This window comes from Gopherus evgoodei, chromosome 4, assembly GCF_007399415.2.
Source record: "Gopherus evgoodei ecotype Sinaloan lineage chromosome 4, rGopEvg1_v1.p, whole genome shotgun sequence".
Lineage (NCBI taxonomy): Eukaryota > Metazoa > Chordata > Testudines > Testudinidae > Gopherus > Gopherus evgoodei.
Window position 1 is genome coordinate 142,870,947 of NC_044325.1, and position 1,020,082 is coordinate 143,891,028.

Here is a 1,020,082-nt window from a genome sequence, read left to right on the forward strand (position 1 = left end):
AGAAAAGATGCTCAACCCATGTTACATCTGAAGATTCAATAGAGGGGAGGAAGACAGCTAAAAGCCTATTAGATGTGATGCTTTGTGCATGAATAAAGAGAGTGTTTGTTGCAGGTATCTACACTGTGCTGAGCTAAAAAAACATCCTGTAGTTTCAACTGGATGCAACACTCCTGATTTATTGTTCCGCACAGCTGTTATGTACACATTACAGGGCTCAAGTGATTGAAAAAAAGCTTTGAGATCCCAATTCTGCCAGAGATCCCAACAACTATGTTAGAAAGGGCATTGCCAGAGGGTAATCTTGCACCTAAAGCACTGCTTGAAAATAATGTGGTCAGCCAACCCCTGCCTTCACATATTTATACTTTGCACCACTGAAGACAGTGTTTGTTAGCCAGGCCACAAAATGCTGCAGCACATGCTACTGGCCTCCCATCCTCTACTGAAGCAGAGTAACAATGCTTAAGGATTATAATATTACAGCAACAGCTGTATTAAAAAAGGAACCAAATTTCAAGGGACTCTATGCAACAAGTTAAATGAGCAATGAGTTAGTATACCTGCCAAGGGCAGGAAATTGGGGGGCATTTAGAGGGGAAGAGAGCTGATCACACTTTAGTATCAGCTGGAAGCCAAATATACAGCTATGCAATGTGCTTATACATGTTACTGCACAGTAGAGAAGGTAATTCAGAATGGTTAGAGGAACTTAACAGCCAGATCCTGTTTTACCACTATCAATGGGAATTCAAGTTCCATTAACACCGAGATATGACAATGTACAAGCAACAGCAGCGTCTGAAAGCAGATGTATACAGGAAATGGCATCAATCAGTCCACACTACAATTTGGAACACAGCTACCAGGTATTTCAGGGGACTGTTAAGACCCCCATATATAGGCCCCAATTCAGCAAAAACACTTAAGGATGTACCCAAGTGCTCTGCTGAATAATGATGAATGCAGGCATTTAGCCATCCATTGTGGCCCTGATATAATTTTGCAAGACACTTACAGGGGAAAAGTTGGTCCTAAGCCCAGAGAGGAAGCAGGTGGCGTCCATCCTGAAGCATGAGGACGGACACTCCTGATCAGAACAGCAATATGCCACAAGATTTAACAAACTGATGATCAAGAGTAGAATATTTCCAGTTTTCACTTGTTTGAAATAGACCTTGTAAAATGTACCAGAGCAACTGCCAGCTCATCACAAACAGAAAAAAGCTTATTGCAATACAGTACATTGTGAAACACACAACTCACAAAGCTATTTGTACTAGGAGGGGAAAAAAAATTGTGATAAGAGGTCACGTTATGCCCTCTGCTGCATGAAAGGAATATCTGCACTGCAAATGTTGCAAGGTGACCTTGCCTCCTCATGGCAACTTTTTAGAATTTGACAGAGTGATTACAGTCCAGGAACATTACAAAATGGTGGACTAAGCTTAATTTGTGCAAAACAAGACTGGTGAACTTTTTTGGCTTTAAACTTTCTAATAGCTAGAGATGAAATAATTTTTTTTGTAGCAGATTGGAGGGAATTTATCTATATGATAGGTGGCAACACACCTAGAAATACTGAATGTATTTTGTCACATGCTTACCTTAATTTGAACTGTCACATTAAGGACACACACAATGTGCACATGCTGCCTAAATTCTGCTGGGTTCCCTCATCTGACAACCACTGATGAAGAATTAATGTATGATAGTATGTAGTGTTACTGGTAGGAAATATCAGGAAAGGCTAGCGATTGCTGCAGGAAGCCCAAAGATGTGTAATATGCAAAAGTTACAGTGTTGTCTCTCCTCTTCATTGATTTCCATTAAGTTTTCAACACATTTCTAATTCTAAAAGCATGACCCACCACCTCATCTTGCAAAGGAACAGCTGTGTGGGAAGCAGGGTGTGTGTGCTCTGTTCACAAGCAGGAACAGAATTAGATTCTTTCAATCACTCCCCAGACTGAAGCAGCAAAACTACTCTGGCCAAAGGACCAACTAGCCTCTGAAGATGAAAAGTAAAGCACAAATCTTGCAAAGGAGATGAAGTAATAGGTTTACAGTGTTTCAGACATCACTACTGGTCACAAAACAAATGCAGAATAGCTACTATACACCAGAAAACAGCTACTGCCTTAGAACAGCAGAAAAATTACACAAGGCATATTTATGGGTTATAAAAGCCCTTTTATAAAGCCATTTTTAAACAAAACCAAAAAGTTTACAAAAGAAAATAAAAGATACAGAAGAATAAGTTGCTTAATATATTCCAAAAAGAGAAAAATAAGAGGGGACACAATTCCAACATGCTGAACGATAAAGGGTTTTTTCTTTTTCTCTCTTTTTTTTTCTTTTTTAATACAAAATACAAGCGAAGGATACACATACTTAAAACAGAGCTCGGGAGCAGGTACGCAGTCCTGGGAACCCCTCAATAAAAGCAAAGCAGGGTTTTGTTACTTTTTTCTTCTTTGCAGGTACACACAGAGACTGGAATATGTAAAATTAAGTAGCACAAAAGACCATCACACAATTCTACCAATGCAGTTGCATCTATAATTCACGAACATGGTCAACAAAGTCATGTTCACTTCAACCTCTTAATTTTTTTTTTTTTTAAATAAAGCATTAACGTTACATTCAAACTTAACTCCTAGTACCATGCTGCAGATCTCATATTGTCAAGGTATTGCAAGGACTGCCAACCCTTATGGGGTTTTGCGTCCAGCGATGACCACGTTTAGCAACACTCTCAGGTCATGGACCAGTAGAAAGAGTCCTTTATTTGCAGCCCCTCTCCTTTTTCTGGCCACTAATGGGGAAAGAGGTGCAGAACGTGATGGGGGTTTATTTTAACAAAAGCCCAATAGGGTTGTGAATACGCAAGACAAATATTCATTGTATACCACTGAGTGATGCCTTGCTGATGTTAAGAGCCCAATGCCTCACCAGCAGTCTCTTCCTCCTTTGTTTCAGGGTAGTTATTTAGGGTTTGCTGTGACATGTTCATGGTAAAACAAATTATGTAGCTCTTATTTACAATTTTTGTAACAATTGCTTCTGCAGGAAAAAGTAAAACTCATAAATTTCCAGAACACAGAGGGATAAAGTTATCAGACAGTCCCATGCGCACGTGCGCACACACACACACACACAAAATACTTCAGGGGCTTTCACACACATTGGTGTGGCTTAAGTTGACTGAGTATTTCTCCATCCCACCCTGCCCTTCCCAATATATATAAATATATATGTAACCCTGCCTGACATACAAAGCATATGCACCATGGTGTCTTGCAGTCATACTGAGCATGCTCAGACTGATGGAACCATTCAATTCCCTGCAGTTGTATGGGGCAGGCAGCTTACAGAGATCTTTCCAATAGTGGTTGATACACAGAGTCAGCACACAGGGAGAACGTGACTAGACTTAGAAAGAGAAACATTTATGTTTTCACAAAGATTTTAATGAAAAAGGACATTCAAATGCCAGTCATCGACTGAGGTGGGGAAACCTAAGAGGAGGACATGGTAGATTTTGGAAGGTGCTTTCCAAGGACAGTATCAGTGTCATTATTGTTCTGAAAAGTTTGTAATAGCTGAAGTCAGGGATTAATTTGCATTTTTTAAAAACCATGTTCACTAGTATGATTTGTTATAAAAATAAACCTTCCACAAAAAAAATTACATAAAGCAAAGCACCAATTTCTACAGCTCAAAAGCTTCCAGCATGTTAGTTTCTCCCCAACACAGGCACCTCAACTAACTGTCCAGGGTACATTTAGGTTAACAGCCGTTGAAAAGTCAAATATATCTTCTGCTCCCGCCCCATACAAATAGTTATTTGCTTCCTGATGCAGCCACATGGTGGTGCAGAAACTGAGCATGCTTAGAACAATTACCTACCCACCCTTTCATTCACTTCAGGACAGCAGTATAGAAACTCAAGGAGGTACACCATTTCCTCTCCCCCACACACTTCTCTGCTTTAACATGATAGTTTGATCGAACACTGAAATTATTAAAAGCTTCCCAACTGCTCCTACATCTAAATTCTGCTCTTACCCCCAACCCACTCCAAATCCTAACCTCATCTAATTTTAACTTGAAAAAGAAAAATCCTCCACTGAAGGGAATTTTGACACTTGTTGAATTCGTCTTATGGATTTAAACAAAAATTAAATACAGCCATATTTATTTGCCTACTAAACCCTAATATCAATCTCCAAGCATCAGTGAAATCTTGTTTGTAAACCTTTGCTGGCAACACCAAATGGACTGTTAAAGACATTACTGTTTGTATACAAATGCAAACTCAAATGTTGTAGTGGGATCCTGCTGCAGAAAGCTCTGATGGAAGTTAATGGATAAGCTGCCATTTTAAGATGGAAACCAGGACAGGTGCTAGATGAGTGTAACTTTGGAAGCAATCCATTCACTTCAGTGAAGGTGCTCCAAAGGTACACCTAGTACTACTCTTTACTGACCTGGGGCGATTGGAGGGGTGGGGGGACGTGCGTGGAAAAGAGGCAGAAGCTGCAGTCTGTTTTGCTCATTGTTTTTAAAGCCCTCTCACAGGAATGAAACTATTTTTGCTCTTTGAAGTAGGAACCCAGTCCTATCCTCCTCCTAAAAAGAGGCACTCTAGTACTTTCCTTCATGGAATTAAAATGCTTGAAAACAATACTTTTAAAAGGAGATGTTTAAAAAAAAAGTTAGTCTATTGCTAATCAGAAATACTCAATTAGTCTTAAAAATAACAAAAACTTTGTCTTCACAATTTTCTTATCTGCAGGAAAAATGACCTGCTCTATTTCCAAATGGAGAGAGTAACTTGGAGACAAGTGGCTCTAGACCACTATGATTTAGTGTTTGCATGTACTACCAAAACACTAGTCTACAGAGAAATAGTTACAAAGATCCAAACAAAAATGTACCATTTACATAGTGTTCAGATTGTGACAGATTCAAAATTAAGAATCCTACCATCCTGTCATGTCAGCCATTAGTCATGAATACACAAGCAGAACAACAATTTTACAAAGATTCAGGGCCATAATTGGCAGGTATGAGAGAATTCACAGTCCAAAGACTTGAGTTCATAACTGAGGTCTAGTCTGAACATTGAATTTCCAGGTTTCAGGTATGCATCGCAGCCTGGACACTAGTTTAACTTGTTAAAAAGGAAAAAATGCTTTAATGGAAACTACAAAACGTACACCCTTCAGAACAGATCTGGTCTAGGGGTGAACTGTATTTAGATAATTAAAAATACATTTAGCTGACTGACCAGATCTACTACTGGAGGCAATCTACTCTTAGGTAAATCTAGAACACTTAAAAAAAACAAAAACAAAAAAAAACCACACACAAGTGCGAACTAACAACCCAACAGACAAGAAAGACTTAAGTGTGTATACTTGTAGCTTGTATTGAGAGGGACTATCTGCATGGACCAGAAAGTCATTCATGGAGGAACATGTTACCAAAAGAGTCAATTTATATGCACAGTGTCCACATAGCTGACCATTAGGAAGTGGTCTATTTAATTTTTTTCTCCATTACTAAAGAATTACAGGACTATGATCTGAAAAGTTTCACTTAAGGGTTGCAAGAGACTTTTGCTCTCCTAATATTTGGATGGGAAAATTATACATTCACTTCTTGCTCAAGTCAGTCACATCACAGCCCAGCCTGAAGTTGTACTGCAAAGTTAAACCCCTAAAAGTAGAGATTTACAATGGAAACACTGATAGCCTTTATTATAGTGGCAGTGTTAGTCTCCTAGTTGAGAGTTAGAAAACTTAAGATGTATACGCCAAGATAATGTACAGCCTCTCAATGAAGTTCCCAGCCATGAATCAGATAAGACAACAACTTGGTTGCTATTAACATTTCATTCGGTGTCTTTAGCTCCACATTTAGCTCAGTGTCTTTAGAGTCCATGGGATTCTCTGCCAGGTCTCCTCCCAGATCATAGTATTGCATCCCATCTGAAAACTTTCAGAAATCTAACAGCCTTAAAAATCCAACACCACAAGACCAGAAAACCAACTCCCTAGCTGTCTTGTTACCTTGAAGAGGCTGGCTTAAGAACATATATAATTGACTGAAAAGATTATGACTGTCAAGCTTGCCAGCTATGAGAGAATGCGCAAGATATATAGAAAACAAAAAAAGTTAAAAAGATGTCAAGTCCAGTTTTTATTTTTCCACCAACAAATACTGCAGTCCCTGTATCAAGGTCTCAAGGAAAAATCCTATGTACTTTTATTTCTAAAGGGTTAAAGGAGATATGGCTGCTTTGATAAAAGCACATTAAAATGCCACTGCACAGAGATCAAGTGTCTTGAACTTGGTGGGACAGCCTGTCTTTGTATGCACCACAGTCCTGCTACACTGCCATCAACACTGTTCCCTCCCAGTTTTAACCTATTAGTGCTCCAATTTCCACTCAGCCAGTGTTTTGGCTTCAATAGCAGAATGCTGACTCATTAGGCGCAGATATACGGGTGTGGGATCAGCATGACGAGCACTCCCATGCTGCAGGAAGGAGGAGAGAGAAGAAATAGAAGTGATGGTATGGTAAAGTTATGTTCTATACTGGTGGGAGTCTGCCATCCAAACACTACAGCTGGAGAGGGTTGAGAGGTATGACTACACAGCCTTTCTGAGGACAGACAGAAAGAGAGGAGAGAAACACTTAAGCATGACTCATGGGACCTGAGACTGAGGCATTACAGGAATCCACTGCTTCACATTTATAAAAAGCCCCCCCCCCCCCCCCGCCCTCATCCCCATAACTAGAGTTTAGTTTGAGATTAACTTAAATTTTTTGCTTAAAATGACTAAGAAAAAAATTCCCATACCATCATAAGAAAACCAGGCTTTCAAATTTTGTTTAAAACTTTCTCCCATGTTCTGCCTAACTATATCCAGCCATGAAAAGTGACAGGAGTAATGGGTATGAGCAGCTGGTGGGTTGCAGGTCTGGAGCCTAATGAATGCACTTTGCCAAGAGCAGAATGCAATTCTACCCAGTCAGAGACAAAGGATATCACGTCCCTATTGGATAAGTCCTTTCTAAAGGATGAAACACTAACGTGGACTATTATAAGTCTCCTGAATATTGCCTATTAAAAATAGTTGCATGAACCTAACAAGCTCCAATATGAGTAATAAAGATTTTATTTAGAATTCATTAACCTCCTTTTTTCTGAGGGAATGAATTTATGTCAACAGAAACCACATGATGGAAGGTGAATTTGGAACAAGTTTTAAAGGCCCTTTTCAGCTTTGGGAAATCTGCTACTTGATGATTTGTAAATATAATTTTTAACTATCAGCCTCATATGCTACTGCTTCACAACTGCAACATCCCTTCAAAAATATATATTTTTAGTAAGTGACCCATTTAGTTTTAAATGGCTTTCAGATTTGGTGGGGGACAAGGACAGAATGGCCAATAGAGAACAGTGACTTCAAAAAACATTACTGTATAAGGGGTTTTTCTTTTTAAAAAAAGGATACTGTATTAAACAGTTGAAAGCAAAGACAGCATTCAAAGCCCATGAGTCAAGCCACAGCGAAAACCGTGTTCTACTGCTAAGTATGTTTTCTTTTCCTCTTATTTAAAAACAAAAAACAAACAAAACAAGCTCCCCAAACTGCCATTTAATCTTCACCAGAGGCTGCTTCATCTTCAGACCCTTCATCCCCCGATTTCTCTGGTGGAGGGCTGGCTGATTTTTTTTTCTTTTCTGGGGGGCTCTCAGGCTCTTCATCTTCTTCTTTGGGAGATGGGGTCTTCTCTTTTGATGCCTTTGAAGCTGTGGGGCGACCTGCTTTCCCTTTGCCTTTCACTGGACTGGGTGTCACTAAAGAAAGCAAAGCACCAGTTTAATGAGATCAGCTACAATTACATAAATAAAGAGAATTCACACAGCTTTACACAAACCACCTCTACTTGGAAAATGTAGTCTCCAAACCAAATTCAGGTTGTTTTTTGGTAAGATATTTGCAATGGTGAGTCCTGCATTATTGCCGTTGGAGCAACAATCTGTTAATGTGGATAATGAGGCCATACCCAAAACAACAGATGACTTGAGCAATGAGAAATCAGCGGAAGCAGGAAAGCAAATGAAAAGAAAAATCCATAATTCTCATTTACTTTCTGATAAGCTGACAGGAGATAGTATGGGATAGGCAAATCAGTAGAAGCAGTGCTGAATTTGGCACATACAGTAAAAACTCCATCTTTTCATTTTCAATCGGATGAAACTCCAACTGTAAAAGCGAGGACACCCTTCTTCAACCAATAAATTGAAGTTATTTACATTAGAAAAAGAGAATTGTGAAGCACAAGAAACAAATCTGACAGTATTTTAGTTTTGTGAAATTAATTTTACTTCGGGTCCATCACCTTGAGTGTGTCACATATTTCAGCCCACACTTGAGCTGGCTTTGACAAGCTAACAGGCACCATCTTTGGTGCAAGTGATTGCCAATCTACTTACAGTTAATGACATGCTATGAGGCCAGTCTCCTGAAGCTTACCTTGAGTGGAAAAAATTACTTTAGGACCAGGCTACTAGTTTATTATGGTTTCATTTGAATGTTTGTAGGCATTCAGAGGAAAATTAAAAAAAAAAAAAAAAAAAAGTGGTAAGACAAATGCCTGATAGATCTAAAAAGGGCATTTTATTCTTATGCAAGATTATTTAAGAGCCTGAACTCAATGGAAAATGTTTCTAAAAGATATTTACAAATCATTTCATTATAAGATTTAATGAGCTGCTGGATGGCAGCACTGTGGCATCAAAGTAAAGGAACTACCTGCAGCACAAAAGCTGAACTCCACGGCATCTCAAAGAGAGACAAACTCACTTCCACAGAACAATGGAGCTCATGGGCATCCCCTCCCAAAAACACAAGACAGTTCAAATTCCAATGCTAGTATTCTAAGCTCCCAGGAGCCAACAATATATTATGAACCAAATATCTTTTGAACTTTTCTCCACAACCATGAAAGTTACAAAATATGCTTTTCTCCCCCCTTTCTTTTTAAGAAAGCTGCAATTCTGAAGCACAATTTTGCAACATGTTCGGTAGCTGTGAAAAACACAGGGTATAGTAAGGTCATAGTAGTAATGCTATAGTTTATAGCCGCAAAGGCACTTTCATCATAGACTCCTATTTCAAGGCATTTTCGTTTGTTGAAAAGCTTCCTTTAGGTTAAAATTTCTCATGCTCACGGTCAGCTAGAAACATGGAATAAAAATGCATTCAGTAATTTGAATATCTGTGCACCTCTATATAGCTATGCCTAAATCCAGAAGTCTGCATATTGAAATAAATGAAGTGGTTATTCAAGATTGCTAGGCCCAAGTGTAAACTACTTTAAGTCACCACAGGACAAGCTGACTAGAGACAGGACTGGAAGCTAAGAACTCAGGAGTTCTCATCCCAACATTGCCACTGGCATGATCTTTTTTCTGTCTCAATTTCCCTCTCAGTAAAACTGATTTAATTCTTATTTACTTCACAAGGCTGTCAATTTTGAAGAGCTATGTAGTTTAAAAATCTAATTATGTTTTATTAATCTCCAGAAAAGCGATGATGAAAAACATTTGACTAATGTTCCTTTAAGCAGATGAACAGTTAGGATAGAGTGACATTTACACACTCAGACACAGCCTTGTTAACTGATCCTGACAGCTGCAAAAATATTCATTTTTTGAAGCAAGTGGCTTCCCATCCAGTAAGCTCACCTGTAGCCTTTAGCCTGGGCTTAGGCATTTTCTTTTCTTTCCTCTCTGGCTTGGATTTCTTGGCCACCTTTTTTTTGTTCTTTTTTGAACTGCCATAATCACTATCATCATCATCTTCCATGAGGAAGTCTTCATCACTGCCAGAATCTTCTGCAGGGACAGAGAAAGGAAGTGTGTGTTTGTGAAGAAGCCTTTATCTCTTTTCCAAGTGCAAAGAAAGGAAAGTGGTCTAGCAATTAGACTGGTGCATGGGAGAGGAGTAAGAGTCAGGACACCTTAGTTCTATAAGCTGTCACATACTTGTGTCATCTTGGGCAAGTCACTTTACCACTGTGCCTCAGTATATCATCTGTAAATATTTCATAGCAGATGACAATGTTTGTAAAGATACCTATTTTATGGTGATGACTTAGTATTTGTAAATGGATAGTGTATCAAGTCATGCACCTCTCTGCCCTGAGCTTAAGAAAAAAAAAGGATACACTCTACACTATAGCTAAACTTAATTCATCCCCTGAACAGATATGCCTTAACACTGAATGCATTAGTGAGCCGTCTGCATCCAATGCCCAAGAAGTTAACTACATCTAAGTCACACTACTCCAAACAGCTGCTTTAGTATGTTTTTCATTACAATCCCCCTCTACTTACTCTCCTGGAATGGTGCCTCCTCCTCCTCCTGCTCTTCCTCCTCACTGCCTACATCATCCATAAGCATCTCTCGTTGCTTAGAAGCTGCTTTGGATGCTGCCTGCCGCTGCTGGCGCACGTTTTTGTGGTCTTCCTTCTCATCCTCACTGTCCTCTGTAACACAAAATTCACCAGTTGCAATGAAGACTCATGACATGCCACATATTCCTGGCTTGCAACAGAAGCTAAGAGGAAAATGAAGGCCAAACGAATTCCCAATAAAGCAGGAGAACCAAGAGGCTTGCTGAGTAACTATCATAGCTGGTTGTTTGAGTGTGGTCAAAATTCTCCCTACAAGCATATATGTTTTGAAAGGGCTCAACCTTGAGGTCCTGTCCATTAACCATGAACTTAAGAACCAGGACACTTTTTCATAACAGGACTATTTCCCCAGCATCCTGCACCAACCCATTCTTAATACAGAGCAGAGTGCTGCTTAGTGAAAACGTGCTTCAGAGATCCTTTGTAACGAAAGGTGCTCTATAAATGTCAGATATCAGTAACGTAAATTTAATAGCAAATGCTATTGCACAATATGACAGTTATGGTTCCCACAGTGAACATAACTGAACACTGACTCAAATTGTTCAAGTTAATGTTGCATTATAGTACTATATTTTTCACTGTAAAAACATTTCACTCATGATAGTTATAGACTATGTGCTCATAAGATATTTTTGTGATTCTAGAGCAGAATAAACTGGGAAATACTGTAGTAAGTTATTTAAACTCTCCTCATTTCCATCCAGCTGACAGACTTAAGCTTGAATAAAAATGTGGAAAAGCAGAAGAATCTCAGTACTAACGCTGGGAAGTGAGGTCAAGGAACAGCTTCACACTAGTCAACGATCCTTGAGCTTCCCCTCCTCCCATGTAAGACCCACTTGCCCAAAACTTAGGGATAAAAAGTGGGGGCACAGGACAGCACGGGTTTCATACTTTTCATCTAAAGGAGGGGTGGAGGGCAGGAAGAGACCATAACTTGCAAGAGAGATGGAACAAAGAGTATACTTAGTTCCTAACTTCAGATTTTGCTTTCTGGATCTTTGGCATTCAGTCACAACATTTAGGCCAACTCAGGACTGATTTCAGGGCAACATACCCGAAACAGTCGCTTAACAGATCTTAGTTTTTACCCTCTTTACCTGCAGCCCTTTTCCTGGATTTGGAGGCTCTCTTGTTCTTTTCAGGTTTGGCTTTTTTTGCTTTTTTGCTTTTTTGAGAGCTCTCATAGTCACTGTCAGCTTTGCCATCATCTGCTCCTAAGTCATCATCCTCACTGCCAAAGTCTTCATCTAGGATAAAATAGTGATAAAATGAGGTCTCAAATACTTCAATGGAACATACACATTGGAGCCATAAGAGAGTGGCAGGCACAATGGACTAATATTCCTGGCCTTCCCTGCTCCAAGTATCAAGCTAGCATTACATGAGCAAGAGCTCTGTATATCTCAAAAGCATGTCTGCCTCACCAACAGAAGTTGGTCCAATAAAAGTATGACCTCATCTACCTTGTCTCAGTAGAACTATATCACAAAGCAAGAAAATCTGGTAGTCTAGTCCACCAGGACTAGAAAGAACAGGAGAATCAAAGATAGAATCCAAGTGGAAGTGCAACAGCAGAGCTATGTATTATGAAAACTACTCCTGTCGGCATCGTTAGTCCTTTAACTGTAATATAATCCTTGTAATATTCTTATTAGAAGGATCATATTCCTATAAAAAGCCTACTTGGCGATGTTAGCAGCTGGGTAACTACCTGGTGAGTGTGAATCATCTTTCTTGGTCTTCACATCTTTTTCTTCTGAATCCTCACTGCAAAGGAGAGAAGGAGAAAGTTTTATCACTATTTTCGAGGATAGATCTGCTGTATTGGGTAAGCCTGCGGTAACTGGGTGAACTGGTACTTTTAGAGGCTGCCACTTTGTGCTTCAGAATCTAAGCTCTTGTTTAAAAAAAAAAGTTATCTAGTCATTATGGTTGTAAAAATAACCACCTTCAAATTGTGAAGCAAGTTAAACTGACTGACAGCTGAAACAGCTATGAGAAATGAGCTGAACTGTGCAGTTCAATAAACTTAACTCTGAAATGTAAAGTAATTACTATTATAATTAGCTAGAAGAAACAACATAGAGTCAAAGGATCTTCCTTTCAGATGCTAAAGGGTGTTAAGGCAATACAGCAAACTAGCCTAAGGGTAAACAGTTTTAAATAGGACTGGTGAAAACACAGGTAAAAGCCAGTAATGGTGAAACAAATACGCTCCAGACTATCGAAGGGTTGTGTCAATGGCAAGAATGGATAGGGGACTGTAGATCACAACTAGTTCTAAATCTGAAATTTAACACCACACATTTTTGAAGCATGTTTTGATTAGCTGAATAAGTTAGTTTGTTTACAAGTTCAAGTCTTGTGGGAACAACAATTAAGTCTGTATCACATACGCATATATGCCACACACTAAGAAGGAACAGAACTAGCGGCTCTCATAGCAATCAACATTTAGATGCTTTCAGATCTGCTTCTTTCGTAAATTACATCATCTGAAAGTGGCCGAAAATATCTAGATTCCAGTAATATTTGGGAGTAGTAATTCCTAGACAGAAATCTTGGCCTCCAGTATTTCTAAGCTACTGGAGGACAGGTAAGTAGAAAACACAGCAGCAGCAGATGTAGACTGCAGCAGTTCTCACAACACTGCATCCTGCAAGCAAAGGCTAAAACAAAAACCACCCAGGAAAGTTGTACAAGTGCCAGCACTAAAAACCCACTTGGGTCAGATTCCTACTTACTATTTATGTTGCCGTATTGTGTCAAACAGAATAGCACCCTTCCCTGAAGCACCTAGCGTAAAAAGGTCAACATCTCAGACGCAAAATGTCCATGCCTCTATGTTAGCTACTGAAGTTCAAAGCCAGACTGAAATATTTCTCCTCTGCCCCACCCACAGCAAGACAGCACTTGGGCACACATCACTACCCATTTAATCCTACAACTACCATCAGCGCTTACTGCCCAGAAACGTAAAAGCACCTCAAACCTTGGTGGAAGAAAATACAGTCTTCACTCTTAGGTTGTTTGCAACAATTCAAAGACAGTTTATTCTCAAGCAATTGCAAGGCGGAGAGCATGCACGGACAGGGATTTCCCCCTTCCTAGACAGGTCTACGCCTGATAAACAGTTAGGGCAAGCATTTATACCTTTTGTTACATACATTAATCATCAACAGCCGTGTCTTGTTTATATATATTCCTTCCTGATATCTTACTTTTCTCAGCAGTTTCTGCTACAGTCTGCATTCCATTTTTATCTAACACAAGGTTAGAACAGTATCTTACAGTTTTTTCCCCCCACTTGACCAGGCCCTGCCTTAAAGTCTCGCATTATTAGAGTTAATGTTAGCCTGACTCTTTCTCTATTCCTAGAAAGTAAGATATCTGCGCTCAAATTCCTTTTATCCCTTTTTCCACTTTCACACTTTGAAGTAAAAAAGATGGTAACTCACATTTGTAACTGTTGTTCTTCGAGATATGTTGCTCATATCCATTCCAGTTAGGTGTGCGCGCGCACCGCGTGCATGTTCGTTGAAAGATTTTTACCCTAGCAACACTCAGTGGGTCGGCTGGGCGCCCCCTGGAATGGTGCCACCATGGCGCCGGATATATACCCCTGCCGACCCAACCGCCCCTCAGTTCCTTCTTGCCGGCTACACCAACAGTGGGGAAGGCGGGCGGGTTTGGAATGGATATGAGCAACACATCTCGAAGAACAGTTACAAAGATGAGTAACCGTCTTTTCTTCAAGTGCTTGCTCATATCCATTCCAGTTAGCGATTCCCAAGCCTTACCTAGGGGTTGGGGTCGGAGCAAGATGTGGCAGAATGCAAAACTGCTGAGCCAAAGGCTGCATCATCTCTGGACTGTTGAACCAGAGCATAAATGCGAAGCAAAGGTGTGGACCGAGGACCAGGTAGCTGCGCGACATCTCCTGGATAGACACACGAGCCAGGAAGGCGACAGATGAAGCCTGAGCTCTGACAGAATGCACGGTGATGTGGCTTGGGGAAATATGAGCCAAATCATAACAAGTGGTGGATGCATGCTGTCACCCAAGATGAGATCCTCTGAGAGGAAACAGGTAGGCCTTTAATTCGGTCTGCTATCGCGACAAAGAGTGGGGGTGTTTTATGAAACAGTTTTGTCCGCTCAATATAAAATGCGAGCACTCTACGGACATCCAGGGAGTGCAACTGTTGCTCCCGTCGCGTTGAGCATGGCTTCGGGAAGAGGACCGGGAGAAAGATGTCCTGGTTAACATGAAAGACTGAAACCACCTTAGGGAGGAATGCCTGGTGTGGTCGCAACTGCACCTTGTCCTTGGGGAACACAGTGTACGGCAGATCCACCGTAAGAGCCCTAAGCTCGGAGACTCGTCCGGCCGATGTAATGGCTATGAAGAAAGCTGTTTTCCAAGACAGGTATAGTAGCGAGCAGGTTGCTAATGGTTCGAATGGGGGAGACATAAGTCTGATTAAAACCAGGTTGAGGTCCCAGGTCAGGGCTGGGCAGCGAACTTGACGGTATAAGCGCTCCAAGCCCTTTAGGAACCTCGAAACCATAGGGCGTGAGAACACGGAACAACCACCTTCGCCTGGGTGGAAGGTAGAGATGGCTGCCAAGTGTACCCTCAGTGATGATACTACTAGGCCCTGCTGTTTGAGAGACCAGAGGTAGTCCAAAATAGAGGGGATCGAGACCTCAGTGGGAGTAAGATTAAGCGTTTCGCACCAGCAAGAGAAACGCTTCCACTCGGCCAGGTACGTTGACCGAGGGGAAGGCTTCCTGCTACCCAGGAGAACTTGTCGTACTGATTCAGAGCAACGTAACTCTGACCGGTTTAGCCATGCAGCAGCCATGCTGTGAGGTGAAGAGCCTGCAGGTCCGGATGGCGAAGCCTGCCGTGGTCCTGAGTTATGAGGTCTGAGTGGAGTGGCAGTGTAATTGAGTTGGCTATCGACAGGTCAAGCAAAGTGGTGTACCAGTGTTGCCTGGGCCACACTGGAGCGATCATGATGATGCGCGCTCTGTCCCTGCGGAGTTTCAGCAGGACCTTGTGAACCAGCAGGAACGGTGGGAAGGCATAAAGGAGCTGGCTCTTCCACGGCATCAGGAAAGCGTCCGAGATCGATCCTGGGGAGAGACCTTGGAAGGAGCAGAACATCTGGCATTTCCTGTTCTCGCGGGAAGCGAATAGGTCTATGTGGGGAAATCCCCACTTCTGGAAAACAGAATGAACAACAGCCAGGCGGATCGACCACTCGTGAGAAAGGAAAGACCTGCTGAGTTGATCCGCCAGAGTGTTCCGAATGCCTGGGAGAAAGGGTGCTACCAGATCTAATGAGTGGGCTATGCAAGAGTCCCAGAGTTGGATGGCCTCCTGACAAAGAGGGGAGGACCGTGTCCTTCCCTGTTTGTTTATGTAGTACATGGCTGTTGTGTTGTCTGTAAACACAGACACAATGGCCTCGCAACTGTTGACGGAACGCCTGGCATGCCAGGCGGACTGCTCTCAGTTCTCAGACATTTATGTGTAATGCCAGCTCCTGAGATGACCAAAGGCCTGGAGTACGAAGGTGACCGAGGTGAGCACCCCAGCCGAGAGATGATGCGTCCGTCATCAGGGACATTGAGGGTTGGAGCGGATGGAACGGCATCCCCGCACACACCAGGGAGAGAGTTAACCACCATTCTGGGGAGCCTAGGTTGCTCAGGGGAATGGTGACTATCGTGTCTATTGGGTCCCTGCCCGGGTGGTATACTGAGTTGAGCCAAACTTGGACAGGACGGAGGCGGAGCCTGGCGTGTTGGGTTACAAACATGCAGGCAGCCATGTGACCCAGGAGACCGAGACAAGTGCGAGCCGAGGTCATCGGGAAATTCTGTAGACCTCGGATGATTGCTGCCATCGCCTGAAACCGCGGCTGAGGTAAGCAGGCTCTGGCTAGATTGGAGTCCAGGATAGCTCCTATGAAGTCTAACCTCTGCGTGGGACCCAGAGTAGATTTTTCTATATTGATCATCAGGCCTAGACGTGTGAATAGGTCCTTCACGATGCCCACATGCTGAGTGACTTGTGTCTCGCAGGCCCCTCGGATGAGTCAATCGTCCAGATACAGAAAAACGTGCATCCGACGTCGGCGGAGGTAGGCGGCAACTACAGCCATACACTTTGTAAATACCCTTGGGGCTGTAGAAAGGCCAAATGGCAGGACCGTAAACTGGAAGCGCTGACGGTTGGCTACAAAGCGGAGGTATTTCCTGTGCGGAGGAAAGATGGTGATGTGAAAGTACACGTCCTTCACATCGAGGGCGGCATACCAGTCTCCAGGATTCAATGACGGGATAACGGTCCCCAGGGATACCATGCAGCACTTCAACTTTATCATAAACTGGTTGAGTCCTCGCAGGTCTAGGATAGGTCCGAGACCTCCCTTCCACTTGGGGATTAGGAAATAATGGGAGTAAACCCCCTTGCCCCTTTCATCCATCAGTACCTCCTGTATAGCTCCTCTGGCAAGGAGCGTCTGCACCTCTTGTAAGAGGAATTGCTCGTGAGAGGGGTCCCTGAAGAGGGACAGGGTTGGAGGGTGGGAGGGAAGGGTTGAAATATATTGGAGGTGGTACCCATATTCCACCGTGCATAGGACCCAGCAATCTGAAGTTAACTGGGACCATGCCGGGAGGAAGTAGGAGAGACAGTTGGAGCAGGGAGGAGAGGGATCCTGGCCTGTAACTGGTACGCCATCCTCGGGCGCACCTTCAAAAGTTTGTCTTCGGTCCCCATGGTGGTTTCGAGGGACCTTGATTTTGGCCCCTTTGGGGTCCTGACGGTCATCTGCGACCACTTCGACTGCGCCGCCTGCCAAAGTCCTGTCTTTGTCTAGGCACAGAGTATGGGCAGTCAGACTGAGGATGGAAAGGCCTGTGCTGCGTTGGGTCACCGGCGTATGCATGCCGAGAGAGTGCATTATGACCCTGTTGTCCTTTAGGCTTTGCAGCCTGGGATCAGTCTTTTCCGAGAAGAGGCCTTTACCATCCAATGACAAGTCCTGAATGGTATACTGCAGCTCCGGCGGGAGGTTTGACACCTGAAGCCATGAGATGCGCCTCATGGCAACTCTCGAGGCCAGAGTCCTGGCTGCTGACGCTGCTGCATCCAACGAGGCCTGGAGGGAAGTTCTGGCCACCTTTTTCCCTTCCTCCAAGAGGGCAGTGAACTCTTGGCGGGAGTCTTGAGGGAGAAGCTCTGTAAACTTACCCACCGCCATCCAGGTGTTATAATTATAGCCGCTAAGCAAGGCTTGTTGATTTGCCACCCAGAGCTGTAGGGCCCCTGCCGAGTACACCTTGCGGCCGAGTAGGTCCATTCGCCTAGGCTCCTTCGATTTTGGGGCTGGCACCTGCTGGCCGTGGTGTTCCCTCTCATTAATGGACTGGACAACTAGTGAGCAGGGAGGAGGATGGACATACAAGTACTCGTACCCTTTAGAGGGCACCATATATTTACGCTCGACTCCCCTGGCTGCAGGAGGGATAGAGGCTGGGGACTGCCATATAGTATCGGCATTCACCTGGATGGTCCGAATAAATGGTAGGGCCACTCTAGTGGGGGCATCCGCCGACAGAATGTCCACTACCGGGTCCTCTACCTCCAGGACCTCCTCCGCTTGGAGGTTCATATTGAGTGCTACCCTCCTCAGGAGGTCCTGATGGACTCCCAGGTTGACTGGAGGAGGGCCCGAGGAGGATGTTCCTGCCACCGCCTCATCTGGAGAAGAGGAAGAGGAGATGCCGGCAACGAGCAGGTCCTGTGTGGCCTGTAGCTCTTGGGCAACCTCCTGCTCCAGCGGAACCTGGGAGTCCGTCGTGTGAACTGGGGCTTCCTCCGCAGCGGTCGGAGGGGGACGGCTAACTGTCACCTCTAGTACTCGGTGCTCTGATGAGACACAGCGGGATGGAACTACTGGTATGCCTTGGGCCTGATGGTATGCCCAAGGTGTCCAGAAAGACCACTGATGGGGTCCCTTGGTCCTGGGTCTCTTGGAAGACTCTGGTGGGCATATCAGAATCGCGGTCCTTAGCATAAGAGCTATCCGCGTGGGACGACACTGATGCATGTCTGGATGGCCATGGAGGTGCTGAAAAGCCCTGGGCAGAGTCTCTGTCTCTAGTGGACCTTGCTCTACTCAGCACCAGGGACTGGTACTGGGAGGCATACCGGTACCAGGAACAAGAATGGGACCTGCGACTGGAGCGGTGCCGGGAAGTCGACCGAGATCTCGAGGCTCGACATTGGAAGCAGCTACGAGAGTCATAGTGCCTGGAGCAGTGCCAGGAGCTGGAACAGTGCCGAGAGTAGCGGGCCGGCGAACGGGATACCTACCGGTGCTGTGAGTGCGACTGGTACCAAGGAGGAGAACGGTACCGGGACTGCGAGTGGCGTCAGGAGCAGGAGTGCCGACGGGACCTGGAACATCTGCAGGACCGTGATCGTGAACAGTGCTGCTCTGCTGTGCCGACAGAGGATGGTCTTATCAAGGCAGGCTTGCCAATAGACTGTATTACCCGCACAGGCGGTGCCGGGGGTTGAGGCAGCGTCGACTCTGTCATGGCAATCAGATCCCTTGCTGTTGAGAATGTCTCCAGCATGGATGGAATAGTAAGCTCAATTATGGTTTGCGCCGGGGAACTGACAGGCACTGGACTCGACAGCCCCTGTGGGACCGGAATCGATGGCGCCGACACAGTTAGTGCCGCGGCAGGTGTCGTGCCGGGTGATCTGACTTAGATGAGCTCTCTGGCTGCGGTGCAGGTGGCATGGAAGCAGCAGGAGTCAGCCTCTCTCGACCTCGGGGAGAGGAAGCGGTGCCGAGTCGACTTCGTTGCCGAGGAGGCGCTTCTGCCCGCCGATTGACCAGCGCTCAGTGCCGAAGGCGGAGGGGTAATAGTCACCTCCACGAGGAGCTGCTTTAGCTGAAAGTCCTGCTCCTTTTTTGTTCTCGGCTTAAAAGCCTTGCAAATGCGACACTTATCTGTCAGATGAGATTCCCCGAGACACTTAAGGCAGGAGTTGTGTGGATCTCCTGTCGGCATTGGCTTATGACAGGCCAAGCATGGTTTGAAACCCGGTGAACTCGGCATGGGCGGCACTGGGTGCAGGGAAGGGGCTAATCCCCAAACTCCTCTTAACTATACACTGACTATGAACAATAAAAATTAACTAGAACTATATATACATACACACACATATACATACACATATATACATATACACATATACACACACACACCAAAATAACTAGAGAACTACCAGTAGCTAGGGAGGTGGAGGTCAGTAAAACCGCCCTCCACTGTTCCGACAACCGACACGGGCAGTAAGAAGGAACTGAGGGGCGGTTGGGTCGGCAGGGGTATATATCCGGTGCCATGGCGGCGCCACTCCAGGGGGCACCCAGCCGACCCACTGAGTGTTGCTAGGGTAAAAATCTTCCGACGAACGTGCACGCGGCGCGCGCGCACACCTAACTGGAATGGATATGAGCAAGCACTCAAAGAAGAATGTTGATTATTAAAAATTTTTATAGTGCTTTTATCCAAAGTGCTTTACAATAGTTAGCTAATGGTACAAACAACAACATTTGGAAAGATTATTAAGTAGCCCGTCAACACCCTCAGCAATTTTCAAGTGGTCCACAAAAAAAAGTTTGACAATCACCGCCTTAGACAGCAGCCTCCATTAATAAATTTCAATGTCCAGTTAGTCACTTGCAAGTGGAAATTCACATACAGTCTGGAGGCTGATTCTCCAGATTCTCTGAAGGGTAGAAGAATGTCAAACAGGGTGAAAAAAAAAGCACCACACATTCCTAGCCCTTTGAAAGAGGTCTGACATACTATTTAACTGGAGATGCCTACATACCCTAAGCTTCAAATAACTGAGCCTTAGATGCAAGGTAAGGGGACCATTCCATGACTAAGATTTCTTTAGTCTTTCTAGAACCCCTTGAAAGCTCATCACCATACCAACTAGCATTGAAGGCTTCAGTGCAACGAAGTGCACATCACTGATTGTTGCTACCTACATGGCAAGTCTGGTTTAGCTACTATTGGGCTATAAGAAGTAACTTCTTACCTGTCCTCCTGAGAATTCTTTCCAGGCCGCCTCTTATTTTTAGCCTCCCGTGGAGATGAACGGATTTTCTTGGCTGGAGGGCCAGAATCTCTTCCATAATCTTCATCTGGACAGTACAGCAGAGGAAATGGTTTTGAAACGAAGTGAACTATGCTATAACTTCCAGCAATCCAAATAGCCAATTGAGTACTACCTCTTCAAGTACAACTCTACCCCGATATAACATAACTCGATACAACATGAATTCGGATACAACGCGGTAAAGCAGCGCTCCAGCGGGGTGGGGCTGCAAGCTTCAGCAGATATCGAACTTGATCTGATAACGCAGTTTCACCTCTAATGCAGTAAGATTTTTTGGCTCCCGAAGACAGCATTATATCGGGGTAGAGGTGTATATTTAAAGTTACCAATCCATGTCATTTTTAAGCAGGTCAGATAAGCATCCTGTCAAAAATCCAAGTCTTCAAAACTTGGATTCAACTTTACAAAAGTGAAACATTATATTCAACCTGTATATCCGCAAACTGCATAGTAAGTTAACAAGTTTAAAATGCAGAAGTCATAGGAAATACTGCAGAAAAGGCTTCATCGCCAGAGAAAAGTTGATCTTAGTTTTACTGAAAATCAGAACTGTATATTCTTGTTTTCAGAATCACACACGAATCCATTAAAATTTGCACCTATTACTTATCTTAGGTGCTCCGAAAAGAAACACTGTTTAGATATGACAAAAACAGACAAGTGTAAGGTCTTTCACAAAATCGTTTAAGTTCCAAATTATGCATAATGATTACAGGATACTACCAACAGTACTGCAGTTAAGAACTAGGCAAGCTTCAGTCATATTTTCTTTCCACTAAGTGTCAATATAACCTCAATTAGCAGAGCAGCAGCATGTCTACTTCCCAAGAAAACAAAACATGATGATATTTTTGGAAGCCACACGGAAAATCTAATTCAAATGAATATGCAAATAACTAAAAAAGGATGATTCACAGAAAAGCCTGTGTGCTAGGATCAACTAATAAATTGGCTGTGGTAAAATACGAGGAAGTAATTTCAGGAAGATTCGGCCAATAACAAACCAAGAAAGGCTGTTAGAAGCTGTCACAATAAGTGCACTAAAATAGATTTTTACTACATTTAAAAAATATTGAGGGTACACATTTACATTTTCAAACCCTTATCAATTCACGGCCATGGTAAAGAGTGAACAATTTTTTTCTGAAAAATAACAAAAAACAGTTTACCAGCATCATCGGATTCCTGAAACTGTGAATAATCGACCACCTTCCTGTTCCTGTTTAAAAGAGAAAAAAGTTAAGTTTAGTTAACAATTTATGATCTTGGAAAGACAGCTTTTTCAAACTAACAAAAGAGCACCACTCCCCTTTTCTGATACAGAATTCAAAGTCTGCAAAGTCATTTCTCACCAATACCTCCAAAGGGCAACCCTAAAAGCACTTCCAGAAATTCAGTCATCTGTAGCTTAACCCTCAGAAATTCATGCAGGATCAACGCTCAAGCACAGGAGCTCTCAAACCTCACTGCACCGCAACCTCCTTCTGACAACAAAAATTACTACATGATGCCAGGAGAGGGGACCGAAGCCCGAGCCCGCTGGAGCCCTGCTGCCCAGGGTGGGGAGGCCAAAGGGCTTCATCTCCAGGTTGAAGGCCTGTAACCTGAGCCCTACCATCCAGGACTGAAGCTGTGAGGCTCAGGCCCCTGCAAATCTAAGGACAGCCCTGGCGACTCCATTAAAACAGGATTGCGACCAACTTTGGGGTCCTGATCCTAGTTTCAAAACTGCTGCTCTAAGCAACTTCATCTGGAGCCCTCAGGATTTATTTTATATATGGTAAATTTCCAGTTTCTATTTAGAGCTTGCTAACAGGTATCCATCACTTTGCCTTTGCCACTAAGTTTTTTGAACTGTATTCTTTGTGCTGCTTAACGGCCAATCAACAGAACCACCTTTACCTGTGCATACGTAGTCCCTTTACTCTACCATGAAATCATATCCAGTGTTGTGTTGTTGTAATATATTCAGCTACAGTTCTTTACAGCACCAGTGGCACCTTAAGATTAAAGTGAGTTTTCACTACCCCTTTAAAAAAAACAAGCCACTTTGTTCAGAGGTCAGGAAACATTCAGTTTAGTCAATAACTAATTTTAGATATATTCTATCTACATCCCTATTGATACTGCATTTGTTACACTACTTAAGTAGTGGGGTTTATCAATATCTAGAAATTGCACTATTTCAAATTAAAATAGTTAACCCCCCTCCCCCAAACACCTTTAGTTAGGTTATGTCTATATGTACAGCGCTGTAGTTGTACCATACAGATGTGACACTGCAGTGAAGACACTCTCAAATAAAAGCCCACCTCCACAAGCGGCAGAAGCTCTCCTGCTGACGTAGTGCTGTACACAAGCGCTTATGTTGGTGTAACTTATGTCACTCAGTGGGGTGGAACATTCACACCCTTGAGTGACAAAGTTTTGTCGACACAGACTTTAGGCGCAGCCTGAAACAGGTGGAACTTTGTTTAGATCAGTCCTAGTAGTTCCTACATCCATCTGTATCTCCGCCCCCCCAAAAACCTTTAGCCTCAGATGTGAAACAGTTGCTGTAGAAACAGTATCAAAGACTGACTTACAGGTACAGACTGAGCAGGTGAACTGGCAATGTCATGCACATGCCATTAATACAGGAATCCTTAAGACACGGTGAATTGCTTGTACAAAAATAAAGTTTTCCATAGGTATTAGCTGCTCTTTACACAAAATTCAGTGACCTCCAACTGAATTTTTAAACAGGACAGTGAGTGGGAAGCTGTAAATGTTTTTGTTTTGTTAATAAAAGATAACAGTGACAAAGCCTGTCATTTCACAATGCTTTGGCCATTATATTTGAAGCTTCTTCACAGAATAAGCCTACAATCAAAATATGTGAATATGCCAAGCAGACAAATATAGCATTTTCAAGATTAAGACAGTCAGTCGTTGAATAGGAAGAGAAAAAGATGTGTGCTCCTTCCTCCTTGTTGGGAAATATAAAGAATGCCTGAAACGTTTAAAAATGCAGATTCCACCTATCCTTTAAGACTTCATAATGACAAGAGAACAATGAGGCAAGAGTGAAAGCTGACAAGAGTGAAAGCTGGGTTTTTACAGAGTCATGTTTAAGTCGGTGTTAACCATAAGAAAGCAAAATTTTAATTTCAGTGATAAAATAAAAATTTGGAAGAAAAAAATATTACACTGGACCTTTGTGACTTCAACGTATCACTACCCCTCCCTCTGATTGAAGGAGCAGTTGGGAGCAACTTTTTATTGGAACTCAACTAGTGACAAGGATAGAGAAGTGCCCATCACACAGCTTCTCCTGTGGAGACTTCCCTACTTAGTCTTCTGGAGGGAAGAAGTAGATCAATGTGACTTCCATTAGGGGCTCTCTGGGTATACAATGTACCCTACCAGTTGGCATTTTGAGATTGTAGCCCTGCAAATGAGGTGCTCCTGCGGTGAACTGTATTATGGACAGCCCCAGAAAGGGAAAGACAGTTTTAAAAAGTTGTTCACAGTATGTTTGAGTGGAGAGGTGAGCATGGATGCTGTATCTTAAGAGTTTCTCTTTCTCCCTCATGCCCCATGGCTCTTAACCTTCCCAGAACTTATGGGACACAGATCTGGCAACCTCCACAGAGGGAACACTTAATTAAGGTATGCCCTCATACCTAATCCACACCGCAGCAAAGTCAGGAACAACCAGACCTTACATTCATGGTATTTCTTGTGTTAAAAGCTTTTCTTGGAAAACCCTTTCTGGTTCTCCTTCTATATTACTACCAAAAAAGGACAAAACAAAATGGGGCACGAGGCATGTTTTCAAAAATTCTGATAGACAATTATGCTTGATTAGAAAAAGTAAGTAGTTATAGCTGTAACAATGCACTATGAGCTCTAATTTTTGGCAGATTTGGTTGGCTAATACCATAGAAATGACTTAGCAGACACTTCCCAGTTCCTCCTCATTTGCCTAGAAAATGCAAGACCTGTACTTAGTAGACTGAAGTCTAAAAAAGTTATAATAAAATGTCATTTATTGAGATCTAAGTAGAAATCATATTCAACATCTGACTCATTTACGTGAGTAATGAGGTATTACTTTTTTCAGTTCTGTTAGCCCTGTACAACCAATACAACTAAGCAAGTGCTCACTGGATTCTATTCAGGCTCACAAAATAATATTACTACTGAAGTTCCAATTGCAGGGCCAGATTCTGACTTTGCGATCTAACATCAGTGACTGACTAAGATTCTAGGTTAAGCAGCAGGTAGGACAGTCCTTTAAAAAAAAACAGAATCTAAAAAAGCATGGGCTTTTATGACAATCACTGCAGTATCAGAAATCCAAAAGAGATGAGGAACTTATCCTCACAAATGCATTTATGAGGTTGTGTAGTTATCTCACTTTTATAGATGCCAAGAGTGAAGTTTAAGACATTAAGTGACTTGCCCAATATTACACAGACTGGAAGAGTGCTATGATTACAAAGCAGTTCTGAGACTCAAACCTGCACCTGAACCACAACTCCATCCCTCCCATCCTCCTCTTAAACTTCACATGGAGCCACTAAATCAAACACAACCACACAATGCCATTTTACATGCACTTTCCAGAAAGAAGCAGCACTTTGAGATTAATGCAGTGTACTCTTGGCAAGGCTTTTTGCTAGGATACCCCTAAAAATCATACTTTGACTACAGCTGTCAACTCCTCCATATTCCTTTTAAGCTTCCTTTCTTGGCACACACCTCAATTCACAGCTATTAGGAACAGCCTTAGAGAAAGTGGAAGTACCATAATTCAATTAAACCAAACCCCTTCAAAAAAAGATTCAAGAGGTGGACAGTCACACTTTTGCAATGTTGAATCCAATGCAAGTGACAAGAGGGGATTTAAGTACAGCTGCAATGTATCACACTGCCCACTCATCCGTAGTCTGAACATTGTAAAATATGAATTTGGGAATATAACTACTGGCAGGATTCACTGAGAAGGGTAGAGGCCAGGCCACAAAAACTCATCTTCTAATTTCAGTTTCAACAATTAGCCTTCCTGGGGCCTAACTCCGCTTTTTCGCTGTGAAGCGGGACAAGGATTTATATTTTTAAAACATGTAAAGAGAAGCACGAGCACTAAATGATGAGATAAAGGTTAATCTTGTGCACATCCACTTATTTTGTGTGCATGAGTTGAACAGACATTTGCCCCTTAAAACAAAAACTCAGGGTAATTTTGCTGCACACTCAGTCTATCCATTTCACAAGGCAATTGTCTTCACATTTCACTACCTACTGAGCACAAAGTAAATTGCAGGATAAGCCCCTTGCGAGAAACAAGCAGTCAAAGGGCTTCATCTAGCTTATTCATAGTATTAGAACATAACATAGCATACACATTTAAAACACAAAATATTATTTTAGGCAAATAATGAAAACATTCTAAGCTTCTTTCCTGGTTCCAAGCACTAAGCCCTACAGGTTGAGCTAGCAAGATGGTCCCTACTGTGCTCCCTCATTACATTGTCTACAGTAATATTGATTTTTAGAGGAAGTGTGATAAAAATCAGTAGACAACTGTACAGCGAAGGATGTTCCCTTTTGCCTTGCAGGAGAGAACAGAGACATAAGAGGGTAGATACAGAAAGATAAGAAACTTCTGGAAAAGAGTCTTCACAAAAGAACAGGTGCAAAGACCACACAAACATTCAAGGACTGTTTAACTATTGCTGTTGTCTCTACAAACTGGAGTCGAGCATAAACTGTTCTTCAGTCTTGATTCTTATCCTGGGCTCAACATGCACTACATCTACCATCCCCATGTCATGTTTATAGCATCTAAGGTGAGCATAAATATAGTCTCTAACAGTCATTGGTAGAAAAATTGAAAAGGTGTCATGAAGATAGAAGGTGCTAGAACACAGAGGCCATTCTAATACTTCCAAGGCACAAGACAGTAAGTTTGTGTATAGTGTTGAATGTTGGCTCACTAGCTAAGTATATGCATATAGATGAATTTCTTAAGAACATTATGTCCAAGAAGCCCTTTGTGTAATTCTCATAGTACACCTCATTGGACCACTACGCACCAGTTTTAAGAGTTTTTTTGCCTGCGGAGGAAAGACCACTGTCACACACAGAACCAAGAAGTTGGCTGTACAATATATTTTTAAGTATTGCTTGAGTAGTTGTATACCATCTTCAGCAAAAAAGGCACTCCCAGACTCAATATTAGTGCATACAAGTTCCCTGTTAGCGGATAAAAGCTCAACAGGGCGGCCTGTGGATATCTTAGGAAGGCAGATTAGAATGATTTATCCCCGCCTTATGAGGTGCTTAACCTCAAGGTCTCTCCCTGGCACTATCGTGACATATGAAGTTTGAAATTCAAATTAAAAGAAGAAAAGAAAGCCTCCAAGAAAACTTGGCTCACGACTGCAGAGGGAATGTAGCTGGCAGAGTCATCCCATTCCTAGGACAGACCATGGCAATCACCCCAGGCTTTGGGACACGGGGCCCAGGGCAGCCTAGAGGGGGGCCTGGTGCTGGCAACAGCGAGCGACCCGATCCCAGCCTGTCCCACTGGCATTGCTTGAGGGAGGCAGCAGAAGCCAGAAAGAAGCAGGACAGGGGTTTTGGGGAATGGGGTGGAATGTCATGCACCAGGACAGCCCTGGCTGCTGGGGAAAGAATAGTAAATCCTAAAAAGCCAGCAACTGGCTAAATTGCCTAGCAAATTTGTTAAATGAATGCTGGCAGAAACACACAGTTACATCTCAGATAATGCCAGAGAATAAAATATGAGCAAGACTCATTAGGTAGACTCATCAGAAACGGTTAAGGTAAGTAACTCAAAAAATATTATTTCGTGTTCAGCTAATACTATTATAAATAACATGAAATATTTATTAAAACATAGGTAAGCTTTTCACCAATTTATGCTACTGCCTTTTTGGATTTCATTCAGCCTGGAGTGCTAAACAGAACAGTGTTCAGTTTCACTTCCTGGTTCTCATCCAGTTGACGGGGAGCTGTAGTTTGGTTTCAACAACAGCACAGGGAAGTGTATGGTTGCTTTACATTTAAGAAATATTTCTATATTTGTTTTGCCGCACTGGAATATAATGCTATATTTCTGGCCTTGACTAAATAGACAAACTTATAACAAATCTTGATTTCCAATGCTTACGCCTATCAACAGTTATTTGCCTAAGACAACTCCCTATTTGAGTGAGGGATAATCTATGCTAGAATCGCTACAGCAGCTAAGCCAATGGGAGAGAGCTCTTCCATTAGCATAAAATCCACTTCTGTGAGAGGCGGTAGCTATGTCGGAGGGAGAAGCACCCCCATCCACATAGCACTGTTCATTCTGGCGCTTAGGGTGGTGTAACTTATGTTGCTCAGGGAGCGACTTTTTCCACATCCCATCCCTAAGTGACATCAGTTATACCGACATAAGTGCTAGTGCGTACAATTCTCTTTAAAATGGCATAACTGTACTCAAATAAGATTGACTGCCTAGAGGTCCCCAACTACAGAAAGTGATCATTTAGGCCTGGACCTGGTGCAACAAGCCATCTAACACTGGGCACTGATGGTCGTATCTGCAATCTTCGGGATACGTCTGACTTGCAACTCCATAAAAAACATTTAAGTAATTTACGCAGTAATAGTTTAAGCAGCCTTGTGCATATCCTCCATTTATGCCAGCTACTGAGGAGAATATTTAGGAAACAGAAGAGAAATATTATGAGGATAAAAAAAGTACAGGAAAGATACAACTGACTTTCAGCCACGTGTGCTATTTGCGTGTTACTTTATGTATGCTGTACCACTTACCACTACCCTTTGCCTGTCTCTTTAAAGCACGAACACCTGAGCACTGGGATCATGTCTTTTTTTCCCCCCCATTAGAAAAGTATCTGGCATATTGTGGACACTACCAGAAATAATCTATCCTACTCTGAAGGCTAAGCAAGGAAGGGACAATTCTAAGGAAAAGGGGAGCAGGGAAGCTATAATTACCTTTTCAAGAAGCATTCCACCTTAGTTTGAGCATTTGTTTCTTAGGTGGCCCAGGTATAGTATTAGGAGTTACATGGTCACATGTAAGTTTTGACCTTAACACCTCTAACTAGGGGAATACTTTCCCTATCACTCTGGCAGGAGCACTACCTTAGCAGTAAACATCTACATCAATGAAAGTCTTTTTTATTTACCATTGAAGGGACATGAAAGTTAGACTTGCGTCCAAAATTTAGTACTTTGTGAAATTCAAAGTTTTACATAACTTTTAAAATAGAAATGTAAGTATTGATTCAAAGATCTTATTTAAAACATACTGGATTTAGACATTTGCCTGCAGCATTTTATTCTACAACATTATATGTGCAAGTAAAAGTGACCAGAATTGTAACAAGTGAAACTGACGATTGAGTGAAAGGCAGAAGTGCACTGCATTAATTTAAAAAAAACAAAAAACAAACAAACAAACCACATACAAGATTTAATAATGCAAGGAAATATAAAAGCTGTCTAATTTAACAGCACATAAGAGTTACACTTTTAATATCAATTTACACATCAGAATAGATGAGACAAATATGAGATGATACAACCATGTGCTGTAAATGACTTGGATGTTATTTAGAAATTGTTTGTCACATTATGCAAAGACCCTAGAACAACATCCTTTATTTTATCCTTGCAATGTCGTTTGATATTGGTATTAGCATCACTGCACATCTCAAAGATAGATATTTTTGAAGAAGGATGCTAGCAAAATCAATACAATTAAGTTAGTAGCATTCTACTCCAGGGCACCAAAAAATACTAGGTCTGGTGTTAGTTGTTTTTTTGTTTTTTTGGATGCCTGTGAAAAGGAAGAAATTGTAAATAAATCCAAACTATTTTTTTTGTTAAAAGTCAATTTTAGCATTGATTCAGGCTTTGAGACTAAAGTCCTCTAACTACCAGCAGAATAAAGTGGCAGTTCAAGTTTTCCCCACTATCCCAATACTGGTTTATCCCCATATTCCATTTAGGGTGATATTTTTAAAATGGATACTTCTTCAGCCAGAAGCAAACTGAGACCACAAACTCATTTCACACAGGCCACTGAACATTTTAATATTACATCATTGCTGACCTTGGATAAGTTCACCTGTATCTCCCATTAACAATACAAGAAGAAGAGCTTTGTATAAAATTGAAAGCTTGTCTCTTCCACCAACACAAGCTGCTCCACTAAAAGATACTGACCTACCCCTCTAGTCTCATTAACAGTATAGTAACAGATCCAATCCGCAGGTAAATCATACATATTTTCAAACCAAGAGCTTTAAAATTATGTGCAGTTTTCCGATTAACACCGGAGGGGCATACTGAACACATTTGCAGTTGGAAGATTTCTCTTCTATTTTTCATAGGCCTGTTAAGTCCAGCTAGACTGTGGATTGCTGGCTCCAATTTTGCAACATCCCAGCAGGTATTCTGCTATTAACATCCCACTGAACTCGGACACAACTCTGCTGAAGACTAATGCTTGTCTACACATATTAAAGCAAGCTGCATCTTTTACAACTGTGTATGGTTTCCCAATTTTATTTGTTTAATATTGGTTATAATAAAGAATTATGGATTATTTAATATAAACAAAATTTAGATACCATACTTTAAAAAAATATACATGTTACTTACCTGTAGTCAGGTTCCAATACTGGCAATTAAGTCACCAGTGGAATGTATACTATATCACACTGAGCAGCAAAGTAGTATCATCACTGTATTCCAGGACACACGCATTGTCATTCAAGCTCAGACCACTAATTCATCTAGTACAGCATCCTGTCCTGCAAAAGGCCAAGGATGCTTCAGACCCTATTAATGTAGCTGGGCAACTAAGTGTTTCATAAAGCAAGAGGAAAAAAACTCTTCTGAACCCAGGGCAATTACTTTCAGGCCTGACCTTTAAGATACAGTTGCCCTTATGTTGACATGCACAAATTATTGGTCAAAATACACATGAGACCTGAAAGCTTAGTTTTCAACTATCAGTGTACTGAATGTCCCATTTATCCTCTCCATCTGGGAACATTCAGCAAAAACCTTTGCAGACTAGACAAACTTGAATCTCACCTTTAAAACACACAAAACTTCTACAGTTCATATTATATGTGTTATTCTAAATTAAAAGTCAAGCTAATGCATATTACAATCCTCTTCCACAAACAAAAAGTGTGCCACGTTTCAAGACTGGAAAAACATAATCACTAATTTGCACTACAATTTCAAAGGCTACGCACAATATCAATCAATATAGACAGGCTACAATAATTTACCATGAGAAAATGTCAAAGAATTTTACATTTGCTACTGTATCACAATTCAGCATTGTAGTTTATACTCCCTGGAAACGATATGAGAACTGAGGCCCAACCCCATTTAACAGGAGTCCTACCTCGTTTTAAACTGGGGAGAAGAAAGCCTGACCAGGGACGAACTTCACTGTTTCCTCATCCCCAAGCCCATAATTTTATGACAGGGCTTTCAGGGACTCGAGAATAGTAGGAAACCCACTCTAAGAGGAATGTTGTTTTACGGCAAAGGAAAACTAAGTGGAGTGTGTTCAAATACCGCTCCCCGCCCGTTCCAGGTAGGCGGCTCCTCCTAATTCCTCCCCCAAACGTGAGGCAAGTTGGCGGCAGCAATGCCTAACGGAAGCGGACTCGGAGCCCATCAAAACCTCTCCGTGCCGTGATCATTATGGCATATTGCATGCATGTCCTCCTCCCAAGAAAACCGTAGAGCATGGTCTGCCCTTCACTGCCACTCTACTCCTCCCGCCTAAGCAGATGCAGCAAGGTATACTGCATGCCTCTTCCCTGAAAGTGTTAAATACATCACACTGCATCCAGGTACTCCGCATGCTTCCCCCTAAAGTGGGTCATGGCATGCTGCAAATTTTCACCGTTCATCCCCCGAGCAATAACACGAGGGACAGCTCCCAGTAAGCGCACTGCATGCCCTGTTCTCCTCCACCCAATAAGCTTGCAGCAACGCACGTTACCCTTCCATCAAGCGTGCAACAAGGTATGGTTCATGCCTACACCCCTTCCCCCACTGCAAGCATGCTGTATTCACGCAACTACCCCCAACCTGGGCGAAGCACGCTACATGCACACACACTCCTCCTCCTCCCGCAGTCCTCCTACAGGGTGCAGAAGGGCACGCACACGCTCCTCCCCCTAATGAGCATGTAGCCGCCCCGTCCCCCTTACGGGGTGCAGAAGAGCACCACGCTGCAAGCATGTATCCGTCCCTCCCTCCAATGAGCAAGCAGCCTCCCCCTACGGGGTGCACAAGGGCAGGCTGCAAAGATGTATCCCTCCCTCCCGCTCCAGTGCGCAGCAATGCACGCTTCCTCCATGCATGCCTCCCCTCGGCATGGCCTGCAGCAGGCCGCCTGCCCAGCCCACGCCAGAGGATGCAGCGGGGCAGGGCCTAGTTCGCCCGTCCCGCTCTCCCCGCAGGGGGTACACTGGAAGAGCGCGGAGCACTACAAGAGGGGTGGCAGTGGGGCCTCCTCCCCCCACCGCGCTAGCTCCCCCAGACTCACCTGACCGGCCTGGACATTTTCTCCAACCCAACCGGGGCCCGAATCGGGCGATGTCGGCCAAGGGGGGGGGGGGAAATCGACAAGCCTCGATTCTGTGACGGACCCGTCCCCTCCCTCGCGTGAGCAAGCGGGATCTCTGGGCCCAGAGCCTCGGGCCGCGCCGCCGGAACCGCCTTTCCCTCAGCCGCGGCAGGCCCCGCTCCCGTCCCTGCCAGAAGGTGCGCCCCGTCCGCACTCCCCTCTCTCCACTCCCAACGCCCTCAGTCTGGGTCCCCGCTACTGGCCGCTTCACTTCCCTCCCCCCCCCGCAAAATGGTCGCGTTCGCCCAGCCGAGGATATGCGCCGAACGGAGAGGCGGTACAACCTAGCCCGCTGGCACCTCCTCCTTCTCTCATTGGCCGACTGAGCAGCCTGTCCAACGCAATTGGTCCGTTCGAACCATCACGGCGGCTCGGCTCCACCCCTTCCTCCCCGCGGGGAGGGGGGAGAGGAGGACGCCCCACACTCAAGCTGCTATGAGAGGGAACAGCCGATAACAGCCCGCGAGCCCAAGCTGGGACCTCTGCGGCTGTAGATTCGCCACGGGTCGCCGTGCCCGTCGAGCAGCCCTGCGATGGGGCCCGGTCCCAGTTACAGGCCCCCGTCCCCCTCAGGTGTATTCGGACCCGATTTTATTATTGGTACGGGGTGTGCGATGGGCCGGGAGATGGCACCGGATCAGCAGATTCGGCACGCGGCCTGTCTTGCGTAGATTTTGGAGGGAAAATGTAGTCAGGCTGAGCCCCTCCCCTCACACACCGACCTTGATCCCCTCATACCTTAATCCCCCCACCAGCCCCCATATCTCTGCCCCTGTCCCAGTACCTGAGCACTGCAAGAGCCTGGCTGTGCGCTGAACCTCTCTCAGTCCCTATCCATCATCCATGCCTGCTTCCCTTCCCCAGATCTACCCCAGGCCCATACCTTGCTGATTGCTCACCCCATCATCTATGGCGCCCCAGTCTCTCTCCCTCGCTGTGACCAATATTTTAATGTTTGGGAGGCACTCACATTCTACACTATCAAACAATCAAAGCCTATAATAATGACTGGCAGAACATTTGTTTCTGGGGACAGCAGATGTGCAAAAATCGAGCTTACCCCCCAAGCAGAATCTGTAAAAAAATCTCCATGTCCCTCTTTGTAAATAGAACATTTCATAATTAAATCACCAAAACACAAGCATGGAAACTCAGGGTGGTAATTTTTTTAGTTACCTTTAGAATCATGCAGCTTTTTAGGTTGACCGTCCTTTTACACTTTCATTTCCCTCCACCTCAAGTTATACTCTAACACAAAATGTGTACTGAATGGTCTCAAGAAATATGGTCAACAGCTATGAGAAGCTTATATCAGTACATCACATTGCTAATTTGCACCTATTGCTTCATGTGGAATCAAGGAACACTGCAAGCACATAATTTTGGCTGGTTTTGATTTCATCGTTGCACCAGTGGTGGGTAATATTTTCCTAAGCTAGCTCAGCTATAGTAGAGAATTAGCGCAACATTGACAGCATGTAGAAATTAGGCAAAATGCAGGAGTCAGGGCTGTGTTTCAGTTGCAGATCTTGGCTCATTAGAATCCAAAATACATGGTGAAATTCAACACCTGCAAACACTGTTCTGTTCAAAAGAGTATTAATGTGATATAATATCATGATTTTGTCATATCCACAGGCACGGTTGTCCAAAATGGTTTTGGGCCTCAAATATGAACAGGGATGAAAAATGCTGCTGTTATTCCTGATCTGTGGGTACATTACAAATTACTTCAGTATAACTTACATCACTCACAAGTGTGAATAAGGCATCCTCCTGAGTGACATAAGTTATACCGACCTAAGTGCCAGTGTAGACATTGCTATGTCAGCGGGAGAGCTTCTCCTGCCGACATAGCTATGGGCCTCTCGCAGAGGCAGGAGTTATTAAGCCAATGGAAGAGCTCTCTCTTACCAGAAGTGCTACAGCGGTGCTGCTGTAAATGATGTAGTGTAGAAACAGCCTCAGAGTAGTACACGGAAATTTGTATCTCTGGATTCATAAGAGTCAACAACTTTAAAGCAAATATAACCCTTAACACAATATCATTATAGCAGTGTATTTACATGAAACAGACCCATTTGTGTTGCTGGTCTTGTAGGACAGAAATCTTATTTTTGGGGCAGAGAGGGAACAGTTCAATGTTCACACACAATTTTCTTTACTGATACGGTTGTTGACAGTGAAATATTTTTGTTTTGGACTTGTGAACTCATCTGCCATTAGGACTGTTTATAGACAGGAAACCAATAACTACTACATAAGCAAGAGTAAAAAAGTTAGAATTATTACAAATTTGTTTTAATGTTTGCAATACTGCCTTGGTTACTGATTATTACAGAAGAAATCACCAGCTTTTTCCTTTTTATATAAACAAAATAATCTTGTAATTTAAACACTAACCAGAATCGTGTCTATAAAAAAAAATCCTTGCAAGACTTTTAAACAAAATAACAAAAACAAATAAAAAAAGAACTCAGGAGTTTTTATATGGTTGACTGGCCCTTTGAACTGTATTCTCTCCTCCTCACCTGGAAGTTTTACTGCAGTACAATTTTCTAGTTATTGGTAGATTTGTTGTAATCCAAGTTTTACAATTTAAAAATGTGTAACTAAATCTAACATAATCTGAGTCCCATGGCTACAGACCAAAGATCTCTGACATTAAGCAATAATGTGGGGGAAAGAGAGAGAGGTCAGTTGGCACAGAATCATGCAAAAAGAGTACAAAGTTGTAATAAGCACCGATGAGATGAAAATTCAGTCTCTTTGCTTAAAAACAGTTTCCTACCATGTTTCTGATAGAACAGCTATACAAGCCTGCATAGATGGGGCATAACTTGGTTAAATTTTTTTTTTAGAAAAACTTGGATCTCACATTAAAACACTCAACAAACTTAAGCTAAAGTATCCCAACCACCATGGATGGGACAATCACATTAGCAGAAAAGTTTCACAAAGCATTGTTTAAGACTGGTTGCCTAACATAGCAAAACCTGAGTTTAGATGGAGACTTTGAACCCGAGTTTGTTTTGCAGAAGAACTAAACTGAGGTTAACAACAAGCTTGCTTTTTTGTTTTAAGTGCTTTGTGTGTCAGAGAGGCAGCTCTAAAAACACACATTTGCACAGTCAGATTGTTTTCCTGTTTGGCTGAGTTTTTAAACAGTTCTCAAGCAAAGACCATTCTTTGTTGCACTGGGTTGATTTTTGACACTTATTTTTTTTTTCTATTGTGCCTATTGAGCGGTTACCAAACAGTGAATTGTGTGAAAACAAAAAAAACAAACCTGTGCACATAACTACATTCCACAACTCTTGGGCAGATCTTTATGTCTTGCATATGAGAAACCTTTAAAGGATTTCAAGCTTTTTGCTTATTTTTGAGAGGCAGTTACTTATGCAAATTTAAGAGGCCCAGGCACTGTAGAGCTGCTGCTGAATATCAGGTTAAAGTGCATCACCACATGTGATGAAATCTATTCCTCCAGGCAATGTAGCCTACTGGGTAGGGCCCTGGACTTACCTCAGGAAAGCTGAGTTCAATTCTTGGCTCTGCTACTATCTTATTGTGCCATTATGGGCAAGTCATTTCCTTCCCTGTGCATCAGTTTCCCACTGTAAAATGGGAATATTAATAGTGATCTCCCTAGTAAAGCATTTTGAGATCTATGGATGCTGAGTGCTAGGTATTATTATCATGATCATCAGAGGAATGCTATCAAGATCAACTCTTAAAAACAAGACCTTTTCCTATTTCATCTTCCTATTTCTATTTTTAGAAGTCTAGATTTTTAAAATCCAATGTACTTATATTTTAGGCTGTTTACTTAAAAAAAAAATGAGGACACACCTATCTCATAGAACTGGAAGGGACTCTGAAAGGTCATTGAGTCTAGCTCCCTACCTTCACTAGCAGAAACAGGTACTGATTTTGCTCCAGATCCCTAAGTGGCCCCCACAAGGATTGAACTCACAACGCTGGGTTTAGGAGGCTAATGCTCAAACCACTGAGCTATCCCACCCATTTTTATATTATACTTTGCTTGGACAATAAAATTAAACTGGTCAGTTCCACTTCATTGCTGGTTAGTTCCTCTTTCCAGTTTTCACATACCTTCTGCACAGTATGGGTTCACTGTGAATCTTGACTACACCGTGATGGCATATTTAAATGCATTTAACACAACAAAATCCTTGAATTTTGCTTGTGTCCTATTCTCATATGGATTTTATCCTTTAATAAAATGCTGGGCTTAAATTCCTTATCACTCATCATTTATATAGAACTTTTAAAGTCCAAAGTACATTACAAGCATTCATTAATCTTCAGCTCTTTGTGGTAGTAGGGTAATTAGTCCCATTTTTCTATATAAATGGAAGGGTGAAGTAGTTTACTAAAAGCCACAGAAAAGATCACTCCCATAGTAAGCAATGGAACCCGTATGTTCCTGGCTCAAAGTCCTGTGTTCAGATCACTTTCTTATTTGACAGTAGACCTTTAATATCCTTTACCCAAACAGCCTTCTTATTGAATCTGCCACAGAAAAATGCCACCCCTGTTCAGAGGATTAATTCTGCCCTTATTTAAAATTTGGATTAAAAACCCACTCCATCAACCCCACTCCATATAACCACTGCTTTACTGGGCTGAGATCTACATTAACTCTTTTATTGGAAACTGCCAAACATGTGCTTTTATGAAACCATCTGAATGTTTTTGCCGAAAGGTCAGTCAGCAGCCATGATCACATGTAGAATATGCAGGGAGAATAACAGGCATCAAAAGGGCAAAGAGGAGTTTTCTCCATTATTTCCTTCTGACCAGTTAAGTCCCTTTCTTTGCTTTTCCTAGGGCTTGTCTACATCAGAAAGTTGCAGCGCTGGTGAGGGAGTTACAGCGCTGCAACTTTGAGAGTGTCCACATCTGCAGGGCATCACCAGCGCTGCAACTCCCTCTTTGCAGCGCTGGCCGTACTCCCGTTTTGTCTCGGGTGTAGAGGATCCAGCACTGGTGATCCAGCGCTGGTAATGCAATGTAGACACTCACCAGCGCTTTTCTTGACCTCCGTGGAAGGAGGAAGCCTCTGGTAATCAAGCTGGTTTCCTTTCCCGGTTTGCCCTCTCGGTCCCGGAGCCAGCCAGCAAACCGCGGGGAAGGAGACCTGCTTGCTCGGGGTTCCGGGACCGAGAGAGCAAACCGGGAAAGGAAACCAGCTTCGCCGCGGTTTGCTCTCTCGGTCCCGGAACCCCGAGCAAGCAGGTCTCCTTCCCCGCGGTTTGCTGGCTGGCTCCGGGACCGAGAGAGCAAACCGCGGCGTTCCCGGTTTGCTCTCTCGGTCCCGGAACCCCGAGCAAGCAGGTCTCCTTCCCTGCGGTTTGCTGGCTGGCTCCGGGACCGAGAGAGCAAACCGCGGCGTTCCCGGTTTGCTCTCTCGGTCCCGGAACCCCGAGCAAGCAGGTCTCCTTCCCCGCGGTTTGCTGGCTGGCTCCGGGACCGAGAGAGCAAACCGCGGCGTTCCCGGTTTGCTCTCTCGGTCCCGGAACCCCGAGCAAGCAGGTCTCCTTCCCCGCGGTTTGCTGGCTGGCTCCGGGACCGAGAGAGCAAACCGCGGCGTTCCCGGTTTGCTCTCTCGGTCCCGGAACCCCGAGCAAGCAGGTCTCCTTCCCTGCGGTTTGCTGGCTGGCTCCGGGACCGAGAGAGCAAACCGCGGCGTTCCCGGTTTGCTCTCTCGGTCCCGGAACCCCGAGCAAGCAGGTCTCCTTCCCCGCGGTTTGCTGGCTGGCTCCGGGACCGAGAGAGCAAACCGCGGCGTTCCCGGTTTGCTCTCTCGGTCCCGGAACCCCGAGCAAGCAGGTCTCCTTCCCTGCGGTTTGCTGGCTGGCTCCGGGACCGAGAGAGCAAACCGCGGCGAAGCTGGTTTCCTTTCCCGGTTTGCTCTCTCGGTCCCGGAACCCCCCTTGAAGCCGCCCAACAGCGCTGCAGTGTGGCCACATCTAACACCACTTGCAGCGCTGGTTGCTGTAAGTGTGGCCACTCTGCAGCGCTGGCCCTATACAGCTGTACTAATACAGCTGTAACAACCAGCGCTGCAAAATTTTAGATGTAGACATGGCCCTAGGATCACTAAAAGCAGCAGTTGGGCTTTCAGTGAGCACACCACGACTTCCACCAAAGACTTTAACTCACCGCTGCAGAATGGTTGCAAGGAAGTAATTCATCAGCATTTGTAAAGCTATTTGAGATCACAGAATGGAAGGTGCTATAAAAGCAAAGAGTACTGTTGTTCTACAACACAAGAGGGTTTACAACCTTTTTCTCATTCACTGCTGGATGCTCTATAAAATGGCATCAGAAGAGTTATATGTATGGGGCAGAGGGACAAAAAGGGATAACTGGCAAAAGGCAATTTGACAATTCTTGAGACAGAGCAGAAGACAGGGACGAATTAAGTACTGCAGTCAATGTACACACATGAAAGCTGTGCTATAGAATCTCCCAAATTCACACCAATCCATTTTGCACATCAGGCGACACCACAGTGGTTGCTAGTAAGTATTGTGGCTACCCGTAAGTGTCCTCTTTCAACCCAAGGGTGATTGCCACAGCTGACAAAGCGTTCTGGGCATTTCAACAATAGATACATTGGTCATATGCAGATCCAGAGTGTGAAATACTGAGGAGTTACTGTAACACCATGTCAGGAATCAGGACACACACACAAATCGCTGGATCTTCACTTTCAGAACAGAAGATCATTGTAACCGTCCCTTCTGGAACAATCCCTCTCTGTATAGCTGAGAGTTAGTGGTATATATTGAAATATTACCTTTCCCCCTCAAGTCCAGTCACTTGTTACAGAAGTAAGTGGAGCACCCTTACTTCAGAGGTGTTAACCCAAACCATGCAGCTGAACAAGACGATACAAGCAGCAGACAGTTTTAGGTGGCCACGATGTTGGAATAAAGAGGAATTCTCCCACAGTCATTGACAGCAATGCTTTACTGAGAGTCAGTGTGTGCTGAACAGGAGACAATTCTTCATCACTTAATAAAGCCAATTATCAGTGAAAAGACATTCCCTTTTGCTGTGATGCAGAGATGGAGAAGTGAGCAAAGCTAACAGCATCCCCAGCCAGGTGGGGAAGCATCTTTTATGTTAATATAGTCCCCGCGGCCAGAAACAGAAAGGTCTCCATCACCCGTGGACGATGCCATCATCTTTTCAATAAGGACTCTAGGAAACAACATACATGTTGTAACAATCAGCAAGAGACTACACCCCTACAGTCTGGTACACAACTGGATATAGCCACCATTCCTGTGGGAGAAACAACACCCACCAGGACAGAGCTGGCTGCTGTGGACTTAAAAGGACAATACTAGGTAATACAAATTAGAGCTCTTAATCCAGTTCCCTGGGGGCAAGTGTTCCCAGCACAAACAGCACTATCAGGGGCACTAGCTGGCTCAAATGCTGGCAGCATCACTAGAGAGGCCAGTGACTGAATGAACCATAGAGACTGAAGTACCCTCCCCACCTCTGGAGGTAAGCCCCTCCTGTTCCAGATCAAGGCACAGCAGCAGGCTTGGATGGGGAAGTCTGTGTTTTCCTGCCACAGCCATTATGCAAGCAGAGAGCAGTGCCCAGGAATGAGAATCCAACACTTTTTCATAAAACCCTCGGAAAAGTAAAGGGGCCAAGTTCTCTGCTGGGATAACTCCACTGAAGGACGACTGTGTTACAAACAGATTTCCATTCTGTTACACCCCAGTCTTATTCTCCCAGTAGAGACCGGCAGATGAAAAATATCTGCTGTGTTTTGTTAACCCTGTATTTCCCAAAACCTGTCACAGTAGACATAGGCACGATATCTTCTGACCTTTCTGGCTGCAGTTTCCCTTCAGATTGACTTGCACATTATTACTGCTCTATGGTAAATGCCAACAGTGTGCTCAATTCCTTAACAGGTTGACCCTTTAGAGCAGTGATTCTCAGACCTCAGTGATTCAGGAGCCAAATTAGCGATCAACATTACTCCAAAGAGCCACAGTCATGTGAATTCACTGTTTCACTTACTATTTTTTTACATATATTTTTATAGATATATAATTCTCAGAGCTAAATGACTAAGTATTATGTTATCAACTACAATTGGTTAATAACATAGTAAAAACATCCTGATTGGTTAATAACTTTGATTAATAATTAAATCACATGGTGTTTTAATATCATGTGCAGCAAGGAGTCGCAGGAGACACATTAAAGAGCCACTTGCGGCTTCTGAGCCTCAATCTGAGTATCCCTGCTTTAGAGGCACTCCGAGAAGCCATCATACCGACCTCATAGACTCATTAATATTCTTGTTTTCCTTGACAGATGTTTCAGTCCAGCCAGAGAAACCGTTCTCTTTGCTGAACCGATCAATCTCTTCCCTGGTCACTGCCCATGGCGAAAGGTCGCACTGTAAAACAAGAGTTGGTCACTTTAAAAGGAGTAGTTTTATTTATTTATTTTAAACCAAAGGAGCAGCCTTCCTTCACCCATCCCAATTTGCTCATGAGTGCCAGCCCTTCCCATACTTGAGAGCATGATCGGACAGGGGTTCCTAGTGGGAAGATGTAACTGCCAGTATGTTTATCGGGTTTGAGAGTAATCTGGCATAAGCATGCATGTGCTGGGGATCCCTTCAGAGTGAGACTGCAAGCAGTGGGGCAGAGAAATGTTCTCCCTCATCCAGGGTAGGTAATACACTGTCTACATCAAGAAAATTCACATCAACCTAACCACACTTATGCAGTTACCCTGATGCTAATATAGAGAAATAAGGTGCAGTGCATCTCCATTAGGGGTTTGCACTGGCACAGTTACACTGGTGCAGATTTCCTTAGTGTAGACAGAGCCTGCGTTCTTTAAACTCTGCTGTCAGGAGGAAGTGTTGTCCCCAATGAGAAGAAGAATGACTGTATAACATGCTGTCCCCTTTATCATGCCTTTGATAATCAGCTCTTGGCTAATCTTGAATTTTAGACCTTATCACTCAAGCTAGACAAGCCTCACCAATCTGGACCTCGAAGGGGCCACGGAGCTGATAGCACAAAGAAGGGACACCCCTGTTGCCACAGAAGATTGTTGTTTTTTTTTTTAAATACAAGAGAAATAGATCATTAAACAAAGCAGCAAGCGATTCGAACAATGAAACGTGACACTATGCACCAATACACAAATGGCATCTCTCTCAGCAAGGGAAGTATCAGGTCACCCGTATAGGTGACCTCATTTGAATACGAACCCGTTCCCTGCCCCGCCATACAGATTCGTTCTAACCTGGTGCAAATTAAAGATCTGTGTGGACAGAAAAGTTTTGCAACCCTCTGAAAGCCACCATGCTCTGGCTCTGATCGTGCAGCAGAGGGAGCAGATTCCAGAGATGGAGCCCTTGTGGGAGAGCTCTCTGCTGCCAGTTCTGAAAGCGATACCTGCCAATCTTAACTGGTGCTGCCCATGGGGCAAGACATGGGCAGCCACCTAACAGCGCATAGCAAACCACACTCCAGTGGAAGATGAGGAAGCAACTCAGAATATTGGGCATCGGCCAAAGCTCCGTCTACATAAGGCTGGCACTGACATTGGCTAACCAGCCTCAGAGAGTTTTATTAAGCCCGACTAATTCTGTTTCAACACAGAACTTGCCCAACGAGATTCTTTTTAAGCTCAGTTTATAAATCACATTGTAGCCTAAGTGGCAAGTGAGGCTAGAGCCCAGTCTAAACATGGTATGGCTCCGTCCAAAATGGACAGCCCAACCATATTTAAGTATTAGCCTGGACTGGTTAAAAGTGCTTTTCAAGATGGTTTTGCAAACAGTTCAAACCCCCAGCATGGGTGCGATCTGAAAATCTGCTCACAAAAGGACGTAACAATCTCTCTCTTCACTGAACCATTTTGCTGACTCACCAATTCTACAAGGAGAACCATGGAAACCAGGTGTGGAAGGTGCTCAGATACTGCAGTGAAGGATGGCAGTATAAACCCCAAGGAGAATGGGGTCTATTAGATCCCATTCAATCTATCCTTCCTGACAATGCAGGATTGTCTCCTCGAACACATTCTCCAGTGTTTAGCCCAGGCTAGAAAATAATCACTCACTCTGCTTATGTCAGACTCAATGTTTTAAAAGCAGCAAAGAGTCCTGTGGCACCTTATAGACTAACAGACGTATTGGAGCATGAGCTTTCGTAGGTGAATACCCACTTCGTCCGATGCAAGCTCATGCTCCAATACATCTGTTAGTCTATAAGGTGCCACAGGACTCTTTGCTGCTTTTTACAGATCCAGACTAACACGGCTACCCCTCTGATACTTGACTCAATGTTTTAAATAAGTTGTAAACAAAGTGGAAGTGAGAAATGCTAACAGGGGAGCAAGTCACAAATCAGACCAGAGGAAGGAAATCTAGCTATGCAGGGGCTGATCCTGCATACACATCGGGGGGGAAAACAGCTCCAGCAGAACTAACCTATCTGTCTGGATGATTTCCACCTCACAAGCTTATCTAACACCCACCTAAATACAAGAGGTTTGAGAGGAATTTGAAGAGACTCCCAGCTGGGCCCCACTTTCTCTTCACTCTTCCCTGTACCCAAATTGTTCCTGGGATCACTTTTCTCAGAGAAAAAATAATGATGCCACTTTCAACCTAGAGATATGTCTACACTGCAAGTGAAGGGGTGGTTGCAGTGCAGGCAGGTATACCCATACTAGCTTTAATTTAGCTTGCACTGAGAACAACAGTAGAGAAGATGCAGTGGGATGGGTGTTAGCAAAGTACGAAGCAGCTGGGAACCCTACGTATGTATTCTGGTACGTATGTACTCTGGTTCCTAGCCCGTGCGTGCCCCTGCATCTTCACTGCTACTGTTAGCTGCACTAGCTAGATTAAATGCCTATGTTATAATCACACCTTCCTGGGCAGTACAGACATACCCTAGGAGCCAGTATTGTCCAAATGGCTGCCCAGCCAAGGAATGACTAGGTCTCCTGAACTGATCCACTTCCCTAAAATCTTTACAAGCTAAGCAAAAATAATACCATGTAAGAAGCAGCACTGTCCTGGCTCAGCATTTTAATAACAAGATCCTTGCCAGATAACGGTGAATGATCAGGGAAGGGATTAGCAAGACCACAAAATACGTAACAGCTCTGACGAAGTCTAAAGGAGAAGGTGATCTTCCTCACTTCAGTTTAAACCCCCTTTCTCCAAATACACATACACCGGAGGTCCTTCTAGACTTGTTCACCTTATTAGCCAGCAGCAAGCAGGGCACCAGGCTTCCATCTGGCATCGTGAGCTTGCTGTCCAAATCCTGCTTCCACCTCAGGCTGTTGCTGAACGTGCTAAAGTTAGTGACATCAAACATGATAATGCAGGCCGATGCCTCTCTGTAGTACAGCCGGGTCATGGATGTGAAGCGTTCCTGCCCTGCAGAGGTGGGGAGGAAGAAAACGGGGGGAAGATGTTTTTTAAAGAGCGTCTCTTTGGATTGGTCCATGCCAAGGATTTGCCTCAGTTAAAGCCAGCTAGTGCCAGCCACCTCACACTGTGCCTCCAAGTACCCCTCTGAATAAGGAAGGACCACTATCCTCATTTTAGAGATGAGGAAATTGAGGCAAGAGAAGTGTCTTGCCCAAGCAATTCAGCAGCACAGCTCATATTAGAGCTTAGAAGTTCCTGACCACACACCATCCCCCCACCAATGTGCTCAAGTCACATGTCTCCCAAGCCTCTGTTTTCCAGCCACTTTCCTCTCACTGTTATTTTTGTGGCCATTTAAGCCCATCTTATTTCCCACCTGCAGCTTGACCTCATCCATGGTGAAGCCTGGCTAACAGCAGCAATACTTTGTCTAAACACAGCTGTTCGGAGGGTTCTAGTCAGATTTTTCCCTGATCAGTCTTCACAGGGATTTTTTCCGAAGTATGTGTTAGCACAACAGTGCCAAAGGCTACATGTTGTATATACATCTTGTAATGTTATGAACACTGTTCTCAGAAAATCACCTATCTATATTAGTTAGAGGAACGGCTAGGACCCTGGTAACTACGCAGTTTGTGCAATACAGTTTTAACCACAGGGTGAACAAGCCCTTTGGGACTTACTATGCTACCAAAACGACTGTAGCTATGTCTACAATACCATTTACGTCGATATAATTTATATCGCTCAGGGGTCTGAATAAGCCATCCCCTGAACAATATAACTTACTCTGACTTAAGTGCCGGCATGGACTGTGCTATGTCAGCAGGAGAGCTTCTCCCGCTGACCATAATTAATCCACCCCCAACAAGTGGTGGTAGCTAAGTCCACGAGAGAGCTCTCCCACCGGCTTGGGGTGGCTCCACTAGTGAGTTGACAGCAGCGCAGCTGCATCGCTGTAAGCCCTCTAGGTAGCCACAGTCTGTGTCTAAACAGTGCCTCGCCCTGTAGACAGGACATTTCTGTTACATGCTTCACTAACACAACTGAAATGGGACTTGGTCAAATCTACACAGACCAACCCTTATATACCACAGGGCGGATGACGATTGTGTTGTAATAACACAGCATTGTAGGTTTGGTAGCATTTACAGGCTCTTACGTTGGCAAGGGGTCAGCAATAATACATTCTCTACTTACCTCCCAACTGCTATTTTCCCTGTGTGCCTTTTAGTCTGTAAGCACAGCAGGGCAGGAACTGGCAGTGTCTGAGAGTCTTGTACAGCCCTGAGCACATGGCTGGGGGTTAAACAACAATGCAGCAGCCATTAGTCCCACAAACCATAAATGGCCTCTTGGGTTTTCAGCTGACATCTGCATGCTGCTGCAATTGGAACAACTTCTCCTTTTTTAATGATTAGATTGATGCCTGTGCCACACTCACACCGGAAATACTGCAGCAGGATAAAGCCACAGCTAGGACTTTCACCAATCACCCAGTCCCACAATTCCATGCTCCAACCCCCTATCCTGCCCGCTCCCCGCACTCCGACGCTGCTCTGTCTCCTTTTGTTTTTGCTGCTAAACTTTAATAGAGCTGGAAGCAGAGTTCTTCTGGTTCTCTACAGAGGTAGCTGCAATGAAAGTTTTCTCCATCCCACTGTCTCCCAGACACTGTGCCTCACCCCAACCCAGACTCACCAACTCCAGGGCCTGTAGGGGAATCCTGTCTCCATGACCATTTGATTGATGTCTCTGATATGGATACTTATTCTCTACCCTTTTCACACAGGTCACCAAACAGCTGTCAGATGGTAACTTTCTGGGCCCAATTCTTTTCTCATAGCAGTGGGAGTTACTCCTGATTTAACACTGAGGGTGAGGAGAATCAGCACTCTACTCATGGCAACCAGTCCGTGCTGTATTCAGACAGGGGTTCTAGAGAGGTGAAAAACCTCCATCCAGATACACATCATCTTCCCTCTCTCCCCATTCAGTCTGTGTTCCTTTTAAATAGTGGAAAGCATGCTGTGGAATTTATCAATCCATGCTGCTGTGTTCTCTCTAGACTAGCCACATGATTCAACGTTTAATCACCATGGGGGGGGGGCGGGGAATGTACACCACAAAACAGAACCTTTGTTTTTTCCAATCAAAAATAAAGTCACTGGGTTTTTTAAGGGTCTCTCGCTGAAGAAGAAAAAAAGTCAAACAAGCTGCACACTTGGAAATTCTGTCCTCTACTGACTCCAGAGGCTTGTATGAGCTCACCTGCGATGTCCCATAGCTGAAGTCGCACCGTCTCGGACTCTGACCACTGCACCACCTTCAGAGCAAAATCCACTGTGAAGCCCCAAAGAGAGAAGAAATCTGATCAGGGATTTTGCGTTTCCCTCACCCATTTCTATCATTGGTTCCAGGCATCTTGCTTTACAACTGATGGATGCTCTACTAGCAATGGCAATTTGTAGTGGACTGTAACATGAATGCCACATGACTTTTTTCCTTCTAAACCCTGCTATTATTTACTCTTTCCCTGGGCACAGCCAACCCCATGTGCACCCTGCTCCCTCTGCATCATGCAAGCTATAGCTTCGCCTACATCAGCATTTTGTGGGAAGTCTCCTGCCATTGCAGCTCCACCAGTACTGGCTGCAGCAGGAGCACTAGCATAGAAAAAGCATTGGGATTTTCACTGCCATGTTGTTTATAGCCACTTTGAGCAGGGTTAGATAACCCAGTGGGGGGAGGGATAGCTCAGCAGTTTGAGCATTTGTCTGCTAAACCCAGGGTTGTGAGCTCAATCCTTGAGGGGGCCACTTAGGGATCTAGGGCAAAAATCAGTACTTTGTCCTGCTAGTGAAGGCAGGGGGCTGGACTCAATGACCTTCCAATTCTAGGAGAGAGGTATCTCTCTTATTATTATTATTACTCCCACTTGCTAGCACTGCTGGGGCTGATCTGGTGCAAGATATGGCCCCAAACTGTGGCATAGATGCAGCCATGCTGTCATTTAGGAAAGAGGCAAGCAAGGTGGGATTAGCTTGCTGTTAGACTAACTCTGCTCCCACCAAAGCCAGCACTGACTTCAATGGGATCAGTATTCGGGCCACCACTAAGGTTTGTGAAAATCCCACCCAAAGCTCTTGATTTGCAGAATGGGACTCAAAACCCTACTTGTAAGTCTTATGCTCAACTAGCAATGCTGGGCAAGCTCCGTGGCCTGCGTCTTTTGGGGCAAAGAGAGCCTTTTTGTTCACAGTTTGCACAGTGCCTCGCACAACAGCGGCCTAGCTGGGGTTCTTAGGTGCTACAGTAGAGGAAATAATAAACGGGATCATCAAAGGAAGATTAAATTTGCAGGGAGAGTTCTGAGGAATAAGCCTTCTCCAGCACCTGATCTTGAGAAATAACAATGTAAACTAAAAAAATAACACAGGTAATCTTATTACACAGAGAGCTTTACAGGAGACCTCCCCTCCCCCCCGTCATCCAGATTCACTTTTCATTTCAGTCAAGTGTATTTGGATTGCACATTTTGTGCCCTTGATACACAGTTTCAATGGCAGGCAGGACTAATCAGATCATTTTGATTGGGGCCAATATACACAATGGGGATAGTTTAAAATGAAAAGTCAGCCTTGCTAATCTTGCTTTTTAAAAAACTGATTGATCCTAGATCAAAACGGAAGAAAATGGCAATTAAACAGCTATGTTTAGTAATCTTTTTAATAAAGCAAAATGTATCAACGCATTAAAAATAAGCACTGCCATCTGTCAGAAGCTAGCGTTGGTTCTTCATAAATGCCCAAGAATTTACAAAATTAGCCAATTTTTTTGTTTTGTTTTTACTTGTCTCCATTTTGTGCTGCCTGAAACAATGCAGATGTGTTATTTGGGGAGCAGTTTTTCCTTTCACACACAACCTCCCCACTCCAAACCAAATCAATCCCAAGTGCCCAGTGAGCATAAATACACACACCTGACCTACATTTTTCAGGAGTGACACTAATCAGATAGGCTGCAATCCAAAGGAAGGCTGTCCAGTTGAGCTAATATCTAATTCAGTGGTTCTGAAACTTTCTGAAGCTAGAGATTTATTTTCTAACGACTGAGGACAGAGAGAGAATGCATCACCCCTGCTGCTGCAAATGATCAAAGCTGTGTGTAAGTGCACGTTTTACAAGGCCAAATTCAGGCACTTTGTACATCACTGTCTCAGTGGGGTGCAGGCCCCCAGTTTGAGAACCTCTGACCTAGTTCTTCATCTTGGATTCTCCAGCAGAGATATTAAAGTAAGCGTGTGCTTTGAAAAAGAGGAAAAGCACCAACACTGGCCTCTTTTATTCTGTCCCACTTGGACACCGTTTGGATTGAGCCTTAGTGCCTCCTGCACTTGGCCTGTTATTCAACCCTGCTATGTTAGCGTTTATAGCTGGGCTGGACGATGTTTTCAAACACAGGATTGTTTCCACACACTATTAAGGTCCTGTATGCAAAAGTCAACTGTGTTGCGAGTCTCTGTTATGATGCGCTTGTCCCAAAGTCTATACTTAAATGTTTAGTAGTGATTTAACAATGTTACCTAACACAGGCTTAAATTCCAGCATAAACAGGACACAGACATTTGCATTCTAGAACAAATATTTGGGTTGCGGCTACACCAGACTTTACAACTGAGTTAATTAACACATTGTACCACGACTAAAAATTCAAGGGCCCGCTTAGCCTTTAAAGTATCAGACACTCTTAACTGTGTTCCCCAACCCTGCTAACCTTGTGCTCATTCAAACTCTCTCCTCTGAGGAATTCAGGATGAAAGACTATTGCAGGGGTCAGCAACCCCTGGCACACGGCTCACCAGGGTAAGCACCCTGGCGGGTCGGGCCAGTTTGTTTACCCGCCGCGTCAGCAGGTTCGGCCGATCTCGGCTCCCACTGGCCATAGATCGCCATCCCAGGCCAACAGGAAGCCACGGCCAAGCACATCCCTCGGCCCGCAGCGCTTCCCACTGCCCCCATTGGCCTGGGACGGCGAACCGCGGCCAGTGGGAGCCGCAGTCCGCCGAACCTGCTGATGCGGCAGGTAAACAAACTGGCCCGGCCTACCAGCGTGCTTACCTTGGCGAGCAGCGTGCCAGAGGTTGCCGACCCCTGGACTATTGCGATCCTGTCTATGTGGGAGCTATCTGTCTATCCCGGTTTGCTACAAGGTGTTCAAAGTATGGATACCATTCTTGACACCGGTCTTCCAACCTGGCCATAACTAGCATGGTTTCATTGCACACAGAAATTTAGTTTCTGCTAGATAGTGGCTTCCACTATGTTATAAAACAGGGGAACAAGGCCAAGGCCAAGCATTAACCATGTCTTGGGACTAAGGTGCCGTCACCAGGTCCTCCAACGCAGCTGGTTTTACAGTGGAGATAGGACCTCAAACTGTTACCTAGCAGTGTTAAGAAGTTGTAACATACATTTGCTAGCAAGTTTGTTTATAGCTGCAATGCTGCTAGGATGGCCATTTAAACAATATTCCTTTCCGCCACAGGCAACAAGACCACGGTGATTAGAGGCACCTTGGAAAATGTATTCCAAAAGCAGTTCCCATACCTGATAACCAACCACAGCTGGTGGTCCCAGCATAGGGAGGGCCTTAAAGAGAAGTTGGTTTCAGGTTCTCATTGGGCAGTTTGTAATGATCAGAGACCTCAGAGTTAGAACTCATCAGGATGTGTTTGTGCTCAAGTGGCTAGAGTCAGACTGCCCAGATCCTTTCCTATAGGATCAGAAAAATTACTAGCCCATCTGTCAACAGGGGGCTAATTAAATAACAGGTGTAAAACAACATGAAGTCCTCAGTTGTAAGATGCTGCAGGAACCGCAAAAGATTATACGTGCAGGCTGCAAACTGCTCCTTTTATTGAGTTACTTCAAGTTTTTACTGCTAGGGGGTATAGGAGAAACAATTTTCACATCTCAGTCTGTGAGCAAAGGACCCTCAATACAAGAATAATATAATAGCTTTCATCTTAATATGACCCCAGAGCACTTAAACACAAGATGAAAATGTAGGCCATAATTTAAGAGTGACTAGCGATTCTGGGAGCCCAATATAAAAGGACCTACTTTTCAGAAAGTCCCAGGCATCCACCCTCTAAAAGTCTGGCCTCTTTGCACCCCAAATCTCTTTTGAAAATGTAGACCACAAAATACTTCAACCAGCACTGAAATATTGGCATTTCTGGGGTGGAACATGGAACACAACAGCTATTTAATAGCACACAGCAACACTAGGCTGCAGTGGTCCACTCATATAGTAAGTGCTAAGAGGCAACCACCCTGATTTCCCCCTTTATGCCAATAGTAATTCCTTCCACACATCAATCCTTCATTAAAATGATCCATTAAAACTCCTTGCCTTCTCAGGGCGACAACTCACCCTGTTGACAAAAATCCTTGTTGACAAATATGCAGTGGTAAAAGATGTCTAAGGTATCTTCCTTTCAGATAGCTGCTGCCCACTACCACCTTTCTGGGGATCAAATCCTGCAGCTCCTGCTCAGGTCAAACTCTCACTGACATCAATAGGAGTTTGCCTGTATATATACACTGCAGAATTTGCCCCAGTAAGACACTATTGATGGGAAGGCAATGGAAGCCCTAGCAAGGAAAGGGAAGTCACACAAAGGACTTCTAACTACAAACCAGCATGTTCTAATAAGCTTAATACTTCACAGTGGCATAGTGCTGCCAATCTTCAAAGCAGTGCACCAACATTATAATGTAGCAAATGACAATGCAATCCACAGAAAAATATAGCAAGAGAAGAGGGAAATATACATCCCAAGCCAAGAAAATATTCCACATTTAGAGACACTGAACATATAGTTTAGAAGAGTGAAGGAGTATTAGACAGTTTTGCTGATTTCCCCCCTTACAAATAGATCGCTGCAGGCCGCTATCTTTGGATAATCACTCACCTCCCACGGTGGATTTGTAGTGCTTGTTGAAGCTGTCGTTGGCATATCGCTGGACCAGCGACGTCTTCCCAACCGTGGCATCTCCAACAATGAGAACTTTAAACATATGGTCATTATGCCCCATTTTTGTACCAAGCAAACACAACCACCCTCTCTTTATTATTCAAGCATCTTTAGTCTAATCTGAATACACGTAACCCAAGGTAGATGGGGGAACCGAAAACCACTTTCTCGTGTGGAAAACTCTTACAGAAGTAGACACACATGTGCTAGCCAAAGTTTGTAAATACTTATTTCCCCTTTCACAGCCACAATCTGCTCTGCACAACACACGCAGACAGACTGGTCTAGTTTCTGTATAACTTTCTGCTCTTCCCTGGAGATGCAGTGTTTTGTACAGAATGCCCTTCACTTAGAGAGAGGGGCACACCATTACCTAGCTACAGTACACAACTTTCTGTTTCCTCCTGCAGACATGGCCTTCGCTGTACTGCTCACTCAGAGAGACAGATCTAGCTTCTTAATAACTTCTGCTCTCTCTTGCAGACGCACGCCCCTCTGTTTGGCTTGCAGTAAAAGCAAGTTAAAAAATAACTAGTCCCAAAGAAGAATTATCCACAGGATGAAGGAGAATAACATAAAATAAATCAACGGCCAAACCCAGAACGTTTCCTGGAATTTCAGTCTTCATGCAGTTGCACTGGAGGGAGAGCTGAGCCCTGCCACACTCATCACACAAGTTGGGGGGAAAGCTTCCCCACACTACGCAATGGGTGTTTCCTCTGCTTACTACTAGGGAGGATGGAAGTAAAGAGCGAACCCAGCTTCCGCCTAGTGGGACAGAGCAGAGCCAGCTCCTCCTTCAGCAGCCGCCAGCCCCTTTGCCAGCTGCTGTCATGTGAGAAGATCAGGTGGCTGCACTAGCCCAGCCCCACCCAGAAAACTGCATTACCCATCAGGCAGCGCGGGGAAAAGTGAGAAAGAGAGGGGAGTCTGTGGGCGCAGGGGCTGGTGGGAAGTGTAGTCTGTAGGGAGAAGAAGCGTGACCACTCTCTATTCTTAAAGGGACACGCTGTGCTTTTTGTAAAGCTACTTCTCCCTCTCTCTCTACTGTTGGATCAGTTCCCTTTTTTTAGTAAAAGAGTGGCCCCTATGCAAGATTACATTTAGAACATTTACCCAGCACTATGTGTGGTGCAGAAGTAAACTTTGCAGACTGAGAGCCAGGACTCTCGGGTTCTAGTTCCATCTCTGAGAGGCAGCGTAGTCTACAGGTAGAGCAGTGGGGGGCCCAAGACTCATGGGATTAGGGTGACAAGACACCAAGTGTAAAAAATCAGGACAGCAGGTGGGGAGTAATAGGAGCCTATATAAGAAAAAGTCCCCAAAATCAGGACTGTCCCTATAAAATTGGGACATCTGGTCACCCTACATGGGATCTGATCTCACCTCTGTGATTCTCTTGATGCAGCCTAGGGGATAGTGCATGGGATGGACTCAGGACTCCGGCATTCTTTTGCCAGATTTGCCACTGGCCAGCTGAGTGCCCTTAGACAAACCACTTCCCCACCCCGTGCCTCAGTTTTCCAGCCTGTAAAAAGGGGATAATGACACTGACCACCTTTGTAAAGTACTTTGAGAGCTACTGATGAAAAGGTCTGTCTAATAGGTATGATTGTTGCTTAATGACTTTTTTATTCAAGTCCTTTGTGTGACTTCCCTTTCCTTGCTGAAATTCATTTATTCCACAAAGGCCTGGTCATGGACCTCCACCCCAACCAATGAACTTTTTTAGTTCAGTTACTGACATTTGTAAAACTTTGATTTTTCAACTTTACCATCGAAATTTTAAATATAAAAAAGGATGAACGTATCACACACCCCCACACCTCCAAAGTCACAAATAATTCACCCAGTTTCTTTTCCAATTTGATATGTAGTCAACATTTTCTGAATTTTGGTGAAAAAAATGTTTGGTTCAAATTTTGACCAAAAAAGGTAGATATTTTCCCAGTTTCTTTCCCATATTTTCCAATAATTTCTATTAATTAATGCACTCCTATGAAATGATATCTTCAGCCCATGTATTACATGTCTGAATTGTATTTGCCATATCCAGTTGGCAATAAATACTGAGCTCTTCAAAGACATAGTAACTTCTATGGGTGTATGCACCCGAGTACACAGACAGTGCTCAATAAGCACATTGCTTACTGACTTCAAAGGGATGAAGTGCGATTTAATTAAGAGCTACAAAAGATATGGAAATTGTCAGAGGAAAGATACTATGTAAGCATATATTGTAATGAACTGCTGCCACGGCCCTTATGCTGTGTAGAATGCAGTCATAGGCCCTATAGTGCTAAGAGCTAATGGAGATTCTCCTTCAGCTTAAGTGGTAAGGGCTTATGCATTTAAAGCAGGAGGAACTGCATTTGATCCTGGGTACAAAGTCTCAATTGGGCACAGACCAGGAATTTCAGCATTAGTTAAGATTAAGTATAAACTGCACTTGTATGCTGTTTGGAGCAGGGACTGTTTTCAGGGCCAGCTTTAGGCTTATTCCAACAATTCCCCCGAATCAGGCCCCATGCCTAAGAGGGACCTGTGCCCAATGAGAATCCCTTCCCTGGCTAGAGGCGCCTTCTTAATTTTTACTCACTCGGCTGCGCCCCAGGTCTTCGGCGGCACTTCGACAGCAGGTACTTCGTTTCCTCCGGGTCTTTGGTGGCAGGCCCTTCGGCGGCAGGTCCTTCAGTGCCAACAAAGACCTGGAGTAGTGAAGGACCTGCTGCCGAAGTGCTGCTGAAGACTCAGAGCACCGGCTGGTGAGTACAAGCCCCACCAGTTGTTTTTTTTAAGTCATCCCTGCAGGGGACTGTCCAAACTGTTCAAATTGTGCCCTGCACTTCCTAAAACCAGCCCTGTTTTCACTATATGGTTCTGTTACAGAGTGAGGTACTCCCATGGTTGAGACCTGTAGACACTATCACACTCCAAATGTTAAATAATGATTAAACACAAAGGGCGGACTGAAGAAATAATCATGAAAAAAGTTCTCCTAGAATCTGGGCCAGGGATAAAGGAATTTTGATTTGTTAAAATTTTGTTGTAAAGAAAGAACCTAGCACGTTTATAGGTTTTGCTCCCATGTCTCAGGCCTCGCTCAATCCAGCTTCCAATCGGGTAGCAGACCACCTGTTCTAATGTTAAATTCACTAGGAACAACACAGGGGAAAGTGAGATTAGTTGGCATGAGCAAGATGTAAGCAGCTTGCAGTAATGCCAGCTCTTGGGATATCTGGCCCCAGCTTCTGGAGTCTTGCGATCACAGGATCTCACTTTAAAAAAAAATGAAATTTAAGTTGTAGCCCTTGCAGTTGTATAGAAAAATTAGAGAATGCCCTAATGGCTGAAAAACGAGAAGGCAAATAAAAATAACTCAATGTCAGGGGAAAAAACCTCATGATTTTTAAGAGTCTGACTCAAGGGCAGGATTTCATCCAAGATTTTGAACACTCAGAGTTGGCAAAAAAGACCAAAAGGAAGGCTCTGTCTGAAAAAACAGCCTTAAGAAATCTTCCCACAGATTCCAGTGAATAAACAGACAGTGGCAAGAGACCTCTTTGGTTTTTATTCATAGTGGGCTGTTTGTTAGAGGAAGCAGAGTGATGGGTACTTCCAATTAAAGGGGACTTTGCGAAACAAAAGTTAATTTTCACCTGCAAATTCCTGCTTCTGCTTTTTCTGTAAAATTTATACATTTCTCTCTCTCTCACACACACACACACACACACAGACACACACACACACACACACACACAGGAGAATCAGAACTCAAGAATGACAAGTTATGCGGCATGATATAGATTCAGATAAGAGACTTTTGGAGTAAATGAAGTCTCACTGGTTTTCACTTGTCCTTAATGCAGTGAGACCACTTGGGTTGGTTTCAGAAAACCCAAGGTGACCCTTGCTCAGACGAGCAGTCAAAAAGCATCTCCACACAGGATAAGAAATGGTCCATGGTCTTAAAAAAAGAAAAGAAAAAAAAAAAGGCTTCAGCTGTAAGGAACGCAGCATTGGTTGTGGGCTCCAGTACCAGAAGCTCTGGGAGGTTGCTTAGCATTCACTGTTCATGGGCCTGAGTGTCCTTGGCTGGCATAGACCTTGACAAACAGATTACGGGAGAAGAGGACATACATGTCAGTAGAGATGCCCTGCCATCAGAGATTGTGATTACAAAAACAGCAAAGGGTTCTGAGGCACATCATGCGGCTGAAAAAACAACAGCATTATCCGCCTAGAACTCATGCTGAATTTACAGGAAGCCATCTGAACGCAGAGCTATGGCTGGCATGGGTAGAGGCTGACGGGTTGCAATCATAGGACACGCGTGGCTTGCTGTGCGTACAAATTTTTACATATATTCCATTGATCGTTACAACACTGAGTTGCTAGAGAGCTTCAGTGAGAGCCAATATGAGCCCAGAGAAAGATCTTTAATCAAAAGCAGCAGAGTCCTGTGGCACCTTATAGACTAACAGACATTTTGGAGCATGAGCTTTCGTGGGTGAATACCCACTTCGTCAGATGCATGTCTAACATCTGTTAGTCTATAAGGTGCCACAGTCTATAAGGTGCTGCTTTTACAGATCCAGACTAACACGGCTCCCCTCTGATCTTTAATCAAGTGGCTGCTGGACTTGACATACATTAAAGCACAATGTACTAGGCAAGATGTTATTAATTCATGTACCAAATCAATGGGTACCATGTTCCAAATCAATTATTAAGCCAGATGTGCCACATGAATAAGCCACTCATGCAAACCCCTTAGCATAAACAAGGGCAAGAGAGCAACCTTTGACCAACTGCATGAACTCCTCCCTTTTGAAATTCACTGAGAATAGACATCAGCTTCCTGGCTGTCCACTCGGTGACCCTGCCACTGGGATAGCCAAGTGGCTAAGCTGCCAGCACTTCCTTGTTCAAGTTTATAATCCTTGAATCAAAAAGTTATCCTCAAAGCTGACTAGCAAACTGTCTTGCACATACACTCCCTTCACCCACATATTTTTTTTTCCAACAACCCCTCCACAATGTTTAAAAGTGTTTTTTGTGTGTATGTGTGAGTGTGTGTGTTGTGAACGTTTCCATTTTGTTGAAAAGCCATTTCTATTTAGAAGAGGGAAATATTTCAACCAGTTATGTCTCTCTCTGATGCAAGCAGGGACAGCTGCATGCTTCTCCCTTCCAAAATAGGGGTAGGGATCCAGACTGTTGACTGTCTGGGACCTTGCTCCAGCAGGGGCCAGGCAGCTCCCTCCCTCAAGGACATCCTCAGCTTGTAGGATCTAGTCCTGTGGGGGCCTTTCAGCCGGCCTCTGTCTGCATTACGTTAACTTTTAGAGCAGCTTGGCATGATCTGTAAGAGTAGGGGCCTGTCCTGGCAGCCCAAAATGCCCTGTGTGTGCTGGTTTGGTGTCTTCCTTCAGCCCGGTGCTGGCTGAATGTGAAGTAATGGTGTAAATTCTTTGGGATCCTCTATAGAAACTGCAATAGAATTTCCCCAGTCCTCCCTCTGCTAGCCTGCAGATCCAAGTCATCTATCTGTAACCTCGCCTTTCCTCTCCTCAGCTGAGCCAGTGCTGCAGGGAAGCCTTGTTTCACACTAAGGACTTTTACATGGTTAGGCTACAGCACACGAAGTATTTAATGGTAAATTCCCAATACTCTTGTCAAAGTAAAGGAGCATAGCCCAGTTTGTGATTCAGTCTCTTTGAAGACTCTCATAGAATGAAGTGTTAAGACTGGACCATCCAGTTCAGTTCTCTACCAACACAAAAATGTTCCCTGAATTTTCTAGGGTGGAGTCTGGTTTTAAGTGCCTCAGACAATGGGGTTTCCACCACTTTACTTGGGAGACTACACCACTCTAAAAAGTCTCCCACACAGAGGAAATCTTTCTCAATATTAATCTTACATTTCCCTTTTCCCAACTTTTAGGGATTATGTCTGTGCCCAATCCAGCACACAAAGCTTATATCGCTCTGGAGGGCGCTTTCTCAGTGATTGAGCTGCTTTTCCACAACTGCACTAATTTGCCTCACAACCAATTCATACCAAAGGGGATCTATTCTAGTTTTATGCTGAAAGAGAGCATATACTAGTGTTATTCAACAGCCAGTTCCTTATCAGACAAGACTGTACGTGTCAGCATCAAACCTGTAACCTTGGCTAGCAACAGCCTATGAACTAGATTTCTCTCTCACTTCCTGTTTACAGAAAAAAGTGTAAATATCTCCACTGAAGATACATCAAGTTAGAATTAGTAGCAGTACGAACAAAATCAGTTTTCAACTAATAGACAGGGTGAGCAGTGTTCACAAATGATGGCTTGAAGGAAAAAAGAAGGCCACAATCCACATAAATAAATGCCATCTTTATTTTACCAAATATAATTTAAAATCAGTTAAGTTGACATTTGTCAATTCAGTTATAGCAACTATAAATATTTAAGACAGTCTTTTTTAATTTTCATAAAAAGAGGAACCCAATATTCTCTTCATTTGCAGCCAGATCTAAAGCACACATGCATTCATGTTCAACTGGTGAAGGGGAAAGAGAAAAAAAAAAAGTTGTCCTTCAAAGCTTTTTAAAAATTTAAATATAAATTAAGTTCTTACCCTCCCTGCCCATCCTCCCTTCCCTCAACCTGGTAAAAATTTAGGTACCTCACCCAAGTCGAACTATGGCTCTTAAAACAACCACCTCTTCCTCCCTTAGTTTTTCAGCTGAGACCATGGAGGGTTTGTCTCTTTCACTGGCACAAGTCTTTAGTTAGGAAACTGATGAGGCATATAAAATAGTAGGAAGGGGTCTACTAAAAGCTTAAGTGTTAGGGAAGGGAAATCTCAACTGAATCCCTCAATACTGGGCATGGAAGCAAGTGAACAGTTTTTGCATCTGTTAACGTTGAGTGCAGGAGAAGGTCTCTAAGAAATTGAGACTTCAGTGCAGCAAAATTTCGACAGACGCCCTGGACAAGTCAGATTCGTGACAAGTCGCTGGGGTGACGAGATGTGAATTTCAGAGCTACAATCACAAGTGACATTTGAAGAGAGCAGTTCCGAAGCTTTCTAACCTAGGAATGAAAGCCCTCTGGAAAAACACTCCCTACTAGCACAGGGTCTGCGAGACAGCACTCTCTTAAGAACTGCAATTCTGTGATTTAAGGCAGTCTTTATTTAAGCTAGGTCTCCCAAATATCCTGTACAGATAAGGCCATATAAAAGAGGCATCCCTCAGTGTCAAACAGGAAACGATTCTTCTACAAGTACCTTTAGATAGTGGTCCCTCAGCTCTTATCTTTTTGGCATGCAAGAAACTAAACGTGGTTTGGTTTAGACGTCTATATAGGTTCCTGTATTTTTTTTGGCAGTTCATGATGGAACTCCCCTTTTAGTTTCAAATCTATCAACATGCCTGGCCTTAAACCAAGTCTCTAGCTCTGAACTGCAGGGCTCAGTGGTTTGAGCATTGGCCTGCTAAACCGAAGGTTGTGAATTCAATCCTTGAGGAGGCCATTTAGGGATCTGGGGCAAAAATCTGTCAGGGGATTAGTCCTGCTTTGAGCAGGGGGTTGGACTAGATGACCTTCTGAGGTCCCTTCCAACCGTGATATTCTATGATTTTTTTTTTCTATGAAAGCTCCGAGCCAGTTCCAGACTGGAATTTTGCAGCATGGGTCTATTGCTGGTCATGACAGATACAGTTAGCAGGGCTGTTGCGGTCTTGCTTGGCCCAAGGTAAGGGCAAGGTGGGGTGGTCTTCCAAGCAAACCACTCCCTCCCAAGAGAGTCAAGACGGCCATACTTACGTGGCTGTGGTAGAGTGACAATATATTGAGCAGCAACCATCATCCCCTGAAACTGAGCCTCACTTAGGGCGAAGAAGGTCAAAATCTACACAACACATCGAGTATCACTTCATACTTGTTGAACGTAATACCCAGCTCTCTGGGAAAAGCCAAAAAGGAGAAAAACAGCATTGTTTTAAGGAGCTTGTGGGAGAGACACAGAAGTTGACCCAGTAGCAGAAAATAAGAGCCACTACAGGAGTGCAGGGTGTGTGTTCTGGAATGAGGAATGCATTTCAGACTTTTTTTTTTTCTTTCTTTTTTTTTTAAAGGGGAAAACTAAAGCCCTACATACAATTAAAAATCCAGCAACTTTAGGGTTATGTTTTAAAGCCTCAAATAAACCGGGTGAGCGTTCCTTATAAGCATCTGGGGGTGGGAGTGGATGTCTAAAGGGGATCTTTCTGGCACACTCAAGCTAGTTCTCTAATGAGAATCTTCTTTGATTTAGAATCCAGGCATAAAGTGGGGCTTTGAGGGAGGATCTGGGGATCCTAGTTTATAGGCTGTTCCCTCCTGGGAGGTGCCTGAATCATACCTTGAACGTTGAATGCTTAAGAACCAAAAGGAGTGACCCTTCACCTCTAGTGAGGGGTGCGGGTTTCCTTTATGATCCAACTACTCAAACAACATTTCCAATAGAACCTTGGTTCAGATGCTCCTGCTATAAAATTGCACTTGGTGATCGTCTCTTACACTTTTTTTTTGTCCTTCCTAAAACTAGATTTTTCTGTACAAACTGGGCTTGAAATATAAAGCACATAAAATTCCCATTGAAAATAATGAGAATCCAGGATCAAAGCTGAAGTCCCAAGAGAGACAGAAGGACGGGAAGGAGGAAAGAGGGGGATGATGGGGGGAGCTAGTCTCCCACGTCTGTGTCCCGGTCACCGATGAGCCAAAGAACGTGGAAACTGAGAGCCAAGAGACCCGTCCCAAGCAGGTCACCCAGTGCCGTCAAGTAAGGGATAGAAAAGTTGTCAGGATCCAGACCCCTACCCCACATCCAATGCACCATCCAGTTGGCAATGTAGAGTAGAATGAGAACCTGGAAAACAGACAAGAGGAAAGAGCCATATTAGCTACTAATCCTGACTTTCACGCCCCTTTCTTCCCCAAGACAAAGCTTTTCGAGTTCCTCTACATTTGGGCACTTGCAATTCAGCCTGATAGAAGTGCGAGCCCCTATTAATCCTATTCAAGCCTAAGGAATAGCTCAGAGGAGTACGAGATGGGGCTTGTTGTTAAGAGGAACATCCTCAAGTAAGGGAAAACCAAAGATTTGATGGCAGGTACATTTCAGATTGTGGGCGTAGAGGGGCATGCCTACAAGTGAGCATTTAGGAGGGACAAGAAGATGCGAGCTGGTTTTTTAATTCCTCATGTGCCTTTGAAAATCTCCCCTTACTGCTCTGTGCCCAGTGCATCACCATCAGTTTATTTTAGGTGTACGAGAGAGTTCACTGCATGTGGGCTGAAAGCCTCCAAAACGAGGAGGCTCTGACCCAGATCCAAGTTTTGCAGCTCAGGTCACAACTCTAAACAAAAACAAAAACAAAGAGAAAAGCATGGACATAGAGCCAGGGAAGTAGAGGCAGGATACAATCCACAGTTCACACCAGGGTGCATCAGAAGTGAGCAGAAAGCCCAGTGAAAGGGGAGCAGAGTTGGAGCAGCAGAGTCCTGGCTTCCTGGGGGCAGGAGAGCATCTCCAAGCAGTGACATGATGGTCATGTTCTCATCTTTGCTCTAGGACAACACTGAGGGTATCCCAAGTCAGTGGTTCACAAAAGTCCTAAGCAAAGCCAGGAGAAATGCTCACAAATGCATCTAGCAGATCAGGTACAGACATTTAAAGCCATCAACTTGTGACCGGAGCGAGGGCTGGAAGGATTAGGCCAAGGCTTCCTCCTTCACTACAATCCATTTAATTACCCATGAGCCCCCACTCTGCTCACAGGCCTGTAGCTTCCCACAATGCACCTCATTCTCTGCAGGGGGAAGAGCACCAGGGATTTTAGAAAGTAGTTGCTAATGGACTTCCCTTCACTTGTCCAGCACATAGCAGGGGTTCACGACAAACTAGCAGCCTTGTCTAGCATGCACTGTTTCTCTTTCTTGTAGATGCTCTGACTCATTTCCTGGAGCTCAGCTCGGTTGTTTTTAGGGGAATGCTAAAACCAGCAACAACTTCCACAAGCACCAGGAGGTGGCTGTGTTTAGTAGGATAACTCCTTGGCCACAGTCTCCTCTCGGTCTGCCTGTGTAGGAGGGGAGGGACATATTGGCTGCCTGAGTTCCCTGAAGTGCCAAAAATCCCCCCTTACATCCCTGAGTGCACACTCCTCACCTCAAGCACTGATTGTTATTTTACACAGAATTGGTTAGGAGCATGGGAGCCCAATGCTGGCAGCCCAGCCAGATTTCGCGTGTGGGGGAAAGGCCCAGGGAAGGGAGGAAGAGCCCTACAAGTCACAGGAGACACTGCAAACTTCATATCCTGTTTTCTCTGCCAAGCCGTTTGAACACCGCTACAGCCCCACTAGACGCTCATGGCTCTTTACAGCCAAGGAAGCGAGATCCTGCTCCTGAAGATTTTAAAAGCCAAGTGTAGGCTGCAAAGCTATGGAAAGCAGCAGGTAAGCAGAATGAGTGCCCTGAGCATGGAAGGGAGTCTAATGCACTCATCTTCACAGGGTTGCCGAAGCAGACAGAAGCGCCTCAGATTACGATGTGCTGCTCTGTTCTATGGGAATTGTAATTCTACTCCTGTGACAACTATTTATGAGATAATGGGTTCCCTGCAGGGAAGGTGCTGTAGGGAGGAATGTAACAACAGATGAGGATAGAGAAAGGCACCCTGAACCAGCCAGCCCCACCTGACTGTTGCAGCTACAAAGGTTCTTTGGCCACCTGCAGCACCATAGTATCCAAACGCCTCCCAGTCATGCGTTAAATGAGGTGACTGGCATCTGTCACATGTGGCTTGATCTCGCCCCCTCCCGAGGGAGAGCTGTGTGTGCAGTGCAGTGTTCAGAAAAGCAAGGAGCACGCTGCACATCCCAAACTTCTCTATTCTCTGAGGGGCATTTGGGATGCAAGGAGAGCGCTAGCTCGGGGCCAGGAGATGCCTATTTTATGCTCTCTCTCTAGTCAAGGGAAGGGGTATTTTGTGTAAGCTCCTTGGAATAGGGATAGTCTTTGTGCTGCGGCTACACAGCGCCTAGCACAATGGGGTCCTGCACCGTGACTGGGGCTAGCAGGCATTATACTAAATGCAAATAATAAAAGGATATTTTGTATTTGTCCCAGGTGCAAGAATCATGTCATCTGTACCTATAGCTCTATGCCATGCAGATTCCCCTTACTGAGGAGAAAGTGCCTCACTCCATCACACTTCTGAGGTTTGTCTACACTGAGGAGTAGCTGCCAATGGGTCCCACTAAACTGGTGCGGAAACCGTTTTCTCTGTGACTCCAAATGAGACAAACCCCATTTTTAGGAGCTTGGGAGGTGACCCATTTGCAGCAGTTGGCCAGTTTTCTACTGCAGGTGGTGCATTAGTGTCCGTTATTCTAGCACGGGGATTACAGTGCATGCAAGGATTCATGCAGAGGAGACAGGTCAGGCAAAGCCAGCTCTTACCTGGAGAAGTGCAGCTGTCATGTAGAAGACTACAAAGATCAGGGTGAGCGTGGTGTGCCCGCCTTGCATAGAGCTGATGGTGTAGAGGAAAACCAAGTGCCCAGGAACCACCAGGAGAAAGAGCACGCGGGCAGAGCGGGAATTCACATCTGGAGGGAAATTGAGAGGATGGAGCTCAGGATTTAAAGATAATGGAACTCTGCAGCCAGCTCCCTGGGTGCCAGCATGGATGTGTCCACTAATCAGCAGACTATGTTTTAGTCGATCACTGGCCACAGCATATTGGATCCATACCTCTATGTGCTAAATGCAAGGAGTGTAACAGAAATGCCCCAGAGCTCTGAACACTAGCTTAGAGACCCACCCGTACTGGGATCAGTTAGAGATAACACACTTCTGCTCCTAGCACAGACAGGGTCAAAAGGGACAGGCAAACAAAGAGGCTCTACACAGATCCCAGTGGCCACAGAAGTGGTACCTTTCAGCAGCTGCTCAGTACGCAGCTTTCTGTAATTCACTGGGAGGCTGAATTACTAATGGGAATTCAAAAGAGCAACTAAAGCAAGCTGCTTGGTGCTCCCAAGGGCTGTACCTGCCCCCTTTTGGGGCTCATTTTGCCAACCCTCTGTCCAGCACAGCCACACCGGATGTCTCCCAACACACACTGTAACAGATAATGCTGACATCCGAAACTGTAAAGCACCAGGCTCAGCGCCACGAGGCCACTCTTCTGGGGGCTGCCTTGCCCCCAGAGGCCAGGCCAGTTCGCTCCCAGGCTATGGGCTGCCCCAGGCATGGTAGAGAATACATCTCAGCACATGCATGGCATGAAATGCAAGTCAGGATTCCCACTGCAATGTTCCCCCCGCCCACATCCATCCTCACTTGAAACATCTGGGTCTGCAGCTAAATAATGGAAACGTTATAGAGCCTCTATTAACAGGAACCTTTTCTGGAGCTTCAGTTATACTGGCCAGGCCAAGCCGAGCCGCTGGCTAGCAGCTTCTGCAGCCCAAAAGCACTTGGTAAGGATTTAGAAGGTGGCAGGGAAGAAGTCATTCCAATGCCAGGGAGCCAGAAGCACACCTGCCACTAAGGTGGCCTTCTTTTCCTAACCCAGTGGGGACGTTCCACCTCACCAAAACATCACTGACACCGTCTCTGTAAGCAAGAGCAAAGGCCAGGCCAGTGGCTGGTCTCTCTGCCTCCCAGCAGATCTCAGCTCCCATTCCCTTCCTTGCTGCGTAGTGACCCCTCCCTCAGTGCAAGCTGAGCCAGCTAATTGTCAAGCCGTTTCCTGATGCTGGTGAAGTGAACTGGAAGTCCCTTAGCTCAGAAAGCCCCAGCGCATGGTGTTGGGTAGAAGGAACAGATACCTGAGCTGAAGAATGTACTGCAGGGGGTGGGGCACTTGTGCGGGGCCATCTCTGAGCTCTCGCCAGGAATTCCGTTCATGTGGAGGTAAGTGGAGATGCGACTGGCCTGGACAGCTACCAGGTTGCCACCGACACCTGCAGACCAGAAGGGGAGCAGTGAGAGCGGGTGCGTAACTCAACCCTCGCAGAACTTGGGTGCACTTGAGACTGCAGGAGCCAAGTTAAGCTCTATTGACCTTTGCACTTCAACCCTTTTCATGCCTCCGGAACAGTCAGGGCAGCAGGTGAACAAGTCCTCTCCTGCTCCTCACAGGCAGAATTCTTTTGCTGTGTTGTCAGAAAGCAGCTGCAACTGCTTCAGTTACAATCAAGCTGTCAGCCCTACGACAGGATTTCTGGCCCACATTCCACTTTTGCAGGATGCAAAAAGCCAGAGAGAGAGAAAGGACATGGCTCTACAACCCCGCTTTATGACCCCTGCTGCAACTGCATTATTGTAGAGCCTTAAGTGCAGTGCATGGGACACAAAAACAATGGGCCAGTCATGGCCGTAAGTTGACAACAGCTAAGAATTTTGTTTGAAACACAGCGCATAACCTGCACAACTCATTGCCACAAGCCCAAGAGATTCATAGCATTTTTTAAAAAAATGTGTGACATACCGATAATGAGCAGACTCACAGTTCTATTAGCAAAGGAGCTTAAGGCACTAGAAGTTTCAGACCTAAGCTCAAGGAACAAGGAAGGGGCATCAGACTGGATAAAATATTCAAAGACACTTACGTGTATAGGTGCATCTTTGCTGAAGTATCAGCTCAAGGGTAGATCACTTGAGATGCTTCCCTCATGTTAATCTATCACCAGGAGGAGCAGCCGAGTTTCTCTAACACCCTGTCTCAAGCCTAGGAGCCAAAATCCCATTGGCATCTACAGATGCAGGCTTCTAAATCACTTTTGAAAATGGGTCTTGGGCACTTTTGAAGATTCTACCCATTGTCTGGCAGGGACTGCTGAGAGGCTCACTGGCAGAGCAGAAGGGAACTCACCATTAATCACTGGCGTGAAGACGGCTATCCCTGCAAAGTTTGGATCCGACACAGTTTTGTCCAATATTAACCCTCCAACACTGCAAGGGAAGACATTGAAGGAGTTGATGCCCAAGAGAAAATGACCACTCAGAACATCCAGAGACTCCCAAGCAATTATGATGGTCATACTTATGTAGGCATGAAAAGCAGTGCCCACTGTTTGTGAGGCTGGTTACTGCAACTGTGCACACTTCACAGGCATCTATACCCATTTACACAGTGGCAGCAGTTGCACATGGGACTCTGGGGCCTCTTAAAGCTGGTGCATAATATCAGAGCTTCGAGGGAAAAGGGTTGCTAGTGTGTCACAGTAAAAGACAGTTTTGGCAGGAGCTGCAGAGTCAGATAGGGGGTGCTCTCCCATGATGCAAGTTGCATTTTGGCACACATCACACAAGCTGGTTTGTAAGTTTCAGTCAGACAAAATTCCCCAACAGGAACAGAGATTGTAAATCCTTGTGCACCTAGTGTAGAAAGAGCTTTCTGTTGTAACAAACCCGTCTGGGGCACACACTTCCCAGAGATGGCTCTTGTGGTGAGGGCGCTAGCCTGGACTCAGGAGGTCTGGGTTAAATTTCTGGCTATGCCACAGACTCTCTCTGTGATTGTGGCCAAGTCACTAGATCTCTCTGTCTCTCAGCTCCCCCCCTGTAGAACAGGGATAACAATACTTTCTTCCTCCCACTCTTTGGGACAGGGACTGTCTCACTATGGGTGTAGAGTGCCCAGCTTGGTGTGCCCTAATCCCAGGTGGGACCCTTAGATGCTAAGATGACAGCAAACAGACAGGTACTCGGGGGACCTGTTTTAGGAGATATTTGTTTGGTGCACATTAAAATCTGTTTGACATACAGCGGGTGAAATCCTGCTCTCAGCTCTTCTCCGACAGTTGCATAAGTTTAGGAGCAGAATTAGCCCACTTATGCTGGAGGGATGTGCCATTGTTGCTCTATTCCTAGAGAGGGACCTGGGCTGTAGATCTGAACTTTAACATTTGAAGGAGTTCGGTTCTTATGCACAGCATGCACCATTCAAGCCAGCACCTGAAGGGAAGCCAGGGTGTCCCTTTCTGATAGGGCTGGGGCAAAACAGTAATTTCTTGCCTTCCTACCTGCTAATGGCCATGGCAATGATGACTGGCTCCCACCCAGAGTACAGCACCTCCCGGGTTACTGGATTCCTTTTGGCAATGATGATCCAGAGCGGTAGCAGGGCTATGAAGAAGGCACACACCAAAGGATTCACGTATGCTTTGTCCTCTGAAAAGAGAAGCAACAGGTCAACAAGTCCTCCCACCAGGATGTCACAGGGTCACTACTCAACAGCAGTGTTGGAGAGCAGACCTGGTCCAATTTCCCCTCTGACCTCAGGCCCTGGGAATCTGTGAGAGCCAGACATGGCCACCCCGCCTTTAGGAGGTATGCTATTGTCAAGGCTGCCCCCTCTGGATCAGCTCTTACCGCTGCTGACGACGTGCTCACTAGGAAAAGCCTGGTTTCCAGCCTCTCACCCCGTCCAGCCATCACCTGCTGAGCAAAACCTAGCAGCCACACCTGCCCTCTCCTTGGAATGTCGTTGAAGACATGTCCCAACCAAGGAGACAGCCACAGCTCTGCTACTAGGGACCCTCCCAAGCCTTACGCCAAGGATGCTTTCTAGCTTCTGGCACTTGCCAAAAAGCACCGCTTGCCTGTCTGACAGCAGGGTGCACCCAGAGCACCCCCAAGCCTCTCCACACCTGTATGGTCTACGAAGATCCTTTACATTTTTCTCTCTCTCTCTCTCTCTCCCTCACCAGTCATCTCTGAATATGCCTTAGAGAGGCAGCCTCAAGATCAGGCATTACGTAGCTGGAATGGAGGGCAAGATGCCAGGGAAATGCTGCAGCGCACGTTAGGAGGGGACATGCATCTCTCACATCTCACCCAGCTCTATGTAGAGGCCCCAGCTGATCCCTGAAAGCAGCGCCAAGGTGATGAGGTCTCCCAGGCTGGCAGCAATGGGCGTGGCCACGTTATCCGGGTTGATCCCTATCTTTCTGGATCCAATGATGACTCCAATCATGACCATTCCTAGGCCCAGAGGAAGAAATGGTGTGAGCCAAAGGGCACTGCTGCTCAGACTGAACAAGGGCGGCCGAGGGTTTAGCCTTACCCAGCACGAGTGAAGCTATGAAGGCTGTAGCGACGCTACTGGCACAGAGCAGGATGGCATGGCCAATGCTGAAGTGCCCATCTGGGATCCAGCCAAATATCACGGCAGCAATCGAAGCCAGGAAACCGACCACTGTAGCTTGAACCTAGCACACATGAGGGGTTAAACCAGACACGGGTTGGGAAGAGGGAAAAACCAGTCCCACTTCCACCTGGAGGAAGAGACCGCAATATACCAGTGGGGGAAACTTTTAGGGAGGATTAATTGCGGCACAAGAAGTCACCATTTGCTTTTCCACCAGACACACACCATCAGTATTTAAACTCTCCTTCCAGTGTCACTGCTGCACAGCCCCTACAGTCAGCCCCATTTACCTGAATCAGAGCCATGTTCCCCATTATCATCCTCCAGAGCTCCTTGGGTGCGTCTATGTGCCCGATGTTAGCCTGTAGGAAGAGAGCATGGTATGGGTTAGACTGAACCCCTCTCAGACAACTAGCGCTGAGAGAACTTGTTCACAGTGGTGGTACATTTGTCGTGGGGCAGGGGAGAACGACTCGAGACCCAAGCCCTCCGGGATGGTGGCTCAAGAGGAGAAAAAATGAGCATTCCATTGCCGTTCATGACGGCTCCCCATTCTGCGACATTGCTAACGGCCCCACACCTCAGCCAGGCAACAGGAATGGAGCAGCAGGATGCGGACAAGAGCAAGGTGGCCAATCACTTCCCACCTCCAGCTGAGAAGGGAATGAGATACAGAGTCAAGAGGGCTTCCTCTATTGCTTTTGGGGTTCCCAAGGTCCTCAATTCTTGCAGACAAAGGAGAATCCTGTACCCAATGGCCGACAGATAGTGATGGAGGAGCTGGGCATCAGCTGTCTTGGTCTACTGCTCTGAGCACAGAACAGGGTGGCAGGAATGCTCCATTTCTAAGCCCAGAGCCACACTCCAGTCCCCCTTAATTGCCTCCATTCTCCTAGCTGCAGAAGCCAGGTTAACACATATGCCACAAGGGCAGAGCAAGGATTCAGGGTTTGCCAAGTGCTCTGGAGACCCTGGTCTACAAAGACTTTGCCAGCGAACCTGGGATGGCGGCAGAACCTGCTCCATTTCCCCTTTAGCACACACTGGAATGGGGAGTGAGACATTGCTGATGCTTTCCTAACGGAGCTCCTAATACCACGTCTCACTACCAATTCTGGCTCACATCCATCTGGGTCATGCTGTTCCCGCAGCTGGCCACAGGGCTCTATACTCCAGCTCTGCTATCAAATCGGACCCTAAGCTCTGATAAGGAAGGTCAGGGTGATGGCGTGAGCGTTTTCCCTTTTAAATAACGTTAGGTAAACAAAGCTAATACCCCGTGAAAGCCTGGTGAGTGGTGGGAAGCAGCCACAGCCCACGGGGGTCTTTTGGCACCAGGATGGCTACAAAAGACACTAATCAGCTTAAACAGAACAGACTGAAAGTTGCTGTAATCTGGCAGCAGACAACTTTGCTGTTTTGCAACATTTGAGCAGAGTTACTGCAGAAGGCCCTGCCAACCTGTCCCTTGCAGGTCTCTATGCGATTTAGAGACACTTCTGTATCACAGCACCCCCTAGAGATGCAAAGCAAGGATTGTGGGGCCCAATTTAATAACAGAAACTGATGCACAGAGAGGGAAGTGACAAGTCAAAGGTCACAGTGACCGAGTGTCAGAAACAGAACCCAAGCGTCCTGACTGCTAGCCCCTGGTTCAAGCCACGAGCCTATGCAGATTCAGCAGAACAGCCGATGAAGTGGGTTCTAGCCCACAGAGGCTTACACTAAAAAACATGTTAGTCTCGATGCCACAAGGATGCCTCCTTGTTTTTACTGATACAGACTAACACGGCTGCCACTCTGAAGTGTGTAAAGGGTTCCCTAAAGCACAAGCAAGGCCGTTAAAAGCTAGAAGAGATGTGGTGGCAGTTTCCTTCCCTCCAGTTTCTGTGCCAGAGAGAAATCAAGGTCAAACAGCTCAAATCAGCATTCTTTCCCCACTGCCCAGTCCCTGCCACTTCTTGAACATTTCCATAGCATCTTCCAAACCAGCGATTGCAGAGGCTCTGACAAAGCACTTCATCCACTACTGAAATGCAGCCACTTCTAGGGTGGAGCATGGCAACTCTAAACTGTTCAGGACAGGAAGGGAAGAAAAACAACGTAGCCAACTGGGTCGGCTGGGTCAATTCAGTAAATAAGAACAGCTGCCCAAGTCGGAATGTGGCCATGGCTCCAGGGCAACACCCTTCCTCTTTCAGGATTTGACTCTCATTTGAGATCTATCCCCAGGCCTCAAGTTACCAGGGCACATGGCATGTGGGTAGAAGGATACAGGACCATTCTCTTCAGGAAGGAAGAGCATTCATGCCCGAAAAAAAGTCTTCAGACACTAACGGAGCCTGGGTTTAAGGGGCATTCTTAGGAATTTCTGCAGTCTGGCCAGTTCAACGCCAGGGGGGAAACTACAGGGACAATCAGCACATACCCCACAGGTATTTTAGTTCAGTATGAAGCTGGATCTTAAATTCCTGCCCTCAGGTCAGGATTAACATAACCTGGCTGTAGTCAGTAGCAACAAGATTTTAATCCCCTAACAGGAAAGTTTTGCTTCCTAATGGTGAAAGGAACTGGCTGGGGAGCCTTCATGAGGAATGTGCAGCCTGCAGAAACCATTCCAGGCTGCTGTCCTGCAGAGCCAGCACAGTGACCATGTCCCAAGCGATTCCTTTGAGAAGGCCTCTCCGCTGCCACTCTACAGGTGGCCTCCTATACCTAGGAAGGAGCAGAGCAAGAGGGGAATAAAAAGGAAGCCAGATGGGTCGTCGGATCCCATCACTCGTGTATGCCGAAGGGACCCCAAGGAGGCCAGAAGGGAGTTTAACAGTTTAAAGGGCAGCGTGTCATTCCCCCCCCCGCCGTGCACCAAACTCTAACTGATCCCCTATGGGCTGGAAGCCATGCTAATTTCCCCACACTAGTCAGATCAAGGTCATGGCATGTCAGTAGGCAGCACAAGGAGACCCAGCTGGCACGGACAGGGCTGCTCGCAGGCACAGAGCGTCAGAGGGAGGCAGATAGGCCGGGTCATTGCTCTCTCTGTGCCCTGGTCCTCTTGTGGCCCTGCTGTGGACATGGAGGGAGATAGGAAAGTTTGGCATTCCGGTGACTTTCTGCACAGCATGGGCAGTCTCGATTCCCCGCCAAGGCCCCAGCACTGGGCCAGCACCACTGCTGGGAAGGTGGGGGATGGAGGAAGCGGTGCACTCTGCCTTTGTCCCAGAAGAGCTAAGCTCTGATCCCAGCGACGCAGTGGGGGCTGCATGCTTAGTGCATGGCTGGACAGAGCCAAGCCAGCCAGCCCCGCTCCTCCACCCCACCCCCACAAAAGACCTCACATCCCTTACATGCTCCAAACAATAAGGATGAAACAAAGGGATTTGTTTCCCCAAGTGGAAGAGCAAACAAAGTCTGGCCTGCACTGACATTAGCTTCACCACTCAGCCTTTGCCTCTGGCAGAATCACAGCTGGCTTCTGCTCCCACCCAGCACAACAAGGAGGGGAAAGCTTGTTCCCACGGAACCTTGGCACCAAGATGACAGCCTCGGCAGCAGGCGTGGCGTGCCAGCCGATAGTTGGCAATGTCATTTCCCGGCCAGATCTCTGCTTGCTTCTTAGGAGCAAGGGCACCAGGGCCAAGAGCTGCAGAGACTGGATTCAAGGAGGAAGAGGAGTTGTTCTAGTCAGCGGTAACCAGCTGGGGGGTTGCAGTGGTAGGATGCCCTCTGTGCTTCACGGTACATGCAGAGCTGAACCAAGAGCTAATCCAGATAGAGCCTCTTTCTCGCTACCCACCCTGATGTTGGCCAGGGAGCCCTGATTCTGACGTGGGGGCTAGAGACTAAACAACCCACCTCTCTGCAAACTAGACGCCTCCAGAATATTGAGCCAGCGTGACGCGGTAACACAAAGGTCACCGTGCACCAGAGCAGGGTCCTGCAAGACATATGGAAATGGAGCGGCTGTTCAGAGTGGGAGAGGGGCTGCAGCAGGAAGAGCAGAAGACAAAGTCAAGAATAGTTTGAGAGCCTGCTCTTCTGCCTACAAGGAAGAGCCATGCGCTTGGCTGCTGGCATCGGGGCACAACTGGGGCCACGTGAGTCACAGTCAGGGAGGCAGCTGCTCTCGGAACCATAGCTGGCATTACTCCCCTGGGTCTGGGCTCAGACATACTAAAGAGGCCTGGCAGAGACAGAGAAATGTGCAACTCTTCCCAGGCTTTCTGCCAGCTGTGCTCACTGCTCCCCTCCAACCTGGCAGTGCTCGATGAAATCCTGCAAATGCCTCGCTCCCCAAATCCTCCCTGGGTAGCAGTCTGAGTCAGCCATTTCTGAGCACAGTTTCCTGTGCCTCTGTCCCCTGAAGACCAGGTCCGGGCTGTTTGCTTTGAGGGCTGCACTCTGAATGTGTTAATTCAGAGGGCAGAGAGAGGAAAGAGATGAGCTGCAGGCAGCAGGTACTGTTGTGCTTGAAGAATCATAGCTGTGGACCCACTGTGGGGTGCGCTGTGAGGCATGAAAACATCCAACAGTCACCTGTTGTCACGCCCTGGAAGAACGGGCTTTATGGAAAGGGAGGAGAATTTCCAGTCCCTAACAGGAAAGTATTCCAGGCCTCCTGCCCAGCTCAGCTACAGGGACAGAACGCTCCATTAGTGCCAGAGCACTGACAAGAAGCAGTTCGGTTACAACTGCGCTTAGCCTAGTCTTGTCTCGGCAGTCTGGAGCGCCTGCCCCCATCTCAGTCGGGAAGCTATTTTATGAATCTGGCCATTACGCTCACAGAGGCAATGGCCCATCTTGCCCTTCCATTGGCTTCCAGAGATTTTTGGCTAGATGCCAATTCTTTCTGCAGGATTCCACAGGACAGGAGAACTTGCCTCCAACGTTGTCCCTGCAGCACAATTCTCTCAAAGCCCTGCAGCCTCTGCCACTCACAGGCTTTCCTCAGCCTGCTTTTGGGGCATTTCTCTATTTAGTTCCCTGAAGCACAAGTCAGACCCCTTTCAACTAGATCAGAACTCTCCCAGCTAAACATGCCCACATCCCTCTTCTGGATCCAGCAGTGCTTCCAGGCAGAACAGCACACAGGGCAGGGGAGGGGAGAGCTGTACACCAGGCATTAGGACTTTAAACAGTCTTCCTGCTCGACTCCTATTCAAAACTCGTTCCTGAACTGCCAGGCTCTTGACAAAGTGGCCACTGTCAGAAAGCAATTTCCTGCAATATTCTGGACCCACCTTATCGAATTAAGTTTAATACCTTCAGGGTCCATGGTATTAAACATGAAATTGTTGATGTGTTATTGTAGGATTGCATGCAACTTTTCCAGGAGAATGACTAATGTAAACCCTGGGGAAATGTTAGGAACTTCAAAAAAAATAAAAAATAATAAAAAAAAATTTTGTGACAATGTGTGTGAAGTAGGCTTCATGGAAGGTACTAGAGAGGCCTTTTTAAGCTATGCCCTGGGGAGAAAAATCCACTGTCTTCTGAATACCTGCTCCTGGAAACTCCAATTCAAAGACCCCTGAACTGTATAAAAGATGGATTAAACTTCACGTGAGTGAGCTAGTGCTGAACTGAGGCTGTTATGAACCTGTACCCAGAGAAGAGACCCCTTTGTAGGGTTTAAAAGGATGATCAACTGGCAGAGCCCATGGCGGAGTTGGGGTGAGCTTTGGGAAGCTTATTAGCATGTGTGTAGGTTCTTTTATTGTTTTTAATAGGTTCTCCTTGCAATGTTTTTACCCTAAAAATAAAGTAGCCTAACTGTGTCAGTTACTCTGTTCTTAGTCTCAGTGCTGGGGTCTGCTTAGACCATCTCTCTTGAGCTAGAAATAACACAGTGAAGGCAGGGAACCGTTCAGCCTGAAGATACCCTAGTGAGAAGGGAGAGAAGTGTGTCTCTATCCATGCATGGCAACAGCAAGTGCGTGCCCTTGCTGGACCACTGAGGGGAAAAACAGGTGTAGTTGCCATGAACTGTGACAGGCACCTCTTTTGCTGACTGCTCATCTGACTTGATCCCAAAGGCCCTTGCTTATGGGAGATGCTTAAAATCAGGCTCTTTGGGATGGGGTGAGGGTATGTGTGGAAGAGAAAAGGGGTTCTTCTCTACCATGACTCAGTACCCCGCTAATCAAAGCAGGGCACGGGCAATAGCTGCATGAGCTGGCATCCTGGACACGGGATACCCGTGAAGATAGTTCGGGGACAAAAAGAGAGGGGGCAGACAGGAAATGTCTCGACTGCTCTGACTGGATGGAATCATGAAGAGGAGGGGTAACGTTTATCCGGACTTCAGGAACACTCACTACCATGTAATACTCAAAGCTCGCTGAGAAGCACAGCGAGGTCCCCCCTCGGAGGGCAAGCCAAATGAATGGACTGGCAGTGGCACTGAGCAGGGGAAGAGCTGGTGCAGCCTGGGACAGAGAGAGGAAACTGGTGAAGCCCTGGAGACTGGCAAACCCACAATGATACAGTTCAGAGCAACTGCATAATATCTAGGCAAATCCATCAGCGATTTAGGCCACCACAAAGTGAGTGGAAGGTGCAAAGTAGTCCACTGGCAGCGGATACATGCCCCCCCGCCCCAGCTCTCTTTTCCCCTCCTCTCCATAGACAAAAACAAGCAGACATGGAATGTCCCTCCCTGTCCCCCATCCCATCCCAGATAACTCACAGCTGTAGAAAGACGAGATGCTAGCGTCATCTCTAGGTTCCCCTTCAGTCCCAGCAATGCAGGAACCAGGATAAATACTTCAGTCACATTTTTGAACACGTCCCAGTGCTGCAAGACGAAAAGAGTTTATGTATTATACATAGTGTGTACACACACACACACACACACACACACACACACACACACACACACACTCTCTGTCTCTCTCTCAAAGAATCTTGGTACAAGGTAACAGTTGCAGGTGGTAAGCTCTTTGGGGGCAAAGATGGTCTTTTTGTTCTGTTTGGACAACACCTAGCACAATGGGTTCCTGCTCCATGACTGGGATTACAAGGCACTTCAGTAGAATACCAACCAGACTGTAGAGAAGTTTAATTTCTAGGTCTCTTTCCCTCAGAAGTACATCTTTGAGAGGTGAAACATGGAACTGGTAATAACTGTAACTCCCAGGCTCAAATGCTTTGACTATATCCCCAGCTCTGGTTCCATTCCTTCCCTGTTTCAAGACCACAGAACTGCCAAGCTCTTTGCAAAGTGGACCCAAGTCTCTGTTTTCCTATGGCAATGACTGGAGTCGTCCTCCACCTCCTACTGCAGCACAAAGGGCAGGGGCAGGATTTCAACACCGTGCCTTTCTCTGTCAACGGTAAGAGCAGTGGCACAGCCAGATGGAACGAACAGGGGGAGCGATCACAAAAAAAGGAGACACCCCCTGGGGCGCTTTTACTCACCTGGTGGTGCTTTTACTGACAGGGCGGCGCTCTGGGTTTTCGGCAGCGGGTTCTTCACTCGCTCCGCGGGTCTTCGGCGGCGGGTCCTTCAGTGCTGCCAAACACAACCGGAGAGAGTGAAGGACCCGCCGCTGAAGGGCATGCCAAAGATCTGGAGTGCCGACGGGTGAGTAAAAAAATTACTGTAAGAGCCTGCTCGACTGTTGATCAAGTGTCTATCTACTGAGACCAATAGGCCCTGCTCTTATGAACAGACGCAGATCAGTTACAGAGTCAGTTATCGGAGAAGCCTAAGTGTGCTATACCTTCGTTCAGAAGTGAATTTCAGGAAAGCTATTTCATTATTTATGCAGTTGGACATTTTGACTCCATGTGGCCCGTGAATACACGAACCTAGAATAAACCTTTGTTGGGACCCCGCAGGCCCAGCCGAGATCACAGCCCCACTATGCAAGGGGCTGTATATACACCTCTTAAGAGAGGGTCCTGCCCTGGAAAGCTCATGCTCTAAACAGACAAGACATTTTACAAACATGGAAATGGAGGCGCAGAGAGATCCAGTGTTGGAAAGTTACTTGAAGTATTTGGCAGAGCCAGGAACTGGACCAGGTCTCGGTCCCAGTCCAGTGCCCCACCCACAAGACCATCCCCTCTGCGTGTGGAGTGCAAACACAGACGTTATGCTGCCAAAATTCCCATTGCCTCCCTCCTCCGCCAACCCCAGAAAAAGACAACATCACATGCTCTTGGCTTCTACTGGAGCAGGACAGACTGATTTATCCTGCTAAGGGAGGGAGCCTGCCCTCTCTCACTCTGGAACCTGCATTGCTAAGAGACATGCTGCTGCCTAATCCACCCCCACAGCCAACTCGGTTTCCTTGTGCTAGAGACAGAGCTAACAACACTTGGCTGTTCAGGAAAGAGATGAAGAGTAATTGCAGGGTAAAGAGCCCGACAGCAGAGCAGCTGGCTTCCTAAGGCAGGATGGGGAAAAAAACCACTGAGACTACAGCTGAAAAACGGAAGGCTTAGAAAAACCTCAAGGGGTCAATCCTTTACTTTCATAAGCATTGAGCAAAAGGCTTCTTTGCTCCCTCTATTGCCGAGTTCCTGCCTGCCCGCAAGGGGAGCTAAGCACCATTGGAACAGATCCGGATGGCAATGGTGATGCCCCAGTCTCGGAGTAAGGCCCATCTGCCTTCCTAGCAATACATACATTACGCAGCTTCCCTTAGGCAACACGATAGAGAATGCCACGAGTTGCTTCTCTCCTGACAGGATGTTGGGGACGCAGACAGGACGCTTTTCTCTTCCCAAGATGGCACATGCTGGTATCTCAAAGAGGAGGGCACTCTGACCCTTGTAGAACTAATGAATGAAATTGTTTTTAATTTTTCACTTTATTAATGTAACTTATAAGTAAAGTTTTATGAATGAAACAACATTCATTCATAAAACCGGTTACCCCAATAACTGGCTAATTGACAACGAAGATGCTTGTTAAGAGCCATAGCTGTTCAGTCAGCTGCCTTTGTAAGTTTCACTATCAATCCAATTCCTGCTTAAATTACTGAGACTTGCACTGTTTCAGTATTGTAGCTTCCGTTCACCATTCACTACACTTGTCCATATTGTAACTTCTGTTCACTGTTTGCCATATTGTAATTCAAACCTCATTTTAAAACACTTACTCCAGTTTGTAAAAGCTTGCTGCAACCTTCATTTTTGCAAACCCTGCTGTAATCTTATTAGTTTAGATGTGCAAATGAGGTATGTATGGATGATGGAATCAACCTCCAGCCCCAGCCTGGCCTGATGAAATAGAGTTCAAACACCCCCGGCTGAAGATGCAGACAAGAGCCCTAACAAAGTAAGAAGAGTCCACCCTAAAAAGAAAAGGTACAATAGAAGGAAGATCAAAGCCAGGTCTGAGGGCTGAAAGTCATGTCTGCAATTAATGGGTGATCAATCACCAAATCCAGAGACAGCGTGACACAGCAAGACCTATAGGCCTTGGCTACACTGGCGCTTTACAGCGCTGCAACTTTCTCGCTCGGGGGTTTGAAAAAACACCCCCCTGAGCACAGCAAGTTACAGCGCTGCAAAACGGCAGTGTAAACAGTGCCCCAGCGCTGGGACCGCGGCACCCAGCGCTGTAAGCTAATCCCCTCAGGGAGGTGGAGTACCTGCAGTGCAGGGAGAACTCTTTCCCAGCACTGGCGCCGCGACCACACTCGCACTTCAAAGCACTGCCGTGGCAGCACTTTGGAGTTTAGAGTGTAGCCAAGCCCATAGACTCTGGATTAAAACTAAAGCCTACAAAAAGGATGGGTGGGATGGAAGACTTTGGAGAGTAACATTCTGCTGCCAACATGGAAGGGCATCAGTGCATGCCCAACAGAGACCCAGCCCTTCCTTGTGCCTGGCTTTCCTGGCCAGTTAGCTGCCACAAGCTACAAACCCAAGCTGCAAAATCAAGCCACAAACTCAAGCTATGTTCAGGACTGGTAACTATGCAGCAGCTGCAGAACATCTGATGGGTGGGTGTGGGTGTGTATATAGGTATTAGGTATAATGTGTGTGTATAAGGATTAAGATATTAGTTATTGGTTATAAATCAAATTGTTATCATAATAAATGTGGCATCTTTGTCTTACTTCCTGAAAAGATCCTGTGTAGTTTTGTCTGTATAACACCCTGAGCACAGGTCAAAACCAAGTCTGAATGTAAAGCTGTTTCACTGTGTCCTGGCACTCCCTCGTCCAGCTATACCTACCTGCTGTCTCCAGTCTAACACCTGGACTGTAAGTTCTTGGGGGCAGGGACTGTCTTTGTGCTCTGTGTTTGTACAGCGCCTAGCACAGGGGAGTCCTGGTCCATAGTTAGGGCTTCTGGGTGCTATGGTAACACAAATTAGTAACAGTAAAGGCTCATCTCCATGTCTCTTGCTCCCTCCATTTAGTGGGGATAATGACAACTTGACCTCCTGCTTCGGAGATGGATTTCAGAGGTGCTGAGCACTTGCAGCTTCCACTGACTCAGTTCTGCAGCTCACCTTTAAAGCACTGGATGTTGCAAGCAGTCAGCATTTTCGAAAAAAGAGCTCAGTTATTTATTATTTTATCTGGGGCTCAGTGTGGCCAAGGGAACTGCTGCTCTGGGGCTTTGGAAAACCTCCCCCATCTACCAAGTCCAAGCCAGGCCCTGTGGCAACAGTAGGCAGCACAAGCATTACCCTGGAAGCTAGAGAACAAGAGAAGGGCACAGGGTCAGTCTGTATCCAGCAGCCCCTTTGTATTAATTATACAAGAGCCCTGCCTTTGTTGCAAGGGACACTACAGCAGGAGGTCAGGAGGCAGTAAGAGGAACCTCCAGCCCTCCCCCGCTCTTGACCACGTATACTGCCATTGTACATTGACCTTTAAAAGTTCACACCAGGGGTTCTCAAACTGAGGGTCGCGAGGTTACTACATGGGGGAGGTCGCGAGCTGTCAGCATCCACCCCAAACCCCATTTTGCCTCCAGCATTTATAATAGTGTTAAATATATTTAAGAGTGTTTTTAATTCATAAGGTGGGTCGCACTCAGAGACCTGCAATGTGAAAGGGGTCACCAGTACAAAAGTTTGAGAACCACTGGTGCCAGGAGAGCTGCTATAACTTGTAACCAGAACCTGCTACAGCACATTTCCTCGGCAGGGCAGACACTGGGCCAAGTCAGGGATGTTCCTAGAAGAAGGGAGGGGAAAAAAAAAAGCCGCTCCCAAGGAGGGAAAACAAGACTTTTCACCTGCATCAGCAGCTTGCTTGCTGCAGAGGGCAGGACCCATGGGCTCCTGCCAACTTTCTCATTATAAGATGTTACACCAGCCCAATGTACGGGCATATTTATATCAGTCCCAATGGCTCCTATGGGGCACAAAGCTCGCTGCAGTGGAGTGTGCCCAATCAACAGGCCTTTGAGGGATAATGTAAAGCCCCCTCCCCGGCTTAAGTGCTATTGTGCACAGAACTTCAGGAGAGACCATGCCATTCAAATCCCTTCTCGCCCCTGTCAACAGCAGGAGAAAGTGTTTCTAAGGCTGAAGAGGGGAATCAGACAGTCAAGAGTTAAATCATGTTACAAGCTGTACTTAGATCTAATAGATCCTGGCAGTCTCAGCTGTCTGCTGACACATCTGCTGACTTGAAACTTGGGCAGTGCTTGATCTGTGACAGGGTTTGCCAGGGCTGAGCCCCGTCACCTGTAGGCTTGGCAGTTCATAGCCCCGGCACCACTGGGCTCGCTGCATCAGTTATGAATGTAAAATAATTGCCTGAGTCCTGGCACCTCTTTCATTACAAATTAAACACTGAACTTGAAGTAAGATTTTCAGATGCACAAGAACCTAAATCCCGTTTGCAAACATGACTTAGGCACTTTGGAACCCAACTTTAAATCCCATTCACTTTCATGGAAAGTCAAGTCTCATTTTGAAAAGTGCCTTTTGAACCCAAGTGCTTTTCAAAGTTTTACCAAGTCAAGCTTTTAAATTCCTGGTCATTACGAGAGAGAAAAAAAACAGCGAGACGTGGACTCTATTCTGCTTCACATACTACACTGTCAGTTATGCTCCCCAGCAGAGAGTATTATGAGTGATCAGTCATAGAAGACACAAGGGGTAAATTGCATCATGATCAAACCACAGGATGTATTTGCAGCCCTAGCAGTTAGGAAAATAGGAGCGCCTGGAGACTAAACCCCTTGAGAATAAATATGGAACCATATCAAAACTTTTTTTTATTTTCAAGTCACACAAACTTCCAACGGCAGCCGCACTTTAAGGTCACAGACTATACTTATAAAGTTCAGGAGCTAGCACATGGCCTCAAAAGCCACCCACCCGCCAAGTGGAGCTTTTACAACAGTCTTGCTGAATAAGAGATGACCCAGGCCTGTGCAAAAGTGCTGTTACTTCAAGGACAACAGCTGTACGTAAAACTCCGACATGTGTTTTGGGTAACCATATTTGGGGGTTTCAGAGCAGCACAGTTCTGAACAGGAGCAGGGTCTCCTCATTCAGAGGAGACTCCAGCAGCATGATGTTTAGTGATCCCTTGAAAGGAAGGGGTGAAGCACCCTGGAGAGGACACAGGTTAGGAGAGGGACCACTTGGCATATCCAGCCTTCTGTCCCCATGCCATGTCCCTCACGACACCCCTAGAGTGTTAGGTTAAGGGGCTGGGCCCCAACCTCTACTCAAAACCAAACCCAGAAGTCAGGCCCCAGGTCACCAGTAAATACTTGGTGCCACCTGCAACCTGGGAAAACATAGTGGTTTCAACACCACTGACCCCAAAATTCAGGGTGTGTGCGTGAGACATGCAGGTGACAAGGAGGTTTCAAGTCATGTGCGGCTCTTCTCGTGAATTACAGGCATGTGCAGGGACCATGGCCCCATTCCATATCTTACATAATTTTCTATGGGCTGGACAATGATCAAGGAGAACAAACATGTGATGCCCATCCTAGCTCCTTCCCTCTCCCTTCATGCCCCCTCTCCAGCCCAATCCCCGCAGGCAGAGTCAAGCTATGCTTAGATCATGTTACAAGCCACATGGACAGATTGTGATCCACCAGCTCAGCTCCAAACTCGATGCTCCATCAGACAGTGGGTTAGTTCTTATGTATTTCTACTATACAGCATACTTGGCATACCCTATAGTTACATATCATCCCTCATGCCAATTACGGTAGTACCTAAACCTCTGGAACAACAGGCCACGGAGATGCTCTCACTGGACTACAGCCAGTCATGGTGGGTATGTCAAAGCAACATAACAGGCACGGCAAATAAAGAGATGCTCACCCCCAGAGAGACACAATCCTCCCTGCTCAGCACACCCCCAGAGGGGGGGCAGACAAGCCTTGCAGCATGCCCAGATGGCATGTCAACAAACCAGGAATCTGTGGATGGAAGGGGGTTGTCCCCATGGCTTTCTGCTGTAGGAGAGCCACAGGCTTTGCACACTGGTCAGAACCCTGTTCTCCAGGAACACAAAGGGATAGAGGCCTCTGATCCCAGAGGGGGCTCCCCCTGCTGAATGGCAAATTCTCAGCGCGCTCCCATGTTCACAGCAGGAACAGCTCAACAAGGCAAGACAGGGCTAGCCCACAGTGTTAGCTTTCACTGGGCAGAGACCAATACACCCAGCAGGGAAGAAGCTTTCCTCCCCAACGGCTCCCTCCGGAACTGCCCTGTGCAACAGGTGAACAAACCTGCTGCATCGGGACCAGTCTGGTCAAGATAACAAAGGCACTGCTCTTTACCGAGAGGGCTACCCCCAGATCTTGTAGGACAGCGAGTCAAAAAGGCAGACTGCCTGGGTTTTTGTCCCATGGCCTTTAGATCGATCATTTAATACCAAGGCTAAACGGAGCTATTGAGGAGTTGGCAGCACATGCTGCATAGTTACATGTCGAGCTGCCAGGTTACTGAGGAATGATGCAATTTGATTTGCTGCCTTCAGAAATAAAAGAGGGCTACCAATCCAGGGAGCTGCTGTGTTATCTCCTCCTCCACCTCTTACCGCATTACTCCTACCTCCACCCCCACTGTCATTAGGGCAGATCTTTGTTTAGAGGAACCTTCAGGTTGATTCTGGGTTTCAGAAAGAGCAGGGGCTCAAACCTGGTGACTAAAAACGTTTTGAAGGGGTGGGTTTTTTAAAAAAATAAACGGCCCAGTAAAGCCATAGGAATTGTCACATCGGATGAGACAGAGGGTCCATTCGGTGGCCAGTACTAGCTTCTTCGAAAGAAGGCACAAAAATGGCTTTAAAGGACAGGTCTGCAGTGAACTGGAGGAAGGGTGGGAAGGAGAAATATCATTCTAACCCCTGGTAGGTAAGGCTCACAAAACTGAGATTTCTGTTTTGATTTAAACATTCCCCGGCAGCTCAGACATGGGAGAACTAGTGTGCTAAACCCAAGAATGAAACTACCAGGTGTGCTGTCTCCGTGCTGTGCAAATCAAAAGCCAGCCAGAACGATAAGTGACTGCGGTTAAAGCATTTTCATGTTGAATGATCTAAGGTGTTGCATACCACAGCTCGGGCCAACTGTGTGGGGATTTTCAAAGCTGGATTTTTATTTTGACAGCAATTCTTCATGAGGACGGCTGTATTTTGCTCAGATAAATAACCTCACACGCCCACAGCGAACTGGTACCTTATTCCTGGCATCAGTTTTTACTTCCCTTCAGCTGATGCACGTTTTTGCTGTGTGACATTACAGTGAAAGAGAGATCAAAGAAGTCCCCTCTCTATCTTGTTCCGGGTGTTCAGGAAGCTGGTTCACAACACCAGCCCTTCAGGACAGCTGGGAAATGGTTAAGCTGCTGACCAGCTGCCAAGGACACAAGTGCTGGGAACACCAGGGTCACAATGTGTGACTTTGGCACCAGATCTATGGTCAGTTAGGTCACTTTCCCCACACAAAATCCAAGCAAACTGCACAGCTTGTTCACCTTGCAATGCAAGTCACCACTCCCAGGGGCTGTTATGAAACTCTCCAAGTCCAAGACATTCAGGTAGTTGCAATACCACACTACAATAAGAATCAGATACTCTAGTTTTCTCGGGGAAGCATTCCCTCTGCTCTGCTCAAGTCACTGCTGGAATGGTCAGAGGAATCTAATGTGCATTGCCAATATCACGCAGGGCAAACCCACCCACCCATCCACCAAAGGCAGTATCCCAAGTTGCTGAGTTTTAGAACTAGGGTCCCCCAGTCACATTCCCAGAAAGCTGTTTCCAACTCAGCCCTTTAGCATTTTTCAGGGATTGATCGATTTTATTTTTTAACTCTGTTCAGATCAGGTTGGTCTCCAACCCAGCCCTTGAGGCAACATCAGGACGGAGCCAGTCTCCTCGGATAATGAGAGGGCTTTCTGGCTGCACACAGCCCTCTAACTCCTCCGAGTTTTAATGCAAATCAGGTAGCCGATAGAACCATGGTGCTCTTGAAAAAGAGCATTCAAGCACAGCAGAGGGTGACCTTCACAACAGCTGCTCCAGCTGCACACGTGTTCACTGCAACACTGACTCTAGTCCCCAGCCTTCCAAACACATAGGAAGTTTCTCTAATAGCACTGCTCTTTGGTTCTAACAATTCCAGATTCAGAACAGAATGGGACGTGGCTGCGTCGAAATGGAAGCAGATGCCTAAATTCCAACCCTTCCCAAGTTATGAGTTTACCTTAAAGCGCTGGAGAAAGAAGTTTGCCATTGGTACTTCTACGGCCCCCATCACTGCAGTAGCCAACCGTCTCACAATCCCATGCATTTATCCCTTCCTGTGAGGCAGGGCAGTGCTCTTATCCCCCTTGTACAGACAGGAAAATGAGGCACAGAGGCTAAGTGACTTGCCCAAGCTCTCTTGGCAGAGGTAGGGACTGAGCCTGGCTCTCCCAAGTCCCTGGCTAACCACTGAACCTTCCCTTTATACACAGAAGTGTGCCTTGGGTTAGGGAAAGCTTCCCACATCCTCCTTTGCCAGCGACAGACCCCTTGACAGACCCGTTAGGCAACTTGGGGCAATTCATTCCCTAGCCCACATGCCCAGCCCAACTAGCACTGTAGAGTACTCGGCCCAGAACTGGATAGCAATGCCACATTTCACACAAATCACCCAGTCACCACCACACGCCATGGTCCCAGCATTTGAGTCACCACGCTCTTGGGGTAGAATCAAGCCAGGAGCCAGGGAACAGGATTCGGAGCCCAAGCCATGCAGAGTCCCCAAAGTAATAGTAGGTTTTAGCGTTACCTGTACGATGTCCAGCACCATGCCAGCAGCTACTGTCCCAAACCCGGCCAGCAGGAAAGGGAAGAGGACCTGCAGCCCGATGGAGAAGGAGGTCTCCTTGAGAGGGGAGGCAGGCTCAGGGCCCTGATCCGTACTGGTGTCGTCGCTCTCATTGCTCTGGCTGCCGTTCTCCAACAGGGCGTCCTCTTCTCGCACCCCTTTGGCGTTGGCCTGGGAGTCCAGCACCACCACCTCCACCCCTTCCCTGTCAGGCTCCAAGAACTCCGAGGGCTCCATGAGCTGCTGCTGGTCCGGACTGGCCAGGCAGTCCACGGGCACAGCCACGATTGGCAGCACCACCCCATTGGTCTGGTGAGCCTCCTTCTGCTCGAGCTTGGAGGACATGCTGAAGGGTGGACGTCCTTCAACCTGCAATCTGGGGGCCTACAGCAGGCAGCTGTCCCAGAAAAGACCTTCTGCCCGGGGCTTAAGCCAACGCCCCTTCCTGCATCTAGATGCCACGTCCTTTGTCCTTGTGCGCCTGCCCTCGACTGCAGAGGCTGATCCCCTAGCAGAGATCCCCATCAAGCACAATCCAGAAATGGGAGACACCAACCAGCAAGATGGCAGAGAAGCAGGAGGAGTTTCCAGATACAACCCCTTGACTCTAGTTCCCCTGTTCCCAGAAGAAGGAGCCGTAGAAGCACACGCAGTCTCCCAGATTCTATTCTTTGGTTCTTGACACCTTAGGGCATATTCTTCCAACACGCAGCGTTCCCCCACCAAGCCCTGGCTCCAGCAGCTGGACTCGTGCTCAGCTGCTTTTAAGAGGAAATGGGGGAAACATAAAACAGAGTCAAACAGTCTTTCAAACCTGGATGTTATAAAGCAGGATTTTAGAATAAAACAGTTCAAAGGGAGTGGAATTTGGGGTTCTCTCCTTTTAAAAGTATAAAGTTCCCTTGATTTCAGCTCCTTGGGTCATTCCAGTTTAATTACTTAGCCAGGCAAGGAACTGGGAGGATCAGAGTTTAAAAATAAAGCACCGCCTGAATGAACTCTCTTCTTCGGAGCTACAGATCTGCTTTCTTCTTCCCAGGCACCTCGCTTTCATGGGGAGACGGTGCAGAGGAGTCTTGGTTGGTGTCTGGCAGCTGACAGCATTGGCCCTTTCATGCCTTGTAGCCTCTTTTCTCTGCTCTCTGCAGAACAGCTGGGTCACCAGCAAGCTCCAACTGCAGCAGTGAGTCTCTGCGTCCTCCTGTGTAAGGGAATCTCTCACCTTGCAACACGTGGCAAGGATGACTCTTAACTAAAGGAACAGGAAGTTCCCAGATAGGGTTACTTGGTGAGCCTAGCTAGTGCTGGCAGGGATGCTGGCATTGAGAGACTGCCTGGCTCACACCCACGCTCCAGGGACTGCTGCGCTCTTTCACCTTAAAACAGGAGAGAAACAAGGGATACAAATATTTTATCTAACCTTTCCACAGTCAGCACAATGGTGCATTCATTCAGCAACACTTCCCTCCCGTGCACTGGCCTTCAATGGTTTTACTATTCTGCTCTCTAGAACTATGCTGCTGAGCTAGTTAACCCTCCCCCACAACTCCTGGCACACACAGCAGCAGGACAATATCAAACGGGGGTGGGGGGGAGGGAGAAGGGGAGGAGGCACAGATCACATTGCTTATGCGGGGTAACCAATCTGCCCTGTTCTGTGCCCCCCACTGAGCCCATACATCTCCCTTCACCTCCTCCCAGCCTGTAAAGTCCTAGGTGGGATGCTCATGCATCAAAGTCACGAGACAGGGTGAACAGATGTGGTCAGCCCAGAGGACAAATAGCATTGTTCTGCCATTGAGAGCCACCGTTGCAACACCAGGCAAGCAGATGCGCACATGTTCCCAGATGGCCCGCTACTGGCTCCAGACATGCCGGACAGCAGAGCGGAACATTTCCCCAGCTGACATGTGGGTCGGCAGCCTCTGAGTTCAAAAGCCAAGATTTCCCTGATACTTTGCAATAAGCATGAGACCAAGCCATAGAGCAGGGGTGGGCAAAATATAGCCCAAATCTGGCCCATATAACAATTCTATCTGGCCTCCTCTGCCTGCTTGCAATCTCCAACTCCGAGCCGCTAGAAGTCCCATGGCACAGCGGGGCGCTCAGGTAGGCTGCATGCCTGCCTGCAGTGGTCCCACGTCACTCCCGGAGGCTGCTGCTGGCATGTCTCTGCGTGCCCCAGGGCAGGAGGCAGCTCCGCGTGCTGTTCCGGCCCCCAGCACCATCCTCACACCGGAAACCAGCCAATGGGAGCTGCGGGGGCAGTGCTTGTGTGGGTGCGGGCAGCACATGGAGACCCACTGCCCATCTTCCCCCCATGGGGCACACAGAGATGTTCCAGCAGCAGCCTGCCTGCCACAGCCGCTTCTGGGAATGGCGTGGGGCCACGGTATGCAGTCAGCCTGCCTGAGCCCTGCTGCACTGCCAGCCTGCCAGAGCCTGCACCTTATACCCCCTCCTGCACCCCAACTCCCTGCCCCAGGTCAGAATCCCCTCCTGCACCAAACTCCCTCCAGATCCCACACCCTCTCCTGCACCCCAACACTCTCTGCACCAGCCCGGAGCTCCCTCCTGCACCCAGACCCCGCACTCCCTCCATTAATAGAGTAGAAATGTGTGGCCCGTGACAACTCACCAAAATCCGCAGAGTGGCCCCCCTGTGAAAATTATTGCCTGCCCCTGCTGTAGAGGGATACCATGATTAACGGGCATAGTCCTGAGCAGGCTGGCGTGTGCACACTAATGCCCTCTGCTGGATAGAATCACAAATGCTCCATGGACACCATGGGCCTTGGATTGCTAGGGGAGCTGGAAATCAGAGCTCTCTCCCTGCTACTGCAGTACAGCGAAGTAACTTTCGTTGTGGTACAAAACCCCCTAGTGAGTACCAAGTTCTGCTCAGTGCTGGCTGGGGGCTCAAGCACAAAATGAACACCTGCCCTTCTCCCCAGACACAACCCATTAAGTATCATATGCGGAAGGGGGGGGCATGTAATAATCGAAGACATTTTACCCCATTGAGCCATCACTATGTTTGTAAGGTGAATCCCAGCTTTGCTGAACGGATCTTGCAACTACAGTGCTATGACAAGCCACTCAGCTTGTAAGACATACCCTGAACACAGGATACAGTGCCAAGTGCAAAGCTAGCTGGACCCCCCCAGAGGAAAAAACCCACATGAAGCTACAGAGTTTCCACCTGCTACCTTGACAAGTCTTCCTAGTTTAGTCTCCCTTGTGCTGCAGGAATCTTTACTTGAGGGTGGAGGAAAGCTCATTGTGTTACACTCTGAAAACCACTCCTGGTAATAGTGTCAATACACTAAGCAACGGACACTGGTGCTTAGTTAACCACTACCGGTTAGTGCTTCTTTTTCACCCTCTGACAGTCTGTGATTCAGGCCACGGGTCATTTATCATCATTACTAGCCATGCCAATGCCCACAAATAGGCCAGCTTGTGATTCAGGAATCTGAGTAATCCAGCCAGCTCCACAAGGCCCCTCCTACCTCCTAGTCCAAACACATGTTTGAGTCACACACCTCAAAAGCCTCAACCTCTCCTCACCTGTTTGGACTGACTATGTCTATTACCTCCAATTGAAGAGTGGAACAGGACCCATCTCTCTCTCTCTCTCTCTCTCTCACACACACACACCCCTCTCCCACCTCCCCCAGTGTCATATTCTCTATGAATTGATCTCCTGCCTCCCTCTAGGTAATACCTATAAACACCCCTCCGATAACACCCCCAATGCCATTGGCAAAACCCTCCAGCCCAGAACAAATACCTTTTGAGTCAAGTACATCTAATATCCACCACAGCTATATCCCATTCAGATACAGAATTTTAAAGGGACTTGCTCCCCATATCCATCACCCCCACAGCCTGCTCCCCTACCCCCCATCCATCACCCCCACAGCCTCTGCTGGGAAAGGATGCATCCAGCCTGGCATTTAGAGGGAAAGCTGGAGACTGACCAATAAGCCTGCTTCCCTAAGGAAAAACAAATACATTCCCATCCCAATTCACCTCTCCTAGGCATGCTGTCCTTACGGTACATGCCTTGGCAACCCTGCGAAGGAGAACGCACCCCAGCACCATCCAGGCAGAGCCCCACCGTGGGGGTCCTATAATTGGGGCACATCCAGGCGAGCCAGAACAATTTGTATAGTCGGGATGCTGAGAGCCATAGAACCAAACCCTGTATCTGACAGAAATTACTTCATGTCAGGGGGTGCTAGCTGCAGCACCCCCAGTTCCCATATGTATGGGCACACCAGGCACTAGCAAAAGCCCGAGGATGAGATTGACATACCGCAAGGAGGCTACATTGAACAGCGGCTCCTTCGGACACCACCAGCCCAGAGGCATGAAACTGAACTGCATAAACCCCGAGGAGGAGGCAGGTCCCCCCACCCAAATAAGAGTCCCCAGCGCCAGCAGGAATGTGCACGAGGCAGACAGGGGCGGGGGTGATAGGGACATACCCTGCAACAGGGCGGGGCACCTCCCCCAGCGTGTGACCAGCCCCCACCTCCACCCCAGTGACCCCCCGCATCCCCAGCAGGTTGCACCCCGCTCCCCGCGCCCTCCCATTGTGCCAGGCTCCCGACCAGCTGCAGGGCCCCCGCGCCGTGCACTGACCTGCCCCTGGGGGCTGCTGCCGGGGCCCGTCCGCTCCCTGCCTCTCCCGTGCCCCGGTGCGGCCACCGCTACATCGCCACTGGCCCAGCCTGCGCTCCAGCGGAGCCACCGCGGACAGAGCAGGGAGCTTGACATCACCAGCCTCCAATGGGGGCTCGGCGCCTGCAGCTCTGCTCCCTTGTGATTGGATGCCGCCTGCTAACGCAACAAGCAGCCCACCCCCGGCCGGTGACGAGTTCGATTGGCAGCATCTCTAGCCAACCGGAACTGGTAAGGACGCCGGGAAGGCGGAGCAAGGGGGCCTGCCCCTGTCACTGGGAGGCGGGGCTTCAGGGCGAAGGAGCCAATCACAGGCTGCCTGCAAAGCTCTCAGTTGCTGGCGGGGTGCAGCGGTGCGGCTGGTGCGCACGTGTCTGGCTGTCGCTTCCCCGAGCTGCGTGGTCTGGTCTCCGGGAGTGGGGGCTAGGAGCCCGGACGCCTGGGTTCTGTTTCTAACCACAGGGGGTGGGGGATTTGGGACCTCAGACGCCTGAGTTCTGTTCCTAGCCCCAGAGGGTGGGGGAATTTGGAGCCTAGACGCCTGGGTTATAATCCCAGTGCTGGGAGGGGCATGAGGTCTAGTGGTAAGAGTGAGAGGCCTGTCTCCTGGTTCTGCTCCCAGTTTGGAGAGTGGAGTGGTCTGGGGGTCTGTGCTGGGATCTGGGACTCCTGGGTTCTAGTCTGGCTCGGCCACTGATAGAAGAATACTTGGCAGCATCTCTTTACATTTCTAGAGATGAGAGGTGATGTTTTGAAGTTAATTGAGAATTTTATTGCAGAATCCTCATGGAGAAGTTGAGAGAAATGAGATGGCAACTGGCTATGGACTTTGTGGACCTGGAGAAGGTATACAATCGTGTACCAAGAGAATTAATGGGGTGTAGTTTGTGATGGAAAGGTGTGCCAGAAAGCTATGTCCAGCTTATCCAGAATAGGTATGATGAAGTGACTACTGTAGTCCAGACTAAATGAGTCTACAGTAGAGAATTACCAGTAAACATTGGCCTGTATCAGCGCTCAGTGTCAAGATCGTTTTTGTTTGCAATTGTCATGGATGTGATAAGTGAGACTATATGATGGCAGTTACCTTGGAACTTGCTGTTCTCTGTTGACTTAGTGATAGGTGCAGAAGATGGTGAAACCTTGGAAGCCAGCTTTGAAAGTAGCAACATAGTTTTGAGCGGGCTGGACTTAGAATGAATGTTGGTAGACCAAGACTATGATAACTGAGGAAGGAGGACTCACCATGAAGGATATCACAGGCAGAAATCTTAGAAGAAGAGTGAAAGACTTTAAATACCTTGGATCAATGGATGCTGCTGATGGTGCCCTCCTGAGTGATGTCTGGCATTGTACTAAGCTTCGTGGGGTAAATGGTGTGAGGTGACTCCAGTTGTCTGTGATAAAAAGAAGCCAATATCGTTAAAAGATAGCATGTATACAATTGTAATTTGACCTATCTTAATGGAACAGAGACTTAGCCAGCCACAAGAAAGAAAATCAGTGTGTTCTCCACCACAGAGCTGAAGTTATTGAGATGGTCAAATGGTTGGACACCATGTTAGGATATGACATGGAGTTTTGAGGGGTCTAATGCATTTTTTTTCCAATAGAAGATGAGTTGAGGGAGGCTAGGCTATCTTGGTAAGGGTTTATCCACTGGAGATCGGAAAGCTGTATTGGTAGGATGGCTCTTGCAATAATTGTGGATGGAAGATGACCAAGGAGAAGACCAAAGATTCAGTACGTGGGCTGGATATCAATAGACCTCAGAGAGGCCAGTCTGCATGACATACTGGCCTATGTTCATGAGTTTTGTATGAAGGCTATAAAAATCGCCAATCCTGAAGAGGGAAGTAGCACAAAAGAAGTAGTAGTCCTGACTTCTACTCCTCGACCCATCCACCAGACCCCATTGATTCTATCAAGTATAGCTGCAAAGGGGGAACTATACTGATAAGGAAATGCATGTTCTCATTCCCAAATCCTATTTATGGCAAACTCCCTCTTCCCCCCACAAAAACACACCAAATGCAGTAATTCCTGCTGCTGAGAACTCATTGCTCACTGCTCTGTAGGATTCAATTCCTCTGAATGAAATCAGCTTCTCTGATTCAGACAGGTTTGTTTTTTTTTAAACTCACCAGTGGAACTTTTGACTAGTTGTTTTTCCTTCCTGCCTTTCCTTTCCTCCCAGGAAATGGTCAATGGCAAGTTACTACCCAGAACTGATTACGTGATCCCAGGCTTGGTGCCTTAGAGACAGGTCCTGAACCAATGGCTTCTGCAGCATACCAGTGCAAGGGAGGGGGGAGAGGGAGAGGAGAGGACGGGGGCAGAGGTGCATCACGGGAACTGCTTCTGGTCTGCTTCCGCACCACACACACAGTGAGTCAAATATTACTGACACTAGTGACCTCATCTTTTAAAATACAGAAAACAAGGCTGTCAAGGTTGTGGAGCAAGAGAGGCACTCTGATGGAGACCTCTAAAGAGTTATATTTTGTGTTATTTAACCCCTCTGTGCACAGGGAATTACAAGCTCCTTTTGCATGGGGAGTTGTTTTTCTTTTAGTATTTGGGATGGTTGTTTTGGAAGGGTACAGTGAATCGGACATTCTTTAAAGCGAAATTGGCATTAATAGCTAGAATTAAACACCAAGCTGTCAGGTGTCAGGTAAGCTTTTCCCACAGCGCTCCACTGATGAAGGTTGATCTTGATACAGGTACCTATGCACAGCTCCAGCTCCACCAGTGCATCTTGGTCCCAGCACTTAATTCACATTGCCACTGAAGCCTTGCTCACAGCTCTGCCAGTGCACCTCAGTCCCAATTTTTTTCCTATTATTCCAGCGGGGTTCCTGCACATAGCTCTGCTGGTTCACCCATGGTCTGAACAGAGAACAATGGATTTCTGATCAGGTCACAAAATATACACCAAATGCCTTGCCTCTCTCTCTCTCTTTCTATATATGTGTGTGTGTATATATTTTGGTCTTAGCTGTGGCGAGTTGGCAGTTACTGTGGGCCCTAGATAGCCATCTAGTCTACCTCTCTATTTTTTATATAGTGCTCATCCTCCTGGTATCTGGAATCTGAGATGATGGCAGAGGAGACTTTGGAAGGTCAGATCTTTAGCTGGTATAAATCAGCATAGCTCCATTGAGCACACCAGATGAGGATTTCACCCATTAGCTCTTTGCTGATCTCCAAACTTGCCCTCCCCTATCCCTGGTCAACTCCTGTTTTCTTGATTGCTCTCCTAGACTCATGTGAAGTGGTGATCTGTCCTCTCTCTGGCCATGTCTACATCTACAATTTTGCAGCGCTGGTTGTTACAGCTGTATTAGTACAGCTGTATAGGGCCAGCGCTGCAGAGTGGCCACACTTACAGCAACCAGCGCTGCAAGTGGTGTTAGATGTGGCCACACTGCAGCGCTGTTGGGCGGCTTCAAGGGGGGTTCGGGGAACGCGAGAGCAAACCGGGAAAGGAGACCAGCTTCGCCTGCGGTTTGCAGGGTGGTTCGGGGAACGCGAGAGCAAACCGCGGCGAAGCTGGTCTCCTTTCCCGGTTTGCTCTCGCGTTCCCCGAACCACCCTGCAAACCGCAGGGAAGGAGACCTGCTTGCTCGGGGTTCGGGGAACGAGAGAGCAAACCGGGAAAGGAGACCAGCTTCGCGGCGGTTTGCTCTCGCGTTCCCCGAACCACCCTGCAAACCGCAGGGAAGGAGACCTGCTTGCTCGGGGTTCCGGGAACGCGAGAGCAAGCCGGGGAAGGAGACCAGCTTGATTACCAGAGGCTTCCTCCTTCCACGGAGGTCAAGAAAAGCGCTGGTAAGTGTCTACATTGGATTACCAGCGCTGGATCACCAGCGCTGGATCCTCTACACCCGAGACAAAACGGGAGTACGGCCAGCGCTGCAAACAGGGAGTTGCAGCGCTGGTGATGCCCTGCAGATGTGTACACCTTCAAAGTTGCAGCGCTGTAACTCCCTCACCAGCGCTGCAACTTTCTGATGTAGACAAGCCCTCTGTTATTTTAAAGAGCAATGGCATTGAATAAAAACCTGGATCCCAATATCCCTGAGCTGTGGGCAAGTTCAGCCCTGGATTCAGATCTGGTTTTGCAGTTTGGGCGAACCCCATCATTTTAGGAAAGTGTCACTCCCGCATTGCATGAAGAATGAAGACTGCGGTTTAAACTTTGCACATGTGTTTGCTCCAGCTTCACAAAGATCCACATAGGATTTATATTTGCTTCATTAATCTGGAAATAGTAGTAGAAGAGTGGATGTGTACGGTCATTTTGAAAATCGCAGCATGACACATGCAAACAATGTAATCTATCAACATGGCAGTTAATGTAAATGTTAATATAAACCTCTATTGGCTGAGAAGGCACCCGCCTTGTTTTGCTCTGTGCCCGAGATTTGGAAAGCATGTCACTGCCAAGATAGGTGTGTGTGGTATGCAGAGCTAGCACTGCATCTACAGTGTGTACATTTCTTTTCCTTGCAGTGCTTGAATGACCAAATGAGGAACAGGGAAGGAACTCAGCAGCTGATCCTGGACAAAGACAGCTGGTGGCATTTAAAATCCTGCTGTCATTTACAGTGAGGAGGAAAATACAGCATTGCTGGTGCCACTGAAAGGGGAATTTGCCCCATGTCTTAGACACAGACCAGAATCAAAATCCTGTATCCAAATATCCCTGAACATTGGGAATGCCATACGTTGGAACCAAACTTCACGGGGGAGCCCCATGTGTCCACTGAAGTTAAAGGGGGTTTTGCCTTTAAATACAATGGAATCAGAGTTCTATGTACTTATTTAAGTACCATTAAAACTATTTCCCCATGCTTATCTCCCCCCCCCCAGCCCCCGCATCTCCTTGTCAAATGCTGGAAATGGACCATTTTCATTACCTCTACAAACAGTTATTTTTCCTTCCTGCTGACAACAGCTCACCTTAACTGGTCTCTCTCCTTATAATGTGTATGGTAACACCCATTGTTTCATGTTCCCTGTGTACGTATATATCTTCCTTCTGTATTTTGCACTACATGCATCTGATGAAGTGAGCTGTAGCCCACAAAAGCTTATGCTACTATAAATGTGTTAGTCCCTAAGGTGCCACAAGTACTCCTATTCTTCTTGTGGATACAGACTAACACGACGACTACTCTGGAACCTGTCATCATAATCTCGCAACACACATCAGAGGTAGGAATATATTATTCCCATTTTTATTGATGGGGGAACAGAAACACACAGGAACTAAAGCCCAGATCCTCTCAAGTATTTAGACTCTTAATTTCCATTGAAATCAGTGGAAATCAGGAGCTTCAGTACCTTTGAGGATCTGGGTCTAAGTGACACAGGAGGTCTGTAGTGGAGGAGGAGCTTGGACCTAGGTTTCCTGTGTAGGGTGACCGGCTACTTCCTCTTCTTCCCTTGTCTTGTCAGCCAGCCATATCAAAACTCCAGCTCTGAACTATGGATGGGAGGGGATCCAGGTCCACTTTCCAGCCCCCTCTCTGTGTAAGACGAAGCTGAGTTCTATTTTATGCTCCCTCCCTTAGGGAACTGATTCAGTATTGCTTCCTTCACAGTCATGTAACAAAATGAATCAGTGTTTAATGGAACGATAAAAAGAAACCGTCTGGATTTATTTCCGCTAAAATGACACCATGCCAGATTTTCTAACCTTCTATAGCAAAGCCCCGAGGCCCTTTTAAAATACTTCCCTCCTTGGGGCGTGCAAATGCAAGAGCCAAATCCTCAGCAGGTATAAATCAGCAGAAATCCACTGGGTTTGATTGAGAGTAGCTAGCCCTGGATCAGCAGCAATCGTTCAATAACCCTGTGCCCATTTTTTTCAGGGGGAGATACATCTCTCATTGACTTCACCATGGGTGCTCACTCACCACCCTGCCACTGCACTCAAAATCACAATGCAGAGAAGTGCAAGATCAGGCCGATTAGTTAATCCTCACAACCCCTCCACCCTGCTGTGACGGAAGTAAGTATGAATCCCATTGTACAGCTGGGGAAAGTGAGGCACAGACAGGCCAAGTCACCCCCAAAGCCACATCATATTCATCCTAGAGTTGGGAAAGAACCCAAGAGTCCTGACTCCTGCTTTGATGCCTTGGCCACAAGATCATCTTACTTCTTTTGTTCAAGAGAACCTGACTTTTTTGACTCTCTTTGTTTCCCCCTTATCTATGCCTTTTGTACAGGTTTTGAAAATCCATGTGCTCTGAACGCTTGCCCTCCCCACCAAACACAAAAACAACACACACAGAAGTGTGACCTTGTTTATTAACGGCCGGGCCAGCTGCATGCTCAGGAAGTGGAAGCATGAAGGAAAAAACCCCTGAGACGAGAAAACAAATAGATAAAGTCCAAAAAGGCTGCATTGACGTGCAGAGATCACACAGGCAGGAGGATGAAAGGGCAGGAAACGGGTTTCCAATTGCTGGGCAGCAGGTACAAAAGGCAGCAAAATGCTTTGGAAAGGAAACAATTTACAGTCTGGCCACACTGGATCTCAGAAGATTAAGCCTGTGCATTTTACACCAGCCACATAATTTTTATCACTACTAAACCGTGACTCTAGAGAACTGAATTGTGCAGGAGCCTAGTAATGGCCTGTGGAGTCATTAGCTACTAATTAGATCAAAATGGAGGGCCCATTGTGCTGTATGCTTTACAAACAAACAGAAAGTCCCTGCTCTGAATAGCTAACAGACTAAATAAACAAGATGGACAAAGGGCAGGTAGCAGAAATTATCAGTATTTCACAGATGGGGAACTGAGGCTCAGATGCTCAGAGGTACCCAGTTCCCAGGCCTCTGAGGTGTGCAATTCCCAGGTCTTAGAAAATTTGGGATAGAAAGCTCGATTGAGTTGACCAGGGTCACAAAGAAAACCTGTAGCAGAGAGGGGGTTTAAACCTGCATCTCTTGTGTCTCAGTTCAGTGCCTTAGTCACAAGACCCTCCTACAGTTCCAAGTCACCAAACTGAATACAGCCTGGGTTGACAGTGACTGAGAATTCTGGTCTATCGATAGCTGTGTGTGGAAGGAGGGTGCTAGAGCTCAATCTAATTCTTCATGGGCCAGGTGTTCATATTATGAAGAAACCCCACCGTGGTTAGCACTAACTGGCAGTCTCAGCAGAGACGCCAAGGGCTGAATGAGTCTTGGAGCCTGAATTACCCCTAGATAGATCACTCCAGGACAGGGTCAATGCACATGGGCAGGAAGCATCGCCCTATTCTGTAGAAAAACACAGGACTTGAAGGCTGTGTTCACCAGCTCTCAAAGCAAAGGGAAGCACCCATCAACTTTTCTTTGCAGAGGGGTAGGTTGGGATATGACTGCCCAGCTCTGATGTATTCAGCTTTGACCCACATGCTGCGCAAGGCCTGACGAATACAGTTAAGTGTCTTCCATGCAGATGTCCAGTGCTTTCCCTTGTGCTGAAGCATCTGGACAGAGCACAGCCGGAAAGGCCCTCACTTCCTGTGTTCTATGAAGCCAGGGGTTCCTGTGTCAACAGCTGCTGACTTGGCGACCGAGTGGCCACCTGTCGTGTGGAAACGGAGGACATGCGTAACGTTTTTTTCGCCTCGTTCTGGATACAGCCTGAGAGCTCATTTAGATTCATAAAATGGGCTGGAAACAGAATGTTATCACAGGAGAACTCAGAGGCCTGATCGGGGGGGAGGGGCTAATATTAATGAGCCTGGAAACAACAGCAGAACCGTTCAATCCCCCCACCCTTGATGGGGCTGCTGCCTCCCCACAAAGCCCTCAAGAAGCAGTGCTGGATTAATCTTTTGTGATGCCCTGGGTCAGCACTAAGGATGTAGTTAATGAGAGCACCCAGAACTGTAATAATAAGGATGAAGAACCCACGAGCTTTGGAAAGGATATAAACTCTCCTGCTTCAGGGTATAAGCCCACTAGTGGGGCTCAGGGTGAAACTTCCTCTGGTGCAGGTTAGCCCATAGCTATCTCCTGGGCTTCATGCATCTTCCTCTGAAGCAGCTGGTGCTGACCACTGTCAGAGACAGGAGGCTGGACTGCATGGTGTGATCTGGTGTAGCAATTTCTATGTGCTTATTTTGCTCTACTCTGGTCCGCTCCATCTAAGAGCAAGGTATGAAAATAACCTGTCCCACGCTTTGCATCATGAGCCAAATGGGTAGTTGGCATCCAGTTAGCCACATGGTTACCACTTACTCATCCTCTCGGTTATGGAGCAGTCAAGGACCGGTCTGCACGACAAGCCGGAGCTGGCTGATTAGATACCAGGTTAGCATGTGGCCAGACTAGCACCAGGTTCCTTGACGTGCTAGTATGTATAATGCAAGTTTGGGACACTGTGTCCAAGAGATGTTCGTGAGCATCCCCTGGGCTGTAGCAAAACACAACGGAGTTGGAGTAAAAGCACAGTGGAAACTGTATCAAAAGCTGCTAGTGTCATATCTGGTGGCTTGGATGTTGACGCTCATGTCCCATCACCCCAGGCAATCCATCATTGCTGAAGAGCGCTTACACTTTCGACTCCCCCCTGCTTTAACCACCCCTGGATGCGGTCATTTTCCTTCCTGCTGAGAACGGGACAGAGCTTCCTCTGGAGCCCGTCATCACCGCTCTTAAATCAGTCATAGGGGTCTCTATTGAATGATGCTGGGCACTCCCTTCCCCACCATGCTGAGTTCATTATCTCTGCAGCCCCTGCTGTCCCGGGGAAGCCAGGAGACTGGAAACTAAACCCAAATCTCCTGCACGGCAGCTTGGTGCAGGCGGGGCATACGCCTGGCTGTGTAATTGAAAAAATGTCCCTGGGACTGTATTTCTGATGATCACTAGCAGGATTTCTGCACCATAGGCGGCCCTATTGTTAACACCCTGCTAGCTCTCTGCATCTCACTGACTGCACTGCAGGAGAAAGCCTACAGGGCATGTAGGGTGACCAAATGTCCTGATTTTATAGGGACAGTCCCGATTTTGGGGTCTTTTTCTTATATAGGCTCCTATTACCTCCCACCCCATCCCAATTTTTCACACTTGCTGTCTGGTCACCCTAAGGGGTAGGTAGAGTGTGAGTAACGGGGACAATGGATCAGTTAGTGGCTATAAATATTTCAGCTTTCTAGCTCAGCTATATCCCTGAATGGCAGGACTGGCATATCAGGGAGGAGTGCAGATTAGGACTAAAGTGCATTGCCAAGAATTCTGGGAAGCTGTGATGGGGTGTTTACCCCACACACAGTGAGAAAAGTTAATATGGATCTAAGAAGCCAATTAACCTGCCTGCTTGCATCTGGAGGATAGGCCAGGATGAACCTGTACCAGATGACTGGCAGATAGCTAATGGGATGTTGATTTTTAAAAAAGGCGCCAGATGCAATCCTGATGACTACAGGCCAATAAGCCTAACTTCAGTACCAGGCACATTGGTTAGAGCTATAGTAAAGAACAGACTTATCAGATACAGAAATGAATACGATTTGTTGGGGAAGAGTCCACATGGCTTTTGTAAAGAGAAATCATGCCTCACCAATCTGTTAGATTTCTTTGGGAGGGGTCAACAAGCATGTGGACATGGATGATCCAATGGAGATAGTGTACTTGGACTTTGAGGAAGCCTTTGATGAGGTTCTTAAGCAAGTAAGGAGTCATGGGATAAGAGGGTGTGATGGGGGTGTACCCTCACACAGGCCCTGAAGGGGTTAATGTGGGCTCTGGAGAGCCAGGCCTAATTGAACAAGAATCCCAGCTGGGCAGGAATAGGCTGGAGTATAAATCTGGGAAGTTTGCAGTAGAAAGGGGCTGCATGGAGAGATTTTGCAGTCCGTTTCTGGGAGCAGAGAAGAGGGGAGGAGAAAGAGGGAAAATAAGGCCCTGGGTTCTAACCCAAGATGAAGGCCTCAGAGGTGTCTTGGAAAAAGGAAGCCTGAGAGGGCTAGGTAGGAGGAAGCTGAGGGAAATAGCAGTAAGGGGTAGGACTGTGCAGACCTTGGCTGCTTGTTACAGGGTCCCTGTGCTGGAACTCACTGTAGAAAGTGGGCCTGGGTTCCCTGTCAATCGCTGGGAAATGCAGGAGCATTGGGGATGCCAAACTGGACAGCTGGTCTGGAGAGACCATGTTACCCCATGTAGTGATTCCTGGGCTGGGCGGGAGGCCACTTTGTATTGCTGCGTCTGGTAACCAGCAGTCACCTGGCAGTCTATGGCTCTGGCCCTCTGGCAGGCAGAGCAGTAAGCAGTACGTAGCCCAAGCTTCTGGGCTAGGGCAGGTGGCAATCACAGTCATGGGCTCTGGCCCTCAGGGCAGGGAGCAGACTTTTGCCTACACCTCCTGGCTAAGGCAGCCAGCAAACACAGTCTAGGCCCACAATCTCCTAGCTGGAGCAAGCCACAAACAAAGCACAGGCCTTCTGGCCCGGGGTGGTGTTGGTAACGGGGGGACCCAGACCCACCCTACTCCACCAGTCTCAGCCCAGGGCCCTGACATTGGCAGATGGTTTCACCACTGGGTCAGCAGGGATCCCACAAAAATACAGTGTCTCAGTCTCTGGCAGCAAAACCGGGCTGCAGTCTGGTGTCCCTGGGCTACTTCCTACCACAGTCTGGGCGTATGGCTCTGTATTCCCAGGGTCCTCCAGCTTCTCAAGAGTACACGGCTGACAGCAGTCTGGGCAATTCCTCATGGGTCAGTCTTCTCTGGGGGCAGGGTGCTGCACAGCACAGTTTCAGCTTCGGAGCTCAGCAGCAGGCTGGAGACATCTGCCTCGTTCTGTGGTAACAGCCCAAGTGAGCTGCAGGGCCAGCCCTTTATACTTCCTACCAGGCCCCTCTGCTTCCGGCATGGGGGCTGATTTGGAGATGCCAACTGGGCAGATGGTTTGGAGAGACAATGTTACCCCATGTAGTGGTCTCTTGGGCTCAGGCTTGGAGGAGGGTCATTCTGCCTCACTACACCCCAGAAGGGAAGGACTATCTAGCGACCTGGCCAGAGGGCTGGGTCATGAAGAGGAAGCACCCCAGCCGTGAAGAAAGAGAAAAGGGTCACAGCTTGAGTAACTGACTGAAGAGGGTGCTTGACCTGGTGAAAGCTGATTCCCAGAGCACGACAAGAAGGTGCCACCTATGGTGAGTGAACCCCTATACTCACCATAGGGAAGGTCCTCGCATAGGTCAGTAGCTGGCTAGGAAACAAAGGGTAGGAATAAATCTTAAGTTTTCACAGTGGAGAGAGGCAGAGTCGGCTCCAGGTTTTCTGCCGCCCTAAGCAGCGAAAAAAAATAATAATAAAAAGCAGCAGCAGCACGATCACACTGCTCCACAATTTGGCAGCAGATCCTTCATTCAGACAGGGACTGAGGGACCCACCGCCGAAGACCCGGACGTGCCGCCCCAGTAGCGGCCAGAGTACTGTCCCTTGATATTGGCCACCCTAAGCACCTGCTTCCTTAGCTGGTGCCTGGAGCTGGCCCTGGAGAGAGGTAAATAACAAGGTCCCCCAAAGTTCTGTATGGGGACCTGTGTTGTTTAACATACTGATAAATGATCAGAAGAAGGGTGTGAACAGTGAAGTGGCAAAGTTTGCAACCAATACAAAATGATTCAAGGTAGTTAAGTCAAATGCTGATGGTGAAGAGCTACAAAGGTATCTCACCAAACTGGATGACTGGGCAACAAAATGGTGGATTAAATTCGAAGTTGATAAATGCAAAGTTACGCGCATTGGAAAACATAATCCCAACTATACATAAAAAATGATGGGGTCTAAATTAGCTGTTACCATTCAAGAAAGAGATCTTGGAGCCATTGTGGATAATTCTCTGAAAACATTTCTATGACACTGTGGCCCTGGAAGGGGCAGGATTCTGCAAAGTGGGCTGGCCAGAGGACCAGGACTCTCCTATGGTTGGAGTAGGCCAAAAGACAGCTGGGGAAACTGAGGCAAAAGTTGCTGCAGCACCGCAGCCATCCAGGAGGGGGCATGTTGAGATGGCAATTTTTCCACAGGACCCATGCTCTAGAACAGGAGTGTCAAAGACCAGAACTGAAGGGCACTAGCAGAGCTATGTATGTGGAACCCTTCTCTAGAATAGCAGGGATGCTGTATGCCAGAATTGAGGATCACTGGCAGAGCTGTGAGGGGAACCCAGCTCTAAGATAGCAAGGGATGCTGCATGCTGGGATTGAGGGGCATTGCCTAAGTTGAGAGGGGATGTTCCCACAGTATCTACATGAAAAAATGGTCTCACAAGCTCTACAATCTTAAAAGAAAAGGCAGGAGAAGGCAAAAGAGGAGCCAAGAAGGCAAGATGGCTGGAGGAAATGCTTTTGTAAATACTCTGTTCCTGCCTGCTCCTCTCACTCAGCGCTTGACAGTCATGGAGACTCATCCACAGTCATCCAGGGCTCAGAATAAACCCAGCCCTTTTAAACAGAAGCTGGTAACAGAGCTTTCTTTAGAAAATGCAGATGTGGAATTTCGCCTTTCCTTAGCTGTGCTGCAGTCAGCCCTGTATGCTCTGGTGTGATCCAGGCCTCGCTTGGCTGCTGCCTACCTGATGGCTGGTGGGGTTAGACAACCATAGACACGTTTATGTTCACTTTCGTAACTATTGTCAAAGGGATTGTGAGCTTCATGGACATGGGGTGGGGGATAAGGGGAAAGGACAGAGCAAAGCTGAATACAATAGGGAGAGGAAACCTTCTCCACATACGTAAGAGGATCATAGTAGTTCATGATGTAATGAAACAGAGTGCAAGCTACAAAGTTGAGTTTCAGAGCAGTTTTCCAAAGTTCATGTGTACTTGGAGCAGGAGTTCTGGCTTAGGCCCATTTTTCTACTGGATGATAGTCTGTTTCTCTACCATAGTACCTCATAGAGCATGTAAGAGAATGAAGCCATACTATGCGGCTAGGTTTCTATACTGCGCTCCATTCCATAATAAAAATTACTTACCCTTGTCAGGCTACATTTGATCTTTACAAAAAAGGCCAATGAATCATCCTTACACTGCACTTTATGAATTACCTTGGATCTTAAATACCATTTAAATAGGAGGCATTTTAGGAGGCATATAACAAGCCCATGGGAAAGACTGTATGGGATGGAGAGAGAAGCTATTCGGTAGGGAGATATTTATAGCTATCAGGGTGATGTGTAACCCTGTAAAAACCTAGACAGGTTAGCGAGACATGACAGCCAATAATGGCACTAGGGGGAAGGAGAATAGGTGTAGGGGAGTCCTGGCTGATGGGGAAAACCCCACGCTCAGCATAAAAAAATGGCTCAGTTAGGAAGTGGGGCAGCTGGAGCAATGGGTTAATACTGCAGGCTTGTACCACTAGAGACCTCAGGTTAAAGCCTATCAAAAGCACCTGAGTGTGGTGGTTTCAAGTTGCTTCTATGAACCTTTATCTAGGACAGACACTGCACAATCCCAGCTTTGGCTCTGGGCTGGAGGAGCAGGGCCTAACAGGCTCAGACCTGTGGTTTATTGGCAGGACGGCGTGGCACACAATTTACCCAGCACCTGCCCCCAACCAACCCTGCCTGCCAGTGCTATTTGCCCTTCACTTCCCCTCACAGTGAAATGTGCTTCATTGAATCTCATTTAAAGACATAACCCAGCATCACAACAGAGGGAAGTGAGGTTTGTGTGGTAGCCGGACACTACAAAATGTAAAGGACATTTTTGCCTGGCTTGCTTCCAGCAGGGCTCTTTTGCTCAGATTGCTACAGGCAACAGGGGGCAAATGCCTCTTTTCAGGACGTAGTATTTGCTTGTACAACAATGTGACCTGAGTTAGGATTATGCAAACCTGCAGCACTCACTTTGTTTATGCCCTGCCAAGGCAAGAAGCTGAAACTTTCAGAGAAGAGACCACTGCTGGGGCCGGCCAGAGGAAGCTGCCTCCCACTTTTGGGGGGAGAAGAGGGAGGGAATGGGGTGTGCTACATTCTTATTCATTTTGTTGTTACAGTGGGTGCAGGATTAATGACATTATAGTATGTGGACTGAAATTATATGGGGGACAAATGACTGGAGTGAGTTCCTGCCCAACCTTATATATTGCAGTATGTCATGCCACAGATGCAACTAACTTCGGGCTCTTAAAAATGAGTTAATGTGACTAAATACAACAAATACTTTAAAGTAATCTATACACCTCATTATGCCAGCTTTCATTGTATCATCTTATAGTACAGGGCATTTATTTCTGCTGTGTGCTAGTGGGAAAGGACAATTGGAACCACATTGTTTTCATATTGTTAGAGCAGGGGACTGCTCCTCTTTCATTTCCCCGTGTAACCTTAGGTGAGTCATTTAGGCCCTGATCCTGCAAAGCACTTGAGCACCTGCTCAAAGTACAGGAGAGATTGTACTGGCATCAGCAGGGATAGGTATAGTCCACTGCCTAAGTGCTTTGTTGAACGGGAGTCTTAGTCTCTATCTAAATTGTGCCATGTGTACCCTCGGAAATAACTCCCCTTACCTAACTTTGAAAGAAGTGTTATGAGACTGAACTAGCTCTTTGTAACTCATCTGGAGATACTTAGCTGAAAGTATGGCCCCTGGACCAGGCAATATATTATTCTTATCTCCATATACATGTGTAAAGCCCTTAGCATCAGTAAGTAATGTTTATTATATTCGCATTTATATCCTAAAGAATCATCTGTAAACTCTAGTACTTATACTTCTACATTTAATGGTTGCACAGCTCCCAAACCATCATTAAAGACAGACAGAAGGATTAAGAGGTAGAGCAGGACATTGTCCAGTTGCACTCCAGATACGTGGTCAGCTTGAAGGATTTTTTGTAAATCCATAACCCACCTGATTCTTAAGGGTAAGAGTTATCTTACGCAGGCCTCTGCACATCTCTCCCTTGCTGTTTCCCTGTCCAATGGGATGACACTTACCTATCTCACTGCAGATGGTGGTTGTGAGAATCAGAGGACTTGATCCAAAGGCCATTGACATCAGTGCATCTCCATTGACTTCAGCAGACATTGGATTGAGCAAACTAACTACTATTTGTTGAAGGGATATGAGTGGGACAAGACTATTTGTCAAGGCTGCAGAGAATGATTTGGATTTGTGCGGGTGGGAGAAGCGGGGCAGGAGTTCAGGATGGAGCAGGGAAGAGGAACTGTCAGGAACTAATGAAGGCCCTGATCCCTCCATGGTTCTAAGCCCAGAGGCTGAGGTCTGCCCACCCAGAGCTCACTGCCGGACTGCAGCCTATTTAGTGCTAACAAAATGAAGATGAAACATGCTCTATTAAGCACTAAGTCTTATTAGAAGTCTGGCTGGGAGATGCTCTTTAATTTACATTAACCTGATTAAGACAATTATGTGCTATGTGGAATGTTACTTTGTTTCACGCCCACTGCAAACAGGGCCAAATCCCAGGGAGAGTTGAGTGTACTCTACCACTTCAGAAATGGTGAGGGGTCCACACAAGGCAAAGGCAGGGGAGAAGCAAAAGGCTACTAAGCAGATACCCCCGCCACTAAAGACTTAATGAAACCTCAACATTTTCCTATTCCTTTCTAAACACATCAATGGCGACATTTTGGGGACATTCTGTTGCTCTTGGCTTAAGGCAGAATGCTGTGAAAGTGATGATTATGGTTTCTACACTTCTTAACCTTCCCCTTTGAAACATGACAGCTCCTGCAGTTAAATGGTGCTGCAACTTGGTGTGTCTGAATCAGTAAGGGAGGTGGTCTGCTTCCATCACCAAGCCCCTGCCTACATGCAATTGCAGACACTGTTGAAACTGCATTGGTGCAAACCCCTAGTGTAAATAAGCAAAACTGCAATAAGCCACAGTGCATTGGTGCAGCTCACTCTGCTTGAAACCACATTAACCTGCACTGGTGCAAATGGCAGCTTAGCCCAGAACTTAGTCTGTTAACCACTAGATGGTTCTCCCACACAAAGGTGCTTCCAACACCACCTAAACTATGAGATCACCATTTGGATTAGATGTCCATGTGGGTCTTCAATGTGCCGATCTCTGCTGCGAAGGGTGAGTGTGGATGGGAATCACTGGTGTAACAGATACAACAGTCCTACTGCTGAGGGCTCCTGGCTGGTTCAAATACCAATGATTCAAGTCTCTATTTTAGATTCAGACTGAGACTTCAGCTTCAGCCTGATACTTCAAGGGACAAGGGGGTTTCAGGGGAAAAGCTGTGTCATTGCAGCTTTCTAAAGCCACGCAGGTAGCTTGTGAAAGTTGACTTTGGGGTGGTAGTCTCCCTACTTGACAGCTGGCACTCCAGCATGACAGGTTTGTTCTCAAAGCCAGCCACGTGGTAGCACAAAGGAGAGAGACGCTTGATTAAAGACTTCTTGCTACCTAGCTCAGGGGGGTGGGAAATGTCAGGTTCACGGGGAACCTCCTGTCATGGAAGTAGCAAGTCCTGCTGCATATTTAGGCAGACCCCTAAACAGTTTATGGAAGGGAATAGACAAAATTAATTGACACAGGCTTCGTACAGAAAGGAGGGCACCAGGGAGGGGAGATAGTTGGAAAAATGTGGGTTTTTTCCTGTTTTGACAAAAATTTGTTTTGATGGAAATTTTTTGACTAGCTCTAATGAAGACTCAGGTGTGGAAATGACTGATGGCAGGGGAGAGATGAACCTCTTCCCAGCAATTATACATTCATGTTAGAATATTAAATAAAGACCGGGAAAGAATCTGCAATCCCATTTTTATTAGCTTCAAATCAAGAGCAGGTTTTATTTTTTAATCAGTAATTTAATTTTAGTACAAATGTTGCAAAAAAAACAGTGTGCACATAAACAGTTTGGTAAGAAGGAAAGTACACCTCTACCTCGATATACGCTGTCCTCGGGAGCCAAAAAACCTTACTGTGTTATATTGAACTTGCTTTGATCCGCCGGAGGGCGCAGCCCCGCCCCCACCCCGGGCACTGCTTTACTGCGTTATATCTGAATTTGTGTTATATCAGGGTAGAGGTGTACAAGAATCAGTTTCATTTTTTAGTGTTTTCAAAGATGACATTTCATTGTAACCTACTTTATTCCTATACTTTCTTCACCAAGAATACAGAGAGCGCTTTCCATTCCAATGTACAATTTGACAGACATCTATGGAACAGTGCAGCTGAAAGAGGTTTTAGCTTGTTTCCAGCATTGCACTTCCTGTGTTAGTAGTGCATGAAGTGGCTTTCACCCTATTTGCACTTGGGGATAGCACCTGGATAAGATGCCACTTGACAATTGTTTGTTTGACTAATAATGGCAACTTTAGTGAAAGGGAACATTTCTGCAATAGCCTAAAAGAAGGATACTTAATCCTGGTCTACATTAGCACTTTCTGGGAAATCTCCCTCTGGTGCAAACCCCTGGGTGGTAACAATGATGAGTGCACTAGTGCAAAGCATGCAGGGTTAGATGACATGGTGGTAAAAATGCCAATGGCCTGTCTACACTTAGGCTGCCATCGTTACTAGGGCAAGGGTGGGTGATTTCCTGAAAAGTGCTAGTGTAGACACAGTTTTAGTGTGCTAGGGACCTTTCCAATAAGGTGCAGAGTGTTCTCAGCTCCACCTGACTGGAAGGGAACGGGAGTCATTCTGCACCATACAGAAACAAGCTAGGAACGGAAAACTAAAGATGAAAAGGGAAGAATATATCTCCTAGGTATCAACCTATTCAGTGAAAAGGGAAAATAGATGAACACACAATTTTGATTTATTTTTTCTTAAATCTGCAATTTATAATTCTGGCACCACAATCACATAGTGCCTCATGGAGCTTACCAAAGAGAGACAGACAGAAATACTTAAATACAACCAAAAAAAAGAGGAAAAGAAATCTGAGGCATCACCAATTGGAACTATGTAATTCGATCTTTTGGAGATTTTTAAAATTATTGTAAATTATTACCAAGATTTTCAAATGTCTAGTGACTGGGAGATCCCTTAAATGGGATTTCAGAAAGTGCTGAACAGTCACCTTCTGAAAACCAGACCCCTAAAAAGTTTTCCAGGTTGGGCCTCTGAAAGCACTAGTCTTTTCTGAAATGGCCACAGGCAGTAAATGTACAGAGGGGGCTGAGGAGAGGGCATATGCTCCTGTGGCCTTATGAGTATGTTACTAGCATTCCTTGAGGCATATATATCCATCTGTTACACAAGTAAAATGCAGCTCAGGAAAACTGTAACAATGGATGGCATGTGAGCATCAGGGAAAGTCAACTTAATGGCAAAAGCAAGCTTGCTGCAGTACCAAGGGCATTACACAGCATGCTCCACATACTACTGCGGGGGATGCATATTCAGCATTTCATTCTGTCTTTAAACTACACAGCACCAGATTTTTAGGCTTTTTGGGCTTGATCTTGCAAAGTGCTCAGTGGCTTCAGCTTCCACTGACCTCAGCTCAGCACCTTGCAGATCGGCGCTTCAGTGTTTTGGGAATACATATAACGATCCATTTGGATGAAATTGGCCCATGTAGAGGCCCAGGAAAAGGTGTAGGCACCACTTAAATCCTAATTAAACACCTACTTTAGTGAGACTTAAGCCCTCCAGATAGGACTTGGATGGTGCCTAGGCCTTGCACTGACCCTTTCCACAGGGGTGAAAATTTTGTGGTACAGTAAAGGAGTAGGGTTATGAAAGGAGATGGATATTTCCAGAAAATAAATCTCTGTTTTCTGGCCATTTCCACCAGTTTTTCCATGTTGTGCTTGTTCTGTGTCTCCTTAACATTCCCTCCCCCAAGCTCCATCCCACAGCACTTCCCTTTAATATTAGCATGTATCTAATGGCTGCAGGTGAAGGTAGGGAGATGAGTAGGTGTGGAGATCAGAGGTTTTTTCCATTGCTCCAATTCTCTTCTGCCATTTCAAGTTTCCCTTTACTTTTTGGCAGGCTTTGTATCTGCTGACAGCAGCCTCACTGCTTTTCATCTCTATGCAAATTACCATCCACAATAACCTAGTTCCAGAGCACAGTGCAATGTCAATAAGTAGCTGCTTTGTATACCCCAAGTTGCTGCCATCCCATGATTCACCTCCATAGCAGCTCCTCTCCCCATTTCTTTTGTCTCACAGCTCGTGGGAGTTTGCATGAGGCTCTGGGAGCTTGTTGATATCAGAGTTCTGAATCAGCTGGTAGAGAAACTCCACTTGTTTCTCATAGCCCTCAACTGAGATCCTCTCATTCAAGCCATGGACTCTGTTAAAGTGAGAAGAATATTTTTCATTACAATATGCATGAGCCGTCTACATGGGAACTGCAACCCCAGTCCAGACTGCTGATTCGCCAGTTCTCTTTATAAAGGCATGGGAATGTCAAGACTTAAGTAGGAGACAGTGTGAGACAAATAAACATCTACAGAACAATGCACTCTAAGCAAGATCTTTTCCTGAGGCCCGCATAAATGGCTTACTGATTCTAAGGCCAGAGCACAGTGGGTAAGACCATGGAGTGGGTAGATAGGGCAGGAAAGTGGAAGTATAGCAGGCACTGTCGGTCCCTGCATTAACATACCACAGACCCTTTGTGTCAGAGTGCAGAGCAGCCACCTGGGCACATTGCTCCTATTTCAGTTACACTTGCATGGAAGATAAAATTGATACGCTAGCAAGTGAACCAACTCTTAGCATGGTTAATACTTTTGTATTCACATAACTCCCAGCTTTAAAAGGTTAATCAAGTGGGAGTACCATGTTTGTGCCGGCATGTGGACATCCATATTAAATAAGGGCTTCACACCAGAACCAAACCTTTCAGAACCCAGAATTGTATTTGTGATCCAACCAAGTTCAGCTGTCCCACTGGAAGGGATGTTTGAACCAGGTCCTGTCTACATTTTAAACAGAGACGAACTGGGGCTAACTCTCTCCCACAGCAGTTCTCCCCCATTATGTGTGCAGCACCCAACGCCGCAGGAAATGGGTGGCTTTTGTGATTCTGAGGCACCCATACTGCTACACCACAGTATACAAATTTGGGTTTCCTTCTCTAGGCCAGCAAATGCTAATTTTCTTTAACAATAGTCCCTAGAGCATTCCCCACACCAGCAGAATACAATACCTGGGTAAATCATCTGGTTTAAAGACCAGTGGGTTAAATCGATAAATGGCATCTGTGAGATTAGTGAAGTGCCGGCTGTCTGTGTTTCCAATACAAATACCTGGAAAACAAACTCACAGGTCAGGTTTTCTCAGCACAAGTGAAACCAATTAGCCTTCAAGGAAAAAGGCTCGGCTGATGTTGCATTTCTACACTTTGAAAACTTAAACTCCTTTTGAAAACAAATTATTGTTCCCACATCAGCACAGGAAATAAAGAATGCTGGAACTCTTTCAGCAACGAGAGGAGCTGAGCACCACACCTGGTTGGCTTCAATGGGAGTTGTGGTGCCCAGCATGTCAGTATCAGGCTCTTATTCTTCTGTGTGTCAATTTCAAGCTTAAGTTCCTATCCAGTAAGCTGCGTAGCACAGCGTGGAACAGCTTGCATGATAAGTGCTTTAGATAGTAAGGTACAGCACAGAAGAAGAAAGATGATTTTTCCAGTCATGGAACTGCAAACTGAAGTGCTAAGACGAGAAGACCTCCCCTGCCACTCCTTACATCCCTGAAGAGATTCCCTGATATGTTTTGCAGAGAGATTCAATTCAGAGTTCATTGTTTCTGCCAGTTTCCTGTTTGCTTTTTTCTATTTCCACCATCACTCGCCCCATACACACACAGAGTTTAGAGCAGAGAGATGGAACCTAACAGAAGAGGGAACAGCAGCAGTTTCCAGTCGTTAACAGCTGGGGTGGAGGGATACACAGAAATGGAAACAAAGCAATGGGGGGAGAGACGGGAATGTGGAAGTATAAGAGGAAACAATCATCATCATGTGTTTGCTCTTACCTGGAGCTACGCTGCTGACATCGGGGAAAACATCCAGTAGGGTTCTTCGGAAAATCTGGACTCCAAAGGCATGATTATCCCAGGGGCTGATAGGGAGTGGGTCAAAGGCTTCCTGTAGGTGTATCTTTACTCTGTCATCAGCAATAGTGTTTTGGACTATCTCTAGCACCTATGAACACATCCAGAGGAACAAATAAGCAAAGGGAATGAGAGTTTTCCTTGTGGCTGTCTGTGCAGGTGCCAGTTTCAAGGCTTGCCTTGTAAATCAATTGCCAGCTATGGCTCCAAATGAAGATATACGATCAAGACAGGGGCCATGTAGTGGCCTCATGGTGGAAGTCTGTTTTCCTCTTACACAATGCGCTCCTGGCATTAAAGGTCCAAGTACTTCCAAGGCAATCACTTATGGGTCAGTGCCTCAAAAGCCCTTTCTTAACCCCTTCAGTACAAAAGCGCACCACCGTGTGGCTGGAATCCAAAAAAGCTTTCACCATAATTTTCCAGAGAGAGGGGTCTGATATTATTCATAGATAATAGGCTATGTCAGACCTACTCAAGTGAGAGAGATCAGGTCACTTTCCAGTGGCTGCAACTGACAGAAGATACGCCTTAATACTATTACATAAGCATGTATGGTCCATGGCAAGATTCCCAAACCATGGATCACCATGTACCACTGGTAGTATGTGAGCTCGATGTTTCATGAATTCACTTCACAAATTTTTTAAGGTGGGGGTATGTGAACCAGTGAAGTTGTCTATGGGTTACTCTGAAGCAAGAGTGACTCCCAAAGGCTGCTTAACATAGCTGCAAGTCTATTTCATAGAGGGTGTCCCTCAGAATCCGGGTTGTCTCCTGTTCGCCTCCATATTTAGAAGGTAGTGTTTAGAATCCAAAGTGAGTCTTCAAAAAGAGTCCTGTAAAACAAACCACTTAGGATATCTCTCATTTACACTGCATTCATCACTGTGATATCTGGCACACATAACAAACATTAAAGCAAACAACTGGCCCAAAGGGACAATCTCCCCTGGTTACAGGCCCAAATAAAGAAAAAGACACAGTGGACACATGCATCTTATGTTATGGGCTCTGTCATAAACAGATGGTTAAGGGTTAATGTCTCTTTTACCTGTAAAGGGTTAAGAAGCTCAGTGAACCTGGCTGACACCTGACCAGAGGACCAACGGGGGGACAAGATACTTTCAAATCTTGGTGGAAGGAAGTCTTTGTTTGTGCTCTTTGTTTTGTTCGTTGTTCGCTCTTGGGGCTAAGAGGGACCGGACGTACACGCAGGTGTTCCCAATCTTTCTGAATCAGTCTTTCATGTTTCAAAATTGTAAGTATAGCCAGGCAAGGCAGATTAGTCTTATGTTTGTTTTCTTTCAACTTGTGAATTTTTTTTCCTTTTGCTGGAAGGATTTTTACCTCTGTTTGCTGTAACTTTGAATCTCAGGCGGGGGAGAGGGGAGCCCCTCTAGGCTATATGAATCTGATTACCCTGTAAGCATTTTTCCATCCTGATTTTACAGAGATAATTTTTCCCTTTTCTTTCTTTAATTAAAAGCTTTCTTTTTAAGAACCTGCTTTATTTTTCCTTGTTTTAGAATCCAAGGGATTGAGTCTAAACTCACCAGGGATTGGTGGGGGGAAAAGGAAGGGAATGGTTAATTCCTCTTTGTTTTAAGATCCAAGGAGTTTGGATCTGTGTAGCTTCCCACGGCAACCCAGGGAGGGGAAAGTCGGGGGGGGGGGGAGAGAGAAGAGGGGATGGTTTATTTCTCCTTGTTTTAAGACCCAAGGGGTTTGGGTCTTGGGTTCCCCAGGGAAGGTTTTGGGGGAACAGGAAGTGTGCCAAACACTATATTTTTGGCTGGTGGCAGCATACCAAATTTAAGCTAGTAATTAAGCTTAAAAGTGATCATGCAGGTCCCCACTTTTTGGATGCTAAAGTTCAAAGTGGGGAAAAACCCATGACATGCTCAAAGAGAAAAAAACCTTGGATAAACTTGGCTCTGGCAGACTGCAAATTGCAGAACACTCCTTTCTCTTAGACTCTAAACTTGGGAACAGCCAATGAGAGTTTTCTGATGGAAAAGACCTGCTGCAACAAGGGATAAGGTATTCTCAGCTGGCCAGATGCCATTACACTCAGAGATTTACAGAAAAACAACCAATAGCTTGACTTGCACCTGGAAGCATAAAGGAAGCCAGCACAGATATTACATGCTCACATCTGTCATCTGCAAAATGTAGGCAGGCAATTTTGCACTATATGAAGCTCCTGAGAGGTCGTCTATGGGAACCCTAGGTAGAGTGTATTACAGCTGCACAGTCTGCAGATGGCAAAGGCAAGATCCACAATGCAGAGGAAAGCTTGCGATCCCCAGACCAGTCAACAAGTGTCCATTTCAAAGGTATAGGAAAGTTAAGTAAATGACATGTCAGGGACAAATGTCATGATGAAAAAAAATAGGTGAACAAATGTAAAATGCAGACATTACCTCTTCAACCTTTTGTGATGGGTGGATCCGAAAATTCACAGTTGCTTTTGCAGAAGGTGGGATGACATTGGACTATGGGAAAAAAAAAAGAAGCTCAACCAATACAAAGAAAGCCATAAGCAGAGTCAAAGGCCAATCACAGAACTGCTACTGTAATACTACATCAGCCTGATATGCACTGCTGTCAAAAAGTTTAAACTATTGCTCTTGCAGTTGCAGGGCTCACAGTGTAAGGCCCCAACCAGCTCCTATTGAAATAAAACGCCCAAACCTTCCACCATTTGATCACTGTAAACATTAGCCATTTACCACACAGGTAGTTATACAAGGATTAGGTGTTTTTTTTTAGTAATAACTTCATTTTATCTGATGTCACTCTTCCAAAAAATCCTCCTTTATAGCTGAGTCCATTTCCCCAAAGCACACCAGCCATGACCCATGTACGTCACTTAACAGCATAAGTAGAGATACAGAATTCCTGTTTTCTACAAAATATATTTTATTCTTTGTTAAGTATGCAAGTTACACAGTCTTTGAACACACAGAGTAAAAAAGCAAACAACACGTTATTTCTCTTCTCACCACTCAGTGTCACTGTTTACCTATTACTTGTTTTCTAGACAAATGATCCTTTTCAGTAAAGATTTCCTTTGAGGAATGCAGAAAGTAGGCCCAAACTATTAATTGCTCTCATTGGTGTTCCAGAGCTGCAATTCTCAACCGTGCAGTTTATCAGGTTAAGACCTTGACTGTACCAGCCAGAACCTGCTGCCTCTCACCCTGCTGTGCTTGCTCTAACCCACTGTGGAGTTTAGGGATATCAGTCTTGTGATCATGAGACAAAGGTCCCATCTATAGTAGGAAGTTGTCCTGTTGCTGACATTGGGTGGTCCAAAGTCTCAGTCACGCACTGTGTAACAGGGTGGAAAATGTTTTTTATCCTGTCTACATTAGCACTTAAACCATTTTCAGCATCAGTTTAGAAAGAACTGGATAACAAATATTGTCATCAGTGAAACAATTTTCTGTTGTAAACCCTAAGGTGCGAACTAGGCTATACTTTCAGATGGAGTGAGGTTGGCAAAGCATGAAGGCCCAGTACAGAGGCTGAGTTTAAAATTAAGTGTAAGAGGAGACTACACCAACCATTCATAATGGCACATCTAGTAGTATGTGGGAACCACCATTCTAAATAATACAAGCATTCTCCTCACGCTACATGGAGGAAAAATCAAATGCACACACGAAGCTACCTTGATTCCTGCATTAAACAAGGTGATTGCTGTGGTGGTCCGAACCAAGGCATTAGTGGAGGGCTTCTGCTCCAAAATTCTGCATGAAAATAAGTTTTTAAAAGGAGTTTTGTATTTATAAAAGATATAAATGACAAAAGTGAGAATTAAATTGATTAGACCAACCTATGCATTAACAGAGCAGCTATAGTATGTTTCAATTATTAATTAAAGCAAGGTAAATGCTTTACAGTCTGATAAACTGAGAAATAGGATGGCTGATTCCCAGGGAAGATCAGGCTTATTGACAAGAAAGCTAGAGGACTAAAGTTTTTAAATGGACATTGGTTCCCATATTTCATGGGGGCAGAGGCTGGGAGTGTGAAGAGGGGATGTGTTCCCTTTACCTGCTGACGATAGGGGAGAACAGCCACAGGTTGGTCATGATGAGATTGAGAGGAAAACGGAACTAAGTGGCAAGAGAAAACAAAGATACATCAATTATCAAAATTCCAGCTTTGGAGACTGAAGTGATGTCATGACTCAGTGCAGAACACAGGGCTAAGGGATCACTGCTATGTACAGTATGAGAGGGATGTTGCAGAGGGAGAACTATTGCACTTAAGCTTTGAATTCTCCTTTCTGAGTTAAATGATTTTAACAGAGACTAGGAAACCCCCCTAGGTAATTTGCATCTGGGGCTACTTTTAATTTATTAACATTAATTATGTGAAACTTGAGAATGAAGCTACAGTTGAATACTCACCTCTGAAGCCAAGTGCTCAAGAATCATGATTTCTGGTCCATGGCCAAATAGATTGGGCATGGGATTCTGCTCCAACCTACAACAAGCAAATGAGCATTTGAAAAAAAACCGCATTCTACATTGCAGAAACCAGATTGCATTCATAGATCTGACCAAGAGCTTGAAATGTAGCCATATCCCTCATAGCTCACAAATCAGGAACAACTTCACCACGGATTTCAAAGCTTTCCTGTCTCATCCAAAGATATTCTTTTGGGGAGGATGAAGAGATAGCCAAGGTTGGCTCCCAATGGGAAGGAAGGAACAGTAAGGGAGATGTGGAAATCTATAAAAATGGTAGGCCAAAAAGACAGCAAGTCTCTCTTTATTTCAGGCACTTCTATAAAACAACACCCTTGCTCCCATCAATCTAGTCTGTATCCATTGGGATAGGGAGGCTGAGAAGCAGGAGCATTACCTTGTACCAGAACCTATGGGATATAACATTTTGATACCACACCATGTTTATTTGCCTGCACAGATATCACCCGTAGGCAGCAGATACAGTCACAAAAGATTCTTGGAGAGAAATTCTGGCAACAGACAAAAGGATAGAACAAAAATAGATCTATGTCACCTTTGCAGATATCCAAATTCTAGGGCTACTGAGTGACATTTAGGCCCCTGGAGTAAGTCTGAGTAGCTCAGATGATGATCTAATTTATGCCTGGCTTTTCAGGGTCCCTAGGGACCATTCCAGGAAGTGTGACTAGCTGGAGTGCAGAGGTGCGCCACGCCCTCTTCCCCTGACCACAACTCCTCTGCCAGGGGTTGCATATCTGCACACTTATGAGAGCCATAAGCTTCAGTTTTAAACATACACAGAGAAGTACAATATATAGCACTGAAGTCAAGTCTGTTTAAGGAGATTTTGCACGACTATCTTAGGTCTGTTATACAATCAGGTAAACTCTCACCTGGACAATGCTGCTGCAAGAATACCAATACTCGTCTCCTTAGGAGGGGCAGAGGAATGACCTTGCTCTTTTTCCACGCTGAAGTTCGCTGTAATTGAACCCTTCTCTGTGATAGCTATTCTGATGAACAAGAAATAACTTCATCAAACCGATTCCAAATATTACATAACCGGAGTTCTTCAGCCTCTACTGACTGTAGACAGATGGGGCTGATATGCTTATTTTTTAGAACCAAACAAAAATACTCTAACAGCAGCAGCAACAACAACAAAAAGCATTTAAAGCCACATCTGAGTGGTAGGAGCATTGTGGTCTTGGCTTTTTCTCCAGATTTCACATCACACAACTACACTTGCTCTGGCACAGCTGCAGTACCCTGCTTGTGACAGCACTGCTCAGAGACTGAAAGTAAGTGCACTCGGAAGGTTCTTTGCTTACGTTTTGTACCACAGCTGCAGTATTAGTGACAGACCAAATGTCTTAAAAACAAATGTCATTTAAGTATAACAAGAGCCTTTCATGGTAATTAAAATGATAACAAACACTTCTGTGGAGGCAGACAATAGGAAATACTTATCCTGTGCAGTGTTTTTAAAACCTTAAATGATAGCATTTTAATTCTTGTTTGATGTCAAGGGCCAATTGCTGTCTTATTAAATCTAAACTGCATTCATATTTCAATATATAGGTATCATATTTTCCACTGGAAAACTGGCCCATGCATGTGTCCTTTTATATGCTCCCATAGCCAACACTAAGATTATGGGGGTCTCTTTTTGACTATAGTTCTGCATGAAAACCAGAATGCTCCCCAAAAAGACTAAATTGCAGCTTTGGAGAAGGAAATGGATTTGTAAAACTGAAGCACCTATACGCAGTCAGATATGACCCTTCTACCAACAGTATCTGATAAAACAAATGTGATAAACATGGGCATTGTCACCAAGTTCTTTATAGCACAATACCACATCCCGTTAGCGCCTGGTTGTCCTTCCCCTGCTTTTTACAACAACAAATAAATGAGACTGACTCATCACAGGGCTTCCTACATTAACCTCCAGGTGATATTTCAGCAAGGCCATTGAGGGATCCCAGGTCTTTAGAGGATTGTCTACCACAGAGGGAAAGGGACAGAATTCATAACTCAACTGATACCCCATTTCCTCATTCTTTCCTACTCAAGATAAAGGGTCACCCTTGCATTCCCTCAGAAAAGGTATGAATCAAATTTACAAGCTGCATACCAAAGACAAACTTCACAGCTAAATCAGGGTCGCTATCTAAGCTGACCAAAGAGAAATAGCATTGACTGCATGCCCTCATCCTGCCATTTGCACACCAGCAAATGGCAGTCAGAAGGCTGAAACACTGATTGCCACGATGGTGAACCAGCCTCAGGTTCTGCTGCCAAAACCTCAACTACACATCAAAGTTACTACATTTTTATCTAAAGAAAAAAAAAATCCCTGGGCAGCTATAAACGACAGCCTAGAAGACGGCTGCACATACATATGGATATCTCCATCCTCAGCCCTGTGACTCAGCTGCAACCTAGCCAAACTCACCTACTCAAGTAAACAAAGAGGTATAACAACAGTGTGATACAGTGATTGGTGGGATGAAAACCTAAGGGTGGGTTTCCCAGCCAAGTGCTCCATGCATTAGCTAAGGATGCCCAATCTTTGCAACACCGAGGGCGGCAATGAAAATCTGCCTGGAGCCTAAGAGAGACACACAAATGTATGTAAGTATGTAAATATACTTAATTCTGAAATACGCACACAGTCCGAACATTTGCTTGTATTTATATTTTCACTGAGATGAACAGAAACTGCAGTCACGTCACCAGCAATAAAACCCTGTAGTTCATCGGCTGTGTCTTCACCAAGGAAGAAAAGAGCAGCTGCCATAGAGGGCCTTTATGTTGTATTATGGACACCGCTGCATTAGTCCAAACTAACAGACTCTCTTATACTTACCCATAAAGCCAAGGATCAGGCTCATTGTGTTAAATTCTCTTCTTTCCTTACTTACACTGCTACTGGATTCTTTATTCCCTCCAAGAACCCATCTAAGATAACGCTTCCCTCATCTAGCAGGAAAGAAAGCTTCACTCCTCTAGCTTTCAGCAGAGCCGCAATCTTCATTGCTCCTTTATGACCAGATACCTATGAGAATCCAAATCAGAGGAATTGCCATGCTGAATCGCACAAGCAGTCCATCTAGTACAGTATCCTGACTCTGACAGTGACCAGTGCTACATGAGAAAGGTGCAAGAAACAACAGAGTGAACAATTATGAAATAACCTGTCCATGGGATGAAGTTTCTTTCTAACCCCTGTCAATTAGTGGTTGCTTATGCTCTGAAGCAAGAGAGTTTACATCCAGTCTAATAAAACGGAAGATGTTCTCATTATTCATGAGAAGCCTCAATGCTACCCCACAGCAATGAGCTCTACAGCTTAATCAGGCATTGTTTAAAAAGGTATTTCATTTGATCATGTCTTGTCTTTCAATTTCACTGAATCCCTTCTTGTCTTTGTGAGAATGGGCAATTCTGCTACCCTATCATTCTCAATTTCTAGCCCTATGTCATTAATGAAGACTCTGTTAGATAACACTGTTCACTTGGAACAATCAAATAGATCTTAACCTGGATTTTCACATTTCACTCATACACTGTACTTTTTATGTCTGACAGCCACACCAAAGAACAGTACAGATATACCCTTTTCCTCTCTCTCCACTGAGCAAAACCCTGATGGCCCAGGTCACTGAGAGCTGAACTGTCAATATATACCTATGACTGCAATGCGCTAAAGAGTGATTTGTCAATGCAACAGCGATCATCGGGGGGGTTCATGGTAAATAATCCTTAGAAAGTTGATTTAGTCAAGTAAAAGGACAATGCAGGCAACTGGCTATCCAACAATCAAGCTGCTGTTATAGCAGGAAACGAGAGAGAGAGACTGAGAGAAGAAGAGGAGTACTTGTGGCACCTTAGAGACGAACTAATTTATTTAAGCATAAGCTTTTGTAGGCTACAGCCCACTTCATCGGATGCATGCCGACTGAGAGAAATACCTCTTCATCATGTCCAATGCCAATATAGAAAGACCTGCGAGGTCTGTAGTCTCTTCTCAGCAGGAATTCTAGAGCTTGCAGAATACCCTGTGGAACAGAGACAGCATGTTAGTCACTGTGTCCTTTTGCTCTCTGAGACTGCAAAGAAGAGCTACTTCATATGGCAAAGAACATGAAGATGTAAAGGAAATCCAGTACTTTCACAGTCCTCAAGCAGGCTTCATTCTTTTAACTATTGCAGGTTTTTTTTTCACTCCACCTAGTTGATGATAATCATATTCTTTTGCAAGCACAATCCAAGAGACTTAATAATCCTTAAGACTCAGTGTGTTACATAACATCAGAATAAATATATAAAATAGTATAGGCTTGATCCTATTCCTACTGGAGGCCAAGGCAAACTCCAACTGATTTCAAAGGGAGCATGACTGGGGTCTCTATCTGAAAAAAATCCACTTAATTGAGCCTTTAAATTGCATCTAGACTGCATATGGTATGGCTCTCTCTAGTTGTAGCAAACCCATTACTTTAATGAGGATTAACTTTTTAGACAATAACATTACTAAGGAAGAACAAAGAAAAATAAGAACAGTGGGGATGAAGTTTGTCATCCATTAACACTTGTGTTTTTCTAGTCTCATCTATTTTTTTTTCTTCCTAACTATGGTCATTGTCTAATCAGCAGTGGTTAGTTTGCATTTCTGCTATCTTGCCAGCATCCATTTTGCCTCATACATTGCAATGGTTAATTTTGATTTAGTTGTTTCTGGGATTATTACTGCCATTCTCAATAGCTAACTAGTTCCAAAACAGAAGTTCTCAAATCACAGAACTATGGGACTGTTAATTATTTACCCATCAGACTATGAACAAAAACATTCCTTAGAGTTTTTCATGTCTCTGAAATGAGGTGACAGAGAAGACATACTATAGCAGAATTTTTGTTGTCCACTGTTCCTCGTCCATAGATGAAACCGTCAAGTTCCTTAGCCGAGAAAGGAGGGACATGCCACCCCTCTTGGGAAGCTGGGACTACATCCATGTGTGCAAGCAGCATGTAGGGCATGAGCTGGGGGTCAGAACCCTGGACAGTGAAGAGATGGCTATATCCCCCAATGATCTCATGTTGAATGAACTTGGTAGAAAATACAGCAGGAAAGACTGTTTAAAAATAAAGTCAAAAGAAGAGAGAAATATACAAAGGAGAAAAATCAGCAAGATCTTTTCTATTCCACCACCAAAATTATTGGAATATGACACGAACCCGTTAGCAGAATTTTGCCACTGACTTTAATGGAAGCATGGTCTATAGTGAATTTTAACACACATAGCAATAAGATACAAAGCTTGATCCGATGCAGGCAGCAAATATGCAAGCTTCCCTCAAACAGCTTTACCAAACTGTCCCAATCTGCAGTGGAAACCCTCACTAGAGTTTTGTCTCCCTTGGCAAAAACAGGACCTGCAGCTGTGTTGGACGATTGAACCTACAGACAGGGCTCAGACAGGTTTAGGCTTTTTTATCACAAGGTTGTCTAACTCTCTTCAGGGCAGGGTCATGAAAGACACCTATGCCCTGTCTATGCTCAGTTTCTACCATCAGTGGAGATATACCACAGTTGAACTGCAGGTCCCATTTTGGCCCTGATGGTAATACAGTCCCCTTTTGAGAAAAATCAAGATAAAAAGTGCTATGTCAAACACAGTACTATTTCATTATATTCAGAATCTAAACTTCTCCTCAACTTGTTGCCAAACTCCTGCCCTTTTATTAAAAATATATAGGAATGTAAATTCTGTACCTTTTTTAATATAATTCCCAAATTCTGCCAAAGCTGTTGTATTTTGGTCCTCTGGAGAGAAGGAAACGGTTTGAATTCTGATGGCACCTTAAATGAAAATATGAAGTAGAGGATTTTTGGCAATGATGACAACCAGTCCAACAGTCCTTTTAACTGTAATTTGAATAGGTAAGAAAATTAAGATCCTGAGTATTTTGTAGGCTTTACAGATCCCAAGACAGAGGGTAGAGGTGGTATTACCCTCAAAGAATCGACCACATTTTAAGCTCATTGACTACATTCTGGCTACCCTGTTAATGCCTGTGTAGTTTCATATAGAATGTTCTTCTTAATTACTTGTTCTAAATTGTTGTGTTTTGTTGCTGTGCATTGTTAAAAATGCTACTGTTTTCCACTCTGGAAGCAGCTGCATTTCACTGTATTGTGAAGATTGATTCCTTGTCGACAAAACGTTTTATATTAATGCAAATATATTACTAGATGGGAATTCAAATATAATTGCACCATCTTTTTCAATAAGCTTCCTAATGAAAAATTACTTTGAGCTCAAGGCTGAGTACACTCAACTCTCACTGAAGACAATGCTTAGCACTTCACAGGAGCTTGTTGAGTGGAAAATGTGAGTTGCTTCATCAGATTTTTATGGGAACAGTGGTGTTCGCTGAAGCATCCTTTACTTCAGACAGTGTTGCTCCATGATGGCTCATAATGCCCCACTATGGACCTGCTCCTATCTACTTCATCAAGGTCTCTCTAAAGAAGATTTTTTGGTTTCTAATTAAAAAAAAAACATTTCCACTTGCTAGGTAATAATTCCACCAACTAAATACAGGAGAGCTTTCCCTCTATTTTAAAAGTTTTAACTATTGTTTGATGCCTGACTCTGGTTTTCTACTAGCTGCCAATCCTAATGTAATCCATATACCCCCAGAAGTTTCCTGCAAGAGTCTTTGTATCTGAAAGTACAAATAAATTAGCTCTATAACTGGATGCCTGCAAGGCAGGGGTACAAGATTTGAGCCAGAAAGGAAAAGGGGGCACTAATTTATTAGTGTGGTAAAGGGACATCTGAAGGTGTACAATTGGAGAATGCAGACAAACTGTGTTTTGTATCTAAGAAGGATGAGATACTGGAGAAAACTGTCACTGGGAGGAAACAAAGGTTGCAGGTGTGTGAAATTCTGGTCCCAGTTAAGAAAAGAATATCTGCTGTGGGAAAGCATAATAATTCATTTATTTGCAGTACTTCCATTTGGCAAACTCTAAAACATTTATACAGCTTTCTGGGCAAGTTTTTCCCTGCCATCTACTCCAAATATGGTGCAGCCTAATGGATTCACCTACTTCTTATTGTCCCTCTTCTATAGACTTAATATTATGTTTATGAACAAGGGATGAGGAATGGGCCAACCAACAACAGTAACAGCACCTTGCATTTAAAGATCATCTTTCATCCAAAGTGTTTTATAAACCAAAACAGCTCTACCGCTCTGAGACATCCAGGCCCCTGGTTGTGGAATCCCTCAATATCCTGTCTTCCTTTTTCATTAATATCTACATTGGACCATTCAGCAAAATTGTCATTCAGGTGTCACTGATACACAGATGACACTCAGATATCTGTGTCCTCCACTATCTCCAAGACACATCTCCAGGTTTTGCTTAGGATATCTGTTGGGGTCAAAGTATATGGCTGCAAATGTAAACATATCAGGTATTTTGAGACAGGCACCGTCTCATGCGGTGCTAAAGAATCTTAACTGATAACAAGCAATGAATTACACAGAAGAGATATTAAAACAATATTATTCCCTTCTTTCATTTGTCAGCAGAAAAAATAAATCCTTTTTAAAAAAAAAAATGATATTCAGTCTTTTTCTTCTGCAGTTTTTCTTTCTTCCCTATCACCCATAGCATGTACTTTCTGCAGTGTCATGGAAGCAGGGCAGGGAGGGATGTAATACACAAGTGAAGTGCCTTATGGGGATAAAGGGAGGTTGTCAGTTTCAGGGCGGTGTCAGCTGCCTCAGTTGCTGGAGGGTAGTCAGAGCTTGAGGATGAGTTAGCTGTTTCCTTGGGAATGTGTCAGTGTCTGAGAAGAGGTGCTGGGAGGGGGGCAGACCAATATCTAAGCAGGCAATAAGGGACTGAATAGATGCTTAAAAGTAAAGTGACACAATGGGAAGAAGACACTAGTGTGTGTGTTTGTGGGGGGAATGGTGTCAGTTGAGGGAGTGCTAATGCTCAAGCAGTTTTTGTCTGTGCCTGATGGTGCATGGTACACATGGGAGAGAAGTGCCCACTGAGGAAATTCTGCCAGGGACACCAGACTAAAGAGGTCAGTGCCCTGGGGATCTTGGTAAATGGATGGCATTAGTAGCTGATGAGGAGGCATCAGTACTTAGGGGATTTCTGGCTGCTCAATGTCTTCAGGGCAGGCTCAGACCCTGGAGAATTCAGCTGGAGGATAAGTCCTGGGTGGAGGGGTGTTTCAGAGCACTAAATCTCAAGAGGGCCCTGGGGTAGGGTCTTAGGCCCAGAGGAAATGGGGGGAGGCAGCCTAGTAGAAGTTGCTTGGGGGAGGGTCATGAAGGAGTTTTGGTGGCCAGAGATGGAGCAGTTAGGGAATGTCACTTTAGGTATCCAAGGGGGTGCACTCCTCAGCAGAGATGGAGTGCTGGTCTGGGGGTTGGGGAGGGAGAGACTTAGCTACGAAGGGGCAGGGGCTGAAAATGGTCCATCATCAGGGCGGATCAATCAGGGATGGGAGGAGTGGGGGTATTTGGGATGGGATTATAGTCTCCAAGATTTCTCAAGGGGTGGAGGTGGTTCCGCTGATGGGAGCCTGCCAGGAATAGGGGTTTGGCCCCAGGGGGTTAGCCTGGTTTCTGTGTCTATGGGGGGGGGGGTCTGTGGAAAGATTTAGTCTGGGAGCATGAATTCTTGGGAGCAGTGTTAGTTTGGGGAATCTCTGGTGGGGCAGGGGGGGCTAATCTGGAGGTGAGGGGTTGTCTATTGGGAGAATTAGTCTGGGGGGTCCCCCTAGAAGGTTTAGTCAGGGGCAGTTTCCCCCTGAGATCAAAAGGATAGTTTGAGGAGACCCCCAGGGTGGAGGTTAGTAGGGGTCTGGGAGGTACCAGGGTGTTGGCTGGGGATACCCCCAGGGGAGGGGCATGGGGATTAGCTGGGGGCTGGGGAGGGTTGGCTGCGGGTCCCCCCAGGGGTGGAATTTAGTTGGGGGTCCCAGGGCGTTTAGTTGGAGGTCCCCCCCGGGGTGGGGTTTAGTTGGGGGTCCCTGGGGGGGTTGGCTGGGGGTACCCCCAGGGTGGGGTTTAGTTGGGGGTCCCGGGGGGGTTGACTGGGGGTACCCCCGGGGTGGGGTTTAGTTGGGGGTCCCGGGGGGTTGGCTGGGGGTCCCCCAGGGGTGGGGTTTAGTTGGAGGTCCCAGGGGGGTTGGCTGGGGGTCCTGGGGGGGTTGGCTGGGGGTACCCCCGGGGTGGGGTTTAGTTGGGGGTCCCGGGGGGTTGGCTGGGGGTACCCCCGGGGTGGGATTTAGTTGGGGGTCCCGGGGGGGTTGGCTGGGGGTACCCCTGGGGTGGAAGTTAGCTGGGGGCCAGGGACCCCCGGGAGGGGTTGGTCTGGGGGTACATGGGGGTCGGGGGGGCTCTCCTGGGATGGGCTCTGAGGGGTCCCGGCCCCTTCACCTCTCAGCGCCTCCTTCAGCTCCTGTCTGTCGCGGGCGCTGAGCTGGAAGCCCAGCGCGGCACCCCGCTCCCAGAGCCGCGGGCACGGCGGGGGGCGGAGGACGTAGGCCCGCACCAGCACCGCAGCCAGCAAGGCCAGCGCCACCCCGCACAGCCCCAGGCAGGCGGCCCAGGCCGCCCCCCGCAGCCGCCCCCTCCGCTCCGCCATGCAGCTCCGCTGGCCTCGCGCGCCGCCCGCCAATCACCCGCCGCCAACTCAGAGACACTGGCCAACAGGCGGCTTCGTTCGGCCTTCGCCGCAAGGCCTGCTGGGAGTTGGAGTTCCCTGACCCTGACAGCTGTTTCTGGAAGCTTGACAGCTCACGTGCCGTGCCCAGAGCAGGGGGCTGGAGTCAGGGGTCTTGGGGCCTGTTCCCAGCCCCGGGCAAAGTGTCGGGCCCAACCCAGGCCCTGTGCTCTGTTCCTGTTGACTCCCTTTGTGACCTCAGCCAATCACTTCACCAGAGTATCCCCATGTGTAAAACAGTAATCGTACCTACTGGCCAGGGATGTTTTGAAGCTTAATTAGTTTAATACACATCGGGATTTGCAAGTGACCACCACCATAGAAGTGTATAATTCTGTATGCCTAAATCATGTTACATGTATTGTGTTTGTTGTTGCATTAGCAGCAGGAGGGCAAGATCTGTTCTCTAACATAACTCAGTTCCGCTCACCTAAGTGCAATTGCCAGCAGACCAGGAAATCCAATTATGGTATTAACACTATTTCTAAAATGAGAGGACTCTTGAGAAAAAGGAGTACCCTTTGCTGATAAATAACTATGTGATTTATATAGGAGAGTCGTGTAGCATGGATTCTATAAGAGTAATTAATTCTGCAAAGGTGTAGAAGCATACAGAAACTCTAGGATAGCACTGGTAAAATAAATTAACTATAGGCATGCCTAAAGCTTTTATCACCATACTACCAAGTAGAATTGACATAAGGGTTCTGGGAAAGTGTACTTCCAAATCAGTAGATAAAGCATATGATCAGTCACATATTGTTTATTATCAAAAAAAGAACCAAACCAATATTAAATTAAATAAATTACACAAACATTTTGAGCTGGTTATGCATCATGCAGGTATCAAATAAAGCTTCAAAGTAATTACATGTTAATATCACTAGACTTTCAGAGACATAAAAGGTCATTGGAAGTTTAGAATTTTCCACCTCAATGGACTCTCTTTCTGAATTTCTCTAGTTCCCTAGTTAAGATACCCTGGAAATGAAGCTTTCTGAGCTGGTCACATAGAACCTTTGAAAGAGAAATGCAAGTCATGCTAACTTGTCATTCTGTTTTGTTCAGATTGGTGAACGTTGCCTTTGAAACTAATGTTTGGGGACGCATAGGCTTGTCAGGGTTCTACATCTAAAACATTTGTGCTACTCAGTAGCAAAATGGTGACAGGAATTATGCTTTCAAAAATACCATCTGTCAGCTGCTGAGGGCTGCATTTGTCACCAGAATTGGCACTGGGCTACAGAAACCAAGTATCCCTCTACCTGAGACTTCAAGGTGGCAGAATATGTAATTATTGCCACTACTTTCATGGCATCATTCTTGACATCCCATCCGGGAACTGCAAAGGAAACAATACATCCTTTGCACAGGGATCTGTCACTCTGAGGTTTCCTGTATTTGAACTGATACTTTGGCTGTCAGGCCTATGGGACTGTGAACTGAATCTTTAGCAGACACTCTCTGATTCCTGAATTGCAATTAGGAATATCACTAATTCAAAGTTAGGTCACCACAGAGCTTTTATTATAATTAAAAAGTCCCTTGTTCCGTTGCATGAAGCTGTTTGTTTATTCAAAACAGCAAGAAGGAGGAATGTTCGGGCAGCAGAGAAGTAGACCAAGAGTAATTAATTATGGTGCATTAGCCTCAAGGATAATTTGAAAGAATTAATGTTCTGATCTTAGCTTGTAGGACATGCCAGTTGCAGCAAAATTATGATTGTCTCACTAAGGTCAGAATGAGAAGTAACCTGTTTTTAGTGTGTTCTTCTTCTCCCATCTAAAGAAAATTGTACTTCTATTTGTTTAATAATTTTCTCCTGCACCATGTAAACAGAGACTGAGGTAGAGCAGTGATGACTTAATTAATGAGGTGCCACACAAAACCCAGGCAGCTCTGATGTTATAGGATGGAATGTTTGCATAGCCTGGATGAGTCATGCAGCTCTATTTTCATTGCAAGTGGGGAATAATTTATCTGGGAGCCACACTACAGCTGCATTTTCTTTCCCTGATAATGTTATCTCAAAGACCATTTTATCAGGGTGGTTTAAGAGTCTTTTATGAATTAAACAGATTTAAAACCATATAGTAAAACACAAAAGTGTTATTAACATCTTAGGTTATTAGAACAGAAATAACTTTTTAAAAGCAAATTTTCTTTACATTTATAAAGGCCATTATTTATTTTTGCATTCCCAAAAAACAGACTAGTTAGTTTCACATTTGCTTCTAAGCAGTTTCATTTTCTGGCCCTTATGCTTTATCCCAAGGCTGGAAACACCACAGGGGAAGGTTTAAAATCCAGACAAAAAACTGTTTTCATCAGAACTTTAAAAATATCATAGACAAAATTCTGCTAATCTTAATTTGTGCAAAATTGTTTTTCACAAAACCTGAATTTGGGGCCTAAATGTATTAATAAGTGTCCCTTTAATCCTCAACATACAGTATTTTTCAGTATTTACATATATTTAAATGCATTTCCTCTAGTCATAGGCTTCAGAGAATCAATATCGGGATGAAAGGAAGGAACTATAACAGAAAACTAAAATAGCAATAGTTATTAGCATCACTCACACTTTTATATATAAAAGTATTAGGATTTAAAAAAAAATTTAAAAGATCTCATCTGTCTATGGGTTATCGAGTCAGGCTTGTTTGCCCGAGAGGTAGATTGTCCTGGTGGCATCAGTTTGTGGTGATTTTTATTCAAATTCATATAACGCATGAGGGACCAGACACCATAGCAAACCCAGCAGATGAGCTTTCTCTTGTCACTTAAGTGATTACCTAAAATCTATTCACTTTGAAGCTCCAAGTTTGGAGAGGTTAGTGCTGGATATCACAAGAACTACTGACTCCTGGCATACCCAAAATATGCTCAAACTTTAATTATACTGCTCCTGAGTTATAGCATCATCAAAAACCATGGATGTTGCACTGAGCTAAAGGGTCTCTCTCTCCCTGTCCCTGAATTTGCTAGAGATGGGCAAACTGGTTAGGAAAATCTACTCACCCTGAAACACTTACCTATTTCCAGAACTGCCCAGAGGGGGTGCCAAGTGGAGCAATTTGCCCCAGGCCCCCAGGAGAATATAGTATTCTATAGTACTGCAACCTTTTTTTTTATGGAAGGGGCCCCCAAAATTGCTTTGCCCCAGGCCTCCTGAATCCTCTGGGTGGCCCTGCCTATTTCTAGAGTTGAATCTAAACTGAACTTTTTAGTAATGTCCAGATACTGAGAATAGGAAGAGGAAGCATCAAAACACCACAGGAATGGCTGCTCTCGTGATATTCCCAGACTAAAGGCCTGACCCAAATCCTGTTAAAGTAAAAGGCAAGATTCTCCTTGACTTCAATGGGCTTTGAATCAGGCCCTAATTCTGCCGGTGTTTTGAATAAGCTTTATTTTAACTACCCAAACGATTGGGAAGGCCAGTGTGTGCATATAAGTCCCACCAGAGCTGGTAGGAGCTGTTGGTCATGTGAGCTAAGGGTGCCTGATATCGAAAAATAGTCTGAGCATGTAATACAGAGTGCAGCATTACTCCCATGCAGTGGTACCAAGGATTTTAGGGTAACAAAAATGGAGCACTGGCTCAGTAAATAGTAACAGGGAATAGACAGGACAGCGCAGGAGGTCCTATAGGGTAATAGAGAATACAGAGGTGGTTTTGGGTGGAAACCCCAAGAAATTCACAGGCTTAAATTCAGTGTGCAGATTCCCCAAAAGTCAGTGCACGTTTTAAAATATTATCACCATGCAAACCTGCGTCACTGCATCTTGAGAGGGTTATTTTTGTGGTTGTGAATCAAAGCCAGGAAAGGCTTGTAAATCTCCTTATATTTCACCTCATTGAAAAAAGGAAGGAGAATAAAGGTGATGCCTAGGTTATGCAATCCATATGACTGGGTATGTGAGTGGGTTCTGGAGGAGGAGAGGCAGAGATAGGGTTGACAAGGATGCTGAATATTAATAATCCTTCTGCCTGGAGGCACTTGCCATTAAATGAAGTTGCTGCTCTTCTACGGATGAACGTTATTTCCTGAGTTCCTGCTTCTGTTGTGTTCTGCTACTTGCTCCAAGAGTCTGTTGCTCTGAATTCCACACACAGAGGGATGGAGGAGAGAGGATATCAGGAGGAGAGGTGTGACAGCCCCTCGCCTCGCAAACTCACTGCTACCCTGGGTTGGAAGCACAGAAAGGCTGCTCTGTGCACCACTCAGACAGGGGAAGCATCTTCATAAAGGAATATGTGAGAATAGTTAGTTCCGGAGGCTTTGCCAGCACTTTAACATTCCCCCGGGCACTCACAGAGCTGTCTGGGCCTCCGACCGGAACATGGTTCCAAACATCTCCTAAAGGGACAACAAGATGGGTTTGGTTAGAACGGTGCTACCAATTTACATATGTTGGTGTCCAACCACACAGCCACTACATTTGATCTCCATGTCTCTACCCAGCCTTACACCTTCTTCATTTCCTTTTGAGGGGTAAAGCTCAGGAAGGTTATTGGCATTGTGGCTGCCTGGTTTCTAGGGTTTCCTTTGCATTGTTCCTTAATAGGCTGAAAAAGTCAATTTTCCAATGACTGTCTTTCTCGGGCTAGACCCTCAACGGATACAAACAGTGTAGCCCCTATAAAAGTCAATAGAGCTACACTGATCTATACCAGCTGAGTGCTTGGACCAAGATCTAGTGATAGTCCTCATGCTCCACACTCTCCGAACTTTGGAGGCCTTCAGGACCTGAACTTTGCGGCACAAGCCCATCTCTAATATAAACCCAGGAGTTCCTCTACTGGAATCGACCATCTAACCCAGTATCCTGTGACGCTGGCCAGTGCCTGATGTTTCAGAGGAAGACATAAACCATCCACCACAGTGTGTAATACCGGGTTTCTTCCAGTCTTCACCCCACCCCACAAGCTTCTGCATTTAAGCATGAGGACTGAGAGCCCTCCAGCCTCCAGGCACATGAGAGATAAAAGGCTGCAGATGCAGCAGCAAAAGATGAATGAGTCTCTCATGAGAGGAAGGATAGTCTTATAGTTAAGCACTAGACTGGGAGTCAGGAGATGCGGGCTCAGTTCCTGCTGCTGCCACAGACTGACCTCCCTGTGTGACCTTGGGCCACTAACTTCCTTACTCTGTGCCTCAGCTTCCCAGCTGCAAACTGCATAATACCTCTCCCTCTCACCCACCCTAGGTCTGTTTCATCTATAGTGGTTCTAAGCTCTACGAGGCAGGGGCTTATTATGTGTATGTACAGCTCCCAGTATAATGGGGCATCAGTCTTAGTTGGGGCAGCTGGGTGCTACCACAATACAAAGTGATTCCTGGTCCTATTACTCACCTCCTCCAAGTTCTTAAATTCTGCACTGCTTTCATCCACAGATTCATCATAGATGGAGAGCTCTGTCTGACTTGGTCTCTGCATGCGAAGAAGTCAAAATCAATGATTAGCAGGCACAGGACTGAAAGAGATAAAACTGTAGCTAACCTGAGAACAGCCTATGAAGTTGCCCTATATAGTTTGGAAGCACAAACTATTCTTCGACATGGGCGTGGACAAAAACATCAGACCCCAAAACCAGTAAAGTGGATACAGAAAATGATTGGGCAAGTGCATTGGTACTGATTTGCATTTACACTAGGGCTGAACTGCACCACTCCGGCATTACATTTACATTACATTACACTTTGTGGTCCCTTTTGGCTGTGAAAGTGGTATAAAGAGGCATTAATGCAGATGAGAATCAGACCTATTTCCTTTTGGATCTTCTTTTTTTTTTTTTTAAACAAAACAACAACAACATATTTGTTCCAGTGTGAAACTACCTCTTTAAAGTATCAGAGGGGTAGCCGTGTTAGTCTGGATCTGTAAAAGCAGCAAAGAATCCTGTGGCACATTATAGACTAACAGACGTTTTGGAGCATGAGCTTTCGTGGGTGAATACCCACTTCCTCAGATGCATGTGATCTTTAAAGTACAGTAACTGGAATCCGGGCCCCAACTGAGTTAACAGTGATCCTGTAAGATAACCCCGCCTGCCCCAACATTTAGATTCAACAAACAAAACTAAAAAAGAATCAGTTGTTTCCTTGTCCTAAGTCTCAGTGGTAACCAGGCAGTTTCACCTTCAGCAAATCTCTTAAAAAGCAAATAATTGCTGTGCAGCAGTGATAAGGTCTTTTCTAGGATCAGCCCAAGGTTGAGGCTGCAGAAGTTTTATCAGGTGTAGCAAGGCAAATAAGTGGGCTGGGAGCAGCCCATGGCTGGGAGAGCTAGTTACAGCATAGGCAAGGGAGAGGTCAGACCACAGTTCGCTTGTTCAGGGAATAGTGAACTGCAAGACTGGTGTTCAGAAGCGGTTGCTTATAGCTGTGTGTGCCACGCTGTCTGTGTTGGTTCACTGCGGTATCTGATTGCCTCTCCTTCAGCAGGAGAAGAATAAAACAAATGATTGCACAGCTCAGTGTCTGTCTGTGAGTGCTGCTGATGCTCTCATCAGCACCGCAGATGCTATACTTAAAATTCCAGCTGCCCCGTGGTTTCCTGGGACATCGCCCCAAGCTGCTCGCCCCAAGCCCTCCCTGACCCTCGCACGAGGCTGTCTGTGCACAAGGCTGTCATTGCTCTCTCAAGCCCTGCCTCTCACCCAGTGGAAGGCTGGCGTTGCCCCTTGCCCCCCCGCACATTCCTTCACATCCCACTTTTTTGACAAAAGTGGGCCTTTGTCCTGTTTGCTCTTGATAACTGATCAAGTCAGCAAGAGCAAATGGGACAAATTCCTCCTTTTGAGAAAAAAAAAGTCAGAACAACTGGGACAGGGCTTAAAAAAGGAACTGTCCCTCCTAAAACTGGAGGTATAGTCACCCTATAAGACTCTCCAGTCCCCCCTCTCTCCAGCCCTCCCATAAGACTCTCCAGTCCTCCTGTCCTATTAGTTGCTTTCCCTGCTACTCCTCTGGGGGTGTAAGGTGCACATATTGTGCGCACCCACTGAATGCCTCATTAATGCACAGGCCATGATTCAATTGCATACGTTGTTTTAGGAAGGTTTTGCCCTTGTGCTGGGAGCCAAAAAAACACACCATTTTTGTGTTTTTCAGGAGCCAGCATAAGCTAGTGGATAGTGCACTAGACTGGGATTCAGGAGGCCTGAGTTCTCTTCTGCCAGTGTTGCCATGGCCATATCACTTCATCTCTCTGTGCTTTTGTTTCCCCTCCAATCCTGTGTCTGCCTGTCTATTTAGGTTGCTAGCTCTTTGAGGCAGGGACTGTCTCTCAGTAAGTGTGTATACAGCACTCAGGTCTCTAACAGCTACTGCAATGTAAATAATATGTATGTGATCAGTAAGGGAATAGGTGGTGATTGACAGTGAGGGGAACAAGAGTTCCCAGAGTTATAATAATTCTTCTTCTTCCTTCCAGGCTGCCATGGAGTCCTACACTCCCTCTGCTGCACTTTAGAAATGCTGCCTCACCCACTCCCCTCCAACCCTCCAGTGGCGGTAGAAATGCACTGAGAGAAGGGGCCCAAAGGAAAGCAGGGTTTCCAAAGGGGAACGTCTCTCGGTAGCCAGGGCCAGCTCCAGGCACCAGCTGAGCAAGCTCGTGCTTGGGGCGGGAGATTGTGTGGGGCGGCATTCTGACCAAACCTAGGGCGGCACGGCCGTTTTGTTGTTGTTGTTGTTGTTCGCTGCTTCCGCCACCCTGTAGGGGGCAGAGGAGGGGAGCGCCTTGCAGCAAACTCGGTAGGGCAGCCCTCGTCCTTCCCTCCCCGCCGACCGGAGGGGGGCGGAGCCCTCCTGGCAGGCGGCGCAGCGGTCGGGGCCGCGTGGCAAGCGCCCTGCTGAAGCCCTGGCTGTTCCCCTTCTCTCTCTCGTTCTCCCTCCCTCTCCCCCCATTAGACCGGGCGTGCACTCTGCAGCACAGGAAGCCCCCCTGCACCCTGACTCCAGCTGCCCTGTAGGGTTTTTTGTTTTGTTTTTTCCTCTGCTTTGCCAGCCATGCCGTTGTCTGCCCCCACCTCGCTTTGCTGTTCTGGCCACACCGTGTTTTTTTGGTCTTTTTTCCCTGCTTTGCTGCTCCGGTGCGTCCCCCCCTTTTTTTTTTGGCTTGGGGTGGCAAAAAAGCCAGAGCCAGCCCTGTTGGTAGCATATTTCTCCTGGCTGAGCTGCTGTTTGCGCACACGCATAGTGGCAAGTCTGGATGTTTTAATACGTTATCATGAGATAAACTCGGCAGCCTGGCCATTGTTTCCTTTCGAGTTACTATGCAATAACCAGCTGGTATCTTACTAAATAACCTATGTCACCCCTGTATTTACAGCATGTGCCACGTTGCTGCATGTCACTTTCCTTGCCCCTCCCACTGGTAGTCTTGGGCCTATGCGTTTAAACCGATTTTAGCAGCATTAAACCTATTTAACGCTGCATCCGTTCACACAACAAGGCCCTTTATATCGATATAAAGGGCTCTTTAAATCGGTTTCTGTACTCCTCCCTGACGAGAGGAGTAGCGCTGAAATCAGTATTACCATATCGGATTAGGGTTAGTGTGGCCGCAAATCGACAGTATTGGCCTCCAAGCAGTATCCCACAGTGCACCATTGTGACTGCTCTGGACAGCAATCCGAACTCGGATGCACTGGCCAGGTAAACAGGAAAAGCCCCGCCAACTTTTGAATTTCATTTCCTGTTTGCACAGCGTGGAGCTCTGATCAGCACGGGTGGCGATGCAGTTCCATATCCAAAAAGAGCTCCAGCATGAGCCATACGGGAGATACTGGATCTGATCGCTGGATGGGGAGACAAATCTGTTCTATCACAGCTCCGTTACAGAAGACGAATGAGAAAGCATTTGAAAAAATCTCCAGGCTATGACAGACAGAGGCCACAGCACAGTGCTGTGTGACAAGCGTAACAGAAAGCCAAAGAATCAAATGGACGCTCATGGAGGGAGGGAGGGGGTACTGAGGACTCCAGCTATCCCACAGTCCCCGCAGTCTCCGAAAAGCATTTGCATTCTTGGCTGAGCTCCCAATGTCCGCAGGGTCAAACACATTGTCCGGGGTATTTCAGGGCATATGTCATCAATTTACCCCCCCTCCCCCGCCGTGAAAGAAAATGGAAAAAATTCGTTTCTTGACTTTTTTTATATGTCACCCTATGTCTACTTCATGCTGCTGGTAGACGCGGTGCTGCAGCAATGAATAGCAGCATCCTCTCTCCTCCCCTCCCCTCCCCTGTAGCAGACAGTACAATATGACTGCTATCCATCATCATCATCAGCCCATGAGTGCTCCTGGCTGGCCTCAGGTAAGGTCGGCCGGGGGCGCCTGGGTAAAAATAGGAATGACTCCCGGTCATTCCTGGTAGATGGTACAGAACGGCTGGTAACTGTCCTCATCATAGCAACTGGGGGCTGAGTTCCATCAGCTCCCCCCCCCTTCCATGTCTAAAGAAAAGATTCTGTACTGCCTGGACTATCATAGCAGCGGGATGCTGGGCTCCTCTCCCCCACACCGTTTAATGTCCTGTCTGGACTATCATAGCAGCTGGAGGCTGCCTCCCCCTCATTTTATCTCACTAAAAAGTCAGTGTTTCTTATTCCTGCATTCTTTATTACTTCATGACACAAATGAGGGGGACACTGCCATGGTAGCCCAGAAAGGTTGGGGGAGAAGGGAATCAACAGGTGGGGTTGTTGCAGGGGCATCCCGCGTTAATGGCATGCAGCTCATCATTTCTGCGGGATCTGACACGGAGTGACTGTGCTCTCTGGTTCTCTGATACACTGGTTCTCTAGTACACTTGCCCCATATTCTAGGCAGGACTGACTCTATTTTTAGATAAACCATAAAGGAGGGAATGACCCAGGAGGTCATTCCCATTTTTGTCTTTGCGCCCCCAGCCGACCTCAGCTAAGGCCAGCCAGGAGCACCCATGACAGCAGCAGACGGTACAGAAGGTCTAATAACCATCATCTCATCACCAATTTACAATGGCACAGCAGATGGTACAGAACGACTGGTAACCATCTCTGCTACCTTGCAATGGCAAATGAATGCTGCTGTGTAGCACTGCAGTACCGCCTCTGTCAGTGGCATCCAGTACACACACGGTGACAGTGACAAAAGGCAAAACGGACTCCATGGTTGCCATGCTATGGTGTCTGCCAGGGCAATCCAGGGAAAAAGGGCGCGAAATGATTGTCTGCCGTTGCTTTCATGGAAGAAGGAATAAGTGATGACATTTACCCAGAATCACCCGCGACACTGTTTTTGCACCATCATGCATTGGGATCTCAACCCAGAATTCCACTAGGTGAGGGAGACTGCGGGAACTATGGGATAGCTACAGGATAGCTACCCACAGTGCAACGCTCCAGAAATCAACACTAGCCTCGGTACATGGACGCACACCACCGAATTAATGTGCTTAGTGTGGCCGCATGCACTCGACTTTATACAATCTGTTTTACAAAACCGGTTTATGTAAAATCGGAATAATCCCGTAGTGTAGACATACCCTTGGACATGTTCTTCCTTTAGTTTGTATGGGCTGATCTGTGCCCTTGTTTGCATCTATGCCTCCCCATTGGTAATCAAACTATCCCAGTTACACCTGTGCAATGCTTCTGACTTCAACAGGGTTGGACAGTGACCCCCATCTGGGTGTCTGGTTTATAACCTTGGGCCTCTACCACTTGAGCTAATGCAGGGGTTCTCAAACCGGGGGTCAGGATCCCTCAGGGGGACGCGAGGTTATTACACGGTGGGGTCACGAGCTGTCAGCATCCACCCCAAACCCCATTTTGCCTCCAGCATTTATAATGGTGTTAAATATGTTTGAGTGTTTTTAATTTTTAAGGGGTGGGGTGTCACACCCAGAGGCTTGCAGTGTGAAAGGGGTCACCCGTACAAAAGTTTGAGAACCACTGAGCTAATGGAATAACAGTAGTAGGCTCTTATCCTCTCATGTGTAGTGCATGTATGTAGCTGAGGGCAGAATGCAGCCCTGCGGTTCTGTAACCTGGTGGAAAGCCCAAGGTGTACCTCTTCTAAACCAGGAGGACGGAAGACTCCTCTGGTATTTGCCAGCGCAAACAGAACAGCATCGTGGATGGTCAAGAAGATGTGACTTGGGTCCAGGCCCCCTTCTTCGAAGACTCCACCTGTGCTAATGTCATGGTACACCTGAGCTGCAGAAGGGGAAAAGATGTTATGAGCAAAGAGAAAGAGACTGAAGGAGGAGCTGTTTGAAAGTAAATGGGGCTGACGGAGAGTTCCTGAACCGGTAGCAATCCCGGTGGGCAGACGCTTACCAGATCAGAAAGGAAATGGTTAGAACTTCTTCCCAGAGCAGAGTAGAGTGCCTGCGCAAAGCCTGTGCATAACTGGCGTCTCATTTAAAGCCAGAGGGCCCCCTGCTGTTGATGCACTTGCAGGTGTGTAAATGAGGGCAGAATTTTGTCCTATGTTCTGTGTTATGGTTGGTTTCTGAGGTTGTGACTGATATAAGATGGTCTGTTGGGCTGAGCAGGAGGAAAGTGATTGCATTGGCATCCCAGGGAGGGTTTTCAGTGGTTCATGGGGGGCAGCAGTGGAGAAGGTAGTTTTCCATGATTTTGGGATGGGGAGGATTCTGGCAGAATTTTTGTCCTGGGGTGAGGCATGTCAGTAGTGCAGGCAGGGTGGTTGGAAGAGAGAAAGGAAGGGTGAGGAGAGACAGATTTACTGCATATATATGTATTCTTATAGGTGCAAACTATGGAAGTACTACAGCTATAGCCAATCCCAGATAAGATGCTTACAATTATACACACCAAGCGCAGACTTTTTCCAGTCTACATTCCCCCTCCTTTCTTCCGTCTCATCTGTTCTGAGTTGCTCTGACATGTCAATTGCACATTATTATGGAGAACAATGAAGCCCAGGAAAGTCTAAGTATAATCCTGTCCTATTGTGGGCCGACAAACCTGCATGTTTATAACCATTAGCCACAGCTGTTAAGCTCCAAAGAGAACGCAACGGGGCCTGAAAAAAATGTTTTCAAGCGGAAAACATATCCAAAAGCCTCAATCCCAAAGAAAACCATCCCCCTTTTCATTTTGCCTTTGTATAATGAAATAGCTCTGTAAACTCTTTCTTCTTGCTACAAGCTTGCTTTATTCTCAGTGGCCCTGAGCTATGAAATCCCGCTTCCTAAAATAATCAGCATGGAGTGGCATGTGGTGGATACCTCATCACTTAGGAGATTTCATAGTAGCAGTGGTGAATATACTGTAGGGACCAATCCTGCATTAGTCACAGGAGAGGACGAGATAACTGAAAACTTTGTTGGTTCCCTATGGTTTCCTCTCACCCTTTCCATTGATTCAATATAGGAAATATATCACTGCTACGCCTGTGTCTGAGAAATGGGGGAAAGAGCACAAAGCAATGTGCAATGCTTGGATGCTTACCATGCACGTTTGCCAGGAAGACTTTAATCCCAATCTTCTGATAGCTGGAACACAGCTGGACGGGAAGATGGAGAGAGAAACAATAATAATATTTAGAGATGCTTTGGACTTTAATCAAAGGCCTTTAATCAAAGGATCTGAACCCACTTTGCAGATGCTAATTCATACACCCTCACAAGCTGCAAGTGAGGAAGATAAAAGGAAATTACTAACCTGTAACTGGAGGTTCTTCAGGATGTGTGGTCCCTATCTGTATTCCACTGTATTCCTTCTCACTGGCTCCGGGTGCATGGTGCACCCACGTAAACCCACAGTGGAATACAATAGGGACCATCACTTGAAGAAGTATCTTTATCCCTATTGCATGGAAGGGAAACAGAGTTGCAAAGAAGTGACTTGTCCAAGGATTCATATGCTGAATTAGTGGCAGAGAACTAACCTTCCCCAGAGCTTTTGTGCCCATCAGATCCACGAAGCACACTCCACTCATGTCCAGGATAATGGTGTGGAATCTGATATAGGGTGGTGCTGTGATCATTGGGTCGACGTTTGCAGCTGGAATAACACTGCAAGTGCTGCCCCGATGGCTTGAGATGCTGCCCTGTTCACTTGAGGTATTGACCTGCCCGGCACTGTTTGCAGGGGGGTGGAATGTGATGTAGGAGATGCTGGTGCCGTTGGCAGTCATTTGATTATTGTTGGTGTCTGTCGGAGAGGTGCTTTCAAAATCTTTCTGGAGCTCTTGCACTGACAAGGTCTGCAGTCAAACAAAGGCAATCAGGTCAGGATGCAATTATCAGTGCTCTTGACCTACCTCATCCAGCCCAAATTTTGTGTCTGTATTTTAGAAAGACATCCATCAGGCTAGTGTCATCGCTGGCATTACTCTATACGGTTCAGTGGAGTTACAGCAGGTGTGAATTCTTGTCTGATTTTTGTCTGCGCCCAAAGGATCAGCCAGTTTGTCAAACATCGTCAATGTCTCAAACTGCAAGCTGCATTCTGGCCACAAAGCCCCCCACCCCCACCCCCACCCCCGCACTTGGCCCATTCGTTACCCTTGGCTGGGCATTCAAGGTATCCAGCGGGGAACAGGACATTTGACAGCCTCCCCTGACCATGGAAAGAGAAGCCAAAGGGGTGAGATGTAGAAAGCCCTCAGGATCCAGTCAGGAGGAGAACAATGTGGAGGCACAGCCAGGGCTGATACAGCCTCTGCTTCCTGGATCCTCTAAGTTGTCTTCCCAGGTACCAATTACCTCAGCCAGCTGTGTTCAAACACGGGAGGCCACTTTGACAACTTGCCAAAAAATTCCTAAGGGCTATATCTACTTTGCATATATATTCACATACATTTTAATAATAAAGACTGGAAACACTGTGCCCACATTCGCCCCCTTCCATCACAGATGTCATTTTTGATTCACTAGCCACAACATGAAGAGGAGACCAGATCACTAACAGGTGATCTTTCCCCGCAGTTACATGCTATGGGCTCCTGGGCTACTCATTCCCAATCTAGACACTCTGGGCAAATTGAGCTGAATCCTGCTCCTACTGACTCAATGGGACTTTTGCCCCCAAGTTTGGTGTGAGCATGGTTTGGCCCTTTGTGTAGGTCACTGTAGCACGTGCTATAGGTAAGAGAGGGAAGGGGGAAGTGCCACAGGGAGGTTGGACACATGGATGTACATGGGGCTATACAGCAATCAAAGAAACCCGCAGTGAGTTACCTTCTTGTTCCCGAAGAACAATTTTTGCAGCTTCGTTGTTTTTTGTGAAGCCGCCTTCTTCTCCTGATGTTTCACATATTTTTTCCTGGCTAAGTACACTTTGCCGGGGTCTACCCCAGTCTGCGGAGAAAGAGAGATAGTGAGCTGGGTTTGCTTATGTAGCTCATCTGTCAGTGATGTGAGCTCAAGAGCCTTGTACCCATATATGAGAAACAGAAAGGGAAACAGACCACTGCCCATGCTGGCACGTGGTCTAACAATACTTCCTTTCTCAGGAGCACAAAATATGAAGGCAGTAGAACTAGATGGGCTGGAATGGAACCAACGTGCCCCCCAGCTTACATACTCCCCATTTCAGGGTGAGTCTCTGCCTCAGCTGCTATGTTCACACTGCTATTTTTAACATGCTAGCTTGAGTTCTGCTAATGTGAATCTGTCCAGCTGGGCTGGAAAGCTTGCTCCCAGCTGCAGTGTAGACATACCCTGAGTAGCTAAAGTCCAAAGCTCTTGTAGCAACATGCACAAAACTTGGATGGAGGAGCACAGATTGCAGAAAGAGGGAAGAGTTTGGAGGAGGCCCCGGGAAGTCAGTCTGTGTGCACATGGCTGGAATGCTAGCGGCCATAGCAGCACCTCTGGCAATCGTTGTTTTACTAAAGAGCCAGTTTAGTTTTGCAAGCATGGAATCATCTCATGTTATTACCCAGCATGTGGTACATGAGATGTGATAGTAACAGTGGGAATACATTGCAGCTGGCACACTAGATGTGTCTGAGTCAGGTGACCAAAAGTCACATGGCAGCAGCCAGGAGGGTGCATCAGAGGAGAGCTGTAGAGAGACCCACAGACCAGGGAAGAAAAGGACTATGACCTGGAAGGACAGAAGGGATTATTTATGAAACCCTGCTGATTGGGAAAGGAACTGCTGATACTTGAGAAGGCAAATGAAATGCTTATGTTATGAACCCGAAGGGCTTAATAAAGCAGGCCCATGCAGGGGAAACATGCAGGTGGTCTGCTGTCGACCAAACTCTGCAATGCTCCTTATCAGCAGAGGCCTCAGATGAGCTCCCTTCCTGGCTAAGGTGACTGACATGAGAAATGGTCTCTGTCCTCAGAAACTGAACACACAGTCCCCCACGGTGCTCCCAGGCCGTGCTGGCTATGGGCAGTCAGATCAGAGGCTGAGATCCACATACTTTTGAAACCAATTAGCGCTTTCCACCATCTCTGCAAACAGAAGCTGGCTAAAGTTTTCTTACCTTTGCTATAACCTTCTCCCTGAATATCTCTGAATTGGCAAAGTACAGTGGGGAGCAGTAGGTCACAATTTTAATCCCATCTATTTCACGGACCTGCAACAGACATCAGAGTTCAGACTATGCACAAGAACTCAAGCCTTTGCATGGGCTTGTTAGCTTTGGAGTTTTTGCAACAAGAGAAAATACAGGTGAGGTGAATAGATCTGGAAAAGAAATCTCAGGTAACTTTCAATAAGTGCTTATCTGTGGGGAACACAACTAGAGCTGGGCAAAATTTTTTGCCTGAGACTTCTTTTGGTGATAAATCCAGATTTGGCAACACCAAAACGTTTCAAAAATTCATGTCTGTTTCACCAAATTGTTTTGGCTGGAAAAAAAACCACTTAAAAACAAAAAAGTCAGAAAAAAATAAAAACATTTCATGTTGACATTTTTTAAACAAAATGTTTTAATTTTTTTTACTCCAAATGGCTTTTTGTTTCAAAATTTCTTTAAGTTTTTATTAAAAATAAAAAACATTTAAAAATGGACAAAATAGAAAGGAAACGTTTTGCTCGACCCAAAGCAATTATTTCTGGGCATTGCTGTGAACTGAAAAATCAGTGATTTGCACAACTCTAGATACAACTGCCAGCTCTCTCAGCTTTACCATGGAGTAATAATGTAACCAATGAACCAACCCTGCAGGTGGGGCCAGGGCCGGCTCCAGGCCCCAGTGCGCCAAGCGCGTGCTTGGGGTGGCACGCCATGGGGGGCACTCTGCCGGTTGCTGGGAGGGCGGCAGGTGGCTCCGGTAGACCTCCCGCAGGTGTGGCTGTGGAGGGTCCACTGGTCCCAGAGTTCCTGGGGAACATCCGCAGGCACGCCTGTGGGAGGTCCACCAGAGCCGCGGGACCAGCGGACCCTCCGCAGGCATGCCTGCGGGAGGTCCACCGGAGCCTCAGGACCAGCGAGCAGCAGAGCGCTCCCCGCAGTGTGCGCTGTGCTTGGGGCAGCAAAATGGCTAGAGCCAGCCCTAGGTGGGGCAGACGGGTGGAAAATCTGGGGGTCTTCTGCTTAAAATGAGACCGACAGGTAGTAAATGATCACAAATACCTCCACGAGAAGGAGCAGATCTACTGTTATGGCTTCCGAAAAAAATAACAAGCAAATAACCCCACTGAGCTGAATCAGGAGAGATAGTAACACAGCCTACAGCCCCTTTGAATCACTTATTGGTCAGGTCATGCAGGAATGAGAAACAGGGGGGCTTGCATTTTTGGTTAGGAGATTTTAGCTTCCACACTTACCTTTTTGTAGGTTTTGGGGTTCTTGTAAATGTCGGTTGAAATTACCTGACCCAGGGCAGAGCCATTACGACTAGGGGAAAAAAATACAACAGATAGATTACATTTAAGATGAGGAAGAAAAATGTTGCTTCTTTTGCTGCCATGAAAGTGTGCAGCATACGAGGATTACTGTTTATTTATATTATGGTAACACCTAGAGGCTCACACAGGACTGGGTGCCTCAGTGTGTTCGCTACCGGTGAGAGCAAGGTTAATTCACAAGACTGCTCTGTTCTTTGGCTGAAATTCACCCCTGTGCAGAGGACCAGGGGGAGGCCTGTGCACCAGTTAAGGCCTATGCTGAGGGGAGTAAGTAACACACAGGCTTTGTGCCAGGCTTTGCAAAGGGTGGATTTCACCCTTTATGAGCAGTGGATTCCTTAGGGAAGGACACATGGAGCTGGTGTTTTTCTGGGCAGGGTAAATAGCAGCAGGTAAATACACCCACTCTGGAGTGGGCACCTGAGTTACTGTGCACAGGAACTGAAACTAGGTAGTAATTAACAACTGACATTCCTGTTTGCACATTGAAATGGGAAAGTCTGGAGCCTGCATTCTTGCAGGGCCTCCTGTTAGATCCTCCTTTGAAAATCTAGCTCGAAGGCAATTGATACAAAGATCCCCCCAGGTTGTTTTGTAACTGGAAAATGTTCTGCAGTTGTGTGGCCATATTGCAGCTTGGCACCGAGATGCTACTTACAACTGAGTGTGGAAAACCACCACCAGCACAGAAAATCCCACTCCAACAGCGACTCCGAACGGCAGGCCCAAGAAGAAAGCTGACAGGAAACTCACCACCCAGACCAACTGTGGAAAGACGAGAATGGCAGGTCACTTCTCTCTTCCACAAGCAGTGGGCACTCTGACGAAACATTAGCAAGGACAGATGGACCAGAACCAAAATACCTATGGCTTGGGCATTAAAAAACCTAAATCTAAATTTTGCAGCTTAGACCTTTTTCTAGTTGTAAATTGCTGTTTGGTGCACAAGAAAAGTTTTCATGTGTAGTGTCTGTTCTTGGGACACCGAGGCACAAGTGCCATAAACTCAAGTTCCTCAGCTTTAGCAAGGTGTCAGTACATTTGTACAGTACTTCAGATATCCCTCAGTACCCAGACTAGCTCACTCACTACCTTGCTGACCAGTCAAGACAGGACTTTTGCTGCTTAGGCCCTTTTCTAATGTATTCATGCCTTTCTGAAAGCCCCTGCTGCTGCTGCTGCTAAGTCTTTTAGTAGGGATGTGCATATACTTGAAAACATTTTTTACAGCTGGTATAAAAGGCCTAGATACGTAACTGATGCAGAAGCAATGCCCTTTGAGAAGCATTTTAGAATCCTCATCCCACCCACAACAGGAGTAATTGGCCTGATTCTGATTTCATCCACACCAGGGGGTAACACCACTGAATTCAAATCCCAGATTTACTCTGGTATAAGATAGAGAAGCAGAACCAAAACCTTTCATTTGATCAGTGACTTCCCTTCCTCATAAGCCCTTTATAAACTATGTGATACCTGAAGAGTGAGCCATGCAGCCTGCTTATGACAGCCATCTGATATCACATAGCAATGTCATGACAACTGTTTAGGACAGGAAGTGGAGAAGGTCACTGTATCCAATTGAAATTCCAGGGAAAATTTAGATTGGCAGAATGCAATTAACCTAACTGAAATTTGGCCAGGATACCAGGATCAACAGCGCTGTGTTACAAAAAAGGGTGGTGCAATCATTCTTAACTACAGGTGACCAGAGCCCTGCTTTGTTATTTGATCCAAAAGACAGCACAGCTTGAACTTATGTCAGTAAGATGGATCTGAACTCAAACATTGGATCCAAGCCTCTTGAACTTTATGGAAGATCACAGATGGGATCCAAACTTTGGGTCTGTCTGGACCAAGGTGAAAACAGGTGTTTTTAAAATCAGGTTAGGTAATATGACTTGAGTTTGTCTTGACTAGGAAAAGTGGTGAACAAGTTGGCTAAGCCCAACCTAAACACAAATACTTTTAGTAGCCAGGACAAATCTTTAGGCTCCAACAAAACCAGCTGGCAGCATTTTAAAAGAGTTAAACTGTGTCTAAAATAGCTACTGAAGTGGTGTTTCAAGTCAGGTGAGTTCACTTAGTTTAGAAATGTACCTTTTCGACTAGTCAAGACAGGTTGGTATGCTTAAAGGTTTTGTTGTTTTAACTATGCCACAGTGTGGCTGCAATTATACAGTGCTTATACAGGTATAGCTCATTTCAGTTCAGGCATTTAAATAAGCCATACAGGTATAAGGCACCTTTATGCCAATAGAACTGCATCCACACTAGGGCTTTTACTGGAATAACTAAGAATATGTCTACACTACAAATGCCACAGTGGCACAGATGCAGCACCGTAGTGTAGACAGTTACTACCATGATGGAAGGGGTTTTTCCCTCACTGCAGTAAATCCACTCTGCAGCTGGTAGCTTGGTTGACAAAAGAATTCTACAGCTGCATCACAGACCTGAGCCATGCGGCTAGGTCGAACTAACTTTAGGCATAGACCAGGCCTTAGTATGCAAAACCAAATCACACTCCTAACTCATAGGCATTCTGGGACTGCTTTGAAATATAGATCCGTCCTTTGTAGCGCAAAGCCTTTGTTGGGAGCGGCGCAAGGGTTTTCGGCGCCCTAGGCACAGGGCTGGCTCGCTGGTCCCGCGGCTCCAGTGGACCTCCCACAGGGGTTCCTGTGGACGGTCCACTGGTTCCACGGCCCCGGTGGACCTGCTGCAGGCGTGCCTGCCGATGTTCCACCGGAGCCGCGGGACCAACGGACCGTCCGCGGGCACGCCTGTGGGAGGTCCACCGGAGCAGTCTGCTGCCCTCCCAAATCCTGGCGTCCTAGTCGCCTAAATGGAAGCGCCAGGCCTGGCCTTTGTTAATGTGTTGTTATGTGGTGCATTCATAGAATGGGTTGAACTATTCACACCACTTTAAAAGGCCCTGCCTGGAATCATCACCCATCTCTCCAGCACCTGTTTGAACAGTATTTTAGGAAAGCTCAAGTCAGTCCTTTTGGATTCCTTGTTTCTCTGATAAAGCAGCTTCCTTGGGATTTGGCAGGCTATTCTGGCCCAGTTTGCACAGATACCACCCACCAGCATAAGTCCTGTTCAAACAAAATCTTTAAATGTCAGACATTTCCAAATTCCTTTCTGTCTCCCCCATGCTCTCAGATTGGGTTTATATGTCAACCAGTGCCTGGGATCCTTATCTTTGATGATGGCCTCTCCTTCCCCTGGAGGGCTATTGGCTGAGTTTTTAAGTCATGACTCGGAGATATTGAGTAGGGCCGGTTTGGCTTGTTCTTGACAAACAGGCTCTTTAGGTTGATTGGCATTTAAATAGGGCAGGTAGTAGTTCAGATCTCTGCATTACATGCGTTAAGTGCAACAGGGCTCGACTAGACCAGACAAATTCTACATTGCACCTTACTTGTGATGATCAAGCTAAACGTCGACTAGCAGTGGGTTGGAGGTGTTATTGTGCTTATAGGGTGAAACTCCCCCTTCTGCATGCGGCCAGCATGAGGCCTATGCACTACTTAGGTCCTATCTAAGTCCTGCTTAGAGGGCTTAAGTGGTGGTGCCTATGTCTTGGGCTGCCCCACCATGCAGGGGTGAGTTTCACTCCTATTGAAAAACGTCATCAGATTCTGCTCCTTCTCCCCCAGGACTCTCGCGATGGAGGACTCACACAGTCCAGCTTGCTTTTCTTCCACAGGTAGAAGGGATCAGCCAGCTGCTTGAGGGAGTTTTTCAGGTTCACTGCTATCAGGGCTCCCAGCACAGCCTGCCAAGGAGACGGTATCAAATTAGACTCCAAGACAGGAATCATGAAAGTGTTATTTCTTAAGAGGAAACTGCTTGTTGCAAATATCGCGTGCTTTCAGGTCTGACTGCCAAGAGGGATTAGCAATGGGTGATGAAGCTAACAAAGATCATGTTTGAATCTGGATCCAAAATAATTTGTTTTATCCCCACCAGTTCCCTTTTGCCTGCCAGAGAATCAGTGTGGACGTGGCCCCATCACACTATGAAACTATGCTATGGGATGGCTCGGTTTTTTATGCAGAGGCCAGGGGCCATCTTTTTCTTCTGTGTTTGTACAGCACCTAGCACAGGGGAATCCCAGTACATGATTAGGGCTGGTAGGTGCTATTGTAGTACAGCTAATCATAAATAATTAACACAAGCTAAGTGTCATTATTAGAGACAGGCCTGAACCAAATACCTGGTTCTGAACACACCCAACACTGGAGCAGCTTGGCTTCAGTCTAAATAAATGGACCAAACCAACACCCTGAATCCAAACCCCTAGAAGTTTGGGAAACTTGGGCCAGATTTCACAGCCCAAACTTAGTTACTAAATAATCACATAATTACAATAGTAAATAATTTGTTCATAGGGCATCTCCCACCTGGACGTACATAACTAAAGACAAAATGATGGGAAGAAAAAGGCAGCATGGTCTAATACTTCCCTGAATTCAATGCTTCATTTGTAATGAAAGAGGTGCCGGGACTCAAGCAATTAGGCGCCGGGACTCAAACAATTTGTTTACATTCATAACTGATGCAGCAAGCCCAGAGGTGCCAGGGCTCTGACCTGCCAAGCCCTGGCACAAATTAAACACTGTCCCAATCCCATCACTTTGCTCCCTCTGGATTTCAAGTTTTAATAAACCCAAAATCTAAACTCCAAGTTTACTCCAAGCCTTTCACTAGTTTTTGTGCTGAAACCAGGAATTAGCTCAGGTTCTCTTGACACTTGATCCAGATTCACTCAGTGGACCCGGTTTTGAGAAAACCCCAGATCAAGTGAGTTTCATGGGATGGGGAGAAGGAGTGGGGAGGGGAGTTGTTTATTAGAGCTATGTGCAGCTTCATCTGATGGCTCTTTGATTTACAAACAGCAAGGAAGGCTGACCTGGTTTGATGGACATAGATGACACAGGAAATGGAGCAGGTTAGCTATACCCCATGGTGTCCCTACTTACATTCCCCCCACCCTCCATGGCCCTCCTGGTTGCATGTGGTTTTACCTTTGGAAGGGGGTCGAGGTAGATTCCCAAAGCCAGCATAGTTATCATAACCACCAGCGCTACAAAGAAACTTGCCATCTGAGGAAACAAAAAGAATAATTACAGTGGTAACCTGGAATTTTTAAACCTTATGTCATTCCTTAAACTGGGGACCAATTAAATTGGGACAACTATGGAGCTAATGGCTTGAGTGTCAGGATGGGGCTCTGGATTCAGGGGTTTTATCTTAGTCCTGCCATTGATTTGCAGTGAGAGCTGGGGCATGATACCTAATCTCTCTGCCCCTGAGTTCACTTGAGCTCTGTGCTTTTGCCCAAGACTTGTCCCTGTGACAGGCCCCCATTAAAAGTCACTGCTGTTGGTGCCAGATTAAATGAAAACAGCTAAATAGTGAAGAAGGGTCTGGCATCACATGACCAGTGCCCACCTGGAAATCATAAGGAGCAGGGAATTCTTCTCAGAGGACCCAGTGGAATGACCAGCATATTAGACACAGGAGTGCCTGCTGGCATGGAGAAGAAGAGCTTTCACACTGAATGCATTTAGTATTAGTGAAATCTCCTGGATTAGCTGCAATGGAGAACAAAGCGCTTCCCTTATGCCTGAGCCTGGGAGGTGCTGAGCACCCACAATGCCCAGTGCAGTCCCAGGGAGCTGCCTACACTGAACAACCTTCAAGATTAACAGGTACTTGCTCCCCAGCATGGGCAGCAAAAGTGCCAGCGCTAATGTGCTCCAACCCTGATGAGGAGGAACCCTCCTCTGTGAGAGAGAGGGCAATTTGGTCTCAGTGACCCATGTGTCCTTGACCTCTCTGCTGAGTCTGTCAGCACGACAGCCAGTCAGGAGCATGGTTTTGATGATGTAGACCCTTGCTCACTGGAAAATGGGTTGAGATTCACCAAACCCATCCCATACAGAGGCCATTGGAGACATCCATCAGATTGTAACAACTTCCAGCCAGATAGAGACTCAGTCTGGTTCCAGCTGGCACTCTGGGGAGTAACAGCTCTATGATCATCATTAGTCATGTGAGCCAGCTAGCCAGGCCTGCCCAGAGGATTCCGGAGGCCTGGGGCCATCGGCGGCAGGCGGCTCCAGTGGACCTCCTGCAGGAGTGCCTGCGGAGGGTCCGCTGGTCCAGCGGCTCTGGTGGAGCATCCGCAGGCATGCCTGCGGGAGGTCCACCAGAGCCGTGGGACCAGCGGACCCTCCGCAGCATGGCTGCGGGAGGTCCACCAGAGCCGTGGGACCGGCAAGCGGCAGGGGGCCCCCAGGGCGGTGAAATGTCTAGAGCCGGCCCTGTTCGGTGGCGAGGGGCCCTTCCGTTCTGGGACCCGCCGCTGAAGTGCCCCGAAGACCCGCAGAGGGGGCTCCCCGCCGGCAAATTACCGCCGAAGCGGGACCCGCAGCCGAAGTGCAGCCCGCTCTTTGGCAGTAATTCGATGGCGGGGGGCCCCCGCCGCAGATCTTCAGGGCACTTCGGCGGCGGGTCCCTGAACGGAAGGGCCCCCTGCCGCCGAATTACCGCCGAAGACCGGGTTGCACTTCGGCGACAGGTCCCACTTTGGCGGTAATGCGATGGCAGGGGGTCCTTCCGCCCCGGAGTGGAAGGACTCCCCCGCCAGTGAAGACCGGGAGCGGAAGAAGCTCCAGGGCCCGGCCCCGCAAGAGTTTTCTGGGGCCCCCGAGCGAGTGAAGGACCCCGCTCCAGGGGCCCTGAAAAACTCTCGTGGGGGCCCCTGCGGAGCCTGGGATCTGGAGCAAATTGCCCCTCTTGCTCCCCCCTCTGGGCACCCTGCAGCTAGCCCCTCAGAAAAACAGCCTTCAGGTTCAAATTCTGCTCTCAGTGACAATGGTGTCAATCTGGAGTGACTTCGCTAAAGTCAGTGGAGTTACTCTGGATTAGCAACAGTGGAGTCTGAATCTCTGGCTCTGAGTTTTAGCAGATAATGGTTCCACTGTACACATTTAGGTGCCCCCTCTGTGGCTGTCTATAAGCTAATCATGGAGGTGTCATCACAGTTTCTAGTGCGAAACTGAGCAACAGGAAGAAGAAAGTAATAACCTGAGATTTTCCTCCAGCCCCGTCCACAGCTAGGGTTACAGACAGAGCACAGCAGATCACATGGATTTTGAAAAAGGATCCAAAGAAGTTGCTGCAGCCCAGAGCAAGCATTTCCTGTGGAGAGAAGAGGAAGGTGTTTGTCAGAGGAGGAAGGAAGCATCACTCTTGTGCCGGCTCCCTACTGTTTCCTCTAGCAGCAATTAAAGGGAGGTGAGAGAAGTAGGTCACGGGGATCCCCCTTGCTCTGCTTGTGTGAGCAGTACTATCCGCCCTGCACACAGCAATCATTTCTGCCCATTTTCCTCACCCAGAGGATTGCTCCTTCTCATCCCAGAGGCATTGGTGGATTCCCTAAATTATGCCCATGATGACACAACAACTCCAGCCAGTGCCTGGCAACAAGAGACCAACTGGATTTCTCTATAAAAACTATGTCTTTAGGAAGTTTTAACAAGCTGGCAAATTCTTGCCATGCAAACATCAGAAACAAAACAATCATCACAGCCATTGAAGAGATATTATACAGGAATATAATCATCAGATCTTTCTGTTTCACAGGGTGTTACCATACTACAGAGTGAGCATCATTACAACACCTATAATATGTTGTCTCTAGCGATTTTATTAATACTCCCAAAAACTGGATGGGTGCAAGAGGTTTTTTGCAGGTGGATGTATTTTGTCTGAGTATTGAGTAAAAGGTAACCAAATATCTAAGTATCTATCTGTCCTCTGTCTATTTCCTAGGTACGTAATTGGTGTGTTTCCCTAACCACAACCTCCCATTGTTTTTGAACCATTCCTGTACGATTGGGCTATTTTTCCTTTTCCAAGGATGGCCTCAGCAGCCAAGCAGCTATTAGCAGGTGAGAGATTAATTCTTCATTTCCTCTTGTTTGACCATTTCTCCTGGGAAGCCCCAGGAGGATTACCAAAGGTTCATTTGGTAACAGAGAGCCAACCATTTCTGATATTTGGTTACAGCCTGCATCCCAGTACTCTCTAATGACTGGACATGTACACCATAGCTACATAAAATCTCCTCTTTCACTGCAGTTTCTCCAACATTTATCCCTGTTCAATCTATATGTATTTTTTAGCCTGATGGGTTTGAGGTACCATTGAAACAGTGTCTTAAAGAAACTTTCTTTTATTGTGTTACAGACTGTGGTTGCTAGTCCTCCTTTCCAGATCAAACCCCACTCTTCTGGTGTCATTTGTCTGTCTAGGTCCTTTTCCCTAGCTGTTTCACCACTTCTGGATGATTCAGTCCTGCACTGAGGCTGATAGTTGGACCCAGTTCCCAAATATCCTGCCTTAATTTGTGTCTGCGACCAGCTGCAGAGGCATTTTAAAAAGGAGGGACAATGAGGAATAACAAATGTTTGGAATCCCAAATGCCCTAAAATCTTTACAAGGATGCCTTCTGCATGAGTCAGACAGGCATAGTCTTCTCTTCCTTCACATTCTCCCTAAAACACATGGCTGGAACAGAGAGCCGTGTGCTGATCAGGGGTGTGCCTTCTGTAGCACGTGCAACTGTTTCCTTGCACGGGTCTCGAGCAGAGCAGGGAGCACTGATATTAGAGTGTCTGGGAAAGAAGGCCTCCTGATGTGGTCAGTTGGGTGGAAGGAGAGAGAGAGGTGAGACTGTCGTGGAGGGAAAGCAAAGAAGGGGAATCACACCCTAAACTCCCCCAATCCTGTACAATCTCCCTCTAGCCCACAGACAATCTACATACAACAACAAACCAGTGCACTTAGCCCCGGAATCATGAGCAACCCTACCACTATGCAAGTTTGAGCGCAAGAGAGAAAGACACAAATTTCAAAGAAACTGAGTGTGTTTAAAAGCTCCCAACTTATTAAATACGCTTCCACTTTCACATCCATTATACCCAGCAGTATCTTGACCAGAGGTGGGCAAACTATGGCCCTTGAGCTCCAGGCTGGGGAGGCTAGTCCCTGGCCCCTCCCCTGCTGTCCCCGCTCCCCCACAGCCTCACCTGGCTGCACCGCCAGCGCTCTGGCCCACCACCCCTGCTGGGTAATGCAGTGGTGTGGCGGGCTCCGGCCGGGCGGTGGGGCTGCAAGCTCCTGCTGCTCTGAGAGGCATGGTAACAGGGTGGGGAGTGGGGGATGGGGTTGGATAAGAGGCAGAGAGTCCCAGGGAGCAGTCAGGGGACAGGGAGCAGGGGGCGGTTGGATGGGACAGAGGTTTGAGGGGGGAAGTCAGGGGATGGGGAACGGGGGGGGTTTGATAGGTGTGGGAGTCTGCGGGTGGGGCCTGTCAGGGGGCGGGGGTGTGGGTAGGGGTCAGCGCAGTCAGGGGACAGGGAATAGGGGGATTGGATAGGGGGTGGGGTCTGGGGGGGTGGTCAGGGGACAAGGACCAGAGAGGGGTTGGATGGGTCAGGGGTTCTGAGGGGGGCAGTCAGGGAGTGGGAAGTGGGAGGAGGTGGATAGCGGGTGGGGGCCAAGCTGTTTGGGGAGACAGAGCCTTCCCTACTCCGCCATCCATACAGTTTCGCAACCCCAATGTGGTCCTTGGGCCAAAAAGTTTGTCCACCCCTGATCTTGACTATATTCCTTTAAATGTTACCTGGTTGGGGTCTACGTCATAGCCATGTTTGGTTCCCAGCGTTCGCCCCATGGCCAGGTTGATCACGTAGCCCACAATGGCAAGTGAGAAAGCTGTGCCAATCATATCTTTCCACTTACTCACCAGTGGGAGTGTGGGGACTGGGAAGCTGCAGCCAAAGAATAGAGGAGAAAGCTGTCAGGACATAGGTGTTTAGAGATGGAGCCAGTGGACCAGGATTTGACTTTATATATACACAGGATTCACTTCACCCACTACTAAAGTGCAGTCACCTCTGGGAGAAACACAGCAGCTATTTAACGATGCACAGCAGCACTGCACAACTGTTCAGGAAGATGAGTGAAGAATGACATATCCAAATGAAACTGTGGGGGAAATTTAGGTCAGTGGACTCCAGCTGGGATTTGGTCAGGATGCTGGAGCTTTTGCAAAAAGTGCGAGAGGATTTTAAATGATCCCAAGTGACAACATCTTTTGCTCTCTCTTTAATCTGAAAGACTGTACCTCCAAGCAACACAGCCCCCTCTAGTGCCATGCAGAGCCATTGGCTCAGAACCAACCGAAAGAGGAGTGCCAGGAATTGCATTAACAACACCAAAGAATTAGAGCTCCTCAAAAATTTTCCAGTAGAAGAGTCAGAAAATTTGACCAACTCGAAACATTTCACAGGAATGAGACAATGTCGACGAAATTTCATTTTGAAAAAAGATCAAAACAATTCATTTTGATAAGGTTGAAACAATGTTTTGACTTTCTCATTTTGAAACAACTTTTTCATTTTGACTTTTATTGTCTATGATAGTATAATATGCAGTGTTGTTGTAGCTGTGTTGGTCCCAGGATATTAGAGAGACCAGGTGGGAGGTAATACTGTTTCTTGGCCCAACTTTTGTTGGGGAGAGGGACAAGCCTTTGAGCTTACACAAAACTCTGCTTCAGGACTGAAGAAAAAAGAGTGGAGTGCCTCAAAAGCTTGTATCTCCCCCCAACACAAGTTTGTCCAAGAAAAGATATTACCTCCCACCTTGACTCTCTGATATAATAATTGAAAACAACATTTCAATTGAACCTAAATGAAATAGATCTCTAAAAAGAATACTAGTGCCAATGTGCTCCCCAGGCTTACAGAACTTACCGTGCTTTGCACATGTTGAATACCCTAGACACAGTCCCAGCTCCAGCCTTGTTTATTATTTTGACACAGGACTGGTGCTGTGTGTTCCTTGTAATTATAAGCACAGTATTGTATGCTTTACACAATTTAAGCTTGGTAATTATATGCTGCCCTTTATAATCCACTAATGCATTGACTCAGATAAAGAAAGAAGGATTAGGAGACATTTTCCACTCCAGCCTGCCCTAGATTGTGTTCTATTTTGGTTCCCATGCCTCACCCAGCACAATGGTATCTGAGTGCAGTGCTGCAGGACTATTGCTACAGCCTGGGGTTAGTCCTTATCCTAGGATATTGTAGGATGATTTATGAATGCTCAGGCAAATTAGTGGCCTCTTCGGATACCAATCACAAAAGACAGTCACTCCCTGCTGTAGTTATTATTACTTGTTACAAGTAACTTGTATTCTGGTAGCACCTAGCGGCCCCAGCAAAAACTGTTGCCCCATTGTGCTGGGTGCTGCACAGACACAAAGTATAAGCCAGACAAAGGAAGGGAAGATTTTACATTTCCCAGATGGGAAACCAAGGCCTGGAAAGATAAAATGACTTGCCCAAGGTCACTCAGGGAGGCTGTGGCAGAGCTGGGACACAAACCCAGTCTCCTGCGATCACTGTACATACCCCACTGCAGATAATGGTCACATTCAGCTCCTGCCTTGTGCAGAACCTGAACCAGAGTGAAACCCCTCTCTACCCCCTGGTAGTGCTCAGTGGTGCCTTTCTGCATGAGGCTGTTTGTTAGGGGCATAGATTTTTCTGGGGACAAGGCAATCACTCAGGGAGAGCTATGGAGGAACCTCAGTAAATGGGGCAAGGGTCAGATTTGGGGAGAGGAAGAGATGATCACAATAATAAAATGGTGTCCCTTTCATTGAGTTCTCCATTTCGGTAATCAATGTCCTTCATTATCCCTCACTTCGGTGGGAGTTGTATCTCAGACTGCACCATGGGCTGGTAGGGGACTATCCCTGATCCAGAGGGAATCAGCCCTTGGAAATGGAATCAGGCCTGCACACGCACTTACCCCATCTTAATCTTCCCAACAATTGGCATGTCGTATTTCTCAGGCATATTCAAGCAGCCGGAGACCGCAGTAGCTACTATGACCTGAAATCACAAAGAGTAAAGGAGCTGTAAGCGGAGGCAGCATTGTCAGATCCTTACGCAGTATTGCACGGGCTTAGCTGTGCGGGATGGTGAGATAGTGGCTAATGCCTACTACAACCAAGAACGAGACCCATAAAGCCAAATTCAGCCCTGGATCAAGCAGGAGAAACATCCATCCACTTCAATGGGCGTTATGTCCGTTTATGTCACAGATTAGTTTACCCCCACAGACATTAAAGGAGTGCACTGGCAATCCAAAATATGAGAAAGAAACAAAGGTTTGGAGGGGTTCTCCTCCTCTTGAGGATATAATAATACTTGGGCTTCTCTGTCCCCTTTCATCACAGGATATCCATGATGAGTATTACTGGAGGCACACAAGACAACGTTGATCAGTCATGTCATCACCCATTTTGAAATAGCAGCGAGCTGGGATAGTGTGAGGAATAGAACCCAAAGTTCCTGACCCCTAGTTTCCTGTCCTAAAATCTCAGTTACACTCCATCCCCCATGGAAGCTTGTGGCCATTCTACACATGCTCTGAGGGAAGACTTATCCTGTATATGGTTTAGAGAGAGATCACAGCAGAAGTGTGGCTGGCAAGTACTCTGCAGATATGAACCTAGCCCGCTGTGGCTCTGTAGAGGCTGGGGAGATATATAGTTTGTCATGATTTCAATTAGAGATGAACCACAATGGGGTAACTGAATCCGTTACACACACACCTGGGATTTGGGGGTCCCTGAGCCAAATGTTCTGACTCAGGCCCAACCGTAGTTCTGACATGAAATTCAGCGGGGTTAGCAGCTTCTCTCGGAGGTTTGGGAGCTGCTTCATTTCTGAAACTGAAGCCAAACTCAGTGGCCCTGATGTTCCATCACCCTTGCATTGTGCACCTGGGCAAAGTGAGTGCAGGGTGTAAAATGCAACCGTATCAGAAGTGTAGTGCTCTACGCTAACTCTGTCCTGGTGTAAACGACCATGTCTTAGAAACCCACCTTTCTGCAAAGGCTGGGAAGAGATGAGGGGAAAAGGCTCTTTCAGGGAAAGCTTGTTTCCTCTCTAGTGGACAGAGGATGACAGAGCTCAGGCGTCACTTACTATGATGATCTCCATGGGGATGGGCACCCGGATCTTCTTCATGTATTTCATGTTGAGCTCTTTCACAATAATCAGGAGCACAGTGCTGATCAGGGCGAAGATCAAGGAGGCCACGTTGGTCTTGGGGAGATTTTTGCAAATATCAATAAATGTCTAGAGGGAGGAGAAGAGACAGCAGTTAGCAAAATGTTGAGAAGGGCTACCTGGAATTCCAGTGGGCAAAGCAGAGAACTCACCCCCAGCCCACTCTGGCCTCCCCATGGACATCTCTGAGCCACAGGTGCTGGAACTAGAGGTGCTGGGGGTGCCTCTGACTTGAAGTGATTTCCATCATATCCAAGGTTTACAGTTTGGTTCAATGGCTCTCAGCCCCCCGACTACACAAACCGTTCCAGCACCCCTGCTCTGAGCATATGAAACAGCACTGGGGAATGAAAAAAGCACCAGAAATCCCAAGACAGCCTGCTTCTGTGTCTGGCTACTTCAGTTACGCAGCCAAACTTCCAGGTGCATAGAAGCCACTGAAGTCAATGGAAAGGACTATGGATCAGCCCCAGAGAGGGGCAGGGCCATCTCCTCAAGTTCGCGTAAAGCACATCTCCACTGACTTCTGTGCAGCTACCCCATTCATAGCTATTGAGGATCTGGGCCTATATATTTAAAAACATTCAGTGCCCTTACCATGCCCCAATGACATATTTGATTATTGAAACTCAAAGCATTTGAAAAAAACGCTCATTTATTTTCCATCGTTAGTGCTGACTGCATCCTTTTTTGTGTTGTTTCATCATCTGGGACAGTGAAAATAGATTCACTAGGGCCGATTCCCCTCTCATACCAGTCTTATGCCACTGTCACTCCATTGCCATACATCAGTCAGAGGCGGATGAAATGTGGATCAACTCCATATGGCTCTCTTTTTTTTCCCTAGTCCCTAATTCTCATCCACTTCCCCAGTGCTGCAGCGCCTGACTTGCAAAGAATGCTGGGAAATGTTTAAATCCAGACAGAATATCTGCGTTCATTGGAATATTAAAAATCATGGAGGCGTCTCTAGAGATTGTAGGTTTAGATTTTCCTGCATTGGCCCCAGGGACGCTCTGACGTGCTCAACTCCCTGCTGACTCATCTGATTCTGTGATTTCAAACCTAAACAGGGCTAAGGTCAATCCAGCAGTGTCACCTTCAATGAACCGAACCTTGCCTCAGAGTTACCGCCAAGCTGGACCAGAACCAGGGGACCATTTAATTCAGTGTCCCATCTCTGACAGTGGCCAGTACCAGATGGATCAGAGGAAGGCGCAAGAGGTCATATTTATGGGATAAGCTGCAGCCTCGAGTAGTTTCCCCCTGACTCCTAATAGCTAGAGGCTGTCTCTTGCCCTGAAGCAGGAGGCTAATATTCCTTCCAAAACTCCCTCAAAACCCATCAATGTTAATAATTAAAAACAATCAGGGCTCAGGTCTGATTGTGGTTTTATTTATTACATTAGCAGCACAAAGGAGCCTGGGTACAAGCTGGGAGTGTTGGGAATGGAGCAGACTGCCATGTGCTTGCACCGTCACAGCCCTCTGCTCATTTGATTTCGGATTCATTAAATAATGTCCCCATGTATTTGCTGACACAGTGTCTGCAGCATGCTAGCCCCTGGACCGAGGTGTGGGGAGAAGGTCCCTACCCCAGCGAGCTCACTTACATAGACGATGGCCAAGGGCCCAGTGTAGGCCGGGATTGTCAAGCCAAAGACATATTTGAGCACCGAGATAAGGATCTGGAGCCCTGCTGCAGTCATGAAGCCCCGGATGAAGGATTCTGAGAGGTAGATGGCAACGAAGCCAAACTGCACGAATCCCAGACAGATCTAAGGATGGACGGACACATGCATCACAGTGAAAACATACCAGAAACAACCCAGACCCCGTCCCAGGGGGCCATCATAGAACTCATTAACGGAGAGCTGCTGCATGTGACAGGCTGGCCCCTGCAGTGTGGGGCAGCCATTTGGCGCTGGGCACTGAGCCAACATAAGTAGCCATGGGAGAGTCATGCCAGGCTGGGAGCATTCTCTGGTGGCAAAGAACCAATACAGAGGCTAGGGGAGTATGGCTGGGATGCCATTTTGTTCCGTTGGGGCCACTACTTTCACCTGGCAATTGCTCTAACCAGCTCTGCTCACAGGATTGGGAGAGTGCACAGGGTAAACTTTGCACCACCTTGGCAACTGTGTCCACCCCGTAGCCCTGCACCATGAGCCAGACGCCCGCTCTGAACACAGGCAGTGGAAATACAGACTATGTGTCTAGTTCACACCCTGCCTAGCACATGCCATGTCTGGCATATGCCGTGTCTAGCATACGCCATGACTTCTATGGGCATTGCCACATGCTTCATTTTCTACCACCTGATGTGCTCCCATGCAAAGTGTCTTTGGAGTAAAAATATACCTACAGTTGCTATGAGCTGCTACTCATAAAAGAAGAACAGAGACCTCAACGTGCCTCTTCTTTGTTCAGAAACTTTAATATAGGATGGGTCCCTCTATCCAGATCCCTATTATAGTTTAGGAATTACGATAGTGTCTGAGGTCCAGTGTTTCTGAAGTGGGAGCCAGGACCACAGGACCTTCCAAACCCTTTGTCTCCAGGTATCACCTACTTGGAAACAGTCCCAATTGTTGCACCTGCTGGCACTGCCATCCCCTTCCTCGAGGGTGTACAAATGACAAAATCCCACTGCAGTTGTCCTGCATAACCAGTCGCTGTTCAGCTTCATACAAGGGGAAGGGTTAAGCTTAGCTCAGGCAGTGGACACTACTGCAGCTTTAGCGCGGAGATGTCCTTACTTGTATGATGGCTGTCAGACAGGCTAATGTGGCAGAGATCTCCAGTCTGGCTGCCTCCATAGCTGTGTTGTTGATGTTTATCTCATTGGTGGTATGGTTAAAGTATTGGAAATCGGATTCAGGAGCCAGATCATGGCAGACACTCCCAACAATAATGCTGATGACAGCAAATGTGCCTGCAAGACAAAACAGTAACAGGTGACTTGCATGTATACGAAGCATCCTGTCCTGAAAAGCATTAATGTAGATTGGGAATCACCTGCCATTGCAATGCAGCCACTTCTGTAGCAGAACATGGCAGTGGTTTATCAGTTCATGGCGCAATGCTATACAGCAGGCACCAGGGATCCAGGACCTTGATTAATGCACCAGAGAACAGGCTTGGTAAAACAGTGCCCTATCAGGAGATATGGTACAGCTGGAGGAGGTGCCCTCAGGCAATGAACGTAATTGGAATGTACAGACATTCAAATCTCAGAACTAGAAAGGGGAACTTACCTGGGACCATCTGGTGGACGCCACCTAGGATGAAGTAGGGTATCAAAGGGAAGAAGGAGGAATAGAGTCCATTGACGGGAGGCAGACTGGCAAGCAGCGCAAAGGCCATCCCTGAAAAATACAAGTGAAATTGACTTCAGATCTTCCATCTCAGCTGCAGCTGTGGTCCCTGGGAATTCCCTTACTGGCACGGAACAGTGGCCCAGCTAGTTCTGCAGCCTGTCTTTGACAATGTACTAAGTGCAAGAAAGCCCATCATGGACATTTATGGAGTGGGCTACTGTACCAAGGCAGCAGGACCTATGAGGCTTCATAGGGACGCAGGGCTCTTCTAGGAGTGACTCATCCTGTTAGCGAAAGTTAAAAATCGGCACAAAGCTGCTGAGTCCGTTCTGCTGGGTCTTTGTGGTAAGTGCAGCTTGTTAACTCTCCCAGGCTATGAGATGTGACCCTCTGGTGAGAGGGAACTAGGGGCAGAGCCAGCTTTGAGGAGAAAGTTTTGGCTGAGGTTGTATGTTCTGTTGTTACTAATAAAGCCAACCCCAGGAAGGGGATAAAATCATCCATTGACAGCATGTCCGAACTTTAATTGGAGTAAGGTGGGAATGTTCTCTCCTGACAGCTGCTCAAGGGGGGGAAGTGACTTCCTAACCCCCACTAGGGAAAGGAAACCTGGTCTCACCTTGTGGCACTTGTATTGTCCCCGCACTGATTCCCCCGAGAACATCGGGCACAAGGTATTCTTTAAATTTATATTTGGGGAGCCAGACGAGTATTGGAAACAGACTGTAGATGATGACTTTGAACCTGGATGATGAACATCTAGAGAGGAAATTAACACAAGTAAGGCAGGAGGGTCCTGATAAGAAGCATTTCCCTTCCCTATGAGGTTTCCTATGCAAAGGACAATGGTCCTGATTTTCATTGCCTCTTGCCTTAGAAAGCCATTTACATTAGACCGGAGTAGACACAAAGCCAACCTGGGTATGAAGCATCACCAGGCTGATGTGGCAATGTTCTGCACATGCTTCACACTGGAACAGGTGTTGACACGAGGAGCAGCGCAAAGATGTACCAGGCCTTTTACTCTTAGCTGCTATATTGCCGTGTCCCAGGTGGGGATGGGTCAGAACCATTTATCTAACCCATCGTCAAACTTTGGAGCAAATACTACCTGGATCAAAACTGTGTTCAATTCTGCTTCACACAGCAATACACCAAAACGGGAAACATAATCCAGATCAGCCCCTCTCCAAAGCTTTGGAGGTTCAGATAACACAGGATCTGGATCTGCCCCACTTTCTGACTGCAGTTCTGATCTTGCAAAATCAAAAGCCAACCAGTGAGGTTTGGCAAAATCTAAACTACTTCTGGTTTGCCCCAGCTCTGATCCTAGATTACCATAAGCCTTGGACCAATACATTTTAAGACTCAGTTGAAAAAGAACAAATTTGCAGCTTTATTGATCACATCCTTAAACCTAACCAACAAACAAGTATTGGAAACAGACTGTAGAAGTCACATAAACTAATTAAACATTCCTGAATAAATCATTTGATCAAACACAGGGTCTTGTGAAAACACAGGGACAGACAGATATTCCTCAGAAGCTGCCCCAATTATTAGCATAGGCTGAACGTCACAGGTGCAGGAAGAGGGAAGTGGATCTCTAGGATTTGTATATTACCCTAGAATGCATGGTTGGACAGGGTTTATATTTTAGAAAGAGCAGGTGACGTTTCCAAAGCAATTACCGGGATTTAGACATATATCTGCTATTGAAATTTAAGTAAGATCTTACATCTACATCTTCTGAACTGTTCAGGGATCTCAGGCAGTATCTTTCTTCAGTGATTAGAACATAGGACTTGCAGGGTTTCTCTATGCAGGTTTCTCTAGGTTCTGTTCTCCTTTCTGCCACTGACTCATTATAAGGCTTTAAGCATGTCAGTGAACCTCAGCTTACCTATCAGTCCTATGGATCTAACAATACATGTACAGCCTTCCTCAGCTAATGTCTGCAAACCCATTGAGATACTTGGATGAAAGATGTTTTCTATACAAATGCAAAGTAAAAGCATTCTTCTGAGCACAGCCAGGCTGCCTTCATTTCTGGTGTCATGGCACACTGCAGACTGATTCATTTGAAGTGAAAACCATAAACTCCTTTTACCTTTCAATTACACTGCAAACCCAATCAAATATATATTCATTACTCAGCTCTGCTTATCCCAGATATATTAATCTCCAGCAGCTGTGATTGCATTTTCTCCCTGGGGTGGTGCTGTTCCTTACTTCAGCGAAGTGAGATAGAGAGCAGTTATTCCTGGGGCTTATTGAAAAACTCACTCCACTTAAAAAGCACCTGGATACCACCCAAATCTAAAGTCAACATGAGAACAGCCACAGCCTCTGAGGCATCAATGTGTCGAGTTTAACAAAGGCTTGCCAGCCTATGGCTTCACCTACCCAAAGCCCAGGGAGCACCTCAAACAGCCGTCCGTCATGATTTCAGAGTACAGAAATCTTTCCACTCCAAATATCTGTGCTCAGTTAGCTATTAGCTTGCAGGGCCTGACTCTCAGTTAGTCCATTGCTGTCCTGGGGCCAGGGCCAGGACTCTATACATGTTGGAGGAGTGTTAAAGTGGCTTTAAGCCAATTTTGCACTCCCTGTATTCTGAGGCAGGGCCCTGCACCCAATGTAAGTGAAAGCAGCTGGCCTATGCTAGACCCTGGGAAGCAAGGACTAGCCATAATGCAGTGCACTCCTGTCTTGCCCCTGATTCACTCCCTATGATGGGAGCTGATAACAGGGCAGATGCAGAGCCCTTACACTAGGTCTATGGCAGTTGAGGAGTCCCCAGATACGTGGGGATATTTTCAAGGGGCCATTTCTGATTATTTCAAGGTTCTTTTATGCAGCCAGAGCTGCATGACAGAGCCTTTGTGTGTGTGTGAATCAAACCTCCGGAGTCGTGGACTGCTTCAGCGGCAGTTGGTTGCCTACCACCCTTTGTGCCTTTGAAAAATCTCTCTACTAATTGTGAAACTGACTAGAAAATTACTAACAGGTTGTCATTGCTTCCCCTATGCTGCAATGCCTGGGTTGTAAAATGCCACAGGAGACTATTTATTTGCTTTAAAATGTTTCCCCTGGAATTTTTTAAAAAGCAAATGTATTGATCTTAGGGTTCACATTCTCTCCTCCTCTTCTCTCCACGCCCCCAAACACCACACTGCTGAGCCAAATCTGACCAGGCAACATGCTCCAAAGGAGACTCAGTAGCATTCCACATTACCTGAAAAGGTTCTTGACTTTTTCCCCAAGCGGGTAACTTCTCTTTTTCTTCTCAAATTCTTCATCGAAGAAGTTGACAGAATACGCAGCCCGGTCGACGACATAGCGAGGTCGGGCTTGGTTCATCTCTGTGTCCTTCAAATCCTTCCGAGATAAGACAAAGGAAAAGACAGGAATCAACGTGAGCAGAGCTGGCCACCAAGTGAAGTTATAGGAGAAGAAAAAGAGAGACTTGGTCTAGCCTCCTTCATCCAGGCATTTAGGATTTCCTCTGGAGTATTCTGTCTCCTAAATGACTTCTTTCCCTTTCACAAGCAGGCTTCTGGGGCAAGGGATTGTCTGTTTCCAAGCTGGGTCACCACCTCTGAGACAAACTCATAAGTGAGGCAATTTGGTCTAAAGGAATGTGCACAGGACTAGATGTCAGGAAGTACAGTTCTAATCTTGGCTCTGTCAATGACTTACTGTTTGGGCTTGGGAAAGTCACCTGATTTTTCCATGCCTCAGTTTCACCATGCATAAAATGAGGTTAACGATACGTCACAGCACTGCTGAAAGGATTAATTAGCATGTCTGTGAAGCGCTGTGCAGTGGGATATATTAACATTATGAGTACAGGGTAGCTTTTAACCAAGAGGTTCCAGCTACAGTGCCTCATTAATTCATCTACAAACATAACACCTTTAGTGTTTCATATTTGCATTTAGAGTTGCTATTCTGTCCTGCTCAGAGCTGTGGGCTAATATTTGATTCCTGTCAGAAGCTGGGAACAATTTTCTCTCACACAGAGATGTAACAGTTGCTGACCTATTTGAATGATAATGATGCAAAACGGTCCTGTTTGACCAGTCCTGTGCAATATCTAGGTGTCAGCAGTGGAAGATAATAAACTCCCCATGGTTCACTTTAGTATAAACAAAGCCATCAGAGGAGAGGGGAGAACCATTATGAGCTGATGAGTCTGAGGGTGGGGAGGGGGAATGCATAAATTTGAAACAGGGATGTGAATAATTATTTTTGTCTGGCATTTATTTAAGTATGTCATTGCCCATCACACACGTCAAGGACGGGAAAGAAGCTGGGATTTCAGGGAATAGTTCTCAAGAAATGAAATGCACATTGCTGAAAGATGTGAATTCGGCAGAATCTCGTCTATAGTTCCATTCATGTCAATGGAGCTACGTAGATTTAGGCCCGGACCTTTGTTTCAAGAGACTGGGCATAATAGGGTCAGGTTTTCATTGTGCAAAACCTTGTCAGTGGATATTTTGGCCTTACCGAACCAAAACCAGAGTAGGTTTTTATCCAGATCTTGTTTTACCAGAACTCTAAATTTTAGAGGAAATCAAATAGAAGATTCTGGAGTTGACCCATCTGTGTGACAGCTAAATCCAAAGTGGTTTTGGGTATTGCATTGGCTGCGTTTTAGTTTAGAACCAGGTGCCATTTTACATCCAAAATTCTGGGAGTACTTGAATAACAAATTCTCCTTATGTCTGTCTCAAAATTGTTTTCTACTTGGCCCAGGAATATCCAGAGCGTCCAGTGTAAACTAGGATTAAGGCCTTGTTTGCATGGGGAAATTGAACAGAATGTCTATAGTGGAATAAACTATTCCAGAATAGCTCCCTATATGAATACTTGGTTCCAGATAAAAATCACTCAATTCCAGAATAGTGCAATGATAGAAATAGCTCTGGGGTTCTCATACTATAGGTCGTGACACCTAGTGGGGTCATGCAACCAATGAATGCAGTCACGGATATCCTTGTGTGTGGAGGACACCATTTTGCTCTGCACAGCAGAACCTCACACATATGGTGCATGTAAGGTCACGCTGCCCAGAGGATGCCATTTTTTTGCTCCAGAATGGCATCTTCCATGCTGTTGGGGGTGACAGGAAGCAAAGCATCTGAAAACAGGGTCATGCAGACAATAAGGAACTGCTGCAATAGCTCTTCCAGTCAATTTCCCCATGTAGACAAAGGCCTATGTGACATTGAGCCCATCCTCTGACAAAGCCTGGGAGAAGCGGGTGGTCAGAGAGAAGGAATAAAGGTTTCCAGAGGAAAAGCTATGTGCTGGCTGCATCGAGTATATTGTCAACACTGCAATCTGAGGCCTGATTGCAGCTTGGTTAGACATACCTGCTCTAGCTTTAACTAAATTAGCGTGTAAACATGGCAGCAGGCATACAAATATGCCGGGCAACCTGGGCTTGCACTCGCATTGCTAGCCTTCTCTGAATCTTGTGCCGCCACATCTACGCTGCTAATTTTCAGCCACGCCAGCACAGATACAGCTAACCCTCGTATGTCTATTGAGCTGCAGGGCTGCCCAGAGAGGGGGGCAAATGGAGCATTTTGCCCTAGGCCCCAGGCCCTGCAGGGGCCCCCACGAGAATGTCGGAGGCTCCCCCCCACCTCCACCTTCCCCCATCATCCGGCACCTCAGCATGCCGCATCCAGGAGTGGCCCTGGATACAGCTAAAGTGGCGTGGCTCGGGTGGGGCCTGAGCTCCTCCCACTCAGAGCTGCCTGGTAAGGGCGCGGGGCTGCGGAGCCATGCCGCTGCAGTGCTGTCCAGGGCCGCTCCTGAACATGGCACGCTGAGGCTCTGGGAGAGGGGGGAGGCAGGGGTAAGCGGCATGATAAGGGGGCTGGGGCCGGGGCTGGGGTGCGGGGGTTGGATAAGAGACAGGGAGTCCCGGAGACAGTCAGGGGACATGGAGGGGGCAGAGGTTCTGGGGGGGCGTAATCAGGGGTGGGGGAATGGGGGGTTGGATAGTAGGCATTCTGGGGGTCTGTCAGGACTTGGTGGGTGGTTGGATGGGGGTCGGAGCAGTCAGGGGACAGGGAGCAGGGAGGGTTGGTGGGGGGTGGTGTCCCAGGGTGGTGGTTGGGAGGGTCTTGGGGGGATGGTCAGGGGACAAGGAGCAGGATGGGTCGGGGATTCTGAGGGGCAGTTTGCCCCAGGCCTCATAGGGGCCCCCACGAGAATATGGTATTCTATAATATTGCAACTTTTTTTATGGAAAGGTCCCTGAAATTGCTTTGCCCCAGGTGCCCTGAATCCTCTAGGTGGCCCTGTTGAGCTGCAATCATACCTTGAATTGCGCTGTAGACAGACCCTCGGTCTGGGAGTGATGCCATTAACATTAAATGTTTTGGGCCTAATTCATCCCCGGGGCAGCCCACTGAAATCAGTGGATGAATTTGGCTCTTTGCACTTTCTGTGTATTTTCTGCATTGTAGCCCAGTCCAGATTCAGAATGGAACTGGATTATCTTGTGTGACTGCCAAAAAGGAACCATTTGCGTGAATGAGGGCAGTAGGCCTGGGCTTGCTGTCTGACATGCTAGGAGAAAAATCTCTCTGTCTGGGCATGTCTTGAGGTGGATAAAAACAATGTGACATCCAGGCCATAGATCTGGAGAAACACTGTTCCTAAAATACCTGAACACAAGGCACATGGCCTGGGGCAAAAGCTAGTCAGGAAAAAGGAATCATTATAAACTGCAAGGTGCTTTAGAGGCTGTATATGAGGATTGCGCCATGCACCACTGAAATGCAGGGCAGAAGATGGCACCTGTTCAGGAGAGCACATCAGTACAACACACCAGTTTGGGATGGGAAGTGGAGGATACTATAACCAACTGAACACATGGGATGATCTTACGGAGGCAAAACATTAATTACCACCCTCAAAATGTGGACAGAGAACAACCAGCAACGCCCCATCTCTTGAGAACAGCCCAAAGGGATCTTTAGTGACTAGGACCTTGTCTACACTAGAAAGAGTTTGCTGGTACAGCTATATCAGTATGGCTATCCTGGCAAATCTTCCTAGCATAGACACAGTTTATACCAGAAAAAGAGCTCTTCTGCCAGGATAACTTATAACAGTTGTCAAATGAAATCAGATATACTGGCAAAAGGACTTCTTTTGCCAGTCCAACTGCATCTACACCAGGGCATTTGCTGGTATCAGAATGTCATAAAAGAGATCACACCCCATCTGCCATTACTACTAGCAAACATGTCTAGCATAGACCGGGTCTACGTGAGGCTAGGACTGTGGTCTTCCATTATTTGAATGATGGAATCCCAGCAGCATAGCCTCATTCCCAGACCCTGGCTCAGTAGTGACTCAGGGGAAAGAGTGGTTTCCCTTTGGCGTATGTGTCTACCCTGTAATCAGAGGTGAGATTGCAGCATGTGGAGACATACCAAAGAAAGCTTTGATCTAGCTAGCTGGAACAACAGTAGTAAGCAAGGCATGGCAATGAAGCCCTCCCAGTTTAGGCAGGCTTCCTAGTCTAAACGGGGAGGGTTTCACTGTTAGTGGTACCCGAACTAGCTAGATTAAAGCTAGCTCAGGGTATGACTTCACAGATCCAGAACTCAGACCCTATAGAACTACTAGGCAGCTGACAGCAGCAGGCTGCCACCCAGTAGCAGCGGTAACTAGCTTGCACCCCACTGCCCATGACCTGCTATGAACATAGCCCATGGAAAGTCCTGCATCAAGGGGTCTGACTGGCAGCAGCCCCAGGGCTCATCATTGGCTCCCCACTCGATATAAACCCAAAGAACATCTGTGACATCTGTGACTGCCATGACCATCCTTGCTCCCTGTGCAAATCCTGGCTTTGACCTTGGTTCGATTTTCACTTTGCCTTCTGACTTGGACTCTGATTCTTGGACTCTGATCCTTGGTATCTCCCCTGGCCTGGAACCTGACTATAAAAGTCCTCTGCTACTCCCAGCCTCAGATTTGACCCTACTCTGACCCTTGGCCTGATTGTCCTTGTTGGGATCCTGACACTCAGGTATGTCTCCATGTGCTGCAATCACACCTCTGATTACAGCATAGATATATCTTGAGAGGTCTCCAAGTCCAACCTTGAGAGCTGATGAGATCTTAGCCCAACGGCTGCAGGCTATAGCTTTGTACAGAGCAGTCACACACTCCTATGGGAATCTGCTGTCCCAGCCTCCTAAACTGTGCTTTCCCTCCAGGCTTTCGCCAAAAACAAAGGTTCACGCTCATTAGAACAGAGCTAGAGGTGCAGATGGTACTAGACAATTTGAGTCAGACAGCAGCTTCCAGGCAGGCCAGCTTTCTTTGAAATATTTCACCCCAGGCAGGAAGATTATTGAGTGCAGTTGAGGTTTTTGCAATGGCTTAACTCTTTCTTTCTCTGGACACTTCTGGCCCAACCCATACTGAGTATTGTGGGACAAGCATCTGGTAAAACCAGGAGCCTAATAGATTGCCTGGAATGAGTATCGACCATGGCTTGCTCCCATCTATACTAGCTCCCAAAGCATTTTCCATTCTGATAGAGAGGGACGTTAATGGAGACCAATGGCTGATACCACAGCAATAGAGCTACTGTGCAGATGCACCTTCTAAATACCTGGCAATGGTGTCACCTGCCTGGTCAAGTCTGAAAATATCATCCCAAGTGTGTTACACAGCAGAGGACTGAGCCAGAGAGGTGCCAAGCATGCTCAGCTCCTATAGCCTTGCCCCTCAGGCTCAGCACTGCTCAGGATCAGGTCCTAAACATCCCGGGTGAAATCCTGGCCCTGCTGGAGCCAGGATTACACCCAGAAGTGTATGCCCAGAGGAATGATGTCACTGTTAGCTGAGAGGTAACCACCTCTGAGGTGGAATCTGGAAGATTTGAACAATGTGCAGTAACATAGCACAGATGTCTGGGGCAGGAAGCAAGGGATAATGCAGGCAGCTGAAATGGCTGGGGGAATATAGGTCGGCAGCATGATGGTGCTAATGGAAATTTGGCCAGGGACCTGAGGTGGACAACTCTCATACAGTGACATGAGCCACAAAAACACTAATGATCACATGGAGCCAGACCTAGGTTGCACCCATCATCCAAAATACAGCACCTCCAACAGCGCTGGGCTCTCTAATACCAGTCTCGGGAGTGGGTCAGTGCTGACTCAGAGGAGTGTCACTTACTGCATGACCAAGACCATTTTCTCCTGACACTCGATAGGTCTCTATTCAAACTGCCCCTGCCTGGCTTACATGACAGGGCAAGGAGTGAGGCAGCAGTGGTCTGACCATGTGCAAGGAGACCTTCCCTTCCTGCATCATTGGTCACTGGGTTCAGAACCCTCTAGGTGTCAGCACTTCGACTGGCAATCCCTTTCTTGTTTTTTCCATTATGAAGACAGGGTCATTTGAGACTTTGCTCAGGCTCACCCTAAACACAGCCCCAGGCTGGACCCAAATTTCAAGTTCATTCCCTCCAGGCTCATTCTAGATTCTTTAATCCCCACACCCCTGGACTTGCTCCAGATTCCCAGCTCCCCATAGCTCATTCTGGAAGCCCAGTCACTCCAGACTCACTCGAGATTCACAGTCACTCCCCACTGGACTTGGTCCAGATTGCCAGCTCATCTAGGCTCACTTCAGGAGCCCCATCCCTCCAGATTTCCAGTTCTCCCTCCCACCCCAGGTTCACTCCAAAATTCTCAGTCCCCTACAGCTTGTTTTGGATACAGAGTTACTCCTGGCTTCACTCCAGATTCCACAAGTCACCCCCACCCGGGCTTTCTCCAGATTCTTAGTCCCCCATGGCTCATTCTAAAATCCAAATCAAGTCTCAGCAAAAGATCACAAACTCCAATGACCCTGGCCTAAGTTTCAGGTGTGTGAAGCTTTATTTCTCAATCCCATTGCTCTCTGAGGAGTGTGCCTGTCATGCCATCAGAGGGACTGAATCTGCTGACTATACCACAGCTCTTTAGTGAAGTCTTGCCGCTGAGCAAAAGTGCTGGCAAATGTGAAAAAAATAATAAACACAGCAAGTGTGGAGGGGAGGGAAATATTCTCATGATTAAATTCATCTTGAACAAACAGGCCGATGATGTCAGCCTCTCGGAGAGAGTCAAGTTCTTGAGCTGGCTTATCAATGGCCTTGCCCTAGATCAAACAGCAGGCTAAACCTTTGAGATTTCAGAAGTAAAGAGCAGGAGTCACCTGATGTTGCAGTGAACGAAAGGGTAAGCCAGCTGTCGTGGTGGTGAAGCAGAAACACGGAGGTGAACAGGTGGAGACATACTCAAGATAGCGTTTTGCCTTCGTCACAGCAGCAAAACGCTGACCAGAGACAATGCAAGTTATCTACGGTGACAGGATCCCAAAGCCAGTAAAATGCTGTGCTGCCATCCATCATTTTTTTAACTCGGGGCCAGATTCTCCAAAGAACTCAGTTTCTGTTTAGGCACCAAAACAAGTGGCCAGATTCCCAGGAGTCTCTGTATGGTGGAAACACCTTGAGTGAGGAACTCTTTTGAGAAGCAAGGCCCGTCAGTGTTTCAGAGGGTGTTGCAGGGTGCTAAGTGCAGTGCAGTGGGAAATATGGCCTTGATTATAAGTGACGAGCACATGGTAATCTGGGTCTAGAGAGTGAAAAATAAAGGAATGCTCCAAATCCTTAAACCAGGGCATACAATTCTGAGCACACACAGAATTGAAGCAGAACTGTTTCACAGCAAGGATATGGAACAGGCAAAATAAATTGTTCCATGAGGTCAGACAAGCACAAAGTATCAGCTGAGTTGCAATGTTGCAGGGTGCCCTGTGAGCTCCTGACTGGTTAACTCGTGTTCTGCCAGTTTCAGACCACTCCAGGTGTGCCAAGCACAGGTTTTTCTCCTAGCACCCGCTTCACTGCCACAAATGGCAACCCCTTATCGCTTGTCCCGGCACTGTTGATAGCTGTGTCTGGGGAGAGAAAGTCACATTGAAGTTTCTGCTCAGTGTTGATAGGATCCGACAGCACAAAACAACTGTTTGGTGCTGACAGTGTTGGAGAAAGAAGGAAACTTCAGATCCAGGGCGCGTGAGTTAAAACTAGCAAAACTGGGTGGGAACTTGACTTTCTCTGAGAGCAGTTGGACTGTATCTTGTTTAAAATAGGGCCAGATTCACTCCTGGAGTAAGTGAAGGGTCTCCAATGGAGCTTCACAAAGAGGAATTTGGCCCATTATGTTTAGGGAGAAAATGCAAATCATTTCCATGTGACTTTTTTTTACACATGATGTGTCTCACTCCTGCCTCCTGTGGTTTTCTCCCTGATTTCTTAATGTCTCAATAAATTCAGGGTCTCCAAACCTTAGATTAAGCTTCATTTAAAATGTCTTTTGCCTATGGGTCTACACTAGATGAGGAAGTTTTATAACAAACCATTGCACATTCAAGGCTGTTCAAGCAAAGTCTGCAAAACCTCATGTACCCATAAAATGCCCATCACAGGTGTAAAGCTTTGGGTGCAATATCCAGGATTAGGCCTATTGGTTTAGTCCATGCGAACCAGTGCTGTCTAACCATGTTGGTTCCCAGTGCACATGGGAACCACAAGCACTGTACCTGCACTAGCTCACTGGAGCCTTCTCTGTCCGACCTTGCAGTGCTGTCTCTAGCCCTTCTGGTCACTCCTACCTAGATACCTCAAGAGGCCCAGCAAGCAATGCTACAAACACAGCTGCAAGTGGAGTGTGGGAGTGGATGAGCCTCAATGCCTCTGTCAGAGCCAGCAGCGCTGTAGGGATGCCCTGGAGGCCACAAGGGAACCAACCATGTCATGCAGTTGGGATCCCTGTGATGTTTTCTCAACATGCTGTAGGTGTGACTCTGGAGAGGGGAATGGGACTGTGCTGAAGAAACTTTAAACAAACCAAACCTGCTAAAATCATGTCCGGTCACTTCCTGCTTTCCCTCTGTGGAAATTAAATAGAAACCATTGAAACGGCAGGGAATTTTTTGAGAAGACTAAGGGCCAGATCCTCAGCTGGTGTAAATTGGTGCAACTCCACGGAAGTCAACAGGGGTATGTAGGTTTACCAAAGCTGAGGATCCAGCACCAAGTGTATTTCTATGACACTCCCATAGTGGCAAGTTCTCTTGCCCAAATTAAACAACATCTTACCCCTCTTAACACCCACCTGTTAGGTTCATGGCATGCACGCAGAAAGTTAGCTACTCTTTCTGAAAGGTTGCAACATAACATGATTTATTTCTTAGAATTCAGAAATCTAACATACAAACAATCAAATGCAGAGAGACCATGCAGGCTGCTTGCTAAGGCAGAGAGGCACCACTCATCCCACCTTGCTCTATGCTGGCTTTTTTGCAGACTGGACTTTCTGCAGAAGACTCAGACTGCACACTTCCCTACAGAGGTCCCTGAGCCTCCAAATAGGATCAGGAAACCCCTTACATTTAAAGTGATAGTTTGTAATTTAAACACAGTTTTCAACATACCACATTACTCATCTTTTATTTCCCCTTCCTTCATTTAGCCTCTCTTCTGGTTAGCCAATCACACAGGCTCCAGGAGAAAGAAGGGTCTGTTCTAAACCAGTGCAAGTTGTTTCAGAATGTCATGTAACTCACTCATTCCAAGGAATGCTGATCAAATGCACTCCACCTTCCTGCTTGTGCTGGGGTTCACTATCTGCATTCTAGTACCACCTAGTGGACTCAGTCAGGATGAGGGCCCCATGATGCTAGGTGCTGTACATACACATAGTAAAAAGCCCCTGCCTCAGAAAACTTAAGTCTTTTTCTATTTCTACTGCACTCATCTTTGTATCGCCGTATCCCCTACCGTGACCACTTCCCCAGCCTCTCCTAATCATGTCCTCCCGACCCCAATGAGTTTACCTAGGAAATGTTCTAAAATCCACAGGTTTGTCCATTTCCATCTCCAGTCCTTTTGAAACCCAGAGATTTCAATGCTTAAGCACTTAAAAATTTTGCTGCTTTTATTATGCCAGCATAGTCAAAGCAGAACCTCAACCCTCATCTCCACCCCCGAGGGCAGACAGTCTTATAAAAGTGCTTATAACCATAGAGCTGGTTTTAATTTGGTGATGCCAGTCATCCCAGTATGCAGCACCTTCTACTGGTAAAACTGCATCTATGCTAGGACTTTTACTGGAATAGCTATACTGGTAAAAAACAAAAACAAAAATCCACAGCCCTAACAAACAATTATGCTGGGAAAACTTCTTACATGTAGACCAGAATTGAGACATGAGTGGCCACATTTTAAAGTGCCCAGTGGGAGTGGTTGGGGGCTGCTAGATGTCCTGGTATTAGGGACTTCGTTTTATGCAACACTATTAGCCCTCCACACACACACACACGCACACACATCTCCCTGTCCTAATTTTACACACTTGCTATCTGGTCACTCTAGGGGCTGCGCACTTTGAAAATCTGGCCATATAATAAGTGCTATAAGGAAGAGTGGAGATAGATCAGCTACAAATAAAAAACCCAAAGCTTGATCCCAAAGCTTGATCCCAACCCTGAAGTCACCGGGTTTTATTTTCTGTGGGAGGTGCTCAGATACAATGGCGGAGGGTACAAAACCCTATGGTGATTAGGTGGCTGTGGCAGAGGTGGAGCATGCCCTGCTCCGCACCTCACCCCATAGCCTGTATTTTCTCACATTCTCACGCTCAGCCCCTACAGCCCAAAGTGAGGAGCCCAGTGGCCATTGTCTGGCCCCTTTGCTTCACAGCAGCTAGGTTTGAAACAATGGTTTCTTTTGGTTTAAATATTTGGGAGTGTTAATAGATTATTTCCATAGGCAGATGGTCCTTCGGGGCCAGAGGGTGGGGGGAGGTAGGAACAAACCTGAGCAGGCACTCTGCAGGAGCTCAGGCTCTGCACTCTCGCTGCTACCGTTGGGCCAGTGCCAATATTTGTTGTACCACTTCACAGGCGTTTCAAACCAAACTAGCTGAGCACTTGGTAACCATAATAATAAGAGCTGCAGACATCTGCCAGTTGCTGCAGGTGAAGCCAAAGCATTTGGTTGAAAAGGGGGTTTATGAAAGAAAATGCTTTCACTCCTTGGGCCACATTTTGGTCTCTGGTGTTAATCCGGAGTAACTCCTTTAGAGTCTATGGAGTTACTCTGGATTGACTATCTTATAAATGAGACCAGAATTTAGCCCAGTCTCTCTGATTTGTTTAAATAACCCACTTGCTCTCAGCCCTGCCCCAACTTTTCATATGCACAACTTTTCAGCTGCAACTAGTCCCAGTTTAATTATGGGAAGAAGGGGAGGCGGGTAGGCATGTTACAAAGGAATGGATTCGGGGTACAAGGAGGCTTGGAGCCACATGCTTGCCAAGCAGGAGTAGACATCAGGGTAGCAAGTGCGGGAAGGACCCACTCCCTGCACTAATCTCACAGAATTAAAAATGAGCAGCTCTGCCGGCTCCAATGCAGCGCTGCTCCAGTGCAGAAGAACAATACACTTATTGCATCAGAACAATTCAGTGCAGGTGCCAGGGTGACAGAGCTGGAGACTAATACCCTCTGTCCATGGCCACCACACAGATGTAGCAGAGTGCTGCTTTCACCATCCCACAGGGCCTCAGTCCTGATCCCCCAGGAGGCATCTCTAGGGCTTGGAGAGGAGTGGAGTCTCCAAGTCCTCTACAATCCTTAGCCACTCTGCTGAGACTGCCAGCCAGGGGGCCAGTAACAATGGTGAGGCTGATACGTCTCCAGTGGGAAGCCCATTCACTCCTTCCTCCAGACCACCAAAAATAACACCACCACCACCAGCATCAGCCTCCAAGGGCCAGGCCAGTCCATTGACTTAGTGCAGTCAGAGCTGATCTGGAGCAAGGTCAGCAGCCCCTTGGAAGGCTACAGGGTTTAAATATCATAAGAACCCCTGGGGGCCTCTCTTCTCTCAAGTGCTGTCAGGTGGGTGGCTGCTAGATTCTACAAAATCACCCAGTTTAGGAACACTCTTTGGGGCAAATCCCAGTGTTGCTGGAGTCAATGGGAGTCTTGCCACTGATCTCAATAACATCAGCATTTGGCCCTTGGGAAGTTTTCCATCACAGCTCTCTGTCCCCTTATGGAGGCAGCATCTCCACAGCTCTGCAGGAAAGGACTGAGAACTGACTTAAAGAGATTGGAGGGCTAAGGGGAAAAATCTGCCCCCAACAGACCCCTCTGGCTATGTGTTCCCGGAGCACTGAGACTGCTATTGCCCTTTGAAGAGCACATGGGGAATAGTAAGTTTCAGGAATTAGGAAGTTTGCAGATTGCAGCATTCCTGCAGCACCTGAGAACACTCTTATCCAAGTTGCCTGCTTAGTGTTCTCTCATGTACACAGACACACTCCCTCCCCCGGGGAACCTGATATAAGAGAAGGAAAAACACCTTGCAGGTCACCTAGTCCATCGTCCCCAATAGTAAGGGCAGACGAGAACATCCAGGGTTTGAACCTAGGCAAAAAATCATCTCCGTGCATACCAGCAAGTTCTTGAAAGCACTTTCTGCTGACCAGCAAATAACAATGTAGGTAAGAGCCTCTTCAGGGATCGTGCCGGGGAGAACCTGTCCCAAGGTTCTCAGTCTATGCACAAGTCAGAAGTGGATGGATTTTAGCAGCACACAGAGGCAGAATCACCACAACATAGTTCCACTGATCAGAGTATAAGGAATTGGAACCTAATTAGGGTCCATGCAGGGCAGGACTGTTCCTTATCATACAGATCCTAAGGCTTGGTCTAGTCTAGATTTAAAACTCCCAAGCAATGGAAATCCAACTGCTTCCCTTTGGACACTGTCCCTCAATCTAACACATCTCTGGTAGGAAGCACCTTCAGATTTCTAGGCTAGAATTTCTTCTTAATTTCATCCCACCTTCAATAATTCCCTTCTCCTCTTTGGTATATTAGGCTGGTACAGATTTTTATATTCCCCCCCACTATCCCATGCTCCTGCTATTTATTCCGTAGCTAAGCTACACAAACTCCACCTTGCAAACTCGGTGGGGAGCATCGCAAAGTCTGATTTAGGTTGCAAACTCTTTGGGGCAGGGACTTGCCTGCAAAGCACCGCTGACTGAATGGGTGCAGCACAAACCCAGGTAACAGACCAGACCCACAGGCTCTGTAATTACTAGGAACTCTCCATGCTCAGGCAAATTGCCACCAATTTCAGAGGGAGTTTGTGTGAGCAAGGCCTGTAGGGTTTGATCCCATAATAATTAATTCTCATATTTGGCTCTTGTAGCCTTTCTTCATAACTCAGACCCCTTGATCTTTGCTGTTGCTAATTCCTTGGCATATCTGCTGCTGCAAATCTCCTTTGGAGGAAAAAAAAATCATTCAACAACCAGGTCTCCAAATATTGAAATTCACACCCTGTGGCTGTGCAACCACAGTGCGAATCCCCCACGCCCACCCAGACAAAGAGCACCATTGTTGGGAGCAGGGACTTACCTTCACCTTTGCTGGAGGGAAGAAAGGACTAATTCTGCTAGGTGAGCTGCAAATGTGTCAAGAAAGCCCAGGCAGAGAGTTGCTCCCCAGGTAGAGGTGTGCAGAGGACTGTGCTCAAATATAAACCAGTGAGTCATTTATAAATCACCTCAATCAAGGGGACTGAGGGCTGTGCTTGGCTCCTGATTGGCTTGCTGGGCTTGTTACGAAGTGATTGCAAGCAGTACACCCAGGCTAAGCCCAGGAGATAGCAAGGGAGATAAGGAGAGATCTGAAGAAGGACAGCTTTTTAGTGCCCCCCCTTCAGAATTAGGTTGTTTGATCCCATTGTACAATTCCCTCCATACACCCGGGTCCTCCGAGACAATAGAACATATTGAGTGTCCCCCCAGGCTTCCCCAGCATTCGGACTCCCATTGTGGGAGAAGATGCTTTTGTTGACCTGGGCTACGGTTTCCTGGTGCATTGGACAGTGACTCCAGCCTGTCTTTGTGTTCTGGCTGCCTCTCAGCATCGGACAAGGACAATGGAGTGCATTGTGCCAGGTCCTGGACTCCCAGAGGTTGGGCTTTGAACGGAGGATTGGCAGGGGAAAGCGGTTGCTTTCTTATTTCCACATTCAGAGGGATGAGAGGGGTGGAAAGGACAGAGGAAGCCGCGGCTGGTCTGTTAGGCAGCGAGCACTGAGATTCCCCACACCGATGGGGCTCTGCCTGAAGAAGATATTGAGAGACTGTTGTGTGAATAATAACCACATCGGCAGTGATGTTATAGTGGGAGTAAAGTTATCCAGGGGCATCAATCCTCATTGCTTCAGCGCATGATCGCCAGGGAGAGTCAGGAGGGAATGTTCATCCACTGTCCTGTTGTACGGAACTGCACATGTGAGTGCAAAAGGAGAGTTTTACAACATCCTCAAGTGCACTCACCATGGGATACTGATGGAGAGAAACGCTCAAGCTGTAATCCATTGGTCTGTTTCCATATGGTCCAGAGGTTGGGTCCAATCTTCTAAAGTGCTGAGTGCTCATGTCTCTTTAAAGGTGACCAGCACCTCAGAGGGTGCAGCCCTTAAGATTTTAAAAATATGTATTATTATTATTTAGTACTTATTTTTATTATCTTAGCACCAAGGCCCTCAGTCCTAGCCCAGGAGCCCATTGTGCTAGCCACTGTAGAAACACAGAACACAGAGGCAGCCTGCCTCCAGGAGCATAAAATCTAAATATAAGACAAAAGGCAACACACAGGCATAGTCAGATGAGGGAGAACCAGGAAGCAATGGTCAGCATGACAGGCAGAGGTCTCTGAACACCCACAGCTGAGTTGTTGTCAAGTTTGAAAAGCCAGAAGACACCAGTGTTGAGTGTGTGTTGGTGGGGAGGACTCCAGCTGGGACTGGGGCATGTTCATGGAGTTCTCTTCTCCAGACAAGATACGGGGTTGCAATTTCCTTGCCTTTCAGCCTCTGCACTTCCTCAGGGCGGGTTGAGGGAAGAGTGGATCAGGAGCATTACTATGGGTATGTCTACATCTACAATTTTGCATTACGATAGCCCCTGGCAACACCCAGTCCAAGCTCAGGGCCCCATTGTATGAGGTAATGTACAGGCAAGTACCAGATCCTCCCCCAGCAACAAGGAGAACAGAGACTGTGCTGGCCCCAGCCCTGCTCGGCCCCAGGCATACCAGTCTGTCCAGACCAAGGGAGCAGCAGGAGGTCCTTTGCAGGGACATCTCAGTGTCTCGATACACTTGTTCCAGTGGAGATGGGGTTCCATGCACCCCCACTCCTGATGGCAAATGGAGATTCTCCCAGGCGGAGGGGAGGGACGGGCAATAGTGGTTGTTGACATAGAAACGAGGCCATGTAGGCTCAGTCATTTGGGCACCAAGAGGAGAGACATTCCATTCCCCTCCCCTCCTTGGATTGTTTATTCAAAATGAACATCTGAGACAGGGCTGCTGGTGGGGGGCATGACAGGGAAGTGTTTGGTGGTGGGACGAAGGAGGGACATAAGAAGGAAAAGCAGCCCCTTCTCCCTTTGTGAATGAAAAACTGGGACAGCCCACAGTACAGGGTAGGGTGGGAGGATGTTTAAAATCCAGACGGGATGTTTTTCTAAACTCTCTGCTCTAGGAATTATTGTGGAGCAGGTCTCTGGCCTGGGTTACACAGGAGATCAGACTCGATGATCACAATGGTTCCTGCTCGCCCTGGAATCTATGAAGACAGTACCTGCCTCATGGGGCTGGCAGTCCAGGTGTCAGGCAGGACGGGACAGGTGGACGAAAGAGACGGATGGGCTGGGGAGGGTCGGAGGTGAGGTAACCAAATAACCAGCATTAAGCAGGAAAATAGACTTTCTGGCTGGCCCTCTGCCTCACCAAGGCCCAAAGCCTGTAGGCATCATGGCTGAGGAAGGTTTCAAGGAGGAGTTCAGCCTTACTAGTGTTCTTAAAACCCACTCTCAGGATGAGGGCTTGAGGGGCTTTTCAAGAAATAACTCAGGCACAGTCAATGCCCAGCTCTTTGGTGCTTGGCCACACCCAGCCCTCTGCATGCGTGACCCACAGAGCATGGACATTCGGTGCCACGAGATGGGGATGGACCCAGCATGGCCATTCTGATATGTGCTGCCCACTTGTGAGATCAATAGCACCCAAGACTCATGTTTCCCCAGATGTGAGCAGAGAACTGGTAAGGGAACAAACTGAGAGTGAGAGGAAGGTGAGGAGGGCAGAGGAGGCAAGGAGGATGATGGGGGGAAGATGGAGTGAGCTGAGCTGGGGTGACAGAGGGCAGAGAGAGGGATGGGGACTGGTAGAAAGGGCAGAAAGGGCAGAGATATGACACTTTATGCCAAGTTCCCAGCAATTAACTTGCCCTGAGATTCCCTGGGGAAAGAACTCTGATGCCTTGTTTATTCCAAATCACAAGCCCCATAGACACCATCAGTTTCTCACCATTAACCATCATTAATTCAGGAAGCTAATCACAGTGTCCAAAGTGAGCAAAAGAAACGTCCTGCCAGTTCAGCAGATAAGTAGGAGCCGAGGGTTGATTCATTGCCTTCTGAGAGACAGAGGTCATAATTGCCCAACAGTTCTATAAATATCATTAATTACCTGTATCACTTTCTTGTAAAAGGGCAGCTTGATATTAATGAGCACAGGGAGCCCTCAGAAACAGGAACCACGTGAGGGCCATGGGCAAAACCGTTCCAGGCTCAACAGCTCAATGTAGTTCTAGTCCTGCTCCCTTCAGCAGCAGAGATGGTGATTTGCCTCCTGAACTCCATTATTAGTATCATTTGCGTGACGCTGGCAGCTCAAGATCCCCACTGAGACCGCGCTTGGCTCTGTACAGACAGTCCCTGCCCTGGAGAGTTTTGCCATCTAGACAGACAAAAGAGTGGGAGGAGAACCGGAGGCTCAGAGAGAGGCAATGACTTGCCCAAGGTCAGTGGCCAAGTTGGAAATAGGACCCAGGAGTCCTGGCCGTCCCATGTCTCCCTTCTAATCATGATCCCACTCATTTTGTAAACCTTTCAGCCACAGCATTAGCAGAGTAGGTCTATTAGAGGTGTGACTGCGGCATGTGGAGACCTACTCGAGCAAGCTTTGATCTAGCCAGCCCCCATAACAATAGCAGTGAAGACAACCACAGTAGCATGGGTTAGCCACTCAGGTGTATACCCAGTGTCCCAGGCTGGTCTGTGCAACCCATCAGGGCTGGTTCCAGGGGTTTTGCCACCTCAAGCAGCCTCCTCACCCAAAAAAAGAGCCGCAATTGCGATCTGCGGCAATTCAGTGGGAGGGCCTTCGCTCCGACCGGGAGTGAGGGACTCTCCGCCGAATTGTCGCCGAATAGCTGGACATGCCGCCCCTCTCTGGAGTGGCCGCCCCAAGCACCTGCTTGCTAAGCTGGTGTCTGGAGCTGGTCCTGCAACCTGTGCTGCTGTGCTGCCAAGGCTTCATTGGTATTGTCACTGGAGCTAGCGTGAGCGGAGCTAGCTCAGCTATGTCTACACGCAATGCAGTGTAGGTACGCCAACAGTTGGCAAAACTGGATGCATTTGGGTTGCCAACCCTCCAGGATTGTCCTGGAGTCTCCTGGAATTAAAGATTAATCTTTAATTAAAGAGTATGTCATGGGCTGACACCTCCAGGAATACATCCAACCAAAGCAGGCAATCCTAAGATGCTCTCTCTGCCCTGTAAAGCTTCTGCTACTCCCGCAGCAGGGAATTGAGCACCATGGATCCCCCTGAAAGCACTGAGCAGTGTGTGTGCCATAGCAGAGCATAGGCATCATGCATGGGGCCAACCCAGACACTGGTTTAGACTTGGCAAAAAATCCAGCTGGTTTGCAATGTACCCAAAAAGTGGAACCTGATAGCCAATGTCGGCTCATTGCAAAATTGAGGGCACAGCTGCAGTCTAAAGCAATGGCAGCAGCAAGTGAAACATAATCGATTCCAGCCAATGAATCTGCCATCATTTCTGCCCCTTCGCTGTTTGAGTCAGGCCGTGGTGCTGCGTGAGCTCATACGGACTCCCGGCAGGCACGGCAGGAAATGGACGGTGGTCCCAGAGGCCTATGTGCTGAGCTCTGGCAGATGGAATAAGAGTTTTTAAAGATTAATTATATTCAGATCCTAAATCTGAACAGTTTTAGTGACCCGGTAGCAAAGCTACTGGGCTCTGAGCTATTGGCACGTGTGCTGATCCAACCCCTCTAGCCGCCTGTTATCCTGCCTCCAGCAATGACCAGTCCTACGTACCTTGGAGGAAGATGTCAGGAACCTTGTAGCAGACAAGTATGGAATAACCCGACCCTAGGGGAAATTTTCCAGTGGCACCCTCAGCCCTGTGCTACCTGTGTAACTTTCTAGAGACCCACTAGTTCAGGGGTCACGTATGCACAGAGCCACAATCCCCTCGACCTCGTTCTGGGTGCAGAACAATCTGAATGAGGACAGCACAGGATACGGGATGCAAAGCCCTGTAAAACCTACCCATGGCTGCTCCCGGTGCTAGGTGCTTTGCAGGACACCAGCTTTGGGGGCAATCTCAGATGTGCTCTGGAGACAGAATATTTGCTTCCTCCAAGATCTCCCCAGCAGGGTGTGGAATACAGCAGCCTCTCTAAACAGAGGCAAGTCACTTGCCTTTGTGGCATGAGAGTGGTGGTGTCAAGGACAAAACCCAGGTTATTGAGAGCATCAGTAGAAAGCTTCAAACCGGGGCTTAGCCGCCACAGAAATAACCCAGCAGGCAATAGCTAGTGGAGATCCCAGCTCAAAGGAAGGCAATCCAAAGTCAGAGGCAATCCTCCAAGTGATTGGAACTTCTGTTCTGGAAGTATGGCAGTTTCCCCCTGCACAAGGCATTACACCGAAGTCCTGGTGGGCATGATCCTGTGAGGTGCTCAGCCCCATAGCTCAGCCCCCTACTGGATCAGGTCCCATAGGGCCATTGAAGATCTTTTGCCAATTTTTGCAAGAGTCGGTGCCACATTGCTGACCTCTGGCTCAAGTAACTACGATTCTGCCTTCAGTTCCCCCTCTCCCCAGCCCCAGCTGGAGGCTGCATTTGCCTGTACTTCCTGTCCTAAACTGCAGGGCTGTGAAACAGCTGCATTATTCCACCCCATTCAGTGCTGGCTGGGATGGAGAGAGAGCATGTGCGCACGTTCATGTGTGTGCGCATGTGAGAGACAGAGAGAGCAATCAGTGTGTAGGAAGCTTTGCAAGACCTCAGTGAACACTGAAAAGATGGGAAAGAGGAAATGTGGCTGCTCTGGCTAGAACCTCATGACCTTGATTGTGCATGCTATGCAGCTCTTTATCACCTGCTGTGATAACAATGCCAAGCAGGGGCTGTGTGGGTTTGTTTACAAGTGATTAATATTAGTGGATGGATTGCACTCTTAGCGGTAATAATTCAGTACTAATTTATTGCTAAGAACCCTGAGAAACCTGCCCTGGAGTTCATGGCTATAACTTAAAGGAGGGAGGGAGAACGGCTTCCTTGGGATGGAGGGGGCAGGAGCACACGGGGATGCATGGTGGGCTTACTCATATGGAGTTCCTGATCCTAGCAGGTGTCCTGCAGCCTCCAGGGATCCTAGTTGCTTCCCTTTTCTGAGGCTCTAGTTTTGCTTCTGGGGTTTCATTTTGGTTTGTTGCGCAGAGATGAGTCTTCTAGGCAAAATGAACATCTGGATTCCAAACATGGCAAAGCTCATGAGCGTGTGGATTTGGGTGTGGGTCAGACCCATTACAAAGTAAAATTCAATCCATGCCTGGAGGGGGTTGTTGACACCCCAAATGGCAGGGGTGCTCCTATCAAAGATTATAACAATCCAGCCCATTATAAAGTGAAGGGGGAAAACTGGGTTCCATACTAGGTTTCTGAAACTTGCACGGCGAGGGGTCTGGTCCTGGGGGTCAGCTCAGACCCAACCCTTGTCCTGTATTAAAAGTAGAATATCACTTCATACCATCAATGATGAGCCTATGACACCTTGTCCTGAGGATGCTCCTAATTTATTGACTGGTCCCTCAGTGTCCTGCTGGAGGATGATCGGGGCAGAGACCTCTAGAAGCTCAGAACCTCTTCTGTGTGTGCAGCTCTGATTACATTCAGTTGTTGCTTTTTCCTAACCTGCCTCTGGGCTCTGTTACTCTTATTCCAAACACTCCTGGGCTTATATACTATTCAGTAAACGACACTCCTTTTGCTCAAAATGGTACAGAAAAGTTGTCTGATGCCCTGTAGTCCAGGCTACCATTAGCCTAATAACTCTCCCTCCCCCAGTCCATGCTACAATCAGCATCAACATTTTGCCCCCTCCCTCCTTGCATTTCCTTCTTTTCTGCTCCCCCTCTTCTGCCAGTGGCATGAAACAAACTAAAAGGGGTAAGAAGAAACACAACAACATTTCTAGTCTCAGAGCTGAGTTTCCTCTTTTCCTTTTTCTGTTTCTATTTCTTCCCATTCACTTGTGCTTTCCGTCTCTTCCACCATTTCCTGAGATTGGAAGCTCCTTGGGGCAGGGACCATATTTTTGCTCTGTATTTGTGCTGCACCTAGCACAATGGGCTCCTGTTCCAGGAGTGGAGCTCCTAGGCACTGATGATAATTTGCATTATCAGACCATTTTATCTTTTTCACCCGGCAGTTGTTTCTCCCCATGGGTCACGGCAGCCTCCCCACTCGCTGTCTATGTGGGTTGGGCGTGAACAAGCCAGAAGTGTCAAGGATTTTCCAGTGGAATAGGTGAAAATGTAAGATGGTGACTGGAAGCTAACTAGCTGCTCCTAGCCACTGCCCACTTGATGTTCTGAACCACCCTGCAGTGAGCCACCAGCTTACCATAGTCTCCTTTTAGCCCAGGAGTTGTACTTCTTAGACAGCAACCAGGAAAGCAAAGTGACCCAAAGTGTTTGTGAAAACTCCTTTTCTTACTTAGCAAAGCTGCTCTCTTTCAAAATATCTGCTATTATCTCCTTCATGCAGCAGGGGCTCTGGGATCTGACATGCTATACGGAAATGCACAAAGGCATTTTGATGCTTCAGCATTAACATTTGTAAGTCTGAAGATGGGGTGATTTCATGCCGGTGATTAGGAGACATTCCAGTTGAGGACCCACACCCTGGACATCGAGGGGCTGGGGAGGAGGGGGTACATTTGAGCATTGGTTGTATACACTGTCGTAGATGTAACTGGGTGGATGAATTTTCAGCTCCTGGTCACATTGCATGTGCTCATGCAGACCTTTGCCGAGAAAAGAAAAGAGGGATGAACCTGCCAATGAAGCCTTCATGAAACACTGAACACATTGGGCCAGAAACTCAGCATCGCTCCGTAGGCTTCAATGGAACTCCCCTGATTGACACTGGCTGAGAATATGACCCATGTAGGCCTTGCCTCCAATTGCAAACAAACCACGTTTGTCCCCTGCGTAGCTGCATTTGTTGCTGATGCCCGTGGACAATTTGTACACGACGTGTTCTTGTGCAGAGAAGAGTTAAGCAGCTAGCACTGTATTCTCCCTCCCCACATAGGCTTCCTGCAGGGCAGGGGCATGCGGCCATACTCTGCCTCCTGTAAAATGACTGGCCTGCCTATGACTCAATTACATGAGACCTCCCAAGAGCATGGCTGAAGGTTCCAGCTCTCCACAGAAGACCCATTGTTTCAGGGAAAGTCCTTCCTTATCCTTTTATTTCATCTAATCCTTCCTGATCCTCTAGCTGATCTCCTGCTTTGACCATCTCAGTTTGAAAAACAACAGCCAAATACCCCTACCTGCCATTCCCCATCCCTCACCTTGGGAGCCCATCCTGCACCTTTGCATCATCACATATTCCAGGGCAACGAGACTGTCATTCTGATCTGGTAGCTTTGAGGTGCGTTGGCCATTCACTTCGCAGTGGGGTAAATAATGGCACAAGGATGGAGGGAACTGGAGAATTACCCCCTTTTTTTCTTCTCCAGCAGACAAAGAACCCCAAATCTTTAAGCTGAAGGTGGCCTAGATAACCTGGTCTTCACTGCAATGCTGCGTGGTCTGGTCTCGCAAACTGGCACAAGGGTCAAAAGCTTTACCCATGTAGAAATGAGGAACGGAAAGTCCTGGGAGGAAACAGCTGGATTATTTACAGCACTGTAATAAAGGACAGCAAGCAAAGAGACTCCCAGCTTTCCAGTTTGATGCAGCTCCAGCAGGACTCTTGATGCAAAATTACTTAAGGGACTGGATTTAGTGCTGGTGAAAGGCTTTCCTTGTATAGGGAGCCCTCTGTTTATCTAGAGCATAGGTTTCCCAGTTCCCACACACATACTGTCAGCCTGACTCAGCCCTGATCCATGGGGCACTTCCTCTGTTGTTGACAAGGGCAGTTCCCGGCCTGTCCACTGAGTTTGTCAATTAACGCAAAGCATGGTGGTGAGACCTACCAAACTCATCGCATCAGTGCCACCAAACATTTAGTAGATGGGAACAACTTTTAAGCCCTAGTGAGCTAAGCTGGATGCATACAGGTGCAAGGGTCTGCTGTGCAGTAACAATGTCCCGAGGCATCTAGCTTCACCAATGATACCCTTTTGAGAATGAGCCTTGCTTTCTGGAAAGGTATGTTTATTAAATCAAGCTCTGACCTCTTTGGAGCTTACAGACAAGGTCTGCAGTTCTCTGCATACACAGGCAAAATTTCCCACACGTCTCCTTCAGACAAACCCTATAATTACTGGTGCTCCACCCTGCTCTTTAAAGGGACAGCTCCCCAAAATAAAACTCTAAAAATACAACAATCAGACTGCTATAAACACATCCTCCACATGTGCCTCCAAATACAATGTTTTGCAATATAAAATAATTTCATCCATTATTGCAGGGTCGTCACATTATCCTCTATACACATCTTCCACATGGGTAAGCGGCAGCATTCAAACACAGGACTTTGGTCCTGGAGAATAGTCCTCATCCATTTCAGCTGTGGGGACAATTGGCGGGAACAGACGCCATTATGGCTCCATGACGGTCGATCCATATAGGGAGACAGGATATACAGGCTTCTAGTGTCTTACCCAACTATTTGCAAACTCACATTAGCATTCTGGGGCTTGGGATTCCTGAGTTCTTTTCCTGGGTCTGGGAGCAGAGTGTGGGCTTGCAGTTAGAGACACCATTGCCAAATATAGTTTGATCCTTGTGGGGAATGTCTGCAGGGAAAGGATGGGGGATGTCTGGATCTAAAACCATCAGTCTCTATAGCTATGTCAACAGAACTTATGTCGTTCCTGGGTATGAATATTCCACTTTCCTGAGCGACATAAATTACACTGACATAAGTGTTTGTGTGCACAGCACTATGTCAGCAGGAGAAGCTTATGCTGCTGATGCTTATGCTGCTCACAGAGGTGGGTTTTCTATGCCGAGGAGAGACCTCTCTCACATCGACATGGATAGTTTTCACCAGACATGCAGCAGTGGCCCAGCTTGATTGGTACAGCCGTGGCACTGCAGCGCCGTACACATAGACATGGTCAGCTAAAGGACCACGCCCATTATTACAGGATCCTCCCCATTGTAGGGTCCCAGAGCTCGGGCTGCAACCCAAACCCAAATATCTCCACGATTTACTGCCCTGCAGCCCAAGCCTCATGAGCCCAAGTCAATTGACCCCTGCCAGCCCCAGGTATTTAATTGCAGCGTAGACTTCCTCAAAGATCCTCCCCGTGTTAGCATGGGTCATCTAAGTGCAAAATTTGGGCTGTCTGTTCCAAAAGGCAACATTGCAAAGTGGACTGGACCTGAATTTATTGTATTAGTGACCAATGTTCTATTCCCAGCTGCCCCTGAATTGACCTTGTGCATTCTCTCAGTTATCTTATCTGTAAAATAGGTGCAGGATAATTGCCTCCCCTAAGGTAGCTGTGTAAGAATGCTGAATAAGGTTTGTGAAGGCACAGAAATATTAACAGCACTCAGCAGGAGAGTTGGGATTGGAAGTCATATGATCCAGACTTGTAGCTTAGTACACTGTCCTTGAGGGGGCTAGGTTATAGCGTGGGGTAAGGCTGCTGTCTGTCTCAAAGAAAATGCATTAAGTTTAGTGAGTTCGTCGGCAGGAATGAATGACAGCTCGGAAGAATACATGCGTGTCACCTGGCAGGTCTAGAGGTTGCAGAAATTTGGGAAAAGGGGCTTACCTGGAATCTTTGCTTTGCAACTGAGCCTATTTCAGATTTTCTTTGATTTTCCTGAACTTTCATCATTGTTCATTTCTCTTCCCTTGAAGATTTCTTTCCATCCCCTTCCCCTCCTAATTTCCTAACTGTGAAAGGCTGACAGGCCTAAGAACTCTGGACCTGAAAATACCCTCATCTGACAGTGAACATAAATAGAGAGATATCAGCGAAGCCAGTAGAGGTGGAACCTTCAATGAACCGACACAAATTGCATCGTTGTGGACGTTGGGCAAGAAACACTAAGGGAATCTCAGAAGTTTGCTAAGCTCAATTTAGTCCTGTCAGTGGTTCTGAGAGCTATTGCATAGCCTGACATACTTGAAAGTAGGCTGACCAGACAGCAAGTGTCAAAAATCGGGACAGGAGGTGGGGGGTAATAGGTGCCTATGTGAGAAAAAGACCCAAAAATCAGGACTGTCCCTATAAAATTGGTGACCCTACTTGAAAGTGGAGGAGAAAGAAAGAGAGGAGAGTCTGGAATAAGGAAAGAGGAATTTGCAGCCTGGGTGTGATTATAACAGCATTGCATGAGTCTGGCTTTTTGTATTCTACTCCTGACTAATGCCCTGCTTCTTGGAGAGGTCATTAAAGCCAAAATGTTCAAACCTGAGTGACTGATGTTAGGCACCTAACTAAACAGCCTGAGATCCCACCACGCCATATGTATCTGAAGTAAATGAGAGCAGAATCCAGCCCACTATCACTCGCAAATAAAGAATTAAGAACCTGATTCTGTTCTCACTTATACCAGTTTTATGCAGGCTCTGACTCCATTGTCGTGAATGGCGTTACTTCTCATTTATACCAAGGTAAGTGTGCCCAGAATCAGCCCCTGGGGATATGTCATTTACCCTAGGAAGAGTTTGCAGGCAACATGAGTTTAGAGCTCAGTAAAACCCATTAGACAAGCACAGTATATTTTCTAGCTGGAAAATCTGGCCCTTTTGTCATGCCAGGGCGCACAAATCTTGAATAGCTGCACTCCTGTGACTCATCTGCGGTTTTAAAGAAAATATGGACTAGTTAAGGCTGGCCAATGCACACTTTTGGTACCAATATAACTATATCAGTTTAGTTAAATTGGTACTACCCACTACTCTAGTGTGGACACAGCTACACTGATATAAAGCTGTAAGTAAAGTTACACCAGCATGAACACTTTTGTATGGGTGTAAATGCATGGAAACCAGGCAATATTATTATGGGTACAAAGACTGTGTGTAGATCAACCCTTAAAAGGCCTGTTGGCATTTAACATCAAAGTCACAAGGAGGGATTTTCATACCCATTTTTCAGCAGCGATGTAGCTGACCTGGTACTACCAACAGGCTATGAGACATTAGGCTTTACCTTTGTGATCATTTTATCTGTAGAGAAGCTGTCCCTGGCCCAGGACTGAATCTTGTCTGTTCTGGGCCAAAGGCAGGAGAATTTTGGGGAGTAAAATTCTACATTTTGAAAATAATTCTGCATTTGAAAGTAGATACATCCCCATGGCTAGGAGAAGGTGCTAATAGGGTTGGAATGTCAGAATAAGATCCATGGGAGCAGGGTTGGTGGGTAGAGGGCAGGTGAATTGGTTAAAAGTGCACAATAAAGTCATTCATAATATGGCATGGCACCTTATCACATGGTTTTGCAACTGATTACATGGCTCTCACCTCCACATATACATATACATATACATGCATATATATGAGTTGTGAAATGTGTATATATGTGTATCCCTGTACATATCTAAGCAGGCCCAGATAACTTGCATCCAAAATTTTGAAAAAGCTGGCTGAGGAGCTCACTGGACCATTAATGTTGCTTTTCAATAAGTCTTAGAACACAGAGGAAGTTCCAGAAGGCTGGAAGGAATCTAATGATGGGCCAATTTTATCTTTTTTTAAAAATTGGATGACTCAAATAGTTATAAGCCAGTCAGCCGGACATTGATCCCAGGCATGAGAACGAAGTGGCTGATATGGGACTCGATTAATGAAGAATTAAAGAGCGTAAAGGAATTAATGCAAATTAACTTGGCTTTATGGAAAGTACATCCTGCCATAGAAACTTGATATATTTGTTTGCTGAGATAACAAGTTTGATTGATAAAGGTAATAGTGTTGATCTAATATGCATAGACTTGTGTAAGGCATTTGACTGGATATGCCTGCCATTTTGATTAAAAAAATATAAAGTGAACACGGCACACAATAAATGGACTAAAAACTGGCTAACTGATAGGCCTCCAAATGTAATTGTAAAAGGGCAGGTGTTTCCATTGGGGTCCCACAGGGATTAGTTCTTGGCCCTTACACTATTTAACATTTTTATCAGTGACCTGGAAGAAAATACAGAATCATCAGTGAATAAGTTTGCAGATGAAGCAAAAATTGGGGAGTAGTAAATAATGAAGAGGACAGGTCACTGGTACAGAGCCATCTGGATTGCTTGGCAAACTGGGCACAAGCAAGCAATATGTGTTTTCATACAGCTAAATATAAGTATTAAAGAATGTAGGCCATACTTATAGGATGTGGTGGAACCAGTGACTGAAAAAGATTTGGGGGCTGTGCTGGATAATCACATGAACATGAGCGCCCAGTATTACCCTGTGGCCAAAAGAGCTAATGTGATTCTGGGATGCATAAACATGGGAATCTTAAGTAAGAGTAGAGCAGTTATTTTACCTCACTATTTGGCACTCACGCGACCGCTGCTGGAATACTGTGTCCAGTTCTGGTGCCCACAATTTAAGGAGGATATTGACAAATTGGAGAGGGTTCAAAAAAGAGCTACGAGAATGTCAAAGGATTAGATAACATGCCTTATAGTAATAGACTTAGGGCATGTCTACCTCCAGAGCCATCAATCCAGTGGGGGTCAATTTACTGCATCTAGTGAAGACGCCATAAATCGACCGCCGAGCACTCTCCTGTCAGCTCGGGTACTCTACCGGCGCGAGGAGCAAAGGCAGAGTCAATGGGGGAGCTTCAGCAGTCTACCTACTGAAGTGAAGACACCACAGTCAGTAGCTCTAAGTACGTCGACTTCAGCTACGCTATTTTTGTAGATGAAGTTGCGTAACTTAGACCTACTTACCTCCCCACCCCACATCCTCCAGTGTAGACCAGGCTTAAAAGGGCTCAATCCATTTAGTTTCACAAAGAGAAGGTTACAGGGGTGACTTGATTATAGTCTGTAAGTGTCTACATAGGGAATGAATATTTGACAATGGGCTCTTCAATCTAGCAGAGAAAGCTAGAACATAAGCCTAAGGCTGGAAGTTGAAACTAGCCAAATTCAGTCTGGAAATAAGGCATAAATGTTTAACCATGGGAGCGATTAACCATTGGAACGATTTACCAAAGCTCATGGCGAATTTTCCATCATTGACAATTTTTAAGTCAAAATTGGATATTTTCCAAACAGTTCTGCGTTAGGAATTATGGTGAGGAAATTCTGCGGACCAGGGCTCTACAGGAGGTCAGACTAGATCAGTGGTTCTCAAAGCCAGTCCGCAGCTTGTGCAGGGAAAGCCCCGGATGGGCCGGGCCGGTTTGTTTACTTGCCTCGTCCCTAGGTTTGCTGCTCCAGGCCAATCGGGGCTGTGGGAAGCGGCAGCCAGCACATCCCTTGGCCCACGCCACTTCCCACAGCCCCCATTGGCCTGGAGCAGCAAACCATGGCCAGTGGAGCTGCAATTGGCCGAACCTGCGGACGCGGCAGGTAAACAAATCAGCCCAGCTCGCCAGGGGCTTTACCTGAACAAGCGGTGGACCACCTTTGAGAACCACTGGACTAGATGATCCCTTCTGGCCGTGGAGTCTATGAATCTATTTCACCCACTACTGAAATGCAGCCATCTAGGCTGCTAACTCCCAGTGTGGATGCTTGTTTGATTCAGTTGGTAATATACGGGAACAGGATTGTTGGAGTTATAACATTTGAGTTGCCTATTTCAGACTCTGAATTTAAAGTATTCTCTCCAGGAAGTGAATGCGACTGGCGAGGGGATGAAGGTGGGGGGGCTTAGTCCTAACACTGAAGTGTGAACTAGAGGACACTTCTCGAGGCCTCCATTCACAATTATTTGTAGCAGAGTTTGTGAAGTGAGTTTCCCTGGTTTATTTTGGTCCTAGGATATTTAATGATATAATTATGTAGCACAGGAGATATTTGATGATGTCACTTCTACAAGCCATTGCTAGCTACCTTTTTTGTAGGGTGTAGATTAAAATGCTCTCAAGATAAGATAAGGATTATTTGAATGAAAACAGACCCGATACTGCAGAGGTGAGGAAATCTCCTGATACTCGGTCGTGGAGCAGGTAGTTTCAGAAATCCTTTTCTCACACATGGCTATTATATTACAGGATAAAACGTTTCTTACATGTAGCCCAGTACCAAAAGACAGGTCCGGAGAAAGAATGCAAGAGAGAGGTTCAAATGCAATAATAATTGGGGAACTGAAGCCCCTTCTGAGGCAAAAATCCCTGGGTGAAATCCCCCCCTGAGTCAAGGACCAGAGTAATTTGAGTGTGCGACATGTCCCCATCTGTGACTGATCCAGCCTGTGTCAGTTACAGCCACACTGAGGGAGCTCCGGCGGGGTAGCAGCTCATGCTTTTAGCTCTGGACGACCCTGTTCAATCCCTGGTGTGCTGGCGAAGCTGGCAATCATCACATATGCACAAGGGTGAATTTCACTCTAGCTGAAGCTAGTCCTGTCTCTGTTCTGCCTCAGGGCTTGTCTGCACAGAGCGGCAGCGCATGCCGGAAGGGTGTTAATGTATCCTTAGGACGATGCTAACATAAACTAGGTACCTTTTAGAGTGGACGAGCAGGGTATACACAGGACAGTTAGAGCACAACACATTAAAGCACCTTACAAATCATATGCCTCTAGTGCACTTTTCCAGAGCTGTGTGGACGAGCCCTCAGACTGCCTGGATACGTTTATGCTGCATGAAAAACCCGCAGCTGGCCCCTTGCCAACTGACTCAGGCTCATGGGACTTGGGCTCGGGGGCTGTTTAATTGCAGTGTAGACATTCAGAATGCAGGCTGGAGCCCAGGCTATGGGACCCTGCAAGGTAGGAGGGTCCCAGAGATAGATGGAGGTGTATGTTCAGCCTGAGCCCAAATGTCTCCACAGCAGTTAAACAGCCCTTTAGTCCAAGTCCTGCGAGACCCAGTCATCTGGCACAGGCCAGCTACAGGCATCTAATTGCAATGTAGCACTCCAATGACTCTGTTAGCCTAAGTTTTGAGGACAAAACACTCCATGATTCAGCCCTACAATAATACTTAGCATTAATCTAGGCTTTGCAAATGGGAGTTGACTTGAGAAGGGTAGACGATGCTCACATCCACACATGTAGGACTGTATACTGCCTTGGCCAAGGAAGCAAGGGGGAGCAGAGATGCTGCCCAATTCATCTTGTGCAGAAGACTCTGGTTGACCAGAACCTGGTTCCAGGAGGACAGGTAGGCAACTAGTTGAAGAGAGCACTTTGCTGCTTCTCTGAGCAGCAAGGAAGTGTGCCTGAGGCTAGCACTTACTGCTGACTTCAGCATATACTTTAGCTGGCTAGGCGGACTGCCCACAGCCCCTAATCCTCAATACGTGCTGGCTTGCAGATGTGGTGTGCAAAGTGCTGTGTAAGCGCAGCCCAACTTTTTGCACTTTCCTTGGCTAAGGAGAGGTCAAGCCCTATTGCTTGGGTAGAGAGAGAAGAGCCCTCTGCCCTCTTGCCCCTTAGCACACCACCTGAGCAAAGCTCATTGACAGTCTGCACGGATATCTCCTTTCTCCCCTCTCCATACGGGAAAGGGCTCTGTCTGCCCAGCATGCCAGGAGATTGAGTGCACTGGCGAAAGAAGCAGTCAGACTACAGAGGTGTTTCTTGATAGTATCTTCACTTCACCAAAGGGAAAAAGAAAACCCCACTGAATAAATAGATAAACCAAAACCAACAAGGAGTCCGGTGGCATCTTAAAGACTAGCAGATTTATTTGGGTATAAGCTTTCGTGCGTAAAAAAACCTCACTTCTTCAGATGCATGAAGTGAAAGCTTATACCCAAATAAATCTGTTAGTCTCTAAGGTGCCACCGGACTCCTTCTTGTTTTTGTGGATGCAGACTAACACAGCTACCCCCTGATACTAGATAAACCAACAGGCATGTTGGCAAGTGCCCTTTGGAGAACATAGTCAAGCCAAAATGATTTAGTTTTCTCCTGGAGGAGGGGGAACACATCTCCAGCCCTTGGCACTTTATTAGCTCTAGAAGTTTGGCAAACAATCTGAGTTATTTTTCTGCCCATCTTTTCCTGCTTGTGAATTACACTGCTCTACAGCCAAAATGCTTCTGAAATAAATGTAGTCCAACTTTACTAATTCTGGGTCACTGAGAACGAAAATGATGCTTAAAATTGTTAATTGGCTCTAGTTTTCAAGATATGCTATTGGATCAGTATATACGACCCTTGACTTGGGAATGGCGGAGAATGAGTGAGTTATAATGGGAAGGGATCTCAATTTAAACCAGAAATGACTAAAATACATCTTTGACTGGATCTATGAATAAATCTATGACTGGGTTTGGTCAATACTTGCTTTTTAGGCAAAACAATGAATGATGCAATCTGAAGCTGGTATTGCGTCATACATTATATGAATTGCATCATATTATTCCTAGAAGTCATGGATGATGCAATCATAACGAAGCTTACATCACTCTGCTGAACAAATTGCTCTAGATCAGCTCTAGAAATCATACAGTGTCGTGCTCTCTTATTTGTCAATGTTTGATTTTGCAAAGGGACACATTTCTGTTTAGCCAAAGTGAGCAGAGATGCCTCGTACTTGTCACCTCATCACACAAGGTAAACTGAATGACCTTGTCAGGGATTTGGAACTACCCAAGAGTAAGGCAGAACTGTTGGGCTCCAGACTACAGCAGTATAGGAATCTCCTGGCAGGCTACACTGGTCTACAATTTTTGAGAAGTCGTCTGCTTCAGAGATAAAATGTGATATTTATTATGTATTTTGATGTGCTGAATTCAAATATGACAATTAAAACAACTGATTGGCTACTGTTTCTAAGATATTTAAGTTTTTACATTCTATGTCTATGTATATTGTGTAGATAGTAGAGTTTTAATCATAAATTGTAAACCTAGGTCTTTTCATGTGTTTATGGTTGCTTTACATGATAATATTTCACCTGTTCTGTTTATGTAACATTTTAAAAATCAGCAAAAGGGTTATATAAATAAAATTGATTATGAAACAAAAGGCAAAAAACTATTATGTACATAATTTAGTCCTATTCAGTGTCTACTCGGCGCTTCTTGGCTTGTCTCCTGTATTCATTAAATGGAGCATCTCTTGTCACTGTCCAGCAATAGTCTGCAAGCATTGATGGGCTCCATTGATAGCCTGCCAGGAGATTCCACTGTTGTAGTCTGGAGCCCAACAGCTCTGCCTTACTCTTGGGTAGTTCCAAATCCCTGACAAGGTCATTCAGTTCACCTTGTGTTATGAGGCGTGGTTCAGAGGAGGAGGATGGGAAAAAATGTGGGTCTGTGACATTGATGGTTCAGGACCAGAAGTTTCATCCTCTTCTTCTTCCTCGTCTGACTCAAGTGAGAATGATTCTGGTGCATCAGGAACCAGCAGTCCTTCTCCGTGGGGTACTGGGCGTATAGCTGATGGAATGTTTGGATAATTCACAGTCCACTTTTTCTTCTTTGACACACCTTTCCCAACTGGAGGCACCATGCAGAAGTAACAATTGCTGGTATGATCTGTTGGCTCTCTCCAAATCATTGGCACTGCAAAAGGCATAGATTTCCTTTTCCTGTTCAACCACTGGCGAAGATTTGTTGCACAAGTGTTGCAGCATATGTGCGGGGCCCACCGCTTGTCCTGATCTCCAATTTGGCAGCCAAAATAAAGGTGATAGGCTTTCTTAACCATAGTGGTTATACTGCGCTTTTGTGATGCAAAAGTCACTTCACCACAAACATAGCAGAAGTTATCTGCATGATTCACACAAGTACGAGGCATCTCTGCTCACTTTGGCTAAACAGAAATGTGTCCCTTTGTATAATCAAATACTGACAAATAAGAGAGCAGGACACTGTATGATTTCTAGAGCTGATATAGGGCAATTTGTTCAGCAGAGTGATGTAAGCTTCGTTATGATTGCATCATCCATGACTTCTAGGAATAACATGATGCAATTCATATCATGTATGACACAATACCAGCTTCAGATTGCATCATTCATTGTTTTGCCTAAAAAGCAAGTACTGTCCAAACCCAGTCATAGATTTATTCATAGATCCAGTCAAAGATGTATTTTAGTCATTTCTGGTTTAAATTGAGATCCCTTCCCTTTATAACTCACTCTTCCTCCGCCATTCCCAAGTCAAGGGTCGTATATACTGACCCAATAGCATATCCTGAAAACTAGAGCCAATCAACAATTTTAAGCATCATTTTCGTTCTCAGTGACCCAGAATTAGTAAAGTTGGACTACATTTATCTCAGAAGCATTTTGGCTGTAGAGCAGTGCTATCAGGGCAAATGGAGCCCATCAATGCTTGCAAACTATTGCTGGACAGTGACAAGAGATGCTCCATTTAATGAATACAAGAGACAAGCCAAGAAGCTCCGAGTAGACACTGAATAGGACTAAATTATGTACATAATAGTTTTTTGCCTTTTGTTTCATAATCAGTTTTATTTATATAACCCTTTTGCTGATTTTTAAAGTGTTACATAAACAGAACAGGTGAAATATTATCATGTAAAGCAACCATAAACACATGAAAAGACCTAGGTTTACAATTTATGATTAAAACTCTACTATCTACACAATATACATAGACATAAAATGTAAAAACTTAAATATCTTAGAAACAGTAGCCATTCAGTTGTTTTAATTGTCATATTTGAATTCAGCACATCAAAATACATAATAAATATCACATTTTATCTCTGAAGCAGACGACTTCTCAAAAATTGTAGACCAGTGTTATCTGCCTGTTCGGGTCAGGAACTATCCTTTCTGTGTGTTTGTGCAGGGCCTAGCACAAACTAGCAGTTCCAAAATCTGAGCTGACATCTAGAGCTGGTCAGGAATTTTCCAATTCAACATTTTTTCTTGGGAAAATGCTGATTTGTTGAAACCCAACCTGTTTCAGGGAAAAGGTTGGTTCTGACAAATCTCCCGATTTAGGGGAAAAACTGTGAAAAAAGTTTGGGAATTGTCAAAATGTCCTAATTCAACATTTTCTAAATGAAAACTTTCATTTTTCAGTTCAAAATTACATTTTGTTTTGAAATTTTTAATTTATACTAAAAATGGTCAAAAAAATTTAAAAGATCAAAATCAAAACAAAATGGCTCAAACTTACCAAACATGAAACAAAAAAATGTTTTGATTGACCCAATCCAAAATTGTTTTCAGATTATCAGGTTCCCCCAGATTTTCAAGATTCAACTTCTCATCACAATTTGAGATTGGAACATTTTTTGAAGTCTCAAAAATTCTCCTGGGATGGGAAAGCCATTTCCTACTCTGCTCTCTGCTAAATACCACTACAATAATACCAGTACCCATGCTAATACCATTACTAATACTAAACTGTAGTATTTTTAAATATATTTGTTATCACAATTATTCGTGCATTTCTTTGTCATGTGATATGACAGGGATCAGCAACCTTTCAGAAGTGGTGTGCCGAGTCTTCATTTATTCACTCTAATTTACGGTTTTGCATGCCAGTAATACATTTTAACATTTTTAGAAGGTCTCTTTCTGTAAGTCTGTAATATATAACTAAACTATTGTTGTGTGTAAAGTAAATAAGGGTTTTTAAACGTTTAAGAAGCTTCATTTAAAATTAAATTAAAATGCAGAGCCCCCCGGACCGAGGAAGTGTGAGTGCCACTGAAAATCAGCTTGCGTACCGCCTTTGGCACGCGTGCCATAGGTTGCCTACCCCTGTAATATGATATCGAGCCAGCACTGGGAGAAATATCCATCCATCCATCTATTCATCCATCCTGTTTTCATCCATCCTCATACACCTCTATCTGCTTTTCTAGGGCCCCCATCATCATAGAGTCTAGGTGCCACATGGGGGGTCTGATCCTCCTCTTATTCACACTGAGGTAAATTCAGAGTGATTCCTTTAAAATGAATGGAGATACACTGATGTTAACCCAATCTGAGAGGCAAGTCAGGCCCATTGTTTTTGCATAGGCCTTCTAGGTAAACATTGCCATCCCTGTTTTAAAAGAAAACCAGAAGCCATCCCATTTTCCCATGGCTCTGAGATACAGACCCTAATGCTGAGACCTTTGTGCTCACCCCACCTCTTTGTTGTAGCCACCACTTGGCTGTCATCATCATATACAATTGTAAGCCATCTGGGGACGGGACTGTCCTTTCACTGACTGTGCGTATCACACCTTGGACAATGAAACCCAATCCCTGACTGGGGCCTCTAGGTGATATAATAATAAAAAAATAATTAATAGAATTCCTGAGGCTTCCCAAAAAAACAAATCCCTCTCAGGAGCTTAGATGAATTTCCTGGTGCCATGAAAGGTAAGACATGGCTTTGAAGTATTTTATTTTCATGCTTAGCCTCTGCTTATTCAAAATTAGTGACCTGCTATGCCCTGGTAATTTACAGTACATGGGCTATAACCTGTTCGTTCTCCGTTAATCTTCCAGGTGGTGAGATCATTACCCTCAAGCCAGGCCTAATAAGGCAGGATAGTTGTCATGTCAGCTGAGTGCTCAGATAGAAAATGATAATATAAAAGCCATTGCAGTGGATGGTGAAGAGGGAACATAAATAGTTACTGTAAATAAGAGGACAATAAAGTTGAGGGCCTGTGTATAGACTTGGCTGTGCTCTCAATTGTATTCCAAAGAAGGGCTAATTCTGTATCTCCAGACAGTCTCTAGGGAGGATGTTGGAGTGGAGTGACACAAACTCCCATTAATGCCCTGGGAAACCAACTTTACTGATGGCCAGTTGGGGTGGAATAATAGAGCAGTGGCTGAGTAAAGAACGGTAACACAAACAATAATACCAACAATACTGACTGTGACACTCCACCTGGTGAAGTGGGAGCACCTGTCTGGAGATGCAGATAAGCAGCAGGACCTTCTCTGAAACTCATTCTCCTTCTGCTCAGACACTTCACAGCAAAATCAAACAGCCCTAATTAAAGACCTCATTGTGTCCATGTGCTTCACTATTGTGTTTCCATTGTGTCTCCCTTGATACTGCATAGAAGCAGCTGTTGGAGTGTGTTTGCTGTGTATATTGTAATGATGCCATCCCTGAATGGGGCAAAAGGATGAACTAATCTCTCTATAAATATCACTTTTATCTAATCTGGGAGCATGGACACTCAAACACTTAACTCCTAACTTTATGGCTATTGCTTGGTGTCACTAAAGGGCAGAGTTGAGGTGGTTTGGGGGCTGCAACTGTATATTTCCATATCTTAACAGGCTTGGATTTCTTCAAAGTTTAAACTTAATGTTGAATTTCCTGGGTTTAGAATGTTTGTTTTTAGGTTAATGACAACATTCTTATAATGTTTTATACCATGGATAAATTATGTGCTCTCAACCATAAATTCTGTTTAACACAGCTGTCTTGGAATATAAATAATCAAAATGTTGTTTTTTTTAAAACCTATACTTTGGGTTTAAGCTACCAGATAGGGGTCCTTTAACTTATCATATGTAAGTTAATTTAGTGCCAGTTGTACAATGTATATTAAATCAAACCTAAAACCCTACCAAGACAAGAGATTTCACTGCAGATGCTTCTCTCCCTGAGGAGAGGACAAGAGACCAAACAATACATGACAGATATTAGTCATATTGCTTAATGGAAAGACAAGGTATGGGAGAGAATAGCTCTTATTGGACCAACTTCTGTTGGTGAGAGAGACGAGCTTTCGAGCTTAAGCAGAGCCCTGCTTCAGGTCACCAACAGAAGTTGGTCCAATAAAAGATAATATCTCACCCATCTTGTCTTTCTATATCCTGGGACCAGCATGGCTGTAACAACACTGCATATTTCTTAATGGACTGCTGGAAGGCACTCAGATACTCCGGTGATAAGTACCCTGTGTGCTGGGTTTGAATGACATTCCCATGGCTGTACATTAAACTCCTAAAGGATTCCTGGGATTGTTTGCAGGAGGTGTTTACAGCCAAGCAATTAAAGATAAACCACAATCTGTGTGACATTCAAAAAGGCAATTTGCAATGCAAGACAGTGGCGCCATCTAGACTGATAAACCTGGAACCAGTCAAATCTGAACCGGTCCAGTAAGATGGGTGCATCTTTGTGAGATAAAACTTGATGCACTTGGCATTAGAGTGCTTCGAGGTACTAGAGGGAAAGAGGAGTGTTAAGAAATTAAGACTCAGGTGCATTGGAAAGAGATTGCAGCAGTGAGTTAAACGTTGGGGGTGGGGAGTTTCAGTGTCAAGATTACAGACATTAAGCGGCATGTCTAGAGTTGGCCCTGACCCACAAATTTTGGCCGTGAATTTACATTCAGGCTGAACGTCCCCAATTATTATCATAATATGGTGGCACACAGAGGCCCCAAATGAGACCCCCATGGAGCTAGATGCTGTACACAAACATAACAGGAAACACTCCCTGTCCCAAAGTGCTTACTGTCTATACAGAGAGCGTGACTATCCCAAGGTCATAAGAACATAAGAATGGCTGTACTGGGTCAGACCAAAGGTCCATCTAGCCCAGTATCTGTCTACCGACAGTGGCCAATGGTGCCCAGAGGAAGTGAACCTAACAGGTAATGTACAGTCCTAGCTTTCACAGCCTCCTCAGGTAAGGAGTTCCACAAGTTGACTGAGTGCTGTGTGAAGAAGAACTTCCTTTTATTTGTTTTAAACCTGCTGCCTATTGATTTCATTTGGTGACTCCTAGTTCTTGTATTATGGGAAAAAGTAAATAACTTTTCCTTATCTATGTTCTCCATATCACTCATAATTTTATATACCTCTATCATATCCCCCCTTAGTCTCCTCTTTTCCAAGCTGAAAACTCCCAGCTTCTTTAATCTCTCCTCTTATGGGACTTGTCTCCAAACCCCTAATGATTTTAGTAGCCTTTCTATGAACCTTTTCTAGTGCCGATATATCTTTTTTGAGATGAGAAGACCACATCTGTACGCAGTATTCAAGATGTGGGTGTACCACTGATTTATATAAGGGCAATAATATATTCTCCATCTTATTCTCTATCCCCTTTTTAATGATTCCTAACATCCTGTTTGCTTTTTTGACCGCCTCTGCACACTGCGTGGACATCTTCAGAGAACTATCCACACACAGCAGAGAGGTCTCCTGGTTGACATTCCAGTGCCCTATTGATCTGCTGAACCGAACTTCTTCCCAGGCTCACCCAGCGTTCTCATGTGTTAGTTCAGGGTCCATTGCTAACAGACTTCAGTCCCAAATGGCCTCTATTGCTGCAAGTACCGGACGTGTATTTAAGAAGTCTTGCTAGTTTCAGCAATGTAGTAAGGAATAAACTAATATTTCCTGCGACTTTACTTAACCGAAACTGCTAAACAATATCCAGGACTAGACAGACCATCACCTAGACACATCTAGACTCAAAATGTATGTTTGAAAGTGAAAGAAAGAAAGAAAGAAAGAAAGAAAGAAAGAAAGAAAGAAAGAAAGAAAGAAAGAAAGAAAGAAAGAAAGAAGCTCTCCTAATTTTGAAAAAATGTTTTCATGGATTTGGTGTTATATGGTGTTTAGGCAGTGTGTTTGTTTATTTTTTGTAATTTTAATTCATATGATTTTGTGTTTGGATGTAAACATCTCCCTGCCATTTTTGCAGCCACACAATGCAGCATGCATTAGCCAGTGAACAAGAACCTGATGTTAATCTGAACAGGCTAATTCCACTGTCCAAGCTGAATGAAAAGAAGTAACATCAGTACTGGAGAGCACATTAGATTTTTTAAAACATATCAATCTCAGGGGATAACACAGGGAGTGGATTGTTTATTTTGTTTTTAAGTATCTAGATGGGACAGATCTTCAGTCGTGTGAAGCAGCAAAGATTAACTGATTTCAAGGGAGCTGCACTGATTTCCACCCACTGAGCATCTCTCCATGATTTTCAATCCATGCATATGCTTTCAATGGATGGAACCTACAGATGACCATGTTAATCTTATATGCAGTGGTGCTCTAGCCATGGATGTTAGAGAAGCAAGGTAGGTGATATTACCTCACTCGCTTGTCGCTCTTGTTAATCTTGGGCATTTCAAGACTCTTGCCTTGTCCTCTAGTACATTTCAGTTTAGGACCCTCTTGGCCTGATATGCCAGCATCCTACCTGGCACAACGTCTGCCTTAGTTTAGAGTCCGCGTCTTCCAGGAGAGACTCTTTCCTAGGGTGATAATGGCTGACAGGTAGAATTGACTGAGTCAGAACAGAGTTAATAAACTGGGGGAGGGGGACCACATGGATGTTTGTTTCCTGTTTGAAAATACATGAACAGGGCCAAGAATGAAGGAAGGAAAATGTCAGAGATGATCTGAGTATCTAAAGCTGGAGGGAGTGTGGATACCTAGAGACAGACCTGGGCACTGGCCTAACAATGTTACCAGCAAACGTACTTCTCAGTGTGCAATACAGCAGGGCCAGATTTGCAGCTGGTGTAAACCATTGCAGCACCATTGACTTCAGTTAGCACATGTGGTAGAGGCTTGTGTTTTAGGAGCAGCGGGTTACTGTGTGAGACAGGTTGAGTTTAGCCGGAGACTGGAGCAGTGCGGGCCGTTGTTAGTGTTCGAGTGAACCCTTGCCGTGAGGAACCAAGTGAGGGGAAGAGTGTGCCCGCCCCTCGACAGAGGGGCTGTGTGAAGCCCAGGAGCCGGCGGTGTGGGGAAAGACTATAGTGGTGAGGAAGACTTGGCCTGCCCAGCTGGGGCTGAAGACTCAGTTGTCTTATGGATTTCTCTTGGGCTTTGATAAAGGACTCTGTGGTTCTGGAAGGGGCAAGTCTCTGCATACTGGTCTGGCTGGAGGGCCAGGACAGTCTCATGGCCAAAGGACAGTGGGGGAAACTGAGGCAAGGTTACTGTAATGCCACAGCCAGCCAGGTGTGTGCGGGGGGAGGGGTTTGTGTACTGAGGCAGCAACTTGGCCATACTGTGATTTGACATGAAACTCACAGCATGTAGGGACAGGCCAGCTGGGGAATGTGTACCGTGTCCCACACAGATATTCGTCTGGGCCTGATGCATTGACTAAAGCTGCCTTAATGCTAAATCAGATGCTAATTCTACATTGCTCTGCACCGGGCCTAATCACTTATGCCAGGGCAAAGTGGGTATAAAACACTCTCATTTTGCCCTGGCAGCATTTTACATGTGCTTTGCATAAGCACCAGTGCAATGGAGAGTCTGATCCACTGGCCCTGACTCTCGTTTACACTTAGCCCCACTTTATACCAGCACTGTGTCAGCATAAAGGAGCCTTGAAGTGCACATAAACTCTCAAGATCTGTTACGTTGCTGAAGTGATTTAAAATGGCCTTGCTCTAAAAGAGAATTAGGCCGGTTGTTTATTAATTGAAGGCTCCCCCTTAAGTAGGACACAATAGTGTGAACTCGTGGGAAGCCATGTTTTTCACTCCGCTTTCTCACTTAACAGTGCACATAGCTACTGCAGCGTACTTGGGTCGAGAGCCCCTACATGAAATTCACGGTGCACTTGAAAAGAATGGCCTTTCCTATGGACAAACACTCTCAGAGAGTCCTGTTAACAACAGCTCACCTCGCTGGGCAAACAGTACCACAGCTCAGAGAGATCGCGAAGCCCTGGCTCAACAAATTCTGCAACAGAATCAAATATTTCTCTTTAAGATCAGCTTCGCTGGCCAAACAGTGACTTAGCATGTCTATGATAAACATCTTCAACTATTAGAAGGGAAAGGTAAGCAGCAAGGAAGGTGATCCAAGAGGATGGAACTAGGGGTGATGGGATGAAATGAAAGAGAGGGGTGTGTATGAAAGGGAAGAGCAGTTCAACTAGGGAATAGTTTCGCGAGGGAAGAGGTAGGAGGGCTGTCACCTGAGTCATTTGAAATTGGACTGGACAAAATTCTGCAGAATTAACATAGGAACACGGGACATGTCAGGTTGGATCATGGCAGGGGTCCATCTATTCCTGGCTCCAGTGGTGAATGGACTAGATTTGACTCTACCGGTCACCTTTGACTCTAATGTCATGATTCTGTCTTAGACCATCCTGAATTGTTTGGAGTTATTTTGTGTTTACTCCCCTCCCGCACACACACTGGCCCCCAATAACTTTCTGCAAATCAGGCACTGGGTCACTAAAAGCAAATTCCTGCTCCTGTCAAACTAATTTAGGCATTTTTCCCATTGTGGGATCAGGAGTTGGTCCTGAGACTCTCTGTGGGCCAGATCCTTATCTGGTGTTAGTTGGCCTAGCTTCACTCCAGTCAATTGACCTGCCCCAAGTTACACTAGCTGCAGATCTGCCCCATTGTTTCTTCCATTTAACAGCAGCAGCAGCAGCAGCAAGGCATTGTTTCTGTCTGCCTGTCGCCCTGGGTCAACAATTTGTTTGCAGCAGTTTTTCCCTACTTCTGGGAGCATGACTCTGGAGGAGAGCCCTCTAGGGCACGGGCAAGGCACTCTGGTAGGATGGGGCAGCGTGGAGGAAAATCTTGCCCATTCCATACCCATCCTGTACAGAAACAGAGGACTCCAGTCTCCAGGAGTGTTAGGCTGGTGCCTACCACCAGCAGGAAATTCACATGGAATAAAGCAAAGGAAGAATACCACCAAACAAACAACTAACCCAGGTCCTCTTCTTCTTGGAAAATCCAGAATGCCTTTCCTCATTCACATCTCCTGCTTCTCTCAGGTCACGGGAGTACAGCTGGGGGTGGGGGCAGGGAGGGAGAAGAATTTTAAACACAAAACAAAGAACATCAGGGAGACAGCTAGAAAGCCTCTGTGGATTTAAATGAGAAAATGGTCATTCAGAACCTTCTCCCACAAACCAGAGTGGGCTCAATTCCGACCCCGCACTGGGAGATTTGCTATGGAAAAGCTGGTGTGATCTGCTCAGCCCTAGTGTTAACGTGATAAGATGCTACTTATGTTTCTCCAGCCTGAGAACTTACTACGCAAGGCAAGGAGAGTCAGATTCATCCCTGGCATAAACCTATTGATTTAAATGGACACACATCATGGATGAATTTGGACCATTATGTGTATTCTAGCCTTTGCTTCTCACAGGAATTGAAGGTCTGAGGCCAGTCTAGCACAGTATCCTCTCTGCCAGTGGCCAGCACTAACTGCTTCAGAAGAAGGGCAAGAAATCCCACATTTATAGATTTTTTTTCTTTCTGTCTTTCTGTCTTTCTCTCTGTCAGTTACTAATTGGCAACCAATGCATTCTGCACACACAAATTAGTCCTTATCAGCACACAAGGGCTCTAGATTCTATATGCTCTGCTCAGTTTTGATTCTGGTTGCTTCAGTCAGTCTGGCTGAGAAAGCAGCAACTTTTGAGGGCAGTCAGGTGGCATGACACACTCCTCAGAATGCCCGTTCCCATTGGGGAAGGATCAATCCAGATTCTGAGCCAGAGCCAAGTTTATGGCTCAGGCTGGTCTCTGATCATGGCATCTAATTGGGGTTTGTTCTCTTGCGAGATCTGGGTGTGGGGCAGCAGATTTCCCTGAAGCACAGAAGGAAGCAAGGAGTGGCTGTTTCGTTGGTTTGGTTTGTTTGATTTGGTATGGCTTTTAGTGTCCAAATGACAGCTAGTCAGCACAAACCAGATTGGGTTCCCATCCGCTGCCTGTATTAGGAGCAGCCAGTGCAGAGGTGTAGTTCTACACAATATTGACTCTCACAGCAGCACTTAACCACCATACTGTAAACTTGCCAACCCTAATGCACTGGAGTGATATATTTAGAAACACTGTAACTTGGCTGTATCATGCCATGCAGCCTATCGCATGGCTATTATAAGGAGGAGATAACTGGCCCAGGTGCAGGTTGCAATGAACTAAGGGAAAAATTGTAGCCTCTGGCCCCATTACGTGAAGACCTGCCTCCCATTAGACATGTAGGGCTGAGATGACACACGTGCTGCTCGGAAACAGCTGGACAGGTGCCACTGTCCCTGCAGTTTTAGGACAGAGGGAAAAGGTAAAATCAGAGCTCAGAGGAGAACTATTAGCCAAAATGGGCTTCCCCTCTCATCTGCCTGTAACTCCTCTCGCTGGATCAGCCCCCTAGTAAACAGGCTGAGTTCAAGCACAGTTGTCAGGGGTGGGAATCCTCCCCACACAGCTGCTATTCCCTCTGGAGAATCATGGACACACCATCCACACTCCTGCTGCCTAGGAGTTGGTATGCATTCAGTCCACTGCTTGTATTACACCTTGCCCCCTCCATCTGCTTCCTCAAGCGATACCCCCCCCCAAGGCTTTCCTCCCATCAGCCCTGTGGAGCCCATGCAGCAATGGGAGAGCACGTCGGAGTATTTCGGCTCATGTGTCACCAACAGAATTGAAGCTGGGGTAGTGGGGGGCAAGGAGGGAAGCAGGAGCACTGCAAAGGTACAGGGTCTTCACACTGTGCATCCATCCCACCTGATCTCAGGGTATCCACCAGCCCTGGGGGCAGAATCCCCAAGATGATCTGCAAGAAGCAAATTCCTGCACCTTCTTCCCCACCCCTCACTATTCTGTGGGAAGCTCCTGCACCCCCTCACCATGAGTTTTTCCATAGTTGGAGTCAATTCCCACCCTCCCTCCATTTGCCTTGTAAGATGAGCCTATAAAACCTGCAGTTGTCACAGTGAGAGGCCAACCATGGATCCCACCAGAGGATTTTTACAGAATTGTGACTGTAGCTGCCCTATAAGCCAGAGCTCTGGCAACACCCTGGCCCAAGTGCCTGGGCTTTGTGAGCATTTCACAGCCAGGGTAACAATACGACAGAGCTAGTGGACACTGTCAGGCAGCATACCATTGCCTGGGGGGAACTGTTTGGAAGCCATGCCTCTGGGAGAACTGCCTGAGAAGCCATGAGGCTGAAAAGCCAAGTTGTAGGCAGCCACACCAAAGCTGGAATTTGTTAATTAACCCTGTGTCAGAGTGAGATGTTACATGTCAGAAGAGCCAGACACAATGAAGCATAAAACGTGGTAATAATCAAGTCCTAGCGAGCAGGAAAGACCATTCAGCGATGCACTGCAGCAAGCAGAATGCGTCTGTGAGTGCACAGCTTGTTTGCAAGACAAGACTGATAACAGAAAAATGGAGGGATAGAAGCCTTCTAGGACATTAAACTGGAAGCTAAGAAGTTAGCTCAGGCCTGGAAGAGCTGGAAAGAGGATTTTAACCTCTGTGTTGAATGGCTCTGGCAGATAAAGAGGATGCTGTGAAAATAAAACTCCTTTGTTACCTGATTTGAGAAAAGAGGAGAGAAATAAATAAGACCCTGTGCTCAGAAAGTCCCAAAGCTCAATGCACTTTAGAAGCAATAATGGCCTGTTTTGATACTCACTGTAATCCGAGGAAGACAGAAATGGTGGAATGATATAATTTCTTTACTTGGGATCAAGCAGGCAGGGAGGATGTAGATGAGTACAACACCCATTTAAAAGCGCTACCAGTCAGTTGCAATTTTGGAAATATTAAAGATTCATTGATAAGAGACCAGATAGTGTATGGAACACGAGACTCGCAAGTGAGAGCGGTTGCTGAGGGAATCTGACTTAACTTTGGGGAAAAACCTGGTGATATTCAGGGCATCGGAGCTATCCAAAGAGAGAATCAGAACCCTGGCAGGGCAGTCAGCAGACTGTAAGAGAGACCAAAACCAGATACAACTTCAGTAGATGACAATGGTATAGACACATGCAAATACTGTGGGAGAAAACATGCAAGTCAGAAAGTGTCTGGCTTATGGGAAAAGAGGCCAGATCTGTGACAAATTTAATCATTTTGCAGCCAAGTGTTTGTCCAGAGAGAAGAAAAACAAATCCAAGGTATACACAGTAACTGAAGAGAGCAAAAATGGGTAGAAGGACTTTATGCAAGTGACCAAACAGATGGTAAACCCAGCACAAGGAGACCCTAGGGCTGGACCACTCACAGGAAAAAATTAGTGGGTGCTTAGCACTCACCAGCAGCCAGCTCCCCACATCCCACCCAGCACCTCCCACCCGCCGGTGGCCCTGCCGATCAACTCCAGTGCCTCCTGCCCACCACGATCAACTGTTCTGTGGTGGACAGGAGGTGCTGGTGGAGGAGAGGGGAAGTGCTGGGGGATAAGGTGCTCTTGGGGGAGGGGGCGGAACTGGGCAGGAAGAAGTAGGGTGGGGTGGAGTGGGGGCAGGAAGAAGCATGTGGGGGTGGGGCCTGGGGCAGAGCGTGGGGTTGAACACCCCTGGGCCCCAGAGGAAGCTGGTGCCTGTGTCTACAGCCACTGAAAAGTGAACTGCGGAATCATGGAATTATACAACCTGTAGAGAACAGCACAGACTGAATGAACCGTCTTGGGGTGGTAAAAAAGCTGTCCAGAAAACTGAGACTATGCATAGAAATTGTATGGAGGGCCAGATAGGGAAGGCTGGGGGAGGCTATCCAGCCCCCCAGAATCCCCACCCCATCCAACCCCCCCGCTCCCCACCCCTGACTGCCTCCCGGGACTCCTGCATCCTATCCAAATACCTCTGCTTTCTTCCCAATGACAATCCCCCCCGGGACCCCCGCGCCATCCAATCTCCCCTGCTCTCCATCCTCTGACCGCCCCCCTGGGGCCCCCTGCAGCCTAGCCAACCCTCCCTGCTCTCCCTGTCCCACGTTACCTGTGGGGTGGGGGAAAGAGGGCCTCAGTCCTTTCCCTGCACGTTTCCCCTGCTCATTTGGCTGCTCTTCCTGGCTCACTCCCTGTCTGGGCTTGGCTGCTGGGGACAGGGGCCAAGCATGCTGGGGGTGGAGGAGGGCCCTGGCTTGCTTTTCCCCTGTCCCTGGCAGCAGGGCCCAGGCCACTTGACCGTCCCCCTGTAGCCCCTCCAGAACTCCCTCTGCTCCCCGCCCACTGACTGCACAGCCCTGGAGCACCAGGTCTGATGGCGCTATAGTCATGCCGCTCTGCTGGAGCTGCAGCCATGCTGCCCAGGCACTGGGGGAACTGTGACTGCGAGGGAGGCGGGGGTGGGGCAGGGGCTAGCCTCTGCCCCGCTCACCGCACTGCCGGGGAGTTGGGCTGGCTCCTCCACAAGCCTGTCCTGACCCCATTCCCTGGCAGGAGCTCGGGGCCAGAGGGAAGGTCCTGTGGGCCGGATGTGGCTCACGGGCTGTAGCTTGCCCCCCTCTGCTTTAGAGAAAGCTTTGAAATGGAACCATTTACCTCTGCCTACAGTTGAGGACATATTACCAGATCTGTCTAAGCAAGACTCATTAGAGTGTACAACGGAAAAAATTAATTCTGGCTTGTCAGATTGGATGAAGATTTCAGTTACTTGACAACCATCGCGACTCCACTTGGGAGATACTGATGGTGAGAATCAGTCAGGCATCAGAGCTATTCCAGAACAGATTGACCAAGGGTTAGAGGGCCTGACGGGAATGTGGACAATAGCAGATGATGTGCTGATAGTGTGAGAGGCTGATAAAACAGAACAAGCATGACAAGATTGTGACTACAAATTACTACAGTTTTTTCAGAGATGCAGACAGAAGAATATTAAACTGAACTTAGACAAGCTCAGTTTGAAAGTAACCAAGGTGCCATACAGTGGATATCTGTTGACCTCCAAAGGACTGAAAGTAGATCCAGAGAAAGCGAGGACAGAGAAATGCCAAGACCCAGTGATGTTAAAGGAGTCCAGATATTCATGGGAATGGTCAATTATTTAGCAAAGTTTTGCAACAATCTGTCTGAGAAATGAGGGCTCTTGAGACAGCTATGGGCGTGGAAGGACCAACATGAGGAAACATTCAGGAAAGTAAAAAAGATGACTGGGAAGGCTTCTATTTTGAAATATTGCAACCCAGAGGAGCTCCTAATACTGCAATGAGATAAAGCTGATTAGGGTCTGGGGGCTACCATGTTCCAAGGGGGATAACCTGTTTCATTTGCAAGCAAAGCATTGTCCAGGACAGAGAAGGGCCATGTTCAAATTTAAAAAGAGGTATTAGCAATACTCTTTGGAATGGAAAAAATTCACCAATCCAGCTATGGTCTCACCATGGACATACAATCTGACCATAAACCTCTCAAAGGCATTTGGAGAAAGCCATTACTCAGTGCACCAAAACACTTATAGCAGACAGTGATCTGACTGCAGAGGTACACTGTATAGATCAAGTATTGCCCAAAGATTAGGTGTTGGTGGACACCTTAAGCCGTGCATACCTGCCAGAACCCAACAAGGAAGGACCAGAGGTGGAGACAATAAATATGATACAGGACTTACCTATCTCAGAAGAAAGGCTGAGAGAAATACAAAGAGGTACAGAACAAGACAGAATGCTGTAGACATTGAAATTCATAATCCTACAACAATGGCCAATGACAAAAGATCAATTATCTAAAGAGATAACACTATTCTTTCAGAAAAGAGACAGTTTGTGTGTACAGAATAGCATTATATTTCAGGGAGCGAGAGCAGTTATTCAGGCAGGTTTTAGGAATAAGATTATGCACAGAGTTCCTTTGTTACAATTCTGGGAATTGAAGGTTGCTTAAGGTGAGCCAAAGAGAATATGTATTAGGTAGGAATGAATTTGAAATTAAGGACTTCCATGAAAAAGTATGAGGTATGAAGGTCCTGGGAAGTTGTGGAATCTTTATCATTAGAACAGGGGTGGCCGACCTATGGCTCCAGGGCCACATGCGGCTCCTTGTGCAGGCACCGACACTGGGGCTGGAGCTACAGGTGCCAACTTTCCAATGTGCCAGGGGTGCTCACTGCTCAACCCCTGGCTCTGCCACAGGCCCTGCCCCCACTCCACCCTTTCCCACCCCCTCCCCTGAGCCTGCAATGCCCTTGCTCCTCCCCTCTCCCCCCAGAGCCTCCTGCATGCCACGAAACAGCTGATCGGGAGATGCAGGGAGGGAAGGGGAGGCACTGATTGTCAGTGGGTGGGAGGCACTGCAAGCGGGGTGGGGGGTGGAAGCTGATTGGGGGCTGCTGACATATTATGAAGGCTCTTTGGCAATGTACATTGGTAAATTCTGGCTCCTTCTCAGGCTCAGGTTGGCCACCCCTGCATTAGAATTTTTTAAGAACAGGTTGCACAAACACGTGTCTGGGACAGTCTAGGGCAGGGGTAGGCAACCTATGGCACGTGTGCCAAAGGCAGCAAGTGAGCTGATTTTCAGTGCCACTCACACTGCCCAGGTCCTGGCCACCGATCCATGGGCCTCTGCATTTTAATTTAATTTTAAATGAAGCTTCTTAAACATTTTTAAAACTTTATTTACTTTACATACAACAATAGTTTAGTTATATATTAAAGACATAGAAAGAGACCTTCTAAAAATGTTAACGTATTACTGGCACACGAAACCTTAAATCAGAGTGAATACATGAAGACTCGGCACACCCCTTCTGAAAGGCTGCCGATCCCTGGATTAGGGAATACTGAACCCTGCCTCAGTGCATGACCTATAGAGGTCCCTTCCAGTCCTACATTTCTGTGATTCTAGGAAGCTGGTATGGAGGCTGTACAATAGAAGCTTTCTTCACATTGTACTGACGACCTCTTGTGCCCAAAGGCAGAATGACAGGCCCATATACAGATCTTTCATACGTTTTAAGACTTCAAGCTGTAGAGATTCCACCATTTACTCTAGTTCAAACTAGCAAGTGACCCATACCCCAGGCTACAGATGACTAGGGTGTTGGGGAGGAAGGGGAGGACCCTGGATCTCTGGCTGACAATCTGATCTGAGGGAAAATTCCTTCCCAGCCCCAAATATGGCAATCAGTTAGACCCTTACATCCATTCCACACTCCTTCCATCCCCATTTGTTGCTGTCTGTGCTTTACAAAACTGATGTTTGATCAAAGAAATTTCTGCTAGGGAAATAGTGATGGTCCTGGAGAAAAATCCTGGAATTTCTGAGGAATGTCATTGTGATCTGCAGGAGAGGCTCAGAACCTATTTAGATCATAAGCTTTCCAGTGCATGGACTCTGTTAGATGTTTGTACAGCGCCTGGCATAGCACCTTCTGGGATCTGGTCTCTAGGGGCTACTGGAATAGAAATAATAATAACAATAGGATTGTGTGTCACGGTGGCCTGAGAAAGCCTGAGACTGGACTCTAGGACCCAGGAGGTTCTTCCAGTCCTATGGCTTATGTGACTCCTGGCTCAGAGAGAGAGGCAGGAGCTAGACACGTTTGAAATGTGAAACCAAAAGAAGTTCTGCAGCAAAGTTTGAGGGGCTTCAGAAATGGATCCTTGCAGCTCCTGGTGGTGGAAGAAGGGAATACCTCACCCCTCCAGTAGGATCTACTTCTCCATCAACACTGACACTTCAGAGCTGGACTAAATGCTCAAAGAAAGTGCCAGTCCAGCTTGCCTTATTCCCCTGCACAGGACCGCCGTGAAATTTGCTTCTCCCAGGGAATCCCCGACCCAGGACATCCTCTCATTTAGAGCCACACACAAAGAAGATGCACATGCCCAGCATTTCAGAGTAAACTTTTTACTTTTGCTGGGAATGATTTTAAATTAACATGGGTGTTGTCGTCATCTCTGAACCCAAAAACATTTCTCTAAGGTAGCTTTGAGAACACTGGGCCAAAGACCTTCAGCAGTGCGACCCATGTCAGGGTGTTTGCAAAGGGATCGTGGCCCATGTCAGAGCGTACGCGAAGGGATCCTGGCCCATGGCTCAGCCCATATCAGGTTATATGTGAACAGATCACAGCCCATGGCAGGGTGTACAGGAAGGGGTCCACCACTCCTCTGGGCTTCATGGCTGGATCAGCTTTCCACAGTCAAAGCCAAACTGCATGGAAACAGCACTGATACACCGCTGTGCCCTCTGGCCCCAGCCTGCGGCTTGGCTTCCGGTGATCTTCACTGCTGTGTTAACCCAGATTTCACCAATTCCGCAAGTGTTGGCCAAGTTCCATATGGCAGCTGCTTCTGCTGCTCACAGCCACCAACTAAAAGTGACATGAAGCACCTCCGAGAGGTAGGAATGTGCTGCTTTCCCTCCCACTGCTCCTGTCCTGGGATCACTGAAAATCCTAAATTCATGTGTCAGTTTCACATTACGGGCACAGCTTAGTCCAGCCCTTGAGTTTTTAACACCCAAAGATGAATCTGAACCCTACAGGGCAATAAAAGCAGAAAATTGGGCATCATTCCCAGATTGAGATAGAAATCCAGACACTTGAGCAGGGGAGACCCTTCAGGACAGTCACAGATCTGCACAGATCCCATATGCTCGCTTTCCTTCACTTTCCCTTTTCAAGTTCTGCTCAATCCCCTTGCTTGCGTCAAAATCTGATCCATGCCTCTCCTTTTTCAATGATTAATAAAATAGTAATTCTGCCTAGCTCTTATCTAGCACTTTTCATCATTATCTCCATTTTACAGATGGGGCTATTGAGGCACGGGGAGGTGAAGTGACTTACTAAAGGTCACCCAGCAGACTAGCAGATGAGCTGGAAATAGGACCCAGGTCTCCTGTGACCCAGTCTAGTGCTCTAGCCAGTAGGCACCACTGCCTCCCTTAAAAAGTATTCCTTTAAAAAACACCCTGCCAATAAAACACCACAGCACAGCTCATTGTCAAAGTGCTTTACCAACAACCTCATCTCTGGGTGAGAGAGTGTTATCACGCCCCCACACCATTTTACAGGTGGGGAGAAACTAAGGCACAGAAAGGTTATGCCTAGGGCAATGTGTGTCAATGCTGGGATTAGAATGTAGAAGCTCCTGGCTCTCAGGCCTGTGCTTTTACCACTAGACACTCCACCCTTCCCTCCTTTGGGGATAAATAGCTTACACCTGTTTAATATCAAGTGCAGGTTGAGGGGCTGTTAGTTTAAACACTGGGTATCTGGTGAACAAAAGTCTCTGTTTTGCGTTCAAACAGCAGGGACTGAGATTACATTCTCTAGGGAGGCCCAGTCTGCAGGGCACTGACAGCACAGCCCTGCCTTGCCTAGCACTGTCAATTCAGGCGTGTGTTGGGAATGCTTGGTCAAGTGCCAAAGGGTGAGCCACTAATCCTCTGTGACCTGTGAGTGTCAACAGGTGTAACTAGAGCAGAGAGATAGCAGGTGAGTGAGGTCACTGAGCCAGCCACAGCACTGGGAAGGCAGCTGGGCCACCTAGACTCAGCACTGACTACACAGAGCCAAGTTTAGAAAGCTGGTGCAAGGCTTTGAAATGGGTGGTTAGAAGGTTAATGAAGCAATAAGGGTCCTGATGCATAGGAGCAGCCAGGTGCGGTCTGGCTGGGTAGTCCAATCTAGGCACGTAGAGAAAAGGCTAGTCCCTTCTCTGCACTTGGTAAATGTCACGAGATTTGTCCGCTTGGCTGTGTAAAGTGGAACCGGATCGCTGTGGTCATCTCCTGTGGTTGAACACAAAACTGGAAGTGAATGGAGTCGGTTCAGCGATTTCGGTGCCGAACGAGGGCTCAGAGACATAATGTCAGGTGTCTCCGAATGTCTCATTCAGCAGCATTTCTTCTTGGGCTGATCGTCAGGAGTGAGCTTGATGGAGTCTGTTAAATAGTTCTCCAGCATCTCTTGGTACTGGAAAAAAGACAAGAGGAAATAAAAGGGGCGTAGGTTTGCTTTTAAAAAAGGACGTGCTTTACTACAATTCCTGACTCCTAAACTCCCCCATGGAAAATCACCCGATTTTCAGGTTTCTTACCAACCCGAGTTTATCTGAGGTTCACAAACTTTTTGAAGAGCTGGGGATAAATCTCCAGGAGCCTGGGACTAAGTTTTGAGCTGAAATTTGAGTGATCTCAGACTGATTTATGATTTGGGATGGAAATTAGGCAAAAAGAAAGAACCACACTCAACAGATGCTAGTCAGGCTGCTTAATACTTTCAGACACCACAGTGATGGGCGTGGTGTATGACTCTGAACAGAACAGAACTGCAAAAAGCCTGGCAACTTCATCTGAGATTCAGTCTGAGTTACAATATTGGTTCACTAAGAAAATGGGACCAAAAATCACAAAAACATTTGCACGATACCATGTGGAATGAAAACACTCTCGTTTATATCACTCTATTGAACCTTCTGCACAGATGGGACAGTGACCCTTGTGGCTAGGGAGAGTAATATGCTCTACCTATTGTAGTATTGTACATATATCCACAGGCAACAGACACCATACCTTTCCAATGGAGATGACTTAGCAACATATTCACTGCAAATGTTGTAGGTTTAAGTTAGCTCCATTTTAAGCCTGTAGAGTTTAGTTTGATACCAGTCCTCTCTTCTGGGCAGACTGTTTACTTTAATCGTGACTCCTCCCCTTAGTTAAATACTAATTCCGACCTAGGAAAAGGGCCATATTTTGAAAGGGCCCAACACATTTTTTGCCTGAAGTTTTGTAGATTTAAATAAATTCAGGCACAATGTATGCCGTTTTCATGTCCAGCTGTTTGATTTCTGGGCACTGTCTGGATTCTCTGGTAAAACATGTAACTGACCTCAGCTGTACCAGCAAATACTTGCAGATGCAAAATTGATGTCTTAAAATGGAGGACAGCTTCTAAATGACTGGCCTTCAAGCCCAGTGCTTTCCCGCCTCTATTGATTTCATTGAGATGACCAGTAGAGGGCACAGTTTACACAGCTATACTAGCTACACTTTCCGGACTCCCTTACGATTGGTGGAAAAATTAAAACAAAACTTTGGCAAAGAATTTTCAAAACAGAAAAATATTTCTTATTTCATTAGCTTTTAGAGTTATTTATGAAAACATTTATCCCCTTGTTTATTGCCCAATGTTTTTTACATGAGAAATATTCAACCCTGAATTTTTTCGTCCGAGTGGTTGCAAGATGGATTTTTAAAACATTATTTAAAATTAAAGTCTTGAAAATATTTCAGAAATAAATGATGAATGATAAATTTGCATTTTTTACTAAAATTATTGGAAAAGATAAAAAAAACCATGAGAACTGGTCAACTTCCAGTCTGAATCCTCTCTTAGGTATAAGGTGAAGTTTAGGATTTAAATCCAAGGGCAAATTCAGGCCAGGGTTTGGGTTTTAGCTTAAATGGCACCAGATTCTCACCAGCTGTTTCTATGAGATTTCCGACCCAAATAATGAAAATAATAATAATCATTCTAGCTCCTAAATGGTACTGTTCATCAGTGTATCTCAAACCACTTTACAAAGGAAACCAGTATCATTATCTTCATTTTACAGGTGAAGAAACTGAGGCACAGGGCAGGGACATGACTTGCTAAAGGTCACCTGGCAGACTAGCAGCAGAGCCAGGAACAGAACCCAGGTCTCTCAAGTCCCACATCAAGGCTCTAGAGCTCACAAGGGCATGTGGCCAGCACCACTACTCACCCTCAACAGGGCCTGCCTCGCGAGCGTCTCAAAGGCCTGCACTACGTTGATATCATTCTTGGCACTGACTTCGAAATACGGGATGTCCTTTTCTTTGCACCAGAATGAAGCTGTCTCCTTAGACACCTGGGAGAAGAGAAGGGGATGGGGTCATATTATTAATTTGCAGCCGTTAAGGAAGTGACCAAGTCCAGTGCAGGGGTATTCACTGGTCCTAATGGTAGCCATATGCTCAGAGACCCCTGGGCTTCTCCTTGAGCTTTTCACTTTACAGCCACTGAGAACAAATGTTGAGATGGTGCGGAGCACACTCAATGCCCATGGAAGCCAACAGGAGCCTCCAGCGTGGTTTCAGAATGAAGCTCTCAGTGCATGCTGGCAACTCAGCTTGGTCTCTTGACAACAGGGCCAAGTGCTGCCAGGTACAGAGCCTTGTACCGTCAGGCACACAATGCTGAGTAGCAGAACATTTGGCTCATCGCTCTTCAAGGACACGGATCTTCTTAAAGAGCCTGGGCTGGAACATGTCCCTTCTTCAGCAAGGTCACAGGAGGGCTTGGTGGGCAGTTAAGTGAAGGAGATTTCTTTCAGCCTTCTGGGGAGGGAGTCTTCTGGAATCTAATGGTTGAGCTACCGCTGAGGGGTTTTATTAATTATTAATAATGATTTCCCTTCCCTCGCTTCCAGACAGGAATTTCTGGTTTGTTGGTGAAATGTAAACCCGGCCTGCACCAGACTAAATACTCCAGCTATATTAAGTAAACCCTATAGCTTCTAAAGGGAACTACTTGTTCCAGGTGCCTTAATTTTGGGAAGCTCAACTGTAAACACACAGAAGGGGCTTGATTTTCAGAGGGTGGGAGCTTAGCCCTTTTTGGAGATCAGACCACTTTAAGGCATCTCCAACTGGGCACCCAACAGCATTAGCCACTTCTGGGAATTTAGGCTTCAAGTGGGGCATGTGGTGGGTTATTAATTTTTAATTGAATTTGGTGCTAGTGAAAGATGTGTGATTGACAGGAGGTTGGAGTCCTGTGTCATTCCCAGAAGCTGTACAGGCAGAAGGAGGGCGAGTTTCCCCAGTGTACTCCAACCCTGACCCGGAGGCATCACCAGAACGCTATGAAATTTAGTCCAAGAAATCTAGCCCTACCCCTCCCACCCTCCGTGGTCGATTCTTCTGAGCCCTTAACTGGGACCAAGGTCCCTCCTTACCTGGCGTTCATTCAAGTCGATTTTATTTCCCAGTACCACCATGGGGAAGCCCTGCTCTGCGGGGATAATCTTCTCCAGGAAATCCTCTCTCCAATCATCCAAGGACTCGAAGGACTCCAGGTCCGTGACGTCGAAGGCCAGCATACAGCCGTCCGAGCCCTTATAGAATGTCGACACCATGGACCGGAACCGCTCCTGACCCCCGGTGTCCCAGATCTAATGGCAGTGTTAATCACTCTGGCTTAATTAACAAACATTTAGCGTTTTTTACTTAAAAATTACCCACAAATCTTTGTTAGCCTAACTTTGGTCAGGTTGGCATACCTGGTTTTGTTTGCTACATTTTTATTTAGGCCTAACAGCAGGAATGCACAACATTAATGACTGTTATGGGGTGACTGGCCCTTTAAAGGGGGATGGGCTTCAGCCCCCCCGCCCCCCCCCCACAGAGCCAACACTCCTCCCCAGGTGGGGGAAATGAAGTAGGTCATGTGACTCAATCAGGCTTCTACCTTATTTACCTCAGAGGCTTGCAGAGAAAAGGGAAGTGTGGATGGCAGATGGCTGCCAGAAGGCTGCAAGGAGCTAGAGCATAAGGTAGGCAGAGGCCTGGAGAAGACTCCAGGTAGGAAGGACTGGGGGTGCCTGTCTGGGGAAGAGCAGCATGGGGACAAGATGGAAAGGAGCCTGAAAAGGGGTGGGCAGAAGAATGAGAGGGGAGAAGACCAATCCCTTGGGAAAGAAAGACTGGGCCCGGTTTAAGACTAGGGTAAAGACTTTGTGTTCTGTTTGTTTTGAAGTTCTGTTTCCAGAAGGGGTGAAGGACTTAGCCGAAGGGCCAAGGCACTGCAGCGGCCAAACCAGACTGTGGCTTTTACTGAGGAGTCCTGAGAAAGGGGAAACTGAGGGAGGGCTGCTGCAGAGCACACCCCCACCCCATGCTCTGCAGGTGGTGACCTGCTGACTGTGACCTTAGACTATCTGCTGCTCTCTACACCATTTAGCTATCAAGGGCCTGGTTTCCAGAGGTGCTGGGCACCTGCAGCTCCTCTTGACTTCAGCAGAATCCATGGGTGCTCAGGACCACTGAACATCAGGCACAAGCCTGCAACAGTTAAAATGCTACTGTTGATTTCAAAGGAAGCAGGAGCAGGTCCTGAATGATCCCTTATTTGTGCACTGACCTCTGTTGAATGGACGTCACCTGGCACTGTGCACACACACCAGGTCAAAAGACAGGCTCCTTCTGAGTGAATAGATGCCAGAGACCAAACAGAGAAGTGCTTCACCTGCAGTTTTAGGGGGGTGTTGTCCACCATGATGCGCTTAGATAGGATACTGGCTCCCAGAGTAGTCCGATAATCTTCATGGAATGTCTTGTGCACAAACTGGTGCAGGAGGGAGGTTTTCCCCACCCTGGGACAAAGGAAGAGGCACACAAAGGGACATGCATTAGCCTCAGGACTTCTGAGTTGTGCTATAGAGTTGTGCTGAGTTGCAGGGAATAAGACTGGAGAGTCACAGATTCCCACACCCTGTTATTAATGGGATAATGATTCCATGATGGGAACCAAACACTCAGCCTTGCCATTTTCATCTGCGCTAGTATGCTCCGAAGTTAGCCTTGGTCTTGGATGTATCTTAGATGTGTGAAACCTGTATGCAGCCAGGCTTCAAACTGATCTATGAGCTAGTTTGGTCTGGGGGTGGGTGCCATACTGTAAGTACAGGAAGATTGGAGTTTGAACCTCTACATTTAAGGGCTTAATGTTTTAATGGTTTATTTTTAATGCTGTTAATTTCCCGTGTTCCACAGCAGCTTAGAGATGATTATAAATACATGAAAAGTAAATCAGAGAACCTTAACCATTAAATATAAAGTCCCACTTTCTCATTTACATTAAGGCCAACTTGCATCATTCTAGCAGTGTAAAGGGGGCTTCGAGTGGGACTCATTTAGCCTTCATGAGAACAAACCCTCAGGACTGTTGGACTCCAGTAGGAAGGATTCTGCTTACCCCAGTGCTCCTATGATAATTATCTTCAAATCCACGTTCCTGTTGGAATTCATGAAGAGGGCCTAGAGGATGGAATGAGAGACAATGACCAGACTAGACTTCACATCCCAGCTACAATGAGACACATGCAGAGAGGGGAAATTTACCACCAGCCCTCGGCGCCACTTAATCCAAGGGCCGTACAGTAACCAGCCCTATTGCTGCGTGTCCCTGAGAGTGCTGTGGTTACAGAGCTGACTCCAGGATGGAGATTTTCAAAAGAGGTCAGCACCCCCATGGGGGCCAGTGCCTATCTGTGACTATCTGGCCTTTATTTAGACGCCTGAATGGGGAGTGATGTATTTTTGGAAATCACATCTGGTGGCCTGTTGTGCATACCACGTGCTCAAAGGCAGGCAGATCAGGTGCTCCAAGTACTGGGCTGGTCAGGCTCCAGCCCTTGGTGGGGCCCTGTAGCACTCATACACTCTGAATAACAGCACATTCTTTTTCCAGGGCTGCTTAAAGGTGCAAATACCCTCAGCACGATGACTTTAACAATTACAATAAAAGATCAACCCAGCAATTCCTAACTCAGCCCCTGGGGCCAGTTCAGGACAGGGGCACTGCATCCTATGGGGCTCCTCGTGCCAGGGATATGCCACCCACCCCTCTCCCAGTGGCCCGGAACCCTGTCCTGCAGACTGCCCCCAGCCTGAATCCCTTTGTCTAAAATCTCAGTGGGGCATATTTGCACTGCCCTCCTGCTGTCACATATCACTCACTGTGCTGTATCTGGCTACAGCAGCCACAGGCCAGCATCCAACAAATAGGCTGGCTCCCCACTGCCTCTTCGTTTACCAGTCCCAGCTCTTAGGCTGCCTGCTCCCTGACCTTTCCCTGCAACCAGGCTCCCTGGTGAGCTAGATTCTCTCTGCCCTCAGCATGTCACTTCATTTTTCTGTGCTCTGGGCACTCGGGCTGGATACTGATCCGGGAATCGCAGTGCCCTCCACTGCCTGAATCCTTTTCTGCCAGCACATCCAGGATGGTGGGAAGGTACCCCGTAATGTTGCGCATAGGCGTGATTTTGGGGGGCAGCACTAGTCAGGCCAACAGGGCGGGGGGGGCGGAATTGCACACCTGCCTGAGGTTTGTGGTTTGGGGGAAGGGGGCACAACACCCCCCCGCCGTCCCCCAACCATGCCCTGATGTTGTGGCATGTTTGCTACACTTGGTCTGCCATGTGCAACCAACTCCCCCACCCTTAGGGAACTGCTTCTTGCTCAGATAGCAAGTGAGACTCTCTGTGACAGCTACTTTGCATAAATGGCAGCTAAGGCCTTGTGCTGGGCCTCGGCACAGAGCTGAATTTTGCCCATAGGGAAATCTCCCCATTGCCATCCCTACCTGTGCCAGATTCAGCTTCTCCTCAGAGGCTGCCTGGCATGTCAGGAGAGCTTGGAATGGAGCTTTGCATTTGTTATGGGTGCTCAGGAACCTTAGAGCTTTAACCATCGCTGTTTGTAGCTTGGTTAAATGGGATCCATTTCTAGGCCCCTGAAACGCTGAGCGTCTGAATTTGTCTCTTGTCCCCCTCACTAGCAAATCCCCCCCAACCCCGATTGTGCTGTGCTTTCCACTGCAACAAAAGGAGAAGAGGCTGGAGGCAGGCAGCGCACAAGCCCTCACAGACTGACAGTGCCTGCCAGCTGCCACAAGCAGCCTATTGTGAGTGGGACCAACATCCAACAGACCTGTCAGTGTTTGTGCTGAGTGCAGGAGCCAGCATTACTCAGCCACTGGTTCCCTCACTGACTTTATCACTGCCACTGTCCAAACTGCGCTTCTGTTTCCACATCCCAAATGGGTGTTGCCTGGAACGCTGGGCGCTATTTTATCATTATGGCACTGGTGATGTCAGGTGCATCTTAGACTGATCCTGTAAAGAGGGGGTTCTGGGTTCAAGGCTGAGGGATTGTTTTTCACCTGATGTCACAGCCTGGAGACTGACACCACTGAGACCACTGCAACTACACCCCGTCTTCACTGCTACCTTGTCACCTTGCCCTCTTCTGACCTCTACCCCTTCACACTTGGCTGCTCGTTCTCCTGCTGAATATTGTCTAATGCTAGAGTGTGAGGTATCTAGGGCTGGGACTGTCTTACTGTTGTTTGCTTGTACAGCACCTAGCACAATGAGGCCCTGCTCCCTGTGTGAGATCTTTAGGTGCTACTCCAACAGTAGTTAATAATCATCATAATAAAATAACTGTAAGAAACTAACATGAAACTTCCCTGGCTTTGGGTTTCATTACCACCCTGAAACCTGGGTCCCTCCCACACAGCTGAGCCAAATATCAGAGGAGGCTGGGCCATAAAGTATTTGTTAAAAGAGTACATATCTGCTAGCTAATCTTTCCTGGCTGACTTTCAACTGAGACTGCATGAAGCACTGACTTGGGAGACCAACCCAACGTTCCATTCAAGACTCCTGCTATTTCTGAGAGCAAGTCAGAGGTAGAGAACCCAGTCCACAAACCTAACCGTGTGGTGATTCATCATTCTTCCATTCCGGGGTGACTCATTCTTTTCTTGGCCAGCAGAAGGATTCACCATTACAGAGTGCAGGGAAGGACATCAGGGAGCAGTACTGAAGCTGAGAAAAACATTGTTTTGAGAAACATCTCCGTTCACACTTCCGTTAGCAGAGCTAGATCCCAAAGTATTACTGCCACTCAGACCTGGGCTCTGGTTCAGCTTTCACTGTCTCCAAAGCACAAGAGTTCTCAGACACAGGATTCAGCCTGTTTCAGAGATAGGGGCTATCTGCACATTTTGGATTGGGTTTCAGATTCCAAACCCTCAGAGTTGAAGGGTTCTGATAGGTCCTTGGGTCAGGCCCATCTCCTGTGCTAAGTGTTTGGAATGATGCACCTTAACATCTTGACTCTACAGCTACTGCTGCAAAACTACAGAACTTACTAGTAAAGTCCCAGTCCCTTACAAGCAATTTCTGCCCTCATTGTGCATTAGGGTTGCCAATTTCGGTTGGATGTGTTCCTGGAGGCTTCATAACATGACAATCTTACATTAAAGATTAATCTTTAATTCCTGGAGACTACAGGAAATCATGGGAGAGTTGGCAACGCTATTCTGCACTGCTCTGCAATAGCTTGGGACAAGCAACAAACCAGGAAGCTTGGAGAGGAAAAGAGAGGCTTAGGAATGAAGCTATGCAAAGGGGAGTCAGTGCTTGAGCCAAGTATAAGAGAGGCACGTATAGGTACACGTGACTGATCAGACTGGGACATACCGATGGTCTAGCATCTTTTGGTACATCGGGCACTAGTTGGTTTTTTTGCCTTCCCATTGAAGGCTAATTCCCTTCCCCCACCCTCATGCACCTGGTCAACTGTGCAATACCAGAAAATGCGGGAGGGGAGATTTTCTCCTCGACAGCTGATAATTGGTTTTAGACCATGAAGTGTGAGAGTAAGGCAGAGATCAATTCTGGGATAACAAGCACCTGGGAAAGGATCAGCATGGATCGTGGAGACAGCTGAGCTGGCTTGGATAAAAATAAGACCTGATAGAAATCACTGCCCAACAGCCTGGACTAACCTTTATTAGGAAGTGTGGCGGTTGGGTGTAAAATTTTTGAACTGCTGATCTCACTAGCCCTGAAAGAGTCTGCCAATCCCAGCACAAACCCAGTCCCAGCACAATACACTCAGCCATTCCAGTGTGAGAAAGTGAAATCACTCAAAGGCCTGCTGCTAGCATCCCTGTCAAGTTATGGCCATCAGTGACAGAGTCACTTTCAGACAGCATAGTTCTGGCATCTGCAAATAACCTGTGTATCTTATAGGATGTCCACTTGCAGTAGCATGGTTTTATTTGGCTTTGTTGACTCTAAATGCACCTGCTAAACTAACCATTCCCCAAACCTGTTGTGTATTGGATCAAGGGGTGGCTAGAGTGGAGTGTGTGTAAAATGAACATGTAGATCCCATCAGGTATCTTCTGGTGGCGGCATGTTTCCAGCTGGCATGTCTACTTGCCATAATGGCACCATCAAAGATTTAGGGCTTCTTGAAAGGAATTTTGGATTTAACTTGGTGTTTTCTGATAAACTGCCTTGCATCCATACACAAGGCTTTTGTCTGTTTTTTGCCAAATCATCTGGCATCTCATTCTGCATTAACTAATTCGCTTTGGAAGCAGATCAACTCAAAATCAGAATGAGGTATTTTACAATAAGGTAAGTGTGGATGCATCTCCAGATTCCCCTCCCCTGCAGCTAAAGGTTGGGCAATCCACTCTCAGGTTTCAGCTTAGTGTGATGTTGCTGTCTCACTCCAGCCTTCCAAAGAGTTCTCCAGCAAAAACCAGGGACCTGATAGTAACTAATGTCATGAAAATCTAATCAGAAAAAATAACTCTTTGGAGAAAGTGTAAATACACATGATTTTGGCCTTGTGCATCCCAGAGTAGCAGGAATGAACACCACACATTTCCTCCCGCCCGCCTCATTAGCAGTTTCCCTTTGGGGTTTAATGTTCAAAGGGGCCTGTACCTTGCCTTCTTTGGGCAGATTTTCAAGTGTGCTCAGGACCTAGAAGGGAGTTGCTGGACACCGAGCAGTTCTGATAATCTGAGGGAGTGGGGGGAGTGTATGTGATACACATTGGTGCAGTCTTCAGCACTAATCCCCCAATGTTATCACTTCCACATGCAGGTGATAGGATTTCCTGTTGGGCTGATGGTCTGTGTTTGGGAGCATACAGAACTGCCTGGGCACAAATCGAGGCCATGCTTTGTAAAGGAAGCCCTTTGTTTTTTCATGGAGAGTCTCAGGCCAGTGGTGCTGGAACAGCTTTTGGAGCGCGGGTGCTGAGCTGCACCTCCCCCCTTTGCCCTGTCCACACCCCTCACCGGCCACTAGAGCTGGTGCCGGCAGCCAAGACCCCACATTCGGGCCCAGTGGCTGGGACCCTGGGCCCGGCAGCTGGCCAGGATCCCACATGCAGGGGCCGGCAGCCGAGAGCCCGGGGCCAGCAGCTGAGCGGGATCCAGATCCGACAGCAGAGCCCCCAGGCAGCAGCATGCCCAGTGGCCGGGACCCTGGGCGGCAGGGGCATAGGGCCGGTATCAGGTACCCTGGGCAGCGGGGGCATGGAGCCAATGGCCGGGATGCTGGTCACAAAACCTGGGGGTGCTGCAGCAACCCCAGTACCGCTGCTTCCTGTGCCTATGGCTCAGGCCGGATAGGGGAATGGCTGGGCTCACAAACAGTAACAGAACTGCACTAGTCTGGGTGTGCTAGGCAGCACCACAAATAAGTCTGAGATGAGTAATGATCAGTCCATTCCATGGCATCTACATTTACACAAGGGAGCAGCAGGATTTATGCAGCACAGCTGCAATATGAATGAGTCTTTCAGAAATCAAGGTCTCCATTAACCCTTCAGATGGCTACAAGCCCAGACTGCGGAGGTCCCCTATCTGATCTTGGTTTCACCTCTGTGTAACACCAGTGACCTCATTGGAGCTACTCCTGCTTTACACCTGCTGGACTGAGAGCAGAATCAGGTCCCCTGATTTAACTGGGATTAACTAGGATTGCTCTGATCCCGGTCTGGACATGTCATTCCCTCCTTCTGTCTTCAACCCACCCTACCTCTACACTTGCAAACTGCTGTAGTGCTCTTACTCATGTTGAGCTCAGATCACAGTCCAGGGCAGGAAAAGCTACTCCAAGGAGGCTTTCACCCCTCTCTCTAGTCTGAGATAGGTCAAAGGTGGAACTAGTCTTCTATTCCATCCCTAAGACCTGTCTCAATGTGTTAACTCAATTGAGTTAGCCTAACAGGCTTGAAGAGATGCAAGCCACCATGTCTGAAAGACATGTGGGCTGGCCATGCTCTAGCCTACGGGGAAACTAGGCTTCAACATGGCCAACTAATATGGCTAGGAACATACTACTCCTTTTTTGCCCATTGAGACAGGGCTCTAGCGAGGGAGCCTCATCCAGGACTACCTTCTTCAAGTGATGCCTGAGGTAATTAGGAGCATGCCCAGCTTCCATGCTGGAGGCAGCCACAATCTGTCGCTCTGCACAAGGGTTAGGATACATTACGAAAAAACCCACAGCTCCAAGCACCTGCCACCAATGAAAGTCTGTCTGAGCTATCCTTTGCCCAGGTCACTTCCCATCTCTCCACCCTGCCTCCGCTTGGCTTCCCCTCTATTCTCCTCATTCCTTGCTTGAGTGAGCCTCTTGTCCTCTAGCCAACTGGCAGTCCACACTCTGGACTGTGGATTCCTTTTGACTGGCTGGCCTCTTCTTGCAGCCACACTCCTCCCACAGTCTGGGTGCTGCCCTGAAAGGCAGCGTCTAATTAGGTGGCCACCTCTGTGTCTGATGCCAAAAATCGCCCCTGGGTCAGCCAAGTCCATTTCTCAATATGGGACAAACTAGCTACCCAGAGACATTACCATCTGTTTCTCAGGCTGTGCAGTGCTTAATGTTTAGCGGCAGGGTCCAACCCACACTTTTTTTTTCATGACGCGTTGTCTAATGCTGCTCTACTTTACAGACATCTGAAAAGGGCATAGGTTTGACTCTGCCCAGACCCCTCCATACAGCGTAGCCTGACCTCTATGCGGGGATCTGTATACTGCTCAGCTTCCTGTCAAGAGAGCCTCAATCTCTCTAATCATTCAGGGAGCACCCATCCATCACTGCAGTCTCTTGGTGCTGGCCCGTGTCTAGAAATCCAAAAGTCACCAGTTGTTTTGCCATATCTGGAAACCTTTGTTTGTCTATTAACTCAAAAAGGAGTTTGCAAAACCTGATTTGCCTGTTCAAGAGAGCAGGATGTTACTTATCAGATCCCACTGGCTTTCCTACAAGCTCATCCAAACCACCACTTCACAACAGCAAACAAAGGGGGCAAACAAAAGACACTTACTGACTCTGGCATTCATCCTGTGATCTCCTCCTCCAGCTGAAAGGATTTTAGTGGCAACCGGAGGCCATCAGCTCTAGTCCTTGGTGCTTGCAGAAGCTTTTGCTTTCTTATCTTTATTTAGCTTCCTGAAGAGGAAAGAGTCAAGTGAGAGGAGTCTCCAAGAACTCTGATTGTCTGAGCATATATTTCTCTTTCCCTTTCTCTCCCCTGCTTTTTTTTTTTTGCCAGCAGTCAGAGTCAGGGGGAAGGTTACTAAAGAGGCAGTCCAGAAATGACATCAGCGAAAAGGGGTTGAGATAATCAGATTTTGTGCCTCTGAAGGAATTTCCTGCACGCAGAGATTTGGACAGGGTACATCTGCATGAAGGAGGAACTAAAGTTAAAAGTAAATTGCCTGGGCACTGAAAGAGTTAGGAAGGAATTAACTGCCCAGCACTTTACAGCCCTGGATGAATGCCTGCTACCATATCTGCAGACAAACCTCATATTTTAGCTCCACTTTGATGAGTACTTCATTTTTAAAACCTTGCTTTCTCTGTGGATGCAAGCCCTCTCCCCACTGTTTCTGTACTCACAGGGCATGGTGCTTCGAACACTGGGAGTTTGACGGAGGCAATAAGGTTGGACTTTTCCTAATTGTTTTCGAACTCATCCTGCTGCTCAGGGGCACCCAGCACATTTTCTCTGCCGCCCTTAACAGGTTCGTTGTGAGATTATTCAAGGCTGAAAACAAAACAAAACATCAGATTATGTTGCCATTGTCACCTGAGTCTTGCAGAGTCAGCTCCCTGGACTGGGCTCCGCCTGTACCGATAAGGCCAAGTGGGTCAGCCTAAGTCGGTGAGAAAGTTGTTACCATCTGATGGCTATCGGGTGAGTCTGAGGCTGTGTGTACACTAGGAACATTTTGCTGGTAGAGCTGTACTGATCTAGTACACCAGCAAAGCACTCCTAGTGTTGATGCAGCTCATACCAGCAAAACTGCGCTTTCGCTGGTATAACCCCATTTATAGTAGTGACCCTTGTCGGCACACCAATGTCGGTCAGAGGTCACACTCCGACATGACATAGCTATGCTGGCAGAAGTTTGTAATGTGGACCTGGCCCCAGTCCATTTCTTGGTGCACTGCTGCCATCACCCTTTCCACCGGCTCTGCCGGCAACCTCAGCAGAACGGCCAAGGGTTGAACAGGTGCAGAGACTGCACTGCTCTTCAGAGCAGATTTAAGGCATGTTGGTAGGTCAAGGCGTAGGGCTGTCTGTGCTGTTCAGGCTCTCCAGATTGCAAAGCACCCTGCATTATCTCCTTTTTGCAGATGGGGAAATTGAGGCACAGAGAAGGGAAGTCACAGAGCAGGGAATAAAACTCAGCATTCTGGACTCCATGTCCAGTACTCCATCCACTAGAAATCCTGCCTCCGATAGAGGAGTCAGTCACTAAGGATGTCAGGCTATTTACATTGGCACAAATGGTTAAAAAGGAGAGAATTCAGCCTCCGATTGTGTCATACTCCCAGTAACCTGAACTCTAGTCACGTCCGGAGGCAAATGTGAGTATCCCATCATCATGACTTTTGATGCCGGCAAACAGGAGCCGTTATGGTGGATCAGACCAATGATCTATCTAGTTCAGTTTCTCATGGCCAAAGTATGATGCTTCCCAGAGAACCAAGTCCCTTCCCTCTTGGTGCACCGCGCTGTGCGCCCCTATGCTACACTGCTGCATGGGTGGAATCTCTCCCTGAGCCCAGCTACAACCTGAGTGTGCACAAGGACTGACAGTGATTCTGATCTGAACTACAAGTGGCTGCTTCTGGAGAATGCCTTGCTGGGTGGGCTCTTCAGTCTGAGCTGTACACTCGAGAACTTCAGGGCATGTCTGATCCAATCTGAGAGCAAACACTGAGGCGGCCACCAAGAGCTGGGTGCTTCCTGGCGGAGGGAGTGCCCTGCTGCCTAAAGCATGTAATACTAAAGGTGTTTGTTCTTTATCATTCTGCATGCTGGGGCAAGCCCATGGCATTTGCCAGGTGTGTCAGACAGGATACAGGGCTATGGGGAGTCCTGCTTTCTGAGCAATTACCCATCCCAATCTCCCACATCCAGGAAGATGAACCTAGGGAAACCACTCTCCCCAGGTCTCTCAGTGACAAGCTCCCCTATACCGTACCAGGCTGGCAATTCATCACTTTTGTCCCTAAGGACCAGCATCTCCCCACATAGACTAGCTTTGCTACTGAGGTCTCCCTAGGGGCCCTTCTGTCTGAATTCATGCAGGGGCCCCTGTAACCTGGAGCCACTTCTGTACATGCTGCCTTTTTCTATTTCTGCTGACTCCTGACACTTCCTTGTTGAAATCAGTGTTTGATTTGGTTTTCTAGCCATCTTGTGCTGTGTGGGTGGGTGTGGGAGCTGTCCTCTGGTTCTAGCAGCAGCACAATGAGTCATGCACAGGCCAGGGGAAGGCACCCTGTACTCTTTGTTAAATCTGGGGAAAGCACACGTTTGTGGCAGGAGAAGTTCACTGCTTGCAAGTGACTCTTGCAGATACTTTGGGCATTCCCAGTTTGGATCAGGCCTGTGGCATCTAGTCCAGTATTTTGCCTCTGACAGTGGATTGAGCAACCTGCATGGAACTTGGAAGGAAGAGTTACCAGGAAGCCAGTCAGTGTGCACATGACTGGAATGCTAGCTGTAGTTGCACCACCTCTGTAACCCGTTCTCTTAACGAAGAGCCAGTTTAGTTTTAGAAACCTGGATTGCTCTCATGTTGTTATTACTCAGCATGTGGCCAACCCCACTGCTTCAAAGGAAGAGACAAAATCCCTGTCCCTCATTCTAGCAGGAATCCCCTTAAAGGGCCTGATCCATAGCTGTTGATGTCAATGAAAGACTTTCCATTGATGCCAGTGGGCTTTGGATCAGGTTCATCGTGAAGGGTTTTTCCTCCTCAAAAAGTATAGTTTGGGGGCCTGTCTGACTGGAGATCCTTCTCTTCATCCTGAGGAATGGAGTCAAGGTTGAGGCAGACAGCACAGCAATAAAACACCTGATCTAGCCTGTTCTACCGCTCCCAGAGGTGGGGAATTACAGGTCCAGTTTTTCCTAGCCTAGCAGTGGCCTAACCATGCTGCCAACCAAGCTGGAAGTCTCTTTTACAGGCACTGACTCTCCCAAAAAGCATGTGCTCAGCTTTTTTACACACAGCGATCAGAGTTCCCCATAAAGGGGTACTACTACTTGGCTCAGGAAGTTCAGCAATTTCACCACCAGCGTGACTGTCGCATGACTCAACAGAAAAAAAGAAACAGACTCAGCAAGGTGGTTTCTTTTTTCCTCGAACAACAAGAAATCGAAAAGAGTTAAAATGAGCCAAGAGGGACTGAGGAGAGCCCGGGCAGCGATAGAGAAGAAGGGTGTTCCAAGGGGTAGGGTGCTAGGCCGGAACTCAGGTTCAATTACAGGCTGTCCCTCAGACTCTCTGTGTGTCCTTGGGAAACTTGTGAAGTCTCTCTGTGCCTCCATTCCACATCTGTGCAATGGAGTGATAGCACCGTCCCCCTCCCAGGCATTACAAGAGTAAATAAAATACATTAAAGATTAGACAGAACTGGGAAATTACTCAGCGTGGGATTCAGTCCAGTCCTGCAGAGTCTGGCACCCTCCCAATCTGGCACCCACCCACTAAGCAATCAGAGTAGTTTACCCTTTGTTCACGCAGATCGAAGGTGTGCCCTTGCTTCTTGTTACATGGCCATGCTATGCTATACAGGAATCGAGTAGCAACTCCTTAAATAGTTTGTGAGCTATTGGCGATCACTGTGTTCTATTGTTTAGAAGCTAACAGAAACCAATCGGAAAGGCAATATGCCTATTGCTAGGCCTGGCATGCTTGTGAATGGTGACGTGGGGCCTAACTGTGCCCCTGTGGGCTCGTCACATTGTTCTTGTTCTGTAAACAGCAAAGGACACAACACATGCTTTTAAAACGATGCCAGTCCAGAGCGTGGCATGTGCACGCAGCAGATGATGCAGCATGTTATGGGCTTATGGCACCCAAGGCAGGATTTAGCTGGCACCCTCCTGCACTCTAGAGAACTCTCCTCTGGCAGGTGGTGGTGGTGGTGTTCTCTCTCATCTGCTCCCAAAGTTGCCCTGGCCTTAGGTTGTGCCCTAAAGTCCTGATCCAAAGCCCATTACTGCCAATGGAAAGAGTGAGGCCTTTGGATTAGGTCCTAAATCCCTACAGTTGCCTTGCTAGGCCCTAGCATTTCACCACATCCTTTCCCAAAGCTCTGGAGTCTTCCTTTCCCAAGTCTACCTTTTCAGTGCTGACCTTCCTCCTTCTCCTTCTCCTCCTCAGGCCTTGCTCTCTGACCATCACCATTTCACCAGCAAAAACCTGGCAGCTAGATATTCCAGTAGTAAACTATCCCCAAGCCTCTCCTGGTCAGGCTCTCTTTGACCCTTTCTGTGGCTACTTCTGGTCCCTTTGCAGTTCACATGCTCAGCCATGCTGAGCTGAATGGACATGTTTTGCCTAGAGTCAGCTGATGGATCCATTTCCATCCCAGGATCTGAGGGCAATCACTGCAACATGCCTCATGGCTGGGATTGCTTCACAGCCTAGGAGCCAATAGCAATTCACCCTCCAGTTACTTCTCCTTTCAAATGTTGGGATGTTCACTATGTACTAATCTGAAGTGACTCAGGGAGCGCTGAACAGTTGTGGCTCCAGCTCTCACTTCTGCTTCTCAACATCCTCCTGCCTGGTCTAACTCCTACCAGTGGTGACCTACCAGACTCTGCTGCCTTCCCCATCCTTTCTCTGAGTATCCCGCAATGTGACTCATTTGAAGGACCTCTTCAGCTGATTATGACCATCTTTGTGGGTGTGGCTTAATAACTAAGTCAGTTGCAGGACGGTGGAGAACAACCTCTCTAAAACATGACGGGTGTTTCTAGGGAGCTAGTGAGGAAGGCTGGTACAGTGGTTAGGGTGTAAGGCTACACCTCAGGGGATCCAATGTCAACTTTCTACTCTGTCACAGACTCCTTATGTGACTTTGGACGAGTTACAAAGGCCCTGACCAACAAAGAGATTTTGGCTTCTAACTTCCATTGCTTTCCATCTGTACAATGGGGATAATAGCACTGCCCTACTTCACAGGGGTGTTATGAGAATAAACACAGGAAAGCTTGTGAGATGCTGAGATACAATGGGGGCCACAGAAGTCGCAAAGAGAGATTTTTTTTCATGAGATACCTACACCATTAGGCTGTCCTCTTAGTGTACATGCAACGTGCCTCAGGTGGCACATGGCCAGGATTCATCACTGAATTTGGACCGCTGTTTGCATCATTAGCTTCCCCAGCTTGGGCTGAGTACTGATGGGAAGTGCAAAGTGAATGCTGTTCCATGCCCATCACCATCAGCTGAGCTCTCAACCAAGGGCTATCTCCATTCTAGTCTCTTCTTAAAATTTTCCACCACTGCCACTCTGCCAGTGGTAGCAATCACGGTAGCTCTGGTATACATGGGTAGATGGTGTTTTAACCACCATGGGATGGGAATGTCTCAAGTACTCGTTGACCTATTTCGCTTCCATTGAAATCAATGGAAGTGTCACCATTGAGTTCAATGGGACCAAAATTAGGCCAGCCCTCAGTGCTTTGGAGAAGTCCCACCACTCCATACCATCTGACCCTGCTTCAGAGCAGGTCTAGTAGACATGATGATTGAAAAGTTGGCAGCTGCCTCAGCCCTGTCTACCATACAGTTCCCATCAGTAGAACTACAATGGAGAAGAAAAGGCATAGATTGGAAGGGAAGGAATTATTTAGTGTAGTGTGCACAGGTCAACAAGGGATAAGAAAAGGAACTTTTTTTTTTCCTAAGTATCAGGGAAAGTTTCCTGACAGTGATTTGTTCCAAGTGCTGCAACAATCTCTCAATGGAGCTGGTGGAATAAAAGAAACACTTCCTCATGGAGAACTGCAGGAGAAAAAGGGGTAAAATCGCCATTCATATTTTCACAACTCATTATTCAATCACCAGTACTCCTAGGGGAAAAGGTGGAAGCACCATTGCTTGGACTAGCCAAAGCTTACTGGGGCAACACACTGAGAAATGAGCTATGGGGAACAATCTTGCATTACTGGATAAGAGGGACTGAGTAGGACCACACGGGTCTCCTCCTCTGTGTTTCTAGGGCACCCAGGGCCATAGCAGCATTAACATCTATATTTCTGTGAACCTTTCAGAGGAAAAATAGGGATGCCTATGAGAGTCTCCCTCTCTCTCTCTCTCTCTCTCTCCCCACCGCCCACCCCACTGGAATAGGAGACAAACCTCAATGCTCCAAAAGGTTCTAATTAATGGGTTTAGGGCATCCCATCTCTTGGTTCTTGCTGGATGCTTGTCTGGGTAGTGCTTCTTCAGCCACAGTACTGTGTGGGTAAGTACGATATGGGGAAATCAATCCCACTGTACAGTATAGAGCTTGAGATCTTCAATACGAAGCAACTTTCAGCTGCTGCCTCTTGCCATTTGTGGTGGAGTTATGCCTGGTAACTCTTGTTTAGGAGGGAAACAAATGTCTCTGGATGCTAATCAGGATTTGTAGCTAGCAATGTTAGAAGACATGGTTGCATGGCCTTTTATGGTACCTTATTTAGCAATGTGCCTGGACAAAGTACCACTAGCAGTAGAGTGAGTGCAGGAATGAATTGTGGTTAATAGAAACAATGACAAATGAGTTTGATAGCAACACAACCACTGTATTTGAACAAGATAGGCACACCCTTCCAGTGTGGTTTTGATCACTTCACGTACATGAGCAGCGAGCCTAAGCTGCATGGTTCAGATCCAAACTCTCCCCACACTTTGAAGTGTTCCCATCCAGCCTTTAGGTTTAGCCCATTTTGAAGATTGGGATCAGCTGCAAAGTTTGGTCCCAGATACAAATGTCTCCAAAGTTCACAGGTGTCTGGATCCAGGGGGTTGGTTCAGGCTCATGTCTAATATCCACCATGTCTAATTCTGCTCTTGGATATCCTCCATCTTTAGGATGTACTGACATGGGGTTTAATGCTGTGTCAGTTTGTGCTGGCTATTAGTTAAATGGGGTTGTTTCCACACAAGAGTGAAAATCTCAGAAAAGACACATGGCTAATAATATCCCTCCCCTCTCTTCCCTTTTCTGCTGACTTACATGCATTTCTCAAGATACATCATGTGTGAGCTGTGGGTGCTAAATTCACTCACATGTATTCTCTAAGACCTATGCTCACCGTTAACAAGTCACATGCTCCAGACACCATTGTGAGTGGCAGGCTGACCCCTAACACACACAGATTTTGACAACAGTTGCCTTTTTTTTTTTTTTTTTTTTTTTACAGAGTGCTGCCCATTTTAGAACCCATCTTTCCAGCTGTGCCAACTGCAGTGCTGTCTGTTGGAGGAGATTGGCCCAAAGCTTTCCTTACCCGCTCTCATTCTGAAAGTGCGTGCACCCTCCCTACATCTCAGGAAATAACCCAGACACTCAGAGCAAAAGTCTCTGGGAAGCACCAGTTGAGTGGGCACCTTGCAAAGCATAAACACCCCAGGATCACTTCAGGCTTGTTCCACATTTTGCCTAGGTGTTCACTAACCTCGGCAAAACTGTCTGAAGTATCAGGTTTTCATTCGGAACATTCCATCTAGCTCTGCCCCTTACCACAGAATGTGACCATTAAGGGTTTTCAAAAGCAAGATTTTTCAAAAGTACCTCAGAGAGGTAGAAACTCAACTCCTACTGATTTTTCAGTAGAACTTATGCTTCTAAGTCTCTTGGGCTCATTTGAAAATTGCAGCCTAAAGACAATCAGACAACATAACAAAAAGACTTCTTCCTCAGTTGAGATAGCTTTGGCCACCATATCCTCCTGCACAGTCAAAATTCTTCCCAGTCCAATGAAGATGCTGCTAATACAGAGACACCCATGAGGTATTATTTCCAGCATATCTATAGCTTTTAATTCATGGGGGTAAAGGGTGATGGCACCGTGCACAATTCAGCCTACCAAAGCCAGCCATGTTTTCTGCAGTAGTTTCCAAATCTAATTCAGTTTGATTGTTGCAACTTTAGATGTGAAACGAGAATTGAAATCCTCTTTTTATTTGATGAAAATCTCCACTGATTCAAGGGTAAAATCAAAATCTGTAAACTGGCTTTAACAAAGTTACCAAAGACATTTTTGTATTGGTCACACAAATGCCTCCTGCTAAACTTTGCGTTTCTGTAGTGCTTTTCAGCCAAGGATCCCAAGGCATTTTACAAAGGAGGTCAGTATGATTATCCCTGTTTACAAGTGGGGAAATTGAGGCACAAAGATGCATGATGTTACTTGCCCAAAGTCACACAGCGGCAGAGCCAAGAATAGAACCAAGCTCTACACTGACTCCCACAGCCTTACTCTGACCATTAGGAGACACTGCCTTAAGGGACAACTGGTGCCAGCCCAACTCTGTTATTTCCACGGTCAAAGACAGAGTAAAACTGGCCAATGAAAACATCACCCAGAATCCAGAGTGGCCCAGCCGGTGGTTGCATGTTCAGCCCCTGGAAGCCGCTGGTGCAGAATGCCATGCCATCACTATTCTCCTAAGGGGAAGAGGAATTGCGAATTTGAGAACAAATCCCACCTTTCTAGAAAGGCCAGGAAGAAAGTGCAGGAATTCTAACTCCCAGCCCAGTACTCAAACCACACACCCCCCTTGAGAGCTTTTTCTAAGACTCCTGCCTCCCAGTTGCTTTGCTATAACCACCTGACCTCCACCAACTCAATGCTGGGAATAGATTCCAGGACATATAGTGCCTATCCTCCAATGCTTCTCCCAGAGCTGGGAACAGAACCCAGGAGTCCTGACTCCCACCACCCTGAGCTAACTCTTAGACCACACTCCCTATTGCCCCTTTCATAGTCTGAACTGTCGGGGCTGGCTCTACCTTTTTTGCTGCCCCAAGCAAAAAAAAAAAAAAAAGGCCGACATACTGCCGCCCCCTGAATAGCTGGAATGCCGCCCCTTAGAATGTGCTGCTTCCTCGACTGGTGCCTGGAGCCAACCCTAAGAACTGTTACAGAACAGCAATTGATCTTGTGAACGTTAAACAGAGGCTGGAGGCTCTCTTGTGCTTCCCAATTTCCTATCTGAGCTGAAAATGGGACTGCATTTAGCGCAGCCCGCATCTCAAGGCTGGATTGCGCATAAGCCTACAAGGGAAAGTGGCGACACGTGCTGTCATGCCAGTTTCAGAATAAGAAGAAGCTTGTACCATGAGGGTGTAGGCTTGGGGACTGAGCGTGTATGGGATCCCATTGATAGTGAAGGTAACATCAGGCATCACATTCAGGTTGCTGCATTCCACGGCGTACTGCAAAGTGACAGACATGACACAGATTGGCAAAGGGCAGGCTGCAGGGACGGCTTACCTTGCGTGCTGACCCCAAAGGCCAGGAAGCCTAATACAGCTCTCCCCTTCCCAAGCAGCTGACCCTGGGAGCTAGTCATTTGACTTGTTACTGGCAGGTGTATGGATTAGGGGTAGGCATGAAGCTCAGAGGTGTGATTCCAGCTCAAGTAGGCGTGCCCAAGCCAGCTTTCCTCTAGCTAGTAGTGATGCTACCTGTATATCAATATACCCTCAATGGAGGTGAATGTCATGGGTCAGTGGTCTTCTATCAGAAGGAGCCTTCTGGAAAAAACAACAACCCCAAGCCCTGGGAAAAAACACAGTCCTGATTTCATGTAAAATGAACTAAGTTGCTGCTGGATGGTGGTAAATGTACAACAGGGAATCATGCTGCATTGGGTGGGAAGCTGTTACAACACCCAATGCCCCTTACAGATGAGACCCAGAGAGGGTAAGGCCCATGCCCAGCAAAGGAGCGTCAGGATAGAAGTACATTACTTGGGTCCCAACCCAGGACTCTGTTCTCTAAGCCATGCTGTCTCCTGTGTGAGCACATGGACCTATAGGCACTTTATTGTTAATCTCTAAATGCTGCAGTCCTACAACATTAATAATTGTTTTACACAAAAGAGAAGAGGCCAGCATGAGTACTTGTAGCTTTTAAGGGGACAGGGAAGGCTATCTACATCCAGTTTTTAATTGAAATTTGACAGCAGTGTTTATATACAGAGACCCCAGGTGACATATAGGAAAGGCTGTGTGTCTCTAAGGCCTTAGGACTTGCAGCAAGGATATGAGCATGTGATATTCAGTGGCATAATGGTAAAGGCAGGGTTTCAATAGTGAGTGCCTTTATCTCTTTACCGGGGCTGTATGCTGACATATTGTATGGGTCTGATCAGGCCTGTTGAAACCTTGAGCCTTTACTTGTCTCCAGCAGAGATGCCAAACTTCAAATATTCCTGTAACATTTTATTTGAGGAGTTATATCCTGGTTGCAAATCTAGGATGGGCAGACAAGAATTCCTGCATACAGGAAATGTGGTATCCACCCATCTCACATTGGCTTACCTCGCCATCCGTGGGCACTGCACCGATATAATTTTGCATTTCTTTTATTTCTTTGGAAGGACCTGTGATGAGAGAGGTCCCGGTGTCTACTATCGCCTGGCATCCTTCTGCGCAGAAGGCAACTGTCCCACCCACCTGTATGCTGGGGAAGAAGGAAATGGAAGAAGCATTGGCGAAAGGGTCTACAGGAAATGCATTCCTCTCCCCACCAACCCAGCACATGGTTGAGAGCACATCAGAACTGTGACCAGTCCAGAGTCAGTGAGACAGTCTGATAAGATTGTGCATGTGATTAGAGAGTAAGTACTGAGGCTTTGCTTGATGGTTACTCTGGTGTCTGCGAGGCACTCAGATAGGAGAGCACAATTAACTGATTAGCAGAATTGCTTTCTGTCTATATAAAACAAAAACTGGTCATCACCAGGAACTGAACTCAGGACCTGCAGCATCAAAGCATAGGCCTCTATTACTTCAGCTAAAGGAATAATTTCTTGGTTGGTAGAAGTTAGTAGGCTGTTGTTTCTCTGTTTGGCCCAGCCACTAGGTGGGGATAAATTGCCCTTTGCAAGTGTGTTATGTGTATGCCTTGCAGGTTGTATTAAAGTTGGTTTCTTGTGGCTACTTTAAATCATATACATAAAATATGAGTGAGTCTTTTCCTTAAATATTTTACATTTTCTTTGGTTTAGGTCTCTGGACAAACCCCTAGGACATTACATTGCTTCTAGGCAGAGATGAAGAAACAACAAGGTACGTATATTGGGCTATTTAAGTCTATTTTTGAGCAAACATTTCTGCTTTTCATTCCCCAATGTTAGCCAGCTTTTTGCAAGACCCAGGCGTGTTGGGTGCTGAGAGCTATTGAAAATCTGCCCACCAGTGTCATCCTGGAGGCTGCGTGCTGTGGAAATCTGGTGCTGAGCATTTTTTAAAAACTGACCCTAGATGGTAGGAAAATCTAGTTCAGGACAGACATGGTTTTCAAAACATAAGATGCAATTCTGTCTGTTACGTGCTCATGTGACCCCCCCCAGTCTCTGTATCTGGGCACCTCACAACACCTCTGGGAAGCAGGGAAGGACTATTACCTTCCCTTTATATATGGGGAACCGGGGTACGGAAGACAACGTAATTTGCTCAAGGTCACACAGGGAGTGTGTGACAGAGCTGGGAACTGTTTCTTCCATACCCCAGGCTAGTGTCCTAAGCACAGGACTATTCTTCATCTCTGCTCAAGAGCCAGAGAAGGCAGGAAGTTTGGGAGCATCCTTTTCCCTAAGTGAATCCCTTAGTGCACTGATTGATCATGGCACCAAGCTCCTGGGTGAGTGCATGTAGCTTAGGGGATGGGTGGCTTCGGATTGTTGCTGTTGTAAATTGACAGGATTTAACAGTTACACAGTTTACTTCTAATCTATGCCCACCCAGTGTCACCCCCACCACAGCTGCCATTGCAGGGAACCCCCACACAGACACTTACTTGTCTAATTGGATTTGCCAGTATCCCTGTTTAGTGACTGGCACCCAGTTCAGAGTCCCGCTGAAATGAGAAGGATCAAAGCCACCAAATACTAGCTCTCCCCCAACAGAGGAATCCGGGTTCCTGGAGAAAAGAGGATTTGGTACATCCGGGTTTTCCATTAGCAGAAGCATTTCACATTATATAATCCTATTACTGTGCACATAGCTCTTTAAACTACAGAAATCCATTAGTTTTCTCCCCAAAATACTTCATGTTTTTGTTCATTCTTTGTATTGGGATAGGCCTGGGAGGCCCAGGCATGAGCCAGAACCCCATTGTGCCAGGTGTTGTACAAACAGAACAAAAAGGCAGTCTTCTGCCCCAGAAAGCTTACAATCTAAGTAAAAAACCCATTTCTGTTTTAACAGCCCTCTTTGGGCCCAGCCTTTCCCAGTTCCCTTGAGAACAAGGCCTGCCAATCAGGCCGTAGCCCATTTTGTACAAAATCGTGTTCACACCTGTTCATGTAGACCGAGAATATTGGCAGATCCACTAGATTTTGTGCCATCATGTTATCAAACACAGGGGTAACCCCATCCACTGCCAGCGATGGATAGGCCAGCCCAAGAATCCCATCAAACTCAGCATCCAGAAAAGTGTTTCCTGGCTCGCTGACGCTCTCTGCGAACTGCTGGTTGCTGACAGTGATACCTTCAACCTAGAGGGGAAAGAAAAGCTACTTATTGTTTCTGACCTTTCAGCGGAAGGCTCAGCAGCAGGCCACTTATGGTGTCACAACTGGAAAGAATAGGAAGAATTTGGTCTTCTGGAGGCCAGGTCATGGTGTCATAACAGGAGAGAACAGGAAAGGAAGGCTTTCAGCTTGTAGGGCCTTGTTGTGAAGTGCAAAGCTATTATGCTGACTCATCTTGGTAATTAGATTAGGTGTGTCTCATTGGCTCCAAGCAAGCACATAAAAGTTCAAAGTTTACTCTGCAGCCAGTTAAAGAGAAGCGCAGGGGTTCCTGCAGGTAGAAATTCTAATCAGCCCACTCAGAAGAGAGTTAGGGGACTAATGCTCATGTTTGTAAGCTGAGTCCTGCCTTGGGTCTTGGTTATTTTCATGAAGAATGAAGGCAAATTTGGAGAGAAGGGGTGGATAAATGGGGTTTAGTTGTAAGTGTGTATGTGTGTGGTGTCAAGAGTGGGGTGAGGAATCCACTCATTTACAACAGGCATGCCCTGAGGACCCAATCCTGCAATGTTCTGAGCACCTCCCTGGAAGTGCGAAATGCCCTCCATTCCCACTGACTTCCTTGGGAGCTGAGCCAGGAAAGGTTCTGCAGTCATGGTGCCCTACTAGGAAAGAACAATGGGAGATGGGCTCACATGGTGACCAAATGATGTCCTGCAATCACAGGGCCATGGACAGGAGAGAAAATGGGAGTAGAACCTTTTTAATCTTTCTAAAGAAAACTTAAAATTTAAAAAGAAAACCAAACTCTGCTCACAGTGACTTGATCTGATCCAATGATTCCCGACAAACTACCAGTCCCATACTGAATTGAGAAGGGAGTTCCAACTTCGCTGTAGGTGCTGGAATCTGATGGGTGAAATCTGGAATGCACAGCTGTAGTAAAACAAGATGCCACTGTTATTACTATTTATTGCTTGCATTACTGTAGCACTAGGAGCTCTAGTTGTGAACTAGGACCCCCTTTATGCTAGGTGCTGTCCAAAAACAGAAAAAAATGAGGCAATTGAAATTACTCTACGCAATGGAATGGTCAGGTTGACTTGTAAATAAAAGAGCTCAAGCAAAATGTGAGCATTTAGAGATGTATTTTCTGTATTACAAAGAATAATAATTCTTGGCACAGTCATGTATCTAGTTACAGTTTGTCTTAAAGAGGAGAGGTTTATTAAAGAAAACAGCTACAACTTGTAGACATAAAGAAACGGGTTTCCACAGAGCTTGAGTTCCAGCATTTTGTTCTGTGTTTACCAAGCACCAATACGCATATGGAACTCCATGCTAGATATGGAGTCATCTAATGGCTGCATAAAGTGCTGCAAGTAAATATATTCTTGCAAGAACTTGATAGCACTTTAAGTTTTCAAATCACTGTGCAATAGTTAACTAATGTATCCTCACAACACTCCTGTGAGATAGGGAAGTCAGTATTATTATTCCCATTTTACAGCTGGGGAAATTGAGACATAAGAGAGGGAAAGTAACTTACCTACTTAAACCCTAGACCTGATGCTCTCTTCCACTCTGAGATCATAAAGGAGTAGTAAAAAGAGGGTAGAAGCAGGCCCTGGTGAATACCCCCAGGTGGTGGTGTATTGCTACCAGAAAAGCACTAAGCCAGCTCCTCTTCCAGTCCCACCCCCAGTGTAGGAGGCTTAGACAGAGAATAGCTGCACTCCTGAGAATTTTTTGCTTCCCTTAGCCCTCAGGGAGGAGGAGGCTGTTGGAAGCAGAGTATAGATTAGAGCAGTCCTTTGGCTGCTCTAATTTATGTCATGGGCTACACTGAGTGCAAAGGTGACATAAAGCCACCTATTCCTCCTCCCTTCCTAACTCCTTTCCTGTGCTAAGCAGTGGGTTGGAGTAAAAGGGAATCCTGGTCTCCACATAGTCCAGTAAGTGATTTCTCCACACAATTCTCAGTTCTTTATAAATATATTTTCAATGTTTCATGTTGCACCAAGTTGTCATGACTAGGGCCAACACTATGAAAACTGTTCAGTGATTTGGGGTCCCTCCATTTTTGGGTGTCCAGCCTGACAACCCTTATGGCTGGACGCTCAGAATCAGAGGGGCCACTTGCGCAAGATCAGCTGTAAGTATCCCAGGCCCACCTGAGAGGCTTAATAGGGAGTGGAGCCAACGCCTATAATTAGACAAAACGGACAAACCCCCCCCCACACACACACACATACACACAACAACACAACCTTTGAGGCTCCTTTGACCTTTCCCTGGCTGCTAAGGAATTATACATTAACTGAACGATGTCCCAATAATCTATCTCTCCCTCATCTGGTGTCCGGCAAAGACAGAAATTCTGAGGCACAATACACGTGTGTTGTGCAATGATCTGACTCCTTAGGAGCCTGCCTACTGATCAACCCACTTCGGAAAGCTGCAGCACCATTGGCCCAGATCCTTGACCACAGCCTATTACCCGGAAAATACCACTGCTGCAGCTGCCCAGAACCAGCACGAAGTGTACTATGAAGCTGAATTCCTAGGACTGCTGCCCAGAACTAAGGCTGCAGTCTTGATTAACCTGTTTCCAGGACAGCTGCCTAGTACCATCTCTGTTACATGCAATGACCTTGTAACAAAACAGAGGTTTTTTTTTAGGCCCTAACACACAGTGTGCATGACAAAGGGTTTCAATTTTTGTTATATCCCTTTTTCCTATTGGTTGATTTCAGTGCAGATGATCTGGGTTCCATGCTGGTGCATTCACATTGTGCTCTTTTGGAGCATTTGCCAAGCAGTGGCTCAGCGAAGCTAGTAGGGTGATCATGAAGAGGGGAGTTTCTCTAAGCACCTCAAGGCTGATTGCCCTTTTCCCCCACATTTACAGTGGTCTAACTCCACGGACTTCACTTGATTTTCTCGTGATGTACTTTGGTGCTGAGTGGAGAATCAGGCCCAGTCTCTCTGCTCTGCCCCAGCCAATGTCCAGGAGCAATATGCAGCTGAGGAATTGCTACTTACCACAGGCTTTGCTGACACAATAGATGGATGGAACCCAAAGATTGGAGGAGCCAGTGTCGAATAACACTGTGAAATTCTGTGGAGGGGTCCCAATAGAAATCTGTCCAAAATACTCCATCTAGACAAAGAGCAAAGCAACAGCCTTTGTCAGGCATAGGCACCATGGGAAACCACAGCAGAGCCAAGCTCCAGGGGGATAGCTATGGGAAGGATGTTTGCAATGGGCTGAGTTTGTTTCTGGAATGGCTGATGCCATGTTGAGGTTACTGCAGCATGATGCTAGGGGGAAAGCGGGAGCCAGATATAGCAAGAGCCTAGAAAAATGGTAACAAATCAAGAATGAAAATGAACAATGATTGTGGACTCCGTCCTACTCCCGACAATCTCAGTGGCCTATTTCCCATGGGCATCAGTAAGAATGGGAACAGGCCTGAGCAGAATCCCCATAAAGATCCAAACATGTCCTGAACTTTAGGAATGCTTAGAACCAAATGTCACAGCCACTGACACTATAACAGGCCAGACTAAGACTTCAGGTCCAGGAAATACCCCCAACACTGGGAAAGTTGGTCTCTGGGTCTAACCCTTCTGGCTTGGACCCTGCTCTACTTGTGTGACAGTATTTTAGTTTTGGAGGGGATTTTGGTTCTTGGCTCTAGGCTACTGTTACTAGCTTCATGCCCACAAGATTGGGATTTGTGTGTATGTGTGTGTGAGAGAGAGATACACTGAATGGAGACCTTTGTATGGGATCAACATTACATTCACAAGTCACATATCTACAGGACAAAAGACCAATAAAAAGTCAGGCAGACAGATAACTGTGGTGCACTATTGTATTATTGTTGGCTTTGCTCAGACTCTGTTTAACAGGAGCTGAGCTAAAGGGTCAAGATGTAGGGCATTCAAGGCTATTCATGCAAAATAATGTGCTCTCTCTGCTTTCTGTGTTGCTTTTCAGTGATTTCTGCAAAGCAGTGCCCCCAGTGCTGCCTCACCCCCCACCCCTCGCTGCTTAACTTACATCCAGGTAGTTCATGAGTGGCTCAGTTTCTGGGACAGTGGAGCAGTCTTCCGTGTACTGGATCATGTCCAGATTCTGGGCCTTCCAGAATTTGGACAGCTGCCCATGCTCCCTCAGGATTTTCCGCAGGGATTTGTGTCTCCTCAGGGGCACCCTGGGGAAAGAAGGCATTCGCCCAGTAAACATGGTCCTGAGCAACAGGAACTAGGGAACCCGAATTAAAAGAAGGCTTGCAGAAGTACAGGATGGATTGGCCTGTCTACCCAGTGAATGGCATCTGATAAAAGGCACACATGTACTGGTGTGTGGTATTTACTTAGATTGTAAGCCTTTAGGGGAAGGGACCTTTTTATTGTTCTTTTTTTTTGTACTGCACCCAGCACAGTGGGGTCCTGGTCTATGACATTACATAAGAATGGCTATACTGGATCAGACCAATGTAGGGTGACCAGATGTCCTGATTTTATAGGGACAGTCCCAATTTTTGGGTCTTTTTCTTATATAGGCTCCCATTACCTGCCACCCCCTGTCCCAATTTTTCACATTTGCTGTCTGGTCACTCTAGACCAATGGTCCATGTAGCCCTGTATCCTGTTTTCCAGCAGTAGATGGTGCCAGATGCTTCAGAGGGAATGAATAGACCTGGGAAATTATCAAGTTATCCATGTACTGTCCATCTTCCAGTCTCGGCTTCTGGCAGTCAGAGTTTTAGGAACACCCAGAGCATAGGGTTGCATCCCTGACCATCTTGGCTAAGAGCCATTGATGGACTTATCCTGTGTGAACTTACCTAATTCTTTTTTAAACTCAGATATACTTTTGGCCTTCACAACATCCCCCGGCAACGAGTTCCTGGGCGTTGTATGAACAAATACTAAAACAAACTTCCTTATGTTTGTTTTAAAGGTGCTGCCTATTAACTTCATTGGGTGACCCTTGATTTATGTGTTATGTGAAAGGGTAAATAACACTTCCTATGCACTTTCTCTATACCAGGCATGACTTTATAGATCTCTATCAGATCCCCTCTTAGTCATTTCTTTTCTAAACTGAATAGTTGCAGTCTTTCTAATTTCTCCTCATTTGGAAGCTAGTTCATACTCTAATAATTTCTGTTGCCCTTCTCTGTATTTTTTCCAGTTCTAATATATCTTCTTTTGATATGGCGGCAACTCGAACTGCACGCAGTATTAAAGATGCAGGTGTGCCATGGATTTGTAGAAAATGTCATAATGCCACTATATCTTCTTATCTATTCCTTTCCTAATGATTCCCAATGTTCTGATTGCTTTTTTGACTGCCTGCTGCACATTGAGCCGCTGTTTGGAGAGGACTGAGGCTTCTAGGTGTGATCACAATATGAATAGTAAATTAGTCCTTTGCTCAGGGGGCTAGTTATTCTCTGATTTACACTCTCTCCAAACCCATTGACTTCAGTGGCACCATGGTTTGTCCCTTTGACTCCAGTGAGTTTGCATGGGGAGTAGATCAGCACAGAGATTGTCTGTTAGTGTTGAGAAATCCAGATCCATTTTGCCCACTGATGCTAACGGCTACAACCAAATAATGATTCTTTTCACTTCCTGGGCAGTGCTCAGTTGAGAGCCCCAAAGTGTGTTTTAAAATGCTCATCAGTGTAGACTCTCAACCGTGACCTCCCAGGAAGTGATGTTATCCCTGCTTTATATCTGAGCAGAGCCGGCTCCAGGCTTTTTGCCGCACCAAGCAAAAAAAAAACTCGGAGTGCCGCCCCTTGAAAAGTGCTGCCCCAAGCACATGCTTGGAATGCCGGTGCCTAGAGCCAGCCCTGTATCTGAGAACCAAAGGAGTGAGCGAACTAGAACCCAGCAGTCCTGAATCTTTCAATGAAGTGCGGAGGTGAGTTGTAATTTAGCCAGAGGTAAGCGAAGGTGAAGGAGTCTAAATTGTTATCGCTTACTAGCTGAGAAGTTGGAAGCAGGTGTAAGTCAATGTTAAAACACTGTAGTAGACTTTATGCCTGGTCCCTGCTCCTGGCAGTTGGTACATCCTTCTTTGCTGACTCCTTCACAAGTGAATTACATCTATGTAGACACTCTTACACCCATTTACCAACAGGTAATTCCTATTAACCCACCATCTCCTCTGAGTCAGGTCCCCAGCCTCTCTCTCCATCCGCTGGAGCCATCTCGCCAGCCATTGAGGAGATATTCTGATGAGAACGGAAACCCTGCTTGGTCCCTACAAAGCTGGGTCTGACTGGTGCTCCTCTCCCCCTCTGTTTCATGAGCATCATGTTACCCAACCTGCCTACCCGTCCCCACCCAGCAATATTGTCTGGTGCTGTTTAAAGCCTGGGCACACGGTTCTGGCTGCTGTTTGTTTTAACGTTCACCATTGCCACAATTCCACGAGTCCTCAGGAATGACCTCACTGCAAGCCTTGACCCTAGAGCTGCTGTCGCCTGGGTGCCCAGAGAAATGAGGAAAGGCAAAGGAAGCCTGCTTACCTTTGCAACCCATTGGCCAGCCAAAGGCAAAGCATCAAAAGGATCGGCCACTTCATACTGGAGGCTCAGCTCTAATGCTCACTCAGCCGCTCTCTCTAACTTGTGGGAACTGAACAAAAGTTTTGCCCTTATAGCAGCCGGAACAGCCCAGCCCCAAAGGATCAGAGCCCTGCGATAAGGCTCTTCTGAATGTCAACACTGAATCACTGTGCACACACTCAGTCCTGGCGACAGGAGCTGAAACACACAGAGCCAGATTGTTCTCTGAGATGGGAGTTTCACCCATTAGCAGGGGACTCTCCCCCAGCCTGAATTAACGGGGTTTCTCTGGAACCCTTCCATCAGTGTTGGAGAGGTAGCATGGTCTTGCGGTAGAACAGAAGATGTTGCTCTGAATCTCTCTGTGATTCAGTCCCCTCGTCTGTAAAATGGGATAGTAATCCTTCCTTTCCCAGCCTTTGTCTATTAAACTGTTAGATATTCAAGGCAGGGGTTGTCTCTTACTATATGTGCATACACCACTGAGCACACTGGGCCCTGAAGCTCAGCTGGAGTCTCTAGGCGCTTCTGTCAGACAAACAATGATGGTGGGATTTGCCCCCCATACCAGCCCTAAATTGCTAGCTGGGAGGGTCCATTCCTTAACACACACACCCCAAGGTTAAGTGCAGGCCCCTTATATACCCTCCAGTTGTTGCTGTCTTCATTTGCCTGTTTTCTCCCCACTTTCACTTCTCCATCACCACCCACAGATGTCTCTGCCAGCTCCCATGAGGCAGTGTCTGAGGGTATGTCTACATCTACAATTTTGCAGCGCTGGTTGTTACAGCTGTATTAGTACAGCTGTATAGGGCCAGCCCTGCAGAGTGGCCACACTTACAGCAACCAGCGCTGCAAGTGGTGTTAGATGTGGCCACACTGCAGCGCTGTTGGGCGGCTTCAAGGGGGGTTCGGGGAACGCGAGAGCAAACCGGGGAAGGAGACCAGCTTCGCCCCGGTTTGCTCTCGCGTTCCCCGAACCCCCCTGCAAACCGCAGGGAAGGAGACCTGCTTGCTCGGGGATTCGGGGAACGCGAGAGCAAACCGCAGGGAAGGAGACCTGCTTGATTACCAGAGAGGCTTCCTCAGGTATGCTGGGATACCTGCTTATTCCACGGAGGTCAAGAAAAGCGCTGGTAAGTGTCTACACTTGATTACCAGCGCTGGATCACCAGCGCTGGATCCTCTACACCCGAGACAAAACGGGAGTACAGCCAGCGCTGCAAACAGGGAGTTGCAGCGCTGGTGATGCCCTGCAGATGTGTACACCTCCTAAGTTGCAGCGCTGTAACCCCCTCACCAGCGCTGCAACTTTGTGATGTAGACAAGCCCTGAGGCAGGGAATTAAATGACCTGGTGGAAACTCCCCTCCCCACTCTAGATTTTCACTCATACATTTCTGGCGCTAGAGAAGATGTCTGTCTCAATCTTCCCAGAAGGGAAACCATCCCCCTTCTCATCCTTGATGGGATCTTGTCTCACACCTATAGGGTGACCAGACAGCAATGTGAAAAATTGGGACGGGGGTGGGGAATAATAGGAGGCTATATAAGAAAGAGACCCAAAAATCGGGACATCTGGTCACCCTACACACCTCTCCATCCCCCTTTCCTTTAGATCTGCAGTCATCTGGCCTGAGAGGCTGATGGGGATTCCTCACAGAGTCAGTTACCTCCACCCTTCCCCACTTCAGGGTTTCTTGGTACACGAAGTACAGCGATGGGACAGGCCTGCCACCTTCAGAGCAGGTGGGGAAATTACTAGTCAAGAAATAGTGATTATTTTTTGAGAAAAAAGTTTCTCCTCCCCCTGAAAAGAAAAATGTTCACTTTTTTCATCCTCTCTGAACCCTTTCCTCTTCCCTTTCCCCTTTCCTTTCCCCATGCCCCCTTCTCCAGTGGCAACATGGAAAAAAACAAAACTGGAAAATGTTTGTTTCTGTTTTCTGTCAAAACACCAAAACATTTCAGCAGAAACTAATTTTGTCCCATGATAATTTTTTTTAAATAAAAAAGCTATTTGGGGGGAAAGTGTTTTTTTTTTTGTTTGTTTGTTGGTTGGTTAGTTGACCAGCTCTGTAACCGACATTTCCTGTGCTTTGTGTAACTGACGTTTCCTGTGCTTTGTGTTATCATCCTTTGTGTGCTGACCTGTAAGCTGTAGCTTGGGAGGTGAGGATCATGAAACTGAAGAATTGGCACTGCAGTCTAGCAGTTATTTACCACCTACTGCCTTCAAGCACTGAACTCAAAGCACCTCGTGATGCAGTTTGCATGGAAGCCGCTATGCAAAGTAAAGCTGTGTTCTGCTGGGTTGTATTGCTTCCCATATGGCTTTGATTTTTCAGCAAACTTCAGTGACACCAGTGGTGTCCTGTACCCACACTCAAGCTTGTGTGTCCAGGGCTGCCTAGAGGATTCAGGGGACCTGGGGCAAAATGAGGGAGCTGCGTCGCTTGTACTCACCTGGCAGCGGTCTGGGTCTTCGGTGGCATTTTGGCGGAGGGGGGCCCTTCATTTGCTCCGTGTCTTTGACAGCACTGAAGGGCCCCCCGCCGCTGAAATGCCACTGAAGACCCAGACCGCTGCCAGGCCAGGGCTTGCGGGGCCTGGGACAAATTGCCCCACTTGCCCCCCACTCTGGGTGGCCCTGTGTGTGTGTAAAACTGTTGGACAGAGAGAGGGCTTTGTGACAGAGTTTAACAGCACCAATGTGTTATGTCCCATTGGCTAGCTATGCCTGACAGTTAACCCACAGAGGGGAGAGAAAGTCTTTCCTTATTCTCAAAGGCACTGATGCATTGCTGCAGGACATTAATGTACCTGTATAGTCTATTGGAGACAATCCTCTGAGCACGGCTGGGTTTGTTTGTTTCAGTGTCCTCTGAAGACAAGTGGAAAGGGAGAGGGAAAATCGATGGGCAGATGAAACAGTCTAGGAATTAGACCCAGGGCTTGCTGTGCGCTGAGAGCTGTCGTCTGGCACAGGAAGATGAGATATTGGGGAAATCTCCACTCTCATCCTTGGCTGTGGTGGAGGGGCGCACAGTGTAGCTCAGGACAGGAGTTTGTGGAAATAGATGACTTTTCGTTAACTGCGTGCTCCCCCGATTTGGGGACAGGTTGAGCACAGGGCTGGCCCACCAGTATAAATTAGAACAGTTTGAGGGCTGCTGAAAGTTACACTGGCTGCCAACAGACCCAAGGGCCCCAGAATCACTAGGGTTCAGGGGACGCTGTGACCTTCTCTTTTTCCCATATATGCCTCCTAACCTAGCTGCAGGGCCAACACAGAAGGTGGCACAACAGCCTCCCCAGTGGCGCTCTGCCACCAAGAGCTCCCCTGTGCAAGGGTGATCTTCCCAGGCCAGGTAAGCAGGCATTAGGGGCACTTTGCTACAGTGGAGTGGCACCAAGCAGCCCTGACACAAGGAAGAACACCCCCCCAAAGTACACTTTATGCTTCAGGAGGCTGAGGTGTGGAAGAGCTCGAGTCAGGTTCCTGGCGTGGGAAGGAGGGGAAGTCAAGTGTGTGGTTCAGTAACAGCACTATGTCCTAGCCTGGGAACGCCAGGCAGGGCAGAGTGGGGATGGCACCCTCGATTGCCCTGGTGGGAACAGAAAAAGAATTTCAGTTATTACACCCGATCTGACTGTCCTGGAGAAAGGGACCATGGCACTGTGTTAAACTTGTCCATACTGAATCCTGCCTGGATTCTATGATACATCGACTGGGGTTCTTTATTCAATTGCAAGTGAGACAGTGAGGTCTGATGGTAGCAGCAGGGGACTGGTTAGAGCAAGGAACAGTTAGGATACCTGGGTTCTTAGGTAATAAATCATCTCATATGTGAATTTGTTTCCATCTAGTAGCCAACTCTAATAGCTTGTAACTTACTCAGTGCTAACAGGTCCTTTTTTAGCTTCAAGTTGAAGAGCCTTTGCTTTTGGTGCTGAAGGTCCCAGTTCTCACTGGTGACCACGTCTCACTGTATCTGCAACTTTTCAGTTCCACATTACATTCAGGCTTCTCATCCTCGCCCCTGTGTCACTACATGACTCTCCCCTTGCCTACATCTCAGACCTCTACCCCTTCTCACTGCTCTTGTCCCTTCTCCCATGTGCTCCCTTCGTCTCTTCCCACTCTCCACTTCTTGTGGTCTCCCAGGAAGTGGGAATTTGTGCCAAGCCTGTGATGTGCCCTGGGAAGAGGTATAAATTTATAGATTCATAGAGTTCAAGGCCCAAAGGCGCCATTGGGATCATCATGCCTCACATACACACACACACCTGTAACACACCCACTGGACTTCCTTGAATTAAGCTGATAGTTGGAGAAGAACAGTCTGCAGAGGGGAACGTAGAAGCTTTTGGCTCCTGTTGCTTTTCTTCTCTTTTGGTGTTGATTGATATGTAGTTGTCTAGATGCTTTTGCTGTCTGGTCACCAGCTGGGGACAGGGAGAAATTCTCCTCCCACACTATTTATTGCATTGCAACATGCAATCTATTATGAGGATTTACAGCTCTCTTTGCTGTATCTGGCTATGCTCGCTGGTGGGCACGGGATAGCAGACTATCAGTGGTCTAGTTTGACCAGGCCTAGGTGCTTCTCCGGAGGCCATGGAAAGTAAAGAACCGTTGTGACTCATTCTTTACTAGTGATTGTGAAACTCAGTAGGACGACATATCAACATTAGGAAACTTTTCCACTGGAGTCTGATGGCACACCAGGGATTGAACCAGAGCTAACAGCATGAGCTGCTACCATTTGAAGGTAGCTAGGGACTGCAACAACTCATATTCTCCATGTCTCGGCACAGGGTAGACGTGTAAATGTAAAAGTGAAAATGAATGTTGGCCTAAACCCTGATTCAAACTCTGAGCCTGTGTCTGTACACTGTACACTCCTTATAGTGGTGTGTAGCATACATACACTGCATGCCTCCTAGCATGGGTATAAATAGCAGGCGGTGAGGCACTGCTCAGGTGAGTGGAGTAAATACACATCTGTACCCTTTTGGTACATGGCTCTCTACGCACCCAAGCAGTGCCTCCCATGTCTACAAGCTATTTTTATCAGGATCAGGTCTCTCTGCCTTCCCGCTGCCTGAGCCTTTCCCTGCCACAGTGAAGGATTCCAGCTGCTTCAGAGCCTTTCACTATCGCCTCCCCTCTGCCAGAGCCTTTCACTGACTTGCGTAGCGACACACCTCAGTGTGGACACAACCCGCTTTTGACTGTGGCATGTAGCTACACATGCTGCCACCCAGTAGTGTGCTGTGTGTGAATTTCACAGCTGTCTTTGTAATGCAGCCGAACCAAAACCCTGGACCTAGACACCTCAATATTTTGGTTGTATTTGCAATCTGGGTCCACATTGCATGGCTTGTGCCTGTCTCCAGGAGATAACAAGCCCACTCCTAATTAGTAGTTTATATTACAAAAGCTTATAAGAAGCCCAATCAAGCATCAGGATCCCACTGTGCTAGGTTGTTGTGCAGACAAGTGACAAAAAAGACAGTCTGTGTCCTAGAAAGCTCTCAATATACATGTCAGACAGGATGCGACAGGTGGACGAAAGAGCATTCTTTCCAGCTGCTGCTTCATTCAGAGGTATTGCAGACAGAGCCCCTTCTCATTGCCGCTTTGAAATGGCAGTTTCAGCTTGTGCTTGTGCCTCACCGGAGCCTGAATGCAGAGGAAGCGTGAAGGCTCTGCAGGAAAAGGGGGCATGAGAAAGAGCTGTGGAGACAATAAACAGCCTGAGCGAGAGTCTTCTGCACGAATATGGTTTGCACAACCTTTCCAGTGTCAGAGGATTCTCCTGCAATGCTGCGGCTGCTACTGCTGGCTCCGAAATCAGGTAAACATGATGGCGATCCTGCATTCTTTACACAGACAAAAATACCCAGTTCTCTGTGGAGAAGTGATCCACACCAGTGGGTGTAAACTGCTACCATTCTGATGTGGTAGCATCTTACTTTGCACTTTGCACGGGTGCTGGTGTAAATGACCATGGTGTAAAGGACACAGAGCAATGGGAGTTCTGTGCCTGTCAGAACTGCTGGATTAGACTCACTGAGTAAATGATGCAACGGAAACTGCGAGAAGGAAACATATTTTCAGTGTTTTACAGTCTCTAAACTGATTTTAAAAGTTAATGTTCAATTAGCATAGATAAACTGTATGAAAATGTACAGTGTTCATTTTAAAATACCAGTCAGTGTAATTAAAGCCTGTTCTTTGAGAATAATCAGCTTTGCAGGAGGGACAATTGTGTGCTGCCCTGCTGGAACTGATGAACTCTTCCAAAACAACTGAGGCTTGTTTAGCATAGAATAGCCATCTCATTAAGCCGCAGTGAGTGTTTTATAAAAATGGTAATGATCAAATAAGCCTCCACATATGATTGAAGTGGAATTTTTTTCTTGATGCCAAGATCATTCTAATTAAATTATTAAAGCAGTTTATTATTATCCTTTATCTGGTTTATAGGGTGTTTTCCAGATCCTATATTATAGCACTGAAATAACTGATGAGGAATGCCACAAAGCTGGGTGCATTTCTCCAGGGCCCAGCAGGGTGAAGGTATTTAGGGATAGCTTATTTTTTAAATGTATCTAAAGGCTTGTACCTTTGATACCATTTTGCTTGTCAATTTTTGGTCTATTTTTGTTTGTCCGTCTTGGCTAATTAGATGGTAAGCTCCTTGGGGAAGAGACTGGCTTGTGTTCTGTTTATGCGCAGTGCCTAGCAAAATGGGGCCTTTATGCTGATTGGGCCCTCTATACACTATCATAATAGCACATATTTACATAGTTAGTCTTCTCTTCTTCTTGTCTCCTTTTATGACATGCAAATTTCCTACATTAGAATTAATGTAAGTGAGTTGCATTCTGTTCAGATCCCCCCAGTAACCATGGCAGAATTTACTTCATAGGTTTGTTCTACACTACCTGTATTTGAGATGTAAAGTACAGTGAGCTCCACAGATGAAAAACTCTGAAGAAGTACAAAATATTGTTATGATAAATATAGTTGTTTTCAGCACACCAGGGACCACATTTCCAAGACATGCCCGCTTTTTCTGCATGTGCAGATTTGTGATTGCAAATATTTGTATCCTGTCACTTTTGCACAAAAGTGACCAAGTCCCATGGGCACTTGAAGATCAAGTTCAAATGGATTTTGTGCACATAAGTTCAGTCATTTGCATTTACAAATTCACAAAAGTCATTATATGCACAAATTTATATGCGGAGAAATGGAACCTAGATTGAGGCATGTTTGAAATTTGACCTATAATCTGCAAGTTTCCCTCACCAGGCACTGATATTCAAAAAAGGTCCAACACATCAGATCTAAAACAGCTGAACAACATTATTTCAGTAAATGCCAGAGCAGCTGAAAAATCAGTGTGGCCAAAACATGATCGCCACAACCATCAATGTTGAAGCATAAATTTATAAACTGAAAATCCTATAATTTTGGTATAAAACTAGAATGAGATCTAGTCTGATGGGATCTGATTCTGATCTCATTCTAGGTTTATATCAACGTAACACTGATTTCCACTGAGTTACTCCTGATTTACACCTGTCGAAGTGAGAGCAGATTCGGGGTATTTAATTCAAATTTTATTCAGGTTGCACTTTGGTTTCCATTGCAAGCCTGATTCTGATGACTCTCTAAAATGCAAAACAACGCAAAACCCTTCATATCAGTCTCAAAATTTATGGGTTAAATTTGGTGCTAAGGTAGAATTTTTCCTGCAAAATTTAGAGTGAACCAAACAAGGGAATCTTGAATTATGACATCCTGAAATTAAAGCTGTTAAACACAGTTATAAAATTCTTCTAATTTTTGTTTTGCCATTTTTTAGCTAAGAAACAGAAAGGGGGCGGGGGGAGGTGAGAGAGAGAACTTACTTTACCGTATTCCTCTTCATTGAGAAGTGCAGCTTTAATTCTGCATTTCCTGGCCTGTTAACATTTGAAGGTTTTATTTAACTCTTAAACTCTAGAATGCTCCTGAACTGCTGTTAAGTGCCAACAAATGCAACTTCACCTTAATTTTTAGGCAGGAATTTTATTAGCTTCAGCTCTTCAGGCAGAACTGCTATTATTCCAGCCTCCACTTTTCAATGCTTTGGTCTGGATATATAGGGCTTTGATTCAGCAAAACACATAAGCACACGCTTAACTTTAAGCATGTGCCTAAATCCCATTGACTTCAATGGGAGTTAAGGGTGGGATTTTCCAAAAGATCCTGAAAGATATTTAGGTGCCTAGCTCTCATTGAAGTAAGTGGGAATTAAGACCCTAAACACTTTTGAGGATCTGGGCCTCTGTGATTTAAGAGCACAAGCTACAAAATCCAACCCCAAGTGCTTAAATGCTTTGCTGAATAGGGATGAAAGTAAGTGTGTACTTAGAGTTGAGGGCTTTGTTGAACTGGGACCTAAAAGCATTGTTGGATCAGACCATAGATGCTGGCCGTTGGCCAGTGAACCCTTAAGAAACCTGGCCTGAATAATTCTGAATCCAAAATGCTCTGATGACTTTTTCACACCATTCATAATTAATTGACATGGACATAGTTGTATCATTTATATTTTTATTGATCTTTTATCAGTAGGGTAAAAACAAAAGATAACGTACGATTGGTCAGCATGTGACACAAATGATCGAGAGACCCACTGTGGGTTGCTGAGCTTTCAGAGGCAGCAAGGGAATGAACAAACAGAATACAAAATGAATCCAAATAATCCATCACTGTGTTCATTTATACGCCAACCACTGGAAAATTTTAGTTACTTACGGTGCCTCTCAGTATAAAAATACAATACTGGGAATTAAATAATCTTATCAGGGAGAGTTATTGGCTACCCTGACTTATTGATTGATTCCATTGTTTTTCAAAAATAATGGATTCACTGAATAGCATTGAACCAACAATGCAAATGGTTAGCTACTGCAATTTTAGCTGAAAAACTTATTTGATTATAACCAGCATTATTTGGTGAATCTGATAAATAGTATTCAAAAAGCTCTAGAGTTCTAGCAACAGCATAGGGTGTTAAATCTTTGCTGAGCAGCAGGGTTGGATCACAGAATACTGGGTGATAATTACTGTGTTTGCAGGTTAGGGAAGTGTGGGTCCAGAAGCCCCCTCCCATACTTATGACTCAAACAATTTGAAACTAGTGTGTAGCATCAATAGTGTTTATGAGGATTAAGTAACTAATGTTTCTAAAAGTGCTTTGAGATCCTTTGATGAAACGGAGTGAGGACTTCAGGAGCTGGCATGGGATCATTGGGGCAGGAGGTGTTGATGACCTCGGCTGTTTAAGCCTGTTCCCTTACAGATTTCTTTAAAATTATGGAGTGAAATCCTGGTCCCACTGAACTCATATTAGAGCTTCACCATTGACTTCAATGTGGCCAGCCCTGTTTTTTAACTGAAGTCATGAGTTAAATGTCTTGCACACTAGTTTAGCAGTGGAGTGGAGCAAATCTATACTGAGAATATATTTTTGTCGATGTAGGTGTAATAGAGTGTGTTGGTGTGTTTCAAATTTCAAAATTTTGATGAATCCTAATACATATTTTCAACTGTCACTCGTTCTTTAAAATATATAGCATAAACAGATACTGTATGTGCATTATTGTGACTATGTTGCAGTTATCAGAGGGATGATCCTTGAAAAAACTATATTTGGTATGTTACCACTATACATCAGTGGATGAAATCTGTAGCCTGTGCTATGCAGAAGGTCAGACTAAATATTCATAATGATCCCTGCTGGATTTATAATCTATGGCCCCAATCCTGTGAACATTTATGCCTATACTTATCTTTACTAATGTGAATAGTCCCATTAAAGATAATGGGACGCTCATCATAGTAATATTAAACATATGTACAAGTGTTTGCAAAATTGGCACTTATGAATCTGTGCTGCTAATAAGGTATGCAAAGTAGTTGAGTGCCCAAATCATGTTGAATTTCAATGGGATTTGGGTGCCTAACTAATCTGAAAATCCCAGCCAGTGTAAATAATACACAAGTTATATATTTATAGTAATATATTAACTTGAAGTAAACCATATATATGAATATATTTTAGTTTATTCCATTTTATATAAACAATGCCTTGTGTGTCGATTTAAATGATGTGTTATACAGATGAAATACACACGTAATCCACATTGGGTCTGTGTATTTTACTTGATTCATTTTCAGTAATCTTTTTTTTTGATAAAAATGTCGGTGCTCTTTCTTTGAGTGAGTATCCTATAGTTTAAGATCTTGCAACATTGCCACTATTAACCCTGTCTCTGAGAGTTTTCACGTACTGACATTCAAATTGTGTCTGGCTGGGGAATTTGCTGAAGAGGCTTTTTTCTTTACTTGTCAATATAATTTTAATTTGCTAAACTGCTTACAAATCATAAAGCATTAGGAAGACTGGAGACTTTATGGCTGCAGAGCCTTTTCAAAAAAATGTGTTCTTCATTAATGTAGGGACAGTTTTGCAGTTAAACTTTCACTAATGGAGGCACCCGTTGTAGCTCCATTGTGTTCCGATTTCCAATTGAAGACTAAAACTCCTTCTGTTAAATAATTTAAATACTTTTATTTTCACAGCAAGTTGAGGTCAATTCCTCTTCAGAGGCTAGTTGTATTTTCCAAGTAATTTTCTTGATTAATTACTCACTTATTTTTATATATAAAATTTGTAAAAATTCCCAAATTTAGCATTGGTGTCCAAATGCCTCTTTTGTCTTGAAAGATCTCAATTAATAAAAGTCATACACTGTTGAAATTTGGCATGGTAATTAAGGCTAAATTGACTGCAGAGGTCATTTTTTACCCAGACAAATCAGTTTTCATAAATTTAAAGTGTGCTTCATTTGGAAATGTGACTGTGCAATAAAAGACATCTTTGTACTCCAGCGTTCTACTTCCCACGAGTGTATTCAGTCATATCGGCTGATTTTAGCGCAACAAAAAATAAGAGCCAGATCCTCTGCTGATGTTAATTGGCTCGAATGGAGCTAGGCCAATTACCTCGGGGGGTGGAGGGGAGAATCTGGCCCTAAGTTTTTATGAGTGTAAGGCCTGAAATCAGTGGGACTCTTTCCATTTAACGGATTTTCATTGCGCCCTTTTTCTCCTGTTTGCTCTGCAGAACCAACGCAGCTCCTGGACAATGAGCTATGAGTTCAGTTCCATCTTGCTCACCATCATCAAGCCTGTTCACTAACAGACTGTCTGCATCAGGGATTTGTCCTGGTTACAGCCCTGGGTGTAGGTAGGCAAAGCTGGTGTAAATTGCAATTTGCGTTGATGAAGCAGATCCCGTTTTCAAGCAGAGGAAAGCTGCATGAGTACAAATCATGGATTGTAGTGTCTTACTCTGCCTACACTAGCAGTTTGCACTTGGCGCAGCTACACAAGTGGCTAGACTCCCCAGTTCAGACATAGCCTAAATTCCAATCCGTTACACATGTACAAGAACTGTGAACAGGCTCGTATACCTGTCTGGGAGGGTTGCATCTGGGCAGCAGAATGTTGATTTCTGGTGATGTGTGAAATGGAAAGAGCCCAGCTTGACTCTCTCAGACTGAAAGTCTGCAGGGGCTGACAGTTCAGAAAGCAAGTCTTTTTTTCACTTACTGAGCACATTTCATACAGAACGTATGATACCTTTTACTGTCACGTCCCAGAGCAGAATCACACTTCAAGTAGTAGTGCATCGTTTCAAAAGGCATCCAGCAAATTGCTCCAATGCATCCAACACATATTTCCTTATAAAATGAGACCACTGTGTAGTTAGCAAACACCTAGTATTAACAGCAAGAAAAAGTATTGAGCTTGTGAGTTTGAATGGATTAGGCAGATTTTCAAAAGAGTTTGAAGTCAGATTTTCAAGTGCTTAGCATTCACAACCGGGGCTGGATTTCCAAAAAACCTCAGCACCCAAAATGCTGAGTTGTTTTGAAAATCTGGCTCTTAGTTAGGTACCTAAAAAAGTGCTGAGCTCATATGAAAATCTAGTCCATTGTCTGTTACATGCATATTTCTGAGAACAACAGCCAGAGCTCTATATAATGATTGTATGCGTTTTCTTTTCATTTTTTTTTTTAGTATGTGTAAGTTTGTTCCCTGGACAATGTGATTTAAACAACCAATTTATTGGTTGGAATGGTAGGAGCTTTCCATTCTGAAGCTAAGGCCACTCCAAGCAAACTCTAGACTCAAAGGGCCAGATTCTGATGTTAGTTACTCCTGCATAGATCTGGAGTAATTCTACTGACTTCAGTGATTTCTCTAAATTTACACCATATACTAGAGGGTGGAATCTGGTCCCAAACAGCTTGTTTTAAATAATTACAGAGCTTGTTTGTAATGTGGCACTTGTGTCGTTTTTGGAAGAAACAATATTTTGTGATATAATTACCAAGCTACTTGGCTACAGACCCCATTCGAATCACTGATATTGTTCTTAAGATGACCACACAAGCACTGTAACCAACTTGCTTAACCTGTTAAGGAACCTTGTGGCAGTGCTGAATCCAGCTGCTGAAATGAAGATGAATTTGGGTCAGAGACAGGGAGATAAAGAAAACACCATCCTTCGTCTGGAAATCTGCACATTGAAATGATTAGACAGAATGGGGAGCATTGACTCAGAACATACTTGCTTTCCAGGGCTTATACCCAGTTATTCCCATGTCTTATATGGAATGGGGGGAGGCCTCTAAGGATCAGCTTCGTTTATCTGCTTGACTTAAAATAGAAATGTCTTAGGGTACGTCTACACTACGGGATTATTCTGATTTTACATAAACCGGTTTTATAAAACAGATTGTATAAAGTCGAGTGCACGCGGCCACACTAAGCACATTAATTCGGTGGTGTGCGTCCATGGTTCGAGGCTAGCATCGATTTCCGGAGCATTGCACTGTGGGTAGCTATTCCATAGCTATCCCATAGTTACCACGGTCTCCCCCGCCCCTTATAATTCTGGGTTGAGAGCCAAGTGGCCGATGGGGCAAAAATCATTGTCGCGGGTGGTTCTGGGTAAATGTTGTCAGTCATTCCTTCCTCCGGGAAAGCAACGGCAGACAATCATTTCTTGCCCTTTTTCCCTGGATTGCCCTGACAGACTCCATAGCACGGCAACCATGGAGCCCGTTCAGCTTTTTTTTTTACAGTCACCGTATGTGTACTGGATGCCGCGGACAGAGGCGCTACTCCAGCGCTACACAGCAGCATTCATTTGCTTTTGCATGATAGCAGAGATGGTTATCAGTTGTTCTGTACCGTCTGCTGCCGGCATAAATTGGCAATGATATGACAGTTATTTGTCCCTCTGTGCTGTCTGCTGCTATCATGGGTGCACCTGGCTGAGATTGGCCGGGGGCGCAAAAGCAAAACTGGGAATGACTCCCCGAGTCAATCCCTCCTTTGTGGTTTCTAAAAATAGAGTCAGTCTTGCCTAGAATATGGGGCAAGTGTACTAGAGAACCAGTGTATCAGAGAGCATAGGTGCTCTGTGTCAGATCCCGCAGAAATGATGAGCTACATGCCATTCACGGGGGGTGCCCCTGCAACAACCCCACCCGTTGCTTCCCTCCTCCCCCAACCTTCCTGGGCTACCGTGGCAGTGTTCCCCCTATTTGCGTCATGAAGTAATAAAGAATGCAGGAATAAGAAACACTGAGTTTTTAGTGACATAAAATGAGGGGCAGGCAGCCTCCTGGTGCTATGATAGTCCAGGCAGTACAGAATCAGCCCCCAGTTGCTATGATGAAGACGGTTACCAGCTGTTCTGTACCATCTACTGGGAATGACCGGGAGTCATTCCTATTTTTACCCAGGCGCCCCCGGCCAGCCTCACCTGAAGCCAGCCAGGAGCACTCACAGGTTGATAACAAGGACAGTTACCAGTCCTACTGCACCATCTGCCACCAGGGAGGGGAGAGGAGCGGATACTGCGCTTCACTGCTGCAGCATCGCGTCTACCAGCAGCATTCAGTAGACATAGGGTGACATTGAAAGAAGTCAAGAAACGATTTCTTTCCCTTTTCTTTCACGTGGGGCGGGGAGAGTAAATTGAGGAGCTATTCCCTGAACCACGCTGGACAATGTGTTTGAACCTACAGGCATTGGGAGCTCAGCCAAGAATGCAAATACTTTTTGGAGACTGCTGTGGACTGTGGGATAGCTGGAGTCCTCAGTACCCCCTCCCTCCCTCCAGGAGCGTCCATTTGAGTCTCTGGCTTCCCGTTACGCTTGTCACGCAGCACTGTGTAGCCTGGAGTTTTTTTTTCAAACGCTTTAGCATTTCGTCTTCTGTAACGGAGCTGTGATAGAACAGATTTGTCTCCCCATACAGCGATCAGATCCAGTATCTCCCGTATGGTCTATGCTGGAGCTCTTTTTGGATTTGGGACTGCATCGTCACCCGTGCTGATCAGAGCTCCACACTGAGCAAACAGGAAATGAAAATCTAAATTTCGCGGGGCTTTTCCTGTTTACCTGGCCAGTGCATCTGAGTTCAGATTGCTGTCCAGAGTGGTCACAGTAGTGCACTGTGGGATACCGCCCGGAGGCCAATACCGTCGATTTGTGGCCACACTAATCCTAATCCGATATGGTAATACCGATTTTCGTGCTACTCTTCTCGTTGGGGAGGAGTACAGAAACCGATTTAAAGAGCCCTTTATATCGATATAAAGGGCCTCGTAGTGTGGACGGGTACAGCATTAAATCGATTTAACACTGCTAAAATTGCTTTAAACGCGTAGTGTAGACCAGGCCTTAGAGTCCTGCTCTAGGGTCAGCATTTGTTAAAAAGAGAGTCCTTGCCCCCAGAGAGATTGCAATTTAGTCTCTTATCACACCAGAGGTGAATATGGTTCCAAAAAGATGATGGGGCAGGTAATTAGCCCTGTGACTTGAACTCAGATCCCACACTAGTGCCAGGCCAGCAAATCTTTGCTGTCATTAAGTAACTTTCTGGGTATTTAAGGATATTAATTAACGTTATTATTTGCAGAGACGTACATGATTTTTTGAACAAGGATTGAACAGCATGGTGGCAAAAATTCAGTTGTTTTGAATATTCATTAATTAAATAGAGGGATTAAACATCCATGATGCCCTAATTAGCTGTAATTAGTGCAGACAAAGGTAGTCTTTGAGCAGCTGTAGGTTCCTTCCTTATATACAGACAAAGGATGGTTCCGATACTATCACGATGAGCACGATATAGCTTGACTAGATGCGAAGAGAAGTTAACAGATAAGACCGGAAGTCAGGATGTCTGGGTTCTTTCCAGTCTCCATGCATTTTCCAAATGACTCAGAGTCTGATCTTGCCACGTGCTGCATCCCCTCACAAGCTGCTGAGCAGGTATAGGAACTGAGCTACCCTCAGGGTATGGCCCTTCACCTCTCTGTGCCTCTGTTTCTCCATCTGTAAAATGGGTATAATACTACTGCCTCCGTCTCACAGGTCGATGTGGGACACACTGAATGCTTTAAACTGCTTTGAGAACCTGCAGTGGAGGGCTGCAGAAATGCTAAGGATGATTATGAACTTTGTTATTTAAATGCCAGCAGGTTTCTGTCAGCTGACAGGAGCTGAGTGGAGAAGTGAGACTATCAGTCACACTATGGTGTCCTTACGACCCTGAGCACTAGACTGCGGAGAAGCTGTGGTGCAGACATGAAGTAATACAGTGTCTCAACCTCATGGGCTGTCAGGGAAATACTAGCAATGAGCACCAGGGCTGAACAGCCATTTGAGAAAGCAGGAAAATAGAATATTCCCTGTCATGATGATGGGACACCTAGAGAATGCCACAGAGTTTTATGGGTGTAGGGGCAGTGTCGTGATATTAAATGTCATGATAAACATCTCCAGTGGTAAAAGATTGTTCAGCTGATATCTAAATAATGGCTATACCTTCACTCCAGCCTACTACAGGACGAAGAGCTCATCTGCCTGTCTGTTTAGGTTCTCATACTGGTCTCGTCACCATAGTCTCTTCCATACTACTTCTGCCCATCAGGAGTAAACATTTTAGGAGAAATTTGCAACCTGTGGGGCCTGATACTCAGTTACCCTGCATCTTTGGCCTGATTCTTGTTGCATTAAGGACTAGGCTGCATTAAGGACTACCTTAACAAGGTTCTGCCAATGTAAAGGGGCTTTAAAAGCTCAGTTCTGTCCCTGGTGGCATTATTCACAGTGTATGTCTATCCTGCAATCATGAAGTATGTTTGCAGCTTGCCCGAGCTACCTTTAATCTTGATAGCTTGTCTCTCCCTCTTACCAACAGAAGTTGGTGCAATAAAAGATATTACCTTGCCCACCCTGTCCCTGAATAATTACTCAGTGGCTAGCCTGCTCTGAAGCCCATGACTGTAGTACAAATAAACCCACGAATGCTTTATCTGGCATGTGGTGCCACTAGTTACAGCGCTGCAAAGCGCCAGTGTAAACAGTGCCCCAGCGGGATAGACATACACTGTGAATAATACCACCAGGGACAGAACTGAACTTTTAAAGCCCCTTTACATTGGCAGAACCTTGTGATTTTAGCTGAGTGCATTGGTGTCTCTGGAGCCTGAGCACACTGAGGTGTGTGGGCCTTGTTTTTACCTCTTTTCCTCTCTGGGAGATGCTCCTGAGTTATCCCAGTTTGTCTAGATGTGCAACATCCAACATCGACAGCAAGTACGAAGCTGCTTCAGACCCTGCCAGTATTTTGGGACATGAGTCAATGGTTTCAGAACTGTAAGCTGCGTCTGATTGACACAAATGGGATCCACTCACCTCCATGAGCTCCCAAATTCACCCCTGTTGTTTTGTACATGAAAGGCCTAGCCAGTAAATGTAGGATGGGATTGATACCCTGACCTTGCTCCTTGTGTTTACATGAGTGCAAGCAGGTGCCAGACATCATAGGTGCCAACTCCGTGGGTGCTCCGGGGCTGGAGCATCCACAGGGAAAAATTGATGGGTGCTGAATACCCACCGGCAGCCCTCCTATCAGCACCTCCATCGTCCTCCAGCACCTCCTGCCCACCGGTGGGCCCTGCTGATCAACTCTTCCCCCTCTATCCTCATGCTCCCACCTGCTGCAATCAGCTATTTCGCGGTGTGCAGGAGGCTGGCAGTGGTGGGGGAAGGAATGAGTACACAGTGCGCTTGTGGGAGGGGGTGTAACAGGTGGGAAGAGGCGGGGTGAGGGTGGGAAGAGGTAGGGCGGTCATGGGTGTGGCCTTGAGGGAAAGGGTGGAGTGGGGGTGGGGCCTGGGGCAGAGCCGGGGATCAAGCACCCTCCAGCACAAAGGAAAGTTGGTGCCTGTGAGAGGCACTGCCATTCTGATCTAGTAGCAAGTAGCACCTGCTCTGTGCAAGTGTAAATGACAACACAAGGAGTCAGGCAGGGGGGAGAATCAAACCCAGAGTGTCTTATGTTTTAATAATATTCTGTGTTTATATAGGGCCTTTCACTCTGAAGGCTCTCAGAGCACTTGTAGGGCATGAGCAAAATTCCATGATGCTGACATAACTCCACTAATGTTAATGGGATTGCACCAGTGTAGCTGAGAGCAGAACAGGGTCCTATATTCTCAAAACTAACTTCCCCCATTGCCAAGGTGCAGCCATGTCTGGTGTGAAACACTGCAGCTGTTTAACAGCACACAGCAACACTATCGCCAGTTTAGTACGTGGAGGGAGGAGGAATACTATATACAGTGGAAACTGCCCAGTGAATTTAGCTTGACAAACTGTTCCCAAACTGGAATTTAACTCGTGGATTATTCTGAGTGAATTTGTAGGCTGAAGGATAGCTCTACAGGTTGGATAAGTTAGTGAATGTTTTTCACCAGAGGTATTGCAAATTCTCACAGGCATTCTGGGTCGCTCTCATATTTATAAAACGCTGTAGTGTCACCTGAGTCCTTTGCTTCTGGATGAAGGCTTGAGAGCTTTCTCTGAGTCAATTTAGAGCCTTGGCTGAGTGAACGGGAGATTTGCCTGAATAAGAACTAAGGAAAGATGACGTGTTAAGACCTCAGAATATGGCCTGTTATATTTTAAATACAAACCATTTAAAAGTCCCCATCTCCCAAAACACCTAAGCATTTAATTTTTTTGTAAATATGGACTAATGTAATTTATAGACACATTCTCTCTCACATACACACACACACAAACCTCTGCCCACACAACATTCCACTTCCCACTCTATGGAGCCCCAGCTACACAAAGCTGCTGGGAAGAGGTCATCACTGTTGAAATTAACCCTCTTGCTTTGCATCTTCTCAGCCCTGTTACATTTGCTATGACCATTTCCATATCCATAGACGTTCTGGTTCTGATCCTGTGTTCCGGTACAGCTGTGGACGAAGAAATGGGATGAAGGTAAGTTACTTGCTCTGCCTGTCACAATGGGTTTCAAAATGACCAGCCACAGAGATCCGTCCTTTGTCTATTCAGTAGGTTGACTTCGTAGTCTTTCTACCCTGCACCTCTCCAATTTGGGGGCAAGACCTAACTGCACAAGCACAACCTCCATAATTCCACAAGCAGAGGTGTTTGAACACACACATGAGCACTTGGGAGTTACAGGGAGTTTGCTCATCCAAACCCGTGCACGCACAAGGTTTGGCTGGCACAATTTAGGGACTCTTTGGAAATTTGTCCCAGTGAGTAATCCAGCTTCCATCTTGTGATTCACGCCTTCAGACTGGGTTTATTTTTCACTGGGATCTATTTATGTGAGCTAAGGGTCATGGGACTTTGGCTAGGCTAAGACAGGGTCCTTTATTTTCATTTCTTTGATTCCAAATAGCGCCCCTAGCAGTTACAGGAGACATCCCTGCAGTCACTGTGTTTCAAGCACCAAATGTCCCGTCCCACATACTTTTCTCTCACTGAAGGAGTGACATATGTAGAACCTCAAAGAAGGACTCAATAGTCCATTACAGTCCACTGATATTTACCATTCCAACAGCACCAAGATGTCCCTCTTTGTCCAATGTCACTCTTGATGGCGATATGTCTTGGTACTGTCCCAAAGCTGCCTAGAAATCAATTAGATGCACCAGATTCACACACTGTAACACTCCCTCTTGTTCCAATAGTGCACTTGCTCTCACTTGGCCAGATCCTCCTAATGGTGTAAACAGGTGCAGTTCCACTCAGGTATCCAAATTAAAATCCACAATTAAGATTCCCGACAAGGCTAAATAGCTGGCTATAGAAAAATAATTAAATTGTTTCTCCAACACTCCTCTCCACACACACACACTTCATTTTTATTCTTAGTTATCAAGGCACCAAGGAATAACTCACATGGAACATATTCAACATGAGAAAATATGCACTGCTGCACTCAGGATAGAGGATGCCACAAATGTGAATCATTCCAATGCCCATGAACATCACCCATTGTGTGCAGCCCTCATCCAACCAAGAGCAACACCCACCTAGTAGGAAATGATGATCTTGGAGTAAAACTACAGGAATGGGAGTTAGGAGAGCCAAGGTGTACTCGCAGCTCAGTCACGGGCACACTGTGACTGTGGGCGAGACACTTCACCCCCTCTGTGCCTCAGTTTCCCTACTTCACAAAGGAGCCAAGCTCGACAATGTTTGTGAAGTGTCTTAAGATCCTCACACTGCTGATGGCTAAGTATGATTAGTGATTGTGTTTCAATGACATACAATAAATACCAGGAACAGAGAATATCTGAGAACTATGGTACTCAGCTATCGTAGTGATGAACGCTCTATAGGAATTACAGAGACTACAATGGCATTATCACTGTTAACTTGTAGCAGGTTCAGATTGATCCTTTGTGGCACCTAACTTTGCTGTTGTGTAAATAATTATTTCCAGCTGCTTCTCTGGGTTGGCTGTGGGCCAAAACTCAGCTGGTGTAAATCAGCATCGCACCATTTAAAGTGCTGATTTACACTGGCTGAGTTTTGGCCCTTTGTCTACAGAGCCTTAGCAATTCAAGCTTTGGCCTGGCACATGTCAAGATGCCAGCTGTACGGGAGAGCCTAGAAGGAATCACAGCCACACCTACAGGGACTGTAATTTACCTTGTGTTTCTTCTTATGTTGAAAATTAGGAAAAATAGGAATATCTGTATTTGGATAGTTATTTTTTCCTTTCACCCATTGACTCTATTGTACATTTTTAAATGCTCTGATGTAGCTTCTTGGAATAAAAACGTATTTGTGTTGTCTCTGAAGTGTGCTAATGTGCAGAGTCTGGTACAATTTTCTGTTGTTGTGAACACTTTGTCATTCTGAGACCTGGTAGGCCAGATCCTTAGCTGGTGTGAATTGATGTGATTCTGTTGACTTCAAGGGAGCTGCACTGATTGACACTGGATGAGGATCTGATCCTTTTAGTGAATTTGCTGGGGAGAGGTGCCAGATCAACAGCAGCCCTGGAGAGCGAAATCCTCTCCCTCTCCACCGAACAGCTGCAGCGTGGGGAACCTTCCCCATATTGCCCTGTCAAGATGCCTCAATCCTGCCTTGCAGACACCTTCTCCACGGCCCAGCCAGTCTATGGCCTCCCTGCTGAGACTGCCAGTAAAGGTGCCAGCTATGGTGGTGAATATTTAATGTATCCGCTCAACTGGATGGAGGATTCTAACTCTGCTCTAATGGCCCCTCACAGGCCGGAGAGGATCAGTGCTGGCTTGGACTGGAGCTCGACTGGATGCAGTTTGGAAGAAGAGCTCTGCTATTAGATTCTGTGATGGGTAAGGGGCTGAGATTTGGGAGTGATGGTGCACGAACGCTGGCATGCTACTCATAAAGGCACATGTGACCACAGAGCCTCTGATTCTTCACCCTTATTTACAATAAGTAGCCCTTATTCACACAAGTAAACCTGCCAGTAGGATCATTTGTGGAGTAAAATACTATGGCTTGGTCTAGGTATACAGATGGAGTCAAAATATTTCTGCTGCATCAGAAAGCAGTGTGGTCCAGTGATTAGGTCAATGGACTGAGGCTCTGGACATCTGAGTTATGTGTCTAACTCTCTCTTAGAAGGCTTTAAACATCTCAGATGTGGGTTCTGTTCCCAACTATTCCACTGACCCTGCTGTGAGAGTGTGGATGGTAGGGTGACCAGATGCCCTGATTTTATAGGGACAGTCCTGATTTTGGGTTTTTTTCTTCTATAGGCTCCTATTACCCTCCACCCCTGTCCCAATTTTTCACATTTGCTGTCTGGTCACCCTAGTGGATGGATCACTTCCCCACTCTGTGCGCATTTCCCCTTTCATCTGTTTGGTATATGCACCTCGTAAGAGCTTTAAGGTTGCAGCATATAATAGGACTACAATCTTGACTGAGGCCCCTGGGAGCTACTGGAATACATCTAATAATAAATAACAGGCTGATTTACACTAGCTGAACATCTCTGTGTGTAGAAATACAGCTAGCAGATTTCCACCCATAAAACGGTCATTTATTTCCCAGAGCAAGAAAGATGGACACACAGCATAGGCTTGAAATCAACAAGAGATGTCGATCCATTGCATTTAACTGTACAGCTACCAGTCCACCAACCCCAAATCAAATTGCCTGCAGCTCTTCTCTGCAAGCTTCAGAAGATGGCAGCGAGACAAGGAAAAGCAGGGGGTGCAGGGTCTGGCAAGGGCTGTTTATTTTATTAGGCAACATGTATAAAGCCAGCAGCCCTGTGGAGATGTCTGATCAGCAGCCACTTCCTGTTACCGTTACACTGTTACAGTATTTTTTAATCAGTGGTCTGATCTTCAGCTGCATGAATTCCCCTCTCACACCTCCAGGGGAAAGGGATTGCTTCACAGGGCCAATAGAGGGACTAAAGCACAAACCAGCGCAATTTATGTAAGTGGATTTAAAGCTGACACCCTTGGATTCTGCCACTTCATTATCTACAGGACAAGTATAGTGATAGGCAATGAGGAACTGGTCTTTGATTCTAATTTGGGGAGTTCAGGACTCATCAATCCTTGGCCTTTTTAGCCAGCCATTTACTGCAGTGGTTTTGTGATATGTCCTGGCTGACAGTCACAAAACTCATTTCATATCAGCCACTAAACAGTCAGCAATTGGCAACAGCTTTTGGCCACTATGCCCTAGAGCTGGTTGAAAAGTTTAAACTGAATTTTTTCTTAGGAAAATGTGGCTTTGATAAAAATTCTCTGTGGGAAAATGTCAATTATTAATTCTATTTTTTAATTTTCTGTCCAGAAAAATCTGAATGAAAATGTTCATTTTGAATTGATATCGAGTCCAGATGTCGACTCAGTGTTCTTGTTTTGAATCAACTGTGCAAGACAAAAAAAAATTAGATTTGAAAGTCAGAAGGTTTTGTTCATTCAAAAATATCAAAATGTTTCTGGAATGAATTTGTTTGGATTTTTCATTTTGTGAAATGTTTGAAATTTGGATGTTTTTCCTATCCTCATTCGGGATGAAAATCAATGCTGGACTATCAGAAATTCCTGTAGGATGGAAAACCTGTTTTCCTACCAGTTCTACTACCAGCCCCGGCCTGGATTTGAACCCCTTTTCTGCCTAATCTAGAGATCTGGCTAGGTTATCAGACAGGAGAGAGGGGCTGGTCTTGTGATTAAGATACCAGACTGGGATTTAGGAGATTGGGGGCCCATCCATGGCTCTACCACTGACTCCGGGTGAGAAAGTGGACAAATCATTTAATTTTACCCTGGGGCTCAGTTCCCCGTTTCCAAAATAATCCTTCCTTTCTCCCCCTTTGTCTGTCTTGTCTATTTATACCGCAAGTTTTTCAGAGCAGGGACTGTTCCTTAGTATGTGTATTTACAGCACTTAACACAATGGGGCCCTGATTTTAGTTGGGGCCTTTAGGGGATCCTGGAATATGAATAGTGATAATTAATACTCTTCATTATAGCATCTGACCTGGAAATGGAGTGTGGGACTTTCCACTGCTAATCTTCTACAAGCCCCTAATTTTGCTTTGAATTCAGCATCTATAAATGCTGCAGATAAGTGCACAGTGAGGTTAATTTAATCATATGGAGACTTTCAAATTAAGCAGATTCACTGCCATTGACCCTACCCCCTGCCTTCCATCCATTCCACAGAGGTAAACCTGTTCCTTTACGCTGCTTCTGAAATTCCTCTCTCCCACCCTGTGCTCTCTGCCCCTTTTCTCTTCCGTGACATCTCCCATCTTGTCTGCCACCCCCTCCCAGCCACCTGTCCCAGTAAGACAGGGACCAATGGGGTATTGGAAAGAAGGTGACTCATCCCACATGAGTGGGCAGCCTCGGCTGAGCAGACTCTGGGTCATTTGATAATTGTGACAAAGCCAGCAGGGAGCAGGCAAATGAGGGAAAAGGCCGGGCAGGGGAAGCCAGACAAACTGAGCCAGTAGCAGGGATGGTCTCAACTCTAAACTAGAGCACATATATAAATAAATACCAAAGGGCGTGTTTCATTCCCATGTAACTCAGAGCCCCCTCTCGCAGCTAGGTCCAGTGTTTAAAGGGAATCTGCATTGGGGAAGGAACATATGTTACATAACTGAGTTTGTGCCTGTTTGTTCCTTCTTCGTGATGGGTTAGGAAAGGTCCTGAGAACTTTTTAATTTTAATAATGTATCTTTTACTCTAGAAATGCCAGGAAGGTCCAGTCTTGTGTTTTCTGGTTTCTGTTAGCACTTTCCTTGGAGGACCCCGGGATGTGGAATGAGAATCCCTAGACACAGGGCCAGCACTAGGTATGTGTACTGCTTCAGCCTTTCACAGTCCCAAGGGTGCCACCATCTTAACGCATGTTAATAATAATTAGTAATACATAGCTCCTATGTAGCACTCTTCATCAGTAGATCTCAAAGTGCTTCACCAAAGGAGGTGAGAATCATGATCCGCATTAAAATCTACACTGCCTTTTCTATACGAGGCTTTTAGACTGCATTGGTTAGCATCTCTTAGCTAGCTGAAATGTTCTGAACAGCACTCCTTGAAATCCCAGTCTAGACAAAGCTCAGATGGGATGTACATGGTGCATGGCCCTCTCAGCTTGAATTGGAAGGTGCAGGGATGGTGAACCTTTAACAAAAGAGCTTTTCTTCCTATTTATTCAAGCCTTTGATTTAAATAGATATTAACAATCCAAGACGCTTTAAACAGTCTGAATAATGATTCCTCCCCCACTCAGTTAATTAGGGTCACTTGCTTGGTGTGACCAGGATAAAAGGGGTGTTGTTGGAACAGGTTGATTCACAGGTTCTAAATGATGTGCTTTAAAAGCTTTGTGTGGACAAGGCACATTGCCTTTAATGTGCACTACAGTGGCCCAGTGAAACTCAAGAAAGCTTATGCTTCAACTCAACCAGGTTAACACACTGTGAAGCCTATGCTGTCTTGTCTATACCAGACCTCTAACTGTGCTAGAATAGGTTAACATCACCCCCTTCAAATCCTAATCTAGACGAGGCTGGGACGTCCTCCTAGCTCAGGAGTGCTGAGGGAAAATGAACATAATGAAGGCCTGAATCTCTAATGTAAAACACAAGCATGTTTGCTTGCACAACTCCATTGGCTTCAAACCCCTGGAGCAGTGTATATGGCATTGAAACCAAAGGGGCCGATAATAAGGGCAAGAGCCAAATCTTTAGTCTTTCCTGTGATTCCAGTGAGCTTTGGATCAGGCGCATATCCTCTGATTGCTACATTCAGTGGACATTAGTAGTACAAGTTCCTTGCAAATCCTTGATTTCAATGGGGCATCTTCCTTGAGCCAGAGCTACTAACAGGAATAAAAGCTTCACAAAATCTGCAGTGTTAATATGCTGGGAGGAGGGCAGGGGGCGGAAGAAGGCACAAAGAACATAATGAGCAAAGCAAGCGCAGCTGCAGTCAATATCTCATTAAGTTTTATCTTTAAAATATATATTTAAATACATTTTGAAAATAATCTCTTCTATCTAACTATAACCATGTACGCAAAGAAGTTGCCTGCTAGTGAATTTTGGATTTGTGTCTTTCTTTGTAATTTCCTTTACACCGACTCACTTTTCAGATTGCTATCTGCTTCAGCATCATCTCCTGCACCACAATAGGAAATGAACCATTTAAGAACGACAGCCCTCTAAGAAGGATACTTCGGGGGATGCATCAGTTCAATAGGGGAGGTGAAAAAAAAGCAAGAAATGGACTTCTAGTCTGGTAGTTGCCTAACTCTTCGGGTAAGTAGAATTATATCGAAGATGGATTCAGAGGTACATTGAATAGGATTCTCGAGAAATGTTTTGTTGAGCAACTCTTGGATATTCTGTTCTGGGATCAAAATAGAAAATCATTTTCTGATCCGCAGTGCAGACGGAGCCTCTATCTATCTCGTTTCTATGGCTCCTCTCATCTAGAACCTGTCTCTGTATAGAAGACGTTCGTTGTTAGTAATTATACATAAGCATTTATTTTCATTTTAGTTATTCGATCATTTTAAAGCATTTATCTAAACTGAATGTGCCCTTACAAAATTGAAAACACACAATGCAAATTAAATCTGGCTTGTAAACCTTAGTTATAAATTGAATTCTCTCAGATATTATGGCCAACAGTTTCAAGCTGAGGGCCCCAGTGCAGCAGAGCGGATGTTTAACTTTATCCGTGTGCTTAAGTCCCACTAACTTGAATGGGATATAAGCATTAACTTCAAGTTAAGCACATGTTTAATTCTGGGATGTTCAAAGGAGTATAAGGGAAGTGGGTGCCCAATTTCCATTAATTTGCTATGGAATTTGGGCACCTAATTAGCTTACACCAGGATTTTCAAAAGTGCCTATGGGCTTTGTTGAATCAGGACCTGAGTCTAAATCCTCAAAGGTTTTTAGGCACTTAGCCCCCACTGAATTCAATGGGAGTTAGGTGCCTAAATACCTTTGAGGGTCTGGGTCTTAGTACCTAACGTTAGGCTGTTAAGTTCACGTGTAGGCTTTAAATAAAAGAGGTGTAATTTTTTTTCCACTAAGTGCCCACGAATCCCATTGGGAGCTGCTGGTGCTCAGCACATTGAAAATCCAACCTCCTTTATTTAGGTGCTTAATTTTAGATGGGTTTAGGAGCCTAACTTTCGGCACTTGTGGTTTGTGGCTTTTATTTGTTACTTCATCTTTTTTTTATTGTATTTTTCAGATGCTTTTTTGGGCATTTGAAAAAAAAGGATAAAATTATGAAAAAAAAAATTTAGGTTTACTATTGTTATTATTTATTAATTTATTTAATTTATGTACTAATTGTGATGAATTATTGGATTGCAGTAGTGCTCAGAAGTTCCAATCAAGGATCAGGGCCCCATTTAGAAGGGCAGTGCACACACATGCGCACACACACACACATACATGGAGTTGTGTCCCTGCCTCACTCATGTAATGACTATTTTAACTATTAAAACGTGACCAGTGAAGTTTATGCAGAGTAGAACGATTAGGGTTTCCAGCTGTAGGTTAAAGTCAATAAAACTCACCGAAGCAAACCTTGTGGAACAGGCCTTTGTAACATATACACCAGGAAGACCCCACAAAATGTCCCTGTTTTTCAGGGAATGATTAACAGAGATGGCTTAGACACCCTAATGATTTCCCACACCCTCTGGGATCACAGAGTTCTGGAGAGGGTTGTCGTCTTTTGGTAAAACTCATGGAAAACAGTCAGTTACATCTTGGCTCAAAGGCCCCAATTCGGTAAAGCATCCGTCTTCAGGGAGCACTCATTGGAGACAAAGTGTTTTCCTGATCTGGGGCCTCCCAGCCTGGGTGGACAGATTTAGGTTAGTAGGGCTCACACTAGCATGCTAAAAATCACTATATAAACAGCGCTTTGAAGTTGTGGCTCAGGCTCTGAAACCTGGGGTGGGGTGGGCTTCAGAGCCCAAGCTCCAGCCTGAGCTGCATCTTCAAAGTGCTGTCTACATAGCTGTTTTTAGAATGCTGGCATGAAACCCTCCTAGCTCGAAACTGTTGAGCCAGGCTGGGAGCCTCGCTGTTGGAGACGGTATAGACATACCCAAAGAATACCCCAGTGGCACATGGCACTGTATCAATGCAGGAGCATTCTGTGGAAGTCCCAACCCCTGGCAAAGAAAGCCAAATACGCCATTTTTTAAAATAACCCAAATTTGCATAATACTCTGCAAATTCTCTCATGCCTCATCCGGAGAATAGCTCACTTGGTTTATTATCACATTGTGCAGCTGAAAATTAGCAAATGAATATTTGCTCTCTCTCATTAGCAATGGCTAATTATGGGCCTTAGTCGCATAATTGACCTATCAAAGTCAGTGGGACTGCTTATGTGAGTACAGACTATTCAAGTGAGTAGAGGATCCTTAATGGAGCTCTGGTTTTGCAACTAACAATCTGCATGTTTGAGGCTACAGCAGCCTTACTTTGAGATCTTTGGATGCAAAGCACTATCTAGGAGCTAGGTATTATTATTTGTTACTGAATAACTTTGGGCCCAACTTGCACCATTTGGACCAGGGGTCGGCAACCTTTCAGAAGTGATGTGCCGTGTCTTCATTTATTCACTCTAATTTAAGGTTTTGCTTGCCGGTAATACATTTTAACATTTTTAGAAGATCTCTTCCTATAAGTCTATAATATATAACTAAACTATTGTTGTATATAAAGTAAATAAGGGTTTTAAAATGTTTAAGAAGCTTAATTTAAAATTAAATTAAAATGCAGAGTCCCCCCCGGACTGGTGGCCAGGACCAGGCAGCATGAGTGCCGCTGAAAATCAGCTCGCATGCCGCCTTTGGTACGCACGCCATAGGTTGCCTACCCCGATTTGGACCAAGCACTGAGATATGCTGAATCCTGATAGTGCAATTTTATTCCCACTGAAGTCAATAGAAATTGTTGCTGCTCTGCACCTTTAGGACCCATAGAGAAACATACTCTTCAGAATGATACTGATGTTCTTTGCAATCAGAAGTACTGCTGAAGTAAGAAGAGTCTGTCATGCAGCAGGACCACACTTTGCAGTCAACAGAGCTTTGCATTAAAAATGTGTCATCTAGCCAAATGTTATAATTGGATAAGAAGTAGTTTTCTCATTGGTGTTGAGTCCTTTTTATGAACCTCTCATTATATACTATGTAGAGAATCCCTTATCGAAACCTAATCCTGCTCCTGAGTCAGCTATCCTGGGGAGAATGTGAGACAGTGGCTGTCTAATGGAGGTAGACACTGGGGGACAGGGAAATAACATTATTATTTACAGTTCTGTATTATCTGTGACTGTGACAAGTTTTTATTAAGCACCTGTCGCTGCAGGCCTGTCTGATAAAGTAGCACTTTGTTTTTCCCTCTAAAACATTTTTATTATGGCGATACATATAAAGTAAATTGGGGTAAGGCAAAGCACATGGGAAATAACTGCATGTACAAACAACAGGAGGGGCCATTACAATGCAAAACAGGCGCAATGCGTACCTGGATTACTACCATGCCTACAACTAGATTCCCCTCGCAGGTCTTGCTCCTGCTCCCGCTGAAGTCAATGGAAAACCTCCCCTACAAGCCAAAGGGAGTTGTATTCTCCCCTTGGTTACCCCAGGGCAACCTGGTGAGTTTCAATTAGTTTGTCACAGACTGGAGAATTTGTTAGATAGGCCTAGGAGCAACGCTTCATAAAAGATAAACCATGAATTAGAAATAAGAGGAACGCCCTTTATTTGTTTTCCCACACCTAATTTTTGCAGCTCTGGAAAAGTCCTACCAGGCAGATGCCCCTGTAGAAACCTAATGGGCCAGATCCTTGGCTGATGAAAATCGGCATCAAAGTCAATGGAGCTGGCTGGGGTTGGCTTAATGATGATAATGTCTTCTCCTAACCCTACTTCTTCCCTCATTTCCAGCACACAGTCCATTCCATTGCTAATTTTTTTTTAATCCCTTTGCCTCTCTGTTTATGTTAGTGCAGCCTCGGTTTCTTTTTTTTGTTGCATCACTCTGCTTAGACTATTACATTTTTTCTCCATCAGTTCTGTCCCCTTATTGCAGTTGGCTGTGGAGCATCACCAAGTCCACATAAGGTTCAATGGATGGTAAGGAAGACTTATGGAAGCTGCTATTTGCCCAGTACAGCGCAGTGCCACAGTTAGCATTAATTGATCCACATATTGGTAGCTGATTTATGGGGGCAGGATGTAGGGCATCCCGTGAGGTATTGCATGGTTTTAACCTCTGTGGTTCAGGGCAGCTCCAGGGGAATGAAAGCCAAGAGGAGTGCAATAGACAGCCCAAGTTGCACAGGAGGGAGCTTTGTCTAGTGGTCAGCGCATGGGACTGGGAGTCAGGCATTCTGGGTTCCATTCCTAGCTCAGTCACTGAGTCCTTGTGTTGCTCTGGGCAAATTGCTCAGCCTCCCTGTTCCTGAGTTACCCCACTTTTATGCGATATAGACATGCACAGTATTATTATTGTTGTTTTATCGGAGCCTGGGGGACCCGGACATCTTCCTTTGTGTGTTCATCTGGCTCTGAAGACACTGCTGCTTCTTTGCTATTAGGTCCCTAGATCTAGATATCCTTGTTCTGTCTCTTTCTCCTTAGAAACCCTCAGCAACTTGTTCAGCATTTTTCGTGCCTGTGAAGACTCTCTGCTGGGAGGATTAGTCTCAGGTAAGCTCTGCATAAAACAGTTCTTCCTTTCGGTGCTCCCAACAGCGATATGAAGCAGTGGCCATTAGTGCTGCTTATTAGAGGGAGAAACCTGCTATGAAAGGGAGTTGATGATCAATTCTCCATAGAGTTGGGTGGTTGATCTTCTCCCCTGTAACCTGATCTGTAGAACTAGAAATGGGCTCCAAGGGGTTTGGACTCCTCTCTGCTTATTTTTAAAATCTCATTTTGGCTGTCACTGGGGCAACTATATATTCTTGCTGGACAACCAGGTCTGATAGTCAGTTAGGCCAAGATTTTCAAAAGTGGACTAGTGATTTTTGGGTGTCTCTATTTTTAGGAGCCCAATTTCTATCCTATTCTATATAGATTCTTATGCCATGCTCATCACTGTCTTATTTGGGTGCCTTTCAACTTGAGATTCCTTAAAGGGGCCTGATTTTTTTCAGAAAGTGCAGAGCACCCAAAATCAGATTTAGTTTGTCTCCAATTGGACACCCAAAAGCTTGGCAACCTCAAACTACTGGTCACTGTTGAAAATCTTTGCCAAAGTCTTTGGAAAATCACCTTAAAAATGACGTCCTATCTGAAACCATGTCAGCCCATCAGCACTCGAAAGATCTAACATAACCTGATTGTTTTCTCTCCCTTAGCATGTGTTTTTATTGGTGGATAAACAGTCTCATCTCAGGTGTGACCTCTATCTTCTATGTTCTTCTCCTACTAGTGCTTTACATCAAGCTCAGCAGGAAAATAGGTAATTTTGTCTGTTATTGGTTTCATTTATAATGTGCCTCCATTCATCCCTGGTGTGAATCCATTTTAGTGAACGGGATGAATTTGGCCCAGGAGCCAACAGAAAGTAACTCTTTTGGTTTGTTAAGGGTCACAAATTGGTGAATTGCGATGGCTTGTCCTGGTTATGAAATGCCAAGCACTCCAGAAGATGGGGGAGGAGAATGAACAGGGGTCCTTTTTAAACAAGTTCCAATGGGGTTTGACAAACAGATGGATCAACTCCTTAGCAGGTATAAATCGTAGGGCCACTGAAGTCATGCACTGAAGGCAAAGGAGCTACTTTGATTTACAAGAGCTGAGATTCTGGCCCGTTGTGTGTGGAATGCAGGACAGGCGGGGCCCACACAAGTGATATATTTGGGAGTAAAAAGCAAGAATCGGTGTTTAGGTTGTTTTGCTGCAGCACAACATTATAACAGGACACTATGGGTATATCTACACGGCAGCAGGGAAGGTGGGATTTCCAACTCGGGAGACGTCTCGCTCTAGCTCTGCTTGGGCTAGCACCTAAAAATAGCAGCGTGGCTGTGGCAGCACTGAGTCAGGCTAGACACCAAGTACAGTCCCGCCCGATTGCCTTGGTATGTACCTGGGCTGCTAACCTGAGTTGCCACCTATGCTGCTGAGGCCACTCTGCTAGATTTAGGGCTTGTCTACACTGCAAAGTTGTTGACAAAACTTTAAAAAGTACTTAAAAAAACCCCAGCCTCCCTCCTCCCGCCCCCTGGCAAAAGGCAAACATTTTGCCGACGCAAGTGGCAGTGTGAACGCGGCTTTGTCCTGCTGACAAAGCTAACGCCGCTCGCGGGGCTGGAAGTATTTTGTCGGCAAACTTGCCAATGAAATACCAAAAAAGAGCATTTACACAGGCTGACTTTTAGCAACAAGGCTGTGTTGACACAGCCTTGTCGCTAAAAGCTGCTTGATGTAGACAAGCCCTTGGGTACTAACACAATCAGAGCTATTTTGTGTATGGCTGCCCAAGCTGAGAATTCTCCCAGCTGCTATGTAGAGGTACCCTGTGTTGTCATCACATACATACTAAGTAAGCTGAAATCCTGCCAGACCCACTCAGGTTGACGGGACAACTTGCACGAGTGAGACAAGCAGAATTTGGCCCGTAATGTCAGTTGTCTGACAGGACGTTACACATGAAATAGTCTATACTAGTCTATAATTACAGCAATTTGAACATTTGTCCTTTCACAGGAAATGTCAACGCTTCACAATTATTTTCTGTTCCCAATCAGAATGAAAAATCAAAAATATTTTTACGCAAATTGTGAAATGAAAAACTCCAAAAAGTTTTGCATCAAAAATGTTGAAATGGACAATTCTGACACTTTGGATCAAAATGAAATAAATTAGTAGATTGGTGTTTTATTGTTTTTGTTTCAAAACAATTTTTTTCTTTTGAATAGATATTTTAAAACAAAAAATGCCACTGCATTTCCAAAAGTTGATTTGAAACATTTTTTATTTCAAATCTCCCTGTTGGAATGTGGGAAATTTCATCAAAATCAACATAAAAAACAATCAGCCCTGTTGCTTAATCTGATCTTGGATTTGTACAGATGGAGATTCAGAAGCACAGTGAACCTTTCACCACAAGATATCTGAGTCTAAATCTGCTTTAGATCACAATTTGGTAGTTTCAGTAATTTCTCACTCATTTGTTCTCCTCAAAAATAAACTAGCCCGCTCTGACTCTTATGTTGTGTGATTTAAATGATTACGTCTGCTCAGGAGAGGCCCTCGCAGGATTGACATGAGATGTTCTAGGACCGGGTTGTAATGCAGTGGTGGATCTGTGTGTGAAAGTCCCAGGAATGGAATAACAGACGATGCTGGGATGTGGGTTGAGGGGCACTGGCGGATCTGGATGTGGGGAGCGCAGGACTGGAATAGCTGGTGTACGTGTGTGTGTGGGAGAGGAACTTTCTTGAGCCAATACTGACATTTTTTCATATTTGTGAAGCACTGGGCATTTCTAGGAGGGACCAGTTTTGCTTGTAGTTCAGTGCACCATCTCCTGTAATGCCCTGTACTGTGTGCTCCAGTGGGAGGCACAGAAATGACAACAGACAAGAAAACCACAAATAACCACAAATAGCCTAGCCCTTGTGCATCATTATACTATAGCAGGAGGGATTTTTTTTTATTGTCCCTGCCTAGTGATCAGCTCATGCCCTGAAGTGATGGCCCTTGTCATGTTTTCCCCTACAGTAGCAGAAGTAATGAGCAAATCTGACTTTCCGTTTCAGACAATCATTCCTGTAGCAGTCAGGTGAGCAGCAGCAGCCCTTCTACAAAACCAGAACAACCCAACACTTGCCAGGCAGCGAATGAGGTTTTGAAAAGGCCATGCATCCGGGGTAAGATTGCATCTTTGGGGACAAATAATCAAGTCTTGGCTCAGTGGGTGCAGCCTGCAATCTTCAAATCTGTGCTTGCACCAGCTCTTCAGCGGTTGTAAATTGGCATCGCTTCATTGACTTCAGTGGCCCAAGGCCAGTTGAAGCCGGCTGAATGTCTGACCTCAGGTACTTGTTCCTGCAGACAGGTGTTTGGAAACACAGGGCCAGATTCACCGCTGCGTTTCACCTTACATTGACACTTACACCCATGCTAAGGGAGTCTAACGTTACTCCTCTGCTATGGTAGTGTGTTACATGCTTTTTGCACTCTTTTTGAAAATGATGAGTGACATAAGGTGTGGGTCCTGCATTCATATTTCTGTGTTTGAGAGGGGGGGGGCAGTTTATTCATTACACAATAATTTCTTCTTTAACTAGCTATGAAAATACTTCTCTGTCAGCCTGATTCACTGGAAGGGATGAGCCTCTCTTTATATGTTAGCAGTAGAAGTGGGCAGCAGCAAACACAACCTAGCTTTAGGACGGGGAATGAAGGACCTGTACAAGTGATCTATATGCATTAGCAATTCACATCACCTCCTCCCTCCCCATTCCATTTGCCAGATGAGTTCTTCTCCATTCAGTCCTCCAGACAGGCAGATAAGGGCCTGTGACGCCAGCACTCTTCATGTTTTACATTTTTATACTAGAGAATATGATCATCGGGCGCCACTAACACACTTAACATTTGAATTCCCTGATCAATATTGCTAATGTACAGTAATGCCACGTGTCAGGCTACAGGGCTGGGGGGGTGGAGTTTCACTGCACATATTGGGAGTGGGCATTAATCATCATGAAAAGCAAAATTTCAAATTGCCAATTTAAAATCAACCATAATGCTGCAGAGTTGGAATATATTAAGGGCCTGGTTCTCATTTCTGTTAAGGGCTTGTCTATGCATGGAGTTATTCAGGGACTTCCTTAAGCCATATGGTTAATTTAAACAGGAACAAGACACCCACATATGGAGTTAATCAGGAATAGCTCCATGTGTAGACAAGCCTGAAGGCCCCTTTACACCCCATCTGGCAGCATAAGGATGGGGGACTCTATCCTGGGAAGGAGTAACTGTGAAAATCATTTGGAGGTTCTGGTAGATAGTCGGTGGAACATGAATTCCCATTTGGATGCTGCAGTCAAAAGAGCTAATGTCATCCTGGGATGCATAAACTTGGAAATCTTGAGTATGAGTAGAGAGGTTATTTTATGGCTGTATTTGGCCCTGGTGTGACCATTGCTGGGATACTGTATCCCTTTCTGGTGCCCACAATTCAAGAAGAATGCTGATAAATTGGAAAGAGTTCAGAGAAGAGCCATGAGAATGATTAAAGGTTTGGAAAACCTGCCTTCTAGTGGTAGACTCCAAGTGCACAATCTATTTAGCATCACAAAGAGAAGCTTAAGCTGTGGTTTGATTACAGTCTATAAGTATCTCTGTGGAGAACAAATATTTTACTAACGGGCTCTTGAGTCTAGCAGAGAAAGATATAACATGATCTGATAGCTGGAAGCCGAAGCCAGCCACGTTCAAACTGGAAATGAGATGTAAATGTTTAATGGTCAGAGGGATTAACTCTTGGGACAATTTCCCAGGGGTCATGGTGGATTCTCCATCCCTGACAATTGCTAAATCAAGATTGGATGTTTTTCTAGGAATGGCTTGGAGGAAGCTCCATGGCCGGTGTTATGCAGGCGGCCCCTTCTGACCTTAGAATCTATGACGCTATATAAAGGGGTCATATGCCCGTTTTAAGGCCCCTTTACAGGGACAGGGTGGTGTAAAGAGGCATTAGTGTAAGTGAGACTCACATCCTAACAATTAAAGGGCCCAGCCCTTCCCTCCCCGGAAGTTAATGGGAGCTTTGCCAAGAAATTAAGATAGCAGGATTGGACCCCATTTTGGATTCATGACTGGAACCCCTAAGAGAGAAGAAAATGGAATTGTGCATTATTGTTTGAGAAATAGTGCCGTGTGCATAGACAAACACCATATGAGAGAGAGAGCCTCTATCTACTGCTAACCCCCTTTCCCATTCAGCTCTTCTCCCTGCCCATTTCCTAACTTATAGTTATTCAAGGTACAAATGTTTACTTTTTTCTTTTTTAAAGGTGACAGTGGCACTTCCTCAGACAGCTCCGAGAGCTCAGACAGCAGCCCTTCCACTTGCCAGGTAAGGGAATTGCACCAACCTCATGCTTATTTATTTATTCATATTATTTATTCTTTTAATGTAGACATAATGTATACCCTGAACCAGGTCTAGGCCCCATTTTATTAGATGCTGCTGTCCAGACACTTGAGACTAGATTTCCCAAGAGCTCAGCAGCACCCAGCATGATGAGCTCCCCTGAAAATCTCCCCACTTATTTGGTGCACAAATAGGAGCTGAACTCTCATGGAAATCTGACCTGTTGTAAGAGACAATCCCTACCCCACAGGACTTCAGCCTAACTCCCAGCTTTGGCACCATTCAGCAGACTGCCAAGAGAAAGGTGTGGGCATCAGGACTTAAAGAGAAGAGAGATAAAATGGAGTGGGACTATTGCAGAGAGTATAGCTGGCCAGATTAGATGACACACATGCAATTTTTCCTGGTCCACTGATTGATGATGTCCTCCCCAGGTTTACACTTTAGAACACTGGCTCTCAGATGGTGGTGCTTTCTGCAGGGTACTTCCTGGTCAGGGGAGGAAACATGAGAAACAAGCAGGGGAGGACTGAGGTGCTGGGGTGGGGAGGGTGCCAACAAGAGCATGCATAGTGCCTGAATTTTAGGGCTACTCAGATCCAGGACTCCAGAATATTGTGTATGTGTGATGAGGGGGGGGAGGAAGGGGGCTGGGAGGGGGAGAGGGAGTGGGAGAGAGAGGGAGAGAGAGAGAGAGAGAGAGAGAGAGAGAGAGTGTGTGTGTGTGTGTGTGTGTGTGTGTGTGAAAAACACTGAAAAGCAACACTAGGGTGACCAGATATCCCGATTTTATAGGGACAGTCCCGATTTTTGGGTCTTTTTCTTATATAGGCTTCTATTACCCCCCCACTTCCTGTTCCGATTTTTCACACTTGCTGTCTGGTCAACCTAACTGAGAATGTTCATGATCTCAGTGCCATCTGCAGTATTGACAGCTGTTGCTGCTGACCCAAAATCAAACTGCTGACATGGCAGCAAAATCCCAAGCAAACTCACTTCATTATCCTACTAAAATAGTAAGTGAAATCACTAAGATTTGAATGGCAGTTGTTCTCCATGGTATGCAAATATGTCTGACTATAGATAAATGTACACACGGGTGGGATTTGTGTAGTGAGCTTAGAGGTCGAAGGACCCCCTAAAGTGAGCCATGCCACTTTGATTGAACCAGAGCTGATCATGGCTATGAAGACTAGACTGAATTCGGGTCTGGTTTCTGTTTGTCATACGCTAGTGTCCTCGGTCAGAAGAAAGGGTCGATTACACATCCCTGGTCTTCCAAGCTACCGGTCGCAGTGCAAGCACTGGAGGGGACTATGAGAACATGAAGATGGGAGCAGACTATGTCAACGTGGATCCCCAAAAAAAGAAGGTGGATTTCTGGACCTGCTCGAGCCCTGTATCTTCCAAACCCGTAGAATATACTGAAGTGAAATTGTGATTATTGAGATGCTATTAACTAAGTTTTCCTTAGGAATCAGAATTGCTACAGCAGGTCAAATCAGTGATCCGTCCTTAGTCAGTATCCTGTATCCTGTCTCTGCACATTTCACATGGGTCACTGTCAACCTGTTCATATAGGTATGTTCCTCCTAATCCTCGTCAATTAGTGGCTGTCATGTCCTGAAGCTTGAAGCTTTATATTCCTTATAACATTTTATTCTGCCTAATGTAACTGTGCATGATCTTGTTATCCATATAAAGGTCTCTTCCTTTCTGATTCCTATGAAGCTCTTGGCTATGTTGATACAATGCGGCAGTGAGTTCCACTGGTTATTCACAGCTTGTGTAAAAACAGCATTTCCGTTTCTCAGAGATAAACATGCCCTTCCATTTCATTGGCTTCCCCTTGTTCTCACTTTAGAGAAGAGAGTAATTAAGAACACCTAGTAAATATAATACGAGGCCAAATCCTCAGCTAGTGTAAAACCTAATTCAACTTCAATGGAGCTACACCAACTGAACTGGCCCTTTGATTTGACTTGTGTTTTTATTTGCTTGATGTCAATTAATTAAAAAACTCCAACTTTTAAAATGTTTAAATATATTTCCTGGACCACCTTTGTCTTTTCTCTTGACCAACGCTGACGTTTTTTTTCTCTCTTCCTCTTTTAATTTTTTTAAAAGCTCTTCATAGTGTTCGAGTGGCAGTTCCCTGGGCACTTCTGCAGGCAATCCGACCCAGCCACAAGGCAGGGGCTCTCTTTTCTGAAGATGATTTGCCTGCAACGTTCTTTAGCTGAGGACAGTCATGTTCGTCAGGGGTACCCAGGTTGTGAGGCACCTCTCCATCACCTGTTCGGGGTGTGAGGGAGTCTTTTCTGTGCTTGCTGTGGAACAGCTCCCTGCAACCACTAGCTTGCAGCAGCACAACTGCTACCTTCCAGGCCTCCACAGTCCTCGCAGTCTCTGTACAGGTAGTATAGGCACACGCCAGCCCCTGCGTCCTTGGAACATCTCTGCAGGGTCCAGCCCCTTACCACTGAAGGAGAAGACTCCCCCACAGGGAGAAGGCTGCTGTTCCAAAAAGAACCAGCTTGTAAGACTTAAGCAAAGTGGCGATCCTCAGTTAACACCAGAGCACGAAGGTATTGTGGTGGTGAAAACAAGAATAAGTTGATGATCAAAGAGCAGAAATTCAAATGACCATGCGTCAGACTGTTGGAAACAAATGGTTATATATAAAACAAAATCATAACACATGTCCTGGACACTGAACTTAACTAACAAACTATCCTCCTGGTAATATCTCTTATTTTTTCACCCACCTTGTCTCTAATATCCTGGGGCCGACATGGTTACAACAACACTGCATGCAAATTATTCTCCTGTCCAAAGAAGCTTCTCTAACCCAACATTCTCTGCCAAACCTGGGCAACCCCTCTTTCATGAAGCAAACTTGCTGTCCAATTACTTCTTTGGCTCCCCCTGCCCCACTGTAGTTCAGCAAACCTTAGATGTGCATCTTGAGAGGGTTCTCAACTCACCCACACTTCCTTATTTGCTTCTTGCTGTTATTTTTCTCCTTTTGAAGTTTTTCCGATCCTTCATTAACAGTTAGTTCAGACTAGAGAGAAGAACCCTTGTGAACTATACAATACTTAATTTGCATGTAACAACCAGCTAGATCAGGGGTGAGGAATCTACAGCCCGCAGGCTGGATCCAGCCCACCGCTTCATTTCTTCCAAGCCACGGCAAGTCTTTGCACTATGGGCCGGAAGCCCCGGGCCTCGCACCCTCACCCCCGTGGGGCTGGAGCTGCAAGCACTGGCTTGCCCTGCTGTGGGGGGAAGCTGGGGTTCACAGTCTATTAAAAGTCTGGTCAGCTCCACACAGTTCCTGCAAGAGACCGGCATACCCCTGTGGCCTCTAGGATCAGAGATGATCAGGGAAGCTCCACGCGCTGCCCCAGCGCTGGCTCCGCAGTTCCCATTGGCTGGGGACAGCAGCCAATAGGAGCTGCAGGGGTGACACCTGCAGGCACGGGCAGTGCGTACCACACAGTGCCCCCTAGCCCCTCCACCTAGGGGCCAGACATGGCAGCCACTTCTGGGAGCAGTGCGGAGCCAGGGCAGGCATGGAGCCTGCCTTAGCCCTGCTGCGCTGCCAACTGGGAGCCGCCTGAGGTAAGTGCTGCCTGATCAGAGCCCGCACCCCGAACTCCCTGCCCCAGGTCACAACCCCCTCCCACACTTTAACTCTCTCCCAATGGCAGGTGCCCCAAAGGGAATGAACAGACAGGTTATCACCAAGTGATCCATGCCCTGTCACCCAGTCCCAGCTTCTGGGAAACAGAGGCTAGGGACACCATTCCTGCCCATCCTGGCTAATAAAAATAAACTTTAAACTTTAAATTTCAAGATGCAGTATGAGAACGGAAGGATTTAAGGTTCAGTCCTGCACTATTTGCCTTGCAATAATGTTCTGGCCTTCTCAGTCCATGAAAATGAAATTCTACCTACATGTTGTGTGAGCCTTTCCTAATCCTGTCCCAAAACACCACCTCAGCCTCCACAGCAATTTCCAGCCTGCAGCTTTGATCCCAGACTGTCTCGCAATTACCCTTCTGAGCAATGGGTCCTGATTCTCAAATGGCAGGAGTAATGTCAGAGCCAGGATTTAATAACACGCTTGACAGTCCATGGGCACAAGATGCACTTGAACACACAGAATCCTATCACTTGGCTTCCCTGTAGGCACCTGGCTTTGATGTGCTATTTTGTAGGGAGTTGGTCCCTGCCAGATGCAAGATGAGGGATTTGCTGAACCTATGCTTTGATCTGGTATGGCAAACACTTGGGGCCTGAATGACCATTCCCCTATAGTTTGTGTAGTCACTTACACCAGTGCAAAGTGTACGTGACAACAGCAGGAGCAATGCCGTGGAGAATCAGGCTGTTGGTTTCTGTGTGTAATAGATTTCCCTATGCATTATATTCAATTTCAAAGTCAATATATGAAATTCAAGATGCAAGGTCTATGCATGATTTAACTGCCGCTGAAGTGCTCACAATAAAAATTTAAAGTAGTGCAGGGGCCTTGTGCTGCACTGGGATTATGCAGAGTAATGAAAGCAGTTCCAACCTGGTAATATCGGTCCTGCTCCTGTGGGGCTACACCTCTCCTACAAAGTTCCAAGCACCCGCAACTCCTGTTAACTTGAATAGGAGTCCAGGATATTTAGCACCTCACAGGATCAGGCCTATTGCTTATGGGCCTAAGCCAGAACACTGCCATGTTAGCTGGGGCTGGAACTGAGCCTCCCAGGTTATGCCTCTCTCTAACTTCCTGCCCATAATGGTTTTTCGGCCAATTGATTTTGCAGAAGTACATTAATAATCAAGACTCGGTTTATCAAAGGGAACTTGTATCTGCAGCAGCGTCTCTGTGCTCTCCAGGGACTGAGCAAGGCTGCCAGCGAGTGGCGTATATTAGCTTGCCTGCTGCACAAACCAATGAGCTGATTTTGTAGTGATTTCCCAAGTCCTCCTCCTGTTCCCATTCAAGGCCATGGGAGCTGTGCCATTAGCTTGGAATGCAGTGAGAACTGGCCCTGATGTGAATTGTATTTTGATTCAAAGCTGCCCAGGTCTTCTTTCTGTCAAGTCAAATTAGAAACAGATAAAGCACATAAGAGACTTCTGAAATCAGTGGCTTTTAGAAGCATCTGCACCGCTGCGTCTAGGTAGGAGCTCTGCTCCCTCATCCTATTGCTTTATATGAAAGCAGAAGTTTTGTTCAAAATCCATCTGCACCTGCCATTTATTCCCCTCTCAAAGCATATCACCCTCCTATCTGAGCTACTGACTGCAAAGGAGCCGTGGCTGTGTACTCACTAGAGTGATCCTGTACTGCTTTAGCACCCAAAAGACTTGGGCCATGTCTACATCTAAAATTTTGCAGCGCTGGTTGTTACAGCTGTATTAGTACAGCTGTATAGGGCCAGCGCTGCAGAGTGGCCACACTTACAGCAACCAGCGCTGCAAGTGGTGTTAGATGTGGCCACACTGCAGCGCTGTTGGGCGGCTTCAAGGGGGGTTCGGGGAACGCGAGAGCAAACCGGGGAAGGAGAACAGCTTCGCCGCGGTTTGCTCTCGCATTCCCCGAACCCCCCTGCAAACCGCAGGGAAGGAGACCTGCTTGATCGGGGGTTCGGGGAACGCGAGAGCAAACCGGGAAAGGAGACCAGCTTCGCCGCGGTTTGCTCTCGCGTTCCCCGAACCACCCTGCAAACCGTAGGGAAGGAGACCTGCTTGTTCGGGGAACGCAATAGCAAACCGGGGAAGGAGACCAGCTTCGCCGCGGTTTGCTCTCGCGTTCCCGGAACCACCCAGCAAACCTCTGGGAAGGAGACCTGCTTGCTTGGGGTTCGGGGAACGAGAGAGCAAGCTGGGGAAGGAGACCAGCTTGATTACCAGAGGCTTCCTCAGGTATGCTGGGATACCTGCTTATTCCACGGAGGTCAAGAAAAGCGCTGGTAAGTGTCTATACTTGATTACCAGCGCTGGATCACCAGCGCTGGATCCTCTACACCCGAGACAAAACGGGAGTACGGCCAGCGCTGCAAACAGGGAGTTGCAGCGCTGGTGGTGCCCTGCAGATGTGTACACCTCCTAAGTTGCAGCGCTGTAACTCCCTCACCAGCGCTGCAACTTTCTGATGTAGACAAGCCCTTGGTCTTCAGTTACACGGTGTTGCCAACTCTTGTGATTTTTATCACAAATCTCACTATTTTTAGTGATTTTCTTAAATCCCCAGCTGCTGGAACCATGCTGTTTTATGACATTAGTATTAATGCCTCGTGCTTTTCATCATTAGATCTCAAAGCACTTTATAAAGAACGTTAGTATCGTTCATCATCCTCATTTTACAAATGGGGAAGCTGGGGCACAGGGATAGGATGTGACTTGCCCATGGTCAGCCAGTCAAACCAGTCTAATATTGAAGCTTAGAACCCCAGTCTCTTGAATTCCTGACCAGCGCTCTAGTCGCTAGGCCACCCTTTCATTTCTAAAAAGTAAATTTCTAGCTCTCGTGGTTGTGGAAGGATGCTTGAAAATGTGAACCAAGTGCGAGCTAAAGGTGCAGAAACCAGAAGGCAAAGAAAAAAGTTCCACCCTTTATTTTTTTTTAAAAGTCTCATGATTTTGGGAGAGCGGACTTGTGCTTTTGGAAGATTTGGGGGTGGCAGTACTGCTTGTTCAGGCAGAGGAAAGGGGTCTTTCAGGGTGTGTAAATTCACGCTCGCTTTAAAGCCTCCTTACGCTGACAGAGTGATGCAAAGCTGCCTTTGTGTCAAGGAGAATCAGACCCCTTATGTTTTTCTAGACTCCAAGAACAGCCATAGGCTTCTGGGACCAGATCCTATGTTGGTGAAAATTTGGGATAATTCCATTAACTTCAATGGAACTATGCTGATTTACACCAGCAGAGGACCTGGCTCTCAGCTGAAAATGGCTTTTGTTTCAGAGGAAGTAAAAAAAAGCAACAAGAAAGCACACCAAGAAAAGGCTCCAACAGAGAGCAGAGCATGTAGATCTCTTGGCTGTAACAGGCTGCAGCAGCTCCGAGAAGAAAACAGCTGGGTTCCTGCACACAAGCAAGCAGCATGCTCAGAAATGTAAAGGTGCAGTGCCTAGGAAACTAAGGGATCAGTTTCATAACAATATACACCAGAGAAGCTCATGGGAATGTTGAGTGCACAAGGAATGCAGGGAGTAAGTAGGAAAATCAATAAGAAGGATAATCTGAAGTCTATGTAAACCCGGTGGCCTGAAGCTGGGGAGGGGAAGGAGCATTCTACTCCCATCTGTTGGCGAACAGCAGGCAGAACAGCCAGCAAGCTGCTGTTTTTGTATAAGTGATTTACCCAGAACTGCAGCTGGAGAGAAGCTCCAGAGAAGGGGGCAATCTCTGCCCTTATTTATTGGTGAACAGGGGGAAGTGAAACTATAGACATCTTCTTTTGCATAAGCTTTCCAGCCAGAATTCCTCCAGTGATGCTTTGGGAGCAGCAAGCTCAGAACTGGTTAGGTAATGGAACTAGCTTAAAAGAAGATCCAGGTGAAAGCGATTCTGTAATTTGTTTCAAGGACTTTGTTTGAGGATTCCATGTCCTCTTGATTTTCCTTTCCTGGGGATTATGTGTTGTTGAGAGGACTTTATGGTAAGACAAGAGACATGGCTAGCTTTTCTGCGGGGTGCAATGCAGAGAGGGCTCTTTTCTGACGCTGCAGAGGACCTCAGCACAGCAGAGAGAACTCTGGCGAGGCCACTCAGACCCAGCCACTAAATAAAGCTGAAGTCATTACATTTTAGGTAGTGGAGCCTTAGGACAGAACCAAGCAGCATTTTCCAGGGGGCTGGAACCAATTCTGCTCATGTGCCCTTTGAGACTCTGAAACTGTGATCCACCTCACTGACTCCAAACTGTGAGTGGAGTTTAACAGATGGGGAAGGGATATAGAAGGGTTTCTCAAACTGGGGGTTGGGACCCCTCAGGATGTTGCAAGATTATTTCATGGGGGGTCACAAGCTGTCAACCTTCACTCCAAACCTCACTTTGCCTCCAACATTTATAATGGTCTATAATTGATCTTTGATTATCAGCAGGTAAGTATGCCCAGTAGTCTGTGATGGGATGTTAGATGGGGTGGGATCTGAGTTACTACAGAGAATTCTTTCCTGGGTGCTGGCTGGTGAGTCTTGCCCACATGCTCAGGGTTTAACTGATTGCTATATTTGCAGTCGGGAAGGAATTTTCCTCCAGGGCAGATTGGCAGAGGCCCTGGAGGTTTTTCGCCTTCCTCTGCAGCGTGGGGCACGGGTCACTTGCTAGAGGATTCTCTGCAGCTTGAGGTCTTCAAACCACGATTTAAGGACTTCAGTAGCTCAGACTTAGGTTATGGGTTCGTTACAGGAGTGGGTGGGTGAGATTCTATGGCCTGCATTGTGCAGGAGGTCAGACTAGATGATCATAATGGTCCCTTTTGACCTTAAACTCTATGAGTCTATGGTGTTAAATATATTAAAAAGTGTTTTTAATTTAAAAGGGGGGTTGCACTCAGATACTTGCTATGTGAAAGGGGTCACCAGTACAAAAGTGTGAGAGCTGCTGGGATATAGCAAAGGCTATTGGCTATTTACACCAGCAGGTGAGGTTAGTAGACTACTGCCCAGGTCACTGTGGGAGAGTTTGACTTTGCATCTATATCATTGGACTATATTGCTGCTGTGTTTTCCCGGATTGATGCTGTGTTCTCTTTCCATAGTGAAGTTTTCCTTGTTTCGTTCACAAACTCAATGCTTTGGAGTGGGGAAGTATTGCCTGTCAAAGGCTTCCAGGGGAGGTATTTAGTGATCTCTGAAATTCTGAGTGAGGGCTTGAGCTGATGGTGGTTGGTAGTTTGAAGAGGGGCCTTGTATTCATTTAGAAAGGCCAGCAGTATTGATGTAACTCAGTCACTGCCCTGCACTAAACAGTTTCAAACAAGATTTGGAGTCTGATATGCTCAGTCGGCTTAGTATCGTGGCAAACACACCATTACAAGTCCTTTTACGCTTTTATTAAAGATACAGAAAAACCCAAGCCGCACCTTTAAAGCTCTGTCTACTCAGCTTTACGGTGAGTACGAGTGTGCACCCCACTAGCCTGAGTCTGTCCACCGGGGCTGGGAGATTTCCCCTGAAGAGGCAGGATATCTTTTCCTCAGGTAACGGTCTGCAGAAAGGCCTTGATTCAGCACAGCAGTTAAGCAGAGACTTAACTTTAAGAAGGTGCTCGCATCCTAGTAGCAAAGCCCCTAAGCACATGCTAAACTTCAGAAGATAAATGTGTTCTTTGGTGACTGTGTGGATGGAGTTAAATGCTCTGCTGAATGGAGGGCTAAATAATGCCACACATACAGTCAGCTTGCTAGGGCTCTGTCTGCCATGTAACACGAGTGCCTTGAGTAACACGTGAGGAATAAATACCAAATGCTCATGGAAAATCTATTGATTACCAAGTGACTGCTGAAAATGCAGCATGTTGCCATCTTTTCTATTCTGTGCCATTTAGAATTTGGCAAGAAATGAAGCGAAACAATAAAAACTTTAGAAGACATGGGTCCCTTTGTGATACGGTTAAGGTTCTGTTTCCTATGATGGTGTGCATTATCTATCCTAGCAGCCAGTAGCAGTTGCAGTCAGAGCAAAGGAACTGCCAGAAGCCTCCAGTACCTTTCGAACAGAGTCAAACTTGGGATTTATTTATTTTTTAAATGAAGGGTTTTGAGACTTATCGATTTGTGAGTTCAGAGATTTTTTTTTGGTCTTCATGATCTTGTTGTTCTGAGTTGTCCCCCGTAGGAAAAGACATGACGGATCAGTTTTGAGACTGGGAAATGATATTAAGGCTGAGGAGAAATGGGGCTACAGAATTAAAAGGGTAGATGTCAAAAAGGGTGATGGATTTGTTGGTTTTCTTTCTAGAAGAGCTGGCAAAAAGGGCGAGATATGATTTGAAGTCAAGGCAATGCAGGGAGAGGTCAGCGCAGAAGCGTAATGTAATCTGACATTTTCTATATGTAGGTTGGAGTTTTCAACAGAGCCTAAGGGAATGATGTGCCTAACTCAAGGAGTGTGGGATACCTATCTAGGGTCTGTATATGGCCCCTAGGACTGTAATACTGATGCACTTCCCAATCTTTAATGCATTTAGCCTCACAATGCCCCTGTATAGTAGGCAGTGTTATTGTCTCCTGTTTTTTTACAGAGAGGCTAAGGCTCTAACTCTCACTGAAATCAATGGAAATTGAGTGTCTACGTACCCTCTGAGGGTCTGATCCTGAATGACTTGCCAAAGCCTGTGGCAGAGACCCAGTAGTCCTAGGCTAGCATCCTAACTCCTGAACTGTCCTTCTGTCCTTTTGAAAGTCCCCACCGTAGCACCCCAGAGCACTCTACGAGCTTTGCATGGGCCATTTCAAGCCCTTTGCAAGCTTAACTAACTGATGTACAACCTATGCACAGTACAATTTCCTCTTCATTGGCCACTGGGGTGCAGCCACCTCTGAGATGAAATGCAGCAGCTGTTTAATAGCGCACAACACCACCGCACAACAGCCGAGGCCAAGAAATAAGAATGCTGAATCCAGCTGAAATGGCACAATGCATTTAGGGAAGGCGGAACTGTCTAGATTAGTTGGAATTTAGCCAGGACTCCTCCACCTAGCCCTTTAAGGATCACAAGTGTTCAGGACTCCATCTCTAACACGACAGCATCCTCTGTGGCAGATGGGCCGGGACTCATACAGACTCAGAGGAAAGAGGTCCCGCTCAAGAACCACAACCAGTGCTGCCTACAGCAGAAAAGTACCTTTGGGAAGTTACACAGCAGAGGAGCAGGTGAGCATGTGAATTGAGCTCAGACAAAGGTCTCTACAAGGCAGGTTTACTCTAAGCACTAAGGCAAGGTGCACCTCAAAACAAAACTAACCTTTGCAGGGTGGAAAGAGGGAACTTCTTTCTGCAAGGAGGACCAGTACTTTCCCACCAAGGGATCCCAAAGAAGAGATCTGTGGAGCTCAACAGCTTGTCTCTTTCACCAATAGAAGTTGGTCCAACAGAAGATATTACCCCATCCACCTTTTCTCATATCCCGGGACCAACATGGCCACAACAACACTGCAAACCCACTGATGGTAATTTCACAGGCCAGCTGAGGCTATGTAATAACTTGTGGCCACATACAGGCATCACAAGCATCAGGGAACCTTGCGCTTTGTGGTACAGGGAATAGAATGTTGTTTTCATGACCCTGTCATTCTCAGTTGTCCCCTCTTGGAAAAGACATGATGGATTGTTGGTAGTTGGTTTGGTTTGGTTTGGGTTTTTTTGAGAGTCTGAGAAATAGAATAATAGAATCATAGGACTGGAAGGGATTTCGAGAGGTCTTCTAATCCACTCCCCTGCACCCAAGGCAGGACTAAATATTATCTACATCATCCCTGACAGGTGCCTCATGTTGCTAAAGACTAGGAGAAATGGGTTTACAGAATTCAAAGGGATAATGAAGATTACCTAAGATCTGAGCATCAGCTACTTGACCACAGCAAAACTGCCATTTGCTTTGAGCTTGTGGAATGGTACAAGGAGGGCTGTCAGTGGGATCTGCCCTAAAACAACCTGTCAATAAATGGCACACGTACAGCCCTGTGCTTTGCAGACCCCTGATACAGACTTCCACGGTTTCAGCCAAATTAGGTGCCAGGCGATGAAGCTCTGCAGCCATCAATTACATACAAAGAACAAACTCACCAGAAGAGGGTGCAAAGGGAGAGAACTCACCAGGCCTGATACTCTATTATCCCACCTCTTGTGCTGTCATTCAGACCAGTGCAATGTCACTGTGAAATGCCACCATTCGGATCTGGTGGCATTTTACACACCCCTTACACGGGTGTAAATGGCTGCACATGGGGCAAAGTAACAGTGAATCAGGCTCCTAAATGCTTTGCTTGACTCCCTGCTCACTTACAATGTTTTTACAGCAGTAGATTGTAAGTGCTGTGGGGTAAGGCCTGACTTCTTGTTCTGTGTTTGTACAGCATCTAGCACAAGGGTGTCCTGGTCCATGGCTGGGGTTCCTGGGTGCTACCACAATATAAATGACAATAATTAATAAAACTCCAGTGACCTCAATGGAGTTAGTCTACAGAGGGAACTCTACACATGCATTGCAGCAGAGGGCAGTGTCACATACAGCTACTAACAGAGTGAGCAGCTGACACATTGTAAAAGGTACATTTTGACCTGGAGGAGCTGAATTTTCTTCTCTCTGAGCAAACCACGTCCATAGGCTGCGTAATTATTTTTAATGAATTTTCAGGCAGGCTTAGCTGAGCAGCCTCTTGCTAATAGCGCTGGTCACTTTACAGGAGCTTTAACTGACATCTTATTTTAAAGAAACATGGAACCATCCCGTGGACACCCGGGGAGTTACTCTGGATTGACAGTGGTGTAAAGGACAGCAGGGCTTGGCCCTGAGAGCCTGCTCCTGCTCCTATTATAGCAAAGGGGAGTCTGGCCGTTGAATTGAATGGCACAATAATAGACTCGTTGCCTTGAATTGATCCTGCAATCAGATCTGAGCAGGCATAAGGGCCCACCCATATGGATGTGAACTGTGGCCCCCCAGGGTTGGACTGCCTTGCCCTCAGGGCAGGGGGCTGGTTTGTAATACGTTCCTACGCTGAGCTGCGAACGTACAGCTCAGTGTAAGGGACCCTTCATAGCAATGCACCAAATGCTGCTTTACTCAGACAAAGCGTCCATTGTAGTCTATAGGCCTGATTCACCTCTCACTGTCCACGGGTGGAACCCCATTGACATAAGTGGGCTGACTCCTTCCAGACATCGGTGTAAGTGAGAATCAGGCCCCCAAGACTTCAATGGAAGCTTTGCTTCAGTAAGGCCCTGTAAAAGCTTCAGTGATACTTGTTTTTATACCCACTTCTAGGCAGAACAGCCTTTAAGGTGGGGAGTGGGAGCCATGTTATTTCAGAGGCACACTGACCATATCTTTTCTCTAGACTGCTTCTCCTGGTGTTTCAGGGGCAGGTGGAAGGGGGACCAGACCTGATTTCCTTTGTGCATGGGAAAGAGAATGAAAGAGATGCTGCTTCTGCACAGTAGCAAAGCACATAAGGACAAGAGAGACGCCATGGTGCTTGCCGGGTTAAACGCACAGGTTCCTGCAGAATAAGATCCTGCCTGACGCAAAGAGACTTCCCTTCCCCCTGTCCTCCACCCCACCCAGGAGGCATCAGGTGTGTCCTCTAGTTCCACAACCGTTCAAAGTTCTGAGTGACAGGCAAGCAGCGAGGATCACCTGACGGCACAGAGGTGTGCATCCTGCAATGGCGGCTGGTGCAAGCCGTGGTTCTAGAGCACGCCTGACTCCGTCACCGTGTCCTCGTAGGACTGGTAGAAATCTTTCAAGTCCCCCTGCTGCAGCTGAATCCCATGTGTGGCGGTTTGGTGGCTCTGAGTCAGGATGGTGGTTTTCCTGCTGCAGAGGCTCCCGTTGGAGATTTGCCTCTTGAGGCCAGGCCGGAAGCTCCTACAACAGGAGATGTATAGCAGGACGTCATGCAGGAGGTGCCCACTGAAGAACATGTAAATCCAGGGGTTGCAGCAGCTGCTGAGGCTGGCCAGCAGCATGGTGATGGTGAATGCCACGTTGGTGGACTCTGCAAAAAACATGTTAAAAACACCTATTAATTATCCTGCGGTGTATTGACAGAAGCAGCATGGTCAGTGGACAAGGCATTGACCTGCGATGTAGGTCCTATTCCTGCTTCTGACACTGATTTGTTGGGCGAATCACGTCCCTTCCCCTCTGTCTTTTTTGCCTCTTTTATTTAAACGATCAGCTCTATGGGGCAGAGACTGTGTGATTGTGCAGCACCCTGCACAGTGGGGCTCTAAGCTCAGTTGGGCAGGTGTCACGGGCAAAGAAATAATAACATCCATGCACATTGCAGGAGAACACTGCCCCAACCAGGACTCTGCAGCGATAGCCTGCACTTTTGCGCGTTGAGGCTGTAAGTCAACCCACATGTGTGGTGTGATCTGGCAGTGCATGACATGTCCATCCTGTTTGGGTGCCTAACTTCCAGACACAAGTGAGTGCAAAAAGAGCTCCATTCCCATGCCACCAGAGGGAAGAGATATGCCTGTGGAACCATCAGAAGGCTGTAAATACTGAGACAGGAGCTAGCTCGTGCCTGGCTTTCCATTTAGTGGCTGAAACAATTTCCCAAAGTGTGTGTGTGTGTGTGTGTGTGTGTGTGTGTGTGTGTGTGTGTGTGTGTGTGTGTGTGTGTGTGTGTGTGTGTGTGTGTGTGTGTGTGTGTGTGATGTAACCAGAGAGTGGCTTATGACATCCTACATTTAAACAATTGTCACAGACACCTGCAAACACACCATCAGTCCCCTCCCAGGAGCCTCACCGCACACTTTCAGAGGAGGTGATCTGCTCTCAGCAATCAGAAGGCACCTTTTCAAAAGTCTACACCTGTGTCAGCAAAAGCCTGAAAGCCATCCAGCGCTGTATGTTAAAGAACTGCTAGAGCTACACAGCCCCAGCAAATAGATGAGGAGCTTTATCCTGCTGTCCATTATGGAGGTCACTGAAATCATAAAATCCTCCCTGCTCTCCCACAGCCTTGTTACATGCCAAAACAATGGAGCAGCTCCTGATGTGCATCGTTTCCACTCAGTTGGGATTGCACAAGGCCAAGATGTTTGCACGGCATTTTGAGGAGTCTGTGCATGCTGCTGGAGGGGCAGAAGTCCTGGCCTTGGCTAGATTTCTAATAACAGCAGTGATTTGGCTCTGCAGACTTTTCTCTACAAATACGACAGGCAAGCAAATGCTTAGCCTTCTCCATTATTTGTTTAGCAAGAAAATAACTTGCAGGGCCAGAATCCAGCACCTTTACTCATGAAACATATTCCACTCCTCAAACAGTCCCGTTGAAGTCTGTGGACCACTCCGTGAGTCAAGTGCCACCCAGCATGTGTAAGGGTGTCTGGAGCTCAGTGGGAACGGTGTTATTCTATCCAGACTGATAGTGCAAGCAGCTATCGTCAGGCTCTGGGGAGTGACCATGTTGCTAGGATCAAAGCTTTCCAAGACCCCTGAAGTGAGCAGAAAAGCTCCCACTGACTTCAGCGGGTTTTGAATCAAGTGTACAGAGGGAGCTTGCTGCAGCATACACAGAAAGGCTCTTGCAGCACAGAGAAAATCTCTTAAGGTGCAACTTAGCTGCTGTGACACCAGTATTATTTTATCAGCTTAATGGCCCTGTCAAAGATTTTTCTACAGCCTTTGTGAGGAGATAGGAGCTGAGCGCCAGCAACTTCTTTTCTACTTAGGTTTATCTAAAATCACCCATTAGCTGCTTTTCTATATCCATGTACGGTGGCTATTCTAATAAGTTTTAAACCAGCAGCTTGAACTCGAAGGATCTGACTCTCATTTACATGAAGGTCCCTTTTACACTGCTCTAGCAGTGTAAAGGAGTCCTAATGTGGGCATGGATTATCTTTTTACCCCGCTGTCAGAGCGGAGTAAAGGGGCCTTAGCGTAAATTAGAATTTGGCCCAGGATGTTTTTATTTCTTGAAGGGAACATTGTGCAGAAACTGGACTGGATTCTGGTATCACTTACACCAGAATAAATCGGGAGTAATTCCATTAATTTCCAGTGGAATTATTCTGGATTTATGACATTGTAAGAAAGATCAGCATCTGACCCACTGTTTTCTGACCCTGAGTGGCTGTGTAATCCAGCATACCCGGCTGAGAGTTGATACATTCAGTAGGATTCATTTGTCACGACAGGGATCTGATTCAAACGATAGACAAAGTCTGAGAAAACACAATTTGGGATGAAGGGGGTAGAATAGACAACAATGTAAATAATCTCATTTGAACTTTGTAAGAGCTTTCATTTAGAGGCAGAAATCCTAATGGACCCTGTGAAAGGCAGTGTTCTTGGTAGGCATGTAGGAAGATTACAAATTAAGTTCTCATCTTCTGCTCCAGTGTCTGAAATTAAAGACTTTAATAAGTATGACTAGGTGAGAACTGCTCCCAGTGATGCAGTTGTTAATTCTATTTCTCTGAACATTAAATAGCTAGAGATCGTGATTGGAGTTTGGACTGACTGCTCAATGGGAACTGAATTTCAGACTCAAGACACTGTGACATCGGTGGCTCTATGCCTTAAGGATGAAATTCACCCTTATGCTGGCTCTCTGCACAGGCTTAGACACTACTTAAGTCCCTCTTTAGCCTTTAGAATTAGGTTATGGTGTTTTGTGCTGTCCCTTTGCCCAGGGGCTGCATTTCACCCTTACTGAATATCCAGATATAATGTGTGAGGCTGTAAGGGAGAGATCTGCAAAAGCACTTAGAAGATTTAGGAGCACAAGTCCCATTGGGTTTAATTTAATTGTATTTGTTGTACGATTGTTTGATTGATTGTTAGGTCATCTAGAGCCTTGGATCAGAATCTTTATTATTTTACATAGAAATAAATTAAATCTCATACATGCTTCTAATGATCTCCTCCTAAAAATGCTGCTGCCTTTTGCATCTATATCCCTTTGTAAAATGTCATCCTTTGCAATGATTGTGATGAAAGCAACACAGAAAAACTGCTTATGTCTGAAGAACTAGTCGATCCGAAGTGAGGCAAAGCTCTGAAGCAAGAACAGAGAAATCAAAGTATTGCCAGCAGATTTTGCATCAGGGATAACATGTTAGCACTTTGCACTGGGATTATGTTAATTGCATTTAGCAATGTGACATTGGTAACATTTTAAACTCCACAAGATAAAAAAAACAGCTTTTTGATTGATTACAAAAAATGGTGGTTTGCTGGAAATGGGTCTCTGATCAGTTTGGAAATAATTTGTACCACAGTGACTAGTGGAATGAACAAAGAGTACTTGTGGCACCTTAGATACTAACCAACTTATTTGGGCATAAGTTTTCGTGGGCTAAAAACCACTTCATCGGATTCATGCAGTGGGAAATATAGTAGGAAGATATATATACACAGAGAACAGGAAAAAATGGGTGTTGCCAAACAAACTCTAATGACAGTGGAACAATAGTGGGACAATTTTCCAGCCAATTTTTGTGTCTCAGACTGAAAGGTTGAGAACCACTATTCTAGATATCTGTATCCACTCAGAGACACACAATACACACTGCATACTGCTCGTTCTAAGCTAAATGGAGATGAATGATTATTAAATCATCAGTTTAATAAATGTGTGTGTGTGTGAGAGAGAGACAGAGACAGAGACAGAGATCTGGTTTATTTTGTAAAAATGTGTGCTGCTCAGTCTATGTGAGTATGTGTGGATCTGTCAATTTGGGTGTGACTATGTGTATCTTTGTTGAATGAATGTGTCTGTGTATGGAAAAGTGTATATATAACTTTTTGAGTGAATATGTGAGTATGTCTTTATGACTGGATGTGCATTTAATGTGTGTGTGTGTGTGCATAGACTGTGTCTTTGTGTGTGTGTAGAATGTGTGTAAATAATCACAAACCATCGGAGAGATTATCTTTTTGCTGCGTTTATCATTTGTGTGCAAACAGATTTTTTTTTGCATATTGGAGGGCTGAGTATATCTTAGTTGTGGTGTGCTGTGTGTATTCTCTGTGTGTTCTGTGTGAGTGTGTTGTGTGTGTATATTGTATTCTGGATGCATATATGCATTCTCTGAGTTCTGTTTTTTTGTGCATTCTGTGTGTGCTGTTTGTGTGTTCTGAGGATGTGTATTCTGCATGAGTGTGTTCTTTCTGTCTGTGCTGCATGTTTGGTGTGAGTGTGTTTTGTGTGTGTCATACCTGTGTTGGGCCAGGGGTCACGCTTTAGAAGCCAGTAGCTGCCCTGAATGCCCATGTACACACCCCAGCCTGGGGATGGGTGCGGCTGGCAAGCTGTATGAGGTGCCCCTGCACTGCAGCCCGGCTCTCTCCCTCTCTCACTCACCATCATCAGGGGCATTCTCGTCCCACACCGACCACATCTGCACACTGAAGAAGGGTGCCCAGCAGGCGACATAGGCCAGCACGATGACAAAAGTCATCTTCACCGTTCGGATCTTGGCCCTGGAGATGGTGCGTACGCTGCTCACCCGGGAGGCTTGGCTGCAGGGGCGCCCTGCTCCCATCTCTGCTCCGCTCTGCGTCTTGCACCTGAGGTTCTTGCAGATCTCGTGGCAGATGAGGCTGTAGCAGATGGTGAGGATGCCCACGGGCAGGACGAAGACACAAAGCGTGGTCCAGGTGATGTAGGCCCGGGCGCCCCAAGGGTACCTGAAGTCAGCCCAGCAGTCCAGCACCCCAGAGCCCTGATGCACCTCCTGCAACGAGAAGATGAAGACCTGGGGCAGGCTGAGCAGGCCACTGAGCAGCCAGGTGGCCCCGATCATCAAGTAGGCCTGCCTGCCTGGCTGTTGCAGGGTGCGCAGCGGGTGGCACACGGCCATGTAGCGGTCCAGGGTCATCATGATCAGCATGTAGGTGGAGGCGAACATGCTTAGCACCTGCAGGTACTTGACGGCCCTGCAGAGCAGGTCGGGCCCCAGGAAGCGGTAGGTCACCTCCCAGATCATCTGGGGCAGCACCTGGAAAAGCGCCACCCCCAGGTCGGTCAGCCCCAAGTGAAGGATGAAGAGGTGCATCCTACTCATCTTCTTCCTCAGCCGGTACATGGCCAGCAGCACCCCCAGGTTGCCCACTGCGGCAACTGCCAGGATAGTGGCCAGCACCCCAATCTCAGCCTGGGCTAGCTCCTCGTCCCGAGTGTGGAAGAGAGTCCAGTTGAGATCCCCCACCTGGGTCAGGATGTCCCCAGGGTCGCTGCAGGTAGTGCTGTTCCTTTCCCAACCCGGCTCCATTGCTGAGAGAGCTGGGCAGGAGGAGGCGGCCAGCTGGCAAGGGGGGAAGAGAGTTGCTGGGGTTGGAGACAACCGTGGAACCAGCAAACTTCTTTTTCAAAGAGGTGTGTTTAAAATGAATCCCTCTAGCGAGCTGAGCTGGAGCTGCTCCATTTCCTCACCTCCCAGACCCTGAAGCTGGGCGTTTCCCCTGTTGTTTTCCCCAAACCTGAGTGAGTCCTTTCTCTCTCAGTTTCAGACAAGTCCTCAACTAGCTGATGGCAAATCTCCTCTCCTATTAGGCAGGTCAATTTCAAACCACCTTCTTAAGTAATTTGATGCAATATCCCCCTGGAAAGCTCCTAAATCCCTCTTCTCCCTCTTGTGCTAGCCAGCTCAAAATCTTTCAGCCCGGGCTTGTCAGCTCCCAAATCCCCCCTACCCCGTTCTCTCCTCCTGTTAAGTTTCAGGAAAAAAAACCTCTTGTTTTTTAAAAATGCAATAAAAATAAATAAGAAGCAGCTTAGAGATGCTCCATCTATTGGATTTTTCATCCAGAGCATAACTTTAAAGAAGCCAGGTTTCCAGTGTTAAAATGTCTAGTCTCTGTTTAGGTGCTGTAGTGCCTTCTGAATGCAGCCTGCGATGTGTGAACTGCGTCTAGCTTGGGTCTGAGTTTTATAGCCTGGGAGCTGCCTGCCCTCTCATGCTCCCTTCCGCTGCCACCCTGTTGCTGAGCTGCGGCTGGCTGGAGTCAGAGAAGCAGCACGCACAGGTGGCTGTCAATTTCGTCCTTTAGGGAATAAAAGAAGATGCCTTGCATCTCTTCTGCTGAATAACCCCGCTCCCTCTGACTCTCCTACAAAGCTGAGATTTCCAGGACTTCAACACCAGACCTGTTTTAACCACCAGTGATTTATTTGTAGGAAGGGGGAAGGGGACCCCAGAAATACTCCCATCCTCTAAATTGTCTGTTTTGATGCTTTTAAATGCTCAGCAGCCTCCCAGGCAGGGAATGTTTCTCTCCCTTCTCTCACCCTCTTTCAGTTGTTTGCACTATCACCTGTCAAACACACTACAGAGCCATATTCCTCTCTTTCTGCAACTCCCAAGCCTTCCCATCCCACCTCTTCTGAGATTTGAGAGAGACAAGGTGGGTGAAATAATATCTTTTATTGGACCAACTTTTGTTGGGGAGAGAGACAAGCTTTGGGGCTTATACAAAACTCTTTTTCAGACCTGAAGAAGGTACTCGGAGAGACACAACTATATAAGAGGTGGAACAGAGTAAGCACAAGGAGTTAGCACATTGCAAGAGAGCATTCAGGGTGAAGTGGGCACTTGGCAACTCTGCAGTTGTCGGGCAAAGGAGGGTACTGCTTTTTGTAAGAAGACATAAATCCAGTGTCTTTACTGAGTCCTGATTTTGAATATCTAGAAAAGTTATGAATTTAAACTCCAGGCTCATCTTTTGAACATGTTATGCCAGTTTCCCTGGAGGATGAGGACTGAGAGGTCAGATCGGGAGTGACCCTTTGTGAAAAGTGATCGGCCACGGGTGATAGGGTGTTTTGTCTTACAATTTTTCTGTGTGACTTTATTGGAGAGCATAGTGATTGTCTCATTTCACCCACATAGTTGTTGTTAGGGCATTTAGTGCACTAGGTGAGGTACCATTTACTTCCCAAGACTTTCACAGCTAAGCACTGATTTTAATCTCTGGTATCAAAACACTTTACAGACGACTTGTGCTTCCTCCTCTGTACAATAGTACAAACTAAGGGTCTGATCCAGTTCCCATTAAAGTCAGTGGAAAGATTCTTATTGACATCAATGCCTAAGTGATCCAGCTCTCTCTGTGACTCACTGCATGACCTCCCTACTACTGTCCCTCCAGCTGTATAATGGGATAATGATACTTACCTCCATTACAAGAATTTTGTGAAACTGGTCAAATGTTTGATGTCCTAACAAGCCTGGTTAGTCTTCCTAGCCCAAACACTGCAATTTCAGGTCATCAGACAGACAGCTGTCCCCCGTCGGACAAGGAGCAGAAAACTAGCTACTCCACTGTGGCTAGTTTAGAACCACCGAAACAATCTCTAGACTCTTGGTGGAAGGCTCATGCCAGCAGCTTCTACACAGCCAGTGAAGAAGAACCTATCCTCTGTGAAGCCATCTGCAGAGCAGTTTCAGTCTTCAGTCTGGAATAACTGTCCAGTCTCCCTTGTCATAGATTTAGGGTGTGTGCTGTGCAGTTAAAAAAGCCTCATGAAAATTCATGGGAGGGGAAAGGGATGCGACAATAATTTCCGTCAGTAGGCAAAGCATGTTACAGATAGTTTGAGCCAAGAGAAATGCAATAGATGACTCAATTAGAAATGCAATAGCTTCTCTCAACAGACAAGTGCCTTAGAAATTACAGTGCCAAAAATACAGATGATAGTGTACTTCTCTCCTGTAAGAAGGAGACTGCATTTCTTGCCTGCAAGAGGCAAATTTTGGGCTTGTGGCTAAACCCTGAGGCTGGGTGTCAGGAGAGTTGGCTTCTGTGCCCAGTTGTTCAAAAAGTGGTTTTGGCCCAGTCACTTCGCCCTTCTGTACTATGGGGATAATAATATTTCCTGCCTCTTGGGAATGTCGTGAAGTTTCAATTCATGAATGCTTATAAAGAGCCTTATCTCCATGTGTGCTTTATATTAATTAGAAGGGATAATTAAGAGGATTTTCCTCAGTTTGGGGGTTTAATGCCCCTTTGCCCCATAATATTCTCACCCCTGGATTTTCACTTCTTTATTCTTAAGATCTCTTTCCCTCTTTTTCCTTCAAAAACGATTTCTCTCCCTCTTTTCCACCTGCTGCCCTGATTTTCTCACTTCCCAACTGTGTTCTCCCTTACCAGGAGCCCTAACAGAATCTTCCTTCTTCGTGCAGACCTGCTCTGAGCAAGGACAGATGACATAGTACTTAAAACCCTGGCAGTCCCTTGCAGCCCTCTCTTCCCTGGAAGCTAACCGCTGCTGTAATTGGTGGAGATCAATTGGGGATGGGAAATTTTAGAATAACAAAATCCTAGTGTAGACACAATCTCAGAGAGTAGGTAGGCCTAAAATGAGACACCCTCCTCCCCCCGCTTTGTGTAGATGTGCTGGCAGTTGTATATGTCGCAGTGTCTCCTGGGCCTTGCAAGGCTGCTGTTCTTGAGGATAAGCAGGAAATTGAAATTTAAAAAATCCTGCTGTGGTGGGAAAGGTTTCATTTCAATATTAGTACACAGTTCGCTGTCTGTAAGATGGGGATAGTCATCCTTTGTTCCTTCCCACCTTTTGTCTGTCTTAACTGTTTAGGTTGCAAGCTCTTTGGGGCGGGAGCTGTTTCGTGCTATGTTTAAGCCCAGTGAGGCCCTGATCTCAAAAAAGAGCTTCAAGGAAGTCATGTAAAGTACATTATGATTTGTTATCTCGGTCCTGGAAAGATTGGTACCGGTAGAGTTTGTATCTCCATGATCACAATGGGTTCAGATACCACAGTGATGGGCATGGTAGAGGAAGAGAAGAGAACCAGAGCACTCTGGGACAGTGAGATTTTTAACTGTGCTGCACGGCTTGTTCTGAAGGAACTCGCTGGATTTTTTTCAATCCAGGGGAGAGGATTTTGTTTTGTTTTTTTTCTTTTTAAGGTTAGTTTTAATTTTTATACACTGTGATTTGTCAGAATAATTGGTTCAGAACCAGAACAGCAGGGGTTGTTGCAGATCAGAGTTTGAAGCATGTTGGTAGAGCTTTGAGTTTGGAAGTTTGAACAACTGCTTCTACTAAGCCTGTCAGAAACAAGGGCTAATAGTCCTTTACTTTTCTGAGAGCTACACTGGAAAAACAAAAAGAAAATACTGAGACCATTAACTGCAGTTCACGCTATTAAAATATGCAGTTTTATTAAAGTATCAGATCAAAGTCAGCGGTGTTTATTTCTTATGCTGCATGCCATTTATTGTGTGTGTATGGGGGGAGGTGTATATATCCTTGCCCTGTAGTTTACAATGTGGATGTTTTCTTTTTCCACTGGCCAATTATTTCTGTTTTGCGTGAAAAAAAACTGAATTTACTCATCAATAAACAATTCTGTTGCCATTCCTTGCAGGAAAAAACAAAAACAAAGCCTGGCTCTTGGTGTAAATTGTTTTTCTTGATATGGGATTTGTTGCCTGCTGGTGGTTGGACTGCTATGACTCAGGGTATTTGTAATGTTACAACTGGTTTGCCTGTAAGAGTCCAATTATTTTCTTAATAAAGGTTTGCAATTTTGCAGTTCACCTCTAAAGGGCACAAGGAGCACAGTTTGTATTTAATCAAAGGTCATTTATATTCAGGAGTGACCCTTTGGACAGAAACTGCACATCCCTATAAAATGCCTGTCTGAGGTCCTGGAGTTGTTAGAGAGAGGGCTGTATTACAGGATTAATGCAATATTTTACAGTTCAGGATCAGACAGCTGATTTTCTACCAGATTTTTTTTTTAAGTGTAATAGAGGGCACACCAATGAAAAACCAATTGAAGGCAGAGGTAGAAGGAAAGATTCTGAAGAGAGAAGGATGCATCTAAATAGTTTCAGGGCCAGATTTTGATCTCACTTACATAAGTTTAAACCTGGAGCAATTCTTTCAAAGCTAATGCTCTTATTCTGCATTTACACCAGGATAGCTGAGCAAAGAATGTGTTTCTAAAGATATTTGCAAAGGAATGATGCTAATCCACAATAGACAAATTATCCTCGGAAGGAAGAAATCAAAAGAAGTCATTAAAGAACAACATTGACTTCAGGGAAATCTTTCAAACAGATTGACCTTAAAACATAAACACATGTACTCATCGCTTGTTTCTCATCATTTTGTTTGCCACATTGGCTAGTGTTTTCAAAGCTGTGTTTCAATGAGAGCTTGGTCCCTTTCCTGCTCATATTCCTTTGTCGTTATTCATTAATACCTGGAAAGCTGCTATAGATATCCATCTGAGACCTCAATGCTCTTTACAATATAATTATGGAATACTTAACTGCCGCTGTGTAGTGGACAGAGGCAGAACTGCTCAACTGTGTGTCATTGGCTCTGTAATGAAAGCAGCTAAAAGAGATTCTCCTTTAGCACAAGTGATCAGCGGCTCATTCTTTTGGCACTGGAGGATCTGAGTTCTGTTCCTGCTATCACCACAAAGTTCTAGCTGACCACCATGCAGCATAGTGACCACCACGAAGCACTAGGTGTGTTTGGATTTGCTACAATATATTCCTAATAGCAAAAGAAATAGAATCACTTGCCAAGTGCACTGCTCTTTTGTATCATTCTCCCCACTCCTAGTTAACCCAGCAATCTTATCCCAGTTGTGGCATTCTGGATCCTGCTGATTGCTAAGGTTGTTACTTTATTAGCTCCCTTGTCACTGTCCAGGTTGTACTTTTTACAGAACTCCCTGAAATAGGAAACAACCTGTGATGAGGTAGGTAGATGGTGTGCTGGGATTGTCAGGCAGAGGGTTAACAGGAAGGTCTATAGTTAGGATTGTCAAGGGAGCAGGGCTGAGCTGGTGATGGCTAATTAGGCCATTCCTCTCAGCTCCTTCTGAGTGGGCTGAATTGATGAGTAGTGGGAGCTAGAAGTTTTTATAGGAGAAAGAGATCAGTGCTGTTTTTTGGTGAAGCCCTCTGTCTCTCTGTATTCCGGCCGCTTGCTAGTCCAGAGAAGGGATCTGAGGAGAAATTAATGGTGTGCTTTCACACACAAATGCTCTGGAAGCTGAGTCTGACTTTTTCCTTTGTTTTTAGTACAACAGCATTGCTAATCCCACTTAGTGATAGCCAAGTGGCTCTGGCCAACCAGACAGCGCAACACAGAGTTGATTACCTGGAAGAGGCTGACTGGTGAGTAGTGTTCTTGTTGACTTACCATGCCACCATAAGCAGATGCATGCTTCATAGTCCAATCTTCTCCCCTCCAGGCAGTTCAGCAAGCACAATTTTTAAAAGGGCTGGATACGCTGGGTTCAAATGAGTGTAGTTCCACTGAAAATCAATGGATCTAATCTATTTAGCACCTCTAAGGACCTGACCCCATGGGCATCTGCTGTTACCAGCTGTTTGCACAACAGCACTTCCTATTACCTTTCCTGTCTGAAATCACTTGGCATAAAGGTTCACTGCACATTGTCACCACCTGCAGTGTCCAAATCCTGAGTCTTAAGAGCTAATGCAATAATGCACCTGCATAACCTGATGGTGAGGTGTCACTTTTCTACTCTGCTGTCCATTGCTAAATGATCCCTTTAGACAGAGAAGAGAGTGTGTGTAGGGCAGTCTCTCAAGCTCCCAAGGGAAGCCCACAGCTGTAACACCTTTGGTTGTGAGCATTTACAATCTCCTCAGTTAAGCATCATTAGGTTAGGTCAGTACTTGGATGGGAGGGAGACATTCAGGAAGGGTTGTTGGGTAGCCCCCAGTAATGGGTGCTCCTCTCATTTAGCAGCTGTCTCAGAGTAGTGTGGGAGGATGTGGTCTTTAAGGTTAGATCTAAAACTACTGGGGGTTATTAAAGATCCCATGGCACTGTTGCAAGAGTTGGGTAGGGCTGGGCCATGGCTCTGGTGTCCTAGCAAAGTCTCATATGGGTTCTGTCCATCTTCTACTCCTCTACATTCCTCCTGCAGTTTCGGTTGCATACAATATTTGTCCTTATCCTAAGCCAGCTGTGCATTGTTGACAGCACTGTTATAAACGCTGTTGTGCTCTGCAATTTAGTGGTGGATGTAGGTTGTAAAGCAGCTTGATGTTTGTAAAAAAGCAGGGAAGAACTGCGCTATGCATAATTAGCCTTCCTACATTGGTGTCAATTATAAGCATCAGTAAACTAAAGAAATCTATAATACAGCTCTCTGCCTACGCTCAAATCTATTTCCCAGACCTCTTGTGTGCTGACAATCCTGTCCATCTTGGAGGGCCAATTCATTTGACTCTTGGGCACTCTGTATTCTGGTGGTAGTGGGATGTATTCTGTTTCCAGCTGAGTTGTGTCCCCATTGATGCTGTCTTCTCACATTCAGGATGAACTTCATGTAAACAGGCTTTCAGAAATATTTGCACAAGGAGGCTTAAAAAGTCCTACTGCCCAGAGAAACAAACAGTGCCACTTCTTGTTGCACCTAGCCCTTTGCACATCAGAGTATTGTGTTGAATCATGTACCAAAAATGAATTCAAACCAAAGCTGTTAGGGAAACACAAATTGTAATTGCAAAGACCATGTCTTTTCTTCATAGGCCTGATAATGATATACACAGTTTCTAAGCTCTTAACGTATGGCTTGTCATGGTAAAACCCTATTAGAACAGCTAATTTTCTGACCCTTGTGGTCAATAAATCATTAAGTATAATATGTGTTTTTATTGCCAATTTACATCCTGCCCTTTCCACTGCAAAATACAGAGTTTGGGATCTCTTATGACCATTAGTTTAAAATGCATTTGGCAGAAGAATTGACTGCTTTGTTTCATGGCAGGCATAACAGGTTTAATATCTGAATTTTTTTCCAATTTGATTTTCATGTGTTTTTTAATAACACGGAGATTCAGCCTGTATGCGGTGATATCACACTGCAGTGGATAGCACAGGGCACATTCTCTTGTGTCCCACTGTATGTATGGCTTTACCCTTGACAAACTGAGTCAATAAGAGCTTTGCCATTGACTTAAATGAGAGCAGGACTGAGCCCATAGGAACTGCTCCAATTTCTATTAAGGACCATAAGAGTGTTTTGATTGACTGCAGTGGGCGTTGAATCAGACTCATAGAAAGAGGGTCTGAGCACAGAATCGAGAGCCAGGAATTCAGGAGTACTAATGTCCACTCCCTGTGGAACTTGAGCCAGGAAGATGCTGATTTTTCATGGCCTGTAATGACTGTGCCACCTTTGAAAAGTCAGGCTGCTGATCTCTTGGTTCAGTTTCAAGTGAGGCTAACACTTTCCTCCTACCACATGGCGAGGGGGTGATTTTGTGAAGTTTAATGTTTGTAAAGTGCTTTCAGGAGGACACCCGTGTGCTATGTTAAGTAGCAGGCAAACGAATCTCTTTGTAGGGTAATGATCAATTACAGAATTTAAATGAGATCCCCTTCTATGTGGGTGTCATGGAGAATCAAACCAAGGCTAATGATTTGTGAGCCAGGCTCCAACTCGAGACAATATGCAACGAGCAGAATGCCGAACATCTCCTAAATGGAAACGCCTACTCAGGCACAGCTATTAGCAACAGCGTTACTATGGCCATTATTATTATTCTCTCTGGACAGCATTACCAGGGTCCCTGCAATTATGATAAACTGCCACCTTTGGCTTATAATTATCCTCAGTTACAAAAGCTGCTGTCTAGAATTTTATGGCAGTTGTGTTCCTTCCCTTTCCAGTCTCGTTCTTCTCTAATGAATTAAAACGGTGGTATTGCTTTATTTTAAAGAGCATATATAGGTGCCTAAGCAAATGTTAAAGACATCACAAATACATCAAAGACACACATCTCAGGGATACCACTAGATAGATCAAGTGACTCCAAGCATATTGAGAAGTCCATACAAATCTGCTTACCAAGGTGTGACTTGTGGTATTGGAACCCTTTCGCCTAAAATCTTAAGGGTGAAATTCACACCTGTGTAGGATGCCTGTGTATCACTTAAGTCTTGATAGTAAGTGCTGCACAGGCCTTGGGCTGGCCCCCTTAACTGGGGTGGATTTTGCCCATGGTATTGCCAGCCCCAAGCAATCAAAAAATCATGAGCCAAAACCATGAGATTGGGCTTAATCCTGAGAATTACATAGTAATACATCTTGGCAAGCTTTATATTTGTCTTCTCGTGGCTTGGCTCCATGTGGGCGTGGTTCACACTTTCCAGTTTTCCTCCACAACCATGAGGCTTAGCAACTTGCAGATATTTTTGTTTTGTGGTATTTTTTTAAATGAACGATAAGATTCTCTTGCAATCACAGGTCTCCAGGAGCTGAGACTTTTATAAAAACAGCAAGTATCACAAGTCTCATGATGAAATTACAAGAGCTGCCAATGCTGAATAGGACCACACTTTCAAGCATCAGAGCTTAAAATATACCTGCAAAGTGTATGCTTGAAGGACCAGATCCAAAGCCCCTTGAAGTCCATTGAAAGACTCCCATTGATGGCATTGGACTTGGAAATATTACCTCCACTTGTACTGGGAGAAATGCTATCAAATATTGATGTGATCATGGGGTCAAAACACCAGAAGAACAATAGCAAGTTTTTCAGAAGGGACTAGTGATTTTTGGATGCCCAACTTAAGGCACCTTAACCAGACCTGATGGTTGGTTGGTTAGTTTATTCAGAAAATGCTGGGCATCTGTTCTCTGAAAATTGGGGTATGTCAACTATGTCCTTTGGGGTATGTCAACTTAGGCACCCAAAATCACCAGTTGCTCTTGGAAAATTTTGGCTGATATTTATTGGCACACTAGTGAATTTCCAACTGTACCGTCCCTCCCCCTACAAGTCCCCCAGAGCAAGACTGACTTGCCGTGATGATTCACTATGCCATTAACAAAATGTTCTTATGCTGATCTAGCCAGGCCTGCTACATGAGAGCCAATTTGTTTCTTCCATCTGCCAGTCACAACTGCAGCTTATTTGTTTTACTTACAGAGCATATGATGTGCTGAGAAAAGATGGCTATAATGAAATTGGCTAGAGTCCCTGGAGTGTATCTGGAATGATCTATTAATTTGCCAGCCAACTGTACAATATCTATTATAGCTTAGCAAGGAACCTGTACTGAATGCCCGGTCAGCTGCAGCTTTCCCTTTGCATCTCCCCTGCTGTCTTCAAATATTTTAGGCTTTTGGGATAAAATCATTAAGTCATGGGCATGACAAATGGCACAGGTGCTATACTTGTTGGCTTGATTTTTCATCTCATGTCCCATTGACAAACTGTTGGCTGTGTGTGAACTCTGTGCACGAATAATGGGGGAAGTCAGCATCGAGGAATATTTGTTCCCCAGAGCAATTTCAGCAATGCTGCGTAAGCTTTCCGCATCCTGACTCCATTTGAGCAAGGAGTTGTCCTTCTATCTTTGTCATCTCGAAAGATGGTCAGCTGTGTTCTTGTCTCCTGTTGATTCTTTAATAAGAACTGGATCTAGGCCATCCAACTAGGTTCAGACAGGCATCGGAGGATGATAATTTGAGGGGAGGTTTTGGGAGATTTCTGATGTCTGACAACCAGAGGCCCCTTTGAAAAAGCATAGATTTGCTTGCCTGTAGCGAACTACATTTTAGATCATATACACGAAATTCTGATACCTCAGGGATTGCATCTATCTATCTGATAACTTCTTTATTATGAAACTGGCCCACAAATTGACAATGTAACAGTTGCCACATGTAAATTCTCTGTGCATTTGGTCCTGCCACGTACAAGAGTATGGCATATTCCCCCTCCCTGCTCTCTCTGCAGTGCCACATGCTTCCAGGAAAATACATTCCAGTGCTTACTGATACAGCAGGAATATTGTAAGAAATCAAATCACTTTTGTCTCCAGCTTTTCATTTGCTTTCTATGATGGAATGAAATTATGAAGTCAAGGGACGCACCCAGCTGAGACAGCTGCCTCTCAAGAGCAACAAAGAGCAGGTCTCAGATACTTCCTTTCCTTATTGGAGGCTAAAAGGGTGAGCTGTAGATCTGGGATTTCATGCGCAGCTGCCACTGTTGTTCATTGATTGGCTGGAACGGTACTTGTATGTCACTTTAACAAGACAACGTTTTTTGCCACATCTGTGTCAGAAGCTGATACATTTCTAAAGAGAGCCTGAAGGCTGAGAAGCTGAAAACTTGAGCTGCCTTTTCCATTTCTCTGGCTGCATAAGGTGTGTCATTCTGTAGACAGACTTACTCTAAATGTGTCTTGAGGTGGGGGCTGAATAATACTCATATTCCCTCGCTTTTACATGGTACTTGGCACCTGTAGATCTTGAAGTGCTTCATAAAGGAGGTCAGTATCGTTATCCCCATTTTAGAGGGTGAAACTGAGGCACAGCTGGGCAATTACTTGTCCCAGGTCACCCCAGTATCAGAGGCCCATCTCTCAGGAGCAGTGCTTGGGGCTGGGATAGGCACTTCTTACTTTCCTAAGACAAATCCAGTTCTAGCACTTTGTCTGGAAGATGATGTGGACCTTCGCACTGTTGTTCCTGACGATGCCAGTATGGGTCTCGTATAGTAAGACTTGGCATTTCTAGAACAGCCCTTGCAAACACCAATCCTTACTACCTGGGATGGTAATTAAGTAACTCCCCCTACTTTTACAGATGAGAAAACAGAAGCTCAAAGGGGAAGTGACTTGCACTAAACAAATCTCTCACTGAGAGAGCTGGGAATAGAACCCAGCTGTTATGGCTTTGTCTGTATCTATAACAACCTGGGCCCCCAGTCCTCTGTACTAGCCCCTGGGCAAAGGTGGCACTTGCTTTACGCTCTGTAGCAGCTCTGTCACGTCCACATTAATCCAGAATAACTCCACTGACTTGCATGGAGTTAATTCCACCTTTACACATGGGTGAGAACTGGTCCCAAAACAGTTACAGAGGTGTTGGCTGAAAGCAGAACTGCTGTATGCAGTGGAGCTGTCTAGAGCCGTTTGATGCTTCTGAGGAGGGCATGGTGCCACTTGAATCGGGATGCTGAAGGTCTGCAGCTCAGCTGTGGTAAAAGCATTCCCTCAATATATCTCTGACCTTTACTTCATGTTAGGTTTTCAGTTACATGCAGGCAATGCCCAAAGTGGCTGGCTCTTAAAAACCAAGCTGGGTTTTTAGCCTGTCATTTTAGCGGGGGAGAGCAGGAGGCTATGACATGTTTGTTGTCTGTGGTTCCTCAAAACTAGCAACGGCTCCTTGGAATTGTCTGGGCTATTGCTCGATAGCTACTAATGGAATCCCATTTAGCCCCCAAGAAAAATACTGCAGCACTTACAATAGCATTGTACTAGAGCTGTCAATTAATCACAGTTAACTCACGTGATTAACTAAAAAAAAATTAAGCGTGATTAATCACAGTTTTAATCGCATTGTTAAGCAATAGAGTACCAATTGAAATTTTATTAAATATTTTGGATGTTTTTCTACATTTTCACATATATTTGTTTCAATTACAACACAGAATACAAAGTGCACAGTGCTCATTTTATATTATTTTTATTACAAATATTTGCACTGTAAAAATGATAAACAAAAGAAATAGTATTTTTCAGTTCGCCCCATACAAGTACCGTAATGTAATCTCTTTATCGTGAAAGTGCAACATACAAGTATAGATTGTTTGTTTGTTACATAACTGCACTCAAAAACAAAACAATGTAAAACTTTAGAGCCAACAAGTCCACTATTTCTTGTTCAGCCAATTGCTAAGAGAAACAAGTTTCTTTACATTTATGGGAGATAATGCTGCTGGCTTCTTATTTATGTTACCTGAAAGTGAGAACGGCTGTTTGCATGGCACTTTTGTAACCAGCATTGCAAAGTATTTATGTTCAAGATATGCTCAACATTGGTATGCCCCGTTGTGCTTCGGCCACCATTCCAGAGAACATTTTTCCATGCTGATGACGTTCTTTAAAAAAATAATGCATTAATTAAATTTGTGAGTGAACTCCTTGGGGTAGAATTGTATGTCTCCTGCTCTGTTTACCTGCATTCTGCCATATATTTCATGTTACAGCAGTCTTGGATGGTGACCCAGCGCATGTTGTTCATTTTAAGAACACTTTGCATTTTGTCAAATATAAAGTGAAAGAAGTTACCAATGGTGGTTGAAGCATGAAGGGACATATGAATCTTCAGTACATAAATATCTTGCTACATCGACAACAACAGTGCCATGAGAACACCTATTCTCACTTTCAGGTGACATTGTAAGCAAGAAGTGGGCAGCATTATCTCTTGCAAATGTAACCAAACTTGTTGATCTGAGCGATTGGCTGAACATGAAATAGGACTGAGTGGACTTGTAGGCACTAAAGTTTTACAGTGTTTTATCTTTGAACGCAGTTATTTTTTGTCCATAATTCTACATTTGTAAGTTGAACTTTCATGACAAAGAGTTTACATTACAGTACTTGTAATACTGTTGCTTTTTGTTTTTTACAGCACAAATATTTGTAACCAAAAATAAAAAAAGTAAGCACTGTACACTGTATTCTGTGTTGTAATTGAAATCAATTTATTTGAAAATGTAGAAAACATCCAAAAATATTTTTAATAAATGGTATTCTTCTATTGTTTAACAGTGCAATTAATAGCGATTATTTTTTTAATCACTTAACAGCCCTACATTGTACACATGGATGTTATTTTGAGCTTACAGCTTCTTCAAACTTCCTGTAAACCCTAGATGAATGATAGAGAGCAGCCATTTAAAGGACCAGCAAATCCTTGTAGCTTAGCACAGGTAGTGGGGCTCATTATCAGAAGGTTGAAGACAAATACTTTGGAATTCTAGGGTTACGCTAACACTTAAGCATCAAAGAGGATTTGCCCTGAACCTGGGATTGTCACTTACGCCAGTGCAAAGTGTGTGTGTAAATTGGCACAATTTGGATCTGGGATTTGCCATACCCCACTTTGCTGTAATGTAAATGAAGTCAAATGGTTCAGGAAAACAAGGAATCAAGCCCAGGATCTCAGTTTGCGCCTCAGCTCCTCTGGACATAGATCTGCCTTTTCTCTTGAAGTCTTACCTGTCCCTTAAAGGGAGAACCGGTCTGAACCAAAGGCCCCAACTCTTGGGGATGTTCAGTACTATGATGCTGACCTGGGCCTATCTATGTCCCTGTTTCCTCAGATCCAATCTGAAATCCAGTTTGCCTGAGTAGCCGTCCTCTGATAATCGCTGACAGCTACTACCTAGGGGGAGGGACAGGTCAGTGGTTTGAAAACTGGCCTGCTAAACCCAGGGTTGTAAGTTCAATTGTTGAGGGCCCTAGTTAGGAATATGGGGCAAAAATCTGTCTGGGGATTGGTCCTGCTTTGAGCAGGGGGTTGGACTAGATGACCTTCTGAGGTCCCTTCCAACCCTGGTATCATATGATTCTATGACTGTCCACTTCTAGCCACAGTGTTATCTGAGCACTTCTTATGGAATATTATCTGCTGAACATGAGCAACGTGCTTGGTGCTGTGGAAAACACACATTAAGGACAGTCCCTGCCTTAGTGTTCTGCAGACAAGATGAGAGATGAAAGCCAGAGGAGAGAGGTAACAGTTTTTTTAAGGCAGATCAAATCAGCTCCTCTCCTGCAGTGGAATATTGGGTGAAGAAGGTGTCTGACGTGAGCTAGTGTTAATTGTGAAAGTAGAATGGATTAAAGAAATGTTGTGTGTTCCTTTAAGCAGGAATGAGGAATGTTGAAATAAAGTTGTCAGGAAGAGAAACATTAAGGTACGGAACAATGGGTCCACTTAAGCTAATGGTGGGACATTAGTAGGAGATCGATAAGAGTTAATAAGGAAATAAGACACGTGTGTCTAGCCCCAGGTAAACTTATCAGTTCTGTTCCCTTTGTTATCTTGTTAAATTCATGCCCTTTTTATCTGTATAAATAAAGTAGTGTAAGCCTTGCATGGCATTCACACATTATCTAGGTGTATTAGCAGAGCGCTTTGCTAATAAAACAGAGTGGTCTGAGAAACTGTGAGTCCTGAATCTGACTTTGACATAGTGGACTTCCTGGGAGAATTGTCTTATGGAGGTATTTATATGGGTGAAGACCTAATGCTCAGGAACTTGTCGCTCATCCCATTCGTACTGTGCAGCATGGAGGAAAGTAGGAGGACTGCGCTGGGGAAGGAAATGAACAGAGCATTGAGGCTTCGTTGCCATGGAGAGGATGAGACTATAAGAAAGGAGGTGAGGCCTGGAGGCTGGAGCAGACTTGTGGAGCAAAGAGAAAAGGCTTATCTCTGTGATAAGGTAGTAGGAAAGGGGGAGTGGGCAGAGGTTCGAAGGGAGTGATGGGCTCTGGCTGAGCAAAAATCAGTGCTTTAGAAATACAGAAAGGAGGGTTACACGTATCAGGGAGGCTGTGCTAGTATCTGAGGCTGGAGGTGGAGAAGTGTGCTGCAAAAGAGGCTCGGCTTTGCTCTATGTTGTGGCAGAGGAAGAAGCTGCAGGAGCTGGTGTCAGCCTCGAGGCGAGGGGAGTTCAAACGTGGGGTCGGATGGCTGGAAGCCTATGTGATAGGACAGAGGGTAATGTGGCCAGTGGCAAAAGAGGAAGTGACAGAGAAGAAAAAACAAGGAGATGAATTACAGTTCTGTGGCTTCAGCCTGTTTGTATTCCTGCTGAGCCAGCAATAAGGGATTGTATAACTGGCCGTGGTCACATAAATAGTAGTGAGGCACTTCCCTGGGGAATAAAATAAACCTGACACCAGGACATTATTACAGCCTAATAGCGCTATCACTTTTTTCTCTTCTCTGTGTTCTATGGCAGCGCTAGCTTGATGCAGATATTTTGAAAACTTTTTACATAGTAGAAGCAACTGCCAGAGGAAAAAATGAACAGACTGGAAAATAGAAAATTACTCGTCTATCAGTCTTAGGCTCTTGCCGTTATTTACACGGCCTCTTCCTTGCATCACCCGTGATGCTGGGAGGTTTTGGTATCCATGAAACAGCTCATTTTCTCCCCTTTGCCTCACTTGCTCTGCTAGAATCATTAGGATTTAAAACCAGCCACAGCCAGAGCATTTACAATTTAACAATCAATAAAAAAAAAAATTACACTCCAAGACTGGAAAGAAATCATTTCGGTCTCGTCTCTCCCTTCTGGGGTGTAGCGAGAAATATGTGCTGGGCTAGCTCTGGTGTGAAAAGCATTAGCAGCCAGTTAGACAGCTAGTATTGTCTTAAACTCAGCAGGCAATGGAGAAAGTCAGTGGCCTTAGCAATATGACTGAGACAGCAGCTTTGGGCCCATTTGACATGTATTGAGTGGGAATGAAGTAAGGTTTTTTTGAGAGGGTTCGTTCTGTTCGTACTTGGCACAGTGAGGTCCTGCTCCATGACTAGGTCTCCAAGGTGGTACTGCAATATGGATAACAAGGGCTGGGCATTCTAGCCAGGAAAATTGCATCAAACTAGCACAAACAACAATTGAGCTCCAGTCCTGAAATCGGAAGCACAGGGACAGAACCATGAAGAGCCCCACTGAGGGTATGTCTACATCTAAAATTTTGCAGCGCTGGTTGTTACAGCTGTATTAGTACAGCTGTATAGGGCCAGCGCTGCAGAGTGGCCACACTTACAGCAACCAGCGCTGCAAGTGGTGTTAGATGTGGCCACACTGCAGCGCTGTTGGGCGGCTTCAAGGGGGGTTCGGGGAACGCGAGAGCAAACCGGGGAAGGAGACCAGCTTTGCCGCGGTTTGCTCTCGCGTTCCCCGAACCACCCTGCAAACCGCAGGGAAGGAGACCAGCTTGATTACCAGAGGCTTCCTCAGGTATGCTGGGATACCTGCTTATTCCACGGAGGTCAAGAAAAGCGCTGGTAAGTGTCTACACTTGATTACCAGCGCTGGATCACCAGCGCTGGATCCTCTACACCCGAGACAAAACGGGAGTACGGCCAGCGCTGCGAACAGGGAGTTGCAGCGCTGGTGATGCCCTGCAGATGTGTACACCTCCTAAGTTGCAGCGCTGTAACCCCCTCACCAGCGCTGCAACTTTGTGATGTATACAAGCCCTGAGAGTACTGGAGGAGGGGGCTGCCTACATGGAGCTCACTGCCAGATAATGCATAGTCCCATATGGGATGCCTCACATTCTAGCACCTGCATTCTTGCACTGCATGCAGTACTGGGTTCCTGATCCTCGTGACAAGCAATCTTATGCCTGCTGCTGAGGGGAGGGACTGTTTTCCTTCCGCAGGATGAGAGGGACATGCACATTTTTAAATCTGTTTTTGATTGGAAATGTCAAGGGGGAACAAAATGAAACCTCCCATGAGCTCAAGGGCTGCTCTGTCTGCTCACTCTCCCTCAGATTGATTGCCCTTCTTCAGTGCAAGGCAGTGGGCTCTGACAGCCATGGCAGCATTTGCCATCAATCAGGACTGTGGTGCTTTAGGGCAATCCCCACAATTACACCCTCTTTTAAAAGAAAATGAGTAATGAGAGGCATTGCTTGCACTGATGGGCACAATCGTCAATGTCTGCAGATTCAAGGCTTTGCAATTTAACAGTTTCTGTCCTGTATATAATAGGGTCAGCCCCAGGTTCTCAAAAAATCATGAGACTTGACAAGGATCAGGCTGCTGGTGTGCAGAGGCCATAGCCCATCATTCTGACCAATATGATCTTATTGTTTGTGTTTCCCTCCCGTCTCTTCCCGCCTGCTGTCTCTTGTGTTCTACTTCGTCCCTGCCCCAAGGACCTTACAACTGATCTTTTTTTCTGAGTTTGTACAGAACCTAGCCCAATGGGGTTCTGGTGCATGACTGGCTCTCAGAGGTGCTATTGGAATATAAATAATGATGATGAGACTGGCTTAAATCATAAGATTGAAAAAAAATTGATTTGGGGGTTCTTCTTTGCCTCTTGTTTTCTGAGCCATTAGGTTACTGCTTAAATCAGATTAGTGAACAGGCTGGAAATCATTCACTTAAATTTGTGGGGTGCAATTGGTCACATACTGTTATTTCTGTTCTGTTAATGGTTGTCATCTAAGGAACAACATGCTGTCACCAGTTCTTTGGAGAAGGACTTTTGGGGTAAAATGGATGGGATTTAATATCAAAACAAATAACTTGGGGGAGGGGTCCTAGAACTGATTCACTTTCATCATCTTTAATGCACTAACAACTTCCATTTTAAATGAAGTGCTGCAGTATTTCTAGTCAGCTGCACAAGAGAGACCTAGTCAGCAGCAAGATTGTGGCTGAATTTATATTCTACTATAATAGTCCAAGGCTGTTTAAAGAAAAGTGGTATTTCACTTAGCCTGGTCCAATAACCTCTCATCCCTTGTCATTCCCTTTCAGCCTACCTGACGTGGGCAAGGAGACGAAATCAACCCAAGTAATGAGCACTATTGCAGGCTTTATTCAAGAGCTTTAATAGACCAGCAATGTTAGTGGAATAACTTATCTTCCTCTCACACTAAGTGTGTCTTTTCTCAATGTGTAAAAATCTCCCAGGATACATGGGGCCCAATGGGCCATCTCCTCCCTTCACGATGGTCCTTAATTTCAGAGCAGAGAGCTGTGCTGTTTGCCTGATTAGATGGAAGGCTGTGGCCATAGGATATTTTCCAATTAGGAGACATAAGGCAAGGCTGATAGGGAGTCACTGAAGGAAACTGTTGCAGCTTTTGTTTACACTGGGTAATCACTGCACCTTTATTACACAAGCTACTGTAGAAACTAAGCATCCAGGGCAATTTAAGAATCTTAGCTACGGCACAACATTCAGCCCTGCAGGCAAGATACGGTCTGGCCAGACTTGGCTGTGAACTCAGAGGGAGCAATCACTAGGGAGATCCTTCCCCTGAGAATACCAGCAAGGGGGATTGGATGGAAGGAGCTGTTGTGAGGGTGGCTTCTTACCTGCCCTACTAGGAGCTTGACTCAGGCCACCAAACTTAATTTACACAAGCTGCAGAGCAGCCATTGCTGCTGCAGGAGTGGTTTGCCAAAAGCATCCTACAGGCAACTGCCTCTTTAGCCTTTTCAACCCCCCTTGGGCTATCGAGTGCTCACACATAAGTGGCAAAACCTTTTCTACAGCAGCTTTAACACCCAAGCAGCATCCTGTTGTGGAAAGTAATGTGAGGATAATAGCTGTTAATCCTTAACTAGTGCCTTATGCCCCATCTGCTCTCCTTTGTCCTGTTCCTAGCTCTAGCTGAGTTCTCCTTCACTTCACTGGGAGCAGGACTGGAACCTGAGAGAGCTGCTAATGCTTTTAATCCTCTCCCACCATGAGATACCTAGAAGGAGAAGCTGGGATATGCAGCATTTGTGCTTTGTAGCATACTGGCTGCTCCAGGGAGACAGATGGGCAGGATCCCATAGGCAGGAAAGAATTATTACTAGGCATCGGTATAGTCCATGTGACACTGCAGGAGCAGGCATTGAGCAGCACTGGGGTGTTCTTCTTTTCATGTCCTGGTGATAAGGAACAGCAGGCTGTTGGGGAAGAGACAGCAGCTGGCAGGAGCTTTGTCAGTCTTCTAAGCAAGTGGCAGTGGGTCTGCCCCATGCAATGACCCAAACAAGTGGAGGTTCAGATTGTCCGATAGTCACCACACTGAAAACAGTCTGAGATGCTGAGCTGTAGCAGGCTTTGCGGGAAGGGACCTGCCACCCCTCTGTATGGACACAGGTGGGGATCAAGGGCATTGACCACAGTAGAATGCATGGTGTGCTATGAGCTCTGTCGCAAGTTAAAGGCAAATCTGGCCCCAGGCTGTGACAGTGGGCTAGTGCAGTGGCAGAGTGGGATTCCTACCATGGAAAGTCTGTCCTTGAATGATGCCCTCTAGCTCCAAGCTAGTGAGATCTGCCAGCTACGAGCTGTGACGAGGCCTCTAGGGCAGACGCAGCAGCAGAAGCAAAAGGTACTGAGAGAGCAGGAGGAAATGCATCCATCTAAGCCATTCTGCCCTGCCCCATCAGGATTGCTTCTTGGCCATACTCACACTCCGTAGCAGTAGGGTTGGCTTTCACTGTAAGTGGTTAGCAGGGATCGGGCACACTTAGTTCTGGTTCTAGAGATAGGTGAGTCCTGGCAGTTCGGTTCAGAAAACACCCAGGTATTCAGGGGCTTGTCCAAACCCACTGGAAACCAGACTGAACCTTCATTGGGATGGATTACATTATGAGATTTCTAGTGCTTCCTGCTTCTTCCAGCTTGGCAACACCAGAAGAATAGTTTTCCTTGAAGGATTCTTGTCCTTTCTCTCTAGTCCTGGTCAGAACCAGTGACCTGCAGGGGGTTCAAAACTCAGCAGTGGAGGAGAGTCAGCCAAAGTGGTTCACAATTCAGGTTCAATGCCATTTCCAACAGAAGGGTCAGTTCAGATATTCTACTCCCTCGGCTGGCTGATCTAACCTTAGGTAATACATTATAGTCCATATGAGTATTCCTTCACTAGATAAATCCATTAATTGCCATAGGTTAAAATAAGACCATATGATCTAATGGCTAGAGTTGGGGGACTTCTGTTTGTGTGTGGCTCTCCCATTGATTCTCTCTGTGGCCTTGGGTACTTCACTTAAACTTTCTGACTGCAATTTTCAAGGAACCTAAAGGAATGAGATATCCAAATCCCACTGAAATTCCATGACTGGGGATAATGCCTCTCTTTTTTTGTAAAGTGCTTTGGGATCTCCCTGCAACCTCATTAATCAGAATAGAGACCACTGCTGTAGTTTAGGATGCTTCATTGCTTTGATTCATATTACTCATTTGTCTAAGGTGTTCAGAGTATTAAACAATCACAATTAAACAAACAGAGTATTAAACAATCCCTGTGAATTGTGGTGAGGAATTCAAACAGCTGGGGATGGAAGTAATTCTCCCCTTCTACTTACCAACCAATTAAAAACAAAAGGACTCTTAGAAGATGTAAAAGAAAAGGGAAACCCCAGAGACAGAGCAGTATTTTCCAGGCATGTCTTGGATTTAGGAAATTTACTTGGAAATTGTTTTGATCTGTACCATGGTGTAATTTGTTTGGATATCTGATAACTTTGAACAGTATTTTTGCACTCAGATATGGATCTTCCCTGCATATACAGTCCCAATTACCAAGGCACTTTTAAAAGCTGCTTCCATATGTGTTTGCACAATAGATTTGAGTGACCGTGAGGGCATGTTCAGTGTCATTGTAAATGGGCACCGTTGCCCCATGCATCAGGATATAATGGACATTTTGGAAGCTCCCACATGCATCCTTGATCACTCTCAATGGAAGTAATGTGTAGCCTGGTGTTTTCAGCTGGAGTTGATGATCAGTTCGTCATTCAAGCTAATCGCAGTTGTAGTAAGACCCTGCTGGTAAGTAAACCATAGACTGAAATCAGTGGTTTCTGCATTGGCCTCCCTGTCTCATTCAGTGTGGATCTTTTAGAAAATGAATGAAATTAACGTGCAGGTCAAGCACCAGAGGATCGTTTTGGTTAGAACAAAGTGGCCCCTGTGAGCACTGGAGTGTGGGAGCCGCTGCAGCAGCAGCAACATGATGATCTGGTCTCTTCTATTCCCAAGTTCCAGTGGTTTTGTACAGTCAGATTTTTAAATTTTAGCTGCAGCAATGGGAAGTGGAAGAATCCAGAGAGGTCTGTGCTTTGTTTCGCTTTCTCCCCCACCCCATTCCCCCAAACAACAAAATTCTCAAAACCCCGACTGCTCAGCTTTGTGTCTGTTGTATCCAGACAAGGGTGGGGGTTTGCATCCAGGGTTCTGGTTTGGTCCATCAAAACCTGTATAGGATCTGCTTGGATTTCTTAGATGATCCTTAACTGGTATAGAGAGCCTGGCTGTGATCCTGCCCCCACTGAAGAGCTCTTCCATTGATTTCAGCAAGTGCAAGATCAGTTCTTACATGAGAAGCGAAGCTGCTAGCCGTGTGCTGTGTAGAAACTCCAGCCTGCCTCATATGCCATTTGTACCAATTCTCAGGTGTCTAATTGCATCCAGAGGTTTAATTCAAGCACCTCACCTTGTGCAGGAAGGTGAGAGCTGGTGCAGTTTCAATGAGGAGGGAGATTTACAGCTAACTGCCATATCAGAAGGAAACATGAAAGCCGCTCTTAAGCCCTTTCACATTCATCTAAACAAAACAAGGAGAACTGAGCCCATCCCTTCTGCCTCAGGGACCCTGGGTCCCCTGGCTTGTTAGCTTTGTTGATAGGATTTACAAATAAATTTAATTTTATGTCCTCCATAAGCTAATCATGCAGGGATTATGCCTGGAAGGAAACCAGAGGTGAGGGGGTAAAAACATCGCTCCCTGATGTAACCTGTGATTAGTGATATAACTGGTGATTAGCCAGAGGCCAATTTCCTTCCTGGGCAATTTTGATACTCACAGAATTCACTGCTATTCACAAGAGTATGGTTGGGTTTTTACTTAGCCTTTGCTGTTTAAATGTTAGTGCCTCGCTGGAATTGAAACAAAGCCCCTTAAGAGGGACTGGTATCAAGACGCTGCATTGGAAATAGCAACAGAATTTGATCCTGCCTCTGCAGTACCAACCTCTGGCTTCTGAGCTAAGAGCCTCACCCAAAGCCCATGGAAAGGGATCTGGCCTTCCTCCTATGGCATTTTTACCAGTTCTTGAGGGGACTTCAGATCTAGTCTTTGGTCCGGTAGCTGCCTGCAATAGCAAGTGGCTACAGTGGCTGGCTCACAAAGGATGAGATTGAGGGAACTGTCCGTGACACACTTTACAAGCATGTTACAATGCATAGAATAAGGGCCCTGATCCTGCAAATGCTTAAGCATGTTCTAACTTTGTTAATTTACATGGTGTAAATTTCTAACTGCTAAGGTAATTAGCCATTGGAACAATTGTTTATAGGCGCTGACTTCCTCTCTACCCAGAGGGGTGCTCAACCCCACCCCCTCTGCCGCAGGCCCACCTCCACTCTACCCCTTTCTCCAACCCTCCATCCCCACCCCAGCGTGCCCTGTCCCCCCATCTCCCCCTCCCTCTCAGCTCCTCCTGCACCCTGCAGAACAGCTGCTGGGGGGTACTTGGCTGCCGGTGAGTGCTAGGTACTCGCTGGAACACCTGTGGAGTCGGAGCCCATGCAATTGACCAAGCGTGGATTCTCAGTCATTGACAATTTCTACATTTAGGTTGGTTGTTTCTGCTAAATGATATACTCTAGGAATGATTTTGGGGAAGTTCTATGGCCTGGGTTACATAGGGGGTCAGACTAGATCAGCGGTTCTCGACCAGGGGTACGCAGAGGTTTTCCAGGGGGTACATCAACTCGTCGAGATATTTCCTAATTTTACAACAGGCTACATGAAAAGCACTAGCGAAGTCCACACTAACTAAAATTTCATACAATGACTTGTTTATACAGCTCTGTATACTATACACTGAAATGTAAATACAATATGTATATTCCAATTGATTTTATAATTATATGGTGAGAATGAGAACGTCAACAGTTTTTCGGTAACAGGGTGCTGTGACACTTTTGTATTTTTATGTCTGATTTTTGTAAGCAAATAGTTTTTAAGTGAGTTGAAACTTGAGGTGTACGCAAGATAAATCAGACTCCTGGAAGGGATACAGTCGTCTGGAAAGGCTGAGAGCCCCTGGTCTAGATGATCACTTCTGGCATGGAATCTATGTGAGCAGTCACATTGACTTTCAATGGGACCACTCACAGTGCATGAAGTTAAGCATGTGTGTAAATCTTGGTAAGATCTGGGCCTTGCTTGGTCCTTTGTTCCATGTCAGGATAGGTACTATCTTCCCCAGACAGTGAGCCATACGGCATTGCAGGGAGCAGCCTACAGAATGCATTGCCCTTTCCTGTTCTCCTGCTTCTGTTGTTCAAATCTGTTTAAGATCGAAGTGCATGCCAAGCATGGAAAGGAATCCTCCAAAATAAACACTCAGTGAAACAAACAAGCAAGGGATTATGCAAGAAGTTGCAGAGAGTCCCTGATGCTTCACACAATTCAGTTCAGCTAATATCCCAACCTGCTAACATCAGAGCAATATCCTGGCTTCTTCCCTAAAACTAATTAATTTTATAACTGAGTGAGGCTCCATCTTCAGCAATATCACACTCATTTAGTTTAGTGGCAGGGAGGTGAGGCTTTGATGTGAACTCACTGTAATTGAAGGAAAGTAGAGTGCTGAGAGCTGCTTATTAGGTTTCAGAGAGATTCACATTCCTGAAAGAGATTTAATTCAACTTTTTTTTATTAAGACAACCTCATCTTTAGATTAAAAAAAACTGCACAAGAGTTTGCAACTTGACTGAGGGCCAAACCTAACGGGGGTGGAAATATGCAAGCCGTGATCACTAGCCTATGATCTGAGTCAGCTGTGATCCCTCTTATCAAAATCTACTTTACTTCCATCCACTTGGTTTGTTTCCTTTTAATAATACCTGTTGTTATTAAGTTGAATTGGTAATTAATGGGTGAAACATAAAGCTAATTGGCTGCTGGTGGGGGTGGTAATAAAGCTTATGCAGGGCTTCTCATCTGTAGATATATATCATGGAATATCAGGGTTGGAAGGGACCTCAGGAGATCATCTAGTCCAGTCCCCTGCTCAAAGCAGGGCAAATTCCCAGATTAGATCTCCAAGCAAATTGCAAAGGTGAGTGGGCGGTGTCATCTACATTTTATAGATGCATAGAGTTTGAGTGACTTGCTCAAGGTCGCAACAACCCTGGGAAATCCAAATATATAAACTGGTGCCCCATCTACTGACCCACATTCCTTTCCCCACCGCTGCTGCTGGAGTAAGTGACTCTTGGGTTCCTTTACTGGGTCTTCCACAGATTTACTGTGTGACCTTGGGCAAGCCACTTAATCTCTCTCGCTTCATTCACCTTTGTGCTGGGGCTTGTTTTCTCAGTGGCCTATTCCTTTGATTGGTTTGTTTGTTTAATGTGACATAGAGCTGTGGGCAGTCTCACAGATCTGCATGGGCCATATCTGGGTTGCATTTTGGTCATGCCTGCTGTAGAGTAACAGTGGATTTTTCAGAACTTTTCATTGACTAGGATGAGTGAACCCTGTTTAAGTCTTTGTATGTAAATGATTTTTGTAAAATGTGTAGCCTGCCCTCCATGTGCCACAATCCCCCTAGATCCCCCAAGCTAAGCAGCATATACCCAAATCCATTTTAGGATGGGAGACCTCCCGCAAGGAACACCTCTCTGTAACTGAAGGTGTTGGTGATTGAGTAGAAGTCTTCCCTTCCTTGCACCTGAATCAGTGGTGAACTAATATCACTAGCATGATATTAGATTGACTGACTTTCATGTGCATAATAAAATGAAAGTACATCTCTGGTCACTAAAGATCCCACAGAATTTTATGTATTAGCAGGGTGTATTATCCTAGTGCCCTGGCTAAATCCCAATTTGGGTACAGTAAGGAAGCAGAATTTTATTCAATTCCCTTACATTTTTTTGGTAAGATATCTTCACCCTCTGTCCTGAGCTGTTATATAGTGTTGCTATGTGCTGTTCCACAGCTGCTAGTTCTCACACCAGGCGTGGCTGCCCTTGGTGATGTGATTTTTTTATTTATATAGTCTTTTGAAGTGCTTTAGGATGAAAAGTTAGATCGCTTACCTCTGAAATGGGTCAAGTGATACTTAAGTCTTGGAATTAACTGGCTAACAGCTGATCCGAGGTGCTTGGCTAAAAGGTGAGATAGGAGTTGATGTCTGTTATTCTTGGGTGAGATTCTGTAATGAGCAACGCAGTCGCAGATCCCTTGAGGAATGACTGCTCTGGATTTCAATCTTCATGCTGCTTTGGTGTCGGAATGCAGAGCCCCACTGGAAACGCAACCTCCATGATGTTAATTGCCCCAGGGAGCAGTAATACCCGGGGCTGAGGCACTAATGAGCTCTTGTGCTAAGTGAGCAGAGAACAATCAGTGAACAAGTATCGAGTATTCGTGCGGGTCACAAGTGCATTGCGAGCTATTCGTAACCATTCCGCTGGGTGGTTTTGGCAGCAAGGAGAGCTGGGTTCAGTCATCTAGGGCTTCCTTCTGAAACCTTAACAAATCAGACTAGCTCAAACTCCCATCTTGGAGGAGCTCCCATCAGGAAGCAGGAGCGTCATTCTGCCTCTCTTTCTGGTTTGTCCAGGCCCCGCTACCCAACTGTGCCAGCAGCTATGGGTTTTATGAAGGTGACCCCTTGCCCCAGGCACATTTGGTGCAGTTCTCTTGCCCTTTGGTTACCCGACTGGGATAATCAGGTTTGATTTGCCCCCAGACTTAATACTGAATTCTCACCCAAATGCCCCCCCAACTATCATATAACAGACATGCAGTGAGGCCTGGCTAATACCCCAAGCTCACCAACAGATACTGGCAGGCAGCTCCTTTCACCATGGAGCCTCTGTCCAACTGGAGTTCTGAAGCAGCTCTTCTCGCTGTTCATCAGGAGGTGTCAGGAGCAAGCTCCCTACTCTCTAGGGGTTGAGCCACTACCAACGGGCCAGAAGAGGTTGTATCTCTTTGAATACGATACCTTCTCCTTGCCGGGTGCATGACTCACCTGAATGGCACAACCATTAAATGGTGCATGTCTGGTCAATAACCCAAGTCACCTCCTTCAGCAATGTCTTATCCTGAATAATAACAACATTCTGCACGCCACTGGCCCTTTCGCATCTCAGGCCACGCCCAGACTACCCGCCGTATTGGCGGGTTAAAATCGATTGCTCGGGGATCGATATATCGCGTCTAATCTAGACGCGATATATCGATCCCCGAGCGCGCTTATATCGATTCCGGAACTCCATCAACCCCAACAGAGTTCCGGAATCGACACGGAGAGCCGCAAACATCGATCCCTCGCCGTCTGGACGGGTGAGTAATCCGATCTTAGTTATTCGACTTCAGCTACGTTATTCACAGTGTTTACAGTGAATCAGTTAAACCTTTCAGGAAGGTGTCGCCTCTATTTTACAAATGGTGAGGGAAGCACAGAGTGGAGATTAGGCACCTATCTTCTTCTTCATGCACTTAGCCCACAAAAGCTTATGCTCAAATAAAAGTTTTAGTCTGTAAGGTGCCACAAGTACTCCTCATTCTTTTTGCTGATACAGCCTAACACGGCTGCCACTCTGAAACCTTAAATACCTTTGATTAGCTGGCCCTAAGCATCTTGCCCCAAATCATTTTGTGGCAGAAGCAGGAATAGATCTAGAAATCCTGAGTTCCCATTCCCTGCTCTAGCTACTAGACTAAATTTCCCACACTAAATTAGGCACTATTTAATGGGAAGATGAGATTTGTAAAATTATTAGGGCCATTCTTTTACCTCTTCAAAAGTTATTTTTTCTCCATTGGTATCCTGCTGTTAATTGATTTATCTTGTTAGACTGGCCTCACACTTGGTAAAGCAACCCCCATCCTTTCATGTATTTATACCTGCTCCTGTATTTTTCACTTTGAGCATCTGAGGAAGTGGGGTTTATGCCCAAATAAATTTGTGAGTCTCTAAGGTGCCATAAGGACTCCTCGTTGTTTTTATTATTTGGAGGGCTGATTTTTTTGTTATTCCCAAAGGAGTTGCCCACATCTTATATTTCATGTTGTTGAAAAGTGGAGATAAGCCTGGACAAAACCCCTGATCAGAGTGCCCCCAAAATTTGACTCCCAATTATCTCTGGTAAAGTAACCTGTTCCCTGGCCATGTCCTGGGCAGCTGTTTTTCTTTCTCTCTTGACTTTCCTCTGCAGCACCAAGTGAGACGAGAGCTTAGTAATTGGGGTTAAATGATCCTGCCCTATCCATTCATTTCTTGCTGCTTTGTTTTCCCCCTGAGTGGCACTAAATATTCATTGAACTTCTAAGCAAATTCCGAGGGAAGAGGCTTGCTTATTGAAAGTCAAGTCAGAGAACATAATGGCCTCCAGCAGTTACACTTATTTGGCTGGTGAACAGAAAATACAGGTCTGTCGCATCTTACGCTGGGGTTATGTTCCGCAGTCAGCGCGTAAAGCAAAAATCGCGTATAGTCAAAATTACATTGAGTGTAATGGCGGACGGGATCGCCCGCACTACAGAAACAGTATTTAAATTATCTTTCTCTTTTTTTTTTTTTTTGCCGACTGCGTAAAGCTGAAATTGCTCATGTTAAATGCGCCTAAGATGCGACAGTCTTGTAATACAACTTTGGGGATTTCTTAGCTGTTTATTGCTCTGAGAAGTTTGTCCTTCACCAAGAGTTAAAATGGCAGCTCCAGAAAGACTTGAAAAGCTATTGTTCTCCAGCACTAATCAGGCCAAAATTCTACCAAAAACTTAAAATGAACCATTTCTGAGGCTGGGAAGAGTTCAGTGAACTTTTGCCCCCTTCATTTTTGTTGCATGTGTATCTGCGGGAAGCATGACAGTAGAAGCAGTGAAACACTCTGAGCAAGACATCAGGAGTGGTTCACTTGGAATTCTTGGTAAAGATTAAAAGTCCCTGTCTATTTTAGCAAAACAGATTGCCAGACGCTAATTCTGATTACTGACTGATTGATGTATTTAAATTGAAACATGGTGCTCCCTTTGCTGTCCCCTCTGGCTTTTGTTGGATACTGAAAGATGGAAGAAAAACAACCAGCTGCAATCATCCTTGTGTTTAAAATGATAGCTATGGTAATCATCTACATATGTATGTAGCCTGGCTTTGTGTACATGCCTCTCTGCACAGTAGCTTAAAGATGCCAAGGAACAGAGGTCCCAGTTCTCTGTAGATGCAAATTGCTGGAGCTCTCTTGACTTGAGTGGTGATGCACCAATTCACATCAGCAGAGAATTCGGCCCAGAACCTCCCTCCCAAAGTTTACAGTCTAATGCAGTAGAGGAGAAATGCAGCATGACTAACGGATCCTATGTCTGGGTTGGAACCCCCTTTCTGTGTGGCTGTTAAATGGTTTCTCCCAAACACAATACGAAAGGCAGCCCTGAAAAATTGAATGCCTGCAATGACATTAATGAAATAAAAGGGGTGCATTAAATAGGCCATGTCTATATGAGCTAGGGGCTGAGACACAAAGGTCCAGGTCAGTTTATAAAATATCAATGATCATAAAGTTCACACTGAGCAGTAGGTCCTGATCCTGCCCACACTGAAAACTCCCACTTCACTGGGGCAGAATCTGGCCTTTTGAGCTCATATCTGGATGAATATATGAAAGAAGGAATCCTTTGGAATCAGAAACTGCTGGACATATCCTCTGACCCTTCCCATCCCATTCTTCTGTTCTAGGCTATAAGGTCAGGGGCGGCTCTAGCTTTTTTGCTGACCAAAGCACGATAGGCAGGCTGCCTTTGGCGGCTTGCCTGCAGGAGGTCTGCCGGTCCCGCCGGTACCTGCTGCCAAATCCGCAGGACTGGCGGAGCCCCTGCAGGCAAGCCGCCGAAGGCAGCCTGACTGCCACCCTCGCAGGGACCGGCAGGGCACCCCCCGCGGCTTGCCACCCCAGGCATGCGCTTGGACCGCTGGTGCCTGAAGCTGCCACTGTATAAGGTCACTGACTGCTCTTTAAATTGGCAGCTTGCCAGTTCATGGTGTGGGATTCAGTTTAGGGATGATGCTTTGAGGACTGTACTATATTGAAAGGGTGTCACAAATGATCATTTCAAGTCAGTCTCCGTTAAAGGAAAATAGAATCTAATGGGTTTAGACAAAATTAAGCCTGTATCGGGGTCTGCCAGGGCTAGGCCATGATATGGCTACTTGTAGAAAACTCCCTAATATGGCACTGTCCTCTAGTGGTGAGAAGTGACTATGAAAATAAGTACTAGTAAAAGTTTGTATTATAGTAGTGCCTAGAGATCCCCCAAAATATAATTTTTTAAAAGTTAAGACAGTCTTCAGTGTGTGAGTGAGAAGTGTCATGCATCCCAAGAGCCCTTGGTTGCTACTGCATGGCAAGATTTCCAAGAGATCTTAGCATCTGTGAGCACAGCAGTTGGCACTGTTCTCCAGGAGTATGAGGGGAGAACTTCTCTGTTTTCAATGGGAGCTGCTGGGCGCTGAGCCTGAGTGAAAACCTGGCTGCAAGTATCTTCACTTCACTCGAATAGCCTTCTTACTTCATGGAATCTCTCAAATCAAAAATTAAGTGATCAACAGGTGTATAATTAATGGGGAGGAGAAAGCGGTTTAACAAAACAACAGAGGTGGGAGTCATTGACGTGGCTTATAAACCTGAATTAATGTTTCTAGTTGCCAGCTCTCCTGCCATAACAGAGGAGCTTAATGAAGAGTGAATTATGGAGGTGCATGGGGTTACCTAACATTACACTAGTCTAACCGTTTATTTTGCTGCCACCTGCTGGCCTTTCTCTAGGCCATCTGAGCTCTTCAGACAGCCTTGAATCAGCCCCTCCACCGAATCCTCAGCCACCCTTTTGAAGTCCATGCAGACTGACACCTGTCGTGTGGTAGGAACCTTTATTCCGCACTCCTGTCATCTGCACCATGAGTCCTTCAGTTAGACAGGGAATGCTTCAGCACCCTCAGTTCAGGAGTCTGCTGTGTCTGAGGCCATCTGGTGAGTTTGCTGGTACTCAGCCTACTCCTTATTTTTTTGAGTACTTGCACAACTAGAAGGCCCTGACAGCCTCTCACTCTCCCTCCCTTGCTTAGCACCTTACATCCCCCTGTGTTCAGAGGATACCTAGTTTGCTGTTCCTGTCTAGCACCTCACTTCTACACGGCATACAGCCAGGTCTGTGCAGAGTGATGGAGATATCCTGTAACTACCCACAGTTTCCAACAGCTGTAGCTCTCTGGGAGTTTTAAACATACACCTGACCTTTATTTTTTTAGGATATTAATTAAGATTTTATTTTGAGGACCTGCTTCTCCTCTCCATTTATTCAAGCCTCGTGTCTCGAGCAGGGGGATAGAATTGAAGGGGAATCTTGCTTTCTGATAGCTTGGCCAGCCAAAATCCCACTGAGCTCTTTCTAGTCTGAGGATTCCTTGTGGCACCTTAGAGACTAAGTACTCCTCGTTGCTTTTGCTGGTACAGACTAACACGGCTACCTCTGAAACTTTTCTAGTCTGAGTGGGTGCTAACAACACCATGCACTTTCCATAAGATTGAGAGCAGGGAGTTGTCCCAGTCTCAGACCTGCCCTCTGTCTGCTGTTGTACGGTGCGTGAGATGATTACCAGCCTTCCACCCCAGAGGTGGCTGCATTTCAGTAGTGTGATCTGTCAATTGTACAGTGCTTTGGAATCCTTTGGGGGTGAATTATGCTTTAGGAAGGGAAGATATTGTTACTGCCCTCTTAAACACTGTGCCTTTCCCTAATCAGCTTTGAGATTATTATTAGATGTTGGCATTTTCTGTCAACTCAATAGTTTATTGCAATACTATTTTAACCCACAGTAGTTGGTATGATTGACTTTCTGCTGTGTCCTAGGAAATGTAAAAGGACTGTGTGTTTTGAGGGATGTAACCAGAACATTAAAGTGGTCCAATTCCCCCAACCCCATGAACATCACACCATGCCCTGTGCATAGACTATAAACTCTTTGGCACAGAGGCTGGCTTTTATTATGTGTTTGTCCAGCATCTGGCACAATGGGGCCCTGATTCTTACTGGGGCCTCCGGGTACTCCTGGAATATAAATAATAGATTCCGCCATTAGAAAAAGCCTAGGAGGAGTAGAAAGGATTCAGTGCTAGACCAGTGCTAATGAAGGTAGTGTCCACATTGTAGATTATACATAGCACAGAGTGTGCGCTCATAGCTGAGGAAAATAGGACAAGGACCCGTGTGTGTGTTCACATGTCTGCGAGAGAGAAGGGGGTTAAGTGCATGAAAGAGATTGAAAAGAGTCTGAGAGATGGGGTAAAGAGGCACAGGAAAATGAGAGAATTTGTTTAGAAGCATGTGAGTAGGCGACCTTGAGTTAAATGTTATCCTCTTTGCAAAGCCCATATTCTCAATAGGTGGGGACTTTGAGGTTTTAAAAAAACAAAAACAAACTTAAATGTTTTTAAATGTATAGATCAGCCTCTTAATAAGTCAGTGGGCGTCTTTTTCATTTGAATTCAGTGGGCTTGGGATTAGATCCTAAATAAATAAATGGCAGGTACCCAGCAGCACCAAACCAGTACCTGTCCCCATCAGTGAAGAAGAACCGTAGGATAACAAAGGAATGAGTGCCCAAGGGGGTGGGAGAAGTGTTTCCTGGAAGAGAATGGAATCACTTTTAGGACCCCAAGGATTATTGCAAACAGAAGCAAGGAGTAGGGAATTTATGTTTTAAAACTCTGAAAAAATATTTTGATGGGATCTGTTGTCGCTGGTCCCAACCCACCTGCTGCCCCCAAGCCAATTCTCATTGTACAGCAGGTGGCGCTACAGCTTCAGTTTTCAGGCTGAGAGCTGAACTAGAGGGTGGTAAATTTCCTGGACCATGAGGCTGCAGAGAGGCAGGCAGAGTAAGAGGTGGTTTTAGAAGGCAGTGCTGGGCTGACGGTGGTTTTCCAGACAACATCTGGCTGAGCGTGTGAAATCTGTTATTAACCCTGACAAATGACAGAGATAATGAAAGGTAAAACGATGTTCAGTCAGGCTGAAGTAGCCTGATGTCACTGCTCCATGGCAGGAAAAAGCCATTCCAGCTCCTTTGCTGCCCAGGAGGCTTCTCTGGTTTCCACCACAAGTGACAAGGGAATTACCCTTTGTGTCTGTTGCTCCTGCCCAGACGTGCTCCGGATAGGATGTCAGACTCTGAAAATGGCTTCTGTGGGCTGTGAGGACGTTTGGGTCCCACCCTTGCTTTGGCTTTGCCATCACAAGTGGCAGATGGGCCTTTCGGTGCTAGAGTTTGATTGACTGAGCTGTTGGTTCTCGTCTCCCCTGTTTGTGGAATGTGTCTCTCAGCACTCTGGCAAACCCACAAGGTGTTGCCTGTTTGGCACTGGGATAGCACAATAGCTGGCACCTTAAAAATGTCTGGCTACATCTGAATGATTGCCAGGCTCAGCATGTATGCTCACAAGGATGTATGCAAAGGAGGCATACAGGTTGTTTCTTTTCTAATGTCTTTTATATGATGCCCGTCACTAGAGTCATTGTAAATCCTGCCACAAATCCATAGTCCCAAAGAACGTTCCCAATTGCCACTGTGCTGCATATCCATTTAGTACCTCATGGCTACAGGGGGGCTAGAACTCTGATCCTTCTTGTCCAAGAGCATAGGCCCTGCCACATGAGCTAGGAGAGAATCTGCCTGGGCAGCTAGCAATATAGGATCTATGACACACTGGAGCATTAGATTCTGTTTGAAGGCAAATGGTTCTTGCGTGATCAGTACAGTGTTTTTTTCAGAGCAAGGAACTTATTACACCATCTAGTCTCATCAATAGTGAGATTTCCATGCTGGACAAACAGAACTAGAGTCTGTTGACTTTCAAGGCAAGGTACAGGCTTTTCTCAGGCGTTTGCCTGCAGGCATGTGCTTGTGGGGGAGGTATTCAGTTTATTTCCTAGGATGCATGTCTTTTAACTCATGCCTTATTATATCCATTATGGTTTGAAATTGTGCATGGGGATTTTGTAACGAGCACATGTTATACGCCGAAGCTGTAAACCTAGAGAGGTAATGTGCACCAGTGGGTGCTGGGCTGGGATATAGGTTGTGGTCCAGCTCTGTCACTGAGCTGTGTGACCTTGTGCAAGTCCCTGTGCCTCTATCCTACTTCTCTTCTTTCTGTGGAGACTGTGAACTCTTAGGGGCAGGCAGTGTTTCTTACTACAAGCATATGTACAATGCCTGATCTCAGCTGGGACCTCATTGGACTTCCATCATACAAACAATAATAAACAGGCTGTGTTACTATTCTCATCCAGGCACAGGATGGCAGCATTCTTTTTGTCTATCTGGGAGAACATGCAATGCTATTGCGTGGAACAGAGAGCATCATGGGTTTTTAATTCATTATTCCAGATGCTAACATTGGAGACACTGCCTCATATTCTTTGTGACGAAGTGGGGTATTCTTAATGTTTCTTCTGAATACTGTGTGGGTGCCTCAGTTTCCCCTATTCATTTGTTAAGTCTCTAGGGGGTGAGATTGTTGCTGAGCAAAGGGCTAGCATGTATAAATGGCCGGCACTCTGTCTCCTGGCAACTAATGGCCGGGGCCCTTCCCCCCTGCAAGGAGATAGCTAAAGGTGTGGGAGAACAAGGAGATCAGGTGATCTCCTGGCCTGGGAAAGGAACAAACCCCAGAGAAGGAGGGGCTGGAGGGGGAGTGAGTCAGTTTGGAGCTAGCTGAGGATGTGGAGTGAAGTGCAGACAGGGTTGTCTGGCTCACTACCCCCCAAAATGGACCCTGCTGAGGGGTCTTGTTCTCTGTACCTACAAGTTCTGTTTTAGACCATGTTCCTGTCATCTAATAAACCTTTGTTTTACTGGCTGGCTAAGAGTCCCGTCTGACTGTGAAGTGGGAGTGCAGGACTCACTGGCTTCCCCAGGACCCCGCCTAGGTGGACTCGCTGTGGGAAGCACACAGAGGGGCAGAGGATGCTGAATGCTCCAAGGTCAGACCCAGGAAGGTGGAAGCTGTGTGAGCTTCTGGCGCTAGAGACAGTCTGCTCACAAAGAGGAGACTTCACCAGAGTCCTGACTGGTTTCATAGGGAGCAATTCCAGAGCATTGCCCGGGGACTCCGTGACACCCATATCTGCCAAAGTATGTGTGATGCCATCACAGGTCACAATCGCAACCTCGCTGGGAAAGCAAGGTTAGGCAAGCAGTGCCTAGACACTAGCTAATTCTTGGACAGATCTCTTGGAGACAGTGCAGGGGTCTTCACCGTGAGAGTAGCTAATGGGATGTTCCCTTGATCATGTGTAGACAGAACTCTTTGAGCAGCTATATTGTGGCTTCAGGTGGGGAAACCTCCCCTGTTTGGAAAGAGGCTGGTTTTGTTGGAAATGTCTGAATTTTTCCCATGGGAGGTGGGTCATGTGGTAACTTTGCCTTTTTCTTGAGCTGTTTCTAGTTCTATCATTGCTGTATAGTGTTAGCTGGGGGATTTTTGTTGGTTTGTATTTTTCTGCCAGGAATCAAGTAAGGATAATCTAATCATATGCTTCAAACTATGAAAGGCAAGGGGACAGGAAGGGTTATTTCCACAACTGGCTTGGTGCCTGATGCCAAGGCACTATGGTGATGGCTGCATTAGCTATACCTATATAATGGGTTTTTTCTTTTGGGTTTCTTTTGTTCATCTTCCTCTGAAGCTGTGGATATAGGCCAGTGCTCCTGGAAGGACATCAGACAGAGACCAATAACATAGGCTGCGTTACTTAGGCAAAATTTCCTTTCAATTCAGTTGTAGGCTTCTGCCCCACCCCCACCCCCCTACGCACACACAGAGTAGTGAATGCAGGGCTGGCCCTCAACCCTTGCATGGCAGATTCTCTGTTCCTATAAGAACTGGTGGGGTTTGGTTAGTCGGAAGGTTTGATAAATGTTGACACATCTGATTTGTGATCTGTTACTTGGTTCCCAAGGATACCGCATATGTTAGAATCTAAGATAAGCTGCTTATAACCTAAGATGAATGCTTTAAAAATATCAGTGCCCCTTGCTTTTTACATTAATATTTATCTCTTGCTCCTCCTGCCCCCCCAGCGGTCTTTATTTCACACTGTTATCTGAGAATAGAACACGTATGTTCTGCAGAGAAGCCTTTTACTCTTTAGTTTTGGCTGAATTTCTAGATTGAGCCCGATCTTCTGTTATCACATTTCACTGACCACAATGCTTATATCTCTTACCCTTTCCCTTTGTGCGCTGATAAGAGCGATGGAATTGAAATCCGGAGACTGAAGTTCTCTAGCTATCCATGGCAGATGTTCATGCGTGCAGTGGCAGTACATACTCCCCTCCCCCCCCATTTTACCCCATTCATGTGCTTCAATCTTGTTCTACAGCAATTACCTTTAGTGGTGGGGAAGGAAGGGCAGGCTTCACGGACTGATCAGCTCTTCACCTCTCTGCTGAGGTGGCCTTGAGATGCGGACACTTTACTACTAGGAACTGAGCTGCAACCCACTAGACTCCTTGCACATAGGTCCTGGCACTGCCACCCGGTGGTGAATACTGCTGGTCACTTCCAACCTGAGCTGAGTTTAAACAGATGACTTTGAGGTGAAAGGTCTCATATCTCATTAACTAATGAACCTCTCACCAGTTGAGTCCAGTATCTCCTGCATGTCTCCCTTCTGCAGGAGCTCAGGTTGAGAGGCCTCAGCAGCAGGAGAGGATCTTGTCTTTCATATAAATCAAGACCATAAGGATACTCAAATCTCATGCTTGAAGGGTCAGTCATTCACCTGCAGGGCTCCAGAAGCTGCATGACTTGTGTGGATGGAAAGAATCTTCTCTTGAAGCAGTGTTGGCCAAGGCTGGAGGACTTGATAGACCAGCAGTCTGCTCAGATGTGGCAACTGTTTTATCACTGTAACACATTGTGTTGCTCGGGCTGGTGTGCCCACACATCACTTAATGCAAAGAAGTCCCTCCCCTCTCCAGGGAGAGCCCTGTCAACTTTGATGGCTCTGTATCCATCCTCTCCCCTGAGCACATTCCAACTGGCTCAGCATCTGGTGTCAGTTTTTTAAGGCGTGCACAGGCCTTTCGGGGCTCCTTGGCAGATCTGACAGACTAAACCTGTAAAGCCTTTGTACTTCCCCTCCCAACTTCTTAGTTAACCCTTTCCCTGTGAGGCCCCAGCTTGCAATTAACACCCTCCCTTCTAAGCCCATCCATGCTGGGAGGGATGAGGTGAAGAACAAAATTAGGCTGAATATCAAGAAAAACACCCTGACCCAGAGCCAGATCAGATTGTGCAGTAACCTCTCCCACCCCTGGGGAAATAAACATCTGGATGTTGTGCCAGTGTAATGTTGTAGGACGTGCCACGACATGAATACTGTAGTCAATGTTGGAGTGTTGGCTACTTCAGTCACTGGTAGCTCTGCTCTCCCGTTTTTCCATGGATATTATCACAGCAGAGCACAGCAGACCAGTGGTTCTAATCCAGTATCTTCCCTCTCTTTGTTCCTAACAGCAGCCAGTACCAGCTGCATCAGAGGAAGGTGCAGAACACCTGTGCAGTGAGCAGCTGAAGGGAGGTTCTTCCTAACTCCCATTAGTAAGACATTATCTTATGTCCTGAGGTATATTTCACTCCAAACTGAAAACCACTGCCCTCCAGGCTCTCTCATGCATCAGACCCTGAGCAGCACGCCCTTTGGCTTTTAAACCAGGCCAGCAGAGTGGTGAGGTGGTGTCTTAAAACTTCTGCAGGAATTTTTAAAGTAATAAAAAGCTGCTGCTTCGCGCCTGGCTGAAGTGACCTGTCATTTATCCCCCAAGGGCTACACGATGCTCATCTGTCTTTCCTTGGGATGGAGTCTGTCTCCTCTGTGGTGACTGCTGATCCAGCAACTCCATGAACAGGCACCTAAGGCCTGGGAATGGGTCCATGTTTGTTCCATGGCAGCAAAGTCAATGTTGTCGCTAGCCTCCTGCCCTCTCAAAATGAAGCTTCCTTGGCCAAGGGTTTCTAGATGGAGCCTCTCTCCCCTAGGTCACTTCTGAAGTAGTGACTGAAAGTCAGTTTGGCCAGTGAGAGACTGTTTAGGGGAGTCTGTGCACTTCCTAGTACGTAAGTGCCATATCACAACTAATCTCTTCCCCCACACACACACACACTCCCCCACAAACCCCCTTCACTGAGGCTTTTTTGAGAGATCATCAGGGAAAACGTGGGTCATGAAGATGGAACACCTCTCCCTCCCAGATCATGGTTCAGACATGTTATTGGGGCAGGATGAGTGGAAGCTGGAGCTGCTTCTGCCCATGCTGTGGACAGTTGGAGGACTTTGGTTTCCTCCAGGGCTGTCCATCTAGCACCTTTCATTAGTAGTAATATAGAAATAAATGCCACCATTGAAATACAATACTATTGCACCGCGAGGGGGAAGGATAGGAGCTTTGTCTGCTGCCAGGGTCTGGCATATCACACTGCGGCTAGAGTGCCAAAGTAATCAGTGCCCAAGCTTTGAGCATGCCCGCTGTAGCCAGAGAAGGCTCAGTGACTTAGGACGTGGCACTGTCCTTATGCAAGTGGCTCTTGTTGCCAAGTCCTTTGATCTTACTCTTGGCCTCCAGCCTTTCTCTGGGGCTCCTGAAGCCCTGGTTAGAGGGGTGACTTCAGGCAGTGCTCACAGCTATTTAACTTTAGATCCTTAAAATCAGGCTTTTGTAATCCATTGGAGATTGCCTGTAATTCACTGTTGACACCTTTAATGTGTAAATGATGAACTGTAACCTGAGCTGCTGTGCACCTGCCTCAGTGTCGGTTACCTAGAAGGCTTTTCATGTTTTATGAATGAATTGGTGCTGAGACCGCAGTTTAGATGGGAATACACACAATGCAACTTTGAGATTGCTGTATGGAGAGGTCATAGTTCAAAGTGCCTTATAAATAGCTAATCAGACCCATCAGATAGGGTATTCTCCTCCTCCTTTTAAAGGGAGGGGGGGTGAATTAAGGCACAAAGGGGTAAGAGTGTGTCTACACTGCAAAGAAAAAGTCCTGGCACCAAGTCTCTGAGCCTGGTCTATTCACTGGGGCTTGTGGGGCTCTGGCTGTGGGGCTAAAAATAGCAGTGTAGTTGATCCCGCTTGAGCTGAACCCTTGGGTCTGAGACCCACCCCTCTCACTGAACCACTTGACCCTTCTACTTCTACTTCATGCTCTTTGGGACTTCAGCTTGTACTATTCACACGACTTAACCTTTGTTTTCATACTTGGCTACGTAGCACTCCTCCGTAGATCTCAAAGCACTGAGCAAAGTGTGGTATATATTTTTTCTTTTTTCTTTTTTTAAAATCACATGTAACTTGGCTTCTTGTTTGCAGCTGTTGGAAATAACAATTGCATGACTGCAAGTGCAGACCTGTTTCAGACAGGCATCTTTCCTCAGCAATGAATGACAGGTAAAGAGCTGTTCAATTCCATATATTATGCCTGGCAGATTTATACCAGATCAGAGCAGCTGTGCATCTAATTTGGTATCCTGTCTTTGACAGTGGTCAGCACCAGATGCTTCTGAAGTTGTCCCTGTTTTTATTCCATACAATAGATAGAAGAAATTGCAGGCACCTTCCATTTCATAAAATCATCTTGGTGCCTATGAATCTTGCGTTTCTGTAGCAACTGAGGGAAACTGAAATTGAATCTAAACTACATTAATAATGGACGCACACAAAATTAATTTGATAATGCCCTGCTACCGTTTTCAGAGTGAAAGTCACCTCTGTGCTGAGGTCCAGCACAAGCCTTTTGTACCTATTTTTGAGTGTTTTGCTGGCCCTGTGTAGAGGAGTGAATGTCATCTTTCAGTGCATACTGTAGAAAAGGCCAAGCATTTAGGTATTGACTAATGTCTGAGTTTATGCCAGGTCGGAATTGGTGAAACCTGCACCATCATCACTTCCCAAAGGTGACCCTTTGTCTTCCGATCTGCTTTTCTAACCAAGTAATGCTGTGGTTGCACCATTCCCTTTCACTAGCTTCCATATGAGGCTGCTAGTGCAGTTTTGTCCTCCTGGATTGACAACACTCATCGTCCGTAGGCAACTGGTTTATTCTTTACCAAACTGGACTACATAAGCCTAATCCTCCTCCCATTTACACAGGAATAAATTGGGAGTAACTCAGTTGGGGTCACTGGGTCTGCAGTGGTATAAAGCTGTAAACGAAAGGAGAATAGGACCTGTGTTTTGTATTTGCCAGCCTACCAACCCATTGTAACTTTTTTCTTGGAATGCACAACACTTTAAGGTGAGTCCTTAATTCTATTTTTAATTACACCGTTCCAATAACATGCAAGACTCCAAACATTTCTGGACTTGCAGTCCCACTCTATGTTCTAATTCAGGCCGAAGCCTATATAAAACACTCATAATGTAGACTCTTCTCACATTCAAAGCAGCTTGCTTTAAACTGTTCTCCTCTATCATGTGTGAATAATGATTCCATACCATCTTGTTGTGCTTCCCCCACTGCCAGCTTCAGCTTAAAAAAGCCATCTGGATATGTTCTGTAAGCACAACGGGACAGACTCATCCTTGGTTAAATGCCAGTAGTTTTAGGGCTGAACTTGGCCCTGTATTTTTGTAATGTAAGAACAAATATGTTTCTCATAAAAGTGAGGTGCTAAGGGCAGAAGCTTAAGTAAAGTGAAGGCAGAGACTGGGCAAGCTTCCTCCACCCCTTTTCTGCCAATACTTTTCAGTCCGGACCTCTGTCACACTTGCAAATCCTTGGAGTATGGAGTTGGCTCTGTGATATGGGCAAACAGCAAAAAGGGGCAAAACTAAGCCTATTTTCACTGGTGACTCGAGTGACTGGGATTTTCAAATGCCTAAGTGACTTGAGCACAAATCTATTAACTTTTAATGGGTCTTCTGCACCTAACTCACTTAGTTGCTTTGGAAAAATCCCCCCCTGAATGCCCAGATGAATTTCCCCCCAACAAGGGCAAATGTTGTATACTAGAGTAGGATATATGCTAGGATCCATCTAACTATGATAAGGTTCTGCTATAGCGCAGCAGGAACTAATTGTGGTGCAGTTGCAGCTGCATCTGAGTGACGTTCATTGGTATTTTAATAAGCACTTCTTTGGGGAATTATGTTTCACATTTCTCTGACTGCACCACAGTCTCTTTGTATCTGTGTTGCTTCACAATCTTGCGCACAAATTCCAACATACGTTGACACACAGATGGAAGTTGGTAACAGACACACAGAACTAATTTCCCTTGCGTGATGTTACCCAGAGACGTCAAGCTGTCAGTATTGCGAAGAACTGCAGATGACATGGTAACTTAAGCATCACTCCTCCCTCTCTCCCCCACTACTGTTGTCCAAAATGTGAGACATGTCTTCTAACAGGAAATCAATAGGGAGTGCTGGCCAGTTTGTTCAGCCAGCATTGGGCATGAAGTCTGACAAGAGACATCATAGATAGCAAAGCAGCTGTGACGCCTCAGAGCTAGTCGCTGGTGTCAAAATACTGCTGCTTTTTCATTTTTTTTCATGTTATATTGGATCATCCAAAATTCAACGTTCTGGAATTAGTTTTGTATGGGATATGCAAGCTCAAGCCATCTTAGGCATTGCTGCTCCCCTGTGATAGCCCTTGTGTACTACATGATATGGGGAACAAGTCCCTTGTTCTCTTGATTGCCATGTTTCCATGCATATGTAAGGCAATCTCTCTCCAGTGGGCTCCCTATCCTCATTTGGGGTATTGGCTGTATCCACTGGATCTTTTTCAGGATATATACTAAGGCTGAAGAAACATTAAGGCAGCAGAAGCACAAGGATGCTTCACAAATCGAATGTGGACCAGTTCTTGGTGTCTGAATCCATGAGCTTTCCATGTTCACTAGCAAATGCATGTTGGGGGTGGGGTCTACAGTCACCTCTCTATACCTTGCAGAAGCAGCCACAGCAGTCCTAGATTGCTTACTGTAGACTTGGGGCTAAGGATTTTCCTTCTCAGACTCGCTCAGGCTGCACCTCTGATCTGCTGGGCACCCTTGTCCAAGTCACTCTCCGTGACTCTGTTTTCCCTTGCACCCTTTGTCTGGCTAGGTCAGAAGAGACCAGCAGATCATCTAATCCAGTGGTTCTCAAACTTTTTTACTAGTGACCCCTTTCACATAGCAAGCCCATGAGTGTGACCCCCCCCCATAAATTAAAAACACTTTTTAATATATTTAACACCATTATAAATGCTGGAGGAATAGCAGGGTTTGGGGTGGAGACTGACAGCTCACGACCCCCCATGTAATAACCTCATGACTGTTTGAGGGGTCCTGACCCCCAGTTTGAGAACCCCTGGGCTAGCATGTTTTGATGAGAAGCTCTTTGGCCCAAGGATGGTCTCTCACTATGTGTGTCTAATACAAGAGGTCTCTGTCTCAGTTGGGGCATCTAGGTGCTGCCCCAAAACGAATGATAGGTTGTTTGTTTGGTGTGTGTGTGTGTGCGCAAAACCAACAGATGCCTGTTGTCAGCAGGTGGGACCGAACCTGGGACCTCTGGAGCTAAATGCATGAGCCTCTACTACATGAGCTAAAAGCCATAGCCCTCTTAGCTAAGGCTGTAGAGCAGACTTATTAATCTTTCTCTCTAAGTGGGCTCGCTGCCCCTAACTGGGACAGCACACCACACCAAGGAGGTGTGTGCGTTACATGTGCTCTTCCTGAGGGTATGCTTTTAGGGGTCCACATATCTTACAGACTTAATAAAACATGGAGAAACAATTATGTATGCAAAAATAAAGTGGTTTATAATACATGACTAGAGGTATTATGTCTCTGTGTTTTTATAAGTGAACGTCTTGAGCATGGCATGTATGAGGGGGACAACAAAGCAAAACTTGGCACCTCTAGTTTCCATACCATAATGGCTGCTGGAGCTGCATGGCATAATAGCCCTGAGATATCTAGAACTACAGGTTTCAATCCTAGCAGGGATGATTTAGGCTCTGTTTCCAAAACACATAAGCTGCATTCCAGGGTATAACAGAGCATAGGATCTTTCCGGTTTGACCCTCAATAATCAAGGGCCACATGGTCCATTTAGATGAAGATGACATGCCAACGTTCATTACAGAATGGGGTTTGCCCAGGTGTCCTGGCAGTATGCTGTTTGCTTGGCAGCTGCCTTCTATCCTAGAGCTGACTGCATTTCAATGGCAAAAGGTTTCCTATCTGAATGTCATTTGTGAAGCACTTTGACATGTATGGTGATATAAATTAATGCCTAATCATAATCTTACATTTGTATCAGGGAATAACGAAGAATATTTAAATGTATTCTTTCATTGTTTCTCATCCCCCTTAAAAAGCCTTGCAATTTATCACTGTCTTTCTGTGATTTTTTTTTCCTCCCCTCCTCCCGCACTAGCTAGAAATCAATGCTGAATTATGCATCACAGGAAATAAAATGCAAAACCACTGACAGCAGCATTGTTGCACAAGGTCCTGAAGAAAGCTATTTACTGGTGGGTTGTTTTTTTTAATTCAGGTTTTAAATACTTTTTCATCCAAACCAAATCTGTGACCCTGAACCTACATCTGTGTACTTTGTGATGTTTCCCAGCTACACTGCTGTAGATGAGTCCTGTGGAGGGTCTCTAACAGCTGAAGTATGCACTGTTGTTGTAGCAATGTCGGTCCTAGGCTATTAGAGACAGAAGGTGGGTGAAGTCATTTTTTTTTTTTTTATTGGACCAACTTCCCTTGGTGAGAGAGACAAGGTGCTAAGCAGCTGATAGCTCACTTTGACTTTAACTGGAATAATGGGTGCTCAGTCACTTTGAAAATCGGGCCATTACTGTCCTTACACAGTAGGGATGATTTCAAATGAGCTGAGTTAGCTAGAACGTGTTTTCATTATTTTTGTTAGCTAATCACTGCAGATGTATCCTTAAGTATAAAAGTTAGACAATCCCCCAGCTATATAATGTGAACTTAATATATCCTCCCACGAGAATGTGGTATAAATCAACTTTTATTTGATGCACGTGTAGACAGCACACTGTCATAACAAAACATCCAAATAAGGAAAAAAAGCAAATACACACTTTAGCCAACACAGAAGAGGAGGTAGTAACACCAATTGAGAACAGATACGGTAAAGTACTAAAACAAGAGTCTGCCTTCTCCGCATCTTTTCAGAGCCTAAAGGGAATACACAAAATGTTAATCTTGATATCAGTCTTGGAGTTGCTTTTAGTAGGATTCAGGAAATCCACCCTACCTTATCATGTACTACTTCACTTTTGTAAATGCATCTTTCAAGTGATGTATCTTCAGCTCACTAGATGTACCAAGTCTACATGTAGTTTATGAATGGAATGCTTTGTCTTCTGCAAAACACCAATGAGCTTTGTGTTAGGGGCTTGTTACAGGGAGCAGGATGCCTGCAACTACCTTTCTGTTGTGTTCTTCAGTGTCTAAGACAGTGTTTTTCTAGGGCTAGTGAGTGTGTGGTTTTTGGTATAAATCTTGGTTGGGGATGTAGCTAAGGGTTTACAATAAAACAATGGCTTTGTAAAAATGGACTATCCAAAGTGGTCACAAACAATCGCGGTGTGAGATAAAAAACTCATTTAATGCACAGATTTCCAGGGCAGTCCTTTGTAGGATGAGAACCTAAGAGGTTTTGCACAATGGGCACTGTCCTGATGTTTACTGAGCCCAAATAAATGAAGAGGAGTCTACCCACGTGGAGCTCATTGCAGAACTGCAGACTTACTCTGTTGGTTCTTCATTTTAGGGACTATGGGTAGGGTTTTACCAAGTGCTTCAGGAGCATAAGTCTCTTTGACTTTCCAAGAAGCTGTGAGTAGATGACAGGGGATGGATCACTCCGATTGCCTGTTCTGTTCATGGCCTTAGAAGCACCTAGCATTGGCTACTGTGGAAAGACAGGATACTGACTAGATGGACCATTGGTCTGATGCAGTATGGCTGTTCTTATGCCCCACTATTGATGATATTTCTAGTAAGTCAAGGTGAGATTTTCAGAAATGCATGTCTGTAATTGGCATATAAAGCACCATCTAGCTAGAGCCCTCTTTACATAAATGTAAAATAAGTCACTTCAGAAATCTTCCCATTAAATATTTCTGTTCTGAAGTTAATGTCTATCTTTCTAAAAGTTGTTGGTCAGATGTTTTTTCCTTACAAAGTTATTCTCTTAGACCCTCCTAGCCTATGAAACAAGAAAACTTTTCATTTGAGAACGTAAACTTGCTGAAGCAGTTAATTTTGTAGCTGCAAGCAGAACAGTACTCTTGAAGCCAGATTTCACTCCAAACCATGTCTGGCTGCCTCCTTTCCACCTTCCACCACCGACTCTGTGGGGATTACCCACCTTCCATCAGCACAAGAGCCAGATGGAGACTTCATTGAATCTGGCCCTAAACTTGTCACACATGCTACTCCAGCATCATACTTACTGCTCCTCTCATTTAATACTGACAAAATATACAAACATAATTACATATTATTTTGCTTGGAAACTATGCCTTTTCTCCCTCTTTCAGTTTTTCACTGCAATAGGGAGACATCTACAGAGCAAGAGGAGTTTCTGTCACCTGTAACAGTTCTTAAGAATAGTTATGCTAATATTTCATTGAACATGATTCCTTTCCATTTAAAGCAGGGAAGTATGCCAGTTCCCAGCACACTTCCTTATTTACCATTTGTCAGCCATTCTGTTCACTGGCAGCAAAACTTCCTCTATAAATTTCTTATGCAGTTTAGGTTTTAGCAGAACTGAGTACTTAGTACGCTCTGAAAAAACTCAGGTGAGAGACCCAGGTTCAGGAGCATCCCAACGCTCGTCTCTCTAGGGGTTTCAAAAGCAAACAACTCCAAAGCAGGATGAAGACAGATGGCTGTACAGTTTCAGCAATCCCTGCTAGACCACTCTTCGACAGCATTGATTGTGGCCTCAAAGGAGACTGTGCATATACCACCTTCTTGGCTATGGATGGAATGGGAAGAGAGAAGGCAGAGTCCAGAAGGAGGCATAACTGGAGCCCATAGAATTCTCTTCTTAATGTCACAGCTCACCCAGAGTAACTATTCCTCAATACCACTACCCTAAAGGTAAAAATTAAATTCCTTTCAGTGATACCAAGACTTTTGATCCACAACTGAGCTGTTATTTAGGAAGGAAAAACAGGCAGCAGCTGGTACTTGTAGAAGTGTCAAAGCCTGTGTTTTCCTTACCTGCAGCTGTTAAGACTTAGAACTATAAGAACAAAATAGCCCTAAAACCAGAGGTAGCGGCCATCTGTATGTCATTCATTTTCCAGATAGGTGCATTTTAAAGCTGAGAGGGATTCTTATAAGGCATGTTACATTGGACTAAGACAGCTTATACCCTTTTTGAAAAACAGTTTGCCAGCCTTCCCGTTTACTATATTGCTTGAGTTTGTACATTAAGACAGTGGGAAGAAAGCTGCAATACAAGTTAACAAGGGAATACACTGCTGATAATATTTATCTGATATACTCCTCCTCAGAGATGCCAGACAGGTCTTCATCAATGCTTTCATCCAAATCTGGTAAATTGCCCCAAAGCAGTAAATTCACACCTGGAAAAAAAAAAAAGATTGTAAATAATTTAATTTGTATTCTGACCTCATTTGAGTTAGATTAAAAACTGAATTCACTGCCACAAAATGAATGGCTCTAGTCCTTGAAAAACCTATTAGATGCAATAACCTAGACCTAGGCAATGTTGTCTTGTTTTCTATTTTTATTCAAAAAGGATTTTTAGAAATATCATTTTGAACTAGACGATAGTAGTAAGTCCCGTATGAAGAGTTATATGAAATAATCATGTTGTTATTGGTAATCCCCTTACGGCCGGGTTACATTAATTGTGTTGGTTTGAGGCACAGATGACATTGTGAAAGTGTTTAAACTAACTAATCTTGTGTATGAGAAACAGAAATATAGATGGTCTAGTAAAAGGCTACATACTTTGGGAAGCTCCAGAAGGACTGATTATGCTAGATACTTGTAGTTTGTGTGCCAAGTAGTTGTTTAAAAGAAACTCAAGCAAACTAAATAGTAAGAGCTAGTATCAGTTGTAACCTCAGCCTAAGCTAATGGGGATCGACAGAAAAAGTTATATAGGGTCACAGTGACAACACAGCTCAACTCAGAATAACAGTCAGTGGAGGGTTGCTTAATAGCACAGTAAAGCTACACTCACTACTATAAATAGTATCCTGTGGCTCTGCATTCACACTTCTATTTGTGCAGTTTGCATAACAATATTGCCTCACAAAATCCCGATTCCCCTCAGCAAGAAGCTAGAGGAAATTTTCTGATCAATTAATCTTACAGCCGAGTGAGTGTTTTTTTTATATAAAGCTACACAAACTTGAGGTAGCCTAATATTGCATTTTAGATACTTTAAGCTCCAGGTGACATGAATAGTTTCCTCATACAGCATTCCTTCCCCCACAAGCCTCTCTGCTGGAAAGGCAACTCAGTATAGACTTGCTATATACCTTAAGTAAACAGCATATGCTTTGAGACACCTTGCTATTGGGGGAGAGGGAGGAAGTTGCCAGTTAACTCTCCGGTGAGTTAAATAGAACTTCCCTGTTCAGAATAAAGAGTTCCTTACCAGAGGAGTCTAGTCTGTTTATACCAAAGACTGCTTGGCTGTGAAACATCCAGAAATGGCCATTGTTACAGGACAGCAGGCAAGGTTTGCATGGAGCAATCACATGGTAACCTACAACATTGCCACTAGAACAGCAAACAAACAAAATAATGATCATGTATGTTCGTGGATGAAAGCCAGTTTGCAGTGAAGAACCAGCTACGCTTAATGTTAAACAGGATCTAACCGCTTTACCAGGCAAATTGGTATAATATTCTTATCTGGGGAAAATTAAAGGCGAGTTTTTAAAACAACTGGTACAAAAAGTGTCTGAATATATTTACTTAGAGAAAGAGGGTGTGTTTGGAGTTGCACAAGATCTATGTTTCTGAGACAGGGAGTCTTGTCTTATTGCAGAGAACCAAATTCTGTCTGTTACCCGAGTGTACTTTAACTTAAGTCAGTGAAATTTGTTGAATCTATCATGGAATCTGATTGTTCGGTTTAAAATAGAACTCCACGTGAAGTCAATGGAGAGTTCTCCTTAAAACTGATGGTACAATGGGATCCATGAAAAGCTAAGTAATTAGGTTATAAGAGCTAAGTAATTAGGTTGGTGTATATATGAGTGTGATTCTGCTCCATTCAAATAAATGGAAATTAAGGGTTTGAGTAGGAACAGATTATAGCCTAATTAATTTACCTTTGGTAGATTCCTTTCACTCTCAGGAGCACACCCAGAAGAAAGTGTGTGCTTTCTATTTCAGCATCTGGACAAACCAGAATTCCTTGCTAGCCAAGTCTCTCAAAAAAACCACCTTGTTATTTTTAATCCAAGAACCTTCCTGTCCAAGTTCAAATCTGAGCAAGCTGAAATTTTAGGCATAAAGCAGATAAGCAACCCTTTTGAGCAGTTTAGCAGAATTTTTTTTAAAGGAACAGTATCTTAAGTATCAGGCATTAATAAAAACAAACAACAAACTCCAGGAACTTTCATGTTAATTTTTTCCATCCGCTCGTGAAGAGCAGGTCTGCCAACAGCATGTTCTCTTACAGCAGAACCTCAATTTTATGAACCTGTTATACAAACCTATTGTAACTGAGATGTTCAATTTTATGAACTCCTGAATCCCCCATTAGTTCATAAAATAGGAGTTCTCCACTGTATCTGTTTTAGTAAAATGGAAGATATGAGTAACTGCATTTCATTGTGACTTTATTCACACAGCTATCTCAAATCAATACTGAAGCAGTCTCTCTGGAGTCAGTCAGGTGCTGTGCAAGTTTCCTATACAATCCCACTTTAGCCTTGATACGCATTGCCCCATGCATTTCTGCAAGGGACTTTGACAATGACAGACTAACGGTCATGTCCAAAGGTAGTGCGGCCAAGTCTCCACTGAGCAATGTTATATCAAATTCACTTAATTTGTGACCCAAGCACTTGCACTCTAGTGGTCGGTAATGAGATGCTGCAGTGTTGTTGCTGGAGCACATGCATTGCAGAGTGGGTGCTTGTATGATTACGAGTCACACTGAAATGGTATTACTTACCATTTTAAACATGCGATGTTCTTCAGTTTGCATTTGCAGATGTCAGTGAAATAGCAGCTTCCAATGAAGTCAACAGTACTGGAGGAGAAAAAATGTGTCCCAGGAATAGTTTAGACATTTGACATAACTTCACCCAGCCACCTGTTCTTGCTGTAAGGTAGAATTCCAACAAATCACTGTTTGAAGTTCTTTTCTATTTCCATTTACAAACACCTATCTGCTCTCATCCAATCTCCCTCTATCACCAAGCATAGTAGTATCAAGATAGCAAAGATTCTTATATATTCCACCAGCACACCCTGAGCCAGCACCACAGTGCGCCCATGCTAGCTTTCAGGAACCTGCTACCCTCCACTAGGAGCACTGCTTTAGTATATGTGGTTGCTTGGTTCTAAAGAAGATTCTGCTGGGACCACCATTCCCCTCTTGAGCTGAGGAGGCTGCTATTGCACTGGTTCATACAGCTCAAGGGACTGAGAGAGATATCAGCCACATAATACTTCTGCTGCCCAAGGACACTGGTTGTCGAGCTGAGGACTACATACCTAGATTCCAGCGTAAGAGCACAAAATGCTATTGAAGGAACCACAGGTCAGTCCCAGCAGCAATTAAAAAATCCCAGCTTTTGATTACACAATCCCTATTCTTACACTAGGGCCCAGAAAGCAGGCAGATCTCAAATTTGTGAGTGGAGTGATGGAGTGCTAGCACATTAGCCCTGCTGCACCCCCCCACCTCTTAAAATGCTGCCTCAACAACTCACCTCTAGTTGTTCAGTAGGATACCATAATACTCTATTGTCTAGAGTCATCTACTCAACACAGATTTCAGTTGAATCCCACTGCTAAGTGAATGAACTTCAAATATTCACATAGCTGACTCTCTTCACGAAGTAAAAGGAAGAATAGCAGACCACTAGTATAAAGCAGGTATTTGAAGGCACCATTAAATAGCAAAGGAGGCAGAGGAGGTAGAATAAAGATACTTTCAACACAACTTTGAAGAGCTTCAAAGTTAAACTCTTCACAAACCATGTGAGGAATAATACTAATAATGCTGAACATTACACCACTGCATAGTCACTTAATTGCATATCTCCAGTTATCACACCAATAAATCAAACCTGGATTACTTCCTGGAACTGGTTGCTACATAGAAAGGAATAAAAGTACCCAATGTGGTGGTCATTTTTATCAAGTGAAGTCAGTGATCAAAAGGCATTGCTCACAAGAATCTCAAGATGACACTTTATCCCAAGCAATGCTATACTCTGCAGTTTGCACTGAGTTAGTCATCAGCGCTGTAAAACAAGAGTGCTGGTTTTGTTTTTTGTTTTTTCGTTAAACTCTTACTCCACTGTGTGCTTTTTCTCCATACTTGAGGTTGGTCTACAGTGAGACCAATCCAGGCATTGTCCTGAGGCACACTTCACTTCACCAGGTTATACATGTAGCAACATGCTTTTTAATTCTACCATCTTTTTGATGGCCAGTGAGGGCTTCTCCTCGGACCTATAGTATGGGAATTTACTGCTATACAGGGACTTAAAGGAGCACCTGTGAAACTTTTAGCAGCTGAGGTTCATAAGTGGTTGATGGGATCTACAACTACCTTATGTGCACACTACAATCCCAGCAGAATGTGCTGTACAGTAATTAAAAATGAAGCATAATTGAATGCTTTAGACCAAAAATCTGACCACCTGAAATTAGTAGGAAGTGCCCATCAGATTCTGCTTTAAAAATGAATTACAGTAATTGAAACTCAATTTTAGAGCAGGCTTAGTTACATCTTAAACTTCTAAAAATATTACACACAGGCAGAAAATAAAGTTAAAAGCTAGCTGACAAAGTCCCTTTAATGGTTTTGCTCTATATATTTAATTTTTCCTGCTTTACAGGAGGATGATGGCTAACTTTTTCTGAATTGTTTCAGAATATGAGGATTATCTGGTTTTATGCAACTCAGTGAACTGGCCCACAGAGATTAACATCAGCAAGGCTCAAGAGCTGCTTTGTTGGTGTCCCAGTTCCATGCAAACAGTCAGCCCAGAGCTAACCATTTCAACTAGACCTTAGGCTTCAATCCAGGGAAATGGGTTCCACACTAGTACTTAGAGATGATAATCAGTCTTTACACAGGGAGTGAACTCAGTTACCAACTATACCATTGGGTTCAGTTAGCAACTCACTATCTTTGTCTACATTAAGAAACTTGCCTATTTACAATGGGTGTCAGCAACAATAGGTGTAGCTGGCCTGGAGCAAGATGTAGTTTAACTGCAAGGATGAACAGGTTCAAACTATGTTCAACACAGTTTCAGAAATGGTAGGTGATTTGATTTTAGTTCTGTCTGTGCACTTGCAGTTAAACCATTTTCATTACCATTTTACTATGCTTATTGCAGACACCCTACATCTTTGTCTGCAGGGAACCAGGGTTCTTTACAACAGGGCTTACAGCAGTGGTAGGGTTGCAACAGACTTCCAGCATTTTTACCACTCTCACTTACTGTGTCTAACACAGAAAACGCTGTGCACAGGTTAGCCTATTGGAGGTACCTTAAATCTAGCTAGCCCAGGTAACAATAGTGAAGACACCACAGCCAGGCTTGTGTGGGTAGTGCAACTCTGGGATGGACTTTGGGTGCATCATCAACATCATCATCAGCGATCCCTTGATTCGAGGATGAGCTCTCCCACGGATTTACATATGGGTCCTCAGATGACTCAGGAGTCCAATCCTGTAATCATAGATCTGCCGTAATAGGTACAGACATTTCCTGTCAGGCCAACTGCCTGCTGGGAGAAGGTTCTTTCTTTTTCCTTCCTCCTCTCTCTTTTCAGGTTCAAGGGCAAGGCACTTCTCCTCAAAGTGACTTACTGCCTGATGCAGGATGTGGCACTAGTGGGGTCAGTTGGTGGCTTGCTTCTCCCAGCTTGTGATATCCACATCAGTTTTCTTGAGATACTTTCAGTGTGTCTTTTGTAGTGCATACTTGGCTTGCTCGCCCACTGTGACGCCTGTACTGTGTTTTCTGCACTTCTGTTGTTACCCATGCTAACTGGAGACTAGCCCATGCTAGCTTTTGCTGTGCGGACAACCTTCAAACTTGATGATGATAGAGGCTGGTAGCAGTTTGTCTACATCAGGACTTCCAGCTACAATGGTGGCTGCTCTGGTGGAGAACTACTTCTATAGTTCCTTATTATGGACATAGCCAGTTTTAGCACTGGGTCAGTTTCCTAGTGCAGACAAGGCCATTATCAGACTTAACATCTGTGTGTCAGTTTCTTCGTCTGGAAAGTAGGACAGTATTATCTAAAGCAGATGTCAGCCCAACCCATCTTCTGTGAGGCTGTCTGATTTTAATGTCCTCTGTAGAAAAGCTGTTAAGAGCAAACTAATATTGTCAAATACTCTTCTGTAACAGGGTTCCTATGGTAGACCTTAGGTAGGTAAGCGTTGTCAACCCCCGTAATTTTTAATTGGCTGTCTTTTTGTAAATGGACACAAACTAATATTTTCAAAGCAAACTGATCTTTCCTATTTTACAACTCTTTGACCTTGCAATCCTTCCTAGTTTTCCACCAGTTGGAGCACTAGTGTAGGCAGCCACTGGCATTCCAAATGTAGTGTTGTGCAGACCCTGCTTTAAGCTGTGTTAGATGAGATGATAGGTAGAATAACTGGTTTACACTAGCATTTCCACTGTTAGAACACCAGCAATGGTAATGTAGGTAAAGACTTTGTGAGAAAAGGGGCAATTTGTTTACGTAACTTGGTATGTACTGGGTTGAGTGCTCCATGTCCAACAGGAGTGCTTCCATTCATTCTGTTAACGGGTGGGAAAAACAGTCCTGAGAGTTGAACTTCTGCCCTGTATGCAGAGATAAGTTTACTTAAGAGTCTGCATGTTTCCTATTTTGATTCATTCTTATAATTTAGATCCTCAATACATTAGCTCCTACTCCAAAACCTAACCACTTAGCCCTGACCAAACCATCATTTGCCATGGAAAAAAAAATCAATTATTATAGTATCAGGAAATCACATGCCAGGAAATCATTTCCTGAGTCACTAAAACACACATGGCTATTTTAACTTCGTACTGAAATATGTGGGTTACAGACTTTCATAAACTCATTTTTGTAGTTAAAGTTTTTAATTGTACATTAAAAGTATGGATTACATTTGTAACCACACAGATCGCTTTAACTCAAGTTTGACAACTAGCATTGTACGAAAGACATTTTACACCAGTTTAGAACATCTGTGCCAGGAACTGCGTATTTATTGTAACTCTCAAATGAGACCACAGAACAATGGCTTAGTGATTAGAATGTGTTTAAAAAATGAACCTTTTTTTAAATTAATTTTAGCCCATCTTAGTTTATCTCCTTTTAACTCGTGCTTGCAGATTAATGATTTGTAATTGATATTTTCTTAATATTTAATTTACTATTTAATATTTAAATATGGCTTTCCCATAGTTACTCATCCTCTGCTCCAGCTTGTTTGATCAAGTAACAAGAAATAATTTTTTTCTTTAATTCCTGTCCTTGCTTAACTCTGAAAGTCAAATTCGATTCTTTCTGCTTCTTTCATCTTCACCAGTTAATGCACTCAACAATTCTGTTGATCTACGAGGCCAAACAGAATAGAGCGTGCTTTCCCTGACTGATATTGGTTCCTGCACCATTAAGAGTAAAAACATGTTTTTATTGATAAAATGAACAAATTTGACTTGAAACAGAGAAAGTAGTTGTATTTGATTGTAGTGACATTTTTACAGAGCCACTGAAAAACCCACATTTATTTTTGTCAGGCTGGATGTACATTCAAGTTATGTCAATGAACAATCTTATTATCCATCATCTAATTCAGTGGCTCTCAATCTTTCCAGACTACTGTACCCCTTTTAGGAGTCTGACTTGTCTTGTGTACCACCAAGTTTCACCTCACTTAAACTAGTTGCTTACAAAATCAGACATAAAAATACAAAAGTGACACAGCACGCTACTCTTGAAACATTGCTTACTTTGTCATTTTTACCAGAATTATAAAATCAGTTGGAATATAAATATTGTACTTACATTTCAGTGCATAGTATATAAAGCCGTATAAACAAGTCATTATCTGTATGAAATTCTAGTTTGTACTGACTTTGCTAGTGCTTTTTATGTAGTCTGTTGTAAAACCAGTCAAATATCTACATGAGTTGATGTGCCCCCTGGAAGACCTCTGTGTGCCCTCAGGGGTACATGTACCCCCTGATTCAGAACCACTGAGCAGAGTCACTAGCTGGGAGAGCGTGTGGCCTTAAGGGTAGAGTAGCAGAATGAGGATCAGGGCTGAGATGCATTTCCAGATGTAATACTAACTCATTCTGACATCTTGTGGCAAATCACTTAAGGGACATGGGTTAGGTTTAAAATAATTTTAATGTATATTCTTACTTTACTAACTCTTGAACAACAATTGTAGAAAGTAATCCCGATTTGTCTATTATTGACACTACTTATTTGCAGCCCCCCAAGCTTGGAATAGATAATTTAACTGTTGGAAACATCCTACTAGTCTGGGGCAAAGCCCCCCAAGTTTATACTGCACCTGTCTGGAGGTGTTACCCTACTACAAACAAAAATAGACTAGATACTGACTTGAAACAGGAGTGAAACTGACACTTTCAAGTCACTTTCACTTCTGTTTAAAAGTTAGTTACTTTCCATAAGGCTCTTAAATACAACCCTACAGTGATTGTCACAGGAAAATATTTAAAGCCAAACACCAAGAAAATTCCACATTTTAAAGTTGAGAAAAAATGAGTCTTGTTTATTATTTAGAGTTTGTATATATGTATTTTTAAAGTACCATTCTGTGTTTGGACTGTTCCTCAGTTCCTGTTTTTGTAAAATGGAAATAATAATGCTTGCTTACCTGTCACATACAATTATAAGGAGTAGATTGAGATCTGGGGGGTAGGAACTGGGCCTTCTTAATGGTTTGCATGGTACCTAACACAATGGGGTATTCCTACTGATTAAGGTCCTGGGGGGCTACTGTAACATTAGTCAGCTGTTGCAATGCCTGTAGGTGCCAAAGGAAGAGGACTTACCTGGTGGGTGGGATGTCGGTGGAGTACAGGTCGATCTCTGTGTTTGCCAGCAGCACGGCCTTCATCCCCCGAGAGCTCAGCACCTGCTGGCAGAATCTGCAGCAGAGCACGGACACACACCTGTCCTTGAAGGTGAAACCACTAGTGGACATGATGGCTCTGGACCGAAAGGGTCTGTCCCCTCTTTCCAGAGAGCGCTGAGGGTGCTTCTTGCTTCTCTGAGGGCAAACTGACCACCAGGCCCTTTAGCTGCTCCTATCCCTGCCCCCCCCCCCCCCTTCAGCTCCCTCTCTCTCAGGATCCTTGCCCCAGGGACTGTTCCCCTTCAGCTGCTTTTCCCACACTCACTGCCCCCTCGTTCAGGGGCCAGCCCTATACCTGCACCCCGCCCTTCCCTTGGAGATTGACTCCCCTTTCCCACCCTGCTGCCCCCTCCAGGCTCCAACACCCCCCTCTGTAAACCCTGTACCCCCCCCCACTACATGCCCTGTACCCCCCACTCCTTACCAGTGGGGGCCTTGTGCTTTCCCCTATCACTGCCCCCCCCCGCCTTGTGCTTCTCCCTCTCCCGCTACTGGGGTCCTTGTCCTCCTCCCCCCTTCTCCTTTTCCCCTACCAGTGGGGGCCCTGTGCTCCCCCCACCACGGGGTACCCTATGCTCCCCCTGCTGCCCCACCCCCACAGCCCCTGCTTATTGCCCCTACTAGGGGCCGTCCTCTCTTCTCTTTGCCCCGAGCCGACTAAGTCGCCTGCGTCAGCCCTGCTGCCGTTAGACCCCAACGGGCTAGCCCCAGCGATTCCGTGTGTTCAGAACTGTCAGACTCCGTTTGAATCCCTGTCCTCGCTTCCCATTGGAAGAGAGCCAACACTCCCCTAGAGCCCGATTGGGGCGATTGGGGCAAGATCCGCCTCTCAGAGCAACTAGGACCCATCCCCTTCAGCTTCTAATTGGAGGATCCGTGAGACAGAGGCGGGAGAGGGAGAACACTAGACCGCTACTATTGGTTAGAAGGATTGTCACTCCGAGTCATCCCAGCTGCTGATTGGTGGAGGCAGACGAGGAGGCGGGGTGGGTGAGCCAGCGCTGCGGAGGAAACTGACCGCGGGAGCCGTAGCTGGAGAGCCTCGGCTCATGGAGGAGGGGGTCTGGCTGTGCCGCGCTGTAGGTAAGAGCTTTGCTCGGGGTTGAGGCGTGTGTCGCGCAGATCTCCGTCTTACCGTAGGCGTGCCCCAGCCCATAATAGTCCCATCCCCCGGGGAGACCCGCGCAGCCCCAGCCCGGGGTGGCCGGCACCGGCCCGAGCCTGTTACTCTTCCACAGCCGGTAAATCTCCCTGGCTCGTCCAGAGCACCCCGCGCCGCCCCTTCGCGCAGGCAGAGCACCATAGCTCCCCGCGGCATAGCCCCCCTTTTCCTCCAACTGTAACCCCCCCTTTTCCTCCAACTGTAACCCCCCCTTTCCCCGCGGCATAGCCCCCCTTTCCCTCCAACTGTAATCCCCCCTTTTCCTCCAACTGTAACCCCCCCATTTCCCCGCGGCATAGCCCCCCTTTTTCTCCAACTGTAACCCCCCCCTTTCCCCGCGGAATAGCCTCCCTTTCCCCCCAAGTTGTAAGCCTCGGCATACTTCCCTCCACCATTGTGTAGCCTCTTGCGGCGTAGTCTCCCGTTCCCCCCAACTGTAACCCCCGGCGCAGCCCCCCCCCCCCCAGTTGCAACGCCCCCGCGGTATAGTTCTCTCTGTCCCCAGTTGTAACCCCCGACATAGTTTTCCCTAATTGTGTAACCCCCTCGTGGCATAGTCCTTCTCCTAGGATAGAATTTCCAGCACATACAATTCCCTTCTCCAGTCCATAATACTCGAGGAGAAATTATTCGCCCCCGCCCCTCCAGTATAGCTCCCAAACCTTCCCCACCCCACACTCCAGGACTGATTTCCCCCATCCTTCCCCGCTTCATTCCCAGAGCTTATTTTTCCTTTTCCTCAGACTTCAATATTCTATTTCAAACCCATAATAGTCTTCCCACCACCCCATTTCTTCTCCCTGCTATGATTAGCATCAGGAAAGGGAATTACAGGGCTGGGTCCTTCGTTCCAGAAGTCCAAAGCAAATGGGGTTTAGGGGGCCAAGTGGTCCTCTCATACGCTTGAGTTTGCAGCAGCCAGGATCCCGAGTTGCTGGGGGGTTCTGCAGTCAGCAGTGGGGAGCTCCGGTGGCTTCTCCATGTATTTTTTGGGAGAGCTTTAAATATATGTGTTTGCGCAGTCTCTTTCCAGCTGGGTGGATCGTAATTGCATAGAGTAGCTTGGAATATCTTCCACTCCCTCCGTAACTACGGGGGGAGCCAGCCACACTCTCTTTCTGTTTGTTTCCATTTAAATGCTCTAACCCTAGTCTGTAACCCTTTCCCGTTTCCTGTCTCTGCTAGCCACGTTGTTCCTCTTGATGTTGGATGTAGATCCAATTGTTGGTTGGCTTTTTAAAAAATGCACATCTCCCTGATTTCTTACATTTGTTACCCAGAATAACTTCCACCACCACCACCACCCCCGCCCCTCCAATTGTGCCCTGACTTCCTCCTGCTGGGAGATTTGCATCTGCCTTGCACATGCTGGGCTGCATTTCCCCTGGCTCCAAATCAGCTTTGATGTCTAGAGGAGATACCTATATTTCTGGATGGGGGGTGGTGGGACCAAACAGTTGTAGTAATAATATATAATAAAAAAAGCTGCCACGTCTATTGAATCAAAGGCTGCTGTTTTAGCTATGCCAGAGGGGATTAATCTTGTTTATGAAATGGTTTGTGGATTTATTTTTGAGCTCCTGCAGTTCATGTAATTTATGGATTTGGGTCTAATTTTTCAACATATCGTGTTGCTGTTTCTCCAGTACCTCTTTTTCTCCCGGTATTGCTCATTTAGAGAAGTGATTTTTGTGCAGGCTAGTTTTCTTTTACTCTCACCCCTTTTTCCATGGGGACTGAGCTTTTCCAATGAGATTTTTTTTTTAGGGGCATACTTGCTATGATGCAGGCATTTTATCTTGCTTACCTGGGTGATGTACATACGTAGTAATAAGCTGCAGTTTAAAGAGGAATTTGCAGTACAGCTCCTTTAAATCACAAATTTTGCCCTTGCATCTTGTAACTGACAATTTAATTTTTTAAATATATTTTTTTATTTACAGGCAACAAAACCAAAGAAAGCAACATCTGAGCCTTCATTTCTACTCCCATTTGGGATTTTATTTGCATCATCTTTGAGCCTATTTAAAAAAGAAGAAAAAAAAGGGCAAACCAAACCCACACAAAACATGTTGTGCGGAAGGACTTCCACTCCCTGACTGTGCTATTAATGTTTAATAATCAGGAAAAGCCTTTGGGGGCTACATGAGCTCTCATCTGAAGCTTGCTGCTGCTGCTAAGGGTTTTGGTGCAGGGAAACAAAACTGTCTCTGCCACCCGCTGATTTCCTAACATCTGCATGTTTCTGCTGCCACACTCGGTCTCACACCCTCTTCCCATGGACTGATTTTTTTTGTTATTGAGGGGTGGGAGGACAAGAAACCAGGGCATTTCTTTGGGAGAAACAAAATTTGCGTTTATTTGTTGTTTTCTGGTGGATCTGTTCTGAGGTTAATCTTTTTGGAAAGGAAAAACATGACGTCGCCAGCTAAATTCAAAAAGGATAAGGAGATCATAGCTGAATATGACACTCAGGTCAAAGGTAGGAATAATTTTACATCTTTCTATATTGTTACAGTTTTGACTTGCTAATGCAGGCATTTGCACTAGATATTTGGGTGGGGACGGGGAGAAGAATTTGCAGTGCAATCTTATAAGGTATTTGCAGTAATTTTTTTTTCTCATAAGGGTGGGTATGTCCTTGTTGTTTTAATGCATCCTAATGAGAGGAATTTTCTTTGTGTGTATGAAAATCCTTGAGTTTACAGGGTTGGGTTTCTTTTTCTGGATGCTTTAAAATATGGTTACGTTTGAAATGTGATAGGCAGTGAATAGCTTTTCAATTTCTTTTTCCCTTAGGGAGTCTTTAAAAATCTCTGTAGAAGCAGAAGAAGGTATATCACTTACCAGTATTGTGGACCCTTGTTCACATCCACTCTTCATAGCTGTTGGTGCCAAAAAGCTATAATATTCAAGCTTCCACTCTCCATAAGTTCACACTTCATATAGCTTTGACTTTAACACCCTACATTTGCTTTGCATATATAGACCACTGTTCTGAATGTAATTGGCATTTGCAATGACAGTAACTTCATATATTCCAAAGGAGTGTGTGTTGGTGTGAATGAGCTTAAGGCTTGATCAGGACTTGACATGCCCTCAGTGATAGAAGGTGGTGAAATGCTAATGTTAACACTTTTATGTTTGTAAAGTTTTTCAAGATAATTTTTGTGGAAAATATTCTTTGTGCTTGTGACTTGGCAAATTGTTGCTAGTGGGAAATCAACTGCATTTAGCTTGTTGTCTAAAATTTGTTTGGTACATTGATAGTGTGTGTGTGTAGGGGAGGGGGAGATGGCCTTGGGGTTGAGGCAGAGCACTGGAAGTTGGAGATCTGGATATAGTTAAACTTCAACCTTTTCATATTCTCTGTATGTATAAGTGTCTCCTGTCTGTGTCTCCCATTCTGTGCATCCGAAGAAGTGAGCTATAGCTCACACAAGCTCATGCTGAAATAAATTTGTTAGTCTCTAAGGTGCCACAAGTACTCCTGTTCTTTTTGCGGGTACAGACTAACATGGCTGCTACTCTGAAACCAGTTAGACTTGTGTTACCTGGTGCAAGTCACTTAGTCTGTGTGTAAAATAAGTGAAGTGTGAGCTGCTCCTCAAAGGGATGCTGTGAAGCTTAATTCATTAGTGTAATGATTTAATGCTTTGAGATCCTTAGGGGGAGGCAACAGAACTGCAAAGTATTTTATATATGTATATTTTAAATTTCCCCTCTACTTCCTCTTATTTAATGGACCATAACATTAACTTGACAAGCTAGTCAGCCTAGTGGAATGTCAATAGCCAGCTGGAGGTGCAGCTTCAAAAAGATGGACTCCATCCTGTGCTCTAGTGGCTGGAAGTGAGGTGTAGGTGGTGCGTAAAACTCTGTAAATTAAAATATGCATGGAGATGTGATTCCTGCCCCTTGTTTCCAAATGGGTTGGGGTAGAGTTCCCTCCTCCAGCTTTCTGAAACAAGGCACTTTCTTAGCCTAGAGCTTTTGAATATTCTAGATCAGATCTATTGAGTGGTTGGTCTGAGAATGATTTAGAGTAATAGAAATAAAATAAAATAAAAGCTTAAGGTTTATTTAGCCAGCCTGCCATCATATACTCTTTGGCTGTGATCTCATCAGCTCTCGCACCTGAAATTGGATCAGTTGTGGTCAGTATTGAAATGGAAGCTCTGTAAGAAAATGCCAAGGAGCAATAGGCAATACTATTGCTGGTTCAGGAAATGGCATTGTCTCTCTATAGAACTGGTGCTCCAGCACAGTGATAAGGGGCACTGAACTGCTTGAGGCTAAAATCCACAGTTGTGACCATTTTGTAGTTATTGCTGCACTAGGACAACTGTATTTTTAATAACTATCATGTTAATTGTGGTGTCTTGGTTAATTTCCAGTCTAGTTAATTACATGATGCCTGTAAATTGCCCCAGTATTTAAATATGGATGTTGATCTTCTTGTTTACTCTCCTTCTGTTAAGTAGTGTTGCTAAAGATATTTCACCCCTGAGGTGGCTGCAACAGTGGTAGTTGAAATGAATCACATTTGTCATACTTGGATGCTATATAAATTGCAAGATATTGTCTGTCTTGCTCAGATATGAGAAAATTCCTCTATCTTTGCTGGCATTTGAAAGCTTAACACATTTTTAGCTGCATTCCACATTGGGATGATGTAAGGCAGCTGTGTTTTGAGACATCACTTAAAATCCTTAATCCACAAACAATGAGTTTGTGTGCACGTTCTCTATCCTAAAAGTTGCTGTTAATCCCTAAATTTGGTTTGAAAAGTTCATTATCTATTTGGAGCTGGTTACCAAAAGACAATGTTAAGAAGGGCATCAGTTGGTGATTAGTAAGGTCATAATTACAGCCCTATGGTTATGAGCTACTGAATGAATGTGATCATCAGATTGTGAATGTCTTGGAACAAAATGGCATTAGTTAGTGTCAATTTGTTGTTCTGAATCAATTTTGATGTTTACATTGTTTGTTCCCTTGGTCTAGCAGCCATGATAGTGTCTCTTTTGGGGTGCAACTGTGCCCATCAGTGATCTTTCTCTTCAGACTGACTAATTCCCAGCATGCAAGTGGCTACTGTGCAGTCTCTAATTCAATGTTGATTTATAGCTTCCTCCCTAGAGACTAGGAATATTCTTTCTTCTTTGATCTCCACTTCGTAAGCTCCTTGGAGCAAGGACCATGTCATGTTCCATTTGTTTTAATCCAGCATCTAGCACAATATGACCGAACCTGAATGTGTTCTGTGGGTGCTAATGTAATATCTCTTTGGTGTGTGGATGTTCAAATTTTGGTAGATACGTAGAACTGTGTCTAATGATATCCCATTGAGCTGTAGAGAATGTGACTTTCCAAATCAACTTTAGTGCTTTAATTTTCTCTATTTGAAACCTAGATGGTATATGAAACTGACCAAATTTGATGGGTTGATTGTGCTTGTCACACTATCTAGATTAGCTCACAGCTGAGAGTGCCAGGCTCAGGTCAGACAGTCAGAAAACACAGCAGACACTGCAAACTGGTTGGTATATTCTATAATTAAATTTTACCAAGCCAGTAACACACGTGCACTCCCACAGCCACAAACAGTCCCCTTAGGCTCTCCAGCACATTTTGCCATGCAGACAAACTAGACTTTGTGATAAAAGGTTATTAAAACCAAAAATCACCTCAAATTAGGTTAATCCCAAGGGATTGGTCGCTTACCCCAGGTCAATGGATACTCGATCCCATACCAAAAAAAATGCCGACAGCCAATTTCTCTAGTAAACTAACTAAAGATTTATTTTCTAAGGAAAAGGAAGTGTGAGTTATTGAAAAGTTGAAAGAAAGTAAAATACATTAACAGGTAAGTCCAAGTTTGTAAATCCAAAGTGATAGGAGAGAAGTAGTAATCTGCTAGTTTTCCACAAATCTATCAGGGTCACCCAAAATAACTTTGAGGAGCTCTGTCCTACATCTGGAATGTTCCCTGAAAGTGTCCAAATGGCTCAGATATACCTGGTTGTTATCTGGCTCCATTTTTATAGCTATCTTTTTCCCCAAAAAGCAATCTGGCAAGTGTTTCTGTCACAACATAGGCTTTTTGTGTGTTGACTAAATCAGAATGAGTCTGTGGATTTCCCATTGTAGAACACCATGACCCATGCTTTGAAGTTAGTATGCTTCTTCATTTTACAGTTCCAAGATCCTAATCCCGTTTGATGGGCAATCCAATTTCAGAAGTATACACAGTGCATTTAGTTACAGCAATCCAACCAATCTTTCATTAGTTTTCATGAAGTTTACAATCATATTACATTATTACCCTAGCCTAGATCAAAAATGTACATTAATGAGAATTCACTTGATGTGTAAACAGATTATAGTTAAGTTAAGACAATAACATTAACACTTAATATCCACACACAAGTGAATTGCCCTATGCCTTTGATTTGAACTGATCTGTCAGAGTCCCAATGCTTTCATGAGCTTCAGACTATTTTGCCTTATGGGTGGATGAGAGAAGAATAGAGAACTTAAAAGCAATCTTCTTGAATAAGTGTGGTTGAGAATGGATGTTGTCTTGGAAGACGATATTGTTTAAATAGTGAGTTGAAATTCTCCTGAAAACTGGGGTGGAGTTTGGGGGCAGGGGTTGGTGGAGAACCCTGTTTCTCCATTTATGAGGACTGAGATCGACAGAGTTGGAAAGTGAGATTCCATGGCTCCTGTATGGACCATTTAATAGTGCAAGCTCCTCTTCTTGCTTAGATTGTTTTAATCCTTTCACCACTCCTTTGGGGTATAGCAGACGTGTATGTCATGTAGCATGGTTTCCATGTCTGACTCGGACTACTAGGTCTGACAGAGAGCACCATGATCATTTTTAGCATAAATGTTGGAGTATAGACTTTGGGGGGAGAAAAGGCCAATGCTCTTATTTTCTCTTTCCTTCTCCCTCTAATCCCCAGAGAGCATTTTATTTAATCAGTTTGTGGAAAGCTGCAGTAAATAGCTTAAATGTTTGGGGCTCCAGAGATCTCATACTGGAGTTCCGCAGCCATTTTCTTTCTCTCTCTCTCTCGGGAAAAGTCACGTGTGTGTGTGTGGGGGGGGACTTAAAAAAAATTCCCCTATGTGAAAATCAAATCACTTGAAACGATACATTGTACTTAATCTATTTTTTCCCATAGTCCTAGTTAATCCATGACAGGAGGAGAAGGTGTGTACATGGTCATGCAGTCAACTGAGTAAACAGATCTAAACAAAACTGACAGAAGATGTTTGGCTGATGTTCCTATAGTTAAACACCTCCCCCACATGCTCTCAAATTCAATCTGCTGTAAAACTTGCCTTATTAATCTTTCCAAAGCAACCCCACCAACTTCACATACATCCTTTTTCTGCCTGTTGGGTAGAATTCCAAGTGGTTTTCTTGACCTGATGCTTTCCTTTTTGCTTTCACCACTGCTTGAAATCAGCAGGTGACTGATCTGTGGGTTGAGGTGACCAACTGTAAGTGATGTTAGCTGTATTCTTAATTTTGATAAGGTCCCTTGAACCACATAACACTTTCCTTCATGGGAATACATTTCTACCTTAAAAAGGTCTTGGTGAGATGGGACCCACTAGAAAATTGTTATCCTATGGAAGGGGGAGCAGTAAGCAGTTATAACATACCTTGAGTTACCATCAACATCAGCATCTTTAATCTTTTAATTCACCATCTGATTAATACCCTTTTTTGTTTTTGGAAAGCTCCCTCCTGAAAATTGAGATCTTGTTTTATGCGCAGTATCAGGAATAAGTGTACAGAATGGAGTTACTTGCAGAGCAATCTTTTGTTTAATATCCCGTTGAGCTCTGTCTTGGATTGGAGGTAGCCGTTTTCATCGTTGTCTGTGGAATTTCTATGTAGGTCTTTTCAGAACTTGCAAGTCTCTTTATTTTGATTTGATTTTTGTTTTGTTTCCATCTACTGATATGCACATATACCCATGCATTTGGGAGTTGCAACTGGGCTCTTGAATGTTTGTTTGGCAATGGCTGCTCAGTAAACTATGTAAATAAATAATGGAATAAAGTTTTCAATTATTCACTTTGACAAGGTTGAGTGGAATATCTTAAAATTTCCAGTTTGTGTATATTGCATTACTGTTTATATTTAAAATGTAAAACTACCTTTTAAGGGTTTTACAGTTCTGCGTGCATAAGTGATTCCATTTGTTCGCAGCAATGAGTTACTTCAAACTTCTGGTATGGAATTGCTTTAGAAGTCATCTGTTTTCCTGCAGTTTTTGATAGTGCTAATCCTCTGAGCTTTGAATCTGTTCAGAATGTGCCAGCTAATAAGTTAGATCCCAGATGGGGGAGACCTTATTGGGAGACTGGTGTAGCGTTACAGATATGATTTTAGTTTTTTTGTTGTTCTCTTGTCTTATTTGAGTTCCCTACTTATGGATTATTAACGAGGAGGGGGAAAGAAGAATATAGCTATTTGCTACTTCACTCCCACCCTCCTAAAAACGTGTGTGTGTCTGTGTGTGTGTGTCTGTGTGTGTGTGTGTGTGTGTGTGGGGTCTTCTCCAAATTAATCAGATGTTCCAAGGCTAAAATCTGAAGCGGATCAAAAGAGTTCAATCCCTAATGGGTATCAGTTTCTTCTGAAGGCAAGAGAAAATGTCATTAACTTCTATTTAAGCTCACAGGTGTGGCAGAACTCATTTTTTAAAATAATTTCAGTGGATAATATGCTTATTTTTAAGCATTAGTTGTTTTTTATTCTTAAGTTTTCACTGTTGGGGGTGTGTCAGACAATGATTATTTGAATCTCAACATCTACCAAACAGTTAACTTTATTACCGTTAACACAAATTGTCAACATCACGTACAGGATATACAAAGTAAATATCCTTAAATGAAACGAATAATTTCTCAAGCAGCATTTATCTTACTTTGTCTATCTGTACACTTCTGTTATCAATGGAAATATTTTTTTCATCAGTTTGTCTGCATATGGTGAAATTGACACTTACTGACACTGGTAACAACCTAATCCTTCCACGCCTATTTATGAGCCTGTTTTCCTCAATCAGCTAGTGTTTATCAACCATGCTTCTTTCCAAATGATTTCTTTTCCCCTAGACTGACTCCTATCCATCCTTCTGCTTCTTAATTTAATCAAGTTAAACAATTGGATTTAAGCAATAAAATCCCCTTGATTTCTTCCGTTTCTGGCATTTGCTTGAAGACCATATATTGGTTAATTCCACCCCCTTCACTTTTTAATTTAAATTCTGAAGAGGGAGAAACCTGAACCCAGAGTTATGTGGACATTTGTAACTATCCTTCTACCTTGCTATCCCCCTCCCCACCCTAACGCAAGTACGCTTAGTGGAAGGATGAAGGTTGGAAAACAAAATCCAGGGAAAGGGTAAAGTGCTTCATAATTGGTTAATTATCCATCTCTTGTGCATGTATTTACCTTTAGAGTTGACAATTCAAATAGTTAAACAGTGTTCCTTAGGAAATCTGTGTAGTGTGTTTCAAACATAAGCATATGAAGAATTTCTGAAATGGGATGTCTGAACTCTTCACTATTAGTTTTGGCTAACCTAAGCGGCCTTTTTTCTCATTGCTCGTGATTGAGAAATTATCAACTTTTGCTGAAAATTATCTTCTTAAATGGACATTTTTCTGAACTTTAAATACGTATATTCTTGGATGAAGCAGCTGGGAAATGTGGATCCCAAGCTCTAGTTGAATAGGGTTATTTTAATGTTCCATCTGTCAATTAGAAGCCAAATTTTTAGTCTCTAAAAATGTATCAATCAATGGGAAGGTGACCAGGAAACAACATGGAAACTGGAAGCTGGTGACGGATGCATTAGATGTTTCAATATCCTTGTAATCAGGATTATTTAAAAACTTAGAATATGGAACGCAATCAAAAATATAGATTAAATTTCTTTTTAATGGTTTCAAACAGGTACATTTTGTGCTGTTACCAGCTATAGGTACCAAGGACTTGATTAAGGCATTTTCTTGTATTCCCTCACCCTCATCATATAACAGATGGCAAAATTTGGAGCTGGAGCATGATCCAAGGAAGAATCCAATGGACACCCTGCATTAATTCCTGCAATGTATGTTTGCCATAACTGCTTGTAATATGTAGCAACTAGAGATGGTCTAGATTAATGGTTCTCAAATTTTTGTACTGGTGGCCCCTTTCACATAGCAAGCCTCTGAGTGCGACACCCCGCCCCTCCAATAAACACACTTGAAAAAATATATATATTTAACATCATTATAAATGCTGGATGCAAAATGGGTTTTGGGGTGGGGACTGATAGCTCACGACCCCCTGTAATAGCCTCATGACTCCCTGAGGCGGTCCCAACTCCCATTTTGAGAATCACTGGTTCAGGTGCAACCATACCCTGACATTTGTAGAAATTTGGGCCTGTGGCTTGGACTCATATTTAAACACAACAGCTTTAGTCTTTTGTAAAACTCATTTTGGATCAGGATCTCATATTGCTTATGTCAGTCTTGTCTTTGGGACTACTCTGTGGACTTTAAATAGTCAGGCCAATATAAATCAGGAATAAAAGAAGGAGAATCAAGCTCTAGTCACCCCTCCACCATTCAGACATTGATTGCAACCCAGTGTGCTATGGGCTAGGGATTCAAGACTGTGAAAAGCCAGCACTTACAACCAACTTCAGTCATGAAATAAAGCATTTAGGATGTTTCCGCACATTCTCTTCCCCTCCCAACCACTAGTTCTGAGTTGAGCAAATGTATTTATTCCAGATTTTATTCCTTGCTTTGGTGACCCCATGACAACCAGAATTTTAAAATTTTTCAACATTCAGCTTGCTTAATCTCATGTTACTGCTTCTCCACACCCCTTCTTTTTGTAGTTAAATAGTAACATAGTGGGAGATATTTACTCAACTTCATTCACTTCCGTAGTTATATTGAAACATGTTCTTCTGGGTCTCCTTGGATTATCTACTTAGGCATCAGTGTGGGGAGGATGTATCATTCATCACTGGACAATCAGTTCTTCACTGATGGCTTTGTGCAAAACCTGTGTCCCTTTCACTTGGCATGTCCTAGCTGGCTTTAGTGTCTCACACTGATATTTGCATAGTAATGTCAATTTCAGCTTTTATACCTTCATTTGAATTAGTTTTGGGGTTTGGTTCACAATCACCACTCTACCATTAGTTGTGATAGGTCTGTGTTGGATTGTAGTGGTGATACGGTAAGATTAATGCTTTGAATTTTGTAATACCTTACTTCTGAGGAACTGTCTCTCTTCTAAACATAGTGATAGTACTTTGAGGGTATGAGTATTATCTTCATTTTACAGATGAGGGAGTTACTTCTCACCATCAACGTAAATATTTACTTTGTTGCTGTTACACTCTAGGAGGGCTTGTGGCCCAGAAATGCTGCCTTGAATCACTAGTGTGAGAGTTAATCATTTCTTGAAAAAGTTGAAGCAAGGATTTGGAATAAAAAAAAAAATTACACTACTTCCTTTGCAAGTCTAAATATAAAATGATCATGTGTTTACAAGAACAGGCATTATTTGGGAGTGCAACTTGTATTCTGGAGTCAGTGTGGGCATGATTTTACAATAGTACTGTGCAGTCTGTGACACGTCTAGATAAGAATTAGCGATTGGCAGCTTGGCAAGAGTTTAATCGTTGGGAGAAATAAGCCTACAACTTGTCATTCCTAAGCACTAGGAATGGAAGCAAATATATATGTAAATATGTCTTGAGCGAGGGGAATTATCCTGACTGGATACGTCTGGCTCTGTTGAATCCAATGTGTACATTTCTGTATGCTCCAGCACGTTCCATGGAATAATGCTACAAGTCTTGGTTGTAAAACACAAGCAGTAAAACCTCTGTCACTGTTCTGAGGTGGCTGACTTTTGCTTCCTTCTCTCTTCCAGGACACTAATAAAACACGATGGAAGCCATCTGATGGCTGTGTCCAAAAAGAAAGAGAAATGTCTGTTAACAAAAATAAACCTGAAATTTAAGATTGGGCTGTGTGCAAGGCTTTCAGTAGAAAAGCATGTTTGTATTGCCACTTCGTCCAGCATGCTGGATTTTGGGTTGCGTGTGAAATTGAACCTTACTTTAATTGTAGGGAGGAAGGGAGACACTTCGATCTTGGACTGGGCTCTCTTTTTAGTGGAAAACTTCCTTACTACTGTGTGTTAGATCAATCCAAAGCACAAGTTTTTATCTTGGAGAGCCCTTGATCTTATTGTGTGCATGGGGGAGGAGAGAGAGAAGAGTAAAGACGTGTCATGTTGGGGGAACTGATCTTAAAAGAAAGCTTTGAGCTGGCTTAATGAGCGCCATCTACAACACAGAATGCATTGATTTGCGGTTTTTTTTCCTTCTTCTGGGATGTGGGTGGGTGTGTTGTTGCTTTAAGCACAGCAGAGGGCAGGAATTGGTGCATCCTGTCCTGTGTATAGGAAAGCTATCCAAAAGTGATGGGTGCTTTCATAAAGGCAGGCTAGCTCAAATAAAGTTTCTACGTGCACAAACATTTACACAGCATGTCTTGCGAGGGGAAGAAGGCTCGTCTTGAGGAAACCAGGTCTCAGTGCCACTCAGGTTTGGCCCGGCTGCTGTAACGCCTGGGGAGCCGCTGGCCCAGCCAGCAGGACACTAAGCACTGTTGTGGGGTGAGTCCAGGGTTGGTACAGGGGGATACTGGAGAGCAAGCCATCACCTGCCCAGAGCCTCCCCTTTGCACTGGGCCAGGATTAGAGTTGCAGTGCGGGGGTGGAGGGTGTTCCTGTTCCCTTGGTGGGATGAGGAGGTGGTGGTGGCATAGGAAATGGATGATGGCTTGTGATCTTGTGTCCCGCTCCCCAAGTAGTTTAGACCTTGGGTGGGTTGCAGATGAAGACCAAGTACAGGTGACAGATTGCCTTGGTAGAAAGTTGGGAATTCACTAAGCTAGAGCTCTGACTATACCAGGTTTCTCTTACTGTAGCTGGATAAGAGCTGGCAGTCCTTGGCTCAACTTCTTTAACTGTAATGGTGCACTCTGGCCTGCTAGCCCACATTTTTTATAGGATGGAGATATATAAATAATAAAACATCTAAGATTTTATCTTTGTAAACTTTTAAACTCAAGTTTACTTGCCAATGCTGTCATTTGAAAGAATAACCCAGGCAACTCTCACTCATCCTTATGTACTTTTAATTTCAATTAAAAAATTACATGCCATGGCTGTTGAATGGTAGATGCTTGACTGACTCTTGTCTACTTTGGGGAATAGGAATAGCTTGTGCTGAGTGGCAGTTGTTGCAGACTTTATTCAGAGATGGCTAAAATACTGAAAATTTTATCAAGCAGTTAAAATTGTTTTGGGATCCCATTTATTTCTATAAAATAAACTGACTTAGGAAAGGGTGAGGCTGCAGATTTTCTTATGGTAGAAATGGTGGCACATCAGCAGCTCCTGGGATCTTGACTCTAAGAAGGTAATGGAATAAGCAGATTAACTCTAAACCAAGAGAGGATTTGATCTACAGGAGTAAAGTGGTGAAGTGATGAAATTTAGACAGCGCTATTAATTTTGAGGCTTAATTTTTTTTCTTCTTCTAATAACTTTCAATAATAGCATCTTGGCTTCCATTCTCTTTAATCTAAAATAGTGTTTTTCTGTCTACATTTGGACAAGTATTTTCACGCAAATTATAAATAGCAGAGCTTTATGATTTACAGATGGTGAGAGCTTATAATTTGATTGTACTTAAAAATGCTAGAAATTGTAGCATGGAAATTAGTCTTTGGGTAGCTGACTAATTTCCCATCTACATCAGCCTCTTCTGCATTTTTCAGAAAAGTAGCTCAGTTTCTGCCAAAGTTGTAGCTGATTTAGTTGCCCCGAACTGCTTACTCAGAGACAGACCGACCTTTTTGTTGTTTTGTATGTTTTTCTCCAAAGAGGTAAGGCTCAATCAATCAAAATGTTTCTGTGACATTGACACGTTTTATAAGGGCAATGAAAATGGCAGCATTTTCTTTGAGAGGGTAAATTCATCTCCTTACTTGCCATTGGATTTTAAATTGCTGATACAGGTATTTCTCTAATAATTAGTCATGAGTATTAATTTTCAAAGTGTGTGTACGGAGATGTTTTATAAACCAGGCAGAAACTAATGTTTCTATAATAACAGTGACCTGAGATCTTGGTTGATTTGATGACCATTCAAGCAGATCTTCTTCTTCTTCTTGTTTTTCACTTTGCTTTAAAATTTGCCATGTGTACTGAAGGGATATATAAAACATTGCTGAGGAGAGAGCAATCTCAAGCTTTTTAAGTACTGATAAATGTACTTATGAATTCTATTGCCAGTTGCATGCCATGGCTTCTTTATATGGATGCAGTTTTCCACACACGGTATCTCGACATGTGATATTATGGTGAGCTTGTAGCATAAGCTATAGAAGTATCCACCAGTCTGCCGATTTACTTCATCATGGATCCTTAGAGTAAAGGGAACACACTGTGTGGCCTTAGGAGGCTAATATGGGATAAAGAGCCTTTCATCTGTTTCCAGTTTAAATCTAGGTGGTCACTGACGGTGACTGAAGGGGGTGTGTTTCTCCTCCTCCCAAAAAGTCTTGCACTAGTGATAGAAACAGTGCTAATGCAGACAAGTTGGTAGTGAGTAAGTGTTTTAACCCTAGGATTATTTAGCTTGGCTCAGGGCTGGTCCAGAGGACACAGTAATAATAACAAAAAAAGCCAACAGTCATTGATGGCTTGTCACTTCTGGCATTACCTCGGGTGGAGGTGCACCAGTGGGACATCTTAGGGGAGAAAATAACTAGTGTAGACAAGGCCTTCAGGGCAGTTACCTTGTGGCTGTTCAGCAACCTGTATGAAATTAAGTAGTAGGTCTAAGTTTCTAGTGTACACCACTGTATTTTAGGGGCTAATTGATCCGCCCCCTTGTTTCCAATCTCAGCAAAGGCCAAAAATTCAATACACCTCTTGGACTCCTAGAAGTGATCTATCCAGGTCACAGGGAACCATAATTTGCAGGACACCTTTTGAGGAAGCTTTTATTGTTATGAGTAGAAGCTTTTATAGGGTGCCTATCACTATTGCATCTAGGCACTCATAAAAGAATAAAACTTAAATAAGCAAAGCACCAGGCTTCCCTGGTAGTGCTTAATCAAAATGGGAAGTCCTGGGAGCGAGAGGTGCATCTTGCCACTAGACGACGTATTTGAAAGACATAACATGTCAGAGTTATCAAGAAACTGAAGTGCACTGTTTTTTGTTCTGGAATACCCAAGAAAACTAGTGACATACAATAGACAACAATTCACTGTGGCAGAATTTACACTCTGTCTCTAAAGTGTCCGAATTAATGCTTAAACATATTTCTGTAGGGAGTAAATTCCAGAGGCATGGGCCTGCTGCCAAGAATACCTGGCGCCTGCAAGCTTCACCCATATGCCAAACTGTTTCTGTGGATAATAGGGCTTCAGTCCTCTGAGCTGTTGAACTAGCACTGATTCCACTTAAAATAGTTCTCTAGACTGAGATCAGGACTGGATCGTGGGTTGGAGAAACATCCTGTAAACTACCAGATGCAGTTCTTTAATCTAAACTAGCAGTTCTCAGTCTATTTACCACTGTGGGCCACATATGCAGCTCTGTGTGTTATGTGGTCCACATCCACACAATATATATACTTCCTGTATGGCCCTGAGGATGTCACATGGGCCGCAGCTGTGTGGTAATTGGGCTGCAAGTGGGTCGCAGGCTGAAAACCACTTATCTAAACAGGAGCTTGGTGGTAACCACAAGTCAGTCCAGTCATAGGCTGCTATACAACCAACTGGTATCTTGGAATTCTCATTCATCTACCCTGTTCTGTTGGTGGAGTGCAATATCCAAAAAAAATTTTTGGCAACCACCCATATGATGACATAGCTGCTACTACCAAGGTGTTTATCGTCATTCCAGATAATTCGCCTGGAAATTTCAATCAAGAAACAAAAAATTAAACTGCACAGAGAATAGTCGCTGCCCTGCTTTATCCAAAACCCTGGATGACTGGTATCTGTTCGGATCTGGGGATGTTTCAACCCACCTTTCTCTTGACTTCGGTTTAGTGAAGCCCTGACGTTCACTGCTTTAAAATTATACACTTTTGATCATTGTTTGGTGCATGCAGTGACTTACGGTGTTTAGTTGTACTTTGTCAGTGGTTCCTGAGGGGATGCCTGAGTTCAGAGTCATAAAGTTGTGAGCCATAAAGCAATGAGATCCTCTTGCAGGTGGCTTGGATTGATAAGGGAATATTAACGCAGTGAGGAGATGTTTGGTCATTGATGTTGATCTTGAGTTTTTTGAGGTTTTTTAGTGTGTTCTTGTTTGTAGAGTTAATACTTCAGACTGTCCTCCAAGATGTTACTCCATTGATACATGCAGCCAGAGACTCAATTATAACCAGAAAAAATGACCATACGTGTCACATGTAGATTCATCTTTACTAATAAGCACATGTATTGTCTGAATTGCAAGATTTGGAATAGGAGAAGCTGCTTAATGTATGGATTGGTCAATACTTGTAGCTCTGTCAGCTTTGACTTGGAACCTGTGTAAGTTTCTTGAAAACTATAATAATTTGCTTTCATCTTTGTGCTTTGTTGGATGTGTTTTAGTTTTTTATTGGCTTTTTCTATTTCTTAGGGTAGGTTGCTTAGTGTATTACAATACTTGTTTTCCATATTCTGTTAAAATGCCCAGTGGATTTGTCCACGGACAACAACAAATCACAGTATGCTTAACTCTTTCTGAACATAATCAAAAACAGCTTTTGGCTCCTTTGATACCATTTGGTTTCTTTTGTAAACTAGTTTTGGAAGGCAGCTGTTTGCCTCTTTCCTCACCATGCTTTTCTTGATGAAACGTTGACCTCTGATGTCCCTGCCCCCCTCCCCAACTGACAGAAAGGGATCTGCTTCACCACAACTAGCCTTTTTTAAAAAAAGTCAGCATGCTTCCTGTATATCTGTCTGCTTAGTAGGCTACTTATACTAGTATGCATGTGATGTCTCAGTAGGACTGTCTGCAGAGCACTGCGGAAGATACTGAAATAGGAACAAAAGACTTGGTAAGTAAAGAACTGAAAATTGCATCTAGAGCAGGAGGAGAATCTTTGCCACTGCAGAGAGGGAGGAACAATTACAGCCTTACAAAGGTTACATGATACAGTAATGATCAGATGGAAACTTAACTTGCTTTGAAAGAAAACGTGCTTTCTGATGTTTCCTACTGCTTGTTCTCTTTTTTTGTTTTTTTTTTTGTTTTGTTCCATGCTATGGTCTGGGTTCCATAAATGCCTCCTGTGAACTTCCATTAGTTGTGGAATAGAAGTGAAGAATTTGAGGATGAACTGAAAATGTGCAAACAGATGCTGCCAAAGGCTTTGTCTTGCTAAAGCCTAGTCTACAAATGGTCTTGATATTAAACCTATATATATTGTTTCATCTTTGCATGTGGACAAGCCTTAAGACTTGTCTAAACTAGACAAACATTGCACGTTTGTTTTTGTTCCAGCAATGATGCGTCCGCACTCTTTTTGCTACCAATAATTTTAAGCACTAGTGCAGAAGGCGACAATTCTGTTGTATAACCTACTTTGCCCATATGGCAAAAGATATTTGAGCCCTGCTTATGCTATCATTAGAATCATTGCTGAGGCCTTGGCCGCACTGGCGCTTTACAGCGCTGCAACTTTCTCGCTCAGGGATGTGAAAAAAGCTGTAAACTAATTCCCACGGGAGAGGTGGAGTACCTGCAGCGCTGGGGAAACTCTCTCCCAGCACTGCCGCTGTGACCACCACTCGCACTTCAAAGCGCTCCCGCGGCAGCGCTGTACGGCTGTAAGTGTAGCCATACCCTGAGAACCAGGTGGTAATTTTCCTATCAGAGATTCTGCACTCTGCTAGTATGTCTTGGGTTAACCTAGCCTGGGTGCAAGAATCCCCACCATAAACCACACTTGTGCTAGAATGTGCTTACTGTTTGTGTTGCCCGTGTATGTCTGTGGGTGTATCCCATTGTTTGGGCTGTGATATTCTAGGATTAGTTCGTGATCAGTTGTAGGAGAACTTGTCTGCCTTCCAGGGCAGTTGTGGGAAGGGCATTGGAGGACTGTCGCCACTGAAATGACTTCTGCACCCTTTATGGCTAGGTCTACACCGCTGCTTGGTTATACACATTGACCGTAGCTTGAGTATAAATAGCAATGTCGTTTCAATAGCTTGGGTCACAGCAGTGCAAGCATGGCTGAGCTGCACTGAGCACAAAACCTGCCTAAAAGTTATTGGTATGTAACTAAGCACAGCTTGGCTGTGCCTCTGTTGTTGCTGCTTTTGCAACTGGAGCTACAATGCTATTGATGCTCCAGTCACCGTGAATGTATAAATGAGCAAAGGACTCCCTCCCCCGGCTTGTAGTGTAGACATAGCCTATGAGACACAGTGAGGTTTTAAGAGTTTGGATATATGCTAATGCTTTAGTTGGAGCTGGAGATTATATTACCATAGACATCTGCTTTATCTGAATAGATTGGGACCTGCAACACACAGCACTTTTTTTTTTTTTTTCTGCAGATAATGTACACTTCAGAGTAATAGGAAAAAATGGAGGGAACCTGATACTTGTTGCCTGAAACTTGGAGGCTGCATTCCTGATGCAACAGGTCCCAGGACAAAACTTTAAACTCTGCAGCTGGGAAGCAGATTGTATTTGTCACTCCAAAGAATTTAGTGTTGAGCTCATTTCCTGCCCCTTACCCTGATAACATTTCCTGCCTGGTATGAATCTTCCTCATTGTGCTGTTGAATCCCAGTAGACTCCTCCCCCACTTTTACCTGTTCCAGTTTGGCTGTAGTGCCTCTGGAGTTGGTCCAATCTCTGATCGATACATATGTAACTCTCATTATTCCTGCTAGTGGGAATTACTTAGGTAAATCACTTTGTGCATCAGTGGAAGAAAGACCTTTCTGTTGTAGTCAGGGTCTCTTACTCCAAACACACTTTCACATGTGTTCCACCTTCATATTTATTTTGATTTGGAGCCAATGAAGTTTGAAACTATCGTTCGTTTTTCACCCTCTCCCCCGCCCCCAAAATGAGATGAAAATAACTAACCAGAAAATACCAAATCAAACAACCCAACAAAACTCAATTCACTTCCAAGTGCTAGTTTTTATCCCTTCCTTCCCAGAAGCTTTGGTTAAAAGTTGGGCTTTGCAGCATGCTCTAAAGGTCAACAGATATGGTCCATTTCAGGGAGGGACTCGGTTCCAAAATAGATAGACTCTCCTGGAGAAGGTACAACAGGTAGCTGCCTTTCTTATACTGTATCAAGAAAGCTATACCAGCTTGAGTGCCTCTGGTCACAACAGCTGTGACAGAACAGCAAGGAGGGAGCTGGTCTTTTGGGGCATTGTAGGTCAAACCTAACACTTGATGCTCCCTTCTGAAACCAGATGATTAGATCCTAGACTATTGGTGTTCCATGCTCCCAGTGAGGTATGTTTTATTAACTGCAAACTGCTAGATTTACCCTCAGTTTTGCTAGGTTAATATCAAGGTGTTACCATTAAGGTGACAGAGTGGGTTACAGTAGCACAGTCCACATCCAGAATAAGGGTTGCTAACACCCCACACACATGGGGGTGTGATTGTCCAAAAGCGCTTTGGTGTCCAGCAAAGCTCTCTCATTGTGAAGGCCAGTAAAAAATTAGTCTCTCACTCTCAGCTGAAGGGGCAGTTGTAATTCTTTACAAATCTGGTGGCTTCTCCTAATATATGAGCATCAAGTCTCAGGATTGAGCTTGTGGCAGGCTAGCCCATAGCACTACCCCAGTCTTTTCCAAACACAGTTGAGGCATTCAACAGCAGTGGTTGGATTTTTTGAGTGAGACTGATGTTGGTACTGCTGCTACCTTCAGTTGAATAACTCTGAATCTTTCTTCCTGCCAGAGACCTTACTGTTATCCTTTCTGAAAATACATTTATATACTTACTGGTGTGGAAAAATGTGTATCTCCATTGTTGAAGAAAGGAGAAGCATTTCTAAATAATCATTCATATGAAATGTAGTCAGGGTATGAAATACAAAGAGTGTACTGGGGTTACTCCATCTGCCTTTAGGAAGAGTCAGATGATCTCGTAAATGGTTCATCATTTAACCAGCCTGACCTGGGTTGTTTCTTATGAGAAGGTTAAATGGTGCTTACAGGATTGTTTTCTCTCATTGTCAATCAGAGTGAAAATAAATGCAGCTCTGTGAATAGACAAAGGGTGGTCTGGTGTATGGGGAAAACAGCTTCCCGTATCCCCCCTTTGCTGTTTGCTCAGTGGGCTTCTCAATGCATTCTTACTAGTTGAAAACTCAAGAAACCTCACTCAAATTCTGGTAAGTTGACAGTAATGATATTAAAAGCTGTTGACCTCCATGTGTTTAGAACACACATGCTGCTATTTCTGCAATACGGGGTGGTTTGTTTTTCTGCAAACATTTTTGAAGATCAGCCTTTTAAAATCTCTCTTTATGGAGCCTTTAGTTGCTTGGGGAAGGTGGGGGTGTGGAGTTGAAGTAGCACATAGAAATTGCCTGCTTTTTAAGTACTCTAAAGAGCTATTAAACTAAACCTTTTCTTAGCTTATTTTTAAGCTTTATCACCATATAACTTTTAAATCTTCTTTTACACTTGAGTTGTAGTCTCATTTTCTTCTATGCTATAGATTAAGTTCAGGAACCCAACTACAGTATAACTTTTTTTCAATTATATTAGCCAGAGAAGCTCAGTTGAGATTTGACATGCTGTCATATTAAGGAATCTGACTGTAAACACATTGCATAATTAACATTAAAAATTGAATGTATTTTTTTTAAAATGTGTTGTCCTTCCGTTTCTGTTTTGCTTTCGTGAGTGAACTAATCCTATTTCACTTTCGTCCTATAGTTGGGTTGGGTGGACAGACCTCCCCTTCCCTCTACCTTCATGCAAGTTAAAGGAGAGAAGCTGCACATGTTCTACTCTGGTTCCGGGGTGCTGTAGCCTCTTTGCTACTGTGTGTTCTTCCTCCACCAACCCCTGCAGGGTATGAGCTTAACGAAAGGACCTGTATACTTACAGATCCTTGGTTACATCCTCTGGCTCTCTTGCTCTTTCTTCAAACTGAGCTCTGTCATAGGGTGAGCCCTCCATCCTGCATGGGGCAGTGGCCAAATCACCAGGACCGGCTATAGGCACCAGCAAACCAAGCACATGCTTGGGGCGGCACAATTTCAGAGGTAGCACTCCGCCCACTGTTTGTGGAAGTGTTCTTGTTTTGTTTGTTTTTGTTTGTTTTGCTTCAGCAGTTGTGCTCTCAGAGGGTTTTTTATTTATTTATTTTTTTTTTACTTGGGGCAGCAAAAAACCTAGAGCCAACCCTGCAAATCACACAAGTTCTTGCAGCCTTTTGCATCATATCTTATGTAGAAGGGGGAAGATGTGACACTTCGCAGAAATAGGGTTGTGGGGCACCTGCTCTTAGCATGAGGAAGCCTCGTCTGTGCCTGCTGTACATCTGTTCCCCAACTCCACAAAAGCACTTAACTCTAAGGCTTGCAGGGCCTCACTGTTCTACAGGTTAGTGACTGGCACACCTGAACCTCTGAGCCCTCCAAGCTCCTCACTTGAGTGTCCAGCCTCTGATCCACTGAACACTCAGTATTCCCAGATTTATCGCTTCCAAAGCAACAGTGCTCCTCAGCTAACCTGTTCCAATTCTGATTACCACTCTAACACACAGTGCCTAGATAAACTTATACCAGATATAAATATATGTAACAAAACACAGATTCAAGTAATAATGAATAGAAGTATTATAAACAAACTACACTGCTACCTTGATATAACACCATCTGATATAACACAAATTTGGATATAATGTGGTAAAGCAGTGCTCCGGCAGGGGGAGCGGGGCTGCACACTCTGGTGATGAAAGCAAGTTCAATATAACATGGTTTCACCTATAACATGTTAAGATTTTTTTTTTGGCTCCCAAGGACAGCATTACCTCAAGGTAGAGGTGTAGCTACATATAAAATAAAATCATATCACAGATCCTAGAACCTTTACTTAATTAATAAGATGCTCTCGTGTCCTGTAGAGTGCTGCTCACCCAAAACCCTTGCAGCGCTTTGCAGCCCGGTTGGCTGTGATCCTTCTTTCATGGTGAAGGATCCAGTGTGTCTCTTTACACTCCTAGATATACCAGAACACTTTTGTCTGTAGTCATAAACAGGACACGCTACTGCTGTTTGCTCATATAAACTTCTTCTTTTGCCTGTGGCTCCGTATGCGTATACACATGTGGAGAAGCTCCCTGTACGCAAATGGCCAAATAGGGAGAGGTGTCTACTACATCCTGCCTGAAAGGAACATGTCTGAGCTATATCATCATCTGGTGACTTATCTTAACTCCAGGACCCTAAGAACATTACTTTTAGTATAGATACATAACTCCTTAAATATTATCCATGTGTATGTTTCACAATGATCATGACTACCAGTGGGATATTAGCCCTCGGTAGAGATCTGACATGTCACCCTTCATGACCCCTGTAAAAACTCTGTGCACCTCGTGTTCCCTCTATCAGTTGGCACCAATGGGTCCCTGAATCATGGTAGGCAGGATTAGGTTAATAGAGTCTGAGGTCAGGAGGGACGGGCCATTGTGATAATCTAATCTGACCACAGCAAGATCCTTCACGTGGTTGTCGCTTTCAGCCTTAAAGGTTGCAAATCCTACTAAATACTTCATACTACTGCTTTCCTACTTCTTATTACTGCAATGCTGCAGAACAAAGGAAGATGTCAATGACAAGAATGTGCATCTAAATCCGGACACCCAGGGTCCCTCTCGGGACCAGCACTGACTGTTCTCTCCATGAACGCTGAAGGACAGCCTACTCCTAAACTGGAAATGATGGCTGATATTTGTGCAAAACACTGGTGCCATGTCTGTTTATGGGTTTAATTGAGAATCACAGGATAAATGACCCAGGGTACCAGGAATGATGTTGGCTGTTGAGAGACGATACTGCCAATGTGGTTGTACCATATTAGTTAAGCCAGGCATCAGGATTGCATCCACCTACAAAATGGGGGAGAAGAATATTGAGCATCTCACTGTTGAGCTTGACCGGACTGTTCAAGCAACGAGACACATCTTTTAACTTCTGACATGCCCATATGACTTTGCATTGTCTGCTGTTACCAACCAATCATCAGCTGGCAAACACCCTTGGATGCACACAGTGATTCAGACCTCCTAATGCCTTTCTCCATTGAGGAACTGGATGCCAGCATCAGCAACCTGAAAACAGGGGAAGCAACAGGCCCAGATGACATCTCAACTGAGCAGAGCAAAAAATTTTGCCCCCCCCATACACACACACACAAGTGCTCCTAAGTATGTTTAGTTATCTATCTTATTCAGCTCCAGATATCAAAATTATGGCAACAAGCCAAGGTAGTGGCTCTTGAAGCCTGGCAAAGAACCCTCTGATCCACACAGCTTTTTGACTCATCTCACTCGTGTGTGATACTTTAAAATTGAGTGTGTATTCCTACATTGCCTCACACAGATTATTGATTCACTTCTTATCAATGTACAGGCTGGCTTCCGCTGCAGCTGGTCATGTACTAGACAGCTTCTGAATCTGACCAAACACATTGAAGATGCACGTGCAAGAGGATTGATTAGAGAAGCGGTGTTCGTTGATCTTTCAGCTGCCTATGATACAGTTAATCATCATGGGGTCTTTGCCATTGTTCTCTGTGTAACCCTACTGAGTACTATGGCTCTTAAAATTGCTTTTTGTGATGCATGGTACACTTCATTGCCATACTCAGATATATTTGGTGGGCACTTTAATCAGCTGAGGTGTTAAAATGTTAGCCCATCTTTGTATCTACATATGGTCAGCTGTGGTTTTGTGAGGGGTCACATCTTTAGAATCATCATTTTTAAAAAAATATCAGGGCTTGTCTACATCAGAAAGTTGCAGCGCTGGTGAGGGAGTTACAGCGCTGCAACTTAGGAGGTGTACACATCTGCAGGGCACCACCAGCGCTGCAACTCCCTGTTTGCAGCGCTGGCCGTACTCCCGTTTTGTCTTGGGTGTAGAGGATCCAGCGCTGGTGATCCAGCGCTGGTAATCAAGTATAGACACTTACCAGCGCTTTTGTTGACCTCCGTGGAATAAGCAGGTATCCCAGCATACCTGAGGAAGCGTCTGGTAATCAAGCTGGTCTCCTTCCCCGGCTTGCTCTCTCGTTCCCCGAACCCCCGAGCAAGCAGGTCTCCTTCCCTGAGGTTTGCTGGGTGGTTCCGGGAACGCGAGAGCAAACCGCGGCGAAGCTGGTCTCCTTTCCCGGTTTGCTCTCGCGTTCCCCGAGCAAGCAGGTCTCCTTCCCTGCGGTTTGCAGGGGGATTCGGGGAACGCGAGAGCAAACCGCGGCGAAGCTGGTCTCCTTCCCCGGTTTGCTCTCGCGTTCCCCGAACCCCCGAGCAAGCAGGTCTCCTTCCCTGCAGTTTGCAGGGGGGTTCGGGGAACGCGAGAGCAAACCGCGGCGAAGCTGGTCTCCTTTCCCGGTTTGCTCTCGCGTTCCCCGAACCCCCGAGCAAGCAGGTCTCCTTCCCTGCGGTTTGCAGGGTGGTTCGGGGAACGCGAGAGCAAACCGCGGCGAAGCTGGTCTCCTTTCCCAGTTTGCTCTCGTGTTCCCCGAATCCCCCTTGAAGCCGCCCAACAGCACTGCAGTGTGGCCACATCTAACACCACTTGCAGCGCTGGTTGCTGTAAGTGTGGCCACTCTGCAGCGCTGGCCCTATACATCTGTACTAATACAGCTGTAACAACCAGCGCTGCAAAATTTTAGATGTAGACATGGTCTCAGTTGTACACGTTCTGGCTTGTGCAAGTTAGAGCTCTGAAGCTCATCCACCTCTCTACAACCTGAGCTCCAGCCTGAACCAGAACATGTAGGGAGCTTGAGTGTGTAGATTCAAGATCTGAGACTTGCTGCTACACTTTTTTGATTGTTGTTGCGTATGTTCTTGCAGTGTGGATGTAACCTAGCTGCTCTGTGTAGTTCGTATCAGCAGAGTCTAAGTTACCTAGTGCACTTTGAGCCACATATCTCTTAAAAAAAAATAACCAGTTTTGAATTAAAAATTGCTAGTGATAGAGAATCCACCATGATCCTTGGTAAACTGTTTCAGTGGTCAATTACTCTCCCTGTTGGGGCCTGTGGAATTAATTTCTTTAAAAACCTGTGCGTGGAGTAGGTATCTTGTTCCATTTTTATTTTCAGGAGATTTAGTACATCTTCCAGTCGGCACTGTCAGGGTTTGCAATTCATTGGAATGAGATCTTGGCAACTACTTCAGTGTCCCTACTCATTTTGCAGTTGGCCTTGGGGTTCACCTTGATCCTCCTGCATTAATGATTTGTTGAGTGGTTGGACTGAAAGAAGCTTTGCTACAGGCCTTAGCAAGTCAAAGCTACTCCAAACAACAAAGCAATGAATTGTTCTTTCTCCACTTCTTGCTTCCATATTTAGTCTCAAGTATATGGCCCTTCAATATAATGACTCTTGTAGGTAACAATGTGCCAGTCTATGTAAAATGACAACCTGTTTTTGTGTTCGTGTACACATCTGTACTTGCATTCCAGCTTTATAAGAGACTCTGATCATACTCCTTGAAATAAATTTGAGCGTATTTCGGGTGTGTTCAGGAATCTGTAAGAGGAGACAGCTCTTGTCAGCGCTGCCCCTCCTTGCTTACCCGCCCTTGTCCTGTCACTGCATCATCCCACGCTCCCTACTCAATTTGTGATGCGCACTTTTTTCAGCCTCTTGCAAATGTCTATGCCTTCATCTCTGTTTAAAGGAACTGCATGGAACTGAACTGATCTATAAAGCAAATATCCTCTCCTTCAGCTCTGTCTTAGTAATTAAATTACTGTAGCAATAGGGACAGTGGGTGCCTCACAATGTAATGTATTGATCCTCACAACACCCCCGGGAGCTAGGGAATTATTGTTAATCCCTATTTGTAAGATGGGAAACTGAGGCATGGAGAGACTAAGTGACTTGCCCAAGGCAACACAGGGAGTCAGTACCAGAGCAAGGAGTTGACCCCAGTTGTTATAGACTGGTTCCCCAATCCCTGGACTGTCCTTCCTTCCCAAGACTCAGTTCTTGCAAGATGCCATAAGCAATCTGCCAACAGTGACTAGACTGTATGTTTGATGTATTAAAAAAACAAAACAAAAACCGAACACCTAAAACAGGCATGTACTATAATTGAAAAACTGCATATATTTTGATCCCTCTTCTCCTTCCATATGTTGCTTGTCTTAAGGTGAAAAACTTATAAGAAGCTAAAAATACGTGCTTACTATCACCATAGCTAGTCTGGTTGTATATTGTATTCCATTCCTGGTGTCTGTTACTTATTTTTTTTTTTTTTAAGATATTAAATGGCCTTGTGCTGGGACTACGCTTTCCTACAAATTCTATACAGACCTAGCACATTTGGGGGTTCTGATTCAGTTAAAGGACTCTACCACAGTTTTCCAGCAAATACAGGGAAGTCAAGATCCGATAGTTCCATTGGAGGATGGATTTCATAAGCTGCTTTTATATATTGTAAAGAAGCAAAAAGAGGGTATGTGCGATTTTCCTCCCCTTTTCAGATCACTTTTAGAGTAATGCAGCTTTGAAACTTCCTGTGTATTCTAAACACGATAGACCGTTTCTCAAGGCCACTTTAAAATTGGACAGTCTTAGTTTCTACAGGATATAGGCATATGTAATTTTATAATAGATACTTAGCTTTTTTCCTTTTTTAAAAATAACTTAAAATGAGGGATGAACTAAGTGTGCTTGCGGTGACTATAAAGTACATTTAAATTAACCTTTTTACTGGTCTCATGGTGCTTCCTCTTACTTTGCATTTGAATGGGTGAAGGCACCCTTCCAGATCCATATTAGTTCGGAGGCACTCTGTAAATTTTCAATATGCTTTCAATTACTAAGTTAGATTCTTTCTGCAAAAACAATTGCAGTATCTGATGGTGTTGTTGTGTTCTAAATAGACTGAATAAACAAACACAGGTAAAAAGATTAAGTGGTCATGACAAATTGGGAATGACCTTAAAATAAGGTCACTAGCAAGGTTTAAGAGATTCAGTTGTACATCGTGCACAAGTTAGAGCTTTTTAATTGGGCTTTAAAATCTGGAGGTGAGAAGGGCAGGCTCAGGAAAGACATGCATTTGTTTCGAAGAGAAGTTACTTATGCTGGGAAGAGGTTATACTGTTGCTTTTGTTACAAAATGGCAAATTCCAGCATTGTTATGAATGGAATGAGTCAAATAGCCAAATGCTCACGCGTGCAAGTTGGACAAAAGTAGAAATTGGGGGTGGGGGATAGGGTGTAATGTGTTGAGATGAACACTGCTTATATAAGATGGCCTGAACAAGTTAAAACTTGTTCACACTTGGGTACTGCTTTCTAAATATTTGACATTAATTTTTAGTTGATGAGCTTTCATGGGACATGTTTGCACTAGAAGTTGAGCTGTTTGACTTCTCATATCAAATCTAGTGCTGTTATCCTTTCCTCTCTGCACACCTCTGCCCCAGGGTTTTCCTAACCATGTTTGATCACAGTTTACCTAGTAGCAAGAATCATGCCAAAACCCATTAAGAGGCCAGTGCAGAAAACATATGCTGTCTCAAGCATCATTGTTGTTTGTGCTGTGGCCAAGATGTATTCAGGTTCCTTACAGACAGACAAGTTAAGACACTATGTGAAACCCAGGCCTTGTTGAAGTTGGTATTAAAACTCCCATTGACTTGAATGAGTCCAGGATTTTACACATAGTCCCTGCCTCAGAGCTTACAATAGAGCTGAATGAAACTTTTTATTAAACCTTTTTAATTCCTTGTCAAATATGGTCTTAAAAAAATAGGCAGATCTTTTTCTATAATGGTCTAAACTTATTTCATGAAAAATGGCTTTCATGTGCTGTTTGCCCCTCTTCTCCCATTTTTGCTCCTGAGAGGAGGGGGAAGTACGAAGTCCAACCGTTGGAACTTATTTGTAAAATATCCTTAGCAATATTCAATCAACTCTAGCTTAGTCTTAAGATTTTAGGTGAGACTCAACATGTGGTGGCAACAAACAGTGGGGTGAGGAAAGTAATTGGAGGAGGAAGAATACAGAAATGAGATCCTGCCTGTATTTACAATTACTGCATGAAGTTGAGGGAAGTTGTTAGACACTGAGTGCCAAGGGAAGTTGAAATTCTAGCATAGACAGGCCCAAATATGTCAGAACAATTCTCTCTTCTACCTACCCCACCCCTTCCTCACAAAATCCAATGCAAATATAAATAAACCTTATTAGTTAAGTGTCAGTGTGCACAGAATTATAAGCTATTCTTGTATAGTACCTATGTTTGCACCAGTGGGGATGAATCTGCAAGGTTTTCTTAAAAGTTTATTTTTAGGAAGATAAAAGCATAGACTTAGTGCTGGCAAAATATATCCGCTTCACAGACCTAGACTTTAAATGTGTGCTTTTAAATTTAAATCTGTAACCTGCCAAGAAGATAGAACTGTTGAAAATAGAGAACCTTCAGTGTACAGTCCTTTTACTCCTATTTTGAATGATGCTTTTGTAGATCATACATGTGATCAAAATATATATATATATACATACGTGAATCCCACAAGTGTATCTGGGTGTGATATCCTTTTTTCATCAGTGTAATCCTTGGAAAGGAAGCTACCTTTTTAGTAGTGCCGGGAAGATAAGAATAGTCGTAAAGCACTCTCTTCAAAGGGAGAGATTAAACTTTTTTAAACATTTCCTTTCTTCTGTTGCACATAATTTCTTATAATATCAAAACTAAAATCTTACCACTTTCTTGTAATTCTTGAAGTGTGAATAGTGAAAATAAGTCAGTTTCACTTCTGTTTTGATAGACAAGCTGATTAGATAATAAACCCTCCCAAGCTAGAGCAATGTTGCAGTGGCTGGGTTTCAGGAAAGTGTTAAGTCTGTCTGTATGCCTTCTTTATTCTATTGGAGTTGTTGTGGGGGAGAAAAAAATAAAGGAAAGTCTACTACTCTTAGGTATAGTAAGTGATTTGACTTGGTTTTTTTAACCAAAGCTAAATATGGATTTAAAAAGTCATGGTTATGCCCTGCTAATTGCAATTCACAAATTGGATAAGTCTGTTTGCCATCAGCCTGGGGTCAGGGACTCATTGACCTGTTGAAGTCTGAAAGCTTATTCAAAAAGCCTCTTCTGCAAATGTGAGTAAATGAGATGATAGACATGCTACTCTCCCCTTGGAGTGGAAGGCTACATTAGAGGCTCTCTGGTGCTGGAGCTTTGTGGTGCTTTCCACTTAAATTCCCTAACTTTTCCCTAATTCAAACAGTCCCTCATTGGTGGTAGAATAAGTAAGGACTGCCAAATGAGGGCACACTATTTTGGGATTTATACCATGTCCTTTTATTTACTTAAAGTGCTTGTATTTGTTTGAGTGCACTTGTTAAACTGCACTTGATGTCCTGCTCTGGATATGTGTGAACAGAAGAGTTGAGTTTCTATATAGCCCCTGTATTTTCTTCTCTCCTTATTTTCTATGGAATGTGCTGAGAGTCATTTTTTGCTTTCTGGCACATGTTTATATTGGCAAGCTGTAGATCCAAGGGTGAAGGGGTGGGGTGAAGTTGGTATTGAGCCCACTCTTGTCAAATGCTGTGTAAGAAGCTTTTTTTGTTGTTGCTTCTAAATGCTGTTAATCTAGGCGAATACTTTAATGCTTTCTTATTTTCTTCGCAGTCTGGAGCAGAGAAGGGAAGCAATCTAAAGGCAATTGTGTGTGCTCTTCGGGGGGGGGGAGGGGACGGGGAAAGTACCCCCAGAGCCAAGAAGAAAAAACCTTGCATTACAGATAATCAGTGTACTCATGAACTTCACTGATGCATAGCTGCTCAGACTTTAATTTTCTACATGCCTTAGCTGGGTTTGAGGTTAGATAGTTCTTACTAAAATGTAAAGAATATATAGCTTTTAAACAGCAGAATGGCTTGAGTATTATACTACAAACAGAGGTGGCTAAGATACCTAAACTGCTTATATTCAAATTTGTATATCTATAGCTGTCTCTCTAGCCTGTCTCGCATGCCCCTCCGCTTGCTGCCTCTACCCCCCCCCCCCAATCTCTAAACAATGTTGACAATGGGGATATCTCTTATTGCTAGCTGGACTGAGTGGCAAATCGACCAATAATGGAGTTAGTTCAGATAAAATAGCAGAACTCACGGTGATAGTGGAGTATTTTTCCATTCTTTAAGTTGCTGTCTTTTGGCCTCTAAATCCACCGGCCTGCACTCCTGAGCTCTCTTTGTATGTGTTTCTTCAAGCTTGATGCGACTGACTGACCAGTCTCTTTATACAGGTCAGCACTGCAGCAGTGAGACTTGATATCATTAGTGACCTTCTAGGCACATGAGCATTACAGCCTCCATGTCTTTGGGGCAGGAAGCTTATCAATATGTAACACTTACGTTTGGTCTTGGCCTCTAGTACAATAACAGTTCCTAATAATTGCGGAGCAGTAGTGGCAGGATAGAGACCATCTAATCTGATACTTGGGACCTTTTATTTATCTCACTAGTTCAGAGCAAGGAAAAAGGATTTTCAAAGACAAAAATAAAGCAAAAAATTGAAGCTTGAGTTGGCTGCTGTGCAGTCTATTTCATTCTCTAATGATTACTCCATCATTACAGTATTGACTGTGCAATATTGGTGTGGGACAGGGTTCTCTGTGACTGGCACTAGATCAGGGGTCTCAAACACAAGGCCCACGGAGTTATTTCCTGTGGCCTGCCATAGGTGCTGATTCCACTGGCAGCCAAGCTCCTGCCCTGAGCATGCTGCGTCCCCACTTCCTGCCACCAAATAGCTGTTTGGTAGTGCGTAGGACTTCCGAGGAGGGAGGAGGCAGAGAAGAGGCGGGGCTGGGGCATGGATTTGGGGAAGGGGTTGGAATGGGGGTGGGAAGAAGCAGGGTAGGGGCAGGGCCTCATGGACTAGATGAGCTGTCTGAGGTATGAAGTTGAGCATGTATGATTCCTTGCTGTGATTAGTTGGGAAGAATGTTTGTTAAAAGTGGCAATGTGTATTGTATGAATAGTTACTTGAAAAAGTTCCTGCCATTCCAGCTATGTCGATAGATTGTTAGTGTAGATCAGGGGTAGGCAACCTATGGCATGGGTGCCGAAGGCATTACATGAGCTGATTTTCATTGACACTCTCACTGCCTGGGTCCTGACCACCAGTTCAGGGGGCTCTGCCTTTTAATTTAATTTTAAATGAAGTTTCTTAAGCATTTTAAAAACCTTTATGTACTTTACATACAACAATAGTTTAGTTTATATATTATAGACTTATAGAAAGAAACTTTCTAAAAACGTTAAAATGTATTACTGGCACGCAGAAACTTTAGAGTGAATAAATGAAGACTCGGCACAGCACTTCTGAAAGGTTGCCAACCCCTGGAGTAGATCATCATCAATATTACTGACCACATAAGGAATAATTACAGGTGTTGCTATTTTATTAAAACTACTCTTTGCATTACAGTTTTAAAAAAGTTAATACATTGGTGTTTAATAGCTAATTTATATTACTCTTCGTTTTCATTTTTTACTATACTTTCGTATCATTGTATGAAAAGGTTTCAGTGATGCAACCCTCAGGCCAATGTACGAGTCCTCATGTGGCCCTCGTGGCGGTTTGAGTTCAAGATCTCGGCACTAGATTATGGTTTCTTCTCCTGATTGATTCTATCTAGCACAGGGTTTCTCAAACAGGGGTTGCCGCTTTTGTAGGGAAAGCCCCTGGCGGGCTGGACCAGTGTGTTTACCTTCTCCGTCCGCAGGTCCAGCCGATCACGTCTCCCACTGGCTGCGGATCGCTGCTCCAGATCAATGGGAGCTGCTGGAAGCGGTGCAGGCCGGGGGACTTACTAGCTGCTTCTCAAGAAGCTGTGACTGTTAAAGGTGAGATTATCACTTCAACAATCTCTGGATCCAAGTGCTAGAGTGATTTCCACCAGTTCACTGGTGTGACTTTCTTTAAAACATCATCAGCAAACAAATATTTCTGGGATGGTTTTTATTCCCAAACTGGGTCTCTTTTGGCCTGCTGCCATTATAGGTTTTCCCATCTAGTCAGAGAATTGTATGGTAGATCTCAAATCAATGAAGGCTACACTCAGAAAGAACTTGAGACTTCTGGAATATGCTGCTCAAACAATTTCACTTTTGTTTCTACTACCTGTCCATCCCTTCTCACATTTATCTACAGATTTCTTCTCCTTGTCCAGATCTATTCCGCCCCCAACAATCTTCTATTCATTGAACTTTTTGAAACTTTGCACTTTTAGAGAGAGGTAAGGGATTGACTCTGTGTGTACACAAATTTGCAAAGGGATAGTAGGGTTGAGGTCTGTTTCACCTCTATAAATTATTTATTTAAAAACATTTTTGCTGTTAAAAAGCATGTTCTCTCTGGAGACACAAATCCACAGTTTGAGAACTAAAAAACTAAGTATCTCTGGTGGTATCTTCTAGTCTGAGCACTGAGTCCCACTGGATAGAAAGAAAGATTAACCTGAATAATAATTACAGAAGCCCCTGGAACACCATAAGATTGGGTCGCTAATCCATGAACTAAGAAAAGTTTTGTAAATGAGTTTCAATAAACATTACATGAATATATTGTCTCATGCTATAGAATTAGATTTTATAATCCCTATTCCATGATGAGATATCTTTGAGCTATAATGTACCTCAATTAAAACTGTCCAGATCAGATTTTTCTGATAAAATGCTTTTTGAGGGAAAAAAACCATTGATTTTTATCCAACCTGGTTTTAAGCGACATACAACCATAGAATAGATTTCTTTCTAACACTGTTACCGAATTAGAGTTTATCATCACAACAGACAATGTCATTTCTCATGATTTTATTAAATTGACTGAAATCTCTGTATATACAAATTAACAAACCAGGCATGTCTGTCAAATGTTAGTTGTTTTTTTTTAAAGGACAGTTTTGTTTTTTTGCGGGTTTTTTTGGCAGGTGAATGAACTTTGTATAAGTATTGAATAAAAAGTAACCAAATATTTGAGAATCTGTCTGTCAGTCTATTTTGCTGGGTACATAATTGGTGTGTTAATTTTTCCATAACCACACCCTCCAATTTTTTTTGAACTATTCCTCTACGATTGTGCTATTTTTCTTTTTTTTCCCAATGAGATGCTACCGATAGTTCAGCAGCTACTAGCAGATGACAGATTAATTTTTCGTTTTCTTTTGTGTGACTATTTCCGCTAGCAAGCCATGGGAGGGTTACCAAATGTTCCTTTAGTAACAGAGATTCATCAATTTGTGATATTTTGTACGGATTCCATCCCAATACTGTGTAATGACCAGACATGTCCACCATATATGCATAAAATCTCTTCTGTAACCACAGCTTCTCCAACACTTATCTCTATTCAATTCATATATGTATAGAATAGCATTTAATTTAACCCGACAGGTTTGAGGTACCATTAAGACAGTACAATAAAAGAACATTTCTTTAAGATGCTGCAGACTGAGGGAGCTGGTCCTCCTTTCCAGGTCAAACCTCATTCCTCAAGGGTAATTAGTCTGTCTGCATCCTTTAAAAAGGGTTCTGTGACTTCTTGTTTTTAATGGCTTAGGCTATAATGGCTTTCATCCTGCTTTTACTCCATGCAAAGGTCTCTCAAGAAAATCAGATAACAGAATATAGTATTGAGAATGCCACATTAAAATCAAGCATTGTGGCAAACACTTAAGCTTCTGATTTCATTGCAGTGCCTTTGGACTGAGTTGGCACAAAATACTGTGGCACTTCATGGCTTCTAACAAATTGCCATGTGTTTGCTATATTAATATTTAATATTTCATGCCACTACACTTGAAGTGTGTGTGTGTGCACGCAATTCAACATTATCCTTAAGTTGAAGCTCACATGTTTTCCTGTGAACGGAGATGGGGAAGGAATTACTGACTTATATTACCCTTTTCATAGTTGTAACAGCAGTCAGCTTTTCAGAGAAGGCTTGAAAATGGCAGGGACGTGACTAAAGTTACATTGTCAGGACCTGAACTCAACTGTGCAAAGCTAAATGGCTTTTAAACTCTTCAATCGCTGTCATTTCTAGCATTTATCTTAGCATGTCTATATTAGTTTGTAAGGAGGTCAGTTTAAGTATTTTTCTAGTGACTGAAATATCCAAAGTTGAGGTCAGAGGTTCAGATGACTTGGTTTTTGTAAGAGGCAATTCAGAAAGTTTAATATCAACTTTGCTGCTTGATGTTTGTTTACTGTTCATGTATTTTTATTACTAGCAGTTTCCCTTATAACTGCTTTTTCTCAATACATACTGTTCATGTGTACCTAGTTGTAAATCGGGAGTAAATGAAAGTAACTTTGAATGTGTGACCATCAGGTTCGGTACACTAGGTGGTAAATAGAGCTTCACTTTTTCTAAGTCCTGGTTCCAATCCATTCCTTCTGGTTTCTTCCAAACCCTCCTTCTCTTTGAGATGAGTTTCGGTGCCACTTACACTTCATCAGCTAGGAACTGATCACAACTCTTTTTTTCCTCCCCCCCTTCTCCCCTCCCTGACTCTTGGCACTAGTTGATTCCTTTTTTGGTAGCTTCAGCAGAGGCCAGGGACTGAATAGGCTGTGGAGAGAATGAATTGGTTTCGCCCTTAGAAGTGGTCCCTCCTGGACAAGCTAGAAGCCTATTGGTAAGGCAGTGAGGGGAGGAAACTTGCATTGTGGCAGCACATAGCCTATGGATAAAACAGATTTTTTCCCCCAGAGCTGTCACCCTTCTGTTTTGCAGATGTACTAAAGTTTACTTAATTATTTTAAAGCATGGGTTTGTGTGGCATGGGGATGAATGTGTTTTTCATTGAAGATCACTGTCTGTATCCATGACAGATGTCCAAACAGAAAGCTCCTGTAAATTTTATCCTATCACAAGACTAATGGAATTTCTGCTTGTGGTTAGTTAAGTTCTTGATAATGATAATGGGTTGTGACCTGCACATTGTAGTATTTGGAAAGCAGTATATTCCATTTTATAGGCATTTGTGGTATAGTGATAAGAGGCTTATGCCATTTCAACTGGGAAATAACATTCATCCCCCCAACATTCATCTGCTGGATTTGTTCTTAGTTTGTTCAGTCTTGATGCTGTGTACTGTGTAGCTATGACACTCTGTATCTCAGGGGAACACCTTGCACTCCCATGTTCATCCTTACAATATGATTGTGTGATATCCAATGCGAAGTTTGTCATGTCAGGTGTCTTCAAAAGGCTCATGGTACTCTGAGCATTGTTATAGGTTGTAATTTCATGTATATAGGTATGAGGCTGAAAATCTGTCCTCATGGCTTAAAACAAGCCCAGGCAAACTCTCCAGGAACAGAGGGGCAGTTCACACCTCATCAGGGCATGTATGGGACAAACCCAGCCCAGCCTTACAGGAACAAAGGACACTGGCCTAGGCAGCAACAAAGGATATGTTGGACTCTCCAGTGAGTCATCCCCCTTCCCATGGTCAGTTTGGGACTAGGATGAGGTAATGCTCACCTGACCAGGAAGGGAGGGGGCATTGCAAGGAGGGAAGATAGAACATGATGATAAAGAGACGTTTGCCATGCTTTTTCTCTCTCTTCAACCTCAATCTACAGACACCAAGTGACTGAAGCACTGATCAAAGGGGAGAGCCTGGCTGAAGGACAACCAGCAAGCCTGTGGTGAGAAGCATCTAAGTTTGTAAGGGCATTGAAAGTATTGAGATCAGCTTAGAATGTGTTTTGCTTTTATTTCATTTGACCAAATCTGGCTTCTTATGCTTAGATTTTAAGTGATAATAAGTCAATCTTTTTGTAATTAATACATTTGTTTGTTCTGCCGAAGCAGCGTGTTTGGTTTGAAGTGTGTCAAAGACTCCCCTTGGGATAACAAGCCTGGTACATTTTTTGTTAAATGGACAAACTCGTATAAGCTTGCACTATCCACCGGGCGTAACTGGATACTGCAAGATGGAGGTTCCTAGGATTGTGTCTGGGACCGGAGATATTGGCTAGTGTCATTTGGTTACAGAATCCAAGCAGCAGCAGGCCAAAAGTGCTCCCTCGCGTGCTGGGAGCAGCTTACATGCTAGAGGCTGTGTATGAACAGCCTGGGAGTGGGGGTTCTCACAGCGAAGCAGGGTAAGGGTGGCTCCCAGAGTTGAGGATTGGAGTGACCTAGCAGATCACCGGTCCAGCTAACACCAAGGGAACATCACACTAACTCCCAATAAAGAGGATGCAATGTTATCTAATTATTAGCACAACATGACAGGTGAAGTATTGTCGGATGGAGCTGCATCAGCCCCCTTCAGCATCACCAATAGCATGAAATAAGGATTTGTTCTCATTCCTGTCCTATTTAACCTGTTCTTCGCATGCGTCCTTAATGCAATGAAAGATCTGGACCGAGGTATATACTTGAAATACTGGCACGATGGTTCACTTTTTGACCTCTGTCGCCTGAATGCAAAGACTAAGACAGTGCAGAAACTCCTTCTTAAGGCACTCTTTGCTGATGACTGTGCCCTCATGGAGCTCACTGAAAATGATCTTCAGCACATTGTCAGCAAGTTTGCTGAGGCCTCGCAACTCTTTGGACTAACTATCAGTCTCGGAAAGACAAGTTCTTCACCAACCTGCACCTGGATCAAATGCTTCTGTCCCGAGTATCTCCATTGACGGCACTCATCTTAAAGTAGTGGAGAAATTTAAATACCTGGGTAGTGTCATATCCAGTGATGGATCACTGGATAACGAGATCAACGCACGAATATCCAAAGCAAGACAGGCACTTGGCTGTCTGCATGTCAAAGTTTTAAACCACCACAACATCTGGAGGTCAACAAAACTGCTTGTGTACAGAGCTGTTGTTCTCTCATCTCTTTTGTACGGGTGTGAAACATGGACACTATATAGACGTAACATCAAGCAGCTTGAAGCATTCCACATGCGCTGCCTCTGCAACATCATGAAGATCCGCTGGCAAGACAAAGTGCCCAATCTCAAAGTCCTCAAGAGAGCCTAGATGACAAGCATCAAAACAATGATCATGAAGTCACAGCTACATTGGACGGGTCATGTCAGCCACATGGATGCCAACAGAATCCCTTGCCAGCTTCTGTATGGTGGGCTCTCCCAGGGCATCCGGCATATAAGTCGTCCACGGAAACGTTACAAGGACATCATCAAAGCCAATCTGCAGTACAGCAGTATCAAACCTAGGGACCTTGAGGACGCCGCCAGCGACAGAACACAGTGGCATGCAACAGTTAGAAATACCTGCATCGCCTTTGAGGAAGACCGCTGCCGGTGTCTACAAGAGGCACGTGAACAACGTCACAGAGCATCAGCAGCGAACTTGTCATGCACCATCTGCAGCAAAATGTGCACCTCTAGAATTGGCTTGTACAGTCATCAGAGGGCACACCATGAGACCAACAATAGATGATATGCACAGATTTGTCATCATTGGATCGATGGACTACCAAGAGAGATTAGCACAGAACTGGGGTTCAGGACTTCTGATTTCTACTCCTGCCGCTGATAGGTTGTGTGACCTTAGGCATGGTATTTAATCTGTCAGTTTCCTCATCAGTATGAGCATAGTACTCAACTCCCTCATCAGTATTGTGGGGCTTTCATACTTACAGCACCCTGATGAAAGGTAACTCACTCATGTAACAGATTAATAGTAGTAGTCTAAAATGCTTGCTTGCTTGAACTATTTTTGGGTACAGCTGCCTTTCACTGCACAGTGTCCTTCCATCCAGTTTAGTCCTTGTTTTATTTGCCTCTGATTGTGTATGTTCTGTGCAAACTTAATCGGATTGAAAATGACTATCAGTTGTATTCAGCAGCAACCAGCTACTGGTTGGCAAGAACTGGATTGGATTGTAGGTCCCCACACTGGCACTCTTAGGTCTTCACATGAGCACATCTGATTTCAAACTTGCCAATGCAGACTTGGATCTGCTATTTAAATACATAAACTACTTCGCTAGTGGGCAGAGTGCAATAATTTCAAAGTAGGCATTAGCTTGGCTTCCCATGTTTAGGCTGACATTCAAAGAGAAACTTGCCAGTTTCACACTTTAAATAACCCTCAGATTGTAACATGGATAGTGAGAACACAATGCAGTGGAGACTGCTGGATTGTGTGGACTCTGCAGTTCTATTCTTAGATCACAATAACTGGAATGAAAAGCTGTAGACACTGGCTCACATTTGAGCCATTGTGTGTGAGTAATGTTTTTAATTCTGTGAGTCAAAGGCCTTCGCAGGTTCTCATTTGACTATACCAATTATTTGGGACCTGCTCTTATTTTTCTTTACTAGAATGCAATGAGGGTTTTGAAGGTCAGGGGCTGCAAAGTGGCTATTGAAAGCAGTCTTGTAAAATTCTACTTGCTGGCAGTGGTAATTTTATAAATGGGATAGTAATGTATCGTTAAGGATTTCCTCCTTATTATGGTAGACGGTGGGTGAGTAGATTTTTTTTTGTCTGGAATTGTACATTTTCATGATAGTTTTGTAAAGATTTAGAGAATAATGTGAAAGTTGATAAGCTCAAGCCATGGGCTTCCTTATTCACTTATTTTATTGATCCTGCTTTCAAAAAAGATACTTTATTCCAATGAAAGAAGGGTTGTGATGGTTTTAAATGTAATGATGCTGCAGACTGCACAATATTTCTTGCTCTCTGGGAATCCAGAGAGTTGGGTTTACCAAGTGCCATTCCTATCTCATTCAACTAGACTGAAGTCAGGAATACATTTGACTGCTCGTGTTTAGATAGTTGTCTCACTTCTAGAAACACTGAAGTCTTTAACTGACCATTTTCTTTCTAAAGCTGTTTGTAATCCAAGTAATTGATGGCATTTAATTAATCTTCAAAGTAATTAACTGGTCAACCCGAGCAGTCAATAGACTATCCTTCATAATGCAGGTTGACTACTGTGATCATATGAAAATAACATGTTCCCTGATATGGGCGCCATATGCTGATGGTAAACCCCTTCTCATGCACTTCATATGCATGCTATAGCTGTAGATACGGGGTCAAAAGACTAACTTCAAGGGAAAGGGTAATTTCTTGTATTGGCAAACCTTTCCTACACATTGCATTATTCCACATTTGTCATTCCTCTAAGTCTCTTGGGGGAAAATAAAACAGGTGCTTGGGGAAGAGGTGAGAAGTAGCTCTTTTTAACGAGACCAGACACTGTTAGAGGTTTCTGACTAACAAGTGATGGATAATGTTACAGGAGGGTGGGGATAATTTGTTCTCCCAGCTGGAAATGAGCTGTCATTCAATTGAGTTAATTTACGAGAGGCAAAAATATAACTACGTAAGATAGTGCCCAGTTACAAGGGCCCACCATGTCTAAAAACTCATCAGCTCTGGAGATCTAACAAATATATTGGTGTAAAAGGTTTTTGCAGTTTTTAGCAGAATATAGTAGCTCAACTGAAGCCACAGAAGAGCGGTTACATCCTATTTCTCACTGCAACCTGCTATGCTAGATGCCTCTTCCAATTCTCCTCGCTCTGACCCCAGAATCTAACAGACAGAATAGCAGCAGGTGTACTTACATGTTAAATTTTTACTTTCCTTCCTAGGTCTAGGAATGATGAAGTCAAAAGACACATTCAGCCTGATCTCCTGTGAAAATGGCACATTTCTCTACTTATGCTCTGGAGTTAAGTACCTCCTACTGTTTAAGTAGCTCCAGACCTTGCACTTCCTTATCAAAGCATTTCAGATTTTGTTAAAATTAAGTACTTGGTACCTAATAAACAATCCCAATTGTCCTGAAGCAGTGGAGTGTGAACTGTGAGTGAACAAGTAACTGACTTTAGTTTCACATCTGATTGGTTTATAGTAGGAAAACAAGGAGAATGCTTGGTTTATAGTAGGAAAACAAGGAGAATGCTTCATCACCTTGCCGAGGGAGCACATGAGCTTCTGGCAGATGGCCCTCTACTCACACCAAGGTCTGTTCTTCTAGCTCTGCCTGTTGACCCAGTTTCAGTGAAGCCTTCATAAATGATCTGGAGGAGGGACTCTCTGTAATGCAAAGTAGAATATTGCTCTCTGGGTTTGTGGAGGCTGCTATCAGTGCCCGATGTATAAAGCCAAAGGAAGTCTGCTCATTGCTGTAATGTTACTCACAGTCCATGCAGGAACCAGAGCCCCTTCCCACAGAGTGTTTGCTAAACTGCATAACCAGCACCCTCTTGCCTGGTCTGTCTAGACAGTTCCTGGGTCCTTGTATGGCAAGACTGATAAAATTCAGAAATAAAACTTTTTTTTGCCTAACAGCAGAAGGATTTGAGTAAATGTTTAAACCAAAGGATAAAGGCCCACAGTAGATGTCCTTCCAAGTAGTGCATTATCTCAGAATCTGTCCTCAGTGGTGGGAAGGGGGAGAACCGACATCAGAAGGAGAAACCTAAGAAGGCAATAGAAGTGATGATGCACAAAATGATAGCAAGCGAGACAATGTGTGCGAAAATGTGATGCTGATGGCAGAGGGGCTCAGTTCTGCTTCCCAGGCCTTCAGCTGTCTTCAGAGGCAGTTTGTGTATAATACTGAATCCAGAAACAGTAAGTGCTCTAGCACACCAGAGTTCTGGGTGATTTTTCAAACATCACATTGTGGTAGAATTTGACTGGAGTGGGCGGGGCTTGGATTGGTATAAAAAGCCAAACATTTTTGATTCGATAACATCGGTTAAAATCCCAGGCTTCAGCACTCCTCATTGTTTAAAAGACTAACCTGCCTTTAAATAAATAAATTAAAAATTCAAGTCCATTCTATAAACCAGCCAGCTGATGTTCCTGCTTCAGTTGACCAGCTAACTTTCCCCAACTGAGCTCCTTTTTCATGTGGTTTAAAACTTATTTTTGGATTCCAGAATTTTAAAGGGCCCCCATGAAATAATCCAGGTGCACCAGCTTTTGCTTAGTGGTTACGGTTTAAATCTTTCTGATAGCTGAATTTTTTGGCACCATCTAATGGTGACTGGGTTTGGTGAAGGAGATCTTAGATGTGTTACATTCCAGCTGAACCATCTTGTGATGCTCATCTGTTTGAGTTCTCACACAACCTGGAATGATTTATTAAAATACTTTAAAGAAAGAGAGGCTAAGAAATGCCTGTGCCAAAAACTAAATATTTTGTATATACATATAACATGTTTAGTTTATATGTCCCATCTTCTTCTTTTTGTGGTAGGAAGTGGGCCCAGCATTTTCTATATGTGCAACATTTATACTCTGCAGAATGTGTAATATTTATGTGGGAACAGTACCTTGTGCTGAAACATAAGTATACAAAGTGTTCTAAATATGTAGTACTTTTACAGGGACAAATTCTGCTGGTTTTAGTCAGGTAGAACTCCAACTGACTTTAGTGAGAGTTGCTGTTGCTCAGTATTTCTGGTTATCATCCCCTTAACTGGGAAACAAAAGCAGTCTTGTTTATACTGTGAGGCTAATTGTAATTTGCATATGTTAGGAGTGGTGTGGAAAGACAGGCACTCGCACAACCCGCTCCCTGCGGCCCTCAACACCTCCAAGAAAACAAACCAAATTCCCTGTCTTTTGATTTTTTCAAGGTTCAGATTACATGTTCTTACTTTCACCTATTCCTTGCAGAAAACTCTTCTCTTCTGTTACCTTCAAACTTAGCTGGCCTGCTAATTTTTGCCCACTAATTCTAAAATGAAATTTTTTTTTCAAACCTTGGGCTCCTGAATCCATCTGTAGACGCTGAAATGAAAGGGATCTGGTTTCAAATACCAGTATACAGCCTTCTTTGAAAGGCTACCTTATTGTTTCACGTAGTCTTAATAAAGAGCCAGCTCATCCTAAAAAAAAAAAAAAGGTCAAATTGTTCAGTTGTCCAGAGATTTTGGAAACCTCTATTTTGGAGTTCCTTATTTGAGTGAGACAAGCTGAGGGGTGTGTGTGTGTGACTTTGCTTTGCTTGGTTGGTGGGTTTTTTCCCTTCTTTGAGAGGTGACTACAATTCCCATTTGGCTTCGGCTGGAACTTGGTAATGTTCAGCACCTCTGAAAATCAGATTTATGGTGTCTTAAGTTGGGTCCCCAAAAGTGGAGGCACCCAAAATCAGTGAGCGCTTCTGAGAATTTGGGTCTAAATTGATTATTCATGGAACAGCTTTGTCCTTCCTCATCTTCGAGCTATATCAGAAACTGTTTGTGAAGAGGGAACTGAAGCTTCTTCAGGAAAGTATCCTGTATTAATCCCATTTCACAATATATGGGAGAAAAGCAAACTAATATAAAATTGAGAATTGATTAACTCATCAGTTACCTGAAACAAAGTTCTGTCTTGTAACTGTTCTAAAGGGCCTTGCTTTCTTTTGCTGCAATGTTACTTGGCCGGACACCACCCCCATAAGGAGTGAAAAAGCAAAACAAATGTCCATGTGGAAACATCACATGAGGAATATGGTTGTGTATGGGACTAACTACACAGTTGGCTCATAAGTGTGCTAGCCACAGTACAGCTATGTTTAATATTTGCTTTTGTAAAGCACCTATTGCAACAGATTTCCAGCTCACTTTACAGATGTTGGCTCAGGTAGAAAAATGACCGTTTGTCCAAAATTGGAATGTATACATTCTGATCCTCCTCCCTCAGGCTAATGGCTCTGAAAGGACCAGAGATGAGACTTGAAGTGCAATCCAACAATTAAGATTTCCGTTATATTTAATTCTGAAGCCCCTTGAACAGAGATGTTTAAAAAGTGGCCAGGCTAAGACTTAACACTGAAGACTTGATTCACCAGTTTAACTTTGGACATCTTATGGACATGGACAGCTGAAATTCTTCCTACAGAATGCAGGGGGAGACGTAGTTTCTCTAACCTTTTTTTTTTTTTAAACACAGTTGTTACTACCAAAGGTCTAGTATGCTTCTGATTCCATTGAGGACAGGACTGGGGTCTGTAGAAATGACATTTGGAAACAGCTGATACCACCAGTCCTCACAGTGAGGCTTCACTTAGATGTAAGACTGGGATCACATGTACTGCTGGATGCTGTCTCCAAACATAGAGCAGTTCACTTCTGTTCTCATTGTCCAATATGGTTTTGCGTATTGTGCAGTCTGTTCTGAGGACGCTGTCCAGTTAAAAATTATATAAACCTGCAACTGTTTCTACCCTGGCCCAAGACAAATAGATTTCTGCATGTTTGGCTTGTTTTTAATGCTGCCGCATATGTCATAGAGGTTGTAAGTGAAGTCTGACTTTTGGGACTGAATCACATTTTAGGCTCCCCATGAAGTTGTTTAGTATCTTGTCTTTTGACTTTGTTCAGGTCTGGAGTCTTCAGTTACCACAAACTGTTGCCTTCTAGATAGGAGCATGACTATTAACCATATGTGGTGGCTGGTTTTTCTATTCTGGAAGAGGATTTCCTGTTTTACTGGCTTAGGTGCAGGTTGTTAGAACCAGGAGCACTGGGGTAATTTTATACTGTATGCTTAGCTCATTAACTTGGGACAACGCCCAAGTCCAGCAAGGTCAGAGTAAGTATCTTTCAGCAGTACTTTGTGACAGCCAAATATAACAGCAGCAGCTGTGCTGAACACCAGTGGAGTTAACTAGGGGAGATTTTTCTCACCATGCTATTTGGGTTGCCTGCCTGTGTGCACATACAAGAGGAAGAATAAGGGAATCTATAAGGTCAGGGAAACTAGTCTTGATTTCCATATGTTGCAAATGTTGTGCAGCAGGACAGTGACAAGTTCCAGGCTTTTGGTCGTGCAATGAAAGTTAGTGTCTCTTTATCAGTCAAATCTCTTGCCATTGTACGTGCGGCTGTGAAGGCTGCAAGGGCCTCTGCAATGCTAGGATATCATCTGTGATCCTCTGTAAATTAAATCTGATAACTTTCCTGCCTTTCTCACCCCAAGTTGATCTCAAGATTTCCACCTGGAAAGTGTTTGGAATCTTCTCTAACATCTGTACTAGTGCTCCTCTTAAGTAGGACTAGCTTGAGGAAGGTAGGGGCAATAGGTTCCTATGACCTCAAGCATGATTCTCAGCAATATTGGTTAAGCTTCATTAGAGCTTTGTTGGTTAAGCTTTAGTCATACAATGTGTTGAGATAACACAATAATATGCATGGAATAAGAACCTGAGCAGAACAGGATATATATATTGTGCCCTTCCTCGATATCTCTCTCCTCTTCTGCGCCCCCCCCCCCCCCAAAAAAAAAATTATGGTTGCAGGCACTTGATCTAGGAGTTTAAAGCCTACTAGAGAAAAATTCGCAACATTCGTTGCAAACCTACTTGTCTGCTGAGTATTTCCATGCTGGTAATCCCTGGTCTCTCTCAAGCCATGTCAACGGACTGTACTCAGTAGCTGTTTAACCCAATTTTATGCCCTTGCTGTGATAAGCATTTTTGTAGCACATGTGCATGTCTGAATCCTTTATGAAAGTGGGTGTTAACCCCATTTTATAGAACGGGAAACAGAAGTGCAGAGATGTGACGTGGCTTGTCCAAGGCCTGTGTTGATGCTTCCAGAAGACTCCTGCTTCTGTAGGGGTGTAACTGACTTTACCTGCTCTCTCTTGGGTGAAAAATGACCTTTTTGAATAAGAGAGGTAAGTGTGGAATGGACTGGGAAATGGCTATTAAATCAGCCCCATAATTTTGAAACTGCAACAAAGTATCTGCTGTGGTCAGTTCAGCTTTTTGAAGGGCTGTCCATTTATTCAGTGACCGCTCCTCCAATGTATGTTTAGTCGGTACAGAGAAATGGCTTATTTTGTCGGGAAGGGTGAAAAGTGACCCGGTCCAAATAAGATGCTTAGTTAAAGGTGGCTAGGTAACTAATAGAATCGCTGATTATACGAAGGAGGAATTGAGAAGCAAGCAAAAAACCGCTGTGCTTAAATTGTACTTGGGCTTGTTAGTTGTTTTTTGTTGGCCTTGTAGGGGAAATTTGTGGTGTGACTATACAGCATTACAAGTCTGCCTGTCTTAGTTTGGAAAAGAAGCAAATGAGGGCCAAAGCAGTCTACCCAGTTGCTTTACAGAAAGTGTCTCTACACTATGGGATTATTCCGATTTTACAGAAACCGTTTTTTAAAAAACAGATAGTGTGGCCGCGTGCACTCGACTTCATACAAAGCATATTAATTTGGCGGTGTGCATCCATGTACCGAGGCTTGTGTCGATTTCCGGAGCATTGCACTGTGGGTAGCTATCCCATAGTTCCTGCAATCTCCCCCATCCATTGGAATTCTGGGTTGAGATCCCAGTGCCTGATGGGACAAAAAACATTGTCGCAGGTGGTTCTGGGTACAGCCTCACCCCTCCCTCCATGCAAGTAGCAGACAACCGTTTCGCGCCTTTTTTCCTGGGTGAACTGTGCAGACACCACAGCACGGCAAGCATAGACCCTGCTCAGCTCAAGACAGCAATCATGGATGTTGTAAACACCTCGCACGTTCTCATGCAGTCTATGCTGACCCAGGACCTGCAAAACCAGGAGAGGAGGAGGCGGCTATGGCAGCGCGGCGATGAGAGTGATGAGGACATGGACACAGAATTCTCTCAAACCGCGGGCTCCTGCACTTTGGAGATCATGCTGGTAATGGGGCAGGTTCTAGCCATTGAACGCCGATTTTGGGTGGGAAACAAGCACAGACTGGTGGGACCGTATAGTGTTGCACGTGTGGGACGATTTCCAGTGGCTGCAACCCTTTCGCATGCGTAAGGGCACTTTCATGGAACTTGCTTTCTCCTGCCCTGAAACACCAGAATACCAAGATGAGAGCAGCCCTCACAGTTGAGAAGTGAGTGGCGATAGCCCTCTGGAAGCTTGCAACGCCAGACAGCTACCGGTCAGTCGGGAATCAATTGGGAATGGGCAAATCTACTGTGGGGGTGGCTGTGATGCAAGTAGCCAAAGCAATCATTAAGCTGCTGCCACGAAAAGTTGCGACTCTGGGAAACGTGCAGGTCATAGTGGATGGCTTTGCTGCAATGGGAGTCCCTAACTGTGGTGGGGTGGTAGATGGAACCCATATCCGTATTTTGGCACCGGAGCACCAGGGCACCCAGTATATAAACTGCAAGGGGTACTTTTCCATGGTGCTGCAAGCAGTAGTGGATCACAAGGGACGTGTCACCAACATCCACGTGGGATGGCCAGGAAGGATTCATGACGATTGCGTCTTCAGGAACACTACTCTGTTCAAACGGCTGCAGCAAGGGAATTACTTCCCAGACCAGAAAATAACAGTTGGGGATGTTGAAATGCCTGTAGTTATCCTGGGGGGACCCAGCCTACCCCTTGATGCCATGGCTCATGAAGCCATACATAGGCAGCCTGGACAGTAGTCAGGAGTTGTTCAACTACAGGCTGAACAAGCGCAGAATGATGGTAGAATGAGCATTTGGCCGTTTAAAGGCGCGCTGGTGCACATTACTGACTCGCTCAGACCTCAGCCAAACCAATGTCCCCTTTGTTATTGCTACTTGCTGTGTGCTCCACAATCTCTATGAGAGTAAGGGGGAGACCTTTATGGCGGGGTGGGAGGCTGAGGCAAATCACCTGGCAGCTGATTACGTGCAGCCAGAAACCAGGGCGATTAGAAGAGCACACCAGGAAGAAGTGCGCATCAGGAAAGCTTTGAAAACCAGTTTCATCATGGGCCAGGGTATGGTGTGACTGTTGTGTGTTGCTCCTTGATGACCCCCCCCCCACCGATTGACTCATTCCCTGTAAGCCACCCATCCTCCTCCTTCGATTACCGCTTGCTTCCTAAGGAAATAAAGTCACTCTCATTTAAAAATCATGTATTCTTTATTATTGAATTATAAAAAGAGGAAGAGAACTGACAAGGTAGCCCAGGTGGGGTTTGGGAGGAGGATAGGAGGGAAGGAAAAGGCCACTAAAATTTTTTTTAAATGACAGCCATTTGGTTGGGGTGGAATGGGTGGGTGCATGGAGCCTTCCCCCCCCCCACGTTCTTAGTCATTTTGTGGGTGAGGAAGCCAAGGAACATGGTGAGGGGCTGCAGCGGCACTCTGTGATCCTGCTGCTGTTCCTGAAGCTCCACCAGATGCCGGAGCATGTCAGTTTGATCACGCAGCAGCCCTAGAGTTGCATCCCGCCACCGCTGATCTTCCTGCCTACACCTCTGATCTCAAGCGTCCCTCCTGTCCTCACGGTCAGTGGCATCTTTCCTGTACTTTGATATTGCGTCCTTCCACTCATTCAGATGAGCTCTTTCATTATGGGTCACTTCCATGATTTCCGAGAACATTTTGTCTCGCGTCCTTTTTTTTTTCTTTTTCCGCCGCCTTATCTGAGATGGAGGAGGGAGAATTGAAAAATTTGCAGCTGCAAGAGGGAGGGATAAAAGGGAGAGAAGTATTTTAAAAGATACATTTTAGAGAACAATGGTTATACTCTTTCACGATGAACAACACTGTTCACCTTACATTGAATATGTGATCTCACTACAAGGTCACATTTTGCATCTTAATATTGAGTGCCTGCGGCTTTGGTGTTAGAAATCACAGACGCAGGTCTGGGCATCAGAATTCGGCTTGCATGTGGCCATGGTAAGTCATTCGGCTTCTGCAGCCTTCATATATCCAGCACCCTCCTTTCCCAAATAGCAAGCAATGCCCATTGAGTGCTCCTTCTTTCCTGTGAATGTGCAGCACCAGAACCACCCCCATCCAATTCTCTGGGATGATTGCTTTACCCCTCCCCGCACTACGTGGCTGGTAGCAGGGAAGATCCCAGCTAGCCAAACACGAAAAAGCTCAGCGCCAATCACCCTTCCCCTCCCCCTGCTTGGTTAAATGCAGAGAAGGATTTCTTTTAAGTCACAGGCAAACAGTCCAACCATCTCTGTCCGCTTACTTAAATTCCTGAATTTCAACCAGGTTACTATGAAGGATATCACTCTCCTGAGGATAACACAGCGAGATCAAGAACGGATGTTGCTTGAATGCCAGCAAACACCGGGACCATATGCAGCTAGGTTTTGTCATGCAATGATAACAGATTACTTGCTACTTGCATGGCATGGTCAAGTGTCCTACCATGGAGGACGGAATAAGGCTGCCCTGCCCAGAAACCTTCTGCAAAGGCTTTTGGAGTACCTCCAGGAGAGCTTCTTGGAGATGTCCCTGAAGGATTTCTGCTCCATCCCCAGACTCGTTAACAGACTTTTCCAGTAACTGTACTGGCTGTGAATGCATCCCAAGTCCTCAGGACAAATTAATCATTAAAAAACGCATGCTTTTAAACCATGTTTTATATTGACAAATGTACACTCACCAGAGGTCCGTTCCATGGCTTCATTGTCTGGGATAGTGGCTTGGGAAGGCTAGGAAGGCCCTTCTATCAGGCTGAGAAAAAGCTCCTGGCTGTTGGGGATAATGGATTGCTGTGTGCTCTCTGCAAGCTCATCCTCCTCATCTTCCCCATCTGCAGAATCCTCAGACAAGGCTAAGATTACCCCCACCTCAGAATCCATGGACAAGGGTGGGGTAGTGGTGGTGGACTCCCTTAGAATTGCATGCAGCTCAGGGTAGAAGCGGCATGTTTGCAGCCCTGTCCCGGACCTTCCGTTTTGCTTCTTTGGTTTTCTGGTAGGCTTGTCTGAGCTCCTTAACTTTCACATGGCACTGCACTGAGTCCCTGGTGTGGCCTCTCTCCATCACGGCCTTGGAAATTTTTTCAAATATTTTTTCATTTTGTCTTTTGGAACGGATTCTGTTAGCATGGAATCCTCTCCCCATATAGCGATCAGATCCAGTACCTCCTGTGCGATCCATGCTGGAGCTCTTTTTCGATTCTCAGACTGCATAGTTACCTGTGCTGATGAGCTCTGTGTGGTCACCTGTGCTGATCAGCTCTCCACGGTGGGCAAACAGGAAATGAAATTCAAAAGCTTGCGGAGCTTTTCCTGTCTACCTGGCCAGTGCAGCCGACTCCAGATTGCTGTCCAGAGCGGTCACAATGGTGCACTGGGATAGCTCCCGGAGGCCAATACCATCTAATTGCGGCCACGCTAACCCTATTCCGAAATGGCAATGCCTATTTGAGCGCTACTCCCCTCGTCGGGGAGGAGTACAGATATCAATATTAAGAGCCCTTTATATCGTTATAAAGAGCTTAGTTGTGTGGACGGGTTCAGGGTTACTTTGGTTTAACACTGCTAAATTCGGTATAAACACGTAGTGTAGACCAGGCCAGAGACAGTGTCATGGAACTAAACTATAACTCGATACATCTACCTACAGAGAGAGAGAGAGAGAAGCGCGCACGCGCACACACACCCCTACCTCTTTATGGGGCGATATAACTGCTCATTTGATGTATTGTAAGAAATCATAGGACCATGTGCTCTATCTCACCCTGTACACATTACATGTGTATGGGTTGTGCATTTGAAAAATGTTGAAACCTATAACGATTATTTATAAGTAGATCCCAAAGGGATACACACTTCCTATCCCCGCTCTACCTTCAAAAGGCTTCTGGCAATCTCCAGCACATGGATGGATCATTCTGTGCAATTTGAAGCAAACTGCCACACAAACCAAGGTGTCATTGTGTGGTGGTTGTTTGTTTTTGTGTGTGGTTCGTTTTTTATTTTTATTTTTTAAAACCTCTTGTATGTCTGAAATTTTTTTTTCCTGGATACTCTCGGTACAAGTCATATTGTAAGGTATTGTGCCTTATTTTGACATGGTTGCACATTGTGTTGCTCAATTAGTCTAGGACTTCGTAGTATCGTAGGCCAGATCCTGCTATCATTAATGTTGATGAGAGTTTTGTCATTTGACTTCAGAAAGAGCCTGATCAGGCCCAGGCTTTTTTCTTCCCCTTCATCAGTTACTCTGATATTTCTGACTTGCTGAATGTTGTAAGCTGAACTTTTTGAAAACTGCAGTGAAAAGCAAGAACTGACTGATAAAGTAGCAGTAACATGGGTTCCATGTAAAACCAAGGGCTTGCTGCTGTTGTATGATTGCATTGTTATGATGGGATTTTCGGTAGAAAGAATGTTAAAAACCTTAAAAGTCTGACCTAATTTTCAAAGCCAGTGCCTTAAGATGAGCTCTTCCACCCTTTTGGAAGGTGAATGAAATAGAACTCCTATGCCTTCGTTGGGTGCTAAAAGAGAAATAGTAGTTTCAAGAGAATAAAGTCAAATACTTCATGATCACACTTTATTTCCGGTAGAGGTGAGGAGGGACTGCCTTTTTAGGGGCAATATATATTGTTAGAGAGAGCACAGTAATTGTGTATTGTGACAAAGTTCCTCCTCTACCTTGGTGGGTCCTGCGCTTATTGGCAGATTTGCTCCCCTCAGTGATCTTCCCCACAGTCGGGATCAACTCCCCCTGTGTCTGATCAGGAGTTGGGAGGTTTAGGGGGAACCCTGGGCCCGCCCTTCACTCTGGGTTCCAGCCCAGGGCCCTGTGGATTGCAACTGTCTATAGTGCCTCTTGTGACAGCTACAACTCCCTGGGCTACTTCCCCATGGCCTACTCCAAACACCTTCTTTATCCTCACCGCAGGACCTTCTTCCTGGTGTCTGATAACGCTTGTACTCCTTAGTCCTCCAGCAGCACACCCTCTCACTCAACTCTTGGTGTCTTTTGCTCCCCGCTTCTCACATGCACTTCCTGTCCTCTGGCTTCTCTCCACCTGACTGGAGTGAGCTCCTTTTTAAACCCAGGAGCCCTGATTAGCCAGTCTTGATTGGCTGCAGGTGATCTAATCAGCCTGTCTGCCTTAATTGGTTCTAGCAGGCTCCTGATTACTCTAGTGCAGCCCCTGCTCTGGTCACTCAGGGAACAGAAAACTATTCATCCAGTGACCAGTATATTTGCCCTCTACCAGACTCTTGTACCCCACTGGTCTGGGTCTGTCACAGTATTCTTTATGTGGGAAACATGTTTTTGAAGATAGATAGTACATTGTAGTTTTACATAATCTCTACCTTTTAAAAACATATTTGTGTGATGAACCAGGCATTTTGTCCTTTTGTCTTATACACCACTCCAAGAACTCCAGAATTTCTTTTGGCATATCGTTACCTGTGTAAATGGAAATAAGTGACAACCCATAAGTGTGTATGCGCTTTCGAGCTGTCTGCACTAGGAAAATATTGGGAAAAATTTATAGCCATTGCAACATTGAAAGCTCTAGTGTAGTTGGGCTGCTGCTGTTGTATTTTAAGCACAGAGTTCTCTAACCCTTCACAGAGCAACCGGCCTAACCTACAAAGGGCTTAAAATACTGACGACAGCTGTAGGCGAAGCTACTCCATCTGCTCTAAGGCTCCCAAAGTTGCTGATGGTGCTGACTCTGCACCATCTTCAGTAACTTATCATTGTCATAAACAGATAGCTAAGGGTTAATGTCTCTTTCACCTGAAACACCTGACCAGAGAACCAATCAGGAAACCGGATTTTTTCAACTTTGGGTGGAGGGAATTGTGTGTCTGAGTCTTTTGTCTGTCTGCCTGCTGTCTCTGAGCTTTGGAGAAGTAGTTCTGTTTTCTAATCTTCTGTTTCTAAGTGTAAGGACAAAGAGATCAGATAGTAAGTTATATGGTTTCTTTTCTTTGGTATTTGCATGAATATAAGTGCTGGAGTGCTTTGATTTGTCTTATTTTTGAATAAGGCTGTTTATTCAATATTCTTTTAAGCAATTAGCCCTGTGTTGTATCATCTTATACAGAGAGAACATTTGTATGTATTTTTCTTTCTTTTTTATATAAAGCTTTCTTTTAAGACCTGTTGGAGTTTTCTTTACTTCAGGGAAATTAAGTCTGTACTCACCAGGGAATTGGTGGGAGGAAAAAATCAGGGGGTAGAGCTGTGTGTGGGTTGTATTGGCTAGCCTGATTTTGCATTCCCTCTGGGGAAATAGGGAAGTACTTTTTGTTTCCAGGATTGGAAACGGAGAGGGCAAGTTACTCTGTTTGGATTCACAGAGCTTGTGTCTGTGTATCTCTCCAGGAGCATCTGGAGGGGGGAAGGGAAAAAGGATTATTTCCCTTTGTTGTGAGACTCAAGGGATTTGGGTCTTGGGGTCCCCAGGGAAGGTTTTTCAGGGGGACCAGAGTGCCCCAAAACACTCTAATTTTTTGGGTGGTGGCAGCAAGTACCAGGTCCAAGCTGGCAACTAAGCTTGGAGGTTTTCATGCTAACCCCCATATTTTGGACGCTAAGGTCCAGATCTGGGACTAAGGTTATGATAATCATTTCTAAGGTTTCAGTTGCAGTTGTACTTTAAATACATTATGCTTTATTTTCTTTAAGTTTACATGGAGGAAAGCAATTGGGGATGGGGGGGAATATGTTCATGTTTAATGTGCCTGCAAGAAATGACTGTTCTCAGGTTAATTAGTGGGGTTGTGATGTCTGTGGTTTCAGACTCAAAATTTGTATATCACATTAGATGCGTGTCTTAGTATCCTAGAGCATTTAGAGAACATGGATAACTTCAATTTTCCTAAAAGGAATATTTTTACAAAATAGTCTGTATCTATCTATATATAAATAAATAAAAGTTAAGGACAGTAGAATTGTTGCTTTGTAATGTGTTTATGATTTTAGTGAAAATAGTTGTTTTTAAACAGAGTCTTCTGTAGTGGTTAGGCCCAGTTGTATGGAATTGATTAAGCAAGTTAGTCCTACAGTTATGATTTTAAGAACCAATTACCTGTATGTAAAACTGCATATAAAGAAAAGCTGACATGACTGACTAAGCAAAACTAAACGAAGGGCATAAATAGTAACTAGTAAATTGATTCCAAAACTTTTCTTCAGATAATTTAAGCTGCTTAACACACACACTTAAATTCTTTTTGCTTAAAATGTTTACAGTTGATAGTATTTCTTCGGGCAACATTTTGCATTAAATTATGTTCAGTCTCTCTTTGAGGCAAAAGTGCTTGGTAAAATTGTAAAAATCAGAATGACATCTTCTGCGTTTTAATCACACAGTGAACCACAGATGCTACAGGGTTGTGGAATATTAGTTAAGCTGAGATTGCACCATAAAAACTCATAAACAGCTTATCCTTTTTCTGATTCAGAAGTGGTGTTCTCTGGGGGTATTATGTGTTCTGTAAGCAGTCCTGAAATGGATAATACCGTGCCTTTGCATGAAGTCGGCAATGACCACTCACTAAAATGCTCAGGCACTTAAAAGTGGGCAGTGTAGCGATTTTAGAAATAATTAGCAGGTTGTAGTTACTGATAAACGAACCAATGTAAATACTCCTAGTAACAAGGCTTGGTAGAGAAGTCCAAGTTAAACATTTCACCTCTGGCTTCTTTGTTGATGCTGGCTAGTACTAGATGGTGCTTTTTGAATGGTTCAGTTTGGCAGATGGCTGCAGCTTTAAATAGTGAAAGTAAATTAGTCACATTCTAGATAGGCTTGCCAGGTGTCTGCTGTTTGACTGGAACGCTCAGTGGAAAAGGGACCCGGGCGGCTCCGGTGAGCATCGCTGACAGGCCCATTAAAAGTCTGGTCGGTGGGGCTGAGGCAGGCTCCCTGCAGTGCCTAGGTGTAGTGGCAATCAGGGAAGTGCTGCGCGCTAGTGCTGCGCGCTGCTTCTGCCCTGAGCACTGCCCCCGCAGCTCCCATTGGTGGGGAGCTGTAGCCAGTGGGAGCTGTGGGGGCGATGCCTGTGTGCATGGGCAATGTGCACCATGCAGAGCTGCCTGGCCGCCCCTGTGTCTAAGAGCCGCATGTGCCAGCTGCTTCTGGGAGCCATGCGCAGCTAGGGGAGGCAGGAAGCCTGCCTTAGCCCCACTGCACCGCAGACCGGGAGCCACCTGAGTTAAGTGCTTTCTGACTGGACCCTGAGCCCCATCCTGCACCCAAACTCCTTACCAGAGCCCGCACTCCAACCACCTGCCCCAGACCTGAGCCCCCTCCTGCACCCCAAACCTCTCATCCTTGGTCCCACCCCAGAGCCCCCACGCCCCCTCCCGCACCAACCCCCTCCCACAGTCTGAACCCTCTGTCCCAGCCCAGAGCCCCCTCCCAGATCCTGAACCCCTTATTTCTGTCTCCACCCCGGAGCCCTTGTCCTCTCCTGCACCCTGCCCCAGCCCAGTGACAGTGAGTGAGGGTGGGGAGAGCAAGTCATGGATGGAGGAGGGTTGTAGTGAGTGTGTCCTTGTTTGTATGGTTTGTTTCCTATTTGAAGGTTGTTCACTTTATTCCTACAGAAGGGCTGAATTTGGTCTGGCACCGAAGTTAGATTAGGAAAACAATTTTTTGACCTTAATAGGTGTTGAAGCACTTCAAAGTCCTAATGTGAATTTGTATAATGGTGACAATCTGCATTAGTCATGGGGAAAAGCCATAGGTTTTGGTGTGTTTTGAAGGCTTTTATCTTCCTTTCTTTGCTGTCTTATCCAGATTTTTAACAAATGCTTTTTCTTGGGGATTCTGGCCTCTCTTGGGTTTTCACAATTGAATATAGCCCTTGAAATGCAATGTTGAACCAAAGAGGTTTTTTCCTCTTCTGCTTTAATTGAAAGAACCTTTTGGGATTCTTCAAAAGTAGAGAGATGATCCTAGTGTCTTAGACAGTCTTCCTTTTCTCAGTAAATGTGATCCTGAGTTCTGTTGTTGTGGATATTTGATTGTAGAGTCTGAAACTGCTGCCTATAATCTACTTCCTGTTTGGAAATTGGATTAGAATTTCGTTTTCAATAGCACCTTTCATACTTGAGTTACCATAAATAAGCTGCGAGATTTCAGCAAATGAGCTCTAAGTTTAAGTTTTTTAATCATCTAGTTACTATTGATGTCTCAAGTGAAGAAGCCTTGAGCTACTTGCAAGAACACAGTAATTTTTATTTTATGTTTTATTTTAGGTTGAGTAATTAGAAATATTTCTCTCATCTCAACATCTAAGTTATTGACTCCTTCCTGTATGTCAGGTTGCTCTTGGCTGCACTTGTGTGCAGTCGAACAATTCCTGCTATGGAATAGTCTTGTTTGTGTGAGAGAACTTTAAGGTTAGAGTTAAATGTAGGGTTTAATTGTATTTATGTTGCTTGTGATACTGTCAAGCACACAAGAATAGATAAAACCCTATGCATGGCCCAAACAGATACACTATCCATTGTGTTTTTGTATTCATCTTGCTTATTTTTGTTGTATATTGGAGCCATGGAAGGAAAGGGATTCATTCAGAGCTCAACCTTGAGATGGTGGTTAAAGCTCAATACTTTGGCCAAACCTTCACCACTCAATAAGTCAATTATACAAAAAACAAAATTAAGTTCGTACATAGGAATATGAATGGAGTCTTCCTTAGTTCTTTCTCTTCCATCCCTGTCCTTCCATATGAGTATCCATGTAATCATGATTCATTTTTTATAATGGAAATGCTTGGTTAGGGAAATGTCTCGCATTGGGATAACTGCCAACGTTCTCACTTCTTCAGTTCCTGGCATTTTGGCAGTAGATCTCTTCACTTCTCTCATACATGCAATTTCTTAGAACTCGTGCTTTAAAGAGAACTAAGATTTAACCTTTTCCTTCCAAGTATTTGTCTGATTTTTTTTTTAAAGTTTTAAATCATTCTGTTGGTTATCAAACCAAAGGCTTTGTGCAATCAGTGCTGCTACTTTTGAGCACCCCTGCAGTAGCACGTTGCTATGCATGCAGTATGGAGGAACACAGCTTTGTAAGAAAACAGTCTTCAGTATCAAGGACTTAGTTAAAATTTTATTTTTAGAATAGGTTTTTTAAAAAGGCCTGTTCAACTAGAAGATGGATGTTTAATGACTAGAAGTGCAGACTATGATTAACAGAAAAAAACTCACCGTAAGTTGAACTGAACTTGAAGGACAGATCTACAGAAGTGCTTAAAGGGAGGAGGGGGAAAGGATTTCTGTTAAATATTCATACTGTAGTGTTAGAAGGCCTTGCTCAAGACCGAACTGCTAGATACTTCACACACTTTTATGGAGACAGTGCCTGCTTTGATCAGTTAAATCTAAGACCACCAAAACAAAATTTCATTACTTGGTTCTATAATTATCTGTAAAATGAGCAAATACAACTATTGCAGCTGAATTTTTCATCTGTTTTATTGATTGCATCATTTAATTTTACATGCCAGCAATTTGGTCCTTCCATTTTGTTTTAGGTATTGATTCCTCTTTTTCCAACCCTGTTCCTAATAAATCTAAGTCCCTCCTCCACAGGCCATTATTTCTTTCATGCACTGAGACCCTGTCTAACTGGCCCTGCTCATGGAACTGGAAGCATTTCAGAGAATGCTACCATAGAGGTACCTGGACTTGAAACTCTGGCCTCTAGCACCTCTCTCCTAACTTTCCCTATGCCATTGGTACCAACACGGACTATGATCACCGATTCCTCCCTAGCACTGAACATATGTGTATTTAGTTGTCTTGAGTGGATGGCAACCTTTGTGCCTGGCAGACAATTCACCATGCAGTTCTCCCAGTCACCACTAACCCATTGTCAAGGTTCCTTCCCCACTTTGAACTTTAGGGTACAAATGTGGGGATCTGCATGGAAACTTCTAAGCTTAATTACTAGCTTAGATCTGGTAACTGTGTGCCACCATCCAGAAATCAGTGTCTGGAGCACTTCCTATCTCCCCCCCCCCCCCAAACTCTTCCCTCCCTGGCTGACCTTGAGGACTTCACGAATTCCTTAGTGAGTCCAGATCCAAACCCCCTGGATCTTAAAACAAGGAGAAATTAACCATCCCCCCTCCTTTCCCTCACCAGTCCCTGGTGAGTCCAGATCCAATCCCCTTGGATCTTAAAACAAGGAGAAATCAATCAGGTTCTTAAAAAGAAAGGTAAAAATCATCTCTGTAAAATCAGGATGGAAAATAGTTTACAGGGTAAACAGATTCATATAGCCCAGAAGAACCCCTTCTAGCCTTAGGGTCAAAGTTACAGCAAACAGAGGTAAAATCCTCTAAGCGAAAAAGGAACATTTACAAGTTGAGAAAACAAAAATAAAACTAATCCGCCTTGCCTGGCTGTTATTTACAATTTTGAAACATGAGAGACTGATTCAGAAAGATTTGGAGAGCCTGGCTTGACGTCTCGTCCCTCTTAGTCCCAAGAGTGAACAACCCCCAAAACAAAGAGCACAAACACAGACTTCCCTCCACCAAGATTTGAAAGTATTTTGTCCCCTTATTGGTCCTCCAGTCAGGTGTCAGCCAGGTTTACTGAGCTTCTTAAATCTTTACAGGTAAAAGAGGCATTAACCCTTAACTATTTGTTTATGACACCCATCAATCTATATTTTTCATAATCTAATCCCCCATTGCCATTATCTGTCTCCTCCTAATAACAAAGGTCTCCTCCTCCAGAGGTATGTCTTCAGAGTGAAAGGATACTATTACATCATCTCAAATTAGGGCCCTAACTACGGGAATCCTTTCATCCTCCTCAGCAGCACACAGACTGTCAGATGGGTGGTGGGATCGCTCTGTGTGTCCCGGTCTCCCTTAGCTCCTCCGATTTAAGCCACTCTGGTCTCCAGAGGCTATAGACTGTCTCTGAGGGACATGAGCTGGTTTTACTGAATGCGCACACTTTTGTGGGGTTTGTTTGTATGTGTGCTCTCTTGGTGAGGGAGGTTATTGGCTTAAGTATAAAGTTTGTTAGGTGTTTCTGGCTCTCATGCTTCCTCGCCAAGCTCTGCTGGTTGCTTAGGAGCTGGTCTTTAAATCCCTCTTTTCCCTGAGTTAGCCTTACACCTTGTCAAGGGATCCTAAAAGGATTGGGGGTCAAAGGATGACAGAGAGCCTCCTAAGGAAACCCTCAGCCTTGCTTAGCAGGCAATTACCTTCAGCATGCAGCCCCCCAAACAGATCACACCATAAACTTAAATCAAGTAGGCACACAAAAACAAACACCCCAAGGATCATGTTGTAGCTCTACCTTCACCTGGAGACCTCCCTCACCAAACTCTGCTGTTTGGTGCTCATGTTTGCTAAAATTAAAAAGTTTGCAGAGGAATTTTTAAACTAAGAGCTGGGGGAAAGCCAGCAGATGTGGAGGAGCGCACAGTTTGGACAGACACTTCCCTTAGGGGAGGGTTTATTGAAGAGAATACTCTGTCCTAGTAAAAAGAGGATAGAAGTTGATAAAGTACTGGTAGGAACTGAAGAGGAACAGTCCAACGAAAGAGTCCCATTAAATTACATCACATGGCAGACAACTAAATATCGACACATTTTTATAAGTGCTTGTATACAAATGCTGAATCCTAAATAGTAAGGAATATTGATGTAGTAGGAATATTAATATAATAGGCATCACACAAACTTGATGGAACAATGAGACATGGTTATACCAGGGAATGAAATATATAGCAATGATAGTAGGTCGCACTGATGAGGGAGGGGCACTATATGTGAAAGAAAGCAGTCAAATACAGTAAAAATCTTAAATGAATCAAATAGTACCATTAAATCTGTATGGATAGAAATTCCATGCTTGACTAATACGAGTATAGCAGCAGGAATATACTACGGACCCCCTGACCAGGATGGTGACAGTGATTGTGAAATACTCAGGGAGATTCAAGTGGCTACAAAAACTGAAAACCCGATAATAATGGGGGTTTTCAGCTGTCCACATATTGAATTGGCACATGTCATGTCAAGATGGGATGGAAAGATAAAATTTCTAGACATTAATGACTGCTTCTTGGAGAAGCTAGTTTTGGAACCCACAAGGAGAGAGGCAATTCTTGATTCAGTCCTAAATGGTGCACAGGATCTGGTCTCAGAGGTGAATGTAGCTGAACCCATTTAGTAATAGTGACCATAATGTCTGTATTTTTCATATGTTCTTCATTGTACATTATGGCATGCACAATCCTCAGCAGGTCCCCTGCACCAGACCTTGGCCTTAGAGATGAGCTTGCCAAAATGTAATGACTTCTCTCCCGCTCTTGAAACTTCTTTCAGATTATTTTAAAGGCTTTCTCCTTACTTCTCCTTTTGATTGACACTTTCCATCAGACATACTGGGGGAGGGGGATAGTGGACAAATGGGGAGGAAACCCGTAAATGTCCTTGGGGGTTATATGAATGAAGCATGTACAAACCTTCAAACTGGCCAGAAATAGTCCAAGCCAATGGCAGAGTCTCTTTTGGTTATTCATGACAGAGTCTCTTTTGGTTATTCATGACCCAGCGTTGGGCAAGATCAAATCCCGCCTTATATTTTTAGAAAAATTTATTTACAGGCTTTTAGGGGGCCTCTAGATCAGTGGTTCTCAAACTAGGACTGCCGCTTGTTCAGGGAAAGTCCCTTGGCCCACGCTGCTTCCCGCAGCCCCCGTTGGCCTGGAGCGCTGAACCGCGGCCAGTGGTAGCTGCGATCGTCTGAAACTGCGGATGTGGCAGGTAGGTAAACCAACCTGGCCTGCCAGGGGCTTTCCCTGAACAAGTGGCGGCCCAAGTTTGAGAATCACTGCTCTAGATTTGATGGTGCCTGTGTGTTTTCTAACTGTGTAAGTAAATCAAGGGAGTTTAGACTGGGGGTAGGGGGGAGGAACATATAGACATCACAGAGAAAGGTGTTAGTTGCCATGGCAACTCATCTGGTGTGATAGTGCTGACTCAAGGTTATCTTGCTGCAGTGGTGCAGCTACCCTATTAAAAAGAAGCCTCATCTGGCTCTTTGCTACACTATCTATAAGAAATATGCAGCTGTATTCAGGTTGTCTAAATATCAACCAAAAGGTATAGCAGATTTTTAAATCGCCGATGTGATGAAAAAACACATGCCCTATATTTTTTCCTTATTTCCTTATGACAACTAAAGAACTTGGGAATGTATTAGAAATGATTTCTAAATATTGTTTTCTGTTAAGTTTTTGATTAGCAATGTTGAAATGTTTCTTCTTTTACTTTTTGATCATTTATGCATATTAATGTGTCAGTTAAAGAAATCCTGAGGTGAAATTAGATCAGAAACTAACATTAATCATTCTGTTTATATCGCTGACTAAATGACACAATTCACCACGGGATTTTTCTTTTCATTGAGGAATTAAAACACACATACCCTTCTAGTACAGCTTTTCTTTGAGCATCGTTGTTGAGCTGAAAAATTATTTTAATGCTACTAAACCTAGGATATCCACCAGAATGCCCAATCTTCCTAGGTGCTGTGTACCTCCTGGGGGGTGCTGAGTGCCCTCTCTGCCTCTTACAGTTAGTGGGATTTGAGGATGCTGAACACCTCACTATATCAAGCCCTTACGAACAGCTTCATTGTTGGGAAGTGTTCAGTGACCAGGGCTTTGGAGCTGTGCTCCTGCTCCGCTCCAGCTCCAGGCAAAACCTGCAGCTCCACTGCTCTGGAGCTGCTCCGCGCTCCAGCTCTGGGCTCTGCTCCAAAGACCTGTCAGTGACTACTAAAGTATCAGCAGGAATCCTATACCAACACTGGAGTTCTTAGTTGTCTAGGGAGGCACGTAGGTCAGTTTGAGCCGAGTAAACTATCATCCACCAAACAGTGTTTTGGAAGTTGTCAGCTCAAGTACAGTTCATTCTATTTAGAACATCTTGTGAAAGTAATATTGAATAGCAGTGAGGCAGAGGTGAAAGCCGCTGCTCCCCGGTACAGCATACCAGGATGGCCTGGCTTCCCCAGGCGGCAATTTAAAGGGCCTGGAGCTCCCAGCAGCAGCTGAAGCCCCAAGCCCTTTAAATTGCCCCCAGAACCATGCTGCTGGAGCCCTGAGGTAGTGGCAGCAGGGCTCCGGAGCTTATTTAAAGGGCCAGGGCTCCTGCTGCCGCTACTGTCCTGGGCCCTTTAAATAGCCGCTGGAGCCCTGCCAGGACTCTGGGGGCTATTTAAAGGGCTGCGGTGGTAGAAGCAGGGGAGCCCTGGGCCCTTTAAATAGCTCCCAGAGCCCTGGAGTAGCAGCGGGGCTCCAGGGGCTATTTAAAGGGCACAGGGCTCACACTACCTCTACGACCCCAGCCCTTTAAATAGCTTCCAGAGCCCTGCTGCTGGAGCCCTGGGGTAGCAGTGGCAGCTGGGGGCTCCGGCAGCGGTTTAAAGGGCCTGGGGTGGTAGTGGCAGCCGAGCCCATGGCCCTTTAAACTGCTGTTGAAGTCCCTGGCTGCTGCTGCTACTCTGGAGGGGGAGGGCACTTCCCAGTACAGGGTGGGCCGGGGCTGGCCCTGGCTCCCTTCCCCCCATCCTGACCCCTTCCGCCCAAGGCCCTGCCCCTTCTGGGGGCCAGAGCCAGCTCCAACCCAGCCCCATACCGGTAAGTCCCTATTTCTACTTTCATCCCTGCAGTCAGGTGAAACTCCAGTACATGTGTTTAAAACATAAGATCAGACACGAGTGATCACTCAGCACTTCTTGAGATACTCACTGTGTTTCCCCAACAAACTCAATTCTAGCACAATATCAGTGTATGGTTTCTTAGATTTCTAGGCAATTTGAACAGTCCAGGGAGCTAATCTTAGATGTTTGTAAGTAGTACCCGAACACAGACGTCCAAAAAGCCTTAATTTGAATAAAGGAGTGAGAAGGTTTTAAACATTAACCATTACAGTCTATTTTAAAAAAACAGAAAATAAAATAAAATACACCACTTCATTAAAAGCACTAGTGGCGAGGGTGAAGTGGGGGAAAAACTGTACATATGCAAATTATAAAGCATGCGTTATTTGAATCAGATGTTTGGCAAGCTGAGTAGTAATAGGAGATGGGAAGGAAAATTTCTCTAGCTACCACCAGTGTTACAGGTTTAGCCAAGTGATCTTGAGTTTACTTACTGCCTGGGATAAATTAGTAGAGTACCTAGGCAGTTTTTATGTATGTCTTTTTTTCAGGGTCCTGCAGACAGAGTATTTTTTAACTGGCCTACTAAGGACAGAATTTCATATGGTAAGTCAAGCTATTGAGTTTTTGACTAGTGGGTAGAATAATTCAGTAGCTAATAATGCAATGTTAGCATTCCCCTGAATAGCCAGAATCCTGATTGTGCTGGTGACTCTTGAGACAGGAGATTCTTTCTTTCATATAAATGAGGATGCTTTCTCTAAGGTTTTGGCTGTAGAGCAGGAGGAGAGGAATTTCTTCTGAAGACCCTTGGAGCAATTTTAAGCAATAGTCTTTTGGGTATGATTGTGTGAACTATGTCGGGTATGACAGCAGGTTATGACTCTCCGAAGCATCCCCCCCCCCAGAGAGGGGCTATTGATAGTCCTTCAACAGTTTGAGAATTCTCCAGTGGCAACTCTCATCCAAGCGCATCTGGGCAGTTTCCAGACTATCTACTGAGCAGCTTAAAATGAGGCTTTTCCATGTTAGATGGGAAAATTTGCTATGAGGGGGGAGTGATTTATTTATTTTAGTTAAGTTCTAGTAGTGGTTCAGAGATAGTTGGGAATTGCATCCAGGAATGTTGGCTATCATTCTTGTGTGCTAGCTGATAAACTAATTTAGTTGTTGAAACATGGATAGTATTTGGTCTGCTGCAGAAGAAATAGGCGAAGTGTTGCATGGAAGGTGTGTGTTACATGTCCCTCAAATCTCTACACTGAGGAGCAACTTTGCCACAGAGGCACAGCCCATTCTGAGTCCTTCGTCAGAATTTATTTGTGACGTAGGATGATGGAATTAAATTGGAGTGGGAGGGAAGGGTCAGGATTAGAGGTTATTTAGAACTACATGAATAACTCCACAAGGGCAAAGGAAAATACCAAATGTTTAACATTGAAAACCTTTGTGCAAGGCCATTAGGAGTGCATGTGTTCTACCAAAGCCCGAAGTCATGAACATAAGAGGAAACTAATCAGCTTTGCGGTGTCATTCAGGCTAAATCAAATATTGGTATATCAGGAAAAAAAAATAGCACATAATGACAGAAATTTTCTTTTCATCCTGGCAGCCTCACTAGTGTCTTGCAGTTCCTTCCTCTGCGTGGAGGTGAGGGGGCTTGAACTCTGCCTTTCATGCTGTTTCTCAGCCCTGCATGAGTGTATTGTTTCTTCTGTACATGTCTCCTGCAGTCAGCACAGTTCCTAGTTGCTGGCTAGACACTGATAGGGACCAGCAGTCCCAGCAATGCATAGTGTTTGAGTGGTTTCTGCTTAGTGTTCAAAGAGTTAGAGGAAAGTAGGATGGAAGGGGAAAGGAGACGTATCACTGAAGTGTAGCAGTTGGTCTTACTCAGCCATATTTAATTCCTATCTGTCAATATCATTTATAGACCTTGTTTTGTGCTACCTGACAAGTAAGACAGAATCTCAGCCCCCTATTCCCTCATTCTGATTTAATAGACAAAAGAAATTAAGAATTGGAGAGGAGATGCAACAAAGGCAAAATAATTGAGTAGTAATGTTTACAATGTGTCCTGTTAGTGCTCCAATTTTTGTGTCTCTTCCTCCTTTTTGAGGAGGAAGATTATGGTTTGTAGGCCTTGTGGAAGCAAATTTTCAGTATCTTAGTTTTTAAAATGGGGCACATTCTAAAAAGAATAATTGATGCACTTCAGTTACTTGAAGGGGATATAATTTTATTTTTCACATACAGAAACATACTGCTTTTGTTTCAGATCTAAGACTTTTGTGATAAAACTCTGCAGGGGCATAATAGTGCCTTAACATGGGGCACATGCTCAATACCTGAGTAGAAGAGGATGGGTTAAAGATAGGGAAAGTCAATGTGTGGAAATAGTTGTGTCCCTTTGCTTTTCTCCTGAATGTTCTGTACATTTTGAAAGCACATGAAGGGCTCGTCTGTGCTTTGCTGCAAGGGGAATTGGTTCCATTGTGCTCCCAAAGAACAGACCAGGAAGCACATTGTGACCCCCAAAATCTCAATCTGGTAATTTGTAACTCCACTTGTTCAGGAAGGGAGTAATCTGTACTAATCCTATACCTGACCTTGGAGATGACTTGCCCCGATGTGCTGGGTTAGCTGCACCATGGGGTGCCATGAGGGTGGGCAGCAAAGCCCATGCCAACCCTTCTCCATTCACAGGCGGGGGAATAATAGCCCACAGAGGCTGCTTCCCTGCATGCTTTTACCTACCGTGTATGTGAGTAGCCCCCATAAGGGAATAGGAGGATGGTTTGTGTACCCATGCATGGGTGTGAAAACGGCTCACCATTAAGCCCTAAAAGACAGGAGGCTTAAAATAAGGACTATTGCTGTCCTGAAGAAATATGCAGCACTGAAGACAAGTTCACTCTAACATTATGCACATCACCAGTTTAATGATGTGTCCAGGAGAGTGCCTTGCTGTGAGCCTAATTTGGAAATTCTAAAATGAGTTGAGGTGGTGAGCACACATACGCTGAACTCCAAAAATAACTATCACATTACATAGATTTCATGAATAATTCAATTCCGTTTAATGCTGTTCCACCATGCAAATAAAATCCTCGCAATATTTGGCATAATGCAGCCAAACCCTTTCCATTTTTTTAGAAGGAAGAAATAAGGAGCCTTTTCACTTCAATTTCTAACATCACTAATAGATGGAGCCTTTACATTCTGCTCAGTTGGAATAAATATGTAACCCTGGTTGGAGCTACTGGTATTAAAAGGTTCCTGTACATTGCAAGGTGGGAGTACAGATGGCACAGGGGCCTTTAAGAAGTAGGGCTGTGGTCACGAAGGAGTAGCATTTAGCTGGGAAGATTAAACTCTTTGCAAAATGGGAAAAGAGAGCATGTCAGAAACTGATGAAAGCAGCCGAAGACAGGAGAAATGAAAGCAACCAAAGTCAGGGAAGTCAGCCCCTGCCCCCCCCCGCCTAAAAAAAAAAAAAAGAGAGAGCAGAGTGAAAAATGATGCAAGTCTGGGATTTTCAATAGGTACCCATGGCTCATGGAATTCATTAAGCTCTTGTGAGAATCTCACCCTATGACATTAGTGACAAAGGTGCGATTGTGTTCTAATGAACACCAGATGAATATTTTGCACTTACAGCATGCCATTCATGGTTCCCAATTTTACAGACACTTTAAGGTTTACAGAGTCCTTGTATTATGACCTTATAGCCAATCTTATAAATGTGGAATCTAAGGCACAGATTGAATGACTTGTCTTTTGGGGGAATGTGGAATGGAATTCAGAAGTCCTGCTTTAACACTTGGTAGCACTGCGCCATTGTGTGTATACATAAATTTTATAATGAAAATTTTAAGGGTGATATGAAACTCTTATGTGAGAAGCAAAGGTGTTAAAAATAATAGTTACCGTCTTTAAGGTTACATTGATTGTAATAAGATAACAGTATAGTTCTGAACAAAATACAGGTAACCACTTGTTGTTCTTTGCTGTTGCTTAAATTGAAACCTGACATGCCATGCAGTTTGGTCCCTAAAAAACACATGCATATGAAGGTCTCCTTTTTGAGCCTCTTACGCAGCTCACGATAGAGGCAGCTGCAAACTGTAGAAATGTCTGCTCTCTACACATCTTTTGGAGGCTGCGTCTTTGTGGTGAAACTTCAGGTGACTGATTTTTGCTACTCACTGGCTTTTTAAAAATTTGCTTGCCTTAACACCTCTTTGTAGAGTGTACTTGCAGATCTCGATGACTGATAGGGCCATGGAGAGTAAGAGGTCTTCTGCAAACATCCTAGTATATTGAGCTAGTGCGTTTCTTGAAATCAGTGCTGTATTCACCTACAGTAGCTTCTATCGCTAGGAAATGCGATGGGGTGATGGCTTCTTAACAGTGCTTCTGTCTTTTTCAGACCTGCTTTCCTGTTCCCTCCCGACAGATTTCTTGTACTGGAATGAGCAGATGTTTTTGTTGGAAACATGTGACAGCCTCTCCCTGCATACATAAGTTTCATTTCCTTCATGTAGTGGCAGGAAGAGCTGTGAGGGCCTCCCCTCCCTTGTTCACTTCTTCAAGAAAAGAGAAGACTGCAGTTTCTGAAATGCATTCTCATACCTTCATATTTTGTGGACAGCCTCATTGATTCTAATTCTTCCCAGGATACGTATAGAATGACCTTTGGGTTAGAGCTACTATCTTTTTTCCTTCTGGAATTAAGAGTACATCACACGTCCACAACTTTCCCTCCAGACTGTCTCAAAGTGCTTTACAAATGTTCACTAATGAAACCCACAGCACTCCCTGTGTAGGAGGGTATTGTCACCCACTGCAGAAATGTAGCCAGTTCTAGGATGAAAAGTGTCAGTGATCAACAATAAAAGTAACAGTTTAAATCAGGAAGGGAAGAAACCATATCCCACTGAAACCGCGGAAGAACTGGAGAATTTTGGTTGGCAGAATAAAAGCTTCATATTTGCCAGGGATGCTAGAGCCAGTACCGACTAGTGTTGCCCAGATTACCATGGATTGTTCACATGTGGTGGTGGTTCATGGAGGGCTTTATGTATCTTCAGAAGATGCACTGTTACGTAGTATCGGTTCATTACAGACTCGGGGAGGGATGGGAGGAGAATGACACTTGCTGAATTATCAGCATGGTTTTCAGGAGAACATAGATGTTCCAGGGAAGTCTCCCACTCAAGAAGTGACCTAACTTGATGCTACATAGCCTGTGAGCACAGCACAGGGTAGTATGGCTGTATAATTTTTCCAGGATGGGCCATTTTTCTTACAAGTCTAGTCTCTTATATTCTGAATCCTTCTAGTTTAGAATATTGTTGGGCTTTTGTTCTCTTCCCCTCCCGCCCATGTTTTTAAAACTATGTTCAAACCTAATCCTCCATTTTGTGGTCGCTAACTCTGTCCTGTATCGATGCCTAGGCTTGGAAAGATTCAGTTTTTATTCGTAAACCTTTCACCAGGTGCAGAAAGATGAAAATTTTTTTCCATCAAAAATAATAATAAATGTACAGAAAGACAAAGTAAGAAAAATGCTTCTTGCCTGCTTAGTTTCATTAAAGGATATTTACTTGGTATATTTTGACGTAGTATTGACAACTTGTTTTAATGGTTAGAAAGCTTTAACTTCTTGAATCTGTCATTAAATAATTGTGACATCGCCCCCCCCCATTGTCTGATGCCACAAGTTGTCTGAATTTGTGGAAATTGATAAATATAGAAGAAAATGCTTAAAATTAAACACTGATATCTGTTGAAATTATTAGCACAGAATTCTGCCAAGCCTACATATGCCTGGTACTCTGGAGAGTGTAGCTGGAATATGGTTGGAGGAAACACACATTAATACAGCACCATGTATCTTGCAAAGCACAGAGAAATAAAGCGTCTGTTCAAGCACACCAATAACTCTGTGTTGGTGAAATATCTGCAGTCTAGCACAGCATTTTCTATATTGGTATGGAAATGGAAATGATGAAATTCACATGAATTTTCTGTACTTCAAGTGCTAGGGAAAAAGTCTTTGAAAATAAAATGAGAGAAAAAATTAAATGGGTCGTTGCCCCTAAATGATTTTCTGCATGAATACACAGTCTTCCTGAGCTCATCTGCAATGTTCTCCGTCTTCCATATGGGTCTTCTGGAGGGACATAGATAGCTATCTTGAGTCCTGTGATAAACTTGCTAGCTGACATATCTGAAGAATAACTTGGATGTCATTTTCTTCACCTGTATTTAACACAACTGTGTGCTTCCTTCCTTCCCCATCCCAGCTCTTTGTTTCCTCACCCACTTTTAGCCTTGGAGATCTCTAAATAAGGGTTTATGCTGCCTTGGTTGTTTGCAAAGCACCTAGTGTGATACAGGTGCTGTTGGGTAGAAATCATACATATAGTCTGTACTCGTTAGAAATTTTTCCTCAAAGGTGATAGCGTGGCTTATTGAACAGAGAAAGGGATAAAACTTCTGCCTTCTATTCCCAGTTTAGCTACTGATTTGCTGTATGACCTTGTGCAAGCTGCTTAACTTCTGTGCCTCAGTTTCCCTGTCTAAATGAGTATAATACTGCTTACAGGGATGCTGAGGATTAATTTTTTTTTTCTGGGGTATAACATAGTTCTGGACAAGTGCTTAGTATCTTAAACCACAAATCTGAAATATAAACGTCAAATTTTGAGGGAGAGATTTTGGTCGGGGGGAGGCATTGGTACTGACCTGTCTGCCTCCCCTTGCAGCTGCTGTTGAACTTAGTCTTTAAATCAGGATGCTTTTTGGTGGGAGTTTTTAATGAGGCTCACTGCTGTCTTATTGTGTGTGACCAAATAAGTTTAAGAGACAGTCAGCTGGTTAAGCACCTTTATTGGCTACTCAAGAAAACAGATGCGAGCTGTCAGAGTGGAATCTTCTCCCTTTTAATTTTGATGTGCATCCCTCTTATTTATTTTTCTCCTTTTTAGTAAATATAATGTTAGTGAAAGGGGGCAGATTGACACCCCTTGAAACTAAAGCCTTTTATCCTTAAGACAGGTTTTAACACAAGCAGCAGCAGTGCCACCTTCCCTGCCAATGTGTCACAACCCTCTGGAGTTCCTTGCATGTTAGGCAGCTCTTGCTGCTGGGTTCTACAGATATGGGTGTTGTTTCTGATGTGGGGGTAGGCTGAGCCCAGAATCCTTTCCTGTAAGCTATTGGATAGCAATAACACTGTTGGTTGGGGCTGGATTTGACACACTGACCTGGAGGTAAAAAGGCAGTCCTCCAATGGTTTTCAACCAAGGGTACGTGTAGCCCTGGGGCCTTGCAGGTACGCAGAGGTCTTCCAGGGGGCACATCAACTCATCTGGATATTTGCCTAGTTTTACAGCAGGCTACGTAAAAAGCACTGGCAATGTCAGTACAAACCAAAAATTCATACAGACAATGACTTGTTTATACTGCTCTATATACTATACAGTGAAATCTAAGTACAGTATTTACATTCCAGCTGATTTATTTTATAATCATATGGTAAAAATGAGAAAATAAACCATTTTTCAGTACTAGTGTGCTGTGACACTTTTTTTGTATTTTTATCTGATTGTTTGTTTTTTACGTGAGGTGAAACTCGAGGGTACGCAAGACAATCAGACTCCTGAAAGGGGTACAATAGTCTGGAAAGGCTGAGAGCCAGTGCAAGCTGCTCAGTGTCTTAAGCCTTCCACTTGAAAAGAACCCCCCAAAACAAACAAACAAACAATAACAAACACACAAAATGAACAAAAAGTGGCTCCTGTAAACTGACTGCCTCACTAGCACCCCACCTCTGTGTTCTGATTGCCGCTTAGGACACATCTACAGGGGACAAAGTTAAGGTGAATCTACTGAAGGTGTAAAGTCAATATGCACAAATTAGAGCATGCTTACTCAGCGTGTGGAGGCCCTCACTCAGAAATAAGGTGGCTTTATTTGGCTGTAACTTAATCCTCTGGAGCATAGAGGAGCCCTTACTATGTGAGCATGTATGCCCAATCCCTAATACGTATTACATTCCTCCCTTCCAATCCATGCAAGTATCATGCACATTTTCTTGGTCTTCCAGTGATCAAACCTTTATCCCAAGTGGCTCTGCTTGCTTCCCCTTGCCCACAGCATTAAAACCTTTATCCTTGCTTTCATCAATCCATCCTCCATCACTCCATCCTGACCTATGTATCTTGCTTACCATATTCCACCTGAGTCTGGGTCCCATCACCAGCCTCCTTTTGTCTTTGTGTCTTATTCCATGTTGCCTCCAATGAATGTAACAAGTTCCTAATCCCAGGTTGCTGGGACCTTCCGCTGCTGTTGTTGGCCTACTCCATGTACTTCGTAAAGACTTGCTTTTTCTGCAATGTCTAGAAATGAAATGAAATAAACAAAAAGTGTGTGTGAGTGAGCTGAAAAACAATGATCAGACTCAACATTTTTGTAATACCTAAAATGACCCCCGCTACCTTCCAGGACTCCATGTGTTTTCAGTCTTCACCTGCTTTCTAGTTTGTAAGGCAAGCTGTCTTGATGATATGCTTGGTGTTATACAAAACATGATCATCATCAGCACTCAACAAATAGGGGTTTTGTGAACGGGTAGGTGCCCAGGTTTCTTGTGTGTGCACAAGATTTACCCACACTCTGATGAGTCAAAACATAGGCACATGTTGCTGTATTCTTATCAAGAATGAGAGGCAGACAAGAACCTTCCCTTAGCTTCCCAATGCTGCCTGGTCCTGTTGAAAGGAATGGGAAAATTGCTGCCAATTTCATGAGGAATCTGCTTTGGTGGTGGTATCTGTTGATTTACCTTCAGAAAATGACAGTGGTTTTATATTGTGCATTGACTGATTGTGTCCTCTTATTAGGAAAGTTACATTTCATGTCTACACAGACTATATTGCATAGTCTTTATGAAAAGATATCCTTGCCAGTCATTTAATTTTTTAATATCTCTCTGGATAAAGAAGCCTCTGGAATGCTCAGATGTTGCTTTTGGCCTGTTAATGACAGAACTTCAAACATTGGGGCCATTTTATGTAATTTTGCACTTGGCAGGAGGTAACACAGGAAGGCTGGTCACAATAGGCAGCTTCCCCAGAGAACCTCTCTAGTAAAAGCATCTTAAACTGGCAAAAGAGCTCTCCATGGCCATCAAAGCCTTGGAGGTCTGGTTAATCCAAATAACTTATTAATTTTTTTCTCTTGGGGATATAAACAATAAAGCCATTTGGATTGAGAAATCAATAGTGGAGCTTTGCCTGTATGAGACTGTGTGGCATTTAGATCTTAACTGCCTAGACATATGGATTGTAAGTAGCCACAGATAAACCAGTCCTTTCAATTATTTTTATGGGTCCTTCCCTGCCAAAGCATCCCCTTGTGAATTGAAATCCTGCATGGTGATTTCTGTAGGCTAGAATGTGAACGGCTTATGCTTTCTAGTGCAACATTTTCAGTGAGCTGAGGGATATCTTATAACAGCCAAGGCCTTATTTACATTTTCACTTTAGAGCAGTGATTCCCAAACTTTAACAACCTGTGAACCCCTTTCATTAAAATGTCAAGTCTTGCAAATCCCCTCCTAAAAATGAATATTTCCAGGGATTTTCTCCTTTACCTGAGTATAAATGAGAAAAGCAGTGATCTGGAAATATAAAATTTGGTTTTTAGGACATGCTGATTACAACACTAGGAATTAATTATTATTTATCATGACAGTATTTTTATTACATTATGAAAACAGCAACACTCTTCCAAGATGTCACTTTCATAGCTTGTATCACTTTGAATAAGCCTATAAGACAAGGCTCGTAGGTTTCATCAAGGAGTATCGGAGGTGAAACAGTATGAAGGGATTTAAGAAGCCAATTCGGAGTTCCTCCTACAAAAGCATTCAGGTCTTGAACAGTCAAGGCAAACAACACACGTTACAACAAAGCTTAAACTTGTTCTTCATAATAATTTTAAGAACAATACTAGCTGCCTAATTTTAAAAACAGCAAAAAAATATCCACCTCCCTTTGCATTTCTTATAAGGACTCTTGAAGTTTAATCTCCTCACTGTGATAGATATGCTTGCTTTGATCTACTTAGCTCTTGGAAGTCCAGGGGCTCCGGGATGCTGGTCCCAGTGGTCTGAGGCACAGCTCTGTCCACCATTAGGGAATTTTTTCCTGAGAACCCCCTGTAACATTTTGCGAACTCCCACGGGTTTGCGAACCCCAGTTTGGGAACCACTGCTTTAGAGGCTAGTGTAGAAACTTGAGATCTGTCTCCAGTTTTACTCTTGCATTCCAGTCTCTCCTCCTTTCAGCCGAATATTCAAATATAATTCATCTCCTAATATTCATCACTTGAAAGTAATAGGTTTCATTTGTTCAGGTGGTGCTAAATTGTGGACTTGAAAGTCCTGGATTTAACTATGTAGTGACTTTTATCCTTGAGTTCTGGTAGCTCTTGCCCCCAGAATTCTAATGAGGGATATTCCTGCTTCTCCTGACATGCTTAGTATTTCTAATCACTTTTCCATATGATAGGGCAAAATAGCTGCAAAGTCTCCAGTAGCATAGTTCTTCCTAGACACATTTTTAGTAGCTTTCATAGCTTTTTTTTGCCCGTAGTTAATGTCAAAAACAACTTTTTGCTATCGAAGAATGAGGCAATATTATTTATTGCACTAAATGACTTGATAACCTAGCTAACCTGTCTGCAATGCAGAACACATCTGTGAAGCAGTGGAAGTGAAGTCACGGTAATAATTTGTATAGCACCTTTCAGTAGAATCTTAGTGCTTTCTGAAGATGGGTGTTATCTTAATTTTATGTATGAAAAAATTAGGGCACAGATAGGTGAAGCATAGTGATTAAATAATATTAAGGTAGATGGATTTTTCTTAAATCTTGCAATGAGTCAGTTACTATCAGGATTAGAACCTTTTGCTACCTGGCTCTCAGTGCCTCTACTCAAAGGACTAGAATATTGCTGCCACATGCTCCCCTCTCTTTCCCCTCCCCCAAAGATGGGGAGGTACTGAATTTTGGTTTCTGTGGACAATTGTGTAAGCATTTAATGGTGGCTCTTTTAATAGAGCTGTCTAGTTGCTATTAAAAAATCTCAGTAGCTTTAAGAACATTTGCTGAAGCACAGTTCCCTAAAACATCAGAGAAGCTAAATTTATTTATTGCCCAACTGGCGAATACCCAGACATCAAAGATAAATTATTTTCTAGTCTTACTGAATGATACCAGCAGGAATTCGAGCTGGAAGGTTGAATGATAATGAAAGGATTGGTTTCAGAAACCATGTTAACAGGAGATTGTTATATTTCAGTGCAGTCTTGTGGGGAGCAGCCTGCCAGAACATTGTGTAGCTCCGTCCAGGAGGAACTAAGCTTTTTTTATTTCTTATTTACACAGAGATGTATTGTGTAATGTCCAGTGGAAAGTTCCTCCACCCCTAGGGGAACATTTGTACAGAAACGTAGATTCTGGAGTTGGTCTTATCCCCTCATAGGCCTCATGAGAGTCAGGGTGTAGGCTAGCTCAACATGTTTAGTGTGTTTCAAATCCTCTTTTTATTGTAACCCAGCTTAGAATTTGCTTTTATACTTCTTGTGGTTGGGAACACTTAGGGAGCTTCCTCAAACTTCTTCTTGTATTAAATGCCATTTTTCTCCTTCATAATTTGCCCACCAATCTTTGAAGAAGAGTTGCCTCCTCTCCAAATTCCAATCACAGGAGGACAGTTTCCAACTGTCACTGAAGATGTCTGGTGGATAATAAATATAATTCTAGGACTTCGAAGAGACTATATCTGCCTCAAGCAATCCCAGTCTAGCTTCAGAGAAGAAGGGCAGTTGGGGCCCTCTTAAGAGTGGCTCCTCTTAAATTTAAAATGTTTACCTGCCTCATTTGCTCATCTGTACTGGCAGTGGTTTAACAGCTCAGAAGGATAGGTAGAAAGGAGCTCAAGTAGCTATTGAAAAGTTATCTGAAAATGTCTACCTTTAAACTGCATAATGTACAATATGCTTTACCTTACAAAAAGCAGTTATTTTACATGTGTAAGAATACATCCCAGAATGCATTCAACAGACAACATGCATATTTCTTGAGCAACAAATGTTTGAACTGTTATGTGGTGTTGGTCTCATGCATACTAGTGGTTCACGTGTCAGAATGAAGTTTTTGATCAATTTGTTACATAAATTAATGTCACAGTTCTTAATTCATGCTGAAATTTACTTTTGTCCTTAAGATTTTTACTACAATGTATATTGAAATCTGGGAGATTCCTATTGCATTTTTCTTTAACTATTGATATACAAAATTTAAATTTGGATAGTAAAATCAGATCTGTAGACTAGCCTAGCGTGTTGAGGGGTAGCATGCACGTTTAGAATCCTTGAATTATTTCACTGTGTGAGCCCCATAGAACAATACTTCAAATCTAAACTGTTCTGTGCTTTATCACTTAAATCTACAAAGCTCAGACTGCCTTCTAACAGTGGCAACAAAATATTTTGTAGAGGCAGAAAATAAAAGGAATCTGCAATATAATTCAGTATTATCTCTACTGAAAAGAGGAGAACAAATAGCCTGCTCCAAGTCCTAGAAATACTGTTTTACAATTGGAAATGATATGGAACTCTTCTAGTGGAAGATTATTTACTTTTTTCCTCCTGTAACTGTCTGCAGCTTTCTTTTTTTTAATGGCGCATCACGCCCTCCTCCTTCCACCCCCGGAAGATACTACAATATTGGACCCATATTAATTTAGTTGTAGCATTTAAAAATTTCTGATGTGTAAGCAAAGATTTTCTGTTTAGATGTTTTTAAAAGGTGACCACAGTCCTCTCATTGTACTCCTTATCACAGAACATTTATTTACTTCGATATTGGAAAACGTTTTAAAATGTTGTGGTACCTCATCCAAAGAAAACTGTATAACACTGCTGCTGCTTGCCTTCCTTTTAAAAATTACTATTTTTAATGCTATTATTAAAGTGTCAGTGGTTATAACCCCTTCTCAGCCAGTTTTAGTATTTACAAAGCAGTTACTGCATATACTATTTGGTTAGATTTGTAACAACTCTTGTCTTACCCACAGTGTGGTATTTGTAGGACAATAACAGAAATCCATTTGAAGACTTCTGCCCACGTTAAGAATTATTCAAATTTATTACAAGTGAGCTTACAACAGTGAATCTCTGTATGGGGTAGTTCAGTCCATATTTTCTTTCTCATTGATGTCAAGAGCATGGACAATGTGCTGTCAAACGCTGTTGGCAGTCCAAATTAGCCTTTCATTGCACTCAAGATAGTGCTTGATGTGCATAGGGGTTGATGATTCTTTGCCAGCACCTTGAGTTGCTTAACTTCAAGCACATACTTAAGTGTTGTGCTCATGTGGGGCCTTGTATCATGTGCAAACCATTGTCTTCAGTCTGTGAAATACAGACGACAATGCTTTGTTTTTCACCTGGGTGTTGAGGGACAACTCATAAAGTGTGCTATGTTCATTGAGACCATTGGTTGGAAGAAGTTTTCAAACCATTAGATCTGATTTGGTATATTACAAAACTGCACTTACAGCAGGAATCTTCAAGTTTCAATTCATTTTTTTCTCTTTTTAAAAACGCCTTTGTGGTGCTACATATCATGCAAGATTTTGAGACCTAAGAAATTCATGGCTCCGCAATACCGAGGTACATGCAAAACCCAAGTACGCAATATTTCACTGAAAATTGCGTCTGAAACCTGTCTAAACCCTACTCTTACAGAAAGTCCTTTATGCTACCCTTCTGCTTCACTGCTATTCAACTTCATGTGATCATCTATGACCTCGATCTAGTTTAGGAGGAAAACTGCTGCAATTGTCTATAATTCTACAGCCAACGTTATCGAAGTACTTTACCCTCCCCCCCTTAAACATTAATACTACCTACTCCTGTGAAGTAGGGAACTAGCAGTACCCCATTTTTTGGATTAGGGAAGCTGAGGCATGGAGAGGTGGAGTGCCTCTTTAAAGGTCCCATCATTATGTACTGCAGGGTTTGAAGTAAAAGCCGATCTCCTCACTGCTATTCTATAACTAACCAAAAGACTACCTTCATTGCTCTCCTTTTCCTGTTTCCACCTCAGTGGTCTAGGCCCTAGACTCCAAGGGATGTGTAGTGCTGCTGTTGGTCGTCAACATTCTATTAATGCGTTTTGTTTGACGAAATTCTGATTTTGTGACTCAGTCAAAGCTGAAAAATGTTCCAAGCTATTTAATCACCTGGCGGCATTTAAATTTGCATACTGAGACTGTTTGTATGTGTGTGTTTTGCCTGTTTCCTTTTCTTGGGGCTAGCTACTGATGTTTGCATACAGCTCACCTTTGTGTTCAAGAGGCCAGATCTCTGAATATGCTGCTTTCTGCCTAATGTCCAAACCAATGGTAGCCATTTTGAACTCTGGCTCTCCAAGGACCAAAGGCTGATTTTTAATTTGGCCTGTAAGCAAGGGTGGCTGGAAGATATTATGGCTCGTGAGTTCCTCCCCTTCATCCATAAACCAGCAAACACAGAGCCTCTACACAACACATGAAATCCATCTTGGGGAATCAGTAGCAGTATCAGGGTTGCATCTAAATTAGCTTGCTAGAAATGGATTGGAAATACAGTTCTTCTTCGAGTGATTGCTCACATCCATTCCAGTTAGGTGTGCGCGCCGCGCGTGCACGTTCGTCGGAAACTTTTTACCCTAGCAACTCCAGTGGGCCGGCAGGTCGCCCCCTGGAGTGGCGCCGCCATGGCGCCAATATATATCCCTGCCGGCCCGCCCGCTCCTCAGTTCTTCTTACCGCCGTGTCGGTCGTTGGAACTGTGGAGCGCGGCATAGCTGTCCTCCACGTCCCTAGCTCTCCTAGTTTCTATCGCTTGTTTATCGCTATCTCTAGTTCTATATATAGTTGTAATTAGTATTGTTAAGTAGATAGTTTAGTAAATAGCTGTTAAGTAGTTTCTTGCCGGGGGCTTAGCCCTTCCCGGCACCGGGCGCCAGGCTCATGCCTGTTTCGCCAGGCTTCAAGCAGTGTGCGGCCTGCAAGAAGCCCATGCCTACCAGCGATCCCCACGAAGCGTGCCTGAAGTGCCTCGGGGAATCGCACATATCTGACAAGTTGCCGCATCTGTAAGGCTTTTAAGCCGAGGACAAAAAAGGAGAGGGATCAGAGGCTCCGAAACTCTCCTAATGGAGGCGGGCACTTGACCCGTCGACTTCGCAGACCGTGGTTTCGGCACCGGCACCGGATCGCTCGGCACCGAGAAGACTCCTCGGCACACGACCTTCTCCGGCACCGGAATCAGAGCCTAGGCCGTCGAAGTCTAATACTCCGGCCAGGCAGACCCGGCTTGAACGCCCGGCCTCGACATCGGCCGCGGCGCCGCCTGCACCGTCAGCACCGTTGACTCCGGGGCCCGGCGGGTCTGTTGAGTCCAGGTGCCGCCGAGCTCACCCATGAGATCTGGGGTTGAGATAATGGTCCCATCCACACCGAGACCTTCGCCTCGGCTCGGGACTTATTGCCCTGACGGAGCCTACTCGGCTGCCACCCCCGGTTCTTCCGGTGCGGGTCACGTCCAGAGGCAAGCCCATGATGTCGGCACCGCCCACGGACAGTCGTTCGCCATCCAGGCCCCGACGTCTTGGGCGCTCCAGATCCCGACGCCGCTCAGCAGTCCCGGCACCGCTCCCCTCAGCGGTACCGGTCGCACATCGCGGCACCGGTCGGCATCGAGACGGTCGCGGTCAGGCTCCAGTCGACACCGGCACCGCGACTCCAGGAGCAGGTCCCGACGCTACCTCGCCGCACCGGTCGACCTCCCGGCACCGAGCTGGTGGCAGGTCCCGGTCCCGATCTCGCTCGACCTCCCGGGCACCGAGCTGGTGGCAGGTCCGGTCGATCTCCCGGCACCGAGCTGGTAGTAGGTCCCGGCACCGAAGCGGCGCCCGGCACCGTGACAGATCCCGGTCCCGAAGCGGCGCCCGGCACCGTGACAGATCCCGGTCCCGAAGCAGCGCCCGGCACCGTGACAGATCCCGGTCCCGATCCCGGCACCGTTATGACTCCGGCACCGGTCCCCGGCACCGAGACGATCTCCGTGCCGGCCCGCGCAGACCCGTACCATCCAGGGTCGGCCCCGCCGTGGCCCTCCAGGCAGCCGTCCGTGTCCCTCAGAACGGACAGCGGCTATGCGGCTGGGCACCGACCGGCAGGCGGCGCTGTTTGCTGATCCGCCGCTGCAGGACCAGGCCCCCACAGTGGGGATTCTGGACACCCTGGGCGTACCATCAGGCCCAGGGCCCCCAGCAGCTCCCTGCTAGGCCGGCGACTGCGGAGCGTAGGGCCCCTGAAGCCTCCTTGTCTCGCCCCCCTCCTCCCCGGAACGGGGACGAAGGGTCCAAACAGCGAGGACTCCGCTGGGGCTCCGGAAGACAGAGGCGAGGGCTGAGGAAGACCCTCAGTTGGACACTATGTGCCTGGGGTCTCATCATCCTCCTCCCCGGATGAGGCGGTGGCGGGTACCTCCTCCAACAGTCCCCCCCCGCTGGATCTCAGGGCGCACCAGGACCTCCTCAGGCGATTGGCTCAAAACCTGAGTCTGCAGGCAGAGGAGGTCTCGGAGATAGAGGACCCAATTGTCACCATCCTCTCTTCCGATGCTCCCACCAGGGTCGCCCTGCCGTTTATACGGACCATTCAGGCCAATGCCAATACTATCTGGCAGTCCCCGGCCTCCATCCCTCCGACAGCGAAAGGAGTCGAGAGGAAGTACATGGCCCCTTCTAAGGGGTACGAATATTTACATGTTCACCCGACTCCCGGTTCACTGGTAGTGCAATCGGTGAACGATAGGGAGCGTCACGGCCAGGAGGCTCCGGCCCCATAATCCAGAGAAGCCAGGCGGATGGACCTCCTTGGCCGTAAGGTGTATTCGGCTGGGGCGCTGCAGCTCAGGGTCTCTAACCAACAGGCCCTGCTGAGCAGATACGCCTTTAACTCCTGGGTGGCAGTGGACAAATTTAAGGAGCTGCTGCCACAGGATGCTCGCCAAGAGTTCACGGCCATCTTGGACGAAGGCAAGAAGGTCGCGCGCACGGCCTTGCCAAGCCTCCTTGGACGCTGCGGACTCGGCTGCCCGTACCCTCGCGTCAGGAGTTACGATGCGTCGCATCTCCTGGCTGCAGGTTTCCGGCCTTCCGCCAGAGCTCCAGCACACGATACAGGACCTTCCTTTCGAAGGCCAGGGCCTGTTTTCCGATAAGACAGGACCCCAGACTTAAGAGTTTAAAGGACAACCGGGTCATTGCGCGGTCCCTCGGGATGCACACACCCCGGACACAGCGTAGACCCTTTAGGCCGCAACAACAGCAGCACCGTCGGCCGTTTTCCCAGTTCCGCCAGCGGCAGGACCCTTACAGGCGCCGCGGCAGGAACGGGAGGCGCAGGCAGTCGGGGAACCAAGGGGGGCAGAACCAAGGCTCTTCAAACCCCCGCCTGGTCCTAAGCCTTCATTTTGAAGGTGCGCTCGGGCGCGTCAGTAACAGTTTCCCCTACGGATCCTTCCCCTCCGTTTTCCAACCGCCTTTCGTTTTTCCCTCCCGGCGTGGTCCCAATAACATCGGACCGCTGGGTCTGAGCGTGGTGCAGACGGTGGTACCGCCTGCAGTTTGTTTCGTTCCCTCCTTCCCGCCCTCCTTCCTAGTCCCTCTTCAGGGACCCCTCTCACGAGCAATTCCTTCGGCAGAGGTGCAGGACGCTCCTCAGCAAAGGAGCTATAGAGGCGGTTCCCGAAAACGAGAAAGGCAAGGGGTTTTATTCCCGCTATTTTTCTGATCCCCAAGGCCAAGGGGGGCCTCAGGCCTATCCTCGACCTGCGAGAACTCAACAAATACCTCGTGAAGTTGAAGTTCCGCATGGTATCCCTGGGGACCATTATTCCATCCCTGGATCCGGGAGACTGGTACGCCGCCCTCGACATGCAGGACGCGTATTTCCACTATGCCATTTGGCCACGCCACAGACGCTTCCTCCGCTTCGTTGTGGGGGCTTCGTCATTATCAATTTGCGGTCCTCCCGTTGGCCTGTCCACGGCCCCGAGGGTGTTTACAAAATGCATGGCAGTTGTCGTGGCGCTCTTCGGCGCAACCGTGTCCACGTGTTCCCTTATCTGGACGATTGGTTGATTCGGGGCACGTCGGAACAGCAGGTGTACAGCCATGTCCGCGTGATCACCGGCATGTTTGCGAGTCTGGGCCTCTTGATAAACACAGACAAGTCCACCCTGAGCCCACTCAGAAGGTGGAATTTATCGGGCCGTCCTGGACGCCACTGTGGGCAGGGCCCTCGCTGCCTCGGCAGCGGTTCCAGACCATGGCGGCGATCGTTCAACGCTTGCGGTCAGCCCCGTTGACGTCAGTGAGGACATGTCTAACCCTGTTAGGCCACATGGCGGCGTGCACCTTTGTGACCGACTACGCTCGGCTCCGCATGAGGCCTCTCCAGCTGTGGCTTATCAGTCATTACAGACCAAGGCAACCGCTAGACATGTTAATCACAGTCCCCCAGAAGGTCTTAGATTCCCTCGGCTGGTGGGGGGACCAGTCCGTATTGTGTGCGGGTCTTCCCTTTCACCCGTCTCAGCCCTCGGTATCCCTGACAACGGAGTGCCTCAGATCTAGGCTGGGGGGGCCCACCTAGGGACCCTGCGGACGCAGGGCCTATGGTCCCAGGAGGAGGTGGGGCTACATATCAACATGAGGGAGTTGAGAGCGGTCCGCCTTGCTTGCCAAACGTTTTGTCATCAGCTTCAGGGTCGTTGTGTAGCCGTGTTCACGGACAACACGACGACCATGTATTATATCAACAAGCAGGGCGGCACCAGGGTCCTCCTCCCTGTGCCTCGAGGCGATACGACTCTGGGACTTTGCGTAGCCCACTCCATTCACCTCAAGGCTTCCTTCCTTCCCGGAGTACGGAACACGCTGGCGGATCGATTGAGCAGATCCTTCCTGTCACACGAGTGGGTCCCTTCGACGGACGTCGCTCTCTCCATTTCCGGAGGTGGGGTTATCCCCGGGTGGACCTCTTTGCGTCCAAGGGGAACAGGAAGTGCCAAGCGTTCTGCTCCTTTCAGGGCAGGGAGCCGGGGTCGATAGCGGATGCCTTCCTCATCCAGTGGTCGACCCACCTGTACTATGCGTTTCCTCCGTTCCCTCTGGTTCACAAGGTCCTCCTGAAGGTGCGCAGAGACAGGGCTCGTGTTATCATGGTGGCCCCGGCATGGCCCAGACAGCACTGGTACACCATGCTGCTAGACTTGGCCGTAGCCGACCCAGTTCCCCTGCCCCTTCATCCGGACCTGATTACCCAGGACCCACGGGTTCCCTCTGTCACCCAGACCTGCAGTCGCTGCACCTAGCGGCGTGGCTCCTGCGTGGCTAACTGGTTCCGAGCTGCGCTGCTCCACGCCTGTGAGAGAGGTGCTCTTGAGCAGCAGGAAACCATCCACAAGAGCCACATATTCGGCAAATGGAAACGCTTCTCCTGTTGGTGCGTAGAGAGAAATCTCCGCCTATGGACGTTTCGGTATCCGAAATCTTAGATTATGTTTGGTCCCTCAAAGAACATGGTCTGGCCTTATCGTCGTTGCGAGTCCATCTGGCAGCTATCTCCACCTTTCACCCGGGTGCGGACGGTCGCTCCGTTTTTCTCACCCGACGGTGTCGAGATTCCTTAAGGGGCTGGAACGGTTATTCCCTAACGTCCGTCCCCCTGCTCCAACCTGGGATCTTAACCTGGTGTTGTCCCGGCTCATGGGGCCCCCCTTTGAGCCGTTAGCTACTTGCTCCCTGCTTTACCTCTCTTGAAAGGCTGCCTTTCTAGTAGCTATCACCTCAGCTAGACGGGTGTCGGAACTCCGAGCCCTTGTGGTGGACCCCCCATACACGGTCTTCCACAAAGACAAGGTGCAGCTTAGACCACACCCTGCCTTTCTACCCAAGGTGGTCTCAGCCTTCCACGTCAACCAAGACATTTTCCTCCCGGTTTTTTTCCCAAAACCTCACTCCTCAGGCAGGGAGCAGCAGCTCCACTCGCTGGATGTCCGTAGAGCTCTCGCGTTCTACATAGAGAGGACCAAACCCTTCCGCAAATCCCCCCAGCTTTTCGTGGCGGTAGCGGACCGTATGAAAGGGCTTCCTATCTCCTCCCAGAGGTTATCCTCGTGGGTTACGTCCTGTATCAGGACCTGTTATGACTTGGCCCTGTCCCTACGGGCCGTGTGACTGCGCATTCTACCAGGGCGCAGGCGTCGTCGCTGGCTTTCCTTGCCCGTGTGCCCATCCAGGAAATCTGTCGGGCAGCGACCTGGTCATCGGTCCACACCTTTGCTTCCCACTACGCCCTGGTACAGCAGTCGAGAGAGGATGCGGCCTTCGGAACTGCAGTGCTCCATGCCGCGACTTCTCACTCCGACCCCACCGCCTAGGTATGGCTTGGGAGTCACCTAACTGGAATGGATGTGAGCAATCACTCGAAGAAGAAAAGACGGTTACTCACCTTTGTAACTGTTGTTCTTCGAGATGTGTTGCTCACATCCATTCCACACCCGCCCTCCTTCCCCACTGTCGGAGTAGCCGGCAAGAAGGAACTGAGGAGCGGGCGGGCCGGCAGGGATATATATTGGGCGCCATGGCGGCGCCACTCCAGGGGGCGACCTGCCGGCCCACTGGAGTTGCTAGGGTAAAAAGTTTCCGACGAACGTGCACGCGCGGCGCGCACACCTAACTGGAATGGATGTGAGCAACACATCTCGAAGAACAACAGTTACAAAGGTGAGTAACCGTCTTTTTTTGAAGATACAATTTCCATAAACATTGAAATCCCAGCAGTGGCCTAGCAGTTGAACCTAACACACTTGACAAATCCTAAGGGACCAGCCAGTTTTTCTTACTCGATATTTGACTCTAAAGTTAGATTTTGTCTTTTAATTCTGGGCGGTGTGTGTGTTTTCCACGCTGCACCATTTCTTCTGTATTTTCAAAATTCGTCATTCTTTTCTACTGACTTAAATCCTTCCCCCTTTTCCCCACTGCTATCAACTAGTATCATGACTGGTAAAAGCCCAATCAAAAACCAATTATTTTCTTTATTTTTAGTTTTATGCCCTTTTTTGTTTTTTACTTCTGTCTGTGGATTTTGATTTAGTTAAAATTTGAAACTGAGTGGAGTCAATTTTTGAATTAAACATAGTCTTAGCCTTAACTTCTTTGAAGGTTTAAATGAATGACCAAATGTCTGAATTACTGCAAGTCTTACTCTGACATTTAGAACACAAATTAATTATACCTTTATGGAGATGGGAGTTTGTTTTAAGAAACTGTTTGCTGACAAGGCCTAGGACCTAAAATTACTATTTCAGTCTACTGTATAATGTGGCCATATGTTCATTTTGCAGCCCTTTGTCATGCTGCTGAGTCACTTGAAAGAGGATCCTGGCAAAGTCATATTTGTAATTGTAAAGCTTGTTGACTTTTCAACTTGCTTTATGTAGTTGCTTCCTATCCACTCGCTTGATGGGTGACTGGGCTGCATTTGGAGCACCTTAGTCTGGTGACCCGTCATCCCCTTTCCCAGTTGTTTGTCCTTGTCTTTGACTTTAGTGCAGGGGTGCCCAACCTGTGCCTGAGAAGGAGCCAGAATTTACTAATGTACATTGCCAAAGAGCCACAGTAATAAGTCAGCAGTCCCCTAACAACTCTGCTCCCAGTACCTCCTTCCCCCCAGCAGCCCCTTTCCCCTCCCTCCCTGCACCTCCCGATCAGTTGTTTGGTGGCGTTGCAGGAGGCTTGGATGGGGAAGAGGAGGGCATAGCAGGCTCAGGAGAGGGGGCGGGAAAGGGTGGAGTGGGAGCAGGGCATGTAACAGAGCCAGAGGTTTAACAGTGAGCACCCCCAGCACATTGGAAAGTTGTTGCCTGTTGCTCTAGCCCCGGAGTCGGTGCCTGTACAACCAGCTGCATATTAGTTTCTGAAGAGGCGGTGACTCCGGAGCCATAGGTTTGGCCACCCCTGCTTTAGGTGTTCTGCTTGTCTTTAATTTATGTGAGGAGGACCAATCCTCGCAAAGAAGTCATGAGGGATGTTTTAGGCAAGGGGAAACTGTAAATATTTATCTGATGGATTATATCTACTAAGGGGCAACCCATCCTAAATGCTCAGTTACTGAGGGACAATCTACACTCATTCCTATATTTGCTTTCTACAACCAACTGTATAACTTCTCATGAGTGATGTACCCAAGTATTTGGATTTTAATATCTAAACTGTATCGTTATATTTATCTACATTTGGGTTATTGCTGATTATGTATTATATGTATCTTATGAGTTTTTTAAACTTGTATTTATGGATAATCTAAGCACTGTACCCTGATGTACAGACATTCTTTTCTTAACCTGTGTATTAATTTTTTAACATTAGCTTAATAAAGGTTTTCTGAATATCACTCAATCAGCTCTGTCCATCAAGACAAATCCATGTGGGTGAGAGAGACTTCTTAAAATCTGGGTAGGTGTTGGGGATGCTGCTTTTATTTAGTTGCCAACCCAATCCTGTCCTGGGTGTCTCTTAATTTTAAATAGCTTGGCATCTGGGACGGGTATGGGAATGTCGTGAAAAGACTTGAATGCTGTTGCGTGGTTGAGGTAACTGAACAGTGAAAAGCAGCATTGAGTTCTTGTTCCTCGTGGAATACTGAATTGTTGTGTCTGTGTGATTCATTCTCTGTGCTTTCCAGTGCAAGCATACTTGGAGTTGAAAATTTATTCATCAAAGAAACTTCTCATAAGGCGCGAGAATACCCTTTTTATCTGCGTAGAAGCGTGGTGTGGAAAAGAGAAGGTGACTGGGAGCCAGGATTCCCCGGTTCTAAACACAGTTCTTTGCTAGCTTACTGCATGATACTGAGCAAGTCACTTGAGCTCTCTGCTTCAGTTTCCACGCTCCCCAAATGGGGATAATACTGATACCTGGGATTCTAAGAGCCACAGTAGATTGTTTAAAGTAATTTCAATGCTCTGGGGCAAGGTGCTATAGAAGAGCAAAGGTGTCCGTGTTAAAATTGTTATCTTCCACTTGGGAAACATGCATCTCTGACTATTTTTGAAACATGCCTCAATGGGCATTCGTGTCACAAAGGTGAACTCTGGTGGTCCCTGATGCTTTTAGTGTGGCTTTTAAAATCATACTGACATCATATGATGATGTGCTCTGTCTCTGCTTGCTAAGCAGCTGAATTTCCCCAGGAAATTGCCCAACTCTGTGAATTGCCATACATCACTGTTTCGCTTGTGTCATCAAGCTCCCTCTTAACTGATGATCAGCGGGAGAATTATTTTAATAGCAGTTGCAATTGGTGGAGTGAAGACCGGAAATTCTGTAACTTTCCACTTAGCCACAGTATCTATATGAATATGTACTCACAAAAAATTACCCCTTTGTATAATTCGTGGCCAGCAGAAGCAGATATGGGGAAGCAGATGTTTTGAATGATGTAAAAACAAAACCTGAACTGTGAGATAGTAAACCTCATCCTGCTTACAAAGGGAATGGTCAAGCCAGCTGCCAAGTTGTTTCGCTGAGCAGGAGTTAAGCAGACTAAGTGAAGATAAGAGGTGTGAGTAAAAGATGAAAAGTGGAGCCATGAAGACTTCAGCAATTCTATTTCTGCACAACAGTCAATGTAAAGGTATTTCATTTCTCCTTAGGTTGGTGAGGTAACAGGGCAAAAAACCCCAGTGGAAGCTTTCTTAGGAGGGGTGGAATGAGTGCAGCTGGCTGATGATAGAGCGCTTGTATTTTCTGCCTCATCCCTTGAGATAAAGACAGTTGCTTTAATGTGGATTTGCATGTGATTCTTAAACTTTGGTTTATGGAGCACTTCCTTGTTACTGAAGCAGATTCAGGGACACTGGTCAAGTATCTATCAGGTTTCATAAAGGGAAGCTTGTTGCAGGCCAGGACACCTCTCCTCCTCCGACTCCCCTTTAAGGTTCTATCAACTAGACTTAAACTCTTCTCTGCACCCTGTGGTCTGCTTCACATGCCATCTCTGCTGGGAGTCTCCTTGGTGCAAATTTAAATGATGAATGTAAAGCCCCAGAGAAAATGAGGAGAGAGGATGTAGTAAGCAGCTGTATCCATCATATTAAGGGACTGATTTCAAGTTGTCTCATTACATCTGACTTAATATTATTTGTATATATTCCAGCACTGTTGTAGCTGTGGGAATGTTGGTAGAGTGGAATGGGGAGTCCTCCACTGGAGGATCTTGATTAAAAGATGAGGTCGGCAATATGAAATTCTTGAGAACCGCTACTGTATGTCTTTGTCCATTGGTTTGTGCAGTAGAAACTGAGGGCTAATTTATTCCTCTACAGACTTTTTTTTCCTCAGCTATGTTCACCAATATTTCTGGTGAGTAAAATATTTACAGGGAAGCCATCATAGCTAAAGAAGGCAATGGAGTGTATGTTTGATTCTATATTGGTTGGTTAAGCATAATGACTGTTCATATTCCTGTACTTTGTGACCATCTCAAGCTATTAAATGGCAACTAGTGCTAAAGTGGCGATGCAAAGCCACACTGCTATAATGCTCTGGCTGTCAAGGCTTGTCTTGAGCTCACTCAAATGGATGCAGTTTAAATCAGGCTTCACTTTTGCCTTTTTGCCTCTTGTTCTGTTGTTGGACTGTGGTTTTTTTGTTTTTTTTTTTGTTGTTTAATATTTTGATAGACTGGCATCAGGTGTGTTTTTATGTTGACTCTAGCTATGGTGACTCTTCCACTAACACATCAGAGACATCCTCGTTTAAATACTAGGCTTGAAAACTGCACTCTCCTGTATGCAGGGATCGCTGTGCTCATGGTAAGACTGTGGCCATCAGTGCTTTATGTGTTTGTGAGTGGAACGAGAAAATACTTTATCCACTGTGAGGAATTTCAGGGAATAATATGTCATTTTCAGAGCTGCAGATTATCAGGACATCAGGCCTAGCATTTCTATACTTCAGGTAGCGCAAGCCATTGAAGTCCTAATTTTTAAGGGGTTTTCAGAAGTAAAACATGAAAATAATTGAGGTTTAAAATGTGCCTCTCAAATGATTGACCAAAGGAATCTGAAGAAACCCAAGGCTGGTGAGTTGTACTTGAATGACCATGATTGTGAATGTTTATGCACCAGTAATAGTGCCTTATAAAGTCCTATGGGAAGAGTAGCACAGCAGGCTGGGACATGGACATTGTATGCATAGTAGAATGCTAATTGTACACTTCTCCCCCAATATAATGCAGTCCTCGGGAGCCAAAAGATCTTACTGCGTTATAGGTGAAACCGCGTTTTATCGAACTTGCTTTGATCCACTGGAGTGCGCAGCCCTGTCCTCTCCGTAGCGCTGCTTTACTGTGTTCTATCGGGTTGTGTTGTATCGGGGTAGAGGTGTATATAGGGAAGGAAGGGTTATGTCTGGCTCATCTACATAATAATACCTGGATATAGTAAACTGGTTTGCTTTTCAAAATGGCACACATTACACAGGTCAGTTTTCCTCTCAGTCTGATTGGCACTCTAACTGGACTGAGGGAATCTGTCAATCCTCTATGCTTTCTGACTCACATGTCTGACTTAAGGGTTGAGGAAGGAATTGGTGAACTTTCTTACCTTTATTCTTCAAAATGAAAAAACTTGCAGCCTGTTTTATCGTGTATAGGAAAACGGTAGTGCCCAGTCACCAATGTCATTTGCTTTTTAGCAGCTGCTTTCCCATGTTTTCCTTTAATTCAGTCTGCATCTGTACATGGTATTCAGTGGAGAATTAACAAGAAAAGATGGGAGGAGAGGCTATTTAGTTATATGGAATCTACTTAATAATAAATTTATGAATAAGACATAATGTACAGTGTAACTCTGCCTCTACCTAGCTTAATGCACAAATTACAGGACAAGCCAGATGGCAGTTAAGGCCTGTACTTGAAGCTACTTACAAATGCTGAGGTTGAAGTACTGAAGATGGCTAGGAAAAGGATGAAAAACTTTGTAGCTATCTAGATTTATATTATATTCTTCACCTCTGCCCTTTATAATTAAGGATCTTTATAACATGATGTTGGAAGTGATTAAATGGTATACTGTTTTCCTCTTGTTACTTTTTAATCTAATTGTAAATAGCTGGAACCTATCTTTTTCCTTCTCCTACCTTTTGGAGGCTTTTGGGTATGTATTTACTGGCATGCTGTGTTTGTGTGAAGGAGGTAGCTTGGTCCAGTATTGGCATAAGGCACTGTATTCGGAATAAGAAGACTTGGGGTCCAAGTCCTGGTTCTGCCACTGACTGTATAATGCTGAGGTCACTTCCCTTCACTGGGCCCCAGGTTCCCCATCTATAAAGTGGAGATAATGCTTATTCACCCTTTGGAAACAGCTGAATGTGGAATGGCAACACTTTATTATGTGGATCTAATGCCTCCTGTAACTTTAATTCCAGATAAATAATAGCAATTACTTCCTGGCAGTGACCAACTCAACAGAAGAGGTTAATTGAAATTGCAGCTCCTTAAAGTGCTGGTCCTATTGAAGTGTTGGGAAACAGGTACAAGGATCAGGGCAACACTTCCTTTGGCTGAGGATAGGCTGATTTCCATATTTAATGCAATCAATTTTGAGAGGGTCGGAGTGGGGGGGTGGCCTCATACTCTCCAAAAGCAAGAAAGAGTATGCTGTCATTGAAATTGAGGGAAAGACTGAGATGGGTAAAAATTACAGAAGCCACTCTGCTACTAACCTGAAAATCCAGCCGTGTAGTGTAATAGGGGCTGGAACAGTCCATGCTTGAGAACATAGTGATGGATAAGGTGAGATTAAACATCTGTATGACCTTAAAATAGTGGCTGTATGAAAACAGATTCTGGAGGATACTGATTCTGTGACTTGGTTTTCAGCAAATGATGGTATCAGCAAATGGTGAGTAGGGGTTTTAATTTTTAAAAAGGAAAGGACTGAAGTGTTTAAAAAAAGGGGTGTAACGCTAATTTGTGGTGTATAACTTAAGGAATGCCAAACCACTGAACTGAAATAAAATCCTGTGTGTATTGCGATTGCAATGTTATAAAAGCGCCAGTGTAATATAGTAACCCACAGCTGACAGCAAATGTTGCCTTGGTATGTTCTGACCATACCTCTGAAAAAAATCCTCATGCCTGTTTAATCAGTGGGATAACAAATAGATGTTTTATATCCTAGAAAGCCAAGTGAGCCTCAGGAAATTCCTGCATTTTTTTGAATTTATTTTATTTGTGGCCACAGCAAAGTACTGTTTAAAAAATAAAACAACTGATGATCAAGGTTGCCCTGCTTCAGCTCAACCCCACAGGCTGGGTGCACTCTGTTCAATCACCTATTGTTCCCCAGTGCATGCAGCCCAATCAGCTGTTACCTTTCCTCTCACAGAAACAGTGCATTTATTTACAACAAAAAGTCCTGATGCAGCACATTTTGCTAAAGGGAAAGGTTACAATTAGGCTTGGCGTTTAGCAGGAGAGGTGCATCTGAGGCAGTCTGAGAAGCATTTGCTTAATTAAACTTAACATTGGATTTTAAATGATTGTAGCACAGTGTGCGAGTCTCTTTAAGATTTACATTGGAAACCTTTGGGTTTTTTAGTTTTTCTCTTTGATTTGGCACCCAGCTCCTTCAAGGAAAGAGCAATGTTCTTTTTTGCAGTCAACTTTGAAAGTCAAGAAGAGGGGTGCCCCATGGCACCCATCACATCTCCCAGTGTAAACAGCCCTGGAATTTGGAAGTGTTTGGATTTCAATCCTGTTTCCAGATCCAAACCATGAAAAGTTGAGCCTATCAAAATGCCTGAGTCTGCAAAGTACAGAGTGTCCTCCATTCTCACTGAAGGCTTTGGCCGTTGAGGTCATTCAGCATGGAGCAGGATAGGGAGCTGAATTTTCTGCAAAGGACCCACACACTGAAGTTCATGACTTTTCTGCCCCTCAGTCCTCTGTCCCTCATGTAGGTGTTCTGTGAAGTACTGAGGTCAATGGAAAGTCAGGGTGCTTGTGAACCAGTTACAAAGCCTGGTGGAATTAGGCAGTCATTGGACTTAGCTTTGTGTGTGTGGTTTTTGTTTTCCTACTTGCTATGGAAGTGATTTCTCAAGCAGTTAAAACAGAAAATTATTGGCACAGAATCTCTGAGCTTGCCTTAAAGCTACCTTCCTAAGAAATGAATGATAGGGTAGCAGGAGGTGGGGAAAAAAACAATTGCATTACCACTCTTAGCTATATCTTTCTTTTCCAGTCCACCCCAGTCCCAGTCTTGCCTTCTGACACATCCTGAGTATTGCTTCCAGTACCAGCTTTTGTGCTTGCATATGCCAATGGAGTAGCTGACTTCCCCCAAGATAACCCAATGCCGATAATCAAGCTCTTACTGTACAAATTAGATACAAGAGGCAAGTGGTTGCAGAATCTGAGCTGTGCGCGTTGTTTCCATGTCTATTTAAGAGAAAACACTGAATCAGCTTTGATGTTCTGTTCATATGATGGATACAATATAAAATAAGCTTTTGTGACAAATGACCTAGCCTCTCTGGGTCTGGGATAGGGTCAGTAATTCAGCTGAGAGTCTGTTTAAGGGAGTAAACGAGCTGTCATGTGGCTACAAACTGAGATGCCAGTGGGAGTCAAATTCTAAACGAGTTAGATCTTAGAGGGAAACAAGAAAGCTGCCCTGTGCATTATTTGCCACCTGTAATACAGCAGGAGGCATATTTAAGAACATAACAGCAATTGCCATATTGGGTCAAATCAATGGTCCATCTAGCCCAGTATTGTCTTTTGACAGTGGCCAGTGCCAGATGTTTCAGAGGGAATTGATAGAATGGAGCAGTTATCAAGGGATCCACTCCTGCCGTCCAGTCCCAGCTTCTGGCAGTTGAAGGCTTAGGGAGGGCGCCCAGATCACGGGGTTGCATCTCTGACCATATTGGCTAATAGCCATTGATAGACCTATCATTCATAAACTTAACTAATTCTTTTCTGAGCCTGGTTGTACTTTTGGCCTTCACAACATCCCCTGGCAACAAGTACCACAGGTTGACTGTGTATGTGAAGTGCTTCCTTATGTTTGTTTTAAACCTTCCTGCTAATTTCATTGGGTGACCCCTGATTCCTGCGTTATGTGAAGGGATAAATAACACTCTATTCACTCTCTTCACACAATGATTTTATAGACCTCTATCTTATCCCCCTGGGTTGTCTCTTTTTTCTGAGCTAAACAGTTGCAGTCTTGCTAATCTCTCATATGGAAGCTGTTCCATACCCTTAATAATTTTTATTGCCCTTTTCTGTATTTTTTTCCAATTCTAACATTTTTTTTGAGAGAGGGCAACTAGAACTGCATGCAGTATTCAAGATGTCGGCTTACTATGGATTTCTGTAGTGGCATTATATTTTCTGTGCTGTTACCTATCCCTTTCCTAAAGGTTCCTAACATTATTAGCTTTTTGATTGACTGCCCTTCATAGTGCGTGGATGTTTTCAGAGAACAATCCACAATGACTCCTAGATCTTTGAGTGGTGACAGTTAATTTAGACCTCACCATTGTGTATGTATAGTTGGGATTGTTTTCTAATGTGCATTGATTTGGGTTTATCAATACCATTTCATCTGCCATTTTGTTGCACAGTCAGGGGCGTCCCTAGCTTTTTTGCTGCCCCAAGCATGGCAGTCAGGCAGCCTTCGACAGTTTGCCTGTGGAAGGTCCGCCGGTCCCGCGAATTCAGTGTACTGCCTGTGGGAGGTCCACCGGTCCCGCAGGATTGGCGGACCTCCCACAGGCAAGCTGCGGAAGGCTGCCTGACTGCCATCCTTGCAGGGACCGGCAGGGCACACCCCTCAGCTTGCTGCCCCAGGCACGTGCTTGGAGTGCCGGTGCCTGGAGCTGCCGCTGTGTACAGTGACCTAGTTTTGTGAGATCCCTTTGTAACACTTCCTAGTCATTTTTTGGATTTAATTATCTTGAGTAACTTTTGTATCATCTGCAAACTTTGCCACCTTGGTGTTTTACCACTCTTCTCAGATCCTTTATGAATATGTTGAACAGCAGCGGTCTCAGTACAGATGTTTGGGGGACCCTGCTATTTATCTCTCTCTCCAATGTGAAAACAACATTTATTCCTGTCCTTTTTGTTTAGCTTTTAACCAGTTACTGATCCATGAGGGAACCATCTGTCTCATCCCAGGCTTGCCTTCTTTCCTTAAGAACCTTTGAGGGACCTTGTCAAAGGTTTTCTAAAAGTCTAAGTACACTATATCCACTAGATCACCTGTGTCCACATGCTTGTGCTCCTTTCTGTTTTCCTCAATAGGATTTCACTTTCAATTGTTAAAGGATGTCTTTGTCTCTCACTGCCTCTTTTACTCTGTCTAGTCACTGTGGCATTTTTTTGGTCCTCTTTAGTATTTTTTTATTTGAGGTATGCATATAATTTGAGCCTCTATTATAGCATTTTAAAAAAAAATTTCCATGCAGCTTGCAGGCATTTTCCTCCTGTGACTGCTCCTTTTAGTTTCTATTGAACTAGCTTCCTCATTTTTTGAAATCAAATGCAACTGTGGTGGGCTTCTTCAGAATTATTCCCCCTACAAAGATGTTAAATTTAATTTCATTATGGTCACTGTTACTGAGTAGTTCAGCTAGGTTCACCTCTTATACCTAATCCTGTGCACCACTTAGGACTGGATGAAAAACTGCCTCTCCCTTGGTGCATTCCATAACGGACTGCTCCAGGAAGCAGTCATTAATGGTGAATACATTTTTCTCTGCATCGTATCCTAAGGTGACATGTACCAGACAGTTTGGAACTAGTTGAAATCCCCAATTATTAGGGCTCTGTGTCTGTCACAGAGCCCTCTTCTCCCCCCTCCCCAGTGACCCTCCCCCTTGACCTCAAGATTAAATCACTGTATTTTTAGTAAAAAGTCGTGGACAGGTCACGGGACGTGAATTTTTGTTTATTGCCAGTGACCTGTCCATGACTTTTTAAAAAAACACCTATGTCTAAACCATAGCCTTATCCATTATTATTGGGTTTTCTGTTTTTTGCAGGATCTCTAATCTCTCTGAGCACTTCAGTCAGAGTCAAGGACCTGTCAGATGCTTGGTATTATATTCCTGCTTGGTGGTGGTATACCTTTATTAATGCATGGAATTTCTATCCATAGAGATTCTGTGGTATTTGATTCATTTAAGGTTTTTAGTATATTTGCCATTGCTTTCTTTCACATGTAGTGCCACTTCCCACCAGTGTGACCTACTCTGTTATTTGTATACAAACACTTATCAGATTTGTCAATATTTGGTTGTCTGCCTTCATGTGGTGTAATTGAATGGGATTCTTTATTTCCTTTTCTTTCCATTCTTCAGTTCCTACCTGTACTTTATCAACTTCTGTCATCTCCTCTTTGTTAGGATATAGAGTATCCCCTTTAATAAATCCTTCCCTAAGGGATGCGTATGTCTGAACTGTGTGCTCCTACACGCCTGTCGTCTTTCCCCAGCCCTTACATTCTAGCAGTCTTTTTCCATTTTGATTTTGTTGGAGCTTCCTGTATAGACTCTTCCTTTCCCCAAAAGGGTGTCCAGTTCGTAATAAACCTAAATTCCTCCTTCAAACAGCATGTTTCATCCACGCATTGAGACCTTGCAGTTCTGCCTATTAAATTGGCTCTGCTTATGGAACTGGAAACATATATTTTTCTTCCACTGCTGTTTAAAAAAAAAGAAAGAAAGAAAAGAAAAAAAACTTGAAGGGAAACTTGAGCCACTGTCAGTACTCTCTTGAGTCTCTGGAGCATCAGTTCACTAACAGACCTGTCAGGACCTGGGCTGCAGTCCATAGGACACTTGGTGCATAAATAATGGCATAAACAGAATATGCCATTTTAATTTTTTACTACTATTTTGGAACCATAGGGTGAAGAAAATCACTAATTTGCACTAAATGTAAAAAAAAAAATATTACAAAAATAGGGAGGAAGAGGCATTTTCCTTTCCAAGCATTTGGAGGGAGCATCTACAGGCAATAGAGTAATTAACAAATAATTTTAAAATCTATTTGATAGAGCCCTCTAAAATTGGGGCATTTGAAGGAGGGCGAGGTTCTAGATCAGCGGCTCTCACTGTGGGCAGGAACCCCACAGTGGGTCACGACCCCATTTTAATGGGGTCACGAGGTCTGGCGTTAAACTTGCTGGAACCCGGAGCTGAAGCCCAAGTCTGAGCCCCACTGCCTAAGGCTTTAGCAAAATCCTGAGGGCTTCAGCCCTGGCCAGCGGGACTCAGGCTTTAGCTTCAGTCTTTGGCAGCAGGGCTCAGGCTTCAGTCCCCCTTCTTGGGGTTGTGTAGTAATTTCTGTTAGAAGGGGGTCACAGTGCAATGAAGTTTGAGACCCCCCCTGCTCTGGAAGTACTTGGCACTGCTGTGCTCCTCCCCCATGCTCTGGTAATAGAAACCCTCTTACTTAAAAAAACAAAACAAACAAACAAAAAAAACCCATACAACTGTCTACTCCACCTTTAATAGAACCCATTGCATGCCACTGAGTTGCTGCATGCATGATGCTTGTGCCATTTTTACTGGGACACAGATTGGAATCTACTTTTCAAGTGCCTCTGTTACCTGTGTGTGTGCTAACTACGATTTTTTTTACTTTGTTAAAGGTTTAGAGCTTGAGGCAAAGCTCATTGAAATCAGTGAGTCTTTCCTTAGTTACCACATAGCAACAGCACCTGACAGTGTGTGACCATCAGTTTTACTTGGGAGGAGGAGAAATTCACTAATGCAGTTGGCTTTGCAGGATGTTCTATATCAGAATGGCAGACTTGCAAATGAGTTTTAGGTTAAGTGGTGAGGAGACTGATTGATTTGATTCATTACCCCAAGGAAACACTGAATTACTGCACATTCCTTATGGAATGCTCAGTCTGTTCCTCAGTCTATTATATATAGCTGGCTCACCTTCATTCCTGTATCAGTCTTACTGACAAAGCCACAGATGGAAAAGATGTCTATTTGCATAGCACATTAATAAGCTCATCATGCATACAAAGCTCAGCAAATTCATTATTGCTTTTGTAAATGAGAAAGCCGAACGGGGAAGAAATGTAGTGTAGACCGAGTGTCAGCCATTAAATAACTGCTAGTAAATTTTGTGTTAGTGTTAAGTGTTTTGCTTCCTCCAACCCCTGTAAATCCTGAAATGTTACTGCCATGTGGGAATTAATGTGCAGCAGGGTATCACAAATTTGCAGGAGATATAAAATGTAAGGTGTTTTTAAAAACATGGCTTATGTAGGTTACTCCACGGTTGACAGCATGAATGGTTTCAGTGGCCTTTTTCAAGAAGCCCATGGGTGTGCACTTAAAAGAATACTGTGTGCCTGTTCATTGTGGTCTCCCCTGGCTTGGCTTCTATGCAGCCCTGATGGAAATGGAATCTATCCCTGACTGTAGAACAGGTGGCAGTGGTACCTTTCCCAGGCCATGGCTACACTTACAGTTCTGCAGCGCTGGTAGTTACAGCTGTGTGTTTGTACAGCTGTGTAGGGCCAGCGCTGCAGTGTGGCCACACTGACAGCTACCAGCACTGCAGTGTGGCCACATTTGCAGCATTTGCAGTGCTGTTGGGAGTGGTGCATTGTGGGCAGCTATCCCAGCATTCAAGTGGCTGCAACGTGCTTTTCAAAAGAGGGGGGTGGGGTGGAATGTGACAGGGAGCGTGGAGGAGACAGACAATGGATTTTTGGAGTTGACACTGTTCTCAGCTCCCTGCCTTGCAAGTTCCAAGGACTGGAAGACACACAGTGCCTACCTTCAATCATTTTAAAAGTTCTGACCCCCTTCCCCCACCCCTCTCTCATTCACTAAATGCAAATTATGTACTCCTAAATAGCAGTCAGACCAGATAAGTATCTGCTCAACATGGACTTCCCCCTCCCCCTCTGCCCTGTGAGCTGTGCTGTTTCTCTCTTTAAGCAAACAGCTGTGAACATTCCAAAGTAATTCTCCTGCCTGCCTCCGCTTGCTCAGCAAACAGGAGCTGTGTTTGTTTTTTAAATAAGCAGTTTGGCTGAACTCCGAGCTCTCCCTTTCTTCCGGTTTGTTGTGGACAGGAATTCTGGGATACCGCCTTATACCCCGGAGGTCAATAAAAGCGCTGGTGGGGTCCACACTTGCTGACCAGCGCTGGAATCGCTACACCCGAGGCTCGACCGGGTGTACAGCCAGCGCTGCAACCAAGGAGTTGCAGCGCTGGCCGTGCTTTGCAAGTGTGACCACATCCTAAGTTGCAGCACTGTAACCCCCTCACCAGCACTGCAACTCTGTAGTGTAGCCATGGCCCCAGAGTGTGAACCGCATCCTGTGTGTTGTTGCAGGCCACACTAGGACAGGGAGATGTAATGGACACTTTCCTCTGCCTGAAGGAATGAATGCGGCTTGGTGTTTTGACGGAAAATAAATGCGCACAACTATAAGTTTGCATATTTGCATGTAATTTTATTTTCTCTGACAGAGGGATAGAAGATGCATGAGTTCTCCAACCAGAAAAAAATTACAGTTGACCAGGTTTGCCCTCATGTAGCATTTATGTGGAGAGGGGAGCTTTGGGGAGAAGAAGAGCTGGGAGGAATCACATTCTTTACCTGCTCCTTGAACTGTGTGTTCTGAATTGCCTTGGATGGTAAACTGCCAGGAAAACAAGACTTCCAGTTTTAACTCTTTTACAAAGGTCAACTCAAATTTGAGAGCACAAAGTTATCACATAACTTGAAGAAAAAATTAACTAATATCCTGACTTTTTTTGGGAAAAAAACAGCAACCTGAAACAGAACCCCTTACCACTGTTTTCCCTTTCTCCCTCTATCCCGCCCCCCCAAATAAGGGTGCATGATCACTTTGCTTGAGAGTTACCACTGAATTTCATGGACCTGTTTCACGCTGTCCTGCTGGTCTTTGTGGTGCATTGGCAGGGTAAAGTGGTCAGTGCTGGTATGTTTCCATCAGTGACAAGAGGACAGATGTGCTCAGGGAGGCAAGCAAAGCTGGTTGCTCTAATGTTTAAGTTTATTAATTTGTCTGTCTGTAGTGCCATTAAAAATGGTCTTGTTAATCTATTTCAATGTTTATGTTAACATTTTTCAAATGGATAATTCTAGGAATAAGTACTTTCCAACCACAATCCAAAATAAGACAATTATCATAAAGCTTTGCATCCGTGCAATCCATGGGCATAAACAAAGCTGTGCATGGAGAAGACCTGAATGCTAAGTACTTCATTTGCTAACTTACATTGCAGTTTAAATTCAGTCCTGGAACAACATGTTTTTTTCAACGCTTCGGAAGAAGCAGCAGCAAATCACAAGTGATAATAGGCAGCTCTGATTAATGTTTGAGCACCCAGAGATCCTCAGATGAAAGTACATATTTTATTATTTTTCTTGTTGTGTTAATTGCTAGAGTTGGAAGCTAAATATTCTCCTAGTAACTCAATAACTGCCAGTTGCGATTATTATTTTTATTTATTTATTTTTTAAAGCAAGGGACTGAGACATCTCTGCTTCAAGCTGATTCACTCTGTGAATGTGGGCTTCTCGTTAGCCATTCTGTGTCATTTTTCTCCATCAGTAAAATGAGACTAACAGCCTATCTCCAAAAGCTTCACGGGTTGATTTCACATTTGTAAAATGCCTTGAAATCTTAAATGAAATATGCCATATAAATGCAAACTGGTATTGCTTCATAAACAGCATTAAAGAACACTTGTACCTGCACATGCTTATGGATGGCATACATGTGTGTACACCTTCTTCAGAGAGAGCCTTTTTTAAAAGAAAGTGTTACTTTTGGAGGCTTTGTCCAAGTGGAAATGCTGTCTGATTGGCTCCTCCTAACAGGGTTTTTATCAGTTTGGTGGTGCTGTGTTAATAATGGAGGCTGCACATTAACTGCACTTAACTGAATAATCCCAAATTAGTATCTTTGGGGAATACCCAAAAGATACACAGCTCCTTTGGTTTTGCCTCAGGAATAGTCAGCGAAGGAGTTAGACTGAGAGACTTTGTGGAGTGATTTTCTGAGGCACAGGGAAGAGGAGAGATTGCAGCTTTGCAGTCCTTATCCAGGCTGAGATTGAGGACATTTTTGGGAAATGACAGTTTCTTAATGCCAGATATGTCCTTGACCTATAGGATTGATGAAATTATCAGCAGCAGAGCTTTGCTTGTAAGTATACAGTATTGGGTTCCAGATCGCGTTACTTTCATCTTGTGGCCATAGTCACCTAAAGGTAATTGTAACCATTTTCTAACTATGGATACAGTTAATTAAATGCTTTTGGTGATCTTTTGGTGGGGAGGGAGAGCTCTTTTAACCTTGATTTACAAAGTAACTTTTATCATTTGGTTTTCCTTTGTTGGGCTTCTATTTAACACTTGGTATTTTGTTCGGTTCTCTCCTTGCTCAGAGATTCGCACCCAACTCATTGAGCAGCTGAAATGCCTCGATCAACAGTGCGAGCTTCGGGTCCAGCTACTTCAGGACTTGCAGGATTTCTTCCGCAAGAAGGCAGAGATCGAGATGGATTACTCAAGGAACTTGGAGAAGTTGGCTGAGAGATTCCTGGCTAAAACAAGGAGCACCAAAGACCAGCAATTCAAGTAGAGTTTTGCAAAGTTCCTTCTGGAGGCTGGGTATGGGGATGGGAGGAGAGAGCTGAAATATTGAATGTTGGGGGGTGGCAGGGGGACGTAAGGGGGCAGCATGTCCCTTTTGTTAGGAACTTAAAGGGGAAAATCCTTATTCTCCCAAGTGACCCAGGCGTGTGTTTGAAAAAATTAGTTTCCCTTTTATGTGTGTGTTAATTAGCTGGATTAGCACAACTATTGCTGGTAGAATGGAATGGTGGATTGTGGAAAATAGAGAATAACTTAATGAGGGAGCTGACACGTGTAAAGTGAAGGGCAGAATCAGAGCTCTTCTCTAAATGTGTTTGTCATTTATCTTGGCTATTAAGGGAATACTTTTTTTCTAATAGTATGGATTTATTGTGTTTGCTATATCTCTTTAGTTAAAAATCCATTAAGTAAAACTCCTCAGTTCTAGGGGTGGGCATTAGTATACTCCTAAGAAAACCTTTATTTCTGCAATGCCATCACTTTTTTGATCCTGGCCTTGGGAAGAAAGCAGCGTAAACGATGATGAGGTGGAGTTAATGCTACTTTTGTTTGGAGGAGATGATCCAAATTTTTGTGTATGGTACCTAGATACTAAGGTGATGGCAGGTTAAAAATCCTTCAGCTAGATTTGTGTGTCAGATCAAAGTATGAGTCTCCAGTGGAGCTTTCATATGATCCAGGTCAGTCTGTAAAAGACTTTTGGCTTCTTTGATTCTACCATGATAACATGAAGTGGGAGGAAACCAGAGAAGATTTTTCACTTATATATCCATGTGGGTGTGTAGGGTGTTACATGATTTGAAGAAGAGCCCCAAACAAGTGAGTCCCTACCTGGGGAGTTGGTAGTTGAAGACAACATGCAAAACAGGACAATCCAATACAGTTCTGACCAGGTTATTTTAGTTGCTTCTGTAGTGCAGCTCTTGTTTTTAGATCAGGGTTTGCACTATTCTCACTTGATTAAAACATCACATTCTGGTGCCCTGAACATGTTTCCTTGGCTGCTTGTCTCCCTCCCCGCCCTGTGTTGTGATGAGTTTGATGCTTGAGTGGGATTACCCAGCATGTGCAGAACTTGGTTTGATGTGACGAACCACTGATATTTTCCTTTCTGCCATCAGACAAAAATGTCTATTCATCTTATTAACTATTATTTAGGCTAGAGTATGAATAGGCATAGTGCTGGAATGCTGGTGGGAGTGTGCACACAAATTTATATAATGCAGAGAATGCAGAGCAGCTTAAAATTTGGAGACCATCTTGTGGCCAGATCATCAGAACAAAGGAGTCCCTTATCCTGGCTTTCTTGCATGGCGCTGCTGCAGCTGATATCCCAACATACACAAAGCTTGTCATGTTTTGTTATCAAGATAGCAGCTGTGGTGGCAACTCCAGGCAAAAGTAGTCTTGGCATATGAATCACTTCAGTTTTGGACAAATGAGCTTTTTTTTTTTTTTTTTTCTGAAGGGATCCATCTGGATCTGCTTCCACCCAAAATAGTTTGTTTAAATTCTAGCCAGGGTTGGATCACAGCATTATATCTTTTTACTGGGCTTTTTTAATTGCTGTATTTGGGGATACACGTTGCTGGTGGGGGAGCAATTTTCCTTTTTATACTAGAAAGCTTTTTCTGGAAGCCGTTAAATAGTCACCCTTTGATTTCCTTTTTTTAATACAGCTTTGATGTAACTCACCTTTTGTTCTCTGCCAAACTGATACTTAATGCAAACATCCTCATTAAAACACACATTGCATTATATCACCCACAAAGTCTGACCTCTAAGCAGAGCTATTAAACAGAGGTTGCCAGAGAATTTTTCTATGTATTTATAGAACCATAATTGTGCCTTGAAGATTTTTTTTCTCTCCTTTCCAGCAGCAGTAAAAACTTTTGTGGAACTGAAAGCTGTGTGCTTTCTGCAGACACCACTAAAAATGGGCTAAAGTCATGTCTTGAATGGTGATTAATTCTGCTACATCCTGATTAGACTGTTCTTGTTTTGCCAATGAAATTTGAGAAGATACATTTATATTAAATGATGATGGTATAAAACCTCCCAAAGGAAATGCACTTGCATTAACAATCTAATGTTGGAAGGGTGTACACTGCTATCCTCTTGTTTGAGGCTTTGATTGGCTCTTTTATGTGGGAGTGATTAATAAAAATCCAGCAGGGTCCTAAATGATGCTGCACTGTTTGTTGTTCAAAGGTATTAAGCAGAGTATTGCAGTAGGTGGTTTTGGTGCATGTGATCTTTTTTTAAAGAGCCTAATTTTGTATTTCTAATAACTCTTCAAAAATAAAGAGCAGTTTCGCCTAGTGACAAAAGGATTAAAAGGCCCCAGCTAGTGCAGAATGCAGCCAGTCGGAGTTGGACAGGCCAACAGGAGTTGGGGGGAGGGATAGCTCAGTGGTTTGAGCATTGGCCTGCTAAACCCAGGGTTGTGAGTTTAGCCCTTGAGGGGGACCATTTAGGGATTTGGGAATTGGTCTTGCTTTGAGCAGGGGGTTGAACTAGATGATCTCCTGAGGTCCCTTCCAACCCTAATAATCTATGAATTATTAGCACATAACATCTTCACATGTTTTTGTATTGAGTGCCCATCCCTCTTCCAGCTGCAATTCAAGGTGTAATCCTAAATGTTCTCAGAACTTAGTAGTTTAGCTTTTCACTTGACATCCTGTAGCCATAGTTAAGGCTGGCTGTAGGAATCCTGTTGGTCATTCTTTCTCTCACGCTGACTTTTCCAGGCTGGAGCAGAGCATTTTCAGTGGGAAGCCTTCTGGCCATTTGGAACTTGTTGTGCTCACTATAGTAGTTTGTTTGAAGTGCATACTTGGCAGTCTTCAGGGCAAAAATTTGGTCAGACTTTGGGTTATTTTTCCCCTTTACTCCTCCAGTGAGGATAATCTAGATATGGATGGTTTTCTGGGGCCACAGCAGTGAAATATGTTTTGAAACCTGTTCTGGGTAGTTTCTTGTATAGTTTTGGTTGGCCATCATTCTATCTTGTAGATGTTAAGGCAAGCAATACTTAAAAATACTACCTAAGAGAGCAAGCAACATTTGATCCTGCAGGCTCAGTCACTTGGCTGGTTAATGCACAAAGGCACCATGCTCAAGGCTAGTAGATGACTGGAGGGGATGGGGTCTGTCTTGAATACTGCATACATGGGTAGCATCCCAAAGCACTTGCAACACCAGAGACTAAATCCTGCAATCATTCTTGGTCACAATAGATAAAGCTCACATGGTAGCTTTATCTTTTGTGAGGTCTACATGATTTAGACCTAGATGTACTGTAATAGCTTAACCTACCACTGAACTGCAGCCACTCTCAAACTATTCAACAGTGCATAGCAGAATCAGGGGAAAAAGTTAGTAGTTAAAGCATTGTCTCGTGCTGTGGGATGTCCTAGTTAGAATTGTGCAATATGAAGGAAAGCAAGGAGACAGGAATTCTGATGATGGTAGGGTCAGGGAATAACATGGCTAGAAAAAAATCTCAAGTCTCTCCTCAGACACAGCATCTTTATCTTCAAATCAACTCCCTTTAAAATTAACCAGTTTTGTTTTTGCATCAAGTTGTGTACAGATGCAACATGTGGTTTTCAGTGGGGCGTGTCATTTTAACAGTCTTCCTAAGGTTGACTGAGTGAGGCACTGTGAACTGAAATGACTTCTCTGAGGTCACATACCATAGAGACTATTTGGCTCTGTGTGGATTAGCAGCCGGGACTTGGAGCCCAATCCTTTGCTGTAACTACTGGGCACATGGTCTCCTAGTCCTTGTATATGGTTAAGAGGGAGAGGGAATATGGGTTTAGGTTAGCCACTTACCAACTGTTACTCTTTTGAGGCTGAGGAGGATGTTTGGATCTTTAAAAACTTTAGATCCACTTCCTGCCATTAGCTTATTGTCTTAGATGTAGACTAAATGGATGAGATGCCCATTTTTCAGATAAGGGAATAAGTTTTTGACATGATATAGAAGTCTTAAAGAAATTTATTTTTGAAAGGCTTCACAGAAGCGTTTTGAAGAAGCATTCCTGATGCATTGGGAGGAGGAGGCTGCTCTGGATGTACAGGGCAGTATGGAAGAAGACGACTACAAAGAGAGAAACTAGAAAACTGACAGGCTCGCAAAGGAAGAGTTAAAAGAAACAATAACAGGAGTGGGCCTTGAAGGGAGGGCAAAAACATGACCCGAGGAATAGGCAAGGGGAAATCCACTGAAGAGTTTGAACTTGGAGAATCAGTCAGTCAGAGCTGCAAAGGTGAGGCAACTTTACCAGCAGCATTTTGAATGGACTGAATTCGGCTATTTGTGCCATCATCTTAATTGTCTATATAGTCTTGCTTTGTGCAAGCAATGCTACCAGGATCAAGAGTAGAATGTCTCCATGTGGCCATGTTTTGTTGCAGCACTGCCATGTTACATTGCACATCACTCAATAGCAACGTGACATAAATGTCCTTATATCATGGAGGAGGAGTCTGTCCTGCTGGACAAATTTAGAAAAATGATCAATCTAAATGAGGCAGAACCTTGAATGAGTGTTGTTCGTTAGACACAGATGTTATCATCTTCCCTCCTAGAAGCCCCCTTTCAGGCCGGGTGTCAAGCACTGAATACACCTGTAGTTAATATTTAATGGAGTGCTATTGTAACTCAGCCTTTTGAGTGACTGCTTTGTGGTTACAGCCTTGCTAGTTGTGGTTGAGTTCAAAGCATAATTAACTATCACAAACACTATTCTCTTCTAAACAGTGAAGATGGAGTTTAGTCAAAAGTTTTTTTATACAGATGTTTCAAGTCCTGTTCAAACCTAAACCTTCCTAAAAGACTGAGCAAATCCAACTCTCAGGCCTTCTGTCCTGGTGAATATCCGTGGTATTGCATGACTTTCCAGGACACACAACCACGTGGCAATTCTGTAATTGAGAGGGCAGAACCCTAAATATACACAATAATAGCACGTTCCTTCATATAACATGGTAATTATGTCACAAGATGGCATGTTGTTCAATGGCAGGTTACCATGTCACTTGCAATTGCCATTGGCAATTTTTAGATGGCCTAACAAACTTCAAACAAACAAGGGAGGAAATTTGTCAGGCAATTATCCTATAATTTGCATGTACTTCCATAATCAAAAGCTACCATGTAATTGCCAAGTTATTGTACATGGGTTCATGTAATGGAATGCTGCAGGAAGAGCAGCAGGCCCAAAGTTTCAGCCTTGAAATTGAAATGATTTTGCCACCATTCACACTGCCCTATGAAAACAGAGCACTAGATGTGGGCACTGTGAAGTGCAGACCTGTGTGTGTGGTGTGTGGGGGTTTGTTTTTGTTAGACATGGCCACCTCATGAGCTTGGGTTTGAGGCAGCTACTCCTTTCCTTTTAGGGGATATTTTGAAACCTAGACTCCTGGCTGCTGGCAATAAGCTATGAATAGACAGTGGTGGATTGAAACGGGTTGTGTATGTGTTTGCGCAATATTATATAACCACCGTCACTGGGGAGCATCTGAGTGGTTTACCAAGGTGAGTGGTAGCTGTCCCCATTTTACAGCTTGGGAAACAGTGACACAGATTGACTTAACCAAGGTGGCGCATGAGTTGATGACAGTCAGAAAGAGAACTTAGATTTCACTTGCTTTTAACCACTAGTCCATGTCTCCTGGAGCTGTCAACTTTGACTTTTTTTCCCTCTTTAAAGGGGAATTTCAGGTAGAGAAGACTGAAGAGCGAGAATATTTGTATTAGAGTTACTTATTTGGTGAGCACTTTTTAGTACCCCTTGCTAGATATTCCCTTAGATCATGTAATGTTCAAAACAAAAATAAGAGCTGTTTCCTTTGCAGCCCAGTTTCTTAAGCTGCTGGAGCCTGACTTTCAAAAGGTGGATACTCAGCACTTGCAAAATTTAGCCCCTTTAAGTCATCCGAATTTGGGTACTCAGAAGCCGAGGCACCCAGAACACTAGTCATTCTCCACATGCATTGCAGCAGATGTTGCTGTGACTGGCCTTCAGTCTTAAGGTTCTTTAACATAAGCATGACAAAAATGCAGAGCGTAGCTTCTACCAACTACCGAATGGTTCATCCAACCACTGTGGAAGTTCTCAGACCCTCGGCCCTCACACCTTTCAGTCTAACATTCAAAATTCTGGATCTTCTGTGATTTGATCTGCCCATTCATCCAGAGTAGCAAATACCATGAAGACTATATAAATAGCATTGCAGACGTTCAGCGATTTTTCTTCAAGGGAGAAATTAAATAAATAAAAAAAAGACTAAACAAATATAAGACTGCAAACTATTTTAAGACAGGATTATAAAATAGCTTTAGAGAACCAGGATAATCTTCAGAAGTAGGATGCCGAGCATCAATTGTCAACTGCTGAATAGAGGAATGGCCAGGACATCCCAGCATGAAATTCAGATGACTTTCTGGCAGCGTCTGTATTGAAGTAGAGGATGCAGAACAAGTCTGGCAGCCTTCAGGCTGAGCATTTGTAAACAACAGATGTTCATAACTGGACTCTTTGGAAGGCGGGTTGGAAAGTAAGGATATATGTCAATGCTCGAAATTCTTTGAGTTTACAAGGAGCATGAGCAGTGTCAGGAAGCCTTTCTTAAGACACTGATTTGAATCAGCAATTTACAGAGAAACATAATTTTAGGTCTTCAGAATCTTCAGAGGTTACTAATTTTAAAGGGGAGAATGCAAGTTTTTGGGTGGATTTGGGAAAATATTTTGACTAGATGACTACACTATTAAATAGCATTAAACTAAAATGGATTTTAAGTAATAATTATGATCATAGTGATATTTTGTCCTTTTTAAAATGTTTTTCATTGGAAATAACATCTTTTTGATTTCTCATCCTGGTTGCATTGGCCTACTCAGTGATCTTGTCTACACCTAGAAAGTTAAGACACATCATTCTCCACCAGTGGAGACTTGTGGAAACACGGAGTGTGCAGATGGTATTTTACCACTGTATCACCTGTCCTTGCCCCATGTAGGATTAGATGATGCAGTCATGGTTCAGGAGGTTTGTCTAGACTAAATCTTCTATCATTGTGACCACCAGTGGAGCTGCACACATGAAGAATTATGGAACTCCATTTTCCTGGTATAAATTCAGATTTTGTCAGTTTCTAGCCCTGATAGGTCATAATTCTAATGGGTACCTCAGGGGTTCTCAAACTGGTGGTTGGAACCCCTCAGGGGGTCGTGATGCTGTTAACATCAGGGGCTGCAAGCTGTCAGCCCCCATTGTAGACCCTGCTTTGCATCCAGCATTTATAATGGTGTCAAATATTTCAAAAAGTGTTTTTAATTTATAAGGGGGGGTTGCACTCAGAGGCTTGCTATGTGAAAGGGGTCACCAGTACAAAAGTTTGAGAACCGCTGGTCTACCTTGTTTCGCATCCCTGCCTTTGACACTGTGTTTTTAGCAGCCACTGTGCAGAAGGGGGAGTAATCCTGAATACCATGTAAACTAAGTTCTAAGGTTTGAAGACAGTTGAGCATTAGTTGCTAGATATCATGATTCAAAAGATAGTAGCTGCTACATTAATGTTGGAATTGATGAGAGATGGAGAATTAGTAAGATCATAATCATGATGCTGTGACTTGAAAAATCTATCACTTACTAGATCTATAAGCATGCTATATATACACCTGGACACTGATTCCCATATTCTACTGGCGGGGATCAACAGTTTCTAGCCTGAATTGTATATATCAGACTTTAAAATGGTCACTGATCCTTCAGTCCATCAGTACTATGGTTCTGGCACTGGTCCAAGAACCAGTTACACTGACCCATGGTCCAAAGTAACTTCCATTCCTTGGAAATGTTTTGTCTTCAGCAGGCTCTATAGTTCCATGCAATATGCATGAAGCACTTGGTCCTTGTGTCGCCAGCCCCTCAGGTATAAAATATTATTCTCCATCTCCATTCCCACAGAAAATGAAAGTCCCTTTTAATACTGAATACCAACTTAAATTAAAGGTAAACTGTGAATGTTTGGGATTTCACGTGACCTATTGTTTTCTCTGATTTCTTTCCTTCTGTTTGCAAATGCTGTTCAACTGTGGAAATGGAGGAGGTTCCAAAACAAAGGCTTCCATGTCATTTTCTGTTGATTAACAGAGAAAAACCATTGGATGAACAGAGTTCTACTGAATGATGGGTGCTGGAGACAGAAAAATTTCCACTTAAGAAAAGACTTTTTTTTCCCTTCAAGGAGGCATTCAAAAAGCCCGGTCTCAAGGGGGAAATGTTCTTAGCAGCAATTTAAAAGGCTGTCAGTGCCTTGCCTGCACTAGGAATCCTACTGTTGGCCAAGATTCAATGATTTGTACCAGTATTAGCAATGGTGCAAAAGTTGAGGAAATCAAATCTCTTTAGACACCGAGACCTTGTCTACATGAGGCTACATGATCTGTTAGTGAAGCCTATGTTTAAGGCTATCCTTTTAAGGTGACGTAAAATATGTTTTAAAAAAATTTAGCTTGTTCTTTTTTTGCTTTTTATGATGTATGAAGTCCAAGACGCTGCTGTTTTTCAGCACTGTCCCTCTTGAGCACCTATTTCTATCATGCCAACAGAAAATTTGCTTACTAATAAAGTTGAAGGGCAGTTGGAAAACTCCTGTACTCCCACAGGGTGAAATCCCAGGGCACTGTTAATTTAAAGGCTAAATCTTACAGAGGCTTACATTGATCACAAAGCTGTTCCCTGATGACACGTTCGTTTTCCTCTGGGCGGTTGTTCCCTGACCTCACCTTACTTTGCTCACTCAGACATAGTCCTCTTGTTTAGCAACTCTTTTAAGAGAAGGCTGTTTTCTGTTCCAGGGCTGGGCCGGGTCACCTCACTTCCTGAACAGCCCCTGTCCCTTACTCAGGATTTCAGTAGAAGGGACAAATGATCTGTTGGTCCACAATTTCCTTGGACAGATGTGGATGGGCAATTTAATAACTTAAAAGGCCTTGGATTAGTCTTTAGCTCTGCTCTGGAGACAGACAAAAAAACTTTGAAGAGAAAGCTGCAGGACTTTACAAAACAGCGCTCCAAAAAAATCCACGTGCCTTAAGAAACCATTACTTTGGTAAGGTTTTTTAATCTGTGCACAGCCTCCCTTACCCTCATTTCTCCCCACAAATGCTGAGATCCAGTCCAGCTAAGACTCACCTAAAAAGCTATGTAGATCTGCTGTTGTCACAGGACAGGCTTTAAACAAGGAGAGGGGTTTGTTTCAAGCCCTGGATCTGACTTTAGGAAGAGTTTGGATCTGGGCCGAATCAGCATTCTCCATGTGGACACCTCTAAACTTCGGGGGAAGTTCAGATCCAAACTTCGCAGTTTGGGCTTCGCAGTTAGTCTATTTTAAACTAATTCAAACAGATCACCCGTTGAAGCAATGCTGTCAAACCTAGAGGACTGGTGGGGAGTCAATCCAACTTTTACACTCCCATCTCCTTCGTGGGTGACCTGAAATCAAAAACAGAATAAAATGTGCCAGCCCCTCTGAGAACTGCAGTGTGCAAGAATAGCTGCAATTCTGCCTGTGGTTATGGCTAGAAATTGTATTTTTAACTTCTTGTCTTCAGGAATGGTTGTGTAGCTTTGCTGTATGCTGTGAAAACAGCTGCCACATTCCACCCCAGAGACTGCTGCAGTTCAGAGGTGGCTGAAATAATTTGTGTGTATATATAGCTTTTATTATCAGGGAGCACTTAAAAACCCTTCCCCCTTCATTTATCCTTGCCTCTGCATTTTCCAGTGCATCCTGTCTTTCCTGTCTGTCTCCTCTTGATTGTAATCTCTTCAGTGTAGGGATTGCCTTTTACCTTTTGTCTTTTACTAGTGCTGAGCACGTTGTCGCTGCCAACCAAATAATGAATCATGTTTGGAGTGAGAGGTAATAGACTTGTACAAATGCAAGATGGTATCACCTTAACAAGGTACTGAAGGGGTTAAGGGAGCCAACAGACGGAAATGAAAGGACTTTAAAAAAAAAAAAATCTGTTGGAGCAGTGTTGTGTTGTGGTTATCAGAGGTTGAGATTAGGGTGTGGCACTAACTGCTCAGACTTTAAAGTGACAATCCCAATTAGAATCGTGTGGTGTTGGCGATTATTTTTTCCTGCAAGACTGCCTTTCATGTGTGACCACATGCAGTGTGTCAACATGCTGTCTGGCGCCATTAGACACCAGCAGTTTTAGTCACCGAACTTTCATGGGCCCTTGGTATTTCTGCTATGCACCTTCTTAGAATAGCTTTGGGTGTTACAGTGCAGCAGTTTTGGACAGCTGGGAATTGTCCATTTAACTTTATAATCTCTTATGATGGCTAGAGTCTGTGCCTTGTTTTATTTGAAAAATAAAGCACATCTGTCATGCTGCACTCTGGCCTCTTGCATAGATTCTTGTCTGCAGCTACATACTTTGTCAGCTCTTGCAAGCTAAGCAGGGAGAGACTGGTTTAGTACATGAATAGGAGACATTCAGGGAACAACCAGGTGCTAGTTATTCAGTAGGTGAGTTTTGTCTCTAAGCCTCGGTAGTTCTCCATGCTCATGGTTCCTAGAAACGCCATCTTTTAGATCAGTTGTAAAATCTAGCTACTGATGATTTGTCCCTTTGTTCTAAACCGTTCAGTAATTGGTGGGGTGGCCACCATGGTAGGAGATGCATTGGAAAGCTGGGGACATGGAGGTGGGCGGGAACAGACATTTCTAGTGGGTGCGGACACAGATTGTGCAGGCTGGCTATCAGGCTTCACACAGCGGTAGCTGTGCAGGCTGAGAAGGGAGAGTTGTCAGCCCTGAACTGGCCTATGTGAGAATAGTGAAGAAGTGAACTGGAAAAGAAGCAACAGATCCTCCTCAGGAATTGGAGACAAGGTGTCTAGTGGTTAGAGCGGGAAACTGCAAGTCATTAAAATGCAGGCTGTATTCCTGACCCTTCCACTACCTTAAGTGAGAAGTTTCCTCTGTCAGCCTCAGCTTCCCCATCTTTTAAAGGAGGATATTAATCATGCTTTGAGATCTTTATCAGAAAGACACAATATAGTGTTTTTGTCACTTAATGGTGATCTTACAAATCCTTGAAATTAATTTGACTTCTAGTTTGTGTGTGAAGCTGTCATTGCAGCCTATTTCACAAGTTGGCTTACGGAATATGTGGCTTTTACAGCAATTTTAACAGTAACTTTTCATTAGTCTGCTTGAGATCCTTTCTTTCATTCAGTTATGGACTAGAGATCATGTCTCTTGTCTCATGAAAGTTGAAAGTACATTTTACCGGACCTTGAGCCACCCTTAGAGAGAGTTTTTTAACTTAGTAAAATATGGCATTGTTTTTAACTTATGCTGAAAGCTATTATCTGGGCTGGAATGGGAAAGGGCAGGATGCAGAACTCCTGCTCCTTGTGTGTCCTGGAAGGACAGATGGCAATGTATGCAAATATAGTCCATTATTGGTGTGTGTATATGAGGTGCAGAAATCCTCCTTTCATGGGCAAGATTCTGTTACCAATTAATTCCTCAGTTTATTAACAAACCATCATTAACCACACAACAAATGCAGATTTCAGGTTATCTGGGGCAGTACAATAGGAAGCGCTTGATTTATATAGGTTAATACCTAGCAGTTGCAACTTTCTTCAGTACTGCATTGTGATAATTCTATCTGCTGTTGTCCATCAGCAGTATGTACAGTGTAGTACATAAACTACAGAGCCTAATAGTCTCTCTTAAATAAAATAATCTTTGCACTCTCACCCTTGATTTTTTTATTTTTTTTTTTAAATCAAAGCAGTAGGAGAAAATCACTAGCCCAGAATATCTCCAGCCCCCTTCCTTATACTCCAGACGTTGAAACAATCCAGATCACAAGCTTCAGTCATTTCCTCTGGTATGTTTTTAAGGGTAAGAAACAAACATCCAGATCAGCTGCTTTGAAACTATTTCTCTGTTTAAAACTTATCTACTTTGTACTGATGATCCAACCCTTGCTACTATGGGTTGCACAATGGAAGCCTACAGAGGCTTATTTTAGTATTATTCATGTTTATTACGGTAGTGCTTTTAAGGACTGACTGGTATTGGAGCCCCATTATTTCAGGAACTGTACAAACAGAATAGTAGGTTTTTACTGATTTGACTAGCTTACAATCTAAATAGACTGGGTAGGGGAATGGGTGTAACACACAAGGAATGTAAAAAATGCAATAGCAGCAAGTTATTTCCAGGTTTGTAGGGTTTTTGTTGAGTTTGGAGTTTTCTGTGTGTGGATAAACTAAATGGAGAGTGAGGGGAGAGGGCAGCTGGGCAGGGGAGGAGAGGATAAAAGGGGCAGTTGTGGAGTGAAACCAAAGTGAAGAATTGGAGGGAGGTGTAGGGAGGGGAGGGGAGCAAACAGGCCATCAGCTCATGCTAGAGAAAGTCCAAATCAAAACTGTAGCAAGTTCTCAATGTCCAGAGGTTGGTGCTTTTGCTCCCACTGACTGGAGTCTGACTGGCTCCTTTCTGCACATCTTAGGAATACTAGCGAGAAATCTGTTTGCCTTGGGGAGGTTGCTATCCATCTAATGAAGGATATGCACGGTGTTTTTGGGGATTGCATCTTAGTCTTGCAGAGGAATGGAGTCTGATCTAATTTTACTTTGGTTACTGCTTGACAACTCTTACATCTCTGGTGTAAAGCCAAAGTTCATCTTGATCTAATAAAAATCACTTTACTGGGATCTCCATATGCACATGTTTAACAGACCAGGTATGTCTATCAAATATTTATATTCAGAAAAATTGGTGCTGTTTTTTGCAGGCGAATGCACTTTGAGTATTGAATAAAAGATAGATATATGGATATTTAGTTATCTGTCTATTTTGCTGGATATATAACTGGTGTGTTAATTTTTCTATAACCACAATCTCCTATGTGTTTTTTACCATTCCTCAATCAATTGGCTATTTTTTCCAGTGAGAGGTTTCCAGTAGCTGAACAGCTACTGGCAGATGACAGAAGAGCTATTCATTTCCTTTTATGTGACTATTTCCACTAGGAACCCTGAGGAGGATTACCAGCAATCAATACCCAACAATTTGTGCTATTTGGTAGTAATTTTCATTCTTTGTGAACATTTAATCTTGCTTTAAAACATGAGCGTATTACTTCATTATAAACCCCTATTCAATAATGCACATGTCACACACACCACACCCCCAATTCAGATTTTGTTCAAAGGCCCAGGTGAGGATGGTGTAGCTGTTACTGTGTTAAAGAAAATGTGGAATGTGAAATTTGAAGGCTTTTCTTCGCAGTCAGAACAAACCCTGTAGTGCCGCTTGATCGCACAAAGAAGGGTAAATTGACAAATGCATTCCAAACCTTACTGCTATACTTTTAGAACAGCCTGTCAGTGAACCAGTGAGATCAGCTCTTCTGACAAACTTTTCTGTGATCTTTAACACACAAAGTCCTATCAAATGCCTTTCTAGTTTTCTGCCTAAAGATCAGTTGATTTAATTTTGACATATTGGTAAGAATAACTTGATATGGATTTTTATATTTGTTTTCGTAGAGATGAGCTTTTTAGGCAATTTCACAGCTGTTTGACACATTCTTGCTGTAGCCTGGCTTTTTAGAACATTTTAAATTTTGTCTCTTCCAAGAATTACACAACATAGGAAAAAAGAACATGTGTAAACAAATGATAAACAGATATAAGGGAAATTAAGTATTCCAGCCAAGCTAACAGGCCTAGTCTCCACCAACCCAAAACAGTGCTGCAGAATCCCTCAGGTACTGTAGAAAATCACTGCTTAGCTCTTGGCTTGCGTTCTGAAATGTTTCTTAAAACCTTGTACTTAAATTATACAACTTGTCGCTTTTATTGTCTCTGCAATGAGGCAAGGACGTTGTCCTCCTTATTTACTTGTGTTGGCACTAAAAATTAGTCTGTTTCATAACCTCATTCTTTATTGAACAAGGAGGGGGGAGGTCAGCCATGGAACATGGAGAAAGAAATTCCAAGATGGGATCATGCACCTCCCTGATAAATTGTAGAGGTGTGGTTACTCTATTAGTCGCAGTAGGTTTAAATGCAATGGAAGTATGTATAAAAGTATCTCAGAAATGCATATAGTGGCTGTACCTTCTCTCTCCCAGTGGGTGGTGGTTGATTGGAAATAAATCAAACAAACAACCCTTAAGTAATTCTTTATGAAATGACACATGTAGTAAAACAGAATCTTTAAAGGCAGATGCCATACTGACTCTTTGCTTAAACATAAGTATTTGCACAGTGGATAAAGTTAGCCTTTTAGGCTATTTATTCACTTTTCAGGAAAACAGCCAAGTGACTTTTTTTTTTTTTTTAAACCTCATTCTCCTGTGACTTATGTCCACTTGGAACCACACTGATTTCATTGTGTGTAAGTCAGGGTAGTTATCTGACTGTTGATAAAGCCTTGGTTGCACATTAAGTTCATATCTTTTTAAAATATGTATAAATATTGATTTTATATTGCAAACCGTTTCATTTACCAAAATAAAAAGTCATACAATATAGTGTTAAAGTAAACCTGATTACCACATCCAAATTACCATGGGGAGAGATGGGTTAAGAAAATGTTTCAGGGTTTTTTGGGGGTCTTGGTATTTCGTTGTATTGGCTTAGAGTAGATCCTTAAGTTTAGACATGTTAGGGAGAAAGGGAGGAGTGTAACTTGGCTGAAGATTCAGCTACAAAAAGTGTGGGGGGGAAATGCTTGAAATGCATTTGCTCATGCTGAGTTTGAAGAATATAGGATCTCTTCTTTAGTTTGTAGTTAAAGAAATTTAAGAGGGCTGTAGGACAGAGCAAACACTTGTGTCAGGGTTGAGAGGGAGATGATCAAAGAAGCAGCATCTGCTATATCTCAGAATCACTGTAAACCAGGCATAACAACACGTTCTGCTCTCTGCTTCTGGAAATAAAGATTCAGTCAGAACATTATTTGTTGTGGTGAGGGCAATGACCTGGGAGGTGCTAAATTCTTTGTTGTATTAAGGTAAGGTAAGCAGTAACCATTTACTGTTCTGTGCAACCAGCTTGGCTTGGTTGCAGTACTATGAGAGGCATCAGACTTCTTGAATATAGAATTGGTCCAGAAAACAATATTTTATTTAAATTTTACTAGTGCAGAAGCTTCATTATATTAAGTGGCTTTTTTTTTTCTGTTATGTTCATGCTCGGGACAGACCTCTGCTAGTTTACTGAGCACTTGAAAGGTTATTGTTGCTGCTAGGGTTCTTGTACAGGTCACCTGCCCACCATGGACAGAGGACTTATTTGTTTTGGAGTGAGAAGCATGTTATAACTGCGTAAGGGCTACTGAAGAGGAACACACCTATTGAATGTGTCTAAGAAAACTATATCTACGTTTGGCAGAGGAAATGTTACTAGAATCTGGCTGCCAGCAGCTTTGTTTATCATTTGTGCAGTGGGTAGCATTATTCTGATGCCAGTGTGGGTGGTGCCTAAATGATTGGATATTTGAAATCTGCTTACACTGTAGACAAGAAACAAGTCTATGGATAAAGCTTGCACAGTCCCTCGGTCAGTAGCGCGCTCTCTCTCCCTGTCACGGGTATCAAAATTCCCACATGCCTTTTAGAAGACACGATTCTCAGGAGCTACATATGGTATGTTACAGTAGCTACACTTCTGGCGTGGAATCTATAGAATGTGTGTTCAAGTGAATGATTTAGCCTGCTTGACCTAAAGTCCTGTCCCCCACATTGTTTCCATTTTGCATGCCCTGCAGGAAGGATCAGAATGTCCTGTCTCCAGTCAACTGTTGGAATCTCCTCTTAAACCAGGTGAAGCGAGAGAGCAGGGACCACACGACCCTGAGTGACATCTACCTAAACAATATCATCCCTCGATTTGTCCAAGTCAGCGAAGACTCTGGGCGACTCTTCAAGAAGGTAACAGCATGCTGAAGCACCCATGTTTTGTTTGACTCTGTAGAAAACAAAACTTTAGGTGTCTTTTTCTACTGTGACTCGCTGACTAGTTGGTTTGCTATCCTGTCTGCAGCTTGCAAATCTGTTTTCCTCATACACAACTGTACTCGGACTTCCTGTGATTGTTGTGGCTTGAGGATTCTTCTAAAAGGAATCTGTCAGTTCTTTAGTTTAATCTGGTGATTTGGTATCAATACAAGGATAATGGAGTACGGTTTAGTGGCTTGTGATATGCAGAAGGTCAGACTAGATCAGTGGTTCTCAAAATGGGGGTTGGGACCCCTCCAGGGGGTTGTGATGTTATTGCATGGGGGGGTCGTGAGCTGTCAGCCTCCACCCTAGACCCCACTTTGCATTCAGCGTTTATAATAGTGTTAAGTATATTAAAAAGTGTTTTTAATTTATAAGGGGGGTTGCACTCAGAGGCTTGCTATGTGAAAGGGGTCACCAGTACAAAAGTTTGAGAATCACTGGACTAAATGATCTGCTGGTCTCTTCTGACCTTATACTTTATGGGCTTGTCTACACAGTAGGTTTGTATGTAACAAGTCAAGGTGTGAATTTGCAGCACACTAGTTTGCTGAGCACAAAGTCGCCATGTGCTACAGGGCAATGAAAGCCTTAGCGCAGGGTTTGGCAACCTTTCAGAAGTGCTGTGCCGAGTCTTAATTTATTCACTCTAATTTAAGGTTTTGCATGCCAGTAATACATTTTACATTTTTAGAAGGTCTCTTTCTGTAAGTCTATAATACATAACTAAACTATTGTATGTTAAGTAAATAAGGATTTTAAAATGTTTCAGAAGCAGTGTGTCACTGAAAATCAGCTCAGGTGCCGCCTTCGGCACGCGTGACATACGTTGCCTACCCCTGCCTTCGCGTGTGGCCTGAGGCTCTGACTAAGGTTCATATATCCAAAACAAGGCCTGATTCTCCTTTTTACCTACTTAAAACACACATACGAAGAATTGCATATACTTTGTTTTAAAACTGTTTCAAATCTCTTAACTTTAGTAACAAGAATAAGCTGCCAACACTCATGTAGTACAGCCTTCCAATAACAAACCTATGTCTGCAATGGAGAGATTTCTGTTTGAACCTATATTGGGTTTCTATCTTGCCAAATGAAAACCAGAGGAAAAACCACAAAGGGAGTCATTTGTTAGGAATGACTTCTCTCATGAGCACTTGGAAATAGGCTTGGGCAGTGGGAGTGAGGGGCTTGTATGTTAAGAATTTATAGTTGTCCAGTTAATGAAACATGATGTGGAAGATTTGGAAAAACACTTTTAAACAATAATGAATTGGTCTCTTTTGAGATTTCTTGATAGCACCAGCTGACTGGTTAACTTACTAAAGCCAGTGCAGGTTTCAAGTGTTTTCTGTCTCATAGGTGTCTTGATTCTTAAGAGAGTTCTTCCCATTCTAACAAAGTTGGAAGAAAGGGCTGTAAAGTTTGTTGTGGCTAGCTAAAGAATAATTACATAGGCACTCATCCTGTGCAGTAACACTTCATGTGGGGATACAGATGAGGACAGTTTTGACAATATTTCCTGGCTGACTTTCATATCTGTCTTTTGCTTTCTGTGGTTCTAATTAGTCTTATGCTAAAATCAGTGACACAAGTTGTGTGTATGTGACTTTAAAATGTAAATCTGTTTAGGTGAAATCTTGACAGTAATTGGGGCCTTCATCAGCTTTTCACTGTGGTCTTGACAGCCGCTTGAAATGTCTTAAAAGAATGTGTTCTGTCACTCTGAGCATCCATATGTGCTTTAAACCAGTTAAGAGACCCCATGCGGTGTAGCAAGGTTTCGACTAAAATGCACAGCATTTTGCTATTGTACATAAAATGTTTATCCCAAAAAATTCACTTGAAGGGGCAGGGTAACCTTGCATTCTCATGATTGGAAGCAGTGTTCATTGCTGTATTATGGAACCTTTTTAGGTAGAGTGGCAGCTGATTTGTGCTGGAATGAAAATGGCAGCAAGTGTTGTGCTCCTTTTGAGTCTGTTTGCTGAGTGTTAATGCTATTGCAGCAATATGTAGGAGAATGTAATCTGATGCAGAAAATTTAAGAATGTGAATGACATGCTTCAGGCTTATGTTTGCTTGGACTTTAAGGTTTGTGTTCCTCAGGTGCCTCATAAGTAGAGGTGGCATCATTGTTTTTCAAGTAATGTCACAGGGAGACACTTTTTTTTTGACCTTTTAAATCTTTTTGGTAATTAAATTACAGTTGATTAGATTCTTACATGGGATTATTGAATGCCAGTTCCGCTAATCCTTCCAGAGGATAAGTAATCACTCCTCTTCGGGTTTAACAGGAGTTCTGCAGGAACAGAGTGGCTGAGAAAATGCAAGGCTGAGGAAGCCCCAGGAAAGCTGATAAACTCTCTTGTTTATCTAGAAACTGACATTCTCCGTTTCAGCCCTCTCCTCCCCTATACAAACATTTTCTTATCCTGTTCTGTTTTAGTTTGATCAGTGGGATTTGATTTTTATTTTTTGTGTGTATTTAAAAAAAAAATCTTGGCTTGTTTCTCAGACTGAGTGGAAGCTTCTCAGTCTTGTGAAGACGGGAGCCCCTCCATGTCAGAAACTCAAATAGTTTGGATTTAGTAACTAGATCCCAGGCTTACCAAGTTGGTTTAGTGCCAGGGCAGGTGTTTGACAGAACCTCTTGTGTTTATGCTCTGTTGCTAGAAAGGAAACTTGCATCCCAGTCCTATCCAGGGCACCTCGCTCCTGAGCAAAATGGCAAACGTTAAATGGAAAGGATTTGACTGAACTTAGAACCGCTGGGTATTGCACTTTTTTTTGGAGCCATTCAGCTTCTTGAGCCGCAATCTGTGTGTCAAGTGTGAACTAGCACAACTGCTGATAAAGGCTGGAAATAGAAATACTCAAGCAAGAGTTAAGTGGGCTGTAGAATCTCTTCTCTGCTCAACAGTTAATTGCAGAGTCATGGAGTTGAACGGCACACTCATGGGTTTTAAGATATTACATTTTGTATAACTACTAGTACTTAGCATGTATATAATGCAGTATGTGTTCAAAGAGCTGCACCAACTGCTAATTAACTTTCAGAACAAACCTGTTCAGTAGGCAAGCAAGTAATAGTAAACCTACTAATCTAATCTTCCTTATGCAGAGTCACACAGCAAGTTACTGTCACTGCCAGGAGGCTTCCTTTACTCTCAGCTGTGTGGCCCGTTCCTCCATATCATGCTAGTTTCTAGTTTCTAGACCTTTGGAGGGACAGAAAGGTACTGAGTGCATTTATGGTTCTAACCCAGTTTTAGGTGAGATGCTGTCTGAATCCCTACGTAGCTGCATATTCTGTATATAGATGGATATAAAGGTGTTCTTGAAAGTGACACTCGATCCTCTGCCATGATTACTGGGCTCTTCGGTGATGTGCCTGTCTTCCAGAATTGTGCTTTAACTGAATGGAGGCTCGTTATTACTAGTGTCTCCCATCCATCGAAAGGGAATCATAGAATAGGACTGGAAGCAAGCAAGGAAGGAAGGGACCTTGAGCGGTCATGTAGTTCGGCTCCTTGTGCCACAGCGGGATCAAATAAACCAAGACCAGCACTGATTGGTTTGTCTACCTGTTCTTAAGTCTTCAGTGACAGGGATTCCACAACCTTCCTTGGAAGCTTATGCCAGTGTTTAACTAGTCTAATAGTTAGATACAAGAAAGAAAACTTTCTAACCTAAATCTCCCTTACTACAGATTAAGCCCATTAGTACTTGTCCTATCTCCAGTGTATATGGTGAATAATCGATCATCATCTTCTCTTTAACAGCCCTTAACATATTTGAAGACTGTTATCAGGTGCGTCTCCCCCTACCCCTAGTTTTTTTCTCAAGACTAACCTTGCCCAGTTGTTCAACCTTTTCTCATGAGTCTGGGTTTCTAAACCCTGTATCATTTTTGTTGCTCTTCTCTTGGCGCCCTCCAGTTTGTCCACGTCCTTTCTGATGTGTGGTACCCAGAACTGAACACAGTATTCCAGCTGAGGCTTCACCCGTGCTGGGTAGAGCAGGACAACTACATCCCATCTCTTACATACGACACTCCTGTTAATATACTCCAGAATATTGGCGTTTTTTGCTGCTGACTCCATTGACTCTCATTCAATCTGTGATCCACTATACTCCCCTGATCCTTCACAGCAGTGATGATGGCAAGTTAGTTGAAGGACGGGCTGATAAGAAGGCAGTTGGCAGGAAGTGGCTCAGTACAAGATGTGTGGCAGATTCTCTTTGGGAACCAACTACTGTTATACAGAATTTGGAAACCAGACTTGTATCCATACTGATGAGAAACTCAAGGAAGACTTTTTTTTTTTCCTTCTTCGATTTAAATTGAGGTTTCTTCTTCACGCTTTTCATGTAGTGGGAGTGGCGGTAACCACAGCAGAATGTGACGGCAAGAAAATCAGCCTCATTTTAGCAGTCCAAAACCAGACCTACTTTGTCCAGGAGGTACAGGGGAAATAAGGTAATGAGAGCCACCCCCTTTCCTTCCCTCCCCTGTGAAATCCACCTTTTTGGATAGAGCTCTTTAATTATAGATGCTATTAGCTTGGTTTATTACAAGGATTTTTATTTTACTGTTTGTACTGGAAAATGTAGCCATTGGGACAATACTGCCGGTCTCTCACCTCAATAAAAGGGAAGTGGCTACCCTTTTATTGTGGTCAAGTCACAGAGTAACAGTCTGTGGTAGAAGCAGAGGCATGTTTACCACTTGGACATAACTGAAGATCATATGAAAATTTAAGTCACCCTCATCACTTTAAATGCCATCCAGTCCATGTACTTTGTCCTGTGTGTATATTTGTATATGTGTAAAACAGAACATACAAACAAAAACTGTGGAAGGACCTGACATTCAGTAAAGTATGTTCTCTTTTACAAGGGCTGTTTGCTTTCTCCACCCAGAAGAAAGATGTCTTCGGAACAATGGCTGTGCAAGGTTGCCAGCACCTACAGCCTTGCTTATGTCCATGAAATCTTTTCAGCTGGATAAAGATGCTTTCCTATAAGAGAAGCGATGATTCTTCTCTTGAAGTAAGAAATAATTTAGAAATGCTGCAAATGGAGTTACTTTTCTATCTATAAAGTGTGTGAAAGAGATAAAAATACAGTCTGAGAGCTATGACAAAATTGTAAACTTCATTTTGTGCACTCACATCTTGCTGCTCTTTGTGGACATATTGTGATGTTGCGTCTTCCGTATCTTGAGCATGTGAAAACACAAATTTTTACATGTTTTGTCCAGGAAAATCATGTGGAAAATACCCATTTTTCTTAGTTCTTTTGAAAGAGAGAATTCATTTAATGGTAGCAAATGTTTGGCCTATGGCTAGCTGTGGAGAGATTTATGCCCAGGAATGATCCAGTGGGATGTAAGTCCTGCAGTGGAATGTAGAGAGGGATGTGATATGGGTTGTCCTAATCTATTTAAGATAAAGGTAATGGAATTTGGAGCCATGACACTACAATAAGGATTTAGACAGAATTTGGGGGACTATCTCTGATTTAGGGCTTTATAACTTACAGCCAGTGCTTAGGGTTGTATGCACAAATAAACGAGCATAGAGCAAGTACAGCCTGCTGTGGTAATCTGGCCTTGAGGCTGCAAAGGCCTGGATGGCTGTGGGTAAGGTCCATGGTAGAGAGAAACGGTTGCAATGGCTGGCCCAACCATAGAAGGAAAAAAATTGTTCTATCACAGCTGTTGTCTGTGAACCCTGAAGCAGCAATGGATCCCATATGGAAGGATCCAGTCTTGCTGTGAAATAGAGCAACTGACATTTCTGGAAATGTGGATTTTGTCTCCAGCTGCTGGAAGTGGGTGTTATAACCCTTTGGCAAAATATCTACAAGCGGAGACACATCCTGCTGTGTTGCCCTCAAAGACCCTCTGTTACAAAAGGAAAGTATTACAAGAAGGATGCAGCATTGCTAGCAGTCAAATCCTGTAACAAACCCTGTTGACTACTCTGTCCCCATATCTACTTTAGAAACACCATCAGAGGACCCAACCATACCATCATTCACCTTCACATCTACTAATGTGATATGTTGTCATGTGCCAGCAATGCCCCTCTGCCATGTATATTGGCCAAACTGGACAGTCTGTATGTAAAAGAATAAATGGACAGAAATCAGGCATCAGGAATGATAACATACAAAAGCCAGTAGGAGAACACTTCACTTCAATCTCCCTGGACATTCTATAACACATTTAAAAGTAGCCATTCTTCAACAAAATAAACTTCAAAAACAGACTTCAAAGAGAAACTGCAGAGCTACAATTCATTTGCAAATTTAACACCATTAATTTGGGCTTGAATAGGGACTGGGGAGTGGCTGGCTCACTACAAAAGAAATTTTCCCTCTCTTGGTCTTGACATCTCCTCATCAATTATTAGGGTGACCAGATGTCCTGATTTTATAGGGATGGACAGTCCCTACATTTGGGGCTTTGTTTTATATAGGTGCCTATTACCCCCCACGCCCTGTCCTGATTTGTCTCACTTGCTGTCTGGTCACCCTATCAATTATTGAGAGTGGACCACATCCACCCTGACTGAATTGGCCTTGTTAATACTGGTTCTCCACTTGTAAAGTAACTCCCTTCTCCATGTATTAGTATATTTATGCCTGCATCTGTAATTTCCACTCCATGCATCTGAAGTTGTTTTTCTTTTACCCATGAAAGCTTATGCCCAAATAAAGCTGTTAGTCTTTAAGGTGCCACCGGACTCCTTGTTATTTTCGTGGATACAGACTAACATGGCTACCCCTCTGATACTAAACACTAACATGTTTTTCTTTTAATATCAATTTATTTCTGAAATCCCAGTAGTGATTGTACTTGAGTTGCATGTAGCTTTTCAGATAGCTGCTGTTTTTAGCCTGCAGTGTTAGGCTTTCCTGTGCCCTAGGAGGACTGCATGGTCTGGCTCTATCTAATTACGTTTTTTCTCTCCATATCTTATAATGAAGAGATCCCTTTTCAGGGCTGTGATATGATGTGAAGGGCCTTATTTGTTGGAGAACTAGATGGAAAGTTGCCAACCACTTCAAAGGTATCTCTGCTGATAAGGGGAGTCAGATTTACTGCCAAAGCCAACATTCAAGTGGTGTCAGACACTTAATGTATTGCTATGGTTTCTTACTGGCTGCCAGTCCTGTTTGCTGCTGCACTGAGGCTTCCCCATAGAATGTTTTAAACACTGAGTATCAGGGTGTTGCATCTGTGTGCAATGAGAGTGGTCTTGGACCCTTGGATGCAAACAGCAAAAAGCAAGAGAAGCAAAGGATTTAAAAACCAAAGGAAGCAAAATTTCTCTTGCTTTGAGAAAAGGTTCTAAAATCTGAGCACTTCTAGAGGAAGAGCTGGCCAGATATACTCTGCACAGGTCACTCCAGTGCCACCTCTTTTGGGCAGCTAGCTTAAAAGTGCTCCAGGTTTCCATGCTTAGCCTCCACACTTGCAACCCTGCCAGTCCGATGATGGAGACTGCTCAGTGATACTCGGGCTTCTCCTTCACAAGGTATGCGACTTTGGAGAGTGAAGAGCAGAAAGAAATAAGGGAAAGACTGGGCAAATGACCAGGTGTAGGGAGTTTGTGAGAGTCCCAGCTTGGGTGGAGAGTAGCAAAAAAGACTTAAGAAAGCCTGGTGGAAAAGGCTCATTGAGGATTCCGGTGTTGAACTGATAGGTTGTTGAAATGGAGAGGGAAGGGAAAACATTCAGTATCTGTTCTTTGGGTTTTTTTTAATTGACAGGAAAACAAAATTGGACAACTTGTGCACGTGTGTGCGAGAGAGAGAGAGCTAGCTCTGTGTAGCATGAAAGCTTCTCTCTTACCTAAAAAAAGTTGGTCCAATAAGATATTTCCTCACCCATTTCGTGTCTCTAATATCCTGGGAGCCACACAACTACACCGCATACACGAAAACAAAAGTAGCTCAGCAAATTCAGATTTTTCAGGGGCTCTTACTTTTCTGCAGTAAGGAAATCAATAAGGGCCAGATGCACAGCTGGTGTAACATTGAATTGAATGGAGCGACGCCAACTTAGAAAAGCTGAGGGTCTGTCTTTTTAAATGTGTAATGTACTGAGTGGTTTAACCATATCATTTTACGTCCACATGGTGCATTTTGGTCCTCTGCTATATATTTTGGAGAGATTCACTGAACATTGCACTGCTTCAGTGCCCTTTTATCTTAGGGCGTCTCTGCATGGTCCTGCTGTGCAGACTGCTGGGTGTGAGTTGCGGCATGCACTGAACTGTTGTGCTGTAACTTCCCTGTGTAGGTCCTGCTACTGTGAACTAAAAGGTACCTAGTTTATGATAACTTAGTCCCATTTTAAACAAGCCTAAGATAAGGTGGACTGAGTACCTTTTATTTCGCACTAGCAGGGTCTATACAGGGCAGTTGAAGAGCAGCATGTTAGTGCTCTGCAACTCAAACGCTGTAGTCCACACTGTGGGGCTGTGTGGATAAGCCCTTTGTTTCATGTTATAGCAGAAGAGACCACAAGCTGAAAAATCCATCCAGAGACTATTTTGTGTTGAGGGAAAATGTTTAAATAATAGAAAGGAGTCTGGCCCTGCAGCCCATTAGTCATTTGACTTAGTCCATTGACTTCAGTAGGAATCTGACCCCCTCGACTTTATTGGAACTACATGCGTGAGTGAGGGTGATAGCAGCCGTCTCAAAGCTGTATATGCAGTTTTTATATAGAAAAATAACACAATCTGTAAGAATAGCTGACCATTCTCTGTGAATAAACCAAACCAAGCGGAAATTCCAGATCCTATCTGGCCATAATAGCAACAAATTCGTGCCTCTAGGGGGTGAGTTAAATTTTTTCTATTCTTCCCATAATTAATGATGTAGCCCTGTGTTCAGAAACCATAGGGCTCAGAGACACAAGTCTCAGTGCAAGCCTGCATTTCCATTCTGATCTTCTCACTGCCTGTCTTGGGAGAATGTATGGCTTTGATGTTAGGTTCCATTCTTGTGCAGACTCCTTTTGATTCTCTCTATCTTTGTAGGAGGCGCTCCTTTGATTACTCCATAGTTACCCTGGTTGAGCACAGCCTTTAAAAAAAATTTTTTTATGCTATTTTCCATTTGAGTTGGTTCTCTTCCCCCGCCCCATTCTCTTTATCTCCTAACTGACTCTTGGTTATTACATGGGCCCTTGATTTCTCTGCATGGTGTAAGCTTTGTATTTCTGGTATGGTTATCGGATTCTTCCCCCACTGATGACTCTCTAGTGGGGTCCCTTGATGATATTTATACGTGCACTTTTGAGAAGAAGCCTTTTCGGTTTGGTCTCATTAGTCCCTAGTTCTCTGATCCTTGTTTGATGTCGTCCCTCAAAGCAGACTGATCTCTTGTGTTTAAGGAAAACGCCTTTTTTATAGAATACAGAAGTCTTCGTTTTTATCCAGTCCCTGGACGTATTTTTCTCTAGTACATCCAGCTAACTGGCTTTCTATAACAAAAACATCAAGTTAAGTGTTTGTGTAGCTGTTTCTTGGTGCCATAACTTGCTTCACACTTAAGTAGATGATTGGGTAAGTTATCAGCAGAGGTGGAAGCAAAATGTTAGTGGTGTTGGGAATGTATCAGTGAGGAAGCAAAGTTAATCTAGTCAGCTGCCTGCTTCAGCACCTCTTCCTTCACTGGAGGCTTGCAGGATACAATCTGTCTCTTCCCATGACCTTATTTCCTGATACTCATGTAGAGGCCAAATTACCCTTTTAAAATAATACACCAGTATTTTACAGTAAAAGCACAAAACACGACATTATCAGTGCAGCCCTATCCACTGCATCACACTCGAGCAACCAGTCTTTGCTTTCAAGGTTCCTCGCAGCCTATCCCCAGTGTAACTATCTTCTCTCATATGAGATTGAGATGTTGACACCCATCTCTGATCCGCTGATGTTACCATCCTTCATTGCCCTCTGGTTTTAAATTTTCAAACAAGCACTTATGCGCTTTCTCCTGTGCTGCCCCTCACAGTTGGAAGAAGCTCCCCATAAACATCTGCAAAGCTACATCATTCTCCTCCTCCAATTATTTCCTTAACTCATTTGCCATGATGCCTAGAAAAAATGTAACAATTGGGCTACTGGCATACTGAGACCACTGCCTATCATTCTGACCAACATTCTCTTAGTTTCTTATGCTTCCCTGCCTGCATCTGTTGTCCCTGGTCTTAAATGTAGATTATAAGATCTTTGGGGTCGGTATCTTCTTCTTCTGTTTGCATCGCACTTACCACAATGAGATCCTGAACAATGACTGCAGTACAAATAATTTAAACTATAGTCTCTTGGATCATAATTCTAGTTTGACACCATCTAGCAATAATTCTGCCCGCAGGATTCTCTGGGCTGTTCTCTAGAGAGAACATTTTCAGAACTTGTGTTCTGTACTCTCCTGTTGTTGTACTGTTCCTTTATCCAGCATTGCTTTTGAGAGACGACACTTTGCGATGATTCTACTTTTAAGTTGACTTCCATTCTTGTTGAAGTTTTTTTATCATAGCAGACAATGGCCCTGTCAATGGGTGCTTCAGCTGCATCCCACACCATTATGCAGGAAGCCAATTTGAGATGCGCACAAGATTTAACTATCACCATCTTTGTGTGGTTTAAATCTCTTTCAGCTGAGTTTATACCAAGATACCAGTGGCAATCCAGCCCCAATTCCAGACGCTTAGATGTCACAGCTTCCTGCAAATCTTCTTTCAGGAATACGGGATTCCTTGTCTAAATCCCTGTATTGCTTGAGTGGTTTGATCATGAAAGGGACTCTGTCCATGTGGTGCACTGTATTTGATGTGAAATGACAGTCCACAGTGAGAACTGGTCAGAATTCTGGTAATCTATGAAGCAATACTACACCGTTAATTTTTTTAAAGGGGCACTTGCTCAAGACCTGACAGACATGAAAATTGTGCTGTTGCTAAAAATCTTATGGGAGCCACTGGGAAAACAATAAATATTTTTAAAATCTAGCACTCACAGATAATTTGCTTGATTTCTTGTTTAATTTAAGACTAATAGCAAAACCATCAGATCCTTCTAAAGCTAGGTCTCCACACCCTTCAATCCAACTCGCATACTCTATCTATATCTATCTATCGAAACTGTCACTAAGGTGTGTGTGGGAGGGGAGGGGGATACATCCATTACATGTTCACTACACCTCCACACTTTGCCACGGAATCCCCTTCTGCCTTAATCTTTCATGTTACTTCTGTTACTAATGATGCTGTTGAATGGAACAGGCAGGAAAATAAATCATGTTGCTTTCTGTTACCATAAATACAGTTGTGGTGTGGTAATATCCATATTTGTCAAATGAGAGAGGACAAACTGTAGAGGAAAAATCTTACTGTCCTAATTGTAATAGTTCATACCCATGAGAGTAATTTCTGCTGAAGCAGTATGTGATTATTGAGTTGTTTAACCCTCTCCCCATATTTCCAAGGGCAAAGTTCTGTTCTGAAATGAAATGAGTTCTGAACAGTCATTTATCTCTCATTAGTGGAGTTAAATATCTCCTACCCTACTTATTTATCTTAGAAGAAACTGCATTGATGGAAATTTGTGTGTGTTGGCATTATCAAAGTTAGCAGTACATCTCCACTCCTGGGTAAGAGATGAAAATGGTTTTTCTAAACATTGATCACTGACGGGCTGTTCATGCTCCATACGAAGTAAATATAACTACATGGTCAGAGTCCATTGCCTCGAGTGAAGCATTGCAGTGCTCAAGGCTATAGTTAAATTATTAGTTAGCTCTGTTTCAGGCTGCAAATGCCATTCCTGTCTGTGGCATGGGCAGTGAATGTGCTGCAGTCGGCCCTTTTCAGTGTGTGCAAAATGAGTCTTTTACTGTGACATTTTCTTTCTCTTTCCCTGTATTCATATTTGAAGCCTGTGTTGTTCCTTATTATAGCAATATGCCTCTCTTTATCTAGCCTTTTGTACATCCCCGTGGATTCAGGTCAGCTAGAGACTGTCTGACAGCATCTCTTAGCCTTCAGGTCAGTCATCCAGCTGTGATGCCTCTAGTCAGCCACGTCAAGAGAGATTTCTCATAGCAATTTGAGAGGACATTGAGGAGAATAGGTAGGCCAAAGCTATCATATGCTCCAAGGAGATTGCATAAGCAGGGTTACAGGACTTCACAGGCTGGAGGTGGGGCTTGCCACCCTCTGAAACCCTTTTCGCATCTCACTCAGTTGATAGGTGACTCTGTGTAACTGGCTTCACAACAAGAGCAAGTGCTCTCAGCCTGAAATTGTTTGATTTATAGGGGGCTCGGAATCCAAAGCCTGAGACTTGATAGCCCACTGCAAAAGGCAGCAAAAAAGGAGCAAATAGGAGCTATTTGGAAACCAAATTTATGATCCCAAGAGTGTAAGTGGTAATGTTATGATATGGCATTGCTGCAACCTATTACGGTTGTGAATGGCTTTTTCACAGCCCAATGTTTTTGCCCAGTAGGATAAATTCCTCCTTGCTAACATAAGTCAAATGAAAAATGTATCAATCACTAGTGGAGCAGCTGGGGAGACCCCTACGTAGGTAAAGAATGAACTATTTCACCAATGATGCAATTATATTGGACCACTGTGAAGTTATATCATAGAATCATAGAATATCAGGGTTGGAAGGGACATTAGGAGGTCATCTAGTCCAACCCCTTCTCAAAGCAGGGCCAATCTCCAGACAGATTTTTACCCCAGTTCCCTAAATGGCCCCCTCAAGGATTGAAAGCAAAACCCTGGGTTTAGCAGGCCAGTGCTTAAACCACTGAGCTCTTTCCCTTCCCCCCAAATATATATATATAATTTAAAAAAATACCATTAGCTTGGTTATCCCCATGATGTGGGGCATATATTTTATCAAGCAGCTGGATGTCCTAGATTTTTTTTCTCTCTAAACCAGGGAGAATATTAATGCAACAACAGGAACAGCAGGAAAAAACATTAGCTCTTGTTATATAGGGCCATATGATAATAAGTAAACAGACCATACATAAAAATGGTGAAGAATGGAGTTATATAAAACATGCACAGGCATAATCTATAGATGACATGCATGCAGCATTTCCTAAGAATAGACCTGTCAGAAACAGACCCCTAAACGACAAGTGACAAAATAGCCTAGGCTCTAACTTGACCAGTATAATGTGTTACAGGCAATGAGTAAAGCTTTCAAAAGTGTCTATCATCTAAGGCACTTCCAAAAAATTTTACCTAGCATGCCTTGTCTGCATTAGACTTTTTAAAAATAATGTTAGCTAACATTCCACCTTCACATCTTAGTCTAGACAAGGTCTTGAGAATCCAAGATAAAAAAATTATTAGACTTCTAGAGCTTTAATAACTAAGACGATGTTTATGCCATGGAGGTCATGGATGCCATGGAGGTCATGGATGCCATGGAATCCGTGACTTCTAGAGACCTCCATGACATACTCTGTTTCAGCCCCTGGGTCTGGGGGACTCTGGAGCTGGCAGCTAGTGGGGCCTGGGCAGGGTTCCAGCGACAGGTGACAGACTCCTGAGGGGCCCTCCTCAAGGATCTAGTGAGGGGCAGCCTTGCACAGGGGGAGGGGGGCACCCTGGGTGAGCGGCTGAGGGCTGTCCTGTTTTCTCTTTGGGGAAATGTGGTGTCCCTGCAGCTTCTAGCTGCCACGGGCGAAGTGGGAACCCCACAGCTCCCAGCCATCACAGTGGCGAGGGAAATCATGGAGCTGCAGCAGCAAATGTCACACACAGGTCATGGATTCTGTGAATTTTTGTTTATTGCCCCTGACCTGTCTGACTTTTACTTAAAAATAGCCATGACAAAATCCTAGCCTTAATGATAACTGAAAAGAGGTCACCAAGCTGTTTTTGGTTTGGTTTTTTCACTCTCCGTTTTTAAATATATTGTTTAAGTTGAAGTGCTTGACTTCTGCAGTTTTTTAATACTACCCTCATCTCTTTTTCACTTTAATGAGGAGAAAGATGGTTTTTTAATTAAGGAACAGGTTTTAGAGACCACAGACTTAGGTTCTAGTCTCAGCTCTGCCACGAGCTGCTGTGATTTCAGGCGGTGGAGCAGAATCATCTGTCTTAGTGTTTTTTATGTCCACCTATCACTGTATTACCTGAGTATCTTCCACAGATATGGACTTCATAGGATGGTTATTTTGAGTCCAAGAAACTCTTGCTGTCAGATTGTAACCATGTTAAAAAAGTATGTTACGTTCACGGCATTCTTTAACTCTTATTTACCGCCACCCGAAATATTTTGAAGGTCAGGTTGTAATGTTCAGTGGAATGCAGAACAGCCAAGTAAGCATGCCGTAGATCCCCAAAATGTCTTGATTAAATTAGGTGGGGGCTGGGAGATGGAACAAAGAGAGCCTTGAAGCTGGTGCAGCATTCTGAGAATGAATGTTCTAGTTAAGTGTGGCAGTGACCTACAGGTTGCCCATGATTCAGAAACAGCCCGTTGTAACAAAAGGAGTGTGTGTGTGTGTGTGTGTGAGTGCGCGCGCGCGCGCACTTGTGGCAGCTCTCTGGGCTTACTTGTCCTGGGCTGAAAAGGATGTTTGAGATGGGCAGCTTGAAAGGAAAATGCCGATGTTGCGAGTCAAGAATGCTGATGAGAGTCGCTCTTCTAATTTTGCTGATTTTTTTTTTTTTTTTTTTTTTTCCTGGTGGGTGCTGGTCGTCATTTCCCTAATACAAAGAGTGTGGGGGTGGCTTTTTTGTGCCCACTCCCTTTTTCCTTCACATCCTCTCAGCAATGCATATCTTTGCAGCATTACAGCTGAACCCATTGTGCTTGGCACCCCTTCTTCCCACTTCCCCAGCCCCCAAGTGTTCGGTGTACTTTACATATAATGCCCTTTTCCAGTAAGAATGTAAATGCAATTTGCTGAACTAGATGACCTCCCAGGTCAAGAAGACAGAACTCATTGTTTCTTGAATGTTGAAAACCACAGACTCTACCTGAAATGTCACTAAGCTAATTAGAGGGTGACACATGCACTCTTGTTGGAGCTATTATTACAATTGGGCCTAAATAACCTAATGAGTTTTGAATTTCTGATTAAATTTTAGTTAAGGCTTCCTGTAAGATTAGTTACAACTTCAGGCTTTTAAAACTGCAAACATGGATTTAACTTGAAACCTTTCCCTTCCATCCCCATCTCATACACTGTAGTCGTAAATATATTTGACCCCTGCACATCTGACTTTCTCTCTTCTTTTGAGGTGAGAGTATAGATTTTCAGCTTGATGGCTCTGATCACAAGGCTGCTGCACAACGGGATATCATATTAGAAATTCTCTTATGTTTTGCTTTCTACTGCAGGCATTGCTTTGTCCTTGGCTAATTTGATATTAAATTCCTTCTTCCTTCAGCTGTCTTGCTTTTTTTCCATCATGAAAGTAAATGTTTGTTGATCAGAAATGGCAACAGCATCACCTCATAACCTGTGAATTCAAACACCCCAGACTGAAGGCATGCCTCTGTTTCCTGGTATGGGCTCAATACTGGGGTAACTGGGAGAAATTATGTGGCTAGTGTTAGACAGGAGAATCAGACTAGATGATTTTATGGTCTCTTCTGGCCTTCAGATCTGTGAATTGTATTCTTGACTGTATCCATTTTGGGCCACGAAGATACAGCCCAGGTGCATTATTGTTGGGCTCCTGGCATGACTTCACTGTTGTTCAGGTAAACATTTCCTCTGTTGGTTACAAGAGATTTGTTTCTGCCCACTCTGCTAATAGTCAGCATCACAGATACATTCTCTCCACAATGAGCTCTATGTTTAAATCTGTGCACAGGTATATTCCCTGCTTTTTGCACCATATACAAGTACTGTACATGCATACACGGCCTCTCATCCCAAAGGCTCCAAAGACACTATTAAAATGAAGGATCAATACACCCACCACTGAGAGGGAGCCAGCCCTGGGAAGGCAAATGGCCGCTGTGGAAAAGCACATAGGAAGTGAAGACCTAGCCAACTGGAAATGCATCCTGCCTCCCTAAACTTTCCCTCTAATTACCCAGGTTGCAAGTTGGACAACTGCCTCTATTCCTCTGAAAAGTGCCATGGGATCTTTTAATAACCACAAGTGGTCAGAACTAAGTCTCATCTGGAAGAAGGCACCTCCAATAGTACAGCACTCACTAACATGCTGGAGCATTTCATCGGTTCTGGGAAGGAAGAGCACCTTCTATTGAATTGCCAATACCATGTTCTGTAACACCTGGCTCTCTCTTGGGGGGAGGGAAAGGAAGGGGATGGGGGATCTCATCACTAGGTTTCTTCCTGCTTACAGGTGATGCCTGAAGATATCAACAACTGGAGAGACTGAACTCCTCTCACCAGTCTTTTTATCCATATCCCTGCATCATGTTCAGGAGGTGCCTTGAATTAGTGAAGCTTCTGAGCTGGCATCATCAGTCTGTCTGTGTGGTGAGGTTTGGATCAGTGGTCTCTGATCTAGAAGAACTTCCAGTTGCTAGACCCTAGAATGCCAGTAATGTTCTCTCTGCTTCAGGTCCCTCATCTTTTAAAGTCATTCACTCAGCGATTTTTGCCATTGCCTGAGGCATTTCCTTTTGTCGTTGCCTTGCTGTGACTGCTCTACTTCCTGCAATACAGTTTTTTTCCCTCTCCGCTTCACTAGTACAGCCAGCTTCTAGGTCAACCCTTTCAAGTCCCCTTCCCATAGCCTTATGCAGTGGAAATTGTACTGAGTAGCGTTACATTAGCATTGCCACATTCTACAGCCCTTGAAATTATTCTTGTTTTCACAACACTGATTTTTCTTTTCTTCATTTCCATGTTACTTGTTCCAATCCAGTAAATGTGCCATTTACTCCTTCAGAGCTCATTTGTGGGGCTAGAATTTTATTTGCTGTTTTGTGGTGATTCTCAAACTTCTGTACGGGTGACCCCTTTCACAAAGCAAGCCTCTGAGCGTGACCCCCATTATAAATTAAAAACACGTTTTTATGTATTTAACACCATTACAAATGCTGGAAGCAAAGCAGAATTTGGAGTGGAAGCTGACAGCTCGCGACCCCCCCGTGTAATTACCTCACGACCCCCTGAGGGGTCCCTTCCCCCAGTTTGAAAACTCCTGTTCTGCTGTTCCTTCTATCCTCTTTTCCTTCACCCTGAACTTGCATCCCCTGATGTGCCATGCTTGAGAGCCAGAGCTCCAGCCTGATCTGCAAGATCCACATGGCTAATTTTAGCACGCTAGCTTGAACCCTGCTAGTGCAAATCTGCCTGCCTGACCTGGGATGCTCGCTCCTTCTTGGTGGCTTCTACCTCTTCTTAATTAGTTGCTCCTTCAACAATTTGTCCAATGAATGAGCTGTTTTGTTCAATAAATAAACAAATAATAAGAAAGGAATTGGGTGAAAGGAAGATGGCTGGGCTAGTTAAGGCAATTTAACCAACACACTGGTGGTAAAGCTCTTTCAGTGTGAAAAGATCAGTGTTTGAGGCACTTAAAACAGAACCAGCCATTCGGTTTCATTAATCATCCTTAAGATTAAAAAGAAGGCAGTCATAAAATCCTTATGAGCATATAGCTGCAGAGATGGCAGCATCTCCAGCTTTCCTTGGCTCCTAGTGATTTTGAAGGAATGTGGGGAATATTATTGCACAATGCCTTGGGGACTGCAAATCATTGATCCTTTTTTTTTCTTCTTTCAATTACAAGTCTAGCAGTCAAAAAGCAGAATACTTGTCCTTTGTCATGGCTCTAGCTTAGTTTATTTTCTTAGCAGTCCATCTGGCCACCTAAGGATGGGGTTGGGGTAGTGAGACTGGAACACATGAAAACTCAAACCATCTGAACTCAGGTTTCAGATGACTCTGCTTATTTTGGTTTAAGAATATTTTTATTAGGATCACAAGTAAATAATGTAAATTATTTTCACGTAAGTACATTATATGCCAAGACACGGATTAGGTCACAGGGGTCATAGTGAGAACATTTAAAGTTTACATATGTCAAAATGAAGGAATGGAACAAAATAATAATAAATAGTTAGATTTAAGCAACAGGAGTTTGATGCAGTAGATGGCCTCTAAACCTGCTTCTTTTTCAGAAAGTCTTCCTCTAGGATTTTCATATGGTATTAATCACTAGAGTATCTATGGCAAAAGACTGTGTCCAAGTACTTTGTCATTTTTTAATACCTAAAACTTTCCTAAACTTGGCACATAATCTGTGTGTGATCTAAGTGACCAAGTATTTGTCCAATTTCAGAAACCCTGTATGCTCCTTGCTGTGTTAAAATAGGAGACACAGCAGAATGGTTTACAGTTAGACTACATGTTCTCCTCCCTCTTCCCTTGTAAATCAGTATCTGTCCTAGTAATTTGGGCTATATGTTTTGGCTAGGAAATTGAGGTCCAGGCAAGTGTATACCCCCTTTTTTTTGGGGGGGGTGTTTAAAAATAAGGTACTGTGAGTAAGCTTTGGAGTTTTTCACTATAATAATGTTGAACTTGTGTGAGCTGCTTTACCCCTGTGGATATCACTTTTTTGTTGAATCTTGTGGAGCACGTAGGGTCAGTCAGACCAGTAATGGAGTTCCACAGACCCACACGTGTTACAGCTTGAATTGAATAGCTCCCATGCAAGCAGGGCCGGTGCTACCATTTAGGCAGCCTAGGCAATCCCTAGGGCGCCAGAATAATTGATGGGCGGCATTTTGCCGGAGGGGGCGGCAGGCAGCTCTGGTGGAGCTGCCGCAGTGATGCCTGCGGAGGGTCTGCTGGTCCGTGGCTCCTGTGGAGCTGCCACAGTCGTGCCTGCGGACGGTCAGCTCCTCGCGCGGCTCCGGTCAACCGCCCGCAGGCATAACTGCGGCAGCTCCACCGGAACCGCGGGACCAGCGTGCGGGGCGGCAAAATTGCCGTCCGCCTAGTGCGCTCAAACCCCTAGCGCCGGTCCTGCATGCAAGGAACATGAGAAGTCCACTCAAGAAGCTATTGGAGCTTCTACAGTCAAGGTGAAGAATAAGGGAATTAGTACTTTAAAAACCTGTGCTTCTAATCCCGAAGACTGTGAATGTAGCAGCTGGGTAGGAGTCTCATTGAGTGGAGGACTGAGATGGGGGTAAGAGGTCCAGTTCACATCAGAACATTCACCAGCAAGGAAGTGTGAGGTCAGTGCTCAGTGTGTTTTTTTTTTTATAGCTCTAACATTTTACTGCCCTATTTTAAAGGTGATGGTGTGGGAGAGAGCTGTCTTCATTCTCCTTAACAAATGTAGTGATGCATTTCCAAACCTCCATAACTTAATTGGTTTAGTATTTTCTTAAGAAAAAGACACTCTGTATTTTAATGTCCTATAAAAGATGATATAGAGTTGTGTAGAAGCAGTTATAAATGAGGTCCCTGCTCAGGAGAACTTAGTCTAAAGTGATGTTTTAAAAATGATTAAAGTCCTCCTTGAACATGGCCTTTGTGTAAAAATGCAAGTAAAGCCATGAGCGTCTTTCCTCCCTGTCCCCTAACTTAAGTATGGCCAAACAGGTTGCTCCATTAACTTGTGGGGGGAAATGGGATTGCTCCTAGGCTTCCAAATTTTGTATGCTGAACTGCAGCTGAAATATAAACCCCTAGAAAATTGGATTCTGTATTAAAAAGGCTGGTACAATCTTATCTGTAGAGACATTAATGCTGCTGCTTTAAAACCTAGTGAATGGGAAAAAAATCTGGATAAAATTACCTCTTGCCACATGTTTGAAATAGATTGAATCACCTGTTAATTGATTCTGCTTTTATTTTAACTATTAGCTGCATGTACCGTGAGCATGGCTGGCTTTTGAATGAGAGGGTGGTGGTGGTGGTGGTGGGGAGATACAGGCATTGCTCTCTTACTCCATTTACTCCCGCCTCCACAAAGTATGATCTGGATGTTCTTCATTTTAAAACCCTTGAAAGTTAAAGGGTTAAGTGTGGCTTAGCTCCCCTCCTGTGTCTCTGAATGAATGATCACAGCTATTACATTACAGACGGAAGAATTAAAGTGTTAAGGATTAGGCTGGGAGTGCTACAACTGCATTTCAGAGATTGCTGCTGCTTTTAAACTGATATATGTTAGAGAAGCACCGCTTTGCAAGAACGCTGGTCCCCAGAAGACCACTGCAGCAGCCTGAAAGGATGCGTGGACTAAAGGGACTACTACTGATGATCCTTTGCAGGTTAAAATCTTGCTGGAAAATATTTTTGATTTGGCTGGTTTATAAGTACCAGAGCTACTGTTAAGCTCTGAATCTAGGCCTCTTTCAGGCAACAATTAGAATGTTAAAAATTAAAATAAAAAGACTTTGCCCACAGCAAATGATTTTCTTCCCTTCAGTGTCCTGAGCTGTTTAGAATGATGACTCATTCTTTTCCATGAAGTTTAAAGAAAAGAGATATTTTGTCTGATAACGTACAAAGGCAGCTCTGTTTATTCTTTGCCTTTACTCCTCCCCCTTCTTTGGAATGCAGTTCATAGGATTTCTGGGAATTAATTGCTTTTTTAAAGGGGTGTTACTAGGTTTCATATGGGAAATTTGTCCTCCGGTTAGGTTTTCATTGGAGGAAATTTCCCCCTTGAAATCCACAACTTCCTTATAATGTGATCTGTGGGGAGTAAAGACAGTTAACTACTTTTTTTTTCTTTTAAAGGACAGCATATAAGGGCACTCTGGATTAGCAAGTCACAGTTCTAGTAACTTTTTGGAAAGCATGATAGTATTGGATGCCTATTACAAGGCTATGATTAACTGCCTCTGTGTCAGGATAACTTTGAGTTTCCGAAGGCCCCTGGTCTTTTAAACAGCATAGAATTTCACATTGATTATCAAACAGTCATGTGCTCCATAGGGAGCTGGACTTAAAGCAGTAAGTCAAAATCGCTTCAGCAGCATGGTCAAATAAACAGGGATAATAGATGAGACATTTCTTCTCAGAGTTGTCAGCAGCGAGAAAGGAAACATCTGCCTGAGCTTAATTGTAATTTTATTGGCTTCATTTTTTCAAGTACCATGGGCTGAGTTATGTAAATTGTATGCTTGTGCAAATATTACAGCCAGTTGTATAACAGAGCTTTCTCTTGTTCTCTCATGCTCTTGCTATAGAAGAAGTTACTCAGGCTATCGGAGAACCAGTGAGTGGAGGGAAGAGGAAGATATGATTTTCAGTAGATGCGTGAGACAGGGATGGTGTATGGGTGAGACGTACATGCATAAACACACAGAATTCAGAAAATTTTAAACAGTCTGACTAGACACTTGTTGAATGTGCTTTTTGGTATATCTAAAAGCCTCAGTTTCTCATTTAAGCTTTTCAGATTGCAGAGGGAATAAATTGCCACTTCTTGACCACCTGTTTTAGGCTCAGATCTTTTTTGTATTGAAGTTGAAGGGAAAGCTTCCTTGCACTCAAAGGGAGCAGAATCAGTGTGTTAACATGTGCACAAATGTCTGATGCAAGAAGACTTAATGTGCACCGGTATCCTCTTTTAGTGATATGGGTAAAGTAAGTGGTTCATTTGACAGCGTTAAATACAAACTAGTCTACAGACTGCCTGAATGCAAGGTTTTGAAGTGTACAGGTCTTCCCACACTAATGTGCAGAATTACTATCTAATGTAGCCACCATTTGAAAACTTGACAGTTGCCACTCTATAATGATCGCAATAGCACGGGCTACTTTTGGTAGCCATGTAGCCTGCCCTGTTACCTTTGATTCTGGTATAATCGCAACACTACCTTGAAAAACCCAGGTAGCCAAACACGAAGCATCTGATTGCTGCCTTTGCTGTAGCAATGGGTGAAGAATAAGCTTTGATCCATCTTACCTAGGAGAGTTGTGAATGTTGACAATGCTGAGATGCTCATGCTCTGTTTGTTCCTGTATTCCAGTGTTTAGCTAGAGCCAAGAGTTTGACAGTGCAGCACTTTTATATGGCAGCTTCATCCAATCACAAGCCAGGAATGTCTGCCTGATGTCACCTGCCAAGGAACTAAAATCAAGACATAAAAAAAAATATTTTTTTAAAATGATACTTGGCTGCTGGCTAGTTGGAACCTTGCCTAACCTTGACAACTAATCATGCCTCTGTGCAGCTCCCATTTATTTTTCATGAGTTGTATTGCCTAGGCTATAACTGTGCTGCTCGCTAGTATCAAGTACCCTTTGCTAGGGAGTGATATGTGCTGATACAGTTAAAATTGTATTGTAGTGCTTGCAGTTTTAAAAATAGCCGATGATCTTGTCTGCTGGAGTAAATCCCCTGTCTGGCTTTGTAATTTGAGGGGGAAATTGGGGGAGTTAACTGCAGAGTTCATAAATAGAGTGGGTGGGGTTTCCTTTTTTATATCTTGGCATTACTACTGCATTCAAAAATAAGTGTCTAAGCTAGTGGGTTTTGTATACTCTTCCGCAAGCAGTGCCTGTGAGCTGTGGCCAGTCAAAACATAACCACTTTCCTGGGTCTGGTTTTATTCACAAAAGGCATGCAGACTGAAACACAAATAAGCGCTTCTCCCCAACTGGGGTTCATCTCCAGGAATGCTCATCCCCCATCCAGGATCCTCCCTTTCCAGAGAGCCGTTTCCACCTTCTGTCCAGGTGCAGGTACCCATTGTCTCAATGAGTCAGCCAGCGAGTTAAAATGAGGTTTAGCTCCTTGCTGTGTCTCACCAGCCTGTAATACTTGTAGAATCCCCTTTTGAGCTCCCCCATTTATTATATATAATTGACATTCTCAGTATTGGCACCAACTACAGATGCTGCACTCTGTGACCTATGGAACTTTAAGGGTAGCGAGGACAAGAATAGGGCACTGAAGTTAAGTGTGTGTGTGTCTGTGAGCGAGCAATGGCTACCATACAGGACTCTGAACTTCAAGAACAGCTATAGGCTGTTGCTTTCCCAGCGTATAGAGATGGGTTTTGTTAAGGAGTTAACACTTGGTCTTTAACTGTACATGAGTCTTTATGGAGACTTCGGGGGTACACGTGCTATTGTTCACTCCTCTGGCAGTCACCTAAGGACTCATTGAGACCACACAACGTAAAGGTTCCCATCCTGGCGTTATTTGTCTCTCCGAGTGGGGCTTCTTTGTGCTAGCTGAGAGAGCCATTGAAAAAGTATTCAGCTAAACCATCCCTCCTTTTGGTTTTGTGTCATTTGCCTGGCTGTATGTGTAACATTTCATGGTATTAAAGCTGTTTGTGTAATTTGACTGTAACTGTCTCTGAACTAAGCAGTTAAATGGTGCCTAATTGGGTCTCGATTATTAGCAGTGTGTGTGGCATGTTCATATCCTGCAACTATCCCCATTTTCCCTAATGGATCTCTGGTTCTCTCTTGTTGTAGAGTAAAGAAGTTGGATTGCAGCTCCAGGAAGATTTGATGAAGGTCCTGAATGAGCTATACACGGTAAATCAGACTTCCCTCATGAGTTCTTTTCATGCATAAGGGAAGAAGTGTTTGACTTCTGCCTGCCTTCCTGCTGGTACAGCTGTTGCAGCAGAGACTAAGCCCTAGGGCTGACGCATGTCTACGATCTAAGTGATTTGAGGCAGCGTGTGTTCACCAGTCTGCACTGTACCATTAATGTTATTTTCACTCCATCTTTATCCTCGGGCTCTATCTCTGTCTGATCTGTTGTTGCCAAAGAATGTTCCACAGGAATTATGGAAAGTATCAAGTTTTGAAATATGTCTTTGGTTGGGTACATGTTACAGTACTGTGGTTGTGAGCTTTCAATTTCTACAGCAAACAAACCCAACACAATTGGCCCCCATTCTCTTCAAATTGGGATGTAGTGCCTAATGTGACAGATCAGACTTGACCATACTCTATACCTTTCCCCCTACTTGAGGATTTATTGTAGATTTTCATATTTGGTTTGTTTTCTAGATTCTGATTTCAATACAAATACAATAAAAATGTATGAGAAAAATTTATCATTGTAAAATAGTATCTCAAATGTGCAGGTAATCTCTAAATGCAAGTGTAGGTTATCTAACTCCTCTAGTGCAAAGCATAGTAACCTTGACAGTAAGTGATGTCTGACTTCCTTCATCCCAGAAAAAAACTAGATAACTCTCAGTACCCTAAGCTGTGTTTTACCCTATTACTTTTAAAGAGCACACATTGTGTGCTACAAGTAGGGAACCCAGGAGAATAAGGATCCTAATTTTGGGTGTACCATATATTTATATAGCACTTATCCAATTCTTTGGCTGCTGCATACAAAATTAAAAGTGATATAACTCGTAATTCAACAGGCCATAAACAGACATCCCCTTCCCCACCATGGCATTTTCTCACCGCTGCTTAACGTACCTTTCTTCTGTAATTTTATTTATTATAAATACATTTCCCATCCCAGCATACTCCAGTGATGTCCTCAGATCTGCACTTTGGTTGACAAAAGGTAAAGGAGAAGATTTGCAATGACATGAATGCTGTACCTCTAACCCATTCCTCTTTACCAGGAAGTAGTTGTCCACTTCACAACATGTAGCCTTTGGCATGTTTCTTGGCATCAGTTTAGGAGAGGTCTATGACTGATGCAACAGGGAGGTTGAGGTTTTGAAATGACGTGTTTTGGCAGAGCTGTGCGGGTAAGCCGCTTCCATTACCAGCCAACACCATATTCAGCTTTCAACTAGTGTTGCCTGTATTTTTTTTAGCATTCATTATGATGTGGACCCGGGCTGCAAAATCTGGTTCTATATTCGCCTCTGTTCCCTCTTCCCCATCTCCGACACGCAGACTTCTGCCAACCTATAGTGCTGTAAATGAGGGCAGCCCTTTCCTTTAGCCTTGGTAACAATTGAGCGCTGCCAAAAGGTTATAGTACATCTATAGTAGAACCTCAGAGTTATGAACTGATTGGTCAACCACACACCTCAGTTGGAACTGGAAGTAAGCAATTGGGCAGTGGCAAAGACGAAAAGGGTCGAGGGGAAACAAATACAGTACTTTACTGTTAAATGTAAACTACTAAAACAATAACGGGGGAAAGATTTAAAAAAAAATTGACAAGGTAACAAAACCTTCTGTGCTTGTTTCATTGAAATTAGGATGGTTAAACCCAGCATTTTTCTTCTGCATAGTAAAGTTTCAAAGGTCTATTAAGTCAATGTTCAGTTGTAAACTTTTCAAAGAACAACCATAATGTTTTGTTCAGAGTTACGAAAAACCTCCATTCCTGAGATGGTGTTAACTCTGAGGTTTTACTGTTCACTTTGGTGGAGGAGCCACAGCAGTGACACTCAGAGCCCAGGGCTATGGACTCAGGCTTGTGCTATGGTGCAAAAAAATAGCAAGGCGGACTTGCCCATTCAGGCTGGAACTTGGCTCTAAAAGTCAGGTGGAGTGGGTGGGGGGATGGTTTTCAGAGCTCCAGCCCAAGTGGAAACACCTACCTTGTGCTATTTAGCACCATAGCGCAAGCCCTAGTTTGTAGAACCGCGATCTGAGACTCGCTGCTGTGGCTCTTTTATGCTTGTATGTTACCACAGAAGGTCAAGTGTATTGCTCATTTGGTCCTAGATGTGGAAATTGGAGTGTCTCTTGTTGTCACAGGTCTAGCCTTTGAATTCTTTTTAAAGTAAAGAGTAGTTGAGAAGAAAACTAGGGTTGGAGATGGTTTTAAAATGCTGGATAAAAGTACTACTGGTAGAACATCGAGCAACGCAGGTCGGATGGTGGCTGATGAGTAGCTGCTGTTCTGGCGAAGTATTTCAGTGCTGACTGTGATCTTGCCATTAAAACCTGAGTGTGGGTATTGTTTCCTTTCTTGGTAGCAGTTTGTAATTGGGATTTGGTGGGATTCAATGCAAAAAGTCAGGGCAAGGAGATAAGATTTGCTGATTTTAAACACAGAAACAAACTTTGAGTGATGCAGTTAAAGATTTTTTTGTTCTGGGACGTGAAACGCAGATGACTCAGTTTGTTGAAACCCAAAACTGGATAGTGGTCCAAGTTGATAATACGGTGCAATGTCTACTCACAGCCAGACTCCTCCAAGAGTCCAGGGGGAATCCCAAAAAGTGGAGCATTTTCAGAAACTCCAAATGTCTTCCTTTTTTATGAATACTAACTTTGAAATTGCAATGCCCTTGGGAGAATCCATTTAAAATCAGCCTTGGACAGCCCTTCTCTTGGGCCTTGCTTGATTGGAGGCATCCCAGTACAGTCAAATACTGGCTGTTATTGAGCAGGGGTGGTGTCACACAGTTCATGACTCAAAGCTTTGGCCAACCTGGGGATTAGCTCCCAGCCAATCTGATGCCTCCTCCTTCAGTTTCTCCGCCCAGAGTCTCGCGCTGTGTCTCTCTGGAGTCAGGTTACTCCCTTTTCATCACTCAGGGTCTTCCATCTGGCCAAGTCACTGTAGTCCTCCCCTTCTGGGATCAAAGTCCCACTGGACACTCCATAATCTTCTGATCCACCATCCAGTCTGTGCCACTTGCCCAGCTGCTAGTAGGGGAACCTGGGTCCTTCCACTACTCAGCCCAGGGACCCTGTGCCTATCAACCACCATCTGCTCAAGCTCCAGACTTGTTGCTGTTTCCCTGGCTATTCCCTATCTTCAGGCCCCCCTCTGGGTTACTCTTGGAGCTTCCTATGTTCCTTGTGGCTGTTTCACCCCCTGTCAGGTTCTTGCCAGAGTCTGTATTCCAAGGCAGGATCTCAGGCATAAACTCCTCCTGACCTATTGCCAACTCCCCTCCACTTTAAGGAGTGATGGTAGTGTTCTTCCCTTCAGCCCTCTCTTAACACCAATTTCCTTTTATGCCTAGCCCAACTCCTCCCTCAGCTGGGTTCATCAGGTGCTGGGCCTTACAAGCCCCAACTCTCCTCCACCTGCAGCTTGTCATGGAGTAATTGTCCCTTTTGATCCAGGCAGGCTTTGTATGGGATAGACACCCCATCATAGGTGAGTAAGTATTAAATGAGGACCCCTGCCCAACTTTGGAAACTCTTATCACAGATTTTCGTCCAAATACGAGAATCATTGCTTTTCTCACAGTGCAGACATTTTCTTCTTGACCCTTTCATTCTAACACCTTGACATTTCCCATCTGGAGCCCTGTTCTGCCTTGATAGTTTCCCATTTCTTTCATTTTGTTGTTGTTTTAAACTATCTTTATTTAGGAATTTTTAACAGGTTTCAAATCCTAGCCATGTAGGTATCAGAAACAATGCAATTATTATCACAACAGTGAGCTTTTGTTTGGAGAAACATTATACAGTAATGCTACCCAGGATGTGTCATTTCTAGTGATTTAATTCACTAATTTTAATAATCTGATTACACATTTAACAGACCATCCATGTCTATCAGTGTTGATATTCCAAAAAAAAAAACATTAACAGGTGTTCTGGGGTTTTGCAGGTGAATGTATCTGGAGTATTAAATGATAACCAAGCCTATAGGTACCTATTTGTCCTTAATCTAGTTTTCTTGTTATTTAACCATTTTTCTGTGGTTAAACAGAGGTTATCAGTATCAGAGCAGCTGCTAGCAGATGAGATTAATCTTTTTTTCTTGTCTGACCATTTCCTATGGGAAGCCCCAGGAGGTTTTATCTAAGGATCATTTGGTAACAAGTATTCAATAATTTGGGATATTTGGTTAAAATTACATCCCGGTACTGTACTCTTCAATGACTGGACATCTCCACCCTATATACATAAAATCTCATTAACCACAATTTCTCCAACATTTATCCCCCATTCCATCTTTATATAATTTTCAACCTGATGCGTTTGAGGTGCTATTGAAACAGTATCTTAAAGAAATATGCTTTTATTGTGCTACAGATTGATGTTGCTGGTCCTTCTCTCCCCCCGCTCCCCAATCAAACCCCATTTCTCCATCCAGGTCCTTTTTCCAGCAGTTTCACAGTTTCTTGTTGATTCCGTGCTGCACTGAGGTCATTCTGATTGTTGGACCCAGTTCCCAAAGATCCTGCCTTAATTTGTGCCTGCTACCAGTTGCAGAGGCATTTTCTAAATGAGGGAGAACAAGGGATAACAAAGGTTTCAACGAACCCCAACTGCCCTAAAGTATGTAAGAGGGTATCTTCTACATGAGTCAGACAGGCATAGTGATTATATGTAGCTGACTTGAGGAAAAATAACCTTACTGCAGAAAAAAGCTGTGTAATTTCAGTGGAAAAGACCACCGTGTACATGTGATCCTCCTGTGTTCCAGAAAAACAAGTGACACCAGGAAGACAGCCACCATCTGTTCTTTCCGTTCTGCAGTGTGTCCAGCACAAACTCAAAGGAAGAGGCATTGCCTGGGGAAGGAGGAGAAATATGTTCATAAAGCTCGCATGCTGTTCTGGGGCTTTCCTTCTCGTGCAGCTGAATGAAATACGTTTGCTGTTGATTAAATCTGGCCTTTCATCATCTGCTAGTGAATTGCTTCTATTTTAGAAACATACCCTGCAAACATTTTTTCTGTGGGGTTGTTACACGGAACACCTTGTTTTTTGCCGAATGATCTGAGTTGCTGATATGTTGTAGTGTAAATTCTTTCCCTTACCCTTCTTCTCCTGAAAAGACACTTCAGGAATGTGTTTGAAAGTCAGAATATATTGACCCTAGGGTGGAACTTGGGTATTAACCGCTAAATTACAGTAGGGAGGAGTGTTTCTCTGAAATCATATATATCCGCAAAACCCCAAAGGAGAGAGTTCAGCATTGGGGCTTTAAAGGCAAATATTTGGGCTAATCTTTGAGAAAGCAGTAGAGTTCAGGAAAGGAAGGGAAGAGGGAAAAAGAGAATTCAGCACTCGCCAGAGCTCTTGGTGTTGGAACAGTTAGAATGGCATTTTTAACACTGTACCGCAGAGAAACAGCTGCTGATTCATGGCAATTCTGATATTATACTGGCCTGGTAACTTAATGGTTTTGCTCTGCGTTGCCATGCAGGAGAGTGAGTGGTGGTTTTGGTTTATCTCACCCCTGCTCTCCCCTGGGAGCAGTTAATATTACTGAATCAGCAAGTTTATCCCCAGGGAAGACATTTTATATTGCTTAAAGGCAACTCCAAGCAATGACTGTTAAGTAGCAGCATGATAGAATTCGTGGGCATTCCATGCAGATTTTTCTAACAGTGGTTGCATGACATAGTCTTGAATGGTGTTAGATGTCCAGCATTGCTTTGTGCAGCAGGGATATTTGCAGGCTTTTGTTGATGGCAATGGAGTTACGCTAAGAATAAACATGGCTCTATAAATTATGAAATCAGGTCACGTTGTCTGGTTTGCCTGCCATAGGAATGGCCTCTCATTTGCTGACTTAATCTAGGCTTCATTTATGTTTCTTTCTTCTGTATTATGTATGGGTAAGGGCTGCTACAGCAGAAAAGGTACCTGCCTCCAGACGCTTGTCTCCAAATATTTTGTTTAACTTAAATTGCCCTAAGTATACACAGCACTTCAGACGATAAGATAACGACCCAGAGGAACTTCCGTACCAATATATGCATGTTCAGGACACCAGTTTCTCACAAGTCATTGAGCCAGGTATTGAAGGAAGTTATCTTAAAGCACTCATCATTGGAAAAATTGTTGAGGAAAACTGACAAAGAACCCCAATGAACATTTTATTAGTGCATTACTAACCTTTGCTGCCCTGGCAGAGACTTGAAATTCATTCTTTTTAAAATTTCAGATAATCTCTTTTCTGAATATTCTTTTCAAATTACAAAGAGAGGAATCCCCACCCCAACCATACTAGAAAGTAGCTCTCTAAGTGGATCAAACTTGATCACTAGCCATTCAAGTTTCTTGTAGTTTCTGCCACGATTTACTTGCCACTAGCAAAATGAGTGAATGAAAATGTTAACTTCTTGGGTCCAGATGCACATCTGATACAGCTCTATTGATTCTGGGGAGGTGGTGCCTATTTGTTCTAGAGCTTAATTTGGTTTAGGATGTTGACTGGTTGGGCAAGAGAGATCAATTGTAGTTGGGACTTAAAGAAATTCCTTTGCGCATGAACTACTCTTGCTACTGTCTGCCTAAGGGACAACAATCACTTCAAATTTCAAGTAAATCAGAACAAACTCACTGCCCTGTTTCCTTTAGATATGTGAGAGAGAGAGAACAGAATTCTATAGAAGCAGCAAAGAGTCCTGTGGATTCTATAGAACTTTCATACAAAATGGTGTATTGTTTAGTTGTATTGCAATTGCGTTTTCTCTACTGTAACTACCCTTCCTAAATAACTTTTATGGGAATCAGTGAACTAACCATGAAAAAACAGCTTGTCTAAACTGTCTGTAAGGTAGTTTCTGATCAGCTGCCCAGTTTGCAGAAATGATGAGTAACAGTCTTGAAACTATATGAATCATTCATTGGGATTCACAGATTTCATGCAACCTTGTGCAAATGAATTCTTTGAGTCCATTGACTAGAGCAGCACTTGTGAGTATTTGTCTTATAAATCAATCAGGCCTGAAATAATGTTTTATATCAACTTAATACATCTGATGAGACCAGTTGATTCTCTTTCAGAGCAAATGAGGAGAGTTTTATGTTCAGTGTAGTTTTAAATTCAGCCATGTCATTGTTTATCCCATTCATTTTGTGGCCACGTGTCACAGTTCACGTGCAGCACTGACAATATGGGGCTTAAGTCATTACATGAAACCAGTGCCTCACCTTAGCATTCAGTCTGTAGTTTTATAATTGGATCCTGTGAGGTTAGTGGTCTTGCCAATTACAGATTGTCACCAGCAATATTGTGCTCGGAGATCCTGCTGATCAGCACCAATCATACCTCTGACAATTCACATCTTGTCAGTATGCCTGATACATGCCGTTCCGTTCTGATTACCTGCAGATTAGCAGCCAAATGAGTTGGAAAAATGGATGTAGCATTTGCATCCTCACTTTAAGATCTTGTACACCACCAGAAATTTACTATCTGAGACAACTGATCACCATTAACATGGTTCTGCTTTTTAATTTCCCGGGGCAGATTTTGCTAAAGGAAATGATATTTTACCAGTCTTTTGACTTCCTATTTCTTAAGTTTCTGAATCTTTCACATGTTTTGTAAATATATTACCGTGAAGATTAGTCAGTAAGATGACTGATGCTTAATGCAACAATACTTCACTTCCAATGCCATGAAGAAAATTCACAATACAGACATGAAGTGGGGGAAAAAAACCCTGTGAATCTCTGGCATATGCCTGCAGGAATCTCTTTTATTTAAATTGTTCCCTAGAATTTTGTCCTGGTCCTGCTGTCATATTAATCTGTTCTTTGGCTGTGGTGTTGACCCCAGCTGGCCATAGTGAGTCAGCACTGACCCCATTGCCAAACATGGAGCAGGCACTGAGGCATCGTCAGCAGGATTTCATTAAAACTGGGTTTTTATTAATTTTTTCTTTCTCCCTGCCAGCTCCCTTTCCAGCAATAGAGGAAACTAGACTTCTGTGCAGTTTACAGTTACTATAAATGCCTGCTTTCTTGTCTAGGCATATGTTGTAGTTGACAGTCTGTGTGTAAATTATTCAGAAGGTCTCTCTTAATACTGACAGTATTCACGTGCTCTTTCATGTTTAACTATAACTTCTCTCGGTAACTGAGAACCTTCACTGATCTTTGAGTGAGGATAGAGCATACATCTCATTTAAGTGAAATGATATTAAAGTTCAGACTAAGGTGAAATGGGCATAAATGGCTTTGCATTTTAAAACCAAATGGCTTCCAAAGAGAATTGGGCTGAAGTCAGGATTTCAATATTGGGCCCTGTTCTCAGATAACCTTTACTGGCCACTTAACAGCCTATTATCCTCAGTGCCTATTGCCACTGCAAGGTCATTTTTAATTGAGGGTGGATAAACTAGTTCAGCTGTCATGCCCTTTTTCCTCTCTCCTCCTGGTTTACACAAAACTAGATCCTGGTGTTCTCTGAAACTAAAATATGTTGTGGTCGTCCCCCCCCCACCTCCATCTTCTTAGTTTCCATATTCGTTGTGCACTTCTGCCCTTCCAAGTTCCAACTCTGGAAATACCTGAAGCTCTCAAAGAACAGTGTTCTTAGGAGACTTGCAAAGGCTAATGTTGTGGATCCAAGAGGTTCAGATATGTATCTCAACTGACTGAGGTTTGCCCATCAGGACTTTGCATGCACAGACCTTTTATCTCACTTGAAAACCTTTTGAGGGATGAAGGTCCCATTGATGCATAATTCTAATTTTAACTACAAGAGGACCACAAAGACTAAGGTGCTCTAAAAGCCTATAGCAACATGTTCTTCCTTTTGTCATTGCTAAAGAACATCAGTACAAATTATTTTCCAAGACTAGAAGCCTCTGGGCCAGTTGAGCTTCTGTATGAAATATGAATAAAGGCACCTGTTGTCATTGCATTACAAAGATGCATATTCATATCCCACGATCTAAATGATGACATGCCAGTGTGGCACTGGCAAAGCATCAAATCGGAGGCTTGTGTGTCTCTCCTTTACATCTTCAGATGTACTTGGAATAATGTATAAAACGTGGCTTTCGAGTAGCTAAATTTTAGAATATTTTTATCTGTTATATTGTATGCAAAAGTTTCTCTTTGCAAAACACTCCTTAAAATGCAGCTGTTCACTTAAAGCACTTTCCCCTCTGAACCTTACAGTGCATCTCTCCCTAGAGCCCATTGCTTTCTCACACCATCCTTTCCTACTGGATCCAGCAACAGGACCTCAGCAAGCAGTGTTGTGCTCTTGGTCACTCATGTTGGAGAAAGTACAAAGGGACTGATTGTTGGCCTCAAGCACTATGGGAGTGAACACTTTAAGGAAAATACATGTATATGGTTATCCAATGCGGTACAACCCTCCTCGGTTATGTTAAGGGAATCAGCTGGTCCTTTATTAGTTTTTGGTATTTAAAAAAAGACAAAAACCGTCAACCTCTAGTTGTGTTTAAATAAATTAAATATGGATCTCTGGCTACTCCAGAGAAATGACAGGCAATGGCCATTTAAGCCAAAGGAAGCAAGCCACTGATTTACACAGGGCTGCGTGAGATTTGTGAATCCCTGGTGACTGGTTTCATTTAGTTTTGAGGCTGTAGCTCAAAACTTTTGAAAACCAAGTGGATCACCAAAACTTACCATGCAACTAATTTAGGGAAATAGGTTGTGTCCTGTTCTCTACCCCTCCTTTCTCCCCCCCCCCCCCGCACACCCAGTTAATCCATTGGCTTCCACTGAAAGGATCTTAGTGAGGCCGAAAAATTACATTACGGAAAAAGCACTCCAAATCAGAGCTGAATAATAACCCAGTTTGATTCCAGAAGTACTCTAAGAACCCCAGTTTCATACATGCACATGCTTTGTCTGTGTTCTTTCCCTTGCCCATTTTGGGTTTTCTTTCTACCAAAAGCTATTACCCATCAACTGGTCACTTACAAAATATCCTTTCTTAAATATGTGGGTGGCTTGCATGAAGTAGAGTATTGTGATCTGGAGAGCCGTGATTGTTGGACAGTGAAGTATATTTCTTTTAGGGATAATGGGTAGCTGTTTTGAAACCAGTTTCCGTACGGAACTTTTACCTTTTTTGCCTTTTATTTTGAAGTGTACTTTGGCCATCTCGAAGTAATGTTTGTGATCTGTAGAATGACATCCATTTGTTTTAAAAATCAAAGCACTGTTTGATTTCCCCACCCACTCCCAGTGAATAAAATCTCTAAGCACCTAGGGCCTAGTTTATACTGGGGATTTGTCCCAGTTTCAGCAGTCAGTGGCCAGCCACTGGTGTGCAGAAACCTGGTGAAGATAGCTATAGGCAAGGGTTTGCACTGGTGCAGCTTTTTCCAGTTTCATTAGTGCAGATATATTTGAGACTGAAACTGTGGCAAATATTCCATGTTGAGAAGTTGTATGTAAAATATGTGAGGATCTAGCATGTTTGTCTTTGAGTGCAACAAGCTCATCCTTCTCAGAACATACAAAACCATGCTGCTATGTGGCTGCTCAATGATGTCTCTTGCAGGTGATGAAGACTTATCACATGTACAATGCTGACAGCATCAGTGCTCAAAGCAAGCTAAAAGAGGCAGAAAAACAGGAAGAGAAACAGATTGGGAAGTCGGTGAAGCAAGAGGACAAACAGACCCCACGCTCCCCTGACTCAACTTCCAACGTTAGGTTTGAAGAGAAACATGTCCGACGGAGCTCAGTCAAGAAAATTGAGAAAATGAAGGAGAAGGTAAATGAGTAGCGGCACTGAGGAAATAAATGGTGTCGGGAGGAGAGCTTTGTAGTTATTCACCAGAGTGACTGCTGAGAAGTTTCCTGTTAGTGATGCAATGTTAGGAAATGCGAAGGTTAGCATTGTCATTAACTTGGCTGGATAGCACAGCAGCCAAATTTTGTAATTATCTTCATTATGCATAGATGCTTCAGAGCCGAAGCCTCTTTACCTGGAGAGAGGTGAGGCTAGAAGGTAAGGAATATCTTCCTTAAAGTTGCTCTTGGGCAGGTTATTGCCTTCTCTTCAACGCCAATGGGGTAGTAAGATGCGGGGCCAGATCATTAGCAGCTGATGTTGCAGCAGCTGAGATTCTGGCCCGTGGTTCTGGAGGTGCGCAAGCAAACACGGGCAAATGTTAATCCCTAGCTCTTTTCTTAAGCAGATCCACATACTCTAGCAATCAAATTAAGTAGCCCAGAGGACTTGCCGGTCTGGAAGTCAACCAAAATGACATCTTGTTTTTAAGTCACTTTATAATGTTGTTGTAAGACCATCTAAGATTTCACCCCCTCCACTCCGTCTTCATTTGTGGGTTGTGTGCAGGTAAAGCCCTAAATGCAGGGTTGTCTGATTAACAATCTGTGTTGATCTAAATTAAGCCTTCGAATTTTGTTAGATGAAATTAGTTCCCAAATGAAGATAAGTGAGCATTGAGATGAGGTGTAATTGTTTTGAGGGCACAGTTTGTTCTGCCACAACTTTTTTTTTTTTTTTAAATGAAATCTTTGTTTTTTGTTTGTTTGTTTTTTTCCAGCGCCAAGCAAAATATACTGAAAATAAACTGAAGGCCATTAAGGCAAGAAATGAGTATCTGCTGGCTCTGGAAGCCACCAATGCGTCTGTGTTCAAGTATTACATCCATGACCTGTCTGATCTCATTGATGTAAGTGTGCTGCTACTTGGGTTAATGTCGTTCCCATTAACCCCACTGTGTGCATCTCCTTCTTTAACCCCTTTTGTGCTAGTATCCTTGGTAGCCCCTCTGCAATGATGGCCTACAACGTTATCTGCCTGAAGAGCAGAACAGGCCCTGTTCACTGTACATTTGGGAAATGTACCAGGTACAATAGTCACTAGTAAAGGGGTTAAGGAGGCTTTTCTTAAACAGTTGCTTGGCAAAGGGAGTATTAAAAAGAAGGGGAGTTTGTACAGTGAGCACAGAGTACAGAAATCTTTTTATAAAGAGGGACTGCTTCATTTGTTTCAGATTTTATACATACTGTTTTAAGCAAATCCCTAAGATTATAATTCTAAGACAGGTTTTTGTAAAAAAGAAATGTTTGTAAAATTGTAAACAATTGGCAGAAGGGCTCAAAGGCAGATGTAGCTCCCAAAACTGCTTTTAACTTTTTTTTTTAAATAGTCTAAATTTCAAATGTATGGTGTCTCTTTATAGAATGTTTAGTGAGATATGTAGAGAGCCATGCTCCTATATCCAGAACCTCCCGCTGATTCAAATCCACACAGGTCCCCCAGTGATGTAATGTGTTTCCAACTGCTGCTATTTGAACTGCATAATATAGGATTTGTGTTAAACCTCGCCGCTGGGAACTGATCTATGTATCACCAACAGTCCTGCTAATTCCCGCCCCTAACTCAATGGTAGTCTCAGCAAAGGGGTGAAGAAAGGAATGGTCTATGGAAGGAGAACTCTCCTGTTCCCTAGAAGTCCCATCAAGCTTAGGGTTGGGGCAAATTATCATAAAGCAGCATGTATGGCTAGTTGCCCTGCATCTGCCTAATAAACAGCCTGAGTCTCCTGAGGTGGCAATTTAGCATGTTTCTCTTAGTGCAAAATTTTGTTTTATTAAAGGTATAAACTGAATAAATGACAGCTACTTTTATCTGTACCTTAACATTCACACTTGCTGGAAACTCACAAAAGCCACTTTGGGAGTCTCAGATGGTCCAGGGCTTGTCTTCCTATATGGCGCTGCAGTGGTGCGCCTGCAGCAAAGATGCTCTTATGCCAATGGGGGAACTGCTCCCATCAGTGTAATTAATGCACCTCCTGAAGAGACAGTAGCTGTCAGTGCTGTCTACGCAGCGGGGAGGGGAGGTTAGGTCGATATAACAACCTCACTCATGGGTGCGGATTTTTCACTCTTGAGTGGTTTAGTGTAAACCTGGTCCCAGTCTTTCAGAGCTAGTGTTGAATAATGTTTTCCTCTAGTGTGTGAGTGCCCCATCCCACCTCACAGGCATGAGCTGCATTGAATTAGTTCTGTTCATCAAGTCATTGATTGCTATTGGATCCCACTTGGTTCCATTTCTTGATGACAGCTGTAGTATTTCCCTGTAATCGAGGTTAAAACCATCTTTGCTGAGCCCTGGGGGAAGTTGTTGGGAGGAAGCTGAGTGAGTGGGTGCAGTGGGTGAGATGGGGGTTTGAACAAGAGAATCAATTCCTCATCTCTGATCACTCTCAACTGGTCACTATTCAGCCAGTTGTAAAGTCAGACTAATTGTGCTCAGTGCTGCACGGTTACTGCTCTTTCCTCTGCAGATCAGGACTCTCTATACTAAGACCTTTAAAAAGCTTTTATTTGGAGGTGCAGCTGTAACTATTAAAAGGAGGGCTGTTGTGCTGTGTGATGCATCATGGCAATGCTTTTGTATCAGTGGGATATTCAGCACTTCCACTATAACCTCTGTCTTTTGAGGGGTTTGTACTTGACACGTGAAAAAAAAAATTGACTTGGTTTTGTATTACAGCTTCTTGGCTTTATAGAAAATTACTACTTTCTGGGTGTTCTTCACACTAGGTGTTCTAAAGGAGGTTAAGGGAATTGGACACCCAGTTCCCACTGAAGTCCAAAGGGATTTGAACACCTAATGCTTTCTTTTGAAACTTCCAGTTCTGGTTTATAACAAATTATTGTAAAGCACTCAGCCAACACACTGCCAGTTCTTAATGTGCTTCCTATGACGTATGTGTATTGAAAAATCTCAGAACTCACTTAGATTTCCTTGATAAATCCTTAACTCTTTAAACACCAAGGAGATCCCTAGGAGTTTATAGCAGTTTAGCCGGCAAGACTTGTCTTGTTAAGAGTGCTCTTGCTGCTCTGCTGGCACAGCTGTCTCCAGACTATACACAGGTGCCAGGAAGAACAAAAGTTTCAGCAATGCTTAATTTTTTTTACCATTCCTTGATAGAACACAGTAGGTCACATGGCTACAGTTCAGGGCAAGTTCATGCACAATGACATAGTTAACCCTTTAGCCACTTGATTAACTGTGCAAAGTGCGTACTTAAGTATAGAACAGTTATCTGTAGACACCCCTTCCCCCTTGCCCTCCCCAGTGTGTTACAAGGACTGGATAAGCACTATCAGCACCATTTTTTCACAGGGGGAAACAGTCACACAGGTGAAGGTACTTGATGGTTCATGCAGTGAATCAGTGACAAAACTGGAAATAGAGCTAAGCGTACTCCCAGTCTAACAATGACACTTGTAAATTGTAACTGTTAAGACACTGAAACCTACCAATGGTAAAGCCTGGTGAGGTATAATTGAGGGTCTGATTTAAATACAAACAGGATCTGAAAACCAACCCTGAAACACCTACAATATCCTCATTGGAAATAGTGGTGAGTTAAGAACAGTGTGTTGTCCCAGATATTTGTCAGTGGTTCTGTTTCCCAACTCTGGTGACTGAGACAGATCCTTATGTTAATGAAATTATTGCACTAATCATGAAATTGATCTTGAGAGAAGTCTGGTTTGAGCCACCATTGAGACCCTTCTGCAATCTGTATTTTCTCTCCAAAAAGCCAGTGGACCACTAAGGCTGAAAAAGGAATGGAGTCGGGGGGTGTGTGAGTGAGTATGTCTGACAGCCTGCTTTTAGGGTGCCTTTGCAATCCTGGAAATAAGCAGATTTCCGCTGTCTCACCAAGAGCTCAAGCTTTCCTTTTCCCTTGCATCCCACCCCAAAATTACATATGCTCCCTCCATTCCCCCCTCCAAGACAGAAACTTGAGTTTTAAAACAGTTATTTTCCTCCACTTTGTATTCTGGGTTTGTTTAAAGGCTACTTGCTGGCAAAGGGTTAATCAGCTGTCGTGTTGAGAAATGAATTTGGATGAACTATCATTAAATTCTTATAAAAAATTGATTTCCTTGGAGAATGTTTCCATCAAACATTTATATAACCCAGAAAAGGCCAGTGAGACTGACGCACTTATAAATATGATATGCTGGATGCTTTAAAACGTTATTGACGGAGAGGACTGAAAATGTTCTCAGCCACCAGCTTCTATAAAGGAAAGCTGAGAGAACTTGTCGTCTTAATCTGATTTTCCTGGTTTCTCCTGGAGGTGGACTATGAAATATTAAATCTTTTTTTACTCTATCTCATGAGTGCATCCTTTTGACATAAGCTCAGCCCTCCTCTCAGATGCACATGTACCTGGTGTAATTTGAAAAATGGGCACCAGCACTGGAGATGAACTTGTTAGTGTGTCTAGGCTCTGTGGTAGATTGACCTACATTTTAAGCAAAATGAGCATCAGTCTCTGTAAACAGTCTGAGCAGATCCTCCTCACTGGGTTGTTGGTCCAACCGAATCTGACTTCTCTCAAATTTTGCTGCATGGGACATGGAATTTTAATGTGCCTGCGGAGCAGCAATAGCTTGAATGGCTCTTTACCAGAGAATGTCCCCGCACGTGCAAATTCTCCATCAAGCAGCTTTTGTTTTTGTTCTTGGGGTTTTTGTTCTCCCTGACTGAATTTAATGTCCCTTCATTCTCTGTCTCCAGTCAAGCCAGCGACTGCTGTTCCTTTGCAAGAGCGCCACACCTGCTACAGTCCATTGGCACAGTACGTGGGCATGTAGTAGCATTCTGTGGCAGAAGTCTTGTAAAAGCAGGGGAGGGGCAGGGTCTGGGTATCTTTTTTTTCCTCTTTTTGAAGGCATTTACTTACAATAGGACAGTGATGAGACCCAAATGATGGGGGAGGAGGAGGAAATGCTATGAATTTTGCTTACAGAGCAGCATAGCAATCAAGCAGATGGGCTCTTTCTTCTTGGATAGTCTCCTTGCATATTTAATCTCACTTGCAGTTCCTGAAAGATGGACATTTCTCTAGCTCTGTTTATTAGATATCTGTAAAATTCAGGCTTTCTAATCAAGTAATGAAAAGAGCTTCTCTTCCTTATGAAATATTAGGAGTTGGCTGTGGAAGCTGGGTGCAGATGAGGCTGCCTGACTGGCTTTCAGGGATGTATGCTAATGTTAGTAATATCCAATAAATGCTTGACTCTGACCTTTTTACCTGAAGGTTTTTGTTCACTTTCTCACCCTAGCAATGAAACCATCCCAGCCATGCATTTTGAGGGGCACTCTTGCCCTTCCAGCATGGCAGAAGTCATTTGGCCTTTGTTTCATAGTTACCTAGGTAAGCTGTGATGGCCAGAAATGCGACAAATTGGTCCTCTGAGCCAGGTGGCATTTAGATATGTTAATACCCTCTTATTTGCCCAGGTACTGATTGAGCAGCTAAATGCAAAATTTGGACATCCTCTATCTATGAAAACTGGGCTTTCTGGTACTTTTAGGAATGCCTCTGTGGAAAGCCTATTAAGATGAGCCCCTGAAAGTAGTATTTGTAATGTGTGTCCTGATCAGTTGTCTGGATGCTCAACTGACACCAGCTTATCGCTCCTCCAGGATCGATGTGAAAAGTAGTGCTCAGTAGGTTTAGAATACTTGCATAGAGTGCCCTTTGGCCAAGGATTTCAGAGTGCTTCCAGTAGCAGCCAATTGCCTCTGTGAGCTCGGTAAGGGATATATAGGAATCCACTGATCAAATCCTCCATTTCTTGGGTGAAATGTGGTAGGCTTTTAACAACACACAGCAACACTCCAGCACATTTTAGGACTGTCAACGAGGACTAATGTATCCAGTTGAAACTGTAGGGGGATGTTAGGGAGGCCGTTTGTAATACCAGAATTGGAATTTGACTGTCTTGTGTTTAACAGCCCTCCTCTTACACAATGGATCATGGGATCTCTGAGAACAGGTGGTCAAGAGCACTGCTTTGCTTTGGGTGTGAGATGAGTGTCCATCATAAGAGTACCACTTAGTACCCATGAATTGCTATCTCCTACACTTATCCTTACCCAGGCACCATTGAGTTTAAACCTTTTTATTCACATAGCCTGGTGTCTCTTTTCCAGCAGTGTTGTGACCTGGGATACCATGCCAGCCTCAACAGAGCTCTCAGGACATTCCTGTCTGCGGAGCTGAACCTGGAACAGTCTAAGCACGAGGGCCTGGATGCCATCGAGAATGCAGTGGAGAACTTGGATGCCAACAGTGACAAGCAGCGCCTCATGGAGATGTACAACAATGTCTTCTGCCCTCCCATGAAGTTTGAGTTTCAGCCTCACATGGGTGACATGGTCAGTTTATCTCCCTCTGCTCCAGCTCTGTAAACTTGCACAGAAATCTCCCATCCCATTGAATTACATTGAAAGAATTAGATCTGTAGTAAAACAAAACTTCCGTGCTGGTTGGGGCTCCGGGGCGTGTACTCTGGGTAACTGGGCTGGAGGTCAAGTGTGGAAGAATGGCCTTGAGACTGTATTGTTACAGGATAGTGTTGGCTAAGTAGGTAAGTGACAAGGACTGCAACCTTTCTGTGGAGTCCTGTATATAGGTGGGAGGGAAAACTGCTATGCAGGATGAGATGGGGACAGTGCAACTTCCATAAGCAGCTTCTTCAGCTATCCATACACTGCACTTATGGCAGCCTCCTCAAAAAGGCCACCTGTTTGATTCCCACCTGGGAGTTGAGGGGAAGGCCTTGGAAAAGGGACACAGTAGGCAAATACAAGCCGTGGCATGGATTTCTGTAGACTGCAATTAACTCATTTTGAGTAAGAAACCAACTGAAGAGGAAAGCAGCTAAATAGCTGTGATCCTAAAGATGGAGAAACACCATTGTTCCCTTCCTATACATGCATCTTCTGCCTATCCAGGCTTGGTAAAATTTATCAAGCATACCAAGGAGACTGCTGAGACAAGGACTCTCAAATTAGAAGACTGAAGTAACATCTGAAGGATTTAATCATCCCATACAGAGCCCAGCTCTGCTTCCTCAGCCACATTGCCCTCAGCTGTTTACACAGACACATCACTGGCGCTTTCCAGTTGCATAGGTTTGTGGAGGGTGCAACAAGAGACGGCAGAAAAATCAACTTGAAATATCTGCTTGATCACTTTCTCTCCCCTCTGACACCTCATTCCTAAGACTGGATTGGGGAGCTCTTGCTTGCTAACACGCCAGTGGAAGAAAATTGTACCCGTATATATAGCCCCTTTTTGTTAGAGGAGCTAATTAGAAGAAAATTTCTGCTGCAGAAAGAAGCCAGTATTCAGAGTCATTAACCTTTGCTACCTAAACTGATTCCTAGAGCCCTGCCACTACCTGAAGAAAAATAGAAAAACAATCAATTTAATATGCAGTTTTGAGACATTTGATTGTGTAGTCCTGGAGCACAAATGGTTTGTGGTGCTTCACACATTTTATGGTGACACAACACAGTTGAAGGATTTTCATTTTGACAATGAAAATGTATTGCTAGACAGCTTTATCCATTGTGTCTGCATATCTGGGAGCAGGGCCGTAGCAACAAAGAACGTGGCCCCCTCCGAACATATGTCCGGGGCCCCTTACAATGCAGAAACGATGATAAAACTAAACAACTAAATTAATAACATTTATCCGCCGACCGCCATTATGAACGCAAATACACATTCTTTGAATGGGTCCAACTAAAATTTGAAACTGACCGACAGACAGCTGATGTAGCCAATAGCATTATGATGTATCATAATGACGTCATGGTTTTGTCAGTAAAACTGACATGGATTGTGCAATAGCGTCAATAAATGTCACTTACCTAGTTATACCTTACATTTTTTTTTTTGCCACTTTTAGAGGCCCCCTTCCTTGCGGAGCCCCCTCCGGTCGGAGGGTACGGAGGGCGGTCGCTACGCCTCTGTCTGGGAGCTATGTTTGGGAACCAAACTGAAACCGGCTAACAAATCTAAATGGCATTTGCATGCAGTGTAATTACTTAGGTCAGTTGGCTGGATGTCTAGATTATCCAAGCGAACACGAGGAAAGGCTGGAGAGATGTTTCCTGATGGCCAATGAGCTCTTTCGTTCCTAGACATACAGATACAGTGTAAGGCTAGCTGTCTCTTTCTTCTTCGGTGATGGAATGGAGGGCAGGGAACATGTGAAAACCATGAGTTGGAAAGTGGTCTTTTTATTCTATACTCATACATAGATTAGTGTCCCTAGGATAGTAAAAAGGACTGCTCCCACCAGCCAACTCGGTTTCTAGTCCCACATATTCATTCCCCACCCCCCACCAGATATCCCTAGTCATGAGACTTGATGGTGGTCCTGCTGACTTGATGTGTTATGTCTGTAGGAAGGTTTGTATAGGTCTCCTAGGATTGTTGGGGTGGTTCTTGTATGTATGAAATTTACTTATATAATATAATATGGGGGAGGGGGGAGTGTGGGTGTAGAGCTTGGTTGGCAACTTGAGCCTTAACTGATTATAGCTTTCTGCCATGATACCAGCAGTTTATTCTTACCAAAGCGCATGGCTGTGAAACGTGAGCATTCTCACCAGTACTGAGAGATCTCAGTGGTTAGCATGTAAAAAGGTGCCTGCCTGGCTGTCACATAGCAAACAAGTATAATCCTTCCTGTAGCCATGGGGAATACTAGATACCCCAAGTGGACAAGCCAAAAGCCTGCTTTTTCCCTTCACTAAGTACTTGACTTGTTAGACCAAATTCTTCCCTGCCTTAAGCTGACATAGATCCCGTTGAAGTGTCTGAGTTCTATTGAGCCTGTGGTCTCTAGTGCAAGTCAGATGTTTCAGGATTAGCTCATTGACAGTGACTCTTGTTTCTCTTACTCAATTCTTCCTTGCCTCTCTCTTTTTTTTCTCCTATTTTGTTTGACCTTAGGGGCAGGAGATTATAACTCAGTAAAACATGGGGCTTAGCTTTGATTTGTTTTGGCTTAAATTCAGAGACTTCTCAAGCACTAAAACTATCACTCTCGTTGGACTGTTGGTTTAATACCATAATGCAATAATTATGATTTTCTTGGGTATTGAATGTACTGTGGCTCTATCAAGGGGGCTTCTTTTTTGCAGGTGTCACAACTGTGTGCCCAGCAGCCAGTCCAGAGTGAGTTGGTGCAGAGATGCCAGCAACTGCAGTCTAGATTATCTACGCTCAAGATTGAAAACGAAGAGGTGAGCTGCTAAACCGCTTGCAGCATTTGCAATATTAGAATCTTCTCACAGCCCAGGGACAAGGGAGTACCACATCTCAGTAAGCCTGTTTGCGCTGACCTGTGTAGGAAGATGTGGAAGGAGGGCAGCAGAGGGCTTCAGTGTCTTAGTCTGTATCCCTGGCTTTCCTTCCCAGCAGCTTTGCATGGGGCAGAAATTTTGAAGACAAATCCAGTGTTTATCCTTTTACCCAATCTGGATTGCTAGGCGTGGCCATGTCTCAGGAAGCCACACCTGAATAGCATCGAATCAATGATCTATCTTGTTTAAAAAATAATAAACCTCAGTCAAGTCCTAATTTTTGTTTCACTTGAGTGTTTAGCTCTCATGTAAACAATAGACTCTGGTTTAATACAGTTCTTTCTTCTCATGGTTTATAAAACAAACCTATACTACAAATGTATCCCTTACAGCTACTATTCAACATGTTCCTTTGTATTCAGCCTAGTTTTACTAATATTTGCTGGCAGGTACTGGAGTATTTCTCCCATGTGAAACAAATGAGATGCTAGTCTATACTGGAGAATGTCTTATTTCTTTTCTACAAATACCAGAAGCATTTGTTGCTGTTGTTGTTTTTTGAAGTCTCAATCTCTTGTTTACTTGTCTGGCCACAGAAGTCTTCACAAATGTGTTAAAAGCTAGTGTCTAGATTAAAAAAAGACAAATAAGATTGCACATCCTATGTACCTATGCATTAGTGGTTTTTTAATTTATATTTTAAGATTGCAATCTAAACAATAAGATACTAGAGAATAAATCGCTTACATGGCAGTTATTAGGTTTTTGTGTGTAATATTGATACTATACTCTTAATAAGGAAAAAAATGATGGTACTTGAAATATCTATGTTCAGTTACTTAAAAAACTAGAAACTATAATGAGGTATTACTTTCTGATATTCAAGTCCATGTCCTGTTTCATTTGGGCATAGATGGCGCGGGGCGGACAGGAATTAAGCTGATTTAGGGTTCAGTGCTTGTGATCAATAAGTCGCTATCAGATTCTCTAAGTGAAGTATACCTTTTCTCCTTCCATTATCTGCTATTTCAGACAGACACTTAAATGCCAGCAGATGGGAAATGGGTTTGTATGAAAAAACTGGAGGTAGAGTGAGATTCTTTCAGTCTTTACAGTGGGGTGTTTGTGGTGAATTGGTTAAATTGTTTGTGCCTGTGTAGAAGGGCAGGTTTTGGTACCTGTTGTAAATAGCAATTTGGCTCTTGCCAAGTTGGATGGCTACACATTTGGCACCTACACCTTCACTGCCTAATGTCTGTTCGTTCACTGTGCAGAGATGTAAATGACTGTGCAAAGTGCAAGGCAGGGGAGAAACGAACAGTGGTTTTTTGAAGATCAAGTTAATCTCTTTTGAAAAGGAGATGGAGATAGAGGGAAGTCAGCCTTTGGATCATATTGGCACAGTGAGGCGCTTCCCCTCTTCTGTGCTGCCTCTTTCCCTCCTCTCCTAACCCTAAGCATTCATCCCATCAAGGTCTAGTATCTTTCTCAGTTTCTTTAACCTGAAGGGAGTAAACGGATGGCATTGCATGGGGAACCCCTCAGAATATCCAGTGCATACCTCCAGCCCCCCTGTAATTTATCATCCTGTTTGTGCGATTCCTTTATAGGCCCCAAGCAAGGAAGACGCTTTCAGTAAAAGACTTGGCAAATTACAAGGAGGTCTTACTTTAGTGCAGTGTGTTTTTGTTTTGAAGCCCAATAGATTTAGTGACATGAATAAAACGATTCTGAGCCTTCCACCTTTCCCGCAACACTTCTCTTTGTTATATGGGCAGATTCCCCTATTTCCCCCGCACCAGGGCACTGGAATAAAGCTTTCCTTACCGCAGGGTTTGTACAGCATACAGCAGAGGTTGGTAGCCTTTCAGAAGTGGTGTGCCAAGTATTCATTTATTCACTCTATTGTAAGGTTTCGTGTGCCAGTAATACATTTTAACATTTTGAGAAGGTCTCTTTCTATGTCTATAATATATAACTAAACTATTGCTGTATGTAAAGTAAATAAGGTTTTTTAAAAATGTTTAAGAAGCTTTATTTAAAATTAAATTAAAATGCAGAGCCTCAGACCAATGACCAGGGCCTGGGCAGTGTGAGTGCCACTGAAAATCAGCTCGCGTGCTGCCTTTGGTACTTGTGCCATAGGTTACCTACCCCTGGCATACAGCAATGCAGATTTATTTTGCTGCTAGCTGGTTGTTTACGTGGACTGTGCTCTGTTAATTAGCAGAGCTTGTACTGTGGTTACGGCCCATAGGACTCAAAGGAAGTCATATTAATAAAATGTTCTGGGACACTGATCCCCTGTTTTTCACCTGCTAATTCTCATCTTTATATTTTTTATTTTAACTCGTCTTTGTCCTTGCTGAGGCAGGTTAAGAAAACTATGGAAGCTACACTGCAGACTATCCAAGACATAGTCACTATTGAGGACTTTGATGTCTCTGACTGCTTCCAGTACAGCAACTCCATGGAATCTGTCAAATCCACAGTCTCTGAAACGTTCATGAGCAAGCCAAGCATTGCCAAGAGACGGGCCAATCAGCAAGAGACTGAGCAGTTCTACTTCACGGTAAGGGATTTGACTTGCAAGGTGTTCACAATGACAAGAAGCTCTCAGGAACATTTGAGATACTGCATTCATTGCCCCCTTATAGACAACCATGACTGTATTCTTGTTCTCTTGAGTTTTCCTGTTTAATCTCCAGGGACAATTTTAATTTTTATAGGAAGCCATTTGAATCCACTTCTTAATAATGTTGGATAGCTCTTCCTGAAACTAGGAGATCTGCTTATTACCAGGTTTACACTTCAGAGGAAATTAAAATGGAACAGAGAGCGCCCTGGGTTAGTCTTAGTTTGAAAGAATTTAAAGGGACAGTATTTTAATAATTTTTAAATTTTATTAACACATGCTTAAAGAGTTTAGCTATACTTGTTTTCCTCCAGTAGGTAAACGCTGACAACTTTGATTTGCTTTGTGGCTAATGTAGAAAATGCCACTGTGGCTCACTTATTCTTTTCTCAACCTCGGCATCATACTATAGGCTCCAGTCCAGTAGCAGTCCAGGATAGAGAGCTCCTAGTGGAGGCCCAGGAGGTCAAGGCAACTCTGCATAGGTGCAGTGGGTGACCTGCAGGATCAGGGCACTAGATCATAATCAGGAACTTGCACTGTTTCTGACAAAAATGATCTGCTGTAGATCCATGAGAAGGGAAAATCAGTGTTCCTGGTTTATTCTTGCTGCAGCCAGAGCTGGGTTTTTTTAATTAAAAAAATTAAATTAAATTAATGGAGATATCGTATCTCCTAGAGTTGGACGGGACCTTGAAAGGTCATCGAGTCCAGTCCCCTGCCTTCACTAGCAGGACCAAGTACTGATTTTGCCCCAGATCCCTAAGTGGCCCCCTCAAGGATTGAATACACAACCTTGGGTTTAGCAGGCCAATGCTCAAACCACTGAGCTATCCCTCCCCCCACCCCAAATTTGTTAAAAAAAACAAATTATGAAATGTTGGTATTAGATTTTTTGTTTAAAAAAGACATACAAGTACTTTTATCTGCTGAATATAATTTAGCATTTGGATTGTAGTATGGCCAGTGGGTAAAATCTGGTCTCTCTCATCAGCCTACAGTTGAGCTGAAAGGACAGAGCTTAAAATTGGGAAGGAAATTTACCCAAGTGCACACACAGATTTGGTCTTGAGGGAAAATGTAAGTCACTCAAAGTAAAAATTCCAAGTTTCTTCTAGATTTACTACCTTTCAGACCAGCATGTATTTTTTTCCCTGAGTTGTGATCACTTAAGTTGAGCTGCTGCATCATTTAATATTTTGAAAATATATTCTTCCAAAAAGTAGATGAAAACCAAACCTATACAATTCATTACTCTGACCCCTTTTGAGAGCCTACTGCTATATTTAAAGCTCTCCTGTTCCTCTTACAAGAATAGTGTTGCTTATTAAAATTGTGAAGTTCTGTGCAAATTACATTGGCTGACAGGATGGTTTTTGTCAGGTCTTGTTTAATAGTAAACTCTCCGATAAACGTATCATCCCTTAGACAAGCACTCCAAATGCTTAAAAATAATGCATTAAATGTAAAAGTATTCTTTTAAGGTGAAACTGTCAGTTAGCAAAAAGTGGGCAGGTGAATTGATGCAATTAAGAAGCTCTTGACTAGCCTGCTTGTGATTATGGAACTAGAAAAATGATATCTTAAATTGAATTTCAGGTATTCCCTCTAGAGAGAGCGGATGCTGTATATGTAAATATTCACGTGCTCATAGGGTTAGTTTACTGTGATTTTTATCTGTGCACAGTACTTTTCCATTTCATAGTGTTAATATCCTGCTCCCATGCAGCCAGTCCCAGAGGATTGTAGGGCTGTCTCCAAGAAATGAAGGTGCTATTTATCATGTCATATGCAACCATGATAAAATAACTGGGAACTGAATGAGGCTGATGTATGAAGGACCCTGTAAACTGTCAAAGCAGATACTTTATTGATTTTTTTTATTGGACAGACTTTTATAGATAACCTTAAGAATTCCAGACTTTGAATCTGTAAAGATTGGTTGTTTCCTCATGCATAGAAATGAGCTGATGAGCATTAAAGAGAACTAGGACAAAGCCATGGTAAATGCAGTATTGTTAGGACAGCCAAAATACACAGACCTTCTAACGTACAGAACAGACCCGTGTAAAGGAAAGACACTTATCTCCTCTCATTTCATATACTTCTGTATTGCAGATCAAATGTGATGCATATACACACACGCGCGCGCACACACACGCATGCACCATGTGTACACGCGCGCATGTACACGCATGCACAATGCTCACTGGAAGATAACAAGAAACAACTTCAATAAGTATCAACATAATCCTCTGTTCCAAATCAATATTTACATACCATGCTGTTTGCTTTTGAACTTTTCAGCATTCATATACTGTGGTGGTAAGTACAATATGCAAGAGGGATTGTGTTCAGAAAACAAGTTACATTTAATAATCTGCGAAGGATAGGAAGGAAGGAGGATGACTCAGTTTTCCCATCTGTAAAATGGGGATTAATTTTGGCTTTGTAGTTAATTATAATAGTTTTAAAAATAATAGTAAGCAACACTACAGTGCTTGCTCTCTTCAAAGTGCTTTACAAAAATGAATTAATAAAACTTGACAAAACTCATGACATGAGTAAGTATTTCTAATTTCATCGATACTTAATTTTACAGAAATGTCTTGCTGCTGCTCTCAATGTACACTTTCTCTTTTAATCACTGCCATTAGCACAGTGATGTGATGATCTGATTTACCCATTGCATTCTGGGAACACCGCTAATTGTGCTGATGCATCCATGTTGATGTTGTTTTAAAAAAAAAAAAAAATAGCTGCTCTGCCCAGATTTGAGATGGAGCCAAGGATATGGGACATGTGACAGAAACTATTTCCATGTAGTCTCGAAAACATAACTGTCTGCCTTGGTAGCAAAGCAGGAAGATGTACTCTAGTTTACACTTTGCTCTATTATGCATTCCACCTGCTGGAAAAATTTAAACAGGCTCAGGGTGAGGGAGGGTATTAAAGGTGCATGGATGTGGGGAAGACAGCCATTGCAATGTGCACACGGTCACTAGTTAACAGACCCTCCTTTCTGAGGTCTTTGCAATACAGAAATTGTATTATGACTGCTATCTTTCTTTGTCCTCTTGCGTCTGATTGTACTTAGATTAAATCCAGGCCAGAAATTAAATCATGTGGAGTTCACACATACTTTTGTGTTTGTTTTTACTGTTTGAAACAGAATGCTGTTGGATCTTCATAATTCATCAAGAAAAACTTGCAGGTTTGATTTTAAATGAACATCCTTTTTATTTGTGTGCTCCTGGAAGTTGGCAGGCTGTGGAAGGTTGGATTTAGTGTAGTGTGAAGAGGATATGAAATACCAGTAGTCTGTAGGAACCATTGTTTTCTTTGTAGCAGCAATAGGAGAACTCTGCACTGGGCATAGTGTTCCTAATGTAACTCACAGAGACACTTCACAGCCTCAGAGACCAGAAAAAATGTCAGAAACGCATAATGTATTTCTCTGGAACCCTAAGTGTTTGATAAGCTCTATATACAGGAATCTCTTTCCATACCTCTGAAATGCGGCCACTTCTGAAATAAAACAAGGCAGTTCAGAGTGGCACCACACAAATTTAAGATAGTATGTGACAGTCATCACTTCCTATCCTAAATAGTGATGAGTGTGTGTGTGTCATACTGCAGGGGGGAATTTTAGCCAGGAGGCTGGAGCTAAACCCCACCTCCTTTACTCATAAGTTACTTTAATGACCTCAACTGGCCAGGAGAAAAGTTTTTTGTTTCCTTCATGAGATGGCATCTCCAGTGTCGCATATGGAGCACCCTGGGTTTTACAGAAATATCTATCAAGTGCAGGGCACCTTCAGCTCTGCTTTGATTGCATGCCTTAGATAGTATGGCGATTTTTAAAGCTGTTCTTTCAGATTGTGACCTGTCTGCCTTTTCCGCAGCATGGTGCACAGGTCATCTGAGGTTTAAGCTAGTGTAAATGGTGGATTCTTTGTAACCTGAAGTCTTTAAATCATCATTCGAGGACTTCAGTAACTCAGCCATAGGTTATGGGTCTATTACGAGAATGGGTGTGGTCAGCAATGAGAACTAGGACAAAGCCATAGTGGATGCAGTACTGTTAGAGGAGAGGGAGAACCAAAATACATAGCTGTTTTAAGGCACAGAACAGACCAATGTAAAGGAAGTACACCTTTCTCCTCTCATTTCATACATTTCTGTATTGCAGATGTGTGGCATATGTACATAGGTCCCTTCTGACCTTAAAGTCTGAGTGTCTGTATGCAGTTCCTCAGGAGCAAGGATTCGTGGTCAAATGGGATCCAGGAGGGCAATCTTGTATCTCATTATCAAATGGTTATTTGTTTTAATGGGACCTTGACTGACAGCAGGAAGTAAACCATTGACCTATGACCAGTCCTGCAACAAAAGGTTTCTCTAATCACTGCGCAACCTAGCCCAGTAATGCTTTGGCATCTTGTTCTTCCGCATCTCAGTGAGGTGCACTGACTTTACAGACAGTCTGAATCTTCATTTTAATCTTCAATTTCTCATTATTTTAAAAGTCTTTTTTTTTTTTTCAAGATCTGCTGATGTCTCATGGGAGATTTTTTAAAATCCATTCATTACAGAGGGCTTTATATTGTTGATTTTCAGGAGTCTCTCATTCCCTTTGACCACAGTGTTCTGTGTGGTGGGTGTGTTTGGTAACTGGGGATACTCTCATGCAAACAGTGTTTGTCTACTAGGAAGTCATGAACTTGTACTGCTGATTTAATGATATAATGTGTTGGGTAATATAATTAGCTGGTATGAAGAATGCTGATAACAGATGTTTAAGAGCCTGGTGTTAAGTAAGGAATAAGCAGAAGACCAGGTAGAATTTCAGAGAAACACAGATCCTATTTTCATGCAAATAACTGTCCGTGTGGCCTATCCATATCAGTATTTAATATCCATAGCTGAATAATAAATAGGATAAAGAGGCAAAAATTGCGTGTTAAAGCAGAATTGTGTCTGAGGATATTTATCAATTTTGCCATTAGAAGTCGGTGATTCTTTAATACTATCTGTACCTCCCTACAAATGGCATCCTTTTATATTCTTCGTCAATATGCAAAGAGATGCAGCCAAGAAATACAGTAATGCAATTCCATCAAGGTGGTTCATAAACCATGAGACAGTAACTGAAGCATTTTGTCACAAGAACAAAGATGAAACTTCATTACACGCTTTAGTTTTATATTATGGAATTAAAATGTGTATTTGATTTGTTGGTTTTTCTTTTGTGTTCCATATGTCAAAAAATTTGTACACACTTCCAATGTTCTGCCTAACTAGAAGGAATAGAATTGTCACTTCAGCTGTAGGGGAACGGATGGCTCAGTGGATTGGTAGTGGGGAAGAACATATCACAGCTATGCCACTGATTCTGCTCTCATCCACAATGGTGGTAGTTTAAAATCTGTAGCTCTTGGGTTCTTTCATTTCAGCTCCCAGTGGACATGCTAACACCCCACACAATGGATTAGCCCTCTTGTTGGTTCTCTAAGCCAAGAGACCAAGAAGCGAAGGGGTCATGGAGACTGAATGGCCCTTACACCTAGAGGTGGTCCCTCCCTGAGGGGAGTGGTATCTTCACAGGCCAGTGTGAGCAAACGTTGACTTGCTGTTGTCCTTTGTGTACTTGGTCCATGGAAAAATAATAGTTCAGTATGTAGGGCTGCTAATCTGGTATCTCTTCGCAGAACAAAACATACAGTGTTTTTTAAACTATGGGGTAAGGGGAGGGGGAAGCAAACTAGTAATCCTGATGGAAATTTTTGAGTTTACTCAATTTTTTCAAATATACAGCTTGTTTCCTTGCTGTAAGTTGAAGTGTAAAAAGCCTCTGACTCAACTCCCCACTCCCCATCTCACAACAATAACTAATAATATAAAAATAAAACCAATAAACTATACACTGGACAAAGGAAAACACCTGCATTTGGGTTTTGGCCTGAATAACAACGAAAATCCAGTTTTTCTCTTGGGTGTTCATTATAATGTCAGAAGGTGCCAGGAGATAGTGAATGCAGAAGTAAAGCAAGAATGAAATAGTCTGTCTTTGTCTATACTTCAGAAAGAAGCTTAGGTCTCTGGGGAAACAGGTTTATTTATGAATCTTTAAACTTTTGATTTACCCATTATTGGCCACATCTTGCAATATTTTGCGCCTATTCAGCTCTCCTTGACTTCTGTCAGAGTTGAGGGAGCGTGACACCTTTCAGAATCAGACTTATCTCCCATCCCAACTTCCTGGAGCATGAAATGCAATATCATTTGGGCGTTTTGCATGAGGTATGCAGGGATGAAGTTGCAACCTGGTTGTCTGTCAAAACTTGAGTGAAATTGTCTAGATCTGAATAGATGGATGTGATTCTTTTTTTTTTTTTTAACTTAAATGATTAGAATGCAAGAAGCAGCCTATGCTCGGAATAGATTTGGACAGATTCTGGGAGGAAATATCCAGTCAGCACTAAACTTTGGTACAAGGTTCTTTTGAAGGTTCTGAAATGTTTGATTATCTTTAATTTTTAATTTATTTTTCCACTCACTTCGCTGCTTCCTGCTTTCATCTAAGACCAAAGCTGTTGCTGTACCAGCCCACAACAAAGCCATAAATGCTGCGAATCTCCCAAGAGACTTAATTTTGATGAAATTCCTACTCCGGTTGTTCAGACTCAGGAGCAACATCCTGATTTTCGGCCACTAATTAAAACCCAAATGCCAATCTTCTTTGTGACTGACTTGTCTCTAGAAACTAACAGTCAGCGGTCCCACAACTTGGTGCTTCTGGGCTCCTAAATAGTTTATTTTCCCTTGATACTGTCTACGTATCCTGTTCCGTGATTGTTAAGACCCACACAAGACCAACAGAGTAAAATAGCACTTTAATACACCATTTGTATTTCAAGGAGCTTAGTCTAAATTTGACACTACAAAGCTAGAGTGAAAGACAGTGGATAGAAAGGAGGTAAGATGCGGACAAGAGTTGGAATAATGTATCATAGGATATTGTCTTCCCTTGAGCTCGCTTTCTATTGGTTCCATTTTTGAAATGTTGTAGTGTATTATATGACAAAGTTGTATTCATCACTAATATTTGAGCAAAAGATTATAAATGCTTAACCTCTTCCAACTGTAAACTTGACACTGATTTTCTATACAGCACTCTGTACACTTGCAGCACGTTAGCAATGAAGAAAAATGTATTGTCCTCCAGAATAAGTGGTGAAACAGTTTATAAATCTCTTCTGAAGAGCTGAAAAACCTATCCATCTCAAGAGAAACAAATAGGGTATAGTCTGTGATATTTTAGCTTGAGATGAGCAGAGCAAATGTCATCTTTGTTGGGTTTTTTCCTTTCCTTATTGTGTGTCCAGAATAGAGGCAGATGCAGTATCTGCCGAGTAAAGTGGGGTGAGAGGTTAAGTGAGAGAATAAGCACAGTAGCAGCCTTTTAGTTTGTTAAAACAGATTGTTCATTCAGTTGTCGGTGACATGATGAAAGTGCATTTCTGTCTCTCTCTCTGTCTGGAGAGCAGAGTGTAAGACTGCCACTTAGATGTCTCAGACATGCCAAGCATTCAGCTGCGAGTCAGTCCATATCTAGACTGGGGCAAGAGAAATGAGATGGCAGCTTGCTAGGGTATGGGCTGAGACTCCAATATACGTCTGTAGATGTATTTCATCCTTCTCGCTATAGAGTTCAGTAACTATAGTTCACAACCATATGCAGAGTCCAGCAGACCAAAGGTTGTCAACTGAGAAATAAACACCCCTTGATGGTCTTGCTTTTCTCATTCACCCCAACAGAAAATGAAGGAGTACCTGGAAGGCAGGAACCTGATCACTAAGCTCCAGGCCAAGCATGACCTTCTCCAGAAGACTCTGGGAGAAAGTAAGTCTGGGACCCGCTTGTCACTACATTAGACAGTCGTCTGTAGTTATTAAATTAGTCAGCTGACTGAGTGTAACTGTCCTAGATTACCAATGCTAAGTGGACATATTCATGTTTTATGAATTTATTTTTCCAGCTTGCTCGGTGCAGCACTATGAGTGCTTGAGTAATTGTGAAAGGCAAATACAAATACTTAATGAGGTACTAATGTGCCTCATCTGTTTGTTTAAATGAAGCATGTGCCCACTCAGGGCCCCCCTCTGTTAATAATCTGAATAGAGGTAAATCTTGTGATTTACTGCTGACTCCTGATCTTAGAAGCATTGCCTCATTAGGGTGGTAGAAAGGTTTGTTTGCATGGTAGATGAGCTGCTTTTCACTTCTGTAGGTTCAATCCAAACCAGGCTAATGCAGAACATGACGTTTATTTGTGGAAATAGAAATTTCAGAGCAGACAGCATGTGTTGCCCCTGCATTTACTTGGTACAAAGCAGCAGTCAAGATTGAATGTTCCCACCACTGCTGGCCAAACACACACTTCAAACAATGCATCCGTGTCTGCATACAAACCTCCCCCACCAGCATTTGCAGAGAGGATGGATTGGCAGTCTCAATGTCTAGTCCAGGGGTAGGCAACTACGGCACATGTGCCGAAGGTGGCACGCAAGCTGATTTTCAGTGGCACTCTCACTGCCTGGGCCTGGCCACCGGTCCAGGGGGCTCTGCATTTTAAATTAATTTTAAACATTTTAAAAACCTTATTTACTTTACATACAACAATAGTTTAGTTATATATTACAGACTTAGAGAAAGAGACCTTCTAAAAACATTAAAATGTATTACTGGTATGCGAAACCTTAAATTAGAGTGAATAAATGAAGACTCGGCACAGCACTTTTGAAATGTTGCCGACCCCTGATCTAGTCTGACTCATAGAACCTTATGTTTACATGATTGCAGGGCCTGCTCCTCTTTGCTAGGTATCTGAATTGAAGGCCGCAAAGTTTATAGTGCGCAAGTTGTCTTCTGGATGAGAATTTAAACAGTGCGCAGGTTGTAAAATGTTTGCTTTCAGGATAAAAATGTTCTTTCTCTCTCTCCTCTCCTCCCCTGCCCCCTCCTCTCCCCCCCCCCCCCAAAAAAAAAAAAAAGCTTCATGTTAATCAGACCAAACCTGTAGGAAGTGAGGAAAGGATATTGAGATTCCCTGGGATTGTCCTGGGAAGGGGAATCAGAAATGCTGTTTCCTTAGAGCATTTTTCCTCTGTCTCTAAGCATCTCCAAATGACACCCAACCTGCCCCTGTGACTAATCACATTCCTGGTTCATAGCTGACCTCTGCATACCATGACCTCTTTCTTCTTAACCTGCCTGCCCCTTGAACTGATCTCAAGCTGAGGGGCAGAAGGCAGGAGCAAGAAGAATGTTTAATGCGTTGGTTGTATCTCTCTAGATTTAGAGGCCCCTGCTGTTTGTGGTTGCTTTGCTATGCTCGAACTTCTTTGGAGCTGAGCTTGTGAAGGGATCTGGTGCATGTCAGACAGAGTGAGCAAGAGCCACTTTAAAAAACAAAAAACAAAAAAAAAACCACACGCACACAAAAACCCTGCTGTTATATGTGAGATCAAAGGAAACTGAGGTGCATTATGCCTCCTATCCAAAGCAAGGAAATCAATGGGATGAACAGAGTTGGGTGCTCAGTATCCAGCTCCATTTATAAAATGTCACTTAACTAGGAATGGGTATACTAAACCCTTTCACACATTGCATCAGTCTCTCTCTAGGAAATTTTGCCCACTGAAATGCAATGCGCAGCTGTATCTCTCCAGACACTGGGGAGTATGTTTCTATTTTTTTTGTGTTTTTCTTTTAGGTTACATTTTATCACTCCTCTTGCAAATTACCTTAATCTAAAGATGACGGGTTCTGGTAATAAAAATACCAGCAGGTCTTCCTTTCGACAAGTAATTATGTCTCTGACCGTCTACATTTGTCACTGTAATGTAAGAGCCCTTGATGTTGCCACAGCCGTGTAATTTATACATATGAATATTCCATGATGGCAGTGGGACAGATGGTTAGGAACTCTAGTTCTGAATAACATTTTTATAAATTATGTACCATTTTGGTTAAATGAGCTTTTACGCAGGGAGGGAAAAGTGGCTCCTCACAAAGTGTTCTATTGATTCTCAGCAATCAACAATCAGCCCTTTTTGTTCAGTCTCTTCTGTCCAGGATCAGGGAGGCATTAAACTCTGGAGGGGAAAGGAGAGCCAAATCATTAGCTGGTGTAAATCAGCATAGCTGTGATGTTGATTTATGCCACCTGAGGATCTGGCCTGGAATGTTAGGTTATAAAAGGTGCTTGCCAAATATTGTCTCCTTTTTTCCTTACTGTGCTATTTTAAAATGCTGCCTGTCTCAGCAGCAGCCATGGTAGCTTGGTCCCCAAATTGCAAACAGAATGAAAGTTAATGGAACAATTTTGCAAATATGATTGCGGAAAATATCATTAAAGCTCTGCCTCCTGAAATAGCTAAATGCTAGCACGTCAAGCCTGTGGGCTAAAAAGTCAGAGAATGTTTTCAATCTTTCTAAGTGGCTTCATAAAGTATAAACTCTTATACCCTCCCCCCCAGCTCCCTTGGGAAGGAGGAGGAGGGAGAGGTTGAAAAGGCTAGTCTTTTTGGCAGTGGAAGTCAACAATTAGAGTGCACAGGAACCATTTTCAGATACAATGCTTTCCAGAGAGAGTGTCCTCAGGCAGCTGAAGCTGCTTTCTGTATTTCCTGGTCAGCCACGGAGGAGCCTTGCCAACGGGGATGGGCTTGCATGATCTTCATAGCAGCAGTTCTTGGGGGAAGCAGCCCCATTGTCACTTCTTAAAGCTGCTGTTCTCCCTTCCCCGTGATCCCCCCTCCCCCACTTCCAAGTTAAGGTCTGCATGTCCATCAAAAGCGTTTGCCCATTTCTGTTCCCTGGTGCAAGCCTTTATATTTCTTTTTTCTGTCTCCCTAACAGGTCAAAGGACTGATTGCTCCCTTGCCAGGTAGGTGTGTCTCAAATAAACATTGTTTAAAAGAGAGCCTCGTCCAAAAAGACAGCTGACAAAAGGAGTCAGTCACCAACTCCGGACCTGTGTAGATTAGGAAGATGAGACGGGGTTTGCAAATTTCCTGTTAAGCAACACATCTTGAAGCACCATTGCCTTTATCTGCTCTAGCTATTAAATTAAATCTGACTTCACTAACACCACATTGCTAAACATACCTCATTTTTCTAACCTAAATGGGGCCCTGGACTCTTCAGGATTTATTCATGTATGGGGGACAAGAAGCCAAGCAGCATCTTGAAGTGCTTGTGATTGCTTCATAGGAGGGTGGGGGGGAAGAGAATGGTCATAGAGGCGTTTTCTTCTCTTTGCCCTGTTGACCTCATCTGGCTTGACATGGAATTGGATTGCAGCACAGAGAGAGGCAATGAAGAATAAATATTTTGCTGTAACTGAGGCCAAGTATCAATCATGGTGCTGTAGAAGTCACCAAATATGTGAAACTCAGCCTCTCATTGCAAGGGGTGGCGGGGCTTTTTGTGAAATGTAATATAGTTCTGTGTCTCTGAATTTGTTTTGGGGGGCTGTGTTGGCCACAGGGATTGTGCAGTGTGCTGGCTTCTTAAAGTGAGGGTGATTACTGCAGATCTGAAATCATTACTCCATTTTCCCCATTCTTCACAGTAAAGCAGAGCTGACATGTCCTAATTAGAGTCTGACATCTGTAATAATAAAATATTATTCACTGTAAAACAACTTTAAATATCAGAATCATTTTCACCAATAGTCTAAAAGATACCTCACTGCCTGTGACGGCTCATGAAATCTGCTTACTTGCTTGCTCTCATTACAGCTCATTCTTTAAAAATAATTTCTGCAAAATGAATGCTACAGTTGTGATTCTTAAACACAATAAAATTGACATACTGAGAATTCAGCAGTCAACTGTCCTGGCAGGGTGAATGATCCATTAGACTTTTTCTATCCTTATCTCCCATGATTCAGTTTTACAGAAAACTAAGAATTTCTGAACCCCAGAAATAAGATAAAGGACTTTTAGCAGAGCAGGCTCAGACCTTCTTCAGATCAGGCACTAATATCCGCCTGCATAAACAATAATTATGAAGCCATTTGTAATTGTGATCTTGTTGTTTGGAAATGGTTAACTTGGTGTCCATTTTTTATTTTTTTTATCACAAAGAATGCATTAATATGCTTATATTAACAGCAGAGAGGGAAACCAATGTACTTTGTTCTCCCCTCTCCCTGTGGCTTTAAATCAGTGGTTCTCAAACTTTTGTGCTGGTGACCCCTTTCACATAGCAAACCGCTGAGTGCGGACCCCCCCCCCCCCCCGATAAATTAAAAACACTTTTTAATATATTTAACACCATTCTAAATGCTGGAGGCAAAGCGGGGTTTGGGGTGGAGGCTGACAGCTTGCGACTCCCCTTGCAATAACCTTGCAACCCCCTGCAGGGTCCCAACCCCCCAGTTTGAGAATCCCTGCTTTAAATCATCCAGTACAATGGACCTACTTTGGACAGGTGCTCTCTGAAAACTATAACGAACTTGATTTAGAGTGAAGGGGTTTAAATGCTGGATTTCCATATGGTTGGAAGGAAGAGGTTAAGTACAGGCTTGTGTCAAGGCAATAGGCTCCCCTGTTCCAGTTTCAGGATTACAGTGCTTTTATGTTAAATCACTTAGGCTTTCCAAAGTTCCTGTGAACTGACAGAGTGTAGATCATTGAAATTATTTCCCGTATCTGGCTCCTTTCCCCACCAAGACTAATGAGTTTTTGAAATATCATACAAACAAGTATTTTGATTGTCAGTGGTCACTTTGACATTTGCCTGTGTTCTTTCCTCTCCATCTTCCACCGATGGTCCGTTCTGGGCTTCTGATCAGTGGCAGACGCAGCTCTACTATAAGGAAGCAGGTAATAAAGAACTCATTGAAGCATGCAACTCTGTGTGTGGGGATGGGGGTTATTTTTGTTTCTGTCTCTTGCATAGAACTTTTTTGTATGTTCTTTTTGAGTGCTTGGGAATGCAAGAACTGAAACGGTAAAAACCTGAATCTTCCATAAACCTTTCGCAGTCACCTTTTTGGGCAATAACAAACTTCATTTTTATGTTTTCTGGTATTTTGAGAAAGATCTGGTGTCCAGAAGGCCATACAAGTTTGATGCAGTCCTGTATTCTGAGGCTGTAACTTCTGGGCAGGCATTGGTTGAGATATTCAAAGCCATCTGTCAGTTTTTGACATGCATCTTCCATTAAAGTAATGGCAACTTGGAAATCAGGACTGATCTTTTTGTGTTTTGTACAGTGTTGAGTGGGTTGTCCATACTAAGCCAACAATAATGATATTGGAAGGATGATATTTGGGGGAGCAGTGGTTTGAGCAGTTGCCTGCTAAACATAGGGTTGAGTTCAATCCTTGAGGGGGCCATTTAGGGATCTGGGGCAAAAGCTGTCTGGGGATTGGACTGGATGACCTCCTGAGGTCCCTTTCGACCCTGATATTCTACGGTTCTATGACTCTGACTTGGAGCTCAGGCATTCCCAATTACTGAACATTTTTGGTTACAGGCTGATACTGAATCAGCTCAATAACTTAGTTATAATAGTACTTGCCCTTCTATAAAGCCTACCATCAGAGGGCTCAAAGCATTTGGCAAACATTAATAAGTTGTGTGACACAGGATAGTATTATCCCCATTTTACATATGGGGAAACTGAGTCACAGACCATAAGTGATTTTTCCCCCTTGCCACACAGTGTCTGGAAAAGCTTGGAATAGAACTCAAGCTGCCTGACTCTCAGCTGCTTCTTGAGCCATGTTACCATCTTCCTACTCATCATGTGGCATTGTTAAACTCTGTCCTATAGTAGTCTTCCTGAAGAACAATAGATAGGTTAGTTATATGGTTCGTGAGAGAGATACTCTTGTTGAAGAGTATACTTTCAATCTGTTAACTTGTGACAGGATAGGGCAGTGGTCCCCAACCTTTTTTGTTTGACAGGCGCCAGATGAAGGACCGTGGCGACGGTGGAGCATCTGCCAATATGCCGCCGAATTTCAGCGGCCATGCCTCTCGATGACGTCGCTTGTTGGCAGCAAGTGGCGTCATTGAGAGGCGTCGCTGCCGAAATGCCTCAGAAATTCGGAGACGCCTCTTGATGACACTGGTTTCCACCGACAAGCGTCGTCATCGAGATGTGTCACCACCAAAATGCCGCTGAAATTCGACCGCATTTCGGCGGATGCTCCACCGCTGGTCAGGGTGCGGGCGCATTTAGATGTCCCTGTGGGTGCCATGGCACTCGCGGGCACTGTGTTGGGGACCCCTGGAATAGGGTAATATATTTATCTTACTTCAGTTTATCTTTACCCATGACAGGTATGTGTGTGCTTGTGCTTGTATCACTGTCTTCTGTGGGTGGAACAATCAGACCTGCTTGTCTGTGACATCATTACCCACTAGCAGCCTACATAAATGATGAGCATAACTGCCGCACTAAGGTTCATAGTCCATGGTTTCCTGCTGACATATATTTGTACTATTTGTTCTCTTTTTAATTCACATTTCTATTAAATAAAGTTGTAACTGTACGCTGGCCATACCTTTCATAATAAAAGGGACTCCAAGGAATTCTAAGGATGCTTTCTTTCTTTTCTGTCCATAATGGATGACTTATTGCCTTTTAAACTATGACATTTTAATAATAAGGGAACTAGATCATGTTATCCTGGGATAGGAAGGAGCTGGAAAAATTTTTTCACATCCAATAGAGACCAGATTTGACTTGAAACATCATTTCATCTGCTCCTCTGGTACCTTTTTCATTCTTGAGCAATAGTTTACAGAATCTGTCTGTCTGCTGACACTTTTCGTTAGCCAGAACGTAGGTCGCAGTTGCTGTTAGAAGGCATTGTATGTAGCACGATAGCCAGCACCATGCGTGTCTTGTTAGTATGTTGGTAGTTTGAGGGAGAGGCAGACTGTATTTTACATTTTTCTTTCCTATTTAGGAAATTATAGGCAAGATATGTCCCTTGCTATATTTTGAGCAATGATTATAACCTATGTTTAAAATCCAGTATGCTGATTTTTTGAAAACCCACTTTCCATGTCACATCTCAAGATTTTTGGCTTTATCATAATTTAGTATGTAGGCTGCTGTGCTGCAGCTAGATGAAAGGTATAGTCTTAGTTATTTTTGGATGCTGGAGAGTAGGGGAGAGTTGGTAGAAATATCTGTAGTGAATAAAAGCTATATAAATTGAGTGAAAATCTGAATCTTTATTCTCTAGCTGCACGTGTAGAGAATTTGCATTTCATGTTTGCAGGCTCTCCTATGCAGAGCTAAATCTTTTGAATACCGTGAAGTTATCTGTTGTGGAGATTGTTGCTTTGTTTACACACTGGTAACACTCTTTTTCAACAGAAAGTGAAATAGCTGCATGTCTGATTATTGATAGCCATTCACAGTAGTGTTTGAGGGCTCACAATGTATTCTGTACTTCATTGGAGATGACATACTATATATACCCTGTGACTTGAAAACCTAAAACCTGTGCCTCAAATAATCCACATGAAATCCCTTGTGTGTGGCTCTAATAGTTCTTTTGAGTGTGACCTACCAATTTAAATTGCACATCTGAAATTATCTCTTTGAGGACAGAGAATGTGTGTTTCTCTGTAAAGTTCATTTGGTGCCTCTCTCTGAAATGAGCTGAGTAAATCTGTGGTGCTATTTGAATGATTATTAGTAAACTTTGTCATTTGCCAAGTAAGCTGCAGGTTTCCATAGTGTTTCAAAGCACTGTTGTATTACAAAGTGTGTCATCTTATATGGCTTGCAGAAAGCTAGTGCAATCAAGATAATGAAGAGGGAAAATTGTTAATTGCAAAATTACATTGGATGTTTTTCTAAAAGATCTGCTCTGGGAATTACTTTGGGGAAGTTCCCTGGCCTGGGTTATACAGGAGGTCAGACTAGATGATCACGGTAGTCCCTTCCGGCATTGGAATCTATGAATTAAAGGAATTTTACAGCTCACTAAAAGGAAATCCATTAAACCTTTAAAAATACATATATTGAATTAAGTAACTTAACCTCTGTGCCTTAGTTGACTCTTTTCTAAAATAGGAACAGTAGTACACTATCTCAGATATTGTTGAAATCTAATTGTTTGCAAAGTATTTCGTGATGCTCTGAAGACAGGGTCTAGAAAAGTGCATTGAACTGTTCACCTATTACACAACTTCATCACTGAATTGCTTATGGTGGAAATTGGCAAGCTAGAAAGTGTCATTTACTGTGTTCTGGCCCTGGCCCAAAGAACAGCCTGCACTCCATGCTGTCATTGTGAACTGATATTTTTACAGTACTCAGTGCTTAGCCCAAAGGTCAGTGAGCATATGACGTAAAAAATGTTTTTGTAATAAAAAGTCAGGCGCTTGTTCTGCAAAACCAAAATTTGTCATGTTTGGGATAAGGGAAATCAATCTGAAAAATGTACAAATATGGAGCCATGAGGGCTGACTATGGAGAGACCTCATCCAGAGGGCCACAACTTTGTGTGGTCATGCGCTGCATGAGAAGAAGGGAGGGCATAGTAGGTTTTCTCTCATGTTCCTTCTCTGGCACCTTGTGCACCAGTTGAGCATAGGTGTTGTGCAGAGTTAGTCATTAGAGCAACACCAACTGGCCTTCTTAAAGAGTGGCCTTGGCAAAGCTGGCCAGCCACAGGTAGCTCATATGACACCATTGGTGCTATAACATTGCTGCTTCCAGAGGCATTGCATGGAGCTGTGCCTTAAAGATGTTAATGCACCCCAATAACGGTCTTCTCCACTGAGTCCAGAGCAGAATTGGTGATCCTTGGTTTTGACTTGGTGCTTTTTCATTGCACATAGATATATTTATTCCTGTATAGCTTGGGATGGCAGTTACCATCTCTGCGAAAGGCAGTGTTATGTCTCTGGGATAATTCACAAACCAAATAGTACCTCTTTCAGAGACTGCTTTGGGCCCTGTGGACAGCTCTGTTCCCAATCCCTGGCAGAAGGTGTATTGCTCCATGAAGTTTTGCTTGTGGATTTCAGAGTTGTTTTTTTATTTTTAAGTCAACCTTGTGCTTGACTATTTGTTTTAATTTTCTCCCTTGGTTGCTCAGGACTCCAGCCAAGCCATTCCCCTCGTGGTGGAGAGCTGCATACGATTCATTAGCAGACACGGTAAGTTTACCGATAACAAAGTAATCATTTTTTCAAATGCCCCTTAACAGAATAAGGCAGGCAGAACTTTTTTTTTTGAGGGTGTTTAAACTCATAACGAGGAATCAGAAAACCTAGATTTGGATCCTGACCCTGAACTCTAGGAAAGTTCACATCCAAATTTCATAACCTGAGTACATTCATCTCTAATTTAAGTGAATCACATGGCTGCTTCAGTCTGCGGCGTCTCTTGTGCATGTTTAGAGTAGCCTAGTGCAGAACATGTGTGTTAGAATCCTACGGCAGGCACTACTAAGAACTCACCACTCTTCACTCGGAAGAGTCCGTAGCGTTGCATTTTTGTCTGTCCTAAGCAAAGGGAGACAGATTGGCTGCTGCAGGTACTTGAGGTGGGGAATGCTTTTGTGTTCAAGTTGCTCCTGTGTCTTTATCTCCTTTCTGGTCATGTAACCTCTCCTTCCCCTTGTCCCCACCAATATCTCTCTTTCCTACTTACAACTCTCCCCTGCCTGGAGTTCTGAGCTATTCTCCTTTCCCACAATATTCAAGTGACCCTTCAGGGGAGCTGAGGTGCAGATTTATTTGCTTGGATAAAGGATAAATGTAGCATTTTAAGATACACATCTTCCATACATTTTATTCTGAGTTGTGTGTTTTTTTATTAAATGTTTAATAATAGCATGGAGAAGAACTGCTAGTCAATAAGCTTGTATAGTGATGGGATTTGTTTTCATCTAACCAATACACAGAGCCAGAGAATAGGTTCAGTTGTACTTTCCTCTTGTTTTCATGCACGTTGGAAACTATTGTGTAGCTTCTCCCCACTTTTTCCCTCTTGGAGTACTAAATAAAATAATATGCTAAAGAAAGCACAATTTGGGATTAGACACGTGTTCTTCTCGTACATATCCATGTCGGAGGAGAATTATAAAGAAATTAATGGCTTGACCCATTAAAGTTCAGTTCTGTAACATGGTTATTACCTCTTAAATCTGAATTGTTGCTTTTGAATAAAGATTTCCCTGTAGATAGTGGATTGATTCCATTTTCATTCCTGATTTGCTGCATTTCGGTATATATTTATTTTCACTGTGCAATGTGATGTGTGCTGATCATACCAGGAATAATTAAGGGCCATATAACACAAGAATGTCATTGCCTGGGGATTAAAATAGTACCATAATTTATGAACAAAAGAGCTGGCCACAGATGATCCGAAAGAGCTTATTAGTTATATATTCAGTGCCATAAATGTACATAGAGCTTTGCAAAAGTCAAACTTCCTGCTCCCGTCCAGAGGATTGAACCATTTCCTTGTGCTGGAATATTTTAGAAGTTAGGATGTTGGTTTTAAATGTTTGCTGCTCATATTTAATGTTCCAACAAAGAGATTTTATAGGAATCCATTGGATTCCATCCGTTACTTGCCCCTATTAGTTTTAATGATTTTATAATACTTAACTGATCTGCTGGAATATCCTGAAAACTCCCCTAGAGTCCCAAATATCAAGTCACATTAGTAGTAGGTATATTCTGTAATTTCAATTGAATAAATTGTTCACTTCTTGTTGTAACTATTTTCTAATGTTGCTGTTAAACAATAAAAAGTTGCTGTCCTCTTCCCAAGGAGTGGCTTCAACATATTGGTTGTATATTAGCAAAATGATTCAATATATAGGTTGTATATGAGTTTAAGCTTTGAAGAGTACTTTGTGGTACTTCCTTCCAGTGAGGGAGGGAAGTAAATACTTTTCACTTTTTTCCTGGTGTGGAAGAGGAGTTCTCCTTTATCCCTTGTTGTATTCTTAGATTTCTGCAGGAGATTTTCCAAAGAGTGTGAGAATTTGGCCTGTCCTGCTTATTGGCATGGTTGTAATGTTCTAGGTGGATGGGATCCCACCCTGATTGTGCCTAGGCTGGGCAGAATATCTTTGATATCTGTTGAAATTATAAAAAATTTTTTTTTTAAGTTTTTTTTAAGCGTAATGACTTTAAATTTTTGCAGTTGCACAAAATTATGAGCTTTAAGCATTTTTTTAAAAGTTGTATCAGAATTTTCACACTTGTTGGAAATTATACAGAGGTCAGATGATGATTTAATGACAGTACACGTTAAGATTCAAAAAGTTAAAGCATTATAAACTGTTAAAAGTCAAATTGTCAACATCACATGCCAAATATTCTTAAAACAAACTACATTCTCAAGCAGTGTGTTTCTAACTTTGTCTATTTGTAAACTTCAGTTATCATAGGGAAATGTTTTTGTTGATTTGTGATATATGGTGAAACAGACATTTACTGACACTTTCCAATAAAAATCACATCTTTTCAAATCGATAATGCAATATTACTTTGCCAGATGTGGAACTGAGTTGAAATCTTTGACTGTCATTGTGGGTTTCTCTTATTGCGTTACAGGACTGCAGCATGAAGGCATATTCAGAGTGTCTGGATCACAGGTTGAGGTGAATGATATCAAAAATGCATTTGAGAGAGGTAAGGAGGGTATGTTCTGTATCATACAATCACCAAAGGTGTTAGCATTCTAAAATACCTTTTAGTGTTTTGGACACAACTGATTGTGCCCTGAGTAGTGTGTGTGGGGGGGGGTTTTGTTTGTTTTGTTTTGTTTTTTACAGTTCTACGCTTTATAAATGACTCCAGGCAGATAATCTTTTTCAGTGCTCGCTAACTTTGAACATATTAAGTCCCTTGGTATGTTATGCTTCATATCTTGCAACATTACCGTATAATAATGATTCAGAATTTTGACCCGTCATGTTGGATTGCTTAATGACTGCACACATTTCCTTCTTGGATTTAACTACTTAGTCTGTTTTTCCTCCACCTTGTGAATAGACTCTATTCCGTGCCTGGGGTGGGATCTGTTGCCCCTGACATTCCTTGTAAAGCAATATGACTACATTTAGTCAATTCATCGCCAAGTAAGAGAGTCCATTTCAACTCACTGTTCATTTTACTCTTATTTGGAGGACTTTTGTTGGGTTTTTAGCTTCCATATACGATTGGCATTGTGCACAAGCAACTCCTTGGGGGCCACAGCAAGTCACATCTGACCCAGTCTCCCTGCTGCAGTGGGATCAGAGAGAAAGTTAGCTTTCAGGTCAGTCCTAGGCTGGTCCTGCTTCCTCATACGTTTCATGTTGCAAGTGACGCATGATTTGTAAGTTTTCATGTTCACGTCTCCACATCCCAGATGTGGGTGCATAGCAAATTGCTATCAATGAGAGAGAGAGAGAGGGGTACCTATTTTAGAGATGCGATCTTATTCTACCTAATCATGAGGTTGTTGAGGCTACAATGCATCTGGCTTTTATCTGAGAATGAAATACCTTTGGAGAACAAAGGAAATGCATATGTGGTGGGGTTGAGTGCTTACAACACCAGACTCAAAGACCACCTTTCTTAAAGTAAAGGATAGATGCCAGACATTTCAGGGAAAACAGCCAGTTATTCCAATATCACCAAAATAACATTACTTTTTTTAGCTTCATTTTGCTTGTCCCTCTAAAGAGGATGATATACAGAACTGACGAAGTTAACAATGATGTCTGTGCAGTTTATTACTGCATCCAGAACCCTTGGTAGCAGTTAATATCAAAGATAATACTCTGGTTCATAGTGGACCATTTATTATCCTGTGTGGTTATTAAAATAATAGGCAAGCTTTGGTAATTTCCATCGCATAATGGATATATATAGCTTCGATTTGAGGTTTGCCCCATCATAAAATCTAATTATATTTGATGGGGAGTTTTCTATAGGGAACAGCTCCTTCGGTGTGTGTCATCTCTTTTGTAATAGGCGAACTACAGTATAAGTAATCACAAATTAACTGCACCGGAAACTTTATTTTCCTACCAATCCAGCACGTGTCTCCTTCTAAGACCTGTAAAGGTAGTGATTGGCACAAGCATTGGCCTGCTGTGCAGGCCCCAAAGCAATCCACAGTGAATCACATAGCTGATTGCCATAAATTGCTCACCTGGTAATGTGCTTCTTATCTCCTATAACCCAGTTAAGCAAATACTGGGTCTGTTCCCTCCAACCAAAACCACATGGACTGCAGAGCCTCCCAAAGTTAGTACAGCTCCAGGAATAATTTCACCCCAGTGTGGTCATAGGTGGGGGACTCTTCCTCATGTGCTGGGGTCAGGTGAGAATGTCAACCCCTTTATCTGCCTGACTGAGGGCATGTAGCCACCTCCAGCCACAGAGGATGGCTGCCAAGGACCTTTCTTGATTGCTGTACTTAGAGGATGGCTTTCCCAATCACCCATTGCCTGCTCAGTGTTTGGGGGAATAGGGAGTAACCTTTGGATTACATGGGTCCTTCTTTCTGACTGAAACATGTTCTTCTAGCAGAGCAGCCAGATCCTCTGTCTACCAAGAAGTTCTTAATTTTCCTCCCTACCTCCTTTTTTTTTAAAAATTGTTTTTGTTGTAACTAGGGGAGGATCCACTGGCTGGAGACCAAAACGACCATGATATGGACTCAGTAGCGGGAGTTCTGAAACTCTACTTCCGAGGGCTGGAGCACCCTCTGTTTCCGAAGGAAATCTTTCATGATCTGATTGCCTGTGTCAGTAAGTAGATGAAGGAATGGTGTTTTCTATTTAAATAGGAGACCTGCAAAAAAATGCAGATGACCCTTTATCAAACCCCTCCTCCCCCATTTCCCACCAAAAAAGATAAGTTTATGGTCATAAGAGCAAACTTTTATTGCACTAGAAATGTTGATTTTATTTTCCATCATAGCCCAGACTGCTTTTTTTGAGCATCCCATCTTCATCCTCTCCCAAAATATTTCTCCTAATCCCTTTTAGGCTCCGTGCTCCAGCCACCATCCAGAGAGGATGCTCAGATCTCTTTGCAGCACTCCTTAATCTCATTGCAGAGCCTGTTTAGGAAAGTGAATCTGAGAACAGAATGAAGTGGATCCTTCAGGATCTGCACCACAGCAGCATGTTTCCAAGATGGTGGCCACAGCATCTTCAGAGCCAAAGCTTCATATGTAGTAGTTTTTTTTTAATAATAATAATTTGCACAAAATGCTCCTTTAAAGACCTCAACTCAGAATGTGCTTGCAGCTGCCATCTTGGAAGCCCACTGTTCTAGCAGAGTTTTTCTGACCAGGCTGCTATCCATGTACATGCAGCACATCTGTTCTGGTGCATGCCATGTATTTCCAGAAGGGAAGCAGCTGTGTGTTTTAACCAGTCTGAATAACCCTTCCATAACCACAAGGAAGATTCCTTATGGACTCTCACTACTGAATGTATAATGTGAGAGTGATCACAGTCCAGGTATAAACAGCTTGGATTATTTCAAAGCTTTTTCTTTTTTTTTGGAAACCAAGTTTAAATGGTCCCATTATTGCCAAATCATTCAGCAGCAAAGAATGAATCTATTGTCCAGGCAGTGGAATAGCCATCAACAGCAGCCTTTGAAGTGGGGCAAAGATAACTGCTTCCGAAACAACTCATGGTTTTCTTCTCACAGTAAATGACTTTACAAAGCTTAATTCATATTAGATGAAAAGAAATCTGCTTCCAACTAACTTCATCCTTCCAGGGCTGAGGATTTATGCTGCCCACTTTTTTTCCTCAGTCGTCTGCTGCACACAGAGCTTTTAGCTCACCCTTTAGCTATGGTAATCTATTTTCTGAGTCAGACCAAACACTTTTTTGTTCAACATCCACCTTTTGAGGCTAATTGGAATGAGCTATTGTGTTGGATCTAGTGAAACAGACATCACTCAGTGCACCCACACTGTAAGGGAACCTGCAGATAGATTACACATACCCTGCATCTTTGCAATAAAGGGCTTTGCAGAACAGGTTATGCATACATTACATCCTCCTTTAAGGCATTTCTGGAGAACACATCATACACGTAACAAGAAGCAGATAGCCCCTTTCTTCCCCAAGATTCTGTGCTACTGTATCTTGGCTCCAATCTTTAATATTTTACACCCTAGTGTAGGGAACATCCTAGTGTGCCACAAATGTGCAGATTCATTGACTTCAGGTATGGCCATGGTGATAATTTAACTGTATGGTGCTCTTTCCTCCTTTCAGCAATGGATAACTTACAAGAAAGAGCACTACACATCCGGAAGGTCCTTCTGAGCTTGCCTAAAACCACTCTGATTGTAATGAGATACCTCTTTGCATTCCTCAGTCAGTGAGTATCCCTGAAAGCACCAGAGCTCTGCAGTAGATGTTGGGAATGGTATAAATATGCTGAATTAGAGGACTGCAGATTTGACACTCTGTAGTTTCTGATCCAGAGCAAGTCGTTCAGGGTACAAGTGCCATTCTCTTTGCTGGTAGCAGTTTGTTGCCTCTCAGCCTGCTTACTTAACTATTGTATCTATTTTGCTGGGCCTGTCAGCATTGCAAACGGTATCTAGAAAATACTTCAGCAACTTAAACAGAGTTCTTGAAATGAAAATTCATAATACTGGAGCTAGCCTGGTAAACTAGTGGAAGTGCAACAAGAATGATCAGGGTCTGGGTCCCAGGCTAGCAAGAATTGGGAATGCTGCCTACTCCATCCTTGTTGGGGTAAATGGGCTCAAAATGCATAAGATCCTTACTCCCCAGCTGGTGGGTACATGGAGCTCTGCTGGCAGAGGGAACCCAGCCTTATTCTCCTTGCATGCTGTGGGGCTCTTGATGATGCTAAGAGGAGGAAATGTTGCATCCCTGCATATATTCTGTATGGAAGCTGATAACATCGAATGGGTGGTCCAGTGGTGGTGTCCTTCATCATGTTCACATTGGGGCAGATACAAAACAGAGAGAGACTGCATTTGGGAGGGGATGTTTAAATTATCTATGGTATATACACAGTATTTGGGCTTGAATCAAAACACTAGATCCGTACGTTCCTAAACTTTGGCAGAGACTGAATCTGACCTTCCCATCTGGCACCTTTGTAACAGACTAAACCAAAATTCTGGATCAGGACATCCCCAGAAGTTTTTGGATCTGGAGCTAAATTTTGCAGCCTCCCTCTAGACATCACCAAAGTTCCCTGAAACATTATACTAAAACCAAGCAATAGAAAACCAGGCACTGTCCCAGTGATTATATATTGGCATTGCTCTGTGGATTCCTGTCTGGTTGACCCATTGCGTCAGGGGAGTTGACCGTACAAGAAGATTCAATCTTCCATGCTTCAGAGCTGAATTCTGAGGCGCAGCTCTGCAGAGCTCAGTCATCTTAATCGCATCATTTTGGCAGCCTGGAGGATGGATGTCTCATCCTTTTCCTCATGATGGCTTTAACATCTTGTACTGCAATTTGAGGTTTCAGCTATAAATAACTTATAGAGGGATATGGAACCTCTTGCCCTTTCTCTCATCTGTCTCCCACAGGTCATTAAAACTAGCTAGACAAAGCAGCCCTTTTTGCCCCCACTGTGCCTCCAATAAAATGGAGGAAAATTTGACTTCCAGAATGGATTCATTTTCCCATTGGAGAAATAGGATGTGTTTAGTTTGTGTGGAGCTTGGGAAATCTATTTCTACAACTGCTTTGAGAAATCTAATTGATTTTTAACTAATAAGTACATATGCTATGGCCATTGAATGACCAGTCTTACACAACAATACAACAGACATTATTGATGAAATAAAGCATAGCCCGAAAACTCAGAGGATCAAACTCTGTTTAGACATGCATATGCAACTCCCTCTGACTTCTGAAGCTGAAATAAAAATCACTGTAGCTTGTTGAATTGTCTTGGCTCCTAATTGGATTAGCCGCACTTCCAAAATCTAACTTGAAAAGCAAAGGACTCTAAATAAACCCTAAGGCTGACTTCATAGCAAAACTGAAAGTGATGTAAATCCAACCTCCACCTGCAGACAATACTCCCTAGAGTTGTAAAATCCTCAGTATTGCAAACTAAATAGGACCAGGCCTGGTCATGCTTGGATGGGAGACATTCTAGAGTAACCCAGTATGCAGCAGGAGATGGAACTGCTGTTTCAGTAGATTACTCTTCCTGCTAAGTATTGAACTGCTGCCCCAGATTGATGTAACGTCATTGTATTTTCTAGGGATATTATCTCCACTTGTGGTGATTACGGAGCCCATTTCACTTGAGATAAGTTAAGTGGAATGTTTGCCCACTTTGCATCCTATCTAAATATGATAGCTAACTATGTATTTTCATTGAGATGGTATTTTTCTTTCTGTCCTAAATGCTGTGCACTCTTATAAACAGCTTGGGCAATAAGAGTTCTCAGAGCAGTTGTGCTGATGTGTTGTGCTCGTGTGTTCAACCTCAGAGGTGGCTGCATTTCTGTGCGGGGTGGTGGTGGTGAAGTGATTCCTGCATATGTAAATTTGCAAAGCACTTCAAGCTTCTTCTGGATGCAAGCAGGTTATTAAAATAAGATGATGATATTTTGGTTTTACTGCTCATGTGGCAATCGACATTAAATAATTCAGAGACTTGAGTCCTGTTACCTGTGTTTGAGGTGCTAGTACATCAGCTGCTCCTGAGAGATGCCCAGTCTCTTAGGTAAAACTTGGTAACGAGTTTAAAGACCCTTATTAAAATGGTCCAGGGCATTTGTTGAATCCGATCCTATATATATTGCAGAAATTGTTACTGCACTGTGGAAAACCAAAAAACATTCACAAGATTACCACTGTCTTTTCCTCCACCCAAGCTCTGGCATAGGAAAGAGAGACTCTGCAGTGCAAGAAGAGAAACTTTCCACAATAGTGCTGTAAAATTCTTCGATGCCTTGGGATTCTCATTCCACAGATGTCACTTCTGGAGTCATTGAAGTGAATGTTTCCTTCCAGCTTTAATAGCTTAATTATTTTAAGAAGTGAACTGGAAAACAGGGTCTTTCAAGGGGGTTGTTCTAGAATTTAGCTCTCTGTTCAGTGCTTAACCATTAACTGAAGCCTTGAAAGGCTTAAATTACAGATTTGGGGATAAATTTATTCAGATTAAAGAAGTGTTGCTGTGCAGAGACTCGGTGTTCCGGCTGCACTTGGTAAATCCTACAGATCGGCTCCAGGAAAAGCTACTAACAAGAAACATCTTGGTCTTTGGGAAGGGGTTTGGTTTGGAGAATACACTACCTCACTCACGCTACCAAGCACAGAGTCAGGCAGAGGAGATCAGGTTTTGCTCTGGAACTGGATGCAGGGCCGCAGTGAGATTATAAACAGCAGTTATAAGGCAGGATATGCTTCTGCTTGTGAAGTCAGCTTCCCAAAGCCTTTCAAAAGAACACGGTCCCCAAACCTCTACAGTCTCGTGGAGGTTTTTAACTCCAGCTGGCCTTGCTTTTCAACTTGAAAGGGTTTCAATATGTTCCTATAGCTAATACTAAAAGTCCTAGTGGCCGCTTCCATAGGGAGCGTTGGCTTATTCTTGTGCTATTGGGAGCCTTTAGGCTTGGAAAGAACTCAGTTTCAAGGAGGGTGCAAATGGAAAGAAGCAGAAGGGCTCCTTGGTTGCCAGCTCCCTTGCTGTGTTCGGTGCTGCAGGCTGTGATGTGTGGAGCAGCAGTGACTCAGTCAGGCCTGCCTTGGCCTCTTGATTGGATGTAAGGTGTTACTGCAGCAGCTGCTATCGGAGCAGGGTGCAGACAGTCGACCACATGTAAATAAATCCCCGGCAATGAAATTGAGTCTGCGTGAAGAATAAAGCTATTGAAAAGAGGAACAGTCTGACATTTTCTTTCTTTACCAATGCTGCGTGTGCTGATTGAGGAGGATGTTAGGGAAATGGAAAAATGCCTTAGTGATTGAGTAAAGAAATCAGCATGTCAGCAAGCAGCAAAATTTTCTCTGTTTTTCAGTACAGATTTCAACTAGGAATCTGTCTTCATGGAAGCCGTGTCAGATCAGGCTGTCAGATCCTGGGAGGCGCATCTAGAGGTTCCTCCTTCCCCAATAAATTCCAGTCACTCTTATTTTTCCTTTATTGACCCAGAATGTTCTGTTCCCAGCAGAAGGGGCTTAAAGAGCAGAGCACCAGAAGCTAGACCTCTCAATTTTAGATGTTGGCTCCCTAGCAGGAGGTGTCGGTATTGTTGGCTCGTATTAATCCTCTTCTCCCTGTCTTTTGCAGTTTATCTCAATTCAGTGAAGAGAACATGATGGATCCCTACAACTTGGCCATCTGCTTCGGGCCCACGCTGATGTCTGTGCCTGAAGGCCACGATCAGGTTTCCTGCCAGGCTCATGTCAACGAGCTGATCAAAACCATCATCATCCAACATGAGAATATCTTCCCAGGACTGAGAGAACTGGAAGGCCCAGTCTACAGCAGGGGTGGAAGCACTGAGGATTACTGGTACAGTAGGAGCCATTAGGGAGCAGAGGAAGGAGGCCAGCACTTAATGTTCTCATTAACTAATTGGGTGTTGTAGTTATGCACACTACATTGTCAAATTCCAGCCTCTAGCACCAGTCCCAGAATTTAAAGGAGTTTTGGGAAGAAAAAAAAAAGAAAAAAAAAAAGAAAACATGGATTGCGGAAGGAACAAGATGGCTCTCGTCCTTTCAGGGAGCCAGTGACTTACATGAAATAGGCCCTGTAAGAAATAGCCAGTGACCCAAATGTCAAACCTGTGCTTCATTCTATTGAAGGAGAATAAATGACCACAGTTAGTCTTGTAGCTGTGATGACCATTATCTCCTGGAGGAAGCCACACAGACAGTATGTTGACTGTGTTCGTCCCTTATGTTCTAACTTTTTTTCTCTTTTTTTCTGCCTATTTTAAGTGACATTCTTTGAGGTACAGGGTTGATTGCAGCTGAACCTAGAAAGGTGTAACATGGTTTAGTTTTCAGGACAGTACTGACCGGGGGTTAAATACAAAATCACTATTTCCATCCAACCAAAACCCCAGGAGGCCTGGCCACACATTCTGTCAGAAGGCAGCATCTGGAAACAATTGAGCCAGAGTGGCTCCTGTCATCTGGGGTGGAAGGTTGTGGAGGGAGGGGGAAGGGAGGTGTTTGCTTTCCTAGTGGTTGAATTGATTTCACCCACCTCCCGCTTAAAGGAAGAATGTTTAACTGTCTCACTGCCCTTGCCCCAGGAAGGCAAATGATTTTCTTGTGTTGATATTAAAAAAAGGAAGTCACTCTATTGGCAGAGCTTGTTGACTTTTTTTTCTGCCGTATTACAGGGTAGGATAACTCATCAACCATCTGAGATGTGAGGAGAGACTGTTTTTTTTTTTTTTTTTTTTTTACCAACTGCTAGAAGTTTTTAACAAAGGGCTATTGCAATGGCATTTTGATTGATTTACTCTTCATGGCTTCCATTGATTTTTGCTAGCTGGCTGAGCTGTATGGGCTGACTTTTTTAAATCCTTTCAGAGACCTGTATTTTCATTATGTGTGAGGTTTCCCCTAGGCAGATGGGAGCTGTCATAAGGAATTAAAAAGTTAAATATTTAGCATGTGATGATTATTTCAATTAATGCGTTGTACATGTTGGTTGTTGTGTTAAAATGTACATGGAACTTGGCAGGGATGTGTAGGGGACAATCCCTACTCCAAATTACTAATACTTAGGCAAATACAGTACATGGTGAAGGGGATCTCTGGGTTTTTTTAACTTATGTTACTCTAGTGTCTGGCTCCCAAGTGCTCTTTCCACTTACAACTTGCTTTGGAAAATATGAGGGTGCCTGGCTTCAGACATGCCATTAGATCTACAGCTGAGAAAGTGACCATGCAAAATCATGTCCTCCTATGCTGACCGTCACTGCATTTTAGGGTTGGGAAGGCAAAGTCTCATCTGCTTTAAAAAAAAAACACATTAAAATGTTCTTCAGGTTCCTATCACTTACCTCTATTTACTTGCCTTGTCTCTATTTTTCTTCTATCTTCATACCCCCCTCCCCCTTTGCTACTTACGAGGGAAACCAGGGAGGGGTGGAGTTGAGCGTGATTTAAAATGTTTGAAGAAATGAATCAGGAAAAAGCATCTGGTTACCATTCAAGCCTCATGGTAGCTGTGGTATTAAGTGGCTGTTAGTCATTGCCCACAGGGCTTTCTGCTGCAGAGCTTGCATGTGGCAAAGTGGATCCCCTCCTGTCTGAGCTAGTTCATCAGACAAAGGGAGATGAGTGCGTCTGCACCTGAAAGCTGCCGCTGCTTCCCCAGCCTCAACCTCAGCTACCTTCTCTTGTCCTTACCTAGTAATGTACAAATGCTGATGCTCCAGTGCAGAGGCCCCCCGTGGCTAGGAGCCATCCTTGATGTGCTCTGTGCACATTGCTTTCCATGCTCTCACTGTGTGGCCGTCACTTTAAATCAGCAGCTGCTGAGGAGAATGGAAATGACTTGCGCTGGGAGCAGAGAGGGCAGGACACAATGTACAGTTTGCAGTTGAGATTTAGGCCCTTCATATGAGCACCTTTTAAAAAAAACCTATCCCATGCCTATCTGTCTGAGCAGATTGACTCCACATGAGAATATACAGTGTTGATGAGGTGGTGGTTAGAGTCAAGGAATCTTATTAAGTATCAGAGGGGTAGCCGTGTTAGTCTGGATCTGTAAAAGCAGCAAAGAATCCTGTGGCACCTTATAGACTAACAGACGTTTTGGAGCATGAGCTTTCGTGGGTGAATACCCACTTCCTCAGATGCATGTAATGGAAATATCCAGGGGCAGGTATATATATGTGTGCTAGCAAGCAAGCTAGAGATAACGAGGTCAGTTCAATCAGGGAGGATGAGGCCCTGTTCTAGCAGTTGAGGTGTGAAAACCAAGAGAGGAGAAACTGGTTCTGTAATTGGCAAGCCATTCACAGTCTTTGTTCAATCCTGAGCTGATGGTGTCAAATTACAGAACCAGTTTCTCCTCTCTTGGTTTTCACACCTCAACTGCTAGAACAGGGCCTCATCCTCCCTGATTGAACTGACCTCGTTATCTCTAGCTTGCTTGCTAGCACACATATATATACCTGCCCCTGGATATTTCCATTACATGCATCTGAGGAAGTGGGTATTCACCCACGAAAGCTCATGCTCCAAAACATCTGTTAGTCTATAAGGTGCCACAGGATTCTTTGCTGCTTTTAAGGAATCTTATGTGAACATTAGAATTGATGAGGAGAACAGTGTTTAAAGATGCTCAACTTGACTTGCATTCCTCTGGCAATATATATTGCCAACACTCCCTCTTTTGAACTCAGCAGCCTAGCACTCCTTTTTTACAGCATCCAAGCGCTCACGGGATCCGTAGAGAGAGAGGATCTCTTTACAGCAGGGGCAGGGGGGTTTTGGTTGGAAGTGTTCTATGAGGGGGGAGGGAAGGAATGTGATCCTTCTTCTCTTTTCACAGTGTTTAGATCATTAGAGCTGTTTGTATGCTACATTACTGCACAATCTGGGTGAAATTTTAGCCTGTAATACTATAGCCCTCCTGGGGCTTTCTGTTGGCTTTAGGTTCTTTTATTAAACTTTGCAGTGTGTTTATTCTGCCTAGTAAAGGATGGGAAAGTTAACTAGTGCCTCCTGAGGTGTGGTCTTTGAAGAGGGCTAGGAAGCAAAGTGATTGGTGTATGTAATGAGATCCTGGGATTGTTCAGGCGCCTCTTTTTCTTTTTCATTTTCTTTTTTAAATAGGAGGAGATGGATCTCGCTAACAGATTCTTAAAAGGAGAGTATGAGGCATCAGTGAACTCTTACTCTAACCTTTTCAGGGCCAAAAAGACGGATCATGTTATGATCCTCTGAAGAGATGTAAAAACTGCTTTTGAGGTGATTTAAGGTCCACTCAGTCTGGTGCATGGAGGCCATAAACCTAGAGCAAGCAAGTTTTCCCTTCAACAATATATTCCTGTATAGAGGCGGGGAGAGTGCTCCTCATGTGGAATTGTTAGTGGTATCATTGCTAACTGGCAGTTCAGCTCTGCAGGGTGATTTGGGAGAGTGCCTCAATTCCCTCCCCTTTGTTTTCCACTTCTTACATGTGTGATCTTCATCACGCTCTGTCTCATTTCATATAATAGAGGTGCTTAGGCATCTGTAAATAGACTTATGCCAGTTAAACTGATATGAGAGTCAGTTGTTTGGTGAAATTAAGACAAGAACATTTTAAACTGATCAGAAGAAAAGAATCTGAAGCATCCTATTAAATCGTGGAATAATCTCCTGTAGGGCAAGTGAGACATTCCGTAACTTGAGTAACTAATGAGAGCAATGGATAATGTCGTGTAGAGAATAATCCTCGAGTGCCAGAGAAGATGAACAAGACTTTTATTATGCCTTTTCCATCTGTAACATCTAAAATCTTCTGAGGGCCCAGTTATGAGATCTAAACTCAGGTTTCCCTGATATACATAAACTGAAAAGGCTAGTCCAGGTGCTCATGGAAGTAGAGACTCAGCTTGATTTTCAACAACATAGTTTTCAATGCATGTAAGTGCGTCCACTTCTAAAGAGTGCCTGGCATAATGGAATCCAGGTTTGGTACCACTATGTAAAGCTCCTAGTATTCATAGACACAGAAATGTAAGTCTGGAAGGGACCTTGCAAAGTCATCAAGACCAGCCCCCTGCGCTGAGGCAGGACCAAATACACGTAGGTCATCCTTGAAAGATGGTTTTTAAGAACAGGTTGAACCTGTTCTTAAAAACCAACAATGATGGATTCTACAACCTCCCTTGAAACCCTATTTTAGAGCTTACCTACTCAATTAAGTGTGACTGTTTTTGTAGATATAAAATGACTTTCCTCCAGTGTAATGCACTGAATGTATTTCTTCCCACTGCAGTGAAAGTCCTCATGGAGAAACAGCCTCAGCAGAAGATTCAGTTCAGGATATAGCAGCTGAGCATCATACAAGTGATGATGGTACGTGATGCATTTTAGCTGTCCAGGAGTTTTGGTTTTTTGTTGGGAATGGGGATGCTGTCTTAAATTTAAATTTCAAGTGCCGATAATCTGTTGGGGAGTTGAATCAGAAAAGCTGTTTGCAACATCCACCAAAAAATTGGAAGGCACACTGCCATCAGGAATCTTTCAAACCTACTCTAAAAAATCCTGTTTTCCAAAGGTGTCTTCCCATAGCAGCAAGCATAAACAGACTCCTGTCGTCTGTAATGCTCTGCACAGGCTTTTCTGCTCTCCTGTTGTTTAAACGGGTCTTTGAGCTGGGGAGCATGAGCTAAGCAGAAAGCCAAACAGTCAACATGTCCCTGCCTGCTCTCCCACTCCCTCTCCATGTGCTGTCTGCCAAGCTTCTTCCCTTTCAGTGGCCTTGGCAGGCAGCCTGCATGTTCATAAGTTCCAATTGCTTTATTTAAAACAAGCAAGCAAAAACCCCTCCTACCTTCTCCCCACGAGCCAGTCTCAGGGACAGGGAATCCCTGCTGATTTTTGGTTTCTGTTGGGGATCTCCTCCACTGCCCTTCTCTTGGCCTCAGTAACTATGAGGGGATTTAAGCCTTGTCCCACGAAGTAGCCTCTGCTTGACCTTTCCAGCTGTCTCCTTATCCTCCCCAGCCTTGTGCAGAGTCTAGGGAAGAAGAGACACAGTACAACCCCAAACTCACTGATTCCCATTTCTCACTGCTATTGGTGAAAATGCCCCCTTTTAGGGGTTGGGGAAAGCCATGCACATGAGCTCCTTGCAGAGCAGTGCGGAGGGGTGGGTATGTTGTGAGTACCAGTGCATAACAAAGTGCAACTGCCAGTCTGAAGCAGCAAAACTGACTCGGAGTGGTGATCAATGCCCAAAGCAAACTGACCAAATAGAAACAGAAGTGCATTGTATTATAATGTCTGCTGGCTATAATTGTCCTAGAGAAGCGCCTGTGACTACAGGAGCTGCACTATCTTCAGATGAAAATGTGACTTTTCAATTAGATTGCATGTCTTGAATTGTTCTTTAGCAACCTATTCAGTAGCATTGGCTTGTTCTTCTACGCTCCCACTGCTGTCTCTGCACCAGTGGTTAACCGGCTAACCTATCCCATAGCTTGGAAACATTCATGTTGGCTTAATGTTGCTGGCGCGCTAACAAGGAAGTAAAGACTGGTGAGCTGTGTTGTCTGCCATCTCTGTTAGAAATATGAGAATCAAGGAGAAAAACTAGTTCTTCAACTGGGAAAAACACAGTCAAGAGACTTTTAATCAAGATTGTCGGGTATTACAGAGAGTATGGGTGTAAAATGATGTGCCTCTCGTGTCCCCTTTAAACATCTTGTTCCTCTGAAAGTCAGTCCCTTTGGAAAGCTTGGGAGAGCCTTTCCTTCTGTTATTTACGTACCCAGTAAGGAATGACATCACTCAAAGGAAAGGCAGACTCTGGGCTTGTCTACATCACAAAGTTGCAGCGCTGGTGAGGGGGTTACAGCGCTGCAACTTAGGAGGTGTACACATCTGCAGGGCATCACCAGTGCTGCAACTCCCTGTTTGCAGTGCTGGCCGTACTCCCGTTTTGTCTCGGGTGTAGAGGATCCAGCGCTGGTGATCCAGCGCTGGTAATCAAGTGTAGACACTTACCAGCGCTTTTCTTGATCTCCGTGGAATAAGCAAGTATCCCAGCATACCTGAGGAAGCCTCTGGTAATCAAGCAAGTCTCCTTCCCCGGTTTGCTCTCGCGTTCCCCGAACCCCCGTGCAAGCAGGTCTCCTTCCCTGCAGTTTGCAGGGGGGTTCGGGGAACGCGAGAGCAAACCGCGGCGAAGCTGGTCTCCTTCCCCGGTTTGCTCTCGCGTTCCCCGAACCCCCGTGCAAGCAGGTCTCCTTCCCTGCGGTTTGCAGAGGGGTTCGGGGAACGCGAGAGCAAACCGCGGCGAAGCTGGTCTCGTTGCCCGGTTTGCTCTCGCGTTCCCCGAACCCCTCTTGAAGCCGCCCAACAGCGCTGCAGTGTGGCCACATCTAACACCACTTGCAGCGCTGGTTGCTGTAAGTGTGGCCACTCTGCAGCGCTGGCCCTATACAGCTGTACTAATACAGCTGTAACAACCAGCGCTGCAAAATTGTAGATGTAGACATACCCTCTGATGCCTATTTACCCAGGACTGTAATTCTGTTTGCAGACATGCTGATAGGTGGACTTTCTTGGCTTGTGTTTGAATGCCATTGTTGAACGGTTTGTATAGCAAAAGAGCAAGATGATTAGAGATGAGTTGTGGGCTAGAGCTGGGCTCCATCCCAAAGCCACTAGGGCTTGGCTTTGAGGAGCCTCATGCAAGGTGAGATCAGTGTTGTCTTGGAACAGCTGCCCACAACCTGTATAGAGTGTATGGAGGGAGAGTTTGGCACCTGGAAGGGGGAAGGGAGGAGAACTGAGCCTTTGTCACTACTGAGGGGTCAGGAGGTTTTTGTTAGCTGGGAGGGAAATGAAGGTGCCTTTTGGTAGCAGCAAGGACGTGAGTTAGATCCCCAAGATAGGCTCTTGAGAGGTGCCTTGGCAGACCAGCAGGTGGCTGGAGATGCACCAGGTGAGGGGTGCTGGCAGAGCAGGATCTCTTCGTAGCCACCCACATGGGCGTGCACTGCTTGGCACAAAATGGTGCCTTCAAGGCTAACTCTTGAGAGGAGCCAAGCGGAAGTTAGAGGGACTCAGACGTTCTCTGAATTTGTCCCTCAGTCTCCAAGAGAAGAGATTGAAGAGCCACTTGGTTGGATGAAGGAGCTCAGCTCTGGGAGTGGTGCCGAGAAGCAATCCAGACCAAGTGAGACTGTCATCCGAGGCATGCTCAGTAGCAAAGGCTGGGTTTGCAAACTAAGTCCTTTCACACTTTGGTTGGTGGTTGAGTCAGTTTCTGGATGTGAGGTGAGAGAAGTTTTTCCTCACTCAACTAGCCACTCTAATGCACAACCACCAGCTGGCTTCTGCATGCTACTCATACCATGGGGGCCTGGTCTGTTTAGCAGCTGCCTAGTGACCAACATGCGAGCCTGGAAAATACTTTGCCACTGATCTCTAGGGTTAGAAGCTGGATCCTAGGGCAGAGAGTTGGAGGGAATCAGTGTCTAAGAACAAGGCTGTGGTTTCTGGAGCTGCCATTCTGTTAATGTTCATTGCGATGTAAGAGTGATCAGACACTTGGTAGCTGGGACTGGCAGAGGCAGGCCATAGATACGGTGAGGGTGCAAGTGCATTTCCATGTTCGCTATGTCATGAATTTGGTGGAGAGACAGTAAACTGCTGCTCTCCAGCACCGATTTTGAGACTAAGAGTGAGAGTTGTGTTTGGCTTAGTCTTTTGGTCTTTATTCCCAGCTCTTTCCTTGGAGCCTGAGCCCCAGCAATACTGGAAATTTAAGTCTAAAATCACTTGTCTGGCTAAAATCCAGAGTCCTAAAAGGCAAATCGGAAATGTAAGAAACCTGAGTACACTGCTCATTTGGAATAATAAACAATTGTTAACGAAACAAAGATGAAATTTACCAAAAAAAATAAAATAAAATAAAATCTAGTTCCCTCACTTGTAATTAAATGTGTGTAAAAATTTATTTTATTTTATTTTATTAACTTTTTAAATGGTATGAATGAACTGGTTCCAAGAACCAAATAAGCAAAAGGAAAACGGGGGGCCAGAAGCAGATAACCACATGCTCAAGGGAATCTGGACTGGAAAATAAAAGTTTTCCAAGCTGAAAACAAGTGAGCTATTTTTCACCGATGCAAACACCTTGCAGGCTGGTGGCGGCGGATGATGGGACTCCTTTGTGGCTGTCCATAGACGTATCTGAAATGTATAATTAAGTAGAAGCGCTGCTGTCTGGTTTTGTGTTAGGAAAATCCATTATTGAAGGCTAAATCCAGCAAATGTTGTGCCTGCTTGGTCTTAGCCCTCGGTCTGTTCATGCTCTGCAGCCACAGACACCAATCACAATTCTAGGGTGAGTAATCATTTTGTTCTGCTGTTTGATCAGACAATGGTACTACAGCCCCTGTTCATCCTGCAGGATTTATGCTGCTCTGAGAATCATGTCCAGGCCACTGCTGATCCTGCTCAGGGAAGTCCTAGATGGCCTAATTCCTGTGCACATGCTTTCCCCAAGGAATAACTTAAAGGGCTTACTACTTGATGTTTGTTTTTGGTCATCTCTGCCTGGCCACTGTACTACCAAAGGCAGCCATGAAGAAGCCTCCCCTAATCCCAATGGCAGGCTAAAGACAACATAAGGGCACGTCTTTCCTTGGCTTGCACCAGGAACAGGGTCTGTTGCTCTGGAAGGATCAGGAAAAAAGCTGTGTGATCCCTGAAGTGTGCTGTTTTAAAAAGAACCCAATCCCATCAAGAGGCAGCTGGCCCCTAGCTCCTTAAAGATGCTTGTAAGTTGTAGATAATTAGGAAGTAGGCAGCCAAGCTCACTCAATTACCTGATTCCAGCCTAGAGCTGTAATTTATATCCTGGCTGCAAAAGAGAATTTGCCAAGGACAGAACTGTAAATCTTAAAGTGATCCAGGCTATTTGAGTTGGATCAATCTGACTGTCTAGATAGCTATCCTGTCCTCCCCTCCATAGTACAAGTGCCACGGGTTAGTATCTGGTCATTGTGTGATATGAGACTTTCTATTTTAGATTGTAAGCTCCCCATGCAGGAGCTGTCTTGTTCCATGTATTGTACAGCTCTGAGGGCCCTTGGATTGTGCTTGATAAACAGTGTGAGCTCATCATAACATGCAGGCATTTAATATTTTTATTAGCTTCCATGACAGGCCAGCTGTTGCTCTGAACAGATCAGCCTCCCACAGTGCCAGGATCTGTAATGTTCTGGTCCCTGCAAGCCCCATAAGGCAGCAGAAATAGTCTGAGTAGAGGCCTTACTTCTGAAGCAGCTTGAATGCAGAAGTCTTTTCTTCCCTAAATGCTAATGAAAACTCCTGCTTGCCAGCACAGGGCTGCGTTTGAAGAAATTTACTCTAGATTGCTTTTGTCCCTGAGAGCTTCTTGTTTTTGGTGATCTTAGAGTTGAGTTGTGGGTTTTTCTTGTCATGTTCTTCTTTGCTGCAGGGAGAGATTTCAGGGTAGAAAATGTTGACGTGAAAAGCTCAATCCAAGGACCTCTGACCGGCTGGCACTGTCCACTGTGGTGGTTGTATGTAGTGTACATGTAGCTACATACCACAGTGAAAGGCTCTGGTGGGAGGCAGCCGGGAAAGGCTCCATCTGCCCTCTGCTGCAGGAGCCTTTCACTGCCAAGAGGAAAGGCTCTGGCACAGGGAGGCGGCCCAGAAAGGCTCTGGAGTGGGGAGGGAGCAGGGACTGTGCACTGATTAAGCATAGCAGTGTAAATGGGGAAGGCACTGCTTGAGCATGCAGAGAGCCATGTAGGATACGTACGCTGAGATTCTGTTGTCTGCTCTACTAGTTTAAGCAGTGCCTCCCCATCTACAGTGCTACACCTCTACCCCGATATAACACAAATTCGGATATAACACGGTAAAGCAGTGCTCTGGAGGGGTGGGGCTGCGCACTCCGGCAGATCAAATCAAGTTCGATATAACGCAGTTTCACCTATAACGCAGTAAGATTTTTTGGCTCCCGAGGACAGCATTATATCAGAGTAGAGGTGTATTTATATCCATGCTAGGGAGGCGGGTGGGGTCTGTTGTCTACACACAATTGTAGATGTAGCCTTAAAGAGATGGATGCCAAAATCTGAATGCTTGTGCCCCCGCCCCCCCTTCTCCATCATTGTGAGGTGATGCTTTATCCCAGGTGACATGATCATGTCCCATAACTGTTGCTCTGTAGCTGATGTCCATCGCTGAAAGATTTAAGGGAGGGATTTAAACTCGGGAATCCTTGTCTAACAGTGTGTGTTCATTAAATAGTCTTTTTCTTTCTCTCTCTTAGAGTGTGAGCCGATAGAAGCAATAGCAAAGTTTGACTACATTGGCCGAACTGCACGAGAGCTGTCCTTTAAAAAAGGGGCTTCTCTCCTCCTGTATCAGCGGGCCTCAGATGATTGGTGGGAGGGAAGGCACAATGGCATCGACGGCCTTATCCCTCATCAGTACATTGTTGTTCAAGACACGTATGTAGCCTTTTATTTTATTTAACACGAATTCTGTAATGTGGTATTGCACCGCCGCGAGTTCGGCTCTGGTGGCTACAGTTTCAAGCTGAACAGAATGAAAGTCATCTCTGCTACTTGTTTTAGAGTTAGTCTCTAGGAACACCTAAAGACCAAGGGTAGTGACCACACAAACATTCACAAGTACAAGGTTTAGTCTATTTTACAAGTGTTGTTAAAGTTACAGTTAAAGGTGTGATTACTCAAGCATATAGAAATTCTATATAGACCTATGTGCAAGTTACAAATATACTCACATCTTTAACAGCAGTATTAGGGTCTGATGGGTCTCATGGCTCGATCATCAGTAGAGGGATGGTTCCTCCTAGAGTCTCCCATAGGGAGCTCAATTTTCCCTTTCTGGACCTCCCCTTTATATAATGTGATTTTTTTTTATGTCAATACCTACATTCTATGCATGTCCATAAAAGTGTCGACCCTTTTTTTTTCTCTTATTGGGCTGTGTCCCATGGATACTTAAGGGACCCTAATTTTCTGTAGGCTGTGTAAGTTCCCTTTATTCTCAGTAGCATTGACGCACAACCTGTATCCTGTGGTTAAGATGCATGTTGGAGACAGATGTGCCTTTACAGTATTTTTATCATCTAATATTCATCTTCTGGGTAATTTTGTACAATATTACCACTTGGTACTTCTTTTCCCATAATCTTAGTGCATTGGGTTATTTTCCGGTCACTTATGTCATCGTTTCTTGTTTCCAAGGCCTAAAATAGCTAAGCTAAAGTCTTGCAGACTTGAGCCTACAGGTTCTTGAGTTTCAGCTTGTCTTACTCATGTCTAATACTTGGTATACTTGATTCCTCTAAATACTGATCTTACACTTTTATAATCCTACAAATTAACTCTAACATACAATGAATACATGTAATATAACATATTGATTAATCATATCACACAATAAATGGATAATAATAAACTAAAATCATTGGTTACACATACATTACCTCTACAGCGATCCGGGGTGGGGGGCGTTGCTGAATGCCTGGAAGATTTGGGTACAGTTAAATCTTATTTGAGCAAGAAAAAAAATTCAAACTCAGTGGTCTACATTGTGATGCTCAGGCCTGCACTATATTGGGATTACGTAGTCCTGATCTCACAATCTGTTCCCTGCAGGAGCAATGCCATTGAAGTCACTGGGGCTTAATGTATGTGCTGGGTTCCACCTGTGCTGAGCTAGTGGGTTCATCTTTTGTCCTCTAAAAGTAATATTTGCCCACCTGAGGAATCCCAGTGCACAGCTGGGCTCTCAAAGATAGGCACAAAAATTGACTTCATAGTTCAGAACAAAACTTGTCCCTCACAATGTAGTGATGATAAAGGGGCAGAGGGGGCACAACAGAATCTTCTGAAAACTTAAGGTTGTGTTTTTGTTTGTGGTTTCCTTTCCCTCCTCCTCCTCCTCCTTAGTGAGGATGGTTCCTCTGAAAGATCCAGCCCCAAGTCCGAAATAGAAATCAATTCTGAGCCACCAGAAGAAAAAGTGACAGCCAGAGCCAGTGCCAATTGTCCAAGTGGGGGTCACGTCGCTGATATTTATCTTGCAAACATCAACAAGTAAGAGCAATCTTGCGTTTTTCTACTTGGTACAGAAATCTTGGTGCTGAGCGTTGTGGGACTTGTCTTTCTTGTAAGAGGCATAGGAATAAGTGGTACCACTTCCTCTCTGTTTCCTCCTCCCTAGACCTATCTGTACCCCATCACTCACTCTCTAGCTCCTCCTTTCTCCCACTGTCACCTGTTCCCCCACCTCAGTTCCACATCATCCCCTGCCCTAAGATAAAAATCTGAAATCCAATAGTACATACACTAACATTTAAACAACTATTATGTGTATGTAGGAGAGCCACAAAGATGGTATTCTTGCATTTCTGATGATTATTTGTTTCTCTAGAGCATGAAGGTAGTAGACAATAATAATATACTGAGAAGATCAGTAGGCACGCAGAGGGTAGAAAGAGCCCATGGAGGAAAAGATGAATTTGAGACTCTTAATGATAGGCTGGAGAGCACACATGAGATGATAGGAGAAGAATGACCAGCAAAGGAAGCATGAGAGGGAAAGGACATGGAAGACTGAGGATACAATGGAAAGACTCTGTCAAGAGAAGTTTGAAGAGAGAAAAGGATTAGAGCTTCAAGTCCTACGAACCTATGCCTTCAAATAGAAGGAGTGGTGAAGAATTAGGGGCACTTCCAACACTGTGTAAACAGGAAAAGGAGTCAAGAAGTGAAATGTTAGACCATAAAAGCGCCAGACAGGATCTGTTCTCCATGGTATGAGGCACGGACAATCATATAGGAAGATGGTTCCATACTACCCAGAAGATCATAGTCATCATCACATGACTTTTTTTGTAACTCCTTTTCTCCTATTCCAACCCTTGTTCTTATCATTTGGTGCCATCTCTTTAAATTTTAGATTGTTTTCTCTTTAGGACAGGGATTGTGTCCCTTTTTTTTAAATGTATCTCGAAAGACATTTGGCACTAATGAAAGACAATCCTCTGTCCAAGTGCCTCAATGCCATCCATAATGATCTCTCCTTTATCTCACACTTTTTACCCAAAGGTGCTACTGAAATAACAACTATCCTCACTTCCAGTTTTGTCCATTCAATGAAAAATTGTTAGAGTAGCCTAAGGCCGAGTTGATGAAAATCTGAAAAATGAAACTGGAATGAGATGAAATGTCTCAATTCTTATATTTATTTATTTTTTCAAGGCAGGGTTCTCCCCTTGATCTTTCAGATTCTCCCATTATTATAAAATAGCATTCTGTGTTACCGAAATATGTTTCTCTGCAATAAATCTGTGCCTTAAAGCTACTAGTACTGATAATTGTAACATTCTAGAACTGAATGAAAATACCAACCTTTAATTAGTCTAACAGGGATTCTAGGGCATAGATAGAAAATCATAATTTTATGTTTGCCATTGTTCATATTAAATAATGGGCCAGATCCTCAGCTAATGTGAGTTAATCCAGCTTTGTTGATATCATTGAAGCTATATCACTGTGCACCACCTTAGGGTCTGGCATGTTCTATGAGCCATTAAAGTACAGAACACTACCAGTTATGGAAAGATTTGTATAATCAGATCTGTTCTGGAGGCTCACCATCTGTTACGGATACTGCACCAAAGGGGAGAGCTCCTAGGGCTTGGTTAGGCTTAGTTCATGTTTTCCTTTTACCAGGGAAGGTGTGATATTTAGCAGCATAATACTCATTGTGTTTTCTTTAGAAATGAATATTCTGAACTGTGCAGATCTGGACAAAATAGATCAGATGGCTTCACTGTAGCAATTGTGCCACCCACTGAATTATTTTTCTGATGCCAAATTTCAGCTGAAACTAGAACTTTCTAGCAGTTACTCACAGGGCCTGTGCTATACATAAATTAATCCTCTTTAAAGGATGCAACGGGTTCCTCTCTGTTGCATGACACATTCCTGCTACAATGATCATACTTCATTTGCTTGGAGTCATGCTTTCAGACTGGGTGGAGATGTTTTTACCAGTTAACCTATTTCACAGCACCCTATAAACTTGTAGCATTATATAATTATACCACCATGGTCTTGTTCAGTATAGAGAAGATACATTGGCTATAAACAGGAAATGACTATTATTAGCTTAGCCATACTGCAGGTCACCAGCCATACCTGTATAGCTGTAAATATCTTATTGGCTACCCGGCCCCTCAGCCAAAAATAGAAGCTCTGCTGTTCCAATATCATGAAAACAGGCCGTCAGACTAGCTGAAGACACAGAATTATTTTAGTTAAAAGTACAAAATCTTTGTTTCATAACCATGTGTGACGAGGAGCCACGCTGGAGTTACTTCAGTTCAGGTGAACTGCAAAGGATGAGGCAGACAATCCACAAAGCTGATGGATATTCCAGTACTTAGATTTACCAGACCAGCATGAAACAGCTTCTATAATACCTCAGTGGTTACCCAGAAGCCACAACACAGTTACCTTTTCCCTTAAAGTAACCCAGTCTTAGGCATCCACCCAGACACCCAAGTCATATGGTGAGGATTACTGAAAATCTTACTCATCATATACAAAAGTTCTACCAATCCCAAAGGATCAGATGCATTACCTCCCAGGTTAATTAATATTTCAGATCTTACCCAAATATATGCTTACAGCCAATCCTTATTAACTAAACTAAAATTTATTTAAAAAGGAGTGTGTGAATATTGGTTAAAGTCAGTATACATACAGACATGAGTATAGTTTCTGAGATGAAATTCATAGTAGGGATGGTAAGTTTTGTAGTTGCAGAGTTCTTTCAGATATAGTCCATAGGTTATAATCCAATGATCATATTCAGGATGATCCAGACAGGTCTGGAGATCTCAGCCTTAGGATTTAAGCTTCCCCTGTATGAAGCATCAAGCAGATCTGAGATAAAAAGGATCAGGACTCAAGGGGTTTTTATACAGTTCCAGGCCTTCTCTTGAAAGGTCGGAGTCCTTTGGTGAACAATAGGCCATCATGGAGACTTTGAAGTAGACCTGTTTCCTAATCATCATGGGTATATAGTTACATGGATTAACATAAGGCAGCTGCCTGTTTTTCCACCATTCGCAGGTGATTTGCTGTACACTTCAAAGAGATGAATCACTATGTTTACAGTTCATTTAAATGTTAAGAGATCCTTTCGATCTCTGAATTAACAGAATACAGCATAGACAGGAACTGTTTGATTACATTGTTAACATCTAACAATATATATCTACCAAAATGTCTGTAAGGGTTGAATTTGGGTCGTTTATCTGCAGGATGGTTAACCCTTTGACCATGGGTCGCACCATGTTAAATGTATTCTCCATTCAGTCTTTTGTTTTAATGGCAAGTGTTGTGATAGTGATTTTTGTGAGTGATAATGACAACCAGTCCACCTTTAGATCTTTTTCCATTGTCCTCTGTGTTGTCTTAGGACATCTATATTGAGGTATGGCCCATCCCCGACACCTGCTTGTACTGACTTGTTTTGCTTCTGTGTTGGAAGGCAAAGAAAGAGACCAGAGTCAGGCAGCATCAGAAGAGCGTTCCGTCAAAGCGACAGCCACGGACTGGCTAGTTCACTGGTAGAACCAGCCTCCCCAGGAGCCACAGCTAGCTCTAGACCCTCATCTCAGCCCATTATGAGCCCGAGTCTCCCCAAGGAGGTACCAGATAAATGCTCCAGCAGCGGCCACGGCAGCCTCAATTCTATCAGCCGGCACTCGTCTCTGAAGAACAGGATAGACAGCCCACAGATCCGTAAAACTGTGACTGCAGGCAGGTCAAAGAGTTTCAATAACCATCGGCCCATGGATCCAGAGGTCATTGTGCAGGTAAAGGGGATTGCTTGGCATAAAGGGTTCAGTAAAGTGTCCCTTTGTATTTGTAAGGGAAGAGTGTCATGCTTTTAAACTTCACCCAACTCATCCTGAGTAAACCGCTCCTTAGTGTGGTCCCTCTATCCTTCAGGCTTGGGGAGAGGATTGTGTGTTCCAATCCTTGGCACTTGTAAGCACTTCAAGGGTTCATAGACAGATGCTGAATTCCCTGTATTTGTCACTCACTCACTCTGCATAAGCAATGTGTGTATCCACCCACCTAGTTATTTCCCTAAATTTCTCACAGCGGTTACTGCACAACAGATGCACTGGGCTTGTGCAGCAATACAAAGCACTGGGGAGGTCACAGATACGCACAATTCAAAATTTGGCTTTCTGAGTTTTTGACCCATCATGTAGCTTTTCTTACTGTCTCTGTAGCTGAGACATGGGTTGTAGGATGTTTGATTGGTGGGGCAAGGAAGCAAGAATTTGTGATAATACCTGTCTCTTTGGCTGCTTTTTACAATCAAATGTTTCAAATTCAAACTGTGGCTTAGTTTTACAACTTGCATCCTTTGCGTTGGATTAATGAAATATTAACCCTCTGCGTGGCTAGAATCTAATCCTGTGAACATACATTGGGTAAGTCAGTGAGACTACTCCCATGAGTCAAGATAAATGGATGAATCCTTTACTAAATAGAAACTTCTGCATATTTATTATTTATATTCATGGTTTCAAAGGTTCGGGTGTGTCCATCACCAAAAACTATACTCTGATTCCCAAGCTGTCTGCAAAATATTAAATAATCCAAACTCCAGGGCATGAGAAAATCAGGGTATTAAGTGTCAATTTTAAATCCTTTCACGAGTTGAGCAAGCTTGTTTGACTGTAGTTAGATGTGTGAGGTATGCAGTAGTATAATCAAAATAAAAGCAGTCTTGCCCCATTCTTCTATTTTCATAGCACTGTATTCTGGTACTTGTACGTTTCAATGTGTGATGAAAAGCCACCTTCATATAAAATAGTCTTGAAGTTTTGATTTCTTTGGACAGGTGTTCAAGGAATGTGGTCGGGTGTCTAACCAGTGTGTACACAGCTGTTCTTTAACGCTGCAGAGATGGTGTTCTACTTTTTAGACCAACTCAGCATACACGGAAAAGGGGCTTTGTTATTAGTTCATCTTTAAAACCCTTACTATTTTGAATCTCTCTCCCTCTTACCTTTTGACATGAACACTTCTCATAAAATGCTCATCTCTGTGCACAAAATCTCTCCATCTCTTGCTGCTTTGGGACCATGGACCATTACAGTAATGACCTATGTCAATAGAAAAAACAATCAGAAATTCACAATGAAATCTCAGTTTGCACTGTCCAGAACTGACCAGTGCCAGAACACGTCACAAAACAGATCTAAAACACCCAGATGCTTGAAGTAAAACTTAGATTGCAAGGGGTGAGAGCTACCAATGCAGATAAATGGGTAGGTATTACAGGCTCTAGCTGACTTCCTCCTAATCACTGGAGGATCTCCCCTTTCCCCCATTTCAGACTGTTGCTATATATGCTTGCCCTTGCCAGCTGTTTTCAGTGTGTGGTGGATCTATCTAAAGCTAAGGAACACTTGGCTCTCAGATTACAAAGTCAAGTCTGAGATACGCAAGAAGGCCAGTTTCTACAGTCTTCTGGAACCAAAAGTGACATGATTTCAAAAGCACCCCAAAAGGAGTGGATAGGTGAAAATGAATAAAACACCTTTTTACAGGCAAATCAGTGGTGGTAGATATTTTATACTTGATATCAGGTTATTGTAATGTAAATATGGGCCTTTTGCCCAGATTCTAAGTGAATATCTGTTACATCCTCTGTTGGGGTTTTTTTTTGGGGGGGGGGGGGGGTTTGGGGGTGGGGGAGGAGGAAGGGAAGGCTATATTTTGCTCTTGTAGTATCTTTAGCCTGCTCTGTTCTGTGAGACGGTAATGTACAGGTCTCATTGTCTTGACATTTTTTTCTCGTGGTTTGGTTGACATAAATCAATCTTTATCTTTCAATTAAACTCTCACTTAGTTTTTCTCTTAAGTCTCTTCTTGCCAGAATATAAAGTCCAGTAATTCATAATTCTCCAGTGGAAGCAAGTTTGTTTTTTTTAAATAGGCTGCATTAAGTGAGTGCTCCCTTTTGTGTCATATGTCAGTTCAGACACTAATAATCATCTTACATTTTTACATATCTTTCATAGTTGTGTGTTTCTTAAAACCTCTTTGGTCTTGGTATATGGTAGGAGATGTCAAGCCTCTGTCTCTGGTTCCCTCTACCACTTCTTGACTGATTTTACCTCCCGCTACACCTAACAAAGTTTCCAAGGAAGCTAAAAAGTTGTAGCTAAACTGAGTCATGGAAAAGCTAAACCATTGCACTCTAATATGAATTCTTTTCATGGACAGTAGACTCAATGGACTCCAACCCATAGCTGAGGTCTTAGCAAACTGGTACGTCTCAATATAGCTGAGACTAAAACCCACTGACTTAACATTTGTTATTGGTCTCATGAAGTTCTTTGTACCTCCTCATTTAATACCTAGAGTATTCTGTAAGCTGGAAGGGAAATGCTAACAACTTCTTTTTTACATACGTCTCCAGTAACTTTAATGGATTTTAAAAGCTCAATACGATTTACAGGTCCAGTGTGATGTCTTCATGAGGGATACCAGTGCTTGCATATGTGCAGATTTCAATGAGATGGATAGGTAATCCATGCAAACTCCAGCGTCCTGGGATGTTATCACCCTTAAAGGATGTAGGAAGCAGTGAACAGCATGATTTCATCCTTTCAAGGAGTTACTCTCCACAATATCATTTTGGAGGATTATCCTTTTGTTTATCAAGAAAAGAAAGACAAGAATAGATCCCCTCTCAATTAAAACTGCAGGTTTTTTTTCCTCTGTAGTTCAGCCCAGGAGGGATTTTATTTGTGTCTTTGATGTCCTGGTGAAAACATAAGAGAATTCAGGAATAACAAAGCATAAAACTAGCCTTAAAAAAAAAATTCTTGATTAGTTTGTTCCCTACTGCTGGTTAATGTTGTATCACTAAGTGATTTCTGTATGTGCAGCTAAATACAGTCAATAGCTCTAGCATGTACAGTCTAACACTGGTTTTGCTTTATGGTAATTAAGATCCTATTAACCCTTAGCTGCCGATGATTGCTGACCCCTGGAGCTGAAGAAAAATGAACTCTCTCTGAAATTGACTCCTACAGAACTGTGTGCTTGTTTAGGTGTACCTGGCCCCTGCAATCATTTCAGTCTTTTTTTAAATCTTTGCAGGATATTGAAACTACCATGAACACTGCTCTGAATGAACTGCGGGAGTTGGAAAGGCAAAGCAGCGTAAAGCACACACCAGACGTTGTCCTCGACACCCTGGAGCCTTTGAAAACCTCCCCTGTTGTGGCACCCACCTCAGAACCTTCCAGCCCTCTGCATACTCAGATTCTTAAGGACTCCGAACCAGCATTCCAGCGGAGCGCCAGCACTGCTGGTGACATCCCATGCGCCTTCAGGCCAGTGAAGTCAGTCAAAATGGCTGCCCAGGTTAAACCTCCAGCAACGAGGCCGAAGCCTGCTGTTTTCCCCAAAACAAATGCCACAAGCCCTGGTGTTGCTTCTTCTGCATCTCAACAGCCTACTGACAAGTCCTGTACTGTCTGAACTAGAAGCCCCACTGTGGATATAATTTTGTTGTTTCAATTGAGGGGGCTATATTAAAGACATGTGAAAATTCCTATTTAACTAGTTTTGGACTTCTGCTGAAGGTTAGTTTGTAAGTTGTTACTGGCAGGAGCACTCCCTGGGAGTGAAGGCATGGATAGTTAAGCCTTGCCACATGCACACCACATCAGCATACCTTGCTTATGAAATACAGACACAAAATTGAACATCAGGTCACTGTGAAAGTGGTGAGGCCAACACAAAGGACTGATGAATTGGTTCTCAGTTTATAGTTGACGCCTTGTTCATGTTTGGCCACTGAGAGAAGTACTCAGTGGTGCCATGTTTTGGATACTGGTGTAATGACTTAAATATTTGCCACAGGGAAACAATCCAATAGATTTTAGTCTACTGCATGTTTTGGTACCATTTGTTATGTGGAGCTTGGACATGCCTGATTCTTGTGCATTATTACATTTCCTGCTGGTGCCGCTGCTGTTAAGGGTCTGTCTCGATTTCCATTACATCCTCTCTCTTTCAGCAGTCTTAGCTCTTAGCCATGTCAAGCTCCCCTTGATTGAAACTTGTCATGACAAATTCTCAGCTTTGGAACATGAGTTCCGTGTTGTGTGTTGGTGCAGATTTAAATAAAGCAAATCTGTTTCTGAGTTTTAGGAGAGAAAAAAATAGAATTGCTGAGTGTGTCCACCGTGCAATTGTTTTGGTGCTCCCAGATTTAAAAGCAGCTTTTTTTCTTTTAAAATGAAACTTTCAGGGTGTTAGACAATGTAGTGTGTGCTGTTCAGTGGGAACTTGGAAGGTGGAACGTAAAAACGAATTACCTTCTGAAAACCAGCTGCTGTTCTCTCACTGGAGTGGCATTTCCTAACTTGAACATAAGTTGAGATGGGCTCAAACCGAAACCCCACTTCTGAACATCCCTAAAACTTGATTCTGAAACTCTTTGCAGCTTGGCCCTGTTTTTGATTTGTAAAGACTTTGTTCTATGGCTGTTACCACTATGAACTATTGTGGAGGACCCCAGCGTAAGGAGAAAGGTGGGAACATGCTCTATGGGTGATTGGCACTACAGTGTCCAGCTCCTAAATTGCTTAAATACATATTTCTATAATAAATCATCATGCCTCCAAGGGATTCTGCTGACAAATTAGTGACTTCTTAGTATATGTGTGTATGACAGACTGTGACTGCTTCAGCTGTTAGCAGACTTCTCTGTACTTTCATGGCAATATATTTTCCAGAATGCTGCCATATATTTAATGAAGGGTGGAAAAAAGGCAAAAAGAGAGGCACATGCTGTGTTACACTAATGAGTCTCTCAGCCCCGCTAGACCAAGGGATCTTGCAACTGACTTTCCATCCTTACTTTGCCAATCATGCCCAAATATTGCTGGAGTTTGAACAGTCCTACCATTTATGTTCTCATTGTAGTTACTCAAGCAAGAACAACATAAGAAAGGGAACTCCTCCCGACTCTAGTTGAGTGTCCTTTGATTTTTGTGGGCCTGAATCACACCTTAACTTCATGGTTTAATGCAGATTGTGGTTTTTAATGAGCATTGTAATAAAAACAGATATGTTGCATCTCTAAGGACAAGCTGGCCTTAAACTTCCACTTCTCATTCCTTTTAAAGGAGGTTACTTGCATAGACACTGTTCTTCAATTTCTTTGAAAGAGAAGATTTTTTTGTATTAATGCTTGTGTAAAAAGGACTGATTTTCTCTGTGCCCTAAATTATGGAGACATGAGAAGTTCATGGACTACAGGAGAAAACTCCTGAAAAAGATTTATTGGGACAATTTTAATTGTTTATTTCCTTAATTAACATTTAACAACCCTTATCTTTTGGAAACACTGCACTGTGTGTGTTGCTTCTGTCAGATCTTAACCTGTCCATATCAAAGGGAATGAAACCCAACCTGTGTGACCCGCTCGGTTGCTCTCAGGTTCAGACGGACTCCTAGCACCAAGGAATCTAAATCTCTCTTTTTGTAAACTAATAATTTTAAAAAGCAACTAATGATTTATTTTTCACTCAGGCAAAGCTTTGTGGGAAATATTTTATTTTTGGGGGATCATGACTGGCCAAAAGGAATGCATGTCATTACGCAGGAAATGAACAGAGCAGGATCTCTTTGTAAATTCACTTTCACTCATTCTTTGCAATGCCTCATTTTTTTTAGTTTATCTTATGCTTTGCATTCATGTTTCCAAGGGATGACATCCAGCCATACAAGGCATCTTACGACAAGATTTCATGTCTTCAAAGCTCACAAAATGAGTGGAAATAAGATTTAAAAACCCCCAACACTTCAGGTTACTATAACAGCCGTTGTCTATGTATGGAATTACTATGCCTATTTCTAGTGACCACAACACTGGGAAGATCCTACTGACAAGAGGAATAAGAACTTACAAGAATAAACAATATCCTGTGCAAATCAACTGGAATTTCGGTGTGCACTGTGACTTGCACTGAAAACATACACCTAGCAACGTGGCAGTCTGAAGGGCATCTTTTCTCTTCCATGTTGTCTGCACGAAACATACAGAAAAGCCACTTGTGACTCATCTACTTCATGCTGTGAACTCTGTGGGGCAGGAGGATGGTTTGCCAGAAAGTGTTACTAGCATTTGTTGGGAGAGGGAAAACTGGAAAAGACTGTGCCCACTGGGCAGCCTACTGAAGAGATCAACATGACATGGAGAAACAGGACACAGTGTGGCGGATGGGAAGGTTTATACGTTGTTTCATAGTCAGAAGAAATATTTGATCTCCCAGAGAGATGCAGTTATGTGTGTGTCAGATTAATGGTATATCCCTTTAAAGAAAAGAAGCTTTGATAACTGGAATAATGTATGTCTGCTTGGCAATACTCTGTAAGAACATAAGTCTGTCACTTATCAAATGATGGATTCGAATAATCCAATGGAGAACTTTTGAAAATAAAATACAGTTTTAGGTGATTGGTCAATAGTTTCTGCAGCACCAACCTTGTATTTTTCCCATCCCCTGTTGGGCGTTGTGCTTTAGTGATTGCTAAATTTCCTCCTCTCTGTGGTAATGCGAGCTCTAAAATTAGTGTCTCTCTCAAAACGACATGACGAAAAAATTTTCACTTTATCTGTACTGGATGTTTGATTGCAACGAAAACCATTAGATAATTATAGTACACTGTGACAGTGCAAGAATTCTCCTGAATATATTTTGATGCCTGTTTAAAAGGAGAGTGTCTTCGGGCTTCCTGTGAAGAATACCTCATATGTTCTCTTTTAGTGTAAGTGTTCTTGCACATTTCTGTGTTCAGATTACAAAGTTCTGACAAACTCAGAAAATCATAGCACCTAAGAGTTCAGGCAGGAAATTCTATCCCTTGAGCCTCCCCATCTTGTACCTCGGTATTGGGTAAATTTATCACTAAGATACATTCCCCACATCAGGGAGAACCCTGCAGTATTGGACAAAGGGATGGTTTAAAGTTGGAGTTTTAGTCTTCATTCTGGTTTTTTTTGCGTGTTGGTCAGAACTTCAACACTTAATTGAACATGGAGTGGACTTTGGGACACAGGGTTGTGTGTGAGAGCGCTCTCTTGAACTTTTCGGCACAAGTATGCTTCCCTATAGCAAGCTCAGTACAAATTCTGTATACATGTGTCTACCTGATAGACTGAACTGGCTCTGTCAATTAATGAAACATACATTGTGGCTTTTTTTAAGGCAGATTATTTCCCCAGGAGGGTCTAATGCTCTAATAAAGCATGGGTAAATATCTATTTAAACAATTTGTTCAATAGGTCTCGGCAAATGGTGAGTAGTCTGGTCCCAGTCTAGCAAACCAATAAGCATGTGCTTAACTTTAAGCATGTGAATAGTCTCTCTGAAGTTGAGAATGTGCTTGTTGATTTGTTGGATTGGGGTCTTATGGACTCAGGACTCAGTAAGATCGAGTCCTGATGCCATAGGGACTTGTTCCAAAACACAAATATGTCGTCTTTGGGCCATATGCCACCAGTTAGGAAAACTGTGAAGCTAAAATGAAAATAAAAACCCAGAAACAGGCTGCAGGGAGCATTCAGAACAGAAACTAGTTGTAACAATGTTTTGGTTCTTTTTAAAAAACCTTTCTGTGAAATCATCTGGCATTGACTGGACATTCCTGATAACTAATGCTACATACATGGGGACAGGTAACTCATGGGTGTCTTTAGTGAACCAGTGAGAGAGAGGACTTCACAAAAGTAAACGATTCTTTAATGTTAGGATTTAAAGCTCATTCTGTGCTGAATGTTTCCTACGTCTGGGCAAGAGGCGGCAATAAGCACTTGGTGGTGGGTGTAATTGCACTTCGGTTTCAGCCTGACAGATCATCTCGCAAGGTATTTTCCTTCCCACATCACCTCTTTCTATGTGCAACCACCTGTACTGGGAAATGATATACTTGACCCCCCCCGCTTGTGCCCACACAAGGGCTCAAGGGAGCCACTATAATCAGTCTGCTGTGTAACGCACAAATTACTGGGTGTGCTGTAGCCGCTTTTCAAACATTCACCTCAGCCTGTTCACCTACAAATGCCAAAAAGGGGATGAATGGATTTTTTCCAAGCTTCGATCTAAGATTGCATTTCAGTTGATCTAGGGGGAGCCAAAGCAGCCATTTAAAAACTGGAAAAATTAGAGTTTCTCATGCTGTACCTCCAGTAACATGGTTCGGGGCAAATGGATTTCCAGGTTTTTCCAGAAATGGATGAACAAGAGGAAGAGTCCCTTCTGTGCAAATACTTGATAGTCCAAGTCTCAATGCAGGGTAAACATTCAGCAGTTTGCAGTGGAAATTAGACAGACCCTTTATTTTAGCAGCACTGTAATAAGTGAACTTCACCAGCCTTTCTCTAGAGGCAGAGTGCTATAATCTGCATAAACTGAGTTCCCTGGACCTGGGCTTGGAGTGTGCCAAACTGCTGGAGCAGTACTAGTAATCAACAGGTTCTCTAAAAGACCAGCTATGAGAAATGTAGCCAAAATAGAGCAATGGATGAAACTCTCAAATTTAAACAATAGCAGTGGTGGTGTGATTCTATTGTATGTAAGAAAGTTTGACTGCAATCCAGCAATCTTTAAAAAAAGAAAAAAAGAAAAAAATTCCTAATCTCTCAAAGGTGGGCTAGGGTTCGTACAGTGCATTGTTCTTTTTGTTTTTATTAACAGCCGCTGTTTAATGGGTTGGGATGAAATGTTCTTGTTAATGCAATTTCCATTGTTTCATGTCTTCTACACCAATATATATATGGTGTACATATTTACTTTTGAAAAAAATGTGTAAAATTGTACTTTATATATACAACTATGTACAATATGCAGGTACATCTTCTTTTTTTCCTTTGGTACAGTCTTGTACAGTATTAGAGGAGTACATGTGTTGGAATTGGTAAAGCCGTACCGGAGGAAACAATGTATTCGTCGTTATTAGCAATAGTTTTGGAGAAATAAATGTTTTGGGTATGGTGGAAAAGCTGACCTACAGACAATAAATGATGGGTGTGCGTATGAGACAGAGAGACTGCTGGCAAGGATGAGACCATGTGGGGTGAGGCTAGGGTGACCAGATGTCCCGATTTTATAGCGACAGTCCTGATTTTGGGGTCTTTTTCTTGTATAGGCTCCTATTACCCCCCCACCCCCATCCTGATTTTTCACACTTGCTGTCTGGTCACTCTAGGTGAGGCCAGCCAGGAGTGCTGTGTTGACTTCTAGAAGATTTGGAATTTTCGTTAGATTCAAAATCAGTTTAGATTGGTCCCTTCTGACCTATGAGTCTATGAGTTTAAGAGACGACTGGCGAAATGAAGTAGCTGAGGAAAGTTCACTTCCTTAGGAATTCTTCCCATCCATATATCTCAGAGTGCTTCACCAGAGTGAGTAAGCAGCACCATCCACATTTTTGCAGTTGGGTAATATGAAGCACAGGCAGATGGAATGACTTGCCCAAAGTGATAAGCAGAAATCGTTGCAGAGCCCAAAATTGTTGTTCCCAGTTCAGGGCTCTATCCATTGGATCCCATTGCCTCACAAATGCAGCTGGAAGCATCAGAATGCAGCCTGTGGTCTTTTCTCCTTTGCACCCATTATAAGATGCTCATAGATAAGCATGCTCTTGTCCAGTCCTCCCTCCATACGTATGCACTAGCAGAGAACATCCTTCTCTGGAGTGGAATCTGAATTACGCTTTAACACACTATGGCCATGTCTACATCTAAAATTTTGCAGCGCTGGTTGTTACAGCTGTATTAGTACAGCTGTATAGGGCCAGCGCTGCAGAGTGGCCACACTTACAGCAACCAGTGCTGCAAGTGGTGTTAGATGTGGCCACACTGCAGCGCTGTTGGGCGGCTTCAAGGGGGGTTCGGGGAACGCGAGAGCAAACCGGGAAAGGAGACCAGCTTCGCCGCGGTTTGCTCTCGCGTTCCCCGAACCACCCTGCAAACCACAGGGAAGGAGACCTGCTTGCTCGGGGTTCGGGGAACGAGAGAGCAAACCGGGAAAGGAGACCAGCTTGATTACCAGAGGCTTCCTCAGGTATGCTGGGATACCTGCTTATTCCACGGAGGTCAAGAAAAGCGCTGGTAAGTGTCTATACTTGATTACCAGCGCTGGATCACCAGCGCTGGATCCTCTACACCCGAGACAAAACGGGAGTACGGCCAGCGCTGCAAACAGGGAGTTGCAGCGCTGGTGGTGCCCTGCAGATGTGTACACCTCCTAAGTTGCAGCGCTGAAACTCCCTCACCAGCGCTGCAACTTTCTGATGTAGACAAGCCCTATCTTGAGGAGCTATTGAATTTGGTGCTATCTAGTCCACTGACCAGCTGTGTGTGAACCACGTCTCAACGTGGGCAGCAATAAATCTATGCTCGGCAAGCCGCTGACTGTAGGCATCGGTCTTCAGTGTAGCTGTGATTCAGTTCCTAGTCCAGCCAACTGGGAAGGAATTGATGCGTGTGGCAGCCTTTCTGCATGAGGCAGATGGCTGTCTAGAAGAGGAAAGTCTCTAGGAGTGTTGGGAATGCTTTGTGCATGTCTGTGGATTATGCTTCTTGCTACAAGAATCCTGCAGTGATATTGCTGTCAGCGTCCTCACTCGACAGGAACGGACAGGAGAGCAAATGCCTGGAAGACATTACTGTGGGGGCACAGGGAGGGCAGGAATACAGTGCTGCTATTTCTACTGTCTGCATAGAGGCATTTGATTCCTGTAAGATCTCCCATGCTGCTTGTGCATAGGCCTGCTGTTTTGATGTGTGCAGTATGGGCTGGTGGTTACTTGCATTGCAGACCAGCAGCAGTCAGTGGTGCAGTTTGTGGATGCCTTTTTTCCATGTTATAGGGCAAAAGTGATTAACCATCAAATTCTGGTCTCAGGGATTTTAATGCAATCAGGATTTGTCCTTCAAATTGCTGGTGAATGCCACTGAACCCTTCCTGTTCATCTGTCACATAGAGGCAAATATTTCAGGGCAGAGTGGTGATTGCAAATGATTATGCAAACAATGCGTGACCTTCAGGCTCCTGGCAAAGTCCCAGAGGCAGTCAGCTTTGCAGTTCTGTACATTTCCAAGAGACACTTGTGTCCTGTTAGGAGCCACCTCCCAGTTCCTGTTCTGTTACTCACATTATGGACCTATATAGTTGTAGCCTGTTCTTAATCTTGATCTATACAACCTTGAACTCCAACACGGCTTCATTTAACTAGAAATATGTCACCAGGGGCCAGATTTCCAAAAGATCTTGGTTCCTACTTAGGCACCAAGAATAAATGGCCAGATATTTCAAGATTGCTGAGTATGTGGGGTGCACTTCGGTTGCTCTGTCAGATTTACAAAACCACTCGGCAGTATGACACCAAGAGCCACTGTATGCTGAGCCCTTGAGAAAATCTCGCCCCTGTTCAGCTGTCTAAATGGGAGTGAGCTTTTCTGGATATCTGGCCGCAGGTGTGGGTGCTGAGCACTTCAATATCTAGGCCTGCAAGTAGAGTTGTGCTATACTTATAGGGGGTCTAAGCAAAGAAAATCCCTCTTCCTTCCCCATCCTTCCTTCTATCTAGGAGTATAGTCTGTTTTCATCAACTGCAGTTGCAGGAGGTGCCAGCAGCATAGGGTTCCTTTAGAAGGTCGTCATTCCAGTGGGAACAGTTGTAGAAAGATCAGCTCCACTTCCCACTGCAAGAGTGGGCTAGCTCCTCTCCCAGTGAGGGGAGAAGCTGTGGGTAAGAGTGGGAGCCAGGTTCCCTTCCTGCCCCCCTTTCTTCACTCCATAGAACCACCCAAGTAATTGGTAGCTTCTCTTCTCACCCTTCCAACTGCAGCATTCCAAGGTGTTAAGCACAATGGAAACTAATCACTGTGGAGTGGAGCTTGATTACAAGCACGGTGAAGCTTGACTGCGAAGAGTGAAAGTCACTGGAGCAAGTCAGAGCTTTCTGGTCCATTTCAGTAGCAATGTAACCAAAAACCCATTGACTTTATCAGGAAATCTGTTGACTTCAGTGGGTTTTGCATCCAGCCCACTAGAAAGCTCTGCTGTATGTAGTGATAGTCTAGTGTCCTGGCCCTGCACTGGCAGTTTTCAAAAGCTCTTCCTGTGGCTGTTTTTTTCCTTATTGACTTAACTGGAATGAGGCAAGAAGGTCAGCAGGACACTCACAGCAGGGAGGGGCTGCAAAAGGAGCATAAGGGAGTGTTTTGTCTCTGCTTATTTTAAGTGGGTTCTTAATTTTACATTATAATTTATTTTTCATAGTCGTTTGTGCAGGGCTCTATATACCCCAGCGGGTTGTTCTGATATAAAGCATGACTGAAAAGACCCCAAAACGATTATATTGCTATGTGCTCAATGATGTTTATACCCCTGTAGGTATTCACTCCTGTTGAGTGGATGTGGGTTTGATTTTTTATTTTTTTATGGATTCCATTTGAAATAAGAGTAAACAGTCAGAATATTGCCTTAGGCTCGTCAGGTCATGCCCTCCCTGTTTCTAAACCAGTGGTTCTCAAACATTTTTGTTGGTGACCCCTGTCATACAGCAAGCCTCTGAGTGCAACTCCCCCTGCCCCCCAGCTAAAAATATTTTTTTTATATTTAACACTATTTAAATACTGAAGGTGAAGTGGTGTTTGGGGGTGGAGGCTGACAGCTCGCGACCCCCATGTAATAACCTCTCAACCGCCTGGGGGTCACGACCCTCAGTTTAACCCCTGTTCTAAACTAACTTCCTGTCCAGATTCCATTGCTCTGTCCCCTGCTGAGTGCCCTTGGCATGCCTAAAACCAATGAAACAAAGGGCCTCATCCTGCAAGATAGAATTCTAGGACTGGAGGGGACCTCAAGAGGTCATCTAGTCCAGTCCCCTCCAGGCCACTGGGCTTAAAGGTGCTCAGCACCTCACCAAGTTGGGTCCTAATGTATTTTCATGCATTGTCAGCCCATGTGCTGAAGCTTTTTGGTTCTCAGGACAAGTGTTCCACCAGATCCCCATTTAGGGTAGTCTACAGAGGAAGAGTGCTCTTTTGGTTAAGGTGATGGACTTGGAATTGCAAGCTCTAGGCTCAGTTCCCAGCTCTACCATGGATTCAGTGTGACCTTTGGGCAGGTCATTCTATCTGATTGCACCTTGACTCTCCAGCTGTAGCATGGAGGATACTTGTATTTCCACAGCTCACAGGGCATTGACTATACATTTAATTAAGGTTTGGGGGGCTTTCAAGAATACTGTGGGAATAGGGCCACATGTTGGTAAGTCTCTGATTTAATATCTGCTCCTAGAAAACAGAGTGTAAGGTTCTTCTAACAGGTTTTTGGAGATTAACTATCAGCATAGAATCTGAGTACCTACATCAGAACAACATGTACAGTAAACAGCAGTGAATCCACAGGAAAAGGTTGATTCAGTACCTCCAAGATTTCTTGGTTCCAAAAAGCTGGTGAATTTCAAACCTTGAAATTCATCCAAATATGCCTCCCTCCAGGGGCTGAATTTTATTTGTTAATGGACACCCAGGCTGCTAACATTTTCCATGTTTTCTTAGCTCCCATCCAGTTTAGATTAGACACACCTGTCCTGTTACAAACAGGATTTGATGGAGCATGAACTCCTCCTGCAATGGGCTGATTAAAAAATGCTTAATCCTGCTGGAGTTTTCATGGGGAGCAGGGGGCTTAAACTGCTGCTGAGGGGAAAGAGTTTGGCCATGTGGATTGTGAGTTGGAGTTTCTTATGTTTTCAATATTTCGTTGGGGAAGGTGGAATCCCACCAGGTTTTTGTAATTGTGGGTTAAACATCCTCTTTTTGGTTAGGGTCCAAATAGTTAGTTACAGTAGAGTTTGGTGTGGGGAAGGGAGGGGTGTGGTGTTTAACGAAACCATTTTGTGTTGTGCTGGAAGTCAGCTGGGTGCAGCTAGCCATGGACGCAATCGTGCCGAACTCCCATCAGGAGGGAAACTGGCTCCTTCTGAAACTACTGGGACAGGAGCATGGCAGTGAACCCTGGCAGGACCCCCTACATCTACTCAAGTCTAATTCTATTTATAAGTCACAGAGAGAATTCCTTTATAAGGAAAAGAGGGGGGAAGTTCCTGAATAAGAGACTGTGGATTCTGAGATTTAATGTTCTGTCTTGTCAAATTCCAACTTGCCGTAACTGGAAACAAATATATTGTAACAACTTTTTTTTTTTTTTAAAAGCTTGGTTCACAATTTCCAGCTTCAGTAGTTGGATTTTTAATTTGATCTATTTATTCTGTAACTAAACATCTAACCATTACAGGTACAAACCACAGATAAATCATTGCAGAATGTAGCCTGCCCCTTCCCCCCCACCCCCCAAAAAAGAAAAGTTATAGGAGCAGTAATATACTGACAGGTTAACGAGATCTGTTTTGTTGATACAGGATACCATTTTATTTTTCTATATCTGCAAGGTAGCCAAGAATAGCTGTACGCCTTGGCATGGCAAAGATTAGTGTTGTCATCCAGTGCCACGTCTCTCTAATGCAGCCAATGTATGGGCAGGAGAGCTGAGAAATTGGGAATTTTTCTCTAGTGGATTAGTGGTCTAAATCACAGTAGGCTAAATGGAAACACCATAAACCAGACTGGACACCACAGTGAGCAAAGCAACAATTGTATGCTGGGACATCTGCTTCCTTTGTATCTCAAAACTCTCTTTTCTACAGGTAAAAACTTTCTTCTCTATTATTGCTGGAAACCCTGGGCTTGTCTCAGAAGTACAAGGGCTGCTTTGCAGCAAGATGGAAGAGAATATTGCCTGGTTTAACCTAATTGGTAAGAGACTTTAACTGAGGAATGTTATGTTGAGTCTTTGTTGATTCAGGAGTGTCCCTGGTGGATGTCATCTGATCAGTTTGCTTTCCCTGCATGGTTCTGTCATGCTTTTGCTGTCATAGTAAACCCGGTGGCCTGGAACCAAAGCAGGCCTATCTCCCCAACCAGCCCTGCCAGCCTGTGGAAAGAGCTATATGCTCTTAGTGAGGTAGGCTCTGACTTGGGCTGTGCACTCACATAAGGGAGTAGGGACCTTGCAGGCACCCCTCCAGGAGCCACCTGGATTTGGGTCCAGGATTGTAGGGGTAAGTGGGACTATTGGTTTGGCTGCTGCTCCTCCCATGAGCAGGCAGCTGGAGAATGGGCGGAGCCTTGTCTCCACCCCTTCTACTCACTGGCCAGTGTAGCCCAGCCAATTCCAGGGTCATTGGGTAGGTGTCTGTTGCTTATGCAGGTCAGCAACAAATGAGACCCTTCGAGGAGCGAGGAGGAAGTCTGGCAGGGAAGGAGTGCTAGGGAGGGACTGGGCCAGTGCTCCAAGTTGTAAAAGATAGCTAGGCTGGTGAGGGGGAGAATTCCCCCAGGACAAGCTGTAGCACAGCTGTGTTGTCTTATAGGGCCCATCCTGCAAGCTCTAGTTTAGGGGGTATTCAAGGGCAGGGCTGGAACAGGGCAGCCCCATAGCATCTAGCACGGGTTGGCAACCTTTCAGAAGTGCTGTGCCAAGTTTTCATTTATTCACTCTAATTTAAGGTTCCTCATGCCAGTAATACATTTTAAAGTTTTTAGAAGGTCTCTTTCTATAAGTCTATACATACAACAATAGTTTAGTTATATATTAAAGTAAATAAGGTTTTTAAAATGTTTAAGAAGCTTCATTTAAAATTAAATTAAAATGCAGAACCCCCTGGACTTGTGGTCAGGACCCGGGCAGTGTGAGTGCCGCTGAAAACCAGCTTGTGTGCCACCTTCGGCACCCGTGCCATAGGTTGCCTACCCCTGGTCTAGCACTACAGGGCCACTGTGCAGTGCTGTCACCACAGCCAGCAGGGGATGGGCTGCCAAAGTTACTATAGGGCCATTTTGACCCCTGGAGCATCCGATTCCTGGAATCGTTATCTTCCTTTCTTTAAGGTTATGCTCTCTCCCCCAGGGCTGCACAGCAGTGATAGCCTAGCCCCACGGACACCCCCACATACTCCATCCCCAAGAATAATTCGGATGGAGAATGTACTGTAGGAAACAGCCTTGCACTGATCAACAGAGAATGTACTAGGTGCCCTGGCAAGTCATTTCCATCTCTGCCTCCCAAGATTCTGCTTAGCACTCTGCATTTCTATGCCAGGAGATACCATCCCCATAAAAATCACACTCAGGTTTGCAAATGTCCCCACTATGATTACCGGTAGCCCCTAAGGTGACTCTCGACTACAGTCTCTTTGCATATGTCATTTCTTTCCCCCCAGTTTGGTTTTGTCGATTTGACAGCAATGGGGGAGAGTGATTGTCCTTTGCCTTTCTTGCGTCTTTGTGTTGTCATTGACACCAGGGTAAAATGGGTGCTAAAAACTGTGCCCTCTACCCACGTTGCTGACACACTCCAAGATCATGCACAGTGCCTCGTGCAACAGGGCCGGGATCTCCCTTGAAACTTCATGGTGCTAGTAGAATACCAGTAATGATTGTTCTAGGCCAGGGGTTCTCAAACTGGGGGGGGTCAGGACCCCTCAGGGGGTCACGAGGTTATTACACGAGGGGTCGCGAGCTGTCAGCTCCACCCCAAATCCTGCTTTGCCTCCAGCATTTATAATGATGTTAAATATATGTTTTTTAATTTATTAGCAACCCCCTATGTGAAAGGGGTCACCAGTACAAAAGTTTGAGACCCACTGTTCGTGGCAGTGCAGGTAGCTACATCTGTAGTTACGGCTGTATATAACACAGGGCCTGATCGTGCCGCATTGAAGTCAGTGGGAGTAGGCCCGTAACCATTTGGGAAACTGCTAGTCTTCAAAGCGAGGTAGTGGTGTCCTGCAGATCCACCCTTGTCTGTCGAAGAACCCCTGTGATGTACTTTGCCTCCAAGGCACAGAGAGGCAGCACTGGGATGGGGACTCTCTGTTCTCTACAGGCTTCATCGCCGCCTCGGGGAGCCTGGGCTTTTTAGGGAATCAGGCTCCTTGCTGCTAACGTCCTCTTCAATAAATCAACAGGCTGATTGAATTGAACATCCCTTTCATTTTTATGAATCTTCAATTAGTCTCCATTGATTTCCGGGGGCTCAGGTGGCTCCCAGCACGCGTCTCTTTTGAGCATATTGGATACACAAAAATGATTTTTGATTCTCCATTAGAGCTGTTGCTGTCTGATGACATTGACTCAGATGCTGTAATCTCTTAAAACCTTTTAATCAGATCATTTATAGCAGCTTGGGTGTCTGGTGGATTGGAACCCTTCCTCCCCTCTTCGAAACCACGTTTGATTTTTTTTTTTTTAGTGAAAAAATAAATGAATTGGTAAATTACAAGTAAAAGGTTACAAGTGAAAGGCCAGGTGGGGGAATGTTCCCAGCTGGGAAGCTAGGAGGTGACTAAGTAATGGAGGCTCCAGACCCATTTAGAAAGAGCTTCTGTAGCAAGGTGGCTGGAAAGGGTGTGATCCCTCAGAACCATAGGGAGATGCAGAACTTTCAGCAGGTTCTTTTCTGTTTGTATGAGCCTAATTCCACCACCTTTCTTCCCACTGGCATAGCACCTTACCATGTGAGCAGCCCTGGTGAAATCAATGGGCTGAGACCACTGTCACAATAAAGCACTACTCAACGCATGGGAGGCTATTGGAACCTGGCCCCAGGCCTCTATGCTGAGGATAGCTCGTTAAAGCTGGCTCTTTATCCTCTCATGGCAGAGTTACAAATGTAAATGAGCTAGGGCATTTTCCCATTCTGTGAGATTCCCTTCTTTGAGTTACAGCGGAGGTTACAGTGACTGGAGATCTGCTGTGTTTGGGGCCCCCAGCCTAGGAGGTGAGCTGGGAGTGGGTGAGGGCATGTATACCTAGCACTGAGATTCACTTGCCGTTTGCCTGGGATGGTTTAGTGGCTTGAGCACAGGCCTGAGATCCAGGCTCTTTAGGATTCTAATTTCAGCTCTGCCGCTGAAAGTCAGTGTATGACCTGGGGCAAATCCCGTCCCCGCTCTGTGCCTCAGTTCACCCCTCTCTAAAAGGGGAAGTGCTTACCCTCGGGGGTGTTAGGAGAGTACGTTCAGGGTGGAAAGCGCTGATGAGGGCTGAATGGTGTTACGGAGTTGGCTGTTCCAAAGGAGGTGAATGCTCCTGGGGGCTAGTAGTTGCGAGGGTCTAGCTTGGCTGTCTCTCTTACAGATTGGTGCCGGCTGCCAGTGGGGCAGGACCTTGGGCTGATTGCTGAGAGGTCCCTTCTGGGTGCTCTGAGTGTAAGATGCCAGATCCAGTAAGATATCTGGCCTGTTGCAGGGCAGGCTACTCAGGGTAATGGAGTTCTGCAGGTTGCAGCATCTCACTTTGTTCCTATGTGTACAATTCCTCCAAAGAGTACATGCAAAGCGTCCCATTGGATGTCAATTTTCATCTGCCTCATTGGTCTGGATGTCTGGTCTCCATGGGTGTTCCCACCAAGGGCTGGCTGGGGTGGGCTGCGATAGACAGAGAGATGTGGCTCTGGCCTTAGAGCATTTGTGATGTTAAAGGACACAGAATGCAGCCCAGACTGAACTGAATAGACCAGTCCAGGAGCGGCGGTGGGTGCAGCACCCAGCAGTCTGCTCGCTCCTCTTTGGGAGGTGGATCGGCACTGCGGGTCCTGGGAAAGAGATGCTTTTAGAGTACGCATGTGTGTGGCTGGGTACTGCAGGCCTGATCTTGCCCCTTAGGGCCCAGAGCTGGAGAAGGCAGCATGTAAACACACCCACCTTCCTACCTCCAGCTTTGTTTGAATCTCTACTGCCACCTTGTGGCGTGTTCTTTTTTACTAACAAAGCTAAAAAAGCTTCAGGGAAACTATTGACCTCCTCCCATTAAACTGTATCACTGCTGCCTGTGTTTGAAAGGGGGACCCTTGACAAGACTGGCTTTAAGCCTATTCACCTGATGCCTTGGAATCAGGTCCCGCTCCAAAGAGGGCCCCAGTCTGGGGGTCTTCAGCGGCATTTTGACGGCGGGGGATCCTTCGGTGCCATGGAAAACCCAGAGCGGACCCTGTGCCACCAAAGTCCCGGACCGCTGCAGAGTATTCCAATCGGGCCCCATGGGTCATAAAGCTGGCCCTGACCCTTGAGGTCTGTCAGAGAGAGGTTCACTTTGCCCAGAATAAGCTTTCACTGTGTTTGGAATTTGATTTCCTGTGTCTATTCCTGCTTCAAGGGGCAAGTAGCTCCGCAGCATGATGCTATCTCACTCCTTTCTCCCAGGGTTGGGCATATGTTAAGGGCTGTTATAAAGAGGACAGTGATAAATTGTTCTCCATTTCCTCTGAAGGGAGAACAAGCCATAATTCAATGCTTAATCTGCAGCAAGGCCGATTTAGGTTGGTTTTTAGGAAACACTTTCTAACTCTCTAGTTAAGCTCTAGAACAGGCTTCCAAGGGAGGTTGTGGCAGTTCCATCATAGGAGGATTTTAACAACAAGATTAGACAAACACCTATCAGGGATGGTCTAACTTGACTTTGTCGTGCTTCAGTGCAGGGGTCTGCACTTGGTGACTTCTCAAAGCCCCTTCCAGCCCTACAATTCTATAATTCCATGTTTTTTCCTCATTGTTTTTTGATGAAAGGTTTACAATTGTTTCTGATCAGTAGAAGGAATTGAGCATCTGGTTCAGATTTGAAGCAGGATGCAGCACTGTAATGGTGGGAAGGGGTTGGTAAATTTTGCACTGTGGAAAAACCACAAGAAAAGCTTTAAAGGTGAAAAAGCAGTGTGACCACAAAAATACAAGAAACTTGGACCTAGTCCTTAACTTACCTGGAGCATGAAGGGAACTGGATCCATCCTGTGAAACAGCAGCAGTGGATGATTTAGTTGGGGATTGGTCCTGCTTTGAGCAGGGAGTTGGACTAGATGGCCTCCTGAGGTCCCTTCCAACCCTGATATTCAATGATCCAAACATGGTTGGATGTTAACGGTTGTTAAAGGTTCTATTGTAGTGCTCAGAAGCTCTGAACAGGATCAGAGTCTCGCTGTGCTCGGCACTGCATGGTGTCAGATGAGGTCTGTGCCCTGAGGAGCTTACCATCTAATTGTAACTTGTCAAAAGTTTGGGGGATTTTAGACCTGAAGTTGTAGTTTGGAGCTACCTCTGATTGAAGGGGCATTTGTTCCTCTTCTGGGTCTGGCTAGGGAGAGCTGTGCTTTTAAAAGAAAAGGGAATTGTACCAGGACCTGAAAATAGACTGTTTTTGCTGTTACAAAAAATATTTTAATTGCTTCCTTCCTCTCTCTCTTATCAGCACCCTCAGTTCAAATCCACCGAACCATGTGTGAAACTCAAGGTAGTGTAGATAAGTCAGAGGACACGAAACACACTTGGTTTTGAGCGCTCTGACTTTAAATGTGAGGATTTTGGTCGCTCTTGTGAGCTATGGGCTTGGCTCACATGATCACCGCTGGAATTTCCAGACCTGAGTGTCTTTCACTGGAACAGTCAGGCCCCTGTTCATTGAACATGTTTGGTGTTCAGGTTCAGCTCAGGTAGTCTGTTCATTAGTAGTTTTGGAAGCAGGATACAGGAAGCTATTGTGCATGAATTGGGCTCTTGGACAAGTGTGTGGTGGTTATGGGGAGCCCACAAGACAGTAAAAGGAAAGGAAAGCTGATCCAGTGGTTAAAAGCACAAGATTGGGCGTCAGATCTGGTATTTACATATTGGTAGTGGCAGATTTACAATGGCATGCGATACACTAAGGGTTTCCCTCTGGTGCTTTGCAAGGCTCTCTCTGAGGCTTGGAAATACACTTTTGATTTTAAAGTGCCTGCATTAGCAACTAAACAGGTGCTCTGTCTCTGGACGTTGAATGCAGGAGCAGCAGTCTGCAAACGTGAAGTGGGTGTTCTAAATAGTCATGTGAATGTGAGCAGGAAACACTGTATTCTGGTTGTGTTAATATCACTATGCCCTCGGGCAGGGCTGCATGAGAAGATTGATGGGTACTGCAGTGGGAATTTCCCTTCAGACATTTTACTGGTAGAAGCATCTTCCTTATGTTAACTACTGCTCCCTTATACACTCTCTGAGCAAAGTCACGAGAACAGAAACAAACTGCAAACTTTTTTTCCATGGGTAGCAGTCCAAATACCCCAGGTACACAGACCAAGATCTTTGTCTGCTTTGAATGAATAACATAGAGCAGCCCATCCAGTGTGTACCATGCATATTTGGTTTCAGAAGTGGAGTGAATTTAAAACTGGCTTCCAAATCAGTTTGGGGGCTTTAGTTGAACTTGGTAGGACCTGCAGATCTGTATTAAGTAATGTGACTGGGTGAGGAAAAATAAACGTGATTTGCAGTGGGGAAAATACAATGCCCACCTGATGTTTATAGCAACTGACAGGACAGTGTTCTTCAGGGTGCAATTCTGACTTAAAGCATAATTGTAAGACCTGAATTTCTATTGAGTCCTGTAGTGACAATACATCACATGTTCTTTGTAGTGTTGTTTTTATTCCAGCATCATCCAGAGAGAGGCCCCTTATGCAAGGTGCAGGGACGCCCAGAGGATTCTGGGGGCCTGGGGTCTTCGGCAGTAATTCGGCGGCGGCGGGGGGGGGTGGGGTCCTTCCGTTCCGAGACCCGCCACCGAAGTGCCCTGAAGACCTGTGGCAGGGGCCCCCCGCCGGCGAATTAGTGCCGAAGCAGGACCCGCCACCGAAGTGCAGCTGGGTCTTGGGCGGTAATTCAGGGGTGGGGGGCCCCCGCTGCGGGTCTTCAGGGCACTTCGGCAGAGGGTCTCAGAACGAAAGGGCCTCCCACCGCCGAATTACCATTGAAGACCCGGCTGCACTTCGGCGGCGGGTTCCGCTTCGGCGGTAACTCGGCAGCGGGGAGTCCTTCCGCCCTGGAGCAGAAGGACCCCCCGCCAGTGAAGACAGGGAGTGGAAGAAGCTCTGGGGGCCCGGGATCCGTGAGAGTTTTCCGGGGCCCCTGGAGCAAGTGAAGGACCCCGTTCCAGGGGCCCAAAAAACTCTCGTGGGGTCCCCTGCGGGGCCCAGGGCCTGGGGCAAATTGCCCCTCTTGGCCCCCCCCCCAGGTGGGCCTAGCAAGGTGCTGTACTTGCATATAGTGAGAGAGCATCTGCCTCAGAGGTTACAAGTGAAGAAGACATACAAAGGAAATATTACTCCAGTTTACAGATAGGAACCTGAGACACAGAGAGATTGAAGTGATTTGCCTGAAGTCACAGAGAATTTGTCAGTGTCAGAGTTAGGAACTGAACCCAGATCTGCTGTGTCCCTGTGGGGACTAATCCTCGTGTGTGTGTGTGGAATACAGACCTCAACATTTCTGCTTCTCTCCTAAAGGCAAGGAATATCCTTAGGGTTGGGTGGGGGTGTTTTTTTTCTCCCCCTCCACCATTTTCATTGATTCTGATGGGATAGTAATTAGAATTGTTATGGACAGGGAGCAGAATTTGTACGAAGCTGGTGTAACCTTTTGTGATAATTTTACTTGAGTGAGGGGGAGAGAGAAGACTGCACTGGAGATGAACTTCCCTTCAATGGCTTGACAGGCAGGGCATGATTTGGTCCCTTCTTTGCTTTTATTGTCAGGCCATCCAAGCAGGAAGCAATGATTTCCGTTGATGTGCGTCAGCTCAGTGAAAAGGGGTCCCGTGTCAATGCTCAAAATGTGTTCAAACGACAAGGGAGAAACTGGTCAGTGTCCCTTTAAGAGAAAAAGAAAGCAGGAAGTCTGAGCAGAAAGCAAGTCTCAGCCTGGACTTCGATCCATCCTTGCCTGTGTAGGGTCCTTGTGGCTGTTTTCAAGCCCACACCATGGCTCCTAACCTGGGCACTTAAGTGTTTTCACTGCATATATTGCTCCTGAGCCAGCTGCTGTCTTCAGGTGAGTGGGAATTTCCTTTTATGTTTGTACAGTCTGTCTTCTAGATGTAAAGAGCTAGGTAATTGCTACGGAATGTTCCTCTCAGAGTCTACACTGGCTTTGTTGCACTGCATTATGCTTAGGGTGTTGTATGGAAACTCCTGATGTGCAACCAGGATTACACATAGTGCCAGGGTATGTGTGTATTTTTGTAGCATGGTATTCTGTTGTAATAACAATACTGAAATGCATTGTTATCCTCACATGCATGTGATAATGTGAGACCAGAACAGTGAGAGAGAGATGGATCATGTGCTGATGACAGCTGCAAAATGAAGCATTGAGGTGGGGGGGATGAGAAAGAGGGGGAGACTAGAGGTGATATCCCCGTGATCAATACATGTTCTATGCTGGAATAGAGCAGTACTGGCTTTCTTGTTCCGGAGGAAAATTCATTGTGGTTAAATCATTTGGCGTGACCTGAAAGACCATGTTAATCTTGGCAAGAACATCAGCCGGCTCACTAGCTCTTTTTAGCAACTTATACCTTGAGAACACTTCTGTATCGATCTGAGGATTCGCCGAGACACTTCCTCATTTTCTTTTCTGGGTGTGGCTCTAAGGGAGCCTGTGGATTTAGATCAGGGAACACACCAGACTTATGTGCCAGCTCCCACGAGCGAGGGACAGGGTTTGTGACCTTTGTGGCGAGCCACGTTGTTTAAAAAGTTGGTTTACTTTGAATAAGGTCCCTATCTCCGGTCTTGAATTTTGTGATCTATTTTTGTCTGGAATTTTAGAGCACATGCAAGAAGAGCGCAGGCCAGAGGGTGCTGGACTGCAGGTGTCCTCCATGCAGCTCTGCAAGCTCACTTTACCATGGGCTTGTAACATTTTTGCTACTCCAGCTCTGGACATCTCCTAAACACAGAGCTGGAAGGTGTAATTTCCAGCTTGGAGAAGCAGGCTGTGCCTGTGAATTGGCTAATAACTTACTCCGGCTATTCCACGGAGGGCGGGGATGCATCAAGCACTTTGCGAATTATGTGCGTATGGCTTTGCCACTGAGGGGAGTGAAGGGCAGCTGCCAGGAAGATGACAGCACTGTGTGATGGATGGGGTGTTTGGGGGTGGGAGGAAGCGAGTTTGGCTTGCCACAGCAGTACAGACATCTCTGCAGTGGAACATGGTAGCCATTTGTTACCAATTAATTCTGCACAATGGCTTTCACCTATGGGGAGAGTTATCTGATGAGTAGGGTTGGATGGGTATCCCGCTGAAGCCCTGAGGGCTGCTTGTAAGAAGCATGCTGTGCCCCATTCCCCAGTGGGGTGTTCATAGTGAGTTGTCGAGCCCCGAATATGCCTCAGCTGGCATTATCCTGTGAGGGGACAGCGTCGAAGGCCAACAGAAGCGTGTGCTTGTGCACTCATTCTTAGAACAATTGCAGGTGGGCACAAGTGACAGAACTGCAGACATATAAAATTCAGGAGTGTTTAGACATAGAATTTTGGTTCAGCTCTGTCGTGATGGGTTCAGGTGCAAAACTTGCATCTGGATCCCAATTTGGATGCTGAGCTGTCTCCCAGGCTGTTCTCTCTGCCCAAGTGCAATCTCTCTCACTGCTCAAGGCTGGGACATCCCACTGTGGAGTTTGGCACAAGCCCATTTCTAATGACCACATGAGCTTGAAGGTTCATTGTACTGAGATGCTGCTGCTGGTAAGTGAGATTTGAATGCTGAGCATAGACTGCTCTGAGTCTGGGAGTTTTTTTGCTCTCTGGGCAGGAAGCTGAGTGCTTCCTCTTTAACCAGTGGCAGTGAAGCTGGTGTTGCAATCCTCTAGGTTTCTGTTCTTGCAGCTGGGAGGTGCCTCTCTTACCTTGCAGCCCTCAACGCTTAGTATTTTTCCTGCATCAGTCAGTATTTCATTACCAGCCTGAGTGGCTTCTGACTGGGTTTCCCTGCACAAGGTTCACAGCTCCGTCCTTACCCCATCTTCTCCCATCCTTTCTGAGCTCTGCTTTCATGTTGTTGGCAGAGGGAGCTTGGTGGCTCCTTTTTAAGGGATATACAGAAGGACTCCACGTTATCAAGAAACAGCAGAAGAGTTGGAGATTGGGGAGGGAGGGGGGCGCAGTGGATCCAGGTAGGAGAATGGGTGGGGTGAGGTGGATCAATAACCTCTGAATACTAATGATACTGCTAGAGACAGATTGTTCCTGGTTATGCTGATTGGTATTGTCTGTGCACCACTGACCTCTGCTGGACAGAATCCGAACTCAGCCGTATGTCAACTCTCATCTCTTCTGCTGACATCTGATGGAGATTCTCAGACAGCTGCAGTGGCAGCAGACTGGGCTTTAGCCCATAGGGATCAGACTTCTTAGACAAGCCGCTGCTGTGAGGCTGTGTTGGTTCAGTGCAGTAGTAGGTGTGGCTGACTGTGTTACAATCAGCTTCTTATGGAAACAGATGGGATCTCCTTGTCCAGGCTGTGTGTGGCTTTGTCCCACATCTCATTTCAGGGAGCAGGAGAAGTGGAATGAGTGTTAGAACAGCAGGGAGGCATGTGAAAGCACACTGGGGTTGGTTTGACTTTACTGTCTGCCGGGGTTGTCTGTGTGTGTGTGTGTGTGTGTGTGTGTAAACGGCTCTTTTCCTCACAGACTTGTCTTCTCCCCCCTGCCTTGCACCTCAGAGCTTGAGCGGGCCTCATACTGAAAATGCAGAGCACGCCCAACTACCTCTGGAACACGGACGATGTGCTGGGCCAAGGGGCTACAGCCAGCGTCTACAAAGCCCGCAGTAAGGTGAGTGAGGGGCAGGAGGACAGCACAGGATGGGATGCCCTGGGGGTGGGAAACCTGAGTTGATTCGGTTGCAGCGTGCACATGCTTCTGTCAGGTGCAGAGTTTACTGGCAGTACATGGACCCACGTAGGCTCCTAATTCGATTTTCCTCCAGTCTGTCCAACCCTGCTGCTCTCACACACATCTCAGTGATGTTTGGCCAAACCCGCTCTCAACAACCAGCCCTACTCTGATCTTCCAGCTGCCAAGACCTCCCAATTTGTGACATGCTTCCAAACCCTCCTGCAAATTCCTAAGTGATGTGCACCCCATCCCAACTCCCTGTAGCACCCCCCCACCACACCGGAGCTACTAACCCTTCCCATGCACTCTCTTGCAACCTGCTCTCAGCTGCCAATCCCTGGGCATTCCCTTCTCATCTCAACTATGTGTAAATTAGCCCTGGGTGGGTAGTTTCTATCACTATCACTCCGTGCCCTGTTGGTGCCCTGCAGCCATTGCTTCATGCTGCGCAGCCCAGTGAGCAAAGCCAGGGTTGATTTTATATTCGTACATTTGATCACCATTTTACAGTCCCTGCACTGCTCTCTTCCTCAAGCAAAGACAGTGGGCTTCAAAATCATCCAAGGCAGTTTCTTGTTGTAACCTGATCCAGGCGAGTTTTCATTCTGAGGCTGACCTAGGCCATGGTTTTCAAGGGGTAATTTAGACTAAGGATCTGGTTCGGTATTTCAAAATGCCTTGGCTTATCTGTGTTCCCGTTCTATGCCCATGGTTAAACTCCCTGTGACCTTGGAGGAAGCGAGAGTTAGGTGAATGCCGAACGTTTTTGAAAAGGCACCCATAATCATTTGGAATGTATTGTGCATGAGTTCCAGGAAATGAACCCACTGGGACTGGGCCAGATGCTGATCAGTGTCTCTGCTCTCTGACGTTTATTCAGAGGGTTGTCTCTCTGCTCAGTTCAGAGAAAGGCTTTGGAAGGAGATTCAGTTTAAAGGATGCTTTATAATGTGAACCACTAACTCTCGTGGCGGAAAGACTGGAGGTGATGGTTTTGGGCCTTGGTGGAGATGTTTTACAGAACTGGATAAACATGTCCCGCTCAGCACCATTCACCTGGGCTTCGGGTGCGCAGAGTGAAGTGCAGTGAGCATCGCTGTCCTTGCTTTGCAATGGGGAGAAGGGATGAATCCTACAAAGAAACACAGACTTGCCAGGGTCGTTTCCTTGCCAAACTGCAATGTACTAACCATGGCCGAGCTATTTTGGTCAGGACAGGAACTGCACGAAGGCGCCAGGCTGGGTATGAAATGGGGAACAGAACTAGGGAGAGAGTCAAAGAACCAGCTACTGTAGTGCAGCCGTGAGCAGCGGCAGTGAATGAACAGTGTGTTAAACCCAGGGCTACTCTGGATCTTGTGGGCAGATTTTAAGGTGACACAAAGGGGAATTTGATTTCCAGTGGGAGCTGATCATCTCACTTCCCTTTGTGCCTTTTGAAATCCTCCCCCGTAATCTTTTCATTCCCATCTGGAGACTGAGCTGCCTTCTGGCTTTGGTTTTTATCATCCCCTCTAGAACAGAACAGAACCGCACCCACTCTACAGAGCATGTGTTGTCCACTAACCTGTTTTCTTGGCGGGTTAGCATTCCACCTGGGGGCCGCTGTCTGAATCTATCCTGTATCTTTTCTCCTCTTTGCCCAGAGATCAGGGGAGCTGGTTGCTGTGAAGGTCTTTAATAATGCCAGCTACCTGAGACCACAGGAGGTGCAGATGAGAGAGTTTGAGGTACTGAGGAAATTAAACCATAAGAACATCGTCAAACTGTTTGCAGTTGAAGAGACTGTAAGTCTGTCACTAGCTCTGCAGTGGGAAAGATGTGGCTTGGTGGTAATGCAGCGGGACTTGGCTTTTAGCAGCTGTGACAGGGCACCCATTGCTGGGGTGTGCCACTGCTGCTGAATAACCACAGCTGCTTCCTGTGGCTTTTCTCTACTCACCCTCAACCCTCCCTATTGTTTCAGCTCAAAGCACTTTACAGACATTCACTCGTGACATCTCTCAGCATGCCTGTGGTGTTATTCCCCACTGACGGATGGAGCATTGAAGTGACTTGGCCAAGGCCCCAAGGCAGCTGAGTGATGCTGCTAGGAATAGAACTCCGGTGCCTTGCCATCACATCTGGTGCTTTAACCACTAGTCCACCCAGAATCTCACCCCCTAAGCAATGGAGCCAAGTGTCCTGGATCTCACACTCAAGTGGTTCATTTGCCAATTCCTTCGAGTTCTGGGTGGGGTGTGTTGTGTTAATCAAGGACTTCATTTTGGGGGGCAGAGCTCATTTTCCCACCCAACATTCTTTTGACTGTGCGGTCAGTCATTTCTGACTAGAAGAGCCACGTAGACTTCTTGGACAAGGAAGGGATGCCACACTTCCATGGACGGGGCAAGGGGTAGGACACAGCAGCCTGCTCCGGGACTCTATGCATAACACAGCATCACAGGGCTGCTCAAGGGATCCATCTCTCCTTCTGCCCCCCAGACCCAGGGAAACAGCAAGCAGAAGGTGCTGGTGATGGAGTACTGCTCACGTGGGAGCTTGCTGAGTGTGTTAGAAGATCCAGAGAACTCCTTTGGCTTGTCTGAGTCAGAATTCCTTGTCGTGTTGCATTGTGTTGGTAAGTATCAGAGCTACTGGCTTGGGTGTCTGTGGCAGGAAAGGGGGATAAACGGGTGCTCAATGCAGCTAGTGGGGACATGGGATTTGTGTTCTACTGTATATAAGAATAGTCACACTGGGTCAGATCAAAGGTCCATCTAACTCAGCATCCCATCTTCCAACAGTGGTCAATGCCAGGTGTCCCAGAGGAAATGAACAGAACAGGTCGTCATCAAGTGATCCATCCCCTGTCACCCATTCCCAGCTTCTGGCAAATAGAGGCTAGGGACACTATCCCTGTCCATTCTGGCTAATAGCCATTGATGACCTATCCTCCATGAATTTATCCAGTTCTTTTTTTTTTTTTTTTTAACCTTGGCCTTCACAGTATCCTCTGGCAAGGAGTTTACAGATTGACTGTGCATTGTGTGTTCCTTTTATTTGTTTTAAACCTGCTGTCGATGAATTTCCTTTGGTGACCCCTAGTTCTTGTGTTATGAGAAGGAGTAAATAACACGTCCTTATTTACTTTCTCCACACCAGTCATGATTTTATAGACCTCTATCATATCCTTCCTTAATCGTCTCTTTTCCACGCTGAAAAGTTCCAGTTTTATTAATCTCCTCACACTCAGCTCCTCATCAGATCTGCTGTGGTGTAAAGATGTGGATGGGTGCAAAAACTAACTTATTGCATGCCTGGAGGTGCATTTTACAAAGCAGTGTGAATGGTGGAGAGTGAAGGCCTTTGTCTGCCGAATAAACGGGGAGTATGATCCCTCTGCCAGAACTGCACTTCCCATACCCACTTGTCCTTTGCTTATGCCAGCTGTGACTGTTAGTCAGTTCCCTTAAGAACTGAGACTGCCAAATTCAGGCCACGAAATGGTAACCGCTGTCTGTCACTACTGACCCAGGCTGGATTTGAACCAGTGACTTGGCAGGTGAAAGACTCCATACCCCGGAACCGAGCCCCTATACTGTCCACTTTCCCACCCTGAGAGGCCATTTGATGAGTGGGCATCTCCATGAGCCTATGTTGGCAGGACTCTAGGTGCTGCAATGCTCTCGGTCCCAGTAGCAAAGCCTGCCTTGAGCATGTCAGGAATGTCACCCTATGCTCTCCATCGAGGTGCTTGGATTCTGATGATGCCCTCAGCATCCTGAGGCTGCTGAGAGACTTAACTGTGCAACTGAACAAGAAGGTAGGTTGTGCCCACGTTATCTCATGTCTGAGATGGTATGGTTTGCCTGTGCCTGCTTCCCCTCTTTAGAATGGACGTCATGCTCATGAGTCTTCTCTGTTTTATCACAAGTTCAAGTTAGCTTCACCGGGTCTGAAAGCTGAACCCAGGGCCCTCTACCTGCCTGAATTTTAGTCCACACCGCTGCCTGTTAGCAAAGCTGGCTCAGAGAAGCTGAGGCCATTCTAAGCAGTGTCTCACTTCCCCATTGTCCTCGTAGTGGCCGGCATGAACCACCTTCGTGAAAACAGCATTGTTCATAGAGATATCAAACCAGGAAACATCATGCGGCTGGTGGGGGAAGACGGGCAGAGCATCTATAAGCTCACGGATTTTGGGGCCGCTCGAGAGTTGGACGATGATGAGAAGTTTGTGTCTGTTTACGGGACAGAGGAATATCTTGTGAGTAAAGCAAAATGCCAGTTGCTTAAGGAGCAAGAGTTCAGGAAGGAAGGGTTACTTTTTTCAACGTACATGGTCTGGAATGGTAGGAGCATGGGCTGTTGCTATGCTTAACGTATAATAACAATACCTAGTTCTGCTATAGCACTCTGCATCATTATCCCCATTTTACTGATGGAGAAACTGAGTCACAGAGAGGGGGGATGTGACTTGCCCACGATCATCCAGCAGGTCAGTGACAGAGCTGGGACTAGATCTTAGGTCTCTAGTCTCTGTCTGTTGCTCTGTCTACTTAGAATGGACGACCTCCTCTGTCCCCAAGCGTTTCTTTCATAGATACTCATTTGCTTGATCTTCACTTTCTATGGTCAAGGTTTTTGAAAGTGACTGGAGATTTGAAGTGCCTAAATTTTGGGGAGCCTAGCTTGCAGAGACCTGATTTTTGGTGCCTACGTTTTCGGAAAACCAAGCCCTCTGAAGGGTCTCAAGTTGGGCAGCCAAAAATGGAAGAACCCTAAATCACTAGTCACTGGGGAAATCTTGGCTTCCATGACCGACCTGCTGTAAGTAAAGCGGATTCATTCACAATGCTTTTCTTCCACTTCATCCTATTAGCACCCGGACATGTACGAGCGAGCGGTTCTGAGAAAACCCCAGCAAAAGGCTTATGGGGTGACTGTAGATCTGTGGAGCATTGGGGTAACCTTTTACCATGCTGCTACGGGCAGTCTCCCATTTATCCCCTTCGGCGGACCTCGCAGGAATAAAGAAATCATGTAGGTAGTGCCGCCGACAGGAGTGCGGTGTTTCAATGGGCTTTGTGTTGTCTGTTTTGGTGGAGTTTGATGAAGTGAATTGTGTCCTAAAGTGAGAAGCTGTAGTGACGAGTGGACGAGGTAGGCTGCTTGGAGAGCTAACAATGCACCCTAATCCAGACCTGCAATACCTCCTGCTCTGCCAGTGCTGTGTGCCCCTCCAGATCTGCCAGTGCCTCCTAGTCCTTGTGTTGCATCCTTTTCTCGAATCCCGCCTCTGTCCCGTTCTGAGGCTCTGAGTCTCAGATGTCTGCTGAAGACCCATTTCAGCTACTGATACCTCATTGTGTTGTTTTTATGAATGTGGAACTGATTGAGTGTGTTTGTGTTTATGCACCTTAGCTTACTGATGATTTAATCACCCAGATTCTCATGTATACTTTAGATCTGCTGGAAGTGTAGCCTGTGGCTGGCTTCATCTGCACTTCCCAGCATGCCCTGCTCCATGCTGTTCTTAGGAAAGGCCTCTTGGGGCAAGATAGAACATGAATGATATAGTAGGGACTGCACTTTCTGTGGGGCTGCCCCATCTTGGCAAGTCACCAATGCAGCCCCTGCTATTGACTGCCCCTGTGGTTAACACCACAGGGACGGGCACCAAAGCCCCCTTGGAGACCAAGCTGGCCGTGCTGTCCCTAACTCAAGTACATGAGGGATTAACTGTGTTCTGCTCAGAGTGAGCATCCAGGCAGGAAGATGGCAGAGCTGCAGTTGGCAATCAGTGCCCCTTTCTATGGTACGTTTGCCCTGATAACAGTGTTTCTGTGGCTTTGTGGTTTAACGGCTGAAAGACGGGGCAGCTTCTGATTTGACTTCCACGCTGTTGCTTGAAAGGTCCTCCCTCCCCCTGCCACGTACCATCTTCTGAAAGCAACGCAGCTTTTCCCCTGAGGGATGATGCAAACAGGTTTTGGATTTTTCTTTTCATACCTTTGTACTTCTAGGTGGGGGGTTGGTGGTTGATCGTTCTGGATCACAGCTTCAAAAAGCAGATGCCTAAATGGCACCCAGGAAGCAGGCAGGTGCAAACTAGTCTAAGCATGTGTGGGTTATGTGGCTGTACGTGCAATTGCCCATTTGTTTTGCTAGCACGCACAGTCTCTGCTCGCTTGTTCCCATTTGTCTGGTTTTCCATGCGCGATTTAGCCACCTCTCATTGTTGGTAAATTTTGGTTCTGTCAACTGAAACTCCTCCCTGATGATGTGGGAAGGTGGAGACTGACTTTCTCCTTAGCCGATCCATTTCACTCCCTCTGTCTGCCTGTATCCCCCTATACACTTGCCATTAAATTTGCAAGCCCGGTGATTGGAATCTGCCAAGAGGAGGCCAGTTGTCCAGTTTCCACACAACAAATGACTTTTCTTTCAACAGGTATAAAATAACGACTGAGAAACCAGCTGGAGCTATCGCAGGTGTCCAGAGGCAGGAGAATGGGCCCATTGAATGGAGCTATGAGCTGCCCATCACCTGCCAACTGTCTGTGTGAGTATTGGAAGGGGTGGGATAAGCCTGCAGTCTCTGCTTCCAGCGAGCTGTCCCTCCTCCTGCTTTGATCATAGAGCCTCCAACCAGTCAGTGAGTTGCATGGCCAGAAGTGCTGCTTTGGGCTGGAAAAGAGCACAGGGACTCTGCTCTGCCCTCAGCGTACTCTACGGATGTAGTGTTAGCATGCAAATATCCCTCCCCTAGATGTGCTCCTTCCACAGTGCCTGGACCAAGCGAGTCTGTAATAATATTTATACCTCTATATAAGGGATATTTTTCAGTGGTGCTTACGGAGATGTACTTGTTCTATGGGATTTGGGCACTGAAAATCTCAGCTGTAAAAGCCTACTCATTCCATCTGCTGGACTTCTCCATGCATCCCATTTTCTCTGTCTGATTATAAGCTCTTGGGGTAGGGACTGTGTTGTCCGTGTCACACGGGCTTACACAGCATAGCTGTCTACCCCTCTCTAGTGGCTGGACTGCAGAGATAGTTGAGTTGGCTACATCCTTTGAGCCAACAGAGCTGGTCTTTTAGCTCAGGCAGTGGAGGCTCTTGCTTCTTGATCATAAGGTGCGTTACTTCAATCCCAGCTGCCCATGATCCTCCCGAGTGTCCCGTGTCCCATACAGCGCCGGACACATGGCTGGTGTTTAAATAAATAACCTTGAGCATGATTAAGACTTTCGGAGCAATACGAGGCTCTAAAAAGCTGTGATTGCAGCCTCAAAGAGAATGTGTGGAGCCCATTGCTATCTCTGTGCCCTTAATTATAGTCTTCTGTGACTGTATACCTGTCTCCTGTGAGGTACTCATCAATATGTACCTAGAGGCCTGATTCTCATTTATGTTAAGGCTAGAGTGGTATAAAGGGCTGAAGTGTATATAAAATGCATCAAACCAGTTAGTGTTTGTCCCATGCTGTAAATCTCAGGAAAGAGATTTTGCCCGTTTTGTCACATTATCCCTCTCAGTTGAAGTGACTCACATTGTGTTGGTTAATTCCAAAATTTTCCACTATTGACAGTGTCTATATTAATCCTTTCACAGTAGAAGATATTTTGGTACTTAAAATCAGAATTTAGGGTGTAATTGTGCCGTGAGCCCTTATAGAACCTAACAGCCCTAATGACTTATCACTGTGATCAAGTGCATAACCAGTATGCGAGTGTATCAGTGTCTTAACAAATAACTTGGAGACTTCTCACAGTCAGTCATCTGTAGCAGCTGCACTACTGGGTGGGGTCTTAGTTTAATAATTTCTGCAGTGTGTTGTGACTTTCCAGGGGATCCTGAAAGTTCCACTGTCTCTCCTCTTTCTCCAGGAGCTACATGGATAATTTTAAAACCCCAACCGGGGAGATTTTCTTTGTCAATGAGCTCCCCAACTTCTGTCTACTCCCCCCCTTCCCATGTCTCTCAGTTGTGTATTAACACAGGCTCATAATCAGCTAATCAGACTTTGGGCCAGAATGCCTGGATTCTGTTCCTGGTGTTGACTCAGGTGCTGTATTGGGCAAAAAAAACATGTGGTTAATTTGGGGGTTTTTGTCATTTTCCTTCTCTGTGCCTCTGTTTTCCCATATGCAAAATGTAAATAATTATATTCATCTACTACACAAAGGAGTTTGGATTCATTCATGTTTTGTAAGTGTCTAGAAGGAAGTGCATTATGAGAGGGCATTGGAAAAAATATACATCTCTGGTGCTCAGGGCCGCCGGCAGGTGGTGGGGCAAGTGGGGCAATTTGCCCCAAGTCCTGGGCCCCGCAGGGGCTCCACGAGCCCTGGCCTGGTGGCGGTCTGGGTCTTCAGTGGCAGGGGGCCCTTCAGTGCTGCCGAAGACACGGAGCGACTGAAGGGCCCCCCACCCCCAAAATGTCCCATGAGTCCTGGCCCGGCAGCAGTCCAGGAAGGGCCGGCTCCTCCATTAGGCAACCCTAGGCGGTCGCCTAGGGTGCCAGGATTCAGGGGATGGCATTTTTTGCGCTCCGTATGGGGCGCACGGGAGCTTCCGGTTCCACTCCCATCGTGCCGCCGAAGAAGGACCTTCTACCGACGTGTTGCAGAAAACAGCAGCAGGCAATTGAGCAGCTCAATGACCGCTGCTGTTGCCTGCGGCATTTCGGCAGAGGGTCCGTCTTCAGCGGTGAGATGGGAGTGGAACCGGAAGCTCCCGCGCACCCCATGGGGAGCGCACAAAATGCCAGCCCTCGAATTCTGCCTAGGGAGCCAGAAACCCTGGCACCGCTCCTGGGTCCAGGTCTTTGGCGACATTTTGGCGTCAGGCGGGCCCTTCAGTCGCTCTGGGTCTTCGGCAGCATTTCGACGGTGGGGGGCCCTTCAGTGCTGCCGAAGATGCGGAGTGACTGAAGGGCCCCCACCGCCGAAGACCCAGACCGCTGCCAGGTGAGTACAAGCACCGCAGCTCCCCCGCTTTGCCCCAGGCCCCCTGAATACTCTGGGCAGCCCTGCTGGTGCTCCATTTTGGAACAGTCTTTCTAGTACTTTGTAGCCTCTTTCCCAGTGTCCTTTCTCTTAACATGCTTTGAGGTGATAGTAACTTATTAAACTCTCCCCCCTCCCCCCGGTGCCTTGCCTATGCATGGCAAGGCACAGTTCGTGAGAGGAGGAAAAATGAGCCAAGCGTCTAATTCCAGTTCTACTACTTTTGTACAATGAGTGAGCTTCTTTACGTAGTTCCCCAGAGACATCAGCAGCTGAAGTTTCAGTGCTAAGGCACTGTCCATATGCAGCAAAAGGCCACCCTTTGTATCTCCGTTGTCTTCAAATAGCTGATGAAAACTAAAGAAATGAAATAAAATTCTGTTGATACCCTTCTGATAATCAGTGTGAAATATACATCCAGGAGTTAGGACATTTCCCAGTGAGCAAGTGTGCACATTGTAAAACACACCAGTACTGTAAAAATCATCCCTGCTCCTCCCAGGTCTATTTTGTTCCAGGTCTTGTACTGTGCTCATTGCTGTGCTATCTGGGCACCTGAGGTCAGGGTTAAAACATATTGATGGGGCAAGGTGAACACTTTAATAGAGCTTACCTGAGCAATGGTTTTTCCATCCTGTGAAAAATTTCAAGTTACCGAGAGTTTTTCTCATCCTAAATTGGGAGGAAGAGTGGAAATCTAGAAAATTTTGCATGAACCAAAAATCCCCCCCAAAAGTTCAGTTTGGGCCAATCAAAATGTTATGTTCTGGTTGCAACTTTTTTTCTTAAACTTTTTAGTTTAATTTTCACTACAATTTTGAACAAGGCCTTTCGATTTGAACAAAACTTTTCACTTTGAAAATGTTGAAATAAGGTGTTTCAACCATTGGGGCGAGGGGTCCAATCTTTTTTTTTTTTTTGGAGTTGGGAAATGGACACTGTTTTGCAAACAGCTTTGACTAGAACAAGTGGGCGAAAAACCAGTCAAAATATTCCCAAGCAGCTCTAGACTTAAGCTACTGCTGCTGTCTGTGCCATCCCCGTCCTGTGGCTAAAGGAGTTTCAGTCTCTAGGGCTGTCAATCCAGCGCCTCTCGCCAGCCCTAAATTCCCCTTAAAAGAAAAGGCATTCATTTCTTAAACCCTCCCCTTGCTTCCCCCCCCCCAAATCATTCCATCCTACCAAGAGGAGACTTCAAAAATTCGAAAGAGCTTTATATTCAGTCTGTCTCTTCCTGGCTGACAGCCTGTGAACCTATTTATTCTCCGTTACATCCCCAGGGAAATGAATATTGGGAAAACAAAATCCCTAGTTCCTGAGTTTGATTTATTTGGGAGGGCTAAATTGTAATGGAGCATCTGGAGAAATGCATGTGACAAGCCCATGGATGCTGGATGAATATTGTATGGGGCTGTGTCAACGAAAGCTGAATGTATCCTTAATGATGAAGTATAGGCCATGCGTTCCTGAGAACTCGTCAGGGAAGCTATTCGGCCATGCCATGAAATGGGGAGTAAGTGGTATACAATTTGATGATGTGTCGTCCTTATAATTCCCAGTCCCATTCTTTTTGTAATTGATTGGAAAGATTACAAAGGGAGTTGGACCAGGATCATAGAGCGCATGGATTCTTAACCTGGGGCATATGCTTTTCATCTGTAGATTTCAAGGTGCTTTACAAAAGAAGGTCTAGTAGTATCTCCATTTTACAGAGGCACAGACAGGCAAAGTGACTTGCCCATGGTCACCCAGAAGTCAGTGGCAAAGCTGGGAATAGAACCCAAGTCTCCTGAGTCTCAGTCCAGCACCCTATCTATTGGAATGGGGTGTGTGCGTAACATCATCTTCATTCTCTTTCCTTCAGGGGGCTGAAGAGCCAGCTCATCCCCATCCTGGCTAACATTCTGGAAGTTGATCAAGAAAAATGCTGGGGCTTTGATCAGTTTTTTGCTGAAACAACTGACATCCTGCACAGGATAGTGGTCCATGTCTTCTCCTTGCAGCAAGCTACCATGCACCGGGTCTACATCCATGCCTACAACACGTAAGCACAGCTTAGCCCCTGGCAAATCTGGGAGAAGAATCCAGGAGTCCTGAGTCGCAGGCTAAATTTTCACTGCAGGTTTATGGTGTGAACCTGGGAGAGGCACGTATTCTCTTTGCACCTCAGCCAAACTGGCTGAAAAATCAGTGGGAAAAGCAGAAGGTTCAGTTTAATGCTGAGCTGTGCTTTCCTAGGGAAATGTATCTGCTGGAAGGGGTTGCTTATTGCTGTCCCCTGTATGCCTGCTCTGCTGCCCTCCACTGCACAGGAGGCTGCATTTCATTGGAGGAGAAGTGATCCTTGAGGGTTTTTTTGCTCATATTGGGCATAATCCGAAACCCATTAATGTCAAAGGAAAGTCCACCCCCTCTGACTTCATTGGAAGTTAGGTCAGACTGCTAAAACATTCAGGTGACAGAATGCTCAGGCAATGGCAATCCACAATAAGTATCAGTGTAAACAGGTCTGATGCCACATGCTGCCAGGAAGCTTTGCTGGATCTCAACTGAGTTTCCTTTAGTGAATGATAAACTCAAGGCAGAATAATAGCCAAACTACAGACTATTGTGTGAAATTATCTTGATTGCTGATAGCCTCATGTTTTATTTCCCTTCCGTTCCCTTGTTTTTTGTTTCAGTACCACCATATTTTTAGAAGCTGTCTTTACACAGACAAATATAGCCCCTCACCATCAAGAATATTTTTTTGAAGGTCACCCTTGTCAATTGGAACCCAGCCTGCAAGCTCACAATTTCTCCAGAACCACAGAAAATAGCCCGCTGACCTTGCTGAGCAGTGTACCGCAGGAACCCGTGGGAGTGAGATTCAGAGATCGTGAGTACAGTCATCTCATAAAATGGAGCCTTCTGCTTCCCGTCCAGCCATTTGAGCTCTTCTAGTGGGTTTAGTTTCTGCTATCTGTGCATGCATACATATGGTCACGCTTTCAATGTCCTCCTGATACAGGGCTCTTGGTCACTTCTTCTGGAGTTTCACTGCAGAACTAAATTATTAAGGCAAAGTTCAACAGAGAGGAAGGGATGGTTTTGTGGTTAAAGGCATTGGACATGGTTGGGTTGGGTTCAGTTTTCATCTCTGACACAGATTTCCTGAGTGCCCATGGGGAAATCATTTAACCTCTCTGTACCTCTGTCCCCAATCTGTAAAATGGGAATAATAATACTCTGTTCCCACCCTTTGTCTGTCTTGTCTGTTCAGATTACTCTTCAGGGTGGGAACCACCTCCTGCGATGTCTCTGGAGAGTGCCTAGCACAATGGGGCCAGGATCTGGCTGAGACATCCAGGTGCTACTATTAGTCAGTAGTCTGAGCTGTGGTCTGCCCTGCTGAACCCAGAGATGTGGGCGAGTGATCTGCACTCAGGACTAGGAGCAAGGAATTCCTAGCTTCTCATCCCAGATCTGACACAGATTCCCTCTATGGACTTGAGTGAAAATTTTCTGCCTCTCATTCTCTATCTGTAAAATGTAAATTGTTTAGCCGTGTCTTAAAGATATGAAGAGGATTAATTAGTTAATATTTGTAATTCACTTGTGATCTCTGAAGTGCTCTCTACATGCTAAGTACTGTTGTGTATTAGGATCCACACTGCAGTTCTCTGCTTTATATCCTCTCTTTATTCCGTGTGCAGAACTCCAGGGCAAAATGCGTTGCAGAGACCCACAGTGTGAGCTGGAGAGGAGAACATCACTCTTCCCATTAGATTAGACAGAGAAGTGCCCATAAAGCCTTCAGGGAAGGATGCTTTCTGTGTTGATGTCTGTATAATAAAACATTGGTTGAGATGAGAGTGGCAGACAGTTAAATTCCTGCTTGGTTTTTGTGCACAGGAGCTGATGGTACAACTTCCAAGAGATAGGGTAAAATTTTAAACATTTCCTATGCGACTTAGAAGCCTAAGTCATTTTTGAAAATAGAACTTGGACTCCTAAGTTACATGGGAGATTTGGAAAATGTCCCTCCGTATCTGATGTAATACCTATGATTTGCCCAAGTGAGCACTAGATGTCACTGCTGATCCACAGGAGTGCAACTCCATGAGAGATTCCCTGTTAACGAAGCAATCATGAAGCACAGAGGTCCCTGTGTATATTGGGTGATATGGGAAATATACCCACAAAGGACTCTGAATGATGTCTCTTGGTTTTCAGCATCACTTGAGTTTCCAAAGTTTGTCCCAAAGGTTGATGTCCTAGCTGACTGCAGCATGGCAAAGGTATGTTGGGGATTTCAGCTCAAGATTGAAACAGGCTTTGGAAATCACGCTCAAGTGAAAGAGTGGTCATTGGCAGTGCCCTTTTGCCTTCTAGGGTGTCCTGAGTGCTGTTCACCAGACACTGAAGATCTCTCGGTCACTTCTGAAATGTCAACAGTTTATTCTGAGAGGTCTTTACTGGGTGATGTAAGTACATGATGGCCAGTGTACCCTGTTGGCACTGTGTAAAGAACAGCGGGAACTGTTTGATTTCTTTTCTCTCTGTGTAGCTGATAGAAATATCTTGTGTTTGAGAAGCAGAACTCTTACTCAGACAATCCCCCAATAGTATTCTACAGCAGTGCTCCAGATCTTGCAGTGTCACTGCATATGCTTCAGTGGTTTAGAGAGAGAGAGTGTGTGCGCGCGCGCGTCATGTTAGATGTAAAAAATAAAACAATTGGGGATATTCTCTCTGCTTCTGAACTGCAGAAGGGTGCGTGCATGTGTATAAATTAGAGACACCTGAAAGCTTCATTCAGAGCATGTGTTCCAGATGGCATCCTTGTCCCCACTGTGGCTGAGCACTCGTCACAGTCTGACACCGATGTGTCAGTTCTGTTCAGGCCATGGTGGTGAATACAGCAATGTTAAGGCACATAGTACAGTGTCTTACCTGGTTAGACTCTAAGCTCTTTGGAGCAAGAACTCTCATGTTATAGGGCCCCTGATATCAGGTGATCAGAGTAAATGATAGATCTGTGCATATACTAAGAGCTGTGAGTAAATAATAGAGCTGGGTATATTCTACTGTTCATGGTTACAAGCACCAGGAAACCCTGAAGCACAAGGCTGGGGCTCAGGGGATGGGGGGCAGATGTGGTTGGAAGCAAATTAAGAACATAAGAATGGTCCTACTGGGTCAGACCAAAGGACCATCTAGCCTAGTATCCTATCTGCCGACAGTGGCCAGTGCCAGGTACCCCAGAGGCAATGAACAGAACAGGGAATCATCAAGTGATCCTCCCCTGTCTCCCGTTACTGGCTTCTGGCAAACTGGGTTTGCCAACTGGCAAACGCTCTAAGTTCAGATGCATTGCACCCCTTGTGTGAGGGGTGTTGGGTGATTCCAGACAAACCTGACTCTTTGCAGTGAGAGCCTGAAAGCCAAGTGCTCCTGTGTTCTGGAGAGAAGGGAAGCAGCCGTTTCGATGCTGAGCTGCTTGCAGCATACCGAGCTGAAGGCCTTCGTGTTGTAAGTATCACTTTGTTGCTGTCACTTCTGCAGCAAGGGGTAATGCAGGCATCAGTGCAGGATGCTCTGCAGCTGTGCACATGTGGTCATGGCACTGAGCTGTGTCTGTCCCACACATGGGCTGGTCCGATAGGAGCTCTGCACAGGCCCTTGTCTCTTGAGCTTGAAGAGAAGTTATTGCAGCTCTCAGAACATTAGGGATTAAGAGGGAAAGTTTCCAAAACTCCTGCATGACTCAGGAGCACAAGTCTAGCAGCAAGCCACTGGGATTTGTGCTCCTCCATCATGCTGGGGCTTTGGAAAAATCCACCTGAGGCCTCTTTGGTGGCCCCCACCTGCTGGACTGGGGCATCAATTATAGGATTCTTGGTTAATATAAATCCAAAGGCATGTTCTCTTCTCCAGACTTGGGACGATGTAGGTTTCCCACCTTCTGTATTGAGGCATCTGCTGATCTCGTGTGTGACAGAAAAATATGTAGAGCTCCGTTAATGTCTCTGTGGTGAATCTGGTGCTGCCTATTTGAAATCCTGGTGAGTTCTGCTCCCCATCCCAGGAAACAGCACAGGCCACGTGCACAGCCAGCAGACCAAGAACTTAATTGACTGCAGGAGACAAAGAATCAAAAACAAGGGCAGAGCATGTAGCTCCCAAGGTGCAAACAAGGGATCTAGAGGGGAACACCAGGCAGAGAACTCCCCTGACGGCCAAGGGCCTTTATTATCCACAGAGCTGGTACAGCATGGAAAGTAAGCAGTGCAGTATCCCTCTCCTGCCCCCAACCAGTGAGAGTACTTTCACCCTGACCGTCTGAACGACTTTCCCATTCTGTTTCCAGGGCCCATTCAGTCCTTGTCCTCTGTGCTGAGATCTTCAACCAGTGCTGGAAGTTTTGGTGATGTAGACACCAGTCCACTAGGAACTGGATCTAGCTGACCACTTGAAGCAGCGCTTGGCAGCGCCGCCTATTGGATAGAGCACTGGGCTGGGACTCAGGAGACCCAGCTTCTATTCCTGCCTCCTGCCCTTTGGTGACCTTGGGCATGTCATTTCCTCTCTCTGTGCCTCAGTTTCCCCATCTGTAAAAAGTAGCTAATGTCACTGGTCTCCACTGTAAAAAGAATTGAGATCTACTGATTAAAAAGGGCTGTACAATAGCTTGATATTACTTTTATTCCTGAAGTGATGTGACAAAGGCAGTGCTGTGTGCAGGAGGAACTTGTCAGGAGCCCTTGCTGGTTATCTGTAGGCATTGTGCTCCCAGATGATTGGGGCAGTGGAGAAAGAGACTTGTGAATAAACTAGATTGCTGGTGAGTGTTACGTTCCTGCGAATGTGCAGGAATGTATGAGCTGAATGGTTACCCTTTTTCCCCGCCCCCCCCGCACCTTGGATGATCAGTCTCCAGTTTCATAAGAACTTGGATTTTAGTCCCTGGTGGTCTGGCTGCTCTCTGGGGTTTTCCAGACTGAATATTACAGGGTACATCAAACTTATATAAGCCAAAGAGATGAATTCACAGCGTAAATTCAAGGAGACACCAGTGCTGAATACAAATGGAAAAAAAGAGCCTTGTTACCCAATAAAATGAAAACCATGTGAAGAGTTACACTGTATTAACCTAAATCCCAGAGGGAGGTCAGTCAGACCAGATGTTGTTCTCCCAAGTGAATGGGTGGAATCCCTGTCCTTTTGGAACAAGAATGGACAAAACCCTGTAGAATCATTCTGCATTTGCTCTGGAGGATGGATGTGTGTCTTCTATCTCTAACCTCTAGGATTCAGACCCATTACAGTGCATTTCTGCTGAGTGCTGCCTCCAGCCTAACCACACTCTTTTTTTTTTTTGTTGATGTGCCTTTTATTTCCATTTAAGAGGATCCATTAAGAGACCAAGTTAGAGGGACAATCCTACTAAATACAATACATTCATTGTTGTCACTGCTGTTCCAGTGAAATCCAAACCCATTCTTGGTCATGTAGCTTTTGTCTTTATTTATCACTTCAGTGGTGGAAAATGGTTTATTTGGGGTTGGGTTATTTTACTGCTGAGAGAGCTGCCTAGGGGGATTTAGAGGTGTGATTCCCATTCATTTCAATGGGAGCTGTGATTGTAAATCTCCAGATGCCATTGAAACTTCCACTCTAAGAAGAGGGTTTTCATTTGCCCAGATGTTATCTGCCCCTCTTAGCCCAGAGCAGGAAAAGCCCCTCTGAATCTGGCCTCTGGTTTAATAAAGCTTTGATCTGTGTCTAACAGGTATGATTCTGTTTCTGGAGGCAACAGTAGTCCCGAGCTGAAGGATCTGGCTGAGGTGAAAACAAGGCTGCAGACTGTGAGTATGTAGCTCCAGCAACTGGTGTTACGTGGGGGGGAGCTGAGAAGCCCATATGGAACTTCTGATTAATGGAGAGCCCTGGTCTGGACCTTTTCTTTCCCACTGTAGGTCACTGAAGACCTCACAAGATGTTCCCACAGCATTTCTGAACATAATGGGACATTGGACTCTCTCTTGTCTGAGTTGGTAAAGCACAGGAAACAGGCACACGAAGACAGGTTTGTGGAATAAGCTTTTGTTTAATGTTGAAAAAGATTAATATATTTTCACGTGCAACTGTCTGTATATTGCTGTACACACTTATTTATAGTGTGTGCATATATCGATGTACAAGTTACAGTACACTACCAATATTTGTGTACAGTTAATAGTACACATTTTATATATTAATATTAGTTTGCATTTAAGTGGAAGATATAACAATTTTATGTCAGATATAAGTGGTGTACTGTATATATGTGTATACAGTTCCAGTACACTGTCCATATTTGATACCTTATTTTACACTTTATATTTAAGTAATATTAATAGCTGTACCATCATTAGCACTAATAATATTACTTTGGACATACTATAGCGCCTTTCATCCATACAGCTCCAGGCACTTTCTAAACATATCATTATTGTTATGGGAAAACTTTGGAAAATTGGCACCAAATATGTCAGCATTTCCCCCTCCCCCCTTTTTTCAGTCTTTTCTAATAATTATCCCCATTTTCATATGTGGGAATATGGAGTCAGTGGCAGGACTGGGCTTAGAACGCAGGACTGTCACACACATAACAACTAACCCCCTGCCAAGATTCAGGATTAGACTAGGTAACTCTTGCGATCCCTTCCAACCCATGGTTCTATGATTCTTTGACTGTCAACTCCCAGGCCCATTCCCTACCTACTGGACCGTACTGCCTGTAACCTTCTAGTAATGTTCTTGGTGCATTTGCGTTGGCCAGCTGTGATTCTAGGGAGCATGATTTCATTTCAGGCCACTTATTTGGACCTTGTTTCACTTTCTGCTCTGAGAACAATTCAGTCCCAGCTTCTAGAGAAACATACGTATAAATGGAAAGAGGAGCAATGTGTATACACTTACACCACCAAAGACTATAGTACCTTTGATCTCAAGGATGTTCTTTATCATTCTTATCTAACACTTGCATTGAGGATGCTAGTTTCCTGGATTAGAGTACCAGGGACTGTCTTATGGTATTAACAAAGCCAGAGCCTGAGCTTTCCCCCAGGAGCCAGAAGAGATTGCACTCAGAAGCCTTTGTGTTTCCAGGTCATTGCTGTTTAAATTAAGCTATATTTAGAATGCTGCTTATTGTTATAATGCCCATCATGGCAAGTGTCACAATGCCCGTTACGGGTGAATGCTGATAATAAGCTTAGATGAGAAGGAGAAGTTTGGAGGGACGGGACTCCCCTTTGGAAGGAGATGGGGAGGTTGCCTCAGGCAAATGGAGCAGTGCAAATGAATTGACAGCTATAGACAATCAAGGAGGTGTCGGGGGAGGAATGGGCAGGAAGCCAAACCTAAAGGAGCAGAGGAGTTAGGTGAAGATGAGGTTAAATGGAGACAGGAGGGGCAGCATAGGTGGAGGTGAGGCTGGCAGAGCAAGTCTCTGGGGGAGGATTGACAATCAGGATGTGGTCTCAGGCACCAGCTCCTAAATACACCCACTTCTGTGACTCAGTTTGAGGTTTTCTTGGTGGGCTCCCAATTTCCCCATTGGCTAAAGGATGTTTAAGTGTCTCCTCACCTATGCGTGCCACACCGGCCAGCTCTGTTTTTATTTGAATGCCCGAGGAGTGAACCCATGAAAAATGCCCAGACCCTGCACCAGGGAGCTTGCAGCCTGCTCCAGGCACAAGCACAATATTTCGTAGGGGTTAAAGTCAATTGCAACAAGAGGAGTTCTCACTGCACCAGCTGAGCTAATAGGAGTGGGAGCTGCTCTTCCCAAGCTTGGGAGGGAAGGGGCAGCACCCATCTGCTATGAGCAGAGGTGGTGGAGCTATGTTCCTCTCTGTCCCACTGCCCACCACCACACCCCCTGGGCTAATACAAGCTGGGAGTGGGGGGAAAAGAAGCTTGCAATAGGCACCATTGGGAAATCTCTTTTGGGGCAGGGACTGTGCTGCTTTTCTGCTTGGAAAATGCCTCAGAACATTGCAGGTGCTACCAGAACCAACCAACCACAATAACAGGTGTGTTTTAAGGATGAAGCCGCATGATCCTGGCCTCCCATGGGAAGAGCTGCAGGACAGCCTTCTTTGGCCAGGCCTTCCCCCTGATGAATTTCTGGCTGGCTGCCACAGAAGGAGATAGGGTTTAAGCTCTCTTGAGCCTTTCCTTCGCTGAGCTTTTAGTTAAAATCTCCCACTTGTGCATCCCACCTCTGTTAGCAACAGTGGGAGCCTTTGTTTTAACCGGTGTGTCGTCTAACCCCACTCGGAGCAGGGCTAAACAACACTGCGGTAAAAGCACCTGCGTGTGCTCTTTCTATGCAAGGGCTCCTGCTGGGGGAGCCGTGCCTGCAGCCGATGCAATGCTGGGAAACTTAACACAAGGCTCCGTGTTGGTGCAGCCTTCTTGACATCTTGAATGTCTCAGCTTAAGTCTAGTGAGATGCCTGGACACCCCAATGGTGGGAGCCAAGTAAAGACTAGTAGCAGTACGAACAAGGAGGGATTTGGTGGTTTGTTGTGTGAGATGACAAGTGAATATCTCAGGGATGGTCTTGGCCACCTAGATTTCAAAGTCCTGCTGGGGTAGTAATAATACCTCTCTTTGTGCAGAGCTTTCCATTTGTCAATCTCAAAGAGCTTCACAAAGAAGGTCAGTATAATTATCCCCATTTTACAGAAGGCGAAACTGAGGTATAGAGAGGGGATGTGCCCAGGGTCATGCAGCAGGCCAGTGGCAGAAGTGGGAATAGAACCTAGTTATCCTGAATCCCAGTCCAGCGCTCTATCCACTAAGGGGCACAGCCTCCACTTTGCACTCTGTGTGACTCACAGGGAAATGGGTTGCTGCAGACACAGCTCCTCGTCTGAAACGAGGTTTAATTGAACATTAGGATGGAAAGAAAACGCATCTCATGTCCTGGTTCCACAGCATCCGGCAGATGGAGTGCTGCCTCGAGAAGATGCAGCTCATATACAAGCAATTCAAGAAGACCCGGATGAGTCCGCGTAAGTAGGTGAAGTTGGTGAGTTAGGCACCCGACTTCGAAAATTTCAGCTGTAGTTTTTTTCCATCAAGCAATCTCTTGCTATAGTGTAGCAGCTGTGAGTATATGCAGGTACCTTTATCAGGCTGTATGAATGTGGAAGGTCTCAGTGTTCTTTCCCGTCACATGACCAATAAATATCTTTCTCTTTTCTAGGGCTAGCCTACAATGAGGAACAAATACACAAGCTGGATAAGTAAGTAAATAACCCATTGTTCCAGGGTCTTGAACGCCTGGCCATAGTTAACAGGGCCGTTCAGTGTCTGGCATTTCTGGTTGCCTTTTGAGGAGACTCAAAATGTTCTCAGATTATTAATGCTAAGAATGTCTTATCAATCCCAGCCCTTTCCTCCCAGCCAAACTACAAACTGCTTTAGAAGAAGGTGCAAGAAACTCCATAGTGTGAATATACGTACCCTGTAAGATTTTTGGGACAGAGACTGTCTTTTCATTATGTGTATACAGTGTCTAGCGCAAAATGGCTCAATCAGTGACTGCAGCCTTGAGGCATTATCACAATACAAATTAAAACTAATAGTCATGGAGAATGATAAAACAACCTGCCCGCAGGTTACTGCCCACCAGCAATTAATGGCTGGCTTATGCACGAAGACCCCTGTTCAGGAAAGCAGTTAAGTCACACGCTTAACTTTTGGTGAGAATTAGGTGTCCAAATGGCACTTGTTCTTTTAAAAATCTCCCCCAAACCCAACTGAAGCCAATGGGACTTAAACAGATGCAAAACGTTAATCACATGCTTAAATGCTCACCTGACACAGAGTTTATACGCCCTATATATTTTATCAGATATAATGTTACTGTGGACTTTCTCATTAAACTTGAAGGTGGAGCTTTTTCAAAAGCACTTGTGGAATTAGGAGCACAAGTCCTAATAGCTTTCAGTAAGACTTGTGTGCCTAAATCTCTTAGATGCTTTTTGAAAATCTCCCATTAAAGAGAGTTTCCCTACAAAATTTTGCTTGGGACTTGTTTATTTTTACACCACAGCAGAATTTGCCATGCCTTCAGAAAGTGCAGCGCCCCTGCCCACCTTTCCTTTCTGGAGACCATTTCAGCGCTCATGTTACTTCAGCGACGGTACTGAATCTCACCCAAATAATGCTCATTTTCTTCTTCCTCTCCCTCAATCTTTTCAGGATGAATTTAGGGCATTTGGCCAAAAAGGTCTTGTCAATTTTCCAGGAGGGCTGCGTACAGAAATATCAAGCTATGCTGACCATCCATGGGAACATAACGAGGTAATGGCCGTGCTCTCTTCTTCACCTGTGTCCTGTGTGTTACACCAGGTATCCGGGTTCTAGTTTTCCATGTAACCAGAGCTGGTGCTTCAGGAGTAGCCTCTGTGTTCATAGTCATGGGTTGGGATCACCATGGTGCAGGGGCTGTGATTCTTGTGAAATACCAGTATGTAGTCATCCCTTCGAGAACTTCTTGTAGCTCCTAAAGGTCTCCAAACATTACACTAATGGTGGGGCTTGGTTCAAGATATATTACTAGTACCTCCCATTGGGGTTGGGGAGGAAATAGTAATGTCACAAAGCTAGTAAGAAACACTCCAAGGCTGCTACTGCCTGTCTTGTGTGTTTATACTGTGCCAAAAATTTCTCAGCCATTGATCTATAGAAGAGCTTATTAGGAAACATGGTGGAGAGGTCCTGCCAGTGATGTTCCTAAAGGTGTGGACGTATGTAATTTGGAGACAAGCCCAAGTCTGAATCCTGGATCCATGTTCTAGCCTGTATCTATTTCTGCGATGGTCTGAATCCAAAGAACCTGAACCGTGGGAAAGACTGAATTTAGATTCAGATTCTGACCCCCCACACACACACTTTTGGATTGCTTGGATGCAGGGTCTGGGTTTGGCAGGGCAATGGCAGAATCAGAAACAGAACCCAGGTCTCCAGAGTCCCAGTCCAGTACTCTGTCCAATCGGCTGACCAGGGTCTAAGTAATAACCCAGAGCACAGGAAAAAGTTACAAGTGGGTAAGAGGAAGAGAAAATTAATTCGCTGACTGGGTAAGTGCTGACCAGTCGGAGTTGAGGGAGAAGACAAAAAGGGGTGATTTCCCTGACTGTCCCCTCACACCTCTGTACTGGGGAACACACACATGGAAGCATTTAAAAAAAAAATCCAGCTGACCATCCCTCCCCGTGCAAAACTGCCTCAGCTTCCCTTCAAGTGGCTGATTTCTTTGTTCATTCAACAGGAGGGTTTCATGTACCACAAGGAGGCTGCTATTAAGACAGAGAGCTCCGCTTACAAAGAATGATTTTATGTTAAATGGTGTTTGGGGAATACAGCAAAGAGCAAATTGCACAGTGGTGATTGAATGCTGCACAGTGACTTATTACATTAAAAAAAAGTGGAGTTACTTAGCTGTGGCTGTTGCCGAGGTTGAGTTTTTGTTGCAAAGTTGCTTTTAAACTGGAGCATCTTCTCCCCAAGGCTTTAGGTGTGGGTGGGAATGATTTTATCTAACAGTTAGCATTAGAACTTGCTTGTGGTTTGGCCCCTCTGTTTCTGAGCTGGAAATCAAGTTCAGTGAGATTTACTGTGTGGGGGAACTTTTAGAACAAGCCTAGTAATGAAGCTCAAACCTCCTGTAGGTGGATCTCATAAAGTCCTAGGACATCTTTTTCAGGAGCAAGCATCTGTCTTTGTCTCTTTGGCTACCATTTTCTTTCTTCCCCCCACACTGTTGGGTGGGATGCACAAGGCACCCCCTTGGAGAAACAGCCTAGAGCAGTGGCTCTCAACCTTTCCAGACTATTATACCCCTTTGAGGAGTCTGATTCGCCTTGCGTACCCCCGAGTTTCACCTCACTTAACTAGTTGCTTACAAAAATCAGACATAAAAATACAGAAGTGTCACAGCCACTGGTACTGAAAAATGGCTGCTTTTCTCGTTTCTACTACATAATTATAAAATAAATCAATTGGAATATGAATATTGTACTTACATTTCAGTGTATAAACAGTCATGGTCTGTATGTATTTAGTTCGTACCGACTTCACTAGTGCTCTTTACGTAGCCTGTTGTAAAACTAGGCAAATATCTAGATGAGTTGATGTACCCCAGGAAGACCTCTGTTTACCCCCCTGGGTACACATACCCCTGGTTGAGAACCACTGGACTGAACAACCTCTTGAGGTGCCCTTCTTCCCTACCCTTTTCTAATCCTGTGCTGTGCAACAGTTCTGACTAGCTGCAATCCCGGACCCCAAAAGTGGCTGCATTTCAGTGGTAGGGGAAGGAGTTCTTGAACATCATAATGGATGCAATCCTGCAGTCCCCATTCCCTGTGCAATTAAATCTCCTGTTGACTTCAGTGGGAGTTTTTTCTCTGAGGATGATTTTCACCCCTTTGCAGAGGCGACAGTATGAGGCCTTTGCAACAAATCAGTCTCTTTTAGATTTAAGTGGGATTTGCCTGGGAGTGGTGTGAAGGTTTTTTGTTAAAGATTTCTCTTGTTTTCCTTTTCACTGCTGGTGGATTTCTGTAGTTTGAGGTCAGAGTTTTTTTTTTTACTTTCACCTCATTTCTAATTGGCTTGTTTTGGATTTGTCCTTATTTAGTGGGCTGGGTTCTGTGGTGTGAGGGGTCTTTTCTGGAGATTGCACTGTTCACTTTCAATGAACAAAAGTAAAGCCAAAACCAACGTACAGCCTTTTTCCATAATGATGAGGGTTTCATCTGCATCATATCTGTCCACCTTTGCACTCAGGCACATAGCACGGGTGGCAACAGGGTGAGTCCCCCAAAGATTGTAGACTTCTTTTTGGACTGAAACACACCAGTGACGCAGTTGGTAATCTGCACGTGGCAGCTGTTGCTCTGACCAAATACTGAGCTCTGTCCACCCCAGATGTGTGACGGCTCCATTGGAGAGGATCTCGTGACTCAGTGTTAACTGTTCTGATCAAACAAGCGATCCCACTGACTGGGAGTGATCTGAGCTCTTTAGGGGCAGGGATTGGTCTAATTTCTTGTCTGCACAGTGCCTAGCATAACAAAACTCTGATCCTTGACTGGTGCCTCTACACCTTATTGTAAAACTGCTACTAAGATACAGGAATAGGGTAAGCTATATTTGGCCCTAAAACAGGGACCCAGAAATCAGGACTCTAAGGGTATGTCTATACTGCCTCATGAAACTGGGTCTGTGGGACCCAGGCTTTTGCACTAGGTGTTTCCAAGCTTGTGTTTGAGCATCTACACTGCATTGTTAAACTAGGTTTACAGTCGGTGGAGCTGGGTCTCACAGCTGTGCTGAGGTCTCCATAGTGCACTACGCAGCCCTTCTAACTTGGGTTCGCAGCTTGACTGGAGTCCACTTTGCAAAATGACAGGGCTTGAACTCAAGTCATGGCAGGACTCTGGCTCTGACCCACCCCCCTAGTAGGGTCCTAGGACCCAGGTCGTAAGTGCTTGCTGACCCAAGTCAGACTCATCTGTGTGTGTGGACGGAAGCAGGGCTTGGGCTCAAGCCTGAGTCAGAGCCCTGGTTTAATGTGTGGTGAAGACGCACCCTAAGGTGGTGCTCAGCCACCGATGTGCTGTTTGACTTCAGGCAAGTCACTTCGCTTCTCTGTGCTTCGGATTCCTCAGCTGTAATGTTGACCTCACCATAGTAAGGTTTAGTGTATTGCTTGGAGACTCGTGGATGCTACAGAAGTGCAATTGTTACTTGTAGGCACTGCCTATTTTTCTTTATTATTGGCTGTGGGAATTAAGCACATAGGGCCTGATTTGAAGTCCACTGAAGGCAAAGGGAGTCTTTCTACTGGATCAGGCACAGAGAAAGGAGAACAGCCATTGTTAGTTACAAATTTAAATAGACTTGTAGAGTGAAATTTGGCACGAGGTGTGTGCACCCTCCACACAGGGCACATTTTCCCCATTAGTTTACTGCTAGTGCTCTTTGGCCAGCCTTGCCTAAGAACAATAGAGGAAAGGCTGTAATTATAACATGGGTGTGACACCAAGAGCCATTCATCTGCTTCCCAGTTGGATGTTAACCCAGATCGAACATGGTTTTCAGAAGGGGGGGGAAAACTCCAAGTTCTCATTCTTACCGAATATTTGACTGGAATTTTTTTATTTTTTCTCAATAGGGAAGTTTGGGAGATGAAAGAGCATTTGAAGAAACTCAGCAACTCTATAGGCGCTTGTAATGTAGAGATGATGGGATGCCAGGAGTGCCTCCATAATGTACCGTGTTTATTCTAAAACCCTCTCTGCTCAGAAGATGGATACTACAATGTAGATGTTTTTTAATCAAGCTAGTATCTTGCACTTGTAAACTTCAAAGTGCTCACAAATCCCCCGTGACATTAAGTAGTCTTCATTTTATAGGTGGGGAAAACCTGCAGAAGAGCAAGGTGAAGTGGATAACACTTTCAAAAGGCAAAGGGACCTCGGCTCTTGTGGCACTTAAATGCTTTTGAAAATTTGATACCAAGTGACTTGCCCAAAGTCACACAGTGAGTTGGTGTCAGTGGTGTGGTTAGAGTGCACTCATTCCTGGCTCCTAATCCTGTGTTCAGACTACTACACTTCTTAAAAAAAAAAAAAAAAAAAAAAAATTAGCAGCAAATTAAGTCTCTGCTAACAAGTTATCCCAGTGAGTATAGGTACTGGGCCCGTATCCTATATGCTACAACATAAAATCTGTAATTTCATGAGGGTGACGCTTCTGATGACTCTTGTGGTTTTTTGCCTCATTGAGTCTTTCGATAACACCCTGCCAAATTTCTGTGTAACTGATGGTCGAGTATGATGTGTTGATCTCTCAACTGAACAGGTTATGTAATGGCAGGTCCTGGGTGCCCAGTGGACAGGAAACAATGAATACCCTTCCTCCAAGTGAATAGCTGCCTAGTAGTAGTTACTTCAGACTGTAATAAACTGGAAGGGCAACAGTTAGTTATAAACATGATGAGCTGCCTAAAGTGTTTAGGATGCATTCGCTGGCACTTTATGACGTAGACACGTAACAGGTGCCCTGGTCCATCTGCTATTTTTATTTTGCTTTCCCTGGAGAGGTTTATGTGATGGCCCTGGTTATCTGCACATCACTCTATTTCAGTGTTTAAAGCCCCCTTGCTATTAAAGCCTCCGAAGCATCAAAGATGCTAGAGTTAAATATAGGAAATAGCATGTCATTTGCAGGCTGTAAAGTTTCCTTCTCCTTCACAGGCTTTGGACAAGTTACCTCAGAGAATCCTGCGGGAAAAACCGAATTTGGCCCAGATCTCTTCTGCACCCCTACCAATTTACATGAATCTAGCCCCTCAGGATATGGTACTTAGGTGAGTCCAGGCGGGTGACCGGAGAGAAGGGAGCTGGAACATATCCAGAACCAATGAGAAGGACCCAAGCTGTTTGCACCATTACGAGTTCCCTTAGCCTGGGAATAGGCCTGAGTCATAAACATCCCCAGAGTCCAGCTATGGTTGGTTTGGGCTTGGGCTAGGGACCACTACCAGCCATGTGAGAGTTCATGGTTGCCCTTTATATTAAGGTTCTATTGATAAATGGTTTGCGGGGTTAACAAATATCATGTTAGACATGTACATGTGTTTATAAGTGGTCTGGTGTCCATCAGGAGAAGACATTATAGATGGTTTTAAGCTGTGGCTGTAAGCAGCCTGTTGGACTCTACAACAATTGATAAACGGTGCATTCAGACGGCTGTTAACCCTTTGTGAACTGTTTGTAAAAGGAACCTCAATATGAAATGTGGTGGTGGTGATTTTAGGTGTGGGTATCAGAACAGAGCAGGCTTGAGAACTTGAAGGAACGGAGAGACCTTGTTTGTTCTCTAGCAGATAGCGTTAAGCAGCTTTCTAGCCCTCCCTGGGGTGCACAGGGGTCGAGGGAGGAGGGGACTGCAGGCCAAGTTGTGCTCTCAGAAGCAATACAGGAAACTTCAGAATAGCTACTTGCTACTCAGAATGGGGGTGGTGGGGTGTCTGAGCAGGGGAGCTCTGTGGTTGGTACTCCTGGCTTATACCTAGGGCCCTAAATTCACAGCCATTTTGGTCAATTTCACAGCCATACAACTTTAAAAACCGTAAATTTCATGATTTCAGATATTTAAATCTGAAATTTCACAGTGCTGTAATTGTAGGGGATCTGACCCAGAAAGGAGTTGTGGGGGGGTCACAAGGTTATTGTAAGGGGGGTTATGGAACTGCTACCCTTACTTCTGCATTGCTGCTGCTGCTGGTGGCAGCTCTGCCTTCAGAGCTGGGCAGCTGGAGAGCAGCAACTGCTACCCGGGAGTCCAGCTTTGAAGGCAACACCCTGCCAGCAGTAGCGCAGAAGTAAGGATGGCACGGTATGATATTGCCACTCTTACTTCTGCGCTGCTGCTGGGGGGGTGCTGCCTTCAGAGCTGGCTGCTTGGCCAACAGCTGCTGCTTTCCAGCCACCCAGCTCTGAAGGCAGCTCAGAAGTAAGGGTAGCAATACTGCGACCTCCCCCCCAAAAAAAAATAACCTTGCAACCCCCCACAACCTTCTTTTGGATCAGAACCCCCAGTTTGAAAAATTCTGGTCTCCCTCGTGAAATCTCTGTAGTATAGGGTAAAATACACAAGACCAGATTTCACAGTCTGTGATGGGTTTTTCATGGCTGTGAATTTGGTAGGGCCCTCCTTGTACCTCCTGCTGGGGGGAACATTTCTCTTGTGTTCTTTGCTATGTTAAGCCATTTACTTTTGCACACGCTGTTCTCCTACATGAGGGTGAGGACTCGCTGAAGAGAAGAGGACTTTCCACTTCCCTTCTGCAGGAAACCCTCCCACTAGCAAAACAGCATGTGTGTTAAGAGGCTTGTTTGTGTCTTTATCAGAATGAAGGAGCTTCGGGAGCAGATGAAACTGGTAGTGAATGACCTCCAGAGCAACAACAGCATCATTGAGCGGTAAGAGAGAGTGCTCTGTGTGCGGCAAAGCTACTCAGCCAAGCATTTACTTGCCTCCTGTGATGTCTAGATAGAGCTTAACCTGCTGCCTGGGAGGAACATGGGATGGTTCGGATAGGAATTTGACCAGGGAAATAGTGTTGATCATTGGTATTGTAATGAGATAAAGGAATATAAGGTCTACAACAAAATTATGCCAGCCAACTGAGCCATTTCTCACTGTGATAGTAGGATTATACTAAATTTACCTCCTGATCCAGAACTTTTGAAGAGTTTACTTGCCTTTGAAGTTATGCGTGACCTTAGCTTATGTGAATGCCTACCTAAGTTTCACCCTACCATTTCAGGCATGCTTCCTTTGTTGCTCTGCACTGTTCAACAGTTGCTGTTTTCCACCCTAGAGGTCGCTGTATTCCAGTGACGGATTAAGTGTTTCTTGTATGCATTTAGCAAATGAGTTTGTAAAGAATTTCTGGATGAAACACTCTAAGATCAGCCTCCTTCTACTAATAAGAACATCTGGCACTTCTCCTGGTCCTTAGGTCTGAGGATCACAATGTGATTTAACAACATTAAACACAGCTCTGCTTACAGATAGAGAAACTGAGGCAGAGAAGGGTTAAGTGACTTGCTTAGGGTCACACAGCAAGTCTGTGGCAGAGACAGAAATAAAACCCAGGAGACTCACCACCTGCTCCCTAGACGACAACACCTCAGTTACCATGAATCCTTCTGAATAATAAGAATCAAAATGTCAATATGTTTCAGGCTAGAATTTAGAGGGAGAAAAATTCCATTTTGTACCTCCGTGTTTGCATCCCTGCCTGCTTTTAGAGACATGACCTACATTATCACCATAGTCCTGGCTGTGAATGAAGAAGAAAAGAGCAGGTGTGTTTCGGAAAGGAACAGCTCATTTCAGGAGATGTGGGGAGCAAGCTGCAAAAGTTTGGATCCACATCCAGATTTCATTCCAGAGTTCAGCAGTGTATGAATCCAGGAAGGTTGCTTTGTGTCCTTCTCTAGTATAAACCTTTTGATTTTGTTCCCACAGGTTAAGTGGGGTTGCGTCCGCTCCAGATGTTTGAGGGAGATGTGATGTGATGGATTTGGAGCTGATGAAATAGTGTTTGGTTTTTTGTTTTTAAATTATATCTCCCACTTTGGGTCAAGATCGATGGAGAACTTTAATTCAAAGACATCACCTTGTCCTACCTCTCTGCTCCAGCACTTTGGCACAGTTCACCAGCATTAGCCTTACCTGGGCTGCAAGCCTTAAGCACTTGAATACTGGCAGTGTCCCTAATGTTGTTCAGACATTACCCTGTTTTGGGTTTCCTTTGAGAAAATGGATTATTTCCAATATTTTACATTGATTTCTTATTCCCATCGAATTGTTGACTTCATCCAGTATCAAGGAGACCATGCTCTGTTAGATGAAATGGGTTAAATTAAATCAGCTTCTTAAAGCCACTTTACATCTCTCCCACCCATGGAACACAAGCAGAAGTCTCTGTAATTTGTGACTCCAGCTTAAAGATGATTCTCCATTGCATGATCTCCTGGTTTCTTTATCCTTGTCAATTTTGATCATCACGGGTCCTTGCCAATGTGAGCCGTGTGCAGGAAGGATAGTGGACTCGATGGACCAAAGATCTGCTCCGGTATGGAAATCGTCCCTCTTCCAACTGGGAGAAGGTGGAATATGGGCAATGCAGAAATCAGCAGCACCAAATCTTCGAAGAGCTTCGCTTTGGAGTATAGCTGTTGTCAACTGTCCACTGGAGACTGACTGGACCATCTGGTTGTGTTCTGTCACTTCCTCTCCACCTAAGTCACATGCGTTCTGATTACCGATGGCCATAAGAATATGGAACAATTGGAAGCTTCGGTTGCTGTGTCTTGTAGGTCTGTTTCCAGAGCGATACATGACCTCTGTGCTTATATGCACATGCATGCACATGCTCCCTGAGTGATTCCATATTGACGATATTGTGTAAAATCCTTTAACGTGACATCCATGGGCTGCATCAAAATGCATCTTTACAAATGGGAGAAGGTGATTTTTGTTTTGGCATGAGCCGTGGAAGTCCATGCCAAGCAGACAAATGATCTATCTGTGAAATCCTGAATTATTCTAGAGAATGCTGGTCCGATTGGCTTATTGGCAATTTAATTTAAATCTGTTAAATTGACATCCTATAAGGGACCTAGTGAAAAATGTTCAAAAGTGACTTGGAGACCTACATTATATTTTTAAAAGGGACTTAGGCACTTAGGAGCCTGAATTTTATTGAAAGTTAATGGAACTTCAAGGTCTTAAGTGCCCAAGTCATTCTTGACAATTGGGCTTTGGCTCCTAAATCACTGAGGCGCTGTTGAACATTTATTCACAGAAAGCTACACTAATGAAACAGATGGTATAAAAGTAGCTCTTTCTGGAATAATTTCACTACCCACTAAGTTTCATCATTCCTGGACAATATGGGCCAGATTGTCAGCTGGTGTCTCCATTGGAGCTTCACTGATCTCCACCAGCTTCATGATCTGGCTCTATGAATTTCAATCTTGTTTTCAATCAGGAATCTCTTCTTTCTTGAATCTCCGCTTTTAACTGCCACCAGAGTTAATGAGAGCTGTGTGCGTGTAATCCCAGAACACTGACTATCTGAATGCTTTGCTCTCCAAACCTTCTTTTCTAATACGCTGTCCTGGTACCCTCTTGGCTCCCTGTCTCTTGACTCTGATTACCCAAATCAGTGATCCAAGCGTATTTGGTGGTGCAGTTGATCTGGATCCGACAAAGTATCTGATGCAGAGAAGCCATCGCTTTAATGCAGACCAAATGTAAACACAGGAATGGTCTGGTCTGTTTGGAGAACAACTTGTAAATGGAACTCGTTTGCTTGGTCATGTCTGTGGTGTCTGTTAACATACGCGTGATAATGGAATAAAATGGTTACAGAAATGTGTTTTGTTACAGAAATGATTACTAGGGCTATTTATAAAGCCTCTGCTCCAACGTGCAGAATATTGTGTGTGGAGTTTGCAGATCTGGAGAGTCCCAAACTCCCAATAAATCTGACTGCAGCCTTCCAGGAAAGCATTTTGTTAGCTTTCATTAGGGAGATAATGGCCTTTGACAGTGGTTGAAAGGTGTCCTTGTTTGTGATATATGCACAGACCCCCATCCTGTTTGGCCAAACTCCGTGTTCTTCAGTGGGATTCTGCATGGGCCAGGGGTCTGCTGCATGCACCAGAGTGCAGGATCCAAGCCATAATTTTCATGCATGGTTTTGAAGATAAATCCACATGAGAACAGAACGAACAATGAGTGTTTCGTATTGCTGTGCGCAGAGTTCATTATAAAATGTGGCTGCATTTGTAAAGGAGAAACAGATTGTTTGCATGTTCTATAGCTTGATTTATTGCTGATCCCCAGCAGGCCTTTTGGGATTAAGTTTATCCCAGAATAATAGAGACTGGGGCCTTGAGGAAGCATGACCTAGTGGCTAGAGCACTGTGTGCTGGGTTCTATTCCTGCCTCTGCCACTGGTCTGCTGGGTGTAAATAAAAAAATCTATTCATGCAACTGATTCCGTTCTCTCACTCTTTTTGTTCTGTCTGTTTGGATCCTAAATTCTTTGGCAGGGACTCTCTCTGATGTGTCCCATGCAACATCTAGCACAATGGTTCCCTGATCTGGTCAAGAGACTGAATACGTATAAGCAAAGAACCATTTCTCATCTTCTGAGTTTTGAAATGGAGTAATCTATGGGTCACAGAGACAGAGGGAAGCTGTTCTGGATGGCAGGAGCCACTGAGGAGAAGGCTTTAGCATGGACAGCATTGAGAGAGGCTCAGGGGGGAGGGAATGCAAGGATGAGGCCAGTGCCAATTGAGCAGGGAGAGAAGTAGAAGTGACTAAGTTCATGAGGTTGGCTGGAGTGAGTTTGTGGAGGACTTAAAACAGGGCAGTTCTGAGCTGATGCCTGAAATGAATGCTGAGCCAGTGGAGCCGTTTGAAGATGCCACTGCTGCTTTGTGTGTGAGGACAGCCACAGCCCTTTGCCTGTGTTGGTCTAGAAGAGCTGGGACTGAGGGAGAAGGGAGTTAATTCCCATATAATTGTAGGCCAGGAAAAATGAGATCTATTCAAAATCCCTGTTGCTCCAAGTCAATGCTGATTCTAAATGCTTTGTCTCCAGTATTTGTTATGCCCCAAACTTCCTACTGTTTTTTAACGTTGGGCTTTACAAGGGGTTGTAATCCTTAGCTGTTATCCGCTGACTCAGCTGTTTGCTGGCAGCAGTGTGTCAGGTGGTGATATAGGAAGCTTAGACTCTCCAGGGGGCAAACATTAGATGATATCAAGAAGCTATTTGCAAGCAGAGTCAGATGCACTGTCTTTTCCCTTTTCCATCTTCCCGCTGGGTGATTTATGGGTGAAACGCCCAGCGGAAGGGAGCAAAGAGACCCAGATAAAAGGTCTCCAAGCTGCAAATGGAGCTAACCTGAGTGATGATGATGCTCACAAAGTGGGAGGGGAGTGGGGTTGCAAATGCAATCCATGTCTGAGAGGTGGCTATTTAGAACTTGGGAGCTAATCATTTAAAAGGGGAGAGAATTCCCCTGGTGCTCTCTCCCCTCGCCCCCACCGCATTCACACTTATAGATAAATCACTGCCTATGCCCCCTAGACTCCTACTTTTCATGCTACAAAAAAAAGGGAACTATGCTAATGATACAATGTAGAAGGTGTCCAGGAATCTCTAGTGGGGCCCGCAGGCTCGCTGCACTACTTGATCCTCACAGCCAAGTGTTTGTAGCCATTTAATGGTAAGTGGAGAGACAGTGTGATAAAGAGGGTAGGGTACTGGGCTGGGAGCCAGGAGACCTGGATTCTGTTCCTGACTGTGCCACTGGCCTGTTGGATGACCTTGGGTAAGTCACTCCCCTTCAAGCCTGTCTGTTCAAATTGCAAACTCCTTGGGGCAGGGACTGCCTCTGAGTGGATGCCTACAGCATTTGGCTCAGTGGGCCTCTGACTCTTTCACAATGCAGATAGGTGCTTTTGTACTGGCACTGCCAGTAATTAATCTCCATGTCTAGTAAAAACATAGTTGTCTTGTGGTTGTGGGTTTTTCCGTCACTGCGTCCTGGTGTAAGATATGTTACAAGTCAGGGCAAGCTGAGTGTTTCAAAGACATCATGGAGTAGAACAGCCAGTCTGTGTCAAGCTTCCTTGTCAGTTTCTCAGGATTAACTTCAGAAAGAGAAACTATTGTTGGAGGAAAGTTTCACACTTATGAAACTTAGTGTTTCAATGTGTTAGTCCCTGCCCCTTGATAATATTTCTTGCTAGTTTTGATTATTATTGAAGCTATTAGCATTTTAAAAATATGACTAACTTGATACTTTTAAGGGAGGAAGTAGTATCCAATGGTTACAGCAGGATACTACAGAGAGCCAGGATTCCAGGGTTCTGTTTCCAGTTCTTGAACATAGCATTGGATCATGTGCTCAGAGCGAGGGACTAGGAACCAAGACATCTGACTTCTGTTTATAGCATTGGGTCTGATTATGGGACTGGGTTACCAGAGAAAGGGATTTAAGAGCTAAGATTCCTGAGTCCTAGTTTATTTGATTTTTACCATAAGCAAGTCAGTTGACCTTCCTGGGCTTCAGCATCTGCACCTATGTAATGACAATAGCAATCCTGGGCTGCCCCAAGAGATGGTTGAATCCGAGAGCTTCTGATCAAGGCACTAGAAAAGTGCAAAATACTTGTGGTTGTTCATACTTTCCAGCCAATCTGCTGATCCCACATATAGAAAAAGAAGCGGGGCTGCTATCCAAGCATGAATGTCTGAATTAATAGCAAACAGGATACCAAGAATGACTGTTCCAGCAGATCTGTAAAAAGTCATTTCTTCTTTCTTTCACCTCTCCTCCTGCAATTCCCTTTCCAGTGCGTTTTCTGTGGCTAATCATTGGTTTGCTAAACAATCAATGGTAAACCCCACTGTCAAACCTCAACCCCCCTGAGTGAATGTTTTGGTTCCAGAGCGTTGACTCTTGCGTCCTTCGAGCAGTCACGTCCTTGGGCTCAGGCAGCCTGACAGGTCACTTTGTCATTGTGATTTAAAGAAACTCAGCGGTCCCAAAGTGCTGCTTAAGCTCAGACTCTAAGCCCTGAGTGTATCCTTCACCCCCTGACAATAGGGTGGTGTCAGCCTTAAGATAAATTAATAGCCTCACAGTCTGGATAAGCCTCAACTATCCTTGTGCCTGATTGGGGGGGGAGGGGTTAATTTTATTTTATTTTTTGCTTCCTGCTTGGAGAGGCTAAACACTAGCTGTTATTACTGTTGCACATGATGTGTACATGCATGGGGCTGCTGCCTGGTCCCTGGTTAACAAGGGGTTAATTTCAGATCTGCATACCTCACCTTTTGAGCAGCCAGTTGAGGGGAGGACTATGAAGAGGTTTCTTTGGGGTTGGAGTTGGGAGAGATGTCTTAAGAAGAAATCAGGATCCAAACCTCCAGGGTCACAGGACTGGGCTGGAGACCAAAGTGGGAAGTTTTCTACTTGGTTTTCTTTTGGCTTATTATTGTTAAATACATGTATTGTGGTAGCACCCAGAGAGCCTCATTGCACTAGGCTGTGTGCATGAGTTTGTGAGATGCGCGCACACAGTTCCTGCTTCAGCGTTTACAATTGAAGTCAATAGCAAAGGACAAAATGTGAGTGCAGCAATTGGTGGGGGTAGCACTTAGTAAAAGTGAATATTAGTTAAGGTCAGTTTAATATGCAGTGGTCACATCACAAGGGCTTGTTTTGCTTCCTTGATGCAAATGTGATCCTTGAAGGATAAATCTCTTTAAAAAAAAAAAAAAAAATCTGGGGCCCACAACATGCATTAAATGAGCCCCAAACTCTACTTTACAGGAGAGAGATGAAGATTGGGGGCCACTTCTGAAAATGTTGTCGTCTTTTAAAGTGCCCCAGTTTTTGGGTGTCTGTCTAAGGCACTTGCATGGCCCGTATCACCATAGGATTTGAGATCCTCTTAATCTTTAATGGGTTTGTCATCACACACTCCTAGGAGGCAGGGCAGTACTATTGCACAAATGGCATGGAGAGGCTGCGACTCGCTCATGCTCACACAGGAAGGCTGAGGTGAAATAAGAATTTGAACCCAAGTCCTAGGCTAGTGCCCTGACCACTGGACCATCCATCTGAACGCTTGAGACATCTGGGGTCTGTTCTTTCAGACATGCTGGGCTGCCGTTGTTTTCAGTGGGAGTTGTGGGAGTTCCATATCCACAAAGTCAGCCCCTGGGTTTGTCTGGTTGAATTCCTCAGAAATGAGGAATCAAAAATTTAGTGGCCACTACTGGAAAATCTGGGGCTAAAATCAACTTAAACTGAAATCTGTTTAATGTTTCAGACTTGGGTATACAACAAACAATTTAAACCGTATTAACGTAAGGCTTCTGCAAAGATCGTGGTGGTAGATATAATAAGTATCTCTAGAGACTTCTGGAAGGAAAAAAAATCATATACACCAAGTGAAACCTGGCATAGAATCTAAACATTCCCTTTACATTCCAATTTTAAATACCCAGCTCTCAAACCAAACCACTTGTGATCGTGAACATACTGGGAATGTGGCCCTGTTTTAAAAACCTTACCCACAAATTATTTTCTAAGAACCTCCTAATTTATAAGCTAGCATTTATATTTCAGTCAGCCTTAAACATACTTAGAACTCTTGGAGGAGCAGAGGACCAGAAGCTGAGCTGGGGTAAATTAGCACAGCTCCCTTGACTTCAGTGGAGTGGCACTGATTTACACCAGCTGGGGTTCGGACCAGGAATTCATTGCGCTTTTTTGGCAAACTCCCTGCAGGGTTTCGCTAACTGCTCTTGTCCTGTTTAAACTGCCATAAAACAACAGTTAGATGGAACTCCCTGAATCAACATGAAACAGAAATCCTCCTGCCAAAATTAGTTGGCTTGTAATTTTCTAATGTTAACCCTTGATATAGAAGGCTTCTTTCACTCCCTCCTGCACCCGTCCCCCACCATCTCAAGCAGCTGGGGTGAACCCTGGCCTCACTGAAGGTGCTGGTAAAACTCCCATTGCTTTCTGTAGGGCAAGAATTTCACCCCTTGTGTTTGGAATTGCTCAAACAAAAATCAACTGACCCCACAGAGCTTTTTTTTTTTTTTTTTTTTAAAAAGAACAAATGAGCTGGGGGGTGGGAGAGGATGCGAGTGTATCTGTCTCATTTAATCCTGTGGCACCTTATAGACTTAACAGACGTTTTGGAGCATGAGCTTTCGTGGGTGAATACCCACTTCCTCAGATGCATGTAGTGGAAATATCCAGGGGCAGGTATATATATGCTAGCAAGCAAGCTAGAGATAACGAGGTCAGTTCAATCAGGGAGGATGAGGCCCTGTTCTAGCATATTGCCATTCCTAATACAAAAATCTGTAGGAGGGCACTTCAACCTCCCTGGCCACACTATAGCAGACCTTAAAGTGGCCATCCTGCAGCAAAAAAACTTCAGGACCAGACTTCAAAGAGAAACTGCTGAGCTTCAGTTCATCTGCAAATTTGACACCATCAGCTCAGGATTGAACAAAGACTGTGAATGGCTTGCCAACTACAGAACCAGTTTCTCCTCTCTTGGTTTTCACACCTCAACTGCTAGAACAGGGCCTTATCCTCCCTGATTGAACTGACCTCGTTATCTCTAGCTTGCTTGCTAGCATATATATACCTGCCCCTGGATATTTCCACTACATGCATCTGAGGAAGTGGGTATTCACCCACGAAAGCTCATGCTCCAAAACGTCTGTTAGTCTATAAGGTGCCACAGGATTCTTTGCTGCTTTTACAGATCCAGACTAACATGGCTACCCCTCTGATACTCTGTCTCATTTATATCTTTTAATAGTCACCTCATGATTTTCAGTGTCGGAAGATGAGATGCACTGGTTCCTAAAGGTTATTTGGACCAGGTTAACCACTGTTTCTAACCAGCCTTTTCCTGGCCCGTACAAACTGCTGACAAATGAAAATAGAAACATTTTTCTAGGGAAGAAACTGTATCATCTTTTCTGCAAAATAGTGCTTAATAGACTGTAGCTGTCCAGTTCAGGAGGTTGGGAAAAGAGCAGTGAGGTTGCTTTTTCCCCAAGTACTCTAGCATAGCTAATGATGTCCTCTTGCAAGCTCTAGGCTGTATCCCTGTGCAAGCTTAACCTAGCAATTTAAAGACGCTATCCAAAACCCTGCTTTTTTTAATGCTACATTTTAATGTCTAAGTGGAAAGAAAGGGATGTTTTCCCGCTCAGTCCCATACAATACTATTTTGCATTTCTGTAGCACCTTGCAGCCCAAGGCCTGGAAATGCATAAAAACATTCATTAATGTAGCCACACTGATCTGCTCTGAATCCCCATTTTACTGATGGGGAAGCAGAGGCATAGAGTGTTACATGGATTCCATGGATTCCTGAGGTGTCACATGGATTCCATGGCACAGCTGGGGGTAGAGCCCGGGTGTCCTGACCCTTAGTCTCATGCTTTGCTCTCAGAAACATCCTTCTTCCTAAGAGTAAGTCCTTTCTGCTCCTCAAAGTTTGAATGCACAAGATGAGATTTCATATATATATGAAATCGGGTGTTGATTTTATAAAGGAACAAAGTGAGGCCAGTGTTGAGCGCTTTTGAGAAGCCCATCCAAATGATCACACTCTGTCCTTTCTCCTTGGAAATCACAAACTTCTGTACTTTGTGTTCCTGCCACAAATACAGATTTGTTATCTTCACCCGTTTGTGCACCATTATTACAGCGTGAAAACTTTCCCACTCCCTGGCCACAAGAGCTGACACGGTGGAATCAGACACACGCAATACACTCACATACATGACCTGTAGGTAGAAGGTTTTCTGTTGTGATGTAAGGGGACTTTCCTCCAAAGGGAGGATCTGCTTCTCTGGTGGAACCCCGCCTCTGCAAAATTTCCTGTAGCCTGCCTCCTCCAGCCTGTGTCTAGGCATGTGCTATTAAATGGTATAATGAGGCAATAAGGGTGTCCCCTTCCGGTATGCACAGGGAATTTCCTCTGGCAAGAACCACTAACAGACTGAATCCAAAAGCAACTGGGGAATCCCCCAAGTTCTTATTTTGTCTCAGACTGTGAAACCAGTTGAAAGTGACACAGGGCTTGGCTACACTGCAGAGTTGCAGCGCTGGTGGTGGGTTTAGAGCACTGCTACTTAGTAACTGGCCACCCCTACAAGGCACATCCAGTGCTGTAACTCCATGGCTGCAGCGCTGGCTGTACACCTGGTTTGCTTGGGGTGTAATGATTGCAGGGCTGGTGATGCAGCACAGCTCATCAACTGTGGCCACCAAAAGCACTGTTGTTGGCCTCCAGGGTATTAGGAGGTATCCCAGAATGCCTGCTCACAACAAACTGGAAGAATGGCTGAACTTCGAGCTCCCCCGGAGCTGCTTATCTAAAAAACAAACACAGCTCCTGTTTGCTCGAGCAAGTGGAGGAAGGCAGGGCAATTGCTTTGGAAGGTTCACAGCTGTTTGCTTGAAGAGAGAAGTCACACGGCAGAGGGGGAGCGGGGAGTCCGTGTTGAGCAGCTGCTTATGTGGTCTGAAGGCTATTTAGGAGTGCATAATTTGCATTTAGTGAAACTTTTAAATTGATTGCAGGTTGGTGATTTGTATGTTCCAGTCCTTAGAACTTGCAAGGCAGGGAGCTGACAGATCCAAAAATCCATTCTCTCTCCCCCACGTTCCCCCTCAGCCCCCTCTTTTGAAAAGCATGTTGCAACCACTTGAACGCTGGGATAGCTGCCCACAATGCACCACTCCCAACAGCGCTGCAAATGCTGCAAATGTGGCCACACTGCAGCGCTTTCCCTACACAGCTGTACGAAGACAGCTGTAATTCCCAGCGCTGTACAACTGTAAGTGTAGCCATACCCACAGTCCCCCTGGATTTGTGGCAGAGGAGCAATTGACCAAAACAACTTTAATCCTCTCAAATGGATTTGGGCTTTGTCCTGCAACTATCTGTGCTCAGAACACGCACGCAGCCATGCACACCCTGTGTCAGCTAGAATGGGTCTGAGACAGACAGACAGACAGACACACACACACACACACACACACACACCAGCTCAAGAGGCACCCAAACTAGAGTGTAAAAAAACCCAGGATAGAGGTGGGTGGAAGGTGAGAAGCTGCCTGAATTGCCACCTTCTGATGCATATAACGAAGTGTGGGCTCCTGGTGGGCAGTGACTTTTACTCTGAGCATGTATTTCAGCCCCTTGAAAGTTCACATTATTAACATGTTGATTCAGTGACCATAATATGTCAAGACACCACAATACAGTAATGGTGGATTGCGGGACAGGCCCTGATATTCTGCTTGGTCTGTAAGGTAGAGGGGTAAGTAAGATTATCGTTGTATTTAATGTTCAGGATAGATAGTCAATGTCTTAAGCATGTCTACAGCTTGCTCTCAAGTGAAGGTTCATTTACCAATTTCCTCTTGTGGTAAATAGTCCTTTAACAAACTGTATTGGTCCATAGTGAGCAGAAGCATTTTGTTGTCCAGCAGCTGAGTATGCATTTTTTGGTAGTGGAAACAAAAAAAAAATACCGCTCTTTACAGGTATATTGGCTATGGATTAATACCTGCCAAGCAAACATTTAGATCAGCATTTGGAGGGTTGTGACATGATAGGAAACATTCACAGATCAGAGATGAGCAAACAACACCTGATTATTTTTGTTCAGTGTTCAAAATTAAATTAACTTAAATTTGGTTCCAACAAAATGTCATGTTTGACCCGACGTGTATTTTTATTTTTTTTGTTTTGTTTTGGGGTGTCTTATTCTTTCTGGCTACTTATTTTAACCAGATGGCATTTTCAAATGAAAAATCAAAATGAAAAGTTTTTGACTTACCCTAAAAAATATATATATATATTTTTTAAATTATTGTGTGGCCAAAACTATTCACCTAATTTGACCTAATTTGCAAATAGTTGGGTGAACCTGAAACTCTATTTCTCAGCAAATAAACTATTTGTCCAGAAAATTTCATCCAGCTCTGCTGTAGAGAACTTCCTTTGGTGGAGGGGCAGGAGAGTGCTTCATACATAAAATGTTAGAAACTTTAGCAACAACATCCAGTATTTGCTCCCTGTACTGAAAAGCAAACAGGGAAACACTGTGGTGTGTTCAAACAGTTTTCCCAGGAGTAAATTCTGCTGTTGGTTTTAGAGCTGTGCAGAGGTAAGAGCTTTGGGCCTCTCTAAATTCCACCTGCAGTTCCACCTAGTTAGTGATGTTCTGCCCTAAACAATTGTGTAGTGTGGCTCTGTGCTGTTAAATAGTTGCGAAGTCTCTCCTCAGAGGTTGCTGCATTTTAGTGAGGGGAATCAATTTGTGTGTGTATAAGGGTAGATCTGTTTAAATATGCAGAAGAATATATAGCAGTTCACAAATATTGACACACTCAGTCCTCCTCCATCTTCAAGGTAAGTAAATATTCCCATTTTACAGATAAGGAAACTAAGGCAGAGAGGTTATGTGATCTTCGCAAGGTCACAGACGAAGTCAGTATCAGAACAAGATTGGAACTCAAGAATTCCTGAGTCTTGGTCCTGTGTGCAGATCATGAGACTAGATGTTGACAGAACAAGAAATGCATGAGAGAGTGAATTCTTCCAGTCCAGCAGCCCTGTAAGTATAAAGGATGCATATGATTGGAACAGACCCAGAATCCAATAGGGAATTGTCACATAATTGTATATGAAGCAAAACTTTTGGATTGACTCCTCCTGGGGCCCATGGATTTTTATTTGAAGTTCTGTTTTTTTTGTTTGTTTGTTTTTGTTTTTTCAGATCCCACATAACCTTGAAGTAAAAATCTCTGACGAAGAAGCTTTGACATAATATGCGTTTGCCTGTCTCAAATATTCTTCCATTCTCTCCTCTTATTGGTGTGTGTGGGTGGGTGTGTGGGATGCACCTGCATTGTAACTCTGTCACTTCAGTAAAACACAGCCCTCAATTTCATAGAAAAGAAAAGAGCAGCTGTGATTATATTAAAACAACCTAGGATCCTGAACATTGTGAAGAAGAGACCTTAAAAGGCAAAAACAAAACAAAAAACAACTTTGTGCTGAAATGAGGAATGAAACTAGAATTTTGCAAGCTGGACTGCTGTTTGATAACTGTCTTGAGTGTTAACCTCATGCAATCTCTATGCTATTGTGGCACTGTAAGCTTGTAAACCAGATCCAGTATTTTTGGATACCTCTGGTTCATCCCTCACTCCCTTGTGAAACAGACACACTTAAGAACTCAAATTTTCCTCCAGTACAGTAAATGAAAAGCTATTATCTCTTTACATTATTGACTTGATTTTTCTCACATTGGAACCCATGTAACTCACTGAAAATTATTTAGAAGTAACACTATTGAAGTTGCACCAGTTTTATACCTGTATGAGAGCCCTTGTGCCAGAAGGAAAGGGTGATGCTGGGATAGGGCAATGGCCTGGGATCTGGAAGACCCAATTCAGTTCCCGGCTCTACTGCTCACTTGGCATGTGACCTTGGCCAAAATTTTCAGAAGTGTCTAGCAATTTTTGAATATCTCATTTAAACATCCAACTTTAGATGCCTTAAAAGGTCCTGAATTTCAGAAATTGTGGAGCCATTCACCTTCTGAAAATCAGACCTCTTTAGCCTCTCTTGCTGGACACCCAAAAACTGAAGCACCCAAAATAATTAGTCATTTTTTAAAACCTTGACCTAATTATTCTCTCTGTACCTCCGTATTCCTATCTGTAAAATGGGGACAATAGCTGGCTCGTGAGCACTTACTGAACTCTCACTGATGTTTAGGGAGTGCTTGGTGTTCCCTAGTCGAGAAGCACTGCAGAAGGTACAATATTACATTTAGTGGTATGATTGGCTTTTTGTTCTTTTTCTCTCGATTGAAAAAGCATAGAAAGTAATGAGTTTGCAAAGCAGAGATTGCAGGAAGCTCTGAGGAGGAGGCGGCAAAAATCTTCCAAAGCAGCAGCTTGTTTTGCCACCCCTATTTTTGTGCTCCCTGAAAACCGCTTGTTTGCTTGGCAGTGGTGAATGCAAAGCAGGTAACTAGATGTGTACCCACTTGGGGTGTGCAGCTGCCTTGAGGCCCAGGCTGAAGCCATTTTCAAGTTGGTCTATAATATTTTCCCCCTTAATTTTGCCTGTGGCATCTATAGAGAAGTTTCAACTTTCTAAATGCACATAAGCCTCTGTAATGCAGTTGGAAAATTTCCATTAGTTCCAGTTATCCACTAATTGGTCTGCTGCTTTCTTAAAGGTGCTGATTACTGTGACTACTAATCTTCTGGTTTTAAAATCAAGAGACAAACTGGAGAGGTCTACTGGAATTTCCTCTGGATAGATCTTGCTCAGCCACATCACTCATTCATCCCATCCCAGGCAAAGCACTGCAGGAGCTCTCCCCTTTCATATTGAGCACTTCTGTGGCACCTTCCATGTCAAGATCTCATCCTCCTGTACTTTGCCTGACTAATCCACCTGACACCTTAGGAGATAGGGAGCTTCTCATGTAATCATTTGACTCCATGAGCTGGGGCTTTAAGAAAAAACACCAACTATTGTGAGACTATAAAATTGCAAGGATTGACAATACTGCAGACATGGAAAAGGAGGCACCTAAGATCATTGTCTCCTTGCACCTAGCATTGTCACTTCCACCTGTGTAAAGCATGGGTCTTCCAATTTGGCTTACTCCAATGTGAAAGACAGAAGAAAAGTGAAAGGTCCACCTTGTGGAAAGGCTAAGCAGGGCAGATTGTGCAGACAGTCCTCCCACCACTCATTGGTATTCTTGCTCACCTCCCTCTATCTACCTCAAAAATCCCTTGTTGTTTTAAATGGACAATCAGGTCAAATTTGGCCCATAAGCTAGGTTATTGGGGGTGGGGGGAGAGTCTAAAAGGAAAAAAAAAGTTTCAGGGTATTAAAAATTCAAACTGAGATTTAAAAAAAAAAAAAGCCCCCCCCCCCCCCAAACAGCCAGACATTATCTAACTCTTCTTGCAGCTAGGTCAATGCTAGTGCCAGAAGCTGCCTGCAATGGGAAGTGGATGAGTTCATTTTCACTTTGCTTCCAGGGAATAAAACATACCAAAAAGGAGCAGTAAAAACTTTTCAACTTGGGAGCTCAAAGTTAGGCACCTAAGTGGCTTGATTTCTCTCTCTCTCCCCCCTCCCTCCCCATGTTTCTTCCAGAAAACCTAGAGCAGCTGCAGTTCCCATTAAGTTCAGTGGAAGTTGTGAACGCCTGTCACCTCTGAAAGTGCCTTACATATGGATTTAGGCACCTAGCAGCAAGCACTTAAGTTGGAATATTTTGGTGCACAATGAAAAAATCTTAACATCTTAATAAACAAGTGATAGTGACAAAGGTAGGAAAATGACATCATTATTATTAATATAGTTCCTAGGAGCCCTAGTCCTAGATCTGGACTGCAGGTGCTAGGTGCTGTATAGACAGAACAAGGAGACAGATTATGCCCTAAAGAGCTTAGTCTACCTATAAAATAAGTGAATACAGACAGACAGGGACGTACAAGGAAACAATGAGAAAATACTGGTGAGCTCAATTGGCAATAGTGTCTGCTCACCAGCTGAAATGTATCTCTGTGTGTATAACAATGTAGGTCAATGGTAGTTTACTGTTTTGCAAAGGCTGTAATTTACTTTATTTATATTAAATATCCTATATATATATATATATATATATATATATATATATATATATATATATATATATATATATATATATATATATATATATAAAAAACTAGGATTTAATGATTCAAAACTTCCCCTCCCAAAACTCCCTTGTTGTATCTTCATGCACAGTTTCCTGTTAATGTGTTGGGGGAAAGTGTGAAATTAATGGACCAAAGTGTTCTGCAGATAGGAGTTCAACAAATAACTGGAGGGAAGGAGGAGGAGGTGCTGTAACTTAGTTTAAACTCTCTACCCTTAACATTTTGATTTATTTATCATGGTGTATCAAAAACCACGTGATCGAACTCCGAATTGTGAATGTTGTTTTATCCCTGATACATGCTGGGGCAAAATTCTTAGATGTGCCAAAGGTCCAGCTTGTTAACAGAATTCTGGTGGTACTTTTGAAAATCCCACTAAGTGCTTGACTACCCTTAAAAAAATCTGACCATAAATCCTGTTTTCAAAAGTGACTTGGGCACTTAAAAGCCTAAAACTATTGTAGACTTTTATTTTCCTAACTGCCTACCTCACTTTTGAAAATGACATGTGGGCAGGTGGATCAGTGAGACATTTGCCTTCTAGCGCCGGCCCCGTGTGGCATTTGGTGGAAGGGCTGATAAGTCGGGTTTAAAACTCCGTGCTTCCCTCCTCTAAACACGTGACCGAGTTGGGCGTGCATGCACCTGGGTAGAGTTACACTGATTGCCTTGTTACATAGGAGCACTAGTGTTTGTAGGATCCGGACCCTGGACGGTCAGCGCAGTGGGGCAGGGAATGGTTCTTGAAAGAAGTGTTTTGAGTTTAGCGCAGCGGGGCTGGGGTCGTTGATTGGCTCGCTCAGGTGTTACCCCCGCTAAAGAACGATTCTGGTTTAACTTGCCCCTGGTGGGTGGGTTTTTTTTAATCAGGTTGCTTCTCACTGCAGCTGCGTTTGCAAACCTGAGAGCGCTGCTGCTGTAGCTGCTTCCCGCCCCGTCTCCTCCTTTCTCCATCCCCTTAATCAGCAGGGCTGAGGCTAGGCGACCGGTCCCTTTTAAAAGCGCCTGCGCTCCTCGGCCACCCTCCGGCTGCTCGGAGCTGCTGGCTGGCGGCTCGCAATGGCCATGGCCTCCCCTGCCATCGGGCAATGCCCTTACCCGCTGCTCCTGGACAAAGAGCAGCAGCTTTTCCTGCAGAGCCTCAGCGCCAACGAGAGGAAGAAGATCCTCAAGCGCTCGGCGTCCGGTGACATGAAGCAGTGGAGGCGCCACACGCCGGCGCAGCAGCAGCAGCAGCCCGCCGCGGGGGCTGCAGCCGGAGCGATGCCCCAGCAGCGGGGCACGGAGCGGGGCAGCGGGCTGGCAGCCCCGCTGGGGAAGGCTGGAGGCGGCTGGGGGCCGGAGGAAGGGGAGCACCCGCGGGGCGAAGCTGGGTGCAGGAGGCTCCTTGGCACAGCGGAGGACCCCGGCCCCGGGCGCACGGCGCCCGCCCAGCGGGACGCGGCTCCCTCGGCCGTGCCGCAGTCCCGGGAGCCGTTCGCAGGCAGCAGCGGAGCCGGGGCCCAGAGCCCACCCGGGGAAGAGGTGGAGCTGGCCGGCTGCAGCCCCCAGGACCCGCCCGTCTCCCCCGGCTTGGGCAAGCCGCCCCGCTCCGGGCTGCTCCACCTGCGGCTGCGGCTGCGCCCGGGGGCGCCGCGCCAGCTGCCCGACGTGCGGACCATCTTCGAGCAGCCCCGGGACCCCCGCGTGCGGGAGGAGAAGGGGGAAGGGCACCGCTTCGAAGCCTTCGCGCTCGGCAGGGGCTGGTGCGACCTGTGCGGGGAGGCGGTGCAGCAACGGGCCCTGCGCTGCACCAGTAAGTGTCTCTCCCCCTCCCTCTTTGCTGGGGACTGATCGTCTTCTCCACCGCTCCCTCCCTATGCAGATGTCTGCTCTCTTCCCCCCCCCCCCAATTGCAAAGGACTTGTAGCCCTTCTCGATTCGATATTTAATAACCCCCTCCTCAGCCAACCCTTCAGCCCCCATAACAGAATTCAGATACCTCCTTCCTCCAGTTCAGCCACCCCCCTCTGGGATACCCCCTCCCCATGGTAGTTGATTGAGAATGGCTGCTGACCTCCAGATTTCCTACCCCGTGTCCCACTGATTGTATCAAGAAAAATGAGCTGGAGGGAATCTAATATATTAATTTAATATAATTAGTATATTGTCTCAGAGAACTAATACATGGTGTAACCTTGTTGCGTTTGATTTGTATTCTTGTAAAGCACTTATGATTCCTCTAGGAGAGCTCCACTGCTTTATGCAGAAGGCTATTTCAGTGGTGCCTACACTGATGTATTTATTAGAGGAGAGCTATTTCTTTCCCTGCTTGTAAACCTTGAGTAACCTCCCAGGTGGGGAATATATTTTTCCCTCTTTCTCTCTCAATTTTCTGTGTGGTTTGCATTATCGTTTATTAAACCTATTATGTCCGAAGGTATTTACCTTAGTTTGCAGTTTTGAGATCATTGTTTGCCTTCTCCTTTGCCCCATTGGTAAATCATCTGGTACTCTGACAGTGTATTTGCAGATTTATTCTTGAGTAGGTTACCTGTTTTACCTTCTTCAGTAGCTGTAGAGGCATGCTAAGTACATAGCTGTATTGATGATGACAGATAATTGATGCACAGGGGCTGTGTTGCTTTAAAAAGTATCCATTCATTGGGATCTAATGTAATATTGTCTATACAACACTGTGGACTTGCATAGTGCTACGGTGCTCAAATAGATGAGACAGATGAGTTTTTGATTCTGGTAGCAAAGAGCTTGTGTGTGTTAATGTGTGGTAGTCAACTGCTGGCTGGAGAGTTCATTTTTTTCAATAGCACAATGCCTGTCATTTTGACTTTAAGATTTAGAACAGCTGTTCCATGAGGGCTGGTGACATTTAATAAGGCTTTTTTCCCGTCCCTTTCAAAGACTTTCTAGAAAGTCACAAATTCATAGAGTAATGATGATGATGTTGGTATTGGAAGATGCTCCTACCTTCATTATAGAATTTCCATGGTTTAATGATCTACGATCGTGACATTCTGACTCCTCTGACGCACCTGCTCATGGGATTTTAGCCCCTAGAATGCAGGATGCTCCTGAATCATTGCACGATGTATATTTTTCTGCCAAGATGCCATTTGGCAATGTAAGGGCATTTCTCAGTAAACTAAATAACACACTGGGGGAGAGGGTTGATTGAACTTAATTATCAGCGTGGAACTTCTGATAGTGTCAGAGGAATTTGGATTATTGATATTTTTTAATTGACTCTTGTATTTGATGGGGTGATTGGGTTAGGTAAATGTACATTTTCTTGTACCCAGCACATTCTCTCTCTCTCTCTCTCTCGCTCCCTTTTTGTAGCTGATAAATATGCTTCCATGTTCAGTGCTGAATGGACGTTTGCCCTGTGTCTGGGCAATAACTTCTACTTGTTTAAGTCACTGAAAATTACATTTTCCTATTACCAAGTCCTTATAACTGCTAATATAGTTAGAGGTAAAGGGGACAGTAATTAAATTCCTCTTTCCAAGCGAGGGCACGGATAACCTGTGAAGTACTGGAGCTATATTTTTTTTTAAGCAGCTAAATATTTCTGCGGTGATTTTCTCTTGTGTTGTACTGTTTGTTTTTCTAACCCTGCCTTGTGCAGCACATAGAATCCTATAAAGCGTATCTAATACTGATGTGCGTTGGTATATTAAACTGTGTGTCTGGCAGGGGATGCATGCTTCAGAGGTTATACTGGCATTGCAATGTCTGTGCTAGTGTACCATATTCAGATCTGAATTACATGTATACTAGATATTGATGGAGTGGGAGAAGAGTTCTCTTCCTTAAATTCACTCTGCGTGGTGGTTTGTTCAATAGCTTATGGAGAAATATTTAGTTATTAACTAAAGAAATGGAGACAAGATAACTATACGTGAAATTTTAAAAATTCTCCTTTTATTTAAAAGTAGGTCAGTATCAGTGTCCATCTTGAAAGTGCTGTGTTCTGGAAAAGGAAGCATGTCAGGAGTCTAAATCTCTTGATTTCTTAAATTTTTTTTCTACTCCAATAACTGAGAAATTTGAGGCAGGCTGCAAAAACAGTCCAGCACATGATTGTGCACAGGCCATCAGCACCATTTTTATTTCCAGTACTGCACAAAAATCCCTCCCAACAAGCAAACCTTCTGTATCAGTTAAAATACTCTGTCCCCAGGGTTGTTTTGACATTGCAATGACGGCAGTGCCCAAACATGGAAGTAAACAAAAAAGCAAACCTGTTTAATTTTGATTCCATTGGGAAAACATGGAGTTTGGTAATAGAAGTCAACATTGTGGTGAAATTACTTTCCCCTCCTCTACTGAAGGCATTAGTCTCCTGTGGTCAGGGCCAAGCACAAAAAAAAAAAAAGGCAGCCCTGCCGCCTTAGGTTTGGTCAGAATGCCGCCCCGTAGAATCTGCTGCCCCGTAGAATCTGCCGCCCCAAGCATGAGCTTGCTCGGCTAGTGCCTGGAGCTGGCTCTGCCTGTGGTGTTGGAGGTGCCATCATTCAAAGGAGACCTAAAACTGAGGTCCACTTATGGTTATTAAGGCCCTGACCTTGCAAACGCTTGTGCACATTTGAACTTGGCTACTATGACCCTACTCATAATAGTAAAGATAGACATGAACTTAAGTGTCTGAAGGACTGAAGCCCGAGATCTTACTGGCACTTTTCACAAGAGTAGGCATGTCAATGTAGCTTCTTAGATTTATATACAGTAAAATATTTTATTTTTCTGTTTTTTTTCAGGCGACCATTGTCATGTTTTAATTACCTTTGTTATCTTGAGAAAATGCCTCATCGCTGGAGAAGACATTCCACATTATAACAGTGAAAGGGCAAGAAAGTACCTGAAACAGCAGTTGTCTAATAGATGGCAGGGTAGTATTTTCACTTAGCAGAGAAGTTCACCCTTTTTGGTTTGATTGTCATTCACTAGAGCATAACATTTGCTGATTATAGCTGTAACATGAATCCTGAATACAGCAGGGGGGGAAATGATGAATACACTGAAAATCTATTAGTAGTTAGTCTTGCTAATGAATGTATTTGTTCCTTTTTCTTGTCGCAGGACCTACCTTGACATTAATAAATCAGTTTTTCAGTCACCTCAAGAGAAGTGATCTAAGAGCGCAAAGTGTTCTTGGAGATTGATTGCTGAACACGCCGTCTGTTACTGACACACGTTTCTGTTGCAGTGCTTGCTTACTGACTGGTTGTCCCCAGCTTGATGTGATTTGACATTTAGGTCCAGATTTTCAAGAGTGCAGAATTGGGTTGGTATGTGCTCAGCACTCCCAGCTTCTTTAGATGTCGTCTTGTTCTGTGTCTGTGCAAAGCCTCGCGGCCTCTTGGTTATGTCTAGGGCTCCTAGGTGCTGCCACAATACAAAGATTAATTGGGGCCAGGTTTTCACGAGAGCTCAGTGTAAAGCATGTACCCAGTGTGCTGAGCTCTTCTGAAAGTCTGGCCCTGATTGTAGAGACTGAGTCCTTTTGATCCTTGGAGCTGCTGCACACCCGTGGGACCTCATTCTCTGCTGCGTGGCTCTGTGTAGAGTCACAGCCATTGGTGTAAGTGGAGGATTCTTATCAGGGAGTGTTCTGCTGTCACTTGGCTCTGGTGTAAAATACTTCCCAAATGCTGGTCAGTGGAGAACCAAGCCCATTGACTTCTGCTGACGTGGGTGTTCAGTGCCTCGTGAGACCCGGCCTTTTGTGTACAACTTAGCATCACAGGGAGAGTTAACATCCTAGTTTGCTTTCATCCAAACTGTGGTGTGTGGGGTTTTTTTTTTGGTTGGTTGGTTTTTTTAGTGGTCTGTGGAGCCATTGGGCTCTGGGTCATCTGGTAGACATGTACCCTAGGTCAGTCGCAACTCAAAGCTGTGAAAATCTGGAGGCGGTTCAGCAGCCCCTGTGAATGAGTTTGACGGTCTGGTTCCTTGTGATAGCTGCCTGCCAACATCCGAGCTGGGACCTGTTGTTGGCAAAATCAGCTGTGAGGCCAGGAGTTTGACTAAGTCCCTGGAAGATGAAATGCCTGTCACTCATCAGCATGCTTTTCCCTTAGCGTTCAGGCATTTTAACAGGAAGATTACTTTGCTGCTTCTCATGTTCGTATTCTGTGGCTAGATGGCGCAAGTCTGTCTCCAGCTCTCATTTGAGATGTTAAATTTCCCTTTCATAAAACAGTTGTCCTCCCACTCTCATGCAAATGTAAACTTAAATTGAGTGGGTGGTAGAAACTGTGTGAATGTGTTATTTATAATGTCATGAAATCTCCTGAGCTTTTCACTGTCATTTCATTTGTTTCCTTGTAAAGAGGGAGACAGATGAGTAATATCCATGAAATATCCTCACTTTTGATTTGATAAATAAAGGTAGTTTATGTAGCTGCCAATGATAAAGACTGCAGCATTGGATAATGCTTTGTAATGGGCTGGTCATTCCGCATTTCTGGCAGTGGATGTAGTTTGCATCAGTTTGACAGACTCAGTTTCTCTGGCAGGCAGGCAGTATCACAGTTTGCTCCTGGTCCATTGGAAGGTGTAGGTGGGTGGGTCTCTCTTTTTTTGGCAGACATGTTCTAACACTGACCTTTTTGGAGCAATTATTCCCCTGTTCAGCACTTTCTGGTTTTTATGCTTTTGGCACTTCATAGAATATCAGGATTGGAAGAGACCTCAGGAGGTCATCTAGTCCAATCCCCTGCTCAAAGCAGGACCAATTCCCAGACAGATTTTTGCCCCATATCCATATAATGGCCCCCTCAAGGACTGAACTCATAACCCTGGGTTTAGCAGGCCAATGCTCTGGATTCTGAATCAAATGTTTCTGGCTGTGATTTACATACTACGGTGTAAGCAGGGATCATACATATACCTCCTGGTGCCATTTGTTAATGAAGGGCAAGTGGGAGAGACAGTAGCAGCATATGGTTCTGTTGTATCACATTAAGGTTTTAACATGATCTGATATTCATTAAGTGTAACCCTATCAACATATCACATGGTAGCACAGTATGGTACAATAATATGTCAGTGCTGGTCAATTTGTCACATGATATGTTGTTTAAATCCCTGCAGAATAGCGTGTGCACCCTACATGCACTTCCTTCCCACCTGCCCTGCTTGCTTCTTATTAAAGTACTAGTAATAAATGGTGCACACGGTGGGTGTTCACCAGTGTCGAAAGTTCTACTGTTAAAATTTTCCACCTTATGCGAAAGGTGAGGCATGATTGTCTGTCTGTCAAGCATTTAAAGGGATATGGTGCTTTAATTTAGGGCCAAATATTTACAAATGGTTTATTGGAAAAAAAAAAAAAAAAAACCAACCCGCCACTTCCAAAGAGGGAAATTTTTGAGAGAACCTAGGGGAATCTAACTCACTTAGGTCCAGGATATGGGCATCTAATTCACTTAGGTCCCTCTGAAAATTTTGGCTTAATGTTTGTGTGTGAAACAGTCAAGGTGTTACAAACACCCTGTGAATAGGTTTTAGGATGGGTAGCTCATATTGCTTAGGAATGTTTAAAGACACTGGAAGAAGATTTAAAAAAAAAATAAAAATCTGAATGCGTTTAGTTAGGAGAACCAAAAAGAGAAACAAAAATACACAAACAGACTGAGTAGTTTTAGTATCAAAATTCCAAAACTAAACACACTGCATATGGGGGCAGGGGTGGAGTAAATGTAGGTTATCATTCAGTGGTAAGAATCTAAAGCAGTGTTTGTTACGCAGGAAAAGAGGTCTTAAGTATCTTCTTAACCAGGACCACTTTAAAAGTTATGTCCCCCAGAGCAGCAGCGTCTCTGTCAGTGCATTGCCTTTCCTTGGTGAGTCCCGGTTGTGCATCTCTTGGAGCACAGAAAGTTGCAAATTTCACTCTTGCGCAACTCCTGATTGCATGTAAGAGGTGGGTCTGAGCCATGTCTTGGATCCAGATCCAAAGTTGGAGGCTATTCATGGTTTCATTAGTACAGTTCTACCATTCTCGTTCTGGCCCATCTTTTATATTTATTGAAATTTAATTTGACTTGTTCTTTACAAGACAGAGGGCTTTACCTGGAACACTGGGCTGTGTGTTTCCCAGTTCAGGTTTCTGTCTACGTTAATAGCCAACTTCTCATTCCAGTGCAGAAGTTTACGTACAACGCAAAGTTGCACATGCTGAGTGGGCAGTGGGAGAGTCCACCAGTGTCAGGATTGAAGGAAGAGGAAGATGCTGAGTTCAGAACTTCCCTAACGTGTTTTTAGAGATCGTGTGAATGGTTCTGCTATTAGAAAAAGGGGTAGCAGGTGACAGCAGCATGTTGCTGAACAAAGACTGGGGTTTTGGCTGGAATTTTTTCTTTTTATGTGAACCAAAAACATGTTGAAATCCCCTATTTTTGATTTCCCTTTTCTAAACTGGTGGCTATAAATAAACCCTTTGCAAGAACTAGTTCGGGTGGATTCTTTTTGTTTCCTTCTCCGATGGGGAAGCTAGGGGTGTGGTGATAGCAGAGTGTATGCCATGCTTATGTCAGAGGAAAAACCTTTCATTTCCTGGACACTGCCTTCCTTATGGCAGCTGGTAGGTTCAGACTGTCTCTCTCTCTCAAGATCGGATCCAAAGGCCATTACAGTTAATAGAATCTTATTGACTTCAGTAGGTTTGAATCCAGTCTTAACAGCATCCGTGATTGACATTCTAGTCAATGTGAGTCTTTCCAGCAGCAGTTGGCTGAGAACTTTCATGATCACTTAATATGCGGTGGCTTTGGGAAGTTTTGGATAGGCAGCAGGGAAGTGGGCTGTTCAGGGTGCAGTGTCCCAGAGTCTCATTCCTAGCTCCTCCTAGGATGTGACTCAACTTGAGCAGAAGCCTGGAGAGAGTAACTTGGCCTGCCTCATTGGTCTTTTCCATCTGTTCCGTAGGGTGGACTACTAGGTCTTCACATGCAGCCCATTCATCTGTCAACAGATGAATGGATGGTAGTTCTGAGTGTGGATTCAGGGCAGCATATGGCCCTTATTTGTCATGCTGTTAGTTAATTAAGGAACATTTGGGCTTCAGTCTTTAATCTGTATTATTGCAACAAATGGAATCAGGCATACAGGACTAGACTAGGCTATTGTATGCTGTGCTGGTAAAGCGTGAAACCTAGTCTGTAGTTTTAAGCATTTGTTTGGTAACCAGCATCCTGTGATATGGCATCTTACAAGGTTTGACCTGAGACATTCAAGATCTCAGTGGGAGAGACCAAATACCAGGGTCTCCTGCTGCCTACAGCTTTACCAGGAAGCTTTGCCTGGTAGCCAGGAAACTGGGAATTTGTTGGGGTGGAGGGAGCTCGTAAAAGAGATGCTTCTTGCAATGCTTTTAAGAGTGTGGTTAGGTTTGTGATGTGGCTGCTGTAGTGGAGCAGAGGGCAGTTATTTAAACTGACACATTCAGTTCCGAACCCATCAGGTTTTCATCAAGGATTTCAGAGAATCAGGCTGATGTCATCTACGCTGTTGATGATAAATCTCGGGGGGGGGGGGAGAGGAGAAAATAGGAGTGGTTATTGCTAGATCGGACACAGGTCTCAGACAGAGCTAGGACAGCAGGGTATATAGAACAGCAAATAGAGTTGTGGAAAACCGACCAAGTATATCACCATGCAATGACGGTCTGAAATGACTTTGTTTGTAGTCCAAGACCTATAAAGGATGGCACAGCTACTGTCATTAACAATTTAAAGACCTTCAGACCCTGCTTTTGTTCTGAGTTATTGGAGTGCTATGATATAAGTGCATGTATATATCTAGTGTGATACCCATTTTTGTAAAGGAGTGAGTGGAACAATTAATTTTCAAGCTCTGTTGAGCAAGAATCTTGATATTTGGTTCTCTTTTATTATATCACTGAATGTGCATTGAGAAATCCATACATCAGCTTGGACCTTTCTATCAGAGGTCCCCTGTCTTCTGTTGTAGGAGTGCAGCTCCATTGAAGCTAGAAAGTTGAAGTTTGGTGCAGTCACTGCTTAAGGACCACAAATTATGGAGGTGAAGGGGAAGTCTCAGATTTGAGATTTGTACATGTATTGTGGGTCGCTGAAAGATCATCAATCTGACCACTTACAAAATCTAGATAAATTTAATCTAGGAGTTGGCTCTGATTGTGAAGCCTGCTACCTGGAGAGATGACGGTCACTCACGCTACCTCCTACCTGAAGAGACGACGGTCATATCATGCTCCAAAACGTCTGTTAGTCTATAAGGTGCCACAGGATTCTTTGCTGTTCTTACTCATTATATACAGTGGATTTTAGCCAAGGAAGATTTCAGAGGAGAGTTTATTGTTGGCACTTATTTTGATAGCTACTTCCACCTGAACCATAGGTTTCTATTTTTGGGAAGTGTGTAAATACACACCCCTCCCTGCCACCACGATAATGTACGTTTGTTTGCATTACAACCTGAGGAGAAGATTCATGTTATCTGTCCTCACCATTAGAACTTCATTACTTGATTAGCCTTGTTGTTTCTCAGCAGTCAAATCTGTTTCCCCTTTTCCGAGCCCTTTCATGTTTCCCCCGCTTGCATCTGTTGTGAAGTCTCGTGGCTTGCTTTCATCCCCAGTGAATCCAGGCGAATGTGCAGCCATTGCATTTTGAGTGACCATAAAACAGCGATCATTTCATTTGAGTGTTTGTGGCATGTCGATACCATCTCTCTGCAAAGGGCAGCCTGCTCTGGGGTTGGAATCTGATGCCTTCAGTCTTCAGCTTGTGTGCATTCAGCTATGACAGCCGTAACTTTACAAAGACAGGAAACCTTTTGGACTAATCCTTCTCTGTAAGGAAATCTTTCGAATCATTCTGCGTGTGTGTGCTGCAGGGGAGCCTAGTCATGTGACACTCTGTAGAGAAGGCCCTTGAAATGTACACGGAATCAGGCTCTTCCCTTAGGTTCACATATTAGGGTGACCAGATGTCCTGATTTTTGGGTGTTTTTGTTATATAGAATCCTATTACCTCCCACCCCCTGTCCCGATTTTTCACACTTGTTGTCTGGTCACCCTATCATATATGCATTGCTCACTGAGCTCGGGGTAATTGCACATGTGCATCTGTGGACAGGATTTGGCTTTTAACTTCTTCGTTGCGGCCCTGATTAAACAAAACACTTAAGCTAAGCATGTGCCTTGCTTTAGGCACTTGCTTGAATCCATCCATGTTCATCAAAGCAATTAAGTGCATGCTTAAGTGCTGTGCTGAATCAGGGCCCATTTTCCTAGCAAGGAATAACACCACCACCACTACCCTAATCTCTCCCCATGCTACATGGAATGCTCATGTTTCTAACAGCACTCATTTGTTTCAGGCAGTGCCTTCCTTTATGGGGTGAAAGCATCCGTTTAATACTGATTCCAGTAAACCTGGGCAATAGAATTTCAATTGTTCACATTATTTAATGTTTCTCTCTTCAGGAGACCCCTGGCAGATTAAAATAAGTCACTGTCTTTGTCTGCACTACTCTTGTCCTCCCCCCTTTAAATTCTTTTCAATTTGGGCACTTGAAGTAAAAGCCACTAATAACTCACCCAGATAATTTTTGGAGCAATATCCTGCTATTCTCTCTGGCTAGTCTAAGCAGAGCAGTGAGGCTTTGTCTGAAGCCAGCCATCTGGGCAGCTATGGAGGTGTCGCTTTAATGGACACATGTTCACAAGATTACAAACATAGGTCAGGCGGGGGAATGGTGCTGCTGCTAATGCGAAGCTGTTATAGATGCTTTAAATACATAAACATAAGAACTCTTTCCAGCGGTGGGCAGTGTGTTTTGCAAGTGAGAAGCTGAGATACAGGGAGTGGAAGGGAGGTGACTAGCCCGAGGTTACACAGCAGATCAGTGGCAGAGTTGGGTATAGAATCGTGGTCTCCTGTCTCCGGGCCATTGTTCCCTTGCTGCGACTATCATTACAAACCACTTTAGTGCCTGGGGATGTGGAAGAAGAAATGTGGTTAGGTAACCAGCACGGATTGTAGCTCTTATTTTGTAGGGTAGTGTGTTTTTCTGTCCCAGTAGATTAAATTTGGTCTGTTAGCCTTGAAAGTGTTCCCTTAACTTTTGTAGACGTTGACTCAGTGTTGCGTGGCTACGGTACAGGATTAGGAGGCAGGATTCCTAGTTTGGGGGGGAGAGGGGTTTGTGCATTAAGGGGAGTATTTCCTAGTGGACTGCCTCTAACTCGCTGTGTGACGTAAGGCAAGTCACTCCATCTCTGCCTCTACTTACCCACTTGTAAAATGGCAAGAATATCTCACAGGGGTATTGCAGAATTTAATTCATATTTGTCAAGTTCCAACCTTGGATGGTTGTATAAATGCGGGATAGTAGCTATGCACTGGGTTATGGATTGCAGTCATTTAGAGGTTGCGAAGGGCTAGATTTAAAGTGTGATGTTAAACTGATTTCTTTTCCTGGCACGTGGTGCCTGAGGCATGCGTTTCTAGTTGTAACTGCAACTATAAAATAAGCAAATTCTCTTCCTCCTTTGGATTAGTACTTATCTGTGGAGTTTAAATCCATAATCTAGTGTTTAAATTTAACCTGATTTTTACCAGTTGTTCTTCCTTTATTTTAGGCTGCAATTAAACTTGTGAGGCTTTGACTTTAAACTCTCAGAACAGCAGAGAGATATCACTTGCATGAAGAAAAAAAAGATATTGGAAAAAGACTTCCCAATGAAAGGATGGGTCCTGCGCTCACGCGCGCTCCCTCTCTCTCTGCTGTAATCTCTTCCTTTAGCTTGTTTTATCTTATCAAACAAAAAGTCCCAGAAATAGAAAGTTTTCCATGGGTAAGAGAACCAGCCCTGGGATACACAGCATTAGGCTGTGTGCATTCTCCTTAAAAAAACAGGAGCCCAAAGGGGCAGTAGATTATAAGTGAACAATATTGATGATCTGTCTGCATGGGGAAGAGAGAAGGGCTTGAGCTGGAAATGTACAGAACTTGCAATGGTGCACACTGCTTCTTCCAATGACATTCCGCATCTGAGTGTTGTCTGCTTGCTTCTCTAGTCTGCCTCAGTTGCTTGAGCCCGAAGAAGCTATTGATCTTCTGTTACAAGGATGACACAAGGGAAAGCAGAGGCAGCCACTTGCTTTGGGGTTGTAACAAAGAGAATACGCAAGATATTCAGGCATTTTCCCAAGTCGAAATCTTGGTCCGAGGGTCTCCACCTACTCAGGAGGCCCAGCAGGGAGATCTTACTGATTAAAGGTAGGTACTCTTGCAAGTTTGTATACTAGGCATACTAGTTAATTACCAAGATATATCAGGTTGCAGCTACTAGTTAAACATTATGGGATTTGTGCAGTACTGGATTGTTGCATGTATTAGAAATGCAACACATAAAGAGGTAACAAACTGTAATAGTTCTGCTTTGTAACAGGCCAGATGATAAACTTCCCTTTTGGCTTTGTGTTCTTACATATGTTGCTATTGAAGATATTAAGCCATTTAAAAACTTTGTTTAGTCTCAGCTGCTCAAGATTTATATTATGTTTTTCTACAAGTGTGGCCCCAAATGCTGAAATATGGCTGTTGTGGGCTGTTGTATTGGGATGTTAAATTTCTTCTTTCCCCAGGAAAGCACGACTTTCTAACTAAAGGTGACCCTATTGCATTTGCTAAGAAGCTGGTTTCAAATATTACCAAGATGAAGTAATTGTACGTTTTTCAAGAGTGTTTTCATAACAGTTATAGTTGGGATGTGCTTGTTCTGAAACAATAAGGCAAGATTTATTTTATTCACTTCAAAAATTGAGGTTGTCGTCTCAGGTGAAAATGTGTTACTATGAAATCTTAGGACTGCAGTTGGAGACTAATCTTTGGACAAAGCAGTATGTGCAGTTGTTATACTGTGTGTTAACCAGGAAGTCAGAAAAGGCCGCTTTTAAGGATGACTATCTTGAATATGAGCAGTTCAAATTAATATCTGTTGGAAAACAGAACTGGTTTAAGTTTTATGCTCTGTCATCACTGAAATTGGTAGCAACTTTTTGGATTACCCCCTCCCTTGAAATGTATGTGATGAGAGGTTTGCTTTTATCTTGTTTAAAGGGCCAGATGCTGCAGTCTTTACTCAGGTAAAATGCCCATTGATGTCAAGGTGTTTTATTTGAGTTCAGGCTGAAGGACTGAACCTTCAATCTACTTGTGTTTGAAAGATAAGTGACAAAGCCTTCAAAATCAAATCTCCTATAAAGTGTGTGGTGGTTGTGGAGTTAATATGGAAATTGCGGGAAAGGCAGACTTTGAAAGTGAGTGAAAATGACTATGTAATTTTAAGGGATGTAGATTTGTGTTCAGGGTTCACCTTTCACCATTGCTAAGATCATCTTAAGCACTTTGTGGAACTGCTGTATTCGCTGCCATGCGTCTCCTGCTAAACTATCACTATCTGATACATACATTTATCTTAGTGACTATCCCATGACCTTCACAGAGAGCATGTTAGGCTGCGGAGTGCATGAAATGGGAACGGACTGATTCTCTTGAACAGCAGGCCAAGAATTGTTCAGCAGTCATTTCTCTGTTTTTTGCTTCTGAATTTGAGATGGGGCTATAGATTTAATATCGGTCAAGTATGGAATTGCAGACCTATGGTCAGTGGGGCTGTGGGATTGCTGCTACACCCAGCTGCTGTGTTCTAGTTAAATAGTCAGCATTTCCATTAGAAACTGTCATTTTCAGAGGATTTTACTAGCTGGTTGTCGAGTGTTGGGGGTTTTTTGTTTGTAAACCTCAGGCTGAAATTTTAGCATATTGGGTCTCCAGCTGTGTTTGCACTGGTGCAAGTGGGAGGATAAAGCCCTTATGCTCTCCCCAGGAACGCTGTTTGTTACAATCTGGTATATTTTAGAGGCCAATAATTTCTCTTCTCAGCTCTCTTTTTTTGAACTGGGAATAAAGTGATCTGGGAAAGGATTTCTTAGCCCAGGGGACCTCAAACTTTTTCATAGCGTGGGATGCATCTCCAGCATTGTCAAGCCCAAGCATTCAAAAACCTGTCAGGCCTCAAAAAATCACGATTAGCTTAAAAATCATGCAATTTAAAATAACAAATGTTGTGCTCTTTTTATTTACTGCCTGGTCTCTGAGGATGCACCCATGGGTCTCTTCCAAGCTTTTCTCCATGGCTATGAGGGCTAGCTTTTTTTTATGAAAGCAGTGAATTTCTGTTGTCATATGACAGAAAACCTCAAATATTGCAAGACTCATTATAAAATTGTGAGAGAGAGTTACCTGGACAAGTCCCCTTCCATTCACAATTTAATGGATGGCCTTCCATCCGTTTTAGCAGCTGGAAACATTTGGCCAGCCTGCTTTTCAGATCACAGTGTGAGAACTGTTGGTTAAGCAGAAACCAGAGAGAGGGGGTGGAGAAATTGCTCCAAACCGTCTTCGCCACCCACAGGTCTCATCTCAGGAACCAAGTTTCAGAAAGTTCTTGTGTCTAAAACCTACTAAATATTTTAAATCTTTATTTAAAATTTGTGGATAATCTTTATTGCATCCCCCAGGTAGTTTGGTCTTCAGGTTAAAACCGCTCCTTAGGCCACCTGGGTTCTTTTCTTGCTACTAAGAGTAAATGTGGCTGGTAATTGGAGCAGAAGGCTTGTGTCATAAACAGATAGTTAAAGGTTAATAGAACAGGAGTACTTCATGTCTCTTTTGCCTGTAAAGGGTTAACAAGTTCAGTGAGCCTGGCTGTCACCTGACCAGAGGACCAGTCAGGGGACAGGATACTTTCAAATCTTGAGGGAGGGAAGTTTTTGTGTTTGCTGTTAGTGTTTGGTGGTTGTTCTCTCTGGGTTCTGAGAGCGACCAGACATGCAACCAGGTTTCTCTCCAATCTCTCTGATACAGGCTCTTATGTGCTCAGAATAGTAAGTACTAGGTAGATAAGGTGAGTTAGGCTTATGTTTGTTTTCTTTATTTGCAAATGTGTATTTGGCTGGAAGGAGTTCAAATTTGTATTTTGCTGAAAGGATTTTACTTTGTACTTGTATACATAGGCTGGGAGGGTATTCCCAGTGTCTATAGCTGAAAAACCCTGTAACACATTCCATCTTAAATTTACAAAGATAATTTTTACTGTTTTTTTTCTTTCTTTAATTAAAAGCTTTTCTTGTTTAAGAACCTGGATTGTTTTTTTTATTCTGGTGAGACCCCAGGGGACTGGGTCTGGATCCACCAGGGAATTGGTGGGGAGAAAGAAGGGAAGAGGGGGAGAGAGGTTAATTTTCTCTCTGTGTTAGGATTACTTTCTCTCTCAGGGAGAGTCTGGGAGGGGGAGAGAGAAGGAGGGGGGAAGGTGAATTTTCCTCTCTGTTTTAAGATTCAGGGAGTCTGAATCACAGTGATCTTCCAGGGTAACCCAGGGAGGGGAAGCCTGTGAGAGGCAACGGTGAGGGAAAGTGTTTACTTTCCTTGTGTTAAGATCCAGAGGGTCTGGGTCTTGGGGGTCCCCGGGCAAGGTTTTGGAGGGACCAGAGTGTACCAGGCACTGGAATTCCTGGTTGGTGGCAGCGCTACAAGTACTAAGCTGGTAATTGAGCTTAGAGGAATTCATGCTGGTACCCCATCTTTTGGACGCTAAGGTTCAGAGTGAGGGATTATACCATGACAGCTTGTTTTCAGGACTCCTTCATTCTCTTCCTGCCTCTTCCATAGACTCACTACATTACTTTGAGCAAATCACTGCTGCTTCTCTCGGTGTTTCATTTTTCTCTTCTATACAGTGAGATAGTCAAGGATTATACGTTAGTTCTGTAAGAAGTGCCTTGCATGTTTTTAGGAATTTGCAGCTCATAAATACCCATCCCCTAGGTCTGCTGTGAGGTTTAATTAAATGTTTGCAAAGTGCTTTGAGATAATGTGCTATGCAGGTGCATGATCACAAAGTATAAGCATAGTCAAGCACTAGAATTGCAGGGTAACATTCAAAAGAAATATAACAAGAAAATAGGTAAGAATAAAATGTTGTAATACCCTGAGATTTAGAAACAGTGGTAAAAGTGAAGACCAAGAGAGTAAACAGCAGCCGTGTTGAAACCCTAGCACCTCCTGTGGGAGACAAGGAAGCCAGTTTAAAGTTGTTGCTATTTTAAATCCTAGCTTCTGTCGATTGGACATGCTTGCTTTGTTCTGTGCAACTTCAAAATTGCTTTGATTGGAAAAGCAGAAGAGGATATTTGGCAGCTTAACAGTTCCTCTCCTAGCAAGCTCTGACTAGTTTTAACTGCAAAAAGGCTGTGATTCCTGTGGGCCAAACGTGGCGTTCAGCTATACCAATGTTGCTCTGACATGACTCAGTTGAAACACATAAAATTGACTCCAACTTAAACTGGTGTAACTGAGAGCAGAATCTGGTCCCAACTACACAATACAATGGAGTAATCTGTTGAATGGAAGAGCTTAGAGATACACAATTGTCTCTTGGAAACTGGATTGGCAAAAGTATTTGTGCTTAAAACTGCAAGAGGTGCCGTTTGGTTTGTGCATTTGGGGAGGAGATGGAAGGAAATAGCTTCCTCTGGGGGCTCAAAGAGTCTCTCTAATTTTAGCTGGACAAAAAATAATTAATCTCTGTTTTTAATGGAGGACGGCAGAGATTCTGATCAATCACTAAACTCGATATCTTTGTGGGAATTTATTTACATGTTTGATAGAAATTCATTTTCTGTCCAATTAAGTGTCTCTTAATTTAAATGTAAAATATCTTACTCCATTGAGTGGAGGCATCCTGCTTCAGAGGCTCTTGGCAAACCCTGTCACGTGGCTATATCCTAGAGCTGGGTTAAGTTTCTAAAATTAGCTTTCCCTGCAAGTTACTGAAGTGATTATATCTGTTAATAGGTGATAGTGACTAGAGTGTGTCATAGTAAATCCCATAAAGAAATGTCTAATAATTGTGGGCCTGATCCTGAGGGTTGCTGAGTGGCCAGGACTCCTGTTGACTTCAGTGGTGGAGGGCAGGGGTGGCATTATGGGTGCCTACCTGCTTCCAGGATCAGAGCCAATATCAGTGTGTTTTTAAGCGATTGTTGTGGTCCAAGGAAGATGAACAGACCAATCCATTACAATTACAGCGAGAGCTTGTCTGTCGTGCTATCGGTGCAGCCCTATCCAGAGCTGGCTACAAGCCCCAGGATATTATAGTGGTGAGGCTGGCCATATAAGTACTGAGATAGATGGGATAATGATGCAGGGAAGGGGCCAGCTTCAAAGAGTTTGGGTTTTGTTGGTAAACACCCAAAAGTTTGGCTGCTGTTTCTGCAAACTTGGGCTGGGTATTTCCCAAGAAGAGGCTTTTTTTACCAGTGCTCTCCAGCCCTTTTACTTCCCGTTTTGGGCTGAAAAGTAATGAGAACAACCTGGGTCATTTCATCCTAGAATTTCTTGCTCTTCCCTTATGGAGAAATAAGTAAGCAAGTTTTCTAGAAATATGTTGCACGCACTACAACTGGCAGGAATGCAAGGCAGAATTAGTGTTATTACTCTAGAATGGTGGTGCTCAACCTTTCCAGGCTACTGGACCCCTTTGAAGAGTCTGTCTTGTGTGCCTCAAGTTTTACTTCACTTAAAATCTTACAAAATCAGACCTAGAAATACAAAAGTGTCACAGTACACTAGTACTGAGAAATTGCTGACTTTCTCACTTTTTTACCATATAATTATAAAATAAATCAATTGGAATATAACTAACTATTGTACTTATATTTCACTGTATAGTATAGAGAGCAGTATAAACAAATCCTTGTCTGTGAAATTTTAATTTGTGCTGACTTCACTAGTGCTTTTATTGTAGCCTGTTGTAAAACTGGGCACATATCTAGATTAAAATTGGGTCTCTTTAAAGTGTGTCAAGTTGAGCTCTTGAAGTTTAGTTGCTTCAGAAAAATCATATCGATGTGCAAAAGTGGGGTTGGGAAGGAGAGTAGACCTGAACCTAGACCTTAGTCCATTTCGCAAACCAAATCCTATGTTTTTATGGGGTAAAGGCCAAGAGATTAAATGATTCAGTTGCCTAAGCATGCTGTAGGTGCTTTGTAGCAGCACCTTTCAAAGGAATATAGAGAAATTGGGTGACTGACTCCCTTAGACTGCTTTGAAAATCTGAGCGTACAAATAAATACATATGAGAGAGACCTGAGACAGTTCTGGATCAGTTGATGGTGCTTATATCACAAGCGGTTCATGGGAGCCCAACTTGGTAGGGAGCAGAATGAAGCCTCTTGAAAGCTAGGCCGTGTGTAGCATTGGGAGCAGATGTGTCTGTGAAGCTTTGTCTTACACAAAACATAGAAGGTGGAGATTTTGCCCTCCTAGATTCCTTCGTGGTGTCAGCACTAGACCCAAGGCAGGGAACACTTACCTTCTGGTTCCCCCTTGAGGTTTCTTTTTCCACCTCACCACTTATTAGTGTGAAACTGTTTCTGTCCAGAAAAATAAGTAGGTACATGATTAGGGCTGGAGAGATCCCATGAAATAGCCCCTGCGTGTGACTCCCGTGTTGAACAAAACTAGGGCTGGTTGGGAAAAGATATATATTTCCCTTGTGAAAAAATTGATGGAAAATTTAAGTTTTTGGTTTTGTTGTTGTTCAACATTTCAGATTTTTGTCAAAGTAAACTTTCATTAAAGTGGAAATTTCCTTGTAAAGCTTCCATTCAATCAATAAATGTTTGGATGGAAAAAATTTTTGACCAGCTCTAAACCAAACCCTTCTGGAGATTCAAACAATACATTAGGCTTTTCCCATGCATCTGGAAGCACTTTGATACAATAAGAACATCTAGTCTTGGGGTGTTTCCAGTCAGACTGGAAGAAGGAAGCACCAGTTGTCTTCTGACCAAGCCCATTCTTGTTCACTTTCACCTCTCAGCTTTGTAGCCCCAACAGGAGTGGAGGGTTTCTGGAAGGGTCAGGTGAGTAATGCCTGTATTGGGTTCCACTTTGCATATTCAGGTACCTCCTCCCTAATGCTTTGTGTGAGCCTATGTTTTTGCTTTAAGTGCTGTTCCTAGGGAGTTCTGATTTGGCTTGTCCTTGTTTTTTCTTTTTCCCTCCCCCCCCCCCAATAAAGTAGTATGACGGCAGCTGAGGGTTTCTTTGAGTTTTTTAAAGTAGGAATCTGTGGAAAGATTAACACACAATGGTCGTATAAAAAGGGGTGTGTGTGTGTGTGTGTGTGTGTGTATATATGTGTATATATATATATATATATATATATATATATATATATATATATATATATATATAATCTAGAGCTGAGAAGGGTGCTGGATGTTTTTTACACACAGGCCAGGTAAAGCATTATACAGTGGCAATATTAGCCTGCACCTCACCCTTGAGCTGGAGAGACCATCTCCAAGACTGAGTGAGGATAGTTCAGCCTCCATGGCTTGTTCATTGTTTTCTTTGTGGAGAATGCCAAGAACGTGGCCAGTTGCAGCGGTGCTGGTACACGTTCACTGGCACTTGACCTGACACACTCAGTAGTGGTTGAAAGATGTTACTGACGTTGGCTGGGTTTGAATGGGTAACCTCTAGGCAACCTATGGCACGCGTGCCGAAGGCCGCACATGAGCTGATTTTCAGTGGCACTCTCACTGCCTGGGTCCTGGCCGCCAGTCTGGGGGGCTCTTCATTTGAATTTAATTTTAAATGAAGCTTCTTAAACATTTTAAAAACCTTATTTATTTTACATACAATAGCTTAGATATATATTATAGACTTTTATAGAAAGATACCTTCTAAAAACATTAACATGTATTACTGGCACGCGAAACCTTAAATTAGAGTGACTAAATGAAGACTCGACACTCCACTTCTGAAAGGTTGCCAACCCCTGCTCTAGCCCATTCCCAATCATCTGAGCCATCCAGTGCCATCTGTAATGCGCCTTTGGTGTATTTAGAAACTCTGGTGGAGGGACACCATTTACAAAGAAAATGCCTTTGAACTTTACGGCCATTGTAGAGCTTTGTGGAAGGTACAACCACAGAAATTAGGCTAACGTGCTGTAGTCCAAAGCTGTCTCAAGACACCTTGGAAATTGCCAGATTATCTACGGAAGGTTGTCTGGGTGAATATATGGAATTGAAGTCAAAAGGGATCCCGTTATCTTAATATCTAAAACAATCTGCTAGTTAAATTTCTTGGTGTGCATTGGGCTATACTCGATCTTTGCTCCCAATTCAGATACTCAGAACTCTATTGTTCCTTTTATTACTCTCTGCTTTCCCATGCAGTAAATCTGCTTTAATTACAGGAACAATTAAATAATGCATATTCCAGGCATATGGTAGGGAGGGCTGGTAGAAGGTCACAGCAGTAATACAGTATCCATCGTTCATGAAATTCCTGTTAAAGGGAGTTTGTGGTACTGGGGAAGATCTAGAGTGAGGCTGTTGTGATTACTTGTTCTTAAATGCTTGTGATCCCCAAACTGCGTGAGTAACTGAATTGGTTTCCTGAAATGCCCCCTTCATTATACAAGCCAGTGTATACTGCTTTCCATTCCATTCTGGGTTCTCTTACTCATAACAGAACTGTCTGCAGCAACTCCCAGCTTTGCAATTGCATGCAGAGCTGGAACCCATTACTGGGACCCAGCCCCAAGTTTATCATCATGGTGTAGAGAGGGGGAGATTGGAATGCTGATTGGATCAGCTGGAGGTATCTGCACTGGCCCCTGTGTCAGTGGTCTGGAATTGCTGCTTTATGAGCCAACCATAACTTGATCTAGGGATAGGAGAGGGGATCTGAGGCTACTATGAAGTAGGGGATGGGTTACGTTAATTGCTTCATCTTTGCCATGAAGTTTTTGAGGTGCATGTCACTGCGCTTACACATACCCCTCATGTGCATCTTTCCAGAATGCTCGCTCGCTCCAAATCTCCATTGCATTCAGCCCAGATAGAGGCTGGTGGTATCTAAACTGGTGACCACCACCTTTCCCCTCACACTGAGCAAGAGGCTCTGTCACCTACCCAGACTGTGAGGTGATAAAGGATCTCCTGACCACAGACTTGTGACCTTTATCCTCATGCGCTGAACTCTTCCCCTCACTCTTTGCATTAATAACCTTGGGTCTGGATGTGCAGAGTTAGGCTTTGAAGTCTGTATTTAGGCACTTGAATAAGAGGCCTGGTTCTGAGAGGGGCTGACCTGCTCTGTAGCAGTTCTACGCTTATGAAAATGATTACGCTTATTAAGGTGCCTAAATACAGGCTTCGGGCCTAATTGTAGGGCACCCAGGTTTGAAAATCTTGGTCTGTGGTGCCTTAAAGAGTCTGTGGCTTGTTCTAAGAGTTGTCCAGTTCAGAAGTAACTGAAGGGTGGCCTGAAGAGTACTAAATTCCAACCTGTTGTCTTCACCCCATGGGGAGCAACGAAGTTGATCAGCAGACAGCAGTATATTTTTTATGGCTGGCAAGCTGCCCCATGTGACTTCTCTTCTTTGTCCAAGTGAGATACAAATAGAGTTGGGCAGGAAACAGTTGTTCTGTACCATGAACATTTTTGAGAGTTAGGTTTTTTTCTCATTTTGAATCATGACAAAAAATCAATTTCAAGTATTCGTAAACCAAAATTTCTTTTGTTTCAGGTAAATCAGAATATTCTGATTTTGACCTTTTAACCTTTTTTGTCTTGATAGCTTAAATTTGGAAATGGGAATCGATTTAAATTAGAAAACCTGGAATTTTTCATTTTGCAATTGTTTCATTTTGACACTGTTGAACCTTTTTTCCTGACAATTTCTTGAGTCGGGAAATTTATTGAACCCAGTCTTGTTCCGCAGACAGTTTTGGTTTTGACAAAGTGGCATTTTTCAGTGAAAAGTGATTGATCAAAAAATTGTCAGCTGGCTCTAGTACACGTAACTGTCGTAGTGTGCGTATATTTTTGATATGGGCCATGGGCTCCAATGTATTGTAAAGGGTTAGGAGCCCTGCAGTACTTGACTAATGTTGAAGATTCTGAATGTTGTTGAAGTGGCAGACACTTCTGCTTGAAATATGACATTCAGTAGCATTACTGAGACTGTTTCCATCGGGCAACCAGTCTTTCTTGGTCAGTGCTCACTTGAGGAGTCTCAGATTTTCCATTTGCCAAGGCTTCCAACAAGAACGCTGTGTAAGGTCTATTTCCCTAAACACGACCGCACTGCAATAAAAGCCCATTCTTTCCAGTGGCCTGTGTGACATGCAATTGATGACTCCCAGCCACATTCCCAGTGACGGGAGTCAGTGTTGCCAGAACCACAAGCACAGCTGGATCTAATTGGCACCCTCAGCGGAGAGGGAAGACTGGGGACAGAGCAGGCCAGTAGAGCTGGAATGCCATTCTCTGCACAGAGACAGAGCAGTTTAAGAGAAGCTTGTGCTACAGCTGCTGCGGTGTAGGGAGAGCAGAGTTCATTCCCCGGGGCTGTTGAGAAGCTCCTTTTTGGTTGTGCTGAATTGATGCACGTGAAGGAAGAAATGCCAGAGACAAACTGGAGCCAAAAAGTTTAGATGGGGATTCGCCCACCTGGATAGTGCTTGGCTCGCGGGGGCTTAACCCAGAGCCTCAAGAACAAATGTGTTTGCAAAACTGAGCCTTTCCAGTGGGGTTCTGTGACAAAACACTACCATACAGGTGAACAAGCTAAATCCATCTGAATTCCTGGTGCGATTTCCAGTGGGATACAGAGCGTGGAATATGGAATCCATCTGCCTGGGGAATCGGCGAGTTGAATTTTTGTCAAGGAGGGAGTGTTTTTTTTAATCCTTATTTATATCCTGGTAGCATGTAGAGGCCCTAGCAAAGACCTGGCTATCATTGTGCTTCATGCTGTATGAACAATAAGAGACAGTTGCTGCCCCTAAAAGCTCACAGTACAAATAGACAAGACAGATGGAGAATCGTTATCCCTCTTTTACAGTAGGAAATCTGGGTCCCGGAGGGAAGAAGTGACTCTCAAAGGATTTGTGGCAGAACCAGAAATGGAACTAGGGTCTAATGAGTTGCTCTCCCGTGGTCTAATCACAAGACCATCCTTCTCCATCTCTCTCAGTGAGTGTTGAATGCTGCGTGCCCACCCCAACAGAACAAATGGTTCGGATTCAGTTCACCTTCACCGTAACTTCTGTTCAGCTCTATCATCCCACTGCACAAGCTGGGTTTTTTCCCCCTCTAGCTGCTCTAGGTAAATGCACAGCTCAAGCAGAACTGGCACCTCTGGCAAAGCATTTGTACATGACCCTTACTGAGAGGATGTTCTGATTACCCAGAAGGCCATGCATTACAATTACCGGGTAACTGTTCAGCTAGTCTCTAATTTAAAAAAAAAAAAATCCTTCTTGACTTGCCCCAAGGCATATTTCAGCAAATTGACTCTAAATAGAAAAATGATAAGCAGCTCACGTCAGCTAACTGTGAAATGATAAATGACTTCCCTCTCCCTCTTAATATTGCTGATGCCTTCCCCTCAGGCATCAGCTCCCCAGTGGAGGTTCAGCTTCTCTGATTCTCAGTCATTCCTCCGGTAAGACAGTGCGCACAGCTGAGCAGACATCACCATTGCCAAGGCAAACATGGGGTAGTCCTTCCTTCACCTCTCGAGCCAGCATCGCCAACCCTAAGCATTCAAAAATCATGCATCAGGTTCCAGAAAAAGAAGAGATTGGCTTAAAAATCATGTATCAGGGATATCCGTGTTAGTCTGTATCCACAAAAACAACAAGGAGCCACTGGACTCCTTGTTGCATACAAATGAGATTTAAAAAAAAATTTTTGGGGGGGGGGGCTTTTGAGATTTTAGGAAGTGTGTTTTCAAGCTTTTTCCCAACAACCCTGAGGGCTAAAATATTTTTTGTTTAAAAAAAAACCTGAGATTTTCAACATCATCCCCTGACTTCAGGAGCGGTGGCTTTAAAAACACAACCTCTCTCCCCCCCAGAATTGTAGTGCTCGTGCTAAAATTATGTGAATTGGCAACACTGCCTTCCACAGTGTTTCTTTTTTTTAAAAAAAGCTACTGAAATAACATTGATAGTCCCAGGAACATGGGCATCACCAGATGGGAGCAAACCAGAGGGCAGCTAGCCCACTATCCTGTTCTCACAATGGCCTACGCCAGCTTCTTCAGACACGGGTGTGTAGGAAACTCCATAACAGACATTTCTGTCTGTCTGAGGTACTTACATAGCCCCGATCACTGTAGTATCAGAGTGCTTCACGATCGCTAGTATACTTAGCCTCACAACACCCCTATGAGTATTGTTATCCCCATTTTACAGGTTGAAAACGGAGGCAGAGAGCTGTGCTGCAGCTGGGGGAGAGCCTTCTAGCCTAGGCAGGTAGATCTGCGCTAGCAGGTCTTGCACTAGCCTGCCGCAAGTAGTAGCATGGATATTGTGACTTCGGCAGCAGCTGGGCTCTCAAGCACATCCGCCCCTTAGGTTTGAGAGCCCAAGCTGCAATGTCCGCACTGCCTTTTATTTTTATTTTTTTTATTATTTTTTGCATGCTAGCAGGAGCCCTTTTAGTGTGAGAGTCTGTCTGTCTGACCTGGGACACTGACGCTCTGCATCTTGTAAAATAGCTGCACAGGAAGTCTGATGGAACAGGGGCTTCAACCCAGGGATCCCAAATGCCAGGCTAGCCATCCTCCTTTGTGTTCCTTCCATTGTGCAATGACCTGCCAGGTAATGCATGGATTAGGCCCTGACACGCACACAATGCTGAACATATAAATTGCGTTCCTTCAGATCTAAGTGCAAGCTTTTTTTTTTTTTTTTTTTTTTTTTAAAGGAGCTGCTTTAGGTAATCTTGAGCCACCCTCCCTCTCCCCAAGCCTGGTGAGTAACAAGGGATTTCTGTCAGTAAAGAGGCAACTTTTTAAAAATTGCTGGGGGATTACAAGTTCCCTGCTAAACATTAGGGCTGCTGCATGTTTAAATTGATAAAGGAATATTGTGCAGGCTTTGTGAAATTACACTTGTTTTGAGCAAATCTTTTCTTGATCTTTAAAGCTACAGTTAGTTTAGCCTCCAAATGGAAGCTTTGTGTTTAAAAATCACAAAACCTGCTGTAAACAGGAAGACCTTTGTGATTTTTAAATAAAATCAGTGTAGATGGTTTTGTGTTGGGGCTTTAAATATTTCCCAGCAGCATAGGCTGCCACGTTTCATGTCCTGGGCTGCATATCTTTGCTGCCTAAGCAGAATGAAACTCAAAATATAGCACAGATATTAGAAAAAATGTTATATATTAAATCTGTGCTCAGTTTTAACAATCTCAGATATGAGGAACACAGGTAAGAAAAACTTGTTAAATTTAAAATAAGCTTTTCAGCCTCAGTTCAGCAAAGCACTTAACTAGAATGGAGTGTTCTCAACTTGATTGGGATTTAAGCACATGCTTGAGTGACTTGCTGAATCCAACTTTAATCCTGATAGTGTCCCTTTAACTCTGAAATATTATGCTCCATAAGGCCACGGTCCTGGGTCCTGTGAACTCTTTCTCTTAATGAACTGTCCTTGATCTTGATGTCACTGGGACTCCACATGGGCGAACTCTCGTGCCTGTGTGCTGTCCCGCTGAAGTCAGTGGGCCTCTGTGCAGAGCGCAGGGACCCTGCCCAGCTGGCTCACATTACAGGATTGGAACCATCATGCCATTTCTATGAGTAATCCCATTGCCGTTGAGCAGGGCTAGTCACTGGGACGTATGCTATCCTTTTCCAGGACTGCTCCTAAACCTAGAAGTTCAGTCACTGCGGAACTATTTTGGAACAGGGTTCCCAATCCAGGGGCTAATATCCTGATTTATTAAGCATATCTAGTCTTCGATCATACCTCTATTTTCTGGGTGGTTGGTTTCTTTTTGTGGGTGGTTTTTCTTTTTTCTTTCTCTCTTTTAGTTCAAGAATACATTAAATTATGGTTTGAATATACTTATCCTGCAGTCCTTACTTGTTTGTGTAGTTCCAATGAAGTCAGTGAGATTGCGCATGTGAGTAAGAGCTGAAAGATCTGGCTCTCCTTTAATCTATGTTCCAGAGTGAAATACATCATATAGATCATTTATGTGTGTTAAATAAAATAGGTAATACACGAGATTCTTCGTGGTGGTTTCCATTTGCTTGTAATGCAGTGGAAAAGGTTGCTTTTTGTTTATACATTCATCTTATTTGTCTTGTAAATGCTGATACAAAAATCTGGTGAAGCAGATACAGTTTTAAAAATACTCTGTAAATGCTACAGTGTAATGTTAAAGATCAGAATTCTTCTAGGGGTGTGGGTATGTGTTCAATCTCTCCTTGCCTTATTTTTGCCTTTCGTTTTGCATCAGATCAACAAAGCCTAATCTTTTCTTAGCCTATTAGATTCCAGGGCGCCCTGGGAGGAGGAGGAGGGGAATGATCTATGACTTGGACTTATAGTAGAGCTTACTCTAACAGTAGAGTGTCAAAACTGTGTGTGTCCTATCTACATCCTGGGTAGGTTTTAGGAGTTCTTTTTTTTTAGTTATGATTTTGAAGAGCTGGTTGTTTTCAGCTACAGAATTTCCATTTCACACACCCCCACCCCCATTTATGTAAGGAGCTTTTAAGCATCATTGATATATGTAGAATATGAATGAATGCATTGATTTTTTTTGTCCTGCGATTGTGGAATTGTCTGGGATCAATTTCACGCTTCCCCTGGCAAGCAGTGTGTCAGCAGCTGCCAGAGTGAAGACAAGAGTGAGTAGCGAAACCTGGGCTTTGGCAAGAAATCTGTGAAGACTTCGAGAAATGAAAGCTCAATTGAGGTTTTGTGATTGGAAAAAACCCAGAGGGTGGTTTGGTGGGGTTTGCTCCCTGCCTCTGCCCATGCCAGGTTGCGCATACTCTTTTTCTCTCTTTTTAGTTCTCCTCAAGCAAGAGGTAAAAAAAAAAAAAACTGCTCTGTGTAGGCTTAATTTTTCAAGGGATCAGCTCCCACAGTCAGGACAGGTTGAGCTCCCCACACTCACTCCTCCAATGACACTAAGGTTATCTCTGCGTTAGAGTTTTATAGCTCAAGTGAATTGATAATTGACTCAGATTAATTGGCAAATGCATTTGTTCATGCGTGGCTGGACACTCCCTCAGTGTTAACGGTAAACTATAACCTTTGTGGGGTGTCCACCCTAGCATTACAGAAGTTAATTTATTGCCTGTGACGTTGATTTGGCTAGCTCGTTAAAACTCTCATAGAAACCTACCTTTTGTGCCAGATTTCCAAAAGAGCCAGAACCCATTGTGAGCTCTTTGAAAAATTTGGCTCTATACGTCTTTATTTTACATGTAAGCTAAGGAGGTGCTAATAGGGGCTGAACATCAGTCCTAAAATGTTTGACTCCAAAGAGATGGGCCTTTAGCTGTCTTTTCAAAGCAGAGACCGTTTTTATTCTAAAAAATGTCTTTTAATTGAGACTGTTGGCCATTTGGGAAAATAAAACTTAAACAACAAACTTCCAAAACATCTCAGTTGTTGGTTTAGACTAAATGTTACTGTATTGTCTGAAATGTCAACTAAATGTGCCATGTGTTTTAAATAAAAGAATGGCAGATTAAAGGCTATACGGAGTATGCCTGTGAATATTAATTTGATCCAGAATAGGGATGAAAGCCCTTTAATGAGGGATTCTTTTACCTAACATTGATATGATCAAGACTCTAATAGCTGCTCTGTGTGCGATTACACCAGTGACTGAATCCTGTACTGAAAAAAACAGCCTAAGCAAGCAGAGACGGACAAATGTCTGGTGGTATGAGCCTGGGACTGAGGCAACAGGACTCCTGGGTTCTGTTCCTACGACTTCTGTTGACTTGCTGTGTGAGCTGGTACAAGCCGCTGCCAAATCTTGAAACATGACCCCTGATTTTTTGGGTGTCCAGTTGGAGGAATCTTGGGCCTAATTTCTAGGTGTTCCGCTTCTTTGCCCATCAGATCTTCGGTGTCTCCAGCCTAACTTCCAAAGCCAGTGGCAACTTCAGTCCCTTTATGGCTCAGTATTTTTAATCCTTCAAACAGGTACAACACACAGCTCCTTGGCAGTTCGCAACCCCAGCACTTCTGGGCTTGCTGCATCAGTTATGAATGTAAAAAAAATTGCCTGAGCCCCGGCCCCTCTTCCATTACAAATGAAGCGCTGCTCCCTGAGGTTTGGGAAGGGCTGACATTTATAAAGCACTGCAAGACCCTTAGATGGAAGATGCTGCATTTGGGCAAAGGATTGTTTATTTGAGATGGGCGTGTACTAAAAGCCCCAACCCTGCTACCTTCCATTTGGTGGTGTTTGAAACCTGGCTCTGAACTGCAGCTTGATCTCCCATCTCCAATTATTATTTGGAGTTTTGAGCTCAGAAAGTGCTCAGTGTAGTTGGAACCACAGTAATTAAGAGGCCTTGGGGTGCAACAGAGAACTCCCATTGACTTTAGGGCAAACTGTGAGCAAAGAATTGCTGCTGCCCTGTTAATACCCTCTCTCTCTCAGCCAGAGGATTGTGGGCTTGCACAGTCCAGTACTGATTACACAATGCAACACCAAGGGAGTGTTGCTATCTTGTTGAGGCACCATCCTTCAGATGAGATGCTGAGCAGGTGACCCCTCCTGCCCATCTGTTACCTTTCAGAACACGAGCAGACTTGCACTTGCTCCCTTCGCTGGCCCCCTAGTGGTGATGGGACAAAGATGATAGGAAAGGGTTTGTCACTCAAGAGTTTGGGAGCCGCCTGCACAATCTTTTATCTGATGCGTGCTATGGGTGCCTTGAGTATGAACGAGGCCTATGTCTATAAAACAAAACCTTGGTTCTGTTCCATGGCTTTGCAGCTGCAAATTAACCAGCACTTTGCAATGCAAGAGCTAATATGCATCTCTAAGCACAGCCAGATAGAATGGTTGGATAATTACTATCTTTTTGAAAGCTCCACTGTGATATTTTAATTTGCTGCAGCAGCAGATGCCAAGTGCAATACACATTTTGCTGTATGGAAAATATCTGATAGCCAATCTCATGCTGTTGATTGAATTACTTTTTTCCCCCCAGTAACCTCTCTGGAATTTTGGCTAATGTAAAAGGGAAAGCAAGTTCGGCTATAATATAGTTAAGATTGAAAAGGCTCACATGGGTAATGTAAATACCAACAGGATTTTTTAGCTATAGTTAGTAAACTACAGTCAAGTCAAATCTTTGAGAGAGGAGGATGGGAGAACGGCAACAAATTTAGGCTAACACGTAGCTTTTAGTAAAGAGAAATGGTCAAGCCACATGTAGTGCAGGATGCAAACTTTGCTGTGCTGCAATTGCCATTGAAAATTGTTCTTTATAACAAAAAGAGGCCAAAGCAAAATGCTCACTTCCTAAAGTTCTTTATGGAGCTTCTACTTGATTGAGCAGTTGAACATCTTACAGTAACACAGATCTTCCAAGAAAAGCTGCATCAGTTCTTTGTTTGTGCCTAGGCAGTGTGTGTATGAGGAGGGAGCTAGGTAACATGTCATCTGTACATATGAAACCATGTGAAATTTCCCATATCCTGTCCAAGGGCGTTTCCAGGCAGAATCTGACAATAGACTTTTATGATTTAGGTACATACTTCAGTTACTGTAACTGGCAATGAAAGTGCTGATACAGAGACCTCTTTTCTTCCTAAACTTGCTTTTATAAATTGCTATGTAATCATACTAACACCTGCATAATCCTATTTAATCCAAGGATCTCAAAATGGCTTATAAAAAGCAGATCAGTGTTCATCTTAGGTACTTATCTGGCCCCCATCACCACAGTATCTGAGACACTCCCAATATTTAATGTATTTATCCTCACAACACCCCTGTAAGATATGGCAGTGCTACTATCCCCATTACACAGCTGGGGATCTGCTGCCCAGAGAGACTAAGGGTGTCTTCACTGACAAACTCTCTTTCACTATGGGTGTTAGCTGTCTGGCTGGCTGTAAAAATGTAGTGAAGCCAAGGCACTTCAGTTTTACTGCAAGGCCAACCACGGATAGGGGGTACGGTGCTGACTCACCTGGCTACCTCACAGTTAACACGCCAAGTGCCTCACCTCCTCTTAGGATCTGACACCAAGATAACTCACCGGTATCACCTTATCATAAAGAAGGGCGGGGGACCCCCTTTCTAGCAGTGAAGACAAGGAATTTATGACTGACTTATGGTCTGTAGAGGAGTAAGGAAATGAACCCAGGTCTGCTGAGTCCCAGGCTAGTGCCCAAAGCCTTAGCCTGTCCTTCAGTGTTACCCCATTTTGCTGATGGGGAAACTGATGCGCAGAGATGTGAAATGGGCTTACCATGGAAATGCTGGGCTGGAAGGAACCCCAAGCTAGCAAGCCCTTGTGCTGAGGCAGGACCATGTAAACCTAGACCATACAGAACCTGGGAATGAATCACTTGATTACCTGCTCTGTTCATTCCCTCTGGGGCATCTGGCATTGGCCACTGTCGGAAGATAGGATACTGGGCTGGATGGCCCTTTGGTCTGATGCAGTATGGCCATTCATATATTCTTATCCCTGACAGGTGTTTGGTTGTTTTTAAGAACAGGTTGGACAATGAGATGGATTCTACAACACGTTCCAGAGCTTACCTATCCTTCAGTTAAAAGTTTTTCCTAATGTATAACATACGTCTCCCTTCCTTCAGATTTGCTTCTTGCCCTCCCTTCAGGGGACATGGAAAGGAGTGCATCACCATCTTCTCTTTAATGGCCCATCATATATTTGAAAACTGTCAGATCCCCCTTTGTCGTCCTTTCTCAGGACTAAACATGCCCAGATTTTTTTACTTTTCCTTGTAGGTCATGTTTTCTAAACCTTTCATCCTTTTTATTGTTCTCCTTTGGACTCTTCCCAATTCATCCACATCTTTCTTAAAACTCTGTGCCTAAAACTGGGAACCATACTCCAGCTGAGCCCTCACCAGCGCTGAGTAGAGCGGAAGTTATCTCCTGCGTTTTACATATGACACGCCTGTTAATACACCTCAGAACGTTGTTACCCTTTTTCCCAACTGCATCAGCTTGCCCCGAGTCACACAGTGAGTCAATGTCGGAGCTAGAAATAGAACTCAGAAGTCCTACCTTCCAGTAACTAGTCAATAATGGTGCCTATTTTAGGCCTTAAATATCAAACCAATACTTTACGTACAACTTACTGATATCCGAAGGAAGGGTTCTTGCCTCAGTTTAGCAGAGCCTTGCAATAGACTTGTTCTTCACTGCTAGAAAATCGGTCTCTTAAACCCCCAGCACAAGAGGTGCAGTAAGAGTTGGAGAGACATCAGCTGTGACGCCCGAAGGAGTGTTGCTATAAAGACTTGCAAGGTGCTGTGGATTCAGTGGAATGGGATGCTACCTTCTACTTTGTGTATCCAAGTGTCAGCACTTCTCATTTCAGATCAGGAGAAAAACTAGTAAAGAGTGAGGCAGGAAACTTGTCAGCTTTTAATAAGTAGTACAGGTTTCCTTTGGGCAAAGGTATGTAAGCAACCAGGCACAGCTGTAGCAGAGAATTTTGTGCGTGACTAGATACGTTTCCTCACCCACCAAGAGAGAGCAGGATTGTGCTAAAGGCTCCCCCTGCCACAGTTCTAACCATTCTTCTCTCTCCTCACAACTTTGAGATAAACCAATTAATATCTATGAACCTTTCCTCTACTTGGGAGAGAGTTGGGATGCTGGTAATGGTCTAGTGGAAAAATACAGGGCTCATAGCTGGGAAGTCCTTGACTGCATCCCAGCGCTGCTTATGGAGTGGGGTTTTGGTCCAGCTGGTTAGTGAGCTGGAAGCCAGAGACACAACTTCAAATGCTCCCAAAGTGTGTGACATTGGGACTGGGATCTTACTCTGGGCTCATCTCATCCGTAGCTTGACCATCTGTGAATGGTTGCTTGTATTGGTCAGTTTGGAAATTTTTTGGTGGGGCAGAGGTCAGTATTTCTCTATGTGTTTGAATATCTGGGAGGGCACATCTTAGTGCGCTAATTGGAGCTGAGTGTAACATCTGGCACTAGGAAACACAAACCATTCAATCAAAGAAATGTGGATTAATTTATTTTTTTTTTTGCTGTGGTTCCATGTGTCACTCTAAATCCTCTTCTAGTTGTTCCACCTGAGCAGAGTTCAGTAACCACATGAAACGATTTACAGGACCAGGGTCTTAATTTTTTTTATATCACCTTTGCAGGAAATGTAGATGTGTCCTTGGCTCCAATTAGCATAAACAATGTGCTGTACAGAGCGAGTGACTCTTGTGTGCTTATGACTCTTACGGTACTCTGGGAACCAAAGTGTACGGTATTTCTCCTGTGAAGAATGTGTCTCTGGCTTATCTGAGAAATTTGAGTTTGAACGGAGGCGGGAGGAAAACCCTAATATTTTCCTTCCGAAGTGTTCCACGTAGAAATAAAAGGAAAGAAATGGGAAGAAAACACTGCAAAGCTTTTCATTGCTCGTGGCAATGCAGTTTTAGAATTATTCTCTCCCCTTTGTAAGTTATCTCTGTGTCTGGGTAAAAGTACTCGCTGCTATTCATGCAAGTATTGCTGATGTCGTGTGTGTACTGGGGCAAGCTGGCTTTTCCATGTTTAATTACAGTGCTTTTCACACTTTGGGTTATTTTCCCCCTCCCTGCTCACGGTGCATCACCAGCTGCTAATCTCTAGAGCTCACCTGTCTCTCTGCCACAGAGTCTTAACATAAATGGGAGTAAGGTTTTTTCATTATTTTTGCCTTTATGCATTCTGATGGCAAATGAGTGTTTAAGGCAAGTGCTGAGGCATCAAAGCCTGTTTAGTGTTTCATGTAGATGAGGCTGTTGGCACATGCAACTGAGAATTCTGTTAGCGGATGGTTTTTTCAGTCTGACAGATGCCATGTGGGGCACTGAGACTGAATGCTCTTTGAGGCAGAGACCTGGCAGTGGGGCTGGTCTGCAAAGCACCACGTATACTTGGAGCGCTGCTGAAGTAACGATGTGAAAACCAGTTACATCACCGAGATCATTTGAATCACCTCTATGCCAAGCCAATACTCACAGGCTTCTGTTCGCTGGTAAAGTGTAAACTTCAACCTATTAACATTTGTGATTATTTGCTGCTTCTCTAGTACCTTTTGTCTCAGGATATCTGGGTACTCTGCAAATACTAGTGAAAACCTCAGTACCCCCATGAGAGGGGGATGTATTATTACCCTCATTTCACATATGGGTAAACTGAGGCTCTGAGGTCATAATTTGCCCAAGGTGTGTCCATCTTAATATAGTCAAGGATAGGATATAGGAGTCCTGACTCTCAGTGTTCCAACCGCTAGTCTGCAACAGTTTCCATTAACTAGTCTTTATTGGTACTTCATGTGTACAGCTGTCTGGTTTGCACATGCATTTGCATGCTTGGTCACAATAAAAGTGCATGCAAATAACCAATTAGGCATCTGATAGGCCATTTAGGTGTTTCATTGTAGTAAATGTTTCTTTGCACATCACCTAGTACAATGGGGCCTGAGGCCTGTGTAGTGTTTGGAGGCACTATCACAATGGAAATAATTGTGGCTCAATTTGCATGTTTCACTTACAGTGGTGCTATCCTGAACATTAGGTTCTGTAACTTTAGAGTTTGACCTTCAGCAGAAGTCTGATCCCTTTATTTCTCACTATTTCATTCTGTTTTTATCCCCCTTGAAAACCAGTCATCATTTCTAAAGCATCCTTCATTTTTTTTGTTCCCTGCTTAGATTGCAAATATACCTGCCATCAAGAATGCAGAAGCCTGATTCAGCTGGACTGCAGCCAACAAGGACAGCCCCAGAACAAATCCTCACCAGAAAATACACTGACGCAAAACTGCAGCCAGGTATGGATTTGGGAGCACCTGTGCTGGGTGGCTGGCGGGAGGGAAATGGGATAAGGAGGGTGTTTGGTGTTTTATATGGAGAGGGAAGGGGGGGTTGCTCTTCTGTCAAGCAGGGGCAGTGCGTTGCAGAGAGATGGCAGCATGGCATTCTTGTCTTCAGTGATAATTGCACTTCACCAACACACAAGATTTTTTTTAAGCACCTCCCAATTAAATTCCTGCCTCTTTAGATTTCAGAGCTCTTGCCCCACTGTGGTTTAACATGAGCTTTTAGCTTCTCTACTTAGTTTACCTGGGAGGATTTGCCAGGGGGATCAAATCATGCTTTCGAGGCAGGTAACCAGAAGCTGTCTGATTGTCCAGGGCTGTTACTTGGGCAGGGTGGAGTGTGGGATCAGCTTGCGCTTTGCAGCATGAAAGCTGATTATCCCATTCGTTGTGTGCACAGCTACAAATGTTTGTCAAGAGCCTTAAAATCCAGTCATCACTACGGCTGCTTAACCGAAGGTTCCTGTGGTGCAACACCTTGCACAAAAACCAGTGCGTTGCCATGGAAACAACAAGCCTCTGAGGCAGGACAGCAATGTATTTTTGCAAGGGGAAGGGGCATGTGCATTTGCTGTTGCTTTGCCTGCCCCTTGGTAGAGTGGGTCAGGTGTTCAGCAGTGCACGGCAATGCTATAGCATGGAAAATGGAGGCAAATTCCACCTGCAGTTTGTTTTTGGCGGAATGTGATTTAGCAAAGATGGATTTTGCTGGGGCACGTCATGAAACTTGATGGCCTTGATTAAAACTTGGAAAGCATTCCAAGAGAACATAGACGCACATCTCCCATTGGTGTTAAGAGTTAGTGTTGGGGAGTTCCTTGCACGACTTTGAAAAATCTCAACCATTCACTCTTACAGAGAGTGCGGTGGGTTCTCCAGTGACCGCCACTGGTCAGGAACTTCAATGTTTGCGTCCAGTCCTGGAGAAGGATGTCATAGTGCCTTGCAACCCCAGTTCAGCAAGGTACTGAAGCAGATGTCCAATTGTAAACCAGCGAGCCATTCAAGTGAAGTCAGTGGGAATACCCCTTACGCAGAGGCCTAACTAAGCATTGAACATAAGATCCAGAGAAATAGGAAGGGTCATCAGTTGCATTATTCGCTTTGTTTCTAAAAATTTCCCCTGCCAAACGAATGATGCAAAATATTACAAGGCTGTTCCAATATCCGTTTATCCCACAGTGAAATTCACAGTAATAGTCTTTTCACTGGCTTCATGCAAGATGTTAATATCAAATGACAGCAGTGAGGCTTCTACGGAGAAACGTTTGCCCGGATAATAGATTGCTGTCTCAGCTTGTCTTTCCATCTGAAGAGGAGCCTTGCTTGTGCTCAAGTCTGCATCCCAAAGGTGCAGCTTAACTATGGAAAAGAGATTGGTGGTGGGAGAGGAAGCCAGCATTGAAAATGCAGGAGTCCTGCACCTGCACTGAGGGTGGATGTCAACAGGAGAGTAAAAAAGTTGGTGTCAGGGAGACGATGGTTTTGGCTGTGCTTTACCCTCCACATCCTTAATGTTGCTCTGAGATGTAAAGGGGAGGGCAACACCAGAAGCAGCATGAGTGTCTGAGCAAAGGTTAGACCAACACCTGTCGAGGGGTCTAGATACAGGGCCAGCGCTTCCATTTAGGCAGCCTAGGCGGTCGCCTAGGGTGCTAGGATTTGGGAGGGTGGCATTTTGCCGCCCTCGGCGGCAATTCGGCAGCGAGTGGGTCCTTCCGCGCTCTGGGTCATAGGCAGCAATTCTGCGGCGGGTCGTTCACTCACTCCGGGCCCCGCTGCCGAAGTGCCCCGGAGACCGGGAGCACGGAAGGACTCCCCCGCCGCAGAATTGCCACCAACGACCGGGAGCTCCTGTCTAGATAATATTTAGCCCTGCCTCGGTGCAGGGGAGTGAACTAGAGGACCTGTTGAGGCTCCTGCCAATCCTACATTTCTGTGAAGCTATGATTGCTGTTTGGTGGCGGTGGCTAGCCAGGCACAGGAATAAAAGACCTGTTGGCTGAGTTGGGTATGTGTCAGCGTAGCGCTCCAGTTTGGTGTGATTCCCCTGCCAGATTCTTGTTAAGTTCCTGGCAGCAGCAGATGCTTCGTGCACATGGTCAAAAGTCCCTGCACATTGTCACTAAGGAGGGGAGCTATTGGGATGGGGCAGCAGCACATTCACATCACCATGTACAAGGCCTGGTGCTAAGTCATTGCATATCCACCACATCAGGGAAGTCTTGGCCACTCCCTGATCCTGGCCATCGCCAAACCAGATACTAGCAGGAAACCTGCAGGGCGGAACTGCCAGGCTTATTGAAGAGGGTCACGTTGCAGTCAGCCCTGCTGGATGAGCTGCTGCTTTGAGTTGCCTGTTACCCAAGTGTTTTTAATGAACCATTCAGTCTCCACTGACTCCATCCATTAGAGGGCAGAAGTGCTCAGTTATGTGTCAGAAGTCCTAAACTGCGAAGGGTAAATGAGATTCTCCTATAGCTGAAGTGGGTTTTAGAGAACCAGGACAATGGTGAGCTCAGTCCCTTCTTTTGTCATGAAGTCCTGAATGACTATGGATCTATTCTTCAAGTTTCAGATGCCTAGATTAGTCCCTCTCTGCTGCGTCCTTAGTCTGCTGGTATTAGTGCCGCAAAGGGAGGTGATTTAAAGCCGGTCGTGGGTGACTTTTCCGCTTAACCATAGAAACAGCGTTAGGTTGGCAACTAAGGCCTGCGGGCACCATCCACGTGGCAAACAATGGGCATTTGGACCGTGACCTGTTGGTGCCGTTGCCAGCACTAGGAGGGTGGAAGGACTGGACGTTTTGTGGTTGAGAGGGGGGTCTCAGTGTTCCATTCATCACAGTTCGGGCCCTGCCAAATTTGCCATCCATTTTGGTCCATTTCACAGTTATAGGATTTTAAAAATTGTAAATTTTATAGTTTCAGATAATTAAATCTGAAATTTCATTGTGTTGTAACTGTGGGGGTCCTGATCCAAAAATGGGTGGAGTTTTTTTTGTTTTTTTTTGGGAGAGGAGAGGGGTTGCAAGGCTACTGTAGTGTGGGTCATGGTATGCCACACTTACTTCTGCTATGCTGATGGTGGTGGCACTGTCCCCGGAGCTGGGCTCGCGGCAAGCAGTTGTGGAGTTTCCTGCTGCTAGGAAAGGTTCCTAGAAATGGGTCTGACCTGGCCCTGGGAGTGGACCCTGCAGGGGAAGAGGAAGTCATGTTCTCTCCACCCCTCCCCCCCCGCAGCCCATCTGCGATGAGCATCTGGAGTCCGACACACGGTAAGAGCCCCCCAGCCCTTCCCCTCCCCTACACTAGCCAGATTTCAGGGGGAAGATCAGATTTCACTGTCTGTGTTGCTTTTTTCATGGCCATGAATTTGGTAGGATTCTAATCATGATAGTTTGAGCAGCAGAAGAGTTTAGAGTGGTCCATTGTGCTAGGAGCTGTACATTCATCTAGTAAGAGAGAGTTCCTGCCCCAAAGATTTTACTGTCTGAATAGACAAGGCAGGCAAAGGAAGGTTTAGCGCCTTTTTACAGATGGGGAACTGAGGCATGGAGAGGTGAAGTGACTGGCTCAAGGTCTCACACAGTCTGGCAGAGCAGGGAATTGACCCCAGATTTTCTCAGCCCCTGTCTCGTGCCTTAACCAGAGGGCCACCCCTCTTTTACCAAGAGTTCTACTCAGCCATTTTCAAGCTGGGTATCATAACCTAGTCCCAGATTTGGACCTTAGCATCCAAAATATGGGGGTTAGCATGAAAACCTCCAAGCTTAGTTACCAGCTTGGACCTGGTAAAGCTGCCAATACCCAAAAAATTAGAGTGTTTTGGGGCACTCTGGTCCCCCCAAAAACCTTCCCTGGGGACCCCAAGACCCAATTCCCTTGAGTCTCACAACAAAGGGAAATAAACCTTTTCCCTTCCCCCCTCCAGGTGTTCCTGGAGAGATACACAGAAGCAAACTCCGTGAATCTAAACAGAGGGATTCCACCCTCCCCATTTCCAGCCTTGGAAAACAGAAGTACCGAGAGCTAATCTCTCTTCCCCTCTCACCCAGAAGGAATGCAAAGTCAGGCTAGTAAATCTAACACACACAGATTTCCCCCTGACTTCTTCCTCCCACCAGTTCTCTGGTGAGCTGCAGACTCAATTCCCTGGAGTTCCCCACTAAAGAAAAACTCCAACAGGTCTTAAAGAAAGCTTTATATAAAAAGAAAGAAAAATACATACAAATGGTCTCTCTGTATTAAGGTGACAAATACAGGGTCATTTGCTTAAAAGAATATTGAATAAACAGCCTTATTCAAAAAGAATACAATTTAAAGCACTCCAGCAACTATAGACATGTAAATACAAAACAACAAACCATCTTTGTACTCACAACTTGGAAACAGAAGATTAGAAAGCAGGAAATAGAAAAATCCTTCCCATAGCTGAGAGGGACAGGCAGAAGACCAAGAACAAAGGACTCACACACAAAAAACCCTCCACCCAGATTTGAAAAAGTCTTGTTTCCTGATTGGTCCTCTGGTCAGGTGTTTCAGATTACTTCTTTCCAGGTGTAAGAGACATTAACCCTTAGCTATCTGTTTATGACAAGGGGTGATGGAAAAATTTGTATAGTGAGGGTGCAGAGAGCCATTGAACCAAACTGTAAAACGTTTATATGATGGAAACCTCTTCAAGCTGCAGCACCCCTAGTTCTAGCACCCGTGAGTACAAGGAAGAGTATGAATTGAAAGGGAATCAGAGAAGTGCAATAGAAATAGTGAAGCAGTTGGAGAAAGTGATTTATGATGAAAGGTTAAAAGATCTGAATACATTTCATTTGGCCAAACAATGAGTCTTAGAGGACAAACGTGATGAGCAGCTGCAAGTAATCCCATAGGGTGCAATCTCCAAGGGGAGCCCAGTAATTTGTTAGGGTGGTTTAGGAGAGTATGACTGCCATTACCAGGGTGAAATTTAAGAACGAGAAAATGTATCTTAGTTATGTGCTGCTGCCCATCCATGTAGTACACCTCTACCCCTATATAACACGAATTCAGATACAGCGTGGTAAAGCAGCGCTCTGGGGGTGCGGGGCTGCCGGGCTGCGCGCTCTGGTGGATCAAGTCAAGTTTGATATAACGCGGTTTAACCTATAATGCAATAAGATTTTTTGGCTCCTGAGGACAGCATTATATCGAGATAGAGGTATATCTGGGTGCCTTCTCTATAAAATCAATAGCAATAGTGAAATCCCTAGTGGACTTCATGAAGTCTCTGGTACGTCTCCCTTTTGGGGGTCGAACCTCTGCTTGGAGTAAAGGGATGTGTGTGTGTGTGTGTGTCTGTGAGTCTGTGTTTAGAGGTAGATTAAAGTTAAGGTGGAGTATCAGGGAAAACTTCCTGTTGGTGTAGGGTATTCTGCGGGAGAATAGTTTCCCAAGGGAAGTGCCAGAATCATTATTGCTTGCAGTGTTTAAAACAGGACTAGATAGAGCCTTGGGGGATATACTGTAGATTAACAGTCCTGTACTGACTGGAGATATAGGTTCATTGGCATCTCTACCGGCTGTGTAATTTTTTTTTTAAAGATATCCTTAACCCTTCAAAAAAATTGGGCTTGTTTAGTCTGACGAAGAGAAGACTGAGGGGGGACATAACAGTTTAAGTGCATAAACAGTCATTACAAGGAGGAGGTTGAAAAATTGTCCTCTTTAACTGCTGAGGATAGGACAAGCAGCAATGGGCTTAAATTGCAGCAAGGGTGATTTAGGTTGGATGTTAGGAAAAGCTTCCTGTCAGGGTGGTTAAGCATGGGAATAAATGGCCTAGGGAGGTGGTGGAATCTCCATCATTGGAGGTTTTAAAAACAGGTTAGACAAACACCTGTCAGGAATAATCTAGTTATTACATAGTCTTGTCCTGAGTGCAAGAGGCTGAACTAGATGGCCTCCCGACGTCCCTTCCAGTTCTACGTTTCCATGATTCCAAACATGAATTTATATTCCTCTTAGTAAAACAGATTGGGCTCCTTCAAGACCTCTGTTTAGTGGATTCATCTGTGTACGTGGGAGCTGTCTGGGTGTGCAGAGGGTGATTGATAAACCTGTAATTATCAGCTGCTGCTCTGCCAGCTATCTACAGCAACCAGAAGCCCATTAGCTCAAATAGCAAGTTTATCCTCTGTAACCAGGGATTTAAAAATCCAGCCAGGGCAGTCTGACATCTCCACTCCCACTCTCAACCACCGAATGTAGCTAAGAAGTGATTTGTCATTCCTTCTAGACAACCGAGGCACCAGGCCCCCCTGCTAGGTAGAAGGTTCCTGGTTTGGGGCAATCTGAAGTATTTACTGTATTATTCAGCGGGAATATATTAATTGTGCTGTCACTGTACAGCAGAGAAGGCATCCATGGAAGACTATGAGCTGGGTATATTTTGTGAACATTAGAATAAATTGTGTTTGAAAGCTTCTTGTGGTGGTGGTGGTGGTGGTAGTTTCTCCCTCTCTGTCCCCCCCCCCCCCATTAACTGGATGTAAAATTGTATATCTTCCATGATAAACTCTCTTATTAATTTTTTCAGTGATTTTAAAATCAGCTAAAGCAAACCAATGGCTGCGGAGTCAAATGGATAGGCTCACTAGCACTGAAATACAGGAGCTTCTGGGACACAGGCCTGAGAGTCAAGAGATGTCGGTTCTAATTCCGCCTCTGCCACAGACTTACTTGGGGTGTGCTGCTCCCCTTTGCGGAGAGCTAGCACAAGGTTTAAGCACAGTTAAGCCCTCTGTGCAGGGGCGAACTTCACTCTGTGCTCTTGTCATTTAAGTTCTCTGCACCTTGATTTCAAACAAAGTAAGTGAGACTTTTCATGCAAACTGCATTGGATCTAAATTCAGATATCCCCTACCAGGAGCAAGTATTTTTGCTTTCTTCTTCCTTACTTTTTTTTTTAAGCTATGCATTACAATAAGCATCTAACTAGATTCTCCACTAAGCCTTGAATGACTTTAATAGCAGTGAGTATGCTCCGTCTATTTCAAACGTATCAGGGTTTCCACTGAGTGAGAATGTGTATTAAAAGGCTTGTTTCATCTTCAGAATGACAAAACAGCCAGTGCATTATTGATAGCTCTAATCATAAACACAGAGTCTGCGTATCACAGCAATTCATCATTCTGACACTTCCTTGGTGCCTTCCCTCAGTCCAGCCCAAAGGGAGGAGCTTTCAGTGACAAGGAAGCAGAACTGCTCCCCACCTCCACACACACACACACACTGTCTCATTCACTCCATTCCCACCCCCACCGCCCCCCCCCCCACACACATACTCAACAGTTTCAGCAAATGGAAATCTATAAAACCTGCTCAAACCATCACTCAGCAATTAGGATTTGTCTTCTTACCTGCTCATTAAAAACTTTGCTCCAGCAAAACTATGCCTTTCTTTTTCTTAACTGTTCCCATGAAAATATCTAATCCATTCTGCACCTGAAGCCATAGACTCCCCGGGAGAGAAGTTCTTTGATATCAGTAACCTGTTGAAGATAGCAGATCTGTTGTTTGTACCATATTCCGTCAGGACTTGTTGGCCATGTTCTCTCCATGCCCCAAGTTGTGTCAGAAAAAAAACAATAGAAAAATGGATTAGTTGTTTGATTCAGATGCTCTAGGGGAGGCGGAAACCTTGGCAATAAACATACATCTTCTTTGCATTTTCAGGAATGCATCTGTACCTATGAATCTCCCATGTATTACCTAATTAATGGGGGGAAAGCAAAGTTTAAAAAAACTTCCACTGTCAACAAAAGATGGGAAAGGATAAGAGATTGTATCTGAGTTGCAAGCTCATATTTGCTGCTTGAATCTAGTTCAGCTCTACAGATCAAGATTAAGTCATGTGTTTGTTGGTCATGTAGTGTTGGCTTCTGGGAGGAAGTGGAAGAGCATGAAAGAGGAAAGATGATGAAGAAACAGTATCAGAGCACCAGGGAGAGAGATGGAACTTATTTGTGAGCTATTTAGTGTGGGGAGTGAAAAAATCCTTTGGTAGCACATGCTGCAAACTCAGGAATTTTTAAACTGATTCAGAGTTGGCAAGCAATAAACATGGTGATTAAATGTAAGTGAGCTAGTGAAATCAAAGGGATCGCCACTTACTTAACACGTCGTTAATACTTAATATTGCATGTTAACAATGCTTAATATTTCAGGCCCGGAGCCAACAAAGTACTTAAGCATGTGTGCCCATACTTTTATGCCCATGAGTAGATTGCTGGGTGAAAGCCCCAGTGAAGTTAATGGGAAAACTCCATTGATCTTTTTTTCCAATGGAACTACTCATATGTGTATAAGTGTCTGCAAAATAGAGGTCTTAGATTGTAAGATCTGAGTAAAATATAGAAAGATGTGTCCCTTACCCATTGTTGCCAATAAAAGGGAGTCCTGATCCTGAATAGCCTTGGGGTGCTACTGTAATCCAGATATTTAATAGTAAATGTATGTGCAATAGGCTTCCCTTCTCTTATTGACTTGCCTTTCAGTGCTTACTATTGGTGGACAATGCAGATTTCTTCCAGTGAAGACAGTAATTGCCAGCATCTCATTAGCCTTGACTTGGGTTTTGGATCTTTCCATAGCTGGGAGTTGCTTTTTTCCTCTCGATAGCAGTAGAAGTATGGAAGGATTTCCTGAGCAGATGTTTATAGTTATGCCAAACTCAGGAGGGTGTGGGGGGTGGAAAATGGGCTATTTTGTGATGCAGACATTTCAGCTCGGCAATGAAAGAATTTGAGAGGACATGGTTTACAGGGAGGGATTGATCCCCAAAACGTTGGTGACTGAATCTGGAAAGAGAACCGTGAGTCTCGTCGGCTGGTGTACATTTGCCTGGTTCTTGACTTCTGTGGAGATACGGCCATTTACCCCAACTGAGGATCTGGTCCGGTGTTCGTGTCTTGGTAGCTGAAATGGTTGTGCTGCTGCTGCTGCTGTTGTAGATTTGCATTCCATCCGTGCCACCAAACGTATACGGCTGAATTTTCACAAAAATTGCTGACCTAAGCACTGCTAGCAGAGTTGCTGCTCTCTTTGTGCATGCAGTGGTATGTGTTTAGGGTCATTTATGCACGTGACCCTTCTGTGTGTATCTTGGTATATACAACTTAAGAGCCTGTTTATACTGTATATACAACTTAAGAGCCATCCCTATAAAGTCAATGTAGCTCACTCACCTATCCCCAATCAGAAATATTCCATCCATGAGGTGAGAAAACAGCTGCTATATTGTTACAAGCTGTGTTGTAAATACTTGAATAGTTAACTAGTTGGGGTTTTTATTCTCCTCTCTGAGGCCCAAACTCAGCCCCCTATTGTCACATGATTTGCAGTGACCTCAATCATTTCCCTCACCGAGGGAATAATTCACCCTTGTGTTGAGACCACAACAAGGTGTATGCACCATTTAAGGCCCACTTCTGACCTCAGAATAGGGCTGAAGTGGCAACGGCTGTGTCTGCCCAGGGGTCCATTTCATCCCTCAGAGGATAGCATGTAGCTCTTAATTTGATAATGTTCTAAAGCTCATCGCTTCATTTGTGCTCTATCCCACAACCTAGAACCGGCTCCTCTGGCAGAGAAATAAACAAACCTTGGAACGCCAGGTGTTTTTATTCCGGGCCTCTTAAAGAAAATGCCTCGATGAGGGAATTTTCTCTGAGAAGCTGGCTGAGCAGAATTCTCCCCTAATAGACGTGCACTCTGTGAGCAGAGAGGAGTGAGCTGCATAGCCGATGTGTTGTCTTTACTGCTCCTGAGCGATTTATAATGCTGCTGTGTGTCGGAACAACGCAACACCTCCGTGCCCATAACGCATGTTTCATCTGTGCTTGGCAGCTCAGAGACCTCCTTACGCAGAGCTGCTGTTCGTGTGAACACGGAGGGCTGCCATCTGTAATGCATTCCCAGCTTGTGCGTTTAGACATAGAGCCTGCTCCGTCCTGTCACAGTGGGAGGCTCTTGCTGTCAGTTGCTAGAATCAAACTTTCCTGGGCCACGTGTTGGGGCATTCTCAACGAGTCATCCAAACGTGTAGAACTTGCTCCTTTTGATGGTCCCTGCCAGTGCCCAGTGGTCTTCAGGTATATTGCAAAGCTAGCCTGCTTACCCTTGGCTTTCTGGTTCTCTGTAATCTGAGTTGCCCACTTGGAGAGTGACTCATATTTGTTGATTTGAAATTAAATGTGAATTGTGCAGGTTCCATGGCAACAGGTGCCATATAAATAACGTAAGATCATAAAACACCATCTGTACATTATCACGGAGGGGAGTTTAATACACAGCGAATTCTTTGCACTTTGCTGTAACTGAATGTAGGTTAATGTTAGAATAATTGCTGCACTTATGCTCATATGAGGATCTCCAAGCCCTTTAATCCATAGTGAAGCCTCATAGCCTAGTGAAGCGGACAGTATTATGCCATTTTCCGGATGCTGAGAGATGAAGTGGCTTGCTTACAGTCACACAGCAAATCAGCAGGGAAGCTGGAATTAAAAACTAGGAGTCCTGATTTCCTGCTCCCTGTTTCTGTTGCTAAACTCTAAAAACACCAGGGCAGTCAGAATTACATCCTGAAAAGTAAGTGGATGGATGGATGGATATTCCATGAGAGAGAGAGAGAGAGAGTGTGTGTGTGTGTGTGTGTGTGTGAGAGAGAGAGAATTACTTGACTTTAAAATGAGCACATTGGTGTCAGATGCACATACAGCTCATCTGTGTTAGTTAGGGTCTAATCCAACTGCAATAAACTTCAGTTGGATTGGGGCCTTATTGAGCATGAAATAGTGCAAACCACAGAAGTTATACAGCAGAAGAGAAGAAAAATAAATTCCCGGGCTGGGAAGAATTTATATATTTATAGCTAGAGAGCTGATACAAAAAAAGGAGAGATCCCCCACACACACTTGTCTTCTCTACCTGCCCACCCACCCCCTCTCCTGTGTTATAAATTGAGCCCTGAAAAATTGTTATACGTGGGGAAAGTTTCCTCTTCTGAAAACCTGAGTCCTACATTGACCATTAGTATTTTACTATTAAGAAACTTCTTAAGCACAAACTGACTTTTGGTTTTTCACTAGCCCTGCAAAGCTTGTAGTTAATGCTTTTCTATTCCCCAGATGGGTCAAAATGTAACACAATGTTACGTAATACTTCAGGGCCCAATCCAACAAAGTGCTGAGCACCCTCAACTCCCATTGACTCCAATGATCAGTCCCTGAGGGGATCAAGCCTTTGTCTGGTGGAAGTCTCCATCTAAATATTCAGATTCTTCACCTCTGAGAAAGGCAGGGGAGATGTTTTAAAACTAGAATTCAGAGTACAAGACATGACCCTGAAACCAGCAACCCTGCAGTGGACAGGTGAAGGAAGGAGTAGGGGATAAAGTAGGTTTATTCCATCTCTAATTTCTGTGATTCTGTGAATTGCAAAAAGTTAGGGGATTGAAAGCTGGGCAGAGGGGGAGTGATGGTGTTGCTACAAAGCTTTATCAATGCTAAAGAATAATTTTAACAGATTTGGGAATCTGTTGCCTGTAACGTGACAGCAGTTGACAAACTGGAAGGTCTAACCTGTCAGGCTGAGTGGTGCTTTCTAAGGTTATAACAAAACTGCCTCATTTTTGTGGCAGCTTTGCTGAAGTCATTCTGGCTGTTCTAAAATTATCTGCAGAATGCAGAGGCACATACTGATTCGTGCATTAAAATGTCAGTAGGAAATCGGTCTCTCATGCACCCACCACTGTGGTGTCTGTTGTTCAATCTGGTAGCACATAAAGACCCCAACTAAGGGCTAGGGTCTCATTGCGTTTAATGGTGTACTGAGGTTCTGATCCCTTGCATTGCCTCTCTTTGGATTCTCTTGGTGCAAAATATTTAAATAGCAGCTGAGCAAAGCTAAAACTCAGCTCAGCTTGTTATTACAGCTTTTAATTCCAGGAAGGCTGTAAATGAATTAAGCCACACAAGGATATCTACCTGCCAGAGCGCCGTAAGCCGGCTTTCTATAGCAATATACTTCTAAATGGCTGCAGGATTACTCTGATCACAATCCCCACCTTCATGAAAGGTATTGCAGGACACCTGAGAGGGAAGCCCAGATCCTCAGCTGGTGGAGTAAATCAGCACTGGTCCACAGACAACGTGGATTTACACCCACTGAGGTTCTACCCTGGAGATGCTGAGAATTTGAGCCCAGTGCAAAAACTGGGTGCAAAAGCTTGCAAGAGGAAGTGGCTGTGTGAACTGAGAGTAGGCAGGAAAGGGGGTGGGGGGAGGGAGGTGATGTGTTCTTACAGCCAGCTCCACTGTGCTTGCAGGCAGGAGATTAAACCACAGATGGTGAGTGAGTCTGAGGGTGAAGAAAGAAGAAACTCAGTCAGGTCTGATCCCTCAGTATTCTCCAGCAGCCCTTGCTAAGGGAGTTGGTTGGGTGAGGAAAGGGAAGGGTAACCCAGCAAGGCCGTTTTAACAGAGAAATCACGGAGTTAAATGCTGGATAACAAGCAGAAGGAGCTATTGCAGATAAGGACAAGCAAAGCTGAGGATGTGAAATCGTGTCTGCTGCTGAATGTACAGGAACTGGATTGGGAAATCCCACTGCTGCTGCAGTGAACAGGAATCAGATGGTTACCTGCCCCTCCAGCTCCTTGGTGAGCCCCAAACGTTCTGAGGGTCTCAAATCCACTGTTGGTAGATGACCTTTGGCAGCGCAGCATGAGCAGCGGGTACAGTAGTCTGGATGAAGAGCTCGAGGATTTTTTTTTCACAGCCAAGACCACATTCTTCAAGAGTGCACAGAGCAGAGCCCCTGCCAAGGTAATAGCTTTAAAACTATCTAAGGGGCCATGTTGGGTGTAGCATGGAGCATTCTCCATAGCAAAAAAAAGGCTGTGTGCACATGCATGTCTGTCTGCAGGTGCCAGGCTGTCCAAATTAGCTTGCGATCATAGTCAGGGTCGCAGTCTGCTCTCAGAATGAGGGGGGCATTTACTTACAACTGTTGTTATCTGGTAAAGTAGATGAGATGTCTCTGCTCTGTTGCAATGGTTCTCACCTTTATCCTGCCACTCCCTTTTCCATGGCAGGATATGCACCTACACCCTCCAAAGGATCCCCTTCCCAGTCATCCAGGATCTGGCTGAAACCCTTTGCCACCCTAGGCGTCAGAACCCCTCAGGCTGAGAATGCCTGTGCTGTCACATGCAACATATAACACTGCAGATTATTTGGATTCTGAGAGGCATGTTATGGTGGCAGCAGGTTTTCTGAAGTTAATGGGCTAAATTAATCTCTGGTCTAATTCTATTGACCTCATTGGAATTACTTAAATGGACAAAGTTAATCTCTGGTGTATGTTTAAAAAGAATGTGTGTTTGTTTGTGTATACCATTTTATCCTGACTTCAAAACTATTATCGGTTAGTAACACCGGTACAGGGCATTGCCTATGTTAATATACACATTTAAAATCAACCCTCAGAGAATCTGTAATCACCAGCCAGCGCAAGGTGTAAAAAAGAGAAGAGAGGAAAAGGCTGTTATAGAAGTAGAGGTTTTACACAGGAAAAAGAACCCTAAAATGTTCACAGATCACATGTTACGTAGGAAGCATGCGCTGGGTCACCATTTTCCTCCACTGCTGCAAAAAGTTTGATCTTGGCTGTGCTGTCACTCTGAGAGAGGAAAGTACCATGTCACTGTAGCAGTTCTTCTTTTTCACTTAAGAAAAAAATATTTTAAATGATCAGTAGTGAAATTCCACTGTAAGGTGCTGCCATATTTGCATGTCTCAAACTGCAATGGTATAATCCTCAGCAGGTGCTTTTGGTATCATCTTTCTCTATGGTGCAAAAAAAAGAAAAAAAGGGAGGGCAGCTCTGAGTTAATCTGAAAGTGTTTGTTTTGCTTCATCCAGTTGAGTGAATTGGTGCGTGTGACAGTCCCTTTATTATCCAGTAGTTTTTAGGATCTCATTTTACTCATCTGAAACTTTTTAGAAATACTCCCTTGGGTTATAACGTGGGACATCCCCCATTAGTCATTTGTGTCGGGAGCTGACAGCTAACAAACTTTTGTTTTTTTAGAAAATGTCATTTGATTGTCCATTCGTGTAGAAGTCCTAAATATCTTTGTATAATTATATATATCCCTGTGTGCATTCAGTTCCTATTTAATTCTTTCTTCTGTGGCAGGATATTGAAATGCTAATTTTTAAATAAGCCTGCTCTTTCATTCACTGCTGTATCCTGCCCTAATATGTGCCCATCACTGTGATATCTGGGCTCCATTCTAATGGATATTAACTGCACTGGTTTCACCCCTCCACTGCTCTCTTCTTAACAGTCAAACATGGTGAAAGTTAAAGGAAGTTCGTGTCAAGTGATCTGGTAGTACAGGTTTCTTGTACTGTGGGAAGGAAATGTTTCTTGTTCAAAGCAGCATAGCGGCCCAAGCAAACCATATTGTGATATATATATTGTCTGGCTTTACAATAGTACAGTAGAGGCAAGTCATCAAGCAGCTGGTTGCTTTTTTTCCTGGGGAAAAATAGTTTAAGGCTCTTGATCTTATGTGGGTGGTAGGGGCTATTTAAAGTGTGCTGTTGCTTTTGGCTTTTTTTTTTTTTAGGTGTGATTAATGGGAATTACACATGTACTGCAGAGAATTCTTAGACCCTCTAAGGCTGGAGCCAGCACCTGGAGTTCTGAAGGAACAAGTCACCAAATAGTGGCAAAAAGTAGCTAGGAATAAATTTAGAGGCCTAATATAGCCAAAAAAGAGTGATTTCCAAGGGGCAATTGGTACTTGCAAGAACCTGATCACCTGAGGAGCTTCCCATTGCCTCAAAACTGTGTGTGGCGGCGGGGACAGAGGAAAGGGAATAGAGAACAGACTGTAAGGAACAATCCTGCACTGACAGTTATATAGTAGCATGAATCTAATGAGTTTTTGTCTCCTCCCATCTCTGATGTAAATGTGAATCATTGGAACTAAATTCATCCTGGATCCAGATGACACACAAGCTGTTTGATAGGCACAGGCTGGTTGGTGTGGGTGGAATGCTTTGCCTCGGCATCCTTGGAGATTACAGAGGGAAACAGGTGCAGCCATTATTCAGCCTTGACACCAGTAAAGGCCTCAATGTGCAGAATGGTGGGACAGCAGCGGTATCGCCCCAGCAGGTGGGAACTACTGTACAGTACACACTCCTCCCAGGCCAGGCAAGACAGATATTTTAGATGTTGGTTTAACCTGACAATCTTATTTTTGCTACTGGTCTTCTGGAGGCCCTCAATCTGTCTTTACTCAATCAAAACACCCACTGAAGCTACTGGGAGTTTTCCTAAGACTTTAGGATTTGATCCATTTATCTGCTCTTCTCATTCACCCTCCAAGTGCTGTATAGTCTGAGAAAAGCATCTTAACAATGAGATTCTGTCTCCTCCGTCAAACTGGAACCACTGTGGCTTTTTTGTTAGTCTCCAGGGCCAGGCCCCTCTCTTGGTCATTGTTTGTCATTAGGTGAAGCAGAGACTTTATTGGTATTTTCAGAACCAAAGGGATCCAGAGAAGTTTTTTTTTAATTAGGAGATGCCATGGTTATGAAATAAAGCCTGCTACAGTGATTGATTGCTCCTAATACCAAGTAGTGTGAGTGATGCTGGGCCAAAGCATGTATTTATTTGGCTGTCTGAAATCCCTCAGAACTGGGCAGGTATAGCATCAAATTAGGGTAATTCTTCCCCCCCCCCACCCCCCAGGGATTTAGAGCAATCAAATTTTTGAATTGCTCTGCTCCAGCTCCGGGCTCTGCTCCAAAGCCCTGATTCCCCCTTCTACTTGTACCTCCTTCTGGAACCATTTTGAAAAGTTAAAAGCAGTCTATAAAAACCTCTTTATGGCAACAATTTTGTGTTTTCAGCCACATAGCTCATCATCTGCCCGTGGCTGTGTGCAGTCATGTTCTGAATCCAAGATTTAATCAATCTGCTAGACACACTTCAGCCCAGCTTGTCCCACTCTAGATACTCAGGAAGAATGCCCAAATCAGAGATGCAACCCTCTCCTAAGCACCGCTCCCCAGCACTGGTGGGACTCCAGATAGAACCATCTTGTCAAACCTAAAGTAGCTCTGCCATTTTCCAGCACATGCTTGTCCGTGTTCTGTTTCATTCCCGTCCAGTTGATTTGTTTGAGCTGGTTTAATCAGCCTGTTCAAGCCAGCTTTTTACATGGTTAACCATGAGAAAGCAATGCCCGTGCATACAAATGTAGCACCGACACACCACGTAACGTGCATGCTAGATTGAAATCTGAGTTGTGGGCTTTCATATGCTAAGGGCTGGTCTACACGGCGAGGACATCGGAGCGCACTATGGAACTTTCAGCATCGTACGAGATACAAATATTGGAAACATCATTGTTCAAAGCAAATATTTGGGTCTTCCTTGTAGCATTTTCCCCTGCAGCTCTGCTGCTCTGTACTTTCCTAATTCCCCATCTGACTGGTTCTGTGAACTTCTATATAAAGAACAATATGATGTACTTAAAAGGCTTAATCAAATTGCTTGTTGGCGTCCAGCAGTAACAGACGTGGGGACATTGTGTTTATAAAGAGAGAAGGGCAAATTACTATCTAGGATCTAAAAAGTGCATTTCCACATTATGATTAATATCTGTTGTTCTCCCGTTGTTGTTTGATCAGAATTCTGTGTATGTGCAGTAACTTGCTTCTTAAAATCAATCTCACTTTTCTCTTCCCTTTGTACACCTCCATTTCAAGCAATCTGGCCTTTCTGTAAATGCTTTGGAAGGCCTTTAGGCTTCTTATGGCTAACTGTCCCACCCACTGATTTCCCTTTTATTCCCTGTTGCTTTCTTGCAGGTCTCTTCCACCTTGGTCTGCCGTTATCAATCTATCGACAGAATGGAGACACCCTGCTCAAATACAGGGGTAGATTAAGACTATAGTATTCAGGCTCTGATTAATCAAAATAATGTCCCTACCCATATGACCCTTCAAAATCTTCAGCTCTTCTGTGTCTGAGGATCAGATTGAATTCACAGGGCTGTCACCCAACTCACTTCACTTTGGTTGTATCAGAACCTGCGACCTCTAAGGCCTTAATTGAGGGGCTTCTGAGCATCCTCATTGCTTTGGACGCTAGTTTGTAGCACTTAGTTCTGCCTCTGTGCAAATGTCTCCTCATTGGCCTCAGAGTGTGAAAGTGATGAGCACTGGAATGTAAGTGAGCAGGGCCAGTTCCTGAATAATTCCCTTTCTCAAGAGCAAGTGCATTGACTTGAGGCAGAGGTCCAGAGCAAACTGCAGCTGCATTCATGTCTCTTCTGCTTACTAATATCAGCAAGCCAGCTGTATAGACGCGTGACCTCCTTCGGTTCTCTAATGTGCTGAGACAGTGCACGAGCATAGGGCCTGATTCTGTAACCCAGCTATGCATGGAAGTCCTGTGGACACCCAAGATAGATCCACAAGTGGAGCAGCTGCAGAATCCAGCCTGGGTTCCTTCTCTCCATGTGTGTCAGGCTGGGAAACTGCATGCACTCGCACTCAGGTGCATCTGCATGACAGCACATCGGTAGGATTTTAAGTAGTGGATTGGAAGATACTGGGATTCAGGTTTTTTTCTCTGTTCTTTTGGACATCAGCATGAGCCAGTCAAATGGAGAGATGACTTGCAAATTTGAAAATGAATCTGTTTCCCCACAGAGATTTCGAGGGAGGGGGGGAATACATAGCACAGCAAGACCTGGTCAAAGAGACCATTCAAGGTCTCAGCCCAGTAGCTTAATGAAGTTCATCTTCTGTAATGAAGGTGAAGCAGAATTGTACATGCTGTGTTTAGGGCAGTTTCTTAAGAGAGGAAGCTATAACGAGTGACCTTTTTGTCAAGTTTTCACTGTATATATTAGTTCAGGGGTTCTCAAACTTAATTGCATTGCGACCCCCTTTTGTCGACAAAAATTGCTACATGACCCCAGGAAGTGGGACCAAAGCCCAAGAGTGGGAGCTGAAACCCTTGGGCGACTAACCTGAGCCCCATCACCCATGATTGAAGCCCTCAGGCTTTGGCTTCAGCCCAGGGCCTCAGCAAGTCTAACACCAGCCCTGGTGACCCCATTAATAGGGGATTGCAATCCACTTTGAGGTTGCGACCCACAGTTTGAGAACTGCCATTTTAAAAGTGCTTCTTAGAATGCTTACTGTTAGTCATGGGGGAAGATGGCACAAAACCGGAGACCTGAATTAGTTTGTGTTTTGGAATTATTCCAGTGTTTGAGCCCTAGTGAGGCATGATGTTCTCTGAGCACTTTTCAAGCCATCTGTATTGGGAAGGTGTCCTCAGTGTGCACAGAAATAAGACCACTTGGCTGAAAATTGCTGCTGATGAGTCAAAAGTTCAGCACAGACAAGGTTGATTAAGAGTCCTGGAGACTGAACTCCTCTTTACCCAGAGACAACTGCTATCCCAACAATGTGCCTCAATCTAGTTTGAAGGGGTCTACCTCTAGGGGGTAAGAGAGGAATCCTGTCTCCATGGCCCATTCAGACAGACTTTGGAGCCTTTCTGAGACTGCAGTGAGAACAGAGTTTTTATGGCTGGGTTTGAGTTGTGGTGGCCCAACGCATATGTGGCTTTTCTCACCCTCTGTAGGTCAGATGCTGGCAAATGTGAGTTCAGTTGTGGAATATCTAAGTCTGAACGAACACCACGGAAGACTCTGATATTTTGGATGTGTGACTTTGCTGTGGGGGATGAGTCACACTGGGTATGTCTCCCTAGTGAATTAGTTTGTGTCAAACCCTAGCTGAGTAGAGAGAAGAGAGGATTCTCCAGTGGTTAGGGTGCTAATTGGGAGACCTGAGTTCAGCTCCCTGTTCTGTCACAAACTCCATGTACGACCTGTGGCAAGTTGCTTAGCCTCAGTTCCCTGTTTGTAAAATGGGATCGTGTAATCCACTCGGGTAGTGGGTCCCCCTCTGTTCCCAAGTATGTTACAGCCCCTGCAAGAGTGCCAGGGCTCGTGAGCTGAACCTGTAACAGCTCATGCTTTTAGCACTCAAGGTCTCCAGTTCAATCTCTGGTGTGTCAGCCATCACAATAGCACTTTCCTGCCTCACAGGGGTGTTGAGAGGATAAATAAATTAAAGATTGTGAGGTGCTCAGATACTCATGAAATAGCAGCCATATAAGTACCTAAGATTAACTAAATATCTTTTCACGTGGGGGTATGAAGGAAGAGGAGAGGGATGGAGAAACTGGGATCCCGCCTTTGTGAAGTACAGCCTTGCAATTAGATTTCAATGGCTGGAAAAAATTGTACCACGTCATGTCTTTCTCAGTCGGAAAGAAAAAATTAAATCATTCTTTCAACTGTTTTTGCCATGGAGATATGGAGAGCTGTGTTGCTATGTTACCAGGTGATACTGCGGTGCTGACTGCGTAACTGTTTGCTCTGGGGTTCGCAACAAAGAACATGATCGTTACCTTAGCCCTGTTGACCTCTTAAAGGAGGGGACCTCTCTTAAGACCAGATAAGTTTGTCCAATTTAAACCAAAAAGCAGTGGTAGGCAAGAACTGTTTATCCTTAAGCATCTCTTTCTTTATATATAATATATATTAGAGATTGTAAGTGTGTTGGGGCAGGGACTGTTGGAATTTGTTTTAGACAGTGACCACGGCTTCTTGGTGCTAGATATGTAATAACTGTCGGTATCACTTTTACGATTAGGTTTGGTACCAGTCAGATTATGAATGTTTGTAAGGTAGGTGTCCTGGTTTTGGATGTTAATGGCTTTCATTGTCTTGAAAAGGGTTGGATAAGTAACCCTGGAGACTGGATTCTTGGTAAATAGAACACCGGAAGCATGTTCAGCAGCAGTGCCAGCCTCTACTCCTATGCCACAGCCTTTAACTGGAGGGGCTGCCTCTAGGCAGACAGAGACAAATGTGGCCCAGTAGCATTCGTCTGGAATTCGAGTGACCTAGGTTCTATTCCTATCTCTGCCAGTGACCTTAAGCAAGTTGATTCATCTCTTTGAACCCCTGTTTCCCCTCTTGCCCGTCATCTGCCTTACCTGTTCATATGGTAAGCTCTTTGGAACAGGGACTGTTTCACTAAGGGACAGTCGTGACAGCACACGTAGGCACGCTCAAGATAGCTTTGATCAAGCTAGCGCACTATTACTAGCAGTGTAATCATGGCATGGGCTAGCCACGTGAGTACATACCTAGGGCCCCCGGGTGAGCTTGTATTGGGCAGCTAGCTGGTGCCATTGTGGCTACTCTGCTATTTTTAGCAAGCTAGCTCAGGTATGCCGACATGTGTCAGTCTTGCCACCCAATTACCATGTAGACATACCTAAGCATATGTTTAGCAACCAGGATAATGGGGCCCTGATATCTGCTGTAGCATCTAGATGCTACCATAGTGCAAATAACAAGAAGAGGGTATTTGCTGTCTGTGTTCATTCAGTTCTTTGGCTTCTTTGCCAAGGCTGCCAGGACTTTCACTTGTGGGAGCAGTTTTGTGGTGTGGAGCTGCTAGTATCAAGGCTGAGACCATCACAAATATCATTAATACCCACTGTATCATCAGTAACTACTGCTGTGTGTTGCATTCACCTTGCGATCACCTGGCACTGGTGTAAATGAAGATGCAAGGTTCTGGGCAATGGAAAATAGGTCAGAAAGGCACTCGTGCCATTTTATACCTCAGGCAGGGGCAAAACAATGATGGCTGCTATAGTTACTGACTTCATTTTCAAGTCTACAGATGTTCAGGGAAATGGGTGTCCTGCGGTTTTTTGCAAGGTTGACAGGCCCACTGCTCATGTATCCAGTTTCACAACTCTCTCCTTCCAACTGTGTGCACTAGGACACTCCCAAGTGCATTACCCCAGACCCACTCCTGCTGCCCTTGGCGCACATCCTCTGTGCGCTCTACCTTCTCCTGAGGCCTTGTGGGATAGTTCCCCATCTTTCCCCAGAATTCCCCAGTATAAACATTGAGAGTGGCTGCGTGGACACTTGTGATGGCAGAGAAGCTGCTGTGTGGGCTTTGTGACTTGCCGACTGACTGTGTCTCTAACTAGTTATAAAATCATAGTGGGATGGACCTCAGAGACTGAAAATCCGTATTGAGATGGTCTTCTGTGGCCTGTGCAGGATTGTTCCTTTCATAATTTCACTATTTTAGTTGCAGCAGCACCTGAGGGTTCTAACCAAGATCAGGACCCCATTATGCTAAGCACTGTACGCACACAGTAGTAAGAGACAGTCCTTGCTTTTTAGAGTTTACAGCCAGAATGGGCAAGGGCAGACAAAGGGTGGGAGAAGGGATAGATTATACCCATTTCACAGATGGCCACTGAAGAAGAGAGAGATCCAAGTGACTTGCACAAGGTGTTTGTGGCAGAGCCAGGAATTAAGCCTAAATCTCCCAAATCCCTGTCCAGTGATTTTAACCATATCACTGTTCAGTTTACTTGCTAGTGCTTTGTCGAGTCTGGTTTTAATTGTCCAGGCATTGGGGTTTCTGCCACTGTCCTTTTGGGAAACTGTTGCCATATCAGAAAGGCTGTTGCTGCGGTTCTAATACGCAAGCTGTAAAATTCCAAGAGCAGTAAAGAGAAATAAATAAATAAAACATTAGGCCTCAGAGTGTTCACTTTAATTTCCATTGGCTGAGGGTTTTCTTTTTTTTTTCTTTGCTGAGTATATGTTCCTAGCGGAGACACAGCTGAACTATTTAAGTTTTTATGATGCTGTACAGAGGAGTTCCTGGCCTGGAGCTGAATTCTGGGCTGTCAGTCACAGCCAGTTTTCTTTTATTTCCATTGAATACTTGAAATAACAACGTAACATTTTGTGCTGCCTGGAAGACTCATTAATTATAGCGTAGAGAGTCTGATGGGGCCTCAGTATTACCGTTGGTCCCATTTTTATGAGGTTTGTAGCTGGGTCCCTAAATTGTTTTGAAACGGGTAAAGAACGATATAGTTTATTTGTTGGTGTGGGGTTCTGGTTATTGGAAATGGGATGGAGAACCTTTCACCTCTTAAGTCAATAGTTGAAGCCAATCCACATCAAAACTGGCTAACTCACTAGACAGGGAGGGTCCAGTGATTAGGCCCTAGCCTAGGACCTGGGTGACCTGGGTTTAGTTCCGTGTTCGCCACAGACTTCTGCATGATCTTGGGTGGAATTACTTAGCCTCTCCATGGCTCATTTCCCTCTTTGTCAAATGGGGATGCTAGTACCTTACGCAGGTGTGAGGATAAAAAATATCAGAAAGGACTGTAAGGTGCTCAGATATTGCAGTAATCAGCAGGGCCTATACTTACCTAAGAGAGGCCATGAAACAGGCATTAGATCTGTGTGAAATGAGTTTGGGGTCTTGCGCCACTTCCAGTGGAAAGTTGTCCACATCTTGAAAATCACCACTCAGATTGCTAGCCTCGTTGGCAGTCTTGGTAAAGAGATCTCCGATACTATGGTGATGAGTAGAAGAACAAGACCTTGAGAGGCCAGGTTACTCCTGCCCTTACAAGAGGTGGCGGTGCACTGGCAGAAGGTCTGAAGGACACTTGTACTACTATTGCCCATGTTGTACCTGTCCCATGGACAAATAGAGGACTAAGATTCCAGTCAGCTGCTGAGGCGTTGTTGGCCTGTTACCTGTACTGAAATTATCTAACAGCCATTAGTCTCTTGTGTCCCAGCATTGAATCTTAGAGCACCCGGAAACCCTTCTGGAATGCACTTGCCTTTGTTGATGCTGTGGATTAAAAGGGACCAACTTGTCCATTTTTCTTTCCAGCTCTTGTCATGCAAGGAAGCCGTGACCTCAGTCACTGGACTGAATCACGTGCTCCGCTCCTTTGTGTTTCTCCTTTTTATTCTGGACCCAAGCATCCTGTCCCGTTATCCCTGCTGTGTGGAAGACATGCTACCAATAGGCTCTCTGATCCTTTGATGTCTGGAATATTTCCTAGATTGGTTCTTATTGTTTTATTTATTATTCTAACAAAAATTGTTGCTAAAATACTTTGAAAGTAGTTCTAGTAGCACGTTTAGTTTACTGCTACTTGGTATGTTGGCAGCAATAGGCAGACATTGATTCTCAGAGCACCTTTGTTAGGTAGGGTAAGCATCAGTATCCCCATTTTACAGAGAAGGAAGTGACTTGTTCAAGGCCATGCAGTGAGTCCGTGTCTGGGCCTCAGAATACAACTCTGGACTTCCAATACTTGGCTCATTCTTCCAGTTCACACTGCCTTTCGCTTAAACCATATTTTCCATGAAGCGCTCTCAAAGCACTTACTGATTTCAATAGATCATTGACTTTCAGGTGACACTAGGGCATTGCCTCTAAACCCCGAAATGGCAAAGGATTTGGATTGAAGGATAAACCACAGGCTATTAGTGGCATTGGGGCTGAGACAGCCTATTCTTCTTCGAGTGCTTGCTCATATCGATTCCAATTAGGTGTGCGCGCGCCGCATGCACGCTCGTCAGAAGATTTTTACCCTAGCAACACTCGGTGGGTCGGCTGGGTCGCCCCCTGGAGTGGCGCCACAACCGTGCCGGATATATACCTCTGCCGACCCAACGGCCCTTCAGTTCCTTCTTACTGCCCGTGACAGTTGTTGGAACTGTGGAGCGCGGCTTTGCTGATCTCCACATCCCTAGCTTCTCGTAGTTCTTTGCTCTTTACTGTGTTTATAGTTCGAGTTCTTCTATTCATAGTTAGTTGCAGGGGGGATCTAGGATTAGCCCCTTTCCTCCACCCCGGTGTGGGCCCATGCCCAAGGCACCAGGATTCAAACCGTGCTCAGTGTGCCAGAAGCCGATGTCAATAGGGGATCCCCGTGACTCCTGCTCAGGTGCCTAGGGGAATTCCCCCTTGTTGACAAGTGCCGCATTTGCAAGTCATTTAAACCAAGGACGAAGGAGGAGTGGGACTTACGTTTGAAGCAGCTCCTCATGGAGTTGGCACTTAATCCTGCAACACTGGTACCAAGTGCCCAACAGACTGCCTCGGTAAGGAGCGCCCCTTCGGCACCGGATCACTCCAGTAACAAAAAGGAGTCCCAGCACTGACTCCTGGGCACTGCTTCCTTTCCCTGACTGGGAAATGACATGGTGCTCCGACTCCAGCCCTGAAGAAGGAGCACTCGTTTAAGACGGTTCATCGAGCACCATCATCCGCTGTGGCACCGTCGAAGCCAGCACTGCAGATTGCAGCTCCACCTGGCTCGGCACCGTCAATTCTGGTCTCACAAGGGCCATTGAGTCTGGTGCCAGACAGCTCTCCGGCTGTGGTTGAGCTTGTTCTCCCTTCTACGCCGGAGACCTTCTCTACGGCAAGGGAGCTCATTGCTTTGACAGAGCCGATATGTCCTCAACCCCCGGCACCGCCGGTGCGGGCTGTTCAATCCATTGGCAAGCTGGCCCTCGTAAGACCTCCTTCCGTTGGTCCACCAGAGAGACATCATTCCAGATCACGTTCTCGCAGACGCTCTCGATGACGTCGTTCCCACTCCCTGCGCTGCTCGCAGTCCCGGCACCGCTCTCCATCGCGGTACCGGTCGCACTTGCGGCGACGTTCAACATCTCGTTCGCCATACAGATACTCCCGGTACCGATCTGGCTCTCGGCACCAATCTCAGTACTGTGTATCCCGCAGTTGCTCCAGGCGAAGGGACTCGAGATCCCAGTCGACCTCCCGGCACTGGTACGGTAGAAGGTCTCTGTCTCGCTCATGATACCGCCATAGCTCCTGGTACTGCTCCCCGGTACCGCCCTGGGATCGAGCGTCAAGAACAGTGGCGCCCTCCCAGGGTCTCTCGGCACTACCGTGGCCTTCGAGACACACATCAGTATTGTCTCAGGCTGGCAGTGCATCCTAATATCAGGAGGGGGAATCTGATGTCCCCAGCCAATATCCGCAGGGACAAAGCCACAAACAAGGGCCTCATCACTGGTCCTTCTGGACACCATAGGCATACCACCAGGCCCAAGGTGCCCCATCAGTGGCTCAACACTCGGCCCCATCAGAGCACCAGGTACCAGAGGTGACAGCGAGCCGCCCTCCCTCTACGGGCATGGACGAGGCTCCAATTCCCTCTGCAGTCACTGAGGTTCCACCTGATGCAGATGATGCCCCTCAAGTGCATGACCCACCTCAGGACCCGTTTGGTCCTGGGCCTCTCCTCCTCTTCCTCACCTGATGAGGCGGTAGCAGGAACATCCTCCTCAGGCCCTCCACCAATCGATCTCAGAACCCTAAAGACCTCTTGAGGCGGGTGGCCCAGAATATTGAACTTGCAGGTGAAAGAGGTCACTGAAATAGAGGACCCAGTTTGTGGACATCTTATCAGCTGATGCACCCACTAGAGTGGCTCTCCTGTTCATCCGCACTATACAAGCCAATGCGGACAACCATTTGGCAATCCCAGCTTCAATTCCCTACAGCTAGGGGAGTAGAGAGGAAATATATGGTCCCCTCAAAGGGGTACGAATATCTCTACACCCACCCACCACCCTGCTCTCTGGTTGTCCAATCAGTGAACGAACGGGAGGCATCATGGCCAGCAAGCATCAGCTCCTAAGGTGAAGGAAGCTAGAAGCATGGACCTCCTAGGCCGCAAAAATATACTTGGCTGGGGGCCTCCAAACTTAGGGTGGCTAACCAACAAGCCCTCCTAAGTCGGTATAACTTTAATACATGGGTGTCCGCGGAGAAGTTTATGGAGCTTCTTCCCCTGGAGTCTCGGCCAGAGTTCACGGCCCTGCTTGAAGAGGGTAAAAAGGTAGCAAGAACCTCGCTCCAGGCCTCTCTGGATGCAGTGGACTCGGCTGCCAGAACTCTGTCATCCGGAGTGATGATAAGGCGTATCTCCTGGCTCCAGGCTTCAGGCCTTCCCCCTGAATTGCAACAGACCATTCAGGATTTACCCTTCAAGGGCCAGGGCCTTTAGACAAAACCAACCCCAGGCTGCAAAGTCTGAAAGACAGCTGGGTCATAATGCGCTCGCTGGGTATGCACACGCCAGTGACCCAACGAAGGTCCTTCCAGCCCTAGCCACACCGCCCTTACAACCAGTCTAGGCCGTGTCAGGACGCTACCAGAAGGCGTGGCAGGGGGAATCGGCAGAGGCAGTCTGGTCCTCAAGAAACCCAAAGTCAAGTGCCTTCTAAACCACCAGCAGGGCCCAAGCAAAACTTTTGATGGGACGCCCGAGGACGGTCCACGAGTTATCCTACTGGATTCTTCTCCCTCCTTTTTTAACCCGCCTCTCCCATTTCCTTCCTGCCTGGTCCTCAGCTACCTCAGATCATTGGGACCTCCGCACCGTGGAAGCGGGATACCACCTCCAGCTTGTTTCAAAACCCCCCCCCCGCCACCAGTCCCCTCTTCAGGGACCTCTCACAACGAGCAAGTGTTCTTACAAGAGGTCCAGGCGCTCCTAAAACTGGGAGCCATATAGGAGGTGCCAGAAAGACATGAGGAGTAAGGGGTCTATTCCTGCTACTTCTTAATCCCCAAGGCAAGGGGAAGTCTACGATCTATCCTAGACCTGCATGAAACTCAACAAATTCCTGATAAAGCTGAAGTTCTGCATGGTATCCCTGGGGACCATCATCCCATCCCTGGATCTAGGAGACTGGTATGCCGTCCTCGATATGAAGCACGCTTATTTCCACATCACCATTTATCCACCACACAGACGGTACCTCCGTTTTGTGGTCAACCACCAACACTTTCAGTTCACGGTACTTCCCTTTAGCCTTTCTACAGCTCCAAGGGTCTTCACCAAATGCATAGTTGTAGCAGCCGCCTCCCTCCGCCGTCGTCGAGTATACGTCTACCCGTATCTTGACAATTGGCTCATTTGAGGGACTTCCCAGTCACAAGTATCGCAGCACCTGTGCATCGTCAGAGACCTCTTCGGGAGCCTAGGCCTCATGATCAGCACAGAAAAGTCTACTCTGACCCCCACGCAGAGAATAGACTTCATTGGAGCTGTTCTAGACTCCAATCTGGCCAGAGCCTGCCTCCTCCAGTTGCGTTTTCAAACGATGGCTTCAATAATTCAAAATCTTCAATCCTTTCCGACAACGTCGGTGCGCACTTGCCTCAGCCTAATAGGTCACATGGCCTCCTGCACCTTCGTGACCAAGTACGCGAGGCTACGTCTCCGTCTCCGTCCCTTCCAAACCTGGCTGGCTTCAATATACTGTCCACACAGAGACAGTCTGGATTCGGTGCTCACTATCCCCAGGAAGGTTCTTGACTCCCTCACTTGGTGGTTAGACCCCTCTCTGGTTTGCGCAGGGATGCCATTCCACCCACCGCAACCCTCGGTGGCCCTAACCACAGACGCGTCATCTCTGGGTTGGGGTGCCCACCTTGGGAGCCATCACACCCAAGGCCTCTGATTGCTCCAAGAGCTGGCCCTGCACATCAACGTGAGGGAGCTGAGAGCACTCCGTCTAGCATGCCAGGTGTTTCGGGACCATCTACAAGGCCGTTGTGTATCAGTGTTCATGGACAACACAATGGCCATGTTTTACATAAACAAGCAGGGTGGAGCACGCTCCTCCCTCCTTTGTCGAGAAGCCATTAGTCTCTGGGACTTTTGCACAGCCCCTCTATCGATTTGGTAGCGTCTTTTCTCCTAGGAGTCCAGAACACTCTGGCAGATCACCTCAGCAGGTCCTTCCTGTCTCACGAGTGGTCAATACGCCCAGACGTTATCCATTCTGTTTTCCGGAGGTGGGGCTTTTCCCACATAGACCTCTTTGCCTCTCGAGAGAACAGGAAATGCCAGGTGTTCTGCTTCTTCCAAGGATGCTCCCCGGGCTTCCTCTCAGACGCACTCCTGATCCCGTGGAAGAGGCACCTACTCTATGCCTTCCCACCATTTCCGCTCGTCCACAGAGTCCTACTCAAGCTTCGCAGGGACAGAGCCCACCTGATCCTCATTGCTCCAGCATGGCCGAGGCAGCATTGGTACACCCTGTTGTTCGACCTCTTGGTGGCAGACCCGATCCCCCTGCCACTCTGGCCGGACCTCATAACACAGGACTTCGGCAGACTTCACCATCCGGACCTGCCATCCCTTCATCTCACGGCATGGCTGCTGTGTGGTTGAGCTAGTCTGAGTTGCGTTGCTCTGCCTCGGTACAACAGGTGCTCTTGGGCAGTAGGAAGCCTTCCATGAGGACGACATATCTCGCCAAGTGGAAGTGTTTCTCCTACTGGTGCGCTCAGAATAACTTTGTCCCCAGACAGGTATCGGTCCCCACTGTCCTGGATTACCTATGGTCCCTGAAAGAGCAGGGCCTGGCGGTCTCTTCTGTAAAGGTGCATTTGGCAGCTATTTCCGCCTTCCACCCAGGGGAAAATGGCAGTTTAAATCTTTTCTCACCCTATAGTTTCCAGGTTCCTTAAGGGATTGGAGCGGTTGTACCCTCAAGTCAGATGCCCGTCCCCTACCTGGGATCTAAACCTGGTGCTAGCCAAGCTTATGGGTGCCCCTTTTAAGCCTCTGGCCACCTACTCACTGCTGTACCTCTCCTGGAAGACAGCCTTCCTTGTCGCTATCACCTCGGCAAGACGAATATCGGAGCTTCGGGCTTTGACAGTGGATCCCCCGTATACGGTATTCCATAAGGACAAGGTACAGCTGTGACCGCACTCTTTCCTCCCTAAGGTTGTGTCTGCCTCATGTCAATCAAGACATCTTTTTCCCAGTCTTTTTTCCCGAAGCCGCACTCATCGCGTCGGGAACAACAACTGCATATCTTGGATGTCCGCAGGGCTCTCCTCTTTTATATCTAGAGGACCAGACCCTTCCGACGTTCGCCTCAGCTCTTTGTAGCAGTGGCAGACTGGATGAAAGGCATGCCGGTCTCTTCCCAAAGAATTTCATCTTGGTGACATCCTGCATCCAAACATGCTGTGAATTGGCTCACATTCTGGCTAACCATCTCACCGCCCATTCTACTCGGGTGCAAGCCTCATCTGCCGCTTTCCTGGCCCATGTCTCCATCCAGGAATTATGTCACGCCGCTACCTGGTCATCGATTCACACCTTTGCCTCACTTTACGCATTGCTTCAGCAGTCCAGAGACGATGCAGCCTTTGGCTCAGCAGTTTTGCATTCTGCAACGTCTCACTCCAACCCCACCGCATAGGTAAGGCTTGGGAATCATCTAATTGGAATCAATATGAGCAAGCACTCGAAGAAGAAAAGTTGGTTACTCACCTTTGTAACTGTTCTTCGAGATGTGTTGCTCATATCCATTCCAAACCCGCCCTCCTTCCCCACTGTCAGAGTAGCCGGCAAGAAGGAATTGAGGGGCGGTTGGGTCGGCAGGGGTATATATCCGGCGCTATAGTGGCACCACTCCAGGGGGCGACCCAGCCGACCCACTGAGTTGCTAGGGTAAAAATCTTCCGACGAGCGTGCATGCAGCGCGTGCACACCTAACTGGAATGGATATGAGCAACACATCTCGAAGAACCACAGTTACAAAGGTGAGTAACCGTCTTTTTCCAGTTGGTCAAAAAGAGCCTTGTTTGCACACTGGATGTTTTGCCAGACTCCCCCTCTTTTTCTCTTTTGTTAGAACAGACAGTATCTGGTGGAACCTATTGTAGCAGATGGAAGCAGAGCAAACAGGTAAGTGTTCCTGGTGTTCATGAACAGCAGTCCATTAGCTGACATGTCTTTATTTAGAGGCTTAGGTAGTATTTGATCATAGAGCAAGGAAAACTTGCCCTCAACTCTGCTTCTACATACTAAACTCTTCTTACTTATTTCTCACTAAGGGCCTGATCTTGGGAGATGCTTAGCAACTCGTGAGATCGAGTGCTAAGGAAATTTTAGCCCTAAAGCCCCCTAAGAAAAATGCAGCTACTAATGGAATAGTTAAAAAGCTGGCTGGTAGGGGCAGCAACGTGAAAGAGGAGAAACTGTCCCCTCCCCCCCCACACACACACACACAAAAAGGGGGGGATTGTAGGATCTTGTATAACGTACAGAGCGTTGGTCCTCAGCTTTTCCTGGCCACCTGAGTGAATTAGCTTTGTATGTTGTACAGGCTTGTGTGCTATTGTTGCCTCAAAGAATATAAAGCCCAAGGACCAGATGAACAATAGATGCAGCCTTGACAACAGATTTCCACTGCATTGCTGAATCCACAATCTTTGTCAGAGGATGAACAAATGTATTAGCATTAACTCCCACCCACACTCCCCCCTGGGTTTTTCTGTAGACTCTGTTTATCTTTTTTACTTTTCCTAAGAAAGGATTGAATTTATCAGATGAATATGGATTGCTGAATGTACCCTGTCTGCAAGCAAAACAAAGCTCCATACATGTGAATGTGAAGATTGTTTGTTTCTCATTCTAAACAAATCTTAACAGCCTTATAGGGTTGGAAAATGCTTTCGTTTAAAGCTTCCTTGTAATCATTACTCAGTTGTAAATAATCCAATCATATTTTAGGGACTAATTCTGCTCCTGTTACTAATTTCACCTTGTACATTACCAAGGGCCTGATCTAAACTTCATTGAAGTCAGTGGAAAGACTCCCAGCGTCTTGAGTGATCTTTGGATCAGCTCCTAAATGATCAGCTTCATTTCTATGGGAATACTCACGTGGTAAGATGCTACTGAATGCAAGCCAGTATGGCAGTATCAGGCCTCATAGTAATTGTTTAAATATACTTTGTGTATGTGTGTATTTATAAGATTCCATTTTATGTAGAGGAGCTCAGAACACTTCGGAAATAAATTAAGCCTAATAACACCCTGGGAGGTAGGGAAGTATCCCCATTTTATTATTGGAAACTTAGGTACAGAGGTTAACTAACTGTCCCAAGGTGACACAACAAATCAGTGGCAGAGTTGGGAATAAAACCCACAAATTCTGATTGCTATTCCTTTGCTCCAAACAACATTTCCTCCCATGTACCCTCTAAGCAAACAATGCCAGAGGCCTTGCGAAGCAATGATTTCAAAACACCTCGTATAGATTCCAAAACCAAGGTCCTAATGTCCATAATCATCCGACTGAGAGGAGGGGGGAACTTGAAAGATGAGGTAGAGCTCTTCACTTTATGATGTTCAGTCATTTATTTCTGCAAAGCTGGCTCCTGTACCAGGGTGGGTGACATCTACTAATAATTCATAGGCGCTGAGCCTCTCAGGTTTATCTTTTGGCAAAAGGTAATCTCTGTGTTCCTGGCAGCTGGTGCCCTTGTCAAAGCTGGCTACTGTCATTCAGCATGACCAGGACAGATGTTCTTCTCCTGTCAGTCTCTATCCCCATTTGGAAACCAAAAAATGTTAGGTTGGAGATCTGAGGGCTCTGATAATTTGTAGGGAGAAAGGGAGATAATCAGCAGTGCAATTTTTAGCATGGCTGCTGTTAATCTTTAGATGAATGTACTCAAAAGGAAATCTTTATCAGGTACCAAGTGCTCATTAATATTTGTCATTATTTGCAGCAGAAAGGGGATAACAATATTAGATATTCTGATACAGCGGCTTTAAAGTCAACTCTTTTTCTTTCATTATAGGCTGGGTGAAATTCAGATTTTCCCACCTACAAGTTCATCAGACAATACTTTACCCCTACTCTCCCGCCATGTACAGACACCTCAAAAAAGTTCAACAAAAGCCAGAAAACTCCCGATCTGGCAAGTTTTCATCCAGAAGGATTTTTTTTTCTGGTGGAGCTGTTGGTAGGAGCCTCTCATCAAAAATGCTCACCATTTTTTAGTATAGTGGCACAAATTACAACTGTTTGTTGTGAAATGGATACGTGTGTGTGTGTGTGTGTGTGTGTGTGTGTGTGTGTGTGTGTGTGTGTGTGTGTGAGAGAGAGAGAGAGAGAATCTTGTTCTGAGACTGATACAGTGTTGCTTTATGTTGATTGCTCCTAGCCTTTTCACTAGAGCAGATCAAACAAATTTTGAACAAAAAAGTTTTGTTTTTCTAAAAGAATTTTGTCAAATTGTCAACTCTTTCAAATTTTCAGAGGGAGGGATGGTCGTTAAAAGTTGTGCAACACTTTTTTTTAATTAAAAAGTTTGAACAAAACCAACACAATTGGGTTAGGAATTTCTTATTTATCGAAAACTGGGCTTTTGGTAAATGAAATTTTTCAAGAATATGATGTTGAGATGACAAACAAGGCTCGATTTGGAAGTCTCTTGAATGAAAACATCATTTTATTTTAAAAAGTACCACCAAATTTTTTTGTGTTCCACTTTTTTGTCCACCAGTAAAATTTTCAAAGGCACTTAAGTCTCATTTTCAGAAGTGCGTTAGGATGTCTCAATGAAGTAATGGAATTTGGGCTGCTGAGTGCATAAGTCATTTCTGAAAATGGGACGTAGGCTCCTAAATCACATAGGTGCTTTTGAAAAATTTACTGCTTTCCCTCCCTCCCCCCACCCACACACTTTTCTCAGGCACCTTTTTACCAGTGTCAGACTAGAACCTCAACTGTGCCAGGCAGTAATGGCCTGAGCTGAATAGTACTGGCTACAGCGTTAGGTATCGGAGATCCTGTTTGGGTGGCAGTGCTTTTAGAGCCTGGTTCTGTAATCATTACTCTCATAGATTTTTCCATTGTAGTCTCTGGACTTACTACTCATGTGCATAAGGGTCACATAGGATCAGACCCCTCTCGAGAAGGGTGGTATCTAGTTACAGGGGAATGAGGAGCAATATGTTGCAAAGACGGTGACTGCTCGGTGGGACCTAATGCAGTGGGAACAAAGTTTCCTTGTTTCACAATCATAAAGCACTGAATGTGGGGCTGTACTGTATCCCAGCCTTTCTAGGGGTCTGATCAAACACTAGCTCAGAGCTCTTCAAGGAGCTGTGTCCTAGTGTCAGACACTAAGCTGGGAGAGCCAGGAACTCCTTAGCTTTAATGATATTTCTCTCTCTCCTTTTGTGGACTCATTGGAATCATATAGGGACTGATTCAAAGCCCACTGAAGCAACAGAAAGACTCCTCTGACTTCACAGGGTTGGGATCAGGCTCCAAGGATCTGATTTTTCAGGAAGTGCTGAACATGCGCAGCTGCACTTGGATTTCTTGGTTCTCGTGACCTCTGAAAACCAAGCCCTTGTCCTCTTCCTTAGTTTCCCCATCTGTAAAATGGGGAGAATGCACCAGCATCTGCCTCACAGGAATAGTGCCCAAGTTGTCAAATGCACTAAGGAGCAAGAGTGACGGCTATATTTGCCTTCTGTTTTGCCAGAGCAGCAGAAAAGCCGTGGGGCGCCCTTAACGATTGACAAAAATAACTGAAGTTCCTGAGGTTTCCTTGTTTTCCTCCTGGAGGCATTTTGTGCTGGACTTTATTTCTCATGTGAAGTATTATCCGCTTATGTTGAAAAGGACATGGGCTCTCTGCCCTGACAGCTCATTACGTGAGGCAAGAGAATGGGGAGTGCATGTTGCACGTGGTATGGCACACGCCAGACGAGATTTGTAGGTGAGGATACATAGATCTAGGGAGGGGGAAAGAGAGAACCGTGTGTTTAAAGATCACGGCCTTGATTCTTCTCTGTAATTCATAGCGTCATGCCAAGGAGCCTTCCTCAGAGGGAAAGGCTGGTCCAGTGGTTAGTGTGTCCTGTGTGATTGAAATTGACTTCAGAGTCATCAGAAGTGAGTGTGAGAGTCTCTGGTTTGGTCTCTTTGCAGTTTTGTGGAATATTTTGAATGGGAAGTTGTCATCCCATTGAACACCCAGGACGTAGTTGATTATCCCATTGATAAGCTGGGCTTTTCCTAAGCCAGCTGCTCTTTACCTATTGGGTTCTGGGAAGAGGGTGGGGTTAAAGAATCCCCGCCCCTAGCCTAAGGAGAGGATCTACAGGACCTCAAAACCCAACTGAGTTCAGGGGGCAACTAATAAAAGAACAGGGACAGGAGTGCGGTCAGAGGGTCAAAGATGATGCTGGGCAAGTGACTAAGTCTCTCAGGGCTCCAGTTCCCCATTATTTATTGCACTGCCCTCCCTCACAGGAGTGTTGTGAGGATAAATACAGTAAAGATTGTGAGGTGCTCAGATATCACAATGATGGGGCCCTCAAAGTCCTTAAGATAGGCAGAGAAGGACTTACCTCTGGCAAAAGACAATGGGCTTAATTGTACTGTCGCTTCTCCCGCTCCCCCCACGGGTGCTGCCACCAGAAGGTTTTAAAATACAGTCAGGGCTCCTCTGTAGGGAACTCCCCAGAGGTGTTGAATCAGCGTATTTCCCCGGTACCAGTCCTTGTCCTTTCCCTGGCTAATACTCCACATTTGATGGCACTGGTCTGCTCCATTTGCTGCTAGAGCAAAGGTCATAGGCATTTTGCCCTGCTTTGACTTTCCACTACATGCCAGCTTCTGTTGGCTTCCCCAAGTGGGAACCCAGAAGTGAACTGAGTTAGGATGGTTTCATCAGTGGCTTTCTCCATCTTTAACTCATCTCGAGAGAACTTTTTTTTTTCTTTAAACCAAAAGAACTAGCTAAGGGTTAAAATATTGATCTTTGTTCAGTCTTTGGCTTTTCATAGATCTTAAGGTCAGAAGGGGCCCTTTTGATCATCTAGCCTGACCTCCTGTGTAACACAGACCAGAGAACTTAGCCTAGTGATTCTTGCAGCTAGGACAGTAGCTTGTGGTTGAGAGTATCGCTTTTAGAAAGGCATGCCAAATTTTGTCTTTTGGTTTCAAATGCGCTTCTGTTGAATCATGTACTTTAGGACTAGATCTCGTGCCTAGGTACTGTGACTATCAAGTGCTCCATAAGAGACATGTGGGTGCAGTCTTTCACACGTCCCAGTTAAAGTGCAACTGTGTTTATTATACACGAGACAAGGTAGGTGAAGTAGTATGTTGTTCAAACTTCTGCTGGTGAAAGAAACAAGCAGTCACTCCACCGAGCTCTTCTTCAGCTCTGTGGAACTAGAAAGCTTGTCTCTTTCACCAGCGGAAGTTGGTCAAATAACCACCTTGTGTCTCTCCTATCCTGGGACCAACACTGCTACAATGCTGCAAACAACTTAGTGTTTTGTCCAATCTAATTTTAAACATTTTTGCCTGTGAACAAAGAAACAGATAGCAAAAGCTGTTTAAATTAAATCTACATGGTAATTGAAAGACTACTTCAGTTTCACTTAACCTCTTTTGGAATGGAATAATCATTTTCCTCTTCTCTCTGTTTGGATAATTTCCTTTTAGCTTTTGTGCAGACCCAACAAGCGCAAGAAAAGTCCAGCCTTCTACTGAAATGATTTGCAATGACTAAAACATCTATATTTCTGTACTTCAAACCCCTCTATAGTTTGATCCTTTCCCCGCTGTTGTAAATTGCAAGGAGTGTAGGGAGCATGAGTGGTGGAAGTTTTATAATTGCATAGCTATTGTGGGAGAACAAAAGGTACCCAGCCTTTTACTGAATCTTTTATGACTTGCAGAATCATTTGTTGTTAGGTTTGTTTGGTTTTCTTTTTCCCTTTAGATCTGCCAGAAGTGCATAAAAAGGAGCATAATCAGTTTCAAATGCAACACAATCTAGGTTTTGGAATTGCTGGCTTGTTTTTGTTGTATCTTATAATTTGAGAGGTCTTCATAATTTACTCAGATCTCATTCATCACCACATGATCCTGGGTACAGGGCATTAGCAATACTCTAATGGGTTTAGAGTGACAGGACAGAGGAAACTCAGACAAACTTCATACTTTCTCATTTGTAATTTAAAACAAACCTTTGTCTGATAACCAATGTGTAGACTGAGGGGCTGATGAGCTGAGTAGTAAACTAGCATCTCTTCCCAAAAGGGATCTTTAAATGTATTTTCATTATATAAACACTTGAGCCAAATGAAAATATTGATTTTTAAATTGATTTAAATGGAGCTGTGCCAGATTATAATAGCAGAGGATTTAGCCTGGTCTGTGTCTGTCTGTCTGTCTGTTTCTCTCTCTCTGTCTGTCTGTCTGTCTCTCTCTCTCTGGTTAGAATGATGTAGTGCTGGGGCCAAATCCGTCCCTGCAATTCAGCTGTTTTACGACTGGTTAACCAGCACATGGCATAGAATTGGTGGCAGTGCTTGATGTTTTCCACACACAGAGGAACAATCCCTGCCCCAGAGAGCATATGATCAAATAAACAAATGCAGGTGAAGGAGGGCAGGAAAGGGTGGAACATTCAATGTGATTGGATTTGGGGAAGGGGGTGATAAATCCAAATTTTACTAGTTGTTTTCATAGGGGTCACATCCCAGGGGAATTGCATATTTCTCATTTACACCTATGTTTCTTTCATCACACCCAGTTTCCCTAATGGTAAATAATGCAATGTATTCTACCTGCAAAATGTATGCTTTTGAGCTCTCATCTTAGTCAGAAAAGTGACTCTAAGATTGGCTCCTCCCTGCTCTGCTTATCTCCTCTTGTGTGCCTTTTGAGTCATAGCCACAACATTTTATTCCTGTTAGCCCTGCCTGGCTCAATAAAGCTATGGAAGAGTAATCTACATTTTATTCTGCCTTGTGCATAATTCGGTGTAATTGTCAGCAAGCTGTGGATATAAGACTGAATAAAAGAACCAGCGCTGTGGTTGTTTTTTGTTTTTGTTTTTTTTAAATCCCAGGCAGATTTTATAAGGCCAACAGTGAGGAAAAAACATGTCTTGACTTGGAAATGGAGCATATTTTCCCTAGAATCATTGAAAGATGATAAATGCAGAACCCCACCATGTCAATTTTAGAGACGCATTTCCTGGATTACAACTGCTCTTTCACTAGCAAGGCCCAGTAATCCCTGTAGTCCATATTTTCCCCTTTCTCCTTTTAATTGCCTGGATCATGAATTTATGCTCATTAGATAAGTGCTCTGTTGTAAAGAAAAGGTGAGTGTGGCTAACTAGCTCTTGAACTACATATGTCAAAAAACATGAGCAGTCTACAGTGACACACTTTGTGTGTTCGTGCGGCTTGTTTCTTGTAATGCCACGTATTTGTTCTGGGCAGGTTGTATTTTGGTGAGCATTAATCCCAGCGCCAGATAAGGTGTGGGTACAGGAGATGGTTCTGACTTGGCAGTCTAGAAAGAAAAACACATATTAAGTGGGCTGTGATGGCTGAGTAGGAAGGATGGCTAAGGTTGGGAGACGTGGCCCTGTCACAGACTTCTTGGGTGATGTTGACCAAGTTACTTAGGGTTTGCCTACACAGGGGATGCTCAGGAAAATTTAACCAAAATTAACTAAAGGTGCGAAATTAATATGGGTTAGTTAAATTGCATTAAACTCCTTTGTGGACATTCTCATTCAGAGTTTAAGTGGCCTTAATTCAGTTTAGCGTAATTCACTTTGAATTCACTTAATTCACCTTAGTTCCCCCATCTGTAAAATGGGGATAACACCATTGCCCTACTGAAAGGTGTGTTGAGATACTCATATACTACAGTGATGAGTGCTGTAGAGATGTAGATCCTAAGAGAGATGACTGAATAGACCATGGCAATTTGGGTTCCTTGTTTTAAGTGTCCACTTTTTAATTTTTATGCTATAAAAGGAGGAAAGCGGAGCTAAAACTTGAGGTCCAGGTATTCCAAAAGAGCTCTGCACCCAACAGTTCCCAGTTAGGTACCTAAACAAGGGACCAGAATTTCATAAGTATGTAGCACCCAGCACCTCCCACTCATTGTTCTCTGTGGGAGGTGCTGGGTGCTAGGGGGTGGGGGTAGGGAGGGTTTGCCATTGTTCTTAATGGAGACTGAGTGTTGAGCCCTTTTGAAAATCTGGCTGCTTTCCTTAGGTGCCTATATGGAGCTGACCTCTTGTGAAAATCCTGTGTCTCAAATGATTTTCTTCAAATGCTGTAACCATGGCATGACAGTTGTCACATCAACTGCACCTGTAGCTCCTTGGTGTGAAGATGCACTCTGAGAACACTAATTTAATCTCCTAACACCTTTGCCAGGTGGGGTATGTGTTAATATCCCCATTTTGAAGGTGGATGAACTTAGACCTGATTTATACACACACTGTTATTAGCACTGTAGGTTTTCCAACTGAATTAGTTAAACCAGTGCAAAACCATGTGTGGGTCCTCTTAATTTGATTTAAAACCTAATTTATATCAGCTTAGCTTGTGTCTGTAAATTTAAACAGTAAAGAGAAACAGATATAAGCCAGGGTTAAACTGAATTAAGAGTGTCTGCACCAGTTTTACTGACACTTCAAGTTAAACTAGTGCAACGCGTCTATGTAGATAAGGTCTTAGGCCAAAGTCACAGGGCAAGTAAGCGGCCAAGTTGGGAGTAGAAGCTGAGTCATGAGAGTCTCTGCTTTGACCACCAGATTACAACAATCGTGATGCAAGGAAATTGTGTCAAGGATATGTACAATAATGGTGCAACTTAGAGTTCACAGGAGATAGGAGTGTAGCATTATCATGTCCACTTCTCTGATGTCACTGCACAGATACCAGCATCACTGAACTCTCTGCTAGCATCTCAAGCCTTTATTTAGTGAGAGAGTTTTTTTCTTATTTTTATCTCCTCTTCCTTTCCCCATCAGTATAATATGCTGGTGGCATGAATGTCATTGTGTGGTTCTTTCAGAATGGCATGTGGTGTGGGGTATAGGACAGAGCTTATCTTGGGTGTCATTTCAGGCATTCTTATTCTGCGATGACCTGCGACTGTCCTAAATTCGGCATTGTTAGCCAGCATTGAATCTTGCCATGGCTTCTCAGTTATGCTGCGTCACAGGCAAATTTAGCAGGACATCTGTGCACATCAAAGAAACACAAGAACATCATGTCAGTGAAGGAGTATTGTCTAATGGTTAGAGCTGGGGTTCAGGAGTTGGGACTTCTGGGTCGTACCCTAGGCTCTGCCACTTGGATCGCTGGCGAACCCACCTGCTAGTCACTTTAACCCATGTGGGTTTCAACTCCCCCCCCCCCCAACCGGTAAGGGGGCACTTGTGCTTTTAATTGATTGTAAAGCACTTGGAGATCCTAAGATGAAGTGTGGTGGAAGTGCAGACTGCATGCACACAGAAGGATTAGCTGTGTGTTACTGGGGCCAATGTAGTTGGGTGTGCCCTTTAAATCCTGGTGTGGTCACTGATTTGCATGCTCTACTGAATCTTTACTAAGCAGCGGCCATGATCCATTGACACTGGATGAAGGGGTAAACAAACCCACAGAGCCTTCAACCTCTGTCTCACCAGGGCTCTTTTTAGCAAACCTTGTTCCCCTGAGAGTACCAAATCCAACTCTGGAGTCAATCCCTCTTCTGTCAGCATCGTCTCCCCAAGTGGATCCTAGCACTGTCCTCCTCCATGCATGCACAGCCAGAGAATTACTGAGAAGTTTTGCTAACAGTTTATTTCATCCTGTTTCTGTGAAACAGGAAATGTGGCAATGGCTTATGGTTAATCGCTTCTGTTTTTTTCTTCAACCAGAATTGCAGAAACTTTGCAAAATAGGAGCTCAGGGCACATTCCGTGAAGAGCAGTAAAAGGTTTGCAGACCCAGGGCTAGACTTCATAGGACTCTTAACAAATGCTCTGTTATGATATAGTATTTTACTGCCACGGTTTCTCCATCCGGACAATGGGTCTTTGCCTAGGTGCATTTCAGTCCTTGCTCCCGCCCACCTGCAGTGTTTGTCTGTTTTTTACTGTAAAAATTGTCGCATTTCCTAACTGGCAATCTTGATCTGACTTGGCTAGTGGGCTGCAGGTCCAGTTTGTCTCCATCCTTCACTGACAGCTGTCACTTGTGGGGCACCCAGCTCCATTCTGTGCAGGGCCTGCCACACACTTGTGCAAATGTGTTAGCAGCCTTCACTCAGGTTTAACTTAGAGCAAAATATGGCCTGAAAGTTGTTGATGCCCTCTTATCCCTTAGGGAAACCTCTCCCTGTAGAGAAGCTGCATCTGCTTTGGCCATCTCCCTTCCTGGAAACAAAAACAATTGCTCAAGATGATAAGGAGGCTTTTGCTAGATCCTGTGTGGGATCCCATGACATGCTTACCTCTGCTTGGTGAGCAGTGAATCTCCCTGGCTTCGGCATTCAGATGGCAAAGAATGAATTTAAGTCCTATAGCACTGGTATAGTGGGTTCTCTTTGCAGATCCATCCCTAAATTGCTGTATGATCTTGAGCAAGTCATTGCATTTCTCTGACTCCATTTTCCCATCTGTAAAACAGGTATACTACTTCCCTCCCTTTTCTCTGGGGGGTTTAAGCTCTGGTGCTTTGAGCTTCTTGGATACAGGTGATGTAGAGGGGCAAAGTGTAGCATTCTAACCTCTTTCTCTGCTGGGAAGGGCCCATTGATGCTTTGGGGCACTTGAGATGGAGACGAGACCATCTCGCAGCACTGTGTGGAATGGAGAGGAAAGGATACATCTATCTCTGTAATGCATCCTTCAAACACTGTGACACGTTGATTGTTATCCAGAACTGACAGTGAGCCAAAGTAGTCCTTGATGCAACTCCACTGATGCTGGTAGATTTACACCAGGGATTGATTTTGATTCACGGTGCCCAGCACCTGTCTCTGAGAGGTTAAAGGAAGAAGCCTTTGAACTTCCTAGTTCTTTATATAGCACCCTGGATTCTCTCCCCTTGTATCTTGGCTATTAATAGCTGTGTAAATAAAACCGGATGGGGCACTTGCTTTGGGGGATGTCACATCCAGAAGGGCTGCCACAGGTGTCTGACCGCTCTTTGGCATGCGTGGAAATCCCTTGACAGAGCAGCCTTGTGCTAGAGATGGACCTGAAACCAAAAACGAGCCCCAGACACACCCAGACTGCAGGAATGCTTAAGATCCAACTCCATGGGTTGCAGCTCGAGTCCCCTGGAGCTGACTCGGTGACTCAGTGGTGATCACCTCAGCTCTGGAGGATAACCTGATTGATGGACTAGTTGCTGGTTATGCAGATTCTTGTTCCTTAATAATAACTGGCCTCTCCATCCAGAGATCCATGTGCTTTACAAAGATGAGTGGGTGCTGTGATCCCCGTTGTGCAGAGGGGGAAGCTAAGTGAGAGGAAGTGACGTGCCTGGGTACCCAGCAGGCCAGGGGTAGAGCCAGGAATGGAATGCAGCTGGGAATATTGCCCCTCTGACTAAACTGTGGCTCTCCTCACGGATTGCTGGAGAGTCCTCCATGAAGCATGTCTTGGGGCAATGGGAAATCAGATGCTCGTGGCTGCAAAAAGTAATTTTAAGCCAATTTGGGAAATCTGATTGATTATTCCAGTGGGGAACTCCATTTCCTTTATCTTACCAGCCCTGTGTCTTTTATAGTGGCAGCATCAAGATGAGGGATTTCTGATTGTTAATTATTCTTTATTGTACTTAAGATCTGTTTGGAATTATTTTAACTCTCCTTTGCGATTAGGGACAATGATTATGATATCTTACTCTGTTGAATTTTTCTTCTTTTGCACTTAGGGAAATGTCCCCAAATGGATCCATTTTCTCCCACATCCTCTTTATTAGAAATAATAAATTGTTTTCTTGTGCACATCTCGTGGCCTGCTACTCTATTGCTTAGTCTATATTAGTCACATGCTGGGTGGTTTTGTTTCTTTTTCTAGATTAGGTGTGCATTGCTTTTTAAAATCAGTTTCCTGGTGTGAGTGCTCCCTGGAAAGAGAACTTTAAAACATCCTTTCTGTGAATATTTGAGCATGTGAACTGAAAATTGACATTCTCAGAGCACCGGTGCCTATAGAATTTAATAGCATAAATGTTCCCAGATTAGCAAAGGGAGCTGACCAGTGCCAAAGAGACTAGATTTAAAAATTCAAATGAATATCCACTGATTTATTATTGGAGTATTTGTCCAGCTCCCATCTTTAATATTGCAATGCAGTGTCCCTTTAAAATCTGAGCTGCAGTAATTAGAATGGTTCTTACATTTCAAGCCCACTTAAATGCTGGTATCATGGAAACAGCAACTTCTGTGGTTTGCAGCACATCTGTTGTCTAACTTGGCGGGGAAAATATCTTGATAGTCTCTGGAGCCTATATTGAGTTTGCCTTGTGTAGTTTTTGAACAGCAGGATGCCAGTTTAGTTTAAGGTCTGGTAATTGAAAATTGTGTCAGTTTCTTTCAAACCACAGCACACAATGTGCTGCTGTCTGAGAAGGGTTTTGAGCACATGGTTAGCTCTTAACTACATTCAGGGTTATGGCAAGTGACTTGTGTTGGCTGACAGTTGTTTCCAAAACAACTTAGTTACTTTCCAGGCACCTTAAATTGCTTGTTAGCGATGGAAGCAGTTTAACCATCTGTCCCTAAACACTGAGGGCTTCATAAGAGCAAATTAATTCCACATCGTTTGTAAAATAACCTTCCAAGAGAGCAGCAAGGCTGTTTAAAACCCATATTGGTTAAGTCGTCATGCAAGGGTTCTTTTTTAATTAAAGTCATACATGTAAGAGGGAAGAAGCAAACTATGATTTGGCCACTTCCTGTGTCTTTCTTAAATGGTTAAAATTATGACAGGAAGGAGTTTGAAGCCATGTGTGATTTGCTGCACCAAGAATGGAGAGAGTTAAAGAAAATTAATTAAAAAACGGTGCTGATGTCCATGCAGCAGTCAACTGTTGAAATCCATCATTGAGAGAGAGAGAGTTTTTCCTTATGCAAGACAAACCACTGCGTGGGTATTTTGATGTGGACACAGCAGCGAAATGAGGACAGATACATGGATGGATGTTAAGCTTCAGGCCGCAACTTTTACTAAATAAAGGGAAGGAGCAATACCTGCCCATCACCCATACTCCCTTATCCCAGGCATTTAATGGGTTTCCAGTGCAGGAGTAACAGGGCTCCTACTGGTAAAACCCATACCTTGGAGGTATGCTCTCATCCTCTACTCCACTCCAGACCGACTACCCTCCCTCCACTCCAGGAGGACAGAGGGTGCAGAGGGGGCAGTGACCTCATTCCATGAGAGCCACAAGGTCTCACCCTATCTCCTAAATCCCAGATTTTTTACCTCCGGGAACCATTCATTTTATCCTTTTAACCACATTGGAAACCGGCTGCAAGTTGCGAGGAATGAACAAGTCAACCAAGATACTAAATGCATTCCTAGCTAACCAGCTATGGCTTGAAGGTGCTGCAAGGAAGGTGAAAAACTCCCCAATCCTCTGCCAATTGGCCCATGGGAGAAAAAGTTCCCCTCTCTCACTCACACACCCACCCACCCCAAACAGGGGATCGGCTGACCCTGCGCATCTGTCAGGCCAGGTTCCCCTTACTAGTTCAGAGTGGGTAGGTGGGGCGGCTGGAACAGGGCCAAAAGAGGCTCCAAATTACCCTGCTCCAGAGTAAATCCTGGAAGTTAGAGAATGCTAGCCAGCTGCACCTCTCCCACCCCCCTAACTGGCTGGAGATTCCAATGGGGAGTTGAAGGTGGGGGGAGCTATGAGAGTCCCTCAGTGAGTGTCTCCTTCCCTTGCTGCAGGGGGCTGTCCCCTTTGACCGCTGGCGCCATCAAGTTCTCCCACCTATTGAGGCAGACGGGTGGCATGTTACATCAATTTAAAAACGTAATATAGAAATGAGCAGAAGGCTCCTTCATGATGCATTTTGGGGTTGTCATATGCTTGGTCTTAAGGCAGGCAATCGAACTTCTTTGAGTCATTTAATAAGAGATCTGTCACTTAAAGATGTGTCACGGCTGGTAGTCAGTTATCCACAGTTACACTGTGTCTTCTGTCCTTTCCCCTTGCTTAAGAGGATGTAGAGACAAATCAGGGAGGAAGTGGTAAACAGCAAACTTGTCAAGTTTAGGTAGATTGGAGGGAAGGGACTGAATTACGACCCCATTTTCCATTAACAGAATCTAGTTCAATCATCTCTGTAATCCTTGGTAGAGAACAGGAGCCAGTTAATAAATGAATAGCGTAGATACTGAAGCAAATAATTCAAGAGCGCCTTTGTGCAGATCATGATTAAGATGCCTCAGACTGAGCTGGGAGAGGGGGACTGGACCAACAGGATGGTGTATGCGGATATCCTAGGCTGGAAGTAGAGCTTTGGGATGCGAGGGGACCTGGAAAGCAGATCTGGATTGAGCTGCATTGGGAGAGTTGTGGGGGGCGGGAATAGACGTGAGTTAGAAGGTGTTCTGCAGGATAGGATGGCACTGTGTTGGAAGAGCTGCATGGGGATTCAGGGATTGGAATAGCAGAGGTTCTGCAGGTGAGGATAGAGGTGCATTGGCAGTTCTTGGCGATCTAGAATCAATGTCATCAGCTTCTTGCTTTCAGGATTATCAGAAACTAACTTAAATCGTTTAAAATAAATTGGAGGAAACAATTCACAAATGAAAACAATGCATGGATGAAATACAAGGATTTGGGCATGCAATTATCCACCTTCTGCTAAAATGTTCCAAGGGATATGATTTGGCTGATGATGTTAATGAACAAGTTGCCATGTTTTCTCACTTGGGGTCCAACTGCAGTATTCCCCGTGTCAGCTCCAGTATGCTCCCATAATTAATGCCTGCCTTGTACCTGCTGATATACTGGTGACAGCTGTCTCCCTGGTGCTCGCCATATTACTGGAGACTCTATGCTTCCTCCATGGAAACCAAATGGCATCATTATCACAGACTTATTCAAGGGGCACTTAACTGCCAGCATGGTAATTTTCTCATTTGAGAACTTCACAACAAAGGAGTGACCTGCTTTAACAGGAAGAGGACAAATTACAAAGATAAGAGGCTGATGTAGCCCAATCTGTTTGTTGGCTTAGCCCGTAGCTGGTGGAAGGGACTTAGGTCTATAATCCTTGCAAACAGACAAAAACTCTCCCATGTAGACATCTATGCATGGGCCTTTTTGGATAGCCTAAGGTGTGAAATTAAACCAAAATAGTTATTCCATGTAGCCTCCTGTGTGGACACTCTTGCAGCAGAATAAAATGTGTCCACATGCTGTGTTATACCAGTATACTGTTAACTTTCCCATGTAGACATGACTTCAGTCAATTTCAGCAAAAAAAAAAAAAAATTGCTTTATCTTGATTAGACTTTTATGGGGAGTTAATTAGACTGACCTGAGTTACTCAATCTAATATCAGACCTTTAAATTTTAGTCTAGACATGGCCAGAGAGTCCTGATTCAGAGACCAACCTGCCATGTGATAATGGGCAAGTCATGGGTTGGCAGTCTGAGCGAGACCAGGACTGAATAATAGAGTTAATGATTTCTGTATTCTGGGGATACACCAGACTTCACTCTTCAGCGTTCCAGTGAAAATTCCAACTGATGGCTGAATAGCTGATCTTCCACTAGCACAAAATTCACCAGAGGAGGTTAATAGAATTTGGGAAACCATAGGTGGAAAAAGAAGTAAGTCGCCTAGTGCAGAACTCTATCAGTTATTGCTGTTAAATATATTGGTTAAGATTTTCAAATAGTCCAGGGGTTTTAGGCACACAAGTTTATTCATTTTAATGAAGCTGTGTCTAACTCCCCATGACTGCTTGAAAATCTCAGTCCTTAACATGTCTGCCTAAGGGCCCATGATTCAGCAAAACACATGGGCTTAATTGTACTTAGAGGCACCTAAAGTTAAGCACCTGCTTGACCTTTGCTGACTTGTGACCTTAAATAGGTTTGTTATGGTAAATGTTCGTCCTTGTGATACATGGATACAACATGAACCCAAAAGAAAGGGACAGAAAGCAGAAGGGTAAGTAGGCTGTCAGGCAGGTTAACTGTACAGACTTCTCCCATCAGGTTATTACGTGGGATTCTTGTTGAATGGGGCATTCATTGATCTGAGGGGCTCATTGGAAGTGTTTTGGTCCGTACTTGACCTCTCCACCATTCATCAGTAAGGTTTGGGGAATTTTAGTTGGAAACCTTATGGATAAAACTGGCCCAAGGATCGTCGTCATTCCATGTGGGAATTGTGTTGACCTGGTGTCTCAAGAATGTAAGTAAGATCTTTATGCTGATTCTGTTCTTTTTTAAAGAAATATCATTAGCCAGGAGCGATATTATATTATACACAGATTGCTGATTCTGTGTCTCATGTTCCAGGACTGGAGTGATCTTTTAATAACAGGTCACTGCCTTGACGACAGAGCTTTCAGCTTGCAATTTGCTGGTTTTGTTGCTTTTGTGGAGTGGCAGGAACATGGAGGCTGCATTATTTGTGGGCTATGTTGTGTTTGATTTTAAGTTCATGCTTACACAGCATAAAAGGAGACTGGGGGAAATGCAGCACGTACGTTTGTCATAATAGTCCAAGCTTTTCCATCCAGTGGTCTGGGTATATGAAAATCGTTCCTTCCTAGGAAACATCGAGGATTGCCTGAGTGTGTTGAAATTTTGTTTAGGCCAGGATGGCTGCATCTATGCTAGGAGAATGGTGGGGCACTGAGAGTGCCCCCTACTGTTTACCCTCAGTACCACATGGGTTACTGTACGTGGAGACTGGTGAGAGGGATAGTGCTACTCTGAGAGTAACCCAAACTATGCAGCCGCTGCCATTCAAATGCAAGCCTAAACTTTCTTCATGTCCTGGTCCCTTCTGGGTCCTGTTCCCATTCTGTGTGAGAAGGTCATGCAGCCATGCACAGCTGTCAGAACAAGGAGTGATGTGCATGCAAACTTTCCAGAATCTGCTGGTTATCCTGACTTGGCATTTATAACCCCTTTTGACATGCTGCAGGAGGGATACTTTTGAAAGCCTCTGAATTCCTGCGCAGAAAAGTGTTCTCTCTGTAGGGCAGGTGGCGTCTTAAAGCTCCAGGACTATGCTTTACCATTCGGTTCTAATGAATCTAATTACCACGAGTGGATTTCAGCTCTCCCTCTTCATTTGGGAATTGTCTCACAGGTAGGGTGAAGTGTTAAAGGGCTTACACCCAGGAGTTTTAGGGCAGTTCAAAGGAACAGTGAGCTGAAATGGCCTTGTTCTGGCCTGGTCTGTAATGCCCAGTGAATGTAACCATACGCAAAGAAACCCAGTTTATCCCACAGAGCTTTTGTTTGGAGGCTACAGGTCTCATTTTAGGCCAACCAGCCTTGATTTGTGTATCCCTTAGTTTTAACTGAGAGCTTTAAGCATTAATTTTAGTCAGTCAACCTAAAAAAATGGGCGTCCTGCTAGTGATCTCAGGCAGCATCCATCTGAAATGTATTTATGGCCCTGCTTCTGGGGAAGGTGGTGTTTTATGACAAATGCAGCAGTGCATTGTAGTGTGAAATGCCACTCGCTGAGACTATTCCAAGACACACATGAATTTGTTTACAGTATGCATGGACTCTGGACTATAGAGTTGCTGTTATTTAAAGCAGACTTTATCCTTTGGCTCTCAGCCAAATTGAAGACTCTCTCTACAATGTGTCTGGCTGCAGACCAAGCTACGCCCCAAAATGAAGAGGGAGTTGCAGTTGGAGCACATGAATATCATTAGTTAGATTCTTCATTAACTACATTTAATTTTTAGTTAAGGACAAAGGTGTTGCCATGCCGATCAGACCAGTGCTAGAGAGGAAAGCTGGGCTGAGATTCAGGAGGTTTGGGTGCAAGTCCTGGCTGTGCAACCGATTCCCTGTGTGACCTTGGCCAAGTCACTTCTGTTTGTGCCTCAGCTCCCTGTCTTTTAACCAGTAGATAATAATCCTTCTCTGTCTTATAGGGACGTTGGCAGAATAAATCCATTAGTGGATGTGATGGGCTCAGAGGTTACAATGGTATGTACTCTGGGTCCTGACACAACGCCTGTTGTCTGAATCTTTCACTTGACTTCACTGAGACATTGATTGGGCCCTGAGTGAGTATCTACCATTGTCGCCTCCGAGCCACTCATATCCACTAATGGTATAGATATATTCCTAGTCCACCATTTTGGGTACCCTGCCTCCAGCTGTGACCAGCTTTCGATGCTTAGGAAACAGGCAAAACCTCCCTATAAGGAGGTTGCTTTCTATTGGCCAGTACCATGCACAAGGCTAGGAGGGGGGATTCCTTCCTGGCCTCTGCAGTGTGTTAGCATTATACCTTGAAGCATGAGTGTTAATTATTGGTCACATGGATTGCTAGATATGACATGGCTATAAAATTATCCAGCCCCTTCTTTTAAAAAATGCAGCCACAGTATCTGACCATCTGATCTCCCACTGTCATTGGTACAAACGGCTAAAAAGAAACAATGAATGTTTTTTTGTTTTGTTTTGTTTTGCATCATAGCTCAATGTTGAGAGGCTCTGAATAGCAGAAAGCATCTTTTAGAATATAACTCCTTGTCTGCAGGACGGAAATGAGCACCATGATTTTGGCATGAGGATTCTGTGTTTCCTGTAATTAAGAGGATAGCTTCAGGACAGGTGTTTAGATTGAGTACCATATGCTAAAAACTGTGTTCACTCCAAACCTCTTTCGGGATAGACCCTGGGATCCTTAAAGAGGTGTAGGAGTGTGTGTGTGTCAAGATCCAGTTCGCCGCTCAGCACTGTCCTTTCAGTGGGTTATTTCCTCATAAGGAAACATAGATGGAAGCTGCCATGCCTTGCTGCGCAGACAGTGAAGATGCAGCTTTGTGTAGCATCCATTTTCCCAATAGATTTTTCTCTACCCACCTGTGGATTTTAATTCATTTCAGGGTCATACAAACCCTTTTGTTTCCATCCTCCTATGACAGGGCCCGTTAATTTTATAAGGGACTGTGATTTGCTGTGAATGTGAACGACTTCTTTTTTTGGATGTAGCTGCTGTGTTTTCCCTCCACTGTTTCCAGACTCAGAAGGATGCTGATGCTTTCCAGATCCGATGTGCCTCTCATTTGCCTAGAGCTCTTAGCCACGGCCCTGGAGTTCTCTGCCCTTGGTTTCAAAGGATGTGGCTGAAATCTGTTAGTCTTGCTCCTGGGGGGGAGCGAGAGGGTGTGTGTGCTGGCAGAGCAGGACAGCTGGAGGCATGTTGCAGGCAGAGACTAGATGCTAGTGTGGTGCTTCCAGGGGGGCTATGGGAAAAGCGCACAGCAGCAGCAGCCACTACAGGTATAAGCAATGCTCCACCCAAATGTTACCATCTGGATGTGTGGGATGTCATGGCCAGATGCAGCCTCTCTAGCGCCCAGGTCTTTCACTCCTCCCCAGCTCCCTGGTGCTCAGGGAGCCAGCCAAGTGTGTGCCATGAGCAAGGGGAAGGGACCTTTTGGGTGAGGAATAGCATTTGGGATAAACCCTACAATAACACACCAGGCTGTGCTGTGGAGGGAAAGCAGCACCCAGTTTCAGGTTTCCAAGGTCTTAAGGAAACTCAGGGGAGCATCAGAATCTTTAATCATGAAAATCGCATACTTGCATCCTTCAGAGGGCACAGCTGGCTTTTTTCCCAATGATCCTGTCAGGGTGAGTTTATTTCTAGTTGGTTCATTTTCTCCTGGTAACTCACTCCCTTAATTTTCTCAGAGGCTCCCTCCCCCCATCCCCAATCAATCACTTAATGCCCAGCCTTGGAGAGATGCTTTCCAAAGCAGGGGGAATGAGTCCTGATAGCGAGGTGGGGGATTAACGACAGCTGGAGCCCGGGCAAGCATTTGATGTAGAAGGATTAAAACTCTCCTTTGCTGTGAGGCCAACAAAAATTTTGCCACAGTTAGGCTGCCAGTGTGCTGAAACCATCACCATTCTACTGACTGGACTCTCTTGTTGTTTCTGTGTAGCCCCCCTCAGCTGTGGGTTTCCACAGGGAGCATGGGCGGGGGGGGGGGGGCGATGAGCCTGTTCAAGGTGCTTCCTGCCTCTTTACCTGGAGCCCTGGTAGCATGTGTGCAGTGGGTGCATATAGGAGGGCTGGGAGATTCTAAGGGCCTTTCCTCATCTGCAGTGTGATCCTCTCCTCTTCTCTGCACTCCCACCAAACTGATCTGAGGCCCCCAGGACATGCAGAGAGAGGTCCTGAGATGTTTCTGGGAGGATGTAGTACCCTGTTGTGTGACCTGTTGCCATGAATTAGGAGTAAGCCGCAGCAATGCTCTGGATGTGCCTGTCGAGCTGAACTGACTTACTGTGGCCCAGAGGATGTTTCATTACCTCGCTGCTTTTTCAGTCTGTGGACACTGGCAAGTCAGGCCACTGTGATTCATCAGTAACATCTTCAAAGTCAGTACAAGGAGCCAGGAATAGACCATTCCCTGGACCTCTCCAAACACATCCACTGACCTTGCTGTGAAGCTGATGCAGACTTCGATAATGCTGTCTGTCTCTCTCCCCCTGGCTTGGTCAGAGACGAGGCTGTAATCTGGCTGAGGGAGAGTGCTGGTGCATCTCCTCGTCCTGGAAATGGCCTGTCCTGAGCCCTGTATTCACTGCTATCTCCATTCCTTTCTGCACCTCTTTATGGCGTGGATCCATGGGAGCACAAAGACTCGGTTGCATGGATTCACTTGTGGGATCGGAGTCCTGAGTCGATAAGGGAAGCACTTAGAACTAGCACTGTTCTGTTTCCTCCTTGGAGGACATAAAGGCCACTGTGCTAGAATCCACAGGGACTCCTGTGATCACCCAGTCTGACCTGCATGACTCAGGCCATAGACCTTCCCCAGGATTATACCTGTCTCAACTAGAGCAGATCTTTTTCCAAAACATTTTCTGTGATCACACTTCACCGCATTGAACCAGAAGCATGAGCAACCACGTGTATCTGGCTCTGGCATCTGCTCCAGCTTAGCCCAGTCAGTTCTGCCAGCACCATCACATGCCAATGCTTTTCCTGGAACTCTCTCTGAAGAGTGATTTCATTGGACCAGTCTTGCCAGCTCGCTTTTAGGTTCCCCCAAATATCAGAGGATTTGTGGTTGTCAGTTAATTACTGTTTAATCCCTGAGTTCTCCTAAGTCTGCCTACAGTTGGCAGTTCATAGACCATTCTAATTTAACTATATGTAAACTCTTTGACAGCAAGAGAAGACTTGGCTTTTAATGAATTTCTAGGCTGCAACAGATTTTCAATTCCAGTGAGCGGAGTCTGATTTTTCACCTGAATTTTCAGACAAGAAAATACCTGTGGAAGGGGAGGATTTATTTGTAATCTGTCTCCCTGGTTTTGCTTTTCCTGATGCTGTTTCCTGCCAAGGAGGAGGTGCTGTGCCAGGGGATAGAACCTATGATATTTGAGAGGCACAGGGAAAGTTGCTCCAAACCTTGCAGAACCTTTTGTATGGGGAGGCAGCATCCTGACTCCTGCACACCTCCCAAAAGCACTTAATTGTCTCCCGTACTGGCACCGACTCCTGCTTGGCACCATCCTCATGACCCGTATAGCAACTTTCCCATGGCTCCTCTCCTTGCCTGCCAAGCTCGGTGACAGGAGCACTGCAGAGGAGCAGGTGGCAACAGGAAAACCCACAGATTCCCCCTTCCTCCCATAATGGAGTTAGCTGATTTTTACAGACTCTACGGTCAAGATCCTCAGCTGGTGTAAATCAGCATCACCACATTGACTTAAATGGAGCTATATCGATTTACGCCAGCTGAGGATCTGGCTTCGTATATTGGGTCTAGAAGTAGCTGGCAGCGCCCCCTTGAATCTAAGCCTGTTTCAGATACATCTGTGGCCCGAATTTCAAAGATGCTGTGGTTCCTGCTGACATCACTGGGAGCTGTGAGTGCTAAGCACTTCTGTGCAAATAGGCTATCTTGGCTTTTAATGAGCCTCCTTAAGCCCCTCATGGCAGGTGTATCCAGAAGTGTTTGTTGCCCTTTTGCTTAAATGCTCTCAATGCCCAGTTACGTTTTTCGTTAGCTCCCCAGAGCTGTCTCTGTCCGTGATGGGACTTGATTACTGGTGTTTTTCCGATTGTCTCTAATGACTAATGAATACATTTACGTAGAAGACCTGCGTGTGAACCCCTCCTACACACTGCATCTGACTGTAATTTAGCCTCTCAAAAGGAAATTCACCAAACCTGTGAAAGGGAGAGAAAAGAGCCCTGTCCCTCTGTTTCCCCCACGCACAGAGAACTGAGTGACTTCCAAGACAGGCTGTGAATGCCTTGATTGGATTACTGGGGACTTTGGGCAGGCGCGTGTTATGGATTAGCCATGCAGATTGCTCGCTATTTATGTGGAGTAATCGCTTTTTAGCTTTGAAGTAATTACAAACTCCTCCGAAGCTGCTTGGAGGAAGAACCAAATGTAGATTTAGCTGCAAATTCTGCCTGGATGAACCTGCTGTCAGCAGCATCCTGGCTATTCTGCACGGGGAGGGGAAATGCTAGCAGAGCCATGAAAAGTAGTCAGTGGCTTCTCGTTGCTGTGAGGGGCATACAAATATTTAGCAGCTGCAGGTGGATGAAGCAGCAATGGCTTGCACTGAAGCAGCAATGGCTAGTAGAGTGGCTAAAGCTGGGGATACTGCAGCTGACCCCAGCTGGCAAATCTTGTTCCATTTTACCGATAGGGAAGCTATGATAGTTACTCCCTTTGTACAGGGCTGCCCAGAGGATTCAGGGGGCCTGGAGTCTTTGGTGGCGGGGGGCCCCCGCCGCCGAATTGCCACCGAAGACCCGGCGCAGAAGCAGCTCTGGCGGTCCGGGCCCTGCGAGAGCTTTGCGGGGCCTCCAGAGCGAGTGTAAGATCCCGCTCCAGGGCCCCCAAAAAACTCTCATGGGGGCCCCTGTGGGACCCGGGGCAAATTGCCCTCCCCTCTGGGCTGCCCTGCCTTCATAGGGGGTGAGATGAAGCTCGCTGCCGGTGTTCTAAGCACTCTCAGATCCTCGTGTGACTGGTGTTTATGGAAGGGGGAAAGTACCCTTACTTCCCCATACAAAATGGCAGTGAGCAATTAGCTGGCTATGTGATGTTCTTTTGTTCCAGTCATGCTCAACAAAGATGCCCAAGTTCTCAGGGAGATTGGACTTCATGTGTTTCATTAATTGCACGTGGGCTTATTGCAAGCATTGGGGATGCTGCCCACAAATTGCCATAATAAATGCAGCTCCCTCGGGTCTCCTGTGTTGACTGCTGGCTCAAAGGTCTGTTCCATGGCGAAAACATTCCCCATCCTTGGTGAGATTTTTATTTTGTGCCGCTTGTTTCCCAGCCCTTCCTTTGATCCTTCCATAAAACTCTACAATCTTTGCTGCTTGATGCTTGCAGTGCGTGAATGTCTTTCCGCACTGCTCTGGGAAGTGGCTCAGGAAAGCCATTCTTTCTTTTTCCTTGCCATCAGCAGCACTTATCCCAGAAATATTCCTCTCAGGGACTGCGAGAAGCCAAGATTGCAAGGAGCAAACATGACACACCCACTGAATGGAACACCCATTGCTATGCAGATGCTGCAGGCCGCTGGCATGTGGCGGATAGAGATGTTTTACAGATGAAGTGTGTGGTGCAGCAGCATCCAAGACCCCGAGAGAGCAAAAGCCTTTTGTGGCTTGTCTGTTCCTTTACCTCCCATTAGCCTTCCCATTGATCAGCCTGTAGGAGCCATTGGGTATGTCTACACTACGGGATTATTCCAATTTTACAGAAACCGGTTTTGTAAAACAGATTGTATAAAGCCGAGTCCACACGGCCACACTAAGCACATTAATTCGGTGGTGTGCGTCCATGTACTGAGGCTAGTGTCGATTTCTGGAGTGTTGCACTGTGGGTAGCTATCCCGTAGTTCCCGCAGTCTCCCCCGCCCATTGGAATTCTGGGTTGAGATGCCAATGCATGATGGTGCAAAAACAGTGTTGCGGGTGATTCTGGGTAAATGTTGTCAATCAATCCTTCCTCCGTGAAAGCAACGGCAGACAATCATTTCATGCCCTTTTTCCCTGGATTGCCCTGGCAGATGCCATAGCATGGCAACCATGGAGCCCGTTTTGCCTTTTGTCACTGTCACCGTATGTGTACTGAATGCTGCTGACAGAGGCGGTACTGCAGTGCTACACAGCAGCATTCATTTGCCTTTGCAAGGTAGCAGAGATGGTTACCATCCCTATTGCCCCGTCTGATATTGTAAACTGGCGATGAGATGACGGTTATCAATCATTTTGTACCATCTACTGCTGTCATGGGTGCTCCTGGTTGGCCTCGCTGAGGTCAGCCGGGGGCGCATGGACGAAAATGGGAATGACTCCCTGGGTCATTCCCTTCTTTGTTTTGTCTAAAAATAGTCAGTCCTGCCTAGAATATGGGGCAAGTCTACTAGAGAGCCAGAGAGCACAGCCTCTCTGGGTCAGAGCCCCAGAGATCCCGCAGAAATGATGAGCTGCATGCCATTCTAGAGGGTGCCCCTGCAACAACCCCACTGTTTGCTTCCCTCCTCCCCCAACCCTCCTGGGCTACTGTTGCATGTCCCCTCATTTGTGTGATGAAGTAATAAAGAATGCAGGAATAAGAAACACTGACTTTTTGGCGAGATAAAATGAGGGGAGGTAGCCTCCCGCTGCTATGATAGTCCAGGGAGTACAGAATCTTTTCTTTAGACATGAAAGGGTGGGGAGGCTAATGGAGCTCAGGCTCCAGCTGCTATGAGGACGACGGTTACCAAGCATTTTGTACCATCTGCCAGGGATGACAGGGAGTCATTCCCATTTTTACCCAGGCGCCCCCGGCCGACCTCACCGAGGCCAGCCAGGAGCACTCACGGGGATGACGACGGTTTTCCCCGCCATTTTGTCTGTCTGCTATCAGGAAAGGAAGGGGAGGGGATGCTGCTATTCAGTGCCGCAGCACCGTGTCTACCAGCAGCATGCAGTAGACATACGGTGACATTGAAAAATGGCAAAAAAGATTTTTTTCCCTTTTCTTTCACGGGGAGTGGGGGGTGGTAAATAGATGAGATATAACCTGAACCACCCCGGACAGTGTTTTGGACCCTACAGGCATTGGGAGCTCAGCCAAGAATGCAAAGGCTTTTCAGAGACTGCGGGGACTGTGGGATAGCTGGAGTCCTCAGTACCCCCTCCCTCCCTCCATGAGCGTCCATTGGATTCTTGGGCTTTCTGTTATGCTTGTCACACAGCACTGTGCTGTGGACTCTGTATCATAGCCTGGAGATTTTTTCAAAGGCTTTGTCATTTCATCTTCTGTAACGGAGCTCTGATAGAACAGATTTGTCTCCCCATACAGCGATCAGATCCAGTATCTCCCGTACGGTCCATGCTGGAGCTCTTTTTGGATTTGGAACTGCATGGCCACCTGTGCTGATCAGAGCTCCACGCTGGGCAAACAGGAAATGAAATTCAAAAGATCGTGGGGCTTTTCCTGTCTACCTGGCCAGTGCATCTGAGTTCAGATCACTTTCCAGAGCGGTCACAATGGTGCATTGTGGGATACCGCCCGGAGGCCAATACCGTCGATTTGAGCGCTACTCCTCTTGTCGGGGAGGAGTACAGAAACCGATTTAAAGAGCCCTTTATTTCGATATAAAGGGCCTGGTTGTATGGACTGGTGCAGGGTTAAATCGGTTTAATGCTGCTAAATTCGGTTTAAACGCGTAGTGGAGACCAGACCATTGTCTGCTAGTCATTAAACCACCCAGAGCACTTTGGATCAATACCTCACTGAAGAACTCATTGGAATTATAACAGCTATCTGCCTGTCATTACTGACTGCTCAAATCTCAGACCCTCCTGCATCATAGACCCATGTGGCATTTCTCAGCTTTCCAGAAGGGACAGCTTAGAGCTTTAAGCGTCAGGTTTGAAATTACTTAGATTCCTTGGAATCATGTGTTTGGGTTTCTTTTTACCCTGCTGGAATTTAAACACCTTCACCCATCTGAGAAAATTCCATGCAGGTTTAATGAAGCGTCCTCTGAGCAAAACTCTCTAAACCCTCTTCACTTGACAGGGAAATTAAGGAAGTCACAAAATTTTCCATGAAAATGGTGCTGGGGGTGCTAAGAGGTGGCCTGTGCGTCTTTGGCCAAACTTTTCCCCTTACTACACTATTGTGGAGGGGGTTGGTTCACTGTGTGTCTCCTTTTCCAAAAGTAGTTGCATCACGGGGGCTTCTCATATAAATATTAAGAAACATTCTTAATAATGAAGAAGTCGCTCCACACACCTCTGAAGTGCAGCTGCCAGTGGACGGAGGGTGAGCAGACACCTGATGGAGGCTGTAGTCATCAGCTGGCTCTTACTTAAATTGTAAGCTCTTTGGGGAAGGGACTAGTTTTTTGTTCTCCTGTGCACAGTGGGGTCTTGATCCTTGTAGTGCCTAGAGGCCCAAATCGCCCATACAAATAATAGCAATAAATGGCATTATCTTCTCCATCATTCTTATTGTAAACTCTCAGGATCAGGGATTGTCTCTCTGTGAGCTTATATGTATATCCTGGCAAAGGCAGGGCCATGAAGAGCATACTATTTGCGGCATACCATTGGTATGGTGCTCCCGGCTGCAAAGTGATGTATACACCGAATGTATTCACTATTACGTATTTCTCATTTCAGAATGTAACAAAAACAGCAGCAGAAGAAAAACCCAAAGCTCCCACTACCCAGGAGATTGAACAGATAATCAATAGTTACAATGCCAAGGTTACGAATTGTTTCGTGATGAAGCTGGTATGTATTTTATTCATCTGTCTACATTACTTCAGGCACTAAGGGCAGGCTTTTAATTCTGGCTTCAGAGGAGACTAGGCTTTGCGCTGAGCCTTTGCATAGCGATGAAGTTCACCTGACATGAATAACTCCAAAATCTTTGATTCATCTGCCAAGCAGCAGCAGGAAATCAGGTCCTACTGCGAGGAGAACACACCGACAGAGGGTATAAATGCATAGAAGAGACAACTGCATTTGCAAATGGCAGATAATCAGATGATGTGGTAACTGCATCAGTTACCAGTACAGGGACTGCTTGCCTTGCATTTGAACCGCAGTCTGACAAATGAATTCTGAGTATAGCATTCAGATTAACCTGTCTGAGCAGTTGTCTTCTCCTGAAACTCTTAAGGCTACAGACTGGCCTGAATCAAAAACTTGGGTCTAAACAGCCCCAGCCTTCGCGGGGGGGGGGGGCAGCATTTGAACCTGGATTTTAACTTTGACTGTCCAAGGCTGCTGTTATGCAAGTAGGAGAACAGCGTAAGCTCTGCGGGGCAGAGCCTGTGTCAATGCAGCATCTAGCCCAAGGGGTCCCAATTGCTGACAGGTGTGTCAGGGCACTACTGTACTGCTAATTGATGGGAGTATGAAACATGCTGGGTGTAAAATTCAGAAGCATTTAAGTGCCTTGGGAGCCTAATTCACTTAATGAGACTTTAGCTCCTACATCATAAAAGTGCATTTGAAATTTGTACCCACTGGATAAGACGTTAGTAGAGCAAAGCACTTGAGTCTAGTCTTAAGCAACTTGCTGACTTTTCAGTAGCCACTATGTACATTGAATTAGATGCTTCTCGGCTTCTGCCTTGGAGACAAGTGTTGACGGTTTAAAAAAAAAAAAAAAAATCCACCGTGCTGCCAGTCTCCCTCAGTGGGAGTCTCAGAAGAGGCTAAATGCTGTGGCTTGGAGACTGAGCTCGCTGCTTAGCTCTGCTGGTGAGGTGTGGCTGAGATAAGGAGGAAAACTTGCATTGCCGGTGTCTGTGCTGTCCAGGCCTGATCCAAAAGTCCACTATACTGGTGGAAAGATTCCCATTAATGTCAGTGGACTTTGAATCAGGCCTGGTCTGTCCTACGGCTAACACAGGGCTTTGGTCCCGAGGGCTGTCACTCATTTCAGCACCTAAAGGGCTTATTCGCCAGCCTTATTTGTACCTGGGTCCATTTGGCATGAGCCACCACGCAGTTCAGATGATGGTTCTATTTTTTTTTTTCCAGTGGGGAAATTTTCAGAATAATTTCAATGTCCAGCAAGTGATTTGCCACACAAAGATCGGGCTGTATTGTTCTTGCTTGGATGAGTCATGATAATTAGAAAGCTGCATCACCGCAGTTCAGCAACTGTCACACAGCCTATTTGGTGACACCGAGCCCTTGGGGAAACAGATGTGCCATTCTGTTCCTCCACGGTCAAACTTATAAACAAAGTTGTGGGACCCCAACTGCTTACAGTTCCAGCCATTGATTGCAGCCTTGTTACTGCTTGGAAAAAACAACCATGTAAACCAAGTCCTGTTGGTAAGTCTCGGGAGGCCAAGGGAATGACTGTGTTCACAAGGGAGATTTAACAAAAGGAGCAAATTTCACAAATTCTTACAGATCAGAGCAAAGGAGGTTTTAAAAACAGAAGAAAGGGAGATTTTACAATTTCACAGAACAGAGTTCAGTTATTTCTGGTTTTCTGGTAGCTTATCAGTTTGTGAAAACAAGCCCCAGGTTGTCTTTAAACAGACATCACTTACGACTGAAGTGAACAGAACTACTGCAGGAGTCCCTTACAGTAGCCAGGGAGTCATCAAAGGGATCTTCTTCCATCTCCTAACTTTTGTGATCCATGAATTAATGTTGGAGTAGCCTGGGTTCCAAATGGGTTTTTTTTATTCTTGGATCATTTTCTTTTAAGGCAAATGGGCTATCTTTTGCCTGTAACCTGTGCAGTCTTGGGACTCTGTAACAACTCACTTCAGCTCCAACTGACAGCTGTGAAGCAGTACCTGAGAAATCAGTTCCAGAGGTTCTCATCTTTTAGAGTTTTACAGCCTGGCACCCATGGTGTTGTCCATGCTTAACCAGGGTTAGATTTCTCATATAGTCTGTGTAAAGGGCCTTAATCTCCAGATTTGGCCCAGGATGGTGAAAATCTCATGAAATTTCCATCATTGAAGATGGAGAGCTGCAAGATTTCAACTATTTGGAGCTAAAACCTTATGAAAACAGCCAGCATATCCAGCTCTACCCCCGGAAACCCTAGTTCAGACGCTTATATGTTCTCTCGAAACCCATCTCCAGTTAAAGGAGACAGAAGTATAATTGCAGACACAAATGGTATTTAATGTCAGTTAGTTTCCATAATTCTTCTCTGTAGCAGGAACAGTTTACATAGGATGAGACAGCAAAGGGGTGGGGAAGAATCCTAGGGCATTATTGAATAGTAAGGAACAGGAAGAATTCTGTAGTGACTAACCCTAAATTGCTAGTTCCTTTTACACTATTAATAGGAAAGTTTCAAGCACTACAGAAAGTCAGCTCGCCATGTCTACTACTGGGATAAGTATTGCAAAAAGCCCTTCAGCTAGGGGTTGGGGGAGAGGAGAAGGGGGAATACTGGCAGTAGCTGAAAACCTGTCTTGCCCCATGAGTGCTCATTGAAACTTGACTTTAGTTATCTCCTCTGCCTTAGAATGAGGATGGCACTTACACGGGCTTCATTAAAGTGCACTTGAAACTGCGCCGGCCTGTGACGGTGCCAGCAGGGATTCGGCCGCAGTCTATCTACGATGCCCTCAAGGAGGTGAACCTGGCTGATATGACGGAAAAGAGAACTTCCTTCTACTTGCCGCTGGATGCAGTCAAGCAGCTGCACATCAGCAGCACGACCACAGTCAGCGAGGTGATCCAGGGGCTCCTCAAAAAGTTCATGGTGGTGGACAACCCTCAGAAGTTTGCACTTTTCAAGGAGATGCAGAGAGATGGGCAAGGTGAGTTCAAACTCTTCCGAGCAACCAGTCCCATGGGGGCTTAGTGCAGAGGGTGGAATTCCCAGATGCGTCCCCTCTCTGCCACAGTAGATAAGAATGTAATTTGCGTTACAGTAGAGGCGTTAACTGAGCTGTGCTGTGCAAGGCGCTGCATATACAGATAGCCCCTAACCCAAAGACTGACAAAGGGAGGATAGTCTTACAGATGGGGAACTGAGGACCAGAAAGATGAAGTGACTTGACCAAGCTCACAGAGGGAGTCAGTGGAAAATCTGGGAAATGAACCTAAATCTGTGGAGTCCCAGTCCAGTGCCTAAACCATAAAGCCATCTTTCCTCTCATTCCTAAGTAGTGTCATTCCTAATAGCAGAGCTGTCAGAGGCAGCACTTTCCCAAGGGAAGATCTGCTTTTTGCTGTGTAGTGTTCTTACCAGTGCCTTCATCAGGGAAGAGTCTTAATAGCCAACCCGTGTATATGTGGCCTTCCATCACATTGATCCCGACTTCTTGTGGTCATTAAGGATCAAATGTCACTTGTTGCAGGAGTTAAGAGTTGCCTGACCCAAATCTAATTTAGATAATCAAATATGCCTAACAAATTCCCCCTGCAGTTGTTGGATAATTGGCTGCTACACCCTTGCCACCTTGCAGCAGGGGCTGCGTAGAGTGGGTACATAATCTTTCTTGCTGTGGTGTGTTCAGGGTGAAAGGAGCTATATAGAGATTACAGGACAGAACACTCTGCAGTCTCACAGGTGTTGGGAGGATGAATACATTGAAGATGGTAAAGTGCTCAAATATTACAGAGAGGGGAACTATTCAGTAATTAAACATTCCTTAGGTTCCTAAAATCCTGGGCAATGTTGGCCTTCCCCCTATGTAGTAAAAATATCACCCTACTGCCTTATTCTGCTTCAGGGTCAGCCCCTGTTGGCTAAGGCAGGAGTTGTAGTTTCATCGTTATACAAGTAATGTTCACTGGTGCATACACAAGGTCTAATTTCCAGTACCCCAAGTAGCTCCAGCTTAAGTTACAGGGTCTTGGGTTAGAGCAGAGATGCCAATATGGCCACCTTTGTGGAATGCAAGCTGTTGTAAACAAAGCTAGGAGATGTTGCTTACTGACTGGCATGAGGGCCTGGGTGTACCTCATAGACTTTAGGGTCAGAAGGGACCAATGTGATCTAGTCTGACCTCCTGCACAAAGCAGGCCACAGAACCCAACCCATCCACTTCTATAACAAACCCCTAACCTATGTCCAAGTTACTGAAGTCTTCAAATTGTGCTTTGAAGACCTTGAGCTGCAGAGAATCCACCAGCAAGTGAGCCCCCCTATAGACTGAGCCAAATTGAGTTGTTGCCATAGGTGGAGACAACTTCTAGTGAAGTTAATGGAAGTTAGGATCGTGTTTTAAACGACTTTCAGTTCAGTTATAGCAGACTGCTTTGTGCTTTTAAAATATCATGTACTAAATTTTGATACTGTGGAGGCACAAAACTGTCTCAGGATGACTCAGCCCTTTGAGATGGACACTCACCTGCATGGAATTCAGTCTTTCCCATGTGGTCCTGTCTCCTGTGCGTGAATAGCAGAGTGTGTATACCCTAGTGTTCCTGGCCAGAATTTCCCCTCTCGTTTATTTAGCTTCTGTGTATCAACACTGATCTTTAGACAGTGCCTAATCTTTGGTACTTGAAAAAATATTATTAGCATTCTAATTGACTCATAGCCTTCTGGAGTTTTAACCTTAGGAGAATCATCATTGCCCACTCACCCTTATAAACAAGATATGTGCATTAAAAATGTATTTATAAATTGGCAAGGAGTGCAACTGCTCTGAATGGACTTGTCTGGCTTTCTCTTTTCCTCTAGTCCCATGCTTGTCATCTGCCTCTCCCCTGTCCAACTCCCACTACCCTAACCTCCCACCCCCCACAAAAAAAAATCCACCATGAGTGATCCAACAGAAACACTGTCACAGGAAGCTGAAGTACTTTGGCACTATAAACCGTCATGGCAAGACAATCTTGGTGCAAAACAGTGTAGGAGACGGTGGGTGGGAATTTCAAAAGCATGTGAGGGAGTTAGGTGCCCTGCTCCCACTGAAATTCCAGGGGATTTGGGTGTATTGCTGCCTCTTTGTCTGTTAAAATCTCCCCTCCCTCCCCCCAGGGAGGGCTAAACAGCATAATTTCAAGGTGAGACAGATTGGAAGGTGGGTTTGGGATGGGGGCCAACTCAATGAATTTACGTACATCACATTAAGCAACTTCCAGTCTACCTGTGCCTGGTTGTGTTGGCCAGGGGGGTGGGCTCTTCCCTGCTGATGATTTATGTTTATATAGATCCTTTCACTGAAGGCTCTCACAGCCCTTGGGCCAAGACTTTCTAAAGTGGGTGCATAATATTAAGCTTCTAAATCCTAATGTAGGAACCTAAACATGTAGCCTGATTTTTTTCAAAAGGGCTGCAGTTCCTGTTGATGTTGATAGGAACTGCAGGATCTTCAGTCCTTTAGAAAATGAGGCCACATGCCTAGGCACCTAAATTGGGTTTTTGGGGCCTCACTTCAGACACCCAGTGCTGAGTGTGTTGTCCATGAAGAGTGTTAATTAAGCCTCACAGCACATTCAGCTGGAAGCAGAGGGAGTGGAGAGGGGCGGGGCTTAGACCAGTACAGCTAACCTGGATGTGTGACCAGATTCAGCTGCCCTGGTCAACTCTGTTCCTGGCAGGTGTCTGTCTGTATCTACACTGATTCTAATTTCCTTAATCTGAACAGAACCTTTCTCAACCTCACATAGCTAATCAGCAGTAGACATATTATCTAGATATTGCAACTTTCAATCATTTGCTTTAACCACTAGTCTGCACAGCCTTACCCTTACCATCTCCAGCAAAGGTGTTGCTGTCTTAGAACCTATGCTATGTTTGCTCAGTAACTTCTTGAGCATCTTTCTGCCTTTGATCCTAAGAATCTCTCTTTTCCCCCCTGCAGTTCTCTTCCAGAAGCTCTCTCTAACAGAATACCCCTTGTATCTCCGGCTGCTGGCTGGCCCTGACACAGATGTCCTCAGTTTTGTGCTGAAGGAAAATGAAACAGGGGAAGTTGAGGTATGTCTGGGAGTCTTTCCCTTGGCTCTCACACCAATGTTAATAGCTTTACAAAAACACATGGCCTTGTTAAACAAACCTGTGAGACTTACCTGCAGGAAAAACACAACTTGATTGATTAATTTTTGGCCAGGGGACAAGAGGGAGCAAGTTTACTTTTCTTGTGTTACGGTTTGAACATCCAAACACTGAATTAGACACCAACCTTCCACTTAAGGAATCCTTTGAGATGCTTTAATATTTATTCTTAAATTTAGCCTGTATTTTTTCAGAACCTTTTAGCTAATCAGCTTAATGCAGAAAACTGTTTTTAAAAACCTGATGTTTTTAAAAAAAAAAAGCTGTGGCCTGTTTGATGTTTAGATCATAATCCATTTGTTTTTGTTTGTTTATAGAACTAAGCAATGCAGTTCTACAGTTAATCCTCAGAGTAGATTAGCTAAATGGAGCTATAGCTAATCCACTGATTTTAAAACAGAGGCCAATGCTATGCTCTATAATAAATCTAGAGCCTCCTACAGCTTCATATGGCAATGTAGAACTTCAGACAGTGTTTAGCTAAACCTCAGGACTAGCACCTGTGCTGAAGATGAATCTGTCAGCTGCTAAGGAGTATAGGGCATTGACACATAGTCAAGGAGTTCAGATTCTAACCACTAGGGAGCACTCCTGCCCAAAGGAGAGATCAAAAAAGCAGGATTAAGTGTATCTAAATTCCAAAATTATGGCCCAGATGTCAGTATTTCTCAGGGATACCGCCTGACATGCATTACTTGCAATATCGCTGAGTAGAAGCTAGCCTCTCATAACTTTAACAGGTTTCCGTCCCAGCATATCTAACACTCTTTTGTTGACTTCTCAATAAATTTAAAGTAATCCAAGTAGAACTATCCCTGCTGGTTACAACATGGCTTGCTGGGGCTTTCAGACCCCCACCCTTTGTGACAGAAAGCACAGGTGATTGCTTTAGCTTCTGCATGCCACAGCTCCGTTACTTGTCTGTTTTTTCAATCCCTTGGGAAACTTTTGTGGACCAAATATTGCTGTGGAAAATTTTAAGTCCACCCAGGCTCAAGTCAGGTTTTGCTTTGGGATCATAGTCCCAGATGGCTCAAACTTAGGCTTGTGTGTTGGATCATAGATTGTGGATTCCATCTCAGAGCATTAAGCTGGGACATGTGCATATCTGAACAGTTAAGTGGGAAATTGTTCCCCTATCCTATGAAAAATTGTGTTTTTGAAAACTTTCCTATCCTGACTTGGCCCAAAAAGTCTACCTTAAATTTTCTAACCAAACCCACTCCCCAACCTCCCTGCTTTAGGTCAATGGACACATTTCAATTTTTTATGAAACAAAGCATCTTGTACAGTACTTATTTCTGAATAGTCATTGCAAACTGGAATTTTTCATTTTGTTTAAACTGCCCCTTTGCCAGTTTTTTGGTTTTGATGAATCAGCGTTTATTTAAAATGTTTGGTTTGAAAAATTCCCGACCCACTCTCTCAAGGGAAAGATAGTTCGTGTCTAGTTGCAAGGCTAGTTAACTAGATCTTTCTGTATATATAAATCTAACTAACTGACCTTGCTAGGCAGCATGCGTCTTTTCTTCTGATTTTCAAGATGAGCACTCAGCTGCACAATACACCAGCACGGTGTGTACGTTACAGGCAAGCAGAGGTGGTATTCTGTCTGCTCATCTCACTTCTGTTTTTGCTTTCTTTGCAGTGGGATGCATTCTCTATCCCAGAGCTACAAAATTTCTTAATGATACTGGACAGAGAAGAAAAAGACAAAATTCAGCAAGTACAAAAGAAGTACAGCAAGTTTAAACAAAGACTGGAGGAGACTTTGAAAGAAACAGGAGGAAAACCTGGATAACCAAACACAAAGCATGTATAGTATCAGACTAAACTAGATATTATTTTTTAAAAGAAGAGACGTCTCAGGACACCTCAGATTTGTCTGACCCCTTCTCCCTCTTCCTCTGTCTGAGGAATGATGCACCCCACCAAGAGACAAGTGTTGCATTTCTTTTCCCTCAGACATTATCGCTGGATCACAGCCAGTCAGTAAGAATGGAAACCCTCGATTTAAATCTGCAGGCCTTCGATAAACCAAATAGAGCTGCTGCGGAGCTTTCAGTTGTTGCATTGAGTCACCAAGCAGGGAAACTTCATGGCAACAGCTGAATGTTAAATAGGAATATCTACTGGGTAATTGTGTTGGGCAGGACAGAACTGCATTTTTTTCACCCTCTCCTGCCAGCTTGCCTGTTGGCTTTGTTTTAAGATGCTGCAGCTGCCTTGTGTGTGGGTGTTGTGTTGTGTCGTTCCGTCATTTCATAAGTTAGGTGGCATCACAGGAAGCAGCAGATAAAGCAACAGGACTTGGTTGCACCAGATCATGTGCATGTTGCAGCTGTCGATGATGCCAAAACAGATTGTTGCACAATTTAAAGATATCTACTGAAACATAAATCAGATGCCAAGGAGGCTCCAAGTCCACCGTAGTCTTTCCAGTAGGTTTTACTGGTATTTTAGATAACCTTCATTCTAGAGAATTTTTTTAAAAAAGGTCAAGTAGGATAAGAGTGAAATTTGGATTGTTTGGTCAGCCAGTCTGCACCTGGGAGTAAATGTTCCCTACTGCTGAGTGTGGCTATTCTGTGTATTGCCAGTTTCCCACTCAGGGACCATTTTACAGATTTACTCTTTTTACATGCAAGATGGTTGAGGTGGGAACAGGGATGATGGTTCAGTTCAGAACCCTTCAAAACTGGAGCACAATCTCCAGCCATGCAGAAGAACAGCAACTGCCTAGCCTCCTGCAGCTTGTCTCCCATTACCCTCTCATCTCCTGTCCTTGCACCCTCACCCAAGCACCTATAGAGCCTCCCCATCCTCCCACTGTCTTCCTTCTGCATGTAGACAAGAGGCTGCTAGGTTCCCTGTATGACTACCACCTGCCATGTGTGGTGCTTAGAGCTGGAAGAATGCAACAAGAATGTCCTTACTCACCATTCTTTCTCAGAGCAACAGCTTAGCCTTTTACAGATAGATATTGTTGCAGTTGGAGACAACCCAGTTATTGCTATTAATCCAGTCCTAGCTTTTGGTTACACACACCTCCATGGGGCTGGTGTAGGGTTCTTCATGTTAAGGACTCCAACTTAGAAATCATACTTCTGTCTGGAAAGCTTTAAGGTGTTATTTTTAACAGGTTATTTTTCCAGTGTTTCCTCTTAATACATTGGATTAAGCACTTTGTGTGTAGTCGGTTTCACTCTTTCCCTTATCTGCATGGATCATTCGCACTGCAGCAAAGGGATGTGTGAAAAGGAATGGTGATGGTAAAGCCACGAAAAGGGGTAGGTGCAATTGGAACACCTGAAATGACTTTAAACTGACTACCTGAGTTGAAAGCATCCCTTGAAACTTGTTATATGGTGAAATGATTCCACTTCAGAGGTCCGCGTCCACTTGATGCAAAGTGATGACAGAAGGCAATTTTAAGAGTCTCAGATTTACCTCAGTGCCTTTTTTTAAGTGTAAAATCTTTACTGTAAAGCTAATGAGGATCATCGGTTGGGAAGGGCTTTTCTGAAAGGCCTCAGTCACTTTTTCCCTCTGCCTGTTCTCTGAAGTACTGTAGGGAAGAAGCTGATTTTGTGGGGGGAGGAGGAAGGAATTGTCAGTTCCCCCCAACCTAAGGTGACTATATGCTTGTTTTTGGTTTTTTCCAGTTTTATATCTAAGCATGTTTTAAATGGGAGAAAGTGACTGCAACGCTTAGCAAGCCCACCACCGTCTAGAGATGCCACTTTGTGTCACAGCTGGTAGCTTATATTTTAGCTAGTAACATAGACAGAGTTGATAGTAGGACTGCAGGGCAGGGAAAGGCACCTTGCTGTACTGTATTCCTTTCCCAGGTGACCTTTAACAACCATGAAGTAGCAGCGCAAGCTTTGTGGGTGTTTGCCCACTTGTAAAATGAGGAGAATACTTCCTGACTTCACAAGTACACTGTGAGGTCAGTAAGTAGCACTTAGTCAATATTTGTACAGTGCTTCAGACCTTGAAAGCACTGAGCAGAAAGAAGCACACTGTAAAATGTCATTGCTTCTGAAAAGCAAGATCCACATTGTTTTTAATTTCATCTCATCTTGCTAGCTACAAGTTTTGAGTGTTTTTACTGATTCTTTTCCCCCCCCCATGACCATCCCACACTCTGAGCCCCTAGCATGTCTTTAACCTTTTGTAGAAGGCATGGCTTCTTATGCAATTATGGTGAATGCTGCTGAAAACCTCCTGCAAAGAGGGAGGGCTATTTTTGTTGGCTATGGGGCATTTAAAAGAGAAAAACCTTGAAACTCTGATGCAAAGCACAGTTAAGTGCCCTGTGCCAAAGGCACAAGCTTTAGACATTAGCAAAGGCCCCCTTCCCTTCAGATGCGCAAAATACTGCTGGTAGTGCCTTTGGTTAGTATTGTGTTGCCTAGTGTATGTGTGAAATTTGTCAGCAGTACAACATGTAAAAACTATGTATAGAATGGAATAGTAAAGCTTCTGTGGCACAGTGAAATGCATTTTTGCAATGCTGTAATTTATTTTTACTACTCCCTCTTAATTCTGTGGTATTTTTAAAAGTCACTCAGCTTTTATGAAAGTTCTGAAACTTGGTTCAGATGCAAACAGTGTAAGAGAGATAATAAAACAGTCAATGATAAAGAATTGTGTCTGTTCCATTTAAAGTTGTCTGGTGCCCTCATGTGGTGTTCAGTGTTTAAAGGTGATTGAGTTTTAGGTCATGAGTGTTTATAAAACACAAAGCTTTTCCCTTATTGAAGTTAGTCAGCAGTTTATCAAAGACTGTATGAAGCTCATTGCAAGAGCAGAGCCTTAAAACAAACAATTCCCTTTTGTATTTACAGCAGATTCTGCAATTAGTTGCAGGAGTGGGGTCCAATGTGGTTTATTACACTGTCAAAGCTCAATGAAGGGGGCAGGAAAACCTAGTTTATTTTTCACAGCTAGTGTGTGGTATCAGTAATCCCTGGAAAGATTAATTTCAAAGGGATCTTGACAACTGAAAACTTGTTTTTAAACTACAAGAGGTATAAATTCTAGGCCATGATGTGCTGGAATAGGCTTTGTTTAGTTGTTACAATGCTTTCATTAACCAAAAAGAAGCACATGTAATCATGCCAATTCAGCATGTTCAAGATGACATTTGAGAGTTTTATTTTAAAAAATTTGAACAGCTGAAGCAATTACATTCTTTGGATGAAATCTTGGTCACATGAAAGTCAACAGCAAAACTCCTATCAACTGAAATGAGGCCAGGATTTCACCCTTCAGCCAGAGGCAGAACTGGTTATAAATAATGACATTTGAATACTTCTTACACTAGACATATTTACTTCTTCCGGTTAAGCTTTGGAGCCTTCTCCAGCCCTTGAATATATTTCCGTTGTAGCTGGTATTCCTCTGCAATATAACCAAGAGTCCAACTTAAGTACATCCCAGAGCTAGGTTTTATTAATCAAAACATTTACCTTTTATAACTGACACCATCCATGTCAGCTCAAACTTACCGAGCAGCAGCTTGGCAAGATGGTTGATTTGATTGCCTTGGATCTGGACCTGGACTCTGTCCTTTGCCCCAGGTAATGTATTAATAGTGGCGCTGGCCTGTACTCTTTGCTGGAGAGTGTTGGCAACTAATTGCGGGTCTAGGCCATACAGTTCAAGATTCTTAATAATGGTCACCTGTGGATTTTAGCCATTGTCACAAGATTTTCATTTCATGAAAATTACCACCACCTACATAGCAGCAGTCATGACCCTGTCCTGCTTTTCTGATTAGAACTGGGCATTAAGGGTTTCCCCATTAGTGTCATGTCGTAGGCTCATGTACGAAATCTCGGATTGATTCAGTACAATCTGTTCTAATTTATAACCGCTCTCCACACACACGAAAAGCATAGCTGTAGGCAAAATATCAAAAGAATTTCCCTCAAACACAATGTGATGTGCTTGAAATTCCAGGGTCTTTAGAAAACATGCTTGATGATTTCTGTGCCAGGGCTAGGTTAACATTTTTAATGCACTCTAATCCTTAGAGTTCTAACCTGCAGGATTGAGTGACAGCTGGTTCTTGTTAGCACAGAACTACATCAGAGTCCTGGGCCAAGTTGTAGCAGTTTCCCAGCTGACCAGGCTACTATGACACCCCCACACACACACTTCTCCTCCACAAAGGAGAAGACTGGCTATGCAGAATCCCCAAACTCCAGCAAGGTCTGTCCTAAAAGTGCTGAACAGCTCCAGCATGGACTAAGAGGGGTTAATTGTCCACACCTCTTCCCTGGCTTTACCTTTTTATTCGATGATCTCTGTGCTATGGTTATGTCAATGGGATCAAGGTTTCCTTTCCTCACAATGGGTTCATGTCCAAAAAATGTCACCTGGTGGTAAGGCTGCAGTTGTTCCAGACACCTGAGAAAGGTAATGGCTTGAGTTTAGTTTGTCAGATACAGCAGGATGGACAAGATCTTTTTATTAAATCTGGGATCCCACAGATATGTAGACCATAGGAGTGATCATGGGTCTCAAAGTTCTGAGCACATGTTTAAGGCCATTTTAATATAAAATGTAAGGATGTGTCGGAGGACAAATGTCTGTGTGTGTGTGTGTGTGTGTGTATGTACATAGATTGCATGTACAGAACTAGGTTCTGGTAGACTTGCCTTGTGAATGCTTATCAGAAAAGTTATCCATTTTTAAATTACTAGTTATTTGCAAGGTGGCAAAAAGAGAGAGAATGGAATTTACACTCTCTTAGCAATATCTGCTAAACTCATTACAAAATTAAGGTTTATTTGTAGATATTTTCATGTTGACAATAAGGAAGCCACTGCCTGCTTCAGGGCTTAGAGTTAGACATGGCTTTGTATCGTGTAGTAGTCTTAAGTGCTAACTCTGAATCTTTGCAAATGTTAAAGCAGAGCCATGAAACAGGAGTCACCTGCTCAGGAGATCATCCCATTTGAGCTTCAAGATCTCCTCTTGCTCCCATTTATCCAACAGGCAGTCACACAAGATTGGATTCACCTTTACAAAGCTGTAATAAAACAAGCTGATTAGATGCAAGCCTGCCCCATCTCTTCCCAGTGATGTGAAAATACAGCTTATGTTCTCTGCCAAGCATGCCCCCATTTGTCATCATTTCCATGACCTGCTTGTGAGTAATGGTGGATTTAGTTCAGCTCCCTGACAGGTGGTGTCTGATTAACTCAAAAGCTCCACTGGCCTCCACACAAGTCCAGTGCATTTGTGCTGTAGTTTGGTTACACTGACCAAATTACATGTAAATTTTTTTAAATATTCTTTGCTACTCAGATTTTCAATATATTAACCTTTTGCACTGCACTCAGCTTGACTTGTGAAAATAAATGCACAAATAAGATTCACTTCTACTCACTTCTTGTTTGTTTCATCAACCAACTCATTCGTCTTTACATAGCTGATGATGATATTTCTCACATCGCTGTTGGAGAGGATGCTGCCTTTCCTATAGAAGGAGGAAATTGTTAATATGAACATCTGATTTCTTAATGCAACATAGTAACATTTGGTATTTCTAGAGCAGCTTGCATTCTGAGTATGGCAGGCTGCCACCATGGGCTATTTAAATTACAGCATGCTGCTCCAGCCCTGAATCAGGGGCACAACCATATCTTAAGTCACCTCCATCCCCACCTTGGGCTGCACAGAATCTCACCCCAGAGGGGATAACAAGGCGGTTGTTTAACAGTACATGACAATTCTTCTCCTAAACTGCTGTGTAGTCAGGTAGAACACACTGTATCCTCTTGAAAATTCAAAGGGAGCTGAAATAAGTAGACTGTAAATACCTGATCTGGAATTTGGCCAGCTCACCTGAGTTATCACACCTATACTAGCGAACAGTGCTAAGGGATTCTCTGGTGACTAGGTATCAGGGCCTCAATTGTTCTTCTCATCCCAGCTATGTCACCAGCAACAGCCAAGTGCTCCTAGCAGCATGCTCTGACATTGTTTCAATACTGAGCAATGGAAGGTGCTGACGACTTAACTGTCACCATTCCCTTTAGCACCTGGCATAGGTCTTCCCTCTACATCTATCTGAATGCTGGCTTAGCAGGACAATTATGGTTTTATCCTATCTTCCTAGCACTTACTTGTGTCCCGACTCTTGGAAAAGTGGAGCCATTTTGGCTGAGACACCATAGAGTGGTATGATTTCAGGAGCATGGTACAGCTGCTCTCCGGCTCCACGTTTACTCTCTGGGGCAGTTGACACAGCAGAGAACACTTCAGGGATAACAAATGACCTAATGCTGAAATGCAATAGGGAAAACAGGGAGCTCAGTTTCACAATTGTTTCCTGGGTGAGAAAGTATTGGTGACTGTTTAGCTCTTACATTAACCTCCAGCTTCCCAGCAGTGTACTAGTCACACAACAGACGCTCTGGTCTACACACTACAACTGGCTACAGGTGCAGGCCTGGCTGATGCACCTGACCCTAGCATCCTCTGTAGGGTGCCCGATTTTAAGAACTAGCAGCAAGGGGCAGGATTTTAAATCAGGAGGTAAAAAAATGGTTTGGATTGCACAAGCATCCTGACTTGCCTTGCTAATACCCAGCACAGCTCCTCAGCCCATGCTTGGGTCGTAGACTCCAGAACAGTTTCCCAGTTACTTGAAACAGACAGTTTTAAAGAGAGAGCCAAAGTGGCTTCAGGTACTAACCTTCCCCTTAATTCCAATGCCAGTTTTGTGGTTTTTACAATTGTATTTTCCTTATTCCTTTTTCAAATTTCTCCCCCTTTTTCTGTATGAAAAATACACACACACACCCCCCACACACAGGTGAAAGTGACTGTACATGATTTGCTACCAAATACCCAAAGCCTACTGAAGAGGTAGAAACTTTTTCCTCTAATCTCTTGATGTAAAAGGTTTGGGAGGGGGCACTCATAGCAACATCTGTCCATGTGATTAAGAATATCCATATTGACAAGAATACCATCATAGCTGAAGTGCTGCAATCCCTACTAGGTAAAAGTAAAACCTCAGAGACACAAGTGTGGCACTTTAAAGTAGATGGAGTTCAGACAGACAACTGGGAAATGACCACTTTTGAAAGAGGAGGACACAACAAGAGAGACCAGGAAACATCAGGGGCAAGTGCTGAATAAATATGCCAAGTCTCAGCTAATCAGAGCTCTGTTCTTGCTTCCCAGCATCTGAGACTACAGCCCTGGATCCTGTGCTTGGAGGTAAAGAGATTTGGTGAGTTGCAGGTTTGGTCTGTCAGCAGGTCACATGTCTGGGGTTTTAGACTCCTAAACAGAGCAGGTGAGACACCCTGTTTGTTAGCATCTGTGGGAGGAGCATAAGGCTTGAACCCCTAGGTCTTCAATCAGACCCAATGTTTGAAGTCTGAGTAATGCAAAGGGGTGGACATAAGCAATGACAATTAGTATTTAAATCAGTTGCCAGGTAAACTCCCGAGCAGCAACAGTGAGGGAGAGGGGGTCCTCCTCCTTTAGGGATGGTGCTACACTACAAGGAAACAACTGTGGTGACTGCCTTGGATGCGCTATGTTTTCCTTTCTGCCACACACACACGAGATTTCTGATGCATGAAGTACAAGCCAGTGAACATGCTGGAGAAGAGACATGGCCTGGAAGTGCAAGTTTCAACACTGCATCGCATTCAATAAAACATTTTAGACAACCTGCATGCAGGGTGTGCAATTCTGATGTCCACAACTTAATGAGGATGTTGAGAAATTGGAAAAGGTGCAGAAAAGAGCCATAAAAATTATTCAAGAGCTGCAGAAAATACCTGACAGTGAGAGACTGAGCTCAGTCTGTTTAGCTAATCCAAAAGACTAAGAGGTGACTTGATGAGCATCTCTGCTTTCATGGGGAGAAAATACCAGGTACTAAAAGACTTTTTAGTCTAGTGGAGAAAGGCAGAACAAAAGTCAATGGCTGCCAGCTGAAGCCAGACAAATTGAAACTGGAAATAAGGCACAAGTGTTTACCAGGGCATTGTGATTAGCCACTGGAACAAACTACAAAGGGAAGTAGTAGATTCTCCATCTCTTGAGGTCCTCAAATTAAGACTGGATGAATGCCCTTCTGGAAAATATTCTTTAGCCAGACAAGTTATGAAATTTAATAGCTTGTATTATGCAGGGGGTCAGAAGGAAAGCGTTAATGGTCCCTTCTGGCCTTAAACTGTCAAAAATCTATAGTAATAGCACTTGGTGTGGCTCTTTCATCTAAATGTGTCACTACAATCAAATCTCACCCTCATGAAGCAGACGTTAGATGAGGCTCTGTGCCTCAGTTCCCCCATCTGTAAATTGGGGATGATGTTACTTACCTCCTGTGTAAAGTGCTTCATAGGAGCTTGGATAGACCAGTTCACCTACCTCTTGGGTGGACTATTTTATACTGTACAAGACCCCTACATAACAGTTCAGGGCAAGTAAAGAATATAAGGGCCATTTAAATGGGGAATTGAGGTAGACAGACTAACTACCTGAGGTGAAATTTGGTTGCCATCCCTAACTCATATGAAAAAAGCAGCAAGGTCACAACATTTTACATCGCTAACAACTTACTCGGCGTGTTTCCAGTCTATATGCACTATACTCTCCACCCCTTTGTTCAGCTCCTTCACTTGTACAATCTTCTGCTGCTGCATGTACTGCAGGAACTTGGAGAGCTGAAGGGGAAACATCAGGCACATTGAAATTTTTGTTCTTGCTGCCAGTGAGCCCAAGCCATCCAGTCTCTGCTTTGGGAGCTGCACAATCATCTCAGTAAGTCAGTCACAAAACCGACTTACCATAAATGTAAGTCCTCAGCTCCATAAATGTAACAACCCCATGGAAGTATTTTGCATGCTCAGTGCAGTCTAGCGTTGAGAGCAAGACACCAAGGGTTCCATTACTGGCTCTGCAACTGATTTGTTTTGTGACCTTCTTTGGGCCACCTACTCTCCCAGCTGACATTTTAATTCCTTGCTCTAGTCTATGAGAGATCAGCTGCTAAGATCATGTTAGCACTGAAGAGGAAAATAGGATCAGCTTGCAGTTAAGGCTCTGAAAAGGGACTCAAGGAGATCTGGATTCAAATTCCCACCTCTGTGACAGACAGTATGTGACCGTGGGCCAATCACTGCTTCTCTTTGTGGCTCAGTTTCCTATCTATAAAACAGGAATAATCAGACTTTAAGGGCTTGTCTACACTTGAAATGCTATAGCAGGACAGCTGCAGCATTTCAGTGTAAACACTGCCTACAGCGACTGGCGGGGTTGTCGCACAGGTAATCCCATTCCTTGAGAGGCAGTAGCTACAGCAAAGAATAATTCTTCCATCAACCTAGTGCTGCCTACGCTGGGAATTAGGTCAGTTTAACTACACCACTCAAGTGTGGATTTTTAATACTTCTGAGCAACATAGTCAAGCTGACTTAATTTTCTAGTGTAGACCAAGCCTAAATTCCTTGGGGACGATCTCCTAATCTGTGTATGGACAGTACCTAGCAAAATGGATCCCCAGTTTTGATTGGTGTTCTCCTAACACAAAATAGTATAGACAGAGCTAGCAATATTTGATTGACCCATACAAATGATTTCAGGACAAGTTAGTCTACCAAGGTGATACTGAACAAGTGATGAGAGAAAATAATACAATCCATGTCTTTGGGAAGGGCTTCTTTACAAGGGGGCCTAAGAACTTTACCAGGTTTTTTTTTAAATATATAAATGTCAATATCAAGAAATCTCACCTTCTTGTAGCTTGATTTCTTTATGTCTAATTGTTGTCCTTCTGGGCTACAAACAGATTAAACAATTAAACCTTTAAGATACAACAAATAGCGGGAACCAAGGAAAAATATTTGATGTTTGGCAAGATTAACAATAAATGCAGTTTTCAAGAGGCTCTGTGCTAAAAGCTTCTTAGTGGTGTTAATATGAATTGCACATGGGAAAGTAGATTTAAATGTTGTATTTGAGATAATAGAGTCTGTTTTGTAATCAGCAGAGGCAATGCTGACATTCCAATGTGTTAGGTGTAACACCATCAAGGGCATGTCTGTAATATACAGTGGTTTCCTAACTTTTTTCTGCCAAGGATCCGTTGGCATCTGACTAACCTTCCCAAACCCCTTTCAGTTGTTAGGCATAAGTTTCATGATCTTATTTTTTTCTATTAGGTTAGTTTATTATTTATTTTAAAAATAGTCTCACAAAGGAACCAGAAGTAAACAGTCTGCAGTTATTACATCCCCCTTATTTTCACAAACTATGATTTGTAGTGTAGTCCTGAATGGGCACTACCAGAATGCCCCCACTGGCATGATCTCTCACACATGGTGTGTGCAAGGTCATGATGCACAGATGATGCTATGTTGAGAACAAAATAGCATCCTCCATGGAGCAGAAGTGTTGGAATGCTGTTCTGACCCCACTGCAGTACTCCTCAAAGGACATACTCACCCCCCATAACCCATGGCAGAACCCCAGCAGGCCAGGAACCCTACTTTGGGAACCACTGGTAGCGTTTTTAAACTTGCACTAATTGCCAATGGCTATTTGAAGAGGGAAATTGAGGGAGACAATCCTGGAATAAACACTTGCAGAGTCCAGGGTAGGATGTATAAACTTGTTAGCCAACTTGAGCTGATTGGCAATCAAATGAATTGAACTCTAGGGTAAACATTCACCATAAACACCTGAATTACATGAAAGGCGGCAGCTTCATCGTAAATATCTGACTGTCCCACAGCAATTTCATTTAAACCCACGGATGGTCGTCTTACCACATACCAGCATGAGAACATATGGTTGCGCAGGAAGGTGCTGGTCAGTAGAGGGAGCTCTGACTTCTTCACTTTACATTTTAAGGCATGAAAAAAAACATTGATGCAGTAACTCATCCATTCGCTCTGTAGAAACACAAACATTTCTCACGGGCCTCTGTGCAGAAAGGGAAATCGTGTTCACAAGAATGATTTCTCATTCATCTAGACCTTTATATTTGTATTGATTCCTCTGAGTTTGCACCTTACAATGTTAAATCATTTTGATTTACACCAGGGGCGGCTCTAGGTATTTTGCCACCTCAAGCACAGCAGGCAGGCTGCCTTTGGCGGCTTGCCTGCGGGAGGTCCCCAGTCCCGCGGGACCAGTGGACCCTCCGCAGGCATGCCGCCGAAGGCAACCTGCCTGCCGCCCTCGCGATGACCAGCAGAGCCCCCCCTCCATGGCTTGCCGCCCCAGGCACGTGCTTGGAGCCACCCCTGATTTACACATTACGTTCACCACATCTAAACAGCAAGACTGGGAGCCAGGATCTTGTGCATTCTAATCCTAGTGCTGATACCAACTCTCCGCTGTGGGCTTGGGATAGTCATTTAACCTCCCCTGTGCCCAAGGTTTCCCCATCTCTAAAATAAGGATAATAGTGTTCACCTCCTACTCTCCCCCTCTCCAGGGTTTTATCTAGATTAAAGTAGGAAGATCAACGGTCTAAGAGTTATTATGAAGTGGAACTGAGTCTAATGATATAAATTTGTTTTAAATACAATTTCCTTTAAGATATCATAGGCCGAATTCTGACTTTCACCCTGCTTATTGCCTAGCCCTACTGCAGCCTGTAAAACAGGGAGCCACTTCTCATACTTCACTCAGGTGAGTTGTTTTCCCTCTGTGAACTTGGGCACACGGAGCCTGCAATCCTTCGAAAAGCATTTTCCCAAAGTGGTTTGTTTGCAGTGCACTGTCGGTGTGGCATTTACATAGATCGTTTCTACAGAGTGCTGCTTCTAGCTTAAGATTCCAAAAATGGCACTCCCGACTGACAAGGAATTAATGTTTTGAGCCGAGAAAGGGAAACTTATTGTAAGATGTGCTCCAGAAAAGCCTCACACCAGGCAACTTTTGCTCAGGGGAAGCAGCTTTTACAAATATGGACCTTTTGGCTGAAATTCTCAGTTTAAAAAGTGTCCAGTCCCAGAGAAGTTTTCCCTTCCTAACGGGATACTGGAATCGCTTATATCTGAGACCAGCTTGGCTGCAAAATTATTAGCAGCTCCCCCTGTAGGCCCATCTTGGGCTCACCTTATCTACTCAAGAGGTAAGTGTCTCTTTCTTTAAGCACTGGAATGGGTTACCCAGGGAGGTGGTGGAATCTCCATCCTTAGAGGTTTTTAAGGTCAGGCTTGACAAAGCCCTGACTGGGATGATTTAGTTGGGGATTGGTCCTGCTTTGAGCAGGGGGCTGGACTAGATGATCTCCTGAGGTCCCTTCCAACCCTGATAATTCTATATTCTTTTTATCACCCACTTTGGCAACATTTGTGAAGCTTGTTATGCCAAAAAACCTCACTGAATTGATTATCATCATCTACACCATGTCATGAAATACAATATTTGAACACTAAGTTTTCTGCAGTATGCCAGAGGATGCTTTCTAAAGCACACCATCACCCAGGGTATCCTTTGAGCATGGAACCTTCAGCACTGCTCCCACAACAATTACATTTTGCTTAATTCATATATCTCTCAAAGCACTTTAACAAAGATAAGTATCATTATCCCCATTATACAGATGGGGAAATGGAGGTGTAAGGAGAAGTGAATTGCGCACAGTCACGTGTTAGGTGAGTGACAGAGCCAGGAACAGAATCCACATCTCTCTCAATTCAATGCTCTAATCACTTAAACGCATCTCATAACACAAGCGGAACCAAAAGAGGGAAGTTTTGGTACTATACTGAAAGACTGTCACGTTGTCAGCTCCAGCAGCTTCAGGCAAACCAGTTCCCTAGAGCCCAGACCACACAGCTTGCTGAGAACCTTCACCTCACTGAAGCCAAGGAGAATTCAGCCCACCGAGACACATGCTCAGCAGCTAAGGCATGAGGCTGCTGCTGAATTGTGCCTGTCCATCAACTAAGAGGCAAATCCCTGGGACAGCCAAGAGACTGAACATAAGAACAGCCATACTGGGTCAGACCAAAGGTCCATCTAGCCCAGTGTCCATCTTCCAATAGTGGCTTCAGAGGGAATGAGCAGAACAGGTAATAATCAAGCGATCTATCCCATCACCCATTCCCAGCTACTGGAAAACAGGCCATGGATACCATCCCAACTAATAGCCACTAATGGACCTATTCTCCATGAATTTATCTAATTCTTTTTTGAACCTGGTTATAGTCTTGGCCTTCACAACATCCTCTGGCACAGAGTTTCATGGCTGACTGGGCGCTGTGTGAAAAAAATACTTTCTTTTGTTTGCTTTAAACCTGCTGCCTATTAATTTCATTTGGTGACCGCTAGTTCTTGCATTATGAGAGTAAATAACACTTCCTTATTTACTTTCTCCACACCGGTCATGATTTTATAGACCTCTATCATCTCTTTTCCAAGCTGAAAAGTCCCAGTCTTATTAATCTCTCATACAGAAGCTGTTCCATACCTCTAATCATTTTTGTTACCCTTTTCTGAACCTTTTCCAGTTCTAATGTATCTTTTTGGAGATGGAGTGACCACATCTGCACGCAATATTCATGGAATACTCAGTGAGGAAAGGGAGGTGTTTATAGGTCAGCATGATACCCAAGGAGCCACATTATGCGCACAATGATTTCTGTATGAGTGCCCTGGCTCACAGCAGTCACTACAGGGCTTTTCAAAGGATTGCAGGCTCCGTGTCCCTCCACAGTTCAAGAACTGGGCAGCCACTCTCAGTACAAGCTGAAGTATACGTAAGGCTTGCTACAGCTATTCAAGTAACAGGAACATATGGGAATCTAATACAGAAGTGACAGCTACATAAGATCACAGACACACAACTTGGTTTCATTTTCATGCTGTAGTACCTTGTGGAGTTCTGCCATCTTCCGTTTCCGGCTGCAACTCGGCGATATCTTCAGCCATTTCTACAGCTCCAGTCTCACTGGGTTTCTCCTCCTCCATCAGCCTTGCACAACCATCTCCCTCCTGCAGGCTCAAATTGCCAATGTTCATTTGTAGCGACGGGGCAATGCAGAGGTCGTTGTCAGGCTCCGGTCCCTTCTCGTCTTTGTCATCGTCATCAGTGTTTTCCAGCTCTGCAGGCTCTGCTACCAAGGGAGCTATTATGGGTGGGTAAGACTTGTCTCCAAATCCCCTTTAAAAATAACAAAAAGCATAACGCCGCTTTATTGATGGTTCTTTACTCTCTTGATACAGGATGGTTCCCAATATAGCTGTGAAGCATCCTGTGCTGAAAAGCCTGGCCAGTCCCAGCTAACTGTTACAAAATCATGGAGCTAGAAAAATACAGATCCATCAAGTGATGAAGAACCCACCACATGCCTAGGTAAGTAAGTTGTTCCCCTGGTTAATTATCCTTGCTGCGAGAAGTCTGTACCTTATTTCTAGTCTAAATTTGGCTTCTAGCCATTGGGACTCATTCATTTAGCAGACAAAGGCATAGAGTCCTCTGGTTTCAGAAATCTCCTCCCAGATAAGTACTTCTAGGCTCATCAAGCCACTTCTTTATCCTTTTTTTCCATAAGCTAAGTAGGCTGAACTTCTGAAGGCGGGTTTTTCAGCTGATGGTGTTTTTGGTGTTTTGCAGCTACTAGCCAGCCCAAAAGCAGGCCAGTCAGGATCCCAGGTCCACTGAGAGGCTACTTGTCACTGCCAAGCCTACAGCAGTCATGCTTTGGCTGTCCCCAAATACTCGTTTTGATTTTTAAAACCCCTTGTGGTGAAACTGGTGCACATGATAAGCACCAGACTGTTAGTCCAGGAGGCTCAAATCCTTTGTTTATCCACACAACAGGAATAACACAATCAGCAGCAGTGCAAACTTCTCTCACATCATGCCTTAACTCTAATCGGTGGCTTTGGCCTACCAGAGCTGAGAGGGCAGTGGAGTCTCCATGGCTCATTCAGGTCTGGGCCTCCCACCTGTAACTCGGAACAAGGAGGATGGCTAGTGCCAGGTGGGATGGCAGTTTTGTGACAGGCGTACTTGAATGTCAGGGACTGGACTGAGACACACCCATGTCCAGTTCATTTCATGTAGGCCGAACAGCCATCCAATGGCATTACATTTTGACCCCTGCTGACCTCAGGCCATGGAGCTCTGAAAACAAGCTAGTGGGACACAGACAGGCTCTTGCAGGGTTCTAACCAGGGAACACACCCAAAGTACCTCTCTGTGGATACCAGTAAGAGTGAAAGTTATAGTAATCTCCTTCTGCAGAACACACATTTTATAAGAGAACAGGCTGGGGTGGTGGTTACTTAAAGTCCCAGCAGAGAGTGTTGTCTAGGGAAAATGGGAATCAAGATTTGGCTATACCTTTTCTTTAAATGAAAATCAGTGCACAGTTAATGCAGAGCAAAAAAGTACTAAATTAAGGCAGAGTAACAATGGGCCAAATTGTTCATGATGCAGCTCCATTAAGCTCAAAGAAGTTTCACTAGAGATTAACTTCCAATATCCTGCGTTTATGTGCACATGCACATAAAAGGACATCAGGGCAAACCCCTACTCCTGCTAGAAGTAGATGTTAAAATTCCCACAGCGCATGGAGTAGACCAAACATATATTGTTCAAGGGTCATCCAAAATCTACCCCTAAACAGTATCCAACTATGTATCTACTCTGCAGGGAGCTAAATCTTTGGTCTCTTATACTAACTTAAATGGAACAAAGGGGCCCAAAGAGTCAAAGATGTTAACATGACCCAGTCATTAACATTAAGCCCTGTTAAATGAGGTTCAGGATTTGGTATATGGAAACCTCAGATTGGTTAGTACCACGACAAACACACCAAAGAATTCTTTTACTCAAGATACAGAAAATACCCCCCACTCCCTGTCCCAGTTTTTCACATTTGCTGTCTGTCACCCTAGTTGCTGCTATTAAAGCCAACTCTTCTTCCTACAAGACAAAACAACACAAACACACAAAAGGGCACAGAAAACAACAGCACAGATAGAAAACGCAGCTTCTGTCTCTGGTGTGGACTCTCACTTGCAGCCTCGCTACTGGAAAACACAGGTCCATCACCTGGTCTTAGCAGCTACTCCAAATCCTGGCAAACCTGTACCAGTATTGGGCTATTTAAGGCTTTGCTTTTAGCTCTCTCTTTTTGGTCATAAGCTTACAGCAGTGTTGCAAAATATGCAGCCTTGGCTGGCTAAGCCAGACTCTTATTAGATAGAAGGAAAAAAGAGTGGGATAGAAAAGAGAAGAAATACACTAGGGAAGGAAAAGGACACATTTTGCAACCCAAGTGGTATTCAGGAATTAGCTGGAGCCAGTGGAGGTGGCAGTGGTCACCTGGCTCCCTCTCTGAGCCAGTCTGGTTAGAACATCTCTCAGGATTAGAAATCAGATGGTCTGAGGTCCCATGGGTTGGTGAAGCTTGCTCCAGTAGCCAATTTATTCTATGCCACATCTCTCTCTTTAAAGACCCAAAAAAGGAGTGGGGGGTGGAATAGCCCATCTCCTCATTATGACATTCACCAATTATGCTTAGTTTCTGACACCCCAATTTTGGCTCATTGATTTTTTTGATTTTAGCTTTTCTTGTTTACCAGGCATGATCTTAACACTGTCCTGATTTACAACAGTAGTCCTTTTGTCCGGACTAATTCAGCCTGCCTGCCTTGCTTTTGTACCTTTTCCTGACAACATGTGTGGTTAGAGGTTATTGTGGCATTCCATGAACTCTCTCACCTCTCACAGCTGAGCTCACAGTTAGGGTAAATTTGTAGGGCCTATTACAACAACAGGTTCCAGGTAGCATTTCCGATCCAGTACTCACTCACCTCATTTTCTAAGACACACTGTACTCTTGTCTGCACACTCACCATAAGTGGTCTGTATAAGCATGCAGAACAGTGAAGCCCTTCCCCTTCATTCCGGCAGCCAGCATCTCTGCAGTGGACATGGTAGCGACTCCTACTGCTACTGGGGCTCTGAGAAAACAGTATCAGAACGGGAAATAACTAAATTTTCATGCTACCTGGAACACATGACTCCTAAGCTACCGCAGCACATTAGCTTTCTTTTGCAATGTCCTTGCTAAGGGAGGCTAATTACTATTCTCTGACAGTTTTACACTGAATCTATTCTTTACACTTTGCAATTTCAAGGCATCAGGATACCTTCTATTTTCACCCACTCCTCTCTACTATGCAAGGTCTTCTCCCAATACCGCCCAACATGAATTGTCACTGGACAGCCACCCTTTCTTAACATAATTTTCTTTCTGCTAGAACAGGGGTTGGCAACCTTTCAGAAGTGGTGTGCCGAGTGTTCATTTATTCACTCCAATTTAAGGTTTTGCGTGCCGGTAATACATTAAGGTTTTTAGAAGGTCCTTCTCTCTAAGTCTATAATATATAACTAAACTATTGCTGTATGTAAAACATTCAAAAAAATTATTTGCTTAAGAAGCATCATTTAAAAAATTAAATTAAAATGCAGAGCCCCCCGGACCCAGGGCCAGGACCCAGGCAGTGAGTGCCACTGCAAATCAGCTTGTGTGCCAACTTCGGCACGCATGCCATAGGTTGCCTACCTCTGTGCTAGAAGCTGGGATTGGACTACAGGGGATGTATCACTCAAAAGTTGCCCTGATCTATTCATTCCCTCTGAAGCATCTGGTACGAGACACTGTCAGAAGCAGAGTGGATAAAAATCAGATTGTTTTGATAAAATGCTTTTTGAGGAAAAAACCTATCTAAAGATAGTTTTCATTAAGATACATTATCGCTCAAAGATATCTCATCACGGAATAGGGATTATAAATTCTAATTCTATAGCATGAGACAATATATTCATGTAATGTTTAAGAAAAGTTTTGTAAATGAGTTCCAATAGTTCATGGATTAGGGACCCAGTTTTATGGGATTCCAGGGGCTTCTGTATAGATTATTTAGGTTAATCCTACCTACCCAATGGGTCTCAGTGCTCAGTCTAGAAGATACCATCTGAGATGGTTAGTTTTGCGATTCTCAAACTGTGGATTTGTGTCTCCAGGGATAACACGCTTGTTAATAGCAAAAATGTTTTTTGTTTTTTTTAAAGTTTGTTGTTGTTTAATTTCATTTAACTATTTTAGTTTAAAAACAATTTTTAACAAAAATAAAACCTGATTTAAAAAAAAAACTTGACTGTTTAAATTCAAACATTAATATGCTTGTTTTGTTAAAATATTATGTTTGCTGTTGAAGAAAAAAAATCCAGAATACATAATGTTGTTGTTTTAGTTAAATAAAACAATGTAAAATGTCTGTCTGGTGATGTTCTCCTCCTAATACAGCATGGCAAGAAAATCCTCCAAATATTAATGATTAGTCTATTGAACTGGAGACAGTTCACCTCCCAATGACTTCATAAATATCAGCTACAATTACCATTGGTAAATGAAATAACCGAACAATCGTTTATTTTCTGATATAACTGTAAAACGAATCTGAAAAGTTTTTAAAATAAATCACTTGAAAAATGTATAGCGTGTATCTTCTAAAAAGGAAAACTACATCTCTGAGTTCTGAAGAATATGTATTAAGATTATAACCACCACCAAGAATTCACTTTTATGTAGAAATCCATGATTAAATCGAGTCTTCCTGACTAGTGATTTAAATCATGATTTAAATCAAATCCACTCTGGTCAGAAGACAGGATACCAGGTTAAATAGACCATTGGTCTGACTCAGAATGGCCATTCGTAGGTACTGCGTGAGCCAGCTATCTACCTGCCTTTCTCCTTAGGGGGAGACTAATTTAAAGGGTTGCGAAGAGCACTCAAAACAATATTTGGAAAAAAGCTTTGAATTTACAGGGTTTAGGCATTCTTTTAAATTTGTAAAAGTGTTCTGCTTTCACAAAACAAAAACCAACCAACCCACCCCAATAACACTGGTAATTCTGTGGTCCCTGCCCCCCATACTTCAGAGGAGAAATTAGCCCATTTCCAAGAGAAAAACTGAGCAGAATTTCATTGATTATTAAAAATGCTCCTATTTCAAAACACAACCCTCAACATTGAAGAAAAATCTTATATTTATTTGAACATTGTGCATTTTATGATTCAAAACCATTCAATTTGCAAAATTTTTCACCAAAAGCGAAATCTGGAGGACACTAATGATTATGCCACAGCAAAATTAGGAATATTTTTTGCAGAATTTCCCAAAAATCAGAGTCTGCCTTCATATTTTGTTTCTCCTAATCCCTCTCAAAATCCTCACATAAAAATGCAACTTTTCTTCCCTCACTGTAAGAGAAACTATAGATAAATTGTACCTGTTTCCCACCAGGGTGATGGCACAGAGAGTGCCCTGCTGTACCTGAGGAAGACCACAAGATGGCACCATAACTCCGGGCAGCATTAGATCTAAGATAAAACAGTAAAGAGCTATTAGCATCTGCTCTGCTTTAAAGAACGGTTGCAAGCCAGTGACTACCCAGCCACCTCTTCTGCCCCCAGCCCTTTTGTTATTCAGCAAAAATACAACCCTGGTGACAGCTAAGCACATGCCAGGTAAAACACAATCTCCTGCGTGCCTGCTATCAAGTTAAGAACACTTTCCAGTTTCCTTCCAGAATTGGATGGGATAACCGGCCTGATTCAGGGGGGTACTGAGCCACCCTCATGTCCCAAAGGGCAGGAGACACAGCTGAGTGTCTGCTCAGCAACTGATAATGTCAAGGTCAAAGGGACCATTAGGAGGAAGAGGTGAACTCTATGTAAAGGACCAATTGAGTAACTTGGCAGTAAGTTTGTTTGCTACCACAAGGGAAACTAGTCCTGTCCCACCTCCTCCCCACCCAGAGGAGCCTGGTTTCTAGCAGAAGACAATGGCTTCCTTCCAGCCATTTTTCTGGTCTCAGACTCAGAATGACATTTTCTAGGCTGACTCGTAACATTTCAGTGCAGTGTGGAAATCAAGTATTTTCCTTAAAATACAGTCCTAACATATCTGTGGTATTTGCACTAAAGCAGGTTGATTTTTCATTTTGCTATAAATAACATCACTTCCCTTTTGTGACACACAGGAAAACAGGATTTTCAGAGAACTACAAGGTAAATGATTTGCCCAGGTTCTCAAAGCACATCAGCGGATGAACATGGAATTAAAACCCAGGAGTCCTGACTCTCAGACCTTCCTTTTCTATCTCACTAGACCAAACTCCTCAAGAGCCCAGGAGGCTCCTGCCCTAAAACCCTTAGAATGCACCAAACAATTCAGCAAAGCAATGGCAGAGGCTGTTAGAAAATCTGCCATGTGCCACTTAGCTTTAAGGCTCAGAGCCAAGGCAATTTTCACTGAGGTGCTTTAAAAATTGACTGGCAGGATCAACTTAAACCTAAACTAAACAAGCAATCCAGAAGCCAGTATCATAAAACAAGAACTGCTAATGAATGAGCTGCAGCCACCACTTAGGTTACTTACACTTGAAAATACTTCACCCTTCTATACACAATCTAAAGAGTATGGATGGGGAAGGAGCACCTACAAAACCATCTTACCATCCTATTAAAATAGAACCAACACACAGATCCAGAAGAGGCCCATAGGCCCAAATCCAGAAAAGATATTTAAGTTCCAAACTTCTGTTGAAATCAATGGAATGGAAGTCAAGAGCCTAAATACCTTTGTGGATCTGGATCACAGGCTCTTATATAAAACAATCCTGCTGACAAAGGCAAAGCTACTTTGAATCGTACGCACCGTACAAAGTATTTTCCATATGGAAGAAGATTCCCTTCCCCTAATACCTCTGAGCTGGCCCCTCATCATGGATTCAAAGGTAAAGCCCTCCACCAAAAGCTTCTAATTCTGCATACTGACACTGCAAATGCTGCAAGAAAACAGGGCTCCAACACTCTGCCAGGAGCTCATCCAGTACATTACTGTTAAAAGGCTTCATTCAGCCTGGTTGTTAAATTAAATTACAAAGCAGGAAAGCTTTGGGCAGCTAAACTGAGCCCATATATTTAAAATAAGGGTATAGGAAAAGGAGAGTGTTACCAGCTAACCTTTTTCTCTTTCAGCCTCCTAGTAGGTTCTAGCTTCTTCTACAAGCCAGTGCAAGCCCCTTAGTGTACTGCCCTCTGAGAGTGCAGAGGTGATTACCTAATTAGCCCCAGCTGGGCCAGCCCTCCTAACCTGACAGTGCCTGCACTAAGGGCATCTGCGATCTTTCCTCTGCACAGGGACAGAGTGTTAACCCTCTCCTTGCCAAATACAGCATTGTAACATCCCCCTCATAGGTTACAGGGGTGGCCTGCCTCAGATATTGATCACGGATGGAGGCAAGGAGCAGAGCTCGACAGCTGAGTGGTCTGATCTGAGTAGACCAGTGGTCACCAACCTTTTTGTGGCCAGCAGCACATTCATGTTTTCAGAAGAGTGTGGCGGGCGCCAACAATTTTTCAAAGCTTATTTTGTATTTGTACATTAAATAATACAAAAAAATCATATTTAATATTACACAATATATGAATCCAGAGAGAAGCCACGAGGACAGAGAACACTGGAGCCCGCAGCCCTGGAGTTCTCTGTCCCCAGCAGGCGCGGGGCCCCGGCTTCTGTCCCCGGCTGGGCACTAGGCAGGCCTCATGCCTGCCGGGGACAGAGAACACCGGTGCCCGCAGCCCCAGAGTTCTCTGTCCCTGGCAGGCGGGGGGCCACAGCTTCTCTCCCCGGCTGGGCAGTAGGTGGGCGCACATAAATGCCCCGGCGGGCGCCATGGCGCCCATGGGCACCGTGTTGGGAACCACTGGAGTAGATACTTCGGAGTACTGCAGGCCCCTCACTCCCCAGCATCATGGATTTTTACACACACACACACACACACACACACACACACACACTTTTTTCCCTCCCATTTGCGCTACAACAGCTTTCATCCAATCTAACACTGCAATATGCATCCAACTCTGGCTCCCACACTGGGATTGATTTGTGAAATTCCTGGGCAAGGGAAGGAGCCGCACAAAGGTCTCAGCACTGCAGGAAGAAGCAAGTAACATGTCAGAACAGATCTAGCAAATGATAAAGGCAAAAAACACCTGGCTGGATGCTTAGAGCCAAATGAAGAGATAACACAGAGTGGCCCTGCCAACTGCTCCCTGCTCCCAAACTCCAGGCTGCTGCAAAGTCTTACCCCCTTTCCAGAGGTTTCTGCATCATTGTCTCTCTGCCCCTCCCCTCTGCTATGATGGCTACTGTCTCCAGGGCCACCCTCTCATCTTGGGCTCTGGCTCAGAGGTCAGTTGAGGCCACCTGGTTGCCAAGGGACACCAGAGACCTGAACCCCACTTTAATCAGCCTCCCTCTCCTACCAACAGGACCTTCTCCATGCAAACTAGGTCACTGCGAGTCAGAGGCTAGGCCCACTCCTCAGCTGTCTCTCTCTTTGTGCCAGGCCACAGGACCAGGGGCTGCTTTCCACACAGACCCCTCAGCTAGAAAGCAGCAGGCAGCCAAAGCACAGGGCCTCAGGTGCCACTGCAGCCCTGCCTCCACTTGAGGCAGGCTATGTGGCGGGAGAAAGGCATCCCCCTTCTAGACACACATCACCACACACGCTGAGAAGAAAGCGTTCAGATTCTGATCAGGTTTAGCTTTGAGGTCAAGCCAGGAGTAAGGTTTGAGGTCACACAGCTCTCATGAGCAGTTATGAGATTTCAGCTCAGAACGACAGGACTCATGATTCCGAATGGCATCTACAGCGGATTCTGGAAAACCAGACACCCTTCCTGTTCTGGAGCTGACCCACAGCCAAATCACAGGGCTGAGTTCAGAGCCAACGGTTTGAACATAGCCCCCCATGTGACATGCACAATCCAAAATGTAGGAGGTGGGGGATCAGGTCTGAGACTGCAGCCGGGGCCCATCTCTAACACGTGCACACACAGTGGCATCTGCTTATACTGAATTTGGACAGAGATGCCCCCTAAAGCAAAGCAAAATGAAAGCAGCTAAATTGAGTTGCCCTGTGAAAGTTAATCACAACAAATGCTACAGAATGAGGAAACAAGTACTTCTAGAGTCCCAGTTAATGGCTGTTAAATCAATACCTTTCTAACCAATGCATGAGGAGCAACAACAGGCAAAATTCCAACTCTAGCACCATCAAATGGGAAGGGTCAATGCATTTGAACAGATTGACCTATATATATTTAGTTCACATACTGTACTTGTGGCTAATTGGTTTTCCTTTTTAAGGAGACAAAAAACACACCACACTTTCAGTGTATCCTTGTGAACAGTGAGGTTCTGCCTTTTTTTTTTTTAAATCTTAAAATCTTGTCCTGCACTAGAAAAATTAGCTTAAAAAGGTACAGATCCAGAAGAATTAATTTCCGAAGGCAACTGACGCATGTATCACAAATAATGAGTTTTGATTCGCTTACCTGCTCCTCCTGCTAGTCTCTGTAGCACAGGGGGCCATGTTGAGAATGCCGGAAGAAGATCTGGATAGGACCACAGAGTATAAACTGTCCAAAAGAAAACCGATTTTAAAAACTTGGCATTACAGATGTCTCTAGCTGTTGCTTCTCCCCATCTTCAAGCCCCTGTAATACAATTACAGCAGCACACCCTTGACTGTAACTAGCCAGATTCTTCTCTCACATGGTTAACAGATCAGGCTGCACAGCCCAGCAGCATCAAAATAACAAGCCAGTAGCTACTCACAACGAACAAACTAAAATGCCAATGTTTCAGTTTCAAGCTTCCAGTGGATTTTAATAAAGGATAGATAGATGATCTATGGCTATCTTGACACTGCCTTCTTTAAATCAACGATGCTTTGACCTGAATTGTTATAATAACATGGGAGAGTCACTGAGTGGGCAGAGAAAAATGATGGAACAGCATATTGTATCAGGGCAATTCAGTCTTTCACGCACAGAATTCCACATAAAGAAGGTTGAACTTCACACTCATGGCAGTTGTGCCTTACAGTAAGTGGGCCAGAAAGGAAGGATGGTCCGGCAGTAGCTTAGGATCTGGGAGACCTGGGTTTAAGTCCCTGTTCCACCCCAGACTTCCTGTGTGATCCTGGGCAAGTCACCTCTCTGTGCCTCAGTTTCCTATCGGTACAATAGGGGATAATACTGCCCTACATCACAAGGGTATTGTAAGGATAAATACATTAAAGCATGTGAGGTGCTCAGATACTACAGTAATGGCGTGTACAAGTACTTTGAATAGATGGGAATGCACGGAACTTGTAGGAGAGTTTTATGTCTGAGAGGCAGGAGGAGTTGGGAAAGATACTCTATTTCATGACTCATACCTGTTGGATAGAAGGTTTTCTCCATTTCAAAAAGGACTGGGTTCCTGTTGTTGGCATAGACCGTGACAGCATCCCCTTTGTGAGCATACAATTTGACTACGTTGAGTTCCTCTCTGTTTGGAACAAGTTCTGACAGCTGTTCACTGCTGAGGGCAGGAAAAGCTGCCGCAACATCAGTCCGCAGTTTCCTCCTGTAAAGACAAATCTGTGCTGAGCAAATGTAAGGTGGGTTTTTTTGTTTCTTTTAATTTTGTAAAAAGACAGGGTATAGGCAGAGATTAGTCATGTCTAAGGAGACATGGGCTCAGGTGGGATCCTAGCTATGCAGTGGTTCTCAACCGGGGTACACAGAGGTCTTCCAGGGGGTACATCAACTCATCTAGGTATTTGCCTAGTTTTACAACAGGCTACATAAAAAGCACTAGCAAAGTCCCTACAAACTAAAATTGCATGAAGACAAAATGAGAACATAAGCAATTTTTCAGTAACTCTGCTGTGATACATTTGTTTGTTCATGTCTGGTTTTGTAAGCAAGTAGTTTTTAAGTGAGGTGAAACCTGGGGGTACTCAAGACAAATCAGACTCCTGAAAAGGGTACAGTAGTCTGGAAAGGTTGAGAATGACTGTATTCGAGGCATTTAGCTATCCGTTCATTTCTTATGTCTCACTCATGGCACTGGGCGGCGGCAGCAGCAAGGTGGCAGACACGCAGCAGCACTGCTCTAGTGACTGCAGGATCCACTTCCTCTGCTCACCCCCCAGTTCCGTTCACATTTTGCCTCGTGCTCATTCACGTCACACTCCATCTGCTTTGAAGAAGGCCTTCAGCTTTTAACAGTCACGAACAACATACAATTCTACATCAGCAAAGCTGCCAGTGAAAATGCATCTATCTGAAGATGGAGGACCTGATTCACTGTTTTCATGAACCGTTGTGGGGTCATTCACACCAGCAAAAAGTGGGTGTAAAACGTGAGAAAATCAGACTGGTAGAATTCTACATTCACTTTGCATGGGTGTAGTAACAACACAAATGTACACAACAATAGTGAACTGGGACCCCAAGCCTTCCTTCGGGTAAAGGCCATTGGTTAACTTAGACTTTGTCTTCACTGCTAAAAAGGTATGTGTTTACTGTGAGATAGCTAACTAATGCAGCTACCCCTCTGAAACCTGTCCTGAGTCTGTATCAACAAAGACAACTAGGAGTCCTTACCACACGCAGGGTCAGAGCTAACAAGGCCAATTCTATTAGAGTGGATGTGGCCCATTTCCAACAATTGACAAGTATCAACAGAGTGAAAATTCTTTTTTGTAGTGACCCAGCCCCTCTCAGTCTTTATTCAGGCCTAATTTGATGGTGTCAAGCTTGCAAATTAATCCCAGTTCTGCAGTTTCTCATTTAAGTCTGTTTTTGAAGTTTTTTTTGTTGAAGAATGGCCACTTAAGTCTGTTATTGAATGTCCAGGGAGACTGAAGCGCTCTCCTACTGGTTTTTGAATGTTACAATTCTTGATGTCATATTTTTATCCATTTATTCTTTTGCATAGCAGCTGTCCAGTTTGGCCAATGTACATGGCAGAGGAGCATTGCTCGCACATGAAGGCATATATCAGATTGGTAGATATGCATGTGACTGAGCCCCTGATGGTATGGTTGATGGCGTTAGACTCTATGATGGTGTCTAAGGCAACTCCCATCTTTTCATGTGCTGTATATTTATATCTGCCTACTATATTTTCCACTCCATGCATCTGATGAAATGGGTTTTAGCCCACAAAAGCTTATGTCCAAATAAATTTGTTAGTCTCTAAGGTGTCACAAGGACTCCTCGTTGTTTTATCTCAAGACAGTTACCTCAATATAAAATCCTAGCAGCGACAAGGCCTGGGTGGTTTTAAACTACAGAGTAGCTACTCTGTCATCCCCATGCCTCCCACTGGATAAGTTATTGATGTAAAAACATTTTTTAAATTTTATTTTAACTGAAGATGCCTTCACAGCAAACACTAGTACCGACTGAACTTTGTGAATGCTAGCTTTGTGCTGCAAGGCCCTTTGTGGACTTGGTTTGTATTATTACAAATATTTAAAGTATGCAGTCCCAGGATAGTATGGGGATGAGGTAATATCTTTAATTGGATCAACTTCTGTAAAGCTCTGTGTAAACTCAAAAGCTTGTCTCTTACCAACAGAAGTTGGTCCAATAAAAGGTATTACCTTACCCACCTTGTGTTTCAAATATTTTAAGTGTTACTATGTTCACTGCGGCATCAGACTAAATATTACAAATAGACTTCCAAAGGCTAGCAGAAATACGGTTAAGAGAAGTTTTCCTGCTAAAAGAAAGAAAGCCTTCAAAATCTGCCTTGCAACATGACTCAAACTGCCACATTATTTAATGCCCATCTGTTTCACAGTTACTGTGTAAACCTGTCCTTGGGTGCATTCCATCTGGCAACGCTTGTATACCAATGCTACAGAAAAAGAATCCACCTCACTTATTTGCAAGGAGATACATTGCAGACTCTCAGGAATGGTATTTAAGAAATAATAATAAAAAAGCCTCCCCCTCTTGTGATGCAGGATATTGCTGTCTCCTCTTCAGCAAGATGTAAAATCTGACTCATGCCTCTTAGAAATCGCTCCTGTTTAAACTTGTAACTGCACCTGACTTGAGGAGGCAAATCATGCTAGCCCCCCTAAAAATCTCACCGTGGGCCTGGAGTGAAATTAACATAACTCACTCACCTATCAGACCCTTTGATGGCAGTGTTGGATTTCACCCTGAAGGCCTTGGAAAACATGATCCACTCCAAAGGCAGGGGGCTTCACGCCCTTCGGCTCTGCCCCCAAAACCCCGGCAGGCCGAGAGGCGCTGAGCCAGCCGTGCAGGAGGATGCTAGAAAGGCAAAAGCATGAGTTAAGCCCCAAGATTGCAGCGCTCCTGCTTCACTGCATGGAAGCAGCCATGTTACAGTCCTGCAGCAAAAAGAGCCCGTGTGGCAACACGCAGCTGCTTTCTTCTGCTTCCTCTGCAATGGCCAAGCTGTCTAATGCCTGCTGGGCAAGGGAGGCTGATCCTGCCAACGCTTACACACGCGTGAGTAACTTTGCCTACAGGAGTAGTGCTACTGGAGTCAATGGGACCGCTGCCATGAGTAAATTATTCGTGAGTACAAAGATCATTGCAGCCCGGTTAAGTTTGCAGACACCAAAACATTTGGAAGACGCATCACAGAGAGCCAGGCTACTGCTGGAGTGGCAGGACCAAATCAGCTTCCTAGCGTTCGTTAAACAAATAGTTTCCAGCCCTCGTGGAAAGGGGCTAGCGGGAGGAGCTGCGAAATGTGAACGCGTGTCTGAGTGTGGAGACAGCTGGTAACAATATGAGCCTGACGAGGTATCAAGTGCCCCATCCTGGAACACACCCACAGGAGTTGTGGCTTGTGTTTTAGGGCCCTGATTGCGTTAATTCAGCCCTTCGAGCTAGGCAGCCCTGCCAAAATCTTAGGTATTTGGAGGGACAGTGCCTCATTTTAGATTCTTACTTTACAAAGTGTACCAAAGACTTCTTAACCTTTTGCTTACAAAACCACTTAATAATTCTCACCCAGTTTGCATTTTACTTAGCGCAGATAGTGGATAGAGATTTTTTGTACTTGCCTCTTGCAACGGGTGCGGTCACATAGCTTTCTGTCTCTCACTTTTGATTAATTGCCTGATCTCCTGCCAGAGGTCTCCAAATGCCTTCCCCTGCAACGCTACATGTCCCATCCTGTATACAATAATATTTCATGTATGTGTGTATGCATGTTTTTGATAAAGAGTGTTATTTCCCCCCTTCTTTATAGTGAATATTATTCACAGGTTCTCATGACCGGAGCTGCACTGATTGTCTTGCAAACACTGCAGAGGGATGTTTAAATCAAACCAAAAATATTTTCATTTAAATCTATATAAACATTTCTAATAGAACAGACAGAGCGAGTACAGCATGAGCGTGTGGGAAGCATGTCCTGATGCTGTCATGGCTGTCCCCTTACTCTAATAAACAGAGGACTTCAGAGCAGTCAATTCAGCTCCTGTAAGAAGCACTAAGGCCTCTATCCTGCAATAGGATGCATGCAAGTGGACCTGTGTCAATGAGGATTGACATCAATGAGATGCTGTGCTGGCTTATCTGAATGGATCCAATTGCAGGACCAGGGCCTAAATTAATTTTTAATATCCCTTTTTAAAGCTGTTTTCAACATACATCTGTGTTCTGAAATCTGGCTAGAAAACAAGAAAAGCAGAGCCCCGGGCATACCAAGCAAGAAGATGCAGCATTTTCAAGACAGAAACTATTTGAGGGAAACCAGAAAATTAGTCACACATTTTGCTCTATGCAAGGTATAATGGGAAATGTCTGATGCATGTTGGAAAGAAATGTGTGAGCAATTTTCTGGTTTTCTTCAAATAATTCCCACTTTGAAATGGGTGCTTTTGTGTTTGGGTGATACTATATTTTGTGCAGGCTGACTGTTTTTCAGATCCTTTACTGTCTTTTAGGAGAAACGTGCAACTTTAAAAAAAAATCTGTGTTTTCAGTTCAGACTTCTGTATATCGTTCAGACATAATAAACTTACAGAGGATTCCAAAATTGTGACAGTATACAGACCTGATCCTGCAAACACTTATCCACCTGCTTCACTTTACTCATTGTGAGATGTCCCATTGAAGGGACATCACAGAAACTAGTGGGCTTGAGTGTTGGGCGGTCTGAAAACAGACAAAGTTGTTGCACAGTACGGGCTCACAGACGTGACTAGGGGTTGAGGGGGAACTAAGAATAGCCATTCTTGATGCATAGCACAGGAACACAGCATTGAACCTGGGGCCTTTCTTGGAGCATGTGCCAAATATGCCACAGTCACACCACGCTGAGACCAGGGGAATTGAGAATAAGCAGGTTCAGTGCATGCCATTGTTGAGATGCAGGATGAGAACACCCACTGCAATGAATGGGATGGTTCACACCCCTTGGAGCTATTCTTTCAAGCTATTTTAATCTTCATGGGATTTTCTGATTCCACACCTCTGCAAGTCTCCTATGCTACAGAGGAGCATTCAGAGCCCCTTCATCCTACACTGAGGTAGGGTAGGAACTCTGGGGTCCCTTCCCCCTTTCTGCCTCCTTCTAGCAGATGCACTCCTCACAGACCCACCCAGGGCCGGTGCAAGGATGTTTCGTGTCCTAGGTGAAACTTCTACCTTGCGCCCTCCCCAGTCCCCGAGCCCCAGCCTGAGCGCCCCCCCCGTGGTAGCTCCCCCCCTCCGCCCTGAGGCCCCCCCCGTGGCAGCTCCCCACCCCCCACCTTCCGCCCTGAGGCACCCCCGCCCACCCCAGCTCACCTCTGCTCTGCCTCCTCCCCAAGCACTCCATCGCTGCTTCACTTCTCGCGCCTCCCAGCCTGGGAGGTGGGAGAAGTGAAACAGCCATGGTGTGCTTGGGGAAGAGACGGAGCAAGGGTGAGCTGAGGCGGGGAGTTCCCTTGCATGCTGCCCCCTCCCCCTTGCTTGCTGCAGGCGGCCCTCCCCGTGCTCCCCTGCCCCAGCTTCCTCCGCCTAAATGCCGACGGAGATCCGGCCACCGTGGTCACTGCCGAAGAAAATGTCGCCCCCCAAATCCTAGTGCCCTAGGCAACCTCCTAGGTCGCTTAAATGGTTGCACTGGCCCTGGACCCACCTAGAGAACAAGGAAATGCACAGTTAAAGTAACCTAGACCATACACATCACACAACCTTTACTTTGTTTCTGGGGAGATGGCCTTAGTCACAGGGAATATAACAATACTTTATCCATCTTAACAAAAACTGATAGTTTCATAGTGCCCACAATGCTCCATGTCAGCATTCCTATTATACACTTCTATGTACTCTGTGCACCATTGATACAAGATGCTGGTAGGGCACTGGCAGACCTCACAGTGGTATATCAAGGCCATTTTCCTGAGGCACTTCTGAGAGCAAGAATCAGAGGATTTAAAAGATGTAAAATTTCCTCTAATTTAGGATGAAAAAGGGCAGTGTTGGGCTAACTGCTGAACTCCACCCACTTTAGGGAAGGGAAGGCACTGAGATCTCCCTGAGGTATTCTTTATTGTGATGATTAAAGGGGAAGAGTGTTAAGGCAGTGGTGGGAATGATATGGGAAGCATTATCTTAAGTAAAAGCAGCGAAGAATCCTGTGGCACCTTATAGACTAACAGACGTATCGGAGCATGAGCTTTCATGGGTGAATACCCACTTCATCGGATGCATGTAGTGGAAATTTCCAGAGGCAGATATAAATATGCAAGCAAGAATCAGGTTAGAGATAACGAGGTTAGTTCAATCAGGGAGGATGAGGCCCTCTTCTAGCAGTTGAGGTGTGAACACAAGGGAGGAGAAATTGCTTTTGTTGTTGGCTAGCCATTCACAATCTTTGTTTAATCCTGAGCTGATGGTGTCAAATTTGCAGATGAACTGAAGCTCAGCAGTTTCTTTTTAAAGTCTGGTCCTGAAGTTTTTTTGCTGCAGGATGGCTAACTTTAAATCTGCTATTGTGTGTCCAGTGAGATTGAAGTGTTCTCCTACAGGTTTTTGTATATTGCCATTCCTAATATCTAATTTGTGTCCATTTATCCTTTTACGTAAGGACTGTCCAGTTTGGCCGATGTACATAGCAGAGGGGCATTGCTGGCATATGATGGCGTATATTACATAGGTGGACGTACAGGTGAATGAATGGTGATGGTGTGGCTAATCTGGTTAGGTTCTGTGATGGTGTCACTGGTGTAGATATGTGGGCAGAGTTGGCATCGAGGTTTGTTGCATGGATTGGTTCCTGAGTTAGAGTTACTATGGTGCGGTGTGTAGTTACTGGTGAGAATATGCTTCAGGTTGGCGGGCTGGCTGTGGGCGAGGACTGGCCTGCCACCCAAGGCCTGTGAAAGTGAGGGATCATTGTCCAGGATGGGTTGTAGATCACTGATGATGCGTTGGAGAAGTTTTAACTGGGGACTGTATGTGATGGCCAATGGAGTTCTGTGGGTTTCTTTCTTGGGTTTGTCTTGCAGTAGGAGGCTTCTGGGTACATGTCTGGCTCTGTTGATCTGTTTCCTTATTTCCTCGTGCGGGTATCGTAGTTTTGAGAATGCTTGGTGAAGATTTTGTAGGTGTTGATCTCTGTCTGAGGGGTTGGAGCAGATGCGGTTGTACCTCAGTGCTTGGCTGTAGACAATGGATCGTGTGGTGTGTCCAGGATGGAAGCTTGGAGCCATGAAGGTAAGCATAGCAGTTGATGGGCTTCTGGTATAGGGTGGTGTTAACATGACCGTCACTTATTTGCACCGTGGTGTCTAGGAAGTGGACCACCCATGTAGATTGGTCTAGGCTGAGATTGATGGTGGGGTGGAGCTGTTGAAATCGTGGTGGAATTTTTCCAAAGTCTCCTTCCCATGAGTCCAGATGATGAAGATGTCATCAATATAGCGTAGGTAGAGAACGGGCATGAGTGGACGAGAGCTGAGGAAGCATTGTTCCAGGTCAGCCATAAAAATGTTGGCATATTGGGGGGCCATGCGGGTCCCCATAGCGGTGCCACTGGTCTGGAGGTATGTATTGTCATCATTATCTTAACTGTGCATTTCCTTGTTTTCTAATGTTTGTGGGGTTTGTGTGTATTTGCCGATCCTCAGGCATGTGCATTTCAGGTGGCCACTTCTACATTCTGGGAGGGTATGATGAGGCATTGCCAGGCAACCTACCCTGCCTTTAATTGTGTTTTGTTAGTCAGTAAAGGATTCCAGATGGCTTCACACACAGGAACAGTCAGTAGAAAAAGAACAAAAGCCCTTGTACACTTTAAAAGGTTTTAAATAATGATTTATAGAAGTAAATCACAGTTTAGTGTGAATAGAGTCTCCAGTTTCTCTCACATGCATGACATGTGCCTCTGGGAATATGGGCAGGGTTGTGATGCCTGCTGCCAACACTAGATGGCTCTCAGGTTTTCCTTTCAGAAGGGTAGCTGTGTTAGTCTGTATCAGCAAAACAAGGAGGAGTCCTTGTGGCACCTTAGGCCATGTCTACATCTAAAATTTTGCAGCGCTGGTTGTTACAGCTGTATTAGTACAGCTGTATAGGGCCAGCGCTGCAGAGTGGCCACACTTACAGCAACCAGCGCTGCAAGTGGTGTTAGATGTGGCCACACTGCAGCGCTGTTGGGCGGCTTCAAGGGGGGTTCCGGGACCGAGAGAGCAAACCGGGAAAGGAAACCAGCTTCGCCGCGGTTTGCTCTCTCGGTCCCGGAGCCAGCCAGCAAACCGCAGGGAAGGAGACCTGCTTGCTCGGGGTTCCGGGACCGAGAGAGCAAACCGGGAACGCCGCGGTTTGCTCTCTCGGTCCGGAGCCAGCCAGCAAACCGCGGGGAAGGAGACCTGCTTGCTCGGGGTTCCGGGACCGAGAGAGCAAACCGGGAACGCCGCGGTTTGCTCTCTCGGTCCCGGAGCCAGCCAGCAAACCGCAGGGAAGGAGACCTGCTTGCTCGGGGTTCCGGGACCGAGAGAGCAAACCGGGAACGCCGCAGTTTGCTCTCTCGGTCCCGGAGCCAGCCAGCAAACCGCGGGGAAGGAGACCTGCTTGCTCGGGGTTCCGGGACCGAGAGAGCAAACCGGGAACGCCGCGGTTTGCTCTCTCGGTCCCGGAGCCAGCCAGCAAACCGCGGGGAAGGAGACCTGCTTGCTCGGGGTTCCGGGACCGAGAGAGCAAACCGCGGCGAAGCTGGTTTCCTTTCCCGGTTTGCTCTCTCGGTCCCGGAACCCCGAGCAAGCAGGTCTCCTTCCCCGCGGTTTGCTGGCTGGCTCCGGGACCGAGAGAGCAAACCGCGGCGTTCCCGGTTTGCTCTCTCGGTCCCGGAACCCCGAGCAAGCAGGTCTCCTTCCCCGCGGTTTGCTGGCTGGCTCCGGGACCGAGAGAGCAAACTGCGGCGTTCCCGGTTTGCTCTCTCGGTCCCGGAACCCCGAGCAAGCAGGTCTCCTTCCCTGCGGTTTGCTGGCTGGCTCCGGGACCGAGAGAGCAAACTGCGGCGTTCCCGGTTTGCTCTCTCGGTCCCGGAACCCCGAGCAAGCAGGTCTCCTTCCCTGCGGTTTGCTGGCTGGCTCCGGGACCGAGAGGGCAAACCGGGAAAGGAAACCAGCTTGATTACCAGAGGCTTCCTCCTTCCACGGAGGTCAAGAAAAGCGCTGGTGAGTGTCTACATTGCATTACCAGCGCTGGATCACCAGCGCTGGATCCTCTACACCAGAGACAAAACGGGAGTACGGCCAGCGCTGCAAAGAGGGAGTTGCAGCGCTGGTGATGCCCTGCAGATGTGGACACTCTCAAAGTTGCAGCGCTGTAACTCCCTCACCAGCGCTGCAACTTTCTGATGTAGACAAGCCCTCAGAGACTAACAAATTTATTTGGGCATAAGCTTTTGTGGGCTAAAACCCACTTCCGTGAAAGCTTATGCCCAAATAAATGTGTTAGTCTCTAAGGTGCCACAAGGACTCCTCTGGGTTTTCCTTTGCAACACTATTCATATCTCCCCTCATCAGCAAACCAAGAGTTAGGGACACAGGACGCTCATTAACATCTCCTTTGTTCAATCACACATTAGAGGACCGTTAACACTTTACATAGAGTAGACATATTCCCTACCCTAAAAAGTTTCTCTCTCTCTCTCTTAGGTACTTATCTGACCACCATTATTGTAGTAGCTGAGTGCTTTACAATCTTGAATGCATTTATCCTTATAGCACTCCTGTGAGGTAGGAAAGTGCTAGCTATTAGACTCATTTTACTGATGGGAGTTGGACATCTTCACTGACACAAGTCTTTTTTGGTTTGGTTTGGTTTTTGTACAAGATCCCTAATACATACTAGTTATCTCACTGTAAAATCCTAAATGGAGACAAGGTTCTGGTAGTTTTTGTAACAAGGTAGCCCTAACCAGCAGTATAGTGCTGACTTCTCCTAGTTCACCTCACAGTAAAACCACAGTGCCTTGTCTCTGCTCTATTTTTCCCTTGGAGTAGCTAACCTGCATTAATTATCCCACAGTAACAACATGCCTTTTTGGCTAGTGAAGACAGCCGCAGAGAGGCTAAGGCCCAGTCCACGCTACAAACTTCTGTTGGTCAGGGTGTGTGGAAGTGTGATCCTTGACCAAAATAGCTGTGTTGGCAAAAACCCCAGGCAAAATTGTGCTTTTGCTGATATAGCTTATTTCATTGGTGAGGAGTGTGTGCTAGAATAAACTCCACTGGCAAAAGTGCAGTTTTGGCTGTATGATCTGTGTCCACAGTAGACTTATCCAAGGTCACACAGGGAGTCTATGGTGGAGCTAGAAATTGAACCAGGTCTCTGTCTGGCACCCTAACTGCTCATATAGTCTTCCTGTTATCTCAGTAGACATCACAGGAGACAAAGGAGGAAATGAACAGGGCTTTGCAGTTAAAAGGGGCTATATGTAAAGGAAGTATATATATATGGAAAGGGGAAAAGCCAAACCTCATTACACTCCAGAGGCCTAGGGGAGGGCCTCTCCCAGCAACAAACGTGTTTGCTTAGCTGCAGTTATGTCAATGGAATGGAAAACTTTCCATTTCCAATCCCCAGTAGCTTTTAGCTGGGTGTGGGTGGCTGGGTGGGGAGAGTTAAGGTTTGTTTGCACCAAGTGAGTCCCAGGCAGCAGGAGCACTGGGATTTGCACACGAGAGTGGGGCGCGGGGGGCACAGGTTTGGGGTACACCTAGATCCCGCCGTGCGCTGGGCTGGGGGCTCTGCGCGGAGAAGCAGAGACACTGCTCCCCAGGAGAGTCTCAGAGAAGGGAGCGCACAGGGCAAGGCCAGGCAGGGAGCTTCCCCCGCCCCTATCCCAACCCCGTTCTCCTTCCTCCGCCTCCCCGTTCAGCCTGCGTTATTTTCCCTGCTCTTTCCCTCTCTCTCCTCTCCTCCCCCTCCCCCCCCCAGCGCGCAGACGCGGCCGCTGCCGGGCCGGGCCGGGCCGGGCGGGGAGGACGTTGCCCTAGCAACCGCCCGGGGTCCCGCCGCTGCTGCGGCCTGGGCCCGAGCGAAGGAGCCGCCCCAGCCGGGGGAGCGGTGTGCGGGGCCGGGAGGGGGATGGGGCCCGCTTCCCCCCCGCCGTGATGCTGCTGAGCAGGAAGCCGGAAGGACCCCTCACCGCAGGTAACGCGGGGACCCGCATCCCGGCCGGGGAAAGGGGGTGGGGGTCCCGGGGCCGCCGCAGCGCAGCCCCGGCTTGGTCCCACGTGCTGGTGCCTGGCATGAGACACAGTCTCCCGCCTCCATGTGCCCGGGGGAGCCGGTGGTCGATGCACTTGGGCAGGGGAGGGGGGGTCGGCCTGGGTCCCCCCCAGCGGTGCACTCCTCGGGAGAGTGATGCACTTGGGCTGCGGGGGGGTCGGCCTGGGTCCCCCCCAGCGGTGCACCCCTCGGGGGAGTGATGCACTTGGGCTGCGGGGGGGTCGGCCTGGGTCCCCCCCAGCGGTGCACTCCTCGGGAGAGTGATGCACTTGGGCTGCGGGGGGGTCGGCCTGGGTCCCCCCCAGCGGTGCACCCCTCGGGGGAGTGATGCACTTGGGCTGCGGGGGGGTCGGCCTGGGCCCCCCCCAGCGGTGCACCCCTCGGGGGAGTGATGCACTTGGGCTGCGGGGGGGTCGGCCTGGGCCCCCCCCAGCGGTGCACCCCTCGGGGGAGTGATGCACTTGGGCTGCGGGGGGGGTCGGCCTGGGTCCCCCCCAGTGCACCCCTGAGGGGGGTGATGCACTTGGGCGGGGGAGCTGCCTGCCGGGGGGGGGACCCGAGGGACGTTGGCAGCATAGGGTGGGGAACCCCTGGAGCTGGGGAGTGAATAGAGGGATCACAACACCCATGGGGCGAGGGGGTTTGATCCCGGGGGTGGGGGGCAGCTGGGAGGGTCCGGAACGCAGGGGAAGGCGGGCTTCCCATCCACTCAAACAGATGGAAACCCCCCCAGGGGTGGGGGATGAGTGATTAGAGGGATAAAAATAAGGAGGAAAAGTGGTTGGTTCTAAGGGGGGGAGTGTGGGACAGCTGGGAGTATAATCAAGGGCAGGGGAGTACTGGGGTGAGATCCCATAGGCGAGGGAATAACTTGGGGGAAACTAAAGTGTGGTGGGAAGTGAAATTGAATGACAGGAGACATAGACTGTATTGGGAAACATCTCCTAAGGTTGCGAGTTACCCGTTGTCCCAGGAAACCAGTGGAAGCCTAATCATCACATGAGACTTTTGAAACTAGAGTGGACAAAGCACTGGAGAACAGATTGTAACAAACAAGCCAGTTCTGGACAAGGCGTGAAATATGCAAACAATAGAAAACTTCCTTCTGTGGTGATTTCAAATGATGCTGGAGTTTCTTTCAGTGCCTCCTTTTTTTTTTTTTTTTTTTTTTTTTTTTTTTTTTTTTTTGTAACGGTAGCTGTTATGTCTTTGTACATTTCACTCTGCTAAACCAAAAGGGGAGGATGAATACAGCAAAAACAGCAATTGGTTGTTAAAACAACACATTTTATCTGTGTAGCATCCATCTAAAATATCCTAGGAGTTTTTACGGGAAAACAAATGTGGATTAAATGACTCAAACCAGGCCAGATTTCATCAGGACTTGGGCAGACTCTGCACAAGGAAAGGAACATTCCTGGCATTTTTCCTTTGGCAACTTATTTTGTATGTTTGACTGTGTTTTCAATTAATGCTTGAAGTGTAGTATTCATTTGTTATTCTTTAAAGTAACCACAGAGTAGAAGCAGGAAAGAATCCTGTGGCACCTTATAGACTAACAGACATTTTGGAGCATGAGCTTTCATGGGTGAATACCCACTTCCTCAGATGCATGTGACATGACATGCATCCGACGAAGTGAGTATTCACTCACGAAAGCTCATGCTCCAAAAGGTCTGTTAGTCTATAAGGTGCCACAGGATTCTTTGCTGCTTTTACAGATCCAGACTAACACGGCTACCCCTCTGATACTTGACACAGAGTAGAATAGTTTTTCAGAATCCAAGTTTAAAGGAAGCTAGAGAGTTTCCAGAGGTTAAAACAAGAAACACAGTTTTCCCACTCTTCTACTTTGTACAGTATCTGCATTTTATAATTCTGTAAATGTGTTCTAGCATTCAGTTCTGTGACTTATACAATGTATTATATGTGAAAGGCACTCAATAGTAAATTTATATCAGTATACTGTACAAAACATTCCTAATAATATACAAGTTTACAAAGAAGCTGGTGAAAAAAAATATAGTTCATTCTTCATACACAGCAGTGAATAAGCACGTTCTCTGGTGGCAGATGAAATTAGCTGATCACATTCTGCCTTGAATTTGTAGCTGGGAATTTTTAAATATAATTTTCAACTTCCCAGTTGTGATTGCTTGTCTGGAAGAAGTGATGGAGTTCTGCATTTTGTCAGCAGAACTAAAGTGAAAAACCAAGTAGTTAAACTTTTAGAGCATTGTGTTGGTATAAGAAGGACAGTATTTATAGCAATGAGAGAGGATGTCATATTATTTTGATATAAATATAGTTAGTACTTTTTGTCTAACTCACACTGACATTTTGAGTGCAGATGGTGATCAAAACTCTCGAGTTTTAATGTTAATTGCTTTAGCCAATTTTATTTTAAGCACAGTCACAGAACTTTGTCTGTTACTGTAGAAATCATTTAAAAATTTTTTTATTTTGCCAGCCATTGTTAGTAGCAATGAATTTACTGACTTTGGTTCCTTCACATATTTACAGAGAACCTACTTTAAAGGATACTCTTATCCAGTATTTAAATGCCTGCTCATTTTCCATTGCCACTCTAAATACGGATAGTTCGGGATTATCCTTCCTTTTCCTTAAAATAGAATATTGGTTAAAGGTTCTTAAGGATGTTTTTGCACTGCAAAAAAATTACAGATGAGTTTAATTTAAGAGAAGCTCCTAGTTTAAAAAAAAAAAAAGAACCAGAAAACTAAGGTTTGCACAGTGCTTTCTAAATGCTTAGGATCATTAAAAAAAATAACACTGTTGAGTAGCTCATTAATATTAAGCTATGATGCTCTTGCTGTATTTTATCCAATAAATTAGTGAAAACGGAATGTCTTAGCAAAAACTTTGAAGAATGATTACAAATGAGATAGTTTTTAGGAGCTGAGACAAATGTCTTTTCCTGTATTAGTGCACATAGTTATGACTAACTAGCTTCTATATTTGACATCTTTAGCCAGGTTTGGAGATGGATTGTATGATTCCTACATGAGAATAGATCAAATTAGGTACCCAGATCCTACAAATGAAGAACACAGCTCTCCTGGACTTCCTTCACTTGGGAGATCAAATGTGAGTAATTTTCTGGCTTCTTGTACTGGTGATCTGGTTGGTAATGAAATCATGATATCAACTAAGTAGTCACACAGTAAATTAATAAAGCTAGATATTATAACCTTGTGAACACACTTGCTTTTACTAACTAGCAATGAAAAAGGTAACACGATAGGGTGTTCTGCATGAACTGGCTAAGTAACTCTGAATAAGCTAATTTATAATCCATTGCCCATGCTTTGATCAAGAAAAGTTAGTTTACAACCTGTTTGGGACCCCATGCCATAGCACACCACATTCTGATATATATGGTAGTTTATTAATCCACAGCTGTATTCTAGTTTAACTAGTGCACACTTATATTTATTGTCTCACATGAAAGTACTGGAAATAACAGGGGCATAATAGTAGAACAACAACAAGCAGTTCTGTTTTTACAAATGTGTGATTTGTAGATACACCCAACATAATACAAAAATTTTTTTTTTGTGGGGGCACTAGCATTATCTGGCACTTTAATTGATAGCAAAATAGCACTTCACAGACTTCTGATGTTCAATTTGTATTTTTGTAGAAGTTGTACATTTGTTAAACAAGTTTTAAATCATGTGATCCTTTCTTTAATTGTCTCACCTGAACTGTAGCAGTCATATTCAGCTGTGTAGCAGTCATACTGTAAAATGGTCTGGAAATATATTTAGGTCCAGTTGAATTCTGTCTGAAATCTTGTGCTCCTTGAAAATTTGTGGCTAAAAGCCAGATTGAAGAAATGGGATAGATGAAGGGACAAATTTAAAAATGAACATATTGAGAAGTCAATACAGTTGAGATCACTTATGCCAGCAGTTAATTTGACTGTTTTCTTCCTCAAACACCGAGGTGCCTATGTGTGAGCGTATTGATGCAAAAGAGCTGTAGTGCTGTCTTTAAATAATCCTTTAAATGATTAACGATTGTGCAGTTTTTTTGAGATATAAAGTGCTGTATCTAACTTACAACATATCCAGACATTTTCACAACTGTATTAAAATCAACTGGAACTAACAAGACATGTGCCAAAAATAGCCCCTTGATCACTTTGCTTGTGTGTCACATCTCTTCTTTTCTCCTTCATCTGTGTTTTGTCTGTTTAGATTGTCAGTTCTTTGGGACAGGGACTTTGTTTTCTTACTTGTTTGTAAAATGCCAAGCATTGTCTTTGTGCCAAACAAAACAAATACTTAGTAGTGTCCTGATGAGCAGGAATTAGGAATGCATGTGGAAATGAACATTTTAAGCAGTTTTTAATGGGAAAATATTTAGATTGAAGAGATACTTCATTTCCTTTCTTCATCATTTTCTGTTTTAACATATAAAATTGCATTCGTATTGAAAACTCCAGGTACCCTCAACTGTCTCTCCTCTCAGTCAACACACTACAGTAAACTAAACATTTCTGCTTTCAGAGAGAGAGAGTTTTAAATAAGTTTGTAAAAGTAACAGTTGAGACACTTGGAAGGGCAAAACATATAGCAAACTGGCTAGCCATTTCCTTTTTATTCATAATAAAGTTTTTCTGAGTATGTGAAAACCTTTAAGAAATCTTCAGTGGAGTATCATTTGTGTTGTTTATCGAGTTTCTTGGCTGCTGGCAGCTAATTTATGGCAAAAGTAAACTGTGCAGTTGCTGGCTTATAAAATGAAGCCATTGGAAGAAGGCTGATGTGTTGACTTCAGACCAATTCACCAATTTGCCAAGGTCATTTTGAATGCTAATCCCATCCTCCAAACTGCTTGCAACCCCTTCCAGCTTGGTGACATTCATCCACTTTATAGTAATTTCATCTACCATATTTTCCCCATTTGCTTGTGAGAATGTTGTATGGGACTGTGTCAAAAGCCCTATTAAAGACAAGATTTATCTACTGCTTCCCATGCATCCACTATGCCCATTATCCTGTTAGAGAAGGAAATTAGTTTGGCTTGGCATGTTTTGTTCCTGACAAATCCATATTGGCTATTACTTATCATCTTATTCTCCAGGTTTGAACAAATTGCTTGTTTAATCCAGGGCTTTGGAGCAGAGCCCGGAGCTGGAGTGCGGAGCAGCTGCAGAGCAGTGGAGCTGCAGGTTTTTGCCTGGAGCTGGAGCGGAGCCGGAGCAATGCTCCAAAGCCCTGGTTTAATCTTTTGTTCCAGTGTCTTTTAGGCTGACTGGTGTATAATTCTCCATATGTTTGCCCTTCTCCGGCACACTAGGACCTCACCTGTCCTCCATGAGTTCTTGAATATAATCATTAATGGTTTAGAGATTGCTTTAGCTAATTCCTTAAGTACTCTGTGGTGAATTTTATCAGGTTTTGTTGACATAAATACATCTCTTTTTTATCTTTCTGAAGCCTTAGAGCTTTATTCACCCACCTGGGTACAGAGGGATACAATTTGCTCCCTCTGTACCTATTTCCAGAGGAATCCTGCAAATGGAGGCTGCCATGGAGATGCATTGAATCAGCACAGATATCTGACGGGCCTTTAACAGCCATTATTCTGCAGTTATAACTTTTGATCAAATACTACAATTTTTTAATACACTAAGTTGAGGCTAGTAGCATGTAACAGAAGTGTGTGTGGTGCTCTAAGGCCCTGTTTGTATTCTAGGACGTCTCATGAACAGCTCTGGATTACAGGACAACAAAGCAAAGTTGATTCTTTATATTCTAGGGCATCTTGATGAGTTTGTCTAGTATAGGAACATAAGATACCTGCAGGGCAGTGTATCAATGTGAGATTTAAATGTAAGTTAAAGGGTTCATTAGCCTATTTTAAATGGTGAAACTCTGCCTTAACACCTTCATTCCTAAATTCTTTCCAGGTATGAATTTTGGGAAGGGGGCAGGGCATGAAAGAGAACAAAAAAATGCATAGAAACTGGCAAAGTAGTTTGTGAGTGGACTTCATCTGCATGCAGACAAGCACAGGAAGGAATCCCGAGTAATGCAGGGATGTGAGCAGCAATGGGTCAGGCTCTGTGAAATGCTTTGATTTTTGAGCTGTTCCTAACATGCCACTAAAGCGTTAACCACTAATCTTGCTGCTTTTTAAAAATGTTTTTTGAATTTAGAGAAAGTTCAGTGTTTTGCTTTTCAGCCCAATCTCCTTTTACATCCTGGTGGGAAGAGTGTCAAATGGAGGTCGTGCCAAAAACAAAATACTGAACTTTTTCTAAGCAGTTTTGTGTGTATGTAAAATATATAATATCATATACTCAAATTGACTTCACCTTTAAAAATCAAGTCAAGTTCAGTGGGCTTAAAGACCTTTCCAATAAAGTGTTTCAAACACCTGAAATAAGTATTCTGCAATGGACCATTAAATAGCTGAGTGAAAGCTCTGAAAGCCTTCTGTTAAAAGGATATGGTCAGAAGTGCTCCTTCAATGGCTTTTCTTCCCTTGCTGTTATGGGTAATTCATCTGTTCCTGCTGCTTATTTCTCACCTGAAGTTCTAATTCTCTTGTGTAATCATTTCTCTAGGACCATTTATTTAGGATTAATGATGTAGAAAAGGGAGAGGCATCAAAACTTTCAAATGGCACACAATTATTTGTAAAGTCTAAAGAAGACTGAGGAACTTTGCAGGAATCTCATAAAGTTAGATACATAGGCATTACCTGATAGAGGATGAAATTTAGTGAAGTTCACTATAGCACATACCGTCCTGGCCCTTTCAAATCCTTCCTGCCTGCATGGTGAGTTAATTTAAATAACACAGAGTTCTTGTACAAAGAATATCCTTTCTTATAGTACAGGTAGACTTTTCTAGGACTAGGGCTATGTGCTTAATCAAATTCTGATTGCAGTCAAAGTAAAAAAGACATGGTCACACACAAGATTTCTGCTATGGAGGTAGGAGAGCAGTTTTTCAGACATCTTAACAAAAACAAAACAAAACCCCAAAACAAAACTGAACCTTTTTCCAAATCTGGATTCTCTGTTCATTTGCAAATTTACAATTTTGATCTATTTGCCCTTCATTCTATTTGCCTTTCATTCAGGATCTTGTAGTATCTCTCACTCTTATCTCAGCAGTTCAGCTACAGGCTGAAAGAATAAAGTGTTTATTATATGTTTTCAGTGAGTTCCTGGAAAGGTGGGTCTCTTACAACATATTGTCCACATTTCTGGGCAGACATAGCACTGAATAAAAGGGAGATTCCAAAGGCCTAATCATGACTGATCTGAGACAGGCTCCTAGAGGAAGTCTGCATTTTCCAGGCTTCTGTCATGAAGTGCATGCTAACATTTCAATGCAGAGCCAGCAAACTGACTTACCCAGGATGGAGGACAGGGGATATTTGCGAAGTTGTTTTTGGCATACATAATCATTGCTCCTATTTACTGACTGTTGAGATGGTGGATTGTATGTAACTAAAAAGTAATTGGATGTTGTTGCTCTGGAGTTACAGGTTTATTTATATTTTTGCTTGATTGCTAAGCAGCTATTTTAGTTTCAGGGATTGGGCTTGGCACATGTCTCACATCTTTATTGAGATTAAAGGCCAGAATGGATAACAGATGTTGCTGCACTAGTCCTGACTTTCTTCAGCATTGCATAGGATAGTATCTCATGCGATCTTGCAGTGTAGAATGCTGGGGAAATGAAAGGAGGAATAATCGTGAATGAATGCATTGCCTTTAAAGGAAGGGACAGAATTTCAGGGAGTGCAGCATTGGCTAATTTTAATCCTGTAAAAATGACAAGTCTTAAATATATTCCACAATATTTTCCTACTAGTTGTAATGTTCTGTCTGCAACAAAGTAACATCATGATAGATGAAAATATTTATGCCCAAATTAGCTTAGAGCAGTGAGTGGAGAACTCTTGTGTTTTAGAACACTGGAAGGGGAGGAAAAAGGAAAGAAACTTGATGGAAGCTGATATTCTTGGTGATACACACTGTATCCAGTTGTGCTGTCCAACATAGTAATGGGACCCTCTTTAAAGTCCATTGGAGTTGTGGGTGCATATTTGAGCATAAACACAGCCTATTTTATCTTATTTTGTCATCTTCCTCTTGATTGCTGTTGTCCCTTTTTTCCCCAGCCTTTTACCCCATTCATCGTGGATTCCTCAAACCCTATCCCTCATACTGTATATCCCTTGTCTCCCCTCTGCACACTTGTCCATGTAATATTCTCACCCCTCTGCACACATTCATGCTAGGTTGCATATTTCAGACAGGTGCAAGCGGCATCTGCCATTGGGTCATGTTTGCCGCACCCACCTCCAAGACTAAACATAGCAATACTGGGCTGCGCAACCTGCCCTTCGGCTGACTAGATTCATGCTAGTGGGGATAGGCATTTGTGCAAGTCTGCTTAAAGTTTGCCTTTTCTGAACTGGAAGATAGAGTATATTTATACATACTCCATTTTCAAAAAGTTTGTTGCATTTGGTGTGCAATCGTGTATGGCAGTGCATATAACTCAGATTAGAATAAATAACAATATAAATTATGCAGTACATTTAAAATACATCTGCATCGTGAAAATAAATGTAAACCTAATGCTGATGTCAAAGCACTTTTTTTAATGTGGTATTTTAATCTTATTCTATCCATTTAAAAAAAAATTAAGATTGGCTTTTTTCGTCTCTATAGGTTACTAGCAACAAACTCACTATGAAAGATCATCCTCTGACTGGAAGTCAGGTCAAAGTTGAGCAACTGTTTGAGGACTCTGGCAATAAGAGGAGCAGTACTCTTCAGTCTGCAGGAATCAGTAGTTCTGAAAGGTCTCTTCCTTCCCTGTCAAAAGATAAAAGTATAGACAGCTTAAGCACAGCCAAATCTTGTGGAAGTTCATCAAAAGTGCGCAAAGCTATCTCTCAGGCTCCAGAGCAAGCAGTGAAGCAATATAAACATCAGTTATCTGCTTACGAGCAGCAAGAAATATGTAACTTTTCTGAAATTTACTTTGTGGGTCCAAATGCAAAAAAAAGGCAAGGAGTAGTTGGTGGCCCCAACAATGGAGGATATGATGATGACCAAGGTGGATACATTCATGTGCCTCATGACCATCTGGCTTACCGATATGAAGTACTTAAAATAATTGGAAAGGGCAGTTTTGGACAAGTAGCTAAAGTTTATGATCATAAACTCCACCAGCATTTGGCCTTAAAGATGGTTCGCAATGAGAAGAGGTTTCACCGTCAAGCAGCAGAAGAAATTCGGATTTTGGAGCATCTCAAGAAACAGGATAAAACTGGCAGCATGAATGTTATTCACATGCTAGAAAGTTTCACCTTTCGGAACCACATATGTATGACCTTTGAGCTCCTGAGCATGAACCTGTATGAGCTGATCAAAAGAAATAAATTTCAAGGGTTCAGTGTACAACTGGTACGCAAGTTTGCCCACTCTATATTACAATGTTTGGAGGCTCTTTATAAAAACAAAATCATACATTGTGACCTGAAGCCAGAAAATATACTTCTAAAACAGCAAGGGCGGAGTGGCATCAAGGTTATTGATTTTGGGTCCAGCTGCTTTGAGCACCAAAGAGTCTATACGTATATTCAGTCTCGATTCTACAGGGCCCCAGAGGTCATTCTTGGAAGTCGGTATGGGATGCCCATAGACATGTGGAGTTTTGGTTGTATTCTGGTGGAACTGTTGACTGGATATCCTCTTTTTCCTGGAGAAGATGAGGGAGACCAACTGGCTTGTATGATGGAGCTTCTTGGAATGCCACCTCAGAAGCTTTTGGATCAATCCAAGCGAGCCAAAAACTTCTTCAACTCCAAGGGTCATCCTCGCTACTGCACTGCAACTACCCATACAGATGGGAAAGTGATCCTCAATGGCAGTCGATCACGCAGGGGTAAAATGCGTGGTGCGCCAGGCAACAAAGACTGGGTGACAGCGTTGAAAGGCTGTGATGACCCCTCGTTTATAGAATTCTTAAAAGATTGTCTTAACTGGGATCCTTCTGCGCGCATGACTCCAAGTCAAGCTTTAAGGCACTCATGGATTTGTAAGCGAATGCTCAAACCACCCAGTACTGATAAAAGCGTGGGTAAACGGATATCTAACTACACAAGCTCCTTCCCAGGGATAGGTTCTAAGTTGCCTCCAGTCGTTGGAGTGGCAAACAAACTGAGGGCGAATTTAACATCTGAATCAAATGGCAGTATACCGCTATGCACTGTGCTACCAAAACTGGTCAGTTAATAGAAAATGATGTATTCCCAGAATACATACCTTGTATTTTAATTATCTGCTAGAAATGTGCCAGGTGGTGAAATGCAGAGGTTTTTAATGGATTTACTTTTCATTAAACACTAAATCTTGTATTAAAAAAATGAATCAAAATATAAACATTTCAAGGGCTAATTGTTTTATCAAGTTGTTTCCGTTGCAGTGTGGTGCATATTACATCACTTGATAGGTCAACACATCTGTTCTGGTCAGTGAGATTACATGCTTTAACAGTTGAGTTTAATAGCACTGTTTAAAAAAGAATCAAACCAGTTCTTATCAGGACAGTTTTAGATAGCAAATGCTTTGTCACAAGACAGCAAGGAAAAAGCATTTAGAATTGTATTCTGTTGGACAGAATGAGCTCTGCTTTCAATCCCCAGGTGAACTTCTTTAAATCTGGATGAAATTTTACAGATTTACTGTCAAGAGCACAGGTGTTTTATTCAAAAAAGTGAGACTGTTGCTTGCCAATTGCAAATTTAGATTTGAATGATTTGGCTTCCCTACAAAATGCCTTCCCCTTACACATTTTGGAGGGCTCCTGGCATATAGGGATCCAAGTTGCTGCATTCCTAAATTTCTTAGGCTGAGATTTTCAAAGGACCATACAAGTAGTTAGGGACACATCAGTTGTACGTAGACCTGCTATGATCAACTTCTGTACTGGGAAATGCACTCACTACCCCCACTGAAGTCAATGGGAGTTGCAGCGTGCACAAGAGCAGAACTGGACCATAACATGAAGTATAATTTGTTCAGGGCTATTGAAAACATTGTTTTGACTTAAATTTAATGTACACTTTTGCTAACGATTCTTTCCCCGTTCCTCCCAAAATGAAGATGCCCAGCCAAAATAAAGTACCCTTGTCATTAGAGATGTTTACAGTACTGGCCTCTTAAAATCTTTTTTTCTATCCTGCAGAATGAATTCCACTGAATAACATTGAAATCCTTTTAAAAATAGTCACTCCTTTTTGCTAGATAAGTAGAATTTTTAAGGGTCAAGACTGTAACCAGAGGTTATGTGTGAGACAAGAGACTAGTCACTGAAAGAGTGGCCTGAAATCTTTTTAAACACAAATTGTCAGATTTGGTAAAGAGTAATAAATTTAATATTGAAATGAAAGTTTGTATGGGGGGAGAGTTGCTTTGTTTCTAGCAGTGGCCTAGAAGGTGGCTAAAAGAATGAGATGCCTCAGATGCTGTTTTGTATGCTTCAGATATATTCTCTCTCTCTCTCTCTCTCTCCTCCTGGCAAGAACGTGAAACGTTGTTATGACCAATAGAGACAGCAGCACAACTTTTCAAGATTGTTACTCCTCAGAGCCCCATAGTCCGGGAGGATTCAGTTACAGAAACATGTGATCCCTTGCCAAGTGTCTGAACAGAGTTTTAAATACAATTTTAAAGCTTTTACACGCAGAGCATTTTAAATTTAACAAGTTTCTCTAGAGCAGGTTTTATGTTGAAACAGGGAAACGCTTGGTTACATAATCAAAGGAATTACTGGTGTGATTTGCAAGATATATTTACCAAACAGCTAAATCCCAGACTCTTTCTGAGATGATGGAAATGCATTTTTTGCTCTATTGCATTTAGTTATATTTATCCGTAAAATGTTTGATAAAAGGCCCACTCCTGCAAGTTTGTCAGTATATCTCAGGGTCAGGACCAAAATTAGGCAAAATGGGGCTTTGGATCAGGCTCAATGGTGGTGGCAAATGCCCTCAAATTGATTGGTAAATACCATTGTAAACATTCAAGAAGACAGAGCACAAATTGGATATATATCTATTCTAATCTCTATATTCTAAACTCCCCCCCACCCCAGGAAGTTGGCTATATTAAGGGTTCTACAGTACATGGCCTTTTACATTTTGTTGTAACTTTTCCTCAAGAAACTTAATAATCACATTAACTGAAAGTAATGCAGCTAAGCATTTATCCATACATTGGTTAATATGTCTCAAATACCACTACATGTGGTCCTTATATGGTCATGTTGCACTTTATAGCAATCTTCCTCAAATGGCTGGCTAAAGTAATTTTTAGTTGAATGGAAAGTCAAGCAAGCACACTTTAATAAGTGCTATAAGATGCCTATGTTTTTAGCTGAATTGAGTACATACGGAGCATCTTCAGAAGCAAGAGTAATTATTTGCGCAATGCAAATGAAATCTTTGGAGAAACAACCACAGGAGCCATGGAAGAATATTCAAGACAAATGAAAGAGAGACTATGACGTTTATGAGGACAAATTATCATTATTACTATTTATATTATGAAAGCACCTACAAACGCCCTTTAAGGATTAAGGCACCATACACGCACTAGAAAACAAGTGTCTGCTCTAGAGAGCAATGAACATGGTCCTGGATGCCAGAGGTTTTTGATCTAATAAAATACTGCATGAAACAAGATTATTTTAGTGTCACTTCTCCTAATAACCAAGAATACCGTAGCTACCAGTTTAGATGGCCTCTAATGTTACACTTCTTGTACAGATACAGTGCTGTCATTTGAAATGTGTGTTATAAAGCAGGAAATATAACAAATGGCAGAAAAAATGCCACTGCTTTTACCAGAAACGTGTTCACCTTGACCCCAGTTACGCCAGGTACCTAATCACATGCCTAACTTTCAGCACGTGAGTAGTCCCGTTTAACTAGGACTACTCACATGTTTAAAATCAGGAACATGCTTAGGTACCTTGTTGGATAAGGGCCTTTGTCTGTATAGACGTAGCAGATAAGGAAAAATAGATCACCTAGTATGTTAAGTGTGTTTAAAATGGAAAAAAGTAGCTTTTTGTTGGTACTGGTGCATTGTCCTCTGTTGTTTTCTCTATTTTGCAAATCAGCAAGATCCCAGTGGGTCTCCCAGACATTAGTGAGGTTCTACTGTAATTTAAATCATGTTCACCTCTGACTCTAACACAAAACAAATGTAATTTATTGAGGTTTATAGTAAAACCATAACATCAAATTTCTAAGAATTTGTAATGGATTAGTCCAAACTTCATTTTTAAAACTTCCTTATAATGTTCATTATGTTTTACAACACGTAATGTAGTCTCTGTATTGTAAATAATACGGGCTGTTTATTGTGTGTTTTTTAAATACTCTTTTAAGAAGTGTGGATTGTAGCAATGTAGTTTAGCAATATTTTTAATTTAAATTACTGAATAATAAGACATAAGCATCACATGTGACATACAACTGTTTACTTTTACACTGCGGCAAACTTAATATGACTATCCAAGATGCAAGGATAAACATGGTTCTATTTTAAAAGTCAAGTGGGCAGTGGAGTATTAATCTTCCATTACAGATTAGGATAAAACACAAACATTTAAACACAACCTCCATTTAGTACTTAAAGTTATGTTATGTTCCTTAATAGGTTTGTTCTTACTAATACTGATTATTGAAAAAGTGTTATTTTCACATTTATATTGATCATTCCATACAGTTGTCATTTTCACATGCTGCAGTTACTATTAGAATTTTTGTTTTTTCTTCTTACCTAGTTTGAGAGAGACTTCTAGTCTAGTGACAATTTAAGAATCTAAACTAATTGGAAGGCATTTTTAAAGGGGGTTTGCATTCTGAGAGAATTTTTGTGGAACTGTGGGTCTGTTAGTCAAAATCTGGTATAGTTCACTTTGACTGTGATCCCTTTGGACTTGGAGCAGGTAAAAAAAAAAAATCTAGTATCTTTTTAATGGTAAACTGACACTACTGGTGCTTCGTTACAGTGATTCACTGAAAACTACCTCTGAATAAACCCTGGGCCCTTTAAAAAGACACGCACTGCAAACCACAACCATCCACCCCACCGTTAGTAATGGCTATTTTGGTTGTGAAACACATACGTGATGACCTCAGCAGTGTCTTACTAATCTCAGCCATACAAGCAAAAGGCTGATTCTGCACCCAAAGCTCTGTGTCGAAAAAGAGAGATGCCAATTCCCTGCCTGACAGTCTTTAATGCGATAATGGAAGTGAAGAGCCAAAATAATATGGAAATATTTGCAGTACATTAATGCACTATGTAACAAGATTAAAGACAGAGGCTGTGTACCCAAAACTTTTTTTTAATAGACAGACCTGTGGGTCTGATTTTCCCCACTTGCCTGGCTGAGCTGCTGTGCACCTACAGCTCTCAAACTTCCATACAAATTTTGGGTGCTCTGCAATTGTGAAAATTGGGCTCTGAGTTCTGATACACAAGGTGTACCCCTGCTCTTTTCAATGATATTATCATGCTGCTCTTTTTAATAAGGAGGCAGAGAGATTAAACTTATGTATACGTGTGTGTGTGTATATACGTGTTTGTGTGTATATATATCAATCATACTTCCCTTAGAAGAATCCTTATCTAGTCTGGTATAAAACTCTTCTGATGTCCTATTAAATATAGCTTCTAATTACAACTCCCACCATAATATGCAAAACACTTGGCTCCTCAGAACAGTCTTGTGTAGGAGAACATTGTTCTATCTGCATTTAAACGGAGTGCATTTACTTTACACCAAATAACATCCTTATAAATTAGCCATCTAGTTGCAGTCTGTGTTGCTGAAAGAACAAGCCATGTTCCCTGTTCATAGAACTGTGCCTTATTATTTTACAAGCCTACATTTGTCTCAGTGAAATCAAATTACTAATCAGGGTTTCTTTTACATTGCAGCTGTTCATACTAAATGTCTATGTCTAAAGCATTTACAGGTTATCCTTTTTATTATTGTAAATTGTTCGGAGGTGTAATATGGTGGCGAATGTAGAAAACAGTAAGGTGCATGTGAACTTAACATTTTTTTCTTTGTGAAGGAACACTTTTGAAATAAGCCAGTTTTAAACTTTGTATGTAAATGTAATGAACAAATATTTCCTAAAATTGTACTTCAGTTCATTTTTTAAAATAAATACATAATTTTCTTTAGCAACAGTCTCTGCAAACTCTTAAAATAAATACTTGACTTTTTTTTTTTTAAATGCATTAATTCTTTCTGGATGGTATCACCTAACTTGCATTGGCCACCATTATCCTCTGTGGTACTTAACTAAAGTGCAATTAAAAAATGTCAGCATTTACAGGAGACATTTCCCATGTGGTAAAATGTGTCGTGTTTTGTGTGCAGAGGGAGGGAATGAAAAGATTAAGTGAGAAGGGAAGCAAGCTATGATTATACTAAAAACCAAACCAACCAACAACAGCCACAAATAAAAATAGCAAGCTGTCATGTAATTGTGAGGGAAAGGAACTAAAATATCAACTACTTGAATCTGAACCTAAAAATCTTTTTTCCAGCTGGAAATTTTCACTTTCACTGTATACTTAATCTCCTCTCCTTGAACCAGAGGAAAACTTGCTGTGGACATCTATGATTTCAATATGCTCATGCTAAACATGAATGACCTGACAAATGTTCTTCTCATTAGCAGTGCTGCATTTGAACATCTCAGTTTTGCCATAGCATTCTTGAGTCATCACTTTCTTTTATTTAATCCATTGGAGGTTTTTAGGGTGACTGGTCAGCAAATGTGAAAAATCAAAACAAGGGGTGAGAGGTAATAGGAGCCTATATAAGAAAAAAGACCCAAAAATCAGGACTGTCCCTATAAAATCGGGACATCTGGTCACCCTAGAGGTTTTTGTTGTGGAGGCAGAATCCCTTTAATCCCTAGGCTGGAAGGAAAAATCCAGCAATAGCTACTTAGGAAAGATTTGCTTTTAATAGAAACCTACATTTATGTACAGTGGGCTACCCGTGAGATACTGGAATAGTTTGAAGCTGAAGTCACACTGCCATAAAAACTACATAGCTACAGCATACAGGATTAAATCCTGCATGTTTCATAAAGAAGCACTTAATTTTCATGAAATCAGTCACTGCCCATTGTTGACCAATTTAACCAACTGAACTAAAGCAGAAAAGTATATTAGTTCTCTAATGATTGATTTAAGGATAGCCTTCAATTAGGAGACTTTTACAACAGGGGAGAGAGTGGATTTTCCTTCACTATATAACTCCATTGAACAACAATTCTGTTTTATTAAAATAAAACTGTTTACAATCCTAGGCCTGTTGTAAAATAAATACCCATTGAAACTTGAGTATATTTTAGATTTTCTTTTCATAACTAAATAGTTCCTGCTTCACTTGCCTGCCAAGACCATTTATTTTGGTAGGACTTCCACTGTTAACAATGTTTTTCAATGAGTCTATTACATGAGTTTGTAGTATTCTCATACATAGTGTCCTTAAGATATTTTGCATCGCTCTGTCGTACTGTGTGTTGACACAATATTATGAGATACATTCTGAAACTGAGCACAATTACAATGTGCAGTACTATGCACTAGTTTAATGCTGCGGTTTAAGGAAGCAAGGAATTAAATACTAAAACTACATTTAAACAGCAGTAAGGGCTTCACTTAAACAGACCTATTAAGGAATGTCGACATAAGATCTGGATCTGTCTTTGTTAAATTAATTAAAATTTAGTAGTTACTTGCCAATATAAGGAAGAAATTCACAATCTAGTCTGTAATTTGTAATGTGAGATATGTGCTTCTACTGTGGAAAAACTAGCATTAACTAATTAATCTTAGATTATTAAAGTGAAAAATTACACATTTAAGAAGACAGTCATAGATCACTTGGGCAGGCAGAAGATGGAAAGATTTATTTTTCCATTTAGCAATATTTCTTTGGGTTCCATGGGCTCAGCTTTTCACTCCTTGCATGATAAGAAGGCATTGCTGTTACACATAGTGGGACCATTGAGCACAAAGTGATTTAAAAATGCAACTGCAGTCAATTTGGCAAGTGAGTTATTGCTTAGCACAGCTCTGTCTTGAGTCCCTAGTGTTTAGTGTCTTTCTTTTTTTAAGCATATAGGTTGAGATTTTTAAAGCAGCCTAGCTGATTTATCTAGATGGACCAAGGTTTTCAATGTAACTAGTAAATTTGCATCCTCAATTTTTTGTGGTGCCCAGCTTGACACATTTTAAAAGGAGCTGAATTTTCAGAGAGTGGGTGCTCAGCACTCTCTGAAGGTCAGGCCCCTTTGGGGTGTCTCAAAATAGGCACCCAAAATCCCTTGCCACTTCTTGTGTTGATATTTCTGGCAGATATGTCCAAACCTCAACCAAAGGATTAAGCTGCACTGGTGCTAGTGATATTGGGAGCGCTAGTGTACTGGTGCCACTGGCATTTTAAGGACTGTGCCAGTTAGAGCTGCTCTAAATCAGGTTCAATGACACAATGCTTATAAGGCCAAGGGCCACGAGCTCCCAACATTGCTAATGCTGGTAGAGTTGTGTCGGTGTTAGCAATGGTAGGAAATGGTTGCAGACTTTAACTAGTGGAGACAAGGCTTGTGCATCTCCAGTTACAAGTGGCCTGTGTTGTTTGAGGTGCCCAAACAAAGGTGGACAATACCCCATGTTCCCATTGCCACCGGTGGGCTGCCAGGCAATACCTTCTGCGCAGCACTACCCAGAACTTTGAGTTAGAACATGCTGTAGAAGTGAAAATGGTTCTGGTGTTGCTGCATAGTTCCTACTATCTAGGTACAAGTCAGCAGTCTCTTATAACAGTGGGTGCTCTTGATTCCTGCATATAGACAGTTCCTACTGGGAGGGAGAGCAGAGTATTTGAGTCAAGATTCTCTGTGGATCTAAAAGGAGAATTTTGCCCATAAGGTGTTTGGCTTTAGGCATCAGCAAATAAATTAGTTCTAGCCATAGTTATAAAAGGTTTAGGTGACTCATGCAAACTTCTTGCTCACAGAAAATGAATGGGTGTTAAGCACTATTTTTACCTTTTGTCATATTAATAAATACAGCTTTATAAACACTTCTGATGAATCCATGAGAAAAGATACTCAAGAATGCTTTTTTTCTCGGTTGATCGTGCTGTTGTAGTAGCATGAATACATGTTCTTTGGCTTGGCTGAACTTAATATATGCCAAACATTTTCCACCCATACCATCACTGTCTCATGCCAGTGTTTATACCGAGGTAATAAATGTGCATAATTTCTCTACTTGCTATACATAGTTGCGGTCAGTAGCAGACATCCATGATGCAAGGAATCCATGCAGTCTGAGCTTATAAGGAGTGAGATTCAAGCAAAGGGAGGATTGTGAAACTGAAGTAGGAGTCTTTTACTGATCATGCAAAACTGCAGGAAGGAGTCACTGGTACTTTGACAAAACAAGTTTTCCTCTTTTCCCCTCAAATGAAGCTTCAGATGAATTTTCCCTCGTGCACATTAGCTTGCTTAGTCTGCAAGGACAATGCTTTTCTTGATCAGCAGCCTCTGCATGAGATGCTTGCCAATATAACCCTGCCAATTCCTGGCTGCCGAGAACAGCTCTTAAAGATGACATAGTGTCAGCCCCTTCCTCTAGCCTGGGAGTGAAACCATGTAAGGAGTTGCATTCCTCCTGCTAGCTCTGAAAACCGTATGTTCTTTGGCTTTGAAAGTGGAGCTTGCAGAGAAGCACATTTTTGTTTTGCTTTTTTTTGGGGGGAGAGAGGGAAGCAAAGACATGACTCTACCACAGAGGATAAGGAGAATAAAAGCATATCTAAGAGTGAGAAGGAATCAGGGCAGTGCTACCATTTAGGTGACCTAGGCAATGGCTTAGGGCACCAGAATTTTTGGGGGACGCTATTTTGCCCGGGGGTGGGGGGCGGCACGTGGGTCCGGTGGACCTACCGCAGTTATGCTGACGGACGGTCCGCTGCTGGAAAGGTTTCGGTGGAGCTGCCGCAGTCATGTCGGCGGACGGTGCGCTGGTCTAAAGGCTCTGGCGGACCTACCGCAGTCATGCCTGCGGCAGGTCCACCGGAGCCTTTAGACCAGCGGACTGCCCACCGGCGTCACTGCAGCAGCTCCACTGGAACCTTTCCAGCAGCGGGCCGTCCGCCGGCATGACTGCGGTACATCCACCGGACCCGCGGGGAGCGGCGAAATGGCCGTCCGCCTAGGGCATCAGAAACCCTGGCGCCGCTCCTGGAAGGAATTAAAGAAATAATGCATAATGTGTGAGATCTTTTAAAAAATGGGTTAAATCCTGATCTGACGAATGACATCTGCAATTACACCACCCCTGTTACCAGTCCTCATTCTTCGGTGATAAGCTAACCAGTGACAGGGGTCAGGAGGAACTCCTATTCCGCATGGTATGTTATCACACAGCTAGATTTGGTACCCGGGGTGAGACATGTTGCATTTTCTTCTGATGTATCCAGCTGTTAGTGACAGGATATTGGAGCTGTTTAACTTATTATTGATTATTTGTGTTACTGTATCATCTAAGAGACCAAGTCAGGGATCAGGGCCTAGTTGAATTAGGCACTCTGTGGACAATGAGCAAAGAGGACAGTCCTTGCCTTAGAGAGGTCACAGCCTGTGAGGCAGGTAGTTTGCAATAGGAGGAGGATGCAGAGAGTTGGACTAGGTTGGAAGGATGAGGTAACAAACACAGGAGTTGCAACTTGCCACTGATGTAGCCAATGCCAGATGGGTGAGGTAGCTGTGTGTTCCAGCTGATGATCCCTAGGGTACTAGTTAGATACAGGATGGGGAAAAAATGTGTATCTTGAAGAAATATAAAAATAAGACACTGTTACTGATGTGATTCATTGTGGGTGACTGTTCTCATTTGTCTAGTACGGCTCTGGACACATTGTGGACTAACTTAAAATGCTAATATTCTCTAAGCCTTAAATAAGTATCCATCTTCCACCCAGCAACTCTGCTACAATGTTTGATTACAGTAGCATTAATACTAAAAGCTGTCAGCACCTTTGCAGGATGTTGATGATGGATGATATAAATGAAATTATATTTGAGCTCTGGGTAACTGACATACTGGCTGTAATGTCATCAAACAGGGAAGGTCATGTAAGTAATTTACAACCAGTGGTTTGCTGCACTCGACCTGTCAGTAAATGGACAATCAAAAAGCACAAAATAAATATGTGCAAGCAGAGATGGCTTCCGCCCTCCCCCCCACAAATGTAGCTTGTATATTCCTCATGAAATCACCTTAGTTACTGTTGTGCTATGCAGGGTTTATTCATTTTAATGTTGTGCAACTTGCCCGCTCTTATTTGAAATGGGGTAGAAATGGAATGGAGACAGTGACTGCCTTGAGAGTCAGGGGCTATATTCGAGTACACATTCTGCAGGTGCGCTCATGAATAGTAAAGATCCCTTCTCTCTCTCTCTCTGCACCTCAGCACTTGTGTACAGCCTGTGCTTCTCTGGGTTCCTTCCTTCACAATCTTATTAATGGTGGTGAGAGCGCCTTTGCCCCTGCAGCTCATGTCATTTCAAACAGTCTCCCTGCATCTCTTGAGCCTTCTTCAAATCTCACTTGAAAACTTTGCCTATACAGCTTGATTTCTTTCCGTATCTTATTCTATAATTGCATTGTGAACTAATGCAGTACATTATATATGTTCTAGTAGAATATTAGCTTGGGCAGCTGTTAGACTTATGAAGCCTAACGAGTATTACATAATTCTGTAAGAATACTCCTAATTTTCTGTTTGGTAGATTCCACACTTTATTCTCAAATGTGTAATGTGATCTGTGATGCACTGGTCTGAAAGGTAGCCGATTAAAGGAAGCATAATGCAGTCGTTAGGGCACTAGCCTGGTACTCTGGAGACATGGGTTAATTCCCGCTCCACCACAGATTCACATATGACCTTGGGCAAGGCATTTTGGACCCAATTTTTAAAGATATTTAGGTGCCTAGAGATGCAGATAGAAAACGGGGTTTTCCAAAGCACCTTAATTTCAATGGGAGTTCCACAACGAGGCACTTTCTCCTTCTAAGCACCTATCTGCATCTTTAGCTTTTCAAAACCAGAATCAAGGTGGTGTAAATGCAGGTTCCAAAGCACCTGAGCCATCAACATTCAAATGAGGGCAAGAGAAGATGGGCTTGGATAAACGCTTCTCTTTTTGTATTGTTATTTCTAGTGGAAACATACCATGTCACATTGGCTTGACAAAGATGTCCTATAATTTGGAAAGCAGCAAAAGGAGTTTGATTGCAGAGTGTGCACAACAATCACAGTTCGGACTCATTCCTGCACTGAGAGCATTCAGCACCTTGGCTTCAATGAAAGCTGAAGGTGCTCGGGAATTGGCAAAATTGGATCCTTGATCCCTTGAATTCTAGGTTTCTGTTGAGAATAGCCCTATTGATGGTAGGCTCAATGGAGAAGCAGGAGGGTCTATATTCAGCAAGGACCTGATTTTTCAGAAATGCAGCATCACCACAAGTTCAGCTGAAGTCATCGGGAGCTAGGGGTGCAAACCAGGAGGTGTGTCTTGGGAAGGAGATAGGGAAAGAGCTCTAAATAAGCTAATGTGACTGTGATGTAGAAAAACATTGATCTGTGCTGTGTATGCTCACCCAGTGCTAATTTTAAGCCGCCATCAGATTTGAAATACCGTATATGGCTGCCAATGGGATTTTTTTAAGCATGCAGATTTCTGCTACACAGATGCTGCCAATGGCAGCTGAAGTTTCCCATGCAGTCCCGCCGCTGACCTCTTCCAGGGCCTAGAAGCAGTAGTGGCACAGCTTGCTCCTGACTGAATCTATGACTGCTGTGCAGGCTGATAACATTGCTTAGCATGGCTTACTGTCCGCCAGTGAATTAGCTGAGCTTCAAATGCAGCCTGCCTTAGGCATCAAGCATGGACCAAAGGTGGCCGGAATCTCACCAGAGCAGCAGATCTCGTGAGATTGGAGGGGATGTTGGAAGATTTTGGTGCCTTAGAATCTACGGTAGAACTTGAGTCATGATTCAACCTAACCCTCCTCCTAAACCCAACCTAAACCTGACTGGCTCCCAACAAAGCGTGGAACAAAGCCGAGGGTTTCTGCCTGCAGCATCACCTACTTGCCTGTTCCAGAAGTGCCCAGCCTTAGGATCCAGCGCAGGGGGCCTTCACTCCCTGTGTGCTCCAGAGCACAACTCTAGGAGCTCCTGGTCCCTGAGGCCTGGGCAGTGTCTAGGTAGCAGGGGTGTAGTATGAGTCAGGACTGGCCAGGGGCCAGGACATAGCTATCTGGATCCACCAGCTCTTCCCTGGCGTGGGTGGGTCAGAGAAGTCTGAAGCGCTGATAATCTACGCTGCAGCCCTGAAGCTGTGATAGTGGCTGCTGAGTGGTTCAGGGTACTAAGCTCAGCTGTTCACCATAGACGGAGGGATGCAGTTTGCCATAACATTTCAGCACCATCCTGAAAACTCTCCTGATGCTCAGCAGTGTCTGCTATAAATAGACACACCTGGAAAGCCGCATCAATTTGAGTGGTGCTGGCAGTAGCAGCCCCACTGGGGCAGTAGAGACAGCCAGGGCACCAATCCATTAGCGTGCGACCAATCGACTCCTGCTGCATGGCCTGCCCTGACTCGATACACCAACAAGAACTGGGTCCGTTCCAGGCCTTGTTGATTTCCACTTATGAGACTTTAAATCATCTCAGGATGGGCACTACACCCTGACCTTTTAAGAGTTGTGTTTGCAAGGCAGTGTTGCTGAGCAACTGAGGCTGGGGCTGGGGGGAAGGGAGAGGGAGGGACCTTAAACTTGTAGCTATTCCTGTCCTAATTTCCTTAAAGGCTGGGAAAGTGCCCCGTTCTGGCTCCGTTGTTCCTCAGAAGGGTGGTTTTCTGTTCTCTTAGGGCTTGCCTACATGGAAGAGTTTTCCAGTTATGCTGGTATCAAAATACCAGTGTGGTTAAATTGCTGTCGTGCAGACACTTCCTACAGCAACAGAAGGGGTTTTTCTGTCTCTGTAGCAAATTCTTCTCTGAGAGGCTAGATCAGTGGAAGAATTTGTCCACCAACCTAATGGCATCCACACCGGGGCTTAGGTCAGCTTAACTATGCCACATGGGGCATGACATTTTTCCCAGACCTGAGCAATGTCATTAAGCTGACCTAAGTCTGAAGTCCGGAATGAGGGGCTTTCTGCAGCTTAACTTCAACTACTTCCAAAAACCTATGAACTAAACTAGAAGAAGGCACTGTGAAAAGAGAGTCCGCAGGGGGATTTATAGCCAGGTAACTCTAGTGATTTAAATTCACACTCTGCCTTTTACTGGTGTAACTTTCCGGGGTAGACTAGATTCTGAAACTTTTACTGAGGCTGAGTACTAGTATGTTGCTCCCCACACAGACCCTTTCATTTCAGTCTGATGACTTGAAAAGTAAGGTTCTACTCAGTGTGAATAAGGGTATCTCAATCTAGCCCTTCCTTAGGGTTTCATTTGTTGTTTTAGGTGAGGACTCCTTATAGACATAGGGACAGGCCATCAGCTATGGCTCTGCATAAGAGATCATCTGCATGGCCCAGATTTTGGGATCGGTGACTGAGGTTGCCAGTTCTTTGGCGTCAGGAAAGTCTTTCTGTTTGCCTTATAAAACACCCAGCACACACTTTGGGTTATCTAAAAGTAACAGTATTGTCAGTACAGAAAAAAACTGCCACAGGTTAGGAGAGCTCTGAAGTCAGAAAGGTTATAAAATGACAGAATCATAGAACAGTCTGGCTGAGAGGTCACGAAATCCAGCCCCCTCTGCTGAGGCAGGACCAAGTAAAGCTCCTAGACGATCCCTGACAGGTGTTTGTCCAACTTTAAACACTCCTTAAAACCTCCAATGATGGGGATTCTACAACCTTCCTTGGAAGCTTATTCTAGAGCTTGCAGTATGATTGCTACAGAGAGCAAAGGGCATTTTAATTTATTATGTCTTTTAATTTGAGCTGCAGTCCGAGTGTGACTTTCAAAGGAGTTAGGTGCCCAACTCACCTTATATTTCAATGGGATTAGGGTTCCCACCTCCCTCAGTCTCTTCTGAAAATCTCACCCATAATTATTTTTTCTTACATTCCTATCTGCTGGCACCATTTGGCCTGTTCTGGGCATGGCTGCAGCCCTGGTATGTTTCCAATGATTGTTAATTCCCTGCCAGTGGTGAGTAGGGGGATGGGGAAACCTCTAGCTATTTGTGGGGAGGGGGTCAGGGAGAGGAGTGCATAGCACAGCATTCATTTTCCAGCCAGCTGGTGCTGATTCAGGACATTTTCGGCTGTGACAATTGAATGGAGAAAAGCCACTGAGGGATCAGTTACATGTGACTGCTATAGTCACAGCGTATGCAGCCGAGTTCTAGCTCCCTTGTCTTTCTATTTTGCACTGTGAGAGAAACAGATGGGTTGTTTGGAGAAGTAACAAGATAGCAAGAAAAGGTGGGGGGAACCAACACCCCCAAATTCCTCCCTCTGGATTCCCCTCTTTTCCCTATGGCAATGTGATCATATGGTCCATTGCAACAATTTCCATCCCTCTCTTTAGCCACTGTAGTGGATAGCAGGGGTGAAGCATGAGCCTCTGACACAGCCCAATGTGATGGGATTTGCGAGAACGACATGGGCCTTTATAAATATCTTTGGGTGATTCATATTTCCTATTACATTGAAACCACAGGATCATGCATCATTTGTTAGTTAAACCGTGTCTAATTACAAACAGTCAATAAGTCAGCCCCTGTGAGTCCTGACCTTATTTTTTCCCCCAGTGGGTTGATGAAGAATCCAGCATTTTCTGAAAGATGGGTCACTTAATTCCCAAAGAGTCATGACAAATTCAGGGGATGGGGATATCTGTTAAAGAGTGAGTGGTTGTAGGCAGGGACTGAAATAGAGTTCAGGGTCTTCTCCTGGTGCTTTATGCGGGCTCCTTGCCAGGTGGAAAATACTAATCTTTTGGTATGGATAAGAAAGGAGGCGGTGTGGGCCAATGAAAAGAGCTGGAATGGGAATCAGGTGACCTGAGTTCTGTTTCTAGCTCTGCCACTGATCTGCGGTGTGACTTGGGCAAGTCATTCTCTGTGCTTCAGTTCCCAATCTGCTAAATGGGGACAGAGATCTTTACCTTCCTTTGTAAAGTACTTTGAGATCTCCAGTTGAAAAGCCACTTGTAAGTAGTATCACTATTGTATGTCTTCATATGAATTCAGTTCTGATCCCTTTGCTGTCCCATTTACTCACCTCTCATCCTGCTAGCACAGGGCAGGCTCTTTCACTCTGGACTCACTTTTCTCTATGATCTTAAAAAATAGCCCCACTTTGCCTTATTTTGACTATGATGAATGCACATGGCATGTTTATTGTTCAAACAATTTTTCAGTATCAAGAACATACTATCAGGAGCACATCTAGCGGTTTTGCCCCAAAGTGGTCAAGCAAAAACCAAACCAACCAACCAATTTCCTTCCCCCCACCCCCAGCTGGGGAATCAGTGGAGCAGATCCAAAAAAAGAGCCCAGTGGCACAGTGCGCATGGCAGGGGCCCTGTGCGCCCAACCCTTGAACTGGCCCTGTGTATTTTATGGGAGTGTGAGTTAGTCTCAGAGCAAGTATTTGAACTCTCTAATGGTCAGACTGCAAAACTAGCCACTAGGATCACTACTGTTCTAATCCTGGCTTGGCCACTGTGTGACCCTGGCAAGTCACTTAACTTTGCTGACTCCATTTTCCTATCTGCAAAGTGGGAATAAAATCTGCAAGCTATTTGGGGCAGGTACTGTCAGTTATAACATGTCTGTACAGCGCCTAGCACAATGGAGCCCAATTTGGCTGAGGCCTTTAGGTACTACCACACCAGCTGTATCTGTTTTAGGTACTTTTATGGCCTTTGTTACCATAGTCTGAGTGCCGTACATCCTTGACTGTATTTAAATGTTTAATAATAAAACTACTTCTGGCATATATGGGGCAGAACTTGTTAAGGGCTAGGTTGTGTGGCTAACACTGTTTGCAAAGCCACTCAGATGAGAGTAAAGCATGTGTGAAAGTAGGATGAATTATATTGTGAAAATAGAAAGGATTAAAGAAATGCTGTCTGTACCTTTAAGCAAAATTGTTGGAATGCTGCAATCCAGGTGTCAGGAATACAGACATTAACATAGAACAATTGCACCATTTAAGGGCAATTGGTGAAGTATTAGCCTTAGATCGATAAGAGTTAGTAAGGAAGTAGGATATGCATGCTGTGTCCCAGGTGAATTTTACTGTTTTGAATTCTTTGTCCCTTTGTCTAATTCCCGCTCTCTTATCTGTATAAATAAGATAGTTTGTGTCTTGCATGGTGCTCACATTATCTGGATGTTATTAGCAGAGCGCTGTGCTAATAAAACAGAGTAGTCTGACAAACTGTGAGTCCTGAGTCTAACTTTGACACATGTTTAGGTTCCAGGACACAGCCTGTGAAATTGACATTGTAACCAATAATCTCTGGAAATGTAAACAAAGCCCTTCAAAAACAAAATAGATTATTTAAAAAAAAAAAAAAGAAGATGACACACCTCACTTAGCCTGCTGTTGCTATTTCTCCTGGTTGCTATGTAAACAGTTTTATTTCTGGCTCGCACTGCATACCAGGCCATAGCCTGGTGCGATGTAATCCCACATTATTGGTTAAGCACACCAGGGCGGATGCGTTGGTTTCAGAGCAAAGCTCCTCCAGCGTTTCCCCGGAACAGCTGTTCTGCTTGGCCCATGGCAGTTGCAGACAGGCATTTTCGTCACCTCACTAGCCCAAGTGTTTTTCCACTGTAACAGAATAGATAACATTCCATCAGCTGTGCTGCCCCACCTCCTGGGGAGTGGACACCTGCTGAGGAACGCAGATAAGACAGGCCAGGGAAAAGACTGGGTGTGAGTCAGTAAAGCTATGTAGGGGAGGTGCCCAACCTTTTGGGTGGGAAATGAACTACATCTGCTGCCTTCTCTTTCCCCTTTGGGTCAATTAAGCTGGAATCAGGAAAGGAACCTAGGTTGGTCCAATGAATTAGTGACACCCACGGAGGACTTTGAAAGCAAGCTGGTATCCTCTGCCAGCATCAACAAGGTGACAAAGTTACTGTAGTGTCAAGAGACCTGGGTTCCCTTCCCAGCTCTGCCTGATGTATGACCTTAGTCAAATCATTTCCCTTGGCGGTGTTCTGTAGTCACTCATTAAATGTGACCACATACCTCTCACTGTTAGATTATTTGTATTGTGCCAGTGCCTCAGAGACAGCGTCAGGAACCAGGACCCCACTGGCACCGTACAAACACACAACAAAAAGATCAGGGGTGGCCATCCTGAGCCTGAGAAGGAGCCAGAATTTACCAATGTACATTTCCAAAGAGCTGCAGTAATATGTCACCAGCAATCAGCTACCCACCCCGCTCCCAGTGCCTCCCACCCACCAGCAGCCCTGCTGATCAGCACCTCCCCACACCTCCCGATCAGCTGTTTTGTGGCATGCAGGAGGCTCTGGGTGGGGCAGGGGGAGGAGCAAGGGCACTGCAGGCTCAGGGGGTAGGGAGGGGTGGAGTGGAGTGTGAACACCCCCTGGCACTTTGGAAAGTTGATGCCTGTAGCTCCATCCCCGGAGTTGGTGCCTGTACAAGTGTTAGGTAATAAAGCAAGTCCTCACTCACCTTTCCAACACCCGAGGTTGTGCGGAGTTGGAATATGGGCCCACAATTCTGTCAGAGACCAGACACAAATGCGTTGATCAACGGGCACACACTACCCCAAAAGCTTTAGAATAAGTGTGGCCCCTTTATTAGGGGTGGGCATCAATATTTATACACAGAAGTAAACAAAGTGATTAACAAAAGATAATGGTCATGCATAATCAATCAAGATTTTACAGGAAGAGCAAGTTTAAGAAGTAAATGCATAGAGATAAAAGGCTAATGGCTACTTGAGGAAGGGGGTGTCATGAGTAGTTTGCAGGTCAGTGCTTTGTTCAAAAAAGGTTCAGAAAGGATTATGCAGAGACGGCCAGTCTGGGTGTTTTTTTTGGCTCCAAAGTTCACCAAAAGTTTAGACCCAACATTCCTCCATTTGTAGCTTTGAGATAACTATTAATCAAAAAGCTACACCCTATTTCAAGATCTCAAGGGCCGCTTGGCAATTTCAGCCTGGGCCAATTCGAAGAGAGTAAGGCTTTTAGCTGAAGTGGGAAAAGAATAAACTGACTTACATGAGTTTATGAGGGAGGGGACACACTGAATACAGCAACACAGTATTATAAGGACTACCATGGCCCCAACAACACCCACCAAGAGGTTTTTAACCCACCCAAATCCGGGCAGCCAATTCCATAAGGCTCCCCACCAATCATAAGGTGGCTGGCCAGAGGAGTAGTTTTTAGCCATTTCCCTTAGGTGTTTGGTACGTTGAAAAGTGTCAGAGTAGGTGTCATTTACAAAAACACAGCATTCTTCATTTATGAGGGCGCAAGTTCCTCCCTGGGCTGCTAACATCATATCTAAAGCCATTCTGTTTTGCAAAGCCAACTGGCGCAGCTGGGACATTTCCCCGGCCTGGTTCTCAAATAGGGTTGCAGTTTCATTGGTCAAAGATTCTAATAGTCCCTGTAGACGGATGATAGCACCCTTCAAGCTAGTGTGACCAGCCCACCGCTGCCAGGACAAACCATCACGGAGATTAATATCTCTGTCAGTTTCACGGATGTTACGAACGTGGGGAAAATGAGGGGGGCTGAGGGAGATCCGAGAAGGCGGTGCTAGCCATGCCAAATAACATGACCCTGCCCAATCAGGGGAGAGGAAATAATAAGCCTTGGGCCCGCACACCCAGTATGTTCCATATAATGCGTTTTGGGTATTCCATTTCTCAAAGTAGGAGGTAACCCACCGCCCGTTGTACCACTGTTCCCCTGGTAACGCAGAGGGGTCGTTGTGTGAACTGCAGAGGCACAATTTGGTAGTGTTGTCCTCAAAGGGCAGTGTAGTACTGCTTGAGCAGTTGTAGAAGGCAATTGTGTATCCTTTAACGATTAGTTGGACACCCTCGAGCTCTGAGCAGGGTTTTTTAAAAACTGACTCTGAAAACCTGCCCCTCCATGAAAAAGTTGAAAAGGTTGGATCGGGGTGAGGGATCCACATATGGGATAAGTGGGATGCGCAAGGCTTGAAGCCAAGATTTTTACTAAAGGCGGTGCCATTAAAATATATGTTGCATTTACTTGTTCCCACAAAAGTTGACCCTTTTTCTTTAACAAAACACAGTGATCCTGTTTGATTGGTTACCCTGAGATATTTGTTAATTGGCACTTCTGTTTTGTCCCATGTAAGATTGGGTTGGACTGGATCTTTTATTCTAGTCGGTGGCATCCAAGTCATATTAGCAGTGGTTAGGGGAATGGGTGTGAAGGGGAGTCCCTGTGCTGCATTTACTGGAAATTGAGTACATACCCAGCAATCACTTCTATTTCCTAAAATACGAGTTTTAACCTCATGGGAATATCTAATAAAAGCATTATCTTCATAAGCAGAAAATAAACTGAAAAAGCATAAAAAACATACAGTTGTCAGAATAAAGGGTCCTCTCATTTTTTTCGAGTTAATTTAAGTCTAATGTCTGAGAGAGGTAAGCTGGTCCACTGGTCGAAGGCAGTGTCCTCAGTGGTGACAAGAGCTGCTGGTCCGTCACTGTGGTCCACTACGGCTGGCTTGACGTGGGAGTGGTGGATCCAAGATTTGCGTCCTTCCAGGAACACTGCAGTCTGGGTTGTCAAAAGAACCTGGTGGGGTCCAGTAAACCTTGGCTGGAGGGTGTCGTCACGAACGAACTTTTGGCCCAGACGAAGTCCCCTGGTTGGAACGGGTGGATTTGTTCCTCCAGCGGCACGGTCTGGGAAAACTGCGAGGCTTTCCAAAGGGTACGGAGGCGAGCCTGTAGGGAGAGAAACTGACACGCAGTCATATGATCCCCTCCCAATAGTGAAACATCAGCACGTGGTAGCGCCCCGCCTTTGAAAGGGGGGTGTCCATAGAGCAGTTCAAAGGGGGATAATCCCAATGCGCGGGTTGGGCGAGTACGAAGGTGAAACAGGACCAAGGGAAGTACCTGAGGCCACTTTAATCCTGTTTCCTGACAGTATTTAGCCAATGTAAACTTAAGTTCCCTATTCATACGCTCAACTTTCCCGCTAGACTGGGGGTGGTAGGGTGTATGAAAGGAGTGTGAAATGCCCAGTCCTTGTTCTAAATGGCCAAGGACATGACCAGTAAAGTGAGGTCCGCGATCTGAGTCGAGCACAAGAGGGATGCCAAAACGGGGTACAATATCTCTAAGGAGAATCTTCGCCACTGTGGCAGCAGTACAATTAGCAGTAGGAAAAGCTTCGACCCAGGAAGTCAGAGGGCAAACCAAAACAAGGAGGTGCTTTTTTCCAAAAGCCTTTGGCATATCTGCAAAATCAATTTGAAGATGTTGAAATGGAGCAGCAGGCGGAGGTCTTCCACCCTTAATTTTGTTAAGAGGTGGAGCAGGTCCATTACGCTGACATGTGCTGCATGCTTTCACTATTGATAGGCAATAGGGTTGAATGCCTGGAGCATACCAAAAGCGAGCGATAGTGTCCACGAGGGCGTGCGTGCCGTAGTGACCCCCTTTATCATGGTGCCAGCGAACTGCCACAGGGTATGTGGAGCGAGGGAGGCAGGCTCGGCCATCTGGCATAAGCCAGGTCCCTTTGACCAGAGTGGCCCCGAGGCTTTCCCATGATTTTAGTTCAGCAGCGGGTACTGGTACGGGGTGCGGTGGAGTAAAGGAGGAGGTTGCAATAGCCAATGTGGGCATGGCTAAAGGTAAGGTGGCAGCCTTCTTGGCGGAGGCGTCAGCCAGGGCATTCCCACGGGTAACGGGGCTGCTATCTTTAGTATGGGCCCGGCAGTGAACTACAGCCAGGACGGAGGGTTTTTGGAGGGCGTCCAAAAGCTTGTGGATGAGGGGGAGGTGCTGAATGGGTTTACCGGCAGCTGTCTGGAAACCTCGAAACTTCCAGAGGTGGATATGACAATGCACAACTCCAAAAGCATATTTGCTATCAGTAAAAATGGTAACGGTCTTACCAGCGGCCAACTGGCAAGCTCGGGCCAGGGCATAGAGTTCAGCGGCTTGGGCTCCCCAGTTGCCTGGCAGTGAGGCGGCCTCTTGAATGTCCCATTCAGAGGTGACAGCATAACCAGTGAAACGCTTGCCATCAACATAGAAGGAGCTTCCGTCCGAGAAGAGGATGCAATCGGGGTTGTCCAGTGGCACGTCAAACAGGTTGTCTCTTATCTGTAAGATGCTGGAAACTACTTCCACACAGTCGTGCTGGTCCTGGGGGACTGGCAGGTCAGGAAGCAAGGTAGCTGGATTAAGGGGTCCACACCTTTCAAAAATTAGGTTAGTGTCTTCTAAGAGTTCGGCCTCTAGCTGTTGCTGACGATGGGCCGAAAAGACTTGGGTTGTGCCCCTACGCAGAAGGGCTGACAAGGCATGAGAGGTCCAAACCGTGGTAAAATGACCCAGGGTTAGGCTCTTTGCCTTTGTGATCAGCAGGGCAGCTGCTGCCAGAGTCCGGGTGCAGGATGGGGTTCCCTGAGCGACAGGGTCGATTTGCTGAGAGTAAAAAGCAAGCGGGAAATGGTGGGGCCCGCTCAGCTGGGTAAGGACACCACTAGCAATTCCGCCCCTCTCGTGGACAAAAAGGTGAAAGGGTTTGCTGTAATTGGGGGGGCGGAGAGACATGGAGGAGGCCACACTGTCCTTGAGTAACTGAAAGGCTTGAATAGTGTCCGGGGACCACTGCAAAGGGTCAGGAGCAAGGTTAGCAGTGAGTCGGTGGAGCGGTTTGCTTAACTCCCCGCAGGACGGCAACCAGGGGCGACAGAAGCCAATTAATCCTAAGAAACCTCGAAGTTGTTTCTTGGTGTTCGGTAGAGGGCAGTTTTGAATAGTCTTTATGCGGGCTGGGTCCATCTGTCTTCCTTCTGGGGTTAACAGGAAGCCCAGATATCGGACCTTCTGTGAGACCCACTGAATCTTTTTAGGGTCTACCTTGTGGCCTCTGGTGTGTAGGTATAATAAAAGTGCCTTACCATCGATGCGGAGGGCAGCTTCTTCGCGATTACCTAATAGGATGTCATCTACGTATAGGACCAATGTGGATCCCTGCGGACTGGTGAAACCTTCCAAGTCGTGGCGGAGGCACTGGCTGAAAATCGTGGGGCTGTCTCTGTAGCCTTGAGGAAGTCGTTGCCAGACATAACTTTGTCCCTCCCAGGTGAAACCAAAGAGATACTGAGAGTCTGGGTGCACAGGAATGCTGAAAAAAGCTGATTTTAAGTCAATAACAGTGAACCACTCAGCATCCCAGGGGATTTGGCTGATGATAGTAGCTGGGTCAGGAACTACTGCATGAAGAGGGACCACATACTGATTAATAACTCGTAGATCCTGTACAAAGCGCCAACGAACAGGGTCTCCGTCCTTTTTAGGAGGCTTTTTGACAGGCAGTATAGGGGTGTTACAGGGAGTGCGCTGAGGGCGGACTAGCTTTTGTGCAATGAATCCCTCAATAATGGGGCGGATGCCCTCCCGGGCTTCCAGCGACAGGGGGTATTGAGGGACTGACGGGGGGGTTAAGGAAGGCTTTACCTGAATCCTTATGGGCTCTGCCGAAAGGAGCAGGCCAACATCAGTGTCAGAAATTCCCCAGAGGGTTGAAGGCAAGTCAGTGAGGTCAGGGGAGAGAGAGGGGGGTGTTTCCCAATTACCCTGAGTAGGGGCCGAATCTCCTAACACTGTCATCAATAATCCTACCCCTTCAGGAGTGCAGGTTAAAGTAGCCTCAAGCTTACAGAGTAAATCCCGGCCCATCAAAGGGATCGGACAAGCTGGGGAAAAAAGAAAACGGTGAGAAAAACATTTATCAGCATAAATAACATTCAAAGGCAAAGTGAGTCCCAGAGACTGTGGGTTGCCCTCCACCCCAGTCGCAGTTTTAACCTCAGAGGATAGCCAGGGAGAGGGGGCATGATTTAAAAGAGAGAAAGTAGCCCCAGTATCAATGAGGAAAGAGACAGGCAGTCCCTGGACTGAAAGGGTTAAACGAGGCTCTTCGCTGGGAGGAGAGAAAGTGAGAAAGGAGCCGGCTAAAGACATTAAGGAAATAAGACCATCACATTGTTTGCCTTCGCCCCCGGGGTACCGTCATTGAGGAGGCTGAGTTTGCTGCGGCTGCTGCTGTTTTCCATAGTTGATCCAGGCCTGGGGGATGGGCTGAGCTGGTGGTGCAGGGGTGTATTCCTCACTTGTGTAAGCATCTGCGGATGCAGCCAGACCTTCTGGGCGTCCCCAGGGGCATTCACGTTTAAAGTGACCAGGCTGTCCGCACTGAAAACAATTTCCTGATGGCTGGGGTCGCCAGGACCCTCTTCCCCGGGCACCCTGGAATCCCCTGCCACGGCCACGGCCTTTGCCTCGAACACCACCGTGAAAAGCTAAAGCCATCAGCTTATATTCTTCCTTTTTCTCTTTCTTTTTACTACTTTCCCTTTCTTTCTCCCAGGCAAAATCAGCTACTTCCAACACTGAAGTGACTGACTCACCTCCCCAACCAGGGCGAAACTTTAAGAAGTAATCCCTTACAGGGGGCACCGACTGATTCACAAAAAATGAAATAAGAGTAGGGTGGTCTGCTTCTCTCTCAGGATCCATCTGAGTGAACATTCGGGCCCCCTCCAATAGCCTCGACCAGAACTTTCTGGGCGGCTCATCAGATTCCTGCCGAATCTGCATGAACTTAGCCTGATTAGGCGAGCGGCGAGCCATTTCCTTGAGTCTCTCTAACAATCGCTCTCTATCTGTTCGCAGCTGAGTCAGCCTTAGCTGAGTCCAGTCTAGGGGATTCCAGCCAGCGGCCAGATCCCGCCTATCCATCCAAGTAACATTAGCTGCATTGCTATCTCCCCATGTCCTTTCTGCCATCCACAATCTACTACGTTCTTCTCCAGTCAAAACTCTACTTAACAACTGATCCACATCCGTATAAGTAGGATTATAACTTAAAAACAATCTTTCTAGAAGTTCTATGATCTTTCGGGGATTTTCCCCAAAAGACCCTGACAACTGTCCCCACTCTTTCAAATCCCATTCTAGCCATCCTTTATATTCCACAATACTAGCATGTTGCAATCGTCCATCATTGCTCATATAAGGTTGATCGTGCACCTGTAAAGGCATCTCTATAACCATACTTTTATTATTCGCAAGAGATTTGACAGAGACATCCTCTAGGCTATCCTCAGGGGGGGGGCATGCACCCTGCTGTACCTGCTTGGACCTAAGCCTAGTAACTACTCCTCCCGAGGTTGGCCCCTCCAATTCCTCCTCATCCTTCTGCACAAATTCCAATCTGGGATCCTGCAGATTCCCCTCTGCTACAAGGAGAGAGTTCCCCTGCGGAGGAATAGGGGCAGGTGCAGAGGGGACCAGCTGACGAGTCAAAACACGCCGTGGTCTACACCCTTCATCGAAATAACCTGGAGGGGGTTCACTCTCGGGAGAGTACCTGACTGCCATAATTTTAAAGATTTCCACAGCTCTGCTGCTGTGTCCCAACAAAACCAGTAACATAACTGTCCCGGATGGTCTTTTTCGATCTGGCTCTTTACTCCTCTTAAGGCAGCCTGCTCGAAAGAGCCATACGAAGGCCACCTCATCTCCGAGTCGGCCAATACCGCGGTATACCCAGTCCAATTCCTTACACATAGTGTGTACAACTTCTTCCTAGACATTCCTGTCTGTACTGGGAGTTTCCCTTCATTCCATAACTTATTTACAATCCCCAACGGACTCTCAAGAGGCACGCTAGTCCCTTGACCCATGGTGTCTGACAGGAGCCCTCCAACTGGCGTTTACCCTGCTGTCCAATACACGACCCCTCAATATTGAATTGGCTAGGAGAAATCTCCTGTGGCGCCTTGCCAATTCATATATGAGTGGTCTGACCACTGGACAGAGGTACCGCACCAGAAGGAATCCCGGACGAGCCCCCAAATTGTTAGGTAATAAAGCAAGTCCTCACTCACCTTTCCAACACCCGAGGTTGTGCGGAGTTGGAATATGGGCCCACAATTCTGTCAGAGACCAGACACAAATGCGTTGATCAACGGGCACACACTACCCCAAAAGCTTTAGAATAAGTGTGGCCCCTTTATTAGGGGTGGGCATCAATATTTATACACAGAAGTAAACAAAGTGATTAACAAAAGATAATGGTCATGCATAATCAATCAAGATTTTACAGGAAGAGCAAGTTTAAGAAGTAAATGCATAGAGATAAAAGGCTAATGGCTACTTGAGGAAGGGGGTGTCATGAGTAGTTTGCAGGTCAGTGCTTTGTTCAAAAAAGGTTCAGAAAGGATTATGCAGAGACGGCCAGTCTGGGTGTTTTTTTTGGCTCCAAAGTTCACCAAAAGTTTAGACCCAACACAAGGAGCTGCATATTAACGTCTGAAGAGCTGCATGTGGCTCTGGAGTCCCAGGCTGGGCACCCCTGAAAAAGATGATCCCTGACTAAAGAATTTACAGTCTGTTTTACAGAATTGATGTCTCTTTTCCCACCCTTTGTATTGTCTGTTTAGATTGCAAGCTCTTAGGGGCAGGGATTGTTTCCTAGCATGTGTGTTGTACAACGCACCGCACAATGCGGCTTCGGTCACAAATAAGGGAGGCTGCTAACAGTGCAAGTGATCCTGTTGTACACGCGAACCAGGCAGTGTGCATGCAAAACTGCTCTCTTTGTGATGTGCAATTACCCCAATTGTATGCACATAGGCAGGATTTGCACCCATATTGTCATGGTGCCGTGACCATGTTTGAGGATGTGGCGTTGAATGTGTAGTGGGTGGCTAAGCATGTGACAACATGTCAAGGGAATGAGCTTCCACGCACAGAGGCAGGGCAGCTGTTTCTGCTCACAGTTTGATGTTAGGGGCCACCAGATATGGTTGTGTCTGACCAGCTCTGGACCCATGCGGAGGGTCCAGCATAAGGCCAACACCCCAATTTAAGTCTCACTTAAGTCCTATCTTGAGGGATTAAGTGGGACTTAAGTGGTGAATTTCATCCAGGGTGCAAATTCTTGTCACCTATTGCTATCTCCTCTGCAAATAAAAACACTAGCTGCTAGTGGGGAGATGGCAACACCTGTCACTTGGATTAGGAAACAGCTGGAAGGATGTATTCTCAGACCCAGATAAAACATCAGCCCATAGAGCAGGTTAGTTTATGACCTAGGACTACCTATGCAAAGTAGCAATCCTGACTGGCGAATACAAATAAAGCCTCCTGTCCCTGATGCTGCCTTTCCCAAATTCCAATAAGGAGGGGAACTGTTGGGTAGCGTTATGTGTGGTTTTATGATGTCATCTGTAGTTACGCTATAACCTGCCAATTCATTTCCATTCATGACCTGTTTGAACCCTAGTGTCTCTATAGATGAATGAGTAGTGGCTCTAAAAGGCCAAGCACCAGGCCTCCCCTTTCCACTGAATCCATACTGAACCAATGTCACAGGATGGTGTTAGGGGATGCAGTGCTCTGCGGGATGTGAAGGGACATCTCTCTTGTACTCTGAAAAGCTTTTTACACAGGCAAGAGCCCAGGGTTGTGCTGATGGCATCCACGTATAATGTGCTACAGATAAAGGAGTGAACAAACCAAACCAAACTCCACTAGAAATGGACTGGGGAGGAGGAAATCGATGTCTGACAAATGGAACCAAATCAAATCAATAGAGATGGGCTTTTTATTTTCAGGCTTCTGAGGCATTGAAGATGGGACTGAACCAATATTTTGACTCCTCACTTTGAGGACATTCGGATCTGGGTTCAAACTTTGAGACTGGCTCATTCATCTGTGACAGGCTGAACTGAACACCCCAGAATTCAAATTTGGACATGAACATCACAGCTCAGGCCCATCTCTGATACATATCAAGATATAAGTAGGTGAGTTTCATGCTTCAGGGCATAGGGATCAGGAAGGAATTGCCTGCTGTGCTCCCTTACATCAGGGACCTATGGAAAGCAGAGCATAAACTGAAGCAGCCTTGAGTCTGCTCTAACTGATGTTGGGGACTGCACAGCCTAAGAATATGTGGAACACAAAGGTGGTTTAAAGGTATCCGCTCTAGCCATCTTTATTCCTGCACCAAACACAAGACCAGAGTAAGGAAGACTTGGGATCAAAGTCTTAATTACAAACAGTTGAAAACATTCTCTTATTTATGTAGCTCCCAATTGGCCTTGCCAAAAGATTTAAAAAGACAGGTCCCTGCCCCAAGAAGCTCCTATTCTGATTACAACAACTGAGGGATTGAAACATTTGAGGAACAATAAATAACAATACGTGGAGAAGAAAAGCCCTTGCGAGAGTGTCCCGTTAATGGGTGGCTGGGCTAATCAGAGGATGATTGCAGATTTCACATGGTTGTTTGTTCCCCGGCCTGACCTACAAACAATGGAAAAAACCTCCTCCAGCCCAACTGTGTCCTGGAGGGCATGTCAATAAAGGCAATAAATGCCGCTGTGTGAGCTGCAACTGCATATGTCTCACTGGATTAGGGCCAGCCCCAGGAGCCGTTTATGCTAATAGAGATAATCTCTGTAATCTTGTCACACAAATGACTCCTCACTGCTGGCAGAGGGGCAGGGATTTGGGATTATATGCAGATGACATCATATGTGCTCCTCCACCTTTGTGCAATGGGAAAGGGGCAAATGTAGGGGATGGCGGTGATACCCTATGGATTTAGCTCCGGGAAAGGGTTATATATCATAGTGCGAGCTGAGGAAGAGATTGCCAAGATGATAGGGGAGCTATGGACAGCAGTGGTTCAAGTTTCAACTGTGCTGAGCTGCCCCACCCTGACCTGAAGGAATTAGCTTGAGGGAGTGAGGGGCAGTTCTTGGTCTAGTCAACAATTGTCCTCTTTGCTCAAAGTGCCCGAGGATGCCAATTATAGTGCCAGTTGTGATGGACTGTAACAGGCTGGCAGTGTTTGCCTGGAAACCCTATCCTGTTAGCAGAAGTTAATCCTGCTGAAAAAGGGTTAAGCAGGTTCTGCTGACTAACTGAGGAAAGTGGATAGTTATGCACCTGGATATAAAGGCAGTGGAAGTGGCTCTGTGGGATCTAGGGTGTGGGCTGACCAGTCTTGAAGAAGGACCCAAGCCTGAGGAGAAGATTTGGGCTGAACTTTTCTGATGTTAGTTCTTTGTTAACAAAGCCAGACGCCAGAGGAGGGGGATTGGTTTGGACTCAACACAGTGTGCGGACTTTCTTTCAAAGCACCTGTTCGTCTGGAGGTTTTTCTCCCTTGGACAATTGTCTGCTGGGAACAGAATTGCGACACCAACTCATTTCACATAGGGAATGCCAAACAGCAGACCGCACCATAGTAATGTAACTGCACACCGCACCATAGTAACTCTAGCTCAGGAACCAATCCATGCAACAAACCTCGATGCCAACTCTGCCCACATATCTACACCAGCGACACCATCACAGGACCTAACCAGATCAGCCACACCATCACCGGTTCATTCACCTGCACCTCCACCAATGTAATATACGCCATCACATGCCAGCAATGCCCCTCTGCTATGTACATCGGCCAAACTGGACAGTCGCTACGGAAAAGGATAAATGGACACAAATCAGATATTAGGAATGGCAATATACAAAAACCTGTAGGAGAACACTTCAACCTCCATGGCCACGCTACAGCAGATATAAAGGTAGCCACCCTGGCCAGATTCACGCCGGGTCAAACTCTTCTAGGTGGGAATCACATCAGGGATGAATTTAGGCTGCTGCTAGGAGGTGCAGGTGAAATGTTTGAAAGCAAAAACTATATTCCTTTGATATTTATGGAAGAAGACTCCACTGCCAGCCCAGAGTAAAGGCCATTCATTTCCCCCCACAGCTGTGTTCTTTGGTGCAGATTCCTCCTTTAATTCCTGGATCTCTTAGCACCATTAAAACAGGCACTTGGCAAGCCCAGAAATGCACTAGCATCAGCTCAGGAGATCTTTGGCTGTGACCCAATGGACAGGTTCCAGCTTTCTGAAAAATGACCTGTTGCTGAGCCATAAGTGCAAACCAGCGAAATGATGCCTGGCGTCATTTAAAACTCAGATTCAATGCACCTGATATTTCTAAGGTAAGAAACAAGCAAAAAAACCCTCTCCCAAAAAAACCCTCTCTGGCATTCTTTAGCTATCAGAACAAAGCAAAAATGAGCACAAGCTCAATATTTAAAAAATCCTTTACAGGTCACCTTAAAGCCGTCTCTCTTCTGAGTCTCCCAGGCTGTTTCCAATCATTCCCACTGAGTGCCCCAGGCCTCCTTTTGCATTAGGGTAAAGGCCTCCAACCTGTTCCACCCTCACCTATCTTTGCTTTAGGTTGCAGGTCCCAACCCAGTACGCAGATTCTCTTTATTTCAGGGTGCTAAGAACCAGAGTCCCCGCAATCTTCAGGATTCTAGGCCTCAAGCACCCATATGGCAGCTCTTTGCTTCAGGTTTCCTTGCTGGCCACAGTCTTCTTTCTCTCTTCTTGCTTCAAATTCGGGCCTCCCCTTCCCACATCCTTTCTCCTGCCCAGCACACTCATCGCTATCTGTTTCTTCCCCTTCACGCACCCTGTTTTTCCAGATACCTTGGTGAGCAGCATAGTATAAAAACCCAGCTAGATTATGACATGGTCCCGCACCCTCTGACTGATGGGCACAGAGGCAGAGGGAGGTTGGAGCTGAGGCTGGGCTAGGGGATTGTCATGCCAACTCCTCCTCACCTCAGAAGTTTCACTTCTGGTTGGGCTATTTCATTTCCATGCTGTTTGAGGGAGTTTGACTTAAATTCCCCCAAGAGCCTCTCCGTCATCAGCCATATGCCCTCTTCCTGAGCATAAATTGACAGCTCATGAGCCTGGCCTTGGGCATAAAACATGCTTTAAGGATTAGCTGGAACACTAATTAGAGTAGGCGTGCCATGATCAGTAAACATAGCACAAGGGGAAAGCAGATGGTGGTGATCGTACAGCCATCATGGAGAAAGGACTGAAGGATGCTTCACAAGACCCTCTGAGTACAATCCTTTCAGACAACCCCTCATTTTAGTGCCAAACTGTTTGTGTCTCAGCAGATGAGTGTAACTCCTACTCCCCCAACACACACACACACACACACACACACACTCTAGGCCTGTGGTTTGGGTTTTGGGCACATCCCTGTTAGAAAATTCCCCTTAAAGAACCTTTTAACTTACTGTTAGTTAAGGCTTCAGTAAAACACATTGCTCTAGATGTAAAAATCTCATGCCCCAAACTTAGGCACAAGCAAATTTTTTTGTGGCTGAGCTCTATAAATCCCTGAACAGGGGGGTTTATAATGGAACTGCTGACACTAAGCTGAGCAGTAGCACATGAAGAGATCCCTGTTAATACCAGCAATCTGATCACAAACAGAACGCACTTCTGTCATCATCTGGCTTAGTCAATAGATTGCTTCATTGACTGCTCATTTGATGGCTCAGTTTAGTCTGTTGCATTGGAAATATGGAAACCGACATGAGAAAATCTTTGGTGCCTTTTTTCCCCCCTCCAACTTTCTTTCTTGGCTTGCTGACAAAGAAGGATTTTCAGAGAGATGATGAGCATGTGAAGAACCCTTAGCTCCGCTCCCTCTGCATATTTACAGATGGCCAGCTGCCCAAAGGCATTCTCCTGTCTGTGTAGCCTGAACAGTAGATGCTCTGCACTATAAAGCTTCCTACGTCTTTATTACATCTTTTCCCATAATTGTAGTCAGATTTAGTGGGTGTGCTGGGCTTGGCTCTCCACTGCCTTAAGTTGCACCTGGTACGGTCATTTACTCCTATGCCAAATGGGCATAAGAACACTGCCAAACCGGTTTGGTACAGTGTTGTTGTAGCTGTGCTGGTCCTGGGTTATTAGACAGACAAGCTGGGTGAGGTAATATCTTTTATTGGACCAACTTCTCTTGGTGACAGAGAGACAAGCTTTCAAGCTTACACAGAGCTGAAGCTAAACTGGTTTGGTAGCATTTTCAACTCCCTTTGCACATAGAAGTCTATCAAGTGGAATGCTGTGGAGAATCTCCCTGAAAGCATGGAGAGTGGGGTTCTCCGATCACAAACTGTCTTAGACAATCATAGAATCATAGACTTTAAGGTCAGACGGGACCATTATGATCATCTAGTCTGACCTCCTGCACATTGCAGGCCACAGAATTTCACCCACCCACTCCTGTATCAAACCCCTAACCTATGTCTGAGTTACTGAAGTCCTCAAATCGTGGTTTAAAGACTTGAGGGTGCAGAGAATCCTCCAGCAAGTGACCTGTGCCCAGGGCCGGCTCAGGGTTTTTGCTGCCCCAAGCAGCAAAAAAAAAAGAAAGCCGAGATTGCGATCAGCTCTACCGCTGCCGCTTCAGTCTTCGGCGGCAATTTAGCAGCTGGTACTTCCCTCCAACAGGGAGTTAGGGTCCTGCTGCCGAAGAGTAGGATGTGCCACCCCTCTCTGTTGGCCGCCCCAAGCACCTGCTTGCTGGGCTGGTGTCTCGAGCTGGCCCTGCTTGTGCCCCACACTGCAGAGAAAGGTGAAAACCTCCCAAGGCCTCTGCTAACCTGCCCTGGAGGAAAATTCCTTCCCGACTCCAAATATGGCGATCAGTTAAACCCTGAGCATGTGGGCAAGACTCACCAGCCAGACACATAGGAAAGAATTCTCTGTAGTAACTCGGATCCCACCCCATCTAACATCTCATCACAGGCCACGGGGCATATTTACCGCTAATATTCAAAGATCAATTAATTGCCAAAATTAGGCTATTCCATCATACCATCCCGTCCATAAACTTATCAAGCTCAGTCTTGAAGCTAGATATGTCTTATGTCTCACTGCTCCCCTTGGAAGGCTGTTCAAGAACTTCACTCCTCTGATGGTTAGAAACCTTTGTCTAATTTCAGTCTAAACTTCCTGATGGCCAGTTTATATCCATTTGTTCTTGTGTCCACATTGGTACTGAGCTTAAATAATTCCTCTCTCTCCCAGGTATTTATCCCTCTGATATATTTATAGAGAGCACTCATATCTCCCCTCAGCTTTCTTTTGGTTAGGCTAAACAAGCCAAGCTCTTTGAGTCTCCTTTCATAAGATAGGTTTTCCATTCCTCGGATCATCCTAGTAGCCCTTCTCTGAACCTGTTCCAGTCTGAATTAATTCTTCTTAAACATGGGAGACCAGAACTACACACACTATTCCAGAGGAGGTTTCACCAGTTCCTTGTATAAGGGTACTAACACCTCCTTATCTCTACTGGAAATACCTTGCCTGATGCATCCCAAGACCGCATTAGCTTTTTTCACGGCCACATCGCATTGGCGGCTCATAGTCATCCTGTGATCAACCAATACTCCAAGGTCCTTATCCTCCTCTGTTACTTCCAACTGATGCCTCCCCAGCTTATAACAAAAATTCTTGTTATTAATCCCTAAATGCACAACCTTGCACTTTTCACTATTAAATTTTATCCTATTACTATTATTCCAGTTTACAAGGTCATCCAGATCGTCCTGTATGATATCCCGGTCCTCCTCTGTATTGGCAATACCTCCCAGCTTTGTGTTATCTGCAAGTTTTATTAGCACTTTCCCACTTTTTTTGTCTTGCGTGAGTGCAAAGAAGAATAGCAGCATATTTGCAGTAGATTGGGAAACGGGAAGGGTCAGGAGATTAGGGATAAGACATAATCTTTCACACTCCTAGTTCTCCAGTTCCAGGGCAGCTCAGGTTGGTAGGAAGCATTCTCATATGAAGACTGTTCATTGGCCATAAGAAATGAGCTAGGAGTGGGGAGGGAGCTTCAGCCTAGAGTTTGGTGAATGGGTGCCCATATTGCAAGAATCCAACAGTGCAGGTGGAACTAACTTCTCCTCCCTTGTTGGCAGCCTCAGCAGAGAAGCCAAGGATTCTTCATAGAGAATGACCCCCACCCCTCCTGCCATTAGGGAAAGTCACTCCAGTTCAGGTTGAGTCATGGTTGTGGGGCCAGGTGCGGACACCTGAATTGTATTTGTATTTGTGTTGTGGCTCAGAAGAGGACTTCAGATGCAAGGGTTGCCAGGGTGGCACCCTTCTCTGGTACTACGCTCACTTAATTAGAGACATTGATGGGTTAGGCAGGAAGGAACATTTACAGTAAATAAGTTATGTTGGGATTTTTGGTCATGCCCTATTAGTCCTCAGTTGGATCTGACAGCTTCAGAAGTCTGTGGGGAGCAAGGATGGCTCAGTGGTTAGTGTATTTTTACACACCTAAATACCTTTAAAAATCTGGCCCTTCCTCTCTCTGCATCTCAGTTCTCCATCTGCTGTGGTTCCCTGTGTTCTGCAGGAGGCCAGGCTAGAGAATCATAATGATCATCTTCTGAATGGAAAAATCTATGAATTTTACCTGTTCCAACAGTCTTCCCTGGTGACACTGATCTGTATCTATTTGAGTTGTGTCCAAGTTATTTAACACTCAGGGAAGGTACTTTGGACCCACTATCACTGGCCTTGAGCCGCTGCCAAGTTGCATACACAGATAACTGATAAGGGAGTGCAGGTTATCAAGGCAGCGAGGCTTAGGAACTGAAAGCTCTTTAAGGACTCAGACTAGCACGTGTTCATTTGAAGTCCTGTATTAGGATGGTAATTGTTTGCCCTGATAATAAACAATATTCTCAGTAGCATCAATGTAAGAGATGTCAAAACATACTGGTGGGAGCTGGTCTCTTTTAACTGTTAAATAAACTGATTCTTTCTTTGCAGAAAATTCAGCTCATAAATTAATAGGAGCACTGGAGTCAGGGTGGAAAGTAGCCAAACGAGCAAATGCTTCCAAAATCGAAGAAGTCAGTTTTCTACATTTTATGAGCAGCATGAAGGTCTCTGCTCCTTGGTTGTGTTGAACCAGTGCAATCACTTAAAAAATGCTATTGCCAGCGAAAGGGAAGGATGCTGTGAGGCCGGGCTTGCCCCATGTAGCTGGGAGGTGTCACAATGTTTTCCTAAGCGAAGAAGACCAACAGAAAGACAAACCAGTGTGCCTGGAGAAAGGATGGTCTTGTGGTTAAGACCTGAGACTTGAAGGTAGGGGAAATCTGTGTTCTATTTGCAGCTCTGCCATTGACTCCCTGTGTGACCTTAATCAAATAACGTCACTGCTCCGTGCCTCGGTTTCCCTGTCTAAAATGATGATAGCAACAACAGTAAAGGATTGTGTGATGCTTAATTTGTCATATTTAAAAACTTCTGAGATTATGCCTGGAGAGTGCTGTAGAGGGGTCAGGTGTTATGGGGATGGGCACAGTAGAAAGAAGACAGACAAAAGGACAATGGTCAGATGAGAGAGGTTGAATCTCTGACAGGAAAAAAACTAATTTGATTCCTTGCAGGATAAATCTCCATGTTTCCTGATGGCAGGACAAACACATGAATCTGAGTTCCTGCCAGGAGCTAATTTACATACCCCCTGTCAAGACTGACATATAAATTCAATTCTTTACAGGGATGGGATGCAGGTTGACACACTTTAGGGCTCACTAGAGGTTCCCTCTAACCCAAATGGTCCTAAACTTCTATGGCTACCTCAATTAACCTCCACGGGGCAGTTTTCCAGCCATGTCTGCTCTTCCGTGGATTCAACGTGTTCAGAATGACTGAAACAAGATGAGGTTTAGAAATAAAACATACCTAGAGCAGTACTGACAGTTTATCAGTAGATCCAAGCTGCTGCTCAGCAGGTGCATGGCATGCTTTTAGTCTTCCTTTTTGGTGTGATTTGGATTTTGGCATGCCAGATAGACCCCCCACCCACAAAAAGTAATGCAACCGAAGAAAGATTGTGACTAATGTTCCTCCTGCGTACATATACATTTATTCTGGACAGCACCTAAGGAAGCAGAGGTCACGTGGATTATACTGGGGTAGACAAACCCCCACACCAAATAGAACAGAGTTAAAGAGCCCTGGGCCTAGTTAGTCTCCCTCTGCTACACCTGTGCTGAGCATTGGGCTTCAGAGAAGGAAAGCCCAGCAGGGGAGGGTAGTTGTGAAGGAGAGCAGACAGGCTGACCTGGGTGGAGCTCGGTGCCTGGTTTGGACCAGGGATTATAGTAGGACTGTTGGAGACCATGGCTGGAGGGTGGGCCTGGCCTGGATAGTTAATTAGATGGATTGCTAAGTGGAAAGACTGGCTGTTGTAGCTGGACTCACCTGCAAGAAGAGGGCTGAAGGCTCAACCCAGATGGACTGAGGATTCTCTTGTTGGGTTGGTACGTTTATTAGATTTGGACTAAGTGACTCTGTTCCCCTGGAAGGAGTTGGAATGTATTAAAGTTGTTTGGCCGATCGCCCCAGTCACCATAGTGGCTGAAGCAGGCTGTAGATCATTGCAGGGAAACTGAGGCAGAGCTGCTGCATCACCATGTTCAGGCCTGAGAGTGTGTGCTGGGATGGCAGCTCCATGCCAGCAATGAATCCGGACACATGTCCATATCACTCGCTGGTACTGGGAGCAGCAGTGCACCCGTTAATAATACTGGGCCCTTGCTCTCTTGTATTTAGTTTTGACTGTGATAAAGCTCTCCCTGGAGTCAGTGGCAGTTTTGCTTGAGTAAGAAATAAACAAATACTTGAGGATTTGCCCCATGGTCCCTCCTCAGTGGGAATGTTCTGCCTGAGGCCTGGGCTGCACTTAAAACTTAGGCTGATGTAGCTCCAGGCTCTGGAGTGTGAAAAATTCACATCCCTATGCTGCTGTAACCCCAGGAGGAAGATAGGTGAATGCATTTGTCATCCTAGCTGCCATTGCTTAGGGAGCTGGTGTTCTTCTGGGGCCACACTATGGGGTGATGCCAGCCTAGGTACGGTTCCATAGCTATGTTGCCACGGTCCCCGTAGCATACACATGACCTGAATAAGGACTTTAAGAGACTTCCCATTATTAGCAGCATAGTGTGAGTCACCGTCAGTGTAATGTGACCAGCTGGACCAGTTCAAACGCCTTCCCTGTATCCTCTGCACTGCACATTCAGGAGATAAGGGCAGCAAGGGCAACAGCCTCTCCAAGAGGGGATGGAAAGAAGAATTCAGGATGCTGTCACAGTCTCATACCCATTAATCAAATGGATTTAATCCTGAACAATATTCCGTGACATGACATTCACTTATGGGCTCTGCCAGCCAGTTGGAGTATGCTCAGCCTGATGGATCCTGCAAACTATTTTACTCTGACATGTGAGCAATTCTGGACTCTGCCATCTTGCTAATTTACTGGTGAAAAGCCAAACTCCGTTGCTGTTAAAACTGTTCCTGACACAAAACTGAATGCCAGGCATATATTTCTCTTGATCATCCTGTCATGGTAGGATGGTGTCTAAAAAAACAAAAGAGGAGCCTCCTAATAAGTCGAGTTTCCAGCAAGATGCATACAGCATAATAATGCCAGCAAGAAATGTTTTCTGATTCCACAATAGTTGAGTCGGAGGGTCTGTTATTATTGTATAGTGCCCGAAAATGTAGTCTGCAGGGTCCAGAAACCATAGAAAGACATTATAACAGGGAATCATGTTCTAGAATCTTCCTAGGGATGCAGGAAGCTTCTGATTCATTCTGATTTCAGGTACTAGGACACTGTATACATACAGGGTGACTTCTGCTCACTCACTCTAGTGTCAGACCATGTGGATCCTGTTTGCTCCAATTCAGGAGCATGAAATGGTGTGAATATCGCTCTATTAGGCAGAGGGAACTGGGGGCAGAGATACAGGAGGTCCTGCACGGAAATATTCCTTGAAGTAGCCATGCTGAAGAGAAAGCATAGGCTAAAATAATGTCTAAGGCAGTAGCTCTCAACCAGTATTCTGGGGCCCCCTGAGGGGGCCTCAAGCAGGTTTCGGGGGGGTCTGCCAAGCAGGGCCAACATTAGACTCGCTGAGGCTCAGGGGAGAAAGCCGAAGCCCCACTGCCTGGGGCCCTGAGCCCTGTCACCCAGGGTGGAAGCTGAAACCTGAGCATTGTAGCTTTGCAGGAGAACTTGTGGCTTGGGGCCATGGGCAATTGCCCTGCTTGGTACCCCCTAATGCTGGCCCTGGCATTTATACGCAGAAAAACAGTTGTTGTGGCACAGGTGGGCCGTGAAGTTTTTACAGCATGTTATATGTGGGTGTGCCCAAGGGGAGGTGAGGGTCAGAATATAAAAAGGTTGAGATCCCCTGCTCTAAGGTTATAGACTACTTCCAGCAATTAGTAAGCTTCTATTTTGGTACTAGCAGCCAAATAAGATCGTCACAATACTTAACTACTACACTGGTAGGTGCCAATATATAAGAGTGGGATTTTTCAAAGGATCTTAAGGGAATTAGGCATCCATGTTCCACTGAAATTCAGTGGGATTTGAGTAGCTGAGGGCTGGATTTTTAAAGGTATTTAGTTGTCTAAAGAAGCAGATAAATGTGCCTATCTGGATCTTTAAACTCCTAATACCTATAAAAATCTGGCCCTAAATCTCTTAGACCCTTCTGAAAATCTTAGTCTTAATAAGTTCAGCCCTCCTCATCTGATGCACTACTGGCAGGACAGGAGCTGAAAGCAAATGTGCTGAGGCTGTTTACTACTGTACTTGCTTTTCTTCAATTCTTGAGATCAAACATAAGCCCCTTTTGTAGAGCACAAACACAATAAAAAAATTATGGTGGAAAAACCCACACAAAAAGGATAAATGGATTTAGGGTTAAGTTGGATGTTATTATGTAATACAGTCAAACCCCACCATAACGTGAAATTGCATATAACGCAATTGCAGGTTGGCTCCCCTTTAAGGTATATATAATACAATATGATACAGTACCAATAGTCCCCTACACCATGGCACGGGAGAGAAGCTGCAGCCCCGCAGCTGCTGGGGATAGAGAATTCCGAGGCTGCTGGTGCCGGTGCTCTCTGTCCCCAGCAGGCGGGGAGCCGCAGCTCCTCTTGAAGTGGGAAGGAAGCCTCGGCCCTGCACCTGCCGGGGACAGAGAGCACTGGCGCCAGCAGCCCCGGAGTTCTCTGTCCCCGGTAGGTGGGGAGCCGTGGCTCTTCTTGAAGCTGGAGGGAAGCCGCGTCCCTGCGCCTGCCAGGGACAGAGAGCACCGGTGCCCGCAGCCCCGGAGTTCTCTGTCCCCGGCAGGCGGGGAGCCGCGGCTCCTCTCCCCTGCTGGGCACTAGGCACCAGGGGCACTAGGCGATGCACCTCAATGCACCGCTTTGGGGACCACCTGACTGATTTGAAACCCCGCTATACCGTGACCTTGCATTTAGCGCAATGGGATCTTTTGCACCTCAAAGGTCGCGTTATAGCGGGGTTTCACTGTATTTATACCATGGTAGCGCTGACAGGCCTCAAACTGGCTGAGGCCTTATTTTGCAAGGTGCTGTACAAATATATAGTAAAAAAAAACCAAAGACCTTGAATATGATTTTTTATAATAGGAAAAATTTCCTTTGTAAAAAAGATCTCCCTGCTAAGCTGTGGTCTCACGATTCATTTCTTGGTCTGAGGGTGTTTCTATACATCTGTCAGTCTCAATTACTTTCCAGGTAATATGTCCAGGTTATAATAGTATCAGAAGGGTAGCTGTGTTAGCCTGGATCTGTCAATGCATGCGTCCGACAAAGTGGGTATTCACCCACAAAAGCTCAGGCTCCAACATATCTGTTAGTCTATAAGGTGCCACAGGACTCTTTGTTGCTTTTTACAGGTTATAATAGTTTCTTTTATCCCCAAATTCTTTCCAAATGGACATACAAACTATACATGGAGATAATTTAATGCAGCTCTAAAATGCCACCACTTCTGGGGAGGAACACAGCAGCTGTTTAACAGCATGCAGCCACACTCCACAAAAGTTGAGAGTAGGCCATGAAGAGGAATTGCTGCCTGCAATTAAAACAACTTGGGGAATTTAGTTTGGCAGCAAGTAATTAGAATGAAGCTGGTGGGTTTGGTACTGGTTCACCAGTCCCGCTTTTTGCAGTGCCTTAAGCGTTCTTTGGCAGCCTCATAGTCAAGGAACAAACCATCTTGACTCTGCTTTGCCTGTGAGATCTGACAAGATGGAAGTGCAGGGTGGCACAGCAGCATCGAGGATGAATACGTTTCTCTCATTTACACAGATAACTCCATGACCCTCTCCAGATTTTACTGAAAAAGAATAACCACAGAGAGTACATTTACCAGCAAGCTTTCCCAGCACTACCTCCTGTGCTTATTGCAGCATTCCAATCCCCTCATTACTCTAAGAAGGACTTTAATAGATTTAATGGGATTTTACAATATTTCTTCAACTCAGTTTGCTCTGTCCTGAAAGCATGCAGGGTTATTTAAATATAGTATCATTTTTTAAGTGAGAAAGTTTGTCACCAGCTTCATACATGCACAGACGTACCCAAGGATAGGAGCTGAATACATGCAGCCTTAATAATCACAAGGGCCTTCCCCCCCTATAACTCTGCTGTAATCAGATAATAATCTAGTTTACGGCTCGCCCAGCAAAGTGCTTTAGCAAATCAGCCAGTTGTGTTACGAGGCTATAAAGGCTGAGCTTGCCGCCAGCCATTTCTTTTACCTGCTGGGGAGTCAAGAGAGGGAGGCGGGAAACGATAGCTTCCTCTCACTGAAATCCACATCCTTATAAATTATTCTAATGGGCATGGAGTAGAAGTCACACTATTCAATTGGTTCCTGTGTTCCTAGGTGTGGCTGGGGTTTTTACTCATCATTGGGGATAAATTGCATTTAGCACAGAACAGACAGCATGGAGTGGGTGTGGGGGGGGGGGGGGAGGTTGAGATGGGAGTCCAAAAAGCCAGGGGGAAGACACATCAGATAATTAAATTATCGCCCATACAGCCATTTCTCAGGATAAGTATTGACTCTCTGTCTCTGGGATCCTAGAAGTTAAGTATCTATATATCTGTCCTCCAGTATGTTAGTCTATCCATGGTATTTCTATATATCTCTATAATAGAATCCTAGTAGTTACCTATCTATCTCCTGGCAGGCTGCTCTGCTTTTGATTTTTCTAATCACAGAAGCCTTGAAGCTAGAGATGGGAAAGACCTGTCATATCAGCCAACCCATCCTTCTAGAGCAAATACAGAATTGTCCCTCCCAGAAATAACGCATTAGATGCCACTGATGGATGGAGGTTTGGGGGTTATTTTTACTAGCTAAGGCTGAAATAGCTAGATATTCTGGGGATGAATATGCTGAAAGAAACATTCCTGCAGTAGACTCAGGATGATGGGTCGGATGATCTAACAGCTTTTTTCTATCTCTAACTTCTAGGATTCTCTGATTAGAAATGCCATCGATAGCTAGATTTCAGAGTATCTAGGCATTTCAGCATTTGATAGTAACTGCTTCCACCCTTCTAATGTTTCAAAAAGAGCAAATTAAGGGCCACAGAGAGCTTCAAACTCCTTAGGGTGGGGAAGGAGAACACAGCTAAGCAACAGACAGATCCTGATTGTTTTATGTGAGACCTGGAAATAGCTCCCCAAACTTCAGGATTGCCCCATTCTCCAACACATCCACAGGATTAGGATTACCACAGGGAGCAAACGGCTCTTGACAGAGCGCTGGATGGCTCGAGGGCTTGGCATTAGGAGCCTTTCACCTCCACAGCACTGCTTCCAATCAGGCCCAAGTGCTCCCTTCTGAAAGCGGGTTGGTGTGGCCTGAGGTAAATCATTCATCGGTTCTAAGGCCAGAAGGGACCACTGGGATCTTCTAGTCTGCCCTTCTGTGTAGAGAGCACAGCCATGGAACTTGCCCCAAAATAATGCACTAACTAGAGCATACCTTTCTGACTCCCCCCCCGCAACCCCACTCGATTTAAAAATTGTCAGAATTTTTAATCCTCCACAGCCCTGGGCCTTGAGCAATTATAATGTTGGGCCAGTTCCCAGTGAACTGGGGACATTTGGAAGGGGAAACTGACACGTGAAGAGATCCTCAGGCCTTATTTATAGCAGCAGGTACAGATTTTACACCAGCTGCTCAACCTGGGAAGCCTATGCTGTGGCCAGGTATCCAGTGCCATGGAAAACACCCTCACAGCAGGTCCCCTAAGCAAAGAGGCCAAGGCATGTTTGAGGTGGGGAGCCTGAACTCCCCCATCAGCCTGCAGGACTTTTCCCTTTGGAAGTGTGTTAAGGCATAGTGGTGAGAAAGGTTGCCCTTTGTGATCATTTGAATTACAATAGTACCTAGAGGTCCCAACCCCGATCCAGTATCCCAGTGTGCTACACACTGTGCAGACACGTAGTAAGACAAGTCTGGGAAGAAAACTGTGTCCATTCTACAGAGGGGAACAGAGGTTATTAGAGATTAAGGCCAAGCTCCTCAACGGTATAGAAGCACCAAACTCCCTGTGAAATCAATGAGAGATAAGTGCCTAAATACCTCTGAGGATCTGCTCCCAAGTGCATAGGTGCTGACTCTGTGAGTACTCTGGGGCTGGAGCACCCATGGGGAAAAAATGGTGGGTGCTGGGCACCCATCAGCAGCCCCCCTATCAGCACGTCCCCTTCCCTGAAGCACCTCCTCCCTGTCAGTGGGCCCTGCCCATCAGCACCTTCTTCCTTCCCCATGCCGCCTACACACCAAAATCAGCTGTTTTGTGGCATGCGGGAGGCTCTGGGAGAAGGGGGAAAGGAGCGAGGATGCGGGTGGTGCCTTGGGGGGAAGGGGTGGAGTGGGAGCTGGGCCTGGGGCAGAGCCAGGGGTTGAGCACCCCCTGGCTCTTTGGAAATTCAGTGCTTGTGCCCAAGTGACTTGCCAAGACCTAGGAAAGGAACCTCTCCAAACCTGCTGCATAATATTATATCTGCTCTGTGGATCAGCAAAAGGTGAATGTCCCCAGGGCTACAGGTATGGACAGATGTAGGCAAAGGGATAAATTAGTTTAGCATCTAGGTGTGAAGAAAGATCTCCTGTGTGATGCCTGTGACACACTGTCGAAATGGTTGGGATTGCTTTGTCTACCAGGTGTGAAACTAGAATCCATGAGGAAATTGAAGGCAGCTTCTGAATAATGCGATGATTCCTTAAGCCATTATTAACCTGTTGGTGAAGTCGCCTGGAACCAAATGATCCCACAAGACCATAGGACAGTCTCAGAGCTGAAGTGATATCACCCTCTAGTGGTTAGAGTAAGAGAACAGCAGTCTATTGGGATTCAGGAGGAAACTGAAAACCCTGGTCCCTGATTCCTGTTTGAGTTTTTTTTCTGTAAAGCAGAAACTCAGCCCAGGTTTGCCAAGAGGCTCCCTGAGATTCACCAGTCGTTTGAACTGAGCTGGGGCAATTTTGTGCAAGAAAAGAGGAACCTCTGAGATTTCTGCTCCATTTGAATGGGAGGCTTTTGGCTTGTTCGCCCCCTGAATCCTAAAGCAAAGGGCGTGTGAACCCAGCGAGAGTCACAGTTCCCATGAGCCCTGACACCAACCCCACCATGTGCAACAGGCACAGTTACTGGGGGACTTTGGGGATGAAAGAGCAGAGGAAAGATTTCTTCAGGCTCTGCCCCTTATGATGTAGGGATTTGCCCATTGAAATGAGGAGAGGGGCAGACAGCCTAGGAAGCCTGGGGGTTGGGATCTTTTATTGTGACCACATACAGGCTATTACAGTAGCCTATGTAGCCCCTGCATGACTGGACTGTATCTGGGTGACTGTGGGGGGCATTTTCTTCCTATTCAGAGGAATAACTTCATCAAGGGCTAAGGCAGGGAAATACATGGCATAACTTCCCCCCACCTCCAGCCGTGGCACAGTCAGCAGACAAGCAGAGGAGCAGTTTCCTAGCACCAGCTGGCCTTTTCCCCGCAAATGCATTGGCCAGTCAATCTTCTCCATGTTTCTGTCCCTGTGGTTCAGGCTGGGTGGTCACCCACAGGGAACAAGTTCCCTTTAAGAATGAGGCATGTTAAGAGCACTCGCTAGGGTATAGACCCCTCCCCGCCCCTCCAGTTTTTCCAGCAGACACTGGAGGATGGAGGCAGGACCTATAGCAGCTGAGGAAAACTGACTTTGCTCTTTGTGGATTGTTTTTTTACAATGGTTTGTTAATGAACCAATGAACTACTTTCAAACTGCAAATGTTAGGCTGGTGCATTTTAACCAGGGACCAAAGGGATAGGTGTTGTAGTCAGGTTACCAGCCATCCAACCCTCTGAACTAAATTCTGTTCTTAGATAACCAGCAGCAGAATTTTCCCTTCTATGGCTCTATCACTCTTCCCCCCTTCTCCACTGCCACTAGTTGGCAGCATCTCAACTACCACAGGTTTCATGAGAGTGTAACTCAGTTGTTTAGAATATTGTGAGCTCCCAACACTTTCTGCAGGGTTGTATTCTCTAGTCCAGGGGTCGGCAACCTTTCAGAAGTGCTGTGCTGAGTCGTCATTTATTCACTCTAATTTAAGGTGTCGCGTGCCAGTAATACATTTTAACGTTTTTAGAAGGTCTCTTTCTATAAGTCTATAATATATAACTAAACTATTGTTGCATGTAAAGTAAATAAGGTGTTTAAAATGTTTAAGAAGCTTAATTTAAAATTAAATTAAAATGCAGAGCTCCCCGGACCGAGTATGAGTGTCAAGGAAAATCAACTCACGGGCCACCTTCGGCACACGTGCCATAGGTTGCCTACCCCTACTCTAGTCTGAGGATAGGAAGCAATATGGGACCCACACAGGCCAGCCCATAAACACTACTTTTTTTCCTGTCTGGCTTCTGAAATTGTAGCACTTTTCATGAAAGTTATCCTGGAATGGTCTATGCAGGCCAATCTGCAGCCTACTGTAAGCATCTTACTGTGGTGAGCATGGCATATGGCTAGATAGACACACATACAGACTTACGCTCCGTATAGACATAGACACATGCATCTCCCAGTATGCATCCTTGCTCCCACTTCACAGCCATGTAAACAATTCCCCCCTCCTCCCCATGCCCCCCAGTCACAACTTTGCTGCATCCCATTAGCATCTTGGTCTTTACTGAGAACTGCAGTCAGTCGTGTCCAGTACAAAGGAGAGAAAAAAGAACCCACAAAGAGGAGCTAAAGCAGCTGAGGTGCAGTTTTATTGTCCAAATGAAAATTGTACACTTGGGATGGTTTCCTATTTTTAGGGCTATTTCCCTGCTGTTTGTTCCTGGAGCTGTGACATGCAGTTTGTTTCAGACGCCTGTGGCACCTAACTGTGCTGCACACGGCAGACTGTTCCGGGAGCTTGGCCTTTCTAGTTGCACAGCACGACAACCATCCAACAAGGTTTCCTGTGGTCTGCTCACGCTATTTCATAGAGGGCAGAGGCTTGTGATGGAAAGCAGAGGGACTTGTCTGTCATCTGTGCTGCATGGAACACAAATGCACAGTCTGAAAAGTTCACTACTAGATTCTTTGTGGAGCTAAATCAATGATATCACTGGGAGAAGGGAGCAAAGGCCACAATCTTTGTATAGAACATATGAATAACGTGTTGGATGGACAAGAGCTGGATCAGATCACATGATGTCTGTTTTATACATCTGATTGGAGGCACTGAGGAACAGAACCCTCTGAAACTTTTAGCTGGAAAGTGGGTGAGTTCTGTATTTCTATTAGCACTAGTTATCTGCTTCCTCTCCTTCCTTGCCATTTCCATCCCTGGAGACAATTGGGCTGTTTCATGCTAAAGGTCAGTGTGATGCCTGAACTGACTCAAGAAGGAAGAAAAGAAAATTGCTTCTGGTTCATTGTGAAACCAGAATGGGAAGTAAAATAACCTGCCCCTTTTGTCATCAGAGAATCAGATTATTCCAGAAGGTCTTGAAATGCTCATTCTTCCTAGAATTACACAGGGGTTGGGGAGGATTGTGGAGGGTGAAGAAGGTTTGTCAGGTAGCATTACTCTCATGTGATATGGCCAGAGTAGTTGAGTGCTTCATCCAGGACGCTGGCTGGCCACAGGTTGAGCCCGGTTGTTCAAGGCCCTTAATAAAATGGAGAGATCCCTTTCCAAGATCACTGTGGATTAGTTATTTCTCCTGATGAGCTGTAATTCCTGAATCCCAGTCCAGTGTTAATGGGGTCACCAGCAACATAGAGTCATGGGAAGTGCTGTAGTCATTCTTTTGGGTTAGGATGTCAATGTAATGGGGAAAGGAGAGTCATAGATATACAGGAGTCTTGTATGTGAGAACAGGAGGTAACTGTCTCACTCTGCTTGGCACTGCTGAGTTCTCAGCTGGAGTGCTGTGTCCAACTCTGGGTGCCACACTAAGAAAGGTGGACAAAGTGGAGAAAATCCAGAGGGAACAGCAACAAAAATGATCAAAGGTTTAGAAAACCTGGCTTATGAGAAAAGGTTAAAAAAACTGGGCATGTTTAGTCTTGAGAAACAAAGACTGAGGGGAGACCTGACAACAGTCTTCTACTATGTTAAGGGCTGTTATAAAGAGGAGAGAGAGAAATCATTTTCCATGTTCACTGAAGACAGGACAAGAAGTAATGGGCTTAATCTGCAGCAAGGAGATTTAGGTTAGATATTAGGAAATTCTTTTTAACCTAAAGGATAGTTAAGCTCTGGAGGTGTGGAAATCTTGTCACTGGAGTTTTAAAGACCAGGTTAGACAAACATCTGTCAGGGATGGTCTAGGTTTACTTGGTCCTGGTCCTGCCATGGCCTTGGGGGGTGGATTAAGATGAGTTCTGTCCTAGATTTCTAGGATTCTGTGTTGCTGGTGGAGAGATGTTTTATCTTGAGGCACAGTGATGCTGATGAAGTCCTTTCTGACTCTTTCTCATGCTGATTGGCACCATTGCTTGCTTTTTAGTGCCACCTGGTGGATAGTTAGTTAACCACTGAAGCCAGAACTGATGTAATGAGATGAAGTGTGAATCTGGGGCAACAGCCAGTTGGGATAATTAAATATCCCATGGCACATATTACTAGAAATATTAACCTGATTCCAACTAAGCTTACTATATTACCCTTGGTTATGGCATTCTTCACTTCCTAACCTAAACCACAGTGTAGTGTTGCTGTGTGCTGTTAAACAGCAGCTGTGCTCCTCCCAGAGGTGGCTACATTTCAGCAGAGGATGAAGAGTGATCTGTGTATAGTTTGTTTGTAAAGTGCTTTGGGATCCTTTAGGTTCTGTATAATACAAGATGAAGCATAGCATGACATGTTCTTTATCAGAGGACTAAGTCCTGATCATGCATGGGAATAGACTTAATGGGTCCAATCTCCTTTTAAGCACTCTGATATCGTCTTTAGATTTTTATACGTAGTGAGTGACACGACTGATTCTTGTGTTTCCCTGGCAGAAAATCTTTCCCAGCTTGTAATCATTGGTGCATAAACTTAGAAGCAAAATTATCTCTTCCTTAAAAGATGCTAGTGCCCCCCCATTTTTTGGGGGGGGCACTAGCAATGGATTCACAAAGGAAAGAGACCATGTGTTTCAGTATCTAAATCTCCATCTACACTGAGATTGCTTGGCAGAGATATAATGAAGACCTTCACCTTCCCTTTATTACGTAGAAATATTTCAGTTAGACCATCCATTTTGTGATGCGGAGAGGCTTTTGCAAGAATCCCCATGGGGAGGGGGAGCAGCCTTTGTCAGGCAGTCAAATACTGTGGGTGAATTGGCATGTTGGGGATTAATACAACCTCTGGTTCATGCAGCCGGTCATCTCTAGGCTTGCCTGTGTCCCCGTCGGGAAACTCCTGCAGCCTTATTAAAGTCAGCAGGCACCTGGATCCTGGATGCATTTCCCCTTCCTCAGAAGCATCAGCACAGCCACTGATGGAGGCAAGGTGCTGGATTCAACGGCTCAATAGCAGAAAGGATAGTCACGTGATTAAGGCACAGCATTGGGACATAGGAGATGTGGATTCAGTTCTTGGCTCTGCGATAGATTCCTTGGGTGACCTTGGGCAAGTCATTTAATCTCAGAGTATCCCCATCCTCCATCTGTAAACTAGGGGAGAAAATATCTCCCATCTCACCCCCTTTGTCTGAATTAAAATAATAAATTATTTAGGCTGGGCCGGCTCCAGCTTTTTTGCCACCTCAAGCAGCGAAGCCAAAAAAAAGAGCGATCAGCAGTACTTCGGTGGCAGCTCTACTGCGCTGCTTCATTCTTCGGCGGCAATTCGGTGGCGGATCCTTCCCTCCGAGAGGGAGTGAGGGACCCGCCCCCGAATTGCCACCAAAGACCCGGATGTGCCGCCCCTTTCCATTGACCTCCCCAGGCACCTGCTTCCTTTGCTGGTGCCTGGAGCCGGCCCTGTGTTTAGGGCAGGAGTGTGCTCTTTCTGTGTGTAAGTACAGCACCCAGCACAACAGGGCCCTGTGCTCAGGCGGAGCCTAGAAATACTAATCAAGGGTCTATCCATTCTGGCAAACACTGCATTCCCAATCTGTATCTTGAATAGTGCTGGATCTTTGGGACAGGCTATTGATTGGAATAAAAGGTAAGCGTAGCTGGGGATTGAGGGAGCAGAGGAAGGGAAATGAGTCAATCAGTTTTCTTCACCCCCAGATACTTTTACTAAGAGAAACTTTGTCTTCGTAGATAACTCCCACAGCATCTAATGAAAGTAGTTTGACTCAAGGGAGGCAAACAGCAGGAAAAACCCAGTGAACTGTCTTTAAAGTGTCTTGAATCTCTAAATTGCATTGCTATAAAGTCAGTTGACATTTAAACGCCCCCCAAAAAACAAAACAAGGCAAAACAATAAAAAAACTTGATAGGGTGAAGGAGACAGAAAAAACAATTCTTAATGGAAACGAAGGTTCTGTAAGACAGTTACAAGCTTGGAATTAATCAGGTTTTCCAGGATGAAAATTCATTTAAGTGGTGATATTCTCTTGCTGCTCTGTAGGTTTCAGGCAAACCCCAGATCTCCAAAGCAGAAGACATTGATTCCCTGACAAAGATCTTATTTATAATGCTGCCCAGTGACTGGTGTAGATTTAATCCCGCAGACAGCCCATGGAAGCTGCTGCAATGGAGTGACAGCTGCTTAGTCTGTCATTACTGACATGATGCATTTTGATGAGGTTAGGCCTGTCGTTTGCTTCAGCCAATCATAGATCAGCTTTTCTAGCAAAAGTCAGGCTTTTGTAAAAGCATAATACATCTTTACAAATCAGTGGATTTATTTTATTGGTGTGGTTTTAAAACCTGGAAGGAGTGTATTGTTCATGGAAGGTGCTGAGTTGACAGTAATGAGAAATTAAGTCCTTTGTTTACAGGACAGGTATTGCATAGGCAATGCAAGCTTCTCTTGTTATGAGGTAGTGTATGTAGCTGTGTAAGCTTCAGTTTGGTTTCCTGTCTCCTTTAACTTTCTAGATGTCTATTTTCTGCTGGAAGCAGATGCCATTTTGGGTTCAGTTCAGATGCAGCATGTTGCAAAGGCGACAGGCACACTGTGCTCTCTCTCATGGAGACTTTACTTCTGTTCTTTCTCATGCTGTTGTTTCTCTCAGTTTAAAATAGAATAAAAGTCACTCAGATTGGAAATATGTGCTCCTTATGTCTGGTTAAATATAGCACCTGGGTTGGAGATATAAGTGCAAAGTTAGGTCTCCATGACCCCATCTGTCCCTGAGAGCTGCCAACTTGGGTGCAACCAGTGGCTGGTTTTTGTGATACAGATACATGTCCACATGGAAATAGACCCTCGCGAGGCACTTCTTACAGGCCAGCAAACTGCTATAACTTTTGTGCACTATTGACCAGGGTGATAACTGAACAAACCTATGCTCTCTAACTAAGGATGAGTGTTTTATTGTTTCATGTTTCAGTGAATAATAGTGATCCTGTGAGATGAGTGGCTGACAGTGGTTCCATCTGCTGGAATCGGATGCAAATCCCATTTACTGATACACCCTTGTTTAGGGATGACAAGTCACTGAGGTTTAAGCTTCCTGTAAAAACAATTTAGCAACAAGCATTTTTTTCATGAAGTCTGTGAGCAACTCTGACAGTGTTTAAAAAAATCATTAAACACAGAGGACCAGATCAAGCAAAGCATTGAGTAGTCATGTGTATCTAAACATGGGAGTAGTTTCAATGGGTAAAACTCTCCAAAGTGCCAAGTGATGTTGGTTCCTAATGTCCATTTTCATAAGTGACCTGGGCCTAGATCTTCAGAAGGTATTTACGCTCCTAATTTCCACTGATTTCATAAGCACTTCACTGTCAAGAATTAGGACTGGCCGCTCCACCTGCCCAGTCTCCAGGAAGCCCAGGAATGCAGCTGAGTCCCAGCAGGATGCCTGGTTGACCACTCTGCCTGATTGGCTGAGGAAGTCAGCAAGCCCGCTCTTAAGCCCAGCATCTGATTTCTGGTAGCTTAATGCATGCCCCTGCAGCTGTGATCTCTCCTGTTTGCCTTGCTCTGTCCCTGAGCCTGCCTTGTTCCCAGCCTTGCTCCAGCCCTGCTTCCCTACTGGCTTCCCGGCTCTGACTGCTGGCTTTGATTCCTGCCTCCAGGTCCACCCCCTTGTTTCTGGTACCAGCTTCCTGAATCCAGTGCTGACTCCTGCTCCACCCACTAGGCATGACTGCCTATGCTGCAGTTTGTGACACTAAGATCCATTAACTTTCAGTGATGTTTAGGCCCTTAAATGCCTAAGTCCCTTTTGAAAATGGGACTTACATGTTGAAAATTTTACCTGACTTCAAAGGGACATAAATATGTGCTTAACTTTAAGCACATGCTTACACACTGTGCTGGATAAAGGCCTTAATAAGGAACACGGCAGCCTATAATGTAGGCAAGAAATTGATGTAAGACAACACTATGATTATCACCTTATTTGAACTTCTGTGCATGTCCAGCTGGTTTTGAACTTTTCCCAGAGGTGTGCTTTGTCACAGCTCTGCTCTTGCTTTCCTAATGCTATTCCTGCCTGTGGGCACAGCTTTTCTTTGAAACCATTAATCTTTTCTGATGCTTCGAGTAATAGAGGGGCCTTGGGCGTAACCTAGCACAGCAGGGATGGGAGATATTAATAATGGCTGATGGTGCATTGAACTAAAAATGGAGTCTACAATTCATTTTGTGAAAAGAAAAATGTAATATTAAACAGTGCGATGAGATGTCTGTCCGTTTTGTATAGCCCATCGTAATTTAGGGTGAAATTCACTGCTGTGCAGGGCCCAGCCCAAAGCCTAAGATCTCAAAACAGGGCTCAAATGGGAGTTAAGTGGTCCGTATAGGCCTTGGGCTGGCTCTCTGCTTTGGGTGACATTCCCTGTCTATGCCAGCCACTTTGGATACTGCAACCATGGGTTCCAGTACCAAAATCCCTGAGCCTTTTCTCTGATTCTCATCCAAAGTATTGCCAGCTTTTATGATTTTACAGCAGATCTTCCAATATTTGGTGTTTTTTTCTTAAAACCCCAGCTGCTGGAAGCGAGTATGTCATGGTATCTTTCCCCAATCTGAACCTTAGAGTCCAAAAGTTGGGGTACCAGCATGAATTCCTCTAAGCTCAATTACCAGCTTAGAACCTGTAGCGCTGCCACCAATCAGGAATTCCAGTGCCTGATACACTCCGGTCCCCCCAAAACCTTCTCTGGGGACCCCCAAGACCCAGACCCCCTGGATCTTAACACAAGGAAAGTAAACTCTTTCCTTCACCAGTGCCTTTCCTAGGCTTCCCTCCCTGGGTTACCCTGGAAGATTACTGTGATTCAAACCCCTTGAATCTTAAAACAGGGAGGAATGTTCCTTCCCCCCACCCCCTTCTCCCTCACCCAGAGGCAATACAGATTCAAGCTCCGTGAACCTAAAACAAAGGGATTCCACCCCTCTCCCCTCCCTTCCCTTTCTTCCCTGTTAAGTACAAACTCAATTCCCTTGAGCCTCAACAAGGGGAAAAAATCAGACAGGTCTTAAAAGCAAAAGTTTTAATAAAAAGAAAGAACAAAGGAAAAGTTATTTCTGTAATTTAGATGGCAAAGGTTACAGGGTCTGTCAGCTTACAGAAATTGGAGAAAAAGCCTCCTCCAGCAGAAATACAATTTAAAATACTTCCAGCCAAATACACATTAAAACTCTACCAGCCAGATACACATTTGCAAATAAAGAAAACCAATTAAAAAGACTATAACCACCTGTTCCTTACTAGATACTCACTATTCTGAATATATAAGAGACTGTAGCAGGGAGATTGGCAAGAAACCTGGTTGCACGTCAAGCCCCTTCCAGGACCCAGAAAGAACAAAGCCAAACCCCAAAACCACAAACAAAGGCTTCCCTCCACTGAGATTTGAAAGTATCTTGTTTCCTGATTGGTCCTCTGGTCAGGGGTTGGGTTCCCTGTTTGCTAACCCTTTACAGGTAAAAGAGACATTAACCCTTAACTATCTGTTTATGACAGGGTAATTATGGGAGATTCTCAGCCTTTGTGTAAAAACAAAAATCTCAGTTACTAGCCCTTGTGGTTGCAAATGCGACACCTCCAGGCTCAAACACCAGAAGGGAAATTACCCCACCGAAAGAAAAAAAGAAAAAGAAAAAAATATTACTTTTTAAAGCATGATTTTTAATCCAATTTCATGACTTTGGGGGGGGGGGGGGTGACTTATGATTCTTGAATGGCTGGGGTTGGCTACACAACATCCATCTTTCTGTACCCATATTAAGTGCCCTTTGCCATGGTCTAGTTCTTAACCTGGGGCTGATATTCACATATTACTGTTATTTATGAAGGGAAATTTTTAAAAAATCAGCAAAAAAATGTTCTTTTCTCCCATTTAAACCATCCTCTGCAGTGTTTGCGACAAAGACACAGCAGTCTTGAACCCCAAATGTGCTGCTGAGCAGTCTGGTTTCATTGAGGAAGGAGGGCCACCTCCAGAAAATTAAGGGCAGGAGCTTAGCGAGGGAAAGTGCGCCCAGCACCTCTGAATGCCAGTATAAATGGTGGAAAGTAAGCCAGATTTTAAAAATTCTTGGTTCTCACAGTCTCAGGCAGGATGGATGGTCCAGGGGTTGAGGCACTAGCCTGGGACTTAGGAGACCTGGCTTCAGTTCCCTGCTCTGCTACAGACTTCCTGTGGGCTTGGCTACACTGGAGAGTTGCAGCGCTGGTGAGGGGGTTACAGCGCTGCAACTCAGGATGTGGCCACACTTGCAAAGCACGGCCAGCGCTGCAACTCCCTGGTTGCAGCGCTGGCTGTACACCCGGTCGTGCCTCGGGTGTAGCGATTCCAGCACTGGTGATCCAGCGCTGGTCAGCAAGTGTGGACCCCACCAGCGCTTTTATTGACCTCCGGGGTATAAGGAGGTATCCCAGCATATCTTTTAAGCCTCTCTGGTAATCCTGCACACTCCACTGCCCTGGGCTCAGCTGACCCCACCAGCAGGTTGCCAGCACCGCAGTGTGTTCTGATCCCCCTCCCCCCCGCCAGCAGGTCGCCAGCACCACGGTGCGTTCTGGTCTCCGCCCCCCCCCTCCCGCCAGCAGGTCGCCAGCACCGCGGTGCGTTCTGGTCTCCCCCCCGCCAGCAGGTAGCCAGCACTGCGGTGCGTTCCGGTCTCCCCCTCCCCGCCAGCAGGTCGCCAGCACTGCGGTGCGTTCCGGTCTCCCCCCCGCCCTGCCAGCAGGTCGCCAGCACCGCGGTGCGTTCCGGTCTCCCCCCTGCCAGCAGGTCGCCAGCACCGCTGTGCGTTCCGTACCCCCCCCCAGCAGGCCGGCAGTTCCGCGGACCACCCCCCCCGCCAGCCGGTCGCCAGCTTCATGTTCCCTACTGTCCCCTGTGCAGGCCACCAACTACCTCCTCTACCCAGTGCAGATAAACCCCAGTGAGCCATCAGTCAGTTCCCCCTCTCAGGTGAAGTCGGGGCAGAAACACTCACCCCATTGCTCGCCATGCCTTCGCTTCCCTGGCCTCTCTGTGTTATGTTAGGTATGTGGGAATGATGCTACAAAAAGTCTACAAACTCCTTCACTGTGTGATAATAAACAATGTAGCCTCTGTGTATTACATGTTTCTATCTATGTTTTTTTTAGTGACCTTGACTAATGCAGCCGGATCACCGCCTCACGTCGGTTGCAGAACTTGAGAAAAACTCCAGAAAAATCAAAAGAAGAATTGATCAAAGCAGTTATGAATCACTACAACAGAGAAAGTAGGAAGACGCAGGAATGGAGAGAGAAAATGTATGAGTGGAGGCAAACACAAAGCAGGAGAAAGGAATTGGCTACCAAAAAAACCTCAAAGCACCTGATAAGCCTCCTGGCTCGCCAAACTGACTCTTTCGAGTCTCTCGTAGCCATGCAGGCAGATCTGTACCGTGGTAACCCACAACCCTCCCAAAGCTCTCTTTCTTGTTCCCCAGTATTTGCACAAAACACCTTTCTCCAGCAACCAGTTTCTTATTACCCCCAGCTGCCCCCAACACCTGTACGATCACCTACCAGCCCTGATAACTACAATCCTTCCCCTGTGCACTCCATCCCCATTACTCTGCAGCATAGTAATCCTGAAGTGCAGCAGACATTGAACAGCAATCCAAACAGGACATATTCAAACCTCTGAATGTACAGTCCACCACCCTAACCCCCCTGGCCTTTTATGTACTGTACTTTGAATAAAGGATTTTATGCCTTTTACAATACTTTTTATTATTGCGGAAAGTGGTAAATACTGTACCCCAAGGTAGAAAGGAGCACAGCAAAGGCACTAAACATTACTGTTGGCTCTCAGCATCAAATTGCTCCCTTAAGGCATCCCTAATCCTTGAAGCCCTTTTCTGGGCCTCTCTAGTAGCCCTGCTCTCTGGCTGTGCAAATTCAGCCTCTAGGCGTCGAACCTCGGAGGTCCATTCCTCACTGAATCTTTCACCCTTCCCTTCACAAATATTATGGAGGGTACAGCACGCGGATATAACAGCGAAGATGCTGCTTTCCCCCAAATCTAGCTTCCCATAAAGACACCTCCAGCGGGCTTTCAAACGGCCAAAAGCACACTCCACAGTCATTCTGCACCGGCTCAGCCTGTAGTTGAACCGGTCCTTGCTCCTGTCAAGCTTCCCTGTATACGGTTTCATGAGCCAAGGCATTAAGGGGTAAGCGGGGTCTCCAAGGATCACAGTGGGCATTTCGACGTCCCCTACTGTGATCTTGCGGTCTGGGAAAAAAGTCCCGGCCCTCAGCTTCCTGAACAGGGCACTGTTCCGAAAGATGCGTGCATCATGCACCTTTCCAGGCCATCCTGAGTAAATGTCAGTGAAACGCCTACGGTGATCCACAAGCGCTTGCAGAACCACGGAGAAATACCCCTTGCGATTAACGTACTCTGATGCCAGGTGAGGTGGTGACAGAATAGGAATATGCGTCCTATCTGTTGCCCCTCCACAGTTAGGGAAACCCATTTGTGCAAAGCCATCCACAATGTCCTGCACGTCCCCCAGAGTCACAGTTCTTCTTAGCAGGGTGCGATTAATGGCTGTGCAAACTTGCATCAGCACCATGCCAACGGTGGACTTTCCCACTCCAAACTGGTTCGCCATTGATCGGTAGCTGTCTGGAGTTGCCAGCTTCCAGACTGCAATAGCCACCCGCTTCTCCACTGGCAGGGCAGCTCTCAATCTCGTGTCCCTGCGCCGCAGGGTAGGGGCGAGCTCAGCACACAGTCCCATGAAAGTGGCTTTTCTCATCCAAAAGTTCTGCAGCCACTGCTCGTCATCCCAGGCTTGCAGGACGATGTGATCCCACCACTCATTGCTGGTTTCCCGAGCCCAAAGGTGCCGTTCCATGGTGCTGAGCACGTCTGTTACTGCCACAAGCAATTGAGTGTCTTGAGCGTCAGGCGTTTCAATATCATCGTCTGACTCCTCACTGTCACTTTGCAGCTGAAGGAATAGCTCCACTGCCATGCGTGATGTGCTGGCAACATTCATCAGCAAGGTCCTCAGCAGCTCAGGCTCCATTTGTAACAGAAATCTCAGAAATTGCGCTGCAGACTCACAATGCCGCCAAACTGCTCGGAATGTGTAGCAAAGCACCACGGGGCGTTGGAACAGGAAGCGGAAAGACCCGCACACTTCCTTCCCCTTCCCACAAGCCACAGTGCCAAAATGGGATGAGGTGCTCTGTGGGATAGCTGCCCACAATGCACCACTCCCAACAGCGCTGCAAGTGCTGCAAATGTGGCCACACTGCAGCGCTGGTAGCTGTCAGTGTGGCCACACTGCAGCGCTGGCCCTACACAGCTGTACGAACACAGCTGTAACTACCAGCGCTGCAGAACTGTAAGTGTAGCCATACCCTATGTGAACTGGGGCAAGTGTTTTCGGCTACATCAACGCTGCAGCCGGCGGGAGGGGGGTGATTTGCAGCACATGTAGACGTACCTGGGCTACCTTTAATCTAGCTGGCTCACTAAAAATAGCACTGAGGATGTGGCAGCGCAGGCTGCACAAGTGAGTACGTACCAGGGGGTAAGGTGAGCTTCTGCGGACCACAGTGCTGCATTCTCACTGCTCTTCTTAGGTACATCTACATGAGCTGCAAATCACACCCCCAGCTGCAATGTAAATGTAGGCTTAGTTTCTCTGTGCTGCGTGCCTCAGTTACTGATCTGTACTATGGGGATAATAACACTGTCCTGCCTCACAGAGGTATTGTGAGGATGAAGGCATTAGATTGTGAGGTGCTCAGAGACTATGGCAATGAGGGTCACATAAGGACCATAGATAGTGTTGTGGTTAAGGCACTGGACTGGGACATCTGTATCTATTCTTTGCTCTACCTCTTACTGCATGTGACTTTAGGTAAGTCACCACAATGCCCTCTGTACATGAATGCTTCTCTATGTCACAGTTAGGTACGTTCAGGAATGTTGGTGAGAGCATCAGGCACCACAGTGATGAGTGCCAGAGTAAATCCTATGCATGAATTAATAGATAAATAGAATTAGGTATTATTAGTGACTCAGATAAGGCATTTCTTAGATGGAGCTTGACAGTGACTCTTCTATAGCCACCACATATCGAATGCTGCTAATGTACAATCCATTTCACATCCATAAAGGAAAGATCTCTGCCTTCCTTGCCCTTAGCCTCGACTAAAGAGCTCCTCATTGGCTCTTGCCAGATGCCAGGCTGCTAAATGATAAATTGGCTCACAGCAAGGATTCCTTATCTGTTTAGCCCAGTTCTGAGGTGTGTTAGTTTCTTTATTGAATTCTGGACTGAACGTGGAAGTGCAGGTTAATTTGCTATCAGTGGGATGTCCTTTGAAGAACAGTTTTCTTTGCCTCTTGCCCTTTCCCTGACACTCAGTCTGCCTGCTCCATTTTTCATGTCTCTTCTCTTCATGGGAATTGATTATAGATAAACGCTCATCAAAAACCAGGGCGTTTTGGCAAACACAATTATTTACCCATTGACGTTTTAATTTGTAACGCCGTGGATGCCTCCAGGATCCAGGGAAGAAGCTCCAAATGGTCTGAAGCCTGTTAACTGGCTCCCTGTGGTGAGGATTTGGAAGCCTGCAGTGCACTGAACTCTCACCATGTGTTTTGCTTTTATTGGATAAATAGCAAAATATCCCGATTTCACTATTTCTTGTTTCCCGCTTTATATGTGAAGTAGAAAAACAACGAAAGACCATTCAGGGAGGCAAGATGGCTGATGATGTGCTAGGCAATATGATAGTACAAATAATAAACAATAAGGCCCTCACTGTTGTAGTATCTGACTGCCTCAGAACACCCTTGTGAGGTAGAGAAATACTGTTCCTATTTGACAGCTGGGGAACTGAGACCCAGGGCAGATTAAGTGACTTGTCCACAGAAAAATCTGTGGATGAGCTGATAGCTGAACCCTTATTTCCTCAAATCCGGGTTAGTGCTCTGCCCACTAGACCATTCTTCCTACCTAAATGAGATGCAAAGCCTTTCCCCTAAGGACTGTTAGCTTAAGTTTGGACCGGGACCCAAAAAAAGACCTCTAAAGGAGCAACATTTGGTGAGGCTCCCTGCCATTACATCACCACCATGGAATAAGCTGCAGGGCCCTTTCCCAAATCTGGGGGATCCCCAGCGATTGGCAGAAGCTCTGGTCATCTACACAGAAGTCCTGTGCCTCTGTGCTGACTCTCATTAGCAATCATGGGTGCTTGTTTTGGTCTGGTCTCTACAGAAAAGTCTCTCTAGTCTCTTCATACAGAACCTTTACTCCTGCAGTTGTTCCATCCTGCCAGCTTCCTGTGTGGAATAACAGAGCATCTTCAGTGCTCATGGCTGTTCTTTCCATGTCTATTGGCAAGCACTCAGCCACAAACTGAAGAACATTGTTTATGATGGCTGAGCAGAGTTGACAACTACCAATGGCCTCTCCAGCTTCTCCTGTAATAGCATGTGTACAAATATGTGGTATTCTTTCCCCACCTGCTCCAGCGTATTCTAAAAAATGGCCTTTCCAAAATGCAAAAGGCTTGGAGGAAATGGCATAAGAGCTTTTAATATTTGCTTTATGCATTCTTTGTTTTGGCATAAGGGAAGCATCCTTGCACGATGGGCTTTTTCAATATCAATGTCACTTATTTTTAATCAACACATGCTTATTTTCAGAGGGTCTCCAAAACTCATCCTTATTCAGCCAGCTCTCTGGATTTTGGTTGTTCACTGTGGGGACACTTGAATGAAAGGTTCATGGCACTCATGCATTTTGGAATGAAATTCATCCCCATGGTGGGGCCCAGAGCAAAGTCTATGCACCTCTTAAATCCCTTTTAAGTCCCGTTTTGAGATCAGAAGTGATGCATAGTAGTCAGACAGGCTTTCTGAACGAGGGTCAGTTTTACCCTCTCCCTGTTGTCTATTTAATGGTGAACATCTCTGTATTTGGACGAGGCAGTGTGGGCATGTGAGGAAGGGTTCTTATTCTAAGTTCGCTTTTGTGTATTGTTTTATTACCATACCAAGGAATCCCAGTCATAGCACAGGACCCCACTGTGCTCAGTGCTGTACCAGACACAGACCAAAAAGTCGGTGCCCCCCCCATACCTTAGCTCTCCCTCCTCCTCTGTCTCCCCTGAGAAGATTTCTCTCCAGTCTTCTTGCTAAAGATTTCCCAAGCTTTCATAGGTGCCCAAATCCCTGCAACTGAGTGATGACCTTGTAACCATCCCCATGGAGCTCAGCACGGGGCCAAAGGGTCTGACCGCATGAAGCTCATTGCAGGATCAGGACCATGGTACAATTCAGATGTGGAATGGTTTGATCAGAAGAAGGTCAGTCAGTATCCAGGAAGCACAGATCTCATTGAAAATGCTTTATTCCTTAGAATGGGAGGGGGGGATCCCAAGGAATCCTGGTGATGTTGGAAAAGGCAGAGAGCCAGAGGAAAGCTAGCAAGTCTGTGTGGGCCTGGGGGAAGGCCCTGAGGGGATCCTCTCCCCAATCTCCTCGCCTGTGCGTGGCAGGATGGGGGTAAACACGCACTCTAACCTCGTCCGACTTTCTCCGTTCCCCTCCATTCTTAAGTTCCTTCCCAAAGTTTAACTTCTCCCCCGCCCCCCTTCTCTTCTCCCTTCCTTCCTTCTACCCTCCCTCCTCTGATTCCCCGCCCCTGGGCCCGCCCCTTCAGGGGGAGGCAGCCAATCAAGACGAGGCTGTGACATCAGTGCCGTGAAACTGACCCGGGGAGGGACCGAGGTTGATACATTGTAGCGATTCCTTTTCCTGTCTTCGCGTTCCAAAGAGCGAACGAGCCAGGCACGGGGACTAGCCTGGGGAGGGGGTGGGGGGTTGAGCGGGGGGCAGCAGCGTCGCCCCTTCGGAGACCTGGGGGGTGAGCAGCAGCAGCCCTCAGGGCTCCGAGCCTTCCCCAGGAGAAGGGGCGATTGTTTCCTCCCCCCGTCTTTCCAAGCTGTGGGGGATTTAGTTCCCCTCCGCCTGTTGAGATCAAACTTCCCACTGTGAGGGGGAGGAGGGGACTCGGCGCAAAGGGAAGAAGCCGCTGTGGCTGCCCCGGCTTTGCTATAATGCTGTCCAACTCTCCGAACCCGAATCCCCAGGTGCTGTTCCCCACCCCCCCTCCTCCGCCCCCACCGCCACCCCATCAGCAGCCGCCGCCCCAGCAGCACCCTCCCGTCCAGCAACAGTTCCCCCAGTTCAACGTGAAATCAGGCCTCCAGATCAAGAAAAATGCCATCACGGATGATTACAAGGTCACCACGCAAGTGCTGGGGCTGGGCATCAACGGGAAAGTTTTGGAAATCTTTAACAAGAAGACTGGAGAGAAATTTGCTCTGAAGGTAAGTGTGCAGGGGGAAGGGAGAGGGGTCTGCGAGGGGTTGGTGTGCCCACGCCCATCTTTCCTCTTCTGATCCCACATTCCTTATTTCCTTCCCCAAGTTTGGCTCAAACTGTTTTTGTAGGAGTGACACAGAAGTTATTGTGCTGTTAGAGTAGAGGGGAAGGTACCTGCAGTTATTGGGAAGGTGGGGGTTGAGCCATGGTTGCCCCGTGTAAAATTATCGGCTGAATTATTTACAGGCTACCTAAAACTGGCGGACAGAAAAGAGGGTGCTTTAACTTTGGCCTAGGCAGATATCGCTGAGTCCAATTGGGAACCTCTTCCCCCTGCCGCGGTGTGGGCACAAATTCCCCACCTACTCACTGCGTTGGGCTAGTTGGGGAAGTTCTGCCTCTGCTGTTTTTTTCCGGAGGGTGGGTGGGTGCGGTGGGTGGAGGGGGTTGTTGGATGATCTAATCTCTCTGCCTTTTAAAAAATGAAACACAGCATTTAATTCCCCTCCATCCCCCTTGCAAAACAGGACTTCCCAGCGGGAGAGGAGACCCCCTCCCCCGAGTCTCCTAGGCCTGTTCACGTTGGCTGCATTTGATAGGGCCCTTTCTCTCTTTCCCCTCAAATCTCTGTGTCTGTGTGTTAGTCGTGGTTTCCTTGGATCCACTGATCAAAATAGTTTGTGTTTGCAGAGGGAGGAGAGAGAGCTGTGCTCAGATTTCTTTCCAGATCCATTATTTTGGTAAAAGGGCGGTAGGAAGGGGAGAAGAAAGAGAAAGGCGCTCCGATAACTTCGCATCTGCCCTTAAGGCCTGTGGGCACTTCAGTGATCACTGCAGGGAAGAGTATATCTTGTAAGAGAAATAAATTCTATTGTGGTTTTGAGAACACGCACACCACCTTCTTTTGTGGTAGTGTCTTTGATTGCACAAGTTTAGGTTCCTCTTCTGTCTCCTTGCCCCCCAAAATCTTTACTCCAAATCTGGAATTATTAAAACAGTTATTTCCCCGATGTTCTGGTTACTGATTTTTCCTGGTAGAGGTCTGACTTGACTGATATGACTTATAAAGAGAGAACTTGAAATTTACCAGCAACAGTTCGTGCTTGACAAAGCAGGGAATGTTTCTGGTGCTTTGTTACATGTAAATACAACAAGCAGAATCTGTTTTAAAGACATGTGGTCTCCTGGACTGGGGAGGAACCGGTAATTCAGTGCTTTAAAGTGGTGCTATAGAGAGAAGAAAATCACATTATGGAGTGTAATAATAAAAATAAAGAATTTTTAAAGAATCAAATGGACTTTTAAACAAATATGTGATTTGTTTATTTTTATTGCACTCAGCTGGGACAATGAAAAAGGGATAGTCAGTTTCACTTTATGGCTTCACTGCACTCCATTGTTACTGCTTTGTGTTTCCATCACGTTAGAGGAATGTCTAGTTTCCCCTGAAACTACTCTCATTAAGAAAGACAAAATTAGGCTGTGTGGCATTTTAATTTAAAACAAAGCAAAATGATATCGGAAAGGGATGCCTTAGTGGCCCAAGCATCACTTTTGAAATCCATTGAAACCTCCAGACTTGTCGATTTGATCCAGTAAGTTTACTCTCTGTGTTCTCTGGATAAGCCCTTTAAAATTCAAGGTCCTCTGTGTGGGCACTAAAGATTTCAATGCACTTTGTGTAAGCATAGACGTTTGTCTGGTTTTCCCTGTTTAATTACCCTCCCTGCTCCCCAGTTGTTGTGCAGTGTACTGTACACCAAGCTGCTACTGTTCTCCACCCCAGATATGGCTATGTTTGTGGTGCTGGATCTGTATGCAGTAGTCCATAACATGCCTTTGTTTGAAAGGTTTTCCACTAAATAAGATATTGTACTAAAATATACATTTTGCATGTAAATAACATGACAGTTTCCTTGTTTTCAAATTATTATTTTTTTTGGAGTGGGGGAGGATATTTCTCTGCTAGAGGGATCCTGTGATAGGTAATGCTAAGTACTAGGAAAAATGAGTACAATTTTTCTCCTCCCACGAAGCTGAACATTCCATATCTTAGGCACAATTTGCTCCCACTCATTAGCTGTTCAGAAAACTGTTAATTGTGAAGATGAAATCCCCCTCCCCAAACCTCCTGTTTTGACTGCATTTTTTTTGCTAACACATCTGCTTAAAGCCAACAAGTCACTAATCCTAAAATAATAAAGAAGTAGATTTTTGACAAAAAATTCTTCTGTCAGTTATGAACCCCCTTCAGAAGTGAGGTGCCAGCAGGGGGATAAGTTATTACGACAAATACATTTTCTTGGGGAAAAGAAGTTCTTCAAGTTAATCAACTGAATGGCAGATATTTCACTTTTGTGTCTGGAAATATGGAAGTTTCTCATTAGTTGCAGTGTTATGTTTGAGGAAAACACAGACACAGTAATTTTTCCTTTATGTTGTAAATGAGTGAGATCAGCCTCTGTTTTGACAGACACGCTTTTTTCCTCCATTAAATTTAAAGTTGACTCAATGACTTAAGTAGCAGTTGCTAATTCTTTCCTGTGTGAAATAACAAAAGAAGAAGAACTACAGGGTAGGGCGTATGGAAAGGGACAGCTTGTGTCAGCAGTCTCCCCATATCAAAATATTGGCTAAGATAATAGCATAGCCTCTGTGCATCTTGTCAGTACTGGAGTGTGATACAATAGACATGTTCAGGATCTCGGTTTGATTTACTATTTACGTGGATGTACTTAAAGTACCTTTTACAACACAGGATTTTTATATATTAAGAATGGAACATATATCACGGCCTCTCACTTTTTGCACAGATCTTGTCCCCTGCTCAGTTTCACTAGGTCTTTACCATATAATGAGGGACATATTAAGATGGACAGTTGCGAATGTGTGTGGTCAAATCTCCCTGCTTATGAGCTATGTAACAGTGCGTAAGGGAAGTGCAGAATTAATTCACAGAGTCTGATATGTTCAATTCACCTCTGAATTTTTCCTTTGGGAAGTTTTAAAATTTTTGTTTTCCATTCCCCATGTTCTTATGGCGAGGAAAAAGTTTAGCTGAGCCATTGAACGTGTCAGTGACAGTTCAAAGGGCAGCACAGCTGCTGCTGTAAACAACTCCTTCCATCCCTGTAGAAAGTGCTGTGCTGTTAGCTCAGGGTCTTAGCAGACCAAACGACACTCTGTCGATCTCGCACTGACAACTGCGTGTGACATGCTCTTTGTTTGTCCAATGAGTTTTGGATACTTCCTGTCAAGATATAGGCCTAAAAGGTAAATCTCATTAACAGGATGTTTTGCTCAAAGGTAGTGTGTATAGATCTAAATGCTACTTTCTATTAGTTGGGGATGGATCTGTTTATAAACCTGTAGAGTGTTGTTCAGAAGTTCTGAATGATTCAGAATTATCCGACATACAAACACCATTTGTTGGGGAGCAGTCAACACTGCTTTTGTAAAGGGAAATCATGCCTCACCAATCTATTAGAATTCTTTGAGGAGGATCAACAAGCATGTGTACAGTGGTGATCCAGCTGATAAAGTGTACTTGGACTTTGAGAAAGCCTTTGACAAGGTCCCTCCCCAAAGGTTCTTAAGCTAAGTAAGCTGTCATAGGATAAGAAGGAAGGTCCTCTCATGGGTCAGTAGCTGGTTAAGATAGGAAACAAAGGGTAGGAATAAATGGTCAGTTTTCACAGTGGCTAGTTAAATATCGGGGTCTCCCCAAGGATCTGTACTGGGACCTGTGCAGTTCAACATGTTCATAAATGATTGGGAAAAAGGTGTAAACAGTGAAGTGGTGAAGTTTGCAGGCAATACAAAATTGCTCCAGATGGTTAAGTCCAAAGTTGTCTGGGAAGAGTTATAAGGGGATCTCACAAAACGGAGTGACTGGGCAACAAAATGGTAGATGAAATTCAATGTTAATAAGTACAAAATAATGCACATTGAAAGACATAATCCCAGCTATACATACAAAATGATTGGGTCTAAATTAGCTGTTACCACTCAACAAAGAGATCTTGGAGTCAGTAGATCGTTCTCTGAAAATATCTGCTCATTCATTGTGCAGTATCCATCAAAAAAGCCAATGGTCTGTTAAGAACCATTAGGAAAGGAATAGAGAATAAGAAAGAAAAGATCAGAATGCCACTATATAAATCCGTGGTACACCCGCACCTTGAATACTGTGTGTCATTCTGGTCACCCCATCTCAAAAATGTTGTATTAAAATTGGAAAAAGTACAAAGAAGGACAACTGAAATTATTAGGGATATGGAAGAGCTTCTGTATGAGGCAGGATTAAAAAGACTGGAACTATGCATCTTAGAAAAGAGAAAACTAAGGGGGGAAATGATAGAGGTGTACAAAATCACAAATGGTGTGGAGAAAGTGAATTGTTATTTACCCCTTCACATAACACAAGAACCAGGTATCACCCAATAAAATTAATAGGTAGCAGGTTTAAAACAAACATAACAAAGTACTTGTTCACACAAGACATAGTCAACTTATGGAACTTAGTTAAGTTAATGGAGGATAGATCCATCAGTGGCTATTAGCCAGGATAGTCAGAGATGTAACCCTATGCTCTGGGTGTCCCTAGACCTCTGACTGTCAGAAGCTGGAAGTGGATGACAGGGGATAGATCACTCAATAATTACTCTGTTCTGTTCAATCCCTCTGAAGCATCTGGTGCTGGCCACTGTTGAAAACAGGATACTGGGCTAGATGGACTAGTGGTCTGATCTTACGTTCTTATGACTCATTATCTGCATCAGAGTAAGAGGAATAGCAATAACTTGGATACAAAGAACTGATTGCATCAGGTGTTGCTGTTTCTGGTGACATTAAAAAGAATGCAAGAGGCCCATAGCCAGAAGCCAAAGGTGAAACTGCTTTGTGCTATGTTAGGTTTTAAGGCGAGCATTTCTGTTCTAAACTTTTCCGTTTATATCTCATGTCCAAAAGGTCATATGTATTAATACAATCTTACAGTGATGGGGAAACAACTCATTAATATTAAAGACTTCTGGTTCTGCGTGCTCAGGAATGTTGTCCCTCAGGAATTTTATAAAATCTCTCTATTCCAAGGTCTTAGATAATTTATGTTAGGATTTCAGTTAGAGATCCATTGCTATAATATGACCATTCATAGTTCAGTGGGAGATATATAAACTTCAGTAACAGAGAAAATGTAATTTGGGCTAATTTCTTCATTTCTCATCTAGTACATGAGGGCTTAGCAAAGGCATTTGATTGCTTAATAAAATATGTTTTTAGCACACGTTTGTAAGTTACTGGACTATAGTCTCGTTTGCCTACACTGTCTAGTTAAAAACAATAGATACTCTTTGACTTCTGACTTATCAGTAGTTATTGTCTAATTGATTAGTGTTTCACTGATCGCTGCAGCAGAAAAACATCTTAAGTGGAATCCATAAATTGACCAGTATTAAATAGGCATAGCATTGTTTAAAATGGTGAATTAGCTTTGATTCTTAATAGGATTTTAGGTTTGGATGCTTTCTCCTTTAGGGGCTCAGTCCTATAAGGTGCCGGGTGATCTCAGCCCAGTGGGAAGTGGCAGAGCTCAGCAACTCATGGAAAGCTCTTGTCAGCAAGCAGCATGAGGCCCGTTGTGGATTGTTCAGTGATTTGCTCATCAACATCTGGCAGTCTGAGAGCGAAGCGCAATGCAGCTGTGGTCAGCAGTAGGAAACATGAGGTGGTGTGTATAGGGGTATATATTTTCCCAGCTTGGTGTGATTTCTTATTAGAAGAAAATTAGATTTGGAATTTCTGAAAAATATATTGTATGTAGGTCACTGCTGACTTTACTTGGCTTTGTTGCAGTTGGGCTGTTGGTGTTATGTGAAGCAGATTGCAGAGGTAGGATAGCGGGCAAGACCTCATTCTGTGTTGCATTCTGTAAATTCCACTCCTGGATGTACTTTTAAGCCTACTCTTCAGATGAGATCTGGATCAATGGCTAGCTTCCTTAATGCAGCTTTTTACAAATAAATTGCAGGTAATCTGGATTGCAGGCTCAGTTAATGCTGGATGGACATCAGTGAATAGCTTTCCTTGTGAATCTCTGACCTGGTCTACACTACGAGTTTAAACTGAATTTAGCAGCATTAAACCGATTTAACCCTGCACCCATCCACACAACGAGGCCCTTAATATCGTTATAAAGGGGTCTTTAAACTGGTTTCTGTACTCATCCCCGACGAGAGGCGTAGCGCTGAAATCGGTATTGCCATGTCGGATTAGGGTTAGTGTGGCCGCAGATCGATGGTATTGGCCTCCGGGTGGTATCCCACAGTGCACCATTGTGACCACTCTGGAAAGCAATCTAAACTCGGCTGCACTGGCCAGGTAGACCGGAAAAGCCCCGCAAACTTTTGAATTTCATTTCCTGTGTGCCCAGCATGGAGCTCTGATCAGCACGGGTGGCGATGCAGTTCCAAATCCAAAAAGAGCTCCAGCATGGACCGTACGGGAGATACTGGATCTGATCGCTGTATGGGGAGACAAATCTGTTCTATCAGAGCTCCGTTACAGAAGACGAAATGCTAAAGCATTTGAAAAAAATCTCCAGGATATGATACAGAGTTCACAGCACAGTGCTGTGTGACAAGAGTAACGGAAAGCCAAAGAATCAAATGGACGCTCATGGAGGGAGGGAGGGGGTACCGAGAACTCCAGCTATCCCACAGTCCCTGCAGTCTCCGAAAAGGATTTGCATTCTTGGCTGAGCTCCCAGTGCCTGTAGGGTCAAATATATTGTCCGGGGTGATTCAGGGTATATCTCGTCAATTTACCCCCCTTGTCCCCCCATGAAAGAAAAGGGAAAAAAATAGTTTCTTGACTTTTTTCAATGTCACCCTATGTCTACTGCATGTTGCTGGTAGATGCGGTGCTGCGGCACTGAACAGCAGCATCCTCTCCCCTCCCTTCCCCGGTGACAGATGATACAGTGCAGAAGGACTGGTAGCCGTCCTCGTCATCATCCCGTGAGTGCTCCTGGCTGGCCTCAGGTGAGGTCGGCCGGGGGCACCTATGCAAAAATAGGAATGACTTCCGGTCATTCCTGGCAGATGGTACAAAACGACTGGTAACCATCTTCATCATAGCAACTGGGGGCTGAGCTCCATCAGCCCCCCTCGCTTTCATGTCTAAAGAAAAGATTCTGTACTGCCTGGACTATCAAAGCAGTGGGATGCTGCCTCCCCCTCATTTTATCTCACTAAAAAGTCAGTGTTTCCTATTCCTGCATTCTTTATTACTTCATCACACAAATGGGGGGACACTGCAATGGTAGCCCAGGAGGGTGGGCGGAGGAGGGAAGCCATGGGTGCAGTTGTTGCAGGGGCACCCCCTAGAATGGCATGCACTCATCATTTCTGCGGGATCTGACACGGAGTGGCTGTGCTCTCTGGTACACTGGTTCTCTAGTACACTTGCCCCATATTCTAGGCAGGACTGACTCTGTTTTTAGATACAACATAAAGGAGGGAATGACTCGGGGAGTCATTCCCACTTTTGTCTTTGCGCCCACGGCCGACCTCAGCGAAGGCCAGCCAGGAGCACCCATGGCAGCAGCAGACGGTACAGAACGACTGATAACCATCATCTCATCGCCAGTTTACAGTGGCGTGGCAGACGGTACACAACGACTGATAACCGTCTCTGCTATCTTGCAAAGGCAAATGAATGCTGCTGTGTAGCGCTACAGTACCGCCTCTGTCAGCGGCATCCAGTACACATACGGTGACAGTGACAAAAGGCTAAACGGGCTCCATGGTTGCCATGCTATGGCGTCTGCCAGGGCAATCCAGGGAAAAAGGGTGCGAAATGATTGTCTGCCGTTGCTTTCATGGAAGAAGGAATGAGTGATGACATTTACCCAGAATCACCCGCGACAGTGTTTTTGCATCATCATGCATTGGGATCTCAACCCAGAATTCCAATGGATGGGGGAGACTGTGGGAAGTATGAGATAGCTACGGGATAGCTACCCACAGTGCAACGCTCCAGAAATCGACGCTAGCCTTGGTACATGGACGCACGTCTCCGAATAAATGTGCTTTGTGTGGCCATGTGCACTCAACTTTATACAATCCGTTTTACAAAACCAGTTTATGTAAAATCAGAATAATCCCGTAGTGTAGACATACCCTCTTTCTCTGCCGTGTGTTTCAGTTGGGGCTCTAGGATGCAGAGCAAGATTCTGCTAATGAAACCTAATCTCTAACTTCAACTCTAAGGTAGTTATCAGCAGGCTTTTGCCATGAAGACTGTGCACAGAACAGCATCTTTGGAAATGTCATGCTTTCAAAGGTAACTCACTAGCATCTGTGGTGCTTTGGAAGTTTCTCCATGGGACTCGTTTCCATGAATGCCTATAGCCACTGAAAACTGGCTGAAGTGGATCATTTCTTCATTAGTAAATTTATGCCAGTAAATGCATTGCCTGTAGTGCTGTTTGATTCCATCAAGTTACATGTGTGGAATGGCCTCTCTGGGAATAAAAAGGGCAAGGTCCAAATCCATGAATGGTATTGCACTTGGGAGATGCCCATCACCATAGTGTCTGAGTATGCTTTACAAAGGCAACCTGGTCTAGGGGGAGGGCAGAAAACTAGGTGATGGAAGACTGGTTTCTAGTCCAGGTTCTGCCTCAGACTGTATCATGTTAGGGAAATGACGTCCTCTTTGCTGCTGTTCTCTTTATGTGCTGTGGGGATCATGAAACCCGCCACCCTCTGTCAGGTGTTTTAAGATCTATAGATTTGTCAGTCTTCAGCTCTTGAACTCTTTCTTCTTCTATAGAAAACATGACCAGAAATTTGCAGGATTCTTGGCCTCGTCACGGCTCTTGGGACCCCTGTACACCCTTCCGCTCCCTAAAGGAACAGCTGTTTATTGCTTAACGTTACCAAATGAATGGAAAAAGCTGCACATTTCCTCTTGTTTCCAGTACAGTTCAGCTGAAATGTCCATTAAATTCTTCCCAATCCAAATGCACAAGGGTTTTGATCCTAGTTTCTCATTTCACCTTTCAGGATCCTTAGCAGCTTCTACTGGCCTTCTAGAGCTGCCCTTTATGAGCCGTTCCTCAAAGTGATCATGGATCCAACTCGATTTTTCTTTATCTGCAGTGCAGAGAGGGTTCTATGGATGTTTTCTTTCCCCTTAATCAGGTAGTGAATCTGTCAGTGCCCCCTATGCTGTCATACAATAAACATTATGGAACATGATCCAGTAGTTCCCTTGAAGCTATAATTAGCCTCCAGCAGGACTCAGTTCTGTGCAGAATGTTAACAGAAGGGTCTTCTCTAGTAAGGAGCTGCTGGGCCTTGCTTTTGATTGGGAGAACTCTGGAAAATGCTCTGCTGTTCCCTCACTTCATGTTATGCTCATTGAACTTTGTTTTGTAAAGGTTTTATTTTGAAAGCCCTCTCCATCTTTAAAACATAAATAATATACCAGCCCCCCCCAGATCTTCTCTTGGTTATTTGTTCTAAGGAGCATGAAGCTGAAAAGTAGAATCCTGGCCTCTTCCGCTGCCTGCAAGACACTGCAAATAATCACATTGTTTCCACGGATGGTCCTGTGAAAGTTCTCCTCCAAGAGTGGGATTTTTCAAAGTTACTGAAAGGAGTAAGGCACATGGTTCCTATTTGAATTTCAGTTGGGATGGGCACCTTACTCCTTTGAAACTTCCAGCCCCCAACTATTAAACCCCTGAGTCTTAGAATATATGAATGTCTGGGGCTAGAGCTCATGGGTGAAGATATCTCCCTTCTGATGGCTTGCTGCAGGGTGGTCTTTTCAGAGCACTTCTGATACTCTGGCCTTGATGGGAATTTTTTTTTTTTTTTTGCCTCACTGTGTAGTTTGGAAAACCAAAAATATCCTCATGTAACTCTTTCTTTTTTTTAAACGGTGACAAACCCAATGATTAGGTTTTTTTTCCAGGGCAATGGTTTATTACCTCACTGCCTGAAGTTTTCTGCTGATTTGGGTTCTGAGTTCATATCAGTAATGGAGGAGTTGTCAATATCCCTTCTAAATTATTATAAATGGAAGCCACTCATCTCCTTGTTTTGAAAGTGTCTGAGTTAAACTGACAAGAGCCAGGCCACGAGGGGTTGACAGTTTCTTGGTGCTCAGGAATTGGGATGCTAAAGAAACAGAGGAAACTTAACCTCTTAATTATAATACTTGGTGCTTTTCTAGTGCTTTGTGATGGTAGATTTCAAAGCATTTTACAAAGGACGATCAGTGTGTCTACCTGCCTTTCGCAGATGAAGGAAATTGATGTCCAGAGAGGTGAAATGTCTTTCCCAAGGCTATGCAGGAGTTTGGTAGCAGACTCAGGTTCTGTTCCCATCTCTCCTAGGCCAGTACCCTGTCCACTGGGCTATGTTTGGGAGATCTAAATAGAGTGACTGGATAGCAAATATGAAAAATCGGGGCAGGATGTGGGGGGTAATAGGTGCCTATATAAGCAAAAGCACCAAATATCGGGACTGTCGCTATAAAATAGGAACATCTGGTCACCCTACGTCTAAACCTAGACTTCACAAAACAGTAGAAAATGCACCATTAAGGAACGCTTCTGCACTGTCCAGGAGAGATGGGCCTTGATAATCTAATAGACCTTTCCTCTAACTTGTGCAGTACCGAAGGGTCATAGAGCATGTTGTGTTATTACAGATTTTTGTTGCATCATGTTTCCTTTTGTCTGAATTTTCTGGCTTTCTCATCTTCCCTTTTCAAAACTTCCATTAATTTGCAATTCTGATATGGAAGAGAAGATGTGTAATAGCCTACTGATCTCAGGCCATGGCTACACTGGCGCTTTACAGCGCTGCAACTTTCGTGCTCAGGGGTGTGAAAAAAACACACCTCTGAGCACTGCAAGATACAGCGCTGTAAAGCCTCAGTGTAAACAGTGCCGCAGCGCTGGGACCACGGCTCCCAGCGCTGCAAGCTGCACCCATAGAGGATGTGGAGTACGTGCAGTGCTGGGAGAGCTCTTTCCCAGTGCTGGCGCTGCGACCACACTCGAAACTTCAAAGCGCTGCCGTGGCCAAGTGTAGCCATACCCTCAGCCAGTTGTTCTGAATGGGCAGAGTTGGCCCCTCCTCCTTGAAGGGAGCAAATAGCTCAAACTTGACATAGGCTAGGGCACTGTGGACTTCTTTTCACTCTTTCCTCCCTGTTCTTTAGTGGTAAGTGCTAGATTCTGGACTGACTACCCTGAAATCTTCTAGGTCACTGCAGAATGTGTATGATGCAGTGCAGTGCAAGGATCCCCTAGCCGTGTGCCTGCCTTTGCAAAGGGCCACTCCTGGGAGCTAGGGGGTAGTTCTTTATGCTCACTCCTTCTTTGGTCTCTTCCTCTGAGTCTGGCAAGAGTGTTAAATCATGACGGTGATTTTGTGTTGTGTATACGTAAGCCTACATGTGGCTTTTGAATGGTGATGACTTCGTTTCAACTGGTATGTGCTGGATTTAAACTCGTGTCCAGAATCCCATCATGTTGGGCTTAATTACAGCTATTTTTTGTATTCTTCCAACCCTTGCCACTTGGGAAACATCGTGTCATAAACTTCTGCAAAGAGGTTGGGAAGTAAAACTTTCTTCTGTGTAAGCTTTGCCAGAGAGGTGTGAACCAGGTGTGCATTTTGCTGGGCTTTCATTAAGCTCATAGTTAATGCCACGGCTGGTGTCTTAACACACCTGAAGCCCAGCTGGACCCTGTTGAGGTAACATGGATGGGCCTCAGCACTGGATCTGGCAACTCATTCTCTTACAGAACTGTGAGTCTCTTGCATTTGTCTCAAAATACAGCTCAGGTCAACAGCTCCAGTAGGGAATGTGGCTGAATGATTCAAATCCAGACCCCCAGCAAGAATAACTATTGTGCACTAACGCAGATTAAACAGCAGGGTCTTCAAACGGCCAGAAGGATGGTCACTTATGCTTCAATACACAGCAAAGTAGCGAGAGTTCTGTGATTATTTTCAAAAGTGCTCAGTGCCCAGCAGCTCGTCTCTTTCGATTACTTGGCCAAGGTCACTGGGAGCCTGTGCAAGAGGTGGATATTGAACCCAGTTCTCTTGAGCCCTAGTCGTTCCTTCGCCAACAAAACCATTCTAATGTCAGGTGACTGACCAAGGTGAAAAAGGCACGTCCAAGCCCTCGGACAGAGCTTATCCTGGGCAAGTTGGCGAAAGCCCTTCAGAAGGCAGAGCATAGGGAAGGAGCTTGGCATGCAAAACCACCCAATCTCTCCAGATAAATCCTTTGACATATTGTGTATGCCAGGCCACTACTCTGCCTTCAGCAAGGCTTCTGCCAACACACCTGGTCAGGCAAAAGCTCCGCTTATACTAGAGCATTGGTTGGTTCTGTGTTTTATTGCGCTGTATTTGTACTGCTCGTGCCTTTCTTGGTTGGGCAAACTTTACCTATTGTAAAATGTGGTGTGTGCTTAAAACACTATATAAGCAATAGTTTAAAGATTTATAGAAGCAAGGCCTCTAAATGCATTGAGGGGTGATGGAGAAGAACCCATGAAAATATTAAAGGAATGTGCAGACAGGAAGCTTGCGGAAGTTAATGCAGAGAAAGTAGATACGGAAGTGTTGCTTACTACTTCTCATAGCACAAGAAATAGGGGTCACCAAATGAAATTAATAGGCAGCAGGTTTAAAACAAACAAAAGGAAGTATTTCTTCACACAGCGCCCAGGCAATCTGTGGAACTCCTTGCCGGAGGATGTTGTGAAGGCCAAGACCATAACAGGGTTCAAAAAAGAACTAGATAAATTCATGGAGGATAGGTCCATCAATGGCTATTAGCCAGGATGGGCAGGAATGGTGTCTCGAGCCTCTGTTTGCCAGAAGCTGGGAATGGGCCACAAGGAAGGATCATTTGATTATTACCTGTCCTGTTCATTCCCTCTGGGGCACCGGGCATTGGCCACTGTCGGAAGACAGGATACTGGGCTAAATGGACCTTTGGTCTGACCCAGTAGGGCCATTCTGAACCAAGTTAGTGGCTTTGCTACTTTTCAAAAACCGCCAGACCTGCCCTCTGGAATGGAACATAAGCCAGTCCCTGGTGGGAGGGGTAAGAGTGAAGTGGCAGAAGGCATCCATAGGTATACGTGGTTCAAAGTAACCCTTCTGGTGGCACTGCAACAGTGCGAGTGTGCATGGCAGTGAGTGAGCTGGTGCTGGAGGTTGGGGAGCTGGAATTCAGGTGGCTGGACTGCTTGCTGTCTGGCGTTAAAGGGTCAGTGCACTAAGTGTCTCAGGGGTCTAGAAATAGAATGCAACAAAAACTTACCAGCCTGTTTATACACCTTCCCACCACGGAAACATCCAGACTGCAGCTTCGCTGGTTTATTTATTTAATTTATTTTCAGGCATCAGTGGCTAGCTGCTGCTATGGCCTTGGACTGTATTGTGTGAGGGACGTTGATGGGACCGGGACCGGCCAGGAACAGCAGACCTGTGCCTTGTTTGGAAGGAAAGGAGGGTGTTTTGCTAAACCCAATGGGCAAAGCAGATGGGGGCGGGGGCAAGGAGAGGAGAACCCTGCAATAATAGCTAGAGCTTGGGGGCTGCTTTTTTAAGTCCCTATCTGCATTGGGATTTCCCCAGTTACAGCCAGTGGTGCAAATCTCTAGTGTAGACAGACGTGACTGCCACAAGCCAGGGTTAGCACTGCTGCTGCTTAGCCTCTTCTTGACATTTCAGTGAGGTGCCAGTGTGATGGGCTTGCACTGGTGGCTGATATTCCCCTAGTGTTGTTTAGGCCTGAGGCCCCACTCCATGAGGGTCTGTCCCCCCCCCCCCCCCCCCCCGAAATAGGAAATGCAGATCCTGGCTAGACGCAGTTTCCATGCTGAGTTGCTCTTGGGTGCTATGTTTGCATTAGACCCTGGGGGCTTTCTCTGATCTAGACTCACTCTCTGTGTTAAGGGGATGGTGGGAGAATGAAGTGGGAAGACCTCCCCCCTCTGTCTGTCTCTCTCTCTGAGAAATGTTTCCCCTGTTGCCAGTGGAATCAGCTGAGAGTCTTTTCTGAGCTGTTGTCTGGCTCTCCCTCTCTTAATGGTGGCTTCTCTCCAAGCAGAGCTGGCCCTGTCAGGGGCTTCAGGTTGCGGCATTCAAACTGCATGACCTCACCTCCCAGCTTCCAAGAATACCGTGCTGCCTCCCGTTTTGCCTTGCCATGGTTGTCTGCAGAGCAGGAGAGTGCCTTACTGCTGCGTCCATGAGCATCCTTGGCTTGGAGAGGGTAGTGGGCATAGTGTGGTAGCAGTGTCCCCCCCACTGCCGACCCCCCCCAAGGCAAGAAGTCCTCACCTGATGTGGGATGGGGAGAAAGTGGGACTGCTAACGGGTTGTGTGTCACTTTGTCTTTCTCTCCCACTTGTGTGGGATGGATTTAGGTAGCAGAATGTGAGGCAGGGCTCCCCAGGGAATGGGGGGAAGTCTCTTCCAGGGCCAGAATGAGCTTGCAGGCTTTTTTCTCTTTGGGGTGATGTGGATCCACTTGGCTCAGCGCTGATAAGGTGGCCCAGCTGCCAGGTTCACCATAGAATTTTTAACATAGCTCAAAGGCTGATCCCTAGAGTGCAAATCTTTTGCTCTCCCCTTGCCCCTAAATTATCTGCTAGCCTAGGGTCTCTGGGAAAGTCTTGCCCCATCTCTCTGGGGTTGTGAATTCCTGTCATCAGACCGTGCATGTATCTGAGTCAGGTGGTGTTTATAGGATGAGTGAAGCATGCTTGGAATGTGGCTCAGCTGGTGAAGTTCCTTCTAGGGCGAGAGTCCTATCTGCTTCAAGCAGCAGGCCTGGGGAGGTGAGGAGGAGGAGGATGGGCTGCTGAACTGAAAGGCTTGAGGGGTGGTTTCTGGAAGGGAGCAGGAAATCTGGAAGCACCAAAGAAGATAAATTATTCCAGATCGGATCACTTGATGTCAGTGAGGTCTGGGCATGTTCATATGCTCTGAAAATGCTTGGGACTGCTGGTACTGGCTGCAGCCATCCATAGTTCAGGAATGCAGTACTGTATGGAGCTCCCTTCCCCTCCCGTCTGCTTTTCTTCTCAGACACGCCCTGCCAGCCATGCTGACTAACTTTGTGAGGTAACATTTGTAAAGGTGCCTAAGTGACTTAGCAATTTCCAATGGGACTTAGACCCCTTAAGTGATTTCAAAAGACTATGGATAAAATTGTTTTCTAAACTGTGGGTTCTTATTCAAACTCCCCAAGTCCTTTTTGCTGGACCTAACTGTCTGGGGACAGAGGTAAATACTGCTATTCAACTGGATTTAACACAGAGAGCTGGCATCCCTGGGAAGATCATAAATCCTGGTGTCTTTGACAGTGATATATCTCTTGCTACAATAGCCCAAGATATCTGAGGCTGGTGAATGTCAAGGGCTGTGCCTAAGAGCTTGTCTACATGGCAACATATTGGTTGTGAATTATAGAGCACTTTATGCTACTGCGCTCTGACTGCCCGGTGTAGACCCTGCTGGCAAGCACTAAGAGGTACCTAGTGCATGTTAGCGTAGTTCTGTTTGAAACAAGACTACATCAACCTTTGGCGCCGGAATAGGGGGGCCAAGGGAACAGGTGAACAGGCCTGGCCCATCCACTTTTCTCCATGCCCCCCACCCCTGCCAGGCTGGCAGCTGGAGCCCAGCTGGGGAGCCCGGGCAGCAAGGGGCACCACACCAAGGCCCTTCCACCTGCCTGGGGTGGGGGGTGGGGGGCGAGAGCAGTTCCTGGCCTGTGTTCCCAGCCCTGGCCTCCCTGCCCAGGGCAAGTGGAGGGTCCGCAGCTCCTCACAGCTGCCTGACTGCACAACTCTCATCGTGGCCGGGGTGTGGCTTCAAGGACCTGTGCCCAGGCATGAGCTGGGTCAGGGTAAGAGCTGTGTGGGCAGCTGTGGGGAGCCGCAAACCCTCCACCTACCTTGGGCAGGGGGGCCCGCAAGGCGGGGACATGGGCTGGGGTCTGCTTTCGGCCCCCTACCCTGGGCAGATGGAGGGGCCACAGCTCCCAGCCCGCTCCAGCTTCTGGCTTGGCCGGGGGCCAGGGCCTCAGGTGGAAAGGATGGGGCTGGGGCCACGGAGGGAACAGAGTAGCTAGGCAGGTGCAAAAACCAAAGCCCCTAGAGCAATGAGAAGCACCATGCTATGCTAGCCTTTCAATCTGAATTTGGGATCCTGGTACAAATTCATCTGAACCGCATTAGGGACCTAGGCGAGCAGGACCTGGTTCAACACTGACTCAATCCGCATCACCTGGTGAATCCACGTTAGAGCTGGAGCTGTGTTCGAGGCTTAGCTGGAGCTGTGCTTAAACATCATTCTTCACCATGACTGCAGCTTCAGTATGGATGGGGCCAAAAGAATTTAATGTCCTGAGATGCTCCAGCGGTTCCTTTTATGCACAGCTACCCGTAATGAACTCCTTTTCGCTGCTGACGTGGGCGACAGATCCGCTCCTGACATGCGTGGTGAGAAATTCCTTAGCTTTTCTGTACCCTGTGTCCTAGGTTGGCTTCCTTAATAAAGGCTCTGGCTTGGAGCTTTAACTTACCTAAGGAGTGGCGAGGGAACAGCTTAGGTGGATTAGAGTGGGGTGTGTGCAAAGGGAATCCAAACACGTGGAGCATTAGGAGTCTGAAGCTTCTGTTCTCTCATACCTGGTGGCTGAGTCACTCCAAAGGTTTCAACCTTTTGGGGTTAAGGGTTTTAGTAACCAGCAGGGTGGATTTGATTTAAATCGCTGGTCAGGAAGACTCGATTTAATCATGGATTTCTACATAAAAGCGCATTCTTGTTGGTTGTTAAAACCTTAATACATATTCTTCACAACTCAGAGATGTAGGTTTCATTTTTAGAAGGTACACACTATACATTTTTAAAGTGATTTATTTTGAAAACTTTTCAGATTAGTTTTACAGCTATATCAGCAAATGAACGATTGTTTGGTTATTTCATTTACCAAAGGTAATTGAAGCAGATATTTATGAAGCCATTGGGAGGTGAACTATCTCTTATTCAACAGGTTAATCATTAATATTTGGAGGATTTTCTTAGCATGCTGTATTAGGAGGAGAACATCATCAGATAGACATTTAAATTGTTTTATTTAAATAAAACAACAACGTTATGTATTCTGGATTTTTTTTCAACAGCAAACATATAATATTTTAACAAAACAAGCATATGAATGTTTGAATTTAGTTAAACATTCAAGTGTTTTAAAATCAGGTTTGTTTTTGTTAAAATTGTTTAACTAAAATAGTTAAATGAAATATTTTTTAAAAAATAATTAAATCAACTGTGTCAGCCAGGTCAACATGAGAAACTTAATATTGGCTTCTGCAGCTAACACAGTTGTTTTCACCTTCATTTTCCTGTTTGTTCATAATCTGGAAAAGAAAAACAAGCTTTCCTGCTTTCTCAGGTCCCAAACCATTTCTCAATTTGAAATGAATTAGTCCAAAGGAAGAAAATATTTTCTCTATACTGGCAGAAGAAGCTGCTGCTGTTAAAAGTGAGATTATCACTTCGACAGCCTCTGAATCCAAGTGTTTAAGTGACTTACACCAGTTCACCGGTGTGACTTTCTTTAAAACATTATCCGCAAGCATGTATTTCTTGAATGGATCTTATTTCCAAACTGGGTCTCTTTTATGGCCTGCTGCCATTATAGGTTTTCCCTTTTAGTGAGAGAATGGTATGGTGGATCTCAAATCAGTGAAGGCTACACTCAGAAAGACCTCAAGACTTCTGGAAGGTACTGCTCAGACAGTTTCACTTTTGTTTCTACTGCCTATCCCTCCCTTCTCGCATTTATCTCCAGACTTCTTCTCCTTGTCCAGATCTATTCCTCCCCCAACAATCTTCTATTCATTGAACGTTCTGAAACTCTGCACTTTTAGAGAGAGGTACGGGATTGACTCTGTGTACACATATTTGCAAGGGGACAGTAGGGTTGAGGTCTGTTGTGTCTCACCTCTATATAGTATTTATTTAAAAACATTTTTGATATTAACAAGCATATTATCTCTGGAGACACAAATCCACAGTTTGAGAACTGCAATACTAAGCATCTCTGATGGTATCTTCTAGTCCGAGCACTGAGTCCTATTGGGTAGATGGAAAGATTAACCTAAATAATATGTACAGAAGCCCGTGGAACCCCATAAAATTGGATCCCTAATCCCATTGGAACTCATTTACAATATAACATTACATGAATATATTGTTTCATACTATAGAATTAGAATGTAGAATCCCTGTTCCATGATGAGATGATATCTTTGAACTATAATGTATCTTTATTAAACCTATCTTTAGATTGCTTTTTTCTTCGAAAAGCATTTTATCTAAAAAATCTGATTTAAATAAAAAAAATCCAATTTATTTTATTAAAAAAAAATAATAGATTTTTATTCACCCTGGTAACCAGCAGGCTGAGGAATTGCATTAACCCCTGCAGTTCCTTAGTGGCCTCAGGCAGGGACTAAAGACCCACACGCTGTTAAATCCCGCTGACCTGAGATGGTCTGAAACATACCAGGGCTGAAGCTTGCATGAGGTGCCATGAAACATGAAAATGCCACAGCTGGCAGACTGACTGTCTTGCGTGTGTGGGGTAGCGAGAGCTGCTGCCTGGCTGTTTGTGGTGGGAGAGGGTGATGGGGGAGTGCTGATTTATGGTGTGGCTTGTGTGTGCGCAGACAGGGATGTGCAATAACTGCACAAGAGCTGTCTGACCTTTATTAGGTTGGGAGCTGTTTGGGGGCAGGCACAGCATCTTCCTCTATTTCTACAGCACCAAGCATGCTGTTGGCACTTAAATCAGTGAGAGTCAGTGTTCAGGTTTCTTGTAGCTGCCTGGGCCCGTTATGTATAATGGGATCTTTTAAGCCTCTGGTGCAGGGGACGCAGATGACTCTTGCTGTCCAGCAAGCTGTAGCCTAAACTAGAGATGGGCTCCAAACTGAAATCCCAGATTGAAATGTGCCTGGCCTTTGTGGAAGTTTTTGAGCCAGACTTGTAAATCTGACATCCTTGCCCTGCTTTGTGAGCAAGGCACTGGTTTGAGCACTGGCCTGCTAAACCCAGGAGTGTGAGTTCAATCCTTAAGGGGGCCATTTAGGGATCTGGGGCAAAAATCTGTCTGGGGATTGGGCCTGCTTTGAGCAGGGGGTTGGACTAGATGACCTCCTGAGTTCCCTTCCAACCCTGACATTCTGTGATATTCTATTTCGTGGCTGGGCTTTAGACTTCACCCCCAGACTCTTATGCTGCTCCTCTATCTACCCCTGTAGCTTAACACCGTTGTCTCACTCTTGCATGTTCAGCGTATTCCATGGTGTCTCCTTTCCATGCTGCTGCAGACGTAAACGGGGTGTGGGATCATGATAACACGTGCCTTTCCTTGCTGACTCTGCATAGCCCACCAAGTCTGTGCTCTGAGCCTGGTCCAAGTCTGTCCTAATGGAGCAGCAATTGGCCCACAGAAGTCCTTAGCTGCAGGGGTGTTTTGGAGGTTGGGAGAGGTGGTAGGAGCTACTGGCAATGCAGGATGAGTAGCTGGGGCTAGTGGGATAAATCTGTGTATGGGGTGGAGGATTCTGATCTGTAAGAGGTGTTGTTGAAATGGAAGCCCCGAAGTTGGGGTGGCTTTGTTCCCTATGTTAGAGAAAAAGCTGCATCTTTCTCTGCTCATGCCTGCTTATATCTGTGCTTCCTTCTTTCCTTTCTCCACGCTCAAGTTCCTATTGAATTGCTGTTTCCTTTCGGGTTTGGTGACCATTGCCCTTCCTGAGGACTTGTACTACCTGCTAGAAGCGATCTGAAGAACCCCAAAGCCGTGCATCTGGTGAGGAGGTTGAGGCATTGCGTTGTGTCTTATCTATAGCTCTCTGGCAAGCGACAGTCTCCTGGGGTGTCTGGTGGAGAAGGGTGGGTGGTTAGATCTGGGCAGTCTTAAAAATGAAGCAACAAGCCTTTCAACTCCCACTGCTTTGCAGTGTCCTTCGGTCATGGAGTGACACATCCAGCCATCGTGGTCTCCTGAAAAGCCCCCATAGACTTCCTGCCAAAATGTGCGTGTTCCGGGAAATCCAGTCTGAACTCAAGCTGGGAGCTGCTGTGGAAGTTTGGCAAGGCATCCTGGCAGCCTGGAATTCCTACAGCTGCAGATCATTGTTTCTCAGAATCTAAGAGACTGATGGGGGGGCACCTGTCACAAGCTGTGCTGCTCAGAAATGGCTACAGAGCCCCAGGCATGTGGGCCTCATCTTTGCTGCAAAAAAATCCATGTGACCTGAATCGGATTTTAGAAATACTGCTTCAGCGAACACTTTTTTTTGGTAGTAATATGTCTGTCGCATCCTTCATCTGAACAACAAAAACTTCACAGCAATATTAACAAATGACATTTTTATTCCCCCTTTGCAGGAAGATAAGGATTGCTGCTATTTGCAGAGGGAGAAATTGAGACACAGAAAGATTGAGTGAGTTGTCCAAGTTCGCCCAGCAGGTCAGTGTCAGAGCTCGGAATAGAAGTCTAAACTCATACGCCCAGGCCTCAGTGATAAGCCCTTTCAGTAGTAGCATAGCTGGACCAAATGGAGCTTCCTGAGTAACGGTGCCTATTATCCTACTTCTGCCAATAATCCTGGTTATATGCATTAGTGTGACTCCCCCACTTTGCCTCGTTCCATTTCACATATAAACAGCAGGCTGCTAGGAAATACTGACTGGTGTTGCAGAAGTCACTTGGTCTTTGCTGCTTTAGACAGGCCTCCACCAGACCTTTCTTTCTCCTAGCATGAGGATTTGCCAGTAATTTGTAAGGTGGGATGTCTCCTAGAAGTCATCAGAACTGCACTGCCAGCTTTTCGGATGAGTAATTCTTTTGCTGAAGACTCTGTTGTGTGGGTTTGTGCCGGAGCCTGCCAATGCTAACATTTGTATAATTATTCAGACATCATCATCCTAGAGAAATAGTGACTTTGCGGCTTTCAGCAGATGTGTATATACTGCAGTTCATGGCTCACATTTTTGGTTGGGTAGCTTGAGGGCTGCTCGCTGTGCATCTCTGAGGTGTGCTGGTTTCTGTACTGGAGGGTTTTTTTGGGGGGAGCTTGGGAGTAGTGCAGTAACCCCTTGGGGAGCCACCCAGTCAGATTTCCTAGGGGAAGCCTGGATGTAAAGTTATAACTGTCTGCCTCCCTGTTTCCTTCCCTCTGTCCAACCTAGTTCCCAGCGTCATCTGCTCTGATGAACTCATGGATTGGTCATTGCAAGGGCAGAGATGCTTCTGGAATCCCTTTGTCTTTCCTCAGTGTTGAAGAATGACGGGAGAGTTTTCTGAAAGGGGGACACACATTTCATGGCCAGTGTCACAGTCCTGATCAGGTGCTTTTGAGCTTGAGAATGAAACAGGACCATGCCATAGTGCTGTGCAACAGATCCCATGGCTTCCTAGACTGTTGGAGGGTCAGGGTGGTGAAAGCTAGATTTGCTGTCCTGTCACTAAGACCTTTTAAGTTTTCAAAGAGTAAATTTAATAACCAATAGAACACTTGCCAGTGTTAGACCAATTGTCCAGTACATACACAGGCTTTACCTGTCTCTCCTTGCTATTTGTTGTCACTGCATCAGTAAAATACAGGAATATACCCAGGGAGTAAAAGCACTGCCTATGAAAGGCAGGGAAGCAAACCTTGCCACAAATCCATGGTTATGTATAGCTTCATAGCTCTCAAGCAACATCTTGCCTGTTGCATGTCATAGCTACACAGAACCCCATGGTGACAGTGAGCATAGGAAGCTCCCTGTTCCAAAGTACAGGTCTTTGGGGAGAATCTCCATTAGCGGCACAAGGCCTGGGACACATCGCTGAGCTGCTCTGATTCCCTCCAGTGGGGAGCAGTACTATCTGGAGAACACAAAAGATATGACACTCTTCTGAGATTTATTTTAAAGGAGGCTGGGTTGGTGCTTCCCATGGATGAAGCTTGTCTGCTAAGTTATATGTACAAATTCAGGCAGGATCCTGATAGGAGCTAAGTTAGTGATGGTGGGATTCCCAGTTACCGACTGTATGGGCCGCAGCCATCCCAGACATGTGCCTCTCTTGCCAGCACGCTACTATCTTGATATCATCCCCCAGTGAGTTATTCTTCTCCTCTTCCTTCTCCCCCTTCTTCTTGGTCTGCCCTGAGCCCCTTTGTCCCTTCAATGCAAGGCAGCAAGAGGAGAGATGTGATAATGGCAACACATGAGCTTGGTTCCATTGCGCAAGAGTCCGCTTTGCAAAAACCAATGCAGTTGGCACTGAAGGGTCCCTTGCTGACCGCAGCTGACTATGACTATAGAATCAAGGTCTTGCTTCTATTGCGGTTTCCTCCTGTGCAAAGAGGAGAGGGTAGTTTAAGACGTACCATGTTGCTGCCCTGTGACCAAGGGACTTCAGACTCGAGGACTGCCGGCTTATTACCTTTCAAGCCAGCGAAGAAAACAACCCTTCTACTAAGGGCTTTTGGGAGGGTTCCTGGAAGTTTCTCTATGGAAGATGATGGATGCTTCCCTTGTCGTTGTAGTATGTTTGCGTGCGCATGCAGTGCTCTTTGCTGGCATTCATGTTTATCGATTTTACCTTGAGGAGCCGAAGGGCAGAAGAGACTCTGACCTTGTAAAATCCAGCAAGTGAGACTTTGAAAGGTTTCTTGGCTGTTTTCTATGCAGCTGCAAACAATTCTCCTTTCCTGACAAATAATGCCCTTACAGAGAGTTTCATTTCTGATGGTCGACAAATTCTGCTAGGTCTCATTAGGATCTTATGTTCAGCAGGTCAGATGCTTGTAGCTCTTTCTACAGACCAAATAGCTAGGGTGAAAAATCGGGATGGGGGTGGGGGTAATTGGTACTTATATAAGGCAAAGCCCCACATATCGGAACTGTCCCTATAAAATTGGGACAGCTGATCACCCTGTTTCTAATACACCCTCTTCTGTATTTGTATCTACCCAGGACTTGATTGAAATGACCAGACTGGTTTCCCTGGTAAGAGAGGTCAGATGGGTTCCCAGATTTCTAGAGTAAAAGATGTGTTATTGGCTGTGAATTGGGTTCATCATCATCATCGGTGATCCCTCAGGTTGAGGATGATCTTTCACAGATTTTATTTTCATGGGTCCTTTGGTGACTGAGGAGTCCGATTTAAGCCACAGACTCATTGACAGTTGTTGCAGCTGGTGTTGGAAGACAGGGTTGGGCCATGATTGCTGTGTGACAGTTGTCTTTCTTTTCTGGTGTTTTTCTGCGACCAAGGCAAGGCAATTTTCTTCAAAAGTGAATGTTCCTTCTCTTACAAGTCTTTGCGAGTTATCTCTATCCTGGGCTGCTTTCTCCCAGTGTGTGTTATCAATGCCATATCTCTTGATGTTTATCTTGAGGGGGTCTTTAAAGCGTTTCTTTTGGCCTCCCCTTTTCCTTTCTCCTTTGGTGAGTTGGGCATACAGCAGTTGTCTTGGTGGGCGTACATCAGGCATGTGCACACAGTGCCTGCTCCTCCGCTGGTGCTGGATAACCAGGGCCTCAGCACTGAAGATATTAATCTCTATGAGGACACTGACATCAGTGGGACGATCCTCCCACGTTATGTTGAGGCTTTTCCAAAGAAAATGCTGGTACTGGTGTTCCAGGTTTTTCGGGTGTTTTCCATCGGTCACACAAGGCTCACAGCCAGAGAGGCTTTATAAGCAAAAAATGGGTTCTTAGCTGCTTTTATTTGGCATTCAAGCACAGTGATTATCTTCTGCATAAATCCAGCATCTGGAGATGTATTTAAGTGCCTTCTGACTTGGACACTCACTAGGGTTGTTGACTAAACTATAAAGCTCAGCTTAGGACTGTCCACCAAGGACACAGCAAAATCCTCAAATCATTAGAGAGAGGGAGGGAGAGAGAGATATTGATTGTATAATTCCAGTTCTTTGGCTTTCTTATGGCTTGTCTACACTTGAAAGTTTAATTTGGATGAAGGTAGGGTTTGCATTTAAAGTGCAGTAGCTATTCATGAATATCTCCATGTGCGGACACTCCTAATCCAGAACAAGAGTTCATTAACAGAAACAAGACGTTATTGTTCTGCAATAAGTGTCCACACATGGAATTAATCAGGAAGAGTTCTCTGTAGACACGCCCAAAGTCTCCCTATTTTGGTGGTGGGAGGAGAGATGCTCTGAGCAGAGGACTAGGAGCAAGGAACTCCTGAATCCTGCTTCTGACACAGACGTCCTCTGTGGCCTTGGGAGAGTCACTTAAATTCCCTCTGCCTCAGTTTGCCAATGGGGAGAAAAGTGGGAGAAATACTGACCTACCTAGCTACTTGCTGGGGGTGTGTGAGAGTTGTGACTAATTAAGCATTCAAAAAAAGTTTGAAGACTGAGAGCCTGATTGTTTCTTTCTCTCTTATAGACATCTATGTGTAAATCTGGGGTGACTATTTAACTCCATGGAGCTGTTATGATGTGAAGGCAGCATAAGGGAGAGGAGAATCGGGCCCTGGAAGTGCGATAGCTGTGCTAGGTGCTTTTATAAACTAGCCTCTTCTTACTACAGGGAGCTGGCTTTGCATTTGGATAAACCTTTAGACTTCTGGAACTGGGGAGTAGGGAGAGAGGCACAGAGGATGGATTGTCTGAAAGTTGACTAGTCCCACTGTTCCTTGAGCCCTAAGCTCTTTTCATAATGCTGCTTGTATAAGTGGGCTTGAAGAAGCTTAAACTCTTGCAAAGCAAGATCTAGGATTCCTTCTGGCCTGCTTGGTGTGCACTTTCACCTTGCTCAGCTGGTGCCCTGGGGCTGGGTGAAATCCTCCTTTGCTGTCTCTGTCCCCCTGGGAAACTCTAGCAGTTAACCTCTGTTGAACAAAATTAATTGGGAGCTATGAGGAGGTCTGTCAAATTAATTTTATTTTGAAGACTGGCTATTGAAATGTCTGAGGTGAACAGTCCCCAGTGGCTGGAGGGGAGGCGGATTCCAGTCAGGTGGGCTGGGGTGGCAGAGGTAGGGAGGGGTGTGTGTGTGTCTGTCTGTCTGTGTGTGTGTTTAAAATCAGAGCCATTGTGCACCCCAAACCCTAGTTATTAAACTTATCTAGTAACCAAGTGGGGAGCCATGTGCTGTGAACTGATTAACAGTGGGCCGCTGGGCATGCTACTTAAAAGGATTAGCAAACCTTTCCTGATGCCTGTGCTTTAATTACAAAAAATGGAGTCTGAGTGTTGACTAGCTCTAACTATGCTGTTGAGTCCTGGCTGTAGGGCTATTTGTGGCATGCGAGGAGCTCAGAGTACCTCAATGAAAGCAGGTCTTAAAGTAAGGGGCTAGTGTTTGTGGAGGGGGTGAAAAGCCCCCGTGTTCTGCAGGGAAGGCAGGTGCTTTGTCTCTTTGTTTGCAAAGCACGTGGCAGGCTTCTTGAGTGATATATTTTGAGGCAATATGGTGTATTGGATAGGACATCGGTCTGAGACTCTGGAGATATGGATTCTGTCCCTAGCTATGTCACTGACTGCTGTGTGACCTTGGGCAGGCTGCTTTGCCTCAGTTTCCCCAGGTGTACAGTGCAGATAACAGCCTCAAAGGGGTGTTGAGGCTTAACTGATTAGTGTTAGCATGTTGCTTTAAGGCTCTGGGTGGCACCGGAGTGTGCCATATTAACACCTATCTGAATGCCAGAGTCTGGTTTTAGCAACTGGGTCTGCTGAGTCTTATAGTGAAGTGTAAGCTGAGTGAGAAGAGGTCCTTGATTCCCCTTTTAAATAGGAGCATGGCTATTTTTTCTTGTCTGCAGGACGGGAGGGGAGAGACACCTGCCTGCTCTGTGAATCGGGGCATCTGTAGAAGAACATTGTCGCCCTGGAAATGGAGGGAATAGCTGGCATCCAGTGCGTTCCGTGGAAATACGATGCAGATCAATTACAGAGTTTGACTGAGAATAAAATAGGGCTGTCCCAGTTTGCCAGGCTGGTCTCACCTGGGCTGTGTGCACATGTGCATACGGGGTTGGAAGTGTTGATATCATGTTATAGAAGGATCTAGTCTCCCTCTCCTGACCTCGGCTTAGCAACAGACAGGGGGTCTTAAAGCCCTCGTTCAATTTCCAAAGTCATTTTCAGGGATGAGAGAGATCTGTGGGGCTGGAAAATCTTCCAACTATGAGGATTTACAGCCTTTGCAAGTGTTTTTTATTGCATCCCTTCAGAATGTAAGATTTCATGTAAAATGTTTCTAGCCATTTCAGTTCAATGGAATACACTACCTTAGATTTTGGACTTGAGTCTGGAGCTGGCAGGACTGAAATGTTGGCACAAAGAGGCCTGGTCTTTTGGTTGCTGTTTAACTCTTAACCATAATAACGACGGCAGACGCACTAACTGTATTAATCACTCTGATGCTGATTTGTACCAAACACTTGAGACTGACAACACTGCTGAAAACTAGGGCATTATTAGAAGCAGTCGGTGAAAAATGATCTTGCCCAAGATAGTATAGCTAGTGGAGCGGGGGCAGCTGGGGATAGAACCCAGGAATCCTGACTCCCAGTTGACTGTTCCACAGCACCTGCCTTGATATGCTGTTCGTAGACAATGGATGCATCTAAGTAATAGACAGGGGTGATGAGGGGTGTGTGCATGGTGATCTGTGTTGATGAGCATCCCCTTAGTCAGGCAGCAGACCCCAGAATGTTAATCCTCTCCTTTTGTGCAGTGCCCTGCCCCCTCCCCCCATTAGCGTCTGTTCTAATTGTACTGTACGTGTCTGCTGCAGATCTGCTTCTTTCACAGCCATTTGGTCAGGAGCCAGGTGATGGGCACAAAGCGTAAGGTTAGTCTCTCTCGCCCAGAGAATTAGGAGCTGTGTTTCTGAAAGGGGCCCCACAGCAGGGAAAGCCGCGTCAGAGTGAAATGTCTTCGGGGAAACAAAATAGTACTTTGATTTTGCCGCTCCTCCCCCCATTTTTCCCTTGTCAGAGGTAAAGAGAACAAAGCAGAGTAGAACTGGTGATTTTTATCTGTGGAAGTACATTTGTTTGTTCAGCTGGGAGAGGGGAGATATGGGTCAGCCCTGTTTGCCTGAGAGGCCATGGAGACAAAAGGATGTTATGAAATCTTCATGTTACTCTTATTCCCCCTCCCCAAAACCAAAACCCTCTTTCAGTAAAGCCAGAGGAGCCCCAGGAGCTGTTTATATAGTGCAGCACTCTGAAAAGCACTCAGGTCCCTGTTCTGAGGTTCTGACAATTTCAGGGGCTTTTTACAGTGGTTATCTCTTTCTGGCTTTCTTCGGGGAACAATCCTGCACTGACAAAGGGTGCCTAGGTTAGACACTGCAATGATGGATGCTGTAGAAAATGCTGTGATAGATGGGATGTAATAGGTCTCCTTCCATCTTTAATGTCTAGGATTCTTTAATGTCCAACACTCGCTTCCGGGTATCTGTGTAAACAGTATCTAGGAAAGACTTCCCACCTCGTCGTCTGCTTCTGCCCAGCTCTCGGTGAAGCCGTAACCCTGGAATGTGCCATTAGAGTGAAAGGATCATCTTGTGACTCAAGCCCAGGGTAAGATGTCAGATCCGGGTCCTATCCCCAGCTCGGCCACTGATTTGCACTGCATCCTTGGGCAAGTCATTCTCCTTTCTGGGCCTCCATTTTCCCATGTGAAAAATTGGGGGCAGATGATAGTTCTGTGTTGCACCAGGGTAGAGGGAAGCTCACAATCCCAAGCAGCTCACAGTCTAAATGAATGCAGGTCGGGTAGATGTGATCACACAGGGTCCTGTCTCATAGTGGTATGTAAATTATTTTTAACTAGAATGCCAACCTAGCTGCTTTGCAGATTGCTGTGAAGGTGAGGGCTCTGCCCTGAAGAGCTTGCAATCTCCTGTCATCTGCTTGGTAGATGAATTCCACTTTGTGGAATAAGTGTGTGTTTGCTGTTTGCTCTTTGAATGAGTGTGCGGAGGGGGGGAGGGGGGAAGACTAGAAGGGGCATTTTTGGCCATCAGTCCGTTAGCCTAGACATCAAAATTAATTTCTCTATGGGAAGCAGTCCTGATATCTCCAAGATTATGATGAAATCCAGAGGAGCATGGGTCTTATCATTCTGGGTCACACTGGGGGTCCATTTGGTCCAGTATCCAGGCACTGACACTGACAGTGGCCAGTACCAACTGCCTCCAAGGAAAGTGCAGGAAACTCTGCAGTTGTCAGTTATGGGGATCTTCAGTCTCTAAGGCAAAACTATTACCAGATCCAGTGTCTGGAGGCTGAAGATAGACCAATTCAGACTAGAAATCGGGTGCACATTTTTATCAGTGAGGGTAATTAACCATAGGAGCAGCTTACCTAGGAACTTGGTGGATTCTCCATCACTGAAAGCTTTTAAATCAAGATTATCTGTTTTTCTAAAATCTGTGCTCTTGTTCAAGCACAGTTATTGGACTTGAAACAGGTAATTTAATTTAATTTTTTGGCCTGTGTTTTGCAGCAGGTCTGACCAGATGATTGCAAAGGTCTTTTCTGGCCTTAAAATCTGTGAAACTCCTCTCAGGAAAAGCTTCTTTCTCCCTCCCCTTCTCCCAGCTAGAGGTTAGTTCATGCCCTGAAACAGTAGGAGAAGAGAGGAGTATCTGACACTTTTATAGCACCTCTCAAGTCTGCCTGTCTCTGGACACCCACATTATGCTGATTGCTGAAGAAATGCAGAGTGCCCGAGTCTAATGGTTCTGGTCAAGTAATATCTAACATGTAGCCTGTCACTTATTTAGTAGATTAATCTGGGGTTCTCTGCACGCAGGCACAAAGTCCAGAGTGTTTCCCTGGACATTTTCAAGGAGGTGCTTACTGGGCCTGTGGAGATGGTAAAATCCTTGTAAACATATCTGAGGAAAGGATGAAATGACAGTAAGAACTCCCCATCTGCTGTACTTCAATGGATGTCAAGGCCGTGTAAATAAAACCCCCTCTCTCAAGCTTGCAATGATGGAATAAAAATCTGCAATGGCTTAAGAGCCACAGGCTGCCAGAGCTGCTGCTTTGCTGTTTATCTCTATTCCTTGGGGGTTTGAAGGTTCCTTTCATGGAAGTGTTAGCAGCATGCATGGGGAAAGGAGGGCTGGGCAGGTGCGTCTGTTCTGTATGTTCTTATTCTAACCTCATCACCAAAGTATCTGAGCACCTTTTAATAGTGCATTGAGCAACACAGATAACATCTGTCATGTGTGGTTCATTCTCTCTGAGGGGGAGAAGTGTGTGTGTTGTGGTTGGGTTTTTTGTTTTTTTTTAATGGCTGTGCTGTTCTGTGTTTATCATAGAGAAGGCAGGTTAAAGAAGTGTGCTGGGTCCTTGGTGCAGGGGTGGGAAGATTTGTGATGTCCTGGGTTCGTGGGGGAGTTCATTCCAACAGTCTTAGACCAGCCCCCGAGAAAGCTCCATCTCTGGCACAAGTGAGCTTTATCCTTATGGTTCTAAGTTCTGTTGTACCTGAAGAACAGAGTCATAAACCACAGCTCTCATCCCGGAGCTTTGGGTCTTTGAGATATGCTGGGTGCAGGCCACTGAGCGCCTTAAAGATAGGGACTGCGACCTTGAGCCTCTATTGTATGGCAAGCCAGTGTGGCGAGCCGGGACTCGTTTTGATGCGCTCACAGTAGCTCACATTGCTGGAGAGATGTGTGGCAGCATTGTGTGTGCTGAGGGGGAATTTTCTTAGTCTCTGAATTCATTACTCTAGATTCCCTTTCGCCTTAGATAGGATTGGATGCAACTCCTATAGTGTTCTTGTTGAGGGAAACATAAGTACTTCATCTTGGAGCTGCTCCAGAGCCCACTGAAGTCAGTGGGAATTGTGGAAAGGCTCACACTCTCTTCACTGGGCTTTGGATCAGGTCCATGGAGCAGACAGGAGAGCTTGGGGGATTAGCAGTGGACTGCAGAGTCTTCCACCCAAGAGCCACTGCGGTAAAATCAAATCCAGCCGAGGTTGGTAGTAACCACTGGTCATGACTATCTGCTGGCTGTTTGGCTTGTGTGAAATGAGTTTTCTGGGCCTCAGCCCTGTTCCTAAAGGGCAAGTTATTCACATTTGCAGCCAATTGTCCCACTAGATGGCAGCTCTATTGGAGAGGCCAAATGTTTGTTAGATCGTGGAGGCTGTGCCTACCTCTCCTGCCCTTAGAGGCAGTTACTGGGGGCACAGGTGGAGTGGGGGAGCTTGCATAGCCACTCTCAGTGCTTCCCCTCTTCACTGGATAGAGGATTTCAGACTCCAAGGCTGTCAGAGCCTTTTGCCAGTGGTAAATTCACATGTAAATAAAGAAAAGCGATTTTAAAAGAACCATGGTTTCAATTAGAAGCTGCTACTTGGCTTGTGCTTCTGAAACTGCTACCGCCCAAATGAATTATTGATACAGTCTTGGGAAGTGGTAAATTGTACCACAAAGGTATAATGTTGAAATCCCGCCCCTGCCTTTTCTTTAGCCTTTTGCAAATTGAAAGGTCGAGATACAGGCTGGGATTTTCAAAGAAGCCTGAAGGAGGTCAATGGGAATTAGGCACTGAACTCCTATAGGCATATGTGAAAACCTGACCCTTAATCCCTGCCCTCTGGTTATAAACCCACCCAAGGTTTGTGCCACGGTGCTGCTTTCACTGAGGGCCAGCTGCACCGCTGGGACTCACTGCAGATTCACCCTATGGCATTCAAAATCATGTAGGGCTATTGGGAGCGAGGCTCCACCTATTGCAGGTGGGGAGTTCAGTCTAACCCTTCCCCCCGCCACATGCTTTATCCTCATTTGCCCTGAACCCTGCAGACGTGGTGCAAGTGTTTGCATTTGACTCTGGCATATCCGGGTACCAAAATGACAAACTTATTGTTAAATGGCTTATGACCATCGCAGCAAACCAGGTGGCCTATCTGGTCACGTCATGGAGACTAAAGCTGCCCAATCTTATCTGATAGGCGAAGGAAATCCTAGAAGCATCTCGCAAAGAAAAACAGGAAATGACACCTGCTTGTTACGCATGTAGCTGGCTCGCAGGTGCCTGAGATGGACTCTTCAGCCTGTACGATTAATTTAAGCAAGGGTTCATTTTAAGCTTATGTATGTATTTTGCGGTAATGTGCAAAGTACGGAGGTCACTGCTGAGTTAATGGTTTACACTGGTGTTTACCTTTAAATTAAATGTCTCTGCCAATATCAACTCATTTCCTATAGTACAAACACATACACATGCTCATTCACAAATCCAGCAGTCCTGATAGGAAATGTAATTAACTACAGAGGCTTAGGGGAATGGGATTTGGAAGGAAGAACTGAAATGAGCCTCAAAGGGACTTGGTTCTGTCATGGATCCAGACTGAGAGAATTGTGTATGAAACAGACTGCTGGCCTCAGCCAGCTGTGTGTATTTGGGTTGAAAATATTCACCCCTCCCTTCTCTAGTGATATTGAATTAATTTTCCTTTTACTCTGTGCTGCTGTCGAAAGGGACCAGAGTGATAGTGCTGGCAATTGAAGCTCATTCTTTATTCGGATATTGCATAGACCTTATGACTATCCCTGGCTTGGCAAATAGGGGCAGGAGAGCAGTTTGAATCAATGTCCTGTCCATGTGTTGGTGCCTCTGGGTAGTTGTGGTGTTTTGTTTTGTTTTGTGATGTGGGGATCTGTTTGCTAGGAAGTGGATTGAGACCCCGCTGCCAACACAGAGCTACTGTCAGGTAGTATTGATTTTGTACCCTGTCGTCCTGGGCCAGATTTGAGCCAGTGCCCTGGAGGTGAAAGGCTCTGTGTCTGATTACTAACACCTTAGGCCAGCCAGTCCCTTTCAAACTTAAACCTGCCACTTCTGATTCCTGTTTGTTTCCAACAGGAAATTACATCACATATGCCAGAAGGGAGGGATGGGCTCGAGCGGTGCATTTTAGCTGTAGAAACATCTTGTTCATGTCCTCCTGTCTGTTTGGCTTGCATCTCTCTCCCTGAGCCCTGGCTAGCTAGTTCCACTAGGTAACCTGCTAGCTCCATAACGCCTCAGGATCTGCATGGCCAAAACACACTGCCTAAGTGGGAACTGATTTATCCATCAGCCATTCTCTCTCCTGTCCCCATGGAAGAGCCTCCTTGTATCAGATACAGCATCCCTGGAGCATGTCACATGGCCAGCTGCATGCATCCACTTGTTAAATGCCTGTCCCATGACTCAGTGAAAAATGTTCGGGGTGTTTTTCTTTCCCAACAGCACAGTGATCCACTTATCCCATCACCTGCATAAGAGAAGCCCTTTTGGATGCCTCATCCAGAGTCACATCTCCCCATATCTCCCTTCTCTCCAAGGTCCAAATTGACGCAAGCAGAACATCAGTATCAGGAATGAAAAATGACATGAGATTAACAAGACACTGTTTCTAGAGTCCCCATTTCCATCCTCCTGTGTTTGATGTAATTTCACAGTAACAGTTGGGTGGAACTATGGGGGAATGGCTGTGCTTGTGTGGGATGGGCCTAAATCTCAAAGAGGCGGCCCTCCTAAAGAAGGAATGCTTGGAAGGTATTAGCCTTTAAGCCTGAGCTGCAAAGATCACACTTGGATTGGAAGGATCCCAAAGTTGGACGGTGGATTGGGTGCAAGGAGCCAGGGCAGCAACTACAGAGGGTCCTGTCTTCCATTTCAAATGCGCCATCCTTCTAATCTGCTGCTCTTTCCCCTGGGGAAATTAGCAAGGATACTGAGTGAGGAAACCTTGCAGCCTTGGAATGGTAACAGCTCTGTGCCAAGGTTAAATTTCATCTTAGGATTTTAGTAAGGCATCTCTTTTCTTAACCCTGTCGTGTTCAGTGGTGGGATTTGTCAGTGTGTCCAGTTGGCACTGGACAGTTAATATAGCCCATATAATCCTACATAAAAGGGATTGCGAGGGCTTTGCTAACCATGTGCTGATGCTGTATTTTCTGTGCACCCAGTTGAAACCTTGAGACCCCTTGGAAAGGAAGAGCTGCAAATGGCTTAAGCATGCAGAGTGATGGGAGGTGAAATGCAATAGACAGCCTGGTGAAAAGGGAACAGAGCTTGATGCACAGAGGAGAATTCGCTTTTCTCTGCTTGCATGGCTGAGTCCTCTTGCAGGAAGAGACCAGCTCCAAACCAACCATATGGAGGCAATTTTGTAGCTTCTTTCCCCCTGGGGGGAGCAGGGACTGACTATGGTTCTTGCAAAAGTTTCTGTCTAAGGAAGGAAATAGAAAGGGGTCTGTGGAAGCAGAGCCAGAGGACACCCATTCCTGATGGTTACAGCTGATGGAGAAAGCTCTGGTCGTTCCCGTTGCTGCACAGCACACACAGGACCTGGACGCTCCTTTCAGCATCCATTGGCTCGAGATTTCGTTGCTCAGGTAGTGAGGTTTGGTAGCCCTCCCCCACCTCCCGCATATCCCCAGCAGTGTGTCAGCTGTTCTTGTTCTCCTTATTGCTCTATAAATAACTAGCTGACACAACCGGTTGCTTATAGCCCTTCAATCTCCCTCAGAGTCGCCTCGCCCATCCCCCTCTCTTGGGGGGTTAATTAGCTCTGATCTGTGTTCTCGTTTGGTTTTCCTCTGACCGCTGTGTCCTCCCCGGTTTGGACAGTTTCTCTGAAGAAATTTGTCTCACATCCTCCTGTTTTCATGCCACTTCTGAAACTCCTCTTTCCCATGCGCAGGAACAGCCCAGGGCCAGCATTTAGGACTTGGCCCCAGCGCAGCTATTCCATGTATGGACGAGGGTAAAATGGGGGAGATTATCAGTCTGACCTCATGTTAGTGGGACCTCCATCAGTGCAAACCCAGCCTTGCCCTTGTCTCCACATAGGGCTCAGCTTCACTGCAGCGACACTGATTGCTGACTATCCATAGGGAAAGCTTTACCTTCCCAGCACTGACCAGCCTCCCCTTGCCACTGCGATCCGTGAGTAGCTGTCACGCTGGAAGCATTTGTCATCCCAGTTGCACAATGCGATGGGTCAAAGCCCCCTGCCGCGAGCCATTTGGGATCGACAGACTCTGAATGGCTCTGCGTATAGGCCTAGGAACATACCTGAATGTTGTCAGCTCTTACTCTCCCAATAATAATCCTATGTAACTAGCTATTAATTGTGCTTCTTGTCCATAAATCTCATAGATTCTAGGGCTGGAAAGGACCTTGAGAGGTCATTGAATCCAGTCTCCTGCCCACATGGCAGGACCAAATACTGTCTCGACCATCCCTGATAGACATTTATCTAACCTACTCTTAAATATCTCCAGAGATGGAGATTCCACAACCTCCCTAGGCAGTTTATTCCAGTGTTTAACCACTCTGACCGTTAGGAACTTTTTCCTAATGTCCATCCTAAACCTCAAAGCACTTTAAATTGGAGGGAAAGTATCCTTATTCCTGTCTTACGGGGGGGGGGGGGGAGGGAGAGAGGGAAATTGAGGCACAGGGCGGTGCAGCAGCGTAACCAAAGTCATCCAGCAGGCCCATAGCAGAGCTGAGAATAGAGCCCCGGCCCAATGCCTTACCCTCTGGAATTGCTAGCGGTATGTGAAATGATATTCCAGTAGAGGCCAGTTGGGAACTACTATCTACCCTTTCTCATAATTCAAAGTCAATAAGTCACTTGAGTGGAGAAGAGGACTCTTCCCTTGCCCCCCAAAAAATCCTGCCTCTCCATCAAATTTAAAAATGAGTGGAAAGAAATACCTTTTCTTTCATGTAATATAATCAGTGGACCTCCATGCCACATGGTATAATTGAGACAAATAAATTTGGTAAGACAAACAGACTAGGCCTTTTTGAATAGAGTAGTGAATGCAGAATAGCATAGAAGAGAATACAGAACATGGACCACTGTTCCTTAGCATCCTCTTCTTTCTAGCCTGGACCACATAGCAAGGTCAGTTCTACAAGTCCTTACCTTTGCTAGTATTAGTATTGCATTATGGTTAGGGTGACCAGATGTCCCTATTTTATAGAGACAGTCCCGATATTTGGGGCTTTTTCTTCTATAGGTGCCTATTACCCCCCACTCCCGTCCCGATTTTTCACACTTGCTGTCTGGTCACCCTAATTATGATGGCGGGCTGGGATAAGGCCTTCCCTTGAAGCAACCACCTGGTATTATTGACTGTTGGAGCCAGATGCTAGTTTGTTCTAATCTCCTGGTGACGCTGTGTTCTCTGAAATCAGCAGCTATTTGTGCACTCTGAAGAGGGGACTCTCCCATGTATAATAAAGAGTAAAGAACTTGACAGATGCAGTGGGAGGTTTCCTTCCTGTAACGGGAAAATCCAGGAGTAGTCACTGAGTTTGTTTGACTCTGCAAAAATTGCTTTGTCTTCTGTATGATCAGGACACTTTCACTCGCCTGCTTCACTGCCAGTTTGTAATAGGCAACAGACCAGAGTGGCTTGTTTGCAGTAGAACTAGTTTTATGAAAATCTTGAAATAAGTATATATATGGAGTCTCATTCCTCCTAGCTCAAATGCTACTTAAGAGTGACCGTTTGTATTGTGGTAGTGCCTGGTCATCTTCCAGGACCCCAATGTGCAAGGCACTGTACAGGTGTAGAACAAAGAGATGGTCCTTGCCGCTAAAGAGTTTATAATGTAGTCCTGCAGCCATTTCCAGTGAGTGGTGACAGTGGCTGCTGTGGTTAGCTGGCTAGTTCAAATGGAGAAGATCTGTAACCCTAACCCAGTTTAAAAGTATTTGTCTATAGTAATCTCTCTGTCTCGGCCCAGTATGAACAGGGTGTCGTATGGAGTTGAATCTGCTGCTACATTGAACTCTGTCTCTTCAGCCTTTTTTTGAGGTGGGTGAGAGGGGGACAGCAGGAGGATTTTCTAGGGTGGCATGATTTCCAGTTAATCCATTCTCACTGTTTAATACCTCAAAGCATAGAACGGTGACCCCACTATCCAGGAACCACTCCTGTGGAACGTTGATTATGTCAGGTGAAGTGTTAAGGGTGACAGTGTCCGTTTGTCTGTCTTGATCCATGCCATGTTCATCATGTTGCTGGAGCATAGCATGATGAATCTTCTAAAACAACAGAAGTGCTTATCGACTCAGAAGAATGCCCTGACTTGAACACCCAAAGGCTGTGTATTTCCCTGCCTTTCTTTGTCCTCTTAACTCAGGGAGCGTCCGAACAGCAACACCTTTGGCTGTGTTTCAAATAGTATCCTCAGTGGATGTCTGTAGGGAGTCCTTTGTTCTGCTTGGCCAGCAGGATGGTGGCTGTGATGTGAGAGTTGAATGGCAGGGGAAGAGCTTTGTTGTTTGGTCATCGCTTACATTTCTAGAGCACCTCTTATCCCAGAGAGTCCTGAAGCGTTTTCATGGATAGTGCATATAGAGATGTAGCTTCCACGTGGGTGGAAATGGAATAAGTGTTCTGCTGCAGCAAAGTCTACCCTGGAGGGATTTTTTAGGAGTTGGAGAGGAAGAGGAGTAACTTGCCCAGCTGGAACTGCATGCAGATGGTAGGTTGGCAGGCAGTAATTTCTGGAGTTGGTGGTGTGTGTGAACCTGGGCTTAATTCAAACTGGATTCTTTAAAAGTCACATGTAGTTGATTGGATTGGTTGCAAGTCCTGTTGAATCATTCTGTTCTTGGTCCTTGCTGCATTTATTGTGTCATCATTCGGCCTGTGTTCCATCCTAGACTTCAGAAAACCACTCTACAGCAAAATACCTCAAACCCACTGCTCACTTAGGGGTGGATTGTGCCACTCTCCTTATCCTGATTAGTACTATACGTCCCACTGAAATGGGAGGGACTGTTTGTGAATGAAGCAAGGGACTATCCATGTAAGAAAGCGTGGCAGAGTCTGGGCTTTCTAATGAGGATATCTGTACCAGTGTGGGAGAGCAGCACTTACTCAAGGAGAAATGCATGGGGCATGCCCTGCAATACACCAGTGCAGGGTATCTGTGCTTGGAGTTTGCATTGCTGTAGCCCTAATGTGACTAGATCAGCCTAGCTACACTTGCACTAATATCTCCAGTATATGGGTTTTTAACTTTCCCTGCACTCTCCCCCTCCCCACTTCTTTTTTCTTCCTCCCAAGCCATATTCTCTCAAAGTTCTGCAACCCAACCCACCACCTCTTGGGAAGAACAGGAATGGGTCAGCCTCCAAAACTATGGTTGGTAGACTTTTAAGCAGTCAGAATGAGATGATCCTGAACCACATCCCTGAGCCTTGAATAGTCCAGAATTTTTTGATTAAACGCTTGCAGCTCAGGCCAATCTCCTACAAAACGACAATCCCTCCTCCCGCAGCCTCCCACAACCCTGCAGTTTGTTTGTCACTGTGAAACAGTGAGTCAGTTGAGACTATTAATGCTGCCTCCATGTTGCCCTTTACCTGATTTGATCTATTCATTCAGTTTCACAATCCCACCCCCCCAATACTACTTCTCCCTCTCGCTTGCTGCCCCCTCTGATTATGTTTTTTCCATATTGTTGCTCACACGTTGTGACCTCGCTGGCTTGTGTGCTTTTCTCCTGTGTCTCAGGAAAGTACTCTTGATTACCTGGTCAGAAACATGATGTGCATTTTATTTTTAGCAAGGTAGGGAAAATAAAATGTGCCAGGACTATCGGATGCACTTGGGAGACAGGGCTGGTTTCCCCCTTCTGCCAATGACGTGAGTTCCCTAAGCAAAGGCAGGTTGGGTGGAAGTGATCCCTTGTTGACCGAAACAGTTTCAATGCTCAGGCCCAGGTTTGGCTGTGCAGAGAGGGGGAATGAGGGCCTCTGGCAGGTGGCTCTGCTTTAAGCTCAGGCTTTCTCTCTTGCTGTCTGCCTTTGTGCTTCTGGAGAGGGCTTTTGTTCCTATCTGAAAGGACCAAATAGCTGCTACATCTGTCATTCTAGGAGAGCGGCCGTTTGGGTGTGTTTGAATAAATACTGGGCAGATGCCCTTCTTGGCCAAGGACTGGCTCAGGGATCGCAGAGACAGGCTGTGTCCCATGTGTATCTAAGGGAAGGGCCTGCTTGCATTTTGCAGCCTGGCAGCTGCTGGCTGCACGCAGCAGGGTGAAGAGGAGAGCATCCCTGATAGATGTGCTGGAGAGAAGATGCTCCTCTCCTGCCTTCACCCAGTGTAAATGCACTGCAGTAAGCTCTTACACTGCCAATGATTTGGAAGATTTAAGAGCTGTTGTGAGGCAGCATCCATAAGACTGGGTCGCTTGCAATTGCCTTTACTTTCTTATTATGGCAGCACTTAGTGGCCTCGGCTGAAATCCAGGCTCCATTGGAGCAGTCCCTACTCCAGATAGCTTACAGTCTAAACAAACCGGATGGGAGGGGGAACCAGAGGCACGGCGAGGGGAAGTGGCTCACTGGAGGTCAGCCAGACGGTTGGTAGCAAAACTAGGAAGAGAACACCAGGGTGGTACCCTATCCATTAGACTGTGCTGCCTCTTAGGCAGGTGCAGCAAGTGGGGTGGGGAGTGCACTTGCTTTCCAGTCAGTGGCAGGTGATACTGACCATGCAGGGAAGCCAGGACCCTATGACGTGCTGTGGGGATTCCTTACTAGCACTGTAGGTGTAAATGGCATTTCAGAGGCCATGTGAAAGGGGGCAAAATTGTCTTGTGGGTGGAACATGGGGTTGGACATTAGGAAATCTGGGTTCTGCAATGAGCTCACCCTGGTTCGCTCATGCTGAGTTTGTGGTAGAGTTCTATCACCTCCGTCTCCCTGTCTCCATCAGTAAAATGGGAATATTTACTTACTGGCTTTACTCACAAGAGCAGTAGATCTGGATAGACTTTAAATCCAATATCTTCCTTTGGAGACTAGTATTGGCCTTATGTGCAGCTAACTCCTTAATAGCCTGTTGAGCACCTCTGTCCATTTGAAGGCTCAAGGCAGGAAACTTTTAATTCCTAGTTTTATTCAAATGTTGCTTTGAATGTATGTCCAGGGTGCTGGAAAGGGCAGAGACTGAGTTTCTTATACAGGGCTGAAGAGTCTTCACCAACTATGGGCACAGCCAACTTCTTAAAACAGTTTGTCCTTGGCCCTAAGCTGTCTCCAGCTTTTGCAGGGTACCAGAAGATTGTGCAACCATTGTGACTCAGGGCCGCTTCCTGTTTAAGTGATCATTCGGCCTCCAGGACGCGGACTTCCTTATGAAAGCTTTCTCATGCAACAGCTGCTTTTCTCTCTGTCCACTTTGGGTTTCCATTCTCCACTGCCTCATTGTGAAATTGTCTACCATCTCTGCACTGTGCTGACAGGTGGAAAGATTCTTAGCTGTATGACATTGTGGTCAGTGTCTGGAGCTTTCTGTGGCAGAATTGCTGTAAAAATGTAGAGCCGCAAGCCCTGTTTTCCATATGCAATCAGAGGGGCTAGATTTTTTTTTTTTAAATAATGGAATAGTGATCTTCAGTATTCCTAGCTCTCTGACAGTGGACTATACAAGATGCTTTGGAGAAAGGTGCAAGAAACTCCATCTTGGACTATGGTGGGATAATTTCCCTGCACGGGAAATGAGTTCTACAGGTTAAGTCTAGAGTGGGTATAAAATACCAGCTTGTTATTTCTCAGTTTCACAGAAGGTCTCCTTATACTTGTGTTTATATGGGAAGGTAAATAGAAGCATCCACATGAGCTCTATCCTGTTAATTATTTTGTATAATTCTGTCATGCCCCCTCCGATTCATCTCCTCACTAAGTTAACAACAATCCCGTTCTTTTCAATCTCTTTTCTTATGGAGATCCCACTATGCCTCTAATCACTTTGAACTACTCTTTCTGTTTCTACTCCCTTGAGTGAAAGAGACCAAAGCTGAACAATGTTCCATATCAGGATGTACCTCTGATGTAAATATTATTTATATTACAGTAGGGTAGGGGAGGGTTGTTTTGCCACACGTTGTATATTCCTTATGCCAATAGACAAGATAGAGAGAAGGTGGGCAGGGAAACAGAGGACCCAAGAGGTGAAATGACAGCAGATCAGTGGCAGAGCTGGAAATAGAAACAAGGTGACCTAGTGCCCAGTCAAAAGCACCGAACTGGCATGCCTTTGTGATAGAACGGTATTAGCAATGTACTTAATCCTGTTCCTTGTGCAAGCTAGCATTTTAGGGCTGGGTTTTTTTGATTGCTGCTGCACATTGAGATGGTTTTCATTAGTCTGTCTATCCACAGTGGCACCCAGGCCTTTCTCTTGAGTGACTACAATTAATTTAGAACCCAAGAATGTGGCTGAGTGATTCAAATTATTCCTTCCAATGTGTGACAGTTGGCATTTGTCAACACAATGTCATGTGCTGTCGTGCTGCCCAGGGTTTAAGGTAGGCTGTGAATTAGTTGTTCCTGAATAACCTGTGTGTGGATGCTCTTATTCCAGAATAAGAGTGCCTTGTTCCTGCTGCAGTAATTCAGGAGGCTAACTCCATGTGTAGATAAACCTTTAGATGCTGCTGAAGATCCTCACGGTCTTGTAACCTAAATAAATTCTTATCATTGGCAAAGTTTGGCCACTTCACTGTTTACCCAGTGATACAAAACAAATGAATACAGAGTGTGACCTTTTCTTTAAAGCAACACCAGAGTGATGAAATTGCTGACTAACTGACTTGGATCTTGCCTCATTCACAATCTGTGAAAATTCAGACAAAGGAATTATCAGTCTTCTTTTCTCAAAACTAAACATGCCCAGTTTTTTTTTAACATTTCCTCATAGGTCACATTTTCTAAGCCTTTTATCATTTTTGTAGCTCTCCCCTGGACTCTCTTCAGTTTGTCCACATCAAAATTCGGGTGTCAAAACCTGGAAACTGTTCTCCAGCTGAGACCTCACCAGTGCTGAGTAGAACCGCACAATTACCTCCCATGTCTGACATGCATCACATTGTTGAGTCATATTTTGGCTTGGCAGAATTGGATTTATATTTGTAATTTCAGTTATTAATATCAATGTTTATTTTTAAAGCCTTTTAAAAATTTTAATTTTTTTAAATTTTCAATTTCGGGAAATTATGAGGGGTCAAACTATGGGAGGAGTCAGACAGTTGTTATTTAGTGACAGTAGAGGCTGCTATTCAAAAAGTCAAATCTTTATAACTGTTAGAACACAAATTGTCAACCTCACACATCAAAATACACAAAGTAAATATCATTAAATGAGACTCTAAATACTCAAGCAGCATTTTTCTTACCTCACCTATCTATAGATTTCAGTGATTACTGATGGAAATATTTTTTGCCACTTTTTGTGTGTACAGTGATATTGACATTTAATGACACTTAACAATACAAATCCTTTCCAGCCCACTCAAATTCAGTTTGTGATCCACTGTAACTCCCAGATCTTTTTCAGCAGTTCTACTGCTGAGCCAGTTATTCTGGGCACTGTTGTAGCCGTGTTGGTTCCAGGATGAGAAAGACAAGGCAGGTAAGAAAATATATAATAAAATATAATATGAATATTCCAGTTATTCACCATTTGGTTGTTATTGTTTGCACTTGTCTTTATTGATTTTCATCTTGTTCATTTCAGACCAATTCTCCAATTTGTCAAGGATATTTTGACTTCTAATCCTGCCCTCCAAAGTGCTGGCAACCACTCCCAACATGGTGTGGGAGTGTCCATATTTTATAAGCGTACTCTCCACTCTGCTTTCCAAATCGTTAATGAAAATATTGAATTGTACCAGACCCAGGACTGGCTCTTGTAGAACCCTGCTAGATACATGCTCCCAGTTTGACAGCGAACACTTGATAACTACTCTTTGAGTACAGTCTTTCACCCAGTACTGTTTGCCTTTTTCCGGTCCTCTGGGACCTCATCTGTCCTCTGACTTCTCAACAATAATTGCTAAGGTTCAGAGATGCATCAGCTAGTTGTTTAAGTAACATGAATACATCTAACTTATCTAAATATATTTAAACCTGTTTTTTTCCTACTATGGCTTGTGTTCCTTTTTCCCTTGTTAATATTAATTGTGTTGAGTGTCTGGTCATCATTAACTTGAGGTGAAGACTAAAGCAAAATAGGCATTAAACACCTCAGTCTTTTTAATTAGTGTCTGTTATTAGCTCTCCTTGCCTGAGTAGAGGACCTACACTTTCCTTTTGTTTTTCTCTTGCTCCTAATTATTTAAAGAGTCTCTTCTTACTGCCTTTTGTGTTCCTTACTATGTGTAATTCATTTTGTTCCTTAGCCTTTCTGATTTTCTCCCACCTGCTTGTGATAGTCTTTTGTATTCATTCTTTGCAATTTGTCCATGTTTCCACTTTTTGTAGGAATCCTTTTTAATTTTCTGGCCATTAAAGAACTCCTGATGGAGCCATATTGACCTCTTACTATTCTTCCTAGCTGTCCTTCGTATCGGGATAGTTTGTGACTTTAATATTATCTTCTTGAGAAACTCTCAGCTCTCCTGAACTCCTTTATCCGTCAGATTTTTCTTCCTCTGGGGCCTTACCTACCAGTTCTCCGAGGCTGTTACTTTGATTTCCATTTTCCGTATTTTCCTGCTCTCACGCCTTCCTTTCCATAGAATCACGAAGTCTATGATTTTTATGATTTGTTTTCAGCCGAATTGCCTTCCACCTCAGGATTCACAACCAGTTTCTCCCTGTGGCTCAGAATTGAGTCTAAAATGGCTGTCACCATGGTTACTTTCTAAACTTTCGGAAACAAAAAGTTGGTTCCAATACAGTCCAAGTACTTATCTTGAGATTTGCCATATTACTTTTCCAACAGATGTCTGGGTAGTGCAAGTCCCCCATTATTACCAATGCACGTGTTTTGGATATTTCTGTTATTTGTTCTAGAAATGTCTCGGCCACTTCCTTCCCCTCATTTGTTGGTCTATAGTAGACTCCTACCATGACCTCTCCACTGATTTCCCTCCCTCCCCATTTATTTTCACACACAGACTTTAAATTGGTTTGCCGCTCATTACCCTTGGACCTCAGAACAAATGGATATATTCTTGATATATAATGCAACACCTCTCTCTTTTTCCTTCCTGTCTTTCGTGAATAAGCCATATCCCTCTATACCAATATTCCAATATCCCCAGGTATCTGCTACACTAGTTAAGTCATAATTTAGCTTCTGTACTAATACTTCCAGTTCTTCCTGGAATACGGCGTGATAGTTGTTTCCAAAGCTGCATACTTAGCCATCAAGCATATGCTTAGGTTTAAATGCATGAGTAGGTCCATTGACTTTAGTGACTTCATATGCTTCAGTGTTTGCTGGATCAGGTCAGAGTGCTGAGTGCTTGCTCTCTTCATTTCGAACATAGCAGAGCCTAGATCTTAAACCCAGTATTCCAATTGTGGACGTTCTGGAACCATTTGGAGGTGCCCCCTCTACCCTGCTGTGCAGTGTAACACTCTGTATATGCATTTCAAAATCCCATGAGCCTGTATTTTTGTGTGTATGTCCATCAATTGCTTTCTGTGTATTTCCCTCCCACGGAATACCTTCACTTCAGAATATTCCCCCTCAGATGTATTCGCTTGGTTTCCCTTTCTCGCGTTCATTTCCTGCCTGTATTTGTAACCTCTCTTGGACTCCCTTCATGTATTTTTTTCACCATCCTCCCTGACATTTGCATCTCCTCAGTGAATTTCATTAGTGTCCAGTTGGCTCTCTCTTCTGGATCATTAATAAAGATGTCCCACATGACCTGTTCTCACATCCATCCCTTTGACTCCCTGCTAGACTCGTTTCTCCCCATCCCTTTCCCTGCGAATCTATGTGCTGCAGTTCGTTGTTGATCACCATCAGCCAGTTTGGAACTCTGCGTAGCAGCACTCAGAGTATGTCCAAGTAATTTGAATACGCTTCTTGATTATCATGATGGGAAATCTTTGATTTCCTCTCTAGGCTGACTCCTCAGCTGAAGAGCAAACATGGGAGTCTTCACACTAGTCTTTACTAATGTTTAAAGTATGTTGAGTTAATTGGCAATTGATTAACTTGAGGTAAAGTCTAGCAAAGGCAAACCTCTGAGGCCCTGTCTTCACTATGAAAAAAGGTGTGTTTCTTTCCTCATTTTAGCAATTTATGAGGTAAAATCCAAGCGAATACAGGCAGTTTGCAGTTCTCAAATGTTAGCAGGTCTAGGTAAACCTTAGCGTCCCTCCCGCCTGTACCTGGATTTGCTAACAGGTGTGAGAACAGACTGCCTTGCCTTTCACTAGGATTTCACTTCATGTTAATTAGCATGAGGTAAGAGCACACCATTTTCCCCTAGTGTGGTCACATTCTGAGGGAAGCTTTTTCTTTCTCACACCTTGCTCGCCAGGCAGAAGGGAGGGTGCCAGTCTCTCTGGCTCCCATTCACAGGGCTGTCATGAGAGACTCATCTTTTTCCAGCAGAAGCTATATTTAGCGTGTGTGCTGCTCCCCTGGGACAGTAAGTGGATCATTTGTGGCAAACATATTGGGTCATCTGAGCTGTAGAGACAACAGAGCATCTGAGATTCAGCAGGAAGCCAGACTGTTAGGCAGGCGACTGGAGCAAGGTAGCAAATCAGAGGCATGTTTTGCCCCCAGATTGGACGAGAAATGCCTGCCCCTCAGTTGCCAGTGCTGTGAATGGAAGGTGTAAACCCTCCAGAAATCTGGGGATGTCTTAGTGTCCAGAATGTGATTGGCACCTCCCCCCCCACCAAATACCAACACCTTTCACTACATCAGCCTTCACAGCCCTCTGCCCCTCAAACCCAATTTGTCCCATGGCCTCAGTTGCAACCTTTATTTGCAACGGGTCTTAACTTCACACCCAGTCTGCCTCTCGCCTAGCAACATGTTCACAGCGAAATTGTGACTGTCGGTGGCATTTCACTTGTAAACTCTCCAGTCAGGGTCTCTTCGTTCCTGCCTGTGTGCGTGTGTGCGTAAAGCAGACCATAGGACAGATTTTCCTTCTGCTTGGCTGATCAGCTTCTCTGTACAAATCACGTGTGCCGTTCTTGGGGGATGGGACGTGGGATCAGTGTAACCTATGAATGAATGAGTTGCTGCGAAGGGGGATGGAGTGGGAGAGAGAATTCTGGAGCGTTAAAGTTTGTGGAATTGGTGGAAACTTCCTGGATGAGTCCTGGAGTGATTCATGGCAAATCACAGCCTGAGGAGGAGGTGAGGCTGAGTCAGTGCAGTGGTGTCTGAATACATGCACTTAATTTCCTAATACTGTTGTGTGTTATCCCAGCTGCCTGTCTTCTCTAGTATCCCTCCTGACTGCCTAGATTTCAGTGCAAAGAGAATGGCAAAGGCTTCAGCCTCTGCCTGAAATGCACGGTGGAGGTCTGGTGAGAAGGGGATGGGTGGGATTCGTATTGTTCTTGTAGGGATGCTGGCTTTAAGAACACTGCTCAGAATCTGGCTGTCGGGTAAGTGCCGAGCTAATGCAGGCCACCCCTTCTGGGTGCCATGTTCATAGCTGGAAGTTGGGGAGGGGGCTGATACTTTTCTGTCACAACCATATGAGCAGACCCAGACAGCGTTGCTGTTCTGTGAAGTACAGGAGGGAATGTGACTCTGTCGTTGGCAATAAGTGATGCGGGAGACACACAGCCAGACTTGCAGGAGAAAAGATCTCCACTGAGCATGCTGAGAGGTCAGGGCTGCATGTGGAGAGGCCTGTATTTTGTCTAGTAGCAGCCTGGCCCAGCTTGTGTGCTGAGCTCCAGATGTAACACCAGACAGGATCCCTCCTGGAATCTTACCCTCTAGCTCCAGTCCCACTCATCATACTAAACATGGCCAATTGGAAGGAACTGGAGCAACAGGCAAGGTGTGATGTGTGGGCTTCTCCACTGCCTCTGCAAGAGAGCCAGGGTGGGCCTCTGATTAGACTTTGCAAAGGTGCAGTGAACCAACAGCTCCTTTTGGAATCACGGGTGCTGCGAGCACTCGGCCCCTTTGGAAACCAGGCTCTGAAGCTCCCATTGCCAAGCGGCCCACTAAATAAATGCAGTTAGGAAGGCTGAGCTATTCAGTGTGTGGTCTCGAAGCTCAGACAATGGCGCTTATTTTAGTGTCCAGCATCTAGCCTGAGGATTTCAGTGAAGCTAGCAAGTATGTTTAGCCTGGTGTGTAACTAATTTCTTTCATGCTGCCTAATGGCTCCTGAGGGATCTAAACTGAGCCAATAGACACAGTGCCAGCAAAAGCCATCTGCTTCACACTGTGGATATGCGTGTGTATGTGTGTGAGAGACAATGACATGATATAGCAGGTAAACCGTTGCTTTACTATACCACCTAATGTTGACAAAGGATGCATTTCCCCATCCCCACCTTTCATTCTTTCCACACATTTTCTAGAGGACGGGGATGGCTTAGTGGTTAAGGCACTGGACTGAGACTCAGGAGTTGGGGGCTCAGTTCCCAGCTCCGCTACTGATTTCTTGCTTGACCATGGACAAGTTACTTAAATTCTTTCTGTCTCAAGTTCCTCATCTGTAAAGTGGGGATAATGATAGAGAGGTTGTGAGGATAAATTCATTCACGCCTGGGAGGTACTCAAATGCTGCAGAACTGGGGTCATATACCTAGATAGAAACCAGGAACCTAATTTGATTTTGGTTAAGTGGTGCAGGCATCTGGAGTATATTAGAGATGAACATGGTGAGAAAATTCCTGTAAGTAGAGTGAATTTCAAGGCACTCATCTTTCATTGGGACGATATCTTTCACTGTTCTTTTATCCCACAGACTGCTCGTTTTAAAGAGCACATTTCTTGTCATCCTTCGCTGCTTCTTTTTTCTCCATTGCTGTCCAATATTTCATTCCCCACCCATGTATCTGGCACAATCTTAGCATAATCAAAATAGCTGCATTTTTTTTCTCCTTTGAATGCTGCTGGGATGGGATGCATCTGGTGAGATGGGCTTGAATAATTTTGCGGCCTCTTCCCTACTCATTGTGTCTAATTAGGAGCTTATTACAGGAAGTCCCTAGTGGAGCTGGAGCAAAATTAGCACAGGGATTTCCCCATTTGCATCCTTTGAGGCTGCTACTTGGCCAAGAAGGTTTATTTGTGCTAGCAGTTATTTGAGGCCAAACTCATGGGAGGGTCTTGCGAATCTCCTAAAATAGAACCATTTTTTGAGGAGGACTGGCTTCCTGGCTTGCTTCTCTTTAAACTAGCTGTGGCCACACTGGTTGACCTACCAGGAAGTCCTTCAAGCTCTCAATCCCCATCTCTCTTCCCACCCCAGATTTGAAGGTGCCTTCAGAGATGATGCTGGATAGCAAACAAGATGAATATTCTTGATGCGAGGATGGCATGAGTGTCTCTTCCGTAGTGTCTTCTGTGTAATGGGTATAAGTTACTGAAACTGTGCATTTTACTTGAAGAGACCTTTGCAGTTTTCAAGTGTATTTCTGCAAACACCTGTTTCTGTCCAGCTGACTCTATTTTCTTTCCTACTTTTGTTTTTAAACTTCCAAAATATTTTGTGTATACATAGAAGTATCTTCACTTTTCTAATCAGCCTCCTCCTCCTTCCCCTGGTTGACTGCTTCAGTGGGGCTACAATCCAGACTTTTACAAGGGAGTCTGCTGTCCAGGTAGGACTAAACTGCTGTGTGGAACACTAGCCTTGCATGTCTCTGATGGTATGTGGCAAAGTGACCAGCAAGATATTTGTATGTCTTTTATACCGTAGATGCTTTACTGTATGGTAGAAAAGGAGAAACAGAGTAAAAAATGAGGATGTTGTCTAACTGGATCTTGTATATGTATGGAGGCTATAGGTTGTAAGAAGTCTCACAAAACACAGCATGGAAGTCCACACATTTAGTTGAAGGCCTTGATTTAAATTTTGGTTGATCCCAAAGTATGATCTGACCATCAGCTTTTATTTTTAAAATGGAGCTTCAGAGGTCAATTTATCATCAGAAGGAGAGTGCTGTGATGTTTCTTTTGAGACAAAGCTGCCAAGAACTGAACGTTGCAAACAGGAACGCTAAAAGACAGATTGACCCCTTTTGACTCCAGTGAGGTTCAATGGGACATGGGGCATTTGGGAGAAGGATGGATCAGGAAAAATGAATACTGTGCTAAAAATAAATAAAAATAAAATAACGGTCCTTCCTGAATAGGGACATTCTATACTTATACTGAAATAAATCACACCCCTCCTGAAGGAGAAAACACCAGCTGTCCAACACCTCCACTAGCAAACCAGTATGACATAGGAACTTATTTGTGTATGGCACCAGAGTTCCTCTTCAAGGCTTCCAGCCAACGGCTTTCTCTAAACCATGATGTTCATGGAGAAACTGGGGACCCTCTGTCTTTTCTCAGACCATTGTGGCTGCAGAATGATTGTGTTTCAGCCTCCGCTCTGCAGCACTGCCCTTGTCCTCTGTCAAGGGGACGCTTTCATAACTCCAGAATCCAATTACTGCACGTCATGCCTGCCTTTCTGATATGGCTTCAAGGTTGTTCGACAGTAACTTCTTATGTCAGAGTTTAGGGAAACTTGGTGGTCCGGCTTTGTGCAGCCTGCTCTGAGCGGATGGGAGCAAATGCCTGTTCCAAATCCTATTGCTAGCTTCAGAGGAATGTATGATTGACTTTCATTGTCCAGGTCCGACATTGTAAATGCCTGGCATGGAAGGTGCAGTACTAGTATCTACAGTCCCTTCCTATAAAGAGGATCATGGCTCCTGATCCTGGAATTCACCTACCTTGATAGCAAATGAACGTCAAATGCCCCTCTGGATATCTGGACAGTCACCTGCCTTTTTGCCTGTACAGAAGAAACTCCTACACCGGATGTTAAAGCTCTTGAATCTCTCACTGCCAAATTTCCCCATCTGTGAACAAGAAGAATACTTACCCCGCCCCCCCCTTTGAGCCTCTAATGAAAGGTCCTGGGTAAGAACCTATGCAGCTCTGAACCCTTGCTCCTCAAGCATTCACTCACTAAGTCTCTTTGTGGAGTAGGCAGCATCCCCATTTTACAGATGAATAAACCAAGGGTTGGAGAGGTGAAGTGACTTATTAAAAGCTATGGTGGGTTTAGAAATCTGGAGCTTGGCTCCAAGCCGTGCTACAACCCAGTGGATCATATGACCTTGCCTCCAGTTATACTGCAGTAGAGAGGTGATGTGGGTGTCTGTGTCTTCATGTTAGAGGCCCCACTCTCTGACTAATTGCCAGAGGATATGAGTAAATTAAAGCTCTAGCCAGGAAGGCTCTAGCAGTAGCCGGCTGATGTTTTTAGCTGTGGAGGTCACTAGTTCAGTCCCCCATGTGTCTGCCAAGGTGTCATCCATCACATTGGCATTGTGAAGAAAACTTGGATGGGGTGGGGGAGAGAGAGTTTGGGAAGGAAGAGAGAGAAATTGTCTGTTAGTGGTTGGTTGTTTTTTTTATTTTGCCCAGGGTGGGGAGGGTTTAGTTGTCTTTCTGAGACTTATTGTACCTTTTATCTTATCTGATGCCCTTTGATATAGTCTGGCAAGAGTCTCTTGTCAAGTGATTCTAAAAACCTATTGGGGTTTGCTTTGTCATTGCTGCTTCCTGCTTTTGGGCGTTTTGCTCCGCAGGCAGCTCTGTGGGCGGTCAGTTTTCCCCAATAGGTTTGGGAGCTGCAACCAGTCAGGCCTGTCAGCCCATCAATGAGCTTTTACTGCTGTTTTCCACTATAGAGACACTCGTGTGTGTGTGTGTGTGTGTGTGTGCGCGCGCGCATTGGTGTGTGCAAGAATTTGAATTCCCCAGCTTTTGGAGGAGCACATTCTGTGTCCTCGCTGCAGTCCCTGGGCTAGAGGATTTCGCTCTCGCAACCGGGGCCCTGAGGCCAGAGGAGTTCTATGCTCCTGCTGATTATTGGGGAGTCCTGTGCACGTCCTTGCCCTCCTCGAGCATGCCCATGCGTGTGTATCTGATTGTCTGAAGTTGTGTGACTGTGATTGTCTGAAGTTGTGTGACTGTCTTGTTCTGTGATGATTTATAGATTTCTCTGGGGCTATTTGTCAGTGCCGCACTCTGTTTATGGGCTCTTTTCAAACTGGATTTGCCTCTGTTGTAAGCAATAACCATAAAAATACTTCCTGCACCTAGTAAATTGGATCAGTCTTCTGTACCTAGGAGGTCATTTTTGGAACAACTAGTTCTGCGTATTCCAACTACCTTCCTCGTTGACTGTTTCCCACTGTTGAATCTCATGCTGATTGGAGCAAAGCAGAAGTGAGTAAAAGCCATTCATGCTTGAAAGGCCATTAAACTGAGCTTAGGGAAGGGAATCGGGAGATGGTGGGAGCACTGTAGTAAGGAGGAGAGTGCAGTTTAATTCCTTCCTTCAAACAAAGGTTTGAAATGCAAGAGAGAGGAGGTGGTTCTGTGCCGCTGTGGGCATGGGGAGTAAAGACCCACAATATACTTCATGCTGATGCTTGGTGCATACCATCAATACCAATTCCATGTGCTGTGCTGATTGTCTCTAGCCTATCAGCCTTGGGGAGTCAGCAAATGAGAATGTGTTTCCCATGTGTCTTTATCCTTGCAGATGTTCAGGTCAGGGCAGGCTGGAGTCCTTGCTAATTTAAATACCATAGGGATATTCTTTTGATAGCAAGAAATGAAGATGATCGAGATCCCCTTGGATTCCTCTGTTATCACTTTCCACTTGACATATCAGTAGTGTGATCTCAGCAAAGACCTAATTTAGAAGGGGAACCAGAGATAACAGAGGTGGAAGAAGCTGAAGCGAAAATAGCTGCTCGCTGTAGGGTTTTTACTGCAAATTGTCAGTCTTCATATTGGTTATCTTCCTCTTTGCTATTCCTCTACCCCTCTTTCCCCAGACTCTGAGTTAGGAAAGTTACTTCTCACACTAGCCGTTCTCTTAAAAAGTTGTATTTAGAAGGCTTGTATCTTGGTAGCAAACCCTCCTGCAACCTAAAGCATTCTAACCCATGATGTGAGCATTTGCTGTGTGAGGCGGTCGGTGTGTGCTGCTGAAACATAGGAGTGGGCAGTGATCAGTTAACTCTTTCTGTACCCTGACCCAACACAAAGGGTTCCCCCCCCCCAATGAGCATGCTCAAGGTAAAACAGGAAGTACAAATCTTGCCCCAGCTGTAGGCTACCCAAGGCATTGGAACTAAATTAGGGACGTGGGGGAGTTCTTCCTTAATCGATACACTTGAACACACTAGACACAGTGTCCAAGTGATCGGAGCAAGCTGTGGGCTACAGCAAAATATTTTTGATTTGCACTGATAAAGCAGCATAAACAGTGACTAGGGAGCAATGGATAAGGCTCTGGGCCAGAACTTGGGAGACCTGGGTTCATGTCATAGCTCTGCTGATCTGTAGGGTGACCTATGGGAAGCTATTTTATCTAGTGGTATTTTAATAAAATGCGTTGATATAAGTATGTATATATAAAAGCTATGTACCTGCTAGGTGGTGATGGTTTTATTAATTGCACTGAGCCTTGCATCCAAGGATTTCAAAATACTTAAGGTTGTGAATGATTGTAATCTTCTGAGAGTAGGGTATTATGATCCCTGTTTGTTAATGTGAGGGGGAACCGAGCCACACAGCAATTAGTGGAATTCCTCCTGCCATGTATTGAGCTGGAGATGGAACCTGGTGTGACATGTCATTCTGTATTGTTTATGAAAATATGGACTGGAAAAAAGGTTAGTTTTCCCGTGAACTTGTGGGTCAGCCTGTGAAGAACGGTTACAAGGGCCCTACAGAGTCAGGTGGTCTTGTCACCCGATACTAAAACATTACCTGGGACTTCTTGTAATTTTCCGCTGTAAGGGAAGTGGGGTCAAACTAGGAAACGAAGGACTCTGGTCTTATGCAAATCATATTTAAGAGTAGGGAGTGAGGTAATCCAGGCCATCACTTCTCCCCTGCTACCCCACCCAAGATGACTGCTGGAAACAACTAAGACTGAACTGGGGGAAAGAACTGAACCCAGGCTGGAAAGGCATCTGACCTGTGAAGAAGATATTAGAACCACATTTAGGGTGAGAAGAACTTGCATGTAACCAGTTTCTTTAGTGTATTAAGCTTAGTTTGTGTGCTGTGTTTTATTTCCTTAGTAACCTGCCTTGTTCTGTCTGCTACCTCCTTAACTACTTAAAACACACCTGTTATAGTTAATACATTTATTTCTGGTTTATAATATAACCCAGTTTGTGATTTCTAATGGGGTGGGGGAGGGAGGGCGAGAAATTGTGCATACATTCTTCTCCATTGAGGGAAGAGGTGAATATACTATAGCTTTGGGCCTGTATTCCAAGGAAGGTGGACGTGCTGGAGCAAGTCCCTTAAACTGAGTCTTCCCAGAGCTGGGTGTGTGTTAGAGAAGGTTTTAAGAGCCTGGCTCAGCAAGACAGGTAAAAGGGGGCCCATGCTGGCAGAACAGGTAGACTCAGTGGTATCTCAGCACATGAAGTGACTCCCCAAGGAGTCCAACCCGTCACACCCAGATCTCCTGACTCCCAGCCCTGCCTCTTATGGAAAAATCATCCTGTAGAATTTAACATTTCTAAAGGCTTCTCTGCAGTGTCTTTGTAACCATGTTGCTCCCAGGATATTAGAGAGACAAGGTGAGTGAGGGGATATGTTTTACTGGAGCAACTTTTTTGTTGGTGAAAGAGAACAGCTTTTGAGCTACCCAGAGCTCTTCTTCAGACCTGTGAGCTCAAAAGCTTGTCTCTTTCACCTGCAGAAGTTGGTCCAATTAAAAAATATTCTGTCATCCGCCTTGTGTTCTAAAGGGTTGTTGAAACATCCTATGGAAATTAATCATTGGATCTGCACTATAAAATTTTATAAGATAGCTAAAAATAGAAGGGATTTAAATCTCGATCAAATCCTATAGGTTTGTAACATAATCTCCATAGAAACCCAGTGGCTTCATCCACTTAAATGCCACAGGACTTCATAATAAGATGTGAGTAACTACAAGTCTACCCTTCCTTTCTGCACTCAGGTTGCACCCCTACCCGCCAATGCAGAACAAAGACAGAAATGCTTTTATGTCTTCATCCCTGGGTGTTACACTTGCTCTGTCTTTTCCCCTTCATCCAGGCTGTAAAAAACACATCACTGGTAAAAGAAGAAGGGGCAATGGCATAGGGTGCTTCTCTCCTCTTCTCCCATCCCCACGATCTATTATTCATTTATCTTTGCATTCTAGTAGAATCTGAAGCCCCGGCTGAGATCAGGCCCTGTTGTGCTAGGGGCTGTGTCCACACCTGGGGATATAGTCCCTTCCCTGAAGATCTTACAGTATAAATAGACAAGATGGTCACAGAGGGTGGCAGGGGCAAATGGGGGCACAGACAGTGGAAGTGAATTGCCCATGGTCACACAGTAGGCCACCTCTGGGAGCAGAATGCAGATCTCCTGACTCCTAGTCCAGTGCCCTCCCTACTGGACCAGGGATACTCAGACTGAGGTTCAGGAGCTGCAATTGGGTTTGTAATGTGTCTCCTGTGGCTCTTTGCAGCACCTGATGTTAAGACAATGTGTGAGTTAATAATTAACCAATCAGGGTGTTTTTACTAGGTTATTAACCCATTGTAGAATACTTGGGCAGTCATTTTTGTTGCAAGATATCTATCTATCTATCTGTCTGTCTGTCTGTAAACCCAGGGTTGTGAGTTCAGTCCTTGAGGGGGACACTTAAGGATTTGGGGCAAAATCAGTACTTGGTCCTGCTAGCGAAGGCAGGGGTCTGGACTCGAGGACCTTTCAGGGTCCCTTCCAGTTCTATGAGATAGGTATATCTCCATATAGTATTATATTAAACCATGAGTTCACATTACTGTGGCTCTTTTGGATAATGTCGATCACTAATTTGGCACGTGGACCCCTGAGGTCTGAGTGTCACTGCACGAGACCCTTCCCTAGTATCATCAGAATTGTTACTGGTGGGTGGGAGTGTCCTCAGATGGCAGCCTGGAGACTAATGGAAGCTCTCTGCCTGGATTTGCTATTTGTCACCTGACATGCACATTCAGAATGTACTGGGGGTAAATGGCCAGTGGAAGAGGCATGAGAAGTGACACTAAGAATAGGAATGATAACAGCCCTGAAACTCATTAGCAAGTTTCCTGCCTTTTCTGAGTCGAGTTATATCCAGAGGCCTCTGGGATAAGGAGGGAATGAGCACCCTGCTGGCACCTTACCCCCACACTCCTGAAGCGTTGAAAGGCTGAGCTGATTCGGAAGGACGATGCGAATGCCAGCTTTGTTAAACTCTCTCGTGCTGGAAACTGGGGTGGAGAGGGGAGATCTAATGCTGTGTGCTCTGCTGGAATGAATACAAGTGGGGGTACTGTCTGGGGACTCGTGTTTCTGATGGCGATGGCTCTTAGTGTTGGAGCACGGGGAAGGAGGATGAAGAGGAGACGCTGCCTCCCGAGAGAGGGTGTATGCGGGATGCAAAGGGGGGGGCATTACCCTTGTCATTGGCCAAAATTTCCCTCTTTTCCGTACTGTTATGTTGCATGCTGCCACGCCTCCACCCCACCCATTACAAAGATGGGTGTATTTCGGCAGTGCTGTGCTCACCTTGGGAGCTGTCAAACACATGGCCTGTCTGACGTATTCATGTGACCCACATGAATATTTAGAATCTAAGTTTTCCTTTTTAAAAGTAACCTCATGGTTGCAGAGAGAGGCCTCCAAATGTAACCAATTCAGGGTGGTCTACCTGAGTCTGCACATGGCCCGAAACAAAGACTCTGAGAGGTGTTAACTCTACTGCTTTCTTAGCCTCTTTGACTCCGAAGCCAAAGGACACTTGAAAAGTCAGCATGAACTATTTGGAGGAATGAGTGGGGGTGAAACCTGTGAGTGGGGGGAATTGAGAATTACTATAGGGAAGGAAATGCAGGGAGAGGAGGAAGGGAAACAGAAAGGAGGATGGTGGAGGAAGGAGAACCAAAGGGCAGAAATTATGATGGTCCTGAAGGCAAGCGTATTTTTGCACTGAGTGAAGCTGAATGCAGCAATATGGTACCGAACACGTGATGATACTCACCAAGTTCATTTACAAAACAAAGGAGTTCCCCTGGAGCTCTGTGCAGACCTCCTACTGGCACCAGCTGAGAATCACTGTGGGTTGGGAGGAGTATGGAGGCTGCAGCTTTAACCCCGGACCATAATTAACAATGAAATTGAGCACTCTCCCAGAATGGGTTTTTATCCCTGGTCTATGCAGCAGGTCAAAGGTGCCTGTAGCCCTTTGCAATGCAGCTGTGGTTCGTGTGTACATGTAATATAAGTATCCCTTCTTGATCTCTCTCTCCTGTTTTTCTTCCACCCCCATTTCCAGCTGCTCGGTCTGACCTTCCCTGGACTGCCAAATACTCCTACTCTGCAGGTGTTTCCACTTGGGAATTAGGGACATCTCTAAATGTTGAGATCTTTCTGCCTCAAGGCCAGATGCCATGGAGTGATTTTTGCCTGGCTTCTGCACAGCCTTCTTGTCAATGACCTGAACCTCAGAACCAGAGCTGTTCGCTTTTCTTTCAGGGCTCCTGCAGTCTGCCTGGCATATTCCCCAGTAATAAAAGACTGCCTATGAAAGAAACATGATTAAATCTGGCCTTTGTTAAACATCTGACTGCTGTGACCTTCATTCTGCTATCAGAAAAACCTCCTGAAATGGAACAGATTACCTTTATCAAGAGTTAATCACTCTCCTCTCCCATCCCAAAATGGACTGTTCCCCATACCCCAGGGAAACAGGAAGTCAGTGGTGGTGGTAGGGGGTCTGAGTATTTATTTAGTTGAATTGCAGATAGGGCGTTTTGAAAGACGGAGCAGCTGTTTACTTGCCCATGTGGGTGTCTGGATATTACAAAGGCAAATGTCACTGTGGTCTTGCTGTACCTGTGCAAGTTATAGGGGCCAAGGCTCTGATTTCATTAGTAATACACTGAACTGCTTTAGAAGGATTCTGAGTTACCTCTTAAAAAGTAGGTAGATCTATTTATACCCTCCCCCGTTTGTTATAGTCAGAATAACATGAAATTATTTCCTGCCGTCTAACTTCTTTAGCAGGCGATTGCAGATGATTCTTCTTTTCCTGCCGCTCCCCTGCTCCGCCAGGCTTTTTGGAAACAGCTGTAAATAATAAAGCTTTTAAAAATAAGTCACAGCTTCTGTATTGTGTTGTGATTTTGCCCAGATTATCTTTTGATGCACTAGCATCTCTCACAGTGGCAGTGCTGCAACAGACAGCACACTGTTTAACTGTGGGTCCTGCAAATAGTGGTTTCTTAAAGTGTCAGAAGAGACAGGTTTTTATTGAAATAAACTATTGGAAGAGTTCAAAGGGAGATTCCCTTGCTATTCCCCCTCTCTTGTGTGTTGCATGTACCTTTGTCTTTCTCCTGGGCTGCTGCTCATACTTGCCAGGAGCTTCCCATAAACACCTGCAAAACTACTTCATTGTCCTTCAAATCTCCCCTTAAATCTCTCCTTTGCTGTGATGCCTGCAAGAAAAAACACAAGCTTGACTATGGTTAGGCTGCCATGCTGACCAATGTTGTCTCATTGCTTCTTTGTCCAGTGACACTATGTGCTGTCTGAGGTGAGAAGCAAAGCGGGTCTGCTTAGGCAAAATGTCTTTTGCTGGGAACAACACAGTAAAGGCAGGAAACCGTTCATCCTAGGAATACCCGGGTCAGAAGGCAAAGAGATGTTTGTCTCCACCCAAGTGGTGACGGGCAGGGGGGCCAGAATCCTGATTGGTGGTGCCCTTGCTGTACCATAGAGGGGAATACAAGTGCTGTGCCCTGAGCTCTGACTGCTTAGGCTCATGGTAGATCCTGGGATCCTTTTTGCAAATGTAGGGTTGTTAAAAACGCTATGTCTTGACAAAATTCCAAGTTTCATTTTGCCTCCTTCAATTCCCCTTGTGTTTCCAGTGTCATACAATGTTGTGCTTCACTTGTGTCCCCGCCTCCTGTGCTGCATTGATATGAAGCGGCTGCCACGTTCTGCCCCAGAGGCAACTGCATTGGATGAAATGAATTTGTATGTGCCGCTGTGAAATATATTGTGAGATACTGTTGGCCACCTGTGTGTGTGTGTGTGTGTGTGAGAGAGAGAGAGAGAGAGAGAGAGAGAGAGTTTATTTAGATGTGTGAGAAACCATAGGCTCAGGGTGCACTTGACAAAACTTCACCAAAAAAATCCCAAGTACATACAACACAATTTAACACCTCCCTGCCTAGGGTGACCAGAGAGCAAATGTGAAAAATCGGGACAGGGGGTAGGGGGCAATAGGAGCCTATATAAGAAAAAGACCCAAAAATTGGTACTCTCTCTATAAAATCGGGACTGTCCCTCTAAAGTCGGGACATCTGGTCACCCTATCCCCGCCCCGTCAGTGAGCCAGGCAACTTAAAAACTCAAATCCTCTTTAGCGTCTCTCCAGCTGTAATACTCCCGTTGCACGTACACAGGCCCACTGTTTTCATATGCTTGTGTCCTGGGGGGGGGGGGGGGGGGGAGAGGAGGAGGAGGAGGAGGGTAAGATCAGCTCTGCACTGTAAGCCATTAATAGCAACCTCCGGCAACTCCATCTTCAAAGGTCACAGGCTGGGATGGGTGGGTGGTGGGGACCGATCTATTTCAGACACTGAAAGGAGCCTCTGCAGTGACTTCCTCTTGTCTCTCATGACTCTATTATTTCCTTGCTGTTTATAGTGTTGGTGCTTCCTGTTCTTTTATCGGCCTCAGCAGCACCCCAAGCGAGTGCGCACAATGGGGGAGGGGTGGAAGCGATAATGTTTTTTGGGGGGTGGGCTATTCCCCCCCCCCATTAAATTCTGTGTATTTTAAAACGTCATGGCTGCCTCCTCAGAGAAAGGAGAGCAAAGAAAACAGCATCTGCCCTCCTGTCACATGGGGCTTGTTCGATGCCAGTTGGGTTTTGTTGCAGCATCGGAGCGCTCGTGGGAAACCGACAGTGGTGACGTGAGAACTGGAGGTTCCCAAGCTAGCCCGATATCCCCAGGGTACCAGGTCACCCACAGGGGAAATCTCATGCTCTTTCCAGGCCAGTCCTGCTGGGCTGTGTGAGAGATTTTCTTCTCAATAAAGGGGGTTGGTAGAGAGTGTGCGTGTGAGAGAGGAAATGGACAAATATCAGAGCTGTGTGTATCCTGTCATCGGGATGGGCTCACTACCGCCACTGATGAGAATTGACCAGGGGCGACCTGTACCCCTCCCAGAGCTTTGCTTTGAGATTCCAGTTTGGCTGGTGCCAAAAAACTCCTGTCAGAACAGCTGTTTTGCCTAGTGTCTCTCACCCTCTACTGGTTAGAATCAGAGCAGCTGAAGTGAACTCTGGCATGGGCCTCTTACTGCTAACAGAGACTTTCCTTTAACTCAAGAAGGAGGATCAGAGTTCTGAACATGCTTGCTGCCGTGATGTCTTCAGTGACCATGGATTTGGTTATGATATCTATATGGATTGTCAGCAAGTGCACTTTTCTTTTTTGATGGTGTGGGAGAACAGGGTGAGGAGCGGGATGAGCAGAGATTTTCCCCCAATCCCTACCACAAATACCCAAATTTAATGTCAGAAAGCAGCACACACTGGAGTGCATTTCTGTTCTTTAAAGTGAGATCTGCTTAGCACAGGCTGGAGGTGCGTTGGGGGGCATTCCTGTGTTCTGATTCCTAGAGATATAGTATTGAGGCAGTGAACTTTATGGGTACCAGTTGCTGCTGAAATCTCTCAGCATGCGTGATGGTTTTATACACTCATGAATGAATTAGAGGCAGCCTGGCATATAGAAAGAGCAGCTTTGAACTTTGTTTCAATTTCATTTATTTATTTGGACTAATGCCCTAAAAGGATAAGGTGAGCTTATTACAAAAATGGGTTATCCTTTCTGTAGTTCACTGGGCTTCTGTACTAAGGGGCTTGTGAATGGTGCGTGTGGTGGAATTGGCCCTGTGGTACAATATGATTTTATTTCTAGGCTAGAAACAGTTCCAGATAGTACCCAGGCTGTTGAAATCCAAAGTGGGACAGAGATGGTCTCTGGCTTGGTCTGCACTTAAAAACTTACACTGGCATGTACAGATCAGTCAGGGGGTGTAAAACCCACACCCCTTAGAATCATACAAGTGTAGGACTGGAAGGGACCTCAAGAGGTCCTCTAGCCCAGTCCCCTGCATTCAAGGTAGGGCTAAGTATTATCTATTCTAGGCCATCCCTGACAGGTGTCTGTCTAATTGGAAAAATTGCTACGCTTGTGAAACCCACTGTGTAGACACAGCTATGCTGACAGAAGGCTCTGTGGTATAGACATAACCTTGACGGTTTTGTTTGTGCTTGTACAGTACAACGGGGCCCTGAACCACGATGGGGACTCTTAGGCGCTACTGCGATACAAATGATAAATTCAATCCTGTTTCTATGATATGTAGCTGGGAATAACATCTGGACTTCCATACATTGTGCTCTAGAGAGGGCTGCTGTTAAAAGCCCAGGCGGGGAAAGCAAAGATCCCCCCAACTTCCTAGTTTAGCTATTTAGGTCAAGTATCTCAGTGGTGTTACCTCCATGTTCACCATTTCTCATTGCCACATTCTGGCAGAATTGGCCTTGGATACTGAGGTTTGAGTGACCAAGTTATAAGTAATCAGGCTAATGGGATTAGGGGCCAGGTAGCCAAAGAGCGGCTCTTGGCTCCCCTCTCCCTGCAATGAAGTACAGGTTTTTATTGCAGGTTGGGAATGCAAACTTACCAGGCCAGATCTATACTAGGAGCGCTGTGCTGGAGACTGGTACATTACCCTGGCAAAGTGCTCCTAGCAAGGACTCCATTTATACTGACAAAATGGTGCTTTCAGCAGGATAGCTTGTTCCACGTATCCTCTCCCCTCTTGCCTTACCCACCCCGTGAAATAAAGGGTAGAGGCAAAGAGTTTGGCGTGTATAACTGCATTTACAGTAGGTGTTTTTGCTGGCACAGCTCTGTCAGTCAGGAATCACACCTTTGCCCACCCTGTCTGACAGCTATGCCAGCAAACATTTGTAGAGGGGACCCATTCATCTATCAGGGCACGCACAAACACATGCAAATATGGGGCGTGTGTGTGTGTGTGTGTGTGTGTGTGTGTGAGAGAGAGAGAGAGAGAGAGGTTTAAAAAGAAAACCAAAGCATATTCATTTACATGCCCAAGAGTTGCTGCCTTCTCTCTCTCTCTGTACAGTAGAGAAGCAATAACTAACTGCCTCTTGAGGAAATGTCGTTCAGCAGCTAATGGAGAATCTTATTCCTGCTCTAGAACTCGGTAAGATGATTTGAAAACTCATAACAAGGATCTCACTCTCGATAGGGCTTCAGGATTCCTATCCTGTTACATTCGTGAGGATTTGTCCGTAAGAGGTGGCATTTGTCTGCTCCCTGACTGGGCCTGGGAAATCCGCAGTGATTCTTTTGTTTTCTTAGCTGCTCCCTGGCCTCTAAGCCAGGAATGCACCATGCAGTTCTGTCTAATAGCCAGCCTAGGCTAGTGGCTTTTCCTTTTGTTTCCTCCCCTTCTCCCTTCCCCCTCGGGGAACCTCTTTGAGCCTGGAATGCAGGTTTGACAGTCTGTGGAATGTGCCTAGCCTCAGCTGGGGCCCCTAGCTCTGTGCTGAGTGTGTGTATACACGGTGGCTGGCCGTATCTGGATAGGCTGTGGCTTGGTGCTGCATTCTTTCCAGGAGATGTCATGCTGTTTGCTGCCAGTCGTAGCTTGGGTTTCCTTGAAGCTTTTCTGGCTGGCTTCTGTGCAGAGCCTTTAACTGAAAATTTTTGGCTTGTAATTAGAGCAGTAGGAGGCAGTGACACCTCGTAGTCAGAGCAGGGGTTGGGAGCTGAAACTCCCTGGTTCTGTCTCCCACTCCATCACTGACTCACCATGTCAGCCTTTGAGTAAGTGGCTTAACCGTTGTATTACAGTAAGGTGACCAGATAGCAAGTGTGAAAAATCGAGAGATTTCTTTTTTCGGGGTGATGATGGAATCGTGTGTATATAAGACAAAGCCCCCAATATTGGGATGGTACCAATAATATCAAGACGTCTGGTCATCCTAAATGACAGTAACACCTACTGCGCTGTTGTCTTGGATGCTGTACAAATACATAGCAAGGAGCTTGCAATCCAAACAGACAGGACAGACTGAGAGTGGGAGGGGAAACTGCGGAACAGAGAGAGGGTCAATGGCAGAACTGGGAATAGATTCCCATCTTCCAGTCCAATGCACTGTCCATTAGACCACACTGCCTTATGTGCTGTTGGTATCACCCTCTGTAAAGTGGGGGAAGCTGCTGCTTCTTGTCTGTGTGTGGAGGGGTGATATTTGGCTTTTAGCTGGCAAAGGTCTTTTGGTTCTTTGGATGAAAGTCGTCACGGGAGTGCATCGTTTCTATTCAAAAAGTGTTGTGAAAAAAATAATTAAGCCCAGGGTGCCATTTTTGCCTTGAGGATGGCAGGAGTTGGTTATTCTGTTCGTGGTGTGAGTCAGCTGCTCATGACCCAGTCTGTAGGTGAACTTAGCACCAGAAGGCCTTTCGGCGGTTCTGACAGGCTTGCTTGAGGAAACCTGGATGAGATTAGAACATCGTTTTCGACCGTGCGTGAGCTGAAGAGTTAGAGACGGTGCAGCTTGGTGAGGCTGGCTCGAGCCTAGGAAACTGATTGGATGCAGGCCCTCTCCAACTGTACCGTATTGGCTGAGAGAGGCAGTGGAGGAGGTGGTTTTATTACTCCTGTTGTAAAATGAAGCCAAAATTGCTTTTTTTTTTTTTTCCCCTGGTAAAAGAAAAGTCCCAGAATATGTCCTTAACCTTGTTCTATCCCCCACAGGGAGTCTCTTCCCTTAAGGATGTAATACAGTCTGGCTTGCTATGGCACACCTAAGCATACACCAGTACACCATTGATGTTCTAGCTTATGCCTTTCCAAACCACTGTTTGCCTGAAGCTTGTGCTTTTATTCTCAATCTGAGGCTATGTGCTGCCGAAGGACATAAAATTAGATGGGCAGTGTGTAAATCTGAACGGAGTTGAGCTAGGCACTTGAGTGTCCACACATGGTGAGTTTCCTAGGAAAGGGTAGGTAGATACCTCTCCACCAGGGTTGCCCAGCTCTGGTGCTAAGCTTTGCCATTAAACTGAACCGCAGACCCCAAGAGCCTGGATGCAGAATCAGCGAGACAAATATCCAGTCTACTTAACAGCATGCATGCAACAATGAGCCTTGAGATACTTGTTGGAGGGAGGATATGTGGCTTTGTGTAAGACGCATTTGTTGTCTTGTATTTAGGAGTCTACTGCATATATTTAAGGCTGTTTGTTTATGCCGACAAACATGGTAATTAATAGACTCTGGCAGACTAGCAAATCTTTCCAGCACCTGAGAGCTGTGAGCAGCCTTTGTGGAAGTTAGGGGACTCCTTAAAGAGCTGTTGACTCCTGCTGGAAAAGCTGAGAAACGTACTATTTAGAGAGAATCTTGCTTATTTATTTTGTCTTCCCAATGCATGGGATAGGGTTTTTAAATAATCTCAGGGGGATGTGTAGCTAATGGGCTTTCTGTGTGGTGCTGAGGTGTGAGCTCATGCTGTGTGTGTTCCCCAACCAACATTAATTCTGTATGGTTGAGGTGTCCATAGCACCCAGTTGGGATATTCTTGGGCTCTTAATTGTGGATATTTAATGTTCCACATCCAGCGTAGCAATTTTTAAAGGGATCCACAGCAGCTAAATGGACCCTCTCAAACATCCCATCTGTAATGCTAATATTTCCAATAGAAAATGTCTTCAGAAAATTTAAAATTAAATCCTTCCCTCCCCTTCCAAACTTTTCGTTCTTTCTGCCGTTCCTTGGCAGCATTTGAACCATAAAGCCCAGGCATTTATCACTTCCACTAGATGATTGTACATGTCATTGCATCTCTCAAAGGGACTTGCCCCAGGTTTCATGGCAACTGAGTCAAGAAGAACCCAGGTTTCCTGACTCCCAATCCAGTGGACCTTGCTATCTCCCACTTAGCTGTGAGAATGTAGCAGGCTGTTACAGTTAATGGGCAGAACTGCTCAAAGCAGGTATGGTCGTATGCCCTGCTCTGCTAATAATCTGAGGTGATGCTAGTTACACAGATAAAGAAACTTGTTTTTTAAAAGCATGTTTAACCTGCCTGTGTCCCTATAAGCTGGGAGACATCAGCAGTAGCACTGAACACACAGGCCCAGATCCTCAAAGGTCCCATGGGAATTGTAAATTTTAATTTTTGACTAGAACAAACTCCTTGGAAAATGTTGATATGTAAACTTTCATTGATGTATGTGTGTGTCTGTTGTTTTTTTTTAGCCAGTCATAGAGCTCTACATTTTTTCAGAGATCAAAATATTTCATTGCTGTATTTTTGAAACTTTGAAAAATCATTAAAAATAATTTAAATTCACACTAGCATTTTTTGCTGTTTATAACCAGCTCTATTTATTATGTAGAGGCTTGATACTTCTGCCACTGAACTGATGGGGCATTTTGCCTTTGACTTCAGTGGATGCCGGCACAGTTCCCTATGTACCAGAAGCATAGTTCCCCTCCACCACTCTAGGTCCAGCATCATAAATGCTCGAGGAGAAACATTTAGCCAATGTCCTTCAGTAGCTAGTGCTCCAATAACAGTAATTGGATAAGGAAGTTAGTTAATGTGCTCCAGAGAACTATTTTATTAAGAGCAATTATTGAGTAAATTGATGTAATTAAGGAAACCAGACTTGTGCAACTCAGCAAGATCCTAAATGGACCAATCCATGATGACTTTTCAAGTCATTGAGTAGTAATACTGTCCTCTGACCCTCCTCCTATACCCTCCTTCAGTTGTTTAATGGTGTAGTTGATGGATTCAGTATCTATCAATTAGCCTTTACTGTTGATTTGTCTGTAACATTGCTCTAATTTGGATCCAATGGACTGAATAATCACAGCAGAAAAACCTGTTTCATGAGGTCAGAAGTGTGAACCATCCCCCATGTATCACTAACCCACTGTGCGATCTTGGGAAAATCACTTTCTTATCCATCCCTCAGTTTCCCCAATTGTAAGATTGGGATGATGATGATGGCATACCTCAAAGGAATGTGATGAGGCTTGAGGGCAGGTCTACACTACAGCGGGGATCGATCCACTGGTGGTTGATTTAGCAGATCTGCCAAATCGACTGCAGATTGCCCTCCAGTTGACCCCTGTACTCCACCCCTGACGAGAAGAGTAAGGTACCCTAACGGTGTAGATTCAGTGGTTATTCACGTAGCTGGAGTTGTTGCGTAGGTTGACTTACTCTGGCAGTGTAGACATAACCTTTGCTTGCTCTGGTATGTATGGCTCTTTGAGCTCCTCAGGGGGAAGGCACTGCATAAGTGCACAGCGTGACTTAAAAAAAAAAAGTCACTAGGATTTTGCAGATGTTTATAATGTGGATTGATTTCTTTGACCAATACAAAGCTCAAGCCGCTGGGAGTGATGTGATGAACAGCTCCTCTACATGTGCTTGTGTGTACTTCAGATCCACAGGATGGCAAGAATTTTTATGCTGCCACTTTTTGTCACTAGATGACACCATCTGCCAGAGAATGCAAACAGCTGCTCTCTGCTGGACTCCATTTATGCGACGGGTGCTGCACGGAGGGGATAGGCTCCAAAGGACCATCAGTCCTACGTATGGACAGACCGTAAACCCTGTTAATATGCAGGTGCTGATGTTATGTGAATGATTTTTTAAAGTCTGCTGCTAGCAGGGGCAGAGCTTTTTGCTACCTGAGCAGACAGGCTGGGAATGCTGTGGAGGTAGCTTCCTCTGCCTCCAAAAGGGGAGAGGTGTTGCATACTATGCTCAAGCAAACCTCCTCCTCCCCATTCTTGCATGTATGGGGTCGTTGAAGGGAGCATTGAGCATCCCTCTGCCAAAGCGTGGGTGGTAGACTCTGATGTGGGATCCCAGAGGAGGACCCTTGTGAATTAGCTATTCAAATTTTTTTTGCCAGAGAAGTGCTCTCCAAAATGTCACCCCCACCCCCCGTGTGTGAGTTGACTTGTCCTGACCTTTCATCACGGATGCTCAGTACCAAGGTCTCATTGCACCCATCGTGTGGTGCAGCCCAGTGGTGGGCTGAGATGTGGTACTTCTGACCCTGACTTCACAGCTAAGTGCTGGGAGAGAAAGCAGAACGTACCAGGGTAACGTCATCTGCCTTTGTTGAGTGTGAACGGTTGCACTGTTTATTCCCAGTAAAATAACCCCTAAGGCAGAGTCTGGCTTTCCCTGGAGAGTGTCAATTATTATATCCTTGTTGATCTAAAGATCTAGTAAGTGCAGGCCTCCTGCTGCTAGTGTAAACGTCTTTGGTCTTTACTTGCAAGTTCAATTAATTTAAGGGCAGCTATTTCCCAAGTTACGCTCAAGCAGGAATTAATGACACAACTGTACACCTCTAATAGCTGTTGCTTTGTTTTGCGTTGGCTAAGAACTAAATGGCTAGAATTGCTCATATTCTTCACTAGATGGCGTTCCAGGCATTGTATAGGGCTAGACTTAACTCACAGGTTGTTTTCTCATACCAAATAATAATGGACGAGACTGCATCAGTCTCTGTTACTTTGTCCTTCATGCCCCTACTTGTATCTTTCCCTGATCTATCTGCAGAGGTCTAATAGAGAGCACATGAAAGCTTTATAAGCAGAATGTCATGATGTTATCTCAACATCTCAGACCTTTTGAATCCAGAACCTTTTGTTCAAGTGTCTTGGACAAAATTGTGATTTTGGAAATTTTGCTGCATGGAGGAGAAAAGACTGAATTTTCCTTCTTTCTTTTAGATGCTGCAGGACTGCCCCAAAGCCCGCAGGGAAGTTGAACTCCACTGGAGGGCATCTCAGTGTGCGCACATTGTAAAGATCATTGATGTCTATGAAAACCTGTACCAGGGGAGGAAATGCCTGCTTATAGTCATGGAGTGGTAAGTGTTGTGTGAGAGGAGAAACAAGCCAAATCCTCCCTCCCACTTGACCGCATCACTTCTCTCAGGGGAGGCCGTCACTCTAGAGAGCTGTGCAACCTGTGGAAAATGCATGGGAAATCTTAAGATATTGGGGATCATCTAGAAAGAACTGGTGCCCAGGCTCCCAGTATCTCATACCATGTGTGTTCTGAGCATGTGAATGATTCGCTGCCAACATTTCTAAGTATCGGTAGCTGAAGGCTGGGCCATGTGCCTTTTGGAAAGGCCATGTCCCACGGATTCACAGGGTTTACCTCTGACCCTGCCATCACATTAATTCAAACATTTTGAAAGGAGCATGGCGTATTGGTCAGAGAACGTGGCTGAGGGCCAGGAACTCCTGGGCTCTGACACCCCGAGTGGTTCTATGCAAGTCATTTTATCTCTCTGTGCCTCAGTTTCCTCATCTATCATATGGATTTTTTTTATCCATGTTCATATCATGTCGTAAAAATATTGCTTAATGTTTGTAGAATGCTTTATGATCTTTGAACTGAAACAGAATTTGCAATAGAAATGCACAGGGTTTTTTATTATAGCCCTTGAGAATTGTTTTGTATGAGGTGGGAAGGTTTGATTTCTAACCTCAATGTGTAGAGGGAGTTCTTGTAATGAGTGAGGGCGTTGGTAGGGAGGAAATGGCTTTCTATGATCAGGGAAAAACAAAGCCACTGAGAGATGTAGTAGTTTGGCATTCAGGAGCCAGATTTCCCAAGTGTTCAGCACCCAGAACTGGAGCTGGAGTGTGAGCTGTTGGTTGCTGAGTCATTTGGAAAATCTGGAGCTAGGTAAGCAGGTGTATGACCAGTGGATCCTTATTCTTGTTGTAACAGAACCCATCATATTCTCACATGCAAAGAGTTCTTCATAAACCAGACCAGCTTTTGCCATGCAAAAGGTGTTGGTAGCTTTTGAAGTGCCAGCCATGCTGTCATGTGTGGGGCTGAGCTGGTTGTTGGGCAGCAGTGGCTGTCAGACCAGGGGCACATGACCGGGAAGGAGCAGGGAAGAGAGTGACAGGCTGGTGTCACAGCAATGTCTGAGCGAGTCTGGTGCTCTCAGAAGTTTGATACGGGGAAGGAGGAATGAAGGGGAAAGTATCGAAACCACATGCCAATCGCAGCTGTGATTTTTATTGCAGCTTCTTTGCCAAAACGTCTCCCCTGGCACAGGCTCAACAAGTTGTCAGGGGGTGGGGAGGGGGAGACAGAGGAGCAGTTCAGGGTTTGCAAAGGTTAGGCTGCTGATCTGTTGCACAAGAGCCTTCTGAATTCTCTGTGTGGGAAGATGCTTCCAATAGTCGTGTTGAGATCCCAGGCGTCCGCTGCCAGAGAAGGTTTGAGCAGCTCATCTGTGTACGTGGGGAGACAGTGACGCCTGAATGAACAATAGGAAGCCGGTCACTGCGCTGTCAAATGTGCGTGTGAAACCGGTTGAAGCACTGCTTTAATAGCCACCTGCTATTTTAAAGCTAGCCTGAGCGTGATGGACTGGAATAGGCTTACATACTGCCAGGATGGGCCCTGTATAAGATGGAAAGTAACCAAAGAGGAAACAGACATGGTTGCAGTGTCCCCATGCATCCCTGTGACTCAGGTATGTTTGTGTCTCCATTCAGATCCAGGGCGTTTGTAACTCAGTACTTGGCTGTGAAGCTGTTAGCATGGACAGAAATTCTCTGTCCTTTTCTGTACTCTTTATCGCATAGATTGGCTCTGTGTTCGTTATTTGTATTGGGGATAATGCTGAGAAGCCTGTTTGAGATTTGGGACCCATTGTGCTAGTTGCTGTGTGGACACGTTCCAAGAGACAGTCCCTACCCCAAATCGCTAGACGAGATAAAGAGAGAAAATCTCTTTTCCTGTAGATGGGCAGCGTGGGCACAGAGAGGCTAAGTGACTTGCTCAAGGTCACTCAAGGAGTCTGGTAGAGCTGGGAACTGAGTCCTCAGCCAGTGCTATAGCCTCAAGACCTCTGTATCCATCTGGCTGTTGGAGGAATACGGAAGTTAGCTTTGTAGTCAAATATTTTAGCTGCATCGTTCACTCTGCATAACTTGAGCTAGTGGCTTCAAAAGCCAGAACTCTTCAGGGAGACCAAAGCCACCGGGCTGAGGCCTGGGGTCTGTGAAATCAGAGGGAGCTGCCAGGGGCAGAGCCTCTTTGAGCACCAGGGTGCTGCTATGTTTTGTCCCATTCGCCCTTGTGCTCAGTCAGTCTGCTGGCTGCCAGCCACCCAGCTTGTCAGGTGACTGACTGGCACAGGAGCTTGTGCAGTGGTGTGACCTGAGCACACAGGCTGGGTGGAACTCTGAGTTCAATGCCTCCTTACTTGTGTGGTTGAATGTAGCTCCAGTGACTTTTGCTGAAAAGTAGGCTAGCTAGGCTGGAAACTTGGTGTTTCTAGCACAATCTGCTCTCTTTATTATAAAGGTGCCTCCGTATGGTTGCTCTCATGTGGCCAGGAAATCCACAGGTCCTGGCCCCCTGCCTGCCTGCAGCGGAGGGAGTCCTCTGCTGTGCAGTCTCTCTCTGCTGCTTTCTGGAGAGGGGAGAATGGCCTGAAAATGGAGGGGTTGCAAAAGAGGCAAAGTTGGAGGCGAGGTGTGGGAGGAAGGGAGGTTAATCTCCCTGAACTTGGAAACAAAGCCAGAAATGTTGCAAGATCTCTCATTCCCTGCAGTGTGTATTGGGGCTTTTTGCCAAAGCTTGGTGCGGGACTTCTGGCCCTGTTTTTGGCTTGAAATGATCAATTAGGATCTTGAAGGCCCACTGGAGAGGCCTGATGGGTGGGGGAGGTAGCGGCTACACCTTTAACTCCACTTGTTTCTGTATTTCAGCTTGGATGGTGGGGAGCTCTTCAGTCGAATTCAAGATAGGGGAGACCAGGCCTTCACGGAACGGGGTATGGAGGGGATCGAGGGCTTTTTTTAACCCCTTGGCTGTTTTATGTTGGTTGAGTGAAAATGTCTTACCTTAGAGCTGTTTGGAACTTCCACACACACACACACACACACACACACACACACACACACACACACACACACACACACACACACACACACACACACACACACACACACACACACACACACACACACACACACTCTCTCTCTCTCTCTCTCTCTCTGTCTCTCTCTCTCTCACACTCTCAAATGTGGGTAATTTTAAGAGAACCTGGTTCTTTTCCCCAGAAAAATGTTGAAAAGGAAAAAAATTTCCATTGTCACTGAAATTTTTCCTTGGGAAGGGAGGCAAGATTGTTTTCCAGCCAGGTCTAATCCTGCCTGAATCTCAGATTTGTGTGCACCGGCACTCTCCAGCCACCTTGCAGCTAAGTATGAGAGCTGAGCTTCTGACTATCCAATTCTCTTCCTCTCCCCATTGTCCCAAAGTGGCAGGCAGTGGTCTCTGTTAGCCATACTGAGCTCAGCCTACTGAACAGTCTAGGGTCAAAGCCAGTGGCTGGTGCGCCCCCAAATCCCTCTTATTGTAAGTGATTATAGCAGGTTTGCTCTCTTCGCGGGCAGGTCCTATGTGAAGGACCCTGCTCGGAAAGGGAGACTTCAGACACAAGAGCTTCTTTGCTTTCTGACTCTGAGGGTTTCTCTTTCTGAGGCGCTCTCCAGCTCTTGCCTTCAGAGGTGCACATGTATCACCTTGGGGGGTGGCTTTACTTTAAATTGCTGAGTTTTGAACACTCTTACATTTTCTTTAACTCCTCTAGAGGCTTCAGAAATAATGAAGAGCATTGGAGAAGCCATCCAGTACTTGCACTCGATTAACATAGCACACCGGGATGTTAAGGTACTGAGCACCTAGTGGATGCTAGAGAGTATTTTCAAGGTCTTTGCCCCTAGCGGACGGCCCTCTGCTTGCACGACCCCCATGTCTTGGCCCACATAACATTGTACAATCCAGAGGAGTGCTGCAGCCACTCCCTAGCTTGCGTTTAAGAGGCCCACTGAGGTTAACTGGCCTCAAGTAACTTGTTCTTTTTGAAAGGCAGGAGAGTTGCAGGATGGGGTGGAAGAGCAGTGCGGCTCATGGCTCCTGTTGGCGCCTTTCAAACAAAATCTGACAGCTGTACTCTTGTCCTCCTGCCTCCGTCAGTATGGGGACGTGACCCTTCAGATCAGGAGCTGGACCCTTCCAAGGTTGGGGTGTTTGGACCATAGGTTTTCGGTCTGGGCACTATCTCTCTGTACATGTCTATGGGAGTGGCTTCCGTGAAAGCAGAGGTCAGCTGGGGAAAGTGCTAGCCCAGTTCAGCTCCGGCTGGCCTTTGGGTTTCATTGCAGGCTACCTGCAGAGATCAGTCAGAGCCCATAATGGAGACAGTGAGATGGTGATGGGTTTGGCTGAGGGGGAAGTGGATAACTTGCTGAAATTGAAGTCTCCTCAACTCTGGGGTGTGGACCTGGCCCTTATCATTTCCCCTGCCCTATAGGGTGAAGTCCATTGAAACAATGAGTCTTTTAAAAATGGCATTTCCTTTCTGTAAAAGCAGCAGAATTCTTAAAGGGCAAGGTCTGTATTGTTCTAGATTTCACTTTTAAGCAGACAAGACTTCCTTGTTCATATGGTCTTAGTATTTTCATATAGCATCTGTCGTCTCAAAGAACTTTGTGTACTGGGGTGTGGTGCCGTTCAGAAACAAAAACCCTCCATCCACCTCTGAAACGCAGCCACCCCACAGCAGCTGTTCTGCAGTCGCACGACACCGCTGCCCAGAGGAGGAAGCAGAGAGGAGTCCCACATCCAAATGAAACCACAGGGAATTTTGCAGAAGCAGAATACAGTTACTTTGATTGGCATTTCCTCAGGGTATTGGGGCTAAACACCCCCAACTGGCAACAGATTTACAAGTTGCAAAGGTGCACGCAGTTCCCTGAGAGATGCAGCTTCCTGGTTGAGGAGATTATGGTGTGGGAGGGGGCGGAGAGAGAGCTGTCAAGAGAAGCACAAAAACTGAAGATCTAAAATTGTGTCGGGAAAATCAGTGCAAGTTGCCTGAATAGTACCAAGCCCCTGGGGCAAGGGATGGGTTCAGGAAGGGCTTTGTGAGACTTGCCCTTCCCTGTTGATTATACAACTCCACACTGCCAGTGTCTGCACCCCTTCTGTTAGCTCTTTGCTGTCAATTAGTGTGGGAAACAGTGCCCTCTGCAGAATATCCCAGGTGTCACTCGCTGGCTTGTAACAAATCTCAGAAGTTGTAGATCCTTACCTGAATGTGTTGGGGTTTATAGAACTGACCTGGAAGTCCCACTAACTGTGCCATATCTTCAAACTTCTGCTTCTGGACCTAGCTAGGACCTGGAAAGCTCAGGGATGCGAATGCGGAGAGAAGGGGTAATTCTGGGATCTCTGATACGTGACCCACTTCATTTGTTACAAATCAGGTCTTGCCCTGGGGGGGAAAAATCAGGCAGCAAAGTGCTGAGAGTTGAGCTGCAATGGGGTGGATGGAATCCTCTCTGGCTCACTTCTAACCACATGACTCCCGCTGGTAGGTTCATGGTCAAACCTTCAGTGACTCTGACATGCTAGCACTGTTCTAATGCTGCCCCTGGCTGTGCGGGAAGTAAGAGCTCGGAGGACTTGGCCAGCACTTAGTTTGCTTTTTATTCATTGTGTTTTCACAGCCAGAAAACCTCTTGTACACCTCGAAAAGGCCGAACACTGTATTGAAACTCACTGATTTCGGCTTTGCTAAAGAAACCACCACACACAACTCCTTGGCCACGCCGTGCTACACACCTTACTACGTGGGTAAGTCGCTGGTGAAGCTGAGATGCCTCGCTCCCTTCCAGGGAATGGGGGTTACAGGCATCCAGACTCTCCCAGTATTGCTGCTGTTTTGTGCTGGGAAGGCCAGGAGCTGTGGATTCAGAGACTGTAAGGCCAGAAGGGGACCACAGTGATCATCTAGTCTGGCTGCCAGTGTATAATACAAGCCAGAGAACCGAAGGGAGTAGTTCCTGCATCAGGCCCATAATTTCAGTTTGAACTATAGCTGTAGCGGGGTGTAGGGTTGGGCCTGAGAAGCAGAACTCTGATCCAGACAGAGTTCTTTGGAGTGTTCAGCTCTGAAGTTCTGGTATGGGCTGCAGAGCTGGAAAGGCTGTGTGTTCCCAGCCCTACTGCCGTGTTAAAATCCAAACTCCTCTGCTGGGCAACCCATGGGCCTGGTTTCGTAGCGGACATGCCCTGGAGATTTGTTCAGCTGTGCTCCCTGCGGTCCCTGCTCAGGAGCTGATGGTGACAATTACAGCGAGGTATATTGCAAATGCCATCCCAGGTACTGTGCCAGGCAGGGCCGGCGCTATCATTTAGGCAGCCTAGGCAATCGCCTAGGGCGCCAGGATTATTCGGGGGGTGGCATTTTGCCGGGTGGGGGGGGGGCGGCAGGCGGCTCTGGTTGACCTGCCGCAGGCATGCCTGCGGAGGATCCGCTGGTCCACAGCTCTGGTGGAGCTGCCGCAGTCATGCCTGCGGACGGTTGGCTGCTCGTGCTGCTCCGGTGGACTGCCTGCAGGCATGCCTCCGCAGGAATGACTGCGGCAGCTCCACTGGAGCCGCGGGATCAGCGCGGGGGGGCGGCGAAATGGCTGTGCTCCTAGGGCACGAGAAACCCTAGTGCCAGGTGTGATAAGCAGGGCAGGGGCATGTGTATCTCCTCTTTCTGCAATGCACCTAGCACACATCAGGGCATTGTATAAGCAATTCACAGTGTGGGCACGTGAGACTCTCCCTGGCACTTGCCCCACATAGCTCTGTGAACGCCCCTCTGGCCTGATGTGTAGCACCCCTTGCTAGTCTAGTCCTGGCTCCCCTGGCACAATGTGGCAAGAGGACCTATATAATTAGGTTCTTTCCAAGAGTAGGGCCTCTCTGGAGCACCTCATCAACTGTGCTAAGCTGCATCTACTGTCAAATGGCTCAGGATTGGAGTGATCGGTCCATCAAATCCATGGTTTCAGCCTACGTTAGCGCTCCTCCCTCCAGAGGCATCACTTCTGTGTTTAACCCCGTAGCCTCCTTGCACAACTTCTCTGACTGCCTTGTGAGTTTTTCTTTCTTTTTTTCCCCAGCCCCGGAGGTGCTGGGCCCGGAGAAGTACGATAAGTCCTGTGACATGTGGTCCCTGGGCGTCATCATGTACATTTTGTAAGTAAGCTGTTTCCCCTATACTATCCTGATGAGCATTGCTCATGCATAACCCAGAGGAGCTGCAGCTTCCACCCTCTCAGTATCTGTCCCCAAGCAGGCTTGCAGGGCGCTCCCTGGGTGAAACATGCAATGTCCTTTCCCTGAGTCTGGCCAAGCAGCATGCCAGGAAGGCTGCACTAGGTGCATGCATGAACATCTGACTTCCTTCTCCTTCTCCACTGCAGAAAGACACCAGTCTGGGATGGTTCCCTGTGGACCCCGCTTTGCCGTTCAGTGCGTGCTGACTGACCCAGACCTACCAGGGACAAATGACTCTCTAGAGCAGTGAAATGATCATGAATATTAGAAATGGGGGCAAACCTATTGTGTCATGTAGAGCACACCTACACTGGCATAAAAGACCTGCAGCACGGCCATGGCTGTCTGGGGACAGCTGGCTTGGGCTGCGGGGCTATCAATTTCTGTGTAGATGTTTGGACTCAGGCTGGAGCCAGGCTCTGGGACCCCTCGCCTCTCTTGGGGTCCCAGAGCTCAGACTTCAGCCCAAGCCTAAACGTCTGCACAGCAATTTTAGAGCCCTATAACCCGACTCCCGCAAGCCTGAGTCAGCTGAGCTGTGCCAGCCGTGGGTGTTTAACTGCTGTGTAGACGTACCTTTAGGGCCAGACTTTTAAAGGTATTTGGGCACCTAAAAACAGAGAGGAGCCTAATGGGATTTTCAAAAGCACCTGGGCTCCTAATTCCAGTTCAGATCACTGGGAATTAGGTGCCTAGGTGCTTTTGACAATCCCACTAGGTGCCTATCTGCACCTAAAGACCTTTAAAAATCTGGCCCCTAGTCTCTCTAGTCCAAGCCAGTGCAGGATTGTTCCCTGTCGTACAGTGTCTGTCTAGTGCTTAGCTGGGCCTATTTGCAAAGCAATGGGGTTCCCATGCGCCCCTTGCAGAAGTATTCCTGAGACTAACAGATCTCCGTGCTGGTAAGTTTTTCTTGTTTTAGGCCTAAAATTTCCTCTTTCTTAGATTGACCTTGTCAAGGTATGATTCCCCCACTCTGAAACTTAGCGTCCAAAAGATGGGGTACTTGCATGAACCCCTCTAAGCTTAATTACTAGCTTAGAAATGATAGAGCTGCCACCACCCAAAAATATAGTGTTTTGGGACACTTTCTGTCCCCCAAATCCTTCGGAAACCCCCAGACCCAAACCCCTTGGATCTCAAAACAAAGGGAAATAAACCATTCCCCTCCTTTCTTCCTCCCAGATTCTGCCCTCCCTGGGTTACACTGGGAGAGCACTGTGATTCAAACTCCTTGAATCTTAAAACAGAGAGGAAATTCACCTTCCCCCCCCCCCTCCGCCCCCAGACTCTCCCTGAGAGAGAGACAGTGATCCTAACACAGAGAGAAATCAGGCTTTTCCTCCCCCCCTTCTCTCCTTTCTTCCACCAATTCCCTGGTGAGACCAGACCCCGTTCCCTGGGGTCTCACACAAGAATAAAAAAACAATGAGGTTCTTAAAAAGGAAAAGCTTTTAATTAAAGAAAGAAAAAAAAGTAAAAATTATCTCTGTAAAATCACAATGGAAAATGTTACAGGGTCTTTCAGCTTATAGACACTAGAGAGAAGCCTCCTCCCGCAGCACAAATACAAGTTGCAGCAAACAGAGATACAATCCTTCCAGCAAAATCACATTTGCAAATAAAGAAAACAAACATAAATCTAATCCACTTTCTACCTGTTACTTACTATTTGAATAGAAGAGACTTTCTCAGAAGATGGGAGAGTCTGTATACATGTCTGGTCCGTCCCAGACCCCAGAGAGAACAAAGAAAAACCCAAAAAGCACAAACAAAGGCTTCCCTCCACCGTGATTTTAAAGTATCTTGTCTCCTGATTGGTCCTCTGGTCAGGTGTTCCAGGTTTACTGAGCTAGTTAACCCTTTACAGGTAAAAGAGACATTAACCCTTAGCCATTTGTTTATGACAGACCTGATTACCCTCATAGAGGTAGGGATAACCCACTTCAGCTATCCAAGGATGCTGTTGGGCAAGCTGGCCGGACCTGACCTCAGCTTATAATACAAGCAAGGAAACTTGTTCTAGTAAGTTTCTAATGCAGTCTAAAGGATTTCCCCTCCACAGATCACCTTATTACTTTCTCTCTCTTTGGCTTAGGCTGTGTGGGTATCCCCCTTTCTATTCCAACCACGGTCTGGCCATTTCTCCAGGCATGAAAAAACGGATCCGAATGGGCCAATATGAATTTCCCAACCCTGAGTGGTCAGAAGTGTCTGAAGAAGGTAAAAGCTGTGGCAGAGTGTCTGCTCCATGAACTTGTGTGTCCCTGCTACCCAAACATATTGCAGAAGCTGTGTCTGCACCACCTGTGGTGAAATCCCAAGGGACTGGGTGTTCCGATATTGGCAACGTGGTTTCCCTTTCCTGGGGCGTATCAGGCTTGTAGCTATAATGCCCAATGGGAAAGCTCAGCCTGTGTGTGCCTGTGATCTCCAGGTGTAGAACAAGGCCTTGCCTAACGTGGGGATTTGCCCTGTTGCAGACAGTAGTATAGCTGTACGGGTGCAGGCCCCTAGTGTAGACAGGTGAAGCTGTAACTTACGCTGGTGCCATATATCCCATTTGAATAGTGGCTTTGCCTGTCTATTCTAGGGCTTAGCACCTGTCACAGTTCAGGGCTGCTGCATTAATGTTCCCCCTCTATGTTCGTCCCAGGACACCCCCTCTCCGGTTCCTGGCTCCCCTTGCCTTCACCTCTCTTGAGGGGACCCGTGTCTGTCTCCCTCCTGACTAGGGCATTTCCAGGCTGTATGGCTCCCTGCTTTCATTGTGTTATTTCCAGCAGAGACAGGTTGCCCAAGCACAGCTGCCTGCCGTCTCTCCAGAGACGGTTAACAGTGTGGCTGCCCACAGCTGGAGATACCACACAGCTCTTTTTATGCAAGTCTTTTTTTATTCTTAAGGTAAAAATGTTCCAGAGAAAACATGTTAAAAACAGTCCCCCTCCACACACACTTACAATTAAGCTTAGCGGCATTCACTCCAATCCAAACAGGGGCTCTGGCAGGAACAATCCTTCAGCACCCCAACCAAGTGGTTTCTTTGTGGCTTCAAGTTCATCACAGCTTAGAACAAGCACACAATCTGATGGGCCCTCAGTGGGCCCAGTCCTTCCTACTCTTCGCTAAGGATTGGGGCCCTCTGTGGACCAGGGGCTGTCTGTTTGCTGGATCAGGAGGAAGGCCCTGAGCCTGGTTAAAATGAAGCTATTCATCCAAAAATCCTTTCTTTGTCTCTTGGTCCCTTGAGAATCCAGTCAGGACTAGTATAGGTGCACCTCTCCAGGGGGGTGGCTTCAAGGGGCTGATAAGGAGAAGTGCACCTATACTAGTCCCAACTGGAGCATCCCTCTCCTCTTAGAGAAGGTACATACAATTCTACAATAACACTCGCATGATTCCCTGTTTAATAACAGTGGACTCCAAAGGTCACTTATTTAATAAGGTTTGTCCAGGATGTTACAAGATACTATCAGTCTGTCACAGCACCTATGGCTTCAACTGGGGCAAATCCCTAGTGTAGACCAGGCCACAGAGACCAGCGGAGGTTCTGGTGGTTGCTAGGGCATTGTGTACCCTTGGGGAGAATATATATTCTAAGTGCTGCTTTTAATTAAAACCTCCCTCCCCCCCTCCAGTTAAACAGTTGATCCGGAACCTGCTGAAGACGGATCCGACCCAGCGCATGACGATAACAGAGTTCATGAACCACCCCTGGATCATGGTAAGTGCATGACTTTCTAGAGGCGAGACACGGAGCCCTGGAAATGGGGCAGCTGCTGGAACTGAGAAATGGGATGGCAGGGACTTTTATTGGAGGCTCATCCTTTGTTTCTCTTACCCTCCCCTCTAAAGCAATCAATGCAGGTGCCCCAGACGCCGCTGCACACTAGTCGAGTCTTGAAAGAAGAGAAAGACTTGTGGGAGGACGTCAAGGTAAAAACTCTGAATCGCTTCTGCCCCTGACGCACCTCTGTTCCAGGAGGCACAGCTGGTACAGCCTGCTCTCCAAGTGCCTCAGCTCAGTGGACATAAACATTATGCTTGGCAAGGCTATGGGGAGCCAGGTCACTGCCCCCTGCCAGCTGTACCCTGCGCCCACCTGGAGTAGCTTGCAGGATCAGGGCCTTGATTTGCCCTTTTACTAAATTTAGTGCTACTAAAAAAAGCTTCCTTACACAGAACCTGCATATGAGAGAGTATTGGGAGGGACGAGCTGCTTTTCACAGCCCATTTCTATTTGAGTCCTGGAAATAGGAAATTAGTGAAATTAAGGGGCTGGAATAATTTTGTATCCACATGCTAAAAAAAGAAAAAGTGTAAACTCGTGATTAGTGGCTGTGCAAAGCCTTTTCTCCGCTCTTTCCCACCAGCAGTCTTGGTGTGGTTTTGGCCCTGGCTGTGCTAGTAATGACTGTGTTGTTACTGTAGCACGTTTTTTGGCTGGGTTTCCAACCCGACCTTCAGGCATGAATGGATGATTGTCTTTGTGGCTTCTTCAATCCTCTGCACATCTGCTGAGGCTAATAATAAAGGTGTTTCTGTCTGTGATATGAGCATGAAGAACTGCATGGAGGCGACCAGCTAATTTCACTTGCTGTGGACCACTAGACCGTTGGTGGATAGTAACAGGGATCAGGCTGGGAACGGCCGGCACTGTGTTGTGCTGGAAAGGGCTACTTGTCCACTAGCAACCGAGCCACAGACCACCAAGTTGGAATGCTTAGTGGTGTGTGAAATCATTTGGTCCAAGGAACAAGACCTAGATTATAGGGTGAACAAGGGCCAATGGCTGGATGTTAGGAGCTAGACAAATTAAAGCAGGAAACAAACCACAGATTTGTAACAGTGATGGTAATGAACCACTGGAACAGCTTCCCAAGAGACGTGGTGGATTCTCCATCGCTAGACTTAACATTGAACTTGGGATGCCTTTCTAAAATGATGTGTGTGTTCAATGACACGTGAATAGAACCATTGGGTGAAAGTCTGTAACCTGTGCTATGTGGGAAGTCAAATGACCACAGTGGTCTTGTCTGGCCTTAGGATTTATGAATGTCTTGTGTAGGGGTACACGTGTGTATGGGCCTGGACAATGGACATGGGCCCAAGCATAGGGGTTCTAGCATCAATGTCAGATGCCCCCATCGCTAACCAGGCCCTGTATTTTACTTGGTGTTTCTAGGAGGAGATGACAAGTGCCTTGGCCACCATGAGAGTAGATTATGAACAAATTAAGATAAAGAAAATCGAAGACTCCTCCAACCCTTTGCTCATGAAGAGACGAAAGAAAGCGAACCCCTCTGAGCCGACAGCACTCCCCCACTGAGGGCCCCCTCCGAGCCCTGCCTGGCCGTCGAGAAAGCAATAGTATATATATATTTTTTAAGAAAAGGACAAAGACGGACTTCATCAAAATGTGGAATTCCAACATTTATAACAGATGTGTTGTTTTTTAGCTACCCACCCTTGTTTCTGGCCTTTTTGGCGCAGGTGAGGAGATGGCCCCTGTGAGATACACACATCTTTATTTTTGGCCTGAGAGTTGAACAGCTCTGGTAATTTGTTGTTTTTTTGGTTAATATTTTTTTCATTCTTCCTTACAAAGACATGGAAATTCCTGTGGCAACCTTTTTAGGGTATATAATATATAAATATTTTTTAAAACTACTGTAATGCTGAAACCCAGACAGTATGTTTCCCGTGCAAAGCGCTGGCTAGAGATGAAGGCTTCTGACTTTTTTGCCTAGTGCTGATGGATTAGCCCCTCAGGTGAGCCTCCGGTAAACACAGGCTGAAGCAAAGAGGTTCGGGGATAGGAACATTCTATGTGGCTTCTAGTCCCTTCCACGCTCCTTTTCTTAATTTATCTTCAGGGGCTGGTGGTTTGGGGGGGTCTTGGGAGAGCCTGTGGATCTGGAGCACCTTTTCAGGCCTGCAAATTTTCTTTTTAAAGGCGTCGTGGTACAAATCCCCACTAAACGGGAAGCCTTGGCTCTAACGGTGCATGCACAGGGTTATTTTCAATTACCATTGTGCGTGTCTGGGCTGTGTGTGTGTGTACGTCCGGGGGGCCTGTAGTTTGTAAGTGAGTCCATGCACGCACTGGGTTGTTCTTTCTGGATGAATATATGGGGTCTGTAACATGCCTGGAGTTCAGTTCTGATCTCAGGGGACTTTTTGGGGAAGGGATGACGATGCCTCTAACAAATTCACTACAGCCACCCCAGCCTTCGTGGGATTAGACCAGAAGCACCTAAAGCAGATGCCCCATTGTCCAGTTTTCATTACTGTCCCATGCTGTGAGCGCCGAACCCTTTGCAGGGTCCTGCCTTGTCTTTCTCTGGGCTCCCGTGCCTTTGGCTCGCTGTGCTGAGCATGGCAGTCCAGAACTACCACTTAGCATCAAGTTGCACCTCTGCTTTCACCTCCGCTGCAGGTTTAGAATACAGGGACAAGCCCCCCTGCAAGTCACCCTCTCCTCAGGGGGCCCCAGCACTTACCATTGAGCCTGTGAGAGGCTGAGCCCTTTCACTCACCCCAACTAACCTATTCCTGCCCCACTCTGATGTGGGAAACACACTTACCCTGCATCAGGGAAGCAGGAGTCAAATGGGGCACTTCCTCCCCACTCCTTTCTGAGCCATCGGGCTGGTGACTGCTGTGGATTTCAGTTCCTGCCGTGCTGCAGCATTTGCTTAAGCTCTTCGGCTGTTACTTACCCCCAGTGGCAAGAAGTCACTATGGGAAGAAGCCGGTCAAGGTCCCACCAAGAAAACCAGCTGACTCAGGCATAGATGGGAGAAATTGGGAATGTATCTAAAAGATCAGTCGAGCTTCAGTCTTGTTCAAAGCTTCAGCTGGGGCTTGAGCACTGAGCCCTTCCCTTCCTTCTCCTCTCCCCGGCACCCCGGGCTCACGGTGAGCTCCCCTCTTGAATCCCATCCCTATATGCCCACATGCTACCAAAGGGGAAGGCAGTCCCTGACTTCATCTGCGCCCCCACCACCTCTCCACTCCTGGTGGTGGTTGCAACCAGTCTCTACTCCTAGCAGCAGAATGGCTTCCCTGAACTTTTTAGTCTGATTCCCCCCGCCACACACCTTTTGTCACGTTGTTTCACTGCGTTTTAATGTGTTCAAACAAAAAACATTTTTTATGGAAATGTTTAGTTTTTAGGTGACATTTTAGGCACTGTATGGAATTTGAATTTGTTTTAAAGACAAGTTTTAAAAAAAATTTTTTTTTTTTGGTCTGTTGGCTTATACTAATCCTTCTGGTCTGCTTTTCTCTCTTTTGGATTAAAGACACTTCATGCGTCACGCAGTCTTCCTCCTCCTTGCATGTGTGGTAGAGTGGAAAGATTGGCTTCTGGTGATCTTCACAGTGCAGTACTCAGGGCTTCATTTTTTTCCCAGAGGGGCTTCACCCTGGGTCTGAGCCAAAGCCGAGTAAAATCCAGGGAAAAACGCACTGACTCTGGCTCCAACTCTCCAGGCACAGGACCTGTGCACCACTTATTTTGACAGCTTGAGTGGGATTGGTGTGTGCATAGACCTTGCTCTAGCTGTTTGCACAAGGGTGGATTTTACTCCATTGATTTCAGTTGGAGCTGTGCGAGTGCTTGGTTTTCCTGCAAATCAATCCCTGATGTGGCCGTTGCCACTGCTCTGTGCAGGTGGATCTCCGGGACCCCATGTGGAGCTCAGAGCAGGTTTCAGGCCAACGTGTCTTCATTTACCCTGGCTAAACAAATACTAGTTCAAAATTTTTAATTTTTTTTCCTGCATCATAATGCGCCCCTGTACTCTGATTCCCTCCTCCCCCCCCATCCCACCTTGCAGTGGGGATAGATTTTGCTCAGAGGTGAGGACAGTCCTCACGGCTGTGGTCAAAGCAGTAGAATTACAGGGGTGGGTTAGCTCAGGATCATTCCCCTTCCTTGTCATTGTGCATGGAACATTGCGCTGCCAAAACCCTTTGGGTTGAGGGCTGGGTGACTCAGGGCCCAGTGCAAAGCTCTGATCTGATTATTGTGAAATGGTGGGCATGGGGAGGGGAAAGTTGTATGCACTCACATTTTTACCAAGTGTTTGCAAGTGGCTTCTCCGTTCAGTGGGACAGGGGTTGGACCCGGAATTGTCGGCTTCATGGGACATGGCATCGGCAAGTAGTACACAGAAGAGCCAGCAGAGGGAGTTGTTCATCCAATGTTGGCTCAGCTCCTGTAATGGTTTGATTTTCAGCCACATCTGAAGCTGGGATACAGAAAGGGGAAGGAGGACTAACCGTGCACTGGAAGAGGGTCTCAGATGCTCACAGGCAGCTGCAGATCCTGAGGAAAAAAAGCTCCTTTTCTTTTTGGGATTCATTTGCCAGCTCTCTTTGTATTGATTCTTGGAGACAGGACAGCAAAGGCAATTAGCAGTGCAGCTGGTGCTGGTCTTTCCTTCTGCTGGGAGAGGGCTGAGGGGGTCGGAACAAAGCGACCGGCTCTGCTGGCAGGTGAACGTGGCCCCTTGTGCTGTGCAGCTCTTCGGAAACTCTCAAACCTTGGGAGACTGCTGCAGCTCAGCTGCTTGGCTCGAAGCGCTCTCTGCTGCTGCAGTGAGGCAAGCACCACCATGCACACAACCCTGGGGCTGCCTCTGCAGCAGCTCTCTCTGCCTTTTTCTTTGGCGGTTGCTGAGTCTTCCTGCTGCGGCCAATGACATGAAGAGGAGAAAGTCCCAGGGTCCACCAACGCCCTTCTGGGCTTCAGCCAATAAAAGTGTTGTGAGGCTAAACATACGAACGATGGTGAAGCACTCAGAGGCTATGGTAATGGGAGGTACACAAGTACCTAAGAGAGATGTGGGGTGACCTACTTGTGGCATGGTTATTTCTCTCCCAACTGTTGCTTTTTAATCTGAACCTCCTCACTTGAGTTCTTTGCTTCCGTCAGTAAATTCTGAGGAAATTGATGGGACAAAGGTCAGTTTGGCAGTGCTGGGTTTTTATAAGAAGGTACCAAGCAGAAGTTCAGGGCAGGGAGCAGCAGTGGCTGTGGGGTAGGGCAGAGAGCCTTTTGGCACAATGCAGTGGCCTATCAGAGGTGCGTGGGTATGAGCTCTGTGGAAGGCTATGGGCGAGAACAGCCCCCCCAACTCCCTCTGACTTTCAGCTTCCCACTGGCTGAAGCATGTTTGGGTGGGCGGGCGGGGGGGGTGTTGGTTTTCATTTTTGTAAGGTTTTCCTCATAATGGCCCCCAGCCAGCCCAGTGCAGGACACTGGAGCCTATTTAGGGAGAGCTCCCTACACTGTACGAATCAGACATGGCACTAAACCCAGCCTCCAGATCCAAACACCTTTTGAGAAGGGCCCAGAACATGATCTGGGCTGTTCCATGCACCTCTGCTCGTACCTGACCCAGAGCATGTCCTGCTAATCCAGCCCCGACCACCCCTACAGCTTTTCCATTGCACCTTGATTCTGACATGCAACGCCCCTACAGCTCAGTTAATCCATCTAAATTCTGGACCTGCAACACCCCTTGGCATCGTATGAGTCCTTGCACAGCTGTGATTTAGGCAGCTCTAGTTTGACCAGAGTAACAGAATGCTGTCATCAAGGGACACCTAATGCACCTTAATTCAAGCCTACACATCCTTGCTCTTTTGTTGTTGGGCCCCAGTACAGCTAGCTGCACCAATACACCTCAGTGCTGACCTGCTACGCTCATGTTAGTTTTCCTCATCCCATAGCTTCTGGAGGTGTTGCCGTCAGTACCTGCCTGGTGTGAGTTTTTAGTCTCCACCTCAAATCTTGTAGCTGTGGGTGAGCACTTGCCAGTGAGGGTTCATGAAAGGGCTGCCCATGAGCTTTGCCAAACCACAGAGAGCAGACACGGTGGGAGGAAGCCACGCAAAGGGCTTCATGTGATTTGTATGATTTCACTTTTGGAGGCTGGTGACTTTTTTCTTTTCCGTTCCGGCCAGCAGGGATTGACGTATGTTCTGATATCACCTGTTAAATAACTGATGGAATCTGTTTCCTCTAAATCTGATTAGGTCTTTCTATTACATCCATCCGCTACGGTAACTAAACACTTTCCCAACTAAATTAGATCAGCAGCACAAGGTATCTAGTGAACTCCATGGAGTCTCCTGCCTTCCCTGGTTATATGGAGCTGTGCTTGGCATATCTAAATATAAATGTTATGGTGGGAAATCTTTCGCAGCCCTGAGAGATGGTGAAGCTCTGGGTTAGTCTGACCTACTCTGAGATCAATTCAACTCAGTTTGACCAGCTGGGAATGGTTCCAGTTCTCAAGCTTCCTACTGGGCTTTGTGCTCTGCTTTGACCCAGAAGAGGGCAGGTGTCTTGGTGATTGATGGACTGGGATGCAGCTGGGGCTTGACCCATCAAAGGCTTTGAAGATCAGTTCTCCAAGGCCTTGGACTAGTGATGGATGCCCATCATGGGACTGGAGCACATATGCTGCTGGTGGTCCATCAAGCCATGCACTGCTTCCACCTTCAGTCTCAGATGCAGCGAGTTGCAATATCTTAGGTTGGAGGTGGTGAGTGCATGAGTCACTGTGTTCAGGTCCTCAACAAGGAGGGAGAGGAGAAGGTTCCTAGCCAGCTGGAGGTAGAAAAACATTTTTGGCTGGGCTTGGTCTTCAGTTGAAAAAGATTCTAAGGGTTCCTGTGACTTGGAGTAAATGGGGTGAGGTTGAGTGGGGGGTTCCCTCTGCACCTTCAATGGAAGTGGGAGGGCTATGGTTCTTCACAGCATTTTTCTCCCTTCTGAGCAATGTCGCTTCATTCTCACACCTAGGTCCAGATGGAGACAGAAGTTTCCCAATCTTGGAGTCTACCTGACTTGAGGGACTCGCTGATGTCACTGTTAAGTGCTGCTGATGGCACATACCTGGCCCTCTTAGCCTGTCAATGACCGATCTCGCAATGCTTTGTAGAAACCCGTTAACTGAATACCAGGACACCGCTTTGAAGATGAGCAGCGATATTCCTGCTGTGTAAAGAATACGTCGCACATAACACCTTTCCTCTGAGTATCTCCAAATATTAACAAACAAAGCCTCACAACCCATCTGTGCCATTGTTAAATGTTCCCCCAATTTGCATATGAGAAAACGGGGACACAGAGACGGAAAATGGCTTGGCCAATGCTGCTGCGTGAGAACAGAGTCCTGGTCCAAGATTTCCTTACATGACAGGTGATTTACAGGAGTCCTCAAGTTTTGGGAGTCCAACTTTAAACACCAGAAAGGGGCCAGATTTTCAGAGTGGGAGCTCAGCCATTTCTGGAAGTCAGTCCTCTTTAACATGTCTCAAGTAAAGCTCCCCAAACTACTGATGCCTTCTGAAAACCCCAACAGTCCTGACTGGCCATCTCCTGCTCTAACCATTAGACACACCTCCTCCCTTAGCACTCCTGCCCCATCTTACTCCCATTGACTTCTGAGCCCCTTAAGGATCTGCTCTGTCAATCTCTGGGCATGATGTTTCATGTTGGCATTTCATAGCTTTCTGCTGTGCAAATGATTTCATTAGGCCAAGCGGTGGATGCTGACAGGTGGGGGAGTTGAGGGAATATTAGATATAGCTCACAATGTGCATCTCCTTCTCCCATTCCCAGGCTTATGGTTTCTGCAACCAGATGCTGCATAGATAGCCTTGGGGTGTTTTACCCATGTGCTCATAGTGTGTGATGACAACTCATATTAAAACTGTCAGAAAACATTGTGGTTTAGAGCTGCACTCCCGGAAAGCAAGAAGCTAGCAAAACATTTAAAATTTGCATAATCTCTGTGTGTCAAGTGAGAGGCCATGAGCTTGAACCCCGAGATCTGATGGGGGTGAAAAGCTGAACTCTCTTCTTGGGAGTCAGGCAGCCAGAGAAACCTTGTGTTTGCTGTTGCAAGTGCTCAAACTAATTCTTGAGTCCACTGATCTCCAGCGAAGTGCTTAGCTGCTTTGGTGAGCTATGGAATGTAGGGTGTGCAACCTACCTACTGGGAGCATACACCAGGGCGTGATTGTTACAAAGTAGAGACTGATGGTCTTCACCTATTTTTTTAATGCACATTTTCCATGTGCAAAACCAGGTTATTTGTTGTGCCTGCAGGACTGAATAGATGTCCGTGTCTAGTTATGAGCATGTACAATATGCCAACCTGTGCATGCTCAGGTTTCGTGTGTGTGAGAGAGAGGGTGCACTTGGTATTAAAAGATCAGGCCCCAGATAGTGTCAGATGCTGTGGTGGTTTGAGCTTAGAGTCTTGTATCTTCTGCATGTGTTTCACATCCCAGCAGCAAAAGGGGCTAATGAGAGAATTAGTCAGCAGCTTCTGGCTATATGTCTTACTTTTTCCAGTTTAATGCTTTCCTTGCAGGACTTTCTTTTAGTTACAAGGAAGTTATTTTAGACTGGAGAGAGCAGCGCTAAGCTAGGGCTGTAGAATGGCACGAGGATTTGGCATCCCCCCAAGTCTGAGACCTGGTTTATGCCCATCTGCGATCTTTCTACTTACAATGGTGATGAGTGCTTTATGTATCTGAATCTTAATCAATTTTTTTTCTTACATCTTCCCTTTGACCTAGGGCATTAGTATCACGAGTGGGAAATTGAGGCACAAAGGGATCAAGTGACTTGTCCAAGGAGTTTGTGACAAAACCAGGATCTGAATCCGGGTGTCCTGTGTCCTCGTCCAGTGCTTTAACCACAGGTTTCTTTCTGGTTCTAGGAGGTGGCAGGACATGTTAGATGTCACTTTGTACTATGTGTTACAACGTGAAGGAAATAAAGGCACGATATTAACTTGTGCGGGTTCCTGGAAAGGAGTTGCCAGTACCGCTGTGCTGAGCAGAAAGGGAGGGGACCAAAGGGAAGTGCACCAGCAATGTACCTCCTCCAAGCACACCTCCCAGGAGAGGCGTGAGGAGGAGTCACTTCCTCCAGTTGTTGGCTTCCACAAGGGCGAGGCCATAGTCAAATCCTAACAGTAAATCATGTCCTTTTTGCATGATGATCTGGTGCTGTGGTTGCTGTACTGAAGCGGAAATGTGGGACTGTACCAACGCACAGCACAGAGAGAGGTGTGAAGTGTAGGCAGGTATTTCCAGGGTCTCGGCCCACGGCTGCCGTTAGCATGAAGCGCTTGCGCAAACTGCATTTTGGAAAATTATTTCATATAAACAAATACCAAATGAGCAATAAAAAACCCCACCCGGGGTGGGGTGTAGTTTGAGGTTCATATTTCCTACTGAAAGCCTTCAATTTTTTTAAATCACAGTGCTCATTTGCACAAATCTCAACTCCAGCATGAAGATTTCTGGCCTGGAAATATTTTCCAATATGTTGGGGGAGGAATGGATGAGGGGCAAAGAAGAGAAGGGAAATAACCGGGGCCTGATTGGCCATGTGAGTCTTGCAGCAAGTGGGGTGGAACTTGGTGCCCGCTGATGGACTGCTCTGAATGCAGGAATAGTCTGGGAGAATCTTGAAGCCGCTTGACAGCAGGGCCACTGGAGGGGGCCTGATTTAATTCTGCCTGTCCCTACTGCGTCTCCCAGCAATGTCCTGTCATCCCCACCAGGAAAGGCTCTAGCAGGCTGTATTCGTCTCTTCCTCCTTGCACTTCCAGCCAGGCTCTGTCTGGTCTTATAGCTCCTTCCCCCATCTTTCCACTCCAACGATACATACCCTACTGGGTCTTCACCACTGTCCTCTTCACCCACAGTTTCCCCTCCACCCTACGACTTGGGCTTCTCCTCTCTTCGGCTATGTCTACACTACAGACCTGAACTGCAGTACCTGTGCTGCTGTAAGGTCTCCCGTGTAGCTGCTCTCCTGCCAGCATAATTAAACCACTCACAACAAGCGCGTTAGCTACGTTGGCAGGAGAGCCTCTCCCTCCGACAGAGTGCTGTCCACACCAGCACTTTTGTCAGTGAAACTTAGGTCAGTCAGAGGGGTGATTTGTTTTTTTTTCACATCCCTGACTGATAAAAGTTTTACCAACAAAAGTGGTGGTGTACACAAAGCCTTAGACATCACTGCAGGAAGGCCGTGCCTTCCTCACACCGGAAAGGCCTCTCTTTTCCTTCTTGCACCTCTCTCTCTCACACATATATGTATTGGGGGGGAGGCCCAGAAAAAGAGCACAGATCTGTTTTCTGTAAAGATGCAGCTATTAAAAGGAATTGCTGTGTCAACGTGTGGGTGTTGGTGAAAACAGATTCTTACTCATGCAAGACACTGTTGCACTCTCCTCCTGGTTTGAAAGAAGAAAAAATCCCTAGCAAACAAAACCATTGTAAATAAATAGAATAGGAAAAGAAAAGGCCAGTCTAGGTCTTCAGGGATACCTGTGTCCACATCTTCTGTGGGTGGAAAGGCATGGTATCCCCTCACCCCCTCACTAGTGCACTGGTTTATATGGGGTGAGTGGGTTGGTTGCAGGAGAGATGAGACAAAACCTACATAACTGCTTTAGTGAAAATCTGCAGCGGGGATGTGAGGGAAAAGGAGGTCTTGTGGTTAATTCATTAAACTGGGCCTCATAAGGTCTGGCTTTGATTCCCAGTTCCACATGCTCCATGTGACCTTGCATGAGGCACTTAATTTGTCCGTGTCTCAATGCCTCATCTGTGAAATGAGGATAATGACTGTCTGTTTAGCATGTTAGTTCTTTGGGGCAGAGACTGACTTTTACTATGTGTTTGTACCATACCTACCACAGTGGGCTCTGTAGGTAATATTATAATATGAACAATAGTAATTGGAGAGTGTTTCAGAGAGGGATGGACAAATGTTTTAGAATGTGAATGCGCTTCTAAACTTTCTCCTATAGATCTCCAAATCAATCCCTTTGAGAATTTGCCCTTTGTTTTCTAGTGTACTGCACTACTATAAATGAGATGGGTTTACACAACAACAGAATGTGGCAGCAGCTGGAGATGGGATCTCCTGGCAAAGACCATCTGTTTCTGTGAATTGAAATAAACTCCACTGACTACTGTGTTTGGGAGATGCTCAAATACTTTTGCCAGGTCTAGTTATATGAATTGTTAGGCAGCCAGATTGTCGGAAGGCTCCTTAGGCCGTGTCTACACTACACAGTTTTGTCGACATAAGGCAGCTAACGTTGACCTAACTATGGAGGTGTACACACTGCAATGTTCCTCCTGCTGATTTAACTCGCCCTCGATGCTGACATCATAAAACCACCTCAACGAGAGGCGTAGAGCTTAGGGCAACGTAGTCAGAGCAACACAGTGTCAGTGTAAACACAGCGTTGTTTACGTTGCCCTAAGTGGCCTCTAGGAGGCATCCCAAAAATGCCCACAGTGACCTCTCTGGTCACCATTTTGAACTCTGCTGCTCTGCAGCCAGCTACACAGGTGAATTCCCCCGCTCCCCCTCCCCTGCCTGTTAAAGCTCCAGGAAGTTTTAAACTTGCTCTCCCTGTTTTCCTCAATGTGTAGAGCTCACATAGCAACTGCCCAGCTGAGCAGGCCGGCTCAAGGTGGCAAAGGCTCCTGCCTGGAGTACACAGGAGGTGGCGACTCTCCTGGGTCTGTGGGGAGAGCAGGCTGTGCAAGCTCAGTTCCGCTCCAGCCTCAAGAACTTGCTTGGGGCCTGGCGGAGAAGAGCTACAATAGGGACATGCAGCTGTGCTGTGTAAAAATCAAATAGCTGTAGCAGGCGGCAAAGGAAGGAAATAGCTGCTTCAGGCGCGGAGCTGCAGACATGCCACTTCTACAAGGAGGGAGCTGGCTCGGGTCAGGGGGGTGGTGAATAGCTCTCCCCCCCCCCCATTCAGCTCCTCTTATAGCCTTGTGTTCATAACACACAGCACAGTGCTGAAGAGCAGTGCAGGATCCAGGCTTTCTGACACAATGGTTGGCTGGCAGGTTACTAGGATAGTTGAAAAGCATCTGGAAACCTAATATCAGAAGATAGCCGTGTTAGTCTGTATCCACAAAAAACAACAAGAAGTCCGGTGGCACCTTAAAGACTAACAGATTTATTTGGGCATAAACTTTCATGTGTAAAACACCTTACCTGAAGAAGTGAGGTTTTTTACCCATGAAAGCCTATGCCCAAATAAATCTGTTAGTCTTTAAGGTGCCACCGGACTCCTTGTTTTTGTGGAAACCTAGTAGGATGCCCATGGAATGATGAGATTGAGGAACTGGTGTCATGTGACATGGAACCTACCCCCCCATGAGGCATTGCAAACTCTGCCCAAAGCACCCTGCAGGCAGCTGCACAGTGGGATAGCTATCCACGGTGCACTGCTTTCTGTGTTGATGCAAGAACTGCTATGGTGGATGTGCTCCACTGACACAAGGAGCATAAGGTGGATGTGCCACAGCAGTTTAATTACAGCAGTGGCAGTACGTCAATGTAACTTAATTCAGCTTAACTTTGCAATGTAGAGAGCCTAAGCCTGCAAGCAGGGGATATGACTGGAACTACATCAAGTGCGATGAATGCTCACAGTGCTGCTTTAACTGATTAATAGCAATACAGCAAGTCCTAATGATACACCTGTTCTGATATGACCTTGTTTGCTCTAACCTCTGATTGGCCTTACAAGAAGCCATTCTTTTTTGGTTTCAACTGGAAGTTCACAGTCTGAGACAAAGATAAGTGGCGGTAAGATAAGAACATGACAACCTCAGTTGCTAAATTGTTTTTGCAAATGCCTCAAGCATAACTGGAAACCAGGAGTGATTGTACAGATAATTCTGATGAAATGTTTTATCCTACAACTATGACTGGAACAAGATTATCACAGGATAATCTGTGCTTTCACACCCAGATGATCAGCACTGCGGTCTCCAGTACGTTGGCCTCTCTGCAGAGTGGGTGAAAAGTGCTGCTTGTGGGAATGCTGGCTAGTGATATAAAGGATGATTGTAGCATAGCTCTGTAGGCAGGGCACAGCACGTGCACATCCCCCACACGGTAATGTTCACTTTCCTAGCCCCAGTGACTTGGCCAATTTCAATACAATTCTGAAGAATTCCGGGCTTGGCCCAGGAATTAATTAGCCACTGCAAACAACGCTATTCTCATCCTGACCCCTAGGTAGTGAGACCATCCTCATCTCAGACTCTCTTCGTGCTTAAAAAGGGCATCCTCTATTGCTCCAATCTGAAAGTCTCAACCAAAAACAAAACAGGACAGGTTCTCGCTACAAAGACACTGACAGTGAACAATGCTGTATGCACTGGTGTTTGTAGCTGTGTTGGTCCAAGGAGAGAGAGAGAAGGCGCTGAAGTAATATCTTTTATTGGACCAACTTCTGTTGGGGAGAGAGAAGCTTTTGAGCTACACAGTGCTCTTCTTCAGGTCTGGGGAAAGGTACCCAGTGTATAAGATCAGACAGATAGTTTAGCATAAATAGTTATAATGTATTCGAAGAACCATTCAATCCCGTTAATACCCTTTAGTTTTAGGGTGAAAATGGGGGCTAAGGGGTTACAGATTGTTTTAATAAGCCATAAATCCAGTATCTTTATTAAGAACATGATTTTTGGTGTCTAGCAAAGTCACTAATTTACGCTCCCATGCTCGTCTTTTGTAAGCGTTGTGCCGGTTTCCTTTGAGGATGAGGACTGATGGGTCAGACCTGGCGTGATCGCTTTGTGGAAAGTGTTCACCCACAGGTGATAGGGTGTTCTTGTGTTTTATCATTTTCCTGTCTGACTTCATTTGAGAGCGTAGCGATTGTCTGGTTGTAATATAAGGAAGGTATTTGCAGAGTAATGGGATGTAGGTAACTACAGTTAAATGCAGGAATAAGTCTTCCATGCATTGCCAAGTGCCATATGATGAAGACATGGAATACTTGCATATAATTCTAAACCCTGCCTCTCCTGCTGGGAATATTTATGCAAACTGGATGTGACTTTTTCTTTCAACTGTCAACCCGCTACCCAGCAAATATAGCCTCAGTGATGATGCTGTTTGACTGTTGGTTGTTGTAATGTCCATTGGAAGATTTCACTCTGGGTCCAGAACGGAGAGTTTGGGGACTGCTCCAGAATGCTCCTTCCCAAGTTTTGCACAAGACTCAGAGCACACAGAGACCAAACCCTCTGAGTTTTTTCTTTAGTTCTAAGGAGAGTTCCAGGTCAGGTGATACTCAATAATGTTACTTGTTTCTAATCTTAATAGCAGCAAAGAATCCTTAGTCTATAAGGTGCCACAGGATTCTTTGCTGCTTTTACAGATCCAGACTAACACGGCTACCCCTCTGATACTAACCTTAATAGTGAACCTTGGTGCTTTGAGTAAAGACTTTCAATGATCCTAGGACCCAGTTACTCAAATAGAGCATCCACGGAAGCAAAAAAGATGTAAGTAACTCAGTTGTGTGATATTTTTGGTTATCCCTGAACACTCTCTTGATTTCAGTGTCTATGGCATGCTGTATATGTGAATTGAGAGTGTCTCTTATTGCAGTGAAATGGTCAGCAGTAACTGATTGTAACGTAAGGAGGGTATGTGCAGTGCAGTAGGCTCCAGGTAACCACTGTTAAAGGCAGGAAAACATTTTCCACACATTGTCACAGGCCACATTTAATTACAAACTTGCATTTGGAACCAGATAATTGTGGGTGCTGTTTTGCATTTGCAAATGATGGTTTGAAGATGTCTATCTACCAGTTGCTTTCCTCATAGTTGGTGCATTGTTTAGACAACTGCATGCCATCATTTGGGCCCACAGTGACTTGCAGGCATGGAAATGAAACAATAGAATGGGAGCCCCTTAAAAACCAGTCCCACCAAATGTAACCAGTGTGTGTTCTGTAAAGGGGCTTGGGGTTGTGTGTGCCTATGCCATGATATGTCTACATGGCAATTCTCAAGTAAACCCCGTGGGACTGTACCTGTGACGTGCTGACTCTAGAGGAATGTATGAAAGATTCACTGCAACATTTAAATTTTTTAATAGTTTGCAGGAAATAAAAAAGCTTCTCCTGTCACCTCACCCATTTATTTTTAGCAGCAAATTTCCTGCGCAGCAAAAATATCTATTTCTCGCTACCAGGTTTACAGTCATAGGTTTGGCCCCAACCCAGGTTGATATCTAGCTTGTTACCATCTGATCCCAGGTTCATAAGATGAATTGGGGGAAACTCTCTGTCTCCTAGTCTTTCACTGCTGGCAGGAATTGCCACTCTTGTTGGCAGAGAAGCCAAGGACCATGAACGGTCCATGGATTTTATTTCCCCACTCATCCTACGAGCTGAGCACTTAAGTGGAGTTTTAGGGAACACTGGTTGAACAGTGTTGTTACAAGGCTGCTCAACTCTCCCACCACCTCCATTAGAACAGTAGTAAGGCCAGATGTGGTAAGGAACAATTGCAAATGAGTCCCTGATGGATGTAGATGTAGGGGAGAGTGGTGATGATAGTCAAGGATGTTCACCTACTGGCAACCCTGAGAAGTCGGCAAAGGTGATTTCAGAAAATCTAACAGGACGGTTATGTTGAAGGCAATCAACCAGAGAAGCAAGGGATTCAAAATAAAACCACACCAAATGGGAGAGTTATCAGGTTGCCTAGTAATTTCAAAGACCATATAGTTAACTGAAATTATTCAGTTTCTATTAGAGGAAGAGTGATGTTATGAGACTGCTCTATGTCTGTATATATGTAAATATTTAATAAAGTACCCGTAGGTGGTGCTCAAAACTATGTAGTATATTGCCATGGTTCTATAGGACCAATACAACTTCCTGAAATTGTGCAATCCAAATAGCTTCCTTTGTGCAGCTATTTACACCAGCTCTTAACAAGTGTGAGGAAGCTTGCTTTGCTCTTGTCAGTGCTACATCTGTCCTGTGCCTAAACAGAGGTCTGCAGTCTCTCAAGTGATCAACTCAGCATCTTTTGCCAGCACTAAATTACTCTCCACAATAGAAGTTGTGGTAACTGCTTTCTAGACCAGCTGAAATTTTCTTTAATCAATCTCATTTATTTCTAGATTAAATATAGCTCCTCTGAAAGGCAGAAGTGGTGAAGGATGACTCTGATGAGGCAGCACAGGGTATTTCTCGAAGTCCTCAATGCTATTTGTGGATGAAATCTTATAATCTAGGCTTCTTAATGCTGATTCATCCAGACCGAGCAGAACTTAGGTTTCCAAACCAGAGTTTAAAAGATAGAGAAAAGGGAGGAAAAACCCCATCATGTAGTGTTTCCCCTGGTGCACTCCAATCATATGACTGTGCACTTCTATCCAGCAGGGTTGCCAACTCTGACGGAAGCTATTCCGGGAGGTTTTTTTCTCCAGGGCTGCCCACAAGGGACCCCACAAGAATATAGTATTCTATAGTATTGCAACTTTTTTTTATGGAAGGGGCCCCTGAAATTGCTTTGCCCCAGGCCCTCTAAATCCTCTGGGCAGCCCTGTTTCCTCCTCCCCCAACATGACATAATGCAATTTTCTTAAAATATCCTATTAAAATCTCCCAGTTTGCTAGCAGTAGTCACTGGGAGAGAAATGCTAATTCTGGGAGACTCGACCAAACCTAGAGCGGTGGCGACCCTACTATCCAGACAGTCTGAACTGGACCACAAAGGGTATTCTCATGGGATTTACCAAGCCTCTACCTGGGAATCAAATGGGGTCCTACAGATATTCTTATGCATCTTCCCACATTGATTTTGATTATGTCCTGTTCCCATCTCAGAGCAGCAGCTGTGTCGCAGCCCCTCCGAGGAATTAAACCAGGGCATATGCTAGTGAGTTTGTAGTAAAAAAAACATTTACAACTTTAATGGGACCTAATTCACATTTTGCCCCTGTAAAACCATAGAGGCCAAGGTGTTCACTTCACTGAAAACCGGGTAACCCCAAAAGCACCTGCCTCGAATAGATCTTACAATATACCCACTGGAAAACCTATTTCAAAAGTTCTCAGCATCTGTCTCAGGCAAGGAAGATGAAACCTTTCCTCACTGCTTTGAAGAGCAAATCAAAGTGCTCCTGAGCATCATTGGCAAGAGAAACTGTGAACGGGCTGGAGTGTCCCAGATGTATCAGCAGCAGGGGTTGGCTGGTGACGGCATCGTAAAAGATTCAGGATATGGAAATCAGAGCAAAAGGAGAATGAGCTTTGATATTACTGCAAGAAAATAAACCTGGTAGCTGGAGCTTGGAAATAGCAAACTGTTGAAAGCAAAGAAATACTCTCTTACTGCCGTGAACGATAAAAGGGTGGGTTTAGACTTCTGAAGGGGAAAAAAGCAGCTCATAGGAGGCGAAGATGGAAAAAACTTATTTGGGTCATCTAATTCATGCCCTTGGCCAATACAGATTTGGTCTCGACAACCTGAGTTAGGTTCTCAGCTGGCATAAATCAGCGTAGCTCCAAAGAAGTCAATGGAGGTGCACTGATTAGATGACCTGCTGAAGACAAGGCAATATGTAATAATATTGTTTGATTAATTAACATATGTAATATGAACAATAAATGTCTCTGGGCTCCTGGATCTCTCCTTGACAATCTGCTCCCCATACTTTCCAATCAACACCTTTTGAAAAATGCCAGTTGCCCAGCTTTGATGTCAGGATTTATGTCCTTGGAAAGTCTTGTGCTACGCCTGGATAAAGCCATTTGTAAGAAAAGGAAAAGCAAACAGCTCTTGTTTCTGTGGGATAACAACCTCACAGTGCTGCCCTAGGTCCCTTTCGCTGAGGTAACCTTTCCCCGGTCATTGTGAAACCTCCCTTGGCCAGAGGAGAGACACAACATGCTTCTGCTTTCTATTAAGAAGAGTGGAGGACTAAAGCCTCAGGGCTTGATTCCAAGATCCTGGGAGGGGGCAGGGCTTGCTGCACTGGAAAAGAGCTGCACTGAAATCAGATACCTTCCTGAGAAGCTGCCACTTGCCTCCCAAACGTCTCAGCAGCCCTGTATGGCCTCGCTTCCACAGGCAGCAGGTGCAGCTAGCTGGAGTTGCTTGGCCTTGAAAGATCCACAAACTGTTTGCAATTCATCTTCAGTTCTCATTCTCAACCAGTTCTTAGAGGATCAGTGTGGCTTAGTGGAGTGGAGTGCTTCTCACTATTGTCGTGCCAGGGCCCCTCCACAAGCCCCTTCCCAGTGTGCAAAAATCCCTGTCCCATTTATTATGGGAAGATCAGATGCTGACATCCTCCTGATACCTGTGTCTGACTCAAAGGTTGGGAACACCTGATCTAATGGATACAGCACGGGGCCGCTGCTGCCACTGACTGACCTCACAAAGTAGCAGCTGAGGTTCAGTGTTTGTAAAGTGCTACAAAAGGACCATGCAAGGCTGCTGTTAAACAGTGTCATCAGTAACCCTGAAATGGAATATAAGTGACATCACAGTATCTGGACAACAATCAGGGTTTTTTCCAGCATACGGCATTTTTTAATCACAGAGACTCCTGATGTGCTTTGTGACACATGGGGTGGGGAGGACAGCAGGAGCTCGCATACCATGGTGATGGGTGTGAGAAAGAACCTGGCTAGATTAGAAAAGAACGAGTGCATAGAACACCGCACAGCATTGGGGGAGAAATGGGAAATTTTTCCGTATGGCACCAGCTCAAATCTGGGTTTGTATCACATGCCTTTGGATATTAAAGTCTGTAAAAAGCTGATTGGATCTAGATTTTTAGACTGTGGTTCTCAAGAGAGTCTAGAGCAAGTTAGGAACCCACCTTCTCTTGACTTTCCTATGGGAGTTATGTGCATAATTCTCTTAGGAGCTTTTTGAAATCCCACCCTTAAGATCCCAGCACAAAACCATGTCTGCTGTAAACTGCACTATTCTCTGTTTTGCTATGAGAGGAAAGAAAGGCTAAGTCAATGCTGCTGTGATAAACTTGTTGGGGACAGGGACTGTCTCTTTGTTCTGTGTTTGTACAGCACCCCATACAGTGGGAGTCCTGGTCTATGACTGGACTTCTAGGAGCTATAGTAATACAGATGGTTGGTTGTTTGACCTTCACCCTAGAGTACCATCTATTAGGGCCCAGACAATATTATCATGTCCATTGAAATGGAGACTGATTATAACTGGTAGTGCAAACACCCCTAGTAATTCTGAGACAGGTAGAGAATTCTGTGAATGGCTGCCCACTCATACCTCACATGCGTCAGAACTCACCTTGTGGCTAAGTACTGCACCTGTGTTAATGTCTCGCTATGAGAGAGCGATGACTGCTGCTCCGACACTTTACGGGTAGAGAGGGAGCAAAAATGAAAAAGTGTAGGAACCAGTTTTCATTTGTCAAAATATTGAAAATGAGGCCTGGGGCAGAGGGTGTGGATTGTCTCTAGCCCATAGGAACTGCCAGATGTAAACAGACCAAAGGACGGTCAGAGCTGGTGTCCTGTTTCCTGTGCTGCTGGAACAGAACAGTGGCCATTGTGTCTGGTATCCTGCTTCCTGCAATGCCAGGACAGACTGCCCGGGGACTCTCAGCACCTCTGGGTGTTGGGTATAGGGGTCTCACATCGGGCACCCAGAGCCTCAAATGTATTTAGACTCCCAACTTCCATTGATAATCCAGCCAGGTTCTTTCATTCAGCCATGGACTTCAGTTGATTTCAATGGACATTCAGAGGCTACATACACTTCTGAGGATCTGGGCCTCAGAAATGGAGACTCTTAGAAGTAGCAAACACTTCTGCAAATGTGGTTGTGAGAGTTTAACCGTGGCAACATGAGCACTCTTAGCTTTAGTAATCCTGTTGTTTCCTCACCAACCGATCTTAGTCAGGCTCATCACACTGAGACATAGCTAGAGTAGGAAAGTGGTTGTCTATGAAGCTGTGGCATGGCCTGGGGCTGCCTCCTTCTGTCTCTGTTACCATAATGAATGCACCAAACCCACACCAGGACTGTCTGCTCCATTTTCATTTTTACACTCAACCTCCTTTACCACAAACCCCAGCCTTTTAGAATAGTCGTATCAAAATCTAGGGCATGGAGAGATGTTAACTTGGAGCCAGGGGCACAGACAATTTAAGAGGCAATAATGACCTCAAATGAAACCACTTTGAAATAAATAAGATTTTTTTTAAAATGTGCAATATTAAAACGCTTCATTAGATTTTTAAGAAATGAATACCCCCCCAGTCCCAGCTCTTTGATCCTGCTAGAGACATGGTACCTGATCCTCAGTTATGTTAGGGCCCCTTTATGCCACTCTGTCAAAGTGAAGGTGATAGAAACGACCCCCAGCAAACACTTGTTGCATATGGGACTCCTCTGCTGGCATGAAGTTGCCAGATCAGCCCTAAACAGGCCAGTTTCCCATTCCCCCAGCATTGAACAGGTGTGTGGGTGGCAGGGAGGAAGAATAGCTGGAGTACTCTGCACTATGGCTATTCTCTGTCCCTGGGGGCCATAGGAAGCAAAGCATAAATTATAGCAGCCATGAGGCTGCTCTATCTTACATTGAGGGCTAGGCAGGCCCCTGCCTAATGCCAGATTTAGAAGAGCACTGCTTAAATTCATTTTTACCCTCCTTCCCTATCCTGTGCCAAGTACAGTCCATTGAGAGTTGGGGCCATTTTTTTATGGGGCCCTGGGATGTTTGTTTGTTAAGGTTTTAGAAGAAAACGAATAATTAAAGTAATAATAAAAGCACTGTTTGTTTTAACACTGTAACCTTAAATGAAAGGCACAAATTCCTGATAAATTTGCTGTTTAAGCTGAAAGCAGCAGCTTCCCCTTTTTCTCAGAAGAAGGAAGAAGGCGTTTTGAGTCTGATTGTCGAAAAGCCTAGAGATGTCCCCATCCTTCATTTGTGCTGCATTTCCCTCTGCTACAGCCAGGTTGGTGAGTAACCTCCACCGCCTGCCCCCACTCGTCCATTCTGGCTGCCTTTCCCACATTTGTCAATGGGGCGATGACTAAGATGTTTAATGGCTTCCTTCTCAGAGAGGACAAGTTGTTCAGTACAGGGACATATATTGCTTTCAAGCAAACTTCTGCATGTGCGCACACACAAAAAAAGCAGAAGGCACTGCTCCTACAATCACTGGAATGGTCAGCTGTGACCCCTCTTAATCCGTTCCTCATTTGGGGTGAAGCACGCTTCCATGCAGAGGGACAGCACCACGTCTAGGTGCTACATAAGTCCTCAGATGTTCCATCTGCTCTTATTTAAAAAGCAGCTTTGAAACATAGGTTGTTGAATTAGTGCAAATGCCTTGTGCAGCCCCTCTTATTTTAGAGCCTGTGTCCTATTTTCCTACCAAGCTTCAGGTGCTTCTTCAAAGGAAGGACATCTGTGATGTGTCAGTCTCATGCAGGCCCAGTGCGCTGGGGTGAATTTCACCCCATCTGAGCAATATGTTGAGAGAGGTGACTGAGTAGGTGACACATTTATCTTTGCAGCAACACCTTGTGAGTGTTTGACTAACAGAGGGCACTTTTCAGCCTGCCCTTGACTTCTACTATGGCCTTTTCTCTAGCATTCCCTTCCAAACAGCTCACACACTCCAGTGATTAATCCGCTGCATGTCAGACACTCGCTTCACCATGGAAGTCCCAGCCTGGTGTGATCACACAATTGTGCAAGTCTGTACTTTGTTGTTGTTGCTTTACGAGGATTGTCCCCATATTCTACCACGTGGTCAGCCCAGTGCTTGCTCCACCACATTCATCTGTAGGAAGTGTGCAGCTTAAACCACAGACCGAGTGTGATATGTGAAATGAGTGTCAGTTGGATGTGCAAGAAAAGAGTGATAACCATCAGTCATGCCTCAGCATTAATGTCCATTGGGAGGCAGAGCTTGGCACGTGGACTTGTGAGTCACACAATTGTCGGAGTCAGAAAGGACTGTTCCTGGGGTTTTCTGTCTAGTGCTGTCTGCATTATGGCAGGGTGGATTTTACTACTTAGTTTGTCATTCAGGGGTATGTATTCTAGCCACGTGAGTGAACCTATGCCTTGCTTGGCAGATTGTCCAGGGCCACAGTGTTTTCAGTAGGGACTGATGAACTTGTTGGTGTTCAGTGGCTTCCCAACTGCATGAACTGTGTACTTTTGTTCTAGTTTTGCAAACCTATGTTCAACCCCTTTTTTCCCTAATATTGAAACCCAGTCCCTGCTCCCCGCCCCCCCAAGTGATTCAGCTGGGCCCAACTCTGCAATCTTTAGTCCTTGCAGTACTTTAATAGGAGTTTTGTGTGGGTGATGACTGCAGGGTCGGGCTCAGGATGTACGGAACAGAGGACAGAAGGGGGTTAAGCACTTCAAGTGTGTTTCAGGCCCTTTAGCTGAGCTGCAGTGGCCAAAATGCAGTGAATGAATTGGAGCTAGCTGGCTGTGTAATGGGGGGTAAGTGTCAGGAAGTTGAGCGTGCACAGGGTTAGCTGTCAGGAAGAAGATACCCAGCAAAGAAACCATATTCTATGTGGGGAAAAAATAAAAAACCACCATTTCTTATTTGTGTAACCCTTGCCAGGTATTACTGTAACAAGGGAAGGCAGGTGAAGATTGTCAGGAACTTAGACTTGCCTGCAGTGATGCAGCATAATAGATGCAATGATTATGACTTTTATTATGTCTGTTGCACCAGCACCTATAGGTCCCATCAGGGGTCAGATTGTTGCGCTATGCACTATGCAGAACTAAAAAAAAGACAGGCCCTGCTCCAACGAGAGGTCAGTTTATATATCTAATGAGACAACCACCAGCGATGGATAAAATGATACATGAGGAGCAGGTAAGCTGTGAAAGAAGCCCGCTTAGCTTAATAAGTGGCAATGACAGCACATCCCTTGCCTAACCATTGTACAGGAAGAATGAGCAGTGCATCAGTAAAAGCTGGAGCAGGTGTCACTGCTCACTCAAGCAATACCTGCCCCCTGCCTGAGTCCTGCATCCCCGCTGCATGGGGCTCTCTGCTCCCCCCTCCGGCACACTCCTCTGCTCCCCAATTTTTTGACAAAAGTGGGCATTTCTCTCATGTGCTCCTGCCAACTTAATCAGTTGGCAAGAGCACATGGGACAAATACTTACTTTTGCCAAAAAGGTCAGGATGGCTGAGACAGGGCTTAAGAAAGGGACTATCCCAGCCAAAATGGGATGTATGGTCACCCTACTCCTAAATTCACAGCGAAAGTCTTTGACAGAGCCAGGAACTGTGAACCCAGGTCTCCTCCATCCAAGCCTAATGCCTTAACCCCAAGGTCACCCTTCTTGTCTGTGAGCTCATTCCATAGGCTGTCGTTGCAAACTTAACCTAGATAGCATGCTCGCAGCCTGCACTGTAATTGCAGTTGCATGTCATGCTGGGGAGACAATTTGTTTTCATCTCTAGTGTTCTCGGTGCGTGTGAGCAGGTATATTGTAGGTCAGAGGGCTCGGTCACACTTGGAGCCCGGAAGCGCTGTGGGAACCACGGAACTGTAATCCGCATCCAACACGTGAAGCCGCTCTCTGATTGAGACACAGATTAGGCGAGATGAAGGCGAGCCAAAAGGAAGGTTAGAAGACGCTTGTGCTGTGATTCTGGTTTGATGTAGGTGTCATGAGTCATGGGGATGACTTCTAATGGTGCTTTAAGTGTGTCAGCTTTGCAGCCTGCTCTGTGAGCTGTGCAGCCATGTGAAGAGGGACTGCTGGGGACCTTGCTGTCCCCTCCCATCCTGAATTAGGCTACCCTAAGTGATAGCCAGAATGGGCACATAGTACCCACCTCCCATCACCCTGCCCAAGCAAAAGCTTCTTTCAGTAGCACCTCCTCTGCCCAGAAGACAGGGCAAGGGCTTTTTCTTGTTTTTCAGCAATACCAGTCTGGAAATCTTCTGGAGATAATGTATATGCATATGTATGTGTTTATGCTTACCAAGTGTGTGTGTGTAATATATTCCAATCATCCCTGCACCCTGGATCTAAACACCCCTGCAACTTGGGAACAAGGTTTGCATGCAGATTTAGCTCTCAGCTTCTACATTTTGTGGCCAATGCTCATCTCTCATCATCCACCCAGCCAACCGGCTTCCTCGTCCGGGAATCCGACAAGGTAAATGTCTCGGAGTACTTCCACTTCTGGCCCCGGCTCAAACTCAGAGGTGTGTATGTCCGTTTCTCACAGCTCACCTTACTCTGTTCCCAATCAACAATAATCCGTCTGCTAGCACTGCAAGCAGCCATCCTTCCCAAACAAGGCTCATGGCAATGTCTCCATTTCTTTCTGCAATGAGTGACTCCTGTGGCACCAGGTAACTGGAAATCTTTTTTTATCTGTACAGCAAGAGGCATCCGGTCTGCTTCCTTCCTTTGGTTAATTTAACCAAAATGACTGAGTCTTACTGAAAAACTGACCACAGACTAGCAGACAAAAGCGGCGTTCTCTTTGCAGAGGACAGTGAATCCAAGTCAGGTTGCAAAAGTCTTAATGTGCCAATAGGCAAGAGTGGCAAGGAGAACTGAAATCACATTTGGGAGAAGTCAGAATGTATTAGAGACCGAGAGGATTATTTTATGGCTCTGACTCCAAGTGCAGGCTTTCAGACTCCCTTCAGCTCTAATATACCTCAATACTAATCTCCAGCACCCCACAGTGTCCTAGGAATGTGGTCCCCACCATGGTAGCTCAGTCAGTGCCTCTCAGACTTCAATATCCTTGTAAGATCCCTCGCTATTCAATTACTGAAGCATGCCATACACCCAACTATTCTGTCACTGCTCCTCAAAACTGGTTTGCAAAACCTCTTGGTTTGCCTTAGCACAAGCTGCCCACACTGCCACTTTGTGTAGCGGTTTTGCAGTGCAAAACAATGCCAGCTAGGGATTAAGATGAACACCTGCTGTGCTTGGTGTCAGGGGCTACCTTGTTTGGGATATGAATCCAGATTCCCAGTGGTGAAAAGCTAGTGCACTAACCTACTGCACTCTCTGGTCCCTGAAGAGGGACAAGTTATATAACGGGAATGATGTGTCCAAGAAAGGAAGCACGGTAGCAATATCTGTCAGGAACAAAGCTAAAGGAGTATGAAATAAGGGAGTTGCTTGAAATACAGGAGCTGCAGTCGCACCAGGTGCACTTGTGCTGTACAGGCCATTCCTGTATCTTCACAGTATAAAAATGAGTATCTGACAAAGATGCATTATGCCAAAAATGCAGCTTTGATTCAAAATCTACTTGGCCAAATTCTGTGCAACCACATTGACCTGTAACACTATTGATGCATGGATAGAACACGGCTGATGTTATCTCATTGCCTACAAATATTTGCATGTTATTTTTTTAAAAAATATGTTCAGAACCAGAGTGCACCTAAAAACAAGACGCCTCATGCCAGTGAAAGTGACTGGAAATTGAGAAGCAGCAAAGAGTCCTGTGGCACCTTATAGACTAACAGACATATTGGAGCATGAGCTTTCGTGAGTGAATACCCACTTCGTCGGATGCATGGAAATTGAGAGTGAAACTGATAAGCTTGTTGACTGAAATCCATAAATAGCTGGGCTTAAATGATGGAATGCAAAATGGACATGTATTGTTCTAATCAGGGTTTATTAGTAACGGGTAAAGAACGCTGACATCTGTATGTGTACATGTATTCTTTATAGCTAGGTTTTGAGAGGCTGTGATGATGGGTGTAGCTTTGTAAAGGAGATAAACAATTAAAGTTGTTAATACTGTTTGTATTGTGCTAGTGCCTAGAGGCTGCAGCTGCGATCAGGACTGCGTTGTGCTGGGTGCTGTACAGACATACTAAGAGACAGCCCCTGCCCCAAAGAGCTTCCAGTCTATTTAGACCAGGCAAACAAAGGAAGTCCCTGTTTTACAGATGAGGAATAGAGGCACAGTAGATTAGGTCCCAATTGTAGTCACTGGAATTTAATCACACATCTATAATTCAATGCCTGTTTGAGTGCTGGCCTGAATAGGGATGGTTTAAGCATATGCTTAAAGAGTTTCTTGAATCAGGGCCTAATTGACCTGGCCAAGGTCACACAAGGATCTGTATTTGACCAGTATCAGAGGGGCAGCCATGTTAGTCTGGATCTGTAAAAAGCGACAGAGTCCTGTGGCACCTTATAGACTAACAGACATATTGGAGCATGAGCTTTCGTGGGTGAATACCCACTTCATCAGATGCATGTATGTATTTGACTATGTTCTTTAATCACCATGTTAATTCAGATGTGAGCCCTGTGTGAGCAACGGCTACTAAAAAGGCTCTGCAAAGGGATTCATCCCTTTATGTCCATACTGAGTCCCTCTGATTCAGAGTGCCCTAGCAGATCCCTGTGCATAAGGGGTGACTATCTATGATCATGTTTCCTAATGTGAGCCGCTCAAGGAAGACATAAATTTATTCTGGTGTTGTAAATAACAGCCATTCCTCTAGGTGGTGAGCAATATTTCACCTTCATAACCGTGTTAATAAATCGAAAGAATAGAATAGATCAGATTGCTGTTAGAAAACATAAACAGTTTATTTTTACATTCACATAAAAACAGATGAAAATTCTGCAGTCATGCACATGAACACATTAACAGAGCACTTAGCAATAGCACTGCCCTCTAAACAGCAACATGTCTTGCAGAACTGAAATTGCAGCTGGCGAGATGGAACTTTTGAGTCTGGTTGCTGTAACTGTAACCCATTTGCCCAGTTCACAGCCCTGTGATGTCACTCAAACCAAAGGGAGTTTTGCTGGACTAAGGAGTGCAGAGCTGGCTTGACAGGAGTTTAATGCAAAAAGGGGCAGACTTTTGCGGATGCCTGATTGAATTTTACACCTGTTTACACCAAAGCCTACCCTTACTGTGATTTAGGCACCATCTCTAAGTGAATTTTTGCCCTTTGAGTTGCAGAACCGTGTTGTTGCAGTTGGACTGGTTACTTCTGTTGCACAACCAGCTTCACTGTGATGCATTCCCAGGACGGGGACACAATCCCTGCCCTTGTGGCATTAGCTCTGAAAATACAAGCTAAGTATATATCTGCTTATCTCATTTTGTAATGGTTACTTACAAAGCACAGTAACATGAATGACAAACTGACAGTGTTTCATTACAGTGGAGCCTCCCAGTGCTTCTAAATATTAGAACCCAGCTCCCAAACATCACTGCATTTCACTCTCTGTTATTCTCTGCATATTAAGCCGATGAGCCCATGAAACAAGGGGGAATCAAATGCTGATATACAGAGAATACTGACTCTCTAGGTATATAGAACAGCATTGCTTGTAACATTTCTAGTGTAGCATTTGCCTGTTGCAGCTCTTGGTTCATAATGTAAGAAGTAAAGCAAAACAAACCATTGCCAGCCCTATGTGCAGCTTCATGCATTTGAATGCAAATTACCAAATCCACCTTAAAATGGTGGGTAATAATTTAAATTATCCCCCGCAGCCCTAACCAGTCAGTGAATTAATCCCAGTCATAGACTGAAGGTTAAGGCACTATAGTCTGACTTTCAAAGGTGCGGAGCCCCCGCAGCTCCCTTTGGCTTCAAAGACCACTGAGGATGTGCCCAGCAGCTCTGAAAGTCAGGTGATTAAATGGCTTGTAGCAGTTAAAAGTTAAGTTCTATTAGAACCAAAGCATTTCATTCCAAATACTATTTTTTCTTATGATAGTGAGCTAAGATTTAAACTGAAGTCAGGTTGATCAGAGTCTGTTGTTTGATACATCATCCACTGGTATTTCCTAGAGAATTTAAGGTTTTGAATGTAAACCCTGCACCGCCAAATTTCATTTAATGTAAAAGCTGACCAAAAAGCCTTTTCGGGAAAGAAAATGCCCTCTGTTTTAGCTATGATTAGTTGGCTATTTTAAGGCTCAAGAGCTCTGATTCTAGAGAATAGGTTAGTTCCCTTTCTGAATTACAGACCAGAGACAATGCCTACAGATGTTTAGCTCAGGGAGTAAGGCCCTGATTCAGCAAAGCCCCTAAGCAAGTGCTTTGCTGGATTTGGGGCCTAGAACTCTTGTTTAGACAGACCCTGACTTCAGTGGGATTACACCAGGGATGAGTCTGACTCATTATTTCCTCCCTCAAGAGTATTTCCTGAAATATAAGTTTTTGTATTTCCAAGCTAAGTGTAAAAATACACAATCATATAATGTACAAATATCAAACAATAAATAATAGTTTAAAAATGACATTGCTTCTTCCTATTTAAAAAAATAAGACATCTGTAAATGTAAACATTGAGGTACTGGAGGTAATAAATACTTAATATAATAGGCACAATAGGTTTTTTTAAAGTACAGTATTAATACTGTTTAGCCACAATCCTTGGCCCAAACCATAAGATAATTCTCTGTCTCATGTGTTTGGAGAGTTTAATGTTACTTTTATAAAATGGCAGTTTCCTTGTTGTGAAAGATGCAGAACTTTTTGAGGTTTCACTTTCCCGTCTTCATCATCAAGTATTCTTCAATGTAGTTAATGAAGATGTCAAATTCTCCCATTGCCTTATAGATTCCTTTCTCTTGTAACTAGGGGGAGGGGAGGAGCAGAGAAAATAAATTACTTAATATCAATTAATCGTACATATTAGTAATTAAGTGTATAATAAATAACAAGATAACTTGAGTTAATGCATGCTAAGCCTAGATGCACAATTCATAGAGTGCATGGAAATGTTACTCAGATTCTCATTAAACCACAAATGTTGAATCACAGCTAACTAACAGGTGATGGGAGAATTGATATGTAGTTTGCAAGCAGTTCATTAAGTGTATTCCGAATTTGAATTGCTTTGTTTGGAGACATAGCTCTTATGATATATTTCTGTTCTCTGATTGGCTGAATGTAACATTTAGGATCAGTTTCCAATGGGAATGCTTGTGATTAGGAAGTCAAAATTGGCTTCCCACAACGATCCCACTTGACTTGCTTAAAATACTTTCATTTGACAGAATATTCAAGGATAAGAAACAGAAATAATGCAAACACACTCAAAGCAAATGGTGGTTTTGAAAAAAAACCCTCAAACCTCTGCAGATTTTTTTAATGCAACATTTGCCCAGCTGCAACAGGACTCGTAATACCAGCTTTTGGACAATGTGAACTGATAGACTCATGACTAACTCATTTGTGGTTGTATAATATATCATATAGATGTTTGTTTAGATCATTTGTACACACTATAATTCCGTCTACAATTTAAACTGTTTTCCTGCAGTTGCTCTGGCTAATGCAGTTACTGTATCTATCTGACCCATCCCCATTGCATAGTCAGGTACTTACTGAGTGCCCCATAATCTTTAGTGTATTTATTTTCACAAAATAATGGTGGGGTAGGCATCTGCTCTTATCCCCATTGTTCAGATAGGAAATCAAAGCCCAGAGAATGCCCCAGGTCTTATAGGAGTCTGTGGTAGAGCGGGAACAGGAACAAGTGTCTCCAAAATCCCAGGCGGGGCTATCTTTCCCCTCTAACAGTTAACTGTTCTAGAGTCGACCTGTCCTTTGCTTTGGTTAGTGTTAGCCAAACCCGAGAAGGTTGAGAGTCTGGGTTCAGTTTGGCTCATCAGCCATCACTTTTGATACTTCTCCAACCCTCATCCAAAAAGTCTAACTCTCTGGAATGTGAATGTGTGTGTGTGTGTGTGTGTGTGTGTGTGTGTGTGTGTGTGTGTGTGTGTGTGTGTGTGTGTGTGTGTGTGTGTGTGTGGTATGAAGCTCGAATGGACAAAGCTCGAATGGACCATTGTTATGGTGTTGCAGCATTTCTGGTCCCAATCCAGGCCAGAAAAAGAAAAGCAAATGATCCTTGTAAAAAAAAATCTGGTTTCAGTAGTGGGCCAGGTTTCAGGGGCTACATTATTTATTTATTTATACTTATTTTATGAGAACCTGCATTTGAATTCCCTCCACTCTCATGCTTTTTTTTTGGCCACTTTCTCATGTTTTCAGTATTGTCAATCCCAGGGTTTTCCCATAAGGGCCTGATGCTGCTCCAACTGGAATCATTGGCCAAACTCCATTGACTTGAATGGGATGACGGATTGCTCCCGAAAGACATGGTTAGCAATTGTACAGAAGAGTTACCTTATCGTAGGTTTCCTTGATCTGCTTTAAGGTTTGGTTCCTCTTCTCGCAAGTGAAGAATCTGTGCTGTGGAGGAAAGCAACCAGGGATTTTTAACAAAGCAGCCTTCCTTTACGGTACAGCTCTGGATGGGTGAGAGAGAGGCTGCCCCAGCCCAGCTGGTGCACAAAGGGGTCTTTCTAGACATATGGTATGTGCTTGGGAAACTATTATTGAGTCTTTTATTCCTGCCACGGCAGCTCCTCAGCTCCCCAGCCCCACTCTCCCACAAGGCTGTGCTCTCCCCTCATCCATTTCCCTCGCTTCCTTGAGAATTCCCCTCATCTCCCCTATGTCAGCCACGGGTGCTCTTCAAAATGAAGCATTTGTGATAGATATAAATGAAATCCATTAACAGATATTCATTCTCAAGGGGACTAGCCCAGTGGCCCCCTTGCTAGGATGTTGTATCCTTTCCCTCTCCCTTCAGCCCTTATTTGTCTTTTAGATTGTGAGCTCTCTGGAGCAGGAACTGTGGTGACTTTGTACCATGCCCTACCCAGAGGTGGCTGGATCCATTCTGGGACCTCCAGATGCTACTCTATGCAGATACCAATAGTCATTATGTTCGAGGAGTTCTATAACCAGCTCAGCAAACAGCCTGTGTGATGCCCTCTCAGGGAGGGTTCACCCTCCCCTTTGCTGAATTGCTTGCTCACTGACTGAATCATTTCACTGCCAGATGACAGTGTCAGGGCACCACAGCCAGGCAGTTCCAGGAGCTGAGGCTACATTCAGCTTTAGTTCTGCCGTCCCAGCCTGTGAGAGCAGCTCCTTTCAGGTAAGGGCTTCAGACGAACCCTTTTAAATTCATCTTTGATCAGTGTTTATTACAGGGCTGCAGGCTGGCCTTTAAAAAATAAATAATTATTTCTAAAACTTTACAGCTGAATCTTGATTATAGAAATCATAGATTCCTAGATAGCAAGGGCCTGAAGGGATTGCTTGGGTCACTCAGTCTGACATTCCTCAGCTGCAGTCTCTGTGTGTGTCCATCTATTCTGGTCTATATAAGGTGAAACCTTCCCCATGATGAGCAAAATTCTGCCTCCCTTTTACGTCATGACCAGGATGTCAGTCCCAAGAGTCCAGCTGGGCTGTATTTTTAATGTGCCTGTCACTGTGGTATCTACACTGACAACAAAGGCTAAGCTCTTATCAACCTCAATGGTACAGAATCAGTCTGAAGGTGGCTTGGCAAAACTTTTGTAGGCCTTCTCCCCTATAACACCATACTTAGCTTCTTATTAAGTTACGGCACCAATGGATTCACAGACCCCTCTCTTCACTATTGATCTGTACTGCAGCCCCTGAGCTTTTGTGGCAAAGAACTTTTAAGAAGCTCTCCATCAGGAAGCTGCAGAGGTTTCATGATGCAGCTTTGCTTGGGATACCAGCTTGTGTTCAGCTCCCTGGGAACTTGACAAGTGACCTGCGAAATGTGACCAATACTCACACAGCGCTTCAGTGTCTGCTGCAGGTCCATCAGCATATGGCCAATATTGACCATGCTCCGCTTGGTGTGTTGGCTGCTGTTGATCGCCTTCGGTAAGACTTCATCCAGGTAAAATCGGATCATGTCTGACACTGACTGGCAGCCCAAATAACCCTGGAGGAAGAGGAGTGAGTTCCGTTAATGATTTGCCACCACAAGTGGAGGAAATGGCATAAACAGCTGTCAGAATCAGTCACTCAGTTGTCATCACTGACCAGAGGTTTGGTTCTATGGGTTATAAAATGCACCTTACAGAGTGCTTTCCACAGTGCTGTACTGCCATCCTGTGAGGCTGGTAAATAAGCATTATTATCTCTGCTTTAAAGATGGAAAAACTGAGGTGTAGAGAGGTGAAGCTATTTGCCCAAGCCCACAGACATCATCATCATCCTGGAAATCTGGAGTTCAGACTCCCAGTCCTGTCCTCAGACTCCCAGCCCCCCAGCATGAAAACAAGCAAAGCAATCTCAAAGGGACTGACTATCTTAGACAGATGTTATACAGGCAAAGATACAATGAAACCAGTTTTCATAGGTAGGATATTCTTATCATACTACCAGTGTTAAAAACACCTTAAACTTTGTATAGTACTTCCAGCTGCCTCTGTTAGAATGGCATTAGCTTAGAATTAGAGTCAGTGCACAGCAAAGTTCTCACCTTAAAATCTTCCAGTAAATCCTCCTTTAGCAATAAGATGTCAAGTTCATCATCTTTGGCTTGCTGTAAAAGTATGCAATGGAAATGTCAGTTTTACCAAGGTAGGCAGCCTACAATATCTTCATTTCCACATTGTATAAGTACTTCAGTTCATCAAACTGTCTGGTTTACATGAGTGTGTGTGTTGTCATTTTAAGGCAAACACTGGAAATAAAAGCATCTGAACATACAGAAGTTGTATGTGTTTGTGTGTATGTATGTATGTATACACACACATCACACAGTAATAACATTCAGGTGTCAAGTCTCAGAGGGGTAGCCGTGTTAGTCTGGATCTGTAAAAGCAGCAAAGAATCCTGTGGCACCTTATAGACTAACAGATGTGTGGGACGGGTGCTGATACTGTCCCAGATGCCTGTGCAATTAATTTGAAGTTAAAAGGACCGGAAAAATGAAATCACATATGTGGGTGATTTATTCAACATATGTTTAATTTCTTTAGACTGCCTTTCAAACCCTGCTTACTTTCTTTTGACTTCAGATAGTGTGCACATAACAGCACCCGAAATGACTGTGATATATAACAGTCCTATTAAGGAACTACTTGCTCCTGTTACCAGCACTTCACTCAGAGACTTGTAGCAAACTTTGATTTAAAGTCTTAAATCCTATATACCTATCACCTGTCATGTTAATTTGGCTGATAATACAAACACAATGCCATTATTTGGTGATTTAACCTAGAGGGATGACATCTCAATTTTTTATATCATTAGTACCTAATGCCATTGATATTATATTCCAATTTAGATGCATTTAAGGCAATATTGGTAATAATACAATTACAAATCCCACGCATCGCTTTTTGCATGATTACTTTGCTCAGCTGTCAGCAAGACCATTCCAATACATCTCTCATCACAAAGGTTTAATGCCACTCTGGCAATCTATCCACAGACAGCATTCCCATGCAGGAGAGGGAAATGGGCATTAAATTCTCTAGACACAGAATAACCTCTTTCTGGCTTTGGTTGTAGCTTAATGTTTGTTCTTTAACACAACTTGAAAGCTATAGTGAAATATTTCCATCTCATCCATCATTAACGTCAATGGATTTTCACCCACTTACACCAGAGTTGAATTTATCCTTGCCAGTAAAGGAATAATTTTAAATGAAAGGTCAAAAAAATTAAAATGCCTTAAAATTCATTGTGAAAGCTGTAACTGTGACTGGATAACAAAAAATCTTTTGCACATTTTCTCTCCGCTTAGCAAGTGATGAAACTAAACTATTTATTTCACCCGCAGCAATGAACACAAAACAGTGTGCCTGCATCTAAATCTATTCTGTCCAAAGGAGCCTGTCTCCTGTGTGCGGGTATGCTAAAACACTGAAAGTGCAAAAGCAGTAGACAGAAGACAGCAGGCTTTGACAGGTGTCATACTCACAAAATAATCTTTAATTTCATCAAATGCAATCCGCAGGTCTTTGAGCCGAAGGGGCAGGAGATTGACGAGTTTTGTACAGCTTTCTTCAGAGAGCTGGCAGCTGGCCTGTTTGATGCTGGCAGTCAGGGCTAGGAAAATGAGTGCTGTGAGAAGTTTCATTTCTCAGCTGAGTTTCTTTCTTGTGGTCCAGTTATTAGTTCAATTTCACAAGAGGCAAAAAGCCAGATCTGAATGCCTTCACCTTGATGGAGCTCCTGATTTTATACTCTCCAGACATGCTCTCAATTTCCTTTCCCATTTCCTGGGGACTAATATTGGGGTTTTAAGTCATTCATTAAAACCAAAGGTCACAAGAGTTTCCCGTAAGAGGCTTCCTGTGCTCTGGCCCCCCCTCCCCTTTCCACACCCCATCAAATCGTTTGTTTTAGACACTGCATTTTTTTTTTTACATAGCTTGCTTCTTGTAAATTTGAATGTGGCTAAAGAATTTGAACATGAAAAGGTGTGGTATGGAGGACACTTTTGCATTCTCATTGGTATTTTCTATTTTTACATAAAAGACCTGTGGTGGGGAGGGGGAAGTGTTTCCATTTTTAAATCTCTGTAATGCATTTACCTAATTTAGACTTTTTCTAGGTCACCACAGAGCAAATGTCATTTTAATGGCGTTTGAGCCTTTTGAACAGGGAAATATTCATCCCTTATCACCAAGAAGTATGAATTCCCATTTCCGGGTCTTTTCAATGTGAAAATAAACCTTTTATCAATAAACAAATAAAAGTTCTTATGAGGAAATAAATAAAATCTTACCTAGGGTTTATGGAAATCAGTACAGAGCAATTAAAGAAATCCCTTCGGACTTTTCCCATAGGAAAAAGTATGTTAGCACTCATGGTCTGGGTAAATCCCAACATTTGTAGTAATTGCAACCTGCTAAAACTCCCCATTCAGCATTCAAATACGCTATCCAGTTTGTTTCAACTGAACAGCGTATTCTTTATAGACCTTCTTCACTTTGCACCATCTTTTGTGTAGCATTACTGTGCACTGTTAAATAGCTGCCATAATCTCTTAAGTTTATCGCGTGGCAGGGATGTCTGGAATAACTCCTGTCTTTATACACACATGCAGACAATATACAACAATATTCTTCTCTTGGATTCAGCTAGGCTCTTGATGTGTGCTCAGATACCACAGTGATGTGCACTTTATAAATATGTGTAATTTTAGTAGTATTAACATCATGGGAGTTTAGGGTCTGATCCCAGGTCCACTGAAGTCAATGGAAGTCTTCCTATTGTTTTCAAATCAATAGGCATTGGCTCTGATTTCTAATCTTCAGATCAATTCCCAAATTCTATGTAAGTGCAGCATTTTTAAGGGAGAACTGTAGTGTGAGTCACTGAAGAGAATTTGATCAAAGTTTAAGAGCTTCTGGGTGAAAGGACCTTTTAAATACCAACTATTCCGATCAATCTTTTAAAAATTTGCAGTTTTCCCTTCTCTGCTCATTTAAAATAAGGATGTTCCTTGTACCTTTAGGCTATTTCATTTTCAGCTACCTCATTTTTAGTTTCTTTATTGCTTTTCGTACAAAGAGTGAAGCGACTGAACCTGTATAAATTTGGCACCTTCCAGAATTTTAAGCAAAAACTGTAGGAGGTCTGTGTGATGGATTGGATCACAGAAACCCCCTTGGGACTGCCACCTGATGTGCTGAGACTACCCGGAGCCCATTTTCCCTGGCAGCTTGGGACTTCAGGACCCTGCCTGGTTGTACCAGACATGTTAGCCTGCTGTAAACACAGACCCAGGTTTGAACTACGTGCCCCCAAAGCTGCAGGCTTAACTGAAAAAGAAGTGTTTCTGTCTTCAACATCCAGATACCCTGTTTCCAATGAGGTCCAAACCCCAAATAAATCCGTTTTACCCTGTATAAAGCTTATGCAGGGTAAACTCATAAATTGTTTGCCCTCTATAACACTGATAGAGAGAGATGCACAGTTGTTTGCCCCCTCCCCCCCAGGTATTAATACATACTCTGGGCCAATTAATAAGTAAAAAGTGATTTTATTAAATACAAAAAGTAGGGCAGTGGTTCCAAGTAACAACAGACCACAAAGTGAACTACTAAGCAAAATAAAATAAAACACACAAATCTAAACCTAGTACAGTAAGAAAGTAATTACAGATGAAATCTCACCCTCAGAGATGTTCCAGTAAGCTTCTTTTACAGACTAGCTTCCTTTGAGTCTGGGTCCAGCAATCTCTCTTATTCCTGTGGTTACTGTCCTTTGTTCCAGTTTCTTTCAGGTATCCTTTGGGGTTGGAGAGGCTACCTCTTGAGCCAGCTGAAGACAAAATGGAGGGGTTTCCAGGGGCTTAAATAAATTTCCTCTTGTGGGTGGAAACCCCTTTTCCTCTCCAGCTCCAAGGTAGAGTTTTGGAGTCACATGGGCAAGTCACATGTCCATGCATGAGTCAGTTCCTTACAGGCCAGGCCATGTTCCCAGGAAAGCTCAGATGTGGATTGGGGTCTCAAAGTTTATTGTTAGCTTAAGTTGTTCTTGACTGGGTACTTATTGAGAATAGCCTTTTCTCGGGAAGCTGACCAACTGCTTCACCGAGGCTACTTAAAATTAAACAAGTACATAGTCAATATTAATAACTTTCAATACAAAAATGATCCATGCATACAAATAGGATGAATACATGCAGAATAACATAACCTTTGCAAACATATGTTACATGGCATATCTAGCATAAAACCTATTCCAGTTATGTCATATTTACACTCATAAGCATATTTCCCTAAAGCATTATAGGATGCAATGTCACACTATATGCAGGTTATTTGAGATGTGGGTCTGGACCAGAAGCCCAGTTATGACCACCCTTCAACTTTGGAGTTGAGTAAGTCAACCTTTAACTGAGAAAGCTGAGGAAGAAACTTACCCTAACAGCAGGCTATTTCAGAATTATCATCTTCTAGTTTTCTTTTCACCTTCCTCTGAAGTATCTGATTCTGGCCAGTGTCTGAGGTAGGATATCGGATTAGATGGACCATGGGTTTGATCCAGTATGGCAATATTTATGTTCCTATTTTTATAGTGTTGGCTAATCACTAATAGACCATTATACTAGCTGCATTATATCTATAATATACAGACAGATGTAGTCAAGAAAATGTGTGATTAGATTGCAGGAAAAAGCATGTAGTAGGTCATGCAGGATCTATTGTAGTTGCCGCCAGACAAATGCCTGCTTTTTTCTACTAGTTAACTTTATTTCTTTGAAGTTTAAAGAGAACTCCTCCTTCACCTTTAAAACAACTGCTCAGTGCTGTTTTAAGTTTATCACTCAAAGCATACAGGACTTATGCAAATACTTTCATCTCAGAAGCTTTTAGGAAACTAGTTTAATGAGACAAGAACAAATGAGGGGAACAAACTGGCAAGAACCTATCAGTTTTTGGTCTGTTTTTTTCAGGGATATGTAAATAATGTCTGCAAAGTTCAAGGGAACAGAAGAATAAGTAAAGAGCTGCCCTCTGCTGTGAATGGTTCTGCAGCAGAAGAAGTGGACATGACAGGAACACCTGGCTGCTACAGGCGTTCTTACACCTTCCTCTGAAACATCTGGTGCTGGCCGCTGTCAGAGATAGGATACTGAGCTGGGTGAACCATGGGTCTGACCTAGTCTGGTAATTCAAATGCTCTTTCAATCAACATTAAAAAAGAAAGAGAGAAAAGTTGCACAATTAAGAAACAAAGGGCCAAACAAATCCCTGCTATAACTCTAGGAAGTCAATGAGATATATTAAGCCTATAGCGTCTCATTTTTCAGGCACTTTTATAGGACATCCAGATTCTGCATTTGGATCATCCTCAGTTTGGTAAGTAATTGTCCAGTTTGTGCACTTATATTTTGATCTAAGAGACCAAACATAGGATTTGGATATCCGATGGAAGACCATCCTAATGCAATACTACATCCGATTTCTGTACTCTAAGATATGGCTTGACATTCCAGAGAAAATACATTTGAATAAATTCACATGATCAGAATAAATGGAAACTCTGTTGGTTTTATAAAAATGATTTTATTTGGGGGTTAGAATTTTGGCTCATGATATTTTGTTTTGTTTTAATTCAATAAAGCGTTAGATCTGTAAATGACATTTTATGGTAGTCTTGCATTTACTTTTGCTAAGGTGCAACTATTGGACTTCTGGCTAGTTGCCAATGTGGCTATTCGAGGGTCACAAATTTTGAGCATCCCAGCCACTGGAGACGTGTCTCTCATTTCCACCGATATAACAACAGCAGCACTTACCACTTATGGCACTTTTCACCTGAGTCTCTCAAAGAGCTTTACAAAGGAAGACAAAGTATCATTATTGTCATTTCAAATGGGGAAACCAAGGCACAGATCAAGGCAGTGTCTTGCCTAAGGTCACCCAGACAGTCAATGGCAGAGCCGAGAATAGAATCAATCCATTGTAGGTAAAATGCCCAGATTATCTAAATCAGTAGTTCTCAAACTTCTGTACTGGTGACCCCTTTCACATAGGAAGCCTCTGAGTGAGAACCCACCCTCTTATAAATTAAAAACACTTTTTAATATATTTAACATTATTATAAATGCTGGAGGCAAAGCAGGGTTTGGGGTGGAGGCTGACAGTTCGCAACCCCCCATGTAAAAACCTTGCGACCCCCTGAGCAGTCCTGACCCCCAGTTTGAGAACCCCTGATCTAAATCATCATTGTTGTGGTTGCTTCCAAAGGTCGCAGTCACAGGATTCATCTCCCGTTGCACTGTAGGCCATACAGACACAGAGATGAATATGTCTCCTTCCATTGGAAAGCTTCCAATATCAGGCTACAATCCAGCACAGAGAAGAAGTCAAGCTAACTTCAGTGGGGCTCCCTGCAGGTACAGAGGACTGCCCACATGGCGTTCATGGCAGGGATAAATATAACCCATTGCTGATTTCATTGCAAACACTCACATACCTACGTGCAAAACAGCTCAGAGACCAGAACTGCCAACACCACTGGGCTCCAGATTAACAGCACTGCAACTGTGGTGCTGCCAACAGGTGGCGCCTTTGGTATTAGAGATTGTGGGGTTGTCTTATTCTAACCTGACCAGCTTCATAGATGGTCTGTAAGGAACAGCATTTGTTTATTATAATTGAGCTGGCGCCCAAGTGTTTTCTCATTAGGCAGCTGCATCTGTGGGGACCAACTGGGCATATGTGTCATGGAAGTCTGTGCTTAGCACTAAGGTTTGGGGTTAAAATGCATCAATGAGCTGTGGGTATTTGCATTTCTGGCTTGCTTTAGTCCTGCTTGGCTTCCTGGAAACGGACACCCTTGCAATAACCTTACACCGGTGACTCTGTGCTGGCTGCATGAACTGGAGCGTAATGGTATCACATCGTGAAAATTATCATAGTGGCAGTCAGAAAAATAACCATTTCGGTGCTGAATATATTTCCTCTGACACTTCTTTCCGTTTCCGCTTTCCTACCAGGACGTCTCTCTCTTTGTTATTGTTTTCTTTTTTTTTTGCTGAGTCATTGCAAGAAAGGCTCAAAATAGTTGTCAGAACATCTTGTATTCAGGAAAGAGAAAGTACAAATAACCTTAAAATGTTTTTTGTTTTTTAAGGGCAAGTGTTGTTTTGAAGCAATTTGCTATTTTCAACCTATGGTCCACAGACCCCTAGGGGACTGCAGACTATGCCTAAAATTTCCAAAGGGATCTGCACCTCTATTGGAAATTTTTTAGGGGTCCGCAAATGAAAAAAGATGGAAACCACTGTGCTACTCTGAGCCCTGACTCATCACATGACCTTGGGTAAGTCACTTCGCCTCTCTGTTCTACAGTTCTCTTTGAAGCTCAATTAGTTTGTGCTGGAAAACCCCTTGGAGAGCCTTGAAGCAAAAATGCTAATGAGGCCCAAATAATTATTAATGAGAAGTATTTTATATTAAGATTAGTATCTTTGCAATTCAGGGAGCTACACATGAAGGAAGCAGATTGATTATTGGCCCCAGGGCATGACTGACTAGGAACAAAGGAATGAAACAGAGAATAGGAAGATTGCAATGGGGCAATTTTCCCTCTGATGGAGAAGATACCTATCTATGCCTGCGGATTTTTTTGAATGGGTGACACACTTTCAAAAGACAAGAGCGGGGACATTTCTAATGAATCATTGCCCTGGACATTGGACATGATCTGAATCATCTCTTATATCAGTCATTTTAGAATCCATTTCTCTTCCCATCCTCTGACGTAGCCAGAGACAGACGGAATGAGGAAGCTGACGAGGACAGAGAAAAGACCAGTATCTAAGATCTTGCCTACAGGAGAGAGCTTTTTGAACTGATTCATTAAACCATGCAGCCCCCCAAGCGGATACTCATATTTGAGTTTAAGAGTAGCTTACCTTGGGATAGTTTAAACATGTTCCCAATCAACTGAAGCTAAACCACACAGGAGTGTGTAGGAATTAGCACCAGTTTATTGAATCAATTTAAATTTACACCTTAAGTTTAAACAGTGCAACTTTCTGATGTAGACAATGTCTCAGGGCTGGTTTATATGTAAAACTTACACTGAAATGAATGGCTGCTTTGGTGCAAGTCTGGGTTTGGGCACTCTTGCAGAATAAGTGTCCACACAGAGACTTGCACCAAAATGACAGAAGGTGTGAATTAAAACTGATTTAGTTATTTCAGTGCAAGCCCTAACTATATGCATCCTCTGTCAAATGAAGGCGTCTCTGCCCCAGAGTGTCTCCTGTATCCAGGTCCCGTTTAGCCTCCGATCATGAGCCCCAGAGGAAGTAGTTGGCCTATTTATTTTTCTTTAGTAGTTTCTTTATGCAGCATTAGCTAGAGATGAGACCTTGAGCAAGTCTGAATCCCAATTTTGCACCATTTAAGCCAACAGAGAGATTTACCTTTGACTTCAATGGAAACAGGATTAAGACTCTTAATGGGCATGTAAAGGACAGAACTCAGCTGGTGTAAATTGTTACTGTTCCATTGAAATCAGTGGAGCTATGTCCAATTACACCAGTTGAAGATCTACCCCCAGTTATGGTTGACTTCTAGTTGCTCCAGATTTACACTATTGTCAGAGGCGTAGAGAGCGCCCTCCGTACCCTCCGACCGGAGGGGGCCCCGCAAGGAAGGGGGCCCCTAAAAGTGGCAAAAAAAATGTAAGATATAACTAGGTAAGTGACATTTATTGATGCTATTGCACAATCCATGTCGGTTTTGCTGACAAAACTGTGAAGTCATTATGATACATCATAATGCTGTTGGCTACATCAGTTGTCTGTCGGTCAGTTTCGAATTTTAGTTGGACCCATTCAAAGAATTTGTATTTTCGTTCACAATGGCGGTCGGCGGATAAATGTTATTAATTTAGTTGTTTAGTTTTTTATCGTTTCTGCATTGTAATGGGCCCCGGACATATGTTCGGAGGGGGCCACGTTCTTTGTTGCTGCGGCCCTGACTGTTGTAACAAAGAGCAGCATTTGGCCTCTTCCTGTACAAAGACTGTAGGACGAGCCTGTGCTTTGTCCATTCCATAAAGGAAACTAGCACCTCTGTGTGAAATGCTGCTTTGTGTTTACCTGTGTTTCTGTTTTGCAGAGACTTGCATCTGAGATCTTGAGTGTGCAGTTTCACTCTGACTCGCTTTTGCCTAGTGCTATGGAAACACATTCACTGTGCACTACTATATGGTGGTTGAATGAATGAATGAATGAATGTCCAGGGATGTGGGTGTATCTCTAAATGTTTAGGAAATAGATTTTACGTTTGCCAACAAGACATTTTCAGGAAGGAAAGAATGTTACTGAAAAGTCATTCATGTACTTCTGCTCCATTTCCCACAATCTTCTAAGAACTTTCCTGTGCATAGGAGATAGGCTACAACTCAGCGATATTGCTCCCTGCAAGATGCATTGCAGTGTGCATTGCAAGATACTGCAGTTAGGGGAATAGTAAACCCCTGCAGTACATCATGTATGGTCCTGCACACCTGAGGAATGCAGCATGGGGAATAAATGCGGTGGCCTTGCAGTATACAACAGGAGAAATTGCATCCATGTTCAGTACTATCTTGCACCCCTGATATGCAGAGGGGAATAATAGTATTCCCCTACACTAGGCTATCTGGCAGATATTCCACCTCTGCTGAGCCCAGCATGGGTGATATTGCACAATGAATGCCTAAAACACTGATCATATTGCACATCAGCTAGGGTAATATACAGTAATACTGTAAATATACAGATATTGCAGTATCTTTATTCCATGCTATCATTCCTGAAATGCAATAGCATTGTGTATTTATACAAAGCATTTGCTACAAAGATTTCTAATTGCTTTACAAAGGTGGGTAAGTATCCTTCCATTTTTTTGTTGATGGGAAAGCTGAGCCAGGTTCAGGTTAAGTGTTTTTGTGCAGGATCACACTGTGAGCCAGGGGCAGAGTAGGGAAATGAATGCAAGTGTCCTGATTCCTGGTATCCTGCTCTAACTACTAAGAAGTGCCATCTCCAAATAAAAGTTGCTCCTATTATTTTGGTGGTTTGAAGCATTCCTGAGCAGAGCCAGGCCAGTTGGAAATTTACTTGGTGCTTCAGAGAGAAACAGCTGACCTTTGCTGGGCTTTGAAAAGTGGCATACTGGTTGCACGCTTGTCACCACTTTGATGTCAAGACTACATGTAAAGCCACAATTCAAGTAACTGCTACAGGTTTTAGAGTAAACGATACTAAAAAAGAAACCAGAGGATTAAAGGAAACGTCTGATGATACAGAGACAAACTGAAGGTCTCCATCAAGTCTGAACAGAGGGGATATTAGCCTTAGTGATTGCATCACATTGCTCACTCTTCCTCTATCTCTGATCCACTATAACCCTCAGATCTAGCGTGACCAGACGTTCCGATAAAACTGGGACCATCCCTATATTTGTGCGGTTGTCCTGCATCCTGCAATTTGTGCAGATATTTTGCTCCGCCGGCAACACTGTTTGTTTCTTTGTTTTTCCCCCCTCCACCAGCAGCACTCTGCTTTTTTTTGTTTTTTTGCTCTGTCGGCAAACCTCTCCACCTCGCCATGTGTCCCGATATTTTCTTCATCTCGTCTGGTCACCCTACTCAGATCCTTTTCAGCAGTACTACTATTTAGGCAGTTATTCCCCATTTTGTAGTTGTGCATTTGATTTTTTCCTTCCTAAGTGCAGGACTTTGCACTTGTTTTTATTGATTTTCATCTTGTTGATTTCAAATCAAAATTTTTCAGTGTCATTTTTAATTCTAATCCTGTCCTCCAAAGAGCTTGCACCCCTCCCGACTTGGTGTCATCTGCACATTCTATAAGCATACTCTCCACTCCATTATCCAAGTCATTAATGAAAATATTGATTAGTACGAGACCCAGAACTGACCCCTGTGGGACTCCACTGCATACATCCTCCCAGTTTGACAATGAACCACTGATAACTACAATTTACATAGAGTCTTTCAACCAGTTCTGCACCCACCTTAAAGTAATTTCATCTAGACCACATTTCCCTAGTTTGCTTATCAGAAAGTCATGTAGAAATGTGTCAAAAGCCTTACTAAAATCAAGTTATATCCTGTCCACCACTTCTCCCCATCCACTAGGTGAGTAACCTCACCAAAGAAAGAAATTAGGTTAGTTTGGTGTGATTCTTGACAAGTCTGTTGGCTATTCCTTATAACTCTACTATCCTCTAAGTGCTTACAAATTGATCCTTTAATAATTTGCTCCAGTATCCAGATACCAAAGTTAAGCTGATTGTCCTATAATTTCCTGGTTCTTCTCTGTTGCCCCTTTTAAAGGTAGTTACTATGTCTGCCCTTTTCTAGTTCTCTGGGCCCTCACTGATCCTCCAGAAATTCTCAAAAATAATTGTTTCTTAGTTATCCTAAGGTGAATTTCATCAGGCTCTGCTGACTTGAATACATCTGACTTATCTAAATATTTTTTTAACCTCGTCTTTCCCTATTTTTGGCTTCTATTCCTTCTCTCTCATTGATATTATTGATGTTAAGTGTCTGGTCACTCTTAACTTTTTTAGTAAAGACAGAGGGCAGGTCTACACTACCCGTTGAATTGGCGGGTAATGGTTGATCTATCAGGGGTCGATTTAGCGCATCTAGTCTAGACACAATAAATTGATCCCTGAATGCTCTCCTGTCGACTCCGGAGAGGCGCAAGAGCAGTCGATGGGGGAGCAGCAGCAGTTGACTCAGCCCTGTGATGACACCGCGGTAAGTCAACCTAAACACATCGCCTTCAGCTATGCTATTCTTGTATTCTTGTAGCTGAAGTTGCAATTTCCTCTCCCCCGCCTACCCCTAGTGTAGACCAGGGCTAAGCAAAATAGGCATGAAACATCTGTCTTTTTGTTGACATCAGTTATTCACTCTCCTTCTCTGCTAAGTGGGGCCTACACCTTCCTTCAGTTTTCGCTTGCTCCTAATGTATTTAAAGAATCTCTCTTTTTGACTTTTATGTCCCTGGCTAGGTGTTTCTCATTTTGTGCGGTAGCTCTCCGTTTGTACTTCTCCTTAGCAAATTTGTCCATGTTTCCACTTTTTGTAGGTTTCTTTCTTGATTTTCAGGTCACTAAAGAGCTTTCTGATGGAGCCATGTTGTCCTCTTACTGTTCTTCCTGTCTTTCCTTCACATCAGGATAGTTTGCAGTTGTGCCTTGAATATTGTCGTCATGAGACACTGCCAGCTCTCCTGAGCTAATTTAGCCTTCAGATTTTTGTCCCATAGGACCTTACCTACCAGTTCTCTGAGTTTGTTAAAATCTGCTTTTTCAAGTCCATTGTCCTTTTTCTGTTGCTCTTACTCTTTCCTTTCCTTGGATTAGTGAAATCTACAATTTCATGTACGCTGTCACCCAGCTGCCTTCTACCTTCAGATTTGCAGACAATTCCTCCCTGTTGCTCAGAATCAGATCTAAAATGGCAGCCTCCCTGTTTTTTTCTCTCGGCTTTCTGAAACAAAGAGTCGGCCTCAGTACATTCCAAGGACTTAGGGCCATTTTATTTTTTGCCATATTACTTTTCCAGTGGATGTCTGGGTAGTTAATGTCAGCTGTTAGTTCCAGGCCTTGTGTTTTGAATATTTCTATTCATTCTACAAATGTTTTGTCCACCTCCTCTTCCTGATTTGGTGATCTATAGTAGACCCCTGCCATAGCATCACTCCTATTTCCCCCCCTTTTATCTTTACCTAGAGACTTTTTCAACTGGTTTCTCTCTCATCTTCTTCTGGACCTCAGAACAAGTGTATATATTCCCAATGTAGAATGCAATACCTCCTCTGTTTTTTCCCTGCCTGTCCTTCCTGAACAAGCTCCACTCTTAGGTCTCACTACACATTTCATTGTGCAATGCAAGCAAGTGGTACTCCGACCCAGCTCATAATGAAGTGTACATATATTGTGGCCCTGTAGGAATTTCTGAAGCCCCTGGGCACTTAACTCCCACTGATTTCTAGTTTGCATTGATTTAAATAGGAATTAAGTGCCTGGTGATTTTGGAAATCCCATTAGGTGCCTATTTGCATCTTTAGGTATCTAAATACATTCCAAAATATGGCCCACAGGCACTTAAGAGCCTGCCATTGACTTCAGAATTAGGCACCTAAGTCACTTAAGCACTTTTGAAAATTTTACCTCTGAAATTAATTGGAGTTGGGCACCTGATTCCTTTAAGAACCTTTGAAAATCCCACCCCAATATATTTTTTAAGCACAGATATTGCTGATCTGTGTTGATTCTTTATTCCTCTAATAATCCATACAATATGGAGGGAACAGGTAATTGCCAGGTAATCTCATTGTGCACACACCAGGGAAACTTGTCACGGCATGTCATTTCTAGTGTACTAATTAGTCATCAGACTCTGCAGCATGTTGTATGAGTACTGTTGTTAAACACCTAGATTTCCAGACTATCAAATCAAGGTATTGCTTCCTTTTCTTTCCCCAAATCCCCCGTTTCACATCTCTGTGTATGTGTGAAATCCCATCCTTTAATTGTGACACTCATGGGGAAACTCACACGGACGCACAGTCCTTGTTGTTCATCTAATGTGAATGACATTAATTAAGCAATCTTGCTTGCCCTATCTGCAGCTGTGTTCTGATGACTAACAGTTCCTGGTGGGGCCAAGATAAAGGGGATCTGTTTCTTTCTGTGTTATTCTTAGCAAGCATGACATGGGATTTTTCCCTTCTGGACGTCTGCTTTTTTAGAAGGCTTGCTTTGAATTTAGCATCATGACCAATCTCCTTAACAGGTAGATCCTATGCAACTCTTTAGAAATTTAGCTGATGTTTCTGATTGTTCCTTATGTCACACATTCTTGTTCAGACGTAGGTTCATAGATTTTAGGGCCAGGAGGAGCCATTATGATCCTCTTGTACGACCCGCTGCATAACCCAGACCTAACAGAGTACCTCATCCAATAATTTCTGCACCAAGCCCATAACTTCTGTTTGAGTCATAGAATCTCTTTTAGAAAGACAGCCAACAATTTAAAGACTTCAAGCATCCACCACATCCCTAGGTGAGTTATTCCAGATGTAAATTACCTTCACTGCGAAAAGTTTAACCCTGATTTCCAGTGTGAATTTACCTAGCTTCTTCCAAACACTGGATATTGGTGTGCCTTTTTCTGCTAGAGTCTACTATAGAAATTCCCCATCTAGGTATGAGTAAACTGTGACCAAATCACCTCGTAACCTTTTCTTGGGTAAATGAAATAGATAGAGCTTCTTAAGTCTTTCATTATAACACAAGTTTTCCACACCTCAAATCATTATTGTGGCTCTTTTCCGAGACCCTTCCAGTTTTTCAACATCCTTTTTTGAAGTGTAGACATCAGATTCACACTATTCCAGCAGTGGTCTCTCAAATGCCATATATAGAGGTAACACTGTGTCCTTTTTCAGACTCAATATACTTTTTCAAAGACAGCACGGTTAGGCCAATGCTGTGTGCGTTTTGAAAACCATGTCATTTATATGCTTTGTGTGGCTTTGTGTAAGGGCAGGGTTGAATTTTGCATTTCAACAGGAAAAGGGATCAATCTGAGAAATTTGTGAGCTGTTTGTAAGCAATTTATGAACAGTGAAAAAAAGGCAAAAAAGGTTGAATAAATGATCCATCATGAATTACATAATCAGCGTTACTAATGTATTATGTCTTGTGTGGCTATGTCGGGAATTGTAGGAACTTTGGACACTCCTTATAAGAGGGGTCCTTTCATAATTCCTATTTGATGAGCCTCCTTAGTCACACATGTATACTAGTTATATTTGGGGATATGGTAGATTCTCCATCACTTGAAGTATTTAAATCAAGCCTGGATATTCTTCTAAAACCCCTTTTAAGAGGTTATGGGCTTGATGTAGGAACTATTTGGTGAAATTCTGGTGTGTTATGCAGGAGCTCAGACTAAATGATCATAATGGTATCTTATTGCCTTAGAATCTATGAATCTATAGTACTAACCATCTGAATATCAAAATATGCTTCACAGGTGCTAATTAAGCCTGGCCATGACACCCCTGAGATGCAGGTAAGTATCATTCCTATTTGGGGCCAGACTCTGTCACAGATGAAAATTGCTGTGCATATAAGCACAAGGTAAAAAGGGGAGCACAGAGGACCTAATCTGACAATAATTTGAGCACTGTTTTCTCATCCCCATGTAGAGGCTGGATTACATGGAGGATAACAGCCTACTACTGCTATCCATTACTAGCTGAATATGTAAAGGACTTTACTGTGGATCTAAAGGTCCAAGCCCTGCTGACAACCCATGTGAGGCTCACTATAGTTCCACATGGTAGAATTTAATTTGCTTTTTAAAAACCCTAGGAAATCACACACAAAAATGGATACAGAAAATTGTTAAGGCTGCAAAGTCAAGTACTCAAAGTTAGGGAAAGTCAGAATTAAGTTGCCTGCACAAACTTAATTCAGCCCCCTTGTGCATATGCATTATGATAGAACTTTTAATTACATGATCACAAGCTATTTTTTCCACAGGATCCCTGCCTCATTCAGAGTTCTGGGCCAATACTTGCAGAAATGTCTCTTAATTTTGAGTGCCTTGCTTTTCAGGTGCCCAATTTGACATCCTTGGGTCTCAGTTTCAGGGTGTCTACTCTGCTGCTAGGAGTGAGGCTGCCAGCCTGGGTAGACTGTTTTGCACTAAAAAGGCTTAAGCTAGGAGTTTTAAAAATAGCAGGACATTGCTCAGGCTCTCAAGCTGGGAGTCAGGTGAGCTTGGAAGCCCAAGCTGCAAATGTCCACATTGCTATTTTTAGTATACTAGCCTGAGTCCCATTAGCGAGTCTGTCTACTTGGGCTGGGAGGCTCGCTCCTCGTTGCAGTGTAGACACAGCTTCAGAGCTGCTGAGCTTAGTGGGAACTGCAGGTGCTCAGAACTTCTGAAAATCAGGGACTTTAGATAAAGTTGGGCACCTTATAGCAGAGGCACCCAAAGTTGGCAGAAATTTGATCCTCACATGTCTTGATTATAGTGGTACAGCAAGCCAGTGGCAGAGAGAACAACACAATGCAGAAGTTCTGACTTTGAGTTCCCTGATCTATCAGATAGGCCACGCAAAGGGTCGGATTTTCAAATGCTCAACACTTGCAAATGGAGCCAGATTTTCCAAAGAGCTCAACTCCCATTTAAACATCTATATCTGGGCTAGATTTTCAGATGTGCTCAGCTCCAGATGTGGGTGTTGAGTTTTTGGGCATCTGGCCCTAAACGGCAAAGCTGATTCTAGGTTTAAAATTAAGCTGGCATAATCAAGGTCAGCTGCAGCTCAAGCAGGTTCATAGAAATAGCTCTGCTAATTGACAAAGGCTTTGCCATTGCCACCTGTGGAAATGCTAAGCTCTTGTTTGATTTGTTCTTGTTTCATTCTTTCAGACCTTTGACGATCACCACTAGTGGGATTATGAAGAGGTTCCTTCTGCGCACACACAAAGTTGCTCACCCTATTGTGTGCTTGAGAAATCTTGGACTTCCTTTTTCATTTTATAACATGACCGTGAGCATGGGCAGCTGTAAGTGACACAGAGGGCACCACAGCTGGGGATGGGTCATCACAGGACTTTACAGGGTAACCCAGGAGGTTAAATATCAGTAATAGTTTTGTAAGAAGGGGTTTTCTCCACTTTTAAAATGATCTCTGTGTGTGTTATAATGGTTGCCTCCAAGGGACTCTCCCTCTACTATTCCCTAGTGAAGAATTCTGTAAAAACTAAACCACCCTGCTGGGTTCAAGTGTTACTCACCCAGATAGAAGAAAATGGATCAGCACGCAAGTGTCTATTCAAATCTGACATTTGAATGTGTCTGTAACACTCTAAACACGGACTATCTGAAAAGCAAAAAGAGCATGTTTGTGATATGGATTCCCGGAATAACGAGTTCCTGAAACTGTGCATTTAAAAAAAAAAGTGCTTTTATGTATATATTATATATGGCTGACAAAGAGCTGCCGTGTTTGCAGCTTAGAACACTTGGGTCAGAAAAGCATCGTGGGCAGCAACTGGCTATTAGCGCTTTAGCACAAAACTGTATTTTCATTTTCCTTGATTTGTGGGGTAGGCAGAAATGGATTTGACCCTTCCTGTACAAATGGAAACTTTCAATAATAAATTATACTTTAAACAAATCTTATACAAAGACATAAATGGTCTTAATCTCTGTGCCTCCATTTTCACAGGTTTGTAAATTTACCCATGTTGGTAAGGCACATGGGGATCATCAGATTAAAAACATGTATTATTACTGCACTATACCTTAATTAGAGAAGATGTGCTTAAAATTCAGACTTAGTCATTTAAATACTAAACAGAAGGGAGAGGAAAATGAACCTCAGCATGAAGACTAGAGGGTTTAGCAGTTGATCTTGATGACTGAGAATCATATTACACCCTTACTGAAGCAAAATGGCCCTTAGGAGGTATTATCAGCTCCGTCTCTCATTTCAGATACAAAATAAATGTTCAGTGCACTTAATTGTCTGGTCTGCAGCCTGATAGCTTGCTATGTGTGGGGGATGTGCTGCCTAATGCATCAAAGAGTTAAATGTTCTGGTATGGCAGTTCTAGATTTTCAGGTGTAACTTGGTAGCAGGTGTATATAAATAAAGAAGAAGAGAAGATTTGGGTTTTCCCTGATGCATGGATAGAGTAGACTATGAGGTCTGTTGGAAAGCTAAGCTGCATTTTCTACCCCTGTAGCTTTTGTTGCAGAACAAGTAAATATGTTGCTCTGGAAATCCTTCTGCGTGTATAGAATGCCTCATAGATAGAAACTTATTTCCATTCCTTCTTGTAAACTGTTGAGAATTGCCTACTTCCAACTTAAATTGAATCGTCTCGTTAGCACTGACACTCGACTTGGTAAGGCAATTCCCGTCTTTACATATGCTGGTTATTTATACCTCCCTACTGTATGTTCCACTCCATGCATCTGATGAAATTTATTTAGCCCAAATAAATTTGTTAGTCTCTACAGTGCCACAAGGACTCATTGTTTTTTCATAGATAGGAAAGTTGGGATGAATTTTCTGAGCATGTATTTCCTTTTTCCGCAATGGAATTGTGGCTTTGATGTCTCCCTCTCTTTAGGCAATACATTAACAGAGTAACCATGATCCCCACTCTGGCTTGATCTCTGCTATTTTTGTCTTGATTGTACCAATGAAAAAGCAGAGGGCAAGGAGGTGAATCCTGAGGGAGGCGGAGCTTGGATGCAGTGTGAGCTCAATTTTGCTTTCACTGAAGGCAATGGGGATTCTGCTACTGATTTCAGTGGCAGCAGGATCAGGCCCTGTGTTCCTTTATCAGTGTTTTGATGCTGTTTTTGACTTTTGTATGTGGGAAGTGGCAGATGAATATGAAGTCTGGAAAATACCTATCACTGAGTTAGGTATAATAATGTGAAAAAAAGAATATTGAAACCCCTCCCACCAAGCTTCCTCTTCCAGGTTTTAAGTCCCTTGAATTGGATCTGCAGTTTACTGCTTCTCTCCCCAGAAAAAGCAGTTCTGACAGCAGTCCTTTCTGCCCAAAGTGTAACTTTCTCTCTGAATTTTTAGTGCCAAATGTGATAATTCACAATTATTTAATTCTTCCCATTTTTATTTATGTCTAAAACACTTGGGGAAAGGGAAGCTTTCCACAATCCTAGCTTGCAGAGTGCAGCAAGGACACCAACCCCAGAACCAGTCTGGGGAAGTTCTGCTCTGAATCCAGCCTAGGTCTCAGCTCTGACACAAACCTTCCAATTTGCTCCCATAGCTCAGATGTGGGAGAGCTGTCAGGTATATGATAAGAATACACATATATGTATCACCGGTCATCTTAAGATAGTTGGCAAAACACCTGGGCCTCTCACTTCATGCACCTCAGAAATGCATCCACTTCTGGGGGTGGGAAGGGGAAGCACACAACACCCTGAAGGGATTCTAGGCAATATAAATCTACTCAAACTGGAATTTAGCCATCCTAGCTTGGACAAATGTCCCATGGGCTCTTTAATGAGCATGAGTGGTCAGGGACTTAGTTTTACCTTTTGTTCAAAAGTTACCTTCATCAGCAGGGTGCCAGCTATCTGCATGAGGGGTATTGGCTTAGGGCAGACTCAGAGGGAAAAGCGCTAGAGAATGAATCACTAGCACCATTTTCTGCATGACCTGCTCCAGCAGGTGGGAGCAGAAGCAGCCAAAGCAGGGAGTTCTGAATGTTCAGACAACTTTCTACAGTTTTGACTGGGCTTTCTCTGCCCGGTGCTGATTGGCTATTTGCTCCAACCTTCTCCCTCACAGTCTCTTCACCTCAGTTTCACTCCACACTTGCCTTCATAGCACTGAAGGCCAGAAGGAACCACATGCTAATACTATCATCATAAATATGATTGATGATGAGAATGATAAATTTCCCAACCAAATAGCTCACCCAATCCAATTGCGCGAGGCTGACAAAGGATGTCCAACATGATCTTTCATGCCTTGAAGTAGCTTGGTAGAGGGGATATACTGATCTGGAAAAATTAACCCAGCCTGGCAAAAATGTCATAAAATTTACCATCTCTGGCACTAAATCGTAACCTGGTGGTTGATGAAGAGGAAAAGAAGTCATGATATTGTCCTTCTCCAGGAAAAAAAGTGATTATCTCCAAGTGGATGGGCAAGTAGATTCTTGCCAGGCTTTTTTCAAATGCAGGGCTGTATTTCAGAGATGAGATGAACCAAAACCCTGAATCCAAATACCTTTGTGCTTTGGGGGAGTTCAGATCAGGATATGAGCTCAGGCCCTTCTCTTTAGTATTTCCTTTTTTCATTAGAATATTTCTCTTTCCCACTCGGATTCCCCTCCCACATAGTTGCTCGGTAACTGTTCGCTAGGTTTGCTCCATATTTTATCCTAGAGCTTGTCTACCGTTTTTGCAAGCCACTTAGTTTTCTATTGCAGTGGTTCTACCTTTCCAGTTAGCCTGAGGTATATCCTGCAATCACTGAGACAGGGACTCTCTCTTTCATCACAAGCTGATCCTGCTTACATGGAGGGGACTCCTGGCAACTATGGTGTCCCTTGTAGATGCATCTTTTTGGAAAAGTCCTATAGAATTTAGTAGAAAATGATTCTATAGTAGAAATCTTCCTGTAGATTTTCTTGAACCACAATATAGAATTTAAAGGAGAATTCTGCCCCTGCTACAGTCTGGAGAAGAGAAGACTGAGGGGGGACATAATAGTTTTCAAATACATAAAAGATTGTTACAAGGAGGAGAGAGAAAAAATGCTCTCTTTAACATCTGAGGATAGGACAAGAAGCAATGGGCTTAAATTGCAGCAAGAGCAGTTTAGGTTGAACATTAGGAAAAACTTCCTACCTGTCAAGATGGTTAAGCACGGGAATAAATTGCCTAAGGAGGTTGTGGAATCTCCATCATTGGAGATCTTTAAGAGCAGGTTAGACAATCACCTATCAGGGATGGTGTAGATCAGGGGTCGGCAAACTTTCAGAAGTGGTGTGCCGAGTCTTCATTTATTCACTCTAATTTAAGGTTTTGTGTGCCAGTAATACATTTTAACGTTTTTAGAAGGTCTCTTTCTATAAGTCTATAATATATAACTAAACTATTGTTGTATGTAAAGTAAATAAGATTTTCAAAATGTTTAAGAAGCTTTATTTAAAATTAAATTAAAATGCAGAGCTCCCCAGACTGGTGGCCGGGACCTGGGCAGTGTGAGTGCCACTGAAAATCAGCTTGTGTGCCGCCTTTGGCACACGTGCCATAGGTTGCCTATCCCTGGTGTAGATAATACTTACTCATGCCATGAGTGCAGAGGACTGGACTAGAAGACCTCTCGAGGTCCCTTCCAGTCCTATGATTCTATGAATTTTATAGAATGGTTCAGGAAAGAGCTCGTTCTCTATCACATACTAGATACTAATATTTTCAATACATTCCAAGTCAATGGGAATCTTGTCACTTCAGTGTGGCCAGGATTTCACCTTAGGGTTTTAGCGTGATTTCTGTGGAACCATATGGTTTCATCCCTGTTGAATTCTATAGGACTTTTTCACAGGGAACAGTGTAGGCTGCCTCCAGGTAAGCAAGTCATAACTTGAAATGTTGGCAGGCAAAGGAGTTAATTCCCTAGGGGGAGGAATGTAGCCTTCCAAGTCTGGTATAGAACTGGCTAGACTTTCCAAGGCCTTTCCAAGGCCAAGGCTTTCCAAGTGTAACAGGTGAGAACAGATAAGGCTAATTATCTTCACTTGGCAATTGTCTGCCAGGTATTGAGTTATATAAGAGGACCAATTGGGAAAGCAGAAGAAGGCATCTTCAAATTATTCTCTGTATGGCTCCATTTGACTCTGGGGCGGTTCAGGATTGGGCCCCGAGTTGGCTGCTATTGCAGCATCATTTTCCACAGGAACTGCACCTATCAGAAAATACAGGAAGCAGGAAAGCCAAGACTTGCTTGCAAAAAAACAAAACAAAACCCTGTTGCATTCCCTTTCTCACTCCTGTACTGCTCCCAGGTTCCTTGAAGTGAATGAACCATACTCCTCACCCCCATCTTTGAAACCACTTCTGTTTTAATTCTTATCCATCCAGCACCATTGAAATCAGTTTTCATCCCCGTCTAGTGAAACTGATCCAAGCAGTTATTCAGATGTGTTCAGGACAATTTCTGTCCTACAAAACTGAAACTTATATTTGAGAGCTGAGTTACATTCTGATTTTGCAGGCAACTTATTGAATCAGTAGGTTTTGGTTTTGGTGAAAGCTAAATCTATTAGGGCTCTGGCTCGCTATTGGATGATTCATTCACTTCTGAGATATTTCAGAAATTAAGCCAAGACAGCACTGAACAGGCAGTTTCCCCTCTATTAGGCACCATTTATTGTATGCATCATCAGCATATTTTTTTTTCCAAACCTCTTAAGCAAACGAAAGCTGCATTGTGGAGAGACGGTTGTATTGCTGGTGTTAGTCCTTTACTGGTAGGAGCAGGCTTTGAAGACCCACAGAGATGACTAATGGGGCCCTGAGTGTGTGCTCTTATTCGCCATGGTTAGCCAAGGCCCAGTCATTTTAACACATAACGAGGCTTTCTGCAGCCTCAGACAATATCAGCAGCGTGTGACTGTTGGGATTCCCATCGCCTGTGCTAGTCTTCATTTCTGCATTTGGGGATTTAATTTATTCATTTGCTTGTTGTGCACTGTGAGCTAAGGGCTTGAGGACAGTGATTGTTGGGGGACATGTTTAAGAAGGGTCTTATGTGTGGTCTTCCCATGCAGATCTCAATTCCCCTGGGCACGTTTTCTCTTTCAGCCTCTCCTGAGCTCAGACAGCTACTAACTGTGCTGGACTATGCAGTAATAATGGTATGTTTGGGGCTTGATTCTCTGTTCCTCTGTGCCTTGTGCAATCCCTTGGGACAGTGCAAAGTGAGTGCATCAAGTCAGAATCCTAGGGTTTTACACCTGCTTTGCACTCGTGCCCTGGAGTTATTGATAATATGTATTCATTTTTTAGAATCTCATAATTTTTAAGCCAACCTCAAGATTTTGGGGGGATAACTCATGAGTTTTGAATGTTTGCGGCTGGTAATACTTCATAGTTAAACTGTGGAACTCATTGCCACAAGATATCACAGAGGAAAAGAGTCTAGCAGAATTTGAAAAAGGATTGGACATTTATATGGCCAAGGCATCATGGGAGCTATTCTCTGAGACCAAAGCACAGATACTTTTGAAACAAAAGATAGGAAGCTTCAGGGTCTACCAATGCTGGGATCCAGGGGATGGATCACGTAAGAGATGTCAGCTAATCCAAGCAATCCCAGCAATGATCTGTGCTAGGCAATGCACCCAACAGCACATATGTCCCCCAGAAATTCTGCCCTGACTCCTCTTTTTTGGGTAACTGGGTCAATATACTGCACATGTGAGCAGAAATCACTGAGTCTGAGCCCAGAGTCATGAAACAGAGTTGAAAGTGAATTTTACCAGACTCCTGGGATGAGGCCTATCATGGTGTCATAACTAGTCCCAGGTACGGTATGATGTGATAGCCTAATTTTGATAATTAATTGATCTTTGACTATTAGTGGTAAATCTGCCCAATGGCCTGTGATGGGACACTATAGAGGGTGAGATCTGAGTTACTACAGAGAATTCTCTCCTGGGTGTCTGGCTGGTGAGTCTTGCCCACATGCTCAGGGTTTAGCTGATTGCCTTATTTGGGGTCGGGAAGGAATTTTCCTCTAGGGCAGATTGGCAGAGGCCGTGGAGGTCTTTAGCCTTCTTCTGCAGCGTGGGGCACTGGTCACTTGCTGGAGGATTCTCTGCACCTTGAAGTCTTTAAACCACAAGTTGAGGACTTCAATAACTCAGACATAGGTCAGGGATTTGTTACAGGAGTGGGTGGGTGAGATTCTGTGGCCTGCATTGTGCAGGAGGTCAGACTAAGGTCAGAAGGGACCATTATGATCGTCTAAAGTCTATAGGTCTAGAAGGTATATCCTGAAATAATATTGCTATCCAAGTCATTGTCCTTTTCTTCCCCACCTCTTGAGTCCAAATGATGTGGATTACTTATGTGGTCAGTTCTTCCAGGGGCAGGGACCATCTTTTTGTTTTGTGTTGATATAACACTTAGCACAGCAGGATCCTGGTCTGGGACTGGGGCTCCAAGGCACTACCACAATATGATTTAATAATAATAATAATAAAAAATAAGTAATGATGATTCTATTAATTAAGATGACTGAGGTTGTAGTTCACTGTTGGTGTAAATGGGTACAATTCCATTGAAGCCAATGAGTTTTTCACCTGGAGCTAAAAAACGACATACCTGTTTTTGCCTACTGGGATTTCAAAATGGAAACCACAGCAGTGCTTGCAATAGGGTGAACGTTGTTGCAATGTAGAGTATATCTAGGGAGACTTTAAAGGGCCTGGAGTCTCTGGCTATCAGTTAGATGGTAAATGCAAACTAATTGCAAAGAAAGGCAAAACTTCTCAAAATGCAATTTTCTCCATTTTATTACAGGCTCAGAAATGAGTCTATTCTGCTGAAAAAACATCCAGCTCATGCAAATGTTTTTGGCTTGGAAAATGGTTCCCTTTTAGCAGTGAAAACAAACTGAGTGAAAATGGGCCAATTTGAATGAAATGCAATGTTAAACCTTGCAGATTCTAATTTAACTGACGGGTTGAGGAGTGGTTAGTGCAATGAGTGGATAATTCCACTGGCACTCAGAAATGCATTCGGAGGGAATACCCAGCTGTACTGTTTGTCCAATACATAGGACTCTATTTCAGCTAGTGCCTTGAGATTCAACTGACTGGTAGTGTAAAAATATTTAAGATGGTGTCAGATAATCTTGATGAGCTTTCTGCAATTTGCAGCTGCACCCCCAGTGTCATTACTGAAGCCTGGACTCACTGTAAACCTAATATTCTTTTTCAATATACACCTGTTGCTAAGGATACTTGCTCCTCTACCTGCCATCACGGGAGAACTGTGCTTGCTGTAAATTCTACCCGAATGCACTGTAGTGATTGAGGACTGTTTGAATGGAGTGCCATTGATGTTTATTGATTGCCCATTGTCCTAAGACGAAAACAGTGGCAGAGAATGCAACCGATCACTTTAAAAGACAGGACCTTCAAGGTTATTGCCTGTCTGAAGCATTAGATATTACATGTAATTCACTGTATTTCATAAAGGCACAGCTAATTTTCATGCTCAGTGTGAATGTAGGCCTGTCGCCAACCTCTTTGAAAATCCTTGATCCTATTTATTATATATACAGAATAAGATAATTAGTTATAATCATTTTAAATGACTCACTGCAAATACAGAGTATGATAATTAGTTATAATCATTTTTAAATGACTCACTGCTTAATTTTTTTTCAATAATACCCCTGTTTGTTGTGGGCAGAGTCGGACAAATGATGTAAAATAAACATTCTGCGAGAATTTGATCAAATGCTGAAATGAATTCCCTTCACATTCTAAACCTCAAATACTTGCAACAAGCTGCTTGCAGATGAACCACAGGCCCAGAGTTATTTGCAAATTGTTGAACAAATAATTGAGAAATAGAGCATAAATTTGAAGATATCACAGTCTGGCTGTGGGTAATATGTGAGCAGTAAAAGCGACAGCATTCTTGGAATAAGTTATTCCCTTTGAATCCTGGCTCTGTCACTGACCTGCTGAAAATAAGTTAACAAATAAATAATTATAATGAATTATACATCTAGCTTTAGTTGTGAGACAGGGACAAAGTTCTGGATTCAGAATTCATGCCTTGGCTAGTAAGCAAATGTAAATCATCCAAGGAAGGATATATGGTATGTAGGTGGCTTTTGTGGGCTTCAAAGAACCTTAAAATTAATCTATGCAAAATGAGCTTCTCACTCATTGACTGCAACATTCTTTCCTAGAAGGGGCTCCCAGGAAAGTTTTTATCCTTTCTACTAAATAGTTGGATCTCTTGCTGAACCAAGATCTGGTACTTTCTGGGACTTATGATACCCTGAGGAACATAAACTTTTTTGAAAATGGTCTGGTTTTCATTTTTCATTCATCACAGCTGCCGTTTGCCTTTAGAAGCCCAAATATGTCAGATCCTCACATCAAAAGAATTCCTAAACCTTATGAAAACTGAAACATACTTGTGATTAAACTAGTGTCTAAGATCTTGCCAGTGGAGTAGAGAGACTCTACAGAGCATGTGCATTTGCCGAGTAGTGCAAACCTCAGGGCATCTGAGGTCATTGGGGTTTTTTGCATTTTTTATCAGAAAGCTTTTGGCCATATTCAATTACGAAGCAGTTATTTGTTCACATTTTCTTCCTTGTTTTTGCTAAAATGACAAGTTTAATTAAAATGATCAAAAATGACAACAAATCCATAGCCTATGAAATTACATGAAAATGATTGCCAAACTGGGAAATTCACCCCAGTCGGGTGAACGTTAAACCCTTTGGAAAATTCCCGGAATGTTGCAGTTCTTGTGTGAAAATTTCACAAGACCAAATAATACATTTATGCCTCCAGCTCTTTAAATTAGCAGAAGTTCATTGAACTCCCTCATCTTGGGCCCCAATCCAGCAAAGCACTTAAGCACGTGTTTAACTTGAAGTACCCAGGAAGTCCCATTGACTTCAGTTGGACTATTTGCCTGTTAAAAGTTCAGTGTATGCTTAGGTGCTTTGCTGAATCAGGGCCCTGACAAAGAGAGTGGTCCTTACTCCAGTCCACATGATGTATATTTCAGATGAAATCCATGAATATGTCCTTTTACAACCTGACGTGATGTAACGTTAAATTGTAAAGACATTCAACATGCATTTCTCTTTGGGGAAGATGCCAACTGTGGTTATCAGAATAATGAGCTCAAGTTTTAACATCGCTGTGGAAGCCATTACTTCATCTTCAATTTTATTTTTCCTTTCTGTGTTTATCCACAGAACAGGTACTGCACAAGTAGTGGCAATGGAAGCTTCCCCAAAGGGGAAATCTTCAAAGGGTTGGAATATTTAAACTTGCTGCATAGAGGAAATCTTGACCTAAATGGGAACTTTGCTATTAAGATCAGTGGGTCAGGATTTCACTGCATGTCTCTATTATCTTCTGTGAGGAAGTCAACTGAGTCATCAATTGCGATGGTGATTTTTGTGATGTGGATATCTGGCCGCTTAAGACCTGGACTGAGAGCCACCAAAATTATTTCCTATAGGCCACCGACGGGAACAGCTTTTGGGTACCTTAGTGGAAATGGTGACCAGAGACCTTGCACTGAAAGTGCAGTATTCACCCATGAAAGCTCATGCTCCAAAACGTCTGTTAGTCTATAAGGTCTTTGCTGCTTTTACAGATCAAGACTAATACAGCTACCCCTCTGATACTTGCACTGAAAGCCTCTGAATCCCATTACCTATTCTGCAGGCCATCCATTTTCCTCGTTAAGGTAGAATTTGAACGCACACATTCTGCAATGCCTGCTGAGCTGTAACTAGCAGCTGTAGAATAATGTGCCTTAAACACACGTATAACTTTTCCAACAGTGTTTTATTTTGTGCCAAGCTGAGGGGATGGTGCCTTGGGCAGATTTGCAGCACTGCTGAACCAGATCACAGCTATTTCAGACTCCTTTTGCCTCTGTTGCTTGTATATGTTGGAAACTAATTATTAGTAATTAGCAGAGATGGATGACCTGTTGTGGATACAAGAAGTAGAGAAGTGATTAAGCCACTGGACTAGAACTCAGGAAATCTGAGTTCAATTTTGAGCTCATTCCAGACTCCACCTCTTTGTGCTTCAGTTTCCAAACTGGAAAATGGGATAATAATGCTTCTTGTCTCCCACTTTTGCTCCATCTTGTTTGTTTATGCCAATTTTCAGTGGCACTCACACTTCCTGGGTCCTGGCCACCGGTCCAGGGGGCTCTGCATTTTAATTTGATTTTAAATTAAGCTTCTTAAACATTTAAAAAACCTTATTTATTTTACATACAACAATAGTTTAGTTATATATTATAGACTTATAGGAAGAGATCTTCTAAAAATGTTAAAATGTATTACCGGCACGCAAAACCTTAAATTAGAGTGAATAAATGAAGACTTGCACACCACTTCTGAAAGGTTGCCGACCCCTGGTCTATAGCATTCTTGTAAATAAGGTCCTAGCTTTCAGGGAACATGTGCTTTTCCATGCTGGATAGAAAGGCAGTGGGAGAGCTTTTGAGAAAGGACTCCTCCAGCTTTGTAAGCTGGTTCATCTGCTGTTTTTATCTCTTGCTCTTTAGAATATCCGTTCCTGTGCTGAATAAGAGTTGTATTTTGTTAAGGTTAGCCATGAGTGAGCTTTGTGAATCTCCAGAATGCAATGGGTCATGTTTGATTTTCAGAATTAATAAAGCGGTTATGGTCAGAAACGTGACTGCAAAGACGGCACTGTTTGTATCATACCTATCAGCCTATATCAACTCCCAGCATGTCTTCTGAGTCATATCTGCTCAGTTTACTGAGAAAAACAATTTTCTCCTGTGTCAGCAGCCTTGCAGGGCTGCGGGTATGTGAGCTATATCTTACCTTGAGCGTTAAGATTGGCAACTGTATTCTGACGACTGAATCTTGGGTGCTGTTAAAAACGTGCTGTGCCAAGTAAAAGAGAACAGAATGCAGCCAGATTTTTCTGAAGGCTGGAGTGAGCAGAAGAACCAGCAGTCCAAAAATGTTATTCCATCTTGTACATAGAGCAATTTCAGCGTGGAAGTTTATTGATGGAGTAAATGTAAAGTGATTTGATTCTGATCTCATGGACACTAGTGTAAATTCATTGCCTTCAGTAGAGTTACTCCTGATTTGCACTGATATAAAGAGAGATCAGAACTGGATCTGATTTTCTTTTATGATTAATTTCTTGACCATTAAACCTCCATTTTTAGGCCGTCATATCTAACAGTTTCAGGCTAAAGTAGTAATTCTGGGAAAGAATTATTAATAGTTAACATAAGGAAGCACCTGTTATAATTATGAGTCTATATAGTTTGATAATTTCTGTGGCAGATTTAAGGAAACAAGTAAGCACTAAAGAATCATGTCATTAATTCTACTTTTAAACCCCGGTGTGTAAGAGCCTGATGGAAGCAGTTCCCATAAGCCCACAGAACTAAAATCTCTTGGCAAATCCAAGAGATTTGTTGCTTGTTACCTGGGAGTCATTGATAATGTTATTAAATATGTGTGGTTGTGAAAAACAAAAAGAAGAAAAACTGGATTAGGGTTATTCCAATACATTTGCATAGTGAAACAGGTAAATTAGATCTAGACTTCCAAACCCCAATGCCTAAAATTAGGCTCCTAAATCCAGGCACCTAAATAACTGAACTGTTTTTTGAAAATGCTGAGTACCCAGCAGTTCCCACTGTCTTCAGTGGAGTTACTTCTGACTTACACTGGAAGATCTGAAATATACCCTATATCTTTTTCCCAAAAGCAGTGTAAATAGATGAAAATTCTGGTTATCTGGTTTAATAGAACATGGTATGTTCTTGAGGCTTGATATCTTTTTCTGCCAGTTTTCCTTAACAGTGTATCTGCATTGGTTCTCATGGATCTTTGCCAGAAGTATATTGCAAACAATTCCTTAAGATCATTCAATTTGGGTTTTACTTGTGTCTCACTAAAACTAATGAAAGTATATATATAATAAATGTTTTCTTATCCAGAGATCCCAGTGCAAATCATTACCCAATTTTACATAGGTCTCAGGGAAGGGACACACCTAAATCTTTTCTATAAAGTTGGGGAAACATGAAATAATCTGAAAACCAGAAGTGTTTAGTAAAATGTTTTCATTTCTGTATTTTGGAGTGAAACTGCCATGTAATGCAATTGATATGAGGTGCCAATCAATCAAATATCCCATGAAAGAGTGTACTAATGCAGCTGATGTGTAAAATTTTCAAAAGTATTGAAGTGATTTAAGAGTCAAAGCACTATTTTCAAAAGTGACTTAGGAGCCTGAGTATAACTGAAAGTCAATGGGAGGCTCCCAAATCATGTAGGTATTTTGCAAAATTTTATCTGAAATCTAAGATTTGCATGAGCTCAGCTATTCCCAGGGAGGTTTTTTGATAAAACAGAGTTTGATTAACTTGGAGTGCATAGTATGGGGGTTGTAATGACTATACCCCCACTAATGCAAAAGACTCCACATGCATGGATTCCTTATGCAGAGTCTCATTGACATTAATGCCGGATTGGGATCTATGTTAATCTTTATTATTGAATTTCCCTGAACATAGCTGTCTTTCTGTCTTGCTTTCCCACTGTGCTCCTGCGCTCCCCAAGAGATGGTCGCTTGGTTCTTCATCCTCGACTCATTCAGTCATTCGTTATGCATGAATGTAGCCTTTTCTATAATGACTGCAATTATTTCTGTCGACATACTTGTGATGCTGCTTTTGCCATTTTCACAGTGACGTGAATTGAGCAGCCTGTTTTGCTTTGGAGTGCTGATGACACTTAACGATAAACATTTTAGTCACTGCACTAATCGGAGATGACTGTGGAGATGATATCAATAGGTAAGGGAGGTGGGCTGCAGTAACAGGAGGAGTCTTTAAAGGTTGTTTTCCAGAGGGTGACAGCACTTCTCAGTATCATGTAGGGAAGGATATGCTAGCAAGGTGAATGCATTATTTGTGTCATTGGAAAAGAAAGAAACACTGGACGCTTCAAAGGAAACTACACTAAGGAGAGTTTGTGACTGACGCAGCATTAGAAGGGAAACTAAGAGCCCACATTTCAGTAATGACACTCTAGTTTTGCGTGTGCGTGTGTAGGCAGCTAACAGTGCGGTGCAGAAGGGGGGAGGAATGAACTCAGGTGCTCTATCATATTCGTGGTTTTATTTTAATCTTTCATTTCAGGTTTCGATGCTTTGCATAGTGCTGTCATGTTGCTGGGCAGCAGGGATGCACTGTAGACCTGCGGACTGAATATGAGGCTCAGATAGGGTGACTAGATGTCCCAATTTTATAGGGACAGTCCTGATATTTGGGGCTTTTTCTTATATACAGGCCTATTACCCCCCACACCCATCCTGATTTTTTCACATTTGCTGTCTGGTCACCCTAGGCTCAGAGCCAGGGACTCTGGGAGTTGTCTCATGCTCTGGGCACTGTAGAGTAGGATCCCCTGACTTCTAATACTGTCTGTCACCTATTCTGTGTGCGATTTTGGGCAAGCCACCAAAACCATCTTAGTTATTTAAACTAATACATGGCATGTCTCTTAATTTTAAATGCACTACATGGATTCTCCCATCCTCCAATCCACGGGGGACTAAGTAAGTGCCAGAGAGATGACGTTAGTCACTGGGGAAGGAAGCTCCTGGCATGGGAGGAGGATTACTCCCCTCCTGCCCCCCACACGCATGCACACACTGGGCTTGGGAACTAGCCCCTAGGATTTGTCTAGATTAGGAAATTTGCAGTGGTGTAAGAGCAAACCCCTTTTGGAATTGATGCAGCACATCTGTATTGGAAGCATGCAAATTTCCCTGTGCATGACATGGTCTTAGACAAAACAGAGCCCTAAATTATCAAGCCATGGTTGCTAGTTTATTGCCCTCTACTGCTACCTAGTGGGATTGGATTCAGAAACTATTTTTTGAACAATTTTATTTTAATTCATATGTATCCAGAAAAACTTTGTTCTGTGAAGGACCTCCCCCCTCCATTCTAATGAAAGCCCTTAATATTGTAGGCCCTGGTGGAGTCTCACACAGATGGTTATTTATGTTTTGACACCATCTAGCAGTGAGGGATCGTGCCACAGTATTTGCAGTCACCTTTGCAGTCCCCAGGATGCCGAATGAACACTCTCCCTTGACATCTATTTGCAGATCAAATTATTGTTTTTCTCATTAAGATCTTCTCTATTTTTGGTGTGACTCCTGTGAGAACTGTAGAATGTTCACTCCCATCTTTTAAGGAGAAATGATTTTTCAGCCAGCCTAGTACATCCTGAAGTCACGATGGGCTCCAGGCTCAATAAACTGCAATCCTGAAATTGCCCATCACATGGCTGAGACGCAAATTTTATTATAAAGAATTATAATAGAGGAGTTTCCCCAATTAGTTCTGACTAGTCTAATCAGCAGTCACGGGGGAGAGAGAATTTCAACATGATACTGAACGTTGCTGAGGAACATAACTTTTCTTGCTGATTTGCTCCGTTTAGTATACATGAGTGCTTTTCTCATTAGCCTCAGTGTGTCAGTTCCCATTTTACCATTCAATGCTCTATATGTATTGTCATTCCAGCATGTTCCAGGAATGCATATTATCTGGGTTGTTTTTTCCCCCTTCCTTCCCAGCCTGTGTAAGAAATGGCTTCATAAGTTTTATTGAGGGTATTTTTTTTATGTTTTTGTGTGTGTGATCAGGAAATCTTTGTTTTGTGTCTGTATGAGCTTTGAAATCCGGGCCCACTCCAATGCTCTTTGCAATTAATGAGTGCTTTTCCATTTATTTCAGTGGGCATTGGGTCAGACTCTTAGGCCATGTCTACACTACAAAGTTAAGTTAATTTTATGTAAGTTGACATCGAGCCTTCGATTTAAGCAAGTCGATCTTGCACGTCCTCACTATGCTTATTATGTCGGCGGAGTGAATCCTCGCTAGCAGGGCTTGCACTGATGCATGGAGCGCTGCACTGTGGGTACCTATCCCACAGTGCATGTGTCTAACTGGAATTTTGGGTTGGGCTTGCAATGCTTTATGGGTCCAAAACATTTGCATGGGTGGTTATGGGAAGATGGCATTAGCCTGCCATGATGCACTTACTTTCCTCCCTGAAAACAATGGCAAACAAACCAAGCCTTTTTCACACCTTTTTTTCATAAGCCTGGGTTACCTGTGCCGATGCCATAGCATGGTAAGCATGGACCCCGCTCAGCGTACACTTGTGTGAACATTACAAACACCTCGCGCCTTATTCTGCGGTATTCATACAGCCGATACAGGAGTCACCATGCAGAACAATGTGATGCCACGCAAGCAGCCCTGCTGGAAGACATAGACCAGAGCAATTCGCCGTTGCTGGTGACAGTCACGCATCACCTTGACACAGTTGAGTTCCGCTTCTGGGCCCGGGAAACAAGCACTAACTGGTGGGACCTCATCATTATGCAGCTATGAGAGGATGAGCAGTGGCTGCAGAACTTTCAAATGCGTAAGGCCACTTTCCAGGAACTGTGTGAAGAGACCGGCTTGCCAAAGAGTACATAAACTGAAAGAGATACTTTTCAAGAGTGTTGCAAAAGCTGGTGGATCACAGGACTCGTTTCACTGACATCAGTGTGGGATGTTCGGGAAAGGTGCATGAAGTGTGCATCTTTAGGAACTCTGATCTGTTTAGAAATCTGCAAGTGAGGACTTTCTTTCCAGACTACAAACTAATTATTGGTGATGTTGAAATGCCAATTGTGGTTCTGGGAGACCCAGCCTACCCCTTCCTCCCATGCTCATGAAGCCGTACACAGGCAGCCTGGACAACAGTAAGGACAGGTTCAACCATAGGCTGAGCAAGTGCAGAATGGTTATAGAATGTGCCTTTGGACATTTAAAAGGTCACTAGTGTTGTTTGCTTACTAGGATAGACCTCAGTGAAAGCAAAATCCCCATTGTTATTGCTGTAAGGAGCTGTATGCTCCATAATACCTGTGAAACAAAGGGAGAAAAGTTTCTAGTGGTGTGGGGAAAGTGATCACGAACAGTCAGCGTGGATTCACCAAGGGCAAGTCAAGCCTGACTAACCTAATTGCCTTCTATGAAGAGATAACTGGCTCTGTGGATGAGGGGGAAGCAGTGGACATGTTATTCCTTGACTCTAGCAAAGCTTTTGACATGGTCTCCCACAGTATTCTTGCCAGCAAGTTAAAGTAGTATGGGCTGGATGAATGGACTATAAGGTGGATAGAAAGTTGGCTAGATCATCAAGCTCAATGGGTAGTGATCATTGGCTCCATGTCTAGCTGGCAGCCAGTATCAAGCGGAGTGACCGGGGGTCAGTCCTGGGGCCAGTTTTGTTCAATATCTTCATTAATGATCTGGAGAACGGTACGGATTGCACCCTCAGCAAGTTGGCAGATGACAGTAAACTGGGAGAAGTGGTAAATATGCTGGAGGTAGGGATAGGATACGGAGGGATCTAGGCAAATTAGAGGACTGGGCCAAACGAAATCTGCTGAGGTTCAACAAGGACAAGTGCAGAGTCCTGCACTTAGGACAGAAGAATTCAGTGCACTGCTACAGACTAAGGACTGAGTGGCTAGGCAGCAGTTATGCAGAAAAGGACCTAGGGGTTACAATGGATGAGAAGCTGGATATGAGCCAACAGTGTGCCCTTGTTGCCAAGAAGGCTAACGGTATTTTGGGCTGTATAAGTAGGAGCATTGCCAGCAGATCGAAGGACGTGATCATTACCCTTTATTCGGCATTGGTGAGGCCTCATCTGGAGTACTGTGTTCAGTTTTGGGCCCCACACTACAAGAAGGATGTGGAAAAATTGAAAAGAGTCCAGCAGAGGGCAACCAAAATGATTAGGGGGCTGGAGCACATGACTTCTGAGGAGAGACTGAGGGAACTGGGATTATCTAGTCTGCAGAAGAGAAGAATGAGGAGGGATTTGATAGCTGCTTTCAACTACCTGAAAGGAGGTTCCAAAGAGGATGGATCTAAACTGTTCTCAGTGGTAGCAGATGACAGAACAAGGAGTAATGGTCTCAAGTTGCAGTGGGGAAGGTTTAGGTTGGATATTAGGAAAACCTTTTTCACTAGGAAGGTAGTGAAGCACTGGAATGGGTTACCTAGGGAGGTGGTGGAATCTCCTTCCTTAGAGGTTTTTACGGTCAGGCTTGACAAAGCCTGGCTCGAATGATTTAGTTGGGGATTGGTCCTGCTTTGAGCAGGGAGTTGGACGAGATGACCTCCCGAGGTCCCTTCCAACCCAGATACGCTATGAATACAAAGCAGAAGGGTAGCACTGACAGTGCATGTATTGTTTCTGGTGCAAGGTTAATGCTTTTTATAAAAAACCCCAAAACACCCCCCACTGCATTTCTCTGCAAGCCACAATGTAATCACAACCGCAGGCTGCTGCAAGAGTTGGTTTGCTGCTCTAGCCATGGTGGGTAAGGCCACGAGGCATGGGTGAGAGGTCTTGTGGTGCTGCTTTTGTGAAGACATCCTTGACATCACTGGTTGGAACTTGAGAAAAGACCCCTTTCCTCTGCAATCTAGATGGGTGCTTGAGGACAGGCATCATGGTAAAGCCCCCTAAATAGTTTGATTTTTACAAAAGCAGCATGGGATTGGCGGAGGGACGAGAGAGACAAACAAGAAGCCATCCCTCCCCCTGGTTTAAAAAAAAAAAAGCTGTTTGTAATGCTTTGTGATCCCTTCCAACCACAACCATGGCATGTTTGGGAAATCGTGGTTGTGTGTCCCAGATTTCACCAGACAGGGGCGGATTACTTGTTGAATTGTTTGCAGTTTAAGGGCTAGCATTGAAAACTTCCCCCGTTTCCCCTAGGTGGCCATATGCAATATCATTCTCCTGAGGGTAACAGAGGTGGAAAGGGAGCAGATGCTGCAAATGTCTGGGTACAAACCTGATCTTTATGCTGCAATGCTGTGTGCTGCAATGATGCCAGATGAGTTAATACCGGGGTGGGAAACTGTCCTACCGTGGTGGATAAAAAAAGCACCCTTCCCAGAAACCTTCTGCAAAGGATTGCAGAGTATCTTCATGAAAGCTTCCTAGAGATCTCCATGGAGGATTCCCAGGCCATACCCGTGCACATAAACAGTCTTTTTCAGAGAGCACCCTCTGCATAGCTGGAGTGGCCACCGATACCCACTACACCTACCTTTTTGTTCAGATTAAACATTAAAAATAATAGCATGTAACCTCTACAGTTTGACTGGAAATGCGTACTCACCAGAGGTGCCTTCCCTGGTAACACACTGCACCAGCAATTGGTCCCGTGAGGGAATGGGCTCCCGGGTAAAAAACAGTTCTTGGCTGTTGAGGAGAATGGATCCTCCGCTTGTCTGCCTCGCATTCTCTTCCTTCTCCCCCTTCTCCTCCTCTTCCTCATCAACAATGTCCTCCTTGTTGTTGCTCGAGGTCACTCGGGGCTCCTGGGAGGTATCCACAGAGCATTTTGGGGTAGTGGTGGGGTCACTGCTGAGAGTTGCATGCAGGTCTTCATAAAAGCGGCATATCTGTGGGGCAGAACTAGAACGACTGTTTTCTTCCCTTGTCTTCTGGTACGCTTGCTGAAGATCCTTTATTTTCATGCGGCATGACTGTGTGTCCCTGATATAGCCCTTCTCCCCTATGGCCTGCGTGATTTTGGCATAGATGTCAGCATTTCTTCTGCTGGATCGGAGCTTTGCCTGCACAAACTCCCCACATAGCAATAAGATCCAGCACCTCCTGTGTACTCCATGGTGGAATGCATTTGTGGCCTTGAGTCTCCATGATCAGCTGTGCTGGTCAGCTCTCCATGCTGATCAAACAGGAAATGAAAATTCAAAAGTTCCTGGGGCTTTAACAGGGGAGCGGCTGTTTCCTGTGTACCTGGCTTACGTGCAGGGAAGTTGAAAGTACTCTCCGGAGTGGTAACAGCGGAGCACTGTGGGACACCTCCTGGAGGCCAATGCATTCGAGCTACAAACACAGTGTCTACATTATCCCCATGTCGACCTGTGTATGTTAAGTCAAGCACAATGCCTCTGATGAACGTGGAGTACAGAAGTTGACGGTACAGGCCACTTAGGTCAGCGGAAGGGACTCTGCAGTGTAGATACATTATTAAATTGACCTAATGTGGCTTATATTGACCTAACTTTGTAGTACTAGGCCTTAGTTCCGAAAATGATGAACATTCCTATCTCTTGCCAAAGAGACTTCCATAGTCAAGGTCCAACACCTGAGAAAGTTCTGTCTCCTGCACTCACCAGCCCTCCCAGCTTGAGTGTTTCTTGTTCCAACAGAATATAGCTGCCATGGGAGGTCATAGCTGTGGAGGAAAGGACATATTTCAGGTAACTAGGGCTTTGAATATCAGGAATGCACCCTAGAAATGGACTCTGCACTCACTGGGGATTGAGGAACCAATGCTGAGAGTAGAGAATGGGAGTTGGAGGGCTGCATTCATAGCAATCTGTGTTGCTGAGCATATGGGTATTCTTTTTTTCAACATTTTTGACAAAAAATGGCTTTCTAAATTATATTTAAAAAAACATTTTTTTCATCAATCTACAACTATTTTTGTTTTGAAATTTTTTGTTTATTTGCAATTACATTTTTGATTTTTAGTCCCCTTTTCCCTTCTCTCCATTTTCCCACCCAAACAAAAGCTTGAACAATTGTAATTTGTTTCAAATTAAATTGAAATTATTTTTTGTTTAATTTAATTTTGATGAAAAATTGAAAATGTCCAGGAAAAACTTCATTCTAAATTTTTCACAGAAAATACTCAGCATCTTGCTGCTGCATTTTCTGCCAACTGAACATTTTTCAGGCAGGCAAGCCTGATTTCTCAATCTGAGGAGTTGCAATAACCATTCCCCCGAATGTCACCAATGCATAGATCACCAAGGCAAGGTGTATCTCTGATACGTTACAGAGCAATTAACCAGCCAGCTGCAGATGAAAGTGGATGATTCTTGCTGCCATGGCTATTGGGGCATTCACTGAGAAGTTTATCAAATGCAGAATAGCAGAGCTGAGTGAAAAATGAAAACCTATTCCTCACAAAAAAGTTGACATTTTGATTTTTTTCCATTACAAAGTGTTTGAAATGGACCCGTTTTCCAGTTTTTTGACATTGTTTTGAAAATGTTTATATATTCTATATAATGTAATTGAAAATTTTGTGCAAAAATTTCATTGGCCCCAAACCTGGTCTTTGGTAAAGGAAAAATCTTCATAACCATTTTTAGAATACTTTCAAGAACGTTTTGTATTAAAATGCTGGAAGAAAGCCGTGACTTTTTTTGCCAAACTTGAAACTCTGAAAATATTTTTGATACATTTTTTGTTTTTGATTGAAAAAAAAAGTTGTATTTGAAAAATTGCTGCCATCTCTACTATGGTGAGATCCCATGGGATAAGCCTGATTCACTTGTCTTTGCTTGTACGTTTCTTACATTTGTATCTGATTTACCCACTCCTAATGAAATATTAGCAAACTTTTTGTATGTCTGTCTGTATTTAAGGTACTTATATGGCCCCCATCACCTCACCATAGTATCTTGTAATGTATTGATGCTAATAACATGTCTGTGAGATAAGATATCTTACAAATGAGGAACTAAGGCAGAGAGAGACTAAGTGACTTGTCCAAGGTCACAAAGGAAGTCTATAGTGGAGCAGGGAATTGGATTAAGATCTCTGGTGTCTCAGGTTAGTGCTCTAATCACTGGACTCTCCTTCCTCTGCCTGCCTGGCCAGTGTTTAGTGGACGCACTAATGCTTTTCTTTTATTAGCACTTAGCCTAATTGCTTTTTGATTAGTCAATTCAGCTTTAACATTTCCCTTCTTCTCATCCTCAATTTACTTAATTATTGAGTAACACTTTCCCTCTTTAGTTCCTTACTGGGATTTGGGAGTGGTTGGGAGAGCTGCGGGGGGCGGGAGAGGAAACTGATTTGGTCAAGTGCACGTAGCAAGTGCCCGTTCCCTTCCTCCAAGAGGAACATATGTTTCCATCGCATTTGCCAGGCAGCAGCCGGGAACCCAGGGAGGAGTGCACTGTGCAACAATGCTGCAGGCTACAGGGAATCTTTCAGCACCTCAGTAAGGGGAAACCACAACCTGCTTCAGATTTATTTCCACTTCTTGTTGTACTAACGGTTTTTCCTTATCATGCAGAATAACAGGGATGGTGAGAGGCATTGATTATATGGATCGGTGGGAATCTCAGCTGTAACTCCTATTCCGTGCTTCCATCTAGATGGTCTTGAGCAGCACTTGGTAGAAGAGTAAGCTAGGCTTGTGCCAGGCACTCGGTGGAAGACTTAGGTGCCTGACATGACAATGGGTGTAAGTCAGTCTAGTACGTTCATCCTGAGAATTTACCAGCCCGGGCACAAAATCTACTTACATAATCCGACCATCTTGATGAATATACTGAAGAGCTTTAACTTGCTCATCAAAAAAAAATTACTCACCCAGGTCCTGTGCCACACTGAAGGTCAGGCTAGATGATCACAACGGCCCCTTCTGGCCTTGGAATCTATGAATCTATAAACTGAGCCCCAACCCAAGCTGCAATACCAAATAGCAGTCGATACAGCTATGTGTAGAGCTCTAGCCTAAGTCTGTCGACCCGGGCTGGGAGGTTCGCTCTCGCAGGCTGCAAGATGGTATGTAGACCTACCTTTAGAGGAGGCTGGGCATGCCTATGGATAGTGAAAGAGAATTGTCCATTTCCAGTGGTCCTCGTCATAACAATCATCATTCTCGATCATGGATTCCTTGCTTGATTCAGCTCGATGTCACTTGCTCCCTTCCCAAATCCCGAGCTGTCACTACTGAGATCTTTATTGTCTTCCACGTAAGGCAGAAGGAAACGGTCTCAAGTTAGGCAGGTCCCAAACTGTTAAGGGCTTTATAGGAGGAACCAAATCCTTAATCACCCCTGGAAATTAGTAGTCAGTGGATTAGATATTGTCCTGCCTTGTACATTATGTTGTTTCCACTTTAATTGCATGACATCTCCCAAGTGAAAAGTCTTCTGAGATGTTTAAAGCTCTGAGTCCTGTAGATTACAGTATAGGGATGAATCGTGAACTGACCCTTAGGGGAACAGCCTGGGTGAGCTAACTGAGCTAACTGCTTCTAACTCCTTTGATTGTGTGAATTTCTGCTTCTTCACAGACATTTGTTCTGTACTGAGTGCCCAGCAAACCCTATGTGAGTCACTGTGTTTCCACATCATGGAATGTTCAATCAGAACCAAATGGATATTTCCAGGTCTGTAACTGTCCTGTGCTTCCTGCATCATGTCTCTCTACTGCTGCATCATGGACCTAAGTCAAATATTCAAATGGCTTACAATAAAGTGATGAATAATTAGATTTCCATAGCTGTTAATAAATTGCCTGATGTAAGGCCACACTCAGAACTGCTTACTCAGTCAAAACTCTTGCTAAATTTAAGGATTGAGTCAAACCTGAGTAAGGAGCTCAAGATTTGGTTCCCAATGAATACAGTGAAACCTGTATTTAGGCTCAATTTCCACAGGACAGCACTCTCTAAAATACAAATAGGGCCCTACTAATTCACGGCCGTGAATAACATGTCACAGACCATGAAATCTGATCTCTCCCATGAAATCTGGTCTTTTTTGTACTTTTATCCTATACTATACAGATTTCACAGGGGAGACCAGTGTTTCTCAAACTGGGAGTCCTGGTTTATGTTGGAGGGTTGCAGGGTTATTCTAGGGGGGGTCAGGTTATTGCCACTCATACTTCTGCACTGCTGTCTTCAGAGCTGAGTGGTGAGAGAGCGGTGGCTGCTGGCCGGGAGCCCAGCTCTGAAGGCAGCAGCACAGAAGTAAGGGTGGCATTACCATACCATGCCACCCTTGCTTCTGCACTGCAGCTGGCAGGATGCTGCCTTCAGAGCTGGGCTCCTGGCCAGCGGCCACTGTTCTCTGCCCTCTCAGCTCTGATGGCACCGCCGCCTCCAGCAGCAATACACAGGTAAGGGTGACAACACCGAGACTCCCTGTTACAATAACCTTGAGGCCACTCCACAGCTCCCTTTGGGGTCAGGACCCCTACAATTACAACATCATAAAATTTCAGATTTAAATAACTGAAATTGTGAAATTTACGATTTTTAAAATCCTATAACCATGAAATTGACCAAAATGGACTGTGAATTTGGTAGGTCCCTAAATATAAAGATCATTCTGTCCTGAAGACAGCCACTATTTGCCACTAGGTGGTTGTTTAAGACAGATGTCACCATATTAATCTCTCCTTTTGGCAAAAATTGCATTGACGCTGCTGGGTTGGGAGCTTTTCTAAGAAGTGGGTGAATTTTCTCTTGGCTGATGTGACCAGAACTCTAACTCTGATTCCAGTGAAAAGATGACCGAGGAATAATTACTCATCTGTGGGTAACTTTTGGGGTTGTTCAGAGCGTGCATCCAAAGGGCTGGCTTGCCTGAAAATCGGACCACTTATTCCGGTGCCTAAATGGGATGTGAGTTCTTCTAAAAATTTTGGCCTCACTCTGGATCTGGAAATTTCCCCTCACTGTGTGAGAACGAAATGCAAATGGATCCTAGCGGTATGTCTATGCTGGAGCTGTCATTTCCAGCTTGAGTAGACATACCTGTGTTGGCTCTGAGTGAGCTAGTTTACTAAAAATAGCAAGGTAGCAGTCCCTAGCGCAATCCAATCCGAGACCCTACGTACATACCTCAGGGACAGCTAGTCCCTCCCATCACCCAGGCAGCTGCAGCCACACTGCTATTTTTAGCACACTAGCTTGATCAGAACTAGTGCGGCTATGTGTACCCAGGCTGGAAATGACACCTTCATCTTCAGTGTAGACATCCCCTGAGTGAGGCAAGAAAGCTGCTGTCAGGCATCCCATTGTCTGTCCATTTGGACTGCAAATCTGAGGGCAAGGGCTTCCTTATAGCAGTGAGTGAAGGCCCCTCTGTGCATCATATGACTACCAGAACCTACACAGAAAAACGAACAGTTGCTGGGAGCAGCCTGGCCAGCTCTCATGATTTCCTTATGAGTCACGCAATTTCAGCTGGAGCCAATCTCACCATGACACCAGAAGCTCCAGCCTTCAGCAGTTCCAGCTCTGCTTCATATCTCTGCTGTGAAGCTCCATCCCCCACACAAACTCCTTGTCCCCTAAAGGAGTCCAGGGACAGCCTTTTTCCAGAAAGCCCCTGGCAGCACTATTCCTCCAAGATAGGAGGAAGCCACAGGAAGAGGAAAGGGATGGGTACTGTCAGCCCCCGGACTCCATCAGGTTCCTTACGATCTGCAAGTTAATCGACGTAACATCTATGCAAAGCCCTGCCTCTCCCCTGCAAGGGACAAAGGAAACTCCAGTACTTTCCACTCCCATGTGCAGGAATAACACCCGTGGGAGAGAAACTTGGCCCCTTTTATTAACCAATTAAGTCATAAAATTAGGAAGGGAAATCAAGTAATGGGAAAAGTGGAAAGAATTCCAAAAGTTGATCCAGAGGTGTTTCCTCCCTACTCCTGCATAAAAATGATCAGCACTCTCCAGGTGAGATAGCACATCAAGAAGCAAGCGAATACGTATTACAGAATAAGGTAAGGCACCAATATATTTGTCTGTCTATGCAGTCAATCCATTTGTTGTACCTGTCTACAATTCATATATTTATATTCACATGCTCTGCATAGGTATATATGTATATCCATGTATATATACATATGTGCGTATGTCTAAGCTAATTTTCAGTGGTATCAAAACAACTAGTCAAGGTATCAAAATTATTTTTGTGGTAGCCCATACTTTCAGTTGCTCCTAATTTTCTGAGGGAAAAAACTTCTCTTTTGGATGCAAATATCTATGCTTGGTCTCAGCACGACTATCAGTCTGGGGAAATTTTCTGGCAATTACCTCCAATCCAACTGCTTTTAAGTTCAAAACAGTTTGAAATATGTAATTAGGGCTACATGAATTTTTCCATGACAATTTTTATTTGAGAAGACACTTTTTTTTCATTCAAAATAAATTATGGATTTTTTTCAATGGTTGGACTGAACAAATCAAAAGGAAAGTTTTTGTTTTGATAAATTTCAAATCAGAATTTGTTTTATCTGAGTTTTGGTTTTCCTTCTTTCCCTTATGGAGGGGAAAAGAGAGAAATAGGGGGAAAACCAAAGAAAAGGGAGGAAGCACAAAAAAAACCACAAAAACCAAAACCCAAGAACTGCAACAAAACAAAAATTTTAAACTTTGAAATAAATGAAATGAACATTTCAATTTACTTTCATTTAATCAAAGTATTTTTTAAAATTATAGGAATTTTTTTTCACTGAAATGGTCATTGCCTTTGAAAAGCCATTTCTCACAGAAAAAAAATTGTTAATTAAAAATTTTTAACCAGCTCTTAATATAACAGTGTGTATATATGTATGTATATAAAGCGTGTGTGTGTATGTATGTGTGTATATATATATATTGTGTGTGTATATATATATAGCATTTATAAATATTCACATCTGTACTATATGTAATATACTATATATATTACGCATATATATGGACTCATGTTGTATGATTAATATGTAACATGAATCTATCTAATATACACTTGTATTTCCTTTCCTGTCCACTGAATACATTTTTTTCATGTAGATACTGAAAAAAATGTGAAAACTGGAAGTGTTCACGTGAATATGCCTTCATGAGGACTAGTGTCTTGGCTAACTGTTTTTAGGGGAGTAGATTTTAAAATTAAAAAACCACTCCTAGGCAAGCTCCTGTTCAGGTATTATGCTGAAGGGGGATCAGGGATGCAATCCTGTCCCATAGATGCCAATGGGAGTTTTGCTGTTAACTTGGGGGGTGAGAAGGACAGGAGTTCACCCTAGTACAAAACCCTGAGTCGCAGAGTGTATTTTTTAAATTGTGTAGATGAAGGATAATGAAGAAATATTTTCTCCTCATTGATCAGCTATCCCAGCCAGCCAAAGTTTCTTATTCTGCAGCAATATGAAGATCTCCTGCCTTTCCCTCTACCTCCTTTCTACAATGTGCTGGTTGTATTTGACACCAACTACTGGGAACAAAATCTTCCAATTTGGACCTTGCATGATTTCAATGAATATTAATGAAATTAGAGCCAGCTTCACAGCAATCAAAGCAACCATTGTAAGTATTGCCCCATGCGCTGTAGCTGTAGAAAGGCCTGGACAGTTATGGTTTGACCAACCAATATCTCTTTTAAATCGGTTATCTGAGGACCGGGTGGCTCAGAAGATTGCAATATGGAGCTTTAGTAGTGACTCGGGGACAGATTCTTCCTTGCTCCACACTTTGTGCAGTCATTTTCATCACTACGGGAGTGCAAAGTGGGTGTATAATGCTACTGTTCAGCTGTGTTAGCACTTTACACTGGTATAAATGCCAACACGAAGTGCAGGGTAATGGAGAATCAGGCCCCCAAAGTTGCCACCATCTGATGTCTCTTAAGTGACCCATTTGTGAAATGAGTTTTGGTGGCTCTCAGTTCAGTTCCTTGTGAGTTTAAAAAAACAAAAGCAGCCACACTCCACAGACAACAAAACAGTTCATTGGGCAGTCTCAGTAAAGTGGCCAAGGACAGAATGAGTCTTGGAGGCTGAACTCTTTCTCTCCCGCACTGATCCCTCCAAGTCAGAGATGAGATGTGCGGATGAGCATGCTGAACCTGAGTGTCAAGCAGATTTCACTCTCATGAGATCATCAATCACCAACATGTAATTGACTTTCAGTTTTTAAGAAGAAAAGCTCTGTTTATATGCTGTATGAATTAGCTCTGTCTGAACATCCTGGTAGCTAATATGCATTAACATCATTATATTTTTCTCTTTCTGTTTAGCAAGCCAAAGACGCCGTCCGAACCATAAGCATTTTGTCATACCCATACTCTCTGCACAATTTCACTGTAGGTACCATTATTGCCTTTGCTGAATGTATCCTTTACAGCTGATTTTAAGTGGGCCATTTCTCAAGGCTGACTGTAAGATTCCACAAAGGTGTGCATTAGTGCTGATTGAAAAGTTCCAAGGGAACATCATTCCACCAGAAAATAGTGTTTTGTCAACTCAGACATTTTCCATGGGAATGTGTTGATTTCAACAACATTTGGTTTAGAAAAAGAAAAATTAAAACAAAGTGACCTTTTCGGAACAGAACATTTTGATTTTTGTTTGTTTGTTTCAGAACATATTTTTATTTCAAAATTTATATTATTTTATGCGATAAAATATTTTAAAATAGAAAAGCTGAAATTGAAATGAAACATTTTGATTTTATCAAAGTGAAACATTTTGATTGACCTGAAACAGTTTTTAAAATTTTGTTTCACAAGAAATTTAGAAATTGAACATTTTTCTTTTGATTCAGAATGAAAACAAATTTCAAAATAGCAGACTTTACCCTGAAGCAGAAATGCTGGTTCCCGTGCAGCTGCAGTATGAATACATGTACAGTACATAGCTAAGTGGACTAATATGGGCTGGTTACATGAATTAAGAGAGATGACTCCCTGCTGCTGTAGCCAGTTCTTTTGAAAACAAGATTTCATGTTGATAGTATTGGATAATGAACAGGGGACAAAACCATTTTGCTCAGTATATTACTGTAGTTGTATCTCTTTGGGTGTGATTCTCTTCAGCTCTCACAAGTGAAAGAGCCTCAGGCTAGATCAGCGTTTGGGATGGGAGGCTACTCAGAGGTGCTGCAGGAAGGTGTTGGTGCTGATAATTTATAAATAGCTTCAGATGTATTAGAAGGTGTTGTACAGCTGGAGGTATCATCTTTTGGAAGAGACGCGTAGCCAAGTTCTTGGCTGCTTGTTGATATTAAAATCCTATAGAACTTTTCCTAATTGGTACGGATGATAACCCTGGCAACTTGATCATATTCCAACTTGAGTAATAACCTTCTTCACACCAACATTTCCCTACCAATTTAAGTTGTTTTCCTCACATGTATTCTTCACTTGCTAGGAGGTTTGAAAGTTTGTGTGTTTCCCAAGCTCCAGGCACATTGCAGCAATGAAAGGATGTATTTTCAAAAGGGCTGAGCACCCAACAGCTCTCGCTATTCACTATTGAAAGTCAGGCAACTTGTTTAGGTGCCTTAATGGGTCCTTGTCACAGGGTGGCTATGTCCCCTCCACACCATCTCCCATGAATGAAGTCAGTCCAGTTCCCTTGTGCCAGGACAGGTGATCCCATTGGCCAATTAGGAGGGCAAGGCAGCACCTGGGGACTATAAGAGACTAGGGCAAATCAGAGACAGGGAGACCCAATAAGTAAGAGAGACCTGCTGAATCAGAGCTGCCTCAGTGGGAGTCAGGGGGCAGGTGAGGTCTGCCACAGACACTGTATGCTTAGGAGCTGGGAGAAAGCTGAAGGCAGGAGACAGCAAGAGGCGTTTGCAGGTTGGTGTCCCCACGCCAGAGAGGCAGGACTGGAGGAGGCTGAAGGCAGGAGGAACAACAGAGGGAGTTACCTGCTGGCTCTGAGCCAGAACCGAGGAAAGAAGGCAGGGGAGCAGTGGAGGAGCTTACCTGCTGATGTCTCCAGGATCATAGAGCTGGACCCAGAAGAGCCATGAGAGGGCTGGGGGAGTGAGGGATGCTCCCCTGGTAAAGACAATCTCCAGCAGAGAGGCTGTGAGGGCTCCCACTGGGAAGAGTAGAAGTTACACTCCAATAGGAAGGGTTGGGGTGGCTGTCCTGGTACAAGGACAGAGGAGGATGGCTGAAGAGACTGGGCATGGTCAAAGGTGCTGGTGTGTGATGTGGGGCATCATGAGACAAGATGTCGGGTGATCTTAATGACTGTTTGCACTGGGGTGAGAAATGAACTACATGTGTTTGGGTCTTTTGTTTGGATGGTGTTCCCAATGTCTGATTATAAACCAGCCCTGAGGAGGGTACATTTGTGTCAAGAGAGCTTGCATAGAGTTACTGAAGACTCTGAAGGGGAAACTGAGGCAGGCGTGACTATCATGCTGTGGCCTGCCGCAGGAGAGTCACTCCAGGCAGGGGCTGCCCTAGGACAGTCCTCTTGGGAGCTGAGTGCTTTTGAAAATCTATCCTAAATCCATTGTAAACATTGTAGCAAAATGTATCAAACAGAATTTAAAAAAAAATTATCCATTCAACTGCCATGTTTAGCACCAAAGATGGCTGCATTTTAGTGATGGGTGAAGTGGTCACTGATTATAGGTTCTTTTATAGCACTTTCTAAAGCACTTAAAAATAAAAAATACTATTTCTCTTAAGCCTGCAGATAGATGTTGCGTCATCCATCACCTGTTAAGATTCTACGTGGACAAGGTCTTCAAACACTGTGAGACTGAGGATTCTCATGTCAACCGGAAAATCAGCAGCATAGCCAATTCCTTCCTCAGCATCAAGAAGAAATTCAGACAATGTGTATGTCAGGTTTCAATAAATTCTGGTTATCTCTAAAATGTATGTTAAATCCATTAACATGAGGGATATGAACAAACTTGGTATAGATTAAATAAACCAGCCGGAACGTTTCCTGAGGTTCCAAAAAGTTTGCTTAAAAGAGAGAGTTCATACTGTTAGGGGCTTCAGCAAGGAACAGAAGCATCAAAACACCATGAAAAGAATTGTTCACATGTACTCATCACTGTGAATCTTTGAGATTTACCCTTGCACCACATAGCTCCTATCTGAATCTGCAAAATAGTATTCAATTGGGATCTTGAGCAAACCCTCGCTACGGGGCAAATTTCATCCTTGGATGAGGCAGTCTGATTTAAGGGAATGCCGTATTTTGCACAGTTTAGCAAGAGCTAGCCTATAAAAGAGTCTCCATATTAATCAGAAAGCCACAGCTTATTAAAAGAGAAAAGCCTAATGAATTTGCTCTTATTTTTCTAGAATGAACAAAATGTGTGTGAATGTGGAGAGGAAGCAATAGAGAAATATAAACAAATTCTCACCAATTATGGACAGGTAAATTGATGAGACTTTATCCGCTAACGCAAAGACTCAGGTTCCTTTTCGCTCATTTCAAATTGCCATCATTATTTACCAAATATTTCTTTCAATCTACTTCCAGCTGAACACTGCTTCTGCAGCAATGAAATCCCTTGGGGAGCTGGATATCCTGCTAGACTGGATGGAGAAGGCTCATTAGAGAACAGAATGCAATAACCAACATGCTATTTTTAAAGGTCCTTTAAAGTTGTTCAGCTGCCATGGTGATGAGTGGGGAATAAGGTCTAAATCCAACTTTCTTTGAGGGTCTTCCTGTTGATTTGAATTGGTAATTTAAATGTTTAGACATCATCTTGCATAAAGAACGAGTTATTTCAAGCTCACGTGTGGTTTTTCAAATCACAGCACTTATATTCCTGATAAGCCTTGAAAGACTTTCTCTGCTATTAGGGTAGTTTTTTTAATTATTCTTTTTAGTTGTGGTTAGATGAGTCTCTTGTAGCAATGCAATGAAATTATTGTTTAGATTGTGAGCTCTTTGGGACAGGGACTGTATCTTCATCTGTGTTTGGAAAGCACACAGCACATCTTGGGAGCTACTTCAATCTAGATATTAGTCAAGAAGGATGCTTACAACCCTAGGGCTCCACTTACAAGACCCCCTCAGGTAGTGAACTCCCACTGAAACTAGCAGGACTACACCCTGGGGAAGGCTTGCAGGATTGGTCCCTATAAAAGGTAATGCTCATCACCATGGCACCTCTTCCTGGTTGTTCTGGGAATTAGCTCTGTCCAGCAGCAGAGCGCCCCCCTGGTGGTGTCTCACTTTCCATCAAGACTGTTTGTGGGGACCTGTGTCACCCCCAGACCATGGCGTTCTCTTCAGGGCACAACCCTTCCAAGGCAACCAGCAGTCCTTTGCTCAGCCTTTCACCATAGTAGCGAACTGCAGTCCCTAGTTCAGACCCTCATTCAGGGGCAAACTGCAGTCCAGGCTGGAGCTCTGCTTGCTCCCCTGGCCCTGCCTAGCACTGCTCTGTCCCAGGTACTTCTCTCTACAGACAACCAGGCCTTCTCCCTCAAGCTCCAGGGAGAGGCTGCCCTGCAGCCCTTCTTATAGGTCCCAGCCTGGTCCTGATTGGCTACTTCTAAGCCTTTCTCTGATTGGCTGGGTTCTGCATAGCCTCTCCAAGGGCTGTTATTAACCCTTTCCCAGCCAGTGAGGGGCAGCTGCCTCATCACAGTCCCCTAATTTTTCTTTTTAAACCACAAAAGAATTACTATTATCTCTTGAAATAATGCTTAGTGTCATTGTGTCTCTACATGTGAAACCATTTTCTATGTAAGATAATTTATTCTCAAACAGAAAAAGAACTGTGTTCTTCCCATATGTATTATGTTATCTGCAAGACACTCAATAAGTATATATTGTACTGATCAATTGCACTCATCTTAAATAAACATTATTCAAAATTATGCTAATTCTGCCTGGTCTGTGTTTGTGAAACTTCCCAACAATTACGTATCTGATTCTTGTTTGTGACTTATTTGATATGTTTTCTTTGATGATACACATTCAGTATTGCCAGCCCCACATATTCAGAATTCCTGAGTCAGTCTGTGATGGGGTGTCCACCTCACACAAGACTGGAAGAGGGCCAAATAGAGCCAGGGAGCAGGGAATTGATTGACAGCAGGATCAGCTGGGCAGGAACAGAGGCTGCCTATAAAGCCAAGACGCTAGCAACAAACAGGGGCAGCAGTCACTCCCTGGGAGAAGGGTTTGGAGCTGGTACTCCCAGAGAAATTGGAGGAACTAGGAATGGTAGGAAGCAGTCCAGGGAAGGAGAAAAGAGGGCTCGGAGTGTAAAGCCCAGAACTGCTGGGTTGAGGGTCCCTGGACTGGAACCTGGAGCAGAGGGGAGGCCTGGTTTTCTCTACCAGCCACTGAAGGAGTGGCACCTGGGGCCAGAGCCGGTTCCAGGGTTTTTGCTGCCCCAAGTGGTGGTGGGGGGGAAAGCCACATTCACGATCAACGGTACTTCTGCGGCAGCTCCATCGCCGCTGCTTCATTCTTCAGTGGCAATTCGGCAGCAGGTCCATCCCTCCGAGAGGGAATGAGGGACCCGCTGCTGAATTGCTGCTGAAGAGCCAGATGTGGCTCCCCTCTCCGTTGACCACCCCAAGCACCTGCTTGCTGCACTGGTGCCTGGAGCCGGCCCTACCTGGGGCAGTGAATGGGAAGAATGCCTAGGACAGCTCAAGGAAAGACTTTGATATACCCCAGAAGGGGGGAACACTGAGTGAGCTGGCTGGAGGGCTGAGTCATGAAGCAGATGCTGTGGTTCTTGGAGGGAGAGAGGGGCTGCAAACCAGAGAGCGCGACAGAGTGATGGTGTGCAACTGTGGAAATGGGCTTTGACCTGATGAGCTAAGCCAGTGTCACTAGGAGGAGGTGCCATCCTAGTGGTGAGTGGAGCACTCTGTCACACAGTCCCAATGAGATTGCTTTTAAAGCCATGACACTCTGAAAAATAATGAACGCAGGATTCATATTTGCCTTCTCGGTTTTATGCCTTTAGGTGTCACGTTTTTCAAACTTTTGACTCCAGTCATAAGGGCTAGAAACTTTATTTACATGAAAACGGAGAGTCTTGCATAATTATGACTTTAGGAGCTGGAATTAAAAAATCAGCTGCAAGTATCATAAGACTTACTATGAAGTCACAAGAGTTAGCAATGGTGCATATTATAAGATCCTATGCATTGCATATGGCTTGTTTCTCTGTCAGCTGCATCTGCGAAGGGAACAATACATAAGAGCTAAAATTCAGCTTGTGCAGCTTTGCTGCTCTTGAGTCCCATAGAAGTGCTCAGAGTAGAATTTAGGTGAGACTTAAGTGGTACACAGATGTTTGTTGTGGTTACATGGGGGATTTGCCCGGGGAAAAATTTCACCCACTACAATTTACAGTATATGCACTCAGTATGTTTTCACATGGATTATTCATTGACTTGCAATGGGGGAATTTGTTCCTGAGGGATGCATACCTGGAGGATGGCATCGTCCATTGCAGCCTTATACAATGGCCATGAAATGTTACCTGCCCTGAGAGAAAAAACAGCTCGTAATCCTTTACTGTGATGCTGATCGCAATGGAAAAAATGAATATTTCACTCATCCTTACTAGTCCCTAGTCAGGGAGTGGGTGCAGTGGTCTGACAGGTAGGGTTATAAAGGTGACTAAAATAGCTACCTAGTGATGTCTGTCCTGTGCAGGAGGTATTTATTACACATTTGTAAATGAGCCAGATTCATTCCAACCACACAAAGCCTGAGTATCTGGGGCCTGTGCAGGTAGAGTGCAGAGAGGTCGTGGAGATGGATCTCATCTTGTCCCAGCCTAGGTCCAGTGTACCAGGCTGCCATGCAGTTCCCTTCAGCTGTTATTCCTGCTAGGGGCTGGAATAGTGGCCAGAGCCTGTTGGTGCCAGTTGCATATGATACTGGTATCGCTGATAGAAGGGAAGAAATAAGCGATTCTAAAGAAGTTAAGGATGTTTAGGTGCACGTCACAGGTGCTGCAATCTGGAAACCAAAAGGAGATTTTGATGCGATGTCTGGAATGTTTAGCTTCGGCTTGCTGCTGTTGATTTGTAGTCTAAGGTTACCACTGTATCTCAATGTGTTTTTTTTCCTTCTAAGGGGAATGAGGAAGCAAGTCACTTGAGTCTCCAATGGACAGGACTGCGAAGATGGGCACTCTCAGGAAATGTTTTGCCGGGCATTTCTTAAAGTGCTTGATATCCTTATGCAAAATATATAAACCTTTCCAAGATACTGAATGTAAGCCAAGTGAGGAAATGGATGGTCGACAGCAAAGCAGAAATCCCATGGGGATTCCACCTTTAATTTCATTTCCTTTTTCTCACCTGTATATAAATGGGAAGCAACCTCAGCGTTGGAGAGATGATATATGACAAGACAAGACAGAACACATCTTAAAACAAGGTGAGAGATTTTTTTCCTTTATATCCTTTTACAGTACTAGCTCTGTGTAGTTCATGTATATAGTTATCCATAAACACATCAGTTAAGTATAAACACGCATTAGACTGATGCACTAGGTCAAATTAAGCCTTGGTGTAACTTCAGTAGAATTAAAACAGATGGATTTGTTCCACTGAATATAGGACTAGACATTGTCTGTCTCTCTACGATACTTATATGACCCTCTTCACCATAGTATCTAAAAACTTCACAATTTCTATTATATACTTATGGTCACAATGCCTCTGTGGGGTAGGCTAATGCTGCAGTTCCCATTTTGCAGATGGTGAACAGAGAGACTGAGGGCTTATCTACATCAAGGTCTACCCTATGAATGTTTATTGGCATAGCCATCTTGTTCAGGGGTGAGACAAAGCCATGCTCCCAGCCAGCATAGCTATGCTGCAAACTCCCTGGTGTAGGTGCAACTATGCTGACAAACAAATGCTTCCATCAGCATAGTCAATGTCATTTGGGGAGGTGGCATTACTGTGTCAGCAGAAGAACTCCTGCAGGGATAAGCTGCGTCTAGCTGTATTGGCAAAGCCTGTATAGTATAGACCAGTGGTTCTCAATCAGGGTTACATGTACCCCTGGGGATATGCAGAGGTCTTCAAGGGGTACATCAACTCATCTAGATATTTACCTAGTTTTACAACAGGCTCCATAAAAAGCACTACCCAAGTCAATACAAATTAATATTTCATACAGTGACTTGTTTATTCTGCTCTCTGTGTACTATACACTGAAATGTAAGTATAATATTTATATTTCAATTGATTAATTTTATAATTACATGGTAAAAATGAGAAAGTCAGCAATTTTCAGCAGTAGTGTGCTGACACATTTCTGTATTTTTATGTCTGATTTTTTAAGCAAGTAGATTTTAAGCGAAGTGAAACTTGGGGGTACGTAAGACAAATCAGATTCCTGAAAGGGGTACAGTAGTCTGGAAAGGTTGAAAACCACAGGTGTAGCGTAGCCCATAACTAATGGGCTCTGTAATATGGACTCAGCCTTATTTTGGCATCTTGCACCCCCTCCATTCCTTATCTAATCCTTCTCCCCAAGTACCTGCAGAACGAGGCCACCTCACCATTTATTTTTAAAAGTCTTAATGCTTTGTGTAAAATGTCAATAAAATGACTCAGCTGCATGAGAGGCAATGGAATCCTATGAAGAGGGTCCCAGACCAAAAGAGGACAGAAGTGGTGGTAGGCTTTATTCTGGTGTACTCCGGGGGATGAATTTCAACTTCATTCCATCAACTCATCCACTTGCCTATCTCCATTACACCATTAATCATGGGGCAGTGCCTAACTCACCAAGTTTCTGTTCCTCCCAGGGAAGAGGATGAACTGTGACAATGTCATACAAGGAAATAAAACTTTAAGGTGACAAATTCCCTAATCGCTTTCCGGGGGTTTATGATGTCTCAAAAAAAAGTGGATGCATTCATAGCTTTAAGTGTTTAGCTGTGCCTCATATTCCATTCGGGACCTGCTCCCATTGAAATAGATAGCATGTACAGATGCTTAGAGAATTTGGTTCAATAAGGTTGAATTTCCTTGTGTGACACTGTTATGGGATTCTGAGGTGTTCACTCTCCTTCCTGAGGAGCAACAGAATCTTGGTGCCTCAGCATGGGGGGGATGAACAAGACACCTCTTTAGGTCCCTTCCAGCCCTTTATTTCTATACAGTCTCCTAATTTCAGATCCCGGTGTGCATATTGAAATACAAGCAAGAAACAGTCAATAAACCAAACATTTCTATCACTCCTTGAAATAATTGGCATGGTTCCTGCATCTGTTTCTCTCTGGCTTTCCTTCCATTCATCCGTCTATCTAAGTTCAGGGTTACAAATGTAGAAGTGACGTCTAAAGGGACATGTCAGTGGCACGTTGGTAAATGGATGAATTGAAGTGAGTCTATGTGAATGTAGAAAATGTCTTAGCAGGTGTAACATGTATGTTGGAAGGAAAGGAGGGACGAAGATGGGTTAGCCTACAGTAACTTAATCTCCCTCTAGACACAGGACTCCACTCTGAATTTGAACCCCAGTGTTCACAGCATTAGTTTTCTATGTTGCAAAATAATGATTTGACTATGTAACCCAATGAGCAATGTTTTATTTCCTACTGAACAGTTGTCACAGCTAGAAGAGAGTTTCTGTAACCTGCAGAGAAATGAAAAGTTCTTGCCTCTTCCGTGTCATCTTTGCTACACTTCTGCTGTGTCTGAAACTCAGTGCCAGCCTCAAAAGACTCCACTTGGGCCACTGTGTGATCTCTGTTAATATCCATGAAATAAGGCACAGCTTTGCAGCCATTAAAGAAATGACTGTGAGTATGGACTATCTGGAAATGCATCTGCAGTGGTAGCTCAGAATCCTGCTGAGCAGCGCTATTGAAAGATCACTTGTAAAAGCAAACCTTCCCACAATGACATGTCTATCTGATTATTTTTATTTCTTTCCCCTTCCTGTTCAGCAATCCAAAGATGAACGTACTGACATCAGAATCTTACACAAATCATATTCTTTGCAAGACACTGAGGTACGTACAACCTCTATCTACTGGCCAGGTGAATTTGGAGATGGGGAAGATGGAATTTGAGGTATAACAGCCTTTGAAAGAGGGTCTGGCTTGGATTCTTCTCCACATCCTGTTACTTAGTCTTGATTTGTACCTTCTTTGATGCTCAAACCTCCCTATCTCTCCGCACCTCTCCCTTCCCCCCCAGATCGGTCTAGAATTCATTGAGGATCCAGCCCTAGTGACCATAAAGGAGTCAGGTGCATGGATACTATGGTGAAGGGCAGCAGTTTAAAACCTTATTTAGTCCTACTAAAGTCAAAGGGCTACTCATGTGAGTAAGAACTACTTGTATGAGTGAGGGTCTAGGACAGGGATCGGCAACCTTTCAGTAGTGGTGTGCCGAGTTTTCATTCATTCACTCTAATTTAAGGTTTCGCATGCCAGTAATACATTTTAATGTTCTCAGAAGGTCTCTTTCTATAAGTCTATAATATATAACTAAATTATTGTTGTATGTAAAGTAAATAAGGTTTTTTTAAATGTTTAAGAAGCTTCATTTAAAAATAAATAAAATGCAGAGCCCCCCAGACCAGTGGCCAGGACCCAGGCAGTGTGAGTACCACTGAAAATCAGCTCTTGTGCCGCCTTTGGCACCCATGCCATAGGTTGCCTACCCCTGGTCTAGGACTAGATATGTGGATTCTTTGGGGCAGGAAGTTAAGTGGGGCACAGTTTGCCGAGGGCTAAATTTATACATGTGTAGAGGGTTAGCATAAGACCAATGCAACATTTAAGTCCTTGTGTAGCATTCCATCCATATACTTGGGTGTCATGTAGACAGATGGCTATGTAATACATGACTCCTTGGTTTTAACAAGGATTTTTCCCCTGTGTAATGAGATGATTTTCTTTTTAGCCAGTGGACAGGTGTTGTTTCCTTCGTCACTTGCTAAGATTTTATCTGGCTACCGTTTTCAATCACTGCAAGGCATCCAGTCCCCTCGTCAGCAGGAAGGTCAGCAGCATAGCCAACGCCTTTCTCAGCATCAAGAAGGAGCTGAGGCTCTGTGTAAGTCAGAGGGACTGGGCCAAATTCTGCTCACAGCCATGCCAGTGCAAACTTGGTGTAAAGCCGCTGAAGTGAATAGAATCACTCTGGATTTACAGTGAGGTAGAAAATCTGGCCAATAATATATAGAACAAGTTCTAATTATGGGCCAGACTCCACCCCCGTTACTTGCCCTGAGTAGCTCCTTACTCTGGGAGGAATCCCACGGGATTACTTGAGAAGTATGGTACTACTCAGCGTGAGTAAGGGTAGCAGAACTTGGCTCTACAATGAGGTATTGTTCATGCCTGTGTATCTGTCATTAATTACCTTCCCTTTATCCCTGTCCAGAATGAAGTCAGCATGTGCCACTGTGGAGAGGATGTGAAGCATAAATGTGGACAAATCCTGAGCCAGTATGAAAAGGTGAATCACTCTTTGCTTTCTGACGTAGCTAATGCATGTGCAGAGAGCTTCTCGTGCTGGAAGCAGGAGTCTGGCTTTATTATATGACAGCTGAAATGCTGCTGACTTGGGATGCTATCTTTCCTCTCTGGATTACCTCTGATGGGAAGTGCCCTGTAAGACTCTTGGGCCTGGTCTACACTAGGGGGGGGGGGGGGTGTCGATGTAAGATAGGCAACTTCAGCTATGGGAATACCGTAGCTGAAATCAAAGTATCTTATCCGACTTACCTCCCGTCCTCACCACGCTGGATCGACGTCCGTGGCTCCCTGTGTTGACTCCACTACTGCCACTTGCTCCGGTGGAGTTCCAGAGTCGACAGGAGCGTGTTTGGGGATTGATATATCGCTACTAGATGAGACGCGATATATCGATCCCCCAAAAATCCATCGCTACCTGCTGATACGGTGGGTAATCTGGACGTACCCTTGCTCTGCAGCTGCCCATGCTGTAACTATTCTGTGTTATGTAAAAAGGCCATTAGTCCTCAGAGATGTCAATGCGTTGAGTTCCTCTAGGTAGCACTCACAGACTCTTCAGAGCAGTGCGTGTTGTTTGGGGTTATCTGCTCAGTGTCCCTTCCTGGATCCCTTGTTCTGATCCTATGACCTTCACTCTCAGCCTTATTTTTTCATTGTTGATTCCCCAGGCTTGGTTGATTTCTGGGTTATGTGGCCTCACCCTCACAGGGTAGGGAAGATCTTTGTTGCTTTGGAGGAGCTCTGCCTCCCAAAGCCAGTCATCAAATAGGCTGACACCTTTCATCAGCACTAAAATTAACTTTAAAATAAAAAAAGAGAAGATGAAACAAGCAGCTGAGGTTCAGTGTGAGGATGGGGAGGGGCGGGAGGGCGTGGGTGAGCGCACGCACGCACATGCATGAGATCACATGTGAGAGTTATTTTCATCGTTTGTCAGAGTGGCAACTGAATATTTATTGCTATCTTGGTTGCAGACAGTGATTCTGGGGCCTTGTTGGGAAATCAAATGGCCCTTTAAAAATGAGCCTCTGTTGTTATAACTGCATTAGCTGTTAAGTGAGCAATTCTCTCTGTTCCCTTTCAGATGGACGTAGCCTCTGCAAGTCTGAAGGCTCTTGGGGAGCTAGATATCCTATTGGACTGGATGGACAAGGCTGATTAGATGGAAATCTAGAACTGCCATCCTGCAGGGCTCCATCTTGCCACCTTAGGAAAACTCCCATTGACTACAGCATGAGTAAGACATAGGATTGGGTCCTAAATCAGGCTCTCTAAAGAGTTCTTTTATGGCCTGAATTCCTGCTTCCGTTGAAATCAATGGGAGAGTAACTGTGAACCTCAGTAGGAATGGGATCAGGCCTTTCATCAGCAAAGCTGAGGGTGCCCAGCACCACACAGGGAGAAGGCACTCAGCACTCTGCATGATCACACCCAGAACCTCTGTGGCACCAGTCCAACAAATGCAGCTGTGTAACTTGAAGCATGTGAATAGTCCTCTGTGCTTCTGCTTAAGTGTTCAGCAGGATGAAGGCCTGTGGGCCCAGTTCAGCCCAGGTGTAACTCTCAGGTCTAATTAAGCTATGTGACCCAGTTTTTATCATGCCATGCAATTGGCTTTTATAATTTCTTATGACAGAGAAATATTTTCTGCAGTGCAGACTTTTTTCAGTTTTTATTATTTATTAATTTATTTATTTGTATTAATTTTATTTATTGGCCCTCCAGCTTAGTGTTATTCTGGGCTAAATTTATATACAATGTACCTTTAACTCACTGGTAAAGCCAGCAAGCATGGTGTGCTCCCCATTTGTGTTATATTTGTGGGGCATCGAACAAGCGCGTATTGTATGAACCCCTCTGACTTTTCCTAAATAAAAAGTACTGGAATGACAATATTGTGCTTAGCCTGCATGCGAAAATGTCCCTTAGCCAAACCCCAAACAATACAGCTGATTAATAACAGCCTGTGATTATACAGAACCATCCATTCAAAGAGGTCAAAGCACTTTACAAACACAAATGAATTAAGCATCCCAAGAGCCCTGTTTAGGCAAGGTAAGATTATCCCCTATTTACAGGCGAGAAAGTAGAGGCAGAGGAGTGAATTGACTGTTCAAAGTCAAAGAAGAAGGTTCTGGCAGTGCTGGAAAAAGAACCAGGTGTCCTAACTTTCATCCATTGTTTTAAACATAAGTTCATCCCTAGTGTCCCCCAAATGTCTCCACTCATGTCTTCATCTAACCAATCAAAAAGTGGCTGCCTAAAGAAGTAGCACTGACATCTGTCATCTGGGTAGGCATTCATACCACTTTCATCACCGTGGTATCCGAGTTCCTTCCTTCTATAATGCATTAATAAATGAGTCAAGATGAACCCAGTTCCATTTATTTAGGGCATCCATGAGAGCATGTTTCCTATGCAGCCCATAGGCATTTTGTGGTTTCAGGCCTGTGGTAAGTGTGTGTAACAGATTAGAACAGGCATTTTGCCAGAGCACTCTTGTAATTTGTGTTCCTGGTATCACTGAATGTTTAGGATGTTGAAATTCCCCCTGCTGAACTTGTCCTAGGCTGGAAAGTTCAGTTCAGGGGTGGGAGCAGCATCCAGGGTTTGGGTTTGGCCCATTTAGTTCTGCAAAGGAAAAGCTTTGCTTCAAAAACCATCTAGAGTAAGACATACCTCCCATACCAAAAGGCTAGGCTGCTTTTCCTGGGACAAGAAGAGAATGATCTTTCCTTGCCTCTCAGTTTTCAGAGACTGCTCGGATGGCACAGTGGCTAGGATGGTTCCAGCAGCTAAACAGACAGTTATCCATCAGATCCACTTCAGCGTTGCACATAACCTCATGAGATAGAGACTTGTATTTTGCAGTGTCTCCTTTTCTCTGGGTAACTGGCCAGTATACTCCAATGGTCACCAAGCCCTAGAGGAGGGAATTTGAGGGAAAGGACACCATATTTTTATCAGCGTAAGAGGACAGTTGTAGACATTTGTATAACTGAGTGATTTTATTTGTTTCTATTCAGTGTGGCCAACTCCTGTGATTTTATTGTGATTCTCATGAGTTTATAGAGATTTTCACTTTTTTTAGTGTTTTTCTTAAAACCCCGGCTGCTGGAATCATGCTATTGCATGAGATTCTCAGCTTTAATTTTAAAAAAAACTTTTCTTGCCTGAGTGGATGAAAAAAACCTGGAAAAATAAAGCAAGTGCAACCTCACAGCTGAAAAGTCAGAAGACAAGTAAAAAGACCTAATATTTATTTTTTAAAAACCCTCATTTTTAAACTCACATGATTTGGGGGACTGGACTCAACTGGGATTTTTGAACATTTGGGGTTGGCAACACTGTTAAGAGACCCTACACAACCACCCACAGGAGCACTTACACAGGACTTTACCAATTAATAGTTCCAGACACTGAAGCCTTTGGAAAGGGCTCAGTGCCCCGCACTGGCCTCAGGGACTGCAGTCAGCACCATTAATAACATTGTCAGTTCCTAGCATTAAAGTGTTGAGGTTCATCTGAGCCTCTTTTTCACGCCCTGCCCCTCTCTTCCCACAATACCTCACTCTTCATAGGCTGATAAAGTATCTTCCAAACCAGAGAACAACCCTAGTCACCAAAGTCTTCCCCACCTCCGCTGCTCCATTGGTTGGCCTGCTGCTCGCAAAGGAAATTTCTAGTGAGGCCATAGAGGTGGTTTTCAGTGGCTCTTCCCTGCAGGAGCAGTGAGAAGAACAAGAAACCACTTGGGGAAGACTCTGTTTTACAGAGTTGTGTAATTCTATCCATGACATATGGAAATAAGCTTCCCATATCATTAAATAGAAGTTGCCTAATGCTTGTGATTTCATCACTGTCAGCCCAATCCCAAGAGAATCCAGCAAAGACCTCATCCATACTGTGTGCATCTAGGCTGCACTGCCTCTCCACGTACGTTTTGGGTCCTTATAGCAGGTGCAGTTAGATTTTTAACTGGAGCCAACTGAATCGTTTGCTGCAAAGAAGGCTCTTTTTTTTTTCTGTTTTCAAACTGACTCCAATTTCTGAGGATGCCTTTGCTACTCACAAGTGTTCGTGTGAACGCACTTCACGCTACCTGGGCTTTACTCTGATTCGTTTTAAAAAGGAAAAGCTTAAAGCCGAAACATTCCCAAACTCAGACCAAGTCCTTCTGGAAGTTCAGAAAGAAGGAGCAGGAATTGTCTCTTTGTTCTGAGTTTGTCCAGAGCCCCTGCAATATAAACAGCGCAAGCTGTTAAGATGGATAGATAGATGATTATAACTATTAAAATCCTATTTGAAATGTCCTTATATATAAATCAGAAATGAAACACAATATGCAAGATATTTTTAATCATTTTAAGGAAGCCTGTGGTCATAATTTGCCTTGAAAACTCATTCTCTTTTAGATTAAAAGTTCCTGTAATTATTGTGGCTAAGTCAGCATTTCTATCCACCATATCCCAACCCCATTCCCCACTGTGGTATATAGACTTTATACAACACTGCTGTTCCCACATGGGGTCCAGTCCAACAGCCCTTACTCACACAAAACAATTCTTACTTGTGTAAGTAGCCCCATTGACTTCTGTTGACTTCATTGGGACTATGTAGTTGACTAAAAACTATCCATATGAATAAGGGTTGCAGGATGGACCATTATTCTGTACTAGACATTGCTGGCATTGTGGTCATCTCTGAAGTTAAGGATACGTCTACACTACAGGATAAATTCGAATTAGCTTAAACCGATTTTATAAAACAGATATTATAAAGTCGATTATGTGCATCCACACTAGGCACATTAATTCGGTGGTGTGCGTCCGTGGTCCGAGGCTAGCGTTGATTTCTGGAGCGGTGCACTGTGAGTAGCTACTGTAAAATAATGAGGCCAATAACGTCTATTTGCGTCCACACTAACCCTAAATTGATAGAGTAATATCGATTTTAGCATTACTCCTCTCGTTTTGTAGGAGTACAGAAATCGATTTAAAGAGCCCTTTAAATCGATATAAAGAGCAGTGTAGTGTGGACGGGGGCAGCGTTAAATCGATTTAATGTTGTTAAAATCGGTTTAACAGCGTAGTGTGGACCAGGCCTAAGAGTCAAAAGTTAAAGAAAGGATATAAAAATACTTTTAAAAAATCATACAACGCTGCCACCTAATGGCAATCCTGATGTTGCAATAATTCAAATTGAAAAGGTTAGTTGAGGGCAGATTTTGCACTTAGAAGGGAACATGGGTTCAAACGTTGCTTCCTTTCCCACCATTGTAACTCCATGGATTTTCAGCTTATTGCTGGTGTAATTGAAAACAGGATCTGGCCTGTACACCCTGATCTACAGAGCTTCAGGCTAGATTTGCAAAGATATTTAGGCATTTAAAGATACAGATAAGCACCTATTGGGATTTTCAAAAGCTCCTAACTTGGTTAAATAATATATCTATCTATCTATATAGAGAGAGATATACCTATCTCATAGAACTGGAAGGGATCCCGAAAGGTCATCAAGTCCAGCCCCCTGCCTTCACTAGCAGGACCAAGCACTGATTTTGCCTCAGAACCCTAAGTGGCCCCCCTCAAGGACTGAACTCACAGCCCTGGGTTTAGCAGGCCAATGCTCAAACCACTAACACTGTGGCTTTCTCATGGGACATAAAACAGCAGATATAATTTTTGCTGCTCTTCAAATACACTACAATGGTACACTACAAAAAGAGGCCTTATTGAAAACAATTGGAGTTCGGTACCTAAGCTGCTTAGGTGCTTTTGAAAATCCAAGTAGATGCCTTTCTGCATCTTTAGGTGCCCAAGTACCTTTGAAAATCTGGCCCTTACCGTACATCCCATTGGCTTTATCTTGCAGTAATTATGCATTTCTTTTAACTACAGATTTTGTTTGCAATGTGTTGCAGGCCAGAAGGTTTACTTCTGATTCTTTCCCTATTATCACAGAGCATAAAAGTGAACAGAAAAGTGTGTCATGGACCAGAGGATATTAGGTGAGAGCAGGTATGAGATTGTGGATTTGTACAACTAGGGCAGATTTGCAAAACATTGGTTGGGGAGAGTGGTGGAAGAAGTTTGCATGGCCACTGCCGATGCTGGTACCACCTGGAGATAAGCAAAAGACTTCACTCTCAGGAGCTAGTCGCCTAGCATTATTTGTCAGCACTAAATTAACACAAAAATTCATTTAATATCTAGCTAGCTAGCTTTCTTCATATGTAAACATTAAATCTGAATTTCTGGTCTCCTAAACTACCCTTTTTGTTCTTCAAATAGTTTCCCATGCCAAACTGGACCCTGCCTGTAGTTATCTCCTCTTAAGCTGTGTGTAATCTGTCTTGTCACAATCAGGTCTATGTATTTTTTCCTTCCACTTGTCTCACTGTCAGCGTGCTGTACAATAGTATCTCAATCCAGAATGGGAGTGTTCACTCCCATGTGCTTTGAGATCACTTCCCAGAGTCGGTGTTCAGCATTGCGGTGCCTGAGGGCAGCTTAGACGATTATATTTGTGACATGTTTCCTGTTTTCAAGTCAGAGCAACAAAACATGAATGGGGTGGTGACGTAATCACTTCATCTTCAGGTAAAGCTGCTTGTCACAGAATAAATCCAAATCAGATTCTTGATTCCTGAGAACAGTTCCAATGAAAGCAATGGGACTGCTTCTGTATTGGCCTGATTCAATGGAAAGTGAAAGTCTTTCCATTGACTTCAGTGGGCTTTGGATCAGCTAAGCAAGGGCTACAGGATTGGGCCTCACATCTTGGCGGGCCACACATTCAAAGTCAGGACTAAATTCCTCTCAGGGTCCAAAACACTTAGTTCCAATGTTTTTGCATTAATATCATTCACCAGATTAAATTGATTTAATCCATAGGGAAGAAGGAAGGTCTTGGGGCAAGTATCAGGAGGTAGCCGTGTTAGTTTGTATCCACAAAAACGACAAGGAGTCCGGTGGTACCTTAAAGACTAACAGATTTATTTGGGCATAAACTTTCATGGGTTAAAAAACGCACTCTTTGTTGGTCTTGGGGCAGACACACAAATCTGGGAGTCAGCAGATCTGGCTTCAATTCTAGGTCTCAGGCTTCCTTGGGACATGTCACCTCCTCCCTCTGTGCCCCAGTTTCTCCCTCTGTGAAATGGGGATTGTATTGCTCCCCAATCATGGATGGGGGAGGGGTTGTGAGGCTTGACCCACTAATGTTGGTAATAGGCCTTGAGAAATGCAGGTGGGGTTAGAGCTGGTTGGAATATGGTGCTTCAGTGAAGCTGAATCATTTTGTGGAGACGTATTGGTTTCCACAAAAGTTTTGTTGAGAAGGTTTTTAGGTCTAGGTGGAGTGGAGGAGAGGAAGAGTCTCTCTAAGGGTATGTCTACACTTGGAGCTGGGGGTGTGATTCTCAGCTGGAGGAGATGTACTCACACTAGCTCTCATCAAGCTAACAAGTTAAAAATTGTGTATAACCACAGCTGTGCGAACAATGGGAGAATGTGCCCATCTGAGATGCTAGGCATGTGCTTGGGGTAGCTAACCTGTCCAGCCGTTTGTGCTGTCATGGCTACACTCTATTTTTAGCATGCTAACTTGATCACAGCTAGTGCAGGTATATGTCCTTGAGCTGGGAATAATATCCCCAGCTAAAGTGTAGACATACCCTAAAACTGGGCAGTTAGGGTAGTGGCTGGGATGTGGGAGAAACAGGTTCAAATCCCTGTTCTGCGTGGCTCGGAGTGATCTCAGAGGAAAAGCTCTGGTCTGATTCAGGCAGAGCAGGGACCTGGCTCTGCTACAGCCCATGTTGGTACTCTAACCCCATCAGTTTACAGATCACATGTCCTTGTGTTTTCATTCCAATGCAGAACAAAAACAAAGGCCTAGGCTACACTAGCGGAGGGGTTCGAACTAAGATGCGCAACTTCAGCTACAAGAATAGCGTAGCTGAAGTCAAAGTATCTTAGTTCTACTTACCTGGCCGTCCTCACGGTGGCGAGTCGACTGGCACGGCTCCCCCATTGAAGCCACTTACTCCTCCTGCCGAGGTGGAGTACGGACGTCGATTCGCGGATCGATTTATAGTGTCCAGACGAGATGATAAATCAATCCCCGATACATTGAACACTACCCGCTAATCTGGCAGGTAGTATAGAAGTACCCTAAGTTAGAAACTTGCCACAAAATAGAACTGTTGTTCCCTGGGCAGCTCTAAGAGTTTTAGAAGCTCTAGGTAGAGACTGAAATGTAAAACTATTGTTTAAAAGATTATATAGTGTCATATGCCTTTTTTTCATCTGTAATGAGATCACACTAAATATATTTGGACACATGCACAATCAGTGAGTGAGTCCAAGTTTTTGATGGAGGGATTTGAAGACAGGATTCCTGGGCTCTGCTGACGAGTTCCTGTGATAATTTGTGGAAATGACTTGCACATTTTCATGTGCATCAGTTTCACCCATCTGAAAAAAAATATTTCCCTGGGAGGCTGGGAAAAGTAATAAACTCCCATTCATAAAGTACATGTGTTAGGTGTTAAAGCAGTGTCAAACAGAGCTGAGTGAATAACTGATTGTTTGATTTGGGAGGGAGAACCCAAATATGTGTTATTTTCATTTCATTTTGAACCTAAGCTGAATTTTTTTTCTTGCTGAAACAAAAAACCAAGGAATTTTCATTAGGGCTGAACGGAACGCATTCAGTGTGGTTTCAAAATGACATTTCAAAATGAAACTGTTTGGAAGTGAAATGTCAAAACAGTTCATTTAGAAAATATAAAAACAAACTGTTTTGGCTTTTTCAAAAAGAAACCTTTTTTATTTGGCTGAAATTATTCACCAAATTTGACCCATATTTGTGAATAGTTTCTATTGCCCCAAATTTGCGTATTTGGGGACTTTACCATTCAACCAAAAAACTTCTCTTGGTTCTCTAGAGAACTGCACTATCTGATACTACAATTCCCCTTTGCTTGCAGTGTAATTGAATGAATTTTATTTGCCTGCAGGTTCTTTGGTGTTCTGTTCCCATTGTACATCAAATGCTAGGCAATAGTTAAGCAAGGTGAGTAATTTAATGGAGACTTACAAGGAAGTTCTGCTAGTGATTCAGAAGCTGTCACTTTCTCTTTTGAGTCCATGCTTAGCCAATGACCAAACTTAGGGCTAGGTAATGGGCCATGCTTCTGATGAGATGGCAAACTGAGATTTCAGTCATTTAATGTGGATTGTTGCATCGGCTGCAAGGCCGGCTCCAGGCATGAGCAAATGAAGCAGGTGCTTGGGGCGGCCAATGGAAAGGGGCAGCATGTCCGAGTCTTTGGTGGCAATTCAGAAGCAGGTCTCTCAGTCTCCCTCTATGGGAAGGACCTGCCGCTGAATTGCCACCGAAGAATGAAGCGGTGGTGGTAGAGCTACCGCCAAGTGCTGCTGATCACGGTTTTATCTTTTTTTTTTTCCGCTTTGCCAGTTGGGGCAGCAAAAAAGCTGAAGCCGGCCCTGATCGGCTGAGCTGTGTGTTGGAGACTCAGGACTGGACTAGCAGAGCATGTTGCTTTGGGTGACCAGATGTCTTGATTGTATAGGGACAGTCCCAATATTTGGGGCTTTTTCTTATTTAGGCTCCTATTACCCCTCACCCCCTCTCCTGATTTTTTCACACTTCCTGTCTGGTCACTCTAATGCTGCTTGTCAGAGATGAGGTGTATTGGCAGTGTTCACTCTCTTTTTTGCAGAGTGACACAAGACAGGAGTGTGGGCAAGAACAGGGCAGAGAGGAGGATGCTTCCAGGTGGGCTGAGGATGGAGCCGACTCTTTTTTTCCCCTTCTTAAGAAATCCCCAACCTTAAGCACTTCCCTCCAGCTTCCTTACTTGCCACTCCCCGGGGGACACTTTCCATGTACACACCTTTTTCCGTTGCACCAGAGCCATTTGCTCATTTCCAGCAACTCTGTGCAGGCTTGGGCCTGTCACCCCACTCATTCCTTTCTGTATCTAAGTACACAGTCCATTAGATCCTTTTACAACAAGTGAAAACATAGTGATACGAGAGAAACTGGTCCAAGCAGCAGTCTTCCCTTGTGGAGAAGTATAGGGAATATAGATTTTATATATAATTTTTCTATTGAAAAGATTAAGTATTGTCCCTTTTTTTTGCTACGTTCAGGAACTGCAGTATTTAACAGAAATTGAAGAGGTTGGCTTTATGGCAGATCTATAGGATTTTATAGGGTGAAAACAACAGAGTTCTATAGAAATTAGAGCTAATCTAATATTAATTCTATAGGGATGAAACCAGCAGCATTTTACAGAAATGACCCTAAACTCCTATAAATTTCAATAGAAAATGCTAACCATTCTGTAGGTTTTGGGGAACGTTATAGAAGGGATTTAAGTTTTTGTTAAATTCTATAGGATTTTTCCATAAGGTATGGGACAAATTCATCCCTGTATAATTCTTTTAATCTGTTGGATAAAATAAATAGATTGAGCTCCCTGAGTCTTTCATTGTCAGCATGTTTACAAATCCTTAATTTATTCTTATGGCTCTTCCCTGAACTCTCTCCAATTTTTCAACATCCTTCTTGACGTGTGGACACCAGAACTTAGAGTGATCAGATGTCCTGATTTTATAGGGACAGTCCCGATTTTGAGGTCTTTTTCTTATATAGGCTCCTATTACCCCCCATCCTCGTACCAATTTTTCACATTTGCTATCTGGTCACCCTACCAGAACTGGACACAGTATTCCAGTAGAAGTTGCACTAGTGGCAAATAAAGAGGTAATATAATCTCCCTCTTCCTACTTGAGAGTCCCCCGTTCATATTACTGAGGATCGCATTAGCCCTTTTGGCCACAGGATCGCACGGGAGCTCATGTTCAGCAGATTATCCACCAATACTCCAAAAGTCTTTTTTAGAACCACTGCTACCCAGGATAGAGTCCCTCATCCTATAAGTATGACCTATATTCTTTATTCCTGGATGTTACTAGGCCTTACAAATGGTTTTATTGATAAGCTTAGGGGACAGCTAACGCAACTATGATGTAAAGCTGCCCTGAGGCCACAAGGGAAGGGCTGGTACAGGGAAAACACACAATTAACATTCAAATTATTTTCAAAGAAGAGAGTTTAATCACTACAGTCCTATTCAGTATGGGCCAGACTCCTCTCAGGTGTGAAGCCAGTGGAGTAAACTCAGGAATTAATTTGGCTCTATGACTTCCACACTCAAGGAAGGCTCTACATCTGGGTCTTAATGCTGAAATCCCAGAACCCTGACTTTAGAAAAAAATATCTTCCATTGTTGTATGCAGTGTTGTTGTAGCTATGTCAGTCCCAGGATATTAGAGAGACAAGGTGGGTGAGGTAACATTTTTTACTGGACCATCTTCTGTTTTCTTACCAAACTCAAGTTGGTCCAGTAAAAGATATTACCTCACCCCGCCCTCCCCCCGACTTTTTGAAGAAAACAGCAGACAAATCATCTGTGGCTTAATTTCTTTCTTTCTTTCTTTCTTTCTTTCTTTCTTTCTTTCTTTCTTTCTTTCTTATTATTTTAATATCTCAATGTGCATGTGCTTATAAGTGTTTGTGTCGATATCTATACACATATTGTATATATACGCATACACATATAGACACGGAATTAAAAGTCACACAGTCTCCATAACATTTTATAATATACTTAGCGAGGGTACCAGTTACGTAAAATGCTTAACAGATTATTTTAAAAAATAATTTCAGAGAATAAGTTCAGATGTACCTATTCTCTTTGGTTTACCCCATCATAGTCTGCCAGATGTATACATTATAAAGACAGAGTGAATCCACTGGGATATGGGAATATGAATTTCAGTCTATCCTACTGTTCAAACACCTCTGCCCCTTGTTTGACTTCTCCACCAAACTTTTACCAGCGGATCAGCATCCACAACTTCCCACTTGTTCTAGAAACATAAATTGAAAAACTTGCATCCCAGAGAAACGTATGTCCCAGCTTTGTTGAAACTATTTCATCAGAACTATTTCCTAACTTGCGTTATCTACAGACCATTCTGTCTATCTACCCCACCATCTCATTGACAAGATAATAGTGTAAACACAGTTATTTTTAAACCCAAGCATTGATAAATTGCTTCTTCATAGCTCCCTACTCTTTTTTGATGTAAGGCCAGGGCAGGAGCTATGAGAATCACTTGTATTTTTAATGGTTTTTGGTGTCTCAGAACTTCAGCACCACCTGGGATCAAGAAAAGAGATTAGAATGTGGGACTACCCTAAATTAGACTGTGGAACTGCACAAAAGCAGGGCTAATCAATTATTGTTTGTCAAGGTCCAAGTTTCTTGGTCAAGGTATTGTCAAGGTCCAGACTCCAGAGAATATAATACAAAAACAATAACAATAATGATAATAATAATAAGTAAATAAAAAGATGTTGCGGTCTGTTCAAAGGCGTCTGGTGGTCTGGATTTGACTGTCTGGTGGACAGACTACTGATTGACTACAGGTCAGATTTTTAGAAACACTCAACACCCAAAGTACTGAAGTTGAGCTCTTTCGAAAATCTGGCTGCAAGTGTCACAGGGAAAACTACTGGGTGCTAAGCACATCTGAAAATCTTGCCCTAATATGTAAATAAATATTTCTGAGTAATATCCCATAATGATAACAGAGTGGAAATGAGTTTCTCTAGGTGTCTAGCTGACTGAGTTACTGGCGGAATGATTATTTCATTGCTGCTGAAATTTCATTATGTAGTATAATTAAGGAGGTGTTCAGGTGCCTAGAGCCTTGGAGAGGCAATTTTTGTTAATCATTTTACATCTAAATAAATAAATGAAGGAGGCTGGGTGCTGGTGGCTGCCCAGCTGCTAATGGAGCTGCTTTGTTCCTCCTTGACTAAGTCGCCGGTGCAGCATACTGGGAATCACTCAGAACCTGTAGGAAACTGTTGGAATATATGAAACCTTACAAAAATGTCAGGCTAGTCTGGGGAGCTCTTAAGGGAGGCTTTAGTTAATGAGTCTCATGTAGCTGCTGGGCTCAAGACAAGAACTGGGTGAAAATTTTTGACCACAACTTTTTTCTGTGAAAATTGCAGTTTCAGTCTCACTGAAACAAATTTTGTGAATTTGTGTCGATTTTTGCCAAATTGATCATTTTTGGGGGGAAAATAGGGAAAAAATCAAATGTTTCCAATATTTTGATTTGAAACAACTTATTGTTTCAAAATTTAATTGCTTAAGAACATAAGAATGGCTTTACTGGGTACATCTAGCCCAGTGTCCTGTCTTCCGACAGTGTCCAGTGCCAAGTTCCCCAGAGGGAATGAACAGAACAGGTAATCATCAAGTGATCCATTCCCTGTCACTCATTCCCAGCTTCTGGCAAACAGAGGCTAAGGACACCATTCCTGCCCATCCTGGCTAATAGCCATTGATAGACCTATCCTCGATGAATTTATCTAGTTCTTTTTTGAACCCTGTTATGGTCTTGGCCTTAACAACATTCTCTGGCAAGAAGTTTCACAGGTTGACTGTACACTGTGTGAAAAAATACTTCCTTTTGTTTGTTTTAAACCTGCTGCCTATTAATTTCATTTGGTGACCTTTAGTTTTTGTGTTATGAGAACTAGTAAACCATACTTCCTTATCTACTTTCTCTACACCAGTCATGATTTTATAGACCTCAATCATAGCTTCCTTTAACCATCTCTTTTCCAAGCTGAAAAGTCCCAGTCTTATTAATCTCTCCTCATACGGAAGCTGTTCCATACCCCTAATCATTTTTGTTGCCCTTTTCTGAACCTTTTCCAATTCCAATATATCGTTTTTGAGATGGGGTGACCATATCTGCACACAGTATTCAAGATGTGGGCATGCCATAGATTTATATAGAGGCAACATGATATTTTCTGTCCTATTATCTATCTCTTTCTTAATTATTCCCAGCATTCTGTTCTATTTTTTTACTGCCGCTGCACATTGAATGGATGTTTTCACCCACGAAAGCTTATGCTCCAATACGTCTGTTAGATCCAGACTAATGCGGCTACCCCTCTGATACTATCCCATTGACTCCAAGATCTCTTTCTTGAGTGGTAACAGCTAATTTAGACCCCATCATTTTATATGTATAGTTGGAAATGTTGAAATGTTAAAAACCATTTAAAAATGTTAAAAACTGCTCAAAATTGAAATGAAATATTTTGGTTTGGGTCAAATTAGAAAATAATTTTTGTACATTTTGCTTTACTGAAAATGTTGGAAAAATTATTTTTGATTTCACCCAAAACAATTTTTTTTTTAGTGTTCAAGATTGCCAGTGAACCAAAAAATCCATTTTTTGTGCAGCTTTACTAAAGCCTTTACGCAAATTTTGGTTATTCTTTTGACTTTTATTGAGGTTCCTTTCTGTGTACTGCACAAGGACTAGTAGGTTATATTACTTTTTTCCCTAGTTTGGGCCCTGGATCAACATTTTCTTCAATATGACTAAAGTACATATGTGTTTCTCTAATAGGGATGGACTTAAGCATGTTTTTAAGTTCGTTTCTGAATCAAGGTCTTGGTCTGCAGACATTTTTAAAAATGAAACAAACCAACTCACCTTCTTGGCCTCTGTGTCATTTAGATAGAGATAATCATCTTATACCTAATCCATTTACACATCTGTATAAACTATATACTATGCTCTTGGAACCTCTTTCTAAGGCAAGTATTTTGTCTTTATCTTTTTTTACTCTCCTGCATACTCGGGAGTACAGGGCATCCACCAGTTTCCAGCATTTATTTTGGTCATTTGCTGGTCTGTTGAGACTTCTGAGACAAATGTTGACAGATTTGGCTTCTTTCTCTTTAGTTCTGCATCATGTTTCACTAGGTCACCCTCTTTTCAAGCGGTGTCCATATTATCACTTGCTGTGAAAATGGTGTTGGTGGCATCTTTAAAGTGTGTCCTAAGTATGCCTATTGTTGTCTTCTTACCACTGTGGATGTTTTAGATTGGTTTGCTCACTTTGAATTTTTGATGTTGCAGGAAACTTTCCAATGAACTTTGAAGATCATTTCCAGTTATTTACTCCAGAATAAGTTAATCTTTTTGTCAATTACTGTTGTCCATTTTTATCTCCACTCTCTCTTTCAGCACCCACATAAAAAACTAACTTCTACTGTCAGCAATTCTGTTTATCTTTAATAAAAACTTAGTAAAACATCTGTTTAGTTACAGTCTTTTGTTAAAAGGAGCAATGGCGTGAAATTTAGGCACTGCATTATTGCAAAGGAAGTAGATCCTGAACCCACCTCCTATTCAATTTCAAAATCACTATAAATCTGCAAGTGCATGAAATCACTTTCTAATTACTCATGACTAGGGTATTTTTTCGGGGGGTGCTTTTGTGAAACTGTTGAAATATGCAAATAAAGCCTAGACAGGAAGGTAGGAGAAGCCACCCCCACGCTAGTGTACCTAACAGCTGAAAGGGTTTGCAGGAAATTTCCTTTCACTTGTATAAAAAGGACCAGAAACCTGTAGTTAGAAGCAGAAATCCATAAACACCAAGCTACGGTCTCCAAGGAATTCAGGTAAGAAATGGAACTGAGTACTCTGCTTTATGCTAACATAAAAATAATGATGCTATATTTTTAATGAACCGTATATTAAAAACCAGCATGATCTAGTGGTTAGAGTATGAGATAAAGATTCAAGAAACCTGGGTTTTATTTCCAGCTACTGTTGACTTCCAAGTGATGGTGGGAAAGTGCCTTCCATTTCTCTATGCCTCCATTTCCCCATCCGTGAAATGGTGATGTTACTGATGTATCGTTGTAAAGTGCTTTGAGATATCTGGATGAAAAGAGCTATATAATAGCGGAAGATTTCTTGTTTATTTTAAATGGGTTTAGACATTGAACATGGATTGTCTGCAGTCTAGGCTCTAGAGGAATTAAATCATTTCACTTAAGCCTATGAAATCTTTCTATAGCAACAAAAACAATTTTAAACTATGCTTGAAAAACAGACAAAAAACCTGCCTTCCTGAACATGAAATCAAATTTCGTGACTGAGCTTATTTTTGCCCCAGCACAATCTAGATTCTACAGTTGACCATTTATACACAGGGAAGAACTAGAATGACATCTAAATATTATTTCCCCATATAAAATCACATACAAAGAGCCTAGAAAGGTTATTTTAAATAACCTTTAGAATAATTAGTAGGTCATTAATAAAGACACTGATTACTTGGAGGGTTTACTATTCATATGGACTATGCATGAGATCCTATTATTCTCTTATTTTTAATATGAATGTAGGAAGGATGATCTTGTGGTCAAGTGAGAGGACTGGGAATCAGAACTTCAAGGGGTGACTTGATTAAAGTCTGTAAATACCTACATGGGGACAAATATTTAATAACGGTCTCTTCAATCTAGCAGAGAAAAGTCTAACACGATTCAATAGTTGGAAGTTGAAGCTAGACAAACTCAGTCTGGAAATAAGATGTAAATTTTTAACAGTGAGAATAATTAACCATTGGAACAATTTACCAGACTCAGAGTGGAGTCTTCATCAGTGATAATTTTTAAATCAAGATGGGATGTTTTTCTAAAAGCTCTGCTCTAGGAATTACTTTGGGGAAGTTGTATGGCCTGTGATATACAGGACAATAGACTAGCTGATCCCTTCTGGCCTTGAAATCTATGAAACTTCTGGTTCTATTTCCCACTTCTTCCACAAACAGCCTGTGTGGAAAGTCAGTAAACCTCTGTGCCTCTCTTTCCCCATATGTAGAATTCTTACATACCTTTCAGAGATATTTTAAGGGCACATTCATTTATGTTTATAAAGTGCTTTGACATCCTGGTATATAAAGTGCTCAGGAAGGGCTAAGTATTATTACAGAATAAACTCATGTCCCTCTGGACTATAGAAGCTTCAGAACCCAAGTAAAATGGAATGAAAATGGTGGTGTCAAGGGTGAATTTAGCCCATTACTCTTAAAATTAAACAAACTCACTTTTGCTGGTAGCATTGTCACTTTTGTTCATGTTTTCCATAAACAACGTACCTGGCATCTAATAACATTTAAGAGTTTTATACTTAGTAAGCAAATTGAATGGCACAGTTGCTCCAGGGAACTGACAGAAGTCCCATCACTTAACTTAAGACTGTGATTCAACAAGGCACATAAGCACATATATTATTCCATCACTATTCAGCCAGGTGTTCAAGTATATTATATATTACTATGCTGACTTCTACTAGATTAGACTCTGTCCCACTGAGTCAACAGACTGAAGAAACTGTCAAAATAAAGATGAGAAGATAAGGAAAGAAATTGAGAGAGAGGTGGGTGAGGCTACAACAACATTGCATACTTGAAAGAAATTGAGTCATTCATTTCTAATGACAATTGAAAATGGCAAAGTGGGATACATTTGGAAGGTATTACAGAAAGAAAGGATCAAGTGGAGAACACATTGAATCATACTTGTATAAACAGCTAATTATGCTAACAAAAGACTTGGTTTCAGAAGTGCCAATCACCTGTAACTCCAGTTGAAGTCAGTGGGAGCAGCAGGTGCTCAACACCTCTGAAAATCATGGTAACCATGAATGTGAATGTAACATTGCAACCCCCATTTCTTTTTAACAGGGGCAGTTTGGCCTGTCTGTTTTGTAGGATGATGATGACTATGAATCATTTTTGCTGCCTGGTTTTGCTTCCTTTTTTCTTTGGTGAGATTCTAACGGTAGAAGGAGGAAAGCTCCATTTTGGTGACTGTGAACTGAGTGGTGTGTCTTTCCAGGAACTAAGGGACTACTTTGGTGCAATCAGAGGAGCCACTGTAAGTACCACCTGGAAATGCTTGTTGGCTTCAGGAAATCACAAGTGCATATTGAGAATTCTGAATTAAAGAAGACCAATCAGAGCATTGGCTAACATGACATCTAGAAGCAAGTTCAGAGGCAGAATAGCTGCAGACTCAGATGAAGTGAACACCACATTGAATTATTTCTATAGAAAGTGAAAGGAATTTGGAACCAATGTTCTGCGTTCTTTACCATTTATAGCAGTCATTAGGTTGGAACAAATGCCCATAGATACCCAGTTCAATAGCATTTGAAACCAATGTAAAAAAGAAACAGTAGTCCTGAGCAAAACTCTCAGGTGGCTGACTATAATTTTAAGCCCATAATAATGGAAACTGATTTCCCCTTTTCATCCCTTCATTCAAATGATGTCTCTTCTTTTTGTAATTGCAGCAAACCCAAGATCGCATGACTGACGTTGTATTGCTGAAGAGAGTTGCTCTACAAGGAGTCCCGGTAAATGCTGTCATTTGTCAATAAATCCTGTTGCTCAGAACAGGGGAGGCTCTATGTATTTTTTCTCCCCAAGCATGGCAGTCAGGCGGCTTTTGGCAGCGCACCTGCAGGAGGTCCATTGGTAACATGGATTTGGTGGCAAGCCTGTGGGAGGTCCGCAGGTCCCGCGCCTTCGGCGTACCTGGCTCCAAATTGCTGCCGAAGCCGCAGGACCAGTGGACCTCCTGCAGGCATGTCACCGAAGGCAGCCTGACTTCTGCCCTCATGGCGACTGGCAGGCCGCCCCCTGTGGCTTGCCGCCGCAGGCACATACTTGGTGCAGTGTGCCTGGAGCTGCCCCTGGCTCAGAGTAGGGAAGCTCTCAAATAATTTCCTGCCCTCTCTTCTCCTGGTTCGAATTCATCTTCACACACACAAGCTTTTTTTCATTTCTAGTGGCACTTTTCATATCTTCCTCTTGTCCCTTCCCCAAAGGAGACCTTCAAGGTACCATCACCACTCTATTCCTTTCACCACCAGCCTCCTCTCCTTGTCCCATGCCTCTTACTTTGCCCTCAAGACCAGAAATCTTGGAGTCATTTTTCATCCCAAACATCTCCCTTACACAGGTCATGTGTCTAAAAGACACCCCCCCACCTGCTTTCCCTCTTCCTCTAGAATGTCCTGCCCTGTGCCTGTGAATCTTCACAGCTGAATGTGGTTTTTTCTGCAACTCTGTCTACACCTAAAGCCTTTCTCTCCAAGACCCTGTGTCATTTGAAATTTAAAGATCTCACTCTAAGAGCTGCCTCTGCAGTTTAGCCTTCTGAGTGTTTCCCCTTAATGCATTCTATGAAGGATACAGTATAAAGAGCAGATATCCTCCTCTTCAAGCTGCTCCTGGATCTATTTCTTATTCTGCTCTCCTGCTTTGTACAGAACTTCCATTGGCCTCCATTGGAGTGTCTCATGCCAGACATGCACTACGGATCTGATACCACTGTTGTAACAATAGATCCAAAGCTGAGCTCAGAGAGAAGAATTTTGCCCAGCTTACGTTGCAATGATCTCATGGACAAAAGCCTGCTGAGAGCTTACTAGATGAAATACCAGAGTGAATACAATGGAAAATAATCTTGGGAAACAGGCATGGCATCCAGGGCTCAGTGTGGACAGAGAAACCACTTTATGGAGTTAAATTACTTGAGCATTGTGCTGCATTGCCTATGATTTCAAGATTTACTTTGCAAATATATGTGTGTGTCTTTCATTTAAGTTAATGCATATAACAAGAGACTTTGCATGCAAATGAATAAGAGATGCAGGATATTTTGACACTGCAATAAGCCTCATGTCCTCTCCTCTTGCCTTAGATTTCAGAGAGCTGCTGCTTACTCCGCCATTTGTTGAGGTTCTACGTGGAAAGTGTTTTCAAGCACCATGAAGCAAGAAGCTCCCTACTTCGCAGAAGAACCAGTAGGCTGTCTAACTCTTTCCTCAGCATTAAGGGGAAACTGAAACACTGTGTAAGCATGGAGCCTATATCAGGTTTCTTTAATGCTATGAAGTAGAGGCCAATAACATCACAAAAAGACGGAGTCTTGGGTCCAATAGTTATAAGAACAGTGTGTGAAATATGTTTAAAAAATAAAACCTTGAATAAAATTAGCTAGCACAGCCTGTGCTGTCTGTTCGAATAACACCTACCTGCTGGGTGACTGAATGACTCCGGAATTAGAAACGAGACATAGGCCCAGATCCTCAAAGGTACTTAGGCACCTAAAGTCTCATTGATTTTAATAGGAGTTAAGTGCCTAAATACCTTTAAGGATCTGGGCCATAAAGCTTTTCACCTCTAGGCGACCTGCTGGTAAACACTGACCATGGGTTTGACAGCTTTTCTGAAATGAGTGGGTTCCTAGCTCTTAGTGGACATTGCTGGGAAAAACAGCATCATAACTGGTGGCTAGTTCCCATTCTTTTGCAGTCTAAGCAAATTAGGAAAGGACTGACTGGGCAATGGAGATTGAGCAAGCTTTCTCTTCTGCAAGCCAGAGTCGGGGCAATATAGGGTAGCCTGCTTAGCTCCAGAGCGCGGACTTCAGTCTCCAGGGCTGCTGCTAAGCTGTTCCCAAAAATAGGCAATAAGCACATTTGTTTGCTTTACCCAGTAGTTCTAACAATGTATTTACATTTTCTTTTACATAGCATGAGCAGAGGAGGTGTTCCTGTGGAGAAGAGTCAAACAGTAGATTTCAACTCATCAGAGAGGAATATGAAAAGGTAACTTGGGGGATTCTCCCATCATCCATTGCACAATTGATTTCTATCTCTGGGGGAGAAGACAGGGGAGAGGGAACAAACAGCACACCACCTCATTATTATTAATTTGTATTATAGTAGCACCTGGAGGCTGCAACCCAGATCGGGGCCCCATTATACTTGACGTTACACAGACACACAGGGCAAGACAGTCCCTGCCCCAAAGAGCTTAGGCCCAGATTTTGAAAGGTATTCAAGAGGTGTTGTACTCGGTATTGCAACATCTAACTGGTTTAGGAGCCTAAATCTCTTCTTTAAAAGGATCTAGCCACTTTAGGAGTCTAAACCCCATCAACTGTTGCTCAAGTCATTTTTGAAAATGGGAATTAGGCGCCTACAACACTTAGGGTTTTTTTGAAAATTTTGCCCATTGTTTTTAAGAATAAGAATTTTGAAATAGTTGCCACATATTGGTGTCTAAGATACCCGTTTTCCCTCAGATTTTACTTAGAAATTAACTATGGCAACAGTATGGTACCTATTGGTTAAATCATTAATTTTTACAGTGGCTACCACTTCAGTCTCCATCTTTCAATTTATAAGATTAAGAGAAAATCAGTTCAAAAAATTAAAATAAGCTCCTTTGGTAAAGTCCTGTGAGATAACATTGATTACATAAGTAAAATGGGTATGTGCAAAACCAAATCACTGTGATCAACCTTTAATTTTATCTACAGCTTTTTGTGAAGGCACTAACAGCATGACTTGGTTTTATTTCTTTAGCTGGATAGAAACACTGCAGCAAACAAAGCACTGGGTGAGCTGGACGTTCTCTTCACCTGGATGGAAAGGATTAAGAACTAAGAACATGGAGAAAATCAAGAACACAGCCTATTTTTTATTTCAATAAGTTATTTATTTCAAAATTATTTACAAATCTTCATGTCGTTTTTGTTTTCTGTAATACAGTGTAAACTGATGTAGATCCATGGAAGCCCAGGGAGGTCTGATAGGGTACACTAGGTAACAATGGCCCTGTGTATGTTAATTGTTTGTTACTGAAAGAGGCAGATGTCTGCATGGCTCAAGGAGAAATTCCCCAATATCCTGATCTTTAGAATCTCAAGGGATCTGGTGATGTAGGCTGTGAGCTACTTTCATTTGGTAAAGCTGCACAGCTAAAGCAGATTGCCTGATCCTGGAATTGTGAGCACTCGCTGATTCTCAGCCCCAGGCCATGGGAGTGGAGATGTCACATCAGGAACGCACTGATGTTGTTTCCATTTCACAGGGCCCAACAACATTATATCGCTACTTGTTTGGTACTTTCTACTAACGATGGGCCTGAACCAAATGCTGGATCTAAATCAGTTCAGGAGCATCTCCTTCAGCCATATTGTTGTACCAGTTACATTAAGAAGCCAGAATCTTCACTCACAGCTTCAATAGATAATTTATTTAAATTGTTCTTTGCCTCCGCTTGGTCCCAATCAGGGCTAGAAATGGAAGCACCTGAATACTGTGAGAAATACTCTTCCAAAAGCATTTCCAGCCTATCTGGAAGGAGGAGGTACTAGAAAACTCACAGAAGCCCCTTTTCTTTCAATCCGAAGGTCATCGTCAAAACTGTATCCCTTACTCCCCTGAATGGTCCTGTTAACTTGAATGAGACTGCTTCTCTGAGTACAAGATCAGGCACCACACTTTCCAGCTCAAGTGGTCTTATTCTCCTTTCACTTACATCCATGTAGGTCAGGAGAAACCCCACAATAGTAGATGGAGATATGTAGCTATATATCTGGGGTGAAATCCTGGCTGTACTGAAGTGAAATGGAAGTTTTGCCATTGGCTTTGAAAGGAGCCAGGACATCACTTCTGGTGTCAGTGAGATGAGAATCAATCCCAAGAGGTTTAGATAAACTTAGATAAGTATTCACCCAAAGCGGAACCTTTTGAGGTTCCCACATTGCATTACGC

At 44.6% G+C, this 1,020,082-nt stretch overlaps 17 protein-coding genes and 2 long non-coding RNA genes across 46 annotated transcripts; 7 read left to right on the top strand and 12 right to left on the bottom strand.

Moving 5' to 3' along the window:
- Positions 1-2,356: 2,356 nt before the first annotated feature.
- Positions 2,357-32,691, bottom strand: NUCKS1 (nuclear casein kinase and cyclin dependent kinase substrate 1). The gene is made up of 8 exons (XM_030561593.1): positions 32,354-32,691; positions 21,909-21,958; positions 20,659-20,764; positions 12,226-12,281; positions 11,612-11,761; positions 10,428-10,580; positions 9,777-9,926; positions 2,357-7,883 (listed from the first exon to the last, which is right to left on the bottom strand). The coding sequence occupies exons 1-8, from the start codon at positions 32,368-32,370 to the stop codon at positions 7,681-7,683; spliced, it is 885 nt and encodes a 294-aa protein (XP_030417453.1). The 5' UTR covers positions 32,371-32,691; the 3' UTR covers positions 2,357-7,680.
- A 6,726-nt stretch (positions 32,692-39,417) lies between these two features.
- Positions 39,418-51,767, bottom strand: RAB29 (RAB29, member RAS oncogene family). 2 transcript variants are annotated; one of them, XM_030561594.1, is made up of 5 exons: positions 50,890-51,767; positions 46,182-46,253; positions 43,735-43,916; positions 40,777-40,898; positions 39,418-39,670 (listed from the first exon to the last, which is right to left on the bottom strand). In XM_030561594.1, the coding sequence occupies exons 1-5, from the start codon at positions 51,011-51,013 to the stop codon at positions 39,553-39,555; spliced, it is 618 nt and encodes a 205-aa protein (XP_030417454.1). In that variant the 5' UTR covers positions 51,014-51,767; the 3' UTR covers positions 39,418-39,552. The 2 variants fall into 2 exon arrangements, with proteins under 2 accessions (XP_030417454.1, XP_030417455.1); XM_030561595.1 differs by lacking the exons at positions 46,182-46,253; positions 50,890-51,767 and adding an exon at positions 45,111-46,167.
- Positions 51,768-58,583: 6,816 nt separating this feature from the next.
- Positions 58,584-88,191, bottom strand: SLC41A1 (solute carrier family 41 member 1). Of its 3 annotated transcripts, XM_030561597.1 has the most exons (11): positions 88,074-88,160; positions 83,385-84,799; positions 73,846-73,953; positions 67,448-67,519; positions 67,074-67,218; positions 66,845-66,991; positions 66,031-66,178; positions 64,878-64,957; positions 63,832-63,966; positions 62,456-62,604; positions 58,584-59,858 (listed from the first exon to the last, which is right to left on the bottom strand). In XM_030561597.1, the coding sequence occupies exons 2-11, from the start codon at positions 83,766-83,768 to the stop codon at positions 59,673-59,675; spliced, it is 1,554 nt and encodes a 517-aa protein (XP_030417457.1). In that variant the 5' UTR covers positions 83,769-84,799; positions 88,074-88,160; the 3' UTR covers positions 58,584-59,672. The 3 variants fall into 3 exon arrangements, with proteins under 3 accessions (XP_030417457.1, XP_030417459.1, XP_030417458.1); XM_030561599.1 differs by lacking the exon at positions 83,385-84,799 and having other exon boundaries at positions 88,074-88,191; XM_030561598.1 differs by lacking the exon at positions 66,845-66,991.
- A 16,894-nt stretch (positions 88,192-105,085) lies between these two features.
- On the bottom strand, positions 105,086-123,328 carry PM20D1 (peptidase M20 domain containing 1). Its single transcript, XM_030561600.1, has 13 exons — positions 123,121-123,328; positions 119,417-119,503; positions 118,543-118,775; positions 117,615-117,701; positions 116,565-116,698; positions 114,531-114,650; positions 113,575-113,650; positions 113,216-113,277; positions 112,830-112,908; positions 111,577-111,648; positions 109,073-109,241; positions 108,243-108,342; positions 105,086-107,381 (listed from the first exon to the last, which is right to left on the bottom strand). The coding sequence occupies exons 1-13, from the start codon at positions 123,326-123,328 to the stop codon at positions 107,252-107,254; spliced, it is 1,557 nt and encodes a 518-aa protein (XP_030417460.1). The 3' UTR covers positions 105,086-107,251.
- Positions 123,329-126,528: 3,200 nt separating this feature from the next.
- Positions 126,529-173,387, bottom strand: SLC26A9 (solute carrier family 26 member 9). The gene is made up of 21 exons (XM_030561601.1): positions 173,293-173,387; positions 159,988-160,130; positions 157,369-157,508; positions 156,687-156,797; positions 156,189-156,364; positions 155,043-155,207; positions 153,346-153,498; positions 152,162-152,244; positions 149,961-150,108; positions 147,359-147,472; positions 145,291-145,368; positions 143,943-144,038; positions 140,910-141,016; positions 140,171-140,240; positions 138,882-138,974; positions 137,620-137,739; positions 136,326-136,643; positions 135,887-135,941; positions 134,478-134,623; positions 128,768-128,845; positions 126,529-127,770 (listed from the first exon to the last, which is right to left on the bottom strand). The coding sequence occupies exons 2-21, from the start codon at positions 160,110-160,112 to the stop codon at positions 127,723-127,725; spliced, it is 2,424 nt and encodes an 807-aa protein (XP_030417461.1). The 5' UTR covers positions 160,113-160,130; positions 173,293-173,387; the 3' UTR covers positions 126,529-127,722.
- A 34,336-nt stretch (positions 173,388-207,723) lies between these two features.
- On the bottom strand, positions 207,724-223,146 carry RAB7B (RAB7B, member RAS oncogene family). 2 transcript variants are annotated; one of them, XM_030561603.1, is made up of 7 exons: positions 222,931-223,146; positions 218,501-218,612; positions 215,975-216,036; positions 215,246-215,372; positions 213,957-214,172; positions 212,742-212,867; positions 207,724-210,946 (listed from the first exon to the last, which is right to left on the bottom strand). In XM_030561603.1, the coding sequence occupies exons 2-7, from the start codon at positions 218,570-218,572 to the stop codon at positions 210,866-210,868; spliced, it is 684 nt and encodes a 227-aa protein (XP_030417463.1). In that variant the 5' UTR covers positions 218,573-218,612; positions 222,931-223,146; the 3' UTR covers positions 207,724-210,865. The 2 variants fall into 2 exon arrangements, with proteins under 2 accessions (XP_030417463.1, XP_030417464.1); XM_030561604.1 differs by lacking the exon at positions 222,931-223,146 and having other exon boundaries at positions 218,496-218,581.
- A 6,875-nt stretch (positions 223,147-230,021) lies between these two features.
- Positions 230,022-242,279, bottom strand: CTSE (cathepsin E). Its single transcript, XM_030561602.1, has 9 exons — positions 242,173-242,279; positions 239,685-239,838; positions 238,661-238,778; positions 236,433-236,551; positions 235,440-235,639; positions 234,940-235,062; positions 233,460-233,601; positions 232,251-232,349; positions 230,022-231,578 (listed from the first exon to the last, which is right to left on the bottom strand). The coding sequence occupies exons 1-9, from the start codon at positions 242,226-242,228 to the stop codon at positions 231,414-231,416; spliced, it is 1,176 nt and encodes a 391-aa protein (XP_030417462.1). The 5' UTR covers positions 242,229-242,279; the 3' UTR covers positions 230,022-231,413.
- Positions 242,280-247,834: 5,555 nt separating this feature from the next.
- RHEX (regulator of hemoglobinization and erythroid cell expansion) lies at positions 247,835-279,383 on the top strand. 12 transcript variants are annotated; one of them, XM_030561606.1, is made up of 12 exons: positions 247,835-248,074; positions 253,406-253,528; positions 260,569-260,664; positions 262,943-263,027; positions 265,924-266,029; positions 267,334-267,499; positions 271,303-271,365; positions 271,873-271,941; positions 272,669-272,698; positions 275,004-275,114; positions 277,269-277,330; positions 278,583-279,383. In XM_030561606.1, exons 7-12 carry the CDS (start codon positions 271,359-271,361, stop codon positions 278,787-278,789), a joined length of 486 nt encoding a protein of 161 aa, XP_030417466.1. In that variant the 5' UTR covers positions 247,835-248,074; positions 253,406-253,528; positions 260,569-260,664; positions 262,943-263,027; positions 265,924-266,029; positions 267,334-267,499; positions 271,303-271,358; the 3' UTR covers positions 278,790-279,383. The 12 variants fall into 12 exon arrangements, with proteins under 12 accessions (XP_030417466.1, XP_030417468.1, XP_030417471.1 ...); XM_030561608.1 differs by having other exon boundaries at positions 260,607-260,664; XM_030561611.1 differs by lacking the exon at positions 262,943-263,027.
- Positions 279,384-290,774: 11,391 nt separating this feature from the next.
- AVPR1B (arginine vasopressin receptor 1B) lies at positions 290,775-296,321 on the bottom strand. The gene is made up of 2 exons (XM_030562211.1): positions 295,412-296,321; positions 290,775-291,082 (listed from the first exon to the last, which is right to left on the bottom strand). Exons 1-2 carry the CDS (start codon positions 296,319-296,321, stop codon positions 290,775-290,777), a joined length of 1,218 nt encoding a protein of 405 aa, XP_030418071.1.
- A 14,202-nt stretch (positions 296,322-310,523) lies between these two features.
- Positions 310,524-565,872, top strand: SRGAP2 (SLIT-ROBO Rho GTPase activating protein 2). Of its 5 annotated transcripts, none has more exons than XM_030561620.1 (23): positions 310,524-310,619; positions 354,216-354,754; positions 450,720-450,912; positions 466,774-466,936; positions 490,457-490,519; positions 501,122-501,337; positions 502,137-502,265; positions 507,572-507,796; positions 510,581-510,682; positions 513,117-513,314; positions 521,199-521,283; positions 524,305-524,332; positions 526,247-526,277; positions 530,528-530,588; positions 533,007-533,084; positions 535,061-535,195; positions 536,690-536,795; positions 540,720-540,944; positions 545,388-545,467; positions 551,436-551,616; positions 553,087-553,233; positions 556,703-557,030; positions 560,347-565,872. In XM_030561620.1, exons 2-23 carry the CDS (start codon positions 354,688-354,690, stop codon positions 560,728-560,730), a joined length of 3,225 nt encoding a protein of 1,074 aa, XP_030417480.1. In that variant the 5' UTR covers positions 310,524-310,619; positions 354,216-354,687; the 3' UTR covers positions 560,731-565,872. The 5 variants fall into 5 exon arrangements, with proteins under 5 accessions (XP_030417480.1, XP_030417483.1, XP_030417479.1 ...); XM_030561619.1 differs by lacking the exon at positions 310,524-310,619 and adding an exon at positions 352,002-352,193; XM_030561621.1 differs by lacking the exon at positions 310,524-310,619 and adding an exon at positions 352,002-352,193 and having other exon boundaries at positions 507,575-507,796.
- On the bottom strand, positions 339,735-351,543 carry FAM72A (family with sequence similarity 72 member A). The gene is made up of 4 exons (XM_030561624.1): positions 351,028-351,543; positions 344,910-344,987; positions 343,377-343,501; positions 339,735-342,330 (listed from the first exon to the last, which is right to left on the bottom strand). Exons 1-4 carry the CDS (start codon positions 351,177-351,179, stop codon positions 342,236-342,238), a joined length of 450 nt encoding a protein of 149 aa, XP_030417484.1. The 5' UTR covers positions 351,180-351,543; the 3' UTR covers positions 339,735-342,235.
- A 6,152-nt stretch (positions 565,873-572,024) lies between the features above and the next one.
- IKBKE (inhibitor of nuclear factor kappa B kinase subunit epsilon) lies at positions 572,025-721,509 on the top strand. Of its 7 annotated transcripts, none has more exons than XR_004000258.1 (24): positions 572,025-572,092; positions 579,897-580,191; positions 582,840-582,983; positions 584,693-584,833; positions 585,531-585,666; positions 587,111-587,292; positions 587,908-588,068; positions 589,480-589,590; positions 593,906-594,085; positions 594,723-594,919; positions 596,257-596,321; positions 596,416-596,507; positions 597,454-597,555; positions 599,816-599,891; positions 600,003-600,112; positions 603,016-603,092; positions 603,287-603,326; positions 604,288-604,389; positions 608,270-608,366; positions 609,354-609,466; positions 611,013-611,084; positions 661,849-661,967; positions 718,587-718,700; positions 721,423-721,509. XR_004000258.1 is itself a non-coding variant. In XM_030561626.1 (23 exons), exons 3-23 carry the CDS (start codon positions 582,897-582,899, stop codon positions 718,643-718,645), a joined length of 2,319 nt encoding a protein of 772 aa, XP_030417486.1. In that variant the 5' UTR covers positions 572,025-572,092; positions 579,897-580,191; positions 582,872-582,896; the 3' UTR covers positions 718,646-720,802. The 7 variants fall into 7 exon arrangements, 3 of the variants coding, with proteins under 3 accessions (XP_030417486.1, XP_030417487.1, XP_030417488.1); XR_004000257.1 differs by having other exon boundaries at positions 582,872-582,983; XR_004000259.1 differs by having other exon boundaries at positions 582,872-582,983; positions 584,693-584,776.
- Positions 721,510-728,459: 6,950 nt separating this feature from the next.
- On the bottom strand, positions 728,460-754,248 carry EIF2D (eukaryotic translation initiation factor 2D). Its single transcript, XM_030561629.1, is given in 16 exon segments — positions 728,460-730,323; positions 730,431-730,605; positions 731,214-731,334; positions 731,864-731,959; positions 732,320-732,409; positions 733,059-733,217; positions 735,520-735,623; positions 736,692-736,737; positions 737,734-737,822; positions 737,824-737,852; positions 740,790-741,079; positions 743,785-743,892; positions 746,231-746,321; positions 750,351-750,434; positions 751,238-751,428; positions 753,989-754,248. Coding segments are annotated over 16 exon segments (1,800 nt in total). The 5' UTR covers positions 754,045-754,248; the 3' UTR covers positions 728,460-730,252.
- Positions 754,249-754,322: 74 nt separating this feature from the next.
- Positions 754,323-777,998, top strand: DYRK3 (dual specificity tyrosine phosphorylation regulated kinase 3). Of its 2 annotated transcripts, none has more exons than XM_030561631.1 (3): positions 754,323-754,340; positions 765,565-765,680; positions 771,301-777,998. In XM_030561631.1, exons 2-3 carry the CDS (start codon positions 765,597-765,599, stop codon positions 772,870-772,872), a joined length of 1,656 nt encoding a protein of 551 aa, XP_030417491.1. In that variant the 5' UTR covers positions 754,323-754,340; positions 765,565-765,596; the 3' UTR covers positions 772,873-777,998. The 2 variants fall into 2 exon arrangements, with proteins under 2 accessions (XP_030417491.1, XP_030417490.1); XM_030561630.1 differs by lacking the exon at positions 754,323-754,340 and adding an exon at positions 762,349-762,494.
- Positions 765,963-784,995, bottom strand: LOC115650940. 2 transcript variants are annotated; one of them, XR_004000261.1, is made up of 3 exons: positions 784,850-784,995; positions 771,321-771,447; positions 765,963-766,545 (listed from the first exon to the last, which is right to left on the bottom strand). It is a non-coding gene; the product is annotated as an uncharacterized LOC115650940 (long non-coding RNA). The 2 variants fall into 2 exon arrangements; XR_004000262.1 differs by lacking the exon at positions 765,963-766,545 and adding an exon at positions 770,163-770,289 and having other exon boundaries at positions 784,850-784,973.
- A 14,763-nt stretch (positions 784,996-799,758) lies between these two features.
- LOC115650941 lies at positions 799,759-826,066 on the top strand. Its single transcript, XR_004000263.1, has 3 exons — positions 799,759-799,828; positions 806,720-807,040; positions 826,031-826,066. It is a non-coding gene; the product is annotated as an uncharacterized LOC115650941 (long non-coding RNA).
- Positions 826,067-831,772: 5,706 nt separating this feature from the next.
- On the top strand, positions 831,773-913,099 carry MAPKAPK2 (MAPK activated protein kinase 2). Its single transcript, XM_030561633.1, has 10 exons — positions 831,773-832,285; positions 898,343-898,482; positions 901,364-901,428; positions 902,251-902,330; positions 904,172-904,298; positions 905,621-905,696; positions 907,876-908,000; positions 909,416-909,501; positions 909,633-909,713; positions 910,963-913,099. The coding sequence occupies exons 1-10, from the start codon at positions 832,013-832,015 to the stop codon at positions 911,104-911,106; spliced, it is 1,197 nt and encodes a 398-aa protein (XP_030417493.1). The 5' UTR covers positions 831,773-832,012; the 3' UTR covers positions 911,107-913,099.
- Positions 913,100-938,177: 25,078 nt separating this feature from the next.
- On the bottom strand, positions 938,178-943,627 carry IL10 (interleukin 10). Its single transcript, XM_030562711.1, has 5 exons — positions 943,469-943,627; positions 942,020-942,082; positions 941,324-941,476; positions 939,829-939,894; positions 938,178-938,270 (listed from the first exon to the last, which is right to left on the bottom strand). The coding sequence occupies exons 1-5, from the start codon at positions 943,625-943,627 to the stop codon at positions 938,178-938,180; spliced, it is 534 nt and encodes a 177-aa protein (XP_030418571.1).
- Positions 943,628-985,544: 41,917 nt separating this feature from the next.
- On the top strand, positions 985,545-998,667 carry LOC115651274 (interleukin-20-like). Its single transcript, XM_030562212.1, has 5 exons — positions 985,545-985,604; positions 995,964-996,029; positions 996,928-997,080; positions 997,411-997,485; positions 998,590-998,667. Exons 1-5 carry the CDS (start codon positions 985,545-985,547, stop codon positions 998,665-998,667), a joined length of 432 nt encoding a protein of 143 aa, XP_030418072.1.
- The last annotated feature ends 21,415 nt before the right edge of the window (positions 998,668-1,020,082 follow it).

Coding starts and splice junctions, on each gene's coding strand:
- RAB7B (XM_030561603.1), bottom strand. CDS start 218,572: ATGGTGAATCCTTCTGCTGGCCAAGAAAAGAATGAGTCACCCCGGAAT. Junction 215,373..215,974: donor ATTATCATAGGAGCACTGGG/GTAAGCAGAATC, acceptor CCTTTGTCCCAG/GGTGGGGAAAACCTCCCTCC. Junction 214,173..215,245: donor ACACCCCCCTAAAACTGCAG/GTGAAGCACTTC, acceptor CACTGCCATTAG/ATCTGGGACACCGGGGGTCA.
- FAM72A (XM_030561624.1), bottom strand. CDS start 351,179: ATGTCCACTAGTGGTTTCACCTTCAAGGACAGGTGTGTGTCCGTGCTC. Junction 343,502..344,909: donor AACATCGCATGTTTAAAATG/GTAAGTAATACC, acceptor TTGCTGTTCTAG/TGGCAATGTTGTAGGTTACC. Junction 342,331..343,376: donor AAACAGACTAGACTCCTCTG/GTAAGGAACTCT, acceptor TTTTTTTTCCAG/GTGTGAATTTACTGCTTTGG.
- MAPKAPK2 (XM_030561633.1), top strand. CDS start 832,013: ATGCTGTCCAACTCTCCGAACCCGAATCCCCAGGTGCTGTTCCCCACC. Junction 898,483..901,363: donor CTGCTTATAGTCATGGAGTG/GTAAGTGTTGTG, acceptor TCTGTATTTCAG/CTTGGATGGTGGGGAGCTCT. Junction 904,299..905,620: donor CTACACACCTTACTACGTGG/GTAAGTCGCTGG, acceptor TTTTTTCCCCAG/CCCCGGAGGTGCTGGGCCCG.
- CTSE (XM_030561602.1), bottom strand. CDS start 242,228: ATGAAGTGGCCGATCCTTTTGATGCTTTGCCTTTGGCTGGCCAATGGG. Junction 238,779..239,684: donor CACTCATGAACTACCTGGAT/GTAAGTTAAGCA, acceptor CTCTTTGTCTAG/ATGGAGTATTTTGGACAGAT. Junction 231,579..232,250: donor CCCAAGCCTACACCCTCATG/GTACAAGCTTCT, acceptor TCTTCCCCTTAG/GAGAATAGTGATGGCATGGC.
- NUCKS1 (XM_030561593.1), bottom strand. Junction 10,581..11,611: donor ATCCAGGAAAAGGGCTGCAG/GTAAAGAGGGTA, acceptor TTTGTGTTACAG/AGGACAGTGAGGATGAGAAG. Junction 7,884..9,776: donor GCCCAGGCTAAAGGCTACAG/GTGAGCTTACTG, acceptor TGCTTTCTTTAG/TGACACCCAGTCCAGTGAAA.
- PM20D1 (XM_030561600.1), bottom strand. CDS start 123,328: ATGGCGGAGCGGAGGGGGCGGCTGCGGGGGGCGGCCTGGGCCGCCTGC. Junction 118,776..119,416: donor TGGGAATTATATTAAAAAAG/GTACAGAATTTA, acceptor ATTTTTAAACAG/TCTTTCCTGCTGTATTTTCT. Junction 112,909..113,215: donor TTCTCCCCTATCGTCAGCAG/GTAAAGGGAACA, acceptor ATTTTCATGCAG/AATTTTGGAGCAGAAGCCCT.
- DYRK3 (XM_030561630.1), top strand. CDS start 762,455: ATGCTGCTGAGCAGGAAGCCGGAAGGACCCCTCACCGCAG. Junction 762,495..765,564: donor GGAAGGACCCCTCACCGCAG/GTAACGCGGGGA, acceptor TGACATCTTTAG/CCAGGTTTGGAGATGGATTG. Junction 765,681..771,300: donor CTTCACTTGGGAGATCAAAT/GTGAGTAATTTT, acceptor TCGTCTCTATAG/GTTACTAGCAACAAACTCAC.
- IL10 (XM_030562711.1), bottom strand. CDS start 943,627: ATGAAACTTCTCACAGCACTCATTTTCCTAGCCCTGACTGCCAGCATC. Junction 941,477..942,019: donor ATTTACTGGAAGATTTTAAG/GTGAGAACTTTG, acceptor CTCTTCCTCCAG/GGTTATTTGGGCTGCCAGTC. Junction 938,271..939,828: donor TCAAGGAAACCTACGATAAG/GTAACTCTTCTG, acceptor CCCTCCCCCTAG/TTACAAGAGAAAGGAATCTA.
- AVPR1B (XM_030562211.1), bottom strand. CDS start 296,321: ATGGAGCCGGGTTGGGAAAGGAACAGCACTACCTGCAGCGACCCTGGG. Junction 291,083..295,411: donor CGAGAATGCCCCTGATGATG/GTGAGTGAGAGA, acceptor TGTTTTTTGCAG/AGTCCACCAACGTGGCATTC.
- SLC26A9 (XM_030561601.1), bottom strand. CDS start 160,112: ATGAACCAAGCCCGACCTCGCTATGTCGTCGACCGGGCTGCGTATTCT. Junction 156,365..156,686: donor CGTCCACCAGATGGTCCCAG/GTAAGTTCCCCT, acceptor TTTGTCTTGCAG/GCACATTTGCTGTCATCAGC. Junction 145,369..147,358: donor GGGCTGGAGGAAAATCTCAG/GTTATTACTTTC, acceptor TTGTTTCCTCAG/ATGGCAAGTTTCTTTGTAGC.
- SLC41A1 (XM_030561597.1), bottom strand. CDS start 83,768: ATGTCCTCCAAGCTCGAGCAGAAGGAGGCTCACCAGACCAATGGGGTG. Junction 66,179..66,844: donor GGGCCTCTACATAGAGCTGG/GTGAGATGTGAG, acceptor TTCTCTTTTCAG/AGGACAAAGCATACGTGAAT. Junction 63,967..64,877: donor CTTCACGCCAGTGATTAATG/GTGAGTTCCCTT, acceptor TCTGGTCTGCAG/GTGTCGGTGGCAACCTGGTA.
- IKBKE (XM_030561626.1), top strand. CDS start 582,897: ATGCAGAGCACGCCCAACTACCTCTGGAACACGGACGATGTGCTGGGC. Junction 587,293..587,907: donor ACGGGACAGAGGAATATCTT/GTGAGTAAAGCA, acceptor TCATCCTATTAG/CACCCGGACATGTACGAGCG. Junction 611,085..661,848: donor AACAACAGCATCATTGAGCG/GTAAGAGAGAGT, acceptor TTCCCTGCTTAG/ATTGCAAATATACCTGCCAT.
- RAB29 (XM_030561594.1), bottom strand. CDS start 51,013: ATGGGGCATAATGACCATATGTTTAAAGTTCTCATTGTTGGAGATGCC. Junction 43,917..46,181: donor TCAGCTATGGGACATCGCAG/GTGAGCTCATAC, acceptor CCACCTCTGCAG/GGCAGGAACGCTTCACATCC. Junction 40,899..43,734: donor GCTTGCTGCTGGCTAATAAG/GTGAACAAGTCT, acceptor CTTGTTTTACAG/TGCGACCTTTCGCCATGGGC.
- RHEX (XM_030561606.1), top strand. Junction 275,115..277,268: donor GAAAAGGCCATGCATCCGGG/GTAAGATTGCAT, acceptor TCTTTTTTAAAG/GTGACAGTGGCACTTCCTCA. Junction 277,331..278,582: donor GCAGCCCTTCCACTTGCCAG/GTAAGGGAATTG, acceptor GTCATACGCTAG/TGTCCTCGGTCAGAAGAAAG.
- SRGAP2 (XM_030561620.1), top strand. CDS start 354,688: ATGACGTCGCCAGCTAAATTCAAAAAGGATAAGGAGATCATAGCTGAA. Junction 530,589..533,006: donor ACGATTCATTAGCAGACACG/GTAAGTTTACCG, acceptor ATTGCGTTACAG/GACTGCAGCATGAAGGCATA. Junction 536,796..540,719: donor CTCTTTGCATTCCTCAGTCA/GTGAGTATCCCT, acceptor TGTCTTTTGCAG/TTTATCTCAATTCAGTGAAG.
- LOC115651274 (XM_030562212.1), top strand. CDS start 985,545: ATGATTTCAATGAATATTAATGAAATTAGAGCCAGCTTCACAGCAATC. Junction 985,605..995,963: donor CAGCAATCAAAGCAACCATT/GTAAGTATTGCC, acceptor CTTCCTGTTCAG/CAATCCAAAGATGAACGTAC. Junction 997,486..998,589: donor TCCTGAGCCAGTATGAAAAG/GTGAATCACTCT, acceptor GTTCCCTTTCAG/ATGGACGTAGCCTCTGCAAG.